At 43.1% G+C, this 1,153,433-nt stretch overlaps 4 protein-coding genes, 2 long non-coding RNA genes, 1 other non-coding gene and 1 pseudogene across 11 annotated transcripts; 2 read left to right on the top strand and 6 right to left on the bottom strand.

The window, feature by feature from the left end:
- Positions 1-20,499: 20,499 nt before the first annotated feature.
- DGKE (diacylglycerol kinase epsilon) lies at positions 20,500-49,992 on the bottom strand. 3 transcript variants are annotated; one of them, XM_005219865.5, is made up of 12 exons: positions 49,775-49,991; positions 48,885-49,361; positions 40,946-41,105; positions 39,268-39,387; positions 36,508-36,651; positions 36,111-36,268; positions 35,680-35,731; positions 31,449-31,562; positions 30,360-30,431; positions 26,495-26,622; positions 26,159-26,270; positions 20,500-25,784 (listed from the first exon to the last, which is right to left on the bottom strand). In XM_005219865.5, exons 2-12 carry the CDS (start codon positions 49,337-49,339, stop codon positions 25,605-25,607), a joined length of 1,695 nt encoding a protein of 564 aa, XP_005219922.2. In that variant the 5' UTR covers positions 49,340-49,361; positions 49,775-49,991; the 3' UTR covers positions 20,500-25,604. The 3 variants fall into 3 exon arrangements, with proteins under 3 accessions (XP_005219922.2, XP_010813989.2, NP_001179859.3); XM_010815687.4 differs by lacking the exon at positions 39,268-39,387 and having other exon boundaries at positions 49,775-49,992; NM_001192930.3 differs by lacking the exon at positions 49,775-49,991 and having other exon boundaries at positions 24,758-25,784; positions 48,885-49,339.
- Positions 49,993-63,422: 13,430 nt separating this feature from the next.
- On the bottom strand, positions 63,423-68,189 carry LOC132342993 (uncharacterized). Its single transcript, XR_009491627.1, has 3 exons — positions 66,476-68,189; positions 64,485-64,549; positions 63,423-63,896 (listed from the first exon to the last, which is right to left on the bottom strand). It is a non-coding gene; the product is annotated as an uncharacterized lncRNA (long non-coding RNA).
- Positions 63,892-93,810, top strand: C19H17orf67 (chromosome 19 C17orf67 homolog). 2 transcript variants are annotated; one of them, XM_024980594.2, is made up of 4 exons: positions 63,892-64,504; positions 65,424-65,524; positions 88,917-89,054; positions 93,383-93,810. In XM_024980594.2, the coding sequence occupies exons 1-3, from the start codon at positions 64,450-64,452 to the stop codon at positions 89,031-89,033; spliced, it is 273 nt and encodes a 90-aa protein (XP_024836362.1). In that variant the 5' UTR covers positions 63,892-64,449; the 3' UTR covers positions 89,034-89,054; positions 93,383-93,810. The 2 variants fall into 2 exon arrangements, with proteins under 2 accessions (XP_024836362.1, XP_003587423.2); XM_003587375.5 differs by having other exon boundaries at positions 93,380-93,810.
- On the bottom strand, positions 75,498-81,499 carry LOC101904010 (sorting nexin-7-like; annotated as a pseudogene).
- A 70,402-nt stretch (positions 93,811-164,212) lies between the features above and the next one.
- On the bottom strand, positions 164,213-164,285 carry TRNAG-UCC (transfer RNA glycine (anticodon UCC)). Its single transcript has one exon. It is a non-coding gene; the product is annotated as a tRNA-Gly (tRNA).
- A 146,986-nt stretch (positions 164,286-311,271) lies between these two features.
- NOG (noggin) lies at positions 311,272-313,260 on the bottom strand. The gene has a single exon (XM_002695554.7). It carries the CDS (start codon positions 312,656-312,658, stop codon positions 311,960-311,962), a length of 699 nt encoding a protein of 232 aa, XP_002695600.1. The 5' UTR covers positions 312,659-313,260; the 3' UTR covers positions 311,272-311,959.
- Positions 313,261-364,550: 51,290 nt separating this feature from the next.
- Positions 364,551-379,776, top strand: LOC112442595 (uncharacterized). Of its 2 annotated transcripts, none has more exons than XR_003030758.2 (4): positions 364,551-364,834; positions 366,144-366,256; positions 367,372-367,899; positions 370,813-373,788. It is a non-coding gene; the product is annotated as an uncharacterized lncRNA (long non-coding RNA). The 2 variants fall into 2 exon arrangements; XR_009491626.1 differs by lacking the exons at positions 367,372-367,899; positions 370,813-373,788 and adding exons at positions 378,087-378,216; positions 378,606-379,776 and having other exon boundaries at positions 364,556-364,834.
- Positions 379,777-389,495: 9,719 nt separating this feature from the next.
- ANKFN1 (ankyrin repeat and fibronectin type III domain containing 1) lies at positions 389,496-871,493 on the bottom strand. The gene is made up of 20 exons (XM_059878382.1): positions 871,230-871,493; positions 694,277-694,317; positions 579,557-579,691; positions 555,536-555,737; positions 551,578-551,788; positions 538,005-538,199; positions 536,133-536,246; positions 471,934-472,031; positions 468,732-468,822; positions 461,313-461,420; positions 452,197-452,296; positions 451,756-451,888; positions 451,162-451,278; positions 439,281-439,496; positions 426,565-426,731; positions 423,674-423,824; positions 421,969-422,137; positions 412,420-412,586; positions 404,951-405,164; positions 389,496-391,172 (listed from the first exon to the last, which is right to left on the bottom strand). Exons 4-20 carry the CDS (start codon positions 555,719-555,721, stop codon positions 390,403-390,405), a joined length of 3,207 nt encoding a protein of 1,068 aa, XP_059734365.1. The 5' UTR covers positions 555,722-555,737; positions 579,557-579,691; positions 694,277-694,317; positions 871,230-871,493; the 3' UTR covers positions 389,496-390,402.
- Positions 871,494-1,153,433: the final 281,940 nt, after the last annotated feature.

Raw genomic sequence — 1,153,433 nt, 5'->3', positions numbered from 1 at the left:
GATGTGGAGTACATCTCTCTCCACAGATACATCAGGAATACACCTTCAGATACAGAAGTGCGTGGAGAACACCAGCTGAGAGTGGGCAGGACTGCCTGACCAGTGGAAAATAATATATAGAATCAGGCAAAACTCGGTAGGATGAAGGAACTAGGGGGAAAAACAGGAGTGTTAGTAGGACTGGACTTGTCCCCTGAGGGTAGGGGAACGGAAGCAGGGGTCCCATCCCCACATCTGGGCAATTGTCTTGAGTCAGAGGAGAAACAGTTAAGATTGAGAGTGAAACAGCTGATCTGTGGCGGCCTAAATGGAATGAGATACCGAGAGTCCTTGCCACAGCCATACAGACCCCGGACAGGGACACAGGTCCCCTGGAAGGCGCAGTGGCTGGGAGCTGGAGTTTGGGGATCGTGGAGCAATCCCGGGATGAGCGCTGCTGTTGACTGGAGAGACGGATCAAGGGGATGTGAGGGAGGAGATTGTGGTGGGAAATGCCTGTGGAGGAAAGCCAGGGAGCCATGGAATCAAGGCGATACTGCTGAGTCATGCGTAGGGGGTAGAGCCATCACCATAGCCTCTCTCTCCCCAAAGGCCAGCATGGGCAGCTGAACAACAGAGAGGCTGGCGCATCAATCGCCTGATGCACTGAACTACAGAGTAGGACCCCACACAGGGTGCCTCTTTAGTGCGTGATGCACTGATCTATGAGTAGGACCCCAGCCAGGGGGGCCCCCTCTGTGTGCCTGATGCACCGAACAATAGAGAAGGACCCCAGGCAAGGGAGCCCTCTAAGAGCCTCAATGGGTGGAGCTACAGAGAAAGAGTGGCCAAAGAGACCTTCTGATCCCCAGCTACAAGAGGCTCGAAAAAGACTCTGATAGGGCCGTAACTCCTGGGGTGGAGGCAGTGCGTGTCCCTGCACACCTGGCACTCCAGGGTCCTCGCAAGCCAAGCAGATGTGCCACCTTCACACTCAACCCTCACTGGGGCAGAGCTGCCACAGGCAAAATATGTCTTACGTCTACACGGACAGGGTCGCTTTAGTCGTGTCCGACTCTTTGCGACCCTGTAGACTGGCCTGCCAGGCTTCTCTGTCGAGGGGGTTCTCCAAGCAAGAATACAGGAGCGTGTGGGCCAATACTGGTTGCCATACCCTTCTAGAGCACTGTATTTCCTGCTGCCCTAGCTGCCAACCCCCCTGAGTACCTGGTGCTGCCAGAACCCCTGTGACCCAAGCAGCTGCACCACCTCCACACCTGGCCCTCACAGGGGCAGACCCAAGCACTCCAGGGCAGCCTCAGGAGCAAACCCCAGTGGACGACCCCCATGCAGAGGTGGAAATAAAACCACAACTGAAACCCAGAGGCAGTGTGACAAAGGATGAAGACCCAAAACCTTCCCACCAGCTGTACAAGCTGTAGATTAAATCCACATGATCAATTAGGCGGACTGTGTCTATGGAATATATAAAAGGCCATTGAGAGCAGCCACGAAAGAAAACGCACTAGTTCTGATAGCTGCGAACATTGGAGGCAAGAACACACAGGAGTAGGACCAGATTAGGATCTGAGCTGCCGTCACAGTGGGTCCAGAGATCAGCACAGTGTTGGAGGGCATCCTAGGGAGGTGAGGTGGGCTGTGACACCTAGCGAGGGAAAGGTCTCTTAAAACATTTATTATTCTTACGTTTTGACTTGTTCTGTAGATTCGTCTGGATTTTTCTCTCTCCACCACCCCCCCACCCCTTTTTCTCCCTCTGTTGTAGTTGTTGATTTTATTGGCACTATGAAACCTAATGAAGCTTCTGAGGTTTTTTTTCCCTCAGTCACACTTTTTATTGTTGTTATAAACTCTGCCTCTGTGTTGGGCTTTTGCAGTTCTGGGGAGTTTTCCTTTTTTTCTTCTTCTTTCTTTATTTTCTCTTTTTTTAAATTTTAATTTTCAATTTTTTAAACCTATTATTACCTTTTCTACATTTATTCCTTTGCTTTTCCTACTGATCTTTCCCCCTTGCAGTTAATCTTTAATGTATATAAATCTTCTTCATCTGCCTCTGTTTAACTTTGCATGTCTTTTCTTTCTTTCTTTTCTTTCTCTCCTTTCCTCTCAACATATTTGTTAGTTTTATTTTCGTTGCTTTATTCCCCACCTGGCACCTTGCTTTAGTTTTGTTTTCCAGTTTGTGCTTAAGTTAGTTTTGTTCTGGTAGACATAATTTTTGGTTTCCTTTTTTTGCTGGGTCAGTCTATTGTACTTTATTTTTGTTGGGCTGTTTTTTCTTATGGGTGTATATGTATATATGTACATTCAGTCACACTTTTTATTGTTATAAACCTCTGCATCTCATTGGGCTTTTGCAGTTCTATGGAGTTTTCCTTATTTTCCCCTTTTTTCTTCTTTCTATTTTTTTTCTCTTTTTTATAATTTTAACTTTTAATTTTTTAAACCTGTCATATTTTTTCTACATTTATTCCTTTGTTTGCCTTTCCTACTGATCTTTTCCCCTTGCAGTTAATCTTTAATGTTTATAAATCTTCATCTACCTCTATTTAACTTTGCATATGTATTCTTCCTTTCCTCTCAACATATTTGTTAGTTTTGCTTTCGTTGCTTTATTCCCCACTTGGCACCTTGCTTTAGTTTTGTTTTTCACTTTGTTCTTTAGTTAGTTTTGATCTTAACTGGTAAATATGATTTTTCATTTCCTTTGTTCACCAGGTCAATCGATCGTACTTTATTTTTGTTGGGCTGTTTTAACTTTGCTCATGGGTGTATATGTATATGTATATGTGTATATTCCATTATTTTAATTATTATTTGCCTGATTTTGTAACTGCCATTTTTCTGGGGTTCATCTTTGGTTTCTCATTTTTGGATATTTGTTTTAACCTCACTTAATGCCATAACAAACCACTTGTGGAATCTTCGTTTCTGACCAGACATCAAGCCCTGAGCCTTTGGAGTGGGAACACTGACTCCAAGACCCTAGACTACCAGAGAACCAACCCTAGGGAGTATCAGATAGTGAGGACTCACACAAGGGAAACCGCTTGAATACAAGACCCGGCATTGCCCAAGCACCCTCTGCAGGACGCCTCATCTAAACAGCAAACAAAACAAAAATACAAACCAAATCATTAGCGGGCAGGACTACTACCTCACTCAGCCTTGCCCATCAGAGGAAAAACAAACAAAAACTCAGCACAAATTTCATCCTATAGGAAGCTTACACAAACCACTGAACCAACCTTAGGAGGGCAGAAACCCAAAGGAAGAAAAAATTCAACCTTAAAACCTGGCAAAAGGAGACCTCAGACACAGTAAGTTAAAAAAAAAATAATGGAAAAGTGCCGGGAGCCAGCGTGAGAAGCTCCGCCCATGGCAAAGGTCATGAGGAAGAAGGCTCGGCATATGCAAAGGCGGGAGTCCCCCTGGAAATTCTCGAGCATCTACCCCCAAAACCAGAGTCTGCCTACTTTACTGCTTTGTGCTATCACCTACATCTCTGACTTTACGGGGGGCTGTCCCCCACTACCTCTCTCTGAAAAAAGAGTTAAATTACAGCTCCAGTTAATAAAGTTCCTGGGCGTGACAAGAGGGTTTTAGTTCACAACTGTGAGAGGCATGAGATGTTCTAAACTGTCTAAATACAGATTCCTTTGAGCAGTTAAAAGATTGATTAGAAATTGTATTGGTGAAGGGTTTTTCACTTGTTGGGCCAATGTTTGCTGCTAAGTCTCCATATCCCTTACCTGCTGTGTCCCTGGCAGTGTATTGATTAATATAATTGGTGTAAGTAGTAGCTTTAATGTTTGTAACCTGGGACCCTTGAGTTAATTCTTTTTCTTGTTATAGCCCACCACACCTTTGCCCTGTAGGAATGCAACTTTATTTAATGCTTTTGGAGGATGGCGCCTGACTAATCACCTTTAGAGAAAAATAAGTTTTCTGAAGAAAGAGTCTTAAAATGTTAACAGGCCTGCGGGCCAGGCGATGATGCAAATCACCTAAACTTTTGCATATGATAAGTTTGCAGGAAGAAAGCCTGGCTTACAGCATGACTCTACCCCTTCCCCCATTATCCTCTATGCATAACTTAAGGTATAAAAACTACTTTGGAAAATAAAGTGCGGGCCTTGTTCACCGAAACTTGGTCTCCCCATGTCGTTCTTTATCTCGCCTTCTGGCTGAATTATTCAGCCTCTTTTCTCCACTGAATTTCCTCACTGAGCTATCCTTATTTCACCACTCTTTATATCCTTAATTAACGTTTAATTAAGCAATTGTTTCCTGATCCTTGCCGACGCTGTCCCCGCTTCGAATTCCCTGGATCCACCGGGGCTGGACCCCGGCAGAAAAGCAGAGAAATACTATGCAAATGAAGGATCAAACTAGAAACACAGAAGTCCAAATAAATGAAGAGGAAATAAGCAAACTACCTGAAAAAGAATTCAGAATAATGATAGTAAAGATGATCAAAAACCTTGAAAACAGAATGGAGAAAAGGCAAGAATCAATTAACATAGATCTGGAGAATTAAAGAATAAACAGAGACAACCAACACCATAACTGAAATTAAAAATACTCTGCAAGGAATCAATAGCAGAATATCTGAAACAGAAGAACCCATCAGTGAGCTGGAGGATAAAATGCTGGGATTAACTTCTGAAGAGCAGAATAAAGTGAAAAAGAATGAAAAGAACTGAGCTGAGGACAGTCTCAGAGACCTCTGGTACGATATCAAACACACCAACATTCGAATTATAGGGGTCCCAGAAGAACAGAAAAAAAGGGTATGAGAAAATTTTTGAAGAGATTGTAGTTGAAAGTTTCCCCAACATGGAAAAGGAAATAGTCAGGTCCAAGAGGCACAAACAGTCCCACACAGGATAAACCCAAGGAGAAACATACCAAGACACATACTAATCAAAGTAACAAAGACTAAGCACAAAGAAAGAATATTAAAGGCAGCAAGGGAGAAGCAACAAGTAACCTACAAGGGAAACCACAAACGCTTATCTTTAAGCAGAAATTCTGCAGGCCAGAAGGCAATGGCAGGATATGTTTAAAGTACTGAAAGGGAAAAATCTACAACCAAGATTACTGTACCTGGCAAGGATCTCATTCAAAATTGATGGAGAAATAAAAAGCTTTTCAGACAAGCAAAAGTTAAGAGATTCAGCACCACCAAACCAGCTTTACAACAAATGTTAAGTGGACTTATATAGTCAAGAAATACAAGAGAAGAAAAAGAACTACAAAATCAACCCCAAACAATTAAGAAAATGGCAGTAGGAACATATATATCAATAATTACTTTAAATGTAAGTGGATTAAATGCTCCAACCAAAAGACACAGACTGGCTGAATGGAGACAGAAACAAGATACATATATATTCTGTCTACAAGAAACCCACTTCAGACCTAAAGACACATATAGACTGAGAGGATGGAAAAATATATTCCATGCAAATGGGAAGCAAAAGAAAGCTTGAGTAGCAGTCCTCATATCAGACAAAATAGACCTTAAGATAAAGAAGATTACAAGAGATAAGGAAGGACACTACATAATGATCAAGGGGTCAATCCAAGAGGAAGACATAACATCATAAATTATCTATGCACCCAACATAGGAGCACCTCAATACATAAGACAAACACTAACAGACATAAAAGGAGAGATTGACAGTAACACAATAATAGTGGGAGACCCCACTCACACCAATGGACAGATCATCAAAACAAAATTAATAAGGAAACACAAGTCTTAAATGATATATTAAATGAGGTGGATTTCATTGATATCTTCAGGACATTCCATCCAAATTCAGAAGAGTACACCTTCTTCTCAAGTGCACATGGAACATTCTCCAGGATAGACCACATCTTGGGTCACAAATCAAACCTCAGTAAATTTAAGAAAATTGAAATCGTATCAAGCATCTTCTACAACCACAATGCTATGAGACTAGATATTAATTACAAATAAAAAGCTGTAAGAAACACAAACACATCTGGATTCAACAACATGTTTCTAAATAACCAACAGGTTACTGAGGAAATAAAAAGGGAAATAAAAAAATTTCTAGAAAGAAATGACCATGAAAACATGACAACTCAAAACCTTGGGATGCAGCAAAAGCAGTTCTAAGAGGGAAGTTTACAGCAATACAATCCTACCTCAAGAAACAAGAAAAACATCAAATAGATGACCTAACTTTACACCTGAAACAGCTGGAAAAAAAAGAACAAGAACAACAACAAAAAACAAAATTAGTAGAAGGAAAGAAATCATAAAGATCTGAGCAGAAATATTATGAAAAAGAAGTGAAAGAAACAGTGGTAAAGATTAATAAAGCTAAAAGCTGGTTCTTTGAGAAGATGAACAAATTGACAAACTTTTAGCCAGACTCACCAGGGAAAAAAGAAGAATCAAATCAACAAAATTAGAAATGAAAAAGGAGAGGTTACGACAGACAATGCAGAAATATGAAGAATTATAAGAGACTATTATGAACAAATATATGGCAATAAAATGAATAACCTGGAAGAAATGGACAGATTCTTAGAAAAGTTCAATCTTCCAAGACTGAACCAGGAAGAAATAGAAATTATGAACAACCCAATTACAAGCACGGAAATTGAAGCTGTGATCAAAAATCTCCCTAAAAACAAAAGCCCAGGAACAGATGGCTTCACAGGAGAATTCTATCAAACATTTGGAGAAGAGCTAATGCCTATCCTTCCAAAACTCTTTCAGAAAATTGCAGAGGAAGGAACACTTCCAAACTCATTCTACAAGGCCACCATCATCCTGATACCAAAACCAAAGACACCACAAAGAATGAAAACTGCAGGCCAATATCACTGATGAACATAGATGCAAAAAATCCTCAACAAAATGTTAGCAAACTGAATTCAGCTACACATCAAAAGCTCATACACCATGATCAAGTTGGGTTTATCCCAGGAATGCAAGGATTCTTCAATATATGCAAATTAATCAATGTGATACATCATATTAACAAATTGAGAGATAAAAACCATGCGATCATCTCAATAGATGCAGAAGAAACCTTTGACAAAATGCAGCACCCATTTATGATGAAAATTCTTCAAAAAATGGGCATAGAAGGAACCTACCTCAACATAGTAAAGGCCATATATGATAAGCCTACAGCAAAGATTATTCTCGATGAAAAACTGAAAGCGTTCCCCCTAAGATTAGGAACAAGGCAAGAGTGTCCACTTTCACCAGTATTATTCAACATAGCTCTGGAAGTCCTAGCTCCAGCAATCAGAGAAGAAAAAGAAATAAAAGGAATCCAGATCAGTAAAGAAGAAGTAAAGCTCTCACTGTTTGAAGATGACATGATACTGTACATAGAAAACCAAAATGATAATATCAAAAAATTACTAGAGCTAATCAGTGAATTTAGCAAAATTGCAGGATACAAAATCAATACACAGAAGTCACTTGCATTGCTATATACTCACAATGAAAAATCAAAACGAGAAATTAAGGAATCAATCCCATTCACCATTGCAACAAAAAGAATTAAATATCTAGGAATAAACTTACCTAAGGAGACAAAAAATTATAAGACACTGATGAAAGAAATCAAAGATGATTTGGAGAGATATACCATGTTCCTGGGTAGGAAGAATCAATATTGTGAAAATGACTATACTACCAAATGCAATCTACAGATTCACTGCTATCCCTATCAAATTACCAATGGCATTTTTCACGGAACTAGAACAAAAAATTTCACAATTCATTTGGAAACACAAAAGACCCCAAATAGCCAAAGCAGTCTTGAGAGAGAAGAATGGAGCTGGAGGAATCAACCTTCCTGATTTCAGATTATACTACAGAGCGGCAGTCATCAAGACAGTATGGTACTGGTACAGAAACAGAAATATAGACCAATGGAACAAGATAGAAAGCCCAGAAATAAACCCACATGCCTATGCATACCTTATTTTTGACAACGGAGGAAAGAATATACAACGGGGCAAAGATAGCCTCTTCAGTAAATGGTGCTGGGAAAACTGGACAGTTACATGTAAAAGAATGAAATTAGAGCACTTCCTAACACCATACACAAAGATAAACTCAAAATGGATTAAAGACCTAAATGTAAGACCAGAAACTGTAAAACTCTTAGAGGAAAACATTGGCAGAACACTTGATGATGTAAATCAAAGCAAGATCCTCTATGACCCACCTCCTAGAGTAATGGAAATAAAAACAAAAGTAAGTAAGTGGGACCTGATTAAACTTAAAAGCTTTTGCATAACAAAGGAAACTGTAAGCAAGGTGAAAAGACAGCCCTCAGGATGGGAGAAAATAATAGCAAATGAAGCAACTGACAAAGGATTAATTTCCAAGATATATAAGCAGCTCATACAACTCAATGCCAGAAAAACAACCCAATCAAAAAGTGGGAAAAAGACCTAAGCAGACATTTCTCCAAAGAAGACATACAGATGGCTAGCAAACATGTGAAAAGATGCTCAACATCACTCATTAGAGAAATGCAAATCAAAACCTTAATGAGATATCACCTCACACCAGTCAGAATTGCCATGATCAGAAAGTCTACAAACAATAAATGCTGGAGAGGGTGTGGAGAAAAGGGAACGCTCTTGCACTGTTGATGGGAATGTAAATTGATACAGTCATATGAAAGACGATATGGAGATTCCTTAAAAAACTAGGAATAAAACCACCATATGACCCAGCAATCCCACTCCTAGGCATACACCCTGAGGAAACCAGAATTGAAGAAGACACATGTATCCCATTGTCCATTGCAGCACTATTTACAATAGCTAGAACATGGAAGCAACCTAGATGTCCACTGACAGATGAACGGATAAAGAAGTGGTATTATGTATATACAATGGAGTATTACTCAGCCATAAAAAGGAACACATTTGAGTCAGTTCTGATGAGGTGGATGAACCTAGAATCTATTATACAGAGTGAAGTGAGTCAGAAAGAGAAAGATAAATATCGTATTCTAACGCACATATATGGAATCTAGAAAAATGGCACTGAAGAATTTACAGGGCAGCGATGGAGAAGCAGACATAGAGAATAGACTTATGGACATGGACAGAGAGGAGGAGAGGGTGAGATGTATGGAGAGAGTAACATGGAAACTTACATTACTGTATGTAAATAGATAGCCAAAGAGAAATTGCTGTATGGCTCAGGAAACAAACAGGGCTCTGTATCAACCTAGAGGGGTGGGATGGGGAGGGAGATGAGAGGGAGGTTCTAAAGAGAGGGGATATATATATATACCTATGGCTGATTCATGTTGAGGGTTGACAAGAAACAACAAAATTCTGTAAAGCAATTGTCCTTCAAAAAAAATAAAGGAAAAAAGAAACATTTTCATCTCACATACCAAGTTATCCCAAGGAAGGGAAATTCCAGGATTGGCTGACTCGGTGGGTTAACACTGTAGTCATTGGGTCTTTCCACCTTCTCAGTGGTCTTGCCATTCTTGCCCTGTTAGCTTTGTCCTCAGTTTTGCTAACTTCCTGGTTAGAAAATGACTGCAGTGATTGCAGGCATCCCACCATCTCTTTCTTTCTGTGTCTCTTTTTAAGAGCCAGGGAGTCTTTTCTAGAAGCAGAATCTCCCTCTTAAGATTGATTGGCCAGAACTGGGTCATATGTCCACCTACAGCTGCCAAGAGAATGGGATTCCATGTTGGTTATCCCTGAGTTGGGGTGGGATCACCTTCTCTGAGTACTTGGTTATTCTTTGGGGCACAAAGATGAACAAGGAAATGGGATCAACAGCTGTCAGCTGTTCATGTGTCCTGGTTATCTACTGCTATGTAAAAGCACAAAATTTTAGAGATGAAAACAACACCAGTTTTGCTCTTGACTCTGTGACTTGCGTGAGGTTTGGTTGAAACAGCTCATTTCTGCTTCATTTGGCATCTGCGGTGGTGGCTTGAAGGCTGGGCTATATAATTGCCTTCACGCTGACTTACTCACAACATCCGGCAGTTAATGCTAGGGGGCCTTTCCTGGCAGCAGGTGGATTTTCTCTGTTTAGGACTGAAAAAAGGGCTGAGTTCCAAGGACAAATGTCTCAGCAACCAGGCAAAAGTCATATCACCTTTTATGCCCCATTTCGGCTGCTTTCTCTTCAGTGGAAGCACGTCGCTAAGGTCAGACCATGTAAGTGGAATTTGATTTCATTTTTTGATGGGAGGAGAAGCAAGGAGTATTGTACATCATACTGTGTATTATCTGATTAAACCCTTCAAGCAGCCCTGTGAAGTAGGTTCCATTCTCTATCTTTTTTATGGGTGAGAATACAAGTTCATCTTAGACCCTTGAAAACATTATGCCAAGTAAAAACAAGCCAGCACCAAAGGACAAATAGTATATGGATTCCGCTTCAATGAAGTACTTAGAATAGGCACATTCGTAAAGACAAAAAGCAGAAGAGTTGACCAGATACCGGAAGAAGTGAGAACTAGGGAGCTGTTGTTTCGTGGGCTTGGAGTTTTTGTTTGGAATGATGAAAAGCTTCTGGAGATGAGTGGCGGCGATAGTTGCATAATGTTTGTGAGTATACTTTGTTGTTGCTCAGTCACTAAATAGTGTCTGACTCTTTTCGACTCCATTGATTGCAGCACATCAGGCTTCCCTGTCCTTTGCTATCTCCTGGAGTTTGCTCAGATTCATGTCCATTGAGTCAGTGATGTTATTTAACTATCTCATCCTCTGCCACCCTCGTCTTTTTCCTTCAATCTTTCCCAGCTTCAGGGTCTTTTCCAATGAGTCAGCTCTTTGCATTAGGTGCCAAAGTATTGGAGCTTCAGTTTCAGCATGAGTCCTTTCAATGAGTATTCAGGGTTGATTTCCTTTAATCAACTCTCAAGTTGATTTCCTTGAGAGTCCAGGGGACTCTCAAGAGTCTTCTCCAGCATCACATTTTGAAGGCATCAATTCTTTGGCATTCAGCCTTCGAAAAACCATAGCTTTGACTAGACGGACCTTGGTCAGCAAAGTGATATCTCTGGTTTTTAATACACTAAGTTTGTCATAGCTTTTCTCCCAAGGAGCTAGCGTCTTAATTTCATGGCTGCTGTCTCTGTTCACAGTGATTTTGGAGCCCAAGAAAATAAAATCAGTCACTGCTTTTACTTTTTCCCCATCTGTTTGCCATGACGTGATGGGACCAGATGCCGTGATCTTAGTTTTTTAAATGTTGAGTTTTAGGCCAGCTTTTTCACTCTTCTCCTTCGCCCTCATCCAGAGTCTCTTTAGATCCTCTTTACTTTCTGCTGTTAGAGTGATATCATCTCCATATCTGAGGTTGTTGATATTTCTCCCTGCAATCTGATTCCAGCTTGTGCTTCATCCAGCCTGGCATTTTGCATGATGTGCTCTGCATATATGTTAAATAAATAGGGTGACAATACACAGCCTTGACATACTCCTTTCTCAGTTTTGAACCAGTCCATTGTTCTATCTTTGGTTCTAACTGTTGCTTCCTGACCTGCATACAGGCTTCTCAGGAGGCAGGTAAGGTGGTCTGGTATTCCCATCTCTTTAGAATTTTCCAGTTTGTTGTGATCCACACAGTCAAAGGTTTTAGCGTAGTCAGTGAAGCAGGAGTAGATGTTTTTCTGGAATTCTCTAGCTTTTACTATGATCCAACAGGTGTTGGCAATTTGATCTCTGGTTCCTCTTCCTCTTCTAAATCCAGCTTGTACACCTGGAATTCCCCGGTTCACATACTGCTAAAGCCTAACTTGAAGGATTTTGAGCAGCTTACTCACTTAGAAAATTGAAATTATTATCTGCTCTGCCTTGTCAATTGGGTTTTGTGAGGAATAAAGAAAATACTTCGTATAAAATTGCATTATAAATGATCAAATGCTCTACAAATGTAAGTTATTATGCTACTTAATTCCAGACCATATGGTTCTGGTTTACTTACTTTCTTACCACCCTTCAAATAACAGGTTCTTACTAGTCTTCTCTCTTCCCCCTGTTGTCTGGGTGTTTCATTGGCCCAGAGTCTATTGCCATTACCTGAATCATGTTCACAAGCTTTGGTGTCAGATCCTAAAGGTCACTGCTGCTCTTCCCAAATTAAAGCAAGCCTCTTGCATTATGTTAGAGCTTATTGTTTTTCTAAGAAACAGGAACTGACTGCAGCTCGGCTCCTCCTTTCCCAAAAGAAGAAAGCGAGTTATTTAAAACAGTGCTTCTTAAACCACTTGTAGTGAAATAGCAGATGTTTTGTTTCTTTTTAAAAATTTCCAGTACACTGTAAAATATTAATAAAGAGAAACACCAATTAAGTAGAGTCAAGAGACAAGAAGGGAGAGCTCTGAGACCCTGTGATGATAGCAGAGCCCAAGAGGAAGAAGAAACATCCCTCTTCTTTCGTGGCCAGGACTCAGCCTTTGAAAAGCCATGGAGTCTGTGTTGACTACAGCCCTCGCAACTTCCTCCCCACCCCCACCAATAAAAGTGTGTTCCTTGCCTTCCTCATGGTTGTAGACCTTGAGTTGCAATTCTCTGCTGATTGTGTATAAGTGTATCTTTGCTGGAGAACTAGCTGGTAGTCCAGTTTTAGATCAACAGCATCAGGTATCAATATTTTTATAAAATATAATAAGGAGAAAAATGACATAAAGAGACATACACAATAAAAAACACATTTTTATTAGGATTAGATCCAATAGCCAGCTATCAAGATAGCTATACAAATTCAAACTCTTAACTCTCAGTTTCTGCACTTAAATAGTCTAAAATAGTCTGTGGGTCAAATTTTGAGGAGGACAGATTTTAAAGGTTACAAAAGGGACTTCCCTGGTGGTGCAGTGGGTGAATCCTCCTGTCAATGCAGGGGATATGGGTTTGATCCCTGGTCCAGGAAGGTTTCACATTAAGCTCAAGCACCACGACTACAGAGCCCACGTAGTATATCCACACACCTAGAGCCTGTGCTCTGCATCGGGAGAAGCCAGCACAATGAGAGGCCTGAGCACCACCACCCAGAGTAGCTCCTGCTTGCTGCAACTAGAGAAAGCCCAGGCGAAGCAATGAAGACCCAGTGCAGCCAAAGATAAGTAAATAAAATAAATTTATTTTAAAAATAAAGGTTACAAGAGCATTTTGTGAAAATGAAGCCCAGTAGAAAATCTGATTGCTTGCTGGTCGGTGGATGGGCTTTCTGGGTCCAATCAACTGCAGGGGAGGAATTGTCACATGTCTAAATATGGCTGTAGCATCTTGACTCTTCAGCTGGTCTAATAATTAAATTCATAAAAGACAGATTAACAGAAAAACACACAAATTTATGTACATATGGGGCCTAGTAAAGATATGAAGTCCCAAAGGACAGTCAGGTAATTGAAGCTTCTGTAACATCCTGAGCTAAGGGAAGAGGCAGGGGTACAAAGGGGAGGAAGGCCATTGGTAGGAAGGCAGAGGAGATGCTTGAAAAACAAATGTCCTGTTCTGCTGATGAGTTTCTTAGGTAATAAGGTATATCTGGTAATAGCTCTCTTTTTGGTACAGGCTCCTTTCCAACGTAAATTTAGGCAACTGAGGGGGTTGTAAGGGCTTCCCAGGTGGCGCTAGTGGTAAAGAACCTGGGTTGGGAAGATCCCCTGGAGGAGGAAATGGCAACCCACTCCAGTATTGCTGCCTGAAAAAATATTGTGGACAGAGGAGCCTGGTGGGCTGCAGTCCATAGCGTCGTGAAGAGTTGGACACGACTGAAGTGACTTGGCACGTATGCACAGGAAAGGTAAAGAAATTTTCTTGCATCTACTGGCTCTTTGACTACTGTTAGCCCAAACTAAAACTCATGCCAAAGTGGCATATATGGGAGACCCACTCTGTTCCTGTTCATGGTCCTTGGCAGAGCTTTGGTTGGAGCATTTCACAGAGAATGGAGCCTGAGATACATGTAGCCATGCTCCACGAGCACTCACAGGCTCCAGGAGAGCACACAGGCTCCAGAAGTACACACGGGCTCAGCAAGCACACATGGGCTCTGCGAGCGCACATGGGCTCCAGGGGCACTCACAGGCTCCAGGGGCAGACACGGGCTCCAGGAGTGCACACAGGCTCGGCGAGTACACACGGGCTCCGCGAGCACACAGCACTGCAGTTTGCCTGGGTTGCTGAGTGCAGCCCGTCAGCAACTTCATATGTTCAAATACTGTTGGGTACTCACCTGTGCTGGAAACTGGAGGCTAAGTATTCCATAATTCATAGAATTTTCACAAAGACATGCAAATACTCATCAGTTTGAATGCAAAGATGACCAGGGTGAGCAACCTGTCGTCAAGAAGCTCAGTGTACACAGATTTCCCATAGATGAATTTACCTCTGTCTCCTCACAATACAAAATTTTTATTTTCTAGTTCCCACAAATTAAATTTCTACGTATAGGCAACATGTAGCCCTTTCAGCTCCTTAAAAATCTAATTATTTCCATGTGTAGCATCCTTGTTTCTTTGTCTGGGGGAGTCCTTTTGAAGACTGTGCCTAGCACAATGGTGAAAGTGAAAGTTGCTCAGTTGTGTCTGACTCTTTGTGATCCCATGGACTATACAGCCCGTGGAATTCTCCAGGCCAGAATACTGGACTGGGTAGCCATTCTCTTCTCCAGGGGATGTTCCCAACCCAGGGATCGAACCCAGGTCTCCCACCTTGCAGGTGGATTCTTTGCAAGCGGAGCCACAAGGGAAGCCCAAGAATACTGGAGTGGGTAGCCTATCCCTTCTCTAGTGGATCTTCCCAACTCAGGAACCGAACCAGGGTCTCCCACACTGCAGGAAGATTCTTTACCAGTTGAGCCACAAGGGAAGCCCCAGCACAATGGTATATCTGCCTATACTCAACTTTATAAAAATAATTACATTGATTAATTGTTGGCTGTGCTGGGTCTCTGACGTTGTGTGAGTGCTTTCTCCACTTTCAGAGAGCAGGGGTCACTCTCTAGTTGTATGCAGGTTCCTCACTGCTGTGGCTTGTTGCAGAGCACAGGCTCTGGGCCCACGGGCTTCAGTAGTTGGCGCACGTGGGCTCGGTAGTTCCGGCTACTGGGCTCTAGAGCACAGGCTCGATAGTGGTGATGGGTGGGCTAAGCTGTTCTGCGGCATGTGGGATCTGCCTAGGTTGGAGACTGAACCTGTGTCTCCTGAATTGGCAGGCAGAGTTCCTTATAACCAAGCCAAAAGGGAAGCCCCTATATTCAACTTTTTTAATACTGTCGGCTGTGAGGTTGATGATGAAAAAGCAGCAGGGATGAGGGCCTGGGATTAACATCAAGCCCTGAGTTATCTGTCTGTAAAATGAAGTTCATAATGTCCACCTCACAAAATTGTGGGTTATGAGATAAGGGTAAATAAAAGCCTGTAGCATGATACTCAAGTGCCCAAGCTGTAATTTCAGAAGTCAAAATGTGAGGAGTTCCCTGGCAGTCCAAGGGTTATGATAGGGTAGATTAATAGGATAGTTATAAAGACAGTTGTCGAAGTCCCAGTAGGGGACTACAGATAGAGAAACCCAGGAAGCTTTGGGATACCATTCTACGTTAATGATCTCTCAAGAAAGCTATCAGAATGTCATGGAACAGAGTGGGCTTACTTAACTATAAAGCCATAAATAAAAGCACAAGATATGCCCCAGGACATTAGGTGAAAGAAAAATGTCACCACCCTTCTGATTTAAAAAACATTCAAGCTGGTTTTAGAAAAGGCAGAGGAACCAGAGATCAAATTGCCAACATCCGCTGGATCATCAAAAAAGCAAGAGAGTTCCAGAAAAATATCTATTTCTGCTTTATTGACTATGCCAAAGCCTTTGACTGTGTGGATCACAATAAACTGTGGAAAATTCTTTAAGAGATGGGAATACCAGACCACCTGACCTGCCTCTTGAGAAACCTATATGCAGGTCAGGAAGCAACAGTTAGAACTGGACATGGAACAACAGACTGGTTCCAAATAGGAAAAGGAGTACATCAAGGCTGTATATTGTCACCCTGCTTATTTAACTTCTATGCAGAGTACATCATGAGAAATGCTGGGCTGGAAGAAGCACAAGCTAGAATCAAGACTGCCGGGAGAAATATCAATAACCTCAGATATGCAGATGACACCACCCTTATGGCAGAAAGTGAAGAGGAACTAAAAAGCCTCTTGATGAAAGTGCAAGAGGAGAGTGAAAAAGTTGGCCTAAAGCTCAACATTCAGAAAACTAAGATCATGGCATCTGGTCCCATCACTTCATGGCAAATAGATGGGGAAACAGTGGAAACAGTGACAGACTTTATTTTTGGGGGCTCCAAAATCACTGCAGATGTGGTTGCAGCCATGAAATTAAAAGACGCTTACTCCTTGGAAGGAAAGCTATGACCAACCTACATAGCATATTGAAAAGCAGAGACATTGCTTTGCCAACAAAGGTCCGTCTAGTCAAGGCTATGGTTTTTCCAGTGGTCATGTATGGATGTGAGAGTTGGACTGTGAAGAAAGCTGAGTGCCGAAGAATTGATGCTCTTGAACTGTGGTGTTGGAGAAGACTCTTGAGAGTCCCTTGGACTGTAAGGAGATCCAACCAGTCCATTCTGAAGGAGATCAGCCCTGGGATTTCTTTGGAAGGACTGATGCTGAAGCTGAAACTCCAATACTTTGGCTATCTCATGCGAAGAGTTGACTCATTGGAAAAGATTCTGATGCTGGGAGGGATTGGGGGCAGGAGGAGAAGGGGACAACAGAGGATGAGATGGCTGGATGGCATCACCGACTTGATGGACATGAGTTTGAGTAAATTCCGGGAGTTGGTGATGGATAGAGAGGCCTGGCATGCTGCAATTCATGGGGTCACAAAGAGTTGGACACGACTGAGCGACTGAACTGACTGACTGACTGATGGCTGGGGCTTCCCAGGCGGTACAGGGGTAACGAATCCACTGGCCGAGGCAGGAGACGCAACAGACATGGGTTCAATCTCTGCGTTGGGAAGATCCCTTATAGTAGGAAATGGCAACCCACTCCAGTATTCTTGTCTGGGAAATTCCATGGACAGAGGAGCCTGGTGGGCTATAGTCCAGGGGGTCTCAAAGAGTCAGACATGACTGAGTACACACTCACCAACATGGTAATCCCAGTTTGACCTCATAGGGTCAGACACTTTTCTGCCCAATTCGAAGGAAGAGTTAGTGATGTAAGCCCCATGTCTCCTCAAAGAAGGTGGTCTTTCCCCCTCCCCTAATTTCCTTTGATTATAAAATTGTAGCCCACTTAATCCTTGGGGTAGAGCTCTGTCACCTGCCCACTTGATCTCTTTGAAAGTGTTAGTCTTTGAAAATCTGAAAGGGTTAGTCTTTGTGACCCCATGGACTGTAGCTTGCCAGGCTCCTCTGTCCATGGAATTCTCCAGGCAAAAATACTGGAGTGGGTAGCCATTCCCTTCTCCAGGGGATTTTCCTGACCTGGAGACTGAATGCAGGTTTCCTGCATTGCAGGCAGATCCTTCACTGTCTGAGCCACCATGGAAGCCCTACTTCTTGCCTGTCACTTTGCCTCTTGCTGAATTCCTACTGCTCTGAGACACAAAAAACCTGGGCCTCAGTAAGTCCAGACACCAGGTCAGTCAGTTCAGTTACTCAGTCATGTCCAACTCTTTTTGACCCCATGGACCGCAGCACACCAGGCTTCCCTGTCCATCACCAACTCCCAGAGCTTGCTCAAACTCACATCCATTGAATGGGTGATGCCATCCAACCGTCTCATGCTCTGTTGTCCCCTTCTCCTCCTGCCCTCAACCTTCCCCAGCATCAGAGTCTTTTCCAATGAGTCAGTTCTTTGCATCCGATGGCCAAAGTATTGGCACTTCAGCATCCGTCCTTCCAGTGAATATTCAGGACTGATTTCCTTTAGGTTTGATCTCTTTGCTGTCCAAGGGACTCTCAAGAGTCTTCTCCAACACCACAGTTCAAAAGCATCAATTCTTCAGCACTCAGTTTTCTTTATAGTCCAACTCTCACATCCATACATGACTACTGGAAAAACTATAGCTTTGACTAGATGGACCTTTGTTGGTAAAGTAATGTCTCTGCTTTTTAATATGCTATCTAGATTGGTCATAGCTTTTCTTTCAAGGAGCAAGCATCTTTTAATTTTATGGCTACAATCACCATCTGCAGTGATTTTGGAGCCCCTCAAAATAAAGTCTCTCACTATTCCCATTGTTCTCCATCTATTTGTCATGAAGTGATGGGACTGGATGCCAAGATCTTTGTTTTTTGAATGTTGAGTTTTAAGTCATCTTTTTCTGCTCTCCTCTTCCACTTTAAGAAGCTTTGTAGTTCCTTTTTGCTTTCTGCCACAAAGGTGGTGTCATGTGCCTATCAGAGGTTATTGATATTTCTCCTGGCAGTCTTGATTCCAGCTTGTGCTTCATCCAGTTTGGAATTTCACAAGATGTACTCTGCATATAAGTTAAATAAGCAGGATGACAATATACAGCCCTGATGTACTCTTCCCAATTTGGAACCAGTCCGTTATTCTATCACACCAGCTATGTGATTCTAATTAAAAGACTGTAGGGGACTTCCTGGTGGTCCAGTGGTTAAGAATTTGCCATTCAATGCAGGGGCCTGTGGGTTTGAACCCCGGTTGCGGAACTGAGATCCTTGGGGCAACTAAGCCTGTGAGTACTAGGCCATGACTACTGAGCCTGAGAGGCACACCCAGAGAGTCCAGATATCACAACCAAGAGCCCTCATGCTGCAACTAAGACTGGACACAGCTGGAAAAAGAAGACCGTGGGTTCCAGGCCTGAGCAGGGTTTTGGCTGGGTCCCGATCCTGGCCACATGGGCTCAAGTCCAAATCCGAGGTGCACGGTTTCCGTCTGGACTTGGTGCTTTCTCTACCATGGCCTGGATTCAATCCCTGGTTGTGAAACTGAGATCCTACAATTGTGTGATACAGCTGGAAGTTAATAAAAGAAGGTGAAAACGTAGAACTGTCAGGGGCTAGTTTCTTAATAGAGAGGCTTCCTTATGAACTTCTGTAAGTATAAAGGAATTCATGTTTCAAATCTTTGATCCAGAAAATGTGCATTATAATTGGCATAGTTAAGAAGGGCAATGAGCAATGAGTTTTATTTTCAAAAAATTGTAAAAATGGAATTTTTGTAAAGATGACCGCTTCAGCTGGACTGTAGGCTCTCCTTCCTCTAATGAAATGAATACAAACTATTTGCCACAAAATGTCATGTGAAAGCCAGATCATAGTTGTTAAACCATAAAGCTTTATAAAAATTCAAATGGGGACTTCCCTGGTGGTCCAGTGGTTAAGACTTTATTTCTGGTGCAGGGGGCTCAGACTACATCCCTGGTTGGGGTGCAGGCAAAAAAAATAAAAATTCAAGTGGAAGGAAGTGCAAATTTCTGCCAGGTGTGATACCTTCACTTTCCCCCTAATATAATCTTCATATAAGTCAGTGGGAAAGAAAGAAAGTCGCTCAGTCGTGTCCGACTCTTTGCGACCCCATGGATTGTAGCCTACCTACCAGGCTCTTCCGTCCATGGGATTTTCCAGGCAAGAATACTGGAGTGGGTTGCCATTTCCTTCTCCAGGGGATCTTCCCGACTGAGGGATTGAACCAGGGTCTCCCACATTGTAGGCAGACGCTTTACCATCTGAGCCACCAGGGAAGTCAAAGTCAGTGGGAGGCTACAGGTAATTAGTTGCCAACCCATATTTTGTAATTTTTTTAACTTTTTATATTGTACTGGGATGTAGCCGATGAACAGTGTTGTGATAGTTTCGGGTGAACAGCTGAGGAGGACTCAGTCATGCATACACTTGTATCTGTTCTCCCCGGAGCCTCCCTCCCACCCAGGCTGCCACATAACATTGAGCAGAGTTGTGTGTGCTACCCAATAGGTCCCTGGCCAACCCACTTTAAAATTACGGTTAATATAAAAAACCCACGTTTCTACCTTTTCTAGAAAGATGCGTTCTGCTCCCCTGTGGTCAGTGCTCTAGTTTGAACAGTCCCACCACCCTCTCCTTCATTACCTGCCTCTTTCCTCTAAGCAGCTGAATCTGCAACCTCTATGTTGGCTTATCTCCTACTTTCACAGCGGGGCTCAGGCAGAACAAGTAACTTGCCTAGTGTTAAACAGTGGCAGAGGCTGAGTTTTCAACCTAGATACTGCAAATAAATTCTATACTTCTTCCACTGTATCAGCTGAAAATGAGATGAATTCACCTTATTTGACTTCCTTTACTGCTCTACTCTGCCCTGAGTCAGTCCTTAAGTATGTATTTTTTTATCCATTCAGGCGGATCTGACCCTGAACTTGTCACACACTGTAACCTCTGCCCTGCTGTACAAGTGCCATCTTGTGTGAAACTAACTCAAACTTGTTTTTTTCTCATTGTTGTATCAAAAAAACAACACAGAATCATACTTTTCAAATGCTGTGCTTTACATTTTATTAAAAAACAAGCAAACATCTTCAACATCAAATGCTTTAATTCATGTTTTTCTGTCAAGCATTGACCACATTATAGACCCAACACAACGAAAGCAATTAACACAGGGTAATTCGTGATAGGGACAGAGTACGGAGGCCAAGGGGGCAGAAAGTGCACAGGACCAGCTGGCTGCTTGAGCTGCTCGTCCTTGACACTGTGGTTCACAGGAGCCAGTTCAGTCAGTTCACCTGCAAGTAATCACGGCCAAGGATCTGGCTGCTCTAAACTTGCTTAAAACAGAATTAAAATCCGAGTTTGCTTACTGTTGGGCTCATTCAAGTTGATCAAATTGGAGAGAAAGAATGCTGGCAGAGCCCAGAACGGGAGTCCTGTGTTCTCATAAGCCATCGTCACCCAAGTACACAAAGTGCCCGTCCTTACTGTAGGAGTTTGCTCAGTAGCCCAGGCTCCTCATCTGATCAGGAAGTCCCTTTGCCTGGACAACTATAGAGCAGCAAGGAAAGCAACCTAACTTGCCAGCTCTCTTCCCCGTTTTGGGTCAGTCATCAAAAAGCACCACAAGACGGCGACTTCCTGTAGTTTACCTTGTAAAGCGCGTTCTGCTTTGACATTTCCCTTTAGCGGTGAAGTGGCCTGGGGGGCGTTTGCAGAGACTGAGGAAGCGTCCTAGGTCCACCGTCAGCAGAACACTTAAATTTATAGCCTTTAGGTGACGATTTCTGCCGACACTTCTGTAGATGACTAACCTCAATCATTAAATTTTGTGAACATCCCTATTAGAGGGTGACAGTTTTTGATGCTTTCTCCAGAACCTTAGAATATACCTTTTTGAAACCTGTGAACCTCATGCACTGACGGCACTGTCAGGGCCGTGAGGGTAAATGTGTGTGTATTTACAAAACTAAAATGAATTAAATACACGACCATTTCTATACTTCACTAAAATTAGAAGTACGAGGAACAGAGGCTAATCAGTGCTTTGCTATTCAACAAAATGCCTTCAAAATGTGAGAAGTAGCCAAGTGGCCATATTCCAAGCAGCAACCGAGACATCCAAAATACTCTTTTTAATGTAAAAATCAGTAGAAAATGAACCAGGTGACAGAGTCATTATACTGGCTTCCAAACTCTTTGAAAGAAAATAGTGGAATTTTTTTTTTTTTTTGAAAAAAGGAAGTGCTTTGTCTACTGAAATCTGATCTGAAGCAGCACCCCAGCATGGGGAGAAAGCGGGGCCCTCCAGGGGTCCATCCCACCAGCCCCAAAGCACCGCCTGTCCTCCAAGACTCCACGGATCACAGCCCCAAACCCACACAGCTGCACAGGAAAACCTGGGGCTACCAACTTTTATGTAATACAGCTTATCAATCTGGATAGGATATGACAAGGTTTTCAGAGTTCCTTTAAAGGAAAAACAATTTAAGAGTATCTAATTAATTCAAATTTTCGGCATGGTATCTACCGGGCAGAAGCCCCGGGTGAACACAGGAGGTGCAGATGAGTAACTAACATTTCAGTTGCATCAGAAGCACCAGAGGTGCAGACGTCCCTCATCTCAAGACACCCTGCTTCCTGAAGTCAAGGGCTGGTTCCCGGGCTGAGGCTCCCACACTGTGAACCAGCTCGCACGGTGACTCTGATACTACAGGCAGCCTGCAGGGCATATTCTGAGAAACAGGAGACAAGCCTCCAGGAGAAATCTGAGAAAGGCAGGGGTATACTTTTAAAAGGCAAACCCAAACAACCTCTTCTCTCTTATTGCTGAGAACAGACCTTCATTCAGATTGAGATAGAGTAACAACACTATTTTTTCTTTTTAAATTTCTAGAAATTTTTAATAAATCTACCTCTACCTACATTGCTATCCCAAATTAGGTAGAACTTTTTTTTAAAAAGTCTGAATATAAAGTGCTGGTTCTTGTTTCAGTATTATCAGCTTGAGGGAAAACCACATAAAATTATCACCCGTTCTATTGACCTTTTCAGCTGAACAAGTACAAATTACGTATTCGGATCCACATGTATATGTAAATTAATATCATCTTTAAATTTTTTGGTCAGTGCAAATTTAAAATTCCATAATATACATTAAGTACAATTTTGCTTTATATTACAAATGCACACTATTTTCTTTTGACATGCTGGTAGTATTCATTTTTACAGCAAAAAGGACTGTTCACAATTTCTGAGTCACAGTATATTTTCCAGCTCTAGGTAGGCAAACATTTCAAAAAGCAAATACTACACGTTTTTGACACATCCTAAAAAAATAAAAATAAATAATTTTGACTATAAAATTTCATAAACGTTAGCTACAATAGGGTTCACAGCTAATAGTTGCAGAAAACCTAGAACACCTTTAAGATCATGTAATCTTATCATTTGGCAACTTGTATGTTACAACACAAGTCAGTTTGATTTCCATTAAACAAAAAAAAGCACTGAAAATTCTCATCATCTACTTATGGGATCCCTAAGAAGCTGCCAGGGATTCAGTATTTAACCTACTAAGATTGCAAGGAGCTAGGAATTGTATTAGAATAAAAGGAGAAATCTGAAAACAGACATGAATACAAGCTTTACTTCACATATTTCTTCCTGAGAATTTAGAAGTTACTATTTTTAAATCAGAATAGTTTGAAATGCAACAGAAAAATTCTATGGCAAATCATTTTTTATAAAGTATGGACTCTCTGGTAATGTCAACAATTGCTACCCTAATATATAACTTGCAAACATGAGTCTTATAAATTGTATTTATTTAAAACAAGGTACATGCCTATCCATTTATTTGAAATGCTGGGTAAATGTGCCTAAAAAGAGAATTTTTCTAAAATATGTTATATGATATGATATTCTGAAGTAACTTTCCTAAAAAAATTAAGTCTGAATGAGTGAATAAGGTTAACAGATAAACTTCGTGAAGGTCAAACTTCAGTGGATTATGAAAATGAAAGACCAGTTTGTTTTTAAGTAAATGAGGGTGTTTTATATGACTCTGTTCTAAATCCAATGTAACATTATAGCCAGAATACAGTTTTAAAAGTAAAAAAAAAAACTATATAGTTATTTTGATTATTTTAATTCTGATACCCCCTATTAACTATTTACTTTGATTATTCTATAATTAGTACTATGAATTATAGATAAAATATAGCCTAAAGCAAAGTGAATCTAACAGTATATTTGTAAAATGTGGTATCGGTAACAATTCTGATCACAAATTAAACAATGAAGCTCATTATACTCAAAACATGATCAGCCCATGAAAGAAAATCTGCAGACTCTCCCAACCACCACCACAGGTAGCTACTGTGAATGGTGTGTGAGTAAGGTGAAAACAGATCTTCTCACAAAATCTTACAATACTAGAATTTAGCTGCTCACATTGAGATCTGGGAAGAGATTAATTTAAGCAAAATAAAAGCATTCTAATGTAACTGACTACTACTGTATACATTTCTTAGTTGTTCCTTCAAAACATGGCCTGGGCCTGAAGGTGACTGAAATTTAAGCTTCTGGCAACTCATAATAGACAACAGATTCATCCACAGATCTTTAAGGGGAGCTAATGGTGTTTGGTGGAAGATACATTCTAGTTCTTCAGAGATTAATGGCATAAAAGACCACCAAATCCACAAATGGGCCATCTGTCCTAAAAATACCAGGCTGGGGGCCCCCTGGGGCAGCCTCGCTGTGGAACCTGAGGGAGCAGACTGGGGAGCAGCAGAAGAGCACCCTCGGAATATTTCTGAAGAATAAGAATATCCAGATAATATATCTATCAGAAGAATTATGGGTTTTAATTATTACTTAGGTTACATTTCTATCTGTGAGTAGCAGAATTTATGATCAATTTAACTTATTAAATAAAGCAACACATTGTAAACACTAAACACAGGTATACCACAGTGAAGAAAATAAATAAGTAAAAAAAATATATCTCTCATTTTAAAATAAATATGATACAAACATTTTAGCAGAGGATTCTATCCATTTCCCCAAGGGAAAATTCTGTTAAGTATTTTGGATATACTCCTGTATTTCAAAATACTGTAAGACCACCAATTTTTAAAAATGTATCAATCAATACTGAACTTGTTTTGAGCAATTAACCTGACTGGTAAATTCTCCTTAGTATATATTTTTTGAATTGTTGACACTGTCTTTTAATCAGAAGAGAATTTGGTGAACAGTCCGATTTGAAACTTGTAACTTTTTTTTTTTTTTGACTGCCACTCCGCACGATTTTAGTTCCCTGACAGGGGATTGAACCCCATACCCTCTGCAGTGGAAGCATAGAGTCTTAACCACTAGAATGCCAGGGAAGTCCTGAAACTTATAACTTTCAATGCAAAGTGCTCTGAATGTTGATTTTTACAACTTGCCTAGGTGGTCCCCTTTTGGCTATACTAGAGTATAACAAGATGGCAGATTTCAGCTCAACTCGGTCATTAACAGAGTTAACCAAACAACAGTAGGAGACTGAAAGTGTACTTAAAATAAAATTTAAAACAAAAAATCTGAGTGTTGCCTTCCTTTTACATTTCTCCTTTTAGGGTTTCCTGGAAATAGATATTTATGTGTCCACTTGGTGCTGGGCTGCAAGAAGTCTTGAGACATGCTGCAGGAGGATGCCCAGCATGACACCAACCATCTCCTTTCAAAAAAGCAAGTCATTTTTAAATGTTACAGTGTCATCACACTCAACATTAAAATGGCAATGATTTTCCACCCACACCTGGCTGGATATACGTGTCCGATCCACTGTGTGGTTCAAGAATAAGGACCGGGAGGGAGCGCACAGGTCAGCGAGCCTACCCGCAGACACAGAGCCTTTGTGGAATGTTCTGTGACTTTCTGCTAGTGCTGTACGGTCAAAGTGTTTGCTGCAAAAAGAGCAGGCATTTGTAAACAACCGGAGGTCTGGCTGTTTTTGGAATGCTATTTACATAAATGCATACCCACTCTACTACTGATGAAGTGAAGACTAAGCTAGTTGACAGCTCTTTTTTGGATGAATGGGTATCTAGTTGTTTGCGAGGATTCTACACTAAGTCCTCACGTCCTCCTCCATCTACTCCGTTTCCTTTGTATCCTCTTGATCTGAAGTACTAGAGACGTCGTCATCCGTTTGTTCTCCAGAGAAATACAACATCAGTGCGTGTGTCTTGTGGGTTATGGTGACAGTGCAGGGCCCCTGGGCCCACGGCTCCCCATCTACCTGCATTGGCATCATCGAGCACTTCAAGATCAGCTAGAATTATGGGGAAAAATGGGAAAACAGTTAGTCCCCAGGAAGCTCAGACAAATCTTCCTTAATAACATCTTGAGTCCTTTAACCCATCTTAGGGACATTTCTTAGCACTGTACTCTTAGAAAATTAATCTGAATATATTTTATTCTTCAATTGTTTAAAGGATTCTTTTTCATTGGACACTTCACTTCTTCAACTGGACTGAGGGCCATATTTCCTGTCTTTCCCCATCCTACTCAGCCCGGGTACAGGATGACCGATAGCATGGGCTGTAAACCACATGTTTGTTTAGGGAAAGCTATAGTATATTATCTTCTAAACCTCAATGGCTTAGAAATGAGACAAATTATCCACTATAGCAATATTTCACCTACTCGCACTGTATGTGCTTGTCCTATTCGAAAAGGATTCGCCAGTTTCACTTGAATCTGAGCACAGTGGAAAGACCCATATACTCCGACGACTTCCAATAAACCATCATCATGCCTAAAATTGGACAAAGGAAACATGGATTATGTGATGCGGTAAAATAGAACTAGCCACAATAGGACAATTACTTTTCAGCATAGGTGGACCGTCAGCTTATTAACTACTTACATTAATGAGGTATACAAAAAAGAAAATCTGAGGTAAAAATGTTAAAAGTCTACAAAGAACAGACTGCTTTAAAGAAACCAGTGACATAAAAAACCAGTTGCAAATGTACATACCTGGCTAGAGGGTAAGTCTCGTCTCCCATCCCTTCCCACAGTCTGCAGCCACCACCCCAGTAGCCGATATTCAGAACGATAATGCCTTCCAAATTCGGCAGTTCTACTCGCTCACCATCCAGCTCTAGCTTTAAAGAAATACAAGGAGTAAGTTACTTTAGGGCACACTACTTTCAGACACAGCCACTCAGAATCCTATCCACTTTCACATACATGTGAAAGCTGGTTGGAAGACTGCTTCCTACCCAGGTAATCTAGCCTTTCTCATTTGTTCAATGTTTATTGTAATAAATGAATAACAGTGAATTTTTTTAAATCAACGACATCCTTTTTCTTACATCCCATTATTTTTTCAGGCTTTATCTAACTTGCTGTTTTAACAGCATCGCACACTGCCAACCCCTTCCTCTTTCCCTGAAATATTCTCTTCCTTTGCTTTCTGGGAACCAGACTACTTCTCTGGGCGTCCCTCTGCCACTGCTGAGAGCTCCACTCTCAGCCTCACACTGAAGGCATTTCACACAGCCATGTACTGGGCTCCCTTCTCTTCTCTACACACTCTGGATGGAAAGCTGAGCCACTTCTGTCTTGCTAATTGCCATCTCTGTGCTGAAGGCTCTATTTTTTGTTGGTGCAGGAAAGTGAACTGGGCTAGATCTGTATATCCAACTGCCCACAAAACATTTCCCACTGACTGTGGCTCCTAAAACTCTCATGCACAAAGCTGAGTTAAGCATCTTCTCTGCCATCTACTTTCCCAGGAAAGGTTAGCACCAGCTGTCCTCACCCCCTAACTAGAAACCTGGAAATTATCTTTGACCTCTGTCTCTTCACCTTCCATACTAATTAAGCACTAAAAACCACTGATGCTACTTCTAAGTATCCATCCCTTGCCGTCATTCCTGACCACACCCTAGTCCAGCAGCCACCGTTTCTCTAGCTCTGCTCTCCTCTTATTCACCTCTCAAAGGCTGGTTAGACTGACACTTATCCCGATTACGTCCCTTCAATGGCTGGACTCAGTGTTCACGATGAACTCCAAGTGCCTTTATAACAAGTCACCAGTTTCTCTGTGACCTCAGCCTCTGCCTGGTTCTCCAGCATCAGCTCTCGCCACTGTCTCTCCTGCAGGTTACACTCCAGCCCGAACACACTCAAATATGCTATGTTCTCTCCTGCCTCTGGGCCTTTGCCCATGTTGTTCTTAGCCCAGAATAACGTTTATCTCCTTCATTTAGCTAAGTTTTAATTTGCAGATTACAGTTTGTAACTTCTTCCAGAAAGACTTCCTCATCAGTCACTTTCCCTAGACAGTTTCCAGTCTGTGGGTTATGTTCAGCTCAGTTCAGTTCAGTCACTCAGTCATGTCCAACTCTTTGTGAGCCCATGCACTGCACCACACCAGGCTTCCCTGTCCATTACCAACTCCCGGAGCTTGATCAAACGCAAGTCCAATGTGTTGGTGATGCCATCCAATCATCTCATCCTCTGTTGTCCCCTTCTCCTCCTGCCCTCAATCTTTCCCAGCATCAGGGTCTTTTCCAATGAGTCGGTTCTTCCCATCAAGTGGCCAAAGCACTGGAGTTTCAGCTTCAGCATCAGTCCTTCCAATAAATATTCAGGATTGATTTCCTTTAGGATGCACTGGTTGGATCTCCTTGCTGTCCAAGGGACTTTCAAGAGTCTTCTCCAACACCACAGTTCAGAAGCATCAATTCTTCAGTGCTCAGCTTTCTTTATAGTCCAACATCCATACATGACTACTGGAAAAACCACAGCTTTGACTAGACGGACCTTTGTTGGCAAAGTTAATGTCTCTGCTTTTTAGTATGTAGTCTAGGTTGGTCATCGCTTTTCTTCCAAGGAGCAAGCATCTTTTAATTTCATGGCTGTGGTCACCATCTGCAGTGATTTTGAAGCCCCCCCCAAATAAAGCCTCTGTTTCCACTGTTTCTCCATCTATTTGCCATGAAGTGATGGAACAGGATGCCATAATCTTAGTTTTCTGAATGTTGAGTTTTAAGCCAACTTTTTCACTCTCCTCCTTCACTTTTATCAAGAGGCTCTTTAGTAGTTCTTCGCTTTCTGCCATTAAGTGGGGTGTTGTCTGCATATCTGACGTTATTGATATTTCTCCCAGCAATCTTGATTCCAGCTTGTGCTTCATCCAGTTTGGCATTTTGCATGATGTGTTCTGCATATAAGGTAAATAAACAGGGTGACAATATACAGCCTTATGTACTCCCTTCCCGATTTGGAATCAGTCTGTTATTCCATGTCCAGTTCTTTTTTTTTTTTCCCATGTCCAGTTCTAATTGTTGCTTCTTGACCTGCATACATATTTCTCAGGAGGCAGGTAAGGTGGTCTGGTGTTCCCATCTCTTGAAGAATTTTCCACAGTTTGTTGTGATCCACACAGTTAAAGGCTTTGACATAGTCGATAAAGCAGAAGTAGATGTTTTCCTGGGACTCGCTTGCTTTTTTATGATCCAATGGATGTTGGCAATTTGATCTCTGCTTCTTCTGCCTTTTCTAAATTCAGCCTGAACATCTGGAAGTTCACGGTTCACATACTGTTGAAGCCTGGCATGGAGAATGTTGAGCATTACTTTGCTAGCATGTGAGATGAATGCAATTGTGTGGTAGTCTGAACATTCTTTGGCATTGCCTTTCTTTGGGATTGGTATGAGAACTGACCTTTTCCAGTCCTGTGGTCACTGCTGAGTTTTCCAAATTTGCTGGCATATTGAGTGCAGCACTTTCACAGGATCATCTTTTAGGATTTGAAAAAGTTCAATTAGAATTCCATCACCTCCACTAATTTTGTTCGCATTGTAAGGCCCACTTGACTTCATATTCCATGATGTCTGGCTCTAGATGAGTGATCACACCACTGTGGTTATCTGAGTCTTTAAGATCTTTTTTGTACAGTTCTTCTGTGTATATAATTCCTGTAAGACTCCATATTTTCCTTATATTATTTCTTATGCCATATTACAATGTGGTTTAAATGTCTTTCTTCTCTCCAGACTGCAAACTTAGTGACAGTGAGAGATTTGTCACTGTATGTCTAGTACCTAACACTGTGCCTGGCATTTAATGGGTGGTTTCACAGGTGATTTTTGTATAAACAGACGATTAGACAAAAAAATGTGCTACCTCATACGCTTTACTCTACCCAAGTAATCAAAGTCCAGGAAAAAGGAAATAGGATAAAGCAGAAGGGAACATTCTTCACAGCCAACCTCACCATTCCCCCTGTGCCGTGAGCTCAGAGTCTGTCTAACCAGAGCAGCAGCTTTCCGAGCTGAGTGTGCTTTGAGGCTCCTCCTTCTCTGCTCATTTTCCACTCTTTCCCTAAGCTGTTTATTGTCTGGCTCTTTCCTTACTTTTTTTTGGCCATGCTGCACGGCACAGAACAAAGATACATTACAACCATAACAGGAATTAAACTCTGGGCTTCATCTTCTCCGAGAGTCCGTGAAGGCACTGTTGTCACAGAGCTTCACACTGGTCATCACACATGATGAACAGCATACAGACGCTGTTCAGTATAAGAGTTAAACAGACTCTGGAGTTACATAAACCTGGGTTTAAATGCTGGTTACCTGTATCCTTGGGCACTCTGTGAACCTGGGCAAGTTATTTAATTTCAAATAGCTTCATGAGTGATGGGAATATAGTAGTATCTGCCTTACAGGCTGTGGTGAAAATTTAGTGGGAAAATGTGTATAAAGCACTTAGAGGTGTCTGGTACACAATAAATACTCCATTTGTGTTATCGAAATATGTTAATAGAAAATTCAGCATTTTTGTTTAAAAAAAGTTCATAGTCCAGAGACCACCTAAAAGTTTAAAAGCTTACCTCAACTTTTTTATTCAAATCTTTACATTCTTGCACTAAACAATCTTTGGTTCCATAAAATAAGTAAACAGCCTATGAGAAATGGACAGAAAATATGATATTAAAGCAATCTAACAAGCCCTGTAAGCTAGAAAAAGACACTGAACCAAAGCTCCCTGATGTGACGACTGAGTCATGTATCCACCGAGTGGACTAGAGACTGATGGGAGAAGGAACCATTATTACTACAGAGTTCAGCCCATTTTTTTAGGGGAATGTAGGATTAGGTGGTTTGTGCTTAAATGGTGTTTTCTCCCAGTTTATCCAAAAAGCTACACCTTATAAAGAAAAATTTGCCTTTTCCTAGTACGTAACATTACTTAATGAAAGTAATGCAGGCAAATCTAGCAAACATTTTATAATCACTTTTGAATATAGAAAGGTTGATGGAAGCATTGAGATGCTAATTACCATACTGTATAAACAGCAATACTATTGTGTTGGTAACTATATTAATAAAAGGGAGCTATTCATACATTTCAAATATTTGTAAAACAGAACCAGGAACAGATAACTGTAAAACAGAACCAGCATCTATTTGTCACATCCTGTTGCTCAATCACCAAAAGTCATTAAAAAAATTCCAAGACAAATGTTCCACCAAAGGAATCAATTGTACTAGAAACCAGTTAAAACTGTGGTAAACAAACTGCTCCTTTTCTTACCTCATTTGCCTTTTAGAGTCTTTTCAGGCCTATGCAATCTATTTTTCCACTAATGGCTTCATCAAAAATTTATCTTGCCTAAATTTACTTCCAATTCTAGTTGCCATTTAAGTAAGATAAGCTACCATATATTCCATTTAGTAGGCATCTAAGCAAAATATGCTCTAAAACATTGCAACTGGGAGTTAAAAAATTTTGTCATGGATACTTTAATAAAATACATTTAAGGATCTAATTTGACAGTCTTATACAAAATGGAGCAGGCAAATGTTTCCGTAAGTTAGTTCTATCTCAATCTAGTTGAAAGAGTGCTAGGTATAATTGAACTATTGATTTTTACTGTACCTTAGGTGATAAGCAGGAAATGTTATTTTATCCAACACACCTTATTAAGAATTCTGCTAGAAAACAGAGATGGGGCCTTCTCACGATGAGCGTGAAAATTGAGGGCCATGAGAGCATCAGGTCCAATAGAAAAATAGTTGTTCATTGTGAATTCCTGTGGAAAAGGGTAAACAACAGATTATGCTTCCATCCATGCCTGTGTCATTTACTAAACATATAAATCTTAGTCTTTATGTTCTTTATGAAAACTGAGTCATTTACTTTTTACATAAGCTATTTTATGCTATCCAATGACATTTCCAGAGATAAAGCTTCAATTTAAAGGCTGATTCTTTAAGACAAAATTTCACTTTCCATTTCTGGTTAATATGCTACATCTAAACAGCTCTACTCTACACCCAGGCTTTCAAATCCTGTGTTCTCAATATTTGCTTGTACTTCCAGCACTTCTCAGGTTCTCAGCTTTTTCAGTCTCCATTAGGCTATTGGTGCTTGCTCAGTTTATCTTACTTCCCAGTCCAGCCTGGGTTCCTCAACTGAGCTGCACTTGGTCTTCTCTCTGAGCAATAGCTTGCATATCTGACTTCTTGTTCAGTGGGTCAGACTAAAGGTTGACATGCCCCGAATATTAATGCATTTTCTTCCTATTCAAACCTGAAACCCTATTTTCTTATTTTGGTTAATGTCATTTTCACGTATCCTGTCATAAAAACTAGAAATCTTGTAGTAAAGTTTTTTTTCCCCCCGCTTCCCCTAATAGCAATCAGTTGCCAAGTCTTGATCAATACTATTTCTAAAATGTCTCTGAACAGGGAAAGTGCTGAGTCATGGTCTGGAAATGCTGAGTCATAGTGAGGAAGGTGCTGTGTTATGGTGAGGCAGTAAGTAGTTCTCCTCCTAAGATTCCCTTTGTTTTGTCACAGTGCAGGTTTCTTCCCTATTTTCACATTATCCCCAGTATTTTTCTTTTTCTTATTTTCTTTCTTGTTTTTATATATTATTAATTTTAAATTGGGGTTTAGCTGCTTTACAATGTTACATTAGTTTCCACTGTACAACCAAGTGAATCAGCTCTATGTATACACACGTCCCCTCGCTCTTGGACATCTCTCCCCATAGCCACTCCCCACCCCACCCATCTAGGTCACCGCAGAGCACCAAACTGAGCTCCCTGTATTATACAGAAGCTTCCCACTAGCTAGCGATTTTACACACGGTAGTGTGTAGATATGTCAATGCTCTCGATTCATCCCACCGTCTCCTCCCTTGTTGCGTCCCCAGGTCCATTCTCTATGTCTGTAGCTCTACTCCTGACTTGCAAATCAGGAGTTGCAAGGTTCATCAGTACCATTTTTCTAGATTCTACATATATGCATTAATATACAGTATTTGCTTTTCTCTCTTACCTCACTATGTATGACAGACTCTAGGGCCATTCACATCTCTATAAATGACCCAACATAATTCCTTTTTATGGCTGAGTATAGAAAGAGCGCCTGAAGAACCACGGATGGAGGTTCGTAACATTGTACAGGAGGCGGTGATCAAAACCATCCCAAGAAGAAGAAATGCAAAAAGGTAAAATGGCATTTTTATCTCCTCTGAGGAGACCTTGCAAATAGCTGAAAAAATAAGAGAAGCGGAAGGCAAAGGAGAAAAGGAAAAATATATCCATCTGAATGCAGATTTCCAAAGAATAGTAAGGAGAGATAAGAAAGCCTTCCTCAGTGATTAATGCAAAGAAATAGAGGAAAACAATAGAATGAAAAAGACTAAAGATCTCTTCAAGAAAATTAAGAGATACCAAAGGAACATTTCATGCAAAGATGGGCACAATAAAGGACAGAAAAGGTATGGACCTAATAGAAGCAGAAGATATTAAGAAGAGGTGCCAAGAATACACAGAAGAACTATACAAAAAAGATCTTCATGACCCAGATAATCACGATGGTGTGATCACTCACCTAGAGCCAGACATCCTGAAATGTGAAGTCAAGTGGGCCTTAGAAAGCATCACTACGAACAAATCTAGTGGAGGTGATGGAATTCCAGCTAAACTATTTCAAATCCTCAAAGATGATGCTGTGAAAGTGCTGCACTCAATATGCCAGCAGATTTGGAAAACTCAGCAGTGGCCACAGGACTGGAAAAGGTTTGTTTTCATTCCAATCCCAAAGAAAGGTAATGTCAAAGAATGCTCAAACTACCGCACAATTGTACTCATCTCACACACTAGCAAAGTAATGCTTGAAATTCTCTAAGTGAGGCTTCAACAGTACGTGAACCGTGAACTTCCAGATGTTCAGGCTGGATTTAGAAAAGGCAGAAGCAGCAGAGATCAAATTGCCAACATCCATTGGATTATAGAAAAAGCAAGAGAATTCCAGAAAAACATCTGCTTCACTGACTATACTAAAGCCTTTAACTGTGTGGATCACAATACACTGTGGAAAATTCTTCAAGAGATGGAATACCAGACCATCTTATCTGCCTCCTGAGAAATCGCTATGCAGGTCAAGAAGCAACAGTTAGAACTGAACATGGAACAACAGACTGGTTCAAAATTTGGAAAGGTGTATGTCAAGGCTGTATATTGTCACCCTGTTTATTTAACTTATATGCAGAGTACATCATGCAAAATGCTGAACTGGATGAAGCAGAAGCTGGAATCAAGACTGAAGGGAGAAACATCAATAATCTCAGATATGCAGATGACGACATTCTAATGGCAGAAAGCAAAGAGGAACTACAGAGCCTCTTGATGAAGGTGAAAGAAGAGAGCGAAAAAGTTGGCTTAAAACTCAACATTCAGAAAAGTAAGATCATGGCATTCGGTCCCATCACTTCATGGCAAATAGATGGGGGAACATGGAAACAGTGACACACTTTATTTTTGTGGTCTCCCAAATCACTGCAGATGGTGACTGCAGCCATGAAGTTCAAAGATGCTTGCTCCTTGGAAGAAAAGTGATGACCAACTTAGACAGCATATTAAAAAGCAGAGATATTACTTTGTTGACAAAGGTCAGTATAGTCAAAGCTATGTTTTTTTCAGTAGTCATGTATGGATGTGAGAGTTGGACTATAAAGAAAGCTGAGCACCAAAGAATTGATGCTTTTGAACTATGGTGTTGGAGAAGACTCTTGAGAGTCCCTTGGAGTACAAGGAGATCAAACCAGTCAATCCTAAAGGAAATCAGTCCTGAATATTCATTGGAAGGACTGATGCTGAAGCTGAAGCTCCAATACTTTGGCCACCTGATGTGAAGAGTTGACTCATTGGAAAAGACCCTGATTCTGGGAAAGATTGAAGGTAGGAGGAGAAGGGGATGACAGAGGATGAGGTGGTTGGATGGCATCATTGACTCTATGGACATGAGTTTGAGTAAGCTCTGGGAGTTGGTGATGGACAGGGAAACGTGGTGTACTGCAGTCCATGGGGTCACAGAGTCAGACACGACTGAGGGACTGAACTGAAATAATGTTCCACTGTACACATTTACCACATCTTCTTTATCAATGCATCTGTCGCTGGACATTTAGGTTGCTTTCATGTAAACAGTGCTGTAATGAACACTGGCATGTGTTTATGATTTTCTACAAGGAAGACAATACAGATGGCGAAGAGGCACATGAAAAGATGCTTAACATCAGTAAGTATTAGAGAAATGCAGACCAAAACTATAATGAGGTATCATCTCCCACTAGTAAGAATGACCATCATCATAAAATCTACAAACAATAAATGCTGGAGAGGGTGTAGAGAAAAGGGAACCCTCTTGCACTGTTGGTAGGAATGTAAACTGATAGAGCCACTATGGAGAACAGTATGGAGGTTCCTTAAAAAATTAAAAACAGAACTACCATATGGTCCAGCAATCCCACTCCTGGGCATATACTCTGAGAAAACCATAATCCAATGTATCTTTTTAAAACTATAGACTTGCCATCTCTGTGCTACCTCTGTATTATTTGCTATTTACTAACCCTGATGTGCACCCTCCAGTCTATTTCCTCTACCTGGGGAGTCTTTTGTTTCTTTCTCTGTTGATCTAAATTGTATTTACATTTTAAGGACCGACTCCCATGTCACTTGCCCTGAAATCTTTCCCGCCTGATCCACCAGGGGAGAAGCAGGCACACCTGCAGCCTGTTCCATAACCAGCTCCCCAGAGACAAGCACCTGTTGCCGTGTCCCACCGCAGTGCCACAATGGAAGCACTCCACCATGTCTGTTGAAACCACTAGCAACTGCAGCCCCAAAAACATACCTTGGGTTTTCTTAAGTTGTAGTATCCTTTATTTGTTACTTGAACTTTCCATCTAAAAAATAAAAGTTTAAAAAAATCAGTAATTACTAACAAATTAATTGTCAGTTAATTATAATTATTACCAATCAACTCTGGATGTCTGGTAGATAAGGTTCTTCTATTAAAATAGCTTTCGGGAAATGAATACATTTAAATGACTATGTAAATCTTGAGAGGAGTACTCAGCCTAACTTGTTACCTAACCTATGATTTACATAACAACACAATATACAGCAACAAAATAAAACACCAGTGTCCACACATAAGTACAACTGACATAGTCTTTTACATTTAAACTACATTTAACTTTAGAACTACACAAGTCTTCATTTATAATTCAAGGAATATTCCCAAAGCTCAAGAAATCACTTTTGAGGGTAAGTATAACTTACCTATCTAGTTTAACTCCATCTGCCTCCATCACGTTTCTTAAGACTTGTGCAACTGGGATTTCTCCCGCATAACCTGTACCCCACCCCAAGGTGTTGGAGAGATCATTGCCTGTTCCCAGAGGCAAGACCGCAACTCGTGGAACGTATTTCTCTTGTCCCTACAATACAGAGGATTAGTTTAGATTTTTCTCTTCAGACTATTTGGAGGGTAATAATATTTGGTAAAATTCAAAGCCCAAAGCAATAAAGATACAAATAATAACTACTCAATCACAATATTCAAGGTTGGCAAGGTCTTCTAATATTCACCTGCATGATAAAAAATATAACCACAAATACTTTGTAACTTTCTTGGAAGTGCTTCTGTGAGAGGCAAGGAGATCTTAAGGATGGATACCTTAATTTTCATTTCGTCAAGGGCATCCAGGACCCAGCCGACAGTCCCATCCCCTCCACAGACAAGCACTCGAGCTGAGTCATAGGGAAGAAGAGTACAAAGTTGTAGGGCTTTGGTGGGGGGAGTTTTAGTAACATCAAAAACCTATAACGTGAAAGAAAAGGAAAAAATTATTTTACCCAACACTGTCACCCACCTGTGAGGATAATTTCCCTCTAGATGAGGACCTAGATGTGCTTAAATAACAATGCTGGCATTTATCTTTATGCTGGGCAGTATACCAGACTATAATCACTGTGGCTCATCCTGAGTGAAGTGAGTGAAAGTCGCTCAGTCGTGTCCGACTCTTTGCGATCCCATGGACTATACAGTCCATGGAATTCTCCAGACCAGAATACTGGAGTGGGTAGCTTTTACCTTCTCCAGGGGAGCTTCCCAACCCAGTGATCGAAACCAGGTCTCCCAAATGGCAGGTGGATTCTTTACCAGGTGAGCCACCAGGGAAGCCCTAATGCTGCCCCTAAAAAGCACGAGCAAACAGCATTCTACTGGAAATGGAGACATAGGAAGGTTAAATAACTTGCCCATGCTTCCTCTGATAATTAAGTGCTGACATAGAAATCCAATCCTGTATTCTATCCACTGTACAATACTGCCACCTTTATGTTCACATAAAACCAGGCTATGCTCAGTTCACCTTTAACCAGTGCTTCCTATTCTATATGGGATTTAAAAAATCCATTACTAGTGCAAGTCAGTACACATTTCTGGAAAACAATTTTGCAATATGAGTAAAATGACATAAAGATGAAAGGATCCATAATACCTATAATTCTATAAACAATCTAGGAAAATATTTCAAAAGATGAAAAAACTGTGTATAGATAATCAGTGCAGCATTATTTATAATCATACAAGTGTAGAGACAAACTCGACTGCCATCAGCAGGAGACTATAAATATGGACACATCCATTTGATGGTTTCTTAGTCATCACATATATAATTATGAGGACTAGGCTGCAACACTGGAGAAAGCAATGGCAACCCACTCCAGTACTCTTGCCTGGCAAATCCCATGGATGGGATTTAGTTGAAAAACTAAACAACCCATTATGCAGCAATCATTCTTTCCAATTTGTAATTTTCTCTTTCAACATTACACAACTTAAGAAAATATAAAAATAATTTTAAAAGGAAAGAGAAAGGGAAGTTCCCTGGGAGTTCAGTGGTTAGGACTTGGTATTTTCCCTGCCATGGCCTGGGGTTCAATCCCTGGTTGTTTAGTTTTTCAAATCCCATGGAGGAGCCTGGTGGGCTGCAGTCCATGGGGTCGCTAAGAGTCAGACATGACTGAGCGACTTCACTTTCACTTTTCACTTTCCTGCATTGGAGAAGGAAATGGCAACCCACTCCAGTGTTCTTGCCTGGAGAATCCCAGGGATGGCGGAGCCTGGTGGGCTGTCGTCTATGGAGTCGCACAGAGTCGGACACGACTGAAGTGACTTAGCAGCAGCAGTAGCAGCAGCAGGTTGCAACACGGGAGAACATACTTTCAGGTAAATGCAAAGTTAGATTACGTTGAAAGAAATCCCAATACATGAATACATGCACAATTCATGGAAAGAACATGGACAAATGAAAACAACTGATGTATCTGTGTAGAGGTACTGCAGGTGATTTTCTCTTTTTATTTTTAAATTTTACTTATTTTGGCTTTGCTGCAAGGCTTGTGTGATCTTAGGTCCCCAAACAGGGACTGAACCCCAGGCCATGGCAGGGAAAATGCCAAGTCCTAACCACTGAACTCCCAGGGAACTTCCCTTTCTCTTTCCTTTTAAAATTATTTTTATATTTTCTTAAGTTGTATAATGTTGAAAGGGAAAATTACAAATTGGAAAGAATGATTGCTGCACAATGGGTTGTTTAGTTTTACAAAGTAGAAGCTGCTAGCATGTCATCTCAGTCTCAATGGCATGAACCTTTTATTCTTACTTTTAAAACTGAGGTATAAATTACATGTAGTGAAATTACTGATTTAAAGTCAACAATTAAATGAGTTTTAGGAAGCTTAGTGAGCTGTGCATTATTCAGTTTAGAACATTTTCGCTGCTCCAGTAAGATTTCCCATTAGTAAGTGTCCATTAGTCACTCCTAATTTCCAGCCCTAGTCTTAGGCAATCACTGTACTCTCTGGCTCTACAGATTTACCCTTTCTGAACAGATCAATAAGGAATCATACAGTATTGATCCCCTGCATTGTGCTTCTTTCACTCAGCATGTTTTTGAGGTTCATTTAATTTGTAGTATGTATGTACTAGCATTCCTTTTTATCACTGAATATTCCATTCGTATGGGTACGTCACATTTTGTTTTATCCAGCCACTGACTGATGGGCTTTTCTTTTGGGCTATCATGAAAAATGCTGCTATGAAAATCTGCATAAAAGTATTTGTGGGATATGTTTTCGTTTCTGTTGGGTAGATTCCTAGAAGTGCTATGTGGTTTGGGAAATTTAAGTTTGAATTTTTAAGAGACTGTCCAAGTAGTTGCTAAAGTTGCTGCACCATTTACATCCCTACCATGAGAATCCCTCTTTCTCCACAAATTCAGATGGCTCAATACTATTTTCATAATTATTCTTCTTCCCTATAACCAGGTGATTACTGGCTTAAAGCATTAACAACCATTACAATTTAGGGAAAATGTACAACTAAAAATGAAAAGATTACTACAGAAAGCAAGGTCTCCTCTTTGGTTACCTGGACGGGATTTAGGAGGATCCTGAACTCTCCCAGCAGTCCTTCTCCCATGTTAGTCCCACTACGAGAGTTGGCCAGGATTATTAATGGAGTCCACTGCTTTCCAAGTTTAGAGGCTAGCTAAAAAATTAATGTGCGTTAAAAGACCTTAACATCTCAAAGACAGTTTTTCATTTCTTATTAACAACAGTGCTGTAAATCTGCTGGGAGAAAAATCAACTATCCCAGTCAGTACAATATAAAAATGAAAGAATTCTAAGAATGGAAAGAGATGAATTAATTTCTGCTTAATATATTAATATAAATTTCTTCTCCATTATTCTAGATAAGTTATCCAGTATACACTTGGGTACTCATGTAAGAAGGAACTCACTTAACAAGGAATTCCACTGCTAAATCAAATTACTAGAAAGTTTCGACTTGAACTGAGTTAAACATCTGTGTTTCAGTAACTTTCCGCTTTTGATTCCTGAAGTAAGGACTAAGCTCCTTTGTTCTTCCATATAGCTGTTGTGTTCGATCACTTGAAACACTATATCATTTACTGGTCTTGCCTCCCAGGCAACGCATTTCAGTCCTTCATAGAAGGGACATTGATCTTCTCTGCTCTCTAAACCCTGACTGTGCTTTTCTGGCTGTACTCTGATTTTCAAGCTTTTTAATTTTTTTGAATGGTGTATTCAGAAATATATTCAAGAATCCAGATTTGCACAAAACCCTAAATCAAATTAAATTCATGTTTCTCTACTCTAACCACTTCTTTCCTCTCCCCTTCTCCTCGTGGGTATAAACATTAATGAAGACGTTCCCTGGTTTTACTTAGTGATCCTCAGTCTCCTATGTCAGACTGAAATCAGAGACATAAGGGGTTGTGTATTTTTTAAAAAAAGTATCACAATAACATTAAACATAATGTCTTTAAGTTTTAAAATGTCTATTTTGGACTTCCCTTGTGGGAATGTTCACTATTATTTGTGGCAGGATCTAATGTGCAACAAATTCTCGTCTCCAGGTACCCTATATGAGGTTCCACAGGAAAACATTCTTCAGAACAACGTGTGACTAAAAATCTACCTTCTTTTTACTGACAATAATGAGTTCCAAACCTGGCTGTTCATCAATCATCTGAAAACTTAAAACAAATACAGATTCTGGGGACTTATGGCTACCTGCTCCAGTATTCTTCCCTGGAAAATCCCAGGGACAGAGGAGCCTGAAGGGCTCCTGGAGGGCTGGAGGGTACAGTCCACGGAATCACAAAGAGCTGGACACCACTGAGCGACTAACACTTTCACAATATGGTGGTGGTGGTTTAGTCGCTAAGTTGTCCAGGCTCCTCTGTCCGTGGGATTTTCCAGGCAAGAATACTGGAGTGGGTTGCCATTTCCTTCTCCAGGGGATCTTCCCAACCTGGGAATCGAACCCGGGTCTCCTGCACTATAGGCAGATTCTTTACCAACTGAACTACGAGGGAAGCCCAAAATATAACACATCCCAATTTCTCCTTAGACCTGAAAGAACTCAAGTGCCAAAGTTCCTGGCACATCTTTAGGAAGTGGGTAGGGTATTATGGCTTACCATAATTATTCTTCGCACACACACAGTTCTCAGTGTTTCATACTGACTTAAATAACTTTGTGGAAATAAATTATGTAAAGAAAAAGTAAACTCTGATTACCATTTCATAATCTGTTTTTTTGTCTTTACGCATATGATTAATGGAGGTTAAATAACTTGGTGGAATGATGAGGTTTTTGAATTCTCCAAAATCACACTTTTCATTCCTTAAGCTATTTTTCATACACTCATCATGTACTGTTTTTTGACACCAAACGCACCTGAGGGAAGGAAAAAAACAGATAATAATTAACTGGAAACAATAATCATACTAATCTGCAAACCAACCATTTTTGTCAAAAAAACAAATTGTAATCTTATCACCAATGAAAAAATCTGGCAAGTAAAAATTTATAATTGCTTTCTACACAGTCAAAATAGAGCAATAAACTTTGAATAAACTTGTTTAACAGTAGTTCTTAAAGTGTGGTCTGGGGAAGATCATTTCTGGGTGTCTCTGAGGTTGAAACCATTTTAATAATAATATAAGATGTTATTTCACCTTGATTTCTATCAAAAGCATATAGTAGAATTTTCTGGAAGCTTTATGGTATGTGCCAAATCCACGGACTGAATGCAGAAAGAGATACAAGCCTCTAGCTGACTTCCACGCCAAAGAAATGTACCAAAAATATAAAACGATGTCACTTTCCTCTATTTTCACAAAATATTTTGTTACCAGTATTATTTTTAAAGTGAATATTTTAACCGTTTCTCAGTTTTAATTTATAATGTGGTAAATACCAGTAGATGTAATCCACATAAGCAAAGCTGGTCTAGAATATGGTTCTGTGTACTATATATTTGGGCTTTGGCTGGAACAGGATCATTAGGCCTAAAGGCCTACAGCTTAAACACCCAACTGGCCCCAGTACTTGAAGAGTTCTTCAAGGTTCAGTCTGAAAACCTCCTGATTTATAACCATCTATGACCACTTCAGCAAAGATAGCGAAACAGTCAATTTCTTATTGGCAGTTAATATGAAACAAATCTATACGTTTACATCTAAATTACAGGCAGAGACATTTATGTTCAAATTTGTCTCTGTGTTTATTTTTTTTTTTTTTTAAATTTTATTTTATTTTTAAACTTTACATAATTGTATTAGTTTTGACAAATATCAAAATGAATTGTCTCTGTGTTTAAATCATATGAAACGAGAATAGTGCTGGCCAAGGTCTTAGGTTTCTATTATTAATCTACTAAGTATTTAATCCACTCACGGATAAGGCAGATCTGACTGTACAGATAGAGCAGGCCAACAGAAAACAATGGTTGTAACTAAATAAATAAAAAAAAAAAAAAAAAAAAGAAGATACAAACTCTTTCACCCCAAGGTCAACTCTCTTGGACTTCTATTTTAAGGCTGTTTTTTTCCGGTTGGATGTTCAGTTTTGTCAAATAATTACTGCTATTGACTCAAGAATCCTAATTACTGCTCAAATTATAATTATCTGCCTGATCTGTTAGAGGGAAAATGTAAAATAACTTGCACCAGACTTTGTTAACACTTGCTTTCAACCTAAGCTTGAGAAATTACAATTGATTGCTTATGTAGCCAAAGTATTTTACCTCCACCTACTGTGCTACTGAACACTTTAAACTAGTGCATTATTACTGAAAATAATCTGAAAGGAAACCCCACTGAATTATTTCACAACGGTTTCCTCTGGGAAGAAAAGTGGGACTGAGGAATGAGAAGAAAACTCACTTTTTACTCTACGTTCTTTTGTATTGTTTGAGTTTTAAACATCAGTATATATACATAAACTACTTGAATAAATTTTTAGAAGTGTATTTTAGGTGATCTTAGCTTTAAAGTAAAAGTGTTAGTCGCTCAGTTGTGTCTGACACTTTGAGACCCCATGGTCTGTAGCCTGCCAGATTCCTCTGTCCATGGAATTCTCCAGGTAAGAATACTCTAGTTGGTAGCCATTCCCCTTCTCCAGAGGATCTTCCTGACCCAGGGACTGAACCCACATCTCCTGCATTGCAGGTGGATTCTATACCGCTGAGCCACCGGAAGCCCAAATTAAACTAGTAATCTGCAACAAAGCACAAATCAAATTAAGCAGTAATTCACCATATCAGTGGAGGATTTTTGATTTTAAGTGAAAGTGAAAATGAAGTTGCTTAGTCGTGTCTGACTCTGCGACCCCGTGGACTGTAGCCCACCAAGCTATCAATTTTCAAGACAGAATAAAATTTGCTGGTATGGGAGGCACTTCATGCAAGTGGGTATTCTAGAATCTAGATCTTCCCGACCCAGCAATTAAACCCAGGTCTCCTGCATTGCAGGCAGATTCTTTCCTGTCTGAGCCACCAGGGAAGCCTGTAATGCTTGAGAATTTAGAAAATATAGAAAGACATAAAAGTCATCTAGAGATAGTTACTCTTAACTTTTTGATATATTTAATCTCAGTTTTATAGCCCTCATATATTTATTTTTCATGTTAGGGGTAACAATGTATATATGTCTGGAGGTACTTCTCCTTGAAATTGTATCATGAATTCTGTCCTATGCCATTAAGTATTTTTTTTTCAAAACATAGCTTGTAAAGATGTATAATATCACATCACATGGACATAATTCATTTAATCCTCCCCCCTCTAAAAAATTTAGATAGTTTGTCTAAGTATAAACAACCTGATGCACAACCTTAAACATAAATGAAATTATTTCCCTGGAATCTTTAGAAGTCAAATTACTGAATCAAAGGGCATGCGTTTTCCTAAGTTTCTTGAGATGTCTGTCATACCAGCACACAAAGGTGTCCATCATATTTAATATTCGCTCAACACTTTTTCTTGATAATCTGATGAGTGGAAAAGTACTTTGTTGTTTTAATTTGGAGATCTTTGATCACTAGATGAAGCGGAATAATTTTTCTGCCTTGTTTTGTGAATTGATTCATAGCCTATCTTTTACTAGGTTTTAATAACTGCACGCACTGTTATGTAGGATATCAACTTCTTTTCTGTCATAGTTCCTGCAAATATTTCAGTTTTCTCTTAAATTTACTATTTAATGTACTTAAGTTTATTTTTTGCTAGACAGATCTATATTCCCTTTGTGGTTTATTTAAATGCTTTCAAGCTTTGAAGACCTTTACCTTTCCAAATTAGATAAATATTCACCTATAGCTATTTTCCCCCTCACAATTCAGCTTTAATCCAGTGCTTCTTAACCTTCTGGGGCTACAGATTCCACTGAGAATCTCATGAAAGTGTTAGGCTTCCTGGAACCTTATCTATGAATTAACAATTCCTGCTTCAATCCATCTGGAGTTTATTTTGGTATAGAGTGTGATATGAAGCGTTAACTGTTTTCCTCTCAAAGAGCACTTGTCCAAGCACGACTGATAAAGTCATCTTTTCTATCCCATTGATTTGTGACACCTTTATCATTCACTAAATTCTCATAAATTTCAGAAAAGACTGTTTTAACCAAGATGATGGCTATTATCAGCCTTTGTTCTGTTAAAGTAAAGCCAACATACTCACTCCTTAGGCAGCACTCTATTTTTCCTGAGAAATACCATAATCAAAATCGAGACCTGTTTTCTTTATATATTTTGTAACTGGTGTTTTACTTGATCTAGATTTCAAATCTGATAGGAAAATAAGACATTAATAGCAATATTTTAGTTTTAGCAGTCATGTTTTTGAGTGACTGTTTATGATCTTTATTCTTTTCCTATTTTGAAAAATTTTAAACCCCTACACAGATGTCAAAAGAATAGCAAAATGAATACCTTTAAACCAACCCTTAGCTCTGATTCATAATTAACATTTTTCTCTCATATTTTCTTTCTTTCTTTCAAAATAAACTCATATTCTGATGTATCATTTGGAAAGAAAATTGTGGACATTATGAAATTTCACCTTTCAATACTTCAGCAACTATTTCCAAAAATACAAGGGTAGTCTCCTTGCTTTTTTAAATGTTTTGCATTAGAAAAAAAAATTTTTAACAGCAACACAGGTAAGCCCATCACCCATATTCCAGCATTAGTAACTTATTGTAATTACTTTGCTTCATTTCTGTATATCCATTTCATGTGTGCTTAGCCACTCAGTCATGCCCGACTCTCTGCAAACCCATGGACTGTAGCCTGTGAGGCTCCTCTGCCCATGGGATTCTCCAAGCAAGAATACTGGAGTGGGTCGCCATTCCCTTCTTTGATCTTTCTAACCCAGGGATCAAACCCGGGGTCTCCTGCACTACAGGTGGATTCTTTACCATCTGAGCTGCCTGGGAAGGCTCTATTTTTTGGTGCACAAAAGTAAATTACAGACATTAGAATATCTCCTAAATACCTCAGCAAGCAGGGATATCACTGTTTAGATTTTTTTCTTTTGATTTTACATATGATGAAATCTACAAATACGTACATTTTCTGAGTTTTGACAAGTAAATATAATCATGAATCATAATCATGTTCATCATCTTATGAACACATAGAACATTACCCTATGAGTATTTTTGTGCAGGAGTATGACTGCTTTATTAAAAAAAAGTTCACAAGGGAAGAAAAAACACTTCCTGGCAACACTGCTTATTAGTTTCTCTAAAGTTGCCTGTTAGTAACTTTACCAAAAGGTACCAATTCTCAGTATGCTGGAAGAGGCAACAGAATTATATGTGAAACTGAGATGGTCACCTAAGAAATTCATGTTAGAATGGGGTTCAAACTACAAACATATGTGCTTCCTAATTTGCGGAATATGTTTTATTGGAATATAGATCCTCATTCATTTATGTACTGTCTCTTGCTACTTTTGTACTGTGACAGATGGTAGAGTGAATTAATTATGACAGACCATATGCTCTGCAAAGCCTGAAATACTTAGCTTGGCTCTTTATAGGAAAAGTTTGCCCATCTCTGCTCCAGAAGATAACTTGTTATCTTTCATTGTTTCACATAATTAATGAAGTGAATAAACACATACCAATAGAACATAAAATCAAAAAGTTAAGATCAAAGCCTAAAGTTGCCAACATTGCCTTCTAAGAGTCAGAAGTTTTGTATTATTAATCACAGTGGGTATGTATGTGGGGTGGGGTGTAGTGAAGAAAAGGATATAAATAAAAATATAATATAAACCAAAAAGTTTTCTTAACAGGAGACAGAACACAGTTTTATTCAATAACATAATGAATACTTAGAAAAGAGAACCCAACTTCCTACTTTAGTCAGACGAGAGGTGAGAAGAAAGAAAAGCAGCGAGGGGCGAGAAATGAGAGGATACGAGGTGCAAACACACTCTGCCATGGGTGAGGTGGGAGCAGGAAAACACAAGAAAGAAAGAAGGCTACAGGGAAAACAGGATCCAACACAGTACCTGGCACAAAATAGATGCTTAATATGTGAAACCTAAATAATGACAATGGGACTAAATTAAAAGTCCTTTGCCCCTTATTCTGTAGTTTTTAACTGGGTTGCAGGTTTTAAAATCAGCTATCACATGGCCCTTTGAAATTCTATCTCGTTGAATAGTCTTCATGGTTTACTTGAAATCTTGGACTTCCTAAGAATGTGAGGCAGTCACAGAAGGAGCCCTCCCCAGGGCTGGATAAAATCCAAAGAAGGACAGTCTGGTCTGTGTTTAAAGATTATAAATATTTAGTTTCTTTATCTGAAATATCTCATTCCTGCAGAAGGTCACAGCAGACTGTAATCCTACATAAAATGATCAGCTAAAATAAATCAGAGCATTGCAGAATACATACTATTAATACTTCAGGTCACTGCTCTTTTCTTCTGGGAATAATAAACATTTCCTAAATTGTAAAGAAACCATTTTTACCACGGGTTAAGGGTTCTAGCATGCTAGGAAGAGACTGCTCAGTAACCCGGAGAACAAGCTAAGGAGGAAAAGGAGGTCTTTAAGGACAGAGGCTCATGTTTAAGAAGTACATAAATATAGCAGTAATTCTTAAACTTTAGAATCACCTGCAGGGACTGTTAAAGCAAAGATTATTGGTTCCCAGCCCAAGTTTCTGATCCAGTGGGTCTGGGGTGAGGCTAACGCCAGGAAAAATAGAAGATGCTCAGTTAAATCTGGATTGTAGATAAACAACAAATAATTTTTTGGTTTAAGTATGTCTCAAATAATGCAAATATTTTTATTTCATTTTGTGTTAGATGCAAATCTCTGGTTTTTATTCTGTGTGCTAATCTAAATCTGTTTTAGAATTTGCATTTCTAACAAGTTTCTGAGTGATACTGATGCTGCTAGTCTGGGGACCTTACTTCAAGAACCACTGATACACAGGATATTATGTCATCATCAAAAAGGAAAAATTAGGAGCAGGGATGAGTAGATTAGGGACAGATTCCTGGAGGAAAGGGCACAAGATAGTCATTAAGGATGCCAAGAAGCTAGCCAGGAGGAGGATACTTCAGCCTTGAGGAAAAGAAGGGTGATATGAAAAGTTGGTATTTAAAGGAAACCACAACCAGCCTGATGTTGCTGGTGCATAAAGCTTAATGCAGACAGTGGTAGAGAAGACTAGAAGGGCAGGCACGGTCCAGAGAGCACAAGGACCTCATATATACCACGTTAAGCACCTGGAGTTTATACTGAAAGACCATCATTGTAAGTGATGGGGGTTATGGGAGGGTTTTAAACAGAGACCCCATCAGATATGTATTTCTAGAAAGATCACTTAATTGGAGAATCAGAGCACTGTGATTATTTGCTAAGGAGTAACTGAAATGCAGTTAAGATATTTACAGAAATCATTTTAATCTAATTCTGCACAGACAAAAAGAAGGGAAGGAAATAATACTTCATGTCTTCTTTTAAACCAATCCCAATTCTCTAAGACTAAAGTTTAACTAGGAAGAGAATTATGAAAAATTTTAAAAAAGATACTGGTAACTGAGCTCTCACTGAGGCCAAAAGGACACCTAAATTTGAAAGATATCAAGTAAAAATGGTTATAAAACTGTAGTTGTTGAAAGCATATTTTTAAAGTCTTAATCTGATGTGTAAGATGTTAGAAATAATTGTTGATATAACAGTGCTCATGCTAATTTAAAAAAAGGACTTTTAAAAACAAAATACAAACAAAAAAAGTAACCTGCTATCTCATGCCAGTTTTCTATTTCTGTTCTTAAACATGGCTAGGGACTTTTCAACTTGTCAGAAACAAAATCCAACACAATGAAGATGTCCAGACTTAAGGCAGAGACAAGACTGAACTGGAGGTTAGAAATTCTGGAGGCCAATTCTATTTTACCACTGAGTAAAATTCTCTATCAAATTCTCTCAAATGTAAAATGAATTAGCAAAGATAATCTGCAGAGAAGCATCCCCTTTTATTACCAATGTCTAACACGAGCAAAGAACAGCTTCACCTATTTTCGGACGATATTTAAGTACACACATGTGTATTTAAAAGCTATTAAAATATTCTTGGCTTAATCAAAGTCGCTTGGCTAAGATGCCAAAGGTCCTGAAAGACCATCTGGCAAAAGGAGTATTCCTTTAAGTGTTCTTTCGGAGTGTGCACTATAGCACCAAACCTATATTAAAAAAAAGAAGTGCTGCCCTGGAATGACACCTGTTTTCATTGTACATTCATAATACAGAACCCAAGATGAATCAGTTTTGCAATTTTAGGGAAAAATTAACTGGTCCATACTTCGTTTTTCTTTATGCAAAATGGAACTAATCAATAATTAACAAAAGTTAAAATATAACATACATTGGCCATAAAGTCTGCAGCACTTAGAGACCTCTGGATGAAAGTTAAGAGCCAAGTTTTACCCCAAAAGGGCAGGTTGGCTAAGGAGTGTGGGCCAGAAGCACTCGATAAATTACTGCAAATCTGCCTCGTTCTACCATTCTAGGGCTATATATTAACTTGTTTCCTTCAAGTGGGCAGGTGAAGTCTTTTGTGGCGATCAAAGCAGGCCGCTGACACCCACTCTGAAAAGCTTGACTCCCTCCAAACACTGTGGGGCAATCAGGCCCCACGGAAGCCGTACCTGTAATCGCAGAGCTTGGGCTGGTTGCCGCACTGTTGCTTGCAAACCACACAGTAACTGCACAGGGGGACGTTTCCCCGGATCCAGTGGTGGGGCATGGCGTCCACGGCCTTGCTGTCACTCTTGAGCATGATCTCCTTGCAGGGGAAGCGCTTGTCGGCCTTCTTGAGGCAGCCCTCGTCCACGCGCAGCCCACAGCAGTCGCAGAAGGCGCCCTGCAGGATGTGCTGCGCGCACACACAGCAGTAGGTGGGCTGGCTGAACAGATCCGTGTCGCGCCAGCCGTGCTTGCTCTTGCGGAAGATGTCCCTGCGGTGCAGCTGCCGGCGCGACCGCTGGACGCTGCACCAGAAGGTGAAGAACACGGGCAGCAGCACCGAGCACAGCGTCCACAGGACCAGGTGCCCGTCCGCAAACAGGCTGGCGGGGGGCGCCGGCCGCTCCTGGCCTTCCATCTTCTCCAAGGACGGCGTCTGACTGGGAGAGACGCGGGCGGGTCCCCCACGGGCTCGCTGTCCCCCTGCAGCCCCCCTCCCTGTCTGTCAGGTGGCCCCGCTCGCCCCAAGGAGGCGCGCGCGCCCCGCCTTCCCCACGGCCTGACCCCGGAGCCTCGGGGTCGCCGACGCGCCTAGTCGAAGGGGCGGCGCCCGGGGCCGTCACGCTCCCCTGCCCCGCCCAGTCCTCGCCAGGCCGCGGGGAGGGGAGCGACCCCACTGTGGAGGAAGGCGGCGCGGCGCCCGGCCTTGGGGCGCCATGGTGCACGGGCCTCGCCCGCAGCCGTTAACCCAGGCCCGGCATACGCGCGCCTCGGGGGCTCAGGGCCCAACGGGCCCGCCCACCGCGCGGCCTCAGCGACCAGGGTGCCCTCCCCGCCCGCGCGCCCGGCCTACCTCGTGTAGGGCTGGGGGTTCGGCTCCGGGGCCCAGGCCTCCGGCCTTGCTGTCGCCCTCGCGTCGCCGCGAGTCCCGCGGGTGTGCGGACTCCGCGGGAGAGGCCGGCACCACCGCGGCCGCGGGTTATGGGGCGGGGCCTCAGCCGGAGTGCTTGGACTGCGAGGAGGTGTGAGGTGCGCCCGCGAGGCCCAGGGGCCTGACGGGGCGGTGCCTGACGGGGCGGGGCTAGATCGGGGGGCGGGGCCTCGGCGGGAGCACTCGGGCTGAGAGAAGGTGTGAGTGAGACTGCGAGGCTGCGAGGCCGCGGGGCCTGACGGGGCGGCACCCGACGGGGCGGGGCTAGATCGGGGGCGGGGCCTCGGCGGGAGAGCCCTGGCTGAGGGGAGGTGTGAGGTGTGACCGCGAGGCTGCGGGGCCTGACGGGGCGGGGCCTCGACACGGGGAGGGGTTAGATCGGGGGACAGGGCCTCGGCAGGAGCGCAGGGGTTGCGAGGAGGTGTGAGATGCGACCGCGAGGCCGCGGGGCCTGACGGGGCGGGGCCTCGAGGACAGGGAGGGGCCTCGCGGGAGGGGCGGGGCTAGATCGAGGGCGGGCCCAAGGGCGGGCCGGTGAGCGGGAGGACAGTGGGCGGAGGAACAGTAGAGGGGGCTTTGTTGCTGCTGCGGCTAAGTCGCTTCAGTCGTGTCCGACTCTGTGCGACCCCATAGGCGGCAGCCCACGAGGCTCCCCCGTCCCTGGGATTCTCCAGGCAAGAATACTGGAGTGGGTTGCCATTTCCTTCTGCAGTGCATGAAACTGAAAAGTGAAAAGTCGCTGAGTTTTGTCCGACTCTTAGCGACCACATGGACTGCTGTCCACCAGGCTCCTCCGTCCATGGGATTTTCCAGGTAAGAGTGCTGGAGTGGGGTGCCATTGCCTTCTCCAAGAGGGGGCTTTAGAGGCTTCCAATCCCATGGACAGAGGAGCCTGGTGGGCTGCACTCCATGGGGTCGCTACGAGTCGGACACGAAATGAGCGACTTCACTTTCACTTTTCACTTTCATGCATTGGAGAAGGACATGGCAACCCACTCCAGTGTTCTTGCCTGGAGAATGCCAGGGACGGGGGAGCCTGGTGGGCTGCCGTCTCTGGGATCGCACAGTCGGACACGACTGAAGCGACTTAGCAGCAGCAGCAGCAGCAGCAACAGCCTGTAATCACAGGGAGCTCTGGCATGAATGATTTATTTACAAAGTATACGTTTTTCTATGACCTGTAGCCTCACCCCTCCTCACTATCAGAAGAAGGTGGAACCTGGCACAGTTTTGAACACGGAAAGGGAGAAAACTGGCAGTTTTGAGTGTGCTATGTAGTGATTGAAGGGGACAATCCAAGTCAAAAATTGGTGGCTGTTGCCTGCGCTCTTACTAGTTACTTATTAGACACACACTGGCTGCGGGCTCACTGTGTGCCAAGCACTGTGCGAGGAGCTCCAGCTCTCCTGTAGTGCCGGGACTGTTGAAATCTGCCTAACAAGGAGAATTTGGTAGCCTTTTTTAATGACTTACAGCACCTTAGCTTCCATCTTTGCACTTAGCAGGGGCCATGCTAAACTTATCATGCCCATTTTACAGATGAGGAAAGCCAAGGTAAAGAGAGGTTGAGAAATACGCTTGATGTCATAATTCAGTGTTGGGACTGATATCACCTTAACTTCATCATTGAAGTTCATTTCAGTTCAGTCGCTCAGTCGTGTCTGTCTTTTTGCGACCCCATGAACTTCAGCATGCCAGGCCTCCCTGTCCATCACCAACTCCCGGAGCCCACCCAAACTCATGTCCATTGAATCGGTGACGCCATCCAACCGTCTCATCCTCTGTTGTCCCCTTCTCCTCCTGCCCTCAATCTTTCCCAGCATCAAGGTCTTTTCAAATGAGTCAGCTTTATGCATCAGGTGGCCAAAGTACTGGAGTTTCAGCTTCAACATCAGTCCTTCCAATGAACACCCAGGACTGATCTCCTTTAGGATGGACTGGTTAGATCTTGCAGTCCAAGGGACTCTCAAGAGTCTTCTCCAACACCACAGTTCAAAAGCATCAATTCTTTGGTGCTCAGTTTTCTTCACAGTCCAACTCTCACATCCATACATGACCACTGGAAAAACCATAACCTTGACTAGATGGACCTTTGTTGGCAAAGTAACGTCTCTGCTTTTTAACAGGCTGTCTAGGTTGGTCATAACTTTCCTTCCAAGGAGTAAGCGTCTTTTAATTTCATGGCTGCAATCACCATCTGCAGTGATTTTGGAGCCCCCCAAAATAAAGTCAGACACTGTTTCCACTGTGTTTCCCCATCTACTTGCCATGAAGTGATGGGATTGGATGCCATGATCTTCATTTTCTGAATGTTGAGCTTTAAGCCAACTTTTTCACTCTCTTCTTTCACTTTCATCAAGAGACTCTTTAGTTCTTCTTTACTTTCTGCCATAAGGGTGGTGTCATATGCATATCTGAGGTTATTTATATTTCTCCTGGCAGTCTTGATTCCAGCTTGTGCTTCATCCAGCCCAGCCTTTCTCATGATGTACTCTTCATGTAAGTTAAATAAGCAGGGTGACAATATACAGCCTTGACGTACTCCTTTTCCTATTTGGAACCAGTCTGTTGTTCCATGTCCTGTATGCTTCCTGACCTGCATACAGGTGTCTCAAGAGGCAGGTCAGGTGGTCTGGTATTGAAGTTAGCATCAGTCTAAATGATCAAAGGGGCTTCCCTGGTGGCTCAGTGGCTTCTTGTTGTGGAGCACAAGCTCTGGGGCACGCAGGCTTCAGTACTTATGGCACACAGACTCAGTTGCCCTGTGGCATGTGGGATCTTCCTGGATCAAAGATCGAGTTGGTGTTCCTTGAATTGTGAGGTGGATTCTTAACCAGTGGACCACCAGGGAAACCCAAGGTGTGATCTTTGACCACCTCCATTGGCATCATCTTAAAATATGGGTTCCCAGGTCTTCATCAGATCCCTGGATCAGAACTGTACTGGAGTTAGGAGTCTACCCTCTTAACAAGCTCCCCAGATAATTTATTTACTTATTTATTCAAACATTTGTTCGGTTTAAATTGTGAAATGTATATATCACACATACAAAAGATTTTTATAAAACATATGCACAGTTAAAAAAATAATAAGCACATGTATGCCCGCCATGTAGATTACTGTATTGAACATTAAGAGCCTTTCCTGTGCCCACCTGATGGCTATGCCTCCTCCCCATCAGGAAACTGTCATCTCATTTTTTGTGTTCTCCATTCCTCGTTTTTCTTTATAGTTTTACCCTTCCTGAAAGTGTCTCTACACAATATACTTTTGTTTAAGCCCAAGCCTGGCCCTGTCAGGAAGTAGCAGTGAAGTCAGTAACACGCGAGGGCTCCCAGGATGACAAGATACACTGAGCTGGGTCTGGGACAGAATCTGGGCTCAGTTTCCTCCCTGAGAAGATCCCACCTGGAGAAATCAGTGGGGGTGGGCTTGGGAAGATTGTTCATCACCATGGGCGTCAGCTGGGCCGGGCTGTAGTTTGAATATCTGGAAAAATATGGCTGGGGAAGGGGATGCTTTCTAGTTTTGCTTCTCAGCTTGGTAAGACTTCCTTCAAGGTCTTAGAAAAAGATCCACGTAGAATGCTGCTCAGGGAGGAATGAGTATCTTTAGCTGATCCAGGCAATACGCATGGTCATTAAGATAAACAAGATACAGATAGTCTGTCCCAGGCTTACCCAGCCGCCTATCCTCAGTGTGTCTCCGTATCGTGATGCTGACCTGGACCGCCTGTCCCCCATGTCAGAACATAGAGGTCGTCTTGGGATCCTCTTCACTGCCCTCCTGTTTGCATCTTCAGTTTCCTGGGTCATGTGACTTCCCCTTTCTTGGTGAATTCTCTATGGTTTGTGGAGCACATCCTTCAGTAGCTTTGAGAGCAAAGATACATGGGAAGCATATTTTGAGTCCTTGCATGTTTACAAATGTCTTTATTCCACCTTCTATACCTGATTGTTTATCTGCATGTACAATTCGAAGTTGAAGAAATTTTCCTTCACACCACTGAAGACAGTGCTCCATTTCTGCTTTCTTTCATTGTTGCTTTAGAGATGTCTGAGTGTTGCTGATGGGCTTCCCTGGCGTCTCAGGAGGTAAAGAATCCTCCTGCCAGAGCAGAAGACACCGGTTCAATACCTGGGTCGGGAAGATCCCCTGGAGAAGGGAATGGCTACCCACTCTAGTATTCTTGCCTGGAGAATTCCATGGACAGAGGAGCCTGGTGGGCTACAGTCCATGGAGTTGCAAAGAACTGGACATGATTTGACATCTAAACCACACCATTAGGAGATGTCTGATGTTATTCCTGATCCCTACAATGTGACTTGTTTTTGCTTTCCTGAAGCTTGTAGAATCCTCTCTTCTTCTTCAGTGTTCTGAAATTTCACAAAGATGTGCCTTGGCACGCGTCTGTTTTCATCTGTTTTGCCAGATTTGCCTGGCCCTTTCAGTCTGGAAGCTCATGTCCTTCAGTGCTGGAATTACTTTGTTGATTTCCTCCTCTTTACTGTCTGTGTTCTTTTTGAAACTTCTGTTATCTGGATGTTGGACCTCCTAGACTGTTCTCTCTCTCTCTTTTTAAAATAGACTTTATTTTTTAGATTGGTTTTAGATTCACAGCAAAATGGAGCAGAAAGTGCAGAAAATTCCCTTATATCCCCTGTTGCCCCACATGCACACCCTCCCTCATCATCAACATTCCCCACCAGAGTGGTGCGTTTGTTACAACAATCGATAAACGTACTTGGACACCGTATCATCACTCAAAGTCCACGGTTTGCAGTAGAGTTCACCATTGGTGCTGTGCATCCGCTGGGTTTGGACAAATGTAGGATGACACTTATCCACTATTATTGTGCCAACGCAGGACAGTTTCACACACACAGACACACACACAGAAGCCGTTCAGTCGTGTCTGACTCTTTGCAACCCCGTGGATTGTAGTCCACCAGGCTCCTTGGTCCATGGGATTTTTCCAGGCATGAATACTGGAGTGGGTTGTCGTTTCCTTCTCCAGGGGATCTTTCTGACCCAGGGATTGAACCCCAGTCTCCCGCATTGTAGGCAGACGCTTTACCGTCTGAGCCACCAGGGAAGTCCATCAAAAATACAGAAGAGTAGTAGTAAGTTTCAAAAGGATGTCAGTTGAGATCTTTTTTTATAGATGAAATCTACTTCCTAGAAGTCAACTTGCCAATTATATGCACAGCTGGAGACAAGAGGCTGCAAAAAAAGGTCCAACTGGAAAATATCTTGGGTACCCAATTAGATCCAGTTATTCTGCGTCTGTGGATTTAAAATGACCATCACCCACGGTGGAATAGATGTGTCCCTTGTTGCTTAGAAAATCCACAACTAGCTTGATTGAGGCTACGGACATGTGTTGGAGTTGGTTCTTGAGATCCTGAAAGTTCAATCCTTCAGGTCTTGGCAAGCCTTGATCAAATTCAGCACCTGCTTCTGGGCCACAGTGAGGCCATTTGCTGCCCTACAAATCCTCTGGGTTCTGCCTGTTCCTCACCCCTGGTAACCACTGATCCTTTTCCTGTTTCCATAGTTTTGCCTTTTCCAGAATGTAATATAGTTGGAATCCTAGGATATGTAGCCTTTTCAGATTGGCTTCTTTCATGTAGTAATGTGCATTTAAGTTTCCTCCATGTCTTTTCATGGCTTGATAGCTTATTCCTTTTTAGTGCCAAGTTGGAGAAGCCAATGGCACCCCACTCCAGTACTCTTGCCTGGAAAATCCTATGGACGGAGGAGCCTGGTAGGCTGCAGTCCATGGGGTCGCGGAGAGTCAGACACGACTGAGCGACTTCACTTTCACTGTTCACTTTCATGCACTGGAGAAAGAAATGGCAACCCACTCCAGTGTTCTTGCCTGGAGAATCTCAGGGACGGGGGAGCCTGGTGGGCTGCCATCTATGGGATTGCACAGAGTCGGACACGACTGAAGCAACTTAGCAGTAGCACTTTAAATTTAGGGCTAAGTAATTGTCTGGATGTGATACTATAGTTTATTTACCCTGTGACCTACTGAAGGACATCTTGGTAGCTTCTAGGTTTTGACAGTTATGAGTAAAGCTCCTAGAAATATCTGAAAGCAGTTTTGTTTGGACATACATTTACAACTCCTTTGGATAAAAGTCCTCTCTGTAAATATTCTAAAAGACTTCCATCGCTTTATTCTTGAATCTTTTTATTGAGTTTTTAATTTCTAAGAACTTTTTTGTTGATTTTTTAAAATGAATGTTCCTTTCCTTACAGCATCCTGTTCACACCTCCTGGGAGCAAAATCTTTCATCTCTCCAAGGATACTCTGTGTGTGTGTTTCCTTCTGTTTTTGCATTGCCTGTGATTACCCCAAGTTGCTTTTTCCTGTAGCTTCTTTTGTCTTCATCTTCCACATCAGAGTCTTTCTCAGATGTCTGATGACCCTCCTGGTGAGTCTTTGGTATCTTAAGATTTGAGAACCACGGCTAGAGTGTCTCTTTATCCCTCAAGCTTGTCATCCCAACTGAAATCCCACAGAGAAAAACAGCACATATTTCAGTAATTTTTTTTCTCCAGGAAAATTGGAGCTTTTCTGTTCTAGTTACAGGCCTTGCCCTTTTCCTGAATGAAATACGACAGAGGCCTTAGAGGTGGTTTCCCGAGTTAGTCAGTGCACGCGCCACCCCTCGTGTGTTTATTTGCATTGTCTTACATTCCTCTGCCTTTGCCAGTGCCGCGAGCGTTCCTGTTTAATTAGGCTGGAGAGGCGCTGGCACCGGCAGCCAGGGACCTGGTGAGACCTTGGCCGTCCTTACCTGCTGGGCAGATGTAAGTTGAAGCCGGTGTCCGGGCCCAGAGCAGACTTTGCAGCCTGCTTGGAAAGGGTCCTGTCCAAGGCCATTTTATTGCTGCTTCAGAGAGGAAGGTGTGTGTGTGTGCAGCAGTCCTGAGGCTGTGGGAAGAGAAACCCAGGACATGGTGTGCAGAGACAATTGGGGAGAGGTAGGAGATGGGGAAAGCAGCTCACACTTAAAAGGCGTCAGATCTTCTTACCTAAGTAACGATGGACTTTATTTCAACGAATTTTAAAATTATAAAATTTTATCATTATAAATGTATAAAATTAATTTAATATGTATTTGGCTAATCTCAACATCATTTGGGCATTATGTTTTTTTTACAGCCTTTCTGTCATGTGTCTGAGAATGAGGAAGTTATACAAATATTGATAAGAGTGACTTTGCAGAGGAGGAAGAATAGTAACAACAGTAGTAACAGTAGTTTCCAGGTATTAGTTACATCTGTCAAGTACTTGACACGTTCTTTCTCTTTAAAGTCTTAAAACACGTTAAGAGGTAAGTTTTATTATAATGATCATTCCTGTTTTTTTTAAATTAATCTATTTATTTTAATTGGAGGCTAATTACTTTACAATATTGTAGTGGTTCTTGCCATACATTGACATGGATCAGCCATGGGTGTACATGTGTTCCCCATCCTGAACCCCCCTCCCACTTCCATCCCCCATTCCTGTTTTAAGATAATGAGCAGACAGTGACTTGAACAGTAAGGAATGTGCGCAGCGTCATACAGCTTCAACGTAGCACAGGCAGTGTTTCGGAGCCAGGGTTCAAGCTCAGGTGTATGGATGACTCCACAGCTCACAGTCTGGACCACACAGTAGGTATTCATTCATTTTTGAATGAAGCTCTGGCAACATCCAATTATTAACTTGGACCCCAAAGCACCCAGATTTGCACATGCTGACCATCCCATTACACCCCTGACCAATTTTATTTCCTTGGGCTCCAAAATCTCTACAGACAGTGACTGCAGCCACAAAATTAAAAGATATTGCTTCTTGGAAGGAAAGCTATGACAGACAGTGCATTGAAAATCAGAGACATTACTTTTCTGACAAAGGTGCATACAGTCAAACCTATGATTTTTCCAGTAGTCATGTACGGATGTGAGAGTTGGACCGTGAAGAAGGCTGAGTGCCAACGAATTGATGCTTTCAAGTTGTGGTGCTGCAGAAGACTCATGAGAGTCCCTTAGACAGCAAGATCAAACCAGTCAATCCAAAAGGAAATCAACCCTGAATATTCATTGGAAGGACTGATGCTGAAGCTGAAGCTCCAGTACTTTGGCCATCTGATGTGAAGAGCTGACTTATTGGAAAGGCCCCTGATGCTGGGAAAGATTGAAGGCAGGAGGGGAAGAGGGCAGCAGAGGATAAGATAGGTTAGATAGCATCACTCAGGCAATGCACATGAATTTGAGCAAACTTCAGAAGATAATGAGGGACAGAGGAGCCTGGTGTGCTACAGTCCATGGCGTTGAAAAGGGTCGGACACGACTTAGCGACCGAATAACAACAGCATCAGTTATCTGTTGTCAGGGTAATGCTGCCTAACAAACTGTTCCTAGCTCGTTTGTGCGAACTTCCTAACTCAGGGATCAAACGCTCGTCTCTTAAGTCTCCTGCTTTGGCAGGTGAGTTCTTCACCAGTAGCACCACCTGGGAAGCCCGCTCCCTAATTCTGTGACTTGAAGTAACAATCATTCCCTGGTGGCTCAGACGGTAAAGAATCCGCCTGCAATGCGGGAGACCTGGGTTCAATCCCTGGGTTGGAAAGATCCCCTGGAGGAGGGCATGCAACCCACTCCAGTATTCTTGCCTAGAGAATCCCATGGACGGAGGAGCCTGGTGGGCTACAGTCCATGGGGCCACAAAGAGTCGGACACGGCTGAGCAATTAAGCACAGCACACACAGTCTCAAGAGCCTGCAGATTATTGGGAGGCTCTGCTACAGGCTGTGGTAGCTAGAGGGCAGCTGAGCAAGGCTGGGCTGGGCTGGGTGGGTCTGCTGCCGGCTGCACATCGGTGTAGACACTGTCCATGTGAACTGATTCTGAGACCAAGCTTGAAGGACGGCGGCTGTCCAGGGAAAGCTCTTTGTGCAGCGATGACTGCAAAATGCAAGAGGGCACACCAAACTACACAAATACATTTCCTGCCTCTGTTTGGGTCATGTCTGCTACCCTCCCACTGTCCAGAGCCCGTCACTTGGCCGGGCCCAAAGTTAAGGCACAGGACTGCAGAACCATATGGTAAAGAAGGACATGGTAAAGATGTCAGTGGTAAAGATGTGCAGTGGCGATGGTGAAGAACTGATGCTAAGAATTCAGTCTACCCAGCCCACGCCTAAGATCTCACAGTGTGCCTGTAAATTAACATGTGGGTGGGTACACATGCAGGTTATGGAGGTACCTTATGAAGAGTGTACAAGAATCATATGTACATGGTGAATATATAGTATTTGTAGTCTAGTGGAAAAGAGAGCAAAAAAAGAAAAACAGAAAAGAGAAATTAAAAAGAAAAAACTACGTAAGGAAATGTTAGTATTTATTTAATTGGCTCTGGGCCTAAAGAATGTGGACACATTATAATTCTCTTGGGACCGGTTCAGCAGCTTTCTATAGTTAAAAAGAAAAGATGTTCCCTTGTTTCTGAAGTTTAACTCACAGAATTTGAAATCACTGTCTTATCCTATTGAAACAATATGCTGTGTGATTATGTTGAGAGCTTGATGATGCTGGCTTTATCACCGATCCTTAAACTTTGAAGAATTTCTTTTTAAAAGAGATGGGAGGGCTTCCCTGATGACTCCGTGGGGGAATCGGCCTGCCACAGCAGGAGACATCGGTTCGATTGATCCCTGACCCGGGAAGATCCCACATGCCACAGGGCAACTCAGCCCATGCAGCACAAGTATTTAGCCTGTGCTCCAAAGCCCAGAAGCTGTACTACTGAAGTCCATGCCCCCTAGAGCCTGTGCTCTGCAACAAGAGAAGCCGCCGCAATGAGAAGCCCTCACGTCACAACTAGAGAAAGCCCACAGAGCAACAAAGACCCGGCACAGCCAAAAATAGGTAAATAAAAAATTATTTAAAAAAGAGAGACAGATAGGAAACCGATACAAATGAAAATGTCCATTATGTCAGGGTGCTGTGAATATGGGTGGTAGTATTCTTCCTTTGGGGCTTCCCTGGTGGTTCAGATGGTAAGGAATCTGCCTGCAATGTGGGAGACCCAGGTTCAATCCCTTGGTTGGGAAGATCTGGAGGAGGAGATGGCAACCCACTCCAGTGTTCTTGCCTGGAGAATCCCATGGACAGAGGAGCCTGGCGGGCTACAGTTCACGGGGTCGCAAAGAGTCAGACACGACTGAGTGACTAAACCTTGCTTTTTCCTATTCTTTCTTTATATATTCTTCAGTCAGTTCAGTCGCTCAGTCATGTCCAACTCTTTTCGACCCCATGGACTGCAGCACACCAGGCTTCCCTGTTCATCACCAACTCCCAGAGCTTGCTCAAACTCATGTCCATTGAGTTGGTGATGCCATCCAACCATCTCATCCTCTGTCGTCCCCTTCTCCTGCCCTCAATCTTTCCCGCCATCAGGGTCTTTTCCAACGAGTCAGTTCTTCGCATCAGGTGACTGAAGTATTGGAGCTTCAGCTTCAGCATCAGTCCTTCCAATGAATATTCAGGACTGATTTCCTTTAGGATTTAGGATTGACTGGCTGGATCTCCTTGCAGTCCAAGGGATTCTCAAGAGTCTTCTCCAGCACCACAGTTCAAAAGCATCCATTCTTCAACGCTCAGCTTTCTTTATAGTCTACCTCTCACATCCATAGATGACTACTGGAGAAACCATTCTTAAATGTTGTCATGCCTCAGTATCTGATGAGGGCCTTCAGATCAGTTAAAAAGATAGGAAAACAGTTTGAGGCACTGCAGCGCCGTCTCTCTCCACCTCCCGTGGATTCTCTGGTGTTGTTGGCAACTTACGGAATAGTGCACCTTGGTGGCCTTAAGTGCCTTCCCCTGACCTTGGTTGTCCCAGGTTCTTCTCTCTACTCTGCCACCTTGTGGATTTTTGGGGAACTGTGCCTTCTGCTGTGAGCCCGGGTGACTCATCTAACTGATGCTCCCAGTTTCCCTGGAAGTGATCATAGGCAAATAGAAGGAAATTCTCCCCACCAGAATGACACTCTCAAGATTATCTTGCACTTTCAGTTTTGCCATTGTTCCCTTTTGTGAGATGATATCCCCAGAGCCCCACCTGAAAGGCATTTGAATGACCTGCCAGTATCACACCTGGGTGGCTTTTCACCTGAGACCTTGAAGCAGTATCCCAGGGTGGGATACAGCCTTTCTCCAGTAGCACTTCTGTCCACTCAAGGTTCCCTCTTCTTTCTGTTTTTTTTTGTTTTTGTTTTTAATTATAAAAGTAATACAACCTTACTTAGAGTTTTGGAGAAGGAAATGGCAATCCACTCCAGGATTCTTGCCTGGAGAATTCCATGGATGGAAGAGCCTGGTGGGCTACAGTCCACGGGGTCACAAAGAGTCGGACATGACTGAGCGACTTCACTTTCACTTAGAGTTTACAATCCAATGGAGGAGACGGATTTTAAAAAGTAAACAAAGACAACGTTTACCTGTTTACAGGGAGTGCTATGAGGTGGACAGTTGTGGTGGTCGTGGCAGGGAACCTTCATTATGTAGGGGTGGTGCTTGCTTATGCAAGGGAAATTACAAACGGATACCTGAAGATTGAGAAAAACCCAAGAACAGGGAAGAAGAGCATGTGCAAAGGTCCTGGGTGGGAGAGAGCTTGTTAAGTTGAAAGTAATGAAGTGTGGCTAGAATGGCATGAGCTGGAGGGGTGTGCTCGGACTGGGTTTGGAAAGGACCCCCTGATAACACAGCATCCTGTAGTATATCGTAGGGATTCCCATTCTGTTCTGAGCACAGTGGGAAGATAACGAAGGATTATGAAGCAGGCAAGTGATGAGGCCCGATTTATATTTTGTGTTTCTGTTTTAAGAAGACTATCATTATTGCTACATGGAGAATGGATTGAAGCAAACAGGGAGGGAAGCTGGGAGACCTCTTGGGAGATGGGCACAGGCAGCTGGGTGAGAGATAATAGTAGCTTAGAATCTGGTGGTGGCAAGAGAGATGGAAGAATCTAGGCCCATGCTGGTGGCAGCAAGAGAGATGGAAGAAAGCAGGCCCATGTGGCTACTGAGCACTTGAAATGTGCAGGTGTTAAAGATGTGGTACAGAAAAAAAAAGAATCTGAAATATCTCACTATTACTTTATCTCGATTACTTGTTGAAATAATATTTTGGATATTTCATGTTAATAAGTATAATGAAAAATTATTATCTTTTTTACTATAAAAATGTGGCTACTAGAAAAATGTAAATTATGTATTAGTAGCTTGCATCTATGACTCACATTATGATTTTATTGGACAGTGCTGATAAAGACAGTAGTTGCCAAATTAAAAAATACTTTTATAGAAAATTTACATTGGATACATAGAAATTTCTAGCTAGGTATAAACTTTTTTTTTTGGCCCACAGACGATGTTTATTTGGTATAACAATGCAGCTAATGTTTGTTCTAACCACAAAGAATAAAAAGAATAAAAGGCTTGACAATGCACATAAAAAGCCAAGGTGTTTAGTGTGACAAAAATAGCGCTCCTAAAATTTCTCAATAATTACAGTTATTGAAAACTGTATGAAAACAGAAGGATGTTAATAGCAACAGAGTACATAAAACCAAACATAAAATATTGAGCAAATTAACATATGAGGCAACTTTGCTAACAACGCATGATTTTTTCCCCCTTGTTTATACTCTGTTCAGACTATTTTTATACCAACAGAATGGGCAGAACACTTTGGTTTAATATCAGTTACACAGCATTAGCATAAACTTGGAACACTACCGATAGGAGGCTGTTTTCTTTTGAGTGGGCAAAGTAACCACACAAACATCAGATCCCTTCTCTGAGCTGAGAATTTTATCCCAATCAATGCCAAGTACCATCCACACACATATTTTATAATATATTTAAAATTTTTTGTGATATATATTTGGTGATTTGGATTTTGAGATTTTATTACCTTTAAAAAAATACACTTCAGTGTGGAGTGAGGCTGCTTAGAGTGGGACTGACAGCATATTGCCAGAGCCCTTCTGGGGGCATAATGGGAAGAGTGCTGGGCTTTAAAGACAGAAGAATTTGGCTGGACTTCTGCATAACATGTGAACTTGGACATTATTTCACCTCTCTGAACCTCACTTCCTTGTTTATAAAAAGATGAGCTATGCAGCTCATTCCATTGCCTACGTGGCTACGTGGTAGGTACTGTTATTTCTTTTGTTCAGGAGAAGAAACTGAAGTTCAGAAAGGGTAAGTGGGGACTTCCCTGGTGGTCCATTGGTTAAGAATCTGCCTGCCAATGCAGGGGACACAGTTCGAATCCGAGTCCTGGAAGATCCCACATGCTGCAGGGCAACGAGACCCCCTCCTTCCCCCCCCACACAAACAACTACTGAGCCCAGCCCGCGAATGGCAGCTACTGAAGCTCTCTCACCTACAGCGCATGCTCTGCAGCAAGAGAAGCCGCTGCAGTCCCTGCAATGAGAAGCCCGCGCACTGCAACTCAAGCAAGCCCGCACGGAGAAAGGAAAACCCAGCACAGCTACAAAGAACAAAACTTTCTTTTAAAAAAAGAGAGAGGATAAGTGATTGATGGAAGGTTACGTTCAGTTCAGTTCAGTTCAGTCGCTCAGTCGTGTCCGACTCTTTTCGACTCCATGAATCGAAGCACGCCAGGCCTCCCTGTCCATCACCAACACCCGGAGTTCACTGAGACTCACGTCCATCGAGTCAGTGATGCCATCCATCTATCTCATCCTCTGTCGGCCCCTTCTCCTCCTGCCCCCGATCCCTCCCAGCGTCAGAGTCTTTTCCAATGAGTCAAGTCTTCGAATGAGGTGGCCAAAGTACTGGAGTTTCAGCTTCAGCATCATTCCCTCCAAAGAAATCCCAGGGCTGATCTCCTTCAGGATGGACTGGTTGGATCTCCTTGCAGTCCAAGGGACTCTCAAGAGTCTTCTCCAACACCACAGTTCAAAAGCATCAATTCTTCGGTGCTCAGATGGAAGGTTACATTGCTAGAAAGACATAAACCCCAGGCATGAACCCTGGTGTATCTGGCTACAAGGTCAGCTGAAAAAAATTTCCCCCTCATCAGGCTCCTGGCTATTTTCCATGCCCACCTCTGAAATTATTGAGGAAGTCAAATTAGATTGGTGAATGGGCTTTGGAAAAATGTCATAAAATATGCAAATGTAAGAGATGACTCAACCTCAATGAAACAATAGGAACCTAAACAGAAGCTACAGATAAACACAAGCTACTCCAAGATGTCTGTGTATCTGTTTAAATGAAATGGTTGTCACCTGTTGCTCTGTCAAATTCAAGCTCTGAAAGCCATATGACAGAGGGATAATTTCCTTCCTCAGGACGAAAATTTATAGGAATTCAGAGGAAAATATTTTGGTGATCATAATAAAAACCTCCGAGTCAGATGAGTTTCGCATCACGCCGTGAGCGCTGTGAGTCAAAGCACAAACAGCGTTTGGGCCGGATGTGGCTTCCTTCAAGTAGGCTGGCTCTCTGTGGGGGGGATTCATTCTGCAACAGGCAGAGAGAGGGCCCGGCAGGATGAAGGGGTTCTTTGTGCTTGTGCTGTATCTCACCTTGCTGATTTTCTTCTCAGGTGAGCGTTAACTCCCGAAACCGATTTCTTTGCTGACAAGATAAACTGGAATAAATGTATTTTATATTTTTAAAGTATTTTTTCAGAATTTCAAATAATACCTAATACATAATAATTCAATGCTTTTTTTCCCCTTCAGAGTAGGCTCCCAGAATTGCTATCATAAGCGATAAATTTTTTTTAATCTTTAAATGCATTTGAATACTAATTCTCAAAAATGCTGATCAATCTTAAAATTTGACATACCTTTTTTTCCACATTTTTTTTTTTTGGGGGGGGGAGGCTGTGCTGCCTGGCTTGTGGGATCTTAGTTTCCCGACCAGGGATTGAACGTGGAGTTCCCTGCAGTAAAAGTGGGAGTCCTAACCACTGAACCACCAGGGAATTCCCTTGATATACTTTTATTATGATAATGGCTTTTAGAGTTTGTGTATGATTATCAAAACTTGATTTACTTTAATTATAATATCTGTTTTGAGGGATCGTGGGTGCTTACCAAGTTTAACATAATCTTCTTGTCATGGGGGAATCTTCTAGTAACAATTTAAACTTGATTTTAGTGTGTTGAAGCTTTGAAAGAATCTCACCAAAGCAACCCTGAGGGATAAGAAACACACTGACCAGGGACCTGAAGAAAATGTGTTTAAAGAAACATATCCATTAAAGTAATGGCCACTCTTAGAGGAATGGGTCATTACAGTAGGTAAATAAGTTTTAGTTATGCAGCCCTAGCCATCTTAGGAACAATTAAAAATTCCTTTCTGAGCCTTTGGGAAAGCCAAGCCCTCTGAGACAGGTCTCTGAAAGAACTTTTGTGTGCTGACCCAAACTGGACTTGCAAATGCCTGGCCTTGGACAGCGAGATGGCACGTGGATGGGGGTGCCTGAGAGTCCCCGAGGTCCTTCCTGACTTTTTCAGGGGCCTCTCCCATTCTGACGGAAAAGCAGGCCAAGCAGCTCCTGAGATCCCGGCGCCATGACAGGCCGAGCAAACCTGGATTCCCTGATGAGCCCATGCGGGTGAGTTCCAGGCAGGCTCTGGGCTGTTTGAAGGGACAGGGAGGTGGCTAGAGTGCTTGTTCATTATGAAACCATCTGAGGTGGTCCTCCCAGCCCAGGGAGGGCATTAGATGGAGGCTCTATAGAGTCTCAGGTGCAGGGTGATCACCTTCTCACGCCGTTCTCTCCCAGAGGTGACAGCCCCACTCCCCTGCTGTTCACACAGGCCTTAAACGGAAACAGTGCAGCCCCCACTGGGGGTCCAGGATCCTGAATGGGCTGTCGGGCGGCTCCTCTGAATGGGACGCTCAGGAGCTGTGCCCCGAGTCTGGTGTCAATCCTGTCTTCTCCCTCTTGCCTTGGGCCCCGGGCAGGCTGGCCCAGCATACCCGACCAGTGGCGATGCTCTGTCTGGGCAAGGCAGGATCTCTGCCCTGCTGCCACCAGCTTCTGTGCTTGCCCCACACCTCTAATTTCAGGCTGGGTCTTGGCTCAGCCCTGTGGGATCCTGGTGTCCGCCTAGTTTTTCTGGACCAGGAGCCCCTCTCCTGCCCTCATTTTGTGACTTGTGCTGGGTGCAACAAGACCCTGCCACCCTGGTTTGTCTCGCCTTCCCATGACGGAAGTGCTGACATTCCCGCTCAGGTGAAGGTAAGGGCTTTCCAGGTGGCTCAGCGGTAAAGAATCCGCCTGTCAAGGCAGGAGACGTTGGTTCGATCCCTGGGTTGGGAAGATCCCCTAGAGAAGGAAATGGCAACCCACTCCAGTATTCTTGCCTGGAGAATCCCATGAACGGAGGAGCCTGGTGGGCTACAGTCCATAGGTCACAAAGAATTGGACCCGACTTAGCAACTAAACAACAGGTGAAGGTAAGCCGCAGCGACCCCGGCAGAGTCAGCACGTCTGTGAAGCTGTGTCTGCGGTCCAGGCTGATCCCACCCTGTGTCCACGCCAGCCAAGCCCCACACTCACCTCTGTGCACTGTGTCCCTGCGACAAAGCCCCGAGGATCTGCAGCAGCAGTGGCCTAGCTGGATTAGTCCCTTTAAAAGGCTCTCATTACCATGCCCGGCCGCACAGTGGTGGCTGTGAAACCGCTGGAGTTTGAATCTCCCCATTTTCCAACTATGGAACTTTGAAGACGTTCCCTCACGTTCCTCAGTACTCTTCAATATTCTTGACTGTAGAAAGAGGGTAACAAATAGTACTACTTATATTACTATGATATCATTGTTATAAACAATAGCGTAAAGCAGCTCCTTTGTGAGAACAGAAGAAGGTAATTCATACTAAGGCACTTAAAAGAGTACTCAGCAAGCAATAAGACTCCTCTGAGTACTAAGTGCCAGGGACGGGGTGAGCAAGGCTGCAGACGGTCCTGCGGGTTTCTGCTCCCCGCCGGTGGGAGACACACAGAAGCCAGCAAAGCGCTGTTTCCCAGAGTCGCTTAGAAACCAAACGAGGGCTTCTGACTGTGAAGGGTGGATGTGGCTTTGTTCTTTTTCGTGGGAGAAGCCAGAGGGGGCTGGAGTCTCTGAGTGCAGGGGGACGGGCGCGGGAGCGGGGAGGGTGCGGGGATGCTGGACTTCTCGGTTCAGCGGAGGACAGTCAGAGGATGAGCGAGTGGGGGAGTGCAGACTCGGGCTTTAGACACAGCGTTTAGAAGAGGTCCGGGATTGAAGTCCGAGTCTGCCGGCGCTCAGAGGTGGGCAAAAGCAGAAGACCCCTAGGGGCTCAGGAGGAATGTGAGGGGATAGGGCGGAACCAGGCAGGGGGCCACGTGAGCGCAGGGGACGGGGTGGAGGGTGACGGAGGCGATGGGGAGCAGGGTGCCTGGCTCCAGGTCCCTGGGGGGCCCCAACTGGTTCTTTGTGCTTTGGGGGTGTTGTCTGGAGGGGCTGTTGCAGAGGCTCTTCCTCGTGGGCCCCGGAGGCTGGGGGAGGCTGGTCACGGGGCTGGTTCAAGGCCCCCACAGGTGCCCGAGAGCTAGGCTGTGCTCGGCTCCAGAGTGGGCCGAGTGGTTTCTCCGCCGGCGTCTGCTCCGAGCTCTGATTGTGGAAAGACGCGGGATTGGAGGCGGTTTAGGCAGCAGGTGGGCGGGCCGTTAGGTTCCGCTTCCTGCCTCCGGCTTCCTTCCTACGCCTGTGCCAGCTACGCAAGATGCTCGACTCTGTCCTCAGACACGGCTGCTTGTGGTCCTTCCATGCTCAGAATGCCCCAGAGCTCCTTCTCTGACTGTTTCCCTCTTCCCAGCTCCTGATCATCACCAGCCTTCATCTGTGACAATCCTCCGCTTGCCTCCGGCTTTGCTATTTTCTGGAATATCTGGCTTTGGGGTTTTGTTAATTTGGTCGTCTTTCTTAAATTTGACCACCGACTCGGGCTTCCCAGGGGGCGCTAGTGATAAAAAAAAAACTTGCCTTTCAATGCAGGAAATATAAAAGACTTGTGTCGATCCCTGGGTCGGGAAGATGGCCTGGAGCGGGGCATGGCGACCCACTTCAGTATCCTTGCCTGGAGAATTCCTTGGACAGAGGAGCCTGGAGGGCTATAGTCCATAGGATTGCAAAGAGCTGGACACGACAGCAGTGACTTAGCATGCACGCACGCACCACTGACTCATCTTAACTCCTTGAACCTGCCTGATCTAGTTCCTCTGATTCTGTCTTGACTCACCCACCATTTCCTACACATCCTGTGTGTGGTACAGTCCTGTGTGTCCCTCAGCAAAACACTGACCTGTGTCTAGAATCCTTAGCCACTCAGTCAAAGTTAGAGAAGTGCTTGTTGTGACCTATAAATATGCAACAAAGCATTTAGTACTTAGTTTATACCTGTAGTTCTCACACAGGGGTGATTTTGTTCCCCTACCTCGGGGACATCTGCTGATATCTGGAGACTTCTTGGGTTGTCACAGCTGCTGGGGGGAGGGTTTACTATTGGCATCTAATGGGTTAAGTTCAAGACCGCTGCTAAATATCCTACAGTGCGCAGAGGAGCTCCCACAACAAAACTCATCTGGCCCCAACTGTAATAGGGCCGGAGGTGAAGAAGCCTGTCTGCAGTGCTGAACAACCTCTTCCTCTTTCACTGTGTGTGTCTCTCACACTGTCGCTCACAATCACCTCCACCCACGTATGGTCCTGGCTGAACCAACACAGTTTCCGGAATCACATTTTTTTTTCCTTAGGAGCGTGTTTCTTCACCTTGGCTATGTGCTGGAATCAAATGGGGAGGTTAAAAATATGCCACCTGGGACCCCTTAGGGATGGGTGGCCCGAGGTGTGACATCGGGGAGCGGGTAGAGGCCCCCACATGGCATCAGTGTGCAGCTGAAGCCCAGAACCACCAGCCCGGGCCTTCTCCGGGGAGGCCTGCCACGGGTAACAGTGGGGAGCACGTTTAGAAAGCAGTTGAGTGTTGAACTGAGTGGTCTGGAGAATAGGTGGCTTAGCTGTTTATATGCAGGTGAGAGAGAGAGCGTGTGAGAGGGGTGAGTGGTCGAGCAGAGAGCCCTCCATGCTGACCAAGACAGGCTCCGAATTACACTCTACATCCGCTGTGCCCTGCCGAACACCGGGCCTGAGGCCGTAGACTAGACGTTCTTTCTTTTGAGAAGCATGTGTCTGTGGTACGGATAAGGATGAACCAGAGCCTTCCATCCTGACTCCAGTTATCTAACGAGGTTACCTGGCACACGGGGTCTGAGGAGAGGGCCTCGAGCTCTAACCTGAAAGAGGAGGGAGGCTGGGAAGGCTTCCTGGAAGAGGCACCACTGAGCTGAGGCTCGAAGGATGTGGAGTTTGCAGACAGCGTGTGGGTGGGTGAGCTGGGACGAGAGCGCCCCGCAGTGTGATTCCAGGCTGTATTCTGTACAGACTCATTCTGGATTATGGCCTTTCGACTCGGGGTGAGTCCTTTCCCTTTCCTGGAATAGCCGTTGTCTCTGTAAAATGCAGAGTTTGGCCCAGAGTCTGGCTAAAATGTTCATCCCAGGCTTTCTAATCTAGAATCTGGAGACAGTGCCAGGGCGACCGTGTTCTTGGTGCCAGTCAGCAACTGACAGGAAGAGCCCACAGCCAGACCCGGACTTGGCAAAGGACCAGAGGGGCTTGTCTGGAGCTCCTGGAGGGGCTTGTGTGGGGGTCTCCCCCACACGCCAGCCCCCCTCGAGCTGGCCCTGCTGCCAGGGGCCCGCCTCCTGCACTTGCTGCCTGACTTGGTCCCCCCTGTGTCTCGTTGCTGACTTTTCCTTTCAAGGGATTTACTGAGGGCAAGATGAGCAATACCAACCACCTGTTGTGTAAAAAGGGGCAACTCAGCCCTTTATAAAAATTATAGTATTTTTTAGTTGAAGTGTAGTTGATTTACGATGTTAATTTGTGCTGTACAGCAAAGTGAGTCAGTTATATATACACACATACATATATACATACATATATATATTCTTTCTGTATTGCTTTCCATTACTGTTGATCACAGGATATTGACTACAGTTCCTGTGCTATACAGTTAGTTGCCTTATTGTTTCCATTCACCGCGTTCAGCTGAGCGACTGGTGGATGTCACCACCGTCTTAACCCGCGTCGCTGTCGAGTGTGAGCCCTGGGTGCAGTGACCTCTGTTTGTCAGCAGGTCACCAGGAGGCCATGAGATGCCCCTCTGGCCGCATTAACCGCACCTCGTGGCTCTTTACCTTTTGCCGAGACCACTTTCTACCCTCCTCCTTTCTTTGTGCAAACCATTTACCTACATGTTCCTGTGTTAGGGATGGACACACTGTTCTATGTGTTCAGGGTGGCAGATATTGTGTGTGTGTGAGAGAGTTTGTGTATGACTGTGTGTGTATAGGATATATATGCACTTGAGGTTGTGTATATATGAAGATATGTGTGTGTACGACTATACGTGTGTGTGTGTGTGTGTGTGAGCGTTTGTGTATGACTGTGTGTATAGGATATAAATGTATGTGAGGTTGTGTATATATGAAGGTATGTGCATGTGCATGACTATACATGTGTGTGAGGGTATGTGTATGACTGTGTGTATAGGATATATCTGAGGGTGTGTATGTATGAAGGTATGTCTGTGTACAACTATACGTGTGTGTGTCAGGGTTTTTGTATGACTGTGTGTATAGGATATAAATGTATGTGAGGGTGTGTATGTATGAAGGTGTGTGTGTGTACAACTATACGTGTGTGTGAGGGTTTGTGTATGACTGTGTGTATAGGATATATATATATAAATGTATGTGAGGGTGTGTATGTATGAAGGTGTGTGCATGTGTACAACTATATGTGTGTGTGAAGGTTTCTGTATGACAGTGTGTGTAAAGGATATAAATGTATGTGAGGGTGTGTATGTATGAAGGTATGTGCGTGTGTATGACTATACGTGTGTGTAAGGGTTTGTGTATGACTGTGTGTGTAAAGGATATAAATGTATGTGAGGGTATGTATGTGTGAAGGTATGTGTGTGTGTATAACTATACGTGTGTGTGTGTGAGGGTTTGTGTATGACTGTATGTGTATGAGGAAGTGTAGATATGTGAGTGTGTGTGTGCATGAGGGTGTGTGTGTGTGTGTTTTGGAAAAGGCATCACAGGATAATGTTTTTCAGACAGCCTGGATTCCAGTTTCCTCTGTTTTGACCTTGAGTGTCTGGGATACACGGGATGATAGGTGATGGGCACGGAAGGTCCTCTCAGGGCCAGGTTGGGAGGCGCTGGCTGTCCCAGCGGAGTGGACTTTCATTCAGTACTGGGTGGGAGCCACAAGGGGTTTGAAGCGGGGCGGGGGTTAAGCTGGCATGGAGGAGCCACTTAGAGGCTCAGGACACAGCCTCCTGAACTCTGGCCTTCAGGTCCCATTATCCATGGGACGTGGGATATTACGTTTCTGGACATGTTATGTAACCTGGAGATGGACAGGTGGGCTGGGACAGATGAGCAGCATGGGTCTGTCCTTGGGAGCTGAGCCTGGAGACTCATGTGCTCAAAATTACCGAGAGATGGCCGGAGGGTTATTTCATTTTGCTTCTCCCATCTGACGGACGGTGCACAAGAAAACCCTTTCAGAGAGAAGAGAGGCCACTGATGAGAGGAAACGGATGGTGCTTTGGGGAGGGATCAAGAATTCAAAATGAAAGCAAATAGGCAGATTTGTAGTCATCTCTCCTCAGGAGCGTCTATGAAGCAATGTTTATATTCTTGACACTTGGCTTAAATATTGGCAGGTGTTGGCTTCTGTGGGATGATAGGTGTTTTGGAAGCAGGTTCAGACAAGCTTTGCCCACACATCCCGGGGGCTGGACTGCTTTGACAGCCTGTATCCTGCAGACTCACGGCAACAGCCGCTCTGTCCTGACTGTGTGGTGGGAAGGACAGAATAACGCCTTTGAAAAGATCACTGGTGCGCCCTCCTTTGTGAGGAGGCCTGGCTTCCGCCTCAGAGGAGTGGGAACACCTTGCTGGCACCCTTGACAGAAGAAGGTGAGGACCGAGGGAAAGAGCAAGAGACCGGCTCTGGGGAAGGAAGCCAGAAGTGTTCTGAGTGTCTGGAGGCAGCCAGGGAGGAAGGGGTGGAAGCCCCAGAGGCGGGGATGGGGAGAGGGGTCAGGGTGGGATGGCTGGGGAGGTCAGGGAGGCCTACCTCTAACAGAGCTCCTGTGGCGGGAAATAGCCAACACATTCATTTTATGGCAGGGCCTTGGCGTTGAGTTTGAACTCGTTTTCTGCTCTGTGACCACCCTGTGTGGCCCTCACCCAGTAAGAAAAGTCTGCTCTACGTAGCAACCTCGAGTTAGTGGTTCTCTGGGGGAGTGACAGAGGGCAGGTGTGTGCTGCGTGGGCTGAAGGTGGCTGACGAAAGGGGAAGGGACGCACTCGGATCTGGAAGCTGGAGTGGTAGGGGAAACGCGACCCCCAGATCTTCAGAGAAGTGGGGGAATTGGGTTCTAGATGTGACAGGAAGGCGACAGGCCCTCTTGGAGGGCTAGGATTCACGTGAGGACAACCCTTCTGGGGACATCTGGGTGTTCGCTGAGTTCACTTACTCTGCTCTAGGATTTAGGACTGAAGGTTATGAAGACATCATGCTAGAAGTCTCCAGATGCTCGGGTAGGAGGAACAGCCTGAGAATCAGAGGGAGACAGGGCTGTGTGGAAAGAAGGGCTGGGCTTGGGGTGCAAGGGGAGAAGCTGGAGAAAGATAGTCCTGAGCTTTTCCTGGAGTGTGTCAGCAGTTGCGACTGCACTTCTGCTGATGGTCAGGGTTTGGGGGCTGAACTCTCAGAACTCCAAAAGTGGGCCCCGGCCCAGCTGGTGGGCTTCACTTGGGAGCCCACCAGGCACGCAGAGCCTCAGGCTCCTCCCCACACGTGAGCGAGGACCTGAGCCGCAGGCTAAGTGCGAGAAGTGCTGTCCTGGAGGGGCGGTCCTTAGCTTCTACTCCCAGCGTCCTGGGGACTGGGAGCAAGCCTGCGCTTGTTTTGTTTCAACACAGGGATCCCTCTTGCTTCCCTCTGGGCTCTCTGCTTGAGTGGATTCCTCTTTTCCAGGATGCCTGGTCCCTGGCTTCTCTCTCTGCTCTGTGGTCTCTGCTGCTCAGCCACAGTTTCCTTTGCTGGGTTCTTAGCGCTCGACAATCCTTTAAACATTGGAGCATTCCAGGGCTCTGCTCTCTGCCTCTTATAGTCCCCTAGTTGAAACATCACCTCTGTGCCGATGGCTGCACACTCCTAAGTCCAGCCTGGGCTCTCTCCACGAGCTCCCTCATACAACTGTCTGCTGGGCTGTTTGCACTGGAACATCTGGCCAGCAGCTCAGACCTAACCGCTCCCTGCCCTTGCCTTCCCCTTGGGGTAAGGGAGGTGGCCACCCCCTCCTAGTTGTGTGAGCCTGAAATCCAGCATCTGACCACTTCTCACCCTCTCCTGCCACCACCCGAGTCCTTAGAGTGGCCCGAGCCACATCCTTTCTGGACCCCTCGGCTTCTGTTCTCACCAGAGCAGTTAGAGTCAGTTCTTAAAAACGTAAGCCAGACCCCATTTTTCCCTCTGCTTAAACCCTTCCAGTGACTTCCTGCCTTGCTCCCAAAACTTTGCCGTGGTCTGACAGTGGCCTGAGAGGCCCTAGAAGTCTGCCCACTCCCTCTGTTCCCTCCTTGACCTCCCCTCCTTGATGCATCCCTCTCCCCGCCCCACCCCTGCGGGCATGCTGGCCTCGTCCCTGTGCCTTCAACATGTCAGGCTTGTCTGCCCCTTCACTGCTGTGGGTCAGGCTATGGGGCAAGCAGGGTTGCCTTTATTTCGTGACTTCTTTACTATCTTTTACTTCTACAAGAAGTAAAACTTCTTGTTCTAGTTCATTTTAAATTGAAGCGTAGGATATGTATTATGCTATGGTCTGAGGGTTTGTGTCCTCCCCTCCCCTCCATTCATATACTGAAATCTGAACTCCCAAGTGATGGTATCCGGGGATGGGGCCTTTCGGCAGTACTCAGGTCATAAGGGCTGTGCTCTCACGGATTGTAAATGGGATTAGTGTCCTTATGAAAGAGGCCCCAGGAAATCTCCCCAGACACGTCTGCCATGTGAGGATGCGAGGAGATGTCTGTGGCCAGCCAGGAAGCCCACATCCGCCCCTGCTTCCACCCTGATCTGTGATCTTCCACCTCCTGGGCTGGAAGAAGTCAGTTTCTGTGGTTGGTGAGCTGCCCAGTCTGTGGTATTTCAGGTTATAGAGCCTGAATGGACTAAGACATGTTACAACTTATTTATTTTATTTAACTCTTCCTGGAACAATGGGCATTGTAGCTATTTCTGATCATGATATCCTTGTACACATGTATGTTTTGCCAAATTCAATGATAAGAAATGAAACTTCTGAGTCAGAGGGTTTATGTACTTGCAATTGAAATGGGTACTGCCAAATTGCCTTACCAACTCCCATCAGTAATGTAGATAAAAATACCTGGTTCCTTGTATTCTTGGCAACACTTGTTCTTATCAGACTTTGCATGCACAACATTCAAAATGGGAATAAATAAGATTTTAAAAGGAAGCTCAATTGCATGCTTTTTTATCTGTTTCTCTTAATATTATACACATTTCTTCATATTATTAAAACTCTTTATAACCATAATGATAGTAAATTACCCTCTTTTGTTCGATCATTTCCACTATATTTTTAAATCTAATTTTTCATTTTAAACTTTTTATTAAAACTGAGTCTTTGCAATATATTTAAAATGACATATTCCACAGACAAATATTTAAGAGAAAACTTCTTTATGTATAATTATTGGCATACAAATTTAAGAACATATTTAAAACTAAGCTAAATATTTATATGTATATATAAATATAGCCAAGTTGGAAGTGGAAGTGAAAGTTACTCAGTCATGTCTAACTCTTTGTGATCCCATGGAATTTTCCAGGCCAGAATACTTCCCAAGAATTTTCCAGGCCAGATCTTCCCAACCCAGGGGTTGAACCCGGCTCTCCCACATTGCAGGCAGATTCTTTACCAGCTGAACCACACAGGAAGCCCAACAATACTGGAGGGGGTAGCCTATCCCTTCTCCAGGGGATCTTCCTGAACCAGCAATCGAACTGGGGTCTCCTGCATTGCGGGCTGATTCTTTACCAACTGAGCTATCAGGGAAGCCCATCCAAATTGGATATATATCCAAATTCATATCAATGATCTGGAACACCTGAGTTTTAAGTTGTTGGTTTTCCAGGTAGTGTGAAACACCTTTCATCCACTTTAGAAAGGACCCAGGCCATCTAGAAAGAATAACTTTGTTTAACAGACACTGTTTCCCAAAGATCACATAGAAGTCTTCAATGCAATTACAATTTATCTTCAGAAGCTTCTTCCAAGTGGAGATCTGTCCGTTGATGTAAGGAAGGAGTCCCATGTAGCAAGGCACTAAATAATGGAAACACGCTATCAGGAGATCAGATCAGAGAACCCTTTCACTGTTCATCCTAGAGAATGTTCTCCTCAGCCATGTTTGTAAATGCTGACTTGATATCATTTTGCATTGTTTTGTTTCCATCTTTCCCCATCTGCTTTCAGGGTTTTATTAGTGTACTCCACTTTATCTTCCAGTTTTCCAATCTCTTCTGTAAACAGTATCTGCCTTTCTGGAGGTCAAAGCTGCAACTGTGGAATCCAGTTCTGCCTGTCTTTGGTCTCTTCTTTTCCTGACACCCATTAACATTTCAGTGTAAAGCACACACTCACATACGACAGGAAGCAGGGCCTCTGAGAGGCCGGACATCTGTTTTCAGAGGCCTTACAGCGTTTGTCAGTGCAGCCGGCAGCACCTTGCAGAGTATCAGCCAGATCTCCTCTGATGCTGACCGCAGAATATGGATTGGGTCATATTCTTTCATCAAAATATTCCCTTTCTTTCTTGCAAATTCTCTGAGATGTCTTAATCTATCAAATTTATTTTATGGCTGAATAGTTCAACAAAGTTATTCATTTCCTTGGATTCCTCGGGGCGACTTTTAACTCCTCTCATTGATAATGCGGCTGCTCTGTCTGCCCCATCCTGCTGAGTAATCTAGGCCCTTGCTTCTTTCGAGAAGAGAGTTGCCAAGCTTGTGCAATAGGAAAAACTTAAATGTCCTCATTAAATGTTAGAGTCGGATGATCAGCAACTTGGTTCAAAATTTGTGCAATGCCTTCCTGCGTGTCTCAGCGATGTCACCATTAAAGCATTCCACCATTCCTTTCACTATAAACATTTCTGACAATGGTGGAATAATCAAAGTGGGTTGTTCTTCAAGTTTTTCTTTTAATCAAAGAAAACCTTGATAATGTCTCCTAACTTCGAATTCACTGGAGTCAAATTCCCCATGACATGTCTTAGTAGTAATCCTGTAAGTAATAAAAGTTTCAATTGTACTAACATGGCGTTCAGGTTCATCAACTCTAACGAAAAGGAGTGTGCCTTAAATTTAATTTTTATTTTATATTGGAATATAGTCTATTTACAATATTGTATTAGTTTCAGGTATACAGCAAAGTGGTTCAGTTATACATATATCCATTCGTTTTCAGTTTATTTTCTCACATAGGTTATTATAGAATATTGACTAGCATTCTTTGTGCTATACAGTAGGTCCTTGTTGATTATCTATTTTATATATAGTAGCTGCTGCTGCTGCTGCTAAGTCGCTTCAGTCGTGTCCGACTCTGTGCGACCCCATAGACAGCAGCCCACCAGACTCTGCCGTCCCTGGGATTCTCCAGGCAAGAACACTGGAGTGGGCTGCCATTTCCTTCTCCAGTGCATGAAAGTAAAAAGTGAAAGTGAAGTCGCTCAGTCGTGTCCGACTCTTCTCGACCCCATGGACTGCAGCCCACCAGGGTCCTCCGTCCATGGGGTTTCCCAGGCAAGAGTACTGGAGTGGGGTGCCATTGCCTTCTCCGGCAAGGATATGCTGATCCCAAACTCCTAATCTATCCCTCCCTGACCTTTCCCCTTTGGTAACCATAAGTGTGCTTTCAAAGTCTGTGAATCGGTTTCTGTTTTGTAAATAAGTCCACTTGTATTATCTTTTTAGATTCGACATGTAAGTCCTATCATATGATGTATGCCTCTGTCTGACTTACTTCACTTAGAATGACAGTCTCTAGGCCCATCTGTGTTGCTGCAAATGGCATTGTTTCACTCGATTTTATGGCTGAGTGATACTGCATCGTACACATGAACTACCTCTTCTTTATCCCTTCGTCTGTCCAACATTTAGGTTGCTTCCATGTCTTGGTTATGATAAATGAACGTCAGGGTGCATGTATCTTTTCTAATTATGGTTTTCTCCAGACATATGCTCAGGAGTGGGATTGCTGGATCATATGGTGGTAGCTCTATTTTAGTTTTTCAAGGAACCTCTATATTGTTCTCCATACTGGGTACACCAGTTTACGTGGCCACCTACAGTGTAGGAGGGCTCCTTCTTCCACTATTTTTCCTATTATAAACAACAGTCTTAAAGTTCGCTCTTATGGTATTTTTAACATTTTGAATAAGTTGCTAAGGACATATTGCCAGAAAATAAATTACTGGGTCCAAGTATATAAATATTTTTAAAGCTTTTAGTATATATTTCCACACTGCTTTCTAGAAGTTTTATTTATTTATTTTTTTCCTGCCACAACTCGAGAAAAACCGCTAGATTCCCCCGTCATCACGAGATGAGGCCCTTCTTTTCCTGCAGGGCCTAGAGAGCAATCCCTCTCAAAACTCCATAGGAGGCTTGACTCCCTTTAGGCTACTCAAAGGGCTCCAAGAGATACCCGTCACAACTTGAGGAGAGCAGAGCTCTTTGCTTCAACCCGAGACGAGGCCTGACTCCCCAGGTGAACCTTGAATGCAACCCCGAGATCCCTGTTGCCACTGGAGAGGAACACAGAGTTTCTGGACACAAGTCTAGATGAGGCCTATTTTCCCTGCAGTGACTTTCGAGGAATCCCGAGGTGCCCATCACAACTTGAAATGAGACCTGACTTCCCCGAGGCAATACGAGCGGGACCCTGAGGTCCACGTCGCAACTCGAGAGGAACTCCAAACTTCCCGCCAAGCCTCTAAAAGTTTTAAAGGATAATTCATGCTCTTGTCCTCCAAGAGTGTTCCAGTGGAGGTTTTAAGGTAAAGATATGAGGGGAGCATGATTATGGTATCTTAAATTGTAGATCAGTTGGCCGTTTCTGGGGCAGGAGGAGTGGATGCGGTCAGGTAGGATGAGGGATCAAAACTGGCTTGCCGGCGTCTGTGTGGACACGTGGGTGCTATTCAATGGCATTGGTAACAGGAGGAGGAGAGGTTATCTGGAATGCGGATGTGTTTGAAGTTCTTCTCTGACAGCACCTGCCTTTGTACTTGTTTCTTCTGCTCTTGCCTACCTGGTTAACTCTACTTATTTGCAGAGATTGACCTGAAATGACGCCTTTTTAAAGAGGATTTCCTGGTGTCCCCATCCTCCCACCATGAATTACAGCATCCCTCTGGCCTAGCACTCACAGCATAAACTTGCTATTTCTGACTTAGAAAAACAAAAAACAACCAACCTCTCTCTCTCACTAGACTGCTCTAAACTGCTTGAGCAGATGGACTGTTTGTTTCACTTATGGGCCCCCAGCACCAAGCAGAGTTTGACATTTACTAAATGCTCATGATACTTATTTCCTTTCCTCTCTCTGCTTCTCTCCAGGGGAGAAGTGTTGTGGGACATAACTCTACCATAGAACCTGGAGGTTATTTCAAAGACGTCTTCCCCATGGCCTTGCTTAAATTCATTAAATTTCTCTTAGTCATTCCAAATTTTAGGGAAGAAATTACTGCCAACTGCTGGGGTGAACCATGGAAATTCTCTAAAAAGATGACATCTGAGCTAAAATTATGTCCTTTTTGATTGTATTCATAAGCACTTGTGTGCCCTGGGAATATGCTTTCCATTTTGGCCTGTGTTCCTTTAAGGAATGTTCTTGTTGGGCAAGTATAAATCATATTAGCTTTATTGTAAATAGTCTTTATAAAATATGCTTTCATATTTGGCGCCTTGACAAATGTATGTAGTGACTCCATTACCCTTTCGTGCCCTGTGATCTCAAAAACCAGTTCAGAGGCAAATTGTGCGCATAAATGATTTGCCTTCTTTTAGGACTGAGCCTTCTGGTGGCCCTGAGCAGTTAAGTTCTGAGCCACCCTACTGCCTGTCTGATTACCTTGCTTTTACTAATGAGCAAAATACTTCATCCAAATGTCAGTGGATCTTTAATTCCATGCAAATGTCACAGGAAGTTTGCCTTCTTGGAAAAAGATCCCACCTTGATAGATTAACTGTCTAGTTTATGATTCTCAGCTAAGCTCAGGTTCCAGTGGGTTTTTAATTTCATTATCACACCTCTCCTGTGCCATTATAAAGGACCTCTTCCAATTTCTGCTCTAATTACTGAGAAATTATTTACTTAAACCATTACAGTTGGCATTGGACATGGAAAACAGATATTGGTTTTTGTTTGCTTTTCTTCCCCATGAAGAAAGAAATTAAAAAAAAAAATGAAAACTTATTTTCCATTTACCCTTCTTTCTTGATCCAGGAACATTTGAGATTATCATTAATGCTGGGCCATTTCTAACCTAGCCAACACAATTGTTGAATTTGTGGTTTTCAGCAGATTTGCAGTTTGGCTTTTCATCTTTGACTAATGATTGCTTTTAGGCCTTTGTGGCGTATTCATTTCCCTAACATTTTAAATAAATAGTGAAATGTCATGGAAACCAGAGCTTGTTTCTTTCTCCCTCTATGTGTGCGTCTGTATTGTTTTTCTTCAACAATGATTTCAGCCTCTATTTAGGAGTGTGAAATATATATATATATTTCATTCTTGGATGTTCTTTATGTACATTTGGCCTGGGTCATTATAATGGGCAGATTGACACAGATACCCAGGAACCTCCCAAGGAAGAGTTAGTGAGATTATGGAGAAAGAACAGTCATTTCAGTTACTCATTCACTTATTTGTACATTTCTTCTGTGTGTTTTACTGAGGCCCTACTATGTGTCAAGAAGTAAGTCATATACTAGGTATGTCTTGGTCACTCATCAAAGAGCCAGATAGGTGTTTGGCTGAAAGGAACAAAGATTAAATGAGTAAGGATGCCAATGAGCATGTAATTATAAGAGGGGCATAAACGCTGGTTTTCAGTGGTGACATTCTTTCCTATCACCACCGATCTCATTGGAAAAGTCTTTTTGGAAGCTATCAGGTTCATGGTTGCAAAATGTAAGTTTCCCAAAGTTCTAATTTCCTCTTGAAAGCTCAAATTTCATCATGTAGTAACAAGCACCGGCAGTTGTTTTCCTGGAAGTGACAAGCTCAGTGCGTTCGTTTTTGGACAGATGCCTGCCAAACAGGCGCACGAAACGCCTAGTGCAACCCTTGAGCCCTACATCCCCCAGGTGCTTCTTCTTGAGAAAATCGTTGCACTCTGTTGGGCAGCGGAAGTGCTACTTGTGTACTTCCTGTTGGTCACTCTCTATGGCTTTACCAGAGCGTGTTTCAGTGAAACTGGCCTGTTAAGCATGCTTTGTTTTTATTATTTATTTTAGCTGTGAGTGTGTGATGAAGGACCGTGTGACCCCTAGGCTAGCTGGGTGCCTTCACTCCTGCAGAGGTGTCAATTTTACCCACAGTGATGGGGCTTCCCAAGGGGCTCGGGGGTAAAGAATCCGCCTGCCAATGCAGGAGATGAGGGAGACGTGGGTTTGATCCCTGGGTTGGAAAGATCCCCTGGAGTAGGAAATGGCAACCCACTTCAGTATTCTTACTTGGAAAATTTCATAGACAGAGGGGCCTGGCAGGCTACAGTCCATGGGATCACGAAGAGTTGGACATGATGGAGTGACTGAGCACACACGTACGTGCATAGTGAGAAGGCAAATGTCTTAATATTGTTTAAAAAGTAGTTTTGACATCATGGACCGGCGAGGGGAGCACAGATCATGCTTTGAGGACCATGGCTTTAGTCTTTTATTCAACAAATATTTATTGAAAGTTTCCTGTGGACCAGTTCCTGGGAGAGATGCTCTATCCACAACTTCAGGGCATGCTCAGGTCTTCCGTATCAAATAGCAACCAAAATTAACTGAGGAGGGCTTAGTCAAGGACTGTTTACAAAGGTGTGGCAGGATGAAGGGGAACTGACAAGAAATGATAAAGGCTGCAGGGCTGAGGCTCCCGAGGCAGGAGGGTGGAAGGGAAGAGTGTGGTTCCCAGACCTGGAGGGGTAGACCTCTAGAAGCTGGGTCATCAGGGGAGCGATACAGACCACCTGCCGGGAGTCCTCGGGGAGGTACCAGGGGAGTCCATATGGACTCCACCTCTCGTCTTCTGCCTCCAGTCCTCTGCTAGCACCTCCTCCTCCAAACCCAACTGGGAGCTGCAGGACAAAAACGTCCGTGTTGCAGTTCATCTAGGTCAGCCTCTTAGTGCCAAGGGCCAGGCGAAGGAAGGGAGAGAATGGGTTTATTTATTGATTTATGGTTGCACCGCGCCACATGAGAGATCTTAGTTCTCTGATCATGGATGGAAACTGCACCCCCTGCATTGGAATCCAGAGCCTTAACCCCTGGACGGCTAGGGAAGTCTTGAGAATGGGTTTAGAAAGGAAAATGCAGATTACGAATTTGGCACAGAGCTTCATTTGTATCATTTTGTTTAATCCTGGAAACGCAGTGAAGTATGTGCTAGGGCAACCTCATATTGCAGACGAACATATTGAGGCTGGACATGCAGTGGCTGAATGGTAAGGAGTCTGCCTGCTAATACAGGAGATGCGGGTTTGCTTCCTGGGTTGGGAAGATCCCCTGGAAAGGGAGATAGCAACTCACTCTAGTGTTCTTGCCTGGGAAATCCCATGGACAGAAGAACCTGGTGGGCTACAGTCCATGGGTTTGCAGAAGAGTCGGACATGACTTAGTGACTGATATGGAAAGCAGCAGCCGTGGTAAGGTCTTGATTGGAACTAGCCCCCGATCCAGACCCAGACCTGACCCTCTTAGCACCTCCACCACATGCCTGGTAAACAGGCAGGCGAGAAGACAGCAATATGGGTTTCCTTCAGGGAGCTGTTACACGGAACAGCTGAGCAAGTAAAGCTATGTGCTGAAAAGTCCTTGTTCCTTATTTACAAGACTCCAAGCTGCCTTCCTGTTCCTCCCAGTGACTATTCTTCTGGCCAAAGACTCCGCAGACAGGGCAAGACAGGGCAGGGCTGAGCCCCAAACTCACAAATGTGTCCAGCAAGCTGCTGGGGAGTCCTCGTTGGGTCCTACAAGAAGCCCTCCCAGAGACCAACCCCTCCCTGGCTGTCCCAGAGACTCCTCACCCAGGACACAGGGAACATCTTGATGAGTTAAATGAAAGCAATAACATAATCAAAACAGTTTCAAACTGCCCGAGTCCTGGGGGAAAGGAAACAATATTTCAGGAAAATTGGACACCTCATAATTCATTCCTTTGCACAGTCATTAAATTAAAAAAATATCTAAAATAGGATGTAGACTTCCTAGAGGATTTTCTTGAAACTTAAAAACTCAGAGCTCTAAACTGGACTGTCTGTTAAAGATTTATCAATGCCATTGGAGGGTTTTCATGATTTAGGATTTTTAGATCTGTACCTGCCAAAATGATCTTCTACAGATATTACACCTATGTGTATAAGGTGAAATGCCACTTCTCTGATTAATGGCCTGAAGCTTTGGGTTATCTACATGTGCTCATATGGACTGTTCCATGCATACTTTGCAGTGATTCCCATCCCATAATTTCAGCACCAAGCCTTGTTTCAGGGCAATGTCAACAGCATATATCCATCAAATTGAAAGTCAATTCTCTCTCTTTCAAAAGGAAACATCAAGTTCATGTGCCAACACATGAGCTAGCATACACAGCACTTCCACTAAAAAGTCTGATGAGGCCCAATTAAATCCCTACTCTCAGGGAGCGGTCACTGCTAAGCTGAGTGACCAGAGCTGTGCTGGGGGAAGTCTAGAGAGCTGCGATGCCACAGAGAATCTGAGAAGCTGCCTGGAGGAAGTAACATCTAAGCTGAGGGCTGAAAAATCAGATCGGGATGAGACAGAGAGCTGGACTCTGAAGAAAGCTGAGTGCCAAAGAATTGATGCTTTTGAACTGTGGTGTTGGAGAAGACTCTTGAGAGTCCCTTGGACTGCAAGGAGATCCAACCAGTCCATCCTAAAGGAAATGAGTCCTGAATATTCATTGGAAGGACTGATGCTGAAGCTGAAACTCCAATACTTTGGCCACCTGATGCGAATAACTGACTCATTGGAGAAGACCCTGATGCTGGGAAAGATTGAAGGCAGGAGGAGAAGGGGACAGCAGAGGATGAGATGGTTGGATGGCATCACTGACGTGATGGACATGAGTTTGAATAAACTCTGGGAGTTGGTGATGGACAGGGAGGCCTGGCATGCTGTAGTCCATGGGGTCACAGAGAGTCAGACACGACTGAACAACTGAACTGAACTAAGGAAAAAGAGAAGGCACAGGGTGTTTTGGGCAGAGAGAATAGCCTAAAATCAGAGAGCAGAGCAAGCATAGCCCGTCCAGGGAAAGATGGAGCGCAAAGCTCATGTGGGATGATGGTGATGGAAGAGGCTCAGGAAGTGGGTGAGGCAGGATCGCCAGCAACCCTGCAAACCACCTTAAGGACTTTTCCTTAGCCCAGTGGAAGCCATTTCAAGTATTTTAAGAGAGGAAGCAATTGCAGATAAATTTTTAAAAAAGTCGACTTTGCAACAGAATGAAGAGAGAGACAAAACCAAACCAAACCAACAGCAGGGATTTTTCACTCTCTTCTTTATAACTTTTAATTTTTACATAATTTCAAAACAGTAATATGTGTCACCTGTGATAAAAAAACAATAACGCCATTTTCATTATTCATATTTTAAAAACATACCTTGGCAAAAGTACCCGAACAGATACTTCACCAAAGAACATGGATTGAAAGACGAGCATCTGAAAAGATGCTCGTATCATATGTCGTCAGGGAAATGCAAATTAAACAATGAGATACCACTGTATGCCTGCTTGAGTGGCCAAAACCCAGAACACTGACATGGTCAAATGCTGGCAAGGCTGCAGGACGACAGGGACTCGCATTCACTGCTGGTGGGAATACAGAGCGGCACAGCCACTTTCCAAGGCAGTCCAGTGGTTTCCTTCACAACTAAGCATCCTCTTAACATATGACCCAGGGATCATGCTTCTTGGTATTTATTCAAATGAATTGAAAACTTATGTTCAATACAAAAAACATGCACATAGATGTTTGTCACAGCTTTATTCATAATTGTCATCACTCGGAAGCCACCAAGATGCCCTTCAGTAGGTAAATGGATAAATTGTGGTATATCTAGAAAATGAAATATCATTGAGCTCTAAAAAGAAATGGGCTATTAAACCATGAAAAAATATGGAGGAAACTTATATGCATATTTCTAAGTAAAAAATGCTAATCTGAAAGGGCTACACACAGTATGACTCCAATGATAAGATATTCTGGAAAAGATAAACGTTGGTATTTAGTTGCTGACTTGTGTCCGACTCTTTGGGACCCCGTGAACGGTAGCACACCAGGCTTCCCTGTCCTTCACTGTCTTCCAGAATTTGCTCAAACTCAAGTCCATTGAGTTGGTGATGACATCCTCTGTCATCCCCTTCTCCTTCTGCCTTCAGTCTTTCCCAGCAACAGGGTCTTCTCTAATGAGTCAGCTCTTCCCATCAGATGGCCAAAATATTGGAGCTTCAGCTTCAGTATCAGTCCTTCCAATGAATATTCAGGGTTGATTGCATTTCAGATTGACTGGTTTGATCTCCTTGCAGTCCAAGGGACTCTCAAGCATCTTCTCCAACACCACAGTTCAAAAGCATCAATTCTTTGGTGCTCAGCCTTCTTTATGGTCCAACTCTCACATCCATACATGACCACTGGAAAAACCATAGCTTTGACTAGATGGACCTTTGTCGGCAAAGTAGTGTCTCTGCTTTTGAATATGCTGTCTAGGTTTGTCATAGCTTTTCTTCCAAGGAGCAAGTGTCTTTTAATTTCATGGCTGCAGTCACCATCTGCAGTGATTTTGGAGCCCAAGAAAATAAAGTCTGTCACTGTTTCCATTTTTGCCCCATCTATTTGCCATGAAATGATGGGACTGGATACCATGATCTTACTTTTTTGAATGTTGAATTTTAAGCCAATATTTTCACTTCCTCTTTCACCTTCATCAAAATGCTCTTGAGTTCCTTTGTTTTCTGCCATTAAAGTGGTTGTTGTTGTTGTTCAGTCACTCAGTCATGTCCGACTCTGCAAACCCATGGACTGCAGCACACCAGGCTTCCTTGTCCTTCACTATCTTCTGGAGCTTGCCCAAACTCATGTTCATTGAGTAAGTGATGCCATCCAACCATCTCATCCTCTGTCGTCCCCTTCTCCTTCTGACTTCAATCTTTCCCAGCATCAGGGTCTTTTCCAATGAGTCAGCTCTTCACATCAGGTGGCCAAAGTATTGGAGCTTCAGCTTCAGCATCAGTCCTTTTAATGAATATTCAGGACTGATTTCCTTTAGGATTGATTGGTTTGATCTCCTTGCTGTCCAAGGGACTTTAAGAGTCTTCTCCAACACCACAGTTCCAAAGCATCAGTTCTTTGGCGCTCAGCTTTCTTTATGGTCCACCTCTTACATCCCTACATGACCACTGGAAAAATCATAGCTTTGACTATATAGCCCTTTGTTTGCAAAGTAATTCTCTGCTTTTGAATATTCTGTCTAGGTTGGTCATAGCATTTCTTTCAGGGAGCAAGCGTCTTTTAATTTCATGGCTGAAGTCACCATCTGCAGTGATTTTGAAGCCCAAGAGAATAAAGTTTGTCACTGTTTCTATTGTTTCCCCATTTATTTGCCATGAAGGGATTGGACCCAACCCCATGATCTTAAGTTTTTTGAATGTTGAATTTTAAGCCAACATTTTCACTCTCCTCTTTCACTTTCATCAAGAGGCTTTTTAGCTCCTCTTCACTTTCTGCCATAAGGGTGGTGTCACCTGCATATCTGAGGTTATTGATATTTCTCCCAACAATCTTGATTCCAGCTTGTGCTTCTTCCAGCCCAGCATTTCTCATGATGTACTCTGCATAGAAGTTAAATAAGCAGGGTGACAATACACAGCCTTGGTGTACTCCTTTTCCTATTTGGAACCAGTCTGTTGTTCCATGTCCAGTTCTAACTGTTGCTTCCTGACCTGCATACAGGTTTCTCAAGAGGCAGGTCAGGTGGTCTGGTATTCCCATCTCTTTCAGAATTTTCCACAGTTTGTTATTTATGATCCACACAGTCAAAGGCTTTAGTGTAGTTTAAGAAGCAGAAGTAGATGTTTTTCCACTTCTAAGGTAAACCTGCTGCTGCTGCTGCTGCTAAGTCGCTTCAGTCGTGTCCAACTCTGTGCGACCCCATAGACGGCAGCCCACCAGGCTCCCCCGTCCCTGGGATTCTCCAGGCAAGAACACTGGACTAGGTTGCCATTTCTTTCTGCAATGCATGAAAGTGAAAAGTGAAACTGAAGTTGCTCAGTCGTGTCCGACTCTTTGTGACCCCACGGACTGCAGCCCACCAGGCTCCTCCATCCATGGAATTTTCCAGGCAACAGTACTGGAGTGGGCTGCCATCGCCTTCCTTTGAGACAGTAAAAAGATCAATTGTTATCAGGGGTTAGAGGGGAGGGAGGGATGAACAGGCAGAACATGAAAGAATTATAGGGCAATGCAAGTATTCTGTTTGATAGTCTAATGACGGATATGTGTCATTATGCATGTGTCTAAATTCATAGAATGTACAGCACCAAGAGTGACCCCAGCATAAACTCTGGGTGATGATGCGGTGTTGATGTGGGTAGGTTCATCTCTTGTAACAGATGCACCACTCCAGGGCAAGATTTGATAATGGGGGAGGGTTGTGCATCTGTGGGGTATATGGGAAATCACTGTATTTTTTGCTTCATTTTGCTGTGAAACTAAAACTTCTGAAACATGTCTATTGAAGAGAAAAAAGAAAGAAAAAACAAACAGGTGAAAAGCACAGTCCCCGCCCGCACCCCCCACCCCACCAGACCCTCACTCTGGAGTTGAGTGGAGAGGAAGGAGGTAAGGCTCGAGGCAGGGAGAGCTCCCTAGACGCCCGGGCGGGGACCGCGCAGGAGGGCTGGGGACTGTGGCTGCGCAGAGGCGATGGCGGGGATCCGGGAGCACCCACTGGACTGGGGCTTGACTGGCTGGTGGGGCTGAAGGGTCGAGCAGAGGAGGAGATCCCGGAGCACGATGAAGCTCTGCCTCCCTGGCCACGTGGGGCCATCGATGGAGACGCTGCTCATAGAGACAGGCAGCACCGAACAACCAGCTGCCCTCTGTTGTGGACACACCAACACGCAGAGCCAGTGACATTTCATAGAGATGAAACCGAGCAACCTGTGGTCCTCTGTGACTGGCTTTTTAAACTTAGCATAGTATTTTTGAGGTTCAGCCAGATTGCAGCATGCGTCATTCCTTTTAATGGCCATATAGTATTTCCATTGTCTGTGGATACGCTATATTTTATTTATCCATTCATCGGTTGATGGACATTTGGGTTGTTTCTACTTTTTGACTGTGATGAATAATGCTGCTGTGAAAATCTGTATACACACTTTTGTGTGAACATATCCCTTCATTTTTCTCATTGCCTGCTTGTATACTAACTCTATGTTCAGCATTTTAAGAAATTGCCAGGCTGTTTTCACAAAATGCCCCTAGATCCCCAGGAACAGTTTTTTGGCTTTAAAACTTATTTTATTTGACAATAGCATATCAACTCCAACTTTCTTATAGTTACCCTTTACCTTTTGAAAAAGATGATTTTATCACAAATGCGGTGCCATAACTAGTATATTATTAAGTTATGCATGTTTTCAGCTTCATTAAAATGATGCCACACTATAAACATTGTCTTCTTGGAGTTGCTCTTTCCACTCATGCTATTTCTACGACTCATCTATGTTTCTGTATGTTATTATAATCACATTTTCACTGCTGCGTAATATTCTACTTTGTGATCCTACCATAATTTATTCATCCATCCTCCTATCAATGGATATTTGAAATGTTTCCACCTGTTTCCAGTATTTTGCTACTACAAATTTATTGCTACTGTAAACATTCTTATCTTCTCTTGTTCTCAAAGTGACTGGTGACATTCACAACTAGATACTTGTTAGAAATGCAAAATCTGGAGCTGTATCCCAGACTCATTGAATCAGAAACTCTGTGGGTGGGGCCCAGCAATCTATAGGTTTTTAAAATTGTATTTGTATTTATTTATTTCGGTTTTAGTTGCAGCGTGTGGGATATTTTTCAATGGTAGCGTGTGTGATCTAGTTCCCTGACCAGGGGTGGAGACCCCTGCATTGGGAGCGTGCAGTCTTAGCCACTGGACCTCTAGGGAAGTCCCAATCTGTAGGTTTTTAACAAGCCCTCTAGGGGGCTTCTTGATGCCTGATGAAGTTTGAGAATCACTGCTCTAGTCTATAAAAAAGAGTGGCATTTCAGGATTCTAGGCAACAGATTGTTTTCCAAAGTGGTTGTTCCATGTAACTCTCCGTCATCAGTGCCTCTGAGCCCCCGGGATACACACCCTCTCAGCACTTACGGTTGCTGGTACTTTTTCCTCCCTGGCTGTGCTGCTGTATCTCAGAAGCACAGCCGTACCCTGCACAGGGGCGGCTCGGCCGACACCATGGATAAAAGCTTCTCTCTGAAATGTGTGTTTGTTTTACAGGAGTACATGCACCATCTGCTCCTCCTGGAACACCGTGCCGAGGAGCAGTTCCTGGAGCACTGGCTGAACCCTCACTGCAAACCCCACTGCGACAGGAACCTGGTCCACCCCATCTAAGTGGCTCAGGACCAGCCTCTGGTATGTTCCTTCTCCCAGGCCTTCTGTTTCAGGGAGACAGCAGTGAGCAATGCAGGCAGGACTCTGGGGGCCTTTCAGAACCTGACACTACAGGAACCAGCAGGTCAGCTCGTTACGGGTTGGAGATTGGGAGGAGCGAGGCGTGAGAGGTGGGTGGGACCAGGTGGAGAGGATCTCTGGGGACACGCAGGGGGGCCTGACTCCTGCTGAGTCACCTGGAGATCCCAAGCAGGGGAGGTACCAGACCTCATTTGCCACCCAGAAAGATTCCCTCTGGAATACAAATCTGGAGAAGTGTGGCTTGTTGAGACTTGGGTCTTTCCAGGGGGGGTCGACATCCATGGGCTTGACAGGTGACATCACAAGGGTCACCACTGTCACCAGGATCAGAAACTTATTTTCTTGCTCGATCTTAGTTCCCTGACCAAGGATCACACCCAGGTCCCAGGAGTGAGAACACCGAGTCCTAACAATTAGACTCCCTAGGACCAGCGCCTTCTTTACTGACTCCCCATCTTCCAGCCCGGGACCCTGCCCAGCCAGCCCAGTCTTCCCTTCTCCTTTGGCTCTGCCCTTTCACTGACCCTGAGTTCGACGGGTCAGCCTTCTCAGCACGCCCGAGCCCTGCACCTCTGTTCCTGCGAGGGGCTGCTTGCTGGTTCCCCCGCTGTCCATCTGTGTCCATGTCCTCGCTCCCTTTCCAATTCTTGCCAGATAACACAGCAAAACCCCTTCAGAGGTGAAGCCTGGTGAGTTTCATTTCTCCTCTGTCATGTGAGTGGAGTAAGCAGGACAGAGTATACAACTTGACACTTGATCAGCTGTGGTTAACAGACGTCTTGTTTCCCTGTTGTTCATTTTGTGCCACTGTGAGTGTACACGTGAACATCCCCTTCAGAGGATTGCTCTTTGTAATTTTCAGGGTGCTATTACACAAAACCTCTCTTTTGGTCCTCTTAACATCCCTGGGTCATTGCAGGGCATGAATTTTAATCCTGTTTTTTTTTCCCCCCTTTTTCAGTTTTGGTTGTGCTGGGTCTTTGCTGCGACGCTCAGGCTTTCTCTAGCTGCAACGAACAGGGTCTGCTCTTCGTTCCGGTGGGCGGGCTTCTCATCGCAGTGGCTTCTCTTGTCGCGGAGCACAGGCTCTAGGCACACGGGCTTCAGGAGTTGCAGTGCTCAGGCTTAGCGGTTGTGGCCTCTGGGCTCTGGAGCACAGGTTCAGTGGTTGTGGCACACGGGCTCAGTGGCTCCGCAGCGTGTGAAATCTTCCCGGGCCGTCTGCTGAACCCGTGTCCCCTGCATTGGCAGGCAGGTTCTTACCCACTGGACCACCAGGGAAGTCCTTAATCCTGTTTTATAGGGGATTTAACTGAGTGTGATTAAGCTACTAATGCATGCCAGCCCGTGGCTGATATGGCTGTCTTCTGACAGCCCCAGATCCTGCACGCTTTCTGCAGGCTGTACTGCTGGGACCTGTGTGTGTGTTTCAGGGGTAGATGGGGCATGGTCCTCCTGAACAGTGAGAGGAGCATCTCCGAGGAACAGAACAGGAGTTCTGTTTTTGAGGTCTAGGGGCTCTGCTAACATCCTGCTTTGGTCCCTCCAAGCTCTGAGCTGGTTCCTTCCTCCGCCAGAACTCGTTCCTCCCCTGGCACCTAAGATCTTTGTCCGCCAGCGTCAGAAGCGCTTGCTTGCAGAGTACATAAGCGCTCAGACTCTGGAACCTGGTGGACTTGGGTTTAGCACTCTTGTGTTCCTGCTCCGTGACCTTGAGCAAGGCCCCTAACCTCTCTGAGTCTCTGAGTTGGGGTGGTGATGATGTGCACAGAGCCGGGCACGTAGTGACTGACTCCACGAGCAGGGCGCTTGTCACCTTCGGTGCAGGCCGGGTGAGAGCAGAGACTTCCAGGTTGGAGAGCCTCAAGGCAGCAGCATTGCCTCTGGTGGTGGTGGTGGCTCCTGCAAAAGAGAGGATTCCACGGGGGCCTCGCTTCAGAAGACCAGGAAGCTCCCGGGGGGATATAGCATTCTGACTGTGACTCTGCTTCGGAAAAAAATATTCCTCACTTCTCTCTCAGCTTCCTCATTTGTAACATGTAAGGGTTGCCCCTCATATGGCTATTCAGAGCATTAAAAAAGTCAGGGCGTGGAAGTTAGTACTGCCCTGGCACATGCTAGGAAGTGTTCAGGAAATGACAGTTTGGTAGCTGTTTCCTCTGCCCTCCTCCTCCCCGCTTCTTCTTATCAACAGCATCATCACATTGACATTATTTTCTTTTAAAATTTTTTTTAAAAAAACTTTTTATTTTGTATTGGAGTACAGCCAGTTAACAATGTTGTGATAGTTTCAGGTGGACAGCAAAGGGTCTCAGCCATACATATATGTGTATCCATTCTCCCCCAAGCTCCCCTCCCATCCAGGCCGCTCAGTAACGTTCCCTGTGCCATACAATACGTCCTTGTTGGTTATCCTTTTTAAATATAGCAGTGTGTACCTATGGATCCAAACCCCCCTAACTATTCTTTCCCGACAGCTTTCCCCCCGGTAACCATAATTTCCTTCTCTAAATCTGTGAGTCTATTTCCATTTTGTAAATAAGTTCATTTGTATAATTTCCTTTTAGATGCTTCATGTAAGGGATCAGTTCAGTTCAGTTCAGTTCAGTCGCTCAGTCATGTCTGACTCTTTGCGACCCCATGAATTGCAGCATGCCAGGCCTCCCTGTCCATCACCAACTCCCAGAGTTTACCCAGACTCATGTCCATCGAGTCAGTGATGCCATCCAGCCATGTCATCCTCTGTCATCACCTTCTCCTCCTGCCCCCAATCCCTCCCAGCATCAGGGTCTTTTCCAATGAGTCAACTCTTCACATAAGGTGCCCAAAGTATTGGAGTTTCAGCTTCAGCATCAGTCCTTCTAATGAACATCCAGAACTGATCTCCTTTAGAATGGACTGGTTGGATCTCCTTGCAGTCCAAGGGACTCTCAAGAATCTTCTCCAACACCACAGTTCAAAGGCATCAATTCTTCAGCGCTCAGCCTTCTTCACAGTCCAACTCTCACATCCATACATGACCACAGGAAAAACCATAGCCTTGACTAGACGGACCTTTGTTGGCAAAGTAATGTCTCTGCTTTTGAATATGCTATCTAGGTTGGTCATAACTTTCCTTCCAAGGAGTAGGCGTCTTTTAGTTTCATGGCTGCAATCACCATCTGCAGTGATTTTGGAGCCCAGAAAAATAGAATCTGACACTGTTTCCCCATCTATTTCCCATTAATTGATGGGACCAGATGCCATGATCTTTGTTTTCTGAATGTTGTTGAGCTTGAAGCCAACTTTTTCACTCTCCTCTTTCAGTTTCATCAAGAGGCTTTTTAGTTCATCTTTACTTGCTGCCATAAGGGTGGTGTCATCTGCATATCTGTGGTTATTGATATTTCTCCCGGCAATCTTGATTCCAGCTTGTGCTTCCTCCAGCCCAGCGTTTCTCATGATGTACTCTGCATATAAGTCAAATAAGCAGGGTGACAATATACAGCCTTGATGTATTCCTTTTCCTATTTGGAACCAGTCTGTTCTTCCATGTCCAGTTCGAAATGTTGCTTCCTGACCTGCATATAGGTTTCTCAAGAGGCAGGTCAGGTGGTCTGGTATTCCCATTTCTTTCAGAATTTTCCACAGTTTATTGTGATCCACACAGTCAAAAGCTTTGGCATAGTCAATAAAGCAGAAATAGATGTTTTCCTGGAACTCTCTTGCTTTTTCGATGATCTAGCGGATGTTGGCAATTTGATCTCTGGTTCCTCTGCCTTTTCTAAAACCAGCTTGTACATCTGGAAGTTCACGGTTCATGTATTGCTGAAGCCTGGCTTGGAGAATTTTGAGCATTCCTTTACTAGCGTGTGAAATGAGTGCAATTGTGCGGTAGTTTGAGCATTCTTTGGCATTGCCTTTCTTTGGGATTGGAATGAAAACGGACCTTTTCCAGTCCTGTGGCCACTGCTGAGTTTTCCAGATTTGCTGGCATATTGAGTGCAGCACTTTCACAGCATCAGCTTTCAGAATTTGAAAGAGCTCCACTGGAATCCCATCACCTCCACTAGCTTTGTCTGTAGTGGTATAAGGGATAGCATATGATGTTTCTCTTTCTCTGTCTGACTTGCTTCACTTAGTATGACAATCTCTAGGTCCATCCATGTTGCTGAAAATGGCATGATTTCATTCTTTTTAGTGGCTGAGTAATATTCCATTGTATATACATACCACATTCTTTATCAACATCATCACCATAACATCATCTTCTTGTTCTTTTCCAGCAGGCACTCTGATGAGCAAAGGCCCGGATACTCTTGAAACAAGATGAGGCTCCTTTCATTTCTTTTCCAGTTGTGGAGTGGAGATCTCCAGGGCTTGTGAATTGTGGGCACAGCAAGATTGTGTTGGGGATTAACAGCAAATATTTATGCTGCTTCACTTTACTAACTTGAACAACTCATTAAAACCAATCACTTAAACTATAGCTCCTCCCTCCTCCCCTTTAATGGTCCCTTCCTACCGGTTTGAAGGGTAAGTAGAAGAAGAATCTTTCCTGGGGCTGGTGGACCTGGGATCTCCAGAACAGGGGAGAGGTTAGTGGGAAGGCCTTGTTCAGCCCAGTGAAACACACCACTCAGTCTGCAGGGGTTTTGGTCATTGCTTTTTTGTCCTCTCTCGTTTTCTGCTCTAATAAATACTGGTGTTAAACCTACTTTCCATTGGTGTCTCTTTTCGTTTCCTAGAAGAAGAGAAGCAGAAAATTTGTCTCTTGTTTATCTTTGTGACTCCAGCATCATAAAATTCACTCTTCTTAGAAGAGTTGGATGGATAAAAACACAAACACCCAGAAGTTTTCCACAAAGGTCATCTTTTTTGGTAAAGAGATTATTTGTCCAAGACCAGCTGTGGGAATATGGCCATAAGTTAGTACTAGGTCCACACCCTGGTCTTCTAGCCAAGGGGACATTTCTTGTAGAAAGTGGGTCACAGCTTCTGTATGTCAGTGCCCCTCACCTGCTCACAATCCCCAGAATCAGAGATTGGACTATCAAAGACCAACAAAAGCAGAAATTGGGAGGGCGACAGAAAGTGGGCTGGGTGGTCCTATGGAGAATGTGGCATCCTCAAAAAGGATAAGGAGAGATGCTTGTCCACCCTGGGCTACAGAGGTGGGTCTGTGCCAAGGGACCTCAGAAGGGCTTTTCCAGGAGACAGTTACTGAGCTTCTCAACAATGATACTATATTTATTTTATACCTACTAAAGTTCTGTCTAGTCAAAGCTATGATTTCTCCAGTAGTCATGTACAGATGTGAGAGCTGGGCCATAAATAAGGCTGAGTGCCGAAGAATTGATGCTTTCAAACTGTGGTGCTGGAGAAGACTCTTGAGAGTCCCTTGGACAGCAAGGAGATCAAACCAGTCCATCCTAAAGGAAATCAACCCTGAATATTCATTGGAAGGACTGATGCTGAAACTGAAGTTCCAAAACTTTGGCCTCCTGATGCGAAGAGTCAACTCATTGGCAAAAACCCTGATGCTGGGAAAAATAGAGGGAAGGAGAAGGGGATGACAGAGGATGAGATGGTTGGATGACATCATTGACTCAATGGACATGAATTTGAGCAAACTGCGGGAGATAGTGAAGGACAGGGAAGTCTGGCATGCTGCAGTCCATGGGGTGGCAAAGAGTTGGACATGACTGAGTGACTGAACAACAACAGTGTGTGCTCAGTCCTGTTCAACTCTTTGTGACCCCATGGACTGCAGCCCGCCAGGCTTCTTGGTCCATGGGATTTCCCATGCAAGATTACTGGAGTGGGTTTCCATTTTCTACTCTAGAGGATCTTCCCGACCTAGGGATCAAACCCATATCTCTTGTGTCTCCTGCACTGGCAGGTGGATTCTTTACCAACTTTGCCACCTGGGAAGCCCACGATGGGCTGAACCCTGCACAAAGATTTTTATGTACATTACTTCATCTGATCATCACGCTGTAGACAAAATATATTGCCTGCATTTCAGTAAACAATGAATGTTGCCCACCATCAAGCCATCAACCACTGCAGCTACCCCTGACCATGTGTCCTGAAGGGAATTCAGGACAGAGAAAAACAGGATACTGGCCCTAGATATGGAGATGCCTATCTAAGGAATAATTTCAATGTGTTCAGAGTTGCAACTTCCATAGATGGAAAGGTGGCATTAGTGGTAAAGAATCTGCCTACCAATTCAGGAGATGTTAACTCATATGCAGAGTACATCATGAGAAATGCTGGGCTGGATGAAGCACAAGCTGGAATCAAGATTGCCAGGAGAAAGATCAATAACCTCAGATATGCAGATGACACCATCCTTTGGCAGAAAGTGAAGAGGAACTAAAAAGCCTCTTGATGAAAGTGAAAGAGGAGAGTGAAAAAGTTGGCTTCAAGCTCAACATTCAGAAAACGAAGATCATGGCATCTGTTCCCATCACTTCATGGGAAATAGATGGGGAAACAGTGGCTGACTTTATCTTTTGGGGTTCCAAAATCACTGCAGATGGTGATTGCAGCCATGAAATTAAAAGATGCTTATTCTTTTGAAGGAAAGTTATGACCAAACTAGATAGCATATTAAAAAGCAGAGACATTACTTTGCCAAGGAAGGTCCATGTAGTCAAGGCTATGGTTTTTCCAGTGGTCATGTATGGATGTGAGAGTTGGACTGTGAAGAAAGCTTAGCACCGAAGAATTGATGCTGTTGAACTGTGGTGTTGGAGAAGACTCTTGAGAGTCCCTTGGACTGCAAGGAGATCAAACCAGTCCATTCTAAAGGACATCAGTCCTGCATGTTCATTGGAAGGACTGATGCTGAAGCTGAAACTCCAAAACTTTGGCCACATCATGCGAAGAGTTGACTCATTGGAAAAGACTCTGATGCTGGGAGGGATTGGGGGCAGGAGGAGAAGGGGACGACAGAGGATGAGATGGCTGGATGGCATCACCGACTCTATGGACATGAGTTTGAGTGAACTCCAGGAGTTGGTGATGGACAGGGAGGCCTGGCATGCTGTGGTTCATGGGGTCACAGAGTCAGACACGACTGAGCGACTGAACTGAACTGAACTGAAGAGACCAGAGTCTCGCTTGGAAAATCCCAGGAACAGAGAAGCCTGGCAGGCTACAGTCCATGGGGGTCTCAAGAGTTGGAGATGACTGAAGCGATTTAGCATGCATAGATAGAAAAGCAGTAAATTCATTAATTCATTGAATAATTCATTAATTCATTGAGTAAATTCATTGAGATGTCTGCTTTTTTGTGATTAGCAGTAATTTTTTGATGTTTGCCTACAAGTCTTCTATTTTTTTTCTGGCGGCGTCATGTGGCTTGCAGGGTCTTAGCTCCCGGATTGAACCTGGGCCATGGCAGTGAAAGTGCTGAGTCCTAACCACTGGGAACTCCTTGTTTCCACCCTGCACCCCAGAAAAAAGTCCTGTATATCGTGGCTTCTCTCCAAATCTGGGAGGCTGTGTCTCGGGCTATAGCTCTCAGTAAGGTCCCTGAATAAAACTTCACTTGAAACCTTTAGGTGGTACCTTTTTCTTCAGTTGACAACACCTACTCTGGGCAGTGACTGTAGGGATTATTCCCACTTTATAGATGAGAAGACTGAGGTTTACAGAATTTAGGTGGTGTATTAATTTTCTGCCTCTTTATAAAAAAAAAGACCAGAACCTTTAACGCGAATTTGTTATTTTACATTCTGCGGGTCAGAAGCCTAACATGAGTGTCATGAGGTTAAAGTCAGAGTGTCAGTCTGACTTTAACCTCTAGGGGTGAATCTGTCTCTTTGCCTTTTCCAGCTCTGGAATCTGCCTGCATCTCTCATCTTGTGTCTTTTTTTCCTCCATCTTCAAGGCCAGGAATAAGGAGCTCTTCTCTCATCATATCATCCTGAGTGGTCCTCCAGCCTTCAGTTCAGTTCAGTCGCTCAGTCGTGTCTGACTCTTTGCAACCCCATGAATCGCAGCACGCCAGGCCTCCCTGTCCATCACCAACTCCCGGAGTTCACTCAGACTCACGTCCATCGAGTCAGTGATGCCATCCAGCCATCTCATCCTCTGTCGTCCCCTTCTCCTCCTGCCCCCAATCCCTCCCAGCATCAGAGTCTTTTCCAATGAGTCAGCTCTTCTCATGAGGTGGCCAAAGTACTGGAGTTTCAGCTTTAGCATCATTCCTTCCAAAGAAATCCTGCCTTACTCTTCCACTTTTAAGTACCTTTGTGATTACACTGGGCTCACTCACATAAGCCTGGACAACCTCCCGATCTTAAAGTCAGTTGATTAGCAACCTTGATTCCCCATCACCACCCAAGCTAACATACTTACAGGTTCCAGGGATGAGATGTGGACATCTTGGAGGGAAGGCATTATTCTGCCTACCATAGGCTATTTGTTCAAGTCCCTGCAGAGCTGGAATCTGATCCTAGGAAGCCCTCACTACTCTGAGCCCCCCAAACACTGCTCCTCTGCCCTTAACCTGAAATTCGTCTGCCTTAAGCAGTCGGGTCATTGCTTCATCTGAGCTTCCTGAGTGCTCAGGATGTGTCTTTACTGGGACCCCACTGCACCCCACCTAGCAGGGGTGTCACTGAGCACCAGACCCATTCCGCGGGTCTGATATTTAACACAGAGACTTGGATGGGGCGCAGCGGCAGACAGAGCAGTCCTGCTCAGGCCACCACAGTGCCTGTGTCTCGGGGTGTTTGCTAAGAAGTAGGAGCTGCACATGTGTGTGGGGCACAGAAAGCAAGATAATTTCCCTGATAAGTCCCAAAGATGAGAAGGAATGAAGCAGAATTCAAAGCAAAGCAGACCCTGGGGGAGCCAAGGTCTCCTGTCCCATCAGAGAAAGAGGGGCCTCTTTGAGTCGCTAGGAACCCTGGAAGCAGCTCAGATCTCAGGGGCAGACGCTCCTCTTAGGATCAGAGGGAATTCTTCCTCGGTCAGATGGACCCTGATTTTCAGCCTCCTCCCTGGAGGCACGTTGGGGCACACGGTCCCTGAGGCCACAGATGAAGGGGCTCGAGCTCTGGGTTCACAGTGAGCTCACTCCAAAGTCAGCTTCCCCGCCTCACAGACGGTGGGTGAGTGAGAGCGTGGGTGCTACAGGAAAAGCCTGACTGCAGCAGAGAGCAGCAGTTCAGCAAACGGGCTTGGGGCCTCCCTGGTGGTCCAGGGGCTAAGGATCCGCCTTGCAGTGCAGGGGACACAGGTTCGATCCCTGGTCCAGGAGGATCCCACGTGCCTTGGGGCAACTAAGCTCACGAGCCACAGCTACTGATGCCCAAGCGCCTGGACCCCACGCTCCGCAACCAGAGAAGCCACCTCAACATGAGGCCTGCACAGCAGGACTGGAGGGTAGTCCTGCTCTGCACAACTAGCGAAGGCCCAGCGCAGCTACAAAACTGCACACAGCCAGAGAGGAACAAACACACAGACACAAAATACAGAAAGAAAACAAGCTTGGAGCCAGGCTGCGTGGTCTTGGGCAAGTTGAATAACTTCTCTGGGTCTCAGCTCATCCATAAAATGGGAATATTGATAATAACACCTAGTTCAAATGTTCTTGTGATTATTCCCTCATTGAGTGAGTGCTGAGTTGCTCAGTGATGTCTGACTCTTTGCAACCCTGTGGACCGTAGCCCATCAGGCTCCTCTGTCTATGGAATTGTCCGGGCAAGAATACTGGAGTGGGTTGCCATTTCCTCCTGTAGGAGATCTTCCTGACTCAGGGATTGAACCTGCAGCTCCTGCTTGGCAGATGGAGTCTTTACTACTATGCCATCTGGGAAGCCCTTTCCTTTATCAAGTGGCACTCCATAAAATTAATCATTACTATTTAAAAAAATTATTGGACATTGCTTTATTAATCAAGATAAATTCTATTTATGTACTGGGGCTTCCCTGGTGGCTCAGACAGTAAAGAATTTGCCTGCAATGCAGGAGACCTGGGTTCGACCCCTGGGATGGGAAGATCCCCTGAAGAAGAGATTGGCAACCCACTCCAGTGTTCTTGCCTGGAGAATCCCAGGGATGGGGGAGCCTGGTGGGCTGCTGTCTATGGGGTCGCACAGAGTCGGACATGACTAAAGTGACTTAACATTAGCATTAGCATCACCTTTTGGTAGAAGGCTATTTGGGGACTATTTCTCTTCTGTTCTTAGTTTGAAAAAAAATTCTAAAAGGGTGTTTGCTTTTTTGAATGCACTTTTGCTTTAATTGAAATGACTATAATATTTTTAATAATATCAATATGATAATAATTTATAGATTTTTAATTCCTTAAAGATCCTGAACTAATGCAGCTTGTCAGGGAAGCCTTCTTACAAGGAAGGAAGGATTGTAAAGTAATTAGTCAGACAAAGGAGATGGAGGTGGGGATGAAAGGGAGGGAAGTGGGAGGGCCAGAGTTGTTGCACGCAGAAGCAGCAGAAAGTGCAAAGGCCCCAAGGAAGGAACCACTTTGTTCTAGAAGCTTCCATAAGGCCAGTGTGGTCTCACTTCTGAGGAGCAAGAGATGTATCTGAGTTGAGGAGGTAGATAGTAAGTCTCCTCCAGTCCAGTTAGACTCCCCACCAAACCTGTCAACTCAGCTGATAGAAAAACACGTCTGCCTCAGAGACTTTTCAACTGATTAAAACTGATGTTTTTTTGTGTAGCTGCATTTGTGGTTTAAATCTATTTCTCTTTTAATTAAGCATCAGCCCTGGCTTTCCTCTCTCCGGGTCACATCAAAGTTCCTCTTCTCTTGGTGGTTTAGTGGGCAGCAGAGAGCAGTGGCTTCAAAGCGCGGCCCTTGGGCCAGTACAGAACTTGTCAGACAAGCAAACTCTCGCGTCCTGGGCTTAAGCCCTGTAGTCTGTGTTTCAGCGAGCCTTCCAGGTAACTGGATGACCCAGAGGTTAAGAACCACTGAGTCAGAGCGTTCTGATGTTGTGGAAAGAACTCACGACTGGGAGCTGGGAGGCCTGGGCTCTGCTCCTTTCTATTCGTTTCTCCAACAAACATGTTTGGAGCACCTGCTGAGTGCTTCCTAACATTCTAAGCCCCGGAGATCCATAAATGAACAAGACAGACAAGTCTGAACTTTTTAAAAAAGTTTACAATTCAGACATATAAACACCACCACTTTAACCGTTATAAAGTATACAGTTTAGTGGCATGCAGTACATTGACGACGTAGTGCGACCATTATCACTATCCAGTTCAGGAACATTTTCTTACCCAAAAATGAGACTCTCCAACCATTAGGCAGCCATTACCTCTCTGTTCCTCTCCTCACCCCTTAGCAACCACCAGTCTGGTCTCTGACTCCATGGGTTTACCTACTCTTGACATTTCATGTAAATGGAATGATGCGATATGTGGCTTTTTGTGGCTGGTGTTTTTCACCCAGTGTGTGTTTTTACAAGTCATCCACGCTGTGGCTTATGTCAGCCCTTGATTCCTTTTTGCGGCTGAATAATATTCCACTGGACGGACAGACCACACCTTGTTCACCCATTTATCAGCTGCTGAGTCATCTGGGCGTTTCCACCTTTTAGTTATTGAAAATAGTGCTGCTATGGACATTCACGTGTATCTTTTTGTTTGAGCCCCTGTTTTCCATTTCTCTTGGTATATACTTAGATGTAGAATTGCAGGGTTGTATGGCAATTCTATGATTCAATTTTTGAGGAATCACCAAACTGTTTTCTATAGTGGTTGCACCATTTTACATTCCCATTAACAATGTATGAGGGTTTCAATTTCTCCACATCCTTGCCAACACTTACCTTCTGTTTTAAAGTTTTTTTTAACTTAATTTTACTTTTCAGTGGATAGAGTTACTTTACGCTGTTGTGTTAGTTTCTGCCGTACAACGAAGTCAATCAGCTATGTCTATACATATCTCCCTTCCCTCTTTAATCTCTCACCCACCCCACCCCCAATCCCACCCATCCAGGTCACAACAGAGCACTGACTTGGTTATAGCCTTCCCAGCACACATGCAGCACTATCTTATGGTTTGATTTGCGACTGGACATGGAGCAACAGACTGGTTCCAAATAGGAAAAGGAGTACGTCAAGGCTGTATATTGTCACCCTGCTTATTTAACTTATATGCAGAGTACATCATGAGAAACGCTGGACTGGAAGAAACACAAGCTGGAATCAAGATTGCTGGGAGAAATATCAATAACCTCAGATATGCAGATGACACCACCCTTATGGCAGAAAGTGAAGAGGAACTAAAAACCCTCTTGATGAAAGTGAAAGTGGAGAGTGAAAAAGGTGGCTTAAAGCTCAACATTCAGAAAACAAAGACCATGGCATCCAGTCCCATCACTTCATGGGAAATAGATGGGGAAACAGTGGAAACAGTGTCAGACTTTATTTTTCTGGGCTCCAAAATCACTGCAGATGGGATTGCAGCCATGAAATTAAAAGACACTTACTCCTTGGAAGGAAAGTTATGACCAAACTACATAGGATATTGCAAAGCAGAGACATTACTTTGGCAACAAAGGTCCATCTAGTCAAGGCTATGGTTTTTCCTGTGGTCATGTATGGATGTGAGAGTTGGACTGTGAAGAAGGCTGAGCGCTGAAGAATTGATGCTTTTGAACTGTGGTGTTGGAGAAGACTCTTGAGAGTCCCTTGGACTGCAGGGAGATCCAACCAGTCCATTCTGAAGGAGATCGGCCCTGGGATTTCTTTGGAAGGAATGATGCTAAAGCTGAAACTCCAGTACTTTGGCCACCTCATGAGAAGAGCTGACTCATTGGAAAAGACTCTGATGCTGGGAGGGATTGGGGGCAGGAGGAGAAGGGGACAACAGAGGATGAGATGGCTGGATGGCATCACTGACTCGATGGACGTGAGTCTGAGTGAACTCCGGGAGTTGGTGATGGACAGGGAGGCCTGGCGTGCTGCGGTTCATGGGGTCGCAAAGAGTCGGACACGACTGAGCGACTGAACTGAACTGAACTGAACAACTAATGAAGCACCTGTTCATATGCTTATGGGCCATTTGTATGTTTTCTTTGGAGAAATTTCTATTTAAGTCCTTTGCTGCTGCTGCTGCTGCTAAGTCGCTTCAGTCGTGTCCGACTCTGTGCGACCCCATAGACGGCGGCCCACCAGGCTCCCCCGTCCCTGGGATTCTCCAGGCAAGAACACTGGAGTGGGCTGCCATTTCCTACTCCAATGCATGAAAGCGAAAAGTGAAAGGGAAGTCGCTCAGTCATGTCCGACTCTTTGCGACCCCATGGACTGCAGCCCACCAGGCTCCTCCATCCATGGGATTTTCCAGGCAAGAGTACTGGAGTAGGGTGCCATTACCTTTCTCCGATTTAAGTCCTTTATGCATTTAAAAATTCAATTGCTTTTCTTTTTGCTGTTGTTGCTTCTGGCTGTGCCGGGGGCTTGCAGGATCTCAGCTCCCCAATCAGGGATCAAACCCCAGGATATAGCAGTGAAAGCATGAAGGTCCTAACCACTGAACCATCAGGGAATTCCTTGTGTTTTTGCTGTTGAAGGCTGATGTCTTTGTAGTAGCTAAGAGCAGTGCTCACTAAAGGTGGAATCTTGGACAAGTTACCAAACCTCCCCTGTCTCAGGTTCCTCTTTTGTAAAATGGGGATAATAATGGAACCTATACGAAAGGCGCGTGTGACAATTAAATGACCTACTGTGTGCAGAGCTCTTGAAACTCTGCTGGCACATGGTAGCTTTGTGCCATGTAACTGATAGCCTGCATTATACACGAGATGAGACTAACAATAGTAACTGGACATGAAATTACCAGAGATGAATCACTGCTGGGAAGAAGACAAAACAGTGATGCAATAGTGAGTGACTGGAAGGCTATTTTAGGTTGGGTGGACAAGGAAGGCTTTTCGGAGGAGGTGACACTTGAGCTGACACCGGAATGACAGGAAGGAGCCAACCAAGTGAAGATCCATGTACAGGAAGAGCATTTCAGGCTGAGGGAACGGCTGGAGCAAGACGGGAACCAGTCGGCCAGTTCAAAAGACTCCATGGGAGACCGACAGGGCTGCCAGGTGGGGGCTGGGCTTTCCCCGGTGAGGGTCTGATACTGACAGCACGTGGGAGCGTGGGCTTTGGAAGGCCGGAAACCGGGTGGCCAGGTCTTTATGTATTAGCTGGGAAATCAGGACAAGTCAGCCCATTTGGAAGAGCCTCTGTTTATCTTGCTTAATGTCGGGCTGATTATATTTATCTTAAGGGCTCTTGCTGTGAAGCTCAGATGAGATAAATTCGGAGGTGGGAGGGGAACACACTTTAGAAAATATTAATTACAGGCATGTGCAGTAGGGGGCGCTCAATTACAGCCTAGCTTAGGGCTTCCTAGGTGGCACAGCGATAAAGAATCCACCTGCAAATGCAGGAGACACGGGTTTGATCCCTGATGGGGAAGATCCCCTGGGGAAGGGAATGGCAACCCACTCCAGTATTCTTGCCCAAAGAATTCCATGGACAGAGGAGCCTGGTGGGCTAAAATCTATGGGATCGCAGAGTTGGATACAACTGAGTGACTAACACACACACACACACACACGCGCGCGCGCGTTATGGCCCAGAAGAGCACAGGTGGGTTTGAAAATACCGTTTCATGGGGACAGTATTGGGAAACACGATCTGTGCTTTTCTGCCTCAGCATCGTGGTTCTCGCAGTCCTTGTAACCTCCGTCCCACCTTCACTGAAACATCCTTCAAGGTTCATGAACTTCCTTCAAGGTCCAGTCCGGCTGAGCACCCCTCCCGCCACGTGCCCGGTCTGAGGCTCTGAAGGTGAATGGCATGGTCCATGACTTCCAGGAGATTCAGTGCGGCCTTCTCCACTATGTTTCTGTAGAAGGTCTGTGAGCTCTCTCCTGTGCAGCTGCAGCGTTTTCTCCTCAGGGGATAAAAAAACCTCAGGGAAAGAGCTGGGATTTGGAGTGCTGGTCTCCTCTTTACAAGTATCCGGGATACAGGCTGCCTCGCAGCGGCCAGAGTGCGGGGCTGCACACCAGATCCACCACTCACTAGTGATTTAACCTCTCTAGGCCTCAGTTTTCTCATCTGTGAAATGGAGGTAATAGTACTTCACAGGTTTGCAATAAAGATGCAGTCTAGTTAACTGGGCGATAGATATAGCACTAGATGACTGCTTGACAGGTTTTATGTCAATATTTGCTTATTAAATAAAATCAGTAAAGAGAACTGTGATGTGGACAAGCCACACAGCCAGAGCTTTAGTTTCCTAATCCGTTTTTTGGGGCCACTGTGGCTCCGGTGGGGAAAATGTGTGCCCAGGGCCTGGTTCACGGGAGCCCTCCAGAGGGCCGGTCCTCCCCTCCCTTTCAGCCCTGGCTCCTGTTGGGCCCCCCGGAGGCCTTTCTCACAGCCATGCACGCCGGGAGCAGCAGAAATAGGCCTTATCTGCAAGCCCCGAAGCGCCCACGGTGAAGGTTCTAGGAGATGGATGCTCTGCGAAATCGGAGAAGAGAATTGCGGCAGCGTGTGCGCGGGTCTGCGTGTGTCTCCCTGTGGGCGGCTGTCTGTGTCTGCGCCGGGGCAGCCGTGAGGGGACACAGCGAGACCACCCTGCTGCTCACACGCTGCGGGGAAGGAGCGGTCTCGCCCAGCCCGGGGCGAGGCTGGGCGGCGGGGGCGCCCGGCTGCGAGGGCCCGGCCGGCCACTGGGGGTCAGTGTGTCTCCGCCGCTGGCCGCTTTACCTGATGGGGCCGGCGCCCACTGACAGTTCCTGACAGTTTCCAACATCTCCGGCCCCAACGTCAAAAAAGGAAAAAAAAAAAATTTTTTTAAATTAATTAATGTATCTTTCTCCGTAGCAAAGAAGGGAGCCCAGAAAACCGAAATAAGGAGCCGACTCTCTTTGGAAAATGTAGGAGGTGGTTAAACCGACCGACCTTCGCATTCCTGGGCTGAAGGAATTAAGAATCCAATTGTGGTTTCTGCTCTGGTTATCTTGGTGCCGCCGAGGGTGCCACGGGGCAAAATCTGCTGAATTCTCCCTTTTCTGTTTTCTTCCTCGGCGAGGAGGAGGGCGTTAATGCCGGCTGGCAGTTACATGAAACTGAGATGGATGGTAATGGGGTGTGTTAACAAACAAGGGCAGGAAATAAAGTGTCATATTTTCTGGAGGGCGAACCGCTCCCCGGAGACAGTGCGGCAGCATTCTAGTGAGGAGACACTTTGAAGCAAAACAAAAAAAAAATGCTCTGCATAATCATCTCTCTCTCTCTGTGTGTGTCTCTGTCTCCTTCACTTCTTGGTGCCTCTTTGGTGAGACATAAATTCTGTCTTATCCCAGGGCTGGCGAACAGGCAAATAACTGGGCACCGAACAGAAAAAAAAAAAAATAAAATCCCACACTCAGACTCCAGCTTCAGTGTTTAGCTATTCCTTTGTCTCAGGGTTGAGTCTGGAGATAAAGAAGACTTTGGATGGAGACTTCGCCACTTCAGAGCTGCCTGCCTGGAAGCCCAATCCCTGTCTGATGGTGACGCCCCTCCTCAAGCCCTCTGACCCCCGATGTCTGATGCCCTGAAGCTGGACCCTTACTGGTGCTTCTGCACCCGCAGGGGACACTCTCAGCCCCCTTGCTGCAGGCTCCTCACCCTCCTTTTCTGCACCGTCTTGATTTCTTTGCAAGGACCCGAGGCTTCCACGGGCCTTGCATGCACCTAACATCACAGCCTCTCTGACCAGTGTGCTCTTTGAAGACCTCGCTGCTCTCTCCTCCCTAGTAGGAGCCCAGGGAGGGAGCCCATTTTCCCCACCGGAGCCATAGTCACCCCAACGGACAGTTTGGGAAACTAAAGCTCTGGCTGTGTGGCTTGCTCACATCACAGTTCTCTTTACTGATTTTATTTAATAAGCAAATATTAAGGTAGTCCTAGCACCTGGAGCGGAGGTCTGGTACACTCTCCTAGGTGCTTGATCCATGTTTGTGAGTGAAGAACTGGCAATGTCCTGAACCGCATGCTAGAAATCATAGAACCGATGTTTACTGAAGATATTCTCTGTCCTAAACGTTTTGCACACTTTCTCTCATACAGTCCTTGAGCCATCCCTGGGAGACAGGAACTAGCACGTCTGTTATCAGCATTTTCATTTTATGGATTTGGAAGTTGAGCCTCGCAAGAGGAAACAGACTTGTCCACAACCGAGGAACATGGCAACCTCAGAGCAGAGAGGTAACCAGGGATCAGGGCTTCAGGACCTCTGCCTACTTGGATGGCCCAGTCCCGGGCACCTGGTTCCATAGCATGGCATGTCACACTAGCTAATTTTTTCTACTGTTGATACGTGTGCTCCTTGGGGCCAGCACCCTGCCTGTAGCTTCTCCATAGCCCTCAAGAGAGAAGAGACCCAATCAGGGCAGGGGGCAGAGTCCTCCAAAAGCAGGATCCTGGGTTCGGCTTTGGTTTGGACTGAATGGATCCCCATGGGGCCCAAGTCCTCTGGACTGTGGGGCCAGGCTGCCTGGATTCAGACTCCAGCCCTGCCACTTACTAACAGGGCCCATCACATAATCTCTCTGGGCCTTGGTTTGCTCATTTGCCAAAAAGGGCATAATGGCAGCACTTACCTTGTACAGATGCTGTGGGGGTTGAATGGGGGGTACGTTTGTGTTGAGGATGTGTGTTCAGTTGCTCAGTCGTGGTCTGACTCTTTGCGACCCTTTGGACTGTGGTCTACTAGGCTCCTCTGTCCATAAGATTTTTCAGACAAGAATACTGGAGTCAGTTGCCAGATTCTTCTCCAGGGGACCTTTCACACCCAGGGATCGAACTTGTCTCTCCTGGCAGGTGGGCTCTGTAGAGGGTGCTGGGCACTCACACCTGCTGCATGTTAGTGGTTCTCATTTGAGACCCAGACACCAAATCTGCACTTTTTGCCGCCCCTTCTTAACTACATGCCTGTCCCTGTACTGATCATTAAACGTCTGTGGGCCTTACCGTGATCTTTTTTCATTGAAAGGAGAGTCATTCCATTAAAAACAAACAATATGCCAACAAACTCGCGCCTTTGAGATCACAGGGGAGGGTGAACATTTGGCTTTCTGCCCGAGCCCCCTTCATGTCGTGTATTCATATATAAATCAACAAGGGATGCCCATATAAGGTCTGGTATTCAACATATTCAGCGTATGGCTGCCTTGGGTGGACATACGCTCACAATTAATGAAACCAGCCGGCTTCTCCGGATGGATATAAATACTCTAGGAAGAGAAACCCAAGACCGAAGGCTCAGGACTCCCGTGCTGGCGGCACCAGCTCAGGCTCTTCCTGTGTGTGGTACAGCCTGACCCCATCCTTGGTCCTTCCTGAGGGCTGGGTGAACCCCCCACGGCTGCATTTTTGTCAGGCTTCCCAGGGGTGTCACCAGAGTCTGTGCTGTTGAGTTTTCTTTAGAAAGGGCATTGAGAGGCATGAGGGTGGGGCACCCAGGTAGCTCTCATGGTTATCACTCCAAGTATCCACAGAGTACTGGTTGTATCTCTGGGCACTGTGCTAGGTGTGAGGTACTGCTGGGTCCCTGTGTCCAAGGAGCGGGCAGCCTAGTGGGCATCAGCTAGTGGACAGGGAGCACCTCTATGCTGCGTGCTGGGAGGGAGGAGGCCAGGGCACCCAGGGCTTTACGTGGGAGCCAGGGGGCCCTGCTTTGGCCTGGGGACCCCAGAGGACTGCCAAGTTGAGGGGTGAGGAGTGAGCTAGGCAGGGAGAGGGCCTGTTCCTAGCTTGTTCAAGACCCTGATGCTGAGGAAAAGGTGGGGGAAGCACGTGGGGCTGGAGTGAAGGGCTCCCAGGGCAGGGGGCACGCACGGAGGTGAGCCTGCATGGGTCGGAAGGCAGGGCACACGCTGCCCTGATACCTGTGTCAAGGACGTGAGGCTTCATTGCTACCCACCCAGGTTCCTTTTGCCTGGTGCACGCTGAGCCGAGATGCCAAGACTTGCAGCAAAGAGGGTTTATTCGCAAGGCAGTCAAGGGTGGAGATGAGAGAACAAACCTTAAACCCACCACCTTGAAGGCAAGGGGCTCAGGGTCTTTATAGGCTAATGAGTAAAGAAGCAGGGCAGTCTCAGACATGGGGAGTGGTGATTGGAAGAAGGTGGAATAATGTGGTTCTGGCGTATCTACGCCACAGGCCCCTGTGTGTTCTGATGGTGGAGTTTTTGAGCCCCTGATGTCAAAAGATCACTGAGTGGACACACACGTGCTCAACTGAAGGGTTGGTGGTCCTATCTAGTCTTAACCAGCTCAGCCCAAATTAGACACAGCTGGCTCCAAGTTCCTGGAAAAAAAGTTCGGCAATCGTCTCATTGTTTAGGCTATGTTCTTCTTGGAGGACATACAGGTCTTAAAACAACTTTGATGAGTGAAGACAGGTGAGATGGATTTAAGCCACGGTTTCAGCCCTCCTTGATTATTCCTCAACCCTGAGGAAGAGAGGCAATGATTGCTCCAGCTATTTCCTGCCGATAAGGGGCTTAGACCCAACAAAGGCTTGAGGGTGAAGAAGGCTTAAACACAGGAGGACAGTCATTCTAGTAGTTTGACAATTGATTCAGGTTTCCTTTAGAAGAGTTTTACCTTACCAACATCACCCCTGCCAAGCTGCAGACGAAGATGATCACCCAAATTTCTTTCTCATAGCTTGCTTCCGTTAGAACTTGAGATCTGTTAGGGGTTCCCTTGCTGACTCAGGAAAGTCAAGGTTCGAATGATCTCGCATTTTTTCTTGCAGTTTTTCGAATGATCTTGCAGTTTTTCTCCCGCAGCATGGTCTCCATATTCCGTTGTGTTCCTTACACGCTCCAGTCCAGCAAGGATGGATCTGGTCTTCTGGATTTTTAATATTCCAAGATTTTAGCCCAGAGGTTCATTGTTTCCTCCTTTAAGAAATTCCTCCCACAGCATATTCTTCTGGAATGGTTGCAAGCTTTTTTGTTTTTGTTTTTTTTTTCAAGATTGAAACAGAGGAGACTGCAGTATACAAGCCTGCTCTGGTCTGTACTTTATGTCCATTTGTCCAGGTGCAAAGGCAACCCTTTTGCAGAGTTCCCTGTGAAAGCTTCAGCTTGGCGCTTCTTTTCCCTGTGTTAGGGCAGCTGCCAGCAGAGTGGCCTGTCTTATTCTCTGTTGTCTCCTTTTCTCCTGAACCTGGTCTCTAGTATTAAAAACTTTAAAGGCAGTTTCAGCAAGCTAAGACATAGGCATCCTTTAAGCCCCTCAGTCACCAGAGTAACCATCAGACCCTTGCTCAAAACCCATCAGCTCCCTCCCTCGAACAGGAACTAACATATACCTTTAGATCATATAGTTTGGACACAAAGAAAGGCAGCTATAGGAAGGGAAAAGCAAAAACTGTATGGAACCAGCTGAAACCAAGGTGGCAATGAATCTGACCTCCAACAGACCCCGAGTCTTACTCTCTGCTGATTTTACTACATTAGCGTAAAAAAATGACACCCCTACTGGCGGCCATGACTGGACAGACCAAAAAAGGGGTGGCAGCCCCCTCTCTCCCAGGCAACTGATGTGCCTGCCTACCATAATTAGCCTCCCTCCTCTCCCCACTGTTCTTACACCCTCTAAGCAAATCCCTCTTGCTTAAGGTGAGAAGCTGATTTGAGAACCAAACTCCTGCTTTTCCATTCTCTGGGTGTTGCATAAAGCTTGTGCTGCTCTCATCTTAGCTTCGGTTTTATTTTTGGCTGCATGAGCCTTAATGGAAACAGAACCTTCAGAACCTCAGAAAAAGAACAGAGTAGGGTGCATGTGGTAGACAACACTTCTATCTCTTGCAGTTTCTTCTGTATATTGGGGGTCACTCTGACCGATAAGTCATATTAACTATCTTTAAATTCTCTGGACTGCAGCTCTCTGTCTATGTACTGCCTATGGGCTTTAAAGACCCTTTTCTGAAATTCTGAAGGATCTTCGTTTGGTTTCTCTTTTATGTCCTGAACTTTATTAAGGCTTCTTTGTTTTGGTGCCCCTTGACATAATCGTGCAAGGATGCAGTGTCTACAGTGTTCAGCTTGAAGCCCAGCATTCCCATCCCAGTTAGGATCTGCTGCTGGTACCGCTGTGCTTGCTGCAGCCTATAGCAGGCTGCCAGGGGTTTCCACATGAAGCCATCAGCCTCCTCCCTAGCTTTATCCAGCACCATTCTATATTCTTCTGAAGTGAAGAGGGTATTTAATGAATTTTGATTATCTGTTCAGATTCGGTTGTGGGTTGCCCCCCCCCCCCCCCCCCCCCCAAAAATCGAAAAGCTTTCCCGTTTCCTTTGGATCATCTCTATAAGTTGTCATGTTGCTCTTCCAATCAAATTAATTGGAAGTTAATCTGGGTCCACTCCCCTTTTTCAACCCCATCAGCTGGCTAGTCTCAACATTTACACCCCTTCACCCAGTGGGGACTTGCCCTGATGGATCTTGCCCCACCTGAGTCTGGTAGCTCCCTGGTCACATTCAGTGCCCTAGTGGGTATGAGAGGGGAAGACCATTCTTATTTCTCCACAGCCAGGCCTGAGGCTGTGGCTCAGATACTGGCAATGAAAGAGAAGTAACACCTTCGTGTGGGGGAGGAGGAGCCTTTGGAGTGCTCAGCTGGATCAACAGTAGTTCAAACAAGTTTCCTTAGAGTCAAGTGAAGCCAATTTATTTGCCTTCTTTCCTGTTGGACAATAAGATTACATCTTCTTTGCACAGGTTTATTTTGATACAATAACACGACTGTATGTACGACGTTTCATCCCATTTTTCTTCCCATTTACATAATAAATCTAGTTTCAGAGTTCTACTGTAATTTAAGGAGCCATTTTTAGGCCACCTTGCTCCTGAAGATGTTGTGACCATGCAGTGTTACAGAAGATTAATGCCATCTTTTTCTTTACCATGGATGCGTAATCAAAAGTCATTCAACTTGGAGAATACAGCCTAGAGGGCTGCAAGAGGAAACTGGATTAGCACTTCTCCTTGAAACCGAAGGAGCTTTGCTTCTACATGGTAGCAGCAACAAAATCTTTCCAAGAGTTCTTGCTTATAGTCACCAAGAAGCTCAGTCTCCAATAGCCAATTCTTAACAGTTAAGACAATCAGACCTAGACAGACAAGAACCAAACAACACAACCAAGAGCTGGAGTCCTGGTTCTATAGAACCCTAGGCCTTTAACTCAGATATCGATTGCATCACCCTGGGCCTTTAACTCAGATATCGATTGCTTCAGTAGTAGTAACCTTTTATGTTGCCTGCCAACAACCTGGCAGCTGGACCCCAACCCACCTTTTGGTGAGGACTGCGAAAACAATCTAGACATAGGTGCATTTCTTTAACAAAATTACTCTCCAAAAGAATGTCTTCCAAACCTCGAGACCTTCAAAGCCCCAAACCATCTCTTTGCTACAAAGCAAAGCTAAGCAGTGAAGGTCAGTGGCACCTTGCCAGGAAATCTAGGGGCTGGTCCCCAGAACAGATGGACCAGGCAGCTGCTTTTGATACAGGCAAGGGGCCAGCGAACCACGGGCAGAATGTCTGTCTGGTCTTACCTTCTGGCTGCCTTGCCAAATGCTGGGCTGCAGAGGTTTGTAGCAAAGGGAGAGTTTATTTGCAAGGCAGCCAAGCGAGGGGATGAGAGAACAAATCTCCAATCCACCTTCCTGAAGACAAGAGACCCAGGGTATTTGTGGGATAACAAACGGAGAAGCGGGGCGGCGTGAGGTGTGGGGGAGCAGGGGAAGGGTGGCGCGGTGACCATGGTTGGGAGCAGGTGTGACTAGCTCACAGGCTTCTGCGTATGCTAAGGGGGGACCTTCCAGGCCCCTGGTGTCAAAAGGTCACTGAGCTGACACTCACACACGCCTAGTTGAAGGGTGGGAGGTCCTGCCCAGTCTTAACCAGCTCTGCTTGAATTAGACGCAGCTGACTCCAAGTTCCTGGAAAGTAACTTGAGCAAACATGATGTTGCTTAGGCTACATATTATTGCTGAAGCTCCAATACTTTGGCCACTTGATGCAAAGAGCTGACTCATTGGAAAAGACCCTGATGCTGGGAAAGATTGAGGGTGGGGGCAGGGCGACTGAGGATGAGATGGTTGGATGGCATCACTGACTCAATGGACAGGAGTGTGAGCAAGCTCCAGGAGATGGTAAAGGGCAGGGAGGCCTGGTGTGCTGCAGTCCATGGGGCCACACAGAGTCAGACATGACTAAGCGACTGAACAACTAAAACAAGCCTACATGTGCTTGGAGGGCATTGCAAGTCTTAAAACAATCTCAGTGAAGGCAGGTGAAATGAGTTTAACCCATGGTTTCAGTGGCAAGGGCTATACAGTACAGCTGAAGGATTTAAGCAAGGCAAATAAGGTAATAAGATTACCGTTAAAAATGATGCTTGTAGCTGTGCTGTGGATTGAAGGACTGCTGCTGCTGCTGTTGCTAGGTTGCTTCAGTCGTGTCCGACTTTGTGCGACCCCATAAATGGCAGCCCGCCAGGCTCCCCCGTCCCTGGGATTCTCCAGGCGAGTAACACTGGGGTGGGTTGCCATTTCCTTCTCCAATGCATGAAAGTGAAAAGTGAAAGTGAATTCGCTCGTGTCCAGCTCTTCAAGACCCCATGGACTGCAGCCTACCAGGCTACTCTGTCCATGGGATTTTCCAGGCAAGAGTACTGGAGTGGGGTGCCATTGCCTTCTCCGATGGAAGGACTGGAGAGAAGCAAAGGTGAGCCTGGGAGACCAATTAGAAGACTCCCTAGTTGGATGGGGGAGAGATGTGGGTGCCTGCGGGAGGGTGGGAGGGGCGGGGATGGAGAAGATCACTTCTACAAACATTTAGGTGGTAAAATCGATAGGGCTGGGTTTGGGGAGAAAGAGGAATCACAGCGGACCTCTGGGTTTTGAGTTTGAGCAAAGGAGTGGATGGTGGAAGAGAAATGGGTTTGGGGCAGAACAGATTGCCTGTTCAGCTTGGACACTTTGAATGTAAGGTTCTGTTGAGACATCCAAGTGGGGAGGAACTGGTAGGGTCTGGAGTCCGGAGTGCAAGCAGATAGTGTTACAGACTGGGAGTCATCAGCCATATAGGTGGGATTTAAAGCCATGGAATGGATGAGGTCACCCAGACAAGTAAGCGGGTCCGGGCTGGAATGGAGAAAGAGAACGGTGCTCAGGGAAGTGGAGGAGACTACAGACAGTGAGGCGGGGCTCCCCTGCAGCTCCATCTGTCATTTGTCTGGGTAACCAGTCTTCGGCAGCAAACCATTTTTGGTACTATTGCTTTGGAGGGCTTCCCCATTGGCTCAGGGGTAAAGACTTGGCTTGCAATGTAGGAGACATGGGTTTGATGTCCTGGGTCAGGGCAATCCCCTGGAGGAGGACCCACTTCACTTACCATCCTTGCCGGGAATCCCATGACAAAGGTGCCTGGTGGGCGATGGTCCATATGGTCACGAAGTCAGACAACAGCTGAAGTGACAGCACGCGTGCATTCCTTTGGAAGAAATAGCTGTGACATAGGCCCTTTCAACCACATGGTAAGAATTTACACTCATTTCTTAATCTTCTCGGGGACCCGCCTAAACCTTGTTGGGATCTTCAAGTCACAAGTCCTTTGCCACTGCTTTGCTTTGCTGAAATTCTTCCCGCCTGATCTTGTTGGAACAAAGACCTCTCTCGGGTGCTCGTTCTGTCTCTTGTGGTACTTGCCCTAGGCAAGGTGGAATTCCTGATCGAGGAAAGGCTGGAGAGGGGTCCCCCTCTCAGCTGGTGGCCTGTCTGACACTTGGGATCAGCTCGTGGTAAAAGCTGCTTTGGGGAGTGGGTACCTCTGGAAGAGCTGACATTTCAATGCATGAGCCAGCCCTTGCGTTCATGCTGTCTCTTATTCTGTCTTTCCCAGTGTATTTGAGGTCCTCCGCTGGTGGTGTGGGAGAGGACTTTGAGATAGATGGACACGTCATTGTGTATGCTAAGTTGCTCAGCTGTGTCCACGTCTTCTCGACCCTGTGGACTGTAGCCCACCAGGCTCCTCTATCCGTGGGACTTTCCAGGCAAGAATGGGGTTGCCATTTCCTTCTCCAGGGGATCTTATTAAATAAGATGAAATCACAAAGTGATCCATTTATTTTCAATCCTGCTTATGGAAAGAAGAAAATCACAGGATGTTTTAATTTCTTATACTAATCCTTCCTTTCACCAAAAAGTGAGCAGACACGTGGGGCCAGACAGAACCTTGAGTCAGCCCCGCTAGTTAGTGTCATTTGCTTTATTTGCATTGATTTTTATCCCCCCTTCCCCCTTTTTATGGCCCACAATGCTGATTTATTTTCACAGTGGTAGTGCTCTTCCTGTGTATTTCCAGCTCTCTACTTGTTGGGGTTATTTGTTGCCTCAGGGATTCCCTGGTGGTTCAGATGGTAAAGAATCCGCTGGCAATGCAGGAGGTTTGATCCCTGGGTGGGGAAGATCCCCCGGAGAAGGCAATGTCAATCCACTCCAGTATTCTTGCCTGGAGAATCCCATGGACAGAAGAGCCTGGTGGGCTACAGTCCATGGGGTTGCAAAGAGTCGGACACAACTGAGCAACTCATTTTCAGCTAAGCTGGGTTATCCTGATTGCTGCAGTAACAATGTAAAACGAACTGTGTGTGTGTGTGTGTGTGTGTGTGTGTGTGTGTGTGTGGCTGCCTGGGCTCTTCATTGCAGTGTGTGGATTTCCCTGGCTTTGGCGTGCAGCATGCAAGCTTATACCCCACTAAGATGTGAGATCTTAATTCCCCAATCAGGGATTGAACCCACATCCCCTGCATTGGAAGGCAGATTTTCAACCACCAGACCACCAGAGAATACGTATTTGAGTAATTTCACAGTTGGAACGACCGAAATAGCTCAGTTGGGAGAACCTTAGACTGAAGATGTAGAGGTCCCTGGTTCAATCCTGGGTTTCAGCAGTGTCTTTTTTCGGGCTCCCCTCATAGGTCAGTCAGTAAAGAATCCACCTGCAATGCAGGAGACCTGGGTTCGATTGCTGGGTCGGGAAGATCCCCTGGAGAAGGAAATGACTACCCACTCCAGTATTCTTGCCTGGAGAATCCCATGGATAGAGGAGCCTGATGGGCTACTGTCCATGGGATCATAGAGAGTCCGACAGGACTGAGCAATTAAACCATCACAGTTGGAACACAGTTACGACAAGTATCTGAAGGTGATAACTTACCTGTGTGGCAAGATTTCGAGAACGATGGATGAGATTATAGGATTTTTTTTTTTTTTTAAAGAGGCTGACCTAATTAGTGTGATGAGCTGTCCTAATTTTCCTGGGACTGTGTTTCTTGGATGTGGTACTTTCAGTTGTAGAACTGAGGAAGTCCCAGGGAAACTGAGATGAGTTGGTCAGCCTGGTTCTGAGTGAAACAAACTGATTATCTTCTCTCACTGATCTTAATCAAAGTGGGGGCGCTGGCTGGTGCACTCATTGGAGTCTCCAGAGGTTTGGGGTCTGATGAGGGAGTTCGGGGGTTTTTGTCAAACCTCCCCAACCCAAAGAAGTTTAACTCCCTCCCACCAGACAGATGAGGACACTGGAGAGGAGGAGACTGACAGATTTGTTCCCAGCTGCACAGGTTGTAAGCGGCAGATTGGAGAGTAGAACCACGTCTCCTGACTGTCAGTTCTGGTCAGTTTCCCCCCTCCTGTATCCCCTAATCCTAAGGGAAATCAACCCTGAACATTCATTGGAAGGAATGATGCTGAAGCTGAAGCTCCAACACTTTGGCCACCTGATACGAAGAACTGACTCATTAGAAAAGACCCTGATGCTGGGGAAGACTGAAGGCTGGAGGAGAAGGGGACGGCAAAGGATGAGATGATTGGATGGTTCAATAGACATGAATTTGAGTAAGCTCCGGGAATTGGTGACGGACAGGGAAGCCTGGCGTGCTGCAGTCCAGGGGGTCACAAAGAGCTGGACACAACTGAGCAACTGGACTGAACTGGATTCACAGCTAGAGCTCTTTGCTCTATTCTTCTGTTCCCTTCCCAGCCTGTTTGCTTTCAGATGCCTCTATAGTAACATTAAAACAATGAACAATTAGATGGCATTTGTTAAGTGTGAGACACTGTCCTAAGAGCTTCCTATTAACATACTATATTAACCAGTACTTTAGATTAAATTAATGTGCAGTATAGTAAACATTATTGTTATATAGCATATCAATTATAATTGGAAAAGGAAATGGCAGGAAGGAACCTCCAGTATTCTTGTTTGGGAAATCCCATGGACAGAAGAGCCTGGGGGGCTACAGTCCATGGGCTTGCAAGAGTTGGACACGACTTAGTGACTCAGCCACCACCAATGCCATCAATCACAATATATATATATATATATATATATATAAATTGTATAGAATATGGCACCCCACTCCAGTACTCTTGCCTGGAAAATCCCATGGATGGAGGAGCCTGGTGGGCTGCCGTCTATGGGGTCACACAGAGTCAGACACGACTGAAGCGACTTAGCAGCAGCAGTAGCAGCATATTAATATTATAATATTACTATAATATATTAAATAACATATATATTATAATATATTAATTATATAAAAATAATATTAATCATTGATCTTCAGAACAATCCTATGAGGCAGCTGCTGCTGCTGCTAAGTTGCCTCAGTCGTGTCCGACTCTGTGCGACCCCATAGATGGCAGCCCAAAAGGCTCCTCAGTCCCTGGGATTTTCCAGGCAAGAGTACTGGAGTGGGTTGCCATTGCCTTCTCTGATCCTATGAGGCAGGTATTCTTATTATATCCCTTTTACCCATGAGGAGATGGAGGTATTGCCCAAGGTCATCAATTAGTATGTGGCAGGGGCAGGATTTAGAACCCAGGCTGTCTGGCTCAAGAGGCCATGTGAACAACTGCCAAGCTCCGTGGTGCTCTGTGCTAATGTCCTTTATGAAAGCAGCCCACGATGGGGAGATGGGGCCCAGAGGGTGGAACACATTTATGGGAAAAGGGTTTAGGTGTAGGCTTCGTGAGAGCTGAGCTTGAATCTTTGTTCCAGCATTCACTTGGAATGCCCAGGCTGTGCTTTAATAGGATGATAATAATAAGAATATAGTATCTGTTTGTCATTTCTCTGCTAGGTCATCATAAAGATCACATACAAGTAAGTCTTTGGGACAGGATTCTGTGAAGAGTAAAGCACAAGACAGATATAGTTAGTTTTGATAAAAACAGTGGCATAAAGAGATGCTTGTTAAAGGCATGGTAATGATGGAAAAGCTCAGTGTGAAAAGGCAGTGCGGAGGGCTTGGCAACCCACTTCAGTATTCTTGCTGGTAGCATCTCATGGAGAGGAGCCTGGCGGGCTACAGTCCATGGGGTCACAAAGAGTCAGACACGACTGAAGTGACTTAGCACGCGTGCACCGGCTGACTACAAAAGTTTGGATCGAAAGTCTGGATGGTGGTAACATAACTGGTAAGCACTCAGTCAGTATGTGGAATGGACAAATGAGTGATAAGACCTGGAAATGAGAATGAGCACACGCTGGGCAGGGCCTTGACCTCTTGACTTCTCTGCACCTCCTCTTCCTTCTCTTGTATGCAGTGTGGAGAGGACTGGATGCGTGAGCCCGGCGCGAGTGATCAGCCCAGCACCCGGCTCCTGGGAATCCCTCGGTCAATATTAGCTATTATGATTAGTGGTGGAAACTGCTTTTTAAAGTGAGCCCACACTCGCCGCCTGGAAGGTGATTGCATTTCTCCGTCTCCACTGAGTGGCGGGAAACTGGTTGGTCAGGAGCTGGGAAGTCTTGCTCTGATTTCAGGATCCCTGTGACTTTCTCTCAAGGCAGAGGAATGTGTTTCGAGACCCCTTGCAGCCGCTCCTGGATCCCAGTCCCTCCTCCGCAGTTGAGGATCTTTCCGCCCATCCTTTACCAGCTCGCTGATTCAGGGAAGGGCTGCCAGATACAGGGATGAACTTTCCCCCGGATTCCTTGCTGCCTCCCTTCAGAAGCGAAATGCCGCAGTGCTAACAAAGTGTCTTTCAAGCGACCAGAGGCCCAGACCGTGGGCTGCTGCCTGCCAGCCAGAGAGCTGTTTCCCACCCCCACCCCGTTCTGGGGGCAACGGCAGGCGGTCCCAGCCGCCCCTCTCTCTCCCCTCCGCTCCGTGTTATCTATGGGGATTGGGAAACGTTATCAAAACAGGCCCCATCTGTTCCTGAAGTCGTGGAAGAATACTCGTGTGATAAATTTACAGGGCGCTGGAAGACCCTCTAATTTTCTGGGAAACGACAAGGCCTCTGTGGCCACCTTGTGTAAAATTTCCTCTTTTATCCCCAAGTTACATGCCCTGGACTATTTACTTGGAGTCTGAGGGTATATTTACCATTCAGGCAACATCACAAGGTGTCAAAGAAATCTACTCAGAGTAGGATGTGTTGGGTGTCTTGCCTTTCTAAAAATGACAGTCAGCTATTTTTTTTTTTTTTAATACATCTTTTTAGGTGTTATGTTCATAGTGTAAACAGTTCAGGAAGGACGCGGGTAGGGAGTCAAAGTTCAAGTCAGGGCAGACGTCCTGAACAGAAACAAGACTCAATCCAGCAGCTCTGCCAAGACAGAAGCTGGTTAGATATTGGATTCCCTCTGTGAGTTCTTCCTAAGCCTGTTATTGCTCTATCGATCTGCTGCGGGAGCACCTCAAATATTTGAAGCCTGAGTGCGTCATTCAGAACCAACCCTGGACAGCCACACTGAGGAGAGGATTTGCCAGTAGCTGAAGGAATGCTTTGGGGGAGAGGTGGAAGGACATGGTTTTCCAAATTTAGAACTCACTCACATTTCGTGGGTTCTGACATTAATATTGAACTTGAACATAAAGTCCCTGGCAAGATCCAATTTCCTAATTCAAAACAAGCTGCTCAGGGAGCCCACCAAGGTGCCTGGGAAGTGCTCTGTCTCTTACAAGACAGCCCGTTGGAGGATTCAAGCGTGAAGGCGCCGGGACCCCGTTGATCCCGTTTCCCTTACAATCCATGTGGCTTTTAGACTGAAGCAGCTGTGGGGTGTGCAAAGGAGCAGAAAGCACTGGAAAACAGCGCTTCTGAAGTTTCGCGGACCTGAGGACATTTGAAAATTAGTCTGAATCCTTCCGCCAGGTCTGCACAGTCCACGGATCTTGCGGACTTTGTTTTTGGTCTGATGACAGATCCTCAAGAGGAGCCGTTGGAGAACAGAGTAGGTGTGGCCTTCTCCCACCCCGGGGACACAAGAACAGCCTCTCTGGGGCCCTGCTGCCTGTTTTTATCACAAGGCCCGTCCCCAGGAATGGCTCTGTCTGGTCTCATACCCACTCTCCGCTGGGCTGGAAGGCACACTGCTGCCTTGCAGTGACTTTGGCCCTGACCTTGGGGTTCCCACAGCCTCGGGGTTGGGACTGAGTGATCCCATATGTCTCAGCCGCTATAATTTTTCAGAATTCTCTCACCAGCTTATCACCTCTTGGCTTCAGATCTCTCAGCAGCAGCTCTGCAAGCAGAGATTCAAGCTCATGGTCCTCAGCGGGCCCCCCGGCCCTTCCTGGCCTCACCCTGCCCGCTTCTCTCCCCAGAGTCCTCTTCATCTCCGCACACCTGACGCTCCCGCCCTGCTGAGCCACTTCTGTCGCCTCTAGCTCCCCGTGCCCTCTCTGGCTTCTCTGTCCTCTCCACTTGTCCTACTTGAAATGTCCTGATCTGATCTGTCTCTTCCAGGAGTCTTTCCCGCAACCCAGCCCTCTCTGGACACCTTGAGCTCACCCTGCTGCCGCATGCCGCTTCCTGCACTGTCACCCTCCCTTCCTGTGAGTCAGAGCTCTTCATCTTCACCAGGTTCTGGGGGGCCGGCTGCCCCCGGGACGTGTCAGGGTAGAGAGTGAGGACTGGACCATCCCTGCAGGGGGCCGTGCGGATCGCTGGGCTTTGGGGAAGTGGAGCGTTTCCGGGGGCAAACCAGGAAGGCAGTGGAAGGCTGTAGCGTGTCAGGCCTACAGCGTCACCACATCCATAACATTGCCGCTGGGATTATGTTTCCTACGGATAACTAGTAAAGGGGCTTAGGGCTTTGTGCTCAGTGGCTCAAGGCCGTATTGGGATGACACTTAATGAACAAGCATGGGGACAGGATCAAGAGGAAGAAAGAAGAATCTGCATAAATTGTGAGGAAGGAGCCTGGATTCATGGAGGTTGTGAAACTGGGGATTTGTACTATGGGTAATGCTTGTCTATCTTTCCACTGAACTGTAAGTTCCTTGGGGGTGTGAGGTGTGGATTATTCATCTCCAGATGCCCAGGGCCCAACTTAATACCTCGTGTATAGCACACAGGGCTCAGTGAATACTTATTGGGCGTATGGGTGGATGGATGGAGGAATGAATGGAGGGATGAAAGGAAGGAAGGATGGATAAGTGGATGGATGGATGGAAGGGTGGATAAATGGATGGATGCATGGAAGGATGGATAAATGGATGGATGCATGGAAGGATGGATGCATGGAAGGATGGATAAATGGATAGATGGATAAATGGATGGATGCATGGAAGGATGGATAAATGGAAGGATGGATAAATGGATGGATGGATAAATGGATAGATGCATGGAAGGATGGATAAATGGATGGATGGATGGTTAGTTTTTCTAAGGAGGCAGCCTGCAGTCATCTGCCTTAGGTGCCCTTTCTTATCCTGCCCTGCTCCCTTCCTCAGCCGGCTGCCTTGGACTCATCCTTCATAACACAGCATCTGGGGCTGAGGGAGCAGTATAAGCAAAGGCCTGGAAGTAAGAGGGGGCAAGGCCAGTTGGGAAACCGTAGGAAGGTGTGTGTGCTTGGAAAGCACATTTCAAAGGAGAGAGCAGGGGTGGGTGACGCAACTGGAGACTTAATCAGGGGTAAGATTCTCGAGAGTCCCTTGGATTGCAAGGAGATCAAACCAGTTAACCCTAAAGGAAATCAACCTTGAATAGTCATTGGAAGGACTGAAGCTGAAGTTCCAATACTTTGGCCACCTGATGCCAAGAGCCAACTCATTGGAAAATACCCTGATGCTAGGAAAGATTGAGGGCAGGAGGAGAGATGGTTGGATAGCATCACTGACTCAATGTACATGAGTTTGAACAAACTCTGGGAGGCTGTGAAGGACAGGGAAGCCTGGTGTGCTGCAGTCCTTGGGGTTACAGAGAGTCACTGAGGGTGGTCTTTCTGAATCATCAATTCTGCTTGCAGCACAGCAGGTAAAAGTCACTTTGTACTTCGTGTATTTCTGAGCAACCGAACGACAACAGACTATAAAAGGACTCCATCTCTGGCCCTTTGCTTGAGAGCAGTGGGACCTGTTGAAGTGTTCTGTGCAACATCATGGACAATCGCATTCCACTTTTTTTGTCTACCCCACTTTTCAAACAATGCTTAGAACTTCTGTGCCAGGAACACCCTGGAGCAGAGCTGTGACCCAGGCTGTCAGCTGTTTCACCGGGAAGCACACCAGGCCTGGACTCAGATGGCCTGAATTTCTTTTGAGGCTCACTCTTGCGGTTGCCAGCTGAGTGACACAGTCCCTTTCCCTTGTGCCTCAGTCTCCTCACCTGTGAAATGAATAAAATAGAATGTGCCCAGGGCTGGCTTCATGGACGTGTAGCTTGTGCAGTAACACAGGATTCCATCCTTGCAAGGATCCTGGCCTTGGCTTAATGCTGTGCTGCCACCATATTGACATTCTTATTAATTTTTAAACAAAGAGGCCCATATTTTCATTTTGCACTGGGGCTCACAAATTATGCAGTTGGTCCTGAATCTACCTCACAGGGATGGTGTGAGAATAAAATAAGATCCAGTATGTGAAAAGTCTTTCCTGGGTTTTCTGGCTCTGTGGCTCAGCTTGCGGGATTTTAGTTCCCCAACCAGGGAAGTCCTATGAAAGGTCTTAAAAGGCAATAAAGCCCTCAGCAAATCTTAGGCCTTACTGATATCATCCAGAGTGATGTGATGATTCTGTTTATCCATCCTCCTGTGTGCCAGGTGCTGGGGACCAAAAGATGATGGGACCTAGTCATTCTCTCCAAGGAGCTCTAGGCTATTTAGTAAAGGGCAAAGCTGGAACTTGAACCGTGTCTTCAGTCCTCAGTCCAGGCCTCCTCTACAGTAAGCCATTTGCTTCACTGTTCTTTTAGAGCCCTAGAGCCCAAGCTATCTTCCCTGTCTTCATGGTGCCTGGAATAGCATTTTGTACATACAAAGTGCGTTAGCCATTCAGTCATATCAGACTCTTTGCCACCGCTTGGACTGTAGCCTGCCAGGCTCCTCCATCTATGGAATTCCCTGGGCAAGAATACTTGAGGGAGTAGTCATTCCCCTTTCCAGGGTATTTTCCTGACCCAGGCATCAAATCTGTGTCTCCTGCATTAGCAGGTTGATTCTTTACCACTGAGCTGTCAAAGTGAAAGTGAAAGTCACTTAGTCATGTCCGACTCTTTGTGACCCCATGGACCACGCAATCCATGGAATTCTCCAGGCCAGAATACTAGAGTGGAAACCTTTCCCTTCTCCAGGGGATTTTCCCAAAACAGAGATTGAACTCAGGTCTCCCACATTGCAGGCAGATTCTTTACCAGCTGAGTCACAAAGGAAGCCCAAGAATACTGAAGTGGGTAGCTTATCCCTTCTCTAGGGGATCTTCCCGACCCAGGAATTGAACCAGAGTTTCCTGCATTGGCAGGCCGATTCTTTACCACTGAGCCATCAAGGTGCCCAGTAAATGTTTATTTAATTAATTAGTACATTTGAGACAGTGACGTGATTTTGTTCCAAGCATCCTTGCTTAAATGTCCTTTAAGACTTCCTGTTACTTTCAGGATAAACCCCAAACCCCTTGTCTTGGCACAATGCCCCTGTGGTCTGGCTCCTTCCTCCATCTCCAGCCTCCTCTGCTGATGGGCCTCCACCCTCTGACGGACACTCCGGCTTCTTTCAGTCACTCACATCTGCCACGCTCTGCCTCCCCAGGACCTTGGCACTTGCTGTGCTTTGCTCTTCTCTGTTGCCTGGTTATCCCCAGCTCACGGGTCACGTTGCTTCCCAAGCTCGACTTTCTCGGAGAGGCTTTTGCTTACCTCACCAGCCAGACCCCCCTCCTCCGGACGGTCTCTCACAGCCCAGCAAGCTGCCCTACGCTTCCTGCAGGCACAACCGTGGATTCCGCAGGGTTTTGTCAATGGCGGCCTATCTTGGGTGCTAGCCAGCCACGTGTGGCTTTGTCCCCTGCAGTATTCCCGGGGATTGGTGCAGTGCCTGTCACGGAGTGGGCGCTCAGTAAAGTTTGGTGAGCGTGTGAAGAAGCATGTAGTGTTCGTGAAGGTTATACCTGGGTGTTGGGGGGGTGGGTCTCTCCAGCACCAAAGGCCAGGGATATATGACAGAAAAACGATGTCATGGGCCCCTCACACTGTCTGCATTATGTGTCCACTGTACAGATGGTGAGGTCGAGGCTCAGGAAGGTTAAGTGATGTCCCCAAGGTCGCCAGTCTTGTCAGGGGCAATCTGGGCCTGAGGCCAGAGCTGGTTAACATGGACATCTAGGCTTTCTTTCACCACCTCCTGCAGCTCTTAGGTTTTCCCCAATATGCCTTTCCCCAACCAAGTGTCCCGTAGGCCTGTGCTACATACATGTGAGCTGTGACATGTGACACATGGAACAAACGTGGGCCAGACTGTCACAGGTCCGGGGACCAGTCCCAGCTGTAGTCTTAATCTCAGAGTTACCCTGAGCCAGTCAGGCTTGCTCTGTGAGCTTCTATTTCCCAGCTACAAGGCTGAGGATTGGACCCCCGCGGTGAGTGTCTCTTCCTGGCACTGACTCTGGACCCACGCGGTTCTGTGGCACTCTGCCTGCCCCGTGCCCCCCTCTGCTGCCTTTCTTCCTGCTCCCTGAACAAGGCAACCTCCTTTCTGCCCTGAGGCTTTGGTGCCTGCTGGGCCCTCTGCCTGGAGCATCCTCCTTGCATCTTCACTGGCCGGCTGGCTCCTGGGCGCAAAAGTTTCAGCTTAAGTGTCACAGAGAGGCTTTGCCCACCCACCTGAGCTAGCATTAGGGCCCCACAGCACTCACTCCACTGCCTGGTTTGCTGCATTTCACTTGTCACCATTTGGAAAAAAAATTGTATATATGCGTGTATGCGTGCTAAATTGCTTCAGTTGCGTCCGACTCTTTGCAACCCCATGGACTGTAGCCCACCAGGCTCCTCTGTCCATGGGATTCTCCAGGCAAGAAAACTGGAGTGGGTTGCTATTGCCTTCATCTTCCCGACCCATATATATATGTGTGTGTGTATATGAGTGTATATATATATATATATATGTATATATGTATGTATGTATGTATGCTGCTAAGTCACTTCAGTCGTGTCCGACTCTGTGCGACCCCATAGATGACAACCTACCAGGCTCCCCCGTCCCTGGGATTTTCCAGGCAAGAACACTGGAGTGGGTTGCCATTTCCTTTTCCAATGCATGAAAGTGAAAAGTGAAAGTGAAGTCGCTCAGTCGTGTCCGACCCTCAGCGACCCCATGGACTGCAGCCTACCAGGCTCCGTCCACGGGGTTTTCCAGGCAAGAGTACTGGAGTGGGGTGCCACTGCCTTCTCCATATGTATGTATGTATATATATAAGTATATATATATTCACACACATATATACATTTTAATCTATTTATGATAAATATTAAAGTTCTCTCTCCATATCTACCTATCTATGTATCTATCTGTCTATCTGTGGTCATTCCTTTGCTTGCGAGTCTCCTGTCACTTGGACGTGATGGGGAGCAGGGCAGTGGGCTGTCTCATTCATGGCTGCACTTCTAGCTCTTGAGAGAAACACAGTGAATATTGACTGAAAGCATGGAAGGGTCAGCTGAATGAGTGAGTGACTAGTTCTCAAGAGCACCAAGGGGAGGGGTGTAGCAGGGAAACAAGGTCGGGCACAATGAGGACCACAGTCCTCAGAAGCCCAGCGCCCACCCTGCAGCTCACGGAGCAGTGGGCACGGTACATAGTCATCACAATCATGGACTCATTTAACCAAATCGGTCATGGCAGCTGCGCTGGTGTGGCAATTAGAGTGCTTGCAAAGCCAGGAAGAATTATCTTGGAGAAGGTGTCACAGATCCAACACGGCCCAGATGAAAGGACCACCTCCTAACATGCCTCCCAAGCCCCTTTCTCTTCCTTTTACCAGAGGATGTCAGTGTCCAGCTGCTGGGAGACACAGCTTGTTTGAGTCTGACCATGTCACCTGGGGAGTTTGTATTCAAATTTTAGGGGCATATCCAAAGCTTTCAGATGCTTGTGTACAATCTATAGCTCCCCAGGAGCTTGGCGGGTTCACATCTACTGTTTTAGGAAATGTTCCACAATGTGAGGAACATACACTCTCTGCTCCATGTCTGGCCTACCCCCACCCCTGGGCGCCACCCCACCCTCCTCACCCCCCCACTCTCCACCCTCTCCTCCCCCGACCCCCAATCCGGGTTTACCTTTTGCTACTTTAGAGCTTCACAGGGACTGGAAAGGAATGAATTTTGTTTTACATCCTACAGCTGTTACAAACCTGGAGAAACCCCACATGCTTAAAATAGTAAAATGGCTTTCAGGCTAAGAGTATTTCTCATTTAGTATTTGAAAATCTGGAGCCTGCTACTCGGTTGAGTTGACCTATCTCTGAAAAATAAGATAAAAAAGTAAACTGTGAAGCTTCATCCTGTACCTGTCACGCCCACCTCCTTCAGAGTCTGAAACAGTTGCTGTCCTGATCCGCTTTCTGGACTCAACTGTAAACCCAGAAAGGCCGGGGAACCCTAAGTTCTTAGATTGGAAAGTGCTTCCTGGGATGGGAGGAAGAGGCTTGAGAATTTATCACCTCTCTCTGCCTGCCCTCGGGCAGGCTCACTATCCACCGCCCTAAGGAAGGAAGCAAGAAGCTACAAACTTTGCAAGAAGGCGATTTCACAGTCTCTCCAGGAGGACCCCTTTCATGGCCCAATAGGCCTGTGCAGGCAGGAGGTCGTTGCTTGGGTTGACCTACGGTTCTTACGCTACATTAGACCGTGTTGATCTGCACGAGTCGGGTTTTCCTGGATGGTACCTATTGTGGGCTTTCCTGGGGCCCAGGAAGGTAAATGAGCTGCCTTTAAAGGCACATTTCAGAGGAAATCTGTCTTCCACTGTCTAATGGCCGGAATATTCCTGCTGCTGGAGCCTTTGATGATTTCCTTGGTCGCCAAGGATGCCTGCCCCACAGCAGGGAGGCTGTCCGAGTCCCCCAGGATCCTGGGGATGGTATCTGAGGCGAGGTTTAGATGAGGCTCTCTGTGCTCTATCCTAATCCTTAACCCTCCTGGGGGGCCAGGCTGAGAGTGTTCTTAATTTCGTTCTTTAATTGCTTTACTAACCTCCTGGCTCCATCTCATTCTTCATGCCTCTCTTTAGGATACCCCCGGCTGCTCCAGGCTGTACTCAGCCCGGCAGAGGCTGAAGGCACTTTCCCTTCTTCTTTTCATTCTGACCAGGGTTGGTTGGTTCTCCTTCCTAGTTTTGAATGAAGCTGCCAGACCTGCAGCCCTGAGTTGCTGAGGCAGGTAGAAGACTGGTGACAGGTATTTGTGAATGGGGATATTAATGAATGAATGGGATAGTGCGTGGCCGTGTACCCGACCAGACGTGGTGGCATTTGGGGTTTTCAGTTGCTTCCCTGTTTAGCAGTGGGTTTTCTGCCTCCCACGACCTGAGATCACAAAGCACATTTAGTAAGTAGAGAAGATGCCAGCAACCCAGGACAGGGAAGCCCCGTCTGGGAATCCGGGAAAGAGTTTGACCAAATTTTGGCTTCGGCACTCAGCCATGAACCGGGCAGGATCCAGGTGGGGGAGACAGAATGACCTCTTGTATTGGTGGCCTCAGCTCCAAGGTGCTTTTACGACTCCATCTTTGGGACCCAATAAACTCTTCTGTCCTTGATTCTCTGAGCCCCCACCTCTGCCTCAAGGCTAAGGGAGCCAAACTGAGGAGGGTAGTGTTGAGTTCAAGGTCCTCTGAATTTGAAGTCAGCTCACTTTCCTAAGGAGGGCTATGCTATAAATATGACGCCTGCCTCTCTCTGTCCTCTCCCGACAAAGCAGGCCATGGAGCTTGGAAGCCAGGCTTTTAGAAGGAAGTGTAAGAACATAAACTATGGGACTGGAGAGGTCAACACGGTTTTACAAAGGTCATGAGAAAGCAATGAGTTTGGTCATTGGTCATCCCAGGAACCAAATCCCACTCCATATGGTAAAAAGGAATTTCAACAACTACAAAAAAGCTTGTTGCTCCAATATTTTCTATTACTAACACAATAACTCTCCCTCTCTGGCACACACCTTGCCCCTCCAGAGGGGACGCTGCAGCCTCTTGGGCATTACCATCCCCCAAGCCTCACATGGGAGCACCGGAATCTAGGCTTTCCAACACCCTCAAGAAATAAACGTCCATCTCAGCCCTCAGCTCTCAGATCGAATATCACCCCCAAGGTCCCACAGTACAGACGGTGAACCAGCGAATTAGTAAGTCAAGGAGCTAGCGAAATGCTGTATCTACCTGCACTCCAGTTAAGGAGCTGATTACTCTGTGGTTCTCATCTTTTTGCAGCTTGAAAAACAAAATAAAATACAGTTGGATAAATCTTGAGTTTCTCTCTCTTGGAAGGTGCTTTAAACTCCCGCTCTTCCCCCATGCTGACTTCCTCTCTCCTCCAGGAAACAGGATGCTGCCCTCAGGCTATGATGCCCTTTCTTGAAGCTCATAGGAGCTCCTCGTTTTTAATTTCAAGGTCATTGTTGAGTTCACGGGTCTGTGGGAAGTTGCCTTCGCTGTGGGAAGTCTTCTCTATCTGAATTTTACTCTGCTTACTATACCTGATGGTGCCCAGGAAAAAGGTGGCCTTGCCTAACAAACTAGCACACATCTTTTAATGGTGCCCCTCATCGTCTTTCCCTTTATGCCTTGGTCACCAGGAAGCTCAGTGACACTTTTTGCTCAATTGCACTCGCTTTCCTGGCTTAAGCTTTTTCATTCTGACTTGATTCGGGTTCATCTGCCAGAGTTTTAATCATCCTCTACTATTTGTTGAAGTTTGGCCTTCAAGTCCATGAGAATCCATGAGATGTTCAAAAAACTTGGGTATCTGGGGGGATTCTTGCTAAGCTGTTGACAGAGGGAATGTGAAGGAGTCCTGTCGTGTTGGGCAGAATCCTAAAGGAGAGAAGGCAAGTCAGAACCAGAAAGAGAAGGCACGGTTTTGTCTTGCAGCAGGGCTGGAACCTGCAGGGGTGCGATGGGGGAAGCCCAGAGTATGAAGTCCCTTTCAAGCGAAAGATTCAGAACTTGCTTATACATTCATTCATTTATTCCTTCTTCCATCCGTCCATCCACCCATCATTCCTTTTTTTTTTTTTAACTTTAAAAATTTTGTTTATCTATTTTTGGCCGTGCTGGGTCTTTGTTGCTGCACAGGCTCTTCTCTAGTTATGGAGCCGAGGAGAGGGGGCTCCTCTCTGGTTGCAATGTGCAGCCTTCTCCTGCTGCAGAGCACAGGCTTAGGGTGTTCAGGCACACAGGCTCTGGAGCGCAGTCTCGATACTTGCAGTGCACAGCTTAGTTGCTCCGAGGCACGTGGGATCTTCCTGGAACAGGGATCAAACCCGTGTCACCTGCATCGGTGGGCAAATTCTTTACCACTGAGCCATGAGGGAAGCTCGTCATTCCATTTATTGAGAATGCATTCCATTCTACAGACTTTTGCTGGCACTGGAAACAGTGAACAACTGAAAAAGTTCTCTGTTCTTATGGAACCTACATTTTGTTGAAGACCAACAATAACAAAAAGTATGTGAAATATATCATGGGGAAAGAGGAGTAGGAGGGTTATAACTTTATGTAGGGTGGCCAGGACAGAGGACAGCATTGAAGTTAATGGAAAACATATGCCAGAAAAGCCCATTAACAGGGTGTCAGGTATGAGCCACAAGAGTTGAGATGGTCCAGTCAATCTCTTCTAGGAGTGGAACGGGTGCTACAGAAATAATCGATATTATAAAGATATTTAGACCTCCCTGGTGATCCACTGGTTAAGAATCCACCTATCAATGCAGGGGACATGGGTTTGACCCCTGGTCTAGTTGCTCTGATAGACAGAGTGTCTGAAGAACTATGGACAGAGGTTCGTGGCATTGTACAGGAGGCAGGGATCAAGACCATCCCCAAGAAAAAGAAATGCAAAAAGGCAAAATGGTTGTTTGAGGAGGCCTTACAAATAGTTGAGAAAAGAAGAGAAGTGAAAGGCAAAGGAGAAAGGGAAAGATATACCTATCTGAATGCAGAGTTCCAAAGAATAACAAGGAGAAATAAGAAAGCCTTTCTCAATGATCAATGCAAAGAAATAGAGGAAAACAATAGAATGGGAAAGACTAGAGATCTCTTCAAGAAAGTTAGAGATACCAAGGGAACATTTCATGCAAAGATGTGTTTGCATGAAGGGAAGAATAAAGGGCAGAATTCAGGACAGAAATGGTATGGACCTAACAGAAGTAGAAGATATTAAGAAGAGTTGCCAAGAATACACAGAAGAACTATACAAAAAAGATCTTCATGATCCTGATAACCACAATGGTGTGATCACTCATCTAGAGCCAGACATCCTGGAATGTCAAGTCAAGTGGGCCTTAGGAAGCATCACTACGAACAAAGCTAGTGGAGGTGATGGAATTCCAGCTGAGCTACTTCAGGTCCTAAAAGATGATGCTGTTAAATGCTTCACTCAACATGCCTGCAAATTTGGAAAATTCAGCAGTGGCCACAAGACTGGAAAAGGTCAGTTTTCATTACAATCCCAAAGAAAGGCAATGCCAAAGGATGTTCAAACTACTGCACAATTGCACTCATCTCACACTCTAGCAAAGTAATGCTCAAAATTCTCCAAGCCAGGCTTCAACAGTATGTGAACTGTGAACTTCCAGATGTTCAAGACGGTTTTAGAAAAGGTAGAGGAACCAGAGATCAAATTGCCAACATCTGTTATATCATAGGGAAAGCAAGAGAGTTCCAGAAAAACATCTACTTCTGCTTTATTGACTATGGCAAAGCCTTTGACTGTGTGAATCACAACAAACTGTGGAAAATTCTGAAAGAGATGGGAATACCAGACCACCTGACCTGCCTCTTGAGAAACCTGTATGCAGGTCAGGAAGCAACAGTTAGAATTGGACATGAAACAACGGACTGGTTCCAAATTGGGAAAGGAGTATGTCAAGCCTGGGTATTATCACCCTGCCTATTTAACTTATACACAGAGTATATCATGAAAAATGCTGGGCTGGATGAAGCCCAAGCTGGAATCAAGATTGCCAGGAGAAATATCAAAAGCCTTACATATGCAGATGACACCACCCTTATGGCAGAAAACAAAGAGGAACTAAAAGAGCATCTTGCTGAAAGTGAAAGATGAGAGTGAAAAAGCTGGCTTAAAATTCAGCATTGGAAAAATGAAGAGCATGGCATCCGGTCCCATCACTTCATGGCAAATAGACAGGGAAACAATGGAAACAGTGACAGACTTTATTTTTCTTGGCTTGAAAATCAGATGGTGACTGCAGCCATGAAATTAAAAGACACTTTCTCCTTGGAAGAAAAGCTACGATAAATTTAGACAGCATATTAAAAAGCAGAGTCATTACTTTGCTGACAAAGGTCTGTATAGTCAAAGCTATGTTTTTTTCCAATACTCATGTATGGATGTGAGAGTTGGACCATAAAGAAAGCTGAGTGCTGAAAAATTGATGCTTTTGAACTGTGGTGTTGGAGAAGACTCTTGAGAGTCCCTTGGACTGCAAGGAGATCCAACCAGTTCATCCTAAAGGAAATCAGTCCTGGATGTTCATTGGAAGGACTGTTGCTGAAGCTGAAACTCCAGTATTTGGCCACCTGATGTGAAGAACTGACTCCTTGGAAAAGACCCTGATGCCAGGAAAGATTGAAGGTGGGAGGAGAAGGGGACAATGGGCACTTCAGCAGTGGCCCAGACTGATGGACAGGGAGGACCTCCCAGGGCAGAGCTGGGGGGAAAGGACCAGGGAGCTAGTCTGAAGGCATGCGACAAGGGGCCAGGTCAAGTGACACCCCTTACTCCCAGATTAATCCCTGTTCAAGTGAGAATGTTTTTGCAGTGTTTCTGACCCTGTCGCACCATTGTATGTTAGGGTTACATGGGAAAGATAACTTGTCTTTTTGCTTGTCTGTGGATCAAGAGGAGCCTCAGCGAGGTGTGATGTAGGTCTTAGGTTTCTTGATTTCCAGGTCAGTGTCAGGATTGGATAAGACTATTAGAGTGTCTTCTGGATGGAGTGAGTGTATTTTGCATGTGGGAAAGAAATGAAAATTTGTGACCAAAATGACAAGGAGGGCATTATCTGTAAAAATTCCCTCTCTCCCCTTTCTGTCCATCCCCATGGGGCAAATCTACTTGCCTGCCATTGACTTTAGGCTTTGTCATTTTGTTTTGGCAAATGAGATGCTTCTGGATATGACATGAGCAGAGACTAGAGAGGTGCTTGTGCTGCTGAGTTTGCTGTCCTGCTTCTGCTGTGGCCACAAGAAAAACATGACATGGGCCCCAGAAGACGGGAGTTATGCAGAGCTGCCCCAGGTGACCCGAAGACCTGCAGTCTGAAGCAAAGCCACCCCCACTGACCCTCAGGCATAGGGTGAGAAATACTTCCTGTTGTATGCCACTGTGGTATTTGTATTTGTTATGCAGCAGTAGCTGATGGAGACAACCCACAAGAGCAACTTGGAGCCCCATGGCTTCCTGAAATTTGGGAATTGAAAAAATAAAATGCCTAAAATTGGGAGTAAGTTTGAGTCCACAGAAGAGAGAAATGATAGCATCTTTGGGATGAGCTGAGAAAGTTCTCCCTGCTGCCTTGAGAACATAGCGTGAGTGATGGGCCCTGGAAAGGTGGGAGGCTCTCTAGAAGCATGGGTCTCCCATGCTGGTCAAAGACGAGAAATAAAGAGTCTGTTGAGGTTGTAGGTGAGGTGAACGGGTTTATAGACTGAGGTTGCCCAGGAATTCTCAGTGTATATATACAGTGTACATACTTAATGTTTGATATATTTGTTGTACAGTAATTTTATGATAATTAAACTTCTTAATATAGCTTTGTGGTGAAAGTGCTCCTCCTACATTCCAAAGATTACCAGGAGTCTGACCTTTTTTTTTTTTAAACATCTCATATTGTATGTATTTTTGGGAAGACATAGAGTAAAAATAAATAACCAGGAGTGCTGGGAATGGGGGTTGGGGGGTGGGAGAGAAAAAATGCCATTCAGAAATAGACTGTGAACTCATTACCTAGATAAACCAATGTAAACCATTTATTGTTTAGGACAGGGGTCATAACCTCAAGTCCCCTGGGGGCCAGGCAGGGGACACACATGAGTGTCACCACTCGCTTGTGCCAGGCCAGCTGGGCACCGTGGGGTGGGGACTGTGTGTGTCCATTCAAAGACGGCAGCTTATATGACGGTCGCCTCCGGTTGCTGCCACGCGGGAATGGAGCCTGGTGCGGCCAAGTCCTCGGCATTTCCCTGAGAAGCAGAGCTGCCATGTACGCTAGTGCGGGTTGTAGACTGCGCAAGGTGCTCGTAGGGTTACTGGAGGCCGAAATACAGTCCAAGCTCGGCTTAATGAGCCTTGGCTAGGACACATGGCTTGGAGAGTAGAGACGGGCTGGACTCCAGGCCCCTCTGTCTGCTCCAGCCTCTCTTTGTATAGTGTTTGATCATATGGGCTGGCATGGGATGGAAGATCCATTTCCTACTGTTAAACGCCTCCTTATTCCTACCCCTGGCAGCCCGTGCAAAGATGCCCTTCCTAGGCTCAGCTGATTAGATGCTCCTTCCCAGAACCAGGAGTTTTGCCTGAGTGACGACAGCACAGAAGTGGAGAAATGACATAGGCCGTGTCTAGGTGTGCTTAAAGTGTAATTGACATAGCGCCTTTAACAACACTGAGCTGGGGACTTCTCCGGTGGTCCCAGTGACTAAGACTCCACGCTCTCAATGCAGGGGGCCTGATGTTCCGTCTCTGGTCAGGGAACCAGATCCCACATGCTGCAACTAAGACCTGGCACAAATAAATAGACATTAAAAAAAAATCCACAAAAAAACACTGAGCTGCTAAACAAAACTCACCAGAGGGTCTCCACCTACCTACTCAGGATCAAGAGATTCCAATGGCAGAAAAGGAACTCTGCAAATACTCACCTCTTCTTAATAAACCTTGCACAGTGCACAGGAGGAAGATGCCCTGGAGAAGGGAAAGGCTACCCACTCCAGTATTCTGGCCTTAGAGAATTCCATGGGCCGCATAGTCCACGGCGTTGCAAAGAGTCGGATGTGATTGAGCGACTTTCACTCCTTCATGAAAGTTCGCCAGATTTTGTGTTTCATCGCAGTAAGGTCTCTTTCCTTGGTATCACAGTACAGGACAGTGAAATCTCTTTTTCTCAAAGGGCTGGCATTTGGTCCCAGTTCTACTATGGCTTGGTCCTGTGATCTTGGTCAAATTTTCATCATGCTGACCCTCAACTTCCTTGTCTATAAAATGGACATTTAGATGCTGGTCCTCTTTCCCTCCCAGGGATGTCGTAAGAATCAAATCCAATGAGATGATGGATCAGAGAGCACTTTGCAAGCTCCCACACATCACGTAAACATAAGGTATCACTGTATAGCTGCTGAGACAGGAGAATGGATGTGGCTGATGTTTTAACCAGAGATGGGGGGATCTGGCACAGGGCAGGCCATTTGATAATTATCAAAATGCCGAGAAAAGGACTTTGCAATTCATTTTCCACCCTGTCCACTGCTGCAAATTTGTGCCTTTCCTATAATAATCAATATTTATAATGCATCTTGCCATTATTTTATCTGACCCTCACAACAGTCCAGTGGCATAAGGATTATTATCCCATTTGCTTGTGAGGAAGCTGAGGCTCACGGGCCTAAGGTTAAGCAGCTGGGAGGGAGCAGAACTAGGGAGTGAGTTGGGGCTTTCCATTGCAGAAGTTCGAGTTCACGGTGTTTCCTGACAGTTCCCTGGGATCATCAGAGGCCAACCTGGAGCTCAACAGCACCATCAGTGATAGTAAAGACTCCAGCAAAGCACTCAGGGGATCAAGGGATCCAGAGGGAATCATTGGAATTGATGGCTTAGAACTGTGGTGCTGGAGAAGACTCTTGAGAGTCCCTTGGACCGCAAGGAGATCAAAGCAGTCCATCCTAAAGGAAATCAAACCTGGAATATCCATTGGAAGGACTGATGTTGAAACTGAAGCTCAAAATCAAACCAGGAATATCCATTGGAAGGACTGATGTTGAAGCTGAAGCTCCAATACTTTGGCCACCTGATGCAAACATCTGACTCACTGGAAAGGACCCTGATGCTGGGAAAGATTGAGGACAGGAGGAGAAGGGGGCGACAGAGGATGAGATGGTTGGATGGCATCATCAACTCAAGGACATGAGTCTGAGCAAACTCTGGGAGCTTATGAAGAACAGGGAAGCCTGGCATGCTGTAGTCCACGGGGCTGCAACAGTTGGACATGACATAGTGACTGAACAACAACAACTTAATGTCTGATGAGTCGAGGAGCTGCAGACCAGAATCCCTCCTCTCCATCTCTGGAAGCAACAGCACCACCCCTGACTTTTGGGGAAACTGCCTTCTTCCCTATTCCATGTAGGTCTGTATGAAGCTGCCTCTTCTTGCCAGAGAGGGGCACGTGATTTAATCTAGACCAGTGAGATACATGGTCTTCCCTGGTGGCTCAGCAGTAAAAAATTCACCTGCCCATATAGGAGACCCGGGTTCAGTCCCTGGGTTGGGAAGATCCCATGGAGAAGGAACTGGTAACCCACTCCAGTATTCTTACCTGAAAAATCCCAGAAACAGAGGAGCCTGGCCAGCTGCAGTCCATGGGGTTGCAAAGATTTGGACATGACTGAGCGACTGAAAAACAACAAGGAGATACATGCTCCCAGTATCTGAGTCTTGGGAGGTTACACACAGGGATGGGGGGAGGTTGTACTTGGGAGGCATCCCAAGACCAAGCCAGGCAAAGCAATTCTCAGAATCACCCAGAAGGCTTGTTAAAATGCAAATTATGGGACCTGCCCTCAGGGCATCTGATTCAGAAGGTCTAGGTAGGGCCTGAAGTTTTGTATTCCTAATAAGCTCCCTGGTGATACTGCTGCGGCTCAGAGGACCACAGTCAGAGTTTCAGGACCAGGGGTGACTCTGCCTCCCAGGGGACAGATGGCAGTATCTGGAGGCATTTTTGATTTTCATGAGTGGAGGGCTGCTATTAGCATCTAGTGGGTAGACAGGTCAGGGAGGCTGCTAAACATCCTCCGTTACACAGGACAGCGGCTAGAACAAGGGATTCTGCCGCTGCCAATGTCAGCAGTGCTGAGATGGGGAAAGCTTGCGTTGAGGAACAGTCCACGTGCTCCTACACTGAGGTTCCGGAAACCTGGTTCCAGCTTCTTTCCACGCTCATCTTTGAGTCTGGGGGCAAGCCCAGTAACTTTACAAAACATTTCTTTTTCTTAGTCAGTCAATATTTGTTACCAGCAGCCAAAGATCTGATGGAGATGAAGTTTTAACCACTTTGGAGGAGTCAGGTGGGTGCATTGGAAGATCATGAGCTGGTTTCTGGATTGTTGTTGTTCAGTCACTAAGTCCTGTCAGACTCTTTCCGACCCCATGGACTGCAGCACGTGAGGCTTCCCTGTCCTTCACTATCTTCCCAGAGTATGCTCAGGCTCATGTCCATTGAGCTGGTGATGCCATCCAACCATCTCATCCTCTGTCATCCCCTTCTCCTCCCACTTTTAATCTTTCCCAGCATCAGGGTCTCTTCCAATGAGTCAGTTCTTCACATCAAGTGGCCAAAGTATTGGAGCTTCAGCTCAAGCATCAGTGCTTCCGATGAATAATATTCAGGACTGACTTCCTTTAAGATGGACTGGTTTGATAAGGACATATAAGCCACAGTCCTTTTTTCCTTCCCTCCCGTGACTCTACCCTCCTCCTAGTGCACCAGTCCACTTTAAATAAATGCCATAATTTGTTTATCCATTCTCCTATTCTCGAAAAGATCATTTCCATTCATTTTTTGTTAGTAAACAATACCACAATGAATGCTTTTACATATAAATGCTCATGCTTACATATAAGCGTTTCTCTAAGATTCCTACCCAGGAGTGAAATCGTTCGATTATGCCATTGAGACACCTTCAGTTTTGCTATTGAAAGTGGAAGTGAAATTTGCTCAGTCATGTTTGACTCTTTGGGACTCCATGGACTATACAGTCCATGGAATTCTCCAGGCCAGAATACTGGAGTGGGTAGCCTTTCCCTTCTCCAGGGGATCTTCCCAACCCAGAGATCGAACCCAGGTCTCCCACATTGCAGGTGGATTCTTTACCAGCTGAGCCACTCTTGGCTTGTTTTTTATAAAGTACAGCTTTTATCTTCCCTCTCAAATTTACTGAATATTAGTAAATTCCTTTTCAAAATTGTTGTATCAAGTCATCCCAACACAGTGGTGGGTGTATCAATGTCGTCTCACCTCTCCATCAACACTTTTTGTAGACAGACGTATTAATTTGTGCCATCTGTTGAATGGCTCGCTTTGATTTGCATTTCCTTAATCTAAATTAAGGTGTCTGGCCATATTTTCGTATACTCAGAGCTCACTTGGGATTATCTTTTTGGAAATCACAATTCGAGTTCTCTGCTACTCCCCCTTCCTTTTTTCTTTCTTTCATTCTCTCTCTCTCTGTCCCTTTCTCCCTTCCTCCCGCCCTCTCTCCTTCCTTCCTTTCTTCTTTGTTCGATTTCTTAGTGATATGTAGGCTGATGTGCTATACTCTGGGTGCTAGTCATGTGAATCGAATATCTATTCTGTGACTTGTCTTCTAACTTTGTTTATGGTGTTATTTGTTGAATAGAGCTTTTGAATTTTACTTCAGTCATATGCATTAATCTTTTGCTTCTTGGATTATTATTTTTCCATCTTGCTTCAAGGATCTTTCCGTATGCCAATTATTATAAAGATATTCTCCTCTATGTTCTCTTAAAAAATATAAAGCTTTAAAAAAATTTAGTCCTTAATCCATCTGGAATTTATTTCTGTTTGCAGAGTGGGTCAACAATCTCACTTTAATTTTTCCATGTGAGTAGCTAGTTGGCCTAACACCAGTTATTAAGCAACTCAGCCTCCCCTCATTGAAGGATATGGTCACCACTGCATGTAGGCGTTTCCATTTATGTGAGGGTCTGTTTTGGGTTCTTTGTTTTGTTCCAATTGGTCTATTTGTCAGTCTCTGCACAAATATCACGTGGATTTAATTACTGTAAATCTGTAATATGTCTCGATATGTGAAAGTGTGAATCTTTCTTCCTTGTCTTCCTCATAATTATCTTGTCTAATTCTAGTCCTTTACATTTTGCATATATAAAATGGTGTACTGTGTGTGTGTCTGTGTGTGTGTGTGTATATATATATATATATGTATATATAAAATGCTTGCAGGCTGTATAGGTGCCTGGCCCAGAAGTGGAGCCCAGGAAATATCAATTTCCTGTCCTCTTTGGAAGGGTTCCTTGTTGTTCCCACCAGGAATGTACATTTCTTGGCTTAGCTTCATTCAGCCCCTGACCTTGTGCCCTACAGGAGACAACAGAATCACTGTTCTGAATCCAGGGATCCACTTTGTTACAAGTAGTCTCCTGACACATATGACCCCAGCTACGGATACATAATAGCACCTAGTAAATATTTGCTGAAACTGAATGAAAATGCCTTCAAGAGACCAGATGCCCAAGAGGAGGGTCCGTCTGTGAACCTCCTAGCAGCACCAGAAATAGCACCGTGTTTGTTCATTCAGCCTGTTTGTGTAGCTCCTACCGTGTTCCTGGTAAGCCGACGAGACGAGACATGGCCTCAGCCTTCACAGAGAGACATTCAATAAGCAGTCACCCTGCAGAAAGTGCTGTAAAAGAGAAGAAGCTGGACTTTTAAGGGGGAATAATGTTATTGGAGGGTCAAGGGAGCCTTTCCCGAGGAAGTGATCTTTGAGTTCAGGATCGGTAGGGCCAAGTTGGAGAAGGCAATGGCACCCCACTCCAGTACTCTTGCCTGGAGAATCCCATGGATGGAGGAGCCTGGTAGGCTGCAGTCCATGGGGTCACTAAGAGTCAGACACAACTGAACGACTTCACTTTCACTTTTCACTTTCATGCATTGGAGAAGGAAATGGCAACCCATTCCAGTATTCTTGCCTGGAGAATCCCAGGGACAGGGGAGCCTGGTGGGCTGCCATCTATGGGGTCACACAGAGTTGGACATGACTGAAGCGACTTAGCAGCAGTAGCAGCAGCAGCAGGGCCAAGTTAGGCCAAGAGGAAAGGGGATTGCTTTACACGGAGGAAGCAGCATGTGCAAACGTCCTGAGGCGGAAAACACTGGATGTGCGCGAGTGGAGCTCCTCACTCTGCAGTGTGCACCCGGGGCTCTTCTGGAAAGGCAGGCTCTGGGATGGGGCTGAACTCCCGAGTCTCCAGCCAGCCCCCAGGTGCTGGTCTGAGGCCGTGGCTCTCATTTAGGGCAGAGTGGTGGCAGGGGAACCGAGAGGGCTGTGAGCGTGTGACAGAGTGTGGGATGCAAGGCTGAGGGCGAGGAGCTGGGGCTGGAGGAGCAGGCAGGGACTGGGTCCCGCAGGGTCCTGGGAGCCCCTTCCAGATGTAAGCGGGGAAGTCCGCGGTCTGATGTGGCAACTGATAAAACCTTTCTTAAGAGTTTTTTTTTTTTTTTTTTTTTTATGCTCTGTTACGTTGCTAAGGATGGTAGTGGTTGAATCAGACATACTCAGGGAGTTTACAAGCCTGGACTTGTTCTTGATGCCAGAGAACCCTAGGAACCAAGGGGTTGCTGGAGTGTTTGAACTTGAGGCTGGTAAACCGCACAGCCAGAAGTCCCCCCCGTCTCTGTCTCCCCTCCGGGTGCCCCTCTCAGATCTGTGGCTGTGTTTACAAAGGAGGCCATGCGGAGCTCTGAAAAGAGGAGCCTGGAGACTGAAGGGAGCACTTGGCACCCCTGCTTGCCCCTGGGGCATCTGTCCGACTTTAGGCAATGCCCTTCATCTGCCTGAGCCTCAGTTTCCACATCTGTAAAATGGCGATGCACAAGCCTACCCGGCAGAGGTCTTGGGAAGACTGGAGGTAATATATGATAGTCACGGCCACTCAGCAAATGAGATATGCTTTTCCTGACCCCTATTTCCACGTCCTGAATTTTGGAAAAGTTCTCAACGTGCTACCTTTGGCACAAAGTTCAAGGACTTGAGACCAGCAGGACCTCCTTTATCTTGACAAGTCCACTTGGGGAAGGTTCCCTTGTCTTACGAGAGCCAGTAATCTGGCGTTAGACAGGAAAATATAGGCCAAAAAAAAAAAGTGAATATTTTCTTTTTGAAAAGGAAAATTCTCCATAGGGGGGGAAAATGAGCTGACTTCGCCTGCTAGGGTCTGTGCTGACCTTTCCTCCCTGTCTGTCTGTCTGTCTCTGTCGTCTCTGCTCAACAACAGGATGTCCTGCGTCTCCCCCTCCTCTGGCTGCAAACAACCCCGGAGCCACTCTGTCTGCCACGCTGCTCTCTGTTTAAAGGAACAGACACCCATTTCTCACAGAAGAACCGTTAGGTAAACAATAATATATTTTTTTAAGCCCAGAAAGTGGCTCAACATACTCTGTGTGGAGGGACTGTCTCAGGCATTCTTCAGCTAGTTTCAGGGCAAAGGGCTCCAGAGGATCAGTGCTTCTTTCCCTTTCTTCTCCTTCCCTTCCCTTCTCTTTTCTTTGAGTCAAAGAGGACCACAGGCCGAGAGGGGCAGGGAGACGGGCAGGCGGGAGCCTTGTCTGACGATCCCGGGAAGCTGCTCTCTGGGGCACCCCCACTGCCAGCCCTGGCATGCATGGCAGGAGAGGGTGACTTTGGCTCTGATGCATCTTGTCCCCTCAGCGCCCCTCTGCTCTCTGAGCACTTCCGGGCTTGTGCGGCGACCCCCCTGGGGTGACCTCAGTCCACACTCCTCAGGACACCTTGAGGTATGCATTATTGCCCTCACTTCCCAGATGAGGAAATTAAGGCCCAGGCGATGAAGTAATTTGCCCAAGGTCACACAGAGCAAAGTTCAGGTCAGGACTCAAAGCCAGGACTCCAAAGCTCCCTTCTGAACCACCTCCAACATTGACCCCAGCTTTCTGAGTGGCTTGACTTCACCCCATAGCCCCACAAGAGTGGAAGGAACCTGTGTTCTAGATTCGGAGGGCAGGATCTGGAGGAATGAGCTGCTCCAGGTTACGTGAGTGGGGTTGTCAGGGGTAAGGCTGAGGTTTCTGGGGTCCTGACTCCAATACCAGAGCTGATAGTTTCAGTGAAAGAAAAGTCCAAGAACAAGATGTAGTCAGCCTCTTCATTACCTTATGCGCACGCTCCGTTCAGAGGCTCCCCTCCACCCTCTGCCTCAGCCCTGTCTGCACAGCTGCGACCGTGGAAGCCGATGGCTGTATACCCAGGTTCCCATCTGTCCATAACATCAGAGAAATAATTACCAGAAAGCTAAAGCCACAGAACAGGTTCTCAGAGCAAGTGGAAAGAAAGGGTTTTTAGCTTTTTCAAAATACAGTGACTATTGGCTGGTGGGGACAAGCCCACGGGGAGGGCTGTTGAGATGGGCTGGGATGTGGAAGGCCCCTGGCTTTGAGATGAGCTTGCTGATGTGGCTCCATGAGAAGTTCCTTCCTGGTTATTATGGTCCTCGTTTCTTCGTCTGCCACACCTGCACTGCAGGGTTCTTCCGGGGAAGAAGGGATTATGGAAGGCTTCTCTGTGCCTGCTTTTCTTCTTCTATTCCCACGGCAATGCAGAGATGGGCTGCGTGATTATTTTTGCAATGAGGAAAGTGAGGCTCAGAGAAGTCTACCAGCTTGCCTGGGGTTGGCTGGCTTCAAAGTGAATGCTCTTCACCAAACCACTGAGCTACCCTGGGTATGTGAGTAGAATCGATTTGGGCTCAATGGGCCTGATTCATTTCCTTGATTCCTTGACTGTGAGGGGCAAAGAGCATGTTGAAGAAGGAAGCCCGGCCTACCACTCTTGGGGAGGCCAGGCCAAGGTGAAGTCAAGGAGGTTTCGGTGCTTTGCACCCCAGCCCCCACCCCCGTGAACGGAGACCTGAGGTGAAATTTGGTCATCGGAATGGAGCTGAATGTTGTCATCTTTGTCAATTATTTCCTCTCTAAGAAGACAGGGGATGACAGGGTCTTCCCTTCATCTGAGTGAAGAGGGGACAGAAGAACAGAGCGGGAGGCAGTGTTCACGCCAGAATGACAGTGAAGTTGACAGCGATGACAGCAAATGGGCTGACAGCGGGCGGGAGACATGCCCCGGGGCCCAGCCCTTTGCCACTTCCTGTGGAGCTGTGACGCTGCTGAGGTTGTGACGTCGTCTTCCCCTCCAGGTCCCCTCTTTGTTCTTCTTTCTGTGCCCAGGAGGCTGGGCTTTTACAGGCAGCCTTACCTGGGCTTGTCTGGTATGTGAGCGGGACATCAGAGGCCTGAAGAGAGAGGTCAGCGTGTCTCTCCCCTCTCCTTCCTGCTCTGACTCTGTGTCCTGCAGTAGCTCCTAGCAGGGGTCCCTTCTGTGTCTCCCGCTCTTGCATGCACTGCCTCCGCCCCGGGGAAACAGCAGCTTCTTTCACGAGGTTCTCTTTGCATCTCCCTGCTGAGTGTGCCTTCAGCCCCCTGCCGCACCCCGAGTGGCTGTTGCCAAGTGCCTCTGTCTCCATTCCGCAGGGATGAAGTCTGAGACCCAGGAAGGCAGGTCTTGCCGAGGTCACAGGGTCTGACCGAGGCAAGACAGAGGATCTGAAAGCGAGCAGGACAGACTCGGTGGGCCCGCATGGGGACCCCCTAGACTGCTCCTGAAGCAAGCTCCTGGGTTGGGGCTGCGTGTGGAGTGGGAGGCCAGTCTGCCTGGCCCTGCACCCTCCCTGTACTGAGAACAGGCCTAGTGGCTCTGCCTGACCCAGGGATTCCTGCATGCGTGGGCCCAGGAGCTCTTGATGACCTTCTAGCCGGAAGCAGCGGGACTCCTGGGAGCAGGGAAGGTGAGCAAGCACCAGATTCTGCTGCCCGAAGCCATTGCTGTTTTAGCTCATGTTATTAAATGTTTTTCACATTTGCAGAGCTTTCCTCTTGCTCCTCTGCCCTCCGCCCTCTCCGCCTCTTCCCTGTGGACAAACGGGGTGACCCCCCCAACCCACTTTCCAGATGGGGACCCTGAGGCTCTGGGAGATGCAGGGCTGGCCTGAGGGGGCGGTGAGTGACTTGGGGGTATTGCTATTCTGGGGGCTTAGCTCCCACAGGGCTGTGACGTCTGCTCTATGAGCCACCAGCCAAGATGAACAGTGGCCTGGAGGGGAACACCTAAAGCTTTGGCAGGAGCAAGAAGGTGGGAGAGACGGAGGAGAGGGGCAATCAGCATCGGTGGGGGGAAAGGTAATACTGGGCTTCCCAGTGGCATTAGTGGTAAAGAACTCGCCGCCAATGCAGATGTAAAAGATGTGGGTTTGATCCCTGGGTCAGTAAGATCCCCTGGGGAGGCCATGGCAGCCCACTCCAGTATTCTTGCTTGGAGGATCCCCTGGACAGAGGAGCCTGGCAGGCTGCAGTCCATGGGGTCGCAAAGAGTCAGAAATGACTGAAGCGGCTCAGCACGTGTGCACAATGTAATAACTAGACAGCAGACAGTTGCCTCACTGCATCTGTATGACCAGCGCGTACCCTTATTCCCATCATCCGGATGAGAAAACAGAGACTCGAAGGGGTTAGGTCCCCTGGGACTGGCATGTCGTCAGTGCTGAATAAACATGTGTTGACTGAATAGATTAAGTAACTTTACCCGACTAATCAGTAGTGGAGCTGGAATGGAATTCATCTGTCTGACCCCAAAGCCCTGTGTGTGTGCCAGCACTGTCTGTGCCAGGCAGAAATAAAAAGAGGGAAAGGACGGAAGCCAGAGAAGCCAGAGGAAGCCACTGGCTGCGAGATCAGCGGCTCTGGGGAAGGTGCTAGAGCGCTGCAGGTCAGATTGGGGGTTCCGGAGCCAGGCAGTCTGGATGCAGACCCCCACCTCTCTACGGACTCGCTGTGTGATACGGGGCACGTGGCTCAGCTTTTCTGTGCCTCATTTCTTTATGTGTAAATGGAGATAATGGTACCTATGTTCGCCTGGGCCTGTATACCTTGTCTGCTCTGCACCCTTCCCCTGCTCTGTAGCCACGGTGCCCACCCTTGCAGGCTGTGTGTGCAGGGATCCTGTGACGTCTGGCTTCCAACAAGGTTCAGCCAATGAAAGGCACTGGCAGGAGGTCAATGGGTGGGGTAGGGTTGAAGCCAGAGTACTTCTTCCCCTCTTTCTGCCTGGAGTCTGTTCTCTGCAAGCAGCTCCTTGCTCCTGCTGCAAAGGGCCACTGTGTTTCCAGCTTCCGAATGAGCCCAGAAGCCACGACTCCCACTCTCTTTGTCTGCCCAGCTCTGGCTGGGGTTGGGGTAGTAACTTTCTCTGAGGACTACACTGGGCTCTCTCATTGGTCTTGTTTGGCTTCTCTGCTGTTTTATCACCAAGAAAGCTGGTTCTCTGCATTAAACCCCCTCTTTTTTAAGGACTTCGAGTGATTTCTCTTTTCCTATTTGGTACCTTGTGGGGTTTATGTGAGAATTAAATAAGTTAATCAATGCCTAAGCACCGAATACATTCTAGCCTCTAGCTTTTGTTTTTTGATTGAAGTATAGTTGATTGACAATGATTCAAGCATACAGCAAAATGATTTAGTTATATCAGTTCAGTTCAGTGGCTCAGTCATGTCCGACTCTTTGCGACCCCATGAACCGCAGCATGCCAGCCTCCCTGTCCATCACCAGCTCCCGGAGTCCACGCAAACCCACATCCATGGAGTCGGTGATGCCATCCAACCATCTCATCCTCTGTCGTCCCCTTCTACTCTTGCCCTCCATCTTTCCCAGCATCAGGGTCTTTTCAAATGAGTCAGCTCTTTGCATCAAGTGGCCAAAGTATTGGAGTTTCAGCTTAAACATCAGTCCTTCCAGTGAACACCCAGGACTGATTTCCTTTAGGATGGACTGGTTGGATCTCCTTGTGGTCCAAGGGACTCTCAAGAGTCTTCTCCAACACCACAGTTCAAAAGCATCAATTCTTTGGTGCTCAGCTTTCTTTATAGTCCAACTCTAACATCCATACATGACCACTGGAAAAACCATAGCCTTGACTAGATGGACCTTTGTTGTCAAAGTAATGTCTCTGCTTTTCAATATGCTATCTAGGTTGGTCATAACTTTCCTTCAAAGGACTAAGCGTCTTTTGATTTCATGGCTGCAACCACCATCTGCAGTGATTTGGAGCCCAGAAAAATAAAGCCTGACACTGTTTCCTCATCTACTTGTCATGAAGTGATGGGACCAGATGCCATGATCTTCGTTTTCTGAATGTTGAGTTTTAAGCCAACTTTTTCACTCTCCCCTCTCACTTTCATCAGGAGGCTCTTTAGTTTTTTTTCACTTTCTGCCATAAGGGTGGTGTCATCTGCATATCTGAGGTTATTGATCTTTCTCCCGGCAATCTTGATTCCAGCTTGTGCTTATTCCAGCCCAGCGTTTCTCATGATGTACTCTGCATAGAAGTTAAATAAGCAGGGTGACAATATACAGCCTTGACGTACTCCTTTTCCTATTTGGAACCAGTCCGTTGTTCTATGTCCAGTTCTAACTGTAGCTTCCTGACCTGCATACAGGTGTCTCAAGAGGCAGGTCAGGTGGTCTGGTATTCCCATCTCTTTCAGAATTTTCCACAGTTTGTTATTTATGATCCACACAGTCAAAGGCTTTGGCATATTCAATAAACCAGAAATAGATGTTTTTCTGGAACTCTCTTGCTTTTTTGATGATCCAGTGGATGTTGGCAATTTGATCTCTGGTTCCTCTGCCTTTTCTAAATCCAGCTTGAACATCTGGAAGTTCACGGTTCACATATTGCTGAAGCCTGGCTTGGAGAATTTTGAGCATTACTTTACTAGCATGTGAGATGAGTGCAATTGTGTGGTAGTTTGAACATTCTTTGGCATTGCCTTTCTTTGGGATTGGAATGAAAACTGACCTTTTCCAGTCCTGTGGCCACTGCTGAATTTTCCAAATTTGCTGGCATATTGAGTGCAGCACTTTCACAGCATCATCTTTCAGGATTTGTAATAGCTCAACTGGAATTCCATCACCTCCACTAGCTTTGTCAGTATGTTAAGGCTGTATATTGTCACCCTGCTTATTTAACTTATATGCAGAGTACATCATGAGAAATGCTGGGCTGGAAGAAGCACAAGCTGGAATCAAGATTGCCGGGAGAAAGATCAATAACCTCAGATATGCAGATGACACCACCCTTATGGCAGAAAGTGAAGAGGAACTAAAAAGCCTCTTGATGAAGGTGAAAGAGGAGAGTGAAAAAGTTGGCTTAAAGCTCAACATTCAGAAAAGGAAGACCATGGCATCTGATCCCATCACTTCATGGGAAATAGATGGGGAAACAGTGGAAACAGTGTCAGACTTTATTTTTTGGGGCTCCAAAACCACTGCAGATGGTGACTGCAGCCATGAAATTAAAAGACGCTTACTCCTTGGAAGACAAGTTATGACCAACCTAGATAGCATATTGCAAAGCAGAGACATTACTTTGCCAACAAAGGTCCGTCTAGTCAAGGCTATGGTTTTTCCTGTGGTCATGTATGGATGTGAGAGTTGGACTGTGAAGAAAGCTGAGTGCCGAAGAATTGATGCTTTTGAACTGTGGTGTTGGAGAAGACTCTTGAGAGTCCCTTGGACTGCAAGGAGATCCAACCAGTCCATTCTGAAGGAGATCAGCCCTGGGTGTTCTTTGGAAGGAATGATGCTAAAGCTGAAACTCCAGTACTTTGGCCACCTCATGCGAAGAGTTAACTCACTGGAAAAGACTCTGATGCTGGGAGGGATTGGGGGCAGGAGGAGAAAGGGACGACAGAGGATGAGATGTCTGGATGGCATCACTGACTCGATAGACGTGAGTCTGAGTGAACTCCGTGAGTTGGTGATGGACAGGGAGGCCTGGCGTGCTGCGATTCATGGGGTCGCAAAGAGTCGGACACGACTGAGCAACTGAACTGATGTATAGTTATATATGCATTATTTATATTTAGTTAAATACATATGCATATGTTTACTCTTTTCAGATTCTTTTCCCTTGTAGGCTATTACAAAATATTGAATATAGTTCCTTGTGTGATGTAGGTCTTTGTTGTCTATTTTATATATAGTGGTGTATTTATGTTAATCCCAATTTCCCAGTTTTCTCCTTGTCCTCTTTTACCATAAATTTGCTTTCTGTGTCCGTGAGTCTATTTGCTTTGTAAATAATTTCTAAAAAATGATTTCTTTTAGATTCCATACATAAATGATCATAAGATATTTGTCTTTTTCTGTCTGACTTACTTCACTTAGTATGATAATACCTACGTCTATCTATGTTGCTGCAAATGGCATTATTTCATTCTTTTTATGGATGAGTAATATTCTATTATATATATATGTACTGCTGGAGTGCTAAAGGGCTTCCCTGGTGGCTCAGATGGTAAAGCATCTGCCTATAAAGTGGGAGACCTGGGTTTCCCTGGGTCAGGAAGATCCTCTGGAGAAGGAAATGGCAACCCTCTTCAGTACTCTTGGTTGGAAAATCTCATGAACGGAGGAGCGTGGTAGGCTACAGTCCATGGGTCACAAAGAGTGAGACATGACTGAGTGATTTTTCTAGTTGAGTGCTAAGTTGAATCAGTCATGTCCAACTCTTTGGGGCTCTATAGTCTATAGCACACCAGGCTTCTCTGTCCATGGGATCTTCCAGGTAAGAATACTGGAGTGGGTTGCCATGCCTTCTTCCAGAGGATCCTCCAGACCCAGCCCATATTCCTTGGGCTTCCCAGGTGGCTCATTAGTGCAGCAGAGTGCAGCAGGGGGCTGCAGTTGGAAGGAGAAACCAGGAAGGAGTTTCTCTTTGGCTTGGCAGAGTTGGGAAGGGACAGTAAATTGCAAATGAAATGCCCAAAGTAGGGATCCTGGCTGAGTAATTGTGGCAAGTCCATGCAACAGAATCCTAGCAGCATCAATAACAGTATGCTCTCATATTTGTTGACTTGGAAAGACACTCACAGCCTGTTGTGTAGTGAGAAAAGCTGGTCAACTGTAAACCTATCGGTGCCGAGCTTGGTACATACACGTGTCTGACTAGATGGATGGCGGGAGTGGTGGGTACAGCCACACATGGTGCCTAGTTCTCCCTGACAGAAGAGATCCCCCCATGTTGGTTTTTAAATGTTCTTGCTTGATTAGACTCTTTTGAAAATAAACAGCAAGCATATACCCTTTTATTAACAGAAATAAAAACCCTAAGAGATTTTCACTTTTAAAATGCATGCATGAAAAATAAGAAAATTTAAAGTAGCTTGCTTTTCAGGTTTCTCAGCCAGGAATTTAGCAAGGAAATAAGCTGTTACTAAAGGCAAGAACAGAGTTGAGAACTTTTTTTTTCCCTGTGAAGGAAAGTCCTGATCAAGTATTTGTGCTGAGACTGAGATGCCCACAGTGGGAGGAAGGGCACGGGAAAGACGGAGTGCTGCTCGGTGGGACAGGGACTTAGGGAGGTGGGGGTGGGTGGAGTCTTGGCACAGGTGGTGGGATTAGCCCTGGACAGGTGGTGCACACCCCTGGCATGCCACAGGAAAGGCAGCGCAAATATACAGGGCACGGAGGTGGGGGTGGCAGGAAAGTGAGGGCGTGCTTTCCTGACAGCCTCTATTTTCTCTGCAAAGTAGGAGGCAAGGTCAGCTTCCCAGGCTGGGGGCTGGAGGGGCCTAGGGTAGGCTTGGAAGGTGCCATGGGAGATGGGAGAAGGGATGGTTGGTCTTCTCTGCGGCCTTTCCTTTGGCACATGCCCATGCAGCTGGTGGGGGGACATGGAACACTGTGGGCTTGGCTACAGAGCTGCAAGGCCTTCTGGATTCAATGTGACTGAGGAGCGAGGTGGTGAGGGATTGGCGGTGACAGCCAGAGAGTGAGTTAAATGAGGAACCATGGCCTCAGGCCAGCTTAAGAAGGGACGGAAGTCAGCAGCCGGAGAGAGAGGTCTTAATGAGAATCCACAGTGGGCGTCATGGAAGTGAATGGACAAGATGAGGGCGGTGCTTTGGCTGGGGCTGAGATGTTGATTGTGGGACTGCAGGGGTGAGAGTCATTGCTTTTCTTTGCCAGGAGGGGAGACGGAGAGAGGAGTCACCTGGTCTGTGTCTCCTGATTCCACTGGATGACACTGAGGAGGCAGCAGCCTGGGCTCCCAGCATGCTTTGTGTTCTCGCTGAGCACTGGAGTTGCCTGGGCTGGGGCCATCCTGCTCTAACCGGTAGGCTTGCAGGCCCGGGCTCCCCACTGCTTGTATTAGTACCAAGATACCTACAGTGGGCACACTCGATTAGTCAGGCTCTGTATGAGGTTGCTCAAGTGGCCACAATAAAACACCACAGACTGCATGGCTTAAAAGATAGAAATTGTTTTCTCCTAGTTCTGGAGGTTAGAAGTTCAGGAACGACACCTTGGAAGGGTCAGTTTCTTCAGAAGCATCTCTCCCTGGCTTGCAGATAGCCGCTTTTCCTGGTGTCTTCCTGGGATCTTTCCTCTGGGTGTTTCCGTGTCCTGATCTCTTCTTATAAAGAGACAAGTCATGTTGCATTAGGATCCATTTTAAAGCTCTCATTTTAATTTAATATTCTCTTTAAAGACTGTATCTCCAAATACAGTCATATTCTGAGGTACTGGAGGTTAGGACTTCAACATCAAACTGTGAGGGACAAAATTTAGCCCAAAGTAGAACTACCTTGGTTGCAAGGCCTAGACTCCCACTCGAATTAACTAAGTAGAAAGAGGACTGTCGCTAAGGATGAGGCTTTCTCATGAGAACTGCAAACTGGAAAACGGCTCGTCCTGTCTCTCTCCTCTCTGGGGTGATGGCTCTAACCCACGGTCGTACATCCTTTGACCGCCTCCCTCACATGAAGTGGTGGGGTCTATATTGACTGTGGGTGGGCTTATGACCGCTTCAACCAATGCAGTGTGGCAGAAATGTTGCTCTGAGACCTCTAAGGCTAGGCCATGAAAGGCCAGGGAGCTTCTGGCATGTTCACTGAAATACTCACTCATGGAGTGCTGACTCTCCTATAAGAAGTCCAATAACCCTGAAAGGCCATTCTGGGAGCCTACAGTTGGGCACTCCGGTTTATAGTGCCAGCTGAGCCTGGCTTCCACCTCCTTGCCAAGATGCCAGACACAGGAGTGAAATCATCTCAGACACTCCTGCTCCAGCCCATCTGTCAGCTGATGACCACACAGTGACTTCTGTCCATACCAAACAGAAGAATCACCCAGCTGAGCCCTGCCCGAATTCCTAATCCAGACATTCAAGCTATATAATAAAATGGTTGTCATTTTGAGCCACTAAATTTTGGAGTAATTTGATATGCAGAAATAAGTATGTGGAAACACTAGAAATCTGCTTCTTTCTGCTTCCCCCCCTCTCTGTTGGTTTTTGTTGTTTACTCGTATTTCCTGCTCCCCCATACATTTAACCTGCATGTGGCCATGACTTGCTATGGTTCCAAGTTATTCTGTGCTAGCCCCTGCATCTCTCTGATTAGAATCTCCATATTAGTCAAAATACGTGAGAATCTGGTCAGCCAAAGCCAGGAGCAGGGCCATGTCTCCTGGAGGTTGGGGCCCAGCAGACACAAAGCCTTATTTACACAGTGTCAACTTTAATGGAAATGTGTTCTATGATCATTCGGTTTATTCTCCTATCCCACCAGGACTTCCTTTGATGATATCAGAAAGATAAAATCCCCATAGTTTCTCTTTAATACCTCCAGGGCCAGTTCATCCTGTGAGGCAGTCCACTTGCCACGGATCACTTGCGATTTAAAATTTCTGCATGTGGAACTGAAATTTGTTTTCCTATACTTTTTGATCTTTGGTCTTCATCTTGTCCTCAGCAGTCACATAGAGTAAGTGATTTTTTCTTTCGGTGGTTTAGTCGCTCAGTTGTGTCTGACTTTTGTGACCCCATGGACTGTAGCCCTCTAGGCTCCTCTGTCCATGGGATTTTCCAGGCAAGGATACTGGAGTGTGTTGCCATTTCCTTCTCCAGGTGGTTTCCCTGACCCAGGGATTGAACCTGGGTCTCCTACACTGCAGGCAGATTCTTTACTGACTGAGCTACCAGGGAAGCCCAGATTTTCTTTTTTTTGGCAGACAATATTTGAAATTCTGAACTCCTCATTTTAAGGCTTAATCTCTTCAAGGCAAACCTGAGACTCAGGTATGATGACCAGAGTGGGTGATCAGAGAGGGAGGAGGGAGAGGAGAGCTGATTTTCTCAACTGCAATTTCTTTCTGATCCTGTATTTGTTCTTTAGTGATTTTCACAAGTGAGCATGTCTGGCTTGGCCTTCCTTTTCTGTATTAGTTTTGCAGGGCTGCCATAGCAAATTACCACAAACTGGATGAGTCAAAACAACAGAAATGTATTCTCTAATAGTTTTGGAGGTCAGAAGTACAAAATCAAGGTGTTGGCAGACTCAGTTCCTCCCGGATGCCCTGAGGGAGAACCTGGTCCGTGGCTCTCTCCTGGTTTACGCTGGCTGCCAGCAATCCTTGGAGTTCTTTGGCTTGTAGTTGCATCACTCAATTTCTGCCCCTGTCTTCACGTGATGTTTTTCCTTGTGTCTTCTGTGTCTATGTCCAAATTTCCCTTTTCTTCTAAGAATACCAGTCAATGAACTAGGGCCCACCCTAATCCAGTATGACCTCATTTTAACTAATTACACATGCAAAGAACTTTTTTTTTTTTTCCCCAAACAAAGTCACATTTTGAGATTCCAGGTGAATATGAATTTTGGGGGTCACTATTCAACCCAGTACTCTCCTCCCTCTCTCCTTCCATTTCTTGCTTCCTCCTCCTTAATTTTCTCCTCCAACCATATCTCCCTGCTGGAAGCACAGAGGTAAGTGGCCAGTGTTCTTTGAGGGGTCATTGCTTTTGTTCTGTGCCTGGTGTAGCACCGAGTGTAATTCAGTTGGAGGTCAGAAAATCTTCAGATGGCAGAGACCATGTGATTGCTTGTAGATGAGTTGCAAATAACTCAGTGTTAATATCTGGATTAGATGTTTTAGCAGCTGTTGCTCAAGAAGGAGAGAAAGAAGAGGGGGAGGATAAGAAAAAGAAAAATACCATTCGTGAACTGAAATAACGTTTGCACCCTCCCTGCCTGACTATGGGGAGCTCAACTCAGGATGAGAGTTTTTCCTCTTCAGGAATAAAGATGAGTCAAGCAGCAATCATGCTTCCTTTTGTCTGAGATTCTCTCAATACCACACCCAGTTATCAAAGCCGTTCTGGATCATTCTAGACTTTTGGTGGCCAATAACGTAGCCACTTGCCACAATGAAATGAGAATGTGCTCCAAGTTCAAAATACAAGTATGAAAACAAAGAATGTAAAATATCCCATTATTAATTTTTACATTGATTTTATGTTGAAATGATGATGTCTGGGATATATTGGGTTACATAAAGTGCAGGCATACCTCAGAGATATTGTGGGTTCAGTTCCAGACCACTGCAATAAAGCAAGCATCACAGTAAAGCAAGTCACACAAAGTTTCTGGTTTCCCTGTGCATGTAAAATTTATGTTTACTCTATACATTATCTTTTTTAAAGAATTATTTACTTGTAATTGAAGGATAATGCTTTACACCATCGTGTTGGTTTCCTCCATGCATCAACATGGATCAACCGTGAGTGTATATGTACCCCCTCCCACCTCTCAGCCCATCCCACTCCTTTAGGTTCAGAGCCCCAGTTCCAGTTCCCTGAGTCACACAGCAAATTCCCACTGGCAACACTATGCCATAATCTATTAGGTGCACAAAAGCATTATGTCTAAAAAGACAAGGTACATAACAATTAAAATATTTTGTGCTTAAAAATTGCTAGCCATCATTGGAGCCTTCAGTGAATAGTAATCTTTTTGCTGGTGGAGGGTCTTGCCTCAGTGTTGATGGCTGCTGACGGGTCAGGTTGGTGATTGCTGAAGGCTGGAGGAGCTGCGTCAATATCTTAAAATAAGACAACAGTGAAGTTTGCCATATTGATTTATTCTTCCTTTCATGAGTGATTTCTCTGTAGCACACAATACTGCTTGATAATATTTTACCCCCAGTAGAGCATCTTTCAAAATTAGAATCAGTCCTCTTAAACTTTGCCACTGTTTTATCAACTAAGTATATGGCAGACACACGTAAGACGTGTCTGACTCTTTCGACCCCATGGACTGCAGCCTGCCAGGCTCCTCTCTCCGTGGGATTCACCAGGTAAGAATACTGGAGTGGGTTTCCATTTCCTTCTCCAGGGGATCTTTCCAATCCAGGAATCAAGCCCGGGGGCCTCCTGCAATGTAGGCAGATTCTTTACTGACTGAACTACAAGGGAAGCCCCACGAAGTATGTATAATATTCTAAATCCTTTGTTGTCGTTTCAGCAGTCTTCACGGTATCCTCACCAGACCACTTTCTTTGCTCATCCACAAAAAGCAACTCCTTAGTCATTAAAGTTTTATCATAAGCTGACAGTCATTCTATCACATCTTCAGGCTCTATTCCTAATTCTTGTTCTCTTGCTATTTCTACCACATCTGAAGTTACTTCCTCCACTTAAGTGTTGAACCTCTCCAAGTCATCCATTAGAGTTGGAATCAACTTCTTCCAAACTCCTGTTAAGACTGATATTTTGACCTTTCCCCATGAATCATGAATTTTCTTAATGGCATACCTAGCATGGTTAATCCTTTCCAGAAGATTTTCAATTTATTTTGCCCAGGTCCACCTGCGGCTATGTAGATAAAGCTACAGACTTAAAAAATAAATTTCTTAAATAATGAGACTTGAAAGGGGAAAATTTGCCCTTGATCCATGTTCTGCAGAATGGATGCTCTGTTAGCAGGCATGAAAACAACATGTTTTATTGTGCATCTTTATCAGAATTTTGGGGTGATCATGTGCATTGTCAATGAGTAGTAATATTTTGAAAGGAATTTTTTTTCTGAGCAGTAGGTCTCAATACTGGGCTTAAAATATTGAGTGGTGGTGGTTTAGTCATTAAGTCGTGTCCAACTCTTGTGACCTCATGGACTATAGCCCACCAGCCCTCTGTCCATGGGATTTTCCAGGCAAGAATACTGGAATGGGTTGCCATTTTCTCCCCCAGGGGATCTTCCCAACTCAGGGATCGAACCTGGGTCTCCTGCATTGCAGGCAGATGGGGCGCTAATGAGGGGCGCTACTGGTAAAGAACCCACCTATTAATGCAGGAATCTTAAGAGATGCAGGTTCAATCTCTGGGTTGAGAGGATCCCCTGGAGGAAGGCATGGCAACCCACTCCAGTATTCTTTAAAATATTCAGTAATCTGTGTTATATACAGATGTACCATCATCCAGGCTTTGTTGTTCCATTTATAGAGCACAAGCAGATTTACTATAATTTTTAAGGGTCCTAGGACTCTAGAATTATAAATGAGTATTGGCTTCAACTTAAAGTCACCTGCTGTATTAACCCCTATTAAGAATCAGCCTGTGCTTTGAGGCTATGAAGCCGAACATCAACTTCTCTAGCTATGAAAGTCCTAGATGGCATAGTGTTCCAGTTGAATCCTGTTTAATTTGCTTAGTGTGGCCACCTTTATCAATCATCTTCGCTAGATCTTCTGGATAACCTGCTGTAGGTCCTACATCAGCACTTTCTGCTTCATCTTGCCCTTCTATATTATGGAGATGGCTCCTTTCCGTGAGTGTTATGAACAAACTTCTGGTAGCTTCAGACGTTTCTTCTGTAGCTTCCTCACCTCTTTCAGACTTCATAGAATTGAAGAGAGCTAGAGCCTTGCTCTGGATTAGACTTTGGCTTAAGGGAATATTGCGGTTGGTTTGATCTTCTATCCAAACCATTAAAACTTTCTCCATATCAACAACAGAGCTGTTTTCCTTTCTTATCATTCATGTGTTCACTGGAATAGCACTTTTTTTTTAATTTTATTTTTTAAACTTTACACAATTGTATTAGTTTTGCCAAACATCAAAATGAATCCGCCACAGGTATACATGCGTTCCCCATCCTGAACCCTCCTCCCTCCTCCCTCCCCATACCATCCCTCTGGGTCATCCCAGTGCACTAGCCCCAAGCATCCAGTATCGTGCATTGAACCTGGACTGGCAACTTGTTTCACTTTTAATTTTCTTCAAGAACTTCCCTTTGTAATCACAGTTTGGCTAACTGGTACAAGAGGCCCAGGTTGTGGCCTGTTCTGGTTTTGACATTCCATCTTCACTGAATGTAATCATTTCTAACTTTTGATGTAAAGTGAGATGTATGACTCTTCCTTTCACTTGAGCACTTAGAGACCATTGTGAGGAGGAAATGGCAACCCACTCCAATATTCTTGCCTGGAGAATCCCATGGACAGAGGAGACTGGTGGGCTATAGTCCATGGGGTTGCAAAGAGTCACACATGACTGAAACAGCTTAGCTCACATGCACGTGATGCCATTAATTGGCCTAATTTCAATATTGTTGGTCTCAGGGAATAGGGAGGCCTGAGGAGAGGGAGAGAGATGGGGGTCCAGCTGGTTGGTGAAGTAGTCAGAATGCACATAACATTTATCAACTGCGTTTACCATCTTATCTGGGTGCTGTTCATGGCGCTCTGAAACAATGCCAATAGTGGAATCAAAGATCACAGATCACCATAATGAATATAATAGTGAAAAACTTTGAAGTATTGTGAGAATTACCAAAATGTGACCCAGGGACATGAAGTGAGCAAAACGCTCTTGGAAGAACGGCACTGATGGGCTTGTTCAATACAGGGTTGCCACAAACCTTCAACGGATTAAATATGCAGCATGTATGAAGAGCAATACAGCGAAATGCAATAAAACGGAGTCTGCTTGTATTAAAATCAGTTTCATCTGTTTCTTCTTACTTTAAAAAAGTGTGGCCAGTGGAAAGTTTTGAGCTATGTGGCTCGATGATCTTTGTATGAGGCAGCACTGTTTAGAGTCTGAAGCACCATGATAAAAAAGCAGGGTTTGAACCTGAGTTTTGCCACTGACAATTTGTTTGTTCTTGGGCAAGACACTGGGCAAGGCTTCGTTTTCTTCCTCCTCTATGAAATGGGTGCAATGTGATAATGATTCCTACTTCACCTCCCTCTGGACATCCCTACCAGCATCAAAGGAGACAGAATTTGTGGTGAGGCCTCATGACTATGAAATGTAGCACAAATGGCTTTTGATTAGCATCAGCTGCAGCAGCAACAGCATCGCTGCCACCATCACCACCACCACCACCATCACGACCACCATCACCATTATCACCACCACCACCATCCCCACCACCATCAACACCATCACCACCACCATCCCCACCACCATCACCACCACCGTCACCACCACCACCATCACCACCACCACCACAACCATCACCACCACCACCACGACCACCATCACCACCATCACCACCATCACCACCACCACCATCATCACCACCATCACCACCACCACCATCACCACCACCACGACCACCATCACCATTATCACCACCACCATCACCATTATCACCACCACCACCATCCCCACCACCATCCCCACCACCATCCCCACCACCACCATCACAACCACCATCACCACAATCAACACCATCACCACCACCACCACCATCACCACCACCATCACCACCATCACCACAACCATCACCACCACCATCGCCACAACCACCATCACCATCATCACCACCATCACAATCATCACCACCATCACCACCATCACCACCACCACCACGACCACCACCACAACCACCACGACCACCATCACCACCATCACCATCACAACCACCATCACCACAATCAACACCATCACCACCACCACCATCACTACCACCACCACCATCATCACCACCATCACCACAACCATCACCACCACCACCACCACGACCACCATCACCACCACCACCACCATCACCACCATCACCACAACCATCACCACCACCACCACCACGACCACCATCACCATCATCATCATCACCATCACCACCACCACAACCACCACCACCATCACCACCATTACCACCACCACCACTACCACCACGACCACCATCACCACATCACCACCATCACCACCACCATCATCACCACTATCATCACTACCATCATTATCACCATTGCCATATCTGCCTTCATCACCACCACCACCATCACCACCACCATCACCACCACCACTGTCATTCATCACCAGTCACTGCCATCATCACCATCCCTGACATCATCACCACCATCACCACTACCATCACCACCACTCCTGACATCATCGCCACCACCATCACTACCACCGCCATCATCACCATTATCATCACTACCATCATTATCACCATCGCCACCTCTGCCATCATCACCACCACCACCATCATCACCATCATCAGCATTGCTTCCGCTTTCAGCCAAGAGAATTAGGCCACCAGGGCAGGAGCATAATACCAGACTCAGGGTAGAGTACAGCCCACAAGAATTTTTGCTTTCAGCTCTTCCCAAACCTTGTGGCTGGATTATAAGTGACTTACCCTCTGCCAGCTGCCAATAGTGCGTTTGTCTGCTTTGAGGGAGTGGAGTGGGGGCAGGTCTCTGAGAAAAATTTGCCTTCCACCTAGTACTTTTCAATCAATACAGCGTTTATGCATGCTTTTGGATTAGAATAAGACAGCCAGCTTTTTTTTTCCCCCTCAGAAAAGCATTTCTGTTGCATCAGACCACCAAAGCATTTCCCCTCTCTTTTCTTGGCCACCAAATATTTTTATGATTTTCCACATAAACAGCTAGGGAAAATGCTAGCAGCCACTCAGGCGGCAGTGGCAGGCACACCATGTCTCCCATGAGAGTAAGGGATTAAAAAAAAGACCAATGACTAGGGGGTGGGGGTGGTGAGTGGTAATTAGCCTAAGATACAAGGATTTCTATGAATTCTTCTTGGGAATTCTGGGATAATAAACTAGAATTCACCCTGTGGCTTCAGGCTGTGAGTGCTTACTTTTGAAAGATTCAAACATTTGCAGATGGAATTAGGCATTGGTGAGGTTAAGAGGTGGGTGGGGAGCAATCCCACCCATCCGAGGGTTAAGCCTGGGTCCAGTGGACCTGGACCTGCCTCTTTCTGCCCCTCCTCTTTCCCTTATGAAGTGAGAATCAGGATAAAGTTGGGGACCTGCCTCCCGAAGGATACTGTGTGGAGAAGGCCAAGAGCTCATGATAGCTATTGATTATTTGATCCTTTTTTCCTTTCTCATTCCATCCCTGGCAAAGTTTTCCCAGAGACATAGTGGGGCCTCTCGTAGCCAGCCAGCTGCTCTGTGCTGAGAGATTTAAAATCCTGCAATTGATTCTGACTGTGTCCAGAACAATAGGCGTCTGAATCTGATTTATTAACCTTCTGGGGAGTGAGGGAGGTGTGCTTCGTGTCCAGGCTGTTTACTGCCGTGACAATGGGCAGGGTTTGGGCTTGCATCTGAGCTGGGTTTATTGTGGGTGGAGGCAGGGGAGTGGCGGACAGAGGGCATGTCTAACCTGAAGGAGGCAGTGAGGACCCGCTGCACAGAAGGGGAGATGTGTTGAAGGAGCAGTAGGAGGGGGGTGGAAGTCGATTTAGGGCGGGTCCCCAAATGGGTGGCTGCAAGTGACATCGTAGAGATGGCAGACATGGTACCTAATAGACACTCTGCAGAGTTGATTCCGTTATCTCTGTTTTGTGGTTGAATCTCTCAGGTCTCTGAAAGATGGAAGCCCAGCAGGCAGGGTTAATGCATTCTTTTTCAAAAGGAAGGAGCTGGATTCGATGATCTTCAAGGAGGTTGACAAGCATGTGGGGAAAGGCTTCTACTCAACTCTGGGAAGGCTTCCTGGGTAGCTCAGTTGGTAAAGAATCTGCCTGCAATGCAGGAGGCCCCTATTCAATTCCTGCGTCAGGAAGTTCCCCTGAAAAAGGGATAGGCTACCCACTCCTGTATTCTTGGGCTTCCCTGGTGGATCAGACAGTAAAAAATCCACCTGCAATGCAGGATACCTGGGTTCAGTCCCTGGGTGGGGAAGATCCCCTGGAGGAGGGCATGACAACCCACTCCAGTATTCTTGGCTGGAGAATCCCCATGGATGGAGGAGCCTGGTGGGCTGCAGTCCCTGGGGTTGCAAAGAGTCAGACATGACTGAATAGACAGCATGCATGCACAAATTGAAGACAGAGAAAAAAAAATCAATGCATCCCCGTGGTTAAGAGAACTGGCTTTTGGATCGCACTCTGAATCAAATCCTAATTCTGCCACCCGTTTGCTGTGAAATGTGGGACAAGTTACTGAATGCCTCCAAGTCTCAGTTTCACAGTCTCTGAAATGGAGATGGTTAAAGAACCTGTTCTGTGAGGTTGCGATCCTCGTATGTGACGGAACGGCTGCAAATTTCCCAGTGCAAGGTAAGAGCTGAGTAATATTTGCCTCATCAGCGGCAGCCCCAGCATCATCCCCATGGTCGTTTTCTCATCTACTTATCCTGCCCGGCCCTGGAGGGCAGACATGGGAGCGAATGTGGAACCTACAGGGAGGTTGAGGGTGATTCAACTCGAGAAAGAACAATCCAACTGCTGGTATTGTAGAGAATGGGCACACGGAGGGGGCGGCGAGGAAAGAAAGTGGGAGGGAGAGAGAGAGAGAGGAGCTTCAGTGGACGGATCTGTGGAACAGCCACGTGCCCTGTGCACCGTCTCATCGAGGGGTTAACCCCGGCCGTGTCAGCGTCTCAGAGAAAACAGAGGCCACCGGTCACGGAGACCAAGAGAAGTTTCACTGTCTCCTTCACCTGCCGCTTTCCCACAGCTGCGAGACCCCAGCCCAAGGGCGGCCTGGAAATTTGGTTAAGAAATGAAGGCTTAGCATTCTTGAAAGATGGTCTTAGGGTGGTCCTGTTTGGACTATGTCTTCAAGGAGGCCTTCCAGGGCTCTTAGGAAACCGGGCCTGGCGCCCCTGCAGCCTCTGAGGGCTCCTGGAGGGCCTCTGCCTGACTCAGTCTTCAGGGACCCCTCCTCCCTTTGCCTCTAGGCTGGAGGCCTCCTCTCCTCCCATGACGGCTCCTTCACCCTGTAACTGCACCTGTGGATTTCCGCTCTAGTCCCACGACCCTCTTCTCTCAGTCTTGCCATCACTGCCCCTGGCTTTATCTTCTCTTTCCCGGGCACAGGGGCCCTTCCCGCCCGATGCTGTGAGTCTTTAGTGAGTCCAGAGCCCCGGATGCCTCCGCTGACCTTGCCCTCTGTGGCCTTCCTTTCTCCGCTGCTTCCGTGTAAATGCAGCCTGGTCCTGGGAACAAGAGCCCGGTCCAGGCAGCGGAAGTCATGATTACTGTCAGATGACACGGGGGGCGATGGAGCCGGGCCCTCGTCGCGCGCTCGAGGGTGAGGCTCGGCCCTGGGGTGTGAGCGGGCAGGGCGGGGGCCTGCGGAGGCGGCGGGGGGCCCGCGGTTCCGAGGCTCCTGCTAAAGATACTTGGCGGCAGCGAGGCCGCAGGCCTGTGGCCGGGCGCCAGGCCCGACCGCGAGTCATTTCCATACGCGGGTCAGCCCGCGGCGTGTTTACAGCCGCCTCTCCCCAGAGCTCTACCAGGAAGGCCCGGCCCCCGGGCCCCGGGAGGGAGGCCGGCGCTGGCTGTGGGCGGCGGGCTGCGTGCCTCTGGCCGGGAGAGCGCGGTTCCCATCAACGCCGATTACCGGCGGCCGCCCCCGACGGGAGGTCGGGAAGCAGGCCGCCGGCACCGCGGGGCCGTGCGAAATGATGTCGGTGAGACCTGTCTGTGGGGCTGTGTGCTTATAAATACACGCCGGGCCGCTGGCCGGGCGCCGCGGGCGCCCAAACAGCCCTGCGCGCAGCTGTATTTGAGATGGAAACGCGGGCGCAGGGGCCGGGCCGACCCCTCGGGGACCCTGGGCGAGCGCTCGCTTCCTCCCGCCGCACCGCGCTCGCCCTGCGGCTGCGGGCCCAGGCCGTTAGGGAGAGTGTGGAGCCGGGGCTTGGGTTCCCACCGCGGCCTCTTTATAAAGAGACCCTTCTCTGATGTGGAGGCCTTTGGAAGCGTCTCCTCCTTGTCCTTCTCCCTCATCGCTCCAGAGCTACCTGGTTGAGGTGATTTCATCCCAGCCATCCCCCCCGCCCCGGCCCTGCCCCTCCTTCGTAACGCCGGTACCCATCGCCGCTGTAGGCCAGGCAGGGCACTGGTTAAGGTTTAACAGCTGGGGGCGGGAGAGGGGTCCTGATTTGTAGCTTTGGTCCATTTCTGGGGTGTAAGTATTCCCACAGAGAGAGCCACATTCAAGCTACCCGCGTCAGGTCCCCGAGGGTACAGCTGGGCCGAGATGCTCAGTAGCTCGTTATTATGTATGTACGCCCTATAAATGCATAGGCGTAAATAACCGCAAGAGCGAAGATAATAGTAAAACGTCATAAAATAATGATAAAGTGATAAGGTTTTGAGTACTGACTACCTTGGTTTTAAAAGTAATTTATTTCATTGTAACTGTATGAAGTCTAACTTAAAATAAGGGATGTGTCCAACTGCTGACTTACAAAAATGCCTGAATATTTAACAGTGGCTTTTGCAGGCTTGTGAACAGGATCCAGAACGATCCCGCCTGCACTAAAGCCTCTTTCAGCCCATGGCCCATCCCCCATCTCTCTTCCTTCCTGAGACATGTTCCTAAACTGCAAGCCTGATTGATCATTGTCCCTGTTCAGTCACTGAGTCCAGTCCGACTCTTTTCAACCCCATGGGCCGCAGCACTCTGGGCCTCGCTGTCCTTCACCATCTCTTGGAGTTTGTTCAAACTCATTGTCCATTGAGTCGGTGATGCCATCCAACCATCTCGTCCTCTGCATCCCCTTCTCCTGCTGCCCTCAATCCTTCCCAGCATCAGGGTCTGATCATGTCTTTACACAATTCAAAGAGTATATGAAGTTTGTAGCTTGAAAGGTCCTTCCTCATTTGACCCCTCTGTTCTTCTCCTCTTTCAGTCCAGATATAATTTACGTGTTTTAAAGACTTTTCAAAGGCTGTTAACTCTGCAGGGTCACTTTGATGCTTATCCCCAACCCATTCTTCCATCTTCACCTGGAGGATGCCGGTTCAGCCTTGAAGTTGGGGGTAAGCACATTACAGCCCATGGGCAGATCTGGCTTGCCACCTGATATGTAGCACACGAGCTTAGCATGGTTTTTACATTTATAGATTGTTGGAAAAAAAAAATCAGGACCTTGCAAAGAGGTGGCTGGGCCTATCCCACAGAAACTTCCAGGCTGTGATAGAGACTTTAGACTTCTGAGGAAGACTTTGAGCCAAAGCGTAGTATATAGCCTGAGACATATTCAGAGTGTCACTCTGTAAACCACACATCTTATTGGGAGGCCCGAATGGAAGCAGGAAGAACAGCCAGGGGCAAGAATCCCAGGAAGAGATGTGACGCTTTGCACGAGGTGCACCCCTGGAGGTGGAAGGAGATGCCCAGATTCTGGAAACATTCCGAAGGGAGAGCCGGTTGGTTTTTCTGATGTTGGTCCCAACGCGATGAGCCAGAATGGCAGTCAAGTCTGGGCAGCATGTAGTAGCTGCTGAGTGAAGAGGTGCTGAAATCTGAGCAGGGGGTTAGGGCAGACTTCTCACGGGGGTTCACTTCTGAGCGGAGCCCTGGAGGCCGAGGGAGACATCAAAGGATCGGGAAGTGGGGAGAGTATGTGGGATTGAGAAGGTCACGTGAGTGGAGTCATGGGAGTCGAAACGTGCAGGGTGAGCGTGGGGAGTGGAGAGTGGCCCACTGCCGCCGCTGGGCTGAAAGCAGTGAGCAGGGAGGCGGGCCTGGGTCATGGAGGGCCTGGCTGGCGAAGCTGGGGCTTGTTGTGGCCTTGTCTCAGAGGCAGTAGGGCGCCGTCAAAAGCCTTTGGTGATGAACGCATGCACTGTCTCTGATGGGTGCAGGGAGGTTGATCGGGAAGGCGTAGGGGCTGCAGGCCATGATACAAGGAGGAGGCGGTTGTCAGGGTTCAGGGGCTGGAAGAGGCAGGTGTAGCTCAGGGAAAGGAAGGGATGGAGTCTGGCGACTTTTCCAGGGCAGAAATTACAGTGTAACCCATTAGTTGTTGTAAACCTCAAACAGCTGAGGGGAACTAGAGCCCTTAGCTCAGCTTCTCGAGTCTGTCTCTGGGGAAATGGTGACTCAGAGGAGGTCAGACAGGTTTCGGGGTAGGTGTGAGACGTCCAGTTTAGGGGATACTGAGTGGAAATGTGTGGTGAACATAAGCTTGTGAGGTGAATGAAAGAGCAAATGAAGGTCAGATTCTGAGTTTTGTGGTGAAAGAGTGAAATATCCCTTGGGGGCCATTCCCGGCCTGACCCAATCTTTCACTGACTTGGGTTAAACTGGGCAATTTATAGCAATAGCTGCCTGGGTGCTCCCGTCTGCCCAGTAAAAAGGGGCTGTGAAGAACCCAGAGACTGTGGGGGAGGACATTTGATTTTGTTTTTGGTGACTTTAAAAAACAAACTCTTAATCAAAGGGCAGAAAACTGCATAAAAGCTAAACATGGAACCTGAAAACTTTTTTACCAGCACGCGGATCAAGAAGAGGATGTTGTCAGCATCCCGGAATGTGGCTCTTTGGTGGAGGTGGTGGAGGCCCGGTGACCCCTCTCTTGTCCTGGCCGAAGGCTGAAGGCCTCTCCTTGGGCTTCCTTCCTCTCGGGGGCCCAGATGCTCTGCTAATAGTCTTGTTCTCAGTAAGACCCTGGCCTGGGGCAAAGCTCACCCTCCTGTCTCAGGGCAGGGTCTGCAGTCATGAATGGGAGTGGGCACCCTCCTCTGCACAGAGCCTGGCACCCTCCGATCCCACCCCTCCATCATCCCATCTCCCGTCACTTTTGGAGACTGGGCTTGCAGGCCCACAAACAAGAGCCCTCCTGCGCTCTGTGTCAGGGACTCTTCACTCAGCCGTGAGTGACAATTCATTGAGTGGCCTGTGGATGTCAGGCCAGGTCTCTGCAGCACAAGGTCCTGCTTTTGAGGGATAAATCAGAGCCCTGAGAAAGTCTCTTTTAATGTGTATGATGTTTGAAGCACGGGAATTATAAACTTCATTCGAATGAAAATGGTTATTGCAGTTATTTCCCGAGCACTTTCTCCAAGACTCCAACCCTCCCATCCACCCTCAGGGGTGGCTGTTTGTATGTTTTCACTGGGGTATAAATTTCCTCACACTGTAATCGCAGATGCAGTGAGATTAGAGTTTCAGAGGCAATTCTCTGTAGTGGATTTTGTTTTCCTTAGCAGCTTTCTCTTCTTCAGAAAGGGGGAAAGGGAAAACACCCCTTAAGTTTTAATTGTCTGGTGACCTGAGTAGCTAACAGTCTCTTTGGGAACTAACCTTTAGCCTGGCTTGTTCAGGTACCTGATGCATCTTTCAGGATGCCTCCCTCTTCCTTTTTTTTTTTTTTTAAGGCTGCTCCGTGACACTTGCAGGATCTTAGTTCCCTGACTGGGGATCGAACCTGTACCCCCTGCAGTGGAAGTGCAGAATCCTAACCACTGGACCATCAGGGACTTGTCCCTCCTTGTTCTTCTCTAAGATGGGTGAGGAGGGTCTTGCCAGGAAGGAGGAGGGCGTGGTATTGATGTCTTTGCAGGAGAAGGGGCCTGCTGTGCTTATCCCAGAGATGGGCTCCAGGCCACACTTGATGGACATGATTCCAGGACAGGGCAGCTACAACCTGCCCCATAAAGTGCATTTTTTTTTTTCTGGAACCAGTAGCCAGAGGTGGTTTGCATGAGGAGGCCGTATTGTGAGGGCTCATGGGTTCCCTGGGTGAAGCTCTGGGCAAGAGAGGCCAGTGTCTGAAGGGTGAAGTGAGCCACACATGACAGACCCCACCAGCCTCTGGACGTTCTCCCCACCCGCTCTGTGGGGAGACCCGGCTGCTCCCAAACTGCCCTCCCCAGCCAGCTCAGCATTGGTCCGAATGACTTGACTCTCAGGCCGGTGGAGAGCTGGTCCCCTCCTACTGAACCTGGAGTTGCTAATTAGCACCCTACCACCAGGAACCCTGCTGAAATGTGGGCCATTCCTTCCTGAAATTGAGGCTTTGGATGTAAAAAGAACACAGAAGTTGGTTGACACCCCGCAGCCTCAAGACGGCCTCGTCTCCTCCCGCAGCTTGGGAGAGGAGTCATGCCAAGCTTTCCACCTTCTCCACGAGGTATGAAACTAGGAAGGGGACACGCATGGTCCCCTAGAACCTGGACCGGAGGTTTTCTCGGTACCACTGCACCTGCAAGGGGAAGGGCAAGATGCTCCAAGTACTGGGTAATTTTCTGGGCTTGGTGATGGTGAGGGCAGGAGCTGTGATGGTGAGGGCAGGAGCTGTGATGGTGTTGGTGGTGCATCCGTGTGCTGGGCTGGCAACCCTGGCCGTGGGGAAGCCAGCTGCTCCTGGATTGATTACAGCTGGAGGGCTGTTACGGGCCCCCAGGAGGACGAGTGGGCTGTGGCTCCAGGTACTCTGCTGGAGGTTGAGCTCTCTCTTCACCTTTCGCCACTGCCAAGGGAGGGCGACAGAGCCTCAGGCTGGGCCTGCTCCCAGTCCCTCAGTGGGCAGAGCACAGAGCTTAAGGCTGTGCATGAAACAACCTCAGTGCATGGCTGGAGCCAGGCCATGGAATGCCCAGATACACAGGAGCCACTGTTCCAGCCCAGGTCTCCAGGGACTGGGGCTCCAGGGAATGAATGCCTGCATATTATCTCCTCCCCAAGAACCTGAAAGCTCTGTGCACAGACGGGGGTTGTGGAGGGGATAACTGAGAGCTGGGATGGGGTTGGCCCCCGGGCTGCCGAGGGTGGCTCCGAAAGATGCTGTTCCGAGGCAAGGCCAGGGTTGAAAACTACCAGATAGAACAACAATGCGTTACTGTGGAGGGGGCTGAGCAGAGAAGCCACAGGGAGATACCTGGCAAGGTGAGCCACAGGCTTTGGAAGTGTAGAGAGGTGGCAAGGGCTGGCGTGTTCCCTGAGGTGTTGAAATAAGACATGTACTCGGGCGTGGTGGAGCTTTTTATAGAGAACCGACCATTCTGGAACATCTATCCATCCGTGCATCCGTCTTTCACCCATCCATTCACTAAGTCATTCTCATTCATCCAGTAGCCCTTGCAGTATGCGTGGGAATGTGCTGAGAGTGGTGGGAGAATGGAAAATCCACTAAGGTCAGCCCTCAGATGGTCTCCATCCCTGAAACATAGCCAGGCTGGGGCTCAAGGATTAGCCCACCACGGTACCCGTCTTGCATTCCCCTTGCTGCCCCTTGCGCCCATCTGGATAAGAACAAGAGTTGCTCTTTTCTTCTTTTTTTTTTTTTTTTGTTACTATCTACTACAGATGCTGTTGTGGGTGCTTTGAATCCATGTTTTCATTTAGTGTTCATGCAACCCTTGTGAGGGAAGCAAGGTCTGGAAAGTTTAAGGAATTTGCTCAAGTAACTTGCTGAGTCAGCGAGCGACAGAGCTGGGCCGTGAGCTGAGCTCTTGACTCTGAAATGAAGGCTTCCTCTACCCTGCCCTGATGCCTCTCCACTCATAGGACCCTGCTGGCGGCTTTTAAGGTCCTAGAGCAGGATGGGTCAGCATCTGCAAAGGAGAGTCTTTAAAAAAAAACCGAAAACTTATTTGGGGCTGCATAAGGTCTCAGTTGTGGCCCTTGGGATCCTCTGTAGCAGGAGCGGTCTTTTAACTGTTGCTGGTGGGCTTCTGGCTCGTCGTGGCGTGAGCTCAGTTGCAGTGCACGCACTGAGTTGCCCTGTGTCATGTGGGATCTTAGTTCCCCAACTGACCAAGGCTCGAACCCGCATCCCATGCATTACAAGGCGGATTCTTAAATACTGGAGAGCCAGGGAAGTCCCAGCAAAGGAGTCTTTTTATTTCTGACCCTGACCCTACAGTAGGGTCTGCAGGGGCCAAGGACACCTACCCTACTGTCCACAAAATGCACTGAACCTTTGTGTACACACGTGGTTCATATGTTGGATCTTCAAGCAAATCCCTTCATATTTTGTAGATTTGCTTTCTCTGCTGTTGCTGCGAAGTTGCTTCAGTCGTGCCCGACTCTGTGCGACCCCCCAGACGGCAGCCCACCAGGCTCCACCATCCCTGGGATTCTCCAGGCGAGAACACTGGAGTGGGTTGCTGTTCTAGTACCCAGCTTATAGGGGTACTGTGAGAACTGAGTGAACTCTTTCATGTCAAACACTTAGAACTGTACCTGGTATGTCGTGAGTGCTCAGTAAGTATGAGCTATTAGTACTGCTTGAGGTTTTGTTTCCAGAGTTTTCCGTGGCTAGCACAGCTGCAGAACTCCTCAGTGCAGCCCCTTCCTCTTAGAGATGAGGAAGCCCATGGGAGGCAGACCTGCCCAAGGTGGTTTTGTGAGCTTTGTGACCATGAGCTTCACCGGTCTTCAAGGTCAGAAGTCTGTCTGGTTGCTGGGCAGATGGTGGTTTAGGGTGCCTTCACCCACAAGTGGTGCTGAGTTACTACCAGAACTGCCCTCTTCCTTCCAACCCTCCTTGGAGGATACCAGGAACTGCAGCCAGCTTCCCTTACCCGAGGGCACATGTCCACTTGGTGGCTTCTCTGGGGTCCCCATTCCCTTCCCCTCTCCACGAGGGCCCAGGCTGAGCTTCTGCAGAGCAAAGACGGTATCTCAGCATCTCCGAATCCCTGAGGCCTTGCATCTAGTAGGGACCCGGTAAGTCTTTCCTCAGGGAACAAGGAAGGGTTACTCTGGCACTGAGGAGGCAGCTATGTGGCCTGTCTACGTTGTGAGCCAACGTAAGGTCAAACCAATGGAAACAGAGTGGGTGCGTCTGGTACTTGGAATTCTTCTTCAACAGAGTAGCAAGCATGACTTCACAGAGGGATCGACGTGCTCAGTGGCTGACTGAGGGCCGGGTGGGACAAGGACCCAAGACCCCAACTCCATTGCCCTGTTTCTTCCTGGCGCTCCTTCTTCTTTCAGATCCTGGGCTTCCTGAAGTCACGAAGCGTCATGCGTTTGTCTGTGTGTTCTAGCGTCTTAGCACAGGGTGCTGAGGTGGGCGAGTCCGTGTGTGTCTGCTCTCTGAAAACCTGTCTTTGTGTGTCTGCAGGCCCCAAGCCAGTGGGGACCCCCCTGTTGCTTCGGATCCTGCCAGACAGACCTCTCTTTCCTAAGCCCATCCCTGCAGACCACTTCGTTATCTTTTATGTCCCCTCCCCAGCCTCCTCTTCCCCGTCCCCCAGCCCTCCCACCCACGAATAGAAGCTCAGGGAGTCAGGGCTCCGAAGAGAGTGGCCTGCCCAGATCTGATCAAGAGACAAGTGAGAGGCAATGATTTGTGAAGAAATCCTGGTCCCGTCTAATGGAATTTTCCCAAAATAAATTCATGTAAACAAGTTCCCACAAAGAGGCAGTCAGGGGAGCCGGGTGTGTAAACAGCGTGAACAGTCCCAAGTGCTATGGACTCCAGGGGCGCTGTGTCGTCTGGAGGGGGGGCTGTGGGGAGACTCCCTTTAGCAAAACACCTTTGGCTCCAGTGCTTCTGACATCATAATGTCAGCCAATTCATTAACTGAAAGAAAAAAAAATGTCCTTCTTTTACTATCATCTCCAAAACGTAGCAACGCCACTTTGCAGCTGAAAAGACCGCAGAGAGGACTTTGTTTACATTTCTCATCCCATTTGAAAAACCAATCGAATCTCGGGAGATTATCTTCCAGCCGGGAGGAGGTGGGGGGAGGGATGCTGGGGGGAAGGGTTGGGGGGAGGGGTTGGGGGGGTGTCAGTGGCTGGCTGAAAACTCCCTGGAGACAGAGAAAACCATGTCTGCTTGGTGCTCGGGGGCGGGCATGAATACACTCATAGAGTTCCTAGAATTAAGATGGAAATCGGCTCTCCTGAAGGCACGCAGAAGGACACCGAATTCTTGTGGCCTGGACGTCTGTGGCCACGTCCACACGCACGGCTTCTGCAGGCTGGGCTGTGTGCATGGCCGTGCAGACCCGGCTTCCGGAGGGAAGTGTGTGCAGGCGATCTGGGTGGGACACACCTTTCCCCCAGACGTTTTTTCCAACCGAGTCTGACTTTCCCAAGGCTGGGTTGTTTTCAAGACTTTGCACTTGATGACTTTCCCTCCCTCCCGTTACCAGGGCCCAGGGAGAGGAGACCTGGGTTCAAGTTCTGGCCAGGCCGCGACCAGGAGACCTTTCAGCAAACAGCGTAACTTCTCTGGCCTTGGGTTCCTCCTCTGTGCAGTGGGAACCTGGATAACATTCCCAGCCCTGTGTGCTTGGGGGAGTTGTCAGGTTTGAGTCAGGAAGTGGCTCAAAGTTGAGGGGTTTTATTTATTAGAGTGAATTCTGATTTCTGCTTCAGCTGTATCTTGGCTCAATTGGATTTTGCCAAGGACCTGACTGGCTTTGCAAAAGTCGGGGCCAGGGAAACAGGGGGAGTTGAAAGGCGGGTGCCTGGAGGCGTGCAAGGAGAAGCAAAGATGCCCCTGGGAGGTAGGAAGGGGCGGCAGGGAAGAGGTCACCAGCAATCTGCTGGGCTGACGCGCCCCATGCAGGGCTCCAGATCAGGGCTGCTCTCTGTCAGCCTGATCCTTTAACCAAGCACACGCCTGCTGGTCAGGGTGATGTGGATGCTGACTGTGGCCACCGGGCTCTGGGTCTTAAATTTCACCCCGAAGGTGGTTGTCTATCCCCTTTGCCATGTGCCTTTGTAGCGCCCTCCTATTGTGGGTGAAGGTCACTTCCTCCCCATGCCGATGTCACCTTGGCCATCGGACGTGAGATACTAAAGTCAGAGGTTTCTCATGTGCTTATGCAGCTTGATCTCTTGTGCTCCTAGGATCTGCCATGAGAAAAAGCATGCCCCAGTAGCTGCTGACCCAAGAAAAGCTGTGGACGTGTAGACAGGCTTGCACTCATCCCTGAGCCTGGAGCCAAGCATAGCTGAGCTACAGCCTGACACAGAGCTGCCCTGACCAACTCATAGAGCTGAGAGTGATGGAAACAAATGCCCTGAGCTTGGGGAGGTTTGTTACACGGCATTGTTGCAGTCTGATACACTGATAACGGCAATGAGGATAATGCACAGTTCCCTGACCCCCGAGATTTGCAAAGGTGAGGACACAGTTTTGATATTGGAGTTCAGTTAAGACGGTACTAAGCCAAATGGGCCTTCCCTGGGGGCTCAGGGGTAAAGAATCGCCTGCCAGTGCAGGAGACGTCAGACATGACTTAGCAACTAAACCACAACAGCAAGCAACGAAGTGAAGATGGCCTGTGATCACTTATAATGACAGATTTTCTGTTTCAATGTATTAGCTTCCCCACACAAGTAGAACACAGATGCCTATGATGTCACAGGGCTTCCCAAGTGGGGCTAGTGGTAAGGAACCCACCTCCCAATGCAGGAGACGTAAGAGACTCGGATTTGATCCCTGGGTTGGGAAGATCCCCTGGAAGAGGGCATGGCAACCCACTCCAATGTTCTTGTCTGGAGAATCCTGTGAACAGAGGAGCCTGGCGAGCCACAGTCCATGGGGTCACAAAGAGTTGGATACAGCTGAACTGACTTAGCACATGCACAAAAAATGTCATAAACAGAAGGCAGGACGCTGAGTAGCTTGCTGGGTGAGTGCTTGGCCTCTGAAGTCACATGCTCTCAGATTTGAATTCTGACTTTTTGTCACATTCAAACTGTGTGACCTAGGGTAGTTTACTGAGTCTCTCTGAGTCTTAAGTGCTTCATCTTTGAAATGAAAATAATTTTTTTGTGAAAGGGACACAAAATAGGGTAGCAACATTTTTAGTGCAGGGTCTGCCACCTGGTGAGTGCCATCTAAATACGCTAATTATTATTAGCTGTTATTCTGGATGGGAAATAATGTTTGTGTCCATCAGGCAATGTCTCCGTGAAAGGCTGAACATGGTAGAGGATGTAAGTGACTGTGGGGAGATGCAGGGAGGGCCTGGGCTCCAGGTAGTGTGGGCTGAGCTCTCACCTGGGTGAGGTGGTGACATCCTTCAGCATTCCTGAGCTCCGTCCCTTCGTCAAAAGCCCCCCCCCTCACTTGTCATCTGCTGCGCAGTCAGCCGGTCCGCCCCCGATGGGCCTCTAGGAAACAGGACTCCTTGTGCTTGAAGGAGGAGAGGAGGGTGGTGGACAGAGGAGGAGTCATTGCTTCAGGATTAGGGCCTGTGTGTTGGGGACCCAGAGGGTTGGCAATTTGGACTTTGTTGATGGAGGGGACACTCCCTGGGGCTGCTGAAAGAGCATGACCTTCATTCTGTAAAGCTCCCGGATGCTTGGGGATCTTTCCCCATCAACTTTGGCTGAAACTAACCATGAAGACAAAGATGAGTACAGTGATAAGTTACACTTCAGGGTGGTGGACAGTTCTCTATGAGGAATGCTATTAGATTTTGCTTCTCTTTGGTCTATGAGGAAGGCAGAAGAGGGTTTTCAGCCCCGTTAATGGAGAAGCAGCAAGTGAGAATCTCAGTCCACAAACCCAGATGTGCAAATATTCAACTTAAATTTCTATTTCAAGCTCCCTTATGTTGGAAGGACACAATTTGGTGGATTCATTGGTAGATTCCATTCCCTGTGGGCCTTGCCCTGCCCTGCGGCACTTCTCTTGAGTTTCTGTCTGAGTTCCAGGGGCAGACTAGTCTTTGCAGGTCTCCACTGAGATGTCCCTTGTTCTGGTCATTGAGGTCACCGTTGTGTCTGCCACTTCTTATTCTTAACTGCAAGCGCTCTAGCTGCCTCTTGGCTAACTTCTGGGCCTCTCTTGGCTACACAAGGAATAGTCCTTTGCTCCCATGCACTCTGTTTAGTTCCAACCCAGCGAGGTTCTATTGGATCCCCCTTTTCTGGACACGCCACACAGCCGCTCCCCTGTGGGTTTGCCACCACCTCTCCATGGCTCCATCTAAAAATCGAGGCCCAGGCCCCCTCTTGCCCCCGATCCCACAAGCCTGGATAGAAGGAGCTGGTTGTTTCCCCATCTCTGCAGCACAACCAAGCTCGTTCGTCATTAGCTTCTTCCACACTTGTAGTAACGGGGCAGCGTTAGATGCCAATCGCATGACTGTATAATAGTTTAAACTCTGGAGTTTATTCATCATGAAACCTGAAATGGATGTCTTTCATCAGTAGGTGGCTCTCCAGTCCCCTTCCATCCGTAGCCTATGCATCCTCAGCACGTGGCTTCCAGAGTTGCTGGTGTGTTGGCCTTAGGCCGGGGACAGAGCAGGAGCATCCGAGAACTGAGCTTGGAAGGTGTTCTGGGCCAGGCCTGGAAGTGCCCTGCGCCACAGCTGATAGCACTCTGTGTGCTAGGACTCGGTTACCTGGCTGTGCTTACCTGCAGAGGTGTCTGGCAGGTGTAACCTACCTGCAAGGGGGATGGGCTTGGTAAACAGCTAGCCTGTCTTGCCATGCCATTACTTACTTTTTTCTTTTCTTTTTTATTGTAGTTGATTTACACCTTTGTATTAATTTCTGCTCTCCAGAAAAGTGACTCAGTTATATATATATATATTCTTTTTTGTATTCTTTTCCATTATGATTTATCCCAGGAGATTGAATATGGTTCCCTGTGCTGTATAGTAGGGGCTTGTTGTCAGTCCGTTCTCTGTGTAATACTTTGCATCTACTAACACCAGATTCCCAGTCCACCCCTCCGCTCCTCGGGAACAACAGGTCTGTCCTCTACGTCTGTGAGTCTGTTTGTGTTTCATAGACAGTTTCACGTGTGCCGCATTTTAGGTTCCACATGTAAGTGATATCCTATGGCATTTGTCTTTCTCTTTTTGACTTGCTTCACTCAGTGTGATAATCTGTAGGTGCATGCATGTTGCTTCCAATGGCATTATTTCATTCTGTTATGGCTGAGTAGTATACACATACACACACTCACACACACACACACATATATATCACACATTATTCAGCCATTCATCTGTTGATGGACATTTAGGTTGCTTCCACATCTTGGCTATTGTGAAGATGCATGGATCTTTCAGAATTATAGTTCTGCCCAGATATATACCCAGGAGTGGGGTTGCTGCCTCATATGGCAACTCTATTCTTAGTTTTCAGAGGAACCTCCATACTGTTTCCCCTGGTGACTGTACCAACTTACATTTCTACCAACACTGTAGGAGGGTTCCCTTTTCTCCACAGCCTCTCCAGCATTTGTTATTTGTAGACTTTTTAATGATGACTATTCTGACCAGTGTGAGGTGCATACCATTACTTCTTTATATGAGGGGTCTTTTAATTAATCTTAGATCAAGCAACCTAGTTCTGATTTATCATGTAATTGCTGTGTCCTGAGGCCCCTAGGGTCCATTTTTGAAACTCAGAAAGCTTTTTCTTGGCTTCCAGGGTAGCTTTCCTTCCCTGAAGAAATAGATGCTGCAGAGTTCAGTTGCCTCAGGGGACAAGGGACCTAGAAACAGGAAATACCAGAGGAAAGCGCATCAATAAATATTTCACAGTCTTAGAGGTAAAGTGACTTGTTGACAACTATACAGCTAGGAAGTGATGGAGCAGGGCTTGGTCCAGAATTTAGAGCCTCAACCTCTTTGATGGGGATCCCCAAGTCATGACATCCAGTAAATCAAGAATCCAGAAGAGCTCCAGTTCATCCACATTCCAGTGTGTGGTGTCTGGACCAAAGATGTGGGGACACAGTCAGTGACATAGTAGGAATGAACTGGAGAACCCCAAGAACCATGTGTGGGACTCTGCATCCCCCTGAGTCTATACTGATCTTTCCTTCTCTTCCTTTCTTACCTGCCCTTCCACCCCAATTTCATCTTATCTTTACCTACTCTCTCTCTCTCTTTTTGGTGGAGACTGGGGGACCACTCCGTGAAGCATGCGGATCTTGGTTCCCCAACCAGGGGTTGAACTTGTGACCTCTGCAGGGGAAGTATAGAGTCCTAACCTCCGTACCACCAGGGAACTCTTCTACCTTCTCCCTTCTAAGTCTCCCCCTCTTTATCAACCCCTTTGACTCCCTAGGACTCCATGCTCTGCTGCTACTAAGAGATTCAAATCAGCAAAGCTGGATTGGTGGTTAACTTATGCTTAGAACCGACACCTCAGCTATTAATGAGCACTCTCTCTGTGATGAGGGTTGTTTTGTGAGCTTTTCAGGGCGATGGCTGAAGAGAACAGCCTTTCAGTTGGACAAATTAGGATTTGAATCTGGCTTGGCAGCTCGAGAACAGAATGCTGGGTCAAGTGACTCAACTTTCCTAGGCTTCATCCCCCTCACTACCATGCCTGTGCTAAGTCACTCAGTCGTGTCCGACTCTTTATGACCCTATGGATCATAGCCCATCAGGCTCCTCTGTCCATGGGATTCTCCAGACAAGAACACTAGAGCAGGTTACCATTTCCTTCCCCAGGGGATCTTTCCAACCCAGGGATCAAACCCGTGTCTGGTACATCTACCTGCATTAGCAGGCGGGCCCTTCACTAGTAGCGCCAGCTGGGAAGCCCCTTGATGACTGTAGTGGGGGAAATAAAACTGACATCCCAGGACTTGGTTGAGGATTGAATGCGGACGGATTGAATAGCTCTCGTACAGCGCTGCGTGCTAACTCCCTTCCGATTCCCTTTACAGCCCCGCCCCCGCTCTGCACCGCGGCCCTCTTTCGGATCCAAAACTATCCCTTGACTCCACCACCCTTTCTGCTCCTACTTTCGCTCCGCGCCCCACCCGCCAGAGTGAAGCAGATAAACAGCACTGACCGCACACGCTCCTCCTGCGTGTGCCTGGCCCAGTAAGGCAGCCGCCTCCCCGCTGCTCCGTGAGGCTGTCCTCGCCGAGGTCACCAACGGCCGACGCAAGGCCGTCCACGGTGGCTTCTTTCTGTCTTCATCTTCCTTAGCCCTGAAGTCGGAGAAGGCAATGGCACCTCACTCCAGTACTCTTGCTTGGAAAATCCCATGGACGGAGGAGCTTGGTGGGCTGCAGTCCATGGGGTCGAGAAGAGCCGGACACGACTGAGCGACTTCACTTTCACTTTTCACTTTCATGCATTGGAGAAGGAAATGGCAACCCACTCCAGTGTTCTTGCCTGGAGAATCCCAGGGACCGGGGAGCCTGGTGGGCTGCCGTCTATGGGGTTGCACAGAGTCGGACACGACTGAAGCGACTTAGCAGCAGCCCTGAAGTAGCTATGGACTCTGTGGGTCACATCTTCCTTTCTGAAACAGTGGTTTCTGCTGGTTTTCCTCCTCCCTCTGGGGTGGTTCCTTCCCAATCTCCTTGGCGAGCTCTTGTTCCTCTACTTGCCTTCTGAGTGCTGGGGTCCCTGCCCCAAGCCCCCATCTATGCTTCCTCTCACTCTCTCTCGGAGTGGTGTATCCATCCTCACCACTTGACACAGCCGCTCTATCGTCTCACTCCCTAACGTGTAGCTCCTGAATCTCCATTTCTTTGGCATTCCAGATCCCCATGAGAAACTGACGTCTCCAAAAAGGACTCTTCTGCCTAAGGTCTGTTCCTGCCTAAGTGTCTCCCAATCGCGGTTAAATGGCATCTTGCCCCTTCCTCTCCCCCACCTCCCACATCCATTCCATCACCAGCTCCTGTTGATCACAAGTCCTGAGGCCCCCACACCGGCCCCCGCCCCTTCCCTGTTTATAATCACTTCCTTTCTGGTGTCCTCAATTCTCCTCTTAATGTTATCAGCAGAGTGATCTTTTGAAAATGTCAACTGGATAGCGTCTGAACCGTACACCCACACCCAAAGCACCTCAGTGGCTTGGCTCTGACGGAGCACAAGGGCCAGGCTCTCGTCTGGCCCGTGGGGCCCAGAGGTGCTGGCATCTGCTTGTTCTGAGCCTCGGCTAGGGGCCTCGCCCTTGTGTTCACTGCTCTGCAGCTACCCCGTGCAAGTCCTTCCAGTTCCCGAGGGCACAGCGTTCTTGGCTCCTTGGGAGCCTTGGCTCACTGTTCTCAGCTCATCACCTCATTCCTGCACATCCTTTTGGTCTTGGCTGAAATGCCACCCTGCCCCCCTCCCCCAACTCATTCCAGTGCCTCCTCTGATTTCTTCTCTTCTCTCTATTCATACTATCCATTTTCTGCAGAGCGCTTGTCACAGTTGGTGACTATATAATCATTTGTGCGCACCCTGAGTGTTAACAGTCCATCTCCTGCAGCCGACCATACACACGGTGAGGCCAGGACCTGGTCCGCTTGGTCCACGGCTGCGGCTCCATCCCTGGCACCCAGCCTGAGCTTGGCACACAGTTGTTGAATACATGCTGACAGCTCTTACTATGTGTCAGGCCATCTCTAAGAACTTTGTATAGCCCCACCGAGGTAGGTACTGTTCTCCACTTTATCAGTGAAGAAATCATGGCCCAGAGAATCTAAGTAACCTGTCCAAAACCTCCCAGCTAGACGGTGGCAGAACTTCAGTGAGCGCTCAGGTCCCAAGCTTGTCCCTGCCCTGCTGTGCCCCTGCTGTAGGGGAGCAGACACGGCAGGCACTCAGGAAATGGGGGTGCCTGGGCGGTGGGTTCTGCTCACTGCTCGGGATGGGAGTGCAGGGGAGCTTGGAACCTGAGGGCAGTCCCCCTGTGCCCTATAGTATCTCTGTGGTACCTCCCATCCAGCCTCCAGCAGTTAGTAGGTCAGAGGGACCCTGGAACCTCAGGCGACTTGGTGGCTGGGAGAGACCCAAGGCTTCAAGATGCCAGGGAAGGTAGGCCAGGCTGCTGCTGGGCAGCTGGCCTTGGAGAGGACCCTCAGTACCAATGCAGGGTGAGTGGGGAGGGGGCTTTCCTGGGATGTTCTGGGTGATGTGGTTCAGTCCTCACCTACTTGGGACCTTTGGAGAAGGGACCAGAGTGGAGGATAAGCAAACTTTAAAAATGGCATCGAATCAAACATGATATGTGCATTTCCTGAATCCCAAAGCAGGGGAAGCAGCTCAGGGGACGCAGTGGATGGGTGTGGAGATGCCACCAGCTGATCCTGCTCTGTCCCACCTTTAAGGCTCAGGTTGTCCCTTCATTTCAAGTTCCCTGGACCCACAGCCTGTAGTCCCAAACCGCATGCATGGCCTCTCTGTGTCCTTCACCCACGCCTGTCCATCACAACCTCTTTGGGGCCTGGGTTGAGATTTATCCATCCTTGTATCCGTAAGTCCTCACTGAGTGCTTCTTACCCAACAGTTGGTGGGTAACTGATAAATCTATCCAAATCTTCTTGGGCGAGATACCTCCTCTGTTACCTTCCTAAACAGCACATACCTCTATTACAGTATCCATTGCACCTAAGTATTTCCTTGTTCTTCCGTCTCCCCAGTTAGTAAGCGAGCTCCTTGGAGTCAGAAGTCATGTCAAAATCATCTTTGGCTCTCTAGTGCTCAGTGTGTGTGCATGCATGTGGGCTTAATCATTCAGTTGTGTCTGACTCTTTGCAGCACGGTGGGCTGTAGCCTGCCAGGCTCCTCTGTCCATGGAATTTCCCAGGAAAGAATAGTGGAGTGGGTTGCCATTTCCTTCTCCAGGACCCAGGGACTGAACCCGTGTCTCCTGCATCTCCTGTATTAGCAGGCAGATTCTTTACCACTGAGCCACCAGGGAAGCCCCCACTGCTCTGCCCTTCTGTTATATGAGTGAATGAATGAATGGTCTTCCTTCTCCAGTCTCTAAGAACCCCAGCTTCTGGCGGGTGCTTCTTAAGCAGATCAGTCTTTGAGGTAGTGTCCCCTGGAGGAAGAGAGGTTATCAAAGCAAGTAGAGGCAACTCAACCTGGCCCAGGAGAGGGCTTGGCTGTTTCTTCTTGGAAAAACATATCCCAGTAGTCGGAAGACTACACAGCTTTAGGGGAATTGCCTTGAGTATGTACTAGATGCCAGTCACCTGGACCTTTATTAATTTCATTTTTGGTACCTATTGTTTTTGTTATATAGATGAAGGTACAGAGGCTCAGTAAAGTGCAATGTCTTGCTTGTCTTATAAGGTGGGCGGAACCCAATGTCCACCTTCTTGACTATGCCCATTTTTTATTCCATCAGGGAAGAATTATAAATAGATATGGTCCTTTCCTGACTATAGGTCTCTTTCAATTAGCTCCCTTTTTGGAAGGCAAATAATTTTTTTTTTTTTTTGGCGATGTGAGCACATCTCTGCCCACGTTGAGAAAGTCCTAAAAGGAAGGCCAGGTTTGTCGGATCTTAGGTCTGACCACCAGGTGGTGCTGTTGGCCCAACGTATTTGGGGAAGTGCTAAAGGGAAGGCTAAACCCAACTGAATGCAGAGTTCAGAGAACAGCAAGGAGAGATAAGAAGGCCTTCTTAAATGAACAGTGCAATGAAGTAGAGGAAGACAATAGAATGGGAAAGACTAGAGATCTCTTCAAGAAAATTGGAGATACTAAGGGAAGATTTCATGCAAGGATGGGCGCAATAAAGGACAGAAACGGTAAGGACCTAATAGAAGCAGAAAGATTTAAGAATGGGTGGCAAGAATACACAGATGTGCTTTAGTTGCTCAGTCGTGTCCAACTCCTTGTGATCTTATGAACTGTAGCCCGTCAGGGTCCTCTGTCCATGGGAATTCTCTAGGCAAGAATGCTGGAGTGAGTTGCCATGGCCCCCTCCAGGGGATAGAAGAACTATACAAAAAAGGTCTTAATGACCCAGATAACCATGATGGTGCGGTCACTCACCTACAGCCAGACATCCTGGAATGTGAAGTCAAGTGGGCCTTAAGAAGCATCACTACGAACAAAGCTAGTGGAGGTGATGGAATTCCAGTTGAGCTATTTCAAATCCTGAAAGATGATGCTGTGAAAGTGATGCACTCAATATGCCAGCAAATTTGGAAAACTCAGCAGTGGCCACAGGACTGGAAAAGGTCAGTTTTCATTCCAATCCCAAAGAAAGGCAATGCCAAAGAATGTTCAAACTGTCATACAGTTGCACTTATTTTGCATGTTAGTAAGGTTAGGCTCAAAATCCTCCAAGCTCGGCTTCAGCAGTACATGAACTGAGGCCTTCCAGATGTACAAGCTGGGTTTAGAAAAGGCAGAGGAACCAGAGATCAAACTGCCAACATCCATTGGATCATAGAGAAAGCAAGGGAATTCCAAAAAAACACCTACTTCTGCTTCATTGACTTCACAAAAACCTTTGACTGTGTGGATCACAACAAACTGTGGAGAATTCTTAAAGAGATGGGAATACCAGACCACCTTATCTATCTCCTGAGAAATGTATATGTGGGTCAAGAAGGGACAATTAGGACGTTACAAGGAACAACTGACTGGTTGAAAATTGGCAAAGGTGTTATTGTCACTCTGTTTATTTACTATGCAGAGAATATCATGCAAAATGCTGGACTGGATGAATCACAAGCTGGAATCAAGATTTCCAGGAGAAATATCAACAACCTCAGATATGCAGATGATACCATTCTAATGGCAGAAAGTTAAGAGGATCTAAAGAGCCTCTCGAAGAAGAGAGTGAAAAAGTTGACTTAAAACTCAGCATACAAAAAAACGAAGATTGGGGCATAGGGTCCCATCACGTCATCACAAATAGAAGGGGAAAAAAATGGAAGAAATGACAGATTTTATTTTCTTGGGCCCTGAAATCACTGCAGATGATGACTGCTCCCTTGAAATTAAAAGATGGTTGCTCCTTGGGAGAAAAGCTATGAAAAACCTGCTGCTAAGTCACTTCAGTCGTGTCCGACTCTGTGTGACCCCATAGACGGCAGCCCACCAGGCTCTGCCGTCCCTGGGATTCTCCAGGCAAGAACACTGGAGTGGGTTGCCATTGCCTTCTCCATTGTGTGAAAGTGAAAAGTGAAAGTGAAGTTGCTCAGTCGTGTCTGACTCATAGCGACCCCATGGACTGCAGCCTACCAGGTTCCTCCATCCATGGGATTTTCTAGGCAAGAGTACTGGAGTGGCTTGCCATTGCCTTCTCCAATGACAAACCTAGATAGCATATTAAAAAGCAAAGACGTTGTTGACAAAGATCCTTCCAGTCGAAGCTATGGTTTTTCCAGAAGTCATGTATGAATCTGAAAGTAAGACCATAAAGAAAGCTGAGCACCAAAGAATTGATGCTTTTGAACTGTGGTGTTGGAGAAGACTCTTGAGAGTCCCTTGGACTGCAAGGAGATCCAACCAGTCCATCCTAAAGGAGATCAGTGCTGGGTGTTCATTGGAAGGACTGATGCTGAAGCTGAAGCTCCAATACTTTGGCCACCTGATGCAAAGAGCTGACTCTTTGGAAAAGACCCTGATGCTGGGAAAGATTGAGGGCAGGAGGAGAAGGGGAAGACAGGATGAGATGTTTAGATAGCATCCTTGACTCAGTGGACATGAGTGTGAGCAAACTCCAGGAGACAGCGAAGGACAGGGAAGCCTGGCGTGCTCTAGTCCATGGGGCGTAAAGAGTTGGACACAACTTACTGACTGGACAACAACAGGAGTTCTTAAGGGAGAAGCTTCTGTTGCTATAATGAGACCTGTCAGTCTTTGAGTTCTGCCATTTGCCTAAACTTTGTATCCATTCAGTTCAGTTCAGTACAGTTGCTCAGTCGTGTCCGACTCTTTGTGACCCCATGAATCGCAACACGCCAGGCCTCCCTGTCCATCACCAACTCCTGGAGTTCACTGAGACTCACATCCATCGAGTCGATGATGCCATCCAGCCATCTCATCCTCTGTCATCCCCTTTTCCTCCTGCCCCCACTCCCTCCCAGCATCAGAGTCTTTTCCAATGAGTCAACTCTTCTCATAAGGTGGCCAAAGTACTGGAGTTTCAGCTTCAGCATCAGTCCTTCCAAAGAACACCCAGGACTGATCTCCTTTAGAATGGACTGGTTGGATCTCCTTACAGTCCATGGACTCTCAAGAGTCTTCTCCAACACCACAGTTCAAAAGCATCAATTCTTCGGTGCTCAGCTTTCTTCACAGTCCAACTCTCACATCCATACATGATCACTGGAAAAACCATAGCCTTGACTAGACGGAACTTTGTTGGCAAAGTAATGTCTCTGCTTTTGAATATGCTATCTAGGTTGGTCATAACTTTTCTTCCAAGGAGTAAGCGTCTTTTAATTTCATGGCTGCAGTCACCATCTGCAGTGATTTTGGAGCCCAAAAAAAGGTCTGACACTGTTTCCACTGTTTCCCCATCTCCCCCATGCCATGATCTTCGTTTTCTGAATGTTGAGCTTTAAGCCAACTTTTTCACTCTCCTCTTTCACTTTCATCAAGAGGCTTTTTAGTTCCTCTTCACTTTCTGCCATAAGGGTGGTATCATGTGCATATCTGAGGTTATTGACATTTCTCCTGGCAATCTTGATTCCAGCTTGTGCTTCTTCCAGCCCAGCATTTCTCATGATGTACTCTGCATAGAAGTTAAATAAACAAGGTGACAATATACAGCCTTGACGTACTCCTTTTCCTATTTGGAACCAGTCTGTTGTTCCATGTCCAGTTCTAACTGTTGCTTTCTGACGTGCATATAGGTTTCTCAAGAGGCAGGTCAGGTGGTCTGGTATTCCCATCTCTTTCAGAATTTTCCACACTTTATTGTGATCCACACAGTCAAAGGCTTTGGCATAGTCAATAAAGCAGAAATAGATATTTTTCTGGAACTCTCTTGCTTTTTCGATGATCCAGCAGATGTTGGCAATTTGATCTCTGGTTCCTCTGCCTTTTCTAAAACCAGCTTGAACATCTGGAAGTTCATGGTTCATGTATTGCTGAAGCCTGGCTTGGAGAATTTTGAGCATTACTTTACTAGTGTGTGAGATGAGTGCACTTGTGCGGTAGTTTGAGCATTCTTTGGCATTGCCTTTCTTTGGGATTGGAATGAAAACTGACCTTTTCCAGTCCTGTGGCCACTGCTGAGTTTTCCAAATTTGCTGGCATATTGAGTGCGGCACTTTCACAGCATCATCTTTCAGGATTTGGAATAGCTCCACTGGAATTCCATCACCTCCACTAGCTTTGTTTGTAGTGATGCTTTCTAAGGACCACTTGACTTCACATTCCAGGATGTCTGGCTCTAGGTCAGTGATCACATCATCGTGATTATATTGGTTGTGAAGATCTTTTTTGTACAGTTCTTCTGTATATTCCTGCCACCTCTTCTTAATATCTTCTGCTTCTGTTAGGTCCATACCATTTCTGTCCTTTATCGAGCCCATCTTTGCATGAAATATTCCCTTGGTATCTCTAATTTTCTTAAAGAGATCTCTAGTCTTTCCCATTCTGTTGTTTTCCTCTATTTCTTTGCATTGATCTCCAAAGAAGGCTTTCTTATCTCTTCTTGCTATTCTTTGGAACTCTGCATTCAGATGCTTATATCTTTCCTTTTCTCCTTTGCTTTTCACTTCTCTTCTTTTCACAGATATTTGTAAGGCCTCCCCAGACAGCCATTTGGTTTTTTGCATTTCTTTTCCATGGGGATGGTCTTAATCTCTGTCTCCTGTATAATGTCACGAACCTCAGTCCATAGTTCATCAGGCACTCTATCTATCAAATCTAGTCCCTTAAATCTATTTCTCACTTCCACTGTATAATCATAAGGGATTTGATTTAGGTCATACCTGAATGGTCTAGTGGTTTTTCCTACTTTCTTCAATTTAAGTCTGAATTTGGCAATAAGGAGTTCATAATCTGAGCCACAGTCAGCTCCCGGTCTTGTTTTTGTTGACTGAATGGACCTTCTCCATCTTTGGCTGCAAAGAATATAATCAATCTGATTTCGGTGTTGACCATCTGGTGATGTTCATGTGTAGAGTCTTCTCTTGTGTTGTTGGAAGAGAGTGTTTGGTATGACCAGTGCATTCTCTTAGCAAAACTCTATTAGCCTTTGCCCTGCTTCATTCCATAAGTCACCTCATTTGGGTCCCTAAACTTCTCAACAAAGTTGCCATCTCCATGGAAGATGGAATCCTCAGAGGATTTGAATAAATTTCCCAAAGTTATAAATCAAAGGCCAGAATTTGAAACCAGGTCTGTTTGATTGCAGCTCTTTGGGTTCTTGGGGTACAGGAAGATCTTGGCCTGATCTATGAGTTGCCCAGGAACTGTGCAGCCTTCATCTTCTACCTGGCATAGCTAGAGGTAGATCGTCTGGGAAGGTTCTGTGCAGCGTCAGGCCTCTGGGCAAAGTTGGAGGAACCAGGGTCTGCCAGGAAACCTTTGGAGGATGTGAGCATCTCTGCACCAGCGCAGAGCACTGTGTCATTTCTTTGAGAAGTGATGCTGCCCGCCACCCGCTAAAGTGGTTTCCTCTTGCTGGAAAAAGCCAGCTCACCTTGGAGTTATGGGATAATTCACGTAACCTCTGGAAAATACCATTTGCATCCTCTTGTTTCTGAATGTAAAAGTCAGCTTTTCATTTTCCTCATTTTTCAAAGAGAATGTTGATCTTTATTGACAGTTGTGATTGCATATACACAGAAATAAATTCAGTGAAGAACAAGCGTTCATAAGATGCGAGGAGGTACAGGGTTGGCACATTCTTATCAGAATAGGAATATTAATACCTCATTAACCAAATGACTGCTCAGCCATTAGTGTCCTAGGAGACTGGCAAGAAACTGGCCCGAGGAACAGTCACATTGGCCATTATGGAAGCTTCTGTGAATGGTCTAGAATGTAGAACAGCCCATGAGGAAGGTATTATTGTCTTTGTTTTGTAGAGGAAGAGGGAACACCCACCTTCGTGGTTCAGAGTGAGGGCTGTGGAGTCGGGTGTGTGTGCGCGCCTGCTAAGTCCCTTCAGCCGTGTCTGACTCTTTGTGACCCTATGGAATGTAGTGCTCCAGGCTCCTTTGTCCATGTGATTCTCCAGGCGAGAATACTCGAGTGGGTTGTTAGTCCCTCCTTCCAGGGGATCTTCCCAACCCAGGGATCGAACCCTCACAGTAAGGGGCTCCTCAGTCCTTACCCTTCCCACATCTTTTGGCCAAGCAGATAATCTGCACTCCTTTCTCTAGCTTCCTGGACTCCCCCTGGCTCCTTGATGTGTTTTTTAGAAATAGTTTATTAATGTTTCTGGTTGCACTGGATCTTTGTTGCCACACGCAGGAGGCTTCTCTTGTTGGGGAGCCCAGGCTCTAGGCACATGGGCTTCAGTAGCTGCAGCGCATGGGCTCAGCCCTGGGACTTGCAAGCTCTAGAGCTCGGGCTAGTAGCTGTGGTGCTTGGGCTGAGTTTCTCTGCGGCCTGTGGGATCTTCCCGGACCAGGGGTCGAACCTGTGTCCCCTGCATTAGCAGGTGGGTTCTTATCCTCTGCACCACCAGGGAAGTCCGACTCCTTGATGTTTATACCTTTCTCTGGTGCCTCGATGGAGAAGGCAATGGCACCCCACTCCGGTACTCTTGCCTGGAAAATCCCATAGATGGAGGAGCCTAGAAGGCTGCAGTCCATGGGGTTGCTAAGAATCGGACATTTCTGAGTGACTTCCTTTCACTTTTCACTTTCATGCATTGGAGAAGGAAATGGCAACCCACTCCAGTGTTCTTGCCTGGAGAATACCGGGGACGGGGGAGCCTGGTGGGCTGCTGTCTATGGGGTTGCACAAAGTCGGACACGACTGAAGCAACTTAGCAGCAGCAGCAGCAGCTGGTGCCTCACAAAAGGTCACTTCACATCAGTCTTGCTCATCCCATGGCCTGCTAGTGGACAAAAATTCTCTATAGGAGTTACTCTCATTCAGAAAGGTGTGTTTCATCCTCCTCCATCCATTTCCCCATATTCTCTTTCAGATAATCAAATAGGAAGTATCTTGAAAGAATTCCATATTTTCTTGGTTTTCCAGAAGAAAGTGGATCCAAAATTTCTTCCAAGTATGAGAACTGAGCTGGATGCTCCAGGCCCTTAGCCCAAGATGAACACCACCTCCTACTTAGGGATATTCCTGGGGTTCTCCCCTGGTAGGGCTGTCTTCTCCTTCTCAGGGCTCCAGGCGTCCTGTCTCCTCTACAATTGTGGGGCCAGTCTGCTTTGGAGTCTCAGCAAGGGAGAGGCCTGTTCTGGGCTCTGCAGCCCTCATTGGAGCCCTGTGGGAAATGATTATTCCCTCTGTTGTTAAGCATGAGCTAAACATTTTCTAGTTATTATTTTTGATCCTCACAACAGCCCAATAAGGTAGAAATTTTTTGTCCCCATTTTACAGATGAGTTAGCTGGGAGGCTAGGAAACCTACCTACTTTACTCAGGTGCCAACTGGCAGAGTCAGAATCAGGATCCAGACTTGAAAGCCCTTGTTCTAAGCTAACATCTAAAGAAAGATCGAGAGGAGTCACAGAGCCTGCAGGCAGCAGGGGATGGTGATGCCTCTGACCTCCTATCTCAGTGCTTCTCTGAGCCTGCTTCCCTGTTTTTCCTTTGAAAGCTTTCATGGCCAAGCAGAATCTTTAGAGGTGGTTTTTTTTTGGGGGGGGGGGGTACTCTGAGACCACCATCTCCCCAGACTGCTGTTGTTCTGATGAAAGGCAACTTTCCTTTCTATGACAACAAAAATATAAAGAAAGCCCTTGTTTTTCCTGCAGCTCCAAGAATAAGAGCCCAGGGTGGCTGCGGGCACAGAAGCATCATGAACAGAAGTGTATTAGTTTCCAGGAGCTGCTATAACGAATGACCACACATGAAGTGGTTTACAGCAGCAGTTTATTCTCTCACCGTCCAGGAGGCCAGAAGTCTAAAATTGAGGTGTCAGCAGGGCTGCGCTCCTTCCAGGGGCTCTAGTGGGGGCTCCGCCCTCATTTCTTCCAGGCATTAGTGGCTCCCCCAGCCTTGGCGTGAGGAAGCCAAGCTCCTTCTTGTTTTTTACTGCTTTCTCTTTTCTTGTCTCCTCACTGTGTGTTTCATATAGGATTTGTCACTGGTTTCGGGGCTCACCTGGATAATCCGAGGTGATGTCTTCTGGAGATCTTTAACTCATCTTCAGAGATCCTCTTCTCAAATATGGTAGAATTCAGATGTTCTGGGAGGTGGACATGTTTTTTGGGGGCCACCATTCAACCCACTAGAGACAGCTATTCTCCTCCAGGGAAAGTGAAAGTTGCTCAGTCGTGTGTGACTCTTTGCCACCCCATAGACTGTACAGTTCGCGGAATTCTCCAGGCCAGAATACTGGAGTGGGTTGCTGTTCCATTCTCCAGGGGATCTTCCCAGCCCAGGTCTCCCGAATTGCAGGTGAATTCTTTACTGTCTGAGCCCCCAGGGAAGCCACAGGGAAAGTGCTGGTTAACTTGTTCTCTGTAGTTCCAGCAGCTAAAGTTGGGGCCAAGGAGAATGGAAGCTCAAGGGACACACCTTTTCCCTCTTTATAAACAGGTGCTTTCTAGTAATCCAGAGCTCACCTCCGTGGCCTGTGTCCCTGTGGAAGCAGTGAATTTCCATCATTAAGGATGGGTGGTGAGAGGCTGGACTTAGGACTGACTTATGCTTTGCCATGGTGGGCACAGGGCATCTAATATTTTTAGGGGTCCTTGAATATATTTGCATTTCTTTTAAAAATCAGAAGAAAACCTTTTAGGTTAAATAAAATGTTTTATGTAATATTCATATATTAATTGTGTAACACTGTAGTGGTAAAATAAGACTTTAAATGTTTGGTTGATGGAGGAAGGGGGGCTTACCAAAGCAAAAATGGCCAGAGCTATGAACGTCATCATGTGGTCCTGGCTAGGTTATACTTCAGTGGGAGTGGGATGTGCGCAAAGGACACGGGTGCCGGAGGGGCCTGTCACCACTCCCGGGACCTCCATGCACGCCCTGACGCTGCTCAAGCGTCCCCTGCCCTCCATCTCAGGGCCCAGCCTTCTTGCTGGGGCTCTGGACTGCATTGCTTGGAGCTGACATTTGAGGGTCCCCCGGCAGCTTGTCACAGATGGCTTCTGAACGGTCCTCACCTTCGGGGCATCTGTTAGAGGCTGAGCCACAAGAACAAGGCATAAATCCGTGACGAGGGAAGAGAAGGGAACCGACATTTCCTGAGAATCTGCTTTCTTCTGGGCTCTTTATAGAGTTGTTATTTTATTTCCACATTTTACAGATAAGGAAAGGGAGGCTCCAAGAGCTAAAACACCTACTCGTTTTCGGGTGAATAAGCAGGAGACGCAGGTCTATCGGAGCCATTTCTGCCTGACCCCCGAGCTGGGTATCTTTCCTCTGTAAAGTGCTGCCTCCATGCTCCCGGACAGAAAAGCGCAGGGTGGGAGGGGTGGTGGGGAAAGGCGGACTAGAGTTGGGGTGAAGCCTTTCAGACTTTTGGGATTGAAAGGAAACCAACATGCCCCCAGTTTTCATGCAGGCTCGCCTGCTCGCCTTCTGCATTCCTGGCTACGGCATTCTGAGGGTGAGGGAAAGGAGGTGGGTGTGACCCCCAGCATTCTGGAGTGGGATCCATCTGTCCCTTGGCTCTTCTGCAGCATGTTGCCCCAGCTAGCTTCGCGGCCCATCAGGAGCAGGAAATAAGTTCATTATTTTGCTTCCCCAAATTTAGCATTTCAGTGTCATCCTCATAAATTTTGCCTCACTGGATTCTACCTGTATTCCTAGTGCCTTTATACGATCCTTTAAATTAACTTACTTTTGAAAAACATTACTCCTGTTCTCAACAATAATATGCATGAAATCGTAGGCTCAATTCATCATTCATTCCTTCAACAAATCTTTGTTGAATGCCTATGGGGTAACTGGCTTTTCTAGATGCCAGGGACACAGCAAAGAAAATTCCAATGAAGTCTTTACCTTATGGTAAAGACTTATGGAGATTACATGCCTGTGGAGGAGATGGAGTGTAGATAACATATACAAGAGAATCACAGATGGTGATATCAGCTCTGGAGAAAATTCAGCAGGGTGGTGAATTAGATTGAAATTTTTCATGCATAGTGAGTTACTTTACACTGTAGCCCACACTAACACACAGAGAACAGAACAAAAAGTTGTGAAACAGTGCTTACATTTACTACACATGATGTGTTATCATATTTCCTCTGCTTTCCTACTGTATTTAAAAAATATACTGGTTATGCGCCACTAAGACTGATCTTATGATCTACCGATGGATTGCAGCCTGCAGTCTAGAAACACTGGAACATCCAGGGCCTAGTGGTGGGACACATGATGATATTTAAAACATTTTTTTAATTTAAATATAGTTGATTTACATTATCATGTAAGTTTCAGGTGTACGGCACAGCAATGCACTTTCTATATGTGTGTGTGTGTGTATATATATTGGAGAAGGCAATGGCACCCCACTCCAGTACTCTTGCCTGGAAAATCCCATGGATGGAGGAGCCAGGTAGGCTGCAGTCCATGGGGTCACTAAGAGTCAGACACGACTGAGCGACTTCATTTTCACTTTTCACTTTCATGCATTGGAGAAGGCAATGACAATCCACTCCAGTGTTCTTGCCTGGAGAATCCCAGGGATGGGGGAGCCTGGGGGACTGCCGTCTATGGGGTCGCACAGAGTCGGACACGACTGAAGGGACTCAGCAGCATATACACACACACATATACATACACACATATACATACATATATGCATACACATATACATACACACATACATACATGTATATATACATATATATACACACATATATGTGTATATATACATATACATAATATACACACACACACACACACAGACACACACACATATATATATATAATATGGGGGGGGCTTCCCTGTTGGCTCAGAGGTGAAAAATCTGCCTGTAATGCAGGAGACACAGGAGACGTGGGTTTGATCCTTGAGTGGGAAGAACCCCTGGAGGAGGAAATGGCCACCCACTCCAGTATCCTTGCCAGGAAAATCCCATGGACAGAGGAGCCTAGCGGGCTGTGGTCTAAGGAATTACAAAGAGTTTGACATGACTGAAGCAACTGGGTACATATAAAATACATCTTTGAAATGTGAAAGTGTTCAGCACTCAGTCATGTCCGACTCTTTTCGACCCCATGGACTATAGCCCTCCAGGCTCCTCTGTCCAAGGAATCTCTAGGCAAGAACACCGGAGTGGAAAAGGACGGTGGGAGGAGGGATAAATTAAGAGGCTAGGATTAGCATATACGTACTACTATATATAAAATAGATGAGCAATGAGGGCTTACTGTATAGCACAGGGACCTATACTCAATATTATGTGGTAATCTATACAGGATTATTCCATTTATAATTCCCTTCTCCAGGGGATCTTCTTGACCCAGGAGTTGAACCTGGGTCTCCTGCATTGCAGGTGGATTCTTTACCATCTGAGACACCAGGGAAGCCTCGATATATGCATACATATAGTATATATATTCTTTTTAAGATTCTTTTCCCTTATAGGTTTTTACGTAATACTGAGTATAGTTCCCTATGCTATACAGTAGGTCCTTGTTGATTATTTTACACATAGTAGTATGTATATATGTGGCTTCCCTGGTGGCTCAGAGGATAAAGCATCTGCCTGCAATGCATGAGACCTGGGTTCGATCCCTGGTTTGGGAAGATCCCCTGGAGAAGGAAATGGCAACCCACCCCAGTATTCTTGCCTGGAGAATCCCATGGACAGAGGAGCCTGGTGGGCTACAGTCCACGGGGTTGCAAAGAGTTGGATACAACTGAGCGACTTCACACACATGTATATGTTAATCCCAGCCTATTAATTTATCCCTCCTCCCACCTTTCTTTCCCCCTTTTTTAACCATAAGTTTGTTTTCTATATCTGTGTGTCTCATTTTACTTGGAAAATAAGTTTATTTCTGTCTTTTTTTTCTTTTCCATTCCACATGTAAGTGATATCATATAATATTTGTCTTTAGCATGACACTATTTTAGAATGAGCAGTCAGAGAAGGCGAAGGAGGGAGCTATGTAAAGGTCTGGAGGGAGAGCATTCTCCGCAGAGGGACTAGCAAGCACAATTCCTGGAGGTGGGATTGAGTCTGGGTTAGAGGTGCTTGTACTCTGTGTGTGTGTGTGTGTATATCGTTGTTCAGTCGCTAAGTCACGGCCGACTGCTTGTGATCCCATGGACTGCAGCACGCCAAGCCTCCCTGTCCCTTACCATCTCTCATATATATATGGTGGGTTAGGTGTACTTGTATTGTGTGTGTGTGTGTGTGTGTGTGTTAGTTGCTCAGTCGTGTCCGGCTCTTTGTGACCTCGTGAGCTCTCAGAGGAGCTCGACAGGTTTCTCTGTCCATGGGATTTCCCAGGCAAAGAGTACTCAAGTGGGTTGCCGTACCCTCCTCCAGGGGATCTTCCTGACTTAAGAATTGAACCCATGTCTCCTGCATGGCAGGAGAAGGAAATGGCAACCCACTCCAGTGTTCTTGCCTGGAGAATCCCAGGGGCGGGGGAGCCTAGTGGGCTGCCATCTATGGGCTCGCACAGAGTCCGACACGACTGAAGTGACTTAGCAGCTCCTGCATGGCAAGTGAATTTTGTACTTCTGAGCTACCAGGGAATATATATATACATATATTATATATACTCACACACACACATTAATGTGATCCATGTATTCTAATACAGATAAAGTCAATTGTATAGAAATCGACATAGAAAGTTTTCCCTGGGAACCATTATATTAGTTTTCTTTTGCTTCTCTAATGAATCACCAGGAACTTAGTAACTTAAAATGATACAGGTTATACTCTTACAGTTCTGGAGGTCAGAGTTCCAGAGCTTCTGGGTTGGCTGGACTGTCGGCCTTCTGGAGGGCCTAGGGGAAGATCCATTTTCTTGCCTTTTCCAGCTTCTAGAGGCTGTCCCCATTCTTTGCCTCATCGTCCCACATCACTCCAACTTCTGCTTTCATCATTACATCTTCTTCTCAGACTCTGAGCTCCTGCCTCTCTCTTGTAAGGCTCCTTGTGATCCCATTGGGTCCCCCGGGATAATACAGGAGAACTGGTTATGAACTCCAATCACACCCACAAAGTCCCTCTTGCTGTGTAAAGTAACAAAGCGGTAGCTTTAGGGGATCAGCGTGTGGACATCTTGGGGTGGGCAGCACTGGGCAGCCTCCCACACTGTAGGATCATCCTGTAGGTCACTGGTGAATTCTCTGCTGTCAGGAATATTCTCTTGGGTCTCTGTTCAATGTGGTCCATGCACTGGGATCTTGATACATACTTGCTAGATGGTTAAATAAATGAGTCTCCTTTCCCCATTTTCCCCTGTTGTCCTATCCCTCTCTCTCTGCTCTTCTGAAATATGTATCTGCTCACAGGAGACACTCGGGCCAGAGACAAATGGGTCAGCGTTTGAACAGAACTAGCAAACTCCCATCCTGCGCTCCTCCTCGTGAAACTTCTTGCACATCTAAGCTGGAAGGGACTCGAGATCATCACCTCTCTCGACTTGCTGAGGGAAGAGGAAATCTTCCCAACCCTTTCACTTCCATGGCTTTGTTTGGTGTTTTTAATTATGACTCACTTTAATAGGTTTGTTTTACCTTCAAAATACATGAATCTCCCTTTCTCATCTTACCCTCACCTCACTGGTAAAGGGTAGGCATCAGGCTTCCCATTTTACAGATGAGGAAACTGAGTCCCTCTGAGCCCAGGACACAAGTATCCTGACTTCTCCTCCCTGCAAACTCCTTCCATTTGACTCTCCACATTCTCTCTCTTTTTTTTTACAGTTCAGAATCCCAGAGGGCTTCTAGAAGGGCTTGGAAAGGGAAGCAAGACTTTACTTTTGAGAGACAAAATTTAGTTCAACACATGGGGAAACGTTTTGGGAGTCAGTGTTGTCCAAACTAATAGGATCGGTTGCCTAAGGAGAAGCAGGGGACCCGTTGCTTGTCACTGGATGGTTCTTAGCAGAGGCTGGACTTGGAAATTGTTAACCTTACTTAGATAATCTTGAAGTTAAAGGTTTAGCTATAGGTGACCCTGGGGGAGCTTCCCCCCCAACCAACACTGCATGGAACTCAGAGCCTGTCCTCATCTGTCTTAGGCATCTGACGTAGGGCTTAGGAGGAGGAGAAGGGGGAGGGGCTACAGAAAAATGGGTCTTGCGATGAGGGTGGGGGGGCTAATGTAAAGCAAAGCCTCAAATAGGGAGCCCTCCCTACTAGGAGATAGCAATCAAATTATACACATTTTAAATGGCATTCTCAGGGTCTGAATGATTTTCACATGAAAACTCCGCTTGGAGTCTTGGGCATCTGTTTCTCCTAAAAGGGTAGAAACCCAGAGACTATTTACATATTCTTGGGGCCCAATCACCAATTAAATCTTTTCAGAACCTCAGTCCCCCCCAGTCCTCTGGCCCCCACCCTCTACCAACTCTCTTCATGTTTAGGATTGAATTTCTCGGCAGTCCGGGGCTGCTGCTCTCTTTGGTGATTTATTTATTCAGTTGGATGATTTTTCATCTCTAGCCTCAGCGTTCACCTTGGGATCATTGTGAAGTGACCCTGCTTGGGGACCCTCCCCGAACCCGGCCGTAGGCCCAAGCCGGGATGCATTCCTTCAGGCGCCGAGAGGGGCCTGTCTGCATGTCACCCCTCCGCACCCCGCCTGGCCCCCCCCGGACTGCAACAGAGCCTGCTCCTGGAGACAAGGGCGCGCAGCTGGCTGACGTCACCAGGAATGCTCGGGGGCCTGCACGGAGCCGAGATGAGATGTCACTGGGAGCAACTGGACGGTCCGTCCCGTCATCTGCTTCGGAAACGAGCCGGTGCTACAGGGACGGAGAAGTCTGCGGAAACATCTGAGAACGTTGCATCTGGTTGATTTGCCTCCCAGCTCTGCCCTCCTCCTTTCCCGCCCTGCTCACTCTTCGCCTCTGGGGCTTCTGTCCCCAGGAGGCAGTCTACAAGAGCGTTTGGGAGCAGAGCACTTGGAATCCGCCTTGGCTCCCTCCTGGCTCTACTCCTTGCCAGCTGTGTGACGTTGGGCATGGCATGCAAATGGGGCGAACAGTGGGCCCTGCCTCCTGGGGCTTGGGCAATGAATGAATTGGTACTGATGGAGCCCCAGCACTGTTCCCAGCACATAGTAGGCACATGATAGCTGAGGATCATTTGAATTAAGCTGCAACCTCAGAATCAAAGGTCGAGGCCTAGGAATGAGACATTCCATTTAACTGATTAGACGCCTAAGCCTTGACTGTATCTTAACTATGCTCTGGGGAGGTGGAAGCAGGGAGAGCAGAGGGTAGAGGCAGGGGGTGACCTTGAACTTTAACCTCACTAAGCCTCATGGATAAATCAGATGATTTATCTATAAGGTGAAGATGATTCACATTTCAACGTGGCTGTTGAGTTGTGGAGAAGATAGTGTATGAACACTCAGTCCATAGAGAGGACACTCCATACAGTAGAGCAATTGTTACTATTTCTATCAGTATAGTAATCTACTAAATACTCATCATCATCATCATAATATTACATTACTTCAATGTTTACAATAATAACACCAAGTTCCTGCACTCAAGGAGCTCCGTGTTAAGTGGGTAAGACTGGCCTGTAAGTATAGCAACAGAAGGAGGGGCGAGCTGGTCTCCTGTGGATCCGGGCCCAACAGCCAGCGTTCCTGCCCCCCGGGCACTAGTGTGATCGTGGGCAAGTGAGCTCCTGTCTCCTTGCCTCTGTCTTCTCATCTCTAAAAATGTGAGTGGTGATAGGACCCGCTTTGAAAGGCTGGGTGGGGACAAAATGGACCAGGTTGGGTGGACTCTTGATAATGTATGGTACCCACCCTGTGGTTAGCACGATTGAAGCATCAGTTTCAGTCATCACCAGGAACCAGTTCATGCTGCATGGACCTGAGGAGAGTCTTCTGATGCAGGGTGATACTGATGTTGGGCTTTGAAGGTTATGAAAAGAATGTCCATGCATGCGTGGGAGGCATGCAGGGTGGGCTGGGCATTCCAAGCAAAGGGAATGGTCCAAGCTGGAAAGCTGAAAGAGGTGGTTTATTTAGAACGTGAAAATCTGTGCCAATGACCAGGGTACAGGGGAGAGTGAAAGAAGATGAGGCAGGAGGGGGAGGCCCGGGGGCCGGTGGAGGAGCTTTCGTCCCAGGGGAGGGGGTTGGCGTCCGCCCTCGGGGATGGTGGCAGACCTGGAGAGAACGGCCAGGCCTCAGTGCAAAGGACGGACTGAACTCTCCATCCTTCCTGCTCCTTTGTGTCTCCTGGGGTCTTTCAAAGCAACAGTGTCAAGGTTCTGCTCCTGACCAAGGAAATAGGATGGGCTGGGACCTGGGAAGCCTCTAGTTGTTCAGCTCACGCTGGGGAGGCTGGAGGGCTGGGGGCCAGAACATTGTCTTCATACAATTGGGAGGTGGTACGGCTGGAACCAGAGTAGCAGGGTAATCACAGAGACAGGCAGAGATGGAGGGGGTGATGCTGGGGCTAGGGTCCATCCATCTTCCCCCTGGGAGCCACTGGCCTCATCTCTGGGGCTTGGATCCCACCCTGAATCAGAAGTCAAGAGGCTGGCTCTCAAGACCCAGCAGTTCCAGGCATGTGCGTTTTGATAAGCAGTTGGGAATCTGAGTGAAGCCAGGAAGGATTCTCCAGTTCTCCCCCACTCGTGAGCTTGTAACTCCATCCTCCTTCTCTTTAGATAGTGCTAATTCACCAGACTCTCTGCCTGGGGCCGCTCTGATGTCATGGGTTAGCTGTCGTGGTGAGGTCAGCCGGGCCTGGGTGGGTGCTGGCTCAGAGGCAAGCTTGCCAGCCTTTGAAATCAGAGCTGATAGTTTTTAATAACATCAAATTTTAAAATTCATTTCTCACACTGGCGCTTTGGCAGGCGTTTCTCAGGCAGGGCAGGCGGTCTGCTTTGGGGCCCCCAGGGCCGTGCAGCACACTGGCCTAATCCCCTTTCACTTTCAAGGTTCGCAGACACCGCCATTCTCATGACAGCATGGCTCCCCGCCTCGGTGCCTCAGAGTCACTGCGGTTCTGGCCCGTGGCCAGCCTGCGGCCTGTTGGCTACTGCGGCTCTCCTGCTCTCTCTGGGTGTGGGTCCCTTCCCCTCCAGTTTGTCCCAAGGCCTTTAGCATTCTTTTTTTTTTAAATTTATTTATTTTTAATTGAAGGATAATTACTTTGCAATATTGGTTTGATTTCTGCCACACATCAACATGAATTAGCCATAGGTGTGCATATATCCCCTCCCTCTTGTACACAGATGATTCTGGGAGCACAGGCATGTCTGTGCTTGTTGACTAGGACAGAGGGAACCCCTAAACTGAGGGCAAATAAAGCGTGGCCTGAACACTCGTCAGGGTGTGGGGAAAGGCAGGGTCTCATTCCTGGGCTAGCACTTTCAGTGGGGTCTTTGGCTTCTGGTCTCTGGGCCTCAGTCTCCCCCTATGAGGTCAGCGGGGCCTCCAAGATTCCTGTCTGCCTCACCACTGTGTGACTTCCTGGGGATGAATCTTCAGCCAGTGATGGGGTCTAGACCCCAAGGGTCGAATCCTCTATATGATCTTCTGGAAGAAAGGCAGAGGGAGGAGACTGGCCTCCTAGGGAACTGTGAAGGGAACACCCATCGGGGTGAGGCAGAGAAGGAGAAGCAGCAAGTCCGGCTGAGATCACACACCCTGGCCCCCTGACTCCTACACCAGCCCTGGGAGCGAGGGGCTGGGTGCCCTTGGTGGAATTGTGGTTTGCAGAGTTTAATGTTCTTAAGTGAAAGAAATGGGATCTGAGACAACTCTTTCAAACTCAACAGTAATAACAGCAGTAGCAATAATAACACCTCTGAGTCTGAGCGGTTATTGTGTCTTTGGCTCTGTCCTAATTATCTAACTTACTCTGCATTGGGACCTCCCTGGTGGCCCAGTGGTTGAGACTTTGCCTTCCAGTGTAGGGGGTGCAGGTTCAATCCCACATTGGAGAGTTAAGATCCCCAATGCCCAGAAAACCAAAATACAAGCGGTATTGTAACAAATTCAATAAAGATGATCCATGTCAAAAAAAAACCTTTAAAAAAAAATTTTGCATCATAACCCGAAGAAGTTGAGGTATTTCAAATCCTAAAAGATGATGCTGTGAAAGTGCTGCACTCAATATGCCAGCAAATTTGGAAAATTCAGCAGTGGCCACAGGACTGGAAACAGTCAGTTTTCATTCCAATCCCAAAGAAAGGCAATGCCAAAGAATGCTCAAACTACCACACAATTGCACTCATCTCACACATTAGTAAAGTAATGCTCAAAATTCTCCACGCCAGGCTTCAACAGTACATGAACCATGAACTTCCAGATGTTCAAGCTGGATTTAGAAAAGGCAGAGGAACCAGAGATCAAATTGCCAACATTTGTTGGATCATACAGAAAGCAAGGGAATTCCAGAAAAACATCTACTTCTGCTTTATTGACTATGCCAAAGCCTTTGATTGTGTAGATCACTACAATCTGAAAAATTCTTAAAGAGATGGGAATACCAGACCACCTGACCTGCCTCCTGAGAAATCTGTATGCAGGTCAAGAAGCAACAGAACTGGACATGGAACAGTGGGCTGTTTCCAAATTGGGAAAGGAGTATGTCAAGGCTGTATATTGTCACCCTGCTTATTTAACTTATAAGCAGAGTACATCATAAGAAATGCAGGACTGGATGAAGCACAAACTGGAATCAAGATTGCCAGGAGAAATATCAATAACCTCAGATATGCAGATGACACCACCCTTATGGCAGAAAGCGAAGAAGAACTAAAGAGCCTCTTGATGCAAGTGAGAGGAGAGTGAAAAAGTTGGCTTAAAGTCCAACATTCAGAAAATGAAGATCATGGCATCTGGTCCCATCACTTCATGGCAAATAGATGAGAAAACAGCGGAAACCCTGACAGACTTTATTTTGGGGGGCTCCAAAATCACTGCAGATGGTGACTGAAGCCACGAAATTAAAAGACACTTGCTTCTTGGAAGAAAAGCTATGACCGACCTAGACGGCACATTAAAAAGCAGAGACATTACCTTGCCAACAAGGTCCGTCTAGTCAAAGCTATGGTTTTTCCAGTAGTCAGTCACGTATGGATGTGAGAGTTGGACTGTAAAGAAAGCTGAGTGCTGAAGAATGGATGCTTTTGAACTGTGGTATTCAAAACTGTGGAGAAGACTCTTGAGAGTCCCTTGGACAGCAAGGAGATCCAACCGGTCCATCCTAAAGGAGATCAGTCCTGAATATTCATAGGAAGGACTGATGTTGAAGCTGAAGCTCCAATACTTTGGCCACCTGATATGAAGAACAGACTCATTTGAAAAGACCCTGATGCTGGGAAAGATGGAAGGTGGGAAGAGAAGGGGATGACAGAGGATGAGATGGCTGGATGGCATCACCGACTTGATGCACATGAGTTTGAGTAAACTCCGGGAGTTGGTGATGGACAGGGAGGCCTGGTGTGCTGCAGTCCATGGGGTCGCAAAGAGTCGGACACGACTGAGTGACTCAACTGAACTGAACTGATAACCCAAAGAAGTTGATAGTATTAGGATCACCATTTACAGAAAAAGAATCCGAGGGTCTGAGAGGCTCCTTGTTCAAAACACAGCAGTGGTTCAGTGGTAGGACTGAGTTTCAGGTCTCAGTCTTTCAAACTCTAGAACCTGTGGGCAAAGAATAATTGCGGTCTGAGACTGCAGGAGGAAACTGGAAGGAGTCTCGATGTCCCCACATGTCAAGCACTTGTCCTTGTGGAAGCAGAAGCTACTAGATGGCGAAGAGGCATGGGAAGAGCGGCTGGGACAGCTGAGAGCAGGGGAATGGCACGTGCAGGAGGGGGGGAGGGGCCTGGCAGATGAGACACCCAAGAGAGAAACCCGGTGTGGCTGACAAAGGCAGACAGAGACCTCTGTCCCTGGCAGTGTGGGGTTTTTGTGGTGGTTTCTCACCACCAGCCGGAGAAGGCAATGGCACCCCACTCCAGTACTCTTGCCTGGAAAATCCCATGGACAGAGGAGCCTGGTGGGCTACAGTCCATGGGGTCGCTAAGGGTCGGATACGACTGAGCGACTTCACTTTCACTTTTCACTTTCCTGCATTGGAGAAGGAAATGGCAACCCACTCCAGTGTTCTTGCCTGGAGAATCCCGGGGACGGCGGAGCCTGGTGGGCTGCCGTCTGTGGGGTTGCACAGAGTTGGACACGACTGAAGCAACTTAGCAGCTTAGCCAGCTCACCACCAGCACCCATGAGGTCCAAGTCTTGAATCACTAATAAGAGCCCTCTCCGCCCCCATCTCCGCTGTTGTCCTGCAGCCTCCACTCCTACCGCACCCACCCATTGCATTCCTAACATGAAATTTTCTGACCCCGAAGTCAAAGAAGCTTGACTGAAACACAGGTGAGCCTGCTGCAGAGTCTGGGAAGGACAAGTCAGGGTCCCCATTTCAGGAGTGTCCTTGTTAAGCTTTCTTGACCTCAGCTCCATGATGTTGAAGTCGACTACACCTCTTTCCTGGAGAAAACTCAAACGCATACATATAGAGCAGTGCCTGGCACGTAACAGGTGCTCAATAAATACTATATACATTACATAAACCTCTACGTCTCTCTTGGCAGATTCCCACAACTCCCATATGAGACAAAGGTGGCATTTTAATCCCATTTTACAGATGAGGAAATTGAGGCTCATGGAGTTTAGATGACTTGTCCAAGGTCCCATGGCTTGAAGGAAAGATGCAAAATTATCCCTGAGCATGTTTAGTGGTGCAAACATGAAGGCATGGCCTGTTCCAATGGGCCCCCGCAGTGGTGCTGTGGCAAGTCTCTGGGACCTCAGCGGGGTGGTGGTGGTAGAGGGGGTGCTGCTCTTCTTGTGAGCTCATCGGGAGTGAAGTTTGTGGTATGAGTGGTACCCCCTTCCTCTCTTCCCTCCCTTCCTTTCTTCCTGAGGACAAACTAAAGAAGAAAATAACCAAGCGTATGGGATACCCTTTTTGTTTTCTGTTTGAAACAAAATAGCTGAATCAAGTTCCATGAAGAATAAAAAGTGAATTCTCTGGACTTAGATCACTTAAGAGGAGGATGCTAATGAGTGGAAAAAAAAAAAAAAAAAAAAAACTCCACTAATTTCAGCAATGAAGTTAGTACTATCAGCATTTCTTGAGCAGAAGCACTCACTGGCGATCTTTTACTCTTTATTCTGGAATTCACTTGTGGGCCAATGAAAATCGAATAGGTGGGCCAAGGGGGTGGGTTTGAGGTGAGCTACTTAGCACAGTTTTACATGTTAGACTAGAGCTCACTTAGTGACTTGGCACCAAGTCTCTGGGAGAACCCATCCTAACGTAACCCAGCTGTCAGGAAAGGGAGAAATAAGCCAATCTATTTGATGCTGCCTCATTCTCTCTTCCAACCAAATGAGCCGATTTTGACTTTTAAAAAGAATATTTATTTTTAATTGATTGATGATTGGTTTACAACATTGGCTTGATTTCTGTCATACATTAGCATGAATTAACCATAGGTGTACATATGTCCCCTCCCTCTTGAATCTCCCTCCCGTCTCCTGCTCATTCCCACCCATCTAGGTTATTACAGAACCCCCGTTTGAGTTCCCTGACTCATTCAGCAAAATCCCGTTGGCTGTCTATTTACATGTATTAGTGTGTATGCATTCATGCTACTCTCTCCATTCATCTCACCCTGTCCCTTTTCTCCCCACCCTTGTCCATAAGTCTGTTCTCTACATCTGCGTCCGTAGACTTTGACTTTTAAGTGTGCCTCCTCTTCCAGAACCCACTGCGTTGCCAGGAGCGCCAGCCACCGGCTCTGGCCGGGGCCCTTCCCTTGCCGCTCTGACCTGCAGTCCGTCTGAGCCTTGCTCTGGGCTCCGGTCTCTGTCTGCTCTGGCCCTCCTCTGGCTGGCAGTCTGTTCTCCCCTTCTGGCTCTCTGATTGCCGCCTGGCCCTGAGCACTGCCTTGATCTTCCTGTCACTTGTGGCTTCTGATAAGAGATGAGCTCCGGGCAGATCCAGGCCTAGCCAGGGAGTCACCGGTGCAAGGATTCAGGACACGGGCTTTGGAGTCAGGGGTGATGCCAACCTAGCACTTGTTAGCTCTGTGACCCCGGGCAAGCCACGCCCCCTTCTGAGCCTCAGTTTCCTCGTCTATAAAGTCGGGGTGATGAAGTCTACCTCATCGAGGTGCTGAGAGGGTTAAACCCTGGTTTTGTTACTCTGCCGTGAGATTTCCAGCACACCTGTGTGTGGGGTGTTAAGGACTCAGCAGAATCACACGTCCACAGCACTGCGCATGCTCAATGCTTTTTTCAGCGATGCAGCCTCATGATGATCATTTTGAGGCGTCCCGATACTTTCGGTCTACACACGCGGAAACTGAAGCATCCAGGGAGAATGAGGACACGCAGAGTCACCGCCAGCTAGCCAGGAGGGCTGAGCTCGAACCCACGCCTGCTGACTCCCGGCCCGGCCCAGCCCAGGCGGCGCTTTGATCCCCGGAGCTGCTGTCCAACAATGCGCCACTGGGCAGGGAAAACAGGACGGGGAGGAGCGGCTCCCGGGCCCCTCCCGAACGGCCCCCGGCCCGCACGCCGGCCGGCGGGGCGGGAGGAATCCATCCGCGCGGCTGGCCTGCGCTCATGCTTGAGGAATGTCTTGAGAAGTCGTGCCTAAGCCCTCTGTATCTGACTCATCATCTCCCCGTCTCCAGGAGTGTCAGAGAAGAGCTCCCTTAATCCCTCCTGTCCTCGGTCCCAGGCTTTCATTTGTCAAACTAAAAATATTCCCTCCAGGAACCTCCTTTTGCCAGAGGCTGAAGGAGGTATAAGGGGAACGGGGTTTCACTGTCACTTCCTGACAACACCGCGAATTGTTCCCGCCAGGGAAGCAGGGCCAGGCAGCGGGAGCCAGGGGCCCCTGGCATTCTTGGGCCGGGGCCAGCCGCTCACCTTTCTCCTGCAAGCTGGCTTCCTCCCCCCGCTGCCCCAGCACCCCCTTCCCTTCAAGACTCCAGACAATAGCCCATCAGCTTGACACCCAGCCTTGGCCCAGTCCCTTGGGGCTGCGTGGTGATGCCTGCCAGGTGAGGACTATAGAATGCCAATTTCATTTCCTTTGCAGCCTGAAGGGAGGGCAGCCTGGCACGGTTCATGTTTGTCTGCAAGGCTGATTTACCTATAAAGGGATGTCAAGCTTGAAGGTAAAGGAAAAAACTTGTCCTGACTCCCTAGGGAAAAAAAAGGAGGCCCTGGAGCTCCCTGAGCGATTTGGTGGCAGCGTTGGGAAGCCATCAAGGCTTGTCTCCTGTTTCCCTCCTTCCTTTCACTCTGTCACTTCCGGCAGCCCTTGCATCCTCTGCGCTGATCCTGAATGTCCATGACTTTCCCTTGGCTCCAAATCTTGGCTCATAGCCTGGGCCCAATGAGGGTGCCCCCTTGCCTGATGGAAATTGAACCCAGTGAAACTGGAAGACTGTGGACTTTGGACCCAACCTTGGGTTTAAACCCTGCGGCCACCCACCAAACTAGCTGTGGGTGCTTGAGTGAGGTACCTCACCTCTGAGCCTCAGTTCCTTCATCTGTATTAGTGGACAATCATACCCTTTATTTAGTGCTATTGTGAAGGTTAATAAGATGGTGTATGTAAAGTGAACTATACAATGCCTGTCACAGTGCGTGTGTGTGTGTGCTTAGTCGTTTCATTCGTGCTCAACTCTGAGCCACCCCATGGACTGTAGCCCACCAGGCTCCTCTGTCCATGAGATTTTCCAGCAAGAATACTGGGGTGGGTTTCCATGCCCTCCAACAGGGGATCTTCCCGACCCAGGGATCAAACCAGCGTCTCCTGCATCTCCTGCCTTGGCAGGGGGATTCTTTACCGCTGAGCCACCTGGGAAGCCCCTGTCACACAGTAGGGGCTCCAACCATCGTCCTCACCATCATCATTCCTTTAAAGCCCAGCAACACATGCGGCTGCGCCCCTGGAATCAGAAGACCGGGTTCAGTGCTGCCATTGACTAGATGTATGACTCTGGGCAAGTCTCCTAATATCTCAGAGTCACATGTGCTCATTTGTGAAATGAGGAGTTTGGACTTGATTTACCCAAAGATTCTTCTCAGATCAAAAATTCTGGTGTCTTGGAAGAGAAAGACAAATACTGTATGATATCACTTATACATGGAATCTAAAAAAATAAATGGCTCAGTTGCTAAGTCGTGTTCAACTCTTCGTGACTTCACGGACTGCAGCATGCCTGGCTTTCCTGTCCTTTACTATCTCCCGGAGTTTGCTCAAATTTGTGTCCACTGAGTTGGTGATGCTATCTAACCATCTCATCCTCTGCCACCTCCTTTTCCTCCTGCCCTCAATCTTTCCCAGTGTCAGGGTCTTGAGTTGGCTCTTTGTATCAGGTGCCCAAAACATTGGAGCTTCAGCTTCACCAACAATCTTTCCAATGAATATTCAGAGTTGATTTCCTTTAGGACTGACTGGTTTGATCTCCTTGCTGTTCAAAACTCTCAAGAGTCTTCTCCAAAGATAAGATAAACTAGTGAATATAAAAGAAGTAGGTTCACAGACATACAGGACAAACTAATTGTTACCAGTGGGGAGCATATAAGGGTGAAAGATTGGGAGGTACAAAATATTGGGTGTAAGATAGGCTCAAGGATGTATTGTATACAACACAGGGAATATAGTCAATATTTTTTAATAACTGTCAATGGAAAGTAACCTTTAAAATTGTATAAAAATAAAATAAAATTTGAAAACAAAACAAAAATTTTTCAAAGATTAAAAGTACAGTAAAATAAACTTCTGGGGTCTTAAAAATACCTGGGAGTAGATGTTCATGGAAAACTTCCTTCTTTTAAAGAATATGAGAACACCTGGAACTAATACAACATTGTAAATCAACTACACTTCAATTTTATAAAAAGGAATATGAGAATAAGGTAACTGCTTGGCATGGACTGACTTGCCTCCCCCCGCCCCCTGCCAATTCATGCTGTTGAGGCCCTAACCCCTAGTATGACCACGTATTCAGGAGGTTGTTGCTGTTGTTTAATCACTAAGTCGTGTCTGACTCTTTTATGACCTCCAGGACTGTAGCCTGCCAGGCTCCTCTGTCCATGGGATTCTCCAGGCAAGAAGATTGGAGTGGGTTGCCATTTCCTTCTGCAGCGCATCTTCCCGACCCAGGGATCAAACCTGTGTCTTCTGCATTTGCAGGTGGATTCTTTACTGCTGAGTCACCTGGGAAGACCATTTAGAGGTAATTAAGGTCAAATGAGGTCATAAGTGTAGGAACTTAATCTGACAGAACCATGGCCTTATAAGAAGAGAGAGGTCTCTTGTCTCGGTCTCCCCCCGCCCCTCCCCCTCTCCCTGTTGTGAGGACCAAGGAGGTTGTAGTCTGGAAGCCCGGAAGAGGTAGTCTCACCAGAAACCCAGCCCTGCTGGCACTTGGTCTTGGACTTCTCAGCTTTCAGCACTGTGAGAAAATATGTTTCTGTCGATGCCAGAGGTCTGTGGTATTTTGTTACGGTCTGGCTGCCGAGCAGGAGCACTGGGAACGGAGCTCCGGAGCAGAGCCCACCTCCGCAGGCAGCCCTTGACAGTGCTTAGCGAGCGGAAGGGGTGATGGTACCTCCTGCTGGAAGGGAGGAAGCCAGGCCCGCCCCCAGCACACTTTGCAGTCAGGAGTCAACTGGTACGTTGCCCTTAGGAGAAACTCCACCTTCTGTCACCAATCATGGTTGACTCAGGCTCTGCATTCAGACAAACTGAGTTTGAAACTGAGCTCTGCTGCACACCAGCTGTGTGATTGTAGAAAAGTGAGTTGAACTCTAGGGTCTCATTAATGAGTCACATGATCACATTTACTCTTCACCAGCTGTGAGTATATATATTGTGCAGAGTCCAGTGGTTCTTATTTAGTGGGCATTTGATATGTTGGTTCCTGCTAGTAGTAATGTCATATTATCAACAATTTTTTAAAAAACTAGATTTGTTCATTTTAAATGGAAGGATAATTGCTTTACAGTATCGTGTTGGTTTCTGCCAAATGCCAATTTGAATCAGCATAGGTATACCTATGTCCCCTCCCTCTTGAACCTCCCTCCCATCTCCTCCTCATCCCACCCCTCTGCTGCTGCTGCTGCTGCTAAGTCGCTTCAGTTGTGTCCGACTCTGTGTGACCCCATAGACAGCAGCCCACCAGGCTCCTCTGTCTCTGGGATTTTCCAGGCAAGAGTACTGGAGTGGGTTGCCATTGCCTTCTCCTTCCCACCCATCTAGGTTGTTACAAAGCCTCAGTTTGAATTCCCTGGGTCATACAGCAAATTCCCATTGGCAATCTATTTTACATATGGTGGTGTATATTTCCACGTTACTCTCTCCGTACATCCCACCCTCTCCTCCCCACCCCCCCCGCCTTGTCCATAAGTCTGTCTCTATATCTGTGTCTCCCCTGCTGCCCTGCAGATAGGTACTGTCTTTCTAGATTCCATATATATGTGTTAGTATATGATATATATATATCTCACGTATATATGTAATACATAGAGAGATATATATAGAATAATAATAAATATACCTCTGTCCATGGGATTTTTCAGGCAAGAGTACTGGACTAGGTTGCCATTGCCTTCTCAAAATATAATATATATATATACATATATATATAATATAATATATATAGAAATATAGATATATATGTCTCTTTCTGACTTACTGCACTCTGTATAATAGGCTCTAGGTTGGTTTCTCATTAGAACGGGATCCATGTGTTCCTTTGTATGGCTGAGTAGTATTTCACTGTATATAGTACCACACTGTACCACAGCTTCTTTATCCATTCATCTGCTGATGGACATCTAGGTTGCTTCCATGTCCTAGCTATTGTAAATAGTGCTGCACTGAATATTGGGGTACATGTGTTTTTCAGTTTTGGTTTCCTCAGGGTGTATGCCTAGTAGTGGTATTGCTGGGTCATATGGTGGTTTTATTCCTAGTTTTTAAGGACTCCCTACTGCCTTCCATTGGAAGGACTGAGGCTGAAGCTGAAACTCCAATACTTTGGCCACCTGATGTGAAGAACTGACTCATCAGAAAAGACCCTGATGCTGGGAAAGATTGAAGGTGGGAGGAGAAGGGGACAACAGAGGATGAGATGGTTGCATCACTGACTCAATGGACATGAGTTTGGGTAAACTTCGGGAGTTGGTGATGGACAGGGAGGCCTGTCATGCTGCAGTCCATGGGGTCGCAAAGAGTGGGACACGACTGAGTGACTGAACTGAACTGAACTGAACTGTCTTCCATCGTGGTTGTATCAATTTACATTCCCACCAACAGTGCGAGAAGATCCCCTTTTCTCTACACCCTCTCCAGCATTTATCAACAATTATTATTAGTTAATAATAGTTTTGCTCACATGGCTTGCTTTACCTGCTTACGCTAACAATAAGGCTATCCTACTCTTGTTTTTCAAGTTGAAATTGACTATAGCACCTGTTTCCCCACCGGAGGAACACCCTTCTCTCCTCCCTCGTGCCTGCTCTCCCAAGATAAGCTACAGTTCTCCAAAAGCTTCTTTGCTTCAGACCCAGACCCGCTGGGGCTTCTGTTCGAAGTGGTTGTGCCACCCAGAGGAGAGCGGAGCGTGCGCTGCCCCGCGTCCACCTCTGCGTGAGATGGGGGAGTAACTTCCTCCAGTGACAGTCTCAGCTCTGGCTCTGGGGTAACAGCCCTCCGGTCCCCTCCCATTGGAGAGCGCCTTCTTGGGAGACCCTTCTTTCTGCTCAGATGACTTCACTCTGTTGTTGTTCAGTCATTAAGTCTTTGTGACCCCATGGACTGTAGCCCGCCAGGCTCTTCAGTCCACAGGATTTCCCAGGCAAAACACTAGAGTAGGTTGCCATTTCCTCCTCCAAGGAATCTTCCCGACCAGGGATTGAATCTTCATCTCCTGCACCTCCTGCATCGGCAAGGAGATTCTTTACCGCTGAGCCACCTGGAAAGCCCGATGACTTCACTGCTAAGTCACTTCAGTCGTGTCTGACTCTGTGCGACCCCATAGATGGCAGCCCACCAGGCTCCCCTGTCCCTGGGATTCTCCAGGCAAGAATACTGCAGTCTCAATTCTTCAGATATGTGGATAACCTTGAATCCAAAAAAGCATCGTTTTCTGTCTGGATCTGCTTGTCCCTCCCATACTGAAATCTGCCCCTCCCTTCACTAGAAGCCTTTGAGTTCCACAAACGAGATAATTGGGCAGAGTGGACTTTGACAAATTTCCAAAATTCCTTTCTTGATGAGTGAGGTGCTTTCTTGTTTTATATATCTTTTGCCTATGGGACTACTCAAGTGGTCCTTTCCACCACAAGAAGATCTGCTTCAATAATAGTTTCCCACGTCATTGAAATAAGATGCTATCGATTGTAAAATAAATTGTTAGTGAATTATGAAGAAAGAAAAAAATGCTTCCACTTACCTATGACATGCTGTCCTCTAAAAGATACATCAGGATTTCAGAGGTGCTAAAAATGTGAAACCATTTCAGAATCAATGAAATTATTAACAATATTAGCTAATCTCTCTCAAAGATTTACTCTGTGCTAGGTACTTGTTTTAAGAGTTTAAGATGAATGAATTAATTTAATCCTCAACACAGGCCCACTCAGTCATGTCCAACTCTTTGCAACTCCATGGACTACTACAGTCTGGCAGGCTCTTCTGTCCATGGAGTTTTCCAGACAAGAATACTGGAGTGGGTTGCCATTTCCTCCTCCAGGGGATCTTTCTAATGCAGGGACCAAACCCATGCCTCCTGCATCTCCTGAATTACAGGCTGATTCTTTGCCTCTGAGTCATCAGGTTTTGTCTCTATGAAGAAGAGGTTATCGTATTAACCTCACGTTACAGATGAGAAGAGTGAGCCACATGTGGGTTATGTAACTGAATGTCACACACTTACTGAGGAGCTAGATTCTAGCCTAGGCAGTTGAATACCCCTCTTACTAGACATGAAACAATGGCAGCTTTTAAAAGGAACTTTCTTCTCATGCAGTTCTCTCTCTCTCTCTCTCTCTCACAGGATTTTAAATCTTATCTTCATAGCTCTTCCAAATGCTATTAGAGTACCAACTTAGATTGAAGAGCCAGAAATTGGAGTTGGAAAGATCTGGTAAGTCTTCAGAAAGGAGTTTTGGTGCTGTAGCCCCTCCAGGGAGGAGACATGGATCCCGTGTACATAACTCCCAGTACGTGATAGAGTTCAGGCTGCCCAGGAGCCACTTTGTTTAAGCCAGAACCCAGTTGGCTCCTCACTTCCTGGCTCTGGCTCTTTACAATGATCTCCCCGGATCTGGGATCCACACCAGGGCTGTCCCATGATGATACTGATAACATCTTCTTTTGGACTCTTCTGGAATGCTTTCAGTTGCTAGCGACACAAAACCGAATTATAAGCAGCTTTAGCAAATAAAGTGTTGGTGTTATTATTTGTTTCTTGTTTGTTCTCATCTGATGAGTGTCCCAAGGAAAGCAGTTCAGCTCTGGGGTGATGTCAGCCGCTCCCGTTCTTTTAGCCCCATCATCTTAGCCTGTTGACATGTTGCCTTAGGCTTTTACTATGGTGTCTACATCTCCAGGCATTTGGTCCTGTCTCAGGAAGAAAGGGAAAGGGCAGAGGGGCTTTGTCTTTTTGTTTGGGAAAGGAAGCCATCCCCTGGAGAGTTCTTGTGCTCCTGTAGCCAGGATTTGGTCACATGTGTATATGGTGAAGTGAAGTCGCTCAGTCATGTCCGACTCTTTGCGACCCCATGGACTGTAACCTGCCAGGCTCCTCTGTCCATGGGATTCTCCAGGAAAGAATACTGGAGCGGGTTGCCATTTCCTTCTCTTCTCTATATGCTGAGGCCAAGGGTAATGAGGTGGTCATGACTGGTTAGACCTGTAATGATGGCTCCCCTGAGGCAGGGGAAGGTGTTTCCCACCCCCAGGGGAGCCCTGCCCACTCCCTGAGTGATAACAGAGCTGGGAAGCGTGGATGCCATCTGCTGCATAGCTCCTTGCTCCCCTCCAACAAATGTCTTCCTGGGTCACACCCGCAACCCGCGCCCACCCCCCCCAACCCCACACCTGCCTCTCTATGCGGGCCTGGGACAAGAGGGTGGGGAATCTGCATTCCCATCAGTGGTGCAGCTGCTGGATTGTAAGCCCACCTCTGCTGGGCTCCGCATGTTATCCCCAGAGCTTATGACACATCTGATGCATTGTAAGTGCTCAGCAAACACTGGGGTGAGTGGATGAATGAACGAATACTGGCCAGGAGCCCACGTGCTGACCATGGTCTCAGGAATCAACACCAGGGTCAGACGTCCTGCTGCCACTGGCCTGTGCTGAAGTTATGTGTGTGTGAACGGGTGTGTGACTGTGTGTGTGAGTGAATGCCTGCAGCTCCTCCTCGCCTCAGATTGAATTACTTATAAACAGGCCCATGCTGACCTGGCAGAGTCTGCATTTCAGCACAGCAGTTTCCATCATTTCCCAAATTCTTTTGATTTGGCAAAATCCAAAAATAAAGCAAAGCTCCCCCTACCCTCCCTCCAGTCTTCCGCTCAGCCTGTCTTTGGAGCCCAGTACCCTGCTCGAGCTATGGGTTCTGGATATTCAAGATGTATCTCCAGAGCCTACCAGTCTGCTTTTTCTTTTTCCAAAAGCTCCTGTCCTGGTCACAGCTTCCTCCCAGCCTCTCCCTAGAGTTTGGTGTGCAGGGTCAGGGCTCCCAGGACCCCCATTCCGAATGGGCTTTCTCTCATTCTGCCTATCAGGTCTCTCCATCCAGGACATCTGTCGATGTAATTGTCTTGATAAAGGAATTGGAAGCATTTTCCCTCTGTCTTTAAGAATCCCTGATAGCTCAGTTGGTCAAGAATCCACCTGTGAAGCAAGAGACCCCGGTTCGATTCCTGGGTCAGGAAGATCCACCGGAGAAGGGATAGGCTACCCATAATCTTTTAATTTTAGCCATGAAATTAAAAGACGCTTACTCCTTGGAAGGAAAGTTATGACCAACCTAGATAGCATATTCAAAAGAAGAGACATTACTTTGCCAACAAAGGTCCGTCTAGTCAAAGCTATGGTTTTTCCTGTGGTCATGTATGGATGTGAGAGTTGGACTGTGAAGAAGGCTGAGCACCGAAGAATTGATGCTTTTGAACTGTGGTGTTGGAGAAGACTCTTGAGAGTCCCTTGGATTGCAAGGAGATCCAACCAGTCCATTCTGAAGGAGATCAGCCCTGGGATTTCTTTGGAAGGAATGATGCTAAAGCTGAAACTCCAGTACTTTGGCCAACTCATGCAAAGAGCTGACTCATTGGAAAAGACTCTGATGCTGGGAGGGATTGGGGGCAGGAAGAGAAGGGGGTGACAGAGGATGAGATGGCTGGATGGCATCACCAACTCGATGGACGTGAGTTTGAGTGAACTCTGGGAGTTGGTGATGGACAGGGAGGCCTGGCGTGCTGTGATTCATGGGGTCGCAAAGAGTCGGACACAACTGAGTGACTTTCACTTTTCAAGAATCCCAAGGTGGATGCTGCGATGGAATCTCCAGTCTCTGGACTCTAGGAAACACGGTGTGGCTGGCTGGCTGTTTTCATTTAACTCGATCCTTAGACTCCAGTATATACAAACCACCTTTCACTATTGTCTCATGTGTGTCCAAGATTTCATATGAATGAATTGGTGAGCTTTTTGTAAATCAAATTAGGAGGTTAAGCTAGACTCTCTTCTGGGTTTCTTGGAACATGGACTAGGTAGACTGGCAGGTGTTAGCACTTTTAATATCACTGAGGAAGCTGAGGCACAGGGAGGCTAGGGTGAGAGGCTCAAGATCACACAGCAAATCAGCAGCAGAGTCGAGAATTGAACTACATTCTCAGTCCGATGAGCTTTCGTTACGCCATCCTCTTTTTCCCATTAGTTTCCCCATGAAGCCCCAGTGGAGGGACCCCTCCTGTCCCTCAGCAGGCTGTCTACTATGTACCTGCCCAGAATTTTCCAAATTGCATCAGAGTCTCCTGAAGCTCTTGTTAAAATTTGCTTCAGACAAATTTCTAAACCTCTCTCCAGGCACAGAACCCAGTCTCTCTCCATGAGGTTCCCACCTCTCTCCCGGCCCCTAAAATGTTAGCAGGGTAGGTTCTCCAGCCAATGCTGCAGTGATGGATGTCATGTGGATGGGCCCCAGGACAAAGAGCATCTGGACCTTGGAGCCTAGCATAAGCAGTGGCCTGGAACTCACTCCTACGTCCCACCATGGCCCATGCTTCCTCTGTGCTAATTAAAGTGATCCCTTTCTCAGTGGTTTTTTCTGTTTGTTTTTCGAATGCATAGAGAAATACCAGGCCCTACTCTACTGCTGGTAGAGTAGAGTAGGAAAGAAAGAGCAAAAGACTGGGACTTGAGGAAACAGGGCTGGAGGCCTGGCATGGCCACTCACAGCGTGGGGAGTTTTCTCACAGGTTAATCTTTGAGGATCTCAGTGTCCTCTTCTGTAAAATGGGTAGAGGGAGGTGTTAGACTGGATGGCCTCTAGGATCCCTTCAATTCCTAATGTGCTGTAGTATGTCCTTGTGATGCTATTTAATGTAACAATGTCAGAGATCGACGTGGATTCAGGAGCAAAACATTGTGAATGCTGTATGTTTCCACATGGTTTGGAAACCTGGAAACCATGAGTCTGTTAGTTGGAACATGTATGTATGAACTGCAGCACTGCAGTTCCTTTCTCCCACTGCGAGAGGGAGTGGACAGTAGGAACTGGATGAAGTAAGACACATGCCTTTTCTTAGTTAATCCTCGCCCGGTAGGACTTGATCCTGACTCTCTTTAACTCCTTGCTTTGTGTTCTCTCTAACACCACCCTGCATTTGATAATGTCTTCCATTTTATTATGTGTCAGTTACCACGCCTAGTAATTTAAATATATAACTTAATTGACTACTCCGAATAATCTTAAGGAAATTAATAATGGATCCGCATTGTATGGATATGGCAATGGAAGCGAGAGAAATGCAGTAGCTTGCCCAGGGGCACACAGTTAATAAGTGGCAGAGGCTAAATTCTCACCCACTTCTAGATTGCAATGCCCACATTCTTTGTTTTTTTTTTTTTTTTTTTTTTAAGCTGGGTATGGAACGAGGAAGTTTTATTTATACAGTAAAAGTAACAAGCAGATTCCTGAGAGACGTGAACGGCCCTAGTGTAAGACAGTCGTGGAATACCCACACTCTTAACCACTGGGCTGTGGCCTTGACTTCGCCCTACTGACAGCTACTGTCCCTCAGCAGGTTGTCTTCTAGGTACTTGCTCAGAATTTTTCAAATTGCATCAGAATCTCCTGGCACTCTTAAAATTTGCTTTAGGCAAATTCCCAGACCTTTCTCTAGACCTCCAGAAGCTGGCTTTCTGGGAGCGGGGCCTGGGACTGTATAATATCAGACTCTCAGAAAGTCTTATGCTCACTAGAATTTGAGAACCACTCGACTTGGGAATCGGAGAAGGCAATGGCACCCCACTCCAGTACTCTTGCCTGGAAAATCCCATGGACGGAGGGCCTGGTGGGCTGCAGTTCATGGGGTCTCGAAGAGTCGGACACGACTGAGCGACTTCACTTTCACTTTTCACTTTCACGCACTGGAGAAGGAAATGGCAACCCACTCCAGTGTTCTTGCCTGGAGAGCCCCAGGGACGGGGGAGCCTCATGGGCTGCCATCTGTGGGGTCGCACAGAGTCGGACACGACTGACGCGACTTAGCAGCAGCAGCAGCAGTGACTTGGGAATGAATAGGCCTTATTCTCATTAAGCAGACTTTTCCATGAGCATGAGAGATCCAAGATGTGGAGAGAACCAAGCATCATTATTACCTTACTGAGACACCTATGGAATATAGGTACTTTGCACTAGTTTTCTGAATATGGGTTTTATTTATACTTTAACATGAGGAAAAGCCTAGTGTTTCAGTTAGCCAAGACTAGGTTAGGCTGCTGTTATAAGCAATCTTCAAATATCAGTTGCTTAAAATAATAAAGATTTGGATAGCTACATGTAAAGGAATGAAATTAGAACATTTTTTCATACCATATACAAAAATAAATTCCAAATAAAGACCTAAATGTAAGATTGGAAACCATGAAACTCCTAGAAGAAAATATAGGCAGAACACTCTTTGACATAAATCAAAGCAATAATTTTTAGATCTATCTCCTAAGGCAAAGGAAACAAAAGCAAAAATAAACAGAATGAAACCTAATTAAACTTGAAAGCTTTGGCACAGCAAGGGCAACCATTGACAAAATGAAAACCTATTGAATGGGGAAAATATTTGCGTATGATGTGACTGATAAGGGGGTAATATCCAAAGTGTATAGACAGCTCATGCAAACTCAATGTCAAGAGAGCAAACAAGCTGATTAGATTAAAATGGGCAGAAAACCTGAGTAGACATTATTCCAAAGAAGACATGCAGATGACCAACAGGCACATGGGCATGATAAAGACTGATTTCTCTCTCATAGGACAGGTCCAGTGTAGGTCTGTGGGGTGGAAGTTAAGGGGCTATATTCATCAGTGACTATCTCACAGTTTTTCTCCTGGGTAAGGAATTCAGGAGTGACTAGCTGGGTAAATCTTGTCCAGGGACTCTCATGAGTTTTGAGTTAGGATATCATCTGAGGGCTTGACTTGACTTGACTTGACTTGGACTGAAAAGGATAGAAACATTATGAAACAAAAATGATCTTTGAACCTCTGTTCTCAAATTTCAGCAGGAAACAGGCTACCTGAGATACTACCTTGACTTGACTTGACTGGGAGTATGTGCTTTCAAAATGGCCCACTCACCTGGGTGCTGGCAGGAGGCCTTAGTTCCTTATCATGTGGGCATCTCCACAGGTTGCCTGAGTGTCTTTGTAACACAGAGTCTGGCTTTCCTCAGAGAAAAGGGTCTAAAGGGGAACGAACAAGCAGGAAGCGGGGGCACCTTTCGGGACCTAGTATTCGAAGTGGCATGCCCTCACTTCTGCTTTATTCTACTCCTTACAATTGAGTTCCTAAGTCCAGCTCACACTCAAGGGGAGGGAAGTTTATTTCCAGCTATTGAAGAGAAGACTAGAAAATCTATAGACTTTGAAAAATCAATACAGTCAGCTTGCTGTTTTTAACTATTTTTGTTCTTCTCATGTGCAAAATATATTCACTCCCACCTAAGGCCTCCAAGGTACCATTCCATCAGAGCATCAGTATCAATTCCTAAATTTAATCTAAATAAGGGGCTGATAAGTGTCCTCAGGTACAATTCCTTAAATTCAGCTCCTTAAATATAGTTCCTCAAAAATACAAAGACGTGTGAATATATACACTCAACATATAATAATGATAGGACAGGCATCGGATAACCATCATAGACATGTTTGCTCCAAATGGAGAGAACAGAAGGCAGAAAGCCCTCATAGTCTACTGAAGTCTGAAATACAGCTGGACAGATGTTGAGGATTCTTTAAGACTTGATTTTACTCCTGAACGCCAGCAAGTCTTCACTGCTCTCTGCCCTGCCCTCTGGTGTCTTGGTTCTTCCTGTGAGTTTCCCCACTTTCCTGGGAAGTGTAGTGCTGTTTGCAGCTGTATGGTTTTCCTAGCCTGTTTCCTGCTGAAATTTGAGAACAGAGGTTCAAAGATCATTTTTGTTTCATAATGTTTCTATCCTTTTCAGTCCAAGTTGGCTGTATTTTTACAAATATAATTTTCTTAAAAACTTTGTAAGTCTCTGTGATCAATATATTAGTAAAAGGCTACACCCAGAAATCTCTTTGAGATAAACCAGTGGACTCACGCTGAAATGGTAGAAGGACAATATTTTTAAACTTCTTAGAGACTCTATTGAGGAGCCTGGTGGGCTGCCGTCTATGGGGTCACACAGAGTTGGACACGACTGAAGTGACTTAGCAGCAGAGACTCTATTGCTTAACTGGGAGTATCTGCAAGGCATATACTTAAATTTTTTAGAGGAATTTTTCTTTTGATTGAATAGCCTTCTGAGATACTACCTTAGAGCTTCCTGAGGTCCAATAAAGGGCTTTACTGCCACACCCTTAGCTCTACCTTCTACAGGTTTCTTTCACAGGGTCCTGGGATTAATCATTGTGTGGAAGGCACTTCTTAGTTTTAGCATTGTCTGCCATCTTGGGACAATAGAAAATTTCAAGACCATCAAGTTCTAGCTCTTTCGTGTTAACAGCCCTTCTTTTAGCCTGTCTCCTCTCACATTTTATTTTAAGCAACAGGAAGAAACCAAGTGTCACCTTTAACACACAGCTTAGGAAACCCCTTGGCTGGACCTACTTCATTAGGTGTATTTTCTTTCTGCCTAGCTGCAGGTGACGGTGTCGTTAAACTTCCTACCACTATAAAAGAAGGATTTCCCTTTTCTCCCAGTTTACAGTAAGATTTTTCTCACTTGCCTTTATACCCTCATCTACAGACTCCTTAGAGGTCATCACACATCTATAAACAGTTTCATCAAAGCATTTCAAGTTTTCACCAGCATTCTCTTCAAAATAGTTCCACCTTCTGCTTATTACTTAATTCTAAAGCCTCTCCCACATTTAAACATATTTACTATGACAACCCCTCACTTCCAGTACTGAAATCTGTGTTAGTTATCTATTGATGTTAGCTATCTGCTACCCAAAACTTCACAGCATGAACCAATGTTTGAATCCCACCAGTTACTGAGGACCAGGAATCCAGAAATGGCTTAGCTGGACGGTTCTGGCTCAGGGTCTTCCATGAGGTTGTCGTCTCTAGGTCAGGGCTGGAGCAGTTGCTTCCAAGATGTCTATTCACAGGGCTCTTGTTTGTAGGCCTCAGCTTCTTACAACATGGATGTCCCTAGTGGGCTTCAAAAGTGTGCTGATAACGTGGCTCCTGGCTTTCCCCAGAGTGAATGATTCTGAGAGAGAGCAAGGAGGAAGCTGCAATGATTTAGCCTTGGAAGCAACATGACCACATTCTGTTGGTCACACAGACCCACTCTGATAAGGTATGGGAGGGAACTATTCAAAAAGGTAAATTCTGGGAGATATGGGAATCGTTGGGAGCCATGTTGGAGTTCACTCCCATATACCGCCATTGAGTCACCTCTTGGGTGTGCAAACTACTGCTGAGTGTTGCACTGTGATAAGGAAAGGGAGACCTCTTTTTGCTACGCTTTGTGACAATACAGAATTTCAGCAACATTAATTCTTATTTTTAGTCACGGTCTGTCCTTCTCTAGGATCTAGGCGATGCGGCTGCGAGGGAGACTGCCCAGGAGACAAATCCCAGAAGCAGATGCTATGCCACAGTGAGAACCGCCTTTCCTCTGAGGACGAGGATTTGTTTAGGCTGTGCGTCCCTGCCCACTTCCCTGTTCTCTTAGGGTGAATTATTTCTTAGGAGTCCCCTCAGCTTCTCATGTGAATAAATAAACTTCTAGTGGGGCTCCAGAACATCCTAGAGACACATCCAAGTCTCTAGTTACAGACATAACTTTAGGCTCAGGCTGGGACTTTGCTAAAAAAGATCAAGAATCAAGATGGTATAATCAGGTGACCTGGGGGAAAAAGAGAAGCAGCAAATGTCCTGGAAATGCTCTTTGTAGGCCCATGGTCCCTCAACTGATACAGGCCCTGGGGGACATCCTGTGGTTACAGAAGCCATGATATCCATGGTTAGCCAATTAGAATCCACTCTGGCAGCAGCAAAGAGTTTGATAAGTTTCTCTGGGAGGCTCCACTGGAGGCCCTGCACCCATGTCCAATCCTTGGATCCTCCTCCTTCAGACTTAAGATTTCTAATTTCTTTCCAAGCCTGGCCATCTCTTTCATCATCATTCCAGAATGATCCAAGGTACTCTTTTTGAATGAGTATGCCTGTTAATGATCCTTGGCCCACCATTGGCACTGTAATTTGAATCTTGCCCCAATTTTACTATCTGCTTTGATGAAATCTGATTATACTCTCAGTTCAGCCTCAGATTGCCTCTTTATCAGGGCATCTTAACCCAGGCATAGCATCAACGAGTTAATTCTAGGTGTTCTGAAAAATTCCCAACTTAAGACTCACCCACCAGCACACTAACAAGCATAAGCAAGGGGAAGGGGTGTGCTCACTGTTCCAAGGGAAGAGAGATGTATCATGGCGATAAGCACTGTTTCCCTGAGACTTGATGTGGCGTTTTCTGAGTGGAGCTTACATGTGAGCATGTGTGCACAGTCACTTCAGTCATGTCTGAGTCTTTGTGACACTATGGATTGTAGCTCACAGTCTCCTCTGTCCATGGGATTCTCCAGACAAGGATACTGGAGTGGTTTGCCATGCCCTCCTCCAGAGGATCTTCCAAACCCAGGGTTTGAAGCAGCATCTACTGTAATTCCTGGATTGAGGCAGATTCTTTATCACTGAGCCACCGGGGAAGCCCAGAGCTGCCAATTTAATTGGCAAGTATTCTGTGTAGGACCTGTGTGTCAGGTATGATGGAGAACCTGCCAACAACCATCGGAACCATTCCCTGAAAATCACTGATGGGGTGAGTAGGTGTCTGGGACACCAAAACTACTGGGGCTTTCGGTACTGTGAATAAGAAACTGAGCAACTTGAAGATCTAGGCGGCATCAGTTCAGTTCAGTTCAGTGGCTTGGTCATGTTCGACTCTTTGCAACTCCACAGACTGCAGCCCACCAGGTTTCCCAGTTCACCACCAACTCCTGGAGTTTGGTTGGGGCATAGACTTGGATTACTGTGATATTCAATGATTTGCCTTGGAAATGAGCAGAGATCATTCTGTCGTTTTTGAGATTTCATCCAAGTACTGCGTTTCGGAGTCTCTTGTTGACTCTGAGGGCTACTCCATTTCTTCTAAGGGATTCTTGCCCACAGTAGTAGATATAATGGTCATCTGAATTAAATTTGCGTATTTTCGTCCATTTTAGTTCACTGATTCCTGAAATGTTGATGTTCACTCTTGCCATCTCGTTTTGAATTTACCTTAATTCATGGACTTAATGTTCCAGGTTCCTATGAAATACTGCATTGCATATGCATCTCTATTTCTCTCATCTTCTTTTCTCTTTTGAAATTAGGGCTTTCAGAACTAGAAGAAATCAGAACCATTTTGTTGTTGTTGTTTAGTCGCCAAGTTGTGTCCAAATCTTTGTGACCAGAGCCACTTACAGATAGTGAAAATAAAAAAATGAAGAAATAAAAAACAGGATTTGGCATTTGAGCCTACAGCTTAAGATAACAGAAGGATGATCTGGGTTTGGAATGCTGGTCATAAAAACCAAGAGGAATGTATGTGAAAGGGACATGCCTACTGATCAAAATACTTTAAACTGAGGGAGAAAAAAAATCAGATAAAATTCTATGAAACATATGAGTGAATAAAAAATTCTTATGTCTTGAACTAGAAGTCTTCTTGTGAAAGAAGTTGATTTAATTCAGGAAAATATCTATATAAGCAGTTTGAGATTGAAGGTAGTCTTTAGAAATATTAAGAATATAGTATGAGGCATGGAGAAAAAAATCAGCTAAAGCTTTTATACATTGGGCTAGTTAAGAACAAGAATCTGGGACATGGGGAAATTTGGGAAGAGAGTAGAAGGTAGAGAGGCAGCAAGATAAAGCAACATGTCAGGGTAGATGAAGGAAGCACGCTCCAAGTTCCTTTGGAGTAGTTTCTGCTGTGCTCAGAAATGCCTTGTGTGAGAACTTGGCTTTAAACCTGGGTTATGTGATGTGACAAGGGGAAATGCAAACAAAATGGCAAGATGGTCCATAAACTGAGCAAAAGCTCATAGCCAGTCTCTCAGGCAAAGGATATAGGAAACAGACATACAAACAGGGAGGCAGAGATGCCCAGGAGTCTGGGCCCCAGCAGATCCAGCAGAGAGGCAAGGCAGACCTGACATGAGACGGGAAGAGGCAAATTCAGAGAGTTGGACACCTGTTGGGATGACGCTTGTCCAGCAGTGGGAGGATGCAACTGGTTTAGAAGAGAGAGAGCGGTCTTACACAGGCAGGGAGGAGTTACCCATTGCAAGCAAAGAGCATGAACTTGAGGGTGAACAGGGTAGAAAACTTGGATAATGAAATAAAAAAATGATAAAGATTGGTGCTAATATATATATTTTTGCTTCTTATCTATTGGTAGGCATCATCAAAGTATTTTTCTTGCAACATCTCATTTAATTTTCATTATAATGTTTTCATTCCAATCCCAAAGAAAGGCGATGCCAAAGAATGCTCAAACTACCCCACAATTGCACTCATCTTACATGTTAGTAAAGTAATGCTCAAAATTCTCCAAGCCAGGCTTCAAGTGTACCTGAACTGCAAACTTCCAGATGTTCAAGCTGGATTTAGAAAAGGCAGAGGAACCAGAGATCAAATTGCCAACATTCATTGGATCATAGAGAAAGCAAGGTAATTCCAGAAAAACATCTACTTCTGCTTTATTGACTATGCCAAAGCATTTGACTGTGTGGATCACCACAAACTGTGGAAAATTCTTAAAGAGATGGGAATACCAGACAACCTGACCTGTCTCCTGAGAAATCTGTATGCAGGTTAGGAAGCAACAGTTAGAACTGGACATGGAACAACAGACGGGTTCCAAATCGGGAAAGGAGTACGTCAAGGCTGTCTATTGTCACTCTGCTTATTTAACTTATATGCAGAATACATCATGAGCAATGCTGGGCTGGAGGAAGCACAAGCTGGAATCAAGATTGCCGGGAGAAAGATTAATAACCTCAGATATGCAGATGACAGCACCCTTATGGCAGAAAGTGAAGAAGAACTAAAGAGCCTCTTGATGAAAGTGAAAGAGGAGAGTGAAAAGCTGACTTAAAGCTCAACATTCAGAAAATGAAGATCATGGCATCTGGTCCCATCATTTCATGGCAAATAGATGGGGAAACAGTGGAAATAGTGTCAGACTTTATTTTTTGGGGCTCCAAAATCACTGCAGATAGTGACTGCAACCATGACATTAAAAGATGCTTACTCCTTGGAAGAAAAGTTATGACCAACTTAGACAACATAATAAAAAGCAGAGACATTACTTTGCCAATAAAGGTCCATCTAGTCAAGGCTATGGTTTTTCCAGTAGTCATGTATGGATGTGAGAGCTGGACTGTAAAGAAAGCTGAGCACTGAAGAATTGATGCTTTTGAACTGTGGTGATGGAGAAGACTCTTGAGAGTCCCTTGGACTGTAAAGAAATCTAACCAGTCCATTCTAAAGGAAATCAGTCCTGAATATTCATTGGAAGGACTGATGCTAAAGCTGAAACTGCAATACTTTGGCCACCTGATGTGGAGAACTAACTTATTTGAAAATACCCTGATGCTGGGAAAGATCGAAGGCAGGAGGAGAAGGGGATGACAGAGGATGAGGTGGTTGGATGGCATCACCGAGTCAGTGGACACGAGTTTGAGTAAACTCCCGGAGCTGGTGATGGACAGGGAAGCCTGGCATGCTGCAGTCCGCGGGGTCACAAAGAATCGGACACAACTGAGCAACTAAACTGAACTGAACCCAGAGAGAATGGAGTGAGAATCCAGACACAAGGAGTCTGCAACGGGGACCCACTCTAGGGCTCTAGAAAGAAAAAGAAAGTGAAGTCGCTCAGTCGTAGCCTACAAGGCTCCTCCATCCATGGAATTTTCCAGGCAAGAGTTCTGGAATGGGTTGCCATTTCCTTCTCCAGGGGATCTTTCCGACCCAGGACTTGAACCTGCATCTCCTGCATTGGCAGGCAGTTTCTTTACCACTGAGCCACCAATGAAGCCCCCTTGTCTAAAACTTGGAAATGAATTGTCCAAGGAGAGACATGCACTGACAAAACAAAAGACTTTATTGGAAAGTGGTGTCTGGGCAGAGAGCAGTTGGGTAAGGGAACCAGAAAACTGCTCAGCCACAGACTGGCTCACAGTCTCAGGTTTTATGGTGATGGGATTAGTTTCTGGCCAGTCGTCTTGCTTGGCCCATGTTTGGCCTGACTCAGGGTCCTTCCTGCTGGCACATGCATCTCTCAGCCAAGATGGATTCCAGCATGAAGGATTTTGGAAGGTTGGTAGGACATATGGACTGCTGTCTCCTTCCTCCTTTTGTGAAAGTCCTTCAGTCATGTCCGACTCTTTGCAACCCCATGGACTGTCATACAGTCCATGGAATTCTCCAGGCCGGAATACTAGAGTGGGTAGCCCTTCCCTTCTCCAGGGGATCTTCCCAACCCAGGGATTGAACCCGGGTCTCCCACATTGCAGGTGGATTCTTTACCAGTTGAGCCACAGGGGAAGCCCTCCTTCTGGCCCCTCCCAAATTCTCTTGGTTAGTTTTCAGCAGCAGCACTGTGTTTCTTTACCAGGACCTCTTGTGAAACAGTTCATGCAAGTGGTTATTACTGTGCCTGGCCAACATGGGCGGAACTTCAATCAACAGTTCCCTAATGCTTGGACTAACAGAAAACAGGTGGTATTTTTAAAAAGACCTGATCCCCTCACACAAATATAGGGAAGAAATCATGAGGATTTACAACTCGTCAGTCATCTGCTACAGGTGAAGGTCTTATTATCCTAAAAGCATGATGTATGGCAAGCCTTTTCACTTTGTATGGCAAATAACACCTCTGAAAAGACAAAGGAGACAGGGAAGAGCACTAGCTCTTGGCATTTTGAACAGCGAGGAATGAGCTTACAGTTCCCATAATAATGAAAATTGTGGGAAATTTGGAGGAAAGAGATGATGTAGCCTTGGAGGTTGTGATGGTGAAGAAGAGGGTGCTGGACAAAAACATGTGCCCCTGACATTAGGAGGGTAAACATATGTATCAAGCAGGGCACTTTCCCTGGCAATCAAGCAAAAGAGAGTAAATTGGCCCTTGTGATTGGAAAGTCAGTGAGTGACCAGCTTCAGGCACTGCTGTAGTCAGGAGCTTGAATAAGACAATTATTCTTATTCTTATCAAAGGCCACTTGGATCTCCCTTCTCTCATCCCTTGGTTTTAGTACTGGCATCTGCAAAAGACAGGTGGGAAGGCAATTGCCTATAATCTCAGATTTATAACCTAGGTGGAAAAGTGCCCTTTATCTCTCGAAGTCTCTATTTTTCAATGCAAGCCAGATCTACTATCGGCCTTGATGGTCTCATGCGCTGCTCTGGAACCATCCCACTGCAAGATGGAACACATACTATGGTAGACCGAGCCTGGGTCACTCTTTCATCCAGCAATGAAGGTTGGGTTGAGGATGGTGGGTAAGAAGCAGTTGCACAAGAGGAAATAGGGCCCCTGGACGTGGTGATGTCCACTGTAGCACATTTTGAACATTCCTAGAGAAGTCTGGTCCAGTAGCTGATGATGTGAGGAAAGAAGATAGAATGTTCCTGGGAAAAGCATTGTAACAATACAGTCAGAGCTGATCCCAATGAGGAGGAGAAAGGGAACTAGGGCCCCACACTGGGGCCATGAAACTTGCTCCAGGTTGAATTCTGACTTTAAAAACACGTACAACCCCTGGACCCCGAGGATGAGAGCCAAAGAGTAGAGTGAGTTTGGGGAGAATAGTGATGGCAAGGCTAAGGTTCAGAATAAACTTATCTCTAAAGAAGGAGACATTCAAAGAAGGACAATACGAAGTCTTTAGGCTGTGTTTAGTGAAAGAAAAGCAGTGCAAGTGTAGACCCTTTGATTGGGAAAAAGGAAATAGTGTTAGATCAGAAGGCAGAGAAAATCAAATAGGAGTTGAAAATACAATTCTTCTCTCAAGGATATTAAACTAAAACGAAAAAAACAAAACATATGTAGAGGTTTGAAGTCTAAGGATACGATAGCCAACTCAGTCGCTACTTCCTCCTTCTTTGTTGGCAAATGGCTGGTTTTTAAAGTGTTAACACCCCTTCACATCTGAGCGATAAATTCTGAGTTGTCCAGGACGGTTGTGTGGTTCCACGCCCTTCATCACTGATTGTTCTGAGGATGGGCAACAGACTTGTGATTAACGATATGTGAGGACGGTTCTGTTAAGATTTCTGAAAAAGTGTCCTTGCGTCACCATTGTCGTGTTTGCCTGGGATGTTAGAAATGAAAAAGCTGTCTTCTGACCACGAGGGACCTGAATTGACAACCTGAGGATGGCAGAGTAGAAGGGCAGAGAGGTATCCTTGAAGAGGTCATTGAACTACTCAAGCAGTTCAGTCCTGAAGTCTCTCTGCCTAGCACTTCTCCTTTTATGAGGAAATCTATTTTCCTTATTGTTTACGCCAGCTGAAACCTAGATTTTCTGCTCGCTGCAGCCCAAGGCAGTTCTGACCAGCTCAGAGCTCAAGGGAGATGAGGAGATTAGATTAGAAGGGGACAAGAAGCAGGATTCAAATGGGTCCAAGTCTCTGACCCAATGACTCATATCCCGAGGTGTGGAAAGAACTTTCCGGTGGGATTGGGAGCCACTGTCAGTACGTTTTAAGTGATTGTAGAGAATAGAAGGTGGTGCCAGGATCAGGAACTGCACAGAGATTATTCTGATTTTCATAAAGAAGAAAAAAGATAGTTTCTGGAAACTCCAGACAAATGATTTTGAGGTAGATCCTTGACAACAGAATGGACTAAGGAGCAGATGGTGGGTGAGCATTTAGGAAGGAATGCAATGGTCAGTGGAGAATAAAATGACTTCACTGAGCACAAGTTATTCCAAACTAACCTCATTTCCTCTTTTGATAAGGTTACTATGTTTGTGCATCAGGTGTATGCCCTAAACATTGCAGGTCTTGATTTCAGCTTAGGGTTAACAGCTTCTCTCATGGTTTCCTTGTGGCTAAGATGGTGAAATGTGGGTTGGATGAGAGTCGTGGTTTTGTGTATTTGCAGCTGGCTCAACAGCTGAATCCAAAGTGTTGACTATTGGATGGATGTCACAGCCCATGTGCTGAACGCGGCTGGGGTGGTGGAGAGAAGTCACAAATTGATCTGAACTTGGCTGAGGGTGAGAGTCTGACACTGTGTGAGAAAGCCCGGGAGGGCCAGGACAAGTTCCAGCAAACCCTGAGCCTGTTGCCCAGAGAGCCTGAGTGAAGGGGAGAGGATCAGATGGATCCAGGATGGGGCAGAAATAAAAAGAAGGGTCATCAAGAAGACCTGGAGAGGTGAATACAGACAAGGAGGCAGGTTTCAGGATGAGGAGCAAGAGGTGGAAGCAGTTGCATAGAGGGGGAGCCCGAGGCAGTCCCACGGGTGGGTGTAGGGAGCCCTGCTCAAGCTCCATCTCCTTACTGCCTGGAGGGGCCGTGTTCCACTCACGGCGTTGGGTGTCAACCTTCAGAGAGGTTTCTTGCAGAGTGCCAAGGTCTCCCTTGATCCTGTCTGATTTATCATTAGATGAAAACTCAGGAGGCATACTGATCAAAGGTGTAGATGTCACAAATCTGGGAGGGAGAGTTAATACCAGAGGTGACAGGATGACGACCCCGAGTGGTCCTGACAAGTTGGAATGCTGGGTCAGAAACAGTAAGACACAATTTAACAGGCCTCCGTGTAAAGTCTGGCCTTTATGTGGAAAAAAAATAAATAAATAAAATGGCAAATAGAGTGGGGGAGACTGCCTTGGCAGGAAATCATGTGAAAAATATCTGAGGCTTTTAAATGACCACCAGCTCAGAATAAGCCAACAGTGTGATGTGATTGCTAGTAGCCAACACAACAGGAGATAGAAGGATGAATGGAGATCCAGTCCTCTGGGCTGGGGGGTGGTGGGGCACTGTCTCTTTATACTCTTGGTCAGACGTCACCTGGAGGATCATGTTCAGTCTGGGGCACCAGATTTTGAGAAGTGCATGGATAAATTAGAGTGTACTCAGAGACTAGCTAGGACTTCCCTGATAGCTCAGTGGTAAAGAATCCATGCGGAATGCAGGAGATGAAGGAGATGTGGGTTCGATCCCGGGGTCGGGAAGATCCCCTGGAGCAGGAAATGGCAACCCACTCCAGTTTTCTTGTCTGGAGAATCCCATTAACAGAGGAGGCTGGTGGGCTACAGTCCATGGGGTCACAAAGAGTCAAACATTCTGAGCGTGCAGGCCCAGAGATTAGCTAAGGTGGAGAAAGTTCCAGAAATTATTTGATGTGAGGGGAATTTGAAGAATGGGAAAGCATTCTGCCTGGAGAAACAAACACAAGAGGAACTGTGAGAGGGATGCATGTCATTGAGGAGGAAGTTGGTCCATTCTCTGAGGTAGGACTAAAACCCAAGGGAGAAGATATGGGGAAGCCAATACTTCTCTATATGGAAGCTTCTCTTCCATAGAAAACTTTTAGAAAAGAAAACTTTTATGATCATTGTAGTCAAGAGAAATCATGACCACTTATGAATTTCCCAAACATCAGCTCATTTGTGAGGTGGGCCGTTTCCATGTCATAGATAAGATAATTGTTCAAAATGATTAAGAAATTGTATGTGACATATCCCCAGTGCCTAGAACATTCCTTGGTACGTATCTGTCCAATGAGTGCAGTTTGAGAGAGGTTGAATGCCTTTCTAGAGGTCACACAGATGAACACCCTGCTCCATGACAGGCCCTGGAGTGGCTCTCAGATGCCCTGGGCTGCCCCTGGAGCTTGATGTGAGCATGGGCAGGCATGCGTTAGAGGCTTCTGGATTGCAGTGGTGGGGAGCAGGGGGCTGAAAACCCCTTCCAATTTAGAGGTTTCGCTCAGAGTGTTCTAATCCAAAGAACCCCACAGTGCTGCTTAAGAGCATGTGTGGGGTGTGGGATCTGTCTTCACGCATGCCCTGCCAGCCACTGTGGTCGATGGGCTCTCCCCTGGGATCCTCTCAGCTCTCCCCCTAGAGATCTCCGTCGTGGGTGCATGTAACTGGTGCTTCTGTATCCGGACACCCAGGGTAACATTTACACATACAGAGCTCCAGGATGATAAAATTTCAGCTCACTGAGCTGCCTGGGATATGCTTTCAACATCTGTGCTTGTTGCCAACTTGCATCACAAGTGTGAGTTCTCTCTCCTGCTTTGGCACAGGAGGAAAGTCCCTTTCTGCAGAATGTGAATTTGCAGAAACTGAGGCGTGATCCTCTGAAGCGAGGGGTTTCCCAGGTGGCGCAGCAGTAAAGAATTCGCCTGCCAAGTCAGGAGATACAAGAGACTTGGATTCAATCCCTGGGTTGGGGAGATCCCTTGGAGGAGGGCATGGCAACCCACTCCAGTATTCTTGCCTGGAGAATCCCATGGACAGAGGAGCCTGGTGGGCTACAGTCCACGGGGTAGCAAAGTGTTGGACACGACTGAGTGACTGGGCACACACCCATCTGAAGTGAATTCAAATCTAGGCTCTTTCTTTACAGACCCCTCAGGACAAACCAAGGAAAGTGTTTTTCCCTCTTCCTTTCGGGATAAATTATGGTATACCTAGAAGGTCTTCACCGCCTTTCCTTGTGATGGGGATGAAGCGATTGGGGCGAAGGTCACAAAATGGACATCAGTGTATGTTTGGGTTAAGTTCTTTTTCTTCCAAGAAAAGAGCAAAAGAAGTCTCGGGTGAGTCAGGGGTCCTGGTTCACACTCCTGACTGGTGGGGGCTCTGGATGTACCCTCTGCTGGGTGGTGCCCGCCATCTCCACTAGGTGGAGAAAAGGAGCGGTGGCGAGATGTACAAAACCCCAAATCAAAACCACAGTCCAAAGAGCAAAATCCAATTCTAAATGGAACTCGAAAACTTGAGAAGTAATTTAAGGGAACCACATTAAATACAAGAATGTTTAATGGGGCCCATGTGTCGTGAGCAGAGAAAACAGAGGGCGAGAAATGGGACAGAGGAAACCAGGGAGACAATATGTCTGTGCGACTTGTTCTAATTAGGGGCACAGAGCTGCTGAGCATCATTCATTATAATTTGGTTAAATCTTCAGCCAGGGCCGAGGCACCTCTGCAGACTGGTGTGAAACAAAGGGCTCGGTCGGAAACGGGGTGAGCGCCTCTCCGTTGGAGGTTAACGCCAGTCACTGGGGAGGGCCCCGGGCTGTACATCACTCTCCTGCCAGCTCTTCTTTATGACTGCAGCGCCCGGCTCCAGCTAGCAGATGTCTGCACATTTCGGGGGAGGAGAGGGGAGGGGCACAGGGGGAGGGCCGGGGGGCCCCTGGCGCTCATTGTCTCCAACGTGTCTGTCGCTTAATTCAGTATCTCTGTCTGCCGCTGGAGCAGGGTGGGAAGAGTTCAAAGGGGGAAATCAAAACAATCCATAGATCAGAGCTCGGGAGTGAGCTGTGTTGGCACCCAGGAATCACCGGGCACTCCTCCGGCTCCGCTTTGAAATGTGGAGGCCGGCAGTGATTCAGGGAGCCCCCATGATAGCAGCACGTGGAACGCTTCCTGGGGGGTGCGTTTTGTGGTGGTTTTTTTTTTTTTAAAGGAGAAGGTAGCCAGAGGCTTCAGGGGAAGTGGGTGGTGTGGGGTCAGGGTCAGGTTTGTCCCAAGCCACAGGCATTTCAGTTCAGAGCTAGGGGTGATGTAGGGATGATAAGAACGACCTGAGATGCAACTGACTCCCCACCCCCGCAAAACACATTCTTTGGGCTTTGGACTCTGCAACTCAAGTCCATGTGGCTTGGGTGCTTCGTCCAGGCCTCTTGCCAAGCTCTCAAACTTGGGAGGGTGCCATTTGTTTGTTTTAGACCTTTTCTTTGTATCCCATGGCCCAGCCAACAAGCTGGCTTGCTGTGGCAAAGACAGGGCCTGTGCTAGCCTCTAGGGCATCTTCACAGCAAAGTGCTCCCTGGAGATAACCGCCAAGCTTGGCCAGCCTGTGGGTGGTTTCCTGTGATCTGATACAGCCTGGAGCTGGGCACACAGCTTGTCAATGGAGACTCAGGTTGAGTTTCTCCACATGCTTAACCCTCCCATCAAGTGTCTGAGCACCAAGTATACACGCTGAGCACCAGCCTGGGCGCGGACAGCCCACCAGTTCCGCGCCTTATGCCAGCCACACTGGTGGGGCTGGGCCCTAGATTCCTTCCCAGCTGTTAGGTTCTACGCCGGTCCTTGACTGACCAAGATTCATTCTGGTGAGAAAGAGCTGCTTTATCTCCACCCTCACATGGTCCACCTCAAAGTAGATGCTGTTGACCCGGGTGGGGACCAAGGCAAGAGCAGTGGAGTCGAGGTGACTTGCCCCCTGACTACTAAACAGCAAAGGCACAGTAACTCCTAAGGGTGGGATAAACACTCCCTTCCGTGTTTCCACCTCCCTGGGTGGGCTGGATGCCTCTGCTTCTGCTCACTTGGCCAACGTTCCCACCAAACAGTTAACTCTGCAAAGGCAGGGCCTGGGTAGCTCCTGTTCACTTGTATAACCTGGTACCCTATCCAGTGCCAGATTCAATAAATCCCCACCTCTCCACGTGCAAGGGAAAGCACATTCTACTACCTTGGCTCTGATTTAGCTGAATAATTGTAATTTAAGTCATTGGCCATTTATTGAGCATCTGCTATGTGCTATCTGCCAAAGACATGCTGCTGCTGCTGCTAAGTCACTTCAGTCGTGTCCGACTCTGTACGACCCCATAGACGGCGGCCCACCAGGCTCCCCCGACCCTGGGATTCTCCAGGCAAGAACACTGGAGTGGGTTGCCATTTCCTTCTCCAATGCATGAAAGTGAAAAGTGAAAGTAAAGTCACTCAGTCCGACTCTTCGCCACCCCATGGACTGCAGCCTACCAGGCTCCTCCACCCATGAGATTTTCCAGGCAAGAGTACTGGAGTGGGGTGCCATCGCCTTCTCTGGCCAAGGACATAGAGGTGATTAAAAAGAGTTCCTGATCCTTAAGAATTCACATTTGGGGGTAAAGTGAGATGAGGGCTCTGTGGAGCGAGCAGACAAGGACACTGTTCAATCCCAGCATGCTTATGGGTCCCAGCCGAGGGCGTGGCCCAGTGTGACACAGCCCCACAGCAGCAGGGTTCAAGCAGGGAGAGGCGTCTTGTCTGGAAAACAGTGCTCAATATCAGGCATGTCGCAATCAGCCCAATGCTGAGAACCCAAATGTCCTGATGATAAGACGTGTCTGCTTTCTCTGAAGATTCTCAAAGGTCCTCGTCTGTTAACCCAGCCTCCAAAACCATTCTAGTTCTTGAAAGACAACACCAGGACATAACCTCGTAGGCTGCTGGATTAGCGAATAAGCCCGATATATGGGTGTCTTTGGGGAAATAAACAGAGTAAAGGTTTTGCTGCCTCCTCCACTGGCTGTGTCAACAGAAAGACCATCACTAACACATCTTTCGCATCTCTAAGGTTGGTCTGGTCTTGGGCTCCCGTGAAGGAATGAACTTGGGAAAAGGAGTGGACGAACAGTGTATGCTCCCATATACACCACATGCAGAACCCAAGGGGCCAAGGAGCAGAAGTTTTCTCGGCTTCAGAGTTTTCTCCTCTGTAAAGAGAGGAGACGGGGCCGGTCAGGAAGCTTCCTTGTAGCAAGGGAAGGGTTGACCTGTGTCCCGACTGAAGTGTTCTGGCTGCGTGATGAGTCAGGGCAGCTGACATGCGTAGATAAACCCACTAAGAGGCTTTCCTTCCCCTTGTGCTTGCTGCAGACCATCACGCGCAACCCTCACCTGGTCTGATCGCATTTCCTCACACCGCAGGCTGGAGGGGTAAGTCCATGTGGTCTTCTGACATGTATCTGGCATCTGCTGTATGTTTGGCACAAGGCTGGCCATGAAGGAACCAAACACGGAGAGGCTATGGTTTCTATCCTGTACAGGCTCATACGCCTGGGAATGAGACTGTGACGTCAACTGATAAGCAAGAACTTTCGCACATTTGCATTTTATTTGGTGCATCTCTTTGTGAATTTCTTGAGGATAGACAGGGCTTAGAAGAACTAAGAGCTCTGGCTCCGAAGGCAGGCTGTCTGGTCTCTCTCCCAGCATCACTCCGTGTTGCTGAATGAGCGTGGGCAAAACACATTCATCTCTCTAAGCCTCTGTTCCTTCGATCATAAATCGGGGCTGATAACAATGTCCTCCTCAAAGGGCTGATCTAAACAGTAAGTGCGATAATGCACGAAAGATGCCTAGTAGGCAATAAATGCTCCACAAATGTTGACGAATATTATTTTCCAGTTTCTTCCATCTCTCTTTTGCAGCACCTCCAAAAGTTCTCTGCAACTAAACGTTAGAGGCGTGACTTCAGAAGCGATTAGTCTGGAAAGCCACTGAGAGCCCCAGAATTCTGTTTGTTGTTTTTGTTTTGGTGACTAAGTCAGGTGGGACTCTTTTGTGACCCCATGGACTGTAGACCATCTGTCCATGGGATTTTCCAGGCAAGAATACTGGAGTGGGTTGCCATTTCCTTCTCCAGGAGATCTTCCTGGCCCAGGGATCCAACCTACATCTCCCGGGTTGGCAGGCAGACTCTTTCCCACTGAGCCACGTGGGAAGCCTGGAATTCTGATAGCACTTGGAAATTATACTGCACCATCTAAGATCATAACTGCATAGTAATTCTGCAGACATTTGTTGAGTGCCTAGTCAGACTCTATGCTACACAATGTAAAGCAGACAAGAGAACACACCCAGACATGTGGTTGCTTACTCTTAAGAAGCTCAGATTTCAGAAGGGGAGTCATGCGAGCAAAGAGATTTAATGTCCTGGAGCAGCTGCTATGATGACGATTCATGTGGCAGTGGTTGGAGATGCAAGGAGAGAGTGACCAACCTGCTCGGGTGGGTCAGACAGGGCTTCTCGGCGCAGGAGACTCTGAGCTGCATCCTGAAGACCAAGGAGGAGCTGGCTGGTTTTGTGCCTGGAGTCACCCAGAGAGTAGGAAGTTCCCCCCTCCGGCCTGTTTTCCAGCCATGCTGGCCAGGAAGCAGTGCCTAGTAGTATAAAGACCCAGGGGAGCTGGATTCCGCCTTGAGCTCTGATAGTGACTTCCTGTGTGGTTTTGAGCAAGTCACTTCCCTCTCTGGGCCTGAGGTAGCTTGCTGGCCTAGCTGACAGGAACCTCTCAGATTGGATTCACTCATCTGATGTCCAAGAAATATTGTGTCCAGCAACTGCCAGGCATGGTTAAGTGCCAGAGAACCAATGGTGATCTGGCTACCATTATGGGTGGCTGAGAACTTAATCCTGCGGGGAAAACTTGGAGAAACTGTAAAATAGAAACACAGAGTTATCCTCCCCAAGGGGCAAGGGAGCTGGGGATTTATATGTAAACTCCCATCAGTCATTGGTTGAGAGCTGTTGGTATGAGGCGCAGTGGGTAGGGTAATAAAGCCCTGTGTCCTACACACAATCAGAATGATGTTCCAAGAATGGAGGATGTCGATGGAGGTGCTGTGATACATGCAGTGAAGGAAAGGAACATGACGATGAGAAGGGGAAGTCTTGGTGCTAAATCCTATCCAAGGGTAAGAAATCTTACCGTCGCCAACTATATTCTTGAACTTGACTTTCCTTGAGAGCTCCTTGGTGTAAGTGGCCTGTGTGTTTAGATCTGTGGTTCCTAACTGAGAGTGATCTTGTCCTCCGGGGAACATTTGCCGACTTCTGGAGATATTTTTGATGGTTAGGAGGCAGGGGTAGGGATGCTACTGGCCTCCTATTACGTGAGGCCGATGATGCTGCTAAACATCCTGAATGCACAAGACATCTCCCACAACCGAGAGTCGTCTCCACAAATGTCAGTAGTGGCCAAGACTTGGTTTAGGGCTGCAGTTTTCCAGTTGTAACTTATTCTGGTCCACCAGGCAGATGAGAGAGTTGCCTATAATCATGGGGAGAGGGAGAAAGGGACGAGGAAATTAGGGAGAGTGACCTGTCTGTGGATGCAGGAGGAAGAGTACATTTCTGCTCCCGGTGCAGCCTGCTTACCCTGTGATCTTACCATGGGAAACCTGTCGTATCTGGAGGAGGAACTGAGTTTCCACTTCTCCTTCGTCACCTGGGTCCTGTGATTCCTGAGTGTGTGACCAAGAGTGACTGGAAGGGAAAGGGAAGTGTGTGTGATTACCCACTGAGCCAACGGGCTAGGAAACACTTTCAGAGCATGGAAGCAAAGGTGAATTTTGCTGGCAGCTTGATGGAACGAGTTGCCATGGGTGTGGAGCTGAAAGCCCCAAGCAGTTAGGTATAGAAGAGGCACTCAACAAGGGCCCAAAGCTTCCAGGTGACAGAGTTTGGGGGCAGAGATCCTGGGCCATTTTCTGGGACCGAGTCCCTGTGTTAGTAAATTTCCACTCCCTACTCCCTCCCACTTAGCCACTGTAACTCTGAGCAGGTCACTTGATTTCTCTGAACTGGAATTTGTCCTTATCTAGAAAATGGTGGGAGTCGTGGGGTTACAGTTGAATATTAGAGGAGATAATCCATTGTGTGTGTCTGGTTTTAGGATACATACATGTTAGCCACCAGCCTCTTGGCAAAGTTGAGACTTGGCATGAGCTTGTCACAAAAGAAATCATTATTAAATTGCACTGAGGTCCTCAGGATTGTCAAGAAACATGACATAAGATCTGAAAGTAGAATGATCTCTCCTGATTCTCTCTTTTGCAAATGTCTGGCTCTCAAGTGCCCTCGAGAAGGGCCTCAGAGATTCCTTATCAATGGAGGAGAGGGGAAGTGGTGCTATGAGGCCCTGCCTGGCTTTCTTGGGATGCTCCAGCTTTTAATCAGGCCCCGTGTTGTGAGGAAGCCCAGGCCTCATCTCAGCGGTCCCAGCTTTTCAACCAGAGAACCAGAAGACAAGAGCTTGAAATGAGGAGGAAAGGAGAGGGCAGAGTTAAGTGCAAAGATCTTACCACAAACACATGCAGTATCTCTGAAGTTTCATTTATTTCCTTAAAGATCAGTGTGGGGTTTTTATCGGACTCCATAATAAATCTCTTTTAACAGAAAAACTGTGTTGAATGGCACACCCTCTCAGCTGCGCCCTGTCTGCTCTGTGGCTTGACCGCCTCCTGGCTCACTGGTGTGCACCCAGGGGCCACACGCAGTGGAGTGCCCTGCACACACCCCTTTTCCTGCTTCACTTTCCCGCCGCATCCTCGTCCTTCTCTCCCCTCGTTTGTCTTTTCTGGTCTTCCCCATCCCCGGCAGCACCAGGGACACTGTTTGGTGTTGCTTAGCCTTCACTGTGCTGGTGGGGTTCAGAGCTGGAGAGAGAAGTTGCGGCCCCACCCGGGGGTGGCCTCTCTCCCCGTCTCACTCCCCCTCCCCTGGATCGGTGTGCCAAGCATGATACTGTGCCCTGGGCATGCCATGGGGAGGCAGGCGGGCGTGTCCTGCCCTTGTGGAGCTTGCAGTGGGGCAGCAGGCAGGCATGTTAGCTGCCTAATCACAGAGACAGCGCGCAGGGGAGAGGGACTTCCAGGGGTGAACAGGCATGAGGCAGGGATGCCTAACGTCACCAAGTCCAGGGAAGGCTGCCCGGGAGCCATAGCTGCAGGCTATGGAGGAAGGAAAGGGAAGTTCTGGGTGGAGGAATAGTGTGACCAGGGGTGCAGGAGAGAACACGGAGCCTTTTTGGATCTGAAGGAAGCTCAGCCTGCCTGGACGTGAGAAGGACAGTGACCAGAGATGAAGCTGGACACCAGGAAGTTCCTCAGAGCCCTTCGTAACTCAAGTAAACAGTTTGGGCTTTATGTGGAGGCCATGAAGAGTCACCAGAGACAGCGTGTGTGTGCATGTATGCTTGTATGTCTATGTGTGTGTGTGTGTGTGTGAACATGTGTGTATGTTTGTGTGAACAGGTGTGTGTGAGAGAGAGAGAGAGAGAGGTAACAGGGAGAGCCTGTTCTGGTACTACCCCTGGAGCGCTGTGGTCCAAGTGGGAATCTCTTGACCGGTGGGAACATAATGAAAAAATAAAGAGGCTGGTATTTCATCATTGTTGCTGGATGCTATTAAGGACAACACAGACCCAGTGAGTCAGGGAACAAATGCAGATGAATCAGAAGGGGTGTGTGGAAAACACCACGGTTTGGGGCGACGGGGTTAATGGTCTTTGGACGCTTCCTGCGGTGAACTGAGTACTCCCTGAGCACTGACCATTCAGGGGCCTTTGGGGACTACTCAGAATTTCCCAGGCTCCCCTAACCAGCCTCTGGAACTGTGGCAGGATGAAGAGACTTGAGCTAAAGTTACCGGGCCCATAGGAAACTGGTTCAGACCAGACAGTTGCCCTTCCAAGCCTGGGGGGCTTTGATGTCGTTGTTCAGTCTCCCAGTCGTGTCCAACTCTTTGCGACCCCATGGACCGCAGCACACCAGGCCTCCCTGTCCCTCACCAACTCCCAAAGTTTGCCCAAGTTCATGTCCATTGCATCAGTAATGCCATCGAGCCATCTCATCCTCTGATGCCCTCTTCTTCTGCTCTCAATCTTTCCCAGCATCAGGGACTTTTCCAGTGACTCAGCTGTTCACATCAGTCAACTGGGGGGCTTACCCATCACCAAACAGTTAGCAGAGGGAAATGGTGGGGACAGTGTGCAGGGAGGAGCGGATGGCATGGGGAGACAGGGGGGCCACTCCTCTCTCTGAGGTTCCAGGGGTGGGCCTTCTAGACGTGTTAGCTGCGGAAAGGGACAGCCTTCTACAACCTGACAGGTGTTTCCTAGCTAAGCCAGTGTCAGGCATTGGTTTATCTATTCATCTATTATCCCTACACTTCATCTGAAAAGGCTGGGGCTCTGAGAGACTGAGATGGGAGTGGGTAAGTTTTAAATGAGCAGGCAAGTTGGGAAAGATACACAGCACGAGACTGTGCTGTGGGAGCCTTGGAAGTTGCTGTAAGGCCATAAGAAAAGGTTCCTTCATTCATTCAAAACATACATCAAGTGCTGTGGCAGATGGTATTCTCCCAAAATGGCCACAGAACACGTGGGCCTCTCCCAAAAGGCCCATGTGTTCTTCCAGAATATTGAACTTCTCATCAAAAGACAGAGTCTATTTCCCCTACCCTTGAGCCTTTGCAAGTGCCTAAAGTGGGGTCGCAAAGAGTCGGACACGACTGAGCGACTGAACTGAACTGAACTGAAAGTGAAGTCGCTCAGTTGTGTCCAACTCTTCGTGGCCCCATGGACTGCCTGGAGTGGGGTGCCATCACCTTCTCCGAAATAATAGAATGGACTTCCCTGGTGACTCAGATGGTAAAGAATCTGCCTGCAATGCAGGAGACCTGGGTTTGATCCCTGAGTCAGGAAAATCCCCTGGAGGAGGACATGGCAACCCACTCCAGTGTTCTTGCCTAGAGAATCCCATGGACAGAGGAGCCTGGAGGGCTAAGTCCATGGGGTCACAGAGTCGGACATGACTGACATGACAGCAGCAACTTACCGCACATGCAATTAACACAATATAGAGGAAGGGGAGGGAATTGCCTGATAGCTCTGTTGGTAAAGAATCTACCTGCAATGCAGGAGACTCTGGTTCGGTCTCTGGGTTGGGAAGATCCCCTGGAGAAGGGAACGGCTACCCACTCCAGTTTTCTGGCCTGGAGAATTCCATGGACTGTATAGTCCATGGGGTCGCAAAAAGTCAGACATGACTGAGCGGCTTTCACTTTCTTGAGGGGGAGGAAGTGGTGTTGTTAGCCTGTGTCGTAAAAGGCAATATGGGTCTGCCTGGCTGTCTTGGGATGCTCCAACTTGGAGTCCAGGAACCACGCTGCACAGAAGCTTAGGCCACACGGAGAGGCCACGTGGGAATGACGTGGCTGACAGCCTCACTGAGATCTTAGCTGGCAGCCAGCATCAGCCGCCGGGGCTATGAGTGAGTGAGCAAGTCTTCATGTGCTTTTGGTCACCAGCCCTGGAGCTGCTCCAGGCGACACTGAGTGGAGCAGAGATGAACTGCCCTTCCTCAGTCCTGACCCATTGCAGGTTTGTAAGCAAAATACACGTCGTCGTTGTTTCAAGACACTAAATGTTAGAGTAATTTATTAAGCAGCCACAGTAACTGGGAAAACCACATGCTGCAAAATACCCGAGAATGACAGCTAACATTTGTAAAAGCACATCGGAGTTTACAAAAGATATTTACAAAGTGATCTCAGCCAGACCTCTAAAGGGCCCTGTGAGGCAGGAGTTGGGTCAGTTTCACAGGAGAGAAGCCGAGACTTGAGTGAGTGGCTCAGAGGCAGGTGTCTGGTAGCGAGCAAAGGAGCCAAGGGCTGCCCAGGTTCCCACCGTGTGACCAAGGCCCAGTCCTGGGGACTGTGAGGACTCCTGAGATGGGGCAAACAAGAGTCTGGCACAAAAGCATCTTCCACATGGTGAAGGTGAGTTAAGCCCAGAAGTGACCGCACTGCACTGCAGGGCACGAAGGGCTAGGGTCCTCAGTAGGTGACTTCATTTATTCCTTCATTCAAATAATAATTGTTGAGCCCCTGTCATTACCAGGTACAAATCCCTGCCCTTCTGGATTTTCACTCTAGTGAGATTTGGATAGATAACTGCCATGGACTGAATTACATCCATTTCAGTTGAAGTCTTAACACCTAGTACCTTAGAAGGCGACTGTATTTGTAGATAGGGGCCCCAAAGAGGTGATTAAGATAAGATGAGGTCATAGGGGTGGATCCTAACCTACAAGCCAAGGAGAGAGGTCTCCGAGGAACCCAGCCCTGGCAAAATACCTTGATTTTGTGTCCTCTTGTAGACTTGTAGCCTCTAGGACTGCGAGGAAATAGATTTCTGTCGTTTAAGCCACCAGACTCTGGTCTTTGTTATGGCTGCCCTGGCAAACTCTTACAATTGCTTATGGAGTTGGTCATGGGTTAGACTACTTCTTCCAGAACAATAGGGGAGGTGGAATTTGCATTTTTTTTTAAAAAAGGAGGGGTCTGAAGATACTATACTGGGGTAAGGGTAGGGTTGGGGGAGTTAGCTAGAGGTAGGGGGTGGGGTGGTTTACAGAATTAGGGGCAACAAAAATCACAACTTTATATAATCCTGTTGTGTAATTCTTTTTGAGTAGAGGTGGGGATGTTCAGAAATTATGCCAGCCCCTCCCAAACCTACCCCCAGGCTCCTCAAATCATCTTGGCTCAGCCATCATTATTTAGGGGACAGACGCATGCAAAGTCCCCTCTCCCATCTTACAGATATTAGCAAGTAGACAACCATTGTTCTGGGACAGGGCGAAAAAAGGATCCAGGGTTTCTTTTAGATTTCTTTTAGGTTTCTTGCAGATCTGATTGCTGAGAGAAGGCAGATTAATTTTCTAAGATGCCCATGGCGTTCTGAGAAGAGAAAGGACTGTTATGCCATCCCCTGTTCCCCTAAATTCAAGGTAAAGTGGTTCTAACCAAGTCCAATGTCCAGAGAAGTGACAAGATCTCTAAACAAAATCTTTCTAAGAAAACAGAGTCTATCCCAGGGCCTTAGGCCTTAGGTCACCTTGGCTTCAGGGTTCTCACAGAGGGCCCATCCCCAGAGCTTGTGGCCTGCACTGATCCAGCTTCCCCAGTGCAGGGAGTGGCTGACTCAGCAAGGTGGGCTGCAGAGGGAGTGAGTGTGAATTGTGAAGAATTGTCTTGGAGGTCACACAGACATCATGGTGGTGTGGGCAGGGGCCTGGACCAGCAAGCAGATCGCACTCACCATGGACCCATCCTCAGTGATCACACCCCGGGGCAGAAGGAGCTAACAGTGACGGCTCCTCTGCTGGAAAATTTAGATGGGGACCATGTCTTCTGGGCTGAGTAAATTCAGTGTTCTCAGGAAACTTGGGGCTCAGGTGTCAAGAACGAGATACTAAACTCTTTCTGTTGAGACAAAAATAGCTTGAGCTACTAACTGCAAAAGCAGAATAAAATAATACAAGCGACTATGAGATGTGTGTACCTTGATTATGTGGAGAAAGACATAGCTATACACAGATCAGGGCTGGGGGCGACTGCTGAGTCTCCTGCTCCTGGAGAACACTCCACTCCGCACCGCCTTTGTTTTTATAGAGGACATTAAGGTGAGCTCTAGGTGATTTTCACTGGAGCGGAGGCTCCTGGCAGGCAGGGTGATGCCTCACTCATGTGAGCAGCCCCCAGAGCCCATGCACTTAGTACGGACTGGGACCTGCTGCCCAAATGACCTTGATGAGTCCCCTGACCAGGTTGTCTCATCTTGAAATGGCTCTCCTCTTGCCCCAAGGCCGAGCCCCAGGCTCACCTTACAGAATAATTCTCAGAATCTCCCACCAAGGATTACCTTTCCTGGATACTCTCTCCCCCCACCCTCCAGATGGTAGGAGCCATGGCAGCGCTGCGAGCAGAAAGACAGGTGGTGAAAACACTCTTTGCTGTGTGTGTGTATTTCAGTGCTGGCTTAAATTCCTTCTTGTCACAGCCTGATTCCTCTGTCAGCAAGTCCCCTGGACCCAGGTTATGTCTCTGTGTGTGGAAGGTGGGAGCTGGTGGGCGGTGGGGTCGTTTTTTTTCCTTGTCAGAGTTAGGACACTGGGAATCACCTTCACATTCCCTAGAGCTCAGGGCTTATTCAAACAAACCTGTGTGTTGCCAGGATGTCAGAAAAGAAGGAAAGCAATGGTCAGGGGGTGGGATGGGCCAAGACCATCTGGCCTTGTGAGCGATGTTCTTGCTGGGGGTGGTGTTTGTTATCTCAGAGTTTTCCATCATTTTCATATGCTCTCTTGAGCTGCAATTTTAACCAGCACAGCCTCAAAAGAGGGGATGAATTTCATCTACTATTGATAAGTTGTACCTTATTTCCTAGAGTTAGCATTTTTCTCCTCTGGGATATTACATTGTGATGTTGGGGGCTCCCTGACCCTCACACCCTCCCCACCTCTTTACTCAGTCTTTATCTGGTCTGCATGGAGCTGGGAGAAGGGGTCTTAGCCCCTACTTTTGACACACACCACCTAATCGAGTTCTCCAAACAGTTTATGCTCTAGGCAGGGTTTTTACAGAGGAGAGCGAAGGAGGTTAAACAGCACGCCCAAGGTCATATGGGGGATCTGTAGCCACCTGGATATGTCGGGTTGAGGAGCCTGGGTTCAAGCTGAAGGATCCCGACTCCACGTGCCGAACTCCTCAGCCCCACCTCCTGGCGGGCCATCAGAGGTGACCGGATGTACCCACAGCTGGGGCCCTGTCTAGGTAGGTGGCATCCTGCAAGGAGGAGGAGATCCAGTGCTCCAGGCCCTTGACTCCGACTGGAAGGGACACCCCTCCACACCTGTCTGCAGAGCAGAGTGTGCCTGGTTTCTCTTGCAGCCTGTCCCCGGACCCGGTCCCACCCTGCTCACGGGTACAGACGGCCTGGTTGTCAGAGCATACACAGGAGAGGAGAAAGAACAGCCTCTGTGCCCCTTCACCCCCAGAGTCTGGGGCTGCCGGGCACCGCTCACCTGGGCACACCTGGAGGCAGTCTCTCCTCCCCAGCTCCCTTCTCTGAGTGGCCCCCAGCCCTGATGCTCTCATTCTCCAGGGATGGGAAGCCCAGACGGAGACCAGAAGGCCGGAAACGTCACAGCCGCATCTGTCTGCTCTTCACTGGAAATTGGTCTTCTTTCGTTGGAGCCACGCTGGACCATCCGACACGGCCTGTGTGTGGCTCCTGGAATGCGGAGAAAGCCTGCTAGAGAGACGGAGAGCCTCCCTCTGCGGGTTGCTCAGGGCCGTTTCCTTTACCACCTGCTCTGGGCCCAGCTTTCGAAGCCTTGGCCCAAAGGAAGGAAGAGGGTGAACAGCCACAGCCTCAGGCCGCCCTGGCCCCCTTCGCGGCTGGGGGCGCGCAGGGGCTCTGCCGTTGCTGACTTCTGTCTCAGTGACCGGGCAGAAGGGTAGCCCCGAGTAACCTTTGCCTTCGCTCGTCTCCGAGGGAGGTCAGAGGCCAGGTGGGCCTCTCCGGTGGGCAGAGGGGCAGGGCTGCCCCAGACGCGGGGCGTGCTGGCGGAGGCCTGCTTCCTGATCGGGGGCCGCTGCAGGCCCTGCGCCCGGCCCAGCGCTGGGCTCCCCGACCTTGCCGCCGTGGGAGCGGAGGCCTCGGCCTTCTCCTCGGCCTCCAGGCCGGCCTGCCGGGCTCCATGAAGAGCCAGGAGCGGGCGATCTGAGGACACGCAGGGAAACAGAGCGGCCCTGCGTCCAGGGAGTGACGCCTCCCAGGCCGTCGGGTTCTGCGTGGAGCGGCCGCGGGGCGTTCACTGAGGAACTGGGTCACAGGAACAGAAGCAATCTAGGCCGCCTGCGCTCCGCGCCCCAGTGGGGACACCCCTGAAGCGGATTCTGAAACTAGGCCAAGGACTCGCCCGGATTTCTCACCTGTGGGAACGCCGCTCCCCACCCCCGCCGCCCCCGCCCTGCTCGGCGCTTGACGTTCTGGCAACACGTCTCCGCGGGGCGGAGGAGAGGGGCCGGGGTGGGCTCCTCGGTGACCTGCCCTCCACACAGCTGACTGGCCTCATCTCTAAAACCAGGATGGACGGCTCTCCCCCACGGCCGCTCTGCAGACAGCATGCCGCCGCACACCCAGCCTGTAGGGAGGTCTGCATCACGGGGACCCTTAGGATGAAATAAAATGCCAGCGAGGGGCAGGGCCTGATGGAGCATGGCATCTAGTCCCGACCGCCTGCCGCTCCTCGCATCCTCTCTAGCACCCTGCTTTCTGCCCTGCTCCCCTCAACCCCCAGCCTCACACGTTATGCTGCCAGCAGGTGAAATGCCGCCGCCTGAGCCAAAGTCTGAGTCTGCCGGGGAGGGTGCACGTTCACAGGGCACTATGGAGGTTAAATGGCCTGGCCTCCCAGCCGCCCAGACGGAGGTGACTAATCCCTGGTCTCACGGGTGGGGAGGGGTATTTCTGGCACCCTCAGATCCCAGCCCAGATCCACAAAAAGTTCTGCCCAGAGGCTAGTGAGTTTCAGTGGGTGGTGGTTTTTTTTCTCCCTCCTCTCCTCCCCTCCAGAGAGGCTTGGCATTGTCTGAAGATGTTTTTGGTTGTCACAAATGGAGAGATGCTACAGCATCTGGTAGGTAGAGGCCAGGAAGGTGCTGAACACCCCTCAGGGCACAGGACGGCCCCCTGCAACAAGGGATTAGCTGGACTGAGATGTCCGGGGTGCCACGGGTAAGAAATCCTGAGATAGACGAGAAGAGGGAATTCACATGTTGACACAGAAACTTCTGGAAGCCATGATTGGGCGACGCTAGCAAGAGGACAGCCTGAGCTCAAAGCAGGGGCCGTTCTCCTGGATGGGGGCAGGGCGTAACCAGGAGAAGCACTGAAGCAGAGCAGATACTGCAGTGAGTTTTGAGTGTTGTAGGCTCTCCAGGCAGTGGAGAAGGCTGGGGTGTGGGCTGAGGGGACCCCACTTCTGGCTGGACCAATAGCATCAGTTCCTGAGGAAATGCTTCTTGTTTATGGCAATTATTGCCCCCAACACCCAGGCTATAGGTCAGGGGAGAAGCTCTGCTTGGCCAGGTGGCTGGCTACCTTCGATGGCATAGCTTTGGCACTGGGACCCTGGGGACACGGCCAGAGTTAATTGATCATTGTTCAGCGTGGGTGTGACTCTTGTTTTTAAAAATCCACTAGAGGGCATATCAATGCTAAGATCTTCTGGCAGGTTGGACAAATGACATGTGCTGCAAACTTCGCCCGCGAAGGCTCCAGGCCCTGGGTGGCGAAGGGGTGAGGGGAGAAGGTGACGGAAAATGGGGTTATTGATTCCCACCCCTCCCTACGCCTCCTCCCCCTGCCAAGCGATGGCAGGAAGGTGATTTGTGGATTCGTGGAGACAGCCAGCGGTGATTCTCCCACTGATGACAGACACTGTTTGGAAAGTGAGTCTGGGAGAAGGACAGATGGGAAGACAGCGCCAGATTCTAGGGAGGGAATCTGACAGTGGTGTGACCTTTTGGAAATGGAGTCTCTTCCCTTCTCCACCGAATCTGACAGTGGTGTGACCTTCTGGAAATGGAGTCTCTTCCCTTCTCCACCTCTCCTCCCCAGGAACCAACTGGTACCCGGGGCCTGGCCTGGCCTAGTTAGGGGCCTTTAACCCCTGGACCCAGCAGAGCAGAGTGGCTGGGGGGCCCAGAGAGGTCTCCAAAGGCTCTAAGCGCAGAAGCCAAAGTGCTTCCGAAAACGCCCACTCACGCCCAGCCTTCGTCTGTGTGCAGACCAGCCTGCAGAGCCTGGGCAGAAAGGGGTGATGGACCCGGAAGCAGGCCAGGATGAGGGTGAACAGAATCAGGTCATGTTGTTATCTACCTGGTGTCATCTGGGTTGGGGTGCGCTGTGCGGGGAGCTGGGAGGCAGTGGGGAGAGGGTGGGAATCATGAGGGTTCTGGGGCTTGTGTAAGAGAAACCAACACCCCCTGAAGGCAGTAGGTCTGGGCCAAATAAGGCCAAAACCTGCTGTTTGAGTTTGGATGGTGATCAGGCAGGGAATTTGAGGGAGTCTTTGCCCACGGGATCTGTATCCACCAGGCTCTTTCTTTATCCTACTGACACCAATAAACATTGGACCATATATTTGTATATAAAGGGACCTGGCCCAAAGCCCAGCTCAGTCACTGGCTCGCTCTGTGACCTTGGGCAAGTCACTTAACCTCTCTGAGCTTCAGTGTTCTCATCAATGCCTCTCAAGGAATTATTGTGCAGATTAACTGACGTACTGCATGAACGTGCCCGTCCCAGGACAAAGTTCAAAGCAAGCGCCCAGTAAGACTTATTCTTCCTATTAGCAATCTGGAGTCTACACACGGGCCACTTGGTCACCAAGAAAAAGTCTAGAGACCAAATCAGGCTCAAGGATGAGAGCAGAAGCAGCAACCAGCAGGGCTGTCTTGGTGCCTAATAATAGCACTGGCACTGGTCTCAGTTCCCATGGTGTGTGTGTGCTGCTTCGGTTGTGTCTGACTCTTTGCAACCTAAGGGACTGTAGCCCGCCAGGCTCCTCTGTCCATGGGATTCTCTAGGCAACAGTACTGGAGTGGATTGCATGCCCTCCTTCAGGGGATCTTCCCAAACCAGGGACTGAGCGCATGTCTCTCTCCTCCATTTGCAGGCGGATTCTTTACCACTAGTGCTCCCGGGGAAGCCCAGTACCCATGGTGGTAGGTGTTTATTGAAACCCACCACTGTACATATTTTATGTCCTTTAATCCTTGACAACTCACAAACAATAAAACTGAGTCTCAGAAGGGTTCAGAAAATTTCCCAAAGTCACACAGGCAAAGATTTTACAGTGTATGGAACACACCAAAGCCTCAGGAAAATGGAAAAATCAATAATACTGCCTGTGTCTTCCTTGGAAATTTTTATATTCTGTTCATCTTGGACTTTTGCGTGAATTTGGTTTTTTAGAGTACTGCCGCCCGTCCTCCTTGTCTGATGCAGAGTGTTTGGTGGCCCTGCGGTGGGGGCTCCACTCTCCCTGCAGGGCCCGAGGCGCTGCTGTTTGCCTTTCGCACCTCCTCTGGGTGATGTGACCTGGGCATTAGGACTCTCAGAGATGCAGAGCAGAGCAGAGGCCACTGTTCACTAAAAGACACAGAAGTCTCCTCTGCCGATACTGACAGATGCCTGTCTAGGTGGGTCAGAGCCTACAGGCAAATGGACACAGTGGTGAAAGCTGCTGGCAGAGTGGACGTCCATCCTTGGCTGCAAGCAGGCAATTGTATGAGATGACCTCATAATCAGTCAGCGAGCATGTTTACCAGCTTAAGATACTTCTACCTGTAAGTCACCCATACTCACTATCAGAAAAAAAAAGGGGAAGAAATGAAAGACACTTATTTGCTATTGATGCAAATATGCGGGTATGGCTTCTTTGGAGAGCTGTTTGGCAGTGTCTGTTAAAACTAAAGACATGTGTGCCCTCTGACCCGGTTAGTCCCCTCGCAGGTACCCATCCTAGAGAAAGGCTGGCCCGTGTACACAGCGGGTGGCTCAAGCACGTTCATTACAGCTGCAGAACATCCCATATAATTATACAAATAATGCTACCTTCATGCTACGGAAGAACTGTGTAGCAATAAAAAGGCATTAAGTTGGCCCAACGTGTTGAAAAATATCAAAAGTTAAAAATGAAATAAATAAATGTAAATTCAAAAAGTCAAAAAAGAAAAACAACGAAAGCCAGGACAGAACAAGAGTACCTGCTGTTTCGCTTATTCATGTTTTGAGACCCAATATAGACTAAGAACCTAAAGCAAAACTATGTTCCTTTATAAGTATGCAAATGGATAGAGCAGCCTGGAAGGACGATTCAGTGTGGTTTCTCTAGGTAGGTAGAACACAATCTGTGGGAAAAAGTTACTAGGGGCTTTCCTTTTGACTCTGGTTTGATTTTGTAACAGAAAGGTAATATTCATCTACCTTGATAAACATTTTATTTTTTAGAGCAGTTTGAGGTTTACAACAAAATTGAGAGGAAGATATAGAGATTGTCCAGGTACCCTCTGCCCCCACACATGCACAGAGAGCCTCCCTCCTGATCCCTCCTTATCAACATCATCGATATAGTTTTCACCAAGGATACATTCAGTTCAGTTCAGTTCAGTTGCTCAGTCCTGTCTGACTCTTTGCGACTCCACGGACTGCAGCACGCCAGGCCTCCCTGTCCATCACCAACTCCCGGAGTTTACTCAAACCCATGTCCATCAAGTCAGTGATGCCATCAGACCATCTCATCCTCTGTCGTCCCCTTTGCCTCCTGCCTTCAATCTTTCCCAGCATCAGGGTCTTTTCCAATGAGTCAGCTCTTCACATTAGGTGGCCAAAGTATTGGAATTTCAGCTTCAGCATCAGTCCCTCCAATGAACACCCAGGACTGATCTCCTTCAGAATGGACTGGTTGGATCTCCTTGCAGTCCAAGGGACTCTCAAGAGTCTTCTCCAACATCACAGTTCAAAAGCATCAATTCTTTGATGCTCAGCTTTCTTCACAGTCCAATTCTCACATCAATACATGACCACTGGAAAAACCATAGCCTTGACTAGACGGACCTTTGTTGGCAAAGTAATGTCTCTGCTTTTTAATATGCTGTCTAGGTTGGTCATAACTTTTCTTCCAAGGAGCAAGCGTCTTTTAATTTCATGGCTGCAGTCACCATCTGAAATGATTTTTGGAGCCCAAAAAAATAAAGTCAGCCACTCTTTCCACTGTTTCCCCATCTATTTCCCATGAAGTGATGGGACTGGATGCCATGATCTTAGTTTTCTGAATGTTGAGCTTTAAGCCAACCTTTTCACTCTCCTCTTTCACTTTCATCAACAAGCTCTTTAGTTCTTCTTCACTTTCTGCCATAAGGGTGGTGTCATCTGCATATCTGAAGTTATTGATATTTCTCCCAGCAATCTTGATTCCAGCTTGTGCTTCATCCAGCCCAGCGTTTCTTATGATGTACTCTACATAGAAGTTAAATAAGCAGGGTGACAATATACAGCCTTGACGTACTCCTTTTCCTATTTGGAACCAGTCTGTTCTTCCATGTCCAGTTCTAACTGTTGCTTCCTGACCTGCATACAGATTTCTCAGGAGGCAGGCCAGGTGGTCTGGTAGTCCCATCTTTTTCAGGATACATTAGATATATGTATAGAGCGGTACATTTTTCACTGACGATAAATTTACACTGATGCAATATCATCACCAAAAGTCCATAGGTTTGTCTTATTTACTCTTAATGTTGTATAATCTATGCTTTTGGACCTATGTATAAATGACATTTGCCAAAACCTTTTATTATAATGCCACGCAGAGTATCTTCACTGTCATAAAAATCCTCTGTGCTCTGTCTATTCATCTCTCTCTCCAACATCCCACCCCTGGGAACCACTGATGTTTTCATTGTTTCCACGGTTTTACCTTTTCTAGAATAGCTGGAATCATACAGTACATGCTCTGTTCAGATTGGCTTCTTTTACTTAGTAATATACATTTAAGCTTCTCCCATGTCTTTTCTTGGATTGATAGCTCATTTCTTTTCAGGGCTGAATAATATTCCTTTGTCTGAATGTGCCACAGCTTATTGAGCCATTGCTTATGTCTGTTTTTTAAAGGAAGAAATAATATAATTTACTTTCTTGGAAGTCCTTCCTGGATGTGATGGAGCAGATGGGATGGAAGGTACACCCTTTCTACTGTACAAAAACTCGGGTGGTCTGTGGTCAAGTTGGCCATTGGGAGAGTCCAAGGCAGGCCATCAGTTCTCATTTCCTGTCTCCAGGAGCAGTAAGTCTGCTCTGTCAGAGGAAAATTATTGGTCTTATTGGAGATTTGTAGACTGCAAATGACTCTGATGAGCAGCCTCTAAGCCTGTCACTAACTTCTCCCAGGTTGGGACTACTCTGAAGCCCCTGATCTTCCCACTACACCATGTTGCCATCCTCTGTTGTTATTTCAGAATTTTAGGCAAGAAACCTCAGTTGTGGTAACAAAGAAAGCCCCATACTCGGTGGCTTCATCCTACCAAGATTTCTCACTCTCACCCCCTGAACTTTCCAGTGTGAGTTTAGGGACTCTCTTGGGTACTTCTCTTCTGGGTGGTGATTCAGGGTCCCAGATGTTCCTATCTGGGGGATGTATCATGCCATTGTATGACCACTGCAGCCTGGAAAGAGAAAGCTGGAGGGCCACACTGGAGCTTACATCACTGAGTTTGGAAATGGCGTTCTTCCTCCCATGTCCCATTGGTCAGAACTAGTCATGTGGTTACAATCTAACTGCAAGGGAATCTGGGAAATGGGGGAGAGCACACTGCTGTTAGGTGAGACGAAATGGCGTTCTTCCTCCCATGTCCCATTGGTCAGAACTAGTCATATGGTTACAATCTAACTGCAAGGGAATCTGGGAAATGGGGGAGAGCACACTGCTGTTAAGTGAGACTGTAACGTCCCGGTAGCAAATGGAGAAAATGAAAGGTATGAGTTAGAGACAAATCAGTGGTATTTCTGTAAAAGTAGTCAACATGGGAGGTAGTTCTTTGCTCATGGCCTCCTTGAAGGCGGGGATCTCCTCATTAATTCTCACCTGTGTGCTAGTCTTGTTGATTGAAAGGACATACTTTTGCAGGGAGTCTCAGTGTTAGCAGAACAGATCTACTACACTTGCTCAAAACCTTTTATTGCAACTTCTGCTGGAAATTTCCCTCTCAGTCAGTCTATGAATGATACAAGGGGATTGGCTGCATTTTCTTTTCCTTTTGTGGGTCGTACTTCCAAGTTAGATTTTTGAAAAGACTTCAAGATAAGACAAACTGACAAAAATATTGGTCAAGACAAACTGAGTAAAGGCACCAATGAGTACTGTGAATGCAGAATGGGACATCACTAGAGATGACAGAGATCTAAAAGATAATAAGAAAACACTCACACATCTCAATACATCCCCCCAAAGTCTCAGCTATTTCTTCTCTTCTAACCCAAAGAGCCATTACATTACCCAGCTTGACTGATCATCTTGTTCCCTACCAGACTGACCTGTGGCTATTCTTTTACAAAATTAATTATGTTGTCAAAAGAAGATATTGTAGGGTTTAAAAGGGATATACAGCAGACTCTGAAGGCAGTCTCCAAAGAAGTATGGGGACTTGATTATTTGATGTGTCATTGGAACATAGCCACCTTAAGGTCCAAGTTTGAAAGATGACTCTGCTCTTAGAGGCTTAAAGATGCATACTTTGCTTAAAAAATTACTGGTTCCTTTTAACCTTTGATTGTACCTTGAACAGACTTGGGTTAACCTACTCCACTCCATATCTTGATAAAATGAATTTTTTGAAGCTGGAAAGCGTTGAAATGGGACTTAAGTCCAAGAAGAGATGATTCTGAAGGAACAGCTTAGAAGTATCACTGTTCCAAAGATGAGAGACTTGCAGTCAAATCTGGGCCCTGACAAATGTGTGTGCCATTTTCCTTTAGAAAGTCTCTCTCTTGTGGAAACATTCCATCAGGTGCTCTGCCTCCCTCTGGTTCAGGGCCTCCATCCTACGGGTTTCAGGCCTGTGACCACCCGCTCGCTGCTGTCCGTGTCTCTGCTCTGTCCTCCATGCCTGTACCGACTGGGTGTCCCTAAAACTCCTCTCTGATCATGCCTTTCTTGGAGGAAAAACCTTTCAGGAGCTCTCTTGTGTCTAACAGTTCAAGTTCAAATGCCTCAGCTTAGCTTTCAAACCTGCTAGCATGGCCCCACCCTACCCGGCCAGTTTTATTTCCTCCTGCTTCCTGACGCACACCCTCTTCTCCAGGCATGTCTGTCTCCTCTGCGTTCTGCAAACATGCCATCCTTGTTCTGTTGTTTCTGCGCGTTAGTCCGTGTTACTCTCCAAGCCTGGAATGCAGCCTTAGGCCCACGTCATAGGAATACTTGACTAGATTCCGGGGGTGTCACTTCAAGCGTGTGTGTATATGTGTGAAAAGCAAATCCCACTTCCAGCGCTGGATGTTACGGCTTCCGAAGTTTGTCTTGATTTGCGATTGGTCTTTGATTGGCTGTGGGCCCAGTCTTTCGTTTTGTATTTTCCTGCCTCTTAGTTGCTGCCAATCTATAAACCAGCACTTAAATCCATCAAGGAAGTTCCTTTAATAAAAGCATCATCTTTGATAGAAAGTGAGGAAGTGCTCGCATTTTTAGAATTTGCTGTTAAGCCTTGGATTATTGCCAACCCCTTTTCTTAGAATGGGGCCTACTTGTATGTGTCAAACATCTCCTTTCCAATTTGGGATTCCAGAGTGGTATATACCAAACCCATCTTTAGGGGTTGATATCACCACATCCTCAGGGATTCTCTCTTCTCACTTAACCCCTATTGTGCAGGGTTAAGAGTCAAGCAACCCCTATATACCTGGCATCCATCGGGAGCCCACCAGAGGAGCTCACTAGGGTGTTTTGTTCTGTCTTGATGAGAGAGACTGTGACCGAACATTTTGAGACCAACAACCAGCCCTTGGACTAAGTCTTCTTGGCTATTGATTAAAAAAAAGGTCATCGTGTCCTCCTAAAACATTTTATTGGATGTGGAGAAAGAAGAGAGCAGTCTGGTGGGAGAGGATGTCCTGACTTGATGCGTGGACCATTCTTGGGATCAGTTCAGTAAGTGCTAGGGCTCCTCAGGCTTCTCTGGCTTGGTTCCCTCAGGACCAGTTCCAGAATTTTCTAGGGATGGGAGCTGTAAGAAGAGGGAAGAAAATAAGAGTGGCTCACTCTTCACGGAAGCAGTGGCTCAAAATGGCTGTGTCTTGTGATTCAGCATAAAATGTAACTGGGCTGAAAGAGGAACAGCCCCCAGCCTTCCAGTTGGGTCCAGCGTGAGTCTCCCCTGCTGAGGTGCTCCTAGACGTGTTGTGGAAGAGTCAGCTCTTCCACAGTGCCCCTTTTACATTTCTGCCCGAGAGAATCTGAGGGTGAAAGAAAACGATTCGATTTTTTAACACCACTCAGCCTGGGGAGATTTGTTCTGCAGTTGGGAACCGCAACAGAGAGCTTACTTCTCAGAGGTGGACAGAAAGGATTTAGGGCTGAGGGAGCTGCAGGGAATTAGACTGGCATTTACAGTGATCTCTGAATTCTCTGAGCTCCAGATCATCCAGGTCCTACCTGTATCCCCTGGAAACGTGAAGGTCAAGTGAGTATAGAAGAAAAGAAGGGCAATTTGGGAGTCCCTTCTGACCTCACTTGTTGGCTCAGAGTGGGGCTTTCTTTGGATGAGGCTGAGGTTTCAACCATCTCCTTCGTGGTGAGAGCCAGGCAGAATGTCCCAGATTCAGGACCTCAGGCTAGAGCTCTTGAAACTACTAATTGCACCTCTCATACTCAGGGGAGAGCTGAAGAGACTTGCAGGCCTCTCTTTCCCTACTGTTAGGACAGGGAGCAGAGTAAAACCTCATGAAACACGCGAAACTTTGGTTGACACTCATGATTCTTTCTGAAAATCTGAAGTAGCTGCCGCAGTGAGAGAAAACCAGTGACTCTGGCTCACTCGCGTGGTGCCAGTTTGGACGCCGCTGGCGATGCTGCTTTTAGGCCGGGCCTTTGCCTGTGGGAGAAGGGCTGCGGGTCCGCACGGGTGAGCTGGGTGTGGGGCGGGGGCAGGGAAAGCCTGTGCCCGTGGACTCCGCTGACCTCTCAACTGTCTTCCTCAGTCGCCTCTGATCACGCTTAGAGTGATCACTTGGAGTGAAGCTGGGTGAGTGTCATGAAGTTACATCCCCTGCCCTAACAAGATGCTTCCGCTCTTGGAAGGCTAGGGGAAAGTGTGCGCACCTTCCGGGGCAGCCAGGAAAGTTCTTCCGGGGCAGCCAGGAAAGTTCTTCCGGGGCAGCCAGGAAAGTTCTTCCGGGGAAACTGTCCGAGCCCTCCCCCTCCTACTGGCCCCCTTTCCTCTTGCCCGCGGTGCCTGTTTCACCCAGTAGACTGTGAACTCCTCAGCGGGCTTTCTTTAATCTTTATATCTCTAAGGCATTCTTGGTTCTGAGCACGTCCGACTCAAGAAATGTTCGCTGGGAAAAAAACAAAGACAGGAGCCTTGTGGGCATGTCATGTATATCTTTCAAGAGATAAGGAATGTTGATGTATGGCAAAACCAATACAATATTATAAAGTAATTAGCCTCCAATTAAAATAAATGAATTTATATTAAAAGAAAAAGAGAGATAAGTAATGGGAAGTTGCTGGGTAATATGGGGGGCTCAACCCATAACCTGTGACAACCTGGAGGGGTGCGACGGGATGGGAGATGGGTGGAGGTTCAAGAGAGAGGGGGCACGTGTATACGTGTGGCTGAGTCACGTGGTTATATGGCAGAAACCTACTCAACACTGTAAAGCAGTTATACTCCAATTAAAGACAAAATTTAAAAAGTTCTCTTTCTGTATCTTTTTTCTTTTTTGTATAAGGGAAATGATAGTAAAGATACAATTTTGTGTTGGGTCTTGCTCTCTCTCTCTCTCTCTTTTTTTTTTTTTGCTTACCATGATTTCAGATGCATTTGCGCTTTTGTAACTTGATTTCAAACCTTAGTAATAAGAATAACAACAACTCCAGTGATTGTATTTTCTGTTCTGCACCAGGCATGGTGTCAAGGGCTCTACCCACAGTCTTTGAGGGGGTCTTCCCAACTTGCAAGGCAGCATGTTCTTCATAGACAGGTAGAGAAACTGAGGCTCAGAGAGCTTAGGGAGCATGTCAACAGTCACCTGCTGATGGAGACGAGACTGGCCCCTCTGATTTCAGAATTCATATTCCAGTGATTTCACCTTGTCACTTTCCATCATTTTTAAACTAACCTCACAATGCTGACACTTTTGTGTGTATAGATCATTATTTGCTTAATCATTTCTTTTTTTTGTCACTTAAGATACTGGCTAATTTTAGATATCTTAAACAATGAGGCAGTGAACATCATTGTGCTAACAGATTTTCTCCATTTTTGGATTATCACCTTGGAGTAGAGTCCCAGAAGTGGAATTACTGGGTTAAAGGGTAGGACTGTGTTTATGGCTTTTGATACTTATTGCCAAATCGATTTCCCAGAGGACAGGCTCACTTTGTAGGTAGGCCCTGGGGAGTTCGCAAAGAGTGGACAGGACTGAGCACACAGGCACGCATGCAGGGGAGTTACCGCGCTCCTCCGGGATGTCAGAATGCCCTCTAACCACTAGAGGGTGTGAAAGGATATTGCTTAAGTGACAGGAGCCTGGCCCCCTCTAGGAAATCCCCAAATTTCCTTGAGGAGCCTTCAGAGTTACCTGGAAGGGAGGCAGGGGGCTTGCTTAATTAGTCAGAAGCTCAGTGCTATCATGAATGGACTTTCTTAGATTTGCATTGAAGGTGGGATGGTTGATGATCTGGACTCTGGGTGAGAGAGCAGTACAGTGCTCTCAGGGGCCTCAGGTATGAGGCTGACCCTGCCATCTCCTGCTTAGAACTCGTGGGTGACTGACTCTCCCTGTGTGTCTCTGTCTTTTGAACTTTGAGCCTCAAATTTCAGCATCAGTGGGACTGGCAGCATCTCTGAGCTTCTCCAGGGGAGAGTGTGTGATCTGCCCATCTTTGTAACATCCCCATAGCCAACACTGAATAACAGCACAGCAAATGGGAGCTGAGTTGATAGAGGAAATGAGGCCAGAAATTGAGAGTAGACGCAGGGAGGATGGCAAGGAGTGTGACCCTGGCTCCCAGTCCCCATGGACGACTTACTGATGGAGGGTGTGGCTGCTGAGCTCCAGGATACTGAAGATGGAAGGCTACTTAGAGATCACCTTGTCCACAAACTTGGCCCAGACAGTTATGATGACATTCTTTTCCTTTAACCAACACTTACTAAGCACCTATAATGTGCCAGGCCTTGAGGATGGAAAGATGACTGTGTAGAGTCCTTGCCTTCAAGAAGCTTTTTCTTTGTGCAGGGGTGTGAGAGACCTATACTAAACACCAGACAAAAAGTGAGCGCTCTGCTCAGTGAAGCTAAGGAAGGCACACTGAAGAAGAAAAAAAAAAAAAAAAAAAAAAGCCTGGCTTCAGATGTTCCTAGAGAAGTACTTTTTTCCAAATGTGTTCCTTGGAACATTCAGCTGGGCACTTAATAGATGTTAATAAAAAAAATGGTTTGGTAGTTGTATCTGTCAGTTAACACTGCACTTATGCTGAGTAACAAACCAACCCTGAACTCAGTGACTAATAATAATATTTATCATGATTTATTTAGATTTTTAGGGTTTCCCAGGTGGCACTGGGATAGTGGCAAAGAACCCGCCTGCCAATGCAGAAGACATAAGAGACGTGAGTTCAATCCCTGAGTCAGGGAGATCCCCCAGAGGAGGGCATGGAGAGAGGAGCCTGGCAGGCTACACATCATAGGGTTGCCCAGAGTTGGACATGACTGAAGTGATTTAGAAAACATGAATGCATTTTGATTTTTAATTTTTCTCACAGTCCTGTGGGGTAGCTGGGAGCGCCTCTGCTCCATACATCTTTTATTCTTCAGGGATCAGGAAGCCACCCAGGGCATGGTCTCCTCAGGATGATGGGGAAAAGAGGGCAAGCTTACCTGCATAAGCATATTTCAAGCCTTTCCCTCTATCGTGTCTATTAACGTCCTATTGGCTGCTGCTGCTAAGTCCCTTCAGTCGTATCCGACTCTGTGCGGACCCCATAGGTGGCAGCCCACCAGGCTCCCCTGTCCCTGGGATTCTCCAGGCAAGAACACTGGAGTGGGTTGCCATTTCCTTCTCCAATGCATGAGAGTAAAAAGTGAAAGTGAAGTCGCTCAGTTGTGTCCAACTCTTCGCGACCCCACGGACTGCAGCCCACCATGCTCCTCCGTCCAGGCAAGAGATTTTCCAGGCAAGAGTACTGGAGTGGGGTGCCATTGCCTTCTCCATCCCATTGGCTAGACCTGGCCAAAAATCTGCCAGGGCGGAGTCACCTGGCTGAAATCTCTGCTGAAAGCAGAGAAACGAATGTATGCTACCACTAGAGGTAGGAATTGCAAGGTCGCAGCAGAGTGTGGCTACAGTGAGGAACTGGCAGCAATAATGCAATCTACTACAGTGGTCCTGTGAATTCAGGAAACCCTGGTGAATCTGGTTTCTTCAGTGTAGGACTTCTCAGAGCTTTTATAGATGATTCGGTTTAAAACCTTCATTTTAAAAGAAGGCATCTTAAGTCCAGAGACTTAAGTCGCCCTTTGACCTGGATGTGCAACCACTTAGGGGCAGGCCTGCAGGGAGACCCCAGGCTGTATGACCATCAGGCCTTCTCCTCACCCCACACTGCTAACTGCCGTGGCTACAGCGGGCTAAGCAGACCAGGGGAAGCGGCTGGACCTGGGAGGGCTGATCAGCTGCACAGAGAGGAGGCTGGTGCAGTCCTTAGACCTAGCAAACACGACTCTGAGTGGGGCAAGGAAGCCACTGGCAGACCTAGGCTTGGGGAAAACTCAAGTGGACAAAATTAAGTCCATGTGCCATAGACTGTCTGTCTGGGAAGCCTTGGGCAAGTTATTTAATGGCCTCTGTATGCCTCAGTTTCTTCATTTGTAAAATAGAGAGGGTAGATAACATTCACCTCAATAGAGTGGCTGAGTTAATTCTTATAAAGCACTTAGAACAAGAGCAGGAATGCAGTGAGCACTCAATATAAGTTTAGCTATTGTAATTATGCATTATGATTATTATTAATATTTTTTTAACCTAGCCTATGTCCTCTCTCATGACTTTCCTTATTCCTGCGTTCTCCTACCCGATCAGTCTTCTCCCAATACACCATTCTTCTTTTCTAATTGAAGTATAGATGATTCACAATATCGTGTTAGTTGCAGATATACAGCACAGTGGTTCAGATATATCTGATTCTCTTCTTCAGATTCTCTTCCATTATGGATTATTACAAAATACTGAGCCTAGTTCCCTGTGCTGTACCGTAGGTCCTTGTTGGTTATCTGCTTTATATACAGTAGTTATAACAGTATGTATATGTTAATCCTAACCTCCTAATTTATCCTTCCTCTCACCCCCTTTCCCCTTGGGTAACCACAATTTTGTTTTCTCTCAATACCCAATTCTTGGTATTAGTTGGTTAATGACTAGTCTCCACTAAGCTGCAGCCGGATAACAAGTATTATTTAATATGAAAAGGGGGGGACCTGGAAAAGTTCAAGGTCCAAAGGTGTGGCAGGGAGGGGAGCTACATTTTAGAATCGGGAATCTTTTCTGATGCTGTATCAGATCTCACTCCCTGGTTGACGGTCTGTCGTTTAAGCTATTTGGGTGGAAATGAGTTAAGTTTGACGACGATGAGTAATTCACCAAAATCTGTGGTTCTTAATCCTGGGTGCAGATTAGAAGCACCAGGGAAGATTAAAATAATGACAACAACAACAAAAACCCTGGCGCTTGATCCCACCCTGGACCAATTAAATCTAAATCTCTGGGGTGAGGCCCGCGTACTGGTATGATTTAAAAGCTCCCAGGGTGATTCTGACATGCAGCCAAATTTGACAGCCACTGACCTAAGGCATTGGATGGGCCCGCTGAGACTTTGGAGTCAGATACAAGCGAGCTTGCATCCCAGCCCTGCATTTCATTAGCTGTATGACATGGAGCAAATAACTTATCTCTCTGAGCTTCAGATTCCTTCCCTATTATATGGGAATAGTAATTGATGTCTTGCAGAGATTTTATAAGAAGTCAGTGAAAACCTAAGTGATGCGCCTCATGTCGCTGGCGTACAGAATGAACTCACTGAATATTTGTTGATCAAATGAACGATGGTTGGTGAGAGCAGGGCTGGAGAACAGGGTGGGCGACGTCTGATCCCAGGCCTGCCGTCTGTCCTCCCCACTGTTTGGGGTTTCTGCGTCCTCAGTCCTAAGTCTTCTGCGAGAAGGACTGAGTAAGACCTGAGAGGAGGCTTGCTCTGGGGTTGCTATGTCTATTGGCACCACGTCTGGGGAAGAGCAAGGGCTGAAACCAGGCTTTTTCTGCCTGCCATGTCTGTGCCCATAAGGCAGGGCCAGCGTGGGGGAGCCACCTTTTTCCATCAGTCCTCCCAGAGTGGGCATCTTGTCCTAAGTAACACAGCAGAGTTGTACAGGTGGGCTGCGGCCCTGCCTACTCCCTCTTAGTCTGGGGGCCAACGGTGCCAGGAAGAACTCAGGCTGGCTGCTCTGCCAGCTTGTCATTCCAGCCCTGCACACAGCCACCACCAGCCCAGCTGGGCAGAAAGCGGGCGTGCAGTGAGCAAGGATGGAGCAGCTACTTCGGGCAGAGTTGTCAGGCACTGTGTATGAGGTGGTCTCATGGGTTCCTCCAGGTGGAAAGGGGCCTGCATTCCGTCGGGGTTCATGCCCTGCATATGACAGCATCCATGTTTTTGTTTATTAATAACAAGTACATAATGAATGAAGCAACTGGGTTTCTTTGGTCTCAAAGCTTCCCATTCAAAGGCAGACGCCTGGGAAATGAGCATCAGGATAGACACTCTGAATCACTGTTATCTCAGCAGTTAAGAAATCTTTTCAAAAAACTCCTACTACCTGCAACACGTTCTCACTCTATCTCCTGCTTAGCGCCGCTAGTCTAGAAGATTTTGTAGGTTTGATTCTTTGTATTACGGAAACAATAGGTCCGCTGACTGTGTTCGGAGACATTGACATGTCCCGCTGGGGGGTGTGGCTCAGACGAGACTCCTGGCATGACTCATGAAATCCTCTGACCCGCGGGAGATAGGCGTTGTCATGCCCTTCCTCAGACAAAGGGGCCAAGGGGATCTAGATTCTAGCCCAGGCTTTCTGAATTCAGTCCATGAGCTTTCCATGCTTTTAGGGGGAAAAAAAAGGGAATTAGTGTTAACAAATTAGTACAAAAATGTAACAAATAGAATTTCAATTTTCAAAGTGCAATTTCCCATCGGAAGGAGGTGAAAATTAAGATTTGCAAGCAGAAAGTCAAAATACATTTCCCAGCCAGGTTGACAGTTTTACATGGGAGTGAAATGGATCCCTACCTTACTAAGTTGTCTAACAAGAGGAAGCTTTCAAAAATGCTCTGCAAATCAAAAGGAAATGCAAGGGGTTGCTATTTAGATCTGCGATACTTAAACTGGGGTTCACAGATCCTTGGGGAACCCATGCATGAGTAATTCACCATGTGAACCGCCTATATTTGCAATCAAAATTTTGTGTGTGTACACATCTCTGACTTTCTCTAGGGAGAGAATGCGGAGCTTTCATCAGATTCTTATAGATGTGTGTGACTCAAAAATGATTAAAAACCACTACTGTGGCCCAACCCTTAATGTCATTTGCCAGTGAGAAGAACAAAGTAGTAATTTCAGAATCTGAAGTGCCCCCTACACGCTCTACAAGTCTCTTTCTGTATCATGGGGACCAGGGAAGAGCTAAAAGAAAATTTTCCAGGGGAAGGAAGATTAAGTAAAGATCTCCTCTTCCGAGTGGCCATGGGCCTTAGGATTCACCGCAGGGTTCACATAGCCAGCTGGAGAGAGAGGTGAAGGAAGGCAAGGCTGCTTGAGCAGAGGGCAGAAACACTCTCCCCTTTCCAGTGATGAAGGGAGACTGCTCAGATAAACGCTTTCAAAGTCTTGAACCTGTGAGTTTTGCTCCGAGTTCAGGAAATAACAAGATATAAATCTGCCCAAATCATCTCAGCTCACGCAAATTCAATGCTGGGCCACAGTGGCTCTGGCAACATCTTGTTCTTTTTGTGTAATGACTTTTGATGCTATGGATTTAGATGGATTAGGCCATTTAGGGGAAAGACGGGAATATTAATATACAAAATTGTTAAATGTCAAATAAAATCCCTTAATAATGTGTGTGTTTAAGATGAGTATGCAGGCACTTTGAAAACACTTCTAGCACTAGCTCAAACATTTAAGAAATCCATTTTGCAAGTTCAAACAAATAACCCTCCACCAATTATGCTGTACCTGTGTGAGGCTGGTGGGTGACTCTGCAGTCTCGGCTGGGAGGAAGGCCCATTCTCTTCCCGTTGTCAGTAGCGCTAGTAATACTTCATCCAACTGGCTGAATGCTTAAATCCCAAAGATAGTGTATGGCTTGCAACCAAGACTTGGCTTTCATATTTCCTGCAAATTAATTCCCTAAGGGTTTTGATTTTACTTGTTTTAAAGGTTGACAAGTGTCAGATAATCTGGACAGTTCACATTGTGGTCTTGCAAATGACTGTCTGGGAGTTGAAATCATTTAGGCGGTGAGGCAGGCAATGGACAGGAGTCACCTAAAAATCTGAAAGTAGTAATGCGAAAATAAGAATTTATATCATATTATAATATTATTTGTTCTAACCTGTGTAGGCTGGAAACAGGACTGCTCTTCATTTATTGATTTAAAAATAATGTCTTTCTGTCACAAAGCTGGACAGGCATGTATACAATCATCTATGATTCAATATAGACCCTGGTAAGTCCTCTGATAGAGATGCTAATGAAAGACTGGGGGTTCCAGAGGGGAAAATACAGCGTCTTGTGGGACAGTGGGAGGGGGTAGTCAGGGAAGGCATCTTGGAGGTGTTAGCATTTATACCAGGCTGTATGCGAGGTACAATGTCTAAAAGTGGCTTAATTCTCATCCTGTAGTAAACGTTGGCCAAATATAAGGATCTCATGATACAAACCACAGAAGTCTATCAGGAGCCATTTAGAAAATAGAAGAAGTACCGCTTATGGTTCCATGCCACGAATACGTATTGTGTTGGCATTTTGCTGCATTTCTTGCTAGTCTTTCCTTCCGGGTACAGCTTCTCCACGGCGCTTGTTGTTATAGCTGATATCATGTTATCGTACTAAGCATACGTACATTGTTAAAAAATGAATCATGGATTGTAAGCCTTTTTCCATGTGTTCACAAGAATGGGCAGATTTAAACTAGGTGGAGATGGGGGAACGGGCATTCCTAGGGAAGGAGAGAGTGAAAGTCCCAGTTGTTGGCAGGGAGTTTACTGTGACTGCACCTTGGGGTTTATGCAGGGTCTGGAATGCTCTCCGGAGGAGTGGAGGTTTATCACCTTGGTGAGAAATTGTAGGTTCCATGAGATGTGACATGATCAGTGTCTGGCCCTCTCTAGTGCTGCTGCTGCTGCTAAGTCGCTTCAGTCGTGTCCGACTCTGTGTGACCCCACAGACGGCAGCCCACCAGGCTCCGCCGTCCCTGGGATTCTCCAGGCAAGAACCCTGGAGTGGGTTGCCATTTAGATTTGGAAATTTTTGGATTTCCTGGGAGACTTGAGAACTTGGGGGATTCTTGTAGAGATGAGCAAACAGTTCATCAATCAGTATATAGAACAAGATCATTAACTAGCATCTGAATGAAAATGTTAATGTATTTTAAAGTATTGTTTGATCTTAGCTACGGTAGGATAAGCTCATTCATTGTAAAACTTTGTTTTAGAAGTTTCATACCTGATCATCAGATCTCAACAGATCTATCAGAACCTGATCCCTGCCTCTCCTGGCCAAGCTTGATTATCCAGTTCATAGATGGTAAATAAGCTTCAACGTACCTAACGCCTCCAGGAGTTGGCAGCAGTGACTTAGGAGCTGTGTCAAGAAGGACAGAAAGCATGTCTGCACACAGAAAGAAAGGGGCTGGCTGTGTGAGAGCGAGAAGCATCGGGATGTATGCCGTATTCTGGCATCCTTTTGCTCCTCAAATGTTCACTTAGGATGTTTTTATATTTAATTCTATTATGGTCCAAATTGATATAATGGAGGCAAACCAACTAGAGTCCAAAGAAAGAAGCAGGTGGAAGAAAATTCTTATTTGTTAACATCTCCAGAAAGTAAAGGACTTGATCCATCAATCTATATCCATCCATCCATCCATCCATCCATCCATCCACTTATTCAACTAATCTTGATTCTGCATCTACAATGGGCCACACAGTGTGTTAAGTTCTGCGGATAGAAGTGCTTCTTGTCTCCAGAATTCAGAATCTAGTAAAGAAGCAACTGAAGAGATGGGTACTTATAAAACAGTATGTTCCCAGCTAGTGCTAAGGAACCTGTCTGCCAATGTAGGAGATGTCAGAGACAGGGGTTTGATCCCTGGGTTGGGAAGATCCCTGGAGGAGGGTACAGCAACCTACTCCAGTATTCTTGCCTGGAGCATCCCATGGACAGAGAAGCCAGGCGGGCTACAGTCCACAGGGTTGCAAAGAGTCAGACATGACTGGAGTGACTTAGTACATCCTCCAAGGTAGACAGAGGTCTGGACACAATGCCACGGCACAGTGGCAAAACCCCTGACTCTGACTGGGGCAGGAGAGGTGGTCGGGGTAGACGTGGGCTACAGGTTTCTCATTAAGCTCAGATCTCCATGAGGGCGGGGGCCATGCATCTAATTCACCATTGCATCCCCAGCACCTAACATTGTGCCTGGCACATAGTAGGTGTTCAGGAGATTTCTGTTAATGAATGTGGTATCCCAGGAGTAGAAGGTCATCCAGTCCATCCACCTGCCTCTGCGCTGAGCCACACCTAAATCATCTCAAGCACTATTTTGGGTGTGGTTATTCTTAGCCGGCTTCTCTGACAGCTGGAAAGTCAGAGAAGCAGGCTCTCCTCTGCAGGCCCCGATCAGGAGGAGCTCAGTTGGGTGGAAACAAGAGCTGGGAAGAGAGAGAGGCAAGGGGGTCCCAAGCCTGAAGCTTGGCTGGAGGTGACTAAGGTGAGCGGTCTCCTCTTCCCGGCTGATCAGCAGGTGAAACTGAGAAGGTGGTCTTCAGGACAGGATTGGAGACTTGGTAATTGAGGCTCTACCGGGCCTGGGGCATGGCTGGGCTCTTAGCCTGGGGACCGACCAAGGGGGAGAAGGCATGTTCATAGGCATCCTTGGATTGCCCCCACCAGCAGCCTCCACGAGGGCAGAGGTCTCCTGAATATGCACTCTCTCCTCCTTCCTCGGGTCGGGTCGACTCAGGCCCTATACGCCCTGCCCCCACCTCCGCCAAGACCTTCAGTGAAAGAGGAGTTTGAAGCAGCAGCGCTTTAAGGAGATCTTTTCTTCCAGAACCTGTTTTTTCCAGGGTATTTCACAGTGGCCGGGGAGTGTCGGGGCCTAACACAGTCAGGCTGTACCAGGAGCCAGAGCCCAGAGCATTCTAATCTCATGGGGAGATAGGAAGAAATGATTAGTGCTCATTGAATAGCCCTGCTGTGAGCATTCTGAGCTGGACCGGTCCTGGGGCAAAATCAAGGGCAAGTTCTAATCTCATTTTCAGGTAGGGGAAGGGTAGAGAAGTGACATTCTGGGGCAGTCTCCTGAAAAAACAAGCGTAAACAGGGAACAATGGGACCATTCCTTTCTGACCTACTCAACCTGGTGCTTGATACAAAATGAGTGTGCGTGTGTGCTTGGGCGTGTGTGTGTGTGAGTGTGTGTGTGAGAGAGACTAAGTATAACCTTGTGAACCCTCTTAGGAGGCTAATGCTTGCTCCCAAATCCCCCCTGCATCGGGATGGATTTGCCCCCTTTTTTTCTTATAAAAACTTGTGTTTTCTCACTGCGATACAGAAAGTGGTTCAGTGCAGCCACCCCTGAGCGTCAGGGTCTCTGGATGGCTGTCCAGCTCCCACCCGTGCTTCCCTTTGCCCCACCCCCTGCCACCCAAAGCTCTTGAACTAAAAGTAAAAGCCACAGAGCAAGACTGGGGAGACTTCTTCTGACCCTGGAAGAGCAGGAGACAAAGAGCTAAAGGCTCCTGGCCTGGGAAAGGTGGAAGTGCAGAGACTCAGGGCGCTGGATCCGGCAAACAGTACTGAACACGATCACATGCCTAGAACTGTGCCAGGACCTGCAGAGGGGGATGTAGGATCCTACAGAGGGGGATGAGCTGCTGCCTCTGCCCAGGAGGGTCTGCCAGCCATGATCACCCCACGCCTCTCTGCAGAAAGTCTCACTTTAAAGACAAATCTGATGCACCTGCTTGAATGATGCTGCGAGCTATATTCAGGACTTTCTTTCCTGAGAGCCTGACAGTGTACACATGGTCAAAACCTCCCAGATTGTCATCTCTGAAGATCTAATTGCTCCTTATCAAGCCCATACTTATCTGAGCTCCTCAGAGAGGAAGCCTGAGCTTCCTGAGTCTGTCTCTGCTTTGCTAAAAGCCACTGCATGCGCCCTGGCTTTGTCGCTCATTGTCTCTGTGATGGGAGGAAAGTCACTCTTTGGGGCCTCCTCTTGGTATTAGGCTGAGCTGTATGAAATTTGCTGTTTTTTTGGGTTAAACATGGCCTAAAATGAGATGAAGGGGCTGATCTGTTTTTGCAAGTCCCTTCAATCACTGACATTTTAGGCTCAGTGCTGGCGATGCCCATTTCCCCCACCTCCACCTTCCACAAGTAGAGGTCACCACCGCTCCTCACTTACCAGCAGGGTACCCGCCTAGCTGCACAGCCGCCCCCTTAAGATGTGCTTACTGTCTCAATGACTTTAAGGCAAGTCCCGCTCCAGGCTTAGGGGGTGGCTTATCTTTTCTGGGTCCAGATGCTCCTTTGCTGGAGCACTGTTTGCCCTTCAGTGCCAGCTCCATGTCACCTGCCTTCAGGCACTTCCTCCTTTCTTCAGGCTGTACGAACCGGTCTCATATTTTCTGTAACATTTTTTCTTGAAATGTAAACATGCGCTTTGCAACGTATTTGGAGCTGGAAAAGATATAAAGAGGGAAATAAGAATCATATGCCATCTGCCAACATCTAGTGTCAGCGTTTGATACGTTTCCTCCCAGTCTCTTTTTTATGCCTCGATTAAATGTGTTTTTTCCTAAACCGCCATAGCCCTTTATAGTAGGTTGTATTTTTAGACTTTTTTAGAGCAGTTTCGATTCACAGCAAAACGGAATGAAAGGCAGAGATTTCCTGTGTAGCCACAGTCCTACTGCGTGCGTAGCTTCCTACAGTCAACACCCTCGCCAGAGCGGCGATTTGCTGCAACCGATGAATCAGCATCAATTGTGATTATCACTCAGCGTCCACAGTGTGCATTAGGGCTCACTCTTGATGTACATTCCATGCTGCTGCTAAGTCGCTTCAGTCGTGTCCGACTCAGTGCGACCCCAGAGACGGCAGCCCACCAGGCTCCCCCATCCCTGGGCTTCTCTAGGCAAGAACACTGGAGTGGGTTTCCATTTCCTTCTCCAATGCATGAAAGTGAAAAGTGAAAGGGAAGTCGCTCAGTCGTGTCTGACCCTCAGCGACCCCATGGACTGCAGCCCACCAGGCTCCTCCGTCCATGAGATTTTCCAGGCAAGAGTACTGAAGTGGGGTGCCATCACCTTCTCCGGTACATTCCATGGGTTTGGGTCAAATGTGGAATGACATATATCACTTATTATAACCTCATTCAGAGTAGTTTCACTGCCCTAAAAATCCTCTGTGTTCCACCTATTCATCCCTTCTTCCTTTGAAACACTAATCTTTTTGAGTGTCTCCAGAGTTTGGCCTTTTTCAGAAGATCCTAGAGTTGGAATCATACCGTAAATACTCTTCTCCTTTCACTTTCCACTTTCATGCCTTGGAGAAGGAAATGGCAACCCACTCCATTGTTCTTGCCTGGAGAATCCCAGGGACGGAGAAGCCTGGTGGGCTGCAGTCCATGGGGTTGTACAGAGTCGGACACGACTGAAGCCACTTAGCAGCACTCTTCTCAGACTGGCTTTTTTCACTTAGTAACGTGCATTTACACTTCCTCGGTGTCTTTTCATGGCAGTAGGTTGTGTTTTGGGGGGCCCAATTCCTTATCCTCTTGATATTTATATCCTTTGTCCTGTGACCTTAGAGTTTCTCCTACTAACATGGGGGTGGAGTATATCCCCCTACCACCCCTTAACCTTGAGTCTGGCCATCTGACTTGCCTTGGCCAGTGGATTTTTATGGCTTGTTTACTCTGTCAGTGATAATGCCTTTATTATCATATTTATTTAGGTGACATAATGATCTGCTTTACTAGCTGACTCACAGACTGAGGGTATCTAGAGGGCATACAGTGCATCTTATTCATCATTTCTTTTTCCTTAGAGTCATTGTCACAGAGCAGCTGTTCAATAGGATGTCAGACAACCACATTAGTTATCCATGCAGGTATAATAAATGATCCCTACACTTAATGCCGGACGCAGCACACACTCATTATCTCACAGTTTCTCTGGAGCTGGCCTCTGTGTGTGGCTTAGCTGAGCCTTCCGGCCAGGCCCTCTGCTTCTGGGGCTACAGCTGGGGCTACTAACAACTCAAGGCTCAGCAGGGGGGGGTCTGCTTCCAGTCTCACCCAGGAGGTTGCTGGCAGGATTCGGGTCCTCACAGGCTGTTGGACTGAGGGCCTCAGTTCCTCCCGGACTGACGGCCAGAGGCTGCCCTTCTCCATAAGGCAGCTTATAACATCCCTAAGAGCAAGCTTGCAAGAGAGTTGAAGAGGCCAAACAAGACAGAAGCCAGGATCTTTGGAAACCAAATCTTGGAAGGGACATCCAGATTCTACCCACTGAAGAGAGTTACTGGGTCCAACCCACATTTAAAAGTAGGCAATTATGGAATACCACTAAGCCATAAAAAGGAATGAAATAATGCCATATGTCGCAACAGGGATAGACCTAGAGATTAACAAACTAAGTGAAGTGAGTCAGAGAAAGACACATACCGTATGATATCACTTATAGGTGGAAGCTAAAATATGACACAAATGAGCTTTCTATGAGACAGAAATGGATTCACAGACATAGGGAACGGACTTGTGTTGCCAGGGGGAGGGGCGTGGGGGAGGGTTAGGCTGGGAGTTTGGGATTAGCAGATGCAAACTATTAAATATAGAGTGGATAAACAACGTATAGGATGGAGAACTATATTCAGTATCCTGTGATAAATCAAAATGGAAAAGAATGTAAAGAAGAATGTGCATATATAACTGAATCATCCTGCTGTATAGTAAAAATTAACACGACGTTGTAAATCAACTATACTTTGATAAATTAATTTTTTAAAAAAGAAAAGGAGGACTTCCCTGGTAGTTCAGTGGTTAAGACCCCGCACTTCCATTGCAGGAGGCTCGGGTTTGATCCCTGGTCAGGGAACTAAGATCCTGCGTGCAGCATGGTGCAGTGACTGCAAATAAATAAAATAAAATAATAAAAAAAAAGAGGAAGGAATTAGATTAGGGAGTGAGTTCTAGGAGGCAGGGACCCTTGGGAGCCTCCTTAGAAACTGCCTACTACACTCTCAGAGGATGGGTCAGAGTTTATGTAACTTTGGAGAGCCCATCTAACACACATCTTATTGTTTAATTATCTGACAGTGACAAAGAGAAATGGGAGCAGAATCAACCATCTGAATCATTCACATCCTAGATACCTGGGCTATGAAGAGATGACACAGCCGAAACAGTGAATTTGCCAACAGTAAATAAGATCAGGGGGTCTTCAAAGGGAGTCTCTGTGTGCATAATTTTGTGTTTATGTACACTGGGGGCCTGGGGTCAAATAAATAGCTTTCAGCAAATTCTCTTAGGGTTCCCTGACCTCCAAAAGGGGACTTCCCTCAAGAGCTGAAGTAAAGGGTGGGTGAAGCAGGGCAGGGGAATACCAAGGCCAAGAGCTAGACTGGCAGCTCACTGGGATATTGCCCTCATGTGATTTGCTTTTGGGTCAAATAGTCTTCATGCCCTGTCTGACCCAGACCCAAACATCTCTGGAGAACAGGAGGTATTGGTTGGAAAATTCCAGAAAAGAAATGTGATGCATCAAGGAGACTGAATGAATTAGCAAATATCAGAAAGCCAGTTGCACGTGCCTGTGTCCTTGAGCAGGGGGTGGGCCCCCTTCAGAGTTGAAGGTGAGCAGGCCGGGCTGCAGTGGCCCCTGGAGAAACGCTCAGCCAGTTCAGTATGTCAGGGCTGTGGACAGAGCTTTGGGTCAACTCAGGCAAACTGAGACTGGGATCCTGGTTGGCCCCTTCTGAGCTAGAGGAGCTGTAATCTTGCATAATATTTAACTCACAGAGCTGGTGAGAGATAGTTTACTTGTTGAAACCTCACTTTGTTTACAGAGGATTTAAGGCAGCACTTGGGAAATTTAAAGGCATAAACACAAAAGTATCTACTACAGAATCTAGCATTTCACTCACCCTCCCACCATTTATCCACCCGTACATCCCTTAACCCATCCACCAGTCCAGCTGTCCACCACCCACTCCCCAACAGTTCATTCATCTACCCACCACTCACCCACCCTTCTGCACATCCCATCCACCTACCTGACACATCCATCCACCTACATAGATAATTATGCGTCCACTTAGCCGCTTGTCCACTCCTCTATCCCTCTATCCATCCACCTACAGTTCGTCAGGATAAACTGAATTGGTTGGTTTGGTTTCCTTATGCTCTGGGGGAACAAGACAGCTTTGGTCCCTATTCTCATAAAGCTTACAATCATTTAACAACAAATGTTTTTCAGTTGCTCCAGCAAACCCTACGTGATAAAAATTAAGCGCTTGTTTGAACCACTGTGAAAGGATAGAAGGGTCCCTGGGATCCAGCACTGAGTCTCTCTGTGCATCACGCCATCTCTCCTGCGGGATTGGCCTGACCCACAGGTGGGCAGGTAAACGCTTTCTGCCTTTGGCCCCCAGCACCGCCTCCCCAACTACTCTTTGATGCCTGGAACACCACCAAGTGGAAAGTGTTTCTTGAGCTTAAGGCTTTGATCCCTGTGAAAATGAAAATCTCTGTAGGAGGGTCACAGTCTAAACTGGTGCTGGTTATTTACTCTTGATTGTGAATGAGTGTCACTTCTTTCAACGGAATTAAATGAATGGGCATTCATTGAGTGGGCTTTAGATCAGACTGGGGATGGTACTTGCCAATGCCAAGGCATGTCTGGAGCGAGGCCTGGATGAAGAATCAGGAGAAGCTGGTGATGATTCTTGCTGGGCTGCATTTGGGCTACCGAGACGTGTGTGGTCAGCTCCCCCTCCTCTGAATGGGTGCAGAAAAGGGGTGCTGAGGGCTGGCTTCACGGGCACATGGCCAGAGCAGTTGCACAGGGCCCTGTGCTTGGTTTAATGCTCTCCTGAGTCTGTCTTATGAAAAATAATTTTTGAACATGGACCCCGATATTTTCAGTTTGCCCTGTGTGGGCCAGTTAGAGGGTTGGTCTTGGTGGAGAAGGAGACCCGAGGATAAACACTGCTGCGTGTAGAAGGCAGCCTCCAGTCGCCCCTGCTCCCTCCTTCCCAGTGGGGCTCAGGACTCGCCTCCCTGAGGAAGCCATTTCTGACTATGCCCACCTGCCTGCATCACTCAACTCTCTGCAAGCCTGCAGACAACAGGCTCCACTTGGCAGATCATTCGTCTGTTGTCAGGGAGGAGCTGGCTGGACAAGCGTGTGTACCCATTTTCCTCCAGCACCCCGAGGCACCTGTCCCTTGCAACCCATGTCCCTGGCGCTGTGGCTTTGGTCCTGAGTGAGGGTTCCAGCCTCACCTCTTGACAGGTCGCATGCTGATGTCATAGGTCAGCAGGGTGCCCAGCTCCCACCGCCCTTCCTGGGTGGCTGCGAGGGTCTGCATTGCTCCTGGAAGGTCCTGGGCACACGGTAGGCAGCGATGAAATGCAAAGGTCTTCTGGACTTTCCTAGCCTCCTTCCTGACCCCTAAAGAAGAGAAGCCACCCTCATCCCTGGGGAGTCAGGCGCAAGGGCACCTAGATACATTATCAGCTAAAAATACCTGGACCCCCAGCACCCGCCCCTGGCTGCAAGGGAGCCACACCCGGGGGCAAAGCAGCATCTCTGGGGCAATCGTGCCTTGCGAGTTTCTAGCGCCTTTGAGCCTTTTGAGGTTTGAGTTACATTTTCGCTTGGCAGCGCCTAGTTCTCTGATTCAAAGAAAAAAGCTGTCAGAGACGGGAGGGTTGCGGACTGGGCGGGGCTAGAGGAGTAGGGGCGTGGGTAGAGGGTTGTGTTAAAAAAAAAAAAAAAGGCTCGCCGGGCTTCTCGGACTTGGAATGGAAGGGTTCTGTGAAGCCCAGGGGGGTGCGTGCAAATCAGAACCACACGTGCTAGGCGCCCCTCCCCGAACCCGCAGCTCGGAATGGAGGCACCGAGCCCTGATGCGGCAGAGGGCCCTGCCAGGCTTGGGCTGGGGGCACCTGTGTTCTCCCACCCAATCCTGGGTGAGGGGGAGAAATGGGAGCAGCGGCTGGTTCTGTGGGTCTGCTCGTGCACTCTGGAAGGACTTGAGGCCCCGAGACATCCTGGGTCAGGAGGCCAGGAGAGGCCAGAGGGGCCTTATAGAGACAGGACCTTCTGGTGGCAGTAAGCAGTGGGAAGAGCACAGACTTTAAATGTAAACTTTAAGCTTGATATTTAAGGTCAAGACAACTTGGGTTAGCTTCCTAGTGATGTCCCTCACTAGCCGTGTGACTTTGGGTAACTTACTTAATCTCTCTGTGCCTGGAATGTCCTCATCCCCAATGTGAGGACCATGATCACTATCCCAATAGGTTTGTGTGAAGATGAAACCAATTTTTTGCATTTTATTTATTTATTTAATGTCTGATTGATTAGGTCCCACAGGCTTCTTTTCTTTCCAGGAAGGATATTAGCCAGCTCCCTAAATGAGATGCAATAGATTAAAGAAATCACGACAGAAAGAAAATGAAATGAAGAGAAATACGAAGCTGGGGCAGTGTCAGTTCCCCAACCTGCACAGCATGGAGTCTTGCATAGTTGTTAAAATTGGTTAGTAAGTTTGTCTCTGAGCTTCTGCCTGGGCAAAGGAAAGCAGAAAATGTTCTTTGTAAGATTCATGTTGTGTATTTTAAAAATGTTTTCTCAGGAGGGCAGCTTTCCTTGGCACTGAGGCCACAGTCGTTTTTCCCAGGGGTCCTTAAAGGGGTCACAGTTCGGGAATAAACGGGCAGCAGCTCTTTGTTGCATTGACCACGCACAGAACCAGAGGTGGGGCGTCCTGGTGCCCAGTAGCTGAGCTCTCCGAGGGGCTGCCCAGGGCATTTGGGGGAGACGTCTCATCACAGGAGAACTGGAGATCTAGGGTCGCTTTTTCCCCACTTCCGGTTACTGGTGGCTTGGTTTCATCTCCTGCAACCCAGCCTCTCCGTCTCCCTGCCTCTGCGGGGCCACCTCTCAGGGTCTGTCAGCTGGAGATGATGTAGATCCGCTGGGCTGCTCTCCTGGAACTCTGCACGCTTGGCTCAGTGACACCCTGCTCTCTGGGTTCTGTCCCAGGGAGGAAACGTGTGGGCACTGTCTAAGGACTCGAGCACCGTTCCTTCCTGCCTTCCTCTCTTTGTCTTCCCTTCCTCGGCAGATGAAAGACAGGGTGGATGAACGTTTCCCTTCTGATGGGAAAGCACACTCTGGTGCTGTAATGAGCTAGGGTAATTGATCTGTGGATGAAAACCGAGGTTGTGTCAAAGCAGCCTGGATCACTTTGGGGAGCTGTTAGGCAGGAGTCCGGTGAGAAAGGGGCTGACTTGGGTGAAACGTGAAAAGGTCTGATTGTGCTGAGGCTCCCCCGCATGGACTACCACATTGGGATCTGGTTTCTGCTCTCCGGATCGAAGGTCCTGGCTAGTACTTGCTTTCTTTCCTTTCTCATGAGGGTAGAGACAGCTTGGCAATTGCCCCACGGTAGCTACTGTTTGAATGTGGATATTAATTTAATCTGGAGTTCTGTTACTCTTTAAACAGTTAGGGGTTTGGCTGAGGTCTTTGTGTTCTTAGGATGCGATAGACAGTGAAAAATGGAATTGGAATGTTTCTAGCTCATTTCAGAATGGAAAAGGATTCTTGGCCTCCTTTTCCCCAAATTCCCCCTCCCCTCACCCTATTCCTTGCTTCCATTTTCTCATCCTCTGGCTAAAGCTTCTGATGTGAATGAACAGCTATTTCAACATTTATGGACAGAGGCCATGGGGTGGAGGAGAGAGAGGATACTTTAAAGTCAGACAGATCCACGGAGGGATAAGTCACGCCCACCAGGTGGGAACTTCAGAGCCCCACGTCCTCATCTGCGAAGTGGGGCTCTGGACACCTACTCCTTAGAGCTGATACGAAGGTGTGCCGAGACTCGGTGAGCACGGAGAGCAACCACCGGAATTCTATTTTATGTAAAATGCCACTGACCTTCAGTACTCTGCTCCTAGAGCTTGCGTGTGGAATTCTGAGTGGCTACATTTCTTATAGGATGAACCTAGTTATTACGGAGGAGCCTGGTGGGTTGCAGTCCCTGGGGTCGCTAAGAGTCAGACACGACTGAGCGACTTCACTTTCACTTTTCACTTTCATGCATTGGAGAAGGAAATGGCAACCCACTCCAGTGTTCTTGCCTGGAGAATCCCAGGGACGGTGGAGCCTGGTAGGCTGCCGTCTATGGGGTCGCACAGAGTCGGACACGACTGAAGCGACTTAGCAGCAGTAGCAGCAGCAGTTATTCCTTGGGTCTTTTGATCTTGAGGAGTTTGTTGCCAACTGGAGAAGTCGAAGGGATTCAGTTCTGTCCTGTTGTCCAGAGAAAAGGCACAGAGAAGGCTTGAGGGTGCTGCCATTTAATTCTTCAAGGGGGTAGGGGCCTAGCTTCATTTGAAAGATGACAAGATAAACTCGGATGCTCTGAGTCGTAGGCTGCACGGGGACACGGAGACCCCAGGTCCAGTCTTATCACCTCCACATTTCCAGTTCTTTTGACTTGACTAAGATGCTGCTCGTGGCTTCTGATGGGGAAGGGAGGTGGGGGTCCTCCTCACCTCCACAAGGAGGCCCTTCCTGGGGACTCATTGTTTCCCTATTGGCTTATTTCCCAGATATTTATTAAGCATCTACTCCGTGCCAAACACTGGGAATTTAGAAGGAGCAAGGCAGAGCCCCCATCCTCAGGAAGCTGACAGTTCATCTAGAGAGACAGACAGACACGTAGACAGTTTTTCAAAAAGAAGAAAGAGGAAAATTTGAGAATGAGTATTGAAGGCTTCTCTCAGCTGCAACTGCACTGTCAAGCCCATGCACATAGTCGGTGTGCATTAAATGTCATCTGAATGAACGCAGTCTCTCTCCCCCATCGTCATTCCCCAGCTGCCAGAAATCTCACGCTTGGTTTCCCCGGGTTTAAGACACCAGGTGCTCGGTGCACGGCCAGCCCGTGGACTGACAGCCCAGGAGCCTTGTTTAACAGGAGCATCAGCTGTGGGAGCCAGGGGGTGCTTCAGCTGAGAGACGCACGAGAACAACCAGCGTTGCTAGCTGTCGGGCCCACTCGGGGTCCAGACGGGGCACATTCATTTCTTCCTCACAAGTGCTGGTGGCATGGGTGTTCTCATCACGCCAACATACAGATGGGGAAACTGAGGCACAAGGAGGTCGCTGTGTACATCTCCAGGCCCCCGACGGGGAGGGGAAGATGGACCTCAGGCCAGGTCCCAGGGGGAAGCTGGTGATGCTCGAGCACCTGCCTGTGGGCCACTAGGCATCTGAGGAGGAGAGAGCCCTCCTGGCTCCAGGAAGGAGGTCAGGAGCAGGGAATTTCCCAGCATCCTTTGGGCTGGCCCTGACACAGCCCTCCCTCCATCTTCCTCAGGCCTGCCCGTCTGTCCCCTGTCACTCCGTAGGCCCAGGTGGTGGTCTCAGAGTGTGCTGAGACAAAGGGGGCTCCGAGGCGCCTTCCTGGCTGAGCCCACACTTCCTGAGCCCAAGGAGCACCCTGAGAACTGCCAGTAAGCTAATGGTCTCGGAGAGGCACAGCCGTTCATCCTGCCAAGAAGAGACTCCTTCCTCTGCGTTTTCTCTGTCTCCTCTCCTGGCAGTTCTTTGACTCACCCACCCTTCTCCTCTTCCTCTTCTGATTTTTCTGACTGTATCTCCTTTTCGTTCTCCTCCTCCTTCACACCCTATTCCTCCTTCTTTCCACATTCTTCTTTTTGCCTCCTTCTTCTCTTCTCTTGGGTTCCAAAAGAGCTGTCTTTTTTTTTTTTTTTTTATTTAATAAAGACTCTTTTATTTAATATTTATTTGTCTGGCTGTGCCAGGTCTTAGTTCGGGCATGCAAACTCTTAGTTTCTGCATATGGGATCTAGTTCCCTGACCAGGGATCGAACCTAGGCTCCCTGCACTGGGAGCACAGTGTTAGCCAGTAGACCACCAAGGAAGCGCAAGAGCTGTCTTTTATACACACACATGTGTAAACACATCCATGTAGGTGCATGTATAGGATATAAGATTTACTTCATTGTGTATTGCCTATGTATGCATATCACACATACACACCTATAAAATCAGGACATGTGCACTGCTGAATACGTCCTTCTGTGAAGAACGTGGGAGACTCAGAAGATCTGGGGTCAAAGTCTGGCCAGGGCCACACCCAGGACAGGCCGCAGAATGGGTGGGAAAAGGACAGCTCTGCAGAAGCGTGGGCCTCAAGCGTTAGACATCACTTGGGCTGGTTTCTTCTTTCTGATGCTCAGTTTTCTGGGAAAATTATGTTCTTTCCCTCTTTCTTCTTCATGTGGAAAAGCAGGGCTTCAATACTACACAGAAATGCGGTGATGCTCAAATAAAAGATGAGTGGCAGGAGAAATAAAAATGTGAGTCATTATTTCCATTACAGGTTTTTATTCACACACGCATGCACACACACACACACACACACACACACACACCCCCCACCCTGCTCCTTATTTGAGCTGCAGGACAGTTGTGTGAATGTGAAGAGGAGGTAGAGACAGAAGGGGAGGACGAGAGCTCCTCTTCATAAAAAAGGAGAGTGGTTTTTACATAATTCCGGGCAGATTGCTCACCCTCAGTGTCTAAGGGAATATTTCTTAATTTTCTTTTTACTCATGCCCAGCGGAACATTTGTTTAACTTTAGTAATTTGTATAATTTTTAAAAACCTATTTCTCTCTTTTTTTCTAAGTATAACGTCATTTTGCCATGTCCACTATGCTTTCTCAAAGTCCCCTTCCTTGACATGTGGCTGAGCCCCGGCTTTGGAAGATAGATAATTCATCCTGAATTGTTGTGTCTGTGGCTTTGGCTCAGCTGCTCACTTTTTCGGAGACTCAATTTCCCTCTTCTGTGAGATGAGGGCCTCCTTGGCACCTACAAGGCCTGTGGTGAGGAGACGAGTCCCTGGTGTCGGCATCCCTCATCTCGACCCATGGGGCTCAGGGCAGGCCTGTGGTGCGAGGCTGGGGGCCCGTGGCGGGGAGAGTTCCTCTCTGGGAACTGTCTCCTGGAGATTTAGTGTGACATTTTTTCTCACTCTCAGGAATCTGGCCAAACTGCAGGGCCGCCTTCATGAGCAGTCTTGTTTGCTTGCAATTTGCAGAGTGGAGAGGGTAAAGGACAGCTTGGACTATTCCATCAGTTGGGTGGGGTGGGAATTGCTGTAGAACAGAGATATGGGCTTTGTCCTCTTAGGAAACAGGGATTCCTACAGGATTCAGAGGAAGTCTGGGAGGAGTGTAATCCTTTTAGGGATGACATTCAGTGCCAGCCAATTCTTGGTGGATGTCCTCCTATTCAACATTCAATCATGCTGTGTGGTGGCATGAATATCCCCATTTCACGGATGGGGCCACTGAGGCTCAGAAAGTGGTACATAATTGTTCCTAGTCATGTGCCCAGCAGGATTTGCACCTACATCTGTGGCCTCTCACAGTTGGAGTATGGGATGGAGGGATGAGTGGTTCCAGGCGTTAAAGGACACATTTCTGAGGGTGTACGTTTTCTCCTCCCTGTTCACCCATTTCCTTGAGCAGAATAAATTTCAGGAGGTGGTGACGACAGTGAGCTGACTCCCAACTGTGTCCATCCAGTGTCCTGTGGGGACCTGCTAAATAGGGAGCCAGCCACTCAGGAGGGGTCTTCTTTCCCAAGCTATGGATGACCGTCTCTTCTAAGACCACGAGTTTGGAGCAGTGGGTTATGTTCCTGCTGGTCTTCTCCCACAGGTTTCACGGGCCTTTATTCCTTGTTCTGGCGCACCCAGCATGGTGACTGTAGGGTAAAGGGAGTGAACGCAGGAGGAGGGAGTGAAAAAGCGAGAATCTATAGAGGCTGACATATCTAGGCTCACATCTTGTTCGCCACCTCCCATCTGTGTGGCTTCAGGCAAAACAGGGCGTGCCTTTGAGTCTCCATTTACCCATCTGTAAAATGGGGATGACAGTCTCCTACACAGTAGGATGAACTGAGACAGGGGATGGAGGAGAGCCCGAGATGAAGTGAAGCACAGGGGAAGCACTCAGAAGACGCAAGAGTTTTTGTTTGTTTGTTTTGTGGGAGAGAAGACGTGTGCTCTGAGGACCTTTTAGTACAGCTAAAGTGCCACCCTTCCCCGCCCCAGCTGTTCAGCGTTAATAGCAAGAGACATACATTGCATAAGCACGAAACTTCACTTGGAGAGAGAAAAGACGAGAGAGGGGAAAAGAAAGATAGATCTGCAAACAGTTAGTCATCACCAGAGTGATGCTCAGAGCTGATTCTCACGAAATGACTTTGTGATGAAGAGATTAAGCCTCAGTTACAGATCATGCCCAGAGGTGGCCGGAATGTTCCTGGGTCACCCCAGACTCTGCATGGTGCCTGCCGTGCAGTGGGACCCAGTTCTGAGAAGGGGACATGAGCCCTTGGCCTTCCCAGCAGCAGGGACAGGGTGAGCCACCCAGCCGGGGCTCCCTGCCCACTGCCTGCCGTCAAGGGACGGAGCCCGCTGAGCATTCCAGAGCCGAAGAATCAGAAACTCGCCAAGTTCACAGCTGCGGAGAAACACTTACCCAGTTTGTTTTTAATCAAACACCCCACACTGCCACTTGGGCTCCAATCAACCATTTAAAAAGTTCCGCTAGCAAATAAACACTTAGCCAAATATTTGCCCTTATGTGTTTTCAATCGTAAATGCCAGCTATATTGCTCATCTCCTTACAGTACCCTGATAGGGCCTGTCCCTGGTTGCTCTGGAGCCGAGTAGCTTCTCCAAGGATGGGTGGGAACTCCTTCCCGACCTCCCACTGTGGAGCCAAGAGCAGAGGACTGTCTGGTGGAAAAAGCCCCCTCTTACCTCAAAGGCTAGACCTGCTTAAGACCTTCGCCGGTGATTTGCACTGATGCATAGCTTAGCCTCCAAGCTCTGGACAAGTTTTCCTGTCTCCCTCTCTTTCCCTTGGGTGCTCAGCAGCCAGCCTGCGATTGCGAGAGCATCTCTCAGGAGCAGGTCAGGGTTCAGGGCTGCCTCCAACACAGTCTTCCGACCCGAGAGGACTTCAGGGGAGTTTGGGAATGGGGGTGCAGAATGAGAGTGAGAGGGCTTCAGCTTTCACAGGTCCAAGAGTTTAAATTATACAAAACACAGTTCCAGAGAGGCATGCATGCACACACACTTTCCCACGCAGCAACCGTGGCACCGGCTAGCATCCCTTGGGTGCGAGTAACAGATTCCTCTGCTGGAGGGAGTAAGAGGGGGCTTATAAGAGGAGAGGCTGGAAACCTAGGTTTGGAAAAGGCAGTGCTGCCACTGGAAAGAATGTTCTATCATATTCAGTCTCGGACACTGTGCTTATGCATCAAGCAAGTTCCAGGGAGGAACCAGGGGAGAACTGGGCACCTTCATTAAAAAGACCCTCAAGTCTCAACTGAATTAGTTTTCAACTTTTTTTTTTCACCTTCCAACACATGTAAAAAGTATTTGCAAGACATAACAGAGTGAAAGAACAAGGCCGGCCTAGGCTGTTAGCCACTGCTCGACGCTGCGGCTTCCCAAATGGGCCCGGGGCTTCAGCAGCTCAGTCTGTGCCCATCACAGCAAGTGCTGGGAACCTCAGCTGTTTCCAGGAGGAGGAGGCAGTTCCTCAAAGTATCATCAGGATGCTATCCCAGCACGCACAAAGGCCTCCGTCACATCCACGGAATGATCAGAGCTGCTCCCCCGCTGTGGCCTCTGCCTCAGCTGCTCTTCATCTCATTCCGGCCACAATATACTGACTCTTCACCCAAGTCCTCTCTCAGTAAAGGGGTGGCGAGGAAACGAACTTATATCTCTGCTCACACATGACAAATCTCCCCTTCAAAAGACCACAGACCCAGCCTATGGGTCATTGGCTTTTCCCACTGGGATCTAGAATAGTGCTCTGCACACAAGACATATTTCAAAACGGACTCCAGACTTAGCTGAAACCTCTGCTCCAGACAAGCAACTTACATTCCCTTCCTCTTCTGTTTAAGGTCCGCTTGGGAGCTCTTTTTCCTTTAAGATCTCTGCTAAAGGAGTCTCTGGATGTATACTTATACAATGAATGATGAGAGAAATCAAGCAGACTCTCCCCAAAGAATAAGCAGGCCGAAGCACCAGATAATCCAAAGGTGTTCATGGTATTCTTTGGTTTTCAAAGCATGATATCTGGATTCTCTTACGAAAACTTAACCAGTCTGCCATATTCTTGGACTGGCAAAACTATAATGTTGTGGCTTTTTGCCAACTGATAACCCATGAGAAATAAAGGCAGAACTGCTCTGAGATGACCATGCACTTTGATGAAGAAATGGGACTTAATTTATAAAACCTTTTGACGAAGTCACAGGAAGCCTCAAGAAAAGAGAAACTAACTTCTGGGGAGAGCTCACCCATGGTAGCTAATTGCACTTGTATCATTTCATTCCACCTCTCATCTTCTCAGCCAACATTTAGGTAGATGTTATAATTCCCATTTTGCAGATGAAGATACTAAGGAGTGACTTAAAGACACGCGTGGGCTTGTGTATTTATTTATTTTTGACTGCACTGGCTCTCTGTGGCGGCGTGTGGGCCTCTTCTGCTGCAGCGCATGGGGCTTGCTGTCTCTGTGGCACATGGGATCTTGGCTACCCAACCAGGGGTCAAACCCACATCCCTTGCATTGGAAGGTGGCTTCTTAACCACCGGACAACCAGTGGGCTTGTTTCTGGGCTTGTTTTTCTAAGTGACTGGTCTGAGGCAGAGCTGGGGCTCAAACTCAGGTGTTTTATGTTTCTGTCAACCCACTCCTGTGTTCTTGCCTGGAGAATCCCAGGGACAGGAGCCTCGTGGGCTGCCGTCTATGGGGTCGCACAGAATCAGACATGACTGAAGCTACTTAGCAGCAGCAGCTACCACTGTAGCTCTTTGCATGCCCTCTCTCTAGGATCACTGATTTTTTTGGAGGTATGGTTTTTGATGGTAGCTGATATCAAAATTACATGACATGCAACGAGACTTCTTGCTTCACGGGAAAAAGAAACCCCTATTTGGTGCAGCTGTTGTTACACGTGATTATGGTGAACCTGGGGCTTCCCAGGTGGCATTAGTGGTGAAGAATCCTCCTGCCAACGCCGGGGACATAAGAGACGTGGCTTCAGTCCCTGGGTTGGGAAGATCCCCTGAAGAAGGAAATGGCAACCCATTCCAGCGTTCTTGCTTGGAGAATTCCATGGACAGGGAAGCCTGGTGTGCTGCAGTCCATGGGGTTGCAAAGAGTCAGACACAACTCTCAGTTCAGTGACTGAACTGATACAGACATACATTTTTAAAAATCATTCAACTTATGCAAATCTATATGTATTAGTGGGATAAAGTGATAGAAGGTTTTTGAAAGGAAAATATCCCACTTAATAATTCATGTGTTTTTGTAGAAAAGTATTGGGCACTACAAGAGGGTGTAAACTCAAAAATGAAGATTTTTCTGCTGCCATCTCCTCAGTACTTCTCTCCAAACGTAACCTGTGTATGAGCTCCAAACTTTTTTTTATGCGTCGGGATTGGGACCAGGGTGAAGCAAAGTGCCCAGGGGGCGAAACATAAGGCGGTGCCCGCTTGCAGGTCTGTGCAGGCGCAGCATCCATACCTCCATGAGCCTGGGTGATGGGGGGTCACCTCCTTACATTTTACTCCCCAGATACCTCGCTTGAGTCCACTCTCCTCCTGGCTTGGCTCCACGCTGCATATATTTATGTGGGTCCTTATACTAATTTTTAAAAAAACTGAAATCGCGTGTTTTATCGTGACTCTCTTTTACTTAATAATGAATCAGGATCCATTTGGGTCCCTTCCTATAAATGTAGCTCAAACTTCTAACACCTGTGTAGCATTCCGTACTATGAACGAACCATAGTTGGGTCATTTCCCTATCGATGAACATTTATATTTTAAACCTGCTATCACGATGTGTCTTAGTCAATTTGGGCTCCTGTAACATAATACCATAGAGTGAGGGCTTAAACAAGAATCTGCTTTGTCGTTTCTGGAGGCTGGGAAGTCCAAGAGCAAGATGCTGGCAGCTTTCTTTCTGGAGTGTCCTCGTGGAGGGGCCAAGCCTCTCCTGTCTCTTCTTAAACCAGGGCGCTGATCCCACCACAGGAAACCCACTGTCATCGTTGTTGTTCAGTTGCTCAGTCGTGTCCCACTCTTTGCGACCCCATGGACGGCAGCACGCTGGGCCTCCCTGTCTGTCACCAATTCCCGGAGTTTACTCAAACTCACGTCCATTGAGTTGGTGATGCCATCCAGCCATCTCATCCTCTGTCATCCCCTTCTCCCGCCTTCAGTCATTCCCAGCATCAGGGTCTTTTCTAATGAGTCAGTTCTTCACATCAGGTGGCCAAAGTATTGGAGTTTCAGCTTCAGCATCAGTCCTTCCAATGAACATTCAGGACTGATCTCCTTCAGAATGGACTGGTTGGATCTTCTTGCAGTCCAAGGGACTCTCAAGAGTCTTCTCCAACACCACAGTTCAAAAGCATCAATTCTTCAGTGCTCAGCTTTGTTTATAGTCCAACTCTCACATCCATACATGACTACTGGAAAAACCATAGCTTTGACTAGACGGACCTTTATTGGCAAATAATGTCTCTGCTTTTTAATACGCTGTCTAGGTTGGTTATAGCTTTTCCTTCAAGGAGCAAGTGTCTTTTAATTTCATGATTGCAGTCACTATCTGCAGTGATTTCGAGGCCCAATAAAATAAAGTCTGTCACTGTTTCCATTGTTTCCCCATCTATTTGCCATGAAGTGATCGGACTGGATGCCATGATCTTTGTCTTTTGAATGTTGAGTTTTAAGACAGGTTTTTCACTCTCCTCTTTCACCTTCATCAAGAGGCTCTTTGGTTCTTCATTTTCTGCCATAAGAGTGGTGTCATCTGTGTATCTGAGGTTATTGGCATTTCTGGAAGTTCTCGGTTCATGTACTATTGCAGCCTAGCTTGGAGGACTTTGAGCATGACTGCTAGCGTGTGAAATGAGTACAATTGTGTGGTAGTTTGAGCATTCTTTGGCATTGCCTTTCTTTGGTACCGGAATGAAAACTGACCTTTTCCAGTCCTGTGGCCACTGCTGAGTTTTCCAAATCTGCTCCCATATTGAGTGCAGCACTTTCACAGCATCATCTTTCAGGATTTGAAATAGCTCAACTGGAATTCCATCACCTCCACTAGCTTTGTTCGTAGTGATGCTTCCTAAGGCCCACTTGACTTCACCTTCCAGGATGTCTGGCTCTAAAGGAGTGATCACACCATCGTGGTTATCTGGGTCATGAAGATCTTTTTGGGATAGGTCTTCTGTGTATTCTTGCCACCTCTTCCTAATATCTTCTGCTTCTGTTAGGTCCATACCATTTCTGTCCCAAATTCTGCCCTTTATTCTGCCCTTTATGCAAACATATCTTTGCATGAAATGTTCCCTTGGTATCTGTAATTTTCTTGAAGAGATCTATAGTTTTTCCCATTCTATTGTTTTCCTCTATTTCTTTGCACTGTTCACTTAGGAAGGCTTTCTTATCTCTCCTTGCTATTCTCTGGAACTCTGCATTCAAATGGGTATCTCTTTCCTTTTCTCCTTTGCCTTTCACTTTGCTTATTTTCTCAGCTCTTTGTAAGGCCTCCTCAACAACCATTTTGCCCTTTTGCGTTTCTTTGTCTTGGGGATGGTTTTGATCTCCGCCTCCTATCCATATTAGGAACCTCTGTCCATAGTTTTTCAGGCACTCTGTCTATCAGTTGTAATCCTTTGAATCTATTTGTCACTTCCACTGCATAATTGTAAGGGATTTGATTTAGGTCATACCTGAACGATCTAGTGGTTTTCCCTTTCTTCAATTTCAGTCTGAATTTTGCAAGAAGGAATTCATGTTCTGAGTCACAGTCAGCTCCCAGCTTTGTTTTTGCTGACTGTATAGAGCTTCTCCATCTTTGGATGCAAAGAATATAATCAATCTGATTTCGGTATTGACCATCTGTGATGTCCATGTGTACAGTCTTCTCTTGTGTTGTCAGAAGAGGGTGTTTGCTATGACCAGTGTGCTCTCTTGGCAAAACTCTGTTAGCCTTTGCCCTGCTTCATTTTGTACTCCAAGGCCAAACTTGCCTGTTACTCCAGGTATCTCTTGACTTCCTACTTTTGCATTCCTGTCCCCTATGATGAAAAGGACATCTCTTTTTGATGTTAGTTCTAGAAGGTCTTGTAGGTCTTCATCGAAGCATTCAACTTCAACTTCTTCAGCGTTACTGGTTGGGACATACACTTGGATTACTGTGATATGGAATTATTTGCCTTGGAAACAAACAGAGATCATTGTGTCATTTTTGAGACTGCACCCAAGTACTGCATTTTGGACTCTTGTTGACTATGAACGCTACTCCATTTCTTCTAAGGATTCTTGCCCACAGTAGTAGATATAATGGTCACCTGAATCACCCTCATGACCTCATCTAAACCTAGTCACTTGCCAAAGTCCTGTCTTCTTCAAACACCAACACATTGAGGGTTTGGGTTGCTTTTAAAGGAGACTCAAGGCCCAGAAAATGCCATGAAATGGATAACCTCAGGCAGAGGAACTTGCAAGTGCTTTCAGGTGATACATTTCTAGAAGTGGAAATGCTAGCTAAAGAGATGTTTTACATTCTGAAAGCTGTAACCAAAGCTCCCTTTGAGAGTTTGGCACCAATTTGTACGGCCATCAGCAGTGCAGAAGGATACAATGGTAGATACTTCACATTAGAATTATCTGCAACATTTCTTAAAATAGCCAGCTTTCTTGGTACTTATGACTTCCAGTTAGATTCACGTGCCATTTTCGAGCAGTCACCTTACTGACTAGATCCAGACACGCTGCCTGGAGCGTACGTGCTGGCTTCTGGGCCAGCCCTTTCCCTCTCTGCTGGGGAACTCCATGGGGACATGGTTGCTCTAGCTTTTCCTACAAGGCCTGAGGTGGGTCTGGTCTGGAAATGGGGAGCCAGGCACTCTGAAAGGCTTTCCCACGGGTCTGTATTTCACGCTGGCTCTCCAACCCCTCCAAAGATCAGTGCGGGGTCATGCCGGTCCTCAGGGGCATCAGGAGGTGACAGTCGTAGGGGACAACTTCTTGAACACAGAGGAGCTTGTGGAATCTCGATCTTTGTATTTTGGAAACAAATAACTCAGCCACCTTGGCAAAGAGGCAGGGTGCTGGACGTTAAGACCCTTTGAGATTCTTGAACTCCTCCTCCTCCCTGCAGTTCTGGATGTCAATCTCCATCCATCTACCTTTCAAATCTGTAGTTGGCAAACCCAGCCTATGACTCACGTGTGGCCTGCAACCTCCTGTTGTAATAAGGTTTGTTGGAACAGAAGCAGTGCTCATGTTCAGATTGTCTGTGGCTGCTTTTGCAACTGTTGCAGTCGTTAGATCGCATGGCTCACAATAGCTTAAATATTTATATCTGGCCTTTTACGGACAGAGTGTGCTGTCTTCTGCTCTAAATGTCTTTTGCGTTTGTCCTCCTTCCTTAACAGTTCAGCCCATCCTGCCTGGGCCACTGCAGTAGTCAGCAAGCTGGTCACCATCGGCGTGAGCCTTCTGAGTGCAGATGGAAGGGTGGCAGGCCTGCAGATGTCTCCATTTCTACTGGTGCCTGCTGTTGGAAGTGGTTTGCTCCCTAAGATCCTCTGAGTCTGCAGGCTGTGTGCAGTCACCTCGCTGCATCATGTACGTGTATGTTCCATGAATACTCTACAGTCCGTTAATTCACCTGGAACATGGAGCTAATGGCATCTCCCTAGTGTTTCGGTTGCTGTCAGCTACTGAGCTTTCTAGACATGCTGCTTGCTGTCTCACCCTTGGCCCTGGACACGTGCTGGTTCCCTTGCCCCAAGGACCTTCCGGGTGTCCCTGGTAAACTGCCACTTTTTCACATGCCTTTTCAATTCTCTCATTAGCAAAAACGCCTTCCTCTTTGCTCCCACTAAACAGCTGCAGGGCTGCCTCCCTCCTCTGGAGCACTCACCGGCGTTACTGGTGCTTGCTTCTTTCCCTGTGTCCCTCTCTGATTTGTGAATTCCAGGGTGTGAGGAGCTGGTCCCATTCTCCTCTACCTCTCACAGGGCCTGGCCTGCACAGGCACTAAGGAGAGGCTAGTGGAACGAATGAACGCCAGTGCTCGCTAAGCACCTGCTGCGTATCCACAGTCAGGGTCTTCACAGCAGACTGTGTCCCACGCAGGGTTATAGCCGCACTTTACAGATGCGGCAGTGAAGGGTGTAGAGAAGCCCGTCTCAGAGCTCGCCAGATCGGAAGTGGGCAGCGAGGCTCCAGAGCGCGTGTTCTCACTCCCGTTCTCACAGGTAGCAAGCGAAGGGACGAATGAATTCAGTGAGATTCTCTGAAGACAGGAAAGGTAAATGTCACGTGGCTTTATGAAACCCACTGTTAAGGTTTCCAAAAGGAAAACACGATGATTCTAGGAGACCTGGCAGGAATGGAGGCTATGGGGGGATAACAGCCCACAGAGTTCAAGGAGAGTTTAACGTACGTGAAAAATCAGACCAGCCTGTGAACTCCTGGGTGTACTTGAAAAACTGAGGGGCCATAGTCAGACAAACAAGGCCTGCTCCTCTGCTTGTAGAGCAACGGGGAAAACGGCACCAACCTTAACATTTATGGTGGGTCTTCTGCATGCTTAATACCGCACCATCTAACTTCATGTATGCTAGTTCACAGGATGAAAGCTGCCCCCTGCCCACAAAAGCTTTCTGGCTCCATATATCTTCTCTGAGTAGCTATTATGTGCCAAGCCCTTGAAGCAGATGCCAAGAGAACAAAAACAGATGGAACTCTAGGGGTCTCCAGCCTCCCAGGGGAGACAGAGGAGTGTACAGTTCTAGCAGCAGGCTTGGTGTGATCTGAGAGAGACACCCAGGAGTACCGAGGGGACCTGAGTCTGCCTGGAGATGCGGATTTCCAGGGAGCAATGACTGACCCGGATTCTGAAGGATGAATTGAGGTTTACCAGGTGGACAAGGCTGGGAACTGCTTCTAGATAAAAGGCACGGGCAGTGCCAAGGCACAGAGGCAAGGATGTCAGGAGCCTATCAGTACCTCACAGGGGAGGAGTGGCAGGTGGCTTTTCAGGGAGGCTCAAAAGGCATGCCGTGGAGACTAACTGTCTCTTGTGAGGTGGTGGGGACAGGGTGAAGGGATTTAATCAGATGGTAGTTTAAAAATGAGATGGTGTTTGCACAACGGTAGCTTGGAGGAAACAAAGAGGCACAATTGTTGCGGGGGCGGGGGGGGCGCCTAGCAAGGAGGCTCTTACCTGGTCCAGGTGGGAAGTAATGTGAGTCTGAGTTGAGGACACAGGGGAGATGAAAAGAGAAGCAGAAGACCAGGAAGTCTTGGCCTTGAAATGCTAGAATCTATACGAAGGAAATGGCAATCCACTCCAGTGTTCTTGCCTGGAGGATCCCAGGGATGGCAGAGCCTGGTGGGCTGCCATCTGTGGGGTCGCAAAGAGTCGGACATGACTGAAGCGACTTAGCATAGTATAGCATATGAAACACCTATTTCTTGAAAAGCTTAGTTATTAGGATCTTCATTTGAGGAGGTTGCACAGTGTAGTGGTAGAGTGGCCTGTATCTGGGGAGTGCGCGCGCACACACACACACACACACACACACACACACTGCAGATAAATAATAGAAGGAAAACATCCAACAAGGGGAACAAGTACACACAGTGACCACCATGCTCGTCCAGCCTGAGATAAGTGGGTGTGTTGTGCAGGATGGAGAGAGGCAGGAGTAAGTGCTAGGGTACGGGTGGGGGAGGGGTCGGGGAAGGCAGTGGCACCCCACTCCAGTCCTCTTGGCTGGGAAATCCCGTGGGCGGAGGAGCCTGGTGGGCTGCAGTCCATGGGGTCGCCAAGAGTCGGACACGACTGAACAACTTCACTTCCACTTTTCACTTTCACGCATTGGACAAGGAAATGGCAACCCACTCCAGTGTTCTTGCCTGGAGAATCCCAGGGACGGGGGAGCCTGGTGGGCTGCTGTCTATGGGGTCGCACAGAGTCGGACACGACTGAAGCAACTCAGCAGCAGCAGAGCAGGGGAGGGGTGAGATGAATCGAATGCCAGGTAACAAATTATCCCCGAAGTTAGTAGCTTAAAGCAGCAAGTGCTTTTTAATGCAGTGTATTTGATCTACAATGGTTCAGGTGCAGAGCAAAGTGACTCAGATATATATATATATATACACACACACACACACTCTTTATATATGTATATATATATCTATATATATGTATATATGTGTATATATATATACTCTTGCAGGTTCTTTTCTAAGACAGTATGGTTCACTGTGCTACATAGTAGGTCCTGTATTTCTATTTTATACATAGTAATTTGTTTCTGTTAATCCCAAATTCCCAATTTATCCCCCATCTCTTCATCCTTTGATAACGCTGCTTGTTTTCTGTGTCAAAGGAGCAAGTATTTCTTATCTCATAGAATTTGGGAGTGGTTTGGCTGGAGGTTTGCGGCTCCAGATCTCTCATGAAGTTGCAGCCAGGCTGAGATGGAAGTCTTGAGTGGGGCTGGACCACCGATTCTGAGATGTTGAACTCATTTGCTTTGGGTGGGAGGCCCCGGATCCTCACCACAAGGACCTTTCTGTAGGGCGGCTTGAGTGTTCATGACATGCCGCTTGCTTCCCATGGGGAGTGAGCTGAGAGAACACGGCGGGTGCAGAAATATCTACGTGACCTGGTTGTCCCCACAGTGCCCCAGGGGTCATGCAGCCCTGCCCTGCTCCTGGGTGTTGTGGGTGTGGGAGGACAGGGTTGTTGGGGGCCATCTTGGAGGCATAGATGGGCCTGGAGCTAACTGAGGGCAGAGCAGGTGTGGAGGAAAGAGAGCAAGGCTTGGAGAAGAAGCTGTTGACAAATAGTCATCCTGCCTGCGTTCTACCATGAGCCTCGTCTGTGGAGTGAGGCTCACCATCCAAATGCTGGCGGGCAGTAGGGAAGGTCATTTGAGAGAAGGCATACAATTTGGCACCTGCAGGGCACTCTAGTGTGGTGCTGTGTAAAGTGATTGTGCAAGCAGAGATCCTTGTGAAGGTCTGGGTTCTTCTGGATGAGAGGCTTACACTTGCTGAGTCTGGGAGGACCTCACTGAGGACACTTGACCCTTTATTTCTGTGGCCGTGGAAATCCAGCAAATGCCATTTATTTATCGTCTGCTTCTGCATTCCAGGAGAGACACCATCGCAGTTCCGTTTCATTTTTCTCCGTGATGCTGACAAATGGGATCCACAAGCCACACTTTACAGGAGAGGATGCTGAGGCTCAGGGTGTGTAGAGAACTAGTCCGGAAATGGAGGGAGCTGGCATTACAAGCCCAGGCCTGCTGACCTCGATGGCGGTCGGGGGACGGGCTCAGCAGGAATGGCTCCTGCTGTCCATATCTGGGACCTGGGACGTCCTCAGGGTCGTTCTGCAGGTCAGCGACAAGGGAAGGGTGAAGTGGGGGGGCAACAGTGCTTCTCTTAGCTGCACCCCACCCCCAAAGCTCTTGGTCCTGAGCTGACGGCGGGTCTTCATGTATGCGTTGCATGTGTGACCAGCCCACCAGCTGCTGCCATCCCCAAGCTGGGGATTAGGGTGACGAAGCCCACAGGGACCTCCGGAGCTGGCTGCAGGCCAGAGCCGCACGGGGCTGGGGCTCCTGGGAGCTGGGTTCCCAGGCTGCTCTGGGAAAAGCATTTGCAGCGGGGCTGCTCCAGGTGCCAGGCGAGACCATCAATCCCTCAGTCTTTGGAGCAGCGAGTTTATAAAGTAGCAATTAAATAAGAGCTCTGTAAGTGCTTCTGGGAACTGCCCTGAATGCATTTTCCAAACATAAATAACAGGACCTCCACTGGGCAGAGCCCACGCAGACAGGCAGCCATGGCAGCCGGAAGGGAGCCCGGCAGAGCCTGCAGCCAGGCCCTGCGCCCCAGTGCCTGCTCCGGGTGGGTGGCAAGTCCATTTGTCTTGTCCGCCTGGGTGGCATCATGGCCTGTCAGGACAGGTCGCTGTGACGGGATGGTGGTGGTGACGGGCTGCTCGCTTGGGGAGGCCGTGATCACTGGCTGTCCCAGAGATGGTGAAGGCAAGAGAGCAGAGTTAACAGCAGTGACAGCCCCTACTCTGTGCCAAGAGCCCACACATCCATGTTACTGGGAGGTCTGGAGACACATCCAAGGAGACGCCGTGTCAGGTGGAGGGCCCCAGAGGAGGATCTTCAGCATCTCACGTTTACCGGTCTCATGACATGCGTGCTGCTGTTCTAAGCAGTCAACACTTTTATTATCCTGTTTTGCGAAGTGAGCGTGGCCCACGGGATCCCCACCTCGCTGGGGACGGGAGGATGTACACGGGGAGGCACCCAGGGGAAGGGGGTGGGCAGGGAGGCAGGGAGAAACCCCTGCTCTGAACCCCACACTGTGCTGTGACAGAGCCTGGGGCCTGAGCCCCAACACCCGGTGCCCCTCCACCTTTTCTGTCCTGACCGTCTGAACCAGCCCCTGCCCCGGGAGTGGTCCAGAGAACAGTTCTAGCAGCACCCACCCTGCCCGCCCCCTTCCCCTGGGTGCCTCCCCCTGCACATCCTCCCTTCCCCAGCGAGGTGGGGATCCCGAGGGCTGCGCTCACTCTATGCTCACAATCTCACACTCGTGCTCAGGCTGGCCTGTCTTCCTGGGTGCTCTTTCCTCACTTGTCCATCTCAGAACTAAAATCACTGAGGGATGTGAAGTCACCAGAGATGGGTCACTCTCTAAGTGTTTCCTGACCATCTGTCCCACTCCACCCCCACCTCCCGGCTGAACTGCGTGCTCCTCCTATGGGAACACCTCCATCAGGATGCACAGCAGAGTTTCATTCTTGCTGCTTTTCTCATCTGTGTTGATATTGCTGAGTGGGTAGATGGAGCCATTATTCAGAGAGGAAACATCATGTCTGATCCTGGGTTCCTGAAGGCTATTCTCACCCCATCGGAGCAGTGGGCTAGTAAGATGATTGATCTGAATGAGTGACTTTGGCTCTGCCACTGACTTGCTGTGTGACCTTAGCCAAGTCACTTCATGTCTCTGGGCCTTGGTATTCTCATCTGTAAAACAGGAGCAATTATATCTTCCTAGAGCCAGACATCCTGGAATTCTAGTTGAGCTATTTCAGTTCCTAAAAGATGATGCTGTGAAAGTGCTGCATGCAATATGCCAGCAAATTTGCAAAACTCAGCAGTGGCCACAGGACTGGAAAAGGTCAGTATTCATTCCAATCCCAAAGAAAGGCAATGCCAAAGAATGTTCAAACTACCACACAATTGCACTCACCTTATACACTAGCAAAGTAATGCTCAAAATTCTCCAAACCAGGCTTCAACAATATGTGAACGGTGAACTTTCAGATGTTCAACCTGGATTTAGAAAAGGCAAGGAACCAGAGATCAACTTGCCAACATCGTTGGATCATAGAAAAAGCAAAAGAGTTCTGGAAAAACATCTACTTCTGCTTTATTGACTATGCCAAAATCTTTGCCTGTGTGGATCACAACAAACTGTGGAAAATTCTTCAAGAGATGGGAATACCAGAACACCTCACCTGCCTCCTGAGAAATCTGTATGCAGATCAAGAAGCAACAGTTAGAACTGGACATGGAACAACAGACTGGTTCCAAATAGGAAAAGGAGTATGCTGAGGCTGTGTATTATTACCCTGTTTATTTAACTTATATGCAGAGTACATCATGAGAAACGCTGGGCTGGATGAAGCACAAGCTGGAATCAAGACTGCCGGGAGAAAGATCAATAACCTCAGATATGCAGATGACACCACCCTTATGGCAGAAAGTGAAGAAGAACTAAAGAGCCTGTTGATGAAAGTGAAAGAGAAGAGTGAAAAAGTTGGCTTAAAACTCAACATTCAGAAAGCTAAGGTCATGGCCTCTGGTCCTATCTTCAAATAGATGGAGAAACAGTGGAAACAGTGACAGACTTTATTTTGGGGGGCTCCAAAATCACTGCAGATGGTAACTGAAGCCATGAAATTAAAAGACACTTGCTCCTTGGAAGAAAAGCTATGATCAACCTTGACAGCATATTAGAAAACAGAGATGTTACTTTGCCAACAAAGGTCTGTCTAGTCAAAGCTATGGTTTTTCCAGTAGTCATGTATGGGTGTGAGAGTTGGACTATAAAGAAAGCTGAGCACCGAAGAATTGATGCTTTTGAACTGTGGTGATGGAGAAAACTCTTGAGAGTCCGTTGGACTGCAAGGAGATCCAACCAGTCAATCCTAAAGGAAATCAGTCCTGAATATTCATTGGAAGGACTGATGCTGAAGCTCCAATACTTTGGCCACCTGATGCGAAGAACTGACTCATTGGAAAAGACCCTGATGATGGGAAAGATTTAAGGTGGGAGGAGAAGGGGACAACGGAGGATGAGATGGTTGGATGGCATCACTGACTCCATGGACATGAGTTTGAGTAAACTCCGGGAGTTGGTGATGGACAGGGAGGCTTGGCGTGCTGCAGTCTACGGGGTCGCTAAGAGTTGGACACGACTGAGTGACTGAACTGAACTGAACTGATATCTTCCTGGCAGGATTCTTTGGAGGTCTAAATAGGATACAGAAAGCAAAAGCACACAGCACATGATGGGTGCTTAATAAACATTAGTTTCCCTCCCCTTTCCCTTTACCTGCAGAGGCTGGGGGTAAGCAGGGGGGCAGCATGACAGCCCTTTGCAGTGTTTGTCTTGCAGGCTTACAGTTTTTCCCCCACTTCACCACGGTGGGGTCCTTACTTTCTGCACAAGATCCGGTGGGCTCCTTTCTCTGCTTCTTCTGGGGTGATGATGCTGATTTCACCACCAGCCCCCTGTCATGTTCCAACTAAATGCAGTATTTCTTGAATGCTGTCTTCCCCGCAGTCCCTCAGCAGAAGATCCCGTCGTAAAAAGCCTGTCAAGAATCCGGCCCCTGTTCATTCCTGAGCTGGGAGTCAGTGATTTCCCTGTCTCAGACGCCATCGGAGTTGCCAGTGATTAAGAAACTCATATATTTTCACACTCATTAAAAGAAACATGATGTTCATGATTCCAAGAAAAGCCATCCTTGTTTGTAGACCCTGTAATATATTGGGAACGCCTCTTAATTGGCTTCTAGGACTCGGTGTCAGAAGTCAGACCCAAGTTTGTTTATTGACACAAGGAAAAAAATAAAACGTCGTATAATTAGTTGAGTGACTGCCTCTAAATTCAGTAACTCCCATCGGTATGTGGCCTTGTCAGGGTTTAAGATTCCATTTCGGGTTATGAAAGAGGCCGGGTCCTAGGTAGTCCAGACGCGGGCCGCCCTTCATCATAGCTATTGTACAAATGGGCTCAGTGTGCTGTTTGTGTTAAGATGGAAAACTTTTACATGTTTGATTTTTATGCAAGTCAATTAACTTGTTTTTTATAACTGTAAGGGCTTGCTTTGCAAATAAGATTACTTACCACTATAAATTATGGGAACATAGGGGCCTATTCAGACAAAATGCTACACGCCCCTGAGCCGTGCACCAGGCTGCATGCCGGCCTTCTGCAGAGGGGACGGCCGAGGCAAGCGAAGTGCAGGAGGACCGAGGGGGTTATTTTAGTGCATCCTCAGGGGCCTTCCAGGAGGAATGCAAGGGGGCCTGGGGGGGCCTGGGGGTGGGGACGGGGGACTGAACCAGAATGCCCTTCTCTGTGCTGCTTACCTCCTACCCCAACTCACCCAGGTCGCACAGAGCTGGCCAAGGCCTTGCCTTACATGGCAACGGAGGAATCTGGTTTGAGCAGGCTTTTTGTTTTTGATTTTTGGGGTTTGTCGCGTGGTGACAGCACACCCCCTGGTCTGAAGTCTGGGGTAAGGCCGAGGCTGGGCTTTCTCCTCCCTGTGGTCCTGTGCGCCTTCCTGCGGCAACAGCACTGTGCCCATCCTGGCATTCGGTGGGCCACCCCCTCCCACAGGGTGAACGGAAGGGGTGAGGGCAGGGTGGAGGGAGCAGAGGGCACTCCTGCCAGCTCAGAGGTGGGGAGGGGGCCAGGCGGAGCGAGAAGGAGCGCCTTGGTTTCGAGTAGGGCGCTGTGGTCCTAGGTGGGAGGAGCCCCAGGAAGTGGAGGAGGGCTCCCGGCTCTCAGGCTCCTTGAGCAGGACAGTTCCTTCCGGTTCCGGGTCCCAGGTGTTTTCTCACCTGTGACAGGGAAACAGCATACCTTCTGGGGCAGGGGCAGCACAGGTGATTCTCCGCAGGGGCCATTCTGCCCCCCCGCCCAGCCCCGTGGGCATTTGGCAACGGCCAGAGGCATTCTGGTCGCTGCCGCCGCAGGCAGGTACTGGCATCCAGGAGTGAGAGGCCAGGAACGCTGCCAGCCCAGGACAGCCCCGCAGCAAAGGACTCTGTGACCCCCGGTGTTGAGTACGTCGAGTCTGGAAAATTCTCGTGGGGCTGACCTGCTTCTTCTGGGGCATGTGAGGGAAAAGGAGGTCCTTTGGGGCTGATTCATCTTTGGGATCTATTTGATTTACTGAGGAATCAATAGAGTATCTGGTCACTGGGGAATCCAGGGACAGGCCATCAACAAAAACAGCAATGTAATTCTCTACACATGAACAGGAGGTCCTTGTGGATTCAGTGCTTGGGGATTCATGTTACTTCTATAAGACCCTCCCCATCCCCTCATCCCCCGCCAGCAGTCTAAGAAATTAGCTAGGGAAAAAGCAAATATAATGACAATAGTCCTAACAGAAGTTAGGATGATCATATTCCTATTCATTCCTGAAGGAAATCTTTCCTGAATGTACATTGGAAGAACTGATGCTGAAGCTGAAGCTCCAATCCTTTGGCCACCTGATATGAAGAGCGGACTCATGGGAAAAGACCCTGTTGCTGGGAAAGATTGAAGGCAGGAGGAGAAGGGGACAACAGAGGATTGAGATGGTTGGATGGCATCACTGAGTCAACGGACAGGAGTCTGAGCAAATTCTGGGAGTTGGTGATTGTCAGGGAAGCTTGGTGTGCTGCAGTCCATGGGGTCACAAAGAGTTGAACATGACTGAGTGACTGAACAACAAATTCCTATTCTGCTGAGAAAGAAACTAGGGCTTAAAAGTATGAAGTCATTTGTCTAAAATCACACAGATAAATCTCCAAGTGGTTTACCCCTCTTACATACTTATGGGAGGAATCAGGATGCATATGATATTCTCATGAAACAAAGTCAGATGTCATTGTCAAATGTCACTGTCAGGCTTGACTTCACCTAATTTGCAAATACTTCCCAAAGGGAGTCCTTCCTTCTTAAGATAATTGCACTCTCTTCCACACACCTTGAATACTTTGTAGCCACTCTTTTTGGGTCATAGGTCATGGCCTCCGTGTCTGTCACCTCTATTGAACTGGGGTCTCTTTGAGGGTAAGGACCATATCTTAATCATCTTGACAGATCTCTTTGAGCTTCAGTTTCCTTTTCCAGAAAATAAGAACAATGGCTCGCACCTTGTCAGGTAGGCCTCCATTAAATGTTTGTGGAACACCTGGATGAAGCAATAATGTTGACTTTCTTGCATGCCCTAGTCTCTGTGTCTCCCCCCCTTTTCTCTTCCTCCTCACTTGCTTGATGTCACATTTGGGTGCCAAATGTCAGAGAAAGCAAAAGTTCTGTGGAGACTGTGAGAAGCATCATTGTGCTCTGAGGGTTTTATTTTGTTTTTGAAAATGTGGTTTATTGGAACACTGAGGATCAATGGTGTCAACAGTGACTGACCTTTGAGAGTCCAGTTTTCACAACAAATAGGAACTGATGGTGAGATTTAAACTTGAGAATAAATTTCTGCTGTGGCTCTTTAGATCATCAACAAATCAAGTGTCCCTAAAAGAGATGAGAATTTAGGTGGCCACTTGGCAACCCCATGGAGCTCTGAGTGCCCAGATGGACAGATGTGAATCTTGCTTATGTGCTCCCCGCTGAGCCACTCACAAAGTGTGTCCACTCGATGGAGGCCTTGGAAACTCCTTAGACATCTTGGCCTTTGCTCTGTTCAAGTCTGAGTCTGGTATCATTATGCAATCAGTTCTATTCTAGGTGTTGTGGGGTCAGAGCGTAAGTGACAAGGGCTTTGTTCACTAAATCATTAGTGGTTTTGAGGACACATCACTCATTCATTCATTCATTCATTTGACAAACATTTTTTAGTGCATTCTGTGCAAACAGCTGTGTGTTTGTGGGCAAACTAACCTCTGTGAGCCTTGGTTTTCTCTTCTATATAATAGGAATAGCAAAACTCACTTCATTAGGCTCAGTGTACAATTTCAGGCATATGGCAGCTACCCAGCAAATGACAGTTATTATTATTAGATTCCAGAAAGCTGTGAATCTCACAGTTATCAGTTAAGGCATAAAAGATATTTATATAAATGTATTCAATGACATACAAATGATTGTTAACATGTTGAGGACTCCAAACACTACCCCTGAATGATCTTAGAAGGCTCCACAGAGAAGGTTAGACATAAGTTTCAAGTAAGGAACAGCCCAGATCTTAGAGCTAGAATTAAGATTCAATAAGAAAGGTTGTTAGTAAGATCTCTTTGCCTCTAGCCTGGCACAGTACAATTATTGTTATTTTCTCATTTTCAAGTTGAAGAAACTAGAAGTAAATGAGATGAAGAATCTTATGCCCAAGAGTTAGATACTACCAATATTTATTTTCACGAATGAGGTAACTAAGGCAGAGAAAAAATAACTCTCCCCTAGTGACATAGACCTCAAAAGGGACTGCGGGTAGCCTGACTTCAGAGACTAGGATTGTGTGACCCCTGGACTCAATGGGAACAGGGGCTCATAAGAAGAACACTGGTTTTGGAGTCAGACCAACCTAGATTCTAATCTCTGCTCCAGCGAGTACTATCTTGTCAATCTGGGAAAGGCAATTAATCTTCTGGGCTCTGGCTTCCTTACTTGGGAACTGGAAATGATGACACCCACCCTGTAGGACACTCATAGAATAATAAACAGATATGTGAAGAGTTTTGCATAGCTCCTTAGATAGAGTGGAATCTCCCTGGTAGTCCAGTGGCTAAGACTTCACACTTCTAATGAAGAAGAACCAGGTTTGATCCCTGGGTCAGGAAGATCCCTGGGAGAAGGTAATGGCTACCCACTCCAGTATTCTATGGGCTTTCCTGGTGTCTTGGATGGTAAAGAATCTGCCTGCAATGCAAGAGACCCGGCTTCAGTCTCTGGGTCAGGAAGATCCCCTAGAGTAGCAAATGGCAACCCACTCCAGTATTCTTGCCTGGAAAATTCCATGGACAGAGGAGCCTGGTGGGTTACAGTCCATGGGGTTACAAAGAGTTGGACACAACTGAGCGACTAACACTTCATGACTTAAAGTAAATTATATCTCATATTGTCATAAACTCTTAAAGTTTACAAGAACTTTTGCAAACATGACTTCATGGAATTTTCTCAGATGCCCAATGAGGTATACAGGGGAGAGATTTTTATCTCCCTTCTGTGAATGAGGAAAGTGATCCAGAGAGGCAGAGAAACATAAAGGGAACTGTTTTACATTCTCCCAGCTGTTTATATCAGCTAAGCAACACAGATATTCCAGCATTACGTATCTTGAAGGGTATAAAGGATTGCTCCCATTTTTCTGGATGAGCAACTAAGGCTCACGGAAATGATATAACTTGCAATATGGAACCAATCGTAAGGAGTATTGAGATTTACACCGAGGTTTTGTGTGGACCCCAGGCAGGCCTATGGTGGAGTAATTTGCTTCTGGGTCACGAGGCAGAGAAGGAACGGCCAAGGAAGGCTCCCATCTTGGGCCCTCAGCTCCAAGTCTCTTCCTCCTTCACCTTACTGCATGGATTAAGCCCTCAAATAAGATGGATTCCAAATTCTAAGCAAACATTGGGTTATGCAAAAGGTTAAAAAACCAGAACCTCAGAGATAAGAAATATCACCTTCCTTGATTAAATCTGCCCATTATGGATAAGATTTGCTGTCTACAGGAAACCTTCCCAGACATAAACCGTTCCTATCTTCCAGCCAAAGTGATTTGGAGATGGCTTAACTAAAGAGACTTAAGCTGACTCACCTACAAGGTAATCAATGAAAAGGGACCCTGACTTTGGGAAATGTAGCCTGCTAGTAAAGTCTTTGAGAATGATGGGTGTGACCCTATGTTCTGTGTAACCAGAAGGTCTACATGGGTTGTGGGAAAGAGGGCGACCTGGAGCGAGAGAGATAGGTATCAAGATTGGGTTTCTCCACTCTTGGCTGAATCTCTCAATTTCTTTATGTATAATGGTGATAGTGATTTTCTTTTTTTTTTTGCCACCACAGGGTTATTTGAGACTCTGAAGACATAATGAATGGTGAAAGTGCATTGTATAATATCTCTAACATTCTTTCCTTGAGGAAGAGTCATGGAGAATAGTGAAAGGATTGGAGAGTAAAGATATCTCTCTGTATCACTAGTATACTCCAGAGGAGGGAGATACCACTTGGACTTTAGAAAAGAGCAATGCATCCGTGTCCTTGTGACGTGTTTCACCAGATCAGGCTTTATAAACATGATGATAATGATGATGACATAATACTGGAGTGTTCACAACACACTTCCACATACAGTCATCATTTTCAATTCCCTGAGCTGACCATGCGCTCTCTTTCTTTCTGACCTTTGTACAATGTGGCTACTGCTGCCTGGAACATTTCTCCCCTTTCTTTGCCAGACTATTTATCCTTCAATATCAATTTAGGGATCTTGTTCTTAGGGAAATAGTTTCTGACCTATTCTACTCCCAACCTAGGTGAAGAGCTTTTATGAGTGTTTTTTGATGCCATCACTCATGTTGGAACTGCCTATTATTGGGGGCAAGAGGAGAAGGGGACGACAGAGGATGAGATGGCTGGATGGCATCACTGACTCGATGGACATGAGTCTGAGTGAACTCCGGGAGTTGGTGATGGACAGGGAGGCCTGGCGTGCTGCGATTCATGGGGTCACAAAGAGTCGGACATGACTGAGCGACTGATCTGATCTGATCTGATTATTTGTCTATAGCTCCCCATCCTCTTTCCATGACAGCTGACATTGACCTTTGTTCATCTTAGGACTCCCACACCTCCTAGAACAGGAGTAGGCACATGAAGAGTGGTAATGGATATCGCTGTAGGTATGAATGAATAGAGGAGTTTGACTTTTATGATAATCACATCAGGAAGGTAAGTAGGGCTGGAAGACACCTGAGAGGCGGTCCAAGGCAGTTCTCTATCTCAGACGGAGGAACCAAAACCCTCAAATTACAGTCCTGAAGGCACTCTGCCTGTTAGTGGCAGAGGCACATTAGACACGGCCCTTTGGTTCACAACTGTTCTTTCTGTTCATTCTGAGTCTGGTCTCCAAGCAACCTCGGGATGATGTTAGACATTTAGGTACCTTGTTCTTGGGCTGGGAATGCTCCAGACAGTAAGCAAGGTTATGTAATGAAAAGGACACTGGGGTTACCCTCGACTCCTCCCCTCTCTGTACTCTCTGTAGCCAATCAGTCACCAAGACCTGTACATTCTACCTCCCAAGAATTTCTTGCATCAACCGTCTCCTCTCCATCCTAATCTTTCTATGACAAAAGACTACTCGATCTTGAGCCAAGACATTGCCAAGTTTTCTAATTGGTCTCTTCTTCTGATCTACCCTCTCCATGATATACAGAACACTTCCTTGGCTTCCAGTGAACCCTTCTGTGATGGTACATGAGAGTCTGTGCCATGTGAACCCTTCAGTGGCTCCCAGTGACTTTGGAGAGCGTCCAAATTCCTAAATGTGGATTCCAAGGCCCTCTATTGTATGGCCCCTGACTTTGACCAGAGTTTTAATTTTCCCATCCTTCTCAGGGACACTCTATGTAACCCTGATCTATATAAGGTTCCCATTTTACACCGAGCTATTTCAGCTGTCCGTGCCTGTGGTCATGCCATTTCCAGTACCAGGAATGCCTCATCCCTTCCCCTTTGCCCCCCTATTTTGCCTGACTCACTCTTACTCATTCTTTGACTTGTCAAAGCTCCTGGACTGGACGGAGAACTCACACAACAACATTTGCCCACCTCAAGGTCAGAAATCAGTCTTGCCGCCTCTCTATAGCTCCAGCACCTGGCTTAGCAGGTACATAGCAAATTATGCACCTCAGCACGCATGCAAGAGTTAAGATTGGAGTTTTAATCCTATCTTCATACAAGCTGTGTGGCCTTGAGCATATCACTTCCCCTCTTTGGACTTCAATAGTAATGGCCGTGTGTGCTGTGCTGTGCTTAGTTGCTGAGTTGTATCTGACTCTTTGAGACCCCGTGGACTGTAGCCCGCCAGGCACCTCTCTGTCCATGGGGATTCTCCAGGCAAGAATACAGGGTGAGTGGCCATGCCCTCCTCCAGGGGATCTACTCAACCCAGGGACCGAACCCAGGTCTCCCACATTGCAGGCAGATTTACCATCTGAGCCACCAGGTAGACCTGATAGGAGGTTTCATTTCCTCCACTGTGAAATGGACTTAATCTTTAAGGTCCCTCCAAATTCTAAACGCCATGCTTGCCACATCAATTCCACAGGCATAGTATTACCATATCGTAGTAGTATCTACATGGTGTCCAGGATCAACTGTAGCATGAGGGCCCAGGAATCAGACTTGATCTCAGATGAAGAGGTTGTGAACAACTGATTGGTGTTTTCTTACAGACTCAGTCTCCTTGTCTCAAAAAATGGCGGTAATAAAAGGCCTAGCTCGGGCAGATGGGAGGGCGGAGTGAGATGCTGTGTGTGACGTGGTATGTGGCCCCTTGCACGCAGGGTAACTGCAGAGGATGGCTCTGAGCAACCTACCTCACTTGATAGGGTACAAGAGCTGTGAGGTCCAGCATCTGAGGACTGGCATTCTGTAATTCCAGACTTGCAAGGACGGGGCTCAGGTTTTTCATCCAGGGACCTCATCAGCCCAAAAGGCTGGAAATAGCAAGCCTCCCTTACCTGCCGCAGGGGCTGAAGACTCCAAGTAGCGTCACCAGTACCCTTGTCTGGGGAAGGCTCATCTAGGGGCTTGGGGTCTTTTGCTCTGTTTCCATCCCAGACAGAGGATTGTTTTATCTGCTTGTTTTTAAAGTGGAGGTTCTCTAACTGTGTCCCCTTTGCTTCCTCCCTTGGGAAAATGTCCCACTGCCTTTTGGGTGAGGCTAGCCCAGCCCTCCGAATGAGTTTGATGTGATCAGTCTTGATCAGCAAGATAAGCGGATGGGAGAAACAGCAACTATGCCACCTCCGCGTTGCTGCTGGGGTGTGTTGCCATGGCTACCAAAGGCAAGCAAGCAAAAGAAGCAGAAGAAAAACACAAGCCATAATATGTGTATACGTATGTGTCTGCATGTGAATGCTTGCACATGCCTACAAGAGAGCTGGAGAAAGGGGGAAGGTAGTCATTTTGGAAGCGAACAGACATTTTAACAACTGGATTGAAGTTGTCCAAGGTGCATCCAACATTCCCATTCCCTGAGTGAGGTGACCCCCTTCAGGATGCCACATGGTCAGAACAGGCCCCGGCATCCTGGCCCCTGTCTCTCCCCTTCTTCTTCCTTGCCATTTGTCTCAACCCCGTAAAATGCTCTTCTGAAGTCCCCACATATGGCAGGTATGGTGCTGGGCACCTACGTTTCTTACCTGCTTTCATCCTCGCAATACTCCTCCGAGGCAGGGAGATACCCCGCGAGGCAAGGAGATATCCCCGCGAGGCAGGGAGATACCCCTGTGAGGTAGGTGGTGCTGCTCCTGTTGTGCAGATGGGGGCTTAAGGAGGACAGCACAACCAGCTGTGAAGTCAGAAGGTCTGCGGGAACCCTAGATCTGCCTTCTCCTCACTGAGTAACCTTCGGTTGCTGCTGTGTCTCCCAGTTCTTTCATCTGGAAGCAGTGGTACCAGCTCTTCCCTTAGGGATGGGGATGGTTAGTACAGGCTGTGGCACGCGGTTAGCGCCCAGAAGATGACTGCTACTGGCCCTGAGTTTTCTCAAGGACGGACAGTGGGGAAGGAAAGAGTTTTTAATTCACTGTGAGTGCACAACCCCTGCCATGAACGGGGGAGTCGCATTACCATGGTTTCACCTCTGCTGGGGATGGGGAAAGATTGGCAGGGTTGTAGACAGTCGCTTCCCTCATAGCTCAGTTGGTAAAGAATCCGCCTGCAATGCAGGAGACCCCAGTTCTATTCCTGGGTTGGGGAGATCTGCTAGAGAAGGGATAGGCTACCCACTCCAGTATTCTTGGGCTTCCCTTGTGGCTCAGCTGGTAAAGAATCTGCCTGCAATGTGGGAGACCTGGGTTCGATCCCTGGGTTGGGAAGATCCCTTGAGAAGGGAAAGGCTGCCCACTCCAGTATTGTGGCCTGGAGAATTCCATGGACTGTATAGTTCATGGGGTCACAAAGAGTCGGACACGATTGAGAGACTTTCACTTTCAAGTCACTCAGTTGTGTCCGACTCTTTGCAAAACCCATGGACGACAGCCTGCCAGGCTCCTCCGTCCATGGAATTCTCCAAGCCACAATACTGGAGTGGGTAGCCATTTCCTTCTCCAGGGGATCTTCCTGGCCCAGGGATTGAACCCAGGTCTCCCGTACTGTGGGCAAATGCTTTACTGGCTGAGTCACCAGGTTCTCCAGGTGGGCTGCCCATCCAGAGAGCTGGCACTCTAAAACTTAAGCTCTTTCTGCTCGTCATGTGCACCTGACTCAGATGCTGGGCTGACCTTCCCAACCTGGAGAAGGTCGTCCCTCTGGAGACATTTGGAGGAGGAGGAGCAGCAGTGGCTGGTCTCCGAGACCCAGCCTGTGCCTGGCAGGGAGGAGAGTGCTTATCTTGGAAACACCCTGGGCCCCTCAGCAACACCCCCCCACCCACCTCAGACAGCTGTCAGGCCTCTGGAGATTCTAGAAGGGTCTCCTTGACATTGTGGGTGAAGAGGTCTAACTACTGACTAACTGCTTCATTCAGGAACACAGAAAAAAGATAATTATGACTAGTATTTTAAAAAGTGATTTGTGTGATATATATACAATGGAATATTACTCAGCCATAAAAAGGAATGAATTTGAGTCAGTTCTATTAAGGTGGATGATCCTAGAATCTATTATACAGAGTGAAGTGAGTCAGAAAGAGAAAGATAAATATTGTATTCTAACACATGTAGATGGAATCTAGAAAATGGTACTGAAGAATTTATTTGCAGGGCAGCAATGGAGAAACAGACATAGAGAACGGACTTACAGACATGCGGAGAGGGGAGGAAAGGGCGAGATGTATGGAAAGAGTAACATGGAAACTTATATTGCCATATGTAAATAGATAGCCAGCGGAATTTGCTGTATGGCCCAGGAAACTCAAACAGGGGCTCTGTATCAACCTAGAGGGGTGGGATAGGGAGGGAGATGGGGGGACAGGTTCAAAAGGGAGGGGGTATATGTATACCTATGGCTGATTCATGCTGAGGTTTGACGGGAAACAACAAAATTCTGTAAAGCAATTATCCTTCAATAAAAAATAAATTAATTTTGAAAAGTGATTTGAATACTGGGAGGACGGCAATCTGGCATGTCATGGGTTTCACTAGGTTCTAGTTCCAGGTCCAGTGTTAATCAGGTTTGTTACTTTGGGCAAGTCTCTGCACCTCTCTGGACCTTGGTCTCCCCATCTCTAACGCGGGAGGCCTGGAGCAATGGCAGTCACTTGGCCTCTCTAATGTCCCCACCGCGCTGGTCTTCTGCGCCTCTGACCTCAGTTGCTCCTGGTATAGGCTTCTGTTCCTCACTGTTGAATCTTCTGTCAAGTCTGCTTCTCATAAGACAGCAGCATGTACAGAAAAGCATCCCTATCTGGTGTTCACAGGCTTTTCCAATGAGATGCCAGTAATCTCTGGGGTTATCTCTCCCCGTTTTCCTTCTCTGTCTGGGTGGGGACAGGCTGAGTGCTCTTTGGAGAAGCACATATTAATAACAGAGACTTGTGTTTGCTCAGGGTTTTAGAGCTTATGAAGGCATTAATATTATCAGTCACACAGCTGGGATGGGGTAAAAAGCTTAGCGTCAACATCAAAGTCCCTGCTTTTAACAACCCACATTACCTATGTCTTCAAAAGATCTCCTTAAGTTGAAGTTGGAATTAACCAATGTTCATTAAACAAACCAACACATTCTGTTTGGATCTGATTTAAAAAGAAAAAGCCAGAACCCCTTCTCATATCCAGTTACTCAGTTAGTCATTCACCATATATTTATCAGATGCTTAATATGCACCAAACACTCTTTCGGATAACATGGTTAGAAGGTAGAATCAAATACAGCAGTTGCCCTCCAGGGGCTTCGAAATCCAGAGGAGCCACATATGGGTCCATCCCCATTTATCAGTGCTGGACTAATGAGGTGAGATGCAGTATGCAAAATTGGAAAGAAAATGGGTTCGGGAATTTGAATCCTGGTTTTGCATCATGATTTTGCCACTAACAAAGAGTCCATGGGCAGTTCACCAAATCTCTCTGAACCTATCCGTAGTAATACCACTTAGGATCTCGGTTGGAGTTTAAGTTACATGGTGCCCATAAAGTGCCCAGGACAGTGCCTGTCACCTAAGGGCAGTTAATATCTATTTATGCTTATTATTAATCATATGCTCTGTGGGAGGGCAAAGTGTGGCTTGACAATTCCACCCTGGCCAAGGGCTGAGGAGGTACCACGTGGGTTGTGCCCTGAAGGATGAGTGGGTCTTTCCTAGGTGGGAATTCTGGTTCGGGGTGATGGGGCAAGGGTGGGGCAGGGGGCACTTCAGATGTACGGAGAGCATCAAAGGGCTGGCAAGTTCGGGCGGCCATGAGTAAGGTGGTGTGGCTGGTTGGTGGGGGTGGGGTGGAGCAGAAGATAATGACAGATTATCGTGGAAGGTAAATTGGGGTCATAGACTGTAAAGGACGCCACGCTAAGGAAGTTAGCCAGGGTTTTACAGTAAAGGGGAGACCCTGGAAGTTTGGAGTGTGCTAGGGAAATAACGATGCAAGTCGCAGTGCTGAAGGTGGGACAAAGCTGGCGGTGAAGAAAGGGACTGTGAGGGTGTTCAAAGGCCAAGGCGAGAAATGATGAGGGCCTGAGCTATAGCTCCTGGGGGCAAGAGGACAGACTGAGAGGTGACTTGAGAGGTGCCGGTGGATACTTTGTTAGGGAGGAGAGGATGCTCACGAGAGGCAGACCAGGGTGATTGTGTGTCTTTTTTGTTTGTTTTGACCATATACTCGGGTGAATGGTGAGGACATTACTTAAGAAGGAGAAAACTTATTGGAAGGCTTAGGAATAATGTTAGGGTTCTGCTTTGAACTTGTGTTTGGTGTGGTGAAGTCTGGAAGGCAGGTTCAGAGCTCAGGAGAGAAGTGTGGTCCAGGGCAGAGATCAGGATGCTGGCCACCCCAGTGTGGTAGCCCCCATGGTGGGAAACCCAAAGTTTCCCGCTCAGGCTTCGTTTCCCCTATGAAAGGAGAAGAGGGAAGAGGACCAGAACTCTGGGAAGCATCGGTCTCCATGGGTCCAGCCAGAAAGGGGAATCACACTGGACACGGCCCCGTGGGTCCCAGCGGGCAGGGGCCACAGCCCAGGGCCTCCCCGCGGTACTGACTCCGAAGGGAAGATGGACAACAGAGCAGAGCCCGGCCCTTGGGCAGGGCCTTGGGATGTGGGCAAACTGCGGCACTTGAGCCCGCAGCTTAGTTTCCGGTGGTCCCACACCCACCTCGGGGCTTCTCGGCTTGCTGGGTCTCCAACTTGAGATGTGGTCTTGGACCGTGTCACTTCCCACCTCTGGGCCTCAGCTTCCTCCTTTCCCTGGGGGTGATCCCAGGTGGACAGATGCTCCTGGTCGTTCTCCATCCCCTGATGCCGCACGTTGACCCTTGATGAGGCCTTGGCCCTGCTGGCTGTGAGAGTCTCTGTTCCTGAAACGAGGTGAGCGTGATACCAGTCAAAACTGTTTCTAGAAGCAAGTCGTGTCTGGGTGATTCCTGCAAATAACAATGAAATAAGGGTGAATTTACCTGGGCTGAGTTCCTGTCTTGGTTTGTATAAAACAAATTCCCTGGTTTTCCAATTTCCCTTCACCCCGAGGTAACCCTTTTTCTCTCTACTCTGCCTTTGGCCACAGGTTTTCCTCCTCACCCACTCTGGGCTATAATAACATCAAAAACAACTGGCCCTAAATATGCAGCCTTTTCTGAGAAAAGAGGAACCTGCTGGATTCTTTCCTCCAGGAGTAGACCTTGCAGATTAAGACCTGGGAAAGGAGCTGGTCACTGGCTCTGCGTGGTCGGATGTTCACCTTTCCTCCTGACTCAGAAGGGTGATGCTCCGGCCCTGAGATTGGCCAGACGGAAGGGGACTGTCGTTGACTGGGCCCCTGCACCTCACCTGGAGCTGCCTACATGGAACCCACTAGAACACCCCAACAGCCCGGAAAGGTGGATATTACGCCCGCTTTAGATATGTGGAAACTAAATCTCAGGGAAGTCAGGCATCATAACTGAGGCCCACAACTCAGGGCCGTAGACCAGGGCTCAAACCTAGGCTGGTATTCACTTCCAAATCCAAGGGTCCCTCCCTACCCCCACATCAAGCTCCTTTCTCAGGCAGAAAGGCTTTTGCCTCCAGGGCAAGTTATTCTTCAAGCCTCAGTTTCCTTATCTTTAAAACGATAATAAAAATTCTGGCTGTGCACCCCTGTGAGGTCTGAAACAGATAATGGATGTGAAAGTGGTTTTAAACTGTAAAGCACTGGGTCTGAGTCAGTCATTGTGTAATGTTATTATTCCCTGGGCAGGAAAAGATCAAGTTTTAACTGTCCAGCAGATAAGGCAATCTGTCTGATTTTTAAGGATTTCGGATATGGGGAAAGGTGACTTTTCCGCCCACGCCTCAAGAGTCTTGAAATTTTCTCCAGGAATCCCTCATTGCTATCTAGCTCCTGATGGAAACTGTATTTTGGGGGTGGAGTTCCTTTTATTCGAAGTGTCCTTGATTTGGTAAAAGAGTGTATCTGGCAACTTATCCTTCCCCACATCCTCCAGTGAGCAGAGATCTTGGGCGTCAGTAGCCTGGGAGTCGCTGTAATCCCCAGAACTGATAGCATCATCTGAACAGTCCTGGCTCCTGGCTCTATATCACACATTGGGGCACATTCTTAAATTTTCCCTGGATCACTATTTAACTGGACATGGACTTTGAGCTCTGGTATCCTCAGAGCCCCAGACAGAACATGGCTGATACCAGAAGCTGATCAGTTACTGCTGCTTCATTTATTCAGTGTGATCATTTATCCCTATGTATATATGAGCATCTGTATCTGCTCCAAACTGCACCAGAGCCCAGGGATACCACGATGAATAAAATGGAGGGAGGTGACAGTCTACTGGAAGAGACAGAGTAAGCAAAGAATGGCAAGTTATAACTACTAGCTGGGGTTTCCCGCCCTGGCTCAGTGGTGAAGAACTCGCCCACCAATGCAGGAGACACGGGTGAGCTCCCTGACTACTGAGCCACAACTACAGAAGCCCAAGGGCCCGAGAGCCCGTGGCCCACAAGCAGACAGGCCGCCGCAGTGAGAACGCCACACACCGCCCACATACTTCGCAGAGTAGCCCCCGCTTATGCGAAGAGAGACGCCCATGCGCCGCAGCGAAGACCCGGCCCAGCCAGAAAAAGAGATACATGAAATTATGTACAAAAACACAACTAACTACCGATTGGGACTTATCCTGTGACGAACAGGTCCGGAGAGCCGAGGGAGCGTGGAGAGAGGGCCCTGACCTGCTTGCTGCAGGAGGGGGCTCTAAAGGGCAAGGTGGTGTTTAGGGGTGCTGGTGGCAGCGAGAGCACCCCTGAGTTGAAGGGGCAGCGGGGGTGCAGGCCCTGCACAGCGGGGAGCTTGGTATGTGAGCGAACCTGCTGGAGAGACTGTGTGCCTGGGGCGCAGAGGCAGGGGCGGGGGCCTCGGCCTGGGAAGGACTGTGGCCTTTATCCCCAAGAGTGATGAGAAGCCACTGAGAAGTTTTAAGCAGGGGAGTGACAAGACCACATGTGTGTCTTAAGGTCACTTGGGCAACAGCGTGGAGAATGGATTGGAGCTGGGCGAGCGTGGAATCAGGGAGACTGGCTGGGATTATGAACTCAGAGAGCACAAAACCCCTCTGCGTCCCCCGGCAGAGAGCTGAGCGCGGTTTGGATCTTGGAGCCACCATCAGCGAGTGTGCGAGGTCGGGAAAGTCACTAAGCTTCCTGTTTCCCCAGGCTTCCACATCTGTAAAATGGGGGAAGGACGACTTCCCTTGCCTGACTAATCTTTCCCCCTTAATTCCATAAGTTGAATACCAGTTGGGAGTCCTTTGCAACATGGGCTGGGAAGAGGCTGCCAAAACCAGCCACTGCAGGGCCTGTTTGCCTCGGCAGGTGTGCACCACCTGATCGTCCTTATGCCCGTTCCGTAGACCAGCTGCATGGCCACAGATGTGTGGCTGGTCTCCTGAGCCCAGCTCCAAGCAGAGAGAAATAACAGCAGCCGGATGTCCTGTTACTGATGGAGAAGAAAATGGCAACCCACTCCAGTGTTCTTGCCTGGAGAATCCCAGGGACAGAGGAGCCTGGTGGGCTGCCATCTATGGGGTCGCACAGAGTTAGACATGACTGAAGCGACTTAGCGGCAGCAGCAGTCCCGTTACTGATGGCCCCAGCTCGTCCTGCTGCCAACACCTGGAATGAGCCTGGGAGCATCCATCCTTTCCTCCACTTCTGTGAGCTTCAGCTCTCCTATCAGTGAAACAAGCCTGTGCACATCGATCCTTCCAGGCAATATCTGTGACGTGCTGCTATAGGTTAGGCCCTGGGGACACAAGACAGATCTATCTCCTTCCCTTGGTTCACTCTCGTTGCACATAAAACTATGTATATGAAAATGCTCTTAAAAATTCTAATACTCTTTGTGCTTAGAACAACTGTAAAGGGAGGGTTGAGCTAGAAATCTGGAAATTCTGCTTCTGCCCCCAGTTCTCTTCCAAGGTAAGTAGACCTTGAACACACATCAATTGACCTTGAGTTGACAGGCCTGTTTCTGCAGTCGGATGAAGGAGTTTAGATGTTGTAATTCTATCTATCCTTGAAATCTGGATCCTCTTCCCAAATTCTGTACCTGGCTTCCCTTAGCACTTCCTTTTTTCTTATTTTAAAGACTCGATATTTGCTTTTGACTCTCAGTCCCCTCCTTATATTGAGTCCAGGGGTCTCAAATGCGTGACGCCTACAGTGGCTCTGTAGGGAATATGATGAGTGAGGCATGCATGGGGAAAGCTGGGGCTGTGGTAAAAGAAAGGGGGTTTGTGCAGTTTGAAGGGGAGAGCTTCCTTTCAGCTCCAGAAAAATTCTTTTATTCAAAGAGGCGGGCTGGATCTAATTTCCGTTCTCCTTTAAAACATCTCGGTTTTGTCCTTTTCTCCCCCCCGTCCCCCATCACACCGTCCTCCAGAGCCAGATGACAGTAGCAGTCTCACGCGTGGCCTTCCAGCCCACTGTTTTACCTTTCTGAATCTCCCCCACTTCCTCCCTTCTTCAAGAAACGACACTGACTCCCTGTAGACCCCAAGTCAGTTCACTGCACTTTACCTGGGATTGACTGAACACTCACCAGGATAGGTAAGGTACTGGATGCTGTGGAAACCAAAAGCGTGAGTTAGAATCAATAATTCTGTCACTTAAAAATCACGTGGACTGGGAGAGGGTTTAACCTTTGTGTTACTGACCTTAGAGTCTGGTGAAAATGACAGACTCCACTCCCAGAAAAAAACACAATACAAATAGGTAACTGCAAATCATAAATACTAACTACAGACTGTGACACATCCTGTGAAGAAAAGGTCCTGAGAGCCAGCAGAGGATTAATAGAGGGGCCTGACCTGCGTCCCAACCTGGACACCCCTCTTCTAAGCACCAGAGGTTAAGAACCCCCTTCCTTAAGAAAGTGAAGCGCTCAGGGCTTAGTGTGATGCAGAGAAGGGGGATGCTTCATTCTTGCCAGGGAAGCCCTAATGCAGGAGACACAATGTCCCTTTGAAATCAGAGTCCTGGATTTGAGCTTCCACCTGCTGGATATGTGCCCTTGGGCCAGTCTCGTAACCTTTCTGAGCCTCACCTTCCTCATCTGTATAACGGCAGTAAATGCTCCTCCTTTCACAGAGAGGACAAAACAAGCAAGGCGAAGCGCGGGCTGGCAGCATCACTCCGAGTGTCGGGACCTTCTTTGCTCCTTGGCCTCTCTCCCAGCTTTGCCTGTGCTCCTTTCTTCATATCACCCCCAAATGCAAGTCCCTTTGGTGCTATCAGGACCCATCTGTCTGTTGGGGGAAATCCTACTGCTCCCCAAGCCCAGAATGTTTGTTTATCCCTGCCCTCTTTCGTTTGCTCTGTCCTTACGGTTCATTCATTCATTCACTCACTCATCTCGATGATAGACTGAAAGATTCTCCAGGCTTCTCAGATTCCTCCCTCTTCTGGACAAGCCTGGGATCTCCCTGTGTGTGTGTGTGTGTGTGTGTGTGTGTGTGTGCGCGCACGGGTGTGTAGGAGGGGGGTGGGGTGGGAGGAAGTGCTTCCATCTTAGATTCCTTGTCTGTGCCTGGTCCCTTGCAGGCCAGACACATCAGGTCTTTCTGACCTTCCTCTCAGTCCTCACTTCAAATCAGCCACCAAATCCTCTCCAGGCCTCTGGCAAATTATCTTTTCATTCACTGGCATTGCTGTTCCTCAGGTATCAACTCTTAACTGATGTTTTTCTGGACCTTGGCAAGTTCCTCCTTAACGAATTTTCCAAGCTGTTATCCCACTTCCAATCCATCCTGGACACAGGCACCAAACTTAATTTGAAAATGACAGTCTCTTAATTTGAACACACAGTCTCCTGTGTCTGGGGCATACAACACAGAGTTTAGCCGATAGAAAGTGATTATGGTAGATTAAAGACAGCCCCCGATTCTTTGTTATTGTTTCTACTGAGCAGTGATGTTCATGAAATTAAAAGACGCTTACTCCTTGGAAGGAAAGCTATGACCAACCTAGATAGCATATTCAAAAGCAGAGACATTACTTTGCCAACAAAGGTCCATCTAGTCAAGGCTATGGTTTTTCCAGTGGTCATGTATGGATGTGAAAGTTGGACTGTGAAGAAAGCTGAGTGCCGAAGAATTGATGCTTTTGAACTGTGGTGTTGGAGAAGACTCTTGAGAGTCCCTTGGACTGCAAGGAGATCCAACCAGTCCATTCTGAAGGAGATCAGCCCTGGGATTTCTTTGGAAGGAATGATGCTAAAGCTGAAACTCCAGTACTTTGGCCACCTCATGAGAAGAGTTGACTCATTGGAAAAGACTGATGTTGGGAGGGATTGGGGGCAGGAGGAGAAGGGGGCGACAGAGGATGAGATGGCTGGATGGCATCACCAACTTGATGGACGTGAGTCTGAGTGAACTCCTGGAGATGGTGATGGACAGGGAGGCCTGGCGTGCTGCAATTCATGGGCTCACAAAGAGTCGGACACGACTGAGCAACTGAACTGAACTGAACTGATGTCTAATTCCCTTCCCTTGGAATCTGTGCTGGTGTTAGACAACACTTGCTTAACCATAGACTGTGGCAGAAACAAGGTCCTGGGACTTTTGAGACAATTTCATAAGAAGTCTTGCAGCTTCCATTTAGATCTCTTGGAACACCTTCTCTTAGAGCCATGGGCTACCATGTACAAAGTCCAATTATTCTGAAGCCACCAGGCTGTGAGAAAACCCAAGCCACATGGAGAAGTCAGTTGTAGGAGTGTTGCTCAGCAGGCCAGTGGAGCTCCCAGCCCCCAGAGAGGTGAAGCCGTTTGGGAGTGGACCCTCCCGCATTCCGATGACTCCATGAGTGTCAGAGATGAACTGCCCAGCTGAGGCCTTCCCAAAGTCCCGACCCATAGAATCATGAGCAAAATAAAATGGTTGTTCGAAGACTGTCAGTTTTGGTGTAGCTCATTACATATCAGTAATAACCAAAATGGGCTTCCCAGGTGGCACTTGTGGTAAAGAACCTACCCGCCAATGCAAGAGATGCTGGAGACACAGGTTCGGTCCCTGGGTTGGGAAGATCCCCTAGAGAAGGAAATGGCAACATACTCCAATATTCTCTCCTGGGGACTCCCATGTACAGAGGAGCCTGGAAGGCTGCGGGTCATAGGGTTGCAAAGTTGGACACACTGAAGTGACTTAGCATGCACACAATAACCACAACAGCGCTCAAAAACTGCTGAGTGAATAAATAATTCTTTTGCTGCAGGGTGCTAATGGCGTCACTGCCCTACTCAAGAGTGCCTCATGGCTCCCTATTGCCTGAGCAATAGTGTTTTGTGCCCTTAGTTGGCATTCAAGGTTCTTCATCATTAGGTTTCAGCCTGCTTTTCAGACCTTACTGTCTGCTCTCACTTGGGGTGGATCCATCCTACAGTTGAAGTTTGAGCTGTTTCCCATACATGCAGACACTTTTCCAGCAATATGTTTTTGCTTATGCATGCTGCCTTTTCCACCTAAATGCCCTTTCCTCTCATGGCCTCACCTCAGTAGGTCCGCAATCAATTGTCCTTGTGAGTCAGATGCCTCCTCTGGTTGCCCAGGCCAGCAGGGAGCCCACCTCCTCTCTCTGGCCCAGGTTCATCTGCTGATTTGTTTAGCTCCTCTTTCAGCGCATACCCGGTTCTTTCTTACCTCCACTCCTTGTTTTGGGGAGGGAGTGAGTGAGAGAGGTCCTGGCACCTAACAGGGTACACAAAAATGTCCTGTGTGTCATCCCAGGCATGGATCCTTGCAGAGCTTGAGTTGAGCCTGGACAGCTTAACTCAATGCAGGAGTAGGTTCTTTACCATGTAATGTAGCAGGCGGCGTCTTCCAAGCCAGGTGTATGTGTGCTTGGATCAGGGAGGGGTATTCAGAGGAAGTGTAGGCTTTAGCATAAGCTCAGATTTTTGAGCCATCACCGTGCCAGTGACTGTATCACTTTGGGTGAAACGCTTCAACTTTCTGAGCTCCAATTTCCTTATTTGGAAACTAAAGACTTCAGATGAGAATGTGTATAAAGGGCCTAGCTCAGCTCTTGGCACATGGCAAGCCATTAATAACTGTTCGCTGAACAGATGCAATAGGATGGTTGATCACCTTCCTGATGATCAGTTACAATTATGGCAATATTGGACAGAACGCTCTCTCACGCCCCTCCCCCACCAATACATAAAAATTGGGGAGGGGGGAAGAGAACAGTGAAGAGGCGCCATGGAGACCGAGTCACCCTCAGCTAGATTAATCTGTGTGATCTTCAGCAAGACCCCCCTGAGGTCTCAGTCTTCTCATCTGTAAATCGAGGGGTGGGCATTGGAATCTAAGCTCCCCTCCAGCTTGGGCATTCCAAGAGCATTAAAGAAAAAGGATGAATCACCCCTTCAAAATACCAGTATGGGCTGGGCCCTCCGCCTGCTGTCCATGTCCAGCACAGCTAAGAGCTCTTAATGCACAGCCAGCCTCCCCCTGCAGCTGCCACCAAACTTCAAGCCCCTTTCCCAGGAGTCTCAGAAGCAAGACTGATAATGGACCCCTGGCCTTCTCCATCTCAACAGGGAACCAGATCCCATTCCCAGACTCCAGGGGCCAGAGGGCCCTCCCCTAAGGGGGCTGGCTTTCCGTGGACATTTGGCCTCGGTGTGCTTGTGCGTCAAGTGTGGGGGTGCTGGAAGGGGGAAGGAAGGGAAAAAAGGGAAGAGTTGAAAACAGAAGAGGGTTGATCAGAGAATTCGGGCAATCGGGGCAGGAGGACTAGGGTGCTGGGAAACCTTGCCATTCTCTTCCAGGATTTTGAAAAAGTAGAAGTGTCTGCATCAGTAATAGTGATAAATCTCCATTCTGGGGGGGGGGGGGGGCGTGGTCCCTCAGCAGCTGCATAAATTCATAGACACGGGCTGTCAAAGCCTCAGAAGACACCGAGATCAATTTTCCTTCTTACAGGAGGTAGGCAAGAGGTGACCGCAGAGGACAGTTTCTGGCCTCTCTGCCCAGAGCTCTCTACTCCTTTCCGCGTTGATGCTATTATTAGTATTATCAACATTAATAATAATGGAGACGTAACCGGCTGTGCGTTAGTCACAAGGTTCCAGGAGCCAGCACCGCCTTCTCTCTCTTGTGGGGCTGGCTGGGTTCTGCTGGATCTTCTCTGCTGGTCCGGAACCCCTGCGGGTCTGCCCTTTGGTTCTGTCTGTCCAGGGGTCTGTCTATTGCTGGTCACTTCTGCAGCCCGGGTCCTCCTAGCTCCCGCGGACTCCCGCTCTGAAAGCCGAGAAGCTCGCCGGCTGCGAGCGGGTTTTCCAAGTGGGCAGGGGTGGGGAGGAGGGGCAGGCGGGCCTGAGGGCGGAGGGAGGAGGGGGCGTCGCGAGGGGAAGACCTCGCATTGTAATCCAATGACATTGCCAACGTGGGGGCGGGGGCGCTGGCCTCGGCGCGCTCTCCGAGTTTTGGCTGCCCGCCCAGCTGGGAATAACTCTCTTCGCATAATTCGCGTGTTTACCAGGCATGAAAATTCTTGCTTTCGGCTCCCCCCGCCCCGTAAGCCCCCTCCTCTCCCCGCCCGCCCCACCTCCCCCGCCCTGTGCAAGAGAAATTCTGTCTAAAAAAATATTGGCCCGGGGCACAGAAAGTTTTGCATAAATTCATAAGTGATGAATGGCTGATTTTAACATTATTTGGGTATTTGTCAGAACTTAACAAATATACATGGGGACGGCGGTTCATAAACTTAAACATCTCAATATCCCCTTTCTTCTGGAAATAAATTACGTTTGTTTGCCGGGCTTGGAGTCTTAAGGTAGCCGACATTAGGAATATTTTAAAAGCCATCATCCATCGAGCATGTCTCCCAGGCGCCAGGAAGATTAAATGAAAGAATCATAAGATGGAGGTCTTTAACTTTTAATCCTTTTACAATGAAGCCTCAGATAGTCGCGGGGGCAGGGTGCCCTCTCTGGGGGGAATAATGCCGTTATTCCTCTGCTCTCAGTTAATGAATACCCTAACGTCTGTCCCACGGCTGACGGAGGCAGCGCCGGGGAGGGGGTCCGGCTCCCGAGCCAGGCTATTGAAACGAGGAGCCACCGAGGCTGCGTCGGGAGGGAAGAAAGCGCCCGGCTGGAGGGACGGGGCGGGCGGGGCCGGGGGCTCGGCGGCTGCGCCGGGGACCAGCGCAGGTTTGAAATAATTAGCATAGATTCCCCGGGACTCCGGCCTGGGGGGCGGGACGCCGGGAGGGAGGCGCGGGGAGGTGGCCAGGGGGTGGGGAGGGAGCACAGGAGAGCGACTGCGGAGTCCAAGATAAATAAAAGGAGTGCTGAGCGGTGTCAGGAAGCCGGCCCACGTGGAGCGGCGCGGATGGGCGCCACCGCGGGCTGAGGCGCAGGGACGCGCGCGAGTCCCGAGCCGGCCTCGGGACGCTGGCTTCTCGAGGGGTGGGGTGGGGGACATGTTTTGCACGTCCCTTTAAGAGGTCACAGGCCTGTTGCCCACTATGGAACCCACACGCTCAAAGATCTGACTCCGATTTCGCCTCCCTATCCCACCCCCATGTGGAGTAAGTGTCCAGAGGGGGGCAAACCCGGTGCCCAGCTGCAGATCCCCGGGGGTGACGTCTTTTCACCCAAATTCGGACTCCTCTGAGCCCTTCTTAGGTCTCAGAGGAGGGAGGAGGAGGTGAGTGTCAAATCTCCCAGCTATCCCACGTAATTCTGGCCGAGGGCCTGGATTTCGGGGCCTCAGACCTGCAGGACCCTGGAGGCTGTGAGTGTAGATTCCAAGGGATCGCCTCCCCATAGCTTCCGGGAGTGCAAAGGGTTAACGCGGGCGGGTTGCTGGAGGGGTGGGGGGGGGGGAATGTGCGAAGCGGGAGGGGTGGCGGGATCTGGGTGGGCGCGCTCTGATCTCCCTCCTCCACCCCCCCATTCCTCGGGGGTCAAGTTTCAGCGGCACTCCGCCCCCAGGGTAGGTGTGAAAGACACGTGTCCCCATTGTGAAGGGCCTGTCAGGCAGGACAAAGCGGCCGCCCACCCTCCCCCCCCCACCCCCGCCCCTCGGCCCAGCCTGGGGTCAGCTCCAGGGGGCCGGCTGGGTGTCGAGGTCATGATGGGCCCGAGCTTTGGTGACATAGGGAGAAAAGGCTGGGAGACTGGGAGGAGGCCACGTGATGCTCAAGTGAGGAGTTTGAGAATAGCCCCCCCCCCCATGAAAAACTGAGCGGTCACTTCCATCACCCCAGAAGAAGGGATGAGCCCCTTCTCCCAACAGGCAGCGTAAGCACAGCGGCACCCCCTACCCGCCCCTCCCACCCCCAACCCCCCATCAATCACCAACACAGAGAATCGCAGTGTGGAGCGCAGTCGGTTTTAGTGGTTTTCTTTAATCCTGCTCTGCACTTCTTTCTCATTTACTACACGGGATATTATAAAGAATAAATAGCAGATACTCTTAATTTACAATGATTAGTCATTCCATTTGTTCTCTATATTTACAATAACTGTAAAATAACATTGAACTCTATAGCTTCTTCGAGGTCCAAGGAAAACCAAAACACTTTCCGAAGAATGGAAAATAGCTTTTTAAAAGTCCCTCTACAAAAGTTCTCCCCTCTCTTTGTACTTTAAGAAAAAATAACTTTCCCCCCCTCCCCTGCTTCGCCATGCGAAGGGCACTGTAATATAAATAGCAGGTTAACATTATTAGCAACAACCAGAATAAGTCTCTCTTTTCTCTGTTCGTTTTTTCCTTTTGCTTAAAATTTTTTTAAAAATACAGTAGAAGCCGGTAACTTTTAACGTATAATACTGACCTTTTAATAAGTAAATTAAAACTGGGACCGTATATACACACAGATATACATTCCTACACAGTTAAACAGTGCATTACATGAACCAGAAAGCTAGGTCTCTGTAGCAAAAAAAAAAAAATAATAAAATAAAAGTTCATTGAATCCCCTCGCGAGAGGGTGGTGGAACTGGCTGGAGACCGTGCGGGGGGCGTCGGTGGGGATCGATCAAGTGTCCGGGTGCGGGCGGGGGGCCCTGAGTTCTAGCATGAGCACTTGCACTCGGAAATGATGGGGTACTGGATGGGAATCCAGCCGCAGCGCTGGCCCCCGCGCCGCTGACAGCGCCACCGCAGCACCGTGAGGTGCACGGACTTGGACGGCTTGCACACCATGCCCTCGGGCACCGAGCACGAGCGCTTGCTGAAACAGCTGCCCACCTTCACGTAGCGCGGCCAGAAGCGGCTGCCCAGGTCGTTCCACGCGTACAGCACCGGGCAGAAGGTCTGCGACCACAGCCACATCTGTAACTTCCTCCGCAGCTTCTTGCTCAGGCGCTGCTTCTTGCCTGGGGCCAAGCCCTCGGAGAACTCCAGCGCTTTGATCTCGCTCGGCATGGCCCCCGACGGCCGCTGCCGCAGCAGCTGGTCCAGCTCGGCTAGGTCCTCGGCGCCCCCGGCCGCCACCCCGCCCCCGCCCGGCCGGTCCTCGGGGGGCGAGGTGGCCATGAAACCCGGGTCGTAGTGGCCCCCGAGCAGCGAGCGCAGCAGCGTCTCGTTCAGATCCTTCTCCTTGGGGTCAAAGATAGGGTCCGGGTGTTCGATGAGGTCCACCAGGGGCAGGTTGTCGCTGGGAGCCGGGCGGATGTGGAGATAGTGCTGGCCGCCGGCCGGTGCCACCCGCAGCCCCAGGACCACCACCAGGGCGTAGAGGGTGACCCCCAGGCTGGGGCAGCGCTCCATGCCTCCGGCGCGCGCCCGGGGCTGCTGCTTCGTCCCGCGTCCCCGGAGGAGAGCACGCCGAGCCCGCGGCGCCGCCGCGCTCCCCCGTCTCTCCGGAGGCGGCTCACCCGAGGCTGGGCAGGCGCAGGGCCGGCAGCATGAGTCGCCCGCAGAGCCCTTCGCGCGGCGCCGGCTCCCACCCGGGCGGAAAGGAGGCGCGCAAGCGGGCCGCCACTCTCCTCCCGGCTCTACGCGGGCAGGCGGCCGCGGCGGGGCATCCGAAACCACTCCAGGGCGACCGCGGGCGCGGGGGGCGCCGGCTGCTCGCTGCTTTCCCGGGCCGGCGGCGGCGCGGGGCGCGTGGACTGGCCGCTCTCCCCGCCTCCTTCTCCCGCAGCTCGTCGTCCGGCCGCTCGGGGCAGCGCCGCGGCTCGGGCCGGTCCTCGGGGCACTTCCCTCCGCCCGCTCGGGGCTCGGCGGCCGGCTCTGCCCGGCGGACTCCAGCGGCGGCGGCGGCGGCGGCGGCGGCGGCGTCCGCGCACGTTGGCACCGGTTTGTCTGTCTCGCAGGGTCCAAGCCTTTAAATTTCCTGCACTTTCAGCTCCATCACCATGGAAACCACTGACTCTCTCGGCGTTGCCCCCTCCCCCTTCTTCCCCCCAAACAACAACCCCACCCCCCACTTCTCCACCCCCGAGGAGCCGGAGCCGCACAGGCTCCGGGGGAAGCCGCCTGCACTCGCCGCGGAGGCGGCGGCGGCGGCTTCGAAAGCGCCCGGGCTGTGCCCCGCCGGACCCAGATGCCCCGGGAAGCCGACAGCCCGGCTGCCCGCCGGAGCTCACAGGCGGCGGCGGCGGCGGCGGTGGCGCTTGGCAGGTCTCCGCGCAATTTTCTCTCTCCCCCACCACCCACCCCCCTTCTCCTCCTCCGGCAAAATGCACCGCCCCCCTCCTTTCTCCTGGAGCAATGCAACTGGGGCTCTAGGCGCCCCGCCAGGGCCAGTCCCGGGGAAGGCTCGCGGCTGCGCTGGAACCGGGCTGGAGGGTGCAGGGCCGGTTTTGGGGGGTGGTCGAGGCGGGGGTGGGAAGATCCTCACTAGCTGGGTACTCTGCCCCGGGAGGGGAGCTGCGGGGCGGTGCTGGGGGCTCGCTTCTCGGTGTAGTTCGGTGCAAGGAATGTCTCCATGTGCAGGGAGCTTTTTCCCCGGGCGCGTCTCGCCTTCTTCTCTCCCGGGCTCGGTCTAAGTCCCCTCCCCCTCCCCCCAACGCGCGCGCACAGACACACACACTCACACACAGACACACAGACACACACACACAGACACACACACACACACTTTGCGCCGGAGGACTCCAGGAGCCGCAGCGTTGCGCAGCGTGATGCAATTCCTAGGAAGCCTCCGGCCCGTGTGTTCCCCGGGCCCTCAAGGGGGTCCGCTCCTCACCCTCCCCGTCCCCTCGGCCGGGCCCTGCACCCTGAGTGGCCGAGCTGGAGGGGCGCGTCCGGCTTCAGGGGCTCCCCTCGCCCTCCCGGCTCCGCGCGGCCGCGTCTCGGCTCCCTGGGGGCGGCGCGCCCTCTGCCGGCCCTCGGCGAGCCCTGCACCCGGAGCTGGAGGGGGGGCCCGGAGAGGTGGATTTGTTTGCTGTCCACTTGGCCCGACTCGGTTTGTTTCAGTGTCCGCGTCGTTGTGTGGACGTGGACGTGCTGATGTGCGTGTGTGTGCGTGCGCGCTGACGAGTGAGTCTGTTCCGTTCTTTCGAAGAGGAACTGGCGGCAGGGCACCTGAGTCCTGGCAGGGGTCCGCCCTGCTGGGACTGTGTTAACCTCGGACGAGCCACTGTTGTAGCACCGCACACCTTACTTTCTGCGTTAGCGACATAACCACACGACTCTTCCGATCTGCCTTTCCGTGGTTCTGAATAAACCTCCATGATGCCTTCTCTTCCAGAAGTCTGTCTCTTATGGGAGGTGGATATTGAAATGACACTTCTGGTCATTTTTTTCCTTGAATGAGGGGCTGAATCCAAGCTTGAACACTCAAACTCAGGTTCCTTTGAGGGGCTGTGATTGGAGTCTGGAAAAAGCTGGAGAACAGAGACTCGGTGTGGAAGACTCAAGTATTCACAGCGTTCCACGGAGTGGAGTTAGAAGTCTGGTTTTGACAGCCTGAATCACTCCAGTTTCTTTCCCCAAAGACCTGTTTTTTTCCTTTCAACCTGTGCGGCTTCCCTCCCACCCCACCCCACCCCACCCCACCCCACCCCCACCCCCAGGAAATACACAGAAGTTTATCATCTAAGGAAACACACTTTGTTCCGAGGCACAGTATTTCTGGAAAACCCCAGCAATTGGGAGGGATGGCTAGTTTCAGCTGAAAACAGTTCCTTAAACTTTCAGGTCCAGACAGTATCTAGAATTAGACAATCAAGGTACTGCCTACAAGGAAATCTTGCTTTGATGAATACAGGAGATAAAAACAACCAATCGGTTGCGTGAATTGGATTGATTCTGAAATAAGGTGGGACTAGAACCTCGCACACAGTAGGGCTCTTAAACCGCACTCCTTTCTTTTTGATGTGCTTTAGGGGGCTTGGCAGTGGTTTGTTTTCTTAGGAAGATTAAATGTTCCAGAACAGTTCTGCCACTGCTGTGAATTAACTAAGAGAATAATTTTTCAGTAAAGAGTTCAAAAGGTTAAATTCTAGCCCAGCTTTCCCGAGATGGCGGGTTCCTGTTAGTGACGTTCTCTTGTGCTGTCTTCTCTTCCATTGATCTCCTCTCCTTTCCTTCAAATCACCTGTTTTTGTTTGAAAAGCAGCCCAGATCTTTCAGTCCTTTATTTAGATGGGGTAGAATGAAAACAATCCATGTCAGACAATAGATTGGGTGACCTGTTTATAGAATGTCCACCGGGTGAAGACTCTGGAGAGGAAACACAAAGGAGAGAAGGAACTCACAATCAATTGCTACCATCCGAGATGTTTGCAGTCCAGGGAAGGGGGATATGATAAGTGTATGAAGAAAACTTTAGCAGAGTGTGGGAAAAAAAATCTCTAAATTCCCCTAAGAGCATAAGACTAGTGTTTTGCAATCTTTTAAAACACTCATGCCCACTTTTGGTAAATATTGCAATTTCATGCTATCTTCTGAATGTTTGAAATTTTATAGTACATTATGATGATTCCCTGGTGGTTCAGATGGTAAAGAATCTGCCTGCAATGCGGGAGACCCGGGTTCGATCCCGGGTCAGGAAGATCCCCTGGAGAAGGAAATGGCAACCCACTCCAGTATTCTTGCCTGGAGAATTCCATGGACAGAGGAGCCTGGCAGACTACAGTCCATGGGTTCCCAAAGAGTCGGACATGACTGAGCAACTTCACTTTCACTTTCATGATGACCCAAAAGTCGAAACAATTATAAGCTATGGTCTGTTCAAACCACACTTCCTCTTTTTCAATGTGGAGTTCTGAAATGCCCCACTTGGGGCGCCTGCAATCACATCCCCACTCCCTGCCACACTAGCATAGCCCATATACTTAGGTACTGGGTGAATCTGGGCATGCTGTTTATCAGACGCTGCTGCTGCTGCTGCTGCTAAGTCACTTCAGTCGTGTCCGACTCTGTGCGACCCCATAGATGGCAGCCCACCAGGCTCCCCGGTCCCTGAGATTCTCCAAGCAAGAATACTGGAGTGGGTTGCCATTTCCTTCTCCAATGCATGAAAGTGAAAAGTGAAAGTGAAGTTGCTCAGTCGTATCCGACTCTTAGCGACCCCATGGACTGCAGCCCACCAGGCTCATCTGTTCATGGGATTCTCCAGGTGAGAGTACTGGAGTGGGGTGCCATCGCCTTCTCCGCTAAGTACTACTAATACCTTAATAGTGAGCTGAACTTTAGCTGGGCTTGATGAAGAAAAAGGGTATATTTGTCTGAGTAGATTGAGGAGGAGATCTGAGTTTGCATAAAAAAGGGAAGCACACCATATCAGGGACGGCCAAAAGAGCTGGGGTGTGGGGAATGGGACAGTAACTGTCATAAACAGAGAAACTCAGCATAAAGACAACCTTCGCACCAGGTGGATCTCAGTTAGAATTCTGGTCCTGCCACTCACCAGCTGGGCTACCTTCTCAACATGGGCATCTTAACTCCGAACTTCCATTTCCTCCTCTGTGGGACGGGGATCACACACCCCTCTCAGGACTGTGTTCTGTATCCTTTATAGCAATAAAGGAGGCTGTGCTTAGCTCAGTACCCATGGCAGAGTAAACAGTGGATGATAGGCTTCCAACATATATTAGTTCTTCTGGGAACCCCACCGCCCTTGACTGGCCATCTCTGATTTGAGCCAGAGGGCCTTGAAGGGCCTGTGCTTCTGTTGCAATCACCCCCAGCACTGTCGGGCCTGCCTTCTGTCCACTCAGCATGTGCAGCTGAGCTGTTCTCCGTGGCTCCTGGCCTTCAGGAGCTTAGGGGGCGGGGAGCTAGGATTTCTTGCGGGGGACTCAACAGCTGACCCATTTCCATGGCTCTATTTAAGAAGGAGCTTGCCAAGGGGGACAAAGTGGATATGTTTATTTAAAAAGAAGCTGTGAGTGGTGGGGAGATTAGCCGAAGGAGGGATGGTTATCAGTTTGCTGATCACATCCTGGGGTGGGAAGGGGAGCAGGTGAACATTAGTGGGATTGGCCAGGGCCCTGGGCCTTGGCAGCCTATGTGGGAAGAGTCTCGTCAACAGAGTGACTGCAGGTCCATTCTTGGAGATCTGCTTCCCAAGATTCTATCCCTGTCAAGTGCTCTGATCAAGGGAGACTGAGGCAGCCTTCTGAACAATGGCTTTGGCAACTCCAGGTCAAGGCAGCAGGACCCCGAGGACACTGAACTTATGCGTCTTTTCTTATTTTCAGCTGATTCGCAAAAAAAATTCAATAACCTTGTTTTATTCTATTTTTTGGCCCTGGAAGCGTAGCCCCGATGAAGCTGTGGGTGACATGCAGAGGATGTGGGGCTTGACTTTGGAAAACCAGCCACCTGCCAGCTCTGTGACCCTGGGTGAGTCACTGCACCTCTCTGAGGCCCCGTGACACAGAGGGGTCAAGGGACAGGAGGCACCGCAGAGGACAAGGCGTGTCAACAACCCTCTTTTAGGCCCCGCATCATCCCAGGCACAAAATTTCTCACTCTGATTCTGATTGTCTTTTCGGTCCCCTACATGTTGAATTTTATGGGCTTACTCTTAGTGAGACCCCAGATGGCATCTTTGGGCTTGACCCAACTGAGCAAAATGAAGACAAGTCAGCCACAAGGCTTGTAGGGTGGGAGATTGGTGGGCACCAGGTAGACTGCAGGAGGCCGGGGGAACCCTGGCCAGTTCAGGACCCACAACCAGGGTGGGGGCCAGTGCAGCTTGGCCATGCAGTCTAATATTTTGAGCGTGATTATTTCGGTGATGAGATGCTGGCGACAGCAGAGGAGTTCTCAGCAGCATAGGAAGGGGGGAGGGGTGGGAGGCGAGAAAGAGGAGATGAGGAGGGGAAGGGGACTCCAGATTGTGGGCTGCGGGGGGCGGGGCGGGGGCGCCGGAGAACGGATAAATAGATGGACAGTGCGTTTGCAGAGAGAGAGGCAAAGCTAAAGCAAAGGCCGAGGGAGGCAGCGAGAGGTCGCTGGGCCCTGACGGAGCCTCCCTTCCCAGCCTGGCTCCCGTGCCCCCGCCCCGCCCGGCTCGGCTGGGGAAGGGGAGCGCCTCTGGAGCCCGGTGGTTCATTCATCTCCTGATAAACTGTTTATCTGAGTTTTAACGAGGGCGCCTCTCTCCCAGCCCTGGAGACAGCAGCCTCCTCGTGTTTAGCCTGCACTGGCGTGGGGGGCCTGGGGCGGGCGGGGGAGACGCCGCGGCCTCGGCCCGGCTCGCGCTGGGTCTGCCTCGGCCTTTGGCTTTGCAGGGCTGGGGTCTGGGCCTCTCTGGACTCGAGGCTTTTATCTGGACAGGAAATCTTGTTTTATCGTTTCTCTCGGTTCACTGTGTTGTGTGCTCACACACGCACACACGCACGCACACACACATTCCCTCTCTAAATACACACACACATACACAAATACCTTTAAAAATCAAACACCACTTGGTTCTGAGGTGTGGACTTCTACCATAGGCGACCCAAAATTTCAAAAGGGAAATGAATGGAATGCCACCCCTACAGCAGGGGCAGCACAGGAAAGGATTCTCCAAAGTGAAGGAGGGAAATGCTGTTCTGTGAAAAGGCAACTGTCACCCATAACAGAAGCTAAAACCCCAGTTGTTCTAGAACTTGCTTCCCTCTTGCCATTATTCTCCCTTAAGAATCCACACGAGTGCACACTTTAGAGACACTGATACATCTGCTGAGGCGTGCACCTCCCCCATCACAACACACACAGACAGTGCACGCAGACAGACCAGGGTGCACATCCATGCGCGTGCACATCCATGCGCGCGCACACGCACACCACGCATGCTCCCCATCGCCCCCACCCCCCACCCCCGCCGGCCCTCCTTTGCTCCCCAGGCTGTAAGGGTTCCTGGAGACAGTCCCTCTTAGCCACCTACCATGAGGAATTTACACACAGCCCTCCCCCATCAGACACACAAGCACCCATCTCAGTTTAAGCTCACATCTCCCCCACATCCTCTCATCCTGCTGCCTCGATAGATGTTTATTGAGATAATATGGTCTAGCCTCCCTTATCCCCTCAAAGACTCAAGATAACAAGGAGACAGGAACTCAATGGAGTGAAAAATACAGTGAAAACCACTGCTATGTGAGTAGGGTGATTCACAGGTTCCAGCCACTGTTTCTGCCTAAACGCAGAAGTCTCACATCTCTGAATTTTTTCCTAGCCCTTACCTCTGTCTCCTCACCAGCCAAGCATCCATGCAGACTTGGAATGATTTGCTATGACTACCTGCTATCATCCAGGTCTTATTTCTCCATGTAGTCACCAGGCAGGTACCCTGATTGCGGATACTTTCAAAGACCGTTGGGAAAATAAAGAAAAATAAATGCGAGATTACAAGTCAGGATGTCAAGTGCCATGATGAAGCACAGAAATGTTGTAGTGCGGGTGGAGGATCCAAAAAAACCTTTTAGGAAATCTAATGTCCAGTGACCAAAGGGCCACTCCTCAGGCTGAGTGAGGAGGGGGCATGGGCTGGATGACACTTGGGGCAGTGTGAGGAGGGAACACGGTCCAAATTCTGTAACAAGCTGACCAGGGCAAGTGCTGGGGTTTGAGGACTAATGGCTGGAAGACTGGGGGCTTATCATGGGCCATCAAGGGTCTCAAGCAGTTTAAAAATCCAATTTGAACTTATACTTGAGTTTAGAAATACTTGAAAGAATATGGCGATCATTTTTTGCTAAGTCTTTTCAGTCGTGTCTGACTCTTTGCAACCCCATGGACTGTAGCCCACTAGGCTCCTCTGTCCTTGGGATTCTCCAGGCAAGAATACTGGAGTGGGTTGCCATGCCCTTCTCCAGGGGATCTTCCTGACCCAGAGATTGAACCCAGGTCTCCTGTAGCTGCTGCATTGCAGGTAGATTCTTTACAGCTGAGCCACCAGGGAAGCCCTATGGTGATCTTAGGCCCTCAATATTTTAAGACAGATTCTATTGAAAACAAAAACAAAACTTTATTCTGATCAAAGTCTAGACTGGTTCAGCCCTAGAATCCTTGTTTTTATTCTCTATGAAGGGATTATGTGAAGGGGAAAATCTCTAAAATATAACTCATTAATTGTAATGATTACCTCTGAAGAGTGGGGTAATTGGGTGAGGTGAGAAGGGGAGAGAGCTTTTCACTTTATGTCATTTGTATGTAAATCTGCTTAAAAAGAGAGCGCAATCATAAAACATTTTTGCATTTAAGGAAAAGTCAGCGAAAGATTAAAATCAGTGCATTGAGAGGCAACGACTTGCCCCAAAGTGACTATCAGGCACAAGTAAAGCTGGAAATGGCATTTAAGGTTCTTCATGTTGAAAAGAGTTTTGAAGTCAGCACTGGGCTGCAGGGCAGGGCTGACTCCTATTCTAGGAGGATCTTTGTTCCAGGGTTAGTTAAATGATTCAGCGCTCCTGTGTGGTGGTGAGGTGAGGGAGCAGCCAGTTTGAGGAGCTTTTTGTGTGCAGATGGGAGTGTTTGTATGCATGCCTGTAGGTATGTGATAGGTACTGTTTCATGACACTTTAATCTTCCATCTCCGGCATCTACAGAGAAATCAGATTGTTTTCAAAATAAAGTGATACCCTCATCAAAACCACCCACCACTGGGCTGAAAAACAGAACTGGACTAAAATGCACCAAAGCCCAATCTCAGGCTTGATCTAAACCCTGCAGTCTGGAATGAGTTTGGGGTGGGGGCTGGCGACTGGAAGGATGTCACCTCGGTTGAGGGTTTGGGGGACAGAGTCCCCAAGCGAGTACAAGAGAGGGTTTCTCTCCCAGCTGCCGGTCTTAGAAACAGGACTATGAATTTAACACGTGCCAGAAGTTTTTGTTGTTGTTTATTTGCTAAATCTCTTGCGACCCCATGGACTGCAGCCTGCCAGGCTCCTCTGTCCATGGGTTTTCTTGGCAAGAATACTAGAATGCATTACTGTTCCCTTCGGGGACTTCCTCTGTGGCCAAATGGTTAAGACTCCCAGTGCAGGGGGCAGAGTTTGAACCCTAGTTGGGGAAGTTAAGAGTTCATATGCCAGGCAGCCAGAGAATACTGGAGTAGGTTGCCATTTCCTTCTCCAGGGCATCTTCCCAACCTAGGGATTGAACCCACATCTCCAGCCTTGGCAGGTGGATTCTTTAGCACTGAGCCCCCAGGGAAGCCCTCCAGAAGTTTACCAAGTGCCTTATAAATAGTTTCTTATCTACATCTAACAGGCACTTCTGGAGTAGGAGTGATTAAACCCTCATTTTATAGATGGGGAAAAATGAAGCCCATAGAAATGAGGGCGATTCCCAAGGTCATTTTTGATTCTGAGATTATCTAAGGAGGTAGGGAGAGGACGCTTAGCTCAGAGCTGTGGGCTCAATGGGGCCTTCTTCCTAAGGCATGAATCTTCGCTGGTCCATTAATGTTCCCTTAGTCTGACCCATATCTGGCTTCCTCCAGAGGTCATCAGTGTCAACCCAGAAGGCCAGGGAGATTTACTCTGGCCAGTGACTTTTGACAATCTAGTCAGATCGGGTTGAGGGCTCATTTCAAACTCCCCATCCCCCAGCCTAAACACAGTCCCACCCTCCATAATGGAGCATGACTGTAGTAAAATGAGGCTTTTGATCAAGCTTTCTCACATCACTCTCAAGACAAACAATGTCTCTGAAACCCCCAGCTGCTTTTATTTTTCTTATATCTAAGGTTTCACCTTAGAATTGTTACCCAGCTTCATTTAAAAATGCCCTTAATTAAGGGAAAAAAACAGGACATTTCATTATTGTAACTCACAAAACATACCCGTAGTAATGAAAAAGAAGCTTCAAAGTTATAAAAACAACCTCTGTAAATTTATAAAACGGGTTTCTACCTTACCTTCTAACCCATCAGGCATCCCCCACCTATCACAATGATTTTCCAACCTTTTCTTCAGCACAGTTAGTTAAGATTGTAAGTAAACATTAATTAAAATACAAATAAAAGTATATAAGACAGTGGCCAGTCCTTCACCAGCACGGTTGGTGGGTGTATTTGTGTTTCAACACCAGACTTTTCTAAGATATGATTCATTATTTATAGGATTTTTAGGAAAAAAGCGAATTTTAGAAATTATCTACATGCATATATATTTAAAAAATTTCCCCATCCATGGTAGAAAGATGGATAAGGTTGGAGCTAAGTCCAATACTTCGGCCCCTGGGTCTCCTCCCTACCTCGTTACAAAAGGATCTGGTACGCTACAATTTCAGACAAGGGTTTCTCTCCTTACACAAAGGCTTAACCATGTTAACTAGTTAATGTAAAGCTTGATTAAACTTGCAAAGATAATCCCTAAAATGCTGGGAGAAGGGCCCTTGAAGTGCCTGGAGGTGGCAGGGAGAGGGCGGGCTGGTAATGAGGCAAGGTTGTGGCTCCAACCTCATTTTCACTTCGCTGTTTCAAAAGTGACTTACAGCAGCGGTTCAGCAAAATACATTGAGAAAAATGCAAAGCTGCCTCCCTCACCTCCTGGAGGATTTGAGTCACCACAGATGAGCCTTTAAATGTAATAAGAAGCATCGTAATTATCCTGCCACAGGGGTAAGAAAATCCCGGCAGATCCCATTTTATAGAACTCTGCTTTTCTTTCAAGCCCCCAGCCCAGGAGGAGAGGCAGCTACATTCAAGACTAAATGTTTATGGCTTAGGCTGCTTCAACAGCATGAACGTTTACTTCTGAGGTAGTCCTGTTGTTCTGTGTGTGATTTCAATATGCTTTTTCTAAATATTTTGACAGCCAGGCGAGCTTTGAGGTACTTGTCCTCTTTTAGGGACCACAGGGCCGTGACGGGGTGTGGGGTGGGGGATGGGTGAGGTCTCTGACTTATCCCTAATAGCACCTCTTCGTCATCCACAGTCCTGGGGGTCCTTGTCGAGACCCTCATCTCTCGCCAAGTTCCCACGGAGAAGGAGGGCTTGCCAAAAGGACTGGCCCGCCCAAGGCAAGAAGCTTCCTACTGAACTGCACTGAAGTGCCCTTCTCATTTCTCCCAAAGTCTTGGCATTCTTGAAGGAGAAACAGGCTGAAATAAACTCATATATAGAAATGGAATTAGTTACAGTTGGTCAAAAGCTTTTAAGGGATCTCTTGGTTATCCTCTGGATAACTTTACGACGTCAGAGGCCTTTTCCAATCTAACCTGTGCTCTACCTGCTCCCTTCCTGTTTCTCTCCCACTTTCTGCTGTCCACCTTCTATTGAGGGAACTCCTCAGACATCTCTACACATCGCCTGCTCTGTCTCATCATTATAGTTTCTGTATACTCTCTCTCTTTTGCAAGATCATTTGCAGCCTTCTAGATTCTGCTGAAGCATGGCCTCCTCCATTCTCGATTCTGATTCTCCTGGGCCATCAAGGAGCTCTTCCTTGAAGGTTGCGGATTACCAGATGGTAATCCGTTCTAGGCATTCTAGGCATTTGTCTGTCTTGACTACTAGTCTCAAGCTCTTTATGGGAGTTCATCTCTCTCATTCTGGTACCTAGGAGTCAGACACAACGGAGCGACTTCACTTTCACTTTTCACTTTCATGCACTGGAGAAGGAAATGGCAACCCACTCCAGTGTTCTTGCCTGGAGAATCCCAGGGACGGGGGAGCCTGGTGGGCTGCCGTCTATGGGGTCGCACAGAGTCGGACACGACTGAAGCGACTTAGCAGCAGCAGCAGCAGCAGCAGCAGCAGCAGCAGCATTGTGTTTGGCGTACCTACGTAGATGACTACGGTGAATGAATGACTTCCTGAACTTGTGAATTGCTTCTGGGGACAAAAAGCAATTCAGATGGATCCTGGTAGTGCGTAGATGGAGACTGTGGTGGGGAAAACTGTGCCCATCTCTGAATGAATGCAGCAAATCCAGACTGCAGTGGCTTATGTTTGATCTTCTTTATTTATTTGGTCATGCTGCTTGGCTTGCAGGCTCGTAGCTCCCCAGCCAGGGACTGAACCCAGGCCTGGCAGTGAAAGCGCTGAGCTCTAACCACTGGACAGCTAGGGAATTCCCTGGTGGATCTTTTCTTATAGACTAGGTCCCTCGTAGATATCTAGAAAATAAAAAGACCAACTTGTCCAAAATAGATGCCTTATTATTTAACTGGTACACACCAAGAACTTGCCTGTGCTGAACTGGAGACAGCCTGGTTGTTGTACCAACACCTTCAGCAGCCTGAATCCTCACAAATTAGCAGCTCAGTATCTTGAGTTCTGCTGTCTTTGGCAGCACAAGCGAGCCTGGGCCAGGCAGAGGGTGGGGCGAGATTGGCTCCGTCCCAGGAAGCTGCAGCTTGGGCTGGGGGTCGGGAGTAGCTGAGTGATCCCAGCTCTTTCTGGGGAGGCACAGCTGCTATGACATGTCAGGCTGAACTCAGTCCATGCCCTTGGAAGGGAAGATGGTGGAGTCTTCCACCCGCCACCCTTGAGACCCTAGCATCTAGTGCTCCTGGGAACTCTTTTCTCTCCTTTCTGCCCCTACTGCTCCCAGTCCATGCTGTCTTCTTGCAGAGGTAGATTCAGAAGAGTTTCCAAAAGGGCAGAAGAGCACTAATCTCTCTGAAGAGTAGGCTCCCCTTGTATCTGATTCTCCTTTGCGTAGCCAAAGAGCTTTGCACAACATCTGGCTCAGTCAACACTCACTGCGGGTGTGGCTGGATCAATGGCTAGGTTCACTGTCAACACCAAAGAGGTGCAATTCCCAAAACATCTTTTAGGTCCTCGAAGCTGTCACTCCATAGCCCCAACTGTCCAGATAACCTGGTCAGAGGCAGCCTGCCGGGTATTCTTTCCCAGCCTGAATGACACAGCCCGCTGCACAAGTTTCTCAGGGGCAGCTCAGCATCACTCGGGTTCTGTCCACCTGGCACGCAGGGCAACGCTTTGAAGAAGAAATGGATTAAGGTATTGGATTACAGTTTCTGCAGCCAGGCTCAGGGACTGAGCTGAATGTCCTCCCCCGAGTAGGGTGACTTGGCAGAACAGTTCAGGCGTCCCTCTCCTCCTTCCTCACTTTCCTCCAGTTGCCGCCGCTCTCTGGATGGGGTGAGGAGGGGGAAACGGGGGACCCTCATTCTCATAACTTCAATCGCCAGTTTCTTAAAGGGCGAATCTTGGGCTTCTGCAGATGGTCTGTCCTGCCTCATGGCAGCATGAAGATGTGGGCAAGAAGAGTCAGTGGGTGCTCTGTGTGCATGCCAGCAGGGCAGAGGCCCAGCTTGGCAAGAATATTGATGGCAACCTCTTTCTCTTCTGCTTTCTTACCGGAAGAGTTCTTGCTGTGTGCCTGGTACATTGCATTATATTTGTCATGTCATGTAGCCCTCAAAACATCTCAGTGTATAAGCAAGGACACTAAAAGTCAGGGAAGTCAAGAGACTTGACCAAGGTCACCCAGATAGAAAGTGGCAGAGCTGTGGTTTAACTCTGCCCAATCCCAAACTTGTGGTCTGTTCTTGATTACCCCTTTTTGCTTCGTCTCGGATTCTGCTTCTTGTGTTCCCTACACAACTAATAAATATGGAAAGTGGTGGTGAGGAGAGACACAAAAATGGAATTCAAGGTGACTTACAAAATAGTAGTATAAATTATTAATGGATTCAAACATATGTGGTAAAGCTTATAATGGGAATTTATACATACCAACTTGGAGACAGTGGTTATCTTTGGGGAGAGGGAAGAAAAGGGTAATCTGCTTGGTGGGTATTTACATGCATTTTTATTTTTTAGAAAGAGGACGAGAGCTACCAAAGCAAACACAAAACAGAAACAAATCTTTGGTGTCCCAAACCACAGTAAGATATCACTTCGTACTCATTAGGATGGCCATTAAATGCATATACACATAATGAAAAGAAGTGCTGACATGGATATGGAGAAACTGGAACCCTTGTGTACTGCTCGTGGGACTGTAGAATGATGGAAGTGCTATAGAAAGCAGTATGGAAGTTCCTTAAAAAATTAAAAATAGAATCACCATAAGATTCAGCCATTTCATCTCTGAGTATATATCCCGAAGAACCGAAAGCAGGGCCTGCCACTCACATACAGCCATGTTTGCAGCAGCATTACCGACAAGGGATCTATCCCTACAAAGGTAGGGATAGAATCGGACACGACTGAAGTGACTTAGCAGCAGCAGCAGGGATAATCCAAGTGTCGGTCATCAACAGAAGAATAGATAAGCAAAGTGTGGTGGATACATACAATGAAACATTACTCGGCCTTTAAAAGGAAGAAAATTCTGACATATGCTCTAGTGTGGATAAACCTTGAGGACACTATGCTGCATGAAACAAGTTCTATCACAGAAGGACAAATACTGCCTAATTCCACTTACACGTGGTACCTGGAGTAATCAAGGTCATAGAGGCCAAGTAGAATGGTGGTTGTCAAGAGAGAGAGGGAGGAGAAAGAGGGAGTCAAAGTTTAGTGGCTACAGAGTTTCAGTCTGGGGAGAGGAAAAGAGTTCTGGAGACAGATGATGGTGAAGGTGGAACACAGTGGCGATGTACAATGGCTAAGACGATGAATTCCACATGATGAGCATCTGATCACACATGTACACACGTCCGTGACTTCCAGCAAGGAGGGCGTGGCACTTCTTCACACACAGCTCCCTGTCCCGCGCCCCGCTTCTCTGGCTCGGTCCCATCAGGGGGCACTGGACGCTGGGTGGAGGGGAGACTCCCCTCCCCTGGGCACCCCCGGAGGGGCCTTCCTGACTCAGGTACGCAGGCAGCTCCGGGCACTCAGGCTCAGAGGAAGTTCATCCGAAAATAAAAGCCATCCTTCAGGAGTCTGTATGGATTGAAAGGCTCTGGAGGCCCACTGCAGCCAGCCCCCTGGGCATAGTAAGAGCCCTGTCAGCCACGGCAAAGCTGCCCGACCTCAAAATCCCAAATTAGCACCTGGCCCTTCGATAGGGCAACTTTGGTTTACAGTTTAAGTGAAACCTTGACAGTCCTGCTGCTTTGAGGGGAGGCCTTGGGCGGCTCTCATAGGATGTTCTTTCTTCGGAGGAATGCGATGGTGTGTACAGAGTGGTGTCTGCAGGCAGTTCCTACAACTGCAATTAGGGCCTTTCAATGGAGGCGTCAGCCACATTCAAAGGCCGAACGTCTCACCCATGAAATTCATAATGGGATGAAAGTTCCATTCTGGGACTGACAACTTCAAATGGAATTCGGTGTAATCGTTTATTTATTTACGGGGTTGCGGGAGTGGGGGATGGGGGCCATGTACGCCACCCCCACCCCCCCCCCCGCACCCAGCGCCTCCCATTCCCCCCCCCCCCCCACCCCCACGTTTCCAAGGATAAAAATGAGGGTTGGGATTACATTTGGAGGGAAGCAAGGCTATATTTAAATAGGCTTTGGAAAGTGTGGCTCCATGTCGGAGGCAGTCCGGAGCAACAGCTCCATCCAGCCCGGTCTGGGACATTCCAGAGAATCGCATTGAGAGACCTTGTGCTAATTGGTTCCAATTTATCAGATGCGATGTGTCGAGGAGCCGGGCCAGGTCTGAATGCTCGGCGATCTGCGAGGACAGCGACCTGGATATACTCCAGGAGCCAGCGGGGCCTTCCCCCGTGCCTTTACCTGGCCCGCTCTGATGGCGATGGCCGTTTAATTAATTCTCGAATGCCTCCTTTTTAACCGAAGCTTACCCAAGTCATTATGCCATTAGCTGCCTCTTGGTAGGCCTTTCAGTAACTTGGGTTCGTCTTATTTACATAAAAGCCGAGGCTTTTTGCGGTATTAAGGGAGCTGGGAGAGCCAGGGCTGGGGGCGGGGGGCGGATTTATTTGTAATTACAGCGGGGTTCTCGCTCAGTCCCATCCCACCGTTCTGCCCATTCACAGGCTCCGGCCAGGGCTGGCGCCAAGGTCTCCAAGTTGCCCTGTGTTTATGTCATTGAGACGAGGACAATATTTCAGTGTGGAGCCAAGCCACAGGGATCCACTCTATAAAACCCTCACTAAAAATAGACGCGCCAACCCCCGCCCAGCCCCCTCCCCGCCTCCGCGGCTCCCTCCGCCCGCCCCCCGCGCGCAGCACCCAGCTTGGCTCTCGGGGAGACAGGCGTGCTAAATCGGCCGCCCCGCGCCGCTCCGGGCTTGGGGGGCTGGGGGGGACGCGAGCTCCTTTCTTCCCGAGGAGTTTGAACGCGGAATAAAAGGCGTCAATTAGCCGCCTTTAGAGCTGACAGGGCAATTAAAGCTAAATTGCAAGAGAGGGAGAGCTGGGCGAAGGAGGAAGGGAGAGAGGCAGAGGGAAGGAGCAGAGAGATCGCCAATGTATTTTTGGTGACAGCTGCATTTTTGAGGAGGGTGAACCTCTACAACTGGTTGTTTGGATAGATTTTCACTTGTGAAGTGATATTTTCAGTGAGCACTGATACTCCCCGTTTATTGCACTTTTCATGTTAGATCTGAGCTGCTTGGGAAAATGAAAACAACGTGAAAGGATCTTGACTTTTCAGTCTCTCCCAACAGGCTGAGTTAGATGCAGGGCGAAATTGTTAAGAGTAGATGGCCCGGTGGCGTGAGGCCACTGCAACAGGCAGCAGCTAATTTGGATTTGGGGGATTCCAGAGTTTAGAACTGGTGATTCCATCATAATGCCTTTGCACACTTTCCATCACCAGCCCAGGACCCGAAGGTTATAACACTATTGGGAAATGGTCTTTTTTGGTTAACTGTGGGGTAATCTTCCTGAAGGAGCAGCCAAGCTTTGGTTTGGGGTTTGGGAGGGGTCTGAGGCTGTCTTACACAGGTGGGAGTTGGTAACAAGGGTGGTATTGATTTTGCTTCACTGTTGCAACAAACCAGGTTCCAGAGAACGGATGCAAGAGGTGCTGTGTCCTAGGATGGACACAAGAGAGAAATACACTGCAATCAGAGGAGCAGGCAGCCTGAGGAAGCTAGAGTTCCATCAGCCCTTCACAAGCAGCCCACTTTCCCCTAGGCCCTAACACACCCGAGGAAGAAACAGTAACCACGGTTCCTGAGAGAATGCTCCCAAAGTCACCTTTGCGTTGCTGGACCTCACATCCCTCATCTGACCCTGTAATCCTGTTCGCTTTATCTTCCCTCACTCATTAAGAACTACCATTCCCACCACACCTACCCTGCTCCTGGCACTGGGTTAAGGACTTGCCAGGCACTGAAGGCAAGATGGATGTTATTCCTACACCTATTTTATGTAAGGGGAAATTGAGGCTGAGAGAGATTGAGTAACACGTTCCAGGTCATTCTGCTGGTCAGTGGGGGAGCTGGGATTGGAACCAGATCTTAAGTCTAGAGACTGTGCTCTTGATCCTTACAGTGTTCTCCCCGCTGTACAGGGCTCCCATGAATCTCCAGGAAAACTTACTTACGTGAGATCAGTGTTCATTTGGTTTGGGCTGAACTCTGAAGCCCTCAGGAAAGGGTGACTTGCAGTCTTAGGACCCTGGTGAGACTGCAAGGACAAAGGTCAACGTGCTTAGAAGCAGCAGTTTTGAGCTGAAGGGGCCTGAGAGTGACATTCAGTGGTTTGTGTCTGGAGCTAGGATCCAGAGCTCCTGGATTTCTTAAATGAGAATATAGTCTCAGGAGCATAATGCGATTATAATATTTTGAGACCATGTCTAGCTCGAGCATTGCCATTTTGACAGCTCAGGAGGGTGAGCGGTCAGAGCAGTTCACACAGCCGGTTATGACTGGTAAAGTCAGAACCAGGATTGCAACCCTGCCCGGGACTATGTTAACAAGTAGCATGTTCAAACACTGAATTTATGGGTCCACTTGTACTGCTTGATTGAAGCCCCTTAGGGGCAAGGACTGGTTTTAGGAGCTTTAATAGATATTTGATGAGCAAATGTGTACAAGCAATTTAGAAGTGGTTACAGGTAGGCAAACACTTGATATGCTAATTACAGACCAGTCTTAGCTGCGCTCAAAAGTATTGGTGTTTGGTCACAGTTTGGCCTCCTCATCTCAATTGCTTAAATCAAGTAAAATTGCCTTTCTGTGTATATCCCGAGTTCTTCTCTGTTCATTCCACATTCAGTAATTTTTTATAGAATGCATAATATGAGCACTGTACATATTACATACTATAAGCATAGTACTGTCCTGGACTTTAAAGAAATAGGCCAGTTCCTCACCCCAGCCCCCATTAACCTGGTCTGGAAGGCGTTGCTGTGCCATATTGTACGTAATTGGGATTTGGTCTGGTGAGGTTTGGACGGTGAGAGGTCTAGTTTAGTTTCTGCAACTTAAAGGCAATGACTGCATCTAATTTTTGTCTGTTTGTTTTTTCTTATTTTCTTCTATGTATGCCTAAATGAGTGGCTTGTAAGCTTTAAGTTTTTTAAATTAGAAAAATGACCAAATAATGCAGTGTTAAAAATTAAAATAATGACGAATACAAAAAGTAAAAACACAGAAGTGTCCCACATGCCTCCCTAGAGTAGCCAGTGTTAATAGTTTGATGGTTTATATTCTCCCCCTGGGGGTATGTATATATAATTGTTCAGTACATTATGTAAACTCATACATACAAGTGAAGAGTACAGAGTTGGGGCAATGCAGTCAGTGGGGCAGGATAATCATACTTGTAATTTTGTGATCTGCACTGTTGGTATCTTGCATAGGCCTCAAGATATCTTTAAGAAATCTCAAAATCAAATTTTAATGATGTTCAGAAAAGAGAAGTCAAGGGCATCCCCTTGCAGCTCCGTTTACTTGCCTCCCCTTTCCTGAAATCATAGGCCCCAGGGCAGCCTGGCCTCTATCTGAGGCCCAAGAGATGGGCCTCGATCTGAGTCTTTTTCCTTTTCTTTTCCCTTTTTTTGTATTTGAAACAAAAGTGGTTGATCCTATTATTCATGTTATTTTCAACTTGCTTTATTTATTTAACAAGTGGATATACCTCCATGACAGTACAAGCAGAGTCATTCATTCTTTTTAATGGCTGCTTGCAGTTTCACAGCATGCACATATCATGATAAAAATTTTTTTCTTTTGGACTAACAAGGAGCATTTTGGTTTTCTCCAGTGTTTGGTTTTTATAGGGAAAGTTGCTGTGGAACAGCTTTGATGCGTGTCCTGTGCTCACTTACCTGACTGTTTCTTTGAGATAAGTTTCCTGGAGGTGAATTGTTGGCTTTGAGGTTTTATACATTTATGATTTTGATACTGTGGATTTCTTTCTTAAAAAATGTTTCAGTTTTTCAATTGCTAAGTGTAGCAATTGACCAGGGACGGACCCCCTGGTGAGGAGGAAAGCAAACCCAGGCTGTCCTTCCCCACTTTTGCGTGTTTTTTTGGCACAAGGAATAATTATGTATTATTCCAGGCAGACATAATTTTGTTCCAATCCCAGCTTTGCCATGAACTTAGTTATATGATATTGGACAAAGTGCTTAACCTAGTTCAGCCTTGGTTTTCTCATCTGTAGAAAAGAGAGAATACTAGCACTTGAAAAGATGTTCAACATCTCTAATTATTAGAGAATGCAAATCAAAACTACCAGGAGGTGTCACCTAACACTGGTCAGAATGGCCATCATCAAAAAATCTACAAATAACAAATGCTGGAGAGGATGGGAAGGAAAGGGAGCCCTCCTACACTGCTGGTGGGAATATAAATTGGTATAGCCACTGTGGAGAACAGTATGGAGTTTCCTTAAAAAGACTGAAAATACGACTACCGTATGATCCAGAAGTCCCACTACTGGGCGTATAATCTGAGAAAACTATAATTCAAAAAGAGGCATGCCCCCCAGTGTTCATTGCAGCACTCTTTACAATAGCCAGGAGACATGGAAGCAACCTAAGTGTCCATTGACAGATGAATGGATAAAGAGGATGTGGTACATATGCACAATGGAATATTACTCAGCCATGAAAAAGAATGAAGCAATGGCTTTTACAGCAACACGGATGGATCTAGAGATTGCCATATTGAGTAAAGGAAGTCAGATAGAGAAAGGCAGGTATCATATGCCATAGCTGAGAGGTGGAGTCTGAAAAATGGTATGGATGAACTTACTTATAAAACAGGAATAGAGTCACAGATATAGAACATAAACTTATGGTTACCAAGTGGGAAGTGGGGGGGGATAAATTGGGAGGTTCAGGTTGACATACACACACTGCTGCTGCTGCTGCTAAGTCACTTCAGTCGTGTCCGACTCTGTGCGACCCCATAGACGGCAGCCCACCAGGCTCCCCCGTCCCTGGGATTCTCCAGGCAAGAACACTGGAGCGGGTTGCCATTTCGTTCTCCAATGCATGAAAGTGAAAAGTGAAAGTGAAGTCGCTCAGTCGTGTCCGACTCTTAGCGACCCCATGGACTGCAGCCTACCAGGCTCCTCCATCCATGGGATTTTCCAGGCAACGGTACTGGAGTGGGGTGCCATTGCCTTACTGTATATAAAATAAATAACTAATAAGGACCTACGTATAGCACAGGGAACGCTACTCAATACTCTGTAATGACCTATCTGGGAAAAAAATCTATAAAAGAGTGGATGTATACATAATATATGTATAACTGATTCACTTTGTTGTACAGCAGAAACTGTACATTGTAAATCAACTATACTCTGATAAAATTCTTAAAAAAAAAAGAAAACAAAAGAGAGAATAGTAACTGTCTCGGAATTCTTGTGAGGTTTAGATGAAATGATGGCACACAATGCTATTTCAATGTTTATGTCCCACACAGTGAAGCATTTTAGGTCATCATTTTAGTTGAATGTTAATGATGAGAAGGCAATGGCACCACACTCCAGTACTCTTGCCTGGAAAATCCCATGGATGGAGGAGCCTGGTGGGCTGCAGTCCATGGGGTCGCTGGAGTCGGACGTGACTGAGTGACTTCACTTTCACTTTTCACTTTCATGCATTGGAGAAGGAAATGGCAGCCCACTCCAGTGTTCTTGCCTGGAGAATCCCAGGGACGGGGGAGCCTGGTGGGCTGCTTCTATGGGGTCGCACAGAGTGGGACACGACTGAAGCGACTTAGCAGCAGCAATGACGACAACAGTGAACGTTTTGGTGTGTTCTAGCTTACAAACCCCTTTAAGCATTTCCTTTACTTCCACTTTTATAAGGTGTCATGAAACCGTGTCTCAGGAAGGTGAGGTGACTTCCCCACACTCCTGCAGCTAGAAGTGGGGGGCGCTGCGTTCCTGCACCAGGCAGAATCCCTCAGGCTAATTCCATCATGCTTTCCTGATCCGCCCCCTGCTATGGCTTCAGAGGTCCACGGGCGTTTGTCAAGTTTGGAAGCAAATAGAATCCATCACCTGGGTTGGTGTGAAAGGACCTAGGATTTTCACTAGCCCTAATCCTGCTGAGTTCTACCTGGAGTTTTTCCTTGGAAGACCAGGGAGCTAGCAGAGGGTGGAGGCCCTTAGGTTCACAAGTCTCAAACGAGGGAAGGCCCGTCCCTGACTGAGCGTCCTTTTGAAGCCTGTGGTGGGAGATGATCTCATGGGGGAGAGGCCCCTGGGGAAGAGTTAGTCTGAAGACAGCCAGACGAGGAGTGACCTCTGCGTGCTGGCCTCCATCCATCACTGCCCTTTCTCCCCGTGTCCCCAGGCTCCTGGGGGATGGCTGGCTCCTCCTTTCTTTTCTCTGTAGCATCAGGGAAGATGACTCAAACACTGCCTTAGGGCACCGATGGCACCCACAAATTTGTCCCAGTCCCAGCCAGTCAGGAAGGGAGGGAGAGACAAGCAGGCCGTCCTGAGGCTTGGGCCGTGAGAAGAGGGGCAAGGAGGCAGCTCGCTAGGCCCCTCTGACCCCCACACGGCTCTAAGGCCCAAGCTCCTGACCTGGGCTGGTGGGTCAGGCTTTGCTAAAATGTCTTCTGTTCCAAGATGGTAAATACACAGATCTCTCTCCAGCCGCCCTCCCTCTTTTCACACATGTACTTTCTTACATCAGGTCAGACAGAGCAGAGGAGAGGTGAAGAGCACATCTTCCTGAGTCCCCACACTCCTAGTTTCCACGCCGGCCTGTCCACATGGAGCTGTGGGTCCCAGGATAAACCGGCTGGCCTTGCTAAGCCTCAGTTTTCTCATCTGTGAAATGGATGCGGCAACACTCATTTTGGAGAGCTGTGGAAAGCGGGTGAATTCAGACACGTGAATTGCCTGGGACCCAGTCCTTCAGGAAGTGGTACCCTTGATTATTTATAAAACCTCCTTCTGTTGACACCACGCCTGCCCCTCAACACACGCAATTTAGAGCAGGCAGCTGTAGAACTGCTTCAAGACCCGTTTCTCAGATCATTTGCTTTCTTTTACAATTGAACCTTGTATGACTTCTTGTAGCACGGACACCCTGATCTCCCAGGCTGAATTTCACACCCTCTCTATCCATTCATCTGCCAACGGACATTTACTATATATATATGTATGTAGGCTTCCCAGGTACTAATGATAAAGAACCTGCCTCCCAACGGAGGAGACCTAAGAGACATGGGTTCTTCCCTGAGTTGGGAAGATCCCCTGGAGGAGGGCATGAAAACTCATTCGTGAGGAGCTTGATGGGCTACGGTCCATGGGGTCACAAAGAGTCGACATGACTGAAGTGACTGAATACACATGCACACACACACATATATATTATATATATACACGTACATACATATAACTCAGCCATGAGAAATAATGAAATCTCATTTGCAGCAGCATGGATAACCCTAGAGATTATCATACTAAGTGAAGTAAATCAAGGATATTTGTCATTTGACATTGTTTATATGTGGTATTTAAGAAAAAAGTATACAAATGAACATATTTACAAAACAGAAATAGACCCCCAGACATGGAAAACAAATTCATGGTTACCAAATGGGAAAGGAGATGAGGGATAAATTAGGAGCTGGGATTTACATATACACTGCTGCTGCTGCTAAGTCGCTTCAGTCGTGTCCGACTCTGTGCGACCCAGTGGACGGCAGCCCACCAGGCTCCCCCGTCCCTGGGATTCTCCAGGCAAGAACACTGGAGTGGGTTGCCATTTCCTTCTCCAGTGCATGAAAGTGAAAAGTGAAAGGGAAGTCGCTCAGTCGTGTCCGACCCTCAGCGACCCCATGGACTGTAGCCTTCCAGGCTCCTCCATCCATGGGATTTTCCAGGCAAGAGTACTGGAGTGGGGTGTCATTGCCTTCTCCGTACATATACACACTACTGTATATAAAATAGATAACCAATAAGGACCTACTGTTTAGCATGAAGAACTATACTCATTATTTTATAATAACCTATAAGGGAAAAAGTCTTTAAAAAAATCTCTATATGTGTGTATGTATAACTGAATCACTGGAAACTAGCACAATATTGTAAATCAACTATACCTCAATTTAAAAATAATAATAATAAACACCAGAGAAACTCTTAAGGTCAGGTTGGCTCAGCCCATTCCCTCCAGTGACATGGGTGTGGGGGAGGGAAAGTAAGTAGCCAAATAATAGTCACGAGTGTTCTGAAATCTTCTCCACTAGTTGTGCTTTCCCCCATCACCCTGTAATCTCTTTGCACTTAAGGTGGTCCCCTTGGTTGATAAACTCAGATGATTTCCCTTTTCTTCACACCCGGCTTGAAGTCGGAAATTATGTTGGTAAGACTCATGATGGTGGATGTTATTAATGTGCTTACCGGGCACTCAGGCAGTTTAAAGATCTTAGCTTTTGCGCCGTGCTTTATCCCACCCTGGGGGTGAATAATGGAGATGCTAACGCAGTCTGTAAAGGGCAACCGAGCAGAGGTGGCCTGCCCGCTTCACGGGAAGGGGATGCCTTGATGGCTTGTCTGCAGGCAGGGTGATGAAACCAGCTTCCCTAGTTTTTCTACCCCTTTCAAAAGGCCAGTTCTCCCAACACAACACACATTTCCAAGTCATTTTTAATTTGGCAAGAAAATGTCCCCTTTATTCCAGACTAGAGCCAGTGGAGTTAATGGGAAACACACATCTGGGCAGCTGTGCTCTTCCAAGTGAGGAAGTGAGCGATGAGGGTAGGAGTATGATACGGCATTCAAGATAGCAGCTCCAGACCCCATTCAACCAACCAGGCTTTAAGCCGTCACACGGGAATTGTAAATTTTCAGAGCTATTTAGGGCTCCCATCAGTGGCCATAGTTCCCATCTTTTCCCCTGTGGAGGTGAGGTATGGGGTTGTAGGGGTGTCAGTTAACATTCTGGTGGTCTTTAGTTCCAGGCCCCAGGCTATGGGGGGGGATCTTTCTTTGTTTCTCTACTAAGTGAGTCCATGTGATCTGCTGGCTGGGTCCTCTTCTGCAGCAGATGGCCTCCACGCCTGGCCCTCTGTGTGAGTGCTGAAGATGGGGCACTTGGCAGAGGGATAGTGGGTAACTAAGGCTTTGAGCACACCCATGTCAAACTTTCAGGATCCCTCATGACTTGTTTTCATTCCTTTCCCTGCCCAGATTCATGGTGTGTGAATTCAAATTTGGAATGAACTTGTATCTATGACATGCAGGCAGTAATCCTGGTAGACAAGTGTATATCAATAGTGACTTTGTCTATTAATGCCTAAGATCCCGGGGTGGGGGTGGCGGGTGTTCTCTCTACTTAAACTTATCCCATCATTATTTTGGCTTCAAGTTTTAGGCATACTTTTACCATATTATGGTTTGCACATTATTGTTTTTGATTGCTTTTTAGGGCCGGATGTGTAACCCAAGGAACCCTGGAGTCTGTGAATTCCTTGGGATTGTCTGCAAAAAAATCTGTGTGCTCATGGCTTTCATCAGATTCTCAAAGGGGCCTCAAAGGCTAAAATTAGGGTGATCATACATCTTGGTTTGCTTGGGACAGTTCCAGTTTATACAAGTTGCCCTGGTATAATTGGTAGTAGTGACTCTTTTCACTCATAAAAAAATATCTTGACATGGATGATAAATTACAGTTGATGCTCAGCATGTGTAGATTCTGTATTTGCAAATTCACCTACTTGCTAAAATTTATTTGTAACTCCCAAATCAATACATACAGTGCTTCAGCAGTCATTTGTGGGTGCACACAGCAGCAAAAGATTGTGTTGCCTGATGTGTGCCTCAAACAAGATGATACTTTGCCTTCCTTCTCTTTCAGCTTTTGTAATGTGTCCCTTCTGTGGTCTATTTAATGCCAGATTTGCATCTTGGCTTTTGTTGGTGATTTCATTTACAATGACCCCCAAGCGTGGGGAGCTGAAGTGCTACCCTGTGTTCTAAAGCTCATGAAGGCTGCGATGTGCTATATAGAAAAAATAACCTGTATTAAATATGCTTTGTTTGGTTCTGAGTTATAGCGCTGTTGGGTATAGTTCAACGTTAATAAGTCAACAATATATATTAAATAAAATCTATTTGAGCAGAATCACATCTAAATGGATTGTTTGATTGACAGAAAAAAAAGACTCACAAGAATCTGTGCATTTCTTCAGGAGCTGGGGTTCAGTCTTCAATATTCAGGAGTCTTTATAGGACTACTGTGAATTACACTGCAAGGATATCAAACCAGTCAATCCTAAAGGAAATCAACTCTGAATATTCATTGGAAGGACTGATGTTGAAACTGAAACTCCAATACTTTGGCCACCTGATGTGAAAAGTCGACTTACTGAAAAAGACCCGGCGGCTGGGAAAGATTGCAAGCAAAAGGAGAGGAGATGGCAAAGGATGAGATGGTGAGATAGCATCACCGAGGCAATGGACATGAATCTGAGCAAACTCTGGGAGATAATGGAGGACCAAGGAGCCTGGCATGCTACAGTCCATGGGCTCGCAAAGCGTCAGGCATGACTTAGGGACTGAGCCATGAATAAGCCATGAATAATGACGATCACCTTGGTTAAAATTCACTGTTTTATAAGAAGATAACCAGACTCAAAGTGAACCAGACTTAGTTCCAGATCCCGCCCCGTTTCTTAGTAGCTGCGACACCTTGAGCTCATACTCTCCCTTAGCAGGTGTGTTTTCTCTTGGTAGGATGAGAATGGCATGCTTGGGGTTTCCTTCCTCTTTGCCTTGAGTTGAGGAGCCTGGTACTTCGCTGGAAAAATAGGCTCTCTGTGGAAGATAGCCCCAGATATCAGCCATAGGTGCCTACCTGGGCCCGGGACATACTGACCTCTTTGTTGAGGACTCTTGTGTCAATAACTGGAGTGATCCCCTCCGAGGGCCTCTTCCATGGGGGAAATGGTCATTACACGCTGGAGTGGGATCCATCCCCTTCACTGAGGCTCCTTTCTTGGACTAGCCACCAATCTGGAGAAGTTCTCAGTCCCCCAACAAATAGTCTTTCCATCCTGGGAACATCCTAGTCTGTTTAACAGGTACGCTATAAGCCGAGTGGGGGCCGTCCAGATGAGCCAGGGACAGCCAGAAAGACAAAGGGGTCGGACCTGTCGTGTGCTGAGTGCCCAGGGAGAGTTGGGCGCTGTGCTGTGTCCTTCAATCAATTACCCTATTTCCCATGGCAACTTCGCTGCTTAGACAATTTTATGTCCATTTAAAAACAGATGTGGAAACTGGAACTAGAAGAGGTAGAGCGTCTGCCCAAAGATATTCAGTAAGTAGTTGTGTGAACAGTTCAGACTCAGGACTATCTGACTCTGAATCCCAATCATGTCCACTTCCCTGTGGTGTTTTATGGGCTTCCCAGATGGCACTGGAGGTAAAGAACCTGCCTGCCAATATAGGAGATGTTAAGAGATGCAGATTCAATCCCTGGGTCAGGAAGATCCTCTGGAGGAGGGCATGGCAGCCCACTCCAGTGTTGTTGCCTGGAGAATCCCATGGACAGAGGAGCCTGGCGGGCTATGGTCCATAGGCTCACAAAGAGTCAGACACCACTGAAGTGACTTAGCAGGCACATGGTGTTTTACACTAAAGCCAGCTTTTGGAGGGTAGGGATTTTCCTTTGAAAACCCATGATCTCTGACTCCCCAGGGATCTTTGAGAAAGAAAAAGAGAGGGGATCATATTGCATAATGGAAGCCCCAGGGGTGTCAGTAATTTCTCAGGAACCAGGTTTCAGCGGCCAGTCTGCAGAGCCCCTTGCAAGAGTGACAGCGGACCTCCAAAGGAGTTGTGGCCCATGGGCCGCTGTCTGGGGAAGGTCACCCTTCTCAGCCTCACTTGCTTTTTGCTGCTTTCGAGCACCCTTTTTTCAGAACAGGAGCTCAGTTGCAACTCTCTCTTTTGCTTGGCCCCAGGACAAGTTTTCCACTGTCACCGCCCTGTAGCCTCAGCTGGCACAGAAATTCCAAAATAAATGAACGTGTTGTAAGTCGGGAGAAAATATTGTGTCCTTGCGGTGTTGATGTTGATTGCAGCTCAGCGGCTCAGGCAGCGATGACCACAGCTCAGGCTGCATATTTCTTTACCCAAACACGCAGAGGGCCTGCCGGGGCCAGGAGCTCTGCAGACGCCTCCGTTCAGCGTGCACTTCAGCTTCTAGGAGGTGTGCCTGCCGGGCTGACAAAGTGCCGTTGATCTGCAGCCCCCAGCCAGGCCCGGAGCCCGGCTGTCAAAGCCAGGCTGAGACCAGCCTTCAGGCTCGAAGCGCCTGGGAACAGAGGCCTGACGATAACACTTTGGCAGGAGACAGCTCCCAAGGCAGCGGGCTGCTGGCCTTCAGAGTGGCCCCCTGGCTGGGGTTTGATCGGGGCTGGCACAGCACAGTCTACAGCTCACTGAAGCCCTGTGCTAAGAGGCTTCTCGGGCTGAGGGTGGGACCCAGGCTTGCTTGTCAGGGTCTGGCTGCAGGCTCTGAGGGGGGTTTGAAAGTCTGACCACCCAGCGTCATTTTGGTAGAGACACGAATAAGAGAGAAACAGAATCTCCTTTGAAGAGGCCTACAGGCCGGCAGAGGGAGAAAGTGATTTGTCACAAGGATTTTTTTCCCTCTTAGCTCAAAGATCAGGCCTGAATTTTCCAGGGAGCAATGGGGATTTTTATGCAGAGCACTTTCCAGAGAGCTTTGGAGAAGACATCTGTTATTTTTTTTTCTGTCTGTCCAGAAACCCCCCACCTCCTCCTTTCAGACCTTGCTCCCAGTTTCCAATCACGTGACTCAGTGGGACAGCCAATCACAGTCTCTCACGCCCCTGGATGCAGAGATGGGGCATATTCTTGGTCTACCAATCCCAGAGCTCCACTTTTCTGGTGGGAATGGACATTTGACATTAGCTAGACCCCTCTGAGGGGCTTCCCAGGTAGTGCAGTGGTAAAGAATCCGCCTGCCAACGCAGGAGTAGCAAGAGACTCGGGTTTGATCTTTGGAGGAAGATCCCCTGGAGAAGGAAATGGCAACCCAACTCCAGTGTCCTTGCCTGGAAAATTCCATGGACAGAGGAGCCTGGTGGGCTACAGTCCGTGGGGTCGCCAGGAGTCCGACGTGACTGAGCACACAGACCCATCAGAGTCCTTCTCTGGAACTTTTTTCCCTTTCTCTCTGGGACTCTGGATCTGAAGAAAGTCCTTTGCATTTTAGGTGAGGGAGCTAAAAGCATATGAATGGAGGATGGCTAGTGGGCATCTTCTTTACACTTTGGGAAGGACTAGCTTGTGGAACAGGTGAGAATGAGGCCATACCCAGAGAGTGACAGTACTAAATGATGGGGGAGAGAGTGGGAAAGAAGGTTCTGAGGCTCACGCTTGAATTCCTGAATCTAGGTGTGCTTGGAACCAGGTTCATCCTTCGATTTCATGGTTCAGTGGGTCAGTATATTCCCCTTGCTCTTCTTTTTTAATTCTAAACTCATTTGAGTTGTTACTAAAAGAGTCTTGTCTAAAACCAAGTGGCTTGTGACTCAGCCCTGGACAAACAGAAGTGAGTTTCTGAGGGGAAGCAGAGAGGAACGGGGGAAGGAGTTGTAGCAATCATTTTATGAAGATCAAGCACCAGTCTCACCTCTATGCATTCCCATTCATTTATTCCACATAGAGTTTTTGGATGTCCGCTACACGCCTGGTCTGGGCTATGAAAATGAATAAGGTGAAATCTCTGCATTTAAGGAGCTCATAGTTCAGTTTGAAAAACAAACAGAGACTCTGATGGTGCAGTGGGATACAGTCAGTGCTAGGATTAGAGCCCAATGCTAAGGTGGGAGGCCTGGGTGTCTGTGACTGTGGGAGAACCCCACTAACCCAGGAGCCCAGGGAGCCCAGGACAGACTCACCAGATGGGGCAGCAGCCACCCTGCAGTGGGTGCTGGCTGGTGGGGGTGAGTGGGAGCTGATCTCTGGCCTGGAGCTCTTATTCTGGGCTTCGGGCTGGGTGGACTGGGGAAAAGACCAACACAGAAATCACAGTAACACACGACCAGCGGTGAGGTGATGGGGTCAAACTGATGACCGGTCAACAGTACAGACACTTAGCGGAACTTCTGATACCCTCTCAGGAGATGATCTTTCCTGGCCAGGCACCGTTCACCTGCTCGCTCCTCATTCCTCTCCTGCATTTACTCCCCTCCTTTAGGCCACCGACTTTGTTATCTTCCTGCTCCTTCCAGCACTGGTCTTCAAATGTTTTTGATCATGTTCCTTACTGGTAAAATGGTTTTGATGAGGCATTCACAATATTTGTATATTTACTTTGGTATTTATACATTATATTTATGCACGCCTGCACACACACACACACACACACACACACACACACACACACACATAAGGCTTCCCTGGTGGCTCATTGGTAAAGAATCTGCCTCCCAATTCAGGAGACACGAGTTTGATCCCTTGGCAGGGAAGATCCTCTTGAGAAGGAATGGTAACCCTCTCCAGTATGCTTGCCTGGGAAATCCCAGAGGAGCTTGGTAGACTACAGTCCATGGGGTGTCAAAAGAGTCAGACACAACTTAGTGACTAAACAACAGCAATATACATGTATATGTATATATAGCTGCTGGGCAAGTATAATATGCAATTAAAATATATTCAGAAGTAAATTCAGTAATTCAGCAGGAAATTTAGAAGAATAAATTAGCAGTGTTTTAAATGTCTCGCTACCTGTACCAGCTAAATATACATTAAACAATATGCTTTTGTAGCGAGGCTAACTGTAAATGAAAGAGGATTTAAAGTTACTCATTTTGCAAATAGCCATCCTAACAATTTGATTTTTTTGGCAATATTCTTGTCATATCTGGTGATACAACCAATGGATAGCTCCATGAGAAGCAAGAAAAGTGAGAGTGTCACTTTCTTATTGGTCACTTGTCCTGGCACTATCAGTATTATCCTCTCTGTTCATGTTCTTTGCAAGAATCCTTTTAAGTCATTTCAATGGCACCCTACTCCAGTACTCTCGCCTGGAAAATCCCATGGATGGAGGAGCCTGGTAGGCTGCAGTCCATGGGGTCCCTAAGAGTCAGGCACGACTGAGCGACTTCACTTTCACTTTTCACTTTCATGCATCAGAGAAGGAAATGGCAACCCACTCCAATGTTCTAGCCTGGAGAATCCCAGGGACGGGGGAGCCTGGTGGGCTACCGTCACACAGAGTCGGACACGACTGAAGCGACTTAGCAGTGCATGTTGTAAAGATGAGTTTGGTTAAAATTAGGTAACTGTTATAGTCTGATCAGACTGCTATAAGAAAATAACACAAAGACCGGTAACTCACAAAAATAGAATCTTCTCTGCACAGTTCTGAAAGTGGAAAGTCTGTGATCCAGTTGTCAGCATGGTCAGCTTCTGGTGAAGGCTGTCGTCCTGGTTTCAGACTGCTGACTTCTTGCTGTCTCCTCACATGGCAGAAAGGTAGCCATGGCCAATTCTGCCTTCGTGGCCTACTCACCTCCCAAAGGCCCCATCTCCAAATACCATCACATGGAGGATTAGAATTTCAACATATGAATTCGGAGGGATGCAAATGTTCAGCCCAGGCTTCCCTGGTGGCTCAGATGGTAAAGAATCTGCCTATAATGCAGGAGATCCAGGTTTGATCCCTGGGTTGGAAAGATCCCCCAGAGAAGGGAATGACCACCCACCCACTCCAGTATTCATCCCTGGAGAATTTCATGGACAGAAAAGTCTGGTGGGCTACAGTCTGTGTGGTAGCAAACAGTTGAACATGACTGAGCAACTAACACAGATACGGTTACAAATGTACAGGCTTTTCTGTAGTACCAGAAAACGTTAGTCTGCAAACTACATGAAGGTGGTCTCAAATCAAGCAAACAAGTGAGAAGACCCTCAGTGTCAGCCTCTGTCCCCTGGGAATCCCGCTTACCCCTCAGTGCTGTTTGCTCTGGTCCATCATATGGACCAGAGAAGACTGCACTGCCAACCTAGGTATTAATAGTCATAAAGCTTAAGTCACTCATTTTTAAAAGAAAATAAACATGTATTGAAATGCCAATATTCTCTTCCAGTTCTGGGGATCATTGTGTGTGTGCCTTCTGGAATGTTAAACATGACTTGGGAGACCATTTGTTACATCAGGGTGAGGTTAGTTAAAGGTGGCTGGAAATTCTTTGCTTCTCGAAAGCTGGATCATATAAAGCCTGGAAGCCCTGGGCTAGACCTCTAAGGATACTCTCTGTGGGATTCCCAAGCAGTCACGTTAGATATTTAATTACCCTGATGCTAGTATGACCAGCCTAGCCTTCTGGCCATACCTGCACAGGTATTAGATGTGACAAAGAAGCTATCTTTGTCTGTCCACAGTCAAATAGCACTGAACTTCTTTTGCTGACATTACGTGGAACAGAATAACCAGTCAGCTGTGCCCTGCCCAAATTCCTGAGATATAATCTGTGAGATAAAATAAATCGGAGCTGTTTTAAGACACTGCATTTGGGGGTTATGTGCTATGAAGTTATAGAGAACCTGAACACATGTCTTTGGGCCAGATGCCTATGCAGTGTCTCTTGGTTTTTAGTGATGACTGCCTTCTTAGCCTCACTTTTCTCTCTGAATGTACTTCCCAGTGATGCCTGTAGATTGTGATTGCCCTCTCTGGGCAGCGGGGGAGGGCATCATCAGCAAAACTCCACATCTTCTCTGATTCACAGGCAGGCATGACCATTCCAATTACTCATGCCTAAGGCTGGATCTGATCTGGATCTTTCTGTGGGTCCAGTTCTGCCCAGTCTTCTCAATCCAGGGCTTTACTTCTTCCTCAGGGTGCTGACCATATGCAGAGATTCGTTTTTCTAAGTTCTCAGTGAACACAACTCCGTTGATGGAATTCACTGGAATTGATGAAATTCCAGCCTCACTTGGAATTTGGCCTTCAGGGCCTCTCTGTCTGATAGTCTCAAGACCACAGTCTTATTTCTTCCCTACACGGTGACTTTCTTAGGCCTGTAACACATGACGTAGGTCTGGTTTGGGCTTAGAAAGTCATTCAAGACCAGTTCCTTGGATTGTTAGTCCTTTAGTGAGGGACCATCAACTTGTCCGTTACAAAGAGTCCCTACCAACTCTTTCTTCCCCAGGTTCCCTTTCTTGCTCCCCTGAAGCAAGCCTGGCTGGGCAGGATTTACTTCCTTCCTGAATGAAAACCAATTAAGACATTGTATTTGTTATCTACCATCACAATGATGCTGTGTAAATTTTGACCCCAAAGCTCAGTGGCTTAAAAGAAGAAATATTTACTATTGCTCATGAACCTCAGGTTTACCAGATGGGTCTTGTCTCTGCTGGGGTCACACATACACTTCTTGGTAGGTCTGCTTAGGTGACTCCTCTGATCTTGGTTAAGCATTCGTATGTTTGGAGATGGGTGTGCTTTAGGCTGGTATCGGAAGGCTGGGCTGGAAGACTGGACTTTAAAAACAATCCCACAGCAGGTTAACTTAATCATCTTGTGAGACTATCACTGTTTCATGGTGATAGCAAAGAGGAACTAGAAACATTCAAGTGGTTTTTCTTTTTTTTTCCACCATTCTTCTTTCCCATTGGCCAAAGCAAACCATATGGCCAAGACCAGAATCAGAGTAGAAGGAGACCATGAAGTTACAGGGCAAAAGATGGACATGGGGAGGCCATTAACTGACCATTAATGAAGGCAGTCTAACAATATGCTAGATTCTCTCTTCTAACAAACAGCTGCTGAAATCTGGAAAAACAGTAAGGCAGTCACTTGGTAGAGGTCACTTTGTAGTCATGAAAGAATGCAGTTATTGGCAGAAACGCAGTGCTGAAGCAGGGAGGAGCAGCAAAGAAGTATCCTACCCACTCTCTCTCTGTCTGACCTCCAGTGTCCTACTGGTGCCTCTCAATGGCCAAATCCAGCCTGAAGACAGCCAGTGAAAGAGTCTGGAAGGCACAAGCCATAGAAGTCAGGCTCCCTGGGCAGAGGGTGAATCTGGGTGTGTGTGTCAAGTAGGTCATTCTTACTTTAATTGTACCACTGAAAAAGAATGGAAAAATTTGATTCATGATTCCAAGGTCAAGAACTTTTGAGATGGGCTCGTTTCTAAACTTGGCCATGCTCAACACCCTCCCTCTCTGTTACTTCCTCCCTCCCTACATTGGTTAGGTTCTCTGAGATGTAGATGCTAAGGGGATGGTGAGGGAGAAAGGGGAGGGGGCCAAAGCAGATTGGGAGAGCCATTAGACCATGATCCAAGTCTGACATCTGTGAAGGAAAGAGGAATAAAACTTGGATATGTAGAATCTTACATGGCATTGTAGTTCTAAAAGAGTTTCAGCCAGGTCAGTGGGGAGTTCTTGAGCCAAAGTCCACATCAAAGGGATCCCACATTCCACAGGAACTGTGGCCTTAGTTCCCTGACCATGCTTACTCTTTGGCTGAAAGCAGTGATGGGGTGCATGGTCTTGGTGTCCACTCAGAACTCAGCAGCTGCATCTATCAGCTGCTGATTATGCTCTTGGTAGCAGGAGATCTGAGAGGCACATTTTATGGCTTTTGCCCCTTTCCCTTCTACCCTTCCTTTCTTCCTCCCTTTCTCCTTTCCTTCCTTCTCTTTCTCCCTTCCTTCTCTCTTTTTTTTCTGTTTTTTTTTTTTTTTTTTAAGTGTTGTTTAAGTTCCAGCCTTAGTGCCAGGTATTGGTGATATACAATGAATATGGCAAATATGATATCTGCTCTTATGGAACTTCATTGTTCATTCTTCTGTAGGACTTTGGGGTAGAGTTCTGTTGAAATAACTGAAAACATTCTTGATTTCAAGGAGGAAGAGAGACTTACCTAGCTCCATGCCTTCCCTCCCTACTTTATTATCCCACAGAGCCTGGTCAGTTGCCTCATACATCATTAAGATGACCGTATTTACTAAGTTCAAAACCAGCCCATTCTTATTCATGACTTTTTTTTTTTTTTGGCAGAAAAAGTCGTAAACAAGTATGAAAGTTAAATTGTATTTTTTTTATAGTTTTAATGAATCCCCTTTCAAGAATTAGGGCAAATTCGTGAAATTGGACTGATCCCAGGAAACCCAAGTTATATGTCAAACATAGCAAGTAGGCTGACTTAATCAGACTTGTTTGGGTGAAAAAAACCAAATTCATTCAAATTATTCAAAAGTTCGTCTTAAGGTTACATGTGTGTGGGAACTTGGGGAAAGTTATTCAATTGGCCTTGGGAAGATCAAGAACTCCGGCAGAATCTGGGCCACACAGAGACTGAAAGTGGAATTGTAAAGTCATTTGGAATCCTGGGTGGTTCCAGGAATGTTGGCCTCAGGAGTGTATGGATCGTGACTGCGGTGTTCCATCGCTTCCATGACTCATCTCTTCTTCATGGCTGTTTTCCTCTTCCTCCTGCCTGATTTCCTCACCTTCTGTTCTTTATATTTTCTTGACTTCCTAGTGTCTGACTCTCATTAGTGCATTTTGTTCATGATGTGTGTTACAGTCTCTCTGGTTTATTTCTGTCTCATAATCTTCTGTCTTCAGCTGCTAAAGGCTTTATTCTCCTGATATTTCTCAGTTTAACTTTTAGAGAGAGAAAAGAAATCTAGTTGGCCCAGGTCTTCTTTTACGACAGTCCATGGTAATTTGTGCTGGACTGGGGACTTTGTTTAGAATTTCAATTGTGTTCCGATCAACTGGGCTCAGTGGGTTTCATATGACTCTGTGTGTGCTGCCTGAGGCCCTCTTTTCTCTTAATCATTATGCCTGTTTCCCTTAGGAGAGAGCCATGACTTCATCGCTGAAGATATAACCTTTTAAAAGTCTTACTTTAATCCTGTACCACAGTCATGGTGAATGAAGTAGTGTTAATATATACCTGCCATTTCCCTATCATTTACATATAAATGAATCTACTCTTCCCATTTCCTAGATTGATGGAGGAGGAGTGGGTGTAAGGTTGATCAACTCTCCGCTACATGCCAAAAATTCTGCTAGAGGTTCTGCATTCATTGTTTTATTAATTGATGACAATAACCCTGTGAGGTGGGTCTACATTTTACAGATGGCAAAACTGAGACTCAGAGAGTTTCAGGAACTTGGCAGAAGTTGTAGAACTAGCAGGGAGCTGGCTCAGAATTCAAACCCATGTTTTTGACTCCATGCCTGTATTGCTTCTTCAACATCCTGCTATTTATGTTATTCCAGAGCTCTATTTCGCCTGGCTCAGACAGCACTCACACACAGGTCCCTCAGGGTTCAGAGGGCATATCTGCCCTGCTCTTTGTCCTTTACTTAGCTAAGGATTCTGGTGACCAGACAGTTCATGAGGTTAGTGACTCTGCTGTCTGCTCCCTCTCTGTGTTGTGCTGGCTCTCTAACTACACAGCTATCTGAGTGGGGATGAGGGTGGGTAAAATAATTTTAGATTAGAGGCTGTCCGAAGACCCGAGTTTGAGTCTGGACTCTCCTACTAATGAAATGGATGACTTTGGGTCCATGTTTTTCAGGTGACAAATGAGAAGGACATTTAAGTTTCTTTCAGTCTCAAGAGGCCATGCTCCAAAGAAAGCCTGGGTTCTTTCTGCTTCTCTCCACCTCTGAGAGCTAAATGATGTAGACTCTGGGTCCCAAACCTCTGAAGACTCAGGCCTTAGGGTAGATAAAGTCTCTTTCACAGTCTGCTGCTGATAGGAGCCACCATATGGAGTGTTTGGGAAGTTAGAGGATGCTTGCCTGCAACTAAAAAGGGCCTGAAGTTTGAGTAAATGCTCCTTGCCATCTGATTTGGGGCCTATTGTGTGGGAGGAATGTGAAATATAACTGAGTGGGAGAGAATAATTCTCCATAGTCTGAATTCATTTTCTCCAGCTGTTTCACAGGACCATGCTTTGGATTCCCCAAAGTCCCAGTTTCACACATATCATCCCAGCCTGCCTGGAATCCTAATCCAGAGATGCAGAAGTCTACCCGATGGGGAGTTCATTACCCTCACTTTCATTCGTTAAATATGGAGTACCACCATATAGTTCAGTCTAATATTCTTCCCTGGAGAATCCCATGGACAGAGGAGCCTGGTGGGCAGTAGTCCATGGAGTCACAAAGAGTCAGACATGACTGAGCAACTTACATGTTTGGTCCACACCATATAGTTCTGGGTTCCAGGTTTACAACAGTGAGCAGAACTGATACGGTCCCTTCTTGCCATTTCTCACATGCTGGAAGGAAAATCAATAAACAATCAATAAGTATGTGGTTCTAATTCCTTTTTTAAAAATTATTTTTTAACTGAGATAACATTGGTTTATAACATTATATAAGTTTCATGTGTACAACATTATATTTCTACCTCTGTATACACTACAGCCTCCCAGCACCAAAATTTTAGTTTTTATCTATCATCATAGAGTCGGTTTCCTTTACTCATTTTACACTCCCCCTGCCCCTTCCCCTCTGGAAACCACTACCCTGCTATCTGTATCTACATGTTTGTTCTGATTTGGTTTGGTTTGTTCATTTATTTTGGGTTTTGTTCATTTGTTTTTTTTATATTCCACATACGAGTGATTCTAATTTCTCAGGCAACCTTCTTTAGAAATCTCACAAGGAGTAAATCGAATAGGGCTAGTGTCTTTTAAAAAAACTGCCTCTGAGTATTATGCGTTGCAGCTAAGATCTCATTGTGAAAAATTCCTCTATGTAGCCAATGGAGTTATCACAGTCAAATTCAAATCCTAACGAAACCTAGTAAATCACAGCTCCATTTTAGAAGCTGATGCTAAAGGATGCTGCTGGTGTACTTTGATAATCACCCAAGAAGCAGCAAGATGTAGTTACACTTTCTTGGTTCTGTAGTCAGCCAGGCTTGTGTTTCGATTCCCATTCCTCGACTTACTAACTGTCTTACTGTGGGCAAGTTATGTAACCTCTTTCAGTATACATGTACCACTTATCAAATAGTTAGGATAACTGTTGTGTAGCTTTGCCTGAGAAATCAAATCAAAATACTTGGCACATAGTAGTAGGGTTCCTGAAGTATCAGTCTTCAATCTTTTCTCTAAGAGGGAACAAGTTAAGTGACAAGATGACCAACAGCAGAAGAAGGAAGCTATTATAGAGGTGGTTTTGAACTCTGCTCCATTCAATTATTAGACAACTTTTGCACTTATTCTAATTATTCATTAAATAATTAAAGGCTTACTTACAAAGCTATGGTTTTTCCAGTAGCCATGTACGGATGTGAAAGTTGGACTAAAAAGAAGGCTGAGTGCTGAAGAATTGAGGCTTTTGGATTGTTGTGCCTTGAGAGTCCCTTGGACTGCAAGGAGATCAAACCAGTCTATCCTAAAGGAGATCAACCCTGAATATTCACTGAAAGGACTTATGCTGAAGCTGAAGCTCCAATACTCTGGCCACATGATGTGAAGAGCTGACTCATTGGAAAAGACCCTGATGCTGGGAAAATTTGAAGGCAGGAGGAGAAAGGGGCGACAGAGGATGAGATGGTTAGATGGCATCACCGACTCAATGGGCATGAGCTTGGGCACACTCCGGTAGACAGCGAAGGACAGGGAAGCCTGGCGTGCTGCACTTCATGGGGTTGCAAAGGCCTGAACACGGCTGAGGAGCTGAACAGCACAAGAGCCTACTACGTGCCAGGGTTAGTAGGTTGTGCTAGGTTATGCGGATGGAGCGGTAAGCAAAAAAAACCTCCTATGGAGCTGTTTTTAAATTGTTCTTCGCCTTTGCTGCCTGTCCCCCTCTCTCACTCCTGCCCCATTCTTTCTCCCCGCCCCCACTTCCTTCCTCTCTCTGTCTCTGTCTGTCTCTGTCTCTCTATTGCTGTCTCTCTGTCCTTTCTTTTTTTTTTCCACCAGTGGGCTTTTCATGTGTGATGATGCTTTGTGAGCATGATTACGATGATTTTTGAAATCCTATGGAAAGTAGTGAGTACAGAGAGGGAAAATGGTGGAAACAGAACGAGAGGGCAGTTTTTCTTTCTCTCTTTCCTCTTGTATAATGAAGAGCCTATGATTAGAATACCACTGCTGCAGAGAGTGACTCTTACATAGAAAGGATCTAGAGAGAGTATTTGTCATATAGGAGCATTAATCACAACCATGTGGGCCAACAGTCTGTCATGGAAATAATCCTGTTATTTACGTAGCTCTTTACAGCAGTGGGATGTACCATCCTGGGAGCTGACCTGTCTTACTTTCTCCTGAGATGCAGGCCGGTGACTATTTACAAGTCTATATATTCTGTAGCTGCTCTAAACAACTGGTGACTGAGGTGATGAAGGGGCCGGGGCTTTGCATAAATAGAAAAGCAAATGTATATTTGTCGGCATTGCTCTCTTCTCCTTTGTTTTATCCTCTTTCCAAAAATAAAGTGCATTGTTCCCGGGGAGTGGAATTTGAAGTGGCAGCTGTCTGCCTGGCTGACTCCTTCCCAAAGAGCAGAACCCAAGGAGGTAACTAGGGTTAACTTGAGTTTGTTCTGTCCTCGACCGACGACACCGGGATTCAAGCTGCCAAAATAGCTGCATTTGTGGGGTGTGTCAGACTGAGCCTCAAATGCCCACTGCTCACACGCTTGCAAGTGACACACAAGCCTTGAGGGTGCCGATGGCCTTGGGTACCGCACACGTGTTGCTCATTGGAGAGCTTGCTCCCAAATAGTGCCATTTCTACGGCCACTGCTCTTATCCTTCTCTCACACGACAGACAAATATGGGCTGAAAATCATCTCACTCAGTCCAGATCAACAACAATTCAAACGAGGTTTGCTTTTGACTGCATTGTCTGTGAGCCTGTTAATCTGAGGGACTAGTCACATTTTGGAAGGTGAACATGTACTGCCTGGCTTTAAGAAAAACTTAGAATTCACTAGATGACAGCTCTAAGGTAGTGTGCCCAGGAGAGGGAACGTTTTGTTCAGAAAATTCAGGTACATTATCAAAGTTTCCTGGAACTGAATTACATTGATATGACTCAATACAATAAACATGGATTAAATCCTTTCGTGTAGTTATTACACCAAGATTTCTGTGTCAAATAATTTATCTTCTCTGCAAATGGCTGTTCCAGTATTTTATGTTAGTAGGGAAATGATGGAGGGATAGTACGTGTGTGATCCTGGGAGCATCAGTCTTTGGTGTGGGGAAAAAAGTTCCCAAGAGGTGGTATTAGCACTTGGGAGAAACTTTCCCAGCCACCTTTTGCCAGCAGGTGTTAACTCAATGTCCTAGATGTGGTTAGTGTCAGAATAACCACCCATTCCATTTAAAAAATTGACCTTATAGTAGATGTTATGGTTAGGTGTTTCTCTAGTGGCTCAGATGGTAAAGAATCTGCCCACAATGCTGGAGACCCAGGTTTGATCCCTGGATCGGGAAGATCCCCTGGAGAAGGGAATGGCTACCCACTCTGGTATTCTTGCCTGGAGAATCCCATGGAGAGAGCAGCCTGGTGGGCTACAGTCCATGGGATCACAAAGAGTCAGGTATGACTGAGTGATTGAACACACGAGTTAGGTGTTAGGGTAGATAGCAATAAATATGTTTCTACCTTCAAAAAGTATTCTTTATGGCAGGAAGCTAAGAGGAACTAAAGAACCTCTTGATGAAAGTGAAAGAGGTGAGGGAAAAAGCTGGCTTAAAACTCAACATACAAAAAACTAAGATCATGGCATCCCGTCCTGTCACTTCATGGCAAATAGATGGAGAAACAATGGAAACAGTGACAGACTTTATTTTCTTGGGCTCCAAAATCACTGCAGATGGTGACTGCAGCCATGAAATTACAAAACGCTTGCTCCTTGAAAGAAAAGCTATGACCAACCTAGACAGCATATTCAAAAGCAGAGACATTACTTTGCCCACAAAGGTCTGTCTAGTCAAGGCTATGGTTTTTCCAGCCGTCATGTATGGATGTGAGAGTGGTAAAGAAAGCTGAATGCTTTCTTTAAGAAGAGTTGATGCTTTTGAATTGTGGTGTAGGAGAAGACTTTTGAGAGTCCTTGAACAGCAGGGAGAACAAACCAGTCAATCCTAAAGGAAATCAACCCTGAATATTCATTGGAAGGACTAATGCTGAAGCTGAGGCTCCAATACTTTGGCCACCTGATGTGAAGAGCTGACTCATTTGAAAAGATCCTGATTCTGGGAAAGATTGAAAGGCAGGAGGAGAAGGGGATGACAGAGGATGAGATGGTTGGATGGCATCACTGACTGAATGAACATGAGTTTGAGCAAGCTCCGGGATTTGGTGATGGACAGGGAAGCCTGGTGTGCTGCAGTCCATGGGGTCACAGAGTCGGACACGACTGAGCGACTGAACTGGCTGACTGAATGACCATATAAAAGAGCATTTATTGGGACTTCCCTGGCGGCCAGTGGTTAAGACTTCAAGCTTCCACTGCAGGGGATATGGGTTGATTTTTGTTCAGGGAACTAAGATCCTGCATGCCGAGTGGTGTGACAAAATTAAATAAATAAATAAAAGCTTTAAAATAGAGCATTTATTGGGTTGAATGGCACAAAAGATATATATAGTACACTCCTAATGTCGGAAACTCATGTATGTGACCTCATTTTAAGAAGGGTCTTGCGTATGTAATTTAGTAATTAAATTACATATTTAATAACTAGAGTTAGTTAAGAACCTTAAGATGAGACCATTCTGGATTACCTGCTGCTGCTGCTAAGTCGCTTCAGTCGTGTCCTACTCTGTGCAACCCCATAGACGGCAGCCCACCAGGCTCCCCCATCCCTGGGATTCTCCAGGCAAGAATACTGGAGTGGGTTGCCATTTCCTTCTCCAACTGGATTATCTGAGTAGGCCCTAAATCCAGTAACAAGTGTCCTTATAAGAGGCAACAGGGTAGAGACACACACAGAGACTAGAAAAAGGCTGCATGAAGATGGAGGCAGAGAAGGAGTGGAGCCACCAGGAGCTGGAAGAGACAAGGGAGGATTGTCCTCCAGAGCATTTGGAGGGAGCATGGCTCTGCAGACCCCTCCCTTCTAGATTCGTTGCTGTTGTTCAGTCACAAAGTCGTGTCCGACTCTTTGTGACCCCATGGACTGCAGCACGTCAGGCCTCCCTGCCCCTCACTGTCTCCCAGAGTTCGCTTAAGCCCATGTCCATTGAATCGGTGATACCACCCAGCCATCTCATCCTCTGTTGTGCCCTTTTCTTCCTGCCTTCAATCTTTCCCAACATCAGGGTCTTTTCCATTGAGTTGGCTGTTCGCCTCAGGTGGCCAAAGGATTGGAGCTTCAGCATCAGTCCTTCCAATGACTATTCAGGGTTAATTTCCTTTAAGACTAACTGGTTTGATCTCCTTGCTGTGCAAGGGACTCTCAAGAGTCTTTTCCAACACCACAGTTCAAAAGCATCACTTCTTCAGCATTCAGCCTTCTTTATGGCCCAAGCGATTTTAGGTTTCCAGTCCCTAAAACCATGAAAGAACACATTTCTTTTGTTTTAAGCCACTGAGTTGGTGGTAATTTGTTTTGTCAGCCCTAGGAGACTAATACAGGGAATAAACTTGTCATTGTATTCTGGAAGTCCATATTGGGAAGCTCTTTCTGAGTTTTCTGTGATCTTTACCATTCATTCATTCACTCCCTCCACAAATGCACAGTCCGAGGCCTCTGTGGGCCGGGCACTGTTCTTGGTGCTGAGTAAACAAAGGCGAGAAAGACTCAGCATGGCCCTTCAGAGACCTCAGAGATGCAAGCAGAGGAATGACTACCCCATGGGGTGAGAGGGCCCCTCCGAGGTGTGCGCTCTGGGAGCAGAGAGCGGCGTCACTGTACTTGTGTAGGGAGATGAGAGCTTTATCGCCACAGAACCAGAAGCCCTAAGCTGGGCCTGTGCCCAGAACTAGGGCACGTCTGCTCCCACAGAAAGCACTTCTGCCAGGGAGCTACGATTTCTCTCCCCTAACCTTAGGTTCATTAAAAAAAAAAAAAAAAGACTGTGGCTCATAATTTATGGGGGCCCGTGGCGAAGCAGACAAAAGGGTCCTTTCTTGAGTAGCTGATGTGTGGGGAGTTTGTACAGTCCCTCTGACGTCGCCAGCCCCGGCTTGAGTCCTTCTGCGTTGGAGCTGGTCAGTGTTGGTGGTGGATGGAGGAGGAGAATGGGGAGGGAAGCAGGGGGCGTTCTGCCGGAGGAAGACATCCCCGTCAAGAGCGGGGCCTGAGCCCGACGTGAGTGAGATCTCCCAAAGACGCCGTGTTGTCTGTCAGACTTACTCAAGCATGGTCACTGGTGTATTCCTTTATGGAATACTGATGGACCCCCATGAGCTGAACAAGATAGTTCCCTGCTAGGGGGCAAGATGCAATGGTACGAAAAGGCAAGGAAACTCTCAGGAGCTGATGAGTCTTATGTGGGACCCTGTGGAGCGGGGTCAGAGCAGGTGTGCTGAACCTGCAATGTGAACCGTAAAGACAGACACGGAAAGGCTGTAGACTGTTAGAAAAGGGAGGTCACTTAGGCTGGCTTAGTCAAGAAAGGCTTTCTGGGAAGTGGGGAGCTCAAGGTGGGTGCTGAAAGATGGGGAGGACTTAGCCAGATGAGAGCAGATGGAGGCTGGATGGTTCTTTCTTGCTCCTTCCCTTCCTTAAGCCCCAGGTAAGAAGAGGATAGGTACCCAAATATCTACCATCAGGAATGATTGTTATCTGGGGGAGAAGGCACACTTGGGTTAGCTGGTGTATCAAATTCTGGTAAAAAAAAGATCTTGGGAGTCAAAAACATATAATTTTTAAAAACAAAATGTAATCTGTGGCCAGATAGGAGGTTTGCTAAGGTGTTTGTCTGCGATCCTAAAGATGGTGAGAAACAATTGCTTCTTTTTTATTTTAAGGACATAAAGTCTATTTTGCATCCTAAAAGTAATAATGTTCATTACAGGAAGTAGAAGGATTACAGAAAAGAAGAAAAATAAATCACCTATAATCTCCTCTTAAAGAAATGATTGCTGTCAGTAGTTTCCTTGTGTGTAATTTTGTAGAAATCACATATATACTATTTTATATCTCGCCTTTTAATCTTACCATTATAACACAAGCATTTCCTGATGTTATTTCAATACATCAGGAGCACAGTTTTTAATGCCCACATCTAGGAGATGTACATTAATTTACTTAATCTTTCCCCTATGGTTGAATATTTGATTTACTAGCATTTTTCATTATTATAAATCATGCTAGGATGAGCTTCTTTGTGTAATAGTCTTCTTCCATATTTATGATTATTTCCTTTGGCTAGATCCCTAGATGGGGAATCCCTGAATCAAAGGGCATGAACATCTTTAAGGTTCTTTGAACATTCTGCCAAATTGCTTCCTTGGGGGTTGCTGAGCTTTGGAAGTACATGATGAAAGATGAGTCTCATAGCTGAGGACAGGCAGGGCCAGGCCAGAAGAGAAAGAGCATTCCAAGCATTCTAGCAGAAGGAGACATTCCGGAGTCACCGAAGCCGCAGCTTGGTGATACGCTGTCCTGATATGAAAGCATTTCTGGTGGCCCTGCCATTTTTAGAAAGACAGTTTTGAGTTCTTCCCTACATGGATGGGGGTGCTGCAGACACCCTGGCCCTGTGTTTGTTCGTTTGCTCCTGGAGCACCTCAAGCTCGCTTCTGCCACAGGGCCTTTGCATTGCTGTGTCCCTTTCGTGGAAATGTTTTCCCTCACAATTTCTCATGACTGGTGCCTTCTCATTGTATGTTTCTCGATTCCAATGTCCAATGCTCAGAGAGGCCATCTCCAAAGATCTGCTGTAAAGAAGCCAGACACCCTCTGCTACCAACACTTCTATTATTCACAGCATTTATTATTCCTGCCTAATGTCAATGTTCAATAGCTATCTGTGGAATGATTGAATGAAGTCATCCCCTCATCCATGTAATCTAGAGATATTTTCTGATTGCCACTTTAAAATATTCCCATTTTAAATACAAAGACTAAAATATATCATGTAGCCTATAGAAGGGTTTCTAGAACCAGTTCCTGCCCAGTCTCTCTTATTTTATCCTGGTCCACATCCTGCCTTCAGTTCAGTTCAGTTTAGTTGCTTAGTCGTGTCCGACTCTGCAACCCCATGGACTGCAGCACACCAGGCTTCCCTGTCCATCACTAACTCCCAGAGTTTACTCCAACTCATGTCCATTGAGTCGGTGATGCCATCCAACCATCTCATCCTCTGTTGTCCCCTTCTCCTTCTGCCCTCAATCTTTCCCAGTATCAGGGTCTTTTCAAATGAGTCAGATCTTCCCATCAGGTGGCCAAAGTATTGAAGTTTCAGCTTCAACATCATCCTTCCAATGAACATTCAGGACTGATCTCCTTTAGGATGGACTGGTTGGATCTCCTTGCAGTCTAAGGGACTCTCAAGAGTCTTCTCCAACACCACAGTTCAAAAGCATCAGTTTATCCTGCCGTAGTCGCTGCATTTCAGCCATACTCACTTTATGTACTTGAAAGTGCCACGCTTCTTACTGTCACAGGACCTTCACACACGCTATTTCCTCTTCCTAAGACACACGTCTTGTCTTTACTGTATCAATCCCTCCTCATCTATAACGTCTTGGATCACTGAAACTTCCTTGGAAACCTTTCCTGACCACGCATGCCAGGCCACGTTCTTCTAGTACGCACTCTTTGTGGGAGCTAGTTTCCGAAGATGGCCCCCAATGACTCACACCTTCTAGCATTTATGCTTTGTGTCGTCCTCTCTCTTTGAATCCACTCTGGCCCTGTGGCTCATTTTTTGATCAGTGGAATGTGGCAAAAGTAACACCATGCGGTTTCTGAAGCTAGGTCGTAAGGATCCGTGCCTCTTCCACAGGGGTCTCTGGGAATACTTGCTCTAGGAGGGATGCTGTGAGAAGCCCAGGCTACAGGGAGAGACTATAGACAGATACTGTTGTCAAAAGCCCCAGCTAATGCCTGGCTGAAAGCTGCATCAGCCAACAACCATGTGAAAAAACCGTCTTGAACTTTCAGCCCACTTGAGCCTTCATGTGACTCTGTCTCTAGTTGCTGTCTGCCTACAACTATATGTGAGACTCCAAGTCCGAACCACCTAGCTGAGCCCAGTCAGGCTCCAGAACCATGAGGGGCAAAAGTAAATGGTTGTGTTAAACCATCAGGTTTGGGGGTATGTTTGTTACGCAGAAATGGATAGCTGAAACACACTTTAGAGCATTATATTCCTTACGGCATATAAATCTTCTCTTTCACTGTAGTCATCTACAGCTGTGGCTCTGATTTTCTTGCCTGATTATTTAATTTATGACTTCTTCCTTAATAGTCAACTTTATAAGGGCAAAGATCGTGTTGATCTTTGTTTTCATCTTATTGGCTTACCATTTGTAACCGACAATTGTCACTTTGTGGCCACCAAGAAATGTTTGGGGAAACTTCCATGTTGTGAGTTTCAGGGAAGGCAGAATTAACCTCCCAGAAAGAGATCTGGAAAACCAATACTCTCTGTATCTCATGGCATGTGCCCTGAGCTCAGCTAATTGGATGTTTCTGTGTGGGTGTTTGAATCTTGAGCTACTAACGCAGAGAAGCAGGGGTTTAGGAGTTGTTCTAGCAGCCCTGGTGGTAGCATCTTCCGCCCAGTGGGGGCAGCCTGGACACTTATATATTAGCCATGCCAGACTCTTCTGAGGTACAGCTTTGCCTGGGCTCAGGCTGCCCACCTTCCCTTTGTCCCATCCATCTATTTTGCCAGTTGGTTCTCCAAACTTGCTGCTGATCCTCTGGGCTACTTGATACTCCTTCAGAAATTTTGTTTCTATGTAAGCTAGCTAGAGTTGGGTTTGTCCTGTACAACTGAGAATGCTGACAAGTTACATAGCCCCCAGTAAGGTATTTAATAAGGCAAGAAAGGTATTTAATAAGTACTATTAAGGGAATGAATGAGTGTGCCAGGGACCTGAGAGGACATCTGGGATCCCAGGTTAAATAAATCTGTAACTCAGAGGGGTTTATCTTTTCTTACATACATAAGCAAATATAGCAAATAGAAATTAGCTCTGCAAAAGTGATAGGCAAGTTATGAGAACTAACTGTATCTAGAAGCGGGGAGAGCACCCCCAACTTATGTCAATGACTATAATTAGATGAACAGTAAAGGTTTATTGATTGGATGAATAACAGAATGTAATGGTGAGAAGTGTATACCAAAAATCTTGTCAATTTTGTTAAGTTCTAACACTTAATTTCTATATTAATTAGGACTATTTATGTAACAAGTATCAGAAAACGCCAAACTGGGTTAAGTAAAAGGACAATTGATTGGCTCCTAGAAAAGGTCAGGGTGTATAATAACTTCAGGGGTTCAAGTGTTATTATTCAGGACCTTCACCTCTTTGATTTTATCTGCATTGGCTTCATTGTTAGGTTCTCCCGACATGGTGGTTCCCAGACGTTCAAGGCTTTCCTGTCTCAGGTTCATGGTCAGAGGAAACAAACACTGTTTCAATAAACTATTTCTAGAAGTTCAAGTGTGGCTCCATGGGTTTGCATGGATTGGCCAAACTTAGTCTAGCATGGCTAATATATTCCTCTCTGAATCAATCACCACTGGAAGCGGATCTATAATATATGAAACTTGCATTGGCCAGACCTAGTTCATGGTCCTGTCCCTGGAATTGGAGTAGAGGTTAGCCCTAAGCACTTGTGGGCTTCCCAGATGGCTCCCTGGTGAAGAATCTGCCTGTCAACGCAGGAGACACAGATTTGATCCCTGGGTGGGGAAGATCCCCTGGAGGAGGAAATGACAACCCACTCCAGTGTTCTTGCCTGGAAAATCCCATGGACAGAGGCGCCTAGTGGGCTACAGTCCAGGGGGTTGCAAAGAATCAGACACACATGTGCGCGCGCACACACACACACACATTAACCACAGTGGTTAGGACCATAGCACTGGATGTGGATGGCTTGGATTTGTAAATCTTGCTTCTGCCACTTAAGCACAAAATAGTAAATATTTGTCTCTATTTGTCTCAATCTTAGTTGACACATCTCTGAAATAGGGATAATAATAGAGCCCACATCATGGAGCTAGTGTAAGAACCGAAAGAGTTGATGCGTGCAAAATGCTTAGACCAGTGCTTGGCCCACCGTGCGAGCTTCATGCCCACTCATTATCATTCTTAGGAATTACTGCAGGGATCAAGAATAGGGAATAGGCTCCCAAATGAAATTCAGGGAACCGTTACCAGAAAACCGTACGAATGAATGCTCCAAAGGCAAAAATAACAAACATCCACTACGCTTCATCCCTAAGTTCTCACCAATAAACCAGCGGAGGTGAGAAGCCAATAAGCTCTCGGATGAAGCCAGCTGGGATTCACAGCTGCTTCTTGGTGTCAGGCGTGTCCCCCAGGAGAAGTTCCAAAGCACAGTCATGCCCACCTGATCAACACCCAGGCAAGCCTGAATGTCTCCCTGGCAATCAGTCCTCATTTTTCCAGGCTTCACCTTTGGGGCAGTCTTAGAAAATCCACGCCCTGGCCAGCCTGAGTGCATATTAAACCATTTCAAAATGTTGGAAGAGGAAGTCTGCTTGCTTAATGTGTAATTTAGCTGAAAGAACTGGAACAACTTGCATTTTGGTATGTTCCTTATTTTGCAAATGAATGTTATTTTCGTAATGGACCATAATGGCTCTCTTAGAGTTATTCTGGTCCGTTATATTAATGCGGATTGTGATGCTTTAATAAGATTTGACTTTTGACTCCTTCAGCGTGCATCATGGTTGCTTGGCTGCACAAATCATCAGCCATTCTTCTTCTTGTGAATTGATATTTATTTCTTATTTCACGACTTCCACAGGATGAGCAAGAATATGCACGATACAGTAACAAGCACCAAGATACGTCAATGGCTTGAAGAGACAAAGGACTGATTTTTAAGTCCTTACAAAATTCTGGTTGAGGAGGCATAGCGTCCACACTGTCTAACTTTGTCTGAGGTCACTATGTCCCCAACATTCTTTACAGCTCCCTGGAGACAGACTAGAGAGATGGTCCAGACCTCCAATTTTTCCCAGTTCAATTTGTTTCAGGATGGGGCATGGGGAGTGTTCATGCCATAAAATAACTGGGTAAGAAAGATATTCACAGGCAAGAATTCCTGGAGAGCGCTTTTGGCAGAGAAGTGGTTTTGAGCTAGGTTCTTGGAAAGAAAACATAAACCCTTTAAACTTTCTAATAGGAGTGCTGAAAAACCTGCCGACCCCTCTGTGCTTAGAGTCCAACACAGCCGCCTGGGGACACTTAGGTGGCGGCTGTGATAATCTATTGCTGCACAGCTCCTGGGACCCACCCCTGCCTCTGCCCAAAGCACAAGACTAGAGGCTTCCTTTGATCCCTTGGTGCAGCATTCCATGAGTGGTAGACCCGCTTCTAGAAAGTAATTATTGGCTTCCCTGTCTCCTCGGTCCCCAGCCTTCCGTCTTCTCTCTCTCCAGTAGGGGATACAACCCCAAGTCCCCTCCTAAATGACCTGTTTCTTCATGTTGTGCCTGTCCTATGGCCTCCCACCTCAACCCTCTCCTCCTTTAGGGGAATCACTTATTTTACATATTCTGAGGCGAATCCTATATCAGGTGTTACATGGTTTTGTTACAATGGCTCCCCACTCCAGTGTTCCTGCCTGGAAAATTTCATGGACAGAAGAGCCTGGCAGCCTATCGTCCATGGATTGCAAAGAGTTGAACACAACTGAATGACTAACACTTTTCGCTTTCATATAATAAAACTCTCTATCAATGACTAGTTTGGAATATATGATCACACAGTTCTCCCCTCACCAGTCCTGTTACTGAACAGCCCTTGCTTGCTGCCCCGTAGGATAGAAGACAGAGCCTGAAACTCAGAGAGACTTAGGTTCCCATCTCAGCTTGGTCATCTCACTGGCTGTGAAGTTAGAGACAAGTTCCTTCACCTCTCTGAGCCTCAGTATCCTCGTCCGTAAGGTGGGCACAATCATATATACTCCAGAGGGCTTCTTATGGAAACTGAATGTGATTCTGTGGCTCACACACTGAGCGCGCTGTTTGACATGCAGCAGCCTCTCAGGGAATCGCTGGCCTTGTTATTTTAGACATCGTCCTCCAGACAGGAGGTCTCGTCTGCGGAGGACAGTGGTGCCTATTCTCCTCCTCTGCACTCCCCCGGACTCTTTCCTGTCTCCTTTTTTCCTTCTTTCTTCCTCAGCTTCTTGTCTCCTCCACCTTTTTCAGTCCCACCCACGACTCTGAGAGGAGGGAAGAAGATAGACTTGTTTATCTGGAGACTAAATTCAACATTGACCCTCAGAAAAAACAAGCCCTGCAATACACTCTATTACCACGTAAGCGCCACATTTAAACAAAGCCTTTTGGCCTGAACTGAAAATTACCGCCCCGCTGGGAGGGATATAACTGGAGGGGCTGCCTGTGTGAACCAGGAATGGGCGACAGCGGGCAGGGCCGTGTCTGCGGGAAGGAGAAGCCCAGCTCCTGGCTGTATGCGTTGATTCTACTCAGAAAACTGCACTCTCCTGTTCCTTCCACAGACAAGAAAACAATAGCAATCTGTTAAAGCATGGGAGGGCAGGAGAGCAACTCTCATAGACTGAAACCCATAAAAGCCCCATGTAGCTACCAGCTAGAGAATTCTGTTGGGGCTTTGGATGATACAGTCTGCAAACAGGACACAGATAGGATGACAAAAACTTCCCCCAGGCTCAAAACAGCCAAAGGAGAGTGCGAACAACAGTGGAGCTGAGGACTTTCCTTTCGCTTGGGTAATGATATTAACGCTACTGAAAGCAGACTTTTACTGAGCACTTATTATGTACTGGCACAGAAATAAGGGGATGCTTTACATCCAGGAATTCCTTTAATCCTCACAGCCAACCCATGAGGTAGAGCTACTCTTCCTTCTTTCCTTCCTCCTTCCCTTTCTCCCTTTCTTCCTCTCTTTCTTTCTCTCTCTCTCTCTCCCCCTTTCTTCCTTCCTCTTTCATTCTGACTATTTTAGGATGGATTTAGGTTCACAGTGAGATTGTGGAGAGGGTACAGAGGTATCCCATATACCCCCTACTCCCACAAATCCGTAACCTCCCTTATTATCAGTCCCCACTACCAGCGTGGGTAGATACTGTCTTTATGCTCATTTTTACAGATGAGGAAGGTGAGGCTCCGAGAAGTTTAGTATCTTATCTAAAGTCACACAGTTGATGGCTTTTTGCCCCAGCATTCTGGTTCTCAAGCCCACACTTTTAATCCCCGATCCTGTACTGCCTTATACTGCATGAGAAGCCCTTAGCTGATGACTCCGGATGAACACAAGCGAAGCTGCACAGACCTCTCCGATGGACCCGCCGCTCTATTGCCTTGGGTGCAGGCTGTCTTGTCATTCCCCTCTGAGAAACTGGAAACAGGTAGATGCTAAATTGGGTGATGCTGACTGTAAATGTGATCTGGACATTCAGAAAAGATGGAGATCAGGGAGGGATAGAGAGGCTGTAGGAGGCCTGTGGAAGAGAAAGAAAGGGACATAAGCCTTGAAAATTTGGGTAGAGAGAGCCCTTCAGAAAGGGCACTCAGGGTGGGAAACCACATGGGCAAAGCACACATAAGGGAGCCCTCCTTCTTGATGTGACAGATGCTGACGGGGAGATCTGGTCAACCAAAGTGAATGCTCGGACTTAATATAGCTGGCCATCACCGGGGCAGGCGGAGGTTCTGGACCTCCTGTGGGGGGCGGGGGGATCATGGGCCAGGCTGTGTTTTCAGGAGACTCAGAGGCCAGTACCGCCCAGTGGTTAAGCACTTGGAATCTTGAGTCAAAGGCCACCTTGGCAATTTCCCCATTGTAGGATTCTGTGCCAGTCACAGGGCGTAGGCACCTCTCAGGGTGCCGAGAGGATTAACTGAGGCAATGTGTGGGACAGTGCCTAATGTCGTCCCACGGTAAACGGTGTCTGCTCCTGTCAGCTATCTGAAGCCTTGAGGCAGAGGAGGGATGGGACTGGAGAGAGACAGAGGAAGCTTGAGCGAGCCTGAAGGTTCTGGCAGTCATAACAACAACAGTGAATTCTGATATTAGGGACTTTTACACTCAGTTTCCTTATCACATAATAATCCAGGGAGGTGGGTGAGTGTGCTGTTAGGAGCTAGTGTCTGGTCTGGCCTCACATGCACTGCGGTTTTGGGGTGATGGCCTTTCCTCCATTATATCCTGCTGATGTGATTCAGGATGTGAAGGAGGAGGAGATTTTACTGGTGGAAACATCCCTGGGCTGTAAATCGGGGGGCATTGGGTAAGTGCCCTAACCTTCTGGAGGCCTGTTTGAACTCCTGCCTTTTGAGAAACCCACCAGTCCCCACCCTCCACCCCAACCCCTGGAGGTTCTGCTGAGGCCACCACCCCTTTCCCTGTGAGGACGCCTGTCTCTATGTATCTCTGCTAAGTGTGGAGCACGGTGTCGAGCTTAACTTTCTGTAGTTTGCTTTGTATTTTGTTTCCATTTTTAAACAAATTTATAATTTTTACACATCTAGGACTAGAAGGTAAGCTTGGCCACAGTTTTATCTTTGTCATCTAGAATAGTGCCCACCACATAACAGGGGCTCAGTGAGCATTTGTTGAATGAACGAATAAACAATTAACCCTTGAACAATCTGTTGTTGGGATGGGAACCCTCTGTGTGGTCAAAAGTCTGCATATAACTTGTAGTTGGCTCTATGTAGCCATGGTGCCACGTGGAATGTGGATTTGACTACCAACAGGTCATGCTATACCATAATATTTACTATTGAAAGAAATTTGCCTATAAGTGGACCCATGCAGTTCAAACCAGTGTTGTCTGAGGGTCAACTGTACTTCCTCAAATAACATGTCCTTGGGAATGTCCCTGGCACATGTCCAGAAAATGGTAGCTAGTTTATCGCAATAAACTTGTTTTGCCAACCTCACTTCTCACAGTCCCAATTCAGTAGCTAGACTGTCCATTCTTCCCACTAAGTCCTGGGATCTTTAGGATATTTTACGTCTTCTTTCTGAATTTTGTAAGGGGTACTGCATGGAGTGGGCGTTCTGTCAATGCTGAGAGATTGGTTGGTGGGACAGGTATGTCTTGGGTACGTATGTGTTTGTGTGTGTGTGTGTGCAGGTAGGCATGGGCGTGGTTTTCTTGCAAGCCCCCATTCCCTGGAACTGACGATGTTTGCTGAAGTTAGTCAGAATGGCTGGGACTCAGGACTCTTGGGTCCTCTTCCTATGATTCATGGGCATTCTGGAGAAGTCTGTGAAGCCCTTAAACTACAGTGAGAGCTGGTATTTAAAAAAAGAGGATGACTTCGTTCCTCGTTCCCTTTTGTACATTTTTCCACTAGCACCACAAGCTCCTCCAGGAAATTTCAGATCTTTAACCATCTTTAGAAAAAGTCATTTTACTAGTAGTATTTATTTTGACTACTTTTTTTTTTAAAACTGTCTACTAACTGGGCGTTTGTTCATACCATTCATTCATTCATTGTTTTGACTTTCACTCTGTCCCTACTATGTGCCAAGCACTGGTCGGCACTGCAGAGGTGAGACACATCTTCCTTCACCTCCAAAGAAATCCCGGGGCTGGGAGACCAGCAAGGACCTGGGAGCGGAGATCTGGTAGAGATGTATGTGGGGTCAGGGAGGGAGAAGGTCAGGGAAGATTTCTAGATGAGAGTGTGCTCTCTGAATGAGAACCCACAAGGTGCCAGGAGTCATGCTCAGCACGTTGCAGACATTATCTCATCCGCTCCTCAGCCGTCTATGAGGTAAGCGCTCTTATCCCAGTGTTTGTGTGACCTTGAGTGAGTTCCTTAACCTCTCCAAGGCTCAGTTTCCTCATCTGTAGAGTGGGATGTGTAAAGTCTCAAAGAGTTGCGGTGGGAATTCTGTGTTTAAGATGATAGACAAGAACTCAGCCACGTGCTAAGTCGGAGTTACTAGGTGGCTCATAAGCCACCAACTGTGACTCTTACAGTGAGGAGATGAGGCCTGCAGAAGATGAATGACTTCCCTGAGCATCACGAGTAGCATTTGGTTCCTGTGCTTTTAAATACAAGCCCCGCCGTTATGTATGCATGTATAGAAGCTGGGAGTGGATTTGGAGAGTTTGTCCCGGATGGCAAGGTGTGTTATTGAAATATTTTCAGCAGGGTAGCCATCTCATACTTCCTACTCTGTAACCCCCTTCATAATAGCTATGGAAACCAGGACGCTGGTAGAAGATCGAGGATTGTCACTACAGAACTCCTGGCCGGCAAATGACAAAAGGAAGTCATTTTAATAGGAGGAGTCAGGGAGGGAAAGAAAAGAGGAGAAAAGAGAAATAAAAGCAATCCATCTCTGACTCAGCACCGCTAACTGAAATTATTTTTTATCCTCTGTACAGAGTCACCACCCAGCTCTTCCAGGAGCCACCTCCCGGGGCAGTCGTAAGGAGCCCTGATAAAGATTTATGTGGTTTGTTTTCTTTTCCTGAGCCTTTGAAGATCAGCGGAGGAGGTAATGTTTATGGTTGGTTGGTTAACCCTACAGCTCTCTGGGGTCTCCTTCTGTGAACCCCGGGCTGATTCTCAAGGCAGGAGACAGCAGGCCAGAGCTGCCCCATCTGGGGAACTGGCCTTCTAAAGGCCAGGGTTGGAGAGGATTTCAGACCCAATAGTTCTGGAGGCCTGACTTACCACAACAGCGTCAGCACTGCAGAACGCCCCCACTGTGTTCGGAAGAGAACCAATTCATCCCACAATTCATCTTGTGTCCACAGGGGAGTGGACACAAGAAAATCGTGTCAAGAGGAAAAAAAAGAGGTTGGGGTGATGCTTGTAAGGTTGGGTTCAGCAGGCCCTGAGGTGCTTGAGCCTGATCAGGTGGAGGTAGAATTGTCTAGAGTTCTTTCATGTCAGGAATGTTATAGGAAGATATGTATATATTTAAAAAATAAATGAATCTCTGCTTTATTTTTTTAAAACTCTAATATTTTCCTGGCACTGCTCTTTAGAATTACTTATTTGTCTGGGTGTCCTGAACTCCATTTCAGGACCCAGCTGAAAACCGTGGACAGCTGGAAGGAAGCAGATACCTTGGAGATCCAAGATGTTTGGTATTCCTTTCTGACCTCATTAAAACAAATGAATCTGCTTGTTTTCTTCACATGTTCCTCCACATCTTAGGATAGCTACTTCAAGAACATTGGAAAAACATGTCTTTTTTGGAATTATGTTGGGGAGGAGAGGGCTTCGGTTCTTTGACTCATCTGGGAAACTCTGGATTTCTAGCTCCAAATTTGTCATTTCTGGTCAGAAACCTAGGAATCAGCAGGGGATTCCTCCTCTGAGTAACAGTGGGCTTCATTTGAAGAAATGTATATCCATGTTCTCTCTCTTTTTTTTTTTTTTCTTTTTTTTTTTTTTCTTTCTTTAGTCAACAAACTGGCTGCAATCATCTGTTGATAATTTACTCAATAAATTTGTAAAGCATCTGTAAGATCCCTGCTGACCCATGACAGTCCTACCTAGTAAAGGTGGTCATTTCCCGCTTCACACGGGTGAGGAAGTTGGTGCACAGGGAGGCTGAATCACTGGGCTACATAGCATTTCTGATTCTTTTCATTCTTCCAGGTTGTCTCCCCCAGAATCTATAGTGGGGTGATCCTAAATGTGGAAGCCAGAGAGGCCGAGTTCAAATCCTGCATCTTCTTCACTCTGGTGGGGCCTTGGGCAGGTTCAAGCCTCAGTTGGTTCGTCTGTAAAATGGAGATCAAATCAACAATAACACCGTTGCCAGGGCTGTAGTGAGAATGGACACGGACAAGGGGTTCAGAACCCTCTACAATAGTTTCTCCACATGTGGGATGAATATTGGCATTATTAGGCCCAGGTCATGATCCATGCTCTGGTCCTGGGGCCTGAAAGGAATCTTTCTAGTTCACAGAGGAGCCTACCTAAGCCTTTGGAAAGTGTATATCCTGCCTTGGGTGCTGTGTTCTCCGTTCTGGGCAGAGGTGGCCTTGAGAGCAATCAGCTTCGGTTCCTCCACCAGGAGGTAGAAATATTTAACATAACAAGGTGACCTCATCAGGGGCGGACCAGATGCTATCATCCATAAACAGCCATTTATTCGTGCTGAGCAGGCCCCACACGCCACAGGTAAGCTGGGAAAGAGAGATGGAATTGTTCAGGTCTGCAGGAGTGGAGGTCGAACAGAAAGGCAACACAACCCTTACTCATAACTTCCAATTGCTGCAAGTGTGTGTGTGTGTGTGTGTTTAAAGCAGGTTAAACAGGTTTTCCATGGAAAGGTGTAGGACAGGCCGAAAGCAGGACAATGACATAATTTTCTTTTTCACGGAGTCATCTACCTCTCCCGTCTCTCAGTTCCGTCCCATCTTGACCCATCCTGTCCCCTGCTCCCCATTTCAGTCACCATCACTCCTCCTGCTTCCCATCCCAGGAGAAGCGTGTGAGGTTCCAGTTAGGCTGATTGAACTGCATAAAGGCACTCTCTTCCCAAACGAGCAAAAATATTCCCACTTAAAAACGTACATAAAATGTTTATGAAATGAGGGAGGAGATTCTGAAGTTATTGTAGGAGCTGGCGCAAGGCAGGGCCAGACGTGCGTTAGAGCACCTCTGATGGTTTTCTTCGCAATTGCCATTGAAAATATGTAGACACGCTCCTGCTCCCTCCCTGGAAGCCCCCCCACCCCCGCCCCCCGGCCCCACCCCTAGGCCCAGCTGCAAACGCACACAAGAGCTCGCATATATACACAGGCATGCTCCGACCCCAGTAATCCAGCCAAACACGGGGCTGTTCCTCACAGGCGGGAGCTTGTTGTTTTAGCCCGTTGTTTTCATTTCGGTGCACCTGCACCCCTTGCCTAAACCCCCTGCCACACTGCCCTTGCCTTGGCCAACAACACAGGGATGTGTGTTTCTGAATAAGCCACACATTATTCAATTCGGTTTCCCCAGGAATTCGGTAGGAAAACTGGATCCCAGTGAATTGGGCTTAATTGGATCCTTCAGGTCCTGAGCATGCTTCACCTGCCTTGAGCTTGTTCTGTGGACTCCCTCGTCCCCACTGACCTCTTCTTCCCCTCCATCCCCCGGGAGCTGCTCATGTGACATGGCAGAGGTCTCTATCCCAGGCAGGAGCAGGGCAAGGAGCTGGGGGCTATGTGGCTGGTAAGGAAAGCTTGGGCCGTCTGACATTCTGGTGGCTGAAGGGTGGGCGGAGAGGGTGGGCACCAGGCTCCAGGATGATGAAGAGCTATTCCATAATATTTGACTTCCAGCCACTACAGAATCCTATTTGCAAATGTTAAATAACCTAGCCAATATGGTACAAATTATCAATAGCAGCAGGGGGAATGTTGACTGCGGCAACTTGGGCTTTGAAGATATTTCTCTGTTCTGGGTGCAATCCAGGGCCAATGACGTCTTAAATCCAACTTCCACTTGATGGATCTCTGAATCATGGCAGAGATGGCATTGCACAAACAAAGCAAAGGCATCTTCCTGGTGGGGACAAGCCAATTTGGATCTAAATTAAGACCCAGAGGAAAACCATCCTAGAGTTGCCTTGCCACAGTATGAGGGTGGTGTCACTTTCTTAGCCAGAGAGAGGCATGAAGGTCAGGAAATCAATGGTGGCTTATTGGAATATGAAAGATAAAGATGAAAAAATGAAGAATCTGGGCTCTAAGCTCATCCTCAGGCGCCGAGCGTAGACATCACCTTTACAGTATCCCTGAGAGGTGGTGGCGGTCCTCCTGGTTGAACACAGGGAGCTCACTACTTCAGTGGTGGTACCATTCATTACACTCAGACAACTGGGATCATTGTGATTTTTTTTTTCTGTTAAAATTAAATTGGTCTCCGTGACAGATACATCTTGCTATTATGTTAGTTATCCAATGCGTAACACATTCCTCCAAAATTTAGCACCTAAAGACAACAAACATTCATTATCTCACAGGGTTTCTAAAGGTCAAGAATTTAGGAGAAGTTTAGCTATGTGGTTCTGGTTCAGAGCATTTCGTGACGTTGTGGCTAAGGCTGCAGTCAGGATTGTGGTCAACACAGCTTCTATTGGAGGCAGGCAGGCCTGCGTGCAGGTGGTTCCTCCCATGACTGTCTCGATTCCTCGCCAGGTGGGCCTCGCCACAGTGCTCCTCATAGAGCACCATAGTGCTCCTCCACGCATCTTCACGGCATGGCAGCTGACTTTCCCCTGAGCAAGAGGTCTGAGGGAGAGCAAGGAAGAATCTATATGCCTTTTATGACCCAGTCTCAGAAGTCACCCGCTGTTACTTCCTTCACATTCCATTAGAAGGGAGTCACTGAGTCCAGCTCACATTCAAAGGGAGGGAAATAAATTTCCACCTTTTTAAGGGAAGGCATTTGAAGAATTTGTGGATACATTTTTATATTACTACAGTTGTAATCCTCCTAAATGATACCACGGGAAATAAGCCTATTGAATTATTACGGTAGCCTTCCAGATATTTGACTGCACACTCCTGGCTAAATATCCTCAATTCTTTTATCTATTCCGTGCATGACTTGCTGTATATCCCCTACTTTTCTCATGTAGTGTGTCCATAAAGCTGAAACAGGGTACCTTGAATTGGGCAGAAGACCCAAAATATGAATACAGAAGACTACGTAATTGTTAGAACTCATTAGCCCATGCTTGGTACACATAATAGGCATTCAATTAATGTTTGCTACTGAAAGAATGAACACATGGATTACTATAGGATAGACTTATTTGTACTAAAATGGCTGAAGACTGCATTAGTTTACTCACGGGTGTGTGTGTGGGGTCCTTTTTCTTAACAGATTTTCATACTTTTGTTTAATTGGGAGTTTGTTAAGTAAAATGCTTAAATCAACTTTTCCCCAATCCTTTGCCCAGTTACAATTCTCCCATCTCGTCCTTGGATTTTTTTAAACGTAAATAATGGAACTTTAATCCCTACTAAGTGACATCTGCGGATCAAGCTTGTTCTGAACCATGAGCCTGTCACCAGTTCAGGTTGTCTCTCCTACGTTTAGGTGGCCCAAAGCTGCATAGAAACGTTGATTAACTACTGCTTCTTCAGGCTACCAACTTATTTCGTCTGTGGATATTTTCTCTGCCACCAGAGCTCCTGATTTCCGGTCTCTCCTTCTCACTGATCTCTGCATGAAATCAGCGCTCCAAAAAATGGCAAGCCACCCATAACTAACTTGTTCTAACTTCAGTTAATCCAAGCCATCCCCCACAGATGCGCCTCTCTCGGTAAAGACCTTTAGAAAGCGAGATTCCACTTCCTCCCACGGTCACCCGTTTCCAGAGTTCACCATCTGGAGTTTGGGGAGAAAAGAGTGGGGAGAATGATGCATTGGTAGAATAATTGGGGTGGAAAGGATTTATTCTTGGCCTTTTCAGCAGGGACCAAAGTCTTTTTTGATTTGAGTGGGTGGAGGGAGATGTGGGGGTGGGGAAGATGGGCCTCAACTAAAGTCTGAACATCCAGCAGAGATGGCCATTTGGAAAACCAAGGCAGAGTGAGGAGTGGAGGTATTCCACACAGATGTCAGTGTCTGGGGCCAATTAAGAGAGTGCATTTGGATAAAGTCAAAGACGTTAAGGGCAGGAATCTGAGTTTTCTTTGCTCAAATCAGACTTGGCAAAATTCTGGTCTTAGTTTATTTTTTCTTTTATCTTGATCTGCTTTATTATGGTTTTAAATTATAGAAATAATAGGTACTCTTTTTTTAACCAAGTCAGATAATTCTGAAGTGTGCAAAAATGTTAATAATCTCCCGCTTCCCTCTTCTAGTCCAAAGTCAGAGGTTACAATTTATGTTTCTCCGCATATATATGTATCACATATGCATTAATAGAATTTAAAAAATTACTTACAGCAGGCTGGGTCATAAAATACAGTTTACACTTTCACTCTCCTTCCCTTCCCTCCCCTTCATCTTTTTTTTTTTTTTTCTTCCCCCTTCTCAACCCACCGTGGATATTTACAGGTCAATATAAGTGGCTCTTATTCTTGATAACAGCGCTGTGTGTGCCACCTCAATCGTGTCTAACTCTGTGCAGCCCCATGGACTGTGGCCTGCCGGTCTCCGTCATCTATGGGATTTTCCAGGCAGAAAGCTGGAGTGGGTTGTCATTTCCTCCTCCGGGGGATCTTCCTGAGCCTGGGGTGGAATCTGTGCCTCCTGCGTTGGCAGGTGGATTCTTTACCCTGAGCCACCTGGGAATCTCATAGCAACACTAGAGAAGCAGCATAGTTTGTCCAACGTTTCCCTGTTCACTGGCACTCAGGTTGCTTCTAGTTAGTTTTGCCACGAACAGCAAAGCTGCATTAAGCATCCTGCACAAATATTCTTATCTACTGATGCTTTTGATCACTATTGAGATTTCCCAAGGTGGGATTTTGGTTTTATTCGGTACCATGTCTTATATTCTTTTATGCTGATTAATGGTACAATAAACAATGTACTGTTTTCTCTACCTTAAAGCAACTCTCTAAACCATTTATTTTATTTTATATATGCAGTAGCCAGTTTCTCAAAGTGGCAGTGTGACTGAAGGAAAACCCAGGAAAATGCATCTACTCGTTGTCTAAGTTGGGATCTACGCTAAGTCACTTCAGTCGTGTCCGACTCTGTGTGACCCCATAGACGGCAGCCCACCAGGCTCCCCCGTCCCTGGGATTCTCCAGGCAAGAACACTGGAGTGGGTTGCCATTTCCTTCTCCAATGCATGAAAGTGAAAAGTGAAAGTGAAGTCGCTCAGTCGTGTCCGACTCTTTGCGACCCCATGGACTGCAGCCTACCAGGCTCCTCCATCCATGGGATTTTCCAAGCAAGAGTACTGGAGTGGGGTGCCATCGCCTTCTCTGAAGTTGGGATCCAGGGTAGGCTGATTTCTATAGACCCAGTTTTGAAGTGCATCCATGTGTGCCAGTGAGTGTAGATGTGAAGGTGTGTGTTATGGTTTAAATGACTTAGCTGGAATGCAAGGAGTGAGCATGTCTAAATAGCATTTCATGTTAAATAAAATAAAGGGATTGTAATACTCAAGTGTGATGTACTAGACAGAGCATAGCATTTAAAGTCAGAAGACCTAGGTCTACATTTTCTGGTTCTCTGCTTACTGGCTATATATATTCTCTTAGACTTGATATCTTCATGAGGAAAATGGGCATCATCTCAGTGACCACCTTGCAGGTTGTAAGAATTAAAAGAGAGACCACAATGTAAGCCATTCAGCCCTACGTGTGTGCATGCATGCTACTTTGCTTCAGCTGTGTCCCACTCTTTGGGATGCTATGGACTGTAGCCCTCCAGGCTCCTCTTTTCAAGGCATTCTCCAGGAAAGAGTACTGGAGTGGGTTGCCATGCCTTTCTCCAGGGGATTGTCCTGACCGAGGGATTGAACCTACGGTTCTTATGTCTCTTGCATTGGAAGGCTGGTTCTTTAGCATTAGCTCCACCTGGGAAGCCCATACAGCCCTACACATGTGATTTAAATGCATTTAATGGAGAAGGCAATGGCACCCCACTCCAGTACTCTTGCCTGGAAACTCCCATGGATGGAGGAGCCTGGTAGGCTGCAGTCCATGGGGTCGCCAAGAGTCGGACACGACTGAGCGACTTCACTTTCACTTTTCACTTTCATGCATTTGAGAAGGAAATGGCAACCCACTCCAGTGTTCTTGCCTGGAGAATCCCAGGGACGGAGGAGCCCCGTAGGTGACCGTCTATGGGGTCGCACGGAGTTGGACACGACTGAAGTGACTTAGCAGCAGCAGCAGCAATGCAATCAAAACACTCTAGGGGAAGATGCTTTTTTTTTTTTTTTTAACAAACAACAAACACATAAAGTCAGAAGGGGCCACAGGGACCTTAGGAATCTTCCAGAAACTCAGGAGTGTACCTGAGATCCCAATGGCACCCAAAGCCTAGAAAAGGTTTGGCTGGGTTGAGTGGAAGATATCATAAGCTTACAATCAATAGTGTGTTTCAAAATAGTCATGCAAAAAAAAAAAAAAAAAAAAAAGGCTGCTTTGGCATTTTCTGCATTTGAGGTCCCAGATTTTACCTGGCTGACAGGATTACTTTTGGAGAGCTGTCTGGTTTGGGATATAAAGATTCTTTCTAATAGACTAAAGCTGTTGCTTGCAGTCCTGTACCAAGAAGCCCATGGATAATTCTCAGGCTTCTCGAATTGACAGGAGGATTCTTTACCACTTTCATTAAGGCAACCAACGCAGTGATATGCCTGGGGCTGTCCTCAGTCCTGGGCACGATTAGATAGCCTTGCTCTCGTTGCTGGATCCCTTGCTCTGGGGAAGCCAGGCATCATGCCATGAGGATACTCAAGCAGCCCTATGGAGAGAGATACTTAGTGAAGAGCTGAGACCTCCTACATCTTGATCTTCATTCTTGAATGGCTAAAACTGCTTAAAGAAAAGAAAATATGTCACGATCACAAAAGTTGCCTTCCATCCCTTACTCCCTGGGGGGTTATTCTTGGTTCTTTAAGACTGAGATTCTCAAATGTTGCTCTTATGAAATATTGGTGTTCTGTGAACTAGAATGAGGAGTTTTCCATTAAACTTAAACAAGAGCTTCTTTTTTTCAAATATCAGAAATGAAAAAATTAAAACAGCAGTAGAATTTTATCAATTTTCAATCCTCCATCCAAATATGACATCACTTATGATTATAAGTGATAATATATATTAACACTATAACCTTACGATTTTTAAATATAAATAAAATTATATTTAAAATTACAATTTCATGTGTGACTATCATGGTATGTCATAGAGGGTTGTTACTTCCAGTGGGCTTCATGATATAGAATTAAGTTTAGGGCCATTTTTAAAGAATTATTTTAATGGAATATTATATAGGAACTCTTCAGAAAGTTATGGGAAGGGGGCTCATTTGTTCTAGTTTTCCAGAGACAGTCCCTGGTAAGCCAGTGTCCTAGGCTCTGTCCAGTTAGCATCCACTCTTACTGTCAAAAGTGTTCTGATTTTTATGACAAATTATGTTTTCATCCTAGTTATGGGGGAGAGGTCTTCCAGAAACCCAGTAGGAGGGAATTTTTTGTTATTGTTGGCTAGCTTTTGTTAGACGGAGAAGGCAATGGCACCCCACTCCAGTACTCTTGCCTGGAAAATCCCATGGACGGAGGAGCCTGGTAGGCTGCAGTCCATGGGGTCGCTAGGAGTCGGACACGACTGAGCGACTTCACTTTCACTTTTCACTTTCCTGCACTGGAGAAGGAAATGGCAACCCACTCCAGTGTTCTTGCCTGGAGAATCTCAGGGACGGGAGAGTCTGGTGGGCTTCCGTCTATGGGGTCGCACAGAGTCGGACACGACTGAAGTGACTTAGCAGCAGCAGCAGCTTTTGTTAGATAGATGCCAGGCATTGATTTTTCCACATTTAATGCATTTTCTCAATTAACCCTAAGGATCATTAGAGGTATTAGAGGTAATCCAAGTCCCAGAGAGATTAAATAATTTGTGCACATTCAAAAAGCAACCAAGTGGCAGAGTCAGGATTAGAACCCACGTCCGGCAAATCCCAAAACCTGTGCGCTTAGCTGATGCATACTTGTTTTCATCCTCTGTATTAGCAAGTGGTCTGAGATGTTGGACTTCAGTCCCAGCTGCCTGAAATCCTCAACAATGCCAGCGAAGCAGATGAAACCTCAAGTGGCCAGTGGGGCTTCCTTCTGGGGGAACTCTGTTCCCTGGGTAGGGAAAATAAGGTGTGTGTACTTATCTGAGTATTTCTGATAACCCCAAGGGACACCCTGTCCATTCCTCATTAGTAGAGCTGCCTGTTTACAGCCAGGCTGAGATTTTTTTTTTCCCAAATTAAAGTATAACGAATTCGCTAAGACTTCATTCCATGTTGCCCTGCCAGTTGGATGTTTTGGGGGCAGATAGAATGCAGAAGTGTGAGTCCAGCGGCCTGCCCTAGGGTGAGATGAGAAAAGAGCTGAACTGTGTGCGTCCTAGCAGCCGGGAGCTCTCCCTCTGCTGTGGCCTGTTCTGGGACTGTGGGCCAAAGGAGCTTTGGAATTGCTTTAGACCTGCCTCTGTGCCTTTAGCTGTCCGGGTAAAAACATCACCTCTCTGGAGGCCTGTGCTGGAGCACAAACCCATGTATTGTCTGGCCCCTGGCAGGCTGGTCTGTGGAGGGGACACTCTAAGAGCTCTATTTTAATCTTTTGGAGCTGGGCCAGGGTAGGAATTCAGCTGCCAGCACCAGGCTCCCCACCCCCACCCTCTCCCCCTCGCCCCCATACTGCTACCCCTCCTCCTGGTTTCATTTGCTCTGACCTCCCATCATGAGAGGTGCTGGTGTTCTTTTTTTCTCCCTTTCTCTTTTCTAAACTACCAGGGCTCTTTCATTGATTTGACCTCCCAAAGTGAGGCAGACCAGGGCTCCTCAGTGGGCTACTCGGGGCTCAGAGCTGGCATGGAGCCAGCCCTTGAATCCCGAGATTTACCTCCAGATGTGTGTGCCTCTGTGCTGGTGTGGATGGGTGTGTGTGTGTTGCGTGTGTGGGGTGGGATCTGAGAGTGCTGGTGCGTCTGTGTGTGTTTTTGTATCTCTGTGAGTCTTCTCTCCAGATGAAGAGAATGTATCGGGCGGGGAAACTGAGGAAAAGATGGCAGGGAGAGTCAGGGGTGGCCCGCAAGCCCACTCTTCTCCCACCGCCTAAGTCCTTCCCCGGTTGTCTCTCTAGGTGTGTCTTCTTGTCCCTCCCCGGCCTTTTCTGGGTAGGAATGAATGAGCCTTGTAGCCAGATCACATGGCATAGCCAGCAGGGGACTCCTTGAATTCTGGCCTCGGCCACTGGCTGGCTGGGTGATGTCAGGCATGTGATTCCCCTTATCCTGAGCCTCAGTTTGCCAACCTGGAAAATGTGGAGGATACCACTACCAACTTTCACAGAAGGTGGGGACCCGATGATTCGCTGGCACTCCAAAGGTGGCCTGTAATGCCAGTTCCTTCCCAGCCTACCTGGCCTTTCCCAGGAATAAGTCCGAAAGCACCAGCGGGGCTGGGGCCCTGACCCCAGTGAAGAGGCGGCCCAGCTGGGAAGGAGGGGCCGTGTTCTTCCTGCAGGAGTGGGAGGGGGCGGAGGGTGGGGCCCTGGCTCTCCCCCCGGAATCTCCCACCTTCCCTCACCCCCATGCTGCGGGCCTCTGCCAGTGATGTGCATTTTCCCCTCTGCACCGGCCTCCCAAACTGACTCACTACCTCGACAGGGTAGCAACTTCCAAAACAAAACTTTTTCAACCAAGGAAAATATAACTGTGAAGAGGAAAACATTTCAGTATCAAGCCTCCTGGGACCCGAGGAAATGTTCTGAACGTTTGTCAGGGAACCGTGCTGTCCTGACCTCACAGGCTTTGCTGAGGATGGCAGGAGGACAATGGCTGGCACCTGGCACCAGCCAGGCCGAATGACCCATGCGGGGGCTGGGCTGGGGCTCGAGTTGCCCCGGACTCGAAAGAATCAAGTGTGTGTCTACCATCGTGCCTCAAAGCAGGCCCCACCATGGCAGGACAAACATCCCGCAGGACAGGGGCCTTGAGCTGTCCCATGCCAATCCTTCCACTTCCCTTCCAGCCCAAAGGAGATGCCCACGGCAGGCGTGCTGTCTGGCAGAAGGCCTGCTTGCTTCCCTCCTGGGTTCTGGGAAATGGCTGATGGAGAACATTCCACACTTTATAATAGTGCCCCCTGGAGTTGTGCAGTGCCTTGACCCTTTCCAGGACACTCCAGGGAAGGGATGTTAGGGCAGGGGTTGGGCAGGATCTAAGAGAACAGCTGGTGAATGGTGCTGATGCCAAGTCAGGATGCCAGGGCAACTCCAAGGGCTATTCCAGACCCTATCCACTGTAACTCCACAATGGTCTGGATGATCAGGGAAAGGGAAACGGAAATAAGCAAAGCTGTTTTCTGAGAGGGACTGGGGTCAGAGTGGAGCAGAAGGAGGAACTTGGGGGGGCAGGTATTGGAACGGGATGTTGAGCAGGAATCACTCAGCTGTTTTCCTTCCCCACTCTGCTCTGGGATAGACTCATCGTCGTGTCTACTATCCTCACCCACGTGCTCTTCCCCAAAGAGCAAAGGCAGCACCTTATAAACTTATAAACAAAACAGAGATGCTCAGAGAGGAATCATGACTCATCTCTGATATGTCCCCACTGTGAGTATTTTTTTATTTGAAATTTAAAAATTTTGTATTTGACCAATTTATATTTTTTTATACAACTTTATTTATTTAGCCTTTCCTGTGGCGAGTCTCCGTTGCTGCATGGGCTTTTCTCTAGTTGCGGCGCGGGGTCTACTCCCTATTTGTGATGCACAGACGTCTCATTGAGCTGTCTTCTTTTGTTGAGGAGCACTGGATCTCGGGTAAGTGGCTTCAGCAGTTGTGGCTTCTGAGCTCTAGGGCACAGGTTCAATAGCTGTGTGGATGGGCTTAGTTGCTTCTCGGCATATGGGATCTTCCTGGATCAGACATCGAACCTGCGTCTCCTGCATTGGCAGGTGGATACTTTACCACCGAGCCCCTCATGAGTATTTGAAATTTCAAAGCTGAAAACGATCCTGCGCATTTGATAGATGTCTTCATCTGTAAGTTCAGAGAGGAAAAGTGTCTGGCTTGTAGTCACAGAGTGCCTGGCCCTGAGCTAAAACATGTGCCTCCCGGGAAAGGGTCTGTGTGCTTTGCTATCTGACTCAGCTTCCTTTGTGGTCACTATCTTGGTTCATAATGTCCTCTGTGTGTCTGTCCACACAAGGTGTCTGTTCCAGAGACAGAGAGCTTCCGGTGGCCAATTCAGGCACTGTCCTTCCTTTCTCATAAGACCTAAGTCTACGGCATGGAGCATGCTGGAGAGTCAGGAGTCTTGGGCCCTGGATTTCACTTCATTGAGCCTCAAGTTCCTTATTTGCAAAATGGAGATAAAAGTTCTTGCTGTGATCACTTCACAGGGAGGTTTGTCAATCTCAAATAAAAAGGTGCTTGTGAAAGTCTTTTATAAATATATTGGAGAGTGCAGTTACCAAAAGCTTGGTGGGATAAGTGGTGTGGGCAAAAACGGCCTTTCGGGCATTGGGACAATACTTTTGCAGGTTTTCTGGGTGCTCCGAGGGTGCAGCTGGGATAGGTGACCAGCATGTATCCATCTCCACTGGACAGGATGCTGGGCTCTTGGATCCAATGGGCCGTCTGGACGGCAACGTTTCCCACCGACTTCCTTCAGGAGGCTGACCTCAATCAAAGCACTCTGGAGGTGGCACGTGGAGTTCGTGGTAGAGTTTTTCAGGAAACCCATTCAATGCAGCCTGAAGGAGCGTCCTCTGATCCATTATAGAGAGCCGCAGGCTGGTAAGCATTTGGAAAAGTCCTGGAGTTAATTTCTCTGTGGAGAAGTTAAGCAAACTATGACAATTAACCTGATTTTCAGTGGATCGCTTCATCAGTTTATCACCCATTTAACAAGTCTTTGTACCAGGAGCTACGAAATGTGCTGGGGAGATGAAGATTAAAAAAAGAAAAACCAAACAAAGCCAGGCAATTGCCAAGGGGGAAGGGAGTAGGAGAGGGAAGGACTGGGAGTTTGGGACTAGCAGATGCGACTATTACATATAGAATGGATGAACAAGGTCCTGTTATATAGCACAGGAAACTATATTCAATATCCTGTAATAAACCATAACGGGAAAAAAATAGGCAGTTAGAGATCTGATCTAGTCTAGTATAGACTAGTCTAGTATCCTGATCCAGTCTAGGGTACTGCTGGGGCCTAGCTTCCTCTAGTCTGTGTCTAACGCCAGTCCCTTCTGTGGCAAAATAACAGTACAATGATTGACGGAAGAGGGACTATATGATAGAATAAGGATTATTATTATTATTAGTAGTAGTAGTATAGACAGCATAAGAAGCATTATGCAAACGTGAGTGTGCCATGTGCTACCTGAAGAAGAAAATGCATTTGCACAGTCAAGGAATCATTGCAAAAATCTAACTTACTTGACAGATAATACTGGTTGAGAGAATTTCCTGGTGAGTGTTTTTCCTTGCCTGGCAGTCACTGTAAATCAATAAGAAACTCCTGGTTTCAGTTCAGTTCAGTCGCTCAGTCATGTCCGACTCCCTGCGACCCCATGAATCGCAGCACGCCAGGCCTCCCTGTCTATCACCAACTCCCGGAGTTCACTCAGACTCATGTCTATCGAGTCAATGATGCCATCCAGCCATCTTATCCTCTGTCATCCCCTTTTCCTCCTGCCCCCAGTCCCTCCCAGCATCAGAGTCTTTAATTCTCTAACATAATATTCAAAAATTTTTCTGGAGAAGAAGAAATTATTTCTCGCTGGCAGATGGAAATACTGCATATTGCTTAGCATACCTTATCAAAAGGGCTAAGCAGTCAATGAAGGCTCACTTCTTACTTGGCTTGAATTTGAAAGACCTGCCCTTCCCAACACCTCTCCAGGAGTGTCCATAGAAGAAAGGGGATATCAAAGAGCCGTGTCATCTGTTTGGTTTGAAAAAGAAGGTAAACTTTTATTTAAAGGCAGAATTAGGGAGAGAAAAGTAATGGTTTGCTTAGAAAGATGACAATTTACATAGGGAAAACAGCACGTTTTATCAGGACAACAGAACAGCCTTCTTAGGCTGTCAGGAAAGCCGACCACAAACATGCCAAAAAAAGTTGAATTTGTGTGTGTGTGTGTGTGTGTATTTAAAAGAATTCTGTAAAACAACATAAGACAAATACATAGTCCAAATCAGTATATTTTCTGTTTTTGGGAATTCAAGAGGACCTTTGTGCAAGTTCCTGGGATTGAAGTAATCTGTTTGTAGTATTCTCAAACACAGAAGATATCTCAAATCTCAGCCAGAAGGAGTAGCGGTAAGGGAAGCGCTTTGTGGGTGTATTAACAAAGGCATAGAGAGGTAGAGATAGGACAGCGCATGCAGAAATGCACTGAAGACATTTAAACATGCACGCAGTGTAGGAGGGCTAAGGTCGAGATGCCTGAGCTCCTGGGTGCAGTCTGATGAGAATATTTGCCATGGTAATTTGCTGCTGTATTTTCATACTTGACACCAACCAACTGTACAAGAGAAATTACTCAACTGCTATTGATCGATAGAGGGCCAACAGGTTAGAGTTTTCCAATAATTGTCAAGACAATGCCCTAAATAGTAACTCTTTCAAAGTTTCAGTGAGATTTTAAAAACTCAGACTGAAAAATCTTTGTCTTCATAGAGACTTGGGAAAAACAGGTAAGGCAAGTACTGACAATTCTATTAGTTTATTATTTAATTGACATTTTTCCACACTGCAGACAAGGGCTTGGAAATTATCCTTTAAACAACAAAATATCTTATGAAGAATCAACAATATTTTTGACTTCTTCCTCCTTGAACTAGGTTTCAACAACATCAAATTAGATATAAAGTATATTAGTAATATTTAATGCTTATGAAATAAAGTCATTCCCTCTGACGGGTAAGATTTCTTCTGTTGACAATTTTTCTTTCAGATACAATTAGGCAGGTAGGAAATTATCAAAAATACTTGCCATTAGAAAAATTATCTTAATTCTTATTAACCCCTGACCTCATATAAATTGGTAGGCTCAAGAGGCATGCATTTCACCAGTGTTGGTTTTGACTGAGGGTACTGGCCAGTTACAATATCTATTTAAAATGCTCAAATAGTCTGCAAAAGTACATTCTACAAAATATTATTGTTTCAAGATTGGAGGTCACATTTAACACACCGTACATGATTCTTCTGTACATTTACAGAGGTTTAAAGCACACAAAATTGTGCAGATAACATACTGAAGTCTAAACTTTTACATAGACTCAGTTGCATATGTAGCAACGAGATACAATAAATTCTGAACAAATAACAACCAATAATCAGCCAAATTACTATGTACACATTAGGCAGAAAGCAGTTAAACATTGCCTAATAGAATGTCACTTAAATTATTTTTTCTATAAAACACTCCTACTCTACTACCCCACCCCCACACTTCTTTAAATTCATTTTCCATAAAAAACATTAAACTGATGCTGTGATAATATACATAAGTGCTCCCAAATGTCAGCTTTGTCACAGGGCAAGAAGCAACACAGCAACTCAGAGTGACTTAATGCAACAATTTGCTGGTCTTGGTTTTATAAATCAGCTACTGGATGGTGGTAACTGTGAAACCATATTCAGACTTTTATGTCATGGGATGAAGGAAGAGGAGCAGAGTATTAACTAATAGCTTCTTAACATTTGCCACTAAGTTAAATATTGACTTTTCCTAAAATAAAAAAAATGTATATATCTAGAGAGTAAAGACCGGAGGATAATATTGAAAACAAACAACAACAAATCTCCTTCCTTTATCCAAAGAGAATATTGTCACAGTCTACTTACATGATTATTTAAACAAAACCAACTCTCCTGTTGAATAAACAGTTTACAAATTCATTAATAATGGAAATGGAAGAAATAATTAAAAAAACAAAACAAATATAACTACTGTGTGCAGATGTGGTGGAAAAACCAGAGACCTGAAATATGGCAAAATCAGTGCTTCATAAACAGTCAATGGATTTTTCTAAAAATACTTTTTGCTAATGGCAAAGTTCAACACCTCAGAAAAGCTCTGAATTAAGATCTTAGAATAAGTTTCCAAGCTGTACACATAGTTTCAAATACACTACCTTTGTTGTTTGTAAGGCCGCATTGAAGTTTAGCGTAACAGTCATAAGCCATGTGTTTGAACATCTTATGAGAGGAGACCGGCAAAGAAACAAGTTTTTGCCTTGTTCACCCTACTACCTGTGAAGAGGTATCATTGCTTTCCAAATAGCTCCTTTAAAAATTTCCTTAAAGGTATGACCAGAAAAAAGCTCCGATTTGCTTAATTGAATCATCTGGAAAAATATTTAGACTTTATAAAGTGACAATGTAGCACTTTCAATTCTCTGAGAGTGCTCTCTTGTTAATCTATAACTACCCTCTCTAATTGGTATGTTATAGTCCAATAAATAAATATACCAAGAGATGCACATTGTCTGCTGTAGCTCTGCTACATGCAAAGTTGAGTGAGCTGCAGAATAATGCCATCAACTTTCGAACAAGTATCAATCTTAAAAAGCCAGTGAGTTCTGTGTGCTGTTAACAGAACTAGGGAACTGAAATGCCCTGCAGACCCCCTAACAGCTCGAGTTGACGGTTGTCCAAGAGAAAGGGAGTGTATCTAGGGTGGAGCGTGAAGAACGAGACAGCGCCAAGGAGGTGGGGTTATCTTGTATGCCTACTTGTCTAAAACTGTCTTCGAGGGAAGAGCTCAGCGTTCACCAGGGCGCACATTCATGTGGCAGGAGAACAATGAATGAGAGGCCAGTCCTCTTTCCCACTTGTCTGGCATGATCTGCTGGCAAGGATGGCATAGGTGTTTGCCAGGTGGCTCCAGGACAAGGTCTTTTTAGGGGAGTACAACAAGGCTTCAGTCAGTGCTTTTCATAAAGTGCTTTGAGATCCTTCAGGAATGGGGGCTGGAAGAATATTATTACTAACTGGCTTCAACTTTCAAACCACATGGAACCATTTTCTCCAGTGCAGTTATTGCTTTGAACATTAGTGAATGTTCTTAAAATGGAATGGTTCTTATCTTAAATAATCGCTTCTTAAAATACCCACTCCCCAGAGTGGACGTTTTTGATGACTGTCTCCCAGGTACCTTCACCAAGAAAAATGCTGTGATAACCTTATAAATGATCACTGAGCCTAGGTATTGATGAATTGCATTTTCCAGGCTATCTTCTTTTATGAATAGATAGCAAGAGTGAAACCAAAGATGTCGAGCCCAACATACACTGTGTGGGCCTGGTTGAGGCGACAGGCTCCCGCTTCTCCTAAGACATGCGTAAGGTAATGGATGATGATGACGGCTACACTCAAAGCAATATGTGAACTCCCTGCAGCCTGGGAATCTGTTTCATACTTGATAACTTTGTTTTCTGTGGGACTTAGAAGAGAGTCCCAGGGAAGACTTTGACCAGTGATTTTTGAGGGTTTCATAAAGGTGAAAATTAAGCATGGGAGAAACACTGTGGAAAAGAAGATCTGAATCAGGAAAGTTTCCTCCAGAGGCTCCCTGGTTGGACTTAAAAAGAATAAAAGACAAAAGTCTATCACATCCGAAACAAACAAAACAAAATAAAGCTGATAAGACAAAGCAAAAGAAACAAACAAAATATCCTTAAACTTTGTAAAGACTCTAAAATAAGAAGACTGGACAGCTGAATAAAGGACTATGATTTGGAGAACACAATTATTTCTCACAAGAAGGTATTAATTGAAACTAGGCTCACAAGGAGTTGTAAAGTGGAGGTGTAGGTGGAGGGAAGCTCCATGAACAAACAGTGGATTATCAAGGATATAATGTCTACTTTTCTAATAGGAATATTGCTGGGAAAATGCATTTTCAAGTTGATTGAGTATGCCCGCTGAAATCTAACATTCATTTATTTACTTCACCGGCATGCTTCTCTTTTCCTCATAGAAAGTGAAAAAAATCCCCCATGTCCATAATATAAATTAGTGAGTTTGAATTTAATGCCATTTTACTTAATGAGTCATTATTTGGCCTAATATATCAAAATGTGCTGACTGAATGAGGGGGTCAGAGGGATAGGTCAGAAATTGAGTGGAGACAATTCTGTGTCATTTTGTTTTTAAACTGGAGTCATATGGTAAACAATTTTAAATGCATTTCTCCTGATTAGGTTTTAACTTAATTATAATTAATTAATTTGCTTAGCGGAGAAGGCAATGGCACCCCACTCCAGTACTCTTGCCTGGAAAATCACATGGATGGAGGAGCCTGGTGGGCTTCAGTCCATGGGGTCGCTGAGTCGGACATGACTGAGCGACTTTACTTTCACTTTTCACTTTTATGCATTGGAGAAGGAAATGGCAACCCACTCCAGTGTTCTTGCCTGGAGAATCCCAGGGACAGCGGAGCCTGGTGGGCTGCCGTCTATGGGGTCGCACAGAGTCGAACACGACTGCCGTGACTTAGCAGCAATTTGCTTAGGTATCTATTGTATGAAATTTGCATTTTCTAGCAACAAGGAGCTCTGTGATATTGGAAATTTGTTAGATAAAGGTGGAGAAAAAGAGTTGAATTTGGAATTAGAAGTAGATAAATGATCTGTAAACTAAGTAAGTAGAATACAGATAATCCAAAACTGATTAGGTATTTACCAATTACCAATGGGATAGTCTGCCCTAAAGGAAATGGTTCTGGGTTCTGATCCTAACTCTAAGACAAAACTAGCTCTGTGACCTTGAATAAGTCACTTAATCTCTCCGGGCCTTAACTGTCTCATCTGTAAATGCCAGAACTTAGACTAATTTTATGGTTTATTCTAGTTCTAGAATAGAATTCAATCGGAACAGAATAAAATTGCATTTTAAAATCCTTTCAGGCTTGGGAAAGGAGTTGCAGTGATTCTGATCAAGATTCTTTGGGTGTGGGGAGTGGTTCGTTGAGTATAAAATCTCTTAAAACAAAGACTGAGCTGGGCTTTAGTTTTCTAATGACCATAGGCCACAGGCCAAATCTGTACCTATACACCAGGATAATTACTTATGTTTAAATCAAATGTTTTAAAAATGGAAGGGATCAGAATAACATTGTGAACAGGTGACCTTGTATGAATTCCCATGAGAAGGAATGGCAGAACTGTGGGGACAGGGGTAGGACCATAAAGAGCAATATTTAACCAAAGTGCCTGTGAAGCAGAAAAGGACTGTTTAGAGAATCAGTGAACTGAATGGATCTTGGCTCCAGGAAAGGAGAGAAGACTCATGCCTATTTTGAGTGCACAATGTAACTGCTCTTTGATTTGGGTTTCTCCTTTGTGAGAAAGGCAGGTGGGAGTCCTTGAGACCAAAGCAAGGTTTTTGGGTGTCTTTGGGCATAGCCATGGAACCACTGACAAGGCCTTTTAAGATTTTTCCTGAGGCCAATGGGGCAGCTGATCTAGGAGCAAAACTGAGGATTGAAAAAAGGAATGCAGAGTGTCTGAAACTCTGGACAGTCTTTCCGATGACCTGTGTGGGGGTGAGGAGATGTGCCTGAGTCACTGAGAAAATTCCATCCCTGCCTGGCCACGTCTGAAGGGCACTTTCTTGTCTTTCTATCACCTAAGAACCTGCAACAGATCCATTATCATTCTCAGAGTCACAGCCCCCATGGCTTTGCTTATTTTAGGACTGGAAAGGAAATACAATTTTGCACATGTCTCCATCTCCCTCCCCTTGTCTTGTCTCCAATCCAGATTTCCACTTAACTCGGCCATCTCCTTGCACCCAGGAATAATTCATGGCCCATTTTCATGCTTGAATGGGATCTGAGTGGACAGAATGGGCTGCTTCCTGGCCTATTTTATCTTTGCAAGAGAGAGCTAGAAGAGATGCCTCCTCTACTTTCATTTCTGGAGGTTTCCACACAGCACTAAATTGAAGAAAAGGCCTACCCAAGGCCTAATAATCAGATCAGTGCTGATGGACAGATTGGATTTGATGAGCTGCTGAGAAACACTCACTTTGGAACAACTTGGTTTATCTGACAGGGAACCCAGGACAAGGCCACTGACCCTATTCCCTAGAGACACAACTTGGGCTTCTTTCCTCAAACTCTTCTAAAGGTTTGGAATGGGGGGTGGGGGGGCGGGAAACAATGCTAATCTTATTTTCATCTGTAAAACTCCTTCCTACCAATCACAAATGCTTGAAAGAGACTTAACTCAGGAGTCAGACTACAGAGCCAGCTGCAGAGCTGAGGGTGGCTCTTGGGTTGTCCTACTTCAGCCAAGCCCTTCGTGGATCACAGCCTTGTCATGGTGAAGGGGCTTTCATAATCAATGAAGCTATGAGCTGGGCCATACTGTGCAGTGCCACCCAAGACAGATGGGTCATAGTCAAGAGTTCTGACAACCTGTGGTCCGCTGGAGGAGTGGCAACCCATTCCACTATTCTTGCTGAGACACCCCCCATGAACAGCACTAGAAGGCAAAAAGATATGGCACGGGAAGATAAGCCCCCCCAAAGCAGGCAGCCAATATGCAACTGGGGAGGAGCAGAGGGCAATTACTAATAGCTCCAGAAAAAATGAAGTGGCTGGGGCAAAGCAGAAATGATGCTCAGTTGTGAATGTGTCTGGTTGTGAAGGTAAAGTCCAATGCTATGAAGAACGATAAGGCATAGGAACCAGGAATGTTTGGGGCCATGAATAAATTGGACACAGTCAAGCACGAGATCACAAGAGTGAACACTGGCATCTTAGGAAGCAGTCAACTAAAATGGAGAGGAATAGGAGAATTTAATTCAGATGACCATCATATCTACTACTGTGGGTAAGAACCCCTTAGAAAAAAATGGAGTAGCCTTCCTAGTCAACAAGTCTGAAATCCAGTGTTTGGGTGCAGCCGTAAAAATGACAGAATGATCTCAGTAAATTTCCAAGGCAAACCATGTAACATCATAGTAATCCAAGTTTATGTCTCAACCACTGATGCCAAAGAAGCTGAAGTTGACTGATTCTATGAAGACCTACAACACCATCCAGAAATAACACCAGAAAAGATGTCCTTTTCATCATAGTGGACTGGAATGCAAAAGTAGGAAATCAAGATTCCTGGAATAACAGGCAAGTTTGGCCTTGGAATACAAAATGAAGCAGGGCAAAGGCTAACAGAGTTTGGTCAAGAGAACATGGTTTGTTTGTTCAGAGCAAACACCTGTTTCTAGCAACCCAAGGGATGACTCTACATGGACATCAATAAGATAGACAAAACTGAAATCAGATAGATTATGGTCTTTGCATCCAAAGATTGAGAAGCTGTATATAGTTAGCAAACACAAGTCCTGGAGCTGACTGTGGTTCAGATCACAAGTGCCTTATTGCAAAATTCAGGCTTAACTTGAAGAAAGTAGGGAAGATCGCTAGACCACTCAGGTGTGTGTGTTAGCTGCCCAGTCGTGTCTGACTCTGTGTAACTCCATGAACTGTAGCCTGCCATGTTCCCCTGTCTATGGGATTCTCCAGGCAAGAATACTGGAGTGGGTTGCCATGCCAGACAACCAATTCCAGACCCAGGGGTTGAGCCTGGGTGTCCTGAATTGGTGGATTTTTACCATCTGAGCCACCTGGGAAGACCATTCATGTATGACCTAAATCAAATCCCTTATACAGTGGAGGTGATGAATAGATTCAAGGGATTAGATCTGGCAGACAGAGTGCCTGAAGAACAGTAGATGGAGGTTTTTAACATTGTACAGGAGTGAGTGACCAAAATCATCCCCCAAAAAGAAATGCAGGAAGGTAAAGTGGCTTTCTGAGGAGGCTTTACAAACAGCAGAAGAAAGAAGAGAAATAAAAGGCAAGGGAGAAAGGGAAAGATATACCCAACTGAATGCAGAGTTCCAGAGAATAGTAAGAAAAGATAAGGAGGCATTCTTAAAAGAGCGATGCAAATAAATAGAGGAAAACAACAGAATGAGAAAGACTAGAGATCTCTTCAAGAAAACTGGAGACATCAAGGGAACATTTCACACAAAGATGGGCAAAATAAAGGACAGAAATGGGAAGGACCTAACAGAAACAGAAGAGATTAAGAAGAGGTGATAAGAATACATAAAAATATACAGAAAAGGTCTTAATGACCCAGAGAACCACAATGCTGTGGTTACTCACCTAGAGCCAGACATCCTGGAGTGTCAAATTAAGTAGGCCTTTGGAAGCATTACTACAAACAAAACTAGTGGAGCTGATGAACTATTTAAAATCCTAATCTAGCTGAACTTAAAATTCTAAAAGATGATGCTGTTAAAGGGCTGCACTCAATATGCCAGCAAATTTGGAAAACTGAGCAGTGGTCACAGGACTGGAAAAGGTCAGTTTTCATTCTAATCCCAAAGGACAATGACAAAGAACATTCAAACGACTGTACAATTGGGCTCATTTCACATGCTAGCAAGGTAATGCTCAAAATCTTTCAAGCTAGGCTTCAGCAGTATGTGAACCGGGAACTTCCAGATATACAAGCTGGATTTAGAAAAGGCAGAGGAACCAGAGATCAAATTGCCAACATCTGTTGGATCACAGAAAAAGCAATGGAGTTCCAGAAAAACATCTAATTCTGCTTTATTGACTATGCTAAAGCCTTTGGCTATGCAGATCACGGTAAGTTGTGGAAAATTCTTAAAGAGATAGGAATATCAGATCACATTACCTGTTTCCTCAGAAACCTGTATGCAGGTCAAGAAGCAACAGAACCAGACATGGAACAACTGTTGAGTTCAAATTCGTGAAAGGCGTACAAGGTTGTATATTTTCACCCTGCTTATCTAACGCCTATGCAGAGTATATTATGGGAAATGCCAGGCTGGGTGAATCACAAGCTGGAATCAGGATTGCCAAGAGAAGTATCAATAACCTCAGATATGCAGATGATACTACTCTAAAAGCAGAAAATGAAGAGTCTCTTGGTCAAGGTGAAAGATGAGATTGAAAAAGCTGGCTTGAAACTCAACATTTAAAAAACTATGATCATGGCATCTGGTCCTATCACTTCATGACAAATACAAGGGTGAAAAGTTGAAGCACTAACAGATTTTATTTTCTTGGGCTCTAAAATCACTGTGGATGGTGACTGCAGCCATGAAATTAAAAGATGCTTGCTCCTTTGAAGGAAATCTACGACAAACCCAGATAGGGTATTAAAAAGCAGAGTGATCTCTTTACAGAAAAAGGTCCATATAGTCAAAGGTATGGTTTTTCTGGTAGTCATGTACAGATATGAGAGTTGGAACATAAAGAAGGCAGAGCTCTGAAGAATAGATGCTTTCAAACTGAAAGGCTGGACAAGACTCTTGAGAGTCCTTTGGACATCAAGGAGATCCAAACAGTCGATCCTAAAGTAAATCAACCCTGAATATTCAGTGGAAGGACTGATGCTGAAGTTGAAGCTCCAATACTTTGGTCACCTGGTGCGAAAAGTGGACTCACTGGAAAAGACCCTGGTGCTGGCAAAGATTGAAGGCAAAAGGAAAAGACGGCAGCAGAGGATGAGATGGTTAGATAGGATCGCCAACTCAATGGACATGACTTTGAACAAACTCCAGGAGAAGGTAGAGGTCAGAGGAGCATGGCCTGCTGCAGTCCATGCATCACAAAAAGCTGGACACGCCTCAGAAACTGAACAACAAACCTCCGCCACAGGTGCGCCATCAGGATGGTATGCTTGCACTCTTGTGTCCAGGACTCCATGTTGACACCAAAACTCTTTTATGTCCTTTATAGGCTGAACTGGGTATAAGACTGGCCACTCTTGCCTCCACTCCAACTCTAAAAAAGAGGACCTTGAACCTCTAACCTTTGGATTTTTAACCTGGAAAGCAGTTTAAATTGGGTGAAAACATGGGTGGAGGCGGACTGGAGTACGGGGATGGAAAATGCAGGGACTCGCAGTGAAAAGAGGACAGCCAACTGTAGACCTCCCTAAAGCATGCTGCTGAGTATCTCTGACACAGGGGAGGTGGTAGGGTCCTCTGGGCTCAACTCTGGGCCCGCGGCGCTGGGCAGGCCCGAGTGGCCTACGATGGCAGGACTCAAGGCGGCCCAGGGTTTGGTGTCCACCAGGGCTGCAGGGTAGGCCTCCACGTAGATGCGGTGCACCGCAGGCCTAGGGTCCTGGAGGCTGCTTTTCCTCTCCTCCGGGAGGCTGGCAGCATGGGCCAGAGGCAGGCCCCGTGGCCCCTCGGGGGCAGGTCCTAGTCGCTCGGCCTCCTCAGGCTCCTGGGCCAGGCCGCAGGCCCTGGACAGGTGCTGTGTGTACACGCCCTCTGACAGCGACAGCGATTGCGTTTCGCCGTGCATGCGCAGCCAGCGGTGATGGCGGCTGAAGCCGCCGTAGTGCGGCTGCTTGGCCGACTTCCGTTTTCCCAGGAAGCCCAGCGGCGGCCGTGCTCCTGGTGCCATCTTGGCGTGGTTCTTGGGTGGGAGGCTTGTGAGGGTCAGGTTGTGCAGGAGCTCGGCGCATGAGTGGTCGGTGTCCTGGCCTGGCCCCGAAGGAGCCTTCATATCGTGCACCTGCAGGACGTCGGGGGCACTGCCACTGAGTCCGTTTCGGGACTGCTGGGCAATGTCGTGCGATGACAGGTAGACCAGGTCCAGGTCTCGGGGGCTCAGGGCGTCACTGGAGTCATAGTCGCTGTCGGTGGGCAGGAAGACTTCTGAGCAGCCTTCTTCATCAGAGCAAGGCTGTGAATCTGCAAAGCCAGAGACTGTGCTTAGAAAAAAAGAGAAACTCCTAGCCAGGGCTCAAGTACGGTCCTATGTTTGAGGCCACACCCCCGTGCCTAGAAGGGCCTACGCTTTGTTTAGTGGTCTCTGCTCATTTCTTGATATTTTAGTAAGTTTTGAGCAAGGGGTCCCACATTGTCGTTCTGTGTAGGACTCTATAAGTTATGTAGTAGGTCCCGTTCTTAGCTAAAAACAGGAGGGAGAGGGAGTCTGACTGGACCAACCAGCCTTGCAGCAGCAGAGGGCAACATGCCCTCCCTTGCTCACACCTAATTTTATTATTCACTTTTCCCTGGACTTGTGGAGAGAGGGTGAAACGGGAAATAAAGCTGGATGTCATTCATTTATTCGTTCCCTAACCTTATTTCAGAGGTGATTTTTACAGTTGATAAAATAGCAGAAACTTAAAAGGGGGAAAGAAGAGGAGGTCCTATGGTGGCAGAAATGAGGGAAAGGTGGATTCAAACCCTGGTTGTCCTCCAGATTGCTCTGTGATCTTGGAAGAGTTACTTAACCTCGTTGAGCTTCAGTTTTCTTATCTGCAAAATGGGGGTGATAATAGAACTTCTTACTTAAAGTGACTGTAAAAGAGTCGTTTATACATATAAATAGTTAACCTTGTTGTCAGTGTTTAAAAAGAAAAAAAATTAAGGCCAAAGGAGAAAATAAAACAGAAGTAAAATCAGAGGCGAAAATCAGCCTCAAAGGGAATGCTATCCTGATCATAAGTGAACCAGAAGTTTAGTTCTGTAAATACAGTATTTGTAATTTAATGCAATACAAAATGATTATATTTTTTCCCCAACCAGGTTGTACATTTCTGTAGGACAAAAACTATCTTAAAATCCTTTGAATTTTCCACAGAATTCAGCCCATATTGGGTACTTGGTAAATAAATATAAGCTAATTTTGAAAACATTCAAGTCCTTTTAAAAAGAACAAGAAATCGCTCCTTTTCAAATCTGAGCCAGTCCCATTCAAAAATCCCCATAGGATTATTTATTTATTTGGGTGCACTGGGTTTTAGATGTGGCAGGAGGGACCTTTACTTGTGGCACGCAAGATCTAGTTCCCTGACCAGGGATCTCACTCGGGCCTGCGCCGAGTCTTAGCCACTAGACCACCAGGGAAATCCCTTCCATGGGATTTTTAAATGGAATTTAGTAAATTGATTTTTAAATTTATCAGGAAAATAAAATTTGTGAAAATAACTAAGGTTTTTTTAAGGTCCAATAGGAAAGAGCCTGATTTATGAGGTGTCAAAGCATATAGAATTTTGGTAACTAAAACTTCTAATAGAAATTGATGTATAATGGACAGATGGACCTGTAAAACAGAAATATAAAGTTCAGGAACTGTCTTAATTCAGTGTGATGATTGAACGTATGGTAAAGATAACACTTCAAACTAGGGGAGTGAATAGAGTTTTCAGTATATAGTGTTGGTACAAGTGGTTATCCTTTAGTAAAATAATTTGAGAATGTCCTCTGTCATCTCACATATAAAAGTAAATTCCATGTAGTTTAAATATAGCAAGCAAACTCTACAAGTATTAGAAAACAGTATGTTTGTAATTTTGGGTAGGAAGGTCTTTCTAAGCAAGATAAAACCCCAGAAGTCAGAAAAGAAGTAACTGATAATTTGAATATATGAACGCTTAATACTTTGAAATGATCACATAAACAAAGTAAAGGTAAGGGATAGATTGAAAGAAAATAGTGATAATATGTATAAGAAAAGATTAATTTTACAGACTACATAAAGATTTCCTGTAAATTAGAAGACAATCCAGATGGGCAGAAGATAACCAACACTTCAAATAATATTTAATACAAGTGGCCAATAAGCATAATAAAGCTATTCAACCTAGGTAGACTATAATTACTAATTAGGTAGTAATTTGGGAAATGCAGTTGAAGTAAAAACAGGGCATTTTTTTTTTTTTTTTTTGCCCAATAGATTTGCTGACAATAAATAGAATGATCAACTCCTGTGTTGAGAAGAATGATAATCTCTTGTGTTGGTGATGTGTAGGAAGTCAGGGACCCTCATATAATGGTGGTGGGACTATAAGCTGGTCTGGCTCTTTGGATAGCAGCTTTGTAGAATAGATTAAAAATGTGCATATCATTTGTCCCAGCAAGTCCTTTTTTTAGATATCTATGTTTGAGAAATTGTCACTATGTGTACATGGAAGCATTTACAAATTGTTTACTGTAACATGATTTATAATAGTGAAAAACTAGAAATAACCTTGTGGCTGAGACTCCTGTGAAAGGAAGACTTAGAGACACAGAAGCATTAAGAAAAGAAAAATAGTTTAAGAAAAGAAAAATACTTTACTTGGCAAAGTTCTGCAAGGGAGTCCAAATTCAGTACTGGCTTGCTGATTAAAAAATACAACAGGTATTTGAAATGAAAACCCACAGGGTTATAAGGTTATAGTTAGTCTGTTCGTGGTGGAAAATCAGACATGATTATCAGAAGACTATTGCAAGCTTCAGGGGAAAAAAAATGTTTTGTTAATGGAGTGAGTAATTTACACAAATGGGATTAAGGTTTCTTCTATTTTAGGGACTAGAACCAGATGTAATATATATTTTTTGGTTGTTTGTTTATTTCAGGGTCAGGGAGTGAAGTGTTTCTTTTCCTTTTTTTCCTGGCTGTAGAAGATGACATTCCTTACTCATTGGCAGGACAAGATTTCAGTTTTGTTCGCTTGCTGCTGGCTGCTACCCAATATCCATTATCCTTTTTTAGTTACAAAATCTTAAATTTTGTTTGAGACAGCAGTGCATTCATGTAAAAGACCACTTTTTTTTTCCAGCTTCCTTTGCAGCTAGGTATGGTCATATAACTAAATTCTGGCGAGTGAGATAGAACTGAAAGTATGGTACGAAGCTTTTGGAAGGCTGCATTCAAGGAGCTGGCTTAGCTGGGAGATGGACCATTTTGTTTTTTCTTCCAATTGCCTGTAACAAGATGTGTTGGCTGGGCTCATGAGGCAACCTTGGAAAAGGAAGCCATGTTCTAGGATGGTGGAGCTGAAAAATGGGGCATGGTGTCTGAAGACCATAGAGTCTACGAACTGTCCCTGATTTGTCTTATCTCTGGGCTTCTTTCACATAAGAGAGAAATAAAGTATCTTGTGTTAATGACACCCTTATTTGGGTTTTCTGTAACACAGATTCAGACTTAATCCTAACTGATGCAAATCTAAATGTTTTTTATTAGGGGAATGGTTTAAAAATTTGGGCACATCCCTACTATGGATCCAGCTACAGAGAATGAGATCAACTCATATGTTGTTCTTTAACTAATGTTTATCAAAAAGGACTCCCTTTATTTATTTATTTTGGTTCCACTCATCTATTCAAGGATTCCCTCAAACAAAGCCTTTTTAAGAAAGTATCTCTCAACTGTCCCAGAAAGGATGGCTCATTTCTGCACTTCTGAAATATTTTTTGCTTCTATTATCTTTTGGCACTTAGCTTATATAGACTTGTATTGTTAGTTATCGTTTTAATGCAAATATAACATTCTGGTTTCCTGGTTGGACCAGAGCCCCCTTCCGGCAAAGATACTTAATTCATCCATTTGTTCAACAATGAAGATTTTGTTTTGCTTGAGCTCCTTCTCTAACAGAAACACCATGTTTAGTGGCTGACTGAATGTAAAATTAATAAGAAATGATCTGTTTCAGGGATTTTACTGTTTTAATGGAAGTGGGGTATATGCATCTATAAGACTGTGGAAGAACATACCTTTTATAAAAGAAGTTTAGCAAGTAAGATGCAGGTTTATAGAATAGATCATATTTTATTGGGACAGGATTGATAAAACACTATTGTGTTTATTTTTTCTCTCCATTCATTCATCTCTGTTTCTATGTATATTAATTTATTTATTCATCTACTTTCAAAAAATTATTTGAGGCAGCTTTTAATAATAAATATACAAATGTTGAGGAAAGGATTAAAAACAGAGTGAAAGGAAACAGTATAAGTAGTCCTGATGATGGGAATAAGAGTGGAATTTGGGGAAAATGGGGCTACAAAAGTAAGATGCCAGCATTTTCACTCTAGGAATTTATCCTAGAAAAATTAAGGTTTATTTTCATGCAGGAACCTGTATATGAATGCTCATATAACAATTTTATTGGTATTAACCCCAAACTGGAAACTACCCAAATATCTTTCAATGGATGTGTGATTAAACAAATTGTGATACACCCATTCAATGAAATGCTACTCATAAATACAAATAAAGAATTCTATTTATGTAAAATTCATGAAATAATTATAGAGATGAAGAACAGATTAGTAGTAGCCAGGGTAGGGGCGGGAGTGGGGTGTGGTGTGTAAGGTATAAAGGAGGTAACAGGAAGTTTTGTGGATTTGGTACAATTAACTATGGTGGTGATTACCCAAGACTATACATATGACAGATTGCACAGAGCTATGCAATCGAGCCTACATGCTTATGTGCATACACACACTACACACACACACACACGAATGAATATAACTGGCGAAATTTAGATGAACAGTAGATTGTACCAGGTTCTTGGTTTTGATATTGTACAAGAACTGTGTAAGATGTGAACACTGGGGAGAGCCTGGGGAAGGAGAACATGGAAATTCCTGTACATTTCTCTGCAACCTGATGTTCTTACAATTATTTTAAATACATGGTTAAAAGAGGTTATTTTTTTTAAAAGACAGGATAGAGCCAGAGGAGAACAGTGAATGCCTAGATAAGGAGTTTGTACCTAATTTTGTAGCCAGTGGGTAATTATCAGAAACATTTAAAGAAATAATTAGCAAGATGAGAGCTGAAATTTATAATAATTATGTTGCAGGTAGGATGTAAGATGAACTGAATCAAGAGGAAAGAACAGGGAGGCCAGCTGGGGTGCTGTTGTCCAAGATACGTTTTTTCCTTTAAATATCTACCCTTTTTAGGTTGTGGGGTTGAGCAACACTGGTGATTATGAGGACGAAAATAGAACTCCAGGAAAGTCATTCATTTGAAGATGTTTACCGAGCACCTATTTTATGATAGACGGACATGGTCTCTGCTTTCAAGAAGTTCATAGAGGGTGGAGTAGACAATACGTAAGTCAGAATATACCTAAGATTAATTTCAGAGAGTGTAAAGTTCTATGAATAAAATGAAACTGGATTTCAGCTAGAGAGTGACTTGGGAGGGAGGTTCTTTAAATAAGGTAGCCAGGGGAGGAATCTCTGGAGTCTAGATGAGACTTCAATGATCAGAAGGAACCAGCTTTATCAAAATTTTAGGGAATAGTGTTCTAGGCAACTTGGAGAAGCAAGTGTGAAGGCCCTGAAATGACAAATATGTTTCTAGCCTTGGTGCCTGGAAGATAGGAATAGCATCAAACCAGAGGAGTTTAACTGCAAGAGGGTTGGGCAGTGGAAGACATGGTAAATTTAATTTGGGACAGATTGAACTTAAGCGGTTGGCCAAACCATCCTGGAGGGCTGGAATGGGAACATGGTGGGTAGCACAGTTGAGGGAAGGTGTTTGTGGGCAGAGAAGACACTGTTGGAAAGGGAACGACTGAAGATGTGAGCAATAAGTTGATGGAAATAGCAAGGAGGATCACTTGGGAGCGCCGGTGCTGTCATCGATCTTTGGTGAAAAAACATAAGGACTCCTGGTTAGGGAAGAAGGCAGACACAGCTTTTCAAGTTAAGAGAACTGGATAAAGGCTTGGGCTGAATGCTTTTCTTAAAACAATTTTTAGACAGTCCTTTTCCCTATCTTTTAAAATTTATTTATTAAATGCTTAATTAATTTTAATTGGAGGCTAATTACTTTACAATATTGTAGTGGTTTTTGCCAGACATCGACATGAATCAGCCACAGGTGCGCATGTGGAAACAGACAACAGTCTCAGAACTCTTAGCTGTTTTTGATGATGGTAGTGGTAGGTGCCATAGGGCCTTGATGAAGAGAGATTAATTGAAGATTTGACACTGGGCTGGAAATAATATCCATGCAATTAACTGGTAATTGACTTTAGTCAAACTTCCTTCTCTATTTGATCACTGACGTCTATTCAGCTATCCATATATACTATTCATTTGTATCCACAATAATAATAATAGTGCTTGATGTTTACTTAGTGCTCACTGTGAGCCAGCCATCATGCTCAGTGTTCTGGGAGCTTTATCTTATTTAATTCTTACACCAGTTCCCATTCGGACATAAGGATACCGGAGCCTAGGCTTATTAAAATTTCCAGCTCATATAAGCTGATAAGTGGCAGAATAGGAACCTATATGCAGATTTGTGTCACACCAAAGACCAAAGACTCAGAGGTTAAAATGTCTGCCTGCAATGCGGGAGACCCAGTTTTGATCCCTGGGTCGGGAAGATCCCCTGGAGAAGGAAATGGCAACCCACTCCAGTACTCTTGCCTGGAGAATCCCGTGGACAGAGGAGCCTGGTGAGCTACAGTCCACAGGGTCGCAAAGAGTCGGACAGGACTGAGCAACTTCACTTTTTTCTTTCTTTCAAAGACCTGCTCTACTGCTATTCCCATGGCTTTCTGTGGAAGCTTCCTGCGGGCTGGGACCTAGTTCATGTGATCCACTTGGTGTGATGCCCACACAGTTATGTTAAGCTTTTAGTGAGAGAAATATGTTAGGTTTGTATTAGTTTCCTGTGGCTGCTGTGACAAATGACCACACACCGTGTGGCTGAAAACAACAGGAATGTATTCTCTCACAGCTTTGGAAGCTGTGAGAGTCTGAAGCCATGGGAGTCAGCTGGGTGGCACTCCCTCTGGAGGCTCTAGGGGAAAATATAATGTCTTGCCTCTTACTGGCAATGGCACCCCACTCCAGTACTCTTGCCTGGAAAATCCCATGGACAGAGGAGCCTGAAAGGCTGCAGTCCATGGGATCGCTGAGAGTCGGACACGACTAAGCGACTTCACTTTGACTTTTCACTTTCCTGCATTGGAGAAGGAAATGGCAACCCACTCCAGAGTTCTTGCCTGGAGAATCCCAGGGACGGGGGAGCCTGGTGGGCTGCCATCTATCGGGTCGCACAGAGTCAGACATGACTGAAGCGACTTAGCAGCAGCAGCAGCTGCTGGTGGCTGTGTATACCTTGGGCTGCATCACTCCAGTCTCTGCCTCTGCCTTCACATGGACCCTCTTCTGTGTTTTTTAAGGACATTCGTAATTGGATTTAGGGCCCACCTGGATAATTCAGGATGATCTCATCTCAAGGTTCTGAAATACCTCTGTGAAGACTCTTTTTCCAAATAAGGTCACAGGTTCTGAGAGTTAGGACACAAACATGTCTTTTGGTTGGCCACCGTTTAACCCGCTAGGTGTCTGATAGTAAAAATGTCTAGAAGCAAGTGCTAAGGGGGTTGTACCGCTAAACTCTTTCCAGCCTGTAGTCAGGTCAAATGCTCTACAAGAACAGTTTGCACTTTGACACCACAGCATACAGATAGTGACTAGTGAGTATATGAAGGTATGCTTTAAGGGCTGACATTCTGATATTTTGATTGAGAATCACATTTTAAGACTCAGTCTTAGGAAGAGCTGGTGCTGATGTCCCCAGGTTGAGTTAGTTGCTCAGTTCTCTTGGCTCATAAAACATTTTATTTATATCTCTGTTACTGCATTTATCAAGATTTATTATAAATTATTCTTTTATATTTTTATCTCTCTCATTAAGTATAAACTCCAGAGGGCATGCACCGTGTCTTATTCAGCTCTGCTTAGTAAATGTTGGAGAAGCCAGTCAGTGAAGGAAAGGACTAAGGAAGGAGTTAAGCTAAGGGACATACATCCTCTATATTTCCCAGATCTGAACATGGACATATGAACAGACCACGAGGAGTAGAGTGTGAATTCATCATCATTGTATTATTAGCCTCTTGTGCTATATCTGATACGTACAAGAGTCTCAGTAGAGAATGCTGCATGGAATTGAAACTGAAACAAATATTGAAATCTGAAAGCTTAAAGAGTGAGATTTGATTGCTTCCTAAAAACAATACTGAAAGCAGTCTGAAAAGATCTAATTTAATCTGCCACAGAAATAGTCTGAAAACAATCATCTACATCATTTAACTTCATTTTGTGTTTTTCATTTTGCTTCATATTTGGTGACTCTTAACTTGAGTCAGCAGAGTTGTAGTAGAAAGAACAATTATCTGAAAATTAGGCTGAAGTCCTGCCTTGCTCCTTACTGTGTATATGATGTTGAACAAATCACTTAGCCCCTCCCAACTTAGCCCCTTTATCTGTAGCATATAGGTAATCATGTTACCTATTTTCTATAGGTGCTACAAGGATTAAATTAGTTTGTTAAACATAGTTTAAGTGCCTTACAAACAGAAGGTGTTAATATTGAAATCTTTTTCACTTTTAAATAGAGAATAGCTAGAAAACATATTAAGAGGTGACTCATTAATAATACAAACCAGTAATAAAGAAACTTCAAGATTTTGCTGTGAGAATTGCATTGATAATAAAGAACAATAATGTCTTGAATGGTGTCTTGTATTAGTCCAGTACTGTATTTCTCATGCTAGATTTAGCAAAGAATTTGTAAATTATGTAAATTTTTACTATAACTCCCAAGAGCAAGGGAGATAGGAGATAAATCAAGAGAAAGAGCAAGTTATAACTGTGCTAACCCAGGAAAGAGATGAAAAAGGGCTTAAGTATGAAGTGGTAAATATTATATTGTAAGTTCATGGACCTTTGGAAACCCTGCTCTAGTGGGAATCTAAATATTTGACTTCCATGGTGGTTGTCTTATTTATTATAGGACTTAGTGGAACCTATTGCTTAGAGTGGGATACCCCTCCCAGAACAAGCTGGGAAAATCTCCAGGATGCCAGCCAGGGCACCGAGGAGAGTTTCCAGGGATTTTAGGCCACTGCCACTCCCTCCCTTCCTGGAAAAGAATGCAAAGTGCAGCTTCCATCCCCAGATCCAGGCCATATGCTCCATTAAGCATCGTAGGCGCCTTGCCCGGTTGTTATTTTAATAAAGCTGGTTGTGCTCCTCAATTTCCCTTAGAGGGCCCACTGGGCACCAGCACTGGTAGAGCCTCGCGTTTCCCCTCTGCTTGACCCACGAGCTGTCTGATGGAGGTTCTGCCCATAGTATTAGTGCTGGCTCAGGAAGCCTGGCTTTCTTGCCATCGTAATGGGTGTTGCAACTCCTGGCCTCTGCGGACCAGGCCAACAACAGCAGAGTAGAGTTGATGTGGATTTTGAGGGTGTTATGGGGAGATGACACTGCAGGAAGGAATACCTGATTTAAAGCTATTGCTTTTCTCTTAGAGGCAAGGGACATGGCAGGACAGAAAGAAAGGAAAAAAGAAGTAGTATTTGCCCTAAGAATCTATCTACACATTTTTAATATATCAGTGTTCAAACTGGTACTTTCTGTGTGTGTGCTTCACTGAATTTATTTCCACTGTATTTGGGTGGAATTTAGATAATTTAGAAACAAAGAGTTTTAATAAATCATCAAGCCTTGAGTAGAAGCTCACGGGTTTGTTCACCTTCTAATTTCCCATCTTCAGATTCCTGTTATTTATTTATTTATGTATTTTTTTGGGCTGTTTAGTTTACGCCACAGTGTTCTTAATCTTAACTTCATCTGGGGGAAATCTTACTGGGAAGATTTACATTTGGAAGATCAGGATAATCTTCACATGCATCTGAAGGAAACAACGCCTCCCCTCCCCTTTGTTGCCTCACCCATGCATCACTAGGAGAAATAGCAGTATCGGGGAAAAAAAAAAATTGCTGCTGTCTGTGACCACTGTACCCACAGAAAAGGAGTGGGAGAGAAAATACCTAGCCATGGACCAGGCATTCCACCCCCTGCCTTGTGCTGCCTTTGCTAGGAGCCAACTTTCCCCCGTGGGTCTTTGGGAGATGCTTAATTTTAATTGACTCAGAGGAGTTGTACTTTGTGTCTGAAAAGCACACAGAAATGGGAAGTAAAAGAGTTCCACTGCCCTCCCACCCTGCCCGTCCAACCACATGCACATATACACACACAAACAAATCCAAGGTACTCAACAGCCTTCAAGCGGAATCTTGGGCTGGTACCAGAGTCTAGGCTTGTGACAGGCTTTGCATTTCCAGCAGACTTCTCAGAAATTAGGTGACCCCTGCTCACACTGAATGAAACTGTGTTGTAAACTTTGACCTATGAGCAACCCAGAGGGGATGTACCTCTAAATTGGATTTTCCCCTTTTCATTAATGGTTTCCAAGCAATTAAAAATAGTCACCCTAGTGGAGAGGACAGAGTATGCAGGTGCAGATTCTGTTGCTCTGAAACGCTTCTGCTTTTGTGCAGGGATGCTAAATGTTTCTCCCCGTTCCCATCAGTTTCCCGGTCCCCGGGTTCCATTTTTCACTTACTGCCCTCCACATCTTTGTGTTTCACAGTCCATGGAATCTTGGCTTCAGAGAAATAAATGGACCCAAGAGAGAGTTATATTTTAAGAAACAGAATGATGATCGCTCACATTTTAAGTTAATAATAAAATCCAAGTGTAATTGGCCAGATCTTCCCAGCAGGGAGTGTGTGTAACCCGTCATCTGGGCAACGTGAGAATTTGGCACTTACGTGGCACAGGAGAGAGGCCACCCGCATACAGCCAGGGGGGACCTACTTAGGAGCCTGTGGCTAAGAGAAGATTAAACACTGAGAAAGTTCTGTGAGCAGAGAGGACAGACAACGGCTGTGAAGGTGGGAGTAAAACTGAAGAGCTGTTTGTAGAGTTATGTGAATTGGGGAACAACAGAGGGTATATGTGTCCTGCCTTGTAAACATGCCCTTTCAAGCTCACACCTCCCCAGCTACAAGATTCTGAAAAGGGTATCCTTACTGGTCCCATTTTTTTAACCTCCGGGTTACTCCCTGATCGATTTCTATGTGGTTTCTGTCTCCTTTCCTTCTCAAACTGCTGTCATCAAGGTTACTGACGACTTTCTTGTTGAAAAGACGAAACAAAACAATAGAAGCTGTTCAGTTTTATTTAACCTTGTCTACCATCATTTGACATGTTTTAATTTTTGTGACACTGCTCTCTTTTTTGTCTTCTTCCTCTTGTCTTCACTTCTCAGTTTAAGAAGTTTTGCTGCTCTGTTCCACAGACATCTTTCCTTCTCCTCTCTTACTCTACCTACTCTCTCTAGGGAATATCAAGCATATTCATGGGGAATATAAAACATTTTCATAGGGAATACCAAGCATTCATTTGTCAACAATTATTAAATCTATATTATTAGTTCATTTATCTTTTCTGAACTTCACACCCCATGCATCCTATTTGCTTTTGAATGTTTCTTTTTGCATGGAATGCCCTAAAACTCACCTAAATTCACCATACCCATTTGCTCAAACTTTTTCTCCTCCTGTCCATCTGTTTTTGGTAAATGACATCATAATTTCCTGATGCCAGAAAACTTGCTATCTTCTTTGTTAATAGCTTTCTGATTGATCTCCCTGTTTCCAACATTGGTCTCTTCAAGCAACAGACAGATTTGATTCTAAAGAATAATTCAATCCTTGCTTAAATCCTTGCAATAAATCCATCCTTGCTTAAAAGCTTTCAATGGCTTTCCATCACAAACAGAATAAAATTCCAGCTTCCTTCCACGCCCGGCCTGATCTGCTCCTTGCCTTTCTCTGTACCCCTTCTCTCACCACCAGCCCCTTTGTTCAATCTACTCCAAAGACTTCCGCCATCTTTTCACCCCTCGCTCACCTCAGGGCCTTTTGCTGTTTTGTTGCTTGGGATATTCCAACTCCAGGTCTTTGCATAACTGGATCCCTTTCTTTTTTTTTTTTTTTTTTTGGCTGGTTCAAATGTAACTTTCCCAGACAGGTCTCTGCTGTTTATCCTAGTGAATTCAGCACCCTTCCTAGCCACCTTAATTGCTGTTTTGTATTATACTTTGGAATTTTCACTATCTGAAATCATCTTGTTTCTATTTTCATTGTCATCCTAGAATGCCAGCTCTGTGGGAGCACACACTATATCCTTTTTACCTTTAAGAGTGCCTGGAACAGAATGGGTGACCAAAAATGCTTTTTAATTGAAAAAAAGAAAAAAAGGATACTATCCTTAGATCCTGAGTTCAGCCAGACTGCTTACAGTTCCCTGAACTACAACACACGTGCACCTTCTGCCTCCTCTGCTTATATGCTTTCTTCTTTTTCAGTTCAAATTCTGCTTATCCTTCAGTACTTGACTTTATCACCTCCTCCAGGAAGCTCTCTTTGATTTTATGAGTTCCTGGTTAACACTCCCATTAGATTCTGTAGCACCCTGTGCGTATTCTTATTATACCAGTAGCACATATGTAGTTAGTTAGTATGAAGTTGTTTGTAATGTGTCTGTCTCCCCCATTAATTCGCTTTTGGTAGGGATAGTGTTTTATTTGTATCCTGAGCTTACTGGGAATCTATAAAAACCTACCTAATTATTTTGTTGAATTATTTGTTAAGTGATAGAACCCTTTGGTAATATAAATAAGTTGTCTCTCAAGTTCTTACACTTGCCAAGTTTTGGTTTTTAGACACTGAAGTTTTTTAGAATGTACATAAACTTCCTTATAGAAAAGGTTCATAACCCCGCTAAAGTTTTCTGAAATAAAAATAACATTAAATACTATATTACAATTTATTGTCTATTATGTTCTGTGAGCCTCTGACATAGATTCTTATTCACAAGTAACTTTTCAAGGTGTATATAGTATTATTCTCATTTTACATACAAAGAAGCAGACTCAGATGTAGTAATCTGTTCAGGCGCATATAGCTAGCAAAGCAAAGCTGGAATTTGAATCCAGGTCTTTGATTTCTAAGGCTCTTTCTGCTACACCATGCTGCCCCCTATGGGACAAGTTCACATTTTAGAACTGTTTATTAAAAATATCAATTATTATCATTGTAGAACATATAAAATTGGCTCCTATAAGATATAGAATAAAGATGCCTTAAATACCATTTTTAATTGATTAGAAAAATGGCATTTGTTTCAACATGTTCTAGGCAAGAACATTCATTATATTGCCTTTGACTAGTATGTTTTCTCTCTGTTTATAAGTATAAAAGGGTTTTGCAGAAGTTTGTGTTAACTATGATTTTCAGTTAGTATTTACCACATAAAGTCGAATTTAATTCCTAAGAGTGGAGGAGGCTTGCTAGGCATCTCCTGCAGCTTGTCAGTAACGTTGTCTCCAGATTGTTGTATCCATGATGAGACCAAAGGATTCTAGTTTACCCACGGTTTCTTGCTTTCCCGTCTTCACCCCGGGACACTGGTGCCATGCTGGTGGGAAGTTTGCCTGGACCTCCTACCCAGGCTAGGACCTCCTTCCTGCCTCATTCCTGTTAGTCCCTATTTTACTGGAGACTGGGCCTGTTTTCTTTACTCCCTGGTTTTGGTCAAATTCCTTTTGTATATGGGAAGCTTGAATCAGAACTGGCATGAATCTTCCCCACTCCTAACTGGATATGATCTCGGGTCATTGCCTGAGCTTCCTACCCTCCCCTGTTCTGATTTTTTTCTTCTCTGCTTCTAGACTCTTACTGCTGAGCAATGTTTTCTGCTGCTTGCTGAGTCTAATGACTCAGCACAAACCTCATCAGTGGAGATTAGGACCAAGCACCCGGTGACCGAAACACAGAATTTTGGATCTTATTGCTTACCACTCACTGCCTTTCTTCTGTGCATCTCTGGGGATGGGGATGGTGATGGAAGGCAGTCTATATGTGATGATGTAGAATTGATCTTCTTTAGGTTCTGCTCATCTGAAGTGTCTATCAGCTTAGTGATGGATAAGCCAGAAACAGGTTGCTTGTATCTTGCATAATGTAGAGCATCCATGATCCACCTCATTTCACGCCAAACTTCGTCTATTTGCTTTGGAATAAAATGGTAAAATACACCGAATTAGCTTCCCAGGTGATGCTAGCGGTAAAGAACCTGCCTGCCAATGCAGGAGACAGCAAGAGATGCGGAATCGATCCTTGGGTCAGGAAGATCCCTTGGAGTAGGGCATGGCAACCCACTCCAGTAATCTTGCCTGGAGAATCTCCATGGACAGGGTGATCTGGCAGGCTACAGCCCGTGCAGTCGCAAGGAGTCGGACATGACTGAAGCAACCTAGCATACATGCATGCATTGAATTAGTGAACAGCTTTAAAAAGGCGTTAAGTTTCCCTGAGGGTCCAACATGATACATTTTCTACAGTATCTGGTTTTGAGCATGGGTAAAATATTTTCAACATAGATTTACTAAACCAGAAAATACCTCATTTTTATAACCTTTTGTGTCTTGCATGTTTTTTACCCAAGAGGCTATTTCATTTAAGGCAAATAGTGAAAGACTTGGCTTCCAGCTGGGCTCTGCAACTTATTGGTTCTAGAACAACCTTTGGCAAATCACTTGACCCCTTTGAGCTTTAGTCGCCTTATTTGTGAAATGTGGACAAAATATTTCTTTTATACGCCACAGGACTGCTGTGATGATTGGGTGAAATGATAAATTTGAAGGTGCTTTGTAAAACTGCAGGGTACATTTCTCACACATGTAAACTGCTATTAATTCTCAGCATGTAATGAAATATTCCTCATTAGGATTTATGGGGAAGGCATATGATAAAGTCCGAATTTCAGAACAGGTGGAGAAAGAAATGTAGTTGTAGTCCTGTGTGAACTAGTAAAGCATTACTGGAATAAACAGCTTTGCATCTAATTTCACGGGGTGCCTTGAGCAGGCCATTGACTTCTGACCCATTTACCTCGCTGTGAAAAGAAGAAGCTGGGCTGGATGATGTCTAAGGTCCCTTCCAGCTCTGACACTTTATGATTTATTTTTGAAGAACCCTTAGAAAGTTGGGGTTCTCAGTTTCCAGCTAGAAGATGTTTATTGTATGGATACTACACAGTTAGGGTGTCTCTGATTATAGAAGGGACTATCTAATGTTCTATTTTCAAATTTCAATTTTTAGAGTCTTAATATGTACTTCAAGAATACTCTTCAAAGAATATCCACAAACCAGATGCTCCCAATTAATACAGAGTGACTTCTGAAACCGTGAGAGTTCAGAGTGACAGGCAAGTCTGAGTGAGCTAATGCATGGATGGCACTGTGTGGTTGGTTGCCATTTTCCCTTGCTTTCTGGTAATGTTCTATCCTGGAGTGACAGAACTGGGCAGTTTTTAGTGTTGTTAATGAAAGCATGAAATTGAGCTCCAGGCGTTGTCAGCCAGTGAGTTGGGCTGAAGGTTCAACGGTGGCAGGCCCACTGAACATTATATAGGGAAGAATCTGAAGTTCAAGGGGTAAATAGAGTGGAAGTTCCATTTAACGCTTGGACACATTTTCTTAATGAGATTGTTGCTTTCTCAGCTAGCTTTTATTGATCCCACCTCATGCAGCATACTGTCATCTCAAAGTGAGGCACTGCATGACTATGGACAGCTTTTAGAGGTCCTGCCAAGGCAGGTACTGTGCTTCTGTGCCTTTTACTCTTGGCTGTGCCAAGAATAGGTACTCAGTAAATGATTGTTCAGCCAGTGAAGGTATGAGTGAATGGTTATCTAATACTTGAGATCTCTGTCCTTGGACAGAATTATTATGAGGATTAAGTAAGATGATGTAGGTGAGTGCACATTGTAAGCTGTACGTTCTTATAAAATTTTCAGTCATTGCAATGACAATCACGGTTACTGTAGTGGATAGAATGTGACCTCCCAAAACATATGTCCACATCCTAATCCCCGGAACCTGTATTACCTTATATGACAAAAGAATGAATGTTACCTTTCATGGCAAAAGATGTGATTGGTAAGGATTTTGACGGGAGGATTTTATCCTAGATTATCTAGGTGGGCCTTGATTCCAGTGACGAATGTCTGCATGAAGACATCCTTATGAGAGTGAGGCAGATGGAGACGTGGCCGGCGGAAGAGGAGGCTGTGTGACCACAGAAGCAAAGATTGAATTGAGGTAGCCCCAAGTCAAGGGATGCCAGTGGCCACCAGGAGCTGGAGGAAGCCAAGGATAGATTCTCCCCTTCTCCAGAGGGAGTGTGGCTCTGCCGACACCTTGACTTTAGATTTCTGGCCTTTAGAACTGTGAGAGAATAAATTCCTGTTGTTTAAGCCACTAGGTTTGTGGCAATTTCTTGCAGCAGCCTTAAGAAATGAATACAATTATTAATAACTCGTCCTCCACTTGTTCTCTTTGGATAGGTTGTTTTAGCCTTACTACTGAGGATGGATAGTGAGATTTAGTATAAAAATTTGAAAACTTATGTGTAGAGACAATGCTTATTTCTTAATTTTCTCAGTGATGCAGTGAAGAAGTGTTAACTGAAGAGAAATCAGAAACATAGGTAGAAGGAAACCTATGGACTGAGTTTAACGGACTTAGTTAAGTAGCTCTAAAAGAAGCACAATTTTCACTCATTTTACCTTATACTGTTGATCTAAAAATAACTGACAACATAATCCCCTTGATTTTAAGGTCCAAATACAGCTTCTAAAGACTTGCTGACATGTTTTTAAAAAAGAAAGACCATGAACTCACTAGGTCTGTTGGTTAAAAGTTTTGCATCCATTTCTCACTTTGCCCTTTAAAAATTTTGGTTTTCATCCCATAAATTACACTCCTTTCTCTGTACTCAGGCAAGATAATATTTTTATTAAAATGTAAAGGTGATTGGTTTTCTCACAGTACAGTTACAAGGTGCTTGAGGGGATGATAGATTGGCTATATTTAATGAGCTGTGTTTCTATTACAGCTTAGGAGCATTTGAAGCATTCCAGTATATAAATTATAGCCTAATTGCCCTTTCGGCTTTAGCAGCTCCAAATATGCCCAGTGCCAAGTCTCCGCACTCTGACATTTCTGCCGCATGTGTTGTCTGTAAAGGCTGTATACCTTATCTGTGATTTTCTACACCTCCCCCCCGGCCCAGCCCTTCCTCTCTGGCTGCACTGCTTGGCTTCTTTTCCCAACTGTATTTACATAGACTCCCTTGCTCTTTACAATGTTTGGTTTGTGTAGTGCCTTCAACATTGTCTTAGATCTGGAATCACACAAACGCTCCCACAGCTGGCACTTGCCTCTGCCGATTATGGTGTGTGGTGGACTGAGCGGTGGTTGCCAGTGGGTGAATGGCTGCAGCTGGTTTTCATTCTGAGCAGGAGAGACTGAGAAGCCCAATCTCGTTAAGGAGCGAGATGATCCTGCATTAACTCTAGTCAGTGAAATTATCCATGTTGGATGGAGCAGGGCAGTCCACTGAAGGCTGTGGGTGCAAGATGGTCTGGTTTTAGCCTGGCCAAGAAGTGCTTTCTTGAACTCTTGGAGAACTGGCTTTCATCCAAGTCTCCATTTACCTGGCTGGCTAGCTGGAGAGTACGTACAGAGGGCTCTCAAGTTACCTGCTTTAGGAAACCAGAGCAGGCTAGAACTTTAAAGAATTCCTGGCCTCGCTTGCCTTCATCCATCCCACTTAATGGTGTGCTGAAAAGGAAAGAGAAGAAAGCAGTGGAGCCATAGGCTAGGTGAGAAAGAAAGGGGTGAGGACTGTCATCTGGAAGTAAGAATGAAGCCAGGGACTCTTGGAGTAGGTGACAGGCTAAAGAAAGTCAGTGTTCTTGAACGTAATGGATTCAGGGGAGCCTTAGTTGGAATAAAGTGGAAATAGAACCTAAGGTAAAGTTAAAGAAGTGCTTCTATCAAACTAATTATGGCTGTTAAAGAAGCCATGGAATGTTAGAGCCAACTCGGTGCTTGAGAAGTCATCCAGTCCAGTTCTTACAATTGAGGACCTTGAATCAAATGAATTGTCCAACAGTCCAAGGTTTATCAGTGGAAGATTCCAGACTAAAAATGTATGCTAACTGAATTCTGGTCATTCTTCTTCTTACCATGCTCCCCTATTCCTTACATTGGGTTCAAAAGATATGCCAATCTTTCCTATCCTCCTTCTGCTTCTTTCTTCTTTTTCCCACCCCCTTACCCTATCAGTATTTCATTTTTATTAGAAATAAAATAAATGATGTAAATGGTTTTAATTTTTAAATACTGTGTTTTCAGGTCAAGAAAGCAAGGAAGTTCTTGAAAGGTTTATTTTTTTAGTCTAAGAGGTCACCTAAAATATCTCATTTAGGATGAGAGAAGTAGGCTAGGACTTGTCTGGCTCACACTTTGCAAGCATATTACAATATCTTCTTCATGAGTACTTAATAAACCCCTAATCTTGCATATCATGCTTTAAAGTATTTTCCCTTCTTATTAATGAATGAATGTATAATTTATTGCATACTTATGTGCAGGCACTTCAGTGAAATCGTTATATGTATTATCGTATTGAATTCTCTCAGTGACACTGAAAGCTAGTCCTATTATTATCATCCCTATTTTACAGATGAGGAGATTGAGATTTAGAGAACTTTATTTGCCCAGAGTTCACAGCATTTTCTCATCTTAGGTCCTCGTAACTTGCTTGGAGGGTTGTGTAATAGCTTTGTATCTGGTTTCCCTGCTTTAGTTTTCTCCTTAAGTCTAGGAATGACGTGCAAATTATTTAGTAGCCAATGAGAATGAGCACTTACTGTGAACAACCAGTGTGGCCACACCAATGCGAATGGGAGGAATATCCTCTGCTGCTTGAATCTATCTTGAACATCTGTGAGATCCTCTTACTGACTTTCTCCAACACTTTGGCTGGGTACCTATGGCCTACAGCATCAAGTACAAATTTCTTACTATGGTCTCTAATAAAGCCTCATGTGATCTGATTTCATTGCTCCTTTCATTCGTACCTTATTTTTCACTATTGTCCTTTACTCAGTTTATGCCCAAACTAATCTTGATCACACATCATTCCCCAGGTAGGATTTTTCCGCTCTTTCTCCCTTATCTGTTTATGCTTCTTCTTTGGCAGTTCTTCATTCTGTTTCTTGTCACTAGAGACTAGCCTATGCCACTAGGCCAAGCTCACATATCAGTTACATCCTCTACGGCATTTTTTTTATGCCCACAAATGTAAGTAAATTTTTACTTCTTTGTGTCGACACAAAACATTTTTACTTTATTTTTTTATATTTCTCATTTGGTACCTTGGAGAAGGAAATGGCAACCCACTCCAGTATTCTTGCCTGGAAAATCCCATGGATGGGGGAGCCTTGTGGGCTACAGTTCATGGGGTCACAAAGAGTTGGACATGACTGAGTGACGAGGCCAGAAATTTGGCACCTAAATCATTTTTACAGATAGTATTTGTACACATTTCTTGTTTACCCTAATGAATTTTAAACGGAGTTCAAGGACCATGTGTAATTCAACTTTGTATCTCCCTTACAGGGCCCGACACTCGTGTCCAACAAATACTGTATTTATCAGATTGATCTGAATGTATCTCAAAGTGATATTCACGATGGGGCTATTGCTGCTGTAGAAGTCCCCTCTTATTCATGGTTTGCTTTCTGCAGTTTCAATAACCATTGGTCAGCTGAGGTCTGAAAATATTAAATGGAAGATTCCAGAAGTAAACAATGCATAAGTTTTAAATTGCCACTGTTCTGAATAGCAGGATCAAATCTCCTGTCATCCTGCCCAGCATTCCCAGGACGTGAATCATCCCTCTGTCCAGCGTATCCCACCCTTTAGTCACTAAGTAGCCACCTTGATTATCAGATTGTTGTGGTATCATAATTCTTGTGTTCAAGTAACCCTTATTTTAATTAATAATGGCCCCAAAGTGCACGAGTGCAAGATGCCGGCAATTTGGTTGTGACAAAGAGAAGCTACAAAGTGCTTTCTTTAATTGAACAGTTGAAAGTCCTCTACTTAATAAGGTAAGGGAAAAAAACGTGTATGATGAAATTGCTAAGATCTAGGATAAGAATGAATCTTCATTCCATGAAATTGTGAAAAAGGAAAAAGAAATTCCTGGTAGTTTTGCTGTTATATCTCAAATCGCAAAAGTCATGGCCACAGTACATAATAAGTGTTTAGGTAAGATGGAAAAAGACATTAAATTTGTACAATAAGCTATTTTGAGAGATAGGACATTCACATAATTTTTGTTACAATATATTGTTATAACTGTTCTATTTTATTATTGTTGCTAATCTCTTACTGTGCCTGATTTATAAATTAAACTTAGCATAGGTATGTACATATAGGGAAAAGTAGTATATCCAGGGTTAAGTACTATCTGCAGTTTCAGTCATCCAGTCTTGAGATGTATTCCCTGAGGTTAAGAGGGGACTGTGCATTCATTTTGTGAATTGGGTTATACTGCAGGCATAAAAGGGCTTCCCAGATGGCGCTAGTTGTAAAGAGCTTGTCTGCCAATGCAGGAGATGTAATAGACAGAGGTTCAATCCCTGAGTCAGGAAGATCCCCTGGAGAAAAAGATCCCATGGCAACCCACTCCAGTACTCTTGCCTGGAGAATCCCATGGAGAGAGGAGCTTGGCAGGCTATAGTCCATAGGGTCACACAGAGTTGGACACCACTGTGGCGATTTAGTATGCATGCACGCACAGGCATAAAGATCCTAAGATTTGTCCAAGGGATTTAGGGGCACTTTCAGACCAGATCCATATTCTCTTGATGACTATTCTGTCCCACTGTCTCAAGACCCTGAGACATCACCATAGGGCTCACACATTTTTAAGCCTTTATAGCTATGCATTAAAATTATCAGTTCTGCCAGAAAGAAGTCCAAAGAATGAGAAATCTTATGTCTTGAATTTGGGTTTACATAAGCCGATGGATCATTCTGTTCTTTTTCTCTGTGATACTGAATTAATTAATACAGTTTTTCTTCCTGTTGGAATTATTACTGGGCTACTGGGTACTGCTATTCTGATCTCTACTTCTTCTGGCAGTTGTTTTTCTGTTTAACGTAGGAGACTACAGCGACCCACCACAGGGGCCGATAGAGCTCTTATTAACACTGATTTATCTGTAGCTTTTTCTTAAGCCTTTGTTTAAAAACTTGTATTTCCCCGAGTTCCACATTTTAACCAAATTAACAGTCTATTTGCACATCGTGGTCTTTCGCTCAGACTGCTGTTCTTTCTCATGCTAGGTTCTCCTCACCACCCTGTCCCTTCCTTCTTCCTTTTACCTCCGATAAAACAGTTACCTGAATGAAATCTAAAACTTGCTGGTGTCTTTGTTTGGCAGCTGCAACTTCGCTGTCTGAGATTGCTTCCCTCAGGGACTGTTGGGTATTCAGAGAATCCAGCTCCACGACAGCAGAAAGGCGGCAATACAGACTAATAAATTTCTCCCTGTAGCTGCAAAAATGAACTGGAAAATGGACAAGCAAAATAAAACATGTTAAGATCTGGTATCAAAATAGAGAAATTCATACCTCAGAGAAAACAAGTTGAATGAAAACATGATTTATTAATCCTATCATTGGAAAATATTAGGCCATAAATAAATTATAAATGTGCTCTTAAGGGGCCAGTTGTCTGGCTTTAGTCAGACAGTATTCCCTTTTAAGGTTTACCAAGTCCTGGTAGGGTATGGGGAAGTGGAGTTGGCTAAAGCTGCAGTTTATGTTCAGCCCCTAAAGTTGGGCTACTACTGGGAAAATAAGTTTGCTTACCGATTTAAAGAGAGAAAAATAAAGAGGCAAATATCCATCTGAAACCCAGTTTTGATTACCATGTCTGATGTCTAGTGTGTATCTTGCATGCTCCTTTCCAAGGCCAGAAGTCCCAGAAGATAAAAGACATGTTTTTCTCAGGGTGTGTTTTGTGTTTTGTCTGGCTGGAAAACTTCCTAAGGACCTAGTATGATGAGTTTTGATTCCTCTTCTGCCTCTCAACTCCTCAACTCCTCTGGAAAGATGATGGAGCTAGTGCGCTGCAGACCATTTATGTTTTCCCCTTCTCCTCTTAAAAGATAGTGGGCTAGAGGCCAGTGGAGACAGCCTAACCTTCATCTCTGCTGTGGAGAAGGGAGAGAGGGGTGGGTCTCAGCCTGACGCAGGCAGCCTGAGGTGGTCAGATTTTTCATTCTTCTCTGATCGGCTCTGCTCACATGCCATAACTTCAGAGTCCAGTAAGATGAGGCAAGCATTCGGATTCAGACTTGTGTAGTACCAGACTCTTCCTGGCATTGCTGAGTTTGGAGAGTCACTTCCCAGGAACCTCACTCACTCTCTGTACCTCTGACCTGTATCGGTGTGCTTCAGGCTTCAGAAATAGGGCTGTAATAACTCACCAGATCTGTGGAAGCATTTTTATTCTGGCTTCTTTGGTGAGGAATTCTAGGAAGAACATCTAATTACTGCCCTCAGGCCTCTTTGCTATTGATTCCGGAGACCTAGGCCTGGCCATTTTGGGAAGCTAAAACCACACTACCTCAAAACGGGGCATCTGGTCATCTCCACACCTCACTGAGGAAGCCCTACTTCTCTGCACATTGAGAGATTTTGTGTACCCTACAATTCCCATCTTACCACTGCCTGCTTCCTTGCTTGATTTTCCCTCAGGATGAAACTCAGGTGAGGGTAAGGGTGACCTTCTCTGTTGGATCTCCTTGTATTGAAGGGGTAGAGAAGAATGGAGTGACAGCTCCAGTGGCCCATCCTTAATCCAGCTGGGCACTGTTTCAAGGAGTGGTTTCTGATTTTGGGTAGTTTTGGTTTTGGGTTTTTTTTTTTTCCTTTCTCTCTTGTATTAGATCCCTCCTTCTACTTCCTTTGCTCTAACACTTCCTTGTCTAACACTCAGAAGAACTGATCTCAGTAAATGCAGATTATTGAGCTCTTCCCAAATGATCTACATTTCATGCTTTCCCTTGATTATACACCTGGAAGGCAATGGCATCCCACTCCAGTACTCTTGCCTGGAAAATCCCATGGATGGAGGAGCCTGGTAGGCTGCAGTCCATGGGGTTGCTGAGGGTCGGACCCGACTGAGCAACTTCACTTTCACTTTTCACTTTCATGCATTGGAGAAGGAAATGGCAACCCACTCCAGTGTTCTTGCCTGGAGAATCCCAGGGACGGGGGAGCCTGGTGGGCTGCCGTCTATGGGGTCTCACAGAGTCGGACACGACTGAAGTGACTTAGCAGCTGCAGCAGCAGCATAGAACAGCTTCTTGACTCAGGATACAATCCAAACATCACAGTAAAGCAAGCTCCTTGAGATCTAGGATTTTAATATATCTTCAGTCATATCTTCTGTCATGCCTTCCACCCTCTGCCTGCATTGACCCTATGCTCTGGTCAAGCTGAGCCAACTACAGGTCCTTTCGTACTTCCGTGTTTGTGAACATGCCATTTCCTTCTCCTCCAGTACTTTCTCTACCAATACCTTCATGTCAGCTTCTCCTCATACTTGAACATTCAGGTTAAATATCTTCTCCTCAGTGAAATCTTAACTGGTACCTCTTCCACTCCAGGCAGAATTAGTTTCTGTCTTTTGTGACCCTAGACCACTTGTTTTTAAATACACCGGGACATTTATCCTGCTTTATTGTAATAATGTGTTTACTTGACTGATTTCTTTGAGGGCAAAAACCATATCTCCTGTTAATTTTTATTTCCTCAAAACCTGGAACACTGTAACTTCTCAAGTCAAGTGTTAGTTGCTCAGTTGTGTCTGATTCTTTGTAATCCCATGGGCTGTAGCCTGCCAGGCTCCTTTGTCCATGGGATTTTCCAGGCAAGAATACTGGAGTGGAGTGGCATTGAAACATGTAAAATATCATGTATGAAATGAGATGCCAGTCCAGGTTCAATGCACGATACTGGATGCTTGGGGCTAGTGCACTGGGACAACCCAGAGGGATGGTATGGGGAGGGAGGAGGGAGGGGGTGTTCAGGATGGGGAACACATGTATACCTGTGATGGATTCATTTTGATATTTGGCAAAACTAATACAATTATGTAAAGTTTAAAAATTAAAAAAAAAAAAAAAATAAAGAATACTGGAGTGGGTTGCCATTCCCTTCTCCAGGGGATCTTTCTGACCCAGGGATCAAACCTGGGTCTCTTGCACTGCAGGCAGATTCTATGATGTGAGCCACCAGGGAAGCCAACTTCTCAAAGTTTATTGCCTGAATGAACAACAAAATGTATGCCATGATCTAAAGAGAGCAGATCTTTATTCCAAAGTCTCCTTTCCCCCTCTATTCTCTCTCCTCAAGATGCGTTTGATTTTCCTCTTTCAAAAGGTATATTTCAAGTCTGATATTTACTGGCTGCTCTACAGGAAAGAGTCAGGGTTACTTTTCAGCTTACTCTTGACCCTTGTAGCTCCCTGAATGTGTCTTCATGCCTTTCAAGGAGGAATTATATCCTGTTTGCTCTTGACAGATGTCCTCTCTTGGCTGAAGAGTGAAGTGTCTCACAGTCTGCCTTTCCAAACCAAGTTGCAAAAAAAAAAAAAAAAAAAAAATCATCTTTTTTCCCTTCTTTCTAAAATATGACTGGAAGATAGAGGCCCTGAAGAATTTCTTTAGAGGAAATGCTATAAGTCCCATCTGAATTCTAGAACGCCAGGGTGTCCACAGCTCCCTCTCGCTGCGTCTCTTTGTGGTCAGAGCCTCGGATCAGTGGGTGGTCTCCCAGCTCCCACACGGCCGCGCCACCCGCCACAGTGAGCGCCGAGGACCTTCCGACGACAAGGACGGTGCTTCACTTTCCCACTCTAGTGGTTTTCATCCGGAGCCTTTAATGTCACTTTAACAAATGTGACTTTAACATGGTCTTTTGTGGTTTAGCAATGATACATTTGGTAGCCATCACTGAGAAGGGGAGGATAGACTGGAAGCTTCTAATTTTTTTCCTAATGTGAATCACATGCATTTTGCAGTCAAAATGGTATAAGGATACAAAAATGCATTATCCCAGACCGCATGATTTGTTAGTAATTTACAAAGGAAGACTAATTTTCTGTGGTGTTTTCTCTGTCTTTTTTCTTTATAAGATAGTGACAGACTAAAATGCCATCAGCACCGACACTGGAAGTCAGATTAGGGGTACTGTAGGGCAGAAAGTACTCAGGCTTAGGTATAAGACAGAACTGGATTTGAATTACACTTCTACCACTTATTACCTTCATAATAGGCATATAACCCCAGGGAGCCTCAGGTTTTTTTCTTTTCTTTTTTTTTTTATAGCTAAGACGAGGATAATAATGTCTACCTAGGATAAAACAACTGGAGAAGGAAATGGCAACCCACTCCAATATTCTAGCCTGGAGAATCCCAGGGACAGAGGAGCCTGGTGGGCTGCCATCTGTGGGGTTGCACAGAGTCGGACACGACTGAAGCGACGCAGCAGCATCAGCAGGATAAAACAACATAATAATAAAGTGCCTAGACAGCATGTGGCACATATCAGATGCAAAGTGAATTTTTGTTCACATCCTTTCCCCATCCCCCTGGGAAGAATGGGGCAATTAGTAGTTTGAATATTAGAACAGGATTGAGGTTAGAATATTCTTCCTAAAGGTCTCTTACTCAATAGAGTCCCATCAGTCTGGGCCATGTAGCCTAGTCTGGAAGCTAAGGAACCAGTAAGATTACCTCTTAAGGTCAGTTTAGTTCTGTGGTTCTCTGCCAAGGTATCAGAAAGAACCTGGGCATAAGATGCCTCTCTAAAGATTCCTGGTAGTGAACGAGTTGACAGTTGGAATTCAGGAATGGTATCCTAAATCATGAAAAATGGGCATTAGGAATGAGGGTTGGGACTGTGCCATTTCTTATAAGCTTGTGGCCTGGATTCCATTAGGCTCAATGCCTGGATATCCCACAGGCACCTCAAACAAAACTCATCATTTGTCAAACTGAACTAACTCATCATCTCTCCCTTCCCCCAAACCTGTTCCTCCCCTCTTATTTCCTGTTTTGGTAGATGGCAGCGTTATCCATTTCAGCACCCTATTCAGACTCCGTGGCTCCTCCATCTTTCTCTTCAACCACATTGAATCAATCACAAAGTCCTATTGATTTTAACTTCTAAATTCCTCTTGCCCCTGCCTTCTCTTCTGTCCCCCTGCTGTGGCAGTCTCCATCTGAGTTCTTATCAATGCCCACCTGGGCCGGTCTCTTAACTGTCTCATTGCCTCCAGGCCCAGCCCTTTTCTCGTTGCCCTGCAATCCACAGAGTGGTTAAAACCCAGTAAGACCATACTATTCTTTTCCTTAAAAATTTTTAATGACTCCTTATTGCTTATAGAATAAAGTCTAACTGGCTTAGCCCTTCGTGATTGTTCCTTTTTTCAATTTTAGTTTTGTCTCCCGTCACACTTGCTCAGATGCTTGAAGCATCTGTCACAGTGAGCTACTCAGAGTGTACTTAAGTGAGATGCGTTTTTCCTAGGTCTCCAAACCTTTGTGCAAGCTATTCCTTCTGCTTACAATGATTTTCCTTTCCTGGTCTACCTTTATTTTTTTCCTGAATGTTTACTTATACTTCAAAGTCTGTCTTAGATCTTATCTCTGTAAGAAAGGATTAGGTGTTTTTCCTCTGAAATTCAGCAACTGACCTCTCACAGAAGAATTTTCATTGGATTGGGACTGTTGGTATAGATAATATCCCCCACTGGGTTCTAGGTTTCCAGTGGGCAGACTGTCCTATTAATGTCTGTGTATCCAGCCCTAGCATAGTACTGGCGTATAGTGGAAACTCAGTAACTGTTTGTTGAATGAAGCATGTAGCCGAACACTGAAGTATAAAATGCATACCAGGCTTCAAACTGGCTTTAAAAAATTTCCCAGTTTCTTAATCTTGCTCATCGAGGCAGTCAAAGTCATAGAGTCAATGAAATCGATAAAAGTCAGCTTTCCTCTTCATAGGCCTACAGTCAGCTGTGACTGCCCATGAGGTCAGGGCAGGGTGACCTCCTCAGTATAGGCAAATCCCCAAGAGGCCACATCTCAGGACAGTTTCTAAGGGCTTTTCCTTTTATTTCTGGGGCAGCATGAATAGTGAGCCTTGTTGTCCCCCAGACACATGCTTTATAACTGCAGAGGAGTGCTATCCTCTTCCTCTCCAAAGGGTTGGGGATATCAGCCCTCAAGCTGTGGGGGGCAGTGGGTCTATGATGGTACCACTTTGCACCAGCTCGACCCTGCTCATAGAGTCTCACAGCATCCTCCTGTAGGACCGTCTCTCTCCCCCATCGGTAATCCTAGGAAGGAACACCCTATGGGACTACTGTATTTTGCAGAGCTTGTATTAAAAGTTACTTATACTAAAGCTTATATTAAAAAGTCATGCTACTCGAAAATCTCCATTGGATTTCCAGCACACTTAAAATAAAATCCAAAGTCCTTATTATGATCTATGAAGCCATGAATGATCTTCTGATGCTGACCTGATATCATTTCCTCTCTTTGTTGCTCGTGCTTACCTACATTCCATCTATACTGATGTCTCAGCCAAGCACACTGTTACTGTTAACGCCTTTGCGTTTGCGATTTTCATTTCATGGAAATCTCTCATCTCTGCTCAGATTATCTTCTTCAGAGAGGCCTTTTCTCATCATCTTATACAAAAGTGCAGTTCCTGTCCTTTCAGTCTAGTCTTTTATCCTGATTTATTTTTGTTTCCAGCTCTCGTTACTGTCTGACATTTCCAATATTAATGTTTGTTGATTGGTTTACTATTTGTCTCCCCCACTGGAATATTATTAGCTCCATGAGGAGTTTGTTCATTGATTTTTCAATACCTGGAAGAATGCCTGGCACATAATTAGTTGCTAAGTTTTAGTCGCTAAGTTGTGTCTGACTCTTTTGTGACCCCATGGACTATAGCCTGCTAGTCTCCTCCGTCCATGGGATTTCCCCAGGCAAGAATACTGGAGTGGGTTGCCATTTCCTTCTCCAGGGGATTTTCCTGACTCACGGATTGAACCCGCGTCTCCTGCATTGGCAGCAGGATTCTTTACCACTTAGCCACTTGGGAAGAGGGGCACATAGTGGGTTACTTAATAAATACTTATAAATGAATTAATGAAGAAATGAGTGAAGAGAGGAAATTGTAGAATGGAGAGTAAAGGCGGTAGGATAAAGTGGTTGCCCAAGAATAGTGTGGGAGCCTCCCAGGAAGAAAGATAGGATGCTTGCAGGGCTTGGTTTTCCAGGGTCTTGGGAGTCGTGTACTATCATGATTGATACTAAACTATTGATTGTTCCCACCCAGGCCACTGAAACATCGAGAAATGAGCCTCATGTATTATTTGTCTGTAATCATGGAACAGTGTGGCCTTTTTATGTAGAATGGGCTCTCAGTTCACTCTCCAGTAAAGGGTTTTCTTTAGTTCTTTTCTCTGTCATTTATCTACCCATGGGAAATCACTCACTTTCATGGCTTCATCTGTTATCAGTAGAGTCCAGCCAAATTCCTGTGTTTAGTAACCAACTCTGTCTCCTGCATTTCTACTGCCAGTTGCATATGTCTGCTTGGATGTTGAATTAACACCTGCAGACTCGAGGTGTGTGCATGCTCAGTCATGGCTGACTCTTTGGGACCCCAGGAACTATAGACCGCCAGGCTCCTATCTATGCCCATTGAACTTTCCAGGCAAGAATACTGAAGCACATGTCCGTTTCCTACTCCAGGGGAAATCTTCCCACCCCAGAGATCAAAACTCCATCTCCTGCTTTGGCAGGTGGATTCTTTACCACTGAGCTCAAGATATTTAGAGCTAAGAGCATCATATTCTTCCCCACAGCATTTTCTTTTCTGATTTCATTATTTCTGGTAATGGTAGCAATATCCTCAGGGTCTTTGAAACTGAAAACCACGGGGGTGCTTAGATGTCTCGGAGCTCTGACTGTCCTCATTCAAACAGCTGCCCAGTCTTGTCGGTTGCTTCCCATGCTTCTCACATCTACACTTGCTTCCTTTGTATTTGTTTCTGCTGTGACATCAAAATATTATTATAACCTCTGAATTATCTCCCCAATCCTGCTTTCAGTTCATCTTAAATATATTCCTCAGCCTGATTCTTAAAATACTGCCCAATATGGCTGCAGCTTGTCCTCACAGGTTTATGGCTACTGTTGCCTCAAGTCCTTTCCCAGATCTAGCTCAACTGGACCACGTGTTCTTTTTCTGATTCTTTCTGAGTTCTTCTATTATGTCTTTGCTCATTCTGCTCCCTTTGACAAAAGAGATTTCATTATCCTTGTTCTTAGCATCCAGTCCATTCTTTAACACCTACAACAAATATCCTCTCTCCAAGGTGGCTTTCTGATACCTTCTTTAAGAAAACGTGCTTTCCTTTCTTTTTTTCAGTATCACTTAATACTTAAGATTTAAGCACATTATACGTATTTTAAAATTTAATTTGTATTTTTATTTCACTCCTACCACTGTACTAAAAAGCCCCTTGAGGGCAGAGTCGTTGTCTTAACTCCTCTCTTAATCTCCACAGTAGACCCCTGATGTGTATGTGTGGACCTGAACTGAAATACTTTGACTCAAAGGATGTTTTGTAACAGCAGTGCAGTTATATCATAGACTAAAAATGTTCACTAATGGGGAACTCATTAAATGGTCACATTCACATCCAGGCATCTCGGGAGTGGTATGACCAATATTATCAGTCATGTGGCACAGAAAAGGTACAGGAAAGCTAACTGATTGCCAGTGCCACACAGTAGGGGACCTAGTACCCTTGAGTCTCCGTCTGCAAGTCCGATTCAGGCTTCTCTTAACAACTTTCCCTCCTCTGGAAAGTAACAATTGCTGTTCATCAGCTTTTGAGCATGTAAACTCCTTGGAGCAAGGGAAACTGGGTGACTTCATCCCTTTATCCTGGAGATAAATTCAAATCCAGATGCCCAGGTCTCAAAATGAAACATCAGGCAGTTGCCTTGTCTCTTTCTAAATCTGGTAGCTGGGGAGCAATCCAAAGAGAGACTGCCTTCGTTTCACCCACCCATTCACTCCCACTCCCACAAATCCTACAGTCCATTTGAACTGACGGAACTCTTGTTAATTGCCTCTTATTGGCCTGTTACAAGATGAAGCATGGGGAGGAGACAAAGCCTCCCTATTCACATTTTCAGTGGGCAGCAGGGGTCTCTGTAAAAATAGAGAACCCGGGGCCCAGGCTACCCATTTTTGAAAGTCAAGATGAGATCTTCTACAATTGAGAATCCCACATTATAATCACAATATTGCATCCTGGGAGACCCTGTCAATTTCTCCAATGGTCTGTTAGAAATTTAGAGTCTATTTAATAAGTTAGCACTACTTAAAGTTACAGACCTTTTTCTGCTTTAAATTGACACACGCTTTACATTTTAATTTCAGGTTTTTTTTTTCCCAGTTGGAGGAAAGAGGGGGCAGGAAGAGGGGGAGAGAGGAAAAAAAAGAAAGAAGGGGCAGTGCTTTTCATGAAAACATCAGTTCTTATATTTATGCTTTAGGAAAGCAAGGGGGAGGCAAGAACTGCAGCCTGATAACTGAACTTTCTGTTTAGAAGTCCCTCCTCTCCATTGGGCCTTAGCTAAGTTTCAGTAATTATTGCTCAGGCACATAGTCTTGGAGCTTTGCTTTCTCTCAGACTTGTACACAGTTCTAGGAAGGGTTGTTGCCAAAGCCATCATGTGATTTATTGACCCTCCACTGGGACAAGGGGGAACAGATATAACTTTGTGATTTTATTATAAGGAGGCTGGGTTAATATTTCTAGGTGAAACAAGCTACTATACCAAGTTCAAACATCTGAAGAGGGAGGTTAAGAAACCCTGAGTGTGGGGTGTAAGGATTATTCTGTCCTGGGGCTGTACAGACGTCGTCTGAGGCAGGGAGCAGGAGAAGAAAGGAGACATTGTGACCCATTTCCAACACCTCCTGTGTGTAGAGGCGGAAGTTCCTTGCCTGCAGAGGGACACGCGCGGAGGAAAAAATAGGAGAGTTACAACATGGCACTTACATAAACAACACCAAACTGGCATAAAACATCTAACAAAATTACATGACTTTAAGCTTGGAATTTTTATACAACATAAATATTAGGGTTCAGTCCATTTAATAATGCTATATAAAATCAAGATTTAAGGCAGTAATGTTCCACATAAACTCTGAAAACAACATTTATGCTTCTTATAAAAGCAGAAAATGATTGCGTTCTGTGGGCTTTTCAAAATGATGAATATAATTACATGAAGCAACAAAAATGGATTGAATTAAAAATCCACTAGTTTCAATTTAAGTTGGTTAAGGGGGGAAAATGTAGTTTCTGGCCAAGGACTGAGAAAATTTTACAAGTACCAAAAAAAAAAAAAAAAAAATGTTGTATGTACTCTTAGGCAGTTGGGCAGCCTGCTCCCAATGTATGCGTAGCCCAAGAGTCACCAATGAAATATGAGCTGCTTCAGACCTGCTAAGCCCAAGAAACCCTTTAATGGTATCTACTGTCAGAAGTTGAGCTGGCATTTTTTTCCCTCCTCCTGAGTATATGGCCACCCCTGGAATAATCCAGTTAACTCCCCTAGTGTCTTTATGGCATCTTGTGCAATTTATCCTTTTTCAATGTTAGCTGTTTTGGACTAGCTTTGCAACATTGACTTGTAATCAGAGTAGTGCCTTAACGGAAGAACACTCTTGGAGTCTTTCATCTATCCTCTTGTCTCCTTGGGTCAGAGGCCAATTCAGGTTGTCTCTCTGTTATTTAAAGAGAGCCAGTCACTCCTGTTACTGTCTCCCTGTTTGCAGGCTAAACTTGGCTTATTTTACTTGTGTGTGTAGGAATAGTATGTGTGTGTATTGAGTGCAGAGAGATGGTACATGCAGATCAAAAACAAGAGAATCTAATGCTACATGATATTAGCTCACTAAACAGAGCCTAGTAAACCTTCACTCTTGTCTTCTAAGCCAATGGTTTCTTTTTTTAAAAGTTGCTTATTAGTGGAGGTAAGATTTGCACATTTGGACTTAGACAAGAAAGTAATTTTGACAGCAAATTTTCTGTTTGTGGAAAGATAGCATGGAACAACTTTGGCCACTGCTCTAGATTTATATTACCAGTAATCTTCTATTCTTAAGGAAATCATTTGCAAATCTAACTATACACTTATTTATTTACTTCCCTTGCTTCACGCTCTCCTGAAGCTAAGAGTCGATGTCTTTCAGGGTGGGTTAGCCAATTTTTCCTTGTTTGACCAGACCACAATAAAGTGGGGTCTGGGAACTTTGGAAGACGTCAGCGTGGAAGAGCTAGAGTAAAGGCACAGAAGTGTACTCAGTGTCCACGTGTAGGCATCAGACTGAAAATGTGCATGTATGTGCAAAGCGACATGTAAATCAATGAACAAAATGTATATATGTGTAATTTTTCACCTCTTGAGTTTTACACCATAATGCAGTTTCCATGAGTCATAAAAAGAAAATAAAAATAATGGTAAAGACTAGTACCTGATATAGAGGTATATTGATCTGCTTAAGGAGAGCTTTCACTGCCATCTGGAGCTCGTAGAAGAACAATTGCATGGGGCAGTCAGAAGTATGATCCACACTTTCCATAGATTCAGAGCCAGAAAGCTTTTGGACCCATTCCCACTCCTCTCTGTATGTTGAGTCAAGTTAAAATTAGAAATACAACAAAAGTTCAGAACACAGCTCAGAACATTTTCAGTGTATATGTCCAGAACCTGAATAACCAATTTTTGGTGGTTAAAACTTGATGCAGTTCATGAAATTTGAACTTTTTGCCACCCAAAGAGAGCTTAAAATGAGTTCTTTTCAAGTTTATTTCACCTATCAAACCACATATACCTCAGAACAGCAGGTCTGATTTGTAATGAATCAGTTTTTGAGATTGGAGCTTTGAAATATTTTGAAATAAGTTTTCTTTCCCTGAAGATCCCCTGTAAGTTCGAAGACCCTACATTCTACCACAGGGGCATCTGCTGGTTAATTCAGCAGTTGGGTAACCGCAGGACTCTGCTCCAACTCAGGCAAGAACCACACGGCACATTTCAACCCTGGCCTGTTGTAATCGTGGGCACTATTTTGGTTTCCTTCCCTTTCCAAAAGCTTGAGGAGAATCACAAACAGGAACACCAGGCAATTCCAATAAAAGGAACCAGGGGCCACACATCCCTGATTTTGTCCTCTTTTCAAACCAGTCATCTGTGTCTTTATTCTGCACGCTCTACCATCCTTCCCGATGAACTTTTTCAAATGTTCTGCAAAAAGGAAGGGGAAAGAAGGGAGGTGGGGGGAAAGCACATCCAATTTGTCCCCCAAAAGCTGCTCTTCGAAAGGATCTTGAAAAGATCAAGGGAAATACCTCTTGGGCAGCACTGCTTCTGTAAGGTGTTTTAGCACAAGTCTCTAAACAGATTCATTTGGCCTATTTGCTCCTGACGGCAAGGAGAAGCAATGTGCTCTCGGGAGCAGGCTAGGGAGGAAAGGAAAGCCCTGTTGTTCTGGGATGGAAAGAGAGGAGGTGCTAACGTGTTTTCCACCCTCGTGAAAATCCTCTGAGGGCTCTCCCTGATGGGTTATAGTCACTGGGGCTCCAAGCTATGAGCCAGAAAATGAAATTGATTGTGACATAAGCTTTGCATCAGAATACACGCTCTTTTAACCAGCTCCCCTCTTAGAAAAGTTTCTGTTTTCATGATATCAGTTTCATTTCAATTCCCACACTGGAAAAGACTATGGAAAAATATACCCTTTGTCTCCATAAGAGGGAAAAAAAATGAAAATTAAATCCCACTTCAATCTGGGCATACTGTTGGCTTCACAAATAACTGAAATCTTTGAGAACCTGCTTGGGAACTGTATCTTTTCTTCCATCACTGATACCAAACTAGATGAGGGATTCTGACTAGCATAAGTATGCACAAAATCTAAAGGACCACATTGCTAAAATAGTATCTGTAATCAAATTAGAAAATAAATTACCAGGAGGATTACCATTAAACATCTACCACTAACTAATCAGTTTAGCCTTTAAGGATGAGGGCGATGGAACTGGCTCAGTGAAGGCTACTGGAATCTTTTGTAGAAATGAAACTTGGGTCCTTGGCACATGGAAATTAGTTGGTACAACCACTAAAAGATAGAATCTAAACCTTGAAGACACAAATCTAGAAAATGGATGAAAGTAACCGTTGCAGAATCCACCCACAAATGAGCCTCTTGGGAAGGCCGGAGATAACTACTGCTGATTGTAGAAGTGGCCACCAGATGGCAGACTTAAAGTCTGGGTGTGTGTGATAAGGGAAAGGAGAATATGGCAGCTGGCGAGTGCTCTAAAGACCTCATGTGTCATCCTCATCGCCTTCACTGTCAGCAAGGAATATTTAGTATATACTGTGAGACACTACAGTTAATAAGTCCTTCGCACTTTAGGGACCAGATTTTAAATGATCAAATTAGAGTCTCCTTTGGTTAAGGAAATTTGTAGGTGCAATTAGGATGATCTCAATTGTCACTGAAGCCTGACAAAGCCTTTTCCAAGTTCTTTTTCTTTTCTTATCTAGTCTTTGCATGTTGAGCACAATTCAGTTCATTTTAGTAGACTTTCAGAGGGCTACTAGAGGGCTAGTTGTAAAGCTGGGTCAGATTACCAAGATTGGGTAGCTTTTCCAAAGTTAACAGGGCAATTCACCATAATGCCAAACCATAGAGAAGTTTTCAGAAACTCAGGCCTTGTTATGTCTTTTCTTCCCTAGAAAACCATGTAGAGCATAGGAAACATACGGAGTCCTTAGGTCAGGGGATTAGGAGTGGGAAGAATGAGAGTAGGGAGGGTCCTTTAAGATTAGGGGGAAATCAGTTACTCTCCTAGAACCCATTCACACAAGTGATTTTTTAAAAATATGACTTTTTAGGTTATGGAGAAAAGATTTTGGAAATAGAAGTGTTGAAAGAAAAGGGCATCTGTTCACTAACCTGAATGTCAGTGGCTGCAGAGAGGAAAGTGAAAGGAGAGCATCCTGTTTAAATGGGTGCACTGCTTATCCTAATGTTAAAACTGAGCTATGCCTTTAACGGTAATGTGGGAGACCTGGCTCTGATCCCTGGGTTGGGAAGATCCCCAGGAGAAGGCCGTGGCAACCCTCTCCAGTCTTCTTGCCTGGAGAATTCCATGGACAGAATTCCAGGAACTATAGCCTGACGGGCTTACCCTAATGTTAAAACCAAGCGATGCCTTTGCCCCAGTGTGCTGGCCCCTGAAGGCGTCTCATCATAAAGACTTCACCCGCAGTCACATTTCAGATTCCTTCTGGCACATCAAACCCATCCCTTCAACCATTGTTTCATCATAAGAAAAACCCAAACTTATAGCTTACTTGGAAATGTTATAGTTTTCACGGATCTTCACATGACAGAGAATGTTAGGCAGCTTTTGGGTAACAAGAACTTTGATCTGGTCCACAGAGCTACACAGCTTTAGGTAACCCAGATATAATCCAGGAGAGAGACGCTGATGACTCCTTTTGTGATAGGAAAGAATATCCTGTAGGATGAAAAATAAAACAAAAAATACAGTAAAAGATAATCTCTTTTTGTTTCTTAGGTACACTGTGTCATGAGTTAAAGGAGCTCTGGCTAAGTGATTAGTTAGAAAACTTGGATATCACCATCATGACTGTTGAGAATGTATTGTGGGTACAGCCATCTTAACCTTCAGGAGAATTAGCCTCCAAGTCAGGTAGGCAGTCAGTAATATTTTCTGCATGCTTATTTTCCTCAGATTTCTGCTCCACAAGTAGATGTGTGAGTTGTGATTTGGAATGGGCTGGTGGTGGTAGAAGAAGGTACTAAAGAAAAATAGAATTCATAATTTCTATCCTTGGAGTGTTTATTGTTTAGCTGGGGCATAACTGTAAGTGTAAAAACTGATAAAGCAGTATAGAAAAGCCTCATTATTTCAGGACAATTGGTGTCAGGAAAAGGGTCAAAGTTTTATAGTAAGTAGGGAAAAAGGAGAATTTGACTGATTATCTTGAAAAATGAAACAAATAATAGCAATATATCTTATTAACACTTGAGTTATAATTGGTCACTCCTAAATTATGTGATAGCTGGAATGTGCTTCCTAATATTTGACTTTCACACTGTGATCATGAACAGGATAATTTTTGCAAAAGGATTTGAAGGCTCCATATATTTTTTCCCCCTCTGGCATAAAAAACTGATCTTCAAGTCAGTCTCTTACATGATCCTTGTTCCTTGTGTGTACTTCAGTTGTTAACTGGCCTGCCTTTGCTAGATTCTCAGTTGTCAGTGACCCTTATGGCAGATAGTGAAGAGGGCCTAAAAAGCCTGTTGATGAAAGTGAAAGAGGAGAGTGAAAAAGTTGGCTTAAAGCTCAACATTCAGAAAATGAAGATCATGGCATCTGGTCCCATTACTTCATGAGAAATAGATGGGGAAACAGTGGAAACAGTGTCAGATTTTATTTTTTGGGGGCTCCAAAATCACTGCAGATGGTGATTGTAGCCATGAAATTAAAAGACACTTACTCCTTGGGAGGAAAGTTATGACCAACCTAGATAGCATATTCAAAAGCAGAGACATTACTTTGCCAACAAAGGTCCATCTAGTCAAGGCTATGGTTTTTCCTGTGGTCATGTATGGATGTGAGAGTTGGACTGTGAAGAAAGCTGAGCACCGAAGAATTGATGCTTTTGAACTGTGGTGTTGGAGAAGACTCTTGAGAGTCCCTTGGACTGCAAGGAGATCCAACCAGTCCATTCTGAAGGAGATCAGCCCTGGGATTTCTTTGGAAGGAATGATGCTAAAGCTGAAACTCCAGTACTTTGGCCACCTCATGCGAAGAGTTGACTCCTTGGAAAAGTCTCTGATGCTGGGAGGGATTGGGGGCAGGAGGAGAAGGGGACGACAGAGGATGAGATGGCTGGATGGCATCACAGACTCGATGGACGTGAGTCTGAGTGAACTCCGGGAGTTGGTGATGGACAGGGAGGCCTGGCGTGCTGCAATTCACGGGGTTGCAAAGAGTCAGACACAACTGAGCGACTGAACTGAACTGAACTGATGCATGTTATTTGATTAGGTCTCCTTGTCTTCATCAGCTTCACAAAATTTTGTAACTTTTACAAGATTTTAAAGTTTATCTTGTAATAGATTTGCGCTGAATTTGCCTTGAATTGCCAATTGTCCCATCACACTGTTCCGTAGGCAGCAGAGACCGAATGAAGTTGGGGCAGCAAGAAGTGCCAGCTTACTAAGGTTGTGACTTTTGCTTCTCTACACGACTGCAGGGACTCAGATAATAAACATTTGGTGATATAGATGCTCCCTTTCCCCCTCCATCAGTAGGTAAGACTTTGTATACATTTGAGCAGTGTGGTGGTGAAATAAAATAGGCATGATGACTCAGGAAACTTATTCTAAGAGAAGGATTCCTATATGCCAGAGTTTAGCCTGTTTTCAAAGGGGGTAAAAAAGGAGGGAATCAATGCTACCTCTAGGAAGGCAAAAAAGAAGAGGAAAAGAAAAGTATTTAGAATGGTGTAGAATTCAGTATGGAACAGAAATGTATGAAGGAGTGACCCCTCCTCTGTAGATGAACCATTTGTAACATCTAACATGGGCTTCCCTCCTGCCTGCAGTGCAGGAGACCTGAGTTCAATCCCTAGGTTGGGAAGATTCCCTGGAGAAGGGAATGGCTACGTACTCCATTATTCTTGCAGTGAGAATAACATATGTCATTTTGTATTGTCTTCTTTGTCACATCCTTATCAAGCATACTGAGATTCAGGTCCTATAGGAGACACTGGGGTTTCAGGTGAACCTGATATAATCCCTACTTTTAAAGAGGTTAAGAAAAACAGGTAAGTAAAGGAATGATTACAATATACTGAAACCCGCTTATAATAGAGGCAATGTAGGCATACAGAGGAAGGAGTATTTAACTTATATTTTTCTTATGTTGTTTGGTTGAACTAGATTATTAAATTAATGGCAGGGCTTTTTTTTTTTTTTTTTTTAATTGCAGTTTCTTTAGTACCCAGTATTATTTCTGCATATAACAGGTATGCCACATGTGGCAATCAGGCCTTATCTTTAAAACAGAATGTATGTCGTTCTAAATTCCATATATATTTCTCCATCTATTAGTGGAGGATGCATGTTGATGTATGGCAAAACCAATACAATATTGTAAAGTAAAAAAAAAAAAAACAGAATGTATGAGAAAAGCAGAAGAGGGACAAAATAAGAATGATCACAATTGGGAGGAGGACGTACCTAGCATTATCGGAAAGCAAATAGATAACTTTTATGATATATGGCAAAAAATAGACTTGAAAAATTTAACTTCATGATTAAGAAGGAAGGAACTCTTATATCAGGTGATTGATAGGCTGAATGTTTTCATCTTGTCTCTTCAGAGCTGATCGCAGATAGTTAACTAGAGGAAGTTCAGTCAAGGTGAAATACTGAGACATGAACAGGTAATCAAAGAGAAAGAAACATTAATGAGAGAAGGAAAAATGGAAGTACTCACATCAGCAGAATTTGATGACATGCACCCTAGGGGTACTTTGTGTACAACATGTGGCCACAGACCATTTTTGAGAAGTAACTGAGAACTGGAAAAGTCCCTAAAGACTGGAAAAGGGCAAATATGCCTATCTTTGAAATAGGAAGGGGAGAAACACAGAATGACCCTGGTAATTAAAGACCACCAACTTATTGATTTTTGGGAAGAATGAGAGTGAGCTATCAAGCAATCAATTTGCAGTCACTAGGAGACCCTGAGACACTACATAGGCGTCAACCTGGTTTTGTGATGGGCAAATCGTATGGACAACTCTAATTTCTAATAGCAAAAGAACAGAATCCATAGACCAGGGAGATGTCTCCAGTATAATCTGTAAGCTGAACACCAGGGTTGAAGATTTGTGGGTGATGGGATATTATGGCGATAGCAGGACATATTGAGTGATGCGCAGTGGAGACTGGTCTTGAGAGCCAGTCTGTTCAGCATATTTATTGATGTCCCAGACAAATAAAGAATGTGTGTATCAAATTTGTGGGTCCCAAATTTGGTGTGGTTTTGATTTTCTGGAAAATAGTAATAAAGCTCTGAATGACCCTATGCATTGGAAAAATAAGCCTATCATAATTAGGGTTGAAACTTAATAAGAAAATGTGCTTGTAAAGACCCAAACCCAAGAGTAAAAATATAGGATGGGTATGAGTATAAGAAAAAACATGGGGTCAGAACTGACCACAAATAGAAAGTGAGTTGGGAACATACTGTGGTTATGTAAAAAACAATGTCACTCTGGGATGGAGTAATTCACTCTTCCATTCAGTTTTGTGATGACTATTACTGAGCATCTACTATATGTTTTCCTGCCTTCACATAGTCATTTATCCTTCGTTAGTCAGAATGTTTTCGGAGTCTGTGAAATGCATGAGAAGAGAAAGAGATGTCCTATTCACATGATCTGAGGTACATTAGAACGGCCTCCTGAGTGAGTGAGTGCAACTCGCTCAGTCGTGTCTGACTCTTTGCGACCTCATGGACTATACAGTCCATGGAATTCTCCAGGCCAGAATACTGGAGTGGGTAGCCTTTCCCTTCTCCAGGGGATCTTCCCAACCCAAGGATCGAACCCAGCTCTCCCACCTTGCAGGTGGATTCTTTACCAGCTGAGCCACCAGGGAAGCCAGAAAGGCCTCCTAAGCCAAGTCAGATAGATGCCTGTGGGTTTATGTATTGCCTGCTTTGACCTCTAATCTCCATTTCTAGTCTCTACTTCCACTACAGTCCTCTTGAGTCTCTTACCTCCAACCAAAATGGATTGTTTTTCCCTTCCTCATATATAGCCTAATCTCTCTTCTTTGATTCTTTATTGGTTCATGAATTCACTCATTCTGCCAACTTTCACTGAGTACCTAGAGAAGAAAATGGCAACCTACTCCTGTATTCTTGCCTGGAAAATCCCATGGATAGAGGAGCCTGGTGGGCTACAGTCCATGGGGTGGCAAAGAGTCGGACATGACTGAGCACACACTACTACTTCTGGGTATCAGGCGTTATGCTAGGATGTCAATGACATCAAGGTCAATAGGACATGATCCTTCCTTTCACGGAACTCGTATTTCGGTTTGTGAGAGTGACATGTAAATTTTTCTTAGCCTGGTGTGATGAAGGTTGTGTAATGTGCATTGTGGACGCAAGGGAGGGTGGGATCTACTTTTCCAGCTTCCACCCTCGTTTCTTTTTTAACCATGCCCTCTATTTAATTACCTATTTAATTTCTTCCCTCCTCCCTTCTTTTCTGTCTTCCTTTCTTCTTCCCTCCCTCTCATCTTCTGCTTTTTTTTCTAACTGCCCTCCCCCCGCCGTCCTTCTCTTTTTTTCTCTACCTTGTGAACTTACACTTCACGGCTCAGCCAAATGTCACCTCTTCTACAAAGCCTTCCCTGATATTTCCAGGTAGAATTAATAGTCACTTTGTCTGTGTTTTCATAGTACACTGTTTGTGCTGCTATCAGGCTCTGGTTTAATTCTGCCTTGTATTACCTTGATTTGTTTACATGTCTGTCTCCCTCCCTTGACTGAACTCCTTGAAAGCAAGGACCTTGACTTAATCATTTGTTTTTTCTATAGCACCTAGAAGAGTTCCTGGCACATAGTTGGTGCTGAAAAAAATGTTTATTAAATATGAAGTGAGAGGCCCAGACGTAGTAAGGGTCTGGGGCTGGACCTTGGGGAGAGAACATGTGGTGCTGGTACAGAGGAGGGGCTACTCATCTTCTCTTCATTGACCAGATAGCCTCAGAGCTTGTTAGAGGAGCAACATTAGTTGCTTGTCCATTAACTTTTGTTTGGTTGGATAAGGCCTGGAAGCTGAATTGTCCAGGGTTAGCAGAGGTCATAAAATGGTGGCCGGTGGCCCAAGATTATACAGGCTGCCAAGAATGTAAAGTTTCTGAATTATTTTCTAACTTTAAAAAAATAAAGAAATTTAATCCAAAATTCTGGACTTTTGACTTCTCTTTAAAAATTGAAAAAGATTTCAACATTGGGACCACTTTCTTCCACTGCAATTAGCTGCAGCTGAATAGGGCTGTTCTTCAGATGAGACAAGGGCTCTCCAGATAACCTTAGTCTTTATTACTTCCACTTTTTTATATTGAGATATAACTCATATACTGTGAAATTCACCCTTTTAAAGTATGAAATTCAGTGGTTTTTTAAAGTCACAGAGTTGTGCAACCATCAGCACTATCTAATTCCAGATTATTTTAATCATTCCAGAAAGAATCCTTGCATTAATTAGCTGTCATTCCACAGTCCCTCCTCTTTCTGCCTCTGGAACCACTCATCTACTTTCTGTCTCTATGGATTTGCCTGCATTGGGTATTTAATTGTGTAGCATTTTGTGGCTGGCTTTTTCTAACTTAGCATAATGCTTTCATCCACGTGAGCATGGATCAGTACTTCATTCATTTTATGGCTGAATAATATTCCATTGTATGAATTACCACTTTTGTGTATATCCATTTATCAGTTACTGGACGTTTAGTTTTATCCACTCTTTGGCTGTTGTGAATACTTCTGCTCTGAACACTGAGGAACAAGTTTTTGTGTGACCCCAGTTGTTTCTTATTCCCAGTCCAGTTGACTCATTTCCATTAATCTTGCTGATTTCAGTAGTGTTAAACCCCTATGATAGGTGATCCTAGGAGGCACAGCAGGAATGTTCAGGAAAATAGCAGAAAAGGACAGAAGAGATAGTTGGTCCTGAGCACCTCAGGTGTAAAAAGAAGATACTGGGTGTCTTCAGGTGCAGGAAATGCCTAAGGAGAACAAGAGAAGGAAAGCAGGGATAGGAGGAAGATACAGGCAAGCTTCATCATAGCTTCTCTAGGACCACAGTTTTAAAAAGGGTCTAGAGAAAAAGAGGGGGACGGTGAGTAAAGCATCCCTGCAGATGGGAAGGGCACCAGGCTAGGAGTCAGAAGACTTGGGTCCTAGGCCCACAGGCTCATTTTTGGCTGGTATGACCTTGGTGAGTTACTTCCCTGAAATCCATAGCTTCATTTATGAATTGGACACAGTTTTCCCACTCAACCTCACTAGGTTTTCATGAGGGTCAAATAGATGTGACAAAGTGTTATAAACTTTAAAGTACAAGCGTGAGAGATTAATCTTCAGAAAAAAACTTCACCGGTGAAGTTTCTAGTTATTGAAGTGATCCCTGAAGATTATGGTCAGAGAAACTCAGCACCCGAGAGAGGCCTTTCTGATGGAAGTACAGATGACCCTTAAACAACATGAGTTTGTATTGTGTGAGTCTACTTATCAATGGATTTCAGTAAATATGCAAATATACATGTGTAGGATAATGTATACATTTGTATTGTACAAGACTTGTATTGAAGTGGATAGCCTATCCTTACATAGGCATAAGGTGAGGAATATTTAATGTAAAATTAGTAATGTTTTAGCTTTCTTACTGGTTTATAATTTTGCTTTCAAAGAATTACATTACCATATAGTATATTTTGTCTCTCATATTTGGAGAAACTGCCTATAAGCCTATCATCACATTAGATTTTTTTTAAAGTAACAATGTTTCCTATATTGTATTATGAATGTGACTGTAATACTGTATGCCATAAAAATTTCATGACCATTCATAGCGTATAGGCTAGGCTGCTGCTGCTAAGTCACTTCAGTCATGTCCCACTCTGTGCGACCCCATAGACAACAGCCACCAGGCTCCCCTGTCCCTGGGATTCTCCAGGCAAGAATACTGGAGTGGGGTGCCATTGCCTTCTCCGATAGGATAGGCTACTGTGAAACAATTGGATTGATTCAGTTCAGTTCAGTTGCTCAGTTGTGTCCGACTGTTTGTGACCCCATGAATCGCAGCACACCAGGCCTCCCTGTCCATCACCAACTCCCGGAGTTCACTCAGACTCAAGTCCATTGAGTCAGTGATGCCATCCAGCCATCTCGTTCTCTGTCGTCCCCTTCTCCTCCTGCCCCCAATCTCTCCCAGCATCAGAGTCTTTTCCAATGAGTCAACTCTTCGCATGAGGTGGCCAAAGTACTGGAGTTTCAGCTTCAGCAACATTGGATTGATTAGGCTACCACAAAGCAATCATACTGCTGCTTCTTTATTATCAATGTGTGAATTATTATACTTAATAAATAAATATGAATTTCTTTTTCACATTATCTTTTCATTTTTGATGTCTAGCAAGGACAGGAAAGCCTGGCCTCCTGCAGTCCATGGGGTCGCAAAGAGTCGGACATGACTAAGCAACTGAACATCAACAGTTTGTAATGGGCATAACATCTACAGTGTTTTGTATAAGACAGTGTTTTGATAGGTACTGACAGATGGAGGTTTCATCTTGTAAAGAGATGATATCAATTTACGATATCGATAAATACAGTATAGTACTGCAAGTGTATTTTCTTTTCCTTATGATTTTCTTAATAGCATTTTCCTTTCTCAATCTTATTATAAGAATATACTAGATAATACATATAAAATATGTGTTAATCAATTATTTATGTTATTGGTAAAGCTTCTGGTCAGTGATATGGTATTAGTAGTTAAATTTTGGAAGTTATATGTGAATTCATTGCTGGAGGTGGGCTTATCAGCACCCCTAACTCCTGTGATGTTTGTTCAAGGGTCAGCTGTGCGTTCATCGCCAGTTACTTTGCTCAGGGGGATTCTAACTTGTCTGTCCTAACTCCCTTTTCCTTCCCAGGAAACTGTGGGAAGGGTTTCTCTTTCCCTTCCAGATACATGAGAGAGGCCTGTTATGAAGGTCTGATACTTGAGAGGGTCGGGAATTTGAATGGGTTAGACCCTGGAAGTTCCCTGGGGCCCTAAAGGATTAGTACATTAGTTGTGGGTCCAGATTGTGTTAAAGCCCTTATTTGTTTTGAAAATTCCATTGTGGATCACATAGTCTTTATTTTTAGTTTAAATTTATACAGTTTTTCCTTACTTCTATGTAAAGGAGAGGAAGTAGTGAAATACTCCAAGGGTTGAATGAACCAGTACTTAAGGTCTCCTGGGAGAGTAGGGATGAGGAGGAGATGAACTGGGTGTGCCCCGAGGAGAACCTAGTATTGGTTGGATTTTTCTGAGTAGAGAAATAATAAAAATAACTAACAGCTCATCTATTTAGAATACTAAAAGATGATGCTGTTAAAGTGCTGCACTCAGTATGTCAGCAAATTTTCAAAACTCAACAGTGGCCATATGACTGGAAAAGGTCATTTTTCATTCCAATCCCAAAGAAGGACAGTGACAAAGAACGTTCAAACTACCATACAATTGCGATCATTTCACAAGCTAGTAAGGTTATGTTTAAAATCCTTCAACCTAGGCTTCAGTAATATGTGAACCAAGATCTTTCAGATGTACAAGCTGGGTTTCAAATAGGCAGAGGAACTAGAGATCAAATAGCCAATATTCACTGGATTATAGAAAAAAACAAAGGAACTCCAGAAAAACATCTACTTCTGTTGCGTTGACTATGTTAAAACCTTTGATTGTGTGGATCACAATAAACTGTGGAAAATTCTTGAGAGATGGGAATACCAGACAGACCTGTCTCCTGAGAAACTTGTATTCAGGTCAAGAAGCAATGGTTGGAGCCAGACATGGAACAATAGACTGGTTCAAAATTGGGAAAGGTGTATGACAAGGCTGTCTATTGTCACCCTGTGTATTTAACTTGTATGCAGAGTACATGATTGGAAATGCCGGACTGGACGGCTCACAAGCTGGAATCAAGATTGCCAGGAGAAATATCAACAACAATATGCAGATGATACCACTTTAATGGCAGAAATTGAAGAGGAACTAAAAAGTCTTCTGAGGGTGAAAGAAGAAAGTGAAAAAGAGGACAGTAAAAAAGCTGACTTAAAACCCAACTTTAGAAAAGCTAAGATCATGGCATCTAATGCCAATCACTTCATAGCAAATAAAAGGGGAAAAAGTGGAAACAATGGCAGATTTTATTTCCTTGGGCTCAAAAATCGCTGCAGATGGTGACTGCAGCCATAAAATTAAACGGCGCTTGCTCCTTGGAAGGAAAGCTATGACAAACCTAGACAGTGTATTAAAAAGCAGAGATATCAATTTGCCAACAAAGGTCCATATAGTCAAAGCTATGGCTTTTTCAATAGTCATGTACGGATGTGAGAGTTGGACCGTAAAGGAAGGGAGTGCTGAAGAATTGATGCTTTTGAATTGTGGTGCTGGAGAAGACTCTTGAGAGTCCCTTGGACTGCAAGGAGATCAAACCAATCAATCCTAAAGGAAATCAATCCTGAATATTTATTGGAGGGACTGATGCTGAAGCTCCAATACTTTGGCCACCTGATACGAAGAGCTGACTCATTGAAAAAGACCCTGATGCTGGGAAAGAGAGAAGGCCAAAGGAGAAGGGGGTGACAGAGGATGAGACAGTTGGATAGCATCGCCAACTTAATGGACATGAATTTGAGCAAACTCCAGGAGACAGTGAGGGACAGGGAAGCCTGGCATGCTGTAGTCTGTGGGGTCACCAAGAGTCACACACAACTTAGCGACTGATGAATAACAACAACAGCAGCATTTGCTAAGCATTCACTTTGTGCTGTTCTTCTAATGCTTTATATATTTAACTCATTTAATCCTCATTAGAGACCCGTGAAGTTGGTTTTATTTTCAGATGAGGAAGGACAGGAGGTAAGAAATTAAATAGTTTGTTCTAGTGAGAAGGCAATGGCACCCCACTCCAGTACTCTTGCCTGGAAAATCCCATGGGCAGAGGAGCCTGGTGGGCTGCAGTCCATGGGGCCGCTAAGAGTCAGACACGACTGAGCGACTTCATTTTCACTTTTCACTTTCATGCATTGGAGAAGGAAATGGCAACCCACTCCAGTGTTCTTGCCTGGAGAGTCCCAGGGATGGGGGAGCCTGGTGGGCTGCCGTCTATGGGGTCGCACAGAGTCGGACACGACTGAAGTGACTTAGCAGCAGCAGCAGCAGCAGTGACATAAAGAGGAACGGTGGAGTCAAGACTCATCCTGTCAGCCTTATTCCATAGCAGTGCCTCAGAATGTGGTGTGATGAAACAGAAAGCAGCTCAGGCTTCCAATCAGAAGGCTTAGTGGTCATCACTCTAGTGACCCTAAGAAAAAAGAATGGTCTGTGGCCTGTAATTGTGCGAATTATCCAGCCTCCTTTGGTCAATACCATGATCTATCTCTATGTTGAATTGGTGGGGCTACCTCCTAATGTAATTAAATGTTAAGTCTAAGAGTGATTACCCTAGGGATTTTATTCACCCACTTCCTCTTTAGTGTGAGACCTGTGTGGGAAGGAGGGGAGAGAGAAAAAGTAGGAGGAGGAAAAAAGAGAAGTAGGGGGTGGGTGGGAATGACATCAAGCAGGAATGTGCCAGTCAGCGGGGGTAAATTTTCCACTTGGATCCGTGTGGAAACCTGATCTTGCCTCTATTTTTGGTCTCCTTCTCTAACAACTTTTTGCCAGATTGGAATTTTTCTGCACCTGTAACACATTTTTAATGTAATAAGTCTAGGAGAAACCAGGTATTATATCATGCTGGGGCCTGTGATGTGTTTCGTTTTCTAGGAGCAAGGTAGCCCAGACTCCAGTTTATCCCTATAAGGGATTAGTGTATTAGTCACCCTGTAAAAGCCCAATTTATTATGATTTTTAAAATGTTTCTTTTAGCACTTACTTATAAAAGGTGAAAGGGGAACCACGAATGTGTCTGTGTTCCCTGCTCCCACCTACACACACACACACACACACACACACCATCACCCTCTATAAATTTCATATGAACCCAAATTCCATGAAACCAAATCCAGAGGTATTGGCTTTGACCAGTTAGCTTACCTTTGCTGTGATGGACTTTATCCTGATCTGGGCCAGAGGAGCTCTATAGAAAGATGAGATTATTGTACTAGCCACCCCTCGGTGGAGGATGGACCTAAGTCAGCAGGCTAGGGGTTTAGCTGTTTAGGGTGATCATGTGGGGTTACTGGGTCAAGGCTTAGGTTTGGCTTGTGAGATTGAGCCCTTTCCCATTATTCCAGATTGGCCATCTTGTGGATATATGCCGTTGGTTATGTAGGCCTTAAGGCAGTTGTTTCTCCTAGCTTTACCACACAACTGGAGAGCTCTACAGAACTCGTTCTCATCACTGGGTTTAAAAGAAGGAAAAAACAAAACAAAACCACAGCTTGAAGCCCATGTTCACATAAGAATGTGTGAGGGCACTTCCCTGGTGGCCCAGGGGTTAAGAGCCTGCCTTATAATGCAGGGGATGTGGGTTTGATCCCTGGTCAGGGAGCTGACACCCCACAAGCCGTTAGGGCAACCAGAGAGCTTGCGCCCTGCAGTGAAGACCCAGCACGACAAAAAAGAAAAGAGAGTGTGTGTGAGAGAGAGAAAGAACACCCGAGGCGGTGGGGTGGCATGGAGCGAGCACGGAACTTGGAGCACAAGATGCAGGTCTGCATTCCAGCTCTGCCGTCCAGGTGAGAAACTGGATCTCAGCTGCCTGGTGTTCGCATCTCCGTGACTATTTAGTTCTCTATCCCGTCCCCTACTCACCAAAATCCTAACTCCTGCCTCCAAATGTGATGTTATAACAGCAGGAAGAAGCCTGCTTCCAACAGAAGATCTGAATTCAGATTTCAGCTCTGCCATTTTCTAGCTGTATGTTTAGGGGTAAATCCAAGTTTGATGGGGCCTGAAAATAACTCCATTTTTGATGCTTTCCTTAAGGAAAAGAATAGAAAATTATAAATATGAAGTTGTTTGGGCCTTTGAAGGGGCTTGTAGAAGTGAAGAACTTAAGGATGTTTCTGAATCTTTCCTATGTGTGGAATGCAAACAATGATATGTCTCTGGACCTCTTCGTTCCATTACTGCATATGTAAATGGCTCTTGGTATATTTCACTAGCGCCTCAGTTAAGTGAGTTTGGAACTTTAAATGTTTTAGGAAATTGAAAAGACTACATACCTGGATGGTTATCAGTAAAATGTCTAAGGCTGTTGGCTCCTCAGGTGTTGAGAGAGACTTCCTCTGGCTTTGCAGTTTCGAGATCTGCATCCATTTTCCACTGAAAAATGAATAGAGCATCTCCACTTCTCTGATGGTGACTATGAGGATGTTTCCATGTCGATCTTTAATGGGTTCATAGTAAACTCTTCCCAAGTTGTGTGTCCCAAGTAAATTCTAGAAACGAACAGATTTCTGGTAGCTTTGATCATGTGCAAACAAAGCGACATAACTGCAACAGAAGATGTTTCTGAGAAGCTGTTTTGTTGTTGTTAAGCAGATTTAAACTTAGAATATGTAGCATCATAGAAATGTACTTAGCAGAAGCTCAAAGAAAATGTCTTTACCATAAGCCTGCGAAGATTATAGCAAGAGGCACAAAAATTATGTTTTTTTAAGCAAATTTAATGTCTGTAAATATCTCTTACCCACATAGACACACCAGCACATAAACCTCAGTTACCAGCACTTGAAGAGAATCCCAGATGTTTTAAAGAAAAATGCCTGATATTTCAAGTATGCTACTTGTGGAGTTTTCAGGAGATCTACGGTAAACTGGTATGAAGTGGGGTTGTTCAAAATGAAGAAGTGAATTGACAATGTAGCACATTGTACAGGTCCCCAAATGACTGCACATTCCCTTCAAGATACTTTAATTGGAAGATTGGCCTGGTTTGACTTATCTGCATTTCAGAGAGTTCTATTTATTTAAAATTTTGTTGAAATTGTTTGTGAGCTGGGTCAACAAGGTAGACAATACTTTTAGAAAGGTAAGAAGAGAAGGATGCCACATTAAATTTTGGAGAGGCCCAGGCAGATGTTATTAAAATAAGCAATTTTACAAATATGCAAAGTTTAGAGATTTTTAACTTAGAGCAGTGGATGAATAGGATAAAATCCCCCTTTCCTTTGAATATCTATGGTTTTTTTTTTTTAAATTATTAATCATCTCAGAGCTTAGCTGTGATTTTTGTGAGCTCACATAAGTGCTGACAAGATAGCCTGTTAGCAGGAGAGCAAAAGTAGAACTGGAATTTGTATAAGTAATTAGGATGACCTAAAAATGAATGAGCCAGCTGATCAGTATCCACATTTACAAAAACGTTGGCATGATCCTCATAGGTAGGCACTGTGTCTTTTTCTTCTTCTTAATTTACAAGGACAGAATGCATATTGAGAAATAAGAAATTTCATAAATAATTATTGACATTATAAAAATTTATTTGGCAGGCTTACTATTTTAAAAAATGGCCTAACTACTCAGTCAGATTATTGCTTTCCAACAATTAACTTATATATCATAGGGAAATATTTGGGTAAGGCTCTTACTACAGCCTTATATATAAAGCAGTTTGCTGCAAGGTCATACTGGCTTAATCAGCAATGGCATGCTGGTAAACCGGCCATCAAAAAAAAAAAAGTCCTGATATATAGAATATGCCAATTTTTGTGGTGTAAATACTCTTGCAATATTTTATTTCACGTTACCAAAAGTTTGATAGCAGGCTTTGAACAGTTCTGACTACTTAACAGTTGGCTCTTCTAAGTGAGGACAAGTTGACTCTAGCACATTACTGCTGTTAAGTCTTTAGTTATCCTGGTGTTGAGTTTCAGGCTGGCTGCTGTTCATTAACACTTAGACTTTTGAAAAATGACTTACTCTTTCTGGCCCCGAGCTTCATCAGCTAAAATTAAGAGTCCTTATAGCTCAGACAACCCTTATGCTAATCCTTACCTTAGAGAGTGATGGATTAAATCAAGCAATGTATGAGAAACTATTTTGTACACTCTCAAGCTTGATACAGGTAGGTAGGGTATAGGCTTTCTTTACTGCTCCCACTGGAAAACAACACTTACTTGTTTTTAAGATTCATCTCAGGTTTCACCTTCTCTGGGAGGACTTTCTCAACTCTCATAGGTAGAATTTAGCATCTCCTCTTTTGTCCCCTACTGTTTCTGGTACCGACTTGTATCTTAGCATGACCCTGGCTCTCCTGTGGATTGATGTAAATGTCGTGAGATCCATCTCTGTTTCTCTGGGTTCCTTGCACAGTGCCTGGTACGTAGTAATAGCTCAAGAAATTTTTGTTGTCTGAATTCACGTATCATCATTAGGACACTGGAAAATATGATTTGCTTTGGATCCAAGTGGGTGGGTAGACATTGAATGAGATGGTCATTTCATTTAGGCAGAGTTATTACCATTGGTCCACTCTTAGCTTTGGATGTGTTGACTAAGGGACTAAACAGAAAGTGCTAAAAATCTTTCTGAAATTCTATGTTGATAGTTAATTGAATTAGATAGTTAGCTCTGGGAAGAGCCCAACGTGAAAGAAGAATATCCTTGTGAAAGTAAATTGCAGCCATATCTTAAGGGGACAAAAGTGGGGTTCTTTAGAGCCTGAAGGAAAAACAGACCATTTAATACCTGTCATGCTATGCAGTCAAGATTAGGAGATCTGGGAGCCCTGAGGATTCTACATGGTGAAGAGAGATAAAAGCCATATGATGGTTCACCAGCAAGCGTCTAGGGTGTAACCACAGCACATCGCAGGGCTGTCAGTAAGCCCTAGACAGATGCACAACACTTAAAGATCTGTATTCAGTTTGGAGTGCCACGGGAAGTTGAAGGAAGTCTGGAATAAGATATGAAGGCCTGGAAAACAATAAAATTGGGGGAAAATCCTTTTGCCCCCACCTTGATAAATGAAAAAGACATAATATTCATGAATTGTTACCTGGCTTTAGCTCATTAACACTTATTTCTAAAAGCTGTGAAGGAATCTAAAAAATAATTGTAGAAATAAATTTATTTACAAAACAGAAATGGAGTCACAGATGTAGGGAGCAAACTTATAGTTACCAAGGTGGAAAAGATAGGGAGAGATAAATTGGGAGATTGGGATTGGCATTGGCATGTACACACTTCTATATATAAAAATAGATAACTAATAAAGACAAGACCTAGAATATGGCACAGAGAACTCCACTCAATATTTTTTAATGATCTATATAGGAAAAGAATCTGAAAAAAGACTGGATACATGTAAGTATATAACTGGTCCTCTTTGTTGTACACTTGAAACTAACTCAACGTTTTAAATCAACTGTACTCCAATAAAAATTTAAAAAATAAAATAAATGAATTCACAACAATAAAAGCTGTAGAGGAGGGAAGTTTAATATAACCCAATCTATAATGTCAGATTATTATATTTTGAGGATAAGTAGTTGGGACATCTCTCAATGTAGGAGGAAGGTACACCTCTGCCTTTTGGGGCCTCTGCCATTTTCCTAAAAGTAGGGAAAAACATTGTGGGGTCTTGGTCACTTACAGGCTTTCTAATCTTTCTTCTTCTATTTTTTTTAATCCAAATGTTGGCAGATATGTATCTCTCCTGCTCAGGTAGTATTCATATTTTTTTTTGTGCGTGCTCAGTTACTGGGTCACATCTAACTCTTTGTGATCCCATGGACTGTAGCCTGCCAAGCTCCTCTGTCTATGGAATTTTCCAGGCAAGAATACGAGAGTACGTTGCCATTTCCTACTCCAGGGGATCTTCCCAACCCAAGGACTGAACCTGCGTCTCTTGTGTCTCCTGCATTGGTAGGTGGATTCTTTACCACTGTGACCTTCAGTTCAGTTCAGTCGCTCAGTCGTGTCTGACTCTTTGCGACCCCATGAATCACAGCACGCCAGGCCTCCCTGTCCATCACCAACTCCCGGAGTTCACTCAGACTCACGTCCATCGTGTCAGTGATACCATCCAGCCATCTCATCCTCTGTCGTCCCCTTCTCCTCTTGCCCCCAATCCCTCCCAGCATCAGAGTCTTTTCCAAGGAGTCAACTCTTCACATGAGGTGGCCAAAGTACTGGAGTTTCAGCTTTAGCATCATTCCTTCCAAAGAAATCCCAGGGCTGATCTCCTTCAGAATGGACTGGTTGGATCTCCTTGCAGTCCAAGGCACTCTCAAGAGTCTTCTCCAACACCACAGTTCAAAAGCATCAATTCTTCAGCACTCAGCTTTCTTCACGGTCCAATTCTCACATCCATACATGACCACAGGAAAAACCATAGGCTTGACTAGATGGACCTTTGTTGGCAAAGTAATGTCTCTGTTTTTGAATATGCCATCTAGGTTGGTCATAACTTTTCTTCCAAGGAGTAAGCATCTTTTAATTTCATGGCTGCAGTCACCATCTGCAGTGATTTTGGAGCCCAAAAAAATACAGTCTGCCACTGTTTCCACTGTTTCCCCATCTATTTCCCATGAAGTGATGGGACCAGATGCCATGATCTTCATTTTCTGAATGTTGAGTTTTAAGCCAACTTTTTCAGTCTCCTCTTTCACCTTCATCAAGAGGCTTTTTAGTTCCTCTTCACTTTCTGCCATAAGGGTGGTGTCATCTGCATATCTGAGGTTATTGATATTTCTCCCGGCAATCTTGATTCCAGCTTGTGCTTCTTCCAGCCCAGCATTTCTCATGATGTACTCTGCATATAAATTAAATAAGCAGAGTGACAATATACAGCTTTGACGTACTCCTTTTCCTATTTGGAACCAGTCATTGTTCCATGTCCAGTTCTAACTGTTGCTTCCTGACCTGCATATAGGTTTCTCAAGAGGCAGGTCAGGTGGTCTGGTATTCCCATCACTTTCAGAATGTTTCACAGTTTATTGTGATCCACACAGTCAAAGGCTTTGGCATAGTCAATAAAGCAGAAATAGATGTTTTTCTGGAACTCTCTTGCTTTTTCCATGATCCAGCGGATGTTGGCAATTTGGTGTCTGTGACTTTACCTTCTTCCAAATAAAGTTTCCTGGGTCAGGAACATCTGCTGGAGAAGGGCTAGGCTACCCACTCCAGTATTCTTGGGCTTCCTTTGTGGCTCAGTTGGTAAAGAATCTGCCTGCAATGTGGGAGACCTGGGTTCAGACCCTGGGTTGGGAAGATCCCCTGGAGAAGGGAAAGGCTACCCACTCCAGTATTTTGACCTGGAGAATTCCATGGACTGTATAGTCCATGGGATCACAAAGAGTTGGACACGACTGAGTGACTTTTTCACTTCACTTCATTACTAAATAGACTCCAAATGATGCAGAACAGACTTTCATTTTTTCTTTTTAGTCTATAATGTAGATAATTTGTTCTTTTCAAAATTTTTGTTTGCTTTTTGTAAAATGAATACACGATAAGATGATGAAATAGTGGGAAAAAAACGCAGGCTGTGGAGTCGTATATGTCAGAGTTTATATCCATACTCTGCTATTTCGTATTTGTGGAACCCTGGGCAAGTTATTTTCCTTTTTTAGGACTCAGTTTTGTCCTGTGTTAAGTGAATGCCAATAATAGTACTTTCACATTATGGTGTGGTGAAGATAATGAGCTATAGTTTGTAAAGAACTTAGCACAGTGCCTGGCATTTACTCTGTTAGGGAAACGAAAGTTGTTGTTTTGTGATTGTTATTTATTATCATGTATTAAAGAGCCTCCCTATAGAGTACAAACTGGAAAATAAGGCTCAGAAGGCACAGCGGTTTGCATGTGCTATGATGACGGATTCACAGACCCCTGAGGGGGGAGAAAAATGGCAAGGAAGACCTGTGCGTACCATGGTCAAATGTCTGGGCCGCTCTCGAGAAAATGGAAGTCATGGAATGACATGGTCAGGACCTTTTATTGGCTACTCTGGCAGGAGTATGGAGAATGGATTGGAGGGTGTGAAGACTGGAAGCAGGAGGATGACTTTGGAAGCTTTTGCTATACGTGGGGTAATGAGGCGGTGATAGTGATGCTGGAAATGGGAGGAGATTAAAACGAGATACATCATAGGTGAAGCAACAGGGTTTATGTATGGCTGATGCCAGTCGAGCTATTTAAGAATGCTGTTTCTCAGAACACTGTAAGAAATGTGAGCTTAGTAAGGAGACCTAAAATATTACATATAAATCTCCCCAAATTTATCCTTCTTCCTATTTTGTGAAGTTTTTCCTGTGCCCTGTCACCCCCTGCTCTCCCCAAAAGAGTGGCTTCAGTAAGTCCAGACATTTTCACTTAAAGATCAGTAAGGAACTTGGGCAATATTTCCTACAAAAAAAAGATGAAAGTGACTTCTATTATTTCAGTAGTCAGCGCTTTGGCCTGTGGCGCTGCAAGGGGTAACTATTTTGAATGCTCAAAGGCACTGGTCACTGTGAGGGGCTAGAGAACTATCCAGCTGTTAACTATGGCAATCTATGGTAAACTATGGTAATCCCTTTTCCCTTTGGTCAGATAGAGTATCCTCAAATGTGATTTTAGGGGTACAGAGGTTGGACTGATACATACATTTATCTAGGAAGTAGGTAAAGAGGATCTGCCATGTGCCACACATGGTGGATATAGTGATAACCAAGACAGAGATGTGCTCTCAGGGACTCACAGTCCAAGTTGACACTGACCAAAAATGATATGAATAATTAACAGATGGGATTCTGGTCACCATTCTGAATGAAGAATACAAGGTGCTCTGCGAGTGATTCACTTAATTGGGAGATCAGAGAAAGGCTCCCTGAGGAAGCATAAAAATGAAGCTGAATAAAGCAATTATCCTTCAATAAAAAATAAATTAATTTTAAAAAATGAAGCTGAGATCTGAAGGATATGTAGGAATTAGTGAGACAAAGAAGCAGAAGCAGATTCTAATCGGAGGAAATAGCATTCAAGCTAGCAAAGGAGACTGAGCCAGACCAGAGAGTTGGAAAAATATGGAAAGTGTGGAGTCATGAAAGCCAAGTGATGTGACAGTTTAAAATTTTAAAATGAATAAGACCATTGTATCAAATGCTACTGAGATGTCAGCTTCAAAGAGGATTTAAAAGTGTCTATCGGATATAGTGAAACTGAAATCATTGGAGGGATGGATGCAAGTTTTTTAGGGGCCAGTACCACACCACCCCACCCTTATGGCAGAAAGTGAAGAGGAACTCAAAAGCATCTTGATGAACGTGAAAGTGGAGAGTGAAAAAGTTGGCTTAAAGCTCAACATTCAGAAAACGAAGATCATGGCATCCGGTTCCATCACTTCATGGGAAATAGATGGGGAAACAGTGGAAACAGTGTCAGATTTTATTTTTCTGGGCTCCAAAATCACTGCAGATGGTGACTGCAGCCATGAAATTAAAAGACACTTACTCCTTGGAAGAAAAGGTATTACCAATCTAGTTAGCATATTCAAAAGCAGAGACATTACTTTGCCAACAAAGGTTTGTCTAGTCAAGGCTATGGTTTTTCCTGTGGTCATGTATGGATGCGAGAGTTGGACTGTGAAGAAGGCTGAGTGCTGAAGAATTGATGCTTTTGAACTGTGGTGTTAGAGAAGACTCTTGAGAGTGCCTTGGACTGCAAGGAGATCCAACCAGTCCATTCTGAAGGAGATCAGCCCTGGGATTTCTTTGGAAGGAATGATGCTAAAGCTGAAACTCCAGTACTTTGGCCACCTCATGGGAAGAGTTGACTCATTGGAAAAGACTCTGATGCTGGGAGGGATTGGGGGCAGGAGGAGAAGGGGACGGCAGAGGATGAGATGGCTGGATGGCATCAATGACTCGATGGACATGAGTCTGAGTGAACTCTGGGAGTTGGTGATGGACAGGGAAGCCTGGCATGCTGCGATTCATGGGGTCGCAAAGAGTCAGACACGACTGAGTGACTGATCTGATCTGACCACACAGTTTGGGGGCCCTCTTTAAGATAAAGAATAAAAAAATTACAAACATGAAGGTTAGGTATAAAAGTCACTTTAAAAAAATAAAAGTGAATATTTTAGACTGAGAAAGAAAATCTCCCCCAGTACTGGAGTATTTGGAATTTTTGATCTGGGATTTCTTTAGGCATGCATGCATACTCAGTCTCTCGGTTGTGTCCAACTCTTTGTGACCCTATGGACTATAGCCCACCAGACACCTCTGTTCATGGAATTCTATAGGCAAGAATACTGGAGTGGGTTGCCATTTCCTTCACCAGGGGATCTTCCCAACCCAAGGATTCAATGCTGTGTCTTCTGCATTGGCAGGCAGATTTTTACCACCGAGCCACCTAGGAAACCCTTTCTTTAGGTAGTTTACCAGAAATGCTTGCTGGTTGTAACTCAGCTTCCCCTCCCTAAACACTCCACAATTCCCACACCCACAGGGGATCATGCAAGTGAGGGACCCTGAAGCTCAAGATTTATGAACTTCATCTGCCTCTGATTATTGGTGGCCTGAGAGAGCAGTTTGGTAGGCATGACGTTAGCAAAATCAGGGAGAGAGCTTGGAACTAAAGGGGAAGTGAGGACATGAATGGAGAAAGAGAATGCTGGCTACTCTTTCAAGTTTGGGTCTAAGGAGGAGAAGAGTGATTGTGGTTGAAGAAGGGAGGGAAGAACTGAGATCTAGAGCACATATGAGAGATGAGCCTTTGGTAAGAGGAGTGAGGCTTTGTCTGTTGGAATGGGGAGAAGAAAGAGGAAGAGTACAAGGAGGCTTTGCAATTTGGTCATAGACAAATAATTATTTCCCATTTATTTTCTTAAAGAGTTATACAGTAAACTATATCCCGATGTGGGGATGGAAAGTGTGGGGAAGGGGAGGGGATGTGGTAGAATGAAGAAGGTTTCAAATAGTTGCCTTGTAATTTGGGAAAGTGAATTTAGTAGAGAAATGGAACGTGATCAGTAGGTAATATTATACCTGAGAATTGTAGTAATAACATAAGCTATAAAGCCAATCATATTCCCTGTCCCTGTTTAGTAATTTTATTTTTTTTTTAACGCAGCAGTGTGCAACTGCTCCAGAGTAGTGAATGCATGTTGGATTTATCCAGGCTTGGATCTTTTCCAAATAAATAATGTGGAGGGAGTGAGTGGTCAGAAATTTAGAGGATTTTCAAGAGGGTAATTATTATTGGCCAAATAATCTAAGTTAGACAAAGAGGAAAATGACTTCAGAAAAGGGCAGATGCATTATGAAAAGTGATGGGGGCCGATATATCGGGGGCACCAAATCCAAGAGCTATTTCAATGGGAGTAATAGTTGAGTGGTGTTGAAGAAGACTCTTGAGAGTGCCTTGGACTACAAGGAGATCCAACCAGTCCATTCTGAAGGAGATCAACCCTGGGATTTCTTTGGAAGGAATGATGCTAAAGCTGAAACTCCAGTACTTTGGCCACCTCATGGGAAGAGTTGACTCCTTGGAAAAGACTCTGATGCTGGGAGGAATTGGGGGCAGAAGGAGAAGGGGACGACAGAGGATGAGATGGCTGGATGGCATCACTGACTCGATGGACGTGAGTCTGAGTGAACTCCGGGAGTTGGTGATGGACAGGGAGGCCTGGCGTGCTGTGATTCATGGGGTCGCAAAGAGTCGGACATGACTGAGTGACTGAACTGAACTGAACTGAACTGAATTGTTGAGTAGGACACACTGACCATTATGGCTTCTCTCTAGCCCCTCAGTGTTTAAATGCAATCACTTGAGACAGCCTAATCCTTCTCTGATATTAGATGAAGGTGTTCTGGGAAGAGTCTAATAAACATAAAATAAAGAGCCCCATTTGAAATTCTAAAGTTGTTCAGTTTGTAATCTAAACATTCCTGGGTTGTATGGTAGGCTAATGGGAGAGTCTGCTAAGGACTCCTGAGAAAGAACTTTACTAAGGGACCAGGGGGCCTACTGAGAATGAAGTTTATCCTAAACAAAGAGCTGTTTTTGAGGTATAGTGGCTTAGTCCAATTATAGCTGGTCAGTGAGGAAAGGAAAAGCCTCTTTGAAATTAGCACAGTCATCATGGCCCAGCTCCAAGAACATCTTGAGTTGAAGGAGAAGATTATGCAATCAAGAGTGAGTTGAACTTGCACTGGCCATCATCTATTTTACATATGGTACTGTATATGTTTCAATGCTATTCTCTCAATCATCCCGCCCTTGCCTTCTCCCACGGAGTCCAAATTCTATTCTGTACGTCTGTGACTCCTTTGCTGCCCTGCCTGCAGGATCACAGTTACTGTCTTTCTAAATTCCATATATATACAGCAGGGCACCCAAAGCTGGTGCTCTGGGGTCAACGCAGAGGCATAGGGTGGGGAGGGAGGTGAGAGGGGGATTCAGGATGGGGGGAACATATGTATACCTGTGACCAATTCATGTTGATGTATGGGAAAAAATCACAATATTGTAATTATCCTCCAGTTAAATAAATTAATGAAAAAAAGAGTGAGTTGAAATTGAGGGCACTTTTTGTTTTTTAGACCTTACTGAAGACACAAGCTGAAGACAAAGGAGAAAAGGAAAGGTATGCCCATTTGAATGAAGAGTTTCAAAGAATAGCAATGAGAGATAAGAAAGCCTTCCTCAGCGATCAATGAAAGAAATACAGGAAAACGACAGAATGGGAAAGATGAGCTCCCTATGTTATACACTAGCTTTGTAGGTAGATACCTATCACGGTAAGTGAAAGTGTTCTTTGCTCAGTCATGTCCCAGTCTTTGCGACCCCATGGACTGTAGCCCACCAGGCTCCTTTGTCCATGGAATTCTCCAGGCAAGAATCCTGGAGTGGGTCGCCATGCTCTCCTCCAGGGGATCTTCCTGACCCAGGGATCGAACCTGGATCTTCTGCATTGCAGGCAGACTTTTTACTGTCTGAGCCACCAGGAATTGATGCTTTTGAACTGTGGTTCTGGAGAAGACTCTTGAGGGTCCCTTGGACTGCAAGGAGATCAAACCAGTTAATCCTAAAGGAAATCAACCCTGAATATTCATTGGAAGAACTGGTGCTGAAGCTCCAATATTTTGGCCACCTGATGTGAAGAACTGACACACTGGAAAAGACCCTGATGCTGGGGAAGATTGAGGGCAAGAGGAGAAGGGGGCGACAGAGGATGAGATGGTTGGATGGCATCACTGAGTCAATGGACACGAGTTTGAGCAAACTCTGGGAGTTAATGAAGGACAGGGAAGCTTGGTGTGCTGCAGTTCATGGGGTCACAAAGAGTTGGACACGACCCAGCAACTGAACAACATCACCAACCCATCTCTGATAAAGCCTCATCGATACCTTAAACATCCTAATTCTATGTAGCAGAGGTTTTCTTGTGCTAAGAACCACAAATACAGATAATATTGAAACAAAAACAGAACAATGAAAGGGAAACCCAGAAATGCCTGGCTAGAATTCAATGTCATTTCTAAGAGGAGCTCTGTAACCGACAAAGATTCTTGCAGGGCTTGGAGATATGATCTGATTGGGTTAATAGTACAGAAGGGTTAAATTCAGAATGAAAGATAAGTCTTTAAGAGTTTTTTGGTTTTTTTTTTTTTTGGTTTGTTTTTTAATTATTAAAAATGTATGCAGATAGATTTGTTTTCCCATAACACCAAGCGAAGAAGCTCTTTAAAATATCTGAGGGTCTCTTTTTCCATCTCTGTACACTCATACAGATCCACAGGATACCAAAACATCCAGAACTCATCAAGAGAGCTAGGCAAACTCTTATTGTGCAAATGATGAAACTCAGATCCAGAAAGCAGAAATGAGTTGACCGATTAACATCAGGTCCAGAATTCAGGTCTCTTTACTCCTTGTTTACTTCTAGATTCTTCAAGATAAACCTCTGTTCCTCCCCCAGGAGAGCGCCAAAAGCACAGGTTCACTACAAAGACAGCTGTACCGCTCAGAGTATCCGAGAAGACTTCATACGTCTAAGGATCTAAACCAGCAAGGAGCCCACCCTTTCCCTTTCCAGGTGGGACCGGTAACTTAACTGACATGTGTTTCCAAAATTTCCTTGGAGGTCTGTGTTGAAACCTAGCCCCTCACCTGTAGCTGGGCTGTTGCTGCAAGCATCTTCTGCCGAGTTTGTAATACTGTGGACGAGGACATGGAGATAGGTACGCTTTGCCGCAACCACCTTATATCTTCCCACATACAGGACAGCTGCAAAAGAACTCACGAGGTCACATCATCATCCAAGCCAGTGCATGATTTAGGTTGTGGCATCAAAGCAAAGCAGGGGGAAGGAAACCCGACACCCGATGTTTGTTCTCCAGTCCATTTTCAGATACATGCAAAACAACTTTTTGATCTCTGTCCAATTGGAAAAAGATCTGAATGTTAATGAAACAATCAGATCCCCATTTTAGTCTTTGCCAAATGATCCCATAACTCAGAATAGTGGAGACACAATCTGACAGGATGGAGGCTTCTTTGCTTTGAAAATGTAGTGTAGACACTATTTTAGCATTTTAATGACAAAGGGCATATTGGGCCAGAAAGAGACCATTGAGATGATTTACTCCCACTCCAATATTTTGCTCACTGGAGACTCCTCAACTTCTCAACTAAAGTTTTAGAGATTTATGTGAGGTACTGTTGGTGCAAAGTGGGGAAGAATAAAATTAGAACTCAGGATACCTTTGTGAACCACAGAAAATCTTGTGTAATGGAACTGGTGTGAGAGTCGTCTATTTCAACAATCGGTATTTGATCTTCATTGGTGACTAACATATTGTCTTTGTAATAAAATATAACAGCTATGTAGAGTCCCCTGAAAAGAAAAAGCAAAATAAAAATTGTCCTCAACCATCTTCTCCACGCCTGAATCATGGAAATAATATTTTGGGGCATGATAAATGATAGTTTGAAATATACCTATGAAAAGATTCCTGTTAAGTACCACAACTTTACTGGCTAGAATTCAAAGAAATAACTCTTTTGTCCAGATTCTCAGAACAAAGGTGAATTTTATATTCTTTTAATAATAAAACAGAAATATTTACCGGGTTTCCCCTCAGAACCAAAATCAGTAGACTCCTGAGACGCTAAGACTTCCTGGAAAAACTACAAAGGACCCACCGTTTCAAGGTCTTCACAAACTTGTTTGAGGAATGGAATAGGTGTTTCAGGCTCCTGGAGACTGACTGCTTACGGCCCGAGGTTTGCAATTTTGAACTTTCTGGAACACAGAAAAAAATACAGTGTGAATTTCACCGGAAAAAGAGCACTCTCAGAGCCTTCTTCCCATCTTTTGCCTTTCTCTCCCCTGTCCTCTCAGTGTACTTATGTTCAGTTTCAGAGGGACTCAGCTCATTCACTTTGTCCAGAGGCTTCTGTATCTTGAGATGCCAGTAGTTAACTCAGTTAATGAATAGCTCCTCAAAAATGTTGAAGATGAGTAACGTTTATAACTCCAGGGGCAATCACGCAGGTGTTCTGTTTATATCCTCCTTATTTATTATGAGGTGGGATAAAAAGAACCGACTTTTGTCCCCGGCCCATATTGCCTTTTAATATTCACTTCTCAATGTTGGCAAAACTCTTATTAGACTACATATTCCATTAATTTTTTTTCATTATAAAATTAATATAGGCACATTACAGGAAGTCTGGAGCATAGAAAATGAACAAAACCCCACACATGATATCCAGCCACTTTAGCAGAACCATTGCTAATATTCTGGGGTAGTTTTTTTTTTTTTTTTTTTTGCAGTGTGTATGTTCGCTTACAAAAATAGCTGTAGGCACGCTTAATGTCCTCATTATTCAGAAGAAAATACTGACATAGAGAGGTTAAGTGGTTTGTCTAAAATAAAAGATAAACCCGTACCCAGAAGAATACATTTATTCACTGAACAAATATTTATTGGGACACTACTATATGTTAGGTTCTGTGGTTACTGTGATGAGCAAATCATCCATTGCTTTTGTTTAGCTCTTTTATTTACAATCTGGAGCTCTCACTGATAAAAGTAGTACCACTGAAACATATACATTACCATATGTAAAATGACAGCTGGTGGGAAGTTGGTGTATAACACAGGGAGCTCAGCGATAACCTAGGGATAGCTTACTGCTACTGCTAAGTCACTTCAGTCGTGTCCGACTCTGTGCGACCCCATAGACGGCAGCCCACCAGGCTCCCCCGTCCCTGGGATTCTCCAGGCAAGAACACTGGAGTGGGTTGCCATTTCCTTCTCCACTGGATGAAAGTGAAAAGGGAAAGGGAAGTTGCTCAGTGGTATCTGACTCTTCACGACCCGATGGACCACAGACTACCAGGCCCCTCTGTCCATGGGATTTTCCAGGCAAGAGTACTGGAGTGGGGTGCCATTGCCTTCTCCGAGTGATAGGTTATCTGGTGCTATCTGTGATAACCTAGAGGGGTAGAATGGGGTAGGGGGTGGGAGGGAGGGGACATATGTATATGTATGGCTGATCCAGGTTGCTGTATGGCAGAAACCAACACAATATTGTAAAGCAATTATCCTTCAATTAAAAAAAAAAGTAGTAGATTACCTGTAACAGTATTTGCAAGCAGTGCTCCCTAAAGCTGAACTAGATGATCACTGATTTAATTGTTAAGTATAATTAATGAAGGGAAGATGAGGTTGTTGGGGTCGTCACCAGGCTCTTGACAGACTTGTTACTGGGGATGAGAACAGTCTATTACTGCTCTTAGACATGGAAACCTGGGCAGATGGCCTGTGCCTGAGGCCCACTGTGGCTCTGCCTATGATCCTATAGGACAAGCTGGGAATGAGCTGACTGATGCAAGCTTTCATGCCAGCTTCAAGCTTGTGCTGATAGTGGTTAGTCCTGCCAGGACAAAGCGAAAGCATTTTCTTCTAACTTCAACATGAATTTGGCTGGCCATATCCTATTTGAAATGCTGCTGGGAGTTCTGATTAAAGGCAGCATACTGAACATATTCATCACATGCTACTCTCTTCCAAACCTTACTAAAAGCAGAGCTGTTGTTGTTGTTCAGTTGGTCAGTCGTGTCTGACTCTTTGTGACCCCATGGATTGCAGCATGCCAGGCTTCCCTTCACCATCTCCTGGAGCTTGGTCAAACTCATGTCCATTGAGTCAGTGATGCCATCCAACCATCTCATTCTCTGTCATCCCCTTCTCCTGCCTTCAATCTTTCCCAGCATCAGTGTCTTTTCTAATGAGTTAGCTCTTTGCATCAGGTGGCCAAAGTACTGGAGCTTCAACTTCAGCATCAGTCCTTCCAATGAATATTCAGGGTTGATTTCCTTTAGGATTGACTGGTTCAATCTCCTTGCAGTCCAAGGGACTCTCAAGAGTCTTCTCTAATACCACAGTTCAAAAGCATCAGTTCTTCAGCACTCAGCCTTCTTTATGGTTCAACTCTCACATCCATACATGACTACTGGAAAAACCATAGCTTTGACTAGATGGACCTTTGTCAGCAAAGTAATGTCTCTGCTTTTTAACATGCTGCCTAGGCTGGTCATAGCTTTTCTTCCAAGGAGCAAGCATCTTTTAATTTCATAGCTGCAGTCAACATCTGCAGTAATTTTGGAGCCCAAGAAAATAAAGTCTGTCACTGTTTCCATTGTGTCCCCATCTATTTGCCATGAAGTGATGGAACTGGATGCCATGATCTTCATTTTGTGAATGCTGAGTTTTAAGCCAGCTTTTTCACTCTCCTCTTTCATCTTCATCAAGAGGCTCTTTAGTTCCACTTTGCTTTCTGCCATAAGGATGGGGTCATCTGCATATCTGAGGTTATTGATATTTCTCCTGGAAATCTTGATTCCAGCTTTTGCTTCATTTAGCCTGGCATTTTGCATGATGTAGTCTGTGTATAAGTTAAAGCTGGGTGACAATATACAGACTTGATGTACTCTTTCCCTAATTTGCAACCAGTCCAATGTTCCATGTCCAGTTTTAACTGTTGCTTCTTGACCTGCATACAGGTTTCTCAGCAGGCAGGTAAGGTGGTCTGGTATTCCCATCTCTTCAAGAATTTTCCACAGTTTGTTGTTATCCACACAGTCAAAGGCTTTAGCAGAGTCAACGAAGCAGAAGTAGATGTTTTTCTGGAATTCTCTTTCTTTTCCAATGATCCAACGTATGTTGGCAGTTTGATCTCTGGTTCCTCTGCCTTTTCTAAATCCAGCTTGCACATCTGGAAGTTCACGGTTCATGTACTATTGAAGCCTGGCTTGGAGAATTTTGAGCATTACTTTGCTAGATTGTGAGATGAGTGCAATTGTGCGGTAGTCTGAACATTCTTTAGCATTGCCTTTCTTTGGGATTAGAATGAAAACTGACCTTTTCCATTTGAAATAGATGTTTTTCTGGAATTCTCTTGCTTAAGAGATTTAAAAATTTAAGAGATTTAAAAATTTAAGAGATTTTAAAAGAGGAAGGAATGTAAATCTATAAAGACAAAGAGATGGGAAAGGAGATAAAAGCAAGTGAATTTTGATAGCCAGGAAGCAGATGGACAGAGGGATTTAGTAGACTTGAGGAAGATGAATCCTTAACCAACAGTGGAAAAAGTTGAAAAGTAACATGACTCACCCCATGGGCATCATACACTGCTGGAAGTGAATGGTGAATGTGGAGCTAAAATGAGGAGGGTTTGTTGAAATCTGTTTAAAAAGTAGTTAGAGGTCTAGATGGCCTTCCCTATCCCTTCCTCATTCTAGATGAAAGACCATAGCTTAATTTCAGGAAAGAATAAAAACAGAGCTCTCTGGCGTGAAAGACATGATGTGTGGTTATAAATGGAAGAGGAGAGTGGTATGTACTCAAAACAAGTGGATTAAATGAAAGCTTCCTTACAGCGTATTTCCCCACTGGATTCTGAGAACACTGGTACTCAAACTTCTATCCTCCAGGCAGAACACTGGAAATAGTGTCTGTCGAGACTCTGATTAGCATACGAATGCACCTAAAGATTCTGACATTGGCTTTATTACTTTCCTAAAGATAAAGCTATGCCAGATCACCCTACAGTTCAGTTCAGTTCAGTTCAGTCACTCAGTCGTGTCCGACTCTTTGTGACCCCATGAATCGCAGCACACCAGGCCTCCCTGTCCATCACCAGCTCCCGGAGTTCATTCAAACTCATGTCCATTGAGTTGGTGATGCCATCCAGCCATCTCATCCTCTGTCATCCCCTTTTCCTCCTGCCCCCAATCCCTCCCAGCATCAGAGTCTTTTCCAATGAGTCAACTCTTCGCATGAGGTGGCCAAAGTACTGGAGCTTCAGCTTTAGCATCATTCCTTCCAAAGAAAGCCCAGGGCTGATCTCCTTCAGAATGGACTGGTTGGATCTCCTTGCAGTCCAAGGGACTCTCAAGAGTCTTCTCCAATACCACTTAAAAACTTCCAGGGCAGGAAAAAGTAGCTTTCATATAAAACTTCTGGAATCAGAATAGTGTCAGACTTTTTAGTGCTAAAGGCTTGAAAACGATGAATATGAAGGAAAATTATTTCAGTTGAGAATTCTACATGTATCCAAATCCTTAAGTAAATACTAAATAAAATAAATACATCTCCAGACACTTAATGTATCCAAAAATTAGCTCCCAAGGATCCTATGAGGAAGCTACTAGAGGAAAGACTCCACCAATGACAGACAAATCCCAGAAAAAGGAAGAGATGGTAAACAGAGAACTCTAATATTGGAGAGCGGCAAGAACAATCCTCAATAACAGACACGGAGGCACCCAGTAACCAGTCTAGACTGGAGCAGGTTAGAGGACTTTCTGAGAGGTTTCTTTAAGAAGATGTACTTGAAACAATACTTATGTATCTGATTGTACTGAGAAAAAAACTGATGGATCCGGAGAGTAGCTTGGGGATTAATTAGTTATAACATGGAAAGACAAAAAAAACATAATAAAAGTTGAGTATTATCTACAGGGGAAATAAAAGTTTATGTAGGAAAGGAAAATGATCATAAAATTTATATGATCTTTATAGCATTAGCAGTAAATATTGATCTTATTAAAATTACAATATTAGGAGGATGCATGCATGCTTAGTCACTCAGTCGTGTCAAATCTTTGTAACCCCATGGACTATAGCCCACCAGGCTCCTTTGTCCATGGGATTCTCCAGGCAAGAATATTGGAGTGCATTGCCATTCTCTTCTCTGGGGGGTAAGGAGGATAAGGGGGTAGGAATTATATGTGCTTGTAAGAGAGTGGAGGGATAAAAAAGAAATAATTATCTTCCTTAGTGAAATAGTAACTATAATTTTTAAAAATCAGGAATTAGCAATATAACCCTGTTATTTAGAGATAGAGAAAAAAACATAATTGAGCCTTTAGGAAATAAAAAACAGATGATGGGAGAAATTGCTTTTTCTTTAATACTAAAGCTTTTCTTAATGCTTTATTTATTTTAAGTCATTCAGTTCTCAAATAACTGACAGGTTTACATAATTCTTATTTGCATTTTACAAGTGAGCAAAGTGAGGTATAGAGAAGGTGGGAATTTACTTAAGATCACACAGCTTTGTAAATGTTCAGCCTGTGTTTGAACCCACATAATCTGGCTTCAGAGTACAGTCATATATAACTTAATTAAAAATGAAGACTAAACTAAAAAAAAATTAGGCTAAAAAAAGAGAAAATGAGAAATGCCGCTACTAGTTGGGGAAGGAGCCCATGAAAATGTCAAATGCTCCAGGTCTCCTCCAGTTTGGGCAAACAGTAGAATTACACTTCGTGGAGCTCTTGTGGTTGGGTTGGGGCCATGTGAGTAGTTTTGCCAATGGATTTTGAGTGTGAATGTTAGTCTTGTCCCTATGAGACCTTCCAGCGTCTTTTCCCCCCGTGGGTTCTGACAAATATTTCTAGAAAGAGTATCATGACAAGACTGATAGATAGCCAGCCCTCAGCTCACCAGTGACATATAGTAGTAGCACACGGGAGAAATAAATGTTTTGCAGTTCATTTGGATACCGCAGCATGACATAGCCCATCTTGACTGATGAAAGTGAAAGTGTTAGTCACCCAGTCGTGTCCAACCCTTTGCAACCTCAGGAACGGTAGCCCACCAGGCTCCTCTGTCTATGAAATTCTCCGGGCAAGAATGCTGGAGTGGGTAGCCATTCCCTTCTCCAGGGGATCTTCCTGACCCAGGGATGGAATGCAGGTCTTCTGCATTGCAGGCAGACTTTATTTTTTACTGTCTGAGCCACCAGACTGATACAAGATTTAAGCTCACTTCTCTCCCAAGAACACTGTGGCTGCCATTCTGTTTTTGCTTAGTTCAGAGTTCTGGAGCAATGATTAGGTTTCTGGACTCTGAATGCAGCTGGTCTTTAGCTTTCAAGTGCTTAGAGCATAGAGAGTTTATTTTATTCATACCAGTACATCTAGCACCTAACACGTAGTAGACAATGTTTCAGCTGATGTTTGCCAGTTGAAAAATTGGAAAATAATTGAAATTCACTCCTGTAGGGGACTGCTTTAGTGAACACAGTTGACTCCTTTATATTTCATTATGTATGTCAGGGCATTAACCTTGTGAACAATAAAGGCCATGCAATACCTCCACTGAATTTCCATCTCTAAAGCTGTGAATTAGCTGTGGCCAGTTCTTTAGCCAAAAATAGAGAAATTAATGTGGGTTTTGGTATCTTCTGTGTAGGGCTTTGGTAGGAGAAGGAATGTTTTGTTATTAGTTCTGCATTTAGAATATGCTGTTGTGTTTATTGAGTACTACAGCCTCATTACAATTGGTCAGTGATTCCATTTTAATTCCAGGACATAAAAAGTGCTGAGGATGGAGGGTGCACCATTCTTCAACTGGAAGAACAATGGGAAAAAAGAAGCTAGAGTTTGCCAAGATGAGTTTATGCCACTCTATGCCACATGAGTTTAATCCATTATCTAATTTAACGCTTATAACAATCCTGAAAGATAGATATTATTATGTTGGCTTTTTCTGATAGGGAAGTTATGGCTCGGAGAGGTTAAATGTTCTTCTTAAGTATGCACAGTAAGTGGTAAAAATGGGATTTTTAAATAATTGTTTGTTTCTAATTACGAAAGTTGTAAAGCACATAGTATCAATGTACTCAAATATTTTAAACTAAAGTTTTATAGTTTTCTGTATGCAATACCTAATTATCCTTCATTTATCCTTTTAGACTTAGAAAGATTTATGTTGTATCATCTTGGAAGATCATTTGTTTTATCCTGGAGTATGGCAGGTCAATGTTCCTCAAAGTTTGTGCCTTGGAACACTAATTCTGTGAAAAATGTTTTACAATGGCCAAATAAATTTGGAAAACGCTGGCTTAACCAAATTCAAAACGTCTTTTTATCAGAGTCTTTAATATTTAATGTCTATTTTACATTCCAGTAAAGGGATATATAATGTAACAATTCCCACATTTACTTGACCAGAGACCCTCTTTCAGCTGAGCAAATTATGCAACCACTGTTCTTTGGAACACACTTAGGTACTGTTTAAATATCCAATGTTCATTTCAATATAAAAATACTCTTCTCTTTTGGGAATTCTACTTAATGCCTTAAATCTTGCTTGATGCTATATGTATATTTACATCCCCGTGGGGGGAAAATATGTACATGATAAAAGTTGAATGGCAACTATAGAAATGACTGAGCTGTCAAGACAATCATTTTCCGATTATTGGACTGTGACCCAGTGGTATTGGAGAGAGCATCTAAATCCTCAGATAATATAAAAAACAATCCCTCATTCCACGAGTAGTGTTAGCTTTGCCCCTCTGATCTTTATCAGAAAACACAAAATGGCTTATGAGTTGCAAAGAAAAATCTATCCAATTGCTTTATCAGTTTTGCATGCCATGCTGGAGCTGAGGGACAGGGAAATGATGGAAAGGCAGAAGAAGAGAAAGGAGCCTAGGTAACACCTGACTTGGTTAAATGGGCCCTGGATAACTGAGAACTAAGGGTATTTTGGCCAGTGTGGAATGTTGAAGGCTCTTTTCTGGCTGAAGTTTTCCTAGAGATCCAAGAATGAAATTCCGCTTGGGTTTCCTTCTCAAAGCTTCCTCCATGCATATTCACATTTCCTAATGAACCAGCCACTCATTAGAACATGATTTTCTTGCAAACACTTGCCCTCATTTCTAGCTATAGCTGGCATTTCTTAACAGCTCTGTTGTCATGGCTATATAGCAATTGGGAACAACTTTTGCTAGCGCTTAATATGATTTCCTTATACCCAGTCAAAACCTGTTTAGCATTTCTTAGTTTCAACCATAGATTTCTAACCTAGCTGGTCTAGCAGTGCCCTCTTCTAGAGAATACAATGCAGTTAGAGTTCTGATGGGTGAAGGAGCATGGAAAATGAAAACTTTATGGAACTTTTAATTCTCCAAATAAAACTAAGTGCCTGCTCCACAAATCATTACACCGATCAGAAACCTGACCCTGTCCCATTTGAACAGCCCAAGTAGAAAAGAATCTTTTTAAAGCTTCGCAGAGATTTTCTGGGTATAGTTAGCTATGTCTAGAGAAGGTGTGCCCTACTTTGTTGTGAGCACTAGTACAGGGAAAGATGAAAATTCAGGGGGAGAGTAAAAGCCAGCGCCCCATCCTGATGGAAGAGTGGGACACAAATTGAGGTGTCACAAGAAGACTGGCTTGGAGACAGAAAATCTAGGTTGGTATCTTGATTCTGTTTCTTCTTGGCATTTTGACCTTGGTCAAGTCACTTAGCCTCAGGGATAATTTCCAAGATGAGGATGAAAAGAGATATTGAATGTGAAATTGCGTGTAAACTTTATTATAAATACACACAAAAGTTTGCTGATACAATTGGTTGGGCTTCCACAGGATGCTCAGAGAATTTTTGTTGCGGGTGAAAAGTCTGAGGGTGAATGTCCCAAAGACCCAGCACATGGAGAGGCTCTGTGAAGGTGCAGTTTAAACAAAGCTAGTGGCAGTTGCTATTTTTCCTGTGCTTGTCTGCAAACTGTTCCTATGGAGTGAGGGTGCGCAAGAAAGAGGAAGGGAAGGAAGGGAGAGTCTCTTCTCAAGGGTTAAAGCAAGATAGTGCTGTAAAGTGATTCCAGATGTACAAATATTAATATCTCTCTCCCTCCTTGATGAATGAGAAGGTATGACCCAGTTAGGAAGCTACTAAAATTACCGGCGCCACTGAGACCTCAGTCGATGGCCCGGAGAAGATTTTTATCCTTACCCCGGCAACTATAATGCTGATGAAGGGCTCGGACCTGCTGCAGCAGACCTTCCAAAACTTCACTCTGTCCCTTGTGTCTGGGCGCTCTGTCGTCATAGTCTTTCCAGTCTATTGAACAAAAGAAACAAACAGAGTGAAATTTTCAAGTAGGAGAGGCCTCCTCCCTGCCTTGCCTCGGGAGCTGAGTGGTACTTATACTACCCACAGACTCTGTGGATGAGCACCCAGCACTCGCACAAGGAGCGGGGACTGCCAAGCGTCTGGAAGCTGCCATTGTTCAGGCCCTGTACAAAACAGTAATTGTGGTTGGTGTCTTGTGTTGGGCCATTTTAAGGCAAGAGAAAATGGTAATTGAAAGCCAAAAGAAAATAGAGGATTTGGGAGTCCAGCGTCCCCTCCTGCAGCTCCTTACCCTCCTTTGCAGCATCCGTGTCCTAATCAGTTCCCCTGTCGCCTCTCCATTCAGCACCCCAGGTCATGACTGCATTTCCACAGAAGGAAAGAAAGGGGTGGGAATGTGCAGACTAGATGAAATCCACAGTCCCAATGCTTTTATTGTAGGTTTCACACTTTTGGCCAAATTGACATTTCTTTCCAAGGAAAGAGCCCATGTCAGATGCCAAGAAATGGAAATCTACATTTTAGCTCTAATGAATGTCTGCTTTGGTTAGCTGGCACGGCAGCTCCTGCACATACTCTGAGCCACCAACCACCCTGTCTGCTCAGTCTCTAAATATACAGTATTAGCTTACATGGCAAATTTAAATTGCAATACCCACTGAGATTTTTCTCCCCCTTCTATTTTCATTCCATTTGGCTATGATGATATCAAAAGTAATAATCCGTATGGGACTAATGTCAAGATTATAATTCTGCTGTCTCCAATTCTAGTTTTTTTCTTTTTTTTTTTTTCAGCAGGTCAGTCATTTCAAAGTCCATCCCTTTCCTCCTCTAATCTCTTCCCCCCTGGCTTTTACTTTCTGGATCTTTCAAAAGCAACAACTTAAAGTGCTTCTTAGTTTAAATGCTTTCTCTAAAATTGGTAGACATTCTTTTCAAGAAAAGCCAGTTAGTTCATGAATATATCTGAGGCTTAAGTTCTAATTGAACAAGTTTCAAGTTCCCGCCACCTAGAGTTATTTTAAAATAGCGAGTCTCTCTTGTTCAGCCTCTTGTTAAGCTGATGCCATGATAGTTGAAAGTGAAGTGAAAGTGAGAGTCGCTCAGCTGTGTCTGACTCTTTGTGACGCCACAGACTATACAGTCCGTGGAATTCTCCAGGCAAGAATACTGGAGTGGGTAGCCTCTCCCTTCTCCAGTGGATCTTCCCAACCCAGGAATCTAACCGGCATCTCCTGCACTGCATGTGGGTTCTTTACTAGCTGAGCTATGAGGGAAGGCCGCCATGACAGTTATGTTCAGTAAAAGCATTCTGGACTGGTCCATCCTAGGCCAAGCAGTTCAGCATAGTCAGAAAGGACTCAGGTTATGGAGTCAGATAAGTCTGGTTTTAAACCCTAACACTTCGGATTCCTAGTTTGGTATCTGTAAGCTGACAGCAACTTGACTCAGTAGTATGAAAAAGGGGTAGAGTATCTATCTGGCAGGATTTTTGTGAGGATTAAATGAGAGGTGTATTATATTAGATATTCAGCAGCGTTACATGGCAAGCCTTATGTAAGTAATAATTTAAAAAGAAGGGGCCTCACTGATGGAAAGTGAACTCCCTGAATGGTGTATATGGAAACATCATTTCTCACCTTAGCAGATAATTCCCTTTGAAGGGGAAGGCCTCGGAGATTTTCTAATCCCTCTTCCTTCTCATCTATCCACCATGTGCCCATCTTCCTTTTGCACCTCTCAGAAAATAAAGGCCCGGAGATAGCCATTCCAGTTCTAAATTATTCAGCTGGTTGGTGGCGTAGCCAGGACTATAACATATCTCATGACCCTCTGTATAGCGCTCATTCCCTTACACCATGGTGGTGTTTTTGTTTTTGTTTTCTGTTGAGAAGGAGGGTGGGAGTCTGGTTGGTGTCTGCGTGCTGTGGCTTAGCTGTGGTCGACTCGAGACAGGGAGCTGGCATAGGTGCTTTCTGTGGACGCTGTGCCTTGTTGGCAGAAACCATGACTTAATTTCTCTCTGCCTCAGGGCCCTTCTCTGTAAAGTGAGCTTTTGAATCTCTTTTTTAGGTTATTTGTGGTTTCAGAGGAATAATGTAAGTAAAGCACTATTCTGGGCACACTGGAGATGCTCATTAAATGTTGGTAAAGCATTGTGACTTGAAACATGATGGTGTTCGTGTAGAATGGGCTAGGAAAGAGCTTTTACTGGGAAATTTAGAAATGTCCGAGGAAATAAATTCCAAGTGGCCCTTGGACTATCTATAGTGTCCCTGGTATCTGGACACAGTGAGAATAAACAATGCTTGTTTTTTCTCTTAGGTGAATGTATCTGAAGTACTCAGATAAGATGAGCAAAGCTGTTTGCTTGAGCGAGACTCCTGGGTGGCTGAATTACTACATGACTCTGAACGTACTCATACATTCTAATGAGTGTTAATACTGCCATCAATGCAGGGGGAGATGAATTAGACCTGGCCCTTTCAGCTGAGCCCTATTACATCAGAGGCGAGCTTGAACTGATGACTTTATGATACATTAGAAAATTGCTAATGCTAAATTGCAGCCTTAGTGAGCACTGGACATGATGCCAAGGTTTTTGGAAAGAATGAGTTTTTCTCATAGATGTTTGGAAGGTTCTGATGACTACATAAAATAGGAGACTTTAGGGATGAGGAAGAAAATTGAAAATATATTAAGAAATCAGGATCCTGACAGGAATAAACTTAGTGTGGTAGGAAAAGAGCAGATTGTGCCACATAATACTGTTCACTGTTCTGGTAACAAGAACACTCCAGTTGCAACACAACGCAGAGCTTACATTCGCTGGCGATATCAGGGCTCTCCTGATCGTAACTCAGACAAGCCTGTCTGGGTCCTGTTCTCTTGGTAGGTACCATGCCGTTTAACATCAGTCTATAAAAACACATTAAGGCCTTTTGTAAAAATATTTTAAAAAGCTTTATAGCTTACTGGAACATATTACCAAATTTCCAATTACTCTGTCATGTTAGAATACATTGTCCCCTAGTAAATATCTGAATGCTGATATATGTTACATCACAATGTCATACTCTGTTTATAAATAGAACCAGAGTGTTTTTATATTGTTCTTTCCAAGTGACATGGCAAGTCTGCAGCGACTGTAATGACATGTTTCGATTTCAGTTCTTTGCCAGATACCCCTACTAATCAAATGTGCTGTTTTAGAAAGTGTTGCCATTTGCTATGTTAATTACCGAGTAATAAGTAACTCTTCCCAGCCCTGGACAACTGTTCTTTTCATTCTGGAGAAAGCTCTTCAAATGGGCTGTGAGGGAGAGTATCTGAATAGAATTTGAGGTTTGCAGAACCAGGATCCATCTGATGTTTATAAGTAAACACATAAGCCAGAACTTGCGTGGGGTATGCATTTGGAGTGGGTTCCCCCCTGTTCCACCTTCAGGCATACTGTTTTTTCCCTACTTTTTTTGTTTTGCTTTTCTATTCCTGCTATCCTTCCATCTTCAAAAATACACATCCTTCCTCTCTGTCCCACCCTGGAATGAGATTGGTTCCTTAAGTATCTTAGTATACTAGACAGTATAGTAGTGTCTTATCTTAATCTTGCAATATTCCCCACACGTGTTTCTGGCAAGCCTTCAGTAAGAAAGATGCCCAGGTAAGACTGGAATAGTTAAATCATCAAACGCTAGGGGACTCAGGAGTCTTAGAGATCTTTCGTATTTGTGGTCCAAGGCTTTGTATGGTCTGATTTAGCTATCTGAATCCACAAGAGGCAAGAATACACAGAAGAACTCTACAAAAAAGTTCTTAATGACCCAAATAACCATGATGATGTGGTCACTCACCTAGAGCCAGACATCCTGGAGTGTGAAGCGGGCCTTAGGAAGCATTACTATGAGCAAAGCTAGTGGAGGTGATGGGGAATTCCAGCTGAATGATTTAAAATCCTAAAGGATGCTGCTGTGAAAGTCCTGCACTCAATATGCCAGCAAATTTGGAAAACTCGGCAATGGCCACAGGACTGGAAAAGGTCAGTTTTCATTCCAATCCCAAAGAAGGACAATGTCAAAGAATGTTCAAACTGCTGCACAATTGCACTTATTTCACATGCTAGCAAGGTAATGCTCAAAATCCTTCAAGCTAGGCATCAGCAGTACGTGAACTGAGAACTTGCAGATGTACAAGCTGGGTTTAGAAATGGCAGAGCAACCAGAGATCAAATTGCCAACATCTATTGGATCATAGAAAAAGCAAGAGAATTCCAGAGAAAACATCTACTCCTGCTTCATTGACTCTGCTAAAGCCTTTGTGTGGATCACAAAAACTGTGGAAAATTCTTGAAGAGATGGGAATACCAGGCCATCTTACCTGCCTCCTAAGAAACCTGTATGCAAGTCAAGGAGCAACAGTTAGAGCTGGACATGGAACAATGGACTGGTTCAAAATTGGGAAAGGAGTACATCAAGGCTGTATATTGTCACCCTGCTTATTTAACTTATATGTGGAGTACATCATGTGAAATGCTGGCCTGAATGAATCACAATCTGGAATCAAGATTACTAGAAGAAATACCAATAACCTCAGAAATATCAATAACCAGGAGAAATATCAATAACCTCAGAAATATCAATAACCAGGAGAAATATCAATAACCAGGAGAAATATCAACCTCAGAAATATTGATAATCACCCAGTGGCAGAAAATGGAGAGGAATTAAAGAGCTTCTTGATGAAGGTGAAAGAGGAGAGTTAAAAAGCTGTCTTAAAACTCAACATTCAAAAAACTAAGATCATGGCATCCGGTCAGATCACTTCTTGCAAATAGATGGGAAAAAATGGAAATAATGACAGAGTTTATTTTCTTGGACTCCAAAATCACTGCAGACATTGACTGCAGCCATGAAATTGAAAGATGGTTGCTCCTTGGAAGAAAATCTGTAACAAACCTAGATAGCATATTGGAAAGCAGAGACATCATTTTGCTGAAAAAGGTCTGTATAGTCAAAGCTATGGTTTTTCAATAGTCATACATGGATGTGAGAGTTGAACCATAAAGAAGGCTGAGTGCTGAAGAATTGATGCTTTCTAACTGGGGTGTAGGAGAAGACTTCTGAGAGTCCCTTGGCCAAATAGGAGATCAAACCAGTGAATCCTAAAGAAAATCAACCCTGAATATTCATTGGAAGGACTGATGCTGAAGCTGAAGCTCCAATAATTTGGTCACCTGATGTGAACAGCCAACTCACTGGAAAAGAGCCTGCTGCTGAGAAAGGTTGAATGCAGGAGGAGAAGGGACGACAAGGATGAGATGATTGGATGGCATCTTTGACTCAATGGACATGAATTTGAGCAAACTCCAGGAGACAGTGAAGGACAGGGAAGCCTGGCGTGCTGCAGCCTATGGGGTCATAAAGAGTCAGACACGACTGAGCGACTGAACAACAACAGCAATAATCCACCGCAGGCAGGAGTTGGTATCAGCTGGCTGGCTTTTAGTCTGATTGTCTGCCTGATAGCAGGGCGCTAGTCACTGCACAGAGTCTTGACTAGTTGCGACTTAATCCTGGCTCAGCCATGTACCAAAGTTGTGATCCTGGGCAAGGCAACATCTTCTCTCAATCCTAATTTTCTTATTCGTAGAGGAGGAGGAGAGCGTGATGGTTAAGAGCAAGGGACACAGGGTTTAGACTTGGCTTCAGTGCTTGCTAAAAATTTTGTGTTGTTGGGCTATATGTGTGTGTGTTATGTACATCAACATCAATAGTTCCCTCATCAGTAAAATAGTAAAAATCACCTCAACAGATTTGTTATGAAGATTGACTTAATCAGTATAAAATTCTTAGGTCAACATGCAGCGTATGAGCAGCTTTAGAAATGTCAGCGCTGGTGTTGGTAGTGACGCAGAGGATAATGGTGATGTTTGTCCACCAGATGGGAACAGCAACTGCTGTTGGGGTTGAGTGACATACCGACTCTGAGAGCTCATAATGTACCACCTGGTTCATGGTTTCTCCCAGGTAAGCACTATTAGAATACTTGAAAAATGCATAAATGTATAAAAAGGAAACCAAAGAGCCTATAATCTTGTAGCCTAAATATCCACTGTTAAATTTTAATAATTATCTGCGGACACGCCTACCTGATTGTGGTCAGACTCACAGTTTAAATGAGAAAAAACTGTGAAATCTGTTTATATAAAACTTATACTATACGAATGTCTTCTATACAATGTTGGTTTTTTAAAAACACCATTTTAAACGGTTGCATATTGCTCTATAGTGTGGATCCCTATACATCGTTTTATTTAACCATGAAGTTGATATTGGAATTTGTTCTCCCCATCACACATGATATTTCACTATATCAATATATTGCTGCAGTGCCCATGTTTGTTTATGGTTGTGTGTCTGCATCTGTTCTTTAGGTTATATTTTTAGATGTATAATTATGGGATAGAAAGAAATGAATGTTCTTTTAGCAGTTGATACAGTATAAACATTATTTTCCACGAAGGATGGAGCAGTTTGCACTTTCACAAGAACATGTGATACCATTTAAAATGATCACATTAGTGAAGATTTCTTTTTAAATTAAAATATAATTCAGAGCAATAGATTTATTATACAGAAAAATCTATCATATTGTGGTATGTCTGGAGATATTTCTTCTTATTAAATTTTCTGGTTAATAGAGAATTACCAAATATGCCACACATAAATTATTAATTTTAAACTAAGGGGCTTTACTGGGTTTTTCTGCCACCATTACAAATATTACAGATTTTGTTTTTGGCAGAGTGTAGCAGAGTACCTGTTAATAAGAAAGCTTTCCTTCTGATGGAATGTAAGTAAGATTTGCTAGATTTTTGGTGAGGGAGGGGAGGTGAGAGCTAAAGTGGATTGCATGTACTCGGGGCCAGCTGGTCCTAGTACGACATTTCAGTACCTCCCCACAAAAGCCCCGTGAAGGGTATGATCCGACCCATTCTACAGATGTTGAATTGAGACCCAGAGAGTTTAAGGGAATTTTTAAGGCCATGCAGCTAATAAAATGTATAATGGGTATCAAATTCAATTTTGCTGGTTCCAAATTCCCCCTTCTTTCATTCCACTGAGTTGCCTCCCAGGGAAACATTTCTGCAGAGGACTCATTCATTACGTGGCCAGATGCTACTCTGAGGAGGTCTTGTTAGTCCGAAGCAGTGGGGAGAGGGAATGGCAGTGGCATTCCGAGGATGGAATTGGAGTTGGAGCCTGGCCAGGCTTGAGAGAATTCACAGCCACCACCTACTAGAAGGAGAGGCACATGCTGGCGTCGTGGTCTGAGCAGGTCCCCATCCTTTCATGTTATAAGCCGACACTTGGACAAAATACTGTTGGCCCTGCAAAGTATTGAAACAGAGAGAATGATGCACTGGGAGTTTTATTCAGTCCGTTTTACTCTGTGTCTGATGAACTCATTCATCCCATGACCCACACTTTAACTTTCTAGCTTTTCTTGACTACTATGGTTTTACATGATAATAAATGTGTTTGGGGTGCCCTCTTAATTTCTTTGTGCTTTCTTTTTTCCAAAATTGGAATATCATAGTTGCTTTTCCTGACCTCCCCCCAAATATTATACACCGATTTTTAAGTCATAGTCCTATATGGTTTACCAAAACCTGCAATTTCTCACCCTTTATCTGTTTTTCCTTTTTTTCTCCTCCCTAGTGGCATATGCTATCACCTTTTTCTAACTGATCATCTTGCTTTATAAAATTGACAAGTTGTAATGAACACATTTTCAGATTAATAATTAAAGATCTGCTCCATTCTTTCAGTGGTTGCATAGTACTCCACTTTGGTTAAACACATTTATTTATTTAACCAATCATCGGTGGACAGATCGTTTCCACATTTTACGATACAATAAATAATACTGTAATAAATATTCTTTACTCAATTATTTTTTTAATTAAATCTTTGATGTTACTTCCTTTTAAAAACCATTATTAAAACAATAGTTTATATCTTTAATGTCTTAAGATATCAAGAATTAAGGAGTTGTGGCTGTATGGAGGTTCCTCAAAAAAAAAAGAAAAAGAACTTCAATATGATCCAGCAATTCCACATCCAGATATTTATCCAAAGAAAGCAAAACACTGATTTCAAATCTGAATGTTCATAGCTGCATTATTTACAATAACCAAGGTATGGAAGCAATCTGTGTCCATCGGCATATGAATGGATAAAGAAGATGTGATACACACACACACACACACACACACACACACACGACAATGGACTCAGCCATAGAGTGAAGTTTTACCATTTGCAACAACATGGATGGGCTCAGAGGATATTATACTTAGTGAAATAAACCAGAAAAAGATAAATACTGTATGATATCACTTATATGTAGAGTCTAAAAAATAAAACAAACTAGTAAATATAACAAAAAGGAAACAGACTCACAGATACAGAGAACAATCAGTGGTTACCAGTAGGAAGAGAGAAGTAGGGAGGAGAGAGAAAGGAGAAGAGAATTAAAAGGTACAAACCACTAGGTAAAAAATTAAGACGATACAGCAAGTATGTAATGTACAACACAGGGAATACAGCCAATATTTTATAACTTTAAATGACGTATGATCTATAAAAATATGGGATCACGACATTCTACACCTGAAACTAATATAACATTGTAAATAAACTGGACTTCTCTGTATTTATTTATTTTTGGCCATGCCCCTGGCGTGTGGGATCTTAGTTCCCGGTCAGGATCCAACCTGTTCCCTGTGCCGCTGCAGTGGCAGCGTGGAGTCTTAACCACTGGACCACCAGGGAGGTCTCATATGCTTCAATTTTTAAAAAAGAATTAAGTTGTTTTTCGTTTGATTATAGTATTTTAAAATGTTTTGTATGGTTTTATGTTTTCGCTTTGAGGAATATTTTTTTTCCCCCAAAAGGGTATTTCAGAAGTCAACACTTGTTAAAACGTTGCTTGTAAAAATCTGTAAAATAGTGTTTGAAGTTAAAAAAAAAAAATAGCAATCTTTGTAGAGCCTTTGCTAGGGAGTTAATAACAGTGGCCTTACCTATTATAAACTTAATTTTTATAACATTAAAAGTGGGTCTCTATGTACCTCAGCGTTATGGAGATTCTGTAGAAGTGTAAATCTGCTTCTAGGCTTTTATGTGATTAGGATAGTGTCTGCATTACTCTCATTGGACGGCCAAGTGGAAAAACTTAATCCCTATAAAAATTAGTTCAAATATTAGAGAATCCTCTGTGGAGAGTTTTCCATTTTTATCACCATATCACTTTTTCTTTTAAGCAGTGGAAATTCCCTTGGGTTCTCTCTGGCCCTTTTCCATCGTGTGAGCTGTAGTGTTGGGAATCAGATGCCGATAGCATCTCTGGGGGCCACCCACTCAGGGGTTTGTTTGTTCTGCTAATCCATAGTTTTGGCCCCTGGTGTAGACGTGTAAGTAAGATGAAAAGTTAAGATTCTGTGATGATGACCCAACCACCAAGAATTCTCTTAGAATAAGCTGGTTCAAACTTGAAGAAGTGCAACCTAACACAGCTTTTTAATTCTGGGCTTCAGGATTATGCTTTACAGATAACTGTTTTAGCCTTTTAGAAAAACAAGAAAATTCTCCCTCTTCCTCTCACATTTGAAGGTCCTAAGATATTAATTATTTGAGTTGGATAGAAACTAATACAGGTTCAAGTTTACCTGAAACCTTTTTTAGTTAAAACAAAATTGATGATCCAGTTTAGTTGCATTAATTGTTTGAGGAAATATAGGGTTTGTTCCAGTCTGAACTGAGTTGTTAGGTGTTTTTTATATACTGCATTTCATATGCTCATATAGTTTGTAGTTCTATAAATAATTAACATTTAGATTGGTTAAACAAATAAGCACAGTTTGTTCCAGTTTTTCATTCACAGTTTAAATTGGTTCAAGTTACTGAGAAGTGTAGAGCCACCATATATAATTTCTTTTTTTGTGAAAGCAGATTTAGACACACTTTTTTTTTTTTTTTTTGGTAATCAGGGGAAAGGATTTCTCTCAGGAAATTGTGTGACTCCAGTTGATGACTGATCTCAACCGAGGCTGTCGGGGTGAGGGTTAGTTGAGGCTGTTATTTTTACCATCAGACAGGGAGTCAAAATTGGATCTTTGAGAGCCTTTGATCCCTCCCCCCAGCCCCAAGATTAAACTGTGATCCAGAAAGCAGCAGCTTTCAAGGCTTGCATGAGGCCAGTCTTTTTCTGATCTCTGTAGAACATGGCAGCTTACAAAGTGGTTCATGCTGTCTGCTCTCTCCTTTGTGGGGTTCAGATTATGGATACCAGACATATCATGCTTAATGAGTGGCAGTTGTTGCCAGAGGAATGGGCGTTGGCTGTTGCTTCCAAAGTAGGCATTTGCTACGAATATCCCAGCACAGACATCAGGGGCAGGGGAGCAGGGAGTGTGACGGGAGGACATGGCGTTTACCGTTGTAAGTCCTGTGATTGTGTATTTCAGGATCTGCAGGTTTTCCATGATGATTTCTCCAGCCAGAGGACAAAAGTCTTTAGACATGCTCCATTCCACTGGATGGAAACGGGAGGGTGGGGGGAAAGAGAGGGAGAGAGAAAAAATAGGGAAAGAAAAAGGAAGAAGAGTTATCTATCAAGAATCTCTCTCAAAAACAGTGAAGTTTATCATCTTTCCCCTATATTGGCAATCTAACAGTTCTCAGGATAAGGCAGTTTCCACGTCCACCATTATTGTTTAAAACCAAAGCAGGAAAAAAGCACTCACTCACTCGATAGTGATTGTGTGCGCTAAGTCATTTCAGTCGTGTATGACTCTTTGTGACCCCATGGACTGTCGCTGGCCAGGCTCTTCTGTTCATGGGATTCTCTAGGCAAGAATACAGGAGTGGATTGCCATGCCCTTCTCCAGGGGATCTTCCTGACCCAGGGATGGAACCTGCATCTCTTAAGTCTCCTGCAGTGACAGGCAGGTTCTTTACCCCAGCACCACCGGGTATGTATTTATGTGTATAGACACGCACATGCTAAGGCATATTATATACAAGTTTGTTGTATATAGAAGATAAGTTATTTATTACATGTTAGAAGATCCCAGGGGTATTCTCACAAATAAGGAAGCCTCCTTTCATGCCCTCCTGCATAATTTGACTCCTCCTTCTAGAATAATTCTCTTTTTTTTAGTGTCTTATGCTCTACTCCTCTGGCTTTGCTTCTCCTCCATGAGAGTGTCTTCCAGGATTTTTCATTGGTTTCTTTTCAGCTGAAGAATTTGGGATTTGTGGCTGACCTCTTCAGTGCTCCCCACACACCTGACATCTCCAGAGCGGATGTTCATTCACAGTTAAACCTAACACTCAAATTGTAACACCCCATTTTACTGTGAGACATGCTCTTTCCTAACATTTTCCACGGGTTGGAAAAACCCATGGTCAGGAGAGAGACATTGTACATCATCAGTAAAAAGCGTCTTAAGTGACCGTTTACACATGGCAGGATTTGAGGCAACCCTAAATGAAGCGTGAGCTTAAGTCACATGGAAGACAAGGCCTGCATATTTCTAAACCTCATGATGACAAGCTATAAACCTTAAGATTTAAATTATATTCTCTATGACACTTAAATACTTCAAAATTAAGCCAAAGCGTCTAAATCCTGCTGCTCCCCCAGACTCAGACAATTCCTCTGCTAGTGGAAGTATTCCACTGAGTACTTTTTCTTATAGGAATGTTTCTCTTCTCTTTTTCTTAATTCCCACTCCTGACTTTGCCACACATCTAGTCTACCAACCTAAAACTCGGTGCATCCTTTCCTCCTCTTTTTCTCCAGTTCCTCACAACCGGTTGATTACTATACTCAGTAAATTCTATTTTTAAATGCCTCCCATAAATTTCCCTCTCTTCCCTCACTGAAGCTATTCTAGAGCAGACTCTCATAATCATGAGCATCAACTCTGCAATTGATTTTTTTTTAGGCCTAATTAATAAACTCTCCTAATTGATTTTTCTGTTCATATCCATATCCTTATATACAATCTTCTTATTATAACCTGCATTATAGTTTTAAAATATAGATCAAATTATTTAGTTTCTCTGCCTAAAATCTTTTCTCGGTGTCTAGTTGATTTCAAAGTGAGATGTAATCTTAACAAGGCATTCAAGGACCTTCACAGTCTAGTCTCAACCTTATTGTACTATGCTTCTGTTCTGCCCTTTCCCAAAGCAAAGTCCTTGCTTTATAAATCTCTGTTGCCTGGCTATTATTCTGCATGTTTTTATGCCTCTGCCTTGTGTTCATCTTCCAACTTTGCTTGTCAAAACCCTACTAACCCTCTAAATTCCTCAGGAATAATTAATTAAATACATCTTTTTTTCTGTGTTCCCAAAGTACTTTATTTGTATAGAAATAAGGTTTAATGCACATAATTATGCTTTATTGTAGGCGTCTCTTTTTCTTGTTAGACGTTGGGAAATTTAAGAATAAGAGAAGTATTAGTCATTTTTTCCCTCTAGATCCACACGTGGACCTGTGTTCTTGGTGCATAGAATATGCTTACTTTAGTATTTATTTAGTATTTAGTATTTATTTATTTCACAAATCAAATACATATATATTTGTTTTATTGTGTGCATTTGCATATGTACACATGCTCACACACACACAATTCAGAATAGACTGATTTTCCAACATAGAGATATTTTTCTCATGTGAATCTTCTCTTTCTCCAAATTCTTGCCCTTTGAAGCTCTCAGGCACATTATAAAGTCTAATTAGAATCAAATGATTAAGGTTTTGTGTGATACCTTATAACACAGCCTATACCTTATTATAAATACATATTCTAAAAATATATCTATGGATGTATTTTAATATATGTGTTTTATATGTGTGTGTATATATGTATAATTTTTTCCCAAATGTTTTATTATGCTTAGGAGCTCTTAGCTCTTGAAAAAGCCAAGTTTCCTAAAGTCAAATTAGAGAGAGTTTGTAATCAGAGAATAATGTTGCATATTATTTTAAGCTAAAGAAAAAAGAGCAGTCACTGAGGGAATTATCACAAACAAAATGAAAATCAGTAGCACATGTGCAAGAACATTTATAAAGAACAAAGAATATAGGAAAATTCTAGAAACAAAAATATCTTTGGTTGCCATTGAGACATATATGGTTGACTGATGTGGTGAAGCCCCAAGTCCAAGGCTGAGGATCAAGAGCTTCTGATTTTGGGCTGAGGATTCAGGGTAATATCCAAAAGAAGGGCTAAGGATTAGTGGGAACAAGAGCAGATTATTTGAGAAATGATTAATGAAAAGTTTCTCAGAGATGCAGTCTTTACAATTTCTGAAGAAACAACAATTTATTTTTGAATAAGTGCTGTCATGTTCTATTGAAATATGTTCTACAAAGCATGTTTCAGATGGAAAAGAGGGCCTGGCTTCTTGAAAAACAGCACGCAAAAAAAAACCCAAATAGAAGCAGTTTTGTAGGGAGGTTATGGTCCTCTTTAGAAGTTAATAGAAAGGTTTAAGCATTTAAGTCTAATTTGGTTTTATAATATGTGTAGATTTCAACAGGGCAAGGATTTAGAGAAAGAGAAGACTCATGTGAAAGGAAAAAAATTCTCCACGTTGGAATGGCCAGTCCATTCTGGGACAACCTAGAATGGACTGGGAAAAAACCTAGTTTTTTTTCCCTCTTTGTACTTCCTTGGGTTGGTGGGCTCTTCTGACATACAGAAAGGTGATTCTGCTCACTCCTGGAAATAGAGTGAGTAGGAATCACTTTGAGAGTCAATTGGGAGTTCTAAGAAGGCAACTTAGTAAGGTCTCTCTGGAAAGTTATGTGCAGGTAGTTTAAAGATTTAATATTAAAGCCATGAGAAAAATCACTTATAAGTCTGCTCTAAATCCCTGAAGAGTTGGAGCTGTGTATATGAAGTTTAAGACTATATAAGACTTATAATTTTCAGATAAGGATTAGGGCAACTGTTTCTACTTAGGTCTGGGAAATAGAAGCAGGGTTCAATTATGCAATAGCTCACAGCAGTTGAACATTAGTAAAAAAAGTGCCAGACAAAACCTAGGTGTTAGTATTTCTTAACATTTGGCTCTGGCTCAAACTGGGAATCAGTGTATTTATATCAAATAGCTATGAATATTTTAAATGTGATTTGCTATTTTAACAAATATTTCGCTTTTATCTAAGCTTTAGAAATGTCAGCTGGGCGAGAGAGTTCTAGCTGAACCATCACCATTTTCCTGATGACAGTTATGTAAACCACAGACTGAAAGCTTAAGAAGAAAAAGAGCTCCTAATGGTTTGGCCTTGTCACTTGAAGTCTATAATGTAGGGAGAAATGTCCCAGGGAGAAGGGTAGAAAATGCATGACTGGAAGCCTTAGGGTATGCAAGCAGAGAACTTAGTCAAAATGCAGGTCAATTTCATGCCTCATGGTGTGGCTTGAGGGATTAACAAACCCTGGAGTTGTAACAGTGTTATAAATGAAGAGGCCATCCTGAGTCTGCAGGAGCCTCAGTGAGGCATGCTCTACTGTGTGATGATGAGGACTGTGTAGAAGGAAAGGCATAAAGAGGTAACATTGCAGCAATGTCTAGTTTCTCTTCAATTGATTAAAAAAAAAAAATCTAAAACTTGCTGTTGTCCAGCTTCTCCCTCAAATCTCACATGACTCAAAGTCTAGAGAAGTTGTTTCACCCTCTTCACACATCAGCAGGGCAGACTGTAAAAGGTATCCTCTTGTCCAGGCCCTAACCAAGCTTTCCACTTGAGCCTCACCAGCCACTCGGCTTCAGGCCCATTGCTTATGGTGTTTTCTCTTTTGGTATGCTCGCCTTCCCCCAAATCTTCTACCCACTTCATTCAAACCCCTGGTTCCAGGACCCTTCCTTTTCACAGCTTTTCTTGGCTTTCCAAGGGAAGCCCCTTTGAAAAGTTCCCCATAGCAATTGTAATACATTGTTACATTGCACTTGCTTTATTATTTTGTGTCTAAGAGATCTGTCTCCTCTTTAGTCTATGAGCTCTCTGAGAGCCTGAACCAAGCTGCATTAGTACCATTAATACCATGCATCTATCATAGCACCTAGCACAATCTAGGTGGCTCAGTATATATTGGGTGAACTGAACCCTTGATTCATGACTTTGGAATGCTTGAAGACTAAGATAGACAGAAATCTGACCCTGGTACTTAAAGAATAAGAAAACAGTGTTAGAATAGAAAAAATTACACTCAAAAGAGAACAGAAGTTGCTTGAACTGCTTAATAAGTAGTTGAGATGGAGATTAATTCCTGGCTTTAAGATTCCCAGCATCCCAGGCTGTTCACTTGTCTATACTGCCTCTGAGGACCCCCAAAATTAAAGTTTATTTCCTATTCCCTATCAGCGCTTCTATGGAACCAAAACAACATTTTTACTGGCCACACTCACCCGGTGCCTTAGCTAATGAATGGAATTTGGCTAGACTGCCCAGCCCAGCACCAGAGCATTATGAAATCTTCCCTTGATCCATCTAGTTGTGCAGTTTCTAACCTTTCAGGCCAACCATAGCACAAGAGGAAGAGAGAGGGAGAGAGAAATATGCCTAGAAACCTGGAGAAAGATCAAATATAGTCATTTCTAGAGATGAGAAGATCTGTCTTGCTAAAGCATGAACACACTCCACACTTGTGAGTTTTAAATTGGGAACTGACGTGAAAACTCTGAATCTGGGAATTCTGTTTAGGTCTGGCAACATACGAGATTGGAGCCGCTTGCATTTTTTATTTTAAATTCCCTGGGTAGTTCGAGGAGCAGGGGCATGCATTACTTTCAAACAAGAATCTTTATTGTTTGCATAGCACACAGTCTTCCAGTTAATTAGAAAAACATTTTTTTCCCAAATTAAATTTCCCTAGAAAAACAATGATTTAAATTAAGGGCAAAAGGCTTTTTTTTGGGGGGGTGGGGGGAGACACTAGTAAATCCTTCCTGCACCTATTGCTTCTAGAAGACTAAAAGTACAGTTGGAATTGGAAGGCTATATTCAATTCTTTATTGTGAGATTCTGCCATCCATAAAAATAATATGCCTCTACTTGTATAGCTTATGTACTGTCTTAGTTTCGCCTGCCATATGACAGACTACCTATAGATACAGACATGATGAGATTCTAAATGTTCAGGGTTTTGACAAGTGCGTAACACTGCAAAAGAGTACATGTGTCAGCAACAAAACTCAGCTCTACAATCTGATCTATTTGCTTCTGTATCTCCTAACGGCTTTCCTCTTATGGCTCTCATCTGAATTCGTACTTTCTCTCAATCCTCTTTGCTTTCTAAATAAAATATATAATTTTTGTGAGTCTTACTACTACTAAGAGTTCTTTCTCTTTTTCCAAGCATGGCATGAAGTGTTTGTTGAAGGAACACCAGTCTTTCAGAGGCCCAGCTGCCATCAGTTTAATGTCTTCAGTGAGATTCAAACAGCTTCACCTCTTGTACTTTTTTGGTCTCTTAACCAGAGGTGCCTTTAAGCACCTCTTAAAATTTCTTCAGTAATTTCTGCAGTTTGGGGATGAGAAAGTCTAAATGATCTCTACTACTGGAGTTACTAGAAGTATAAGTAAGCCCCCAGTCCCAGATCATATAGAAATCACTTTTTTTTCTTTTCATTTATAGGATCTCTTTCCTTAGTAGAGTCATCTACTGGATTTTCCTAAAACATTAAATTAAGAGTTAGGAAGGTCTCAGATTTATCACAAACTACAAAGTACAAAATCTCCTTATGTCATATCTAAGATTAGGTGATACGATAGGGTGTTTTAGATAGATAGGGTGTTTTAGGTGTTTTAAATTAAAGTTAAATTTTAGATAGAGAGGCAGAAGGAGAAAGTCAGAGCTTGGTTCCAACCATATTTAGATCAGATAATTCCAGTGAGTGCTGGAGTTGACCCATATGGCTTCCAAGAGCTGATTGTTAAAATTTCAGGAATTTTTCCAGCTAGAAGTTAAACATAGCCATCATTAAAAATTAAATTGTATAAACTTATAGTTAAATAAATTGTGTTAAAAAGACAGTAAATAATCAAAACTCATGGCTTCCTAATTTACTGCGTTTTATTATTAGTTATGCTCTTAAGATTATTGATACATGTTTTATCAGTATGGTAGTAATAGGATATAATGATGTACTACTACACTTATCTCCCCAGTCTGTTTACTGACATCACATTGGTAGCTTCAAATTGGGTGTGGTGGGAATATGTGCAGTATAGAAGTCAGCAAATGCTATGAAACCAAAGCTTGATTTTTTATTTTGTGGAATGTCTAAACCAGGTATTGGCAAACTATAGTTAAAAGCCAAATCTTGCCAGAGGTCAGGCTTTTACATTTTTAAAGGACTGTAAATGCATGCATTCACACACACACACACACACACACAGAATATGGGACAGAGACCACATGTAGCTCACAAAGCCTAATATGTTTACTCTCTGGTCCTTTGTAGAGAAATTTGCTGACCACTAGTCTAGACTTAAGAAAGTGATGGAGAGTTAATAATTCAAATTAAAGTTAAATGTCTCTGTGACTGTTATATTATGAGTAAAACAAAATAATTGAGGAAATATTCTTCCAGTACTCAGAACTATTACTTGATTCTCCTCCTGCCCTCACTCTTTCCCAGCATCAAGGTTTTTTCCAATGAGTTGGTTCTTTACATCGGTGGCCAAAGTACTAGAGCTTCAGTTTTAGCAGTAGTTCTTCCAAGAATATTCAGGGTTGATTTCCTTTAGAATTGATTGGTTTGATCTCCCTGAAGCCCAAAGGACTCTCAAGAGTCTTCTCCAGGACCACAGTTTGAAAGCATCAATTCTTCAGCATTCAGCTTGTCCTTATGGACAACTCTCACATCTGTATATGACCACTGGAAAAACCAGAGCCTTGACTCTATGGAACTTTGTTGGCAAAGTAATGTCTCTGCTTTTGAATATGCTGTTAGGTTGGTCATAGCTTTCCTTCCAAGGTGTAAGCATCTTTTAATTTCAAGACTGCAGTCACCATCTGCAGTGATTTTGGAGCCCAAGGAAATAAAATCTGTCACTGCTTCCACTTTTTCCCTTTCTATTTGCTATGAAATGATGGGACTGGGTGCCATGATCTACATTTTTTTAATGTTGAGTTTCTAGCAAGCTTTTTCACTTTCCCTCTTTCACTCTCATCAGGAGGTTCTTCTTTGCTTTCTGACATCAGGGTGGTACCATCTGCATATCTGAGGCTGTTGATATTTCTCTGAGCAATCTTGATTCTAGCTTGTGATTCATCAAAGCTGGGATGATGTACTCTGCATAGAAGTTAATTAAACAGGGTGACAATATACAGCCTTGTCATACACCTTTCCCGATTTTGAACCAATCCATTGTTTCATGTCCAGTTCTGATTGTTGCTTCTTGATCTGCATACAGGTTTCTCGGGAGGCAGGTACAGTGGTCTGGTACTCCCATCTCTTTAAGAATTTTCCACTTTGTTGTAGTCCACACAAAGGCTTTAGCATAGTCAGTGCAGCAGAAGTAGATGTTTTTCTGGAATTCCCTTGTTTTCTCCATGATCCAACGGATGTTGGCCATTTGATCTCTGGTGGTTCCTCTACCTCCTCAAAACCCAGCTTGTATATCTGTATCTGGAAGTTCTCGGTTCACATACTGCTGAAGCCTAGCTTGAAGGATTTTGAGTATAACCTTGTTAGTATGTGAAATGAGTTCAATTGTATGGTAGTTTGAACATTCTTTGGCATTGCCCTTGTTTAGGACTGGAATGAAAACTGACATTTTCCTCTCCTGTGGCCACTGCTAAGTTTTCCAAATTTGTTGATGAATTGAGTGTAGCCCTTTAACGACATCATATTTTAGGATTTGAAATAGCTCAGGTGGAATTCCATTAGCTCCTTTAATTTTGTTCAAAGTAATGCTTCCTAATGGACTTTCCTGATAGCCCAGTTGGTAAAGAATCCACCTGCAATGCAGGAGACCCCAGTTTGATTCCTGGGAAGGGAAGATCCACTAGAGAAGGGATAAGCTACCCACTCCTATATTCTTAGGCTTCGCTTGTGGCTCAGCTGGTGAAGAATCTGCCCACAATGTGGGAGAACTGGGTTCAGTCCCTGGGTTGGGAAGATCCCCTGGAGAAGGGAAAGGCTACCCCCTCCAGTATCCTGGTCTGGAGAATTCCATAGACTGTATAGTCCATGGGGTCACAAAGAGTCGGACACGGCTGAGCGGCTTTCACTTTCACTTTCATTTTCAATGCTTCCTAAGGCCCGCTTGACTTCTCACTCCAGGGTGTCTGGCTCTAGGTCAGTGATCACACCATCTGGGTTAGCTGGGTCATAAAAACCTTTTTTGTATAGTTCTTCTGTGTATTCTTGCCACCTCTTCTTAATCTCTTCTGCTTCTGTTAGGTCCTTACTGTTTCTGTCCTTTATTGTGCCCATCCTTGGATGAAATATTCCCTTGATATTTCCAGTTTTTTGGAAAAGATCTCTAGTCTTTCCCACTCTATTGTTTTCCTCTGTTTCTTTGCAGTCTTCATTTAAGAAGGCTTTCTTTTTAAAAAAAATAATTAATTAATTTTTATAATTAAGGCTTTCTTATCTATTTTTGCTATTCTCTGTATTCTCTGGAACTCTGCATTCAGTTGGGTGTATCTTTCCCTTTCTCCTTTGCCTTTCACGTCTCCCTTTCTCAGCTATTTGTAAAGCTTCCTCAGACAACCACTTTGCCTTCTTGCATTTCTTTTTCTTTAAGATGGTTTTGGTCTCTGCCTCCTGTACAATGTTATGAGCCTCTGTCCATAGTTCTTTAGGCACTCTGTCTACCAGAGCTGAACTCCTGAATCTATTTGTCACCTCCAGTGTATAAACATAAGGGGTTTGATTTAGGTCATACCTGAATGGTCTAGTGGTTTTCCCTACTTTCTTTAATTTAAGCTTGAATGTTGCAATAAAGAGCTCACGATCTGAGTCACAGTCAGCTCCAGATCTTGTTTTAGAGCTTCTTCATCTGTGGCTGCAAAGAACATAATCAATCTGATTTTAGTATTGACCACCTGATGACGTCAGTGTGTAGAGTCATCTCTTGGGTTGTTGGGAGAGGTTTTTTCTATGACCAGAGTGATCTCTTGACCAAATTGTTAGCCTTTGCTCTGCTTCAGATTGCTCTCCAAGGCCAAACTTGCCTGTTACTCTGGGTATCTCTTGACTTCCTACTTTTGCATTCCAATCCCCTATGATGAAAAGGACACTTTTCTTTTTGGTGTTAGTTGTAGAAAGTGTTGTAGGTCTTCAGAGAATAGGTAAACTTTAGCTTCTTTTTCAGCGTCAGTGACTGGGGCATCAGTTCAGTTCAGTTCAGTTCAATCGCTCAGTCCTGTCCAACTCTTTGCGACCCCATGAATCGCAGCACGCCAGGCCTCCCTGTCCATCACCAACTCCCGGAGTTCACTTAGTCCATCGAGTCAGTGATGCCATCCAGCCATCTCATCCTCTGTCGTCCCCTTCTCCTCCTGCCCTCAATCTCTCCCAGCATCAGAGTCTTTTCCAAGGAGTCAACTCTTCGCATGAGGTGGCCAAAGTACTGGAGTTTTAGCTTTAGCATCATTCCTTCCAAAGAAATCCCAGGGCTGATCTTCAGAATGGACTGGTTGCAGTCCAAGGGACTCTCAAGAGTCTTCTCCAACACCACAGTTCAAAAGCATCAATTCTTTGGTGCTCAGCTTTCTTCATAGTCCAACTCTTACATCCATACATGACCACTGGAAAAACCATAGCCTTGACTAGACGGACCTTTGTTGGCAAAGTAATGTCTCTGCTTTTCAATATGCTATCTAGGTTGGTCATAACTTTCCTTCCAAGGACTAAGTGTCTTTTAGTTTCATGGCTGCTGTCACCATCTGCAGTGATTTTGGACCCCCCAAAAATAAAGTCTGACACTGTTCCCACTGTTTCCTCATCTTTTTCCCATGAAGTGATGGAACCAGATGCCATGATCTTCATTTTCTGAATGTTGAACTTTAAGCCAACTTTTTCACTTTCCTCTTTCACTTTCATCAAGAGGCTTTTTAGTTCCTCTTCACTTTCTGCCATTAGGGTGGTGTCATCTGCATATCTGAAGTTATTGATATTTCTCCTGGCAGTCTTGATTCCAGCTTGTGCTTCTTCCAGCCCAGCGTTTCTCATGATGTACTCTGCATATAAGTTAAATAAGCAGGGTGGCAATATACAGCCTTGACGTACTCCTTTTCCTATCTGAAACAAGTCTGTTGTTCCATGTCCAGTTCTAACTGTTGCATAGACTTGGATTATTGCAATGTTGAAAGGTTTGCCTTGGAAATGAACAGAGATTCTTCTGTCATTTTTGAGATTGCACCCAAGTGCTGCATTTCAGACTCTTTTGTGGACTATAAAGACTACTCCATTTCTTCTAAGGGAATCTTGCCCACAGTAGTAGATATAATGGACTGCTTAACTAAATTAGCTCATTTCTGTCCATTTTAGTTCACCGATTCCTAAGATGTTGATGTTCAGTCTTGCCCTCTCCTGCCTGACCATGACCAATTTACCTTGATTCATGGACCTAGCATTGAAGGTTCCTATGTAGTATTGTTCTTTACAGTATCGGACTTCACTCACCATTGGACACATCCACAGCCAAGCATCATTCTTGCTTTGGCCCAGCCACTTCATTCTTACTAGAACTGCTGGCAGTTGCCCTCTACTTTTCCCCAGTAGCCTATTGAACACCTTCTGACCTCAGGGGCTCATCTGCATGTGTCATATCTTTTTGCCTTTTTATACTGTCCATGTGATTCTCTAGGCAAGAATACTGGAGTGAAAAGTTGCCATTTCCTTCTCCAGTGGACCACATTTTGTTAGAACTCTTCAATATAACCTGGCTGTCTTGGGTGGCCCTGCACAGTATAGCTCATAGCTTCATTGAGTTACACAAGCCTCTTTGCTAGGACAAGGCTGTGACCCATGAAGGGGATAGGCTGTGAGGGATTTATAAGGAAGTGTATGGTATATTTTATTATTATTATTTTAAAATTGTGTGCTACATATCCTATCAGTAAAATTTATTAAAATACTGGTGTGTGTATGTGTGCTTTTTTTCCTCAGAGATCCGATTGTTTAACATTTACCATCATACCGCTGGATAAATCCTAGATGGTTGCTCAGATAAAAGTATGAGTGTGGATGTATCCTGACTAGCAGGGTATAGTGTCCATTGGAGGGTAGATTTCTCAAGGATAACTTAGGTAACATTCTGTTATCTAAGATGAAAATGAGGTATGTAAGCCTCTTAAGAGGCAGGAGTGGCACAGTGAGGGAATCTGGGAGAAATGTTCATTTCCTAAGGAATTACCATTTGGGAGGTCTGTCCAGTGGCCAAGACCCAGGCACTGGTCTGTACAGGCGCTCAGACTCCTTGCATCAGTGCTGCTTGTCCAAGCCAGGACTAGCCCAGAAACCAGCACAGCATGCAGCTTGTAGGGCAGGCATCTGTGGACTTGATTGTCATGGACTGGCCAACCGAAACCTCAGTGTTGGCTGTATGTATGGCAAAACATCCTAGCCTATTCCCTCTGATGGCCTGTAAGAGCTCTATGCCTAAACAGGGTCATTGGCTTTATATTGGTAATTATTGGTCATTATTATTATAGTCTTTATTACACTTTATTATTATACATTATTATTATTAATATTTTATTTCATGATTATCTAGGTTTTATGAATGGGCACTTTTAAGACACTGTGGCCTGAAAATGGAAACATTGGTCATTAATTCCTACAAACCTCTCACTTTTCCTTTTTCTTTGGAACACTGCCATATAAAACGCCCAGCAGATTACTGCTTTTTTAATTCATTGATTATTCCTTGCCATTTCTCAACTTCAGCATGGTTGTGACATCATTTCTTGTTTATCGTAGCTACTAGTTTTTATATTCTTTGTTGTATTTTCTGCATCACTACTCAACTGCGTTCCTTTCCTTGCAGCCTTTTCCCGTGAGAAATAGTTATTAATTTCTCTTATTCTTTAATGTGTGCAAATTGAAGGAGTAGCAATGTAAAAGGGTCCTCGGCCAAATTTACTTCAAATTCTTCTCCTTTTCTAATTTTTCTTACAAGATCTCTCTTTTTGCTTCATTCTCTAGGATTAGGGAAAGCCTGTGTTACTTGTTATTTTATTAGCCTTATTAATTTCAGCTTTCCTCAAATATCTGAGATTATTTGTCTCAAATATTTGGGAATTTATCTTATGTATGTATGGGTAAACTGAAAGCCACTGTTGAGTCAAGACTGTATAATAAAATCAGTACAGTACTTTTCAATGGAATGATTTGTCAAATCAGATTTTAGGTTACTTATAAAAATATTCTAAGAAGATAGTGCACCCATATGTACAAATGTGTGTGATAATTTGTTATTTAAGGGGTATTATGAAAATGAGAGCTTTTTGGTTTGATCTGTTTGTCTCAAATATGAAGTAACTAGTAACATTTTACATCAAGTTTATAAAGTTTGAATTTTTTCTCCATGAATGAAACTAATTTTTATAATTAAATACTGAGTTTTATGAGCTTTCCTCATGGCCCAGTGGTAAAGATTCCACCAGCAATGCAGGACCCGTGTTTGATCCCTGGGTCAGGAAGATCCCCTGGAATAGGAACTGGCAACCTGCTTCAGTAGTCTTGCCTGGAAAATTCCATGGGCAGAGGAACCTGGTAGGCTATAGTCCATAGTGTTGCCAAGAGATGGACACGACCAAGTGACTAAACAATCCAGTTGAGCTATTTCAAATCCTGGAAGATGATGCTGTGAAAGTGCTGCACTCAGTATGCCAGCAAATTTGGAAAACTCAGCAGTGGCCACAGGTCTGGAAAAGGTCAGTTTTCATTCCAATCCCAAAGAAAGGCAATGCCAAAGAATGCTCAAACTACCGCACAATTGCACTCATCTCACACGCTAGTAAAGGAATGCTCAAAAATTCTCCAAGCCAGGCTTCAGCAATACGTGAACCATGAACTTCCAGACGTTCAAGCTGGTTTTAGAAAAGGCAGAGGAACCAGAGATCAAATTGCCAACATCTGCTGGATCATCGACAAGGCAAGAGAGTTCCAGAAAAACATCTATTTCTGCTTTATTGACTATGCCAAAGCCTTTGACTGTGTGGATCACAATAAACTGTGGAAAATTCTGAAAGAGATGGGAATACCAGACCACCTGACCTGCCTCTTGAGAAACCTATATGCAGGTCAGGAAGCAACAGTTAGAACTGGACATGGAACAACAGACTGGTTCCAAATAGGAAAAGGAGTACGTCAAGGCTGTATATTGTCACCCTGCTTATTTAACTTATATGCAGAGTACATCATGACAAATGCCGGGCTGGAAGAGGCACAAGCTGGAATCAAGATTGCCGGGAGAAATATCAATAACCTCAGATATGCAGATGACAGCACCCTTATGGCAGAAAGTGAAGAGGAACTCAAAAGCCTCTTGATGAAAGTGAAAGAGGAGAGTGAAAAAGTTGGCTTAAAACTCAACATTCAGAAAACGAAGATCATGGCCTCTGGTCCCATCACTTCATGGCAAATAAATGGGGAGACAGTGGGAACAGTGTCAGACTTTATATTTTTGGGCTCCAAAATCACTGCAGATGGTGATTGCAGCCATGAAATTAAAAGACGCTTACTCCTTTGAAGGAAAGGTATGACCAACCTAGATAGCATATTCAAAAGCAGAGACATTACTTTGCCAACAAAGTTCCGTCTAGTCAAGGCTATGGTTTTTCCAGTGGTCATGTATGGATGTGAGAGTTGGACTGTGAAGAAAGCTGAGTGCTGAAGAATTGATGCTTTTGAACTGTGGTGTTGGAGAAGACTCCTGAGAGTCCCTTGGAGGGGAAGGAGATCCAACCAGTCCTTTCTAAAGGAGATCAGCCCTGGGATTTCTTTGGAAGGAATGATGCTAAAGCTGAAATTCCAGTACTTTGGCCACCTCATGCGAAGAGTTGACTCATTGGAAAAGCCTCTGATGCTGGGAGGGATTGGGGGCAGGAGGAGAAGGGGACAACAGAGGATGAGATGGCTGGATGGCATCACCGACTCAATGGACATGTGTTTGGGTGAACTCAGGAGTTGGTGATGGACAGGGAGGTCTGGCGTGCTGCGATTCATGGGGTCACAGAGTCAGACACGACTGAGTGACTGAACTGAACTGAAACAATGACAACAATGATAACTCTATTTTTAAAGCTTTTTTAAGGACCCTCAAGTTATAAGATGTCTAAGTAGATTTTCACTTATTTTAGACTGCTTTTTAAGAAAAACTCTCTTGATAATTAGAGAAGTGTAAACTTTTTAAATGGTGCAATGGATAAAGGTGGAGAAGAGCAGGGGCATAAAATCAAGTGACAACTAGAGATCTGCAGTCTGGGACTGCTGTCCGTCACTTCTCTGAGAATAGGCAGCATCTGAAACCTGTTCTGTGGGGTAAGAGCTGCTCTGTGAGCTTCCTGAGATGCTGAGATTTTTTTTTTGTTTTGTTTCCAGTGGAGTGATGCCCTTCTTGTCTGCAGGGAGAGACTCTGACAAGCTGTTTTACTTTCTAAAGCATACAAAGTAGGAAAGTGCAGGATCAGCTGTCTGATTTATACACACAAGGTCCAGGATATGTGATCAATTCACAGCTTTCTGAATCCTGTTGAGTCCTCATGGAATTAAAAAGAAAGCAAAAGCATTCCAACTTTTCTGCCAGATGACAATTTTCATTCAGAGAAGAATATTCTATTTGGCTTTGGAGGTGGGGGGTAATTTTCCTACCCATTAAAAAAAAATATTGAGGTAACATTGGTTTACAACATTATAAGTCTCATGTGTTCAACATTGTAAGTCTCGTGTGTATAGCATTATGTTTCTACCTCTGTACACACTCCACTGTGCTTGCCACTAAAAATTTAGTTTTCATCTGTCACCATATAGTTGACACCCTTTACCTGTTTGGTTCTCTCCCTACCTCCCTTTAGTTTGGGTAACTACTATTCTCTTCTCCATATCTATGCATTTGTTTTTAATTTGGTTTGTTTTGTTCATTTATGTTGTTTAAAAATTTTTATTTTCCACATATGAATGAAATCACACAATATTTTTCTCCTTCTGAGTCAGCCTAATGCTCTCAAGGTCCATTGTGTTGTTGCATATGGCAAGATTTCATCTTTTCTTGTGGCTAAATAGTATTCTGGTGTGTGTATGTGTGTGTGGCCCACATCTTCATTCATCCATCCATCCACTGGTGGGCACTGAACAGTTGCTTCCATATCTTAACTATTGTAAATCTACTATACCGAATTTTAACATCCCATTTTTCTTCTTGGGCTTCCATGGTGGTTTAGCTGGTAAAGAATCTGCCTGCAATACAGGAGACCTGGGTTCAGTCCCTGGATTGGGAAGATCCCCTGGAGAAGGGAAAGGCTACCCACTCTAGTGTTCTGGCCTGGAGAATTCCACGGACTGTCCTGAACTCATTAAACTACCAAGGAAAGGACTCATGCCAAATTGATTTTTGGACACCCACTCCACTCTTAAAGAATTATTGAGTACAGGCTCAAATTGAGTGGGTTTGACTTGAGTCAAATTGAGTAGGTTTATATGTGGACATCCATGAGTGAGGGACAGTTCTCCTAGGTCCATTTTGCTCCCTTGACCTACAAAACAAGAACTTCTTTCCTGGGCATTTAACCTAATTTCTGAGCCTTATTTTTCACTACTCTCTGCATTTGCTCTGTGCTCCAGCAAAAGAAAACTAACACTTAATGAAAATCAACCAGGTTCTTTCACAGATAATTTTGCTATGTTTTTCCTCACAATATTCCTGCAAGATAGGCTAAAATAATTCTGCCAATTTAACAAGTGCAGAACCGGGAATTAAAGCCAGGTCTGTGTGAACCCAAAACTCACATAAACACTTTTTGGGCCTGTGATAATATCCTCTGTCTTTGTCCTGGTCTGCAAGGCCCTGGGTAACATGGGCCTTCTCCATCTTCTAGCTTCAGTTTCAATGCACTCACAAGTTCTCGTTCTGATTTTTAGATCCTCAAACATGTCAAGCTTCTTGTTCTCCACACATACTGTTCATTTTGCTGGAAATGTTTTTTCCTTTCTGACTTTTGTAATTGTGCCTTCCTTTCCCCTTACATTTCTAGTGTAAATGTCACTTTTGCACGAAAGTGTTCTCTTATCTGAAGATAAAATTAACACCCCTGTTACATGTCTCAGATATATAATAGTAGCATGCTGCTGCTGCTGCTAAGTCACTTCAGTTGTGTCCGACTCTCTGCAACCCCATAGATGGCAGCCCACAAGGCTCCCCCGTCCCTGAGATTCTCCAGGCAAGAAAACTGGAGTGGGTTGCCATTGCCTTCTCCAATGCAGGAAAGTGAAAAGTGAAAGCGAAGTCGCCCAGTCTTGTCCAACTCTTAGCAACCCCATGGACTGCGGCCCACCAGGCTCCTCCATCCATGGGATTTTCCAGGCAAGAGTACTGGAGTGGGGTGCCATTGCCTTCTCCTAATAGTAGCATAGTGATTACCTATTATTGCAGTTATCTTTTTCATCTTAAAAACACTGTGAAGACAATGGCTATGAATATATATTCTGATCACAATAAACTGTGGAAAATTCTGAAGGAGATGGGAATACCAGACCACCTGACCTGCCTCTTGAGAAACCTATATGCAGGTCAGGAAGCAACAGTTAGAACTGGACATGGAACAACAGACTGGTTCCAAATAGGAAAAGGAGTACGTCAAGGCTGTATATTGTCACCCTGCTTATTTAACTTCTATGCAGAGTAAATCATGAGAAATGCTGGGCTGGAAGAAGCACAAGCTGGACTCAAGACTGCCGGGAGAAATATCAATAACCTCAGATATGCAGATGACACCACCCTTATGGCAGAAAGTGAAGAGGACCTGGGAAATAGATGGGGAAGCAGTGGAAACAGTGTCAGACTTTATTTTTTGGGGCTCCAAAATCACTGCAGATGGTGACTACAGCCATGAAATTAAAAGATGCTTACTCCTTGGAAGAAAAGTTATGACCAACCTAGATAGCATATTGAAAAGCAGAGACATTACTTTGCCAACAAAGGCCAGTCTAGTCAAGGCTATGGTTTTTCCTGTGGTCATGTATGGATGTGAGAGTTGGACTGTGAAGAAAGCTGAGCGCCAAAGAATTGATGTTTTTGAACTGTGGTGTTGGAGAAGACTCTTGAGAGTCCCTTGGACTGCAAGGAGATCCAACCAGTCCATTCTGAAGGAGATCAGCCCTGGGATTTCTTTGGAAGGAATGATGCTAAAGCTGAAGCTCCAGTACTTTGGCCACCTCATGTGAAGAGTTGACTCATTGGAAAAGACTCTGATGCTGGGAGGGATTGGGGGCAGGATGAATAGGGGACGACAGAGGATGAGATGGCTGGATGGCATCACTGACTGGATAGACATGTGTTCGGATAAACTCCGGGAATTGGTGATGGACAGAGAGCCTGGAGTGCTGTGATTCATGGGGTCGCAAAGAGTGGGACATGACTGAGCGACTGAACTGAACTGAACTGAATAGCTAGCATATGCCACCAGGGCTTCCCCGGTGGCTCAGACAGTAAAGAATCTGCCTGCAATGCAGAAGACCTGGTTTGATCCCTGGGTCGGAAAGATCCTTGGAGAAGGGAGTGGCTACCCACTCCAGTATTCTTGCCTGGAGAATGTTATGGCCAGAGGAACCTGGTGAACTACAGTCCATGGGGTCTCAAGGAGTCAGACATGACTAAGTGAATAACACTTCACTACTTTATAGTAGGTCTCTCTCTCTCTCTAGTTGCTAAGTTGTGTCCAATGCTTGTGACCCCATGGATTGTAGCCTGCCAGGCTCCTCTGTACATGAGATTTTTCAGGCAAGAATACTGGAATGGGTTGCCATTTCCTTCTCCAGGGGATTTTCCCAACCCAGGAATTGAACCCAGGTCTTCTGCATTGCAGTAGGTCAATAAATATTTATTGAATAGATATTAGATTACTGTTCAGTTAGGTTGTGTGTATATAGAAAGACAAGTGCCATGGCCCCTAGCCTTAAGAAGCTTACACTTTAATATCATCGTCCATTTTTTTTAGATAATGACAGGAGATACACGGAGATCAAGTGTGTCTCAGACCAATGTGCTTACTCCATCACCATGCCAACTCTCAGGAAACAAGTTGTCTTTCCAGCCTGAAGCCTCTCCCATCTCCTTTATCAAAACCTACTTGAGTGAAAGGATCATGCTCCTTCAACCCTGGTTATTCTCCCTGATTCCTCAGAGTAATTTTATCTGTCCTTCTTTCTGACATTAATGCTCTCTATTTTGTATTAGAATGATTCATGGACTGCATGTTCAACTCTAGCTGCACAACATATTTCAAGTTTTTCTCCTTTTAATTTTTTTTTAAACTCAATTATTATCACCTTCATCCAAGCTACCACCATTTCACACTGGAACTCCTAGGACAGTCTCAGAGCTGAACCAGATGGTCTCTCCCTCTGTTCATATCTGCTCCCCCTTCCCCCAGTCTACTGAAGCCAGAACAGTCTCTTTGAAACATAAATAATATCACAATACTCTCCTTCATTGAAACCTTATAACCTTATGAAATCTAAACACCTTAATGTAGTCTACAACAGAGGTTGGCAAACTGAGAGCCTGTGGGCCAAATCCAGCCTGCCACCTGTTTTTGTTCTGTGAGCTAAGAATGGTTTTTATACTGAAAAAAGCATCAAAATGTACTTTAAGTTGTGAAAATTATATGAAATTCATATTTCAGTATCCATAAATAAGATTTTATTGGAACACAACCCCCGCTCATTCTTTTACATATTGTCTCAATGGCAGATTTGAATAGTTGCAATAGAGACCATATGGCCTGCAAAGCCTGAAATATTTACTATCTGATCCTTTATAGAAAGAATTTGTAGACCCCTCGTCTACAAGGAGTCATGATCTGGCGCCTGCCTACTTCTTTGGAATCCCCTGTCCTACTTTCTACCCATTTTGCTTCATCTGCACTCTCTTTCTCTCACTTACTAAGTTATTTCTCCCAAGCTCATCAGCATCTCTCTCCAATACATTATCTTTCTTTCTTTAGGGTTCTTGCTGCTGTTGCTGCTAAGTCGCTTCAGTTGTGTCCGACTCTGTGCGACCCCATGGACTGCAGCCTACCAGGCTTCTCCGTCCATGGGATTCTCCAGGCAATAACACTGGAGTGGGTTGCCTTTCCCTTCTTAGGGTTCTTATCATTATCTAAAATCATCTTGTTTAAATTTATTTGTTTATTCAAGAAACACGAGCTTCATGTTTTGTCTGTTTTTCCCCGACTGTATCCCCAGGGCCTAAAAGAGGATCTGCACATCGTGGGCATTCAAAAAACCATGTTAAAGGACTTTTCCCTTAATTTTCTTCAGGGAAGACATTGTATCTGACTCATTTTTGTATCCCCAGTAGTGACCAACATTGTGTCCTGTATGGAATAATAATAATAGTTCCAAAAATAGCTGTTAACTGAATAAACTGCCAGACACTTATTTCCTCTTCCTCCTGAGTTAAAGTGAGAAAACACCTGTAGTCAGCTGGACCCTAAGAAATAATAAAATGTGTACAGCATCTTTTTCTACCTTATCTTCAGTGCATTGTTTGAGGGCACATTTTAATGAGGGGCCATGAATTCTAGCATATTTCTCAGAGAACAGTAGCTATAGGTACCTTAAGTGCCCCAAGAAAGAGTATTTTTTATTGATGGTGAGTTAGGCTCAGTGTTTTCTAATAATGGGAAAGAAACATTGGCAAAAGATGTGTTGGCAGTTTTTCCTATGAAAATTGCTCCAGTTATTTTTCAAAAGGTTATGGATTGCCTTTTAAAATATTGCATGTGCAAAATGCTACACACACAAAAAAAAGGTAAAAAGAAAATCCTGAATTAGACATAAAGAGATGATGGTTTATGAGGAAGCTAATGCCCAGTGATCTTTGGAGGACACTGGGAAGATATTTATTAATATTTATTGGAGTACTTTGATTTATTGGGGTATCTATGATCCTGTATCACAGATAATATTTGTCTCATTTTACAAATGAGAAAACTGAGACCCCAAAGAATAAATAGCTTAAGGATATATAGCTTATCAGCGCATATAAGCTATATATGGATTTGAACCTCTGTTTTGTCTTCCTCCCAAGCCCATACGAAGAGAAAGTGATAAATGGACTAACAGCCATGTTGAAGTCTTTTAAACTAGAGAAAGCCCCAGCTGTGAAGAGTTTGTAGAAAGTATTTATAATATTTGACTTCCAGTGTGAACCTAAGACAGGGCTCCAGGTTGGCAGCTCTGTCTCGTTTCCCCAAGGGCCAGCCTTGTCTCCAATCCTGTGATTTCCTTGTTGTGGTTTAAGAGGGACTGAGGATAGCGGGCAGTGACTGCCTAGCAGGACAGGAGCTGTCCTCCTGCTGGGGACTGTGAGGCTCATGAAGGTGTTCTGTATCTCCATGTCAGCCACACGTGGCTGTGGTTGCCATGACACGTACTGATTTAGAAGGAAAAATAGCAATGTAAACTGTCACAGAAAACTCATGTGAATTGCTGGCATGTATTCCGAGCCTGTTTCATCTTATGTAACCTCACTGGTGTCAGATACTCCTTCACCTCCCTCCCCACCTCTCCACCATGACCTACTCTGTTCCTCCCAAGTCCTGAATAAGGTCCATGTCCTCTTTCACCTGTTTCTCTCTCCTCTGAATAAGACGCTTAAGCCGAGATAAGAGAGTGCACGTTATTGATAATTGATTGAAAGTCGTTCAGTCGTGTCCAACTTTTTGCCACCCCATGGACTATACAGTCCATGGACTTCTCCAGGTCAGAATACTGGAGTGGGTAGCCTTTCCCTTCTCCAGGGATCTTCCCAACCCAGGGATTGAACCTAGGTCTCCTGCATTGCAGGTGAATTCTTACCAGCTGAGCCACAAGGGAAGCCCAAGAATACAGGAGTGGGTAGCCTATCCTTTTTCCAGTGGATCTTCCTGACCCAGGAATCAAAACCAGGGTCTCCCGCATTGCAGGTGGATTCTTTACCAACTGAGCTATCAGGGAAGCACAACATGGGGAGAAACCAACTCCAAAGCAGGAGTGGTTCCTTAGGATCCAGAGGAATTTGTGGGTGAATAGAAATAAATAAGAAAAGGAAGGGATGGGAAGAAGGGAGGAAAAGAAAAAACAAAAGAGAGAGAAAGAGAGGGAGAAAGAGGACTTCCCTGGTGGGCCGGTGATTAAGAATTGACCTGCAAATGCAAATTCTACATGCCCTGGAGCAACTAAACACTGAGCCACAGCTCCTGAAGCCCCTGTGCCCTGGAGCCTGTGCTTTGCAATAGGAAAGGCTACCAAAACGAAGCCTGTGCACTGCAACTGGAGAAAAGCCTGCATACAGCAGTGAAGACCCAGCACAGTCAAAAAGAAACAAAATTTAAAAGAAGAAAGGAGGAAAGAAAAAGAAGGAAGGAAAGGAAAGGAAAGGAGGAAGGACGAAAGGAGGGAGGAAAGGAAGAAAGAAAAGGAAGAATAAGCCACTTTAGGGCAGCTAACCACAGTCCTCCTTCCTTTGTATCTCACCAAGGGGAATGTGTGTTTGGGGTACTTCCCTTCCGTATTTGTTTTCACATTCTACTGTGAATTACTCCACAAGGTGCCTGTATTGATCCTGAAAAATTCAGTCTTTAGATTTTAAGGCAAGAATAAGCCCTTCAGAGATTCTGAGGGAGACAAAGAGCCCTGTCCCCCATTCCCAGACTCAGATTCTGCTTCTATGTGGAGGATCAGACTAGCTGATGATGAGGGCACGAACCTCAATATGCTCATAGAGGGATTCTTTGCTTGAGTTCCAGAAATCCCAAATGGGCTTCAGAATATTAAAGAAAAACCTTCATATTGTAAGAAACATACATGTATTTTTTTCCCCCACAGCTCCCTCTGAAAAGTTATACATCACAATGTAGAATGTATTCCATAGAATCTAGGTGGAGCTATTTGAAGGGCATAATCCCTTTCCTTGGAGGTAATTGCTCTAGTTATCTTTATTTTGTTTGTTGTCTTTGGTTTCAACATTTCTACTTATATGTGATATCTGTAAGTTGTCAATACTTACAAAACATATTTGAACCAGTAGCTTGGACCTAAAATATGTGTTGAGTGTTTTACAGCTCATCTGTTTAACTGGCAGATTCACCCATGCCTTTTATCTTGGCCCTTGGGGACAAATGGAACTTAGTGGGTTTCCCATAAAGATGTCGGAAATGAATGATTGCGATGATTTATTTAATAGAGATTTTTTCCACATTCACAGTTAAAAATGAGGAACAAGACTGTTATTTTGCAAACATTCAAAAGAGGTCATCCACTTGTAGGGATGATAAAGCTCTCCAGAGTTTGAAAACCCTTTTATTTATTTTAATATAGATAATAAGGCAGGGAAGGAAAGCCATTGGCAATATTTAAATCCATAATAAGATACCTGGCCCATAGACGGTGAGAAAAAGAATTATGTGGATTGATTAGAAGGATACATACATAATTGGATCTCAATAAATACAATTCAGTTTATTGAATTTTGTATCTATTTGTCCAACACCCAACACCATGATAATTGCTGACATATTTGGGATAAGAAATCAAGTTCAACTTTCAATCTAGTACTGTTTGGCTGATTGACAAGACTTGCAATGCTGCCCTGTTAGACACCAGATGATGTAAAGTGCTGGGGATATGGATGTGAAGAAGCCTAATCTTAAAACTCAAGATAATTACAGTTCAATGGGGGAGAAAGACAAGCCGATAAGTTATAATGCAATGAGTGCTGACATAGAGGCAGGCTTAGAGGGGGATACCCTCAGAAATCTGAGGAGAGGGTGGTTAGGAATAACTTTCTGGACAAACTGGCTCTGGGCAGATTCCTGAAGGATGTGTTAAAGGCATTCTAGCAGAAGCTTCTGGGTATGCAAAGACACAGAATCACAGCTGGTCAGGGGATGGCAGGGCAGTTATGGAGAACAGAAGAGGTGAGTGGGATGAGAGTGTGACTTTAATCAGTGATGAGATTCCATAGGGAGGCAGGAGCTCATCATGGTAACAAGTATCAACATTATTTTGAAGGCATTTTGTAGCTATTGAAAGATCAGGCCTTCATATGATCAGATTTACATTTTAGAAAGCCCTCTATTATGATTTATGGGAGAAAAACTGAAGAGAGGCAAGGCTGTAGTCAGGGAAACCAGAAAGATTCTACTGGTGCTGTGATTCATGTGAGACAGGGTACCAGCTCAGGGCTGGCATTATCTTGCCCTTTGTAAAGAGGAGGACAGTGCCTGACTTCTCGTTAGCCCCAACGATATACTTTTTCCTATTCATTGAGACATTTATGAGCCAAATTTTTATGTAAATTCAAATATTTGGCATTTCAAACTCTCATAGGAAATGGTAAATACTGGAGTTCTATTCTTTTTTTTTTTTTTTTTAACTAAGAGCTATTAGCAACACGGTATACTTAAAAATTTCCAAATCAAATATCCTGGTCATATCAAAAACCATGCTCTCCCTTCAGGTATATTTAATGAGTCTCAGCTTGACTCAGAGTTCAGTTGTAAGCAGTAATAAAAACATTGACATCTCATTGCTCTTTCAATACTTATGTAGCTGTCCCCATCTCGTTTTTCCACATGCAAAACCTCAAGAGCTGATTGAATTTGAGGTGAGCTGAAATCTTCTTTGACAGTAGGTTTCTTGGAGGATACTTTCATCCTTAAGTAGCTTTCCAAACAACACTCAGAGAGTGGCAAGAGATCAAAGAAATGCTTTGTTACCACAGGGGCTGCTGAAATTGTTATTTCCCTTGCAAAAGTTCTCCTTTGCAGAGAAGAAAGTAGATCACACTTACTGGGCGTTGGAGCAAATACTCCTCTATGCAAAAGCAGACCCAAGCCCATTGAGATGTATATCCATACTGTGGGTCCTCTGCAAAGAATCCCAGAGAGAGAAATGGGGGAAGAAGTAACAAAAAATGGTGAGCATGTGGCTGGTAAGTCTACTTCTCATCAGGAGAATAACAACTTACAGTTCCAAAACATTTTTAGTTTGCAATACCTTCTTCCACATTTTTCTCATTTGACTTCCACAAGCCTTATGCATTTTTCTCATTTTAGAGGTGAGGTCAAAGACTCTTCAAGACTGAGTACACTGGCCAAGGCCACACACGGAATGAATGGGAGGGTCAGATTTCAAACCTGTGTCTGTCTGGTCTCAAAAATCCAGTGCCTCTTTCCCTCATAGTTAAATGAAACTTCAGCATGTACTGAGAGGTGACGAAAACAGTGGCTGTAGAGAGGAAAACATAGAGGTACACAGATCTGTGAGTTTTAATTTTGAGAAAATCAGGGAGATTCCTTCTGAATCTTCAATTACCTGTCAGATGAAGGTATTGTTCCATGGACCAACTCTGTCCCACAATGAAGATTAGGGTGTGCCATGCCTTGTAACACCAAGGGGCTCACCTGCTTATGCACCCACCTTCCTCTGCAGGGTTGTGGGAAAACGTGTGGCATCTAGAATAAGAAGTGTTCTGATACAAAATTCTGGGGCGAAATTCTCCTTATTGCTCAGATTCTTCACCTTTGTGCATGCGTGCATGCTAAGTCGCTTCAGTCGTGTCTGACTCTTTGAGACCTCCTCTGCCCATGGGATTCTCCAAGCAAGAATATTGGAATGGGTTGCTGTGCCCTCCTTCAGGGGATCTTCCCAACCCAGGGATTGAACCTGCATCTCTTAAGTCTCCTGTATTGGCAGGCAGCCTCTTTATCACTAGTGCCACCTGGGATGCCCTCTTCACCTTTACTAATGCTAATCGCAGTTTCCAGTTTCAAAACGCCTTCATGTATTCGCATTTCCATATACGATTACATAATTCTTTGAGCATCTTTAAGATCGGAAGGCACTGTGCTGGGTGATGGGGATATACACAGGAATAAGACATCACCCTTGCCCTAGGACTCACAAACCAATGGGCAGATGGATAAAGATACAGGCAATTACAGTAAGATGTGATCTAGCAGGTGAACAAAATGTTGTCGAAGTTCTAAGGACCATCAAAGCTGGGAGGGGGTGGAATAAAGGAAGGTGATATTTGGTCTGGGTTTTGAAGATTGAGTGGGATTTTGCCACACAGAGAAGGGCATTCCAGGGGAAGAAATTGAGGGTTGAAAGAGTTGAGCATGATAAGTCACAGCAGAGTAAAGAAGGATGTGGGGGCTGAGGGATGGGCTGATACGTGAAAGTCCTTGATGCAGTTCTAAGGGTTGGATTTTATCTCTTGGGGGCCAGTGAAGGTTAATGAGCAGGGGAATGACATGATCAGCTCATGTTTTAACTTGATGACCAGTGTCGGTGTAAGGAGAGTAATGAGAGGCATTTAGATCTCACAGACTCTGCTTATTCTTACATCTTAAGTAAGAGAGCTAATTCCTGAGAATGTTTCACTGACTTTCACACAGCTAGTAGGTGCCGGTATTACAACTCACCTGCACAATTTCTGACTTCGTTCTTACAGAAACCACATGCCTGTGTGACACATGGCCCCCAAACTCTTTCTTTTCCGTAGGGCCTATGGTTTATAATATTTGGAGTGTCTGCCCAGCTCATTCACTACCAACACTGTGCCCGGATAACTTAGATTTCCCATGAAGGTCTGGCATGCCTGAGAACTGTGACCTTTCTATATAGTTCTTCCCCCTCCCCCCACCCACCTCATTTCGACTCAGTTACTAAGATGAATCTACTCAGAGTAACTGTTGAATGGTGCTGACAGATGCTTGAACCACGTCATATAATTGCTGCTGTTCAAACACGCTGTTGCTTTCACCCTCGTAGGCGAGGACCAGGCCCCTGGGAGCCTGGACAACTGCAGCTCTAGACCTGGAACATGTCTCTCCCTGTGGCTCTTCTTAAAGTTCACAATTGCATCACCAGTTCTGCCATTGAGCTTCAGCAGTAAATGAAAGTCCAGTTAGAAGCCAAAAACAATTACACAGCTTTAGCTTTCCCCTCTGGGGAATAGATTCTTCCATTTTAATAGAAACTGCAAAACCTACTGGAGTTGGGTCACAGCTGAAATTAAGTGTTTCCGACATCTTAAAGATCACCACTCAATTTATTTGGAATCGTTTTGAATGGTCAAGTGTCACATTAAGGTATTCATCATCACTATTTGTTTAAAAATGTCCTACCACTTATTTTATTTTATTTTTTTTTATAGGTTGAAATACTTTATTATTACTATTTTTTAATTTTATTTTATTTTTAAACTTTACATAATTGTATTAGTTTTGCCAAATATCAAAATGAATCCGCCACAGGTATACATGTGTTCCCCATCCTGAACCCTCCTCCCTCCTCCCTCCCCATACCATCCTACCACTTATTTTATTTCTTTAAGCTTTAAAATAGAAAAGTAATAAGCATCTCATGATTCAGGGTTTTGATTTTTAAATAGCATGTATGATGAACTGATTATTTAGTTACTTTTTTAGTTAATTTTTAGTTATTAAAAATTTTAATAGCACACAAAGAGAAAAATAGTTAAAAATGCATGTGTGTTGGAGTTGGGGAGGTTTGGCTAAATGCTGCCTGAGACTGGAGAATGAAGAGAAATTTTACTTATTTTAGTATTTACTGTATCAAAAAGTCTGGCATAAAACTGCACAGTCCAATAATTCTACTGAAAACTAATTTGCAAGTAAAAAGCCAAGGATACCCAATAAAACATTTAATTGTTACATATATAAGTGACATATTTGTGAGATACCATCTCACCATGCTGCAAAGATATTTACTTTTAAAATGTATTATTTACCTATAAATTATCTGACTAGCATTGGGAGATAAGTGATTTTAAAATGATCTATAAATTTGTAATAAAAGCTTTCATTTTCAGAAGACATTGAAAATATCTGATTTTTCTAAGTTTTTCACCTATTAAAAGGGATGAAAATGCAAGTTTGAAGTTGGAGATCTGATATCTTTATTATTTTTTTTTAAGTGACATCACACACAGAAAATATACAAACACTACAGAAAGTTATATTCTCCCTTAACTTGCTTCCCAGAGGCAACCACTGGTACCAGTTCCTGGCTTTTCTTCTAGGTATTTTCCATATGGATAGTGATAGAGGATATTCTCTGAAAAACCAGGCTAATGTACTACTTCCTCATGAGTAAGACGACAGAATGCCTGATGAACTGGGTTGTTAAATGACATAATGATGCAAAAAACACTTGACAAACTTTGGAACAGTCTGCAAATATGTAGTCCAGGCATGAAGTCCTTAACCTAAAGTTAATGGACTACTATAAAACCTACAAATCCTGGCTTCACAGTGTCTATGAAAGTCCAGAAGTTATAGATAAAATATACTGGGTATACAAAAAGTGCATTTTTTGGTTTGTTTTGGTCTATGTTTTTCCTGGGCAGGCAAAGCCATTGTGTCCACGAGGTTTTCTAAGAGAGAATGATATCAAAGTTGTTTAGAACCAGTCTTCTAGAACCTGAGTTCCATTTTTCTTGGGATTGTGCCCTATTCATTGAATGTGCATCAAAGGAAGGAAAGGATGAAGACTGTGAAACAATTTAGAATTCTCCTTGGGGCCTTCTGACTCCCCTTTTCCTGGGTCTCTCTCTCCTGTTCACCCAGAGCAATGTCTATATGTTCCTCACTGAGTTATCCCGTTCCTCTAAATAAGCCTACTCTCTTGCACCACTGTGCCAAGCTTCCAAAATCACCACCTTGTCTTCTCCCATCATCCAAATTCTGAACCCAGCTGGCACAGAGGAAAGTTCAACATCTAATAAAAATGAAAGGCACGTCTAATAATAAATTGCTTTACATCAAAGTATGAATGATGGTTAACAGTGTAAAGACATGCTGTGAGACTATTTTCACTTATATATTTTGATTATTCGTTTTTCCCCCAAAGTGTTTTTATTTTAAAATAGAAAGTCAGAAGATAAAACATAGGGCATTATTTCTACTACAAAGTTTTCAGACTTGTTTCCTCTACTGGAAACATAATGGGTTACAGGTATATGCTGCACTCCCATGGAAGTATCCAGGGTTATGCCCAACTACACGTACCCTAGGTATAATTTCACATCTTTTGTGCTCAAGACTCCAACTGCAATATCATAATCATTATTTAAACTATATAAACACCTCGTGGTTGATAATAACAACACTGGCATGATACAAGAAGGAAGCTGAGACTATTCAAATAATAGAGGCTTAATTTTAATTTTTTGAGTGGGGGCTGGAGCTGCTTTAAGATGACAGGTTTTTCTGGTGCTTCTCAAATTATATTCATTCATTCTCTCATTTATTTGCCATTCGTTCATCCATCCAGCTGTCTATTTGTTCAGTCTAGATGTTGGGAGAAGGTGGGAGGGCATGTCTTACAGAGGGCACAGCATGTGAAAGTGCATGAAGGCATGAGATTGTATGATGAACCCAGGGTAAGGCGAGCTGCTCTGTAGTTTTGGCTTTAGAATGCAAGATGATAAGAGGTGGGAGATGCAGATAGAAGTGAATGTTGGGACCAGGTTGTGAAAATATTGTCTGTATGTCAAGGAGGATGGACCCATGTCATCACCACTTAAAGCTGGTTGTACTTGAGAGAAACTATATAAAGAGGAAAATCAATCTCTTACATTTATGTTTCTTTTTCAAGTTCTGGAGAGGGAAGGCCAGTGGGCTAGTCCTGTGCATTGATTGAGGGTTGACCAGCTGTCTGGAGATTCTGACCTGATGTATTGGTTACCATGATCTATACCAGTTAGAAATGCAAGAATCTGAGGCCTGAGATGTAAACTTCTGATGTCAGCAGAAGTAGCAAGCATCTAAGGGCTCTCAGCATTTTACTCTAATCCCAAGGGGATCAGAATTAAACAGGCTCCTTTTGTTGAGAATTCTCAACCTCTGCAAACTCAAGAAATCTCACCTCAGTTCTACAAATTGCTCAGATTATGGGCCAGGTGCCTTAACCCCTGAAGTTCCTAGCTGAGGCTTCAGACCTCTGTGTGATTTCTGGTGATTTTTTCTTGGGAAGTAATATGCTATGGGCAAAATAATAGTGAATTAGGAGCCGGAATCTAGGACTTTTATCTTGGCTCTGCCAGATAGTTTTGTGACCTTCAGCAAGTCTCTTCACCTCTCTGGGTCTCAGTTTCCATAGTTTTAAAAGATTAAGTTGGTCTACATGATCTCTGCTTTTCTTTGGTTATTAAATTCCAGGATCCTGGGTTTTTCTTTTATTATGTACTATGCATATCTTATGTAGCTCCTAGTATTTTACTGTTTTGTTGCTGTATTTTGGCTCTCACAACATCACCATTTTAAGTAAAACTCTTTTCTAAAATTGATTTTATATATTTTTATATTTGTACCTTAAAATCTTTAATTTTATCCTTTTTATCACTCTGTTTTAATGTTTTAAAACAAAGGGCCATCTCTTAAGACCATTAAAGATATCCAAATCCTTTTGCTAACTTTGACTGGGTTTTGATTTTCCAGAATTAGATCAGAGGATATGAGCCAAAGATCCTTAAGTCCAAATCTTTATCCTCTGATCTTAAAGAACATCCAGCCAACACAAACACATTCCTTAGCTTTATTAATTAACAAAGAAATTACTACCACAGTGTTAGGTAGATTGGACTGTTTAAACATGGAAGAATAATATCAGAAAAGAAAGATAGGTATCATTTAAAAGAATATCTTTACTTAGAAATCATGGGGAAGTTTTAGCAAACTATTTCTGTTGGGAAGTTAAAACTATTCAAGTGAAAATCACTGAGATAGAATTAGCAAGAAATTATATTCTTTCTCCCTGATTAACAAACCAAAGTATATTCTGATTCAAGAAAACAGTCATGTAGGAAAGGTGAAGCCTATAAGGAAGTGCTCTTTCTCCTTTGGGACAAAGCTATCTTAAGACCTAACTTCTTGGAGAAAGAAAAGATGTGGACTTTGGAGAATTCTAACGTGTGTGCTCAGTTGGGTCCGACTCTTTGTGATCCCATGGATGGTAGCCCGCCAGGCTCCTTTGTCTGTGGGATTCTCCCCGGCAAGAACACTGGAGCAGGTTGCCATTTCCTCCTCCAGGGGATCTTCCCACCCAGGATCAAACCCAGGCTCCTCTGTCTGTGGGATTCTCCCCCACAAGAACACTGGAGCAGGTTGCCATTTCCTCCTCCAGGGGATCTTCCCACCGAGGATCAAACCCGTGTCTCTGGTGTCTCCTGCATTGGCAGGCAGATTCTTTACCACTGAGCCACCTGGGAAGCCTGGAGAATTCTAACAGCTCTCTGGTGATAACAGGCAGATGCCTCAGGGCAAAGAAAATGTCCTTTGGGGCTTCACCTCTCAAAACTGGCTCGACTTTTCTTCTCCTTAATAGTTATTGTGCTTTCAGTTATTTTAGACTGTATATCATTGAAATAATTGTGGATCGATTTTATGACTGAAAATAGCACAACCATTGCCTTTCTACTTTAGGAAGAAACTGAGGCCAGAGGAATTAAGTACTTGATCAAAATTTAATTCAGATGAGCATTATATCTACTACTGTAGGCAAGAATCACTTAAAAAAAATGGAGTAGCCCTCCTAGTCAACAAAAGAGTCTGAAATGCAGTACTTGGGTGCAGTCTCAAAAATGACAGAATGGTCTTGGTTCATTTCCGAGGCAAACTATTCAACATCACAGTAATCCAAGTCTGTGCCCCAACCACTAATGCTAAAGAAGCTGAAGTTGAATGGTTCTCTGAAGACCTAAAACACCTTCTAGAACTCACACCAAAAAGATGTCCTTTTCATCACAGGGGACTGGAAGGCAAAAGTAGGAAGTCAAGAGATACGTGGAGTAACAGAAAAGTTTGGTCTTGTAGTGCAAAATGAAGCAGGGCAAATGCTGATAGAAATTTGCAAAGACAACATGCTGGTCAGAGCAAACACTCTCTTCCTACAACACAAGAGATTACTCTACACATGGACATTACCAAATGGTCAATACTGAAATCAGTTTCATCATATTCTTTGTAGCTGAAGATGGAGAAGCTCTATACAGTCAGCAAAAACAATACCTGAGCTGACTGTGGCTCAGATCAGTTCAATTCAGTTCAGTTGCTCATGTCTGACTTTTTGCGACCCCATGGACTGCAGCACACCAGGCCTCCCTGTCCATCACCAACTTCTGAAGTTTACTCAAACTCATGTCCACTGAGTTGGTGATGTCATCCAACCATCTCATCCTCTGTCATCCCCTTCTTCTCCTGCCTTCAATCATTCCCATGATAAGGGTCTTTTCAGATGAGTCAGCTCTTTGCATCAGGTGGCCAAAGTATTGGAGTTTCAGCTTCAACATCAGTCCTTCCAATGAATATTCAGGGTTGATTCCTTTAGGATGGACTGGTTGAATCTCCTTGCAGTCCAAGGGACTCTCAAGAGTCTTCTCCAACACCACAGTGGCTCAGATCATGAGCTTCTTATTGCAAAATTCAGGCTTAAAATGAAGAAAGTAGGGAAAACTACTAGACCATTCAGGTTTGACCTAAATCAGTGGAGGTGACAAATAGCTTCAAGGGATTAGATTTGGTAGACAGAGTGCCTGAAGAACTATGGACAGAGGTTCATAACATTATAATAGGAGGTGGTGATCAAAACCATCCCAAATAAAAAGAAATGCAAGAAGGCAAAGTGGTTGTCTGCGGAGGCCTTACAAATAGCTGAGAAAAGAAGAGAAGTGAAGGGCAAAGGAGAAAGAGAAAGATATACCCAACTGAATGCAGCATTCCAGAGAATAGCAATGAGATATAAGAAACCCCTCTTGAGTGAACAATGCAAAGAAATAGAGGAAAACAACAGAATAGGAAAAACTAGAGATATCATCAAGAAAATTGGAGATACCAAGGGAATATTTCATGCAAATATGGGCACAAGAAAGGACTGAAACAGCAAAGACCTAACATAAGCAGAAGAGATTAAGAAGAGGTGGCAAGAATACATAGAAGTAGACAGAAAAGTTCTTATTTGCATGTGCTTTTTCATCAGTCATGTCTGACTCTTTGCAACCCCATGGACTGTAGCCCACCAGGCTCCTCTGTCCATGGGATTTTCCAGGCAAGAGTACTGGAGTGGGTTACCATGCCCTCCTCCAGGGGATCTTCCCAACCCGGGGATCAAACCCAGGTCTCCTGCATTGCAGGCGGATTCTTTACTGTCTGGGCCACCAGGAGAAAAGTTCTTCCTGACCCGGATAACCATGATGGTGTGGTCACTCACCTAGAGCCAGACATCCTGGAGTGTGACATCAAGTAGGTGGTTGGAAGTATTACTACACACAGAACTAATGGAGCTGATGGAATTCCAGCTGAACTATTTGAAATTCTAAAAGATGATACTGTTAAATATGCCAACAAATTTGGAAAACTCAGCAATGGCCACAGGACTGGAAAGGTCAGTTTTCATTCCAACCATAAAGAAAGGCAATGCCAGAAATTGTTCAAACTACGGAACAGTTGAGCTCATCTCACCTGCTAGCAAGATAATGCTCAAAATCCTTCAAGCTAGACCTCAATAGTACATGAACTGAGAACTTCCAGAGGGTACAAGCTGGATTTAGAAAAGGCAGAAGAACAAGAGATCAAATTGCCAACCTCCACTGGATCATAGAGAAATCAAGGGAATTCCAGAAAAACATCTACTTCTGCATCGTTGACTACACTAAAGCCTTTGCTTGTGTAGATCACAACAAACTGTGGAAAAGTCTTAAAGAGGCAGGAATACCAGACCACCTTACCTGCCTCCTGAGAAACCTGTATGCAGGTCAAAAAGCAACAGTTAGAACTGGACATGGAACAAGGGACTGGTTCAAAACTGGAAAAGGAGTACATCAAGGCTGTACATTGTCACCTTGTTTATTTAACTTCTATGCAGAGTACATCATGTGAAATGCCAAGCTGGATGACTCACAAGCTGAAATCAAGATTGCAGGGAGAAATATCAACAACTTCAGATATGCGGATGATACCACTCTAATGGCAGAAAGTGGCTCTTGATGAAAGTGAAAGAGCTGACTCTTTGGAAAAGACCCTGATGCTGGGAAAGATTGAGGGCAAGAGGAGAAGTGGGTGACAGAGGATGAGATTGCTGGATGACATCACCAACTCAATGGACACGAATTAGAGCAAACTCCAGGAGATAGTGAAGGACAGGGAAGCCTGGCATGCTGCAGTTCTTGGGGCTGCAAAGAGTCAGACACGTCTTAGTGACTGAACAACAGGGTCACACAGCTAACAAGTAGAGGAACTGAGAACAAATTCAAAGACTGAGGAAGGGAATTGTGATTGCATGCTGCTAAAGCTGAAACTCCAGTACTTTGGCCACCTCATGCGAAGAGCTGACTCATTGGAAAAGACTCTGATGCTGGGAGGGATTGAGGGCAGGAGGAGAAGGGGACGACAGAGGATGAGATGGCTGGATGGCATTGCTGACTCGATGGACGTGAGTCTGAGTGAACTCCGGGAGCTGGTGATGGACAGGGAGGCCTGGCGTGCTGTGATTCATGGGGTCGCAAAGAGTCAGACACGACTGAGCGACTGAACTGAACTGAACTGAACTAAAAAAATAAATAATACCTGTTCCTCCTTCATTAAACTCATGTTTTAGAAAAAAAAATAGGCATAATAAGAGAGAGAACATGATTTAGTTATTTGTCGATAACTTGCTGTAAGGAGGAAGGAAGAAAAGCAAGGTCATGAATGAGCTATTTGAATCTCATTGAAAGAGATACTGATAAACTTCTGTAGAGCTCTCTTCATCATAGAGTTGTTAGGATAGGGATTTATTCACAAGCCACTAGGAAGAGGCTTTTAAGTAAATGAGACTATCATTCTTTCCATAGTTAGTTAGCTAGTGTTAGTTGCTCAGTCGTCTCTCTTTGCGACCCCATGGACTGCAGCCTGCTAGGCTTCTCTGTCCATGGCATTTTTCAGGCAAGGATACTGGAGTGGTTGCCATTTCCCTCTCTAGGGGATCTTCCTGACCCAGGGATTGAACCTGGGTCTGCTGCAGATTCTTTACCGACTGAGCTACCAGGGAAGCCCATCGTTCTTTCCATAGAGATATCTAATATTTTAGGCATTCTTAAAAAGTGTTTTATAATCATTAATTATGGAAATCATATCATTCATTGACTTTTTCTACAGCGTTGAAGAAAATATTTATTTTTTAAAATAAGGAACATAAGATTTAAAGAAAATAAAAAGTTGCTCGTGATGTCAACAAATTAAAATAGGTTTAATTTTTTCTATTCCTTCCCATATTTGAGTCCATGTTTCATTTCACCTTAATTTTTGAACAAGGTTTGAATCCTAGAGTAATATTTTTTTCCCCCTCTGTGGATATCCAATTGCTCTAGCACTATTTTTTGCAAACATTATCTCCCCGCTACTGAGTTGCTTTCGCACCTTTGTCAAAAAATCAGTTGAGCATATTTGTGTGACTCTAATTCTGGGGTCTTTTCTGTTCCACTGATCTTTGTGTCTGTCCTTCCACCAACAACAGCACAGTCTTGATTATGGTAGCTATACAATAAATCTTGGAATTGGGTAGACTAATCCCTTCTACCCTTCACTAATTAGTTCTGGGAGAATTATTGTAGCTATTTTAATTTCTTTGCCTGTCAATATAAATTTTAAACAGCATTGTCTACATCTACCAAGAAAATCTTTGATAAGTAATTTTGCTGGGCATAGGATTCTGAGTTGTCAGTTCTTTTCTTTCATCATTAAAAATTATTATTCCACCTCTGTCTGAAGTCCATGGTTTCTGGTGAGAAATCCAGTGCCATTTGAATGCATTTGTTCTTAGTGATTTCAAGAGTTGTTTTCCTTTGTCTTTAGTTTTCAGAAACTTGACTGTCATGTGGTATGGATTTCTTTTGGTTGATCTCGTTTGGGTAGCTTAGCTACTTGAATACAGATTTCCATCCTTTGTCAGAGTTGGGACGTTTTCAGTCATTATTTCTTTTAGTACTTTTTCAGCAATGCCCTTCCCCCCTCCCCCTTTCTGTTACTCTAAGAACATAAATATTAGATCTTTCATTATAATCCCACTGGTCTTTGAGACTATTACTTTTTTTCAGTCTGTTTTAAACCTACTTTTCAAATTGGGTAATTACTATTGTTCTGTCTTCTAGGTCACTAACTCTTTCCCCCTCTGCCCACTCCATTCTGCTGTTAAGTATATCCACTGAGCTTTGTATTTCTATAATTGCCTTTTTCAGTTGTACAGCTTGCATTTAATTTTTCTATACATCTTCTATTTCTTTGCTAAGACTTCTTATTATTTTGCTTTAGAATTTCTGTTTTTTGTTTGTGCCAAGCATCTTTGTACTTGCCTTTGAAACATCACTGCTGAAGTAGACACTGTCAGAAAACTCTTCATCTCTGGTGTCCTGATACTGACATCTACCGACAGATTTCTTTCTTTCAGTGAGTGATTTTCAAATGATGACTAGACATTTTTGTATTATTTGATGAGACTTGGGGTATGTTTTAAACTTCTATTTGAGCTGGCTTTCTCGGATATCACTCCAGCAGGGGAAGCAGGGAACTCCCTCTAACTGCTGGAACTCCAGGTTTTCCACTTGGCCTCCACTAATACCCGAGGAGAGGGGGTCACCATCGTCACTACTGCTGGGCAGGGTGGATGTTCCAGCTTCCTATGTGGTCTCTACTGACATGGTCAGGGTGACTTTAACAATGAACAATGGTGAAATTTCCCACATTTCACTAGACCTCTCCTGACTCCACCCCGGAAGAAAAGGGGACCTTGTTACAGACCAGCAGGGATGAAATTTCTGTTTGGTTTTCTCTGACACTACCCTGGCAGAAGTGTGTGGGTTCTTCATTATAGTCTGGCAATGGGGGAAGTCTGGGTTCCCCTCTTGGCCTTTATTGCCAAGGCTGGGGATGGGGGTCACAGTTTTTTCGTATGGTATCTGGTTGGAGTAGAGCCATTATTGTCTAACGTTTTTCTGTCTTGCTAATCTGCCCCTTTCCTGGTTCTTTGGCTAGAGAGAGCTTTTGTTGGGCTTTTTTTTTTTTTGGTCTGCAGCCAATAGTGCTGGCTTCTTTAGCTCCAAGTCCTGAATAGATAAGTCAAAGGAAAACCCAGGGAAGTGACTTCTGTGTGGTTCTTGAGTCCCAAAGTTCTTAGACAGTCTGCCTTCTTTTCTTTCAGGATCTTCTTATGCTTTTTCTGTAGAGGGTATCTAGTGTTTTTAGTTGTATTTAGTAGGAGGAATTGGGGGAAAGATGTCTACTCTGTCTTTTAAGTGTACATTGTCCCTGGGTGAGATTTAAAGTTTATTGCAGTCCAGTTCCTTCTTTGAAATCTCACAGGAAGAAGAAATAAGTTATATGATGCAAATTAAAAAAAAAAAAACACAACACCTTAAAAACACTTAGCTTTACTGTTTCTAAGTAACATGGTCTCATGACTTCCTCCCAACCCCCAACTATTAGTTATTTGTCCTTTTTAATTCCTTCAAACCCAGTCTGAAGTGGAGAAGCTTTGGTTTTGTATCAGTTTAACTGCCTCCACAGAATCTGTTATGCTGATCTTTCAGAAACTGGTTATGTTTGTAACCAGGAAGGATGTCAATACTAGAGACTACACCATAGGTTAGTTCTCTCTTTACTTTTTTATATTTTCAAAGTCGTAAAAGAAATGAAAGCTTTTGATAACCCAAACATCTAATCTTAGTTTTTCTGACTCCCTTCCCTGTTTTATTTGTGAAAATGAGTCTGTGAATTAAATGTAGTTTTTGAGAATAAAGAATCTGATTGCTGTCTTCGTCCACAACAAAGATAATACAGGAGAGTATCCCTGGCAGGTCTACATAAAAGCTCCCATCATTTCCACAGGTGTCTTTATCCTAATTCACTAGCAATTTAAACCTCTGTTAATTCATAATAGGAGTATAGATTTAACAGAATGTCTCAAAGAAAACAGATGGAGGAAAGATAAATAATAAATGTACATAGGGAGAGAAAACTCCCATAAATACCTATTACAATTTTCAGAAAGACACCCAAAATACTATGGTGGACCAGCTAATTGGTCAATAAGAAATTTAAATATGTAGCTATTTAAGCTTAATAAAATATTTTTTTCTAGAAAGTTCATATTGAAAATAGTTGCAGTAATTACAGTCACTGAAGAAAGCATCCAGGCACTTTGCTAAAATATGGTTCTGAATTTATTCCAGTCTAACATTTCTTTACTGATAAAGGTCTATATAGTCAAAGCTATGGTTTTTCCAGTAGTCGTGTATGGACGTGAGAGTTGGACCATAAAGAAAGCTAAGTGCTGAAGAATTGATGCTTTTGAACTGTGATGTTGGAGAAGACTCTTGAGAGTCCCTTGGACAGCAAGGAGATCCAACCAGTCCATCCCAAAGGAGATCAGTCCTGCATATTCATTGGAAGGACTGATGCTGCTGCTGAAGCTCCAGCACTTTGACCACCTGATGCAAAGAACTGTCTCATTGGAAAAGACTCTGATGCTGGGAAAGACTGAAAGGCTTTTCATGCCATTCAGAGAATGGGATGACAGAGGATGAGATGGTTGGACGGCATCACTGACTTGATGGCCATGAGTTTGAGCAAGCTCTGGGAGTTGGTGATGGACAGGGGAGCCTTGCATGCTGTAGTCCATGGGGTTACAAAGACTCAGACACAACTGAGAGACTGAACTGAATTGAATTTGTTTCTGATATGGACATATGGAATGGAAATAATCTACAGAAAATATAGCCTAAAATTCTTTGTAAGTTCTAAATTGTTTTCTATCTTGAAGTCCTCTGATACTTTGGCAGCTTTGTGCTAGGAATGGTTGATATTCCCTTATTTCAAGCCTATGTTTCAGAAGCCTTAATCAAATACAGAGAATCTATTGATTATGAGTTAGCTCTGACCTACTACAGAGCAATAAAAGCTTGTATATGTTTTAACATAAATGGAGGTCCAATGTGCTGTTATGGGTATGTTGTTTGGAGAAATGTATTTATTCTGACTTTATCACCTATTAGCTGTACAACTTGGGCAACTTCTTAATTTCCCCCCACAAAATGAAGAGAAGAATAGGTCCTACCTCATAAGACTGTTGAAAGGATTAAATGAGATAATACAGATTAACCATTTAGCTTGGCACATTGTAAAAAATTCAGTAAACATTTCCTACTATTAGTGCTACCATTTTTACTACATTTCTTCATAAACCAATCTAAAGGATAACACTTTGTTCAATATGCCGTATATGCTAGATTGGTGGGGTTTTTTTTTGTGTTTTTTTTTTTTTTTTATCAGATACAAATTTTTTTTTTACTCTGACAGAATAATTAAACTCTTTGCAGATTCCATGTCCATGTCCAGGTTTGAAGGTAGATACTGTTAGACATCTTTAACCCATCAAATGTTTACTTTTGGGATCCCTAAGCTGAAGGATCACCCACTTTTTCTTCCCTTTTTATTTTGCCATATTTATTTGGTCTCATGTCAGAGACTTCTTGGAGGTAGCTCAAATTTGCATCCATTACAGATCAATCTAGAAGAGGGTAATTATTTATTGTCAAATGAATACATGAAACTTGGCAGTTTCAGAAACCATTGTTAAAGTGATCTTATAAAGTTCCAGTTAAATCAACATAGTGACGTGCTAGTCTCATGATGAATTTCATGAAATTACCTCTGAAGTGCTAAGTATTTTCCCACTCAGAATCTCGTTCTGATTTTCCAAAGATAACCCTCTACTTGCTCTTAGCCTTGTAAGTCTTACAAAAGCCCTTGGCCAAAAGCAACAAAATTTGACCTGACCTAATCTTAGATTAGGATAGGATAATGTGTATATTTTTCAATCAATAATTTAATGTGGAAATTAACTGCATGTGTCATATATTCCCTGTCTTAAAGAGAGAGCTTTTACCGTTCTAATGTTACACAAAAATTAAATATGTAAACACTCTTGTCATTTAAGACTCTTCATTTTCCTGATAGCTTAAATAAGCACTACAAAAGACTCCTTTGGAGAAATTTGTTATTGAATAACATGGAAGCCTGCTCCATGGAATTCACCCACTATGGTCATGGAAATGATAGCAACAGATACTTTTCTCTTTCCCTTTAAAAGATTTGAAATAATTTTCCCACTTTGGTTTATGTATTATTCTCTCACGATTGTAAATACAGGAAAAACATTGGAAATTTATAGAAAAATTTTGTTCTCTTTCTCATTTTTTAAAGGATTACTTTTGAGCATTTCTTCTCCCAGGTTTGGGGAGAAAACTGTCTCTCTTCCTGGCCTCACTTTTTCCATAAAGGCTATCACTTCATGGTATCTTTTGTCTGATAGGTCTTTTTTCATTGACTCACATGTTTTTCTCTGTATCCCATGAACTTTATTTATTTATTTCTGGATCTTTTTAAAAGTAAATTTAATGTTTTGAATAGATTCATGTGGTTCAAAAACCAAAAGGTGTAAACAATATTACAGGGATAAGTTTCAGTCAGTTCCTCGTCTATTATCTTGTCAGTTCCCAGATTTGCCCTTCATGGGTATACACTGTTCTTAGTGTCTTATATAACCTTCCAGAATTTCTTCATGCATATGTAAGCAAATAAGAATATGGATCAGCACCCCACCCTCATTTTACACAAAAGGTAGTATATTTATATGTACTCTTCTAAACTTCTTTTAGGCTTAATTTTTCCTGGAGATCTTTCCATTCAATATACATTGATTTTTACAATGTATGGTCATTTAATTAGAATAGGTGGCACTAGTGGTAAAGCCCTGGAGGAGGAAATGACAATCCACTCCAGTATTCTTGCCTGGAAAATCCCATGGACAGGGGACCCTGGCAGGCTACAGTCCATGAGGTCGCAAAGAGTCGGACACGACTTAGCAATCACACAGTGCTAAAGAATCTGCCTGCCAGCGCAGGAGACACATGAGACATAAGTTCAATCCCTGGATCGGGAAGATCCCCTGAAGGAGGGCATGGCAACCCACTACAGTATTCTCGCCTGGAGAATCCCATGAACAGAGGAGCCTGGAGGGCTGCAGTCCATAGGGTCACAAGGAGTAGGACATGACTTAGCACGCATGCACATTTTTGATAGATAAGTCTATATTTTACTCTTATAAACTGAATATGATGTATTTACTCTTTTTTTTTTACTCTTACAATCATGTGAATAATCTTGTGCGTATTTTATATTATACATCTTTAAGTGCATCTATAGGATAAATATCCCTAATACGGATTGCTAGGTTAAAAGCATTTGCTATTTGCATTTTGTAATTGTTTGAATTTGTAATTTTGATAGATATTGCCAAATTGCCCCCTATAAGGGTCATAAAAATTTATTATTCCAGCATTATTATATGAGAGTTACTATTTCCTAGAATCTAATCTACAGAGTGAATATTAAAACTTTTGGATTTTTGCCATTCACAGAGGTGAGAAGTGATATCTCAGGTCAGTTTTAAATTCCATTTCTTTAACAATGAGAGAACTTGAACTTCTTATATGCTTAGGGACCATCTGTGTTTCTGTATGAACTATCCATCCTTCATTTTTTCTTACAGATTTTAAAAGCTGTCTATATGTTAGAAAGATGGGTCTGTGTCTATTGTAAGAAATTTTGTATTTTTTATGTTGCTTATAGCTCTTTCTGCTGAAGATTTTTTTTTTTTAATGAGTTTGACTTTATTCTAGATTTTGAGTCATGGTTGTAAAGGCCATTCCTATTTTAGTTGTAAAAAATTTCTCTTATGTTTTTGTCTAGAACTTTTATGATTTCATTTTATTTTTACACTGAAATCTCTGCTATTTTTATAATTTATCTGGAAATAAACTGTGAGATGCTAATTCTATTACATTTTATTTTTCTATTCAGTATCCCTCTTATTGAATTGTGTACATCTTTTCCCCACTGATGTGTGAGACCTGAGAGATCATAGACTATCCCAGTCATTTTATTAAAAAAAGGATACCGAAGTTCAGTGAATCTGTGATCTTTGTGCCCAAGGTCATGAAGTTTCTAAGAAGTAAGGGTCAAGTCAGAACTCAGAGATAGTTGTTTTCACTTGATTTATCAATGAAGAGAAGGACAAAAACACTCTATGTATTTTACTGAAACTATGGTACCACATGCCAACAATTGTGCTTGTGATTGAGTTGATAATAGTGAACTAAATAGGCATAGCCCTTGTCTTCATGGAGATTATGGTCTAGAAAGAGAGATAGATAGCAAGGAAATGATATATGGATAAAGATGTAATTACAACTGGGAAAAGACTGAAGGGAAACTTACCCAGTACTCTGAAAGACTGTAATAGGAAGACAATTATTTAGACTGTAGAGTCTGGAAAACCTCCTGCAGTTCCACCTGCCCCCAATCCTGCCCTCCCACATTGTCCTGAGGCATCTCTCTGTGGAGACCTAGGAGTCCATTGGAGAAGGCGATGGTACCCCACTCCAGTACTCTTGCCTGGAACATCCCATGGATGGAGGAGCCTGGTAGGCTGCAGTCCATGGGGTTGCTAGGATTCAGACATGACTGGGTGACTTCACTGTCACTTTTCACTTTCATGCATTGGAGAAGGAAATGGCAACCCACTCCAGTGTTCTTGCCTGGAGAATCCCAGGGACGGGGGAGCCTGGTGGGCTGCCATCTGTGGGGTCGCACAGAGTCAGACACGACTGAAGTGACTTAGCAGTAGCAGCAGCAGCAGCAGCAGGAATCCATGGATCAGTTTGAAAACCACTGATCTAATCTTATGCCCTCATTTGTTTAGAGGAGATAACTATGGCTCAAAGAGGAGACTTGGCTTACCCAGGGATGTTACCTAGCTAGTCAGAGCAGAACCAGGACTAGAACAGCAGCCCCCTGACTTGCTGGTTAGGGCTTCTCCTACCATACAAGGAGTGACCTATTCATGCAGACTCGTGCTCTGCCACCAAAGTTTGCAAGGACACAATCCTTCATGGATCATGGGCTCCCAGGAGACGGTGTTACTTTGACACTTGACTTAAGTTATACCATGCCATAATCAGCACACTGTATAGAAGAGGCAAATCAAGATTTTGACAAACGCTTGCCAACAAGGCTAGGTAGTTTTTAGAATATAGCTTGCCTCATTTTCCTTGAGTGGGATATTGATTATTGTACGTAAGAGTGGTGGGATGAATGTCCCTAAACCCAATGCACATTTTTAGAATTTAAGGCACTTCATGGAACATCCTACATCTTTCCTTTGTCAATGGAAAACTCTTCTTTGGCAGTTAGCAGTCTGACTTCAGTTTTCCTGGTGAATTGTTTTTATCCGTCAGGGTACTCTGGCAGAGACTTAATCAGAATTAGAAGTGGTTGATGAGAATAGAAAAGATTTAATGCCATTCACTTAGATTTGGTTAATGTGTGGACAGCCCTTCTTGCGTGCCCTACACTCACTGCTCATGGTCGTATCCCCACTTACCACCTGGGACACAGGGACTGAGCAGGGGTGATGGATCCTCAATCTATTTAGAAGCTATTTCTTGTAAACTGAAACTCCTTTTGCTTTGAAGAAGTCCTGCTTTAATCCATACTTAACATTATATGGAATACATATTTTCCTGATTGTTGGCTATTCAAGTTGCTTCCAACCATTTCAGTACTATAAATGCTGCTGCCATGAACATCTCCTGTTCATGCCAAGCCTTATTATGCTTCCCCCTCACCCCCCACACTTTTCTTTTTCTTTTCTTTGGGGGTGGGGTAGGTGGTAGAATAGGAGAATTTTAATATTATTTCCCATGTCCACAGTTAGCTATTTACAACTTTGTGACTCATAGGCAATAGAAAAGTCAAGACTGAATTTAAAATGGAGGAAAAATTAGTAGAATTTTGCTTTAAAAAATATTCCAGAGTGCAGGAAAAACTCTAAGTACAGAGATGTTCATGGCAGCAGCATTTATAGTAGTGAAATAGTTGGAAGAAACTTGAATGGCCAAGAATCAGGAAAATATGTATTCCATATAATGTTAAGTATGGATTAAAGCAGGACTTCTTTGAAGCAAAAGCTGTAACACGGGGATGTGAAGTGGAAAAGGCAGTGCAGTATAGTCTTAAGGAGTAGAGGCTCTGGGACAGATGATGGAGGTTCCGTTGAACTCTAGTGTGGCTATAAGGACCTCCAGCAAATTCCCCTCTTTGCCTTAGGCTCCCCATTTATGAGGAAAGGGTGATAACTGTACCTATTCCATAGAGCTGTGTGAGGTTTAGGAGAAGCAATGCTCATAAAGCCTTGACCCAATGCCTGGCACATGGCTTGACAAATGTTCATCATCATCATTATATATATGATATCAGTTTTAATGGATATGCCAAGAAATACTGGGCATTCCTTTAAGGAGGAGACTTCTTTGGGATGTGGGATTAAGGGTGAATGATTTGTTTCTTTGTAATGTTCTATAATTATTATGCTTGTTTTCGCTTCTTTCCTTCCACTCTCTTTTCACCCCAGAACACTTTTTTCACCTTTTCTGTGCTGCTCTGTGTCTCTCTAGAGGCTGACCTCTATGGATGCTTCCTCCAGCGCCTTCTAATCGGGCTCATCCAGTGCCTCAGTCAGGGGCTAGTTGTATCCTTTCATACAGCAGCTCCTGCCTGGTGTCCCCACCCTGGCTTTTCCCCTTGCTCTTTCAAGAGTAGGGGTGATAACACCTTCCCAGTGTCGCTAGTCTTGCATGCTTTGCTATTCCTCGTTCACTTATAAACACTGTTCAATTCTATGTAAATAATCCCTTTCTTCAAAATTCATGCTGAGTGTGTTTTCTCCTGGGACCTTGGGTGATATAAGGAACATATGTTATTTTTATAATTGGAAAATTTGTACTTAAGAAGTACAAAGGACCACCCCCTGCCTCCCACCTCCCAAAAGGAAGCACTCTTCACAGCGTGGAGAGCCCCCTCAGTGTTCAGGCTGCAGGGTGATTATTTTTGTTTCATTTGTGAGCCCTCACATGAAATTAGGCTTCAGGCTACAACACCTATTTCTTAGAAAAACACACTTTCTCCTGGAGAGAAATTCTAGAAAGCAGTCGCGGACTATTGACAAACTATAATGCTGCAAAGGGTTCTGGCCAAAAGCGAATCAAGAGAAAATCTCCGTGGGGAGAGGGTGGCTCAGAAAGTGGCTCATCATCTGTAGTGCCAGCTGTGTGCTTAGTTGGGCAGTTGTGGACAGAGCTGGGCCTTGAGCGGAGACCTGCCTCTGTGACCCCTGGAGACTCAGCAGCCCCTGTGGCGTCTGGGCTCAGCAACTGCCAGGCTCCCGGGGGTAAGTGACACAGTGTGTTCAGTCCAGGGCTGGGCATGGTGGAGTGAGGTGGTGATGTGACTGGTTGAAGGGGGAAGCGGGGCTTGGCACCTAACTGTGCACTGCTCCACTGTTAAATCTCGACTGGTAGGCTGATTTTTCCTCAGGAGGAAGTATGAAGAGGAATCTCACAGTTGCAAGGCAATAAAGAGCTGCCTGGTAGGCTTCACTCTCTGCCAAGAGGTTCATGGCTCCAAAGTTCCTGGAGGGGTGTGTGAGAGGGAGGACGAAGAAATAAACTACAGTACTCAGTAGTGACGTGATCACCTTTGCAGAAACGTTCCAGCAGCGAGTGTGTTGAAGACAGTGAGTTTAGGGGAGACAGCACAGTACAGAAGAATGAAACTGAAGGCAAGGGGAAACGGTAGCTGAGAAGGGAAATATAAACTATATATAAAGCACAGGGTGAAGGGTGAGGCTCAATAACTGGACAAAGCCAATTAAAAACTCCAGCCTCAACACTTTGGTCTATGACAAGCCCTATTTTCTTTATACTGTGAACTGAATTCTTATGTGGGTGAGTTTTATTTTCTCCACTAACCTCTAAGCACCATAAACAAGGGAAACTGTGTTTATTGTTTTCATCATGCCAATGAATTGAGTACCTACCATAAAAGCTTTGAGTCCTGTGCCAAGTTCTAGGAGCACAGAGATGAAAAAAAAGTCCCTGTTCACATGAGGCTTACAGTCTGAAGGGAGGTGCAGATATAAAAAACATGACCACACATTAACAACCAAGCTGCATATTAGAGCCATCTCATAGCTCTTGAAAACTATCTGTGTTTGGGTTGCTGCTGCTAAGTTGCTTCAGTCGTGTCCGACTCTGTGGGACCCCAAAGACGACAGCCCATCAGGCTCCACCTTCCCTGGGATTCTCCAGGCAAGAACACTGGAGTGGGTTGCCATTTCCTTCTCCAATGTATGAACGTGAAAAGTGAAAGTGAAGTCACTCAGTCTTCGACTTAGCAACCCCATGGACTGCAGCCTACCAGGCTCCTCTGTCCATGGGATTTTCCAGGCAAGAGTACTGGAGTGGGGTGCCATTGTCTTCTCCTATCCTTCTCCTTCTCCTGTTTGGGTTCCTATCCTACAAAGACTCAGATTTGATTGGTCTTGAAATCAACCCTGGCATGGACCCTAAAGTGATCCTATCATTCAGCTTAGTCTGAGAATTACTATCCTAAATATTCCCAGGACTTGGTGAAACACTATTCCCATGAAACCTCCAGTGATGCTCAAACTTGGGAAATAATTTATTATATATACTAGATATTAATGACTCTAATGAGTTATACAATAAAGAATAATGAATAAAGATATACACACACACATATATGCATACAAAAGAATGTTGTTGTTGTTTAGTCACTAAGTCATGTCCAGGTATTTTGTGACCCCATGGACTATTGACCGCCAGGCTCCTCTGTGCATGGACCAGACAAGAATAGAGGAGTGGGTTGCCATCTCCTTCTCCAGGAGATTGTCCCGACTCAGGGATTGAACTTACATCTCCTGCACTGGAAGACAGATTCTTTATCACGAATAACCAAGGAAACCCACAATTAAATATTAATAGACCATAAAAGGGAACAAAATAATACCACTTGCAGCAGCATGGATAAGCCTAGAGATTATTGTATGGCGGGAACAAAGTCAGATAGAGAGAGACAAATACCAAATGATATCACTTATATGTGGAATCTAAAATATGACACAGTGGAATTATTTATGAAATGGAAACAGAGTCAGACATAGAAAATAAGATTTTGGTTACCAAAGGGGAGAGAGGTTTGGGGAGGGATAAATTATGAGTTTTGTGTTAGCAGATACAAGCTACTATATATAAAATAGAGGAACAACAAGGTTCTACTGTATAGCACAGGGAACTATACTCAATATCCTATAATAAACCATAATGGAAATGAATATAAAAAACAATATATATACAAATATAAATGTATAATTGAATCACTTTGGTGTACACCCGAAACTAACAAAACATTCTCAGGGCCTCAGGAAACCATTATTCCCATGAAACATTCAATGATGCTCAAGTTAAATTTGGGAAATAATTCATTATTATATATAAGATATTAATGACTCCAATGAGTTCTATAATAAAGAAACATGTTTAAACTTAAAAATGTATCACAAAATTAGAGATATTTATAATCCAACACCGTTACTTTGGAGAAAAGGTGAAAGATATAATAGAACTTACAATAGGCTGATTTATATTAAAGACTAGAAGATGCTTCTCTGAAGAAATTACTTTTAATAGAGACATGAACAATCAGTGGGCAGAGAATGGGAAGCAATGTTCTAGGCAGAGGGATCATTGTTTTTTAAATTATAGTTGATTTACAATGTTTTGTTTTTGTTTGTTATTGAGTTGCATGGGCTGTTTATATATTTTGGAAAAGAATCCCTTGTTGGCCTCATTGTCTGCAAATATTTTCTCTGAGTCCATAGGTTGTCCTTTTGTTTATTCTTTCCTTTGCCATGCAAAAGCGTCTAAGTTTCATTAGGTCCTATTTGTTTATTTTTGCTTTTATTTCTTTTGCCTTGGGAGACTGACCTAAGAAAACATTGGTATGATTTGTGTCAGAGAATGTTTTGCCTACGTTCTCTTCTCAGAGTTTTACGGTGTCATATCTTATATTTAAGTTTTTAAGCCAGTTTGAGTTTGTGTGTGTGTGTGTGTGTGTGTGTGTGTGTGTGTGTGTGTGTGTAAGTGTGTGTTTGTGTGGTGTAAGGGTGTATTCTAACTTCATTGATTTACATGTGGCTGTCTAGTTTTCCCAACACCACTTGCTGAAGAGACTTTCTTTTCTTCATCGTATATTCTCGACTCCTTTGTCAAAGATTAATTGACTGTTGATATGTGGGTTTACTTCTGAGCTCTCTACTCTGTTCCATTGATCTGTATGTTTTTGTGCCATTACCATGCTATTTTGATTATTGTAGCTTTGTAGTATTGTCTGAAGTCTGGGATGGTTATGCCTCCAGATTTGTTCTTTTGCTTCAGAATTACTTGAGCAATTCTGGGTCTTTTATGGTTTTGTATAAATTTTAGAATTATTTGTTCTAGTTCTATGCAAAATGTCATGAATAATTTGATAGGGATTACATTAAATCTGTAGATCACTTTATCAATATTTTATAGTTCTCAGCATATAAATTTTTCAACCTTTTTTTTTTTGCTTTCCATTTCTGATATTTCATTATTACTGTAAAGAAATGCAACAGATTTCTGTATGTTAATCTTGTATCATGCTACTCTGCTGAGTTTGTTTATCAGTTCTACTAGTTTTTGTGTGGAATCTGCTGCTGCTAAGTCACTTCAGTCGTGTCCGACTCTGTGCAACCCCATAGATGGCAGCCCACCAGGCTCCCCCGTCCCTGGGATTCTCCAGACAAGAACACTGGAGTGGGTTGCCATTTCCTTCTCCAATGCATGAAAGTGAAAAGTGAAATTGAAGCCGCTCAGTTGTGTCCGACTCTTAGCTACCCCATGGACTGCGGCCCACAAGGGTCCTCCATCCATGGGATTTTCCAGGCAAGAGTACTGGAGTGGGGTGCCACAGGGCTATAATGACAACTTTACCTCTTTTCTTCCAACTTGGGAATCCTTTATTTCTTTTTCATATCTGATTGGTATGGCTGAAACTTCCAATACTATGCTGAGTAAAATGTGAGAGTGAGCATCCTTGTCTCACACACTGGCAAAGTAATACTCAAAATTCTCCAAGCCAGGCTTCAGCAATACCTGAACCATGAACTTCCAGATATTCAAGCTGGATTTAGAAGAGGCAGAGGAACCCAAGATCGAACTGCCAGCATCTGTTGGATCATCGAAAAATCAAGAGAGTTCCAGAAAAACATCTACTTCTCCTTTGTTGATTATGCCAAAGCCTTTGACTGAGTGGATCACAACAAACTGTGGAAAATCCTTAAAGAGATGGGAATACCAGACCACCTGACCTGCCTCTTGAGAAATCTGTATGCAGATCAGGAAGCAATAGTTAGAACTGGACATGGAACTACAGGCTGGTTCCAAATAGGGAAAGGAGTACATCAAGGCTGTATACTGTCACCCTGCTTATTTAACTTATATGCAGAGTACATCATGAGAAATGCTGGGCTGGATGAAGCACAGGCTGGAATCAAGACTGCTAGGAGAAATGTCAATAACCTCAGATATACGGATGACACCACCCTTATGGCAGAAAGCAAAGAAGAACTAAAGAGCCTCTTGATGAAAGTGAAAGAGGAGAGTGAAAAAGTTGGCTTAAAATTCAACATTCAGAAAACTAAGATCATGGCATCTTGTCCCATCACTTCATGGCAAATAGATGGGGAAACAGTGGAAACAGTAACAGAATTCATTTTGGGGGGCTCCAAAATCACTGCAGATGGTGACCGAAGCCATGAAATTAAAAGACGCTTGCTCCTTGGAAGAAAAGTTATGACCAACCTAGACAGCATATTAAAAAGCAACCTTTGCCAACAAAGGGCCATCTTGTCAAAGCTATAGTTTTCCCAGTGGTCATGTATGGAAGTGATAGTTGGACTATAAAGAAAGCTGAGCACTGAAGAATTGATGCTGTAGAACTGTGGTGTTGGAGAAGACTCCTGAGAGTCTCTTTGACTGCAAGGAGATCCAACCAGTCCATCCTAAAGGAAATCAGTCCTGAATATTCATTGGAAGGACTGATGCTGAAGCTGAAGCTCCAATACTTTGGCCACCTGATGTGAAGAACTGACTCACTTGAAAAGGCCCTGGGAAAGATTGGGAAAGATTTAAGGCAGGAGGAGAAGGGGACAACAGAGGATGAGATAGTTGGATGGCATCACCACTTAATAGACATGAGTTTGAGTAAACTCCAGGAGTTGGTGATGGATGGGAGGCCTGGTGTGCTGCACTCCATGAGGTCACAAAGAGTCAGACATGACTGAGTGACTGAAATGAACTGAGCATCCTTGTCTTGTTCCAGATTTTAGCAGGAAAGGTTTCAACCTTTCACCATTGAGTATTATGTTGGTTGTAGGTCTGTCATAAGTATCTTGTATTATGTTGAGAGATGTTCCCTGTTTACCTACTTTGATAAGACTTTTTATCATGAATGGATGTTGAATTTTTATTGGTGCTTTTTCTACATCTATTAAGATGATCATGTGGTTTTGTCTTTTCTTTCATTGGTGTGGTTTATCACATTGATGGGTGTGCATAAGCTGAACCATCCTTGTGACCCTGGGATGAATCCAACTGGATTATAGAATATGAGGTGTTTTTTTTTTGTATTGTTGTATTTTGTTTGCTAATATTTTGTCAAGTATTTTTGCATGTATATTCTTCAAAGATATTGCCTGTACTTTTCTTTTTTGTATTGTCACCTGGTTTTGGTATCAGGTGATGGTGGCTTCTTAGAATTGCTTTGGGGATGTCCCTCCCATTTCTATCTTTTGGAAGACTTTGAGAAGGATTGGTATAAGTTCCTCTTCATACGTTCGGTAGAATTTCCCGGTGAAGTCATTTGGTCCTAGATATTTGTTTGCAGGGAGTTGGTTTGTTTGCTTTTAATTACAGATTCTATCTCATTTCTAGTGACTGGTATGTTCAAATTATCTATTTCATCTTGATTCAGTTTTGGTGGGTTGCATGTTTCTAGAAACAAGTACATTTCTTCCAGTGTGTCCAATTTGTTGACATATAATTGTTCATAGTATTCTCTTATTATTTTTTTTATTTCTGCAGAGGTTATTTCTCCTCTTTCATGTCTTACTTTTTTCATTTGGTTCCTCTCTCTTTTATGGATGACCCTGGTCAGAGGTTTAACAATTATGTTTGCCCTTTCAAAGAACCAGTTATTGATTTTATTGATTTTTTCCTACTGTTATTTTTGCATTTAACATCACAGTAATCCAAATCTATACCTCAACCACTAATGCCAAAGAAGCTGAAGTTGAACCTTCTAGAATTATTGCCAAAAGAAATGTCCTTTTCATCCTAGGGGACTGGAATGCAAAAGTAGGAAGTCAAGAGATATCTGGAGTAACAGGCAAATTTGGCTATGGAGTACAAAATGAAGCATGGTGAAAGCTAACAGAGTTTTGCCGAGAGAACTCACTGGTCATAGCAAATGCCCTCTTCCAACAACACAAGAAATGGCTCTACACATGGACATCGCCAGATAGTCAATACTGAAATCAAATTGATTATATTCTTTGCAGCTGAAGATGGAGAAGCTCTATACAGTCAACAAAAACAAGACCTGGAGCTGACTGTGGTTGAGATCATGAGCTCATTATTGCAAAATTCTGGCTTAAATTTGAAGAAAGTGGAGAAAACCACTATACCATTCAGATACGAGCCAACCAAATAAAATCCATTATGATTCTACAGTGGAGGTGACAAATAGATTCAAAGGATTAGTTCTGGTAGACAGAGTGCCTGAAAAACTATGGATGGGGGTTCATAATATTGTATAGGAGTTAGTGACCAAAATCATCCACAGGAAAAGGAAACGCAAGAGGCAAAGCGGTTGTCTGAGGAGCCTTACACAGGTGGTGGATTCATGTCAATGTAGGCAAAGCCAATACAATACTGTAAAGTAATTAGCCTCCAATTAAAAGAAATAAATTTATATTAAAAAAAAGAAGAGAAGCTAAACGCAAAGGAGAAAAGGAAAGCTATACCCATCTGAATGCAAGAGTTTCAAAGAATAGCAGGGAGAGATAAGAACACCCTCTTAAGTGAACAGTTCAAAGAAATAGAGGAAAACAATAGAATGGGAAAGACTAGAGCTCTCTTCAAGAGAATACCAAGGGAATGTCATGCCAAGAATGGCATAATAAAGGACATAAATGGTAAGGACCTAACAGAAGCAGGAGAAATTAAGAGGTGGAAAGAATACACAGAAGAAGTATACAAAAATGTTCTTAATGACTTGGATAACCATGATGATGAGGCCACTCACATAGAGCCAGACATCCTGGAGTATGAAGTAAGGTAGGCCTTAGAAAGCATTACTATGAACAAAGCTAGAGGAGGTCATGGATTTCCAGCTGAGCCATTTCAAATCCTAAAAGGTGATGATGTGAAAGTGCTGCACTCAATATGCCAGGAAATTTGGAAAAGTCAGCAGTGGCCACAGGACTGGAAAAAGTCAGTTGTCATTCCAATCACAAAGAGAAGCAAGGCCATAGATTGTTCAAACTATCCTACAATTGTGCTCATTTCACATGCTAACAAGATAATACTCAAACTTCTTCAAGCTAGGCTTCAACAGTACATGAACTGAGAACTTCCAGATGTACAAACTGGATTTAGAAAAAGCAGAGGAATCAGAGACTGAATTGCCAACACCCACTGGATCATAGAAAAAGCAAGAGAATTCCAGGAAAAAAAATCTACTTCTGCTTCATTGACTATGCTAAAGCCTTTGACTGTGTGGATCACAACAAATTGTGGAAAATTCTTAAAGAGATAGGAATACCAGACTTCTTTACCTGACTCCTGAGAAACATGTATGCAGGACAAGAAAAAACAGTTAGAACCAGACATGGAACAATGGACTGGTTCAGAATTGGGAAAGGAGTACATGAAGGCTGTATAACTTATGTTTAACTTCTACTATGCAGAGTACATCATGTGAAATGCAGGGCTGGATGAATCACAAGCTGAAATCAAGATTGCTGGGAGAAATATCAACAACCTTGGATATGCAGATAACACCACTCTAATGGCAGAAGGTGAAGAGGAACTAAAATACCTCTTGATGAGGGTGAAAGAGGAAAATGAAAAAGCTGGCTTAAAACTCAACATTAAGAAAACTAAGATCATGGCATCTGGACCCATCATTTCATGGCAAATAGATGAGGAAAAAGTGGAAACAGTGACAGATTTTATTTTTTTGGGCTCCAAGTCACTTCTGATGGTGACTAGAGCCACAAAAATTAAAGGATACTTGTTCCTTGGAAGAAAAACTATGATAAACCTGGACTATGTATTAAAAAGCAGAGACATCACTTTGCCAACAAAGGTCCATATAGTCAAAGCTATGGTTTTTCCAGTAGTCATGTACGGATGTGAGAGCTGGACCTTAAAGAAGACTGAGAGGCAAAGAATTGATGCTTTTGAACTGTGGTGTTGGAGAAGACTCTTGAGAGTCCCTTGGACTGCAAGGAGATAAAATCAGTCAGTCCTAAATGAAATCAACCCTGAGTATTCATTGGAAGGACTGATGCTGAAGCTGAAGTTTCCACCTCATGGGAACTGCTGAGTCACTGGAAAAGATCCTGATCCTGGGAAAGTTTAAGGGTAGAAGGAGAAGGGGATGGCAGAGGATGAGATGATTGCATGGCATCTTTGACTCAATGGACAGAAATTTGAGGAAAATCTGGGAGATAGTGAAAGACAGGGAAGCCTGGAATGCTGCCGTCCATGGGGTCACAAAGAGTGGAGGGAGACTTAGCAACTCAGCAACTTTTTAAAAATATCTGTTTTATTCACTTCCTCTCTGATCTTTATTATTCCTTCTGCTGTCTTTAGGTTTTTCTTTTTTTCTTTTTCTAATTCTTTTAAATGGTATGTTAGGCTTTTTATTTGGAATTTTTCTTCTTCTTCTTCTTTTTTTTTTTTTGAGGAAGGTCTGGATTGCTATGAACTTTCCTCTGAGATCTGCTTTTGCTGCGTCTCATAGATTTTGCAGGATTGTGTTTTCATTGTTACTTGTCTCAACATATTTTTAATTGCTCTTTGATTACATCATTGACCCATTGGTTTTTCAGTAGTTTATTGTTTAGTCTCCATGTAATTTTTTTTCTTTGTTTCTCTTTCTGTGGTTGATTTTTAGTTTCATGCTGCTGTGATCTGTAAAGTTGTTTGAAATGATTTCTACCTTCTTAAAGTCATTGAGGGGATATTTTATATTTTATGTCCTTGTATATAGTCAGTCCTAGAGAGGGTTCCATGTACAGCACTTAAAAAGAATATATATATTCTGGGTTTTTTGGATGTAATGTTCTGGAAATATCATAAGTCTAACTGTTCTGTTGTATCACCTAGGATCTCTGTTGGTTTATTGATTTTATGTCTGGAAGATCTGCCTATCAATGTGAGTGGGTTGTTTACATCTTCCATCGTTATTGGATTTGGTAGAGGGATCATCATGTGTAAAGAACTCACAGTGGGGGGAAATGGTTTAGGATCAGAAAGAAGGCCAAGGCTGCTGGAATGTAGGACGTGAAGGGAAAAGTGAAAAACAAGATTTCTGCCTTCAACAAACACCTCATACATTAGAGAAAAATGTTCCCCAAAGTCATTACTCTAAGGGTCTATCATTTTCCAAATATAACAAGAAGAAGACATCAGTGTTAGGAATAATCTTTCACTAGCTGAGTAAAAACCCGTTTCAAGTTTGTCCTCACCTAGCTCACATAATTTTTTGAAATAGGAGTTATGATTTCATTAGTATGTTGGCTTAGGATAACATTAGTCTTAGGTCGTGTTTACTGAGCATACAGTCTGGCTAAGACAGAGAAGTGACTTGGAGATTGAATTAAGATGCTACACTGACCCGTTTGCCTAGCCCTTTTCTCTCCAAATCTCTTAAAAGGTAAATAAGTATGCTGCTGCTGCTGCTAAGTAGCTTCAGCCGTGTCCGACTCTGTGCCACCCCATAGACGGCAGCCCACCAGGCTCCTCCGTCCCCGGGATTCTCCAGGCAAGAACACTGGAGTGGGTTGCCATTTCCTTCTCCAATGCATGAAAGTGAAAAGTGAAAGTGAAGTCACTCAGTCGTGTCCGACTCTTCTCGACCCCATGGACTGCAGCCCACCAGGCTCCTTTGTCCATGGGAGTCTCCAGGCAATAAGTATGCTAGAATATATCAATTCATTAGAAAACCAAAAAGTGAGTCATGCATATTCATTTATCTCCTCCTCATTTCCTCATTAATTCCTGCAACCACTAATCTGTTCTTCACTTACTAATTTTGTTATTTCAAGAGTGCCATATAAATGGAATGATATACTATGAAGCTTTTGTGGATTGGCTTTTTACTCAGCATACATCTCTGGAGATTTACCCAGGTTGTTGAGTATATCAATAGGTTTGTTCCTTTTTATTGCTGAGTATTATTCCATGGCTTGAATGTACCAGAGTTTGTTTAGTCACTCACCTGTTGAAGGACGTCTGAACTGTTGCAGTTTGGGACAATTACAAATAAAGCTGCTACAAACATTACATACAGGGTTTTACATAAACACAAAATTTGTAGGATAAACGCCTAGTAATGCAGTTGGTAGGATGAACGGCAGTTTCATGTTTAGGTTTTGAAGAAATTGTCAAACTGTTTTTGAAAGTGCCTGTATCATTTTACATTCCCACTAGCAATGTATGGGTGACCTGATATCTCTGCATTATAGTCATTTGGTGCAGAGCTTCTGCTACTGTGATATACATGCAGTAATATTTCATTGTGATTTGAATGAGCCTTTCCCTAATGGAAACCTAATGAGCTATTATTATACAGTGGAACATGAGCAGAGAGTATTCTGAGAGGGAAAGTAAATACCACTCTTGGGAAAATAGATACTACTCTTAAAGGACCATTTGAAATGAATTTTGAATAAGATAATGGTAAACTCCGGGAGTTGGTGATGGACAGGGAGGCCTGATGGGCATGTGCCGTTCATGGGGTCGCAAAGAGTCGGACACGACTCAGCGGCTGAACTGAACTGAACTGATGTAGGGTAAGAAAGAGAAAAAGAAAATTAGAGAATTGAGAAAAATACATAGAGAAGGAAATATAATCAAATATACTATTAGTACTTTATTTTGGAATGTCAAAAGCTTATAGTGTATATAAACATTGTTGCCTTAACCAAAAATGGAAATATAATTAAATTGAGAGAATAAGAAAGTGTGTGGTATGGTGAGAGTTAAATTCTGTTTTAGTTCTATTGCATACATAAAACCTGCAATTGATAAAAAATAGTGATAGAAGCATATTAATTAAAGAAGACGAGTAACCATGAGTGGAGAAGGCAATGGCACCCCACTCCAGTACTCTTGCCTGGAAAATCCCATGGACAGAGGAGCCGGGTGGGCTGCAGTCCATGGGGTCGCTAGGAGTAGGACACGACTGAGCGACTTCACTTTCACTTTTCACTTTCATGCACTGGAGAAGGAAATGGCAGCCCACTCCAGTGTTCTTGCCTGGAGAATCCCAGGGACGGGGGAGCCTGGTGGGCTGCCGTCTATGGGGTCGCACAGAGTGGGACATGACTGAAGTGACTTAGCATAGCATAACCATGAGTAGTAGCGGAGTTAAAGGTGGCTGGCTCTGAGGGGAAGAAGGGCGGTAAAAATGGAGCGAGTAATGGCTGTTTTTTCGCACAAATTTGCCTTTTAATCCTATTCTTATAAGGATACATCACTTGGGACAAAAAAATTAAAAGTGTATAGAAAGAGACTCTCAGAGTATATGAATTTATTTCTATACTTTTTTACAAGAGACAAAGGTATTTCAAATGTCATGAAAAGTTGAAAATAAAAGAAATACAAAAAGACAGAAGGCAAATGAAAACATAGAAAGCAATATTAATCATAAACAGAAACTGAGGGTATTAGGCAAGACAAATAACACAGCTTCTCAGAGATCAAAGATCAAAGGGACAAGTACTTTAGAAAAAGACAGGGATTTAAATAACACACACACATTCACACTTTATACCCAATGGAATTGTCTGCATTTCAAACACCAAGTGTGGTACATATATCCACTGATTCATTGGTTAGCCACAAGTAGGAATCAAAAAAAAAAATCTCAACAGAATACAGTCCACATTTTAAAATGTTCTTATTATAATAGAATAAAATTATAAATTAACAATAAAGCTATAGTAAAAATGTATGGCCAGTTACAAGTTTAAGGTGACTCATCTAAAAACTTTGATTCAAGTGGAAATGAAACATATTACAGATTATTTACAAATAAATGATCATTATAGCCATCCATTTTAAACTTTTTGGATATGGACAAAATATTAATCAGGGCATAAATTATAGCTTAAAATCCATGAGTTAGAAATGAAGACAAATAAACAAGTAAATTAAGCTTTCAAATAAAAAAACGCCACAAAACTAGGAAAGAAACACTAAAGTAAACCCACAGAAAGCAATAGAACTGGCAAAGACAAAGCCACAAATTAATAAAACAGAAAATAAGCAAGTAACAGACTTTATGAATCAAACAGTCAATTCTTCAAACAAACCAATAAAACAGACAAAATCAAAATTCTAAAAGGAAACTCACAAATATATGACTTTTGAGATTCTAAAGGGGCTGTAGCCACAGATGATATTTAAAAATTGTGTTCACCACTATATCAATCATCATAATCTAAATTAAACTTTTATAACTTTGCAAAAGGTATCTACCAGAAAATTACCGTAGACATCATACTTAATAGTAAAATATTAGATACATGTTGACAAAGAAGGTAAGAGAGAAGAATACCTACTATTCTAGTTACTATATGCAATATAGTGGGAACTAGAACTCATATTGATTCTAGTTAATAAAGTGATATCTGAAAAGAAATGAAAAGTATTAGAAAGGAAGGGACAAAATGATCCTTTCTTGAAGATGAAATGACAAAATTCATGAGATGCAAGACAATCTATTGGGACGAAAGAGGCTATCTAAGTTTAGTAAAGCAGTCAACTAAAGATTGTTCTAAAATTAGCAAGAGTTCTTCAACTGTCCCAAAATAGCCCATTTGAAAATATCTTGAAAAGAGAGTTCATTTATAATTAACTGTAAAAATACACTCAGCACAAAACTTTACAGGAATGAAGATCAATAAATAAATATCTATTAAATTTTCCTGAAAATGTAAAACTCAGCTTTGTTGGAAATATATGTCATGGGTGAGAAGTCTCTCCAAATTAATTTAGGAATATGATGCAGTTTAAAAATTCATTTTGGAGGAACATATTGCCATGCTGTTGGTGCTGCTGCTAAGTCGCTTCAGTCGTGTCCGACTCTGTGTGACCCCATAGACGGCAGCCCACCAGGCTCCCCCGTCCCTGGGATTCTCCAGGCAAGAACACTGGAGTGGGTTGCCATTTCCTTCTCCAACACATGAAGGTGAAAAGTGAAAGGGAAGTCGCTCAGTCGTGTCCGACTCTTTGCGACCCCATGGACTGCAGCCTACCAGGCTCCTCCGTCCATGGGATTTTCCAGGCAAGAGTACTGGAGTGGGTTGCCATTGCCTTCTCCATTGCCATACTAGATGTTAAAATATACTATGACATTATTATATGGTATTAGGATAGGTATAGGCATTGAGACAGAGTATGGGACTATATAAATATTTCCACTTCCAGTTTAAAATCCCAGGAAAAAATATTTCCACAGGTAAAAGAGACACATACAAGGGCTGAAACATTGTAAAATAGGAAAAAAATCAAAACCACCTATATTCAGCAGTGGGCGAATGATTAAATACACTACGACCCCTCTGTCTATGGAATAGGAATATTATATAACTATTTAAAAGGATGAATATCCAAACACACTGACATGTATATTGTTGAACTGAAAAAACATCTAACTGTATGACTAGACAAATAGCATGATATTTATCTTAGAGTACACAAACAATACTATACATCTGGGTGTATATACATATATGTGCACATACATCAAGAAAGGTTTTGTAAGTCTACACATTAAACTCATAACAGAGGATAACTTGGTGATAGAGATGTAACCTTGAGAAAAGGGTAAATCTCAACTTTTTCTTAATTTTTTAAAGTCTTAAACCTTTACTTTTATTTATTTTTTTAAACTTTTAATTTTAAATTGGAGTATAGCCAATCAACAATATTGTAATAGTTTCAAGTGGACAACAAAGGGACTCAGTCATATATATACCCATCCTCCCCCAAACTCCCCTCCCATCCAGGCTGCCACGTAACACCAAGCAGAGTTCCCTGTGCTACACAGTAGGACCTTGTTGGTTGTCCATTTTAAATCTAGCAGTGTGTACCTGACGATCCCAAACTCCCTGACTATCCCTTGCCCCCAACGTCCCCCCAGTAACCGTGAGTTCCTTCTCTAAGTCTGTGAGTCTGTTTCTGTTTGGTAAATAAGTACCTTTGTATCATTTTTCTTTTTTAGATTCCATGTGTAAATGACATGACTTGATATTTGTTTGATTTTTTTCTTTTGTATAATTCTGGACTGTGTGTTTTGAAAGTTAGATTTTTTTTTTTCTAAATGAAGACAATGCAGAAAGGATATGATTCATGACATATGTTACTACAGAAAACTTTACAGGTTGGTTGGAGAGTAAACTGGCTGGATGCTGACTACTGAGTTACTAGCAGAGGAATGACGGACTAGGATACAAAGGCTCTCGCAGCTCAGAAGAAATGACTTTTGAGTAGTGTAGGCATTCTCTCACTCTCACGGGATCTTCTGTTTTTCCTCATCATACATGTCACTCAACTTGCTTCCACATTTTCACTTGTGTGCAAAAAGTTAATGCGTTGCATTGCATTGCATGTCCTCTGGATGTAACAACTTCTGCCTCTCTGAGTTGCTTTCATTGCATACTTTAGGCTTCACTTCTGCCCAAGCAAGCTAAATAAAGTTATAAATATCACTTTGTGGGATGACATCACTTCAGTCTAGTAATGAGGGTAGTCCCCTCATGCTTATGATCAGATCAATTCTTCAATTAATTAAACATGGAAAATAAATATATTTCCTATGCAATATATTTTTCTATTTAGACGAGTATCTTTCCAATTACAACATATAGGAGGAAAAAAATAGAAGGGGTAAAAAATAGTATAAAGTACTGAGCAGTGTGTACCCAAGTCCTGTGAAGTCAGATTTTTCTTAAGTCTTATGAAAAGACAGCCCAAGTGATCAAGTCATAATCAAGTTCACACTGTCATTGTAAATGATCAACCCTGAGGGTTTTAATGTGCAGATGCTGGGCCTTCCCTCCTAGAAGCTGCAGTGCCCCCAGACATCTCTCTGGAATCCTTTGGCTTCCTCTCCTTCTGAGAAAGAAACTGGAGGAAGTGGTTGGCAGAAGCACCAGCCTGGTCTTTGAAGAAGCAGATACACTACCAACTCCCAAAAGGTCCTGGCAGTCTCTGCGGGAAAAAGTGCTTTTTTATTTATTTTTGAAAATGCCATGAAATGAGGAGCAGTTAAATAATTTGCTATTCAAGCCTTTGTAGGAAGGAATCAGGGAGGCAGTTTCTAATCTCTTAGGGAACAAGATGGGAAGAGAGGTGGGGAAGGACATCATCCAAACCAAGGTACTGCCCACATGCACTGGAGCAGCTACAGCATCTTGTCATTGGCAGATTGCAAAGTGTCACCACTTCAAGGCCTGCTTTTTTAAAAAAAAAAAAAAAGCTAGAAAATGAATCATCCTGTAGATGGAAAACAGATGCTGCACCGCACCTGTTAAAGGATACCGTCCTATCCACCCTCAGCCCTGCAAAGGGCAGTAAAGTCACTTTTGAAAAAACTTTCTGCTTTGGGACTGCTGGGAAATGACATATCCTCTGCAAATGAGAGCTCCGGGTAGGTCACCCAAGGCAGCAAGGAGAAAATGTGGAACGAAGTTCTGGCACTTGTCTAAAGCATCAGAGCATCTGAAATAACTCTTGTTTTGCTCTGTAAGCCATGAAAACTGGTGAGATGGGACCGAAAGATGTAAGCACTCTTGGAATCTAAGGAAGAAATACTTAGAAACAGACTAGCTCTCTGAGCTCCGTTTTACTGTTTTCAAGGAACATGCAGGCAGAGAGTCTAGAGAGTCTCACTCAAGACCGTTTTCTGGGTTTTGAGCTGAAATGGATGACTTTAATCTCCAAGTTGTGATGCCTGTTGGCCTGGTATATAAAGAGATGCTCTATAAAAGATTTCTGGATATCAGTGAACGTTTTTTGAAAACAAAAAACAAAACAAAAAACCACATGTTGGTGCTGCTGCTGCTAAGTCACTTCAGTCATGTCCGACTCTGTGTGACCCCATAGACGGCAGCCCATCAGGCTCCCCCGTCCCTGGGATTCTCCAGGCAAGAACACTGGAGTGGGTTGCCATTTCCTTCTCCAATGCATGAAAGTGAAAAGTGAAAGGGAAGTCGCTCAGTCGTGTCCGACCCTCAGTGACCCCATGGACTGCAGCCCACCAGGCTCCTCTGCCCATGGGATTTTCCAGGCAAGAGTACTGGAGTGGGGTGCCATTGCCTTCTCTGACATGTTGATGAGTTGAATGTAAATAAGAAGCAACAGAAGGATTCAGATTTTCTTTCAAAAACTGGCTTAAGCATGAAGGGGGAAAATATCCAGTTGTCAAAATAGGCTTGAGGTTTTGCTGAACCCAGTTCTGGAGAGCAATATGTTTTTGCCAAACTCTAAATACTGCAGGGTTAAACCTTCCCTCTAACCAATTAGATAATTGTCACTTCATTTTATGGATTTCTTAATGGTTTCTTCTTCTTTTTAAATGCAAAGAAAACAATTAGCCTTGTCTCAGTGTAGTTTTGTTAGTATTTCCATAATTAAATAATTACTTCAACCCTGAATTAAAAACTGTCCTGCTGTCTCTAGGTACAGTAAGCTGGCAGCTGTTTTAAATAACCCTTGAGAGTGGTCAGGTTAAGGACTCAATTTATGACCTTATAAATTAACACAAGGAAACCTACTCCATAATGCAACAGACAATTCTATTTATAATACTTAATTAAGCCTCTCCAGTCTCTAACAAAACCCATTTGTGACCTTTCATTTCAACCTCACCCAAATGCAAGTCTCCTGAGATGATACGTGTTAATATGTGAATGTTGATTGAATTTGCTGGCATTATGGTTGGGCATTAAATAGCTGACAGTCTGGATAAATTAGCTCCTGATAGCTCACTAATCAAATGTAAGAAGAAAATGTCAAGTTGGGCAGCATTGATGAAACTCTTTATCAAAGCCCTGGGCTGGAGGGAGGTAGAAAGAAAGGAAAATGTCATGTCTAACATTGCCTGCAAACACTTGCTCTGAATTTCAGAAAATCTTGGCATCCAACAGAAAGTATCAGAATTGAATTGAAGGATGGCTGTGGGCAGCCATTCTTGGTGGTCTCATTTATCTGCTGTTTCCTCAGGCTGCCCTCTCTTAGCTTGATACAGAAAACCCAAAGTGATAAACAATCCAATGCTGTTTTACCTAAGATATAAAAAATAGTGGAGATATCTGGAAAATTGCAAGTAACTCAGAAAGCTACAAATTGTGGGTAATTTGGAGACATAGAAAGTCCTCCTGGGAACAGGCCCTAGAAGGAGAAAGGAAGCATATACTACGTGGACATTTCTGTGGTCCGTGGGAATTGCAGTGACCTGAACACAGAAATTCAGCCTTGTGGCCTGGCATTTCAGAATATGTGTGGAGAGTCTCATCAAGTTTTAGAATTGTTCAGGGAATTTTCATACGTCTTCCTGAATCAGGAAAATAGATTTCTTTCTTTTTTGTCCATCATATTCAAGAGTCAACATAATGTGATATTTCTGGCTCCACTGTGAGTCTTTAGGTAAGTTCGTCATTTCATTGCTCCAGTTTTCTCATCTGCAAATGGGAACCATAACAGCACCTACTTTATAAGGTTGTTGTGAGGAATAGAGTTAATACATATAAAGGCTTTACACAGTGCCTGGAGCGTGGTAAGCACCATGTAAGCCTTGGCTGTTATCCTCATAGCATCTCCATAAAATCTTTCTCCTGTGGGCTCTCTCCTTTCCCAGGGCCACTATAGCAGTCAGGTCAGGCTGTCATGACCTCTCTCCTGAATAAAATAGCTTCCTAATTTATTTCCTTATTCCAAATCCACATGTCTTCCAATACACTGTATGTGCGTGTGTGCTAAGTCACTTCAGTCGTGTCTGACTCTCTGCAACCCTATAGACTGTAGCCCGCCAGGCTCCTCTCTTCATGGGATTCTCCAGGCAAGAATACTGGAGTGGGTTGCCATGCCCTCCCCAGGGAATATTCCTGACCCAGGGATTGAACCCGTGTATTTTATGTCTCCTGCATTTGCAGGTGGGTTCTGTACCACTAGTACCACTGGGAAGCTACATCACACACATGCTGGAACCTAAATGCTTGAAAAATCTACTTCTGATTTTGTCCCTGTCTTATTCAGTGGTCTGCAGAGTTCATCAGATAAAGCCTAAATTCCTTAACCTTGATTTCAAGCCTCATTCTATCCCTCCCTTCTAACCCTAGTTCCACTTTCCAATTGTATATTTCACTGCTTCTTCTCATGAACTCTGTCCTGGAGCCACTTGAAGCTTGCACTGCAAGCTCCCTTGCTCTCCTCTACTTGTTATGGTATGTTTTTGCTTTTGTATGTGCGCTCACTGTTCCCTTCACTTGGAGTTCACTTTTCTTTGAATATCTTCTGGCTCAAATCTCAGCCATCCGTAAAAGCCAGGCCCAGTTGCCACTGCTTCACTGGGGCCTTTCCAGTTCTATCATTTAACTATCCCTCTCCTTCTCTGATCTCCAACATTATTGTTGTTTTAATTATCAACCCTAGTTACCTGCTATTACAGCTACTAATTCATATGCCCCCTATTCAGTATGTGCTATATCTTTAACCTCTGAGCCCTGTAGACAGAGGTGGCTTCTTTAGCGTGTCCTACTCAGAACTGTCGACAAGTGAATGCTATACACAGAGGAGGTGCTTGCTCTGCAAGCAAGAATGAAATATTAATACTATTAGTCTGTGACACTCTCCATCACCTTATCACTCTCTGTGTGAATGCCTATGGAAATACTTCAGCTTGAAAAAGTAAATGGGATGAAAAAAATCTTTTCAGCAGGAAAAACAAACATGCAAAATGTGCAATTGCTCCTCAAACAGCAGTTCGTATTTTGAGGAGAAGCAGTGACAAAAATATTTGGAATCCAGTACCTTTATATCTGGTTACTACAGCTGCGTTGACACTGAGAGGCTCTTGAAAGCTGACAGTGAGTGATGTGCTGCTGGTTACCATGAGACAAGCACTGGTGGGTGCTTCGGGGGCTCCTGGGACAGAAGGAGAAACACAAGGATCTTAACAGAGCAAATCCTTTTCAAACAATGTTCCTGTCTCTTCAAAGGATACCCTGAAACACACACGATGGAGACATTTGTTTGTAGAGCCTAATAGCTTTTGCCTTTGAGCATTTTCATTAGAAGTCTCAATGGCCTTTATTTGTTGCCATCGTGGTCTTATTTGAGCATTAGAACATCTTCTGAAGGGGTAAATAATACCAGTTAAGCCTTCTCAAAGTATCTTAGAAACACAATAGAAGATTGGGCTGGACCAGTGGAGAGGAGGTCAGAAAGTGTTAGCAGGAATCAATATTGTAGGTAGAACTACTTTTATGTAAATCATTTCACTGGAGCCTTTTTGCAACCCTGTTGGGTAGAAAGAATGAGTAACCACATCCACACTTTTAGGATGAGGAAACTTCAACCCAAAGAGGCCGAATTACTGGTTCAAGAACACAGTAAAGATATAGCTAGGATGAAAGTCCATGGCTTCAGATGCCCAATTCTGGGCTCTTCCCAGTATGGAATGCTAACTTGACTTGCTCTCACTCTGCCTCCCATGACATCAGATACTATTTTTCTAAGAAAGACTTCATGGGCAAATGTCATGCCCACTAACCCCAGGTTTTAAAGGACGTCTGTTACTCAGGGTACTTTTTGACACCCAGAAGATGTTTTTTAATTTAGAAAAAAATTTTAAAATGGCATCAAGTTAATGATTTGATGATTCTAGTATTATTTCTAGTATTAATCTATCCTAAATGAGATACAATGGTAAATGCATTTATTGAAACAGTTGCTGAAAATAATTTCAACAATTATTGAAATGCTTTTTATTTAAAGCATGTTATTAGCATTACTAAAGGGATTGTTAATATTAAAAGCAACCTTTCATGAATGTTACTTAAGCTATTTGCTTCAAGAGAAAGGATTAGGCCTAGATTTGGTAGTTAGAATACCATACTACAGAAAACAAGAATTTCTCTGCCTTTGGTGTTTATCACGAAGCAGAGGCAGATAGTTCCCAAACTAAGGAACTGAGCTTTTCCTTATATTAAACATTTCAAGTCTAATTTTTTTGTTGTTTAAATAAGATCACCTTTTGGAATAAGAGTTTAATGTTTTACAAGTGTTCGGATTGTATATGAATTTTTATAGTAGGGTGACACTAAGCCGTGCCTTCCAATGCTAAGGAGTATTATCCTGAAACAAAGCTTTTCTTGAATTAACAAAAAGAACTGGTAAAGAGAATGGAAGTGCAGACAAAAGCATAATTCATAGGTTGGTTATCCTTCTCTGTTGGCTGTAGTAACTGAAGGTCAGTTTATATAAGCTGTATATAGTAGAGAGTTGAAAACAACTTAATCTTGAACTTGAAGCAGAAACTGGACAGATAGGCAAACAAGTATTTTTCCACCTCCACATCTCAAAATGAAGCCACTTAGGGAATCAGACCATCCAGGCCATTAGACATTAGGGTGTAGCGGGAGGAAGGAGCTAGACGAGTGTGACACGATGGAGGGCAGCCAACAGCACTAAAGCCTCATGGCTGTGGTCAAAGAACCTATCAGGAGCCAGAAAATCAAGCAAGACAAAAGCCCCTTTGACAGCCTCCCAGAACCCCTGCTCAAAGAGGCTGACAACGGCCATCCGTGATCCCTCGAGTGGCAAAAAATCAGCGAAAGAAGTCCTGCTGTCTCAAACCAGGGTTCAGTTAGTTAAACGAACAAGTCCTCTGCTTATACTCACTGGCATGTTCAAAGCCTGTTTTCATGCGTCTGTAGAGTCGGTACCTCCACTCCCAAGCTTTCAGCTGTTTCTCTTTCTCTGTGTTGTCCAGACTGAATCCTTCATTCTCCACCTGAGCAGACAGTTCGCTCACCCTCTCCTGGGCTTCCTGCACCAGTGTGTTGAGGTGTATAGATCGGCTTTCCAGGCTGACAACTGGAAGGAAAGAAATGGGCTGACTCGCTTTTTCTTTCTGGGCAAACGCTGCTTTGTTGACAGGGTATCTGGGAGTCTACTACGAGTTTTTAAAAATGCCTGGGGCAAGTGGAATCTATATTCATTATTAGCTATCTTACTGTGATAAGGTAAACATATCAGTTTAAGAGATTCCCATTGCCCTCTGGCCCAAATAGCTGCCTAGCAGAGGTCATTAGAATGCCGCTGGCAGAGGCCCACTTCTCTTTCATGGTGCACGTACTTGTTTCCGGATCTTCAGAGGTACAAACACTTATGGGCAAAAGATTGTAGGACTAGCAAGGTCTTAAGGAAAGTCATTCATGAGGCAAGTTGCATTCTGCGGAAGACGTGTTTTTGGTTTTTGCTGTGTTTTTGTTTTTGTAGAACCTGATCAAATCTTCTGTTTTTATACTCTTTCTAGCTCATAGGGATTTTACTTAGTGGTAATTTTGTTATTGTTAGTCAATTTATTTATTGCTAACAAAGTGAGAGTTGCTCAGTCCTGTCTGACTCTTGGCGACACCATGGACTATATAGTCCATGGAATTTTCCAGGCCAGAATACTGGAGTGGGTAGCCTATCCCTTCGCCAGGGGATCTTCCCAACCCAGGGATTGTTAACAAAGTGTTCCACTATTGCTGCCACAATAGAACCAGTGAGTCCTGATGGTTGGATGACTTGGGTGTGATCTTTGATCAATTCTACCCTTTAATTGTGCTCTGACTGTGCGAATGATTTCTAGAGATGCCCGTGCCCAAGAGAGCAAGTTATACTAACTCCTCTTGCCAAGAAAGGTTGTCAGGCTTGGTATTTTTTTTAATTCAGTGTGTGTAATAATCTTTATTTGATTCACATCATATTATTTACCCAACCTGTGTGAGTGAACGTTCATGTCAGTGACAGAACATTTCAAATTCTTATGTCAGGTTGGGAGTCTGCTTCTTGCTGTCCAGTCATGGCACTCATGCATGTGAGGGCCTGCCTAGGTGGTCTCTTGGCCACTTCAGTGGAGCTCTTCCTGGTTAGTGATAAATAAGAGAAGAGAACCTTAGCATGCATAGGGTAGAGGATTACACAAATAATATAACAGAGCAGAACCAGGTTCTGCAGATCTGTCACCAAAACGTGTTTGACACCCTCTGTGATCAAAACAATATTTCCCCCTGGTGGGTGGGAAAGATATCTAACCATTTCATTCTTCGAATTAAGAGGGAAAATATTATGAAGATAACACAAAGTGAAAAATTTTAGGTGTATTTTGAAATGGAAATTACGTGGTTATATATTCATATTGTCGTGTGTTCATAGGCATGTTTGCATTAATTACAGGAAATGAATACTAATTTATTATTGCCCCTGCTTACCATCAATCTAAATTTATTTACAGATGAAGTCAATGAAAAATTAGTTGAGTCTTTTTCGTTTTTTCTTTCTTTTTAAAGTTGCTGTTTAGAACACTCAGGACTGTGTTTTGCTGCAGATTTGTCATGGTTAATGCATGTTGCTGTAGCAGTCAATCATGTACTCTAAATACTGTCACACTTTTTTTTAAAGCCTCAGTCATGAGCCATGACAGAAAAATAAACAAACAAATATAGAGCTAAAAAACTCTTTCACTGAGAAGCTACACTATGCAGAACCCCTTGGGAAGGCTAAAGGAGGCCAGAATAAATGATAATGTAAGTGCTGTGGGTGTAGGGAAGCAATGATGCTGTATGAACACAGAGGTTCTGGAGAAAAAAAAAAAATACACATTCGCACACGCAGGCACATACTCCTGTGGAAAAATTGGCAATATTAGTAGCCTCAAGGTGCAATTTCCTGAAGCAGTGAGATTGACAAGTCAGTACTAAATGCTGTTAATTTAACTAACTTCAGATTAATGGTAGAGTCTGCTATGACTGAAGCCCTCAAACACAGTCTCATTATAGCCTTGCTGGGAAGGTCCTAAATATAGGCATTGACAGTTTAAAACAAATTCGTATACATTTGTGTATTTTTAGACATAGGTTAGGCGTCAGAGTTTGTGTCACAGTTTTCAGGTTGATTAATTGACCCAGTAACTGCACCCTTTACCCACTCCCCCCACCTTCTTCCACTCCAAATTATGGACAAAATGGGGGAATTGTCCTTGCTAAGTCATTCAGTGAGCTTTTTATTGTGAGCCTGATGTTTGAATTGCATGCATGCGTCAACACTTGGGCGATAGACACATGATTTATAAAAATAAATTTTTCTAATACTATGAAATCCCCCCTATTAATTTTTATATCCACAACAGTTATTACTGGTGTGAATTCCAGGTGGTATTTCAGATGGACAGCTTCTCTTGAGCTGTGCTTGGCTCCCCCTGAAATTTTTCCTGCTTTTCCTAGCACAACACATTTTGTTTCTAGACTTTTCCTTTATTCCTAGACTGAAGACTTGATGCTGTTTGAGTTGTAGGGGTAAAAGGACTCTGAATCTTTAAAATAAAGCATTCACCTCTTCATAGAATAACAAGAAAGATACAGAAAATTTTATGGCCGAGTAAGTTTTCCAAAATGGTTTAGCTACATGTGCTTCTCAAACTGAGACATCTAACTTACAACACAGTATGGTGGTGGTATTGTTGGAGTTCAGTGGATATCTCTGAAGTCTCAGAATAAATATGTCTGTCTTTCAGGAACATTGAATTTTCTAGGCAGATTTTGATGAAAGCAAATTATTTAGAAGTTAAAACAAGCTCTTCTCTTACGGAGAAGAGTGGAACATATTCCTAAAAAAATGAAGATTAGAAAAGAAAGATTATAGATCTCTTTCTCTCTTTTTTTTCCAGGCTAAGTTCCCAGGTGCCCCTGGGAATATACCTATTCACTTGCTTCCGTTAGAGGTAATTTCATGCACGAGTTGGAGAGGCACTAACTCAGCCAGTGGTTTCAAACCATTTCACCAAGCAAACCTTTTATTATTTTTATCCTATGGATTTTTTAATAGTTTAATAAAACACTCTCTCTTGAAAGATTTTCTTTATTGACTGCCAAATCAGCTGACTTAAAGTAATCATTTTTCTCCCTATTAATAATGACCTATATAACTACCAATAGAAGCATCTGTTCGGCATTAGATAATCAAACCTAACAAACTGAGTTAACGTTTTAAGGAAAAGCAGGTAAACATGATAATCATATTTAGACTGTGTAGTTTTATCTTGAGTAATGATGTGTCTGTTCAGCTTTTTGACACCTTGGAGATTGTTTGGGGAATCTCATTCCTATTTTTTCCACCCAGAATGAGAACGTTTTCAACCCCCTTATTTTTAAAGATAAACTGATATCCAGGGAGGTGGGATGATGTTCCAACTTAAAAACCTTAAACTCGGTGAACTTCCGCTAAACCCAAATGGAATGCAGATCAACCTATTCTTTATGTATTGCTCTTTTCTAAGTGCTATCTATTTGGCGCAAGATTGGTGAGCTTATGTTGGTGGTTCGTTTGGACAGAGAAACTAGGAAGGTTAACATCTATTCTGTGATCAATTTTCCTGCCTGTGACTTCCCTTCTTGGATCCATTCTCCCTTTACTTCTACTCTCTGAGTATTTTCCCCTTGAGTCCGGAACTCCGGGACCTGTTTGCGAGGTTTGGTCTTTTCATTCTTCCTGCAGTTGATCCCTTCCCCAGTCAGGCAGCTATCCCTCTGTGCAGCCATAGCCAGCATAATAGAGGGTCTGTGAGTGTGTGGTGAGCGGTTCGGCTGGGGCAAGACCACTTGGCTCCTGAAATAGGCTCCATGCTATTGTGGTGTTTAATTATCAACAGCATTTCTACCACCCAGTGTTTCTGAGTGGGTATTTGTTCTAAGACCTGCCCAGCTAATTAACTACTGGGGTGGGAACGGGGGGAGGGGCAGGAACTTGGTGTTCAAAGAATACAATTACGGTTACTGTTTAAATCCTGAGATAAGTAATAATCAGACCGAGTGGATTTTCTTCACCATCAGAATCTAACCTACTGACTGGCAACTACTTATTAGCCTTACATTTCTTAATTTTTTCCTTTTACCTTGCAATTGGTGAATTGGGGCCTAAATTGCTTAAAGCTTGAAAAATATAAAGAGTAAAATGTAAACTAATTTTAATTTTTTATTGACAATTCCAGGGAATGATTCATTTGGCTTACTTTAAAAAATACATTTGCCCATTACTAATGATACGCTATTTTGCAATGTAGTGATAACTTTTCTATTGTCATTGGCATTTCCCTTGTTTTCACTGATGAGAAATACGGGGCAATAAGAGAATCATTTAAACTCAGTGGTAGAAGGATGTTTACCACTAGCCTTAGGTGCCTCTTCTATAGTACCCTTGGTTCTGTGTGATTTTCTTCATGAGGGGAACTCATTGCTCACCAGTGATTGTACACGGAAGACTCTCAATTAGTACAGGTTTATATAATTTTTATTAAACCCATTGGTCTGTGTTATAGTTAAGAGGCACACAAACATAAATCAAATACTTGTTTTTATAAAATACCTTTGTGTTCTTCCATCAAAAAATAAAAATCTCTTGCCCCAGATACAAATGCTCTGTTTTAGCTTCCATTCAAAAAATATATTATATACTCAGTGGTGTCAATTTCAACCCTATCTTTAATTTCAAAGGAGAAAACAAGGTCACTTATGTATAAACCTTGCATTGTAAGCCAATATCCTCTGGGCCAACAAGAATAGCAGTTAATAAAATTTATCTTTGCTGATCATAAATGACTTGTGATTTCTAACAACCTCACAACTGACTTGTTTCCAGCTAGGAATGTCAAAAGAAGTAATATAGAGATATTTTAATAATTAAATGTTTTTTAATTAAAAAAAACTCAAAACATAAGTTGCAATTTACCTGTCTTAATAAGATTCAGGGCTCAAAATTCACTTGGGTCTCAACCCGTTCTTATTTTCAGGTTTTCCCAAGGACTTTGAGAGTGTGATTCCCAAAACGTTTTAGTGATTTGGAGATTGAACGTTTCATTTCAATTACTGTGAACTTTCTTCTCTTAGAACTCACTACAACTTGGACATGGGGCTCTGGAATGTTTTTCTCTGATACTTTCAGCAGAATGTGGACACACAAAGTCCACATTATATAGTGTATATTGTAATGGTTGCTCTTTAAGAAGCTAGAGCTATTGACATAGAGAGACTTTCTGCCCACGTCTCCCAAACTCCAAGGGGCAAATGGACATTTTCTCTGAAACAAACACACAAAATAATTGAAGAACTTATTTAGAAAATCCAAAGCAGATTTCTCAATAATGTCATAGAGGGGTTAAAGATGAAATAAGATAGCTGTAACTTCTGCTTATTTTTTAGTACTGTCCAATAGAAATACAGTGTGTCACATCATTTAAAAATTCCTAGGAGTGACATTAAAAAAGCAAAAAGAAATAAGTGAAATTAATTTTCATGATATATTTAACTTAATAGATCCAAACAGTATCATTTCAACATGGAATCAGTATAAAATTATTAATTATATATATATATGGTATTTAAGCCCTAAAAATTCATTGTAATTTTACATTTAAAACACATTTTAATTTGGACTGGACACATTTCAAGTACTCGACAGTCGTATGTTTATGCCTGACAGTGTAGTTTTAGAACACAAAATCCTACAAACTTTAAAAAGTGCTTACATTGGACAGTGTTTTCACAGCACAGACCATACAACAGATGGGTAAAATATTTAAATTCTCTACCAGAAAATCCTGGCTTGTTTTATTTTGTTTCTGAGAGTTATATTGGCTAACAATTTATTTGACCATTTACAACGTGCCAGGGAAATGTTTTAAACCTATTGCGTTTGATTCTCAACAATCTTAGATAGGTAGTAGAGGACCAGCCTTTAAGAGACCCCTTAGTGATCTCGCTGTCCTAGTTTTCACACCTTGTACCAGAGCTGATCTGCGCTGGGCATCAAGATCAGCAAGATTCAGCAAAAGTGATAACATATCACCTCTGGTGTTAGGTTACAAAAGAGACTGGTGCTTCCATCTAGGTTGGTCTCTCCCTCTCTTAAATAATGTCCTCTAGGGGAAGCCAAGGAGAAGGCAATGGCACCCCACTCCAGCACTCTTGCCTGGAAAATCCCATGGATGGAGGAGCCTGGTGGGCTGCAGTCCATGGGGTCGCTAAGAGTCGGACAAGACTCACCGACTTCACTTTCAGTTTTCACTTTCATGCATTGGAGAAGGAAATGGCAACCCACTCCCGTGTTCTTGCCTGGAGAATCCCAGGGACGGGGGAGCCTGGTGGGCTGCCGTCTATGGGGTCGCACAGAGGCGGACACGACTGAAGTGACTTAGCAGCAGCGGCAGCAGCAGGGGAAGTCAATTGCCATGGTAGGGAGCAGTGCAATGCAGAGGCGCATACAGGAAGGAACACAGACCTCTCACCAGCAGTCACTGGAGTAAGTTTGGAAGTGGATCCTCTGGCGCAATCCTGTCTTTAGAGCAGACCAGTGGTTATGTTGGTCGAGTTGAGGGACAGAAGCCTGGACAGTGAGTGTGTGCATGTGCACATGTGGTGTTGGGTTGGCCAACAAAGGTATCTTTATACCTTATGCATGTTTTAATTTTGGGAAAGGAGAATACATTCAGTGTTGCAGGAATATTTAAAAATTAAAAAGAAAAGAATGAAAGAACAGTTATCAACTCTTGAAAAGCAAGTGACTGGAACTTAGGCTATGGACACCTGATGTCTAAAAAATTATTTGGAAATAAAAGAGGTAAATTCACTTGATATTTAGTAAAATTATTCCCTTCGAAATTAATAAGGTATTCACACCCTTCAAAAGAAGTAGAAGTAGTCTTGGGATTTATTCAGTTCAACTAAACACATATTTGTCAAGTGCCTACTCTTTGATGGGGATAGAGTGACCAATGAGACAAATTTTGCTCTTTGGAGTTGACATTCTAAGGCAGAGGAGAGAGAAAATAAGGAAATCAAAACAGTGAGAAAATATTGTATAGTGATTTCAGTGCTATGCAGAAAACTAAAATAAACTAATGTGATCAGAAGTGGCTTTACTTGCAGAATAAACTCTTAAGACCTATGTACAACTCTATGCCACCCAGTTCCTCTCACTCAAGCATGGAGGTCAACTGCCCAAGGAGGATGGCCTGAACCCAAGCAAGCTTGCATGAGCCATACATAAACCTCTGTGGTAAGTTCACTGAAACTGGGGGAGGGTATTTTTGTTACTACAGCAAAGTCTAGCCTAATACACTTATCTACATAAAAATGAAATAGGTAAAATCTTGTTTAAAAAATTGGCCTCCCATGCCCAAAACAGTGGATATGGAGAACAGTTCTTGCCTTACATCCTTTTTTTTATATACTTTCTATTGCTGCTCCCAACATCTTTAAATTGCTAAAAGAGACTAAAGATCCCCATAAACTCAAGGTGAAAAAAAAAAAAAAAGAAAGAGACTTTAGACCCTGGACTTGGTGGCCAAAGAAAGCCTCTCTTGAAGATGTGAAATTTGAACTGAAATGTTAAGAAGGAGTTGGCAATGTAATGATCAAGATTAAAAGCACTCAATCTTTTCAAGCATGGAGAATAGCCATACAAAGGCCCTCTAATAAGATAGTGAGGTGTGTTTAAGGAATGGAATGGAGGTTTGCGTATCACAGGTGAGGGCTTAGCAGTATGGGATAAGGTTTGAGGAGGAGCAAGTTCATAAGTCAGGGTGATGGTTTGTACATCTATTTTAATGAAGCAGACAAAAATATCTGGGGACACATTCTAGAGACCTGCTTAAGCCTTGTCCTTTACATAGTTTTAATGGCTGAAAATCATTGTCTTTTGAGGGTGGATTTGATTTCAGGAAACCTCTCTAAATCATTGGAAGCCACGTCTGGTAAACAGGGAGGGTGATGACGCTGAGCAATGCTGTTTTGGAACAAAAATCAGGTGTGACTCTGAGCAACGAGTCAGATTTTCTCATAAACTGGCTCTGAGGACAAATCTCGAAGTGTTTAGGGCAATGGCAGCACTGTTGAGGCAAGCGTGGGGTCTCCCATGAGGACCCTGTTACAGGATAACGTTCGTGTGGACTGTAGCCTTCCTGGTGTGTTTGTTTACATAAAGCCAGCCTCATTAGTTTATAGTCACACCTCTTAGACGTGCCCTGAACCAGTCCCAGCACCAGCATGGACCCTCGACTACTGCAGAAACGAGTGGTGCATCCTGACAAGGCTGCCAGATTTTGACATTGGTGTCTGCACCACACTCAGATGACAGCTACTCTGCGATCGCATTTTATGAAGTAACGGAACATAACTAATGCTGGGAGACATTTCCTAGTGCCACAGGCAGTATCCAAGGGAAAGCAAGAGAGAGGAGTTCACAGTGGAATGCACAGAGGGAGGAGAGGGTCGGGGCAGAAGGGAGAATGCAGCTATAGGAAAGGGCAGAAAGAAGAACAGTCTGCCATGTGATTAATCAGTGTAAAAACAAAAAGTCAGGCTATGTCTGCAACCAAATTTCAAAACAGTGCCTGGAAGACACAGTAATAGCAGCAACAGAAGGTTCCCCACAGTGTAAATTACTGGAAGACAAAGTTTTCTTCATGCATTGTGTGTGTGAATGCGCATGTATGTGTGCTAAAATTCAATACCTGTGATTCCCAACAGCATAAGACAGGTCTTAACATTTCACCTGAAAATTTCTCAGCTCCTACTGTGTGCCAGGTGTTGGGATCGAAAGATGAGATAACATTCATGTGAGTGGCCAGATTTGCATATGGTAGGTGTCCAAAAATAACTAGTTTCTTTATGATCACTGTTTATACAGCCTATGCTGTGCTGTGCTCAGCCACTCAGTCAGGTCCGACTCTGCCTCCCAGGCTCCTCTGTCCATGGGGAAAGCCTAAATGATGCCAAGTAGGTAGCAACCTCAGAAAAGCACCGATGATTCAGTAAACTCCTCTGGAGACTGTGGAAGTGTGAGTCCAAGGGGAGGGCAGGATAGGAGTTGGAATAAGGGAGGGGTTTATGACAGGGGACTTTCAGATACGGAGCAAGTCTTTCTCAGATAGCAGTGGTTCAACTGAGTATGTGTTATAGCAAGGGGGATACTGAGCGGGTAAAAAAATCAAAAAGATAGTCCCCAGGTATCCTGAAGTACCTCTGTGCATTAGTTTTCCTAGGTCTGGTCCTTTGAGATTCTGGGCCTGTTTCCTAAGCTCGGCACACCTATGTGGGATTCTACTTCAATAACGGCTCATGTTTTCTTCTAGAAGGAATGAATATTACTTTGTGCTGCTCACCTAAAGGTGGGAGGAACAGAAAAAAGTTGCCAAATAAAGACAGTTGATTCATCTAACGAGCAGGCTGAAGTTCTGTATATATTTAACCTTGGGGCAGTGTGCAAATTTGGGTGGCCGCTTCTGGCGCTTCGCTTACGAATAAGGAAATGTTCATGGCTGAATTTTGAGCCATGTTTATTAAGAACAGCTCCATATAGCTCTATGAATGGAGGGGTTAAAACCTGGACAACGTGCCTGACCAATGGCTTAGGAGGTTAAGTCCCCAAACACATGTGTGTTTTTATGATTCCTGTTTTGAAATGGAGACAAATACAGAGGACTTTCTTCTGAATTATGTCCAAATCTTTGGTTGGCATAATGAAAAGAGTATTGGGCTGTTTTCAGAAGGGAACACACAGGGGAAGGGAAGACAGAAATTTTACCCTGTTAGAAATCCTGAATATTTGACAGGCAATAGAAGACGAACAGGTGGAGGAGAGTCAGGGAAGAAAGGAACTGAATACCCACATTGTGTCAGGAAGTGGGCTAATACTTTTCTACAAACACCTAAAACATTTAATACTAAATACTAAATACATTTAATACTAAATACCAAAGCATTTAATATAGAAGATCTGGGTTCAAATTGTGGGTCCACCACTTATTAGCTTTGGAGCACTGGATGAATTATTGGTCTTTTGTTATTTCGGGCAACTCTCATCTCACAAACCAGTGGTCAGGATCAAATGTAAGCAAAAGCATTTTCGCAATGTGTAAAATACTCTAAGAACTGAAGACCTCATTGTTAGTGGTATTATTTTTACTCTTCTATCCTGCCTCTACTGCTTCTGTGGAACAGTTTGCAACAGGTGCTTGCTTACCTGGTTCTAGCTGCCAGACTGTTTTTCTCATGGGCTGACTCATACTCACGCACAGAAGCAATTTGATTTCTTTTATACTTGATATATAAAGTGAATTAAAAATCCCTGAAAACAGATTGTGTTCTTCTATCCTGCTTTTTTTCCAACAGAAATGGCAGCTCAGGGCACAGAACAGAACAAAGAAACACACAATGGAATTTTAGCAAATAGCAAAAAGGAAAAGGGAAAGGGGCCCAGTGGCCACAGCCTTCCATACTGGTTACTTGCAAAGAGAATAAATTAGCACAGCAGGACCCCAGGTATGGTATCCCACACACTTGGACTTCAATCCTTGACGCCCTTATTCATTTGCTCGATGTGTGACCTTTGGTCAGTCACATAACCTCTCAGAATCACAAATTCCTCTTCTTCAAAATGGAGTTAATAACATTATCCTGAAGGGCCAGTGTGAAAACTGGAGAGAATGTACGTGGAGATTTCATAGGCCCTCAATCAGCTGTCCTTTGCCATTCTTCCACACGTGGGAGTCTATACACGATCCTGTCTCTTTAACTTTTTGGGTGGCCGAGGTGACTTAGGTATCATATTACCCGGAGGCTAAAAGCTGGGTTTCTCTCTCACTATCCTTTACAGCTTGGTGATGATAATGTGGTTATCATCCCACAGGGAATGAGGAAAAACCAGGGATCTTTTCAATGAATTTTCTTTTGGTTTAACTAGATATTTAGTACTTGGGTTCTTTTATGGAGATTTAATTATGCACAAAGGGGATTGAGGGGGATTGGGAGTCTTACTGGTTTCGTGGAAAATGCAGACATTTTTTTGTAGCGTCTCAGGTAAGTAAGAGTAATGTTTCATCCAGCTCGGTGCAGGCAACATCTGGATGAATGGTCTCCTTGTTCCTATAGAATGGGGCTCAGTCTGCATTCTCTGTGTTCAGACCCCTTGATTCTCTCTCCACTGCTCTCTCACTGACATTATTGCAACATAAATTGGAAGGCAGCAAATAAACCTTTCTCATTTCTTCCATCCTTCTTTGCCCATCCATCCAAACCCTCCAGTTCCACTAAAAAGAAGCTGCACTTTTGACGAAGGAGCTCTTACTGAAGAGCCCCATGCTACTGAACCCAAGTCCTCATTCTTTTTGACATGGATGTGGTGAGCTTAGCATTTTTAAAAGAAAGAGTTTTCTGATACAAGGATCTGCCTCTGTACCTAGTCTTTGGGTGGCGGGGTTTTATGAAATTTAGGAGCATAGATGTGACCTCTAATTATATATTTCTTCTCTTTCAGCCTTCTGGGTCTCACCACTTGGAAGTGAGTGAATCAGTATTAGTCAAACTAACAATTTGATGAGTTTACTTTTTTCTTTTAGGAAACATAAAAACGGTGGCTCAGAGCCACTGTGGTCATTGGGTCAGAGAGTTTGCACCTAGGGGAATGTGAGTGCCTACCTCAGAATGTTGTGTGAGGATTAAAGGAGTCAATACATGTAAAGTGCTCAGAATAGTGCCTGGCACAGGGCAAGGGCTGTGTGATTTTATCCCATCCACTCCTGGGCAGGGTCGATGGCCCCAGAGCAGCTCCCTTTGGCAAGTACTATCAGCTCTACTTCAAAATACATTCAGAAAGAAGCCATTCACAAAAGACCACATATTAAATGCTTCCATTTATGTGAAATGTCCAGAATAGGCAAATCTATAGAAATACAAAGTAGCTGTCCAGGGCTGAGAGGAGTGGGCAGTTGGGGGTGTGATAGCAGAAGGGTATGGGGTTTCTTTGGGGGTGATGAAAATGGTCTACAATTGATTGTGGTGATGGTTGCACAAGCCTGTGCAACTAAAAATCTTTACATTATACATGATAAGGGGGTGAATTGTATGGCACGTAAATTATATTTCAATAAAGCTGTTAAAAAAGACATCCAGAATTCCACCCCTGCTCACCATCAATGTCACCACTGTAGTAATCCAAGTAACTGGCATCTGTCTCCTGGACCATTAGAATGGCCTCCTAGCTGGTTTTTACAATTTCACAGTTGCTCTCATCACTGTGTCTTCTCTGCAGAGCACTGCAGGGATCTTTTAAAACGTAAAGCAGAATGTCTTTCTTTTTTTTTTGCCACGTCATGTGGCTTGCAGGATCTTAGTTCCCCGACAGGGATTGAACCTGGGTCCTAGCAGTGAAAGTGCGGAGTTCTAACCATGGGACTGCCAGCGAATTCCCCAGAAGGTGTCTTTCATCTGCTTAAACCATTTCCCTATGTCTCTATCACACAATCAAAGTGAAGCATCTCACCATGGCCTCTCTAATCCCGAACGATCTGGTCCTGGTGACGTCTCCCTCGGCCATCACTCTCCCCTGTGTTCATTTTGCTTTAGCCACTCTGGCCTTCTTGTTCTTCAGAAACATGGCAATCTCATTCCTGCCTGCCTCAGAACCTTTCTACCTGCCATTCACTCTGCCTAGAATTAGCCCCCAGATCTTCTCATGGATCATTCCTTGCTATCATCTAGGACTAGGAGCAAGTGTCACTACATCAGAGAGACTCCTCTTGCCCAATTCTATTAAAATAGTCCCACTCTATCCATCTCTACCCATTCATTCACTTTATTTCTTCATAGTGTTTATCACCATTTGAATTTATATTTGATTTATTTTCTGGCTTGTTGGAAACCTCCTCCACTGGAATATAAGTTCTATAAATGCAGAGATTTTATCTTGCTCACCACTACACTCCAAATACTTAGAACATGGCCTTTCTTTGGTGTTTGTTGATTAAGTGAATAAATGAATGGAGCCACCATATTGACTGTGAATAGAAAGACACTAACACACACACACACTCATTCTTTTTTCTATCTCATTCTTTTCTCTGTGTATACTTCCTGTGCTATATAGCCTTGTTTGGAGTATTTTGCATATCTTAAAACTTGCGTTCAATTCTTAAGAGGAAGTTCCTTTGAGGTTCCTGTTCAATACCACTCCGTATATTCTATTTAAAGTGTAACTGGATGTTTAGACATATAAGCACCATCACTATCTGCATGACAGTTTATGAAACGTGTAAAGGATTTCAGAGCCTATGGTTAGTCAATCATTCTTTCCAACGGCCAGTAATGACTACTTCCGTGGTATAAAACTGGGGTCTGGCCTTAATAGTATATGTTTTATTCTCAAGTTTACTTACAGTGTGGACTTTCTCGGGCCCCTGTCTTCAGAAGAATCCTGGCAATGGGTACATTGTTGGTCATGATGGCAATATCCAGAGGTGTCAACCCCTCACTGTTAGGTGTGTTGAGATCTAGTTCTTCTGGTGTGTACTGATACAGGAGGATCTGCACAGCATCCATATCTTGCTGTTCAACTGCTTCAAACATGGCTTCATTGCCCTGGAAGTTCTGGAGAAGAATGAAGTAGGTTAGCACAGTTTCATCGACCAGCTTGTCTTCGTGGCCTGGCTGTTGTAGATTTCAGGGACTGCTTCAGGGACTACATTTCCACTTGTAAGTGGTATGATGGTGGTGGTGGTTTAGTCACTAAGTCCTGTCCGATTCTTGCTACCGCATGGACTGTAGCTGACCAGGCTCCTCTGTCCATGGGATTTCCAAGGCAAGAATACTGGAGTGGGTAGCCATTTCCTTCTCCAGGGGATCTTCCTGACCCAGGAATCGAACCTGGGTTTCCTGCATTGCAGGCGGATTCTTTACCGACTGAGCCACCAGAGAAGCCCCTTTACGCCCAGGTCTCTAAAGCAAACACTGTTGGGCCCTCCCTCCGTCTTTCTAATGAGCACTGAAAAGATCTGTACACTTGGATGCATGGAGACAATTCAGTATACAGTCCATAGATAAGAGCAGACATCAGTTTTTCTCAAACCAGTCTTCTGTGGAATACTGTTCAGGAGGCCATTATGAGGTGTTCTATGAAGAAAGTAACATGTGGTCAAATGAATCTGGTCAATATTAGATTACATCAAGTTATTGCATTATTTTACTGTAAGACCTCTCAAAGTCTTTGCTAATTTTTTAAAATTAATTACATTACATAATTTTCTGTATATTATTATTATTTTTAACATCTTTTAAAAAATAATTTTATTTTATACTTTGGCCACCTGATGTGATGAACTGACTCACTGGAAAAGACCCTGATGTTGGGAAAGATTGAAGGCAGGAGGAGAAGGGGACGATGGAGGATGAGATGGTTGGATGGCATCACCAACTCCATGGACATGAGTTTGAGTAAGCTTTGGGAGTTGGTGATGGACAGGGAGGCCTGGCGTGCTGCAGTCCATGGGGTTGCAAAGTCGGACATGACTGAGCGACTGAACTGGACTGAACATAATTTTCTGTATACTATCATGTTTTAACATCTTTTAAAAACTACTTTTATTTTATTTTTGGCTGTGCTGGGTCCTTGTTGCTGCATGGGCTTTTTCTAGCTGTGCTGCTGTGGGGGCTCCTCTCTAGCTGTGGTGCATAAGCTTCTCATTGCAGAGGCTTCTCTTGTGGAGCACGGGCTCTAGGGCGCATGGACTTCAGGAACTGTGGCTTGTGGGCTCAGCAGTTGAGGCCCGCTGGCTCTAGAGCAGGGGCTCAATAGCTATGGTGCATGGACTTCGTTGCTCTGTGGCAAGTAGCATCTTCCCGGATCAGGGATAGAACCTGTGTCTTGTGTATTGGCAGGCAGATTCTTTGCCCCTGAGCTACTAGGGAAGTCCCAAGGCCTTTACTAATTTTAATATGCAATTATGATCCTCTCATAGGTGAGAAATATGACCTGTTTCAAATAATTGTTTCCACAGAACATATTTTTCATTGTGTTTGTTTTAACTGTCTTGGAATAATGTTCTACAAAACATAGTATGGAGAATGCTGGCATAGATAACATAGCACGGGTAACTTACATTATGACTAGCTTGCGATTGAGGGTACATGACCTTTCTCTGTTAGCCCCTCCTCTTCCATCCCCATGTCTGGACTGTTGCTCAGACTGTTCCCAGATTATGGCAATGACCTACCTGTTTCTTGTCTGAGACTCCTCCATCACTACTCCATACAAGGGTAATCTTTCTAAAATGTACAATGCTACATGTCCCTTCGCTATTTACACATTTCTACTAGGTCCACACGGCCTGCAGACTGACTCCCTAACTCCTTTGTACTAACCTCTGCGCTTTCTCAACCTGGAGTCACAGTCACTGAATACCTCGCATTTCTGAAACCTCAGATGAGGGAATCAAGAGGTAGTGTTCAGGGAAGGTTTCAGTGGATTAGGTAACAAACTGCTTTGCTGCCTGAGAGGGCCAAAATTTCAATATTCATAGGATACAGATCACCTATAGAAAAAAAATAGCTAGAGACAATATATTTCCTTTGAAAGTTTCTTTCAGAATATTAATAGTAAACAAAGGAGAAAACCTTTAGAATTCTCTCAAATACATATTGTTATAGCTCATGGGAGAACAGCAACACATATACTATCCATACATTTATCTGGTATCTTCTCCAGGAATTGCCTGGTGGTTAAACATGCTGAAATACCAGCGGTCCTGACCTAGCGTATGGGTTGTCTGATTAAACCTTTAGTAACCAAATACTAAGGTTGGCAGGTTTTATTTTTAGTCTCATCAAAAATCTATTTTGCCATCAAAGGCTGCAGGTCAGCTTAACTGAGTGCATAACACATGAATGAAATTTGAGGAAAACACAGAGTTATGATGCAAATACTTGTTTTGACAATGGGGACCCAAGGGGTGGAGCTATTTGGTATGCAGTTCTCTTTGCCACATGGCAGTCTGCTGACTGGAAAAGTGTTTTGTCGACAATTTGCTAAAGCTGAAGAGCCTCTGATGCTTAGGCCATAGCTTAACCAAGTCCTCCTAGAAGATGTGTTTGAAATGAGAAAAATTAGAAACCGAAGTGCAAAGTTAATATGCTTCCCTCTCCAAACAACGCAGTTGTGTATTTGTTTGTGATTCTTAGTATGTCTAATTTCTCATATGCCATCGTGTTTGTCTCACTCTTAAGTCATTTCCTTCTCCATGCTTTTTTTGGTGAACTCCAGTATGCTTCTATCTGGGAAGGCTAGGGCTCTTTTCTGTTTTAAGCTCAAACAAATGGTGAAATAAACCCCTGCACAGACATCCTTCCTGATCATGTTAATGTTATGCTCTCAGCTTTTACCGAGGGGCAATATAAGAACCTCCCATATGAGAATGTCTATAACATCCCCAGTACTACTCTTTATTCTCCATTACATAATTCTGCTGCTGCTGCTAAGTCGCTTCAGTCGTGTCCGACTCTGTGTGACCCCATAGACGGCAGCCCACCAGGCTCCCCCATCCCTGGGATTCTCCAGGCAAGAACACTGGAGTGGGTTGCCATTTCCATTCACTGTATCTTATAGAGGCCAGAGGACTTACAACAGGAAGGTATCATTTGCTATACTTTCAATTATTAGCTAATGGAATGCTTTTACCAACTGTCCTTCCCTTTCTTCTTTGACCGACTGGGAACTCAGAGATAAACGTAATGATAAATTTCAGGTACTGTATTTGCCTAGGTTTTTAGTGTATCTATTTCTCTTTCTAACCTCACTATTTTCTTTTTCTAGTTTTTTTTTTCTTCCTTCCTTTGTCCCTCTCCTACTCCTTTGCTGTCCCCCATTATTATCATTGATCCATTTATTACCATTATATAATATATTTGCATTTTTTTTTGCCTGGATTTTGTCTTGAAAGCCTTTGGAAAGCATATAGGGTATACATTATAAGTAAGTAAATAGAATATCGTTCATTGTTTATTCAGTATTTGAATGAACACTGGATCTCCCAAGAAAGTCTGTCTGATCTCAAACTCTCTATTTGTCAAATTGCTCTTTTGGGAGTTCTTCGGTTTATTAGAGAAAGAAAAACTAAGGGGAAATAAAGGAAAAGAAATTAAGAAAAAGAAAGGGAAAATCTCCCAGTCAGTCCAACTTTGGCTAAGATATATATGTGCAGTTCCTGCCTTACTTGACTCTCAACATTTATAAACTTGCAAACATCAGGTTCAGAAGTTAATGAGGATCATCTTAAAATCTTCTTAAATCCAAACACAACTGCACAAATCAAACCAAGATGGGAATAAAAAGAGTTTTATTACCACCGAAGTCTTTCTGAGACTCAGCCGGTCAGTTCTTGTCCTAAAATAGGCCTCATCAAATGAAGAGTGGCTGCCTTTCAGTTTCTCTGAGAGGTTCCGGTACAGGCGTTTGGCAGCATTGGGAGACGAAGGGGTGCTGTGTTTTTTTGACTGAGAAAGATGTAAATTCTGCATTTGTTGGGTCATCTTCACACGACAATTCCTAGGAGGAGAAAAATCAAATGTTATAATAATTTACATAGTGTAATTATAAGTTGACAATGAATTTTATCATCTCCAGTAACCATCTGGAATCTTAATAAAATATTATAGCTTGAAGGGAACTTAGAGATCATCAGATCCAGCTTTTTCACCTTATAGATGAGAAAGCTGTAACCCCGGGAAGGGAAACAGCTTGTTTATGGCCATACAGCTAATTGGTGACAAGAATGAAATGACAACATCCATTTACTATATAAACAAATACATTCACATACAAACATATGTATGATTTGAGCCTCTACTCAAAATCTTTCGATCTCTGTCCCACTGGGAGGTAATATCTGAATTCTCTAAGCCAGGGTGTCTGTTCAATTCTTCTTGGCTTTATATAATTGGAATTTTGCCACTTATACTTTACATGCTATCTTCTGTTGGGTGTATAAGAGAGTGTGGTTTTTTCCTGAAGATCTTCTTCTCTCAAGGTGTTAAACTGTGCCTGTTATCTGAGATTCATTGAACTACTCTAATGCCCAGACTTTTGGGGAATTTGTACTCATGTACCCATAGGCTCAAAAAACTAAGATCATGGCATCCAGTGTCATCACTTCTTAGCAAATTGATGGGGAACAATTGGAAACGGTGGTAGATTTTATTTTGGGGGGCTCCAAAATCACTGCGGATGGCGACCGCAGCCATGAAATTAAAAGATGCTTGCTCCTTGGAAGAAAAGCTATGACAAACCTAGACAGCATATTAAAAAGCAGAGACATCATTCTGCTGACAAATGTCCATCGAGTCAAATTTATGCTTTTTTTCAGTCGTCATGCATGCATGTGAGCGTTGGACCATAAAGAAGGCTGAGAATTGATGCTTTTGAATTGTGGTACTAGAGAAGACTTGAGAGTCCCTTGGAGTGCAAGGAGATCAAACCAGTCACTCCTAAAGATAATCAACCTTGAATATTCATTGGAAGGATTGTTGCTGAAGCTGAAGCTACAATACTTTGGCCACCTAATGCGAAAAGCTGACTCATTGGAGAAGACCCTGATGCTGAGAGAAGAAGGGCAGGAGAAGAAGGGGACGACAGAGGATGAGATGGTTGGATGGCATCACTGACATGAATTTGAGCAAACTCCGGGAGATAGTGAAGGACAGGGATGCCTGGCATGCTGCAGTCCATGGGGTCACAAAGAGTCGGACACAACTTAGTGACTGAACAAATACACCCAAAGGCTCATCCCTAGTCACCCCAGATACTCCAGATAGAGTCCTCCAGGATACTTACTGCTGGCATTCTCCAAGTAGTATTAGACTACTATTCCACATATCTGTAAACAGATCCTCACCAACATCATCAGTTCAGTTCAGTTCATTCACTCAGTCATGTCTGACTCTCTGCAACCCCATGAACTGCAGCACGCCAGGCCTCCCTGTCCATCACCAACTCCCAGAGTTTACGCAAACTCATGTCCATTGAGTAGGTGATGCCATCCAGCCATCTCATCCTCTGTCGTCCCCTTCTCCTCCTGCCCCCAATCCCTCCCAGCATCGGGGTCTTTTCCAATGAGTCAACTCTTCGCATGAGGTGGACAAAGTATTGGAGTTTCAGCTTCAACATCAGTTCTTCAGTGAACACCCAGGACTGATCTCCTTTAGAATGGACTGGTTGGATCTCCTTGCAGTCCAAGGGACTCTCAAGAGTCTTCTCCAACACCACAGTTCAAAAGCATCAATTTTTCAGCACTCAGCTTTCTTCACAGTCCAACTCTCACATCCATACATAACCACTGGAAAAACCATAGCCTTGACTAGATGGGCCTTTGTTAGCAAAGTGATGTCTCTGTTTTTCAATATGCTATCTAGGTTGGTCATAACTTTCCTTCCAAGGACTAGGCCTCTTTTAATTTCATGGCTGTAGTCACCATCTGCAGTGATTTTGGAGCCCAGAAAAATAAAGTCTGCCACTGTTTCCACTGTTTCCCCATCTATTTCCCATGAAGTGATGGGACCAGATGCCATGATCTTCATTTTCTGAATGTTGAGCTTTAAGCCAACTTTTTCACTCTCCTCTTCCACTTTCATCAAGAGGCTTTTTAGTTTCTCTTCACTTTCTGCCATTAGGGTGGTGTCATCTGCATATCTGAGGTTATTGATATTTCTCCTGGCAATCTTGATTCCAGCTTGTGCTTCTTCCAGTCCAGCATTTCTCATGATGTACTCTGCATATAAGTTAAATAAGCAGGGTGACAATATACAGCCTTGACATACTCCTTTTCCTATTTGGAACCAGTCTGTTGTTCCATGTCCAGTTCTAACTGTTGCTTCCTGACCTGCATAGAGGTTTCTCAAGAGGCAGGTCAGGTGGTCCGATATTCCCATCTCTTTCAGAATTTTCCACAGTTTATTGTGATCCACACAGTCAAAGGCTTTGGCATAGTCAATAAAGCAGAAATAGATGTTTTTCTGGAACTCTCTTGCTTTTTCCATGATCCAGCAGATGTTGGCAATTTGATCTCTGGTTCCTCTGCCTTTTCTAAAACCAGCTTGAACATCAGGAAGTTCACGGTTCACACATTGCTGAAGCCTGGCTTGGAGAATTTTGAGCATTACTTTACTAGCGTGTGAGATGAGTGCAATCGTGCAGTAGTTTGAGCATTCTTTGGCATTGCCTTTCTTTGGGATTGGAATGAAAACTGACCTTTTTCAGTCCTGTAGCCAGTGCTGAGTTTTCCAAATTTGCTGGCATATTGAGTGCAACACTTTCACAGCATCATCTTTCAGAATTTGAAATAGCTCAACTAGAATTCCATCACCTCCACTAGCTTTGTTTATAGTGATACTTTCTAAGGCCCACTTAACTTCACATTCCAGGATGTCTGGCTCTAGGTGAGTGATCACACCATTGTGATTATGTGGATTGTGAAGATCTTTTTTGTACAGTTCTGTGTATTCTTGGGGCTTCCCTTGTGGCTCAGAGGTTAAAAGGGTCTGCCTGCAATGCGGGAGACCTGGGTTCGATCCCTGGGTCGGGAAGGTCCCCTGGAGAAGGAATGGCAACCCACTCCAGTAGTCTTGCCTGGAGAATCCCATGGACAGAGGAGCCTGGTGGGCTACAGTCCATGGGGTCGCATAGAGTCAGACATGACTGAGTGACTTCACTTTTCACTTTCTGTGTATTCTTGCCACCTCTTCTTAATATCTTCTGCTTTTGTTAGGTCCATACCATTTCTGTCCTTTATTGAGCCCATCTTTGCATGAAATGTTCCCTTGGTTTCTCTCATTTTCTTGAAGAGATCTCTAGTCTTTCCCATTCTATTGTTTTCCTCTATTTCTTTGCATTGATAGCTGAGGAAGACTTTCTTATCTCTCCTTGCTATTCTTTGGAATTCTGCATTCAGATGCTTATATCTTCCCTTTTCCCCTTTGCTTTTCACTTCTCTTCTTTTCACAGCTATTTGTAAGGCCTCCTCAGACAGCCATTTTGCTTTTTTGCATTTCTCTTCCATAGGGATGGTCTTGATCCCTGTCTCCTGTACAATGTCACGAACCTCATTCCATAGGTCATCAGGCACTCTATCTATCAGATCTAGTCCCTTAAATCTATTTCTCACTTCCACTGCATAATCATAAGGGATTTGATTTAGGTCATACCTGAATGGCCTAGTGATTTTCCTTACTTTCTTCAATTTAAGAAGCAATTCACCAACATCATGCTTCTGCTGCTGCTAAGTCGCTTCAGTCGTGTCCGACTCTGTACGACCCCATAGATGGCAGCCCATCAGGCTCTGCTGTCCCTGGGATTCTCCAGGCAAGAACACTGGAGTGGGTTGCCATTTCCTTCTCCAATAAGTGAAAGTGAAGTCGCTCAGTCGTGTCCGACTCTTCTCGACCCCATGGATTGCAGCCTACTAGGCTCCTCCGTCCATGGGATTTTCCAGGCAAGAGTACTGCAGTGGGTTACCACTCATACCTGATGTCAATTTTCAGGAGGTCAGCCATGGATTTCAAAAGCCATCCACCATTATGTCAGTATTGCTATTGAAATACTAATGTTGCCAAGGCTATGGTTGCCTAGCATATATGTATTAGGTGAACAAATGCAAGAATGGCATAGCTGGCTAAGGCAGTTAGTGATGTGCCAAGTGCCTCTATCCTGGTGCAACCTCTGGTGCATTGCACCCAGGTCTCTGGAACATGCTGCTGCCTTCCCCACCACCTGCCCTCAAATTTCTAATAGTGTCTTCTATTTGTATTGCTACCATTTAGCTGTGACCTGGACATCTCCAGTTTTTGAATTTTTTTTAGCCTATGGACTCTGAAATAATATCTTGTAAAATCTCTTTTATTGATCAAACTCTTCATAGGATAGAGTTCAATGATTCTCCAGTTCCTACAGATATTACCTACCTTCTTCAGCCTGACAAACAAGTGCTTGCCTCTCCAGCTTCATCTGATATTGTACTTCTACTTTTTATGTTTCAGTCTTTCTGACCGCCTTAGAGTTTCCTAAATAGTTCAAACTCTTTCCTACCTCTGGGTCATTGTATGCACTGGTTGTATGTATTAAAATTCCATCTGTGCCTTCATCCCCTGGGAAAACAATTGCTGATCCTTAAAGTGTAGGCTCAAGTAGTTTCTGACACCTCCAGGCAAATGTGTGAGTTTCTTTACTCATTCACTCAGTATATGCCTGTTACAGTAAATATTTTATCCCACCCCAACTGTTTGTTTGGCATTCTTTCTCCCAGCTTGTCTGTATGTTTCATAAGAACAAAGACTGCCAAGTATTAATTTTTATCTCCCCACTACTTAAAAGGTGCCTGTCTCAGGGCAAAAGAAATATAACACAGATTAATGAAAGTGAAAGAGGAGAGTGAAAAAGTTGGCTTAAAACTCAGCATTCAAAAAACAAAGATCATGGCATCCCGTCCCATCACTTCATGGCAAATAGATGGGGAAACAATGGAAACAGTGACAGACTTTATTTTCTTGGGCTCCAAAAATCACTGCAGATTGTGTCTGCAGCCATGAAATTAAAAGATGCTTACTTCTTGGAAGAAAAGTTATAACTGACCTAGACAGCATATTATAAAGCAGAGACATTACTTTGGTGACAAAGGTCCATACAGTCAAAGCTATGGTTTTTCCAGTAGTCATGTATGGATGTTAGAGATGGACTATAATGAAAGCTGAGCACCGAAAAATTGATGCTTTTAAACTGTGGTATTGGAAAAGACTCTTGAGAGTCCCCTGGGCTGCAAGGAGATCAAACCAGTCCATCCTAAAGGAAATCCGTCCTGAATATTCATTGGAAGGACTGATGCTGAAGCTGAAGCTCCGATACTTTGGCCACCCGATGTGAAGAACTGACTCCTTGGAAAAGACCCTGATGCTGGGAAAGATTGAAGGCAGGAGAAGGGGACGACAGAGGATGGGATGGTTGGATGGTATCACTGACTTGATGGACATGAGTTTGAGCAAGCTCCAGGAGATGGTGAAGGACAGGGAGGCCTGGTGTGCTGCAGTCCATGGGGCTGCAAAGAGTCGGACATGACTGAGCGACTGAACTGAACTGAAGATGTGAATTGTTCCTCTTCTACCTACTGACTATGTGATATTGAGTCAGTTGTTTTAATGTGTCTGAATCTCATTTTCCTCATTTATAAAATAGGGACAGTAACAACAACTATGTATTATGGTTGTGGGGATTTGATGAAATAATGAATGTAAAGAGCTTAGAATATAAGAAGACTCCTGGCAGCTATCATTTTTGTTGCAGAATATATTCAGTAGATACTTTGGAGAAAATAAATGCACATCTGAGAATCTATTATATATTATATAGTAAGGGTCGACCCAGAAAGCTTATTTCTGCTCATGCCTCTGAATTGGGTTCCATTTCCACTAGCACCAACTAACCTTGATTTATTTGCAATTTAATGAGTGGAGATCCCTCTTCATTACATTGTTGAACGTCTTTAGGCACCTATTAAATCTTGCTTGTAATTTTCTTCAACACAAAGACTTCTTAGTGCCTACTGAGGAGACTAGACTTATTTGATATTAATAGTTTTCATCAGGCCCTACCTAGTCTTAGCTAAATGGCCATATTTACATTTAGAAAGAGGATGTAAAGCATTGTCTGTAGTAATGTATGTACCTGGGGGTGCATTTTCATTCATCTTCAATAATCTTTTAATTTACACAAAAGCAGAAATGGAAAGGGCAGGTGATATGGCACCTTTCTCCTTCTGTCCACAAATCTTTTACCTATAATTCAATAGCAACTATAGCATTTCCTCTATATCTTACCATTCTCGCAGAAATGTCAGATATCTGATGTGCAAGCTAGCTCACATGGGGATTGTCTTATTTATTTCTGCCTCCTCTTGCCTCTAGTCATTTCCTTCAGCATTACTGCCCCAGTTCGAGCCATCTGTCTTGTCCTCATCATTATCATTCCCCAAATGAACATACATTCTTTAGTATCTCTCACAGTGCCCAGGAGTCCAGTAAATACATTCTTGTCGATTGATCAAATTCTAGTGGCTTGGCCTCTAACTGATGACACCTACCCATGTGGCCTCTTTTGTCTTTGCTCATTTCCCATCTGTTCCCTTCACTCAGAAGAGACTGGCTTCTTCCCTTTCTTTGACTTCCTTCTCATACCATCCTAGCTGTCCCTTCCTTCCAGGCCATCCTTTAGCATGTTTCCATGTTTCTAGATTTCACCCATCATATTTTCTTTTTCTCCTTTATACATAGAATTTTGTCTGATGAGAGATACTTAGAAGGACAACTTTTTATTATCTGTTCTCATAAACATGTACACCACCACCGCCCCCCTCCCAACTAAATGTGCTCTTAAATTTTCACCATGGAAAGGGGCAAGCATTTGGGAAGCAGAGTAACTTTGGCTCTGGAATTTGGCAGAGCCAAGCTTGAACCATGATATTGTTATCTGTAATTGATGTAACTTTGGACACTTTGACAAAATTCTCTGAGCTAGTCTAATTATGTATAAAAAGATTTATTACAGAGTTGTGAAGATTAAATAAATTCACAACTGAAAGGTTAGCATCCTGTTTGGTGCATAACACTTACTCAATAAATAGCAGCAATTATTAAAGTTACTGCAAGTCTTTTTCCCAAGGTAGAAACACCAAAGTACACTGTAATAATTTAGTTTTCTTTGTTTTAAACATTGTCTTGAAATCTGATTTTATGTACTTATACTGCTGCTGCTGCTAAGTCACTTCAGTCGTGTCCGACTCTGTGCGACCCCATAGACGGCAGCCCACCAGGCTCCCCCGTCCCTGGGATTCTCCAGGCAAGAACACTGGAGTGGGTTGCCATTTCCTTCTCCAATGCATGAAAGTGAAAAGTGAAAGTGCAGTCATGCAGTCGTGTCCGACTCTTCGTGACCCCATGGACTGCAGCCTACCAGGCTCCTCCGTCCACGGGATTTTCCAGGCAAGAGTACTGGAGTGGGATGCCATTGCCTTCTCCATGTACTACTTAGCCTTTATTGTGATAAAAATACATTTATATATTTTAATCTGTATGTTTATGGTAACTTATGGTAAAACAGAAATAGTAAGTAGAGCTTCAAACTATTAGGGGGAAGGGGGGAATGAAAATAAGTCTAAAAATAATTGAAAAATAAAAAGAAATAAAAGTAGAAAATATAATAAATGAAATGTAAAATGAAGGAGTAGGGTTAAGACTGAATATATTATTAGTGAGCACAATACATTCAAATGGTTTACTTTTCCTAATAAAAGATAAAATTCTCCAATTGAGATTTTTAAATTGCCATTTACAAGTGGTATATCTAATTAAACATTTTACAGAGATATTAAAAGCAAAAGAAAAGTATGACAGTGGGAATGCCAAAATTAGGACTGCTGAAGATCCTCTTCTTAGCAAAAATTGTCCGAATTAATTTTTCAAAACCCAGGAAATTAACCAAAGTTTTGCATCAATGCAGGAAGTGTTTATTCAAGAAAAGTAACTGAATTTGCTAAGAATAGTGCGCTTTGTGGCATTTTAAAACATGCTTCACTCCTATCAACTCAGCAGTAGCTTTGAAGACTAAACAGTAGTCTGGTAGCCAATGGATGGTGCAGAATGGTGATAGAGATAAAACCCGTCTTGAGAGAACTGTCATTTTTTGACATGTCTGGTGGTTCCCTGAAAGAATTCACTCACAAGGCTTTTTAAAATTTGATCTAACTCAGAGTTCACCAAGTGCAAATAACTTTTCCTCTGGGGCATGTGTTTGAAAACAAACACCCGTGGTGACTTAATATTATAGCTGTCTGAGGTGGCGGATAAGAGTGGTAACAAACAGTAGATAACCAGAAAGCTTAAAATAAAATGTTGGAGAATTAGATGTCCAAAGAAGACTTTGAAGAGTTCTGACCCATTCCTGGGGATGTAGTAGATCACAGGCATTCCCAGATGAGAGAGGATTCTCGTAAAATACCTGAGAAGGTCCTAAGCTCTCATCTCTGTCTGAGTTTGAGGTCTGTGCCAGCAGGATGTGAAGGCTAAGTGTTGTGTGTGCCTAACTACTCAGTTGTGTCTGACTCTTTGCGACCCCATGGACTGTAGCCCACCAGGCTCCTTTGTTCATGAAAATTTCTAGGAAAGAATACTGGACTGGGTTGCCATTTCTTACTCCAGGTGCTTTTCCTCACCCAGGGATTAAACTCACATCTCTTGCGTCTTGTGCATTGACAGGCAGATTCTTCACCACTGTGCCAGTGAGAATGAAGGCTACCACAGAGCTGCCAACTGCCTGATGAGTATTGAAGGTGTGCCCCAACATACACATAGAGCCACTCTGCCAAGATTGATTCTAGCCCTTTAATGAAAAATTTATTTGATCATTAGCTGACCACTTTTTCTTGGGCTCCAAAATCACTGCAGATGGTGACTGCAGTCATGAAATCAAAAGATGCTTGCTCCTTGGAAGAAAAGCTATGACAAACCTAGACAGCATGTTAAAAAGTAGAGACATTACTTTACCAACGAAGATCCGTATAGTCAAAGCTATGATTTTTCTAGTAGTCATGTACGAGTGTGAGAGTTGGACCATAAAGAAGGCTGGGCACTGAAGAATTGATACTTTTGAACTGTGGTGTTGGAGATGACTCTTGAGAGTCCCTTGGACTGCAAGGACGTCAAACCAGTCAATCCTAAAGGAAATAAATCCTGAATATTTATCGGAAGGATTGATGCTGGAGCTGAAGCTCCAATAATTTGGTCACCTGATGTGTAGAGCCAATTCATTAGAAAAGACGCTGATGCTGGGAAAGATTGAAGGTGGGAAGAGAAGCGGACAACAGAGGATAAGATGGTTGGATGGCATCACCAGCTCCATGGACATGAGCTGAGCAAGCTCTGGAAGATAGTGAAGGACTGGGAAGCCTGGCATTCTGCACTTCATGGGATCGTAAAGAATTGGACATGGCTGAGCGACTGAGAAACAACAAAGTTAACCAAACAAAGACTTCAGAGGCCACATATGATGAAAATACAGACTTTACAGATTTAGTTCTGGACTTTACAAGTTCAGTTAGGGGACAATCTGATATCTAGAGTTGCCACATTATATTGTTTAAGATGCCTAGTTTTCAACAGAAAAAAGTATTAAATATACCAAAGCTATTTTCCATTCACAGGAAATAAAGCAATATGTTAATATTGCCCTTGAAGAAGTCTAAATGTTGGACTTGTTAGACAAAGACTTAAATTGGATATCTTAAATATGTTCAAGGAACTAAAGGAATGTATGTCTAAAGAAATAAAGGAAATCAAGAGAATGGATGTCTCGCCGTATAAAAAATATCAATAAAAGGTAGAATTTATTAAGCAAAGCCAGAACCAAACAGAAATTCTGGAGTTGAAAAGTACAATAATTGGGACTTCACTGGTGATCCAGTGGTTAAGAATCCACCTGCTGATACAGAGACACATGTTTGATCCCTGATTTGGGAAGATTCCACAGGGCAGGGGATGATAAGCCTCTGCGCTACAACTACTGAGCCCAAGTACTGCAACTTCGGAAGCTCACATGCCTGGAAGCCGTGCTCCCCAGCGAGAGGAGACACTGCAATGAGAAGCTCATACACCACAACAAAGAGTAGACCCCACTCTCTCACGGCAACTAGAGAAAGGCTGTGTGCAGGAGTGGAGACCCAGTGCAGCCAAAGATAAACAGAACCAACAGCAGCAAAACCCCATAAAACTAACAAAAAGAAAAGCACAATAACTGAAAGGAAAAATTGATGAGAGGGACTCAACATCAGATTGGAAAAGGCAGAATAAAGAATCAGCCAACTCAAAGACAGGTCAATTGAAATCAGTTTTAGGAGCAAAAAGGAAAAAATAATGAAGAAAAATTGTTTTGGAGATCTTTGTAACATCATCAAGTATACCAACATACATTTAATAGGAGTTTCAGAAGGAGAAAGAATATTGAAAAAATAATGGCCAAAAGCTTCCTCAAACTGATGAAAAACACCCAAGAATTTAGTGAACACCAAGTTGGATAGAGTTAAAGAGAATCACACCTAGATACATCATAATTAAACTTTCAAAAGCTAAAGACAAAGAGAAAATCTTGAAAACAAGCAAGAAATAACTCCTTATGTACAAGGAATCCTCAAAATGAATTAGAGCTGACTTTTCATCAGAAAATCATAGAGGCCAGAAGGATGTGGTTTTAGTACAGAATCGAAAGTAAGGACTTTGATATAAGTCTGATCTACTTTCAGGTTTTGGCTTTTCAACTTATTAACTGGATGATATTTAGCAAAATATTAGCTTCGATTTCCTCATTTTAACGGTGTTACCATCTCAATTTTAATAGTCATGTCTAAAGGGGTATTAAAGTTTTAAGTGAAGTAACACATACCTTGGAGAAGGCAATGGCACCCCACTCCAGTACTCTTGGCTGGAGAATCCCATGGACGGAGGAGCCTGGTGGGTTGCAGTCCATGGGGTCGCTAAGAGTCAGACACGACTGAGCGACTTCACTTTCACTTTTCACTTTTCTGCATTAGAGAAGGAAATGGCAACCCACTCCAGTGTTCTTGCCTGGAGAATCTCAGGGACAGAGGAGCCTGCTGGGCTGCCGTCTATGGGGTCGCACAGAGTCAGACACGACTGCCGACACTTAGCAGCAGCAGCACACATACCAATAGTTTAACAGAATGCTTGAAATAAATAGATGTTCCATAAATATTTTCTGAATATATATTTATTTTAGGTCCACTGTTCCCAGGCAATTACTGGTCTACTTCTGTTGGTTCCATTTTCCAGAATTTCATAAAAATGGAAGGAATCATTATCATTCACTCTTTTTTTTTTTTTTTTAACTTTGATTCTTTTTTATTTTGAGAGCCAATTTTTTAATGGTAGGGTTTCTTTACTAATTTTAATTTTTAATGGAACTATAGTTGATTTACAGTGTCATGTTAGTTTCTAATGTGCAGCAAAGTGATTCAGTTGAATATAAGATTATATATTTTCTTTATTCAGGGTTTCTATTATAAGTTATTATAAGATAATGAATATAGTTCCCTGTACTATACAATTGGTCCTTGTTATTTATCTATTTTACATACATGTGGGTCCCCTACATATGAATGAGTTGCGTTCTAAGAGCACATTTGTTAATCCAGTTTGTTGGTAGGTCTAACAAAGTTAGGTACCCAACTAACACAACCAACTGTATAGTACTGTACTGTAATAGGTTTATAATACCTATACACAAACATATATTAAAAAATAAAAAAATAAAGCACTATATATCTTACAGTACAGAACCTTGAAAAGTACGGTAGAACAGTACAAAAGATGGCATCCAGGGGCTGGCAGTGAGTAACCAGGCAAGAGGAGTTACTGCCTGGAGAAGGAAGAGGGGGTGGAGACGGTAGAGGTGATGGATTGCCAGCCAAAGGAGATGGAGGGCAAGCTGCAGCTTCACTCACTCTTGACCCTGCTGGCACAGGCTCTGGTTCTTTGTTGGATTCATTTCTATATACACTCTTGAAAAAACAACCCAGTGATGTTTGGCAATAGCTATTGTTTGGTTTTTTTCTTATCATAGATGACATGGTAGCTCTGGATTGCGTTCCAAATAGCTGCTGCAACTTTCGTGTACTGTTCTATATTCAGCTCCTGTGCCACAAACACGAACACTGCTCCTCAAATAAAGAAAATCCCCTTGCCATTTGCTGCACTGTGACTCTCTTCAGTTACTTCCTCCTCTTGTCTCTGTCCTTTCTCTGGGCCTTCGATTCCATCAGGTCTTCTTTAGTGAAGTCCTCATGTTGCATAGCAAAGAGTTCAATGAAGCTGTCCTCTTGCAGGTTTAACTTGAAATAAAGATGTTGTAGCAAGTGTCTTTTAATTTCATGGCTGAAGTCATCATCCATGGTGATTTTGGATCCCACCCCAGACAAATAAAATCTATCACTGTTTCCACTTTTCCCCATCTATTTGTCATGAAGTGATGAAACTGGGTGCCATGATCTTAGTTTTTTGAGTGTTGAGCTTTAAGCCAGCTTTATCACTCTCCCCTTTTACCTTCATCAAGAAGCTCTTTAGTTCCTCTTCGTTTTATGCCATTAGAGTGGTATCATCTGTATACCTGAAGTTGTTGATATTTCTCCTGGCAATCTTTATTCTAGCTTGTGTTTCATCCAGCCTGGCACTTCACATGATTGTACTTTGCATATAAGTTAAATAAGCAGGGTGACAATGTACAGTCTTGATGTACTCCTTTTCCAGTTTTGAACCAATCCTTTGTTCCATGTCCAGTTCCAATCATTGCTTCTTGATCTGCATACAGGTTTCTTAGGAGACAGGTAAGGTGGTCTGGTATTCCCATGTTTTTAAGAATTTTCCACAATTTGTTGTGATCACAGTAAAAGAGTTTAGCAAAGTCAATGAAGCAGAAGTAGATTTTTTTTTCCCTGTAATTCTCTTGCTTTTTCTATGATCTGGTAGGTGTTGGGAATTTGAACTCTGGTTCCTCTGCCTTTTCTAAATTCAGCTTGTACATTGGGAAGTTCCCACTTCATGTACTGTTGAAGCTAACTTGAAGGATTTTGAGCATTACTTGCTAGCATCTGAAATGAGCACAACTGTATGGTAGTTTGAACATCCTTTGGCATTGCCTTTCTTCGGGATTGGAATGAAAACTGACTTTTTCCAGTCCTATGGCCACTGCTGAGTTTTCCAAGTTTGCTGGCATATTGAGTGCAGCACTTTCACAGCATCATCTTTTAGGATTTGAAAGAGCTCAGCTGGAATTCCATCACCTCCACTAGCTTTGTTCATAGTAAAGCTTCTGAAGGCCCGCTTGACTTCACACTCCAGGATGTCTGGCTCTAGGTGAGTGACCACACCATCGTGGTTATCTGGGTCATGAGATCTTTTTTGTACAGTTCTTCTGTGTGTTCTTGCCACCTCTTCTTAATTTCTTCTGCTTCTGTTAGGTCCTTGCTGTTTCTGTCCTTTACTGTGCCCATCTTTGCCTGAAATATTCCCTTCATGTCTTCAGTTTTCTTGAAGAGATCTCTAGTCTTTCCTATCCCATTGTTTTCCTCTATTTCATTGCAGAGTTCACTTAAAAAGATTTTATCTCTCCTTGCCATTCTCTGAAACTCTGCATTCAGTTGGGTATATCTTTTCCTTTCTCCATTGCCTGTTCCTTCTCTTCTTTTCTCAGCTATTTGTAAGGCCTACTCAGATAACCACTTTGCCTTCTTGCATTTCTTTTTCTTTGGGATGATTTTGGTCACTGCCTCCTGTACAGTATTAAGAACCCCCATCCGTAGTTCTTAAGCACTCTGTCTACTAGATCTAATTCTATTTGTCACCTCCACTATAGAATTATAAGGGATTTGATTTAGGTTATATCTGAATGGTCTAGTAGTTTTCCCTACTTTCTTCAATTTAGGCCTGAATTATACAATAAAGAGCTCATGATCTGAGTCACAGTCAGCTCCAGGTCTTGTTTTTGACGACTGTATAGACCTTCACCTGATGTGAAGAGCTGAATTCTTAGAAAAGACCTTGATGCTGGGAAAGATTGAAGGCAGGAGGAGAAGGGGATGACAGAGGATGAGATGGTTGGATGGCATCACAGACTCAATGTACACGAGTTTGTGCAAGCTCTGGGAGATAGGGAAGGATGGGGAAGCCTGGTGTGCTGCAGTCCATGGGGTCACAAAGAGCTGGACATGTCTGAGTGGCTGAATGACACAGAGCTTCTCCATCTTTGGCTGCAGAGGATATAATCAATCTGATTTCAGTATTGACCATCTGGGGATGTCCATGTGTAGAGTCATCTCTTGTATCAGAAGAGGTGTTTGCTATCTTTGGCTGCAGAGAATATAATCAATCTGATTTCAGTATTGACCATCTGGGGATGTCCATGTGTAGAGTCATCCCTTGTATCGGAAGAGGTGTTTGCTATCTTTGGCTGCAGAGAATATAATCAATCTGATTTCAGTATTGACCATCTGGGGATGTCCATGTGTAGAGTCATCTCTTGTATCGGAAGAGGTGTTTGCTATCTTTGGCTGCAGAGAATATAATCAATCTGATTTCAGTATTGACCATCCGGGGATGTCCATGTGTAGAGTCATCCCTTGTATCGGAAGAGGTGTTTGCTATCTTTGGCTGCAGAGAATATAATCAATCTGATTTCAGTATTGACCATCTGGGGATGTCCATGTGTAGAGTCATCTCTTGTATCGGAAGAGGTGTTTGCTATCTTTGGCTGCAGAGAATATAATCAATCTGATTTCAGTATTGACCATCCGGGGATGTCCATGTGTAGAGTCATCCCTTGTATCGGAAGAGGTGTTTGCTATCTTTGGCTGCAGAGAATATAATCAATCTGATTTCAGTATTGACCATCTGGGGATGTCCATGTGTAGAGTCATCCCTTGTATCGGAAGAGGTGTTTGCTATCTTTGGCTGCAGAGGATATAATCAATCTGATTTCAGTATTGACCATCCGGGGATGTCCATGTGTAGAGTCATCCCTTGTATCGGAAGAGGTGTTTGCTATGGCCAGTGCGTTCTCTTGGCAAAATTCATTTTGTATTGCTTCAGTTTGTACTCTAAGGTCAAACTTGCTTGTTACTCCAGGTATCTCCTGACTTCATACTTTTGCATTCCAATCACCTATGATGAAAAGGACATCTTTTTTTTTTTTTTTTTGGTGTCAGTTCTAGAAGGTCTTGAGGTTCTTCCTAGAACCATTCGATTTCAGTTTCTTTGGCGTTAGTGGTTGGGTCATAGACTTGGATTACTGTGATGCTGTATGATTTGCCTTGGAAATGAACTGAAATCATTCTCTCATTTTTGAGATTGCACCCAACTCCTGCATTTTGGACTCTTTTGTTGACTATAATTATGGACTACTCTATTTCTTCGAAGAGATTCTTGCCCACAGTAGTAGATATAATGGTCATCTGTATTCAATTCACCCATTTCCATCCATTTTAGTTCACTGTTTCCTAAAATATTGATGTTCACTCTTGCCATTTTCTACTTGACCACGTCCAATTTACCTTGATTTGTGGGTATAACACTCCAGATCCCTACGCAATATTGCTCTTTACAGCACTGGACTTCACTTTCACTACCAGACACACCCACACTGGATTTAGCAGTATACAAAAAGCATAATATCATGATCAGTCATGGCTTATTGCAGGAAAGCAAGCTAGTATAGCATTCACCATAATTTGTTGCACTAACAGAATAAAGGGGAAAAGCCATATGGTCATCTTTATAGATGTATATAAAATAGCATTTGATAATGTCAACAACGATTTATAAATTAAAAAAAAATTAGGAATATAAGAGAAATTCTTCTACCTGATAAAGAGAATCTACAAAAACCTATAGCCAACATTATGTTTAATGATTACAAACCAACTCCTTCTTTCCAGGATCAGAAAAAATGCAAGACTGTCCATTCTTACCTTTTCTGTTTTACTAGGCATCCTTGCCAGGGAAGTAAGATAAGAAAAATAAAGGCACATAGATTGGAAAGAAACAAGGAAGACAGTCTTCATTTGTAGATGACATAAAACCTCTGTAGAACAATCTAATAAATACACAAAAATCTACTTAGAACTAAATACAACAAAATATATGCAAAACTATAGTTAAAACTACATGACATTAATATGTGAATTAAAGAAGACCTAAATAAATAAAGGTAGACCTTCTTCATGATCAGATCAGAAGAATTAGTATTGTTAAGCTGCTAGTTCTTCCGAACTGAGCTATAGATTCAATGAGCTCACAAGTAAATTCTAGCAGTCTGTTTTTCTTTCTAGAAATTGACAAGCTGTATGAAAATGGAAAGAATCCAAAATAGTCAAAACAACATTGAAAAGAGAACAAAGTTGCTTACACAACCTTATTTCAAGACTTATAAAGCTACAATAATCAAGATATGGTACTGGTATAAGGATTGCTGTATATATAAAGACAAAGGCATAAGGATAGACATATAGGAGACTGAAGCAGCATAGAGAGCCCAGAAATGGCCTCAACATATATGGTCAGTTGGTTTTTCACAAAGGGTCAAGATAATTCAATAGAGAAAAATTATTTTTTCAACATTCTTTTGAAACAATGGGTGATGGCACAATGGGATATACATATGCAAAAAAGAACCTAACTCCTACTTCATATCATATATACAAATTAACTTGAAATAGATCATCGACCTAACTTTGAAAGCTAAAACTAAAACTTCTAGAAGGAAACATAAGAGAAAATCTTTGTGAACTTGAATAAGATAATGATTTCTTAGAGGAGATCCAAAAAGCACAAACCATAAAATAAATTGATAAACTGGACTTAATGAAAATCAAAGACTTCTGCTCTTTGACATATTATGGCCTGGACCTGTGAATAGCCGAGCTGTAAGGCAAGAGTGAGAGTAGCCTGGACAATGCACATCCAAAATGGCAAGAATAACCTACGGAGAGTGGAGTCTGTTCAGATTTATTTCAAAACTACCTGTTTCCTGGGCTTTGGCTGCTTGCTCAAGCAGAGAGCTGTGGCCGCTGCTGTCGACCTGTCTCTTACGGCCCCCAGCTGTCACAAGTGAAGGGCGGGTCCATCATGCTTGTTGTGACAGTAGCTTCAACAGCTCTGACCCAACTAGACCCACGGAGGGAGGCTCCAGCCTCAATCACGGCTACAGTGAAGGACTGGGTAACATTATCCAGATATGGGAAAGCTGGATCATGAGAGACAGGAGACTGGGAGCATCCAGCAGATAGTTTCCTCTCCATTCCTTCCCTGTGGACTGTTTTGAAGGCTTCTTGGAAGCAGTCACCAGCAAACAAACAGCCATATGTGTTTTCTTGTGATGTTTTGGCTAGTTCAGCTACAAACCACCTGTATCTGTTCCCCCTCATTCTTTGGCTCATTTTCTTTTATTCCTTCAAGTCTGATGCCCTCAGGTTGCATCTGTCAGTACCAGATAGAATATTTGCAATTGACTCTGCCTCAGGCTTTGTTTTCATAGGCTGAGACAAAATATAATAACAATCCTATGAGGAAATTATAGGATGACTGGGGCGTCCCTGGTGGCTCAGATGGTAAAGCGTCTGCCTACAATGCAGGAGACCCGGGTTCCATCCCTGGGTCAGGAAGACCCCCTGGAGAAGGAAATGGCAACCCACTCTAGTACTCTTGCCTGGAAAATCCCATGGACGGAGGAACCTTGTGGGCTACAGTCCATGGGGTTGCAAAGAGTTGGACATGACTGAGCAACTTCACTCTCACTTTCATGAGGAAATCAGCACTACTAATACATCATCATTTTAAAAACAAGAAAACTGAGGCCCAGAGAGGTGAGGTAATTTGTCCAAGATCCTATAGCTAGTAAATGGAGGAGGTAGAATTGGAACGCTGACTCTAAACCTCCTGCTCTTAGCAACTCTGCTATTTTTCTGGTCTGGCTGCCTATCAGCTTCTTAGACCTTGATTCTGAAGACAAGATCTTGCCCTCATTATGAGTTCTGGCGTGTCCAGAGTCCCTGTCTCATAGGCGCTTGGTTGTGGAACTTTCTTGTTGTATTTGTACTGTGAAAAATGAACTGAGCCAGTTTGAATGAGGAGCGCTGGTAAAACAAAGCATATTAGAAACAGGAATTCTAGCCACTTCTGACAGCTGGGTAGACAGATACATTTAGTGAAGGGGACATTTCTGACTGGGACAAGATTGTTCTTCAGGCTGTGAGGTGAACTAGGGACCTTTAGACTCCAGCCTGCCTGTCACTAGACAGAAAAGTATGACCCCTTCCCCCATTCTCCGCTGCTTAACATGACGAGTATGTCTTCGGTTGCTAACGTGTGGCCGATTCTATTACACTGACGGTATATAACAGGGTGGAAGCATCCTTTTCAGTTCCTGTGCATTTTTCAAAAAATAATATATTCAGCTATTCAGTGATAAGTTTTTAAAAGTCAGCTGTGACTTCACAGCAAGAAGAAGACTGATTTTTGAAGTTTGAAAGTATATTTATGAGGCAGAAAGTGAAAAGACAATACTGATTCTATAGTTCAGTAAATCCTTATGGATAATCTACTTCGTAACCTATGTACCCTATGTCAGACCCTTATTCAGAGGAGAACACGTAGGGTCCTCACAGGGCAACCAGTTGGCTTGGTTTGCTTGGGACTGAGTGGTTTCCCTGGTTGCAGGACTTACAGTGCTAAAACTGGAAGAGTCCTGGGCAATTTGAAACAGGTTGATTGACCCACCTGTACCCCAAGGGGCTCATAGGCTAAGAATGAAGGCAGTTATACAAGTATATGCAGCTATGAAATAGTGTGACATGTGAAATTATGTAAGAATAATATATTTTACTTCCATGGCACCTTCTCTGATACAGTCACTGTTTAGAATAATAATATATGTATCAGTTCATTGAATCCCACAATAGCCCTGTGAAATAAGGACTATTCTCATCCTCACTCGACATAGAAATTGAGGCAGTACTAAGGCACAGATCTAGGTTTCAGACCCAGGAAATAAGGGTCTATATCTGATAAGTTAATGTCTAGACACTGGTCTCAAATGTCTAAAAGGCCAAGAAGTAGCAAAAGGAATAAGTGATTAACTTTGTGGGTGACAGAAGGTGGTTATGGGAGAAGGGGGTATGGGGAAAGGGGTTAGAGAAGGTGGTGCCCAAGCAGGAATGTAGGAAGGAAAGGAAAAGGCATTCTTGGCAGGCTGGGTCAGGTTAGGACATGGAGATGTGAACCATCACGGTGTTGCTGGTAGATCAGTGTCTATAGGAGCTCTGATGGGAGTTTTCTGGGCTCTGACATGGTCAGTGGTACATTTCACCCACTGTTCCAGGACCTTGAGAAAGAAGCCAGGAGAAGTCATAGGCTCGGGTCATCAAGGACTTCACATGCCACGCTAAGCAGCACAGATTTCAACTTGTTCATAATAGGAATCGCTAGAGGATTTTATGGAGAAGGCAATGGCACCCCACTCCAGTACTCTTGCCTGGAAAATCCCATGGATGGAGGGGCCTGGTAGGCTGCAGTCCATGGGGTCGCTAGGAGTCAGACACGACTGAGCGACTTCACTTTATTTTTTCACTTTCATGCATTGGAGAAGGAAATGGCAACCTACTCCAGTGTTCTTGCCTGGAGAATCCCAGGGACGGGGGAGTCTGGTGGGCTGCCATCTCTGGGGTCGCACAGAGTTGGACACGACTGAAGCGACTTAGCAGCAGCAGCAGACGATTTTAAGACAAAGCTGATGCTTGCACTTTTAGAGAATTTCTCTGGAGGCATCCAGAAGGGGAGAGGGTGGTGATAGGACAAGTGAAAACCAAGGTCTTGAAGAAGCCCCCCGGGAGCCGGTGACTTCAGCTACAGTGTGTGGCAGAAGAGATGGAGAGGGCTGGGCAGGTTAAACATGCGAAGAAGATAGAATGAACCAAGCATGGTGAGTGATTGGACGGAAAGGCCAAGGAATTAGGAAATTGACTTCTGTGTTCTCTGCTTGGCTAGCTAGGTACATAGGCCTTCCACCAATAATCAAAAAAAAAAAAAAGAACACAGGAGGAAAAGTGGATTTAAAGAAGGAAGATGGTGAGTCCAGCTTTCCACAGTGTGACTCTCAAGGGCCTAGAGGAAGTCTAGATGATACTGTCTAATCCAAGCATTTCACTAAAAAATGAGGCAGCTTGTCCTAAGGGCTACTTAGTTTTCTGTTCAAGAGTGAAATAATAATTATGAAGGAACCTCTTGGAGACAGGTATAAAATAGAAAGCAATAGAATTAATATAATATTAATGTAGCATTCTTTGGGTTTCCCCTGAGGTACAAAATATTTAATACATTCATTTAAATACATTTAACACATACATTTAAAATATTTAATACATTCATTTATGGTAAGATATCAGTGACTGGGCCTTCCCAGGTGGCGCTAGTGGTAAAGAACCCACTTGCCAATGCAGGAGATATTAGACATGCAGGTTTGACCCCTGGGTTGGGAAGATTCCCCTAGAGGAGGGCATGGCAACCCACTCCAGTATTCTTGCCTGGAGAATCCCCATGGACAGAGAAGCCTGGCGGGCTACAGTCTATGGGGTTGCAAAGAGTTGGAGACAACTGAAGGGATTTCATATGCATGTGGATCAGTGGCTTAACTTATTATCTGTCCTAAGAAAGAGGAGAGTGAAAAAGTTGGCTTAAAGCTCAACATTCAGAAAACGAAGATCATGGCATCTGGTCCCATCACTTCATGGCAAATAGATGGGGAAACAGTGGAAACAGTGTCAGACTTTATTTTTTTGGGGTCCAAAATCACTGCAGATGGTGACTGAAGCCATGAAATTAAAAGACGCTTACTCCTTGGAAAGAAAGTTATGACCAACCTAGATAGCGTATTCAAAAGTAGAGACATTATTTTGCCAACAGAGGTCCGTCTAGTCAATGCTATGCTTTTTCCAGTGGTCATGTATGGGTGTGAGAGTTGGGACTGTGAAGAAAGCTGAGCACCGAAGAATTGATACTTTTGAGCTGTGGTGTTGGAGAAGACCCTTGAGAGTCCCTTGGACTGCAAGGAGATCCAACCAGTCCATTTTAATCCATTCTAAAGGGGATCAGTCCTGGGTATTCATTGGAAGGACTGTTGCTAAAGCTGAAACTCCAATATTTTGGCCACCCTATGTGAAGAGTTGACTCATTGGAAAAGACCCTGATGGTGGGAGGGATTGGGGGCAGGAGGAGAAGGGGATGACAGAGGATGAGATGGCTGGATGGCATCACTGACTCGATGGACATGAGTTTGAATAAACTCTGGGAGTTGGTGATGGACAGCGAGGCCTGGCGTGCTGCGATTCATGGGGTCACAAAGAGTTGGACACGACTGAGTGACTGAACTGAACTGAACTGAACTGAAGAAATATCTGTGTTTCATAAAGGACAGCAATGCTTAACTGAATCCCAGATAAAATAATTTCATTTATTTTCGTCCTGGAGATGGATTTTTTTTTTTTTTTTTTGAGAAGATGAACCTTCTAGAACACCTCAAATCATAATACATTTGCAGCTGCTAATTCCATGTACATAGGTACAGGGGTAATTTGAACATCTTAAAGTTGTCATAAATTCATTACATGGAGTTCTTTCATCCTTGAATTAACTCTCCCGAAGTAGTCACATTTGTTTATTTCAAACATTTAAGACCTTCAGTATCTTGTTATCCAAGTATAGAAAATCAGTTATTACTGTGCAATATAATGAAAAAATTATTTACATGACCAATTTATTTGAATTTTAAGTTTTTAAAAAATGCCATTTTTCATCTCTATGCTCCCCTTCCAATGCTCTAAGTGTAATCTCTGTTAGATGAGGGAGGGGGCATGCATCTCCTCGTCCCCACGTAAACTCTCATCTGTAGGATTTTGGTACACAGGCTCTGGATTAAAGCGCATTAATGGTGATCTTGATTGCCTATTGCATCCTTTAACAAGAAAGATTTAAGTAGTAACTCATAGATACATTAATTGACCCTAGTGTGTCTTCTTTGAAACAACTAGAAATGGAAAGAGTGGAGGAATAGAGATTCAGGGAGAGTAAATGAATTCTCGAAGACACACACTTCATTGGGGAAATAACCAAAAGGGACTGGCTTTCCTGACATCTCTAGCCACTAAACAATGCTGTCTCCCTCCTGTTAGGATGCCATCATTTGCTGAAACAGCCAAATCATGCAGGAGAATGACCCTGTTCTTATGACTGAGTAGCCTGGGGATACTTTCTACTAGGCAAAAGGCCACCCATCTCTCAGATTTCTTAACTTTGCTTTGTATTTAGAGAAACATGCTGTTCACTGTTCCAACATCATCCATCCTTGTCAGCACTCAAGGCCACAGCTTCATCTGAACAGCCAGTGATATACTGCAGAGAGAATGCACCAAAGACAACAAACTCTGTATGACATTTATGTAGACTCTGAGTCCACCAGAAATGGATTGATGATGCCATAAAGTCTTGCAGTAGCCAGGCAAACAAAAGACTAAGGAGAGATAGTGGTGGTGGTGATGGTAGGAAAAACAATAATTTTCTCCATTCACTTTCCCCCTCTGCAGAAATTCGTTTATGTCTTATTTAGAACATGAGAAAATTAAATGAGTACAGGGATTTTGGAGGCCCAGCACAGAAGCAAACTCAGTCTTGTCAGTGGTACTTCCAGCCGCCTTGGCTGGGCCAACAACCAGCATGGGTAACAGGGCACTCAAAATATTCCACTTTCAAACTTAAGACTTCCTTCCATCTATATATATTCATGGAATAAAAGACTTAAGAAACATGGGTGTAGAAGTGGCAGTGATCAGGCAAGGGTTTGCATGCATGTTCACTGTGTCCCCTTGGCAGGTGTCCTCAACGTCCAATCATGATGTTATTTATGATCATGCCAACCCAGGATGGACAGAATGCTAACATTCTGCTCTGGATGTCCAGCCTGCGCACTGGATTAAAGACAGCAATGTGCCTAGATTTGTATTCAGGATTATCAGCGTGATGGGATCCATCTTTTCCTGATCCCACAGGTATTTTGTAGGTACTCAGGAACCCCAGTCGGAGAAGGCAATGGCACCCCACTCCAGTACTCTCGCCTGGAACATCCCATGGATGGAGGAGCCTGGAAGGCTGCAGTCCATGGGGTCGCTGAGGGTCAGGCACGACTGAGCGACTTCACTTTCACTTTTCACTTTCCTGCATTGGAGAAGGAAATGGCAACCCTCTCCAGTGTTCTTGCCTGGAGAATCCCAGGGACAGGGGAGCCTGGTGGGCTGCCGTCTATGGGGTCACACAGAGTCGGACACGACTGAAGCGACTTAGCAGCAGCAGGAGCAGCAGCAAGAACCCCAGTGGAAAATGATCTCACACAACAAAAGAACAGCATATTTTTCGTAGCTAATGCTAATCAGTTATGCAAGCACAAAATATCCTTAAGCTTGCTACAAACAAAATGCCCAGTTATCAGAAATGGGGCTTCCCTATCCCCATTTTTACCTATTCACATAAACATGCATGCGTTATTGCAGAACCACTGTGTACGGCCTGTGTGTAATCTTCATGGGCTGCCTGCAGCTAACTTTGGAAGATGCAAATTTTTTTTTTACATCATTTAAACCATAGCAACACGTACATATTTTAAAAATAATCAGTAACTAAAAAAGCCTCACATTCACATGAAGAAAGACAACAATAAATTGGACTTACCAGTTTAGGTTGTTTGAGGCAGCAGAGGAGCAAGTTGCTGGTAATTGTCCAGTGCTTTCATTCAATAAATCACATTGGCTCTGCTTTCTCCTGTGGCTCAGCCTCTGCGCAAAGCAAGCAAACCTCCTTCCTATTCTGTGTAAAGAGTGAAATGCAAGGAGGATCACTACAGGCAAGAGCCGAAGTCATGATCACTAAGGTATCTCAAGGCAAAATAAAAGAGCCAGTGATGTACAGAGAGAGGATGGGGGAAGGAAACAGCTTGGCTCAGAATCTAGGTGTATTCTCAGGACTGCAGCCCCGGGAGGGATTGATTTCTCAAGCCCTTGTGCACGTAGTGAAAGGGTACTATGACTCCTGTGCACCTTTAGCCTATTGTAACTGTGAGGTCCATTAGGAATGGCCCACGGGGAAAATAAGCTTCATGGCAAACAAGACTGAATCGGAAAAGATTGTTACTCAAGGATGAGCAAAGGGGCGATGAGGCAGCCAGTTAGCTTTGCCCTGTACGAACTGCAGGGGAAGAAATGTCGCCTGGCATCCTGGAGCCCTTCCAGCAGTCTGTGACTGCAAATGGTCCACAGCCTCCTGGGGCCAGATACCCTCTTACACCCACAGCTGCTTGGGACCAGAAGCCACAGGTGGCAGCCGTATCCTCTCACCTCGTGGCACATGAGCAATCCTTCTCCTAGTAGGAACAAGGGGCATCTTTAGAAAGGTCCCAATCCCCCTGGGGCTGCTCAACCAATGCCAGTTTTTGTCTGAGCTGGGTCTGAGAAAGTAATCAACAGACTTGGGACTTAGGACACCTAAAGGCTCAGTTTTTAGGAAGAAGATTCCAGTGCTTTCATTACAGACACATCTGGATGCACCTGGCTCCCTTCACGGGGTTATGCGTTATGCGACGAGTAAGACACACAGAATGGATTTCCTAGAAAGCCACTTATGTAGGCATTTTTCATATTTCTCTCTGAAATAAAATGGCAAATGACCTCCACAGGCTGCTTATTATGTTTAGGGAGGCATTGTTGATTGAGAGCACATGTGAATATGCACACACACTCACACATATACACACATAGATACACACACACGTCCCTAGCAACAGCACTGAAAATCTTTCTAAAGCTCTATTCAGATTCTGTTTCTGCCAAATGAAAGCTTAGCTTCTGTAATGACTTTAGAAATAATTTTGGACCCTTTTCCTAGGCACTGACCCTGGCCTGTGATTTATACCTGGAGCTCAATTAACTCCCCTATTTCGAATGTGACTTTGTAACAAACCAGGAGAAAGTCTCTTGGTTATAAGCAAGAGGGTGGAGTGTTAATATATGTCCTGGTTATCAATTAGAATCCTGGGAGTGGCATCTTGTATTCTTGAAAGTCTTCCCGCTTTATAGAGACCGCACCTCATCCTGGCAGCTTAGTCATCCCCAACAAGTAGTTGTTCTGGGGCTGAGATCCGAGATAAGGCTCAGTGACATAAAACCTGGGTGTCCAAAGGAGGAGTTTAGTTTGGCTTTGCACAATTGTACTTTTTTCTCATTTGAAAGGGAAAGTTTCTCTCTGGATTTCTTTCTCTTTTTCTCTTCTTGAACTTATTTGTCCATGGAGGCATTGATAGAAATAATCTAGTTTGGGAATATGCATGCCCTTGAGGTTGAGAAGGCTAATTTTTTCATTAAGGATTAAAAAAGAGTCAGGCTACCCTCTCACAGCTTAAACCTAAGTGATTGCCAGGTAAAACTTTACCCTTATCTCTAGGAAGGCTTTGATTTTTGATGCAGATTGACTTAAATTCCATCTGCTGGGGTAAACCAGGTGACTCTCAGTAATTCTCCTGAGGTTAGGGGCTGCCTCCCAGGGGTCATTAGTTCAATCTGCTATGCAAAACTAAGTGGGTGATGCCTCCTATACTATTGCTGCTGCTTTTCGGAGCAAACACTTGAGACTGAGTCTATTGAAAAGGAGAACCATTCGTCCATTCATTTCTTAATCCACTCTTCAACAGACATTTATTATTACTTAGTAGGCTAGATGCACTATGCCAAATATGTAATGTTATGAAAAAATTATCAATAAATAATAACCCCCATCATACTTTCACAAAATTCTCCCTAGTCTGGCTCTGACTGTCCGTCTAGCCTAATTTCTCGTTACCTTCCTACTTGCCCTTCATGCTGTAACTTTTTTGAATATCTTTCAAGTCCTTGGACATGCAATGCTGTCTCTTAACTCCAGAATTCTGCATATGATTTTCTTCTGTCTGAATGCTCAGTCCCTTTTGTCTGGCTAACTAATGTACGGTTTGAGTCTCAATTCAAACAGCATCTCTCAGGGATAGTTTTCTAGTCCCGGAGCTTTTAGGGTTCCTACTCTGTAGTCCTATAGCACTTTATACCCTCCCATCATTATATCCATCACAATTTTTTTTTTTTTTTTTGCATTTTGTTTGACATCAATCATTCCCATTTACTGTAAGAGTTTAAATACAAAGTCTTTTATTCACTGCTCCATCGCGAGTGTCTTGCAGAGTTCCTGGCCTATAGAAGGTGTTCAAAATATACTTAGAGAGTGTTTTGTTGAAGCACTTAGCGTGTATTTATTGAATGATGAATAAGCCATCTCAAAGAATAACAGGGGTCTGAGAACTGAAAGGAACCCTAAAGTTCACTTAGTACGTGTAATTTTTCTTGCCAAGTGGCCATCATTGAGTGCTTGTCTTTTCTGACTATTCCGTCTCCATTAGTCCAATCACACATTTACTTTGTCCCATACCACCTCCAGCACTTTCACAGCATGTTCTTGCTTTTTGTTCTCCAGCTGTTTCCGGGAGTTTGTCTCATCCCTACAAACTGGTATTCTCCATAACACCTAACAAAAGCCTGCAATTATTTGATGCTGATTCATTTAACAACAAACATCTGAACAGAGAGTTAAATGATCATAGTCCCTCTTTGGGAAGGTTATTCTGGTACTGGGGGGAAGGATGGGTTGGACCAGTCAGACCTAATAATGACCAGAGCCCAGAGATAGCATTTTTTGTTGTTGTTTTTTTTTTTTGAATCCCATAATGATTTTATTTTCTAAATATTCTGTTTCATACTCTATTCAATAGTCTCTTCCCTGTAGGTGTTGTACATGTGCCTCCATGTATACAGATCAGCACATTCAATTAATTAACAAACATGAGTTCCTTTCTAACTCTGCCTACTCTTTGATTTTCTTTCTTTCTTTCTTTTTTTTTTTTTTTAAAGCAGCCTTGCTCTTTCTTGGGCTTCTTGCCACTTGCCCTGGCGGCTCAGCTGGTAAAGGATCTGTCTGCAATGTGGAAGACCTGGGTTCAATCCCTGGGTTGGGAAGATCCCCTGGAGGAGGGCATGGCTACCCACTCCAGTATTCTGGCCTGGAGAACTCCATGGACTGTATAGTCCATAGGGTCACAAAGATCTGGACACGACTGAGTGACTTTCACGTACTCTTTCTTTTCCTCTCCCTCTCCTCCATCGCCCCACCCTCCATATCATAAAATCAGAGTTCTCATTTGGAACACTGAGAATGTTTGGTCCATACTCAGCACTTCCGCTCCACCCAGTTCCACCCCCACAGTTAGTTCACTTGCTTAGGTCATTCATGAGTGTGTCTCACTGATTAAAGCTCCTTTGAAGACAAGGATTGCATTTTACTTATTTAAAAAAATTTTTCCCTCCAGCCCTTACCCTGCCTGGCCCAGTGTCTTATAGATAGTAAATGCTCAATAAATATTTTTTTTTCAATAAATATTAAGAAAGAAAAGTGCTTATTATGTGCAAAGATTTGGATGGAGCATTATGGTGAGAAGGGCTACCAAGATGAATGAGATACCTTTTGAAAGATAGGAGAAATCTATTTAGTGAGGGAGATGTGACTTATAATACAGGGCAGAATTAAATACGTGTCGTAAAAGTATGAGCAATGTGCTAAGGGAACAGAACAATTATTACTTCCTTCTGGGATACATAGGGAAGATTTACAGAGAAGGTTGCATTAAACTGGATCTGGAGGAATGAAAACCTCCAAACATTGGAAAGAAGAGAAAGGAATGGAGACAATGCACAGAATTCCTGGAATATTTGGGGATTGACAAGTAGTCCAGTTGGGCTGGGTAAGTGGTAATGGGAGGACCTAATGGAATTTAAGTTTCAAAAGTAGGCAGGGGCTAAAGACTGTGTTAAAGAGTTTGGACTTTATGTACAGTTGACAGAGATTTGAGCAGGAGAATATCAGTGCAGTTGACTAAAGATCCTTCTGGTCTAGCCATCATGGGCCATGAACTAAAGTGGTAAGAATCTGTAAGCAGGAAGACATTGCTGTTGAGGGTCTGTGAGTGTACAAATTAGGAGATGAACACAGGACATTCTTTGGAGGTAGACCTTATAGAATTTGTCAGTGGTACAGGTGGAGGAAGTGAGATGGTGAAAGAAGTTGAGTTTTAACTTGCATGATGGCAGATCATGATGGCATTACTCAATCCCAGTAATCAAACATAGAAATAACTTAGGCATTCATGTAATGTTCTGAGCACCTTTTGAAGACAGAGAAGAGAGCAGGAGACCAAGTCCTTGGAGTCAGATGAATGTGCCTAGGTGGCTTTGAAGAAGCCATTCAGCCACAGATAAAGTTGCAGGCACTAGTGGTAAAGAACCCGCATGCCAATGCAGGAGACATAAGAGACATGGGTTCGATCCTTGGGTCAGCATGGCAACCCACTCAAGTATTCTTGCCTGGAGAATCCCATGAACAGAGGAGACTTGCGGGATACAGTCCACAGGGTCACGAAGAGTCAGCAACAACAGAAGTGACTTAGCACACGTGCCTGCAAAGATCCAGGGCCATTTGCAAGGAGACGGGTGTAGAATTTCCCTTGAAAGAAGATTTCCCAATTAAATGTTAGGGTTTGCAATTTCCCATCTCTGAATTATTTACAGTGGAAAGAACCCTGGTTTGGGGTGTGGACTCTGAGCTTGAGCCATGGAGCTCTCCTCATCAGCTGTGTGACCTTGGGCAAGTTACTTTCTATTGTGAGGTCTCATTTTTCCCACTTGTAAAATGAGGGAGCTGGGCCAGTTAAATTCAAAGGTTCCTTTTAGTACTATACTGGTCTCTGATTTGTGAAGTACCACGTTTAGAATTTCAGAACACTTGTGAAATTAGTCCAAAACCCACCAACATCAGAGGCGACTGATGTCCAGTCTCTCCTGCAAAAGCATGCCCATATTTTGAGAATATCCATTGCCAATACACATCTGCCCTGCGGTTAATTCCATGTGGTTTGTTTGTAAGACATAAATTTAAATTGATCACTTTTTGATGATCATTTTCTAACAATTTTTCACTCTTTTTTTTTTTCCCCAGCAAAGAATTTTTTAAGGGGGTACCTTTTCACCAGAGTCTCAAAATTAAATTATGGGAAGAAAGCAGCAGTCCCTTACTGTGGTCAGCAAAGAGTTTGGCCAGCCTACTTCCGCTCCCTAATCTCCTGACCTTCCTTAGGGCGCGGCTGCTCAGTAACGGCTCTGATTCTTTTTTCAAAAATAAAATGTGCTACTTATCGAAAGCTGCTAAAAAGGAGACAAAAAAAAAAATAGGAAAAGAAAACTAACACCCCAGGGTGTATCTGAACATGCTTATTATGTGTGAAGTTGTTAGTAATGAATGTGAAACTCTTCCTCCTCCTCCCTCTCAATTTCTAAGCCCCAAAGAAAAAAGAAAAAGGGATGGGGGAGGGCATTGGCTATTCAATCCCAAGCAGACCTTTTCAAAAGGTGCAAACTGTTCATAGGCATGGTATTTCTTGATTATTTTGTTTTAAGCACCAGTTGACCTTTCAGACTAAAAGTAAAGGTCCTCAAATATCCTGAGATACCCTCTTTTGGTTTTTTTTTTTTTTTTTCTCTCTAAGTCTTGGAAACTAGACTCATGACATTCAAAAAGACTCTTCAAAAAGAGATGGTCCGTATGACTTCTAGTGTGATTTGATGACAGGGTGTTTATCTGAACTAATCATGTGAGATTTTCCAGCGTTGCATTTTTGAGAAATGGGATTCTCTTAAGGAGGTTACAAACACTTCACTGAAAGCTTTCCAAGAACGGCTTCATTCGGCCTCTCAGCAGCCTCTCGCTGGGCTGTAGCACCAATGTGATAATCAGGGTCCTGCTTCTGAAAAGTCTTCTTGTTCTGGCTGCCACCCTCCTTTCAGTCATCATTAGAATTCTCCAGCTATGAATCCCCTATTGTCTGTGTGAGCCCAGGATCCCCCCACACCATGCAGAGGCAGGAATGTGAACCTCCTGGATCTGACTCTAAGTCTCCACCTTATCCAGCAGGTCACAAAGCCCCATTTATACACAACTCCAAAGTTTTTATCATAATTCTTTATCTGCTCAGCCCCATATATCCTCTAGGGCAGTCCAGAGACATTTGGTAATGAAGCTCATTTATCCTCATTTTCTCAATTGGCACACTTAAAGTTCTAATATTTATGTTCACACTGTCCTAATTTTGAATGTCAAAGATACTATACTAGACAAGCAGCATTGCTGAAGGATAATTGAACCACACAGAAGAATTCACCAGAGTCGGATACATGATGTGGTTTGTCATATTACCAATCCCTGCATCAGAAATAGTTACTTTTAATAACTCTGTGAAAAATAATAATAAATGCTGCCATTTATCAAATGCCTCCTGTGTGTTATGCAGCATTATCACTGAATCCTCACACAAAGAGGATTATCCACTTTTTCCTGATGAGGAAACTAGAGTTCAGAGAGATCAATTGACTTGTTTATGTGCTGAGGGGCTGAGCTGGGACTCAACCCAGATCTCTGATTGCAAAGCTCATGACATTTTTACCTCATTTCTACCTCACTCCTTTGCCTCTTACCAGAAATATAATTTGTGAGTTGTTTTAAATTAGTATAACATACTTATTTTTTTAACTCACAAATACATGAAGAATTATGAACTTAGGGCTGTTAAAATGTTTTGGCCAACTGAGTAATGAGATCTGCTCTGATAAACATTAATTAGCACAACACCACATCAGAGTAGGATTTTGTGGCATATATTTCACCTATCAATAGGTGGCAGCATTCACCTAAATCTCTCCAAGAGGAATTAGCACAGGTTACTTCTCCTTACAACCACCCCCAAGACCATCTACCTTCCTTGATATACTGTATTTTATCATAAAGAAAAGCATTTACAGTAAATTGGTTGCTAAATGGATCTTGATCATGCCTCTGTGTAGTGAGATTTGGGCTATAAAGAGGTTGTTGGGGAGGATGATGAACCATCTCAGAAACACTGGGAATCCTCTCCATTCACAACTTTCATTTCTGCTAATTCTCTGGGGAGATCTTTTGTTTGCAACTCAAAGCCAAAGGCATTTTTGTGTCTTTACTTCCTCTAAGAATGTTGTGTAGAATCCTCAAATAATTTTAAAATGTTGATACTGTTTATGCACTTATAATTCAGTGAAAGAATTTGTTTAGATCAGGACAATAAAGCGACTTTCAGAATATATGATTTCAAAACCTTGTGTACATGTATACCTACCCATGAAATCATATCACTCTTTATCAGGAAGCATGGAAACCAGAGTCCATAAGGACTTGTATAAGGATTCAGCATACAAGTTAAAGTAGTCAAGCTGATAAATCAAAATACTGAAAGATACATGACTTCTTTGGAGAAGGAAGTGGCAACTCACTCCAGTATTCTTGCCTGGGAAGGGGGCCTGGTGGGCTGCAGTCCATGGGGTTGCAGAGTCAGACAAGACTTAGCGAATAAATAATAAGAAGATGACTTCTGAGTTATAAGTATGCTCTTTTTCCACTTTCTCCTATTCTCTGTTGTATTCTTTTTCGCCTCCTATTTTTTTTTTTAAAGAAAATCTTAATATGAAAATATGTAGTTAAATGTATTAGCATAGAATCTGTTTCTACTTTGCAGCTGCCAATAAGACTCTGTATAGTAGGATTTACTTTTATGAAGTCAAGAAAGCAGGTGTGGTAGTAGAAACAAAGATAAGCTGCCCTACTTTTATGCTGACTTCTCCATTTTCATTTGGGATACCTGGGACTGATCATCATCGATGATGACTGGAAAGCACTTAGAAATCAGATAAGACAAAGAGTCCTAACTCTGAGAAATAAGAAGTTGACTCCAGTAAGATTCTAAAGAAGAACAGAATTTCTCAAAAGAATTCAAATTGGAAAGTAGAAGACCTTGGAGACGGCATGTTAACCTTTTTTTTTTTATGTTCCCCAAATGGAATAAGCATCTTTCTCTTCTGTCTCTGTGGCATCTGTAGCTATTTTAGTGCTGTTAGCACAGTTTAACTTTCTTAGAGTCACTTGGGTCTCTTCTTTCCTTACTGTATTGAGATCTCCAAGAGGGCAGGGCTCAGATGTGCCTGACATTTGGGTCACTGAGTCATGTCTCTGAGCTCAACCTGTGCATGGTAAATGATGTTCAATACATCTATGTTTAATTCAACTGAATTGAATAGAACTCAGAGGAATGTAGTTTATACTTTGCTGTTGTGGTTCAGTCACCAAATCGTGTCCGACTCTTTGCGGCCCCATGGTTGCAGCATGCCAGGCCTTCCTGTTCTTTACCATCTCCCAGAGTTTTCCCAAGTTCTTGTTCAATTTTATACTTTGTCCTTAATTTAAAGAAAAATTGCAGCAAGGGTGTTGGATACTACCCATGGGTCACATTTCTTATTTTTCCTGTAGTTCTTCCATTTCAGGACAGCATTGGTAAGTGACTGTCAAAGCCCACCACATCTTTGGAACCATTAATTAACTAATTTTACATCATTGGCAAGACCGCTGTATTTTGTAGAATACAGTCGTGGCCTTAGAAAGGTTAAATGCAGAGGCAGGTAAAAAGGTCATTACAAAGGACATGAAGTGACCCACATCTAGTGTGTCATTTCAATCACTAATGTTTCCTGCCTTTGTGGTTTGGTGACCCAACCTGCTCTAAAAAGCTGAACAGTACAATGCTGTTTCCAAATGGCAGCTATCATTGTTTCCCATATTAGGACAAAGCTAAGCGCAAGGGTAGGCTTTCATTTTGAAAAGCTACAAAATTACATTCCACTTATTAAGCGTATCAGGAGATATTGCCATACTCGGGAAATGAATTACCCAGCTGAATATCACAGGCATAATGAAGACATCAGCAGCAACAGTGCAGCTGTAGATTGTCTGATTATATGTTGACTGTTCTGGCCATTCAGGGATACCCCAGGCAGGAAGTTGTTGTCATATTGTCCACCACATTCCTAGCCTTGTCCACAGCCTTGGTGATAAACCTGCTCTTGGAAGCACAGGGGAAAACAATAAAAATAACAAACCAGAAAGAGAATCCTCTTATTCCTGGCAAGGGTGGAATCTCTCTCCTCCTGCAGGCCCAATCTGTCATCTTCTTAAAAAAATGATCATGACAAAGAGTGTAAGTTTAGTTCTGATTTTCCAAATAGTGCTTCACAATGGGCTTTAGTTTGTTAACTTCAAAATCAGCAACAGTCTAGCAAGAAAGCCAACTACGTGGTTGGAATTCACACTTTTCTTATGAGTCAAAGAGGAAGGCATGCTGAATTGTTGTTCCTTTCTGCAGAACAGTCTGAGCAGGTTGGTATGTAGTGTCTCTTGACATCAGCTCGAATCTTCTGAAAGATTATCTTGCCCCCCACTCCTTTTTAAAACCAAACAACCCTTTCAACTTTCTTCTCTATTAATTGAAGGGGTTAAACTAGAATATCTTGAAGGGCACTTCTGACTCTAACATCTCATGATATCAAAAGACCTCTGAGAGCACTTTGCACATGCTGCTGCAAAGATAAATTGCTTTATTTCCACTCAGCTACTTTTGGTCTGTACTGGAAATACAGTCGTTGCTCTGTATCTGTATTCACAGGAGATTGTTCCATGACACCCCCCACCCAGTGCTCCAGTCCCTTATATAAATGGTATGCTGCTGCTAAGTCACTTCAGTTGTGTCGCACTCTACGCAACCCCACAGACGGCAGCCCACCAGGCTCCCCCGTCCCTGGGATTCTCCAGCAAGAACACTGGAGTGGGTTGCCATTTCCTTCTCCAAAGCATGAAAGTGAAAAGTGAAAGTGAAGTCGCTCAGTCGTGTCCGACTCTTAGCGACCCCATGGACTGCAGCCTACCAGGCTCCTCCGTCCATGGGATTTTGCAGATGAGAGTACTGGAGTGGCTTGCCATTGCCTGCTCCGATAAATGGTATAGTATTTGCATATAACCTATGAGTGGGTTTCCCTGGTGATGGTAAAGAATCTGCCTACCATGCGGGAACTGCAGGAGATGTGGGTTTGATCCCTAGGTTTGAGAGGTATTGTGTCCCCTGGAGGAGGACACGGCACCCCACTCCAGTATTCTTGCCTGGAGAATCCCATGGACAGAGGAGCCTGGCGGGCTACAGTCCATGGGGTCGCAAAGAGTTGGACATGACTGAAGGGACTTACATGGCACAACACAACCTATGAACATCCTTCTGTATACCTTATATCCCCTCTAGGTAGTTTATAATATTGAATACAATGTAAATGCTATGTAAATAGTTGCTGGTTCATGCCAAATTTGTTTGCTTTTCAGACCTTTTTGAAATTTTTTTCCTGAGTATCTTTCATCAGTGCTTCCTTGAATCCACAGATGCAGAGCCCATAAATATGGAGAGTCTACTGTATGTTCTAATGCTGCAGAATTTATATAGGTGAACTTTCTTTCCCTACAGTACAATGTAATTTTGCTTGTAACACATGTGTTCTTTATCAGGAATATTTGTTTTTAAAAAATGATTAGATGTCCTTCCTTTATTAATAGAGCCCTGTATCTATTCACATTTTCTTTGGAGAAAGTCAACAAGATATTGCTGTTGATAGGGCTGATGCTTTTGTACGCGTTTACCACACTGCATGGGAGCATTTGATCCTTTGATTATCCTGGGTCCTCACTCACTGAAGAATGATTTGCATGAGTAATAGTTGGTAGTTTTGGTGGTCAATCAAGCCACAGAGGAAATTCTCCTTCCACCTTCATTTATTTTTTTCTCCTGAATGCCAGCCAAAAATGGAGTTTCATAAAATCATATTTCAAAACTAGAAATATTTCTGTTTGGAGTTTGAGTCTTGTTAAGTTGAATTCTAGGTGCCTGTGACCAAATTTCATAACAGGTCCTCTTATCCTTGGTTAGCTGATAAATAAATGAACCTCTGAAGAGGCCTGCCCTCTTTTATAGGCTGCTTTCTCCATCTCATTTTCAGCCTGTGTGTTCCTTAGATGATAGCTGCATGGATGCCTTGGGATCCAGTCCTCACCAGATTGCCCATCTGCCTATCTCTACAAGGAATACCTCCCAGCTTGACAAATGGTTTATTTTGATAATTTCATGATACCACATCTTCAGAGAGAAGACAGAAGTCTTTGTAATTAATCACAAAGAGTTGAGAATTCAAAATAGTAATGGAAAGGAAAAGTGAAGACCTAAATTTTATTTGCTCATTCAAACATGATAATGGAGACCTATAGCTGCAGGACAGGACCCATAAATGATGAAGGCAGTCTACACTGCCATGTAAACCCTGCACTGTAAACGCCACTTTAACCATTAAAACTATGCTTAGCAAAAAGGAAAAACTTCTTTCCCTTTTTTCTAAAAATGCCAGATCAAGTTTGCTGTGCAAATGTTGGAGCTTCTGACCCATAGTGCTAAAGAGGTATTTAATGAAGAAGGAAGACAAACAGGAAGAAATAAAAGTAAAGTTAAAGAATTTGTAATAATACTTTAAAAGAAGGCTTTAAGGATCCATCTTGTTAAAATTTAGCCTCATCTCTATTATTCCCATTTTCTCCTTACAAATGTTGGCACAGCCCTTTTATTTCTGGCCTAGTTCTGTCTTCCGTCTTCTGTCCCATTTCCCTTTCTTTACTGTGTCCCAGACTCTGAAATCCCATGAGAGCAGACGCAGGAGGGGCCAAATGAGGTGCCCTGGCCACTTTGTAAGTTTGCTCAGCAGAGCTTTTTTAAGGACTACATATGCCAAGTACTCAATGTAATTCTTCTGTGGCATTGTCAAACCTACCGGATACACCTCGCAGGAGAGCAAAGGCATTGAATGGAATTAGAGGCTCAATGGCTTATTCACTTCATTCATTATTTAGGGGGAAAATCCAAGACTTTGCTCCGAGAGGATTAAAAGGACTGCAACAGGCGCCTTCCGTCTGCGCTGCCAATCTAACTAGGATAGTCTCCACTTGGTTTGAAAGGGAGGTCACAAAGTCCCACTTATTTCTCAGATCCTCAACACTCAAACTCAGCATATCAAATACAGCCAGAGCTATTAACAGTCATTCAGTCTCACTGCTCCTTCAGTGATTTACCTTCAGCATCAAAGTGGGCATTTTTCGTATAGTCCAGCTCTCAAATACATTTACTTCTTAAATTAAAACACACATACACCACACTACATATTCTCCTTTAGATATATGAGTGAGAAAATCAAGAACTTAAAAGCATTTACACTTCATCAGCCAAATATAAATTTAGTGCAATGTGACATGTGGGTGGAAGAAATTGTGGCTATTTTAGCTGATTAAAACTACATAGACTGAAGAGAGTTACATGCAGGCCAGTGACACACACTTGCTCTTGAACAAGAAGAGCTAATTTTGGGTTTGGCAGCACTGAGTAGTTGAGGCTGCAAGTAGATTGCTGCCTGAGATGGCATCGGACATCACACAAGGACCCCAGAATTAGCGTGCAATTGTTTGAGTTCTGTTTGAAAAAGACACTGCTGCATTCAGGTAACTTAAAATCATTCCCGCATCTGTACCTTCTTCTACCAAACCTTGTCAAATAGGCCCTCATGTGCTGTAGACTGGTACAGATAAAGAAAGCTGAGGTCAGGGATCTGATATATAAAAAAAATTACAGTACTTGGGAAATGAAATACCAGTCAGATTCAGGAAATGTGGCTAAAAAATTTGTTTGCTAATTTTTAGCTATGAATCTTTGGCAAGTGACTTGACTTCAGACTCAATTTTCTTGTCTATAAAATGGAATTAATAGTAGTTCCCCTGCTAAAGGCTTGAATAGACACATCAAAACAGAAGATATACAAATAGCCAATAAGCATGTGGAAGCGTGCTCAACTTGACGAATCAACAGAGAATTGCAAAACAAAACCACACTGAGATACCAGTTTACAGCTACTACAGTGGTGAACATCAAATGCTAGTGAGGATGGTAAGGAATAAACTGAATGCATTTGGATTGCTGAAGGGAGTGTAAAATGGTATAACAATTTTGGAGAACTGTTTGGCAGTTTCTCATAAATATAATATATAAGAAAATATAATATAAGTCAAATATAATATACTTTTGACTCTACTATTCTACCTTGGTTTTTATCCGAAAGAGAAGAAAATAAATATCTACAAAAAGAGTTGTATAGGACCATTTACAGTAACTTTGGTCAAAATAGCCAATCTGGAAACAGTCCAAAGATCATTAGTAGGACAACAGATCAACAGATTATTGCTTAGTCATCCTATGGGATGTTACTTGATAACGTGAGTGAATCTCAAAACTATTTTTTAATTTTGAGAGGATTTTTTTTGCTGATGCAATTATCATTGGACCTCTTAAAAGTATTTTACAGGTTATAATAATATTTGTATACATTTTTGATAAATCATTTTGAAATCCACATATTCATACATCTATAGGTGATGATTCAGAACAATTTTTTTCTGAAAAGATGTAGCTCTTTATAAAAATTGATGCTGTCTGAATTCAATTTTAAATGTACATAATTATAGACAATGACATTTTAATCTTTCCTCTGATATTTCCTATAACTTATGGAGGTCATTTAAGACGCTAAAAGTGGCTTCATGGTTCATCTATTACTGTATTTTAAACTTCCTTTCCTCATTAATAAGCAGATCATTTTTCACATGAAAATAATGCTCTTATGTTCAATGAAATGATCTTTGAATTTAATTTCTGTTTCTAGAAAAATAAGAGCAAAATAAAGTAAGCAAAAGTGAGAAGATAATAAAGATATGAGCAGAAGTCAATGAAATCAAAAATAGAAAAACATTAGAGAAAATCAATGAAACAAAGAGATGCTTCTTTGATAAGGTAAATAAAATTGATACCTCTATTGACAAAGAAAAAAATGACACTGGTTAACAGTATCAAGAATTAAATGGGGAACATTAGTGCTATTAAAAGAATAATAAAGAAATTGAAATCTTAGGCCAAGGTAGTTTCACAGGAGAATTTTACCAAATTATTAGAGAAGAATTAGTGCCAATATTATATAGTCTCTTTCAGAACACAGAAAGGAGAGAACACATCTCAATTCACTTTAAGAACTTAAAGTTACTCTGATGTAACCAAAGACAGTACCAACAAAATTAAATCACAAAATAGTCTCATAAATGTTTATGCAAAAATCATTAACCAAATGTTAGCATTCAAATCCAGCAATATATAAAAAGAATTAAACAACATGACCAAGTGGCATTTATTCAAGGCATGCAAGGCTGGCTCAATATTTGGAAATAAAACAGTATAATTCACCATATGAAGAAATTTTAAAAAATTCATGTGATCACATAAATTGATGCAGAAAAAAATATTAGACAAAATTCAACACTCATTTATGTTGGCAATTCTCAGAAAAAAATAGTTATGGGGGACATACTCAGCTTGGTAAAAAAACATCTACCAAGAAATGTATTGCTAACATTATATTACATACTGAAAGACTGAATTCAGTTCAATTCAGTTCAGTCACTCAGTCATGTCCGACTCTTGTGAAAGGCTGAATATTTCCCCCTGAAAAATTGACAGATCATCCAGACAGAAAATCAACACAGAAACACAGGCCTTAAATGACACATTAGACCAGATGGAATTAATTGATATTTATAGAGCATTCCATCCCAAAGCAGCAGTATACACATTCTTCTCAATTGCACGGGAACATTCTCAAGGATTGCTCACATGCTTGGCCACAAGGCGAACCTTGGTAAATGTAAGAAAATTGAAATCACATCAAGCATATTTTCTAACAACAATGGTATGAGATTAGAGATCAACTAAAAGAAAAAAAAACTCTAAAAAATACAAATGGAGCCTAAACAACCAATGATCACTAAAGAAATCAGAGAAAAAATATACCTAGAGACAAATGAAAACAAAAGCACAGTGATCCAAAACCTAAGGGACCCAGCAAAAGCAGTTCTAAGAGGGAAATTTACGGCAACATAATCTCACCTCAGAAAATAAGAAAAAATGCAAACTACCTAACCTTGCACATAAAGGAACTAGAGAAAGGAACAAACAAAACCCAAAGTTAGTAGAAGGGAAGAAGTCATAAAGATCAGAGCAGAAATAAATGAAATAGAAATGAGGAAGATAATAGAAAAGATCAATGAGACTAAAAGCTGGTTCTTTGAAAAGATAAACAAAATGACAAACCTTTAACCAGACTTATCAAGGGAGGAAAAAAAAGGAGAGGGCTCTATTCAATAAAATTAGAAATGAAAATGGAGAAGTTACAACAGACACTACAGAAATACAAAGGATCATAAGAGACTACTACAGGCAAATAGATGCCAATAAAATGACAACCTGGAAGAAAGGGACAAATTCTTAGAAAGGTACAATATCCCAAGACTGAACCAGGAAAAAATAGAAAACCTGAACAAAATCAATCATAAATATTGAAACTGAAACTGTGATTAAAAAGCTCAGAGCAAACAAAAGTCCAGGATGAGATGGCTTCACAGGCAAGATATATCAAACATTTGGAAAAGAATTAACACTTAGTCTTCTCCAAGTATTTGAAAACATTGCAGAGGAAGGAATACACCCAAACTCAGTGTATAAGGCCAACATCACTCTAACACAAAACCCAGGCAAAGATACCACAAAAAAGAAAATTACAGACCATATCACTGATGAACACAGATGCAAACACGCTCAGCAAAATACTGACAATCCAAACACAACAACACTTTAAAGGGATCGAGCATCATGATGAAGTGGGATTTATCCCAGGGATGCAAAGATTTTTCAATGTCCACAAATCAATCAGTGTGATTGATTAATAAATTGAAGAATAAAATCCATATGATAATCTCAATAGATGTAGAAAAAGCTTTTGACAAAATCCAATACCCATTTATGATAAAAAAAAACTCTCCAGAAAGTGGGCATAGAGGAAACCTTCCTCAACATAATAAAGGACAGACCTACAGATAACATCATACTCAACAGTGACAACCGGAAAGAATTTCCTCTAAGATCAGAAACAAGATAAAGATGTTCACTTTTATTCAACATAGTTTTGTGAGTCCTAGTCACACGAATCAGAGAAAAAAAAGAAATAAAAGAAATCCAAATTGGAAAAGAAGAAGTAATAGTGTCACTGTTTGCAGATGATATGCTATATACATAGAAAATCTTAAAGGTGCTATTTTAAAACTACTAGAGCTTACAAATGAATTTGATAAGATGCAGGATACAAAATTAAAACACAGATATACGTTGCATTTCTATGCATTAACAACAAAAGATAGGAAAGAGAAATTAGAGAAACAATCCCATTTATCATCACATCAAAAAGAATAAAATGCCTAGGAATATACCTACCTAAGGAGACAAAAGACACATACTCAGAAAACTGTAAGATGCTGATGAAAGAAATAAAAGACATCACAGATGGAAAGATACACTATGTTCTCGGACTGGAAGAATTGATATTGTCAAAATGACTTTATTTCCCAAGGAGTCTGCAGATTCCCTATGAAATGACTATTGGTATTTTTCAGAGAACTAGAAAAAATTTCTAATTTTTATGGAAATACAAAAGACCCAACTGGCATGGCCAAAGCAATCTTGAGAAAGAAATACAGGGATGGAGGAATCAGGTTCTCTGACTTCAGACTATACTACAAAGCTATAGTCATGAAACAGTATGGTGCTAGCACAGAAACAGAAGTGAAAATCAATGGAACAGGATAGGAAACCCCCCCAAAAGCCCATATGACCAATGAGTTCATAACAATGGAGGCAAGACTAATAAAATAAAGACAAGACAGTCTCTTCAATAAGTGCTGCTTGGATAATGACAGCTATGTAAAAAAAAAAAAAAATGAAATTATAACTTTCTCTAGTCAGTTGTTTCATTTGCTATTTATTTTTTTTCCCATTCTGAAGATTGTCTTTTCACCTTGCTTATAGTTTCATTTGCTGTGCAAAAGCTTTTAAGTTTAATTATATCCCACTTGTTTCTATTTCCATTACTCTAGGTTATAGAGGTTCTTGCTGTGGTTTATGTAAGTGTTCTGCCCATGTTTTCCTCAAGGAATTTTATATTTTTTGATCTTGCATTTAGGTCTTTAATCCATTTTGAATTTATCTTTGTGTATGGTGTTAGGAAGTGTTCTAATTTCATTCTTTTACATGTAGATGTCCTGTTATCCCAGCACCATTTATTAGAGAGACTATCTTTGCTCCATTATATATTCTTGCTGCCTTTGCCAAAAATAAGGTATCCTTAGTTGTGTGGGTTTATCTCTGGGCTTTCTCTTTTGTTCCAAGGTATCCTTAGTTGTGTGGGTTTATCTCTGGGCTTTCTCTTTTGTTCCATTGGTCTGTATTTCTATTTTTGTGCCAGTACCATACTGTCTTGATGACTATAGCTTTGTAGTATAGTCTGAAGTCAGGAATGTTGATTCCTCCAGCTCCATTCTTCTTTCTCAAGAGTGTTTTGGCTATTGGGGGGGTCTTTGTGTTTCCATATGAATTTAAAATCTTTGTTCTAGTTCTGTGAAAAATGCCATTGGTAATTTGATAGGTATTGCATTGAATCTGTAGATTACATTTGATAGTATAGTCAGTTTCATAATATTGATTTTCCAATCCAGGAACATGGAATATCTCTTCATCCATTTATGTTATCTTTGATTTCTTTCATCAGTATCTTATAGTTTTCTGTATATAACTTTTTTGTCTCCTTAGGTAGGTTTATTCCTAGGTATTTCATTCTATTTGCTGCAATGGTAAATGGGATTGATTTCTTAATTTCTCTTTCTGATATTTAATTATTAATGTTTAGGGATGCAAGTGATTTCTGTGCATTGATTTTGTATCCTACCACTTTGCTAAATTCACTGATTAGCTCTATTAATTTTCTGATGATATCTTTAGGGTTTTCTACATACAGTAGAAACTGCATCTGCAAACAGTGAGAGTTTTACTTCTTCTTTTCCAATGTGGTTTCCTTTTATTTCTTTTTCTTCTCTGATTGCCATAGCTAGCACTTCCAAAACTATGTTGAATGATAGTGGTGAGAGTGGGTACCTTTGTCTTGTTCCTGATCTTAGAGGGAATGTTTTCAGTTTTCACCATTGAAAATAATGTCTGGTATGGGTTTATCATGTGAAAGTGAAGTCGCTCAGTCGTGTCCGACTCTTTGTGACCCTGTGGACTATAGCCCACCTGGGTCCTCCATCCATGGGATTCTCCAGGCAAGAACACTGGAGTGGGTTGCCATTTCCTTCTCCAGGGGATCTTCCCAACCCAGAGATCGAACCCAGGTCTCCCACATTTCAGGCAGATGCTTTAAGCTCTGAGCCACCAGGGAAGCATGGCTTTTATTATATTGAGGTAGGTTCCTTCTATACCTATTTTTTGAAAGATTTGTATCATAAATGGGTGGTGAATTTTGTCGAAAGCTTTTTCTGCATCTATTGAGATTATCATATATTTTTTATCTTTCATCTGTTAATTTGGTGTATCACATGGATTAATTTGTGTTTCTTGGTGAATCCTTGCATCCCTGGGGTAAACCCAACTTGATTATAGTGTATGAACCTTTTAATGTGTTGCTGAATTCCATTTGCTAGAATTTTGTTGAGGATTTTTACACCTATGTTCATCAGTGATATTGGCCTGTAATTTTCTTTTTCTTTTGTGTTGTCTTTGTCTGGCTTTGGAATCAGGGTGATGGTGGGGTCATAGAATGAGTTCGGAAACGTTCCTTCCTATGCTATGTTTTTGGAAGAGTTTTAGAAGGATAGGGATTAGTTCTTCTCTAAATGTTTGATAAAATTCACTTGTAAAGCTACCCAGCCCTGGGCTTTTGTTTTTTTGAGAAATTATTCATCATAGTGTCAATTTCAGTGCTTGTGATTAGACTCTTTATAATTTCTATTTCTTCCCAGTTCAGTCTTAGAAGATTGAACTTTTCTAAGAATCTGTCCATTTCTTCCAGGTTGTCCATTTTATTGTCATACAGTTGTTTGTAATAGTCTCTTATGATCCTTAGTATTTCTGTATTGTCTATTGTAACTTCTCCTTTTTCATTTCTAATTTTGTTGATTAGATTCTTCTCCCTTTTTTTCTTGATGGGTCTGGCTTAATGGTTTGTCAATTTTGTTTATCTTCTCAAAGAACAACTGACAAAGTATCAATTTCAAAAATATACAAGCAGCTCAACACCAGGAAAAAGGAAGAACCCAATCAAAAAATGGGCAAAAGACAAAAACAAACTTTTTTCCAGAGAAGATGATAAATGGCTAATAAACACATGAAAAGATGCTCATCATTACTCACTATTCAGTTCAGTTCAGTCGCTCAGTCGCGTCCGACTCTTTGTGACCATATGAATTGCAGAACGCCAGGCCTTCCTGTCCGTCACCAACTCCCGAAGTTCACCCAAACTCATGTCCATCGAGTTGGTGATGCCATTCAGCCATCTCATCCTCTGTCATCCCCTTCTCCTCCTTCCCCCAATCCCTCCCAGCATCAGAGTCTTTTCCAATGAGTCAACTTTTTGCATGAGGTGGCCAAAGTATTGGCATTTCAGCTTTAGCATCAGTCCTTCCAAAGAAATCCCAGGGCTGATCTCCTTCAGAATGGACTGGTTGAATCTCCTTGCAGTCCAAGGGACTCTCAAGAGTCTTCTCCAACACCACAGTTCAAAAGCATCAATTCTTCGGCGCTCAGCCTTCTTCACAGTCCAACTCTCACATCCATACATGACCACAAGAAAAACCATAGCCTTGACTAGACGAACCTTTGTTGGCAAAGTAATGTCTCTGCTTTTGAATATGCTATCTAGGTTGGTCATAACTTTCCTTCCAAGGAGTAAGCGTCTTTTAATTTCATGGCTGCAATCACCATCTTCAGTGATTTTGGAGCCCAGAAAAATAAAGTCTGACACTGTTTCCACTGTTTCCCCATCTATTTCCCATGAAGTGATGGGACCAGAGGCCATGATCTTTGTTTTCTGAATGTTGAGCTTTAAGCCAACTTTTTGACTCTCCTCTTTCACTTTCATCAAGAGGCTTTTTAGTTCCTCTTCACTCTCTGCCATAAGGGTGGTATCATCTGCATATCTGAGGTTATTGATATTTCTCCTGTCAATCTTGATTCCAGCTTGTGCTTCTTCCAGCCCAGCATTTCTCATGATGTACTCTGCATATAAGTTAAATAAGCAGGGTGACAATATACAGCCTTGATGTACTCCTTTTCCTATTGGCAACCAGTCTGTTGTTCCATGTCCAGTTCTAACTGTTGCTTCCTGACCTGCATAGAGGTTTCTCAAGAGGCAGGTCAGGTGGTCTGGTATTCCCATCTCTTTCAGAATTTTCCACAGTTTATTGTGATCCACACAGTCAAAGGCTTTGGCATAGTCAATAAAGCAGAAATAGATGTTTTCCTGGAACTCTCTTGCTTTTTCGATGATCCAGCAGATGTTGGCAATTTGATCTCTGGTTCCTCTGCCTTTTCTAAAACCAGCTCGAACATCAGAAAGTTCATGGTTCATGTATTGCTAAAGCCTGGCTTGGAGAATTTTGAGCATTACTTTACTAGCATGTGAGATGAGTGCAATTGTGTGTAGTTTGAGCATTCTTTGGCATTGCCTTTCTTTGGGATTGGAATGAAAACTGACCTTTTCCAGACCTGTGGCCACTGCTGAGTTTTCCAAATTTGCTGGCATATTGAGTGCAGCACTTTCACAGCATCATCTTTCAGCATTTGGAATAGCTCAACTGGAATGCCATCACCTCCACTAGCTTTGTTTGTAATGATGCTTTCTAGGCCCACTTGACTTCACATTCCAGGATGTCTGGCTCTAGGTCAGTGATCACACCATCGTGATTATCTGGGTCGTGAAGATCTTTTTTGTACAGTTCTTCTGTGTATTCTTGCCATCTCTTCTTAATATCTTCTGCTTCTGTTAGTTCCATACCATTTCTGTCCTTTATTGAGCCCATCTTTGCATGAAATATTCCCTTTGTATCTCTAATTTTCTTGAAGAGATCTCTATTACTCAGTATTAGGGAAATGCAAATCGAAACTATGATGTGATATTACCTCACACTGGTTAGAATGGCCATCATCAACAAATCTACAAACAAAACATAGTGGAGAGGGTGTGGAGAAAAGGGAACCCTCTTTCACTGTTGGTGGGAATGTAAATTGATACAACCACTGTGGAGAACAGTATGGAGATTCCTTTAAAAACTAGGAATAAAACCACCACGTGACACAGGAATCCCATTACTAGGCATATGTCCTGAGGAAACCAAAATTCAAAAAGACACATGTAACCCAATGTTCATTTCAGCTGTATTTACAATAGCTAGGAAATGGAAGCAACCTAGATGTCCATCGACAGATGAATGGGCAAAGAAGCTGTGGTACATATATACAATGGCATATTACTCAGGCATGTAAAGGAATGCATTTAAGTCAGTCCTAATGAGATGGATGAACCTAGAACCTATTATATAGAGTGAAGTAAGTCAGAAAGAGAAAAACAATTATTGTATAACACATATATATGGAATCTAGAAAGACGGTACTGATGAATCTATTTGCAGAGCAGCAGCGGAGACACAGCCAATGAGAATGGAGTTATGGACACAGCTGGTGGAGTGGGGGAAGAAGGAGAGGGTGGGAGGCATGGGGAGAGTGACATGGAAATATACAGTACTGTATGTAAAGTAGATAGCCAATGGTAATTTTCTGTATGAGTCAGGGAACTCAAACTGGGTCTCGATAACAACCTAGAGGGGAGGGGAGAGGGATGTTCAAGTGGGAGGGGGCATGGTAAACCCATGGCTGATTCGTGTTGATGTTTGGTAGAAGCCAATGCAATACTGTAAAGCAATTATCCTCCAATTGAAAAAAAAAATTCTCTAACACCATACACAAAAATAAGCTCAAAATGTATTAAAGACCCAAATGTAAGACTGGATACTATAAAACTCCTAGAGGAAGACATAGGCAGAATGCTCTTTGTCATAAATCACAGCAGTGTCTTTTTCAATCTGTCTCAAAGAGTAATGGGAATAAAAATAAAAATAAACAAATGGGTCCTAACTAGACTCAAAAGCTTTTGCACAGTAAATAAAATCATAAATGAAATAAAAAGACAACCTACAGAATGGGAGAAAATACTTTCCAACAATGTAACCAGCAAAGGATTAATCTCCAAAGTTTACAAACAGCTCATATGGCTCAATTAAAAACAATAACAACAACAAACCCAATAAAAAATAGGCAGAGGACCTCAAGAGATATTTCTCCAAAGAAGACATGTAGATGGACAAGAGAAACGTGAAAAGATGCTCAACATCACTAATTATTAGAGAAATGCAAATCAAACCTACAATGAGATATCACTTCACATCGGTCAGAATGTCCATCATCAAAAAATCTGCAAACATTAAACGCTGGAGAGGATGAGGAGAAAAGGGAACCCTCATACAATGTTGGTGGGAATGTAAATTGGTACATCTACTATGGAGAACGGTATATGGTTTCCTTAAAAAACTAAAAATAGAGTTTCCATATGATCCAGCAATCCCACTCTTGGGCACAAACCCAGAGCAAAACACGATTCAAAAGGATACATGCTATTCACTGTAGCATTGTTTACAATAGCAAAGACATGGAAGCACCCTAAATGTCCATCAACAGATGAATGGATAAAGAAGATGTGGTCAATATACACAAGGGAATATTATCCAGCCATTAAAGAGAAAATAATACCGTTGGCAGCAACATGGAATGCCCTAGAGATTGTCATACTAAGTAAAGTAAGTCAGACAAAGACAAATGCCATTTAATATCACTGATACGTGGAATCTGAAAAGAAATTATACAATTGAACTTATTTGCAAAATGGAAACAGATTCACAGACTTAGAGAATGAACTTTTGGGGAAAGTGTTGAGGGGAGAGACAGATTGGGAGTTTGGGATTGACATGTACACACTGCTACATTGAAAATAAAATTCTTTTCCATGAAAAACAAATGCAATAAAATGCTTTGCTATGAAAAAAACAGAGTAAAGATGCAAATTTCACCCAAGTGGACAGAGTTTTAATATAACTACTATAAACATCCCAGCAAGAATTTTTGTAAGTATAGAACAAATTTTTCCAAGATGTAGGTGGAAAGACAAAGAAACTATTATAGTGAAAAAGAAAACATTTTGAAAAAGAAAACTAAGGTGGATGGAGTCAGGCTACTCAATTTCATATACCTACAGACTCATCAGATAGCCACGGTAATCAAGGCTGTGTGGTATGGGCAAAATAGACACACAGATTAATGGAAATGAATAGAGAATTCATAAATTATCTCACACAAATATGGTCACCTAAGATCTTTTGACTAAGGTGCAAAAATAATCCAGTGGAGGAAAGAGAGTGGTACTGGAACAATTAGGCCAAAAAAAAAAAAAGAAAAGAAACTTGAGCTAATTCTCAGACTTTATGTGAAAATTAACTCAAAATGGATTATGGACTTAAATGTGAAAAATACAACACTTCTAGAAAAAATATAAGGGAAAGCCTTCAGGATCTAGGACTGGGCAAAGAGTTCTTAGACTTGATGCTCAAAGCACAATACACAAAAGGAAAATTTTATCAAATTTTCCTTTTCAAGATCAATTTTTGCTTTGTAGATGTTACTGTTAAGAGGATAAAAACACAAGCTGCAGATGGGGAAAAAATATTTTCAAACCACATGTCTGACAATAGACTTCATATATGGAATATATAAAGAGTTCTCAAAACTCAAAAATTAAAAACCAAACATTTCAACTAGAAAATGGGCAAAAGATAAGAACAAACATGTCAACAAAGAGAATATACAGATAAAAAATAAGTAATAAACATGAGATTATGTTCAACATCACTAGCTATTAGAGGAATTTAGATTAAAACCACAATGGGATATAATTACAAACATCAAAATGGTTGAAATTAAAAATAGCTGATAACACCAAATGCTGGTGAGGATGCGATGAATGTGTACATATTTTGCTCAGTCACCCTGGAAAATAACTTACTCAAAAATCAAAGGAACTATAATGCCAAACGAAGCCAAAGGAAGTGGCCTTGTATAGTAGACAGAGTGTAGGCTGTATAGATTTCATTTTGGTTGTATATTATTCATGTTTCATTCATTCATTTTGGGTTTATTTTTGTGTTTGGTATTAGAGAATATTCTAACTTTATTCTTTTATGTGTAGCTGTTCAGTTTTTCCATTACCACTTATTGAAGAGACTGTCTTTTCTCCATTGTATATTCTTGCCTCCTCTATCATAGATTAACTCACCATAGATGCATGGGTTTATTTCTGGGCTTTCTATCTTGTTTCATTAATATATATTTCTGGTTTTGTGCCAGTACCACATTGCTTTGATGACTGTTATCTTTGTAGTATAGGCTGAAGTCAGAGAGCTTGATTCCTCCAACTCTGTATTTCTTTCTCAAGATTACTTTGGCTATACAGGTGGGGTTGTTTGTGTTTCCATATAAATTAAAAACGTTTGTTCTAGTTCTGTGAAAAAATGCCATTGGTAATTTGATAAGTACTACATTAAATCTGTAGATCCCTTGGGCATTATAGTCATTTTGACAACATTTATTTTCTCAGTTGAAGGACACAGTGTATCTTTTTATCTGTTTATGTTGTTTTTTGATTTCCTTCATCAACATCTTATAGTTTTTAGAGTATCTTTTGCTTCTCCTGGATAGGCTTATTCCTATACAAAAGGTTTTATTCTTTTATATGTGATGGTAAATGGAATTGTTTCCTTAATATCTCTTTCTGATCTTTTGTTGTTAGTGTGTTTCGTTAAGGGTGTTTTAAAGAAGGAGCATGGGCTTTGGAGTTGGACTGACTTGTTTCTGAATTTCATCACTTTCATTAACTATGTTAATTTGTACAGGTTACTTAATCTCCCCAATAAATGAATCTAGGAGCTCCGGTTTCCTCATCTGTAAAATATGGATAATGACAATTAGCTTATAAAGTTATCATGTGAATTCATTGTGTTAAGCATTTTACCTAGGTTTTGGCTCAAACAGGTAATTTTTAAAGAACATTTGGTATATTTATCACTGTCTAGACTGAAAGAATGAAGGGATGGAGCAAAGCAAAAACAATACCCAGTTGTGGATGTGACTGGTGATAGAAGCAAGGTCCGATGCTGTAAAGAGCAATATTGCATAGGAACCTGGAATGTCAGGTCCATGAATCAAGGCAAATTGTAAGTGGTCAAACAAGAGATGGCAAGAGTGAATGTCGACATTCTGGTAATCAGTGAACCAAAATGGACTGGAATGGGTGAATTTAACTCAGATAACCATTATATCTACTACTGCGGGCAGGAATCCCTCAGAAGAAATGGAGTAGCCATCATGGTCAACAAAAAAGTCCAAAATGCAGTACTTGGATGCAATCTCAAAAACGACAGAATGATCTCTGTTTGTTTCCAAGGCAAACCATTCAATATCACAGTAATCCAAATCTATGCCCCAACCGGTAACACTAAAGAAGCTGAAGTTGAACGGTTCTATGAAGACCTACAAGACCTTTTAGAACTAACACCCAAAAAAGATGTCCTTTTCATTATAGGGGACTGGATGCAAAAGTAGGAAGTCAAGAAACCCCTGGAGTAACAGGCAAATTTGGCCTTGGAATACGGAATGAAGCAAGGCAAAGACTAATAGAGTTTTGCCAAGAAAATGCACTGGTCATAACAAACACCCTCTTCCAACAACACAAGAGAAGACTCTACACATGGACATCACCAGATGGTTAACACCAAAATCAGATTGATTCTATTCTTTGCAGCCAAAGACGGAGAAGCTCTATACAGTCAGCAAAAACAAGACCAGGAGCTGACTGTGGCTCAGATCATGAACTCCTTATTGCCAAATTCAGACTTAAATTGAAGAAAGTAGGGAAAACCACTAGACCATTCAGGTATGACCTAAATCAAATCCCTTATGATTATACAGTGGAAGTGAGAAATAGATTTAAGGGCCTAGATCTGATAGATAGAGTGCCTGATGAACTATGGAATGAGGTTCGTGATGTTGTACAGGAGACAGGGATCAAGACCATCCCCGTGGAAAAGAAATGCAAAAAAGCAAAATGGCTGTCTGGGGAGGCCTTACAAATAGCTGTGAAAAGAAGAGAAGTGAAAAGCAAAGGAGCAAAGGAAAGATATAAGCATCTGAATACAGAGTTCCAAAGAATAGCAAGAAGAGATAAGAAAGCCTTCTTCAGCGATCAATGCAAAGAAAAAGAGGAAAACAACAGAATGGGAAAGACTAGAGATCTCTTCAAGAAAATTAGAGATACCAAGGGAACATTTCATGCAAAGATGGGCTCGATAAAGGACAGAAATGGTATGGACCTAACGGAAGCAGAAGATATTAAGAAGAGATGGCAAGAATACACAGAAGAACTGTACAAAAAAGATCTTCACGACCCAGATAATCATGATGGTGTGATCACTGACCTAGAGCCAGACATCCTGGAATGTGAAGTCAAGTGGGCCTTAGGAAGCATCACTACGAACAAAGCTAGTGGAGGTGACAGAATTCCAGTTGAGCTATTCCAAATGCTGAAAGATGATGCTGTGAAAGTGCTGCACTCAATATGCCAGCAAATTTGGAAAACTCAGCAGTGGCCACAGGACTGGAAAAGGTCAGTTTTCATTCCAATCCCAAAGAAAGGCAATGCCAAAGAATGCTCAAACTACCGCACAATTACACTCATCTCACACGCTAGAACTACCGCACAATTACACTCATCTCACACGCTAGTAAAGTAATGCTCAAAATTCTCCAAGCCAGGCTTCAGCAATATGTGAACCGTGAACTTCCAGATGTTCAAGCTGGTTTTAGAAAAGGCAGAGGAACAAGAGATCAAATTGCCAACATCCGCTGGATCATGGAAAAAGCAAGAGAGTTCCAGAAAAACATCTATTTCTGCTTTATTGATTATGCCAAAGCCTTTGACTGTGTGGATCACAATAAACTGTGGAAAATTCTGAAAGAAATGGGAATACCAGACCACCTGACCTGCCTCTTGAGAAACCTCTATGCAGGTCAGGAAGCAACAGTTAGAACCGGACATGGAACAACAGACTGGTTCCCAATAGGAAAAGGAGTATGTCAAGGCTGTATATTGTCACCCTGCTTATTTAAGTTCTATGCAGAGTACATCATGAGAAACGCTGGACTGGAAGAAGCACAAGCTGGAATCAAGATTGCTGGGAGAAATATCAATAACCTCAGATATGCAGATGACACCACCCTTATGGCAGAAAGTGAAGAGGAACTAAAAAGCCTCTCGATGAAGGCGAAAGAGGAGAGTCAAAAAGTTGGCTTAAAGCTCAACATTCAGAAAACGAAGATCATGGCCTCTGGTCCCATCACTTCATGGGAAATAGATGGGGAAACAGTGGAAACAGTGTCAGACTTTATTTGTTTGGGCTACAAAATCACTGTAGATGGTGACTGCAGCCATGAAATTAAAAGACGCTTACTCCTTGGAAGGAAAGTTATGACCAACTAGATAGCATATTCAAAAGCAGAGACATTAGTTTGCCAACAAAGGTTAATCTAGGCTATGGTTTTTCCTGTGGTCATGTATGGATGTGAGAGTTGGACTGTGAAGAAGGCTGAGCGCCGAAGAATTGATGCTTTTGAACTGTGGTGTTGGAGAAGACTCCTGAGAGTCCCTTGGAGTGCAAGGAGATCCAACCAGTCCATTCTGAAGGAGATCAGCCCTGGGATTTCTTCGGAAGGAATGATGCTAAAGCTGAAACTCTAGTACTTTGGCCACCTCATGCGAAGAGTTGACTCCTTGGAAAAGACTCTGATGCTGGGAGGGATTGGGGGCAAGAGGAGAAGGGGACGACAGAGGATGAGATGGCTGGATGGCATCACTGACTCGATGGATGTGAGTCTGGGTGAACTCCAGGAGTTGGTGATGGACAGGGAGGCCTGGTGTGCTGCGATTCATGGGGTCGCAAAGAGTCAGATACGACTAAGCGACTGAACTGATCTGAACTGAACTGAGACTGTTGAAGAGAGAAGGCAATGGCACCCCACTCCAGTACTCTTGCCTGGAAAATCCCATGGGCAGAGGAGCCTGGTAGGCTGCAGTCTATGGGGTTGCGAAGAGTTGGACACGACTGAACAACTTCACTTTCACTTTTCACTTTCATGCATTGGAGAATGAAATGGCAACCCACTCCAGTGTTCTTGTCTGGAGAATCCCAGGGATGGGGGAGTCTGGCGGGCTGCCGTCTTTGACGTTGCATAGAGTCGGACACGACTGAAGCGACTTAGCAGCAGCAGCAGCAGGAGCAGCAGACTGTTAAAGAATGGAAGATTTCTGACTAGCTCACTTGCCTAAGACAATAATTGTATAAAACCTTGCTATCCATCAAGCCCCACGGACTCAATGAATTTCCAAAACTGGCCACTTCCTACCTTTTCTTTTCTTATCCAATATCCAAAATCAAAGCAACATGCAGTCTCAGTACCCTGGTTTGGTATTCACCTGCCTTGGACATGCCCATCTTTTACCCTTCTGTCGGCCATTCTGGTCTAAATTTTCACTGTTTCGTCTCTCTATCATAAGCTAACTCAGTGATAGAAGTACTTCCAAACTCATCACTCAACGAGTCAAACTCTTCTGTACTTAACCCCATTTGGAAATGACAGAGCCACCAGGACATTTTTTGATTGCATTTCCTATTAGCAGTTTTGTTTTGGGAGTTGAATGTTAATATAGCTTTTTGGTCCACAGGGCAGAGAAAGTCTCAGTTTGACCGATTGTGTTGCAAAGGCTAAAATCATATAGTGAAAATGGGATAGAATAAGCCAGCCATATGGTTTTAGGGCATTTTGTATTAAATTGAACCACCGTGGTTGGTTGGTCCTAAACTATCACACGCCATGCACTGCGAGACGAGACTCTGTGATCCTGAGTACCCAGAAGACCCAATCCAGTCCAGCAGTGAACATGCTGCCAGAAGGAAGCCTGTCTGGAGTTTAACTCAAGCTGATGGTCGAAGAGACAGCATTGCCATAAACCTGGGTCTGATGCAGGTCAAACAACCCCAGATAATCCCTCATATGACTGAGATGCGGTGCCAATGCATGGCATATTTCCACCTGCACTGCGGATATCTGAGATTGTGTGAACCCTTCTTGTGAGAGCAGACTCACTAACCCTAGGCGTGTGCCATCTTTACAGAACTCTGTGAGAACACTTCTTCTGGTGATTAATACAAACATGCTAACTTCTGTTTTCTCTCTCTAAGGATGATGTGGCAAACTAGATTAGAAAACAATTACTGTGTTTTAGAATTAGCCATCTCACTTCTCTTAGATTACTTCTGTGCATGAATTTGTGATGCTAACTTCAGGATTTGACCACGGCAAAGGGAACCAAATTCTAAGCAGCAGATCTCTCAATACAGAACTATGGATGGGAGAGGGACTCTCAGCTTGATGGGCAAACAATCAAATATTTGAGGACTCTGTCACCACACACTGCCAATACCTGCCATCTGCCTGCATGTGAAATTGATCTTTCTCTCACCCCCAGAGTCCTGCAGGGGCAGCAGTGGAAGATGCCATGTTTGCAAATGCTCAGTTCCATGAGATTGTGTATCTGACCCATCAACACTGACCTTGAGACTTTCAGTTTGATTCATTTTCTTTTAAAAAATGCAATTTCCTGTGTCTAAGGGAGGGGGGGGAAAGGTTAAAAAATATCATTATAAAGGCTCCAAAGATTTTTGGGACATCAAATTGCCCTGACAAACCATTTTTATGAGTTAAGTGTAAAGGAAACAGAAACATACGGATTAAATTTCCCTTAAAATACACATGAGCTTAAAAATTAAGGGGGAAAGGAGGACTTGGCAATGTGGGTTTCAGGCTTTGCCAAACCCCAACTCCTGAGAAATAACTTGAGATGCTTGACAAACCCAAAAAGCAGCTGGTTTTGCCCTGTGCCCTCACTGAGCGACATCTAGAGTCCCATGTGATTGGAAGCGCTCTAGCTCAAATATGCTAATTTACAAATTCATGCTCTGATTCTTCAAATTACCCCCAAACAGTCTCTGTTTATAAAATTTCTCCCTAAAGGCCTAGTCCTCCTTGGGTTCTCTTTGGGTCTAGGCAAAATCATAGACCAACGTTCTAATTCCCATTTCATGGATGAAAACAAAGAGCTGAATGAGGTCTGAGCTAGATGGTTGCGGGGCAGCTTCTTCAAGACAGAAAATTTACCCAAACGGCCCCCATATCTGCCTTGAGAATAAAAGAGAGTCTTGGGTTCATTAATGGATTCATAGACAAATTGCAACTACAAACTCCCCATTGAGCACTGAGAATTCAGAGTGGTTATGTATGAACCTAACTATAGTATTCATTCATTCATACATTCAATAAAAAAACACTTACGGAGCAAAAATGTATTATTGGAATCACAATGGAGATAGAAATAAAAGCAGCTCATGTTTACTGGAGTTTACTATATGCTGCTGTGCTGTGCGCGTACGTCATTGTGTCCAACTCTTGATATTCCATGGACTGTAGCCTGCCAGGCTCCTCTGTCCATGGGATTTTCCAGGAAAGAATGCTGGAGTGGGTTTCCATTTCCTCCTCCAGGGGATCTTCCCAACCCAGGGATTGAACCTGTGTCTCCTGCATCTCTTGCAATGCAGGCAGATTCTCTACCTGCTAAGCCATCAGGGAAGCCCTTACTATATGCTGGATATTGCATTTGCCCATTACTGTGCAGGGTCTCCTTTAAAGCCACTTGAATTTTCAGAAGTCGGTATTGTGACCATCCCTGTTTTATGGAGGAGGAGGGAAGTACAGAGGGATTTAGAAATGTTGGCTAGTTAAAATTGGCTAGAAAGGGCAGATCTAAGATTCAAAGCCAAGATTGGTGTGAAAGATACTTGAATTCAGCTTTGGGAATCCCAGAATTTCTTGGACAAGCTAAAACACACTTAAATACCAGTACAATAAAGAGTGATTAATGTCCTAGAGACATTCAAAGCATGAAGGAGATTGCTTTCTACTGAGATTAGGAAGGCTTTGTGCAGAAGGAAGTTTTTGCAAAAGATTGTAAAGGATGGGTAAGATCGAAATACCAGGGAGGAGGTCAAGAGTCATGCCTGGAGCACATATGCGAGGAGGATGAGAGAAGGACGCTTAGGACACAACAGGAGATACTGCAGACATGCAGGGAAATCAGAGAATGGCAAATGTGCATTTCACTTAGGCAAATGCATTTATGTATCATCAGCCAAAACACAAAACCAAATCCTCCAATATAATTTAAACAGCTCAGGTAATATAATCTGCCACTTCCAGAAAATGAGTGCAAGGTAGGAGGAACAGTCTGTTATTTTCTTATTCAGATCCAACTCTGAGAGCCTGCTCATGTGGTGAGCATCTCACAGCACTAAGTAATTCTGTACATGAAAGGTGTACATTTTTGCATAATATGGCCCCTAATCGAGTTATCTAGTACTAGGTGAAGTCTTTTCCAGGACTTGAGGAATAATGGTCTGTTACTGAGATGGAATGGACTTCCCTGGTGGCTCAGATGGTAAAGAATCTGCCTGCAATGCAGGAGGCCTGGGTTCAATCTCTGAGTCGGGAAGATCCCCTGGAGAAGGGGATGGCTACCCACTCCAGTATTCTTGCCTGGAGAATTCCAGGGACAGAGGAGCCTGGCAGGCTATAGTCCATGGGGTTGCAAAGAGTTAGACACAGATGAGTGAATAACACACACACACACACGGAGATGGAATAATTTTGACTATATGTGATATCTACCTTATTTGCTCATTTTAGAACTTAAACCCCCTTGTATGAATGCAAACACAATATCTGCTTACTTTGTAAATGAACTCTTGAAATTAGAGTGGTCTAGTTGTTAAAAATGCTTTGAGTTGATGTAGTGAAAAAAATCAACCTAAACAAAATGTAAGTTGTGTGTGAAAATATATGCAGAAGCTAAAAATTGTTACTAATGCCTGAAAGTGTGTTAAACTCTAAATATATAAAAAGGGTTTCCCTGATGGCTCAGATGGTAAAGAATCTGCCTACATTGAGGGAGGCCTGGGTTCGATCCCTGGGTTGGGAAGATCCCCTGGAGAAGCGAATGGCAACCCACTCCAGTATTCTGGCCTGGAGAATTCCATGGACAGAGGAACCTGGTGGGCTACAGTCCATGGGGTCACAAAGAGTTGGACACAACTGAATGACTTTCACTTTCATATACAAAAGGAAATATCATGCTTAACCCCCTTCCGCCCCGCCAGCTATTTGCTTACTTGTGACAAACTAAGCATACAGACTTTTAACAGTCTCCAAATCCTATTTTTTGTTACTAGCAGAGACTTCAAGACTTGAGGGTGAGAAAGTCAGTAAAAAGGCAGCAGAGATGAGAAAATTCATTGAAGAAAATATAAGAAGGTAGAATTGTAAGAATAAGAAACGGAGGAACACTGAAGGTGTATGAATAGTTGTCTTCAAGAAAATGTTAATGTTATGAATTGATGTAATATACGTGTAAAAGAAATATCTGACAATTTTACTCCTACTTTTTCTCTAAATATAAAAGCTATATATGCTCATTTTAGAAAAAGTTGCATATATGAAAACCACAGAGGATAAACAGGGAAAAGCAAAAATCAGCCAAAATGCTATCACAGAGAGAATCACTTTACCTTTCCGTGTATATTCTCCCATATGCATATATTTTATGTGGTTACATTGATTCATGCTCTCTATCAGTGGTTCTCAAACTGTAACGTGGCATCAGATTCACCTGTCTGGGAAGACACATTGCTGTGGCTCATTCCTTGAGTCTCTGATTCAGTAGGTGTGGGTGGGCCTGGCGATGTGCATTTCTGTCAAGTTTATAGGCTCTGCTGCCGCTGCTGGTGAAATCCACACCCCAAGATCCATTGTTCTGTAAGGCTTTCATTCTCACTCTTTTAACTTCGCATTGCATCGAGTATTGAAATCACTTGAAAATATCTTTCCCCATATATAGTATTTTATTACATGATTTGTTAACCATGCCTCCGATTGTTTTTCCAAACTGATGCATTGGAGGATGTTCTGTTTCTTTAAGACAACACTAAGCTGTACCTCAAGCCTTGAGACAGAAGCACACACACCAAAGGCTGTGAGATATTTACACTCTTATGGTTAATTTGCATATTAGAGGACAGTAATGATCACAGCCCCGGTAGGAATGGTTCTGATAAATCATTTCAGGGGCTCAGCAAGGACTCCGTAAGCCTCTAGAACCTATATCTGTCACAAAGCAGTTATCACTGACTTCTGAAATGTGCCATGTAGTTCTTTTGAAATACGTAGAAAAAAGAGAATCAAGACAAGTCTAGGAGACTGATGTTATGACATGCAACTAGCTAAAATCTGCTTCCAGAAGCCGCTTGATAAGCTTATGGTTCCAAAGAAACCTTTGGCTCTCTTGGTAAGCAGCTCTTACCACGAACAGAATCACCGCATGGAATGCTCTGGCCCTCCTGCCTTTTTCTCATCCTCAGCAATGAGCATCAGAAACAGTTAAACTGCCAGCAGCTCCCAAACAGCGGTTTCCGCCCTTAGCGACTGCCAGCCCCTGCAGGCTCGCCACACACAGCCTCAGAGGTCTGGCTCCGGAGCGCCTCTCTGCCCAGACGCCATTAACAATGAGAAAGGAAAACTGCGGCCACCGCAGAGCTTCGGAGGCCAAAGACACAGGGCAGCCTCCGCCCTCCCCAGTCCCCTCACCCCGTGCCTGCGCCCTGCTTCCCATCCCCAGGCGTGTCCGGCTGTGCGACCCCACGGACCGTAGCCCGCCCGGCCCCTCTGCCCCGGGTTCTTCAGGCAAGGACACTGGGGTGGGTCGCTGTGCCCTCCTGCAGGGGATCTTCCCAACCCAGGGGTGGAACCCGCGCCGTCTCTACGCCCCCTCATTGGCAGGAGGCTTCTTTACCACTAGCGCCACCTGGGAAGCCCTCTCTTTGCCAACCGTTCCCCGAATTTTCACAAAAATCTAGGGTTGTCGTCCTCGTTCATTGTCTCATCGTCTCACATAGTCCCTGAGGAACTGGAAGGAGAGCCAATGAAGCTACATTTGGTAATGAGGAATCTCCGGACATCTGATAACACTTGCTGTGGATGAACCCAGTAAAAGTATCAATGAGACCAAATGTTTGAGGGATAATACCTATCAAGCATGCTATGATGTGTACAATCCAACTTGGTCCTCACATCGGGCCTAAGAAAGTGAGAGTCGCTCGGTCCTGTCCAGCTCTTAGCGACCCCATGGACTATAGAGCCCACGGAATTCTCTAGGCCATAATACTAGAGTGGGTAGCCTATCCCTTCTCCAGCGGGTCTTCCAGACCCAGGGATCGAACCTGGGACTCCTGCCCTGTGGGCGGATTCTTTACCAACTGAGCTATGCGGGAAGCCCCAGTCGTAAGAGCTCGGTATTATCAGTCTTCCTATTTTATCAATGAAGAAACAAGTGAAGGGCTTACATGCAGAGCCAGAGGGGTTGAACACTTACCCAGTTTCACTCGCTTGGCAAGTGCCAGAGAAGGACTTAAACCCCAGTCTATCTAATTCCAAAGCCCATGTTCTTTACCACTATTCTGATCAGCTTCTTTGAAGAAGAAAGCCAATATTTGTTTAATTTTCTGTTCACCAGACTCATCTAAATGGCAAAGCAGCCCAAGCATTTCACTTTTTTAGAGAATCTTAAATGGTAGATCAGATTCCTAATAGTTTGTTTTAAATTGGCCAAAAGAAAGTCCCCTGATTTCCCGGGTCATTTGTTTAACCTCTCTGGCACTCAGACCACAGGAAGCATGTGGAGGTAGTCCTCCAGGGACTCAGCATTATCACATCAACTAGCCGGAGTTTGCATAAAAGTTACTGTTGTATTAAACTGACTTTGGAAAAGTCAGTAATTTTAGTACTTATGTATATGGATGATTATAATATGCATATAAATATGGTAGTACTAAGTATACATAGACACAAATATATATACACTTAGTATGACTTAGACTCAGTCACATAAATATGTCGTGGTTCTCCCACATCAGCGTGTGCTGGAATTACCTGGAGCGTCTGTTAGCCCACGACTGTTGGGCCCCACCCCAGAGTTCCTGAGGCAGGGCATCTGGGTAGGACCCAAGAAGCTGCCTTTCTAACAAGTTCCCAGGCGATGCTGACACTCCTGGTCTAGGGAGCTCCTCTGAGTGTTGGGGGGCAGAGGATCTGCCAAGGCCCTACCCTTTGGGGTAAAGAAGTACTTGCCTCAATGTTTTAAAGAAAATTGCCTTTCTTGGATTCCATGCCATGCTGTCTTTCTGCTGAGATGACAGATTGGTGTGTTCGATCCAAGAGCATGTTCACCTGAAGGACTGGGCCCACTTCATCCTGACTCTTCCATATCATGACACAGAGGGTTTCCCAAGGAACCGCTGTGGCACTTGAAGTCCCAGGGGTGGTCATTAACAGATAAAAGCCAGAGGCCAGAGAAGGCCAGTGTATTTGATTGTCTCCTTTACATCAATAACAGGATAAGATATATTGACTCCTTTGTTACTTAATGTAATTTTAGAGATGTTTGCAAACAAGCTTAGTAGTTTTCTGTAGCTGTCCTAGGAACTGGATGTTCCTTCCGCTGCTGGAAAGATCGTGTGCGTTTGCTAAAAGTGTGATTGCTTTCTCAGATTTGGCCATCAAAATGCCCTGTGAAATGTTCCTTAGCCACTTGCTAGCTCAGGTCTTGTCCTGTGTACATTGCTTCCGGAAGTTTCTTGGCCTATTGGAGTAGAGGGAGTTTAGAATCAGTGTTCCCTCGGTAATATTTTCATCTAAATTAACAGGTTGAGTTCTGTGGCAGAAAATTTCAGCTATTTCTGCCAGATTTGGGCTGTCCCTGAATGACACAGCCTTGAATAGGCAGGTCAGGTCCTAGCTCCAATTTGAAATTCTTTGTGTCTTGAGCTGTTTTGCTAAAGTAAATCAGCATGCGCAGTTCTGTACCAGGCCACACATTCGGTGGTATCAAAGAATAAAATTCTCAAATTTCTACTATCTCTTCCCAGGATGCAGAAAGCCAGGCTAATGTCCAAGCTCAAATTCCGAGAGCAAACCAAAAGGGCCGGAAAATGTCAGTCTGTTCTCTTCTTTGATAAGCTTCCTTGGCAAAGTGCGATGACCTGAATTACGGTGTGGCCTGGGGCCCAAGAATCCTGAAGTCGACTCTGGCTTCTCCTGCCTCCTGCTCTCTTCAGGCAGTGGTGTCTGGCCCACAGTGCCACAGATCACTCACTAGGTCTCCAGCGGCAATCATGTATCCTCTTTATGAGGACGGGTGCCACCAGAGAGAGGGGCACAGCACAGATGACTCCAAAGAGAGCTAACACAGAAGCCAATCTTACTGTTTGCTTTGGGAAGGCGTTATTCAGCTTCTCTATATAGCTTATTTTGCCTTTCTAGCTGATAGCAAAACAAATTCCCTGGGAACATAAGGCTTCATAGTGGGGGGAGATGGATCAGCAATTTGCTAACTGGGAAGAAAACAAAGCTTGGAGTTTAAGGAAAAGATGACTGAGTATGCCTATAAAGGATGCTAGGCTTGCTGAGAGAGTCTGCCAGGTAACTAAACCACAAGAAGATGTTTCTGTCTAGAATTTTTAGAAGGGAGCTTGGGTATCCTCTAATACAAAGGCTTTCAGACTTTCCCTGGTGCCCTGGAGAGGGCTGGAGCCCTGGGAATACAAGGCATGAATAAGGCCCAGCTTGTACTTTCAAGAACCTCAAGGTTCAATACATGGTTGAAGGATTATTTAATCATTCATTTCACAAGTATTTTCTGAATACTTAGAAGGTGCCAGGGAGATTGTTTTGGTAATGAGAACTCAGAATAGAAAGAGACCCTAGACCAGGGATCAGAAGTCTCCTGGGCAGCAGCATCTCTTCCGTGCTGTCCTTGGCAGCTCATCGCCTGACCTCTGACCACATACTGGGGTGAGAAGCTCGCCAAGTCATGAGGCAGCTTATCCCATTGCTCCCCAGCAGTCATGGCTCAAAGGTTCACTTTGTGCTTACGGAAACCGTTATCTGCCTTCTTAGATCCCACCCTGAATGGGACCTGTGTCTCCTTGAAGGAGCCCCATGGAACTAGATACCACTGCCCACCCACCTGAAACCCTCTCACCTCTCCCCCTAAAATAACCACACACACACAAACACGCGCATGTAAGTCCCCAAAATTGCTGGGCTTGTTTTTCCTTCTGTGCTTAGCAGTGGTGATGATGGCGTATGTGTGATAAAAGGAGTTAAAAAGAAGGTAGAGGAGAGGATGAACGTGTTTGTCACCATGCCTGATATGGTGCCTTGCACACAGTCTCCAGCAAATATGTGTCAGAGGAATGAGTAAACGGATGCATGACTAGATGAGAGACTAGAGCATGAATTACTAACTAGACTATACATTTTTCATATTATGAATTATGTCTCATACATTTAGCACCAAGACAGTGCTTGCTCCATAAGTAGGGGTTTAACAATAAGTACTTTCTGAATGAATGAATGGAAACCTGAAATTGAAAACCACTGGAGTATAAGTGGATGCTAAATAAATGTTTGGTGTCAGGACAAATGAATGAATGAACGTGCAAGCCAAGGAGTGAGGCTTCACTGGGAACAGTTACTCCTCCTGCAGTTATAACTGCTAAGTTATAGGTAGGTGAGAAAAATATGACTTTATTTACTAGGGCTGTTGGTTGCCTTTTCAGCATGAGAAGCTCTTTCCTACTGTTGACTCAGCAGCCCAGGCAGTCTGCCTTTATCCTGCGGTCTTTTCTCACACACTAGGGTTAGCTAGGTGAGGTGGCAGAGCTTTATTTTGTTTCGTTTTTAAATTAAACTCTGCTTTGCTAAGAGAGTCTACATTTATTTGGTTGGCTTTCCAGTTGCTTAAGGGAATGTGGATGTTGATTAGAAATGGTTACAGATGCTAACAAACTCTCTGATTTGGTAACAGAAAAAAAAGTTCAAGAGAAAATGAGTGCCACATACTGATGTCTGGACCCTCGTCTTCCTAAGACCACCTAGAGATCCCTTGCAGATACAGAAGAGGAGTGGATATTCCATTTCTCCCAAGAGGCCTTCTTTTGGACCTGGCCCACCTTGCTAGAGCAAGTCTGTTCCCCAAACATGGGCCTGAGTTTCTCAGAGCCACACTCTGTGAAGATGAGACCACATGCTACTTTTGATCACACCCCTTCTGTCTCCTGGAAGGTAGCTCCAAGATGGCAGAAGACCAAGAGTACTCAAATCTGGTTTGTTTTTCCTTTTGTGATGGTTAGATCCTTAGCCTCTGAGTCAGTTTGCCTGTACTTCTTAGGAAATCGAGTTTTGCTTTCTTATAGTAGGAAGCAGACTCAGCCTCTGCCTCTTTGGAAGGTACTGTGATTTCCATGCCAGTGATGAAAAGAAGAACCAGCGAGATACAAATGATACCCACTGTGTAGCAACCTATGATCTCAGCTCCTTCAAGAATGCCATCTGATTGGCTCTCTTCGACCCTGCTGAAATGATGAACCAAATACTGGCAGTGGTTCTAAAGAAGACAAAGAATCGGTCACAAACTAAGAAAGCCCAGAGATAAATCCACGCACATATGGACACCTTATCTTTGACAAAGGAGGCAAGAATATACAATGGATTAAAGACAATCTCTTTAACAAGTGGTGCTGGGAAAACTGGTCAACCACTTGTAAAAGAATGAAACTAGAGCACTTTCTAACACCATACACAAAAATAAACTCAAAATGGATTAAAGATCTAAACGTAAGACCAGAAACTATAAAACTCCTAGAGGAGAACATAGGCAAAACACTCTCCGACATACATCACAGCTGGATCCTCTATGACCCACCTTCCAGAATATTGGAAATAAAAGCAAAAATAAACAAATGGGACCTAATTAAACTTAAAAGCTTCTGCACAACAAAGGAAACTATAAGCAAGGTGAAAAGACAGCCTTCAGAATGGGAGAAAATCATAGCAAATGAAGCAACAGACAAACAACTAATCTCAAAAATATACAAGCAACTCCTACAGCTTAATTCCAGAAAAATAAATGACCCAATCAAAAAATGGGCCAGAGAACTAAATAGACATTTCTCCAAAGAAGACATACAGATGGCTAACAAACACATGAAAAGATGCTCAACATCACTCATTATCAGAGAAATGCAAATCAAAACCACTATGAGGTACCATTTCACGCCAGTCAGAATGGCTGTGATCCAAAAGTCTACAAGCAATAAATGCTGGAGAGGGTGTGGAGAAAAGGGAACCCTCTTACACTATTGGTGGGAATGCAAACTAGTACAGCCACTATGGAGAACAGTGTGGAGATTCCTTAAAAAACTGGAAATTGAACTACCTTATGACCCAGCAATCCCACTGCTGGGCAAACACACTGAGGAAACCAGAATTGAAAGAGACACATGTACCCCAATGTTCATTGCAGCACTGTTTATAATAGCCAGGACATGGAAGCATCCTAGATGTCCATCAGCAGATGAATGGATAAGAAAGCAGTGGTACATATACATAATGGAGTATTACTCAGCCATTAAAAAGAATACATTTGAATCAGTTCTAATGAGGTGGATGAAACTGAAGCCTATTATACAGAGTGAAGTAAGCCAGAAAGAAAAACACCAATACAATATACTAACGCATATATATGAAATTTAGAAAGATGGTAACAATAACCCTGTATACGAGACAGCAAAAGAGACACTGATGTATAGAACAGTCTTTTGGACTCTGTGGGAGAGGGAGAGGGTGGGATAATTTGGGAGAATGGCACTGAAATGTGTATAATATCATATATGAAATGAGTCGCCAGTCTAGGTTTGATGCACAATACTGGATGCTTGGGGCTGGTGCACTGGGACAACCCAGAGGGATGGTATGGGGAGGGAGGAGGGAGGAGGGTTCAGGATGGGGAACACATGTATACCTGTGGCAGATTCATTTTGTTATGTGGCAAAACCAATACAATATTGTAAAGTTAAATAAAATAAAATTTAAAAAAAAAGAGGATTTCATATAGCCAAGTTAATCAAGTACCCATCTCTTAATTAGGTTCCCTGATAGCTCAGTTGGTGAAGAATCCGCCTGCAATGCAAGAGACCCAGGTTTGATTCCTGGGTTGGGAAGATCCCATGGAGAAGGGATAGGCTACCCACTCCAGTATTCTTGGGCTTCCATTGTAGCTCAGTTGGTAAAGAATCTGCCTGCAATGCGGGAGACCTGGGTTCAATCCCTGGGTTGGGAAGATCCCCTGGAGAAGGGAAACACTACCCACTCCAGTATTCTGGCCTGGAGAATTCCATGGACTGTATAGCTCATGGGGTTGCAAAGAGTTGGACATGACTGAGTGACTTTCACTTTCATCTGTTAATTAGCTACTGATTCTTTGTTAAAATGAGGTCATTTGTCAATTACTTTTCAAGGCAAGCATTTGGCATTAAGAAGATACTTCAGAGAAATAGGGGATCAGACTACAGAAATTCAACAGATGTCTCTGGACCAAGTGACAGAAGCCACAGTTCTTCCTTGTTTCAGAGAAACCCTGGAAAATTTCTTGATGGCCCATGTGAAAAGCAAATAGCATGCTGGGTGGCCAGGCCATCTACTGCTCTTGATATTAGGTTCTAAGCCCCTCAGCAAAGGACTACAGGCTGGATTGGGCAAGAAGTGAAGGCTGCCCAGGCCCACCATAACAGGCAGCTGTCCGGTGTTCTCGCTGGCCCAGTGAGAGGAAGCCAGGGTTGGATTAGCTGGGCTAACACCAGGAATAGCGCACTGAGGCCCCTCACTGTGCTTTGGGCTATTATACATCTGAGCATCAGAAAGTCAGTGTTGTGTAGTAGGGTACTCCATGTCAATTGATCCAGATCATGGATCTAGACTGATTTGCTCTTCTTGAACATGGTTTGTGTGTTCAGTCGCTCAGTCATGTCCGACTCTTTGTGAGTCCATGGACTGCAGCACAATGGTCTTCCCTGTTCTTCACTATTTCCTGGAGTTTGCTCAAACTCATGTTCATTGAGTTGGTGATGCGATCTAACCATCTCATCCTCTTTTGTTCTCGTCTCCTCCTGCCCTCAATCTTTCCCAGCATCAGGGTCTTTTCCAATGAGTAGGCTCTTCGCATCAGGTGTCCAAAGGATTGGAGCTTCAGCTTCATCATCAATCCTTCCAGTGAATATTCAGAGTTGATTTCCTTTAGGATTGACTGGTTTGATCTTGCTCTCTAAGAGACTATCAAGAGTCATCTCCAGCACCACAGTTTGAAAGCCTTAATTCTTCATCTCTCAACCTTCTTTGTGGTCCAACTCTCACATCTCTGCATGACTACTGGAAAAACCATAGCTTTAACTATATGGACCTTTGTTGACAAAGTGATGTCTTTGCTTTTTAATACATCATCTAGGTTTGTCATAGCTTTCCTTCCAAGGAGCAAGTGTCTTTTAATTTCATGGCTGCAGTCACTGTCCACAGTGATTTTGGAGCCGAGGGAAAGAAAATCTGTCACTGCCTCCACTTTTTCCCTTCTATTTGCTGTGTAGTGATGGGACTGGATGTCATGATCTTAGTTTTTTTAATGTTGGGTTTTTAAGCCAGCTTTTTCTCTCTTCTCTTTCATCCTCATCAAGAGGCTCTTTACCAGTCACTTTTAGCAGGCACCTTGCAATTCCCTGATGTTATGAGGGAATATATTCAAAATAGAAAATGTCATGCTGCTGCTACTGCTGCTGCTAAGTCGCTTCAGTCGTGTCCAACCCTGTGCGACCCCATAGGCGGCAGCCCACCAGGCTCCCCCGTCCCTGGGATTCTCCAGGCAAGAACGCTAGAGTGGGTTGCCATTTCCTTCTCCAATGCATGAAAGTGAAAAGTGAAAGTGAAGTCACTCAGTTGTGTCCGACCCTCAGCAACCCCATGGACTGCAGCCCACCAGGCCTCTCCGTCCACGGGATTTTCCAGGCAAGAGTACTGGAGTGGGGTGCCATCGCCTTCTCCAAGAAAATGTTGTATATTCAGTCAATTAATGAGTTGAAACATATTCAGGGCCTTTGGAGAGAGGAAATCAGATGAGTAATTTAAGGAAGATATAAAATAGATTTTGAAAGATATGGGAACAGGTCAAAAAGACACACAGACCCTTGCAATGATCCAGTGATATTGTCTTACAGGCATTTTGACCCTAAGGAATTATTTGCAATCTCATCAGGGTTCTCCAGGTGGTGGCCATTTCTCAGGGTGGAATGACCCAGACTCTTATTTACAAACTGGACTTCCAGCTTTTAAGAGCCAAGAGACATGGTTTTGAGATATTACCTTTCTTTGACTCTCTAGATTAGCTTTGAAGTATTTAAATCCTCATAGTGAGTCAATGTTCTCCAAGCATTACAGCCCTCACAGACTGGAGGCTGGAGACAGGCCCTCATGAAATCTTGTCTTCATGTCATTAATTTTCACAGGAGGGGAGGAAATGAGATCAGACATTGTTTGGAGTAATTTCAGTATCATGTAGGCCTCCAACATCTTCAAATCAATAGCAATTGAGGTGAGAGGAACTGTTAGGAGGCATTGGTGCAATGATTAATAAGGCTAGTTATCAACTGCCTAAGCTGGATTTGAATTAAACAATGTTTCAAATTGCTAAGATACTCTTATTTAGGACACCAAGTAGGCTCCACTCTTCCCTGGACCTTTGAAATAGTTTATGTGTCTCTTCAAGTAGAAAGGGTAGTGTGGGGAGAATGTTCTGGATTTGGCTGCAACTCCAAGTGCTCTAATCAAACATAATTCCAAATTCTAAAAGGAGACAGTGAAAATTCTATGTCAAGGCACACATGAATTTGACCTAAAGAGATACAGGTTGCATGTCTCCTACTTCAATATTTCTCTGGGCATGTCTGGCTTCTGTTTCTGTTATCTTGTATTTATCCACATGGCATCCTTACTTCATAGATGGAGAAAACGAGTCACAGAGAAGCAAAGGGATTTCCATTGAAAGATGTGTAAGTTCTTGTTAAAGTCACTGGATTAATAGTGACATTGGCTCTATAATTCTGTGTTGTTCATGGTCCTGCCTGAAATCCTTGTTGGAATAAGGGAGTTGAGGAAAGTGTGGAGAGAAAGAGATTGAGAGAGGGGACAGAAGAAAGAAGGGAGGGAGGGGACATGGGGAGGGGGTGAGAGAGGGGAAGGGAGAGGGAAATCAGCAGAGAAGGGCAAGGAAGAGAAAGTAACTGTCCGTCATTGTGGGGAAGATGCAATGGCTAGGTTAAGACCCAGCCCCAGGAGGCACCAGATGCATGATCAAACTGTATGAGTCTCAGTCTTCTCATCTGTGAAATGGACTAATAACATCTGCTGTGCCTCCCTCACGGAGTCTGCCAGACCACAGGAGACCACAGCTTCTTCAAGTGTATGGAGAAGCTATGGAAAACACAGAATGCTGTTCAGCTACAAGCAGCAGGATGGCAGACAGTCAATTATTCCGTTAGGGAATTCAGGGATTTGGTTACCCTAGAGGGTCACTGAAGATGTTTGGACTCCCCCTTGCTGCCGAGTGAGGAGCGCCGCATGCTACAATGTGGGCTTAGTTTATAAACAGGGAGAATTCCAAAGCAACCCCGGGTAGGGGGTGGGTAGCCTCTCCAAAGAGCCGGCACTAGGCGCCAGAAGAAATGGAGCTGTCTCCCTGCCTTTTGATGCCAAGACATCAACACTTAAAGCAGCCACAGGGCGAGTTTGATCGAGAACCAGCAAAGCAGAGAAAGAACTCAATTGAGGTGCCCTGCCCTGTAGGCAGGCTTCCTGCTAACATGAATGAGAACTATACCCAGTAGGAGCTGAGGAAAGCCTTCTGCATTTTAAGTATTCCTTGGGCTTTCTTATGAGTGAATCTGCTGTCCTTTTGGCCCTGGAAGTAGAATTGAAGCCTCAGAGCCAAGTGATGGGACAGAAGAAGGAGGAAAACAATTTCTGAACTCTAACAGAATGCCTTTTTCTCAGGGTCTAACGAGGCAGCTTCTCGGACTTTCATCTGAGACTCCCTGCCTCCCACAGTGTAGATAAATTTCTCAGAGGCTGTAAACACTGACTCATTTAGTCTCTTCACTTGTTACTCATTGATGACAAATATCTAGTAGTCTTTGCCATTGGATAAAGCAAAACACTCTATTCTCTTTAAACATGAAGAGCAAAACGTTAGGTGAATGGGGATCCATCTTCACAGAAATGGATGCCATACATTTAAATAACATAGGAGAGTGTTTTGCTGAGAGCTTCTCAATAGTGTTGATCTCACGCTCTGCCCCAGCCATCCAGGGCTGGCCAAGTCTCAAGATTCTTTACTAGTAACATGGATTCCTGCTCTGCAAAACAGAGAAACCTCCCATCACCTGCAGCCTTTTGAGCTGGTGATTTAATCATTAGTCTATATTCCATTTAATAATGTTTGCATAGATGAGAATTGGATTCCGTTTGTAAGGTTTCTTCTTCAAATTACTAAACACTATCTCTATGAGAAAGATCTAAGATGATTGGCTTTTAGATACAAATTAAGGATGGTTCCCCATCTATATGCAGACATAGAGCATCTTCCTTTTCTCGTGTGTGGCCAGGATTAGCATTTGTTTAAAAAAATTGTTTTTTGTTGTGCTGCATCTTCGTTGTTGCTTGGGTTTTTCTCTGAAAATCCGAGGTTGTAGTGAGGGGGCCATTCTCTAGTTGTGGTATGCAAGCTTCTCGTTGCAGTGGCTTCTCTTCTCTTGTGGCTCTAGGGCACACAGGCTTCCATAGTTGCAGCTGCCAGGCTCTAGAGCACAGGCTTAATAGCTGTGGTGCACAGGCTTAGTTGCTCCATGGCATGTGGGATCTTCCTGGACCAGGGATCGATCTTGCATTGGCAAGCAGATTCTTTACCACTAAGTCACCAGAGAATTCCCTAGCATTTGCTTCTTAAAAAGCGGCTTCTAAATAGGTAGTGTCACCCATGAGATCACAGTCATCATTAACATTAACTTCTTAGCTACTAAGTTCCCAAGATGCTTTAGGCACTGCTCTAGGCACTTAATTATCGTTTTTTAATTCCACAAAGTAGGTTTTTACTGCTTTCATTCTAGGGATGAAAGGGGAAACTCAGGGAGGTCCATTTGTTGTCCAAAGCCACCAAGCTGGAGAACCAGGACTCAAGCTCAGGCTTGTTTGGTCCAAAGTCCAGGCTGAGAGGCCCTGTGCCATGCTGCTTTCTCATTGGCAGAGGTTAGTTGGTGGTGCAAAGAAACCTGATTCCACATCAGAGCGACTGTACTGAGTCTCAGCTCAGTGACTTTGGGTGAATTACCGATGTGGCTGTGTTTCCCTTGTGTTTGCTTAAAAATGGGGAGAGTGAGGTCTGCTCTGTCTTCTTCACAGGCTTATGAGGATCAGATGCAGAGATTTATGAAACTGTAACCAGCATATCAACTACAGGGGATTGTAGAAGCATTTTTGATTGGAAAATTATCACTCCATGTCATTCTATCGAAGGATTTCTTGGAAAATTTTGAGAGAAGGTGTTAACAAGAATGATGACATCCTGCCTATGGCTGGTGGGGTGCTTGGAAGAAGTGGCTGGTTATTTTCCAAGCATGGATATAGACATCCCATCTCACTTGATCTTCTCATAGGGTTGACTGCACTTCTGCTAACGGAGGTGGGAGTTGAATGTCCTTTGCCCTTGGGTCTCGGCTAACGTCTTCCTTGGTCAATGGAATATGGTGGGAGGAGGCTGTGGAGGGAGGTGAAGTGAACCTCGGGTTGGCTTCCACCTGGCTCAGGGGCTAATCCTTGAAACCCTGCCACCATGCGGCAAGGAAACCCTCATCACATGCAAAGGCCATGTGTGAGTATGGCCAGCACCGAACAACCAGACCTCGACTGACGACAGCATCCCTGTATGAGTGAATATGCCTTCAGATAATTGCAGGCCTCAACGATCTTCCAGCTGAGGCCCCAGACATTTTGGAGCAGAGACAATCTGGCCCCAATATATCCCCTTGGAATTCCCAAACCACAGAAACCATAAGAGATAATAAATGATTGTCATTGTTTCAAGTCACTAATTTGGGGTGGGTTGTTCAGCAGTAAAAGATACCTAATATGAGAAAACATTAAAACAGAGTCACAAAGACTGTAAGATAACATCACAGTTTTCTCTAAGTTTCCTCCTGCCAGGACAGCTTTCCATTCTGGAAGTTCAAGAAGATGCTGGGAGATAGGAGATGCTGAGTCTTGGCCAACCTGGAATCACAGACCTAAGGGATGGGCCGCTGCAGGCCACAGGAAGGGAGTTAACCAAGCAGGCTGAGTGGAAAGGTGATTTTTCACTCTAGAGTGCTTTTGAAAATGAAAGGGCGTGTTACTAAGCGTTACTCTGGAACAGCAGGTGTAGATAAGGGGGTCCTAGGTAAGCTGGGATTTAGGGACTGTTTGACAGCAAGGAGATGATGAGAGTTCTGAATGGCTTGCTGACTATAGCAGGGGGTGGGGTGGGATTTAGGAAGCAAAGTTTGAAGATCTGGACAGGCAAGCCTGTGTTTGTAGCAGTAAGACACGAAGTCACACAGCTGGGTACAGAGGCAGGATTCAAGGCCTGGGTGGGCTGAGGGAGGCTTGCTCTTAATGACAGACTAAGAGGGGAGACACATGAGCATTATGTGGCTCCAACTCTGAGACCTCTCTTAACCAAGAATGTGAATTTCAACTATATATTTTGTTTTGAGAAACTCAACTAGAAGTGGAATAAAGATGGAGAGAGGCATGAGTCATCTGGAGTGTGTGAGTATGTAGAAAAAGAAGAGAAGTAAGAAAGGGGACAGAATGAACTTCTGGAGGATCGCTGGTTTGGAGCAGACCTGGGCTGGGAGCTGGTAGCTCTTGACCTAAACACCCGAAGGATCGCAGTGACGGGGGGAGGCCATCTCCCGTCCAGGAGCTCGAGGGCATAAACCCTCAGCAGTCTGTCCAGTCTCTGCCTCATACTCTTTAAAGAATAGGAATTTGTCTGCAAGGGAAAGACCACACACAGTCCCCAACCACACCCCCCTGTCACCCTAAATGGCACTGGCATGGCTCAATTAAAATTTTGTGAGACGGAACAGATTATAAGGCCATCACAGTTGTAGATTTCTCCATGAGATGATTTACCGAAGGAGTCAAAGATTCCTTTCTATCAAAAAATAGCGCAATATTTATATAGTCACCAAATAAATAGAATCCTGACTTGTGCTTCATATTTTACATAGCTCATTCCAGGTAGTTTGAGTTCTTTCTGTCGTTTCTGACAGTTATACCTTTTCTGGGAAGTGAAGGAGGATTTTTCTGTTCTTCTTCTTTACCTCACTAAGATTGTCTCAATGAACTAAATGAAGTCTCTCTTTAGGTTGCCTGGGAATTCCCTCTTTCCCTTCCACGCACGGATGTATCTAAACTCTTGTTCTTTTACTGGGTTTGCACTGTCTCACCTCCACTGTTGCCTGGGTGTCTTATGCTGTTGTATAGAGCAGTGGCCTTCAAACTTCTTTGACCATGACTTACATTAAAGAACACTTTTTACATTGTGACCCACACACATCACAAATATATAACTGAAACAAAATTTCATAAAATGCTATCAATGTTCACAAAGAATCCTCCTTTGCACTCTGATGACATCCATGCCCTTCTATTCTAAGGTATGCTTCCCTATGCTGGCCTATACTAGTAGATCAAGAAAATTCAATCAAGATAACTTGGAAATCATTGGCTTGATTAGATCTTTGTTAGACTTAAGACTGACTGTGTTTGTTTGTGAAGAAAAAGAAGAAAAATGAACGATCTTATGAGTATTTTTGACAATGTACCTTCTAAAAGTGAAAGTGAAATTGTTAGTTGCTCAGTTGTGTCCAAATCTTTGCAATCCTGTGGACTGTAGCCCACCAGACTCCTCTGTCCATGGAATTCTCCAGGCAAGAATACTGGAGTGGGTGGCCATTCCCATCTTCAGGGGATCTTCTAAGACAACTTTGAAAGGCAGATTGTAATTGGAAATTTTATGATAGTTTTTTAATTTTCTAGGAGTGGAATTTATAACACTTAAGTCCATTGCTGGAATTTTACAAATCAATCTTTCTCATACACTCATACATGTATATGCATTCAAGCTCATTACACACACACACACACACACACACACACACACACAGTATTTCCAGATATCTCTGGAAACTCTTATCAAATATTAGAGTATAGGGTATTTTGTTCCCCAGTTAAAAGTGTCTAAAAGTCCATTACTGGGTGAGGAAGCATATAAACCATAATATGGCCATAAAAACCATAATACTTTAAAACATATAAACCATAATACTTTAAAACATATAAACCATAGTACTTTGGCCACCTGATGTGAAGAACTGACTCACTGGAAAAGACCCTGATGCTGGGAAAGATTGAAGGCAGGAGAAGGGGATGACGGAGGATGAGTGGTTGGATGGCATCACTGACTCAATGAACATGAGTTTGAGCAAGCTTCGGGAAGATGGACAGGGAAGCCTGGAGTGCTGCAGTCCATGGGGTTGCAAAAAGTCAAACATGACCGAGCAAGTGAACTGAACTGAATTGTCACATCATCAGAGTGTCATCAGTCTTTTCATAGCTATAAATCATATCAGATTATTTCCTATTTTTGAAAGGGGTTGGGTTGTGGTGGTTAAAACAAATGAGATCTAGTCATCTAATAAGAGGAAGCAGCTTCCTGAACGGAGAAGGCAATGGCACCCCACTCCAGTACTCTTGCCTGGAAAATCCCATGGACGGAGAGGACTGGTGGGCTGCAGTCCATAGGGTCGCTAAGAGTCGGACACGACTGAGTGACTTCACTTTCACTTTTCACTTTCATGCACTGGAGAAGGAAATGGCAACCCACTCCAGTGTTCTTGCCTGGAGAATCCCAGGGATGGGGGAGCCTGGTGGGCTGCCATCCATGGGGTTGCTCAGAGTTGGACACGACTGAAGCAACTTAGCAGTAGCAGCAGCTTCCTGAAGGAGGAAAAAGTCTGCATAGAGAAAGGGGGAAAGGAGTTGAAGTTCAACCTAGGTGTTAGGTGTTCTGCTAACACTTGGAATGTGTTCCTTCATTTAATAGTTAAAATGAACTGTTACTGTCATGTCAGTGTCCATTCACTGAATCACAAAGTCTAAAAAATGTATGTGGCTCCTACTATGCTTTAGATCCTGGGATTGATAATGACCAAAGCCGGCAAAGACCTTGCCCTCTACCAAGGGATATGTTTCTAGTCAAGAGCTGAAGGACAGGCTTCTTGTGTTTAATCAGTAGACCCGACCCTAGGGCAGGGCATCCCTGACAGTTTAATTTTGGGTCTGGGGAGGAGTGTGTGGAGAGCACTTAGGATTTAACACCTACAAACTATGCTACTCCTGGTACTTTATGGAAGGTGCATAGGAGTCTGTATTGCGTGTTAAAAAACAGAGGGAAGGAAATTTGATTCCTGGAGAATTTATTTTTTTCCTAAAATTTATTTTTATTGAAGTATAGTTGATTTACAATGTTTCTGGTGTACAGCAAGGTGATTCAGTTATACATATATATAAGTATATATATGTATTCTTTTTTAGATACTTCTCCATTGTAGGTTACTACAAAATTTTGATATAGTTCCCTGTGCTATGCAGTAAGTCTTGGTTGTTTATCTATTGTATATACAGTAGTGTGTTCAAGCTGCTTTTAGAAAAGGCAGAGGAACCAGAGATCAAATTGCCAACATCCGCTGGATCATCGAAAAAGCAAGAGAGTTCCAGAAAAACATCTATTTCTGCTTTATTGACTACGCCAAAGCCTTTGACTGTGTGGATCACAACAAACTGTGGAAAATTCTGAAAGAGATGGGAATACCAGACCACCTGACCTGCCTCTTGAGAAACCTGTATGCAGGTCAGGAAGCAATAGTTAGAACTGGACATGGAACAACAGACTGGTTCCAAATAGGAGAAGGAGTATGTCAAGGCTGTATATTGTCACCCTGCTTATTTAACTTCCATGCAGAGTACATCATGAAAAACGCTGGGCTGGAAGAAGCATAAGCTGGAACAATATTGCCGGGAGAAATATCAATAACCTCAGATATGCAGATGACACCACCCTTATGGCAGAAAGTGAAGAGGAACTAAAAGACCTCTTGATGAGAGTGAAAGTAGAGAGTGAAATAGTTGGCTTAAAGTTCAACATTCAGAAAACGAAGGTCATGGCATCTGGTCCCATCACTTCATGGGAAATAGATGGGGAAACACTGGAAACAGTGTCAGACTTTATTTTTCTGGGCTCCGAAATCACTGCTGATGGTGACTGCAGCCATGAAATTAAAAGACACTTACTCCTTGGAAGGAAAGTTATGACCAACCTAGATAGCATATTGAAAAGCAGAGACATTACTTTGCCAACAAAGGTCTGTCTAGTCAAGGCTCTGGTTTTCCAGTGGTCATGTATGGATGTGAGAGTTGGACTGTGAAGAAGGCTGAAAGCTGAAAAATTGATGCTTTTGAACTGTGGTGTTGGAGGAGACTCTTGAGAGTCCCTTGGACTACAAGGAGATCCGACCAGTCCATTATAAAGGAGATCAGTCCTGGGTGTTCTTTGGAAGGACTGATGCTAAAGCTGAAACTCCAATACTTTGGCCACCTCATGCGAAGAGTTGACTCATTGGAAAAGACTCTGATGCTGGGAGGGATTGGGAGCAGGAGGAGAGGGGGACGACAGAGGATGAGATGGCTGAATAGCATCACTGACTTGATGGACGTTAGTTTGAGTGAACTCTGGGAGTTGGTGATGGACAGGGAAGCCTGGCGTGCTGCAATTCATGGGGTCACAAAGAGTTGGACACGACTGAGAGACTGAACTGAACTGAGTGTGTATCTTGGAGAAGGCAATGGCCACCCACTCCAGTACTCTTGCCTGGAGAATCCCATGGGTGGAGGAGCCTGGTAGGATACAGTCCATGGGGTCACTAATAGTTGGACAAGACCAAACAACTTCACTTTCACTTTTAACTTTCCTGCATTGGAGAAGGAAATGGCAACCCACTCCACTGTTCTTGCCTGGAGAATCCCAGGGATGGGGGGAGCCTGGTGGGCTGTTGTCTATGGGGTCACACAGAGTTGGACACGACTGAAGCGACTTAGCAGCATCAGTGTGTATCTAATCCCAAATTTCTAATTTATCTCTTCCCCTATTCCTTCCACCTTTGGTAACCATAAGTTTGTTTTCTATGTCTGTGAGTCTATTTCTTCTTTGCAATAAGTTCATTTGTATCATTTTTAAAAGACTGCACATGTAGGTGATATCATATGATATTTGTCTTTGACTTAGTTCATTTAATATGATAATCTGTGTGTGTGCATGCATGCTCAGTCCTGTCTGACTCTTTGTGATCCCATGGACTGTAGCCTTCCAGGCTCCTCTGTCCATGGAATTCTCCAGGAAAAATTACCAGAGCAGGTTGCCATTTCCTACTCCAGGGGATCTTCGTCCCCCAGGGATCAAACCGACGTCTCTTACATCTCCTACATTGGCCAGTAGATTGTTTACCCTTTCACCACCTAGGAAGTCCCTATGATAATCTTTAGGTCCATATTGCTGCAAATGGCTGAGTATATTATTATTTTACTATCAGTGAGGAATATTCCATTATGCATATACATACATATGGCCAACTCTTGGCAACTCTATGGACTGTAGCCTATCAGACTCCTCTGTCCATGGGATTCTCCAGGTAAGAATAATGGAGTGGGTTGCCATTCTCTCCTCCAGGGGATTTTCTCAACCTAGGGATCAAGCCTGGGTTTCTTATGTCTCCTCATTGGCAGGCAGGTTCTTTACCACTATCTCTTAACTGCACAGGAAACCCCATATGTGTCCATGACTTGGCTATTACAAACAGTGCTTACTGTGAACATTGGGGTGCATGTATCCTTCTGAATTAGAGTTTCCTCTAGATATTGGTATATGACCAGGAGTGGGACTACTGTTCAGTGGCCAAGTAGTGTCCAACTCTTTGTGACCCTGTGGACTGCAGCATGCCAGGCTTTGCTGTCCCTCCCAGAGCTTGGCCAAATTCATGTTCCTTGAATCAGTGCTGCCATTCTCTGTCACCCTCTTCTCCTTCTGCCTTCAGTTTTTCCCAGCATCAGGTTTTTTTTCCAGTGAGTCAGCTGTTTGCATCACATGGTCAAAGTATTGGAGTTTCAGTTTCAGCATCAGCCCTTCCAAGGAGTACTCGAGGTTGATTTCCTTTATACCTGACTGGCTCGGTCTCCTTGCAGTCCAGGGGACTCTAAAGAGTCTTTTCCAGCCCCACAGTTCGAAATCATCAATTCTTTTGGTGCTTTGCATTCTTTATGATTCAGCTCTCACATCCATACATGACTACTGGAAAGACCATATCCTTGAGTATATGGACCTTTGCAAAGTGATGTCTTTGCTTTTTAATACACTGTCTAGGTTTCTCATAGCTTTACTGGATCTTATTGGAATCTATTTTTGTTTTTTTAAGGAACCTCCATACTATTCCTGGAAAATTTAGTAGAGATTTTATTGTAAATTGGTATATTTAAATCAGTTTTCATCTTTTAGCTGTATTCACATACTTTCATATTGTATGATTATTAATAGAATTTGCATTACAGTATGTGATATCTATTGTCCTATCTTAAACTTCCATTTTTTTTCTACCTCAATTCAAGGCTTTTCTCTAAAATTTTCAGCAATACATACAGTGAATATGCCAACACTTTTATAAAAGTTCAAGGTTCTTTGTATTTTCATACAGATCACTCTTGGTACCAAGCTTTAAAAAAAAAGAAAAATTGTTAGCTAGGGTGGTTAGAAGGCACTGTATATTCATTTTTTAAGTCATGAAACAAACTCATTATATTTTAGCCAATCATATCAAATATCCAAATGAAAATGAGATACTCATCGCTATTTGATTGTTTAGCATCAGTTCAGCACTTTAACCGCCTCAAACACATCTTTTTCTCAGAGGACTTTAAAACCTAAAACATTTTCTAGTATTGTATAACACTCTGTAATTTACAAAAGTGGTTTTTAATGTTAATTTTTGAGGTATAATTTAAATACAGATCATAAGTATACAATCTTAAGTACATAGTTTTTAGAAAGTGTTTTGACAAATATATGCACTCATGTAACTACCACACCTCAATCAAGACAGAACATTCCCAGCACCCTAGAGTTCTAGTCTATTGCACAATCTCCCTTCTCATATGCAAGACAACCATTGTTCTGATTTTATTATTATACAAATACTGTCATACTGTATGTATTCTTTTGTGTCTGGCTTCTTTCAGTCAGCATATTTTTGAGATTCATCCATGCTGTAGTTTGTATTGGTAGTTCTCTCCTTTTTATTGCTGAGTATGAATATACCATATATTTAGCCATGCATCTGTTGATGGACATTTGTGTTATTTCCAGTTTTGGGTTATCATGAATAAGGGTACTCTGAACATTTGTGTCTATGTTTTTGTATGGTCCATTTCTCTTAGGTAAAGAGTTAGGAGTGGAATTGTTGGGTCCTAGGAGAAGGCAATGACACCCTACTCCAGTACTCTTGCCTGGACAATCCCATGGATGGAGGAGCCTGGTAGGCTGCAGTCCATGGGGTTGCTAAGAGTCGGACATGACTGAGCGTCTTCACTTTCACTTTTCACTTTCATGCATTGGAGAAGGCGATGGCACCCCACTCCAGTACTCTTGCCTGGACAATCCCATGGACAGAGGAGCCTGGTAGGCTGCAGTCCATGGGGTCGCTAAGAGTTGGACACGACTGAAGCGACTTAGCAGCAGCAGCAGCAGGAGACGTATATGATTAACCTTACAAGCAACTACCAAACAGTTTTCCAGTGTAGCGATAACACTTTATTTTTCCACATTTCATGTATATGAATTCCAGTTGCTGTACTTCTTTGCCAACATTTGGCATTGTCAGTCTTTTAATTTTAGGCACTCTAATGTATGCGTTAAGCTTTCATTTCAGTTTCATGGAGAGTTTTACTTGCATTTCTTTGATGTCTAATGAGTTTGGGTGTTTTATTATGTGCTTACTGGTTATTTTTCTGTCTTTTGTGAAGTGTTACATATTTTGCTAATTTTTAAACTGGGTTGTTTGTCTGTTTGCTATTGAGTGTTAGGAACTCTTTATATATTCTGAATACAAGTCCTATGTAATGTAAATTTTCTTCCTCAGGCTGTGGCTTATTATATTTTTAATGTAGTCTTCTGAATTTTTAATTTATCCTTTTAATGGTTAGTATTTTCATTGTCTTGTTTAGTAATTTACAGGGATTTTATCTTATATTTTCTTTGAGAAGATTTAAAGTTTTAGCTTATACATTTGTGTCTGTGATTAATATAAATTAATTTTGTATTTGGTGTGAAGCAGAGATTGAGATTTATTTTTTCCCAAATTATTATCTAGTTGGTACAGTGTTATTCATTGAAAATGTTTTCCTTTCCTGACTGAATGGCTTTGGCACTTCTGCTGAAAATCAGTTGATTGTATAAGTGAACGTAAAGGGTTGGACCATCTATTCTGCTCTATTGATCTGTTTGTCTATCCTTATGCTAGTCAATAATACCGTATGTCTGGATTGCTATAGTTTGATAATATTAAGACCCTCAGCTTTTTCCTTTCTTTGTAAGATTCCTTTGACTATTCTAGATCCATTGCTTTTCTATTAAAATTTTTGAATTAATTTGTCAAGTTTCACAAAAAAAGTCCACTGGGATTTTGACTGTTTTTGAACTGAAACTATAGAAAATTTGTTAATAGCTTGAGTTTGCTACTGAAGCTGAAGAAGAGTCATGGACGCTCAGAGAATCATGGAGTTTAGAATACTAGAGTTGGAAAAGACATTGGATAAATCAGTTTTCTGCAGTAGTTCTTTAACCTTGTTGCATACTGAAATCCCCTGGGGATCTTTAAACAACATATATGTGACTCCCACCCCGATATATTCTGATTTAATTGGTCTGGCTTGCAACATAGGCATCAGGATTTTTAAAAGCTCTCCTGGTAATTCTAACATGCAGCAAATTTTGGGGACCACTGGTTTAGTGCTCAAATTTATAGATGTGGAAATTGAGGCCCAGAAGTTTTAAGTTGCCTAAATTTTCAAAAAACCTTAGAAAGTGACTCACTTAAAACCTAGTAGTCTTCACACAATGTCATATAGTTGTTTTTAAAAAATTATGTAAACCTTGCAAAGCAATCACCGCCACAGCTCCCAGCCAAGACTAAATAGCTGCCTCTTTCTTGCCAGCAGAGAATGTTATCTAGTTCTTTGTGTCATACTGAGCAAAGTTCTAAATGTGAATTTCCTCAGGGAAGTACCAAAGCAAAGGAATAGAGAGGAGAAAAGACTGAAAGAAACAACACAGGCATTAAGGCCAGGTGCGTTATAATACCACTGGATGCCAACTGAATTGCTGTCTTTTCAATGGTTGTCAATTTTCAAGCTACAAAAACAAAAGGCTATTTGGAGAAACACGATGAAGCCTGAAGTCTTATGCTTCTCGGGGAAAAACACATAATAATATTATTAAGTTCAATATTAGCAATTTCTATTTAAATTTCATTTAAAGGAAATTGCTTTTAAACATCATAAGAAAAAGAACATTGCTCAGCATGCAGATTTATTTTCTCTGGGGGAGTCAACATCCTTCTATTTGGAAAGTAGAAATTTAGGATAACAGACATAAAAACTGGTGTTATGCAGTTATTACTTCTTTAATTGAGTATATTAAAGACTGTAGCCCCTCTTTTTCCAACACACTTTTTAAGCTCTTTGAGGGCAGGAACCATGTTTTTCTTACTTGGTAAACTCTCATTAGCACAGTGCATGGCATGTCTCTGCATGGCTGTTGCTGAGTGTTAAATGGAACTAGCTTCCAGAAGAAGAAAAGCTAAGGGCCACATTAGATTGTCTCTAAGAAAAGTCCTATAGCCTTTAACAGTCAGGCACTGCTCATTTCAAAGGTTTAAAGCAATGCATGCTAAGTGGATCTTTCATCTTCAAACTTCATGTTGACCATTTTTCAGGGTAAATGTCATCGTTTCACAATTTTTCTCATTTCAAGGTGTTTGGAGACAAGAGAAGACTGTTCCCATGTGCCCATTTAGTTATGAGATTTGGGCTTTTCTAAATTGTTTATCACAGAGAAGGCAATGGCACCCCACTCCAGTACTCTTGCCTGGAAAATCTCATGGACGGAGGAGCCTGGTAGGCTGCAGTCCATGGGGTCGCTAAGGGTCGGACACAACTGAGTGACTTCACTTTCACGCATTGGAGAAGGAAATGGCAACCCACTCCAGTGTTCTTGCCTGGAGAATCCCAGGGGCGGGGGAGCCTGGTGGGCTGCCGTCTATGGGGTCGCACAGAGTCGGACACGACTGAAGCGACTTAGCAGCAGCAAATTGTTTATCATTATTTGTGTTTTGTCATAAGGCATCTTTCAAACTGTCCTTAAAACTGCTTACTGGCTGTCAATTCTCAGAATTACTGTTGTCAATAAGTAACCCATTCCCTACTTTTGGAAATAGAACCAGTTTAAAAAAATAGTGGTGATGTGCCAGAAGCATATTCAGAGTCAGTCTACATATTCCTAAAGCAACAATGATTTTTCTAAGCTGGAGCTGTACTGGGGGTCCACCCTCGAAGCGCTCCTGTTTGGACTGGGCCACATGAATGAAGAGGAGGCAGGAGATGGAGCGATTCCCAAGTTTACTTTAGGGATGGACAGCAGAGGGTAACATGAGACTGCAGACATGTCTCTGTTATTTTTATCTCCCAGATTAGAGGAGAAAATCATACTGGAATAAACATGTACTTAATACCTAATTTGGGGATTTTGGAAAACTTTAGATCCAAAGGGATGACTGAGACAGGGAGTGATTAAGGGTGGGCAGGAGGCAACAGAGAAGGAAAAGTTCCTTGGGAGCCATCCTGCAAGAACCAGAGTTGTATTTCATAGCTGTCATCATTAAGCCTGCTGGAGAGTAATATGTGTGAATCCCAGTCTCCCATTCCATCCCACCCTCTTTCCCCTCTTGGTATCCATATGTTTGTTCTCGTCTGTGTCTCTATTTCTGCTTTGCAAATAAGATCATCTACACCATTTCACTTTCATGCATTGGAGAAGGAAATGGCAACCCACTCCAGTGTTCTTGCCTTGAGAATCCCAGGAACGGGGGAGCCTGATGGGCTGTCGTCTATGGGGTCGCACAGAGTCGGACACGACTGAAGCGACTTAGCAGCAGCAGCAGCATACCATTTTTCTAGATTCCACATATACGTGTTACTATATGGTATTTGTTTTTCTGACTTAATTCACTCTGTATGACAGTCTTTTTATATACACTATTTTGTATAAAATAGACAATGAATTAGAACAGACTACAGCCTAGGGACTTCCCTAGGGCTTCCTGGTGGCTCAGACGGTAAAGCGTCTGCCTGCAATCCGGAAGACCCGGGTTCGATCCCTGGGTCGGGAAGATCCCCTGGAGAAGGCAATGGCAATCCACTCCAGCACTCTTGCCTGGAAAATCCCATGGATGGAGGAGCCTGTAGGCTGCAGTCCATGGGGTCGCAAAGAGTCCGACACGACTGAATGACTTCACTTTCACTTTCACAGCCTAGGGAACTCTAGTCAATGCTCTGTGGTGACCTAAATGGGAAGCAAGTCCAAGGAAGAGGGTTTATAATACCTGTGGCTGATTCACTTTGCTATACAGCAGAAACTAATAAAACATTTTAAAGCAACAATACTCCAATTTAAAAAAAAAAAAAGAATGCTAGAGAGATTGGCAAAGAATCATTTAGAGGAGATAGGCATTAGCATGAGATATAAGCTGCTCTGATCATTTTGACATTGCTTTGGATGGGTAATGAGACGGCTGGATGGCATCACTGACTCGATGGACGTGAGTCTCAGTGAACTCCTGGAGTTGGTGATGGACAGGGAGGCCTGGCGTGCTGCGATTCATGGGGTCGCAAAGAGTCGGACACGACTGAGCGACTGGTCTGATCTTTATTGGGTATTGCTTTTCAGAAGTCATTGATGATAAAGAGCCAGTTGATATCTACCTGATAAATGATTACTTCCTTACAGGATCAAGGATTTTTCAATGCCCTCTGCCCCAACTATTTCAGACGTGCTGACACAGGGTGGGTGTTATCCCTTGCTCTCGCTGGCAGAGTGGTGAACTGACAAGTGTGAGGAGGCCTCTGACAGCAACACCACTGTCCCATGTTACTGGATACACTACAGATCATATGACTCAGTATTCTTGCATAAACACTTCTCTAAACCACCAGCTTTCAGGCTTTAATCAAATCACTGTTACTTCTTTGGACTGACCATGGTGAGCCAGCTTTTAAAAACTCAATCTCTGAAGGACTAAAACCTTGATTCTAAAACAGTGTAGGCTTTGGAGTTAGCCATATTTGGGTTTGGTTCCAGTCCTGTTCTTATTATCAGGAGAATTTGCACACAATTTTTTTAACTTGAATGTCCCCCTCTGTAAACTGGAGATAGGAGTACTTACTTCTCAGGGTTGCTGTGAGGATTACATGAGAAGATGTGTATACAGTACTCAGGACAGCGCTTGGCAGATAGGAGGCACTCAATACTTGAGAGCTATTACTACTATTATTATTATACCATTATCATCACCATCATTATTCTACTACTATAGGAAAGTTCCATAGATCGATAAACAAACAAGAAATGCTCTTAAATAAAAACAAAGAACTTATAGCACTGACATCTTGCAAGTGAAGCTTTAGAGTTTGGAATTGTAAATTCCTATACTTCTCACTACCAAAGTTTGTCTAGAAAGTGTTTAGTTATCACTTTAAGAATGGGATGAAAATTAATTACTAATATTCAAATAGTGATTTTCTTACTGAATATTACTATTGATTGGTTGAATATTGTAGACGAAAATTAGGATTAGGTAAAAAAAAAAAAAATATATATATATATATATATATATATATATATATATATATGACTCTTGATTCTCAAGAGTGAAAAGAATCCTGGAATTGACCCATGAATTTAGATATATTCCTGGAGAATTTCAAAAAGAGAATTAACAATTGTTTATAAATAAATCTTTAAACAAAAACTAGACATACCAAACAGCCACCAATTAGTGGCTATTTGCTGAATGGATTCTATGTAGTATATCATTTTTATATCTAGGATCTTAGGAGTTAGGGTGTGATTGTTACTTTTTGGATTAATTGACTGGGCTAAGCTTAGGATGCCAAGATGGCTGATAAAACATCATTTCTGAGTGTATCTGTGAGGGTGTTTCCAAAAGAGATTAGCATTTGAATCAAAAGAAAAAGTAAAGATCATCCTCCCCAAAGTGGGTAGGCATCACACTATTTGTTGAGGGCCCTAACAGAGCCAAAAGGGGGAGGAAAGGCAAATATGCTCTCTGCTTTAGCTGGAACATATTATCTTCTCCTGACACTGGTTCCATGGTTTTTAGACCTTCAGGTTTGGATTAGAAAGAACTATACCACCAGCTTTCATGGGCCTCCGGCTTTCAGGCAGCAGACTGTGAGACTCCTTATCCTCCATAATCCTGTGATCTAATCCCTCATTCAGTTCAGTTCAGTTGCTCAGTTGTGTCTGACTCTTTGTTTGCGACCCCATGGACTACAGCATGCCAGGCCTCCCTGTCCATCACCAACTCCTGGAGTGTTTACTCAAATTCATGTCCATTGAGTCAGTGATGCTATCCAACCTTCTCATCCTCTGTCGTCCCCTTCTCCTCCTGCCCCCAATCCTTCCCAGCATCAGGGTCTTTTCCAATGAGTCGGCTCTTTGCATCAGGTGGCCAAAGTATTGGAGTTTCACCTTCAGCATCAGTTCTTGCAATGAACATTCAGGACTGATCTTCTTTAGGATGGACTGGTTGGATCTCCTTGCAGTCCAAGGGACTGTCAAGAGTCTTCTCCAACATCACAGTTCAAAACCATCAATTCCTTGGTGCTCATCTTTCTTTCTAATCCATATATGACTACTGAAAAAACCATAGATTCAACTAGACGGACATTTGTTGGCAAAGTAATGTCTCTGCTTTTTAATATGCTATCTAGGTTGGTCATAACTTTTCTTCCAAGGAGTAAATGTCTTTTAATTTCATGCCTGCAGTTACCATCTGCCGTGATTTTTGAGCCCCCAAAAATAAAGTCTGCCACTGTTTCCCTATCTATTTGCCATGAAGTGATGGGACCAGATGCCATGATCTTAGTTTTTTGAATGTTGAGATTTAAGCCAACTTTTTCACTCTCCTCTTTCACTTTCATCAAGAGGCTCTTTAGTTCTTCTTTGCTTTCTGGCGTAAGGGTGGTGTCATTTGCATATCTAAGGTTATTGATATTTCTCCCGGAGATCTTGATTCCAGCTTATGCTTCATCCAGCCCAGCGTTTCTCATGATGGACTCTGCATAGAAGTTAAATAAGCAGGGTGACAATATATAGCCTTGATGCACTCCTTTTCCTATTTGGAACCAGTCTGTTGTTCCATGTCCAGTTCTAACTGTTGCTTCCTGACCTGCATACAGATTTCTCAAGAGGCAGGTCAGGTGGTCTAGTATTCGTATCTCTTTGAGAGTTTTCCATAGTTGGTTGTGATCCACACAGTCAAAGGCATTGGCATGGTCAATAAAGCAGAAATAGATGTTTTTCTGGAACTCTCTTGCTTTTTCGATGATCCAGCGGATGTTGGCAATTTGATCACTGGTTCCTCTGCCTTTTCTAAAACCAGCTTGAACATCTGGAATTTCACAGTTCACGTATTGCTGAAACCTGGCTTGGAGAATTTTGAGCATTACTTTACTAGTGTATGAGATGAGTGCAAATGTGTGGTAGTCTGAGCATTCTTTGGCATTGCCTTTCTTTGGGACTGGAATGAAAACTGACCTTTTCCAGTCCTGTGGCCACTGCTGAGTTTTCCAAATTTGCTGGCATATTGAGTGCAGTACTTTCACAGCATCATCTTTCAGGATTTGAAATAGCTCAACTGGAATTCTATCACTTCCACTAGCTTTGTTCGTAGTGATGCTTTCTAAGGCCCACTTGACTTCACATTCCAGGATGTCTGGCTCTAGGTAAGTGATCACACCATTTTGATTATCTGGGTCATGAAGATCTTTTTTGTACAGTTCTTCTGTGTATTCTTGCCACCTCTTCTTAATATCTTCGCTTCTGTTAGGTCCATACCATTTCTGTTCTTTATTGAGCCCATCTTTGCATGAAATGCTGCCTTGGTATCTCTAATTTTCTTGAAGAGATTTCTAGTCTTTCCCATTCTATTGTTTTCCTCTATTTATTTTTTTAATATTCTATTTTATTTTTTAACTTTATAATATTGTATTGGTTTTGCCATATATCAACATGAATCTGCCACAGGTATACATGTGCTCCCCATCCTGAACCCTCCTCCCTCCTCCCTCCCCATACCATCCCTCTGGGTCGTCCCAGTGCACCAGCCCCAAGCATCCAGTATCGTGCATCGAACCTGCAGTGATCACCAAGAAGGCTTTCTTATCTCTCCTTGCTATTCTTTGGAACTCTGCATTCAAATGTTTATATTTTTCCTTTCCTCCTTTGATTTTCACTTCTCTTCTTTTCACAACTATTTATAAGGCCTCCTCAGACAGCCATTTTTGCTTTTTTTCATTTCTTTTTCTTGCGGATGTTCTTGATCCCTGTCTCCTGTACAATGTCATAAACCTCTATCCAAAGTTCATCAGGTACTCTCTGTCTATCAGATCTAGTCCATTAAATCTATTTCTCACTTCCACTGTATAATCGTAAGGGATTGATTTAGGTCATACCTGAATGGTCTAGTGGTTTTCCCTACTATCGTCAGTTTAAAGAGAATCTGGCAATAAGGAGTTCATGATCTGAGCCACAGTCAGCTCTTGGTCTTGTTTTTGCTGACTGTATAGAGCTTCTCCATCTTTGGCTGCAAAGAATAGAATCAATCTGATTTCGGTGTTGACCATCTGGTGATGTCCATGTGTAGAGTCTTCTCTTGTGTTGTTAGAAGGGGGTGTTTGCTATGACCAGTGTGTTCTCTTGGCAAAACTCTATTAGCCTTTGCCCTCTTTCATTCCGTATTCCAAGGCCAAATTTGCTTGTTACTCCAGGTGTTTCTTGACTTCCTACTTTTGCATTGCAGTCCTCTATAATGAAAAGGGCATCTTTTGGGGGTGTTAGTTCTGGATGGTCTTGTAGGTCTTCATAGAACCATTCAACTTCAGCTTCTTCAGCATTTCTGGTCAGAGCATAGACTTGGATTAGGGTCATACTGAATGGTTTGCCTTGGAAATGAACAGAGATCATTCTGTCATTTTTGAGATTGCATCCATGTACTGCATTCTGAACTCTTTCGTTGACTGTGATGGCTACTTCATTTCTTATAAGGGATTATTTCCCACAGGAGTTGATATAATGGTCATCTGAGTTAAATTCACCCATTTCAGTCCATTTTAGTTTGTTGATTCCTAAAATGTCAATGTTCACTCTTTCCATCTCCTGTTTGACCACTTCCAATTTGCCTTGATTCATGGACATAACATTTCAAGTTCCTAATGCAATATTGCTCTTTACAGCATCAGACCTTGCTTCCATCATACTCACATCCACAACTGGGTGTTGTTTTTGCTTTGGCTCCATCCCTTCATTCTTTTTGGAATTATTTCTCAGTTGACCTCCAGTAACATATTGGAACCACCGCTTGCCACTAATCCCTCATAATATATCTTTTTCTATTAATATATATATCTATATACTATACCCTGCTGGTTGTGTTTCTCTGGAGAACCCTGACATGGGGTAACCCACAAACATTACCTGTGCATAGAGTGCACTCTTTTTAAGAAACCTCCTTTTCCTCAAATAAATCTTGAAAATGACCTCGTCACAATTCAAGGAAATGGAATGAAGCTGGGACTCTCTCAGCAAAAAGAAAACTGCCTCTTCTGAGGCTTGTAAACACAGCCTATGATAAGTCAAAATACATAATGAATAAGAAGAATTCAGGAGGAGCAATAAGCTGTTAAGAATAAAAGGAATGAAGATTTTGTGAGTTACGAATAAACTCTGATAACATTCACCTACTTAATGATCAGCAGAAATTCCAGTTTGAAGCAGAGGTTAAATCCTCTGCTATGAAAGCATAATTTTTTTTTATTGTCTCACTATCATGTATTGCATTGAATTTTTAAATTTTATTTATTTATTTTTGGCTATGCTAGGTCTTTGCATTTCTTTTCCATGGGGATGGTCTTGATCCCTGTCTCCTGTACAATGTCATGAACCTCCATCCATAGTTTATCAGGCACTCTGTCTATCAGATCTAGTCCCTTAAATCTATTTCTCACTTCCACTGTATAATCATAAGGGATTTGATTTAGGTCATACCTGAATGGTCTAGTGGTTTTCCCTACTTTCTTCAATTTCAGTCTGAATTTGACAATAAGGAGTTCATGGTCTGAACCACAGTCAGCTCCTGGTCTTGTTTTTGTTGACTGTATAGAGCTTCTCCATCTTTGGCTGCAAAGAATAGAATCAGTCTGATTTCAGTGTTGACCATTTGGTGATGTCCATGCATAGAGTCTTCTCTTGTGTTGTTGGAAGAGGGTATTGCTATGACCAGTGTGTTCTCTTGGCAAAACTCTATTAGCCTTTGCCCTGCTTCATTCCGTATTCCAAGGCCAAATTTGCCTGTTACTCCAGGTGTTTCTTGACTTCCTACTTTTGCATTCCAGTCCCCTATAATGAAAAGGACATCTTTTTTGGGTGTTAGTTCTAAAAGATCTTGTAGGTCTTCATAGAACTGTTCAACTTCAGCTTCTTCAGCATTACTGATTGGGGCATAGACTTGGATTACTGTGATATTGAATGGTTTGCCTTGGAAACGAACAGAGACCATTCTGTCGTTTTTGAGATTGCATCCAAGTACTGCATTTCGGACTCTTTTGTTGACCATGATGGCTACTCCATTTCTTCTAAGGGATTCCTGCCCGCAGTAGTAGATATAATGGTCATCTGAGTTAAATTCACCCATTCCAGTCCATTTTGGTTCACTGATTCCTAGAATGTCGACATTCACTCTTGCCATCTCCTGTTTGACCACTTCCAATTTGCCTTGATTCATGGACCTAACATTCCAGGTTCCTACGCAATATTGCTCTTTACAGCATCGGACCTTGCTTCTATCACCAGTCACATCCACAACTGGGTATTGTTTATGCTTTGGCTCCATCACTTCATTCTTTCTGGAGTTATTTCTCCACTGATCTCCAGTAGCATATTGGGCACCTACCGACCTGGGGAGTTCCTCTTTCAGTATCCTATCATTTTGCCTTTTCATACTGTTCATGGGGTTCTCAAGGCAAGAATACTGAAGTGGTTTGCTATTCCCTTCTCTGACATTCTGTCAGAAATGCAAAAAAGCAAAATGGCTGTCTGGGGAGGCCTTACAAATAGCTGTGAAAAGAAGAGAAGCGAAAAGCAAAGGAGCAAAGGAAAGAGCTAAACATCTGAATGCAGAGTTCCAAAGAATAGCAAGAAGAGATAAGTAAGCCTTCTTCAGCGATCAGTGCAAAGAAATAGAGAAAAACAACAGAATGGGAAAGACTAGGGATCTCTTCAAGAAAAATCAGAGATACCACAGGAACACTTCATGCAAAGATGGGCTCGATAAAGGACAGAAATGGTATGGAACTAACAGAAGCAGAAGATATTAAGAAGAGATGGCAAGAATACACAGAAGAACTGTACAAAAAAGATCTTCATGACCCAGATAATCACGATGGTGTGATCACTGACCTAGAGCCAGACATCCTGGAATGTGAATCAAGTGGGCCTTGGAGAGCATCACTACGAACAAAGCTAGTGGAGGTGATGGAATTCCAGTTGAGCTATTCCAAATCCTGAAAGATGATGCTGTGAAAGTGCTGCACTCAAGATGCCAGCAAATTTGGAAAACTCAGCAGTGGCCACAGGACTGGAAAAGGTCAGTTTTCATTCCAATCCCAAAGAAAGGCAATGCCAAAGAATGCTCAAACTACCTCACAATTGCACTCATCTCACACGCTAGTAAAGTAATGCTCAAAATTCTCCAAGCCAGGCTTCAGCAATACATGAACCGTGAACTTCCTGATGTTCAAGCTGGTTTTAGAAAAGGCAGAGGAACCAGAGATCAAATTGCCAACATCTGCTGGATCATGGAAAAAGCAAGAGAGTTCCAGAAAAACATCTATTTCTGCTTTATTGACTATGCCAAAGCATTTGACTGTGTGGATCACAATAAACTGTGGAAAATTCTGAAAGAGATGGGAATACCAGACCACCTGATCTGCCTCTTGAGAAATCTGTATGCATGTCAGGAAGCAACAGTTAGAACTTGACATGGAACAACAGACTGGTTCCAAATAGGAAAAGGAGTTCGTCAAGACTGTATATTGTCACCCTGTTTATTTAACTTCTATGCAGAGTACATCATGAAAAACGCTGGGCTGGAAGAAGCACAAGCTGGAATCAAGATTGCCAGGAGAAATATCAATAATCTCAGATATGCAGATGACACCACCCTTATGGCAGAAAGTGAAGAGGAACTAAAAAGCCTCTTGATGAAAGTGAAAGAGGAGAGTCAAAAAGTTGGCTTAAAGCTGAACATTCAGAAAACGAAGATCATGGCATCCGGTCCCACCACTTCATGGGAAATAGATGGGGAAACAGTGGAAACAGTGTCAGACTTTATTTTTCTGGGCTTCAAAATCACTGCAGATGGTGACTGCAGCCATGAAATTAAAAGCCACTTACTCCTTGGAAGGCAAGTTATGACCAACCTAGATAGCATATTCAAAAGCAGAGACATTACTTTGCCAACAAAGGTCCATCTAGTCAAGGCTATGGTTTTTCCTGTGGTCATGTATGGATGTGAGAGTTGGACTGTGAAGAAGGCTGAGCACCGAAGAATTGATGCTTTTGAACTGTGGTGTTGGAGAAGACTCTTGAGAGTCCCTTGGACTGCAAGGAGATCCAACTAGTCCATTGTGAAGGAGATCAGCCCTGGGATTTCTTTGGAAGGAATGATGCTAAGGCTGAAACTCCAGTACTCTGGCCACCTCCTGGGAAGAGTTGACTCATTGGAAAAGACTCTGATGCTGGGAGGGATTGGGGGCAGGAGGAGAAGGGGACGAAAGAGGATGAGATGGCTGGATGGCATCACTGACTCGATGGACGTGAGTCTGGGTGAACTCCGGGAGTTGGTGACGGACAGGGAGGCCTGGCATGCTGTGATTCATGGGGTCGCAAAGAGTCGGACACGACTGATCGACTGATCTGATCTGATCTGATCTGATGGGAATTTAATTATTTTCATACTTTTAGATTTTTCCTTTATATATATATATATTTTAAATTTCCCTTAAGTCTTAGTAATATTCTTCATGTAATGATGAAGTGTTGTAGCTCAAAAATAAGAAAAATCTCATGCCTAACTTACTAATCACATATATAAATAAAAATGAGATTATCTGGTTATAACATACAATTGTATTGTATTCTTGAGATCAATTTGATAACACTATAAAAAGTCATTAAAGTGTCCAGTGTTTTAGATCTAGAAATTCACTTCTAACACACTCACTCTTATGGAAGCTATATAAAATTCAGACAAGATTTATGTATCACAATATTATTAATAACAGTGAAAATTGGAAAGAAAATCCTAATTGCTTAACTGTTGTTCAGCCATTGAACTGTTGCTTCTTAGCCAGGGGAATGGCTAAGAAAATTATAAACCAGCCACAGAACTGAATATTTTATATCCATTGAATAAAAATATTTACAGACAGCTGTTTATTATAAGGAAAAATGAACACACTATAATGTTAAATGGCCAAGGGATACTGAAATATGCACATATTAAGAATTTATTCGTATGAAAAGTTTTATGCATATTGTATCATATATACACAAAAAAAGATGAAAGAAAACACCAAAGTATTTACCAGAGAGGTTCTGAGTTCCAGACACATGCAACATCCTGTATGAATTAGAGTTTACCCTCTTCTGTGTCAGAGTGATGACTCAGGCTCTTAAGATGCATTAACAACTATTTCTAGAAAAAATATTTGGGCTTTTGAACCAGGGGCCCAATTCAGACTCATCTATCAGTTTTCCCTGGCAGGGATATAAAGGACATAAACTGAAGAACGTTTTCCCAGACAGCTGTGGTGAAGTATGAAATTAGGATCCCTTCTAAGTGGTATTCCACTCATCCCTTGCATTTCCCTTCTTCAGATGCCAGTTAAAAATATACTGGTAGGTGGAGACAATCTCCAGCTTACTCTAGACCAAGGATGTATCTATCCTAATATTGTAACAAACCCATGTTTCCCTGCTTCATCATGAAGATTTTTGCACCTTCCCCTTCCCAATAACAATAGTTACTATTGATTAAATGTGCTTTTCCTATCAGACTCCGTGTCTGGTATGCTGGGTTTGCCCAATCGCTCAGCTGTATCCAACTCTTTGTAACCCCATGGACTGTAGCCTGCCAAGTTCCTCTGTCCATGGGATTTTCCAGGCAAGAATACTGCAGTGGGTTGCCATTTCCTACCAGAGGGGATTTTCCTGACCCAAGGATGGAACCCGCCTTTCTTGTGTTTCCTGCATTGGCAGGTGAATTCTTTATTGCTGTGCCATCTGGGAAGCCTCCCAGTGTTTGGTACTTCATTCTTTTTATGTAATACAACATTCTGTGAGTTAGATATTATCCTCACTTTACAAAAGAAGAAACAGGCTCAGGGAGGGTCAATGACTTGCCCAAAGCCACAGGGATGAAGCACAAGCTGGAATCAAGGTTGCCAGGAGAAATCTCAATAGCCTCAGATATGCCGATGACACCACCCTTATGGCAGAAAGTGAACAGGAACTGAAGAGCCTCTTGATGAGGTGAAAGAGGAGAGTGAAAAAGCTGGTTTAAAAGCTAAGATCATGGCATGCAGTCCCATCACTTCTTGGCAAATAGATGGGGAAACAACCAATTTATTGGTTTTAATGAATGTATCAGGAGGTTGTGAATGGTTTTTAGATGGTACATCCAGCTTATCTGTGAGTGCTATTGATCGGGGAAGCAGTGAAATGAATTTGTGTTTTCTTCTTGTTTCTTATGCTGAGAGGGTGAGGATGTAATCTAAGCTGGAATGAGATAATTAGAGGTGAGTTCAAGAACAGAAAGACTTTATTTTCTTGGGCTCCAGAATCACTGCAGATGGTGACTGCAGCCATGAAATTAAAAGACACTTGCTCCTTGGAAGAAAAGCTATGACCAACCTACACAGCTTATTAAAAAGCAGAGGCATTACTTTGCCAACAAAGATCTGCATAGTCAAAGTTATGTTTTCTCCAGTAGTCATGCATGGGTGTGAGAGATGGACCATAAAGAAAGCTGAGCACCAAAGAATTGATGCTTTTGAACTGTGGTGCTGGAGAAGACTCTTGAGCATCCCTTGGACAGCAAGGAGATCAAATCAGTCAATCCTAGGGGAAATCAACCCTGAATATTCACTGGAAGGACTGATGCTGAAGATGAAGCTCCGATACTTTGGCCACCTGATGTGAAGACCTGACTATTTGGAAAAGACCTTGATGCTGGAAAAGACTGAAGGCAGGAGGAGAAGGGGATGACAGAGGATGAGATGGTTGGATGGCATCATAAGTTTGGGAGATGGTGAGGGAGGCCTGGTGTTCTACAGTTCATAGGGTTGCAAAGAGTCAGACATGACTGAGCGACTGAACAACAGCAAGAAAGAAGTTCATGGATATTTTTTTCATGAGCTCAGGGCTTTTGATAGCAAGGACTGACTGATCTTTTAGACTATGCTGCAGTCTTAGGAGCTTGAGCAAGGGCACTATATTGGCACCATTCAGAAACCCTTGCGAGCTCCTTTGACTTAGAGCAAGACAGTAGTTAAATATTTCAACCTTAGCTTTCTTGTATGTAAAACGGGGACAACTCCTGAAACTCAGGGCTTGGAAGGACCAGGCAAAATTTCAGAGCACATTTAAATTAAAACGATTGGTTTTAATGAATGTATCAGGAGGTTGTGAATGGCTTTTAGATGATACATCCAACTTATCTGTAAGTGCTATTGATCGGGGAAGCAGTGAAATGAATTTGTGTTTTCTTCTTGTTTCTTATGCTGAGAGGGTGAGGATTTAATCTAAGCTGGAATGAGATAATTAGAGATGAGTTCAAGAACATCATCCCTTCTGACTCATAGTATCTGGCTGTCCCTGAATTAGAAACTTAGAATTTTAGAGCTTGGAGAGCATCTCTTTGTTTCACACTTAAGAAATCTGAGGCCCAAAGGGGAAAGTGACTGACCTAAGGGAATATAATTATCTCACTAAAAATTGGTACGATGCCTATGTTGAGAGAATAAGGTCTGTTTTTAACAGGGGGAATGTCACAAGAAATGGGGTCCAGTTATTTGTAAATAAGCAAGGCATATTATCCAGCAAGGCATAGTATTCCAGTGGTAGGCCTATGGGTTTTCTCTGTCATTAAGCCTTCCTTGAGTCAGTGGGCTTATGACTCAAGCTGTAAAATCCCCTGGGGCAACACTCTTGAGCTCTTGGTACACGGATGGGCATGTGACCTTGAAAACAAGGCCAGACACGGTACCCCCGCACCGTGCGGTATACGAACAGCAGACAGAGAGGGTCTGTCTTCCTTTTGGATCATTAGTCTGCAGCATGCATGCCGGGAGCCGTCAGTGGCCTTCATTCCCAATGTGCAGAGAGATACTAAGATGATACCAATGAACAGTCAGAAATGCGGCCAAGAGAGGAAGAGAGCAGATATGATGACTGAATTCACGCCCCCGGACTCAGCCATGACTTAAGACCAGGTATTCCAGCCAATGAAGCTCTTTCTGCACTTTATTCTGAACAGTTGAACGTGGTTTTGAAGGAGCTCTGGAGACCTGTAAGGACTGAGTGGGGCAGCTGTATGAGCCGATGAAGATGAACAGATCATTTGTGGAAGCCTCGGTTTCTGGGGAAGGGATTCAGTGTGGAGGGATGAGTTGTGAAGAAGAGAGCAGTTACCTCCAGTCTGATCTGGGGAGCAGGTAAGGCCACCCCTCCATCTCCACACTGATCCAGTACTCGAAAGAGCCACCACTGGAATCCACTATTTGGATGAAGGCAGACATCCTCGAAGTATATTCTTCTGAATACCCCGTATTAAATGCCCCATATACAAGGACTGTGTGTTCAAATACATTTATTTTCTTTTGTTGTTGTTGCGTAGTCACTAAGTCATGTCTGACTCTTTTTGTGACCCCATGAACTGCAGCCCACAAGGCTTCTCTGTCTATAGGGTTTTCCAGGCAAGAACACTGAAGTGGGTGGCCATTTCCTTCTTCAGAGCATCTTCCTGACCCAGGGATTGAACCCATGTCTCTTGCATTAGCAAGTGGGTTCTTTACTTCAGAACTTTTTAGATGTAACTCTCCTAATGCTCTTTGGGAATCTCCAAGAGGCAACTGGAGTATATATTCTCTAACCTTTTAATTCAAAGAACTCTTTGTTTTGTTTTCCTTTGGCTGGAGGCACCTCTCATAAGAACATCCTTTGATGGGTCTTGGATTAAGGCATCATTTCCCAGGAAGACCCCTGCTAAGTAACATGCTGCTAGGGCAACGGAGCATTATTTTATCCTCTATTCCTCCCACAAAGTGCTGGAGGTGCAGAGAAGAGAATGGAGCAAATGGCTAAGAGACCAAGGATGGAGTGTGGAAAAAAGGAGGAGGAAGGAAGAGTGAGGGGCCAGTTCAGAGAGGAAGTAAAGTGAAGTGATGACACCTGGGGGAAGTCGAGGCCCTGAGCCTCTTGATAACCACGGCAGACAGACAGGTGAGGACTTTCTTGAACTGAGTTTTGTGACTCTGCTTCTGCTGCTGCTGCTAAGTCGCTTCAGTCGTGTCCGACTCTGTGTGACCCCATAGATGGCAGCCCACCAGGCTCTGCCATCCCTGGGATTCTCCAGGCAAGAACACTGGAGTGGGTTGCCATTTCCTTCTCCAATGCGTGAAAGTGAAAAGTGAAAGTGAAGTCGCTCAGTCGTGTCCGACTCTTAGCAACCCCATGGACTGCAGCCCACCAGGCTCCTCCATCCATGGGATTTTCCAGGCAAGAGTACTGGAGTGGGGTGCCACTGCCTTCTCTGTTTGTGACTCTAATTACCTCCTAAAAGCAAGTGCAATAGGTACTTGAGAGAGACAAAGAATTATTTTTCATTTTAACACTTAATCCCCCAAAAAGCATGGGTCATATGGCTTCTTATATAAGAGACATTGCGAAACATAGCAGAGTCTTCAGTAGGGAGTTTACAGAAGGCGCAGAGACATCCTTCATGGTGGCTGCTTCCTCTATTCACGTGCAACCAAAAACAAAGGCTTAACATGAAGGAATAGCCTTTTGTCCTCCCAGGTAGCGCTAGTGGTGAAGAACCCACCTGCCAATGCAGGAGGCATAAGAGACGTGGCTTTGATCCCTGGGTCAGGAAGATCCCCTGGAGAAGGGCATGGCAACCCACTCCAGGAGAGGGGCAGCTAACAAGTTAACCCAGTGGAGATCAACGGTGTGCACAGAGTAGATCGTTACCTTCATTACTGCTACTGGAGGGAGGTGAGAATAAGAGTGAGCAAAAGGTGCAAACCTACACACCTGAGCGAAAGGCATGGAGGGCAGAACCACTTTGAAAGCAGGGGGAGGAACAGTAGGGAGAAGGGGAAGGGAGGGTGGGAGGGCTTGTGTGGAAACAGTGTATAGACGCTCGATGATTCACCAAGGAGGTGTCTTGGAGGCCATAGAATTAGATTCAAATGTGGGTGAAATTCTCAGAAAGTAGATAAGATACAACGAAGCCTAGCTCTGAAGCCACGAATCAAAAACTGTAGGAAAAGTATGCAACCCAGGATTCAGAATGATTGTATTTCCAAATGGAAGAGACCCCCAACACTCAGATTAAATATAATGACTGAGTCATTAATTTACAAACGACTCAAGCACAGTTGAAAACTGTCACAAAAGCCAAATTTCATTGTTCACTGATGTAAATGTTCTACACCCTGAGTGTTTCAGAGAAAAGCTAACAACCTGACCCTCCTAACAGTTACAACGGCACTTTTGTGGGTCCTTCCCTTAGAATACTGTTCCCTCTGGTCACTGTGCATGCACAGTCCAGTACTGGGCTTCCAGGTTGTGGTGGTCTATTCAGGTTCCCCAAATCCCTAAACTCCAACCTGATCAATCATCGTACCATTTGCTCAAATCTTGGGTTTCGTCTCAGAATATCAGGGAATCTTTAGTTCCCACAAAACCTATGAGCTCTATCAACACTGGTTGAATTTTAATAATATGAAACTAGTATGGAAAGGGAGATGTGGCAGAGAAAGAGGCAGTGGAAGTTGCTCAGAGTGGCCTCAGTTTACATGAGCTTTCATAGGAGAATGCTAGAAAGGATGTGAGAATGGGCTCAGAGGGCTGGGGAGTGGGGCTTGGCAAGGGCAAAGCTGTTTACTCCTCCAAACAAAGGCTGTGTAGAGGGGAGAGAGTACTAACAGGTTTCGTGGGCTCCAAACAAGAGGAATCATGGAAGATAGACCGTGAGTCTTGGAAAGGTCACTTACAGGTGAGAAAACTGAAGGCCACGTAGACTGGCATTTCTCTTTGCCATCAGATAGTGGCAAAGCCAAGATTAGAGTCTAAACCTCTGGACTCCGAGGTTGTGTTGTGTTTGCAACACAACTTGGACAGATTGCAAGTGCAGAGAGAGCTGTTTTGCTGTCCTGAGAACCAGGCTGATTCTGAGGGGGCAGAAAAGCACAGGGGAGATTGGTTACACTTGGGAAATCTCCCCAGATCAACAGAAAGAGAAGGGAGACGTGTGCTTGTAAACTGCAAACTTTTTGAAATTTGCTTCCAGTGTCTTAACGAGCTCCTGAACACCAGGAAAAGACAGAGAAGCCTCTCCATGCGGGAGGTCTCAGAGGCAGACAGACGATGCATGAAGAATACTCACGCCAGCCTGGCGGGCATCCGTTCATATTTCAGGAAAAGGGCAATGATATCGATGGAATCCTGCTGCAGAGGAAAAGAGGCTCCACACGCTGAGTAAGTTACACAGTTCAGCCTCTTAACAGACAGCATAAATCCTCTGTGGTCACTTGACCTCACTCTGTGGCTTCCTCCTCGCGAGTCTGACCCACTTTTACCAGCCCTCCAGAGAGGAGATGCTCTTTTCCCAGTAAGCCCCAGCATCTTTCCACCACTCTAATTTGTGGGCAGTCCCTATAGGAACCTGAGTTCCCATCACCAGCTTCAGTGAGACTCCAGTATTGCCCAGCTGGAAGGGGAAAGAGTATCCCCCCAAACACTTCCTACCCCCTTATCCACCCCCTTTTGATATTTCACTAAATGTAATGTCCCATGATGTAATATCACCCTCATAGGTCAGGCTTTCTCTGTTGGTTGGTCCCTCAGGGGGTCTTTAGGTTGAGAATTGTTGGAAGCCCTTTGGGCTGGAGGCTAAGGTACAGGTATCAGAGCGACAATGACAAATGAGGATGGTGCCAACAGAGACTGTTCAAATAAACAGTTGGATGCTTGGAAGTACAGCCCGAAGACCTCAGATCTTTCTCTCTCCTCTGTTTCTTTTTCTCCCAAAACAGAAGATTAAGTTTGCTGTGAACATGAGCTGATGAAAAGAATTCAAATAGTGCTTTGAATAGGACCCCAGTCAGACCCACAGGAGAGCTACAAATTGCTTTTGGAGACACCAGTCTCCCTTTACAGAAAGTTAGCATAAAGCCCACATATCTTCTTTCTATAAGGTACTAACTTGTAAATTAACCTTTAATGGTGTATAAATGATGTTCTGAAAGAACTGCTTATGCAGCTATATTTATGATCTAGAAAATTGCAAATATTTACAAGATTATAGGTGTTAATGGTCTGTCAAAAATGTTTGTATATTGTACATACATTAAACCCCGGTTTCAGACCACCCTGGTATAAAAGACCACCACTCTCCAGTCTCATATAGTGTTTCGCTTTGATTCCATATATGCCAATCCCTATAATTAGCCTGTTCCCTAATATAGATCAAGTCCACTTTATAGGGAATTCTCCCGATAGTTTTCATTTAGTTTAAATCCAGGACCCAGGCCGCCTATGTAAACTGTTTGCTAAATGGCCCGGGATGGCCAATCGATCTTATGTCAACCCTTTGGAGGCTGCTGGGCCATGGCCTGTGAACTTGTCCGTCTTGTTTCTGAGTGGGCCCCACTGCAGGGACTAAGTGCCTCTGGCTTGACTGCTTTCCTGAAATAAAATTAAGCATATGTGTGCGCTCCCAGGACTCGGGCTCTGCTGAGGTTCAGTTGTTCATGCCACAGACATAATTCATTTCAAAGAGCAACAACGGCACCTTAACTCTGGTGCTGGACACCCGAAAGGAAAGAAGGCGACCCTCTCCTTTCTCCTTCACTGTTAATCCCGTCCCTGTGGTTACTGTGGCTCCTTTCTCTGGGTGCAGCAAGAAGGAAAGAAAAAGGGTCACAGGTTGTTTGGAAACGGTTCTTCCAACCTAGTTTGTGATCTCATTTGCACATTTTCATTAATGTCAAACTGTCTCCATGGCTGTCTCAAGATGATGGGTCTCCCAAGGATTTTGCCAGAGTGGTGTCTGCTTCACAGGAATTCAGAGAGCAGAGCTTCTTTTCAAATGTTATGAGAGGAGCTGCCTTCCCACCTACTGCCCTGAAAACTTGCAGGAAAATGTTTGCTGAAGTTCTGAGGTGAAGAGATGAACTTGTGAATTTTTACCTGGCTCGTCACACAGTCACTCCCTCCCATTCCCTTCATCCCCCTACCCCACCCTCAAAAAACAGAGCAGGGAAATAATGGAGTCAATTTTTCTTTAAAGCCCTCTAACGAGCCTTGACGACTCACACTTAATTGTCTTGAAAATAAAATAGGTGTTTGGGTTTCTGCGGAGGGACTGGAACCACTAAAGCCTCAGCAGAGGTCCTAAATGGAGCCAGCCCGTCGGCTCTGGGCTCCAGATGAGGAATAGGATGCTCCAGAGAGAAGAGGAGACGCTCTGGGCCCTGGGAGGTCTGTGTCAGGGAGGGTGGCCTCAGCCGTCCTCAACTCTCTCTGAGAAGGTTCTCAGAGCAAGCATGTCTTTGCACTTGCCCAGCATTTAGGAAAGATACCAGGGTACTTTCGAGCTCTTCCCTACAGAATTCCACTGGCGCTGTTCTGGACATCTCTCTACCTTGAAATGCCTATCAGACCCTTTCAGTTAATGATTCACTACCTAGGATTTTGATCCTTTGGGGACCCATGCAGGAAGAGACATGCTTCTCAGAGGTATTCCCAATATGTCAGAAACACCCACTAGAGTTACAGAACCAACTGGGTTCAGACCACAGAGGAGAACTGACGCCTATTTAATTCAATTTCTATCAACTCAGGATGTTTCTGTTGGTTCTGTGGCAACGGCAGTTCTTTTTATTAATAACAAAATGAGGAAATGATTTCTCAATAAGTGTATCTGGTGTATATCCATCAAACTATGGACTTGGAGAGGAAAGGAAAAATAACAAGGTCCATGGAGGTGAAAAGTGAGGAGCCACTGGTTTAGGGGGGCTTTGTGTGGGCTACAGAGCACCAAGTCATCACTCGTTTTATTCAGATGCCAAGCGAGGAAGCTGAAAAGTAAACACAAGATCAGATCCCAATTAGGGACGGATTCCAATCTCTGTTCAATTGCCTCTTATGTTTATCGAGGAAAACAAATGACTGAACAGTCAAATGTACTATATTTGCATATTCTCACAAGAGGGTTATAAGTATGCTAGCTTCCGCTCTTACTCAGGAAGTGATCTTCTGTAAGATGGACACTTAAAATTAGGGAGAAGTCTGGGTACCAAAAAAGTGATGCCGGGCCCTGGCTGTTCCCCAGTGTTGTTTAAGAGGGAGGGGCCTGGAATAGTCACACAAATAACCATGCCACTATTCCTCCTGGTGAGAATGGCAGGGCCTGGGAGGAATTCATCAATTGTTTCAAATCTTTTCTTTTTTTAATACAAAAAACATTACGGGGCTTGGCAAAATTCCAAACATACTTTACCAAGTGCTTTTTTCCTTCATTTTAAAATCCCCAGTGTATTTCAAATGCAATCCGTATGTTACTGATTCATTTACGCTTAACTCATCAAGAATGCTGGTTGGGATGAATTAGTTGATGCCCAAGAAGAAGGCTGGTCCCCTTTTAAAGAAGATGTTAGGAACCTTTGCCCCACTCCACCACTGTTTGCCAAATACAGTTCAAAGTGAATCAGCACCCTGCCGCCTCCCCCACCGCCATTTTTTAATAACATTAGAAAAGCCATTTGCAAAGAGCACTAAATTTGGGGAAATTCTTCATTCCACTCTCCCTCATTTAAAAACCCTTGTGTATTTTAAGGGAAATCTAAGCCATATGCTTCTGATTCATTTACACTTGAATCATTAAAATGTTGTTTGGAACAGCCACTTGGTGAACAGAAATGCGTATGAGCCTCTTTTATTATTATTTCGTCAGACTCTTTTCTGCAAAACAGGAAGTCACACTAGGGAAGATGTCTATCCGAAAGTTTAAATTTGGTATGATAATTTTTAGGCCACCATGGTTTCGATAAATCTATTTTTGGTTATCCTCACATGAAACCCAGGGCAGCTCTCTGCTTGAATGGCAGATGCATGGTCATAATTGCACGTAATGAGCCAAATTGCATCCATGAATAAGTTACTTCCTTTAAGTAATTTGAACGGAATGTGTGTGCGTGTATGCGATAACAAATTCTTTGGATACTAAATACACCTGGTAAGATGGGACTGGGAATTGAATTGCACGCTGAGAAAGAGGAGAGAATATACATGAAACAGTTTATGTGTTTCCACAAACATTAATGGGGTAACACCCAGGATATAGTCTTCTTTAGTTCTAGTTGAAGACTGCTGCTAAGCTGCTAAGTTGCTTCAGTCGTGTCCGACTCTGTGCAACCCCATAGATGGAAGCCCACCAGTCTCCGCCATCCCTGGGATTCTCCAGGCAAGAACACTGGAGTGGGTTGCCATTTCCTTCTCCAATGCATGAAAGTGAAAAGTGAAAGTGAAGTCGCTCAGTCGTGTCCGACTCTTCGTGACCCTATGGACTGCAGCCTACCAGGCTCCTCTGTCCATGGGATTTTCCAGGCAAGAGGACTGGAGTGGGGTGCCATTGCCTTCAAACCCATGTCATCAAGATCACCGACGAACTAGAGGGGAAAACAGTTACCATCTCGTGTTCTTTTTCCTCTGTGACAATGGGTGCCAGTGGACTTTACTGTCTTTTTAAATCCTTTTTGTCTTTCTCCCATGAATCTCTTGATATAAGTTATACTGGGAACACTCACCTACTCCAGCCTTTTCCTTTTACAGAAGTCAAAGAGTTCATAACAAAAATTATGACATAGAAGCTTTGATTCTTGAAGTCTAATTGTGATGCAGTGGTTAAAAATGAGGACTTGTGAAGTGCTTTTGAATACTGACTCTGCCACTCAGTGGTTGGTGATTTTAGGACTGTTACTTAACTTTGCTGTGTCTTTTTTCTCTCAAAAGTAGACATAATAATAGTACCTAAACTATGGAGTGGTTGTGAAGATTACATAAGCCACTCCATGCAGTGATGTCCAGATGCAATAAACACTCAAGAAATCATGGCTGTCTTATCTATATGACATTTTAAAATAAAACCTCAGTACTTAAGAAAGCAGAAAATTCTTAGCTTTTGTGGCAGTTTACAAGTAATTTGCATTATACCAAGATCACAGTGATGTTTATACAAAAGTACCAGCCCAATTTTTTTCAATTACATTGTTGGTTAAAAAGAAATAGTCTAAACAAATGTCAGATTGTTCAATAAATATTTATGAATAGTCAAGAAATAAGCAAGCAAAAATCATGGCTGACACTCTTTCTGCTCCTCTTCATAGTCACTCTATATCACTAATAATTTGGGATTTCATCAAGGCAGAAGGATGTGCCTGCTATTTTATGAATAAAGAGAGCAGTGTAGCTGCAGTGAACTGGATAATTTGTGTATGTTCTGAAGTCCTCTCTCTACCAGCACTTTACTCCAAATCCTGCCTTGTGATGGGTAGGCTCGAGGTACACTCAACTCTGCAACACAAAGCATATGGATGGTCTCAGCACCTTCCCATGGAACCTGAGCAAAACCCTCACATGCCACAGCAATGAGAGTGAAAACAAAATGGAGGTTATTTGGAGGAAAAAAATAGCATGACAGCCATCATTTATTAATGCTGTTATTATTTTCATATCTGCACTCCAGTGTTATATTTGAAAGATGATTTTTAAGCCACAGTAAGGAATAATGTCATGGCTGAGATGGTAAAGAATTTGCCTGCAGTGTAAGAGACCTGAGTTCAATCCCTGGGTCGGGAAGATCCCCTGGAAAAGGGAATGGCTACCCACTCCAGTATCCTTCCCTGGATAATTCCATGGACAGAGGAGTCTGGTGGGCTAAAGTCCACGGGGTTGCAAAGAGTCGGACACGACTGAGCAACTAGCATATTTGGGGGCTTCTCTGGTGGCTCAGATAGTAAGGAATCTGCCTGGAATGTAGGAGACCCTGGTTCGATCCCTGGGTTATGAAGGTTCCCTGGAGAAGGGAATGGCAACCCACTCCAGAATTCTGGCCTGGAGAATTCCATGGACAGAGGAGCCTGGCAGGCTATATAGTCCATGGAGTTGCAGAATCAGACACAAAGTGTCATTATAGTTTGGAATTATCGTTTCTAGTTTGGTCTATGGGTCATGAAAGTTCCTAAAATCTCACCTATCAGATAAAGTGAGGTGAATCCTATTAGAACTGTGAGATGGGGATTTCATGGCAAATGAAAACACTGTGTCATTTTAATAAAATCATCATGTGCAAGTGAACACAAAGGAAGGGTTAAATTTGTAAGCCTTTACCCAGCTCTTATTCTGGCTAATATTCTACAATTCCAGCAGAGACTTTTAGTAGTAGCATTATCCGTCTGCTACAGAATTGGTTAGTTCTAGATGTTTGTGTATCTTAGGTTGAGGAATTACAGTGAGGTTTCCAGGGTAGCATTTGAATACGGACAGGATGAAAGTGCTCTGGGAAGGTGGGTTAGTGGAAGGCAAGACAGGTAAGCTAACCAGGGAATGTTTCCCCTTTGATTCCAAAATCCCCTCCTGGAGGATTTTGCTACTGGAGGAAACTGATGATGACCTGTTTTCTAGATCCAGGGTGACACATCCTTTAATATTAATTTCTTAAATTGTCCAAAGGAAATTGTGACTATGGCTGTCTCCACAGTGCCAAAAATCTAGATGAAATTTGCAGGGGAGGGAATCCCCTGAATAGTCCCCATATCCTCGCTTACTTGTGGCCTGGAGGTTTGGTGACTGTGAGTAAACTGGCAGGGCTTCTGAGGAGCGCATGAGTCTGAGACAGGGCTGAGAGCCCAAGTGGAGGCTTTTACACACTGTTGGAAAATGCTCCCCACCATGTCACTGGGGTGTCTGCAGGCCCTGGAGCCTTTGGGATTGATCCTCTTTTTCCAGAGTCATGGGCAAGAGAGAGAAACTATTACTGTTCAAGGGCTAGTGAATAAAATCAGCTGCATTGCATGCGGCATTGACACGGCGCTGTTGTTTATGGCTCCATCTGCAGCCGAAGGCAGAGGAGCAGATGAGTCCCCAAGGTCCCTATCGGTTCCAGGATTCAAGTGCCAGCTTTCCCTAGCAGAGAAAGAACATTTCTACCCCCAAGACCCCATTGCCACCATGACCACCACAGCCATCAACACAAAGCTAAGTGAGTGCTGACTATATCCAGGCACCAAACCGAGGCCTTAAGTTATCATTTAATTTAATCTATAGTAACTTTCTGAAGTTGGCACCATCATGGTCTCCTGTTCATAAATGGGGCTTTCCTGGTGGCTCAGAGGGTAAAGAATCTGCCTGCAATGTGGGAGACCTGGGTTGGATCCCTGGGTTGGGAAGATCCCCTGGAGGAAGGCATGGCCACCCACTCCAGTATTCTTGCCTGGAGAATCCCCATGGACAAAAGAGCCTGGCAGGTTATAGTCTGTGGGGTCACAAAGAGTTGGACACGACTGAGTGACTCAGCACAGAATGCACACACAGAATTCATAAATCAGGAACCCACGGTTAAATGAGTTAACCAGGCCACCAGCATAGCAAGTGATAGACCTAGGGCTTTACCGCAAAGCCTGTGGCTCTGGTCAGGATGCAGTTAGGTGATCCAGGCCTAACTTGAATGAATGAGTGAATGAACAAATAATTACAGACACCCATTTTGACTTAACACACTTCTGATGATAATCTTGGAAGATAATATCGTTTGGCAAAAGAGATAGAATTAGGTTAGAACTCTTGATTTGTCGCTTGGTAGATGTATAGCCTTAGGCAGGTAATTATGTCTCTGAGCTTGGTTTTGTATCTGCAAAATAGGGATAAAATGAACCATTCTGTAAACTTGTTATTAAAGTTTTCACACGTATCTTAATAGCATAATAGAGAAACTGTCTGGTTCATAGTTGGTCACTAATATTTGCTACATATCAATTTTAAATATCTTAAATGTTTATATTAATTGATTGTTACTTGTGGCCTAAAACTAAAGAAAAGAAAGCTGGATAGGTCGGCAGGCAGGCGAAGCTGGCCTTATTTTCTGTGCTCCTACCTCTGACCATACTTAAACTTTCAGAACGTGACCCTCCCCTACTGTTTACTCCAAGTTCTCAGCCTCAAATAATGAAAAAGCAAGCCGGATGAATCCGGGCTTCCTTTCATAGGTGAGAGAACTAGAGGAGGGAAGGCTGTGTCTGCCCTTCCCATTTCCAAGGGGAAAATGCCCACATTTTGAGAGACTAAGGGAAATATCACATATTTCTTATTTGGTAGTCTGCAAATACTGATTTCCTTCCAAGCTCACGGATAATGGATTAAAATCAACCCTTCTCTACCCCCCAGTAAAACGGCTTGACTTGAGTTTTTGCAAATGTTCTCATTAATCTTTTCTAACTCCTAGCAGACTGTTCTCAGACTAAGGCTAGCATGGGTAGTTTACGCTACTGGACAATGGAGGGATTCAGAATGGAAACAACCACGCTCGTTAGGTCTTACTTAGCTCATGACACATTCTTTCTTTAGGCAGAGTCATTATCTACTAATTCTTCTCCATAGTAAATTGGAAGTTCTTACATAAATTGCTGTTATTAGATTATGGAGTCTTAACCAGTGATGAGAAACTATAACCAAGGCAATCAAAGGTTTTAGAGTCAATTGTCTTGAATATCTAAAATTTAACAAGCTTGTGTAAAAGCTGTGTTATATACAATAGTCCAGGGAAAAGATGACCATTTACAAAGCATGATTGGATTACACTTACCACACTGACCTTCTTGCTTTGTAAACAGGCTACTTTTTCACTGGGGAAACAGAGAGATTAAATTTCCATTAAAAATTAGCCACTTTTAAATTCATACAATTAATTTGGACTTCTTTGAGGGTATGGAGGAAAGGATGTAAAATGCACTTTTCTTTTTACAAGTGTGTTTCTCCCAAGGACTCTCCCCTTCCACACAGCCTGAGCTTACAGGGAGTAGTGACTGTCGTTTTCTGGGACAAAAGTCTGTGCTTGGTGGACTGTGTTGGCAGAGAGAACTAAAGCCTACATTCCAGGCATTTGGAGCTGTGCTGTGACTTAAAAACAGGAAGCCTGAAAAAAATAGGACTTATTCCCACTCTCTCTGTACCCAAAGGCACAGTGCTCCTTCCAGTATATTCTATAGTTCTAAGCGGGTGTGCAGACTCAACATAGAGCAAATATCACTCTCAATAGGAAAAACCTGAAAGCATTTCTTCTAAGATCAGGAACAAGGTAGAATGTCCACCTTCACCACTAATATTTTACATAGTTTTAGAAGCCCTAGCCATGGCAATCAGAGAAGAGAAAGAAATGAAAGGAATTCAAATCAGAAAAAAGAAGTAAAACTGTCATTGTTTGCAGATGACATAATACTATACACAGAAAATCTTGAAGAGGCCACCAGAATACTACTAGAGCTCATCAATGAATTTGGTAAAGTTGCAAGATACAAAATTAATACACAGAAATCTCTTGCATTCCTATATACTAAAAACAGAAGATCAGAAAGAGAAATTAAGGAAACTATCCCATTTGCCATCACAACAAAAAGAATAAGCTACCTAGAAATAAATCTAGCTAAGAAGGCAAAAGGCCTACAGTCTGATAACTGTAGGATACTGACAAAAGAAATATGCGGGGTTCAGGATGGGGAACACGCGTACACCCGTGGTGGATGCATGTTGATGTATGGCAAAACCAATACAATATTGTAAAGTGAAAAAAAAAAAAAAAGAAATCAAAGACAACACAAACATATAGAGAGACACAGTGTGATCTTGGATTGGAAGAATCAATATTGTGAAAATAGCTATAATAGCCAAAGTAATCTGCAAATTCAGTGGAATCCTTATCAAAAAACCAGTGGCGTTTATCACAGAAGTTAGAATAAAACTTTTTACAATTTGTACAAAATCCCAAAAGACCCTGGATAACCAATGCAATCTTGAGAAAGAAAAGTGAAGCTGGAGGGATCAGGCTCCCTGACTTCAGATTATACTACAAAGCTGCAGTAATCAAGACAGTATGATCCTGGCACAAAAACAGAAATATAGACCAATGGGACAGGATAGAGCCCAGAGATAAACTCATGTACCTATGGTCACCTGACCTATGACATAAGAGGCAAGAATATATAATGGAGAAAAGACAGCCTCTTCAATAAGTGGTTCAGGGAAAACCAGGCAGCTACATGTAAAAGAATGAAATTAGAACGCTGCCTAACACTGTAACAAAAATAAATTCAAAATAGATTAAAGACCTAAATGTAAGGCTGGACACGATAAAATTCTTACAGGAAAATGTGGGCAGACTCTTCGACAAAAATCACAGCAAGACTTTTTTAGTCACCTCCCAGAGTAATGACAACAAAACAAACAATGGGGCCTAGTTAAGCTTAAAGGCTTTTGCAAAGCAAAGGAAACCCTCAGAATGGGAGAAAATATTTTTAAGTTCAACTTAAAAGCTTTTGCAAAGCAAAGGAAACCCTCAGAGTGCGAGAAAATATTTGCCACAAAGCAACCGGCAAGATATTAATTAACAAAATATACAAACAGCTTAAGTAGCTCAATATCAAAAAGCAAACAACCCAATGGGGGGAGGGGGGCGGAAATAGGTGGAAGATCTGTACAGACAGTTCTCCAAAGAAGACATACAGATGACCAATAAACACATGAAAAGATGCTCAGCAGTCCTCCTTATTAGAGAAACGCAAATCAAAACTACAGTGAAGTATCGCTTTACATCAGTAAGAATGGCTATCATCAAAAAAAGCTACAAACAATAAATGTTGGAGAGGGTGTGGCAAAAAGGAACCCTCCTTCACTGTTGGTGTGGGCTTCCCTGATGGCTCAGACCATAAAGAATCTGCCTGCAATGCAGGAGACCTGGATTCAAACCCCAGGTCAGGAAGGTCCCCTGGAGAAGAACATGGCAACCCACTCCAGTATTCTTGCCTGGAGAATTCCATGAACAGAGGAGCCTGGCGGGCAGGCTACATTCTATGGGGTTACAAAGAGCTGGACATGACTAGGCGACTGACAGCAATACACTGTTGGTGGGAGTGTAAATTGGTACCTTCACTATGGAGAACAGTATGAAGGTTACTCAAAAAACTAAAAATAGAACTACTATATGACCCAACAATCCCACTCCTGGGCATGTACCTGGAGAAAACCATAATTTAAAACGATACACCAGTGTTTATTTCTGCACAATTTACAGTAGCCAGAACAGCAACCTAAACATCCATAAATGGAGGAATGGTTAAACAAGATGTGGTACATGTAGACAGTGGAATACTACTTAGCCATAAAAGGAAGGAAATAGTGCCATTTGCAGAGATGTGGACAGACCTCAAGACAGTCATACAGTGTGAGGTAAGTCAGAAAAAAAGAAAAACAGTGACCGTATAATATCACTTACATGTGGAATCTAGTAAAATGGTGCAGATGAATTGACTTGCAAAGCAAAAATAGACATAGAGAACACACTTATGGAGGCCAGATGTGGAGGTGGGATGAACTGGGAGATTAGGATTGAAATATATTCACTCAGATCAGATCAGATCAGTCGCTCAGTTGTGTCCAACTCTTTGCGACCCCATGAATCGCAGCACACTAGGCCTCCCTGTCCATCACCAACTCCCGGAGTTCACTCGGACTCACGTCCATCGAGTCAGTGATGCCATCCAGCCATCTCATCCTCTGTCGTCCCCTTCTCCTCCTGCCCCCAATCCCTCCCAGCATCAGAGTCTTTTCCAATGAGTCAACTCTTCGCATGAGGTGGCCAAAGTACTGGAGTTTCAGCTTTAGCATCATTCCTTCCAAAGAAATCCCAGGGCTGATCTCCTTTGAAATATATAACTAGTGAGAACCTACTGTCTAGCACAGAAGACTTATCTCAGTGCTTTGTGGTGACCTAAGTGGGAAAGAAATCTAAAAAAGAGGGGATATATCTGTATGTAAAACTGATTCACTTAGGTCTACAGCAGAAACTAACAGCACTGTAAAGCCACTATACTCCAGTTAAAAAAAAAAAAAGGATTGTGAAAATGAAAGTACCAGTTGTGACCAGCTGTCTCCACCTTTAATGCAGAATTACACAGAAGAGAATCCATGAATCAAATGGCCATGCTCAAGGATAGGCTGGAACCCAGGACTTCTCTTTCCTGCTGCCGTTTTCCCCACCCTCTTTCCTTCCCCTCTGGCCTTTCACTCTTCACTCCCCCTCTCCCTGGCTGTCTCTCACTGTACTGATTGAAGCCTAGTGCTCGTGGATGTCGAGGTAGGGCTGTTCTGGGGGCAGGAGGCAGGATGCACAGAAGTGGGGGAGGAACAGGGTTCTTCACGTCTGGGAGCTGGTCTACATTTGCAGCCAGAGTCACAGGATCAGATTCCTCTCTGCCGGGCACAAGCTTCCAGCCCTTTGATTGGTCTCCTTCTTCACTATCTCTTCCATCCTCACCTGCTTCCAGGGTACCAGGGACCTGGGACTCTGTCCTCTTTTTATCTCCATCTTTGTGTTGTGAGGGTTCTACCCTCAGAGATTCCAAGATCCTTGGGCTGGGGTCCAGCGTGGATGTTGGGCTCTTTTGAAGCTCCCCTGGTGATTCTGATGTGCAGGGGGTGCTGGGAAGCTCTGTTGTGGAGGAGTTGTCTTTTTTTATGAGGACCCATCTTGGGTGTTAGGGAAATCGGACTGCATGCAGTCCAGAGGAAAACATCCTGGAGACGTAACCATGGGGAAGGAATCACCTGGAAGTTCTGGCTGTAATCACTTATGTGAGCTTGTTAACAGGCTTAAATAATCATTTCATATGTATGATGCTGGGAAAGATTGAGGGCAGGAGGAGAAGGGGACGACAGAGGATGAGATGGTTGGATGGCAGCATCGACTCAATGGACATGGGTTTGGATGGACTCCAGGAGTTGGTGATGGACAGGGAGGCCTGGTGTGCTGTGCGGTTCATGGGGTCGCAAAGAGTCGGACACCACTGAGCAACTGAACTGAACTGATCTGAATGGTACACAGAGACAAGGTAGTAAGAGCAGATTTGCTGTCGCTTTTATTTGATAAAAGCACTTAGTTTTTCCATTGAAATGTAGTTAATCTGCACTATTATGTTAGTTTCAGTTGTATTACATAGAGCTTTGACATTTGCATACATTTTGAAATGATCGTGACAGTAAGTCTAGTAACTGTCTGTTCCCATGCAAAGTTATTACAGTATTATTGGCCATATTCCTTATGCTGCATATTCCATTGCCGTGACTTATTTATCATATAACTGGAGGTTTGTTTCTTTTAAATCCCTTTTATCAATATCACCTGTCTCTCCACCTCCCTTCCTTCTGGCAACTACCTGTTTGTTCTCTGTCAATTTTTGTTTCTTTTTTTTTTTTTTAATTGCAGATTTATTTATTTATTTATTTTTAAAATTTTATTTTATTTTTAAACTTTACATAATTGTATTAGTTTTGCCAAATATCAAAATGAATCCACCACAGGTATACATGTGTTCCCCATCCTGAACCCTCCTCCCTCCTCCCTCCCCATACCATCCCTCTGGGTCGTCCCAGTGCACTAGCCCCAAGCATCCAGTATCGTGCATCGAACCTGGACTGGCATCTCGTTTCATACATGATATTTTACATGTTTCAATGCCATTCTCCCAAATCTTCCCACCCTCTCCCTCTCCCACAGAGTCCATAAGACTGTTCTATACATCAGTGTCTCTTTTGCTGTCTCGTACACAGGGTTATTGTTACCATCTTTCTAAATTCCATATATATGCGTTATTATACTGTATTGGTGTTTTTCCTTCTGGCTTACTTCACTCTGTATAATAGGCTCCAGTTTCATCCACCTCATTAGAATTGATTCAAATGTATTCTTTTTAATGGCTGAGTAATACTCCATTGTGTATATGTACCACTGCTTTCTTATCCATTCATCTGCTGATGGACATCTAGGTTGCTTCCATGTCCTGGCTATTATAAACAGTGCTGCGATGAACATTGGGGTACACGTGTCTCTTTCCCTTCTGGTTTCCTCAGTGTGTATGCCCAGCAGTGGGATTGCTGGATCATAAGGCAGTTCTATTTCCAGTTTTTTAAGGAATCTCCACACTGTTCTCCATAGTGGCTGTACTAGTTTGCATTCCCACCAACAGTGTAAGAGGGTTCCCTTTTCTCCACACCCTCTCCAGCATTTATTATTTGTAGACTTTTGGATCGCAGCCATTCTGACTGGTATGAAATGGTACCTCATAGTGGTTTTGATTTGCATTTCTCTGATAATGAGTGATGTTGAGCATCACTCATTATCATTTTGTTTTATTTTTTAGATTCCACATATATGTGAAATCATATGGTATTGGTCTACCTGACTTATTTCAGTCTGACTTATTTCACTTAGCATAATACCCTCTAGACTCATTCATACTGTTGCAAATGACAAGATTTCATTTTAGGATTGAGCACTATTCCATTGTGTGTCTATACCACACCATCTGTATCCAGTCCTCTATCAGTGGACATTTAGGTTGCTTCTGTATCTTGGCTATAGTAAATTATGCTGTGGTGAACATAGGAGTGCATGTCACTTTTTGAATTAGTGTTTTTGTTTTCCTTTGGGTGTGTACCCCAAAGTGGAATAGCTAATTTGACACTCAGGCCTTGTAGCAAGTTCTCATAGCCATAATCTTAAAATCAGTGAAAACATTCATACCTTGCATTCTTATAGATACTGTGAATGTGTGTGTGTGTGTGTGTGTGCGCACGCACGCTCAGTCATGTCTGACTCTTTGTGACCGTATGGACAGCAGCCTCCCAGGTTCCTCTGTCCATGGCATCCTCCAGGCAAGAATACTGGAGTGGATTGCCATTTCCGCCTCCAGGAGAATCTTCCCGACCAGGGGATTGAGCCTGTGTCTCCTGCCTCTCTCGCACTGGCAGGCAGATTCTTTACCACTGAGCCACATGAGAAGATGCCTCATAGGTGCCGGAGTGCCTCAAATACCATAAATTCCCAATTACCTGCCTTTTTCGTGGAGACAGGACAGTGGCTCAGTGGTCCTAACCTAATATGTTGAAGATTTTGTCTTTTCTCCTCTGAACATTTTCTGCCATATGTTCTGATTTCCATAGAAGATTACAGATTCAGCATTAGAAAAAAAAATTCTGCAATACTGAATATATATTTTCCAAGTTCTTGACAGAAAATATGACCTTTATAATGTTGCAACTTCCATTGCTCAGTCCTTAATTAAAAACTCAGTTTCAAGCAACAATATTCACTAGGTCTGCGCAGAAGATGTGAAGATAACGTGTAAATGCTCAGAACAGCCTGGGCACATGGTGAGGGTTTATCACGGTGGATTGTTTATTTTTCCTCCAGGCAGGCTAAATGCTATCCCTGATGAGGCCAGACCCTCAGTGAGCTGTGTGCCTGGAACAGTGTTCTGGTCTTTTGTCCAGATGTTTTTACTTTCCTGGGCACTACCGTCCCCCTGGCTTCTACGAAGAATGGCTCAGGAACTAGACTGTTGAAATTTACTGCTGAATTCATAGAAGCAATGCCTTTTCTGAAGACCCATGGGAAAAACTTCATTGTGGTCTCAAGACCAAGAGCCATGGAATTTCTCCTGAGAATCAAGATTTTTTTTTTCCATAAGCATTTTACTTTTTTAAGAGCAGTTTTATGTTTATAGAAAAATTAAGGAGTGTACAGAGATTTCCCATTCACCTCCGTGCTCCCCCCACACGAAGAACCTCCCCTGTAACCAACATCTCCCATCAGAAGGGCACATTTGTTACCATCAGGGAACTACCCTGGCATGTCAGAATCACCCAAAGCCCATAGTTTACATCAGGGTTCATTCTTGGTGTTGCATGTTCTATAGGCGTGGATAAATGTACAATCACGTATATCCATCGTTACAATCTCTTAGGGAGTTTTTCACTGCTCTAAAAATCCACTGTGCTTCAACTATTCATTCCCTTTTCATTCCCCAGCTCCTGGCAACTTTAGATTTTTTTTTTTACTGTCTCCATAGTTTTATCTTTTCCAGAGTGTCATATAGTTACAATAACAGAATATGTAACCTTTCAGATTTTAGACTCTTTTCATCGGATGCCTACCATGAATTTTGTGTCCTTCTTTCCTTGGCTGCTAGGAAGTAAAGCCTTCATTGGTGACCCATTTTTACTAATTATTATGTGGAACTTTTTGGTGCATTTGGTCTACCAAAGTAACTTCTTGTTTCATTTAATTTTTCTCACCTCCTCTCTCTCACTCCAGATTCCCTCAATTGCTATTTTTATCTTATTAATTCTGTATGTACTTCAAATTAAAAAAAAATAAAACCCTTGAGGAAGTGGAAGGAAAGTAAGCAATAAATAAATAAAAAATTAATGCAATTGGTCTAGGAATGCATTTATTTATTTTTTTTAAAATTATAAACTGCATATTTTTATTTTAAAGCATACATATATCATGTATTTATTGTTCATCAACTTAGTTTAACATTATTCTCTTATAGATGTAAAAAATAGGTATCTTTTTTAAAATCATAAACTGCAAGTATTATTGGCATTTAAATAATTCTTTTGTAAATTTGCTAGGGCTCCTCTGGTTGCTCAGATGGTAAAGAATCTGCCTGCAATGGAGGAGACCAGGATTTGATCCCGGGATCAGGAAGATCCCCTGGAGAAGGGAATGGCTACCCACTCCAGTATTCTTGCCTGGAGAATTTCATGGACAGAGGAGCCTGGCAGGCTACCGTCCATGGGGTTGCAAAGAATCAGAGATGACTGACCCTTTCACTTTGCAAATTTACTACCCTCATTTTTTTCTGTAGTGAAAAGAATGTAATAACAAGAGTTCCAGCCTTGATTCCATCACTGGTGAAATGGGTAACTTTAGAGAAGTCACTTTATCCCACGGGCCTCCTCTTATTCTATCTGTAAGTGAAGAAGTAGAAATATATGATTTTTTAAGTCCCCCTCAGTGGTGACAACCCTGGATGTATAAAGGAGTCCACATTCTCTAAGCATATATCATCATCCCAGAGAGGTACTGAATGGAAGGTAGAGGCCAGCTTGGGAGCTGTGTGCTGTGATCACGCCACAGAGCGTAAACGAAACATCTGACAGCTAATTGCCTTGAGCCAACTTGTTACCTTCCCTCAAGGAGTTTATGATCTGATGGAAATCCCTAGAATTTATTCTCAATATCCTGATATCCATTGGCTAGCATTTAATAACTAGTTGTTGAGTTTATAAGTGGAGGGATGAATGAATAAATCAATACATTCTCCAATAGCTTCTCAAACTTTGGATTTTTTCCTTCTTATTTTTTATTTCATTTATTAAAAAAGCATATATATATATATTTAGAGATGGCTACATTAATATGAGTCATTCAGTAGACAAATAATTCTTGATGTGGATATCGATTCCTAGTCCTTTTATAACTCTGTGGGGTATTGACCATCTCACTCCCCAACCCCAGAAGTAGAGAACTCCTTCTAAATGTTTATGATGATACTTCTGAAAAAATATTTCCAGTTATTCTTCCTAATTAACATTTAAACATCTATCTATTCATATGTTGTTACAATTAAAATTGAATTGTTAGGCAAACTTTATGGTATTTAAAAAAAAACCCTGTTTTTATTGATAACTTTTTCATAAATGATTCTTTTTTTGTTTATTTCTGAGGGAATGCTTCAGATACTTTATTATATCTTCAAAGGTGTCCATAACTCAATACAAAAAGATATAAACCACTGATTTCAAGTCAGATTTGTAACTCAGCTCCAGCATCTGAATTAGACATCTTGATATTCATGTTATTAAGCTCTCCTCAGCCCTTGATTCATTTTTCCTTTAAATCTTTTTTTAAATTTAAATTTATTTAATTGGAGGCTAATTACTTTACAATATTGTATTGGTTTTGCCAAGGATTGGGAACATGTGCACAGTTTTAGATTCTTAATGCTCACATACTAGGAGTCTTTTCATGGACCCCAAGATCTCTTTCCACAGAAGTTAGGCATATTGGTTACTTTCTTCCCTTTTAATTCTCCAGATAGAACATGTGTTTCCATGTTCGCCTTGAAGCTTCATCTAGGGTGGGAATTACAACAAATGAGATGAGGTCAAGTGGGTGATCTTTAGCATCAAAGCAATAAGTGAAAATGAAAACTGTGCAATTGTAAGATGAATGCCTAACCTGAAAATTTGGACATCGGAGAGAAAATCTTTAGGGCAGCAAGAGACATATACTCTCTGCCATTTGCAAACAAAAGTCTTTGCTGATATAAATGCAACTAAGTCCAATGTTGGCTTAACTAGCATGAAAACTGCCCGAGAGACAGAAACTTCATTTAAAAAAATCACAAACCTATTCTTTCATGAGATTATGTTTATTACTTTATTTCTTGAGTCACAGATCATGCTTTTAAGAGCCTCCTGTTATAAATTTCAGTTGAAACTTTATTTTACAGTATTGCAAAGCTATGTAAAGCTCCCATATCAAAGAAACCAATTAAAAATACTGTGTAAACACAATTTGGCTTTATTTGGAGAAAAATGACCAATCTATTGTCATTAACAAGCCTATCTTTTTTTTTATTAACAAGATTGTATATGGCTTTTGTTGTAAGTGGCTCCAGTTTTTTCTTTGATAGAAGTGAAACATAAATATTTTCAACAAATAAAATGATGTACCAGGTTTAGGTTGCCCTCCAACTTTCCTGCATGGGAAAAATTGTTCAAATTGTTTAAAAGTAATAAAGTTTCGAGTGATTATTGATGAAGGCTATAGCATTTTAGATATACGATAAAACATAATTTTATCATGTATATCTTATTTAGAAGGGAAACCCTGGGCTGCATATCATATTCCCTAATCAACTGTTGGCTTGCTTAAGCCAAATAACTATTGAGGGTAGGCTCTCCCCTTTCCTTCTCGAAGAGCTGCAACATTATGGACAAATCTGGTTTGTGCAGCATATTCTAATCAGGTGCTTTATGAAAAAATACCCTGTGGGCAGAAGTTGGTATTGATTTATTTGAATTATAATATTAATCTCCTTAGATCAAGGACATAAGAATATGCTTATATTTCTGGATAGAAACACATCAAATTAAAGAATGATAAATTCTTGGCCTGCATACTGTCACTTCCCTATTGTGTCCACGGCAGACATTACTAATCAGCTATGATATTCTTTTTTATGAGTTGGGACTTGGCTCCGAAAGCATTTGAACTACTGTTTCAATGGACAGATAAGATGAGACTTATTTGCCTTGCATTTTGAAGCAGCCAAAATATAGCAGAGGGCCTATAGAACACTGGAATCTAAACAAAGTAAAACTGAGTGTTATGAAACTTAAACTTTCAAAGGAAAAAGAGAATGGAGGATCCTGAGGTTTTATTGCCTCTCTGCTCCGTTTTTATGAGAAAACAAGCATTCTATTCCTATGGAGGTTCTGGGACAAAGGAAGGTTATTGAGATGTTCAAGGTCCAAACCCTTGTTTCAACCACTGTATAAATACATATAATAAAACCATTTCACAGAAGCTTTTCTTTTCCTTAGGAAAAAAATGCCAACAGTGGTATGGCAGAAAAATCCCAAAGCACTGGAAGCTGCCCCAGTGATCAACCTCATTAAGTACTGTGGGACTACTGGTTTTTCATATGGAAAAGAGTGAAACCCCAATGTAATTTATCTCCACATGAAAAGTCAACAGACCCACATCCCTTACTGAATCAATAGTCCACCTTCTCCGCTGAAGTCTTAAACCTCCTCCTTTACTTTCCATTTTTGAGATCACCTCTTAGTGCCGTATCTATTTGTCTATCTGTGTGACAGTACATACTATCTGAATGACTGCAACTTTACAAGTCTACCTATCTGTTCATGATGAATTTGCCCAACTTTTATCCCTTTTCAGAATTGCCATGGCTATTGTTCTTGCCTTTGTTTTCTCTTTGTTCTTCCATACGAAGTTTAGAATCAAGCCAAGTTCTCTTAATAAACCTGTGGATATTCTGAGTTTCTTTTTCATTTACAGATTAGGAGATCACTTACATTTTTATAATGTTGAGACTTTCTGGGCATGAATATGATAATTCTGTTCTTTCATCAAATCTATTCTTATATCTTTCAACAACCTTATCTTGTGAAAATCTCAAAGGTCAGAACAATCTTAGCTACGGGTGACTTACTCACTTAATGATATTGAAGCTGTTCTGACCAGACTGGACATGACTGGGGAGTTTTCAGCTCCATTCTATGCTATTTCCAATGGCAGTGTGGTCCTCACAGCATTCTTGTCTCCCAGTGGGATTAAGTTCCAACTGTCCACATGTTAACTTGTTTGATAATGCACCTTTTAACCTTCCCTTCTGTGTGTGTGTGTGTGTTAGTCATTCAGTCGTGTCCAACTCTTTGTGATCGCATGGACTGCAGCCTGCCAGGCTCCTCTGTCCATGGGATTCTCCAGGCAAGAACACTGGAGTGGGTTGCCATTTCCTACTCCAGAGTATCTTCCCAACCCAGGAATCAAACCCAGGTCTCCTGCATCACAGGCAGATTCTTTACCGTCTGAGCCACCAGGGAAGCCACTTTGCCTTCTGTGCTCCGCTTCTTCTTTTTTACCCGTATTTCCTTCAATCACCTTCTAATAAACCACATGTACCAAGTCGGGAAGATCCTTTGGAGGAGGAAACAGCAACCCTCTCTAGTATTCTTGCCTGGAGAATCGCATGGACAGAAGAGTCTGGTGGACTGTAATCCAAGGGGTCACAGAGCTGGACATGACTGAGCATGCAACATGCATGCACATACAATTTCATCCTTGCCTTAGCCTCTGCTCTTGGGAAACCTTGACAAGTATTACATAGATTTCCATACCAAATGTAATAAAGTCTAATTTCCAGAACCTGAAAGCAAAGACACTCCACCTGCTGTAACTTTCAGGTAAGGTCTTTCAGGGGAAGAGCCTGATAGATACTTGGATTCCAGCTTCCTGATTTTTTCACTGTATGGCTTCAACAAACCTCTGTCTTCTACCTACATAAAAATAGTAACTTAAGCCTCATAATACTCTTCTGATTATTTAAGGATGTTAAATTTTACATTCTTTCAACATTTATTTCTCCAGGTATAACTTCTATAAGTAATTTCCCCGGTGGCTGAGTGGTAAAGAACCCCCCTGCCAATGCAGGAGATGCGGGTTCAATCCCTTGGTTGGGAAGGTCCTCTGGAGAAGGAAATGGCAACCCACTCTAGTATTCTTGCCTGAGAAATCCCATAGACAGAGGAGCCTGGCAGGCAATAGTCCACGGGGTTGCAAAAGAGTCAGACACAACTTAGTGACTAAAACAACAACGATAACTTACATAAGGAACATAGTTAAGTAGACGGCATGGAGAGGTGTATAATAAATGGAAACAGAATCTGTTGCTGTACATTGATGAATGGATGGTGGAGCAAATCTTGGGGAATTTATGAGAAACAGGCATTTAGACAAGCCCAATTTAAATGGGCACTGTTCTGTCCAATTCTCCAGAACTGATAGTAGTTAAAACCGAATACATGACAAACAGGACCTTGCTATCCACTATTTAAGTTTTCTAGAATGTAGCTTTAGAGAGAAACATATTGAGGTTATGTTCAAAGGCAGGAGGATTTAACAGTTCTATTCAGTCTCAATAAGCAATCTTAAGAGGACATTTAACTGTGGAAAAAAGAACATGGTTTTTAAAGTCAGATGAACTTAATCTTAATTCCAGATCTTCAATTTTGTAGGTGCATATGATCTTGGGCAGAATGCTTCATAGTTGACCTTTGGTTTCTATAGTAAAATGCTTAAAAAATCCCATTTTTCAGTGTTATTAATAAGATTAAGTCAGATAATCAGGAAAAAACATGTGAAAACAAATATCTAATTTGCACACACATGGGTATACAAATTGGGTGTTTGTATGCCCACATACTGGCACATAATCAAAACTCTATAAGTGGTAATAACTGGTATTATGTAGCTAGTATATTAAAAAATATTATAAAAAGCTGAAATATTAAAAAGCTATATATTAATAAGCTGAAATATTTACTTCAGAGTTGTTTATTTTTTACATAGAGTTGTTAGTCTAAGACATGAAATATACATAGGAAATCTGTATCTTACTTCTGATCTTTAGTTCTCAACTTTTAAAATTTGACTTTCAAATGACTTACATTTCTGTATATTATATATTTAAGTCCCTAGGTCTCCTTTCCTCTACCAAATGCAGACTTATACCTTACCAAACAGCCATGTCAAGTTTTCTTTATGGGGTGCTTCTTGCCAACAAGCAAGCAAAGCCATCATTGCCTGAAAAGTAGCATTTATTGGTCAGTTATCTGAGTAGTGTATTTTATTTCCTTATTTTATAAACATGAATGGAAAATGGAAAGTGAGGGATATGATTCTAGCGATAAGCACAGGTGTCAGAAGGCAGCTGTTCTACCTACAGAAAGTGGTGGATCTTTTACCCGGGTTTGTGGTTCCCTTGGCTCAAGGTGGTTAACTGTGTGTTCTCAAGTGAAGAGAATTAAACAGCACCCTGAAATGAGTAATTCATGTTTGTAGCTTGTGCCTGAAAGGCAAGAACTAAGCAGAGATTTTATAACGTTCTTAAGGTCTCTGAATGGAAACTCCCTTATAATGTGGATAACTACCCTTAGACCTTCATGTATTATTAGGCTTCAGCATTTTAATGATGTATAAGCCAATAGAAGACTGCCTACATTTCTAAAAAGTCTAATTGAAAATGCAAAGTTTCTTTTTTTCTTTAGAGGACTGTAATAACTCACGTGGTAGTGCTGAACACGTCCGCAAAATCAAAGTTCTGATGGGCAATTTCCCATTTTGGTTCATAAAAATTGTAACACTTATTTTTCATTAACTGTTTGTTTAATAAGCTAAGTTCTTCAAAGCATGAGACCCACAAGGGAAAAAATACAAAAGGGGTTTGTAAAGAAAATAATGAGAGAAGGTTGGAAATGGAATGAATCCACTAAACAGAGCTGGGCAACCTTGTAACTTGAGTTGCAGCCGTTAACTAGAGCTGCAGAGATGGGTTAGAGACTGACTGATGTTATTATGTCTCTGGAGGGGCTTGGTCTCTTTGAGATTCTTTTCTTGGAGGCAGAACAGATTAAAAGGTCTCTCAGTTCAGTCCTTACTGAAGCCTTTGCCCATGATGATGCCATGAATGAGGTAGGTTTGCTCCAAACATACCAATTAGGAAGCGGACTCTAGTCTGGGTAGCCTATTTCCCAAGTTATATTTCCAATGCAATTTGGAATCGCCTTGCAATTACTACTGAATTTCTTCCTCATCTGATTAGAGGTGGTGGTTGTGGTGTGGGAAATAGAAAGGAGCAACATTGATTACAGATGCCTCTTTTGGGGTGAATAATGAATTCTTCAAAGCGATGGCTTTCTTGACAGGCAGGACCATTTTAACCTGATTCAGGGGAAGAGACCCATCTGCTTTTTTCTCTCTGACCTTTTAGTAGGTTGATGCTGTCTGTCTTCCCTTTTAATAAATTGCAACACAGCTCTCCTATAAAAGAATCCATAAAACATGACTTAGCGCTGTAGCAAAACTATAAAAACCAATTACCAGCCCAGCTCCTGCAGGTCTGTGTTAAAATTTCAAAATAAAAGTAGGATTCTCCAGTTTCCGTAGAGAATTGCTTTTCTGTTGATAGTGTTTCTTAGCCCCTACTTCTATTTCGTCTTCATTTTCATGACATAATTAAAATGGACTAGAATGTGCTTTCCTTTAAAACACTGTAAATAAAATTATCTCTCTTGTCTGCAGATAAAATAGTATTAAGTGTTTTTATCCGCTTAAAAACAGTATTGACAAAAGTGAAGAACCACACCGAAGTCACAGACCACGAGAGATTTAGGTTTTAAAATTGATGTGTAAGGTACAAAATTGCTAATTGTCAAAATTAGCCTGTGAAGATTCGTTAACTTACCCATAACACACGGTGGGGCCATCTTTTAATAAATCTAAGCATTTAGTGTGGCAGGAAAGATCACTGTTGAGCACCAAGTAAAGGGTTATCTCAGGTTTAGGCACCATGATAGGCAAAAGAAAATCTTTAAACACTGGGATCTCTCTCCACTTGGTGAGACCTTCACTCCAGGAGAGTCATTAAAGTGCATGAAATGAATGGCCTGAGGGACCTGCAGCTTTGGCCCTTCAGTGAGTCTTGTGCCTGAGAAAGGATCAGTGGGTGAGAAGGTGGGCAACATTTCTCACATGATTTAATTTTTTTTTTTTTTTTGCTTTTTGCTGAATATTATACAGTTAAATCTGCAGATGGCAAAAAAGAAAGGACCTCTGAATATTAGAAATTAAAACACAAGTACTGTCTTTTTTGGGACCAAGACCTAGCAAATTTCAAGAGGCTACAGACAAGTAAGCAATCAGCAAATGTTTGATAATTCAAGTACTCAATACTATTGAAAGCCTTTTTTTTGGAAAACACATACTGAAATTAGAAGAATCTTAATTACTAAGATTAAAGAAGTACCCTCAAGTTTTAATGAACAAAAGGTTGATCCTTCTCTAAGTAAAACCTTCTCCAAAGCAAAGCAGTGGCTTAAATTTTCTGTTTCACTGAGGGGTGAGTTGAGACAAGCTTCAGAGGGTCAAGCTGAGTCTCCAAGCAAGCTTGTTCTCTTAACCCTCCACTCCCTGGCGGTTCTCTTGTTATAACTACAGCTCTAGTTCTGGGTGTTAGGGTCTCTGGATCCAGTGATATTCAGCCCTTCCTTGCTGACTGCATGCAGTTTTTCTGGATTTATGAAAGGACTGGGTATCTAATCTCAGGTATAAAAATTAAAAAAAACACACACCCCAAAACTTAAAGATGAACAGTAACATCATTTAGTCATTCAGCTTTCTGTTGATCTGTTTTTGAGAGGGCCTCTCAGAGCTGAGTAATTCTACTCTGTACTTAGGTTGCTGGGCCCTGAAGACCAAGGCCTAGGAATCATGATGCAGTAACTTTGAGTCATTGAGAGTGTTTACTCTGGGCATGTGACTTGGGGTACCAAGCACACGAGGAAGGAGGTGAGAATCTTGAGAAAGACAACAATCCAGGAAAAATGATTAAACATGGTTTCTCCTCCATTTGGGGAAAATTTTGCACAAGAAGTTATTCCCTTAGAGTTATTCTGTCCTATCTTCACCTTGATGCCTCCACTGGAATGAAGAGGAGCACAGTCTGTCTTTACTAAAGGATCTTCACCTGTCTTACTTAGTGCAGTGCTTGACAATTAGCACATGCTGGACACGCATTTAAAAATTAATATGCTGCAGTTTATAGGTTATGAATAGGAAAGGAAAGCTGATCGTGTACACAGTATTTTAAGTCACACTTCCTTCCCGCCGCACCCTGTGTGCCCTTCAGAACTTCCCTCTGAACAGCATCTTGGCCCTCCTTCCTGCTTTCTGCACTCCCACGCCCCACCCCATCTGTGATATTTCATGACGGGCTATAGCCGAACTCTGGCCAACTACAGTGAAGTTTCACTGAACTGAAAATGTATTTAAAGGCCCAGAATTATAGAATATAATAATTATATAGGTTTTTTTTTAATTGAGGTACAGTTGATTTGTAATACTGAACATAGCATAGTGATTCAGCTTTTTTCCAGATTATATTTTATTATAAGTTATCATAAGATATGGAATATATTTCCCTGAGCTGTATAGTAATTCTTTATTGCTTATGTATTTTTCGTAGAGTATTTTGTATCTGTTAATCTCATAATCCTAATTTATCCCTCCCTCCTCCCTCTGCTTTCTGCTTTGGTAACCATAAGTTTGCTTTCTATGTCTGTTTTCTGTTTCGTATATCAGTTCAGTTGTATTTTTTTTAGATTCCACATAGTGATATTATATAGTATTGTGATATCATCTAGTATTTGGGGGCTTCCCAGGTGGCACCAGTGGTAAAGAATCCACTTGCCAATGCAGGCGATGTAAGAGACATAGGTTCAGTCCCTGGGTTGGGAAGATCCCCTGGAGGAAGGCATGGCAACCCACTCCAAAACTCTTGCCTGGAGAGACAAGAGGAGCCTGGAGGGCTACAGTCCAGAGTCACAAAGAGTTGGGCGTGAATGGAGCAACCTAGCATGCACGTGTAGTATTTGTATTTCTCGGTCTGACTTACTTCACTAAGTGTAACATTCTCCAGGCCCATCTGTGTTGCTGCAAGTTATATTCATTCTTTTTTATGACTGAATTATGCTCTATTCTATGTATATGTGTGTGTGTGTGTGTATGTGTGTGTGTGTGATAAGTATGTATGTATATCTCATTTCTTCCTAACCCAGTCATCTGTTGATGGGCATTTGGCTTGTCTCCATGCCTTGGTTATTGTAAATAGTGTTGCTCTGAACACTGAGGTACATGTATACTTTGATTTAGAGTTTTTGTTTTTTGGATACTGACTCCCTGTTGGTTGCATCATTTGAAAACATTTTCTCCCATTCCATAGGTTGTCTTTATTTTATTGATGGTTTCCTTTGCTGTGCAAAGCATTTACATTTGCTTAAATCCCACTTGTTTATTTTCACTTTTACTTATATAAGTTTTAAATTTTAATGGCTCCAAAATCACTGCAGATGGTGACTGCAGCCATGAAATTAAAGGACGCTTACTCCTTGGAAGGAAAGTTATGACCAACCTAGATAGCATGTTCAAAAGCAGAGACATTACTTTGCCAACAAAGGTTCATCTAGTCAAGGCTATGGTTTTTCCTGTGGTCATGTATGGATGTGAGAGTTGGACTGTGAAGAAGGCTGAGCGCCAAAGAATTGATGCTTTTGAACTGTGGTGTTGGAGAAGACTCTTGAGAGTCCCTTGGACTGCAAGGAGATCCAACCAGTCCATTCTGAAGGAGATCAGCCCTGGGATTTCTTTGGAAGGAATGATGCTAAAGCTGAAACTCCAGTACTTTGGCCACCTCATGCAAAGAGTTGACTCATTGGAAAAGACTCTGATGCTGGGAGGGATTGGGGGCAAGAGGAGAAGGGGAAGACAGAGGATGAGATGGCTGGATGGCATCACTGACTCGATGGACGTGAGTCTGGGTGAACTCCAGGAGTTGGTGATGGACAGGGAGGCCTGGCATGCTGTGATTCATGGGGTTGCAAAGAGTCGGACATGACTGAGTGACTGATCTGATCTGATCTGATAACATTCTTCAATACCCCTTAATGTACCTGGAAATTAAAACTGTAATTCCAGATTTGAAATGCATATATATGTATATATATATATGTATATATAATAAATACAGCCCTTTAAACATTTTTCCTGAGTTGGTTCTTATGGTGAGAAGGTTATGGTAGTCCTAATGATAGTCCAGTCTATCTACCTGAGAGCTTCTTGATGTATCTGCTGTGTTTAGGGAAGGCAGTCCCATTTCTGGCTTCCATATCACTTTATACCTTCTAATCTTTCTCCAGCTATACTTTGCCTAACTTTACCAGGAGATGTGTGATTTTGGTCTCAGATCAGGGTGTGTTCCTGTTTTGCCACTGTGTGGTCTTTCTTGTAAGTATGGGATCCTCTTTCTTTCCCATCTTTGGGTGGTTGAGTATTTAAATGGCAACATTAACTCACTGTATGATCCTTTTCAATTGTTTTGAATTTTCTTACTGGCCTTTAGCCTCTCTTTTCAAGTTTCACTTCTTGTTTATGTTTTTTTCATTGCCACAGAGTCTCTGGCTGAGAACATAGCCTCATTCACTGGATATCTAGTATTCCTCTCCTATCCGAAATCACTGACCTCTTCAGATGGAAACTCTGCTGTCTTATAGTCTTTCTAATAACTTTAATCTGCTCCAACTGTTGCTGATATGACAGCATTTGGTGGAAAAAAGATAAAATGGAAAAGGTTCAACAGGTATCAGTTCTCCCCAAATGAATTCATAATGCGTGTTAATTGCATTAGCACTTTCCAATGTCTGGCTTCTTTCATTCAACATTGCGAGATTTATTCAAGTGGCTCCACGTAGTTGCAGATTGTATATTTTCATTGCTCTACAGTTATTGCGCTGTGTGAATATACCACAGTGCGTTTCTCTTGGGTGTAGATAAAATAATAGAATCTCTAAGTTACAGGTATGCCTATGCTCATCTTTAGGAGATAATGCTAGTTTTCCAAAGTGGTTGTACCAAATGTTTCATCTACCAGCAGTATATGGGAATGCCAGCTATTCTACATTCTCTCTAGTACTTGGTATTTTCTGTCTCTTGTTATGTTCATCTGGTGGATGTAATTTTACTATCTTTAATTTGATCCAAATATTGGAGTATATGCTAGAGGTTTCCTGGAGGTCCTTTAACCCGGTATCTATTCATGATCTGAACAGTTAGCTTTTACAGTGTCTTTTATGTAGAATTGTATCTCCTCCTTGGTCTGCCTCTCTCCTTTTAAAAGATGAGATGCTTCATAAATCAGGAATAAAGTTACTTTAGCCACTTTAAAGTTTCTTTATTTTAGCCTTAAAATTGAATTAACATGGAGACACAATAATCTGCTGTTTCTTTTTAAAATTAACTCTACCATAATAGTCTTATTCTGAACCGTACACTGAGACTTTAAAGATCACTCTATACCAACAAACTGTTCTATAACTTCTGTAATGGCCATTGACAAAAAGCAATAATAGCTGACCTTAAAGTTACCTCTTTTTTCGCTCTGGTGCCTTTTACCCTACTGCAGTATGAAGACTACTTAATCCTGTGTGCTCTGGGATCCCTAGCTTAATGTGTGAATTCAAAGACATAAATAAGAGAACTGCAGGATATATATTCACTATCTTCATGGTTCTTTCAGAATTGGGGAAACATGATTAATCCATGTGTACAAATCATAAAATAATAAAATGAGTATGTAATCAGTTGTAAAATATGATGCTCTAATGGTAATTGCTAAGGTCTTTAATATTATTATCCTGTACAGCAAATTTTTGTTTAGCTGTTTCCCATACTAGACATGGGTTTTCCAGGTGGCTCAATGATAAGGAATCCACCTGCTGATGCAGAAGACATGGGTTTGATCCCTGGATCAGAAAGATCCCCTGAAAAAGGAAATGGCAACCCACTCCAGTATTCTTGCCTGGGAAATCCCATAGACAGAGGAGTCTGGCAGGCTACAGTCCACGAAGTGGCTAAAGAGTCAAACACAACTTAGAGACTAAACAATGAAAACACTAGATACACGTTCCATGAAGACAAGGACCATGCCTGTCTTCTTCATTATTGTATTCTCAGTGCTAGTATAGTGCTTGATATGTTGTAGAACTTAATATATATTTACGAGGCTAAACTGAAGGAAGACAAAACATGAGTTAGAGTAAGTAGCCAGAGAAAAATTATTAAGATTCAGGTAGACAAAAAGGAAAGGGGGTGTTTTCTAGGCAGAGACCATACATCAGCTTTATACTAGTGTTTCCTTTTATTGCTGTAATCCTTTATATTTTAAAAAATCACATAATTATCCCAATTCATTTCCCCAGAAAACCATATAAGTATATGGGACTCAATGAAGTAGATAAAGTATCAAAAAGATACAGCCTTGCTCACAGAGAAACTCACTACTTTTGAAGATAACAAATAATACAGGAACATAAAGAGGTAAGTGGAGGGGTGAAGCCCCCTAGCTGAGCTTCAGTTTGGAATCAGAACAAGGGAGGACTAGAATCAGGAGGCCCAGGAGTTCTGCTCCTGCAGTTTCTGAGGGTTGCAGTCTTCATATCAAGTGGGAAGCTAAAGCTGGGCTCACTGATTGAGGCCAGGAGGTAATGTGAGTCTTCTCAGCTTGTCAAAAGAGGAAGAAAACTGTTGCTTGGGATTCAGTTGTGGCCTAGGGAAGCTGAAGAAAATACACTCAACTTTATCAAATGACTGAGCTTGGATGTCCTCAATAAAGCCATGGAGCAGGAACATAAGCCTCTATCAGATATTTGGTTGGATTGGGAGTCCTGGTGAGGCGGGTGGAGCAGAGGCAACAGAAAAACTTATAGAGAAGGCAATGTGAGGAGAATGGGATGGAAGGAGGGAGAGAAGGAAAGTCTCAAGAAAAGTGAGATTCACGTAAAGTTTTCAAAGAACAAATAAACTCAATACTAGCTAAATTTAAAGGAGAAAAGAATGCAAAAAAAAAAAAAAAACCAAACAAACCTACAGTTGATTCTTGAACAATGTGGGAGTTAGGGGTGCTGATTCCTTGTGCAGTAGAAAACTTACATATAACTTTTGACACCCCAACTTAATTACTGTTGACAAGAAACATTACCAACAACTCAAACAGTTGATTAACATGTATTTTGTATGCCATGTGTATATCTACATGTTTTATGCATTCAGAACATACTAATTTCTCTTTATTGTTATTTCTAGGCTGTACAATTTGTGATTTTTTTCAAGTTGTTGCAATATTGTTTCAATATTTATTGAGAAAATCCACATACAAGTGGACTTGCACAGTTCAAAGGTCATTGAATAGGTTATTCTCATGTGTGTGTGTGTTAGTTGCTCAGATGCCATTTCCTTCTCCAGGGAATCTTCCCAACCCAGGAGTCAAACCTAGATTTCCTGCATTGCAGGCAGATTCTTTACCATCTGAATCACCAGGGAAGCCCCGGGTTACTCTCATAAGTGAACCTAAATGAAAAAAATTTGAATAGACATCTAATACTCAAAACTGATCACTTCATATCTGTTTTATGACATTTTATTATTACCTGTTCTTCTGTGGTTATTTGCGTCTATTACATGTATATGGTAGAAACACCATATGAAGGTATTGCGATCCTTTCTTGATTCCATATTCAGTGATGTCATGTTAGTTGCTTGAAGTTGGCCATGATAAAAGTATCTACACCAAAAAAATCAATAAACACTACAAATCCTGATTTATTGTTATTGGTTGTCTAAATTTAAGAAAGTGAGGTAGAAAATATTAGTAAAGCAGAGTAAGCAAAAAGGAATATTGAGTTTATAACTCAATATGTTGTGAGTTGTGAATAATACAGAAACTTGAGGAAATATTTTATAGTATTAAAAAAAATATTATCCAACTTAGTAAAGAAGTTGCTCACATTCTTAATGAATGGGTGGGTCTGTGACACACAGCTTTGTTTCACTTTTGTCTTACTCACTGAGTGCTGTGCTCAGTCAGTCGTATCTGACTATGCAGATTATGGACCAAAGCCACTCTGTCCATGAGGTTCTCCAGGCAAGAATACTGGTGTGGGCTGCCATTTCCTCCTCCAGGGGATCTTCCTGACCAAGGGATTCAACCTGTGTCTCCTTAAATTGGCAGGTGAGTTCTTTACCACTGAGCCACCCGGGAAGCCCTGCTGAGCTACTGGGGGACTCTCTGTCTTACTCATTAACATAAATATAAATATCAACCACATTTATATGTAAACTACATTTATTCATCAATTACAGCCATTGGTTGACTACAAGTACAAGATTTAGCAAAAATTAATGGAAAGTGTTGTGTGAGAATCAATTGGTTATATGAAATTTACAATAAATAACAGGACGAACAGTATGAAAAGGCAAAACAATATGACACTGAAAGATGAACTCCCCAGGTCGGTAGGTGCCCAGTATGCTACAGGAGAAGAGCGGAGAAATAAGTCCAGAAAGAATGCAGAGATGGAGCCAAAGTGAAAACAACGTCCAGTTGTGGACGTGACTGGTGATGGAAGTAAAGTCTGATGCTGTACGGAGCAATATTACATAGGAACCTAAAAGGTTAGGTCCATGAATCAAGGTAAATTGGAAGTGGTCAAACAGGAGATGGCAAGAGCGAACATCGACATTTTAGGAATCAATGAACTAAATTGGACTGGAATGGGTAAATTTAGTTCAGATGACCATTGTATCTATTACTGTAGGCAAGAATCCCTGAGAAGAAATGGCGTAGCCCTCATGGTCAACAAAAGAGTCCAAAATGCAGCACTTGGGTGCAATTTCAAAAATGACAGAATGATTTCTGTTCTTTTCTAAGGCAAACCATTCAATATCACAGTAACCCAAGCCTATGTCCCAACCAGTAATGCTGAAGAAGCTGAAGTTGAACGTTTCTATGATGAACTACAAGACCTTCTAGAACTAACACCCCAAAAAAGATGTCCTTTTCATCATAGGGGACTGGAATGCAAAAGCATGAAGCCAAGAGATATCTCGAGTAACGGGCAAGTTTGGCCTTGGAGTACAGAATGAAGCAGGGCAAAGGCTAATAGAGTTATACCAAGAGAATGCACTGGGCATAGAAAATACCCTCCTCCAACAACACAAGAGAATACACACCCCCAGATGGTCAATACTGAAATCAGATTGATTATATTCTTTGCAGTAAAAGATGGAGAAGCTCTAGGCAGTCAGAAAAAACAAGACCATGAGCTGACTGTGGCTCAGACCATGGAATCCTTATTGCCAAATTCAGACTTAAATTGACGAAAGTAGGGAAAACCACTAGGCAATTCAGGTATGACCTAAATCAAATCCCTTATAATTATACAGTGGAAATGACAAATAGACCTAAGGGACAAGATCTGCCTGATGAACTATGGATGGAGGTTCGTGACACTGTAGAGGAGGCAGTGATCAAGACCATTCCCAAGAAAAAGAAATGCAAAAAGGCAAAATAATTGTCTGAGGAGGCCTTACAAATAGCTGAGAAAAGAAGAGAAGTTAAATCAAAGAAGAAAAGGAAAGATATAAGCATCCGAATGCAGAGTTCCGAAGAATAGCAAGGAGAGATGGTCCAGGTTTGATGCACGATACTGGATGCTTGGGGCTAGTGCACTGGGACGACCCAGAGGGATGGTATGGGGAGGGAGGTGGGAGGAGGGTTCAGGATGGGGAACACATGTATACCTGTGGTGGATTCATTTTGATATTTGGCAAAACTAATACAATTATGTAAAGTTTAAAAATAAAATAAAATTAAAAAAAAAAAAACCAAAGAAATAGAGAAAAACAACAGAATGGGAAAGACTAGAGATCTCTTCAAGAAAATTAGAGATACCAAGGGAACATTTCATGCAAAGATGGACTCAATAAAGGGCAGAAATGGTATGGACCTAACAGAAGCAGAAGATATTAAGAAGAGGTGCCAAGAATACACAGAAGAACTGTATAAAAAGTATCTTCATGACCCAGATAACCACGATGGTGTGATCACTCATCTAGACCAGACATCCTGGAATGCAAGTCAAGTGGGCCTTAGGAAGAATCACTGCAAAAAAAGCTAGTGAAGGTGATGAAATTCCAGTTGAGCTATTTCAAATCCTAAAATATGATGCTGTTAAAGTGCTGCACTCAATATGCCAGCAAATTTGGAAAATTCAGCAGTGGCCACAAAATTTAAAAAAAGGTCAGTTTTTATTCCAATCCCAAAGAAAGGCAATGCAAAAGAATGTTAAAATTACCTCACAGTTGCACTCATCTCACATGCTAGCAAATTAATGCTGAAAGTTATTCAAGCCAGCCTCCAATAGTACATGAACCAAGAACTTCCAGAGGTACAAGGTGGATTTAGAAAAGGGAGAGGAACCAGAGGTCAAATTGCCAACATCATCTAAAAAAGCAAGAGAGTTCAAGAAAAAACATCTACTTTTGCTTCATTGACTATGCCAAAGAATTTCACAGTGTGGATCACAACAAACTGGAAAATTCTTCAAGAGATGGGAATTCCAGACCACCTTACCACCTCCTGAAAAATCTGTATGCAGGTCAAGAAGCAACAGTTAGAACTGGACATGGAACAATAGACTGGTTCCAAATTGGGAAAGGAGAACACCGAGGCTGTGTATCATCACCCTGTTTATTTAACTTATATGCAGACTACGTCATGAGAAATGCTGGGCTGGATGAAACATAAGCTGGAATCAAGATTTCCAGGAGAAATATCAATGACCTCAGATACACAGATGACACCACCCTTATGGCAGAAAATGAAGAACCAAAGAGCCTCTTGATGAAAGTGAAAGTGGAGAATGAAAAAGTTGGCTTAAACTCAACATTCAGGAAACTAAGACCATGGCATCCAGTCCCATCACTTTATGGGAAATAGATGGAAATAGTGACAGACTTTATTTTCTTGGGCTGCAAAATCACTTCAGATAGTAACTGCAGTCATGAAATTAAAAGATGGTTGCTCCTTGGAAGAAAAGTTATGAACAACCTAAACAGCATATTAAAAAGCAAAGACATTATTTTGCTAACAAAGGTCTGTCTAGGCAAAGCTATGGTTTTCCAGTGGTCATGTATGGATGTGAGATTTGGACTGTAAAGAAAGCTGAGCACTGAACGATTGACGCTTTTGCATTGTGGTGTTGGAGAAGACTCTTGAGAGTCCTTGGATTGCAAGGAGGTCAAACCAGTCAATCCTAAAGGAAATCAGTCCTGAATATTCATTGGAAGAACTGATGCTGAAGCTCCAATACTTTGGCCACCTGATGTGAAGAACTGATTCATTGGTAAAGTCCTTGATGCTGGGAAAGATTGAAGGCAGGAAGAGAATGGGATGACAGAGGATGAGATGATTGGATGGCATTGCCGACTGATGGACATGAGTTTGAGTAAGCTCCAGGAGCTGGTGATGGACAGGGAAGCCTGGCGTGGTGCAGTCCATGGGGTCGCAAAGAGTTGGGCACGACTGAGTGACTGGACTGAACTGAACCGAGTATTGCATATTTTATTATTATTTGTGAACTTTGTGCTATACATCCATTACCTCAACAAAATTTATGATATCTACATATGTTTATATATACATATATATATGTATATATATATTCCAGGAATAGGCTGGAAAGACCACATTGAAATTACACAAGAAATGTAATTGTTGGAGACTAAAAATAGACTAGTTGCTTATTAATCCTGCAGAATTGGACATGATTAAGACAGAAGTGAGAAAAAAAGCAACACAGGTTAGGATCCTGTTATATAAGCAGTACGGAGAAAGAGGTCAGACTTTTGAGAAACTGCTATGAGGAATTTGGATAAAGAAGATCTTTAGCGTAGTTTGCTGTGGAATATAACATAATTCCTCTTTGAATTTAGTAAAATTTACATCGTTTTCATCTTTTTAGATACTTGTGGTTCTTTTGAATACCTAAACTCTGATAGGCATGAAGCAGTTGAGTTCTATATAATTAGATCACATAGCATTTTGGTAATATAGGTATTATTTGAAGGCAATATTGGTTCACTGTGAACAAATAATGCCAAACTTACTTTGATTCCCCTTAGGATAGGGTAGCTGCACAAGCATGTCTTGAGAACAACAACAAAACAAACAAGACTATTATTACTACTATTAATTATCATTTTTAAATTTTTGGCAGCTATTCTACATTCTTTAGATGACATTGATTCGTTTACTTAATCATCGCAACAAACAAATGAAGCAGATACAAATAACTTAATATCATCATTTTACAAATCAGGAAATAGACCCAGATGGGGAGAGACTTGCTCCAAAGCACACAGGTAGCAAAATCTAGTGGGATTAGAATCCAGGCAGCTTATCCCTGAGGGCCACACTATAATGCTACAAAACCACCAAGCATTACTACAGTAGCATAAAATTCCTCTTGTTTTTGGTTTGTAAAGGGCATTGATGTATATCAGAAGATGGTTCTCTGTCCAGGTGTTGGAAAGTTGCCTTATTTGATTTTATTGACTGGTTTCATAAAAGCATTTCTTGAACATCTGTTTGTTTAACAGGGGAGATGCAAATGAATAAAATATGACTTCATGTTCGAGGAGCTTGAAGTCCCAGACACTTGCTTTTGTTGTATACCTGTGGCGGATTCATTTTGATATATGGCAAAACCAATACAATATCGTGAAGTTAAAAACTAAAATAAAAAAAAATCCATTTCTTGAATGAAGTCAAGAGGCAAAGCAAGTATGTCCCCAAACTGGCACAGGATTTTAAAAGAATTCAAATTCAAAAAACTGCTAACAGTTTCCACTACTAATATTCTTAAACTAATCATTGTCACCAGGATAAGCTTTAAGGTTTGCATATTCAAACCAAGTACAGGACTGGGGAAAAAAAATCTGCTTTCGTGTCTGCTTCTATGTAACATAAGTAGATGTTTTAGCATCAATCTCAGGACTAAAGTGTTATTGCCATTTGCAATGTGCTCTTAGGTCATAGTGATAGAAATAACATGCCCAGAATGAGAGCTTTTCTTTTTCTTTTCCCCTTGGTGCTCTGCAGTGGTCAACCACCTTGGCAATATTCTTTTCAGTCCGGGCTGTAACATTTTAAGAGGAACATTGAAAAATGTGACTGGGACACATGGAAAGGGTAACTAAACCAAGTCATATGAAGAATGATTGAAGGGATTGAGGATGTTTAGCCTGGACATGGAAGAGTCACGGAGTACAGAGGATCAGATTCCAAAATATTTGGAGCATTGTCTTGTGGAAGAAGCAGTGAACTTCTGAGCAGCTCCAAAAGTAAAACTAGTACAAACCACCTGAAGGTTATCTTAGGTTAGCAAAATAAAGCTGAAAGGGTTGAGCTACTAAAAAAACAGATTGGACTTCCATAGGCTGGAGACTCTGGAGAGTGCTGTAAGGAGGGAGGCTTGGGGAGGGGGCGCTGTTGAACAGCATCATGTTGAAAGCATCTTCCAAAATTAAAAACACATGATTTATAATGATACAAACAGTTCCCTAGGGAACATATAGGAAGACCATATATTACACAAATAAGTGAAAATTACACAATTAATCTACAAGTAATAATTATTCTTCCTAGAAGCAAAAGAAGCAGTGATGTTTAGGTCATAGAAAGAGAAGAAATAAGGGGCCTGTGCAATTGCCTTTGTGCATCAAAAGTCCAGGAACAGTGGGCATAAGTCCTGGGATATCTACTCCACTCCACGGAGAACAGGGTTTCTTTAGATATAAAGAAGTGAACAGAGAAGAAATACAGTTCACCCTGGATGCAACTTTAAATCCTTCAGCACAATGCCTGCTGCTGCTGCTGCTGCTAAGTCGCTTCAGTCGCAATGCCTAGCAGTCATAAAAAAGCAAACACAAGTCAGCAAAGCCTTTCCAGAGATGATAAACAGAAACAGAACAAATTTCTCTCATCTACATAAAAGCTACATCCACGTGCTACCTCTGCTAAGAGATAAGGGCAAAAACTCTGGCACACGGATCTTCAGGTAATTTACAAAAGCCAAGTTAACCTAACTGGCAAGCAGACACTTAAAGATGGAGTATTTAAAGACAGTCCCATCAAGGCCAGAAGACCGATGGGACCTGGTAGAAGAGACTGTTCTAGGCTTATCAAATATAGGAAAAGAAAATAGATTGATATTGCAATCTAGACGAAGCCCAGTGGAGAGTCAAGAGGAGTTAAGGAGTTTCATCAGCTTTGCGTAGCTGATGAAAGCCCCTGACTGAGTGAGTGAGTGAAGTCGCTCAGTCGTGTCAGACTCTTTGCGACCCCGTGGACTGTAGCCTACCAGGCTTCTCCATCCATGGGATTCTCCAGGCAAGAACACTGGAGTGGGTTGCCATTTCCTTCTCCAGGGCATCTTCCCGACCCAGGGATCGAACCCGGGCCTCCCTCATTGGAGGCAGATGCTTTAACCTCTGAGCCACCAGAGAAGCCCCTGATAAAATCCCAACCACATTTGGCTATTTATTAAAAGTTGCTTCTTCCCTACTAACCAACCAGCTTCCACGAGTCTCAAGCATTCTTTCTGACTTATTTCATTAACATTTCCTTCTTTTTCTGGAGTGGATAGAGCCCCAGGGAATCTCTCTCTCTTTCTCTCCTCCCCTCTTGCCCCCAACCAGTGGGGCATTGAATGAGAGCCAGAGTGTTGTCTGCGTAAAGAAAAATCGCAAAACCACAAATTGCAGAAAATCGTTACTGCCAAAAATCGAAAGGAACACACAATATCACCAGGCCTCTTAAAAAGCAATTGTGCATTTTACAGGCCTCTGGATAATTCAGGTTTGTTTGGCAACTTTCTCATCCATACCACCCAGAAGACAGTTCTCCCACCAGAGGCAGTGGTCCTAAAGAGTACGTGTAATTGAAAAGAAACAAAATATGTGGGTACAAGTCTTTCCAGGGGTACGTTATGGCTCCATATAGTTCTTTTTCTTCTATTGTGAAATATTGATTTTAAGACCTAAAGTTTGCTCCCCTGGGACTTCCACAGAAAAACAGCAAAAAAAAAAAAAAAAAAAAGTGCCTCCGATAATTAATAAGAATCCTTTGAAGATAGAAAGCATTTTTAGATGATAAAATCTTTCTGAAATGTTATGCTGTTATCACAACCACCCTTAGACGGAGGTAAGAAAATGTTTTTCTTCCCTGTTCATTCTCCACCCAGCCATAATACGGATACTTAGAAATTGAGAGGTTAACTAAAATTCTCAAAAATCATACCATTTCTGAGAGAGTGATCCGGGAATCAGACATGCACCTTCTTGTTCTTTCTCCTGAGCTCCGTTCACCACCTGCCCTTTTGCTGCAGTGAGCACCCCTTCCTGACTTGCGTAAGGCTGCCCTCCCTCCCCCACAGTGGGCCTGGGGTTTTACTTGGCGCATATACATTCCCAGGACCTTTACTTGCAAAGCCTCCTGCCAGTCACTGGGGATGGAAGCCTTGTTTGAATGGAGTGCTGATTAGGTGGTTCTCCATTTGTATTGACTGTATAATACCATCATCATTAGGACACAAGGCCAACTCCAGAGGGGCCTATTGAGTCTGGCTGCCAAAATGAACCCCAGTCACAATAGCCTGATGATTTGAACGCGTTTCCATGACTCCACAGGTCAGACCAACTTTGAGCCAGTTGCTCTGAGATGATGTGGAAAGGTACATAGATGGTATAAAATTCTAGTGCAAGTTTGCTAAGAATTAATAAACTAGGTCACCAAGCACTTTGTATGTCTTTGAGAAAAAAATGTAAAAATAAAATGATCATAAATTACCCAAAGTGACATAACTAGATTTCCGCCCCCCACCCTCAATCTAGGTGTTTTCAGCTGAAATTTTGATCAAGAGATCTTGAGCTAACAGTCATATATGTGTTTGCTGCTGCTGCTAAGTCACTTCAGTCGTGTCCGACTCTGTGTGACCCCATAGATGGCAGCCTATCAGGTTCCCCCGTCCCTGGGATTCACCGGAGTGGGTTGCCATTGCCTTCTCCAATATATGTGTTTATAGTTGCATATTTGCATATAATGACTTAAAATGCTGCTTTAAATTGCCCTTCACTTAATTTTTACCATGAACATATATCAACCATGTTTTAGTATTTAACATTAAATTATTTAAAAGCAGTGTAAATGTAATAACCAGACTCTGTATGAAAAAGATCTGCCAAATACGAATATTCAGGGAAGAAACACAGGTGGTGTTTCCTGAATGGCATTCTATGTTCAAAGGAGAGAGTACAGTCAAAAGTTACCCTTTATACAATACTCATGATAGCACGTGAAAAGGAAGATTGCTCATAAAATCTAGAATGACTCTATTGGGAAAAGCTGCTTAAATCATGTATAGCATGAAGGTGTCTTGATAATGTAATAAATACCAAAGCAGTATAACACAGAACTTGACATTTTACAAATTCCAGTGAGTGCATAATACTTAGACATAAAATGTAAATGATTTTAAGGGTGATGTTTCTTGTGCTGACATTTAGATATTTGGGGAATAGCAGTGGGATCAATTTCTTCTAGAGAACAAACAGAAGACATCATCCAGGGAAGTCAGTAAAACCTAAGTTTTTCTTACAGTTCACCTGAGCACATCATTGCTCTCAGGGTCTGAATGATTCAAAGAGAATCTATTAGAACATGCATAATATGTAAAATTTAAGTGAGACCTCTGGATTCTCTCTGGTCCAAGATGTCTAATTAAATGCTTCAGTGACTGCTGAGATGGACCTTCCAGTAGAGATTCTGTGTGAATCAGGAGCTGGGCATTGTTGGTCTCCTACTTACTTATCCAGAGTGACAAGAAACTCACTACCACTTAAACTACTATTGAATATCGAGAGTCTTCATACTGAATCCACATTTATCCTCTGCTTTTTGAACTTGCACAATAGAGTCTAGTGTGACTGGTGGGACTTTCCTGTTTTAAGAATTTGTGATATATGTTGCAAGGTAAGGAACATTAGATGTCTTTGTTCTTAGATTCTCATAATCAAATTATTCCAGAGGCAGATGGAATGTTCATATTATCTGGCTAAAATTGTTAGATACATTTTAATTAAAAAAAAGAAAAAAATAGTCACATCCTAATTCTCAAAGGCAAAACTCTAAAATACTCAGAACTGCCAGTTCAGACCTGGTATAATTTTGTCTTTTAAAATAGAGAGGGGTTGTAATTTGGGTAGGGACGCTGAGAGTACCAAGAATAAAGAAATGTAATACTCAAGAGAGTCATTCTAGAAAGAACACCAGTCTAGAGAGTGGCTATAATGCAGCATACATAGGAAAGAATTATTAAGATAACTACAGTATTGTTAAACGGAAAACAATCTGTGACTCCAAGGGTCACCCGGACAAAGAGTAATATACCTGTGGCGGATTCATTTCGATATTTGGCAAAACTAATACAATATTGTAAAGTTTAAAAATAAAATAAAATTTAAAAAAAAAAGAAAAAAAAAGAGTAGTCAGCCATTTGCGAGAGAACTTGAATATTCAAAAGCATGCTGTCACACTCTCATAATGTCTAAAAGAATGCTGTCTAATTCTTTCCTCCTTACTTTTTTTCTAGCCTTCTTTTAGAGGTAACCTGCTCACAACCACAGCCAGGTTCAATCTGCTTCCTAAATGGTTTATAAAATGTTCCACAACATTACACAAATCAAGAGTGTGAAATATTAGATTTAAACTGCATTTGTTGAGCCAGACTTGAAAAATTCAGCAATGTGGGATGTAAAGATTAGGAGCTTTTAGGAATTAGAGCTAGAAGGAGATACATTTCAAGGAGGAAATGTACTTACATTTTACTGCAAGTGAAATGCCTGTCTTTAAGTGGTAGCCTCTGAAACAAAGAGAGAAAAAACTGTGTTAAAAAAAATGCAGAGTGACCAATTACAAGTGAAGAGGGCATTGAATTGCCTCCAAAGGTGCAGCCTTCGAATATGTTTTCTCGTTTGAAAAAATGAGAAGCTTAGAGATGAAACCATTTTTTCTTGGGAAACTCTTCTTGGAGGCACAGGGACCTGCAGTCCACAAAGAAAGCACGTGAGTCAATGGTGATGCCTCACTGCACGCTCAGCTCCCTGTCCGGAGCATCCTCCAATTTTGAGATCCCTTGATGCTCACTTGTCTCCCAGGTCTGATCCTGGTGAGAGGAGATATGGAGTCTGGTTGCACAGGCTGCTGGCTCAGTTCATCACCCTCTTGCTCCTGGTTCGTACTCACTGCATACCCTGTTCTAGAAGGACCAGGTCCGACCCTTTGTTCCATTAACTGAGACTCCTCCTGAAAATTACGATTTTCTCAATTCATGCTTATTGGGATAAGTGGACAAGTTTTCTTTTCCAAGAAAACTTTTCCAAGTCTTCTGGGGGCAGGGGAAGGTTGAAATAAATGCCAAGTTTCTCTTCGTTCAAGACAGCAGTGAAAAAAGAGGGACAATTAGACTGTGCCCATGCTTGGAGGGAGTCTGCTGGGTGTGCCGGCAATTTGTTCAAGGTGGCAGCCCACCAGACAATTCGCTTCCAAATCCATTTTTAAAAAATCCATTGTGGCTATATCCAAAAGGGTATTTTTCAGGGTGGTAGGTTTATTGAGAATGGCAGGTAAGTCACCATGATTGATGTGAAGTGTTTGGGTTGTGAGGTTCAAATGATCCCAGTCATCTCCCAGCCTGAGCAGTCAAGTCACAATGTCCTCAGCCTGACAAAAAGATCATGTCACTCGTCACGCCACCCACATGGATCTGGATGAGTCAGATGAGTCACCTCGGTGAGCAATATTTTTCCAGCCTCTGCCATTTTTAGTAATAGCGTGACTTTGGCAAATTGACTCAATGCTTTGGGATGGAGAGAAATAAAAATAGTGGCTATTTCAAAGAACTGATGTAACGGTTAAATAAGATAATACATGTCAGGTAGTAATATAAGGCTGGCCCATACTGAAGAGAGTGCTACCTGGTATTGTTACTGTTATTGTTATTATTACTATCAGAAGGCCAACTTGGAAAACTAACAAGTTCATGGAATTGGAGCTAGAAAGGTAGCTACAGAGACCATTTTGCTTGGGTGGGAATGTCTCCACTCTTGGCAGTCAAAACTGTACCAGTTTCCCAAATTTCTCTCCCAGATGGCCTCCCTCGAATCTTATTTTTTCCAACTGCTGAGAATGTTAATAATTTGAATTAGATCCAAATCCACATTGGAAAATCCCTAAGTATTTTAGTAAGCCACCTAATTCCTTGTTTATAATCATAGAGATGATTGGGGTTGGGGTTCCTAGATTGACAATGTACTAAATTATTGAATGGCCGGGCCCAGGAAAAAACAAAACAAAACAAGGATATTCTTCTTTCAGAGCTTTTACGTAAGGCAGGTGCATGATGCATTTTTATTGAGTTGAATTTTTTAGATGGACCCTATGGTGAGAGTCAGAAAAATGTCACATGTATCACTAACTTGAAGGAATTAGGATCACTTGCCCTGCCCCCTACATACATTCCCCTCACTCCCCTGCCACCCAGCTCTTGCCCCTCAAACAAAAAGTGTATCGAGGATTCCTCTGAAATTTTGAGCTCTTCAGTTCCTTTGAGGAAATTGTTGCTAGGAAACAGACTTAGAATGTTCTCACCTACTGAGAAAAGTTTTTACTACTGCCTCACATAACAGCTTCTTCTTTAGCTTTGAAAGTATCAGTAAAGAAAACTGTCCCTTACTTCGCCGATTCACTGGATAATAGCTCTTCATTTGGGCAACAATTTCACAGAAATATCATTGATTACTTTGAAAACTATTCAAAACCATCCTTGAGACTAACTTATGTAGCTACCTAATGCGGTAGGACCAATCGTTTTTCTTGGTGTACAAAATAAATAAAACCATTAAGAACATTGTGGTGGTGAGGTTTTACAGACCATTAAAAACCATAAAAACTTGCCTTTGCTTTTCTAAGCTTACTTCCACATTTGAAAAAGAAAACCTGAGTTCTTAAAGGAGAAAGAGAGCCCTTCACTTTAATGATTAGCTCACTTGCTAAATGTTCCTTCAGTGCCTCGTATGTGAAGGACTCTGTGGTGGGCACTAATCATACATTCCCTGCCCTCATGATAATGTGTGATTGAAGAGATAACTAAACACTTGGAAAGATCATGAGGTGACACAGTGCAAAATTACAAGGTGCTCAGTGAGGTGGGAAGGTGGTCTTTGAGGATTCAATCTAGAAAGAGAAATCAGGGAATTCTAATTGGGGAAGTGTTAGGATAATATCTGATGAAAAGTCCATATTAATGATAACAGCTAACACTGCTAGTGTGATGAGTCCGCATGCCTACAAGAGGTGCTATTGTGGCCACAGGGTAGGAGTTAAGAGAGCAAATGCGGAGAGTAGAGCACACCAGGGGAAGGGACATCATCAAGGGCACAGGCGCTGGGCAGGAGGAACTGGCTCCTTTGAGAATCAGGAGACCAGGCCACCATTTGCCTTACCCTGTATGCATCTCAGCAGAGTCCGTCCTTGCACCCCATGGGAATCTTCAGGGGGTCACGGATGGGCTCTTCTGATATCAATCCTGGATTACCTTAGTTATGGAAGTTGAACCTTTGCTCCCGCCTTGGGGAGACACAGCACACAACGTGTCTCTGCCTGTACCCAGCACAGGAACCACGCTCATAAGATGTGCAAGGACAGCAATCTACCATCCTCAGCTCATGGTAGTGCTTGGGTCTGATTCAATCGCCAGGTCCACAGGCCTGGGCCTTGTCCAAAGCACTCGGATACCATCTCCGGTCTCCTTGTTAGAAATCCAGTCTCCTATGCTCTGGTGATTACTGAGATCTGTCAACTGACAGCCCTGGAGCTCTAGGCCAAGGTGTCCAACCAAAGGATTCTCTGCATCACCTATCTCTCTCAACTTCTCCCAGTCTGCTTTTTGTGGCTGATACCATCTGGTTATGATCTGTAACTTATGATTGACACTTTTTAAGAAAATGAATGCTTATGCTGATTGAAATATTTGACTTGAGTTGTCTGCTGTTTAAAATTTTATGACAGCAAAAAAATTCATCAGTGCCAATGTCATTGTTTGAGTAATATCACACATGGAGTCAAATCAGTATACCTATTCCTCTCGGTAATATACAATGTTACTTCCTGCTAGTCCAAGATTATAAATTTTGAGATGAAGTGGCTATCACTTTTTTATTCTGAATATAGAACTAATTCTATTTTATGTTAATTTAAACTATTTGCTTATTGGCATGGTAGGAATAGGGCCTTCCCACATGGCGCAGTGGTAAAGAATTTGCCTGCCAGTGCAGAAGATGTAAGATATATGGGTTCAATCCCTGGGTTGTGAAGATCCCCTGGATAAGGAAATGGCAATCCACACCAGTATTCTTGCCTGGAAAATTCCCCTGGACAGGGGAGCCTTGTGGGCTACAGTCAATGGAGTAGCAAAGATTCAGACATGACTGAGGGACAGAGCGTGAGTGTACACACACACACACACACACACACACACTAGAATACTTGTTCTTTATCTCACTTAATCCCAGGAATGCTGGGAACCAATAGTCTTTTAAGTTACACAGGAAAATAAGAAAACCAATGCAGGTTTCATACAAGTAGAATACGCCAGTTACTGGGTAAAAATTATCATTTGTGAACGGTGGATCCTCTTCACTTCTTCATGTGCTGGGCTCTTGAGAGTTTGAGGGTCTCTGCCCACAGCTCCCACACTGAAGGTAGAGACAACAGTATTAGAGGCTGGTAGTTCAGTGTCAGATCCTCCACTGACCCCCTGTGTGACCTCTAACAGTCATTCAACCTTACGCTTGTTCAGTTTCTGACATCACATGTGTGTCCATCAGTCTTTACGTAGCTCAATGCCTTTCCTGTAACATGCGGCACCTACATCTCTCCTAAGATTGCTGTGCTTATCAGAGGAATACGCATATAAAGCCCTTGGCAGAGACCTTGCCCATTCTAAGCACCAACATAGGGTGCTTATGACTGTCTTTACTGAGTACAAAGTGAGGAATCAGCAGACAAAGAGCTGTACTTTCTATGTGAGTCAAAAATAGTCCTTAACTGATTATAAAATATGCCACATTCAATCTCTTTTTTCTCTGACCTTGGGTCTTGATTTAACCCAAAGTGGGCTTGTCTTTAAAAAATCATAGTTGATTGGCTTTTCATGATTGTTAATAATTCTGTTAACAGTAGCTCATTTATTTATTTGCTGTAGTGTTTTATGAATTTTATAAACATTTCAAATAGCTTCTGTTATGGTATTGGGATTTCACTGTTGTTTTTTTTCCTAGTATTGACTCTGCCTTTGCTGAGATCTCAACAAACCCTTCTTCCATTGCCTTGCCAAGTTTACTTATATGTGACTTCTTGTGTTTTGATTTCTTTCTAGCTTTAAACAGTAAAAGTTTAATTAAATAAGCTATTTTCATTACAGAAATTTTGGAAAATATGAAAGAGCACCAAAATGAAAAAGTGTTCAGAACCTCCCAGATTTATTCTAAAGTATACAAAGAAGTGAATGTTCTTGTCCAACACTCCAGCCTCATTTCCCAGAGGTAAAGTTGTCAATAGTATGTGAAGGCATTATTCCAAATTGTTTTTTATGCTTATGAAAGCAAATATACATACATAAACCTTTAGACATATACACAAATATCATTAACATTCTTTCAACAAAACAAGGTCATACTATGTAATTTTGTTAAATATGCTTTTATCTTTTAATAGTTTTTGTGGACATATATTTCAAGTCAGTATATATACATCTCCTCATTTTTTTTAGTGACTAAATAGAAACTTATTTATGTAATGCTCTAATTTATTTAACCAGTCCCATATTGATGAACATTTAGCTTGCATGTGCTTTTTAGCTACTACAATAAGCTTGCAATGAGAAAGCATTTTGAACTTCTTTTTTTAGACTCACATGCCTATACTTTAGGGTAGTTCTTAGAATTGTGAACACTTTATTGACAGGATCTTTGCAGCTTAATATTAAATGGAGGTTTTCAAGAAGATTGAATCTATTCACCCTCTACCAACAATAGGATGCATCCTCCATGTGTAACTTTCATTTTCCACTCATAATTTCCATTTCTTTGAGATTTTTTTTTCTGTATGTGATAATTCTTCCATCTGAGCTTCAAGGTACTAAATTCCTTTTTCAGCAATGTTTTTGAGTTCCAAGAACTCTTTCTTTTCCTCAGATTGCTCCTTTGTAATAACTTCTGTAGTCTCCTTAGAAATTTATATTATTTTCTTTTAGAGTTCTTCTGGCTTCTTTTTTTAAAAGGTTCCTCACAGAGAGCTACATTTTCTGATTATGTTGTTTTTACCCCCTTCAAGCTGCTAAGTTACCATTAATGCTTTGTACATTTTCTCTCCCCACTATTACTCGTCTGGACATCCAGATCTCCTGACTCATAAGAGAGGCGGGGTCCTCAGCCCATATGCAGGGAGACTCTTGGGGTCTCCTAAATAGTAGGGAGATCTGCCAGTGGTGAGAGGTGAAGGTGGAATCTTTTCCTGGGGGATGAGCTGGTAGGCTAGGACCTCTCAGCTGAGCGGTATGGGGTCAGTCTCCATGTTCTCAGGACCCTCAAGCCAAATGCGGAGTTTAAGTGTTCTCTTCAAGTTAAATACACTTTATGTATTCTTTAGTCATGGTCTTCTCAAAAATAAAACACAAAGCAACAGCAAAAAATCTAAATATGGGTCCCAAAACAATTAAAAAACGTCTTTGAAACCAAGCTGACATAACAGACCAAGGTAGACTCTCATCTTAAAGATAAGGGCATTAAGAAATCTTTATAAGCATGTCATTCTCAGAAAACATGTCAATAATATTATGAATTCTATTCCATGCTGGATATGGGGATATTCTGGCCAAACAATTTCATTGCACACCCTATTCAAATAGTATACATTAATTGTCAATAGCAATAAAGTAGATGGTCCTTTTGGTCAATAATGTGTTTATTAACATATACCAGATACTTAAAATGTGGCCCAGGTATTGAACATCTAACATTGGCAAAAGTGTGGTGATTATATAATCACCAAGGTATTTACATGAAAGGTGTTCTAGAAAAATGACTTTACAATTACAGTGACATACATGGTAAGTACTGTGATACTGCTACATGTGGGGTATTATCAGAGAAGGAGGTTCTTCCTAAACCAGATTAAGCCACACTTTTCCAAAGAATGGTGATGATGGATTTGTGAAAAGAAGTTAAATGTTCAAGTAAGTTTGGGAAATGCTGGGTTAAAGATATTGACATAGGTCTTTCTACAGCAATCTCAGACCTTTTAATACTTTAATATTTATTATAAATTTCAAAGAGAAGTAATGTCCCAAACTTACATGTCCAAAGAACAAGCATGGACTTCTTGCCAAGCATTTTGAAGGGTATGTGGGGGGACAGTGGCCAAAGTGATGCAGAGAGCTCCCCCAGAGCAGTAATAGCAGAGCTGAGATTTCAAGATGAGCAAAACACGTTAGGGAAGTCTCAGCAGGACAGCATGTGCACAGGCCCAGAGACAGGACAGGAGCTGAGGGAACCCTAAGTAGCTCAAAACAGTTATACCAAAAAATTCCACAGGAAAAAGTGGCCAGAGGTGGGGACAGAGACAAGCAAGAGTTAATTAGAGCATTCCTTCCTGGTAAAGGACTGAAAGCCTTCTTGAACAGAAAGCCAAGAAGCTTATTTGAAGGTTTCTAAAATAGGGGAGAGATATGAATGGATTCTTGGGCTCAAAAATCACTGCAGATATTGACTGCAGCCACACAATTAAAAGACACTTGCTCCTTCGGAGAAAAGCTATGACAAACCTAGACAGAGTATTAAAAAACAGAGACATCACAGGTATACATGTACCTGTGGCGGATTCATTTTGATATTTGGCAAAACTAATACCATTACATAAAGTTTAAAAATAAAATAAAATTAAAAAAAATAAATAAATAAAATAAAAACAAAAAACAAAACAAAACAAAAATAATGCTATATAACAAAATTCCACCCCCCCCCCCCAAAAAAAAACCACAAAGACATCACTTTGCCAACAAAGGTCCAGGCTTGACAAAGGTCAAGGCTATGGTTTTTCCAGTAGTCATGTACAGATGTGAGATTTGGATTATAAAGAAGGCTGAGTGCCAAAGAATTGATGCTTTTGAACTGTGGTGTTGGAGAAGACTCTTGAGAGTGCCTTGGACTGCAAGGAGATCCAATCAGTCCATCCTAAAGGAGATCAGTCCTGGATGTTCATTGGAAGGACTGATGCTGAAGCTCCAATACTTTGACTACTGGATAAGACTTGACTCACTGGAAAAGACTCTGATTCTGGGAAAGATTGAGGGCAGGAGGAGAAGGTGGTGACAGAGGATGAGGTGGCTGGATGGCATCACTGACTCATTGGGCATAAGTCTGAGCAAGCTCTGTGAGACAGTTAGGAAAAGGGAAGCCTAATGTGCATAGTCCATGGGGTTGCAAAGAGTTGGACACAACTTGGCTACTGAACAGCAACAACAATAAATGTATTTGTTTTGTCAAAAATATCTTGGTTGCAGCATAGCTGTGGATTGCAGCTAGGTCAGCCTGGAGAAAGGAAGCATAGTCAGAAGAAGTTATTAAACTAACCCAGATGACAGTGTTGAGGGACCGAAGTAGAAAAAGATGGGTGGATAGTTAGAAAGGTTAGAGAAATCAAAGAGATTAATTAGATACATTGACAATAGGTAGGTAAGTAGATAAGGGGCTGAAGAGAGTGGGCAGAACCAGGCAGCAGATTGGCTGTGGGGTGAGTTGACATTAGGTGATTTTTGGGGGACTGGGTGGGGAATAACTTAGAAAAGGAATATGGGAGTGAAACAGGAGGGAAGGCATAACCTTTGAAAGAATGACATAGGCCAAGGACATGACATAAACTGATTAGAACCAAATAGGTCCAAGACAGCAGATGATTCAACTTCCATTAGACCTTGAGCCTCAGAATATGCTTATTGTAACATACCAGCAAGCTAAATTACACACACAGGTGCCATGACAATTCCAAGACTGACCATGAAGGTTAAAAAGTGAGCAGTGGCCCAGTTCCTGGAAATCCCCATCCCTTTCCCAAAATAACTGGCATACTGTCTCATTCATTGTTGTTCAGTCACTCAGTCTTGTCCAACTCTTTCTGACCCCATGGACTGTAGCGCGCCAGGCTTCCCTGTCCTTCACCATCTCCTGGAGCTTGCTCAAACTCATGTCCATTGAGTTGGTGGTGCCAGCCAACTATCTCATCTTCTGTTGCCCCCTTCTCCTCCTGCCTTCAATCTTTCCCAGCATCAGGGTCTTTTCTAATGAGTCAGCTCTTTGAATCAGGTGGCCAAAGTATTGGAGCTTCAGCTTTAGCATCAGTCCTTCCAATGAATATTCAGAATTGATTTCCTTTAGGACTGACAGGTTTGATCTCCTTGCAGTCCAAGGGACTTTCAAGAGTCTTCTCCAACACCATGGTTCAAAAGCATTCATTCTTTGGCACTCAGCCTTCTTTATTGTCCAACTCTCATATCCATACATGACTGCTGGAAAAACCGTAGCTTTGGCTATACAGTAATTTCATAGGCTCTCACTCATTAGCCTATGAAATAACCCAGCTGTGGAATATACTTCTCTCTAAATAAATCCTCTTCTTACCTATCACTTTGTCTCTCACTGAATCCTTTCTGTGATGAGACATCAAGAGCCCACATTTCTTTCATTAAGTCCTGAGACCAGGGTTTCAAGTCTCAAACTGAGTTACATGGTTTCAGGGGGAAGAACAGATTTGCATTGAACCTAATAGGTTCAATAGCATAGGAGGTAGAATTTAGGTGAGAAGGGAAGGAGGCCCGATCCATTGCTATAGTCATACTCTTTGACATGTTGATTCGAAGGGCTATTGAACATGTAACTTTTCAGATCCTAATATGTAAATCTAAAAGAAATAATAGCAGCGCTAGGAACCCAGAAGTCATGTTTTTATTCCTTAGGAAACACAGAACTCACTTAGAAATTCTATACCCAAAACCCCTCAACAGGAATCTCTCTGGTGGTCCAGTGGCCAGGACTCTGCATTCCCAATGAAGGGAGGCCCAGGTTTAATCCCTGGTCAGGGGACTAGATCCACATGCTGCAACTAAGATCCCGCAGACCACAGTGAAGATCAAAGATCCCTTCATGCTGCAGCTAAGACCCAGTACAGCCAAATAAAAATAAGGAAATAAATGTAAAAAATTGCTCATATGTTCTAAAATATTTATTTAAAAAAACCCTCAACAGACAAGAAGAGTATGAATTTTAAATGAACGTAGATGAATGGATAAAGAAGTTGTGGTACATGCATACAATGGAATATTATTCAGTCATAAATAAAATGAATCAGTTGAACTGAAGTGGATGAACCAAGAGTCTATTATACAGAATGAAGCAAATCAGAAAGAGGAAAACACATATGATGAACCTATTTGCAGGGCAGGAATAGAGATGCAAACTTAGAGAACAGACTTGTGGGCACAGCAGGGGAAGGAGAGGAGGGGGCAAATTGAGATAGTAGCATTGGAATATGTACATTACCGTGTGTAAAATACATAGCTAGTGGGAAGCTGCTGTATAACACAGGGGGCTCAGCCTGGTGCTCTGTGACAACCTAGAGGGGTGGCTTGGGGGGTGTGAGGGAGGCTGTAGAAAAGGGAATATATATGTATGCTTATGTCTGATTTGCATTGTTGTATGACAGAAACCAACAGAACATTGTGAAGTAATTATCCTCCAATTAAAAATAAATTAAAAAATGAACATTGAATGGTTACAAATTCTTTATTTAAAACCCATACTGCCTAACCTCTTCTTCCTTCTTAGCGGGAGAAGGGGATGAACTTATTCAGATTAGTGGATTAGTGGATAACAACTCTCGGGGCTTCTCAGCCTTGGCACTGTTGGCTTTTGGGGTCAGATATTCCCTCCACGTTGTAGGCTAGCAGCATCCTGGCCTCTACCCACTAGATGCCACTCTTAGCCCTTCCTTCCCCAGTTGTCATCATCGAAATGTCTCCAGACTTTGCCTGATACCCCTGGGAGGGTCATACCTGTGTTTTCTCTGCTGCCTCCTACTCAGACTGAGAACCAGTGCTCCAACTATTCCTCTGATACCACGTGGTGAAATTTGGAAGACCTCTGCTAATTCTTTTGTACCAGGGGAGGGTGAAACCTAGAGAAGGCCTTTTGTTGATCAGAGAACATTAATGAGTTCCTGGCCTAGACCTTGAGTAGATGGTGTGGAAGTTAAATTCTGCGACAGAAGAAAGTGAAAGGAATTCGATTTCTACAGTAAACTGAAAGGAACTTGCTGGGCAGCAGGAGGCTAATATCTTGCAGAAAGGAGAGCGGTGAGAAATCCCTGATGGTTGGGAGGATGTAGGGTCTTTAGTTACAGGGATGCTTAGCATTCAGTCCTAAGCTAAGCTGTTTCCTGATCTGTGCTATAAGACCGTTCCTTTATTTTAAAGTCCTGAGGTGGAACCTCAGGCCAAACATAGCTGTAAGGATGTCATCTCCCAGGACTTTGTAGAGAGGTTCAGTGTGGGGCTCAGGCTTTTAAGCTCTGTCACTGTCCTCACCATTGCCATCTTCTTTCTTTTTATCATTTCTTCCTTCTTCTCTCACATCCCATAATAAAAACTTTCATTCTTGGAGGTTAATTCCTTTGCTTGGAATGACCAGTAAGGGTAAATTCCCTGAGGGATGCTGAGTTTCTGAAGCTGTAGGAGGCCAGAGATGCTCTTTGGGATGGACAGGGCAGAGCTTGGCGTAGAGACAGACATCATCAGCAATATGGGGCCCTCTCACTGATGTCTCCTAACAGATGGGTAAGCTGAGGTCCAGAAGGCCACAGGGCTTTGTTTTAGGAACAGGGTCTTCTTTGGCTCCTGGTTCAGTACTTTCTCTAGCAGAGCACACTAGGAAATCATTTCTCTCAGATTACCTGGCACTGATATCTAGAAAGGTCTCTGATTTTTGCACTGGAAGCTCCGAGGTAATCACCTTGCAAGGAGAAAAAAGCAGAGTAAAAGCTCTTTAACTAAAGGTTCACTCAAGGATGTTTTAAAGCTTGGCTTATCCTCAAATCTTTTCTCCATGACATCAGTAAACTATTATTTGGCTCAAAATATTTTGTAGTTTCAAACATCTCTTTTCAAATTTCTATCTTCTGTCAGCTGACAATACAGGCACATAAAACCCTTTCATGTCTCCCAGGCCACTATAGTTCAAATCTTATCATTAAATAATGAATTTCTGAAGATGAATTATTCAAATTTCAAAAAGATGGTTTTAGGCAAGGAATGAAGTATCTTTCAAATCTGCAGTAGATAATATGAAAGCTGATCAATGGCCAGTGTTTACATTTCTAGCTATCAATTTTTAATGAAACATTTCCTTTGAAGTTACAAGAACATACTGCTACTGCTGCTAAGTCACTTCAGTTGTGTCCGACTCTGTGTGACCCCATAGATGACAGCCCACCAGGCTCCCCTGTCCCTAGGATTCTCTAGGCAAGAACACTGGAGTGGGTTGCCATTTCCTTCTCCAATGCATGACAGTGAAAAGTGAAAGTGAAGTCACTCAGTCGTGTCCGACTCCTAGCGACCCCATGGACTGCAGCCCACCAGGCTCCTCCATCCATGGGGTTGTCCAGGCAAGAGTACTGGAGTGGGGTGCCATTGACTTCTCTACACAAGAACACAAGAACATATGAAGTCTGTAAATATAAAACCTGAAAATCACACTGAAGTTCTGTTTCACAAAAGGTGACCTCAATTGATACTGTTCCAAAACTATTCCAATAGGAGAACAATGGTTCAAATTCCTTATAAATCAGAGCATGAACCCAAACAATTTCTTATCCATCTTTTTATCTTCTGCAGTGTCTAGCAGATATTGAGCTCATAGTGAGTTTTCAGCAGATAGTCATTAAATGAATCAACCTCCAGACTTCCCCAGCAAAAAGATTCTGCCTGCCCAGCAGCCGCCCGCATCCACACCGCCTCTATCACCCGTTCGTGTGTCCTGGACCAGGAATGTCATGTGCAGGACTCAGTGCAAAAATGAAAAGGTGGAGTCTCTTGTTGCAAAATGATTAAGAACTTCAATGCAGTGACAGCAGAGCATGAACCTAAGGCCCGAGGCCATGTGACTGCATCGGGTGTGTGGCATGCTCATAGAGCCAGCATCGCAAGTGTCCAGCCTGCTTCCCAGTCTTCTGAGTCCTTCATGCTGCTGGTCGTGCTGCCTGGGCCAAGAGTAGACCCAAGTTGTTCTGTACTTGGCCCCTTCTTTCCTGTCTTAGTCAAAAAGTCAAAAAGAATATCCTTCCTTCTAGGGTACGTGGTCTTCTAACTTTCTCGCGTTGTCTTTTTCATTGTGCTTTCTGGACCCATGTGCTAAGGTGAGAGACCCCGCCTCGGTCTCTATCTTCTCAGTCCACCTCCTCACCAGAATGGAAACAGGGCTTTCCCACCTCTCCAGTCTGCTCCAGCATGGACCCCTATTGTTTCTGACTCCAAAGTGCCCTTGAACCTTAGTGGCTCTTCTAGACCATTTGTTACCTTGCCCTTTCTAACATAATTTCTGCACCCTTTTTCCATACCCTACCACACATCATTAGATACTTTTCATGATGCATTAGATACTTAGATACTTCCTTCTGCCTCCCTTCTGACTCTAGCTTGCAGCTCCCAGCTTTCTCCCCCTCTCCCAGCTTTCTTCTTCTCTCCCAGCTTTCTTGGTATTTGTAATGTTTGCCACAATGATCCATCTGGGTCTCTGACCTTGCAGCTCAATGATTCCAAAAAGTCTCTGATCTTCATTACTACTGACTCCAAATACTCACTGGTATACCTCAACTTACACTATTACCAGGAACTACTCCAGATGTATATTCCAAGCATGGGGCCATTTGGAAAATGTAGAAAGCAAAAACAAGCAAATAAGAACAACAAAGCAAATCAACCAACCAAACAAAAATAACTGCCATTCTATCATTCAGTGATCTCACTGATAGAATTTTAGAAACTACCACCCCCAGTCTTTTCTCTATGCATAGAAAATAGAAACTGTGGGAGTTGTGATGAGTCTTATCTGCAAAAATAAAGATATTGATCTAATCTTGGATATCAGATTATGGATGTTTAACCAGAGAGCTCTAATTAAGCTGAAATCTGAAAGCTGGGTTGGAACATCTCATTGAAGGAGAGAGGGAAGATCGTCATAGCTTGTGCAAAATCCTGAAGCAGGAAAGAGCATGCCTTTTTTGAGAACCTAAAAGAAAGCCACTGAGTAAGAACACAGTGAAATGAATCACCTGGATTCAAATTATTTACTTCAGCCTCAATTTCCTCCTCTGTAAACTGGAGATTATATTGGTCTTCTCTGAGGTTTATTGGAAAGATTAAATGTATTCTTGTAAGGAAAGCACTTAAAAAAGCACCTGACACATAGTAAAGCTTTTTTCAAACAGGGAAAAGAAAGTGTAGGTAGCCTGAAGAGTCAGCATGGAGAAGGAGCCAAACCACCTCTGCCTCCTGTGTTCTCCATGAGGACACAGCCATGAGGGACCCCTATCAGGATGAGCATGTCTGGCTTCTCTCTTTACCCTCGAACTGTCTTTTCCAGCCAGGAAGAGGTGGACTTCCCAGACTATGGGAAGACCTGTGTCCACCAGGCCATTTTCCAGAGAGGGACGTCTTCCTGGCTGCAGGCCACTGCTCTCGTGTACAGAGCAGGCTCCTGTGTTAACGCTGTAAGTCAGGGGTCCTGCTGGGAGTGGACAGGCAAGTGACAGTTGTGTGGCGATGGGCTCTAGGTTCTTCAGTTCAGAGGAGAGGAAGGGAAGCCCTTGGTTTGGGTTCTGATGTGAAGTTTCCTTGGAGAAGGAAATGGCAACCCACTCCAGTGTTCTTGCCTGGAGAATCCCATGGATGGAGGAGCCTGGTAGGCTGCAGTCCATGGGGTGGCACAGAGTCGGACATGACTGAAGCGACTTAGCAGCAGCAGCAGTGAAGTTTTCCAGTTGTTGTGCATTTTGGGGTTATTGGACACTCTCCAGCTATCAATGAGGTTGGGACTTTGATATCCACTTAGTGGAGAAGACATGGTGAAGGATTAGAATCCTAGTCCTCAACAAGTCAATGAACTAGACATCTTAAGAAAACTACAGATATTTGGAAAGCAGAGAAGACTCTTGAGAGTCCCTTGGACTGCAAGGAGATCCAACCAGTCCATCCTAAAGGGGATCAGTCCTGGGTGTTCATTGGAAGGACTGATGCTGAAGCTGAAACTCCAATACTTTGACCACCTGATGCAAAGAGCTGACTCATTGGAAAAGACCTTGATGCTGGGAAAGATTGAGGGCAGGAGGAGAAGGGACGACAGAGGATGAGATGGTTGGATGGCATCATCCACTCAATGGACATAGGTTTGGGTGGACTCCAGGAGTTGGTGATGGACAGGGAGGCCTGGTGTGCTGCAGTTCATGGGGTCTCAAAGAGTCAGACATGACTGAGCAACTGAACTGAACTGAACTGAAAGAATCTGAACACAAGACCACAGATCCTAGTATAGCTATTTATATTATGAACAATTTGGTGTGAGTGGGCAGTGTTAGCTTTTCTTTGACTTGTTTGATGACAATGGCTTGCAGTCAATGTGAAGCTGAGGCCAATACTGAATTATTTGGACTTTAAGTGGAACAACAACAATAGCAAACCCCAGGATACTTTCCATCAGAGTAGAGAGAACAAGGGAGAGGTTTTGGTTGGCAGGGTAGTGGTAGGCACTGGGAACACTTGCTTAGCTGATCCAGCTGGGGTTCCTGTTGATCTAGTCTGGAACAGCACAGGCTTGAGGTGGGACTGTGGAAGGACCAGCTTCCTAATTCAAGGAGCTTGCCCACAGAATCCTGGGGCTTTGGGGCAAATATTTTCTAAATGGCTTTTTTCATAAGGCTTATTTCTTAAATGAGATATGATGTCTTAAATCCATAGCTGATTATGATGTGAATTTAAGAAACTCTGTCCCATCACTTCATGGCAAATATATAAGGAAAAAATGGAGACAGTGACAGACTCATTTTCTTGGGCTCCAAAATCATTGTGGATGGTGACTGCAGCCATGAAATTAAAAGACGGTTGCTCCTTGGAAGGAAAGTTATGCACACCTAGACAGCATATTAAAAAGCAGAGACATAACTTTGCCAACAAAGGTCCATATACCCAAAGCTATGGTTTTACCAGTAGTCACGAAAGGATGTGAGAGCTGGACCATAAGGAAGGCTGAGAACTGAAGAACTGATGCTTTCAAACGGTAGTGCTGGAGAAGACTTCTGAGAGTCCCTTCACCAGCAAGGAGATCAAACCAATCAATCCTAAAGAAAATCAACCCTGAATACTCATTGGAAGAACTGATGATGAAGCTGAAACCCTAACATTTTGGCCACCTGATGTGAAGAGCTGACTCATTGGAAAAGACCCTGATGCTGGGAAAGATTGAGGGCAGGAGGACAAGTGGGTGACAGAGGATGAGATGGTTGGGTGGCATCACTGACTCAATGGACATGAGTTTGAACAAACTCTGGGAGATGGTGAAGGACAGGGAAGTCTGGTCTGCTGCAGTCCATGGGGTCGCAAAGAGTTGAACACAACTGAGCAATTGAACAACAATGACCTAGGTAACGATTGAAGAGGAGCTGGATCCTTGGTTTATCTTTAGGTAGTCAGCTAGGAAGTATACTTAGAAGACCATTTTGTTGAACTGTCTGTTTCTAGGGTAGATTTGCTTACAGAGTGAAGGAAGAATGAAGTTGTTTAAAAAAACAACAACAATAGGCTTTGATCTTATCGTTAGAATACAAGCTGTTAGAATTGAAAGAAAAATGAAGAAAGACGCTGTGACTGAGTGGGAAAAAAGAAAGTTCTTACTTTAGGAGAAATGCTGAGATTTTAGAGGCCAAATTGGACAGGTACAAACCTAAAATGTTTAAATGCTTTAAAGTTCATGTTAGAAAACAAGCATTGTTGCTGTTTAATTGCTTAGCCACGTCTGCCTCTTTTGTGATTCTATGAACTGTATGTGGCCTTTCAGGTTCCTCTGTTCTCTGGTCCTCTCCCAGATGGCTCAGGGAGAATGAGCTATCTGTGAGAAAGTTGGTTAAACTTTAAATCCTTTTTTGTTAAATTTATGGAAGTGCAGTTATTTACGGGCTTCCCAGGTGCTGCTGGTGGTAAAGAACTCACCTGCTAATGCAGGAGATGTAGGAGACACAGGTTTGATCCCTGGGTTGGGAAGATCCCCTGGAGGAGGAAATGGCAACCCACTCCAGTATTCTTGTCTGGAGAATTGCATGGACAGAGGAGCCTGGAGGGCTATAGTCCACGGGGTTGCAAAGAGTTGGACATGATTAAAGTGACTTAGCATGCACACAGAGTTATTTACAATATTGTGTTTAATTTCTGCCAAATGGTGAAGTGACTTAGTCATACGTGCACACACACATGTCTATATACATTATATATATTCTTTTGGGCATTCTGTTTCATTATGGTTTATCACAGGGCCTTGGTGTTTATTCTATATACAATAGTTTGCTTCTGCTAATCCCATGCTCCCAATCCATCCCTCCCCCATGCCCCTCCTTCCTTGGAGACCACAAGTCTGTTCTCTATATAGATGAGTCTGTTTTTGTTTTATAGATATGTTTGGACCATATTTTAGATTCCACATATAAATATCATATTTGTCTTCTTCTTCTTGACTTCCTTTGATAATGTTCAAGTCCATCCATATGGCTTCCACTGGCATTATTCCATTCTTTTAAAGTTCTGAGTAGTATTCCATTGTATATATGTAGCTCTCCTTTATCCATTCATCTGTCAATGGACATTTAAGCTGTTTCCATCTCTTGGCTACTGTGAATGGTGCTGCTATAAACACAGGGGTACATTGGCCAACTTTGAGTGACGTGCACCTCACATCCTTGGGCAACATCTGGCATTACCTAGGAACATTCTTCTTTGATTACCATGATTTGAGGGTGGGGCTTGTTGTTGTTGTTAGGTTGCTTAGTCGTATCCAACTCTAACAGTCCCATAGACTGCAGCCCACTAGGTTTCCTTGTCCTTCACCATCTCCTAAAATTTGCTCAAAATGAAGTCCATTGAGTTGGTGATACCATCCAACCACCTTGGCCTCTGTCATTCCTTCTCCTGCCTTCAATCTTTCCCAGCATCAGGATCTTTTCCAATGAGCTGGCTCTTCACATCAGGTAATCAAAGTATTGGAGCTTTAGCATCAGTCCGTCCAATAAATATTCCAGATTGATTTCCTTTACAATTGACTGGTTTGATTTTCTTTTTTTTTTTTTCTTTAATAGAAAATTATTTAATTAGTATACATGTGTTCCCCATCCTGAACCCTCCTCCCTCCTCCCTCTCCACACCATCCCTCTGGGTCGTCCCAGTGCACCAGCCCCAAGCATCCAGCATCGTGCATTGAACCTGGACTGGCATCTCGTTTCATACATGACGTTTCACATGTTTCAATGCCATTCTCCCAAATCTTCCCACCCTCTCCCTCTCCCACAGAGTCCATAAGACTGTTCTATACATTAGTGTCTCTTTTGCTGTCTCGTATACAGGGTTATCGTTACCATCTTTCTAAATTCCATATATATGCGTTAGTATACTGTATTGGTGTTTTTCCTTCTGGCTTACTTCACTCTGTATAATAGGCTCCAGTTTCATCCACCTCATTAGAACTGATTCAAATGTATTCTTTTTAATGGCTGAGTAATACTCCATTGTGTATATGTACCACAGCTTTCTTATCCATTCATCTGCTGATGGACATCTAGGTTGCTTCCATGTCCTGGCTATTATAAACAGTGCTGCGATGAACATTGGGGTACATGTGTCTCTTTCCCTTCTGGTTTCCTCAGTGTATATGCCCAGCAGTGGGATTGCTGGATCATATGGCAGTTCTATTTCCAGTTTTTTAAGGAATCTCCACACTGTTCTCCATAGTGGCTGTACTAGTTTGCATTCCCACCAACAGTGTAAGAGGGTTCCCTTTTCTCCACACCCTCTCCAGCATTTATTATTTGTAGACTTTTGGATCGCAGCCATTCTGACTGGTGTGAAATGGTACCTCATAGTGGTTTTGATTTGCATTTCTCTGATAATGAGTGATGTTGAGCATCTTTTCATGTGTTTGTTAGCCATCTGTATGGTTTGATTTTCTTGCAGTCCAAGGGACTCTTAAGTGACTTCTCCAGCTTATTTACTACAGTCAAAAGCATCAGTTCTTTGGTGCTCAGCCTTCTTTATGGTTGACATCCATACATGACTACTGGAAAAACAGCAGCTTTGATTATATGGAATTTTATTGGAAAAGTAAGGTCACTGCTTTTAATATACTGCCTAAGTTTGTCATTGCTTTTCTTCTAAGGAATAAGCATCTTTTAATTTCATGGCTGCAGTGATTTTGGAGCCCAAGAAAGTAGTCTGTAACTGTTTCCCCCTCTACTTGCCATAAAGTGATAAGACCAGATGCCATAATCCTAGTTTTTTGAATGTTGAGTTTTAACCCAACTTTCTCACTCTCCTCTTTCACCCTCATCAAGAGGCTGTTTAGTTCCTCTTTGCTTTCTGCCATAAGCATGGTGTCATCTGCATATCTGAGGTTATTGATATTTCTCCCAGCAATCTTAGTTCCAGCTTGTGCTTCAGCTAGCCTAGCATTTCTCATGATGTACTCTGCATATAAATTAAATAAGCAGGGTGACAGTATACAGCCTTGACATACTCTTTTCCCAATTTTGAAACAGCCCGTTGTTCCATGTATGGAAACTGTTGCTTCTTGATCTGCGAACAGGTTTCTCAGGAGGCAAGTAAGGTGGTCTGGTTTTCCTGTCCCTAGAATGTTCCACAGTTTGTAGTGATCCACACAGCCAAAGGCTTTAGTGTTATCAGTGAAGGAGAGTTTTCTGGAATTTTCATGCTTTTTCCATTATCCAATGGATGTTGGCCATTTGATGTCTGGTTCATCTATCTATTCTAAATCTAGCTTGTACCTCTGGAAGTTGTTTGTTCACATACTGTTGAAGCCTAGCTGGAAGGATTTTCAGCATTACCATGATAGCATGTTGCTGCTGCTGCTAAGTGGCTTCAGTCGTGTCCGACTCTAGCAACCCCATGAACTGCAGCCTACCAGGCTCCTCTGTCCATGGGATTTTCTAGGCAAAAGTACTGGAGTGAGGTGCCATTGCCTTCTCCGTGATAGCATGTTAAATGAGTGCAATTGTGAGGTAGTTTGAAGATTCTTTAGCATTGCCTTTCTTAGGGATTGGAATGAAAACTGACCATTTTGAGTCCTGTGGCCACTGCTCATTTCCAAATTTGCTGGCATATTGAGAGCAGCACTTTAACAGAACAATCTTTTAGGATTTGAAATAGTTCAGCTGGAATTCCATCAGCCCCACTAGCTTTGTTCATAGTGATGCTTCCTAAAGCCCACTTGACTTCGCAATCCAGGATGTCTGGCTCTAGGTGAGTAATCACACCATCATGGTTATCCAGGTTATTAAGATTTTTTTTTTGTACAGTTCTGTGTATTCTTGCCACCTTTCTTTAATTTCTTCTGCTTCTGTTAGGTCCATACCTCTTCTGTCCTTTACTATGCCCATCTTTGCATGAAATGTTCCCTTGGTATATCTAATTTTCTTGAAAAGATCTCTAATATTTTCAAATTTCTTGTTTTCCTCTATTTCTTTGCATTGTTAACTTAGAAAGGCTTTCTTATCTCTCCTTACTATTCTTTGGATATTTTTCCTTTTATCCTTTGCCTTTCATCTCTTTCTTTTTTCAGATATTTGCTGAACTCCTTATTGTAAAATTAAGACTTAAATTAAAGAAACTAGGGAAAACCACTAGGCCATTCAGGTATGGCCTAAACCAAATCCCTTATGATTATACAGTGGAAATGATAACCTTAGACAACCATTTTGCTTTTTGGATGTATTTTTCTTGGGGATTGTTTTGGTCACCACCTCCTGTATAATGTTATGAACCTCCATCCATAGTTCTTTAGGTACTCTGTCTATCAGATCTAATCCCTTAAGTCTATTTGCCGCTTCTACTATATAATCATAAGGCATTTGCTTTAGGAAATGATAACTACAATCAAAGAGAACTAACCAGTCTGATCCCATGGATCACAGTCTTGTCCAACTGAATGAAACAATGAGCCATGCTGTGTACGGCACACCCAAGACAGATGGGTCATGTTGGAGAGTTCTGACAAAATGTGGAACGCTGGAGAAGGGAACGGCAAACCACTTCAGCATTCTTGCCTTGAAACCCCATGAACAGTATGAAAAGGCGAAAAGATATGACACTGAAAGATGAACTCCCCAGGTCAGTAGGTGTCCAATATGCTACTGGAGAAGAGAGGAGAAGTAGCTCCAGAAGGAATGCAGAGGCTGAACCAAAGCAGAAAAGTGCCCAGTTATGGATGTATCTGATGGTGAAAGTAAAGTCTGATGCTCTAAAGAACAATATTGCATAGGAACCTGGAATGTTAAGTCCATGAATCAAGGTAAATTGGAAGTGATCAAACAGGAGATGGCAAGTGTGAACATCAACATTTTAGGAATCAGTGAACTAAAATGGATGAGAATGCTCAAATTTAATTCAGATGACCATTATATCTACTGTGGACAAGAATCCCTGGGAAGAAATGGAATAGCCCTCAGAGTCAACAAAAGAGTCTGAAATGCAGTACTTGGGTGAAATCTCAAAAATGACATAATGCTCTCTGTTCATTTCCGAGACAAACCATTCAACATTAGAGTAATCCCAGTCTATGCCCCAACCAGTAATGCTGAAGAAGCTGAAGTTGAATGATTCCATGAAGACCTACCATACTTTCCAGAACTAATACCAAAAACGATGTCCTTTTCATTATAGGGGACTGGAATGCAAAAGTTGGAATTCAAGAGATACCTCAAGTAACAGGCAAGCTGGCTGTGGAGGACAAAATGAAGCAGGGCAAAGGCTAACAGAGTTTTGCAAGAGAATGCACTGGTCATAGCAAATACCCTCATCCAACAGCACAAGAGATGACTCCCCACATGGACATCACCAGATGGTCAATACCGTAACGAAATTGATTATACTCTCTGCAGCCAAATATGAAGAAGCTCTATACAGTCAGCAAAAATATGACCAGGAGCTGACTGTGGCTCAGATCATGAACGCCTTATTGTAAAATTAAGATTTAAATTGAAGAAAGTAGGTAAAACCACTTGGCCATTCAGGTATGACCTAAATCAAATCCCTTACAGTGGAAGTGACAAATAGATTTAAGGGATTAGAACTGATCAATGGAGTGCCTGAAGAACTATGGATGGAAGTTTGTGACATTGTACAGGGGGCAGGGGCTACTGGCTGTTTAACATGCTGTTACATAGAAGAAAGCCCTCTGGACAAAGAATTACCCAAACTGAAGTATCAGTAAGGCTGAGATTGAGAAACGTCCTTAAGGAAAACCAGCCTGGGCTACAACACTGAGTGTGCATGGAGTCAGTTGCTGGGCTGATGGGCAGACTTATCCAACTTGGAGACCTACACATGGAGTAGATTTGTTTTAAATGGGGATATTTTGGCAGCTTCTGAAATGGCTGACTTCATATCTCTTACTAGGGAGGATCTCAAAAGACAAAGTCTGGAAGGATATCATGAAGAAAACAAATTGAATGAGACTGAAAACAAAGAGAAAGAGGAAGGAGAGAACATACTGTGATCCAGCCAAGCGTATTAGCACCACAAAATACAGAAAAGGTGGGGAGCCAAGTATTACACTTTCAAAAACAGCTGACCTTGTTTGAAAAGAGTGCAGAATGAGAAAGAAAAATGAAACACGAGAGGCATTTGCTACTGAATAGGGACGAAGGTGGCATAGATGAATGTCCTCAATACCAATGAAGCAGCATAATTCACTCAAGGCCTAGAGATTTAAAAATCGAGGAAAGGCAAGTTTTGGGGGAAGAGCTCACAGTAAAAAAGACATGAGTTTGAGTAGGCTCTGGGAGTTGGTGATGGAGAGGGAAGCCTGGCATGCTGAATTTGCAAAGAGTCAGATAGGACTGAGCAACTGAACTGAACTGAGCATTATTTCTACTAACTGTTTAAGGTTTTGAATAATGTGAATTTGTGTTTAATCAAATTAAATCACCATTCTAATAAAGAAGATAAGCTTCCCATCTGAGTGTGCAAAGTGTGGCTGCCTCAACAAGAGTTCATGTGACAATCTGTTGAAGACAAGTGCCCCCCTGAGATAAACATGAAGCAAAGAAGGTATATCATTCAAGGATAAGTCTACAGCAGTGGTTCTCAAGCTCAGTATCCATTAGAGTTGCCAGGAGAGATAGTCATAACCCAGATATCTGCATTTCACTCCCGAGGTTCTGATATAATAGATATGAGTGGTGATTGAACATCTGTGTTTCTAGTATACTGTCAGATAACACACTGATCACACATTTAAAAAAAACACTAGTGTACAGAATTCCAGTGTAGGAAGTGAAGACAGTACATGCTGCCTTCTTGGGATCCTGAAACAGATGGATAAATACAAAAAGTAGATCAAGGCACACGAGACAGTTGCCTCTCCCTTTTGAGTACCCTGCTTTAAGCAGAGGATTCTGAGTCATTGGAAAGGTCCCACCCAGGATTCAGTACTGGAGAGGGGCAAAATGTGGGGCTCAAACCTGGAATGGAAATAAAAAGAAATAAAATATGCAGCATAGAAAACGAGCCACAAGAAGATCTGGAGATGAGGGCCACCATTGCAATTTCTTTATTTTGCAAGCGTCTCAGTGCCAGTCTGTGAAGGAGGAAACGGGATGCATGAACAGATTACCTTCTCTCTCCTTGCCTCGAAGGATATGGGGAGAACAGGTTCACAATGTACTTTTCCATGTGTATTGGCACAAAATTTCTGAGTTCAATTGTTTATGCCCCAGGTTATAGATCCTAAATGGATTATGCATTCTAAATTGTTTTGAAACTGAAACCAAGAACATTCTTTTTTCCTTCTTGAAACTTTAGAGTTAACGATTCTCCCTTGATAACATTTAGCATTCTGTTATGATCCATAGCTGGTAACTACAGTGTGGATCAGAACTTTGTGCTCCATCTGTCTCTTCATGCTCTGTGCATATTTTCTATCCACAAGGAGAAGAACTGAGCACTCAGATTCAGGCACCAAACTCCATCCTATGATTCTCAAATCCGGTGAGAGAAGATCCAGCTAAACTATGGCACACATATTTACTAAAGGACTATCATGTAACCGTTAAAAAAGCCTAAAGCTTTATTAAGAGGTATAATTATGAAGAGGTATAATTGAGGAAATGGTTATGATAGAGTGGGAAGTGAAATTAAAACAAAAAAAATGAATATTAAAAGTCACATGAACAGTACAAAAAGAAAAAGATATGACACTGAAAGTTGAACTTCCCAGTTGACTGGGTGTCCAATATGCTACTGGAGAAGAGAGAAGTAGCTTCATAAGGAATGAAGAGGCTGAGCCAAACCAGAAACAATGCCCAGTTGTCGATGTGTCTGATGGAGAAAGTAAAGTCCAGTGCTGTAAAGAACAATATAGCATATGAACCTGGAATGTTAAGTCCATAAATCAAGGTAAATTGGAAGGATCAAACAAGAGATGGCAAGTGTGAACATCGACATTTTAGGAATCAGTGAACGAAAATGGTTGAGAATGCTCAAATTTAATTCAGATGACCATTATATCTACTGTGGACAAGAATCCCTGAGAAGAAATGGGATAGCCCTCATAGTCAACAGAGTCTGAAATGCAGTACTTGAGTGAAATCTCAAAAATGACATAATAATCTCTGTTCATTTCCAACAAACCATTCAACATCAGAGTAATCCAAGTCTATGCCCCAACCAATAATGCTGAAGAAGCTGAAGTTGAATGGTTCCATGAAGACCTACAGCACTTTCTAGAACTAATACCAAAAATGATGTCCTTTTCATCATAGGGGACTGGGATCCAAAAGTAGGAACTCAAGAGAGTAACAGTCAAGTTTGGCTGTGGAGGACAAAATGAAGCAGGGCAAAGGCTTACAGAGTTTTGCAAAAGAATGCACTGGTCATAGCAAACACCCTCATCCAAAACACAAAAGATGACTCTACACATGGGTATCACCAGATGATCGATACCAAAATCAGACTGATTATACTCTTTGCAGCTAAAGATGGAGAAAGTTTATACAGTTAGCAAAAACAAGACTGGAAATTGACTGTGGCTCAGATCATGAACTCCTTATTTTAAAATTGAGATTTAAATTGAAGAAAGTAGGGAAAACCACTAGACCATTCAGGTATGACCTAAATAAAATCCCTTATGATTATACAGTGGATGTGACAGATTCAAGGGATTAGATCTGATAGACAGAGTGCCTGAAGAACTGTGGATGGAGGTTCATAACACTGTATAGGAGGTGGTGATTAAAACCATTCCCAAGAAAAAGAAATTCAAGAAAGCAAAATGTTTGTCTGAAGAGACATTGCAGATAGCTGAGAAAAGAAGAGAAGTGAAAGGTAAAGGAGAAGAGGAAAGATATACCTATTTGAATGCAGAGTCCCAGAGAACAACAAGGAGAGATGAGAAAGCCTCCTAAGTGAACAATGCAAAGAAATAGAGGAAAACAATACAATGGGAATCACTAGAGATCTCTTCAAGAAAATTAGAGATACCAAGGGAACATTTCATGCAAAAGCAGGCACAATAAAGGACAGAAATGGTATGGACTTAACAGAAGCAGAAGATATTAAGACAAGGTGGCAGAATGCATAGAAGAACTGCACAAAAAAAAAAAGATCTTAATGACCTGGATAACCATGATGGTGTGATTACTCACCTAGAACAAAATGTCCTGGAGTGAGAAGTCAAGTGGGCCTTAGGAGCATTGCTACAAACAGAGCTATTTGATGGAATTCCAGCTGAAGCATTTCAAATCCTAAAGGATGGTGTTGTGAAAGTACTGAACTCAGTATGCCAGCAAATATGGAAAACTCAGCTATGGCCACAGGACTGGAAAAGATCAGTTTTTATTCCAATCCCAAAGAAAGGTAATGCCAAAGAATATTCAAAGTACTGTACAATTGGGTTTATCTCACATGCTATCGAGGCAATGATCTAAATCTTTCAAAAGTATGTGAACCAAAAACTTCCAGAGGTAAAAACTGGATTTAGAAAAGGCAGAGGAACCAGAGATCAAATTGCCAACATCTGTTGGATCACAAAAAAAGCAAGGAAATTCCAGAAAAATATCTGCTTCTGCTTCATTGGCTACATTAAAGCCTTTGACTGTGTGGTTCACAATGAACTGTGAAAAATTCCTAAAGAAATGAGAATACTAGACCACCTTACCTGCCTCCTGAGAAACATGTATGCAGGTCAAGAAGCAACAGTTAGAACCATAAATGGAACAACACATTTGTCAAGGCTGTATATTGTCATCCTTCTTATTTAACTTATATGCAGAATGCATCATGTGAAATCCAGGCTGGATGAAGCTCAAGCTGGAATCAAGATTGCCTGGAGAAATATCAACAACTTCTGGTATGCAGATGACACCACCCTTATGACATAAAGTGAAGGAGAACTAAAGAGCCTCTTGATGAAGGTGAAAGAAGAGAGTGAAAAAGCTGGCTTAAAACCCAACATTCAAAAAACAAAGATCATGGCATCCAGTCCCATCACATCATTGCAAATACATGGGAAACAGTGGAAATGGTGACAGACTTCATTTTTCTTGGCTCCAATATCACAGGGGATGGTAACTTCAGCCATGAAATTAAAAGACACTTACTCCTTGGAGGAAAAGCTATGACAAACCTATACAGCATATTAAAGAGCAGAGATATCACTTTTCTGACAATGTTCCCTATAGTCAAAGCTATGGTTTTTCCAGTAGTTTTGTATGGATGTGAGAGTTGGACCACAAAGAAGGCTGAGTGCCAAAGAATTGTTGCTTTCGAACTGTGATGTTGGAGAGGACTCTTGATGTCCTCTCTTTGATTGGCAAGGATATCAAACCATTCAATCCTAAAGGAAATCAGTCCTGAATATTCATTGGAAGAGCTGATGCTGAAGCTGAAGCTCCAATATTTTGACCTCCTGATGTGAACAGCCCACTCTTCGGGAAAGGCCCTGATGCTGGGAAAGTTTGAGGGCAGGAGTAGGGGGCAGCAGAGGATGAGATGGTCGGATGGCATCACCGACTCAATAGTCATGAGTTTGAGCAAACTCTGGGAGATAACAAAGGACAGTGAAGCCTGCCATGCTGCAATCCATGGGGCTCAAAGAGTCAAACACCACTGAGCAACGGAACAACAACAACAATGTCACAGTTATATAAAAACATAAAAACAAATAAAATACTCTGCACAGATCAAACTGTATATAGAAATGCAGCACAAGTGTATACTTGGGTCATTCTCAAATGCTGGGGATTTTCTCTTTCATTATTAAATTAAATGTCATATATAATAGGAATAATAAACTTAATCAATTTTAAGTATCTTAATGCAAGAGCTAGCATTAGAAAGCCTGAAGACACTTATTTCTAGAACACAGGTGAGACAAAGTAAATAAATATCAAAATTGTAAGGAAGATGTTGGTAGAGATGTGCTTTGAGGTCAGTGAAAGACTTGGAACTGAGGGAGGATTTACAATGGGGAGAGAAAGATTATTTCTCCAATAGGAGGGCATTCTTAATATTTCAGATCTCACATAAAGTTGATGTGCAGTAATAGAAAAGATATAAAGCAATCCTGGGCTGATACTGCTAACCAATTGCAGAAATATGAAGAAAAGTTTTAACACTCTGGGGGATATAATGAAAATCAACGAAATTGGTTTAATGAATTCCACATGGGAAAATAGAATGAGCTGGCTAGGAAAAAAAAATCAAAAATCTCCCTTTGAAATGATGGCTACAGTATCACTTTCCATTATAAGTGAGGAATATAAACACATTGTCAAAAATACACATTTAAAAATGAATTTGAACAAAAATATTTTAGCTTTCTGTCAGCTGACTAGAATAAGTTTAGATTTTAATTTAAGCATCAAGAGAAATGATCTAATGGTTTATGAGCAGCTTTGCAGAGACTAGAAGTGATAAAAATTGCAAACAGATGATATGTAAATAAATATTTGCATCAACTGGTATAAATATTTAGAAGTGCTGACAACTTCCAATTATCTTGTTTTAATTGGTTCACAGAGAAACTAATTTTTGACAATCACCCTTGGTCAATTAACACTTTAGTAACTCAGCTAAGGTCTTTGATCTTAAGAGTGCTTTGGGGGACAAGTCTCCCTTTGTATGTTGGAGAAATAAACTCTTCATTCAGTCATGAAAATGCAGTGGTTTGTGAGCCACCTTCTACAGCCAAGGAAGTCTTAGTCAAAGAGAGTGGAGCCAGAAAGATTGTAATATTAAATTGTCAAAACTAGTGATGCTGGGATTGTGGGTAGGGAGGACAGAAAGGGACAAAGCTCATGGGAAGTGTTGGACATTGGCTTTTAAATGTATATATCACAACAGCTGTTGCCAATAAGTTATATGCAATCACAAACTGTGTGCAACTGTCTGAAGAGACACGATTTAGGTATCATTTCAGAGAAAAATCAGGCATTAGTCTGAAAGTTCACCCATTTTCCCCCCTTTTCTCTCTCAATTTATATCTCACTACCAAATTTCTTGGCTAGCTACACACATTTGTTTTTAAAAAAATAGATATCCTGAGGGAGAGGGTTTAAGATAGAAGCATAAGAAGATCCTGAACTCTCCATCTCCCAGAGACACAACATATCTACAACTACACCTGGAATAATTCCCTTAGAAATGAACATAAAAACTCGAGGAACAAAGTCTCCACAACAGAAAGAAAAAAGATAGCAAGCAGGGTATAAAAGGTAGAGATATAGTCTCACCAACAAACCCCAGCCATGGTGATCCCTAGTGGGGAGGGTCACAGAAGGATCTTTTTTGCTGAGGAACAAGAGATTCAAGCTTCATTCATACCACCCATACAGGAGAGACAAGCTCCCTAAACACATTTGAAAAGAAAAGTAATGAGGAATATGCCTAGGAACTGTAGAACTTGAGGAAAGGAAAACCTTCTCTGAAAGAGTTCACCTATATACTTACTTGACCAGAAAACCAGAACAAAAAACACCAGAATAAAAAGCCTATGGACCGTAGGTGAAGGGGACCCACTTACTAACCTGAAAGTATCTGTTATCAAGGAAGTAGCCAACAGGTACTTTCCCTGGGTACTGAGACAATGGTAGTTACCATTTTTGCAATCTGAGACCTCTTTGCTAATATTAGTACTTACAGACGCCATTCTAAAATTCACCCTCTAGCCTATTAGTTCGGAGAAGGCAATGCACCCCACTCCAGTACTCTTGCCTGGAAAATCCCATGGTTGGAGGAGCCTGGTAGGCTGCAGCCCATGGGGTCGTGAAGAGTTGGACACGACTGAGCAACTTCACTTTCATGCATTGGAGAAGGAAATGGCAACCCACTCCAGTGTTCTTGCCTGGAGAATCCCAGGGACAGGGGAGCCTGGTGGGCTGCCGTCTATGGGATCTCACAGGGTCGGACACGACTGAAGTGACTTAGCAGCAGCAGCAGCAGCAGCAGCAGCAGCCTATTAGTTACAGTGGGCAGGCCTAAGGGAGATGAGTGGGCATCCCTGCACTTTAGCTGGGGTGCACAGTCAGCTGAATGATAGCATCATACACCTGAGTGCACAGCAATTGCAGGCAGGCCTCAAAGCTGGGCTGGGGGTTTGTCCTGCCTGCAAGCATCCTGTGGCAGCTGTGGCCAGGCTCTGTAACCAGTCCTTGTACACCGAAGATGCAACTACAGCCCTGCCACAACAGGAAGGTGCATCCAGCCCAGACAGGGAACACATACGGAGCACCTGGCTTCGATGGCCAGGTCAGATTTCACCCCGAGCCCCATAAGACATCTCCTAAATAAGTCAACTCCTTGAAAGCCAAGAAGATAGCTGATTTACCTCATAAACTGAAGCAAATGCAGAGAACTAGGCAAAATGAGGAGACAAGGGAATATAAACCAATTGAAAGAATAAGACAAAAACCTCAGAAAAATAACCAAGTGAAACAGAAATAAGCAATCTATTTAACAAAGAATTCAAAGCAATGGTCATAAAGATGCTCACTAAACATGGGAGAAGAACGGATGGACACAGCAAGAACTTTGGCAAAGTGATAGAAAATAAAAGAAAGTACCAAACAGAAGTTAAAATTGAACTGATAAATATACTAGATGGGTTCAACAGCAGACTGGATGAGGTAGAAGAATGAATTAGTGAATTGGAAAACAGAACAGCACAATGAAACTAGAATTTTCAAAAGTAAAGATACCATAAGGGATCTCTAGGACAATATCAAACAGAATAACATTCACATTAAAGGGGTCCCAAAAAGAAAAGAGAAAAGGTCAGAAAAATTATTTGAAGAAATAGTGATTGAAAACGATTTCAATTTGGAGGGGGCTAACAGAGATCCTAAAGGAGACCAGTCCTGGGTATTCATTGGAAGGACTGATGCTGAGGCTGAAACTCCAATACTTTGGCCACCTCATGTGAAGAGTTGACTCATTGGAAAAGACCCTGATTCTGGGAGGGATTGGAAGCAGGAGGAGAAGGAGACAACAGAGGATGAGATAGCTGGATGGCATCACCAACTCGATGCACATGAGTTTGAGTGAACTCTGGGAGTTGGTGATGGACAGGGAGGCCTGGCATGCTGCAATTCATGGGGTCGCAAAGAGTTGGACACGACTGAGTGACTGAACTGAACTGAACTGAACTGAACAGAGATCCAAGTCTGGGGAGCTTGGAGAGTTTCAAATAATACAAACCCAAGTAGATATACTCAAAACATTATAATTAAAATATTGAAAATTAAGGAAGAAGAGAGAATTCTAAAAGTATCAAGAGAAAAAAAAAAGTATCAAGAGATAAAAAAAAAAGTATCAAGAGAAAAATAGCTTCTCATAAGACTATCAGCAAAATTTTCAGCAGAAATTTACAGGCAAGAGGGATTGGCTTGACATATTCAAAGTGCTGAAAGGAAAATACTTATAAGAATACTCTGCCCAGTTAGGTTATCACTCAGAATTAAAGGAAAGATCAAGAATTTTCCAGACTAGCAAAGGCTGGAAAAGTTCATCACTCACTAAACTGACTCTATAAGAAATGTGAAAGGACCTTTTTTAAGCTAAACAGAAATGGAACTAAATAATAAGAAAACATATGGGTATCCCAGGTGGTGAGAGTGGGAAAGAACCTGCCTGCCAGTGCAGAGGACTTAAGAGGCAATGATTCGACCTCTGGGTCGGGAAGATCCCCTGGAGAAGGGAATGGCAACCCACTCCAGTATTCTTGCCTGGAAAATCCCATGGACAGAGGAGCCTGGTGGGCTACAGTCCATGAGGTCACAAAGAGCTGGACATGACTGAAGAGACTCAGCATGCAGTAAGAAAACATATGGGCTTCCCTGGCAGCTCAGATGGTAAAGAATCTGCCTGCAATGCAGGATACCTGGGTTTGATCCCTGGGTGGGGAAGATCCCGGGAGAAGGGAATGGATAACCCACTCCAGTATTCTTGCCTGGAGAATTCCATGGACAGAGGAGCCTGACAAGCTACTATCCATGGGACTGCAAAGAGTCAGACATGTCTGAATGAGTAATAATTTCAATTTCACTTAAAAAAAAAACATATAAAATTAAAAATTTCACTGGGGAAAGTAAACGCATACTAAAGTCAGTGGATCAATCACTTATAAAGCAAGCATAAATGTTAAACGACAAAGGCAGTAAAATTAACTAAAATTAAAATACTAGTTAAGGGATGCATAAAATAAAAAGATGAAAAATGTGTCATTGAAAGTTAAAAGGTGGGGAGTAGTTAAAAGATAAAGCTTTGGAATGCGCTCAGATTTAAGTTGCTACCAACTTAAACTGCTGCTGCTGCTGCTGCTAAGTCACTTCAGTCATGTCCGACTCTGTGCGATCCCATAGATGGCAGCCCACCAGGCTCCCCCGTCCCTGGGATTCTCCAGGCAAGAACACTGGAGTGGGTTGCCATTTCCTTCTCCAATGCATGACAGTGAAAAGTGAAAGTGAAGTCGCTTAGTCGTGTCTGACTCCTAGCGACCCCACGGACTGCAGCCTACCAGGCTCCTCTGTCCATGGGATTTTCCAGGCAAGAGTACTGGAGTGGGGTGCCATTAGGATGGTATATGTGAACCTCATAGTGATCACAAGGGAAAAACTCATAGTAAATATGCAAAGGAATATGATATATGAATCTAAAAATAACACTAAAGAAAACTACCAAAATATAAAGGAAGAAAGAGAAGAAGAAAGTAACATAGAACTACGAAACAATTAAAATGGTGATAAATGCATACTTATCATAATTGAATTAAATTCTCCAATCAAGACATAGAGTGGCTGAATGGATATAAACAAACCCAAGACCCATTTAAGGCATCTCTGGTGGCTCAGTGGTGAAGAATCTGCCTGCAATGCAAAAGCAGCAGAATACACATTCTGTTCAAGTGCCCATGAAACATTCCCCGAGATAGATCACATGTTAGGTCACAAAACAAGTTTCAAAAAATTTAAGATTTAAATCATATCAAGCATCTTTTTCAACCACAGAAGTATAAAACTAGAAATCAATCTCACACACACGTGCATATGCACAAACACACACATGAATGGGGGGAAAAATCACAAAAAAACAGGGAGATTAAACGACATCTACTGAACAACAAAATGGTCATTGAAAAATCAAAGGAGAAATAAAAAATACTAAGAGACAAATAAAAACAGAAATGCAAGATACCAAAATCTATGGGATGCAGCAAAAGTAGTTCTAAGAAGGAAAGTTTCATAGCCATTCAGGCCTGCCTCAAGATATACAAAACTTTTCAATAAAGAACATAAATTTACACCTAAAAGAACTAGAAAAAGAAGAACAAACAGAGCCTAATATTAGTAGAAAGAGAGAAGCAATAAAGAGTAGAGCAGAAATAAATGAAATCGAGACTTAAAAAAACAAACAAACAGAAAAGGTCATTAACACCAAGATGTAGTCCTTAAAGATAACCCAAATTGACAAACCTTTAGCTAAAGTAACCAAGAAGAAAGAGAGGGGGCTCAAATAAATAAAATCAGAAATGAAAGATGAGAGCTTACAACAAAGCAAAGGATGCATTTCTATAGCATACAATTTCCCAAGGCTGAATCAAGAAGAAATAGAAAATCTGGATAGACTGATTACTAGTGAGAAGAGTGAAATAGTAATAAAAAATCTCCCAGCAAACAAAAACTCAAGACCAGATGGCTTCACTGGTGAATTCTACAAAACATTCAAAGATATAATACCTATTCTTCTGAACTCTTCCAAAAAACTGAAGAAGAGGGAGACTCCCCCCAAACACATTTTATGAAGCCAGCATGACCTTCATACCCACACCAGACAAAGATACACACACACACACACACAAACTATAGATGTGTCCTTGATGAACATAGATGCAAAAATCCTCAACAAAACATTAACAAACCAAATCCAACAATACCCTTAAAGGATCATACAACATGCTCAACTGGGATTTATCCCAGGGATGAAAGGATGGCTCAACGTGAAACATCTCATTAAGAAAATGGATGCAGAGAAAGCATTTGGCAAAAGTCAATATCCATTTATGATTAAAAAAAAAACTCTCAACAAAGTTGGCATAGAAGGAACATACCTCAATCCATATATGACAAACCCATAGCTAACATCATACTCAATGGTGAAGAGCTGAAAGCTTTTCCTCTAAGACTAGGAAAAGGAAAAGGATGTACACTCTCACAGCTTTTGTTCAACATAGTTTTCAAAGACCCAAACAGAGCAATTAAGGAAGAAAAAAATAATATGTATCCAAATATTGTGCGGATCACAATAAACTGTGGGGAATTCTGAAAGAGATGGGAATACCAGACCACCTGACCTGCCTCTTGAGAAACCTGTATGCAGGTCAGGAAGCAACAGTTAGAACTGGGCATGGAACAGACTGGTTCCAGATCGGGAAAGGAGTACATCAAGGCTGTATATTGTCACTGTGCTTATTTAACTTATGTGAAGAGTACATCATGAGAAACACTGGGCTGGATGAAGCACAAGCTGGAATCAAGATTGTCGGGAGAAATATTAATAACCTCAGATATGCAGATGACATCATCATTATGGCAGAAAGTGAAAGGGAACTAAAGAGCCTCTTGATGAAAGTGAAAGAGGGGAGTGAAAAAGTTGGCTTCAAGCTCAACATTCAGAAAACTAAGATCATGGCATCTGGTTCCATCATTTCATGGCAAATGATGGGAAAACAATGGAAACAGTGACAGACTTTTATTTTCTTGGGCTCTAAAATCACTACAGATGGTGACTGCAGCCATAAAATTAAAAGATGCCTGCTCCTTGGAAGAAAAGTTATAACCAATCTAGATAGCATATTAAAAAGCAGAGACATTACTTTGCCAGCAAAGTTCCATCTAGTCAAAGCTATGGTTTTTCCTGTTGTCATGTATTGATCTGAGAGTTGGACCATAAAGAAAGCTAAGCACAGAAAAATTGATGCTTTGAACTGCGGTGTTGGAGAAGACTTTTGAGAGTCCCTTGGACTGCAAGGAGATCAAACCTGTCAATCCTAAAGGAAACCAATCCTTAATATTCATTGGAAAGACTGATACTCAAGTTGAAGCTCCAATACTTTGGCCATGTGATGTGCAGAACTGATTCATTGGAAAAGACCCTGATGCTGGGGAAGATTGAAGGCAGGAGGAAAAGGGGAGGAGAGAGAATGAGATGATTGGATGCGATACTGGATGCTTGGGGCTGGTGCACTGGGACGACCCAGAGGGATGGTATGGGGAGGGAGGAGGGAGGAGGGTTCAGGATGGGGAACACATGTATGCCTGTGGTGGATTCATTTTGATATTTGGCAAAACTAATACAATTATGTAAAGTTTAAAAATAAAATAAAATTAAAAAAAAAAAAAGAAATCATCGACTCGATGGACATGAATTTGAGCAAGTTCCAGGAGCTGGTGATGGATAGGGAAACCTGGTGTGCTGGAGTCCATGGGGTTGCAGAGTCAAACATGACAGAGTGACTGAACTGCACTGGAAGACTCAACAACAAAAAAATTGTTAGAGCTAATATCAATTCAATAAATTCACAGGATTAAAAAAGGCAATATGCAGAAATTTGTGGAATTTTTATACATTAATAATGAAAGAGAAATTAAGAAAATAACCCATTTACAACTGCAGCATAAAGAGCAGAATATCTAGGAATAAATTTAACCAAGAAAGTGAAAGACCTGTGCACTGAAAACTCTAAGATACAAATGAAAGAAAATAAATAAGACACAAATATATGGACAGATATTCTGTGTTCATGGATTGGGAGAGTCAATATTGTGTCAAAATGTCCACACTGCCCAAAGCAATCTATAGACTGAATGCAATCTGTACGAAATTTCCAATGGCATATTTCACAGAATGATGATAGAGATGTCATATTCCCTGGTTTTAAACTATACTACAAACTATAGTAATGAAAGCTGTATGGTACCAGCACATAAAGAAGCACATAGGTCAATGGAACAGAATTGACAGCCCAGAAAAAGCCCACACACATATAGATGATTAATTTATGACAAAGGAGCAAAGAGCATACAATGGAGAACATCTCCTCAGTAAATGGTGCCAGGAGAATCAGGCAGCCACATGCAAGAGAGTGAAATTAGACTGCTGTCTTATACCACCCAGAAAATTAACTCAAAGTAGATTGAAGATTTGAAACCATAAAAATCTAGAAGAACATGTAGGTGTTAATCTCACTGATCAGCATTTTTTTTTTTTTTTGGTGTATCTGACTCCAAAGGCAACGGAAAGAAAATAAAAAACAAACAAATGAGACTACATCAAACTAAAAATCTTCTGCATAGCCAAGGAAACCATCATCAAAGTGAAAAGGCAGCCTCCTGAATGGAAAAAGATATTTGCAAATCATATATCTGATAAGGTGCTGCTGCTGCTGCTGCTGCGTCGCTGCAGACGTGTCCAGCTCTGTGCGACCCCATAGATGGCGGCCCACCAGGCTCCCCCGTCCCTGGGATTCTCCAGGCAAGAATATTGGAGTGGGTTGCCATTTCCTTCTCCAATGCATGAAAGTGAAAAGTGAAAGTGAAATCGCTCAGTCGTGCCCAACTCTTTGCAACCCAATGGACTGCAGCCTACCAGGCTCCTCAGTCCATGGGATTTTCCAGGCAAGACTACTGGAGTGGGATGCCATTGCCTTCTCTGATAAGGTGCTAGTATTCAAAATACAGAAAATACTCAAGTAACTCAACAATAAAAAAATGAAACAGCCTGATTGAAAAATAGGCAGAGAATCTGAAGAGACATTTTTTCCAAAGAAGACATTCATGTGGGTAACAAACACATGAAAAGATATTCAATATCACTAATTATTAAAGAAATGTAGATCAAAACCACAATGAGATATCACCTCACACCTGTTAGAATGGCTGTTAATGAAAAGATAAGAAACAACAAATGTTGGAGAGGATACAGAGGGAAGAGAACCTTCATACACTATCGATGAGTCTGCATTTTGGTGCAGCCACTATGGGAAAGAGTATGGAGATTCCTCAAAAAACTAAGAATAGCACGACCATATGACCCAGCTGTTCCACTTCTGGGTACTTATCCAGAGAATTCCTGTGCCATCCCACCTGCCTGCACCGCCCACCTCACAGCAGCACCATCAAAGGCTGCAGAGGCATCCTGTGGCACAGTGCCCACCTGCACCCGTGGTGTGGCAGGCACGCTGAGGGTTGAGCACCAAGGCCACTAGAGGCCCTAGGATCTTGGAGAGAGGGGGGCCAGGAAGGCTTCCAGAGCTTGGGCCCAACGTGGAAGGGACTCCTGAGAGGCAAAGCTATGGCAGGGAGCACCCTGAGTTATACGTAATCACTGATGCACAGCACCATAGGGAAGACAAGAAGATCAAGACCCCTGCCTCCCCACAGCTTATACCTAAGCAGGTGGTGCAGCAGTAAAGAGTCCGCCTGCCAGTGCAGGAGATGTAAGAGATGCGGTTTCGATCCCCGGGTCTGGAAGGTCCCCTGGAGGAAGGCAAGGCAACCCACTCCAGTATCCTTACCTGAAAAATTCCATGAACAGAGAAGCCTGGCGGGCTACAGTCCATAGGATCTCAAAGAATCGGATGCTACTGAGCAGACATCTAAAGAATACAGGAAATCATTCAAAAAAGATACATGTACCCCTATATTCATTGCAGCATTAATCACAATAGTCAAGATATGGAAACAACCTCAGTTGTTCAGTTCAGTCACTCAGTTGTGTCCGTCTCTTTGTGACCCCAAGGTGAGGGGTCCCCCCAACTTGACTTGCAGTGGTGATCATTTTGTAGTGTATACAGATGTCAAATTAAAATGTTACATACTTGAAACTTACATAATTAAAAAATGGTATCACTGGCTAGCTTGTGCCTGTTTTGTACTTTAAAGCAATAACTAACTTTAATTGTGCCCCATAGTACTCATTCATGCTCTTTGCCAAAACAATTTTGGGTCTACACCTTCTTGGCATGTAGAGAATTGCTTTCTTAGTTCCTTTGTGGGTGAATGAGATCATATGAATAGTTTTAGTTGGGAACAAATGTAAAGAGCAGAATGTCACATCCTTGGCAGGTCAATTAATTTCCCAGGCAAGTGCCCCAAGGACTTTCTTTGCCTTCTGACAGGGCAACCAGGCGTTTCAAGATGATGGTCATTCTATCAGCCTGGGATCCTAAGTGACTGATGAACAGAGCCCCCAAAGACTGTGATATGCATGTAGGGTGACAAAGCCCCTTTGAGCCAAGCCCTGTGTCAGCTTCTGAGGGAGATAAAAGTTCATATATGTGTATATATATATATATATACACATATACATACATACATACAATATATACATATATACATACAATGCATTATATAATATATATTATTATTGTTGTTAATTAACACATTATATATAGCATAGATATAATTATATTGTCTTTATCCTCAAGGGGTGTTCAAATTAGTTGCAATGATAAGATATAAAAATTCAGAAGGTATATAACAGGAGTTATTTTTGGGTGGAAAATAGTTAAGGCCAACAGTAGGAGAGATGGCACAAGGTTATGGGCCATAAGAAGGAAAAGGAGAAGAAGGAAGGGAAGATTACCTGAGGAGAAATCTGCACTGGGTAGAATTTAAACTTCTGAAGGCTGAAGAATTTATATAATTAGAAGAGAGGGAAATAGCCCTTCAGGTGAGAAAAAGCAGGTAAGCAACAGTAAATCAATGAGAAATTAGGAGGTATTAAATAAACCCATTTCACTGACACCAAGTTTTGTTTAAGTATTAAGCTGGCTTGCAAGTCAAGCATCATAAGCTCAACAGTTCATTAATTAATTCACAAATATTTATTGGATACCTCTATGAGTTCATCGCACAAAACTGACAAGAAAATCCCTGTCCATATGGCAAGTGCATTCTAGTGGAATTGAGTACTGGCAGAGTCAGAATCAGATCCAGAGTCTCCTGACTATTCCAGTACTTGTGGCTTTTTCCAGTGATGAAATAAAATGATATATTCACTTATTTTCTGGATTAAAAAAGTTCCCGTTCTGAAAATTTGGAAAAGTGGCTGTCCTTTTCTCTTTCCCCTGGATGGTTTGGCCCTGAGTGCAACCACACACCTGTTTGTTCTTCTATTTAAAATTCAAAGTTGTTACAGTCTATGTGCTCCAGTGATGCTCAATGAATATTTGATGATCCGCTTGGTATCGTTCATGCATTCAAAAACTTCACTTAACAAACATACATTAAATGCCTAAGATATTCCAGCCACTACTAGGTTCTGGGGATATTAAATATATGTGAACATATGATTTTAGCAAAATATTAAAGAAATGGTAATAGATATATGTACATATATGTGTAGAACTTTGGGATCACAGAGGTGAACTTGGCTTAGTGGGCTTAGCAATTAGAAATGGCACTGTGCTTGCCAGATTTACCAAATAAAAACAGAGGTGACCAGTTAAATCATAAGTGTGTCCCAAATATTACATTGGACGTGCTTATACCAAAACATATTTTTTGTGTATTTGAAATTCAAATTTAAGTGGGAGTCCTGTGTTTTATTTGGCCACCTTAGCTGGCATAATTGGACGGAGTAGTAGATGAAGTTCCAGGGGTCAGTGTGGGAGAGTTACCAAGACACCAAGAGATGTTGGAACTCACTAAGGAGAGTCTAGCAGAAATGCCAGGAAGAGTGGGGATGTTCAGGAGTCGGGGTGGGGAGAGAGGTGCTTTGAAGGTGGGGGATCAAAACTGTGTTTATGATTTCACATTGTTCTGGAAGTTGAAGCCAGTATAATGAGAACCAGAACAGAAATGAGGAGTATGACCTTTGCCTATTGGAAAAGGGAGAAAAAAAAGTCACTATTTTTGGAAAATATCTTCTTAAAAAACCCGTGAGAATCAGCTGAAAAAAATATTGGAATAGATGAGGGTTCAGTAAGGTCATTACATATGAAATAAATATTAAAAAATCAGTAGCTTTCTTTTGTAGGAGCAATAGCCAGCTAGAAAATATAATGAAAAAAGATCGCATTTGGTATACCTTCAAAAACATAAAGCAACTAAAAATAAACCACAAAACCATGAAATGTGCTGAACTTATATAAAAAAACAAGTTTAACACCTTTAGAGACGTGAAAGGAGATGAAAAGATGGAGAGTCATGGCATCTTTCTAGTCAAGAAGACTGAAGACTGTAAAGGTGTCAATTTTCTTATAGTTTATTTTTTGGGCTAATGAAATTGTAACCAAGATGTTTGTAGGAAGCACGAGGAACATCAACAGCCAGGGGGAGTTTGATGTGTGACACAGGGGCCCCAAAGCTAGTGCTCTGTGACAACCTGGAGCGATGGGATGAGGAGGCAAGAGGGAGGGGGCTCAGGAGGGAGGGGACACAGGCATGTCTACAGCTGCTTCATGCTGCTGTGTGTGGCAGAAACCATCACACTATTGGAAAGAAATCATTCTCCAAATTAAAATGAAAAAAAAAAAAGATTCCAACATTTACATGTAAGAACAAAGTCATAAAAACAGCTGGAGAAATTTCAGAGAAAGTACTAGTGAACGGGTAATTAAACCTACCTGATATTAAAACATTCCAAGAGCTCCATTCCTTCCATCACAGTTGCATTTGGGAATGAATGAACAGAGAAGGCAACAGGATGGAGCTGAGAACCCAGGAACCCCCTGGGTCTGGAACGCTAACTTACAGGACAGCAGGGAAAATAGATCAGAGGGCAAGAGCAGGACAGTTCAAGAAAAGTGCCCAGAGAGTTGTGCTGTTGTTAAGTCGCTAAGCCATGTCTGACTCTTTTGCAACCCTGTGGACTGTAGTCTGCCAGCTCCTCTGTCCAGGAGATATCCCAGGTAAGGGTACAGGAGTGGGTCGTCATTTCCTCCCCCAGGGATCTTCCTGACTCAGGGATCAAACCTGCATCTGCTGCATTGCAGCAGATTCTTTACTGCTGAGTCACCAGGGAAGCCCAAAGAGTTGTGTATCTATCTGGAAAAAAAATTTTGTTTTTCATCTCATAGGAAACACTCCAGATGCATTTAAGTTTTAAATGTGAAAAGTAAACCAAACAAAAGAACAACAGAGCAAATATATATCTGATCTTTGGACTTAAATTATTTTCTGGATGGCTTAAGGGGCTTTGAGTAATGTAAATCCAGCCAATCAGAAGACTCCAGGGGGTTTTGGTAGATTTATTCTTTGCAGAGAGTTTGCTCACTTGTAGAGGAAGGCTTGCCTGAAGACTAGTCAGAAGACCACTGGAGTGATCCTGGCCAGAGATGTCAGGAGTCTAGCTAAAGCCTGGCAGTAGGAAGAGAGAGCTGAAGACGGGTATGGAAATGAACAGCAGCCTCCCTAGGAATTTGCCATATGCACTGTGTGTCTAGAGGCAAAGGAATATGCTCGGGATCTCTCTGTCAGATGGTTTGTAAAGGGTAGTTTTTTGTTTTTTTTTTTTAAAGGGTAGTTTTTAAAGTAAAATCTATTTTTATTATTCCCGCATACAAGACCTCCCCGCAATTCAGGTCTTTTAAACTCCATGCCTGGCACAATCAAATTCAGTGTTTCCCACTTTCTATGTTTTCTTTTCACAGTCTCTGGAAATGTGATCTAACTAAGTTTCACTGTAATCGATAAAATATTGTACGGTATGTGTGGAAACAGATATGCCTGTGTTTTTATAAGTGCACATGAGAGGCGGGGATAGGAGGGGTGCAGAACAAGGTGGCTTGTTCACGCTTTTTAATATCGACAGACTGGACGAAGCAGCATGATCTGTCATAAAACGAAACCTAATATTCGAAAATGAGATCGCCGTCTCTGCGTGTTTAAATCGTTTTCCCGGGAGACAAATCTTCTTTCATTTGAACAAACACACGCAAGTGTTTTTTATGGACTACTGGGAAATACTCAGCAGTCGGTTTGTGCCGGTGAGGTCAGAGCGGCTGGCCGACGGTTTGAGTGTCTTCTCACCAACACGGTTGCAATCAAGCTACCCTCTGACCCACTTGCAGTATCATTCTGAGGTGTCAGGTTAGAAAGCAGTATTTGTGTGATATAACGCACAAATGGTCTTGCTTGTTGGCCACAACTTCTTCCCAAAGTATTTCCTATCCAGTTAGCCACCAGAGCAGCCACAGTGGCTTAACATGAAAATGGGCACCGGGGGTGTACATCTCAGATCTGAAAGGCACTGGATCCAGTCTGACTGGATCTGGCTTTGGTTCAGTTTTAACGGCCCATTCTTTGTTCCTTGACTGAGCACATGGAGGAAATAATCTTTCCACTGACAGGTTCCCTAAATGGAGTCATGATCACAAATTTTGGATGTCCTATTCACTACCATCAGAGAAGGCAATGGCACCCCACTCCAGTACTCTTGCCTGGAAAATCCCACGGATGGAGGAGCCTGGTGGGCTGCAGTCCGTGGGGTCGAGAAGTGTTGGACACGACTGAGCAACTTCACTTTCACTTTTCACTTTCATGCATTGGAGAAGGAAATGGCAACCCACTCCAGTGTTCTTGCCTGGAGAATCCCAGGGGCGGGGGAGCCTGGTGGGCTGCCGTCTATGGGGTCACACAGAGTCGGACACGACTGAAGTGACTTAGCAGCATTCACTACCATCTTTTTAAATTAAGGATCGCTTCTATTTTAATAAAAGGCATGGTTAAAGTATCGAGGGGGGAACTAATTAAAATCTAATGTGATGTATCACATACATCACAAAGTATTTGTAGGCAGTGCCCAAGCATTTTTGTTTCTTCCGCTTTATTAAGATATGCCTGAGAACACCCATCATTAGAGATGCACTGTTATTGAATGGAAGCGGAAAAGCTGTAGGCACTCACGCAGCAAAGAGAATGACGTGCTGAGTGAGTCGTTCTCTCTGACTCTGGCTACTGTCAAAAACCCTATCTTCTACTGATGGGAAAAAAGGAAATAGAATTTTTTTTTTTTTGGTTTGAATGTAGAAGCATCTGCTTTCTTCTGGGTTTTCATAGAGAACCAGTTGTTTCAGTAAAGATTCGGTATTTGACAGGTGGCAAAAGGTTGTGGATAATGACACAGTAGAATGAGGAACCTAGAGATAGAGACCCAGAAATAGGAGGCAGGACGAACTGAGTTTTCCTCTGGCACCGTGAAGATATAAATTAAATCCTCTAAAATACACTCACCCTGCAAACATTGATCAAGGGCTTGTCTGCCAGAACTGGGTAAATCCTTGAATATACAGAGATGAACTAGACATAGTGTTCAGGAGTACAGAAGGAGAAAAACATGATTTCTGGATTACAATCAGTTTTTAACATTCAAAGTGTTAGGTGCTGTATTTGTGTTGTGTACAAAGTGCAGGGGGGCAAAAAGAAGGCCCCAGAAAGATGCTAATCTAGACAGGAGACTTTGAAGGCCAAAGGAACACTGACAGCTTCAGGGTAAGCTGTTGAAATATGCTTTTAAATGTTTTCCTTAAAAAAGAGAGGCTAAGAGATGCAACTCACATGCCTGCTTCTAAGTGTATAAGCTGACTTCTGTCTGCCTCTTCTCTCATTATGAAATGCCTTTAGCTGTTTGCATAACAGACAACAGACATAGATGGTGGGGAAGAGGGGAAGGAGGGCTGGTTTATACTGTTGAGCCTTGTCATTCCATTTATGAATAGAGAGCAGAAATTACAAATTCAGTCTTGACTTTTTTAAATCCCAGCTGTGGTTGGCTCAATAATGACTCCCCAAAGATGTCCAGGAGCTGACCCTGGAACATATATGACTATACTACCTTACATGGGAAAAGGGGCTTTGCAGATGTGATTAAATATCTTGAGATGGCAAGATTGTGCTGGATGTGCAGGTGGACCAAACGTAATCACAAGAGTCCTTATGGGAAGGAGGCAGGAGAATATAGTAGGAGTTGTGATGAAAGAAGCAAGAGGTTGGAGTGATGTAAGGAAGGGGCCACAAGCCAAGGGATGCAGGTGCCTTTAGAGGCTGAAATGCAGCCCTGCTGATACTTGGATGTCAGACCTCTGACGTCCAGAATGATGAGAGAACAACGTTGGGATGATTTGTGACAGCTGCAATAGGAAATGAATACACCAGCCTCCTCATTAATATGGGCAGGGAAAGTGGTCTGCAGGCCACTGAGCTTCAGAAGGCACCAGAACTTACATTAGCTTTATGTGGTTTTCAGTGGCACCATTAGGAAGTGGAACACCATATATTAGTTCTTCATTTTGTACACGCGTCTTAAAGGGACACACACCTAATTTGTGTCAGAACTGGGCTGCCTAAGACCTTGGTCCTCTGCTTTCCCCCATTTCTCTGATATCTAGGAAACCAGGTGATAAGTTCATTTCCCATGTCAAAGATTTTCTTCTACTTGGAATGGCCTTAAGATTTTTGCTCAAATTTATACGTCTGCTCCCGTGGGTCATAGCAGATACAGTGGATGCTCTGAAACCAGAAGACTGTGGGAAGCATGACTGACTTGGCCATGATTTGGTCAAACCACTTAACTTCTCTTGAACTGTAAAATGGGATAATAACACACATCGTGCCTGACTTACTGGGTTGCTGAGGATCAAACATGATAATATATGTGAAAGGGCTTTATAAATTCTATAATGCAATTCAGATGTGAAGAATTATTTTTATATGCTCTAGAAGGCTGGCACAGCCCCTCTCCCAGGTGACCAAAAAGCATGTGAGATTTTATTTGCTCCAATAATTTTATTCTTATTAGTACTTGTTCAGTATACTACATGGGTACTCACAATGCACAAAGCATTTATTCTTCTGGCTAGGGTAACTACACCCCCCTCCCTCCAAACTTACCCTTGTAAAAACAAATACGACTCATAAAAAAAAAAAGGCAAAAAGCGGGGATGGCTGGTGGCATCATTCATGAGCACCGTGTGTCATCAAAAACACTCACCTGTCACTCTGCAAACGAGCTGCTTTTGAGAGTGGACAGTTAGTTCTTTTAACCAAATAACTACCTAAACACACAATCTATTGCTTTTGCTTCTTCTTTTTTTTTAATTTTAATTTTTAACGTGATTTCCTAACCCTCCACTTCAAGAGGTAAATACAATTCTGGCAGAGTTTTGGTCTAATTTAGTTTATTAGGGTTTTTACTACAAGTTTTTAAGCACTCGCTGATTTTCAAAAACATATTAAACTGGCCATGGCCAATCTCATCGATTGGTTGCAAGTCCACATTTCCCGAACGACTTAATAGTCTGCAACTTGTGCCGGACGGAGAATGATTTCACCATTCTCTGTCCTACAACCTGGAGGTTGGACATTGGTTTTTAACTCTGTGGCGGGAGGAAGCAGTTTGTTTTGCCATATTGATCTCCTCCCTAGAACCACCTCCTATGGGTTTTATAGGTTCTACTGTCCTGGAGAGCACATTAAGTCCCCAGAGAACCTCTTTGTAGGCCGTTTCTAGGGTCACCAGCCTTGCCACGGCCTGTTCTTGGAAGATGGAGCTCCTAGGAATTTTCCCCAAATTTGATCTTTAGGGCAGGGGGATTGGAAGAGCTATGGAGAGCCTATCATGGCAAAATAACTAAAATTGACACTTATGCTTCTGAATCTTATCCCTTTTCTCTTTCTCCATATCTTTTTCACAGTTTTTTTTTTAAACAATATTTTTATTTATTTTCAAGATATTTTAAAAATTTATTTTTAACTGGAGGATGACTGCATTACAATGTTGTGTTTCTGCCATACAGAAAGGAGAATTACTGCCCCCCGCCCCAACCCCTGCCTCCATCCTACCCTTCTAGGTCTTCACAGAGCACTAGCTAAGCTCCCTGCTCTATATAGCAACTTCCCACTAGTTATCTGTTTTACATATGATGATGCATATGTATCAGTGCTACGCTCTCACCTTCCCCTTCCCCCACTGTGTCTCCATCTTTTTCAATTGCCAATGACAAATCCAGCAAACGTTTACATACAGCAAATAAATAAATGGCTAAATATTTGTGCACTTCCACTGCGGGGCTCCTGTGCTGAAAGTAGAGTTGAATTCATAATCTCGTAGAGGGAAATCACATCATTGTATATGTCTCTAACTCCTAGGGTGTCAACTGGATTAGTTTCGGTGCAAAGGAGACATGGTTAACTACACAGTCAGAGACGGAGGACAGCAAAGGTGACTGATTGCTCAGGAGGACACAGTCACTAGGAAACTCTGCTATTCAAGCACTGTGTCTGAGATTCATGCTGCAGATCTTTCAGGACAGTTATTACTTCATTTGTTAAGCCCCTGCTCAGCCCAGAGAGCGACTGTTTACCTGCTGTCCACAAGCAGCACAGCACTTCGATATTCTGAAGCAACAGTGAAGGGCTGTGCAGGTCTGGTCTGAGCTCTGCTCCAAGGGGTGGACTCACCTGGGATAAGTCACTCCACTGCTAAAAGAACGCAAGATCTTCCAGCCTCTCAGGGCTGAGATCACTCAGCATCAAATGAGATCATGAGAACTCTGCTTTATCTGAAAATGTGTATGAGAACTTCTAAAATAACACCAAAGCACAAAGGAATGTATGTGTCTATCACCTAAGGAACTACAGCTAGAAGTATAATGGAGTGGTTTTGAATACCAAAATCAAAGTGACACTTTATGTTCTTCCCATGTAGTATGTGTGTAGGCATATAAACATATATTGTGACACATATACATAAATACGTGTGTCATATACATACATACATATGTACAAGTATGTGTGACATGAAGTGAAAGTGCTAGTCGCTCCGTCGTGTCTGACCCTTTGCATCCCCATTGATTGTAGTCCACCAGGCTCCTCTGTCCGTGGGCTTCTCCAGGCAAGAATACTAGTGTGGGTTGCCCTTCCCTTCACCAAGGGATCTTTCCCAACTCAGGGATCGAACCTGGGTCTCCTGCATTGCAAGTAGACTCTTTGCTGTCTGAACCATCATGTAATCCTGCATATGTGGCATGCCCGTATATACTTGTTGGTCGATTCTGAGAAAGCAAGCCATGGGAAAGGGGCAAGCAGTACTGGTCTGAGCACTGTGGGTTTCCGGTGACCAGGCTGCAGCTTTAAGCGGTGCCTACAAATTCGTTCTTGGAAGCCAGATTGCCTGGGCTACGATCTACTACTGTGTCATGCTGGGCAAGTCATTTCCCTCCCTCTCCAAGCCTTCCTTTCATCATCTGAGGAACTGAGATATAATAAAGGTGGCCTCGTCAGGTTGTTGCAGACATGAAATATATACATGACAAGTAAAAAAAAAAGTGCTTTCTAAAAGGTCTGGCACCCAATAGGTGCTCAATAACCCACATCCATTACTATTATTGTGGAAATTGCTTTCTTTTTAAACTTTTGGAAAAATCCTCCCATTTCTGAGACCAGGATGCAAAAACAATACTAAATACTGAAAAGATGTAGGAATGGACTCTAAAACTTTCCAGATAAAAGAGCATTTGTGTAAAAGGGATAAAAATTCTTTGTTATGTTTTGCTTTAGACATGTTATCAACCTTTTACAGAATAGCATTATTTTTATAATAATAACAGAGAGCATCACTCATTCTCTAGACTCAAATACCCAACCAGACTCTGGGTAAAGGCATATATTATGTGAGCAAAGTGGAATAGCAACTCTTTTGAAAGCTGCTCTTTATTGCGGGCATTTATATATAACATAGGACAACCTGTTTTGTAGTTAATGAACCTGGAAGCTAAAGCCAGTGGTATGGCTGAAAAGAGCAGAGTTCCTTCTTCGATGCTACAAGGTGAATTAGCATCAAGTCCTCTGTCAAGAACCTTCCAATAAAGAACCGATTATATAAGGCATTGAGCCTTTCTCTAATTACAGCTATAAATATAGATAATCAAGTCATTTTAAGTACTAAAATCAGTTTCACTGTTTATGCTCTTGCCATACTATATATTTAGCTGCTGACTTTTAACTTGAAGACATAAGCAGCTGGTGAAAAATATCCTTAGCATACTAATTAAGTTGTCATGGGGGATACCAATAAATGTGGCCTGTGTTAACGAGGACTGAAAACAGTATAATTGTTTTACCAACTAAAACACTGTATATGAGGAGAGCATAGGATTTCATCTCATAAATTAGATGCTAAATACTTTTCTCTGGCTATTTTCAAAAGTGTCATCTCTGTAATAAAGTTATCTTTAAGTGATTTTTGCTTGGGCAGTCCTGGGGCTCTGAGACAGCTCTCTGGCCTGAACTATGGGCTTTGCACAGTTGATTACAGGAAGGGAGGTGAGTGGATGATAGTGGAGACTTTCAACCCCTCTCCCGATCACAAGTGGTCGGGGCCCCAGACAAACTCACATGCCTCATCACAACAGTACCTGGATGGCTGTCCTGCTAAAGCAGGTTCTACTTCTGTCTCAGAGACAGGAAGTGACCCTGCCTCTAGAAGAATGGGATCCAACAAAACATCAGAGTGACCACCCTCCCTCTCTTGGGGAAGGACAAATGACGTGTAGAAAGAGTCCCAAAGCGTTCCCACCAGCACTCCACTTATGAAAATAAGGCAGGCTACAAGGACCCCTTTATCCCTTCCTCCTGGGCGAATCTAGGGCTCTTCAAGTTGGTGTTTTAAAATGTATTCATATACAAGTACTCAGTCACAACAGTTTCAATTGAACACCTTGTCTGGTCAGGTATTAAGCACTCAGTCACGTGATTTCCGTATGGTAGTGTTCATAAGTGTGCTTGCACAATTGAAATCAGGCTAAAGGATGTTGCTTTCGCCTCCAGATTTTGGGAGGAAGAAAGGAACATTTTATTTGGCTTCTTAGGTCTCTACTCAGCCCAGGGTTCTGAACCTGGTATCCTAAAATTTGATTTCATTTGTTACTCAAAGAATCCCCAAGTTGATTTTACAGAAGTAACTGAGATTCAGAGTGATTAAGTGACTCGTCCAAGGTCACAAGCTTGTGAGAAGTGCACGCGTGCTAAGTTGCTTCAGTCGTGTCTGACTCTGTGGCCCCACGGGCTATATATAGCCAGCCAGGCTCTTCTGTCCATGAGACGCTCCAGGCAAGAATATCGGAATGGATCGCCATGCCTTCCTCCAGGGGATTTTCCGGACCCAGAGATTGAACCCATGTCTCCTGTGGCTCCTGTATTGAAGGCAGATTCTTTATCACTGAGCCACTGGGGCAAATTAAAATCCAAATTCAGGCTGCCTTCCTTCTTCACATTCAGCTCCTTCAGTTATCTGTTCCTGGCTGGTCTAATGGCAGAAAAATCAAAGCCCATTCTACTGTTCCTGCAAATAACTCTTGTCCCAGTAAGTGTGTTCTCTTCGAGTTATTGGGACCACTGGGTACAGCATTTCAAATGAGGCTGGGGACTCTTCAGTCAACACCCGGCGGAGGAGGGGTGACCTAGCCAAAGTCTGGCCTGCTGCTTCTAGTTAGGGAAACACAGTGAGCTTTGCTTTCTACTCTCCCGAGTTAGTAGCTCAGAAAGTGTTACCAGGAAGTCTTTCTATTTTGTCTTCTCATTTCCTTATCCTGGTGTTTCCTAAAGTAAGTTTCAGGGACACTACTCTTATGATAAAGGAGCCTACATTCAAATAAGTTTGGGAAGTGCTACGTTACACCCCCCGCCCCTACTCCATGATGATCAGATGTTCATTGGCATATAAAAGGCTCTGAGAAGATCTGCAGCAAAACCCAAATAAAATACTGCATCTTACTTCAACCCATGCCTTTCAAGTAAACCGTTACGACCCTGGAATGCTTTTCCCATCTACTCCAAGGATTACAAGCCCTACTTACTCTTTAAGGTTGAATTTTAAAAATATATAGTTCCCCAGCCTTACCCTCAGAAAGTCTAATTTGGAAGAAGCCCAGGAAATGGCATGCACACACACATGCACAGGAAATGGCAACCCTCTCCAGTGTTCTTGCCTGGAAAATTCCACGGACAGAGGAGCCTGGCAGGCTACAGTCCATCGAGTCGCGAAAAGTTGGACGTGACTGAGCATGCACACACACACATACGCATACACACACAGAATTTTAAGCACCTTCTTAGTGTACAGATTGGAAGAAACTTCCAAATAATTCTGACAACCAACTGTGAAATTAACAGACAGTGCCTCAGAACAGAGTCTAGGTTAGTGCTCTATTCAAGAATCCAGGGACCAAGATGTGTTCACATCAGCAAAACTAGATTATGCTGTCAATTATTATAATTTTATATAGCCGGCAATACAGTTTACAGTGGGGCATGTTTAAATGGATGCCCTTCAGATAACAGCTGTATTTGAAAGTACTGCAGTTCTGCTGTTTTTTCAGTGCCCTCAACAACCGCATGATATCTGAAGCAGCCAAAATCTGGGAAGATTGATAGATGAGACAATCCTGGGGTTCATCAGACTTGCTCCTGGCCCAGTTTATCCAAGTCTGCATCTTTTCCTTTGCAGATTGTAACATTTTAGGATCTTTTAACTTGGTTACAACAAAATGCCGAGGACCTGCAGGGGAATGGTGAGTGACATCCTGCCCCCATTTCCCCCAAGAGCCCAGTTACCAACCAACATCAAGGGCTCTTTACATTAACATACAGGAAAAATTTATAAGTATGAATTTCTTCAGCAGTTGTTTTGTGTTTATAATCAATTCCGTTGTGACTTCCTTCCCTTAATCACAATGAAATCTCAACTACATGATGAACCTAACTGGAAAATGCTGCCTTGGGAGTAACTTAAATATTAATAACATACTGGAAAACAAAACAGCAGCTTATAAAAAATAAAACCAAAACTTGTTCTGACAACTATGGTAAAATTAGGAGCTTAGGCAATTAAAAAGATAACATTGTAGAAAATATTTTCACATCTTTGTTGCAAACATCATGTACTATAGCTTATAAAAGGCACACGTCTTCTTAAATGAATGTTATGTTGGTCTTTTATCTTTGGAGGCAGTTTCTGAGTGCAGCAAATAAGTTCAGAGAAAACACTGGAGTCGCCTCCCAGAGGCTTGAGACCCAGATGAAACAGGACATGAACCGTAGGCGGATTATGAGATGCATCCCTTTGCAATCTCCTTTTCCAGGACAGATGGGCCAGGAACCTCCACTTACTCTTCACCCTTGCTTCTAAGAAGCTTCATCAAGCCCTAGGTGAGACTGTTTTCCACATCATGAAAAAATGGGCACTCATTCCAATACAAGGAAAACAAAACCCCAGCTGCTTTGTGGGACAACAGCCTCAGGGTACAGTGGTCCCTGGCCATGCCCACCGACACGGGGCCAACGCTTGACAAGGTCACGGGGCTTTGTCTGTGGTTGAATGGGGACCCCCTTGGGAAGACCAGTCCAGACTGTTAAGTGAGACTCACGCTGACCAGTCAGTCATCCACTTCTGCCAGTGAATCCAGAAGGATGCTGACTTTCACCAAGGACAGAGGTCAGAGAGGTCATTTTACCCAGCGGCAGTGGGGAAGGTGTCCAGTCAAAGAGGGCCAGGGTGGCCTGAGTTCCTGCAGATTACAATCTGGCCTTTGTGGAATTACCCAGCTTGCTGGTTTTGCTACAGGGATTGTAGGGTGGGGGTGGTATCATTTAGGGCAATATCAAGTGTTTTGACTCGGGCAAGAGGCATTGGGTCCTAAGAGAACCCATGTTTCAATTGATAGGATGAATCTTCTGCTATAGATAATCACGACTGAGCCGGAAACCTTATATATATATATAATAGGACATGAGTTTGAGCGCATTGATTTTCCCGGGTCTCTCTCTCTCCCATGCCTCTGTGCTTTGCAGAAGATCCCCTGCTCTCTCCCTGGAGAAGTTGTTTTCCTGCATGGAAGGCACGTGATATAGTTCCAGGATTCGTGCACGTACGAGTCTAGAGAAAGTGTGTCTTGTGCTGTAGCCAAACTCCCCGTCTCGCTCCTGCCATCCAGGTTCTGCTTAGGGCCAACACGGTTCAGAAAGTGGGATGCAGCACAGACTTTGCCACCGTGAGCACGAGGCACGGGGAAGACAGTCTGCTTTGCTATAAATGGAGTTCTCTTAACTCCTTGTGCACATTGAACGGGTTCCAGCATATAACAAACACTCCAGTCCTGTGCATTCCCAAGCGCATAGCCGTCAAATCCAAACTTTAAACTTGAGTAAATGTATCTGTCTTACAAAGTCCAAGGTATTTATTACAGGGATCACCCACTTCAGGAATTTAAACAATGTTCAGACCAAGGAAAATTTTCTTACCAGGGGTTTTAAACTCCATTTCCCCTCTCTGCAGCTGGCGAGCAGAGCCTGACATGAAAGCAAGTGAACCAAGCAATCCCCACTCTTCCTTCCCTTAGTGCTGGACTCACTGGTCTCTTTAACCCCTCCCTGCCCAACACAGGGATTTGCATCATTTACCAAAAAATGTAGTGGGTGGGTTGGTGCCAAGCTGGCTGGTATCCCCCTTCCCTGGGGGACTCAGAGCAAGGTGTTTAAACATACCCCCACATCCATTGTCACATGACGTTCTTCAAAGTCCAATTAACAGATTTAAATGAGAAGGTCGTAAAAAGGTGTTTTCTTGTCTCTCCTTCTCTTGCCTCCCCTCCCTTCCCCCAGCACACACACTGTCTAATAATAGGCTATTAATTCCAGCCCTTTCAGACCGTCCGTAGTGTGGTGTGTAAACTGTGGCCGCATCAATCAGAGTTGTGTGTCTGGTTATTTCAAGCATTCCCTGTTGGCATAAAGAAAGGCTGGTTTGTCCACTCCCGCTCAACTGCCCCTGAGATCTCCATTGATGGATAACTGAATGCATGAGCTGGAAACTTGACAGCTGGGGCAGCAGGAACCCAGCTGCTGAGTGATCAGAGTGGGGGATGGGGAGAGGTTGGGGCTGGGCTGGGAAAGGTGGGGCTGGCCAGTGACAGGGTGTTTCATCCCCTGAAAGTGGGTGGGGATGTGGGCTTCACTGTCTGACTCTCATGACTGACCCGGCTGGCTCCAGCTTGGTGACTTGGTGAGCTGAGGCACCATCCCTGGTAACGAGCACAGGCGCCCTGCAGGGTGTGCAGTGCACCCCTCCAACACTCAGCCCGCCACTGTCACCAAAGTCAGAGGCGTGATCTTCCTGACACAGCGAGGTTTCGGCAGGGAAAGACCCAGGTTCGATGCCTGGGTCAGGAAGATCCCCTGGGGGAGGGCATGGCAACCCACTCTAGTACTCTTGCCTAGAGAATCCCATGGACAGAGGAGCCTGGCGGGCTGCAGTCCATGGGGTTGCACAGAGTCGGACACGACTGAGTTGACTGAGCAGCAGCAGTACAGGGACCAAGGACCTCCTTGGTGGCTCAGTGGGTTAAGAATGTGCCTGCAACACAGGAGACACAAGGAGATGTGTGGTTGATCCCTGGGTCAGGAAGATTCCCTGGAGAAGTGCATGACAACCCACTCCAGTCTCCTTGCCTGGAGAATCCTGTGGACAGAGGAGCCGGCTGGTCTACAGTCCATAGGGTCTCAATGAGTCAGACACGCCTGAAGCCACTGAGCACACCCAAGAGCTGCAAGGGTGGCAGTGTCTTAACTGCCAGCAAGTTATAGGCAGGGCTGCTTTTTCCTCCCTCCTTGTAAAACATCTTAACTGACTAGAGCTTAAAGTTCCTACCCTGTTATATCTTTAGCATCACTTCTAGTCTAAAAATGACACTAGGAAGGACAAAGAGATAGTGCAGCTCATATTTTGCATATTTTGATGACTTGTTTTGAGTAGCTAAACTCCTGTAGACATCAGGAGACCCAGTTTTTCTTAGAAAACGGTGTAGAAAGTGATCTGGGTCTAAACTTTGGAAAATACTTATTTAATACACACATGGATAGATTTTTCTTTCTCTGATTATTTTCACCTCAAAAGCTGGGTGGCGGTGGTCTGGGCACAAAAGAAAAAATAATGGCACAGAGAGGTAATGAACTCCCTCTTACTTAATAAAAACAGAAAACCTAAAGAAGGTCCGTTTAAACTTATATGCTTTGTAGACTCATTTTGTCATGAATAAAACCCATCCTTGCCACCACCTGCTAATTCTCCAGGGTTAAGCCTTGCCTTTCAAATGTGGACTTCCAGTCTGGGGGAGGGTCAGTGAGCAGGGAGGGTCTGGGGAAATCAATCTCGGCTCATCCTTGCTAATGAATAGACGTGAGAGGGGATAGGCAGGGGTCTGAGTGCCCCCGGAGGCTTCTTTGGGCAAAAGTCAAGCAAGGAGCTGCAAGTCTTGTGGTCTAATTATAGGACCCTTAGCAAGAATGCACAGCTGACCCTCATGGCAGAAAGCAAGCATGAATCACCAGAGAGGATGGTGGGAAGGGGAAGGGGCCATCCCAAGGGCACCGGGGGCCTCACAAGGAAGAGTAATGCAAGTAATTGCATCAGGACTAGCCCAAGAGGCCTCAAGCAATTCACTAGAAATATCGCTCACTGGGGAGGTTTGGAAGTCAGCCTCGACCTCTCTCTCCTCCTCTCATCCAGCTGTCCCAGGACAGGACTGCTCCACATCCTTGCTGGGGTTTCAAGCAGCATCAGCTCCACTGTCGTCTGGCTGAGTTGTCAGAGGCTCTGCAGGCAGGTGTCACTGGAGGGCCAAGGGGGCATGCAAACTTTGCAAGACTGCTGGCAGGGGATTGCCGCCCCGTTGGGTTCTGGCTTGCTGGCCAACCCGGGAAATGGATGAAGGCGGGCAAAGAGGCAACAGACTCTAGGGAAAGAATGCACTCCCTCTCTGCCCTCCCAGCTGCGGTGCCCACGGTGGCAGCCTGACCCGAGGATTCCTGGAAGGCAGCACAGGCACCAGATGGGGCAGCGAGCACAGCGCCATTGGTCAGGGGCGGGGAGGGACGGCAGCTCACCTGCTGCTCCCAGGACTCAGGTGTTTACGGGAAAAGAGGGCGGAATCTACTTTGACCACGAAGGCACATTCAGGGCACATGATTAATATTTGGGATCATAATCTCTGTAGTGGGTCCCAGAGATTGGTATTTCGAGGTTTCCCAGGTGATTCTTTCATATTAATTCATTCACCAAATATTTCTCGAGTACCTTCTCCGTCCTAGGCATTGCTCTCAGTGCTGGAAATACAGCAGTGAGGAAAACAGGCACATGTCCTTGGCCTCTGGGGTTTGCATTCTAGTCGGTGGGGACTGAGGCATATGGCTAGACGGAAAGTGCTGAGTCCTCCCGGGAAGCTCAGCTATCCAAGCAGTGTGAAAACAGGTGGTGGGGAGGAAAGCTCAGTGCCAGGTGATAGTTAAGCACAGGCTTGAGAGTGGTGAGGAGGTGAATGCTGCCAATACCTGGGGGAAGTACACTCTGTGCAGAGGGAGCAGGTCAGGCCAAAGCTGAAGGCAGGACTGGGCAGGAGTGGCGACCAGCTGGCAACGCGGCCGAGCCCAGGGGCCGCGGGGAGGGTCACGGGGGAACAAGAGGAAGCAGACACCGGACATCTGAGGACACTCCTCTGAACCGTGACCCTTGATTGGTAAAACACCGACTGATTTCCAACCGGTCGTGGTAAAGAATCCAGTTTCAGTGGTTTTGTTTGGAATCAGACAGGGAAGGTGATGACGTGAGCTGATCAAGGTTTGAATGCAGAAGCCTTGCTCCAGGCTAGGTTCTGGGCTAGATGCTGGTTTCATAAACCCCAGTGAGGCACCTCCTGCCCCTGACGACCTTTCAGCCTAGTGGCAGGGACTAGAAATCAAGCACACGGCCCAGAGCTTGCCGAGAGCTGAATGCGTGGGGCCAAGCAGACGCTCCGAGGGCCGGCCCGACCCCTGTGGCTGGCTCCTGACAGAGGACTTCCTGACCAGAAGTCTGACTGGTGCCTTCAAGCTTGCGTGGGACCAGCCAACTCCCTCTCGGGTACTCTCGGGGCCAGGTGGAGCTGCCTGGCCCACAGCTTGTCCCAGCAGACACCCCCCCGATCCCGGCCCCTGTTCCTCGGAAGCTCCCCAGCTCCCAACCCCAGCCTGTGCTGAACCCTGAGCTGGCACCTGCCACTTCTCATGATCAGGTTCCCACTGCTACCTCCCAGCAGGGCCCTTGGACACTCCAAGGACTCTGCTTTTTGTATCAGACCCAGAGGCAACTCGTTCACTTCTCCTTGGTTCTGAATCTGCTGGATATAGGGCTCCCCAGCATTTGGTGTGATAACTTAAGAATCAAACAAGTCAACAGTGGGGAAAGACCTTACTTACTGCCAAGGAGGCAGATGAAGGAAGCTCCAGGAGATTTTGAGGGAATGAGGAATATGCCATCCTCCCTAAAGTTACAAGGTACACAGGAATGGAGTTTTGTGGCCTACTCTGAAAGGCCTAGTTCCTCAAATCAGATAGACATGGTTTTGACCCAGTTCTGCCACCTTTAAATGTCTGATCAGGAGCCGAAACTTACTTAATCAGACTGAGTTATTTTCTCACTTGTAAAATAAGGATATGTGAAGAATATAGATGAGAAGGATAATCAGTATAAAATTCTATGGATGTTACAAGAACATAGGAAGCATGCAGTGAAAACTGGAGTCATTCTTGTTTCTGCTATCGCTGTTGACTGAATGTCCCCCCAGCAGCCCCAGGCTTAATCCTAACACCCAGTGTTTGAAGGTTGGAAGGTGATTAGGTTATAAGAGCACAGCCCTCATGAATGGAATTAGTGTCCCTAAAAGAGATTTTATACAGGCCCCAGGAAGTTTTCTGCACACCCCCTTCCCACCTTCTGCCATGTGGGGACACAGTGAAAAGACTGTCTATGAACTAGGAAGAAAGTCCTCAAAAAACACTAGATCTGCCAGTACCTTCATCTAGGAAACCCAACCTCCAGAACCATGAGAAGTAAATTGCTGTTGTTGATTAGCCTCCCAGTCTACGGCACTTTCTAATAGTGGTCCAAATGAACTAAGACAGCTGCTATTATTATTCCGGGTAAGACCAAGTACAAACGGAGGATGGGGGCTTCCCTAGTAGCCCAGGGGTTAGGGGTCTGCCTTGCAATGCAGGCGACACGGGTTTGACCCCTGGTCCCAGAAGACCCCATATGCCATAGGGCAACTAAGCCCAGGCACCACAACTGTTGAGCCTGTGCTCAGCAACGAGAGAAGCACTGCAGCTAGAATCCCACCCACTGCAACGAAGAGTAGCCCCCACTCTCCACGACCAGAAAAAAGCCTGCGTGCAGCAGAGAAGACCCAGCACGGCCATAAATAAATAAACAAGGAAGCCGAGGGTCATATTCTAGAAGATCTTGATCAAGGAGGCTACATCTCGGAGTGACAGATAGCAGAGCCAGGACAGAGACCCTCTTCCTTGATTCCTCTGCGGGCTCCTCTTCTGGGAGTTTCCTCCTCAAGCCCGAGACGTTGGGCTGGGAAGAGCCCACATTTCAGTCGCGCAGTTCCGTGCTGTTTCCTCTCTTTTCATCAGGGCTGACATCTGTGCCTGGGTTATCTTTATGGGTCTGGGAAGACCCAGACCCAGTAGAAGGCAATGGCACCCCACTCCAGTACTCTTGCCTGGAAAATCCCATGGACGGAGGAGCCGGAGGAGCCTGTTGGGCTGCAGTCCGTGGAGTCGCAAAGAGTTGGACACGACTTAGCGACTTCACTTTCACTTTTCACTTTCATGCGTTGGAGAAGGAAATGGCAACCCACTCCAGCGTTCTTGTCTGGAGAATCCCAGGGACGGTGGAGCCTGGTGGGCTGCCGTCTATGGGGTCGCAGAGTCGGACACGACTGAAGCGACTTAGCAGCAGCAGCAGCAGCAGAAGACCCAGACCCAGGGTGATGTGACCCAGCTGTGGACAACTTCTTGTTTCAGAGACTTGGCGTCTTCTCAGAGGGATGCCAAAATGAAGAAAATAACTTTTCTTTGGCAGTTTCCACAAAGTGAAATGCCAGTCCCAGGCTTTGGATTTTTTCCCCTTCTGTTCACCCACGCTGTTTATGGAAAATGAATCATGCGACTCATTTACACACAAATGGAGAGGTAGTTTGGGGATAAACAACACAACTTCCTGGAACGCCACTGGCTGCCCTCACTTGGCTGTTATAACCATTGCTGCAAAACCTCGGTTTGTAGGGAGCCTCCTGGGGTATAAGGTGCGGCTTAGGTCAGAGGGGAAAACAGGCTCTGGGCCCATCTGCTGGGCTAATTAATGCTGGAGACAGGATTCTCGTCTGCACATTGCTCTTGCCCTGGCGTGAATCAAAACCATTCACTCTAGTTTCTCCAGCTCTAGCCCCTCCCCTCTGCCCAAGGACGGAACCCCTGCAAAGGCCCAGGGGAAAGACAGAAGGCCAGGCCCTGGCGGCCTTCTGCCCTCCAGGGGAGGCCTCATGGTGAAGTCCCCGAGGCCAGTGCTCTCTTAGTGCATTCGTGGGGTCTGTCCTGCTTCCGTCAGGGATTCAGAGCTTCTTACTTCTGCAAATCTCTTCCTCCTTGGGGTCCAGCTGCAAACATGCGAGCCCCTCTTGCTTCCCATGCCCTTTCGGCTGCAGAAGATAAGTTTAGAAGTTATTCTTATTTCCAGGATATTTGAGGACATTTCAGGTGGCTTTCCTCATAGCTCAGTTGGTAAAGAATCCGCCTGCAATGCAGGAGACCTGGGTTCGATCCCTGGGTTGGGAATATCCCTCGGAGAAGGAAATGGCAACCGACTCCAGTATTCTTGCCTTGAGCATCCCAGGGACAGAGGAGCCCAGCGGGGCTACAGTCCATGGGATCACAAGAGTAGGACACAATTTAGCGACTAAACCACCAACCACCACCAGGTGGCAGTGGTAAAAACCCACCTGCCAATACCGGAGACTTAACAGACACAGGTTCAATCCCTGAGTCAGAAAGATCTCCCGGAGGAGGGCATGGCAACCCACTCCAATATTCTTGCTTGGAGAATCCCCATAGACAGAGGAGCCTGGTGGGCTACAGCCTGTGGGTTTGCAAAGAGTCAGACATGACTGAAGTGACTTAGCACGTATGCACATGCATGCAAAGACTGGCCTGCTTCTTCTAATGACCCACTCGGCTCAAACATTCACTTAGCTTCCCATGGACTTGATCGCTTGCTCCTCTGTGTTCCTATAGCTCTCACAACTAGTTCTGTATGCGTATCGGTGATTATTTGCTTGAGTATCTATCTATCCTCTGGGCAAGTAACCCTGCAGGGACCAGGGCCTGCCTTATTCTTTGAGTCTTTGGCAGTACCTGGAACGGAGTAGAAACTCAGTGCACACCGGCTGAGTAAGTCAAAGTGTGCTTTCACTCATCATCACTTTCTTTGACCTCCAAAATCATTTTTTGAGGATACTTCCATTTTTGTTTTTCAAGATGAAGCATGGAGGGAGGGGTGCGTGTGAACTCCCACGTATCAGGCCAAGAGCGAACTCTCAGGACCCAGAATGGGGGCCTCAAAAGTTTCTTCTCTTCTCGAGGGCTGACAGTGACTGCCACACATCTTCCAGATGGGCCTAATCAGGGCCTTTCCCCTACTAACCAGTGTCTGCAGCCTGAGCTTCCTGATGGATCATGAGATAGGCTGGAGTGAGTGAAACTACTCCGTTTCACTCTGTCAGCTGAGGGCCGCCTCCCAGAGCAGCCCTTCTCTCCCCAGCATGAGCTGCCTCCCAGCACCAGCGTCCTCAGGGTCTCCGCTGAGGCCACTGGTGGGGCACAGACTCATCGCTCCCCCGTGATCCTCGCCTTCAAGCTGGCAACGTCTCTAGGCATCTCCAGGATGCTTTCTCTGCCACTCTAGTCATGGCTCTTTCATCGTCCTGCTCTCCTCAAAACTCCTGCTCACTGTGCAACCTCCACCCTCTTCCTCCTCACCCTTGGCGGACGCGCTACCTCGTACTTGATACAGAAGTCCGGAACTCCCGAAAGGAAATGCTTTGTTTCCCCTGCCAGGTCCATAGCCCACTCTACCTCTTTCTACCATAGCCTTCTCTTCCTCTTTCCTTTTGTTACAGTGGTGAGCGCTGCTCGCCACGGAGCCACGGCCAGCCCCCTGAAGGGATTCCGGATGCCCTCAGGGCCTCGTTTCTGGAGGCCACTCTCTCTTGGCATTTCTTTCCTCCTGGACTATCCCCCACACTGTTTAAGCACACTCTGTTGTTATGGTATTAACGCAAAAACCACATAAGACTCCCTTGAGACTACCACCCCACAAAGGTAACCATCTCTATTTTTCTTCACAGTCAGCATTCTAGAAGCGATTTTCTAGAGCCTACAATCTCCACTTATCCAATTCACTCCTCAACCTCTCCAAGGAGGTCTCCACCCCTGTCTACAGTGCCGTTCTGGCTAGTATGACAGATCAGAATCATATATACACGGAGAAGGGGTTTTCCGGGTAGCTCAGCAGTACAGAATCCATTTGCAATGCAGGAGACACAGGTTCGATCCCTGGGTCCAGAAGATCCCCTGAAAGAGGGCATGGCAACCCATTCCAATATTCTTCCCTGGAGAATCCCATGGACAGAGGAGCTTGGTGGATTACAGTCCATAGGGTCACACAGAGTCTGATACGACTGAAGTGACTGAGTAGGCATGCATACAAGGGGAGAGAGTTGGCATATAACCCTTGGAGAAATGACTGTAGCTCAGACCAGGGTGGTCACAGTGAAGAGAATGAGAGAAGTGGACAAACTCTAAATAGATGTTGTGTGGTGTGTGGCCAAACAGATGTGCTGAAAGATGGAGAAAGAAAAGCATGGTCCTAGATGGAGAATCCCAAGGACGGGGGAGCCTGGTGGGCAGCCATCTATGGGTTCACAGAGAGTCAGACACGACTGAAGTGACTTAGCAGCAGCAGCAGCAGCAGCAGCAGCAGCAGCAGCAGCAGATGACCCCAAAGTTTCTAGGAAGTTCAGCTGTTAGATGGTGCTGTCAACAAGGCAGACTGCAGAGGGCGGGCTTTTGGTGCGTGCCTGTCTCCCCTTCTGCACTGTGAACTCTGCCAGTGGTCGCTGTATCTCAGTGTTCACTCACCACTGTTTCCCAAACACCCGATGCGGTGGGCTTGTACTTGTATATTTAATGAGTGAGTAAATCTTAATATATAACGGTTTTAGTTCCAATTAGGATATTTTCAGCTAGAAGTAATAGAAAATGTTAACTCAAATTAGTTTAAAAATAAGCAGTTTATCATCTCATAAAACAGGGAGTGCAAGCTCCAGGCTTGACTGATTCATCCCTGCATCACTCTGCTCTGTGGACCTCAGCCTTGGACTCATCCTCGGGCTGCTGGGCAGTGGTTCCAGAGTCACATTCAACCCAACCAGAGAAAGAAGAGGCAGCACCTACCTCTTTCTGTCTCTCTCACCTTCTCTCTCTTTCTTAACAAGGGCCAGAAACGCTCCCCCACAAGTGACCCAGCACATTTCTCCTCGTTTCATGGGGAAATTGGGCACAAACTCCTTCCTAAGCCAATCTGGGGAAAACAGGCCCCTGTAAATCACTCAGGTCCTCCCCTGGATCCCACGTCCCCTGGGGTGGGATCAGCTTGCTACAGGCACCTGGTCGCAAGGTGATGAGGAGGGTACCTGAACCAAGTCTGGATTTTGTTAGAAAGGAAGAAGCAGGAAACTGGCACTTGTAGGAAATCAATGCCCTCATGCTGACAAGATGCTTTGTAGTAATAGTGAAATACAGGTTTATAAACAGGTTGTGTGAATTCTGAAAGCATTTGTGGGGGAAAAAAGCTAAACTAAACCAGACCAAAACAAAAAAAGCCAAAGCAATTGCTTTTATGCCTATGGGTATTCTAGATATAACAATCACCCAAAATATTAAATGAGTCTTGCAATTGATGATCACTTTACAACCACACATTTCCTATGAATTTAAGATACCTTATGGAAAATAATTGCAAGAGAATCCCATGGACGGAGGAGCTTGGTGGGCTACAGTCCACGGGTCGCAAAGAGTCAGACACGACTGAGCGACTTCACTTTCACTTTCACTATGGAAAATAATTGCAAATTTCTTATGAAAGTTACTCAGCAAAAATTTCTTGAGCATTATGTGCAAAGACATGAGATCGAAATGGGAAAGGAATAACAGTAAACATACAACCTGTCCGAGTTAATCAGGAGGGAAAGAAGGAAGGCGCTCACAATTGCTGAGATCTGTCCTATGTGTTTGGTGAGGTGCTTACATTTCTTTTTCCCAAGAGTCCTTGCAAGTAGTCACTATTATCCTCATCAGAGATATCTAATGATCACCAAGGTCTGGTTCGCTTCTTCTGTGTTCATGGAAGGCTGTACTTCCGAGGTCCACTGAGGCTGAGTCTGTGAGTCACACAGGTCCCTTCTGTGTTGGGCGCTAATCGCTGGTGTGAGGACTTCCAGTCTCTTGCCCTAGGGCTCTAGCCCTAGGCATTTCAGATGATGCAGTGACAAGAGGTTCATGCCCTGGGTCCCTGAGTGATTGTGTGGAGCAGAGTCTCCTGCTTGCCTGCCATGGATATGTAGCATGATTGAGATGCCTCTGTTAGGAGAAGCACCCTCAAGATTTGGGAGGTCTTACTGCACCACACTGTAGTTTATCCTCATATAAAACACGAAGGTACAGAGGAGTCAGGTGACTCACCCAAAGCCACCAAAAGTAAAAGAACAGGGCGACGAACACAGGTGAAGCTGGCTTCCAGAGCCTGTCCTGCTTTTCTGTAGCATGTCAGAGTCTAAATTATGTTATTTTCACAACACCGGCACTCAGTGAATGCTTTATCTAGTATTATTGGTAGTGATAAAGTGCATATTTCTATCATGCTTTTGACATTTGAGACAAGGTTTTCAAAGTTTTATATATACATATATAAAAGCATACGATGTTACATGTGTGTATATATATTCACACACATATGTATATTATATATATATATTCTTATTTAACCCTCATCAAGCTCATCAAATAAGTCTTGGTAAATTTTTTTGTGTCTGTTTTTTCCTTTATTTTTTTCCTTCTGCTAAACCAATAATTATTGATTTTCTAGGATGTACCAGGCACTCACTAGTAAACAGTAAAGGCTATCCAAGAATTAAAAGATTTGTCTATGGGCTCACAGAAACTAAAAGGAAGAAGTAGAATTTGAACACAAGTTGCCTGTTTTTAAATGTCAGGAGTTTATAGTCTAGTGGGGTCACACAGAGTTGGACACGACTGAAGCGACTTGGCAGCAGTGGCAGCAGAGGTGGAGAAAGTCACACAAATATCATTAAATATAGCAGCCAAAGGAGTTAGCGAGGTGGCATAGAGTTTGTCCTCAATATACGCTTATAGTTGAATGAAAAACTACTACTGGCATTCCGAGTGGAGGATGGGAGCCCTGCCAGCTGGGGTCACCAGCAAAGCTTTCATGGGAAAGTGCGGCCCACCTGAGCTTTGCAGGATGAGTGGTATTTGGACCAGAGACTCAAGTGCAGGTGTGTTCAAATGGCCTCAAATGTTCCACATGTCTTGTAGAAAATATTCAAGTGCTGTTGGGTACAGTGTGGGCCTTACATTGGGAGCAGTAGGCAAATCTGATGGAAAGAAGACTATAGACCTGTGCAATGTGGTAGGAAGCCATCCCAGAGATCATCCCATCCAGGGAGTTAGAAGTGCTTTGATCTCCAGGGTTAACTGGGGTCTACTGGACATGACCGCACGCATGTTCTGAAGCTCATTAGTGCTCAGTGGGAAAAAGCCTGAGACTGATGAACGATGAACTGCAAGGGCACAGCAGGGAAGGGCTGGTGCCTGAATGCCACTCAGCTGGTATCTCTGATCTTGTCCAATCACGTCATGTCCCATGCAAGGAAACTATGATCCATAGAGGGAAAGTCACACAACTTGGCTATGGTGCAATCAGAACTAGAACAAAGACCACCTGATTTCTTTTCTTGGGCTTTTTCTCTCAGTATTAGGCATCAGATTCTGGAAGACCTTATCCATTTGAACTATTGTGTAAGTCAGAGGGGGGTTCTGCAAGCTTTTCAGAGGGCATATTGCATTGAAATGATGGTGAAATTGCAGTGGGCAGATTGACATGTGGAAGGCAGAGGCAGGGAAAGGGTTAGGTAAATTCCAAAGCTGAATTAAGCATCATGTAACAGGGCCTGAATCAGGGCAATGCACAGTAAAAGGATGGATAAGCATGATTACAACAGAAGAGAAAGAATTCTTGTTGTTACTAACAATACTGACAATGCTGTTCATAAACAGGATCAGATCACTGTTCTAGAAAGTGATGTTAAAAAGAACATTTCCCCCGAGAAAGCCCAGGCTAATCCCAAGTTTAAACAATCCTTGGTTGTTGTATTCCAGGCTGAAGTTGGCTGTTTCTCTAAGTGCCAGATACTCAGATGAAAATTTAAAAAAATGAGTCCAACATTTGACTGTTTGGGCTATATGACACCAAGCGTCCCACACAGCTGATTCCGAGGCAACAAGAGGGCATGTGGTGCTGACTGCTGGTATGGGCGTTTTATGGATTCCACTAGGACTCTGAAAAGTTGTGGATGTAGAACACAGTACCCAGACAACACTTATTTGTATCTTTTTGGCAAATCTACTTCACTTGACAAGGAGATGAGACCTAGGAAACACTCTGTCTCATCCAAATAAAATCCTGCTTACAATAATGAGTGTTCTGTGTCATAATCTATATTAGAGCAGTCTACAGAAATGGTATGGACCTAACAGAAGCAGAAGATATTAAGAAGAGATGGCAAGAATACACAGAAGAACTGTACAAAAAAGATCTTCACGACCCAGATAATCATGATGGTGTGATCACTCACCTAGAGCCAGACATCCTGGAATGGGAAGTCAAGTGGGCCTTAGAAAGCATCACTATGAACAAAGCTAGTGGAGGTGATGGAATTCCAGTTGAGCTATTCCAAATCCTGAAAGATGATGCTGTGAAAGTGCTGCACTCAATATGCCAGCAAATTTGGAAAACTCAGCAGTGGCCACAGGACTGGAAAAGGTCAGTTTTCATTCCAATCCCAAGGAAAGGCAATGCCAAAGAATGCTCAAACTACTGCACAATTGCACTCATCTCACACGCTAGTAAAGTAATGCTCAAAATTCTCCAAGCCAGGCTTCAGCAATATGTGAACCGTGAACTTCCTGATGTTCAAGCTGGTTTTAGAAAAGGCAAAGGAACCAGAGATCAAATTGCCAACATCCGCTGGATCATAGAAAAAGCAAGAGAGTTCCAGAAAAACATCTATTTCTGCTTTATTGCCTATGCCGAAGCCTTTGACCGTGTGGATCACAATAAACTGTGGAAAATTCTGAAAGAGATGGGAATACCAGACCACCTGACCTGCCTCTTGAGAAATTTGTATGCAGGTCAGGAAGCAACAGTTAGAACTGGACATGGAACAACAGACTGGTTCCAAAAAGGAAAAGGAGTTCGTCAAGGCTGTATATTGTCATCCTGTTTATTTAACTTCTATGCAGAGTACATCATGAGAAATGCTGGACTGGAAGAAACACAAGCTGGAATCAAGATTGCCGGGAGAAATATCAATAACCTCAGATATGCAAATGACACCACCCTTATGGCAGAAAGTGAAGAGGAACTCAAAAGCCTCTTGATGAAAGTGAAAGCAGAGAGTGAAAAAGTTGGCTTAAAGCTCAACATTCAGAAAACGAAGATCATGGCATCCGGTCCCACCACTTCATGGGAAATAAATGGGGAAACAGTGGAAACAGTGTCAGACTTTACTTTTCTGGGTTCCAAAATCACTACAGATGGTGACTGCAGCCATGAAATTAAAAGACGCTTACTCCTTGGAAGGAAAGTTATGACCAACCTAGATAGCATATTCAAAAGCAGAGACATTACTTTGCCAACAAAGGTCCGTCTAGTCAAGGCTATGGTTTTTCCTGTGGTCATGTATGGATGTGAGAGTTGGACTGTGAAGAAGGCTGAGCACCGAAGAATTGATGCTTTTGAACTGTGGTATTGGAGAAGACTCTTGAGAGTCCCTTGGACTGCAAGGAGATCCAACCAGTCCATTCTGAAGGAGATCAGCCCTGGGATTTCTTTGGAAGGAATGATGCTAAAGCTGAAACTCCAGTACTTTGGCCACCTCATGCAAAGAGTTGACTCATTGGAAAAGACTCTGATGCTGGGAGGGATTGGGGGCAGGAGGAGAAGGGGACGACAGAGGATGAGATGGCTGGATGGCATCACTGACTCTATGGACGTGAGTCTGAGTGAACTCCGGAGTTGGTGATGGACAGAGAGGCCTGGCGTGCTGCGATTCATGGGGTCGCAAAGAGTCGGACATGACTGAGTGACTGATCTGATCTGATCTGACAGTCTATATAATAGAAATTGTAATGTCATGGAATATACTCTTTGGGTAATTTTGATACATTTTCTAAAAATAATTTGTAATTGTTAAGCGATGAACTTGAGAATGGCAACATGTGAAAGAATAGAAAGAAACTTCTGCGGCTTTGGGGAAAATCTGCATTTGGGTGTACCCACCTTTAAGCAATGTTAGGCACATAGCAGGTACTCAAGGAGTATTAATTTTCATTCCATCATATTGACACAGAACTTAAAGTTCATAAGGCCATTTGAGTGAACTCCACTTCACTTGACAAAAATCAAGTCAGGTAAGGTGTGAAATACTAACTAACTCCACCTGGTGCCAGCCAACTAGCAAAGAGTGAAGACCAGGTTTAATTTATGCCTTTTGGCTCTAAGGCCATTATCACAAACCATGATAATGAACATGTTATGTATATTACCACTTCTGCTTAAGCAGGCTATAATTCTGGCAGTACATCCTGGATTTTATTTTCCACTGTGGCTTGTGCAATAGTTACCACCACTGAGTACTTTCAACTGACAGAAGATTTCTACTGAGAAGCAAATTGATGCAGTACCTGGAGAAATGGTCTTAACTTTGTAATATGAGGCCCCAAGAATAACCTGAGAATCACAGACCATTTTTAGCTTGTAAACTTGGTGGGGGACATTCATCCATACTGAAAGGACTTTGATGATACTTTCAAAGAAAGAGGCTTTGAGAGCTTCCAGATTGTTGATATTAATAAAGCTATGTCTCCAATTGTTCGCTTTAAAAAATTTAGCTCATAAATGTGTTCATTCATCTAGTCATTAAACAGCATGTGTCACGTCCCATGCTAAGGGCTGGAGATGAAGAAGTGATATACACAATCCTCTTCTGCAAGAAGCTCACAGTCTGGTGGAAACAGATTAGCAAACAATGAATTATAAAACAGTGCAAGGACGGACTCACTGTAGACAGACGTGAAACCAGGGGATGTTGGGGAGGGGCCTCTCACTAAGACTAAGAATCAGGGAGGCAGGCGGGGGAGGATTCCCCGAGGATCTGCTGGCTGGACTGAGATGCAAAACATGATGAGAAGTTAGACGTGTTTAGAAAGAGCTGAGGCATGGTGGAGGTCTTCTCCGGACGGAGGGGCTGCCAGAGGAAAAGGTGCAGAAGGGTGGGGAAAACGTGGTGAGTGGGGTGTGGCCATAGCAGAGAGGAATGAAAAGATGTTGGTGAGACAGATTCCGAGAGACCGTGGAGCCTGCATTCTTACTGTTTGATACAGATAGTTCAGTTCAGTCGCTCAGTCATGTCTGACTCTTTGCGACCCCACGGACTGTAGCCCATCAGGCTCCTCTGTCAATGGGATTTCCCAGGCAAGAACACTAGAGTGGGTTGCCATTTCCTTTTCCAGGAGATCTTCCCAACTCAGGGATCCAACCTGGGTTTCCTGCATTGCAGGCGGCTTCTTTACCATCTGAGTCACTAGGGAAGTCTCACTACTGATGAAGATTCAGCCAAATTCTGTGATTATGTGTAAAACACCAACATACATACACCCCACAAATCACATCACATCACGTCTATACACTGAGTAAAGAATAATAAAAGCTGTTTTAAATTTCTAGAGGATTTCTTCTCCAGAGATGGAGTTGGTGGTTTCCATCATGTACCTTTTTTGTGTCTTTGGCTTGCTTTTCCAGGTCCAGAAGGTTAATATTAAATATCTGAAGGCATTGAAAATGGAGGCAAAGGAAGGCAGACGCTGTGAGGTTGGCTGGACAAAGACCCAGTGCTGTCCAAGTCTCATGGCAGTCTAGTGCTATCTCACCCATGCAAAGATGTCAAGAGTACAAACTACCTCTAAAATTTTAGGAGCCAACTACCTCTTTAGCAAACGAAAGTTTCAGAAGCAAAGTTCCTTGGTGAGTACAGTACATCTTTCCAAGCAAACATAGGTATGGAGGATGAAGTCTAGCAAAAGTGGACATTGGTCATGGAAGAAAACCACAAATGTGTGTGTGGAGAACATGTGACTCACAGGACCATAAACTCCGAGAGCTGAGAATTCTAGGACACAAGTGTAGCTCAGGATTCAGCCAGGGCTTTCTGCATCACCACATGAATATCATTTGCTTTGTGTATTGCTCAAAGCTGGACAACGTCAGATCTAAACAGTGGCCACAGTCAAAGAGAAAATTTGTGTGTGCAGTGGGAGGTAATATTGAGTCATTTCTGTCTGCTTGGCTCTGCTCTTAGAAAAATCTCTGAAAAATTTTACAGGCAAAATTGGCATCTCAGATATAGAAAAGCCCCCAGTTCTCATTTTTCAGGTTTCAAAATATGCTTTTATTTTAATTTATTTTCAATATTAGAAAGCTAAGATTTATTATTGCTGCTTTTAATTTGTCCCCAAAGAAATATGTATGCTGTTACGGTAGTCTCCAATAGCAACTGTATAGCAAAGGATCAAATATGTTTTTAATAGAGAATAATGAAGAGGAGAAAATCTGTTTATTTCTGTTTTTATTAGCTCAACCAGTAAATCTGAAGCACCAAAGATTTCTGCAGAGTTTGCTGAATGATTTTTCCATTTTCACTAAAAAATGCTATAGACACAGTGGGTATGTCCATTGACAGTTCTGCTCAGTTTGATTAATTTAGTAAATCAGTGTGTTTATAGCATGTTGTTATGGGCCGAATTGTGTCAGCCCACCCCTTGAATTCCTAACTCCCTATCCCCCAGTATGTGAGAATGTGCTTGTATTCAGAGACAGGGTAATTAAATTTAAAAAGATCACTCAGTTCAGTTCAGTTCAGTCGCTCAGTTGTGTCCAACTCTCTGCAACCACATGGACTGCAGTATGCCAGACTTCCCTGTCCATCACCAACTCCCAGAGTTTATACAAACTCATGTCCTTTGAGTCGGTGATGCCATCCAACCATCTCATCCTCTGTCATCCCCTTCTCCTTCCGCCTTCAATCATTCCCAGCATCAGGGTCTTTTCAAATGAGTCAGTTTGTTGCATCAGGTGGCCAAAGTATTGGAGTTTCAGCTTCAGCATCAGTCCTTCCAATGAACACCCAGGACTGATCTCCTTTAGGATGGACTGGTTGGATCTCCTTGTAGCCCAAGGGACTCCCAAGAGTCTTCTCCAACACCACAGTTCAAAAGCATCAATTCTTTGGTGCTCAGCTTTCTTTAGAGTTGAACTCTCACATCCATACCTAACTACTGGAAAAACTATAGACTTGACTAGGTGGACCTTTGTTGGCAAAGTAATGTCTCTGCTTTTTAATATGCTGTCTAGATTGGTCATAACTTCTCTTCCAATGAGCAAACGTCTTTTATTTTCATGGCTGCAGTCACCATCTGCAGGGATTTTGGAGTACCCCCTCCAAAATAAAGTCTCTTACTGTTTCCATTGTTTCCCCATCTATTTGCCATGAAATGATGGGACCAGATGCCATGATCTTAATTTTCTGAATATTGAGCTTTAAGCCAACTTTTCCCCTCTCCTCTTTCACTTTCATCAAGAGGCTCTTTAGTTCTTCGCTTTCTGCCATAAGGGTGGTATCATCTGCATATCTGAGATTATTGATATTTCTCCTGAAAATCTTGATTCCAGCTTGTGATTCTTCCAGCCCAGCGTTTCTCATGATGTACTCTGCATAGAAGTTAAATAAGCAGTGTGACAGTATACAGTTTTGACGCACTCCTTTCCTGATTTGGAACCAATCTGTTTTTCCATGTCCAGTTCTGTTTCTACTTGACCTTCATACAGATTTCTCAGGAGGCAGGTCAGGTGGTCTGGTATTCCCATCTCTTGAAGAATTTTCCACCGTTGGGATCCACACAGTCAAAGGCTTTGGCACAGTCAATAAAGCAGAAGTATATGTTTTTCTGGAACTCTCGCGCTTTTTCAGTGATCCAGTGGATGTTGGCAATTTGATCTCTGGCTCCTCTGTCTTTTCTAAATTCAGCTTAAACATCTGGAAGTTCACGGTTCACATACTGTTGAAGCTTGGGTTGGAGAATTTTGAACATTATTTTGTTATCGTGTGAGATGAGTGCAAGTGTGCAGTAGTTTGAGCATTCTTTGGCATTGCCTTTCTTTGGGATTGGAATGAAAACTGACCTTTTCCAGTCCTGTGGCCACTGCTGAGTTTTTCAAATTTGCTGGCATATTGAATGCAGCACTTTCCCAGCATCATCTTTTAGGATTTGAAATAGCTCAACTGGAATTCCATCACTCCACTAGCTTTGCTTGCAGTGATGCTTCCTAAGGCCCACTTGACCTTGCATTCCAGGATGTCTGGCTCTAAAAAGATCACTAAGGTGGAACCTAATCCGATATGTGTGGGTGCTAATGTCTGACTCTTTGCAACCCCATGGGCTGTAGCCTGCCAGGCTCTTCTGTCCACGGGATTCTTTTGGCAGGAATACTGGAGTGGGTTGCCATTTCCTCCTCCAGAGAATCTTCCTGACCCAGGGATCGAACTGGCATTCTCTCATGTCTCCTGCACTGGCAGGCAGGTTCTTTACTACTAGCGCTACTTTGGAAGTGGTGCATAATCCAATATGATGGTGTCCTTACAAGAAGAGAAAATTTGGATACAGGCATGTGTAGAAAGAACATAAATGGAGACACAGGGAGAAGACAGCTATCCGCAAGCCAAAGAGAGAGGCTGGTACAGAGTCTTCCCCCAGGACCCTCAGAAGGTGCCAACCCCACCAGCACCTTGATCTTGAAATTCTAGGTATGAGAACTACAAGACAATTTAGTTCTGTTGTTGAAGTCAGCCAGTCTATGACGCTTCCTTGTGGCAGCCCTAGGAAACTAATATATATGTAATTTGTTGCATCTCTATATTAGTAAGTTTATCATGTGAACATTTATTTTCTCGCATCTGCTTGTTTTTAGTTTGGTTGCAGCATCCTGATTTCCTCTAGGAGCATGGCCTCTCCTCATTCTGTATACTCTTGATGGGACTATAAATTAGACCTCCACCCTACCGTGGGGATGTGATGGACATGCGACCCAAGTTAGGCCAATTAGTCTCACTCCTGTGGCTTTGACACTTAAGTGGAACTAGGATGAAAATAATGATCAAACTGACCAAGGAGACCGCTACACAGAATCTGCTACACAATCCAGAGCTGCTGCCTGGATCCTGCCTTTTTTCAAGCATGGTTGTCTCTCATGGATTCTGAGAACTGCCCCAAACCTTCCAATGGCTTCGAGTTAGGAAAACACATTTTCTATAGCTTGCAACCAGTTATTTTTCTAATTCAGCCATGCAATTTTTCTTCTATTGAAGTCTAAAAGAAAAGTTAACAAAATGTGTATTTAAAACCCTTTCCTTGCTTATCTCTCTCTCTTATTTCCCTGTCGGTTTTATGCATTCATTCATCATTCAAAAAACGTTTACCGACAGAGAAAGACAAATACTGTTTATCACATATATGTGGAATCTAAAAAACACAACAAACTAGTGAATATAACAAAAAAGAAGCAGACTCACAGACATAGAGAAAAAAAATCAGTGTTACCAGTGGGAAGAGGGAAGCAGAGAGGGGCAATCTACGGGTGGGAAAGTGGAAGGAACAAACTATTGGGTGTAAGATATGCTCAAGGGTGTATTATACAACGTGCAGGATAGAGCCAATATTCTGTAATAACTGTAAATGGAGTGAAGCTTTAAAAACTGTATCAAAAATTCAAAAGTTAACTGTTTTACATCAAAATCAAGCCAACTATTGCTGATGAAGATTTAGCCAAATTCTGTGACTATGTGTTTTTTATTATGTGATTATTATTAAAAAAAAAAAAACAACTGTTTACTAAGCACTTATTAGGTGTCAGTTATTGTGTTAGTCAATTCCATCAAACTGGAAGCTGAAAGATGTTCCCTGTAGTGTGGGGAATTATTGAAGAAGTGGAAATTACATATTTCATATATTATTAGCCTACCTTTATACAGAGCCTGTATACATTTATATCAGCAGCTCAGATTAAGTGGAAAATCCCATCTAAACATAAAGAATTTGAAATCAGACAGCATTTATTTAGCATCTGCTGCTGCTGCTACTGCTGCTACTAAGTCACTTCAGTCGTGTCCGACTCTGTGCGACCCCATAGACGGCAGCCCATCAGGCTCCGCCATCCCTGGGATTCTCCAGGCAAGAACACTGGAGAGGGTTGCCATTTCCTTCTCCAATGCACGAAAGTGAAAAGTGAAAGTGAAGTCACTCAGTCATGTTTGACTCTTAGGGACCTCATAGGCTGCAGCCTACCAGGCTCCTCTGTCCATGGGATTTTCTAGGCAAGAGTACTGGAGTGGGGTGCCATTGCCTTCTCCTATTTAGCATCTACTGTGTCCAAATCCATATCAACATAACAGTATAGGGTGGGAGAGACAGAGCTAGATGGCCTTCCCCAGGGGCACTTAGCAGAATCTTGGCAGATACAGCTGACAGTTAGAAAAAAGGATCATGTTCAGTGTTGAGCACCAAACCTTAAGAAAATGAGAAAAGTCATTCTGCATCCTCTTAACCCTAGTGATGCCACCTCGGGAGAAGCTGCTTGCTCACACTGCCTTGAGCCCTTTAACGCTGGTCTCATTTAGTCCTCACACCACACCTCTGAGTGCAGTACTAGTACCCTGCCCATTTCACAGTGACAGAAACAGAGGCTAGGAAGACTTCCTAGAACCTCCTGGCATTCGTTATAGCCCTTCAAGGGGCAAATGAGCGCCTCTAATTCCAGTTGCCCTTTGCCACCAGTAACGTCTGAATTTTTAGAGGCTCGGAGAATCCTCTTATAGCTAAGGAAATAAAACCACCTCCACCTCAAGATTCCAGGAGTTAAGATCTGTCCGCCATGTGTCCCCATCTCCTGTCCTCTCCTGGCTTTACAGCTTTTTTTATTGGATAATTCCTTCTTCACATTTGAGGCATCCTAACTGTTCATTTCTAAGCCTGCTTTGCTAAGAGACTACCAAGATGAGAGTCTGAGCTATGGAACGCACTGCAATGGGATTTTGTACTTACCTGGCTCCCAGACTCATCTAACAGAGGCCAATCGGCGGCTCCCATCTCTTACAATAGTTTCCAGAAGACAAAACATGAGAGCTCTGTTCCATTTTTTTCCTGGGATTCTTTATCTTGCATGAGCATCAGTAATCAAAGTGGCATTTACTAGCTTAGCAAATGAATAAACCTTTGCTTTCCCACAAGTTCAGTTGTAGGCGTCAGGCTCTCTGAAAGTTTCCAGAACAAATAGGCTGCTGAGTGTTTGTGCAAAAAGGGAGAGACAGAGAGGGAAGGAGAAGAAAAAGGATAGGGAGAGAGAGAGGAAGAAAGGAAGGAAGAGAGAGACAGAGAGAAAGAAGAGAAGACAAAGGAAACCTATGAGGAAAAATAGTATCACAAGGACCACACTGATCCTACATTAGTTTCTTAGTGCCTTGAAGAGTTTGTAATTTTCATCATTTACCTTTCTCTCCACTACACCAGTTCCTAGGGGAAGGTTCATTTTTTATTCATTCTGAAAGTTTACCATCAATCATCCTCTTAAAGAGCTTGCCAGAAACTTGGACAGAGACTCATAATAAGATTGCAAAGACAGAGGACTAATTGATTTCTATAAATAATGTTTAGCTGTAAAGATATGAAAGGTGGTTAGAACCACATGTATTAATCTCCCTCTTGCTCCATCTGTGTCTGCAAATGCAGACTGTGCCTTGACAAAGTGCCCTCGCCATTTCTGCCCTGCAAACACAGCAGGCGATTAACACCAGATGGCTCACCCCTCCCATCTCCCTGTCCTTGCCCTCTGCCCCACCCCCACCTCCTCTGGCCAAATCCTCTAATTACTCCTCCCCACTGGACCCCAGTTTCTATCCCATAATTTAAAAACTCTTTCCCATCACCATCCCCACACTGACAACACGAAGAGAGGATGACAGCTCCCCACCACTCTCCACCCTTCTGCCTTGCAGGACAATAAACAGCAATACAACCCAAACCCTGACCATGAAAACTCTTCTTCAGGCTGACAATATTTAAGAAGAACAGTAACTATTGGTGCTAAAGAATCATTAATGTGTGTGTCTTGGAAAGAGGTGGTTAGAGAGATCCCTCGGAAAGAAGCTCTCATGCAGTACTAGCTTTAATCACATCACGCAGAAACACCCAGAGGTTACTACTTGTCAACATCATGTAAAAAGGGAACAAAATTATATCTGGCAAATAACTGCTGGCTGGACAAAGATAAGGCTCCAACTCTCATACTTATTTAAGAGTTGCAAAAGACATGCTGAGAACTTGCAGAAACACCATCTGTTCAGCCCAACTGTGATGCGTGGAAGTAAAAAGTGAACTGGAGACAGGGCTGGGCTGTGTGATAGACGCCTAGTTCCGCTTTATGAATATTAGGTCATTACATCTCAAAGGCTGATACATAACGGCACAATCTTAGCTGATTCCAATCCTGGTTAAACACAATACGGAATGCCAAACTTGGCCCTGGATATCATTGTTTTCTGGCTACAGATTAAATACAAAATGATTGTTTTCACTTGGGAAACAGGAAAATTGTTGCACTAGACAGAATTCTGTGAAACTGACCCATTTCTTCTTCCTCCTCTTCTCCTTCGTCTGTTACCGCTATTTCTTCTACTACTACTACTTCTTCAGTTTTAACTTTTTAATATATTTTACCTTTGGTTGTGCTGGGTTTTCGTTGCTGTGCACAGGCTTTCTCTAGTTGCAGCGAGCAGGGTCTATTCTCTAGCAGTGGGACGTGGACTTCTCACTGCGGTGCTTCCTTATGTTGCCGTGCATGGGCTCCGTTGCCCCACAGCATGTGAGATCTTCCTCGACTAGGGGCCGAACTTGGTTTACCCTGCATTGGCAGGCGGATTTTCAATCACTGGATCACCAGGGGAGTCCCTACTTCTTCCTCTGATTTTCCTTCCTCTTCTTTGAGTCTCCTAATTCCTCTCCTTTTCTTTCTTTTTCTTTTGTCTAGACTGCTCCTAGATGAGGGTAGATGGATGTTTCCCATAAATAATAGTGCTAGGGAGTCTTTTGAATGGGGCAACACAGATGACTACATTGATTTAAGTGGTTCCACATCAGTTGACTTCTGACAGCATTAAATACTCCTGATGATTATCATATTCAAAATAGTATGATTTTAAAGGCTTTCACAGACACTTTCCTTTTCTGTAACTTTTTATGGGAGGCAGATCAAACTTTCTCAAAGCTTTTATTTTGTGGGGGAGGGAGTGCATGCTGTGTTCATAATTTTAAGTCTCAGTTAAATGAACCACACTTGTAAAAAATCATTTATTTTTTGCAAGGCCTCCTTCTATAACATTCCCTTCTTCTCCACATGCTGTTTGGTTTCCCATATTTACGTCCTTGGGCAGGCTTGCTCATTTCAGTGGGTTCTCATTTCCATGGTAAGCACCAAGAAGGTAGGAACTGTTCTAGTTCCACTTGTTTTGAGTTCCCAGTGGCTTAGCAAAGGTTACTAGCTCTTCCACTACCCACCAGGCTCTCGGATTTACTGTTTTTTTGTTACAGTTTAATTAACCATTTTGCAGTGGCCCTAACCTCATCTAAGCACCAGTATGGAAGAAGAAAAAAGGACGGGAAAAGATGATAGACACTAAGAAAGTTTTCTTTCTTCCATGGTGCAGACGGCAAGCCAAGTTGGAAATGAGCTGCCATGCCACTCAATCTCACAGTTACTGAACTGCTGCTAGAAATTAGGCAAGATAACCTTTGGAGTGAGGCAAAGGGAATTACTTGGTCTGTGAATTCGTGAGGATGTCAGGACGCAGCATGGCTGATTCAGTCCTCAAGTCCATGGTTTTCAAATAGCTGAAACATTCTGAACAAGTGAAAAATCAGCACATCTGTTCATTGGATCAGTGGAGGGCGCCTACTGAGCTCTGAAACACTAAGGCTGATGGGTCTGGTGAATTATTCAGCATTCCAAAAAGCTAGGGTGCTCTCCATGTAGGCTGGTTGGAAAGTTTAGAGTGCCAAGAAATACATGGTACTGTATTTATATTACCTGGAGTTGAAAACTGTGTAACCCAGTTTCCACTGCTTATGGCAACAAGCTGAAGTCTGAAACCTGGAGTCTAGAGGAACACCTAGGGATGAAGTTCAAGCTCAGATTCCACAGGTTCAATCAAGTGTAGCCGCCACTGCTTTCTGACCAATAAGTTTACACCTATAATAATGGGCCCGCCAACACAAGATGAAAACCTTGAAGTAAGTAAATAATCATGGTTGGGGATCGAGTGCATCAGTAGGCTTATGGCCAGTGGAGTCCTAGGAGAAGGGTCTACTTAGTGTATCAGTGGAAACCTGGAGATCAAAGAGACTGAAGCCAGTCTTCCTGACTGCCAGGCAAGGAAATGATCCCTGGCAAGACACCATCATCACCGTTTCCCTGAGCTTGCTCAAACTCATGTCCGCTCAGTTGGTGATGCCATCCAACCATCTTGTCCTCTGTTGTCCCCTTCTCCTCTTGCCCTCATTTTTTCCAAGCATCAGGTGTCCAAGGTATGGGAGCTTCAGCTTCAGCATCAGTCCTTCCAATGAATATTCAGAGTTGATTTCCTTTAGGGTTGACTGGCTTGATCTTGCTGTTGAAGGGACTCTCAAGAGTCTACTCCAGCACCACAGTTCCCTACATACTACATACTAAAGTCTTGAGAGAGGAAGAGAAGACTCGTGGGAGGTCCAGGAGAACTTGAACCGTGGGGTCTGAGAATAAGCAGGCACTCTTTCTCAGCGTGGTGGTGATGGTCATCTGGGGGGATAAGGTAATGGACCCTATAGTGGTTGCTCCCTGATAGAGTCTCCCAGACACACCCAGTTATCAGTGCATATTCAAGCCAAGATGATCAATTAGAGCTGCTGCATCTGCCTGTTTCCAGGGTCCTCGAGTTTCCTTCAAGTTTCCTCCTAACCTGAGTTTTAGATAGTTGTCTCTGGGATCTGAACTAGCTGAGGGCAAGGACACAGAAGTTCTTTTCTCCCCACTCCTGCCCCTTTGGCCAGAGTCCTCATCCACTTCCTTTTCTGTCCTCCCTGGGTGACCAGTGCTCCCTTGCTGGTTCCTAGTGGCCTGAGGCCCTTTGCTGTGTTATTACACCAAGACCATGACCCCCACCCCACCCCCATCCGCGCAAGAGAATCTCTCAGTCCTGCTGTTTTGGAGACCTGGAGATGTGGTCCCCTTCTTAGTCGATGATAACTAAGCTAAATATAGGGCTTCTCTGGTAGCTCAGATGGTAAAGAACCCACTGCCATGCAGGAGACCCCAGTGCAATTCCTGGTCAGGAAGATCCCCTGGAGAAGGGATAGGTTACCCACTCCAGTATTTTCAGGGTTCCCTGGTGGCTCAGGTTGCAAAGAATTCACCTGCAAGGTGGGAGACCTGGATTCGATCCCTGAGTTGGGAAGATCCCCTGTAGGAGGGCATGGCAACCCACTCCAGTATTCTTGCCTGGAGAATCCCCATGGACAGAGGAGCCTGGCGGGCTACAGTCCATGGGGTCGCAAAGAGTCAGACACGACTGAAGCAACTTAGTACGTATGCAAGTACAAAAATATGGGACAAGTTAGATTCGGCTTGTGGAGCCACAGTTTGCTGACTCTTGGTGTGGAAGAAAGAATACTAGGCAGGAAAAAACCTGCCCCTCCATCTCCCAATACAGCCCAGACCTTAACCAGCTGTGTGTCTTTAGGCAAGTCACCTCCTACTTTTTTCCTACTTCTCACTCCTCAAAGGAGTGAGAGGTAGGGAAAAAGATTGACTTAGAGAGGGTGACGTGGGACTCCAGCCACTCACCTGACACACTCGTCCTCCGGTGTCCTGTTCATCAGTGGCCAACAAGGCAAAGGCAGTGGAATCAGTGTTGATACTAACAGCTCGGTCACCTTACACTTCTGTTACAGTGTACATCCTTTCCCTTCATCTTCACCACTCACCAAGGCAATAGGATCCCTCTTCAATAGAAGAGGAAACAGAGATCAGGGATGTTAACTAACTTTCCCAAGTTACAGAATGGGGAAGTCACAAGTTCAGGATTCAAGTTCAGGTTCATCCAGCACACTCAATTTTCTCAAATCCCACGTGCTTTCCCTTGTAGGTTTCACTGCCGTTCATTCTCATCATTTTGTGGATGTTGTTTGTCTCTGGCTACACTGTTTTCCTACCCAGTTGCTGGAGTGATCATATCTAACCACCTCCATGTGAAATCTATTCAATTCCTTCCCCATCATACTTTGGATGGAATCAAGCCTTTCTAATTAAAGAACAGAATGAGGTAGCTTTAGAGTCCTCACTGTGCCTTATAAGACCCCTATGATCTGTGCTATCACATTCCCACCCTTCTGACCTTTCCTCTCTACCCCACCTACCCTATTCCAGACCCAGACATTTCGCTTTGTCTAAAACATGTCAAGGAGACTTGCACACCAAGATCTTGGGACTCCTAGTTCTCTAGCTTGGAACACTATTCTCTTAGTATCCAAATGGCTCATTCTCTCATTTAACTGATGCCTCAACTTAAATGTCACCTCCCGAAAAAGAACTTTCCTGGCAATTTTATCCATCAGCTCATCTCCTTATGTTGCTTTAGTGTTTCTTGTAGCACCAATCATACTAAGCAGTAATCATGCCTGTCTTTTTTTTTTCCTTCTCTCTTGCATGGCGAGGGCAAAGAATTTGTCTTGTTCGTTGATAAATGGTGCCTGACTTCACAGACTTTCAATAACTATCTGTTGATTGTGGAATAAATGAAAGAATATTTTGGAGTGAGGTGACGGAGTCTGATTGGCTTGAGTTCATTGCTTACCACTCTGAGGGCAGGGATTTAAATATATAAGCAGTGAGAAGCCTAGTCTCCTAGACCCCTAGTTGAAAGAATAGTGTGCTTGCCTCAGTCAGAAAAATCAGGGTATTACCTTGTCCCATCCTTAGAAAGTACCTGATACAAGAGGTGATACAAAATTGGGAAAGATTAGTCTCATATCTCTGAATGTCAGAGGTTGTCTACTCCAGAATTTTCTAGCTTCCAATCTCTGAGCCACTCCTTGCTCCATCTCTACAGTCTGCAGCACCCTTCTCTGCAGGGGTGTTTCTGACCAGACTGTATCACCATCAACCCCCACCCACCAGATTCTCTTCTCCCCAGGCTTGAGGGCAGCATGGAGACTTCAGATCAGTGCTTCTTGTGGAGAAATGCTATTTTCATCCAAGCTCTGTCATCTGATGGATGAAGGGTCAGAGAGCTGAAGTAGCTTGGCTAAGGCCCCACTGCCACATCCTGGTCCAGAGCCTAGGTCTCCTGATCACCAAGTGTGTCCTGGGGCCACACTCCATGCAGCACATGGTGAAGGTTAACAGCCAGTAATACCTCAAGCTGCTCCTTCAAGAATCCACTCAATTCCACAAACACTGGTTCAGCACCCAAAGTGTGCCTGGCCCTGTAACTGGTTAGAACCTGAGGGTAGCAAGGAGCGCAGCAGAGAGCCTGTCCTTGAAGAGTTTCCTGGAAGTTCAAACACAGAATGAAAGAAGTAAGATTCTTAAAATTGAGATATTGATAAATAGGTGAAGGCAGCAATCAATATTTGAGTTTAACCTCAAAGAGGGCTTAAAGCACCTTCTCAGAACCTCCTCCAACAGTCATGCCTAGGCTGGACTCTGGTTATGACAGGTACGATTTTTTAAAAAGAGGCAGAGAGGGAAGAAGGAAGGAAAGGAGAGAAAAGGAAGAGAGGAAAACTGAATAGTCTGTGGCTTCCTCCTCCCCCTCCCCTTACTTGGACACATCTCTGCTTCTTTCAGACTTTTCAGAAGGGACCTCACTACTCTGAAGTCCTATGATGAAACGAAAGAGCTGAATTATTTTTTCCTCTAGATTTTCCTTATCTGGCCCTCCGCCCAGACTTCAGCGACAAACTTCTGCATAATTATAGAAACTTGATTACTACAGAACACAATCAATGACAGACGTTCCCTCCATCAAAGGCACAATGAGGTCTTCTGGATCAATCTGTGTCAGTGACGGGGATGCAGATACGTAGGGGGACCTGTCAGTGAGTCCCATCTGTGCCCAGTCCAGGCTCAGCCACACAGAGGTCACCACTCTACCAGAAAAGTTCATGCTGCACTTTAGTAATCTTTACAAATCTTTCTTCTCCACCGTGACAACAATAAAATCCAAAAAGAAAGAAAAGGAGAGAGAGAGAGAGAGGCAGTGTGCAAGTGCACTGGCAGAAAAATTGAGCAGGAGTTGACGTTAACATGGAAACAAGTAATTTCTGATTTCCTTCTCTTTATATAAGCAAAAAGCAAAAGATAAGAGAGAAAGCAGAAAACAAGATAAAAGCTTGTCTCCTGAGCGCTCTCTCTTTCCACCCTTCCCCTTTCTTCCATCTTGCAAAAGATTAAGATACATCCTACAGCCCCAAACTGTTTGGGACTGAGACTTGCCTGTGTACATAAAGGTAAACCAGCTTTCCCTCGGCCCGACCAGAATGCTTGCACCCGAGTTGATTCGCCCACTCTGCCCACATTTTCCTGCCTATTGCATACAAAAGCAGTTGTCTCCAAACGCCAATTACCAATATTCAGAACTGTGGTTTTCCTACCCTGGTTAGAGATTCCTCCATGAGAGCCTGGGGTGAGCTCCTGAGTTCAAAGAGAACCGGGGTGAGGGTGGAGGGAAACCCCTTCTCCAACCTCCACACGGTTCTTGTTGCCAAGGGAACCCTTGCTTTGTCAGGGAGGCTAAGAATGGCCGCCTCTCCAGGGCCTGGCTCCAGGAGTGGCCGAAGCACCGCACAGGGCTGGGGCAGAGGGAGGGAAGCTCCGCACACGCTGGGGACAAAGAAATCACTTTCAAGGAATGAAAGCAATGGTGAAAAACACAGGGCCTTAGGAGGCGCCCGTGGGGGGAGGCAGTAAGTTTATCGATGATGCTGCGATTGGATTTGAGTTGGCTTTTGTGTCCCTGAAGGGAGTGAAAATCAAATCTGTATTTCAGAGGAGTCGGGGGCGGGGGGTGGTGGCAGGGTGGAAGGGGTGTGTCTTGTCCTCCTGCAGCCGTGCTGAGCAGTAACCAGATCAAAATCTATTTTGTTAACAGGCTTGCTGCTGCTGCTAAGTAGCTTCAGTCGTGTCCGACTCTGTGCAACCGCATAGATGGCAGCCCACCAGGCTCCCCGGTCCCTGGGATTCTCCAGGCAAGAACACTGGAGTGGGTTGCCATTTCCTTCTCCAATGCATGAAAGTGAAAAGTGAAAGTGAAGTCTCTCAGTCGTGTCCAACTCTTAGCGACCCCATGGACTGTGGCCCACCAGGCTCCTCTGTCCATGGGATTTTCCAGGCAAGAGTGCTGGAGTGGGGTGCCATTGCCTAAGTTAGGGATTATTATTTTGTCTAGGGATTGGTTGGAGGAGGATCTGGCTGTTTCCTAGAAATCATGTGGAGTCTGGCCAGGAGATGATGGTATAATTTTTTTGATGAGCAAGCATATTCTCTTTTGCCCTGAATTTTAGGTACTGATTTGGCTTTTGTCTGAGGAAGAGAGTCTTTCGGAGAATGGGTCGAAGGAGCATGTTTTATGCATGCTTATTTTGAAAGCCATTTGTCAAGGGTAGGGCAGGTTAAGTGGTGGTTTAGAGAATTTGGATGGACTCTAATTCCTAGCCTACTGTCTGGCACGGTGTAGGTGCTCAATAAAGAATTTGCTTTCCGAAGAAGTTGTCAAAAGACAAGCGTCTTGTCTTTCTAGCAAGGTAGGGAGATAGATTTGACATACCATTTGACAGATGGTATGGTTAAGGCTGAAAGGACCTGGCTTAGCTGTGGACCCATGATGAAATGGTGGTAGCGAACAGACTCCAGCCCATAGCCCACTACTTTTGACCATGGTGTCTAATGACTTTTTTTAAAACAGAGTAATCGAAGGAACTCTGCATCCAAATATTGCTCTACAGTAGGAGAGAATAGCACAGAGGTAAAGAGAAACAAGAACTGGTCACCTCCTCATCTGGTCTGGGCTAAAGATGGGGTGAGGCTATTCACAGTGAGTTACAATGAAGTGTCAAGAAAACACGTATGTGTGCACACACACATACACACATCTGTCTCCCTGTGAGCTGGGGAGCTGCTTCCATCACGCATATTCTAAGCTCAGACCTGGCATTTGTTGTTCCAGGCATCTCCTGTTGCGGTCCGAAAGCTCAGCTTCCATAGAACTTTTTAAAGATCTTCCTCATGATACTTATCACACTGATTTAGTCATGGGAGCCCGATTTAGGCATTAGTGTGATCACAGGATGGCCCTCTACCAGAATAAAATCTCCCGAGGAAAAGCACCGGGCTTCATTCCTTTTCTGTCTCTTAAGCACCTAGTAGGATTCCCCAGCACAGTAGGAGCGTGATACATTTACTTGAGTCAAGGGTCATGAGCCCATTTGTAAGTGCTGTGTTGAATATCATCTATATTATGCCCCAGGGAGGATTCAAGAGATGTTGGAGGTATTGTATCTGCCTGCTTTGAAATGTTTCGGCCCTAGGTGAGATGAAGGACTCGGTCCTTCAATATAACTTAAGCCTATTGCAGTAAGTGCAACTGAAGATAATAAACGTCATCATTTACTTAATGGACAAAAACTCACTCTCTTGGTGGCTTTGTCGGTCAAATTGTGGCCCAGCAGTCCTGAACTGCCAACAGGCCCAGTCAGGCTTGCAGTGGCCATGCTTTCTTCTCATCAATACCCCTGACTTACTTAGCCTATCTCCTTTAAAGAGATCCTGGTCTAGGCACTTTACCCAGTGGTAGAAGGGCCACAATCAGCTCCATCTTGGCACTTTCTCTACTCCAGATGCTACTTCTCTTTCACAAGAAGACCTGTCTAAATCCATTGAAGCTCACCATCAAAAAGCACGAGTCACAACTGTTGCGCAACCACAAAAAGATGGCGTTTTGAACACTCTGATCTGTTTCGGGCATCTGGGCCCCAGTTTCCTGCTCATTCTTTCAGGGTAAGCTGACACAGCGTGCCCTTTGCATGGACGAAGAGCTAGCTGGTCAACCAGCGGAAAGGTCGAACCAGCTGGGGCAGGGTCTTGTCCTCACCGCAGCTTCACGCTGGAGACAGCAGGTGGACAGTGCCAGGTGCTGAGGGCAGGAGGAGAGGTCTGATGCTTTTCGGGCCACCTGAAGGTCGCAGAGGAAGACTGAGGCCCAGGGTCACATGCTGAGTGAGCAAAGACGGGATCGGAGCCTGAACCCAGGACACCCCTCACACCTTCCTGAGCCCGTCTTGCCCTCAGGTCCCCTTCCCTCCAGTGGGCCCCTCCCCACCTCCAGCCCCAACAGAGTGATAATCTGAGCTCTTCATTCCGCCTGGTGACACTACTCTTCACAGTAAGATGCTGCCATGTCTGTCCATTGCCTCAAGATCACCTCCATCTCACAGGCCTTCTGTGCCTGGGCTTCTCAATCTTTCCTCAGAGGCTCCATTCACTTTCCTCATGCTCACCTCTTCTCTAAAATACTCAGAGACGTTATTTCACCTCACCACCTTCTCTTGCATTTTCCTCCTCTGAAATGTGACTCAAGTGACGGCCGTGTCACGGATATGGTCCCCGATCAGCTTGTGAGATCACTTTGCTGTGCTAGGGAGCGGTGAGGAAGCACTTTGGTGGAGGAGGCTAATAGGGACCCTGTTATGCTGGAGGGATGGGCACTGTCTTGGTGCTCAGCCTTCATCACAAGTGCTGAGCATTTTGGGGAGAGGGTGTAAATAGGAGAAGGAGACGTAAAGAAAGGCAGAGGAATTAGCATACATCCATATCTACTGATCAAATGCATTCATTCTTCTGGGCACCAAGTAGCTTCTATTTGAATCAGTACCATTACCACACACTGAGGCCTCAAAGACAAATGCCTATAGGGGCCAGATAATGAGGTAAATGAGGGCAGAAGACCTTACGTCAGACAGTAAGGAGTGGTGGAGACTGGGGTAAAATAAAGACAAAATGCCATGTGTAAAGAGGGCTGTGGTTTCTCAGCCCCAGCTGTTGACTGACATATGGGATTGCAGCCCTGGATTGCCAGAGCTTTTTCTGTTTTAAGAGAAGCTGGAAATGTGTGAAATTTCACAATTTAAAGCTGCTGATTCAAAATATTAACAGACATTGTGTAGGGCAAGCAAAATATATTGGTGGGCTCTGTCCAGTTCATGAACTTCCGCTTTGCAACCTTTGCCCAATAGTGAGCTTTCCCGAGTCTGTGCACAGGCATCTGCAGGCAGGGGTGTATAGCTGTCATCAGTAACCAGGATCACAAAAATTACTGAAAACACCCACAGGGTAACCGGGAGAGCCATAAATGATCTCAACATGCTACTTAGCCTACCAGCACTTAGAAGGTGCTATAGTGATCAGACAGAAAAGAATGGAAGAAAAATAATGGAAGACGGAGCTGCTTCTCCAGAGATGTGATTTTGTTTGAAGAGGCGATAGGATTGATGGGAGCTCCCATCTAACTCTGGGAGGTGGAGAGTGGTCCTCCCAAAGCCCCGTTTAGCACAGGGAAGCTGGGTTTGTAGAGGGGGCATCACCATGGTGAATAGGATGCTGCTCCAGGTATACACACACACCCTGGCCTCAAGCATACTCTCCCCAGCTCTCAACCTGCATAAACTCAAAGTTTCATATCTGGGGATGGGTTGGCAGTGGTGACATCCTCCTTTCCAAGGAAGACCTTTCTTCGCCCCTAGCTCCCTGTAGAGGCTCTGGTGTGACAACTGTTGTCAATGGCCACTCTGCTGGACGCCAGGAAGAAAACATCCCTGCCTTTCAAATCCCTTTTCATCATCACACCTCCTTTCTCTCAGTTACGACACGGAGAAGATACCTCCCAAGAATCTGCCTCCCAAGTCTCTTTCAATTCTTCCCTTCCTTTTGGTTATCATTCAAACCTCACTAATTACTTTTTTTTTTTTTTTTCATAAAGCCTACTGGCCCTGAGACATCTTTTCCTATTTCTACAGCCACCATCCCTACCCACGTGTTGAACATTCCAAATTCCTATTGCGATTCATGGCCTCTGAAGAAGGTTTTTCTTGCCTTCAGTCTCTCCTCACCTGCCCCAAGCACCATTTCCATCATGTCAGCCCCTTCCCTATTATTTATTATCTTAAATTAAAATACACAAACATGACCTTAACAGATTCTTTTTTTTCACTTCCTCTGTGTAGAACTTATCCAGTTACCTTCAGCCAACGGAAAGGGGATGGATTTCAGAATCACGCAGACCCCCATTTCCATCCTGGCTTTGCCATTTACGCTCTGTGTGAACTGAATAAATTATATAACCTCTCTTGGCTTCAGTTACCTCATCTTAAAATGGGGATAAATAATAGCTACCTTGCACAGTTGCTGAGGCAATTATATAAGCCAATGTAGGCTTTCTCATTGAAAGTACTTGAAAAAATGGTAGCGGTCATTAATATTACTCTCCACAGATGTAGCATTAGAGTGGAAAATAAGAGGGTGTTTAGATCTGTCATCAAGATGATGGATGTATCAAAAGAACCTCAAGCAAGCTAGATAAATTATAGAAATTTGCACAGTGCTATGTGTTCTGCTATAGTGCAAAAAAAAAAAAAAAAAATCTAGTGAGAAACGGAAAACATACTGTTATTAAGTTCCAGCAATTTTGTTCCTTGAATGTTTTAGCTACATTACCTCCATTCGCCAGTACATATGGATGTTACAGGCTTTATGGACTATGGTCACCTTTCACCTTTATGGGGCCAGTAAGTACAGCAGAATGGAGACATCTGCGTTGTCTGAGGTCAAATAATCTGAATCCATTAAGATTCATTAAGAATCTTAATTAAGATTAAGATTAATTAAGAATCCAGCTGTGGACTGTGAGCAAGGTATGTGACCCTTCCAAGCCTCAGCCCCTTACCTGTAGAACTAGGAGAACCAAGCCATCCGGGTACAGAGCATTAGGTTAGTGGCTCTTCCAAAGGGCCTCACCTGTTTTAACTGTCCATGCTACCTTATGTAACATTCTCCAAGTTCACTTCTCTAAGAAATTGTCTTGCTCAAGCTCTTCTGATACATAACCACTGCTTTACTCTGTATCCTCTCAGCAAAAGAAATCTTAAAATCTATAACTCCAAGTCGCCAGGAAGAGTCTTTTAATTTACATAGGCTTGGTTCCGAAATCCGGTTTCCACATCAACTAGCTAGTCTCTTTATCTGTAAGACAGGAGTAATAACATTACTTTCTTTTATTTTTTTTAAATTTTATTTTTTAACTTTACAATATGTGGCAGATTCATTTTGATATATGGCAAAACCAAAACAGTACTTTCTTTTAGAGAATCCTTGTCAAGATTCACTGAGATAATGCAGGCAAAGTGTTTAGACCAGGATCTAGCGAGAGAAAAGATCCAACAGAGATCAACTGCTTTTATTGAGGTAGAAAGTGCCAGAAATGGTAGCTATTAGGAAGAGATGTCGGTCCCACCTTGACACAAATAAGCCGTGAGCCCTGGATCCAGCCATATCACCTCTCTGTTTCCATGTCCACAAAATGAAAGTCATACCACCTGCCTTGTATCCCAGGAGTCTCACGAAGATGAAATAATGTTGTGGATGGGAAGATTCTTTGAAAAATGAAAAGGAACAGTTTTTTGCTGGCAAAAAGTTATTTGTTTTCAACTCTGTGTGTGTGTGTGTGTGTGTGTGTGTGTGTGTGTGTGTAGCTCTTTGAAGGCAGGGGATCCTGTGATTTCTTCTGCGCCCATTCCACAGTTTCTAATTGAATTCTATTTCTTGTTCCCATCACATTCAGTGCTTTTGCTCACCCACAGCTACCATGTAGAACAGGCTACAATAAAAGGCACCTACCCATTCCATGGGGGCATCATCTCTCCCAAGGCAAAGATTCAGCTCCTTGGTCCAAGGGCCTGAGCTGCCCCAAGGAGCGGGTGAGATGAAGCATCCATCATAAATGTTCTCCAGGCAGGGAGGGAAAAATCACCTAACACTCTTGTGGCTTTTAGAAAAAAAAAAAAAATAGAGAGAAGCAGGAGGGAAAAGAAAGCCCTGAGCTTTAAACAAGTGGCCGCGCTGTTTGTCATCTGTAAAATGAGGCGATGGAAAAGCATGAAAGGGCAGCGGTCACCACGTCTGCCTCAGGGATTCGTGCCTCAGACGTCTGCGCCAAGGCTCCCGGGCTGTCCCCAGCTGTGATTTCTTTTTCTTTAACAAAAACAGAGAACTCTCACTGGGCTGAAGTTTCCCACCTGGCTCAGGAGTTTTCAGACCTGGCCTAGGTGGTCTCTAAGTAAATATTTTCATCCTCACTCACCTCCTCCCAAGGAAAAAAAATCATCTCTTTGCTCAGCTAGAGAAGAAAGCACCCAAACCAAACAACAGGTTATTTGCACCACTGGAACCCTCATTCCAGGGACTCCCAGGGGGGCGTGTGGTTTAAATCAGAGTTCCAGGCTACTTGTCCATCTTCTAGACAAATCTGGTTAACACAGACCGGGAGAGAGCATTTGGACACAGGCCAAAGCACTTCAGCGCCTGTGCAGATTGGCACCGGGATGCCTTCCACCACACTTAGTTCTAGAAATCCACCTGCAGGCAGAGAGAAAAGAAACTGTCTAAAGCACGAACTCGACTGCATCCCTGCCTGTGTATGTGGAGATTGAGCCCTTTGTGATTTTGCCATAGCTAGCAGGTCTGACAGAAATCCTGCTGTTAAGCTAGTTTCAGGGGCTTCATCACTTTTGAATTTGGTCCATTCAGGCTGAGCACATTTTTCTGAAAACACTTCGGGTGTTCCCTATTTATGTTTGGCACTGTGCTAGGCTGTGGGAATCTAAAGACCCAAACACAAACTCTGCCTTCCAGAAGTAAGCAACTCTTGTGATGAAGACAAAAATCTAGGTAGACAATTGTAAAGATATTAGTTTCCTAGGATTTCTGGAGCAAATTATCACAACTTTGGTGACTTGAAACAATAGAAGTGTATTCTCTCACAATTCACAAGCTATGACAAACCTAGACAGTGTATTAAAAAGCAGAGACATCACTTTGCTGACAAATGTCTGTCTAGTCAAAGCTATGGTTTTTCTAGTAGTCATGTATGGATGTGAGAGTTGGACCATAAAGAAGGCTGGGTACCAAAGAACTGATGCTTTAGAACAGTGGTGCTGGAGAAGACTCTTGGGAATCCCCTGGACTGCAAAGAGACCAAACCAGTCTATCCTAAAGGAAATCAACTCTGCATACTCAGTGGAAATACTGATGCTGAAGCTGAATCTCCAATACTTTGGACACCTGATACGAAGAGCTGACTCATTGGAAAAGACCCTGATGCTGGGAAAGATTGAGGGCAGGAGAAAGGGACAACAGAGGATAATATGATTGGATGGTATCACTGATTCAATGGACATGAGTTTGAGCAAACTCTGCGAGATGGTAAAGGACAGGGAAACCTGTTGTGCTGCAGTCCATGGGGTCACAAAGAGTCGGACATGACTGAGTGACTGAACAACAGTTCTTGAGACCAGAGCGTGAAATCCAGGTGTCAGTAAAGTTAGTTCCATCAGGGAGCTTTGAGAGAGAGTTGACTTCTCACCTCTTTCCTGGTTGCTGGGCTGTTGTTGTTCAGTCACTGGGAGCCACTGGAAATCCACAGAGAAGACTCTCAAGAGTCCCTTGGACTGCAAGGAGATCCAACCAGTTCATCCTAAAGGAGATCAGTCCTGAGTGTTCATTGGAAGGACTGATGTTGAAGCTGAAACTTCAATACTTTGGCCACCTGATGTGAAGAGCTGACTCACTTGAAAAGACCCTGATGCTGGGAAAGATTGAGGGCGGGGGGAGAAGGGGATGAGAGAGGATGAGATGGCTGGATGGCATCACCGACTCAATGGACATGGGTTTAGGTGGACTTCGGGAGTTGGTGATGGACAGGGAGGCCTGGCGTATTGCAATCCATGGGGTCGCAAAGAGTCGGACACAACTAAGCAACTGAACTGAAATGAGAAATCCATGGTGACACCTGGCTTATACCTGTAAAACTCCATTCTCTGCCTCCACCTTCACAGGGCCTCCCTGCTGGGTCTCTGTGTCAAATCTTTCCTTTCTAAAATCCACTGGATTTAGGGCCCTTGTTAAATCCATGTTGACTTCATCCTAAGATCCTTAATGACATCAACCAAGACCTCATGTCCAAGTAAGCTCATGTCATAGATGCTGAGAACTAGAGCTTAAACATATCATTTGGAGATGCAGTTCAGTTCACTGCAAAGACCAAATGCGATAACTGCTGTAAAAATAGAGACTAGCACAGGACACCAGTGAAATGGACAGGGGGATGGTCTCATGCAGCTGAATGGAGTCTAGGAGAGCTCCTAGAGGAGGTGATTCCTACAAGAAGCTTCAGATGAAAGTGAGAATCTGCCTCTTGGAACAGCTGCTTGTGTGAAGGCTTGGAAATTGGATAAAGTGTCCTTTTTTTTTTTGCATTTGAACTTCAATGGGCTCTCTGGATCCTCTCCCTGCTGATCTCTGCACTACATCCTTATCCCAACCCCTATTCTGACAAGAAAGGTCAGTGTGCAGAGGTGCCCAGGATGGAATTTCAAAGTATGTAGGCTTAGCCCACAGCATGGAGAGCTCCTCACCTTAACCCACATCACAACCACAGAAAGAGCCCAAAGCCACCCCCATCTCATCCTCCTTTTCTCTCCTTCTCATCATTAGACTCTTGTAAGTCCCCCTGTCTTCCTGAGAATCCCAACCTGCATACTAAATACACATTTGTTCATATCCATGAGTGAGTGTCATCTATCTCAACCTTTAAATGCATTCCTGGGTGGGTGATCAGAGCCTGCCTCTGGGCAGACAGATCAAACCAAAGAACTGCTGGGACTGGGGAATACCTTAGAGGTTTGTGTGAATGGGGTGTGCAGTGTGAGTAGAATGGAGAGGAAGTAACTCCATCCTGGACAGGTAGACAGGAGACAGAGCACGGAAAGCCTGCAAAGAAGATGGGCTATAGCAAAGCACAAACTATGTAAGGCATGTCAAAGCCAAATAGCCCTCACTCAGCTGTGAAAACCAAGAAGAAGATGATGTTTGGGGACCATTCTCAAGGGGTGAAGACTTTAGCATCGGGAAATATAGGCAAAGATGAACGTGTAAGTAGAAAACCTGAAGGACAGGGAGCTTTCTTGAGGTGTGGCTGACTGTCCTTACAACCAAAATTTTCTAGGGTCTGAATTTACTTCTGAAAGCCTGTCTTCAGGTGAGTCAACCCTTCAGGTATAAGGTGCCTATGAATGAAGTTCTTATGCGGTGTGCTTTGAGCCCATTACTAACTTATGAGGTTCCGTGCTTCCAAAGCATCTCCTGTTTGGTCAGAGGAAGGACTAGTCTTCATGGAGTGAATATAGCCAGTAGCTAATGTTGGTGTAAACTTTGGAGGCAACCTGGAAAGGATACTTCCAACCTGTCATTTCCATCTAGTTGATGGAATTCTCAGAGCTGGCTTCTTCTTTGACGCCCATGGAACTGACTGGACCTTAAAGTAAGACCCAGCAACGCTTGGCACAAAGGATGAGAGTGTGTGACCCAGTGTCGGTAAGGCTCCTTTGATAAGGATAGCAAAGCTTCTCTCATGCTGAACAAATCATCAATACGTGGATATGAACTACCTCCATGCTGAGTGCTCTGCCTAAGCAGAGATTACAGTTCATGGGTGGGGATATTGTGTAGAAAAACAAACTGCACTGGGACCATTCACTCCAAAAAAGCTTTTTCCCACCACACCCTGATAAATGTTTTTTCTAATGGTCCTTTATCTGAAATAGCCCACCAAGAACATTGTACGGCTAATGCAGAAGGCCACATCCCAGGCATTCTTGTTACCATTCCAAACTTATTATTTATGTGTGGCTTTGGATGCTCTTCAGAAGATTCACTGAAGCATTCACACCAGTTCAGTCCAAAACGTCAACCTTTAGCTAGACCATTCTTTACATGACAGTCCTGGCATTGAGAATCATTTCAGAGTTGAAATGTCAGGCGCATGATCTCCCAAAGGAAAAAAAAAATAGAAGGAAAATTGCCAGCAGTCCCTGACCCTCAGCTACTTCTCCTTAAAGGCCCTATGGTATTCCATATTAGAGGCTTGGAAAACAACCATATGACTGTCAGCAAACTGCAGGAATTGTACTGGCAAGATTGACTTGTGGTGGCTCTGTCTACAGATTGTGTTTCTTGTCTGAGTGCCAAGACCCACTGTCCCTGATAAATGTAGCACTCAGAGAGGGCCAGTGAGAGAGGTGCGTTGTACCCCAGAAACCAGCCCTCTGCAGAAGGTCAGTGAGACCACATCTAGAAACCAGGCAAAGACGGTGGACAGAGGATTGGAGAATCCAGGGGGTCACTTTTGGAAAACCTGAGGCATATCAGTGTGTAATCATTGCTTGCACATTGCCAATAGGTACAGCTAGTTATAGGGATTGTGGGGGTACAAATAAATATCTGATGTGAACTTGTCCTCCAGAAACTGTCAGTCTATGTGGGTAGCTAGTGGACATTCTATGTGAAAACATAAAGTGAAACATAATTTAATAAATGGGGCAGATTAAACATTATATCTATAAGTTATTAATGCTGAGAGTATGGGAAATGATAGCTTCCAATTTGGAGCAGCTAGAGAATATATGCATTTTTATTTACTTAATGTTTTGCATAGCTCTTAATAGTTCTGAGTGCCCTAACTGATACTAGCTCATTTAATCTTCTGCACAGTCTGATGATGTTACTTTCTGTTAGCATACTCAAAACAAAAATGTTAAGTAGCCTTCCTAAGGTCATGGCATCTGGTTCCTGGTTCCATCACTTCATGGTAAATAGAAAGGAAAAAAATGGAAGCAGTGACAGATTTTATTTTCTTGGGCTCCAGAATCACTGTGGATGGGGAGTGCAGTCATGAAATTAAAAGACACTTGCTCTTTGGAAGAAAAGCTATGACCAATCTAGACGGCATATGAAAAAGTAGAGACATCACTTTGCTGACAAAGGTCAGTAGAGTCAAAGCTATGATTTTCCCAGTAGTTATGCATTGGTGTGAGATTTGGACCGTAAAGAAGTCTGAGCACTGAAGAATTGATACTTTTGAATTGTGGTGCTGGAGAAGACTTTTGAGAGTCTCTTGGACTGCAAGGAGATCAAACCAATCAATCCTAAAGGATATCAATCCTGAATATTCATTGGAAGGACTGATGTTGAAGCTTCAATACTTTGGCCACCTGATACAAAGAGCTAACTCACTGGGAAAAACCCTGATGCTGGCAAAGATTGAAGGCAAAAGGATAAAGGGGCAGCTGAGGATGAGATGATTAGGCAGCATCACTGACTCAATGGACATGCATTTGAGCAAACTACAGGAGACAGTGGGAGGCAGGAGTCTGGTGTACTGGAGTGCGTGGGGTCACAAAGAATTCAACGCAGTTTAGTGACTGAACAAAAACAATGAGGTCACACAGCTAATAAGTGACAGGGTTGTGATTTAAAACCCCATGGAAGGAAAAAAGAACTTAGGTTAGCTTTTGAAAGTAGATTAGAATTTGAAATGCAAGAAGGACATTGGTGAGGAAGGGAGTGACATGGTGGACGATTCATACTCTTCACTTTTGAATAGTTGATCTGATGGTAAAAGTAGGGAACATTGTAAAGGGAGATGGTGGAACGACTTAGTCAACACCGGATATAGATCTCGGTTGCTCCTGCTGCTGCTAAGTCGTTTCAGTCGTGTCCGACTCTGTGCGACCCCATAGACGGCAGCCCACCAGGCTCCCCCATCCCTGGGATTCTCCAGGCAAGAACACTGGAGTGGGTTGCCATTTCCTTCTTCAATGCATGAAAGTGAAAAGTGAAAGTGGAGTCGCTCAGTCATGTCTGACTCTTAGCGACCCCATGGACTGCAGCCCACCAGGCTCCTTCATCCATGGGATTTGCCAGGCAAGAGAACTGGAGTGGGGTGCCATTGCCTTCTCCGATAGATCTCAGTTATGGAAACAGAAATGAATGGAGAAATGCAAAAGAATCTATACATGATGAAATGACACAGATAAATGACCAAGTGGATATGAGAGAAAAGGATGTAGAAAGTTAAGACTTCTCTCAAGTTTTGACCTAAAAGCTAGTGGTACCATTGACAGAATTAGGGAAGATAAGATGAAGCATGGGTTTTGAGATGATTGTAGGATTTCCAAATACATGCAACCCTCAAGCAATTGCTTAAAAGTGGAGCTTGGCCTTAGGAATGCGGTCAGGCTTGGATTTATGGACTAGGGAACTATTTATGGGCTGTGAATGTGAGTGTGATACAGGTGCTCCAAGGGAAGGTGAAGAGTAGAAAGCAGAAGTTAGGGACTGAACTCTGTCCCAGTGCACTTACCAGAGGAAGTGAATTAACCAAAATGAAACAGAAAAGAGAAGATAGAGGAAAGGTAAAAAAAACTAGGATAGTATACCACTGTGGAAACCAAGGGAAGATGCTCTCAGAAAGAAGAGGAGAGTTATCAGTTTGTAATGCTGCAATGAGGTAATGGAAAATAGGGAGTGGGGCAAGAAAAAATAATCATGGTGACTTCTGGGCAGCCAATATAAATGAGGTGTCCCTTTTCTCACTTCTGTAGGCTGAGTTTTGACTTTTCTGTCAACATTTCCTGATATAGAAAGGCTTTAAACCGCTCATCCTCCCATCACTGTCCTCTGTCTGTAGGAAATGCATAATGAGAAGATAGCATGGACTCAAATGGAAAGGCTCTACTGATAAAAACAAAATTGGCAACTGTTAGAGAAGGTCATGGTTAGGGATAGAGCCCTCATCCTACAAAATTTCTTCCAGACTGTCACGGTCTTTGAGTGCAATTATTCAACCAGCTGTGAATCCACTTGGGGGATTTGCTGAATGACTGGCTGAAATGAATAAGTATTATATTTTGAGTGGTGTTTTAATTTATCAACATGGCAAATTTTAGTTCAATGGTGAATGAAGTTAACCATGCTATAATTTGTTCCTAATGAGCAAATATGAGTTCTTAATGATCACTTTATTTTTTCAAAAAAATCTGAACCTACACCTAAACATTCTTTCCTAGAACTTTGCCAAGGATAAATTTTAAATTCAAGGAACTAAATTTCAGTAAATTTGGACATCTTCTGATCACTAGTCCTTTGAGAACACTCCCATTCATTATATCATCTCAGAAATAATAAGACTACTAAGAGGATATAGGGATATATATTTTCATCATAATTTTTTTCAGATAAAAATTTTCAAGGCCTAAAATGCTGAACTTGAATTCATAGGTACCTAATTGTTCCCTCTCAATGTTGACTTGGATTCTTTATATTTCTTATTCTATATAATTCTTTATATCGCTTATTCTATTCTTTCAGATATGATATATCTTGATAGAAAATCTGATACTTCCCTGGTGGTCCAGTGGTTAAGAATCCTTGCAATGCAGGGGACGCAGGTTTGATCCCTGATTGGGGAACTAAGATCCCACGTGCTGTGGAGCAACTAAGCCTGAGTGCCACAACTATTGAGCTGGCATACTCTGGAAAAGTTCAATTCTGAAAGACAGAGCTAGAGAGTCTGCATGCTATGACTATAGAGTCTGTACATCACAATGAAAGATTCTGCATGATGCAACGAAGATTGTGCATGCGGAAACTGAGACTTGAAGCTGCCAAATTAATTAACTAATCAGAAAAATCTGACACCCTAATACAAGTTGAAAGTTGAGTGTCCTTCCTTCTCTCTGTTATTCAGCAATGCAATGAAGACATACTTCATTCTGATAGTTAGCTTTCCCAGCAGCCAGAAAATGAATGGCATGGTTACTATATCTTCTGATTCAACTCCATTTTTTGAATGGATTCTTTTGAGATCTAAATGGAGAACCCCCCCCCACCCCCCATCATGTATCTGCCCAGTTCCATGGGCTATCTGTCCTCTTTTGTTCCAGTTGGGATTATTTTCAACTGAACAGCTGGAATTTCAACTTTGGGATTCTTCAAACTTAAAAATTCCCATTCACTTTAGAAATCTTCTAGATATAGACCTATTTCTATCTATCTTTGAATTTATTAAAGCCTTGGGTATGTGTTCAAAAATATTCCTTGTATCTATAAATTCCCTGGCATGGTTCTCTCAATATTCCTTCATTTTGAAGGCCAATATTAAGTATAAGGGGAATCCTCTTTTTTTCCCCTGTACTTTCTAAAAGCTGAAATTGTTAATGAGGTAAATGATTGTGAGATAATCTAGTTTTAATGGAGTTAGACTTTTGGTAAATTTATGGAGAGACAGGGTTTCCCAGGTGGCAGTAGCGGTAAAGAACCCACTTGCCAATGCAGGAGATGTCAGAGATGCTGGTTTGATCCCTCAGTCAGCAAGACTCCCTGGAGGAGCACATGGCAACCCACTCCAGTATTCTTGCCTGGAGAGTCCCATGGACAGAAGAACCTGGTGGGCTATGGTCCAAAGGGTTGCAAAGAGTCAGACACCACTGAAGCCACTTAGCATGCACATGCACACATGGAGAGATAAAATCCCTTATCATATTGGGATCACTTCTACATTTTTAAATATAAGTCTATATTTTAAAATAATTTCTCAAATATAGGGCTTCCCAGGTGGCTCAGTGGTAAAGAATATACCTGTCAATGCAGGATGCAAGAGACACAGGTTCAATCCCTGGGTTGAGAAGTTCTCCTAGAGTAGAAAATGGCAACCCACTCCAGTGTTCTTGCTTGGAAAATCCCATGAACAGGGAACGTGATGGGCTATAGTCCATGGGGTTGCAAAGGGTCAGACACAACTGAGCAACTGAGCATGCACGTATTCGAGAATAAGTTTTAACATGATTTGTATTTAATATTAGGAAAATATCCTTTAACACTACCTGACTAGGGAGCCTGCAGTATTATGCCACCAAAGTTGAACTTTGGATTCTCTTTTTCACAATTGAAATGCTTTTCACTTTACTTCCCCTATAGGATCTATAAATTTTTGTGCAGTATATGATTCCACTTTATACAGACCTAAATTCCTCTCTGTTTCCTGTCTCTGTTAGGCAACATGCCATTGAGTCCCTCCAACCAGGATTGAAACAAAAGCTCTACAATAATTAAGGACTAGCTACAAGCCAACACGCAACAAGAAAGGCTTGAAATGCATATATTGAAAGTTTCTAGAAGGACACATCAAGCTCACAGTAACTGAGAGGAAGCTCTGTAAAGCCATTTACCTCATGAGAAATTTCTTCAGAGGTGGCCAAATTGATCCTCCTTAAGCATACAGCTACTTGCATTTTTCAGATTTTGTGTCTTAGGTCCCCTAAGGGAATACTTTTAGCCGCAAACCTCCATGATCTTTACTCAAAGGGAGGGCTATACTTTCTGCTGGAACACACACTTTCTTCTTTATCCTTTAGGATTTGTACTTATATCCCCACGATTCTTACAATTTTAAATATTTTATTTTCACATCTTTCTTCTCTACCCAACTGTAGCTTCCAGGACAGCAGACTGTGTCTGACTCATCTGTGTATTTCCACCACCCACCACATGGTTGATGTTTCCTGAATAAATGGTCTGGGTCTGTCTGTGGGTGTGGTGTGGTGGGTCCTAGGAAAGGGTGTCTGAGTTTGTCAAGAGTGACGCTATTCCCTCAGAGCAACAGAATTTTTATCTTTGGTGACTTAGGGCAGGAAATTGGGTCACAGAGATCTGACATTTAAATATGCTTACCTGGATTGGGTTAATATTTTGTTTTTTCCTTTTCTTCAAAGGTTAACATATTGTTGATTCCAACCATAGGCTTCACCACATAAGTCGAGGGATATTTAGGAGATTGCCAATGTCTTTCATGTATCTTAACATCTCAGTTCAACTGCTTGTTCCCTCTGCTCCATAGGGTTGGCATATAAATGTAATTTGTCATTGCCTAAGACATTCTAGGAGCCCTTGGCCTTGTTCTGTGGCTCCTTGCCATGTCAGACATGACAACCTCCATACCATCACATTTTGCAGTTTATTCAGACTTTTATTTCTCTCTCTCTGATAAAAGCTCTATTTCGACTCTGTTGATCAGCTTAGAATTGTCTGCCAAATACATTCTTTGCAGTCTCTGTGAAGTGTACTCAGATTCTAGCCAGGACCCTTTGTTCTGGGGCTGCAGACCACAGTCTAGGAAACTAACATCTCTCCAATACCATCTTCAGCCATCACACACTTCATCCTCCTTTCTTTTCCAAAGCCATGATCTTCAGCTGGGAGCAGAGATGAAAACATCACCTGTGTCCTAAGAATCCCTCTATGATTTTCTATCCAGAACTTGAAGGGCTCTGGGGACCCTTCCTACCACTCATTCTTACAGGAGCCAATGGAAGAGGGTAGTGAACCATGGGTTCAGGAATCTTGTCTGGCATATTGCCATTTGCCCTCCACGGTGGCTGTTTGAATGGCTGTCCATAGACAGGTGCTTCTGAAGAGCACGGTCTGAACTCTGTCCAGCGTGTCATCTGTCTGAGAGCCATAGAGTTCTTCTACATGATGGTTCCTGTAAATCTCTTTTGCTGTTCTTTTAGTAAAGGGTGGCACTTTTCTAAAATCAGAATTCACTCACCAAAAGAATCTCTTTGTAGAGTTTCCCCTTTTCCCTTCATTCATATAATTTTGACATCTATTTCTATTAACAAGTTCAGTATATGTTTCTATCAGGGTGCTTTTCTCCTGAATTTTTTTCACTCCATATTATGTTCATTGTCTATAATATAGAGTATAGCAAGGTGATCCTCACGCTTTCCATCCATTTTTAGTAGTCACTGGAGCTTGAATACAGTGCAAATAGAACTTAAACCATAACTTGGGGGATGGAGAAACACAAAATAGATTCTGAAGGTCAGAAAACTCTAATCAATGTGAGTCACTTCCCACCCTCGAGAATAAAAAAATATTCTGGGTTGCAGGGGACAGTTGTTTTCAAGTTTTACTGACTGAAATGTGTTAATGTTTCATGATCTCATTCACTTGTTCTTAAAAATAATCTATGTATTGAAGAATCTTCATCTAGCTTCTCAATAGCTGGTACTGAGATATTACAAGGCTAACAATAAGATTTATGATGTTGTAGAAAGAATACCAGGTGAGAAATCTAGAGAACTGGGTTCTAATCCAAACTGTAACCTGCATGGTTTTGGGCTATTTACTTGAATTGTGAATCTCATTTCCTGACTGATTAAACTGAGGCAGAAAATAGTCCCTGCTTTTCACTGGGTTTTTGTGAGGGCAAGACACACACATACATATCTGCATATAGGTATAACACACACACACACATTTTACAAATTGTATAATGCTGTGCAAATAATACATTTTAGGTAATTATCACATCATTTTAAAGCTAGTGTGGCAACCCAGAGCCCTACAAAAAGAGCAAGCTAGAGTAAACTCTGTGATTATTCAAGCAAAGCCGTCTATATGAGATTGAACAGGTAATTCATCCAGTTTGAGGAATTTCCCCTTTTGTGAAATAAGGGTGGTGATAATTCCTGGCCATCCTCCAGAATGCTCTGCTTTCTGGCCCCAGGCTCCACCTCTTCTCTTAAAGGGTGTTGCCTGGAAGGGTCACCCTTCAGGACACAGTGCACTCAACTCAATTGTCAACTCACAATTTACCCTAAGAGTTCACCCAGACAACACATCAGTAGGTGAAGCAATAACACCAATATCTAAGCAAAACATCCCTGCTTAAGAGCTGGGTAAGATGGAGGTAGGAAGAATTTACATTTCCTTACACTAAGTCATTTTATACCAGGGTATAAAATTTTGTACTTGAAAATTTTACAGTATGGTATCAAATAACTTGAAGTTGATTGTAAGTCATTTGAGATCCTCTCAGCTTGAAGCTTTGAACACCCATACCATTATTCATTCATTCATTTCCTACCTATAATTCTTTGTAGTCGAAGACGGAGAAGCTGTATACAGTCAGCAAAAGCAAGATTTTGAGCTGACTATGGCTCAGATCATTAGCTTCTCATAGCAAAATTCAGGCTTAAACTAAAGAAAGTGGGGAAAACCACTATGCAAGCCTGGTATGACTTAAATAAAATCCCCTGTGAATATGCCGTGGAGGTAATGAATTGGTTCAAGGGATTAGATCTATTAAACAATGTGCCTGAAGAACTATGGACAGAGGTCCAAAATATTGTACAGGAAACAGTGAACAAAATGATCCCAAAGAAAAAGAAAAGCAAGAAGGCAACAATGGTTATCTGAGAAGGCTTTACAAATAGCTGAAGAAAGACGAGAAGTGAAAAGCAAGGGAGAAATGGAAAGGTACATCTGACTAAATGCAGAATTCCAAAGAATAGCTCGGAGAGACAAGAAGGCCTTCTTCAATGAACAATGCATAAAGCTAGAGGAAGACAGCAGAAGGGGCAAGACTAGAGATCTCTTCAGGAAAATTGGAAATATCAAGGGAATAGCTTACCCAAAGATGGGCACAATAAAGGACAGAAATGGTAGGGACCTAGTAGGTGCTGAAGAGATGAAGAAGAGATTGAAAGAATACATGGATGAACTGTATGATAAAGATCTTAATAAACTGGATTACTATAATAGTGTGGTCAGACACCCAGAGCTGGACATTCTGGAGTGTGAAGTCAAGAGGGCCTTAGGAAGCATTGCTGTTAGTAAAGCTAGTGCATGTGATATAATTCCAGTAGAGCTATTCAAAACCCTAAAGCATGATGCCATCGAGATATTTCACTCAATATGTCAGCAAATCTAGAAGAACCAGCAGTGGCCACAGGCCTGGAAAAGGACAATCCTCATCCCAATTCCCAAGAAAGAAATTGAAGTCGCTCAGTCGTGTCTGACTCTTTGCGACCCCATGGACTGTAGCCCACAGGCTCCTCCGTCCATGGGATTTTCCAAGCAAGAATACTGGAGTAGGTTGCCATTTCCTTCTTCAGGAGATCTTCCTGACCTAGGGACTGAACCCCGGTCTTCTGCATTGTAGGCAGACGCTTTACCATCTGAGCCACCAGGGAAGTCCTAAGAAAGGTAGTACTAAAGAATGTTCAAACCACTGATGCTAGTAAGGTCATACTTAAAATCTTGCATTCTAGCTTTCAGCATCTTGTGAATCAAGAACTTCCAGATGTCCAAGCTGGGTTTATAAAAGGCAGAGGAACCAGAAATCAAATTGCCAACGTTCTCTGAATCATAGAGAAAGCAAGGGAATTCCAGAAAAACATCTACCTCTGTTTTATCAACTATTCTAATGCCTTTGACTGTGTGGATCATAACAAACTGTGGAAAAGTCTTAGAGATGATAATACCAGACTATCTTACCCATCTCCTGAGAAACCTATATACAGGTCAAGAAGAAAAACTTAGAACCCTGTACGGACAACCAAGATTGAAAAAGGAGTGCAACAAGGCTGTCTGCTGCTACCCTCTTTGTTTAACATACATGCTGAGCACATCATAAGAAATGCTGGGCCAGATGAGTTATAAGCTGGAATCAAGATAGGTGGGAAAAACATCAATAACCTCAGATAAGCAGATGATACCACTGTAATGGCAGAAAGCGAAGAGGAACTGAAGAGCCTCTTGATGAGGGTGAAGGAGGAGAGTGAAAGAGCCAGCTTAAGACTAAATACTAAAAAAACTAAGATCATGGCATCTGGCCCCATTACTTCATGGCAAATAGAAGGGGAAAATGTGGAAGTAGTGACAGACTTCCTTTTCTTAGGCCCCCAAATCACTGTGGATGGTGACTGCAACCATGAAATCAGAAGGCGATTGCTTCTTGACAGGAAGGCTATGCCAAACCTACACAGCATGTTGAGAAGCAGAGGCTTTACTCTGCCAACGAAGGTCCGTATAGCCAAGGCTATGGTATTCCCAGAGGTAACGTACAGTTGTGAGAACTGGACCATAAAGAAGGCAGAATGCCAAAGAATTGATGCCTTCAAACTGCAGTGCTGGAGAAGAATCCTGAAAGTCCCTTGGACAGGAAGGAGATCAACCCAGTCAATCTTAAGGGAAATCATCCTCAAGTACTTGTTGGAATGACGGGTTGGGAAAGCCCCTGATGCTGGGAAAGATTGAAGGCAGAAGGAGAATAGGGCATCAGAGGATAATAAGATGGCTGGATGGCATCATCGATGCAATGGACATAAACTTGGGCAAACCTCAGCAGATGGTGAGGAACAGGGAGGCCTGGCATTCTGCTGTCCATGGGGCTGCAAAGAGCTGGACATGACTTGGCAAATGGACAACACCAACACAGTTCTTTTATTGTATTGTTTAGCTAGGATTGCAGATTCAACTGTGATCCACATGGACAAGCCTTGAGAATCATGGAGAATATTTTCTATACCTATACACTGACAGGTATAGACTCAGTATGTGACATTGGGACACACAGCAATGCCATGGACCCCACAGCTGAAATCTGTGAGCAGAAGGAGGGCATGCAGGTGTGCGCACACACACACACACACACACACACAGGGGCACACATCCAAATGGCATCAGGACTGAGATCAAATTTACTTGGCTACTTCATTTTTAAGGCTGTCATTTTTCTGCAGACCAGAACAAAGGAAAGCGCAGGAGGACAAAGAAGTGCAAAGAAAGTCTTATTGCTTTTTTGAAGTCATCTGTGGAGGAGTCAATTGTTATCTAAATGTGATGTTGTTTACTTTGGGGGTCACGGTACACATGCCAGCTGGGATGGCCAGCAGTGACCTGTCACCATGTGAAAATGGAGCCCATGTACTTGGAGAAAGTCTGCTTTGTTATTTTTTCATCTGAAAGAAATTAACCAGCCCATTCAAGGCGACACAGGCTTAATGACAGTGACAAAAACGAGACGGCATTTTCTTTTTTTACTTCTCCAGCAGATGTCATAGGCAGTTTTGCTTTCCTGGACATCTAAAAAGATAAGCCCAAATGACTCTAATTTTCTAATGATCTCTTATATGAAAATAGAATTTATTTCCCTGTTTTGTGCCTGGTCCTTGCACCAACATAGCAATTTTAAGGGAATAGCCTCCTCATGGGGAGAAGGAAATGGCAACCCACTCCGGTATTCTTGCCTGAAGAATCCCAGGGACAGAGGAGCCTGGAGGGCTGCTGTCCATACAGTCGCACAGAGTCGGACAAAACTGAAGCGACTTAGCATGCATGCATGCACTGGAGAAGGAAATGGCAACCCACTCTCGTATTCTTGCCTGGAGAATCCCAGGGACAGAGGAGCCTGGTGGGCTGCTGTCTTTGGGGTCACACAGAGTCGAACACAACTGAAGTGACTTAGCAGCAGCAGCAGCAGCTGCCTCCTCATGACCTATTTCAGTGACCTACTCCACCTGTGGTATGTTGCTATGTTTGGATTTTAGGAAAGCCCATCAGAGATGGTCCCTGATTTATAAAATTGCTTGGCAAAATTGAAAACTTATGAGCAAAGAAAACATTGGTAGATTGAGTCTTTTATGAAATGCACCAAAAAGCCCATTACAGAAGAGCCTTCCCCATCGCAAGAGATTCACCTGGAGAGCAGGTGGCTGCCGGGGCCCTGCAGGTGAGTTCTGCCCATCAGCAGGGCATGTCCTGGAAAAGACCTGAGTGTAGAGTAGGGTAGGGTGTCAGCCCACTCTGAGTTCTCCAGAAAACCCTAATTTCATGTCTCCTCATTTATCAAATGAGAGGATTGAAAGACAACTTTATATTCATCGAGAACAAAACTGGGCAAAGATGAGGGTTTCTGTTTGTACCGAGTGAGCAGCCTCTGTGCACCATCCCCCGAGTTGAGAAGACTGAAACTAAAAAGAAACAACAGACTACCTTTCACTTACAAACAGCTCCGACCACAGACAGTAAATGAAGTCATGCATCTCCACGTATCAAGAGGGACCCATGGTTCTTGCTTTTTATTCTAAGAATTCACATAATTGGATTCTGAAAGTTAGAATCCACATCTATAGATTTGAAGGTAATAATTTACATCATTGGAGGAGTCTTCTCATGACCAAAGATTCATCAGAGCATTTTCTTAGTGGTGAGTATCACACCTAATTTGAGGTCACTTTGAATCATCTGATTTTGTAGAACCATCAGTGAAGTGAATTCTTGCTACAGCCCTGTCCTAGAGGGAAATGCTATTGATCATATAATGAGGTGGTTCTGGATCCTTTTTAATTAAGGCCCTTGGAACCAGTCTAAGATCAGAGGCACTCTGACAGGTTCAGCTCTAAGGAGAGACAAGTATATTTTATAAAAAATAGATACACTGCTAGCTAGAGTCAGACATTAAGGCAATTTTTTCCCAATTGAAGCAACTATGGTAGCTACAGAGACTTCTGATTCAGTGGCCTGATGTGTTTTATGCAAACTTTTATTGGGACATTCCTCAGACCTCCAGGGCATTCTAAATGTAGAAATGGGGTATTTAAAAAACTACATCTAGAAATCTCCTGAAAATTCTGCATTTCTACATGTCAAGGCTACACAGATGCTGTGATGCTCTTCATTTTAAAACATAGGGAACAGAATGATAAACACCATTAAGGAGGATGAATTGGGAATCATTATACTATGCTTCAGCTGCCTACACAGTCAAAATATTCAGTTGCAAAATATTCAGTTTTCCTTTATCTGTCTGAAATTTTTTGACAGTTGCCTCCAGAGACTCTGCGTTCTTCAGTATCACGCACATGTAACCTTTATAAGACAGAGCTGGATTCATTTTAACCTCGTCTCTGTCTCAGATGCTGCATTCAATTTGAGATTTCTCCGATGGTGAAAATGTATTTCTTTTAAGTGGCTCGTAGAATTAAAAAAAAAAAAAATTGAGTTGGAGGTTCTGACAAACATCCAGATCAGCCAGCCTCACCCGATTCAATCCAAGATTTGACAAGTTGCTATACAGAAAAGCAGTCTTTTGGAGGCGAAACGGCTTGCCAGCGCGCGCGTCAACTCCGGGAGAGGGCAACGCACCAGCTGCCTGACCACTCAGGCTGCATCTCCAGGAGCAAAAAGGACTCTTCAGTTTCAGCACAGTGAACTTTCCCCCAGCTAATCAAAATGCCTCTTGCTTGGCCGATTGAAATACCCTCCAACCTGGTAAGGCTGCACCACTTTTCACCACTAACCTCTGCCCAGGGAGAAGTCAGTAAAGAAACAGAATGCAAATAAATTAGCATTCATCACTGCTGATCTAGTATAAATATTTATAAGGGAAAGATGCGGTGATTTTGAGCGATACCATGATTCTGGGCCTCTCATCAACGGTTGAAAACAGTCATACTTGGGAGATTGCACTTTGCATTTTTTTTTTTTTTCCATTTCACATCACCATAATCACCTAATAAATATTTAAATGGACCCATTTGCCGTAACTATAAAAGAACCGTGTAAACTTGTTGTCATCTAGACACATTAGCCGTGGTGGAGTCAATGAATTTCAACAGTCACTTAATACTGCAGCCATGAGCTACCTTAAAACTGCCAGCCCCGGCCTGCCAGGAAGCTACTGTAACAGCCCTGCTCACTAACTCCGAGCAAGACACGAGTTTCATTATGAATGCGCGCATTGCAGCTCTAATTAGGCCTGGGAGAAGTTTAACAACCATCCTACAGTCTTGCTGCTGACAAATATAAAAATAAAGCCTTGTTCGAATTAGCAACGTGAAGTGAGAAGGCCTGGAAGCACCGAGTGTCTGACGGGCCCTGGAACAGCTCTAACCTATAGTGAGGTTATTTTGGTTCATAAACTGCTAGTATGTTACCTGCAGGAGGTCGCCCCTGTAAAATGAATTATAGTCAGCTATATGTGATAATTAACCATGCATTAGCAAATATCTCGAAACAGGGAGGCTCTGTTTTCTCTGTATTTTGACTAATAAAAGCATGAATTTGTTCAACAAATGATCATTTAGGTTGTGGAATTCTAACCATATTGGAAGGACAGAGTGAGCAATGCAACATTGTGCCGGCCTCAGAGTTTCCTTACCCAAGCAGGCTGCTTAATAGGCTGGCTCCATACTATGATGCTATTCAGACTAAAAACCACAGCGCTGAGAAGACAAATACAATATACATTTAAAATAATATGAACCTTGTGCTCTTATTTACTTTAAAATCACCCTATATATGACAATTAAAAAAAAACATGCATAACGTTCTATTTCAGAAAACAACTTTATATTTCATTAAAAATAATTTTGAAACAACTCCCATACCTTTACAACAATTAAAAAATACGTTTAACTGCACATTTTTTTTAGAGCGAGTTTCTAAGAATTTTCTTTAGAAGCCTTCAGACATGTTCTGAAAATCAAAATCAAACTCCAACATTAAAAAAAATACTGTCTTTTTGAATTAATTCATCATCCAAAAGAATACTCAGGAATACAGCTGGTAGGCATCAATGACTTGGAAAGAAGTGTTTTGGGTGCTGGATTAGAAGCAGAGGGGCAGGCTCTGGCAGGTTAATGAGAAGGGGTGTCATCTTTGATTGTCTGTCATTCACTGAGAGCTGGCCAGATGTTTCCACCATTGTAGGAAGCTGTGATCAGTGGTTGCCGGCAATAGGAGATGGCGATAATGCCTTAAAATTTACAAACTTTCCCCTTCCCCGCTCTTAGGACACTGATTGCTTTTGTATAAGAAGAAATATTCCTTGCTTCTTTTTTTCTTCTAACCTCGAAGTTAAAATGCATATTTATACATAGTATATATAAACACGTGTACACACACACACACACACACAGATCTAAAAATAATCCAGACAGACCACTAAGGCAGCTTCAGATTTTATCCCAAATATGTGACCCATAGTTCTGCTTTAAATAGTCTACCCAAACCCAATAGGTTGAGGTTATCCTTTCTAAGCAGTTTCAAGAGTTTATATGTTTATAGCCAAACTGTTTCCATGGGATATTAATAGGCGCTATGCTAAAAGAGTTCTGTGGTCAGATACATATGAGAATCTCTGGATTAAGTAAAGTGACATAGGTTTCTTTACTACAGGACTTCTCAGAGCCTTTTCTACCACCTTGGGAAATACTGGCCCAATGTAATCATTAGATATACATAGCTAGTTCTCACTGAAAAGAGAATCTAGCTTTATTAAAAAAAAAAAAATCCCAATGATGCAGAGAGATGGAAAGAGATGTGGATTCTGAAGATCTCCTTGAAGGACCCTGTAGGCTGAGGCTTGAAGGGAAGTAAACGCATTAGTGACTCAATTGTGTCTGACTCTTTGTGACCCCATGGACTGTGGGCTGCCAGGCTCCCCTGTCCATGGAATTCTCCAGGTAAGAATACTGGAGCGGGTAGCCATTCGTTTCTCCAGGGGCTCTTCCTGACCCAGGAGTCAAGCCTGGGTCTCTTGCATTGCAGGCAGCAGATTCTTTACTGTCTGAGTCACCAGGGGAGCCCAAGCTGAGACACAGCCTCCAGTCGCTCCAGGACAGAGCTCACTGCAGTCTGCAGAGCACGTCTAATCCTAAGTGGGGCTGAGGGCTTTCTTAGTTTGGCTAAGGGGCTATCCTCTTGATAATCGAAACATCCTTTAGTTGCAAGCCATTTACCCAGTTCCTGTTCTCAGGGACAATCACAAGGCAAACACATTTTGTCATCTCAGCAAAGAATCGCCTTTTCTCTTTCCATGCGACGTCACAGCATTTCTACTCTTAATCCTTGAGCACCTAACGAGGAAAGAACAGGTGGGGAGTCATCGGTGAAAACACACCCTACTCTACAGGATATTTCTGAGTTCAGATCGTCCACGCATCCTGGCCTGAAGCATGAGCGTCACCTTTTGGGGGAGATCTCTCTCTCATTTAACCTCCCGACATGCTGAGTGCTTAGAGCACCGGTTATAAACCCCTACAAAAGCAGAAACCAGCAAACTGAGTGAAGATCCAGAGAGATCTGTATTCAAATTGTGCTTCTGCCACATACCAGGGCAATATAATTTGCCTCCCTGGGCCACATTTTCCGTATCTGTAAAATCATGATAATAAGATAATACGTGCAAAGTGCTTGGCAAGCAGTAGGGGTTGAGTGAACAATGGTTATCCCTCACTCCCTGTCTCTTCCTGCCCAATACAGAAATTTATTCCACTATCATACCCAGTGCTCCGGGCCAACCTGGGCCTAGATGAGGTGCCCCTACTAAGAGGTAGAAATGTCTCAGCACACATGCGTGAACAATAGCTGCTCTTTCTGAGCATGTATAATGTCTATGCCCAGGCTTTGTGCAAAGCAGTTTTTAGCAGTGCATGTGTCCTATTTAATCTTAACAATCTCCCTATGATTTGGGGATGCCCTTTCTAGTCAACAAAAGTCAAAGATTAAAAAAAAAAAAACAACCACATTCCTAGTGATGAATGTGGGCTCTTTCACCCCATTCTGCTGCCATCAGGACTGATGTTAAAGCGCTACACCTTCTCTACTGTTTATTCATGGGAACGGTATTACTGAGGGGGCTTGGGAGCGAGTGTTAACAGTGCCCCCTTTTGGTCTGTGAGAGCCTTACAGCCCATCTGGGAGAATTAGGTGTGAAGCCTCCTCAGGCTCTTTGCAAGCCCATTCAGGGTTATTTGTGTCTCATGCTGTTGTTGTCCCCTGGTCAGTCTGTATGTGGCTTTTACATTCCTTAATAAAGTAATAGACATGAAAGAATTCTGTGGCTGACGCCAGCAGCCACAGAGAACACCAGGTCTAAAGTCAGCTAAAGGTAAACATATGGAGCCATCCAAGGAATGTAGCAATAAAAACTGGAACATATGATGGAGCCTCCCCTCCCCCTTCTATTTTTCTGGGATAATTGTGTCAAGGAGGGGAAAAAGCCGCTCTTTGCAGACAGCAAGCCTTCATTGCGATCTGCTGTCTTCTGGCAGGGGGAGCCAGTCAAAGAATCTTTCAAGAAATAGTTAGCTTTTTTTCCTCCCGACTGAGTGTTCAACTACCAAAAATCTCTCAGATCAAATCCAAAGACAATTATTTATTTTCCAGACTTAATTTAATAGCAAAAACACCCCTGGAGGACTGAATGTGGTATTTGACTTTTATTTGGGCCACTCTGGGCATCACCAGCGCCTTTCTTCTCCAAAGTGTGACTTTGCAGCAAGCTCCGGGGCCCCCAGAGCTGTCCAGGGCTGCTGGCCGGGAGCCCCATTGCCCTCGCAACAGCGCCCCGGGGGCCGGGCCAGAGACAGCACATAAATAACGCTTCTCAGTGTAGGTTTGACTCGGTATTTCTTCTCCACGGCTCGTACTCTTCACTCTCATCGAGGGAAAACATGGCCCCAGTCTGTCCCCAGACCACCTTCCCAGCCTCGTCTGACGCCACAGTGGCCCCACCACGGGTCTGTTCTGCCCCGTCCCGCGGGGGAAATTGATGCTGGCCCTTCCCCTCTCCCTTTACTTCCTGCCCTGCTTTACGGCGTCCTAAAGCATCCCCGTCTTTACTCACGGCATGCGGTTTTAACATGTGCTATGGGCTTCCCTCGTGGCTCAGACGGTAAAGAGTCTGCCTGCAATGAGGGAGCCCTGGGTTCGATCCCTGGGTCGGGAACATCCCCTGGAGAAGGGAACGGCTACCCACTCCAGTATTCTTTCCTGGAGAATTCCATGGACAGAGGAGCCTGGCGGGCTACAGTCCATGGGGTCACAAAGAGTCAGACACGGCTGGGTGACTTTCACTTCTGGGACTTCTGGGATGGAGTCTGAGAGATGGATTCAAATCCTGACTTCGTTACTTTCTAGAGAAAGTCTAGAGAGACTTGTTCTAGAGAAAGTCTTTCTGTGTGTTTCTTAACCTGTAGAATGGAAACTACAGTATACACAACAAACTTTATTTATGGGGCTTTGTCACCATGAAATGAGCACTTGATTTAGCCAGTATCTGGCATGTGATAAGCACTCCATAAATTTAGTTTTCATTATAATAATTATTAATCTCACAACAGAAATCCAACTCAAATTTCAAAAGACACATCAACCCCGTTTCCTCAGAGTGGGATCTGCAAGGGCTCCCCCTCTCCTTTCCCAGCCTTCTTTTTACTCAATTGTTCATCCATCTCTTAAGGTCTTAATTCCTCTATTTTACTATTTACTAAATTGACCTGACGGAGAAGGCAATAGCACCCCACTCCAGCACTCTTGCCTGGAAAATCCCATGGATGGAGGAGCCTGGTAGGCTTCAGTCCATGGGGTTGTGAAGAGTTGGACACGACTGAGCGACTTCCCTTTCACTTTTCACTTTCATGCATTGGAGAAGGAAATGGCAACCCACTCCAGTGTTATTGCCTGGAGAATCCCAGGGACGGTGGAGCCTGGTGGGCTGCCGTCTATGGGGTCGCACAGAGGCGGACACGACTGAAGCGACTTAGCAGCAGCAGCAATCTGACTTGAAATCACTTCATGCACTGAATAGCCATTTATTAGGTGCATCCAATGTGAAAAGCCCTTTGCTGGAGACAAAGATGGGCCAGGTATAGAACCTCCTTCCAAGGAGGCAAAGATATAAGGGAAGGCCTGGTCATGGTCGACCACAGTGCAACACTGAAAGTGCTAAATGCTATGAAGGTGAAAAAGTGAAAAGGTTAGTAGCTAAGTCAGGTCTGACTCTTCGTGACCCCACCGACTGTAGCCCAACAGGCTCCTCTGTCCATGGAACTGATTCTTTGTGACCCCATCGACTGTAGCCCAACAGGCTCCCCTGTCCATGGAATTCTCCAGGCAAGAATACTGGAGTGGGTAGCCATTCCCTTTTCCAGGGGATCTTCCCAACCCAGGGATGGAACCTGGGTCTCCTGCATTGCAGGCGGATTCTTAACCATTCACACCACCTGGGAAGCCCATGACATATAGGAGACAAATGCTATGAGACAAAAAAGTTTTGATTGGGTAGGGAGGGGTCTAGAGGAAGGAGAGGTCAGTGTCATTTGAGGTGAACAGCAAATGGCTTTTGGAAGAGATGGTGCTTTCAGTGGTTCCTTCAGGCTCGGAGTGCTTAGAGGTGGGGAGGAGACGGGAGAGGGGTAAAGTAGACTGGTGACTGGCTATCTGCCTCTGTCACTCCAACTCAGATGTGAGCTCCTGGAAGCCAGAGACCATTTCAGAAGTGCAGTCGTCACTAGATGTGTTAAGGCAGGGGTCCCCACCACCGGGCCTCAGGCCAGTAGAGGTCTGAGGCCTGTTAGGAACCCGGCCACACAGAAGGAGGCGAGTGGCCAGTGAGCAAAGCTTCGTCTACCAGCCCCCATCAGTGGCATTACTGCCTGAACCGTCTCCCCTGCCACCCATCCATGGAAAAAGTGTCTTCCACGAAACCAGTCCCTAGTGCCAAAAACGTTAGGGACCGCTATGTTAAGTGGTTGTGGCCCGGCTATGAAGGGGAACTGAGTTAAGCACGGAGTAAAGGCTTGCGAGACTGACAGCATGGGGGGAAAAGGGATGATGGGTCCTTGAGGCTAGGCGCGGGCAGACAGAGCAAAACATTAATCTCAGGGGAAGGCTCCGTACACTCCAGGTGATATTCTAATCCATGACATCCAACCCGAGGGGTAGGGTGAGTGCGTATTCTCCTATGCCTCTGGAAAAATAGAAGTGGGTCAGGAACTGGCAGAGATCCTGAAGAGGGTTCAGGTCAGTTCAGTCGCTTAGTCATGTCCGACTCTTTGCAACCCCATGAATTGCAGCACGCCAGGCCTCCCTGTCCATCACCAACTCCCGGAGTTCACTCAGACTCACGTCCATCGAGTCAGTGATGCCATCCAGCCATCTCATCCTCTGTCGTCCCCTTTTCCTCCTGCCCCCAGTCCCTCCCAGCATCAGAGTCTTTTCCTATGAGTCAACTCTTCGCATGAGGTGGCCAAAATACTGGAGTTTCAGCTTCAGCATCATTCCTTCCAAAGAACACCCAGGACTGATCTCCTTTAGAATGGACTGGTTGGATCTCCTTGCAGTCCAAGGGACTCTCAAGAGTCTTCTCCAACACCACAGTTCAAAAGCATCAATTCTTCGGTGCTCAGCCTTCTTCACAGTCCAACTCTCACATCCATACATGACCACAGGAAAAACCATAGCCTTGACTAGACAGACCTTTTTCTTGGCAAAGAAATTCTCTGCTTTTGAATATGCCATCTCGGTTGGTCATAACTTTCCTTCCAAGGAGTAAGCGTCTTTTAATTTCATGGCTGCAATCACCATCTGCAGTGATTTTGGAGCCCAAAAAATAGGCTGGGCTTTTAACTCCAGCCCTAAGGACCTTGGAAGGAAGGTAGTGGACTGAGTGAACTGGTTCTGTGAGGGCTCAGATGGGACCCAGCACCAGGACCATGCTTGTAGGCCACCACGTTGAGTCTCTGGGCAGCGGCTGCTTGAATGTGTGTGTGGACTACAATGATGCCGAACAGTGAAGCATGGGTTTTGGAGCCATCAGACCTAGATTCAGCTAATAAGCACTGTGACGTAGCAGACCATCCTCAGTACTTTCATCTGTCAGACGTGTCAACTCACACACATTATATTAGGATCGAAAGAGATAATTATGTAAAGGGCCTAAAGTACGATCCACACACCAGCAGTATTGGCATCACCTGGGCACCTGCTAGAAACGGTCTCAGGCCCTATCCCCGACCTACAGCATCAGAAACTGTATTTTAAGTGGACCCCCAGGTGACTCCTATGCACCTTGCATGCGTGCATGCTACTTTGCTTCAGTTGTGTCTGACTCTGCAGCCCTATATACTATATACTGTAGCCTTCCGGGCTCCTCTGTCCAGGAGATTCTCCAGGCAAGAACACTGGAGTGGATTGCCATGCCCTCCTCCAGGGGATCTTCCCAACCCAGGCATCGAACCCACGTCTCTTATGTCTCCTGCATTGGCAGGCAGGTTCTTTACCACGAGCACTGCCTGGGAAGCCTATCCTATGCAGCTTAGAGTTTGTGAAACACTGGACTAGATTAGTAGGTGCTCAACATTGCATGCCTCTGGCCTGCTGGTCGCCAGGTGTGACTAACTCAGCCAAGATTCAGAGCAGAAGAGATGCTCTCAGAGGGGTCCTTACTGGTTCCAGGTCTTAGTGGGTCTGACCTTCATAAGTTCCTGTAGAGCCTGCCCAGTGCCACACACACACTCGCATGTGATGCACGTTGGGCCTTCTTGAGCAGTGAGGGCTCTCACTTTATGTCTAATGACTCCTATTTTTGCCTCATTCTGTTGGTTTCCATCCCAGCACACCTTGCCATTCCACAATTTCAAACGTGCTTTCCACCCGCTGTGCTGGGAACACTTCAACCCGGCTGTCCTGCCTCTCTCTGGATAAAAGCCCACACTCTGGGTGGAGTGAAAACCCCCTGTGTCCTGGTGGGCGGCCCGGGTTGGGGGCTCTGCTCGAACCAGAGAACGCAGTCACCAAGTGTCCTTCCACACTTTCTGCTCCGGCCCATCCGATGTTTCTGGCACATTGCCCCAACACCTCTGAGCCCAAATCATCATCAAACCGAGCCATTAAAGTCCACTCTGTGTAAGATCAGCTCCAGTCCTCCAGAGGTGCTCAAAGCAGAAGCTGTGCTGTACTCGCAGGCTTCGCGGATGTACGATGCAGTCAGCCTGGACCACACCACGCAGGGAGAGAGAGGTAAGCACTGGCTACGGAACGCAGCTGGTGGGTCTAGCACGGGCTTAAATGCCTTGGACCACGTATTTAGCCACTTATTATATGATCTTGGCTTCCCTGGTGGCTCAGAGGGTAAAGAATCTCCCTTATGTGATCTTGAGTAAGTAACCTATCCGACCCAAGCCTCAGTTTCCCTCTGTACAAAGTGGGGAAATAATTATACAGGATTCAATGATATCATCCAAGCAACATGGTTAGTATAGTTCCTGGCATATTATGAGTACTCAATAAATGTTTGCTATTAATATTAGACTCACCTTATACAAAGAGGTTACTCTCTGCCCTTCTTTTCCCATTTAATAAGCAAACAGACAGCTCAGACTTGGAAGGGAGTTCTGGTGAGCTCCACCCAAATGGAAGCCAAGTGGTGCCTCATAATCCCTGAAAAAACAACAGGTAACCTCCAAACTACACACCCCGAGGAGCCAAGACCAATGCTTTAGTGCCCATTAGTCCCCGTTTGGCTTTCTATAGGAAATACGACCACTTTTTTTCAGCGACTGTAATTTGTGGATTAATTAGACTATTTGATTTTCTTTTTCTTTCTTTCTGATGGCCAGAGGGCCTCATTAGCACCTCTATTAGCGTTTGGTCAGGGAAGGAGGAAGCAGTGGTAAGTTCCAATAGCCTGAAGCAGAGAAAAGAGGAGGGCCTGAGTTAGGTTTTCTCTCTGGATCCTGAGTTTGAGGTGTAGGCAGGGGTGAACAGTTTAGCCATTCGCCCATTGCACGTTACCTGAGTCCCTGCTGTGTGCAGGGTGTGGTTCCAGTGCTTGTAGGGAGGGGAGGAAGAAAACTACGCTTGGGGACAATGAGAAAGGTACATGGAAAAAAAAAGAAAAAACTACCAGGTGGAAGTCAGTGGCAAGAACAAAGCAATCGCATTCACCTCTGCTTCCTGAGCGTTAGTTTCCTCTTCTTCTAGATGAAGATATGGGACCATAGCAAAATTAGACTTTTAAGCTTGAAAGGGAGCATGTGTGTGTGTGCGTTAAAATGATTAGGTCACTTCTGTCGTGTCCGACTCTTTGCGAATCTATGGCCTGTAACCCGCCAGGCTCCTCTATCCCTGGGATTCTCCAGGCAAGCATACTGGAGTGGGTTGCCATGCCCTCCTCCAGGGAATCTTCCCGACCTAGGGATCAAACCCACATCTCTTACTTCTCCTGCATTGGAAGGCGAGTTCTTTACCACTGGCGCCACCTGGGAAGCCCCTGGCAGGGACCACAGAGGTCTACTATACCAATATTATTTTCTGTTAGAAAATAATGACATATCAGGGGTTGACAGATCTCCAGAGATAGGACACTTATTCTCTCAGGAGAGAGCTCTTAGTTGTATTAAGATTTTATTTTACTAAAAAATAAATCTCCCTATAACTTCCTCCTCATGGTATCATTTCTGAAAGCTGGCCAATGCTCAGAAAGCCAGTACTCAGAATGGCCAGTTCTTCTAGTGGTAGATTCCTTCTATTCCAGTTTTCAGAAAGCCAGTCTGTTAAATGGCCACACCTGATTTTCAGCTGGTAGGTCTCAGTATGACTATGTCAGTTGTTAAAGCACTGATGTATCAGTGATTGATAACAACAGTTCAACTTACTTCCTCCAGAGGCCCCCACTACTACCCTGGTATCCTGGCACCTTCCCAATCAACCTCATTAACCTTTTCATGATCCAGAAAGCAAAGATTTAGTGCCTTGGAACATCAATAAGATCCTCAAGTCTCTATGCCAACCCTATCTCCAATATACCTTCTGCTTGGTCCTTGCTTACATTGTACTGATTGCTAGTATTTTTATATCTCTCCTATGAATGATCTCTTTACCTTTTATTCTCTGGACCAAATCGGCTAAACATAAGGATCTTTGTGTATTTGAGGACAGCTGTCCAATCTGCTAACTCTGAATATTCCCATTCTCTCTCTCTTTGACACTCTCCTTCTGAATGTGTTGCATTTGGCCACTCTTCTGCTTTGGTGTGATATTCCTGGTGGAAGTTGAATTGCACAGAATGGAGCAGAAATCCCCTTGCCCTTGTAGTGGATCCTTTACCTCTAGCAGTGTAGACACAGATAATGTCACCCCTAAGAAGCGTATCAGATATAAAATTCCAAGAGACCAAAGAGGGCCAAAACACAAGGCATTGCACGACAAATGTCCAGTTCAAGATTACGCGATTGTGCCCTCTTAGCTTATGCGAGTGGGGATCGTTAACAGCTAGGGTGTCGATTCTCCAGAGGTTGTTTAATTGAGAATATTGAGGAGGAGCAGAGAAAAATGATTAGAGGTGGAGGAAACTACATGAGCAAGAGAGAGAAAGCAAGGACATCCCCAGAATGACTTTAGGAAAGAGTGAGTCAAGCACAATGGAACAAGATCTTCTTTAAGGAACTAAGGAGAGATTGAGAAGGTGAAGAGGTGGGGTAGGGTGAGGGTCTAGACATGATTTTGCAATGTGGAGTCACAAAGATTTTTAACCGGGTAGGGATATGGTCGAAATGAAGTTCTAAGAAAAATATAATACTAAGTTTTATGACAAAGGGACTAGAAGGGCAGGGGTGTCAGTTAAAATGTCAGGGGGAAAGAGAGAAAAAGAGATAAACCAAAAGAGCATTAAAAACTTGGAAAAGATGTGGATGAATGTCTAAATGGAAAATAGTAGATGGAGTAGGATGGGGTAAGGTTGCAGGAATAAAGAAAATACTATAAATACTATACTTCTGAGTGTAGGGGACTGGAAGAATAAGTAGCATCCAGAGAAGAACAAAATATTCCAGAAAGGGAGCCTGATATTAACAGCTTTTTTTTTTTTTTTGATATTAGCAACTTAATACACACATCTGAATTCAGTGTGATGGTGTAATCCTCTTTAGAGGTGTTAAGAAGTTGGAATTCTGAAACAAGTAGTACATTCCAGGAAATTCTCTGTTAGGGTAGATTACTCATTTCATGTTAGCTTTCTGCTTTTCTTTTCTTTTCATGTCAGTCTAAGTATTACCTGACAGAGCTAGGGTAACTATGGGAGGCTATTTCCTGGGATACAAGGGTCCTAAGTGTTAGATTTAGTTGGGAATGAAATATCCCAAGATTACCAATGGCCATTCTGATAGAAAGTATTGTAATAAGAAGCAAAGTCAACACCAGGAAGAAAATGTGATGAGTCAAGTTCAAAAGGGCTTAAGAGGATGGGGAAATTTGGTTATGGAAGAACAGGATGCAGTGAAATATTAATAGATTGTCAAACAGTGTAAACCCAAGGCTGTGAATGGCAGGCTGATGCCAGGGAACTCCCTTTTCTGGGATGATAATTTCAGTGATGACAACAGCAGGTGATTAAAATATAGCTGAGTTGGGTGATAGAGGTGGAGAACCTGTGTTGAAAGAATGAGTACATGTTGATGATGGAATAATGCAGCATCATTTGAGAATTAGACTTAGGGATAGGAAACCCGGGTAGCTGTTTGAGCTTAAGCAAATGGGCACAACATTCCTGCCAGCAGTTAAAACATAAGACAGAAGGATTTGGCTAATACATACTGCCTGGTTGTGTGGATTCAAACAGTGAGTGCTACCTTTTTTTGGGAGCTGACTGAATGCCAAGTGAGGTGCTGATTTCTTTCTATATGGTATTTCTTGTACTTGCAACAATGTTGACAACTAAGATGAGGAAACTGAAGTTTAAAATGATTAAAGAACTTCATCTAGAAATTGACAGATCCAGAATGTAGTTTATGATTTTCTGTAACGCCAGGCTTAGTAAAGCTTTCAACATATTGCTCAAATCTGCGTACAAAGAGTATGGGGAAAATTATTAAATTATGATTGAACTTAGAGCATAAGTCATTACCCTGACACTGTACTGAATTCGTACCAACAGTACTTAAATATGCGTCAAGTTTTCCTATCAAAGACAAAACAGCACTTGTCAAATGTGCCTTTTCCTGGCTTGTTACAGCCCTGCTTGGGGGTCTGCTCCACGCGGCTTCACAGGGTCAGAACCTTTCGCCTCCATCCCATCATTTTCCATTGGCTGTTGGGCCCCGCCACACTGCTGCACCACAGAGCTTTCCAGAAGGTCACCAGGGACTTCTGAGACTCTCGATCCACAGCGCCTTCACTCTCCTTGCCCTCTGTGGGGCATTCAGAACTGTTGACAGCTCCCTTCCTTGAAATGCACTTTTGGCTTCAGGAACTTTATACACCCCTGGTTTTCTTATTTATTTACTTGGCAGCTTCTTTGCAGTCTCATCTCTGCTTTTCTGTCTCTAAAAGTCAAAATTCCTCAAGGTCCAGCCCTAGGGTCCTTCTCACGTCGATTTTACCCCACCCCTCGGCAATGCCCACGATTTTAGTTATCATCTATGTGACCATCCCCAATTTATATATATATATAGTTCAGATCTCTGTTTTAAACTTCAGATTCACATGCTGGACTGTTCATTACATGTCTTACAGATCCTTGTGGATCAACATGCTCATAACTGAAATCATCTTTTTCCATCTTTTGCCTACCTTTTCCAGCTCTCAAACCTCCATGGTCCTTATCTCAAGAGATAATGGCAAGCTGTCCTCTACTTGCCAAAGTGTGAACCCTTTCCCTGAATTCCTTTCTGCATCAAATTAACCAGTAAGGTGTCTTGATTTTAATTCTTAAATATCTTTCAAATCAACAGATTTTAAGTTCTGTGAGGGCAGAGACAAACTCTTTTGCTCACAGCAGTAAACTCAGTACAATGAGTACTGAGTACAGTGAAGGTTCAATAAATATTTGTGGATTAAATGAATAAATAAGTGACTCAATCTATTCACTTCTTACTTGTTTTCTCTACTGCTCTTCCAATACAAGCTACCATTATTTCTCAGCTGGGTTGTTGCTGCTGCTGCTGCTGCTAAGTCGCTTCAGTTGTGTCCGACTCTGTGCGACCCCATAGACGGCAGCCCACCAGGCTCCCCTGTCCCTGGGATTCTCCAGGCAAGAACACTGGAGTGGGTTGCCATTTCCTTCTCCAATGCATGAAAGAGAAAAATGAAAGTGAAGTCGCTCAGTCGTGTCCAACTCCTAGCGACCCCATGGACTGCAGCCTACCAGGCTCCTCCGTCCATGGGATTTTCCAGGCAAGAGTACTGGAGTGGATTGCCATTGCCTTCTCTGCTCAGCGGGGTTACTTATCTCAATTTGTTGCTGGGAGGATTAAATGTATGTTAATATATGTAAGACACTGAAATAGTGTCTGGAGTATTGTAAGCCCTCAACAAATGTTAGCTGTCATCAGCAGTAGCAATAGTAGTAGCAGTGAGGGTATGCATACTGATAAGGAACATACAGAAATGTGTTGTCAGAGTTTCTAAGGTAGAAATGCATCTACTTAATTTTATAACAGAGATATTCAATCCTATGCAAGTCAGACATAACAAGTAAATGAAAGGACTTTGTGGGAAAACGGAAATCCTCACACATTATTGATGGAAATGTAAATTAGTGTGGCCACATCAGAAAGCACTTCAGCAAGTAGTTCCTTAAAAGGTTAAATGTAGATTTCCTATAGATCCAGCAATTCCATCCCTAGACATCTATGCAAGAGAAGTGAAAACATATGGCCCCCTAAATACGTGTACATGACTGTTCCCTGTAGCGTTTGTCATAATAGCCAATAGAGCAAACAATCTAAATGTCCATCAATTGGTAGGTGGATTTTTTCAGTTTTGAAAAACGTATTTATTTATTTTTTTTTGTATTGGGGTATAGCTTATTAACTATTTTGTGAAAGTTTCAGGTGAACAGCAAAGGGACTCAGTCATATATATACATGTATATATTCTCACCTAAACTCCCCTCCCATCCAGGCTACCACATAACACTGAGCAGAGTTCCATGTGCTATCCAGTAGGTCCTTGTTGACTATCCATTTTAAATATTGCAGAGTGTATATGTCCATCTGAAACTGCCTAACTACCCTGTCCCCCCATCCCTCCCACCAGCAATCATAAGTTCATTCTCTAAGCCAGTGAGTCTCTTTCTGTTTTATAAGTTCATCTATATCATTTATTTTTAGATTCCACATATAAGGGATTTCCTTCTCTGTCTGACTTACTTCACTCGGCATGACAATCTCTAGATCCATCCATGTTGCTGCAAATGACATTATTTCATTCTTTTTTGTGGCTGAGTAATATTTCATTGTACATATGTACCCCATCCTCTTTATCCATTCCTCTGTCAATGGATGTTTAGGTTGCCTTCACGTCTTGGCTATTGTAAACAATGCTGCAATAAACTTTGGGATGCATGTATCCTTTCATATCATGTTTTTCATATCATATCTGGATATATAGCCTATAGTGTAATTGTAGGGTCATATGGTAGCTCATTTGTTTATTTTTGTTTTTAATCTCCATTTTTATGGAAGATGGATCAAAAAAGATATAACTGTGATTTATGCCAGAGAGTGTTCTTCTGCCTATGTTATCCTCCAGAAATTTTATAGCGTCTGGTCTCATATATAGGTGTTAATCTATTTTGAACTTATTTTTGTGTATGATGTTAAAGAATGATCAGAAATCTGTTGCATTTCTATACACTAACGATGAAAGATAAGAAAGAGAAATTCAATAAACAATTCCACTTACCATCACATCAAAAAAAAACAAAAATAACTAGGCATAAACCCACCTAAGGAGACAAAAGACCTCTCTGAAAACCATGACATCATTGAAAGAAATCAAGGATGACATAAATGGATAGAAAGACATGCCATGTTCATGGATTGGAAGAATCAGTATTATCAAAATGATTATACTACCCAAGGCAAACTACAGGTTCAATGCATTCTCTGTCAAATTACCAATGGCAATTTTTCACTGACTAGAACAACAATGGAGAAGGCAATGGCACCCCACTCTAGTACTCTTGCCTGGAAAATCCCATGGATGGAGGAGTCTGGTAGGCTGCAGTCCATGGGGTCGCTAAGAGTCGGACACAACTGAGCGACTTCACTTTCACTCTTCACTTTCATGCATTGGAGAAGGAAATGGCAACCCACTCCAGTGTTCTTCCTGGAGAATCCCAGGGACAGGGGAGCCTGGTGGGCTGCTGTCCATGGGGTTGCACAGAGTCAGACACAATTAAAGCAACTTACTTACCAGAACAACAACAACAAAAATCTCAAAATTTTATGGAGACACAAAAGACCCTGAAAAGCCAAAGAAATCTTGAGAAAGAAAAACGGAGCTGGAGGAATCAGGCTCCCTGACTTCAGACTATACTACAAAGCTACAGTCATCAAAACAGTACGGTGCTGGCACAAAACTAGAAATATAGATCAATGGAACAGGGTAGAAAACCCAGAAATAAACCCATGAGCCTATTGCCAATTAATTTATGACAAAGTAAGCAAGACTACATAATGTTGAAAAGACTGTCTCTTCAACAAATGGTGCTGGGAAAAGTGAACAGGTACATATAAAAATATGAAATTAGACCATTCTTTCACACCATACACAAAGACAGATGGATTTAAAAAATCCCTGAAAATGGGTCATCCATACAATGGATAGCTATACAAGGAAATTTTATTTCAACAACAGAAAGTACTGAAACATGCAGGTGATGAACTGAGTTTTGAGAGGTTTCCATTCCTCATACAGGCCAATGCCTCCTATATAAATTAGTCAGCATATTTGGGAAACTGAACTTTCAATGTTGGTCTCAAAAATGCAGCAATGTAGGTAGTAGACAAGGTAGTAAAGAGACAGACCAGGCACTCTGACTCCAGCCTTGATATCCAGAGGTCCAGGAATTTCCCATGACTTAGAGTAGCCACCAGCACTCTCCTTACAAGAATTAAGAAAACTTAGAATCCTTTGAATTAATCCCCAGTGATAATGCAGATTTTAAGAATTATCCTTTCCTCTCATATGCTGGATCATTAACTTCCTAGATATTAGATTTTTGAATTTTAATACTAGGTCCTTTATAACATGCACCGAACCAAATGAAGAGTGTATGTGACTTGGGGAGGGACAAGCCTTCAAATGAGCTCATTATTTTTCAACTAAATTTTTTCATTTTATTTTATTATTTTTTTTAATTGGCAGATAATTGCTTTACAACATTCTGTTAGTTTTTATTTAAGAATTATATGAGTCATAAACTTCAAATTCAGTTATTTCCCTAGGAGTTAAAATTGTTTGGCATACATTCTTCAATTCAGATATAAGGACTGTTAAAAATATGTAATTTTGTTCTTGGGAGTGCAACTTACTTTTCTCATGCTTTATTTTGGAGACAGTCCTGTCGCATTCACCAGGTTCTGCTTCCTATCCCATTTCATGGATAACAGGCTCAAGTCCCTGCAACCATTCTTCATTACAAGCAATGCTTCAGCAGATATTCTTGTCTGTGGATCTCCATACATATATGCTAGTGAATTGATGAGTCAATGAACACAATGTTTTAAATTTTAATAGAGCTGTATTGATTTCTGTGGCCACTGTAACAAATTGCCAGAAACTAGTGGTTTGCAGCAGCACAAATTTATTATTATATCTTGTTATATCTTATTATCTATATCTTATATCTTATCATTATATCTTATTATATCTTAAAGAGTTTTGCAAGTTGTAAGTCTGACATTGGTCTCACAGGGGTGAAACCTAGGCTCTTAACACTGTAACTGCATTTCTTACTGGGGGCTCTGGGAGATAGTCCTTATCTCCACCTTTTCTAGCTTCTGAAGTCTGTCCACACTCCTTGGCCCATGGCCTCCTTCCTCCACCTCAAAAGCCAGCAATGTCAAGTGGAGTCCTTCTGGCATCACTCTGACCTTGCTTACATCATCATTTCTCCTTCTCTGACTTTGATTCTTCTGCCTCCCTCTTCAGCTTTTAAGGACCCTTGAGAGTACAGCTGGCTTCACGTGAATAATCCAGCATGTTCCCTAAATTAAGATAGTTGAGAAGCCAGTCTCCCAAGGTAAAAGAATAACACATACATAGGGTTAACAGGCACATGAACAGATGCTCAGCATTTCTCATCTGAGAAATGCAAAAGAAAATCACAATGAGGTATCATCTCACATCAATAAGAATGGCTATCATTAAAAAGTCTATAAATAAGGCACATTGCAGAGGGTATGGAGAAAACGGAACCCTCCTACACTGTTCATAGGAATGGAAATTGGTGCAACCACTATGGAAACTCCTTAGAAAACTAAAAATAGAATTGCTATATGATCCAGCAATTCCGCTTCTGCTAAATATCCAGAAAAAAAGAAAGAAAACTCTGATATCTAAAAATGATATCTAAAATGCACCTTAATGTTCACAGCAGCACTGTTTACTATTGCCAATATATACAAGGAACTTAAGTGTACATCAACAGATGAATGGATAAAGATGTGAGAGAGAGATATATAATTGAATATTATATACATTATAATATTATGTTATTATATAATAATATATAATTATAATATATTTAATATATTATAATTTTATTCATATATATTTATATAATTATTATAATATATATAGTAATGATATAATAATTATAATATAAATATATATTATATAATTGTATATTATATATAATATATCTATATTATATTATATATCATAGATATATAATATAATTGTATATAATATATTATATAATATAATTATCTTAATTATATTATATAATGTATGCTGCTGCCAAGTCGTTTCAGTCGTGTCCGACTCTGTGCGACCCCATGGACTACAGCCCACCAGGCTCCTCCATCCATGGGATTTTCTGGGCAACAGTAGTGGGGTGCCATTGCCTTCTCCCATATAATGTATATTTATATATAAATATATATTTATATATAATATAATATAATACATATATAATTATATTATATATATATAATATAATAGTATAGATCTATTATATTATATATTATATTATATACAATTACAATATATTATAATAATATATTATTATAATCTATATCCAAAAAATGTATATCCAAAACAGAAACAGGTTTACAGACATAGAAAATAATGTTAGGGTAGCCAAAGGGGATGTGGGGAGGGACAAATTAGAGTTATGGGATTAACAGATACAAAATCAAGAAGGATTTACTGTATAACTCAGAAAATTATATACATTATCTACAAAATCTATAATGGAAAATAATCTGCAAAAAATGAATTATTATGCTGTATACCTGAAACTAAAACATATTGTAAATCAAGTATACTTCGGTTTAAGAAAAGATCCACTGATTGACAATCTTATTCCATCGGCAAACTTAATTCCTTATTACTATATATGGACATCTTTGAGGAAGGGGCATTATTCTGCCAAGAGTAATATAGCTTTACAGTTGTGTATAAATCCCCTCACCACTCACACAGTATATGAAAGTACCAGTTTCCTTATATCCTCACTAATACTTGGTCTTAGCGAGAGACGGAAAATAAACTCCATAGTAGTAACCTAGCTTATAGTAGTCACTCAAAAATTCCTTTTGATTGAATAAATGAATGAATGCCCTTTAAAGTTGTGTTTCCCCTATCACTGAGTTGAGCATCTTGTCATATATGTGTTGGCCGTTTGTACTTTCTTTCCTGTAAATTGCCTGGTCTTCACTTTTGCCCATTTTTTCCTTTGAAGCATTATTTCCTTATTAATTTGGTTATGTTTAAGTCATCATCCCAAATAAGACACAAAGAGCTTTTTCTGCAGACCTGTTTCTCATTACATTTTTCTTGAGAGGTGGAGAATGGTACAGAAAACATAAATATGGAGGCAACATGGACTTGCAGTTAGAGGTGCGGTTCCTAGGTTCAACTCTGTTGCTAGAGCAGGTGTGTGACCTTAAGTAAGGTCCCTTCTCTCTGTTTCCCTTCCACACAATGATGTTTTTACACTCCGTAGCCTCTAATACCGGAGAAGGCAATGACAATCCACTCCAGTACTCTTGCCTGGAAAATCCCATGGGCGGAGGAACCTGATAGGCAGCAGTCCACGGGGTCGCTAGGAGTCGGACACAACTGAGCGACTTCACTTTCACTTTTCACTTCCATGCATTGGAGAAGGAAATGGCAACCCACTCCAGTGTTCTTGCCTGGAGAGCCCCAGGGACGGGGGAGCCTGGTGGGCTGCCGTCTATGGGGTCGCACAGAGTCGGACACGACTGAAGCAACTTAAAGGCAGCAGCAGCAGCAGCAGCAGCAGCCTCTAATACCCCATTTCTGTTATGATTATCAGTTAGTTTACAAATTAAGGGATTATTTATCATTTCTCTCTGGTTAACTGGATCCTGAGGGTCAGTGGAATTCCACCCTCATCTCTCCCAGGCATGTAGTCATCTGATCTGCTCAGATGCCAGTTAGTCACCTGTGGGTATGTGACTGTGTCTCTTCAATTTATGATAACAAATAACTGTCATCATAGCTACTATTTTGGCAAACTAACAGAGTCCAACACTTATTTCCCATGCCCTCTGCACTGTATTTTTACAACAGTTCTGTGAGGAGGCTAACATTAGTGTTCCCATTTTACAGATGAAAATGTTGAGATACGGAAAGTGGCATAGCACTTTCTGAGGGCAACGTGATGGTCTTTAACAGTGGCAAAGTTTAATTGCCCATATAGTTTAACTCAGTTCATTCCTTTCCAGGGAATTCATTCTACAGAAATCTTACAGAGATGCATACACACACACACACACACACACACACACACACGCACACTCTTATGCCCACACACACATATTTGTGTGTAGGTCAGTATACATCTGGTATGTTTGTAGCAGTAAAGAAATGGAAACAATCTACACTCTAGCAATAGGACAAACAAGAGATAAACTATGGTAATTATAGAATGAGACACGAGGAGATTGTTTAAAAGAATCAGGTGTATCTATGTACACTGGCTTGAGGAGGGCATGGTGATCCACTTTAGTATTCTTGCCTGGAGAAACCCACGGACAGAGGAGCTTGGCAGGCTACAGTCCATGGGGTCATACAGTTAGATATGCATATGACTGGAGTGACAGCTGGCATGCAGAAAGCACGAGGACATATTATTAAGTGAAAAAAAAGCTAGTTGCAAACCAAAATAATATACACTGTGATGCTATTTACCAGTTTGGAATAATCCAATGTCATTGAGTGCATTTGCTTTTATATATAATCTACAATTACATGTATTTTTGTATATTTTTAAGAAAAAAGTTATCTACAGGTTATCCACCAGCTACTGGTGGTTTTTCTGAAAGGGAAAGGAAGTGGATTTGGTCTGGCGGTATGGGTTAAAAATTTTACTTTTTTTTCCTCTATACATTTGTTCTGCTTGGCTATTCTACAATCATGTATTACTCTAATAGTTTAAGAAGTTAAAGTTGGAGTGAAAAGAAAGAACCAGAGGCTGTAGAAAACTGACTTTCGTAGAAAGCAGACTAGCTCTTTGTATTAATGACTCATAAAAACAGTAAATCAGATTAAAGGAGCAACCACAGCTAACCTTTCGTCTTCACCATTCTGGACAGAGGCCACCTTTCAGGAAGTCAGGTCCCTCAGAAATGAGCTTACTGCATTCTTTAGCCCATGAACAAACTCCAGAATTAGACAATGCATAACTCATCCTGGATTTGTAAAAATAACTTCTTGCTGTAATAAAAGACTCTGGCCTTCATTGTAATAGCAATTGCCCTAAATGATAATTCATATAACACTAAAACCATTTTATTTTGTACAATGAAATTCCAAGAGTGGATTGAATCTATGAAGCAAAGACAATTTCACCTGTAGTTAGCTGCCTGAGGAGTTGCCCTGGCTTTAAGTCAAAATATATGTCCCAGAGACTATGCCCTAGATTCGGACCATAGGCTCCGTGCTCTGATGACCAGTTCCATCCCTGATTCAGTGGCTGGGCTGCTAGGGGAGCAGCCATTCTGCTCATAATGCTTTCAAGCTCTTCAGATTTAATGGAATAAACTCCATGAGTTCTGCCCCCAGGGCCTTCTATCTTTTAAGCCTATGGGCTCTCTCCCCTCATGCCCAGAGCAGAGCCAAAGGTGTGGCTCTATTTTCTTCTTCATCTCTTTTTGTTTGCTTGCTTGTTTTATTTTTCCTCCTGTATGCATTTGTATCAAGAGATTTGTTCCAAATAATCCAGCTTTGTGGCCATAAATATTTTTTGCTAGTGATGAGAAGTGTTGGTTTAAACACTTACTGGTATGACTTTTAAGTACGTCACGCTGCAGCCTCAGCAAAAGTAAGATCTTATTTCAAAGAGAAAGAGATTCATAGTTGCCCAGAGAGAGCTGTAAGCCCCGACTAAGGGGCATTTGAGCAGGTCTGATAGATCTATGCCTGGCAGAGACTTAGGGAAGCAGCTCACCAGGTTTTTGTAGATCAGGGTCCAGTTAACCAGACAGAAACTACTTGTGGAGGTGGAGAATGTGGGGGTGAAAACAGGCAAAGAGCCAGGAGCACAGAGATTTGGGTCCCCTCCAAGTCACAGGAAGGAAGAAAATGGATGCTTATTCAAGTTCGAAAGGCCAGCAGCAAGAATGCCAAGGGGCAGGGTGTGTGGGCTGACAAAGGAGACCAGGAGCCAACCCCTAACCCTGGGAAAGAAGGGAAGACTTACCCCAGGTGCTCAGGATGGCCAGGGTCAGCGCCCAGGGGCCCGAAGGCTGGTCCTCCGGACTCCAGGGTGAAGTTGCTCAGCTCTGTTTATACTCCTCACCATGGTTCCCAACCAGGAACTGGGAGCTCTCTGCTTTCTCTGAAAACACAGACGCTGCAGTGGCAGGCCGCTCGGGCACTGCGTGTGCAGGGGACATACCCCTGCTAGAAGCGTCCTTGTAGCAGGTGAGGAATGGCACTTTAGGCTGGCACTTCTTTCCCCTTTCCTTCCCCCAGGAATCTACTGGGGCCGGTATTTTGTTGCCTGCAGCATGGCTTGAAGGAAAGAGTTCAAACCGAGTGTCAGTGGATCCAAATTTTATTCTTGGCCTTCATTAATTCACCATAGACGTATTGAGTGTCTATGTTATACCACACACTAGGCTCTGGAGTTATAAAGTGAACAAAAGAGAGAAAGACACACCTGAATTCACAGGCCAGTATGGGAGACAGACTTTAATCAACTAATACCACAGGAAACAGAATCGTAGACTGGGTGATGAAGAAAGGTCTTCAGGGCAATGCATTTAGAATGGGAGCAGAGGAAGGAACACCTAGCCTGATAAATCAGGAAGGCTTCCCTGGAAAGCAGGGGAAAAAAAAAAAAGGTAAAATTAACTAGATGGATGCAGAGGCAGCATTCTAGACAGAAGGAATAACAAATGCAAAGACCCTGAGATAGGAAGGATGGTATACGATGTTTAGGAGAGAAGTCCAAGTGGTTAGCACATGACAATTAGAGACAATCTCAATCTGAAGTTGAAGCCTGGCAGGGTCAGCCAAGCATTTTTTATTTGTTTGCTTGTTTTAATAATAGGAAATTTCAATTGACCAACAATATTGTTAATAGGAGTACTCCTTGCAAACAAGCACCACAAACTAACCAACCTCTACTAGCCTTTGGGCTTCCCTGGTGACTCAGACAGAAAAGAGTCTGCCTGCAATGCAGGAGACCCAGGTTCCATCCCTGGGTTGGGAAGATCCCCTGGAGAAGGGAATGGCTACCCAGTCCAGCATTCTTGCCTGGAGAATTCCATGGAAAGAGATACCTGGTGGGCTACAATCCACAGAGTCACAAAGAGTCAGACATGACTGAGCAACTAAGCATGCACTGGCCCTGAGATAAAGGAAAGTTCAAACACGTGACATAGAAATTCTGAATTCTTGTAAAGGGGCTGTTGGTTGAACTACCTGCCTTTGTATTTTAATATGAACAGTCTCCAAGCAGTGAGCCCTTCTAATTAGCCAGCTGCTGCTGCTAAGTCACTTCAGTTGTCCATCTCTGTGCAACCCCACAGAAGGCAGCCCACCAGGCTCCCCCATCCCAGGGATTCTCCAGGCAAGAACACTGGAGTGGGTTGCCATTTCCTTCTCCAATGCATGAAAGTGAAAAGTGAAAGTGAAGTTGCTCAGTTGTGTCTGACTCTTAGCGACCCCATGGACTGCAGCTTACCAGGCTCCTCCACCCATGGGATTTTCCAGGCAAGATTACTGGAGTGGGGTGCCATTGCCTTCTCCGAATTAGCCAGGCACTGTGTCAAACACATATTCATTATTTCATTTAACCCTTTCAATGATCCCAGTTGGCTATTTATTAGGACTGTTGACAGGTATTCCTGATCTCTCCCTTTCTCAGGATAGAATTGATGTGATAGAATTATACTTCCCACCTTCTTGAAGTTAAGTATGGCCACATGGCTAACTTTAGTCAATCAAACAGAAGGCAAAGTATGTCATTTTCATGGAGAAACATTTAGTTGCCAGTGTTTAAGCCTCAACCTTTCCTTTTAAGTGCATTTCTAGATCATTTGAGTACAGTCCTCAATCGGTGGTAATTTTGTTCCCAGGGAACATTTGACTATGTCTGCAGATAGCTTTGACTGCTATAATTGGGGGTGGAGGGGTACTACTATTGACATCCAGTTTGTGAAGGCCATGGATGTTGTTGAATATTCTACAATGAAGACAACAACCTCCACAACAAAGAAATATTGAGCCCCAAATGTCAATAGCTCTGTGGTGGAGAAACCTTGGTCTGGGTTGAGTCTCCATCCTCCTGGACTGCTGAGTAACCAGGGACAGCAAGTCCCCTCTGCTGGTGGGTACTAACCATGAGCTTGAGTGAAAAACACACCTTTGTTGTGTTGAGTGACTGACAAATGCAAGATGCTTGTCACCCCAGCATAAACTTCTCACTCCAGCATCCAGCATGACCAAGACAATGATTGCTCACATCTTGTAAACCAAGAATCTGAGACTCAGAGATGGGAAGTAAATTGCCTGAGGCCATACAACTAGCAAAGCTGGGACTTTTACCCAAATTATTTGGATTCCAAAGCCTATATATTAACCATTCTATTAATGATTAACCAAATGTTAGTCATTAAGGATCCTGTTCACAGACCGCAGGGGAAAATGGAACTTTAACCAAGATCCATGAACCCCTCCCAAGGGAAGATAATGGCCTACAAAAGTGTTCTTATTTATCTGAGAGCTATTTGTTGAAGGAATTCAAAAAGATGTTGAGTAACAGATTTAGCTTATACATGAAGATGACATCTCAAAATTTCAGTACTTTGCTTTTGCTCCAGGTACTTTCTTATAAATACAATCCTAATTCTAGTGCTTTGGAGGTTCTCATTACCTCCAGAAAAATTAGGATATTTAGTCACTGTTCAGGACTTTGGAATTGGGTTTAAATGCCAGCCTGCCCTTTCCTGGCTGGGTTATGAAGTTACTTAGCCTCTATGACTCAGTTTCTTTGTCTGTAAAATTAGACGGTGTATCAATAGTATTACTCTCATAAGATTGTCAGGGGATGTAGCATTTAACTTTCTCACATAGTAAGCATGAAACTTTCTCACATAGTAAGTATGATATAAGCATTTATTAAACAAGAGAAATTTTTGGTAAAGAATTAAATAAGAAAAGCAGAGTTCAAGAAAAGAAGTCTCTGTTGCCGTCTAGGATGATGCAGTAATCATCAAAGGGCTGTGGTTGTACAGTTGCAGCCCATCTATTTGAAGGTGGCTGGTAATGTCAGAGACAGTATTGAAAAGAGTCACCACTTGGGCCAGCTCTTTGGGAAAGAGTAGGAGTTAGCTGGTGGTCACAATTCAATGGCATATTTGGGTGAGGTGGGGTTATTTCCCCAGGTAACAAGCTCAGATTCTGGATGAGGTACAATACTAGTAAGCTCTTTTGGGATCTGATATTAGACAATTTTGACTATAGCATAAAAGTTTCCCAACAAGCTCCTTACATGCAACCTCTTCGGTTCAGTTCAGTCATTCAGTTGTATCCGACTCTTTGCTACTCCATGGACTGCAGCATGCCAGGCTTCCCTGTCCATCACCAACTCCCAAAGCTTGCTCAAACTCATGTCTATCGAGTCGGTGATCCATTCCAACCATCCCATCCTCTGCTCAACTACTGCACAATTTCACTTATCTCACATGCTAGCAAAGTAATGCAATCTCTTAAAAATAGAGAAAACAGAGCTAGACACTGAAGCTGTGGAACACGGGAACAAGCAATGAATAATTTCCCTGTGTTCATCCAGGTACTGCCTTACATGACCTGTCCTGGGAAATTCACTTTTGTGACTTTAAAAACCAATGAAAATTAAAAAAGAAAAAAAATTGTGGTTAGACATTTGCCTTCTTTTGGGAATGTGAGTAGAGTTTTTTTGAAAAGGTTTGCAACCCTCAAGCTGGGAGGGGCAGAATCCCATCTCCACTCATGTTTTGAGTTCTTGGGCATCCTGAGGTCTCACTAGGTCTTCGGTTCTCTCAAGGTTGGTCACTTAAGTGCAGCTTCCCTATTTCACTCTCAGAGTAGCTAGTGCCTGGGATCCAAGGTCTTTTCAGCAGCTGAGTTGCCTTCTATCCAGGCTTCAGAGGTGGGAGGAAACCAAAGCCTCCCAAATTTGATCTCTGACATTGAAGAAAAGGAGAACTTTGCCCTTGGATTTTCTTGAGGTTATATTCTTTGGAGCAAGGCATGAGACACATGCAAAATCAGTTTCATGGGATGTTCCTGAGCACAGCAAGAAGGTGAAGTGGGTATTTCAATTTGCAGTTGGGTAAAAATTTCTCAGCTCCATCTCTCTCCAATAGAGGAATGCCCACTGCTTCAGTCACTCAAGTAAGAGATTGCCCAATAATAACCATTTGTATTTCACTTTATAAACTCTCAATTATTCTCCCTGGAATTTTCTGTTTATTCCTTATCAAAATCCAGAAGGAGGATTTGGTAGGATTGTATAGACTTCAAGATGAAATTTTTGAGGAAGAAACAAATATTGTTCATCCTAGATGAGAAGATGAGAAAACTTAGGTGCAGAAGAGGAAAAGGCTTTCCAAAATTCTATGACAGAATTAAAACTGTTCTGGAATCAAAAACTGAGAGTTAAGATTCAAATCATCAATCTAAGCTGCTAAAAGATGAGCCCACTGATTAATACGGCATCATGATTATCTAGCAGTTAAATCAGTTCACAAGCGTCCGTATCATATGTAACCAGGAAAATGCAAATTAAAGCAGCAGTGAGATACTACTACACCCTTGCTGCTGCTGCTGCTGCTGCTAAGTCGCTTCAGTCGTGTCCGACTCTGTGCAACTCCAAAGACGGCAGCTCAACAGGCTCCCCCGTCCCTGGGATTCTCCAGGCAAGAACACTGGAGTGGGTTGCCATTTCCTTCTCCTGTGAGGATGTCCCAAATCTAGACCCTTGACAACATCACATGCTGTTGAGAATGTGCAGTAATGGGAACTCCCATTCATTGTGGACAGAATGTAAAATGGTGCAGCCACTTTGGAAGACAATTTGGCAGTTTCTTAGAAAGCTAAACATACTTTCACCATTCAATCCAGCGATTGTGCTCCTTGGTACTTACTCAAATCGATTGAAAATTTATGCATATGGATGTTTATAGCAGCTTTACTTATAATTGCCAAAATTGGGAAGCAACCAAGATGTCTTTCAGTAACTGAATGGCTAAACTGAAGTACATACCAACAAGAGAACTTACTCAGTTTTTAAAAGAAATAAGGTCTATAAAACCATGAAAAGACATGGAAGAATCTAAATGCGTATTACTAAGTTAAAAAGTCAACCTGAAAAGGCTGTATACTGCATGATTTCAACCACAAGATAGTCTGGAACAGGCAAATTTATGTATAAGGATCAGTAGTTGCCAGGATTTATGTACCACTCTGATGGATGATTCAATAACAGCAAAGCCATGCAGGTGTCGAGGCATATGGCAAAACTCTGTATCTTCCAACATCACTGTGAAACTAAATTGCTCTAGAAATAGTCATTTTAAAGAGGAAATAACATATAAAAGAAACTATTATGTCTTTATTTTTTAGTAAGTAGGTTTTTTTTTTATATAAAACGCAGTAGTTTCTTTTCTATTCTATTTCCTTTTTTAAAAAGACAATTTTTAGAGCAATTTAAGCTTCATAGCAGTGTTGGAAGATACAGAGAAGGAAATGGCAATCCACTCCAGCACTCTTGCCTGGAAAATCCCATGGATGGAGGAGCCTGCTGGGCTACAGTCCATGGGGTTGCTAAGAGTTGGACACAACTGAGCGACTTCCCTTTCACTTTCACTTTGACACATGTTAAAGTGCTGCACTCAATATGCCAGCAAATTTGGAAAACTCGGCAGTGGCCACAGGAATGAAAAAGGTCAGTTTTCATTCCAATCCCGAAGAAGGGCAATGCCAAAGAATGTTCAAACTGCCGCACAATAGCATTCATCTCACATGCTAGTAAAGTAATACTCAAAATTCTCCAAGTCAGGCTTCGACAGTATGTGAACTGTGAAATTCCAGATATTCAAGCTGGATTTAGAAAAGGCAGAAGAAGCAGAGGTCAAATTGCCAACATCGACTGGATCATCAAAAAAGCAAGAGAATCCAAGAAAAACATCTACTTCTGTTTATTGATTATGCCAAAGCCTCTGACTGTGTAGATCACAATAAATTGTGGAAAATTCTTCAAGACATTGGAATGCCAGACCACTTCACCTGCCTCCTAAGAAATCTGTAAGCAGGTCAAGAAGAAACAAAACCGGACATGAAACAACAGACTGGTTCCAAATTGAAAAGGAGTACATCAAGGCTGTATATTATCACCCTGCTTATTTAACATATATGCAGAGTACCTCATGCAAAATACCGGGCTAGATGAAGCACAAACTGGAATCAAGATTGCTGGGAGAAATATCAATAACCTCAGATATGCAGACGACACCACTCTTATGGCAGAAAGTGAAGAGGAACTAAACAGCCTCTTGATGAAAGTGAAAGAGGAGAGTGAAAAAGTTGGCTTAAAACTCAACATTCAAAAAACTAAGATCATGGCATCTGGTCCCATCACTTCATGACAAGTAGATGGGGAAACAATGGAAACAGTGAGAGATTTTATTTTTTTTCGGCTCCAAAATCATTGCAGATGATGACTGCAGCCATGAAATTAAAAGACGCTTGCTCCTTGGAAGAAAGGCTATGACCAACCTAGATATGGTATTAAAAAGCATACATATTACTTTGCCAACAAAGGTCCATCTATGTTTGACCAAAGTCAAAGCTATGGTTTTTCCAGTAGTCATGTATGGATGTGAGAATTGGACTATAAAGAAAGCTGGGCACCTAAGAATTGATGCTTTTGAACTGTGGTGTTGGAGAAGACTCTTGAGAGTCCCTTGGACTCCAAGGAGATCCAATCAGTCCATACTAAAGGAAATCAGACCTGAATACTATTTGGAAGGACTGATGCTGAAGGTGAGGCTCCAATAGTTTGGCCACCTGATGGGAAGAACTGACTCATTGGTAAAGACCCTGATGCTGGGAAAGATTGAAGGAAGAAGGAGAAGGGGGCTACAGATGATGAGATGGTTGGATGGCATCACTGACTAGATGGACATGATTTCGAGCAAGCTTCGGGAGTTGGTGATGGACAGGGAAGCCTGATATGCTGCAGTCCATGGGGTCGCAAAGAGTCAGACATGACTGAGCCACTGAACTGAACTGAAGTTTTTAAAAATGTTTATTTATTTATTTATGTTTGCCTGTCCTGGGTCTTCATTGCTGTGCAGACTTTCTCTAGTGGCAGCCAGAGGGGGCTACTCTCTGGTTGCAGTTTGTGGGGTTCTCATTGTGGGGGCTTCTCCTGTTGCCAGAGCATGGGCTCCAGGGTGTGCAGGATTCAGTGGTTGCATCTCAGGCTTCAGGAGTTGCATCTCAGTTTTCAGTAGCTGTGCCTGGTGGGCTCCAGAGCAGAGGCTTCGTAGCTGTGGTGCACTGGTTTAGTTGCCGCAGGGCGTGTGGGATCTTCCTGGATCAGGAATTGAATCCATGTATCCTGCATTAGCAGGCAGAGTTTTAACCACTAGACCACAAGGGAAGTCCTATAATGTCTTATACTTCATAATGGCAAGTATTGACAGATGTTATTTCCTATGTGAATATGTGTGTATGAAATTCATATTTTACTATGGGTTGTAGTAAAGTTTAAGTTTCCAAATTCCCTTTCAATGCCAGTCCTTTTATTCCACTTTAGAGCTAGGAAGAAGCAAAAGGGCATCCTCAGGGCAGTAGGGCTCCCATCTGAGGATCTCAAGAGTCTTTTCTGCTGCGGAACATTATTTTATGTTGCAGACACAGAGGATATTTACATTTGCTGAGCACACCATGAACAGCTGATCCATTTCCTCTGCCAAGAATATCCCTCCTCTCTGCCCCTATCTCCCTGTCCCCTTCGTGTACCTGATAAATTCCCACGTTTCCTTGACAATCCAGCTCAGTTATTAGTTTCCTTTCACAAATTTCCCTGGTGACCAGGCAGAATGAGCTGCTGCTTCCTGGGTACGTCACACAAGTTTGTGCATACCCATCCTCCGGCTCTTGTTTTATTTTAGGCAGCTGCTTCCATGCCTGCCTCTCCCTCTAGACTGTGGAGTCTTTGAGAACAGAAGTTGTTTATTTCATTTCTGTATCATCAGCCTGGGACACGGGTTTGGAACATAGCATCCACCTGATTGCGCCCGTTGAATTAAACTGTATTCTCTTTCAGCGCATCCTACATCCACAGGACGATCCAGGGAAAGACATCGCTTTCATCTCTTGGAAGGATCGAGCCCTGGGGTGAGATCAGCCAGAGGCCTGCTGTCCACCTCTCAGCAAGATCCCGTGCTGCTGCTGCTGAGGACCAGCCAGCGAAGGAGCCCCCTCCCACTCACTGCACACAACGCCTCAGCCTTCCGCCAGCAGCATGGTCCAGGGAAGCTGCTCTTTTCTGCAGTGCTTTTGGCTTTAGCTCAGTCTAGACTTGATACGTAGGAACTGCCACTGACCGGGTTGTGCACCTTGATGCTGTTCGGCTCTGCTCCTCCCTATTCTGCCAGGCAGGAATCCTGCAGAACGTCAGGTTTGGGCAACTCCACGCTGGGGTGTACAGCGCAAGAGGCAAGAGTCTTGTTCAAGTCACTCATGACCTGAGTTGCCTTGCCCTCTCCTTCAGTGCCGATTGACTTTACAAAGGTGACTAAAACTGGCACATTCACTCATTTTACAGATATTCCAGTGGGCACTGTCTCTCAGATCATCAACATAAAGCCTATATTAAGGGGCCCAAATTGTTAGCTGCTGCTGCTGCTAAGTCACTTCAGTCGTGTCCGACTCTGTGCGACCCCATAGATGGCAGCCCACCAGGCTCCCCCGTCCCTGGGATTCTCCAGGCAAGAACACTGGAGTGGGCTGCCATTTCCTTCTCCAGTGCAGGAAAGTGAAAAGTGAAAGTGAAGTCACTCAGTTGTGTCTGACTCCTAGCGACCCCATGGACTGCAACCCATCAGGCTCCTCTGTCCATGGGATTTTCTAGGCAAGAATACTGGAGTGGGGTGCCATTGCTTTCTCTGAATTGTTAACTACTACATGGTAAATGGTTTTTTACATATTTGGCTGTATACTGTTATGAAATATTTAATTTTCAAGGGTGCATGTTTCCCAGAGCCTTAATTTACCTGAACCTAGACCCAATTTTCTCCCTAGGATGTCCATTTTCAGGTTATCATAATACTGTACTAGTGTTGTTAAGTCAACAATTCCCAAAAACATCCTCCATGCCAAAATCACAAGGGGAACTGAAAATACAATTTCTCTGAACCTTACTTTCCAGGAGCCTGAGGTTGGCCAGGATGAGCTGAAGCATCTGTGGCTTTCAGAAGCTTCCCAGGGAATTCTAAAGCTTGTCTGTGTTGGAGAGTCACCTCTTTACATAACTCCATCAAGGAATAAGAGATCCAAAGTTTGTGGACTCCTCAGATGAATAAAATTTATGAATTCAATAGTTTAAACAACTTACCCATTTATGCCACACTGTTTTAAAATTTAATTTATTAAATATAAGCAGAAGGTAAACGGACATACCCCTTCATGGATTACAGCCTTGTCATGGGGAAGGGGCTTGAGTAACTCAATGTAGCTATGAATCATGCTGAGCAGGAGCAGCCAAGACACACAGGTCATAGTGAAGAGTTTTGTTCTAAAACGTGGCCCACTGGAGGAGGAAATGGCAACTCACTCCAGTATTCTTGCCAGAGGAACCCCATGAACAGTATGAAAAGTCAAAAAGATAAGACAACACTGAAAAATGAGCCCCTAAGATCAGAAGATGTCCAGTATTCTATTTGGAAGTGCAGACGGCAACTGCTAATAGCTTTGCAAAGAATAAAGCTGCTGGGCCAAAGTGGAAACAATGCTCAATTATGGAACCAGACTTGGAACAGCTAACTGGTTCAAAATTGGGAAAAGAGTATACAACAAGGCTGTATACCGTCACCCTGCTTATTTAACTTATATGCAAAGTACATCCTGCAAAATGCCAGGCTGGATGAATCACAAGCTGGAATCAAGATTGCCAGGAGAAATATTAAGAACCTCAGATATGCAGATGATACCACTCTAACAGCAGAAAGTGAAGAGGAGCTGAAGATCCTCTAGATGAGAGTGAAAGAGGGGCGATGTAAAGTTAGCTTGAACCTCAGCAGTAAAAAAGTGAAGATCATGGTATCAGTCCCTTCACTTCATAGCAAATAGAAGGGGGAAAATTAGAGACAGTGACAAATTTTGCTTTCTTGGGCTTCAAAATCACTGTGGATGGTGACTGCCGCCATGAAATTAAGACATTTACTCTTTGGGAGGAAAGCTATGGCAAACCGAGACAGTATGTTAAAAAAAACAGAGACGTCATTTTGCTGACAAATGTTTGTATAATCAAAGTTATGGTTTTTTTCCAGTAGTCATGTACGGATGTGAGAGTTGGACAACAAAAAAGTCTGAGTGCCAAAGAATTGACACTTTCTAATTGTAGGGCTAGAGAAGACTCTTCAGAGTCCTTTGGACAGGAAAGAGATCAAACCCATCAAGTTTAAAGGAAGTCAACCCTGAATATTCATTGGAAGAACTGTTGCTGAAGCTGAAGCTTCAATAATTTGGCCACTTGACATGAAGCCAACTCATTGGAAAAGACCCTGATGCTGGGAAAGATTGAAGGCAAAAGGAGAAGGGGGCGGCAGAGGATGATCTGGTTACATAGTGTCACCAATGGACATGAAATTAAGCAAACCCCAGGAGACAGTAGAGAACAGAGGACCCCAGGCTGTTGTCCACGGGGTCCCAAAGAATCAGACACGACTTTAGTGACTGAACAACAAAGTGAACATAATTTGTCTATTTATTTATGATGAATGATGCCTTGAACGTTAAGTCCTATACTGTGCTCTCATGACATGCTCATGTATGATTGGCTGTATAATTTATCATTTTCCCCTTTACTACTTGGCCTTATAAGCCTGGTTTCTCACACCTTTTCAGCGTTTTCCTCTCAGTGTATGTTTCTGAGAACTTAATATTTAAAAAAGTAGGATCTCCAAATTTGGTGGCCAGAGGGCGACCACATACATTACTAAGTGTTTATATATACATACTCTCTTCAATGAATTGCTTTTTGTACATAACTATGATATGACTTGACTGGAATATGGATGTTGGTGTATTTTTCCAGGGTTGCAGATGGATTCCCAGAGGCACTCCTTGGTGCTGAATGTAGTCTTGTGTCTCCAAGGACAAAAACTGGTTGACATGAGAATGGAGTCTTTCAAAACTATATTCTAATCAACATAACCAACTGATAAATGATTGTGGTGCTTTTCAAACTTTAGTATGAAGGAGCCACTAGGTTGCCTGTTTAAACTATAGATCTCAAACCCCTACCTTCAGAGATTATGACATTAAGTCTCTGGGTTGGTCCAGAATCTGCATTTTTAATCGGTGTTCCAGATGTTTTGATGCAAATAGCCAATCAACCAGTACTTTTTTGACTAGGTATGGTCATCAGTCAGTTTATTTTTGCATCCAAATCTTCCACTGACCTGACCCCTCAGCTCGAGAGATATACAATTTATCACACAAATTTGACACCATTTTACACTGGTCTGAGTCCTAGCCCATGAGAAATATATACTGAACATGTTGGAGGTTGTGGCAATGACAAGGCTAAAATTTTCTAAGCACTCACTGTTGAGGACTCACTTAGATCCATGGACCTCATTTTAAATATCACCAACATATAGCTCCAGGCTAGAAAGGTTTCATCAGATTGTGAATTGCTGAGAGGTCCCTAACTCTGGCAACACTAGGGGTCCCCATAATAAAGGTTTAGAGAGCAATGGATATCTAACTGGTTAAAGTGTAAGTTGATGAGCAGGTGAGTTTTGGGGCATGTGGTCCAGCTCTGGGAGATGAGAAGGGATGTATTCATTTGTGACGGTAATTCCTTTCCCTTTTGATGAAGGAGAAGTGGGGAGGGAGGGGTTCTGATGAGAAGACAGTGGTGCGGAGCCCTTTCTCAAGAGTCTGCGTTCTTAATCCAGGAAGATCCAGATAGACTCTAAACAACAGCTGGTCATGGAGTCCAAACTGATAGGTTGGCCAGTAAGTGATAATAAAAACCTTAAGTTTTAGCAAACTGAGAATGAGACTAGGGCAAAGGCTTCAGGTGGACAGCTGGGCTTGGTGAAATGAAGAATATCGAGATTACTAATGATTTGTTACCTTTCTGCCTCCCAGGACCTTCTCACCCTCTGTGGTTTAGTCACTAAGATTTGTCTGACTCTTGTGACCCAATGGACTATAGTCTGCCCAGCTCTTCTGCTCATGGGATTTTCCAGGCAAGAATACTGGAGTGGATTGCCATTGTCTTCTCCAGGGGATCTTCCTGACCCAGAGATTGAACTTGGATTTCCTACGTTGCGGGCAGAATCTTTACCAACTGAGCCACCAGGGAAGCCAATCTGTCTTTGCTGCTGCTGCTGCTGCTGCTGCTAAGTCGCTTCAGTCATGTCTGACTGTGCAACCCCATCGACAGAAGCCCACCAGGCTCCCCTGTCCCTGGGATTCTCCAGGCAAGAACACTGGAGTGGGTTGCCATTTCCTTCTCCAATGCATGAAAGTAAAAAGTGGAAGGGAAGTCACTCAGTTGTGTCCGACTCCTAGTGACCCCATGGACCACAGCCTACCAGGCTCCTCCATCCATGGGGTTTTCCAGGCAAGAGTACTGGAGTGGGGTGCCATTGCCTTCTCCGAGTCTCTCTCTCTAGGTGATGGCAAAGATACTGGCATTCACTTCAGAAATAAAATATCAAGAACTATCATTAAACAACTGTTTACTATTACTGTTTAATTAACATGCCATAAATAATTATTATGTGCTTTGCTAGATAAATGCCAGGGGAAGTTAGATTACTGCACTAAAGTTCTCTCTGTGCTATAGTTTGCTTATGTAATGCAAGTGTGTCCCACAACCTAAGAGGAAATACTGTCTCCAAACAATTTTGTTCCCTAGGTGATGTTCACTGACTAGCTCTGAGAGATCTCTTCTACTTCACCAACTGTAATGATCACTGGAAAAGTTGAACAGCATCTAACCATAGAATCCCAGGACCCATCGTAGACTCCTTCCTTCATCTCATTTCCCATATTTGCTTGGTCTCTAAATCCTGTTACATCTTCCTTAATGGCCTTTGAACCATCTCTGTGTTTATCATCCGTTTCTTTGAGTTTCAGCTCTTCTTTCTGAAATCTTGCTTTACTCACCTCTGTTTTTGTCTCACTCATCTGTCTTCCTTATACTATGAGATAGGTGAAATGATTAAGTCACTCACCATGTAACACCCTCTGTTGCATCACCCCCAGGGGAGAGTCCAAATGTCTTGGCCTGCAGGATCCCTGGTCCTCTGATGCCACTCAGCACCCCTCACCCCTTCTTAGCATATTTCACCCCAGCCATTTAGACCTATATGCAGTTTATCAAATGGAACCAACGCTTTCCTCAATTTCGTAGACCCTCTTTCAGTTACATCCTTCTCTTTATGGTCTGCCTGCTGGATTTCTACTCAAGCTGAGTCCTATGGACTCGGTACATTGTTATAGCAATTTGTCTAAATTTCTGGCTTCTCCAGGAGAACAAGAGCCCTCTGGCAAATGGAAACTGAGTTTAATCAACCCCTGCATCCCCAGAATGAAACACCAGGAGGCATAACACCAATAGGCACTTAATTTACACTCCTGGAACACCTCCAGAGGTGTCATGGAAGAACTATGACCCAGAACAGAACTATGAATTGAGAAGAAGGGAAAGACAGAAGACTTGGAATTCCAGATATTACCAAGTCTTTCCAAACGAAGATTTTCAAAATGTGCTAAAAGAAACACTGGTGAAGGAACAAAGCCAGGAAATTAAGCCCTTAAGTAACTTGTGATCTGATCCGTCACTCCCTTAAAGTGTGCTTTAAAGTGAAAATCTCAGTTGTGCCCTGTCTGACTAACAAGTCTCAGCATTTAAATAGAAATTGCTTTCTCCCCACTTAATCCACTGCTTATAAAGGCTCCTAGGGTAGAAAATTGGTACACAGGAAAATAGCATGTCACTTTTGAGTTGTGACAAGGTAAGACTACCCAACCATTTTCCAAACCTGCTGGGCAAATTGCAAAATGGCAAGAACAGCCTGGCAGGTGTGAGCAGGCTGAAAGCGGTGGCTCTCTCTCCTCCTAAGCTCAGAGCATGCGAGCTTGGCACTGTTTAATAAAGATGTCACTGAAAAAACACTTTGTCCTTCTTTTCCTCCCACCTCCCTTTCAATGCACACATGCACACACACACACATTTTCTGACTGCTAGAGATTTGCTTGGGATAGCAGTAAACATATTCATTGCTAATTTTGTAGTTATAGAGATGGGGTGAGGTTTGCTACGAGGTGTTAAAATATAAATTGTAATTTGAGAGCTTCTTCTGCTTCTTTATGCAGTTAAAAGCAAAATCCTCCATTCGCTTATTCAGTCATTATTTGGAGAGATTTCACTTTGAGTGCATACTTTTCTAGGCTTTGTAAACACACCAGTTAATAAAGTCCCCACCTTTATGGAGATTACAGAGTAGGAGACAGACAATAATAAATAAACTGGAAAGTATATCATATACCAAAAAGTGCTACATGCTATGTACAAAAATGCTATGAAAAACATTAAAACCACAGCTGTAATGGAGATAAAGTGTCGTGGCGGTGGGGTGTGTGTGTGTGTGTGTGTGTGTGTGTACAGGTGCATTCACACGTGAGCACACCCAGCGCAGGCAGAGAGGGCTATTTTATGTGGGGTGGTCATAGGACATCTTTTTGAGTTATATTACACCCAAGAAAAGACTGTGCTAGTTTACTGGGGCTGCTGTAACAAATTACCACAAGATGGGTGGCTTCAAACCCTAGAAATGTATTCTCTCACACACAGATCTGAAACCAGAACCTAAAATCAGAGTGTTGGCAGGTTCGTCCTCCCTGTCAAAGCTCTAGACAGGAATCCATCCTGGTGGCTATTGCCAGTCTCATGGCCATGTCACTTCCTCTTCTACATGCATATAATTTCCCTCTGCCTCTCCTTTATAAGGATATTTATGAAGCATGTAGGACCCACCCAGATAATCCAGGATAAACTCTTCTGTTCCAGATCCCGAACCAAAACACATCTTTTTCCATGTAAGGTAACATTCACAGATTCCCAGGATTAGACCACGGATATAACTTTTTTGGAGGGAGTCATCATTTATCCCACGATAGAGATACACATAATATGAGAAAGACATAGGAAATCCAGAGTAACAGCAAGTTTATGGGGCTCTGAACCTGGAGCAAACCCATCCTAGGAAGAGAAAGCTAGGAAAGCCAGCATGGCTGGCTCAGAGAGCACAGCTGGGAAGGTGTGAATGGGGCCCGGAGGTGTGCACTCTGGGGGTTATGTAGGGATGCAGAGGACTTTTGACTTTATGCCTCAGTGAGAAATCACTGGAAGCTTCTGAGCACAATAATGACATGATCTGACTTGTGTTTCATATAAGCTTTCTGCTCAGATTGTATGGTGGCACAGGCTCCAATTTACCAGCCATTTATGGAGTTTTAAAGATGCATAGATATGCCTAGAATGAGACTTGGGGGCATGGGATATGAAACACTAAAACTTTCTGGTAAGAAAGAAACAGGCATTTGGGCATTTACAAACAGGTGTCATAGGGGAAGGAAGAGAGGAGAGGGAGAGTGATAGGGAGAGGAAATGACAGGACAGCAGGCTGGGAAGTAAAGTAGGGTGGGCTGGGGGCATGACTAGCAAGAACCTCTTGCTGGTAGGTAAAGGAAGGAGCATGATTTTTATGGCAGAGATATCTCACCTTTTGTTCTGCTTCTACAAGCCCCCTCCGTCATCTCGAACCTTCAGGGAAAGTCTGCTATTAAACATTCCAACCTTGGTTAGGATTTCTTCAGATAAAAGCAAGCCTGACTTTTCAAAGTACTTTGGGACTACCAGGCAGATTTGAATTCAAATTTCAGTCTCAGCACTGTTTGTGGTGAGCATGGGATGGCAGAAGATCCTGAGAAACAAGTTGAACATAACAGGATCTTGAGTGAGTGTGTGTGTGTGTGTGTGTGTGTGTGTGTGTGTGTGTGTTAGGTCACTTCAGTTGCATCTGACTCTTTGTGACCCTGTGGAATGTAGCCCACCAGGCTCCTCTGTCCATGGGATTCTCCAGGCAAAAATACTGGAGTGGGAATGCTCTTCTTCAGGGGATCTTCCCAACCCAGGGATCGAACCTGCATCTCTTCAGTCTCCTGCATTGGCAGGCCGGTTCTTTACCACTGATGCCACCTGTGAAGCCCATCAGAGAATCTTAACTAACCATCAAGAATGTAGGACAATATAGTCCCAGGCATCAGATCCTTGTAACCCCCTCCTACTAGATGCCATGTGGAAGAGCTCTGCCATTGGAAAAGTGGTTCAAGGCAGATGTGGAGAAGGGACAAATGTGGACCTATGTTTTATTGGGCACTTAGCCTGGACAGCACGTCTTATTTTCTTTAATTTAGTGCTAACTTACAGCCTCAGATATAAACTGTTATTATGGATACTCTACAGACAAAGAAACTAAGGCTTGGGAAAATAAGGTAAACTCTCCAAGGTCTCCCGAGCTGGGAAACTCTGGTACCAGGATGTCTTATTTCTCTGGGCATCTAGTGACTTACCTAAGTCAGTCAGTGAGCTGATACCCCAACATGTGCATACCCGCGGCTCATCACAGAGGCCTCCCATCCTGATGTCCTCCTGGCTCTTGTACGGACTCAGCATCCTCCCTTTCAGGGCATAGGTCCTCCTTTTAAAGGCAAAGCCTGGCTTCTTTCTCTGGGGCTTTGCTGGCTTTTTAGAATATGTGTCAAAAGTAAGGAGTTCAGCACCCAGCTAAGTGGGTTTCCTCCAGATTTGTCCTGATGCTAATCAAAAAGTTTGAAAATAGTGATGCACTCTTAAAAGACCTATTTTTCCAAATTATCAACCTTTCTTACCAGTTTCTACACTGGTAAAGTGTTTAAGAGACCCCCTGTGTTTATTGGTAGCATGACTATTCTCTTGCTTGCACAATCCGTGGATCTCTCTAATGGGCTGTTTCTGTAAGTCTGTAATACTGAATGCCATTGTATGAAGATTTTAAACTGAGTGTTTGGAGTCCACTTAACCCTCAGGGTTGTTGTTTACAGTTGCTCAAAATTCAGTTTGCACTAGACATTCTAATGGTGATAGCAATGGTAGCTTGCACTCTTGGTGCTTATTTCATTCTCAACTCTTTGCATGCACTATTTCATTTAGTCCCGACACTAATCACACCAAGACCCACTTAGTAAAAGCGCAAACTGGGACCGCATATAAGTAGAGTCATTTCTGCTATAGGGCAGCACATGCATTGCTAAAAGCTACTATACTGTCACTATGCTAAGAATTACATATGCTGTGCAAAATCATGCAATAAAAACCACAGGGCTAATGAGAAAGTACAGATTGTGGTACACACTAGTTTCCTAGGGCTGCCACAGCGTGTGAGTGCTCAGTCGCTCAGTCATGTCCGACTCTCTGTGACCCTATGCACTCTAGCCCACCAGGCTCCTCTGCCACACAAAGGACCACAGATCAGGCTGCGCAGATCTGGAGGCTGGAAGTTGGAAATCCTGGTGTCAGCAGGGCAGGTTTCTTCTGAGGACTGCGGGGCAGATTCTGTCCCATGCCTCTTTCCTAGCTTCTGGTGGTTGGCTGACAATCTTTGGCATTTCTTGGGTTGTAAATGCCTCGCTCTGATCTCTGCTTTCGTGTTCATGTGGATTTCTTCCTGAGTGTCTTCACATAGACATCCCTCTGTGCACGTCTCTTTGTATACCGATTTTCCCTTTTAATAAGGACACCAGTGTTATTGGATTAGGGCTCATCCTAATGACTTCATTTTAACTTGATTACCCCTGAAAAGATCATATTTCCAAATAAGGTCACAGTTCTAGGCACTGGAGCTAAGGACAGGGGATACAATCCAACCCATTCAAAAACAACCAGTGACACATTCAGTAGAGGTAGGAAACCAATAACATCAGTAGGATAGTTTTAAGCATGTGAGATGGTTAAAAAAATGCCTTAAGTATTGCATAAATATGACACTTCACCTTGGAAAAGATTTAATGATTACTTGTGGAAGCAGCCTTGGAATGGTTACAGCTCATGTGTGAAGTGGTGAAGGCAGGTAATCTGAACTCAGAAGGAAAGTAAGTCATAATCCTTCTTGGATGGGTATGGCTCAAAACACAGGCAAGTGGGCTGAGGCCGTTGTTTGAGGTATGTGTATTTTAAGTATTCTCACATGGCAGTCTTTATTCCTGGGTGTGGTATTTCTTGAGAAGGAAATTATGTGTAAGCAAATTTGTCTCATGCTTGAATTGTTCCCTAATATAGCAATGTCTTTGGAACAATTTGCATATTCAAAACAAACATTTTAGCAGAAGGGACTTTAAATTGCCCAAGGTCACAGCCATGGTTGAGGAGTTGGGTTTTAAGCCCCAAGTAGACTGACGCCACAACCCGCATCCTTAGCTGCTAAGCTGTCAAAGTGTTAGCACTGGAAATAAAGCAAGAAAAGCAAACAACTTATTATTATGCCACTGTGACATTAGTAGACCATTCCATGGTAGGCAGAAGCCTAGGATGTCAGTCTCCTTGAGATTCCCCGCCCTGACTCCTGGACCTGCTCACATGATGAGCCTTCATGGCTATGCCTATGTTACATTATGTGCAGAGGGGATTTTGCAGGTGTTATTAAGGTTACTAATTGACTGGCTATGACTTAATCTAAATAAATGTTATCCAGGTAGATCTAATTTAATCACACAAGTTCTTTAAAAGTGCAGAATTTTTTTCTGGCTGGAGGCAGAGCAGTTCAAAACACAAGATTTGAAGAACTTCTGCTAGCTTTCATGATAGAGAGGACCACACACCAGGACTGGAGGAGAATGGCGTCAAGTTGAGAACAACACCAGTGTCTTCAGTCCTACAATCACTTGGGACCGAATTCTACCAACAACCTAAATCAGTCTGCAGCAGAGTCCTCCCCAGATCCTTCAGACAAGACGCAAGCCAGCCAACAAACTTGACTTTGGCCTCGAGGCCCTGTTCAGAGCATCCAGTCGAGCCCATCAGCTCTGACCTGTAGACTCTGAGCTGATAAACTGATGCTGTTTTAAGCCACTAAGTTCATGATGCTTTGAAACAGTTTAGAAAACCAACACACTGTGTTTTCTGTGCCTAGACTGTGAGGCCTACAAGGTAAAGGGAAGGAAAGAGCAAAGCCCTTGCTGGCTCCTCTGGGCAGGACAGAGAAACAGTGCAGACACCACCCAGCTTGCACCAGCCCTTCTTCCTAGCCCAGTCTGGGCCTTTGTACAGGAAAGCTGCATCATTTTTCTTTTGCAAAACATGCTTTATCATAATATCTTCTATTTTTTTTTTCATGTATCTTGCTGCAAACCTTCAAGATAAGTACTATTTGGAAATGTCATCAAGCAAGGCTGGTTGCCATCAATGACACATTTTAATTTTATCCGAGCGGGTTAGGGGGACCACCCCTCCATGTGCCCATATGAAAGGCACACACACATTGAAGGACTATTTCCCAATTAAAGTGGTTAATAGCTTTCACTGCAGCTCTTACTGAAGTCACAGTATTTTTGAAATATTAACCACAGCATCCTCTGGCTACTCTGAGTTAGGCCAACCCCGAGCATCTCCCTCTTTGGTTGGAGGCACTCGTGTCTGAATGTTAGCAACATGGAAAAACGAGCTTGCTCACAATGTGCTTAATAAAGAAGTCAGTGCTTTGAACACAGTGTTCACTTCCCTTCAGGGAACAACAGCTCTTGATAAGTGGAAATATTTTTCCAACAAAGAAACTGCTGCTTCAGATTTGTTAAAACTGGTTCAACAATCTGTCTCCATGCCTGTGTCTAGTGTTGGGGTAAAAAGAATGTTGAGTATTATGGGTAATTAGTGTTGAGTTAGTGAGAAATAACAGTGTGTGTATGTGTGTGTGTGTGTGTGTGTGTGTGTGTGTATGCATGTGTACACATGTGTACTTCATTTCTTTGGAAGGAAAAATGAAATGTTTGAAAATAAATTTCAGTGGATAAGTAAATCATATTTTAAAAAATATGTGCCGGGCTATCAATTGCACAGTTTTACTCAGTGACTTTGCTTTATCATACTTACAGTTGCATTTTGTTTTGCAATTTTGATTAAGGTATTTTTATTTTGTGTCTGTCATTTGTGTTGAACGATTTGGTGACTTCTTGGCTGGGATGGTACAGGACTTTAACTGCATCTCCATTTTGGGTGCTACCATTATCTACAGAGCTGAGTACTTCATTTACTTCAATAGACGTTTTTTGAGACACTTCCACGTTCTAACTGAACCAGCTTTCAGAGAGACAGGAATGAAAAATGCAGCCTCTGCCCTGAAGATGCTCATAGTTTATGACAATGTTCTCCAGTGTGTCCCAGGGATGGAGACCTAGAATTCCTCATGCTCATTGTAAATACCACAACATATTGGTAATTATGTTAAAATAAAGCAAACATTCTTATGGTAAGCCAGACATGATTTTATATTAGAGTCTAGCCTAGACAATGTCTGTGTGTACCAAGACTTAGAAAAAAAGAAAAAGGATTAAAAAAAAAAAAAAAAAACTTAGACACAGGGACAATTCTACATTTAAATTTTTTCCTGTAGTTTGGCAAAGACACATTGCTATTTTATTGTGGTTTTTAGGTCGCTGTTTTATTAGAAGTCAGTACATAAGCAATTGAATACAGCATGTTAGAATTCTGTATGAGTTTACCTGTCAGGTTAAATACTGATCTCTGCCTGGGTTATTCTTTTCCTCCAAAATGTTCAATTTCTTCCATTGCAAAGAAGGTGGAAACTAAACCATTTACCCTCATCTGGTACCCAGCCCTCCACATTCTGGAGTGTTCCTACCTCACTTACCTGCATTCTCAGCTCCAGTGACTCCAAATTGCATCCTGTATCCCCGTCCAACCCCCATCCCACTCCAACATGCCCAGCATTCTCCTCATTCCTTTTCCAACCACCGTCCTCCATGGCAGCCCCATCTGATGAAGAAGCAAATGCAACTCAAATCCATGAGTCTTTCCCAGATATTGTCCCCCTTCAACAACCAAAGTGATAACTTTCATTCTGAGTTTTCCATTTCATATTGCTCACACTTAGCAAAGTCTTTCTGGCAGTGGTGGTAGCAGCCGACATGCATTAGCCAGTATGTGCCAAGCACAACTGTATTATCAAGCACATAATGAGATGAAGAGAGAGACTCAGGGAGGTACTGCTGGAGCTGCCACGGATGATTGATAGCAAAGCCACAGCTGGAATTCCAGTTGCTGCTTCCAAAGACAGTGCTATCCTTACGCCCCAGAGCCTCTTTCATTGTCTTCATCTTTCTAGGGACACAGGCAGACATGTGTTTTCCTCCCATCATTGTGCCTGATAGCTGGTACCTACTCAAAATACATCTATAGAATCAAATTAAATTAACTTAGGGGCAAGAAGGCACTGCCAAGCCACTCCAGTACTCTTGCCTAGAAAATCCCATGGACAGAGGAGCCTGGTGGGCTGCAGTCCATGGGGTCACTACTAGTCGGACACAACTGAGCGACTTCACTTTCACTTTTCACTTTCACGCTTTGGAGAAGGAAATGGCAACCCACTCCAGTGTTCTTGCCTGGAGAATCCCAGGGATGGTGGGGCCTGGTGGGCTGCCGTCTATGGGGTTGCACAGAGCCGGACACGACTGAAGCGACTTAGCAGCAGGGGCAGGAAAATATACTACTTTCTAAGTTTTTTCTAGCAAAGTTTAAAATGATGCATACTATTCACTATTGGTAAATGAAAAAAAGCTAATTAATTGTGAGTGTGAATGTTAATTAACATGCTCACTTCAGAGCTATCAAAAGAAAAAAAAGTTGCATGCCATGACATGCAATTCTACTTTTAGAAATTTATTTCAGGGAAATAATTATAGTCAAGTGCAAAGATACATGTGCAAATCTATTTCTTAGAGCATCACTTATGGCAGTGAAATTGATAGGCGATTTAAGTGTCCATTACTGGGGGAATGGATAAACATATAAGAGAATGCCATATGATAGAGTATTAAGTAGACAGTAAAAAGTTAGATATAGATCTGTATGTGCAAAGTTGGAAGAGTATTGACAGTATATTGCTGAACTGATACTAATGAGTTCTAGCATAGTGAAGAGTGTTTGTCTTACTTTCCTTAAAAAAAAAAAAAAAGCTTCTTCTCTTTTTTTCCATCTCCCTTGTCCACATACACACATAAGACAGAAACTTCTCTAGATGTCAAGTGGAATACTTTTTTCTTCTCGGACTAGTGGTTAGGGTCCAAAGTTGAAGGCAAATTATGCTAAGCACCTTCCATTCTAGAGAGAGCCACCAACAGTTGTGGCCACCAGCCACCTACACCATGATAGGTGAAGCCAACGGTGACCTCCTGCCTTCAGTCATCTGCCTTCTCTCCCTCCTTCAGGAAGATTAAGCAGAGCTTCTAAAGATGTTATTAGCCTTGTAAAGTTGTAGAAGTTGAAGCTTACTGCAGAAGTTGAAGCCTACACCAATGAAGGTTAAGATATAATTACACAATAGTTGACCATGAAATATTAGTCTAAGCCCTAAACAGCCTGGCAGCTGTTAAGAAAGTGAAAGTCACTCAGTCGCATCCTACTCTTTGTGAACCCATGGACTATACCATCCATGGAATTCTCCAGGCCAGAATACTGGAGTGGGTAGCCTTTTCCTTCTCCAGGGGATCTTCCCAACCCAGGGACTGAACCCAGGTCTCCCACATTGCAGGTGGATTCTTTACCAGCTGAGCCATAAGGGAAACCCAAGAATACTGGAGTGGGTAGCCTATCCCTTCTCCGGTGGATCTCCCTGACCCAGAAATCGAACCAGAGTCTTCTGCATTGCAGGCGGATTCTTTAGCAACTGAGCTATCAGGGAAGCACCTAAGCTCAACAAATATTTGTTGAATGGAAAAAACCAGCCAGCACCTTTATTTTGCTGATTGGGAAACTGGGACATGGAGCAGATCTAGCCAAAATCACACACGTAGTTCATGTCAGAGCTTGAACTGGGCCCAGAAATTCTGTCCCTCAGTCTGAGGTTCCTGAAACCACAGTGGTCTCTTGCCTCATTGTCACTGCAATACAAGACAGGATAAGGCAAATTCAGAGAGGCTTGTCCAAAGTCATTCTGTTATCTTGTATCAGAACTGGCCTAGGTCTCCAGCCTCCCAGGTCAAGCTATTTCCACTTCATCCTATAACCTTGAAGGGTTCCTATTACCAGCCCTGGAAAAGAAGTCTCAAAAAGTAAAATGAAGATCCAGAAAATAAAAGGATGAGGCAAAGAATAGCAGGTGGTATATTTTATCAGGATTAAAAAAGATTGGTGACAGTATCATACTTTATTTCTCCACCTTTCCTACTAATTCCCCAAATACACACTGGTAACAGATCAGGAAGGGCCAGGCCTTTGCCCAGTGGAGAAATTCCTGGAGCTCTGCTTGATATGCTGGGATACACAGCTTGCCCATAAGATGGGAAGCAAAGTCACTTTGGAACCATAAAGATCTCTCCTGACTTCTCAGGGTTGCTAAAAAAATCAGGAGAGCAGTGTGAAAGAAAAACTGAATGTGTTTTACAAGTAAGAGAAGTTCCTTGTTCTCGCAATACCTCTCTTGACTTTGCCCTAAATGCCAAACAAAAAGCAGAGAAAAGGAAAGAAGGAAGGAAGTTATATTCCCTCAGTATTATCTGGACCCCTAGTTGGTTGCCATGACAACACCTGCTTCATATTCTATTAATCTTCTCTGTTTCCCTTTACATCCTTGACTGTAAGGACCATTTACCAGCTGCTGCCCCCCTCCGTGGTGAAGCCTAACTAGTATACGTCTCTGGATAGTGCCTATTAATTTCAATGAAAGCCAAGATTTCCTGCTTCTCTTGAAACTTTGCAAGTTATGACACCGCAGGGCCTGAATTCCCACCAGTTTATAACAGGCTTGAATTTAGTACCTGATGATCCCTTTCTCAGAGCAGAAGCTCTCCAGTTTGCCATGGTTTCCACCTGGCTGCTTCTCTTCTCCATGGTGCCTGCCTGGGTACATCTGAATCTGAATCTTCTTTTGGTAAACTGCTGTCAAATAAGCAAAGTTCCACCTAAGCACGCTGTTTCCACTGCCGTGGAAGGACTGCTCAAGAATAGGCAGACAGTGCTCCGATCTAACCATGTGTCAACCTTCCAGGGTGATTTCCACGTCTCAGGTCCTATCTAATCTCAATGCAGTTGAATTTGAATGTCAGCCTGCTGTTCTGAGTGCCCGTGATGCCTGTGGCCCCTACTCCCTGGACGCCTGGTCTTCTTGCTCCTGGGCAGTTCCACTTTCATACCGCACTTAAAGTCAGAACCTGGGAATCTAAAAATAGTCAGTCATCACTGCGCTGACATAATGCTCCTGTTGTTCCGAGAGCAATTCTCTGTCAAAAGAATATTTTCAAGAGGCAGTTAGGTATAAGTCAAAAAAAAACACTGCATGTGAAATGACTTAGAGCTCTTATTGTTTCTCCCAGTTCCCATCCCCCTGGACACAGAAGCACTTTTGGAAAGGTCTGGTTACTGCAGAAGAAGAGGAGAGTGTGCGCTTCAGTTCTGCTTGGAATTACAAAACATGATTTGACCTTAAGTCAAAGCCTTTAGTGCCTGGTCTAGCATCTGACACAGAGTAGGCACTCAAAATATATTGGAGGGAAGAGAGAGAGGTAGAAAGTTACCAGTACATATGCTGTTTTCTTTTAGCGGTGTTTATTGAGTGCCTACAGTGTGTAAAGTGTTTTTCTAGGCACAGTTGAGTTTCATTTGTTTACTTATCTGTTTATTCATTCCCTGAGTGTCTACATTGCTTTCTTGTAACTGCCATTTGAATGTGTGATCATCAGCTCATAATCTCATCATTCATCCCAATATTCTTCAAGGGCAAAGTGCTGCTCCATCATTCGGAGTCATCACAATGTCATTGATAACAAACTTTGACAGAAAATCTCCTACTTCGGTTTCACATGGTATAATATGGAATCTCAGCAATCACTCAGAAAAGAAAGTTTTCCAGTAGCTTTTTATAAAGACTAGAATGATTCACATCGTCTCAAATTTACCTGAAACCTAGAGAGCTTTCTGTGACAAGTACAATGGCAGACTGTCCTCCTCTGAACCAAGTTCATGAACAGTACCTTCTATATCCAGAGAGTAACTTAGCAATTAGTAAGTCACTGTTCCGCTTCACTGAACCACAGTCAAGCCAATATAACTCCCAAGAGCATAATGTGTGGCATGTAATAAGCATTCAATAAACTTTTGATGAATGGATAAATAAACAAATGAATACACAGAGAATTAATTGACTAACTGGGCATCGATTTTACAAGTAAAATGGAGATCTGTAAATGGTTAGGCTCCTGTTCTCACCACTACATCAATTTCCTTTCTATCAGCATATCTTTCTTCCCTCAATGACCTAAATGCACAGCTCTTTTGTTTTTTTTTTTTATTCAATACATTTGGAACTCTGACAAGATCCCGTACCTCCTATTCTCTCCAGCAGGGATTTGAGAGAAGATCAGCAGGCTTCCTTTGCCCTCTGACAGCAGAGCCCATGGAGATTCAAAAATATCAAAACTTCCAGACAAAATTTGGAGGAGCAAGAGGAAATACGTTTTTGGTTTGCATCAGGAGAGAAAACCCAGGCACAGTGGAAAAGGTATTTTATTTTTCAGGTGAGAACTCCGAAAAATAAATGAAAGCTCTGCTATTTTCTTTCCTGGACACAAATCTCCAGTCAGATCCTGGGGTCCCAATTCTATTGGCTATATAGCGAGGCCTCTTAATTTTATGTTTTTATGCTTTACATCAGCCTGTTGTAAATTCATACATATAATGCATACTCGTTGAACAAAATACACACAATTTAGAAATATGTATTAAATTGAAATCCTTTTCTCCCCTCTCCCCTCCATTCTCCTCCTTCCAGTTCCCTGAGGAATACACACAGTGGCGATAAGCCTGCCCCATGGTTACTGAGAAGTGCCCTTGGTCACCAGAGCCTCGGAGGAGTGAAGGAAAGAGGGCTGGGGAGAGAGAAGTTCAGCTGGGATGTGGTTTCCAGAAAGGCTGGAGTTGACTCACAGGGAGAACCTGGGAGCTTGGATGGCCTGGCAGAACTGTCCGAGAGGGAAGCAAGGGACTTTTGTGAGCCACCATTCCACCATTCACTGGGTGTGAGCCCCCCTCACCCCCTGCAGGAGGTGTGAACTCGGAGGGGGCACCTCCCTTCAGCAGAGGGCCTTTCCTGGGGAGGGCGGGAGCCCTGAGCCTCCAGGACTTAACCTGTGGAAGAATTCAGGCCTTGTCTGCCCTCAAGAGAGAATTGGGTGGCATACTTACAGAAATACACTGTTATTTTCTTTCCAAAAACCACATTTTCCATATCTCTGTGAACGTGTGAGAGACACACATGTGCTAGCAGAAGGGTTAAGGACGTGAATTCTGAAGCCAACCTTGGAAATTTACTTTGTCTCTCTGGACCTTGATTGCTTCCTTGGTTAAAGTGGGATGCGGGATGGCAACCATACCAGTCAGTCAGTTCAGTTCAGTTCAGTTCAGTCGCTCAGTCTCTTTGCAGTCCCATGACTTGCAGCACGCCAGGCCTCCCTGTCCATCACAAACTCCTGGAGTGGAGCCATGTAATTATAGATGAAATGAGTAAAATTCTGACGCATAGAAAATTCAACTCCTTGCTTGTGTCACTCAACAGTTGTCTTCAACAAGCTTCTCTGTTATTCATATGGAAATATTTTATTGTCTTTCATAGCTAAATAGTATTCTCCTTTTCTATTTTTTTTATATTGTGGTGGAAGTTACATAATATAAAACATACTATTTTAACCATATTTAACTATACAGTTCAGGGGCACTAAGTATATTCACATTATTGTGCAATACTCACCATCCTTCTCCCTAACTGAATAGTATTTTTGAATACAGAATCCTGGATATTGAATGGAGTCAATTTGCTGTAGTATTTTTTAACAGTTCCCCTACCTTTGGGCATTTTGGTGTTTTTGATTTCTTGCAATTACAAGTCATATAGTGGTGAACATCTTTGTAATGATATGTTTATCCTTATGTACTTGGAAGGATGTCTATAAGACAGGTTCATGAAAGTGGAATGGTTTTTCAAAGGGAAAGCACACTTCAGTTCTAACAGGTACTGTTAATTGCCCCTGAAAAGACTGCATAATTCTAACTTGGATCTCAGCATCATTAGCTGAGGGTCTTCTCTCCCAAGAACCACCCAACACACATCAACACTGTAAAAAATCAGTTACTCTTCTATTAGTCTAGTAGGTGAAAAAAGATATTTCCTGGTTTTGATTTGCATTTCAATCAATCCTTAAGAAACACAAAGTTTTTTTTTCTTACATTTCTTAGCCATCCGTATGTCTGCATTTGTGACATGCCTAATTGTCTCCTTCCTCTAGATCATCTTTGTTGACATATTTTTGAATGTATGTATTGTAAATAAGTTCTGCTACTATCTTGGTCATGTTTTTACCTTTTGAGGGTGCCTCTCAACTCCCTGGGGCTTCCTTGGTGGCTCAGAAGTTAAAGCATCTGCCTCCAGTGCGGGAGACCCGGGTTTGATCCCTGGGTCGGGAAGATCCTCTGGACAAGGAAATGGTAACCCACTCCAATATTCTTGCCTGGAGAATCCCATGGACGGAGAAGCCTGGTAGGCTACAGTCCACGGGGTCGCAAAGAGTCGGACACAACTGAGTGACTTCACCTTTACCTCAACTCCCTGATGGCTCAGATGGCAAAGAATCTGCCTGCAATGCAGGAGAACTGGGTTCAATCCCTGAGTTGGGAAGATCCCCTGGAGAAGGCAATGGCAACCCACTCCAAGAATTTGCCTGGAGAACCCAGGACAGAGGAACCTAGAGGACTACAGTCCAGGGGGTCACAAAGAGTCAGACATGACTGAGTGACTAACACACAAGCAAACTTACTCAACTAATAGAAGTTGAACTCCTATGTCAAATCAGCCAATCTTCTTTTCAGCACCAAGTTTTGGGGTTCTGTGTATGTTGCTTTCGTTCAGTTGCTAAATCATGTCTGACTGTTTGTGACCTCATAGACTGCAGCATGCCAGGCTTCCCTGTCCTTTATTGTCTCCCGGAGTTTGCTCAAATTCATGTTCATTGAGTCGGTGATGCCATCTAACCATCTCATCCTCTGCTGCCCCCTTCTTCTTGTACGTAGGAGGTGTAAAAGGAGAGCTCCCCCTTGGTCAGGCTCATATGCAAAGCTCACTTTATCCTTAGAGCTGTAAATTCTTTTATAGGCCCCAAACTCTCCATCTGCCGAAAACAGGCAGCTTCTTTTGATGTCATTTCTGTTTTTCTTCTTCTTTTTTTTTTTTAACTCAGTCCTACTTATTAAATCCTACACAGTTTCTTGTCCACAATCTCGTCACAGCATTTTTCACATACACTGCTCCCTTCTTCCTCCCTCTGATTCCATTCCTTCTCTCTTCTTTTGACTATGCCCAGCTTATGGAGATATCTGGGGCAGAGGTCAGCCTAAGGAGTGACAGTCCCTTAGGCTGTCATCTGGATTGTAGGCACATCTCTGCTGGCTCCCACAACTAAAGTCATCACTGTTTGGTCCCAGCACTAGTGATAAGGACTGTGTTGCTGGAACCAGGACAGCAGGGAGGCAGAAATAAAGGGTTCACACTTTTAAACTGGGGCAGTGGATGGTGAGTGGTTTCTGGGATGTGAAGGTGACCCAGGAGAGCCTGGTTGTCAGGAGCATCAGTTTCTGCTGCCCTCTGATATGGAGGACCTTCCCAACAGCAGTCATATCTCCTTTTGGCCCTTGCTTGGAGCACAGTCACACTTATGGGAAACATACCTTGTGGCTTGGTCCTTCAAATAAGCTCCAAGCTCCATCAGCTGGGTTTTTAAAAGGGAGCTCTCTTCTGGGACCCCCTAAGAGCCACAGAGAACTTGGACAGGGGTGCTTCTGCCTCCTCAGTCACCACAAAACCCAGTCCAGTCATGTCCCGCTGGTGTGGTGCACTTTGGCAAGCCTCCTATCTCCAAAGAGAGAGCTGCTTGCTACATGTCCTCTGAGGGAGAGGAGGGTGGAGAAGAATTAATACCTCATCAACTATGGTTGACTCAAGAAAATGACCCTTCTCCACACATTACATGGATACTCAGAAAGGGTGTTGCCTCCACGCAGTTCTGAAAAGAACCACTTCTTTGCAAACCTTGCAGAGAGTTACAAACTCTATATTACAGACATCTATCTAGGTTCCTTTTGTCTGTCTGTTTCACAATGCCTGTACAGGATATCTGTGATTCTGTGACTCAGAAAGAGAAGACTGATCATGAAATAATGATAAACGTAGAAGTTATTGATAGGAGCTGTTGAATATCTTCTGAAGTTCTACTTTCAGTGTGATGGAGTAAGTGCCAAGCAGACCAATCTCTAGAAACAATAACAATAAACTTCAGGAAAAAAATATTCAAAAGGAAAAACAAACCCAAAGACTGAAAAGCCAAAAAAGGCAGGCAGATTTTAGAAAGTTGAAACTTGGATGAAGGGAAAAACAGAGGACGAGTTCCCATGTTGTTGCAATTCTGTCCTGCCATGCCATGCTAAGTCACTTCAGTTGTGTCCAACTCTTTGCAACCCTATGGACTGTAGCCCCCAGGCTCCTCTGTCCATGGGGTTCTCCAGGCAAGAACACTGGAGTGGGTTCCCATACCCTATTCCAGAGGATCATCCCAACCCAGGGATCAAACCCATGTCTCTTACACCTCCTGCATTGGCAGGTGGGTTCTTTACCACTAGCATCACCTGAGAAGCCAAGTTCTGTCTTGTGGGTAGGACACAGTCATGGTGTCACAGAGGCTAACTGAAGGAATAATGAAAAACTTGCTGTCTTTTTGGTCTGAGGAATCAGAGACAGAATTCAAGGTGGCCACGGCTTCTGAAAAGTAAAGAGGGAAGCCCAGAAAAGAGAATATCAGAGTAAGGGAGCCCCAGATCCTATGTGTCAACTCTTCTCAAATCTCTGGCTGACCCTTGAACTACACATGTATGAAACCATCCAGCTAAAGGAAAAAAAAAAGAATTGAACTTAGATTTGAGCTGCCACTTACCAAAGGCAGCTTGACTCTTAAGCAAGTTACTGCCTGCTGCAGAATCTATCAAACCTCTTTGGAGGAATACAACAGAATCCAGAATCTCTACATCATGAAACACAATGGCTAGAACACTATCCCAAATTCCTCTCCTAAATATAGCTGACAATAATTACCCTTTGAGGACTGTTGTGAGACTTAAACAAGATGATGTCTCCAGCACAGTGTTTGCAAAGTGCCTGGCGTACAGCTAGTGGCTGAGTCACAGCCTGTACCACCCAGGAGTGGGTGGGAGCATAAACAGAGGTGGAGATCGGCATTCAAGCTGGTTGTCAGGGCTGCCAGTGAGTTTCCAGAGAAGAGCAACAGCAAAAAAGCGCATACAATAAGCCAAATGCAGAAATAATAGGAGCCCCGAAGCCAATTCAAAGAGTACCAACCCATATACGGACACATGACTGATCTCGGATAAAGATGAGAGTGGGGCTGGTTCTGAGTAGCAGGCTGGGGCCAAGGATTTGAGAGACTTGGAAGACAGGTTTGTGTTGGGTTCACAGGTTCCTCCTGGGGTGATGGGCCATATTTTACCTGTTCACAAAGGATATCCCGGCCTTGTAAACCCAGGTTCTTTAATCTCTTAGGGGATTAAAGGGGAAAACACTGAAGAGGCTGATTCAATAACTACCATGAATCTTGATGGTTAAAATGGAAGCATCCGCGGTTGCCCAGTAAAGTGCAGATGCCATGTTCTGAGAGCAGAGAAATCATCTTCTCAGTTCAAGACTGAGGCCAGCACAAGGCAAAGCTTAAAGTCCACCCAGTATTGTCTGCTTGTGTCAAATAACAAGGACGTTGATATTGTGATATGACTTGGCCTGAGTGGCTGAGTCTCCTTTCCTGCCGACTTCCCATCACCATTTTGCTGCCGTGTTTGGAAACAAAGTAATACCACAGGAATGCAGAATTTTAGTGAAGATCATTTGTCTCCATTGTCCTCATTGATTCCAAAGATCATTTGTCTCCTCACAGCTCTAGAGCTGTCCCAGAAATCAAGTCTCTCCCTTGGAACCAATAAAATTCTCATTTGTGTAATGATAGGCTGGTGAGAAACAGAAGCAAAATACTGCCTGCTCGTGTTTGATCAACAGGACCTTAGGATTTCTCATCTCCCTGCTTCTCCCACAAAATCATCACCTTGCCATAGTGGAGTGTGGATATGACCTTAATACGTGGCACTGACTCAGACATCTCCTAAGGTATCCTCTTTGTTATAAGATTGAAGAGAACCTTCAGCATCAGATTAACTCTCACTGGACTCCAACTCAAAGAGTCCTTGGATAAAGCAAGGGACTCCTGTTTGTCTTGAGCCTTGCAGAATTCCTTTCAAACAAGTGAGCCTCCAGGCACCAGTGCAGCTGAACGGGTCACTTCCCAGCGTAAGATTCAGACTGGCTACTACTGCCCACTCCACTCTGCTTCGGGCTTCACTCTCAAATGCCTGTTTATCTCAGCTCCAGAGTTCGCCTGTCTTGCAATTTTACTTCCTTGCTCTTTAGAATATCTGTTTTTCTACCTTGATCTCCAGATTCCCCTTTGGTTGTGATTTCTCCTCACCACAATGACGATACTAATTTTGGTGATGCCAATTTAAAATTCTCATCTCATCCAGCCTGGCCATGACGCTAGAATCTTCAGCATACCACAGGCCCTCAGGACGATGCTGTCCCCACCATGAGTGTGGAGTATCCCCCACCATGAGGGCTTGGGGAGATCACTCTCTCGGACCTGAGGTTGCATTTATTTTTCAGACAGAGTCGGGGGTGGAAAAGTACTTTAGAAGTGCAGTAGGAATCTCCTTGAGTGTCTTAGTCAAAGTGTTCCCACATTTAGGTGGAGACTGTTGGAAATGGTGACTCCAGCTCCAGCCAAGATGGGTTATGTACGAGCTTGTGAAGTGCTCCTTTCTTAAGAAGGAGGGACAGTCGAGCTCTACCTCATCATGACAGTGAGCATGCCAGGTTAGCACACTCCATCCAGTGTTAGGATGCTGCTGGCTTTGTGGGAGGAGAAGATACTTAGAGCAAGAACAACCTGGATTTCAAAGCTACTCTGCCCCTGAGGCATTAGGACTTAGCTTCCTTCTTTATAACAGGGCACACTGCCTTGGATGTGTGTGTATGTAGGGCGAGGTATTATATGATGATTATTATTGCATTGTGCCAGGTACTGTTCTGATCACTCTAGGAGAGTGACTTTGCTTAGTCTTTATAACAATCCTCAAAGCAGATATCACTATTACCATTCCTGTTCTACAGACGGAGAAACTGAAGCGTACAGAAATCAAGCTGCTTTTGAAGGCTGCCCAGCTAGGAAGCAGCAGAGTCAGAATCCAAACACAGCAATGTGACTCTGGAGGCGGCGCTCTTAACCACTGCCCTCTGCTGTCCCCATGTGGTACCCCCCACAGTGGGTACTCAGCAAATGAGGTCAATTATAACAATAACAGCAATTGTACCCTCACCACATAATGAAGGCGATTCCACAATGCATTGTCAATTTATCCATTCAACTAGCAGATTATGCAAATGTGCGGAGTGCTTGTATAATGCAAATGTGCTTCCAAAATGTGAAAAATAAATCATTTCATCTCTTCATCCACTTCTGCAATACCTCTCCCCATTGTAGCAGCAGCACCTGGGGCTCTGTGGGTGTTGAGCAAATGGTTATTAATTTGTGTCTCGCACTGTCTGGTTTTCGAGTCTAATGATATAAATATTACCATTAATATTACAGTTGCTGTGAATGAGAATTCCATATTAAAGAATAAGTGCTGGTAGAACATAAGTGTGCAGGGGTCCACATTGAATGACCTTTCCAGTCTGGCGAGTTCCCAATTCTGCAGCAGACATAGGACAGTCAACTGTTCTGCCCTAAAATGGTCTGAAAGATTTCTTTCTGCCTTTGGGGACCTGCATTTTCTGTGAAATTTGACATTTCTGCCTCTCAGTCTTATTCTCAAGTTTGCCCAAGTCAGAAATTTGACAAGGTGGTGAAATGCTCCCAGTTGTTCACAGCTGCCTTGGACATGTGATGTAGTTGGCCTTCAATATCTGGGTTAACCTCGATTAGAGAAAGCCTCTAGAACTTGGACCAAAGGACTTATTAATGCACAATGTACCAAGCTTCAGTGTTCCGGTTCCCTCTTCCCTTTCATGTTAAATGCACTGCCTTAACTAAGTGGCCCTTTGCAAAGCCAGCCTTGTGACTAATGGGCCTTTGATCAGGTCTTGCTTCCTGACAGCTGTACATATAGATGAATGCTTATTCCAATTAAGTAATGAGCATCAATTCTCTTACCCTATGACTGCAAAGTGCCTCCTCATCTCAAAGCAGCCCTGCTGTCCTTATGTCAAGGCTAATATATGTGAAGAAAGGGACAGGGGAATGTGCAGTTTAGGAGACTTTGGAGAAAAAGAGCAAGGGTGGGAACAGATTTTCTAGAATCTACTAGCATGATCTAATCAGGAAAGGAAAGCTGCAATTTTTGAGCATCTGCAATGACTAGCATGTAAAGTACTTCATATACACTATTTCATCTTATCTTCATGTTAATTTGGGGGGCTGTGTGGGTCTTCACTGTGGCGTGAGGGCTTCTCTTGTTGAGGAGCACGGGCTCTCGGTGTATGAACTTCAATAGTTGTGGCTCATGTGCCTAGTTTCTCCAAGGCATGTGAAATCTTCCTGGGTCAGGGATTGAACCTGCATCCCCTGCCGGGGAATGATTAAGCACAGGACCACCAGGGAAGAAGTGTGAAGGGTTAGTCGCTCAGTCATGTGTGACTCTTTGCAACCCCATGGACTGTAGCCCCACCAGGCTCCTCTGTCCATGGGATTCTCCAGGCAAGAATACTGGAGTGGGTTGCCATTCCCTTCTCCAGGGGATCTTCCAGACCCAGGGATTGAACCCTGGTCTCCTGCACTGCAGGCAGATTCTTTATCGTCCGAACCACCAGGGAAGCCCTGTGACCACCAGGGAAGTCCTCACGTTACTCTTATAACTAGCGTCAGCTCCATTGAAAATGAAGGAAAGGAAGCTCAGGGCTGAGTGAGCTAGTACTAGTTAAGTGACTGGTCAGTGACTGAGTCACAGTTCTAACAGCCCGAATCAGGTTCTTTGTGACTCCAAACTTTTATTTTCCCAATGCCCTGGATGATCATTCTCTTTTTCTCATACACTGAAAATGGCACCGGATTTGGGTTCTGGATCTGTTCCCTACTAGCTCTATGGGCTTGAATAAATGGCAAATCCCTTTTGATCTGGAGCTCTTCATCAACAAATCAAGACCCACCAGCACCGACTCTGCTGACCGGACCAAATTCTTGTGAATGGGGTTTGTGCTTGAGAGTACGCAGTGCAGAAGAGTGGATTGTTGGCCCATTTACAAACTGAATTTGTTAATCTGTTGCAGCCTCTAGGCTGCTCTGACACTGTTTGCTTCCCCTTCCTGACTCTCCAAAGGCAACACTTGGGACTTATTTGCCAACAGCAGATTTGTTTTCATTATTAGGGATGATCCTGTCTTCAAGTTGGAACAGAAATGGCAACCGAACGTGCTTTCATGGGAATTTCAAAGATTCTATTTTTCATGGGGAAGGAAGAAATAGGAGCCAATGGCACAGCAATTAAATCCATAGTTTAAAAACAAATGCTGAGACGCAGATGATATCATGCAATCATTGGAATGTCTCCTGTTTTCTCAGGCTTGCAGAGCGGGGCAGCCCTGGAAATCTCACGCCAGCTGTTAGTGTCTATTCCAGGACCGCCACTCCCATGCATCTCGGCAAATTCCTTTCTCTGCAACCCAAATCTATTGTACTTAACTCCTAGCATAACCCAGGAAGCCACGTGGAGCCCGGAGCTGCTTCCCGTGGAATCAGAGGGGTCTGGCTCCATGTGGCAGTTGCCTAGAGTGGATGGATACTCACTGATCAAACAACAGCAACCATCAACGGAGGAGTCTGTGTCCCAGCAGACTAGAAACCCTGCCGGCCTCTGCTAGGCAAGTTGACACATCCTACAGGAGCAAGAGGAAACTACAGCCTGCTTAATCAGCATCTCCTCTCACGTGCCATAAAATCCTTGTGTATTTTAGCCAGAAAGGAGGTCAACTGAACATGAGCAAATCACTCATTATAGCTAGCCATGGAGGCACACCATCTACTCTTTAGGACAGGTCTGCCCATCTTGAACAAAAGATTTCTTGAGGCTTAAAAACTTACTACCACACCAGGAAGATAGTTTGGTGGTTCCACAAAAAGTTAAGCAGAGAATTATCATATGACTCAGCAATTCCATTTCTAAGTATATTCTCCCCAAACTGAACACAAGTACTTAACTAGATCTCTGTACATACATGTTTAGATACACAACAGCCGAAAGGTGAAAGTGACCCAAATGTCTATCAATGGATGAATGGGTATGCAAACTCTGAATACTCAAACAGAGGGATATCACTTAACCGTAAGAAGGAATGAAGGTAGTGATATGTGCTACATTGTGGATGAGTGTTAAAAACATTATGCTAAGTGAGAAAAGCCAGACACAAAAGGTCACATATTGTATGATTCTGTTTACATGAAATATCTGGAATATGTAAACATAGAAACAGATAGATTAATGATCACCAGGAGTTGGGAGGAAGAAGGAATAGAGAATAACTATTAGAGTAACTATTAACTTAGTTGGTAAGGGGATTTATTCTGGACTGAGAAAAGGTTTAGAACTAGATAGATGTGATGCATACATAATGTACTAAGTAATATTGAATTATTATACTCAGCTTAAAGTGGGTAATTTTAAGTGCATGTGTGTGTGTGTGAGTTTATTAGTTGCTCAGTTGTGTCTGACTCTTTGCAACCCCATGGACTGTAGCCTGCCAGGCTCCTCTGTCCATGGAATTCTCCATGCAAGAATACTGGAGTGGGTTGCCATTCCCTTCTCCAGGAGATCTTCCTGACCCAGGGATGGAACCTGCGTCTCCTGCATTCCAGGCAGATTCTTTACCGTCTGAGCCACCAGATAAGCCCCATCCGTAATTTATTTTATGTGAGTTTCATCTAATAAAAAAAAACCTACTACTGAAGCCTGAAACTTCCTCTGAAATACATAAAAAAATAGATTGGTTAATTAATAGACAGACATAAATATGTGATCAAGCATGAAAAGTAAAATGTTAATTATGGAATACAGGTGGTGGGTACATGGGTGTTCACTGGAAATTCAATGTTTCAATGGGATTGAAATTTTTAATAATGAACTGTTAAAAAAAAGTAATGAAACCTAGAACATACCATGTCATCAGATTGTTGGAAAGGAAGTATCAAAATCCTACTTTCGAACATAAGTCTTTTTATCTTGGTCCTAACCATATTTGGGAACCAGTCAGGATAAATCGGAGAAGGTAATGGCACCCCACTCCAGTACTCTTGCCTGGAAAATCCCATGGATAGAGGAGCTTGGTGGGCTGCAGTCCATGGGGTCGCTAAGAGTTGGACAAGACTGAGCAACTTCACTTTCACTTCTCACTTTCATGCATTGGAGAAGGAAATGGCAACCCACTCCAGTGTTCTTGCCTGGAGAATCCCAGGGACGGGGGAGCCTGGTGGGCTACCGTCTATGGGGTCGCACAGAGTCGGACACGACTGAAGCGACTTAACAGTAGCAGTAGCAGGATAAATCAGCTGATCTCTATCCACTGTACAGGCTCCTCCCCTCCCCTCCTTGTCCCCACCTCACCCATCTGCATATAATACCTCCTTTTCATTATAATAGCTGCCACTGAGCACATCTGTTGTGCAGGTAACTGACACTCATTGTATCTAATCCCAGTAACACTCGAAGTAGGTTACTGATGAGAAATTGCCCATAATAATAAACAAAACCAGACTCAGAAAAAGTACATATGTTTTACATGAGCAGATTGTTTAAGAAGTAGAAAAGCCAATAGGCAAAACAAATTTATGCCGTTCAGAGGGAGGCTAATGCTACCCTGGGGAGGCAGCCGATTGGAAGGCTCCTGGGGGCTTCTGGGCTGCTCTGCTGGTACTGTTTTATTTCTTGATATAGTGTTGATTACATGAGTGTGTTTCCTTTGTGAAAATCCACTGAGCTGTACTCTGTGTACCTGCTTGTATGTATATTTTATATCAGTAAAAGTTTAATAAAACCAAATCAATGGATAGATAGGTAAAGTTAATCAGTAAGACACAAAGCAAATCCGTTGAAAATATCAATTAAAAAATAAAAAGAAAGATGGAGAAAATGCAAACAAGTAATAGGACTAAGATGAGGCCGCCACTGTAGAAGGAGTTGCGATTTTACAGCAGAACACTGCACACAGATCCGTTCCAATGGCCTTGACTATCTTGATGAAATGGATGGTTTTCTAAGGAAACAACTAAAATCAAGATTATAGGGGAACAGCCACCAATCATGGAGTCTGTGCTGGTGGAGTCTAAATAACAAGTGAATTCACAAATCCCTCTTCTCCTGTTCTAGCATCGGGAAGGACCACAGTAACACACACACAAACTGACCAATTCATCTAGGCTAGCTAGAGCCCTGTGCATTGCAGGACCCTTGATCTGCAGAACCTATAAGGCCCTGCCAGAGAAAGCAGGTGCTGAGCTTCATTTTGATCAGAATCTGAATCCTAATCCTAAGTGAAATTGCAGAGCACTGTGCTATGTCCTTGTTTTGGAATACCTTCCTGAGGCCAGGTGATGACTAGGTAAGACTCGGTGACTCAAACCTGTTGAACAGATGCAATACCACATTGGAAATGGTAATGATATTTTTTGGTTGTAGTAAGTATCCGTTTATTTAAAAATAAGAAACTAAACCTGTATACAAGCCCTGCGTCCCCGTCCTTTGAAGTAAAAGGCTTTTGCTTTCGTCTCCCAGGCCTCCCTTGAGTCTCAAAAGGCTGACACAACAGTTGATGATTAGGAAATATGGAGATACAGAAACAAAGAATAGCTGTTGGACCAGGAAACTGGTAACAATTTAGACTATAAATCCACCACACAGCAGAATCACCAAGCTCCCAGTTCTCTGAAAGATAGAGATAAAGGCCTGACACACATTCTGAAGTTGTTTTTAAGGGAGCAGAGTCCCACCCAAGATAAAAGCTACTGACCACAAGCACATGGACCCTAGACTAGTTGAAATTTGAATGTCAATGTGCTTGAAACCTCACCGTTATGTCAACTCATCAGAGAACTGTGCAGGATTGGATCACACACTCTGAAGCCCCCTCCCTCACACTGCCTTCCACATCTTCTGAGCAGGAGCTGCCCTTTCTCCTTGCTTGGTGCTCTGCAACAAATGCCATGCTTTCTTTCACCATGATCTGATGTTAGTATGTTGGTTTTACTGAGTGAGGGCAAGTGGACCCAAGTTTGGTGCTGTAACAAAGCCACCTTTGACAGGTGGTCAGAAATGTTATTTTTCTTTAAGTAGATTTTTTTAAAGAAATGTCAACCCATGCAGAAAAAAGGGAAGGATTTTTTCCAGCAAGCCCTGACTTACCTTGAGGTATGAGAGAAACTCCAAGCCGGAAGAGATGGCCAAGAGAATTAGACATTCCAGCCGGGTCAGAAGGAACGAAGAGAGCCCGAGTTTAAAGGTTGGGCAACCTGAACTTTCCCAGTGACTTTAGAAAGGTGCTTTGCATAATGAGAGCAAAAGCCCAGAAATGTCTGAGACTTAAAAGAGAGGTCAGGACATGGAAGCAACCTAGATGCCCATCAGAAGATGAATGGATAAGAAAGCTGTGGTACGTATACACAATGGAGTATTACTCAGCCATTAAAAAGAATGCATTTGAATCAGTTCTAATGAGGTGGATGAAACTGGAGCCTATTATACAGAGTGAAGTAAGCCAGAAAGAAAAACACCAATACAGTATGCTGCTGCTGCTGCTGCTAAGTCGCTTCAGTCATGTCCGACTCTGTGCGACCCCATAGACGGCAGACTACCAGGCTCTCCCGTCCCTGGGATTCTCCAGGCAAGAACACTGGAGTGGGTTGCCATTTTCTTCTCCAATGCATGAAAGTGAAAAGTGAAAGGGAAGTTGCTCAGTCTTGTCCAACTCTTAGCGACCCCATGGACTGTAGCCTACCAGGCTCCTCCATCCATGGGATTTTCCAGGCAAGAGTACTGGAGTGGGGTGCCATTTCCTTCTCCGCCAATACAGTATACTAACACATATATATGGAATTTAGAAAGATGGTAACAATAACCCTGAATTGTTACGAGACAGCAAAAGAGTCACTAATGTATAGAACAGTGTTTTGGACTCTGTGGGAGAGGGAGGGGGTGGGATGATTTGGGAGGATGGCATTGAAACATGTATAATATCATATATGAAACAAGTTGCCAGTCCAGGTTCAATGCACGATACTGGATGCTTGGGGCTGGTGCACTGGGACGACCCAGAGGGATGGTATGGGGAGGGAGGAGGGAGGAGGGTTCAGGATGGGGAACACGTGTATACCTGTGGCGGATTCATGTTGATAAATGGCAAAACTAATACAATATTGTGAAGTTAAAAAAAAAAAAAGAGAGGTCCTACCTTGGATTGGTGGTGGGGACAGGGGCTTTTGTGAGGTGTGATGGTATTGGAAAAGAGTTTCAATTCTGAAGATAGAATCAGGCAGAGAGAAGGTGGTTTGTTTCTGGTTAGGAAGGAACTAACCATATTTGTACCCTGAAGGGAAGGATCAAGGTGAAAATATTACAGATGCAAAAGAGAGACTTCTCTGGTGGTCCAGTGGTTAAGACTCCACGCTTCCAATGCAGAGGATGGGGTTCGATCCCTGGTTGGGGAACTAAGATCCTGCATACCATGTGGCAGGGTCAAAAATAAAATGAAAGGCACATTCCATGGGGGAAAGAACATTTAAAAAATAATCAAAAGAGAAAGTGGAAATAATGGTTGAGAAAAAGATCATAGGTTCAAGATGAGACAATATGGATTTGGGAGAAGGGCTTGGCTTTGGAAAGGAGCTGACTAAGCAGAACTAGTGCTTAGTCAGTAGTTTAAGTGGGTTTAAGTTCGTTTAGTGGGTTTAAGTAGTCTCCAAGAGAGATGTCCATTTCCAAACCCTCAGTATTTGTGATGTGACCTTAATTAGGAACAAGATCTTAGCAGCTATAATTAAGAATCTCCAGATGAGATCATTGTGGATTTAGAATGTGCCCTAAATCCAATAAATAGTGTCCTTAAAGAGAAAGAAAAGGGAGATTTGAGGCATGCAGACACAGAGGAGACGCAGAGGGGAAAAGGCCATTAAAGACAGAGACAGGGGACTAGACTTATGTCCCAAGCCAAGGACAGTGCAGAGCCACCAGAGGCTGAAAGAGGCAGAGCAGGAATCTCCCCTAGAACCTTCAAGAGAGGATGGCCCTGCGGACACCTTCCTTTCCGGATTCTGGCCTGCAGAACTGGAGAGAATACATCTCTCATCTGCCACCCAGTCTGCGGCAGTTTGTTATGGCAGCACCAGGAAACCAGTGCAGCCTCCAAACTTCAGGTTAGGATTAATCCAGTGGAATGAGCTAACCGAAATACACTGACACAGTTCAGAGACGGGTCTTCACCCGTGGGTTTGGTTAGGAATCCAGTCAGCCTCGTAAACCCTCATCCCTGGAGCAACAGCCCTGGCCGTTAGCCTCAGCCTCGAATTTGCCCTCAGTCCACTTGCCAGCCTCTGCTTAGCCTACCGCTGCCTTCCCTTGCCCTGGTTGGTGTTTCTCCCTGTACACCCAACTCTCATCCCAGTCACTTTAGTTTCAAAGCATTAAATCCTCTAGTTTCTTTCTCCAAACTGTGAAATTTATATGAAAATCCAATTAAAGGCACATTTTATTACAATAGATATGTATATATAATAGCATGTGCCTTTTATTCATGGCCTCTTTAACTGGAGATACATATATATATTTATTCATGATCTCTTTAATATAATATATATATTCATATATATGTCTAACCCTAAACCCTATTATAGTAGATTTCTCCTGGGCACCTTCACAAGCATTTATTCTCATGGTTGATCTGACTTACTGCCGATTCTTACCATTTACGTTCTTTAGTTCCTCACTATTAAATACGGCACCAATTACAGCATAATGAGGCACTGAGTATCATGTATTCAAATCATCTTTGCTCCCTAGCTGGGATCCAAAGTATATTGAATTAACTTATATTAATCCTATGTATGCAATTAATTAAGAAGTTCCCAACCTAGAATCTGGAGAAGGAAATGGCAACCCATTCCAGTATTCTTGCCTGGAGAATTCTATGGACAGAGAAGCCTGGCAGGCTGCTGTCCATGGGGTTGCAAAGAGTTGGACATGACTCAGTGACTAACACTAACCTAGAATCACTATAGTTCATCAGTTTAGTTCAGTTCAGTCTCTCAGTCGTGTCCGACTCCTTGCAACCCCATGAACCACAGCATGCCAGGCCTCCCTGTGCATCACCAACTCCCAGAGTCCACCCAAACCCATGTCCCTCAAGTCAGTGAAGCCATCTAACCATCTCATCCTCTCTTGTCCCCTTCTCCTCCTGCCCTCAATCTTTCCCAGCATCAGGGTCTTTTCAAATGAGTTAGCTCTTCACATCAGGTGGCCAAAGTATTGGAGTTTCAGCTTCAACATCAGTCCTTCCAATGAACACCCAGGACTGATCTCCTTTAGGATGGACTGGTTGGATCTCTTACAGTCCAAGGGACTCTCAGGAGTCTTCTCCAACACCACAGTTCAAAAGCATCAATGCTTTGGTGCTCAGCTTTCTTTATAGTCCAACCCTTATATCCATACATGACCACTGGAAAAACTATAGCCTTGACTAGATGGATCTTTGTTGGCAAAGTAATGTCTCCGCTTTTTAATATGCTGTCTAGGTTGGTCATAACTTTCCTTCCAAGGTGTAAGCGTCTTTTAATTTCATGGCTGCAATCACCATCTGCAGTGATTTTGGATCAATTAGGGCTTAGGGAAGAACATGTGATAAACACATTCATTCACTCCGTATTTATTTAGTATCTGCTTCCTTCCATGTACTTTGCTCAGTGTTGGGCTTATATATATGAATGTGAAGAATGAGTTTGACCTTGAAAGAGCTCATTGTCTCCTGCATAGGTGCGGAAAAAACAGTGAATTGGACGATACGAATACAATATGACCAGCGTTATCTTATGGCATAAACAGTTCCACTTAGGAGGCTAGGGAACTGTGGGGCGTTCCGGAGATGGTGTAAGGGCTTGTGCTAGCTCGTTTCTATTGAACCTTCTGGACACACCCTCCCTCCTTTCCACCTGCCCTGTGCTCTCAGAGGCATTGTCCGTGAGCTGCGTTCTCTGGCCACTCATGCCTTCTGGCTTCTAGACAGGTTCGGTTGATGTTAGAACATCTGAGCGTGGAGCAGAGAGCTCCTTTTCTGTCATCCTGCAGGTTGGCAGGGGCAGCTCTGTTCCAGGAGAAACCACGGCTTCTGTCTAGAAGCTCCTCTTAGGAATCTGGTCAAGTTCTGGGAACTATTTTTTTCTCTCCTGATTCTAGTGGACACTAGCCTTGGGCCCCTTCACCATCCCCTCCTGGCTTCCCTTGACCTTGCCACAGCTCTGTAACAGCTCCATTGTGTGACATCCTTTAACCACTCATTGGATGTGCCATCTGTTTCTTTCTGGGACCCTCATGGGCACTGGGGTAAAGGGACGCTTCACAGAGATGGTGACCTTTGAACTTTGTCCTGAAGAATGAGTAAGGTTTCTCCAGGGGTATATGCATGGGGTGGGGTCTCCCAGGCTAAATAAAGTAAGAACACATCAAATCTGGGAGGCCATGGAGTGCACTGCACATTTGGGGACTAAATTATCTTATGGAGGAGCATGCAGGCAGTGGTGGGAAAAGAAACTGGAAAGTTGAAAGGCTTTAGGCTTTTAAGGGCTTGCCTGGTGGCTCAACTGCTAAAGAATCCATCTGCAATTCAGGAGACCCTGGTTCAATTCCTGGGTTGGGAAGATCCACTGGAGAAAGAACAAGTTACCCACTCCAGTATTCTTGGTCTTCCCTTTTGGTTCAGCTGATAAATAATCTGCCTGCCGTGTGGAAGACCTGAGTTCAGATCCTGGGTTGGGAAGATTCCCTGGAGACAAGAAGAGCCATCCACTCCAGGATTCTGGTCTGAAGACCATGGACTGTATAGTCCATGGGGTCGCAAAGAGTCAAACATGACTGAGCGACTTTCACTTTCAAGGCTTTTGAATTGTATACAATCAGTGATAGGAAATTTAAAAGACACTGACAACATTCCAATGCCTTGAAACTCCAGATACCCAGGTCTTTCTATAAAACCTGTATTTCAGAAGTGAGAGACTGGTGTCAATCTGTGCTGGGAATTTATGCTTTATGGGTTTTATATTCTTTGCTTTATGGTTAATAAAATTCAGACTGGGAGCTGAGGAAAGCTGTTGACTTAAAACATCAAATCACTTCAAAAGCTTTTCCTTTCGGTCCCAATTTATTGAGCTTTCTACTTATGTATTACGGAGAAAGCTATCTTGGGCTATGTCACAGTTTCACTCAATTACAGAAAACTTTGCTGAACGTGACAGCCTTTCAAAGATCCTTATAAAAGGAAGTACTTAATCAGAGTCAATATTCTGGGCTCAGGTCTCAGGGAAGGGGGAAGAAGGAGGCCAAACTAACATCTGGGGAAGGATAGAGACGGAGGTGAGAAGCAGGAGACATCAAGGAAAGAGAAAAATTCAGAGCAGCATTGTCTAATAGAAATGTCACATAAAGTGCAAATATAAGGCACAGATGCGATTTTAAAAGCTGTAGAAGCCACACTGAGAAAAAGTAAAAAGAGCTGAAAACAAAATATGTGTTTATTAACAAATAAACAAAATGTGGTAGATACACACAGTGGAATGCTATTCAGTCTTAAAAAGGAAGGGCATTCTGACATATGGAATAACATGGATGAACCTTGAGGGCCTTATGCTAAATGAAATATCAGTCACAAAAGGACAAATACTGTATGATTCCACTCATACGAGGTACCTAGTGTGATCAAATTCATAGAGACAGAAAGTAGAAGAATGGTTGCTAGGGGCTGCAGGAAGGGGGAACGGGAAGTTGTTGAATGGGTACAGAGTACCAACCTTGCAGGATCAAAAGAGTTCTGGAGACTGGTCACAAAACAATGAAAATATACTTAACATTACTGAGCTGTACCCTGAAAAATGGTTAAGATGGTCAATTTTATGTTATGTATATTTTACCACAATTTTAAAAAAAGGTCTTTACCTTTTAAAGAGGTAAAATTATTAAGAATTCTAAGAATATAGAATATATTTTATTTATATTTTATTTCTATATAAAATGTAAACATATTTGATATAGAAAAATAATATATTAAGGATATATTTTATTAAGATATAATTAATAAAATATATTCTTAATATATGTAACCCATTATATCCAAAACATTATCATTTCAACCTGTAATCAATACAAATGTATTGGCATAGCCTATACTTTCTAATACTAAGCCACTGAGATCTGATGCATAGTTAACACAGCATAGTTGAGTTTGAAAACTCAGCACAGGTCCAGCGATCTATGCTAAGTTGTGGCTAATGGCTACCATAGTGGACAATGCATGTGTAGAGCAGCAGTTCCCAACCTTTTCAGCACCAGAGACCAGTTTTGTGGAAAACGGTTCTTCCATGGACCTGGGAGGGGTGGGGATGGTTTCAGGATGATTCGAGAGGTTTACACTGGTTGTGCACTTTATAACTGAAGTACATCAACTCACCTGCCACTGTAAAGCCTGCCACCAAATGGAGCTTAATTGTCACTGATAGCTTAAACACACTGATAGGGTTTCGATACGAGTCCAACCAATTGATTTATTATGGTCCCTGTGCAGTCAAGGCGATGGCACCCCACTCCAGTGCTCTTGCCTGGAAAACCCCATGGATGGAGGAGCCTGGTGGGCTGCAGTCCATGGGGTCATGAAGAGTTGGACACGACTAAGCGACTTCACTTTCACTTTTCACTTTCATGCACTGGAGAAGGAAATGGCAACCCACTCCAGTGTTCTTGCCTGGAGAATCCCAGGGACGGGGGAGCCTGGTGGGCTGCCATCTCTGGGGTCGCACAGAGTCGGACACGACTGAAGCAACTTAGTAGCAGCAGCAGCAGTTGTGCGGTCAAACCTCTCTGCTAATGATAATCTGTAGCATCACCACCCTGGCTCCACCTTAGATCTTCAGGCATTAGAACATTATCAGGAGATCTCAGTCTAGATCCCTCACATGCACACTTCACATCAGGGTTCCAGCTCTTATGAGAATCTATTGCTGCTGCTGCTCTGTCAGGAGGGAGCTCAGATGGCAATGTGAGCAGTGGGGAGTGGCTGCAAATACAGAACAAGCTTCTTCACCGGCTTGCCTGCCGCTCGCCTCCTGCTGTGTGGCCCCGTTCCTGACAGGCCATGGACTGATACCCCTGGTCTGGAACACTGAATAATGGCAGATTCCCTCCTGGGATTCTAGTCTTTTCCTTGCAAGTGTACCAATGGCTTCCTTTAACATGATACTTTTTTTCAGAGGCTTCTTGCTTTAGAAACTTGCCTTTGACAGCCTGGATGGGAGGAGACTTTGGGGGAGAACCGATACATGTACATGTCAGGTGGAATCCCTTCGCTGTTCACCTGACACTATCTCAGTGTTGTTAATCAGCTGTGCCTAATACAAAATAAAAAAGTTTAAAAAAGGAAAGGAACTTGCCTTTGAGGCAGTGCAGGCATGGGCTGAGACCTAAGTTTTTGTGCAGCATCATGGGAGGTGGTTCTAGAAGCCATCCCAGGATTCTAAACCCAGAGATGAGAGGAGGCCTGGGAGCCCACCTCCCCTGCCTCAGGAGCCCTTTGGTTGTGGGTGCTCTGGCCCCAATCCAGTGCTTACTAGTTGGTACATCAGTTTTAACAGATGTCAGAGGGAGGCTCTGTGACCTTGGGGAAGTTATATAACATCTTGGAGCCTGAGTTTCTTCACTGGTGAAGTAGAGATAAGGATAGTGGTCATCCTATACAGCTATTGTGAGAATTAACTCAAAATGCACAAACAAAACATTGGTAAAAGGGACTAAGTGAGAGTGTGAAAGTCACTCAGGCATGTCCAACTCTTTGAGACCCCATGGACTCTTTGTGAGTCCATGGGATTCTCCAGGCCAGAATACTGGAGTGGGTAGCCATTCCCTTCTCCAGGGAATCTTCCCAACCCAGGGATTGAATCCAGATCTCCCACATCGCAGGTGGATTCTTTACCAGCTGAGCCACCAGGGAAGCCCAAGAATACTGGAGTGGGTAGCCTATCCCTTCTCCAGTGGATCTTCCCAATCCAGGAATTGAACCAGGGTCTCCTGCATTGCAGACGGATACTTTACCAGTGGAACTATCAGGGAAAGCCTAAGTGTCAGAGTTTATTCTACACAGAATCCTGAGCTAGATAGGCTTGAAAGTGAAAGTTGCTCAGTTGTGTATGACTCTTTGCGATCCCATGGACTATATAGTCCATGGAATTCTCCAGGCCAGAATACAGAATGCGTAGTCATTCCCTTCTCTAGGGAATCTTCCCAACCCAGGGATCAAACCCAGGTCTCCCGCATTGCAGGCAGATTCTTTACCAGCTGGGACAAAAGGGACTGATGTATATTAAATAGTGGCTTGGTTATAAAAATCTCCATCATCTTTGTTATTATTATTATAGCTCATTTTAGCTGCACTGGCTTGTTTTAACATTCTCTTAGATTTTCAATCATTCCCATGGGAATGACTTGAGGATCAAGAACACAAACTCTGGACCTCAACTTCTTGGGCTCATGTTGTGGTCTTGATACTTTCAAGTGGCCTGAGACTCTTCTTCTGTTTCAATGCTCTTTCCTTCTGAGCCTTGACCCCACACATCCTCCATTATAACCTCCTTGTCTCTTAGTTTTCAAATAGATAAAATGGGACTAATAATAGTAAACATTGCATAGGATTAAAAGCACTGATGTAGATGCACCCTTAAAGCCTGTCCTATCATATATGACAAACCATAGAGAAACGTGTTTGTAGCAGGAATTAAGCAGATACTACGCTTGCTTTCCCAGAGTATAAGCCTGTAGGAAAGTTAGACCTTCAACCAATAATACAGGAAAGAATAAAGAGTGTTATCACATAGGAAGTCCTTATTGATGTCTCTCTTAAATACATGTGCTACAATTGAAAAGCTTCTTGTCCTCTCCTTAGCAGACCAAAGCTTTATTCTCCCCAGAATAAAGACCGTGAGCACACCATTTCTTCCTCCTGTCCAGCATCTGAAGCAGCAAAGCCTCCTTTTCTTCTCAGGTCTCTGTTCCATCACCTCTCCTTCAACTCTGACATGCCAGTGGCTCATCAGTTTTGTGACGCAGTACTGCCTGTATTAAGCCCTCACGCACTGAGTTAGTAGCGCTTCTAAAACCCCCACATTTATCAAACCCACTTATCTGTGGGCAGGAAATTCCCACTCCCACGACACTGTCAGTTTCTCCTTGCATAGGTCAGGATGGGCAAATACATGCTCAGTTTCTGCATGGCTCCCACTGGGTACTTTTGGCCTTTGCACAAATAATTACAAAATGAACAAAAGAGATTAGCACTGAAGCGATTTATGGGAAGCTACACAGGAGGTCAGAATAGCACTGATTAATCTCCAGATTGACCAGATACATGGGCAACATAAAAGAAAAAATAAATTGTTGGTAAAATTGTCCTTATGGGAGGTAAGCACTGAGAAAGGAGTGTTCCAACTGCTCTTAATTTGATCAGAGTTGACATTCAGCCCTGTCTGGCTCCCGTCATTAAAGCACGTACATTCCGGAGAAGTACTCCCAGGAGTGGAGACCTTCAAATATTCTCCTTTCTTTCCCAACAAGCTTAGCCAGTCCTCATCTTCCCAAGGGCCCCCTTCCCCCTTCTCAGTCAGGCCTTCATCTCACATCCTGAGAATCCAGGATTCTGCCACTTCCCTGGCTCTGATGGGGTTGGGGAGGAGGTGGGAAGGGCTGAGGAGCCTGACAGCCTTGAGTTCCAGGGCTTAAAGGGAATCCTGAGCTGGCTTCTCCCACCCCCAAACTGTGACCGCTGTTCATCTTTCTCAGGAACTCTTGGTACAGGATGGAGGGCTTCTGCCCACCCCTTCTTCACCCCCACAGAGACAAAAAGGGGAGGCTGTGAACTTGGGTGCTCACGGGGGTCGGTGACAGAGCTGAGTTGCTCTAGGGAAGCCCTGCACTGCCTGGCTTAATAGGACTCAAAACAAACTCCAAAAAAAAAAAAAAAGCAAACTCTGAAAAAACCAACCTTAGGAAACTTTTTACAGTTCCTAATTTAGAGGGGGTGGGAATCTAATGTACATAAGACTCTAGATCAATTGATATTTACAGATGATTTGGGGCAATGGAAATATATTTCAGAGAACAGTTTGGTAATAGGCAGGAAAAGCCACTAAAATGTTCATATTTTTTGCCTCACTAATATCACTGTTGGGAATTCATCCTCAACCAATTTTTTTAAGAAAGAGAAGTAAAACTGCTTTATGCACAGAACATATTCAGAGTGGTATTATAATGATGGGAAAACTAGAAGCAATTTAAACAGTCAACAATTGCTGAAACAGATCATGGCAGATCCACTTAACAGATTAATCCATTTAATCCGGCCACAATTAGCCATCTGTGTGAAACTGTACTGGAAGATGGGGAAGTGTTTATGGAATAATACTTGGAAACAAACAGTATAAATGAACATATCTAGACTGTAGTTACAATTGTGTCAAAATGCATGCTTGGACAAAGCCTGAGAGCACAGAGAAGAACCAGAGGTGATAAAAAGTTGAGTTCAGGAAAAAAAATCTTAAAGGAAACCCCACTTTTTAATGTTTCCTCAGTGATAGCAAAAATAAATAATAACAAAGCATAGACATCAGGGTGCTCATTTTGCCTCATTTCCTTGGCCTTCCTTGGTTGCTTAAATTAGATTCTCCCAACTTGGATGCCAAGGCATACCACTGCGCCATGGAAGGGTTCCAAATAGCATGATGTCCCACCTAGTGGACCCTCTCCACTGGGATGGCCACTCGAGCCCCTCTAAGCCATTAATCCCCAGCTTTGAGTCACCTTGTCTTTTTCCTCGGGGAGCCAAAGTGTGGGAAAGGTCAGAAAGCGTGGCCTGGGTGAGAGGACTCCCCAAGAAACTCATCCCATGGTTCGTTCACCACCAACACCCCACGGCAACTCAGGAGCTGGGCCCTGGCCCTCCAGCGCTAGGGCACTCAGTTCTTCACTCAAGCATCACTGACTGCTCTCCTCCCGACCAAGCCCCAGTGTGAAGCGTCTCTGACTCTTCTCCCTTCATCATGCACAGCTGCTCAAAGCCTGTGTTTAGGATAGGCGATGCTGTGTCCCTCCTCCCCCCTCCCCCCTCCTAGGGAGGATGAACTTGTATGTATTTACTGTAGATACTCAAACATACAAACACTCAGCATGACAGGCGCAGCCACATCAAACCTTCTAAAGAGAGAAAGAAGGAAGCAGGGATGAGAAAACAAACTGCACACAAGCACCTGTGTCCTCCCATAACCAGAATACATCATGCCCAGGTGTGCTTTGGCTCCACACATTATTTAGCATCAGTAACAGTAACCCAAAGACATTAACCAGTTCCTGATGCTGCAACAACCTGCTGTACGAGGGCTTTAAAGCAACAGCATTCTCTCCTGCCCCTTTTCAGCATCACTCAATCCCATGTTCACAGTAAATGTCAGAGCTTGGCTAAACAAGCAAACAAAAAACTTTCCCAAAGTTCAAGATCCATGCTGTCAGCCTTGAGAGACCTGCTGAGCAGAAGCATGAAGTACATCCCATGTTTCCCATCCCAGGGCTTTGCTCACTAAACTCTTTGAACAGTACACCTGAGAGGTTAAATTGTGTCAGATCTGGTGCTGTTTATTGCAGACAACTCTGGCTGAGAGAGATGCAAAAGTCACCCTGGCTGCTTTGTGGTTAGCAGGGAGTAAACACCCCTACCAAAGAGCAGCTCAGGGGCAAAGGAATGGAGATCTGCACACCTGCTAAAGAAACTTGGGAAAGAAAACCTCTTGGGAAAGAAAAGAGTCCTTCCACTCAGGAATCCTCTTTCAGGCTGCGCTTTCTGCTGTGTAACCCACTCTCAAGAATGGAGAAGAGGAAAGAAAAAATGAAAACCAAAAGAAAACAATCCCCACCTGCTGCTTACGTGTGTTATGATCAGCGGAGAAAATGCAAGTGCGTGTGAGCCCACTCTTGCACCTCCTTTGGCAGAGGAGAGCAGATCCCCAAGGGACTTGTTAATTGTGTAAACCATCTCCCACCCTCAGCCATACAGAGAGCCCCAACGCACACATGCACGCCCGCCTCACAGCCAAGCCCCCTCCCCAGCGTTCCTTTCCCAGCTGCAGAGAAAGCGCAAAATGCTACTCACATGTGGCAGCTTCAGCTTCCCTTTCCCTCTCCCCAGCCTGAGTACCGGCTCCGGATGCTGCTGCTGCTGCTTTTCCTGTTGCAAGTGAAACAAACCTTCATCGACAGAGATGGTTTTTCTCTGGGCTGCTTTGTCTGAGGTTCCCCAGATGAACACCGACTCGCTTATGTCATTATCCGACTTCGATAGCTCCCCTAACACAGGCAGGGCTTTGGGGCTGTCATCTTCCACTGGCTGGGCTTCTGCTGAGAGAAACAACAGACCTGAAACTGACAACTGATCGCATCAAAACACTCCAGGGGATGGCAACCCAAGACTACGAAGTAACGTGTTAGCTTGCAGGGATACCATGTACAGCCGAGGATCATCTGTCTTCCACTGGCACTGCAAGTCTGACCAAGTGGAAGAGACATTATTTATGAACTTACAGCTTCCAGAATGTCTCCAAGTGAAGCCTTATGGGCATTATAAAGCCTGGTGTCGCAGAAGGACCCTGCAAACCTCGGGCGTGCTCAATATGGGTGAAATCAATCAGGGGGCAATATAATTTGGTGGTTAAAAGTAGAAAGTCTGTCTAAAAGACAAGTACAAATGTGAGATCCATCACTTGTCAGCTGTGTGAATTTGGGCAAAGTCCTTTTCCTCTATGAGTCTCTTCAGCTTCACATTCGAGTTACCTATACGTACCCTGTAGGAAATGTGCAGGGAGTGAGACGGTATATATAGATTAACAAGTTCAGTGCAAGGTAGGCACCCATAAGAGAAATAAAGATCCCTTGCACAGTAGTAGTATTTCTTCACTTCAATAACTCCTCATCTCTTAATAAAGAACTTTGTGTGCATATTATAAAACATCAGGACAATCCCAAAGGTCCACATAATCACTTCCTTCCTCAGAGGAAACAGATTTAGGTTAGCTCTGATTTTCAGGTCTCAAGCCTGTCAGATGCCAGCATGTCCGTTTTTCAGATAAGGGAAAGGGAGCCACTGATAAAAATTGCTTGGCGAGGGCAAGCCACTGCCTTTCACTGCTGTCGTTACCAATCCAAAGGGGATCTGCTTCTTGGTGAGTTTTTAGTCAGAGACAACACCAAGGAAAATTATCACACAAAATGAAGCTTTCATTTGCAGCAAATAAGGAGGTCATGGGGAGTCTTTTCCCAAAGCCATGGCTCCCTGTCAAGGAAAGGGTAGTTCTTTTATTAGGGCAAGGGATGAATATTTAAGCAGGAAAACTTTTAAATGTATGTATTTTTAATTGGAGGATAGCTGCCTTACGATATTGTGTTGGGTTCTGCCATATGTCAACATGAATCAGCCATAAGTATACGTATATCCCCTCCCTCTTGAAACTTCGTCCCACCCCTCTAGGTTGGCACAGAGCACTGAATTTGAGCTTCCTGCATCATACAGGAAATTCCCATTGGCTGTCTAATTTTGCATATGGCAATATGTATGTTTCAATGGTACTCTCCCAACTCATCCCACCTTCTCCTTCTCCTCTGTGTGCACAAGTCTCTTCTCTATGTTTGCATCTCCACTGCTGCCCTGAAGGTTAGGCTTGTCAGTCCCATCTTTCTGTAATCCATATATATCCAGTAATATATGACATTTGTCTTTGTCTTTTTGACTGACTTCACTTGGCATAATGGGTTCATGTAGAACCTTATTAGAACTGAGTCAAAGTGTTCCTTCTTATGGCTGAGTAATATTCCATTGTGTGTATGTACCACAGCTTCTTTATCCATTCATCTGTCGATGGACATCTAGCTTGCTTTCATGTCCCAGCTATTTTAAATAGTGCTGCAATGAACATTGAGGTACATGTGTCTTTTTCGATTATGGTTTCCCCAGACTGTGTCCAGTGGTGGGACTGTTGGTTCTTAGGGTAGTTTGGGACCTCCCAAGAAATGCTAATGGTAAAAGATCTGCTTGCCAATGCAGGAGACATAAGAGACCTGGGTTCAATCCCTGGCTCAAGAAGACCCCCTGGTGGAGGGCGTGGCCACTCCCTCCAGTATTCTAGCCTGGAAAATAACACAGACATAGGCGCCTGCCAGGCCACAGTCCATCGGATTGCAAAGAGTAAGACACAACTGAAGCAGCTTAGCACACACAAGAGCAGCTTTATTCTTAGTGTGTTAAGGAATTGCTGTGGTTTTCTCCATAGCAGCTGTATCAGTTTGCATTCCCACCAACAGTGCAAAAGAGTTCCCTATTCTCCACAGCTCTCCAGCATTTACTGATTATAGATTTTTTTTTTTTTGATGATGGCCATTCTGACTGGTGTGAGGTGATGCCTCATTTTAGTTGTGATCTGCATTTCTCTACTAGTGAGCGATATTGAACATCTTTTCATGTTTATTAGCCATCTGTATGTCTTTGGAGAAATGTCTGTTTAGGTTTTCTGCCTCCTTTTGGAGAAGGCAATGGCACCCCACTCCAGTACTCTTGCCTGGAAAATCCCATGGATGGAGGAGCCTGGTAGGCTCCAGTCCATGGGGTCGCGAAGAGTCGGACACGACTGAACGACTTCACTTTCACTTTTCACTTTCATGCATTGGAGAAGGAAATGGCAACCCACTCCAGTGTTCTTGCCTGGAGAATCCCAGGGACGGGGGAGCCTGGTGGGCTACCGTCTATGGGGTCGCACAGAGTCAGACATGACTGAAGTGACTTGGCGGCGGCGGCCCCCTTTTGGATTGCATTGTTTGATTTTTTTGGTACTGAGGTGAAGGAGTTGCTTGTATATTTTTGAGATTAATCATTTGTCAGTTGTTTCATTTGCTATTATTTTCTCCCATTCTGAGTGTTGTCTTCTCACCTTGTTTGTAGTTTCCTTTGCTGTGCAAAAGATTTCAAGTTTAATTAGGTCCCATTTGTTTATTATTATTTTTTATTTCCTTATTCTAGGGGGTGGGTCATAGCAGATCTTGCTGTGATGAATGTCAAGGAGTGTTCTGCCTAAGTTTTCCTCGAAAAGTTTTATAGTTTCTGGTCTTATATTTAGGTCTTTAATCCATTTGAGTTTATTTTTGTGTGTGTTGTTAGGAAATGTTCTAATTTCATTCTTTTACATGTAGCTGTCCAGTTTTCACAGCACCACTTAGAGAAGAGACTATTTTTTCTCCATTGTATATTCTTGCCTCCTTTGTCAAAGATAAGGTACCCATAGATGCATGGGTTTCTCTCTGGGTTTTCTATCTTGTTCCATTGGTCTGTATTTCTGTTTTGTGTCCCAGTACCATGCTGTTTTGATGAACATAGCCTTGCAGTATAGTCTGAAGTCAAGCAAGTTGATTTTTTCAGCTCCATTCTTCCTTCTCAAGATTGTTTTGGTTATTTGGAGTCTTTTGTGTTTCTACACAAATTGTAAATTTTTTTGTTCTAGTTCCATGAAAAATACCATTGGGAGTTTGATAGGGATTGTATTGAATCTATAGATTGCTTTGGCTAGTATAGTCACTTTCACAATATTGATTCTTCCCATCCAGGATCATGGTATATCTCTCCACCTGTTTGTGTCATCTTTGATTTTTTTAATCAGTGTCTTATAGTTTTATGCATACAGTTCTTTTGTCTTTTTAGGTAGGTTCATTCCTAGGTATTTTATTCTTTTTGTTGCAATGGTGAATGGGATTGTTTCCTTAACTCCTCTTTCTGATTTTTCATTGTTAGTGTATAAGAATGCAAGAGATTTCTGTGTGTTAATTTCTGTGTGTTAATATCCACAAGCAGAGAAGTTTTATCATTACAGTGAAGGCAAGTAGAATCTTGTGTGTGTGGTTTGGGAATAAGCTTCTTCATACATTCCATGTTATGTTAATGGGGCTTAAGCTCCAACTGGGGAGGAGAGTTTGGCATTGAAATGAAGCAAAGGTAACTTTTGGACATTCTGGTTTGTCTGAACAAGCTCTAGTCTTGTGGCAAGCTCAAGGTTCGGACCTATCAGAAGGCTCTTGATAACATATCATCTTGGAGCTGTCTGTACCCTGAAAAGAAACAACTCAAAAAACAGCACTGGCTACTTTATGCACTGGAGTTCCTAAGGAACACAATGGCCTCTCTTCATGTTACTCTGCACGAACCACTCAAGGACAGGGCCTGGTGAATGACACTTTCCTTTTGAAACAGACTTGTGGAAACAGAATGGGAATCTTCTTTCCCTGAAGGGATTCTTTTAGGAGAGTTGGGATTTATAATGATTGATAGATTATGATGAGGGGGTCCTCCGTAGAGAAATGCATACTCATTTTAAAGAGTAAAAGAGAACATGTCCAAGTGATGACAAAATCCAGACCGTTACTGCCCAGTGGACGCCTGAGGCATTCTAGTCCTAACTTGGCTTTTCCCAGCTGAGAACATTGCTGTTCAGAAGCTGGTTTCATCTCCCATTTCACTGATTCATCTCCCATTTCATCACCCACAATGAAGAATGCCTGAACAAATGCCAGTTGCTGTGTGAAGGGATTTTTACCCTTCTGATGTAGTTTCAGTGAAGCCAACATCAAATACACCCAGGGATGGCAAAGGGATCAGCCCAGTCTATCATGTTCCATGTCACCCCACAAAGGTTGTTAGATGGATAGTATGCATTTGGGTCCCAGCCATAAGCCACTGCTCTGCAGGTGAATCAGAGTGAATGAACAAATAGTAAAAACCTGGATTAGAGCAGTTGCTGATAAACGCTTCATCCATGGGTTTGATGATCATCTAAGATATGAAGGGAACACCGGGGAGGAAAGGAAATAACTAGTTAACCAAGTTCCAAATTAGTTCCTTGAAAGAGCCTAGAAAGTCTCAACAAGATCCCACAAACATGGAAGGACCATTCTGTGAGGAATGTGTGTCAAGTATTTAGCAGCATCTGCTACATTATAAATGCTCAATAAATGTTAATAATCAGTAACAATACCAGTAATAACCAATAAGGAGCAGGTGAAGGAATTTCTATAATTTGAGCTCATAAATTGTATGAGGCATGACACTAGCCTTTTACTACGTTGTCTTATTCAATTCTCACAACCACCTTGGAAGAGAGATATTACAATACCCATCATGAATAAGGAGGTGGGAGCATAGGAACTTCAACAGTCAGAAGAGAATGTTCACAAAGTCTTACCACCACACTTACCCAACTACCAGTATCTGTGCCTGTAGACACTGCTCCCCTCTGGTTACTGGGTCCATTTTCCCAAAGGCTACCTCTGCTATTCAGGAGATTACTGCAGCAATATGCCTGTGTCTTTCCTTTGCCATTCGTTTTTTCTCCTGTACCACACAATTCTCAGTGCCTTTATGCTATTTGTTGTCCTATATTTAAAAGACATCTTCAGCTGACCCCATATCCCCCTCCAGTTTATGTCTGTTGATATGCTCTCCTATAATAGCAAAGATTCTCTGGAGAAGTGTCAAAACTCATTGTTTAAAGCCTCCTTCTCTCCTGAACTCACATCAATTCCAGTTTTACTGCTGTCATCAGTCACCAGCAGCCTCCACACTTCTCTGTCGGTCCTCATCTTTATTTGACCTGCCACCATCAACTGACAGGTTACTCTGTTCCTCTTGGAACACTTTCTCCAGTTGGTTGCTAGGTCCCCATGCTACCCTCGTTTTCCTTCCCCTTACTGATTTTCCCTTCCAAGTCTTCCATGTGAGTTCCCTTCTAGCTAGAGACATTACTAGGAAGGGGCTTAGAAGCTCAGACTCTGAAGCCAGATAGTCCATGTTGGAATTCTGGCTATGCAACTCAGCAAGTACATGACATTGGACAAGTTACTCTTTCTCTCAATTTCCAAATCTACAAAATAAGGGTACTATTAATGATAGTATTTACTTATTAAAGTACTTATTAAAAATAGTACTTTATGGAGTTGTCAGGGAAAATAAATAAATTCATATGTGAAGCACTCAGAGCAGGGTCTATAGTACATAGTAAACACTTCCTGAGCATTATTTTTATTACCCACATCTCAATTCAGGTGCCTAAGGGCTCAGCCCTTGGACATCTCTTTTCTGGTGATCTCATTCTGTCTCGTTGCTTTAACCAATGTGGCAGGGCAGATTTAAATCTACAGTCAGAACCTCTCCTGTACAAAGTAGACCCAATGATCTAATTAGTATCTTCTCTTACATGTCTAATGAGTATCTCAAAGTCAATATATCCAAAACCAAATACCTGGCTTTCTCAACTAACTTGTACCTCCCACTGTTTTTATCTCAGTTAATGATGACTCCATCCTTCCAATTTTCGGGTCCAATTCCTTTTAACACTTGGAGCCGGCTTATACCACTCCTCTGCATAAAACTCCTCAAAAGCTTCTCATCTCACTTGGGGAAAAAAGGCACGTCTTATTGACGTGCAATGTCCACTCCTCTGCGTTCCGTCTTCTAATACCTCTTTGAGCTCACCCCCTATTACTCTTTCCATCACTCCCAATGCCCTAGACAGACATTCTTGATACTCTTTAAAGAACACCACCTTCAGCCCACTCCAGTGCTTTGAACTTGCTATTTTCTATGCCTGGAGCATTCTATCTACTTGTGTCTACTTGATTCATTTCTTCACTCTTCCCAATGTCACTTTTTCAGGGACACATTCCCTGATCACCCTGTTTAAAACTGCTTTCTTCTTTGAACTCCCTATTTCCTAACCATATTACCACCAATAACATACTATATATTTCCTATCTCTCTCTCTGTGTGTGTGTGTGTGTGTATGTATTACTTGTCTTCCAAAGTCTCCCTTTATGAGAATGTAAGTTTGATGAGAATAGGGTTTTCTCCTAACTTTTTTCTCACTGCTGTTCACCAAGTGCCTAGAATAGAGCCTGCATCATATAGGTGGTCATTACGTATTTCTTCACTTGATGGATGGAATGGAGAGGATTAAACCTCTCACCAGTGGCCACAGAGTTAACAGATGATAGAATTGGACTTCTGCAGATGTTTCTGCTTGCACATCCCTTGCTCTTTGTGATGCACCTGCAGAAGCTCCATCATGGTGCTGTGTAAACCACTCTAGACTAAGTGTCCACTGAAGCAATGTTTTAATTTTTAATGACTGGTGGGTCTTATGCTACATTTCAGCAGTTTTAGGCTGCACATCTGTCATTGCTTGCTAACATTTCTATCAACAAAATACTTTGTGAACTGTGAGTGTATTTTACCAAAAAGAAAAAAAGCCACTTTATTGCTTTGAATAGATTTATTGAAATCAATGTTCTGGCTGAAATGAGGATTTTTCTTAGGGTAGATGTCCTTGACTGTCCATTTAAAGATAAAAAGCAGCAGCAACACTTTTAAAATTTCTTTTCTGCACCAAATTATTTGAGAAATAATAAACAATGGCTGGGAATAACTGAATTTTTGAAACATGTTTTAGAAATTGTAATTGAGTGCTAACAGGGATGAGAGACTCTGCGATTTGGTTTTAACAACATATGGAAAATTACTTTGTGTTTTGTTTGTAACTTTTCATTTGTTACTTTGAGAACATCTCAATGTAGATGAATCAATCCATTGGGAAGAAGTTGCTCATGGTAAGTGTGCTAGGAGCCCCAGTTGGGGGAAATGTCAGTGACATCTGGTTAGGAGTCAAATTCTAGGTTTCATTCCCAGATCTGCCCCTGAGTACCTGGGCATCCTTGGGAAAAGCTCTTCGGGACTCTTGGCTCGATTTCTTTACCAATATAAAGAAGGCTGGACCAGCTTATCTCTGTTATTGTTTCTAGATCTGAGTTTCAATTAGATCATAAGTTCTGTTTTCAGTTGTGAGGGTGGACATGTGCTGTACTGAAACCAAGTGACTGATAACTAAATTTAAGCAGGTAGACTCTGGTTATAAGCAGACCAAACTCACTTGGTCTGTATGAGAAAGTATTTGTTCATTCATTTATCAAGTATCTACTATATGTTTACCACTCTGTTACATGTTGAGTATACAAAGAGGAGTAAATCACAGTCTTTGTTTAAAAGGTTTCATAGCCTAGTATGGAATGGAGCAAAGCGTGAGACAGCTATAATGCTATAATGGTACAGGAAATAGATGAGATCCATTTGGTTAATTCTGAGAATTCAGGAGAGCTTTTTGGAGGAAGTGACCCTTAAACTCAATCTTGAAGAATGAGAAAAAATGAGAAAAGTAGAAAAGGACGAAATTGGTGGTCTTGATGGAGAAAGGATCACCTATAAATGTGAGAAAGCTGCCAGAATCAACCAAGTTTAGCCAACTGAGATGTGGGGATATTAATCTGACTTTATATCTTACTTCTGTTATTCTCTAACAGTTTTAAAGTCCTTGTCTTTGTTCATCAAGGGGGTAGAGAAAAAGATTTGGGCCTCAGAGTCTGTTCAGCGCTTTTGTGTATAAAAGAATGCAAAGGAATTGACCAAAGTGAGATCTGTCAGTTATCCTTACACAACTTTGCTGATGTCCATGGGTCCTGCCATCCCTGACTCTAACCATTCTGCTGAGTAAGTTACGCCAGTGTATAAAACCATTCATAATATGTTAATGTTCATCAAGTGTGGATGTAAGCAGTCTGAATCAACCTTGTGTGATGAAATGTTTCATTATAAGGCTTAAGGCTGGACTCTAGTGTCAGACATTATGGGCTTGAGTCCTGACTCAAAACACTTTCTTCATCTGTGAAATGGGAGATAATAATAGTACTTATTTAGAGGTTTGTGAATTCAGTAAGAGAACCCATATAAAGCTCTTAGCACAATGCCTGGCACAGAGGAAGAGCATGATACTTTCCAGTTGTTTATTTCAGGCATTTGCACTTACTTAGAAATCCTAAACTAATTTAGTGTTGGGTCACTTGACTTGATGTACTTTCTATATTAAATTATGAAAGTTGGAAGTAAATTGTTAGGCTTTAACTATAATGCAGAAACCATTGCTCAAGCAATTGTTAAAACAACCATATCAGATCTTAACTTGACAATTTTCAGTTATTGGATGACCACAGTCAAGATTGAAACACAGGTTTAGCCAGAGGATTCATGAGCCAAGACTAGGGCTGGATCTGCCAAAAGATGCTTCTTTCCTTAAAGTCACTTGACATTTACAAACTCTTTTTCCATTTGCGTTTCTTAAGGGAAAGAATTTGTCTTCAATTTTATATCCCCAAGACTTAGCCCAGTATATGGCAATCATAGAAAATGGAAAACCCACTCCAGTATTCTTGCCTGGGAAATCCCATGAACAGAGAAGCCTGGTGGGCTAGTCCATGAGGTCGCAAATAGTTGCGCATGATTTAATGACTAAAGAGCAGCAGCAGCAGGCCACAGTGGATCCCACTTACACTCTGGAGATATCCAGCTGTGTATGTTCACTCACTACCTATCATTGCAAAGCTACAGGGAATATTTGATGTCACCTCACCATTATAGAATGGGGGGCCAGTGTAGCAAGTTGGCAAGACATTGAACCATGGAGAAGAGACTTGAAAAGGCAGTTTTTTCATCCTTCATGGGACTCTTGTTGAAGTTTCCATGTTGGGTTTAAGAGGCTTGCTAAGCCTTTTGCAAGGATTTTTAAGATTTGGTGGGAGTTCATTATGGACAGGCAAAATCCCATGGTCACTGATCTGAGTGCATTCTTCAGAAGGAAAAGGGGACACTTAGAGCTGCACTTACTGAACCCCTGCACCATATCTCCCAATCTAGTACTCTTCCCAGAGAAAATATTCTTTCAGCTAATTCCTACTAATTCTGAATTTCATAAGATGTACATGTTAGATTGCTCATTTCTATCAAACTTAACCCGGTATCCTACAGACAACGTCAGATGCTCAATACATTTCTATGGAATAAGTAAAAGCACATATGAAAGTATGTTTTTGTTCCCCTGGTTAAACAGGATTCATTTTCCTTCTGTCTCCACAAGAAACAGAATGCATTAAACAATGCAGAGGCCACTTGCTGATGTATTTTGGGCAGGAGGGGCCACTGGCTCTCAGATTTCAGGGTTGATGTGTGGCGCCTCCAATTTCAGCAGGATGTCACGCTCTTGGTAACAGCATCTGCTGTGCTTCTAACACACGCACACCCAGTGACAGACACAGAGCCTCTGCTCTCCCGGGACCTGCAGAGGATGGAGGCACCGTAGCTGGCAGGGCTAGAACAAGCCCATATTTCATAACAATTACTCTGGATTATCAGGAAAGGTGGCAACAAAAACTATTAGCAAGTTGGTGGAAAGAAGATTTATGGCTTGGCATCTCAAAGGGGTGACAGGTTTCTCCTCTGATGAAAAATCACTTCTCTGGACCTGAGAAAAGGGCAGGCACCCTGCTCAGCAGATAGGAATCCATCAGGTTAGCTTCGCTTTGGAACAACTCTTTGTCTCAATCTAAATGTCCCTGTAACTCCTGGGGACAAATAATTCCTAATTCTCCCAGGGAACATTGCAAATCCACAGAGCTGAACATAGCACACCGCTGACATCCATGGGCAAGTCTCAGTCCTTATTGGAAGTACAGCTAGTGCTTGATGCTGTTGAATTATCTCTTCCTTATTGAGCCATTCCTTTTACTTTTAGGACTTCACTATTTATTTATTTATTTTTTTTGCAAACAAAATTATTTTTTGTTGAATTTAATTTTTAATTTTTATTGGGCCATAGTTGGTTTATGTTAGTTAACATAACACAATGTTATGTTAGTTTCAGCTGTACAGAAAAGTGAGTCTGTTGTACATATCACTCTGTTTTGATTGTCTCATTACCTCACAAGTCCCTCTTCCCAGTTTCCTCTGTGAATTCTGTGTTTCTACCCCATTGTTTTACACTGGAGTTCTCCAATATTCCCCTCTCCATCCACACCCTCCCCCTTAGGATGCTCATCCAACCACAGACAATCAAATGCCCTCGGAACCCTGTGGGACACACTCTTGACATTGGCATGTCCGTCTCCCCTGAACTCCAGGCTGATGTGCTGAGCTGTCCACTCTTTGTCCCTATGTAGATGGTTACTACACGCATCTCCAGTGAGCACCAAATGTCTGATCCAGCCGCACTCCCACAGCCAAGTTGACTCTGTCTTGAGAGAAAATCATCTTAGCTTTGTCAGATTCTGCAGCGTGCAGCTCTCCTGGTCTTCTTTCTTTCATATCCTGCTCTAACCCTCATTTCAAGCGTGATCTGCTTTACTGCCCTCACCTCTGCACTGAGTCTGAGCCCCGTGGCTGTCTCCTGCTGAGGCTGCGAACAAGCCTCCTAATTGGCTGCTTGGCTTCTGCCTGAGACCCTACACAGCAAGAGGGAGGCTTCTGAAAGGTGATTCTGATGCTTAACACAGTCAGAGTGATCTTTTATAGTTTAAGTTCCAGTTCTTGAATCACTCAGAATAGAAGCCTCAGGACCCTGGTCCCCGTGAGCATGCCGCTCATCCTTCACCCCTTCCCAGCTTCCTCCGGCCATTGCTGCCTCCTCCTCATCCTTAAACACATGAGCCAGGCTCCCCACTCAGTCTTGACACTTGTTTTCTCCTCTGGGGGATGTGGAGCATGGCACTCTGCTAAAGTTCAGGACTCACTTCTTCTCTTTCTCTGTATTTAGTCTTCAGTGTTGCCCCTCGGGGGAGCTTTCCTTGGTCTTCCCGTGTAGAAGAGCTTCCTCTCCCATAACAGATAACCCCATTTCTGCTTTTCTTTCTCGTGAAAGAGCTGAGTGGGTGGTAGGGGGAGGAAGGGGGGAGAGAAAAACATACAAAGGGGAAGGGGCACACATTAATATTGCAAAATATCATCTAATCAGAGCAAAACCTGGAAATAAAGAGGAAGAGGAGCTGGTTTCATGATTGGGGCACACTAAGTGTGGGAGTTTATTCTTTTGGGCTCCAAAATCACTGCAGATGGTGACTGCAGCCATGAAATTAAAAGACGCTTACTCTTTGGAAGGAAAGTTATGACCAACCTAGATAGCATATTCAAAAGCAGAGACATTGCTTTGCCAACAAAGGTCCATCTAGTCAAGGCTATAGTTTTTCCTGTGGCCATGTATGAATGTGAGAGTTGGACTGTGAAGAAAGCTGAGCACCGAAGAACTGATGCTTTTGAACTGTGGTGTTGGAGAAGACTCTTGAGAGTCCCTTGGACTGCAAGGAGATCCAACCAGTCCATTCTAAGGGAGATCAGCCCTTGGTGTCCTTTGGAAAGAATGATGCTAAAGCTGAAACTCCAGTACTTTGGCCACCTCATGGCAAGAGTTGACTCATTGGAAAAGACTCTGATGCTGGGAGGGATTGGGGGCAGGAGGAGAAGGGGATGACAGAGGATGAGATGGCTGGATGGCATCACCAACTCGATGGACGTGAGTTTGGGTGAACTCCGGGGGTTGGTGATGGACAGGGAGGCCTGGCGTGCTGCCATTCATGGGGTCGCAAAGAGTCAGACACGACTGAGTGACTGAACTGAACTGAACTGAACTGAAGTGTGGTAGGGCTGGCAGAGCTCCAGGGCAGAAATATCCAGTGGTCAGTTATTTTACAAGGTGAAATTCTTCAGGGCACCACGGCACTGAGAACGATGGGGCAGGCAGCCTGTCTTGTCAAGATGGGACTTGAAGGACATGGGAGGAGAGGGCCACCATCACAGAGCTGAGGATGGTGTGCATCTGGAAGCCAGCCCCTGATAGCTGACATTGCATCATCACTATCCCTTATGTGTGCATGGTACTTCAGAGTTTTGCAATTTGCTTTCATCCATATTCCCTCATGTGACCTTCACGACACGGTGACTTCATCTGGAAGAGCATCCTACAGCCACATCATAGAGGAGAAACTGTTCTCCATGCAAGCCCACAAGAAGGGGAAAAGGGAGCCACAGCTGTTGGGAGCAAGTCCCCCAATCTTCCATCATACATCCCTACACTTTCTCTCTCATAGCCATTATTTTAGGATGGCTTGTAACTTGGGGCTCTTAATGATGGCCTTGGGGAGTCCAGAACTCTCTAAAGTTGTAGGAAGCATTGGGTCTGTCTATACACATACATTCTGTTGTTTTTTTTGATTGAAGTTTCCATAGCTTCTATGAAGTACTTATGTAGTTTGTTACGCCAAAATGATTAAGACCACACCATCAGGACACTGTTCTTTAAAGTGTTTTATCTGGGCCACTGACATAAAGAACAATAAGAACATGCGACAACAACCATGATACTAGTAATATCTGTTAAAAAAAAAAAAAAGTACATCAGTGCTTCCTAGACCTCACCCCAAGTTATCCAGTTGGGTATAGCCAGCAATCTGCATTAAGTGCAGATATCTCAGGACGTTTTAGGCATGCAAATTCTTGGCTACAGTTGACGTGAAGTGAATCTCACGTACACTCTTAAACTCAGGCCCCCCAGGCTGTGAGTTACAGAACCCGGGCCACCATCAACAGCTTTGCCCCAGGAAGATCAGACTGGCTCTGAGGAGGCCTCCAGACTGCACAGGACTCAGCACGTCTTCCCTAGGCCTTCCCTCCTCAGGAGCAGTGAGCAGGGCCCTGCCCTCCCTGGGGTTTTCCTCCTCTGCCAGCCCATTTCCACAGCCCAAGCATCAGTTCTTATGCCACCCAAGTCACCCACTGGACTTGGAGGCAGGTGCTGGCTATCAGCGCCGGTTGGAAGAAGACATCTTGGGTTCTTCCAGAAGCTGTCTCTCTTATGGATACAGTGGAAGGAAGGCCAGCAAACTTTTTCTGTAAAGGGCCAGATAGTCAATGTTTTAGGCTTTGTGGGCCATCTGGTCTCTGTTGCTACTACTCTGCCACTTTAGCTCAAAAGCAGCCAAAGGCAAAACGCAAATGATGGGCATGGCTGTGTTCTCTGGAAGGTTGACTCAGAGAAATAGGCCATCAGCTGGTCTGGGTCACCAGCCCTACTCTGCCAGCCTCTGGGTGGAAAGTAGATAGAGGCCTAAGCGCTTTGATTTCCTATTTTTCTGATAAAAGGAAGTAATGAGGTGAGGAATCCAAAGCAAGTGAAAATGTCAAAAAAAGCATAAACCCCACATTCCACTCACTCTATCTATAGCTTTGGACAGCACTGCACTTTTCTTGTGGCTGATGATCGCGTTTTCTAATTATGTTTTGCTCAGGATATTAATATGGGTTTAGACTCTCTGAGCAGATCCCGCTGGGGCTCAGGAGGGGCCAATGGTGAATATAAAAAGCAAAGTGAGCAAGGTAAGCCTCCTGTTAAAATTAGCTGCAGGTAATTGAGAAAAGACTGTCTGTGAACTGCCAGTGGGGATGTGAGACACCCCCGTGAGTGGCTGTGTGTTTATTAAATTTGAAAATGGCCTCTCTTATCTTCATTTGCCTGAGCCCCAGAGGCCTGTGTTCAAGCAGGTGAAAGTCAGGAGGGTAGGAGTCCTCCACCGAACTGGGAGGATGAGTTCTACTTCCTGGAGCCAGGAACACGTGGTGGAGGCGACCATTCACATGTACTGATTGTCTCTTACATGTTAGGCAAGCTTTGAGACATTTTACAAATAAAGATAATAACAACTAACATTTATGAAGTGCTTGCTCTCTTGTAATTACACTCATGTAATTATTTTACATGAGTTGCATCATTTAAGCCTTCAAAGGATCCCCCAGATTAAGTACTACTACTATATTCTTTTTACAGATACTTAGGGAAATATCAATAATTTCAGATATACAGATGACACCCCCTTATGGCAGAAAGTGAAGAAGAACTAAAGAGCCTCTTTATGAAAGTGAAAGAGGATAGTGAAAAAGTTGGCTAAAGCTCAACATTCAGAAAATGAAGATCATGGCATCCGGTCCCATTACTTCATGGCAATTAGAAGGGGGAAACAGTGGCACACTTTATTTTTTTGAGCTCCAAAACCCCTGCAGATGGTGACTGCAGCCATGAAATCAAAAGACGCCTACTCCTTGGAAGGAAAGTTATGACCAACCTAGGTAGCATACTAAAAAGCAGAGACATTACTTTGCCAACAAAGGTCCATCTAGTCAAAGCTGTGGTTTTTCCAGTAGTCATGTATGGATGTGAGAGTTGAACTATAAAGAAAGCTGAGTGCTGAAGGATTGATGCTTTTGAACTGTGGTGTTGGAGAAGACTCTTGAGAGTCCCTTGGACCACAAGGAGATCAAACCAGCCCATCCTAAAGGAGATCAGTCCTGGGTGTTCATTGGAAAGACTGATGTTGAAGCTGAAACTCTAACACTTCGGCCACCTGATTGAAGAACTGACTCATTTGAAAAGACTGTGATGCTAGGAAAGATTGAAGGCGGGAGGAGAAGGGGACGACAGAAGATGAGATGGTTAGACGGCATCATCGACTCGATGGACAGGGGTTTGGGTAGACTCTGGGAGTTGGTGATGGACAGGGAGGATTCTTACTCCTGAGCCACCAGGGAAGTCCAGCTCTTCTACCTAAACCCATTTATACCACTGCTGATGGGAGAGTGGCACTTTTCTTAAACTTGGACTGCAATTATAATAGCCCCCTACATGGAGTACTGTCTGTTTCAGGCATTGAGAGATATACATTTATTGTTTGAGGTCCTTATAAAACTATGAAAAGTAAATACCGCACTACTATTTTACTACTGAGGAAATCTGGACTGCAACAGGCTTACTTGCTGGCCCAATGTCACTATACGTAAGTATAGTGACAGTTGCTATTACAACCCAGGTCATCTTGACTCCAATGCTACCCTTTCGCTATTACTGGTGGTCTTCTGTTTCCTTACCCTTTCTCCACTAAGTTTTCTCTCTAATCGGGTTAGTTCAAGAGCCACTTGCCCTGCGCTAAACTTAGAGATTAGAGAGTTCTGTTAAAACCTGGTTGTATCTGTTTGCCCAGTTATCCAGGATCATCACACAACCCCTCACATACTCTGTTCTGTCAAAGAGCTTGAGGAAAGGATTGCAATGTGAGTATGTTTTACGATAGTCCCTGGTGACATTAGTGGGTTTGGATAAGGTTTCAGGATAATTCTTCAGGTCATTGTTCTATACCCACTTCCTTTACCAGCTGTCAAGGTAGTTCATATCAAATTCTTTTTAATGGGAGGATCCATTTCTACCTCTATCTTGCCCCCTTCAACATACATACACACGTTTTTTTTTTCCACACTGCTTTCAAACGATTCCTTATGAATTAGCTCTTTTCTTTCCCTTATGGAGAAGAGATCTACCCATGGAAAGTTAAAGAGATGCAGTTTATAATACAAGAACTATGTTGCTGCTGCCTCTGTCTTTACAATGTGCTCCCCTTAGTTCTGAAAACTCATAGAAAAAATTTAATCATTAAATAAATCAATAAGGCCCAGGCTCCTGTAGTTGCTAGAAGTATCTTCCTGTATGCAAAAGAGAGTAGACACGTCTTTCTCTACAAGAGTACTTGCATAACCATTTCCAGAGGTTACAGCAGTATACCTATCTACCCCATTTTTCTGAAAAGAAAACACATTCTGTTCAGAGTCTGGCTGTGTTCTGCCTGGAGGCACATGGCATCAACTTCTTCTAGTATGATTGCCGTTGTATCCTCAATTTAAGGTAGCTCTCTCTGTTTCTTATACTCTTCTGCATCATGTCTTATACTAAAATATTTTGGTGTGTTTACTTTCGTTTTGTTCAGTGTGGTGCACTTGTTCCAACTGATGTGCCAATATATTACAATTAACTTAAGTCCATAGTTCACATGAGGGTTCACTCTTTGACGTACACTTTTATGGGTTTTGACAAATGTATTGTGATGTATATCTTCTGCTACTCTATCAAAACCCCTTATATTCCACTTGTTCATCTCTCTCTCCCTTGTCCCCAAGCCCTGGCAGACACAATCTTTTTATTGTCCCCATAGCTTTGCCTTTTCCAGAATTTTATATAGTTGGAATTATACATTAAGCAGCCTTTTCAGCTTGGCGTTGAAACAGTATCTGAACTTTTAAAAATCAGCAAAACTATCAGATTCCCTAGGAGTGGTCTACCTCTTTGCATTAATTTTACAAGCTTCCTGAACAAAGGAGAATGGAGAGTATTGATTTTGCTGCTGCTACTAATTTCTGGGTTGTTGCAGAAATGCTTTGAAAGGTGAAGTGTTTTATTATGGAGAGCTGAGTTCATCATTTTCTGCAATTCCATGATCACTGGCTCATTCAAGGCCTCTCGTTCTTATTTGTGTTTTTCTAAATTCACCTGTCCATCCATGCATCCATAACTTTTCATTCTAATTTTACTGCACTGCCCAATCCTGCGATTCTAACATGTTGAATATGAATCTCTGAGTTTTGTTTATCCTCATAAAATTCAGGGCTCTTATTGTATGAATGTTTTACATTTATTTGAATGGCACTGTGCTAATTTGGTCTCATTATGTTTTTATGTTCTCTAGTTGTTGCAAATAAACAGCCTCATCGTTGCTTCTTTCTGCTAAACAGTATCCAGATGGGCATCTTTCCTGCATCTTGCCTGTTCCTCAGGGATGGGCACCTTAGGTTCTCTCGCCATCAGCAGTGTGATGATGAACAATTCAGAAGTTTTTAGTTTTTGAGGGTAGAAACCCATGAATGGTCATTTTTTCCTGTCTCTAAACCAACTTGAAAGGGAACCCAGCACTTTTGTTTAAGAAATTCAAATAATAGATTTAAGTCCACAAGAGCTTACGGAAGAAAATGAATATTTTACTAAGGATTCAGTAGAAAGACAAAAATGAAGATAAGCCAGTTATCCTCTGTCTGTCCACCTCTCAAGGGCCCCTCTCAGCAAGTTTGCTTTGGTCCCCTGCCTTCCCTATAGCCCGCAGATTTACATTCCATTTCTTTTTTTAAAAAATATATTTATTTTAATTGGAGGCTAATTACTTTACAATATTGTATTGGTTTTGCCATACATTGACATGACTCTACCACGGGTGTACATGTGTTCCCCATCCTGAACCCCCCTCCCACCTCCCTCCCCATCCCATCCCTCTGGGTCATCCCAGTGCACCAGCCTCGAGCACCCTGTCTCATGCATCAAACCTGGACTGGTGATCCATTTCACATATGATATTATACATGTTTCAATGCCATTCTCCCAAATCATCCCACCGTCGCCCTCTCCCACAGAGGCCAAAAGACTGTTCTATACATCTGTCTCTCTTGCTGTCTTGCATACAGGGTTATCATTACCATCTTTCTAAATTCCATATATATGTGTTAGTATACTGTATTGGTGTTTTTCTTTCTGGCTTACTTCAGTCTGTATAATAGGCTCCAGTTTCATCCACCTCATTATAACTGATTCAAATGTATTCTTTTTAATGCCTGAGTAATACTCCATTGTGTACATGTACCACAGCTTTCTTATCCATTCGTCTTCTGATGGGAATCTAGGTTGCTTCCATGTCCTGGCTACTGTAAACAGTGCTGCGATGAACATTAGGGTACACGTGTCTCTTTCAATTTCAAACGTAGAGGGATTTAGCCCTGAGACTCCCCAGTGGACTGTAGGAATCTTCACATTCTTCCCCTGATTTGCAAATAAAAGATCCTCCTAGGGAGGTGTCTTCTCCTTTCTGGCATGTGCATATCCAGTGGTGGGATCACATATGGGTTTGCACTTATGGCTTTTACATGCTTTTTATGTGTTAGCTTAATTTCTTGCAGTAATAGAAACACACCCACATTTTAAAATGCAATAAACACAGAATTAGAAGACATCATCATACTTTTTGTTGTTCAATCACTCAGTCATGTCTGCCTCTTTGTGACCCCATGGACTGCAGCACACCTGGCTTCCCTGTCCTTCACCATCTCCCAGAGCTTGCTCAACTCATGTCCATTGAGTTGATGATGCCATCCGACCATCTTGTCCTCTGTCATCCCCTTCTCCTCTTGCCTTTGATCTTTCCCAGCATCAGTGTCTTTTTTAATGAGTCAGATCTTTGCATCAGGTGGCCAAAGTATTGGAGCATCAGCTTCAGTATTTGTCCTTCCAGTGAATATTCAGGATTGATTTTCTTTAGGACTGACTGGTTTGATCATCTTGCTAGGCATCTGTAATTATTATTTATGTTAACTTTCATCATGCTTTACATAAATTAGCATAGCTTCTTCTTTAATCGGCCCAATAAGGAAAATGACATTTATTTCATCATGTATGCATATTCTATTCATAAGTATTTATTATATGCCAAGTACCTCTATGTTCTATGATATGTATGTGACGTTTGACGTTTTATTCAATCTCTAGAAGAGCCCTTTGAACTTTTTAAAAATCCCATTTTGTAAATGAGAAATTCTAGGCTCAGACTGAAGATACACTTCCTCAGTCATGGAGACCCTGCTCTAGGAGAAGATCAGTCTGGAGACTTGCCTGGGTCTCCTTCACAGCTTGGCCTTCCCAGGTTGCGCTAGTGGTAAAGAACCCACCTGCCAATGCAGGAGACAGGGGACTTGGGTTAGATTCCTGGTTCTGGAAGATCCCCTAGAGGAGGGTGTGGCAAACCACTCCAGTATTCTCTCCTGGAAAATCCCGTGGACAAAGGAAGCTGGCCAGCTACAGCCCATAGCATTGCAAAGAGACAGACAGGACTGAAGTGACAGCATGCACAGCATGCATGCCTTTACCGTTTGACTGGTTAAAAATTTTAAGGGAGAATTATCCATTCAGCAATGAGGGAAAGAATTCCATCTCCCTTGATACTCAGTAGAATTTAGAATCATGCACGTGCAGATTTTGAGAGCCAAAGGGCATGCTCACACATGAGACGAGCGGGATGTTGTTAATAATTTGGGCAAGAAAAACATCAGGAGATACTGTCTCTAACATCAACTGATGTTAGTGTCCTTGGAAGTCACCCATCAAAGGCCAGTGGGACTCTTCACTTACTGCGACCTCTCAAGTTGCCCTTCACAGTTCCCTGGCCCCCATACTGAGATGAAGAAGCTGAGGGCCAGGGAGATGAAGTAACTGAGTCACACAGTTTCAACTTTGCTGCACTTCAGATTTAGAACACTTTCAGTTCAGTTCAGTTCTGTTCAGTCTCTCAGTCATGTCCGACTCTTTGCGACCCCATGAATCGCAGCACGCCAGGCCTCCCTGTCCAACACCAACTCCCGGAGTTCACTCAAACTCACATCCATCGAGTCAGTGATGCCATCCAGCCATCTCATCCTCTGTCGTCCCCTTCTCCTCCTGCCCCCAATCCCTCCCAGCATCAGAGTCTTTTCCAATGAGTCAACTCTTGGCATGAGGTGGCCAAAGTACTGGAGTTTCAGCTTTAGCATCATTCCTTCCAAAGAACATCCAGGACTGATCGATATCAACACCTGTCTCACACCAAATACATCAGAACCTCTAACGGTAAGGGCTGGGTACTGGCATTTTAAAAAACTCTCCTAGCTGGTTGAGATGTCTAGCAGAGTGGATAAGAGACTAGGCTTTGGGGTCTTCCTTTCTAGGTTCAAATCCCAGGTCTTTTATTTAGTAAAGTATTTTATTTTACCGTGTTAGGTCTTGGTTGTGGCACATGGGCTGCAGAGCGCACAGGCTTGGTAGCTGCAATGTGCACAGGCTTAGTTGCTCTGCTCTATGTGGGATCTTTCCAGATCAGGGACAGAACCAGTGTCCCTTGCACCGCTACGTGGACTCTTAACCTCTGGACCACCAGGGAGTCTCAAAATCCCAGTTCTTTTATTTGCTAGCTGTGTAACTTTGCGCAAGTTGCCTCATATCTCGGTGCCTCGGTTTCAAAATATAATTACTAGTATTTACTTCATAGGATTTTTGTCAGGATTATGTGAATGTGGTTGGCAAATGGGAATAGTAACTATTAACAATTATCATCATTATCAATCCTGTCTCCTTATCTTCTTACTGAGGCTCCCTTCCCTAAGAGTTTGCTTATTTTCTATTGCTTATTGACAAAATACATCCCCTGGGTCTTCAAAAGTGAAAAGTGAAAGTGCTAGTTGCTCAGTCATGTCTGACTCTGTGACCCCTGGACTGTAGCCCACCAGGCTCCTCTGTACATGGAATTCTTCAGGCAAGAACACTGGAGTGGGTAGCGTTTCTCTTCTCCAGGGGAATCTTCCTGACCCATGGATGCAACCTGGGCCTCCTGCACTGCAGGCAGATTCTTCACCATCTGAACCATTAGGGAAGCCCTTGGGTCTGCAAACTCAGCCCTAAATCTGCATGGAGGCTAGGAAGGAGAACCAGGTGTGAATGATGTCCTTAAGTGGGAAGGATGCAGCATGGAAGTACTTCAGTACTGAATCACCTTGGGTATTACCAGCCTTTCCCACTGGGATAGAAGACTCAGTAAACTTCCCTGAAAGGAAGAAGCATCATTGACACCCATCTGGATGGAGTTCCTTTGTGGAGGACCCAACCTAGAAGGGTGAAAAGTCAGCCAGATTCAAAATCCTGGCTCTGCAGCTTTCTAGCTGTGTGGTCCTAGGAATGTTACCTAAATTCTTTGAGTTTTCGTTTCTGTGGTGGAAATAAAAAAGCCTGCAATGCAGTATTATTATGGTGATAAAATCAGATAATGTGTGTAATGCTCCTGGCACAGGGAAAATGCTCACCAAAACATCAGTTTGCTTCCTTCAAATGTTTTCGTGAAGGCTGTTCCCCTTACTCTCCCCTCCAGCCCCTCCCACCTCCCTCACTCCTTTCTCAGCCACCCTGGAGGCTTGAAAACAGAGTGGAGTTAAAGCACATCATGTTAGACTAACAAATGCACAGGATTGAAGTGGTTTAGGAGAACTGTTTAAGAGATAATGACACTCTTCTGGATACCAAGAGGGAAACGGCAGGGAGAAAAAAATTTGCATCCCTAAAAAAAATTTGCATCCCTCATAAAAACAGTTTTGCTTCCCCAAAAGAGGTCATGTGCCTGTTTTTCCCTTTTGTCCCTTGTTTAGTTCAGCTAGCCATTCCACTGCCAGTTTCCACTCCGTGCAGTGTCATGGGCTGTCGTCTACAGAGAATAGGAAAGATGAATTTTGGACTCCAGCTCTAGAGCTTAAGTGAAAGTCCTGGAAGAGGCCACAACTTTGGACCTTGAGTTTGGAACTCAGAGTATGACAAAACCTAGACCTTAAACTGAAGAACAGCCTGACTCTGGGCCCTACAAAGCTCTAGACAGTAGTAAATGCTAATGGCATGAATCTCCAAGGCTGAGTTTCCAAATCCCTTTGTCCTGAAATATCTCACTTGATTCTCATGTTCGTTTTAGGAAGACAGACATCTTCATGTTACAAATAAAGATGTTGACAGTCCAAAAAGTTAAACTTCTTTCCCTGGGTCATGGGGGAGACCAGGTGACTGCAGATTTATTCAAATCTAAGATGTCTGATTGAATCACTATTTCTAGAATTTCCATTTATTCTGAACTTTATAAAACAGCATGAAAAAATCAGTAAAACTCATAGTCTCCCATTTCTCCTCTGAAAACATGGGAAACTGATACTTCTCTGGCTCCTGAAGGCGTGATCATATGACTTCACAAATAAAATGTGAGTAAAATGTTATGTGTAGAATTCAGGCAAAACCATTTAATGCCAGTGACAGACTGTACACCAGAAATCAGAAAATTATGACTTGCAAGCCAAATCCAGCACACTACTTGTTTTTGTAAATTAAATTTTGTTGGCACATGCCACATTCATTTACTTTCATATTATCTATGGCTGTTTTCATGCAACATTGGCAGAGTGGAGTGGTTGCAGCAGAAATCCCCTGGCCTGCAATGTCAAAAATATTTACTATCTAGCCCTTTAAGAGAAGGTTTACCAAACTCTGTTCTGGACAGTTCTTTGCTGACAGATCAACCAAGGAGTCTGAGTGTCCCAAAGATACAGGCAGAAGCTGGTGGAGGCTCCTTCCAACCGGATGCCTTAGCTGCTGCTAGAAGAGCATTTGGCCTGGAGAGTTGTCCAGACCCATTGTAGACTTTCTGTGAGTTAAAAATAAGTCTTTGCTGTGCTAAGCACAAAATTTTGGACTTTTTTTCAGTGAGACATAATCTGACCTCTCTGACTGACACATAAATTGAGTCAGTAAAAGCTAAGGATAAAAGGAAAATACACTGATTAGAGTCTGTTACCATCAGAGGCAGTGACAAAGCTGGATACTGGGTGATGGAAATGGGCGTGGAAGGGGCAGATGGGTGTTCCTGTTATGGGGACTGGCATGTCCTGTGATTTTTAAAATAGAAAGTTCTGGGCCAGAGATTGTGGGCAAGTTTGCATTGTTGACAACTGTGCCCACTGTGTTTAAGGTCAAGGGAATTTCCAGGTGTGACTCGTGTGTTGAACGTAGTCATGTTTCCCTAAAAAGTTTTGTAAATCAAATTTCTGCATAAAGATGTTGATGTTGATACATTTAGGGCAAAACAGGCCCCCATTTCTGAGCTGTTATTTAAGGTGATGCCCTGTAGGAATGTCCTGCTTCTCAGGAATGACTCTTTCACCTCCTATCACAGCTGATGCTCAATACTGAGCAAAGGCTAGGTCAGGCGTTGTATCTCTGTTGGAAGACTGACCCCTCTGGACCAGATTTAGTTGGTATTTGGGTATGATTCTCAGTTCCAGTGCAGCAAAATTAATAAGAGCTGGTTTACTGGCTTTTGAGTTCTTACAAGCGAATAGAAAGTCTCATTCAACAAAGCAATGAGCATCTCCTCGACTTCTAAATTCAGCAAGTGTTCAATCTAAAGGAGTTTCTATCAGGATACTAAAAATCGATCTCTATATAGACTGAAATAAATTCAGTAATCTTCCAGAGACACAGAGAGCCTGGATGGAGGAATAATTTTGATACTAATACTAAAGCATCCCATCCTGTTGCACGTGACATTCTTGGACCAAAGGCCAAAGGCAAGGTGACTTAGATCTAAGATGCTGAATAAGGGCTGACCAGTGGAGGACCTTAGACGTGTTCAGTGGAAGCAGGAAGGGTTACCGTGGTTCCTATAGTCATGGGTTACCTGATGGGTAAAACAAAAATGTTTCTGACCTATATAACTCAGAGTGGCCCTCCTGGGGCATTCAACTCACTAGATTCATCCTATCTACTTTTCTAGCAAACACGCAGTCATTGCCCTTCCTCTGAGGTTGGTCTCAGAAACTTACGGCGTAGGCAAGTGACGTATAAACAAGAAGTAGAGAATAAGTCTGTTCACTGAATACGGCTTAGGTAGAAAGGTATAGGGGCTTCCCAGATGGAGTTAGTGGTAAAGAACCCACCTACCAATGCAGGAGACATAAAGACTCAGGTTCGATCCTGGGGGCAGGAAGATCCCCTGGAGGAGGGCATGGCCACCCACTCCAGTATTCTTACCAGGAGAATCCCATGGACAGAGGAGCCTGGCGGGCTAGAGTCCATGCAGTCGCAAAGAGTCAGACACGACTGAAGCAATTTAGCACTCACACTTGCACAGGAAGGTATAGAGAACAGGAGGCATAACCAAGTGATTGCTTGGTTGTGGTGAGATTCTGTGAGGAGAATTCTGTGAAATTCTGTGAGGAGAAGTTGTAGTGGTAGAGACATAATTTAGAAACCCCACAGACGACCTCCCTTCCAGAACTCTGATAGTTTGTAAAGAGAGAAAATGCTCCTCACTCCCTTCCACCCTAGAAGAAGAAAGGAGAATGAAAATGGTTCATTAAATGATTTTTTTTATAGAACACCACAGTCTTATCCTAGTCTTCACAGCTGAGGGCAGCAAAGAATCCAGCAATTACTTGTTTCCTAAAAATCTCTTCTTATACAGGAAAATTATTAATAAAGGGTTCAGAAGACACGAAGGAATAGGATTCAGGACATTACCAGGGACTGTAACTGAAGACCCAAATTCGTGTCAAGAGGACAATTGAGATATATTATAAATGTGGCGGCCTCGTTAACACTCTATTAAGCTCAGTTTGATACCAATCCAGGGCTGCTTTTCTTTTTCTCCAATTAGGGTCATCTTCCCAATAATTAAAGCACGTCACAAATACTCCCCTTGGGTGCACAGAATGTTCTCCCTATTTTCGATATTTTATTAATCCAATTTTCTGTCCTGTGTCTGATCTGAGAATCCAAAAATAGCTTCTGCATTTGAACTTGGAGAAGGCTGGTGTCAGACTCTAAATGCCGGAGCCGAAGCAGGGCGCAGCCTCTGGACAGCGGAAGGAGACCATGGCTCCCCGCCGTCCACTCGCCTCATGAGGCACAAGACAATCTCGAGCTGCTTTGATCTGAGGCGGGCACGGTCATGTGGAGGCAAGTGTGCACACTTCACTGCATACCTAATTTCATTAAAACACGGGAAACCAAACACACAGCAAAGGAGATGGGAGTCAGAAAGAAAGATCCAGTTTCTATGACAACTGGAGGAGTGCGCGCCTCATCACAGCGAGAGGTCTGAACTGGGGCAGGAGTGCTGAGAGCTTCACCTAAGGACTGACATCGGGGTTTCTCTTATCTTGTGGTGCCTTCATCAGTCACCTGCTATCTCCCCAGAGTGCTGGGATGAATGGGGATGAGGCACCCTCCTGCTAACAGGTAGGGATGGTCTGCCCATACCGCCGTTGCAAAGGGAGATAGAAGACAGGAATTTTCTTCAGATTATTTACCAACTTGAGCTCCAGATTAGACTCCCAGGCTGTCACCTCTGTGACCTTGAGGATTCCTTTTCTCATTCTTACCTCCTAAATACATGTGAACTTATGCACGTGTGTGTGCGCATGCGTGCACGCGCACGTGTGCATACGCGCGCGTGCACACACACACACAGTGAGTCTTCACTAGGGTTCCTGGTAATATGCATCCATAGACAGCTGTACCCAAATGCATTACCCTGACATGTGTATCTTCTGGGGCGCTTCACATAATGTGAAACCATTTCAGGTCTCAGCCCATTACACCATCAAGTCATCTCTTTTGAGGCAGTTTCTTTAAGTCAGAAGTCCTCAACTCAAGCTATGCATTAGAATCATCCATAGTAGTTTTTTAAAATGTTCTGGTGCCTAGACTCCACCTCTAGATTTGATATATCTGTTTGTTTTCAAAACACACGTCCCTAATATGATTCTAACATGTAACCAGGATTGAGTGCATTATACTAATTCACTCAACATCAATGTACTTATTGGTTTTTTGTGTGCTGGCTCTTGGAAACTTGAAGCTGAATAAGGCAAAGGAGTTCCCAGTCTACTGGTAGGAGTTAGAGGTATAGACAAATAAGTGCCTGAGGTGTTGTGTTGGCCCTGTGTTGGTCTGTACAAGTCAAGTGGGGATGTGTGAGAGCTTGGCTCTGCTTGGGAACCATTAAGAAAAACAACACAGAGGACAGGATGATACTAGACATCAATACTGGAGGACGTGTGCGTAGGACAGAAGAGCAGTGTGATAAAAGGCCCAGACAGATACAGGAACTAAAATAGGTTGGTACACCGACATGTAGGTTAGAGGAGTGTTTTGTAGTTAGAGATGAATCCAATTAATAAAACATACGTAGATCAGAATAAAAAGAGATTAAAGTATAGACAGTAAAGAATAAAAACCATCAAAAATATTCAAAAAATGAGTATGAAATATAGGTCATGTTCAATTCAGTTCAGTCACTCAGTCGTGTCCGACTCTTTGCGACCCCATGAATAGCAGCACGCCAGGCCTCCCTGTCCATCACCATCTCCTGGAGTTCACTCAAACTCACGTCCATCGAGTTGGTGATGCCATCCAGCCATCTCATCCTCTGTCGTCTCCTCCTCCTGCCCCCAATCCCTCCCAGCATCAGAGTCTTTTTCCAATGAGTCAACTTTTCTCATGAGGTGGCCAAAGTACTGGAGTTTCAGCTTCAGCATCATTCCTTCCAAAGAACACCCAGGATTGATCTCCTTTAGAATGGACTGGTTGGATCTCCTTGCAGTCCAAGGGACTCTCAAGAGTCTTTTCCAACACCACAGTTCAAAGGCATCAATTCTTCAGCACTCAGCCTTCTTCACAGTCCAACTCTCACATCCATAATTGGAACTCTTCTTTTGGTCTAACATAACTGTAACTGGAACCCCAGAAGGAAGGAAAGAAACACAATGGGGAAAGAATAATATTTGGAGAGATGATGGCTGAGATTTATGAAATTCTAAAAGCATCAAGTCACAGATTCAAATAAGTACTATCAATCCCAAGAAGAATAAATAAACCAAGATAGATCATCATAAAACTGTTGAAACTTAAAAACAGAAAAAAGTATTAAAAATAAGGCAGAGAAAAAAAGAAATACTTTTCTTTGTGTGTGCATGCACACTCAGTCTCTAAGTCATGTCCAACTCTTTGCGACCCCATAGACTGTAACTTGCCAGAATCCTCTGTCCATGGAATTTTCCAGGCAAGAATACCGGAGTGAGCTGCCATTTCCTTCTCCAGATGATCTTCCTGGTACAGGGATCAAACCTGCAGCTCCTGTGTCTCCTGCATTGACAAGTGAGGTCTTTACAACTGCACCACCTGGAAAGCTCCATATTTTCTTTAAATCAGTAAAAATAAAACTGACAGCTGACTCGGTGGAACAGAAAACAGAAGCCTGAAGTCTGTGGAGTGATAAGTGCCATGTTAAAAGAAAATAACTGCCTGACATTGACCATCAACAGATCCTACTGCAGAAAATTATTAATAAAATTCCTCAGAGAGCAAGAAAGTGATTCCAGATAGGGGCATAGAGATACAAGAGTAGGAAGAACAATAGCAAAGCAAACACATGAGTGAAAACTCATTGTGTAAAACAATTGCAATACATAAGACAGAATTGTAAACAAACAGAATCAAAACACATGGCAGCAAAAGCACACACGTTGGAACAGGCAAGGGGAAATGGGATTAATTTGTTTAAAGTTCCTGTATTGCCTGGAAAGCAGTCCTAATTCATATTAGATATTAACAAATCAAGGCCATATGCTATGATTTTAAAGGTAAACACTAAAAGAATAGTAAAAAAAATAAAAAGCTTGCTAGCTAAAGTGGAGAGCAGATGAAATAAAAAAAAAATCCATGAGTGAGCAAGAAAAGAGAGAAAAATAAAGAGATGAGTGAAGCACATAGAAAGATGATAAATTTAAGCTCAAATATATATGCAATTACACTCATTTTGAAATAAGTTTCTAAAAGACAATTATGAACAGACTGAATGAAAATAATAGAGCCACATTTATGAGGTTTACAAGAGAAATACCTTAAATAGAAGGATAGAAAGGTTTGAAAGGAAAAGGAAAAACTCCCGTCCATGGTATTTATTTAAGAGAAATGAAAACACATGTTCACATAAAGACTTGCACAAGGATTCATAGATACCTTGTTTGTAATAGCCCCAGACTGAAATGGTGCAGATGCCCACCAATATCTCAATATACAAAAGAGCTATGTATGCATAAGGCATGTGAAAGTGTTAGTCCTCAGTCCTGTCTGACTCTTCACTACCCCATGGACTATAATCATACTTCTCAGCAAAAACCAGGGATAACCAATAAATGAATGAATCTCCAAAAAATTATGTTAAAGAAACCAGACATAAAAAATGAAGAAAAAAATCAAAATATGATAATTTCAAAACACTCAATAAAATTCAACATCCATTCATGATACTTTTATTATACTAAGACTAATGGGAAACATCTCTAATCTGATAAAGAATATCTATAATAACCTACTTAAAGGAGATATAATGAAAGCTTGCCCTCTGTAATGCTGAGCAAGACAAAGGAATTTACTTTTCTCTTTAACATTGTATTAAAAATCCTAGACATGATGTTTGGAAAAAAACAGCACAATTCTGTAAAGCAATTATCCTTCAATTAAAAAATAAAAGTCATAGACAGTTTAAAAAAAGTGAGAAAATAAATGTAATAGAATCAGAAAATAATAAATGAAGTACTTATTAATTACAGATGTCTTGATTACCTATGTACATACAAAAGAATAACTATTATAATAAATTAATGAGCTTTAGATTCAATGTCAATATGCAAAAATGAGTTGTACTTTCATATAATAGCAACCAATCAGAAAATGAAGTACAAAATGTTATATTATTCATGATATTTATAACAAGATCAAGTACTAGGTGTATAACTAACAAAGACAAGTAAAAATCCTATACAGAATGTCATGTGTTTTTTGCTGTGTTTTGTTTTCAGTTGGTAGAAAATGAAGGAGACACGAATAAAGAAGGGATATACCACTGGATTGGAATATTTAATATCATAATGGCACAAACTGATGTGTAGACTCAGTACAATCTCAATTGAAATCTCAAGAGATTGTGTCCTTGCTTTTTGTTTGTTTATGACAAGCTGATCCTAAAGATTCTCGGGTCTAAAAAAGGTCCAAGAATAGCCAAGAAAATCTTCTTGGTGGCAGTTGAGAATGTGACTGAAGTTTTAACATGGAGATCCAAGGAGTCAAGAATAGCCAAGACAACCTTGAAGAAAATATATATTTTTTTAAGTGGAAAGAGCTGTTATACCTGATATGAAGATTCATTGCAAAACCACAACAATTAAAACAGTACGTACTACTGTAATGGACGATCAGTCCAGTGGAACAAAAAGGAAACCTTACATATACAGGTTTCTATAGAACTACACATGTATCAACACTCGACTCATGACAAAAATAGCACTGCAGAGTACTGGGGATAAAAACAGACTCAAACAATGTGCTGTCAACTGGGCATCCAGAGGAGGATACAATGAAACTTAATCTGTTTCTTGTATACAATAATAGATTCCAGATGAATTACAGATCTAATTGTAAGTAAAAGAGTAAATCTTCAGAAGGGAAACCAGAATATTTTCATGACCTTGGGATGAGGCAGATTTCTAAAAATTGATTATCTAACTTTGTTAAAATTATAAACTTCTAAAACTGCAACCAAAGATTTCTCAGTTATGATAATGGAGAAAAATGATGCTTGAACCAAGCAAAACATTATCCACATTCTATTAATATATTAAATTTCAACTTAAAAAATTTGTTTTGCATTTATAGTTGTATATGAGTAATTAACACAATAACTACAGCAGGACTATGCTGGGACTCAAAAATGTACACTTCTAACAAGTTCCCAAGTGATGTTGCTGGTCAGGTGACTACATTCTGAGAACTACTACTAACACTAAATAAAATTTTTTTTTCTGTTTTAGATTAATTTATTAATTTTATTTGGAGGGCAATTACATTACAATATTGTGATTTTTTTTGCCATATATCAACATGAATCAGCTACAAGTATACATGTATCCCTCCCATCCTGAACTCCACCCTTTTTCTCCCCACCCTATTGCTCTGGGTTGTCCCAGAGCACCGGCTTTATACAGATGGCTGATAAACACAAGAAAAGATGCTCAGCATCACCCATTATTAGAGAAATGCAAATCAAAATCACAATGGAGTATCATCTCACGCTGGTCAGAATGCCCATCATCAAAATGTCTGCAAACAATAAATGCTAGAGAGGGTATGGAGAAAAGGGAGCCCTCTTACACTGTTGGTAGGAATGCAGACTGGTACAGCCACTATGGAGAACAGTGTGGAGATTCCTTAAAAAACTGGGAATAGAACTGCCATATGACCCAGCAATCCCACTGCTGGGCATACACACCGAGGAAATCCAAACTGAAAGAAACACTTGTATCCCTATGTTCATTGTAGCACCATTTACAAGAGCTAGGACATGGAAGCAACCTAGACATCCATTGGCACATGATGAATGGAAAGGAAGTTGTGGTTCACATATACAATGGAATATTACTCAGCTATAAAAAAGAATGCATTTGAGTCAGTTCTAATGAAGTGGATGAACCTGGAGCCTATTATACAGAGTGAAGTAAGTCAGAAAGAGAAAGACAAATACTGCATATTAATGCATATATTTGGAATTTAGAAAGACAGTACTGATGATCAGGCATGCAGGGCAACAAAGTAGACACAAATGTAAAGAACAAACTTTTGGACTCAGTGGGAGAAGGCCAGGGTGGGGTGATTTGAGAGAATGGCATTGAAACAGGTACATTACCATATGTAAAATAGATGACCAGTGCAAGTTCGATACATAAAGTTACTTTTGATTTACTCACCCCCAAATTTGTTTCCCCCTTCACAGATCACTGCCTTGTTGTGGCAAAGGGGCTTGCATAACTCAATGAAGCTATAAGATGCTGTGTAGGGCCACCTAAGTCGGACGGGTCATAATGGAGAGTTCTGACAAAATGTGATCCACTGGAGGAGGGAGTGGCAAACTACTCCAGTATACTAGCCATGAGAACCCCATGAACTGTCTAAAAAGGCAAAAAGATACGACACCAAAAGATGATCCCCCCGGTCGGAAGGTGTCCAATATGCGACTGGGGAAGTGTGGAGGATACCTACTGATAGCTCCAGAAAGAGTGAAGCAGCTGGGCCAACGCAGAAATGAAGACCAGCTGTGGGTGTGTCTGGTGATGAAAGTAAAATCTGATGCTGTAAAGAACAGTATTGCATAGGAAGGTGGAATGTTAGGTGCATGAGTCAAGGTAAATTGGACGTGGTCAAGCAGGAGATGGCAAGAGTAAACATCAACATCTTAGGAATTGGTGAAGGAAAATGAACAGGAATGGGTGAATTTAATTCAGATGATCATTATATCTACTACTGTGGGCAAGAATCCCAGAGAAGAAATGAAGTAGCCCTCATAATCAACAAAACAGGCTGAAATGTATTACTTGGATGCAACCTTAAAAACGACAGAATGATCTCAGTTCATTTCCCAGGCAAACCATTCAACATCACAGTAATCCAAGTCTATGCCCCAACCACTGATGCTGAAGAAGCTGAGGTTGATCAGTTCTATGTAGACCCAGAAGATTTCCTAGAATAAGCACCAAAAAAGGATGTCCTATTCACCATAGGGGATCGGGATGCAAAGGTAGGAAGTCAAGAGATACCTGGAGTAACAGGCAAGTTTGACCTTGGAATATAGAACGAAGCAGGACAAAGTTTAACAGAATTCTGCCAAGAGAATGCTTTGGTTATAGCAACCATCTTTTACTAACAACACAAGAGACGGCTTTACACATGGATGTCACCAAATGATCAATGCCAAAATCAGATTGATTATATTCTTTGTAGATGAAAATGGAGAAGTTGTATATAGTCAGCAAAAACAAGACCTGGAGCTGACTATGGTTCAGATCATCAGTTCCTCATAGCGAAATTCATGCTTAAACTAAAGAAAGCAGGGAAAACCACAAGGCCAGTGAGGTATGATGTAAGTCAAATCCCCTATGAATATATAGTGGAGGAGATGAATAGATTCAAGGGATTAGATCTAGTAAGCAATGTGCCTGAAGAACTATGGAAGGAGGTCCATAATATTGTATAGGAGGCAGCAAACAGAACCATCCCAAAGAAAAAGAAATGCAAGGAGGCAAAGTGATTGTCTGAGGAGGCTTTACAAATAGTTGAGGAAAAAGAGAAGCAAAGAGCAAGGGAGAAAGGGAAAAGTAGACCCAACTGAATGGAGAGTTCCAGAGAATAGTAGAGAGAGACAAGAAGGCCTTCTTCAATGAACAATGCAAAGAAATAGAGGGAAGCAACAGAAAAGGTAAGACTACAGATATCTTCAACAAAATTGGAAATATCAAAGGAACATTTCATACAAAACTGGGCACAATAAAGGACAGAAATGGTAAAGGCCTAATAGAAGCAGAAGAGATCAAGAAGAGATGGAAAGAATACACAAAAGAACTGTACAGAAAGTATCTTAATGACCAGGAAAACACGATGGTGTAGTCCCTCACTCAGAGTCAGACATTCTGGAGTGTGCAGTCAAGCGGGCCTTAGGAAGCGCTACTGCCAATAAAGCTAGTGGAAGTGATGGACTCCCAGCAGAGCTATTTAAAATCCTAAAAGCTGATGCTATTAAAGTGCTGTACTCCATATTCATCACATTTGGAAAACCCAGCAGTGGCTACACACCTGGAAAAGGTCAATCCTCATCCCAATTCCCAAGAAGGGCAGTACTAAAGAATGTTCAAACCACTGGACAATTGAGCTCATCTCCCATGCTAGTAAGACCCTGCTTAAAATCCTCCAAACTACGCTTCAGTATTAATTGAATCAAAAACTTCCAGATGTTCAGCTGGGTTTAGAAAAGGCAGAGAAACCATACATCAAATTGCCAATATTCGCCATATCAAAGAGAAAACAAGGGAATTCCAGAAAATCATCTATCTCTATTTTATTGACTATGCTGAACTTTTGACTGTGTGGCTCACAACAATCTGTGGAAAATTCTTAAAAAGATGGGAACAACAAACCATTTTACCTACCTCCTGAGAAACCTGTATGGGGGGGCCAAGAAGCAACAGTTAGAACCAGACATAGAACAGCTGACCACTTCAGGATTGAGGAGGGAGTGTGGCAAGGCTGTTTATTGTCACCCTGTTTATTTAACTTATATGCAGAGCACATCATGCAAAATGCCGAGCTAGATGAGTTAAAAGCTGGAGTCAAGATTGCCGAGAGAAATATCAACAACCTCAGATATGCTGGTGATACACTGATGCTTTTGAACTGTGGTGTTGGAGAAGACTCTTGAGAGTCCTCCCTTGGACTGCAAGGAGATCCAACCATTCAATCCTAAAGGAAATCAGTCCTGAATATTCATTGGAAGGACTGATGCTGAAGCTGAAAATCCAATACTTTGGCCAACTGATGCAAAGAACTGACTCACTAGAAAAGACCCTGATGCTGGGAAAGATTGAAGACAGGAGGAGGAGGGGTCGACAGAGGATGAGATGGTTGGATGGCATCACTGACTTGATGGACATGAGTTTGAGCAAGCTCTGGGAGTTAGTGAAGGACAGGGAAGCCTGGTGCGCTGCAGTCCATGGGGTTGCAAAGAGTCGACATGACTGAGCGACTGAACTGAACTGAACTGAACCACTCTGATGGCAGAAAGCAAAGAGGAACTAAAGAACCTCTTGATGAGGATGAAGAAGGAGAGTGAAAAAGCTGGCTTAAAACCCAATATTAAAGACAAACAAACAAAGATCACGGCATCTGGTCTCATCACTTCATGGCAAATAGAAGGGGAAAAGGCGGCCTGGCATTCTGCAGCCCATGGGGCTGTGCAGAGTCAGACACCACTCGGCGACTGAACAGCAACAACAACACCACCATGTTGGTGTGAGGCAGCCTGGAAAGTGGTTTTTTCCCCAAACTCCTAAATATTGAACGGGGCTATGTCTCCTCCCTATTCATGGATCACAGCCTTCTCATGGAAAAGGGGCTAGCATACCTCAATGAAGCTATGAATCATGTGGTGCAGGGTCACCCAAGACAGATGGGTCATAGTGAAGAGTTCTGACAAATTGTGGTCCCCTGGAGAAGGAAATGGCAACATGGTCCAAAATTTTTGCCTGGAGAACTGCATGAACAGTATGAAGAGGCAAAAAGATATGATACCTGAAGATGAGCCCTCCCCCCCACCCCAGGTTGCAAGGTGTTGGGGAAGAGTGGAAGACACTAATAGCTACAGTAAGGCTGAAGCAGCTGGGCCAAAGCAGGAACGACTCTCAGCTGTGGATGTGCCTGCTGGTGAAAGCAAAGCCTGATGCTATTAAGAATAGTATTGCATAGGAATCTGGAATGTTAGGTCCATAAATCAAGGTAAATTGGACGTGGTCAGGTAGGAGATGGCAAGGTTGAACATCTAAATCTTAGAATCAGTGGACAGGAATGGTAAATTTAATTCAAATGACCATTATATCTAGTACCATGGGCAAGAATTCCTTAGAAGAAATGGAGTAGCCCTAGCCCTCATAGTCAACAACAGTGTCTGAAATGTGGTACTTGGGTGCAATCTCAAAAGCAACAGAATAATCCCAGTTAATTCCAAGGCAAACCATTCAACATCACAGTAATCCAAGTCTGTGCCCCAACCACTGATGACGAGGGAACTGGAATTTGACCAGTTCTATGAAGACCTACAAGAGCTTCTAGAACTAACAACAACAACAAAAAAGATATCCTTTTCATCATAAGGGATTTGAATGCAAGAGTAGGAAGTCAAGAGATACCCAGAATGACAGGAAGTTTGACCTTGGAATACAAAATAAAGCAGGGCAACAGCTAACAGAAAGGGTATCAAATACACTTTCCCAGCAACCCCAGAGACATCTTTACACAGGGACCTCAACAAATGGTCGGCCCCAAAATCAGACTATGTTGTTTGTAGCCAAAGATGGAGAAGCTCTACACAGTCAGCAAAAACAAGATCTGGAACTGATTGTGGGTCAGATCATGAACCCCTTATTGCAAAGATTGCCAAAGTTCAGACTTAAACTGAAGAGAGTACAGGGAACGACTAGGCCATCCAGGTATGATATAATCAAATCCCTTATGATTATGCAGTGGAAGTGATGCATAGATTCATGGAATTAGATCTGATAGACAAAGGGCCTGAAGAACTATGGATGGAGGTTCATAACACTGCACAGGAGGCAGTGACCAAATCCATCCCAAAGAACAAGAAATATAAGAAGGCATGCTGCTGCTGCTGCTAGGTCACTTCAGTCGTGTCCGACTCTGTGCGACCCCATAGACGGCAGCCCACCAGGCTCCCCTGTCCCTGGGATTCATAGTGATTGTCTAAGGAGGCTTAACAAATAGCTGAGGAAAGGAGTAAAGGCAAAGGAGAAAGGGAAAGATATACCCAACTGAATGCAGTGTTTCAAAGAATAGCAAGAGATAAGAAGATATAAGAGAGATAAGAAGGCCTTCTTAATTGAATAGTGCAAAGAAATAGAGGAAAACAATAGATGGAAAAGACTAGACATCTCTTCAAGAAAACTGGAGATATCAAGGGAACGTTTCATGTGAGGATGGTAATGAGATGGGACAGAAATGGTAAAGACCTAACAGAAGCAGAAGAGGTTAAGAAGAGGTGGCAAGAATACACAGAACTATATAAGAAAGGTCTTAATGGCCCCGGTGACCATGATGGTATGGTCACTCGTCTAGGAGCTGAACATCCTGGAGTGCGAAGTCAAGTGGGCCTTAGGAAGTATTACCACTAACAAAGCCATTGAAGGTGATGGAATTTCAGCTGAGCTAGTTAAGATCCTAAAAGATGATGCTGTGAAAGTGCTGCACTCAATATGTCAGCAAATTTGGAAAACTCAGCAGTGGCCACAGGTCTGGAAAAGGTCAATTTTCCTTCCATTCCTAAAGAAGGGTAATGCCAAAGAATGTTCCAGCTATTGTACAACTGTGCTCATTTCACATGCTTGTAAGGTTATGTTCAAAATCCTTCAAGCTAGGCTTCAATAGGACATGAACTGAGAACTTCCAGATGTACAAGCTGGGTTTCAAAGAGGCAGAGGAACCAGAGATCAAATTGCCAATATTCATTGGATCAGGGAGAAATCAAGGGAATTCTAGAAAAACATCTATTAATACTTCTGCTTCATTTACTACACTAAAGCCTTTGTGTGAATCACGACAAACTGTACAAAATTCTTAAATATACAGGAATATGAGACAACCGTACCTGTCTCCTGAGAAACCTTGGGTTAAGAAGCAACAGTTAGAACTGGGCAAGGAACAACTGAATGGTTCAAAACTGGGAAAGTAATAGGATAAGGCTGTATATTGTCACCCTGCTTATTTAACTTCTCTGCAGAGTATATCATGTGGAAAGTGGGGCTGGATGACTTACAAGCTGGAACCAAGATTCCCAGAAGAAATATCAACAGCCTCAGATGTGCAGACGATATCACTCAAATGGCAGAATGTGAAGAGGAACTACAGAGCCTCTCGATGAGGGTGAAAGAGGAGAGTGAACAAGCTGGCTTAGAATTCAATATTAAAAAATTAAGATCATGGCATCCAGTCCCATCACTTCATGGTAAGTAGATGGGGAAAAAGTGGAAACTGTGACAGATTATCTTTTCTTGGGCTCCAAAAGCTCTGTGGACAGTGACTAAAGCTATGATATTAAGACACTTGCTCCTTGGAAGGAAAACTATGACAAACCTAGAGAGCATATTACAGAGAAGGCAATGGCACCCCACTCCAGTACTCTTGCCTGAAAAATCCCATGGATGGAGGAGTCTGGTGGGCTGCAGTCCATGGGGTCACCAAGAGTCAGACTCGACGGAGTGACTTCACTTTCACTTTTCACTTTCATGCATTGGGAAAGGAAATGGCAACCCACTCCAGTGTTCTTGCCTGGAGAATCCCAGGGATGGGGTAGTCTGGTGGGCTGCTGTCTATGGGGTCGTACAGAGTCGGACACAACTGAAGCAACTTAGCAGCAGCAGCAGAGAACCTATTAAAAAGCAGAGACATCACTTTGCCAATAAAGGTCCATTTAGTCAGTTAAGATTTTTCCAGTAGTTATGTACAGATGTGAGAGTTGGACCATAAAGAAGGCTGAATGCCAAAGAATTGATGCTTTCAGATTGTAGTACTGGAGAAGACTCCTGAGAGGCCCTTGAACTGCAAGGAGATCAGTCAATCCTAAAGGAAATAAACCCTGAATATTTACCAGAAAAACTGATGTTGAAGCTGATGCTCCAATACTTTGGCCACCTGATGAGAAGAGCCGATTCATTGGAAAAGACACTGATGTTGGGAAAGATTGAAGGCAAAAGGAGAAGGGAGCGGCAGAGGATGAACTGGTTAGATAGCATCACCAACTCAATGGACATGAATCAGAGCAAACTCTGGGAGATAGTGGAGGACAGAGGAGCCTGGTCTGTTGCAGTCCATGGGGCTGCAGAGTCAGACGCAACTGAGTGACTGAATGACAAAAATGATGTCTGCTCCAACTCCACTTCTCCCTGGCCTTTCCCTTCTTTACACAACCTCTTAGCGCTGAATAGACTGGGTTTTGTTATTGGTGATGGTTTTGTTTTCTTCTCTTCGCATTTGTCTGAGTCATCCGGAAGCATTGCTAAAGCCAGGAGAAACTGGACATGGGTTTTCCTTCATTTTCTCCTATATTATATCCTCCTCCTTTCCTACTCCAACCTTCCTATAAAGTATTAGTGGCAGGTGACATTCAAGGGAGAGAGATTAGCCTATTCATAAGTGAAGTGAAGTGAAGTCGCTCAGTCATGTCCGACTCTTTGCGACCCCATGGACACCAGGTTCCTCCGTCCATGGGACCTTCTAAGCAAGAGTACTGGAGTGGGTTGCCATTTCCTTCTCCAGGGAATCTTCCCCACCCAGGGATCGAACCCAGGTCTCCCGCATTGTAGACAGACGCTTTACTGTCTGAGCCACCAGGGAAGTCCTTATTCATAAGGAACATAAATTAGTATTTTAAAATCTCATAATCATTTTCAAACAAAAATCATTTAGGGCATTATAGAGGACCAGGGAAAACCCTTTCCACTTCAAACGGATCTAAATAATTCTCAAGTGTGAATAACATGAAGTAAAAAAGGGAAGACCAAGTTTAGGATGGGGCTACAGCTCATAGAAATGTGGGGAATGGGAGCAAAGCTCTATTCTGTTTCCCCAGGAGGGACTGGTAATTCCAAACCAGATCTTAACAGTGGCAGAGCAGGTTCTGTTCTGGACAGTGAACATTGGGAGTTCAAAGAGCTCTCCATCCTGTAGGGACTTTCTCCTAAGAGGGATACATGAACCCAGGGCCAATGCCAGGCTTTGAGCTGAAGGATTCCATATGTCTTACAGAGCTTAGGAGTCAGAAAACAGGAACAAAACCCACACCCCAGAGACCTGGAGATGTCACTACCCAAGCATGGTGCAAATCCCAGGGAACTGGCATCTGTTGAAGAAACCCTTTGAGGGTCAAACCAAGGAAAGGGTGGGGTGCAAGAATGCATGGCACCTGTGGGCACTGCAGGACAGACATCAGGTAGCAACTGAGCTTTCTCACAGTGTACTGAGATGGGTTTGCCCCTCTATCCTGGCCAGGGGTGTCCTGACACTGGCCAGGATGGAGGGGCAAACCCCTCTGCTGACTCCCATCGTCACTCAGAAGGGCTGAGCAGATTCCCGCTGCTGGGGAGGAGCACAGCACGCAGCTGCAGCAGGGCTGAGACAAGAATAAGGATTGCCCTGGGAAGCAGTCGGCCAAGAACTGACGCCAACTTTTCTCTCTGACACTGCAGACCAGGAAGGGGAGCTCTGCCTCTGAGAAATGAGAAATATGAACTTACCGGCCTCCTTTACAGTGGGCTCCCCATTCCTGCTGTGGTCATTACATGATGTGGGAACTAATCCCTTTTCTGTCTATTTCATAGGACTGTCTACAGATCCAAACACAAAGACACAGGTGAGGGCACTCACTGACCTACTCCACAAGCGCGAGACATGAGGTGCTGGAGACGACTGTGTTTACATGTGTGCTGGCTTTCATCCTTTGACTCAAATAAGCACTAGATTAGGAAAATCAGAGCACTTGGAGCTTTTTGACTGAATCCCACATCAGTGTGTCCCTCGAGACTTCCTACCGTCCTGTATCCAACTGCCTCTTGAATCAGATCCATCTTAAACCATTTCCTCTTTTCAAATGAGAGAACAAGTTAATAATAGTGTTTTGTGTTTAAGTGTAGAAACCTGCTCATATTTCATGTTTGGAGAGGAGTGGGAGCAATGCAATCCTGTGGTTTTTTGGTTTAACACTGTGTGTGGCTGCTTCCATAGGGGAAGATTCTGAAACTAGATTGAGGGTTAGCGATAGAGGAAGGCATTTGTGGAAAGTTACTGTACTTTAAGCAGAATCAGCATCACTCCCTGAGCTGGTACACACAGGGAAAGAGGCGTGAACAGGTAAACACAGTACCTGCTGTTTGGTGGTGGATAGCAGTATTAATACTGGTCATATTTCCCATCCACCATATCACTCAGTTCAGTTCAGTTCAGTTCAGTCAGTCATGTCTGACTCTTTGCAACCCCATGAACTGCAGCATGATAAGCCTCCCTGTCCATCTCCAACTCCCGGAGTTTACTCAAACTCATGTCCATCGACTCGGTGATGCCATCCAACCATCTCATGCTCTGTCATCCCCTTCTCCTCCCACCCTCAATCTTTCCCAGCATCAGGGTCTTTTCCAATGAGTCAGCTCTTTGCATCAGGTGGCCGAAGTATTCGAGTTTCAGCTTCAACATCAGTCCTTCCAATGAACACCCAGGACTGATCTCCTTTAGGATGGACTGGTTGGATCTACCATATCACTGGAGCTCAATGAAAGTGACTTTTTGCTATACCTGAAAATATTCTGGGTTTTATAGTTTCTTTTTCTTTTTTTTTCTGTTTGTGTCTAACTCTTGACCTTTTGGTTTTGTTACTGGTTTTATTTTTTCCCAGACTTCCCTTGTGGCTCAGCTGGTAAGGAATCTGCCTACAATGTGGGAGAACTGGGTTCAATCCCTGGGTTGGGAAGATCCCCTGGAGAAGGGAAAGGCTACCCACTCCAATATTCTGGCCTGGAGAATTCCATGGGGTGGCAGAGTTGGACATGACTGAGAGACTTTCACTCACTTATTTCTGCACATACTGTTTGAAACTGATGACAGGTTGGCTTCTCTGGTGATTTTAGTCCTGTCGACTCTCCTTCTGGGTATATGCTCTTTCTGGCTGTGACACCTGAGACCCAACCATGGCATTAACCTGATTTTTTCTTGCTCCAAGAGGTTTGTCTTCATCTCCTACAGTGGGTTTGCATACCACCCTGGAGATTGACTCCATTTATAGTCAAAATGAATGGATCCAGGGCATGAGATGAATGCTGCCAACATAGCGTATTTAAGCATGAATTATAGTAGAGTCCCATTCATTTATTTGTACACTGTTTAACTCTTATTCCTCTTTAACTCCACAGTTACTCTTTATCAACTCACAGGCCATGGAGAGTTGTTTGAGCCTGGGTCCTCAAACTAACAGAAGTTCCTGAAAGTGTCAACATTCAAGATTTCAAAAATTCTATCAGGACCTGAATATTTATCCAAGATAAGTCTGCCCAAGCAAATTGGAACTTGGGATTATTTGATTTTAATGGCGGCGGCAGGGGTGGGGTGGGGTGTTGTTAGTCATGGTTGATGAGCAGGTATAGGGTTAATAGATAAAATAAAACAATAAATGACTTAAACTTAGTAAATACTATTTGAGACCCTGAATGTTTCAAAATGTTCTGACATGACAATTAAAATGTTCCGAAATAAGAGAGCATGACAATTATGGTGGGAAATTCTTTGGAATAAAAAGGCAGTAATCTACTTACTAAATTTCAAGGGCAATATAGACAATTGAGTCTCTTGTGTGTAGCCACAGAGTACTTTGGCCTTTTATGTGAGCAATGGAAAAGAAATCCATGGGGAACCTCTGACTCAGTGATCATAATGGGAGATGTGAACATTTTGTAAATCCTATCAACAGCATTTTGGGTCAACATGTAAGAAATCCACTAAAATCTTCTTCCCATTCCAAGAAGGTATCAAAAAAGCCTTCTCCCACACAGCAGGATTGATTGATTATTCAATAATCAATGAATTTTTTTCTAATTTATTTGCAATTTTTCCCCAAGTTTTAAGAAAGAGCAGACCTGTATATTTACAATTTTTTAACCCATGAATGTTGTTTATTAATTTACAAGATCTATTTGCATAAATGGTTTTATTTGAAATCACTCCCACATGGTAGGTAAGTTTTACTAGGTCCATTCTGGAGTTGAGAATATTGGAGTTGCCAGCAACAAAGTTCTGGTTATCCCAAGAAGGCACATAACTGTTTCCGATTAAGAATAAGACACCTTTAACTTAAGAGCACTGTGGATTTTTGCTCCTGAGGGTAAATCTGGGCACATCAGTATGATTTAAATCTCTAATGATTTTGAGGCAGCTCAAAAGATGGTTGCTAAATATGACTGAAGCCAATCAACAAAACAAGCAAAAAACAAACAAACAAACAAACACTTAAACACCAAGGCTTTTCAAAAGACAGGAGGCAAATTTTTATTACAGCATTTTCTAAGCTGTGCCTCAGGAATATTAGTGTCCTAAGTTAGATGAATAGATATTCGAAGGAAAAGAAGGATTTTGAGGTGAATTAAGTTCTGAAAGCACTGCTTACCACATCTTTTTATTACAGGATAATGCACTGAAAGCTCTGAGCACTTCTACACTGAAAAAACCATTTGATTTTATCAATGCTTCCCAAACTTACTTGATAATGGAGAGATTTTTTGTCATAGAATTTCTCTTATCAAATGTGGTATTTATGTGTTCCAACATACTGGTTTAGCCAAATAAAAAGGAGAAATATACCTTGAGTTTACAATAAAGAAGGCAACCAGAAGGAAAAATCAGACATTGTGACATTTTGTTATGGTAGCCCTAGCAAACTCATTTAACTTTTAACTACTATCTCTAGATTACAGGGATTTTCAATTATTAAATGGGTACACAACCTCTTTAAAGGTGATATGTTGTTGGATTTTCTGCCAGTATGGATGTGTTGGAGGTCCTTGGACTACCCCCAGGTTTTGTGATTTACTAGGAAGACTCAAAATAATAATAATAATAATAAAATTAAAAAATAATAAAATATAATGAAAAAAAAAAAGACAGCATACAGTTGTAGTCACATCTAAGATCTATTACAGTGGAAGGATGCAAAGTAAAATCAGCAAAGGGAAAGGTGCATGGGGAGAAGTCCAGAGGAAATCAGAAACTAGCTTCTGAGAGTCATCTCCCAGGGAAGTGCTTAATTCCAAGAATGAGTTACGGCTGAGAAATGAGAGCTGACAACACCTGAGAAATGTCAAGTAGGGAAGCTTATGAGACTTGGTACCGAATTTTTATCAGAGGCTGAACATATGGGCTTTCTCTACATATCGCAGACCAAAATTCCAGACTCTCGAAAAGAAAGTAGGTGTTCAGCATATGTTCAGCATAAACCACATTGCTGGTACAGATAGTTTTAGGTACAGAGAACCACTCTTAGCAGTTCTAGGAATGGTGGGTAGCCACCGGACGCCAGCCAAAGGCCAGTCTTGAAAATAGGACTTTGTAAGGACAGCAGTCTCAGTCTTGCTCTAACTCTTTTCGGCGAGATGATTTAAACAACCGAAATGCTGGGTAAAATAGAAAAACATCTTTTAAAGAACATCATGGATCTGAAACTATAAGAAGGGACTAGAAAAGACCAAAAATCAAGTGAGAGTAGGAACCTGGAAGGTAAGAAAGAAACAAAGGCAGTTTTTGTGCTAAAGACTTCTTCCAGGCCCAGGAGAATGCAGGTTTTCATTCTAACAACTCTACAGAATGCGGGGAATAGAAGACAAAACGCAGGGCCCCTGCCAGATAGACCGCCCGGTAGAATGTTGCCTTAAAAAGCTAGCACCTGAAAAGACGACATCTTTCAAACCACAAGCCACAGCATTTGTGGTCCAAATTAAAGACACCTATGTGATATGCAAAACCTCACGTTTATAACTGTGTTTAGATTTAGAGTTGGAACAGGTTGATAGTGCTGTCAGACAATCAGGTAATACTTATAAGAGGTGAATGTTTGCTCAGTCGTGTCCGACTCTTTGCAACCCCGTGGACTGTAGCCCCCCAGGCTCCTCTGTCCATGGGATTCTCCAGGCAAGAATACTGGGGTTGACATTTCTTCCTCCAGGGGATCTGTCCGTCCCAGGGATTGAATCCAAGTCTCCTGTGTCTCCTCCATTGCAGGCAGATTCTTTACCAACTGAGCCATTGGGGAAGCCCTAGTATATATATATATATGTTTTATGCAGAAACATAGCTCCAATCTAGTATTTCTAGTTAAAAATCCCCAGACAAGTTCCAAGTAAAAGGAGCAACTCACAGCCAAATATCACAAAGACACACGGTAACAAAGCGTTATCTAAATGTCAGCAGGTGCAATAACAACAGGTGATTTGGGCTAACAAATATTTTAGTCATTGGAATATCAGACACAGAAGGCAAGTGCTACGTTTAAAGAAATAAAAGAAAAATTTGAAATATGACCAAGATTGTTTAAAATATGACCAAACATATTTGAAAAGGAATCAAATAGAACTTTTAGAAATTAAAACCTCAACAGAAAATTAGACAAATTTCCCTCAGTGGGAAGTTAGTGAATGGAAAGACAGCAAAGGAATTATCCAAAATACAATGCTGAGAAACAAATTTTTGGAAAATGTGAATCTGATGTTAAGAGATGGTAGATAAAGCAAGTTAAACAGGATTTAAATTAGAATTCCAGAAAGAAAGGTCTTACCAAAAAGAATTCCAGGAATAGAATGACATAAAAGCAATACTTCAAAAGAAAATAATGGGTCGGGGTTTCCCCCAAATTTTTTAAAGACACCAAATTTTATTTCCAGCATTTGTAACAAACCTCAAGCAGGATAAATGTCACAAAGCATAATGGAATATCGGAAAACAGAAATAAAAAGAGGATCTATTAAAAGCAATCATAACCTGAAAGTGAAAATACAACTTTTAAAAAGTTCAGTTCAGTCGCTCAGTCATGTCCGACTCTTTGCGACCCCATGAATTGCAGCACGCCAGGCCTCCCTGTCCATCACCAACTCCTGTTCACCCAAACTCATGTCCATTGAGTTGGTGATGCCATCCAGCCATCTCATCCTCTGTCGTCCCCTTCTTCTCCTGCCGCCAATCCCTCCTAGCATCAGGTTCTTTTCCAATGAGTCAACTCTTCACATAGGATGCAACAAAAGCAGTATTTAGAGGGAAATTTATAGCATTGGAAATACATGTTATAAAGGAGATATTTCCAATAATCAGTGAGGTAAAATAATTTTTTCTAAAGTATCAATGATTCAACCATTACTAGAAGAAAGGCTGAATTATATTTATCATTCTCTGTATAGAAAGGAAAAAACCACTGTCATATAAACAGGTGATTAAAGAACATACTGCCAAAAATGTAGGAGAAATTATTATAGAGATATATCAGATAGTTGATTAATAAAAATGTTAAATTATCATGATATATATGTTACTGGTCAGATTTTTAAAATCTATAATGTGATTTCTGGATAAATATTTAATTTTGCATCCATAGTTTTGTATTATTTTTTTTAAAAATGATACTCTCCTTTCAAATTATGTGAGCTTCAAGTTTTCAAAGTTTGAACCCACCTCTGATTAACATAAGAGTATCTCTAGAAATTATGCATACTTGTACCTAACACAAATGGTCATGTTAATGTGCATCCACCAGGGCTTCCCTCGTAGCTCAGTCGGTAAAGAATCTGCCTGCAGTGCAGAAGACCTGGGTTCAATTCCTGGGTAGGGAAGATCCCCTGGAGAAGGAAATGGCAACCCACTCCAGTATCCTTGCCTGGAAAATCCCATGGACAGAGGAGCCTGGTGGGCTGCAGTCCATGGGGTCACTAAGAGCCAGGCACAGCTGATCAAGTAACACTTCACTTCTTCACCAGGAGACAAGGCTGGCAAGCTGTGTCCAGAAATGGGACAGAGTGCAATGAATACCTTGGTGAATTTATGTAATCTAGCGTCTGGCTTGGAGTCCTACAGGTTCTGAGTTGATTTTGTTGGTAAGAACAAATTCATGTCTCAGATTTATATTAGCTGAGCTCATGAGATTGATGTATTTAATTATGATGGCAAGTAATTTATTTATAGGGTGAAATAGTAATTTCACCCTATAATAGTGATCAGAAAAAGTTGAAGCACATTTTTGGGCGTTGTTCTTTCTGTAGAAAACTACATGACAAGCAATATATCACTCCATAGAGAGATCTTTGGTAGAAAGGCTAAAAATACCAGAAAATCTAGGGGAGAATGTTTCTTCCCTGGAGGCAGACCTACACGGAAAATCAGATTCCAACCAGAAATCCACTTGATGAGCTTGAAATCAAACTATAGAGCTAGAAAAATGGAATATTTAATGAAATCAGACTAAAATTCTGGTTTGAATGCTTTTTGTCATTGGTACTCGCATATTCAAAAGCAATTTGGCTGCAAACCCTATGTCCATTTCCATTTTATGGGCAGCCCTATTAGTGAGATTGGGGCTTCCCTGGTGGCTCAGCAGTAAAGAATCTGCCTGCAATGCAGGAGTCACGGGTTCAATTCCTGGGTCAGGAAGATCCCCTAAACGAGGGCATGGCAACCCATTCCAGTACTCTTGTATGGAGAATCCCACGGACAGTGGAGTCTGGTGGGCTGGGCTATATAGTCCATAGGGTCACAAAGAGTCAGACACGACTGAGCAACTGAACAACAGCAAAAGTCTTATTGTACCAATAGTACTTACTAATAGTGCTTTCTTTTTCTCTTCGCCTCCAGGGCTGGTCCTTTTCAATAAATAAATACTGTCATCTGATAATACATCTGTAGTCAGCTCTATTATGCATCTTAATGATGTTTCATTCTCAGAAAAGCATATTTTGCTCTAAATATTCTGAGACTGTGTCTCTAGGAAATGTTTTTCACAGCATGATTTATTGTCATGAAATTCAGAAATGGCTTAATATGTGATGAAAAGGACATGCTGGCTCATCGCCTCAATAGCTAAAGTTAACATGGTAGAAACTATTGTCAAACACAGATGCTTACGTTAAATGTTAAGTGAAAAATGTACCATGAAAAAGTGAAAGTCACTCAGTAGTGTCCAACTCTTTGCGACCCCATGGACTATACAGTCCATGGAATTCTCCAGGCCAGAATACTGGAATGGGTAGCCTTTCCCTTCTCCAGGGGATCTTCCCAACCCAGGGATCAAAGCCAGGTCTCCTGAATTGCAACAGATTCCATGTATACCATGCATTCACCTAAATAAGACAATTATGCAAGCTTTAGAATCAGTATTGCATACAAACAAGGAAAGATTTTCTTCCTTTATTAAGGCTTCTATTAATATGGTTAGAAGGCTATTTTGTTGTCTACGCATACAAACCATTTTCTAAACTCTCTACTTTATTCTAATACTTCTTTGTTTGGTATGAAACAGTGGTTGTCTGAATTTCAAACATATGAAATATAATGAAGCTTCAAACTGTCCCAAGTATTTGCAAACCAGATTATCACTGATATCCATTCATTTGGCCGTTTGTTTATTAAATATTTTTAGTGAAGATCCACCTACTGTGGATCCAGTACAATTTCATACTCATGTCTTGTAGATGAAAGAACAGACATTCTACTAAAGCAGAAAAAAAAAAAAAAAAAAAAAACAGATGTATGTAGTCCCAGAGACGGCTGATTAGAATAGAGAGAAAGTTGTCAGAGGTGAGGAAGATAAAGGACTTTGAAATGTGGCCATCAAGTGGTTAAAGCTCATTATTGCATCTGAAGATGTTATAAGAAGTTTCATCTGGAATTAATAGAAAACCAAAGCCCTAATAAAAATCCTAATGTAATTCCTCCCAAATTCTGAAACTATGATTATAATTACAAAGAAACTGAGCTAACAAAAATCGTTGATTTGTTAAAATAAGCCTGTTGAACACACTGTCTGCATTTTTAAATGTAGGTCAACATTAACCAGTCATTTATGTGGAGGCTTCGCTCTGACTGATCATTGGGAAACAACTTGAATGTCCCTAAAATACTACTTCCATACCCCTCAGTCCAATCTATAATTGGTTCTGTAGGTTCTGCTTCTTGAGCATGTTTGGAATCTGTTTTTATCTATGCCATTATTATCATCCTGGTATCATCATCCCTTACCACACCATCCTCTTTCCTCGTCACTGCCTCTGGTTTTATAACCCAGTTCCTTCTCCACCTGGCTATAGAGTAAGTTTTCTAAAACACATCAGTGGCTCCTCACACCCTAAAAACAAGGGAAGATGTAAACAGCATGACTTATACAGCTTTTTGTGAACTGTCCCTTCTTATTTCTCCACCCTCTTTAATCTCCATGGCCGTGCATGCCATGAGCATTCTTTCATTTGCACCTGTTGTGCTGGCCTGGTACACTCTGATACATTGTATGTTCACAGTATCTTGCTTTTCCTATGGCTCAGCATCAATTGCACAGTGTTTGCTGCGATTCATGGGGTCGCAAAGAGTCGGACACGACTGAGCGACTGAACTGAACTGAACTGAACTGAATAATGCCTTTGCAGGTCAGGAAGCAACAGGTAGAACTGGACATGGAACAACAGACTGGTTCCAAATAGGAAAAGGAGTACGTCAAGGCTGTATATTGTCACCCTGCTTATTTAACTTCTATGCAGAGTACATCATGAGAAACGCTGGGCTGGAAGAAGCACAAGCTGGAATCAAGATTGCCGGGAGAAATATCAATAACCTCAGATATGCAGATGACACCACCCTTATGACAGAAAGTGAAGAGGGACTGAAAAGCCTCTTGATGAAAGTGAAAGAGGAGAGTGAAAAAGTTGGCTTAAAGCTCAACATTCAGAAAACGAAGATCATGGCATCCAATCCTATGACTTCATGGGAAATAGATGGGGAAACAGTGGAAACAGTGTCAGACTTTATTTTTTGGGGCTCCAAAATCACTGCAGATGGTGACTGCAGCCATGAAATTAAAAGATGCTTACTCCTTGGAAGAAAAGTTATGACCAGCCTAGATAGCATATTAAAAAGCAGAGACATTACTTTGCCAACAGAGGTCTGTGTAGTCAAGGCTATGGTTTTTCCAGTGGTCATGTATGGATGTGAAAGTTGGACTGTGAAGAAAGCTGAACGCCGAAGAATTGATGCTTTTGAACTGTGGTGTTGGAGAAGACTCTTGAGAGTCCCTTGGACTGCAAGGAGATCCAACCAGTCCTGCCGGGAGCAGGAACTCCGCCCGTGGCAAAGGTCATGAGGAAGGAGGCTCAGCATATGCAAAGGTGGGATCGAGCCTCAGAAGTCCCCCTGGAAATTCTCAAGCATCTACCCCCAAAACCAGAGTCTGCCTACTTTCTGCTTTGTGCTCTCACCTACACCTCTGACTTTACAGGGGGCTGTCCCCCACTACCTCTCTCTGGAAAAAAAAAAGAAAATACAGCTCCAGTTAATAAAGTTCCTTGGTGTGATAGTGTTTCAATCTACAAACTCCTTTGGAAGTCCTCTAGCCTGCCTGAATAGGTTTTTCCGGCCACATGTGATTGCTCAGAGCCTCCCAAATGCGAGAGGCATGAGATGTTCTAAACTGTCTAAATACAGATTCCTTTGAGCAGTTAAAAGATTGATTAGAAATTGTATTGGTGAAGGGTTTTTCACTTGTTGGGCCAATGTTTGCTGCTAAGTCTCCATATCCCTTACCTGCTGTGTCCCTGGCAGTGTATTGATTAATATAATTGGTGTAAGTAGTAGCTTTAATGTTTGTGACCTTGGACCCTTGAGTTAATTCTTTTTCTTGTTATAGCCCACCACACCTTGACCCTGTAGGAATGCAACTTTATCTAATGCTTTTGGAGGGTGGCGCCTGACTAATCACCTTTAGAGAAAAATAAGTTTTCTGAAGAAAGGGTCTTAAAATGTTAACAGGCTTCCAGGCCAGAAGATGATGCAAATCACCTAAACTTTTGTATATGATAAGTTTGCAGGAAGAAAGCCTGGCTTACTGCATGACTCTACCCCTTCCCCCATTATTCTCTATGCATAACTTAAGGTATAAAAACTACTTTGGAAAATAAAGTGCGGGCCTTGTTCACTGAAACTTGGTCTCCCCATGTCGTTCTTTCTCTCATCTTCTGGCTGAATTATTCAGCCTCTTTTCTCCACTGGATTTCCTCACTGAGCTATCCTTTTGTAACCACTCTTTATATCCTTAATTAACATTTAATTAAGCAGTTGTTTCCTGATCCTCGCCAACGCTGTTCCCGCTTTGAATTCCCTGGATCCACTGGGGCTGGACCCTGGCACAGTCCATTCTGAAGGAGATCAGCCCTGGGGTTTATTTGGAAGGAATGATGCTAAAGCTGACACTCCAGTACTTTGGCCACCTCATGCGAAGAGTTGAGTCATTGGAAAAGACTCTGATGCTGGGAGGGATTGGGGGCAGGAGAAGGGGACGACAGAGGATGAGATGGCTGGATGGCATCACTGACTCGATGGACATGAGTTTGAATGAACTCCGGGAGTTGGTGATGGACAGGGAGGCCTGGCATGCTGCAATTCATGGGGTCGCAAAGAGTCGGACATGACTGAGCGACTGAACGGAACTGAATAATGCCTTTGGCTTCCCTGGTGGCTCAGAGGTTAAAGCATCTGCCTGCAATGCAGGAGACCCGGGCTCGATCCCTGGGTCAGGAAGATCTTCTGGAGAAGGAAATGGCAACCCGCTCCAGTATTCTTGCCTGGAGAATCCCATGGATGGAGGAGCCTGGTAGGCTACAGTCCACGGGGTGGCAAAGAGTTGGACATGACTTCACTGTCACTTTCTTTCACTTTCAACAATGCCTTTACTTACCTATATCTCCTGTTAGATCACATTGCTGGTCAGGACCATAGCCATTGCAAGTATCATTGCCCCTTACATCAGTGCTGTACTTCCTGCAGACTAGGAGCTCAATAAATACATGTTGAATGAAGGAAAGGATGAAATAATTCGATACAGTTTGTTTCTAGTACACAGGAAAAAAAATGACTACCATTTTCTGGGCATCTATTTTGTGCCATATCTTGTAGTAGGGATCTCATGGACATGATTTTGTTAATCCTAAATACTATAATGTGTGATGATATTATTCACCTTTTCTTGAAGACCTATGATGTGCTTATGTTTCATAAACATTGTTATTCAGCAGCCTTCATTTGCTCCCTTTTCCGAGAGGTGAAGTTGAGGTGCAGAAAGAATCCATTAACAAGTTTTTATAGAAAGCTGTCTATAGTTACAAAGCGGAATCCTCTTACTGTGCACATACCCTCACTGCACCCCACACCACCCATGCTCTTGTCTCTCTTCCTGACTCTCACACCTGTAGGGTTCCCTTCCCCAACCTCTGCTTACACAGGGGCCACTCTATGGTGACAGAATCCTAGACTCAGAGGGAAACCGAGCTGGAAAGGACCTGGGAGACCAGTGAAACCAGTCCTCTCACAACAGAGGTGAGAACACTGAAGCCAGAACAGTGACGTGATTTCCCCAAAGCCTCAGTTCTTTTCCAAGCTTATCAAGGAAGTTTCTTCCAACATGCAGCTATTATTTTTTAGGGAACAGGTCTAAACTTTCAGTAACAATACTGCTGTTGGCTAGTATTTTCATAATACACACATGGTCTTTAACTTGCAACTTAAATAAGGAGAATGTTAGTAATGCGGATACTGATTCCTTATTTTGAGGAATGAGGTCCGGGAATGTGTTCTTTTAGCTAGTAACCTTTTGCGATCCTGACCAAGGTCGCACCAGGACCACATTTTGGGAAACACACTTTAACCACGCCCTTGAGTGTGGTCCTTATAGCATTTACGAAACTCGGTTTGGTGCTGTTCTTGGCTCAGGATTGAGGTCTCAACAAGCCTGTGCTCTGCTCCCAGGAACTTTCTTGGGCCAGCCTGTGTGGGTCTTAGGGGCAGGGTGCTCCTGCACCGGGTAGAAAGGAGGCCATCTCAGGCCTGAGCTAGGATCTGGCTTAGAAAGAAATGCAGAGCCAAACTGCAGGGGGTCACGTTTTGCTGAAAGAGGAGGATGGAGCAGCGGACTTGGGGCAGAAACTGCTGACAGCAGGAGGGAGAGACCCTGTCAAGGGAGATTGGGTGGGAGAGTTCAAGGTCAGGGAGCGGACGAGAATGAAATAACAGTGGCTGAGACTTTGTCTCATTGGAGACCCGTGTTGTAAGTGAGTAAGCAGGAGAAAGAGCGAGTGAAGGCTGGTATTAGTTCCCCTGCGTCTCTTGTGTCTCACCGCAGGACCCGGGCCACACAAGATGCTTCAATTGTTATGATCTGATTCCTCAGGGCAGCAGGCCCAGGGCTCTGCACACACCAGCCTTCAAAGCCCTGTAATGTTCTTTCCATTTCCTTCTTCATCTTCGCCCCCCCCCCCACCCCCAACCCCACCCCACAGTAACGGGAGCAGGAGTTAGGAACAAAAGAAACCATGGAGCAGTGAAGAGGACGAAGAACCTGGAGCAGAGCTAGTGCGGGTGTGGAGCTGGGGTCGCGGGGGTGACTCCACAGAGGATCTGTGCAGACAGGTTCTGTGGCTCTTTCCCAGCGAGGTGCAGGAACAGGAACACACGGGGCCATGCTCCTGACAGGCCCCAGCCTGGGGTGTTTCAGAGCCTCTGGTCTTGCCTGGCAGAACAGAAGGCAGCCCCTGCCTGAAACACTGCTGGGTCCTGCCGGATCACCTTGCCGTCTGGCCAGCACATGCTGAGGAACACGGCTAGCGCGCGCAGGAAGGAGGGGGACTAGAAATAATCTGGAGGCAGGAGGCTTACGCGGTCCGTCCCTTCCCTTTCTCCAGTCCACCCGGAGACAGCCTGGTGAATCTGGCCTTCCAAGTGGACTCTCTCACTGGACGGAACACAGCACAGCAGCTACCTGACCTTGTTGCCTGGTACCCAATGTTCCTTCCGGCATCACGCTAGATGCCCTCCCACCTCCCACCCTTGCCTGGAACAGGTGCACTGCCTGTCCAGGGTGCTCGCAGAAGAGGAGGCTGCCGCAGCTGGAGGGATAGGAGGCTGTGCAGAGTGTGTGAACCTTTAAGACTTTTCTGAGGGGTCTGAGAGAACTCTCCTTAGAGTGGGGAGTGTATGCTTTCTGGACATTGGTTGCCTTCTCTGCACTCAGGTTGGCTGGCCACAACCTGAGGGCTGGAACCTAAACCTCATTCATTCATTTAATGAACTTATCTGAGTACTTAATTAATATTGGCTAAAAATTAATGTTGACTCAAAAGAAAAGTTTTCCTTCATGGATCACAGCCTTGTGGCGAAGGAGCTTGCATCATTCAATGAATCTGTGAGCCGTGTCACAGAGGACCACCTGAGACAAAGGGGTCACAGTGACAGGCTCTGACAAAATTTGTTCCACTGGAGGAGGAAATGGTGACTCCCTCCAGCATTCTTGCTGCAGGAACCCCATGAACAGTATGAAAAGGCAAAAAGATATGACACTGGAAGATGAGCCCCCCAGATTGGAAAGTGTCCAAAATGGGGAAGTGGGTGCATGGATGCTCATTCATGTCCAACTCTTTGCAGCCCCGTAGAATGTAACCTGCCAGGCTCCTCTATCCATGGGATTTTCCAGGCAAGAATGCAGGAGTGGGTTGCCATTTCCCCTTCCAGGCGATCTTTCTGATCCAGAGATCCAACCCACATCTCTGGCATCTCCTGAATTGGCAGGCAGATTCTTTACCACTGAGCCACCTGGGGAAGAGCAGAGGGCAATTACTAATAGCTCCAGAAAGAAATAAACAGCTGGGCCAAAGTGGAAATCAAGCTCAATTGTGGAACCAGACATGGAACAGTTGACTGGTTCAAAATTGGGGAAGGAGTACGGCAAGGCTGTATAGTGTCACCCTGCTTATTTAACTTCTATGCAGAGTACATCATGCAAAATGCTGGGCTGGATGAATCATAAGCTAGAATCAAGATTGTCAGGAGAAATATCAACAGCCTCAGATATGTTGATGTATCGCTCTAATGTCAAATGTGAAGAGGAAGTAAAGAATCTCTTGATGAGGGTGAAAGAGGAGAGTGAAAAAGCTGGCTTGTAACTCAACATTAAAAAAACCTAAGATCATGACATCCAGTCCCATCACTTCATGGCAAATGAATGGGGAAAAGGGGAAACAGTGACAGATTTTATTTTCTTGGGCTCCAAAATCACTATGCATGTTGACTGCAGCCATGAAATGGTTGACAAAGGTCCATATAGTCAAAGCTATGGTTTTTCCAGTAGTCTTGTACAGAGGTAAGAACTGGACCATGAAGAAGTTTGAACACCAAAGAACTGATCCTTTCAAAATGTGGTGCTGGAGAAGACTCTTGAGACACCCTTGGACAGAAAGGATATCAAGCCAGTCGATCCTAAAGGAAATCAACCCTGAATAGTCATTGGAAGGACCCATGCTGAAACTGAAGATCCAATACTTTGGCCACCTGATGAGAAGAGCCAACTCATTTGAAAAAACCCTGGTGCTGGGAAAGATCGAAGGTAAAAGGAGAAGGGTTTGGCAGAGGATGAGATCATTAGACAGCATCACCAACTCAGTGAACATGCATTTGAGAAAACTCCAGGAGACAGTGGAAGACAGAGCAGCCTGGCATGCTGCAGTCCATGAGTTTGCAAAGAGTCAGCCACGACTTAGCGACTAAACAAGAGCAATAAAGAAGAGCTGGTTAAGACAAAGAAATGGCAGGAAAAAACAAACAAACAAACAAAAAAACCCTTCCAAGACTGCATCACTCCACTAATAGCCAAAGTCCTGAGAGCTGATCCATGCCGGGCACTGTGCTAAGCTCTTTCCCTGAGTTATCTCCAATTAACTCCAAGACCATCTGCTGAGAAAACAGAGTTTCGGTAGCTTCCTCATATTCCCACTGTTACACTGTTAATAACTAAGACCCAGAATCAGAACCCAAGCAGATCAACCTCAGAGGCCTCCACTGGGAAGCACTGTGCTTAACCATACCAGTCATATCACAGGCCCTAGTGTCTTAATTCTTAAATAAATAAATACAAGCTTAAACATTTATTTTCTTTAAAAAGTCATTTTCTTGGGGGTAGTGTGCATGAGTCAAAGCTGTTTCTCAGAAGACTTTCTGCCAAAGAAAAGTGTCTTCTGCAAACTTCACACTGAAGTGACATTTGAATTCAGGGACATGATTGAGAAGCTAGAGTAGAAAACCAGGTAAGTGTCTAGGAGCAGGCCTGGGCAGAGGTCACACCCCTGTTCTAAAGGACAGCTGTTTGGGAACCTGCAACTTTCACAAACAAAAGTCGAGGGTGTGCAGGCGCGCGGGAGGGACAACCCACATTCCTGACTTCTTAGAGTTTTATAAATAGAGAACTTCACTTGCCAGAGACAATATGGTCCTGGTGTTACTGCTCCTGTCAACACTGCCCTCAAAGGACCCGGCTTTCCTTCCCTTTCATCTTTCTTTACATAAGTGAGGGGGAACAAAAGGACAAAGATGATGTTTGCTCTAAAAGTTCATGTAAACAGAAATATCTCAATAGCAAAAGCCACCCCCTCCCTCCTACCACTCCCTCAAGCACTTCTGGCTAGTTTTTATCAGGCTGATTTTAACTCATGAAAGACCAAGTGGAAACTGATGCCTGAGTTTTCTCTGCTGCTGCTGCTGCTGCTGCTAAGTCGCTTCAGTCATGTCTGACTCTGTGCGACCCCACAGACGGCAGCCCACCAGGATCCCCTGTCCCTGGGATTCTCCAGGCAAGAATACTGGAGTGGGTTGCCATTTCCTTCTCCAATGCATGAAAGTGAAAAGTGAAAGTGAAATCGCTCAGTCATGTCTGACTCTTAGCGACCCCATGGACTGCAGCCCACCAGGCTCCTCCATCCACAGGATTTTCCAGGCAAGAGTACTGGAGTGGGGTGCCATTGCCTTCTCTGTGGGTTTTCTCTACCTCAGCCTAAATGTCTTCAGCTGCAGGTGAGCTGAGCAAACCCTCATGAAGGCAACCTTTGGAAAATCAGCTTGATACTGCTTGATTCTATTTGTGAGAGAATTGGAGAACAAAAATGAGAAAGCCTTGAAACCCGCTAAAACGACTCAGAGAAAGCTCTATGAGTCCTTCCACCCAGGGAGAGGAGAGGAAGGGAGAGGGGGAAGTGTTCCACATGGCACAGCAAATGAGGCCGTCTATTTATGAATTCCATGTGAGACTTTCTGTGGGAGGGATACTCAGTGATAAGAAAACCTACCCTGGTTCCTCCAACTTGGAACTTGTCTAACAATAGTTTCCGCATCTCCAGCTGAACTGGGTGCTGAGATGGTTGGTTGGAGTTCAGCGAAGCGTAAACTGGTTGGAGCAGGCAGATCTTGGGGTAGAGTTTTTTGGCGGGTTATTTAGGACAGTGCCTCTCTGGAGAGATAGGCAAGCCAACAGATTTCTGCTGAAAAATAAGATGGCTTTGCCATCTTGAACTTGGCCCACAGGAATGGGGATGGTTCTGTCCCACGTCACTTCTTAAGCCAAGTCTTACACCATGCTTCTTTTCCCTGGGTCTTTATGATTTAGGGCTTCCTAGGTGGTGCAGTGGTAAAGAATCTGCCTGCAATGCAGGAGACCTGGGTTTGATCCCTGGGTCAGGAAGATCCCCTGGAGAAGGGAATGGCTACTCACTCCAGTATTCTTGCCTGGAGAATTCCATGGATAGAGGGGCCTGGCAGGCTCCAGCTCATGGGATTGAAAAAAATTGGACATGACTGAGTGACTAACACACACACACACATACTTATGATTTAGCCATGTTAGCCTTTCAGCCCCTCAAACTCTGTTTGCATGCCATGATGCCAGCACATGATATTTTCTGTCAGGGGAATAGGTATGCCATTCTCAGCTCCCATCTCCCAGCTCTGCCTCCTGAATGCTGACTTGTCACAAGCCTGTGGCAGCATCACCATCCATGGGACCAGGGTTGTCCTGGGCTCTCTGATATAGCATCTTAGGTTTCTGTTTGCAGCATGATGCAGAGTTGGGATTTCATGTTTCGATGCATACTTATAAGACCGTAAGCTCCCTGAGGTCAAGGATACATGTTTGTTTTGTTGCTACTGAATCCTCAGTTCTGGTATTTAGCAAACACTCAATAACTAATGGTTGAATCACTAAGTGACTTTTACTGAGACTTGATTTCCTCCTTTATAAAATTCAAAAAATAATACTTGGCTCTGGGTTGTCCCCAGATGAAATGTGGTAAGTAAAAAGTGAAAGTTGCTCAGTCATGTCCAACTCTTTGCGACCCCATGGACTATACAGTCCAGGGAATTCTCTAGGCCAGAACACTGGAGTGAATAGCCTTTCCCTTCTCCAGGGGATCTTTCCAACCCAGGGATTGAACCTGGGTCTCCCACATTGCAGGCAGATTCTTTACTAGCTAAGCCACAATATATATGGAAATTCATGAAGCACATAGCATTGTCAACTTCCATTCATCTTCTAATTCCAAGCTGGTTTCCAGCCTCATAGATCCAGTGAATTTGTTTTTTTTTTTTTTTTTTTTTAAGGCACCAAAGGCCCAGTGATAGATAAGCCCAAATGTTACCTTTTTGTCCTTGGAGCAGAGACAATAATGCCCACCAAATCCAATATCCCATTGTATCCCCTACATTTCTTAAAAAAAATTTTTTTTTCATTATTATTTTTTTTTTACCTTACAATATTGTACTGGTTTTGCCATACATCAACATGCATCTGCCACGGGTGTACACGTGTTCTCCATCCTGAACCGCCCTCCCACCTCCCTCCCCATACCATCCCTCTGGGTCATCCCAGTGCACCAGCCCCAAGCTTTCTGTATCCTGCATCAAACGTGGACTGGTGATTCTTTTCTTATTGATATTATACGTGTTTTAATGACATTCTCCCAAATCATCCCCCCCTCCCCACAGAGTCCAAAAGACTGTTCTATACATCTGTGTCTCTTTTCTCCTACATTTCTTAGTTTCCATCTAAGTAGACAGAGTCATATGATGAGTTCTGGCCAATGAAATGTATGCCAAATCCCTGTATATCTCAGAGTAAGGCAGTGAAAAGTTCCTGTGTGGTCACTAGTCTCTCTCTTTCTCTGTCCCAGTGAACAGAGATGCTGCAGGTTCCATATCCTGTGGTTGCAAGGCAGGGGAACTTTGGTCATCTCAGCTCCCTAAGTATAAAAATAAACCTTCATTATCTCTAGCCAATGGGATGCGGGGGTTACCTTGTTGCCACAGCATCACCTAGAGTATCCCAGTGAATACAGACCCTATCATACTCCTCTTCTGCACCACTGAGAACTGTCAGCCCCACCATCCTTTTTGAAACTATTACTACCTCCAGCTTTTGGAAGTTTACTCTTTCCTGATTCTCCTCCCTCTCAGATACTCTCTCAATAGCCTTGAGGATCTCTTCTCATCCACTCACGTTCCTTCAAGAGAGAATTCCCCAAGATTCTTTCTATGGTTTCTATTTTATTTTGCTCTTTGTACTTTCCAAGAATTGTTTTATTTAGGCCCATAGCTTAATTCAGACTCACTCTAAATCTATATTGCTAGGCAGTCACTCTCTCCTGGATACCAGGCTCCTATGCTTAACGGCCCCTTGGACATCTGTGCTGGGGTATTGCCAACATCTCAAACTTAGCATGCCCAAGAGTGTATATGTAGTCTTTTCTTCCCATAGTCTTTTCACCAATCTAAACATAAAAAATGCTTTCTAATATTCTTTTTGCTATAATTGTCAGAAATTAACTCCAGAGTTGTAACAACACAAAGAAATATACTGGTCATGTGATAGCTCAGATGTGTAGGGGATGAGGCTGGCTCCAAGTGTTCCAGGAATCCAATCTGTCCCTCTGTATGGAACTTCTATCTCTAAAGCTATTGCTATGTGTTCTGTTTCTCTTTGTCAGCTTGCCTCCTTTCCCTCCATTGTAGTGGGGGACATGGGAGAAATGGAGCAGAAGAGCATGTGTAGCAACTCTTCCATTTTATTCTGGTATCTGCAAATAAAATACCAGGAAGGAACCCTGATTGTCCTTGGCAAATCACTGTATGCAGGGGTTTGGTGAAATAGAATGGTTAGACACTTATCATAACTTCTCCACTAAAGCCAGAAATCCTGGATGCTGTAATTGACAGAGGCCACACAAGGACTGTATGGAGTGGAGCATTTTACCAGTGGAAATGAGATACTGTCTGTAGAAGGAGTGCTGAGTAGATGTTTGCTTTGATTCCTCTCCGGCTCAACCTTATATTTTTCCTCTCTTGTATATCCTGTGATCCTGCCTCAGAAGACCCATCAGTTTCCCCAGCACACCATATTGTTGTGTCATTACACTTCTTTGGACAATCTTTTATCTTTTCTGGAAATGTGAGACCCTCCTAAAACTCATTTGTAGTATACCTACTACAAGGTATCAGTCAAGACATCCCATGGGAAGCCCCTCCTGAGTCTTACAAGAAGACTTGATCGTTACCACCTTTGGGCACCAAGTGTATCTTATTATTATTTTTTTTTTTTTTGCCACTTTTTTTTAAATTGAAGGATAATTTCTTTACAGAATTTTGTGGTTTTCTGTCACACATCAACAAGAATCAGCCATAGGTACACCCATGTCAGCTCCCTCCCGAAACTCCTTCCCATTTCCTCCCGACCCCACCCTTTATATTGTCACAGAGCCCTGTTTGAGTTCCCTGAGTCATACAGCAAATTCCCATTGGCTATCTAGTTTACATATAGTAATGTAAATTTCCATGCTACTCTCTCCATACATCTAACCCTCTCCTTTCACCCCTATAGGTTTATTCTCTAGGTCTCTTTCTCCATTGCTGCCCTGAAAATAAATTCATCAGTATAATCTTTCTAGATTCCATATATATATGCATCAGTATATGATATTTCTATTTCTCTTTCTGACCTACTTCATCCTGTATAATAGGCTCTAGGTTCATCCACCTCATTAGAATGGACTTAAATGTGTTCCTTTTTATGGCCAAGTAATATTCCATGCAGCCATAAAATTAAAAGACATTTACTCCTTGGAAGAAAAGTTATGACCAACCTAGATAGCATATTCAAAAGCAGACATATTACTTTGCCAACAAAGACCTGTCTAGTCAAGGCCATGGTTTTTCTGGTGGTCATGTATGGATGTGAAAGTTGGACTGTGAAGAAAGCTGAGCACCGAAGAATTGATGCTTTTGAAGTGTGGTGTTGGAGAAGACTCTTGAGAGTCCCTTGGACTGCAAGGGGATCCAACCAGTCCATTCTAAAGGAGATCAGTCCTGGGTGTTCTTTGGAAGGAATGATGCTAAAGTGGAAACTCCAGTACTTTGGCCATCTCTTGCCAAGAGTTGACTCATTGGAAAAGACTCTGATGCTGGGAGGGATTGGGGGCAGGAGAAGAAGGGGATGACAGAGGATTAGATGGCTGGATGGCATCACTGGCTCAATGGACATGAGTTTGAGTGAACTCTGGGAGTTGGTGATGGACAGGGAGGCCTGGTGTGCTGCGATTCATGGGTTCGCAAAGAGTCGGACATGACTGAGGACTGACCTGAATATTCCATTGTGTATATGTACCACAGCTTCTTTATTCATTCATCTGTTGATGGACATATAGGTTGCTTCCATGTTCTAGCTATTGTAAATAGTACTTCAATGTACATTGGGGTACATGTATCTTTTCAATTTTGGTTTCCTTGAGGTATGGGCCTAGTAGTGGGATTGGTGGGTTATATGGTGATTTTATTCCTGGCTTTTTAAGGAATCTCCACACTGTCTTCCATAGTGGCTGTATCAATTTACATTCCCACCAACAGTGCGAGAGCATTCCCTTTTCTCCATACCCTCTCCAGCATTTATTGTTTGTAGACTTTTTGATGATGGCTATTCTGACTGGTGTGAGGTGATATCTCATTGTAGCTTTGATTTGCTTTTCTCTAATAATGAGTGATGTTCAGCACCTTTTCATGTGTTTGTTATCCATCTGTATGTCTTTTTTGGAGAAGTGTCTCTGTTCAGGTCTTTTTCCCACTTTTTGATTGGGTTGTTTGTTATTCTGGTATTGAGTTGTATGAGTTGCTTGTATATTTTGAAAATTAATCCTTTGTCAGTTGTTTCCTTTGCTATTATTTTCTCCCATTCTGTGGGTTGTCTTTTCACCTTGTTTGTGGTTTTCTTTATGTGCAAAAGCTTTTAAGCTTAATTAGGTCCCACTTGTTTATTTTTGTTTTTATTTTCATTATTCTAGGAGGTGGGTCATAGAGATCTTGCTTTGATTTATGTCACTGAGTGTTCTGCCTATGTTTTCCTCTAACGGTTTTATAGCTTCTGGTCTTTAATCCTTTTTGAGTTTGTCTTTGTGTATGGTGTTAGGCAGTGTTCTAATTTCATTCTTTTGCATGTGGCTGTCCAGTTTTCCAGCACCACTTAGTGAAAGGGCTATCTTTGCCCCATTGTATATTCTTGCCTCCTTTGTCAAAAATAAAATGCCCATAGGTGTGTAGGCTTATCTCTGGATTCTCTATTTTGTCCCATTAGTCTATATTTCTGTTTTTGTGCCAGTACCATACTGTCTCAATGACGGCAGCTCTGTAGTATAGTCTGAAATCAGGAAGGTTGATTCCTCCAGCTCCATTCTTCTTTCTCAAGACTGCTTTGGCTATTCAGGATCTTTTGTGTTTCCATATGAATTGTGAAACTTTTTGTTCTAGTTCTGTGAAAAATGTCACTGGTAGTTTGAGAGGGATCTCACTGAATCTGTAGGTTGCATTTAGTAGTATAGTCATTTTCCCAGTATCGATTCTTCCTACCCAGGAACATGGAATATCTCCCCATCTGCCAAAATTATCTTGAATACATCTACTCCAGCACTTATACTATATTGAATATATTCATTTGTAGATCTCTCGTTAGTATACTGTTTAGGATCTTGGAGGGCAGCATTGAATCATAATCATATTTTCAACTTCTACACCCAAAACATGGTACTTTTTCTGAATTGCATAATAAAAAGTTACCAAATCTGAATATGATTGTTCAATAACTCACCTCTCTGAATGCACTCATTCATCTGTTCATTTGGCAAATATTTAGTTCTTTCTGTTTTCTAGGCACTGTTCTAAGTGATTAAAACACATCAATAGCAAGATGTAAGATTAATACCCTCAAAGGGCTTATAGTCTAGTGCTAGAGTGTGCATTCATGCTAAGTTGCTCCAGTCATACAACCCTATGAACCATAGCCTGCCAGGCTCCTCTGTTCATGGGAGTCATGACTCTCCAGGCAAGAATATTGGAGTGGGTTGCCAAGCCCTCCACCAGAGCATCTTCCTGGCCCAGGGACCAAACCTGGGTCTCTTATGTCTCTTACAGTGGCAGGTGGGTTCTTTACCACCAGCATCACCTGGGAGATAGTATGTCTCTAGTGGTAGAGACATACTATATATACATAAACTCAGAGAGTGATGGGAGATGCAAAGAATAAAATAGAGTAATGGGACAGAGATTGTAAGGTGTCAGGGATACTTTAGTTATGGACTCTGGGAGTTGACCTCTACTGATAATTAGGCAGCCATGCAAAGATCTGAGGTGGAGGACACACCAGGAGCAAAGGGACTTATGAGTGTGTTTGAGGAACAGAAAGAGGCCAGAATGGTCAAAATATGGTGACTCAGAGAGAAACCAGTAAGAGATAACATACAAGAGATTTGTTGTTGTTCAGATGCTCAGTTGTGTCTGACTCTTTGTGACCCTATGGACTGCAGCACGCCAGGCTTCTGTGTCCTTCACCATCTCCAGGAGCTTGCTCAAACTCATGTCCGTTAAGTTGGTGATGCAATTCAACCATCTCGTCCTCTGTCATCCCTTCTCCTTTTGTCTTCAATCTTTCCCAACATCAGGGTCTTTGCTAATGAGTCAGCTCTTCTCATCAAATGGCCAAAGTATTGGAGCTTCAGCTTCAGTATCAGTTATTCTCATGAATATTCAGGATTAATTTCCTTCAGCATTGACTGGTTTGATCTCCTTGCAGTCCAAGGGACTCTCGAGAGTCTTCTCCAACACCACAGTTTGAAAGCATCAACTCTTTGGCGCTCAGCCTTCTTTATAGTCTAACTCTTACATCCATACATGACTACTGGAAAAGCCAAAAATCATATGGTTTTATGGAAAAACCATAGCTTGTAGTACTGACAAGTACTCCTACTTGTCAGTAGGAGTCAGATCTTTGTTGGCAAAGTAATGTCTCTGCTTTAATGTCTTTGCTTTTTAATACCCTGTCTATGTTTTTCATAGTTTTTCTTCCAAGGAGCAAGTGTCTTTTAATTTCATGGCGGCAGTCACCATCAACCGTGATTTTGGAGCCCAATAAAATTAAGTCTGTCACTATTTCCATTGCTTACCATTTGCCGTGAACTGATGGGACCAGATGCCATGATCTTAGTTTTCTGAATGTTGAATTTAAGCCAGTTTTTTTACTTCCCTCTTTCACTTTCATCAAGAGGCCCTTTAGTTCATCTTCACTTTCTGCCATAAGGGTGGTGTCATCTGCATATCTGAAGTTATTGGTATTTCTCCCAGCAATCTTGATTCCAGCTTATGCTTCATCCAGCCCACATTTTGCATGATGTACTCTGCATATAAGTTAAATAAGCAGTGTGACAATATAAAGCCTTGCAGTAGTCCTTTCCCAATTTTGAACCAGTCCATTGTTTCATATCCAGTTCTAACTGTTGCTTGACCTGTTCCAGGCTTCTCAGGAGACAGGTAATGTGGTCTGGTATTCCTATCTCTTGAACAATTTTCCATAGTTTGTTGTGATCCATACAGTCAAAAGCATTAGTGTAGTCAATATGAGAGATAGGCATAGTCAGTCATCTGCTGCTGCTGCTGCTAAGTTGCTTCAGTCGTGTCCGACTTTGTGCGACCCCATAGACAGCAGCCCACGAGGCTCTCCTGTCCCTGGGATTCTCCAGGCAAGAACACTGGAGTGGGTTGCCATTTCCTTCTCCAATCATGAAAGTGAAAAGTGAGAGTGAAGTCGCTCAGTCGTGTCCAACTCTTAGCGACCCCATGGACTGCAGCCTACCAGACTCCTCTGTCCATGGGATTTTCCAGGCAAGAGTACTGGAGTTGGGTGCCATTGCCTTCTCCGAGTCAGTCATCTAGGGCCTGGTAACTCAGATGGTAAAGAAACTGCCTGCAATGCAAGAGACCTGGTTTGAGCCCTGAGTTGGAAAGATCCCCTGGAGGAGGGAATGGCTACCCATTCCAGTACTCTTGCCTGGAGAATTCCATGGACAGAGGATCCTGGTGGGCTACAGTCCATGGCATGGCAAAGAGTTGGACATGTCTGAGCGACTAAAACTCCCACTTTGAAGGACACTGGATCTTATTCTACTTGCAAAATAAAGTGAAAAGTGAGGAAGTGATGTGATGTGGTTATAGCTTAAAAATATCACTTTGGCTGTTATGTGGAAAACAGATTTTTGTGTACAGTGGGGGCTGTAAGCATAGATGACATAACTGAAAGTGAGGTGCTTAGTAAGGTGGGAATTGCATAAGTGCAAGGAAAATATCATCACAGTTTGAAACAAGGTCATGGCAGAAAAGCTATAAGAATAGACCGCATTTAAAGTGTGAAGAAATACACATGTAAGTGCTTTTCTTAGACTCCCATTCAAGCAAGCCGTTGCCAATACACAGTATTCAAACACTGAAGAATTTTCCTCATTCATCATCCATTCATTCATTCAACAAATATTTATGGAGCCTTCTTAAATCCAATCTCCTAGGCCAGGAGTCAAATAAATAGTGGTAAGTCTAAATTTTCAATTTCCTGGGGAAGACAGATGTTAAAGAATGAATATGGAGATATTTTAGTAGGTACCAATGTGATAAAGGGAGAAGGCAATGGCACCCCACTCCAGTATTCTTGCCTGGAAAATCCCATGGACGGAGGAGCCTGGTGGGCTGCAGTCCATGGGGTCGCTAGGAGTCGGACACGACTGAACGACTTCACTTTCACTTTTCACTTTCATGAATTGGAGAAGGAAATGGCAACCCACTCCAGTGTTCTTGCCTGGAGAATCCCAGGGATGGGGGAGCCTGGTGGGCTGCCGTCTATGGGGTCACACGGAGTCGGACATGACTGACGTGACTTAGCAGCAGCAATGTGATAAAGAGAGAGTTTAAAAGAGAATTAGAAGACTTGAAGTAGGAGAGGAGGTGACATCAAGCTATGACCTGAGGACAAGAAAGAAATATCCCAAGAAAGAGAAGCATGGATATGAGGGTCACAGCTGAGGGAACAGAACTTGTAGATGGTCTGAAGCTGGAAGGAGAACATACTCAGAGGAAGTGCAGAAGGGCTTGTATTGGGTCCTTCACGATGAGACTGTCTGAGAAGCAAAACAAGAAGCAAAATAGGAAAGCAGAGACCAGATTGATAGCTCTTTATAGACATTGTTAAAAAAAATCTTGAGTTTATTCTATAAGTAATGGCAGGTCATCGAGGCATTTTAATCTCTGAAAAAGGTTGAAAGTGTTAGTCCCTCAGTTATATCTAACTATTTGGGAGCCCATGGACTTGAGCCCACCAGGCTCCTCTGTCCATGGAATGCTCCAGGCAAGGATACTGGAGTTGGTTGCCTTGCCTTTCTCCAGGGCAGATGGTAAAGAATCTTCCTGCAATGCAGGAGATGCAGGTTTGACCCCTGGGTCATGAAGATCCCCTAGAGAAGGGAATGGCTACCAGCTCCAGTATCCTGCCAGGAGAATTTCATGGACAGAGGAGCCTGGCAGGCCACAGTCCATGAGATTACAAAGAGCTGGACATGACTGAAAGACTAACACTTTCACTTTCATTTTAATCTCTAGCTCTGAAGAAAAGAATTGGAAGTTTTCTGTGTATGTATGCTGGTAAAGTGTCACGGGGTGCCTGGAAAAGACCCCTTACTCATCACTGTGTTCCCTTCTGCATGTGGGATGCAGACATTCTGCCCTCAACTGTCCCAGTGAAAAAGGGATTTTGCAACACAAATGGAGGCTACAGAAGGAAGAATGAGAGCTGGTGTATTACAGTGAACTATAGGCTCTGAGATCCTGCAGATATAGATATGAATCCTGCTTCATATTTACTGGATGTGAGCTCATGAAAGTATTTAGTTTTCTTGAGCTCCATTTTCCTTCTCAGCATCATAGGGGTGATAAATCTATTAGTTAAGAAGCTTTGAGCTGTAAATTGCAAAAAACCCTGATTTACCTGACTTGACACAGAAGATGTCTTATCTCACAGAGCAAGAAGTTCTGAGGTAGGGCAAGTGGGGTCAGTGAGTTAATAGCTTGAAATCATCATGACCGTAGTATTTATTTCCCTATTTTCTTCTCTGTCATCCTTGGTGCCTGCCCAACTCCCCTCATTATCATAAGTTGAAGCAGTTCTAGGCATCTTCCACAGACCAGTGGAGAAGAGAATAACATCCTTCCTATGTGCCTTCCTAAGTCAACAAAGGACAAAACCCTTCCCAGAAGTCCCTGTGTAACCTGTTAGTCATGATTGGCGAGGATTGTGCTCTATGCCCACATCCAAGCCATCTGCAGACAAGAGGGCTGCATCACTATTTCTGGCTTAGTTTCATCATGGTTTTCAGCCCTTAGGTGGGACTTGAGCTCACTTCACCTGCAGGATTTGACCTGCAGGTGAAGAGGAGGAGGGTGCATAGTTCAACTGTTAACAAAGGAGAAAGGTGTGATGAATTGTTATTGAGCAGGCAACATAATAGTGTCTAATGCCTTAATGTCCATATTGCAGGGTCTGTTGTAAAAATTCTGTAATTTGTCTGTAGTTACTACTCTATTTCTAAGCTATTTTCAAGCTCTTTAAAACTAAATATACAATTAATTCATCTGCTGATGGACATCTAGGTTGCTTCCATGTCCTGGCTATTGTAAACAGTGCTGTGATGAACATTGGAGTACACGTGTCTCTTTCCCTTCTGGTTTCCTCAGTGTGTATGCCCAGCAGTGGGATTGCTGAGTCATAAGGCAGTTCTATTTCCAGTTTTTTAAGGAATCTCCACACTGTTCTCCAGAGTGGCTGTACTAGTTTGCATTCCCACCAACAGAGTAAGAGGGTTCCCTTTTCTCCACACCCTCTCCAGCATTTATTGCTTGTAGACTTTTGGATCGCAGAGGAGAGAGCGGGGTTCGGGATGGGGAACACGTGTATACCTGTGGCGGATTCATGTTGATGTATGGCAAAACCAATACAATATTGTAAAGTAATTAACCTCCAATTAAAATAAATAAATTTATTAAAAAAACTAAATATACAATTAAAAGTCCATTTTGCTAATCAGTAAAATAAATCATTGAGTACCTCTATTGATCAGTCCAGTAGGAGGAGGCCCTGTTTATTCTTAAACATGATGTAATGGAACTAAATTTTTTCAAACATATGGAATTAAAATTTTCACCATATCCAGTCCATAATCTTCTGCTTCCTCAAACTCAGTCAGAATGTTAGGTTTTACTACCTCTTTTAAGAATAGCTGTTAAGCATATGAACAACAGAGTTACACAAGCATCAGTTTAAATCTTGCCTTCATTATTATTTGTTGATATTAGTTAGACTTTCCAATCCCCTTTTCACCTTTAACACAGAAATAATATTATGAGGCTTGAGTGAGACAATACATGTAAACATTTGTGGAGCAGAGTAGGTGTTCTGTAAATATTAACTCCTTTGGTTGTTATCTAGCTCAAATAGTGGTCAAGTAGATGAAATGAGATAATACCTCTGTAGCAATGGTATACAGAAAACAGTTAACAAAAAGCATCTATTATGTTTTCCATAAGCCAGAACAGTAGCTGCCTTTATTAATACCATGAAGTTTTTTTTTTTTTTCTACATTTCATTGGTGGAATCATGCCACTCCAATCATGCTACAGGTATTAATTTTTTAAACAAAACACATGGTTACTGTTTCAAATTACTGACTACTCTCTTCAGAGCCTGTCATGTTACACTAAATGGTCTGGTGTGGTCATTCACCAAACTAATAATTAAATCCTGGAATTTTGCTAAAACAAATTACAAGCAAAAGATATTTGTCTTCAGCCTATACCAGAAATGAATGTTTTGGAAACTATATACTTTATCCTTTTGAAAAGTTGACTTGTCCTTAATCCCCCCTGTCTTTATTTATTGAATTCCTCAATCCACAAGGCTTTCATGTTTCCCATAAAAAGAGGAGTTTCTTTGCATTCCCTTCTTAACAATAACAACAACAACAATAAAATATCTTTCATTAGGGGTTTCAATGGATCCTAACACTATCAAGGATCCTGACACCATTAAGTCATTCTGACATCAGCTGGTTCAAATTACTGATTAGTGGTGGCTTTGTGGTGAAGAAAAAGACTCTGGTTGTGTCAAGAAAGAAGTCAGAGTTTGGAAATGGGTTTTTAGAATGGAATGAAAGGGAAATGAGGTGGGGTTTTGCTGGAAGAACTAAGAACAGTAATGGCTCTCCAGTTGCCAGCTGGGGAAGAGGCTGGTGTAGCTGGACTTAGAATGGAACTGGAGTTTCAGTCTGCTGTTCTTCTATTTTTCTACCTTCAAACACTTCACTTAGCCATACTACCCAGTGATGTCTTGAGAAAGTGAAAGTGTTAGTTTCTCAGTCATGTCTGATTCTTTGCAACCCCATGGACTGTAAGTTACCAGGCTCTTCTATCTGTGGAATTCTCCAGACAAGAATACTAGAGTGGACAGCCATTCCCCTCTCCAGGGGATCTTCCCAACCCAGGGATCAACCCTATTGCAGGCAGATTCCTTACTGTCTTAGCCACCAGGGAATCCCTGAGAAGCAGTCATTAACAATTGATCTCTCTAGCATGAACCTCCTGAAAAAACACTTGCCAGAAAGACTTCATCCAATGACATGTTCAATATAATAGCACTGGAACTGATTGCCAGTTTCCTCAAAGAGATTATTAGGACCAGTTCCATCATGCCTTAACATCCTGATTTGCCTCACTCATCATCAGAAATCTAAGTTTCTTCTATTATTCATGGTCATTCAAAATTTCATCTTCATCTACTCTGTAAATCTCATGATTTGAATCTCACAGTTCCTAAGAAAACCTCCTAGTGATTCATGCCTTTGTATAGTCACCTTGAACACCAAATAGAGCCATGTTGTTTGACCAAAAACACATTGCAAAGATGATGGCATGTGACTTCAAGGCTTTCATCTTGCTTTCTTGAATTGCTTGCTTTGGGAAGAAGCAACATGCCATGTGAGGATAGTCAAAGAACTCTATGGAGAGGCAAACATGGTAAGGATTGAGGTCTTCTGTCAAGATCCAAGTGAATGATCCTTCCAAGAATCTTAGAAGCCCTGGCCAAGCCTTCAGATGTCTGCAGCACCAGCCAACATCTTAACTGCAGCCACATGAGAAACCCTGAGCCGGTACCATCCAGGTAAGCCACTCCTGAATTCCTGGAACACAGACCTTAGGAGATAATACATGTTTAAGTCATCATGTTTTGGAGTACTTTGTTATACAGCAATATATAACCAAGACACTAAATCAGAGCTCACCTTCATCCTTCTCAAATCCTAACCTGTGCTTTCTTAAGCTCCTGCTCTATTATCAGTAATTTCCAGAATCCTCAACTTATCCTTTAAGCATTTACTCAGCCCTTTGTCTTAACTGGATATTGGTTTTCTCCAGATGACATTGCTTCTGATATATCTCTATAATAGTTAAGATACTTCCAGCTGCATATAGAAGAATGACTCAAAAAATATTTAATTATATCACATAACAAGAAGTCTAAAGAAAGCTGTTTTTTAGTTTGAGGCAACATCTTTTTTTTTTTTTGCTTTTTAAAAAATTTATTTATTTTTTAATTGAAGGATTGCTTTACAGAGTTTTCTTGTTTTCTGTCAAAGCACAACATGAATCAGCCATAGATGTACATTTATCCCCTCCCTTTTGAACCTCCCTCCCATGTCCCTCCCCATTTCACTCCTCTAGGTTGATCCAGAGCCCTGTTTGAGTTTCCTGAGACATACAGCAAATTCCCATTAGCTATCTATCTTACATATGATAATGTAAGTTTCCATGTTACTCTTTCCATATTTCTCACCCCCTCCTCCCCTCGTCTATAAGTCTATTCTCTATATCTGTTTCTTCATTGCTGCCCTACAAACAAATTCTTCAGTAACATTTTTCTAGATTCTGTATACAGTGTTAGAATATGATATTTATCTCTCTCTTTCTGACTTCACTCTGTATTATAGGTTCTAGGCTCATCCACCTCATTAGAACTGACTTAAATGTGTTCCTTTTTATGGCTGAGTAATATTCCATTGTGTATATTTACCACAAATTCTTTATCCATTCATCAGTCAATGGACATCTATCTTGCTTCCATGTTCTAGCTATTGTAAATAGTGCTGCAATGAACAATGGGATACATGTGTCTCTTTCAATTTTGGTTTCCTCAGGGTGTATGCCTAGGAGTGGGATTGGTGGGTCACATGGTGGTTTTATTCCTAGTTTTTTAAGGCGTCTCCATACCACCTTCCATAGTGGCTGTATCAATTTACATTCCCACCAAGAGTGCAAGAGCATTGCCTTTTTCCCACACCCTCTCCAGCATTTATTGTTTGTAGACTTTTTGATGATGGCCATTCTGACTGGTATGAGGTGGTATCTCATCATAGTTTTGATTTGCTTTTCTCTAATAATGAGCGATGTTGAGCATCTTTTCATGTGTTTGTTAGCCATCTGTATGTCTTCTTTGGAGAAATGTCTGTTTAGGTCTTTTCCCCATTTTTTGATTGGTTGTTTGTTTTTCTGGTATTGAGTTGTATGAGCTGCTTGTATATTTTGAAAAGTGATCCTTTGTCAGTGTTTCATTTGCTATTATTAGCTCCCATTATAGTTTCCTTTGCTGTGCAAAAGCTTTTATTTATTTTTTAAAATTATTTTATTTTTTAACTTTACAATATTGTATTGGTTTTGCCATATATCAAAATGAATCCACCACAGGTATACATGTGTTCCCTATCCTGAACCCTCCTCCCTCCTCCCTCCCCATACCATCCCTCTGGGTCGTCCCAGTGCACTAGCCCCAAGCATCCAGTATCGTGCATCAAAACTGATGACTTAATTTTAATCAGGTCCTGCTGCTGCTGCTGCTAAGTTGCTTCAGTTGTGTCTGACTCTGTGTGACCCCACAGACGGCAGCCCACCAGGCTCCCCCATCCCTGGGATTCTCCAGGCAAGAACACTGGAGTCTGTTGCCATTTCCTTCTCCAATGCATGACAGTGAAAAGTGAAATGAAGTCGCTCAGTCACGTCTGACTTTTCGTGACCCCATGGACTGCAGCCTACCAGGCTCCTCCGTCCATGGGATTTTCTAGGCAAGAGTACTGGAGTGGGTTGCCATCGCCTTCTCTGGATCAGGTCCTACTTGTTTACTTTTGCTTTTATTTCCATTATTCTAGAAGGTAGGTCATAGAGGATCTTGTTTTGATTTATGTCATTATGTGTTCTGCCTATGTTTTCCTTTAAGAGTTGTATTGCTTCTGGTCTTACATTTAGGTCTTTAATCCATTTTGAGTTTATCTTTGTGTATGGTGTTAGGAAGTGTTCTAATTTCATTCTTTTACATGTAGCTGTCCAGTTTTCCCAGCACCATTTATTAAAGAGGCTGTCTTTGCCCCATCATTTATTTTTGCCTCCTTTGTCAAAAATAAGATACCCATAGGTGCATGGGTTTATTTCTGGGCTTTCTATCTTGTTCCATTGGTCTATATTTTGGTTTTTGTGTAGTTTGGGGCAACATCTTAATGATGCTCATACTGTGTCTATCCTTTCCCTCTGTAAACCTTATGGGACTGACATTTTTGTCCTCATCTTTATTGCTCCGTAGTCACACAGTGGCTACTATAGCCCCAGGTATCATATCTGCATCTGAGCAAAAATAAGGAGAAAGGGAAGATGACAATGAACGCACCTCTTACCATAAACTTTTGATAAGACAACTTCTCCAGAAGCCTCCCAGCAGATTTCCACCTATATCTGATCAGCTTTCTAATACAACCACCCCCAGATATAGTATCCTGCTCCATATCTTTTCTTGTATATTTTTGGCTGTGCTGGGTCTTCACTGTTTTGGACCGACTTTCTCTAGTTGCGGTGAGCTCTGGCTTCTCTTGTTGTGGAGCACAGGCTCTAGGCATGCGGGAGTTGTGGAGTTGTGGCACATGGACTTCGTTGTCTTGGGGCATGTGAAATCTTCCCAAACCAGGGACAGAACCTTGTGTCCCCTGCATTGGCAGGCAGATCAAGGCAGATTCTTATCCACTGCACCACCAGGGAAGTCCTCCATGTCTTTTTAAAACACACTTAATATCATTTGAAATATGTATTTATTTGTTTCTTGCCTGCCTCCTCTCATCAGAATGTAAACTCTGTAAGACCATGAGTTTTGTAATTTTTTATTCACAGCTGGATCCTTAGCACCTAGAATCAGGCTGATAGGCAAAAGGGTGTCCAAAAATACATTTTGTTGAATGAATGATTTTCACCATAACCATACTACAACTTTCCTTTAGCTACAAAAAGAGGTCATGAAAAATGTGTTGGCAAGAGGAACAGTAATGACTTTGTCATCTTTATTAACCCTTTAACCTCCTAGTACTGGATACATGACTGGGATTTTTAAGCAAAAGCGAAGGGTGGAGAAATGGCTGTTAAAGAACCAGCAGAGTCAGCCAAAGTCCTTGCAAGCAGAGACTGCTTTTTTTTTGTTGTTGTTGTTTTTCAACTCTTACATATATGTTAGGATAGAAAAGCAAGGTCCATATCCTCCCTGCTCCCCATTTCAACTTTTAAATTTACTTCTACTGTCTCACGCAAAACATTCTGTGTATTTGGGGTTTACTTCCTGCGGATATACTCTCCATGTTGCTACCATTTATCTGATCATCTCATATTTTATATTAAAAAAATTAGCTGTTTCATATTCCTCCTCTTTATTAGATTTTTGTCACCATTTTTGTTGACTTCAACACCCATGTGGGTGATCTGCCCCATTCCCCAGACTCACTGTTTCTTACCATCAGCCACTAATCCTACATCCAAAACTCTTTTCCTCAACTCCCCTCTTCAATATCATGCTCTGGGCTTGTCACTACCAAGAGTACCCCTCCTCTCAATCAGGGCTGTAGACATTCTATGGTTGATTGCCATCACCTGTGTTCTCAGCCTGCCTTCTCAAGTTCCTCACTAACAATAACTCTTCAGCCTCTTCACGTCACTCAAGACACTGAGCTCATTTCTGAAGAAGGATCATTTTCTCACCTAGGGGCTAATTCTTTGGATGTCTCCCCACTTGCTCAGCTCTGTGCCTGCTCTCATGCCTCTTTCCCTCTAGCAGTCTTCACCTCTTGGCTGGGTCATCCCCAGAAGCATGAAGACATGGTTTATTACCTAGGCTATCCTCTTCTCATAACTCAGGCACCAGATCATTTCACCGCCTTGGAAAGGGTGTGACTGACCCTCTGCTTTAAATAATGCTCCTTCCCTTTGCAGTCACTCCTGTCCCTGTTCCTTCATTCTGTTTCGGCATAGCACTTGCCACTCTATAACACTGTCCCTTGGTTAGTAAATTTATTATTTGTTGTTGATTGTCTCCCCTCTGCCAGTAGATTATAAATCCCAGGAAAGTAGAGCTCTTGCTTGCCTAGCTCACACCATATCTCCCGGGTGGTGAACAGTACTAAACTCTCACGATTCTCAAATGGATATCTGATGAATAAATAAATGAATGGCATCTTCCATCCCCCCAGATAAAACACTCTTCTCCTGAACTCTCACATTCCTCTCCCTTTTACCCCATTTCTCTTCCCTCTTTCAGGGTCAATATCCCAAAAGCGTCACAGAAACTTCTCTTTCTGTTTCTTTGCATCCTTTGTCTTCCCTATCCAGACGGGCTTTTACTTCTATTTTACCACCTCCAGGGTCAGTGGCAACAGTAACCTCCATAGCCAGCAGTAACAATAATGTCCTGTTGCCAAAATCAGTGACCAGTTTTAACTGGTTTTCCCTTTAGACCTACATCATGCAATACGAAACAAAGTTTCAGTATGAAAATCAGATCCACACTGGACATTGCAGATGTAGACAATTTCCATCCTTGCAGAGAGTTCTAGATGCCTCAGCGGTGGTTAACTTTCTTGTGCTAAAGAAGGTTTGGCTCCTTCCTCATTGGACCATCCTTTTCTGTCTCCTTTGAAGGATCTTTCTCGTCTAACCTAATTTTGAACATAAGAATACTTCATAGCTACGTTGTAGGCTATCTATCCTTCTAAATTCTTTTTTGGTAAACTTATCCATTCCTGTTATTTTAAATGACATCAACAAGCTGAAGAATCAAGCCTGGCAAAGAGTTGGACGTGACTTAGCAACTGAACAGCAACAACAGCAAACTGATGAATCAGGAATTTATATCTCCTGTTCAAACTTCTCTTTTGAGCTCCAAATTCATACAGCCAACAGTCTCCTTGCTATCTCAAATCTCATGTCCAAGAGCAAATTCTAGATTTTCCCCCCAAATATGTTTGCCTCCCTCGCCACCACCACACGGTGGGATCACTGCTCATTCAGAAACCTGCACATTGGCCTGTTCCTCCCTTGACTCTAGGCCAGACCACACAAGTCCTGACTCTTCTTCCTCCACAGCTTTTTACTCTAGTTTTACTATTGTATTTACTGTATTTACTGTAAACCTGCATGGTGTATATATATACACATACCCATTACTTATGTCACACACACTCACAGACACACACTCATTTTCCCTTGCTAGGACAAGCTGCCATTGTGGCTTTTCTGGATAAGTCATAATCACTTACTTTTCCTTCCGAACTATCACCATGGTGCAGCCAGAGTAACTTATTAAAAAAAAAAATCAGAACCTATCACTTCCCTGACTGTTTACTAAATCTAGAATAAAATTCAAATTTAATAACATAACCTGGATTCCCTGTATAACCTGTTGCTGCCTATATCTACAACTTATTCCATGACCTTCTTCTCCAAAGAATCTTCTCTCCAGTTGAACAAAAGTTCTTTCTGTCCCTTAAACCCATCAAGATCTTTAATGTCCTGGGCCTTTCACATCCTCTCTTCTCTGCCCAGGATAGCATCCTCACATTCCGCCCCTGGCCTGCTCCTCCATACTCCAGTCCTCAGCTTAACTCCCTCTTTTCTTAGAGAGAGCAACTTCTCCTAGTATATTCTTTGAATTAGCATAAATATAAACAATTATATATTATTTTTCATATATTTAATTTCTAGGGAGACTTCCTGGCTATTCTTTTTAAGAGTAGTATATATTATAGTATTATTAATTTGCTATCTATTTTCTGTCTTCTCTACTACATTCTCTAGTAGAGAATCTACTAGAGCTAGATCTTCTCTACAGAGCTTAGGCAAGACTATGTCTATTTTATTTACTAATTTATATCCAGCTCTGCTACATAGAGGCCCTCAATAAATACTTGTTAAATAAATAAATAAACTTCTGCAAGGAGAAAGGTTTTTTTGAAACAAGATAAATCTGGGTTTGAGTCTCTGCTCTACATTTTAAATATATGAACTTGCACGTAGTTTTTGCTTTGTTTTAGACATTATTAAGCATACGTGTTAAAAATTTTATCACTGAATACATTTTTAACTGCTCTGAGGGTGTGTGTTCTTAGTCACTAAGTTGTGTGTGACTCTTTGCGACCCCATGGACTGTAGGCTGCCCAGCCCCCCGTCCATGTAATTCTCCAGACAGAAATACTGGAGTGGCTTGCCATTTCCTTTTCCAAGGGATCTTCCTGACCCAGGGATCGAACCCAGGTCTCTGCATTGCAGGTGGACTCTTTACCATCTGAGCCACCAAGGAAGCCCCTAGGCTCTAGCTTTTCATGCTACAAAGTAGAGAATAATAATATACAGCTTGTAAAATTGTTGCAAGCCTTTGGAACATAGTATATGTTCATTTTTTTTCCTTCATTTCTTTCCATTTCTTCTTGAAATAAAAGAAGATCAGGTAGATAGAGGGCAGGGAAAACAAATGGAAACAGGGGGACAGCCAAGCTGTCTCTTTTCCTTGATAGCTAAATAAACTTGTTCCTGAAAGTGACCCAGAATTCTTAGAGAGAAGAATTATCAGTGTTTAGGATGAAGCGTTCTTCAGTGAGTCTTGTCACGGTACCATTCAGCGTACAGAGTTAGGTTCAGGAAAAGAAAATGAGGAAACCTTTGCCCTACTTTAGTCAGATGCAGACCAGAGTTGAACTATGGGTCTTTTACTAGCATGGTTGACCCTGGACAATTCTTTTCATCTTTTAGAAGCTGGGTTTCTACATGTATAAAATAAGAGTTCTGAATCTACTTCTAAATTATTATTGTGATTGGATAAGAAGAACATCTTTACGAGATTCCACTGCAAGTTGCCAGTAAATGTTCTAAAAGTGATACAGGATGAACCTTTGGGTTCATAATTCACTGTATCAGTTAACTGAGCTATAGTAATAAAAATATTCCTTTCTGATATCTACATTTTTGTCAAAGTATTAATAAAACTTCTTCAACTAGTGTTTAACTATCAGTTCATAAATGCCCAGTCAGTTCATCTTGCTAACCCAAGCTGCATGTCCGTGTATTTTGCTGAATTCATTGAATTTGCTACCACTGAAACTGCTTGTGGAAATGATCAAATTTTTGCCTCCATACTCCAAATTTAGCAATAGATCATGACACTGAGATATTTCTTCAGGGAGTATTAATTGTAGGGGGAATGTGATGGCATCTTATTTAGGTTGTCTGGAAAGTCAAAGAAAGATTATAATTTATAGTTACTATGGTAGCTAATTATACCTTCAAGGATATGCCAGTTGCTTTTTTTTTTTTTTTTTAAGGCTTTGATCATAGATGAGACCCTTGTTGGGGAATAAAAGAAAACAAGAAAGTGGATTTATGAATTTGCCGTCTTGAAAAATGCCTGGCTACATAGATCAAATTTCTCTTTGGTTAAAAAGTCAATTCAAATCGGTTTCTCCAAGACACTAAAGCTCATACCAAGGTTCTAATAGTGTGGAGACACTTTTGTAAACTGCTAATCCCCATGTTTTCATGTATGCTTTCTCTTGAACATGTGTTTTATTCAGGCAGGTGGACATCATTCATCAAATTCATAGCCTTTAAGCTCAAAAGTCTTGGTCCAGGTTATACTAGGATGAGAGAGATCTGGAAGATATGCCATTATGCAGAACCAATTTTCCTCCAAAACATTTCTACCACTGCTGCTGCTGCTGCTACTGCTAAGTCGCTTCAGTCGTGTCCAACTTTGTGCAACCCCATAGACGGCAGCCCACTAGGCTCTTCTGTCCCTGGGATTCTCCAGGTAAGAATACTAGAGTGGGTTGCCATTTCCTTCTCCAATGCATGAAAGTGAAAAGTGAAAGTGAAGTCGCTCAGTCATGCCAGACTCTTAGCAACCCCATGGACTGCAGCCTACCAGGCTCCTCCGTCCATGGGATTTTTCCAGGAAAGAGTACTGGAGTGGGTTGCCATTGCCTTCTCTGTTCTACCACTGCAAGAGTCTGGATAAAGAGCTTCTAAGTTCAGGAGGTAAGGCAGGTGGGACAAGAAGAGAGAGAGCTGGAGCCGGGTCCAGAGGGCTCTTCACCGTGTTTCTCATCCCTTTGGATTGAGTCCAAGCTTTGGGAGGGGTCAATGAGAAAATGGATTTGTCTTTGCTTCCTGCTTGGGCCCTGGGAAAATCAACAAGGTCTAGGAACATCTAAGCTAGGCCCCCAAGTCTTGTATGGCCTCAGAATGATGGAGGAAAACACTTGAAACTCTCAGGGGAGCAAAGGGCTAAAGGGGGGGCTGTACGAAGGTGGTGGACTGAGAATGGTGCAGTTTATCATCAATGGCTGGAGAATATGGGGCAGATACAGATGACTAGTGTTCAAATACTTTCCTCCCCACTTTTATCTCCATTCCTGTGTGTTTTCTAAATTTTATTTTTAATTGGAGGAAAATTGCTTTACAATGCTGTACTGATTTCTGGAGACTCAGATATAGAGACGGGCCCTGTGGACACAGTGGCAGAAGAGTGGGGCGACTGGAGAAAGTGATATTGATGGGTACACACTGTGCTGCACTGCGCTTAGTCGCTCATGCAACCCCATGGACTGCAGCCCACCAGGCTCGTCTGTCCACGGGGATTTTCCAGGCAAGAACACTAGACGGGGGTGCCATGCCCTTCCCCAGAGGATCTCCTCAACCAACGACTCGAACCCAGATCTCCCTCATTGCAGGCAGGTTCTTTACTGACTGAGCCACCAAGGAAGCCCAAGAATACTGGAGTGGGTAGCCTATCTCTCTTCCAGGGGATCTTCCCGATCCAGGAATTGAACCAGAGTCTCCTGCATTGCAAGGGTATTCTTTACCAGCTGAGCTACCAGGGAAGCCTGTATGTGTAAAATAGATAGCTGATGAGAAGTTCCTTTGTATTTTAAAAGCTCCTTTAAATTTAGATCCACCTAATGTCCTTGGAAGGAAAGTTATGACCAACTTAGATAGCATATTCAAAAGCAGAGACATTACTTTGCCAACAAAGGTGTGTCTAGGCAAGGCTATGGTTTTTCCAGTGGTCATGTGTAGATGTGAGAGTTGGACTGTGAAGAAAGCTGAGCGCCGAATTGATGCTTTTGAACTGTGGTGTTGGAGAAGACTTTTGAGAGTCCCTTAGACTACAAGGAGATGCAACCAGTCCATTCCAAAGGAGATCAGTCCTGGGTGTTCTTTGGAAGGACTGATGCTAAAGCTGAAACTCCAATACTTTGGCCACCTGATGCAAAGAGTTGACTCATTGGAAAAGACTCTGATGCTGAGAGGGATTGGGGGCAGGAGGACAACAGAGGATGAGATGGTTGGATGGCATCACCGACTCAATGGACATGAGTTTGAGTGAACTCTGGGAGTTGGTGATGGACGGGCAGGCCTGGCGTGCTGCGATTCATGGGGTTGCAAAGAGTCAGACACGACCAAGCGACTGAACTGAACTGAATGTAAAAAAGGGTGTCAATTTTAATTTGAATGAATTTAAACCTAAAATGTCTGTATGCACATTGATTAAGGCTACAGTTTCTGTTACATAGGGATTAAGTAGCATTCTAAAAAATTAAAGAAGTTGCCTTGCCCTTTGCACATTTGGGTTCATAGCAACTAAAAGTAAAGATAAATTCTAGGCGAGACATTTATATCTATTCAAAAAATAAAATAATTTAAAAATCACAGCCCCAAACCCTAACCTTCACTACATCCTTCAAAAAATGTAGTTCAGATGATCCAGGAAACCCATCTTTGTTTTCTATTCAAAGATAATGAATCTTAGTGTGACCCTTTAGGATGCTCTTGGGTATAGGAGCCCCACACTCCTTTCTCTCACGTCTATAACTTCTGTCTCTTGAAGTAAAATGCTTTACTTTGTACTTAGACTTCCTCTGAGTCTCAGAAAGTCTGGCTCAGGGTTTAATGATTGGAAGAATAGAGCAACCTAGTAACAAATTACAGCAGCTGGCTCAGGAGAACAGTAACAATTTAAACAATAGATCGGTCATATAGCAGAGTCACCTAACCTTTAGTTCCTCCCTGCAGGACACAGATAAGAATGTCTGATGCACATTCCTAAGCTGTTTTTTTACAAAAGCCAGAATCTCACCAAATGAAACCATTGATGACAAGCACATAGACCCAAGACTAGTTGGAACCAGAAGGTTGATGGTTGAGACTCTTGAAAGATCTCTCTGTTACCTCACCACCAGCAAGTCAAAATAATGTCCATGAACGGATCAAACACCTTACAACCCACACCTCTGATATTGCCTTTTAAAAACGTTTCTTGAAAGCCACTCGGGAGTATAGATCTTTTGAGCATAGGCTGATCATTCTCCTTGCTTGGCACCCTGTAATAAATCCTGATTTTCTTTTTTTTGGGGGGGGGTTATTTATTTATTTTTTAAATATAAATTTATTTATTTTAATTGGAGGCTAATTACTTTACAATATTGTATTGGTTTTTACCACACTCTACTGTCAGTAGATTGGCTTTGCTGTGTGTTGGGTGAGGGAACCCAGGTCTGGTCTGGTAACAATACTTCCATGAAGTTTTTGTTCAGTCACTCAGTCATGTCCAACTCTTTGAAATCCCATGGACTGCAGCACATGAGGCTTCCCTGTCCCTCACAATCGCCCAGAGCTTGCTCAAACTCATGTCCATTGAGTCTTCTGATGCCATTTAACCAGCTCGCCCTCTGTCGTCCCCTTCTCCTCCTGCCTTCAATCTTTCCCAGCATCAGTGTCTTTTCCAATGAGTTGGCTCTTCATATCACGTGGACAAAGTATTGGAGCTTCAGCATCAGCATCAGTCCCTTCAAAGAATACTCAGGATTGATTTCCTTTAGGATTAACTGGTTTGATCTCCTTGTAGTCCAAGGGTTTCTCAAGAGTCTTCTCCAACAACACAGTTCAAAAGCATCAATTCTTGAGCACTCAGCGTTCTTAATGGTCCAACTCTCATATCTATACATGACTACTGGAAAAATCATAGCTTTGACTATATGGACCTTTGTTGGCATATAATGTCTCTGCTTTTTAATATGCTAAGTTGGTCACAGCTTTTCTTCCAAGGAGCAAGAGTCTTTTAATTTCATGGCTGCAGTCACCATCCTCAGTGATTTTGGAGTCCAAGAAAATAGTCTGTCACTGTTTCCATTATTTCCCCAACTATTTGCCATGAAGTGATGGGACTGGATGTCATGATCTTTGTTTCTTAAATGTTGAGTTTCAAGCCAGCTTTTTAACTCTCCTCTTTCACTTTCATCAAGAGGCTCTTTTAGTTTCTCTAAGGGTGGTGTCATCTGCACATCTGAGGTTATTGATGTTTCCCCCAGCAATGTTGATTCCAGCCTGTTCTTCATCCAGCCCAACATTTCCCATGATGTACTCTGCATATAAGTTAAATAAGCAGGATGACAATATACAGTCTTGATGTACTCCTTTCCCAATTTGGAACCAATCTGTTATTCCATGTACAGTTCTAACTGTTGCTTCTTGACTGGCATACAGGTTCTGCAGGAGGCAGGTAAGGAGGTCTGGTATTCCCATCTCTTTAAGTATTTCCACAGTTTGTTGTGATTCACAAAGTCAAAGGCTTTAGTGTAGTCAATGAGGCAGAAGTAGTGATTTTCTGGAATTCTCTTGATTTCTTCATGATCCAGTGAATGTTGGCAATTTGATCTGTTGTTCCGCCTTTTCTAAATCCATAAAGTTCTGTTCTCTTATATTTAGTCAGTGAAATTCACTCAGCCGTGTTCAACTCTGCGACTCCATGGACTGTAGCTTGACAGACTCCTCTGTCCTTGGAATTCTCTAGGCCAGAATACTGGAACAAGTAGCTGTTCTCTTCTCCAGAGGATCTTTGCAACCCAGGGATTGAACCCAGGTCTCCCACACTGCAAGTGAATTCTTTACCATCTGAGCCACCAGGGAAGTCCTCTGTTATATTACATTCTATCTAAAACCTCTGCTTCAGGTACCCACAGTTTACAGAATAAAAACTAGACTTCTTAGTTATCTAAGCATCTCAATATCAAACCCTACCCTATGAAGACAAAGTGGTTTTCTAAAGAGGCTTTACAAATAGCTGAGGAAAGAAGTGAAGTGAAAGGCAAGGGAGAAAGGGGAAAATATACCCAACTGCTATTCCAGAGAATAGGAAGGAGAGATGGAGAAGGCAATGGCAACCCACTCCAGTACTCTTGCCTGGAAAATCCCATGGACGGAGGAGCCTGGTAGGCTGCAGTCCATGGGGTCACTCAGAGTCAGGCACGACTGAGCGACTTCACTTTCACTTTTCATTTTCATGCATTGGAGAAGGAAATGTCAACCCACTCCAGTGTTCTTGCCTGGAGAATCCCAGGGACAGAGGAGCCTAGTGGGCTGCCATCTACGGGGTCGCACAGAGTTGGACACAACTGAAGCAACTTAGCAGCAACAGCAGCAAGGAGAGATAAGGCCTTTGCAAGTGAACAATTCAAAGAAATATAGGAAAACAAAGAATTGGAAAGACTAGCTATCTCTTCAAGAAAATTTGGAGATATCAAGGGAACATTTCATGCAAGAATGGGCACAATAAAGGACAGAAATGGTAGGGACCTAACAGAACCAGAAGAGATTTAGAAGAGGTGGCAACAATAAGGAGAAGAACTATAAAAAAGGTCTTAATGACCCCAATAACCACCATGGTATGATCACTCAGCAAGAGCCAGCTACCCTACAGTGTGAATTCAAGTGGACCTTAGGAAGCATTACTATGAACAGTTAGTGGAGGTGATGGAATTCCAGCTGAGCTATTTAAAATCATAAAAGATGACACTGTTAAAGTGTTGCACTCAATATGTCAGCAAATCTGGAAAACTTGGCAAGGGCCACAGGACTGGAAAAAGGGTCAGTTTTCATTGTAATCCCAAAGAAAGTCAATGTCAAGGCATATTCAAACTACCCTATAATTGTGCTTATTTCACATGCTATCAAGATTATGCTAAAAGTCCTTCAAGATAGGTTTCAACAACATATGAACTGAGAACTTCCAGATATACAAACTGAATTTAGAAAAGGCAGAGGAATCAGAGATCAAATTGCCAACATTTGCTGGATCATAGAGAAAGCAAGAGAATTCCAGAAAATCACCTGCTTCTGCCTCACTGACTTCACTAAAGCCTTTGACTGTGTGGATCACAACAAATTATGGAAAATTCTTAAAGAGATGGGAATACCCGACCACCTTACCTGCCTCCTGCGAAACCTGTATGCAGGACAAGAAGCAACTGTTAGGACCAGATATGTAACAATGGACTGGTTCAAAATTGGGAAAGGAGTATGCCAAGGTTGTATATTATCACCCTGCTTATTTAATTACTGTGCAGAGTACATCATACAAAATGCCAGGCTGGATGAATCACAAGATGGAATAAAGATTTCTGGAAGAAATTTCAACAGCCTTAGATATGCAGAAAATACTACACTAACGTCAGAAAGTGAAGAGAAACTGAAGAGCCTCTTGATGAAGGTGAAAGAGGAGAGTAAAAAGGCTGGCTAGAAACTCATCATTCAAAAAACTAAGATCATGGCATCCAGTCCCATCACTTCATGGCAAATAGAAGTGGAAAAAATGGAAACAGTGACAGATTTTATTTTCTTGGGCTCTAAAATCACTGCAGATGGTGACTGTAGCCATGAAATTAAAAGACACTTCTTCTTGGAAGGAAAGGTATGAAACCTAGGCAGCATATTAGAAAGCAGAGACATTACTTTGTTGACAATTTTTCGTATAGGCAAAGCTATGATTTTTTTCCAGTAGTCATGTGGGGATGTGAGATTTGAGCCATAAGGAAGTCTGAGCACTGAAGAACTGATGCTTTTGAACTGTGATGCTGGAGAAGATTCTTGAGAGTCCCTTGGTCTGCAAGGAGGTGAAACCAGTCAATCCTAATGAAAATCAACTCTGAATATTTATTGGGAACCTGCTGCTGAAGCTGAAGCTCCAATACTTTGGCCACCTGATGCAAAGAGTCAACTCACTGGAAATGACCCTGATGGTGAGGAAGATTGAAGGCAAAAGGAGAAGGGGTCAAGGAGGATGGGACTGTTAGACAGCATCTTCGACTCAATGAACATGAGTTTGAGGTAGTAAAGGACAGGGTAGCCTGGCATGCTGCAGTCCATGGGGTCACAAAGAATCTGACACAAATTAGTAACTGAACAACAACCACAATCCTACCTACCCAGCCTTACAATACTTCAGGGTAGAGTAAGTTCCAAAGGAAGTGCCTCATCTTGACCGTGCAGTGTAATTTCCTTCTCCTGTGTCTTCCCCAATTTTGTTCTCTCGCTTTACATTGTTCCCTCCACCCAACTCTTCTTTAATAGTTAAGGGTCTATTAACTTTGGATTCTAACATACATGGATTCAAGACTTCAGATTTTGGTTATCCCAGTGACTAGAAAGGCAATTCTGAACAAGTTTCCCTTTGTGTAAACCTATTTTAGACACCAGTGTATGGTATGATTTTAAATTATAATTAAATAATGAGTTGAAAAGTAGTCAGTGAATGGTACCTAGCACATAGTAATGCTTTTGAAAGAGCTGGGGGTGCTGTTACTATCATTACCAGTCCAAAGCCATTTTTCTTTATTTTATGATGATCATTATTTATCTGACTCACCAGATAGGTCATGAGTTCCCTGGTGACAAGAACATTGCTTAAATCTGCACTATCTGTCACTCAACAGCCATTCAGTAAATGGCAGTGGAATTCGTGTTTGAATTAATATGTAAAGCTCAGTTCAAACTCTCTGAGCTTTTACATACCAGACAAGTCCTCTCTGATACCCCAGGAGGAATTAACCGCTCCGTCCTCTAGGATCTGCCAACGCTTCCATATGACTCACATGCCTTCTTCTTACATGTTTGCATGCTACTTTCCAATTATGTACACATCAGTTATTTAAACATGCCTCAAAAAATATTCTTGAAAACGTACTTTCTTCATCTTGTTGGCCTAACTACTCTTTCCTGAACTGAAAACTATTGCTAAACTTAGAAGCAGAGCCTGGGACATAATAGATGTTCACTCAACACTCACTAAGTTATGCTGAAAACCTCAAAACATCTTTCCTAATTGTAGTGAGTCAACAGCATCATGTTCGTACTTGAAGGGCAAAATAGGGTGGGGACTGGTAAGTGGCAAATTGTGCACAGCCTAGCAGGGGTCCCCTGGACCCCACAGGACAGCTGGGCTGGGCTCAGTGTAAGCGCAGAGCTTTCACTTTTGATGCTGAAGATGACATTTTAAAACGCAAAGCAAAAAGAATTTGAGATAATGTGCATGCCTTCCTTTCAAACATGCCATATGGAATTTGAGGCCTTTGGATTAAGAATCATAAGACCTACTTACTAAATTAAGACCAGCAGGCTCCTGGAGAGCCAACACAGAGGGATACAGAGCATGGGGCATGGACAGAAGTAAAGCCTACTTCAGAAAAAAGCATCAAGAAGTAACCCAGGAATCCCATCCCCTTGTCCCTGTCAGACCAAATCATGCTAACCTTCACTTCCATTTCATTCCATGCAGTACCACCAAGTATTGATCATCCAGCTTTCTGATAAAGTAGGTAGGTAAAAGGTATGATTACAGTGACAACCCCATTTGAACGAGGACTGGTGATTTCCAGATCTTCCTATGCATGTCTGAAGACAGCTAGCTGAGATGGGTCTTTAGCAAGGAGTTCCAGGCCCCAGAGGAGGATGCAGGGCGTAGGCTAGCTGTGAAGACTGAGAAGGAAAAGATTCTACATTCCACTGGACTTTGGGTGGTAGCTATCCTTTCAGTGCACCTTCTCTAAGTTCTTTGGGGTTCGGGAAGAATTTGGTAAATGTATCACTGTATTGTCTCTCCGCCTCTCACCCTGCAGTCACCTCCTGAACACCCAACCTAGTTCCTTCTGCATAAATTCTTATTCCATAACCGAGTCACCAAAATGGGCTGTTTTATGATACAGATGAAAGCAAATAGGGTGCGACCCTATGCTCCCTGCTAGGATGGCGAGACTTCTCCTCCAGAATCTGTTTCTGCAATCCTTGGGGCTTATCCATCAGGAAATGAAGCTTTTTAGCTAGAGAAAGAGGCCTCCAGGACCACATGACTCCTGAGGCCCTACCACTCTCTGACAAAAGATATTCATGTGGATTGTGTGTATGCATTTGGGAAGAGGCATGGTTAGAACAGCCGCATTACCTTGATTTTAAGATTATGTTAAAATGTCTAATTCTGGGAAGATATGCAACATGGTGGTGGTGGTTTAGCTGCCAAGTCATGTCCGACCCCATGTCTTGTGACCCCATGGACTGCAGCTTGCCAGGCTCTGCTCTCCATGGGATTTCATAGCAAGAATACTGGAGTGGGTTGCTATTTCCTTTTTCAAGGGATCACCCAACCCAGGGATCAAATTTGGGTCTCCAGTATTGCAGGAGGTCTGCATTGTAGGTGGATTCTTTACCTACTGAGCCACCAGGGAAGCAATTGTCTAATTCTGGGAAGACATGCAGCATACAGCCTGAATATATAAGAGGTTCTATCACTAATCTCAAATCATTTCACACAAATCATGTGAGCTTGTGTGTAAATGGTTGTCAAGAACTCTCCTGTGTTTCATTTGTGCCTCAATTTCCCTATGCTGTGGCAGAAATAGTTTTGCTACAAAATTTAGGAAAAAAAAAAACAAAGCAACTTTTAAGATTTGTATCCCAAGCGCATAAAATTGTTGAGAAAGGAAATGAAAAGGGAGTAAAATTGTGAGGAGGCTGGAGAGTTGGGGGAGGGAGATATACAAAATCAGCTCACTAATCCTCTCCTCTTATCCATCTGAGGCCTGCTAAAGCTCACAGCGGGTGGGTATTGTCAAACATCTATGTTGTCTGGAAACTTGCTCATCTGTGTGAGCACAGGGCTTCCTACTTTGGGAGCAGAGATTAATATAAAAAGTATCTGAGATAGGGGAAAATACACTCCAAGAGCTCAACATCCCACAGTACCGTGACCTCTGTTGCTTGTGTTTATTTTCATTTAGTTTCCTGGGCCCACGAAGCAGCTAAGCTCCAACAGCTGATATGACCGCAAAAAATATGATGCCGTTTGACTCACAAAGGATTCGATCTGTGAGGGCAGCAACCAAGATTTTCAGGGATTGCTAAGGTTGAGCTCACTGTATACTACTGACCAGCAGCCATGCCAGTGAGACACCCAGAGAGGAAGCAATGTTAACTGGGGCTAAGAGAAAGACTTGGAAAATCACTGTAAGACCATGAACTGTAAGAACTACAATAGGCCTCAGACAGTGCTGAATGCCTGTCCTCACTCATCTGTAGTGTGACTGTAATCTCTGGTTGCCTGGGATCTTTGTTCTGGCATAGTTGCTCTGGCATAATAGGACCTCCTCTCACTTTGGGGGCTTCCCTGGTGGCTCAGACAGTGAGAGAATCTACCTGCAATTCGGGAGACCCAGGTTCGATCCCTGGGTTGGGAAGATCCCCTGGAGAAGGGCATGGTATTCCTGCCTGGAAAGTCCCATGGACAGAAGAGCCTGGTGGGCTACAGTCCATGGGATCACAAAGAATCGGACACGACTGAACAATTAACACACACACAGCTCTGACTTTCAGAAGTGTTCTGTTTTGGTTAACACATTATCTAGACACTCATTCATTTGGCAAATTGGAAATCTGAGGCTCAAAAAGGGAAAAGGAATAAATGGCAGTAGGTATAGGATTTGGAACATGTTATGAGTTTGTTTGCTACAGCTAACAAGAAAAAAAAGCAAAAGAAGCAAATAAACACAAACCAGTTTCCATACATTACATGACAACTGCCTTTTTCTCTGTTTACCTCTTTGGCTAGGTTATAAACTCCTCAAGGTCAAAGGCTGTGCCTTAACATCCTATTTCTCAATGTCAAGCGCACATCAGGCAGTTAATGAATACTTGTTTGTTGCATTTATTAACATACTTTTGTGTACATGATCCCATTTGATTCTCCACAGGAACTATATTCAATAGATAGTATTGAATAAAGATGAGAAAACAAAATCTGGGATGTTTAACCCTGAGGAAGTGAATAGCAAAACCACTAAAACCCAGGTTGTCAATGCTTCTTTCCATGACATTATACTCAGTGTTAGAAGGAGTCTAAATGTAGAGGGAATGTTTGCTTAGAGGGATGGAGCCTGGAAGAGCTAAGGAAAATGTGGTAGTCAGAGAAACATCTCTGTGGGCTCAGAGATTTGACTACTGGAGCAGCAAAACTGTTTTTTGGTGCCCTGTACTTCTTCCAATATGACTGCTCCTTTGAAAAAAGGAAGCGCATCATGTGTGGGTGGGGGGTGGGGAAGGGAGGTTTGGACATGATCCTGGATGCCGTGAGGGCAGAGATTCACAGTGGATGCTTAAAGCGTAGCTGAATGGACCTACCGGGCAACTGCTAGCAAGGGTTTTCCCTTCCTAAGACATATCCAGGGTCCCATTCAAGAAAGAATCAAACCTGGCATTTTCCTGGTTATTTACTTTAAAGAAAAAAAAAAGTGAAGCTTAGCATTTTGAAATATGTATTTCTTGGAGACAAATATATTTTGGCCCAACCCACATCCCATTAGAACTCACCACATGAAGTTTCCAGTTCCATCCCCAGGCCACAGCCCCACTGTAGCATGAAGGATGATATTTTATTTATTTAATTCCTTCTTTTTTTTTTTAAACTCTCCCGTTCTAGCTCCTTTAGCAATCACTTGGTCTGTATGCTTTTTTCTTGATTAGTCCCCTTTCCTTGCATCCATCAGGTCAGAGTTGTGTTTGCTCACTTTCATGAAAATTTTTGTCAGTAATGAAATAAGATTTACCTGATTTGGAGCTATAAGTGCCCCCGGGGGCCATTGGGAACCTCCTTGACCTCTTCCTGGCCCAGATGTCGTCGCCATTCAGCTGACCACAGGCCGCCCTGGGAACGGGAAGACGTGCACTGTCGTTCAGGTGGTAGGCAAGCAAGCGCCGAGAGGCCGCCCGCCTCAACGCGCCAGGGGTGGGCTGTGGCTTCTCTCTCCTCTTCCCCAGCCCCTCATCCCCAGGAAAGATCTAGCGGCCCACTGTAGAATTATTAGGAGTAACAAGAAAAGAATCCCAATAAAATCTCACACCATGACTCAAATTCCAGTCTTCAGCAACTGGTAGTAAGGATCGTCTGTTTTGAAGGAGACTCTGAACAGGGCCTCTGTGGTAATCCTCCAAGGCAACAGAGGGCACTATGGACACACACTGGAACAAGGCCTTCCTGTGCCTCAGGAAGCTGACCACAGTCAGTAGCTCATGCTCTGGAAGGCTTCCTGTGCCTCAGGAAGCTGACCACAGTTGGTAGCTCATGCTCTGGACGGCTTCCTGTGCCTCAGGAAGCTGACCACAGTTGGTAGCTCATGCTCTGGAAGGCTGCCTGTGCCTCAGAAAGCTGACCACAGTTAGTAGCACATGCTCAGGGGCTGGTATCCCACATCTTTCATGTCAAGTGTCCCCTCCAGAGTCTTATTGCCATGATTCCATGGAAGCAACCATCTTGACAAAAATAAAAGATTCTCGTTCTTTCAATTTCTTCTTTCAAAATCAAGTCTACCTTGATGCTGAGGGTCATGAACTTTGAAAGAGGCTGGCTTTTTCTCAGATCCTAAGTTGGCTACTTCCTGGTTGTGTGACCTCTGAGACCCAACTTCTCTGAGTCTAGATTTCCTCATTTGGAAAGTGGAAATAACAATACTTATTGACTATGGGATTGTTGTGAGGATCAATTAGGATAATGCAGATGGGTGCCTTCAGCGTATAAATGTCAATCCACGGTAGCTGTTGTTGTAATTAATAATTTTGCAAATGCGGTTAGATCTGTGGATGGCCATGGCCACACTCAGGACATTTTGTGTTTTCTAAGGCCCAGAATTTGTGTTATTTTCTACTATTTAACACTGTTTTTCCTACACACAGCTCACAAGGGCTTTGCTAGCACTAAGAACATTCACATGAATAATGTCAGGGAAATGCTGAGGGGCACAGATTATATCTCATCCTAGAAGACAGTGATGACTCAGGTAGGCCTCTTTGGATTATTTTGAGGATCAGTCCAAGTCCGGTTATTCTCATTGTCACTGCAGGCCCAGGATTCGGAGTCAACACAATTCTGTGGTACCTGCCTAGTGATGCTACGTATGTGTGTGCAGATTGTCCACTGCATGGTGGTCTTTAGAAAACTGTAGCCAGCGTGCCAAATCTGACCACCTACCTATTTTTATAAATAAGTTTTTTTCTGCAATACAGTCATATCAGTTAATCTACCTATTGTTTATGGTGACTTCTGCACTACAGTGGTGGAGTTGAGACGTTGCAACCGAAACGATATGACTCTTAAATCCTAAAATATTGATTATCTGACTCTTCATAGAAAAAGCTTAGAGATCCCTGTGCCTAGCCTTTAGAGCCAGTACCTTGTGCATAGTAGATGCTTAAACCGTAGCTGTTGAGTGGATGAAGGAATGATCGAAGGTTGAAATACCAAGTCAAAACAGTCAAGCGGGAAACTGCAATGGATAAGTTTGAAAAAAGAAAAAAAAAAAAAAAAAAACTTGAAATGAGCAGACTTAGATTCTAGTTCCTACTCTGCCCCTGATTGGTTTGTGTGGCACTTAGAGCAGTCATCTCAGTTTCCTCATCTGTAAAATGAGTGCTTAGCCCATTTTACTGGGATTGTACTGAAGAATAAAGTGGAACCACATATGACAAACATTTTGCTCAGTTTTTTGTCACATAATAGCAGATTATCAAGTGCTAGAAGGAAATGCAAGAATGAGGAGAAACCCTTTGCTTCTGAATAAAGTATCTACCTTATCACAGAGGAGTAAACAATAATTTATACATTTAATTGGCAGATGTCATGGAAAAAAGCTTCCAGGAGCATTCTACACAAAGACTACCAGGCTAGTTTGTGTGCAAAAAAACCAGACAGTCAGCCCACAGCCTGAGCCAGGAGCCAAATATTTCAGACCCCATCAGGGCTGGCCTTCCAGGTTGCCCTACATGTGGCTGGAGCCAGGCCACAGGAAGTCCTCGGTGTCAGCTCTCTCGAACCCAGAGAGATTCAAGCATGTTCTTGATCCTTTGTGTAGACCACCATGCAGATGGGGGATATGAACAGGAAGAAAAGTGGTCTCTTTTCAGAAAGGTTGCTCTGTTTCAGCTAAATTGAACCACGCAACTCTTTAAGGGTTGCCAGAAATGAAGTCTGCAGCTATCATGCCTTTTGTTTCCATTTCATCCTGGGGTGTGGCCAGGGTGGGGAGGTGGAGTGGGGAGTTTATCATAATGTTGACCTTGGGGACACTTTGCCACGTCACCCTGGTCTCATTTTATGGTGTATGGAGTTTTATAGACCAATTTAATGTGGGAGAGGAGACGAGAAGGCTGATGTGTGAAATGAAGTTGAAGAGTCATAAATTCAAAGGAAAATTATTCCAGAATTCTAAGTCCTGCTTACCAGTGTTCAAGGGTAATAGCCACTGTTCAGTGGTAGGGGTTGGACTTCCAATGTTATTTCAGGGGCTGCTTGTAGGACAAGCACCCTTTCATTTCATTTGGATGGGTAAATATTTTAGAATGGGGTCTCCTAAATACGTTAAGATCCAGCCAAAGTCCCCAAACTTTAGGAGCCCTTAACACCCAAGTTCTCTTTGCTCAAGTCAGTTCATGCAGGATGTCCAAATACGACAGAAAATGATTTATACTTTATCTGCACAAAATACAACCAGACTCACTATTTGCTTTGAACTTGAGACCTGAGGAGATTTTGAAAAGCCGTTTGATTGTGGAGCATTTGCCAGAATATCACAAAGCCAAATTCCAAAGTTCCCACAGGATAAAGCAGAGAAAAGGATATGTTGATGAAGACCTGAAACTGTGCTCTTACCCATTTCTCTGTTTGTAACAATAGCTCAGGAATCTGGGGACATCTTTGCACGTCTATAGCAGGGACAGAGGATAAAAGGGCCGAGTGGGCAGAACTGACCATCCAGGCACACAACCACTCTCTCATCCTCCTGTTTCCAAACATCTGGAAAGAGACATACCGAACACCACCTAGGATCACAGTGAGGAACTGGAGAGTCACTCTGAAGTCCCCAAAGCATGGTCCCAATACACCCCCTCCCCAGAATACCTGTTGCCTCTGACTGTGTACCGCTGGCTCTTCCAGGGTCGTTTCTTGTAGGCGTCTGACTTCCGCTGATTCTTCAACAACCCCACCAGTTTCTCTAAACATAACATCTCTCGAACTTCCCATGCAAACCACATCATAATTAATATTCCCCAAAGCTATGAAAAGTCCTGTCCCTTCACGTCTGATGGCTGCTGTTTGACAATGCCTGGTGGCCCTCATTCAAAATGAATAGTTGAGCTGCTGAAAATCTAGACAGTAAGAAGACTCCTGCTGGTGTTATTGTAGCCTCAAGCCTGACTTGGAAAACCCTATGCCAGGAACCCTTTTTTTCCTTAGTTTTTGGTTTTAGAATTTTGTTCAAGGGTTGTGAAGAATGTGCTGCCATTATTAGAGGCATCAGCTAATGGAGACATAATGTAACATATGTTTTTTTGAATTCCACATCTATCTCCATAAATTCATGAATTTTTCATGTTCCAGTGTTTAAATTACAGATTGGATAACATTCAAAGAGCTTGGAACTCAAGCTGATGAGATAGATGAGAGGACAGGGAATATAAGTGTCTGTTGGCAGTCATTCAAAATAGGATGTTCTTCTCCAGACGAGGTGCTGAGGCCCATTAATAAGCTGTGGAAAGAGTTGTCAGACTCCACAATATTAGGGTAAAAGCTCATAACTAAATGTAAGTTACTGATACTGTTCTAGGTTTTAGGTTCTGTGGTTAATGCATGGTGGTTTTTTACTTTAGAGAAAAATATATAAAATAAAAAGCACTACATATGGACAAATGATGATAGTGTATCATGAAACAATGATGATTATTAATCCAACTTGTATTGGTTGTATTTTCTTATTATCTATGCTGCTGCTAAGTCGCCTCAGTTGTGTCCGACTCTGTGTGACCCCATAGACGGCAGCCCACCAGGCTCCCCCCGTCCCTGGGATTCTCCAGGCAAGAACACTGGAGTGGGTTGCCATTTCCTTCTCCAAGGCATGAAAGTGAAAAGTGAAAGTGAAGTCGCTCAGTCATGTCTGACTCTTAGCTACCACATGGACTGCAGCCCAACAGGCTTCTCCATGGGATTTGCTTATTATCTATAATCTTTTCAAAAATATTATTTCATTGAAGTGTAGTTTATTTACAATGTCATGTGAATTTCAGGTGAACGACATAGTGTTTCTATATATATGTATCTTCTATTTCATATTATTCTTCCTTATAGGTTATTACAAAATATTGAGTATAGTTCCCAGTGCTATGCAATATATCCTTGTTGGTTATATATTTTACATGTTCTTGATGCTCTGGCATTTGGAGTCTTGATCCTGGAGAGACTGTTCCTCCCAGGGTGAGCTAATTCTCAGAAATAGCAAATGAGTTTCCAAGAGCATATCTTTGATACATAAACCAAGCAATCCAAACCCCAAACTATCTCCTTTATCAAGCTTTCACACACCACGTCAATATGCTTCCTGCCCTAAATCACCCCAGGGTCAGGTACTGGACAAGTAGGGACCGCTCCTGTAGCCTAGAGCCCAGTGAACCCATCCCTAACCTGTAATGGGAACAATTTAAAGAAGAAGGAGGAAGAGGAAGAGGATGGCTGGTAGGGGAGGGTATGTATATGGATTACAGAGAATGGGGTGCCGTTCTGTCCTTGGCCCCCGGGCACCCTCAGATTTCTGGCCCAGCCTCAGTGCACAGGAGGAGTGCTTGGGGGATCTCTCTGAGCTGTCTACCTGACTCTGATGTGGTGGTCTATTCCCAGCCAATCTGATGTCTACCGATGGACTCTGTAGGCCACAACAAAATGCTTTGTTGATTCCAAACTCACCATAAGATCCATATCATTGCAGCATACCCATCCTTACTGGCTTCTCTAATGCTTCAAGAAAGCAAATTTTCCTGCTGTTTGAAAGACAAGTGTGGAAATACTGATTTATCTTTGCACTTTCTTTCCCCACGTGTGTTTTCCCCTTTCCCAGTGTCCGATTGGAGACTATCCAAGGAGTGATTTCATCATGGTTCTCCAGCTGTAGTCCTCTTTCTGCTCCTCTGAGCTGGTCACTCACAAGCACCTTTCATGGAGTGCTGAATGAGAGACTCTGAGAAATAATAAGGACTTTCTAAGGAATCAGTCTCCTTAACACTTAGCAGTTTTGGAACAAAATCCTCCAGTTCAGAGAAATGTGGTTGAATTTGAACCCATTTTATAGCAATAAAAAGAGATAAAATGATGCTTTCTGCATGGTTATGGGATAGGGATGAAACTTTTGAGAGAAGATAAATAACCTCTAATATTGTCTTTTGCAATTCAATTTTTATTTTTAGCCCCAATTTCAAAGGTTTCTGGACATCAGTCTTGATCAGTTCAGAGATACAGTCCCCCACCTTCCGCCCTTTAGAGTGGTGGTGTACTCTCCTGGGGGCGTTCATGGGCCAGGCATGGACAAGATGATGACGCTGCCTGTGTCAGTCTGCTTGGGGATGCTCCTGTCCTTCTGCCGCCCTCTGCTCAGGCCATCCTCATCCTGCCATTGGGTCCCTTCTGGTCTGGTTCTTTCTTACTTCTTCTGGGTCCCTCTCAGGAGAGTTTTGCTACTGCATCCAAATCACACTACATAATGGAAACTCTGAAGTCTTATCACTCTAGACACATGATACCTTCTTTGGGAGCTTGCTGCCCTCCAGAAATGTGAGACAGAAGGACCTTCTACTCTCCAAAGCAACAAATTTCTCTTCATCACACATCAACTATGGCCCAAGATGACCCACTCAAAAAGCTCCTTTCATTCTGGGAATGATCAGTGTCTATTCCCAGGTGGTGCTAGTGGTAAATAACCTGCTTGCCAATGCAGGAGAAGTAAGAGACATGGTTAGGTCTCTGGGTTGGGAAGATCCTCTGGAGGAGGAAATGATAATCCACTCCAGTATTCTTGCCTGAAGAATCCCATGGACAGAGGAGCCTGGTGGGCTACAGTCTATGGGATTGCAAAGAGTCGGACATGACTGAAGCCAACAAAGGTCTGTCTAGTCAAGACTATGGTTTTTCCAGTAGTCATGTATGGATGTGGGAGTTGGACTATAAAGAAAGCTGAGCATAGAAGAATTTGAACTGTGGTGTTGGAGAGGACTCTTGAGAGTCCCTTGGACTGCAAGGAGATCCAACCAGTCAGTCCTAAAGGAAATCAGTCCTGGGTGTTCACTGGAAGGACTAATGTTGAAGCTGAAACTCCAATACTTTGGCCACATGGTGTGAAGAGCTGACTCATTTGAAAAGACCCTGATGCTGGGAAAGATTGAAGGCAGGAGCGAAGGGGACGACAGAGGATGACATGGTTGGATGGCACCACTGACTCACTGGATGTGAGTTTGGGTGGACTCTGGGAGTTGGTGATGGACAGGGAGGCCTGGTGTGCTGCAGTCCATGGGGTCACAAAGAGTCAGACACGACTGAGCTACTGAACTGAACTGAACTGAACTGAAGCAGCTTAGCATGCACATGGACTTCATAAATCCTCCCTTTCCCCCCTCCTCTCACTCTGAGGGCTCTGTCAAGTCCAAGAAACAAAAAAGTGTGACTCTATTCCTCAGATAGTCTTTAAAATCTGCTTTTACATATACAAGAGTTTTCTATTCCCCTTGGTATCCGGGCTTTGGAAACTCAAAAGCCAATGGAATACAGACTGGTGAAATGTGTATGTGATGAGCGGGTGAGGGAACTAGCTGATGGGTGAAAAATTAAGGGGGTAGCTGCAACACTATTGGGTAACACTGCTGCTGCTGCTGCTAAGTCGCTTCCGTCGTGTCCGACTCTGTGCGACCCCATAGACGGCAGCCCACCAGGCTCCCCCATCCCTGGGATTCTCCAGGCAAGAAAACACGATAACCACCCATGCTAAGTTAAGCTGCTTTCAGGGATTCAGAAGGGGGCCTGCAGAAAGCTATTCAGAACATATTTTATTCTTGTGTTCCTACAAGTTAAGAACTTTGTCTTGATGTACTTGGACTTAGGGAAAGCTAGAATGAAACTGGAATGAAAGGACTGAGGTTAAAATCTAGATTCTTTGATTTCTGTCAGTGTCAGGGATGCCAATACTTAACCCCAAGCAAGTGCTGCTAAATGCGTTCAAACATAGAATCCTTACATCATCTGTCTCTTTCTCTTTTAGTTCCTTCAACTGTCTCCCAAAGACACACCCTCCCCCACCACACACACTCCCATGCACACACACAAACAAAAACACAGTCGACACTGCTCCAGGAGTCAAAGCAAACAAATGGGCAGATTTCACAGCCTGTTTTCTAGCCAGTTGACCATACAGCACACCGCCCCCCACTTGGTTGTAAAGGCATATTTTCCACTTGTTACTTTACTGTTGAGATGCTTCAAGAGTAAGAATTATGAAAAATATTCGCACATTGGCAAGGGCACTAAAGGAGATGACCTCTAAGACTGCTTTCCCATTCTTGTCATAGTAAATATGAGAAAGAGTGTCATTTCAAGAGAATATACTGGAGACAGCTCTCAGTTCTTCACAGGCATGTTCATTTTACTAGTGGACTTTTCCGTCTTGATGAGATGAGTCTGGAGAAGGCTTTGCATCCCTCAGTAACTTTTTCTACTGTGGCCCCAGTAGATCCAGGGGAATGGGTGTCTATCATCTATGTCTCCATCTATTCACCATTAAGGACAAATCCCTAACACTTAACACTGTTTGATTAGACTCTCAATCTTCCGGCTCCAATGGTGTGATTTTCCCCTTTTATTTTAGTAATCAGAAATGTAGAAATGAAAAAAAAAATTAAATTTTATTGGACTCCATCTTCAAATGTAACTGCTGTTATCAGGTGAATATTTTCCAAACAATTTCTCAGTTCAGTTCAGTTCAGTCGCTCAGTCATGTCCGACTCTGCGACCCCATGAATCGCAGCATGCCAGGCCTCCCTGTCCATCACCAGCTCCCGGAGTTCACTCAGATTCACATCCATCGAGTCAGTGATGCCATCCAGCCATCTCATCCTCTGTCGTCCCCTTCTCCTCCTGCCCCCAATCCCTCCCAGCATCAGAGTCTTTTCCAATGAGTCAACTCTTCGCATGAGGTGGCCAAAGTACTGGAGTTTCAGCTTTAGCATCATTCCTTCCAAAGAAATCTCAGGGTTGATCTCCTTCAGAATGGACTGGTTGGATCTCCTTGCAGTCCAAGGGACTCTCAAGAGTCTTCTCCAACACCACAGTTCAAAGGCATCAATTCTTCGGTGCTCAGCTTTCTTCACAGTCCAACTCTCACATCCATACATGACCACAGGAAAAACCATAGCCTTGACTAGATGGACCTTTATTGGCAAAGTAATGTCTCTGCTTTTGAATATGCTGTCTAGGTTGGTCATAACTTTTCTTCCAAGGAGTAAGCATCTTTTAATTTCATGGCTGCAGTCATCATCTGCAGTGATTTTGGAGCCCAAAAAACAAAAATACACATAACGTGTGTGTGTCTGATTGTGTGTATACAAATGGAATTGTGGCACAGTGTCCTTTGACACCCAATAATCGTGATCATCAAATGTCTACTTTCCAGCTACAACAAATCTGATTTTTAAGATAGAGGAGAAAGACTTCTCTTCGTTGGTTTGAGGTTTTGGGCTTTGTTTTATTCTTTCTATTGAGGTATAACGTACATACTGTAAAGTTCACAGGTCTTTAGTTTACATACATATGCAGCGGTCTTTCCATCGGCCAGTTCAGGACATAGATTGTGCCCACTCCCCTAGCTGTGCTTCATGGCCTTTCTCAGTCAATATCTCTGAGAGTTATCACTATACTGATTGCTATAACTGTAGTTTCAGCTTTTCTTAAATTTCAGATAAATTAAATACTACTTACTGTATTTGACCCGTTATGTCCCGCTCTTGCCAGCACTTCTGTGAGGCTGATTCATGATTTGGGTGCATGATTCAGTGGTCTATCCTTTCTCATTGCCATGTGGTTTTCCATTCCATGCACTTACCACTGTTCACTCATTCTCTTTTTGAGGAACATCTGAGATACCTTCAATCTTATGAAATCTTTAATAAAACTACTGAGAACATTCCTTGAAATACTTCGGTGGATGTATACACTCATTTCTGTAGTTATATAACCAAGAATAAAATTACGGAATCATAGAGTATTTGTAAATTTATCTAGTAGATATCACCAAAGAATTTTCTGAAGTGGCAGTACCTATTTATTTCCAGCTCTAATGTACAAGAGTTCTACTTGCTCTCTGTCTTCACCAGCATTCAGTATTGTTTGTATTTCCAAATTTAGCCATTCTGGTGAGTATATAGTAGGTTTATTGTGATTTGTGTTTGTGTTTGAATTTTCTTCATGGATAATGATACTAACTTTTCACATAAGCTTACTGATCACTTGCATAGTCTCAGTTCTGAGGTGTCAAAGTAATTTGTCCATTTTAAATTGACTTATTCGACTTTTTAAATTGTAGGAAATTTTTATCTTCTGGATCAAAGTCCTTTATCAGATATTTATGTATTATAAATGTATATACTCTGAGTCTTTTTTTAAATACTCTTAATGATGCTTTTTGATGAGCAGAAGTTTTTAATTTTACTGAGGTCTACGCTATCTATATTTTATGGTCAGTGCTTTTGGGGGCAGAAATCTCTATTTTAGGATAGCAGATTCCTCCTCCAACCCTGAGGATAGATTATGACACCTCTATATGGGCCATAAAATTCATTTCCATTAGTGTGCTTTTGCAGACTTCTCGGTAGCAAAATATGGCCATATGCCACAGTTCTGAATTGTGTGAAGTACAGACAAATCTTATAGAAGGTTTCTATGAGAGATTATCTAGCTGGATAAAAAGCCATGGACTCTTGAGAATGCTGTCTTCATCCTGGGAAGCTGATGTGGAGACTTGTTATTTGCTTCATTCATTTTGTGACCATGAAGGAAAAGCCAAGAGAATTGTAGATTCATTGACCCAATGTTCTAACATCATTGACTATTGAAATAATTCTGCAACAATTCCACCAGATTTATTGTTAATGGAGGATCATAGATGTCATTGCCATTTTAACCATAATTAGTCAGGAGTTTGTTATTTGCAAATTGCAATATTCTTTCTAATAAGAGACTCAGGGTACATATTGATCTTCAACTTGTTTTTTTCTTTTAATGTGTCATAGACATCATTGTAAGTTAGTACACTTCAGATTTACTTCTTTGTTGTCAATGGTCACACAGAATTCCACCATGGGTATACCATACATTATTTATCCTGTTTCCTATTTTTGTACGTTTCACTAGATTGTTACTATAAACAACATTGCAATAATCTGTGTGAATGTCTTTGCATATATACTTTAGCATACTGATAAGACTGATTCTTAGAAATATATTGCCGAGTCAAAAGGTATGTACAATTAAATTTGGATAGACATTGGCAACTTTGCTTCCAAAAATGTCATTATAATTCAAATTTCCACAAATTATATATTAGAAAACTTATTTTCCTCACACAAGTGACAGCTCAGCCTGCTACTAACATTTTAAAATTTTTACCAATTTTATAGACATAAAATTGCTTTTCATTGTGTAAATATGTATTTTAAATAATAAATTTGACCATGTTTTCATATCTTTTACTGTCCGTTGCATGTGTGAATTGCCTATTCATTCCTCTTGCCTACTGCTTTACTGAGCTGTTTGTCTTCAGTGTTACATCATTTCCTATGATGATTACTGTTATACTTATTTTAAAGGATGTCTGGGCAAAACTGAATCAGGCAGATGACTCTTCTCTAAATAGGTTTAAAACATGTGGTTGGGTTAATCTGAACTGAGTATTAACTAGTGCTAATTATATATGCTGTAAATATTTTCTTCTTTTAACTTTTTGTGGGGAGAGTTTTACTAGACAGAAGATTTACAATTTTAGGTATAAACAAATCCGTCTATTACGCTTCTCTTCTTGGTGGTATCCTTAGAAAAGCTTTCTCTAGCACAAAGCTTTAACATTATTTTTCTATATTTTGTCTTCTTCAGTTACTTTTTATGTCTTAATCTGTTCTTTGAAATTTAACAAGTATCTATTGAGTACGTAATATGTGCCAAGCACTGTAAAACTGAAGAAAAACACAAAAAATCTCAACTTTCATGAAACTCTTCATTTTACTGGGAAGACAGACAACAAGTTTTTAAACAGAAAAAGAGCATCTCAGAAGTGATAATTTCTATGTAGGAGACAGTACAGTGTGATGGGAAAGATAAACTTATGTTGGTACTTTAGTTGGGAAGCTCGGGAAATGCCTGAAGAGGAAGTGATATTTGAAAAGACTCTGATGCTGGGAGGGATTGGGGGCAGGAGGAGAAGGAGACAACAGAGGATGAAATGGCTGGATGGCATCACTGACTCAATGGACGTGAGTCTGAGTGAACTCCGGGAGTTGGTGATGGACAGGGAGGCCTGGCGTGTTGTGATTCATGGGGTCATGAAGAGTCGGACACGACTGAGCGACTGAACTGAACTGAACTGAACTGAACAGGGAGAAGAGCCAGACTCTTGAGGGAGAGGGGCCCAGAGAGGTGACAGCCAGTGCTCAGTCCTTGAAACAGAAGGACACACATTCGAAAGGCAGAAAGAGGGCCACTGCAGAAGGAAAACAGTGAATGCAGGATCTTAGCATGCCTTTCTATGGTGGGATCAGAAAAGCCAGCTGTAGGCCAGCTTCAGTTCACATTTCACTGTAATTGTGTTGAGAAGTTTTAAGCAGAGTATTCATGTGAAGAGAATTACTTTAAAATACGTATCAGTGATTTCCATTTCCAAATAGGGTGAGATAAGCCACAATAGGCCAGTGATTCCAATAAAAAAAAGATAAATATATTTTTAGATCATATTTTTAAGACATTGTAGAGATGTGGAAAAATGATGACTAGATAACCTAAACTTCCATAAAAAAAGAATCTTCTATTAGCCTATATAATGGTTCTCTACGTCAATATTCATCAGGGAAATGGGAATACAGTGTATGTTATGACAAGTATTATCATGTTAGTAGAAAAAGAATGAATCATGGGAATAATAAACTTTCATACAGAATAAGGTAAAAAACTCAGTAAGTAGTTAAATATACAAAAAGCAGTACATGTAAATGAAATCATACCCTTGATATAAAAGCAGCTTTTTTGCTTTTATTGTGTACATTACTTCAAAAACAACTCAGTGTTTTGGTGTCAAATGCTGTATTCCAAAAAAAAAAAGAAAACCAAAAATCATTAGAGAGTAAATAATTTTATTTGAAAAACACAGAACAAAAACTTGCACCAAAACATCTTTTTGTTAAAAAGAATACTGTCTCATGTACTTGAAAATAGAGTTCAAGAATAGTGCCCCAAAAGACAAACTAAAAGAAACTATCTTAGAGACATGTCATGCTCACTAAAGTGATTCAATCTACTGGTATGTGATTTATTACTAAAAAAAGGAGGAGAGGTAAACAACTTAATTTGTAAGAACAAATTAAAACATGTAATAACTCAACATGTTTCGTCGATACAGCCAATGACTGTCTCATGGGCAATGGCAGGAAAACCTGAGTGCTGTGTTTAGTCACTTCTGTCGTGTCTGGCTCTTTGCAACCCCATGGACTGTCGATCACCAGCTTACCTCTACCCCTGGGATTCTCCAGGCAAGAATACTGAAGTAGGTTGCCATGCCCTCCTCCAGGGGAATCTTCCCTAAACAAGGATCAAACTCAGGTCTCTTAAGGTTCCTCCTGCATTGGCAGGCAGGTTCTTTACTACTGGCACCATGGGGGAAGCTCAGAAAAACTGTGAAACCTGTGAATGCATGTGGTGCATTGCCTCTGGCTTTGTGTAAAAAGTTCCAAAAGGAAAATATTTTTATCCTCTACCATTAAGAAACTACATCCTTTAGTTATATTGGTTTATATTTATCAGTCATATCAAAGACTTTGGGCAAAAAAATATGAAATTTCTCATATTTTGTCATTGTAAATAATTTATATTCTCTTACATTTCAAACTGGTCACTGTTGGGTGTAAGGTGTATATATAAATGTACTTAATATATAACTTAGTATATAGTTGGATTCCACATATATGTCTTTGTGTTCGTCTAGTCAAGGCTATGGTTTTTCCCGTGGTCATGTATGGATGTGAGAGTTGGACTGTGAAGAAGGCTGAGTGCCGAAGAATGGATGCTTTTGAACTGTGATGTTGGAGAAGACTCTTGAGAGTCCCTTGGACTGCAAGGAGATCCAAACAGTCCATTCTGAAGGAGACCAGCCCTGGGATTTCGTTGGAAGGAATGATGCTGAAGCTGAAATTCCAGTACTTTGGCCACCTTATGCGAAGAGTTGACTCATTGGAAAAGACCCTGATGCTGGGAGGGACTGGGGGCAGGAGGAGAAGGGGACGACAGAGGATGAGATGGCTGGATGGCATCACTGACTCGAGGACATGAGTCTGGGTGAACTCTGGGAGTTGGTGATGGACAGGGAGGCCTGGCGTGCTGCAATTCATTGGGTCACAAAGAGTCAGACACAACTGAGCGACTGATCTGATCTGATCTGATCTGATATGTATGTGACTTCCATATTATAGCATGCAAATTATTTCATATATACATATATTCTATATAAACATATAGAATATAAAATCCTGATGCTTGCTAAATTTTCTTAAATTGTAATAAATTCTAAATAGAATCTTAGACTTTTGCATACATGTGCAAAATTTAAAATCTTATTTAATTATAATATTTAAAATTTTCATTGTCTTTTCATGTGTTGTGGCATTGGCTAGAATATCCAGAAGTGAGAGTGGGCTTCTTTGTGAACTAATACAGAGATTGCTTACATTTCTTAAAAAAAAATGTGTTCCACCTATATCTAGTTCAATACTCCTGATAACAATTGCTGCTGTATAGTCAATAAGTTGTGTCTGACTCTTTATGACCCCATGGATGGCAGCATGCTGGGCCTCCCTATCCCTTACTATATCCCAGAGTCTGGCCAAGTTCTTGTCCATTGAGTCAGTGATTCTATCCAGCAGTCTCATCCTCTGCTGCTCTCTTCTCCTTTTGTCTTCAGTCTTTCCCATCGTCAAGATCTCTTCTAATTGATCTGTTCCAATTGATCTTTTTCTTTTGTTCCCATCGGATGGCCAAAGCATTGGAGCTTCAGCTTCGGCATCAGTCCTTCCAGTGAATATTCAGGGTTAATTTCCTTTAGGATTGACTACTTTGATCTCCCTGCAGTCCAAGGGACTCTCAAGAGTCTTTTCCAGCACCACAGTTGGAAAGCATCAATTTTTTGGTGTTCAGCCCTCTTTATGGTCCAACTCTCACATCTGCACAGGACTACTGGGAAGATTAACTCTGACTATATGGACCTTTGTTGGCAAAGTCATGTCTTTGCATTTTAATACACTGTCTAGAAGATGCTTGCTTCTTGGAAGGAAAGCTATGACAAACCTGATAACAATAAGCACTGTTTTATTGCTGAGGAAACTGAGAAGTTAGGTAATTTCTTAAAAGTTCTAGAGCTATTAAGCAAGCATTAAATTCATGGTCCAAGCTCAGAACTCTAGACCTTTATTTATTATTTTGGCAGAACCTGATCCAAACCAAGTCAGGAAGATGACATCTAAATTTTTATATGAAATGTATAGTAACCTGAGTTTGAAAGACAATTTTGGTTTAGTTTTTTTTTTTTTTCCCCACTCAATGTTTTAAAATGTCCTACTTATCCTTTTCCTATAGCTGAAAGGTAAAGGAGAAAAGGCTGGTATAATCCCCTAGTATGGTGGATACCCGGAGAAGACAATGGCATCGCACTCCAGTACTCTTGCCTGGAAAATCCCATGGGCCGAGGAGCCTGGTGGGCTGCAGCTCATGGGGTCGCAAAGAGTCAGACACGACTGAGCGACTTCAGTTTCACTTTGCACTTTTCTGCATCGGAGAAGGAAATGGCAACCCACTCCAGTGTTCTTGCCTGGAGAATCCCAGGGATGGGGGACCCTGGTGCGCTGCCATCTATGGGGTCACACAGAGTCGGACACGACTGAAGAGACTTAGTAGCAGCAGCAGCAGCAGCATGGTGGATACCACTTGAGACATAAGGTTTCAATGAGCCCCAGCTGTTTAGTTCATGGCAGGATTGGCCAACTGTAATGGAACCAATTGCTAGATTCCTTGGTTTCATGAGGAAGGGATCATTCATTTGAAACCCTGAAGATACTTGTTGGAAGCTCAATGATTATTTGAAAGAGGAAGAGAAGAACTTCTCAAATATGTGGGCAGCTGAAACAAGAACGGGTGATGAGCTGGCCTGGCCTATTCCATCCAAACTCTAGAAAACTGGGTTTCAGAGAAGTTTTCAGTTCAGTTCAGTCTCTCAGTCATGTCCAACTCTTTGCAACTCCATGGACTGCAGCCCTCCAGACTCCCCTGTCCATCACCAACTCCCAGAGCTTGCTCAAACTTATGTCCATCCAGTCAGTGAGGGCATCCAACCATCTCATCCTCTGTTGTCCCCTTCTCCTCCTGCCTTCAGTCTTTCCCAGCATCAGGGTCTTTTCTAATGAGTCAGTTCTTCCCATCAGTGGCCAAAGTATCGGAATTTCAGCTTCAGCATCAGTCCTTCTAATTAATATTCAGGACTGATTTCCTTGAGGATGGACTGGTTTGATCTCATTGCAGTCCAAGAAGTTTTAGTAATATTAAATATGAGATCAAACAGGCACCACAGTGTTGATAAAAGACTGCTTGATATAACTGAGTATCAATAGTGTTGCTCTGTTATTGGTTTGAAACCCAAGAACTTCACAACTGAATTAGAGAGAAGCACAGATCCTATTCTAAATAAACATTGCTAGTCAGTCAAGCACCCACAGTGGGTCAGACACTAAAGAATCTGTCTGCAATGCAGGAGACCTGGGTTCAATCCCTGGATCAGAAAGGTCCCTCAGAGAAGGAATGGCTACCCACTCCAGTATTCTTGCCTAGAGAATTCCATGGACAGAGGAGCCTGGTGGGCCATAGTCCATAGCATCGCAAAGAGTCAGACATGATTCAGTGACTAACTTTCAAGTACCCATAGAGTTCAAAATAAAGGAAATAGTATTCGAATCTCAGACCATCTGGTCCATAGGGGCATTGAACTTTGGAGAGTGGCTCCTCTGTAATATTGATTAGCTTTTATTCCTCCTTTTATTAACTGCTGTCTTTCTCACAGCACTTACCTTTGGTGTCTCCTATCCTCTTCTCAAAATCCTCCTTCTCTGTATACTGTTTCTTTGTCAGTCTTTTAACTCCTGTTTTCTGTGGGATGATATTGGGACATATTTATTACCCTAAACTAGCTTCAAAGAAAGCTTTTGTTGCAAAATGTTTTAAGCTAAAATCCTTTCCTATCAGAGGTTGATTTTTTTCATAATCTAGTAGAAAATCTATTTGTATGGCTTGTTGCAAATTGTTTTGGAATGTTAAGGAAGCAAGAGAAAAATAGGGAGAAAGCCATGGTAGGAAGGAACAATCCAGTTAGCAGAAAAAGTACAGTGTTTGGAGTTAAGATTCTTATATTCAAGCTGTAGCTCTGCCAGTGACTGGTCTGACATTGGCACCAGTTTTTCTGACTTCTTCAAACCTGTGTTTGAAAAATAGAAATAATAGTAGTAGTTACCAACTTCATATTGATTGTTACTTCATAGGAAGTAATTGTTACTGCGAGTACCTTAAGTATCTGTGGTTGTCTTCAACATGACAGGTGCTGTAGTAGGTTCTGGAAATACAAGAATGCATGACAATAAATATCCTTTGGAGTTGATAATTGTCTAGTGTATAATGAAATTATGAACTGCCCTAGCATAGATTATGACATGCAACAGATATTTAATTAGAGCTATGTAATTCTGAAAAAGAAGATCTCTTGTCAAGATATTATATAAAGGGGCAGCTAATTTGAGGTCATTCAGAAGAGTCAAGGGCTTCCGTGGTGGCTCAGGCAATAAAGAATCTGCTTGCATCCAGCATTCTTGCCTGGAGAATTCCATGGACAGAGGCTACAGTCTATGTGGTCGCAAAGGGTTGGGCATGACTGAGCGAATTTCACTCACTCACAGATGAGTCAGAATCCGAACATTGAGGTTTTAGGACAATACCAATTTCATCCTCCCTCTCTTAGTAATGATACTCTTTATCTCAGATTTAAAAGACAAAAGGACCTTTATTTGTATTTTAAAAGTCTACAGAATGCAGGTTCATCCATAGAATAGCACATTAATGTTGCTGAGTTATCCTTTATCTAAGAAAGCTGATGCAAACTATCCACTCTCAGAGGATGACTGACCCTGCATTTCTGGAAAATGAATTGAGTTAAGTCAGCTTTCTGTTTATTGAGGCTGACAGGTGATAGCATCTGTGCTGTAGAATTCCAGGACTATAGAATGTCCAAAGCTGGGAGGCACTTTTGTGAATACCTACTTCCACTGCCTTGTTTTCAAGTGTGGAAACTAAGGCCCAGAGAAGGCATTGAATCGGCCTATAACCCACTGCTTGATTATGTCTCTGTTAAGGAAACAGAAGCCAGTGACAGGCATGGAGACGAAAAGCACACCTTTCAGTTCATTAGCACCACGCCACAGTGAAATGAGTGGCCGCACCCAGTGGAAGAGGAAGTGACTCTAACTCCAAAGACACACACACACACACACAAACTGATGAAACTGGGAAATTAACTGATAATATGTATCCTAAGGATAGCACGCTTTTGGAAACCTCTGAATACATGTTTATTGTAAATAGCCATAGGACAAAAATAACTTCCTTCCCCAACTGTCTTTCCCCAATTATTATGAAAAAATCAATTTTTCATAAACCGCTATAAAACAGTCTAAATACTTCCTGGGAATCATCTCCAAATCCTTGTTCCACAGTCTCTCAGACCCAATATACACATACTTCTTCTTTCCCCTTCCCTTCCTCCCTTTAAGTATATCACAGTCTAGTAGGGAACGCTTTATGACTTGACCAGAGAAAATCTTTATTTCGTGCAATTTCAAGGAGTTCAACTTAATCATCTGCCATCCATATTCTTGCCAACATTTTTGATAAGAAGATTAAGATGCAGAGATGACTATTATAAGGGGCAGCATCTCCTTTGTACTGAGTTCTGCTTTGGTATCATCTTTGGTACCAGGAGGCTGTGTTCCTGGATTTAGGTAATCCCTACTGGCTATCTGGTAGTTCCATCATCCACTTGGATAGTTTGGATTTGGGGGTATACATATCTAGTTTCCATTCCCCACTTTCCCAACCATGGAGGTTTTCTTAAATGCTTTACTTATTTGATTTTTAGCTGTGTACCTGAACAGTCACTTTGCTTCCAGAAGAATTCCAGAAGATTCTTCCAGCTTCTTGACTTGAGAGTTTCTGTATTTCCCTAATACCAGTGGCCTTCCTCTCCCTCGTGTGTTAACCATTTCTCCACATGGTATAGCAATTAGACATATTTTGGGCTTCTGTTGAAAACAAAAACAAAAAAGAAACACCCCCTCGATTTTCTGTGGCTTACACAAATAGGGTTCAATTTTCACTCATAATAAGCAACACGGCAGTATATGGTCTAAGTCCAGGGCAGCAGGTTGCCAGTGACTTAAAGGATTCAATGTCCTTCAGCCCCTCCACCATCCCAGCAGGTCAACTTATCAATTCAGGTTTTCAGTGCACCATCCACTCCTCCAGAAATCACACCAAGATTCAAGGCAAAAAAAAAAAAAAAAAAAGCCACACCAGCTGCATCTATCCCATTAAGTCAGAAAATAAAAGAGTTTCCAGAAACCTGAGTAGACCTAATACCTATGCCTCTTTGGCAGCAACTTAGAGATTTAAGGGATACTGGGAATATTACTTCTCTAACCAATGTTAGAGTTCATATATCTTATGAAGAACAAAACAAAATCTTATATTTTATCCCCACTTCAGGCACCCAAGTCCTATTGTCCTTACCTTTCCTTCAGCAGCTATTTAAGCCAATAAATATTACTGAGGCCCTACACTGTGCTAAGTTTTAAGGAAACAAGAGTGCCTACAATAGGGCAAAATGCATGAATAAGAAACATCTGTAACTATTCCCTTCCTTTCTCTTCTGTTAACTTTGGAGAAATCTGTAGAAAAAATGAATGAAAAAAGTAAAAAGTTCTTAGATATATTTTCCAAGAAGTTTGACAAGAGAACAAAAATGCGACTGTAGTTCATAAAGAATTCCATCTTATACCTTTACATTAAAATTGAATGTAATTTTGTCCTTATTTTTTTAAAAATAGTTTTGATCATCTTCTCTAAGTTGCCCGAGGAATACATTTTACTTCTATTGTTGTGACTTAAACTTTATTTTTAGTACAAATCTACCTTAATCCAATTGCTGTTGAATGGTTGACCTTCTGTTATATATTTTGTGTACATTTTATGATTTAATTTTGCTGTTCATTTTTCTTGAGAGGCAATCACTTTGTTTTAGGTCTAAAACTTTCTTCAGGGTGTTAAAAAGCATGTAGACCCTAAGCATTATGCTTTAGTGTTCTATCCGTAGACATGCCCTGAGCAAGGACATCTTGGAATGCTAGCTACAAAACTTATAAAATACTCTAAAGGGATCAGACATATGATTTACTCCAGGCCCTGCAAACTCAAATCAATTCAGGGTCAGGTACATAAATTAAATGAGTGCTGTTATGAAGAAAGTATGAACGGTGGCAAACTAGATAGTGATACAAACTAGTCAACAAACCAACTAAAGTATCATTTCAATAAAAAAAAAAAAAAAGTGATAGTTGGGATCCATTGGCTGTTGATCTTTGATTCAAAAGTTTAGGAATGTGATGTAAGTTACCTGGAGTTTCACACAATGTAGCTGCTGGGGCCAGAGCCCCAGTCCACGTCTCCTGTGATCCCGTTCAGTGCATACTTTGCCCTAATCACCGTGCTTCTCGTTTATAAGTTGTCCACTTTCCTAAAAAAAAGAGGGAAAACTTGAGGACCTGTGATGTGCTAACATGACTGAGTGACTTCACTTTCACTTTCTTTGTGATGTAGCCCTTTTTGTAGGTTATTTCTTTTCATCTTTAATACGCATCTGAGATTGCTATTGATAGCTTCACTTTTCAGATAAGAAAACTGAGATGCAGCAGTGTTACATAACTTGTCTAAGGGTGATTTATGAATGTGTGAGCAACCCAGTTAGGTGTGGGTTTTGAATCCAGGTCCATCTATGTTTTTATTTGTTTTTTATTGTATTGTGTCCATGACTTCCAGGAAATGCTAATAATTTAAGTAGTGAATCAAAGAAGTGACTATGACGGAGTCACTTTAGATGCAAAATGTATCTGAAATTCATTTATCAAGAACAGCTCTCTGTATAGTGAACCCTCCCAGTGATGGTGAAAGAAGCAAGGATGTTCAATATTGCTGCTGCCTTTCTTTCACTTGCTCAATCCTCATTTTTCCTGACCTGTTAGCTGCATTCCCCACAGTGGATCATGCCTTCCTGTAGTGCCCTGAAAACACTTTCTTCATTTGCTTTCTGGACAATCTTTGTTGTTCTCCCAGGTCATCACTCTAAAAAATGGTATAAGCCACAATATAATCTTTATTCCTTGTCACCAGATAACAGCCAGTCACTTTGCTTTAACAAAATACCGTCTACAAAATTGTGCCTTTCATTTTTATATTTTCAGCTCTGGCCACTTTCCTGAAGTCTGGCTTGGAGACCTCCACTATCTATTATCTGAAATCTCGGTACAGTTGTGCTTTAGCATAAATTGTTTTATTGCATAGATTTATATGTGCATGCTGTATATAACACACACCTCCGGCAAGATTCAGGGCAGCCAAAACAGTCTTTTAAAAACAAAGAACACAGTTGGAGGTATCGTGCTCCCCAATTTCAAGCAATACTACAAAACAATAGTAGTAAAAAAATGTACGGCATAAAAATAGACACATATATCAATAGAACAGAATACAAAACAGAGACAAACCCATGTTCATATAGTCAATTAATCTACAGCTAAGGAGGCAAGAATATACGATGGGGGAAAGATAGTCCCTTAAATAAATGGTGTTGGGGAAACTGGACAGCTACATGCAAAATAATGAAACTGGATCACTTTTTAATATCATATGGAAAAATAAACTACAAATGGTTTAAAGACTTAAATGTAAGACCTGAAATCATAAAACTTCTGGAAGAAAACACAAGCTGTACTCTCTTTGACATCAATCTTAGCAGTAATTTTTGAATTTGTCTCCTAAGGCAAAGGCAAAAAAAGCAAAAATAAACAAATGAGACAGCATCAAACTAAAAAGTTTTTGCATGGTGAAAGAAATCGTTGTTAAAATGAAAAAGCAGCCTACTGACTGAGACAGGATATTTGCAAATGATATGTTAGATAAGAGGTTAATACCAAAAATATATACAGAACTCACACAACTCAAATATTAAAAAAAAAAAATCTGATTAAAAAATGAGCAGAGGACCTGAAGAGACATATTTCTAGGGAAGACCAACAGACACATATAAAGATGTTCAACATCACGAATCATCATGGAAACACAAATCAAAACCACGATGATATATCACCTCATACTTGTCAGAGTGGCTATTATTGAAACAGACAACAAATAACAAGTGTTGGTCAGGAAATGGAGAAACAGGAACATTTACGCACTGTTGGTGGGAATGCAAATTGATGTTTTCAATGGGAAACAGTATAGATATTCCTCAGAAAGCTAAACACAGAACTGCCATATGATCCAGCAATTCTGCTCCTAGGTATTTACCTAGACGAAAAACAAAACACTAGTTTGAAATATATATGCATTCCTAGGTTCATTGCAGTGTCATTTACAATAGTCAAGCTATGGAAGCAATGTAAGTGTCTGTGAACAGATGAACGGATTAAAAAGGTGTCATAATTACAGATAGCCAACAAACACTAGAAAAATGGAACTGATGAACCTATTTGCAGGACACGAGTGGAGAATGGACTTGTGCACACAAAAGAGGAAGGAGAGGGTGGGACGAACTGAGAGAGTAAGCACTGCAGTATACACTACCATGTGGAAAACAGATAGCTAGTGGGGAGCTGCTGTATGGCAGAGAGAGCTCAGCTTGGTGGCCCGTGGTGGCCTAGAGGGGTGGCATGTGGGGAGTAGGGAGGCTCAAGAGGAAGGGATATATGTATACTTATAGCTGACTCATGTTGTTGTACAGCAGAAAGTCATACAACACTGTAAAACAAATATACTCCAATTAAAAAAAAATAAATTAAAAAAGATGGAAATAGATGCATACGGTCATATATGTATGTGACATAAAAAAGAATGAAATCTTGCATTTGTGACAACATGAATGGACTTACAGGGTGTTATGCTAAGTAAAATAAGTCAGAGAAAGACAAATACTGTATGGTTTCACTTATATGGGAAATATAAAAAACAAAACAAATGAACAATAAAACCAAACAGAAACAGACTCATACATAAAGAAAACAAACCGTTGGTAGTCAGAGGGGATGGGCTTAGCAGTTGGGCAAACTAGGTGGAGGGGATTAAGATTTACAAGGTTTTATTTATAAAATAAATGTCATGGGATGTAATGTACAGTGTAGGAAATATAGTCAATAATGTAATAACTTTGTAGGGTGACAGCTGGTTGCTAGACTTACTGTAGTAATCAATTTGTAATGTATATAAATGTTGAACCACTATGATATACTCCTGAAACTAATAGAATATAGTATGTCAGTATAGTATACTTCAATTAAAAAAGACATATCATACCAAAAAAAATATCTGGGGCAATATTTTAACGTCTAATACTTCTGCACTAAAACATATTTACACCAAACTAGATGAATGATGACTATAAATAGCCTTATTATCAATCAAATCACTTGCAGTTGAATGGGAAGTAAAACCTTCTCCATTTTATTTTCTCATCCTTCCCCTGCTTTATTTTCCTCCATGGGTTAAGTTCAATCCAGTTGCTCAGTCACGTCCGACTCTTTGTGACCTCATGGACTTCAGCACGCCAGGCTTCCCTGACCATCACCAATTCCCAGAGCTTGCTCAAACTCATGTTCATTGAGTAGGTGATGCCATCCAACCAGCATCTTCTGTCATCCCCTTCTCCTTCTGCCTTCAGTCTTTGCCAGCATCAGTGTCTTTTTCTAATGAGTCAGTTCTTTGCATCAGGTGGCCAAAGTATTGGAGTTTCGCTTCAGCATCAGTTCTTCCAAGGAATATTCAGGACTTCTCTTTTAGGATTGACTGGTTTGATATGCTTGCAGTCCAAGGGACTCTGAAGAGTCTTCTCCAACACCACAGCACTTCTGTTTCATAGCCCTTACCAGCTCTTGACATATTATATAGTGTTTGTTCATTTGCTTAAGGTCTTGCTTCCTCAAATCCAATGTAAATTCCACGAGATCTGGATTTTCAGTGCTAATGTCCAGTTCTTTATCCAATGCATATCACCATTCTGACACACAGTTAAAGGAAAGGAAAGGAAAATGAAGTCGCTAAGTCATGTCCAACTCTTTGCGACCCCATGGACTGTAGCCTACCAGGCTCCTCCGTCCATGGGATTTTCCAGGCAAGAGTACTGGAGTGGGTTGCCATTCCCTTCTCCAGATCTTCCCGACCCAGCGATTGAACCCGAGTCTCTGGCACTGTAGGCAGACGCTTTACCATCTGAGCCACCAGGGAAGTCAGTTGGTGCTCAATAATTATTTCGTGGAGAAATAAACTTATCCTCAAATTCAGAAAGACCAAACACAACACCTCTTTTCACCTGGTTCTGCTAGAATATCACTGAATATGGGACCCAGAAGTTCAAGGTCACAGCTAGCAATGACTACCCTTTCTTGTCATCTTTGTTGCTTGAAGACATGTTGAGGGACTACTGGTCAGACTCCAAGGCTCTGTGAACATTTACAAATGATATCCCTAGGCCCATTTTTTAAATGAGTAACTTGAAGCCCAGAGAAGCTGATGAACTAGTTTCTGGTTACCAGCAACTGGTTGCTAGCAGAACTAATGAGCAGAAGCCAGGCTCAAGAGATTTTTCATCTTATTTCTCTCAAACCTCCACAGGTATAAAAAGTATTTGTGGAATATTGAATGCCTCTGAAATTTTAATAACCTGGTTTATTAGACTATTGTAAGAAACCTGCAACCTTTTTTTTACTAAGTAATGAATTTTTTTCAAGAGTTATGGAACTCAAAATCTTTTAAATTATAAAGTATCCTAGGGTAGGGTATTTCAATTCATTAAAAATTTTAAAGTAAATTGTATTGATAAGATCTGGATAGTGTGCTGCATTTCAAGTTAATGTGTTTGCCTTTAAGTGTAATTTCCAAAGCATTTTCATTACTATTTTATATAGATATATTATTATATATAATTAAATATTGAGTATTATAAATACCCAAGTACTGGCTACATCAGACTCTGAATACCTCTATATAGATGTATATTTATATGTATATATGTTTATATATACATAAAATATTGCAGGAGACCCTAGTTTTATTCCTGGGTTGGGAAGAGCTTCTGGAGAAGGGATAGGCTATCTACTGCAGTATTGGGTAGCTCAGATGGTAAAGAATCCACCTGCAATGCGGGAGACCAGGGTTTGATCCCTGGGTTGGGAAGATCCCTTGGAGGAGGGCATGGCAACTCTCCAGTATTCTTGCCTGGAGAATCCCCATGGACTGAGGAGCCAGGCGAGTTATAGTCCATGGGGTCGCAAAGGGTCTGAGTGACTAAGCACAGCACAGCATACATTAATATACAATATATTATGTACTATAAAATACATAAAATTTATACATGAAATCAGGTTGCAGAATATTCTTGCTCCCTCACTTATCAACTATGTTAGGCTTAGAAAGCCACTCTATTTCTCTGAACTTCACTTTTATCATGGAAGATAAATAAATATATGAACAATGGTTGCCATAACATTTGTTCTACTATCTCAATGGCTTGTTGCAAATTAAAAATATAATAATAATCTTCATTTTGTACTATAAAGTGTAGTTTAATAAATGTAATATAGAGTGTTAAGTGTGAGTGTTGCACACTAGTTAAAATCATGGATTGTGTATCCAGACTATCTAAATGAAATCCTTGCTCTGCCATTTACTAGCTGTGTGACAAGGGCAAGATGCTGAACTCTTCTGAGATTTCTTTACTTCCCCTGTGAAACAAGGATCATAATCCTAGCTACCTCTTATGGTTGTTTGAGGTTTGAATGTATCGATGTTTGTAAAATGCTTACAACACTGCCTAGCATCTCATAAATGCTCTGTGTTAACTGCCACAGTAGTGCAATTAAGGAATCATTATTGTGTCCAGCAGATATGGATAAAGATATAAAGCTAGATATCCAGATATAGAATTTAAATCCAGAAATAGATTTAAGGGACTAGATTTCATAGACAGAGTGCCTGATGGACTATGGATGCAGGTTCATGAAATTGTACAGGAGACAGGAATCAAGACCATCCCCAATAAAAAGAAATGCCAAAAAACAAAATGGCTTCTGAGGAGGCCTTTCAAATAGCTGTAAAAAGAAGGGAAGTGAAAAGCAAAGGAGAAAAGAAAAGATATAAGCATCTGAATGCAGAGTTTCAAAGAATAGCAAGGAGAGATAAAAAAGCCTTCCTCAGCAATCCATGCAAAGAAATAGAGGAAAACAATAGAATGGGAAAAACTCTTCAAAAAAATTAAAGATACCAAGGGAACATTTCATGCAAAGATGGGCACAATCAAGGACAGAAATGGTAGGGACCTAACAGAAGCAGAAGATATTAAGAAGAGGTGGCAAGAATACACAGAAGAACTGTACAAAAAAGATCTTCACGACTAAGATAATCATGATGGTGTGATCACTCACCTATAGCCAGACATCCTGGAATGTGAAGTCAAGTGGGCCTTAGGAAGCATCACTACGAACAAAGCTAGTGGAGGTGATGGAATTCCAGTTGAGCTATTTCAAATCCTGAAAGATGATGCTGTGAAAGTGCTGCACTCAATATGCCAGCAAATTTGGAAAACTCAGCAGTGGCCACAGGACTGGAAAATATCAGTTTTCATTCCAATCCCAAAGAAAGGCAATGCCAAAGAATGCTCAAACTACCGCACAATTGCACTCATCTCACACGCTATTAAAGGAATGCTCAAAATTCTCCAAGGCAGGCTTCAACAATACGTGAACCACGAACTTCCACATGTTCAAACTGGTTTTAGAAAAGGCAGAGGAACCAGAGATCAAGTTGTCAACATCCATTGGATCATCGAAAAAGCAAGAGAGTTTGAAAAAAACATCTATTTCTGCTTTATTGACTATGCCAAAGACTTTGACTGTGTGGATCACAATAAACTGTGGACAATTCTGAAAGACATGGGAATACAAGACCACCTGACCTGCCTCTTGAGAAACCTGTATGCATGTCAGGAAGCAACAGTTGGAAATGGACATGGAACAATAGACTGGTTCCAAATAGGTAAAGGAGTACATCAAGGTACGTATTATCACCCTGCTTATTTAACTTATATGCAGAGTACATCATGAGAAACTCTGGGCTGGAAGAAACACAAGCTGGAATCAAGATTGCCGGGAGAAATATCAATAACCTCAGATATGCAGATGACACCACCCTTATGGCAGAAAATGAAGAAGAACTAAAGAGCCTCTTGATGAAAGTGAAAGAGGAGAGTGAAAAAGTTGGCTTAAAGCTCAACATTCAGAAAATGAAGATCATGACATCCAGTCCCATCACTTCATGGCAAATAGATGGGGAGACAGTGGATAAATAGAGACAGTGGCTGACTTTATTTTTCTGGGCTCCAAATTCACTGCAGATGATGATTGCAGCCATGAAATTAAAAGACACTTATTCCTTGGAAGGAAAACTATGACCAACCTAGACAACATATTAAAAAGCAGTGACATTACTTTGCCAACAAAGATCCATCTAGTCAAGACTATGGTTTTTCCAGCGGTCATGTATGTATGTGAGAGTTGGACTAAAAAGAAAGCTGAGCACCAAAGAATTGATGCTTTTGAACTGTGGTGTTGGAGAAGACTCTTGAGAGTCCCTTGGACTGCAAGGAGATCCAACCAGTCCATTCTAAAGGAGATCAGTCCTGGGTATTCATTGGAAGGACTGATGTTGAAGCTGAAACTCCAATACTTTGGCCACCTGATGCAAAGAGCTGACTCATTTGAAAAGACCCTGATTCTAGGAAAGATTAAGGGAAGGAGGAGAAGGGGACGACAGAGGATGAGATGGTTGGATGTCATCACTGACTCGATGGACATGGGTTTGGGTGACCTCCGAGTGTTGGTGATGGACAGAGAGGCCTGGCGTGCTGCCGTTCATGGGGTCGCAAAGAGTCGAACACGACTAAATGAACTGAACTGATCCACATATGTTCATAGTGTAGAGGTATATAAGTACTGTGTTTATATGGTTATATACAGATGTAGGAAAGATTCATAGCTACACAACCACTGAGCTCAGTTTCTGGGTTATTTTTATTGCTTATTAATAGAGAGCACAGAAGTACATGGGAAATGTGAGAGCGTGGTTCCAGCAATCTACTATAGTCAAGTTCATATTGCAAATCCCTAAGTATCACTAACTCTCCATATTGTTAGAATTTAGTCCTTGTAAATGCAGGCACTGCTTCGGCAGACTGCAGCAGCTGCCCAACAGGTGTTGAGAAATATGAGAAAAGGGGAGGAAAGCCATCCTTCCCAGAAAGGAATGGACTCTCTTTTAATGCTTCACTGAGAAAAAAGAAGACAAAGTAGCACAAAGCAAGTAGTTTTTGTGCCTGAAACCAAGTTGTACATTAGAAATGGAGGTTGACAAAAGATTTACACTTTTCTATGAGCTGTGAGCTCTTCCAAATTACCATAGGCTAATGGAGGAAACTCCCTTTATCCTTAGCCCCTGATGGGAAGTTTACAGTCTCCTTCAACTTTAATGGAAGCTCTGTTATTTGCTGTAAGTCCCTCCTGCTGGGAGTTAATACAATGTTTGTACTGCTTATTTCAGGCACAGAGTAGAGGTCAGAGAGAGCTTCTCATGCTCAGAAAGCTTCTTCCCTTTCCTTGGAGAACATTCATTTGATGTTTTGTCCAATTCAATTAGGCATTTTTTCTTTCCTTATTGTGTTTTAGGGTTTCTGCAGAATTTTAGCTACTCATCTAGCCTCTCTTTAAATTCATAAAGTATGTTTGATGATTTATCACATCATACATAATCTATAACACTTTGGTTTCTGTTTACCCATCTCTGAGCTAGATTCAATCAAGACTGCAAAAGAAATTCATGGCTGTTAAGGTATATAAAACTCTGATGCAGATTTATACAAAGTTAAAAGATTCAAGAGCAAAGTGACTTGAATATGACTTGACTTGTTGCCATAATTCTAATGATATGTCTTATTCAGTGTTCTCTTCTGGTGCCTACCTAGCATGGTACCGGTATCATGTAGGCACTCAAAGACATTGTAAATGAATGAATGGATGAAGGGCAGTGATTTAATACATATTAACAGCTACAAAAGCACTATTGAATTTTAGACTACTTTTCTAGTCTAATTAAATAATATAAAGAAGAAACTGTCATAGAGACTTGGCTAAATGCTCATCAAACTCTTTTCCCTGGGTACATATCAGGACTGCCTCTCCCAGCCTCCAGCTTAAGTCACGTGACTATTTGCCTGATAACATACTTGCATAGATTGCTTCTACCCACTTCCAGATAAACCTCAGAAGCCTTTGAAATCTGCTGTCAATTATTTCTTCCTTTATCTGACTGCTGGATGCCAAGGATCTTGTAGAGGACTTCGGGATTCTAGAAGGTGGAAGAACCACCAGATGGAAGAAGCCTGGGTTCCTAAATTGTGTGGAGCAGAACTAGAGAGCAAAAAGGGTGGTGTTAGGCTGTGTTGTGTGAGAAACACACTTTTATTTCTTAATCCAGTGAAACTTTAGTCTGTGCTGATCCAGACAACTGTATAAAAAAAGATGCAAGAGCTGCATTATTTACAACAACGAAAAAGCAGAAACACTTTAAGTGTTTAGCTATGAATGAGAGTTTAAGGGTATAAACATACACAAAATGTAGTGCATCCCTGGAAAGCAATGGCTGTGGATGCTATGTTACAATTTAGGAAAATGCTAATATTTTGTTATAAAAATCAGACTGCAATATAGAAATTCTTACATAACTATTTCTTATACATACATTTAAAATGCTTATACAATTTAAATATGGGAAGTTCATATCTTACAATGTTAAATATAGTTGTGTTAGAACATACAAATTTATAATTGATTCTTTTATTCTTAAATTTTCTACTTTTTGCATTGTGGTATCTTTGTTCTATGATTTAAAAAAAAGAATGAAAAAAGTTATCCTAAAAAGTGAAGTTAATTCTCAAATGGTAGGGATACAATTCATGAGTGCTTTTCTTGGTCTAAAATGGAGAGATCAACATTAACCAGAGGGTCAGAGAAAGTTTATCATGAAGGATGAAGCTAGCATGTTTAGACAGAAGCAAAGAGAGTTCTACTCAAAGAGAGGAGTGTTAAGGAGGTGGGAATGAAGGTTTGGGAAGTGAAGAGATTCTGAGACTGCCTAAACATCTCAAGACATTAGACAGGGCTCTTTGAGGGGCATTTGGAGGCACCCTTTTTGTCCTGTGTTCCAGAGTTCCATCCTTTCTGCAAAATCACAATTCTTTCCACCAACAAGTCAGGTGTTTGGGCCGGTTCTCCTGGGAGTGGAGGCCAGCTGGCATGGGTTGCATCCATCTGTTACTTGAGTTCCTCTCATAGGGTCTGAATAAAGTCAGAGGACCAGGGAGAGTGGTATTATTGGGCTAATGGGATGTTGGCTTCAGACCACATAAACTGGCTGAACAGAATCTTTGGATCCCGGCTCAGTATTCTCATTCATTTTCTTTAGGCACTGGCTGTCTAGACTTTGAATTGGAAGCAGGCATGAGACAGACTCAAAGTCTGTCCTTAAAAAGCTCACAGTTTAGAGGGAATGGGTTAAGATGGAAAGTTAAAGAAAACTCCATTTACTTGATTCATTCTGTGGCATGGATAACACGAGAGACTTTGCAAGACTCTCACAATAGCTTTTTACAATAGGCACTGCCATTTCTGTCTTACAGATCAGACAAGTGAGACTCAGAGGCAAAAGGATCTTTCTAAGGTGACACAGCAAGAAGCAAGCAACAGAAATTGGACTTAAATCCAGGTCTCTTTAATTTCATTATCTCTGAAGTTCTGAGAGAAGCCAAAATATGGCTCATGATATACAAAAGGGTAGAGAATGAATTATTATGGAAGTTCAAAAGAGACTCTAAAGGTGGAACTGGTAGAAAAGTTAAAAAAAAGAAAGGGACAGTATTTTTGTTGCAGTTTTAAATAGATGGGTATTTGGGGCAGAGTCTTGGTTTCAAAGCAAAGCCCTGGGTTTGTGGGTTACTTGGGGAGGGCTTAGGGGCAGCTGCCTGGCATTAGTTGGAAATATGCAAGCCAGGCCTGAGTGATCCCCAAGACTCCATTCTCTATTTGCAAAGGCAGGGTAGGCCTTTGAAACCCAGCCTTCCAAAATCCTGTCTCTGCAGTCAAGACTTGTTTAGCTGCCTCTTCACAAGCAAGCATTTTAAAAGGTGCTTCTAATCCATTCAAGCCCCTCATAAATGACAGGAGCCGGCATATTACCATAGTTACCGAATCGGCAATCAGAGTCTCCATCCATTTCCTCTTCTGTTACAGAATGAGAGGACACAGCACAGCAGGTGAGTTGAAAGCGTTTCTCTGCTTCGCTCTCAACCCTGCCTCCAGCTTTCTGTTCTATTAGGAACTTAAAGCCACTTATTTCAAGAGACAAAGATAAATCCCTAAATTAGCTAGAACAATAGGACTGATATCTGGAAACACAGAGCATAGCCTCATCAATTAACCAGCAGAACTGGTCAGGAGAGCTGAGGACCAGTACATGTGTAGCTAGGAACTTACATGATCTTGCAGAAACACAGGTCTAATGGTGCTCCCCCACCTTCGCAACCCTATTGCACCCAGATATGCCTTGCTTTCAATCTTTATTGCTAGATTAAGTCTGCTGCTGCAGCCAAGTTGCTTCAGTCATGTCCAACTCTGTGCAACCCCATAGATGGCAGCCCTCCAGGCTCTGCCATCCCTGGGATTCTTCAGGCAAGAACACTGGAGTGGGTTGCCATTTCCTTCTCTAAACCTCTTTAATTTTGCATTAAACAGTCACTGGTCCACAGTTCACTCTTCCCACCTCATCACTTCTTCAACTGTAAAAGATTTACCTTGAGCGTCTCCTCCTCCAGGAAGTCTTCCTAGCTCTGGTTTAGTTGCTAAGTCATGTCCGACTCTTGCCACCCCATGGACTGTAGCCTGCCAGGCTTCTCTGTCCATGGGATTCTCCAGGCAAGAATACTGGAGTGGGTTGCCATTTCCTTCTCCAGGGGCTCTTCCTGACCCAGGGATCGAATCCAGGTCTCCTGCATTGCAGACAGACTCTTTACCTACTGAGCTACAAGGAAAGTCCGAGCTCCATCAGATGATTTCCTGTGCTCTCCTTATGAACACATCTCATTTTCTGTAATAATCGCTTTGCTTGTCTGTCTCTTCCACCTATAAACTACTAAAGGACAAAAGGCTACATTTTACTCTTTTTTACCTTTTATAGCAATTAGCATCCTACATGCTACATAGTAGGAATGCAAGAAAGTTTGAGCACAGTACCCATTCCAGCATTTCCAGCTACTCTGAAAAACCATTTATAGAAGGTGCATCATACAGAAGGTGCTTTACTGACTGTGCTAAAGCCTTTGACTGTGTGGATCACAACAAACTGTGCAAGATTCTTAAAGAGATGGGAATATCAGACCACCAGAACTGGCTTCTGCAAAACCAGTATGCAGGTCAATACATCAATAATTTAACTTATATTATAGATGTACTCTGCATATCAGTTAAATAAACAGGGTGACAATATACAGCCTTAATGTACTCCTTTCCCAATTTGGAACTAGTCCATCGTTCCATATCTGGTTCTAACTGTTGCCTCTGAGAAATGCTGGGCTGGAGGAAGCACAAGCTGGAATCAAGATTACCAGGACAAATATCAATAACCTCAGATATGCAGATAACACCATCCTTATGGCAGAAAGCAAAGAGGAACTAAAGATCCTCTTGATGAAGGTGAAAGAGGAGAGTGAAAAAGCTGGTTTAAAAATCAACATTCAAAAAACAAAGATCACAGTATCCAGTCCCACCACTTCATGGCAAATAGATTGGAAAACAATGGAAACAGTGACAGACTTTATTTTCTTGGGCTCCAAAACCACTGCAGATGATGACTGCAGCCATGAAATTAAAAGATGCTTGTTCCTTGGAAGAAAAGCTGACCAACCTAGACAGGATATTAAAAAGCAGAGACATTACTTTGTCAACAAAGGTCCATCTAGTCAAGACTATGATTTTTCCAGTAGTCATGTATGGATGTGAGAGTTGGACTATAAAGAAAGCCGAGCACCAAATAATTGATGCTTTTGAACCGAATTGTTAGAAAAGACTCTTGAGAGTCCCTTGGGCTGCAAGGAGATCCAACCAGTCCATCCTAAAGGAGATCAGTCCTGAATATTCACTGGAAGGACTGATGCCAAATTTGAAGCTCCAATACTTGGGCCACCTGATGCGAAGAGCCAATTCATGAGGAAACACCCTGATGTTGGGAAAGATTGAAGTCAAGAGGAGAAGGGGACAACAGAGGATGAGATGGTTGGGTGGCATCACTGACTCAATGGACATGAGTCTGAGCAAGCTTTAGGAGATAGTGAAGGACAGGGAAGCCTGGCATGCTATAGTCCATGGGATTGCAAAGAGTTGGACATGACTGAGACTGAACAACAAAGAGGATGTTTTACATACGGACACTTTATGCCTTTCTGGATTCTCTTCGCTTTACCTGAAATACCTTCAATCTTCCAGTTTCCCCCTCCCCACCCCATGATAATTCTTCCTGAAGAAACTGCATCCATCCTATACTTCAGCTGATGTGCTGCACTACATCTGAAGCCTTCTGTCAATCTCCAAATAAGCCCTGATTGTACTTGATCTGAGGTTCTAAATTCTTGTTTGGGCTCTGGTTGGCTGAATGTGTCTCTAACTCCACAGACTCCAAGTTCCTTCAGACCAGGAATCAACCGTTGTCCATCTCTGCTCTCTGCATCTGCGTCTAACAGATGGTCAGCACTCAGTGCAGAGCTAAATAATACAATAACAGCAGTCAGTAAAAGAATTTGCCAATCACTGACTTTCTGGATCCCCTCAGAATCACAGTTTGAATCCTTTCCCCACCTCCCAGGGCAATAAAACCTTGTTTTGACAGCCCACTTTACTTCTTACACCTAAGCTGAAAACTGCATACAGTAGCTTGAGCAGGATGGGAAATGTGATGAATGATGACTTTTTCCACCCAGGATAGAGGCAGGATTGGTTTCTGAGTGGTTGTTATTTGGAGCAACAACCTAAGATCAATCACTACTCTTGTCCTTGCCAAGCTGTGGGCAGAGTTTTCATTTCCCATCTGCTTGACAAAAGAACATGATTCCCTCCTTATACCTGCTTTCAGACTAATACGATTGAAAAGGAATGAGGAGGAAAGGAAAAAGGAAAGGTAGGAAAAATTAACAAAAAGTCAGGAAAAGATGCATGCCTTAAAAATCTTTAGTTTGATGGAATAAGCCAAGGCAGGAGTCTTAGGTTCAATCAGGCCTGTCCTTTAATTACTACTAAGCTACTACATGATTTGGGGAAAGTTACTTAATCTTCCTAAATCTCTGCTTCCTAATTTATGAAGTGCTGAACTGGGGATTAAATGAGGTGATACATGTTTCAAATAAAATGAACAATATCTAAGAATATATTCAATAAGTATATGCTTTTGTAATTGTCAAGTGACCAGGAGGGGTGACACTGATGTTTCATATTATGTTACTGACTTAAGTCAGGTTTTTATGCAAGTAAATGATAGAAGTGCTTCTGGCTGGAGGCTGTAAAGGATAGAGGAGGCTGGGCAGAGAAGGGAGAAAAGCCAAGCCAGCAGAGGATTTGAGGGAAGTCGAGGCTTCAGCCCTCCATGGGACACTGGAGTGTAAGTCACAGCAGGGCTGCTCTAACTCTGAGCAAGAGGGCTGGGCTTTGGGCTTTGTCATCCACAGCCACTGGCTGAGGAAGCCCAGGCACTCTGGCTCTTGAAGCCTGAGCAAAGTACCCTCTAGAACCTTCTTCCAAAAAGCAGAAGCAAAGCACACACAAGGCAGCAGGGGGGCCCCTGGAAGCAAGAAGAGGGACCAGAGGTTAGGAGGATGGTCACTGTCTGTGTGGACCGCAATTTGAATGAGGCACTTTGTAAGCATTTTCTCATCCATCATCTGAAGAAGGAAATGGCAACTCACCCCCGTGTTCTTGCCTGGAGAATTCCATGGAAGGAGGAGCCTGCTGGGCTACAGTCCATGGGGTCGCAATAAGTCAGACACAACTGAGCGACCTACACTCATCCATCATCTGGTAAGAGATTCCAGGGGACCAGCCTGAGATGGAGCAGTTTTGAGATGGCCCATGAGGAGGGTTCTGCTGTCTGTTCCTGCCTTTGATAGCAGAGCTGCTAGAGCTTCTTCTGCTCCACTTCTGCTGCACGGGTTCTGCCCCTTGCCAACTCCAGGGATGTCAGAGGAGACACAGCAGGACAGAGCCACAGCTGAATGTTCCCACTCTTCTTACTTACACTCTCCCTTCCTGCTCACCCCCTGAGGATGGCTAGTGGAAGGAGGAACAGAAGCTCAGGACTCCCGGGACTGGGCAAGGTTCTACCATTGTTCTTGATTTATTCCTCACCAAGTCTGCTGCAGAGGAAAGTTGAGGGAACTCAGTTAGGACTTGGGACATCAAATCCAACTCAGGAGATGTTTCTCTATCAATCTAACAGTTCCAGCACACTTTTTAGCTCTTCAGAGGACTGTCACATCTATTATATTATTTATAGGTGGCTTGTAGTTCTGGAAGTCTGTTTCTGTATCAATGCAATAGTTTTAGCACATTTTTTAGCTCTGTAGAGGAGTGTTATGTCTATTATTTTATTTATAGGTAATTCTGGAAGTCTGGTCTTGAGGAAAGAAGGAACAGCAGCAGTGTCAGGAGTGAGAACGAGGAAGGAAAATGAATCCAAGCAAGAGAGACATTGGGCCAGAGGGCAGGTGCCTCAGCCAGGGCTGTGTCTCAGCAACCACTGAGGGAGTTCCAGAGTCCCCTTGCCCAGCTACAGCCAGACCAGCTACATGAGGACTGAGGCTGCCTGGGGTGAAACCTAGGCATCAGTGAATGTTGAAGATCCCAGTGATGCCGGTACGCTAACAAGTTTGGAAATCTCTTCACTAACAGGAGCTAATTAGTCAAAGCACCCATGGCTACTGTTAGGACCCAGTAATGTTACCTGTAGTGGAAGAGAGATCTTGAAGTTCATCACTCTCCAAATACTTATTGAGCATGTTCTAAAAACAAAGCACTGTGTTATGTGACCAAAGAGCACAGAGGAGTCTCTTTGGGTCTCCTTGCTATCTGCCCCTACTGTCTTGGGGAGGTGGAGACTGGCATGTCATAAGATAAACGTAAATAACCGCAGTCCCCTCTATTATGAGCTGTAGGAGGTGTATAGCTCAGAGGTGAAGTGAAAGTCACTCAGTCACGTCTGACTCTTTGTGATCCCACGGACTATACAGTCCATGGAATTCTCCAGACCAGAATACTGAAGTGGGTAGCCTTTTCCTTCTCCAGGGAATATTCCCAACAAAGGGATCAAATCCAGGTCTCTCGCATTGCATGTGGAGTCTTTACCAGCTGAGTCACAAGGAAGATGCAGTTATTTGAAGACAGGGACAGACAGGGGTTTCCCTGGCAGCTCAGCTGGTAAAGAATGCACCTGCAATGTGCGAGACCCTGGTTTGATACCTATGTTGGGGAGATCCCCTGGAGAAAGGATAGGCTACCCACTCCAGTATTCATGGGCTTCCCTGGTGGGGAAGACCTGGGTTCAATCCTTGGGTTGGGAAGATCCCTTGGAGGGGGGCATGGCAACCCACCCCAATATTCTTGCCTGGAGAATCCCCGTGGACAAAGGAGCCTGGTGGGCTACAGTCCATGGGGTCACCAAGAGTCGGATGTGACTGAGTGACTAAGCACACACACAGAGTCAGAGAGAGAGAGAGAGAGAGGAAGGAAGAGAGAGAGATAACAATGAAACTATTATGGAGGAGAGAGCTCTATTTCCAGAATCGGGGGAGGGAGGAAATGTGATTAGGAAGGTATTACAGTAGAGGAAATTCTAGAGCTGGGCTTAAAGGATGAGTGAGGATTTGAACTAACCAATCATATCACACTAGGACCACAGCCTTGTCTAACTCAATGAAACTAAGCCATGCCCGTGGGGCAACCCAAGATAAGCGGGTCATGGTGGAGAGATCTGACAGAATGTGGTCCACTGGAGAAGGGAATGGCAAACCACTTCAGTATTCTTGCCTTGAGAACCCCATGAACACTATAAAAAGGCAAAATGATAGGATACTGAAAGAGAAACTCCCCAGGTCAGTAGGTGCCCAATATGCTACTGGAGATCAGTGGAGAAATAACTCAGGAAAAAATGAAGGGATGGAGCCAAAGCAAAAACAGTATCCAGCTGTGGATGTGACTGGTGATAGAAGCAAGGTCCGATGCTATAAAGAGCAATATTGCATAGGAACCTGGAATGTCAGGTCCATGAATCAAGGCAAATTGGAAGTGGTCAAACAAGAGATGGCAAGAGTGAATGTCGACATTCTAGGAATCAGCAAACTCAAATGGACTGGAATGGGTGAATTTAACTCAGATGACCATTATATCTACTACTGTGGGCAGGCATCCCTCAGAAGAAATGGAGTAGCCATCATGGTCAACAAAATAGTCCAAAATGCAGTACTTGGATGCGATCTCAAAAACGACAGAATGGTCTCTGTTCATTTCCAAGGCAAACCATTCAATATCACGGTAATCCAAGCCTATGCCCAACCAGTAATGCTGAATAAGCTGAAGTTGAATGGTTCTATGAAGACCTACAAGACCTTTTAGAACTAACACCCCAAAAAGATGTCCTTTTCATGATAGGGGACTGGAATGCAAAAGTAGGAAGTCAAGAAACACCTGGAGTAACAGGCAAATCTGGCCTTGGAATATGGAATGAAGCAGGGCAAAGGCTAATAGAGTTTTGCCAAGAGAACTCACTAGTCACAGCAAACACCCTCTTCCAACAACACAAAAGAAGACTCTACACATGGACATCACCAGGTGGTCAACACTGAAATCAGATCGATTATATTCTTTGCAGTCAAAGATGGAGAAGCTCTATACAGTCAGCAAAAACAAGACTGGGAGCTGACTGGCTCAGATGATGAACTCCTTATTGCCAAATTCAGACTTAAATTGAAGAAAGTAGGGAAAACCACTAGACCATCCAGGTATGACCTAAATCAAATCCCTTATGATAATACAGTGGAAGTGAGAAATAGATTTAAGGGACTAAATCTGATAGACAGAGTGCCTGATGAACTATGGACAGAGGTTCATGATATTGTACAGGAGACAGGGATCAAGACCATCCCCATGGAAAAGAAATGCAAAAAGCAAAATGGCTGTCTGAGAAGGCCTTACAAATAGCTGTGAAAAGAAGAGAAGTGAAAAGCAAAAGAGAAAAGGAAAGATATAAGCATCTGAATGCAGAGTGCCAAAGAATAGCAAGGAGAGATAAGAAAGCCTTCCTCAGTGATCAGTGCAAAGAAATAGAGGAATACAACAGAATGGGAAAGACTGTAGACCTCTTCAAGAAAATTAGAGATACCAAGGGAATATTTCATGCAAAGATGGGGTCAATAAAGGACAGAAATGGTATGGACCTAACAGAACCAGAAGATATTAAGAAAAGGTGGCAAGAATACACAGAAAAACTGTACAAAAAAGATCTTCATGACCCAGATAATCATGATGGTGTGATCACTCACCTAGAACCAGACATCCTGGACATTGACATTGACACTGAAGTCACTCAGTTGTGTCCAACTCTTTGGGACCCTATGGACTGTAGCCTACCAGGCTGCTCCGTCCATGGAATTTACCAGGCAAGAATATTGGAGTGGGTTGCCATTTCCTTCTCCAGGAGATCTTCTCGACCCAGGGATCGAACCAGGGTCTCCCGCATTTTGGCAAACGCTTTACTGTCTGAGCCACCAGAAAGACATCCTGGAATGTGAAGTCAAGTGGGCCTTAGAAAGCATCGCTACGAACAAAGCTAGTGGAGGTGATTAAATTCCAGTTGAGCTATTTCAAATCCTGAAAGATGATTCTGTCAAAGTGCTGCACTCAGTATGCCAGCAAATTTGGAAAACTCAGCAGTGGCCACAAGACAGAAAAAGGTCAGTTTTCATTCCAATCCCAAAGAAAGGCAATGCCAAAGAATGCTCAAACTACTGTACAAGTGCACTCATCTCACATGCTAGTAAAGTAATGCTCAAAATTCTCCAAGCCAGGCTTCAGCAATACGTACACTGAGAACTTCCAGATGTTCAAACTGGTTTTAGAAAAGTCAGAGGAACCAGAGATCAAATTGCCAACATCTGCTGGATTGTCGAAAAAGCAAGAGAGTTCCAGAAAAACATTTATTTCTGCTTTATTGACTATGCCAAAGCCTTTGACTGTGCAGAATACAATAAACTGTGGGAAATTCTGAAAGAGATGGAAATACCAGACCACCTGACTGGCCTCTTGAGAAACCTATATGCAGGCCAGGAAGCAACAGTTAGAACTGGACATGGAACAACAGACTGGTTCCATTTAGGAAAAGGAGTACGTCAAGGCTGTATATTGTCACCCTGCTTATTTAACTTATATGCAGAGTACATCATGAGAAATGCTGGGCTGGAAGAATCACAAGCTGGAATCAAGATTGCCGGGAAAAATATCAATAACCTCAGATATGCAGATGACAGCACCCTTATGGCAGAAAGTGAAGAGAAACTAAAAAGCCTCTTGATGAAAGTGAAAGAGGAGAGTGAAAAAGTTGGCTTAAAGCTCAACATTCAGAAAATGAAGATCATGGCATCTGGTCCCATCACTTCATGGGAGATAGATGGGGAAACAGTGGAAACAGTGGCAGACTTTATTTTTGGGGCTCCAAAATCACCTCAGATGGTGATTGCAGCCATGAAATTAAAAGACACTTACTCCTTGGAAAGAAAGTTATGACAAACCTAAATTGCATATTAAAAAGCAGAGACATTGCCAACAAAGATCCATCTAGTCAAGGCTATGGTTTTTCCAGTGGTCATGTATGGATGTGAGAGTTGGACTGTGAAGAAAGCTGAGTGCTGAAGAATTGATGCTTTTGAACTGTGGTGTTGGAGAAGACTCTTGAGAGACCATTGGACTGCAAGGAGATCCAACCTGTCCATCTAAAGGAGATCAGTCCTGGGTGTTCATTGGAAAGACTGATGCTAAAGCTAAGACTCCAGTACTTTGGCCACCTCATGCAAAGAGTTGACTCATTGGAAAAGACCCTCATGCTGGGAGGGATTGGGGGCAGGAGGAGAAGGGGACGACAGAGGATGAGATGGCTGGATGGCGTCACTGACTCGATGGACATAAGTTTGGGTGAACTCCGGGAGTTGGTGATGGACAGGGAGGCCTGGCGTGCTGTGATTCATGGGGTCGCAAAGAGTCAGACACGACTGAGCCACTGAACCAAACTGAACTGAGGATTTGAAAAGTGAGCAGTAAGGAAATAGCATGTATATGGCAGAAAAGAAAAAAATAAAGGACAAAGTGTTCCAGGATGTGTAAATGACGTGGGATGGAAATTCCAGGATGTGAAACATTAGGAAATGAGGTTGAGAAGGTTGGGGGTGTGGTGTGCTGTGTTTGTTCCTTTGGATTCTTTAACCCTGGGGAGGACTTATCTCTGAGACCACTGTGAGTCTCAGAAACATGAGCCATTTCTGCTCCTCCAGACCTCTGCTGTGGGAATACAGATAAGAACTGGATGGGTTTGTTCATCAGTGGCAGTACAGTTTTGCTTTCTATACACACACACACACACACACACACACACAGAGTCCTCATTTATTAAAACTAGACCAAACGTAATGCTGGACTCCTGTTTGCTGCAAATTCCCAGGGATATGTGGACTTGATGGTCATTTCTACGTCCAATTTCCTCTTTTTGGTGGAAATTAAATCTCATTTCATCTATCCCACCCCACTAATGGGGTCATATTTTTCTGTGGATTAGTACAAATATAGATGAAGATTTTTATTTCCACCAAAATCTTTCACACCAGGCATTTGTATATTTAGCAGACCTTTGAAATTTTAGATGATGAAGACCATTTACTTTATAGAAAAACATAAAAGTTAAAAGGAGAGTTTAGACACTTTTGCTTTAAAAGCCTTTGTGCTATGCCTCCACAGAGAATTTCTTGTTGGTCATATTCCTTTTAAAGTCCCCAACCCCCAACACACACGTTTATACTCCTCTCATCTTAATTCTGCACCTTAATTCTGCAGAACAGTTCAGCTGTTTCTGAACTCTCTACCCCCCTATTGGATTCCAGGTTTATTTAAAAAAATACAGCCTCATTAGTGTGCCTGCTGGAATAAAGTTTCACCTACCTTAAGACTCATTCTTTAGCCTCACAGAAGAAATGGAAGAAGTTTTGAAATGTCCATCTCTCCTCTCTCCTTCTTCCACTGATCTCTGTAACGAAGAGAGACTTAATTCCTCCCTAATAAAAGTTATGCCATACCACCCACACCAGGCTTTCCTGTCCTTCACTATCTCCTGGAGTTTACTCAAACTCATGTTCATTGAGCTGATGATGCCATCCATCTATCTCATCTTCTGTCACCCCCTTCTCCTCCTGCCTTCAATCTTTCCCAGCATCAGGGTCCTTTCCAATGAGTCAGCTCTTTCCATCAGGTGGCCAACATATTGGAACTTGAGCTTCAGCATCAGTCCTTCCAAAGTATATTCAGGATTGATTTTCTTTATGATTGATGGTTTCATCTCCTTGCTGTCCAAGGAACTCTCAAGAGTCTTCTCTAGAACCACAATTTAAAAGCATCAGTTCTTTGGGGCTCAGCCTTCTTTATGGTCCAACCCTCACTTCAGTATCCCACTACTGGAAAAACCACAGCATTGACTACACAGACCTTTGTCAGAAAAGTGATCTCTCCTTTTTAATATACTGTCTAGTTTTGTCAGCTTTTCCTCTAAGGAGCAAGCATCTTTTAATTTCATGGCTGCAGTTGCCATCCACAGTGATTTTGGAGACCAAGAAAATAAAGTCTGTCATTATTTCCATTGTTTTCCCATCTCTACGCCTTGCAAGACGTAAGAGAAATATAAAGAAATAATTCATGGACCTTCTAATTAATTCATGTCTAAATGGAGAAAAATCACACTGAAACAGGTGCACACATCACAGTCTGCTTGTATGACAAGAAGATTATTTAGTGAATAAGCGGTGTGAAACACTAAATCTTTAAATCACACACCCATCATCACACATAACTTCTAGCACTGGTTGACACAAATTTGTTCTGGTTGTACAGAAAGTGAAATTTATTCTACCACTCTTTGAGGGGATATTTTGGTAGCATAGAAAGATATACCTTTGGCAACAGAATCTTACTAACACATACATATGGAATTTAGAAAGATGGTAACAATAACCCTGTGTATGAGACAGCAAAAGAGACACTGATGTATAGATCAGTCTTATGGACTCTGTGGGAGAGGGAGAGGGTGGGGAGATTTGGGAGAATGGCATTGAAACAAGTATAATATCATGTATGAAATGGGTCGCCAGTCCAGGTTCGATGCACGATACTGGATGCTTGGGGCTGGTGCACTGGGACGACCCAGAGGGAGGGTATGGGGAGGGAGGAGGGAGGAGGGAGGAGGGAGGAGGGTTCAGGATGGGGAGCACGGGTATACCTGTGGCGGATTCATTTTGATGTTTTGCAAAACTAATACAATATTGTAAAGTTTAAAAATAAAATAAAATAAAAAAAGAAGAAGTTTAATCCAATAAACATTTTAAACTGCCTCCCTCGTGCAAAATTTGAAATAGCCCAACTGGAATTCCATCACCTTCACTAGCTTTGTTCATAGTGATGCTTCCTAAGGCCCACTTGACTTTGCATTCCAGGATATCTGGCTCTAGGTGAGTGATGACACCATCATGGTTATCTGGGTTATTAAGATCTTTTTTGTACAGTTCTTCTGTGTATTCTTGCCACTCTTCTTAAGATCTTCTGCTTCTGTTAGGTCCCTACCATTTCTGTCCTTTATTGTGCCCATCTTTGAATGAAATGTTCCCTTGGTATCTCTAATTTCCTTGAAGACATCTCTAGTCTTTCCCATTCTATTGTTTTCTCTGTTTGTTTGAATCGATCACTGAGGGAGGCTTTCATGTCCCTCCTTGCTGTTCCTTGGGACTCTGCATTCAAATGGGTATATCTTTCCTTTTCTCCTTTGTCTTTTGCTCCTTTTCTTTTCTCAGCTATTTGTAAGGCCTCCTTGGACAGCCATTTGCCGTTTTGCATTTCTTTTTCTTGGGGGTGTTCTTTATCACTGCCTTTTATACAATGTCGTGAACCTCCATTCATAGTTCTTCAGGCACTCTATCAGATCTAATCCCATGAATCTACTTGTCACTTCCATTGTATAATTGTAAGGGATTTGATTTAGGTCATACATGAATGGTCTAGTGGCCATTCATGTATGTAGTGGTTTTTCCTACTTTCTTCAATTTAAGTCTGAAATTGGCAATAAGGAGTTCATTATCTGAGCCAAAGTCAGCTCCTGGTCTTGTTTTTGCTGACTGCATAGATGTTCTCCATCTTTGGCTGCAAAGACTATATGGAATCCCAGTTGAGCTATTTCAAATCCTGAAAGATGGTGCTGCAAAAGTGCTGCACTCAATATGCCAGCAAATTTGGAAAACTCAGCAGTGGCCACAGGACTGGAAAAGATCAGTTTTCAATCCAATGCCAAAGAATGTTCAAACTACTGCAAATTGCACTCATCTCATATGCTAGAAAAGTAATGTTCAAAATTCTCCAAGGAAGGCTTCAATAGTATGGGAGCTGTGAAATTCCAGATTGTCAATCTGGATTTAGAAAAGGCAGAGGCACCCGAGATCAAATTGGCAACATCTACTGAATCATCGGAAAAGCAAAACAGTTCCAGAAAAACATCTATTTCTGCTTTACTTTCTATTCCAAACCTTTGACTGTGTGGATCACAACAAACTGTGGAAAATTCTGAAAGATATGGGAATACCAGACCACCTGACCTGCCTCTTCAGAAATCTGTATGCAGGTCAGGAAGCAACAGTTAGAACTGAACATGGAACAACAGACTGGTTCTAAATAGGAAAAGGAGTATGTCAAGGCTGTACATTGTCACCCTGCTTATTTAACTTATATGCAGAGTACATCATGAGAAACGCTGGGCTGGAAGAATCACAAGCTGGAATCAAGATTGCCGGGAGAAATATCAATAACCTCAGATATGCAGATGACACCACCCTTATGGCAGAAAGTGAAGAACTAAAGAGCCTCCTGATGAAAGTGAAAGAGCAGAGTGAAAAAGTTGGCTTAAAACTCAACATTCAGAAAACAAAGATCATGGTATCTGGTCCCATCACTTCATTGCAAATAGATGGGGAAACAATGGCAGACTTTACCTTTTTGGGCTCCAAAATCACTGCAGCCATGAAATAAAAAGACACTTACTCCTTTAAGAAAAATTCTGATCAACCTAGATAGCATATTAAAAAGCAGAGACATTACTTTGCCAACAAAGGTCCGTCTAGTCAAGGCTATGTTTTTTTTTTTTTTTTTTTCAGTTTTATTTATTTATTTACTTTACAATATTGTATTGGTTTTGCCATACATTGACATGAATCCACCATGGGTGTACATGTGTTCCCCCTCCTGAATCCCCCTCGCACCACCGTCCCCATCCCATCCCTCTGGGTCATCCCAATGCACCAGTCCCAAGCACCCTGTATCATGTATCGAACCTGGACTGGCGATTTGTTTCACATACGATAGTTTGCATGTTTCAATGCCATTCTTTCATATCATCCCACCCTCGCCCTCTCCCACAGAGTCCAAAAGACTGTTCTATACATCTGTGTCTCTTTTGCTGTCTTGCATACAGGGTTATCATTACCATCTTTCTAAATTCTATATATATGTGTTAGTATACTGTATTGGTGTTTTTCTTTCTGGCTTACTTCACTGTGTATAATAGGCTTCAGTTTCATCCACCTCATTAGAACTGATTGAAATGTATTCTTTCTAATGGCTGAGTAATCCATTGTGCATATGTATCACAGCTTCCTTATCCATTTGTCTTCCCCAGTAGTCACGTATGGATGTGAGAGTTGGACTATAAAGAAAGCTGAGCACCGAAAAATTGATAGTTTTGAACTGTGGTGTTGGAGAAGACTCTTGAGAATCCCTTGTTCTGCAAGGAGATCCAACCAGTCCATCCTAAAGGAAATCAGACCTGAATGTTCATTGGAAGGACTGATGCTGAAGCTGAAGCTCCAATAATTTGGCCACCTGATGCAAAGAGCTGACTCATTTGAAAAGACTTTGAAGCTGAGAAAGGTTGAAGGCGAGAGGAGAAGGGGACGACAGAGGATAACATGGTTGGATGGCATCACTGACTCAATGGACATGAGTTTGAGTAAACTCCGGAAGTTGGTGATGGACAAGGAGGCCTGGCGTGCTGCAGTCCTTGGGGTTGCAAAGTGTCAGACATGACTGAGGGACTGAACTGAACTGAACTAAACTCAAGCATCTGTGGAGACTAGAGGTAGAATGCCTTGAATACCTTGCCAGCAAGTCTAGGCTTTATTCTGTAGGTCACAAAGAGAAATTTCTAACTGTGGGAATGGTTTGGCAACGTTATGCTTTAGGAGGAGTTGTCTGGAGTGTGTTTTAAGACAACCATTGGGGTAGGGTTGAAAGGGTGAGAGCAAGGGGTCTGACTATCCACTGGTATGGTTACAAAAGTTAAGTAAACAATAAGTCTCTTATTTAGGGGAGTTCTTCCCTAAATCAGTACATGGTGTAATGAATTTGGTGTTATTCCAAGGTTTCTGTAATAAAAGTTAATATAATCTTTTAGCTGACTTGCTTTTTATCCTTCACAACAACCTCTTGAGGTATATCTTATCCATCTGCACTTTCTAGATTGAGAGAAAAATGAGCCTCAGAAAAGCTGAAATTTTGTGTTAGGCCACACGGCAAGCCAGTAGCCGAGTCTGGGTTTAAACTGTTATCCAGAGTGACTCAAGAGTCTAACTTCTCTGGACATTCTGCGTCAGAGCTAAGTTTATAGACTGGTCTCATGTGTCCATGTGTGAACCTTCTATTTATGGATCACCCAGAGAAAATGTGTAATATCAGGCTGACTTCACTCTGCCACCCAGCACGTTCCTGGAGTTCCTCCCAGCTGGTGTCTCCTCCGGCAACAAAAGCTCACTTCAATATTAGCCCAAGTCAAACCTAATTAGAAAGGCAAATCCACTCCCTGCCTTCCCAGGCCCAAATTGTTGATCCATGCCAAGCAGTAACTTTCCTGTGTTTTCTGCCACTTTGGTTTTTTAGTTCCAGTTCTGATTACCCTGAGTGATGCTCTATCCAAAAACCGAACCAATTTTCCATTTTGTTTCAAGGTGAAAATCCTCCAGGGATTATCAAATAATAGTTATGTATCTTTGACCTTGCCCTGGAGCTACTGCATCAATTTTTGCATTGATTTGAAAGGCATTTAGTGACTGTAAAACTTGTGCCAAGCCACAGATGAAGGCATGGTCCCTATGCTCAAGGAGATACAATTTAGAAAGTGATACCTGTTTTGTATTTAAATAACTGAAAACTTAGTAATCCCTGATACCAACTCAGGCTACCTGATATCTACTTTATGTGTGTGTGTGTGTGTGTGTGTATACACATATACATGTATATGTGTGTATATATATATATTTGTATTTATATGGGTTTCCCAGTGGTCCAGTGGTAAAGAATCTGCCTGCAATGCAGAAGACCCAGGTTTGATCCCTGGACTTGAAAAATATATATTTATATATTTACCTGCTATCTACCGGTACCTCACTGGAAGGACTGATGCTGAAGCTGAAGTTCCAGTACTTTGGCCACCTGATGCAAAGAACTGACTCATTGGAAAAGACCCTGATGCTGGGAAAGATTGAGGCAGGAGGAGAAGGGGATGACAGAGGATGAGATGGTTGGATGGCATTACTGACTCGATGGATATGAGTTTGAACAAATTCTTGGAGTTAATACTGGATTGGATGAAGCACAAGCTGGAATCAAGATTGCTGGGAGAAATATCAGTAATCTCAGATATGCAGATGACACCACCCTTATGGCAGAAAACAAAGAAGAACTAAAGAGCCTCTTGATTAAAGTGAAAGAGGACAGTGAAAAAGTTGGCTTAAAATTCAACATTCAGAAAACTAAGATCATGGTATCTGGTCCCATCACTTCGTGGCAAATAGATGGGGAAACAATGGAAACAATGACAGACTTTATTTTGGGGGGCTCCAAAATCACTGCAGATGGTGACCACAGCCATGAGATTAAAAGACGCTTGCTCCTTGAAAGAAAAGCTCTGACTGAAAGTTCTATACAGCATATTAAAAAGCAGAGACATTATTTGCCAACAAAGGTCCATCTAGTCAAAGCTATGGTTTTTCCAGTAGTCATGTGTGGATGTGAGAGTTGGACTATAAAGAAAGCTGAGTGCCAAAGAATTGATGCTTTTGAACTGTGGTGTTGGAAAAGACTCTTGAGAGTCCCTTGGACTGCAAGGAGATCCAACCAGTCCATCCTAAAGGAACTCAGTTCTGAATATGCATTGAAAGGACTGATTCTAAAGCTGAAACTCCAATACTTTGGCCACCTGATGTGAAGAACTGAGTCATTTGAAAAGACTCTGATGCTGGGAGGGATTGGGGGCAGGAGGAGAAGGGGATGACAGAGGATGAGATGGCTGGATGGCATCACTGACTCGATGGACGTGAGTCTGAGTGAACTCCGGGAGTTGGTGATGGACAGGGAGGCCTGGCGTGCTGCAGTCCATGAGGTCGCAAAGAGTTGGACATGCCTGAGCAACTGCACTGAACTGAAATGAACTGAACACTTAATAAACCTAACTACACTTGCTGAGTAAAATACTATGCTGAGGGCTTTTTATGTATTATCTCAACTCTTGATAACAGTGTGAGATACATATTATTGTGATAAATTTTTCTGTGATAAAAGAAATTGCAGTTTTGTGAGGTTAAGAAAATTACTCTGTCACAAAGCTAGTGCAAGGTAGAACTAGGATTTACAGTCACACTGAGATGTTCTGAAACCGTTATCTTAGGCCTTCCTCTTTATATTTGACTCATCATCAAACATATGGAAAGATGGCAGCTGTGTATGGAAAACTGGTTAGGGCCAGTACACCAAGGCCAAATTTAATCCTCATTAAAACACACACACACACACACACACACACAATTTTATTCCCATTTTACTGGCTAAGAAACCGAGGCCCAGACAAGCTAAGTGATTTTTCTCCCAAAGTTCCAATGGTCATAAGTGGTGGGGCTTGAATTCAACCCCAAGTCTGTCTGGCTCCCTAGGAAAGTCATAGATCCCTTCTTCTCATAAGTCTCTCCATCCACCACCCACACAAGGCACAACGTACAGTTTCATCCCAAGCAAACCTGCAAAATGGGCTTTTGGGGCCAAGTATCCACAGCCTTGCCTTGGGTACCCTCCACTTCATCCCTCCTCCCAGCCCCTGCCTCAGCTTTCCACAGCTCTTCCAGCCCATCAAAGGGGGTCAGTTCTCTGTTTCAACAGCCTCCTGGGCACTGCATACCCTCTTCCAACCCAAATAAGTATGTGGGTGTTTGGTGAGTGTTTTTTCTCACTGGGAGGCCCCGCACATCAGAGTGTGGATTTTGGTTTCAAGTCTTTCCTACCTTTTGGCCAACTCTTCTCTCACCTACTGCACCGGGCAGTCCCGCCTCCCTTCAACTCTCACACTTTGCCAAACCCTGACTCTGGCTGGGAAACAGAAGGCTGCATGCTGCCCTCCTTGGATGTCACCCTCTTTGGGTTCCATGAATAAGTCAGCAGGAATGCTTCAAGAAAGCAAAGCCATCATTTTTCCACCAAAGGGGAAAAATACACACAACACTTTGATGGCTATGCCCAAGTGAAAACACTCCAGGCCTCCTGCGTTGCTGGGCCTCGGGCTCAAAATGTGCACCAAATAGGACTTCAGAGGTGAACTCATCCTGCCTTTCAGTTCCCCCGTGTTTACCACAGGGACAACAGCGGAGAATGCCATGCCGACTCAGATGCAGGAACGGTATTTGACCAACAATCATCACCCACATCAATGGGAATTAAACTCACATAAAAAAATGAATAAAAAAGGCCAGCAAGTGGCCCTAGTAAGGAGGAGAAAACTCTTCCCACCACAATATCCTTGTCGTTTAATTACAAATAAAGTCCATTAGGGGCTGTGTTTCCTTTCTGGGACTGAGGGCTAAGAGGTACAGGAAATGAGCTTGTGTGGCTGTCAGCACATCTGCTGAACCTTTGATTGATTCTTGAAGCACAGAGCTCTCCAAGATGGCACTGGGAGTCTTGAGCAGCCAAAGGGAAGAGATAGGAGTGTGTGTGTGTGGACACTGGCCCTCGTGTAGGAACCAGCATATTTGTAGACACCCTGTGCTGCCATCAGAGTGAAAGATGGGATAGACTAGAATCAGGGAAAACTTGACTGAGTATTTACAATCACTGAAGCATGTATGAAATACACATTGTCTTAAACTTTTAAAATGAGTTAAAAACTGTTGAGGAACAGAGGAGTATAATAGAAAGGATATTGACTTTAAAGATCGGGTAGAACTATTTGTGTTGTTGTACAGCAGAAACCAACACAACATTGTAAAGCAATTTTCCTCCAATTAAGAACTAAATCTAGAATAAATAAATAAAAATTAGTAGAACTGATTAAAGTCTAGAATTCTGCAGTTGATTAAACAGTGATTTACAACTGAAGAAAGTGACTGTTAAAACTGATTCAGAATAAAGGAAATTTTAAAATTACCTATGTTACTTAAGAATTTCTTGAGATAGTACAAACATTTTACACTCTTTTTTAAAGCACTGAATTATAGTGTTCTAACACTTGACTGGGGCTTCCCCAGGGGGCTTAGCGGTACAGAATCCATCTACAAATGCAGGAGACATGGGAGATGTGGGTTCCAACCCTGGGTCAGAAACATCTCCTGCAGGACAGCATGGCAACCCACTCTAGCATTCTTGCCAGGAAAATCCCCTGGACAGAGGAGTCTGGTGGGCTCCAGTCCATAGTGTCACAAAGAGTCCACAGTCACATAGTGACTGAGATGAGTGACCATGCACACACACAGACCCTTGAGTGACCCTTATCTGACAAATTTAAGGTGTCCTGGTCCAAGCAAAAGGGCCATTTCTTCCAAAGATAAAACTGAGGTATAGGAGAGCTTACTGTTTATCCAAGAACACACTAACAAGTGGCAAAAGGATCTGAACAGAGCTCTGCTCAACTTTTGCTCTTTGCCCACTGCCAGGTGATCGGCCATGTGGAGTGCTGTTCCCTCACCCTTTCTGAACTGCAAGGAATCACCTGGGCAGTATGGTCCGATAGTGCACATGAACTGAAAGCTCATTACTTAAATGAAAATGCTAAGCATAGTCTATGCTCATCATCCCCACCCGAGTGCTCAAACAATTTACAACAAACCTTTGATCATCACTTAAGTAATTCACTGGAAGCAAAGAGAGTTGGCATCATGCTAGAGGTTAATCTCTTTATGTGGACTAAAGAATCACTAAACTCAGAAGGAGAAGAACTACAACACTTGACTCTATGAGCACCAGAACGACAGCCTTGCACAGCTCCAGAATGGCATTCCTTTTGCATTCTGTGTCCTGGAACATAATTCTAGGGGGTAGCGTTTGTTTCCAGAGAAGGCAATGGCACCCTACTCCAATACTCTCGCCTGGAAAATCCCATGGATGGAGGAGCCTGGTGGGCTGCAGTCCATAGGGTCGCTAAGAGTCAGGCACGACTGAGCGACCTCACTTTCACTTTTAACTTTCATGCGTTGGAGAAGGAAATGGCAACCGACTCTAGTGTTCTTGCCTGGAGAATCCCAGGGACAGCAGAGCCTGGTGAGCTGCTGTCTACGGCGTCACACACAGTCGGACACGACTGAAGCGACTTAGCAGCAGCAGGGGCGTTTGTTTAGACTACCACCGGACTGGTGTCCCATGTCATTGTGTAATGCAGAGATCTTAGTAACTCTGAGAAAACCTCTCTGAGTCTGAGTTTCCCTCCTGAGAGCGAGAATAGTTATGTCTACTTTGGGAGAATTATATTAGATAAAAGTGTAAACTCCCTTGCATAGTGTAGCTGTTTGTATATAGTGCCTGGCCATGGTTGTTTTAGGAATATAAGATTGGTTTGAATCAAATTAAAATAACTCATTCTCATTTTTTAATAATAAGAATAAGTTAGTTCATAAAATCATCTCACACCTGAGACAGGTACTAGGTACTAGGGAAAAACACTTGGAAAGGATTGTGTGGGTGGGGCACGGGAGTGTGTAGCTTTGGAAGCCGAGGCACAGAATGAGAGCTGTGTCCTTTTGGACACAAAGTGAGGGTATAGCTGATGAAGGTGGTGGGAGGCATTAAACAGGTAGTCAGGGTAGGGCCAGAGACAGGTCTGAGTTCTTCTCAAAGTCTTCTCTAGACTTGAAAGAGAGTGAGCATCCATTGGTCTTGTTATGAAAAGTGAGGCCGTAATCCAACTGTGTCTCTCAAAGAGTTGGGATGAGTGCCCCAAACATATATTCCTGGGGACCTTGTTTACCTCCCCCAGTACACAAGCTGGTTGTTCCGTTTGGAGCTAAGAAGCCAGTTAAGGGGAGAGGGGGCATCCATGATTAAAATGGATCTTCACAAAAGCAATGACTCTTATCTGGGGCTGATCATTTGGGAGATGGCCCTTAGGGAAGACAATCCTGTTATAACTCAATTAGGCTGCAGAAGTAAATGCTAAAGAGGAATAAAAGCAGGCAAGATGCCTTTTGTGCCACAAGAGGAAGACAAGTGGGTTCTCCACCGATTCATAATCAAAGGCTCGCATTAACCGGCCAATTAACTTGGGAAGAAGCCCCAGGGGCCCAGGTGCAGTAACAGACACCCTTGAAGATGGCTCATGGAGATGCAGTCTAGCCTGCTCTGTCTCAAAGCATCCCTTCATCTTTTTCTAAACCCCCTGAAATGAGTCATATCATTTGCTTTGGGGACTGTATAAGAGAATTCACAGATTTCTCATTTGATCCACACAAATCTGCTGGAAACATCATTTTAACAATGTGAAAACTAGCAACAGAGTTTAGTAAATTGTCCTGATTTGGAAGGCTTTTTAAAGATTGATTTTAGGTGTGAATTTGGGTCTCTTCCCACTACAGCACACAGCCATCTGTCTGTAATTTCATTGCCTTCTTCAGCAGCCTTCCAAAGGAGAGTTTATTAGCATCGTTTTCCGTTGGGGAAAACAAGGACCCAGAAAGATCCTCCAGGTCATGTTGCCTGGAGGTAAAATGCCTAGAATTTGAACCCAGGTTTTCTGACTCCAAATGTTATCCTCATTTTCTTACACCACAGCTGCTGTCATATAACATAAGGCATCTTGGTGTATCCAGAGCAGAGAGTTCCCCAATACTGCCTCCATACACAGAAAGGAATATGCCATGTTGAGATATCCAGAAAAAAAAGAAACCACCAGTAAAAGTTGATTGCTAGACTCCAAAATTCTTTGGAATCCTTGGGAACCCTAGGTTAGCAGGACCGTTCCTGAAAATGAAGCAAAGTTGATGGCAGGAAGTGTGGAACTCTTAATGTACCTATTTCATTCTCATGAAAAGCAACATTTTCCATTAGGTCAATAGCTTGTACAACTAGCTGTAGGTGGGGGAAGAAAGGGTGGGCCAGCCCCTTGGAGGGTGCCAGAATCCCAGTGATAAGCTCAGCACACAGGGACCACAAGCTATGCTCTTGGGGAGAGAGCAAGGCAGAGGGGGATGGTCAATAGCTGCAGAACCCCCAGATGTCACTCTGTACATCATGTCTCTTTCTGGGCAGAGGGTACAGTCTCCTCTGGGCTGTAGTCTCTCCCTCTTGGAGAAGCTGTTTTAATATTCTGTTAGTCCATATGCAACTTCTTTAAGGGACAGAGTGGTTTAAATTCTCTTGAGTAATGTGTGCTCACTAAAGAAGTGGAAGAAATTATAAAGAACCCTGATCTGGTGTCAGAGAAACCTGAGTTCAAGTCCCATCTCTTTCTCTTTCTAAAATTGTGTGCGCATATAACCTAGGGCAAGCAAATTTACCTTTCCTAGCCAGTTATATTTCTATGAAATTGATCTATTATTTCAGAACCTGTAGGGCATTAGGAGTTTCTTTTGAAATAATATTTAGAAGATCAGCTGCATAATAGTGGCTTGAAACATTCTTCTTTGTAATTAATGTGTGACAACTCTACGAAGTCAATATTGCTCTGCCTACTTTCCCTCGATAAGGAAATCGAGGCCCCCAGATTATGCAACCATGTAAGCAACTAACTCAAAGTGAGAGTCCTGGTAAGTTCTAAACTCAGAATTAAAATTGATTCAATATCATATCAATATGTCATTCACTTTGATGCAGGACCTCCAGGAAGCATCACCTAAGGGCCCGTATGTCTGTGTTTATGGAGATTGTGTTGCTGGTAAGACCAGCAGGCAAAAGGCAAAAAGAAAGAAAAAGCCTGAAAGAGAGAGGGCTTAAAACACACACACTAAGAGTTGTCTATAGTCTCAGCATTGGCCAGATACAGGGCTTGTAAAGAAGAATAACATTATTAATGTTTACCAGAATAATGTAAGACCAGATCTCAATAGGAAAGAGACACAGGCCTGGTGCTTGGTGATGGAGAGAGGAGGGAGAGAAGGACCAGTATTCACTGAGCATGTGCTCATGTAAGGCTCTTCGCTAGGCACTTATGGTGCATTATCATATTTAAATGTGGGATAATTCCATAAGGGTAATAAAACTATTAATTGCTCCCTCCGTTATTCATATTGTCTCAATATTCTAAGAAACAACCCCCTTGGATTTCGGATTGCCACCAAATTTCTCAGCCTCCCTCTGTAGCTTCCTATTACCAAATGACCAAGATCTAGCGTATTATGAACGTAAGTTATACATACAACATCTACATTATGCTCTTAAGAGGAAGTTGCTTGCCTTCCACTTTTGCTCCTTTCTCCATCCTAGGAATTAAAATGCAAGTATGGTGTTAATGCACCAGCTTGTACTATGAGAACAAAGAATACACTCTGGGGCACAAGGCTGATTTTGTCTCCCCAGGAGACCTAAACAGTGTCTAGAGATATCTTGGACTTCTTTGGTGGCTCAGATAGTAAAGAATGTGTCTCCAATATAGGAGACACGAGTTCAATCCCTGGGTCAGGAAGATCCCCTGGAATAGGAAATGGCAACCTACTCTAATATGCTTGCCTGGAGAATTCCGTGAACAGAGGAGCCTTGTGGGCTACAGTCCATGGGTTGCAAAGAGTCGGACATGACTGATGAACACTTTCACTTTTCAGAGATATTTTTAGTTGTTACAGCTGAGGAGAGGATACTACTGGCATAAGTAGTGACCAGGGATGCTGTTAAATATCCTGTAGCACATGAGAACATCTTCCCACCCCCACCACCGCTTCTCCCAACACAATTTATCTTTTCTGTTTGCAAATAGCATCTTCCAGTTCAGAGATGTTCTCTGCAGTCAGCTGACTGTCTGGCTCATCTTACTCTTCATATTGAGGAGCTCTTAAAATGCAGGATTAACATACTATTTCCAGCCTGACAGTGGTATGTGTCACTGCCTTTGGTGAGACGTCAGCCCACAGCTTCCTTTTCATCTTCTTCAACTTCCTGTGATTACAAGAAGTGGGATGATTAATGTTGACCAGGGTAGGTCCACCTACTCAGTGGCTGCGACTATTGGAGTTCTGGGGTAACACAAAAACCACAGTCATAGAACTCTTCCCTGGCCTCATGATGCCAGACTGCATCACACAGCATAGTGTGGGGTCCAGAAATGATTTTACATGAGTCAGTTCTTACAAGTGTTTTGTAGCTTCAGTTCCATACACAGCAACAACTTTCATAATCCTTCTCCCACACAGTCCCATTCCTTCTTTTACAACCTACCTCCCAGGAGTCAGTGGAATATTATCCATAGCACAGAAGGAGACAGCCTACAAATTAATCTCCTTCCAGTCAGGGGTTTCATCCAGTGATCTGATCTTCTTTGCTGGGACTTTCAGTATCGTACAATATGTGACATCTTCCATTAACAGTGAAGACCCCAGATAGATAATTCGCCCATGTTCTCAGTTCCAAAATATTTCTTAGGTCTGCACAGGCCCTTCCCAAACCATGACATTAATATTACATACATCCTCAGCATCCAAGTTAGAATATTTAATTCAATCACAGTAGAAATCAGCTACATGCTCTAAAACAAAATACACATGAACAGGCAGTATTTATATATCCTCACTTACTGAAACCAGTCCAAATTTAATGAATAGGTTGGCGTTTTATGAAGGTCAAAGCCATACTCTAAGGGGACTAAAGAAGGAAATGATGCAAGCAAGGTGCTGAGAATGCTTGCAGCAGTGTTAGGGCTTCACAGGTTTGTGCTTGGAGGAGGGCAGAAGGAGCAAAGGAAGAGAGGTCGTCTTGTCTTGCGGGGACCTACACTCCAACACAACAGAGTGAAAACACAGCCACAAGAATATCTAAGTTTAAATTAATCTTCTTAACAACCCTATGAATAGCTATTCTTGTGATTTTTGATGGTATAAGGGAGAAGATAAATATTGTCTGCTGGGTTGTTACAAGGTACCACTGGCACAATCCAGATTCAGCCACTGTGTTGCTGAGGTCCCTTGGAGAGTGGGAGTGACCTGTGTTCCACTCTGTGTCTGCTTCTCTTTGCCACTCTCCACTCAGGTCGCTCAGATCACCACCTGGACCTCCAGGAACCGCTGCCTCCTTATGTGATGTTCTGTACTCCTTTGTGGGCCCCATTGGGAAGCAGACAGAGGTGGAGTCTATGTGGAGCGGGTCACCACTCCTCCTTCCCTGTCCTTAACTCTACACTCCACTAAGAAGCAAGGCTTTAGGGGGGCTATTAAGTTTCGACAAAAATTGGGGAAATATTTAGTAGCACATCTTTTTGTAATAGTTATCATTTGTAATAATATAAATGAATATTAAGCATGGTTCTTCCTGAAAGTTCTTCAGCACCGAGTCCTAGGAATTTCGCATTGGTTAACTTTCTCCATTGTTCTGATGCTTCCAATGTATTGTCTAGCATCCTTTTTACATTCTTGCTGCTGTACCACTCTGGGAACAGCACATGTGAAACCTGTAAAACCCGTAAGAGACTGTTGTAGCTTACCATAGAAAGTTTTTGTCAGGATTACAGAGGCACAGAGTAGGCAAGTGCTGCCAAGAAATAGAGCTAATGGAGAAAGTGTGTTGGACCCAAAACTTGAAAACTGTCTGAGAGAATCCTGATGCTGCATAAGGCATCCCTCTTTTTTCACAACTCATGTGAAAGAAATAAAGCGACTGAGTCAATGAAAAAGGAGAAAAAGTCTTGGGAGAAAGGACATCCTCAAGCCTCCCCAGATAGTCAGAATTCATGTGGGATGAAGTCAGCCTGCCATCTCTTTTCTTCTCATGACACATTTTCTTTCATGAGGACATTTGTACTCTTTCTCAAGATCTCCCAGGACCTGTGATAAATAAAACTGATGGGCTTATCTTTCAGAAATCATTTGGCAAATGAGAAAAATTCAACCAATAATCTGAAAAACACCAAAATTTCCTGCTATTGTTAAAGAAAAATAGTATATTTAAGTTAGAGAAAGTCAATTTTTTAAATTAATTAATTTTTTATTGAAGGATAATTGCTTTACAGAATTTTGTTGTTTTCTGTCAAACCTCAGCATGAATTAGCCATAGGTATACATATATCCAACCTAGATAGCATATTCAAAAGCAGAGACATTACTTTGCCAACTAAGGTCCATCTAGTCAAGGCTATGGTTTTTCCTGTGGTCATGTATGGATGTGAGAGTTGGACTGTGAAGAAGGCTGAGCACCGAAGAATTGATGCTTTTAAACTGTGGTGTTGGAGAAGACTCTTGAGAGTCCCTTGGACTGCAAGGAGATCCAACCAGTCCATTCTGAAGGGGATCAGCCCTGGGATTTCTTTGGAAGGAATGATGCTAAAGCTGAAACTCCAGTACTTTGGCCACCTCATGTGAAGAGTTGACTCATTGGAAAAGACTCTGATGCTGGGAGGGATGGGGGCAAGAGGAGAAGGGGACGACAGAGGATGAGATGGCTGGATGGCATCACTGACTCCATGAATGTGAGTCTGAGTGAACTCTGGGAGTTGGTGATGGACAGGGAGGCCTGGCGTGCTGCGATTCATGGGATCGCAAAGAGTCAGACATGACTGAGCGACTGAACGGAACTGAACTGATACATATATCCCATCCCTTTTGACCCTCCCTCCCCTCTTCTTCCTGATCTCAACCCTCTACGTTGATACAGAGCTCCTGTTTGAGTTTCCTGAGCCATACAGCAAATTCCCATTGGCTATTTTACATAGGGTAGTATAAGCTTCCATGTTCCTCTTTTAATACATCTCACCCTCTCCTCCCCTTTCTCCAAGACACATGTATCCCATTGCTCATTGTAGCACTATTTACAATAGCTAGAACATGAAAGCAAGCTAGATGTACATTGACAGATGAATGGGTAAATAAGTTGTGGTACATATACACAATGGAACATTCAGTTCAGTTCAATTGCTCAGTCATGTCCAACTCTTTGCGACCCCATGAATCACAGCACGCAAGGCCTCCCTGTCCATCACCAACTCCCGGAGTTCACTCAGATTCACGTCCATCGAGTCCGTGATGCCATCCAGCCATCTCATCCTCTGTCATCCCCTTCTCCTCTTGCCCCCCAATCCCTCCCAGCATCAGAGTCTTTTCCAATGAGTCAACTCTTCGCATGATGTGGCCAAAGTACTGGAGTTTCAGCTTTAGCATCATTCCTTCCAAAGAAATCCCAGGGCTGATCTCCTTCACAATGGACTGGTTGGATCTCCTTGCAGTCCAAGGGACTCTCAAGAGTCTTCTCCAACACCACAGTTCAAAAGCATCAATTCTTTGGTGCTCAGCCTTCTTCACAGTCCAACTCTCACATCCATACATGACCACAGGAAAAACCATAGCCTTGATTAGATGGACCTTTGTTGGCAAAGTAATGTCTCTGCTTTTCAATATGCTATCTAGGTTGGTCATAACTTTCTTTCCAAGGAGTAAGCGTCTTTTAATTTCATGGCTGCAGTCACCATCTGCAGTGATTTTGGAGCCCAAAAATATAAAGTCTGACACTGTTTCCACTGTTTCCCCATCTATGTCCCATGAAGTGATAGGACTGGATGCCATGATCTTCGTTTTCTGAATGTTGAGCTTTAAGCCAACTTTTTCACTCTCCACTTTCACTTTCATCAAGGGGCTTTTAGTTCCTCTTCACTTTCTGCCATAAGGGTGGTGTCATCTGCATATCTGAGGTTATTGATATTTCTCCCAGCAATCTTGATTCCAGCTTGTGTTTCCTCTAGTTCAGCATTTCTCATGATATACTCTGCATAGAAGTTAAATAAACAGGGTGACAATATACAGCCTTGATGTATTCCTTTTCCTATTTGGAACCAGTCTGTTGTTCCATGTCCAGTTCTAACTGTTGCTTCCTGGCCTGCATATAGGTTTCTGAAGAGGCCAGTCAGGTGGTCTGGTATTTCCATCTCTTTCAGAATTTTCCACAGTTTATTGTGATCCACACAGTCAAAGGCTTTGGCATAGTCGATAAAGCAGAAATAGATGTTTTTCTGGAACTCTCTTGCTTTTTCGATGATCCAGCAGATGTTGGCAATTTGATCGCTGGTTCCTCTGCCTTTTCTAAAGCCAGTTTGAACATCAGGAAGTTCACGGTTCACATATTGCTGAAGCCTGGCTTGGAGAATTTTGAGCATAACTTTACTAGCATGTGAGATGAGTGCAATTGTGTGGTAGTTTGAGCATTCTTTGGCATTGCCTTTCTTTGGGATTGGAATGAAAACTGACTTTACCCATCCTGTAGCCACTGCTGAGTTTTCCAAATTTGCTGGCATATTGAGTGCAACACTTTCACAGCATCATCTTTCAGGATTTGGAATAGCTCAACTGGAATTCCATCACCTCCACTAGCTTTGTTCGTAGTGATGCTTTCTAAGGCCCACTTGACTTCACATTCCAGGATGTTTACTCAGCCATAAAAAGGAATGCATTTGAGTCAGGTTTAATGAGGTGGATGAACCTAGAACCTATTATACAGAGTGAAGTAAGTCAGAAAGAGAAAGATAAATATCATATTCTAATACATATATATGGAATCTAGAAAAATGGCAATGAAGAATTTATTTACAGGGCAGCAATGGAGAAAGTCGAATTTTAATGAATCAGCAATGGTGAGCTAAAATTTGAACTCAGGTCCTTTCTATTCACAATCTCATGCTCTTTTCCTTCAATATTTCTGTTCCTGTATATACCATAAAACACTTTGTACCTACCCTGTATCTGAGACATTTTCTTGTTATTGGCCCAGAAATAATACTGTAGGAGAAAGGTTTCCTAAGCTATAGCTATTAGGAATTGGAAAAAAAAAAAAAAAAACAAACACTTGGGCAGTTTAGGGCATATTCAAACCTTTGGAAATTATTTTAAAGATTCTTATGATTTTGTGTCGGTTTGCTGTGGCAAAATGGAACTTTTTGTTCTAAGACTAAAGATGTGTGTGTGTGTGTACACATGCAAGTGTGCATATGTGTACATGCACCTTTAGAATATCTCAGGCATCAAAGCATTGTTATGTGTTAGACAGATTAACTGGAAGCACACAGCATCAATTTCTCTCTAAGTAGCAGGTGTAGGAAGCGGAGTCAGAATTCTGGCATCCCAAACAGCAGCTCTGTCCCTAGCCTTCTAGTTTTCTGGGAAACCTTTTTTGCACAAGCATTTATAAATCATTTTTTTACTGTTGAATCATTAGGATAAGTATTTGTTGATAGACCCATGGTGAGTAATTAATAGTGTTAGTATAGTGGTTTGTTGATTCAATTGCTATCCACATTATGAAGCTGTTACATCTGGCTGACAAAATGTTAAATTGTGCCTTTCCAAGGCTAATTGTTTATTTTTAGCAACTCCTTGAAAATGATAATGACTAACATTTATTGAGACTGTCTTATGTGCTAGGCACTGTGTTAACCACTTTATATAAATTATCCCATAAGAACTTTATGAGTTAGCTATTGCTTGTCCCACTTTAACGATGAGAAGATGGAAGCATAGGTGTATACCTAGTGGGTGAGGGAGTTTGGAGACCTCCTGCTTAACCATTATCTTGAAGGGTTGAGAATTTTAAGGAGGGTTACTGTAGCTCCAGTGGTCATGTATGGATGTGAGAGTTGGATTGTGAAGAAAGCTGAGCGCCGAAGAATTGATGCTTTTGAACTGTGGTGTTTGAGAAGACTCTTGAGAGTCCCTTGGACTGCAAGGAGATCCAACCAGTCCATTGTGAAGGAGATCAGCCCTGGGATTTCTTTGGAAGGAATGATGCTAAAGCTGAAACTCCAGTACTTTGGCCACCTCATGCGAAGAGTTGACTCATTGGAAAAGACTCTGATGCTGGGAGGGATTGGGGGAAGGAGGAGAAGGGGAAGACAGAGGATGAGATGGCTGGATGGCATCACTGACTCGATGGACGTGAGTCTGAGTGAACTCTGGGAGTTGGTGATGGACAGGGAGGCCTGGTGTGCTGCGATTCATGGGGTCGCAAAGAGTTGGACACGATTGAGTGACTGAACTGAACTGAACTGTAGCTCAGGTTACTTAGGTAAAAAAGAAAGAAGAGAGAATCAATAGAAATCTAAAGATACATTCCCAATATTTTCTGAGTGGTAGTAGAAGTACTTTTTTAAAATAGACTTCAATAATTGCATATTTCTTTCCTTACAGATTCTTCATTTCAGATGACTCTGTATTAGTGTTCATGGAAATTGCATTATTCTTGCTGTATTAATGAATGTTTTGATTTAGTGGAAATGTTTTAGAAAACTATCACTAGAGATTATCCAAGTGAGTTCCTGGTGAAAAATATAAATATCATGAATCTCCTGAGGAACATTCCAATTTTTCTCAACCCTACATATCTTTCTCTGGGTTCCAAACATGTGCATCTAACTTTCTACTTTCCATTTCCATTTGGATGCCTAATTGACATATACATCTTAGTTTGTCACAAATAAAGCATCTATTTCCCTCTCCTTTTCTTCCCCAAACATTAAATGCCATCACTTAGGTGCTCAATCCATAAACTTACACCTAACCTTAATTCTTGTCTCTTCTTCATGTTTCCACATCCAATCAGCCTATCAAATAGACCTTAACCTTAGAATTATTTTAAAAATACCCATTTTTCTCCATGTCATTGTCTCAGAAACTATGTAATAGTCACCTCTTGATCTCCCTGTATCCCCTCTGGCCCTCACCCATGCCATTTACCCCAGGACAGTCAAGGGGATCTTCTAAAAGTGCAAACGAAAGCTTCTGGTCCAAGATAAAAGATTGAACATGTAAGTTTCCCCCTTGACCTTTCTAAGGCCACTTTGCAATGGAAAAGCATAAAAAATTCATTTGCCACCATAAAGCAAAGAGAAAGGGGGTAAAGTCATCAGTAACATAATGTTTCAACACATATCTGTAGACCTAAAGTAGTTGGGAGAGTATTGGTTGGTGTAGCAAATGGGAAGAGAAAGCTGAGAACTGCAGAACCCCACACAGACTCCTGACTCAGAGACACCTGGTGTGATGGGTTATTGGCATAAAGACAATTATGAACATCTGAAACTATCAACCAAGCATGCAGATGAAATAAAAGCAAGGCTTAGAACATTACTGCCAATGTATCCCCCCCTCACCCCACTTCTCCAGGAAGCTCCTTGAAGATTTAAATAAAGATAGAGGGGGAAAAAAAATGAGAACCATAGGATACTGAATCTGACCCAGCAGAGTAATGAAGGGAAGGTTCAAGATGACAGCTGTTCATCGAGCCTAGAGAACAATCATGTCAGTGTTCAGCAGGAGGAGCAGAGGTGGTGGAACTGGAATGAAGGGAGACTTGGAAGATTTGCTGGAATCCCTGAGGTGGAGGTTAAAGTATTTGTGGGACATGATAAAGGCACACAGTACAAAGCAGAAAAATTGGAAACAAGGTAAAAAGTAAATGGTTATGAAAGGAAATGTTATTTTAGCATATTATTTGATTCTTCAGTTAATATTATATGGTCACAGCAACGAGACATTTAAATTCTAAAATCTGCCTATAGACAAGGCATGGAAGGCTTATTATACTTGCAGATCAAAATGTAAATATGATCAATCTGACATTTTAAGTGTAAATTTGAAGGCAGAACCCAGGATGTGGAGGCCGGGTATAAGAGAATATAGAGGAGAGTAGAAGGAAAGGGGTGTAATATCCTAATCTTATCAAGTGAGGGGTCTAGAGAAAGTATTGACATGTGATAGAATAAAAAGAAAATATAATATGGAAGCTTAAAAGTTAATTATTAGGAGGATTTAAAAGAATGGTTAACTATTTATTTTTGAGATTGGGATGGCAGTTTCCATAGTATAAATTGAGTCCTAATTTATCATTTGTAGGTGTGTGCTCAATCAAGTCTGACTCTTTGTGGCCCCATGGACTGTACTCGGCCAGGCTCCTCTGTTCATGGAATTTTCCAGGTAAGAGTACTGGAGTGGATTGCCACTTGCTACTCCAGGGAATCTTCCAGACTCATGGACTGAATCCGTGTCTCTTGCATCTCCTGCTTTGGCAGGTAGATTCTTTACCACTAGCACCAACCTGGGAAGCCCTAAATGATTGTCAGATTATTGTTAAATAATAAACTGGTGAAAATGTGTCCTGCAAGTCAAATAGACCTCCAGTATACATCAAGATGCATACAAAAGACCTGTGCTTAGCTACTGCCAAGCAAATTAGAAAAAGGGGATTATAAATCAGTTCAAGATGACCTGAAATGAAGGAGGGAATTTAAAACTAGATATAGATCATAGACCAGGGCCTACAGGCATAAGACAACTGCTGAGTGGAAGGTAAATATGTCCTGAGGCCCCTCACCTGGGACTAATATCAGGAACACTGGGTTTTAGGAGGAACCTGGCAGTGCTTCCAAACCACATAGCAGAATTAACCCAAACTGACTTTAGACAGGTCTAGTACACGACATGGAAATGATTGAGAAGAGAGAGGGAGAGATGAGGTCCACAGGATCCTAAAAATGCAAGAGCTTCACATGGGCAGGCATCTGGATGAGGATTTTAAGAGAGAATCAGAGGTTTCTCCTGCTAAGACCACAGGAACCGAGGGGAGGCTGAGTGAACAGGGCTGTGCCATTGGCCAATAATGAATGGATCACAGGATCATCAGCAGAGGATGCTCATAGAATGCTCAATGATGGGGCTAGGCCACTGCACTCCAAAGGAGCAGCAGATGGGTGGGTATACTTATACAAATGTGCAGGTGAGTTATAAGGGAAGAAAAGGGATAGCCATATCATATCCCCATCCAACTGCAATGTGAGATAACTTATCACTGTCCTCCATTATAGACAGGGGTTTGCAACATTGTACAGGAGGTGGTGACCAAAATCATTCCAAAGAAAAATAAATGAAAGAACGTAAAGTGGTTGTCTGAGGAGGCCTCACAAATGGTTGAGAAAAGAAGAGATGCAAAAGGCAAAAGAGAAAGGAAAAGATATACCAATTGAATGTAGAGTTCCAAAGAATAGCAAGGAGAGGTAAGAATGTCTTCTTAAGTGAACAACGCAAAGAAATAGAGGAAAATAATAGAATGGGAAAGACTAGACATCTCTTCAGGTTAGAGATACCAAGGGAACATTTCACGCAAAGATGGGTATAATAAAGGACAGAAACAGTATGGACCCAACAGAAGCAGAAGAGGTTAAGAAGAAGGGGCAAGAATACACAGAACTATATGTAAAAGGTCTTAATGACACAGATAACCACCTTGGTGGGATCACTCACCTAGAGCCAGACATCCTGGAGTGTAAAGTCAAGTGGGCTTTAGGAAGCATTACTATGCATAAAGCTAGTGGAGGTGATGGAATACCAGTTGAGTTATTTCAAATCCTAAAAGATGATACTGTGAAAGTGCTGCACTCAATATGCTAACAAATTTGGAAAACTCAGCAGTGACCACAAGACTGGAAAAAAAATTAGCTTTTATTCCAATACCAAAGAAGGGCAATACCAAAGAATGTTCAAACTACCACACAATTGCACTCTATTCACATGCTAGCAAGGTAATGCTCAAAATTCTTCAAGCTAGGCTTCAACAATACGTGAACTAAGAACTTCCAGATGTACAAACTGGATTTAGAAAAAGCAGAGGAACCAAAGACCAAATTGCCAGCATCCATTGGATAATAGGAAAAACAAGTGAATTCCAAATAAATATCTACTTCTGCTTCATTGACTACACTAAAGCTTTTGACTGTGTGCGTCACAACGAACAGTGGAAAATTCTTAAAGAGAAGAGAATACCAGACCACCTTACCTGTCTCCTGAGAAACCTGCAGCAGGTCAAGAAGCAACAATTAGAACTGAACATGAAACAATGGATTGGTTTAAAATTGAGAAAGGAGTACATCAAGGCTGTATATTGCCACCCTGCTTATTTAACTTATATGCGGAGTACATCATGCAAAATGCAAGGCTTGATAAATCACAAGCTGGAATCAAGATTGCTGGGAGAAATATCAGTAACCTCAGATGTGCAGATGACACCACTGTAATGGCAGAAAATGAAGAGGTAGTAAAGAGCCTCTTGATGCAGTTTAAAGAGGAGAGTGAAAAAGCTGGCTTAAAACTCAACATGTAAAAAACTAAGACCATGTCATCCAGTCCCATCACTTCATGAAAAATAGATGGGGAAAAAGTGGGAATAGTGACAGACTTCAGTTTCTTGGGCTCCAAAATCACTGTGGCCAGTGACTGCAGCCATGAAATTAAAGGATACTTGTTCCTTGGAAGAAATGCTATGACAGACCTAGACAGTTTATTAAAAAGCAGAGACCTCACTTTGCCAACAGAGGTCCATATAGTCAAAGCTATGATTTTTCCAGGGTCATGTATGGATGTGAGAGTAGGGCCATAAAGAAGGTTGAACACTGAAGAATGATGCTTTTGAACTGTTGTGTTGGAGAAGACTCTTGAGAGTCCCTTGGACAGCAAGGAGATCAAACCAGTCAATACTAAACTAAATCAATCCTGAATATTCTTTGGAAGGACTGATGCTGAAGCTGAAGCTGCAATTTGGCCACCTGATTTAAAGAGCTGACTTATTGGAAAAGACCCTAACGCTGGGAAAGACTGAAGGCAGGAGGAGAAGGGGATGACAGAGGATGAGATGGTTGAATGGCATCATCTACTCAATGGACATGAGTTTGAGCAAGCTCTGGAAGATGGTGAAGGACGGGAAATCCTGGTGTCCTGCGGCCCATGGGTGGCAAATCATCAGACAAGTCTGAGAGGCTGAACAACACCACCATTGTCATTATTATCATTGCTACCCAGGATGAATTACAAAGGGAAATTGAGTCCTTGAGAGAGAAGCCGACTTCTCTTATGGGCAACAGCTTTCAGAGAGGCTGAGGATACAGGATTAATTTTAGCTAAGGACCAGAGATTACAAAATGCACTGTGAGCAAGTCCAGGCTTATATCTCAATCAAACAATGGGGAAAATGGAAGTTTTGCTCAGTCTTCCAATGTCTCCTAGAAGGTGGCAGAAGGAGGAAGGTGTTCGGGGGAGATGGAAAGAAGACCTAGGCCTCATGGTTGTTTGCTGGCACACTGCTTGGACTCTGTTTCTGAGGGTAGGAGAGGAATTCTGACCTCGCTGGAAAGAGTCAGGTGTAGTCTGGGTTATCTGAGATGGTTAGTGGTGATATAGGTCCAAGCCAGCCTGTAATGGTATTTCTAAAATTTTGCTAGCTCGTGCTTCACATTAAAAAAACAAAACAAAACAAAACAAAACAAACTATTCCTGATCTCACAGTCTGGTTAAGTTTCTATCCCATGAGATCATACTTAGCCTCAGTGAAGACCTTGACCATGGAAGGCTGTAGCCTCCCAATGTGAAAACAATCATCTCTGTAGACACAAAACTGTTCTTCTTTAATGAAAGAAAAGAAGATAGCCATGCAGATTTTCCACAAAAGATAGAAGAGACAGGAGGCCTGTAATTACTCTTCCCTGAAGGTGGAATATTTTGATCGCTAAATTATGCTGTCTGGGATATTTTTAACTTTCTCAGTTAAAATACTTTCTTAGTTGACTCTGCTATTCTGGAAGGACATAGAGGTGAGGTCACAAATAAAAAAGACAGACAAGTCTTCTCTGGGATTCATCAGGCATCATCAAGGAGTCAACTTGAGTGCTAGGCGAATATCCTGTTGCTAAGTAGGACTTGGCCCCTTCAGAATTAAGAAAGGGATATTATGCAGAGTTGATGATCCAGGAGTGTGGCTGGGGCTAGGGCCATATTTGTTCATATGACTCAGTATACCAAACATGTCTTAGGCAGACTCATTCAAAAGAAGGGGAAAAAAATACACACATACATACACACACCCCCCTGCCACATACACACACCTCCACTATACACACACATATACTGCTCTCAAGAGGCCACCCACAGTCAGTGATGAATTTCCAGGACCCAAACTAACTGCCTTGGAATTCAATTAAAATGCTCTGTCTTGCTAAAAACTTGGTATGTGTGAACTGGGTGTCACTCTGCTTCCCAGAGTTGTTGAGAGACGAGGGTGTCCCCATGGGCCAAGGTGCTCAGCCAAGTCTGAAAAGGTCCAGGCTGGACAGTGAAAGAAAAGCTGTCTTATTTGAAAGTGTTTGCTTCTTAATCAGACTGGGATGTTCTCTAGAACACTGGAAATATCCAAGATCTTTTGAGGTACTGGGGAATTGAAAAGTACAAAGAACATGAAAGAGATAGAAAAGAGACAGAAAAAAAAAAATGTCCTGAGATTATTCACAAAATAATAATAGACAAGAATTATGATTTCAAATATTTCAAAGGCTTATGATAGTGGGATGCTGAATTATACAGCTGAGGTTCAAGTCATGGCAGAATGTCCTGGACCCAGAAGACTGAGATGAAGAGATATCTTTAGCACTGGGCAAAGATCAAGAGTCAGAACATAGAAGAACATCCAGGATTCTGTTACTTCGGGCTCATAGGAATGTGAAACCAAAAATGGAATCCAAATGATGAAGTCAGTACAAACTGCAAAGGATAGTCTAGAAATTAAGATAAGTCCTAATTTCTCAAGGACAATCCCATTTTATACCATAATTTCAGCTCAGTTTTGCATTTCCTTTGAAATTTTCATTTTCAACTGTTATTATTAATGTTTACATTAAAATAACTTGGGATAGATTTCAAGAACTATGTTTTATACTTCTAGCTTCTGTTAGGTTCTCATTTATTAATGTGTGAGATACATGGGCACCAAACATAGTTCTCAGTTTAATTCATCATTATGTTTGAAAAGAAACCCATAATAACCCATCTTTCTTTTCCCAATTTATTTATGTTTCCCCAAAGAAGATCCTGAGAAAATGATTCACATGCAAGTAGCTCCTTTGGAGGTGAAGAAAAACACAAGCACAGGAGAAGGGGACATGAAACAAGAATGGGAAAGCAGCAAATAAAGGGACAGAATCAAGCCAGCTACTTCTGAAGGTGACTGAAGCTTAATTGAGCCAAAAAAACGCTTGGAGCCAATGTAAAAGAATTGTATAAAGTGACTTTCCCACTTACTGTTTGAGACAGTTGTGTTGTTTATACTCTGACTAGGATCAGTCATTGGTTGAAGACTTCTTCCAAGGGACAGTAATTCCCTAGCACTTATGAGTTACACTAGAGACAGCAAACCAAGCTTTGGTAATTTAAATTAAAAAAAGAAAGAAAGAAACTTTAAGAAAGGGAATACAGGTAACTACTACCATACACCAAAGTGATAGAGGCAAAGAATTATGGATTAGACACTGGCAGCATTCCATGTAAACCTGCTTAATGATAATATTCATCATGTTTATCTAAATACCACCTGTTCTAGATTACTCTTATCTTGAACCAGAACTTCTGCTAAGCTAGTCTAGGTTGTTTGATTGGTAGGGTAACCAGATCTTCACCCTGAGATGACTAAACTCCTGGTTGTACCTTTGTCAGACCAGGGCTGTTGCACTGTACAAAAATGGTTCCCACTGGAGATCAAAGCACCAGTGTATGTGCTAGCTCATGCCCCAGTCACTAATGCTGAAGAAGCGGAAGTTGAATGGCTCTATGAAGACCCATAAGACCTTCTAGAACTAACACCAAAAAAAAAAAAAAGTTTTTTTCATCATAAGGGTCTGGAATGCAAAAGTAGGAAGTCAAGAGATACCCCCTTAGAGTACAAAATGAACCAGGGAAAAGGCTAAGAGAGTTTTGCCAAGAGAATGCACTGCACCCTATAGCAAGCACCCTTCTCCAACAACACAAGAGAGGACTCTACACATGGATATCACCAGATGGTCAATACCGAAATCAGATCGACTATATTCTTTGCAGCCAAAGATGGAAAAGCTCTATACAGTCAGCAAAAACAAGACTGAGAGCTAACTGTGGCTCAGAGCATGAACTCCATATTGCAAAATTCAGACTTAAGTTGTAGAAAGTAAGGGAAACCCTTTTATACTGTTCATGGGGGTTCTCAAGAATGCTGAAGTAGTTTGCCATTGCCTTCTCCAATGGACCACATTTTGTCAGAACTCCACCATGACCCGTCTGTCTTGGGTGGCCCTGCAAGGCATGGCTCGTAGTTTCATTGAATTAGGCAAGGCTGTGGTCCATGTGATCAGTCTGGTTGAAACTGAAGTGAAAGTGAAAGTCATCCAGTCATGTCCGACTCTGCAACCCCACAGATTATACAGTCCATGGAATTCTGTAGGCCAGAATACTGGCCTTCTCCAGGGGATCTTCCCAACCCAGGGGTCGAACCCAGGTCTCCTGCATTGCAGGTGGATTCTTTACCAACTGAGCTGTCAGGGAAGCCCTTCAGTTTGGTTAGTTTTCTGTGATTGTGGTTTTCATTCTGTCTGCCCTCTGATGGATGAATATAAGAGGCTAGTGCAAGCTTCCTGATGGGAGGGACTGGCTTTGAGGGAAACTGGGTCTTCCTCTGGTGGGTGGGGCCATGTTTAGTAAATCTTTAATCCAAGTTTCTGCTGATGGTTGGGGCTGTGTTCCCCTCCCTCCCGCCCTGTAGCCCTCAAGCCAAATTATGGTAGGGGAAATGGCAGTAATGGCAACCTCCTTCAAAAGGACTTGTGCCGGCATGCCAGGCCTCCCAGGACTGTTGCAGTCAGTGCCCCTGACCACTCGGCAGGCCACTGTCGACCCATCCACCAGAGACTCCTGGACACTCACAGGCACGTCTGGCTCAGTCTCTGGTGGAGTAACTACTCCTTTCCCCTGGTCCTGGTGTGCCCAAGGTTTTGTTTGTGCCCTCCAAGAGTCTGTTTCCCCAGTCCTGAGGAAGGTCTGTAATCAAATCCTGCTGACCTTCAAAGTCAGATTCCTTAGGGATACTCAGTCCTTTTGCCTGATCCCCAAGTTGAGAAGTCTGTTGTGGGCCCTAGAACTTCTGCAACAGTGTGAGACCTTCTTTGGTGTGATTGTTCTCCTGTTTGTGAGTCACCTGCCCAGTGGCTCTGTAGTGGAGCTCATGGCAACCTCCTTCAAGAGGACGTATGTGACACTGCGCCTACCCAGACTGCTGTTGCCAGAGCCTCTGTCTCCACAGCAGGCCGCTGCTGACTCGTGCCTCCACAGGAGCCCCTCAAACACTCAAGCCAGACCCAGGTCTGGCTCAATCTCATGTGGGGGTCACCTGAGACCCTTTCACATGTGAAAGGTCCCTTGGTTCTGATACACACAAAGTTTTGTTTGTGTCCTCTGAGCATTTCTGGTGTGTATGAGGTTTGATTTTAAACGTGATTGCACCCATCCTACCATCTTGTTGTGGCTTCTCCTTTGTCCTTGGTCACAGGGTTTGTTTTTTTTTTTTTTTTTTTGTGGGTTCCAAAATTCTCTTCTCTATGGTTGTTCAGCAGCTAGTTCCAGCTTTACAATCTGGAAGCTGTCAGTTCATGTACTGTTGAAGTCTAGCTTAAAGGATTCTGAGCATCATCTTGCTAGATGTGAAATGACAGCAATTGTGTGGTAGTTTGAGCTTTGTTTGGCATTGCCCTTCTTTGGGATTAGAATGAAAACTGACCTTTTCTTGTCCTGTGGCCATTGCTGAGTTTTCCAAATTTGGTGGTGTATTGAGTGCAGCACTTGAAGGGAAAACTACTAGGCCATTCAGGTGTGAGCTAAATCGAATCCTTTATGATGATACACTGGAAATGACAAATACACTTAAGGGATTAGATCTGATAGACAGAGTGCTTGAAGCTCTATGGACAAAGTGGTGATCAAAACTATCCCCAAGAAAAAGAATTACAAAAAGGCAAAATGGTTTTCTGAGGAGGCCTTACAAATAGCTGAGAAAAGAAGAGAAGCAAAAGGCAAAGGAGAAAATGAAAGATATACCCATCTGAATGCAGAGTTCCAAAAAATAGCAGGAGAGATACAAAAGCCTTCTTAAGTGAACAAAGCAAAGACATAGAGGTAAACAATATAATGGGAAAGACTAGACATCTATTAAAGAAAATTAGAGATACCAAGTGAATATTTAATGCAAAGATGGGTACAATAATGGACAGAAATGATATGGACCCAACAGAAGCAGAAGAGGTTAAGAAGTGGCAAGAATACACAGAAGGATTATACAAAAAAGGTTTTAATGACCCAGATAACCACAATGGTGGGACCACTCACCTAGAGCCAGACATCCTGGAGTATGAAGTCAAGTAGGCCTCAGGAAACACTACTATGCACAAAGCTAGTGGAGGTGTTGGAATCCCATCTGAGCTATTACAAATCCTAAAAGATGATGGTGTTAAAGTGCTGCACTCAATACGCCAGCAAATTTGGAAAATCAGCAGTGGCTACACAGGACTGGAAAAGGTCAGTTTTCATTCCAATCCCAAAGAAAGGCAATGACAAAGAAAATCCAAACTACTACCCAATTGCACTCATTTCACAGGCTAAGAAGTTAAAGCTCAAAGTCCTGTAAGATAGACTTCAACAGTGCATGAACTGAGAACTTGCAGATGCACAAGCTGGATTTAGAAAAGACAGAGGAACCAGAGATCAAATTGCCAAGATCTGCTGGATCATAGTAAAAGCAAGGGAATTCCAGGAAAACATCTACTTCTGATTCATTGACTACTCTAAAACATTTGACTGTGTGGGTCACAACAAGCTGTGGATAATTCTTAAAGGGATGGGAATACCAGACCGCCTTACTGCCTCTTGAGAAACCTGTATGCAGGTTAAGAAGCAACAGTTAGAACTGACATAGAACAATGGGCTGGTTCCAAATTGGGAAAGGAATATGTCAAGGCTGTATATTGTCACCTTGCTTATTTAACTTACATGCAGAGTACATCATGCAAAATGTCAGGTTGGATGAAGCTCAAGTTGTAGTCAGGATTGCTGGGAGAAATATCAATAACCCCAGATATGCAGATGACACCACCCTTAAGGCAGAAAGTGAAGAGGAACTAAAGAGCCTCTTGATGAAGGTGAAAGAGGAAAGTGAAAAAGCTGAAAACTCAACATTTTAAAAAAGAAGATCATGGCATCCAGTCCCACCACTTCATGGCAAATAAATGGGGGAAAAATGGAAACAGTGAAAAATTTCATTTTCTTGGGCTGCAAAATCACTGCAGATGGTGACTTCAGCCATAAAATTAAAAAGCACTTGCTCCTTGGAAGAAAAGACAAACCTAGAAAGCATATTAAAAAGCACTTTGCCAACAAAGATTCATGTATTCAAAGCCATGGTTCTTCCAGTAGTCATGTATGGATATGAAAGTTGGACCAGAAAGAAGAACTGATGCTTTTGAATTGTGGTACTGAGAGAAGACCCTTGAGAGTCCCTTGGACAGCAAGGAGATCAAACCAGTCAATCCTAAAGGAAATCAACACTGAATATTCATGCTGAAGCTGAAGCTCCCGTAGTTTGGCCACTTGATGCAAAGAGCCAATTCATTGGAAAAGACTCTTAATGTTGGGAAAGATTGAAGGCAGGAGGAGAAGGAGACGACCGAATATGAGATGATTGGATGGCATCACCAATTCAATGCACATGAGTTTGAGCATACTTCAGAAGTTAGTGAATAACGGGAAATACTGGCATGCTGCAGTCTATGGGGTCACAAAGAGTCAACACGACCGAGCAACTGAACAACAGCAACAAATATCCTAGTGAATCCCTTGACTTGCAGATGCTACTCTTCCTGGTTCCCTTATATAGCAGCAATCCAATATTCTCATGATAATCAGGGTCTTTTTTTCTGGCAATGTATAAATAGACAGTAACTCATCATTTGTTTGTTGAGCTATTGACTAAAGAGCCCAAAACAACCAAGTAAGAGTTGTGACTTGAGAATTAGTGAAACTCCTACCAAGTCTCCTTGTAAAAGCAGCTACTTCCTGGAAATTAATAGCTTTAGACTAACAAGCTAAACTTGTGGGATCAGATTTCACAAACTACCCAAGTGAACCTAGGAGGATGGTGAGAGGGCCCTTTGATTTTCAGACTCATACCTATAGGATGCTAAGCAGCATAAAATAGTCATTATTTCAGTGTATATTCCAAATCTTGAAAGATAGTACCCCTAATTCTGGTACATTTAGGAGAAAATTCCAATATTCTCTCAGTCCAACAGTTTCCAAGGCATATAGTTTCTGATAGCCTCAATGGATTTCATACCCCTGTAGGTCTCTTGACCAAAGGCGAAGTCAAAATTTGATGTGAGATAGAAAAAGCTGGCTTAAAACTCAACATTCAAAAACTAAGATCATGGCATTCCATTCCATTACTTCATGGAAAATAGATGTAAACCAATGGAAACAGTGACAGGCTTTATTTTCCTGAGTTCCAAAATCACTACAGATGGTGACTGCAGCCATGAAATTAAAAAAAAAAAAAAAATGCTCCTTGGAAGAAAAGCTATGGCAGACCTAGACAGCATACTAAAAAGCAAAGACATTACCTTGCCAACAAAGATCTGTCTAGTTAAAGCTATGATTTTTCCAGTAGCAATGTACGGAAGTGATAGCTGGCCCATGAAAAAGGCCAAGCACCAAAAAACTGATGCTTTTGAACTGTGGTGTTGGAGAAGACTCTTGAGAGTCCCTTAGACTGCAAGGAGATCAAACTTGTCAATCCTAAAGAAAATCAACCCTGAATATTCATTGGAAAGACTGACGCTGAAGTTGAAGCTCCAATACTTTGACCACCTGATGTGAAGAGCCAGCTCCTTAGAAAAGACCCTGATGCTCGGAAAGATTGAAGGCAGAAGGAGAAGGGGATCACAGAGGATGAGATGGTTGGATGGCATCACTGACTCAATGTACATGAGTTTGAGCAGGCTCCAAAAGTTGGTGAAGGACAGGGAAGCCTGGTGTGTTGCAGTCCATGGGGTCACAGAGTCAGACATAACTGAGTGACTGAACAACAAAGTCAAGTTAGAGCAGCTCTCAAAATTGTTTGCATGTGCCTACAAGTTGAGTGTTTCTTTACATTTTTAAAGGGTTAAAAAAACAAAAACAAACCAGAACATGTGATAGAGATCATAGGTGGCCCAAAAGTTTAAAATATTCACTCTCTGGCTCTTTACAGAAAAACCTTGCCAACCTATGATTGGATCACTAATTGTCAATTTTTTTAAGAAGGAAAATATTAATTTCTACTAAATGAAGTTTCATATGTGGTCCAATCCAAATGAAACAAATAGGGAGAACTGCTCTGGTTGGAGACCTGAGAGATTTTAGAATCCTGTTTCCTTAGCTTCCCTCTACCTTCTAATGCCTCAGTACCTCTTCAGTAGCTTGGGATCCACAGAATGTGTTTGAAAACATTGAGTTTAGAAAGTCTCTCAACTCTTCCAGTGTTAATATTAGTATATTGTTTTTTTATATTGGCTTACACTACTAAAAAACACTCTGGCCTCCCAAGAGCTAAATTTTGTTCAGTAATATAGTCTGGTAATTATTAACATATCCTGAGGGCATGAACAACCACAGAGCTCTAGTGAAGTCACAGAACACTGAGCAAAGCAATTAGATCTTTGCTCTCCTCCCCCAGGATTTTCTGTGAGCTTCCTGAAAGTGTCAATTTCACCCCTAAAACCAGCCTTGCTGAAGCTTAAACTACCCCCAGATAGGATCACTAACCTTTTGTTAGAGATAGGGCTGACCTGACAAGAAGACCCAGCTTTGGGCTGGTCTTTTCATTTGGGGAAGCTTGCTTTTTTTAATATGAGAAATAAAGTTGTGCTCATGCTTTTCTGGAGAATTTCAAAACACAGAAATTAGGTCAAATGGGCATTTCTTCCTGCACTGTGCAACACTTCCTTCCTTGCCAAAACCAGAGACAAACATCAATTCCCCAGTTCAACGGGGTCCCACTTTTTCATTCTAAGGGGATAAGTTGTGCAACCTCTGAGAGTTATATAAAGTTTAGTTCAGCTGTCTTCCTGTCATATCCTTTGTAAAATGTGCCTCTGAGGTAATGGCCTATATCTCAAAGCCATAATCTGCCCAATGAGCCAAAACTTGTTCTTTCCTGGAACCCAGAAAGGAATGGGTGTGGAACTAATCCTCCTTTCCCATGCCTATTCCATATCCTGGAAATCCTAGTGTTCTCCCAAGATTTCCACAAATTCCCAAGGGAACTTAGATTTTTATGATTAACTATGGCTTTGACTTCCTGCCTCTCCCAATCTTATTCTCTACTCTGCCCCATGGTGGTTTCAAAAACAATAGAAGAATTAGCCAGAAATTAGTCCAGTCAAACATGGATATTTCTATTTCTCCTTTCATTTCTGTTGACTCGTTTATGCATTTGAAGCTCTACTCTTGGTTGCACACATATTTAGGATTTATACATACATATATGTATATATATATATTGCTTATTTGAACCCTTTATCATTATGTATTCTTTTTTTAATTCCTGATAGTATTCCTTGCTCTAATTTCTATTTTGTTTGATATTAGTATACTTACCCTCACTCTGTTTTGCTAGTGTCTATTCCAGCTCTTTATTTTCAATGTATTTATGTCTTTACATTTAAATTGGGTTTCCTTTAGACAGCATAAAATTGGTTCTTGTTTTTTCATCCATTCTGGCAATCTCTGTATTTTAACTTGTGTATTTTGACTATTCACATTTAATATGATACAGATAGATTAAATCTATCATCTTGTCTGCTCTTTTCTATTTAGTTATCTGGGTTTTTTTTCTTTCTGTTTTTCTATATTTATGGCTTCCCTTGAGTTAGTTGAGCATTTTTTTTCACGATTTGATTTTATCTTCTCTCATGGCTATTATTTATACATTTTTACTTTAATTTTTTGTTGTTCCTATGCTACAGTTTACAGTATGCAACTTTAATGAGTCTACCTTTAAGTGGAAACAGTGGCAGACCTTATTCTGGGGGCTCCAAAATTACTGCAGGTGGTGATTGCAGCCATGAAATTAAAAGACGCTTACTCCTTGGAAGGAAACTTACGACCAACCTAGACAGTATATTAAAAAGCAGAGACATTACTTTGTCAACAAAGTTCCGTCTAGTCAAGGCTATGGTTTTTCCAGTAGTCGTGTATGGATGTGAAAGTCGGACTATAAAGAAAGCTGAGTGCCGAAGAATTGATGCTTTTGAACTGTGGTGTTGGAGAAGACTCTTGAGAGCCCCTTGGACTGCAAGGAGATCCAACCAGTCCATCTTAAGGGAAATCAGTCCTGAATATTCATTGGAAGGACTGATGTTGAAGCTGAAACTCCAATACTTTGGCCACCTGATGTGAAGAGCTGACTCATTTGAAAAGACCCTGATGCTGGGAAAGATTGAAGGCAAGAGAAAAAGGGGACAACAGAAGATGAGATGGTTGGATGGCATCAACTCAATGGACATGGGTTTGGGTGGACTCCGGGAATTGGTGATGAATAGGGAGGCCTGGCGTGCTGCAGTCCATGGGGTCGCAAAGAGTTAGACACGACTGAGCAACTGAACTGAACTGAACCTTCAAATAACATGTCATTTCATATACAATTTAAGAAACATAGAGAATCTTATATTCCTTCCATTGATTTTTGCTCTATTAATGTCATAATTTACTTTTGCATTTGGTATATGGCTTCCCTAGTGGCTCAGCTGGTAGAGAGTCCACCTGCAGTGTGGGAGACCTGGGTTCGATCCCTGGGTTGGGAAGATCTTATGGAGAAGGGAAAGGCTACTCATTCTAGTACTCTGGCCTGGAGAATTCTATGGACTGTATCGTCCACGGGATCACAAAGTGCTGGACATGACTGAGCTATTTTCACTTTCACAACACATTACATCTATTTTTCCTTTAGACAAATTAATTTTGAAAGTCATTAAATATAAGAGTAAATCTATTTTAACTTATCTTTATTTATTCTATTTTCAGGGCTCTTCCTTTCTTTCTGTTGATCCAAGTTTCTGTCTTATAACATGTCTTCTGCCTGCAGGAAAACTTCTTTGAATATATTTTGTAGAACATTAGGTCACAGAGATGAGGCCTCCTCCTCTTCCAGCAATAGCCTGTTACCCATACTAGCTTTCTTTTCCCTCAGGTGTGGGAGTTTTTCCTTTCTAGTCCTTTCCCTAGGTCTGGTGAATATTCACTAGTGTCTAAAGGGTGTTTTTGCCCTTCTTCACACAGAGTAAAACATTTGCTCTACAGTGAAAAGGAGAGAATGATCTAGTAGACTTCTGTGACACTTCTTCATTGGCTGTTCTTCCCTTTCTTCACATTTATACCTTAAGGGACACTTTCACAGTATTCTTACTAGTCTTTTCTGAGAGCATGAAAAGGAGTTCATGGAGAAAAACAAAAGAGATTTCAGAATCCCCCATTTCTGCAGCTTACCAGTGGCTTTACAATCTCCTTTTGGTAGCCAGTTGCACCTTTCTTGCTAAGCAAATGCTAATAAGATAGGAAGAAACTGGGGGAGAATGGCAGTCATTGAGGAAAACAGGATAGGACAAAAACTGGTTAGAACAACTAGGCCCAAGAAGAGAGAAAATTCAACTTTTAGCAGATCTTGAATCTCATTATATGCTCACAGTGATTCATTCAGTTCAGCTCAGTGCAATCGCTCAGTCATGTCTGACTCTTTGTGACCCCATGAACTGCAACAAGCCAGGCCTCCGTGTCCATCACCAACTCCCGGAGTCCACCCAAACCCATGTCCATTGGGTCGGTGATGCCATCCAACCATCTCATCCTCTGTCTTCCCCTTCTCCTCCTGCCCTCTATCTTTCCCAGCATCACAGTCTTTTCAAATAAGTCAGCTCTTCACATCAGGTGGCCAAAGTATTGGAGTTTCAATTCAGCATCAGTCCCTCCAATGAACAACCAGAACTGATCTCATTTAGGATGGACTGGTTGGATCTCCTTGTAGTCCAAGGGACTCTCAAGAGTCTTCTCCAAAACCACAGTTTAAAAGCATTAATTCTTTGGTGCTCAGCTTTCTTTATAGTCTAACTCTCATCCATATCCATACATGTCCACTGGAAAAGCATAGCCTTGACTAGACGGGCCTTTGTTGACAAAGTAATGTCTCTGCTTTTTAACATGCTGTCTACGTTGGTCATAACTTTCCTTCCAAGGAGTAAGTGTCTTTTAATTTCATGGCTGCAATCACCATCTGCAGTGATTTTGCAGCCCAGAAAAATAAAGTCAGCCACTGTTTCCACTGTTTCCCCATCTATTTGCCATGAAGTGATGGGACCAGATGCCATGATCTTCGTTTTCTGAATGTTGAGCTTTAAGCCAACTTTTTCACTCTCCTCTTTCACTTTCATCAAGAGGCTTTTTAGTTCTTCTTTACTTTCTGCCATAAGGGTGGTGTTATCTGCATATCTGAGGTTATTGATATTTCTCCTGGCAATCTTGATTCCAGCTTGTGCTTCCTCCAGCCCAGCGTTTCTCATGATGTATTCTGAGTATAAGTTAAATAGGCAGGGTGACAATATACAGCCTCGATGTACTCCTTTTCCTACTTGGAAGCAGTCTGTTGTTCCATGTCCAGTTCTAACTGTTGCTTCCTGACGTGCATACAGGTTTCTTAAGAGGCAGGTCAGGTGGTCTGGTATTCCCATCTCTTTCAGAATTTTCCACAGTTTATTGTGATCCACACAGTCAAAGGCTTTGGCATAGTCGGTAAAGCAGAAATAGATGTTTTTCTGGAACTCTTTTGCTTTTTCAATGATCCAGTGGATGTTGGCAATTTGATCTCTGGTTCCTCTGCCTTTTCTAAAACCAGCTTGAACATCTGGAAGTTCACGGTTCGCGTATTGTTGAAGCCTGGCTTGGAGAATTTTGAGCATTGCTTTACTAGTGTGTAAGATGAGCATTCTTTGGCATTGCCTTTCTTTGGGATTGGAATGAAAACTGACCTTTTCCAGTCCTGTGGCCACTGATGAGCTTTCCAAATTTGCTGGCATATTGAGTGCAGCACGTTCACAGCATCATCTTTCAGGGTTTGGAATAGCTCAACTGGAATTCCATCACCTCCACTGACTTTGTTCGTAGTGATGCTTCCTAAGGCCCATTTGACTTCAGATTCCTGGATGTCTGGCTCTAGGTGAGTGATCGCAACATCGTGATTATCTGGATTGTGAAGATCTTTTTTATACAGTTCTTCTCTGTATTCTTGCCACCTCTTCTTAATGTCTTCTCTTCTGTTAGGTCCATATAGTTTCTGTCCTTTATCGAGCCCATCTTCGCATGAAATATTCCCTTGGTATCTCTAGTTTTCTTGAAGAGATCTTTAGTTTTTCCCATTCTATTGTTTTCCTCTATTTCTTTGCATTGATCGCTGAGGAAGGCTTTCTTATCTCTCCTTGCTATTCTTTGGATCTCTGCATTCAAATGGATATATCTTTCCTTTTGTCCTTTGCTTTTTGCTTCCCTTTTTTCACAGCTATTTGAAAGGCCTCCTCAGACAGACATTTTGCTTTTTTGCATTTATTTTTATTGGGGATGGTCTTGATTCCTGTCTCCTGTACAATGTCACGAACCTCCATCCACAGTTCATCAGGCACTCTGTCTATCAGATCTAGTCCCTTAAATCTATTTTTCACTTCTTCTATATAGTCATAAGGGATTTGATTTAGGTCATACCTGAATGGTCTAGTGGTTTTCCCTACTTTCTTCAATTTCAGTCTGAATTTGGCAATAAGGAGTTCATGATCTGAGCCACAGTCAGCTCCTGGTATTTTTTTTTTTGCTGACTTTATAGAGCTTCTCCATTAGTGATTCATTAGACTATGCTAACAGAGAAGGCAATGGCACCCCACTCCAGTACTCTTGCCTGGAAAATCCCATGGACGGGGGAGCCTCGTGGGCTGCATTCCATGGGGTCGCTAAGAGTCGGACACGACTGAACGACTTCACTTTCACTTTTCACTTTTATGCATTGGAGAAGGAAATGGCAACCCACTCCAGTGTTCTTGCCTGCAGAATCCCAGGGACGGCGGAGCTTGGTGGGCTGCTGTCTCTGGGATCGCACAGAGTCGGACAGGACTGAAGCGACTTAGCAACAGCAGCAGAATATGCTAAATGACACAGTCACCAGGGCATTGACGGTTTTCCAAGTATGACCACAAAGGCCAAAAAATGGGCAGTGGCCCAATTCCTAGAAATCCCTGCCCCCTTCCCCAAAATAATTAAAGTATTCCTCCTACTCATTAGCTTATGAAATTACCCACCCCATAACTTGGGCTGCTTTCACTTTTGAAGATATTCTGCTTTCTGCCTATGGAATGTGCATCTCTTGAATAAGGTTGCTTTTGCTTTACTTTGGTTTTTTATTTATTTATTTTAATATAAATTTATTTATTTTAATTGGAGGCTAATTACTTTACAATATTGTATTGGTTTTGCCATACATCAACATGAATCTGCCATGGGTATACACGTGTTCCCCTCTTGAAACCCCCTCCCACCTCCCTCCCCATACCATCCCTCTGGGTCATCCCAGTGCACTAGTTCCGAGCATCCTGTATCATGCATCGAACCTGGACTGGCGATTCGTTTCACATATGATATTATACATGTTTCAATGCCATTCTCCCAAATCATCCCACCCTCGCCCTCTCCCACAGAGTCCATAAGACTGTTCTATAAATCTGTGTCTCTTTTGCTGTCTCTCATACAGGGTTATTGTTTCTGTCTTTCTAAACTCCATATATATGCATTAGTATCACTTCATGGGAAATAGATGGGGAAACAGTGGGAACAGTGGCTGACTTTATTTTTGGGGGCTTCAAAATCACTGCAGATGGTGACTGCAGCCATGAAATTAAAAGATGCTTACTGCTTGGAAGAAAACTTATGACCAACCTAGATACGATATTGAAAAGCAGAGACATTACTTTGCTAACAAAGGTCCATCTAGTCAAGGCTATGGTTTTTCCTGTGGTCATGTATGGATGTGAGAGTTGGACTGTGAAGAAGGCTGAGCGCAGAAGAATTGATGCTTTTGAACTGTGGTGCTGGAGAAGACTCTCGAGAGTCCCTTGGACTGCAAGGAGATCCAACCAGTCCATTGTGAAGGAGATCAGCCCTGGGATTTCTTTGGAAGGAATGATGCTAAAGCTGAAACTCCAGCACTTTGGCCACCTCATGCAAAGAGTTGACTCATTGGAAAAGACCCTGATGCTGGGAGGGATTGGGAGCAAGAGGAGAAGGGGACGACAGAGGATGAGATGGCTGGATGTCATCACTGACTCGATGGACGTGAATCTGAGTGAACTCCGGGAGTTGGTGATGGACAGGGAGGCCTGGTGTGCTGCAATTCATGGGGTCACAAAGAGTCAGACATGACTGAGCAACTGAACGGAACTGAACTGATACTGTATTGGTGTTTTTCTTTCTGGCTTACTTCACTCTGTATAATAGGCTCCAGTTTCATCCACCTCATTAGAACTCATTCAAATGTATTCTTTTTAATGGCTGAGTAATACTCTATTGTGTATATGTACCACAGCTTTCTTATCCATTCGTCTGCTGATAGACATCTAGGTTGCTTCCACGTCCTGGCTATTATAAACAGTGCTGCGATGAACATCAGGGTACACGGGTACACGTGTCTCTTTCAGTTCTGATTTCCTCGGTGTGTATGCCCAGCAGTGGGATTGCTGGGGTTACTTTGGTTCATTCCTGAATTTTTTTCCTGCATGAAGCCAAGCACCATCACTTGGTGGTCGATCCCAGGGGCTCCTGTGTGTCCCAGCATATGATATTTCCCTCTCTTGCTTCACTAGCATGCCTCTGTCATGGTTGACATCCATCTCTCCTTATATTTTGGGACCAGTTGGTTGCCCTGAAAACTCAGTCCTCCTGTAGTGTCAAGAGAAGTCATGAAATTGTCCTTTTTTAAAATTAATGTATTTTTTAATTGAAGAAAAATTGTTTTTCAGAATTTTGTTTTTTTCTGTCAAACATCAACAAGAATGACCCATAGGTATACATATGTCCCCTCCCTCTTGAAATTCTCTCCCATCTCCCTCACCATTCCACCCCTCTAGTTTGTTACAGAGCCCTATTTGAGTTCCCTGAGTCTTACAGTAAATTCCCATTGGCTATCTAGTTTACATATGGTAATATAAGTTTCCATGTTACTCTCTCCATACATCTCACTGTCTTATTCCTCTCCTCAACACCCATATCCATAAGACTGTTCTCTATGTCTGTTTGTTCTTCACTGCCCAATAAATAAATTTACCAGTTCTATCTTTCTAGATTCCATATATATATGTTAGTATATGATATTTATATTTCTCTTTCTGACTCACTTCACTCTGTGTAATAGGCTCCAGGTTCGTCCCCTTCAATAGAACTGATTCAAATGTATTCCTATTCATGGCTGAGTTCCATTGTATATATGTATGATGGCTTCTTTATCCTTTTATCTGTCGATGGACATCTAGGTTATTTCCATGTTCTAGCTTTTGTAAATAGCACTGCAATGAACATTGGGGTACATGTGTCATTTTCAATTTTGTTTTCCTCATGCTATATGCCTAGTAATGGGATTGCTAGGTCATATGGTGGTTTTATTCCTAGTTTTTTAAGAAATAGCCATACCATCCTCTATAGTAGATGTATCAATTTACATTCCCACCAGCAATGCAAGACGGTTCCTTTTACTCCACACCCTCTCCAGCATTTGTTTGTAGACTTTATGATGATGACAATTCTGACTGTTGTGAGGTAGTATCTCATTGTAGTTTTGATTTACATTTCTTTAATAATGAGTGATGTTGAACACCTCTTCATGTGCTTGTTAGCTATTTGTGTGTCTTCTCTGGACAAATGTCTCTATTTAGGTCTTTTCCCTACCTTTTGATTGGGTTGTTTGTTTTTCTGATATTGAGTTGTATGATCTGCTTGTATATTTTGAAAATTAAGCCTTTGTTAGTTGTTTCCTTTGCTAATAATTTCTCCCATTCTGAGCATTGTCTTTTCACATTCTTTGTAGTTTCCTTTACTGTGCAAAAGCTTTTAGGTTTAATTAGGTCCCACTTTTAATTTTTGTTTTTATTTCCATTACTCTAGAAGGTGAGTCATAAAGGATCTTGCTTTGATATATGTCATCGAGTATTCTGCCTGTGTTTTCCTATAAGAGTTTTATACTTTCTGATCTTACATTTAGGTCTATAAGCTATTTTGAGTTTATTTTTGTGTATGGCATTAGGAAGAGATGTCTCTTGTGTTGTTGAAAGAGGGAGTTTGCTATGACCATCACTAGATTGTCAATACTGAAATCAGATTGATTAGATCAGTCAAAGATGGAAAAGCTCTATACGGTCAGCAAAAACAAGACTGGGAGCTGACTGTGGCTCAGATCATGAACCTCTTATTGCAAAATTCAGATGTAAATTGAAGAAAGTAGGGAAAGCCTCTAGACCCTTCAGGTATGACCTAAATCAAATCCCTTACAATTATACAGTGGAAGTGATAAATAGATTCAAGGGATTAGATCTGACAGAGTGCCTGAAGAACTACAGGCAGAGGTTCACGACATTGCACAGAAGGCACTGATCAAGACTATCTTCAAGAAAAAGAAATGCAAAAAGGCAAAAGGGTCTTCTGAGGAGGTCTTACAAATAGCTGAGAAAAGCAGAGACTCTAAAGGCAGAAGAGAAAAAGAAAGGTATAGGAGAGTGAAAAAGTTGACTTAAAGCTCAACGTTCAGAAAACGAAGATCATGGCATCTGGTCCCATCACTTCATGGGAAATAGATGGGGAAACAGTAGAAACACTGTCAAACTTTATTTTGGGGGGCTCCAAAATCACTGCAGATGGTGACTGCAGCCACGAAATTAAAAGATGCTTACTCCTTGGAAGAAAACTTATGACCAACCTAGATAGCATATTCAAAAGCAAAGACATTACTTTGCCAACAAAGGTCTGTCTAGTCAAGGTTATGATTTTTCCAGTGGTCATGTATGGATATGAGAGTTGGACTGTGAAGAAGGCTTAGGGCTGAAAAATTGATACTTTTGAACTGTGGTTTTGGAGAAGACTCTTGAGAGTCTCTTGGACTGCAAGGAAGGAGATCCAACCAGTCCATTCTAAAGGAGATCAGTCCTGGGTGTTCTTTGGATGGAATGATGCTAAAGCTGACACTCCAGTACTTTGGCCACCTCATGCAAAGAGTTGACTCATTGGAAAAGACCCTGAAGCTGGGAGGTATTGGGGGCAGGAGGAGAAGGGGACGACAGAGGATGAGATGGCTGGATGGCATCACCAACTCAATGGATGTGAGTTTGACTGAACTCTGGGAGTTGGTGATGGACAGGGAGGCCTGGCGTGCTGCAATTCATGGGGTTGCAAAGAGTTGGACACGACTGAGCAACTGAACTGAACAGAATGCAGCATTCCAAAGAATAGCAAGGAGAGATAAGAAAGCCTTCCTCAGTGATCATTGCCAAGAAATAGAGGAAAACAACAGGATGGTAAACACTAGAGATCTGTTAAAGAAAGTTAGAGATACCAAGGAAACTTTTCATGCAAAGATGAGCTCAATAAAGGACAGAAATGGTATGGACCCAACAGAAGCATAAGAAATTAAGAAAAAGTGGCAAGAATAAAACAGAAAAACTACACAAAAAAGATCTTATTGACCCAGATAACCACAATGGTGTGATCACCCACCTAGAGCCAGACATCCTAGAGTCCAAAGTCAAGTGGGCCTCAGGAAGCATCACTATGAATAAAGTTAGTGGAGATGATGGAATTTCAGCTGAGCTATTTCAGATCTTAAAAGATGGTGGTGTTAAAGTGTTGCATTCAATTTGCCAGCAAATTTGGAAAGCTCAGCAGTGGCTCCAGGACTAGAAAAGGTCCGTTTTCATTCCAATCCCTAAGAAAGGCAATGCCAAAGAATGTTCAAACTACAGCACAATTGCACTCATCTCACATGTTAGCAAAGTAATGCTCAAAAGCCTGTAAGCTATACTTCAACCAAGAGCTTCCAGACATTCAAGCTGGATTTAGAAAAGACATAGGAATCAGAGACCAAATTGCCAACTTTCACTGGATCATTGAAAAAGGAAAAGAGTTCCAGAAAAACATCTATTTCTGCTTTATTGACTACACCAAAGCCTTTGACTATATGAATCACAACAAACTGCAAAATTCTTGAAGAAATGGGAATACTAGATCACCTTACCTGCCTCCTGAGAAATCTGTATGCAGGTCAAGAAGCAACAGTTAGAACTGGACATGGAACACCAGATAGATTCCAAATTGGGAAAGGAGTACGTCAAGGCTGTATATTGTCACCCTGCTTATTTAACTTATATGCAGTGTAATCATGGGAATTGCTGGGCCAGATGAAGCACAAGCTGGAATCAAGATTGCCAGGAGAAATATCAATAATCTCAGATATGCAGATGACACCACCCTTATGGCAGAAAGTAAAGAAGAACTGTAGAGCCTCTTGATGAAAGTGAAAGAGGACAGTGAAAAATTTGGCTTAAAACTCGATATTCAAAAAACAAAGATCATGGCATCTGGTCCCATCACTCATGGCAAATTGATGGGGAAACAATGAAAAGAGTGACAGAGTTTGTTTTCTTGGGCTCCAAAATCACTGCAGATGGTGACTTCAGCCTTGAAATTAAAAGATGCTTGCTCCTTGCAAGAAAACTATGACCAACCTAGAAAGCATAGTAAAAAGAGAAGACATTACTTTGCCATCAAAGTTTGGTCTAGTCAAACCTATGGTTTTTCCAGTAGTCATGTATGGATGTGAGAGTTGGACCATAAAGAAAGCTGAGCACCAAAAAATTGATGCTTTTGAACTGTGGTGTTGGAGAAGACTCTTGGGAGTCCCTTGGACTGCAAAGAGATCCAACCAGTCCATTCTAAAGGAGATCAGTCCTGGGTGTTCTTTGGAAGGAATGATGTTAAAGCTCAAAGTCCAATACTTTGGCCACATCATGCGAAGAGTTGACTCATTGGAAAAGACCCTGATGCTGGGAGGGATTGGGAGCAGGAGGAGAAGGGGACAACAGAGGATGAGATGGTTGGATGGCATCACCATCTCAGTGGATGTGGGTTTGGGTGGACTCCAGGAGTTGGTGATGGACAGGGAGGCCTGGTGTGTTGTGGTTCATGGGGTCACAAAGAGTCAGACACGACTGAGCTACTGAACTGACTGACTGACTGCCATAGCTAGCACTTCCAAAACTGAATAATAGTGGTAGAGTGGGCACCCTTTCTTGGTCCTGATCTTGGAGGGAATGCTTTCAGTTTTTCCCCATTGAGAATAATGTTTACTGTGGCTTATCATATATGATGTTAGATTGAAAATGATGTCTTTTCAACTTTCTATATCCTCCAGTAAAAAGAAATTCAGTACTTTTATTTATTGTCTGCAAGTTAATTCCTGGAGGTATAAGACAGTCCTCCCATTTTACAATTAAGAAAATGGGTAAAAAACAGTTCTGTGTATTGTAGGGTAGAGGATATAAGGAAGCAGATGAAAAAGTAGAAACAGGGTAGAAACCTACAGTTGTGCTGAGCCCAGATTTGTGTAGGTCTACTTAGCTGAGGCTTCCCAGGTGGCACTGGTGGTTAAGAACCCTCTTGCCAATACAGGAGATTCAAGCGACTCAGACTCGATTCCTGGAGACGATCATGGCAACCAACTCCAGTATTCTTGCCTGGAAAATCCAAAACAGCCTGGCAGGCTGGAGTCCGTGGGTCACACAGAGTCAGACATGACTAAAGTGACTTAGCACACATGCATATACACATTTACCTGAGGAGGAATGATGAGAATGAGGATGGGGATGTTTACAATTAAGATAATGGAGGCATTAATGTATGTCTTTATTTTCTATATATTTTATTTTTCACCACTCTTTTGCCTTTCCTTCTTTAGACAATGGCATTCAATGTCTCAGGGGCAAAATGCATATTTTAAAATCATTGCATTTTTGGCTTTTGAGTTTTAAAAGTAAAGGACAAAGAATAAGACAAGTATTTGGAGTAGGGAGAACCGATTTTATCCGTTGCTAAAATGACATAAAATTAAGCTGGAAAGTGGGGAGGGAAGTTGATTCAGAGGGGCAATGAGAGAACTTAAGATGCAAATATTCAGAGAAATGGGCTCTTCCTTGGATTCCCTCATTTAGACTTCCAAACTGCCCTAGAAATGCACAGAAACTCCAATTACATTGGTGATTCAAAACTGTTCCTTCTCTTTCTGCATGGCATCTGGGAAAGCAGTGGGGCCTTGCAGAACCCACATCCCATCTAGGCCTAGGAGAAGTAGTGTAGAGATGGCACATTGCCTCTGGGTACATTGAACTGAGGCATATTCCCAGAGTTCTGAACACCCCAGTGAGAAGCTGGAAGCAGTGAAACAATTTCCTGTGCCCACTAGGGAACCAGAGGCAGGCTCTTACATAAACCCAATGTGTTTCTTTGGTTCAGAGTAGCTCAGGACAGCTGCTCCTGAGTCCCCAAGGGTGGCAAGGAAGCTGAATGGGATGGAGTCTTGTGGTTTGGAATAGTGAAAAGTGAAAGTGAAGTCGCTCAGTGGTGTCGGACTCTGTGCGGCCCCATGGACTGCAGCCCACCAGGCTCCTCTGCCCATGGGATTTTCCAGGCAAGAGTACTGGAGTGGGTTGCCATTGCCTTCTCCATAGCAATGATTAGATTCATGATTGAAGGCTACTCAGATTACAACCTTCGAGGATAAAGTGTAAATAGTTAATAACCAAGAATTAATGAGATGTCCCCTCACACCAAGCTAAGGCACCCCACAAGTCCCTAGAAAGCAGATGTATCCTGAAGAAAAGGAAGTTGGATGGGGACTGAATTAACTTGATTTTCTTTTTTTGTCAAGTGGTAGAATATGTACTCTTAAGAGAAGTTGAGTCATATAAAAATATATAAATTACTGTTCTTGCCACTAATTCTGTTGACCAAGTTTCTTACTTGTTAAGATTTTAATGACATTATTTATTACACTTCAACTATGTTCCAGGCATCTAGCTAAGCACATTATTTAATCCTCTCAGCAAACCTGAGAAGTAGATCTTATTACCATCTATATTTGAAAAACTTTGGCTTATTGAGGTTAAGTTAGTTACCCAATATTTCACAGCTACTAATTGGCAAGGCTGGAACTCAACAACCACGGAGGTACTCTTTTCCTTTCCTTATTTTCCTTTTTAAAAAAATTAAAGTAGAGTTGATTAAAAATATTGTGTAGCTCCATGTGTACAGCCAAGTGGTTCAGTTACACATATACACATATATTTCTCCATTGCATATTATTACAAGATATTGAATATAGTTTTCTATTCTATACAGTACATCCATGCTATTTATCTGTTTTTTATGTAGTGGTGTGTATCTGTTAGTCCCCTACTCCTAAATTCTCTCTCTCTCCCTCCCCTGGTTTTTCTCTTTGGTAAGTATAAGCTTGTTTTCTATGACTGAGATTCTGTTTCTGTTTTGTAAATAAATTAATTTGTATTATTTTTTAGATTCCACATATGAGTGATATCATATAATATTTATTTTATATGGCTTCCTGAGTGTATATATGTATGCTGCTAAGTTGCTTGCTTCAGTCGTGTCTGACTCTGTGCGACCCCAGAGACGGCAGCCCACCAGGTTCCCTCATCCCTGGGATTCTCCAGGCAAGAACACTGGAGTGGGTTGCCATTTCCTTCTCCAATGCATGAAAGTGAAAAGTGCAAATGAAGTCACTCAGTCGTGTCCTACCCTTAGCGACCCCATGGACTGCAGCCTACTAGGCTCCTCTGTCCATGGGAGTTTCCAGGCAAGAGTACTGCAGTGGGGTGCCATTGCCTCCTCCGGTATATATGTATACATACATGAAAATATTATACATGCAAAGGAATATTACTTAGTCATGAAGAAGAATAACATATTTTCATGTGCAGCAACATGATGGACCTGGAGGTTATCATACTGAGTGAAGAAAGCCCATACTCTTAGCCACCAGAACTTTAGAGCTCAACTATTCGTGGTCAGAGATAAATTTTCTTTCTCTTTCTTCTTTTTCCTGAGCTCAAGAATATAAAAATGTATTCCCTAAGATACTGTGTGCTGTGCTGTGCTAAGTCACTTCAGTCGTGTCCGACTCTTTGAGACCCTATGGACCATAGCCCACCAGGCTCCTCTGTCCATGAGATTCTCCAGATAAGAATACTGGAGTGGGGTGTCCTGCCCTCCATCAGGGGATTTTCCCAACCCAGGGATCAAACCCGCGGATCTTATGTCTCTTTCATTGGCAGGTGAGTTCTTTACCACTAGCACCACCTGGAAAGCTGTAAGACACCATATTCCCTTCTATAAATTGCTCTAGCTTCTCTCGCCTAGTTCAAAACAAAATCATCACTTCAAATAATTTCAAGTATTATTTTGAACAAAATTATTTTAAGTTATAAAGAAATGCCTTACAGATATTGATAACCCCCAATATCCTTTGCTATCACAGCTAAAAGGATTTTTTTAATGTAATCTTTCACAGAAGTTCTCTAGCTTGGCAGAACTAGCATCATCTGAGAAATGGATAGAAATGCAAATTCTCAGGCCCAACTCTAGACCTCCTGACTCATAAACTCTGGAAGAGAAACTCATCAACCTGTTTTTATGAGCCCTCTAGCTGAGTTTGATGTATTGTGAGGCTCGAGAACAGCTGTTCTAGCTCAGCACCTTGCATGCTTAATGGCTCCCCTCATGGCTCAGATGGTAAAGAATCCACCTGCAATGCGGGAGACCTGCATCAAGATTCCATAGATCAGGGGTTAGCTCCACCCATTGGCTTCAGATGCTGGTTGAAAGTTCAAGTTGTCACATGTGTTTCTGACCTACTATCTATAAATCAGAACCCAGAGAGACCTGAGTTTGATTCCTGGGTTGGGAAGATCCCCTGGAAAAGGGAACAGCTACACACCCCAGTATTGTTATCTGGAGAATTCCATGGACAGAGGAGACTTGGCAGGTTACAATCCATGGGGTCGCAGATTCAGATGCGACTGGGAGACTTTCACTTCACTTCACTTCATCATGCACACAACATTTGAGATATACTGTGCACAGAATCTATAATTGTCCAGAGGTGAACTTGGAAAGATTGGTGGGGCCTCTTTGGGTTTACTGGATCCAATTTCAATGTGTGGAGGGGGTCCCCTCACTGACAAACAGTTTTTGCGATACCAACTGGGTGTCTAACAATTCAAATCATTCTGGCACTACCTACCTGGAGGCAGCATCAGATTCCATAGATCAGGGGTTAGCTCCACCCACTGGCTTCAGATGCTGGTTGAAAGTCCAAGTTGTCATATGTGTTTCTGACCTACTATCTATAAATCAGAAGTTTCCATGATGGCATTTTTGAGTTTGATTTATTTGCTAGAACAACTCATAGAAATAAGAGAACTATTTTACTTACTAAATTCATTATAAAAGGATTTAACTCAAGAACTATCAGATGGAAGAGTTGCATAGAGCAAAATATGGGGAAAGGGCCAGAGCTTTTATGTTCCCTCCAAGTGTCACTCTCCCTAAATCTCTGTGTGGTCACCAACCTGGAAGTCACCAAATCTTGTTTGGGTTTCTATGGATAGCTCATTACATAGCCATGATTGATGAAATTATTGTTCATTGATAACTGATTCAACCTCCAACCCTTCTCCCCTCTCTGGAAGCCAAGGGGTTGTGACTGAAAGTTACAACCCTTAATCATGCCATTGGTTCCTCTGGCAACCAGCCCCCATCCTTAGATGGGATCCAAAATTTACTTGATTAACACAACAAAAGACACCTTTACCCTCCCACACTTAGAAAATGCCAAGGGTCTTAGGCGCTCTTGGCTAGAAACTGAGATGAAGACCAAATATAGAGGGTCCCAATTAATGATTTTTCGACTTTAAGATGATCAACAAGCATTTGGTAGAAATCAAACTTCGAATTTTGAAATTTGAGCTTTTTCTGGGCCAGCAGTTCTCAGCACAATACACTTTCCTGCGGCTGAGCAGGGCAGTAGCCACAGCTCCCAGTCACAGGATCGTGAGAGTAAACAACTGGTCCATTGACGACCTTTCTGTTTTCACTTTCAGTTGGTGGTTGCTGTTTAGTCTGTAAGTCGTGTCCAACGCTTTTGCAACCCCATGGACTGTAGCACACAAGGCTCCTCTGTCCATGGGATTTTCCAGGCAAGAATACTGGAATGGGTTGATTCTTCTTCAGGGAATCTTCCAAACTCAGGGACTGAACTTGCATTTCCTGCACTGCAGGCAGATTCTTTACCGCTGAGCCACCAGGACAGCACCACTGTATGTAATGAATTACATGAGATGTTCAACATTTTATATAAAATCAGTTCAGTGTTAGATAATTTTGCCTAACGGTAAACTAATGGAAATGTTCTGAGCATGTTGAAGGTAGGATGTTTGGTGGTTTAGATATATGTCAGGATGTTTTATTTCTCTTTGTCAGTTCTTGTCTCATCCCAACAAAAAGTTGGAGCAATGGAATAAAATGTGTAGAACAATAGACAAGTTAGAGCTCAGGTCAGCTCAAGCAGAGATATATTTTTGTTAGGCATTCCAAAAGGAGTCCTCTTCCTCCTTCCTGTCAATCCCTCTTGGCTTCCCCCTTTCATACTTCCAGTTTCCTCCTTCTGGTTATGTCTTGGGCAAAACATGGGCTTGTACCCGCCACCAGTCAATGAAAGGGAATGCAAATGGGCATACGCTCAAGGCCAATTGACAATTTAAAGTTACATAATGGCAAGTTGGATTGGTTATGTCTTCCCATAATTCAGTATGTCATAATTAGATATAGAGTATATTTGAGCCCTTCAGTTCAGTCTCTCAGTCGTGTCTGACTCTTTGCGACCCCATGAATCACAACACGCCAGGCCTGCCTGTCCATCACCAACTCCCGGAGTTCACTCAAACTCATGTCCATCGAGTCAGTGATGCCATCCAGCCATCTCATCCTCTGTCATCCCCTTCTCCTCCTGCCCCCAATCCCTCCCAGCATCAGGGTCTTTTCCAGTGAGTCAACTCTTCGCATGAGGTGGCCAAAGTATTGAAGTTTGAGCTTCAGCATCAGTCCTTGCAATGAACACCCAGGACTGATCTCCTTTAGGATGGACTGGTTGGATCTCCTTGCAGTCCAAGGGACTCTCAAGAGGCTTCTCCAACACCACAGTTCAGAATCATCAATTATTTGTCGCTCAGCTTTCTTCAAAGTCCAACTGTCACATCCATACATGACCAATGGAAAAACCATAGCCTTGACTAGACAGACCTTTGTTGGCAAAGTAATGTCTCTGCTTTTCACTATGCTATCTAGGTTGGTCATAACTTTCCTTCCAAGGAGTAAGCATCTTTTAATTTCATTGCTGCAATAACCATCTGCAGTGATTTTGGAGCCCCCAAAAATAAAGTCTGACACTGTTTCCCCATCTATTCCCCATGAAGTGATGGGACCAGATGCCATGATCTTCGTTTTCTGAATGTTGAGCTTTAAGCCAACTTTTTCACTCTCCTCATTCACTTTCATCAAGAGGCTTTTTACTTCCTCTTCACTTTTTGCCATTAGGGTGGTGTCATTTGCATATCTGAGGTTATTGATATTTCTCCCAGCAGTCTTGATTCCATTTTGTGCTTCATCCAGCCCAGTGTTTCTCATGATGTACTCTGCATATAAGTTAAATAATCAGGGTGACAATATACAGCCTCAATGTACTCCTTTTCCTATTTAGAACCAGTCTGTTGTTCCATGTCCAGTTCTAACTGTTGCTTCCTGATCTGCATACAGATTTCTCAAGAGGCAGGTCAGGTGGTCTGGTATTCCCATCTCTTTCAGAATTGTCCACAGTTTATTGTGATCCACACAGTCAAAGGTTTTGGCATAGTCAATAAAGCAGAAATAGATGTTTTTCTGGAACTCTCTTGCTTTTTCCATGATCCAGTGGGTGTTGGCAATTTGATCTCTGGTTCCTCTGCCTTTTCTAAAACCAGTTTGAACATCTGGAAGTTCACTGATCACATATTGCTGAAGCTTGGCTTGGAGAATTTTGAGCATTACTTTACTAGCATGTAAGATGAGTGCAATTGTGTGATACTTTGAGCATTCTTTGGCATTGCCTTTATTTGGGATTGGAATGAAAACTGACCTTTTCCAGTCCTGTGGCCGCTCCTGAGTTTTCTAAATTTGCTGGCATATTGAGTGCAGCACTTTCACAGCATCCTCTTCCGGGATTTGAAACAGCTCAACTGGAATTCCCTCACCTCCACTAGCTTTGTTCATAGCAATGCTTTCTAAGGCCCACTTGACTTCACATTCCAGGATGTCTGGCTCTAGGTCAGTGATCACACCATCGAGATTATCTGGGTTGTGAAGCTCTTTTTTGTACAGTTCTTCTGTGTATTCTTGCCACCTCTTCTTAATATCTTATGCTTCTGTTAGGTCCTTACCATTTCTGTCCTTTATCGAGCCCATCTTTGCATGAAATATTCCCTTGGTATCTCTAATTTTCTTGAAGAGATCTCTAGTCTTTCCCATTCTGTTGTTTTCCTCTATTTCTTTGCATTGATCGCTGAAGAAGGCTTTCTTATCTCTTCTTGCTATTCTTTGGAACTCTGCATTCAGATGCTTATATCTCTCCTTTTCTCCTTTGTTTTCACTTGTCTTCTTTTCACAGCTATTTTTAAGGCCTCCTCAGCCAGCCATTTTGCTTTTTTGTACTTCTTTTCCATGTGGATGTTCTTGATCCCTGTCTCCTGTACAATGTCATGAACCTCATTCCATTGTTCATCAGGCACTCTGTCTATCAGATCTAGGCCCTTAAATCTATTTCTCACTTCCACTGTATAATCATAAGGGATTTGATTTAGGTCATACCTGAATGGCCTAGTGGTTTTCCCCACTTTCTTCAGTTTAAGTCTGAATTTGGCAATAAGGATTTCATGATCTGAGCCACAGTCAGCTCCTGGTCTTGTTTTTGCTGACTGTATAGAGAGAGCTTCTCCATCTTTGGCTGCAAAGAATATAATCAATCTGATTTCGGTGTTGACCATCCGGTAATGTCCATGTTTAGAGTCTTCTCTTGTGTTGTTGGAAGAGAGTGTTTGCTATGACCAGTGTGTTCTCTGGCAAAACTCTATTAGCCTTTGCCTTGCTTCATTTCGTAGTCCAAGGCCAAATTTTCCTGTTAGTCCAGGTGTTTCTTGACTTCCTACTGTTGCATTCCACTCCCCTATAATGAAAAGGACATCTTTTTTGTGTGTTAGTTCTAAAAGGTCTTAATGGGCCCCTAACTGCCTGAGGTTACTTAGAGGAGTCCCTGTGGTTATTGTGAATCCACTGTGGGCGGAGGGCACCAGTGCAGGAGTTGAAAAATCTCTGTGGTTATTTTGTAGCATATCTGTTAGCTCTCCTGCGTGTGTCTGGGGTGGAGTTTAGAGATCAGTTTGCATCCCTTTCAGCCAGTCCACCGCTTGTTGCTCATGCCTAACTTCCTACCTAGCATTGTATTAAATAGAGTTTTGACTTAAGATATTTTCAATTTATGATGGGTTTATTGAGAAATAATCCCTTCATACATTGAGGAGTATCTGTATATATTATTATAAATCACAATAATACAGAGCCAGATCTAGTTAGAGGATTTTAGCTTCAATGAGTACATAAAAGGGGTGGAGGTGAGGGACTTTAAGCAGAGGGAAGCATAATTTGACTGACATTTTGCTATTCATTAGATGAACTTATCCTTTCATACATCCACCAAATATTTATTGGGTACATATAAGGTGTGAGCCTCTGAGTCACAAACCCAAGATAATCTTGCTATCAGTATGGTTGAGTGAGTAAGAACGACAGCATGAGAGACTACCAAGAAGGCTATTATGACGCTTAAGTGGAAGCGACAAGATCCTGGAAAGTATGGCAGTGGGGGAGTGGATTAACCAGGAGATGCTTAGGATATTAGTATTTCCTAAAGCCTTCACTGGACCTAGTTTGATATGAGAAGGCAGAATAAATGACCCCTAGACTCCCAATTTAGGCAAATGGGCAGTGTGTAGTGATACCATAGGGCTTTCCTGATGGCTCGGTGCTAAAGAATCCGTCTGCAATGCAGGAGCCACAGGAGATGCAGGTCCCATCCCTGTGTTAGGAAGATCCCCTGGAGGAAGCCAAGGCAATCCGCTCCAATATTTTTGCCTGGAGAATCCCATGGACAGAGGAGCCTGGAGGGCTACAGTTCACAGGGTTGCAAAGAGTCGGAAACAACTGAAGTGATTTAGCATGCATGCACATAGTGATACCATTAGCTAGATCAGAATACCGAAGGAAAAACACATGGAATGGTGAGGTGACCAAATATTGTGTAGTAGGAGAATGTCATCTACCCAGTTGCAGTGGCATGATCTCTCATGAGTGCAAAATGTAACCAAAACCATTGAAAATACTTTTACTGGCTAAAAAAAAAACCAAAAAAACAAAAACCCCCTGCTTTTTCCTTGAACTGAAATACCAACTCTGTAACTTCCACTTACTGATCCTACTTTGATAAGGAACTCAAAATCAATCTACTTTGGAGAGCTCCTGCAGCTGAATTCCCAAAGAAATGTCTATAAATGGGTATGTATATATCTAATCCCACTGATTCCTGCTTTCATTTGTCTTAATTTCTGAGGGTTTGCAATTTGACAGTGATTCTCCCCATCCTAATCGTTCCTTTCTACACCTAGTTCTTCTCAACAGTCTTAATGATTACAATGTGAGCAATGTATATGTGTCGATCAAGTTTGGTGTTAAGGTACTCTAGAATCATCTTTTTGAAAAATGAGTCATCACCCCCTTCCAAAGGGAATTTGTAAACTTCTCTTTTAATCAGGCTTAAAATTAGCAAACACAACCCTATGTTCAACCTCATTGAATTGAAAGCTGTTTTCTCATCCTTTGACTTCTTTAACAAACATTTCTCTTAGGTTTTTATTCACAGCCAGAGGTCTGTGTCTTACTGACTCAGAAATATCATTATCACAATTTTTTTTCTTTCAAAGCAGCACAGTGCAGACCTCAAGGCACCAATTATCCTTCTATCCCTAACATTATTTTTACTGAACTCCTCGTCCCTTAGCTAGAGTAAAATCAACAGTTAAAGGTCTGCCCTTCACTTTCTCTCAGATCTATGGGTTGTTCAAGTTTAAAGGCCAATTTTTGTTGCATCATTGTTTTAGGGGAAACTACTGATATCATCGAACAGAACATCCATCTGCAAAACACCTATTCCACATCCTTTTTCTTGTTTTTAAAGAAAAGGCTATTTTCTGAGATTAATATTGATACATTCCTATAGGAGAAAATGTGAAAAATGAAGAAAAGCATAAAGGAAAATGTCAAGATTGCCCATAACCCCACCACACAAAAAAATTGCTATTTATTGCATTTTCTTCCTAAATTTCTTCCAAAGTATATAATTTTACAGTTAACATCAGGTATCTTTCTAATATTTTCTGCCTTTTATATGATACTGTAGTTTTGCATGCCACTTGAAATTCTTTTTCAGCATATAATAGCTGAAAAATAATCCATCATATGAAAATATCAAACTCTAGCTTAACAGATCTCAAATTTCTAGTCATTTAGTTTCCAGTGTTTGGGATGTCACAAATAAAGCTGCCACAAATAATGCTTTAAAGATGCCTGTCTTTTGAATGGTAAAATACATATTCCCAGCTACGGAATTTCTGTGAAGGAAATAAACTTTTTAAAACAGAGCAATTTTTGTCCCTTCCTCCTATGCATTTTTACTAACTAGAGATGACACTACACATATGTACTTCTTTTGCTTTTTTTCATTTCACATTATACTTATTTTACTTGCAAGTTTCCCAAATGTTGGACTTTTGATGGTATTTTAGTAAAAGCCCATGATCTTAAATTTGGTTACATCCATGTTATTTATGTAAGATAAAAATAACAGAGGTAAAATAATTTCATAGAAGGATCTGAACGAGAGAAAGAGAGAAAGAGGTGGTTTTATTGCATTCTCATTGTTATATCTTTAGTTTTTATAATCTCTAAAGAAACTGAACGTTTTTTCAGTTTTTGGGGTATCCTTTCCCAGTCTAACTTTGCTTTTCCTTTAATTAAATGTGGTTCCTGGTTATAAGAAACACTATACATAAAAATTATACAAAGAGTATTCATATTATTTTAACAACTGTGTAGTTCACCCTTTGTGTGGCTATACTATAGTTGAATTAACTGTGCATCTATAGGTTGACATTTGTTTCTAGTTTCTGAAATGTTAAGTAATGCTACAATGAATCTGTATATATATGCATATGTATCTTTTACATTCCTGATTAGGACTCCTGTCTATACATTTTTTTGTGGATTATTATTTTTTTAATAAATTTAGTTATTTTAATTGGAGGTTAATTACTTTACAATATTGTATTGGTTTTGTCACACATCAACGTGAATCCACCACAGGTATATACTGATTTGTAAGAGATCTCAAACACACACATACACACACACACACACTTCCCAATTTGTTTGCAATGTTTCACTTGATGAAACTCTACTTCTATGCAGTCAAATCTGTCAGGTTTTTTTCATTTAAGGCTTTTAGTTTTGAATCACACTTAGCAAATTTTCAAGATTTGCTGTTCAACATTATATAACTATTCTCCTGTACTGTATCCTAGAACATTTAATGATCTAATTTTAAACTTATGCATTTGGAATATAATTCGTGCGTACATAAAATAGAGGTCTGAAAGAGATGGGCATACCAGAACACCTGCCCTGCCTCCTGAGAAACCTATATGCAGGTCAGGAAGCAACAGTTAGAACTGGACATGGAACAATAGACTGGTTCCAAATAGGAAAAGGAGTATGTCAAGGCTGTATATTGTCACCCTCCATATTTAACTTATATGCAGAGTACATCATGAGAAACTCTGGGTTGGATGAAGCACAAGCTGGAATCAAGATTGCTGGGAGAAATATCAATAACCTCAGATATGCAGATGACACCACCCTTATGGCAGAAAGTGAAGAAGAACTAAAGAGCCTCTTGATGAAAGTGAAAGAGGAGAGTGAAAAAGTTGGCTTAAAGCTCAACATTCAGAAAACTAAGATCATGGCATCTGGTCCCATCACTTCATGGCAGATACATGGGGATACAGTGGAAACAGTGGCTGACTTTATTTTTCTGGGCTCCAAAATCACTGCAGATGGTGATTGCAGCCATGAAATTAAAAGACGCTTACTCCTTGGAAGGAAAGTTATGACCAACCTAGATAGCATGTTAAAAAGCAGAGACATTACTTTGCCAACAAAGGTCTGTCTAGTCAAGGCTATGGTTTTTCCAGTGGTCATGTATGGATGTGAGAGTTGGACTGTGAAGAAGGCTGAGCACCAAAGAATTGATGCTTTAGAACTGTGGTGTTGAAGAAGACTCTTGAGAGTCCCTTGGACTGCAAGGAGATCCAACCAGTCCATCCTAAAGGAGATCAGTCCTGGGTGTTCATTGGAAGGACTGATGTTGAAGCTGAAACTCCAATACTTTGGCCACTTGGTGCAAAGAGCTGACTCATTGGAAAGGCCCCTGATGCTGGGAGAGATTGAGGGCGGGAGGAGAAGGAGATGACAGAGGAAGAGATGATTGCATGGCATCATTGACTAGATGGACATGGGTTTGGGTGGACTCCAGGAGTTGGTGATGGACACGGAGGCCTGTCATGTTGTGGTTCATGGGGTTGCAAAGAGTCAGACACGACTGAGCAACTGAATGGAACTGAAAATAGCCATCTAATATATTTTTCTCCAAATGGTTAGCCAATTATCCCTACATAATTATTGAATAATACATCTGTTTCTTACTGCTTATTATGTCTGTAGTTGCATATACGCTTCCACCTTTTACTGGGCTCTCTTTTCTTATCCACTAATATCTTTATTTATTCTTCATACTTCTTTAAATCACTGAAGCTGTATAATCATTTAGAATCTGATAGGCAAGTCTTGATGGATACATCTTCTGTTTCAAAATGGTTTGTTAGACCCATCAATGAAGGCTAAAATTACTAGGCAAAATTTATGCATAAATAAGATATTTGAATAGTCTCAAAGAATCTCTTCCCAACTATATCTAATTACAGGTAGCAAAAAAAATAAATAAATTTATAGGAGAGAATCCTGGCATATAGCACTTCCCCAAGAGATCAAAGTTTGCATTACCAATAACACATGTCAAAATCACATACACAGATATGACTTACAGAGAATGGTAAATCACTTCTGAAACATCCTTCCCAATAATGCATAACTTCAATCTAATTGTTGCAGGAGGGGGGACCCCTTCCAGGGCCCGAAACTGGGCTCTTGTCTAACACTTGGAAATGAATTATCCAAGGAGACAAAGCAGGAGAAATATTGAGAAAGGGTACCCAGGTGGAGAGCTGTAGGATAAGGGAACCCAGGAGAACAGCTCTGCCACATGGCTCACAGTCTTGGGTTTTATGGTGATGGGATTAGTTTCTGGGTTGTCTTTAGCCAATCATTCTGACTCAGAGTCCTTCCTGTTGGTGCAAGCCTTGTTCAGCCAAGATGGATGCCAGAGAGGATTCTGGGAGGTAGTCGGACACCTGGTGTCTCCTTTTGACCTTTCCAGAACTCTTCCGGTTGGTGGAGGCTTGTTAGTTCTGTGTTCCTAACCGGGACCTCTTGTCATAAAACAACTTATGCAAATGGTTACTATGGTGCCTGGCCAGGGTGTAGGGTTTCAATCAGTGTGCTTCCCCTAACATAATGATGGAAAACAGCAGACAAGCTCAAATTAAGGACCAAATTAAAACCCAAATTAACATCAGACAAAACCAAATAGAGGGTAACTAACTGGTAGTCTACAAATGTGTCAAAGTCACAAAGGAACTGTCACTTGTCAGAGGAAACTAAAGACACATGACAATTAGGTGCCACGTGGGATCCTGAAACACCAAGGGTACGTTAGTGGAAAAATTGGCGATATCCGAATATATTCTGAAAATTTAGTTAATAATATTATAGCAAGGTTAATTTCTTAATTTTGGTAACTGTTCCATGGCTACATAAGTTGTTAATGTAAGAGAAAACTAGACGATGAATACTATAAAGAATACCACTATTTTTGCAACTCTTTTGTAAGCTTAAAATTGTCTCAAAAAAAAAAAAAAAAAAAAAAGCTTTCACCTATTTTAATGCATATATTCTTTCTAGTGAGATTTGACTATCCTTTGTCAAGCTCTCCTCCCACTAACACAAAGTAAAAAAATAGGCCTTGACATTCTCATTGTGATTGGATTGAATGTGTATGCTAATTTAGGAATGTTTGGCATCTTTACAGTGTTTAAGCTTCCATTCAGAAGAAGCATATATACTTGCCTTTGTTCAGACTCTTTGTTATGTTCTTCAGTTGAATTTTCATCTTCAGAAAACTATCATATGCTTCTTTTTATTTACAGAAGTTTTGCTGTAATTTGGATTCAGTTGAGTGACAGTGGAGGGTGTAGGTGTTTCTGTGTTATTGGTGACATCAATGAGAATGCTTATAGCATCAAACCACTAAATACGTTTATTATTTATTGCTTATTTTAACAGGAATTGATACCAAATTTTATTTTAAAAATTCAACTTCTATTAGGATCACAGTCTTTATTTTTATCTTTATTTTCTTCATGAAATATGAGACCAAATTTTCTTTCTCTCCTTCCTTTTGTGTGTTTTTTTTTTTTTTTTTTTGGTCACACCATGTGGCATGCAGATCTGTTTCCTGATCAGGGACCGAATTTGTATCCAGGCCATTTTAGTGAAAGCCCAGAATCCTAACCACTAACTAGGCCACCAGGGACCTCCTCAGATATTCTAATGTTGAGCCAACCTTGCACCTCTGAGATAGAGCTTCATTAATCAATTTAATCAGAGTGTACTGTTCCTTTCTCATGTGCTTTTAGGAGCTGGGGAAGTTAATTTATATGTAATAGATATGTACTAGTGCATAATTTTAAAAACTTTTTCTTAAATAAGACTATCATTTTATTGAGAGTAGAAATGCTGTGCTATGCTAAATCACTTCAATCGTGTCCGACTCTCTGTGACCCCATAGACGGCAGCCACCGGTCCCTGGGATTCTCCAGGCAAGAACAGTGGAGTGGGTTGCCATTTCCTTCTACAATGCATGAAAGTGAAAAGTGAAAGCGAAGTCGCTCAGTCATGTCTGACTCTTAGGGACCCCATGGACTGCAGCCTACCAGGCTCCTCCATCCATGGGATTTTCCAGGCAAGAGTACTGGAGTGGGGTACCATTGCCTTCTCTGTAGAGAAGAAATAATATTTAATATTTAGCAAATACACTCAAAATGACTGCTGTCACATATTGAAGAGAGTCCCAGTTTGTTCTGGACATGGGAACTGGGGGCGTTTATTGGGTATTCAGATGGATGTTAGTTTCAGAGGCTTTTTCACTTCCCCAAATAAAATCTTCCATTTTTCAGTGATTCTCTCTTTCAGAGGTCTCTAACTCAGCCCATGAAACAAATTTGCCTTGTCAATGTGTTACATAGCCACATGATGTTTTGAAAATGTTCGATTTAATTGATCATACTTAAATGTAAAATTTTACAAATAAATCTAGGTCTCTTGTTTCTCTTGAAAAATCACAGCTGCAGAATGTAGAATTACTAGACTCTTACTAAATTACAGTCCAGCTGAAAAATCTAAGGTCATGAGCAGTGGCACTTAGTAATGACTATAAGTGGTAAAGGTTTACAGAAGAGAGAGGTTGTCATGAACGGGAGAGGTAAGACAAAAATTTCATAGAGGAGGTCATATTACAGAGACCTGGGTTTGATCTGTGGGTGGGGAAGATCCCCTGCAGAAGGGAATAGCTACTCACTCCAGTATTCTTGCCTGGACAATCCCATGGGCAGAGAAGCCTGGAGGGTACAGTCCATGGGGTCGCAAAGAGTCAGACAAAACTGAGCCAGTAATACTTTCACACTTTCACATGGCTGAAAAAGTAAACATGCTAGATGAGCTACAAATAAGACATTTACTGATTTATAAGATTTGCTTTTATATGGCCTTTAGTGTAGTGAATAATAGTTGACCTATTAAGTTGGTCTTGATTCGGGTTTTAAGTATTTTTATGCCACAGTATATCCAACTGATTGATTTGTTCTCATGCAGTTGTAGCCATAAAGACATACAAGACTAAGATTGGAAAGGACTTTTGGGGTCACTTATTCCAATTCCTTCCCATTTTACAGATGAGGAAACTGAGAGATTGGTGGGGTGACTTAAGTTCACGCAGTTTGTGTGTGATAGAATAATCACATACAATAATCTTATTACCATTTAGCTGCTTAGTCGTGTCCAACTCTCTGGCCCCATGGACTGTAGCCTGCCAGTCTCCTCTGTCCGTGAAATTTTCCAGGTGAGAATACTGGAGGGGGTTGCCATTTCCCACTTCAGGGGATCTTCTAGAGCTGGGGATCGAACACATATATCCTACATTGGCAAGTGGATTCTCTCCCACTTGTGCCACCTGGGGAAGTCCGTTTTATTGCTAACCAATCATGATCCTTTCCAATCACATCATCACTGATCTATAAGATCCCTTCCATCCTAAGATGAAGGAGAAAGACAACCAAAATTGCTAGCTTGAGCCTTTATTAAAATCTTCGATATGAAAACAACTCAAGAAGACTGCTCAGTAGAATACCAGTTGCTTAAAGAGGTTAGGAAATCAGAGAAGGTCTGTGAGTGCTCAGTTTTGTGCCAAGAAGTTTTCCCTGAGGAAAATGAGAGTCTGTTAGTTTTGGGACAAGATGAAGGAACAACAAGACTAGGACTGAAATTTAGTAGTTCTTGTGAGATACTTTGGGTTTAGTGAGCAGGGAGCTAGTTACAAATGTTTAGTCCTCCAGGATTTTTTGCAACAAGAAGCACTGAGGACCATGTAATATTATGCACTTATTTATATATCATATTTTCTCTTTTCCCTTCTAGAATGCACATCAGCAAGGGCAGAATATATTTCCTAGGATAGCTGCCACAAATTGCCACCAACTTGAGACTTAAAACAACAGAGCTTTTCTCTCATCATTCTAGAGGTCAGAAGCCTAAATCAAAGTGTCAGCAGGGTGGATTCTGTCCGGGAACTGTGAGGGAGGGCCTGGTCCATGGTGGTTACAGTAGTCTTTGCTGATCCTGGCTTATAGACACATCGTGCAGACCTCTGCCCCCGTCTTCACAATGCTCTTTTCTCCCCCATGTCTGTGTGTCCCGTTCTGTCTCCCATGAGTAGAGCCCACCTTAATCTCGTATGGTCTCATCTTTATCCTTACCTTAATCAGAGCTACAAGGACCCTATTCGCAATAAGATTACCTTCTGAGCTTCTGGGTAGACATGAATCTGGGGGGTGCACTACTCAACTCAAAGACAGAAAGGCTTTATTTTCTTATTCATGGTAGTCTCAGTGCCTAGGAGAGTGGCAAATATTTTCCAAAAGTTGGAAAAAACCTTAATTGGCGCTTAATAGGCTGCTCCTTATACACTGCCTTTCCTGGGGACCGACTAGCATGACCTACATCTCGCATTCACATCACCTGTGGGCCTGAGAGGCTTGGGTTTAAGACTTCTGTTCATCAGGTTGAAAGTGCTGTCTCACTTTTTCTCCCAACAAAATAGAGAGGAAGGACGAAGAGCAGTGGAGAGGGGAGGAGTGCATTTGAGAACACAGTGTAAACCACAGCCAGACAGCCTGGAATCCATTCCTGACTCTGCACTAATTCATGGTGGGTCTAAACCATTTCAGTTTCTCCATCTGTGAATGAAGATAATAACCCCTTGAGCTTGGTTGTGAGGATTAAAGAAGGTGACACGCTTAAAGCACACAGTCTAAAGGTACCAGCCCAGTGCTATAAAAATGTGAGCTATTATCCAAATGTCTCAGAGCCCAACGTTGAGATAATCTCACATGTTTTAACTAACACTTACATTTTAAATGAGGACCATACCAGCTTGCTTCCTTATGATCACCTCCAAATGAGAAAGGGATTTTCTTTTTAAGCTAAATATTTAATCATATTACAATCATATACTCATTACTCTAGGGATAGGTTTTCATATAAAGAGACCAGAGAATGAATTGCTTGGGTGATGTGTTTGTATTTCCTTTTGAGATTTTCTCCTTTTAAATTTTTTAGTGTCTATCTCATCCCACTTTTTTTCACCTCTCACCCTTAATTTGCCAATTACTAAACCTTAGAAGCAACTAGGAGGAGGCTGAAAGGAAGGATACTAGAAAAATATTTGAGTATCAGACATTCTGAGTTTGAGCCAGCTCCAGGAGTAGGTGATGGACAGGGAAGCCTGGCGTGCTGCAGTCCATGGGGTCGCAAAGAGTCAGACACGACTGAACAATTGAACTGAACTGAACTGATCAGACATTCTGCTTAACAGTTTACCAACATATTTTATCCAGTACTGTAAAATGTGTATTATTACTTTCATTTTACAAATGAATAGCTATGACTCTGAGGTTGACACATGTACACTGTTCATACCATGTATAAAATAGATAACAAATCAGGACATACTATATAGCACAGGGAACTCTACTTGATGCTCTATGGTAACCTGAGTGGGAAGGAAGTCCAATGGGAGGGGATCTATGTATATGTATGGCTGATTCATTTTCCTATACAATAGTAACTAATACAACACTGTACAGCCGCTGCTGCTAAGTCGCTTCAGTCGTGTCCAACCCCGTAGACAGCAGCCCACCAGGCTCCCTGGTCCCTGGGATTCTCCAGGCAAGAACCCTGGAGTGGGTTGCCATTTCCTTCTCCAATGCACGAAAGTAAAAAGTGAAAGTGAAGTCGCTCAGTCATGTCTGACTCTTCAACGACCTCATGGACTGCAGCCTACCAGGCTCCTCCGTCCATGGGATTTTCCAGGCAAGAGTACTGGAGTGGGGTGCCATCGCCTTCTCCCACACTGTACAGCAACTATATTCAAATAAGGGCTTCCCAGGTGGCACTAGTGGTAAAGAACCCACTTGCCAAGGCAGGAGACATAAGAGATGTGGATCTGATCCCTGGGTCGGGAAGATCCCCTGAGGGGGGCATGGCAACCCATGGAGAATCCCATAGCCAGAGGAGCCTGGCAGGCTACAGTCCATAGGGTCTCAAAGAGACAGATGCAACCAGCACATATGCAAGCATATTTGAATAGAAATTAATTTAAAAATATTGTAAAAATTTGCTCTGAGATGTAACTTCCTAAAGTAATCTAAATATTGCATAATGAAGCTGTTCTTTGCTATGTTCTGACTCGAAAATCTCTTATGTTCCTAGTATAGTGTGATATCCAGTGGCTATGATATAGTGCTATAAATGGAATTATATACACACAACATGGATTATACCCTAGTATTTTTGTCCATTTGAATGCAATTTTTGTTATTAAGCTGAATTTTCCCAATTGCCTTGTATATTTGAATAAAGATAAGAGAACACAAAAAGATTAGAATGCTAGCTCTGGCAATATTTATTTTGCAAAGAAGATCATTTCAGTTCACTTCAATCATTCAGTCGTGTTCAACTCTTTGCAACCCTATGGACAGTAGCACACCAGGCCTTCCTGTCCATCACCAACTCTTGGAGCTTGCTCAAACTCATGTCCAATGAGTTGGTGATGCCCTCCAACCACCTCATCCTCTGTCATCCCCTTCTTCTTATGCCTTCAATCTTTCCCAGCATCAGGGTATTTTCCAATGAGTCAGTTCTTTGCATCAGGTGGCCAAAGTATTGGAGTTTCAGGTTAAGCATCAGTCCTTCCAATGAATATTCAGAATTTATTTCCTTGAGGATTTATTGGTTTGATCTCCTTGCAGCCCAAGGGATTCTCAAGAGTCTTCAACACCACAGTTAAAAAGCATCAATTGTTCAGCACTCAGCTTCTTTATAGTCCAACTCTCACATCCATACATGACTACTGGAAAAACCACAGCTTTGGGTAGACGGACCTTTGTCAGGAAAGTAATGTCTCTACTTTTTAATATGCTGCCTAGGTTGGTCATAGCTTTTCTTCCAAGGAGCAAGTGTCTTTTAATTTCATGGATGCAGTCACCATCTGCAGTGATTTTGGAGCCCAAGATAATAAAATTTGTCACTGTTTCCATTGTCTCCCCATCTATTTTCCATGAAGTGATGGGACCAGATGCCATGTCCTTAGTATTTTGAATGTTGAGTTTTAAGCCAACTTTTCACTCTCCTCTTTCACTTTCAAGAGGCTCTTTAGTTTTTCTTCACTTTCTGCCATCAGGGCAGTGTCATCTGCGTATCTGAGGTTATTGATATTTCTCCCAGCAATCTTGATTCCAGCTTGTGCTTCATCCCACTTGGCATTTTTCATAATATACGCTACATATAAGTTAAATAAGCAGGGTGACAATATACTGCCTTGACGTACTCTTTTCACAATTTGGAACCAGTCTGTTGTTCCATGTCCAGTTCTGATGATTCTTGACCTGCCTGCAGATTTCTCAGGAGGCAGGTCAGGTGGTCTGGTATTCCCATCTCTTTCAGAATTTTGCAGTTTGTTGTGATCCACACAGTCAAAAGCTTTTACATAGTCAATAAAGCAGACATAGATGTTTTTCTGGAACTCTTTTGCTTCTTCAATGATCCAATGGATGTTGGCAATTTGATCTCTGGTTCCTCTGCCTTTTCTAAATCCAGCTTGAATATCTGCAAGTTCATGGTTCACGTACTGCTAAAGCCTAGTTTGAAGAATTTGGGCAAAAGAGATAATAGGCAAAGAAGATAATGCCCTTTTAAGATTAGCACTTTTTCTCAAGTCGAAACTAAGCTAGGTCTCATGTCCCAAAAGCCTTATCACATAAGCAGATTAATTTTAATAGGGCATACTGGCACATATTGTTATTACTATGCAAATATGTTTTGTGTTGCCACTTTAGAAGGAAACAACCTAGTTTTCTTCTCCCTGTCTTCTTTTTAATATTATCTGTACTAGAAACAAAAGAGCTAATAGTGAATATATGAAGGAATCAGAAAGAACACCCAAACCACACCTTGTTTAACCTTCTAATTAGAAGAACCAAACTATCAGACCAAAAATGAGCAAACAATATAATTAATACAAAGACTTGCAAATGATGGGATAGCTGTCTGTAAATTAAGTCATATGGAAAAGTTGCTTTTACTTATTTCCTGAGGCCTACCAAAGAGGACAGACTAGGGATACTAGTTGAGCTAAATTTACTGGGACTCAGAGTCTTTATTACATATATATAAATATTTGTACTTAATAGAAGTACAAATTTAATTAAAATACCTCTGTCCAACAATAAAATAGGGTGCCTTTGGAAATTGCCAATGTCCTGCCATTGAAGGTGCTCAGACAGTGGTTCATTACCTTTTGGGAATGCCCTGTAGAGGAAGCAAGTACTCTGTGAAGGTTGTGTGTGGATGCCCAGTCGCTCAGTTGTGTCTGACTGCAACCTCCAGGCTATAGTCCATGGGGTTGCAAAGAGTCAGCTATGACTGACTGACTAACATGCCCGTGGCTGTGTTCGTGTTACAACAAAAATGTTGAGTAGTGTTGACAGATACTGTAGGTCTTGCAAAATCAAAACCATTTATTATCTATTGCTTTAAAAATGTTTGCTAACCTCTGCTTTAGAAAGTCAACTTGTGAGAGCAGGGGTAGAATCTTTGTTGTTTATCTCTGTAGTCCTAATGTTTGGCACAGAGGGCCTTCTATGTTCAGTTGTTGAATGCATAAGTGAATAAAGAATGATTGAGTTCAAATTTTATGAAAAGTCATTAAATTTGCCTATAAATAATTCCTTTTTCTAGAGACCAACAGAGATTTATATCCTTGCTCCCAAACAAAGCAGAGGTGCATTGTGTGTGGATGAAAGACTCAACTGGGGCTAATATTGAGGCATAATGGACCTGCTCAGCGCAATGCCTGCCTACCCATTTATTAATAATTTTGGTAATCACCTCTGGACACATGATAAGTTGTTACCTTAAAAACTTATGACTTACTCAGACGTTGCTGAATTCCTAAAATAAACTCGAGAAACTTTTATCTTTTTTTGTTTTAATCAGTTGGCAAATTTAATGCTCCTTGGAGGAATAATTGTGGGGAATTATTCTTTCCTTTCAGTACAGAAAGAAAGCCAACTCAGCCATTCACTGACATTTGCTGCAGGTTAGATGAATATCAACACCTTGCTTCTCCTTCCACACAAAGAGAATATTAATATGTTGTCATATTTAAGAAAAAGATCTCCCTAATGCTTCACCTGCAACAAATTCAGAAACCCATTTTCGAAAGTTAAAATTTGTTAAAGATGCTTACACTGATTCTCATCCCCCCTCCCACGTTTTTTAAAACTGTTAGCCGTACAGTACTAATTATCCAGCTGGCATTTCTTGGAGCAGAGCTTCCAAGTTGCCTCCCCAGTTTGATGCTGTCAGGAGAAAGGCTGAAGACTTACATTTCCTCCTACAGATTCGTGCTCTAATTAAAGCAATAAATATGGTCTCCTTCAAGGGAGAAGTAGTCAGCGAGGAAAGATCACTTCCGATCTATTAATCCCACAGTGTAGTTGTAGGAGTTAAATTCCAGTTGGCATAGGACAGGGGAAGAACTTATACACACGAAGGCAGAAGAGGAAAAAGAGGCAGCTGGTGACGTGAGAAAGGGGCAGAACAGCCCAGTCCCAGGGCCAGAGCAGGAAAGGGATGGGACGCCCTCTGAAGGGCAGAGACATGTCTCATGTGTTTTTCCATTTCTCATCACTTAAGATCAGCCGGATAGAATTTAGAACTAGAGAAGTCTCAACAGTCATTAGGTAACAACTTAGCCTGTGGCATGAACCACACAATTTTATTATGTGTTTGTTTCATAATTGGCTTATTTTAATTTTGAAGAAAAAAAAAAAAAAAAAGCATAGGCACTACTTTGCTTTTGCTGACAAATGTCCATCTAGGGAGAGCTATGACTTTTCCAGTAGGCATATATGGGTGTGAGAGTTGGACCATAAAGAAGACTGAGGACCAAAGAATTGATGCTTTTGAACTGTGGTGTTAGAAAAGACCCTTGAGAGTCTCTTGGACTGCAAGGAGATCCAATCAGTCAATCCTAAAGGAAATCAGTCCTGAATATTCATTGGAAGGATTGAAGCTGAAGCTGAAGCTCCAATCCTGTGGCCACCTGATGTGAAGAGTCAACTTATTAGAAAAGACCCTGATACTGGGAAAGATTGAAGGCAGGAGAAGGCAATGACAGAGGACGAGATGGTTGGATGGCATCATCAACTCAATGATTTTGAGCAAGCTTCAGGAGTTGGTGAAGGACAGAACCCTGCCGTGTTGCAGTCCATGGGCTTGCAAAGAGTTGGAAATGACTGAGCAACTGAACAACACTTTTGAAGGAAGAAATTTGGTTACATTTATTATAAAGTTATTACATGCTTATCATAATTTTAGCCATGGAGAATAGTTCAAAGTAGAAAGTTCCCTTGTCATCTTAGATCTTCCACCAAGAAATAGCCATTGCTATTAGGGAAATGCCATTTTAAATATCAGGGTCTTTTTTTAATATACAGAGAATAATAAATAGATCTGAAACTTTAAAGAATAAGAACATGTCATATTTTTGCATAAAAGCCTTCACTTAACTTGATTTTAATAGAAACTGGAAAAATAGAAAGTGACCATATTTCTTCTTTTCCTAGATATTTCTGACAGGCAGATGAAAGATATCATGAAAACTATTAAGTGATTGGAATCATTATATCTTTGACTTTTTAAATTAAACTTCCATTTTTGCCCTGTTAATTGACTCTATCAAGGAACAATATCATGCCTCCTCCTGCCTCTTCTAACTGCTTCTTTAATTTTAAAAGTAATTTTATCTTTATTATTATACTTGTCTCATGAGTAAAGTGTCATGTAAATACAATTTACATAATTTCTGGCATTAGTTTTGATTTTATAAGAATTTAGTATATACCACTAATATTTCACTGTGGCTCTTTCACTTTTAATTTAATTTGTTTTTTGCTTCATACTTTTTATTAGTTGAATTTGTCATCAGGCATAGGTATGTGTTTGTGATAAGAAGGATAGCTGGATGCTAAAATGTTTCATGTTTGAATGTATCTAATCATTTCCTTTATATTTGAAACTGATCCGGGCTCAATTCACTTTTCTTGATCATGCCCTCAGAAACTTTGCATGAGGCTTTTACAGCTGAATGCTACCACATGAAGAGTAAGGTCAATGAGATTTCCCTTTCTAGGCTCCTGTGGGTATTTAAGTTTGTGACATCTGACTTTAGTCCAGCTTTTTCCTTAAACAAAATATTTTTCAATATAGATTCCAACCAAAAGTATTTTATAATACTTAATCTATGCCATTCTGATAAAAATAATCATTTAGCACTATTGATTTAATTTGTACATTGTTGATTCCTTAGATGGGTTGAAAATCTTTTAGATCTTCAATTATAGTTTTAGATTAATTAATAGTCTATTGGTTAGCTGGACTATTGATTTTTACAAAATTTAGTGGAGACTTTTTTGATCATTCACACATAGATAATATATATAAATTAAATAATAATAATGTAACTGGACTAATTTAATGGACCAAATATGTGAAGACTAGAGTGCCATGTTAAACGCATAAGATCATACTGACTTTACACTTTACAGGTGATTTGGGGCTTTGATAATAGCAAAATACATAGAATAATGGTATTCCAAAATTGGAAGAACTGCAGTATATTCAAATTCAGTGGATTACAAACAGCCAAATTCTTTTTTAAACAAAAAGCTTTTGAAATAACACCTAATAAATAAGCCAAAGTGACACTGCTGTAAATAAAGTGAAATAGGGCAGGGGAGTAGAATAGAATTAGCTTGTTTTTATTTATTAATTTTTCTTCCTGACTCCCAGGTAACTTGAAAAGCCACAAGATGCCAAAGTCTCAAAATCTGAAAATCAACCAAGATGGTGTGATAATTCTGGTCTCTGACACTATCCTTGGCTTAGAACATAGAACAAGAATAGATAAATCATTCAGAACGTGTTCTCCAACCACAGTGAAATGAAGCAAAAAAATTAACAACAAACATCACTAGAAAATTCTCACTCTTTGAAAAATAAGCAATAAGTATCTAAATAATCCAAATGTCAAGGAAGAAATAACAAAGAATATTGGAAAGCATTCTGAACTGAGTAATAATGAAAGCACAGACATCAAACGTGAAATACAGTTAAAGCTATGCTAAGGGTGAAACAGTGGAAACAGCGTCAGACTTTATTTTTTGGGGCTCCAAAATCACTGCAGATGGTGACTGCAGCCATGAAATTAAAAGATGCTTACTCCTTGGTAGAAAAGCAGAGACGTTACTTTGCCAACAAAGGTCCATCTAGTCAAGGCTATGGTTTTTCCTGTGGTCATGTATAGATGTGAGAGTTGGACTGTGAAGAAGGCTGAGCGCCTAAGAACTGATGCTTTTGAACTGTGGTGTTGGAGAAGACTCCTGAGAGTCCCTTGGACTGCAAGGAGATCCAACCAGTCCATTCTGAAGGAGATCAGCTCTGGGATTTCTTTGGAAGGACTGATGCTAAAGCTGAAACTCCAGTACTTTGGCCACCTCATGCAAAGAGTTGACTCATTGGAAAAGACTCTGATGCTGGGAGGGATTGGGGCAGGAGGAAAAGGGGATGACAGAGGATGAGATGGTTGGATGGTATCACTGACTCGATGGACATGAGTCTGAGTGAACTCCAGGAGTTGGTGATAGACAGGGAGGCCTGGCTGCTGTGATTCATGGGGTCGCAAAGAGTCAGAAACGACTGAGCAACTGAACTGAACTGAAGGGTGAAATTTATAGTCCAAGTGTATATGTTAGAAATTATGATGGGCTGGAAATTGATTACCTAAGTATCCAAATCCAAGAAATTGAAAAAAAGTAATTAACCCCGAGTGAAGAAAATCATAACTATAATTTGAAAAAATTAATGAAGTGGAAAATAAATTTATTAGTACAAAAATAGAAAACTAAAAATGATTTTAGAACTAAGAAATTTAAGACTTCTAGCAAGGCTGATCAAAAACAGAGAAAATAATCCCCTAAATCCAGATATTAAAATGAGGACATCACTACAGACTTTGTATCTATTAATGGATATTAAAGGTATATTATTAGCAATTTCACATGAATACACTTGAAAATTTTAGTGAAATAGACATTTTTAGAAGTTCTCTAATTGCCAATAAGGGAAATTGGCATACTGAAATAATAAGAAATAAAAGATATAAACAATCCCATAAGTATTACATAAATTAAATCTAGAATTTGAATCATTTCCATTATATATTTTCAAGGCCTAAAAGGTTTTACCAGTGAATTCTCTCTAAATTTTAAAGAAGGAATAGCAACAATTTCTTATACTCTCTGCCAAAGTTTAGGGGGAGAAAATATTTAAGGATGGGGTGAATGGGAAAATTATCTTGCCAATATATTTATTGGCAAAATTTGATATTAAAGCTTAATAAGAATATTGCAAAAAGGAGGGAATTTAAAAGCCAACATCCCTAATGAAGATAGAGGGAAAAACCTTAATCGAAATATTAGCCACTTGAATTCAGTGATATATAAAAGGAAATTTATAGTATCATCAACTAAGGATAAACCAAGAATGCATCAGTTAGAGTTATAATTCAGTTATAGTTCAGTCGCTCAGTTGGGTCTGACTCTTTATGATCCCATGGACTGCAGCACACCACGCCTCCCTGTCCATCACCAAGTTCCAGAGTTTACTCAAACTCATGTGATCCAACCATCTCATCCCCTTTCGTCCCCTTCTCCTCCCGCCTTCAGTGTTTCCCAGCATCAGTATTTTTTTCAAATGAGTCAATTCTTCCCATCAGGTGGCCAAAGTATTGGAATTTCAGCTTCAGCATCAGTCCTTCCAATGAGTATTCAGGACTGATTTCCTTTAGGATGGACAGGTTGGATCTCCTTGTAGTCTAGGAACTCTCAAGAGTCTTCTCCAATAGCACAGTTCAAAAGCATCAGTTCTTTGGTGCTCAGCTTTCTTTATAGTCCAGCTGTCACATCCATATGTGACTACTGGAAAAAACATAGCTTTGACCTTTGATGGCAAAGTAATGTCTCTGCTTTTTAATATGCTGTCTAGGTTGGTCATAGCTTTTATTCGTAGGTCATAGCTTTTCTTCCTTTAATTTCATGGCTACAGTCACCATCTGCAGTGATTTTGGAGCCCCCAAAAATAAAATCTGTCACTGTTTCCATTGTTTCCCCATCTATTTGTCATGAAGTGATGGGACCAGATACCATGATCTTAGTTTTCTGAATATTGAGGTTTAAGCCAAGTTTTTCATTCTCCTCTTTCACTTTCATCAAGAGGCTCTTCAGTTCTTCACTTTCTGCCATAAGGGTGGTGTCATCTGCATATCTGAGGTTATTGATATTTCTCTCGGCAATCTTGATTCCAGCTTGTGCTTCACCCATCCAGCATTTCTCATGATGTATTCTGCATATAAGTTAAATAAGCAGGGTAACAATATACAGCCTTGACATACTCCTTTCCTGATTTGGAACCAGTCTGTTGTTCCATGTCCAGTTCTAACTGTTGCTTCCTGACGTGCATACATGTTTCTTAAGAAGCAGGTCAGGTAGTCTGGTATTCCTATCTCTTTCAGAATTTTGCAGTTTGTTGTGATCCACACAGTCAAAGGCTTTGGCATAGTCAATAAAGCAGAAGTGATGTTTTTCTTGAAGTCTCTTGCTTTTTCAGTGATCCAATGGATGTTGGCAATTTGATCTCTGGTTCCTCTGCTTTTTCTAAAACCAGCTTGAACATCTGGAAGTTCACAGTTAATGTACTGTTGAAACCTGGCTTGGAGAATTTTGAGCATTAGTTTGCTAGCATGAGAGATGTGTTCAATTGCGTGGTAGTCTGAACATTTTTTGGCATTGCCTTTCTTTGGGATTGGAATGAAAACTGACTTTTTCTAGTCCTGTGGCCAATGCTGAGTTTTCCAAATTTGCTGGCATATTCATACAGCACTTTCACAGAATCATCTTCTAGGATTTGAAGTAGCTCAACTGGAATACATCACCTCCACTAGCTTTGTTCATAGTGATGCTTCCTAAGGCCCACTTGACTTCACATTCCAGGATGTCTGGCTCTAGGTGAGTGATCACACCATAGTGATTATATGAGTCGTGAAGATCTTTTTTGTATAGTTCTTCTGTGTATTCTTGCCACCTCTTCTTAATATTTTCTGCTTCTTTAGGTCCATACCATTTCTGTCCTTTATTGAACCCATCTTTGGATGAAATATTCCCTTGGTATCTCTCATTTTCTTGAAAAGATCTCTAGCCATTCCCATTCTATTGTTTTCCCCTATTTCTTTGCACTGATCACGAGGAAGGCTTTCTCTCTCCTTGCTATTCTTTGGAACTCTATAATGGGTATATCTTTCCTTTTCTCCTTTGCCTTTTGCTTCTCTTTTCACAGCTGTTTGTAAGGCCTCCTCAGGCAACCATTTTGCCTTTTTGCATATATATGTGACAATAATTATGCATAACAAACTCTCCTGAATTTCAGTGGCTCAAAGTGGTAACATTTGTTTAGCTTCTAAGTGTGTAAGTGAGCTTTGTAGTTCTTGTCTTAGTGGCTTTCTCAAATGTCTCTAGAAACTGCTGGTGGGAGTGTAGATTAGTAAAAGAGACTAGTTGTTCACAGCTAGACTATCCTGCAATAGCTACAACATGTAAATTATCATAGTTTCCATCAAATCTAGAATGGACATATATACATTATGGAATTCATACAAGAAAATTCCACTTAACAATGAAATAATTGATATAGACAACAAAACCTATTATTGAACAAAGGAAATCAGGCTATGCCCCTAACACCCCCAAAAATTTTTTTAAAAAATATTAAAAAAATTTAAAACATATATTTATATTGCATTCAAAAACACACAAAAAATACTTCATGGATTGAGACGTCTTATCAATGAAGCCTGTAAGTAGAAGAGAGTGCAAAGGAGATGCAATTTACTCACAATATTCTGTTTTAATCTGGGATCTGAGCCCATAGATGTGTTCAGTGTGTGAAAATTTGAGTTAAATATTTCCATGTGTTTATCTGCCTATGTGTTATGCTCAACTTTTAAAAGATAATTTTATATGATTCAAAATATATACAAAACATAAAATATAGAAATACATAGAAAAATTCGTAGAGTTAAAAAAAAAAGATTCTAAGAGGGACTGAAATAGCAAAGAATCAAGTGAAGAAAAGCCAAGTGAGTAGGAGGCATGTATATTTCAGAAATACATGTCTTTTAAAGAACTCATGTCTAAAATACGTTAAAGAACTCTCAAAAATCGAAAAGAAAAGACAGACAACTCCTCTCTCAAATGGCTAAATACTTGAATAGACCCTTTGCAAATGAGGCAATCCTCATTACAATAAACATGAAGATGTTCAACTTCATTAGCCATGAGGAAAATACATATTAAAGTCACCATGAGTATATATGCCATAATGGTGCAAATAAAAGCAACTTCCAGTATCAAACGGCAGCAAGCCTGTGGAGCAGGAGGAATTTTTATGCATTGCTGGTGGGAATGCAACTTGATACAAAAAATATGGAATATTGTGTCGTGAAAAAGAACTGTCTAGTAAAGATGAGACACGCATATCCTGTCACCAGCAGTTCCATTGGTAGACCATGTCAAATAATGTTCATCTTTGACATGTTGTTCAAAAATGAACACGAGAATGTTCATAGAAAAACTATGTGAATTAAGCAAAAGCCATGCTTTAATATTAGAAGGGATAAATGATCTGTGGTAGGGTCAAAGAATAAAGTATTATATAGTGATGAGAAGAAACAAGATAGTACTTTAAACAAAACACAGACACATTGCACTGATGTGTTGAGAAAAATAAGTCAAAGGAGAGCAAAATATTCTGCACTACTCCATTTAAATGAAATACAGAAGAGAGATACAACTAACTGTGTTAGAGATATGCATAGGGGTTACCTTTGAGGGAAGGTCATGATTGAGAAGGAGGGTAAAACCTCTGGGATGCTGGTTATACAGGAGAGTTCATCATGCTCTGTTCAATATTTTCACATAGAGAGTGTTTCAACAAAGATTTTTTCTTTAATTTCTTAAAAAAAATTTTTTTTTATTTTTTAACTTAACAATATTTTATTGGTTTTACCATATATCAACATGAATCCACCACAGGTATACACATGTTCCCCATCCTGTACCCTCCTCCCTTAAATACTTGCATAGGAAAAAATACCACACATACACACAAAATTAAAAGACAAGCCATGAACTAGAGTTGATAATCATTCATATAACTGAACACAGTTTAATATCTACAACATATAAAGAATTCTTATAAATCAATAAGAAAAAGACAGTTCAGTTCAGTCGCTCAGTCATGTCCGACTCTTTGTGACCCCATGGACTGCAGCACACCAGGCTTCACTGCCCATCACCAGCTCTAAAAGCCTACTCAAACTCATCTCCATCAAGTTAGTGATGCCATCCAACCATCTCATTCTCTGTTGTCCACTTCTCCTCCTGCCTTCAATCCTTCCCAGCATCAGGATCTTTTCCACTGAGTTGGTTCTTCGCATCAGGTGGTCAAAGTATTGGAGTTTCAGCTTCAGCATCAGTCCTTCCAATGAATATTCAGGACTGATTTCCTGTAGGATAGACAGGTTGGATCTCCTTGCTGTCCAAGGAACTCTCAAGAGTCTTCTCCAACACCACAGTTCAAAAGACAGCTACTGCTCTTAAAATGTGTCAAGTATCAGATCAGATCAGATCAGTTGCTCAGTCGTGTCCGACTCTTTGTGACCCCAAGAATCGCAGCACGCCAGGCCTCTGTGTCCATCACCAACTCCTGGAGTTCACCGAGACTCACGACCATCGAGTCAGTGATGCCATCCAGCCATCTCATCCTCTGTCGTCCCCTTCTCCTCCTGCCCCCAATCCCTCCCAGCATCAGAGTCTTTTCCAATGAGTCAACTCTTCACATGAGGTGGCCAAAGTACTGGAGTTTCAGCTTTAGCATCATTCCTTCCAAAGAAATCCCAGGGCTGATCTCTTTCAGAATGGACTGGTTGGATCTCCTTGCAGTCCAAGGGACTCTCAAGAGTCTTCTCCAACACCACAGTTCAAAAGCATCAGTTCTTAGGCGCTCAGCCTTCTTCACAGTCCAACTCTCACATCCATACATGGCCACAGGAAAAACCATAGCCTTGACTAGACGGACCTTTGTTGGCAAAGTAACGTCTCTGCTTTTGAATATGCTATCTAGGTTGGTCATAACTTTTCTTCCAAGGAGTAAGCGTCTTTTAATTTCATGGCTGCAGTCACCATCTGCAGTGATTTTGGAACCCAGAAAAATAAAGTCTGACACTGTTTCCACTGTTTCCCCATCTATTTGCCATGAAGTGATGGGACCAGATGCCATGATCTTAGTTTTCTGAATGTTGAGCTTTAAGCCAACTTTTTCACTCTCCATTTTCACTTTCATCAAGAGGCTTTTGAGTTCCTCTTCACTTTCTGCCATAAGGGTGGTGTCACCTGCATATCTGAGGTTATTGATATTTCTCCCAGCAATCCTGATTCCAGCTTGTGTTTCTTCCAGTCCAGCATTTCTCATGATGTACTCTGCATATAAGTTAAATAAGCAGGGTGACAATATACAGCCTTGACGAACTCCTTTTCCTATTTGGAACCAGTCTGTTGTTCCATGTCCATTTCTAACTGTTGTTTCCTGACCTGCATACACATTTCTCAAGAGGCAGATCAGGTGGTCTGGTATTCCCATCTCTTTCAGAATTTTCCACAGTTTATTGTGATGCACACAGTCAAAGGCTTTGGCATAGTCAGTAAAGCAGAAATAGATGTTTTTCTGGAACTCTCTTGCCTTTTCCATGATCCAGCAGATGTTGGCAATTTGATCTCTGGTTCCTCTGCCTTTTCTAAAGCCAGTTTGAACATCAGGAAGTTCACGGTTCACATATTGCTGAAGCCTGGCTTGGAGAATTTTGAGCATTACTTTACTAGCATGTGAGATGAGTGCAACTGTGTGATAGTTTGAACATTCCTTGGCATTGCCTTTCTTTGGGATTGGAATGAAAACTGACCTTTTCCAGTCCTGTGGCCACTGCTGAGTTTTCCAAATTTGCTGGCATATTGAGTGCAGCACTTTCACAGCATCATATTTCAGGATTTGAAATAGCTCCACTGGAATTCCATCACCTCCACTAGCTTTGTTCGTAGTGATGCTTTCCAAGGCCCACTTGACTTCACATTCCAGGATGTCTGGCTTTAGGTCAGTGATGACACCATCGTGATTATCTGGGTCATGAAGATCTTTTTTTTTTTCTTTTTTTTTTTAAATTTTATTTTATTTTTAAACTTTACATAATTGTGAAGATCTTTTTTGTACAGTTCTTCTGTGTATTCTTGCTATCTCTTCTTAATATCTTCTGCTTCTGTTAAGTCCATACCGTTTCTGTCCTTTATCGAGCCTATCTTTGCATGAAATGTTCCTTTGGTATCTCTGATTTTCTTGAAGAGATCCCTAGTCTTTCCCATTCTGTTGTTTTCCTCTATTTCTTTGCATTGATTGCTGAAGAAGGCTTTCTTATCTCTTCTTGCTATTCTTTGGAACTCTGCATTCAGATGTTTATATCTTTCCTTTTCTCCTTTGCTTTTCAATTCTCTTCTTTTCACAGCTATTTGTAAGGCCTCCCCAGACAGCCATTTTGCTTTTTTGCATTTCTTTTCCATGGGGATGGTCTTGATCCCTGTCTCCTGTACAATGTCACGAACCTCATTCCATAGTTCATCAGGCACTCTATCTATCAGATCTAGGCCCTTAAATCTATTTCTCACTTCCACTGTGTAATCATAAAGGATTTGATTTAGGTCATACCTGAATGGTCTAGTGGTTTTCCCTACTTTCTTCAATTTAAGTCTGAATTTGGCAATAAGGAGTTCATGGTCTGAGTGTCAAGTATATAAACAGGTAATTCACAGAAGGTAACCAAAGGGGCTGAAAACATAAAATTTGATCAAGATTACCATTTATTTATGATCTATATAATTCCAGAGCATGATTGCATGGTGAATTAACTATTAATCTTATTGTTTGCCCATATGTGATACCTCCCATCTCTCTACCCCCAAGTCATTTATAACTTTTTATTCTTTGTTAAAATTTTGTTCTTTTTGTTTTACAGCAGTTTTAATATACTGTGAGTAAGTGTGGTTCTTAGCATTTTTTCCTGCTTGGGATTTAGTAGTTCTACTATTTAAGATTTGTGATTTTCATCAAATTTTAAGTGTTATATAAAAAATATCATATTGAATTTTTTCAGATATTATTCTGTCTCATTCTTTTTGGGGGGCTCTGATTACATATCATTATATTGCTTGATATTCTCTCAAAGTGTTAACATTCTATTCAATTTTTATTTCACTCTTTTTCCTTTGAGCTTCATTTTGGGTAATTTAAAAATTGACCTGTCATCAAGTTCATTGATCCTTTCTTCTGCAGTGTTCATTCTGATATTCAGTCCATCTAATATATTTTGTAGTTTAACATTTTTGGTTTGATTTATAATCTTTATATGTTAATTTTTGTATGAGGTACATGTTATCATGAAGGTTCAGGTTTCTTATCTATGAATAATTGTTAAACACAATTTTTTGCCACTGAGTTGCTTTTGCAACTTTTTCAAAATCTGTTGGCCATATTCATGTGAGTCTACTTTGGACTTTATCCTGTTCTATTGATCTGTATGTCTAACCCTCTACAAAATTATACTATTTTAATTGCTTTAACTATATAGTAAGTATTATAATCATATAATGGGAATCTTCCAACTTTATTCTTATTTTTTTTAAATTGTTTTCAGCTGTTATAGTTAAAATCTTTGATATACATTTTAGGATCAGCTTGTCTTTATCTTGAATATCTTGCTGGAATTTTTAAAGAAGTTTTATATCAACTAGGAGAAAGTTGACTGTATATTTTCCATCCATAATCACAGTATGTCTCTCCATTTATTTAAGTTTTAATTCCTTATTTAATGTTTTGTAGTTTTCAATATATGTATTCTGTATGCATTTTATTATATTTACATGTGAGTATTTTATTTGGTCAGGACTATTGTAAATCTACTGTGTTTTAAATGTTCACTTTCATATTGCTACTATTTGTATAAAGAAATGTTTGATTTATACACTCACAACAAACTATCTAAAAAGGAAACATGGAAAACAATCCCTTTCATAATAGAATGAAAAATATTAAAATACTTAGGAAAAAGCTTAACTAAAAACATGAAAGCCTTGAGTACTGAAACTACAAAATATTGATTAAACTAGTTAAAGAAGATTTTGCATGTTTATGGACCAGAAAACTTAATATTGTTAAAATGTTCATACTACCCAAGATGATCAGTAGATATACAGATGCAATTCCTATCAAAATCCCAATGGCATTTTTATAGAATTTGCAGCACTATTCATAATAGTCAAGATGTGGAAACAACCTTTATGTCCATTGGCAGATAAATGAATAAAAAAGATGCACAAACAATGAGATCCCATTTGGCTTTAAAAAGGAAGAGGATTCTGCAGTATTCAACAATATGGTAGAACCTTGAGGAACGCATTCTGAAATAAGCCAAATACAACACAATTCCACGAAGTCCAAAATAGTCAATTTAGAATCAAAGAGAAGAATGTTGGTTGTTGGGCTGGAGGAGAGAGAAATGGGGAATTACCAATCAATGCATGTGGGGTTTCAACTAAGGAAGATGAATAACTTCTAGATATTTGCTGTATAGCATTGCACCCATAGTCAACAACATAAGACTGTATTTTATACTTAAAAAACTAATAAGGTAGATCTCATGTTAAGTGTTCTTACAATGAAATAAAATTTTTAAAACTAAATTAAAAAAAATGAATTTATACATTGTCATCATGGAGTAAAATTCTATGAAAACTTGTTTTAAAGTAGAGAGCAAGTTAGAAAAAAGAAAAGAAAGAAATATGCTTGATGTGTCCCATCACCACACTAAACTAACTTATTAGTTATTATTAGAACTTTTTTTGGTGGATTCTTTGAGACATTTTTATGTGCACAATTACGTCACTTGTAATTTTAGTTTTTCTTTTCTAATTGTCTTCTCTTTTGTTTCCTTTTCTTGCCCTGTTTCACTGGCTAAAATTTCTAGTACCATGCTGAAAAGAAGTGATGAATGCAGACATCCTTTCCTTTTTTCCAATCTTATGGGGAAAGCATTCATTTTATCATTAAGTATGGTGTAAGTTGTAACAATTTTATAGATATTCTTCAGCAGTTTGAGGAAGTTTCCTTTTGTTGTTAGCTTTCTGAGAGCTTTTGTCATAAATAACTGTTGAATTTTGTTGAATGTGTTTTTTTTCCCCCCATCAATTGATCTAATCATTTAAGCTATTTATATATGTAAACTTTTATATTTGGAAATTCTCAGGTCACGTACTGCTAAAACCTATCTTAAAGGATTTTTAGCATAACCTTGTTAGCCTATTTGTTAATATTTCCCTGCTATTGTTTGAAGGAGATAGTCTAGAATTAGGGTTATTTTTCTTTTAAATACTTGGTGAAATTTGTCAGTAAAACCCTATGGACCTTGAAAGTTCCTTTTCAGCCATAAAACATAATTTAAAAAATTTTAGCTACTGTGTTTTTTAGCTCTAGAATTTCTATCTTGGCTCTTTTCATAGTTTCCAAATGTCTCCTGGGATTCTTTGCCTATTCATTTATTCCCTTCATCTTTTCCTTGTATATCCTCAAGCCTGATTACAATTAAAAACAAAACAAAACAAAACTTTGTCTTCTTATTGCAACATCTGGTTCATCTGTGGGTCAGTGTTTGTTGAATTTTTTGATGACTGGTATTTTTATCTAACTTCCTTATATGGCTCATAAGATTTTTTTATAAAAATTGTATATTAATTATAGTGGAGATGGAATCGTGCTCCTATTTTGTTTGTTTTATTCTAGAGGTTGTAAACACATTTTATATGTAATAGCTAAAGATAAGAGAGTGATTGTTTACATTTTACCATGTGGTAAGTTGATCCAGGATTGATCCCCAACATTAAAAAACTGACCACGTTTTTTGTTAGCTCAATTCCCAACTTCCAGTTCTGCTGCAGTAGGCACTCATGATTAAGAGTCAGTCTCTTCTTATCAGTGTTTGATCCTGAAGCCAGGAGGAGATGGGCTGCAGCATCACCCTCGGATTGAGCTATTTCAGGTCTACTTCAAAGTCCCCCTGAATACTTGAGAGTGTTCTTACTAGTTTGGGGTTCTGCTTTCACTGGCCTTTTGAAAACAAAATTGTGAGGTGATTGTTGAAATAATTATTTTAAGCAAATTATTAGTGCATGTGGAATTTTCCTGATTCTAATCTGTCCCATCTCCTCCAATTAGCTCCACTGACTTCTGTGGACTCAATAAAGGGAAAACATTCTTCTTCTCTTGCTTGGACCTGGATCCAGTACTTTACCCTCCTCCCAGAAGCTGCCACACCTTGCTGCTCGCCTTTGAGGAACCCTCTCCAAGGTAGCTCAAGGCTTCTTTACACACACTCTTCTTTGACAGTATGATAGGTAATGCGATGGTTTACTTTATGTGTCAGCTAGGTGCCCACATATTTGGTCAAATATTGTTTTGGGTGTGTCTGTGAGGGTGTTTTGGGTGAGATTAACATTTGAATCATAGACCCAGTAAATTTCCCTTCCCAATGTGGGTGGCCTGCATCCAATCAAGATGGAAAAAAGTTTTCCTCTATCTAAGGTAAGATGGAACTTCTGTTTGACTGCTTTAAGCTGGGACATCAGTTTTTCTGCCCTTCAGACTTGAACTGAAACATGGGCTCTTCTTGGGTCTTAGGACTGTCAATTTTCATACTGCAAACATGGCTGTTCTTCAGGATCTCCAGCTTGCCAACTGCAGATCTTGGGACTTCTCAGCCTTATACATACAAGCATATTTCTATGTACACAGGCTTACCTCGAAGATATTGCTGGTTCAGTTCCAGACTACCACAATGAAGTGAATATTGCGATAAAATGAATCAGATGAATTTTTGGTTTTCCAGTGCATGTAAAAGTTATGTTGACACTATATTATAGTCTATTAAGTGTTCAATAGCATTATGTCTAAAAAAGTCAATGACCATACCTTAATTTAAAAATATTTTATTAATAAAGAATGCTACCTGTTATCTGAGCTTTCAGAGAGTCATAACCGTTTTGCAGGTGGAGGTCTGAAGTATTGTGAGAATTATCAAAGTGCGACACAGGGACGCAGAGTGGACAAACGTTATTGAAAGAATGATGCAATGGACTTTCTTGGTGCAGGGTTACCACAAACCATCAACTTGTAAAAAAAGCACAATGTCTTCCAAGAACAATAACACAAAGCATGTGAAATGAAAGTGCTAGTCGCTCAGTCGTGTCTGACTCCTTGCTATCCCATGGACTGTAGCCTGCCAGGCTTCTTTCTCCATGGGATTTTCCAGGCAGGAATACTGGAGTGTGTTGCCATTTCCTTCTCCAGATATGTGAAGGGTTAAGAAAGAAAGATACTCATGTAAAAAAATTAGAGCCATGATGGATAGATGATAATATAGAAAAGCATATTCATATTTGTTGAATTACCAGGCCTAATTGGATATCAATTAATAATCAAAACTGTGAAAGTTTCAAAGCTACATCAAAGGAAATATTTAACTAAGAGAAAAACTGGAAAATGAGAGATATTTTCAAATGATTGTAAGGCTATCCTTATAGGAGATATTAGGTTTGTTCTTTGTTGAGTCAAAGAGAAGACTTAGAGCCAATGAACCAAAGTTTAGGGAGGTCTGTTTTTGTCTCAGTTATTTCATTCAACAAATATCCTTTGAGGAGTTACTATATGGCAGGCACTGTTCTTGACAGCTGAGACATCAATGAACAAAGAAAATAAATGTTATCTCCCTGTCTAGCAAGGGAAATCCAGGTAATAAGAAAACCAAGAAATCAATGGAAAGAAGTTTGAACTGTTAAAAGTGGGAAAAGTGACCAGATTCCTAGGCAGAATCTTGATAATTATTTAGCATGTTTTTGAGGAATTTCCTAAAGTAGAAGAGAGGGGATCAGAAGTTTCTTCTCATTGCAGGATACTCTGGGTTTCTGACAAATCCAATTATCTGCAAGCAATATCAAGAACTTTGCTACCAGTATTGACTGAAAATTAGAATGGGTTAATTCCTTCCTTGAGAGTCAAAATATGGAGGTCACTGTTACCATTGTAAGTCAATAATTTGGTTTCAACCTCTAGGTTTTACACATAGTTTGTGTAAAACATACATCCCCTCCACGTCTTAACCTAAACATCATTTCCCCATTCCTTGACTCTTAATTCTAAATTAGATCCCTTTATACTTGATCTTCATTGTCCTTTAATTTTCTTGCTAAGCACTCCTTTCAATTTGCAATTACTTTATCTCTTTGTGTGATTATTTGTGTAGGGTTTATAACTCCACTGATCTGAAAGCTTCATAAGAGTAGGGACTGTGTCTGTTTTCTTCACCACTTGGTATGAAGGTATCAGTCCTTGACACAAGATCAAGTGCCCCTTAAGTGTTTACTTGGTGGTGAATAATGATTAATTGAGTGTGCTTCCCTGGTGGCTCAAATGGTAAAGAATCTGCCGGCAATGTAGGAAACCCTGGGTTTGATCCTTGGGTTGGTAAGATCCCCTGGAGAGGGGAATGATTATTCACTCCAGTGTTCTTGCCTGGAGAATTCCATGCACAGAGGAGCCTGGTGAGCTATAGTCCCTGGGGTTGCAGAATCAGACACGACTGAGTGACTAACATTTCATGTCAATGATTAATTGAGTAGGATGCTTGCTGCTGCTGCTACTGCTAAGTCGCTTCAGTCGTGTCCGACTCTGTGCGACCCCATAGATGGCAGCCCAATAGGCTCTTCCGTCCCTGGAATTCTCCAGCAAGAATACTGGAGTGGGTTGCCATTTCCTTCTCCAATGCTTGAAGGTGAAAAGTGAAAGTGAAGTCACTCAGTCGTGTCTGACTCCTAGCGACCCCATGGACTGCAGCCCACCAGGCTCCTCCATCCATGGGATTTTCCAGTCAAGAGTACTGGAGTGGGGTGCCATTGCCTTCAACAGAAATTGTTAATCTTCAAGCTATCAAGAGTGTTGAATGAGAGACTTCCCCGGTGGTTCAATGGTATAAAGAAGCTGCCTGTCAATGCAGGAGACATGAGTTTGATCCCTGGTCTGGGAAGATACCATATGCCATGGAGCAACTAATCCCAAACACCACAGCTATTTGTTTTAGAGCCTGGGAGCCACAACTGCTGAAGCCTGTGCATCCTAGAGACCGTGCTCTGCAGTAAGAAATGCCACTACAATAAGAAACCCGTGCAGGGCGACTAGACAGTAGCCCCCACTCTCTGCAGCTAGAGAAAAGCCTGTGTTGTTAAGGGAGACCCAGCACAGCCAAAAATAAAATAAATACAAAATTTTTTTTGGAAAAAAAAAAAGAGAGATCTTGAGTTGCTTAGGTGGGGGAAGCCACAAATAAAAGAGGAATTTTCTAAGGGTTGAGTCTTTTCATATATTTCTCTATAGTCTTGAAAACCTAGAACTCTGGAAAGCCAGAGCTGGGTACTTATCTCATGCCTCATTTGACAGAGAAGAAATCTGGAGCCTACCTAGAGGAAGAAGCTATGAATATGCAAGAATTCATGGATAGACTGGGAGCATTTTAAGAGTTACTTTTAGAAATACTTTGGAAAATAAATATACATAAACAAAAACAACTCTCCAGCTATCCAACCTAAGTTTGAAATTCATGCTCAGCTGTTGATCCAAAATTGGCTGAAGATGGGAGAATGTCTTTGTGCAGAGGGGGTGCTGGGAGCCAGTGACCTCCGCTAGAAGCCCAGCCCACGACGGGAACCGCGTTCCCCCACGTGCACTGCGTCCTCCCGGCGTCCTCCCCGACGTGCACAGGGTCCCTGGAGACCGGGGCGCTGAAGGAGACTGCAGAGCCTCCCGGTGCAGAGCTGAAATGCTGACAGCCTTCCGATTGCAACGGTCACCACAGTAACTTTTCGAAACCTCCCACGGCGTGGTTGGGGGAGGGGAAACCAAAAATCCCAAATATAATTTAATTTCCAGGGTAAACACTTTTCATGCATAAATGGCCAAGGCGATCCTTGAGGCGAGGCTGCCTTCTTCAGCATGACCACACTGCCCCCTTGAGCATTCTGCTGAAATCCCGCGCAGAGCTCCAACTTCACAAGCGATCTTCCAGAGCCTGGATCCCTGTGGAAGAGGAGGAGGCGAGGATCTAGAGGCAGGATTGACAGGAAGGAGGAGGCTGAAACAGCTTTGCCTTCTCAAGAGGGCCCGATGTGGATAATCAAGATGTGAGTTGTTAGGGAACATTCGTTTGATCTTGAAAGACTCGTGAGCCAAGTGCATAGTCGCTGGTCAAAATCAGGGATGCCCACTGGCCCATCTGAAAACCAAAAGGGTCGCCCCACTCCAGGCATCCTACTCTCGTAAAACTTTTTAGCATTTATGATGTAGGACATATCAGAAGCTATGCTAAGTCCATTACACTTCTTTCCTTATTTCATCGTCATCTTCTGGGTTTGAGGGAGAACAAGGAGGAGGCCCTGGAGGCTGATGTCCTTTTCAGTAACCATGTGAGCAGCAAATGGCTTAGTAGAGGCTTGAACCCCACTGTGTGGGACTGTGCTGTGAGGTCCAGGAGAGCCCAGTTGCTAGTTCAGCTGCCATCAGCTCCATGACTTTGAGCTGGTTGTCTTCTATCTCTCCACCTTCCACCTCCCCTCTTTAAAGTGAAGGGAATGCTTTAGACCCCCTCTAAGGATTAAAGCGCTAAGTTTCTGTGAAGCTATGGCACTGACAGTGTATCAAGAATTAGTTCAACATAGATTAGCAAGTCAGATAACAGCACTGAAAGGAGACAAAATAGGAAGGGATGGGCAGTGGTGTAGGGATGGATGCCCACTCTTCGTGGGGTGCAGTGATGGGGAACCTGGAGGCTGGGAAAACTGAATATGGGGTGGAGTCCTAGACAGAGGAGCCAGGGTCAGATGTGTGTCCTGTAATCACAGATTCCCCCTGCTTCCTAATTTGGACTCAAAGTAACCTTGCACAGGCTGTTAAGGTTGTTAGCTGGTCTATCTTAGATCAGAGGCAAAGGATTCTTCCGTGCTACAATTTGATCAATTTCATTTATAGAACAGCATCCATTCTCATTAGAATTGATTTGAAGTTGCTGGGGTATAGTGTTTAAAAACTGTGAAAGTAAATGAAATTAAAAGGTCATTAATGTTCCCCTCCCTGCCAAATCTGTCTGTCTCCTTCAGGATTATGGAGCAGACAATAAGACCCAGTCACTGATCTTAATGAACTGCTGAGGTTGGAAAATTGCTTCTTATATAACACTTATGACATATTGAGCCTCATCTCTGTTATCAGCATTAGTTAAATGTTTGCCAAGAAGTTGACAAGTTTTAATTCCTTTGCTTGTAAATATTGCAGTACTTGAGATCTTCAGTGCTTTAATTCAAACTCTGTCTCTTTTTCTGTCTCTCTGTCACACACACACACACACACACACACTCACACACACACACATTGATCCTCCATAAATGCTGAGCACTACAGTCTTATTCTAGAAGATGGGATGTAAGTTCATTTCAATGTTACCCTCAAGAAATTCTTAGGTTATGGCATAAGTTTAAAAAAAAAAAAAAAAAAAAAAGAGCAACCATTGCATGACAAACTGGCCATGAGGGAGCTATGCAGGACGCTGTGAGGCTCAACAACTCAAAGTAGCCTGGAAAAATAAAAATGGTTAGAAAAACTATCATGAGGAAGTGACAAATCCAGCCTAACAGGTAGGAGTGGGAAGCATGTTCTAGGCAGAGGGACTGTAATGAGCAAAGATACTGCTGCACGGAACAGTTGTGAATTATTCAGGGAAATGTATGAAGTTATTCTGGGAACCAAGAGGATGACTGTGGGAAAGCCACTGAAGATAAATTTGGAGAGGTAGGCAGGGGACAGATAAAAATAACTTTGAAATATTTTATAAACTATTTAGTTCATCCTAAAGAAATTTGGAAGCCACTGAAGGATTTCCTGAAATGTAATCATCCTTAAGAAAACTCAGAAAGCATTTCAAAGGCATCAGTGCTCAAAACATAAACAAAACTAAGGATAATATGTCAATGAGGATTAATACAGTAAGTGATCAGAATTTTTAAACTGTTGACAATTTCTGTGTTTTATCATTGTAGGATAGTATGCGTAATATAATCTGTACTTGATTTTTAATGTGTTTATGGGGTGATGATAGCATCTCTGAATCAGCTTTTTTAGAACATTTTTGTACAAACAGTAAATGATTCCATCTTCTTTGCATCTTCTCCACTTTGACAGGATGTTGTCAAACCACTTGCACTTTCCAGGGCCCATCTTATTTATGTGTTTTCCCCACTTTGCAGTTAGTGGGTGAAAACAATTGTTCCCAGGATTTTGAACAGGGTGAGCCTTTCTTCACCAGCTTTATCTTGTGAAATTCCAGTATCATTCTTCAGGTTTTCCTTGGAAGCAAAAGCTAGTAAAGCATATCTTTGAAGAGTCTGAAATTCAACAAAGAGACAGCAACATAAACTGAAAATAGAACCGGAAAACTTATTTGTTCTTTCCCTGGAGCTCTTGCGCAGACAAGGAATTATGATGCAACTTCACCGGCTGACCATAAATTGTCCAATTTCTTCACGCCTCCAAGCTGACGCCAACCTGTCATCAGGATCTGGTCTTTATCTTTCCAGTCTGGTTCTTCACTTTTTTAAACTAAAGGCTGGATCTTTCCAGTCTCTTTCTGATTAACTTAGGATCTGGCTTTTTTCAGTCAAACGTCCGCCCTTTCAAGAACTGATCTAACAATGCTGGGTGTCCTGGGACTTGCAACAACTCAATGAAAGTCAGGCAATGGAAAAATCATGTAACTTAAACCAAACAGTTCCCATTTGCTCTGAGACTTAGGAGCTCCTCCTGGATAAAATACACTCCTACTTCGGTGTCACTTTACTGAGGACTTTCCTGAGCACGTTACTTAAGATTGCAATCTGCCCCACCTCCATTCTGCTTGTGCCACCCTAGTTCTTGTGAACCTTTTATTGCAATTTATTTAAATTATTGCCTGCTTTCTATTCCCTTGTATATGTATAAATGTGTATAGTAAGAAATGTGTAGATAAACATACACAATGACACCTATATTTTAATGAAGACAGGTAGGTAGGTAGATACAGATGAAGATATAGATAGCTAATAGGTAAGTAGGTACAGACAGCTTTGTGTTTATGTGAGTGTAAAGGAAGAGACATAGGAATAGATAGAAAACAGTGAAACAGAGTCAGCCAGATGATGATCACCATGTATATGCTTCTAGATACAATGGTTTCTGTAGAAATAATAAACATATCCAATCTAACAATTACTGATGGAATCCCAGAAGAGTGTTTGGAATTGAGACTCTTCCAGGAAACCCAGGCTGGTCTCTGATGCTCTCACCGAAGGAATGGTGACCCCCCTCCTTACCTGGAATATCAGGCTGAGATCCAGAATGGCCTGTACATAGAGCCGCATCCAAATCACAGACCTTGTCACCAGTCTTCCTGGGACAGGTAAAGTGGAAAACAAGGGAGCGCTTCTCTCTGGCTGTGCCAAAGATGGCTTCAGGGGCTTTTATCACAGTCCCATCTCTAAGACTAATGCATTAGAAATGTAATCGAAGTAAAAACGATGGCGAGACTGCAAATGTTCTAGGACACTTCCCTGGTTACCCAGCCCCACTCCAACCGTCTCACGAGATGGTCACTCTAAAGCTCTCCTCTATGGAAACTCTAGAACTAGAGCGCCCTTCTGATTTCTCTGAGTGATCCACAAACTACAAAGTCGTTTCCACTCGGGTAACCTCTAGACCTCAATGATACAAGTACTTCAATAATCAGGGCACTTTGGAAACTTGAATCCTGAAAGAAGGCTGCTACTTAAGTAGATTTCCCTCCAGAAATCCCTACGGCTATGATCTCTTTCTCTGTTGCTCTCTCTCTCTCTCTCTCACATGCACACAACATAAATTATTGGTTATTTTCCTATGGCCTCAGTGAGCATCATTCACTTCTGCTGGTTATAGATTCACCAGCAGACTATGGACTAATCATCTACATAGATGCAAAACCCTGCTTAGGCAACTGTGAACTGGATTTATGCAAGCTTTTTCTCTTTTTAAGTGAATGTGTGAAGGTACAGTTTATTCCATTTTCCCTTAGGGAGTCTGCATATTCATGTTGTGTGAAATGAGCATGTTGCTATGGTAATGATTATGGCCTTATATTAAGTAGCAAGAAAATCAGCATCAAGAAAACGGCTTTGTTTTACCATTCAGTCACACTCCATTCATCGCCCCTTCTGCAGTCCCTAGACCCAGAATTCCTTCCTAGAAGTATAATTTAGCTATGACCCTGCTCTGGGTGGCTACTTGCAACAATTATGGGTGGTGCAAAACAGGCTAAAGTCTATTAAGTTACTGCTCCTACTCTTCAAAGGGCTAAAACGGCATATGATAATAGAACAAACACAGCCAATAGAGGTTTCATTTCTATCTGTGATCTGTAGTGGATGCTTTATGTGAATTTGTATGCTTTTTTCCTTTTCTTAACTTTGCATTTCAGCTTCCTTCTCACCAGGATGATGGTGGTTTTGTTCTCAGATGCTCCCAGTGTTTCCAGGTTCTCTCTAGCCTTAACCTTCTGTCTGCTGTATTAGAAATGACACCACTTATAGAAATAGCTAGACCTGGATTTTAATCCTGGATGGATACCATCATCAACTCTGTTATCTCTGACAAATTACATCTCTAACCTGAAGTTTTCCTTATCTTAAATTTTAAAAGATGCTAGTTTTCCAGATTCTGATAAAGTCTGGAACAATGTGTGTAAAGTGCCTGGTCCACAACTGATATTCAACAAAACACGCCATTTGGTATGTGTTTATTTAGTTACTTTTTGGTCAACAAATACCATTGAGGTTCTATGAAGCTCTAGGCTACATGGTGAATAAAACAGTGATTTCCATCATGGAATTTGCAATCTAGTGGGTGAAAGACAAAATGAAAAACTGGAGACAAATGCAAAGTTGCAATGGCAACAGGCACCAACATGGAGCTGGAAGATGCTATAAGAGGATCTGACTTAGTCAAAGAAGTCAGAAGAAGCTCATTGAGGTCACTTCAAAGTCAAGTGATGCTTTAACAGAGAGATAATGTAGGAATATAAGTTAACCAGGTGGAGAGAATAAGGCAGAGGGCAGGGCAAGGACAAAATCCTGTAGCAGGAGAAGTTTGATGCAGTCAGGGAACTCAGAACTCACTGTGACTGGAGCAGAGAGAGAGAGAGGAGGCTGAGGGAGGCTTTAAGATTAACCATTGAAGGGACTTGGAGGCTGTGTTAACAGATTCTGTCTGATGTTGAGAGCAAAGAAAGCTATTAGAAGATGTGAAGCAGGGAAGTGACATGATCAAATGTGCATTTTGAGATCACTCTGGTGTGAAGATCAGATTGGAGGAGAGTGATGCAGAGTGACCATGAGTAGATGAGGGAGGAGGCAGCAGTCCTCCAGGTAAGAGGTGGCTTGGGCAGATGGTGGTGACAAAGATGTAGAGAAATGATGGATTTGAGGACTATTGTGGGGGCCGGGGTGCATAGATATCTTTGGTGAAAGATTTGCAGTGGGAGGTGACAGAGAGAAAGAAATTCATGGATTCTGGATTGCAAAAGCAAATGAATGCTCATGCTATAATATGTGAAAACACGAAACCCAGGTTTGGGATTGTATGGAAGGAGGGCAGATACGCTGAGTTTTAATCCTCTAAGTCATCCAAGATGCACATTTTACCAAAGACAAGTATCTTTATAGGTACCCAACAAGGGTAGGTGCCCACTGACAAGACAAGATCCCATGAATGCACTGTAAGAATCTTCTGCACAATTCTTGCCTCTCCGCCATCCATTATGCATGCACACACAGAATAGCCTTTACCGGTGCAGATCAATTTGGGTTGTTATTAGTTTAAAATCTTGCTATTACCACCCACTGCTTGTAGTATTCTGACACTTGGAATATGGGGGCAGGGTGCCAGGTCAGCGGACATGCAAGGGCTAAAGAACACTGTATAAATTCCTGGGTGGCTCAGTGGAAATATATATACCTGTGGTGCATGAGATCCCCTGGAGGAGGAAATGGCAACCCACTTCGGTGTTCTTGCTGGGAAAATCACATAGACAGAGGAGCCTGGAGGGCCACAATCCATGAGCTTATTAAAGAGTCAGACATGCCTTAACAACTAAGCAACAACAACAGCAAATTAATTTCCTAGAGCTGCCATAAGAAAATACCATACAATGGGTGGCTTAAAACAACAGCAATTGTCTCACATTTCTGGAGATATAGGTCTGAAATCAAAGTGTTGGCAGGGCCCTGCTCACTCTGAAGACTAACAAAGAACCCTTCCTTGCTTCTTCCAGCTTTTGGTAGCCTCAGACATTTCTTGGCTTGTGGTCATACTAGAATCTCTGCCTCCAGCTTCATACGATTGTCTTCCCTTGGTGTCTGTGTCCAAACTTCCCTCTTCATATAAGGACAACCATCATGCTGGATTCTGGATCCACCCTACACCAGCGTGGTCTCATCTTACCTTGACTCAGGACATCTGAAATTACCCCATTCTCAAATAAGGTCACATCCTGAGGTACCAGAGATTGGGACTTCAGTGTATCTTGCAGAGGGTGGAGGCACAACTTATTCCGTAACAAATGCTTTTATAACTATCATTTGGGAAGTTCACTCTTTGCATTCCCTTGTTCTGTTTCCCTTCCATGTCCTCTTCATCTTTTAATAGAAAATGTCCTTCCAGTTCAGGGTCCTCATACTTTGTTAGGGTAACTAATAGCCATTCCTTCTTCTCAGGAAACTCTCCATTTACCATCCATACCATTACAGGTGTAAGGTTCCCAAAGTCTATGTTCCTACACCCAACATACAGGTGATTGACTTCAGGTGAAGAGCTGATCCTTCCTGGGCTGAAATCTCCATTCTGAAACTTGGGACTGAGACTGGGAGAGACATTCAGGCTCTTTGCTGCTGGCTGGATTTGTTCCATCATGTGTGCACCACTCTTTCTGAATAACAGCCCAGGCCTCAGAATGAAATGAGCAGGTGCTCATGGCTGTTTTCTGAGAAGCCCTCTCCCAGGCACACAGAAATTCAGCCTGAGAGCAGCTGTCTGGGCAGCCCCTTCCACTTCAGAACATTGAGCTGGGTTATAAGAGGACTATTTTACATCAGATATTTGCCATCAAATCAGTCACACCCCAGGTAGGCTAGGTCCCTTTCTTTCCTCTCTGCATGTATGACATGCTGCAATGCTTCCATCATTATGCTCCTGGAGTGCTGTCTCTAAATGTCTCTCTCCAGTGAGGATGTGAGATTTTTAAGGACAAGGCCTATGTCTCAGTCATCTGTGATTCCCTAGTGTGAAGGGCATTGTCTTGCACAGAGTACAAAATTATTGATATCATTCATTGTATTTGTTTATTTAACATCCAGACTCATTCTTATTCTAATATACTTACTGTCTCAGGATATTGGAAGAGGGAAAGAGAAATTGAAGCTTCTAGTCCAGGAAGAATTGGAATGAAGTACAAACAGCAAATTGTTTTCCTCTCCATTGCCCCAATCCCAGCTCTTAGAAGTCTCTTCCCTGTGTGAATATTTGTCTTGTCTCTTTGCTTTGTGGGTCTTTCAAAAGCAAAACCTGCCTGGTTGAACAGTGTGGCCTCAACCTGAGTGCACTTTCTAAATGCTCCTGGCCCTTTGAGGACTGCTGTATGCACTTCCTAAGAAGATGGCGGATTCGTGCTTGTATCAAATTACATCTTGTCTGAGCCATCTGGGCACAAGGGAATAATCCTTTGATTGATAGGTTTGACGGGATGGCAAAATTTTGCAGGATATCAATTATCACTGTGTTCTGCTGGACCCAAGCCATTGCAGAGTGATTTCCAACAGCCCACATGCTTTGATCAGGGCCATTAGCTAAGCTACGTTCTTGAGGAGCTCTAGAGGACTATAACAGCTTCATCACAATTCAGTTTTAACGGTTCAAGAGTTTGAAGAGATGACTGTTCCTTTCTGGGAACATTTCCTCTTGGTTCTACTTTTCAGTCGCACATTCCCCAGAGACTACTGCACCGGGTACACGCTTCACACAATGACTGCCACTCTGGCCCTCAGCAGGGTGAGAACTGAAGCAGTTAGAGTTGGTTTCTGGGTTGGTCTCTTAGGAAAGATCACTCATAAGAGTTTCAGGAGCAAACCTGAGCAAAATCATGGGTCTGAGGAGGTTAGAGCCAAGAAGGACCTAGAAGATAAAATAATTCAACACCTTTATTCAAGAGTAAGAAACCTAAGACCCAAAGACATATATACATAAACTTGGAGACCAGCAGTCTTTTCTGAGTACCATTAGAACCCTCCAGGATTTTTTTTTTTTTATTTCTAGGAATAATCAGAGAAGGAACTTATGCTTCCCACATACCTCCTCTAAATTTCTCCAAATGTTTTTTGTAACAATGAACACCATTTGATCTGCAACACTGGTCCATGTAGGGGAGGAATCCTCCTACATTGGGTTGCCTGAGGACCACACCCCCACCCCCACCCCTGGTACAGCATCTGGCTCTGAAGTAATGCCAGATTTCACAAGGCGTAGTTCTCAAAATGGAGTCCTCAATCAGCGGCACCAGCATCACCTGGGATACTGGTAGAACAGCAAACTCTCACATACCACCCCAGACCTAACAAATCATAAACATAGAGGTGGTCCCAGCTCTTCGAATTTTTACAAGTCTTTCAGGGGTCTCTCATGTATGCTCAAGTTTGCAAATGACTAAACAATTGCGGCCTCTCCTTACACAATGTGATTTTAGTAGCAGTTAGACTACTCCCCATCCTCCAAAAGACCCAGCCTCCTGCCTGCTGTGGCCTAGAATTTCCACTCCTTAGACTTATATGTTTGGATTAAGACTTCTAGCTCTAGGTTATCCTGGACTATAAAGCATGTTGAACCTTCACATGTCAGTATGTAGACACTTATCAAAATTTTCTTTAAGATTATATTTTGATAGAATGCACTTATAATATATTTATAGCTAGTTTTAACTGAACCTATTGAACCTAGCAGTTAAGAAAAAGTAGGAGAATTTAGTATAATGGAAGAGGTGACTATCTACCAGGAACAGGAATGCCCACAGCAACCCTGCTTGTCTCGCATCTCTGCTCTGTTCCAAGAACGCTTCTTTTTTGTTCTCCTTCCTGAACACGGGCTTTCTCTGCTTCTAAGTTCACACGGGAGATGATGGATACAGATGATGGGAGATTCTGGTGCACACATCAGCTGCACCAGAATCACCAGGGGTGTTTGCTAATCACTCCCACCTTGGACCCCTCAATAGATTTCAAAGAGTCATAAACTGTCCAGGAGAATGAATCCTTACAAAGAAGTGAGATGTGGAATGGAAAAGAGAGGATCATGAACATTTATGTCCATCAATCTCTCAGCTGTATAACCTGTATCAAGAAGGCTAGAAGCAAAGGGATGACCAGAATTTGCAGTGTTTTGAAAGATAAACATTTTTCTTCTCTTTACCCTCTATAAGACAATAAAGAAAAATACTGCTAGACATAAAGAAAAAATATATGTATTGCTTTCCATAATGAATTCTAATGGCATGAGTGTTTGAATTATACAATGTATAGGAATAGTCAATATAGACCTATTCAACTTGAAATGTAGTAGGTAAAATAGATGTCTTTACTGCCAAAAATCTTAGACCATTTAACAGCTTTTATGTTTCTTGTGAATATCCAAGAAGCTGTGCTTCAGTTAAACTCAGCTGAAGATCACACAATCACTACTGTCATTTTAATCAACAAGAGACTTGATACAGGGAGTTGGGAACTTACAATATTGCTGGAACGCTAGCAAAGCAAGCTCAATCCTGGGGCTTCAGGGAAAACATTCAGAGCCACGGCAGAGGCTCAGCTTGCTGAGGGAACCCAGGCAGAGTCAGGAAGCTGAGCATTCAGGAAGTTGCCACCAAAACCATACACAATGCCAGTTAAACAGAGGCCTCCTTGCCTAGTTCCTTGAATCCCTGATGCACAAATGCATCTTACCAGAAGCCCAAGTCATATCTGAACTCTAGTGCAAAAGAGTTTGGGAAATGTAGTATTAAAGGAATAAGCTAGAGGGCTGCTGGGGCAGTGATACAGTGAGGCCATCTATCATCCGCACCACAGGCAGGCCTGGTTACACGGCACTTCCAGAAGTTATTTATGGCCATAGAACCATTTACTTCAGAAACACCTTGAGAGACAGTGTTCCTGGGAACACGCTTTTGGAAGTGTTGACCCAGTTCTGCCTTCTCATTGATGAGGAAGGAACGAATGTCCAGAGAGGTGGCCATTTGGCTGACACCATCCAATGAATCAGCAGCAGAGCAGGGATGGGACCAGGTCTTCCATTCCTGGGGCTCGAGCCTTGCTGCCTGCACTGCTTTCTGCAGCTCTCCCTCCATCCTGAAGTCTCCTGCCAAATGGACCATTTGGAAAATGGTCCTGTGAGACCAAAAGCAAAGAAAAGGCTCTTAAGGAAGCCTGAACCAAACTCCTGAATTATGCAACAATAGAGAAAGTTAATAAGCTCTCCTGAACCTCCAATTAAGTACCAGGATAATTACACCCTGGAGTTAGGAGAACAGCTGAGACTGGGAGTATTATAGGAACTGTCAGTAACTGAGCTGCTTTTGAATTCTGGCATTTCATTCTTGTGCCTTCTAGGGCAGAAGCAGGAGGAGGAGGAGAAAGCTGTTTGGTCTCAGCTCTTTTTGGACAGCCTGTAATAGATTAAATAAACTCTTCTCCTGTTTAGGCTGAGGAGGAGAAGCCTGCTGCCCTTGCCCTACAAACTGGACTGGAAGAGAAGCCGCTCACAGTTGAAGAAAGTTTTCTGTTAAGAACACATCCGCCTTTGTAGCATCAGTTTTTGACCTAAGCTTTTAACCACTCCTTTCTAAAGTCTGTGCTATTTCCTATAGGACAGTTTTACCGCTGCATCACAACAGCCTGAGTGAGCTCATGCATTCCTAGATGTGTTTAAACTCTCTTCCAGAAATCTTTGTTCATCATGGACACTTTCATCTACCTCTCCTCCCCAAATAATTGATATTCTTTGTCTTTTTCTGTTCAGCACTTTTGAAGGTGTTTTGCGCGACTGCATTTATTCTGATTTATTCATATTGTGTGTGATCCTACAGTGTAACTGTGGCCCTCCTAAGATGCCAGAGATTATTCTAAATATAAAAACAATTGTTTCTGTAGTGGAAAGAAAGCTCTCCTTCGGATTCATGAGAGTGATGTTATTTTTCCCATCAGAATTCAGACTTTCTCAACCAAGTTTCTTTTTTAAGATGCCAGGTGCATGTTCATGTTGCAAACTGAACATGGTCAATTAGTTCAACAATCCTGACAAAAACAAAGTGAAAAAAATCACTGCGTCCAAAAAATCGGACCCAAATCAACATGTTCCTAGTCTATTGATAAACACTGTGATTTTTCTCATCATCATCGCAGTTGTCAGAGGTAAACAAAAAACTAAAGAGATAAAAAGGGAGCAACCCAGCCTTCAGGCACAGCAGCAGGACGTGTTTTCCCAAGCTCCTCTCCCCGCTCCTCGATCACTTCTTGGGCAAATCTCAGCTCTGTATGTCCACTCAGGTTTTGCAAAGTCTCTCATTCAGTCTAATCCAGCTCATACGAGGCCCAGTCCTTCTTATGACTCCCTTCCCTCTGCTGTGGCTTTTCCTGTGGCTCAAGGGCCCTCCATGGGGAGTGGGACTGTGGCCTGATCTTTCACTCCTGGGACACGGCCTCTGTTTCTTGCATTTCTCCCACCTCCCGCAGGCAGGGCCTGCTGCTGGGAGGGAAGTGGGGAGGGAAGGTGGCGGGTGTCCTCTGACTTGACTGCAGCTGTTAGTGGTCCTCTCTTGACACCACCAGATGTGAGGTGAGAGTTCTTCTGCTGGTTTTCTTGTGGTGGGTTTGTGCATTCTTCTGGAAGCCTTGAAGGGCAGCATGGCCTCGTCCCACTCCCCACCTCAGCTCCTAAAGTCATAAACCTCTGCAGTTCTTACTGCTGGCTTCCCTCACTCAGCACCCAACCTTTTGGACAATGGTTTGGGTTGGATCATCCCCCTCCATCCTCTTTCCCTACCAAGTCCTAACCCACAGTACTGTGAATGCAACTTTATTTGGAAGCAAGGTATTCCCAAATGGAATCAAGTTAAGATGAAGTCATTAGGGTGGGTTCTAATCCAGAGACAGGTGTCCTTAGAAGAAAAGGGAAACTTGGAAACCAACACACAAAGAGAGGAGAATGCCATGTGAAGACACGGAAGGAAGATGGTCATGGAAAAATGGAAAAATGGAGGCAGAGCTGGGAGTCAGGCGGCCACAGCCCAGGGACATCTGGAGTCACCAGAAGCTGGAAGAGGCAAGGAGGCAGGTTTCACCGGGAGCTTCCGAGGGAGCAGAGCATCTCAGTTTGCTCAGCCTCCAGCAGTGTGAGACGGTAAAGATCAGTTGTATCAGTTAGCTAATGCCACATGACAAGCTGCTCAAACTTTAGCACCTGGAAATAAAAAGCATTTATAATCCACACAAGACTGTCTCCTGGGGTTCTTGCTGCTCCGGGCCAGGTTTTGCTGACTTCAGCTGAGTACTCCTGTTCCTGCGGTCAGCTGAGATGGTTGGGCGAGGGGCTGGCTGAATGCCGAACCATGATGGCCTCATCCACATATCTCGGGTTGGTTGGGGGCCTGGACCTCATATCTGTCTTCATTCAGCAAGTTGAGTGGCTGTTGCAGTGGCCGGGCAAGAACCTAAGAGTAACAGAAGCAGGAAAAAACCTCTAATGGCCTCAGTTCCACAAACAGTGTGTCAAAGGAAGTCACAATTCACTCAGATTCAAGGGGTAGGGAAAGAGACTCCATCTCTTTAGTGTGAGAAAGTGCAAAGCCTGATTGCCAAAACCCTGATGCAAGGAACAGTGAAGCATCTGGCTGTGGTTTGCAATTTCCCACTAGAAGGATACTTAGCATAAATGGGCTGTGTATCAGTGTGACTAATGCACTCATTACATTGAATGCTGTAACAAACAAGCCAAGTATCTCAGTAGCCTTTTTTTCTTGTTAACAACCCAGTCCAATAAAAGCTGGTGTGTGTTGGAGATAAAAGTATCTCTGCTCTGTGTAATTTTTCAAGGTCCCAGATTTGACTCCACCATCTTTTAAAAGCTCAGAAATATGTAACCTCAGGTGAGAGAGGGGAAAAAATGAGTGAAATGGGTAGCTAGGAGGTTTCAGAGGTCAGACCTGTCTTACATCATTCCTATTGTCCTGAACTTGGCTCAGATTTCCTTGACTATCTAAATGCAAAGGGCAGCGTCTTTGGTGCTAACAAAGAAAATGAAGCAAGTTTGTTTCCATAGTCTTATCTGTAAGGCTTCAGCCCAGATTCCAAGGCAGCAGAAGTCCCATGCTCTATCTGGTCCGCCAAATTCAGTGTTCTTCCTCTTAACACCAGCTGCTGCTGCTAAGTTGCTTCAGTCATGTACAACCCTGTGACGCTATGAACAGTAGTCCACCAGGCTCCTGTCCTTGGGATTCTCCAGGCGAGAACACTGGAGTGGGTTGCCATGCCCTCCTCCAGGGGGTATTTCCGACCCAGGGATTGAACCCTCATCTCTTATGTCTCCTGCATTAACGCCACCTGGGAAGTCCCCTCAACACCACAGGGACTGCTAATGTTGTCCTTAGACCATCTTATCCTCTGCTGTTCCCTTTCCCTTTTGCCTTCAATAGACAGAGCTTTAACAATGCTTCTCAAAGAGATAAGGCTGTAGACGACACAGGGAGGGGTGCTATAGAACTTGGTGTCTGGCAACATGTAAAATGTGTTAGGAAATATGAATTGTATTTAAAGAAGCCAAGTTCTTGTTTCAATGAAGTTTTAAAAACAGAAGCAGAAATATCATAGAGAGATTTAGGATTTCGTATAAGGCCACACATTGTTCTCAGAGCTGTAAAGAGGAGACTGTTTCACCATGCACCTTCCTCTGGTATTTAGAATTTTGCCCCCATGTCATTTCTATTCCAGAGCCTATAAAGCTATGATGGGCTGTAATTTGACGCCCCTGTCTTTGTGGCAAAAATATGATTCTTGCCTTCCCCTGGCAGCCAGATGTTAAGTCATCACTAGATGGCAGTAACATCCAACACTTAGTAAATGTATCAAAACATTTCATTTTAAAAACATTGCTTTTTTTTTACTTTTGCATCTCTATGTCAAGCAAACATTTGTCAATATAAAACAATATAAAACAATATAAAACAGAAGCAGCCTTAAATTTGTCTCATCATTACTTAGCACTTGATGTGCAGAATCATAGAATTATTAAAAAAAAAAAAAGGGAATGGCCATTCCCTAAACTATAAAAACAGGCTTCTGACGGGGCTCTCAGAGTTCATATTAAGAGACTTCAATGACTCAATGAAGTGAAGTGAAGTGAAAGTTTCTCTGTCCTGTCTGACTCTTTGTGACCCCATGGACTACATCGTCCATGGAATTCTCCAGGCCAGAATACCGGAGTGGGTAGCCTTTCCGTTCTCCAACTGACTATCTTCCCAACCCAAGGATGGAATCCAGGTCTCCCACATTGCAGGAGGATTCTTTACCAGTTGAGCCACAAGGGAAGCCCAAGAACACTGGAGTGGGTAGCCTATCCTGTCTCCAGCGGGTCTTCCCAGATGTGCTGCAGTCCATGGGGTCCAAAGAGTTGGACATGACTTAACAACTGAACAACAACAACCCTTGTCTGAACACGGACAAAAATATAAATGTCTAGTACAGTTTTTCCAGTGGTCATGTTTGGATGTGAGAGTTGGACTGTGAAGAAGGCTGAGTGCCAAAGAATTGATGCTTTTGAACTGTGGTGTTGGAGAAGACTCTTGAGAGTCCCTTGGACTGCAAGGAGATCCAACCAGTCCATTCTGAAGGAGATCAGTCCTGAGTGTTCTTTGGAAGGAATGATGCTAAAGCTGAAACTCCAGTACTTTGGCCACCTCATGCGAAGAGTTGACTCATTGGAAAAGACTCTGATGCTGGGAGGGATGGGGGCAAGAGGAGAAGGGGACGACAGAGGATGAGATGGCTGGATGGCATCACTGACTCGATGGACGTGAGTCTGAGTGGACTCCATGAGTTGGTGATGGACAGGGAGGCCTGGTGTGCTGCAATTCATGGGGTCTCAAAGAGTTGAACACAACTGAGCGAGTGAACTGAACTGAGTATCTGAACTGAGTATAGACAAAGAGTTCTATATTTAGCCCAATTGCTCTTTTTCTTAAATAAGTTTTAAAAAAGGCTACAAAAATATTTATGCACTTGCTGGGAATGTAGCTGATTTTCTTAAAGAAGCTTCTTCTTAACTTCATTTTCACTTTTCTCCCAGATTCCTCCTTCCTACTCCCAGATCCATTCATACACACAAATTTGTCATTTTTCAAGGAATCATTAGAACAAGCATGAAAGAAAAAAAAAAAAAGTGGAAACATTAAAAGGGACTGATAATGATTTAAATCCATATCATACTCTGGGTGTATTAAGGAACCTGGAATATGAATTCCTAGATATTCCAGGACGGTGTTTATTGGGAACTTGAATTAGTTTCAGAGAACTTCCAGGTCACTCCTATTTTGAAAGCCTTGACCCTCTTCAAGGAACTGGGATAAACATGAAACCCAAATTTGTTTATTTCTATGATCAGGGATCAAGTGACCTTACAGAATGCCTAACAGCTAATAAATGTTGACACCAAAAGCTTCTCTTCCTACCATGAGGAAGCTCCAATGATAGCTTATCACTGCTTGAGATTTGGGCTTTAGAAACTTTGCACTGGTACCAACAATATTATTAGGTAGGTCATCTGGGAATGGAATAGAATTTAGATGTGCATGTGGAGGTGAGACAAGGGGCAGTTCCAAAGGGGCTAGAAGTCAGGCTATGCCTAGTGCCACTGGGGTGGTCCCTGCTTCCATCTTCATTTAGGAAAAGACTGTACCAACAAGCTTCATCCAGTCAGTGCAATGAGAATTAGACTGGTGGACACGGACAAGCTCTAACAGGCCAGGCGGGCACGCTCTGCAAGGTCTTGTTCAAAGCAAGAACATCTGGGTAAGTAAATGCATCACTATAGCTAGAATCTGGACTAGGAAAAGAGGTGTAGACTGACTGGGCACAGAGAGGGCATCAGGGCTGCCTCTACATCTGTGGACTGGGTGAATGTAGGGGAAGAAAGTAGAAGCAATGAGCTGCAACCAAGTCTTACCCATCCTGCCTGGTAACCAGTCCAGTTAGTAGATATCAGATCTGATTAGAGGCAAGCAGGGTGGGAGCCCCTCAGTCATCTGGGCCACGAATCTTGGGTCTGGGATGATATGTGACAGAGCTGAACCTCTAGCTAGGGAACATCAGCAGAAGCAGCCGTGACCAGCTGGGAACTCGGAAGCCGTGCAAGCAAGGCTGGGGCTAATGCAGCACTTAAAAAGCTGTTCCTGTCAACGTGTCCACAGTGAGGACCGTGCAGGAGCTCTGCTGATAACTGCCTGGACTGGAGTCTACTAAAAATAAGATTTCCTATCACAAAGGATTCATGCATGACATTAACATGAAGAAATGGAAGGAAGTGGAGACTGGGAACCATTCTTTACCTTTGAAGCAAAAATAAAAGGCTCCTGGGTAATTTTTTCATAAGATTCTTTTTTTTATATCTTTACTTTCAAATCTTGCTGTCTCAGTGCATAAAAAATATGCAGTTATGAAAAAATAAGCATAAAAAGGAGATATTCAAGAAGATATAAGCACTTTCCAATTTCTATTTTTTTTAATCATTTGGGGAGGAAATAATTTTTTAAAGATGCATCTAGTTGCTGCTGCTTCTTAGAAAATTTAGCTTTGGACATAAAATGCTACGTTAATAGTAAAGAAAACATATTCCATCTGGAGTAACAGTGGATTAAATTTTATCAGGAAAATAGAATAAATATTTCTAGTACTAAGGTAAAAATTCTGACAGAAGATTACAGCTGCATAGAGGAGGAAACAAGACTTTCTAACTCCCTCTGACAGTTCAGCAACTGACTTAAGAACTTTAGTAATTTAGTGTTATATCTCAAAATGAAGTTTCTTTTTATTCATTGGAATATGAACTCCAGGAGGGCATGGAATTTTGCCTCTTTTGTTTACTGCTGTCTTTCTAACGCACTGAACATAGGAAATGCCCAGCAAATACCGTGAATCAACAGGAGAAATCTATTTGAAAGCATCATACCTGCCTATGAACTGTCTCATACCTCTTTCAGTGTTTCAACAAGGACTCAGCTCTCCCCATGGCATCAGCTTTGCTCTCCCTTTCCGTCCACTCAACCTATCGGGGAGGGTTTGAGTTTACTGACAACCAGAGGATGGCTCTTTCATCCTGAGCTTCCATTTTGGTCTGCTCTGATTCTCAAGAATCCAGTGAAGGAAACCAAAGGATGAGATGAGGCTACAGAAATTCCTGTAAATATTTCAGAACACAAAAGGTGCCGGGGACAGTCATGGAAAGACAATTCCCCTTCCAGCCTCTGCGCTTGATCACAAAGCGTGGAATGGAAGGATACATCGCTTCCATCCAGGACTTAAATTCTGATACTTCAGTAGATTTTCACTCTTTCTCAAAAACTCTATTATAACCACGTTCTTAGTTAATACCCCAGTGAAATTTCCATTGCCAGAAGGTGTCATTGTGCCACCTCTCACTAAAGGGTGATCCTGCCGGTGGCTTCTGTCGGACCCGGATCATTGTAAACTGTTCTGTCACCTTTGTCTAAGAAGAAAGAGGCAAGGTCAAGGTACTGATTTTACCAGGCTCAGTCAAACATCCTGAAATATTTTCCAACATTGGGAATTGGGCAAGATCCCAAGCATGTTTGGCTTGGGTCCTTATTTTTTCCTAATTGCTGAGCCTAAAGGGAACATGGAATCCATCTACTCCAGAGTCATTTTCCCAATATTAATTCAAATTTTCCTTGGTGAAAGCTATTTGGTGACTTTGTCTTAGAAGACCTAACACCTTCCTTCTCATGTTTTATTTCTTGGAACTAGGAAGCAGATGAAGTCAAAAGTAACAGGACTCAGTTTCGCACACAAGACATAATCTGTAAAATCTGTAAAAGTAGGTCCTGGGGTGGAGGGTCAAGAGTCTCACTTCTAGAATTACAGCTGTGACACCTTGGAGGGGGCAGTTGAGGACATCTCTAGAATAAATGTGTCCTTAGAAGGCCAGAGAACACAGCTAACTGAGGACGGAGTCCTCTCCACCTCATATGCAGCAACACCAAGGACCCAACACCTCACCACAGTTCCTGGTGAGAAAGTTGAAAGCAGAGGTTTCTCTAACTCCTGCTGTTTGACATTTGGTCAAATTGTAAACCCTGGTCTTGCAGCACAAGAGGGTTCACAAGATCCACCTAAGACCTTTTAATAAGACTCTGACACTCAAAGTGAGACAAAAGTGGTTCAAAGTCCTAACTCCTAACTATTAAGGTACTTACTGGTTTATGACCACAGACATGTTCATTAATGTTCTGAACTTACATTTTTTCACTGTATTTAAAATAATCAAACCTTCCTGGCATACATATTGTGTATGTATTAGATAAGATTATAGAGCCTAGCACAGATCAGATCAGATCAGATCAGTTGCTCAGTCATGTCCGACTCTTTGCGACCCCATGAATCGCAGCACACCAGGCCTCCCTGTCCATCACCAACTCCCGGAGTTCACTCAGACTCACGTCCATCGAGTCAGTGATGCCATCCAGCCATCTCATCCTCTGTCGTCCCCTTCTCCTCCTGCCCCCAATCCCTCCCAGCATCAGAGTCTTTTCCAATGAGTCAACTCTTCACATGAGGTGGCCAAAGTACTGGAGTTTCAGCTTTAGCATCATTCCTTCCAAAGAATACCCAGGGCTGATCTCCTTCAGAATGGACTGGTTGGATCTCCTTGCAGTCCAAGGGACTCTCAAGAGTCTTCTCCAACACCACAGTTCAAAAGCATCAATTCTTCAGCACTCAGCTTTCTTCACAGTCCAACTCTCACATCCATACATGACCACAGGAAAAACCATAGCCCTGACTAGACGAACCTTTGTTGGCAAAGTAATGTCTCTGTTTTTGAATATGCTATCTAGGTTGGACATAACTTTCCTTCCAAGGAGTAAGCGTCTTTTAATTTCACAATGCCTGTCATTTGGAAAACACTCAGTTAATGACAAATGTGTGTATCATTACTGGTAATGTTTAGGACTGCATTATTGAGATATCATTCACATATCACACAATTTAAGCACTTAAAGTGCTCACTTCAGTGGCTTTTGTATATTCACATAGTTATGCAATCATTACCACAATCAATGTTAGGATGTTTAATCCAAAAGAAACTCCATACCTGTTAGTCATCACTCCCCATTACCTCCCAGTCCTAGGTGACCACTAGACCACTATTTGTCTCTGTGGCTTTACTTTCTCTGGACATTTCATATAAATGGAATGATTCAGTACATGTTCTTTTGTGACTGACTTCTTTCACATGACATAATTTTCTCAAGGCTCAACCACATTGTAGGATTTATCAGTACTTATTCTAAGTATATACTTCATGTGAAAACAGTATCTCCCATTCTTTGGGTCATTTTTACTTTCTTGATAGTATCCTTTGAAGCAGAAAATGTATAACTTTTGATGAAGTCCAATTTATTTATTTGTTGTTTGTGCTTTTCGTGTCACATCTAAGAAATCATTGTGAAGTCCAGGATCATGAAGATTTTCCTCTGTGTTTACTTCTAATCATTTTGTAATTTCAGCTCTTACATTTATATCTTTGATCCATTTAGATTTAATTTTTAGATATAGCATGAAGTAATAGTTCAACTTCATTCTTTTGTACGTGGATATCCAGTTGTCCCAGTATTGCATGCTGAAAAGATTATGCTTTCCCCTTTGAATTTTGTGGTATCTGTCAAAAACCAATTGCTCAACAAACGAGATTTATTTCTGACTCTCAATTCCCGTTTATTGATCTATAATTGTCCTCATGCCTATACCACACTGTCTTGATTAATGTTGATTTGCATTAAATTCTTAAGTCAGAAGCTGTAAATCTTCAAAATTTTGTTCTCTTTCAAGATTGTTTTTCTATATTCAAGGTCATGCCATCTTCAAACAGAGATACTTTTAGTTCTTCCTTTCCAATCTGGATAACTTTTATTTCTTTTACTTTCCTCAACTATAATTTTTAATAGAAGTCACAAGATCAGACAGTTTTGTCTTGTTCATGATCTTAGAGGAAAAACAATCTTTGATCATTACGATGACGTTAGCTGTTGTCTGTTCATGAATGGTCTTCATACAATTGATGAAGTTTCTTTTCTTTCCAAGTTAGTTGACTGCATTTATCATGAAAGAATGTTATTATCACTGTACAAAAATGCAACTGCTCTATTTTCCTTTTTTTCTCTCCTCTTTTGATTTCTTTCCAGAGTCTGGCATCCGGAAAGAGGAAGCCATGACTTCTGTGCATCCATTCCCTGAAGTGCCCTTGTTCTGGTGCAGGCTGCATCCCTCCGCTTTGATCAGCTTTTCTGACCCGCTGTTGCTTGCTCCTGGGTCACTGGCTTCCCGTCACTCTTCTTCAGCGTTCAGATCCTCTTCCTACCTCTTTCCAGGTGTCCTAGACTGCATTGGCAGTTACTGGTGTTTGGAGAGCTAAAGGATGTTTCCAGGCATTCGTTTCCTTTTTCACTCATATGCCCAGTTTAATTCCACAAATATTTTATGTTAACTTTTAGTGCCAGGAATTGTGCTTGCTTGATCCCGAGAACACTCACTATAACCCCATGATACAAGTTTTCTCTTTCTCAGAAGAGAAAACGGAGGTTCCATGTGGCTAATTTGTCTGAGGTTACGTACAGTAAGTGCTGGAACCATTATTTGATTACAGATTTGTCTGTTTGGAGAAAAAGAAAAATACACGTGTACAGTCATAACTGCTAAGATAGAACTCATGAAACCAGTTGCCCTGTTGAAAAAGCCAGGAAAATCCAGGAAAGTAGCACATCTTATTTCAAATACAAGGGTTCTATTTCTCTGGCTTTTGCCTATTGGCTGAGCCGCATCTTTCAAAAAACATATGTTAGGCTTTCTCTATTTCTGTATTTTTTCATAGGATGTGTCTCTGCCTGTTGCTTCTACTCAACTGCCAACTTCTAGAATGCCTGGCTAACTCTTCAAGACCCAGTAAAGGAATCACTTCCCCTGGGAAGTCTTTCTGATCCATAGCAGGCTACTCTCCATCATATTACATACTCACCTCTGTCATAATGCTCACCACATTTCTCCCTCTCCCCAACAGCCAGTCACCAATAGGTCACAAGCAGCTTGAAGACAGTGGGTATGGTTAGTTTTCCCCTGTTTCCCAGCACTCAGGATAGTTTCTAGTCCAGTGTTTCTTGAATAACTTATTTAATCTTCAAGATGAGATCCTAATGATAGATGCCCTCTCTACCCAAGTAGAGGAATGTCTTGGACATTTGCATGTTTTCTTCCATTATGGAGAATTTGAATCCTAAAACCATGGTTCAAGCCCCTGAAATTTTAATTTAAACAGGTAAAACTAACTTTCCATTCTGCAAAGCACAACTCATGGTCATCAGGTCACTATGAAGCACGTCTCAGGAAATATGATGATTCAAAGGAAGAAATTAAAGGTCTCATTTTAAACACAGGGCAAGAGCACCCTAACTTTCTTAGATACTTCTCAACATCCAAGGGACCACATTTAGCTTGAAAAGCACAGGATATATGGCAAAACCAATACAATATTGTAAAGTTAAAAAAAAAAAAAGGAAAAGCACAGGATATTCTGTCTTCAATTATTAAACAAAATGATCATTTCATCTGACTCAATGCCAGCTCCATGAAAAGAAATCAGTTACAAGGGAAGATATTTCTGGATCCTTTGTCACAACTCTGAGAGCTAAGCTTTAATGTAGCCTGTCACCTTTTGCTTTCTCCTCAGAGAGAAGGCTGGAGGTCAGACCTGGGATGGCAATGCCTAACAGCCCCTGAAGGGCTCTTGGAATTAGTTCTTGCCAATTTCCCTCCAAGTCCTGGCACATCTTGGGCTGAATCATACATGTTATTTTCATTTAAGCATGAATGCTGAACCAGTCAGCAGTTTTTTCCCCCTAGGTTTTCTGTTAACTCTTTCTTAAAAAAAAAAAAAAAAATGTGGTTTTAAGAAATACACTCCTGGTCATTTATCTAACAGACCATGCTGTGATCTTTAAACTCCATCCTTCTTAAAGCTTTCACATTCTATTAAAATAGGATCTTTTACTAGGAAATTTACTCAGACAGGGGAGTTCATTTGAGGTTGAAACTATAAAGTGGCCAATTATCTCTCAGCCATAGGTTGCATATGATTTTTACCCCCAAGTTTTGGAAATAAAGACAACATTTAGCAAATATTCTGCTGCAAAGCTAATGTTTTGGAAAGAATAGCAGCATGTTAGGAATAAATTACATGGTCTTTAGTGCATTTTAGTGCTATTGCCTGTAAATGCAGAGTGGTGTGTCAGCTCATGAGAGAATGCCATTCTTCTAAGGAACCGATTTCTTAATTATTGAGTTTATGGTTTCTCTGTTGTAAAGTTGAACAGGCTGGGAGCACAGAAGGTCGTGTCTGTGGGTGCCAACCTAGGGAAAGCTATGAATTGATAGAATGTCCTTACATTTTGACAATATCCAGAGCAGACTCTGAGTATAGCATTTGAGACTTTTCATCTTGGACTAACTAGTTTCCAGATAGTCCAAGGTGAAATGGGTTATATTAATGGATTATATTATATTAAAATATTAATGGGTTATATTAATCTTAAAACCAGGTAATCTAATATACCTAATAGAGTAGCTAATTTAACTAATTCACTTGCTGTGTTCAAGCTTTGGGTCTTGCTTTTTTTTTTTTTTTTCCCAGACTCAGTGGGAAAATAGTGAAATGCTTTAGAAGATCATTGATTCTGTGTCTATAAAACATTCGGAATAGGCAAATCAATAGAGACAAAAATTAGATTAGTGGTTACCTAGACTTGGGAGGATGAGGGGATTATGGAGAACTGGCTCAAAAGATGTGGGGGTGTTTCTGGGAGTACTAAAGTGTTCTAACATTAATTGTGGTGAGGGTGGCATAACCCTGTGTATGTTCTGTGCTGTGCCTAGTTGCTCAGTCATATGCAATTCTTTGAGACCCCTTGGACAGTAGCCTACCAGCCTCCTCTGTCCATGGGATTGCCCAGGCAAGAATCCTGGAATGGGTTGCCATGCCCTCCTCCAGGGTATCTTCCCCACCCAGGGATTGAATCCAGGTCTCCCACATTACAGGCAGATTCTTACTGTCTGAGCCACCAGGGAAGCCCATGAATACTGCAGTGGGTAGCCTATCCCTTCTTCAGGGGATCTTCCCGAACCAAGAATCAGACTGGGTTCTCCTGCATTGCAGGTGGATTCTTTACCCGAAGCTATTAGGGAAGCCTGTGTATGTATTAAAGCCTTTGAACTGTATACTTAGAGTGGGCAAATTGTATGATATGTGAATTACACTCACTGAAGTTGTTTTAAAAACCACAAAATCTTGCCCTCACAAAGAGAGAAAAGATGTTAATGCTTTCAGGTAGAAACAGGAAGAACTAAAGGCAGATTCCATAGGGGCTGAGAGATCCACACAGCACAGCTGTCTTCCAGCTTTGGGTTTTCCTTTCATCTGGAGTGGTCGTGACCTCTTGGCACAGGTTTAGGTCTGGTGGATGGGGGAGAGGGACTTACAGGAGCAGGAGGAGAGTCTCTAATAAATGACTAGCAATGAAACCAAGGAGAAGATGGCAAAGATGTCCTGGGAGCAGATACACCAGAGTTGAGCCTCTTGGTGTTGCCCCAGTGCTGATCCTGCCTCCTGGGCAGCCGGTGGTGAGAACATGTCTCATTCAAAGGGGGAGAGTAGGGGAATGTGACATTCCTTCATCTAAGAGGGGTCTCCTATATCTGGCCTCTCCATTCTAAATTTACCCAGATCACTATCCCTACTCTCATCCAGCCTCCCATGCTCTTAGGGAAAAGGCTCTGGAGTCAAGGCTGTCCACAAAATAAATCAACAAGAATTAGCCCTGAAGCAACTTATAAGCCTAAATATTGCCCCATATACAAGCAACACTAACCTATTCTGCAGGCTGCTGTAGAAATTCTTCAGGCAGACAAAGATATTTTATGCATGTGTAAGGGATTTAGTTTTTGTTGGTGTGGGCTTACTTTGTTTAAAAGAATCAGTCTTTAGTATCACCTTTACTGTATACCCACTCAACCACCATTTTTGTTTATTCCCTCAATTTCCAAAATTTATTCAAAAGTGAGATTATCAGGTACATTTAATATAAATACCGCCAAATAATTTCAAATGTGATTATACTTTTTAAAACTTTAGACTAATTATAAATAAGTGACAAATTGCACTTTTACATAATAATGAACTGTCAAGCAGTGTTGTGTATAAGCATTTTAAAGAAAAAGTTGATCAAGAGATTATTCTGCATGAGTGTGACTCTGAGTTCCAGGTGTAGTGTCCTCTACATGTTGGATCTCTACTTCCTCACTCTGGCAATGAGGATCTGCCACCATTTTATGCTATTCTAGTCCTTCCATTCTGGTCGTTGGAACAAAGGCTGAGTTGAATGTTGGATTAAGAGGAGAGTGGAACATGAGGCAGGGAGCCCAATGTTTTCCCTCTTAGAAGTGCCTACAACTGGGAGATATCTGTGCTGGTTTCACACTGCAAATCTTTGAAGTTTGTGGGTCAAACTGATCCCTGTTTCCCTGGGAGAACCAAAGAGAAAGAGTTCCTTTTTCCAGTGCATGCCTCCATCCACCTTCCACGGCAAAGCAAGTATTGCCTTTGGGAAGCTGTCAAATTTCTGATGTGGTCCTTGAACCCTTGGCTTCCCAGGAAAAGGTAGTGAAGCTACCAGATGAGTGAAACAGACCTATTTCCTGAGTTAGGGACACTAAACAGAGACAAAGGAATGTGAGGCATTTTCCCTTTCCCATTCCCAGCCTTGGCAAGGCTATTGGCACAGCCAGAGATGCCCTCCCCTGGGTGTAGCTTCAAGGCCACTGCCAAGCCTGAAGAGCGCAGAGCTGCTTCTCAACTTTTTGGTAAATTTCTTCACCTTCAGTTTTCATAACCTGAAAATAGCTAGAATGAAAGCTAGTTTTAATAAACCATTTTCACCCTTCTTTTCCTTCTATAATCATCTTTCTGACAGCTGTCTTATTTTTAGTGAGAGTCATGACTACATGACAGAATAGAAAAATTCACATTTCCCTGGATTTTCATGGCTTCTGCACCCTCTGAAATGGGTATGAATAACTTTACACTCTAGAATGAAGATGCAAACTTGAACATTGTCAGTGCAAAGAAGACAGAAAGAAGTAATAGGCTTGGGTAACGCACATATTAAGTTATCTTCTGATTAGAATTGTTGTCGAGACTATGGGACAACATGGCATAACAGTCTAGTCCATGATCACGGTCACATAAAAATGGACAGCATATGAGCAAAGAGGAGCAAGGATCATAAAGAACTAAAGAAGAATGTGAATGTTTTCTCTGTTAACTTCTAATGTGCTATAATATTGTTTAAATGATTTTTTTTAATGAGGAGGGAAAGGCAAATGTATCACAGATAGTGCCCACACACAAAATAATCCTGCCTCTATTGGGTTTAATATGTTAACAGCTGGATATAAAACTAATCCTCAATTTGCCATTCCTTTCCTTTTTCCCTTTCTTCCTTGCCAGGCATAACTCTGTTCTCGGTCACTCTGAGAAGAGTTTCCACTGCCTTCACCAGGCAGAGTGGCAACCCCCATGGCAACAGAGACACGTGGCTGAATCTCTTCCAGAAGGGATGTCATAACGCTACTAACCTAAGGCGCTTCTCGTATCTCAATGACAGGGTTGTGAATTTTCAAATACTAGGCAAGGCACCTAAGTTTCCTCTGCAGTTGACTCCCAATCAGTTGGGATAAGAAAGTCTTCCTGGCACAAGTAACTGGCCTGGGCATCCCGACCTCCAAACCAGATGATACTACATCTCAATAACTCCATTCTCTGCCCCAAAGTCTGCTTGTGTTTTACCTAATTCAGCCTTAGAACATGGAGTTAAATATTGAGAATTGAGACCTTAATTATTACTGTTGGTGATGTTAGCTGTCAGGCCTATTTTTTCAAAGTGCTTATCTCACCTCTTTCTTGGTATTCACCTTGAAGACCCAGACCAGGGGAAGAATTCAATCTAGAACCCCTACTTTGTATGTTTATGTATAACTGTTAAAACAAGTTGTACTGACAAAATGCCTGGGTCAAACCTTGGTGCTATCTTTTATTATCTCGGACTGACGACTTAACATCTCTGAGCATCATTTTCCTACTTGGTAACATGAGGGAAGTTAGTGCCTACTTCACATAGTTGTTGTAAAGATGAAATGAAAAGATACTTGTGAAATATTCCCAGGTTGACTTGCACATGATAAGAACTCAATAAATGTTAGCAATGATGTTTACTATCATTATCATTGTTTTTATTATATTCACCCTCCCTTCTTCACTTTCTTCATCACAAAGTGAGGCTGGAAGCACTTGATGGAGCAGCAAGGACAGGGAAACTGGAATCAGATCCCATCCATCCTAGTAGCTGAATAACATTGACAAGTACTTAGCACACTTGAATATATTACCACATTTGTGAAACATAGATAGTGACACTCAACAGAGCTCCTGGGAAATGTTTGACATATAATAAATGCTTAGTAAATAATGTAGTACATAATCACTGCATCAAGACTTCTGCTGAGCCACTCACCCAGCTTGTAACTTTTTAATTTAAGCTTGCAGTTAAAGGAGAAGGTATCCCATCCTTCCCTGTGCTGCTTCCAGCAAAGAGCAGCAGGACAGGGAGCCAAAGCAGGAGCCAGATCTGGCAGGTGCTAGATGAGTGTTGATATCACAAGACCACTGTGCAGAATTTCCTAACTGAATGTGCAAATTATGCTACTCAAGCGGGAATGTCATCCAAGTATGTTTTGGACCCACAGTGACCACATTCCAATTGGAGTTGGGTGGTGAAATTGACCAGCCAAGAATTTTATTGTTTTATTTAAAAGTGTGAATCATCAGACAAATAGCCTTCCCCATTCAGGTACTGTATTCAGCTTGCACATAATATCTACTTCCTTGGCAGTTGAGTCAGGGAAAAGAATCTCAGATTGTTCAGGGTCTGGAGAGACATCAGAGGTTAATATCTCAGTGGTTCAAGCAAGGAAACCTCCAGAATATCACTTAAACTTAAACTCTCTAGGACTTAGCTTTCTTATGCATAAAATAAGAAAATAATAGGAAATACTGTGTATGTTGCTGTTATCAAGACCAATTTTCAGGGAAGATCATGGCACAAGTAAAATCCAAATGGGGTTTTTTAAAAATTTTATTTAATTGGAAGAATATTACTTTACAATATTGTGATGGTTTTTGCCATACATCAACATGAATCAGCCATAGGCATACATATGTCCCTTCCCTCTTGATTCCCACTCCTCTCCCCACCCCACCTCATCCCTCCAGGATGTCACAGAGCACTGGTTTTGGGTTCCTGCGTCATACATCAAACTCTTACGGGCTGTCTACTTTACATATGGTGATGCATATATTTCAATGCTAGTCCCTTAAAATCATCCCACCTTCTCCTTCTCCCACAGAGCCCCAAAGTCTGCTCTTCAAGCCTTTGTCTCCTTTGTTTTCCTGCATGTAGGATCATTTTTATATTAGTGATAGTGATTATTATACCAAGACCTTTGGTACTTTCAAAATGTATCACATTTTCACTTCCGCTCTAATAAGCTTATATTCTTTTTGGAGAAAACAATTTGTATGTAACAAATGAAATGAAGGTACAGAGCTCTTTGAAATGCATGACAACTGAACAACTTCCCTATAGTCTGGAAAGTAAGGCTGAAATCTAAGCCCTCTTCTTCCATCCACGTGATCAACCATCTTATGGCACTGCCTCCAGCTTCGTAAGTTTAGAGGCTGTGGGACATGCCAGTAGACTACACGTGCTCCCATAGCTGGAATGGGACTGGCTTTGGCAGCTCTGAGGCATGTGGCCACACACATGTGGAAGCTGGGTTGGGATGCTTCCATGCTGCTTCCATAGCTCCCACAGTGGATCAAGGTCCACGACAACTGTGGTCCTGGCACCTGACTTTGGTGAGTTTGTGAATACAGCACCTGAGGGACACTATGGCTAGTAACCTGCTGGTTTCCACGGTTGAGGTGGGGATGAATGCAGTGCCAAAAGCAACCCTTACTTTCTGAGCCTGTACAGCGAGTGATGCCACAGAGTACACTTCCCAGTGGGCTCAAGAGTGGTTCCTCTCCCAATGGGTGTGCTCCAATACTGCCTACCTCACACTACAGCCCAGAAATGGATCTGGAAGCTTCTACTCCAACAATTGGGCATCAGATCCCGCTCCCAACAGGACTGTGCCAACCACAGAGCAAACGGGAGGCCTCACTTAATATCTGGTGCAGGAAGAGTCACACATGATGTAGCAACTGAAAAACAACCATCCTAATGTCATAATCATAAGGTTTTCTAAAAGGCTTTGATTACAAAGATGTTCATTATTGAATTGCATAGAGTATTGAACAATAAATGTAACCAAAATATGTAACAAAAAAGGATGATTAATTAATGGGCATTTACTCTGTGGAGTATTATGCATCCAGTAAAACCCATGAAGACTCCTTCCATGTGTGGCACAATGTGTTTGCATAAATATAAATTGGAAAGCAGAGGGGCAATATAGGGGCAGGAGATACGGAGGTTCAAATCACCGTGTATAAAATAAGTAAGATACAAGGATATATAGTACAGCACAGAAAGTAGTCAATATTTTATCAGAATTCTAAATGACAAATAACCATTAAAAATTATGAATCAGTATGCTGTACACCTGAAACTCATGTTATTGTTGTAGTTCAGCTGCTCAGTTATGTCTGACTCTTTGCGACACCATGGACTGCAGCACGCCAGGCTTCCCTGTACTTCTCCGTCTGCCAGAACTTGCTCAAACTCATGTCCACTGAGTTGGTGGTGCCATGCAACCATCTCATCCTCTATTGTCCCCTTATCCTCCTGCTTTCAATCTTTCCCAGCATCAGGGACTTCTCCAATGAGTCAATTCTGCACATGAGGTGGCCACAGTATTGGAGCTTCAAATTCAGCTTCAGTCTTTCCAATGAATATTCAGGGTTGATTTCCTTTAGGATTGAATGATTTTATCTCCTTGTGATCCAAGGGATTCTCGAGTCTTCTCCAACACCACAGTTCAAAAGCATAAATTCTTTGGCATTCAAACTTATTTATGGTACAACTCTTACATCTATATATGGCCACGGCTCAGCAGTGGCCACAGGACTGGAAAAGGTCAGTTTTCATTCCAATACCAAAGAAAGGCAATGCCAAAGAATTCTCAAACTACTGCACAATTGCACCAATCTCACATGCTAGCAAAGTAATGCTCAAAATTCTCAAAACCAGGCTTCAACAGTACATGAATTGTGAGCTTCCATATGTTCCATTTGGTTTTAGAAAAAGGAAGAGGAACCAGAAATCAAACTGCCAACATCCACTGCATCTTCAAAAAAACCAAGAGAGTTCCATAACAGTATCTCTTTCCGCTTTATTGACTATGCCAAAGCCTTTGACAGTGTGGATCACAACAAACCATTGAAAATTCTAAAAGATATGGGGATACCAAACTACTTCACAGTTGCACTCATCTCACACGCTAGTAAAGTAATGCTCAAAATTCTCCAAGCCAGGCTTCAACAGTATGTGAATCATGAAATTCCAGATGTCCAAGCTGGTTTTATAAAAGGCAGAGGAAACAAAGATCAAATTGCCAACATCTGATGGATCATAGAAAAGGCAAGAGAGTTCCAGAAAAATATCTACTTCTGCTTTATTGACTATGTCAAAGCCTTTGACTGTGTGGACCACAACAAACTCTGGAAAATTCTGAAAGAGATGGGAATACCATACCACCTGATCTGCCTCTTGAGAAATCTGTATGTAGGTCAGGAAGCAACAGTTAAAACTGGACATGGAACAACAGACTACTTCCAAATAGGTAAAGGAGTACATCAAGGCTGTATATTGTCACCCTGCTTATTTAACTTCTATGCAGAGTACATACGAGAAACTCTGGTCTGGATGAAGCACAAGCTGGAGTCAAGATTGCTGGGAGAAATATCAATAACCTCAGATGACACCACCGTTATGGCAGAAAGCGAAAAAGAAATAAAGAGCCTCTTGATGAAAGTGAAAGAGGAGAAGTGAAAAAGTTGGCTTAACTTTCAGAAAACTAAGATCATGGCATCACTTCATGGCAAAGAGATGGGAAACAGTGGAAATGGGGACAGACTTAATTTTGGGGGGCTCTAAAATCACTTCAGATGGTGACTGAAGCCATGAAATTAAAAGATGCTTGCTCCTTGGAAGGAAAGTTATGACATCCAACCTAGACAGCATGTTAAAAAGCAGAGACATTACTTTGCCAACAAAGGTCTGTCTAGACAAAGCTATGGTTTTTCCAGTAGTCATGTATGGATGTGAGAGTTAGAGTATAAAGAAAGCTGAGCACCCAAGAATTGAGGCTTTTGAACTGTGGTGTTGGAGAAGACTCTTGAGAGTCCCTTGAATGGCAAGGAGATCCAATGATCCATCCTAAAGAAAGTCAGTCCTGAATATTGTTTGAAGGACTGTTGTTGAAACCAAAACTCCAATACTTTGGCCACCTGATGGGAAGAGCTGACTCATTTGAAAAAACCCTGATGCTGGGGAAGATTGAAGGCAAGAGGAGAAGGGGATGACAGAGGATGAGATGGTTGGATAGCATCACTGACTCAATGCACATGGCTTTGAGTAAACTCCGGGAGTTGGTGATGGACAGGGAGACCTGGCGTGCTGCAGTCCATGGGGTTGCAGAGTTAGACACGACTGAGTGACTGAACTGAACTGAACTGAGATTTGTCATAGATTTTCCTCCAAGGAGCAAGTGTCATAATTTCATGGCTGCAGCCACCATCCACAGGGATTTTGGAGCCCAAGAAAATAAAGTTTGTCACTGTTTCCATATTCCCCGTCTATTTGCCATGGAGTGATGGGGCCAGATGTCATGATCTTCATTTGATGAATATTGAGTTTTAAGTCAACTTTTTCACTCTCATTTTTTGCCTTCATCAAGAGGCTCTTTACTTCCTCTTCATTTTCTGCCGTAAGGGTGGTATCATCTGCATATCTGAGGTTATTGATATTTCTCCCAGCTCTCTATATTCCAGCTTGTGCTTCATCCAGCCCAGCCTTTCACATGATGTACTCTGCACTTAAATTAAATAAACAAGGTGACAATATACAGTCTTGATGAAACATATCATACATCAACTATACCTCAAAAAATGTTAAATGAAAAACAAAAGGAAATAATATTATATACTACATGCTATGATTCCATATATTTCTCCAAGTAAATGTCAATCAAATACTTAAGTAAAGAGAGAAAAGATCAAGAGACTTCCCCTGAAAGAAAAAACAACAAACAGATCTCTTTAGTGTACAGACACTGACTTAAAAAAGGAGGTAATGTAAATACTGAAGGAATTAAGTTAACAACAGAAATGCAAATTACTGTAAAAAGTAAGTAGAATCTATAAAGAAAAACAAAAAAAATTAGAAAACACATTTACAGAGATGAAAGCTGTGTTAAAGGCAGTAAATAGGATTCTGAATAATGAAGAAGAAAGGAAAAGTTATCAGGAAGATAGAATAATGGAAAGCACCCAATTAGAAAGACAGCATAAATATAGGTTAAAAAATAAAAGTAATATAAGAGATAGCTTATGGGCTATTACAATGTTTGCATTATATGCAATATATATATATATATATATATATATATATATATATATATATATATATATATAATCTATGCATAATAGAGAATCCTAGAAGGAGAAGAAGGAGTAAAAAGGGTTGAAAATGTATTTAAAGGAATGATGTTCAAGCTGGTTTTAGAAAAGGCAGAGGAACCAGAGATCAAATTGCCAACATCCGCTGGATCATGGAAAAAGCAAGAGAGTTCCAGAAAAACATCTATTTCTGCTTTATTGACTATGCCAAAGCCTTTGACTGTGTGGATCACAATAAACTGTGGAAATAAACTGTGGAAAATTCTGAAAGAGATGGGAATACCAGAACACCTGATCTGCCTCTTGAGAAATTTGTATGCAGGTCAGGAAGCAACAGTTAGAACTGGACATGGAACAACAGACTGGTTCCAAATAGGAAAAGGAGTTCGTCAAGGCTGTATATTGTCACCCTGTTTATTTAACTTATATGCAGAGTACATCATGAGAAATGCTGGACTGGAGGAAATACAAGCTGGAATCAAGGTCGCTGGAAGAAAGATCAATAACCTCAGATATGCAGATGACACCAACCCTTATGGCAGAAAGTGAAGAGGAACTCAAAAGCCTCTTGATGAAAGTGAAAGTGGAGAGTGAAAAAGTTGGCTTAAAAAGTTCAACATTCAGAAAACAAAGATTATGGCATCCGGTCCCACCACTTCATGGGAAATAGATGGGGAAGCAGTGGAAACAGTGTCAGACTTTATTTTTCTGGGCTCCAAAATCACTACAGATGGTGACTGCAGCCATGAAATTAAAAGACGCTTACTCCTTGGAAGGAAAGTTATGTCCAACCTAGATAGCATATTCAAAAGCAGAGACATTACTTTGCCAACAAAGGTCCATCTAGTCAAGGCTACGGTTTTTCCAGGGGTCATGTATGGATGTGAGAGTTGGACTGTGAAGAAGGCTGAGTGCCGAAGAATTGATGCTTTTGAACTGTGGTGTTGGAGAAGACTCTTGAGAGTCCCTTGGACTGCAAGGAGATCCAACCAGTCCATTCCAAAGGAGATCAGTCCTGGGTGTTCTTTGGAAGGAATGATGCTAAAGCTGACACTCCAGTACTTTGGCCACCTCATGTGAAGAGTTGACTCCTTGGAAAAAACTCTGATGCTGGGAGGGATTGGGGGCAGGAGGAGAAGAGCACGACAGAGGATGAGATGGTTGGATGACATCACTGACTCGATGGATGTGAGTCTGGGTGAACTCCGGGAGTTGGTGATGGACAGGGAGGCCTGGTGTGCTGTGGTTCATGGGGTCACAAAGAGTTGGACACGACTGAGCAACTGATCTGATCTGATTCATATGCCTGTTCCTATTTACATTTGCTTAATTGGGAAAGGAGTACATCAAGGCTGTATATTGTCACCCTGCTTGTTTAACTTATATGCAGAGTACATCATACAAAATGCCGGGTTGGATGAAGCACAAGCTGGAATCAAGATTGTCAGGAGAAATACCAATAACCTCAGATATGCAGATAACACCACCCTTATGGCAGAAAGCAAAGAACAAAAGAGCCTCTTGACCAAAGTGAAAGAGGACAGTGAAAAAGTTGGCTTAAAACTCAACATTCAGAAAACTAAGATCATGGCATCCAGTCCCATCACTTCATGGCAAATAGATGGGGAAACAGTGGAAACAGTGACAGAATTTATATTTGGGGGGCTCCAAAATCACTGCAGATTGTGACTGTGGCCATGACATTAAAAAAAGCTTGCTTTTTGGAAGAAAAGTTATGACCAACCTAGACAGCATATTAAAAAGCAGACATCACTTTGCCAACAAAGGTCCATCTAGTCAAAGCTATGGCTTTTCCAGGAGTCATGTATGGATGTAAGAGTTGGACTATAAAGAAAGCTGAGCACCGAAGAATTGATGCTTTTGAACTGTGGTGTTGGAGAAGACTCTTGAGAGTCCCTTGGACTGCAAGGAGATCCAACCAGTCTATCCTAAAGGAAATCAGTCCTGATGCTGAAGCTGAAACTCCAAGGGAGGAGAAGGGGACGACAGAGGATGAGATGGTTGGATGGCATCACTGACTCAATGGATATGCATTTGAGTAAACTCTGGGAGTTGGTGATGGATAGGGAGGCCTGGCATGCTGCAGTCCATTCATGCAAAGAGGGGTTGCAAAGAGTTGGACATGACCGAGCAACTGTATTCAGTTCAGAACTGAGCATCCTCCTCATCCTCTGTCACCCAGTTCTCCTTTTGCCTCCAATCTTTCCCAGCATCAGGAAATTTTCTAATGAAAATTTTCTTTCTAATGAATTGGCTCTTTGCATCAAATGGCCAAAGTATTGGAGAGGATGAGATCATCAGATAGTATCATGGATTCGATCAATGGATGTGGATTTGAGCAAACTGGGAGATAGTGAAGGCAGGGAAGCCTGGCATGCTGTAGTCCATGGGGTTGCAAAGAATCAGACATGACTTAGTGACTGAACAGCAAGAAGCATCGTCCTGTCAATGATTGTTCAACTGTTGTGATTTCAGTTGCAGGAGGAGATGGGCACTTGTCCTATGACTGTGCCGTCTTAACCATTCTCTCCTGAGGTGATTTTATTTTTTAGAGTTTTTATTAAATTTGTAACAATATCATCACTGCTTTTTGTTTTGTTGTTTTGGCTTCCAAGCATGTGGGATCTTAGCTCCCCAACCAGGGGTCAAACCCACACCCCTTGCATTGGAAGGTGAAGTCTCACCCACTGGACCGCCAGGGAAGTCCCCAGAAGTGCTTTTAATATGTCGAATTTTTCATATATTTTTCACATATTTTGTAGTAGTGAGTTTTAGGTTGACAGGTTTTTATTTGTATTATATTTTGAAGATGCCAATCAATTTTCACTGATTTCTGTAATTTCTGATGAGAAGTCACCTGTAAGTCTTAGGGGAGTTTTAAAGGGTAAAGTATTTCTTTTTTCCCACCAACAGCTTTTCATATTTTATCTTGTTTCACCAGTTAATACTGTGATGACTTAAAATATGGCTTTATTTATATATTTTTACTGTTTATAACACATCTTGAATCTACAGCTTGAGGTTCTTTAGCAATTTTAGAAGTTATTCCACCACCACCTCTTCGAATATTGCTTCTGCCTTACCTTACTTTCTCAGTATTATGGTATTATTACTGCACACATTTTAGATTTTATCGATTTATTCCATATCTTTCTCAACTACTCAGTATTTTCCATTCTTCTGTTATTTCAATGAATGTTTCTGTATATTTTCACATGCTTTAATCCCCCCTTTACTTGTGTTTATTGTTAAGTTCCTATATTGAGTTCTTAATTTTACTTATATTTTTTCAGCTTCATGATTTTATTTGATTTTTAAATGTAGTCTAGTTCTCACTAAATTTTTCATGTTCTAATCTAATATTTTGGACATACAAACCCCCATTTTAAAAAGTTGAAATGTTATAAATACAAGATGATCTAAATATCTTTCAGGCCTGCTGCTCTTACCTGAATTTATTCTTGGTTATCAATTATTATATGTTACATCCTTGCATGCCTGGTAAATTTTTTTGAAAGTCATCTTGTCAGAAAAAGGTGTGGTGATAATATGTTTGTGGATGATATGCTTTTCCTCCAGAGAGGATAAAATTTTGTTTCTATCAGGTGACTATGGTAGAGGCAAGTCACAAATCAAGTTAGCATTGATCTACTTTAGATCTGATCCTTGTGAAACACAGTCTAGTTCTAGATTTTCTTTATTGTTTGAAGCAAACTTTCATGTTTCCTAAAAAAAAATCAGGACTAGGGTATGGCAAGTGAGACACATAACGCACAAAAGTTAATAAGTGAGTGCTGCCTAAAATTTTGCCCCATAAATGCTTAATTTGCATCTTCTTAGTCTTGGCCCTGATATGAACTGAAAATCTGTGCTAGTTACCAAGCAATTTTTCCTTCATATTTTAGACTTTCTAAGATCTGCTGAGCTTCTTAATTTCTTTCCTTGACTAAATAAGCAAAAATCTCAAGAGAAATTATCATTATTAAGTTTTAGTATCTCGTTTGTCTATCTCCACTTCCGTCTGGATTTTTTAGCTCCTAAGTCACCACTTTATTTGTAGTTTTCCCATGGTTTCAAACATATTTTTTAAAAAATTAATCTACCCTTTCTAGTTATTCTCTGCAGAATGGTTTGTGGAAACAAGCTGGCCTATCATGGTCAGAAATGGAAATGCCTCCTGTTTTCTATGTGTGTCATAATGGCAGACTGAGAGGCAATTTCACATCTTTCTCAAACTGTTAACATTCTTTTGGGATGTTTTAATCATCCACATGGATGTTCATTTTCTCGTGTTGGTATCCCTCAGTATTTCTCCTTGAGTGGAACTGTGCATACAAAGCAGGATATGCTGCCTTAACTCTGATGAATCTTAAAATTTATAAGCCCATCCCAGAACATTCATCTTGGCTTTGACCCCAGTATTTAAACACTTTGTGGAATACCTCTCTCTGGACATCTTCTGTGCTCCTAGAATGCAGAATGTCCAGTAATGTAACCATTGTCTTCGTTTTCACCTCACTGCTCTGAATTTATTTTTCTGCTTCTATTTGCTGTCTTAATTAATGTTGCTTGCTTTCCCCAGGATCCTATCTTAAACTACAAACTACTTAAAGCTATCCTCTATCCTTTTATTGTAAATTTTGCATGTTTCATCAAGCACATTATATGAGGAGTATATATAATATATGATATTTTATAAAAGCACATATTTAGTATATATGTTAAATATATCTAGTATAAAGTATTTAAGTATGCTCCCTTTACCTCCCACTTACACACTGGGTTTGCCTAAGTTTGGACTTATGATTGCTCACCTAGACTTTCCCAACATCCTACTCATTCAGAGATGGCAAATGCCTACTTTATGTCTGCTTCTCCTTTCTTCTTCCCTTTCTTTCACTAAAGACAAGCTTATTTTTTTATTACTAGAGACTCTATTACTTTATTACTGGAGTCCAGTTGCAATTCTCAAGTTTTCCTCAAAGCAGCATTCCCTAGAGACACTTTTAGAGTTGACAAGCAAGTTGAAAGCAATTTGTCATCTCTTCTCTGTCCTTCTCTACCAGATGGTCAGTATATAGTATAAATTGTGCCACCGGAGATATATCACTACAGGAAATCTGCTTGTATCACTTCCATGTTTAAGAATCTCCTCTTGCTTACAAAAAAGGCATTTGCTCACTGGTTGAGTTAAATGGCATTTCATCTTTCCCTATTCACTATAAGCCTGTTTAACTCAAATTTTTTTTTATTAATTACTTTACAATATTGTATTGGATGCAGGATAACTCAGATTTTAAATTTATTCTTTTCTAAATTTCTCTGAGCAGAATTAGTTGATCCTCCCTCTAGATCTCCAGAACACCTTTTTAATCTTTAATTGAGAAAATAGCACTTCTCACTATTAGGTTTTTAATTATTTACATATATATCTGGGAGAGCATTTTTGTTAAAAACAGTGTCCTCATTCAATGCAAAATGTCTAGTAGGTGCTCAATTAGCATATATTAAACTAGTAATTTCAGTGAGCAACTCTCTTTTTCCTACGGGAACAGTGCCAATGATGCTTGCTTATTTTTCTTTTGTTATTTGTTCAACAAATACACTTTGAATGTCTACTATGTACTAGTTATGAGCATTATTCATGACAGAAATCTGCAATCTAACCAAAGAATTACCCTGCATCTAAAGCAATAGGAAGAAAGTTAGGACCACTTTAAGTGGCTTTTATGCAAACATTTCAATCTGTCGTGCTCCCTTGCATGGGTCAAGGAACTGAAAATGAAGTATTTGGCTCTCAATGAGTAGGGCACAATTCTTGGCTCACTTTGATAAATATTGATCTTGTATAAATGACTCAGGAGAGGCAATTGATGGTTCTCTGAGATACACACACACACAGCCCCCACTCCCTTTTATGCGAACACATAAATCATTTATGAATAGAGCCCCACATGCTCTATGAATAAGTCCCTTGGATTCCAAGATGACTGATACACAAGCATTTTTCTCAGTTGAGTGCAGACATAAATTTAAGCAAACAGTCAGAATATATGAAGTAACAATGCCCCTTTGCTCATGGTAAGTTGAGAGATACATAATAGATTTCCAAAGGTAACCATGCACTCTTCCAGGTAAACATCATTAAATGTGGCTGTGCATTTGTGCCTTAATAAAACTTAAGGCAAGGAGGTAGCTCTTTAGAAACATCTTACATCATGATCATTCAATTTTAAGTTGTAGTTGCTAGTAGAAAATGGAGGGTTAGTATGTGTGTGAAATTTTGCAGAATTCCCTTTCTTTGACTACAGTTGAATCAAGTCTTTGGTTTCATTTGGAAAGTTCCAAAAGCACAATGAAGGGTCTGTGTGTGGTGCAGAGTCATTAAAATTTTAAAAAGGGCAGCAAACACTGGTTTTCTGGAGTTCTAGTGGTGAGATTACTAATGAGAGAGTTTAACCTCTGGGAACTTCATCACCGAAGGGCCAGGAGAAAGAGAAACTGACAAATAGCTTGTGGTCCATTGGCAGGAGCTGGAATTTGTCATTTGGGTTCACACACAGTGTCGGAATGCTGAAGTTTCTTGGGAGAAATAAAGGAAAGTGACTTGTGCTTTTCAATACCTTTACTTATGTGACTGTCCCCACCTCGAATGGTTTTTGCCCCCCAATTAAAACTTTTCACATACTGCACATTTTTGTCAGTTGTATTCACATTCTGCACATTTTTGTATTCACAGAATGTACAACTGTATGCGTAGTTGTATTCACAACTAAAAAGGTATATATAAGCCATGACATAAGAAATTCTTGCTTAGGAATTAATGGACAGAAAGTCTTTAATGACTTTCTCAGAGTCATTGTATATGAGATGTGTATATGAGAATTATTCCAGAAATATTCATAAAGGAAAAATAGAAAATCACTTAAATGCCCATAATAGCAGATTGGTTAAGCAAATTATGAAACATTCTTACAAAGAAAAGAAATACAGAAGTTAAATGTACAGTAGATAAATATAAATATAATAGGTAGAAGGCTGTCCAAGTTATACTGAGGTTTAAAAAGGTGGGGCACTGCAGAATGGTATTTGTAGTATGATTTATTTTAAAGCAAATAAAACCAACATATCATGTATACATACACAGATATGTTTTATGATGGTTATGTCTTGGGAGTGTAATTAAAGCAAGAGTGGGGCAAACTTTCACTTCTTACAATCAATTTGTCTGTATTAGTTGAATTTATTCTAATACAAAGGGCTACCCAGGTGGCTCATCAGTTAAGAATCTGCCTACAATGCAGGAGACGCAGGAGACATAGGTTTAATCCCTGGTTTTGGAAGATGCCCTCGAGGAGGGCATGAAACCCACTCCAGTATTCTTGCCTGGAAAACCCGTTGGCCAGAGAAGCCTGGCAGGCTACAGTCCATAGGGTTGCAAATAGTCACACACATCTGAAGTGACTGAGCATGGATAAGAGTTGTGTGATTGTTTTGTTAGTTGAAAATAATTATTTTTTAAAAAAGAACTTATTTATCGTTCAGATTCAAACTCAAATACTTTGTGGAGAAAGGGATTCTCCCATTTCTGAAAAGCAGTAGATTTTTGTACCAATTTTCTCACTCTTGCTGCATATTTTTGTAGCATTATATAGAGGACACTTAATATGATATCAGAAAACTAGAATTCAAATCCACTGTGCCGCTTTCTAGCTGTAAAGTCATTTTGGTAATAATACATCTTCCAAGTCTAAAATTTCCTTTCTGCAAATAGGAGAAAGAATGCTAATGCCAGATTCCTTGGGAAGAATAAACAATAGGCATGAATATAATATTGACAGTTTGTGTTCTTATTTTGTGCATTCTATAACATTTCAGCCCTTATGAGAGCAGGGACTCCTACATTCATTAATTTATTCATTAGGTATAGGATGAGGTACTCCTGTGTGTCAGACACTGTGCTAAGCTTTATGGATAAAACGATAAACAAAAAGATAGCATCTTATCTCATATGCAAATTGCAATTAAGAGAACACACACACAACTAAAATTGCCAAACACTGCAGTAAGTGTTATATAATAGGAGAATCAGGAGATTCCTTTGGTAGGAAGTGGTATTTTCAACTGAGACCCAGGGGGTGAATAAGCTTTAGCAGACACAGAAGTTAGAGAAGAATCAACAAGTGTGTCAAGCAGAAGAAAATGATTGAATGACAGTGTAGAGCACTGTGAATATTAAATATATTCGGCATGACTGGTAATTAACTAGTGAGCAAGGAGGGTGAAATATTAGGTCGGGCACCTCTCTAATATTCCTCCTGGCTTCCCCAGTGATTCAGTGGCGAAGAATCTGTCTGCAATGCAGGAAAGGCAGGAGACACGGTTTTGATCCCTGAGTTGGAAAGATCCCCTGGAAGGAGGGCATGGAAGCCCACTCCAGCATCCTTGCCTGGAGAACCCCATGGACAGAGGAGCCTGGTGGGCTACAGTCCGTAGGGTTACAAAGAGTCAGACACAATTGAAGCGATGGAGCACACAAGCACACACAGCATTTCTCCTCACCCCTAGTGCTGTTCATTCTCTCTAAGAATTAGTGGAGGCTCACAGTATGTTAGGTTAGAATTTAAATGTTTTCCAAGCAACTGGACCCAGTAGCTGCAGGAGGATTAAATGGTCTGAGACCTAGAAAGCCCAGACTATCTTAATACTTATGTAGAGACCCAGCAGCCTGAAGGATACATGAATCCACTAAGCCTTACAGAACTGAAGGAATGTGCTAAGCCTGGCCATCTGGGAGATGGAGCTGAAGGAAATGAAGAGATGCATTTTTGTTTGGAGTGGGGTCTTTGTCAGGAAGTGATAACTCAGCCACATCATTGGTGCAATTAAAGGCAAAGAGTCTGTGACAGGAGTTGTATCAGCTTTCAAATCTCAGTTGCTCAAAATTCAAGGGAATTTTGGTTAAGACCCCAGGCTTCCAATGCAGAGGGGGGTGCAGTTTCCATCCCTGATTGTGGAAATAATATCCTGCATGCTGCGTAGCATGGCCCAAAACAAACAAACAAAAAAAATCATGAAGCTTCTGACCGTACAGAAATCTCTGGCATTAAAACAAACACTTGAAATTTAAAAACACACTTTATTTAAGTAACAAAATACAAAGGCTAAGAAACTTCGCATTCTGGTGCTTAAATGTGCTTAATAAGGCACCTGGCTATCTCTCATTTTTTAGAGGATGAAACCTCATGCCCAAAGACCATGAACTCTAGTCGTTTATCAACACAGACGTTCATCGGTTATCTCTATCAAGTGCCTGTTGGCTGTTCCCAGTCCTATAAGCTGGGAATAGAAGGACAAAAGAGTGCTTTCCTCTGGCTCCATGGTGCTGACCATTTAGTAGCAAAGGATATAAGGTGTTTTGAGATATGACACACTACATTGGAAACATATGAGTAAAAGCTGGAAGAGGGGATTCGGAAAGCTTTCAGTGAAGGATGCAGCACTGAACTCATTCTGAAGAAGTGCACGGTTTTTGCTCATTCAAAAAGGGAAGTTAACACTGTAAGCAGAGGAATCAGTACACACAGACAATAATAGCATAAACTTGCTGAATCAAGACACACATTGGCAATAAGGCATTTACAAAGTAGTAGCAACTTCTGACCACCTGGCCGGGATACGAAAGGCACTTTCTTAACATCAATCCCATATCTGAACAAGAAAAAACTTGAAGGTGATGGGTGAACTCACATCTTCTAACACCAAAATTAGTAGACAGAAGCATCTAATAATATGCTATAGATTTGACTTTCTAAGAGTTTTATTTTTCAAAAAGTAAAGGAAGGATACAGGAAGCTTCCGGCTGGTGCACTGGGATGACCCAGAGGGATGCTATGGGCAGGGACCGGGGAGGGGGTTCAGGATTGGGAACACGTGTACACCCATGGTGGATTCCTGTTGATGTATGGCAAAACCAATTCAATATTGTAAAGTAATCAGCCTCTAATTAAAGTAAATAAATTTAATTTAAAAAAAGTAAAGGAAGGAAAAAGAATGAATTAACTATTTAATTCAGATTTGTAAAAAAAAAAAAGGAAGCAATGGTTATGTGCAAGATGGCTAAGTAAAGAAAATAGTGAAAGTGGGGCAGACACATTTTAAATAGACTAAGCGATTATGTACATAATTTTATTTACTTTTCTGAACAACTTAGAATATGACTATTACCCTATTTTATGGATGAGAAAAATGGTACCTCAGAGGCTTGTCAGGATGCACAAAGTCATTAATGCTGGGATCCTAGTCCATCTTCACTTTGCGCTCTTTATATTATGTTACATGGAATGGGAATAAATCTGTGGTCCCTGGTATACAGTAGCCTTACAATAGGAATTTGACAAGTGAACCTAAGCACCATTAGGACAAATATATATTCATCTTATTTACCAGGAAAATGACAGACATAGTGTTTTTTGGATTTTTATTCTAGTAGGAAAGCCAGCTAAAAAATAATATATAATATAAATATAAGTAGCAATAATTTCCATAAGGAAAAATGGAGGTGGGTAAAGGAAAAGAAATAATGTGTGGTCATATTTTGTTGGTGTAGTTGGTTTGGGAGGTGAAGGACTATTTTAGACAAGGAGACATTTGAGCAGAGACCTGAGCAAAGTGTGGTGGAGGATTAATCAATTATTGCTGTATCAAAGTACACCAGAGCTTATTGGCTAAAAATTACACTTCTTAATGCAGGTTTTCAGTGTTTCTGGTGTCCAGCTCAGAGTCTCTCATGAGGCTGCAGTCAAGAGTCCTCTAGGCCTGCAGTCCTTGCAAAGATGGACAAGACAGAAAAGGATCCTCTTCAGTCTCACTCAGGAGGTTGCTGGCAAGACTCAGTCCTTCCCAACCTGTTGGGGAATTCAGCTCTTGACTGGCTGCTGGTAAAGTGATCACCTCCAGTTCCTTGTCACATTAGTCTCTCCAGACAGCAGCCCCAAGATGGTAACTCACAGAGCAAGTGAGAAGCATCAGAGAGAGAGAGTGAGCAAGACTTCACAGTCTTTCATAGCCTAATCTTTGGGGGACATCCCATCACTGTTGTTCTTCTTGACAGCAGGTCTGTGCTGGTCTATTTTTTAGAAGTCACACAGAGAGGACGGCATCACACAGACATGAATCCCAGGAGGTAGATCCCTGGAAGCCCAGCTAGAAAGCTGCAGGTGACAGGATGGAACTGTCCATAGATATAGGGAAAGAGCACACTGCTATGGGGAAGAGCAAATGCAAAGACAAGGACATGTTTGAGTGACAGATAAGGTGGGAGAGAAATAAGAAGAGGAGAAGGTGGAACTTATAAGCCAGGCGGTGTCAATTCCTAGTCATATGGAACGTTTTAGGTCTCACTAGTTTGGATTTGATTATGAATGTGAACAAAAGTCCTTTAAGAGATTTGAGTAAAGGAAATGAAATTAATCTTGCTTTAATAAGATCACAGTGATAGCAAATAGTACATTCATTATATTTATTTGTTTGTTTGTTTCTAGTTACTTTTAGTGACCTTTGTAAGGGGATCACAGCATTATTGTGGTGAAGGGGCTTGCAAAACTCAAAGAAGCTATGAGCAATGTTGTGCAGGGCCACCCAAGACAGATGGCGATAGTGAAGAATTCTGACAAAATGTGGTCCAGTGGAGGAGGAAATGGCAAACCATTCTAGTATTCTTGCCATGAGAACCCCATGGACAGTATGAAAAGGCAAAAAGATATGCCACTGGAAAATGAGCCCCACAAGTTGGAAGATGTGCAATATGCTTGCTACCGGGGAAGAGTGGAGGATAATTATTAACAACTCTAGAAAGAATGAAGTGGCTGGGCCAAAGCAGAAACGATGATCAGTTGTGGATGTGTCTGGTGGTGAAAGCAAAGTCTGATGCTCTAGACAACAATACTGCAAAGGAACCTGGGATGTTAGGTCCATGAATCAAGGTAAACTGGACACGGTCAAGCAGGAGATGGCAAGACTGAACATCAACATCTTAGGGGAATCAGTGAACTAAAATTTAATTCATATTACCACTAAACCTACTACTGTGGGCAAGAATCCCTTAGAAGAAATAGAGTACCCCTCATAGTCAAAAGAAGAGCTCAAAATCCAGTACTTGGCTGCAATCTCAAAAATGACAGAATGGTCTCTGCTCATTTCCAAAGCAACTCATTCAACATCACAGTAATTCAAGTCTATGCCCCAAACACTAATGCTGAAGAAGCTGAAGTTGAATGGTTCTATGCTGGCCTAAAACACCTTCTAGAACTAACACCAACAAAAGATATCCTTTTCATCATATGGGATTGGAATGCAAAAGTAGGAAGTCAAGGGATAACCTGGAGTAACAGGCAAGTTTGGTCTTGGATTAAAAAATGAAGCAGGGCAAAGGCTAACAGAGTTTTGTCAAGAGAATACACTGGTCATAGCAAACACCCTCTTCCAGCAACACAAGAGACTACTCTATACACGGACATCACAAAATGGTCAATGTCGACATCAGGTTGATTATATTCTTTGCAGTCGAAGATGGAGAATCTCTATACAGTCAGCATAAAACAAAAAGACCTTGTTCTGACTGTGGCTTAGATGATGAACTCCTTATTGCAAAATTCAGGCTTAAATTGAAGAACACAGGGAAACCACTGGCCATTCAGGTATGACCTAAATCAAATTCCTTATGATTATACAGTAGAGGGAGTGAAGAGAAATTTGACGGATTAGATCTGGTAGACAGAGTGCCTGAAGAACTATGGATAGAGGTTTGTAACATTATACAGGAGGCAGTGATCAAAACAATTCTAAAGAAAAAACAAATGCAAGAAGGCAAAGTGATTGTCTGAGTAAGCTTTACAAATAGCTGAAGACAGTAGAGAAGCAAAAAGAAAAGGAGAAAGGGAAAGATATACCCAACTGAATACAGAGTTCCAGAGAATAGCAAGGAGAGATAAGAAGAGAGGGATGGTACAGGGAGGGAGGTGGGAGAGGGGTTCAGGATGGGGAACACATGTACACTCGTGCTGGATTCATGTTGACGTATGGCAAAACCTATACAATATTATAAAGTAATTAACCTACAATTAAAATAAATAAATTTATATTAAGAAAAAAAAGAAGATCTTAAATGAACAATGCAAAGAAGTAGAGGAAAACAATAGAATGAGAAATACTAGAGAGCTCTTCCAGAAAACTGGACATACCAAGGGAACATTTCATGCAAGGATGGACATGATAAAGGATAGAAACAGCAAGAGCCTAACAGAAGCAGAAGAGATTAAGAGGAGGTGGCAAGACTACACTGAATAACTACACAAAATAACTTCTTAATGGCCCAGATAACCATGATGGTGTGGTCACTCATATAGAACCAGACATCCTGGAGTGTGAAGTCAAGTGGGCCTTTGGAAGCGTTACTACAAACAAAGCTAGTAGAAGTGATGGAATTCCAGCTGGGCATCTAAAAATCTCCAAAGATGATGCTGTTAAAGTGCTGCACTCAATGTATCAGCAAATTTAGAAAACTCAGCAGTGGGCACAGGACTAGAACAAATCAGTTTTCTTTCCAATCCCAAAGAAGGGCAATGCCAAAGAATGTTCAAAGTACCATACAATTGCACTCTTTTCTCATGCTAGTAATGTTATGCTCAAAATTCTTCAAGTTAGACCAGTTCAGTCGCTCAGTCATGTCTGACTCTTTGCACTCCTAGGGACTGAAGCATGCCAGGCCTCCCCTTCCATCACCAACTCCCAGACCTTACTCAAACTCATGTCTATTGAGTCGGTGATGCCGTCCAATCATCTCATCCTCTGTCATCACCTTCTCCTCCTGCCTTCAATCTTTCCCAGCATCAGGGTCTTTTCAAGTGAGTCAGTTCTTTGCATCAGGTGGCCAAAGTATTGGAGTTTCAGCTTCAGCATCAGTCCTTCCAATGAGCATTCAGGACTAATTTCCTTTAGGATGGACTGGTTGGATCTCCTTGCAGTCCAAGGGACTCTCAAGAGTCTTCTCCAACACCACAGTTCAAAAGCACCAATTCTTCTGTGCTCAGCTTTCTTTATAGTCCAACTCTCACATCCATAAATGACTACTGGAAAAGCCATAGCCTTGACTAGACAGACCTTTGTTGACAATGTAATATCTCTGAACTTCCAAATGTACAATCTGGGTTTAGAATAGACAAAAGAATCAGAGATCAAATTGCCAATATTTGTTGGATCATAGAGAAAGCAAGGGGATTCCAGAAAAATATCTACTTCTGCTTCACTGACTATGCTAAAGCCTTTGACTGTGTGGATCACAACAAACTGTGGAAAGTTCTCAAAGAGAGAGGAATACCAGACCACCTTACCTGTCTCCTGAGAAATCTGTATATGGGTCAAGAAGCAACAGCTAGAACTTTCCATGGAACAACTGACTGGTTCAAAATTAGGAAAGGAGGACATCAAAGCTGTATATTGTCACCGTGTTTATTTAACTTATATGGAGAGTATATCATGCAAAATGCTGGGCTGGAATCACATGTTGGAATCAAGATTGCTGAGAGAAATTTCCACAACCTCAGATATGCAGATAATACCACTCTAATGGCAGAAAGTGAAGAGGTAATAAAGAGCCTCTTGATGAGGGTGAAAGAGGAGAGTGAAAAAGCTGGCTTAAAATTCAACATTCAAAAAACTAAGATCATGGCATCTAGTCCCATCACTTCATGGCGAATAAAAGGGGAAAAAGTGGAAACAGTAACAAATTTTATTTTCTTGAACTCCAAAAGCACTGTGGATGGTGTCTTCAGCCATGAGAATAAAAGACGCTTGCTCTTTGGGAGGAAAGCTATGAGAAACCTAGACAGCATGTTAGAAAACAAAGACATCACTTTACTGACAGAGTCCATATAGTCAAAGCTATTGTTTTTCCGGTAGTCATGTATGGATGTGAGAGTTGGACCATAAAGAAGGCCGAGTGCCAAAAAATTCATGCTTTCAAATTGTGGTGCTGGAAAAGACCCTTGAGAGTTCCTTGGCCTGCAAGGAGGTCAAACCAATCAATCCGAAAGAAAATCAGTCCTGAATATTCATTGGAAGAACTGATGTGAAGTTGAAGCTCCAATACTTTTGGGTACCTGAAGTGAAGTACTGACTCAATGGAAAAGACTCTCATGCTGGGAAAGATTGAGGGCAGGAGGAGAAAAGGGCAGCAGAGACTGAGACGGTTGGATAGCATTGTGGACTCAGTGGATATTACTTTGAGCAAACTCTGGGGGATGGTGAAAGACAGGGGAGCCTGGTATGCTGCAGTTCATGGGGTCTCAAAGAGTAGAACACTACTTAGTGACTGAACAAAAACAACGAAGGGAAAACTGGCCATTCCATGTCTTTATTTCCTATATTTAAAAAGTATATCATTTTGCTAGTTCTTAACACCCTGAATCTGACAAGTTAGTGATCTATAGGGAGATGACTTGAAATCAGATATTTTTTTTTAGGATTTGAGCTACTCTATGTTTTGGCAGGAAGGACTAGTTGATTTATTATTAATAATTATTAATTATTGTTTTGCAATTAGTTGAACTTGTGCCTCTTCTGCCTCAGACAAATTCAGGGGAACAGGGAGCTGGAATGAGAAGCAGTATGGTGAGATTTTTTCCTGTCTGTGCATGGGGAGCCATGTGGAAAGTCTGCAAGAGCCCTAGGATATTCGGGGTTTGCAGGGTCTAACTCCTGGAAACTGCACGTGTGCATTCTAAGTCGCCTCGATCGTGTCCCACTCTTTTGTGACTCCATGGAGTGTAGCCCACCAGGCTCCTCTGTCCGTGGGATTCTCCAGGCAAGAACACTGGATCCGTGTCTCTTTTGCCTCCTGCTTTGGCAGTTGGGTTGCTTACTACTAGCGCCACCTGGGAAGCCACTCCTGGAGAATAAACACACTTAAATTGCTGATTCCTTCTCCCTAGTTGTCTGGGTCAGTTAATCTCAGCACAGAGCGGCCAGCTGAGCTCTTTCCTGGCCAGGATGTTCTGCTTTGAAATTCCCCATAGGCTACCTCACCCAGTGATGTCAGAGGGGTGAGTGCCCGCCAGCCCTCCCTCTTGCAAGATGCTGTGTGTGTCTCTTTACTCAGGAAACATCTGCTTGATCCAGCAGGTCACTGGCTGTTTCATAAGTTAGTGGAACAGAATAGGATGTGAAGACACAGAACTTCGGTGATTGCTCAACCCCACCAGCAAGTTGCAAACTAAAATGAGATATGAGGAAACAGGCTCCCTGGCCCCTCTCTCCAGAAACCCCAGCACCTTGGCTGCACAGGCACATTTCCTAGCTTGTGATGGAAAACAAATGCTGTTTACAAGAGCCTGAAGTAGCTGGAAGCCAACAGGAGCCGAACAGAGTAGTAGAGTGAGAACTCCTACTTGGGGGCTTTCAGCAATCCAGCAGTGATTCAACACTGACCTGAAATAATACTTACTGTCCCTGGAAAAACTATTATACTCTTTCCCTTGGTAAATGAAATCCCACACTCCTTGGTGAGCAGAATACCTGACCACTAGAAACAGACCCAGTCTCTCCTAAGCTGTTTGGCATAGAACAGAGGTTGCTGTGTGTCCTTCATTGAGCTCCAAGTACTGTTTTTCTCTTGCTTGGCTTCCATTGGCTGTTTCTCAGTTGATGAACCACTAGAGAGGAGTCAAGTAAAATATGTAAGAGAAAATGGGACTGGTGGCTGCCCCCACCCCCTGCAACCTCTATATCTGTCTCTGAGGGAATTAGTTTTTTTTTATTTTTTAACTTCCAGGATCCATGCCTGCGAATGAAAAGCTCTGCTTTCCTTATCCTGCTCTGCCTCCTGCCTCTCTCTCTCTTGTGTGGACTTCTAGACAGTCAATATAAGTCCTCCAAAAGTGTTGAATCAGAATGGAAAGGCAAAAATAAACAAATACAATTTTAAGTTATAAAATAGAGCAAACAAAACAGAAACTCGGCAAGCCAAAACAATTCTAGCCTCAACATTTATTTTTTCTCAAAATTCATCCTTCTGATGAGGATAAAGTGGAATATAAGATTAAATGTATGTATGTTTTTTACCCATCTTTCTGCCATCAAGTCGAATTGTGTTCCCAGGGTTTTAGAGATACTGCTTCTCCATTATTTTATTTATTCCTCAGCATAGAGTTTCAGTATTTTGTGTGTTCTCTATATTGAGTGTATAGCTGGTAACTAGGCACAATTCTATGCTCTCTAGGAATCTTTATATGTATATAAGTGTAAGGATGAAATTATCTAATGTCTGTGAAATTGCTCATCCTGTGCCTGGCATTTAGAAAGTGGTTAGTAAATGTTTATAGCTTTTGCTCCCAACTGCAAACATTCCTGCCTCCCAGCTTCCCTACCTCTATGCTTTGCCTCAAGCTATTCCTTTACCAAATTTTCTAAGGAAATCTTCCCATGCTTTGTCAAATTTCTGTCCAAATTCAAGATTTATAGCAAGAAATTGTCTCACATGATTATGTAGGCCAAGAAGTCCTAAAATCTTTTTGGAAACTTGGTAAGTAGATATAGCATAAAATGTAACTTGTTGAAAATTTTATTGAAAATTTTATCTCACATTTATTTAGCTTCCTTCATCTTTACATGTGTGTTTAGATTAGTCATGAAAATTTCATGACACCTTAAACAGCTAACTATTATCTTAAGTAATCTTTCTGGCTTATGAATTCTATCGTTTGAGCTATCATGAAATTATTTGACTTTTTGTAAACACAGGAAAAAATGTATTTAATGCTCACAACTCTAAAGATACACCTGTTTTAATTAAACCAATAAATTTAAGATAGCTTTAATCTTAATCTTATCTTAGATCAAAATAACTTAGAAAATATTTGGATTAGTGTCTGTATTTCTGAGTATATATTTGATTTATATAATGCTTGTTTGTCTTTAGTCAATAAAATAGAACCCTTTAGGAAATACTAATAATCTTGGTAATGCTATTCAGAAGCAAAAGCGCAAAAAAAAAAAAAAAAATCACATATCTATAGTATACATGGCTCCTTAGATGGAGCTACTGGTAAAGAACCTGCCTGCCAATGCAAGGGATATAAGAAATGCAAGCTCAGTGCCTGGGTTGGGAAGATATTCTGAAGGAGGAAATGGCAACCCACTCCAGTATTCTTGCCTGGAGAATCCTACGGACAGAGGAACCTGGTGGGCTACAATCCGCGGGGTCGCAAAGAGTCAGACATGACTGAAGTGACTGAGGACGCACATAGAGAACACATATATCAGTTAAGTTCAGTTGCTCAGTTGTGTACTACTCTTTGCAACCCCATGGACTGCAGCACACTAGGCTTCGCTGTCCATCACCAACTCCTGAGCTTATTCAAACTCATACCTATTGAGTCGGTGATGCCACCCTACCATCTCATCTTCTGTCGTGCTCTTCTCCTGCCTTCAATCATTCCCAGCATCAGGGTCTTTTTCAATGAGTCAGTTTTTTGCATCAGGTAATTATTGGAGTTTCAGCTTCATTATGAGTCCTTCCAATGAATATTAATGACTGATTTCCTTTAGGATTGACTTGTTTGATCTTGCAGTCCAAGGGACTCCCAGAGTCTTCTCCAAAACCACAGTTCAAAACCATCTATTCTTCTGTGCTCAGCTTTCTTTATACTCCAATTCTCACATCCATACATGACTACTGGAAAAACCGTAGCCTTGACTAGACGGACCTTTGTCAGCAAAGTAATGTCTCTGCTTTTCAATATGCTGTCTAGGTTGGTCATAGCTTTTTTTCCCAAGGAGCAAGCATCTTTTAAGTTCATGGCTGCAGTCAACATCTGCACTGATTTTGGAGCCAAATAAATAAAGTCTGTCACTGTTTCCATTGTTTCCCCATCTTGTGCCATTAAGTGATGGGACTGGATGCCGTAATCTTAGTTTTCTGAATGTTGAGTTTTAAGCCAACTTTTTCATTTCTCCTCTTTCACTTTTATCAAGAGGCACTTTAGTTCTTCTTTGCTTTCTGCCATAAGGGTGGTGTCATCTGCTTATCTGAGAGTATTTATATTTCTCCCGGCAATCTTGATTCCTGCTTGTGCTTCATCCAGCCTGGCATTTTGCATGATGTACTCTGCATAGAAGTGAAATAAACAGGGTGACAATATACAGCCTTGATGTACTCCTTTCCCAATTTGGAACCAGTCTGTTGTTTCATGTCCAGTTCTAACTGTTGCTTCCTGACGTGCATACAGATTTCTCAGGAGGCAGGTAAGATGATCTGGTATTCCCATCTCTTGTAGAATGTTTAAGAGTTTGTTGAGATCCACACAGTCAAAGGCTTTGGTGTAGTCAATAAAGCAGAAGTAGATGTTTTTTCTGGAACTCTCTTGCTTTTTTTGATGATCCAACAAATGTTGGTAATTTGAACTCTGGTTCCTCTGCCTTTCCTAAAACCAGCTTGAACATCTGGAATTTCGCGGCTCCCATACTGTTGAAGCCTGGCTTGGAGAGTTTTGAGCATTGCTATTGTATGAGATTGGAGAAAGCAATGGCACCCCACTCCAGTACTCTTGCCTGGAAAATCCCATGGACGGAGGGCCTGGTGGGCTGTAGTCCATGGGGTCGCTAAAAGTCGGACACGACTGAGCGACTTCACTTTCACTTTTCACTTTCATGCATTGGAGAAGGAAATGGCAACCCACTCCAGTGTTCTTGCCTGAAGAATCCCAGGGATGGGGGAGCCTCGTGGGCTGCCGTCTATGGGGTCGCACAGAGTCAGACATGACTGAAGCGACTTAGCAGCAGCAGCAATGTATGAGATGAGTGCAACTGTGTGGTAGTTTGAGCATTCTTTGGCATTGCCTTTCTTTGTGATTGGAATGAAAACTGACCTTTTCCAATCCTGTGGCCACTGCTGAGTGTTCCAAGTTTGCTGGCATATTGAGTGCAGCACTTTCACAACATCATATTCTAGGATTTGAAATAGCTCAACTGGAATTCCAGCACCTCCACTAGCCTTGTTTGTAGTGATGCTTCCTATGGCCCATTTGACTTCCCATTCCAGGATGTCTGGCTCTAGGTGAGTGATCACACCATTGTGATTATCTGGGTCATGAAGATCTTTTTTGCATAGTTCTTCTGTGTATTCTTGCCACTTCTTCTTAATATCTTCTGCTTCTGTTTGGTCCATATCATTTCTGTCCTTTATTGAGCCCATCTTTGCATGAATTTTCCTTTGATATCTCCAATTTTCTTGACAAGATCTCTAGTCTTTCCCATTCTATTGTTTTCCTCTATTTCTTTGCATTGATCACTGAAGGAAAGCTTCTTATCCCTCCTTGCTATTCTTTGGAACTCTGCATTCAAATGGGTATATCTTTCCTTTTCTCCTTTACCTATTGCTTATCTTCTTTTCACAGCTATTTGTAAGGCCTCTTCAGGCAACCATTTTGCCTTTTTGCATTTCTTTTTCTTGGGGATGGTCTTGATCCCTGTCACCTGTACAATGTCATGAACCTTTGTCCATAGTTCTAACAGATCTAATCCCTTGAATCTGTTTCTCACTTCCACTGTAAAATCGTAATGGATTTGGTTCAAGTCATAATTGAATGGTCTAGTGGTTTTCCCTACTTTCTTCAATTTAAGTCTGAATTTGGCAAAGGAGTTCATGATCTGAGCCACAGTCAGGTCCTGGTCTTGTTTTCACTGACTGTATAGTGCTTCTCCATCTTTGGCTGCAACGAATATAATCAGTCTGATTTGGGTGTTGACCATCTGGTGATGTCCATGTGTAGAGTCTTCTCGAGTTGTTGGAAGAGAGAGTTTGTTATGGCCAGTGCATTCTCTTGGCAAAACTCTGTTAGCCTTTGCCCTGCTTCATCTTGTACTCCAAGGCCAAATTTGACTGTTACTCCAGGTATCTCTTGACTTTCTACTTTTGCATTCCAGTCCCCTGAGATGAAAAGGACATCTTTTTGGGTGTTAGTTCTAAAAGGTCTTGTAGGACTTCATGGAACCATTCAACTTCAGCTTCTTCAGCATTACTGGTTGGGACATAGACTTGGATTACTGTGATATACAAATTGTTTGCCTTGGAAACGAACAGAGATCATTCTGTCATTTTTGAGATTACATCCAAGTACTGCATTTTAGACTGTTTTGTTGACTATGATGGCTACTCCATTTCTTATAAGGGATTCCTGCCTACAGTAGTAGATATAATGGTTATCTGAGTTAAATTCACCCTTTCCAGTCCATTTTAGTTCACTGATTTCTAAAATGTCAATGTTCACTCTTGCCACCTCCTGTTTGACCACTTCCAACTTGCCTTAATTCATAGACCTAACACTTCAGGTTCTTATGCAATATTGCTCTTTACAGCATCGGACTTTACTTCTATTCCCAGTCACATCCACAACTGGGTGTTGTTTTTGCTTTGGCTCCATCTCTTCATTCTTTCTGGAGTTATTTCTCCACTGATCTCCAGTAGCATATTGGGCACCTACTGACCTGGGAAGTTCATCTTTCATTGTCCTATCTTTTTGCCTTTTCATACTGTTCATGGGGTTCTCAAGGTAAGAATATGGAAGTGGTTTGCCATTCCCTTCTCCAGTAAACGACATTTTGTCAGAACTCTCCACCATGACCCATCCATCTTGGCTGACCCTACATGTCATGGCTCATAGTTTCATTGAGTCAGACAAGGCTGTGATCCATTTGATCAGTTTGGTTAGTTTTCTGTGATTGTGGTTTACATATATAGACATACATAAACATACAGGCTTCCCAGTGGTTCAGTGGTGCAGTATCTGCCTGCCAATTCAGGAGACACAGATTTGATCCATGGATTGGGTAGATACCCTGGAGGAGGAAATGGCAACCCACTCCGGTATTCCAACCTGGGTAATTTCATGGACAGGAGAGTCTGGTGGGATACAGTCCACAGGGTTGCAAAGAGTTGGACTTGACTGAACACACATGCACCAGCATACAGAAACAGAGATCCTACAGCTTTCACTTAAACAATCTATTTATGAAGTGGATACAGTAACACAAACGTCACTAGTAGTTGGGTGCATTGTGTTCCTGGAAAATGGAATAAGTTAAGGTGACGTACTCAGATTGCTTTTTACTGTTATTTGTGTAAGAGACTAAAACGGAGCAGGACTATATGAGCCCTTCCTGGTTACCAAATCTTTCTGTGTCCCCTGTTCCTTGTTTGCAGGAAATAAGCCTCATTCAGCCTCCTTTGAACTTTCCTGTGTTCCAAAGGACAGACTGAATCAGTTGCATATCAGGGAAAGGAGAGAAAGAAAACAAAACAAAACAAAAGGGGTACTCAAGAAACAACAGAGCAGCCATGGAGCAGGTTCTTGGACATGGAGAGTGGTAACTTCAGTCTGAGGACAAAATTCATGGTACACCACCCTGTTGGGCTTCCCTAGTGGCTAAGATGATAAAGAATCTGCCTGCAATGCGGGAGACCTGGGTTCAGTCCTTGGGCGGGGAAGATACCCTGGAAAAGGGAACAGCTACCCACTTCAGTATTCTTGCCTGGAGAATTCCATGGACAGAAGTGCCTGGCAGGCTACAGTCCATGGGGTCACAAAGAGTCAGAAACTATTGAGCGACTTTCATTTTCACTTTCTGCCCTGTTACCTTGCCACCAACCAATCAGAGGATAGTCTGCACACTATGAAAGATAGAGAAGACTCTGATTCCTTTCCCAACAATTTTCCTTTAAACACTTTTATGGTTAAGCAGAATCTTTGGAGTTAGGTTTTTGGACACAAGTCCATTCTCTCTTCAGGTTACAGCCTTCTGAATACATCAATCTTCCCTTTATACCTAGCACTTATCCCTTGAGTACTTGCTCTTCCATTTCTCTTTACTTTCTGCCATAAGGGTGGTGTCGTCTGCATATCTGAGGCTATTGATATTTCTCCCACCAATCTTCATTCCAGCTTGTGCTTCACCCAGCCCTGCATTTTGCATGATGTAATCTGCAGGGTGACAATATACAGCCTTGACATACTCCTTTCCCAATTTGGAACCAGTCAGTTGTTCCATGTCCAGTTCTAACTGTTGCTTCTTGACCTGCACACAGATTTCTCAGGAGGCAGGTCGGGTGGTCTGATAGTCCCATCTCTTGCAGAATTTTGCACAATTTACTGTGATAAAGCAGAAATAGATTTTTTTTCTGGAATTCTCTTGCTTTTTCTCTGATCCATAGGATGTTGGTAATTTGATCTCTGGTTCCTGTACCTTTTCTAAATCCAGCTTAACATCTGGAAGTTCACAGTTCGTACTGTTGAAGCCTGGCTTGGAGAATTTTGAGCAAGACTTTCCTAGTGTGGGAGATGAGTGTAATTGTGCCCATATTCTTTGGGCTTGGACACATCAGATCAGATCAGATCAGATCAGTCGCTCAGTTGTGTCCGACTCTTTGTGACCCCATGAATCGCGGCACGCCAGGCCTCCCTGTCCATCACCAGCTCCTGGAGTTCACTCAGACTCATGTCCATCGAGTTAGTGATGCCATCCAGCCATCTCATCGTCTGTCATCCCCTTCTCCTCTTGCCCCCAATCCCTCCCAGCATCAGAGTCTTTTCCAATGAGTCAACTCTTTGCATAAGGTGGCCAAAGTACTGGAGTTTCAGCTTTAGCATCATTCCTTCCAAAGAAATCCCAGGGCTGATCTCCTTCAGAATGGACTGGTTGGATCTCCTTGCAGTCCAAGGGCCTCTCAATAGTCTTCTCCATAAAAGGACTAAAAAAAAAAAAAATCACTGTGCAACCAGGTAGGATGAAAGAAATAAAGGAAAAAAAAAAAAAAAAAGAGGAAACATGATGGGACCAGCATCCCTTGTGGGGAGCTGAAGGAGAGGAGAAGTTCCCACACTCAGTAAGGCCCCTTTACTGCGGTGGGTCAGCTGGCACAGAGAGGGAGCTTTAAGGGATCAGATGGGAATGCAATAACTGGTCTGTGAAAGGCAGGACAGAGTAAGACCTATGTGCATGGTCTTTGCTGCAGCCCTGCACACCGCAGCCTGAGTCTTTTGTCTCCAGGTACAGAGGGGGATGGGTGCTGGAAAGTGGGATTTGGAGAGCAAACCAGGGAGGAGACAGCTGTTGGCTGTGAAGAGACAGCCTGAAGGGGAGGGACTACAGAGCTCAACAACCAGAAAAGTTTGTGCAAGAAGCTCAGACCACCATAGATATAAGGCGTCATTGTTGTGTGTGTGTAAAGGGTGGGGCCACTTTGCATCATCCTTTCCCACCCTCCAGTCCTGCCTCCAGAGGAAATGATAGGGAACCCACATCAACAGGCTTGCTTGAGCTTCTTCCACCCATACAGCTTCAACAAAGTCCTTAAATGCTTCCCCACTCTTGACCTGTGTGGACGTGTGCTTCAGAATAGCCTCGGAGCAGATGCTGATGAGATGGTGTTGAAACCACAGCTGAGTTCCGGGGGCTGTGCAACTAAGGAAGCAATGCTAAAACCTCTCCTGTGGCCACCCAAACCACAGAGTTATGCCTCTGCTGATGGTTTCTAAAATTCAGTGCCTACAGAATATCCAAATGGGCACCAAGTGCTCCTGCAGCTGAGATGGAGCTGGCTTTAGCAACTGTGGGTTTTGTGGGCTCCGACACACAAGGACTGGGCCAGGCTAGAGTCTGAGTTGCCTTCATAATCCCCACAATGGATCCAGTTGCATGAATACTGCAGTTCTGGGACCTGACCTCAGTGGACCTCGGTGCCAGTGGCCTACATTTGCCAGTGTACCCATGGTTACACAGGGACCAAGAGCAGTGCCAACACAGTGTACTCTGTGAGCCTGCACAGTGGTTGAAAGGGACACAACAGGGCACACTCAGGAGTGAACAGTCAGAGGAGAAATGCTCAGAGGCTTCTTTCCTACTGGGAGTGCCCCAGTCCTGCCTACCTTGTAGTAGAGATCAGAAACACAGTTAAGAAACAGATTCTGAGGCCTCTACTTTAACAACTAAGGAGCACACCATGCCTTTGACAGGTCAGTGACAACCACAGAACAAAAGGGAGGGCCCACTCAACATCCACCTCACTCACCAAGGAGCAGACACCAGGAGCCATACTCCTGCAGCCTGCAGAAAGCAGACAACAGACACAGCAAGTCAGAGAAAATGAGAACAGAGAAATGTGCTGCACATGAAGGTGCAAGGTAAGAACCTGTAAGAACAACTAACTGAAGAGGGAATAAGCAGTCTACCTGAAAAAGAATTCAAAATTATGATAGTAAAGAAAATACAAGGTCTCAGAAAAAGAATAGAGGCACAGGTTCAGTTCAGTTCAGTTCAGTCACTCAGTCGTGTCCGACTCTTTGCAACCCCATGAATCACAGCACGCTGGGCCTCCCTGTCCATCACCAACTTCCGGAGTTCACTCAGACTCATGTCCATTGAGTCCGTGATGCTATCCAGCCATCTCATCCTCTGTTTTCCTCTTTTCCTCCTGTCCCCAATCCCTCCCAGCATCAGGGTCTTTTCCAATGAGTCAACTCTTCGCATCAGGTGGCCAAAGTACTGGAGTTTCAGCTTTAGCATCAATCCTTCCAAAGACATCCCAGGACTGATCTCCTTTAGGATGGACTGGTTGGACCTCCTTGCAGTCCAAGGGACTCTCAAGAATCTTCTCCAACACCACAGTTCAAAAGCATCAATTCTTCGGCGCTCAGCCTTCTTCACAGTCCAACTCTCACATCCATACATGACCACTGGAAAAACCATAGCCTTGACTTAAGAATATGCAAAAGATGTTTAATAAAGACTAGGAGAACTAAAGAACAAAGAAACAGAGATGAACAATATGATAACTGCAATGAAAAATACTCTAGAAGGAATCAATAGCAGAATTACCAAGGCAGAAGAATGGATAAGTAAGTTGAAAGACAGAATGGTGGAAATCACTGCCATAGAATAGAATAAAGAAATAAGAGTTAAATGAAATGAGGACAGTCTTAGAGACCTCTAGGACAATATTAAATGCATTGACATTTGAATTATAGGGGTCTCAGAAAGAGAAGAGTGAGAAAAAAGGCCTGAGAAAATATTTGAAGAGATTGTTGTTGAAAAATTCCCTAAAATGGTAACGGTAGCAGTCACCCAAGTCCAAGAAGTTCAGAGAGTCACATACAAGACAAACCCAAGGAGGAACACACAGAGGCATATATTAATCAAACTAACAAAAATTAAATACAAAGAAAAAATATTAACACCAATAAAGGAGAAGCAACAAATAAAAGGCAATCAAAATAAAGTTAAGAATTTCCATTTCAGCATAAACTCTGCAGGATAGAAGGGAATGACACAATATATACAGTAATGAAAGGGAAAAAGTACAGCCCAGAATACTCTACCCAGCAAGGCTCTCATTCAGATTCAACCAAGAATTCAAAAACTTTACAGGCAAGAAAAAGCCAAGAGAATTTAGTACCATCAAACCAACTTTACAACAAATGTTAAAGGATCTTTTCTAGCAGGAAATACAAAAGAAGAGAACAAAAGAGGAAAGGAAGGGGGAAAAATGCAAAAATACAAAACAGTTAAGAAAATGGCAGTAGGAACATACATACTGATAATTACTTTAAATATAAAAGAATTAAATGGTCCAACCAAAAGATACAGACTGGTTGAATGAATATAAGGGCAAAACCCATGTACATGTTGTTTAAATCTATAGGAGACCCATTTCAGAACTAGACACGTACAGACTGAAAAGGAGGGGCTGGAAAAAGATTTTCCATGAAAAGAATTCAAAAGAAAGCTGGAGTAGCAATACTAATATTGGACAAAATGGATTTTAAAATAAAGACCATTACAAGAGACAAGGAAGGTCGCTACATTAATGATCAAGGTACCAATCTAAGAAGAAGATAAAACAATTGTAAATATATATACAGCCAACGTAGGAGGACCTTAATACATAAGCAAACGCTAATAGCCACAATGGGGGAATCGGCAGTAACACAACAGTAGTGGGAGATTTAATATCCCACTTATACCAATGGACAGATCATCCAGACAGAAAATTAATAACACAAACCTTAAACTACATGTTAGACAAAATAGACTTAAATGATTTATAGGACATTACATCTGAAAACAGTAGAATATAATTTCTTCTCAAGTGTTCATGGAACATACTCGAGAATACATCACATCTTGGGTCACAAATCAGCCTTGGCAAATTTATGAAAATTGAAACTATATCAAGCACTTTTCTGACAACTACATTATGAGATTAGAAATAAATTACAGGAAAAAAATTAAAAACAAAAATACATGGATGCTAAACAATATGTTGTTGAATAACCAATGAGTCACTGAAGAAATCAAAGAGGAAATAAAAAAATATTTAAAGACAAAAGACAATGAAAACATGTTGGTCCAAAACCTATGTGATGCAATAAAAGTGACTCTGAGGGAAGTTTATTAGAATACAATCTTACCTCAAGTAGCAAGAAAAATCTCAAATAAATAATCTAACCCAACACCTAAAACAACTAGAAAAAGAAGAACAAACAAAATACAAACTTAGGGAAAAAATTATAAAGATCAGAGCAGAAATAAATGAAATAGAAATGAAGTTAACAATAGCAAAGATCAATGAAACTAAAAGCTTACTCTTTGTGAAGGTAAACAAAATTGATAAACATTTAGCCAGACTCATCAAGAAAAAAAGGGAGAGGACTCAAGTCAATAACACTAGAGATATAAAAAGAGAAGTTATAACAGACACCTGAGAAATTAAAAGGCTTATACGAGACTACTACAAGAAATTATATGCCAATAAAATGGACAACCTAGAAGAAATGGAAAAATTCCTAGAAAAGTACAACCTTCTAGAACTAAACTAGGAAGAAATATAAAATTTGAACAGGCCAATCAGAAGTACTAAAATTGAAGCTGTAATAAACACTCCCTCCCCCCCGAAATGGAGAAGGACCAGATGGGTTCACAGGTGAATTCTATCAAACATTTAGAGAAGACTTAACACTTACCCTTTTGAAACTCTTCCAAAAAACTGCAGAAGAAAGAACACTCCCAAGGTCATTCTACAAGATCATCACCTTGATAGCAAAACAAGATGAAGATATCACACAAAACAATTATAGGCTAATGTCACTGATGAACACAGACACGAAAATCTTCAACAAAATACTAGCAAACCAAATCCAACAATAAAAGGATCATATATTCTGATCAAGTGAGATTTATGCCAGGCATGCAAGGATTCTTCAATACATGCAAATCAATCAATGAGATACACCACATCAACAAATTGAGGAACAAAAATCATATGATTATCTCAGTAGGTGCAGAAAAATCTTTTGACAAAGTTCAACACACATTTATGATTAAAAAAAAGAAAGAAAGAAAAACTCTCCAGAAAGTGAGCTTACAGGGAACCTACGTTAACAAAATAAAGGCCATGTGTGACAAACTCACAGCAAACAGTATCCTCAATGGTGAAAAACTGAAAGCATTTCCTCTAAGATCAGAAACAAGACAAGGTTGCATATTCTTACCACCATTATTCAACATATTCTTGGAAGATCTAGCCACAGAAATCAGAAAAAACATAAAACAAAAGGAATTCAAATTGGAAAATAAGAAGTAAAACTGTCACTGTTGGCAGATGACATGATACTATATATAAAAATTTCTAAAGGTGCCACCAGAAAACCACTAGAGACAATCAATGAATTTGGTAAAGCGGTAGGATACAAAATAAATCCACAGAAATGTCTTGAATTCCTGTACACTAACAATGAAAAATCAGTGAGATTAAGAAAATAATCCCATTTACCATCACAGCAAAAGAAATTAATACATAGTAATAAACCTACCTAAAGAGACAAAAGACTTGTACTCAGAAAACTATAAGATTGTGATGAAAGAAATCAAAAGATGACACAGACAGATGGAGAGATATAACATGTTCTTAGATTGGAAGAATTAATAATGAGAAAATGACTATAGCACACTACCCAAAGTAATCTACAGATTCAGTGTAATCTGTATCAAATTACCAATGGCAGAACTAAACAAAAATTTCTACAGTTTGTATGGAAACACAAAGACCTTGAATAGCCAAAGCGATCTTGAGAGCGAAGAACGGAGCTGGAAGAATCAGGTTCCCTGGCTTCAAACTATAGCTACAAATTCATCAAAAACAATATGGTACTGGGACAAAATCAGAAGTATAGATCAATGTAAGATGATAGAAATTCCAGGGATAAATCATACATCTATGTCCATCTAATCTATGACAAAAAAGGCAAGAATATAATGGAAAAATAAGTCTCTTTAATAAGTGGTGCTGAACAATTACATGTAAAAGGATGAAATTGGAACACTTCCTAACACTATACACAAAAATAAAACGAAAATAGGCTAAAGGCCTAAATGAAAGCTCAGATGCTATAAAACTTTTACAGGAAAACATGGGCAAAACATTCTTTGACATAAATCACATCAAGATCTTCTTCAAATTACTGCTTGGAGCAATGGAAATAAAAGCAAAAATAAACAAATGAGACATAATTAAACTTCAGAGATTTTACACAGCAAAGGAAATCATAAAAAAAAAAATGAAAAGAGAAACCTTAGAGTGGGAGAAAATATTTGCAAATGAAGCAATCAACAAGGGATTAATCTCCAAAATTAACAAATAACTCAGACAACTCACTACCAAAAAAGCAAGCAAACCAATCAAAAAATTAGTGAAATATCTAAATAGATAATTCTCCAAAGAAGACATATAGATGGGCAAAAAAAAAAAAAAAAAAACAAACATGAAAAAATGCTGAATATCACTAATTATTCAGTTCAGTTCAGTTCAGTTCAGTCTCTCAGTCCTGTCCGACTCTGCGACCCCATGAATTGCAGCACGCCAGGCCTCCCTGTCCATCACCAACTCCCAGAGTTCACTCAGACTCATGTCCATCGAATCAGTGGTGTCATCCAGCCATCTCATCCTCTGTTGTCCCTTTCTCTTCCTGCTCCCAATCCCTCCCAGCATCAGAGTCTTTTCCAATGATTCAACTCTTCCCATGAGGTGGCCAAAGTACTGGAGTTTTCAGCTTTAGCATCATTCTTTCCAAAGAAATCCTAGGACTGATCTCCTTCAAATGGACTGGTTAGATCTCCTTACAGCCCAAGGGACTCTCAAGAGTCTTCTCCAACACCACAGTTCAAAAGCATCAATTCTTCGGTGCTCAGCTTTCTTCACAGTCCATACATGACCACAGGAAAAACCATAGCCTTGACTAGATGAACCTTTGTTGGCAAAGTAATGTCTCTGCTTTTCAATATGCTATCTAGGTTGGTCATAACTTTCCTTCCAAGGAGTAAGCGTCTTTTCATTTCATGGCTGCAGTCACCATCTGCAGTGATTTTGGAGCCCCAAAAAATAAACTCTGACACTGTTTCCACTGTTTCCCTATCTATTTCCCATGAAGTGATAGGACTGGATGCCATGATCTTCGTTTTCTGAATGTTGAGCTTTAAGCCAACTTTTTCACTCTCCTCTTTCATTTTCATCAAGAGGCTTTTGAGTTCCTCTTCACTTTCTGCCATAAGGGTGGTGTCACCTGCATATCTGAGGTTATTGATATTTCTCCCGGCAATCTTGATTCCAGCTTGTGCTTCTTCCAGTCCAGCGTTTCTCATGATGTACTCTGCATAGAAGTTAAATAAGCAGGGTGACAATATACAGCCTTGACGTACTCCTTTTCCTCTTTGGAACCAGTCTGTTGTTCCATGTCCAGTTCTAACTGTTGCTTCCTGACCTGCATACAGATTTCTCAAGAGGCGGGTCAGGTGGTCTGCTATTCCCATCTCTTTCAGACTTTTCCACAGTTTCTTGATATTCACACAGTCAAAGGTTTTGGCATAGTCAATAAAGCAGAAATAGATGTTTTTTCTGGAACTCTGTTGCTTTTTCCATGATCCAGCAGATGTTGGCAATTTGGTCTCTGGTTCCTCTGTCTTTTCTAAAACCAGCTTGAACACCTGGAAGTTCACGGTTCACGTATTGCTCAAGCCTGGCTTGGAGAATTTTGAGCATTACTTTACTAGCGTGTGAGATGAGTGCAATTGTGTGGTAGTTTGAGCATTCTTTGGCATTGCCTTTCTTTGGGATTGGAATGAAAACTGACCTTTTCCAGTCCTGTGGCCACTGCTGAGTTTTCCAAATGTGCTAGTATATTGAGTGCAGCACTTTGACAGCATCATCTTTCAGGATTTGAAATAGCTCAACTGGAATTCCATTACCTCCACTAGCTTTGTTCATAGTGATGCTTTCTAAGGCCCACTAATTTTTCATAGTGATGCTTTCTAAGGCCCACTAATTATTCATAGTGATGTTTTCTAAGGCCCAGTAATCACTAATTATTAGAGAAATGCAAATGAAAACTACAATAAGGTGTCATTTCACACAGGTTATTTGTTTTTAATTTATTTATTTTAGTTGGAGGCTAATTACTTTACAATATTGTAGTGGTTTTTGCCATACATTGATATGAATCAGTCATGGGTTTACATGACTTCATGCCGGTTAGAATGGCCATCATTAAATAATTTACAAACAATAAAATGCTAAGATGGTGTGAGAAAAGAGAACCCTCCTACACTGTGGGAATGTAAATTAGTATAGCCACTATGGAGAACAGCTTGGAGGTTCCTTAAAACACTAAAAACAGATACCCTATGACCCAGAAATTCCCCTCCTAGGCATATGCCCAGAAAAAAACATAGTCTAAAAGGATGCTGCTGCTGCTGCTAAGTCACTTCAGTCGTGTCCAACTCTGTGCGACCCCATAGATGGCAGCCTACCAGGCTCTGCCGTCCCTGGGATTCTCCAGGCAAGAACACTGGAGTGGGTTGCCATTTCCTTCTCCAAGGCATGAAAGTGAAAAGTGAAAGTGAAGTTGGTCAGTCATGTCCGACTCTGTGCGACCCCATGGACTGCAGCCTACCAGGCTCCTCCGTCCATAGGATTTTCCAGGCAAGAGTACTGGAGTAGGGTGCCATTGCCTTCTCCGGTCTAAAAGGATACATGCACCCTAATATTCATTGCAACACTGTTTACAATTTCCAGCACATGGAAGCAACCTAAATGTCCATCAACAGAAGAATGAATAAAGAAGAAATGGTACATATATACAATGGAATATTACTCAGCCATAAAAAGGAATGAAATAATGTCACATGCAGTGATATGGATGGCCTTAGAGATTATCATACAAGGTGAATTAAGTCAGAAAGAGAAAGACAAACTTTGCATAATATGTGGAATATAGAAGAACTGTACAGATGAACCTAACTGTGAAGCAGAAATAGAGTGCTAGATGTAGAAAACAAACATATATAATTACCAAGGGGGGAACAGGAAGTAGAATGAATTAAGATTGGAATTTTCATATACACATTACTGAGTGACTGATCTGATCTGATCTGATGTATAATAATAGATAACTTCTGAGAACCTACTGTATAGCTCAGGGAACTCTACTCAATGCTCTTTTGTGACCTAAATGGGAAGGCATTCTAAAGAAGAGTCAATATATGTATATGTACAACTGATTCACTTTGCTGTACAGCAGAAACTAACAAAACATGATTAATCAACAGTACTCCAACAAAAACAAAAATAGTTTGGATAAAGGGTTTGCAAAAAATAAAGAATGCTGAGAAAAGAGCTTTGTGTGTGAACAGGATTTTGTAAGATTGTATTAACTTTAATTAGAATTTTAAATTTTGTTTTTTGAATTTTTTGAATTTTTCTAACAAAATTTTGAATTTTGTTAGAAATAGACTGGGGCAGGAGTGGATTTCGTTTCTCTCAGTAAAGAGAGCAAAATTTTCTTGGCATGCTGCTGTTGGTAACAGATTGTATGATTTTCCTTGCCTTTAAGTAATCTGTATTTGTTTTTTAATTCTTTTGTCACTTGGTTAAGTGAATAAGTATTGTTTCACAGTAAACTGTGATCATATTTGACCAAGTATTTTGGAATCTTTTTGATGTTTTCGACAAACTTCCCAAACTCCCCAATTCTAACTGAAGTTTGAGATGCTTCAAAGGAATCCTGAGGCATTGCAGAGAGATTTTTAAAAAGCTAACTAGAATTATTTGGCATGAGAAAATTCTACCCATTCCATCTTGTGTCATGTCCTTATCAAAGAGTAAGCTCCTCTGGGCTCCTTGCTAGCCAATCTGAGCCCATTCTCTTATGAGGGCTGGGCCAGTTTATTCTGAGGCATCCACTTGAGAGTGGAAGTGGAATTTGGGGGCTACATCTCTGACTCTTTGTTTATAGGACCATGCTTGTTGTACGTGTCTGTGTTTCAGTACTGGCACTGGCTGTTTGAGACATCTCTGGTCCCTGAGCTCTGAAGACAACATGATACTCTCTATTGCATTGGCTTTGACCATAGGAGAACATCAGTTGAGACTTTTCCCTTTCTGAGGCAAGAGACCTATGACCTTGGGAGATTATTTTTCATTATATAGTTTGTTCTCTTGATATTTGTGTATGAGTGATCTGATCTATTTTCCACCATGTAGGAGAAGGCAATGGCACCCCACTCCAGTACTCTTGCCTGGAAAATTGCATGGATGGAGGAGCCTGGTAGTCTGTAGTACATGGTGTTGCTAAGAGTCGGACACGACTGAGCGACTTCACTTTCACTTTTCACTTTCATGCATTGGAGAAGGAAATGGCAACCCACTCCAGTGTTCTTGCCTGGAGAATCCCAGGGACAGGGGAGCCTGGTGGGCTTCTGTCCATGGGGTCACACAGAGTCCGACACGACTGAAGAGACTTAGCAGCAGCAGTCCCTCAGGGTGTAATTTTGCAAAACAGGGAAATCTTTAGTTATGCTCTCATGAATAAAAGAATGATACTTTTTACTGTAATACTGTTTGACTTCAGTACTCTTGAATCTGGAGAACAAGAGTTCCTAATGGCTCTGCTATTGTATCAAAGTGAGCCTTTTGGAATTGGTTTGGCTTTTATCGTGGGCATGTGCATGAACATCCTGTTCTCTCTTCTTGGTTTTGACTTTTGTTATGGGGACCTTGTAATGCAACCACTGATTCTTGTTCCTCTGAAAATGAGGCATGTGAATGTGAGTGAATGATATGTTGTCTTACTATTACTGCTGTTTATTATGACTAAATTGAATATTTAGTAATTAAAAAAATCCTGGAAAATTGCTAAGGTAGAACTCTTTGGATATTCTAAAACATGCTTTTGCATGTGCAGATATATGAAGCTAGTTTTCTAGAATGAATACACATTTCTCTTGTGATTTTGAGATATAAATGAGCTACTTGAAACCTTAATCTAATCATTTATGATCCCAGAGAATGAGGGGGAAAGAGGCCTTTGTTATTTGGTATGTTAAATTACATGACAAGCATTGTCAAATGAGTGATAAGGTTTTCAGGTTATATTATATAGGCAAATGTTATTAATATGAAATATCTAAAACTTTGGTATTCTTGTTATTGCAATCAAGTTTCTTTTTCTTTTTAGTAGAAAAGCATTTTATTCAATGGAAAAAGCTACATTAAGATCTGTAAAAGTTATCGATATTGTCTATACAGAAAAAATTCAGATGTGACTAGCAGCAAATAAAAGTTACACATCTTTCTACCTAGCAATGTAATTAATTCACATTGTAATAATGTTAAGCCAAGTATAACAAAACCAAAACAAGTGTTTCTCCATAATCAGTATACTGAGAATTACAGTGTAAAGATCATTTCAGGTTTAAGAAATCTGCAATCAATCCACAGAATACCCCAAGACAAGGGAGACAGACAGTTAATTCATTTCATTATCAGCTGTTGGGTTTTTTCAATACTGTTCACAGAAAAAAAATAACAAGTTGACATACATGTAGATAGAATATATTTAGTCTGTACAATAAAAAATATAAATTATAAAGTGAGCTAACAAAGAATGAAATCTGAATACATATTTATAAAACTGATGACATCTTAGCGCATACAGTATTTTTCATGTAAAAACATCTAGTTTCAGCAAAAACATAATTTAGTTGCTTTTCAGATGTATTGTAGATTTGTAAGCTGAAGATGCAGATGTCCAAGTATCTTAAAAACCATAATAAATGTCTTTCTCAATGCATACAAAATGATAAATGCTCTCATCACAGTCTCAAGAATATTTTTGGAAGTTTGTTTTGTCTTGCTTCAGAAATACATTTAAACTGGTAAAAATCAAAAGATTTAATTGTACAATGAAGCAGTAAACAGTGCTCAATTTCCTGCTAATGGTGAAAAAACCTAGATTTTACAGTACTCTGGTA

The sequence above is a fragment of the Bos taurus genome, chromosome 19, assembly GCF_002263795.3.
Source record: "Bos taurus isolate L1 Dominette 01449 registration number 42190680 breed Hereford chromosome 19, ARS-UCD2.0, whole genome shotgun sequence".
In the NCBI taxonomy this organism is placed as follows: domain Eukaryota; kingdom Metazoa; phylum Chordata; class Mammalia; order Artiodactyla; family Bovidae; genus Bos; species Bos taurus.
This window is presented reverse-complemented; position numbering and strand designations above follow the sequence as displayed.

Bases quoted from the DNA above. Each gene is read 5' to 3' on its own strand.
- DGKE (XM_005219865.5), bottom strand. From the start codon at position 49,339: ATGGAAGGCCAGGAGCGGCCGGCGCCCCCCGCCAGCCTGTTTGCGGAC. The intron at 39,388-40,945 runs GTAATCAGAGTT...TTAATTTTTTAG, and splicing joins AAAAAACAGATTATGAAATG to CTAGCCTCTAAACTTGGAAA. The intron at 31,563-35,679 runs GTATGTTTTTGG...CCTTTTCCACAG, and splicing joins ACAACTTAAGAAAACCCAAG to GAATTCACAATGAACAACTA.
- NOG (XM_002695554.7), bottom strand. From the start codon at position 312,658: ATGGAGCGCTGCCCCAGCCTGGGGGTCACCCTCTACGCCCTGGTGGTG.
- C19H17orf67 (XM_024980594.2), top strand. From the start codon at position 64,450: ATGAAGGGGTTCTTTGTGCTTGTGCTGTATCTCACCTTGCTGATTTTC. The intron at 64,505-65,423 runs GTGAGCGTTAAC...TGACTTTTTCAG, and splicing joins CTTGCTGATTTTCTTCTCAG to GGGCCTCTCCCATTCTGACG. The intron at 65,525-88,916 runs GTGAGTTCCAGG...TTTGTTTTACAG, and splicing joins TCCCTGATGAGCCCATGCGG to GAGTACATGCACCATCTGCT.
- ANKFN1 (XM_059878382.1), bottom strand. From the start codon at position 555,721: ATGACCCAACAAATGCAGAATTTACATCTTTCTCAGTCAAAAAAACAC. The intron at 538,200-551,577 runs GTAAGTAAACTT...CTTTCCTTCCAG, and splicing joins GGCCCGAGAAAGTCCACACT to TTGTCAGCCTGGAAAGCCGA. The intron at 391,173-404,950 runs GTAAGCAATAAG...CTGGCTTTGCAG, and splicing joins CAGAAGAAAGGCAGTGAGTG to ATTCACAGCCTTGCTCTGAT.